Source organism: Eupeodes corollae, chromosome 1 (genome assembly GCF_945859685.1).
Source record: "Eupeodes corollae chromosome 1, idEupCoro1.1, whole genome shotgun sequence".
NCBI classification, from domain to species: Eukaryota; Metazoa; Arthropoda; class Insecta; order Diptera; family Syrphidae; genus Eupeodes; species Eupeodes corollae.
This window is the reverse complement of record NC_079147.1, coordinates 234,772,260-235,925,692: the sequence shown is the minus strand read 5'-3', so window position 1 is coordinate 235,925,692 and position 1,153,433 is coordinate 234,772,260. Positions and strand designations below refer to the sequence as shown.

The window sequence follows — 1,153,433 nt, the reverse complement described above, 5'->3', positions numbered from 1 at the left end:
AGCGGTTGTTCTTGGTGAGCTTACGTACATGCACAGACATTTCTCTAAAAACCTTTGATTTTGATTCTAAGGACTTTGAATAGTCGATAAATATAAACAATTCTACAAATTAAAGCGATTAATAAAACTTTCAATGTTTTTTTTTCGAATTATAGCTTAACTATTGCTTAGCAAAAATTGAAATACATTTTAAATTTCTAACTTAATTTGACAGTAAGAAAGAAGCGCGCAGGTCATTAATGGTCTACCTATTATTTAGACAGCTAATATAGCATGCGGTTCTTATAATTAACCTTTAATTAGCCTTGCATTTCCCTTCATATTTGTATTGCTGAATCCCTTCCTTTGATTGGTTGTTTTTCAAAATGTGTACATACGTCCAGTTTTAAAGGTTTTTAAGAGTTCAAAATTAGCTAAAGGTGAAGTTTACTAATTTTCAAAAAGATAAGATATTACAAGCAAAAAGAGCAAACGAAAATACAGTGCGCTTGATCTATAAAGAAAGTTTGAAGTTATTAAGTGTTTTGAAGTTAAACATTTGTGTGAGGCAGATCTTGCCAATAAATTCAACTACAATAAAATCAAATTCAAAGAATGCGGGGTGCAAAAGAGGATATGAAACCCTCATTAAAAGATTGTTTGTTAAATTGGAAATGGTTTTGCTAAACTTGGCAAAAGAATGTGTCAATATCTGGTATACAATGTTTTCTCGCAAAATCACTGGCTTTAGCACAATTATTATCAAAATTTACAATTTCACAACTTCCAAGATTCGACATAAAACTGTCTTTTAAATTCTAAATGGAGAAGGCGCAGATAGTACTCTTTTCGATGATTTAAAAGAAAAACTTTAGGAACCATCTTAATGGCTATGCCCCAGGCAACATTATTTATTCGAATAAAACGGTGTGATTTTTTTCAAAGCGAAGTTTTCAAAATCACTTCAACACAAAAATGAAAATTTGCACAATTCTTTCCAGAACTATGTTGAAGAAATCGCATCACCTTATCTAAGAACTTTTTGACATCAAATGTATCGGTAAAATCTTTTCCGACCTTGATAGAGAAGCGTGCATTCTCCATCGCCATCCTGCACAAACGGATAATTTTGACAGGGATGCCAAAACTAGACATTGCTCTGTAGATCTCTTCCCTATAGATGGTGTCATACTCAGCTTTAAAATGTGAATATTTGGTGGATAGTGGACTTTGCTGGTCTAAAGCCACACTGATAGAGATCTATCAGGTCGCTGACGAACTTCTTCAGACGATAACATAATAAAGCAGATAGGATCTAATGCCTATATAGCTGGCGCAATTTAGAGGGTCTCCTTTCTTATGTAACGGGCAAACCAAGTTGAGATTCCACTTATCGGGCATGCTTTCTTCCGAACATATTTTGCAGATGAGTTGGTGCATGCTCCCTACCAAGTCATAGCCTGCTGTCTTGACTAGTTCATCAGCGATGCCGTCAGACCTAGCAGCTACATACACATAGCTATCTTCACTTCGTCGAGGTCGGGTTTGCGTTGCCTAGGTTGAGTGGTTCTATCTCCCTTACAGCGGAATTCGGTTCGTCATCGCCGTTATACAATTTGGAGAAGTGGTCTTTCCATATTCTCAATAACGACTACGGTTCTACTACGATGTTTCTCTGATCGTCCTTACAGGCTACGGTTGGTGGATGGTACCATTGGGAATTTTTTTTTAACTATTGGTAAAACTTACGCACCTCATTCCTTTTGTGACATCCCTCTATCTCCTCCATCGCGCGCTATTCATGTTCTCTTTTTTCCATCAAAAAAGCCTCTCTCCTCTTCTGCTCTTCTTCTTCTTCTGTGATGGCCGTGTGAAACCTAGCACTTCGGAGGCGGTATCTCTGATGGCTGCAAGGCAATGTTGCCAATGGTTTTTAATGCTTAATTCAGGCAGTAAAGGATTCCTTAAAAAGTTATTATAGACTCGATCGGAAAAGGACATGGCAGTCTCTTGCGATTGTAGCCTTCTAACGTTCACTTGTGGATAGTAAGATGTGTGAACTTCGTACTAGCTTCCAGTACGTACTACCATCCTATCGCACTTTTTAGATGGCGGTAATATCTCCCTTGTAGTAGTTTAGGATTTCCGCCAATGTGTGAACTGCGTACTAGCTATCAAAACGTCTCGCTCCTCAGCAAAATCGAAGGAGGTGTCTTGCAGGCTTTATCTCCCGATTATGCCTCCAAATTAGTTAAAATCTCCTAAGACAATTTTAATGTCATAGCAGGGGCACTGCTCATATGGCTTGTCCAAGAGCTGGAAGAAAATGTCTTTAGTGTCTTCTTCTTTTTCCTCTGTTGGGGCATGAGCGCATATTAGGCTTATGTTGGTGAATTTAAACTTGATGCGAATTTTTCGTGATGCGCTCGCTCACATTGTTGAAACTCAAGACTTTTTGCCTGACTCTAGTTCCAACAACAAATCCACACCAAATAGACGCTGCCATTCCATCGCATTTCGTGAATGGTGTTAATATCTGCCCTGCAGCAGTTTAGGGCTTTCCCTAATTGTTTGGGTGCACATGGTCTGTTAAGGGACCCAACATTGCACGTACAGATCCGAAGTACGTTGTCCTTATTTCGTTTGCTGGGTTGTCAACAATAAATCCGTCCGTATCCGAGGCTTGTTGGTGCTTCGCAACTAAGGAATGTTTTACGTGGTAAAGAAGTCACCCCGAAGGCAAAACCCCAAACTTTGAGTTCCAGATTTTTAGTATAACTTCAAGGAAGGGGAGCCTGAGAAACCGCTTCTTATAGGCCTGGGATCCGAATATGTTCACCGCGGGGAGGTGAGAGTACGATTTGACAGGCAGAGGTGAGTTTTGAGAAAAACCTGTGGATGCTTGTGTCCTCTTCAATGCACATGTCTACCATTTAAACATAAAAATATTTTTTTTTGTTTGAAAAAAAAATGGAGTCGATACCTTTGCTCGTTCTTAAGAAATTGAAGACGAAAAAAAAGGTATCCCGAGAGTATGAGGCGTCTAAAAGGGCTTAGATTGATTAAGGAATTCTGTAACTTCAAGTATTTTCCAAAATTTTGAAATCGAAACAAATTATTTTTTTATGTTTGTTTAATTCCTACAGTTCACTGCACATAACTTTTGAAAACGCTAAACAGTAAAATATATAAATTTCTTCCATTCTTTTGTTTCAGACTTCAACCTTAAGGAACTAGTTTTACTTCTGGGGAATTATTTTCGGTAAGTTCAATTTATAAATACTTTTTGTAGCCTCAAGTTTGAAGAAAGTCCCCAATTCTTTGTTGCTTCAAATAGTTTACTAACTTGAACGTACCTTTAACCCTGAGTTACTTCTAATTTCGTGTTTATACAAACAATCAATCCAGTTAACTTCGATTCCTTAAATATTTAAAACTGAAGTACCAATTTAAGGCTTTGAAAAAACCACATATAGTGACTTGAATTTTTGCAATTCTCAAAATAGAATAATTAAAAATAGAATTTAAAAGATCAGTCCATTTAATGTTAGTCTTTTATTTAGGCATCAAGAATATTTTGTCTCAGTTCTTAAGTCTTAAAAAAAAATATCATAAGAACCCAAAACTACTTTTCATAGGTCAGCCTCCATTTTAAACTCAAATACTAATAAGTATGAAATCTATAGTTAGGATTTCGATGTTCAAATGGTATGTTTAAATTATGAAGACACAATGTTGTGGTGCTAGAACTATCGCATATTTACGTCTTATAAATTATTACTTCAAATATTAGATTCCTTCAGTCGTTATACAAAAAACAAATACTAGTCCTAGCGTAAGAATTGAACTCACTGAAAACAAGAAAATCACCACCTTAAAATAAATATATTCACCCGCCATTCGCAGGAAACTTCGATTTCAAACCTCTAGGGGCTTAGGAAAGGATAAGGGAAATCATTTGAATTGTTTTATAAATAGCCACCAATATGTCCACAAACACCATTATCATTCGAACAACACAAATAAAAGAAAGACAAAAAGAAAACATTCTTATTCTAAATAAATATGCGCCAAATAAGGGTGGTTAAGGGATGTAACAGGAGAGGGGAAGGAGAAAAAACTTCTATACCAACCATTGAAAATAATGCCCAACGGAAGGACGTTAAATAAAATATATTATAGGACTTAGTTGCAAAACCAAAACTACACATACACTTCATCCATCGAATAAGTCCTAAATCAGTCCTCCAACGAAAGTCCAAAAGCGAGAAGCTTTGTATGGTCACGCTGATGGTGATGGGGGAGTGTTCGAACGGGACGGGAGAGGATATAATATTGAAGGTAAAGAAAAAGCAAACTGGCGTCAAGGACCCTTCAATGACCGAATTAAGTGTAAGGCTTTGAAGTCACTTTTACACGTCTCACGAAAATAGAAAATGTTGTCCCAAAGAGTCTCCAACACCACTCAAACTACCATCACCACCACCGCCAGTAGCGGCACCATCGCACCAAGTGGATAAATAGAAAGAAAGACGCCACTAGGGAGAAAAGGAGAAAGAGAGACACTATTGGATAGTGAGATACAGCAGAGTGAATGACAAATTTACCAGCATGGCTACTCTACAAATCGTACGTTGGGAAACGTTACACAAATAGCATCCGGTTCCGGTCTTAACAACATGACACTTTTAAGCAATGTCATAAAAATAGCCTAAATGTCAACTCTGTCAGTTCGGTCACTTAAGCTTTGTTGGGAGCTTAACGAGTGTTCCTTAGGTGTTTGGTTGTTAGTTGATGGTATTTAGTATAAGTTTTTGTGGTTGTAGGATTTTTTCTTCGATTTAATGTCTTTCTTTACACACCCACCGCATTTAATACACCTGAAGGAGGCGACGAACGGGGGACGGTGGAACAACTTGAGTCCTTCCGCTGCAACATTGCGCATATACGCGCAATTGACCGAAATTTATTTCCCTCGAAACCTGCAAGTTCATAAATTCTAGTTAAATTCATGCAGCAGCTTCAAAACATCCGTCGTTGTTGCTAGCTCGGTATCGGTGTTGTTGCAGAGTTGGTATGGTTTGGTCATGAGGTCCTTCTAAAGTAAATGGACAAAGTTTAGTGACACCATCGCGAGAGACTTCTTCGTGGTGTTGGCCATGTTGTATATTCATTCAAGATTCAACCCTCCAAAAGACCGCGCGAGGGGAAATTAAAATTTTTCATTGAAGAACAAAATTAGAAGTTGAGGTTATAAGATGGAGAGGGGGTTTTTCAAATTCGAATTGAGATGCGAGGCGCAATTATACAGCCCCATCAGCAGCAGCACAAATGAATAATGCTCGGGATGAAATGATTAGAATATGGAATGTTGAGAGAGGTCATATTTCAATGAGAAAGTTTATTCCTCATCTTCTTCGTCTTCTTTTTCTGCTACTGCTGCTGCTGCTTCTGCTTCTAGTGATACTTTAGTTGACTTAAAGTATTGGAATACACATTTGAGTTGGTTTTGAAAAATTAACTTTTTGCAAAATGTAAATAATTCTTAAATTAGTTGGACAAAGTTTTTGTGACAATGTTAATTCGCCAGGGAATGCTCACTGGGTTTTTCTTTGTTTATAATAATGTGGAATGCAACTTAGAAAAAAGTTTTAACTTTTGTGTTTTTAGCCAATGGGCATTATTTGAATAAAAGAAAAGTGGTATTATAAACGAAAAATAAAGAGTTGAAGTCGTCTTGGAATTTTGGACTTCATTTAAAGTTTTAAATTAGAAGTTATTTGTATAAAACTTAAAATAAAAGTTTCCGTAACACTTGCTAATATATTTGAAAGTGAAAAATTAAAGTCTTATTAAATTAAGGAATTCTCAACAACATTTTATGTGTCTTGTATTTATAACAGCAGCTTTAAGACTTAAACTCATTAATCGCTACTTGAAAAAAATGCTTAGCAAACAATAAAGTTTTCCATAACGTAAAATACAAAGTTTTGACTTCAATAGCTAATTCCAGAATGTTGCATGCAGCGCAAACTTGAAAAATGACTAAGGTTTTATGTCAAAAGATGTCTTCAACTACCAAAAAACAGGCACGACTACATGATCATCATTCAAACCGGACTGCCTCCGGTCTTTACTGATACGCTTAAAATGCATATGGACTATTACTTGAGAGTTTTTAAAATGCCTTATCAAAAACTGCCAAAAGTTATACTTCTGAATGTTATTAAAAAAGAGATACTTTAGTTTGAGAAGTAAATAGCACTGACTTTGCATGTTTGCGTATAGAGCCACATACAGCGTTCTTCAACACCGTTTTTGGAAAACAAATTATTTTAGGATTGACTCTTATTTAAAAATATATCGGCTGTATTTAAGATAAGATAAGAGTTGGTAAGATTGAATTTCATGCCACACCCAGACGATCTTCCAATAATTTGCACTCTTTGCAAAATATCGTTGCGTGAATAGACATTATGCATTATTTTCTCAACAGCTAAAAAATAATATTACTATAAAAGATCTGCCATCTTCAGTCTTATGGAATAAATTGCGAAACAAACATTTAATATGGCAACAAACTTGAATCAATTTTAATGCACCTTACCTTTGATACTACTATACTTATAGTCTTAGTACACGCCTGAAAAGATTTTTCAATTTCACAGATAGTTTTCCCAGTTTTATATAATATAATTTAAACAGGTGAACGCAATTAGTTTTTTGAATGAACATTTTAGATCATAGTTCAAAAACTTATTGAGTGGTGTTCCTCAGGGAAATGTATTGGATCCGTTACTTTTTATAATATTTATAAATGATCTTCCTCAAAATATTTGAGAATCTTATTTGTATTCTGTGGACGTGCACCTTCAGTTTCTTGAAAATCAGATTGATTGAAGATGGTGACTTTATGCTCAACTCTAATCTGCTAAGCATAGAAATAAAAGCAAAATACGCCCTCGCTCACTTAATTGAAGCAAGGAAGAACTCTTAAATGGTTTCAGCTCTGCAAATGCAAAAGAAAACTTAAATTTGATTTTTTGATGATGTTTTGCTACCGCATTTAAGAAGTGAGTAATTAACAAATAATTTCTGTATTGCTTACTTTATTTAAAATAATCTGTAGGAAAATAAATTAATTTTTGAATTTAATTAATTTTCTAGTTCTAGTTCCTATTTTTAGAAAACTTTTTAACTTTATACTTTTGCAACTTAAAAGATTTAACAATCCAATGAAAAAGATTTGAAATTAACAATAAATAAAATGAAAATAAAAAAAATACATTATAAAATCAATAAAAAAAACATTGCGTATACGCCAAAGTGTCCTGTCATTAAATAGTCACTTACAGAACTAGACACAAAAAATACCACCTCCTCGACAGAATATTGTTGTGGGTTTACTATGTCGCTAACGTATTTTTACTAAGAATCATTAAAGTTAAATCTTAACTTTCGCAAGGCAACGAAAATACATAAATATAAGTGTCATACTGACATCAACTTCTTTTTCTTAGCTTTAAGTAAGCATTAAGGTGTATAAATATTGTGTATATGTAAAACACAAAAGCAGTTTCATTTGGTGGTTTTTAAATGGGTTCTTTTATGTGATACAATAAACGTTTGATATTATCGTTTCGTTCAATATGCGTTTCTATGACATTTCCTTGATTTTTAGTTTTCACAAATAGCTAGATTTATTTTAATTGACATAATTCTACGAAATTTGAAGTAGCTTAGGCAAAAGAACTAAAATATTTGTTTAAGTTCGTGCAAAATAATAAGTTAAGGAAAATTAGATATTCACTTTAAAAAAATTAGATTAAGCCGAATTTTGGTAGAACTATTTTAATTTTATAGTGAAACAAAAAGTTCAAGCGGGAAGGGGATGTGAAGTTCAGTTTTATCCGAGCTCCTTCAAAACGTTTTATTCGTTTTTAAAAAAGATGTGAGTTCAATTTCGAACAAAAAAGTTTACTAAAATTGAAAAATATTGTGAAAAAGGATTTGGGAGTAGTTAGTTAAAAAAAAATTCTTAAGTGAGATGTATTTGACAGATTAGCAGCTGGATGTTAATTAGCAGTTGGATATTAATTCGGTCTAATTTGTAATTTTACGAACGTAAAATGATATAACCTTTAAAATAATTGCCTTGACGTTGAAATGACGTTCTTGGATCGGATAAATTTAAGAAAATCCACATACTTACTTATGTCCTCAGACCTGTTAAGCCCGTAAGAGACTCTACTACGCCTACGCGCCATCGTGTACGGTTTCCGGAGATGTGTTTCAGCTCCCTCTAACTCTTGCCGAGTGACACTGATTCCGCCTCAACTGTCCTGCGCCATGTGCTTCTCGGTCGTTCAGCTTTTTTTCCGTCTTGTGGGAGTGGATTCCACTGTATTGCTTGGCCTGTAAGTACTAATTTTACACTTGTCAAGGCGCACACTGTTGTGAACCTCTCTCTTCTTCATGCGGTATAAGGATTCCAGATCATTTCTTTCTTCCCCTTGCTCAGCACCTGAAATGAAAACATTTTTCACAGCATTCCAATTGTGTTCGATGTCGTCATGTACTGTGCTGCTGATTGTTCTCATTTTGTAAAACAGGTGGTTCCTGAATTATTGACGGGTCGTGGGATCCTTTAGTCTAGCGATGTTGAATTTGGGATCTTCGAACTGCAGCTGTACGCAATATTAGGATAGCTATCATAAAGTGGTGGTCAAGGGCAATATCCTTGTCAGCGCCTCTTCTGTTTCGGATATCCAAGAGACTGCTTCTAAAACGTCGACTAATCGTGAAGTGTTCAATTTTGTTGAAAGACGCTTGCCTGTCCGTCGACACCCAGCTCATTTTATGACACAGTATGTGTTCAAGAATAGTGCCACCAATCACAAGGCAATTGGCGTTGAAGAGATCAACGAACCCTTCACCATTATCATTCAATTGCCGACTCCGTGAACACCCATCAAATCCCTTAACCCGATGTTGTTACTGCCATTCTTAGCATTGAGGTCTTCCATAACCAAAATAAAAGGTTTACTATGGTATTTTCCACTCGAAGTTACAATATGGCATCAGTTGTTGAGGAGGTGCATACATAAACAAAATCCAACAATTAACATTTCTTCAAAAAAGTGTTCTAAGAAAAATATGCAACGCTACCCGCCTCACTCACTCTGCAGATTTATTAGACAAACAGGTATTCTACCAGTAAGACACTTGTTTTATTTTAAGGGTTTGAAAATATTTTTTATGAGGAGTGGTTATTTGGAAAGCCCTATGAGTAATACATATAATATGAGAAATTCTAACTCGGTACGATCAAACATTTTTCGAACTACACTTTTTAGAAATTCTTACACTATTGTGACTCGCAAATTATACAACAGTCTTCCAGCTGAATTACGAAGCACTAGAAACCGTCCACAGTTCTTAAAATCAGTTTAAGTATGGCTTCTTAATTTCGATACTTATAACATTGAATCTTTGTTAAACTACGTCATTTGATAATATTTATTCCCTATATTTATTTACGTATATAATAATTAAAATTGTGATTATGCAGTTCAAATCAATAGTGATCATTTCATAAAAAAACTTCTTTCTCTGTTTCTGTTCTTTTATCATATACGTTGTTTTTAATCTGTCCACCCCACAATATAAAAATTTGTAAATGTGGCATTAATTCAATTTTAACTTAAAATTCAAATGCTACAACCTATTCGTTCTAATTAATTGCACAAAATACATATATTATTAAATTAGAGCTAAGATATCTAAAAATTGTTAGGAGAATATGATATTAATAAATTAAAAAAAAAAAATAACTTTGACAAGCCTTTCCCCTGGGGGCTCCACGACACATGTTAGTTTTTTTTCAAAAATTATATTCCAATTCTTATTTGCTTACTTTTCGATGTCCTTCGAATGAAACATATCTTTAATTCAAAAATTATCATTTGCAAAGGCAAAAGAAAATGCTGAGTGAACTTATAAGCCGCATCACATTCTCTTTTTTAAATGTTGTTTCCCAATTATTTTGTAGGAGTTCATTTGGGCGTATACGCAGTTTTTTATTGAGTTAAATTTGTATATAAATATTTATGTATTTAAGTCTGGAAGAATTTTATTGTTTAAAGTTACTTAATTGCTCTTGCTGGAGTTGTGCGTTAACTGAAGTCATTTACTGAATTTGGCAAAAGTTATGTCATAACCAAGACTCGTAATAAAAGTCTTTGACTTCTTCAATAAGTCAATTCGATTGCAGTCTTAAATTATTTAAAGACTTTTAAAAAATCAATGTCTGATCTTAGTTAATTCTTAAAGTTATTTAGTTATCTCTTCAGTTCACTTTGGGGAGCGTGAACAGGCCTTCCAGACTTTTTCGTATCTTAAATTCGTAAAAGAATAATAACGATTTATTGAGATGATACTCCAGCTATTTCACTCTCACTGATGAAAGATGAAATAAAAAAAAAAATAATTTTTAGCCAGTGAATAATAAAACAAACATTTACAATTTCAACGATAAACTTAGTTTTATAAACCTAAGACCAATAGAAAAATAAATTGCTAATTTGCGGAAGACAAAACTCCAATTTTTTCTAACTCATGAAAGAAAAAATTAAATATTTTGCCGAAATATCTAAGCTGATTTTGCAAACAAAAATTAGCTCAAGTTTCCTAATGAGCATTTAACTGTCTTTACAACGAACCAAAAACAGATTCAGTGATTTCAAAAACGAAGACAAAAAATCCATACAAAAATCTCAAGAAGGGAACAAAAAGCTAATCTCCTTGCAGAACATATCGTGAACGTTCTTAAACCACTCTTTTTTCTGACTCCCAAAGAAGTAAAAAGCATGTTTCAAATTGAGTACCTAACAAAAAACAACCAAGCTGCGATCACAGCTTAAGAAATAAATGCCCTCAAAAACTCTCACAAAAGTCTAATTGATAAAGTACTAGTTTGGGCACATAAATGGTATATCAAAGTAATGAAACAAAAACATAAACATTTACCACTTTCTGTGAACAATACCGAAGTAATTTACTTCAATACTGACAAATGCGATATGCATCGTGACGTTAAAATGACAATGGATACAGAAGTGGTTAAAAAACACGCTAAGCCATAAGCGACTTTAAAGTCATACCAAATCCATAATGGAAACCGTCTTAGATGTACGAGACAATATTCGGATATTGAGAATATCCAAGCCTCATGGTCTTAAAGCTACGGAAAAGTAAAACAACTATAAACTTCCCTCTAAAGTGAATTTTAAATTAGGAAAGACAAATTATTTTTTGATCTTTTCTAGATTGGTCTTGATTAACTTGTGGTTCTAGTCAGAGTCCTGATGAACTGATTTTTACCAAGCGTCCTTTAAACGTTTATTTTTAATGTATTTCTACTCTTGGTGGCTACATTCAATTACCAATCCTTTTTTGTGTTCAAAGTAGCTTCATTTGAAAATTCTAAGAAATTCCCTACTGATATTTTAAAGCCTTCTTTCAAAACCACTTTCGACATACTTTTCTTTTATTTTATTCTTTTTCCTTATTTCCAGCAATCGAATAACTTACACATAACCCTACTCTCAGTCGAAAATTGCAATAGCAATTGCAAAATGGAAACAATAAAAAGGAAAAAACTCAATCAGTTGTTGAAAATGTTCCACATACGCCACAGTGAACCAGGCATGTTTGGTACGTATTCTCTTCGTTCTTCAAGCAAACACTTTCAAAAATGTTTCCAAGCAAACCAAAAAAATCTGTTTTTCTTACTCTTCCTTTTTCTTTTTCTGTTTTTGAACATATGAACAGATTTAACAACCTACGAAAATATATGAAAGTATTTTAAAGATAGAAAGAGGGAGAGAGAGAAGAAGTTATCGATGGTGCATATATGAGTGCTTTTAGTGTTTTTCGAAACCTTTATAATTCCGTTTAAGTGTACATTGAGTTTGTTTGTTTATTTAAAGCACAGATTCAATTAATACAATGCAAGATTTTCCTCAAATCCAATGTACCTATTTTTGTGGCTAAAAGGATCAATGTTGATGTGACCACCTCAGAACTTTTTTCACAAAGTTTTAATTTAGTCGTCTTGTGTCGTGTGTCCTTCATCTTAATACAAATAGGGTAAGATGAAAATTTAAATTAACAGAAGTAAAGTGGTTCGATTTATTATATCAAACCTAGTACCTACCGTTACGTAGTCTTTTTAGTTGATACTTGATTGGAGCATCCTTTACGAGTACGAGTACGACTACAAGTGTATATTTTTGGTCTGTTCATTTTCATTTCGTTTTGTGTTTTTGTGAAAGTTTTTACACCTCCTATCCCGCTCGGCTTCTTTTTCTTCATCTTCAAGAAGATTCCAAAAATTCCATTTAAATTTAACTCATAAAGCACCGCACTAAAGTGCCAACTTTTCTTCGCCAGTTTGTCTTTGTTGTTAGCATCCTTCTTCCCTTAAACACCTCATAAAGTATTCACCACCCGCCCTCCGTGGTTAGTCCTTTTTTGGCCACCAGAAAGAACAAGAACAAAAAGACTCAAATGGAAAAGGCATACTTTTACAAAAGTAGTATTAGGTGTACGAGCACTACAATGCTGTACAGTTGTAAATTTGAAATTAAAGCGAGCGCAAAAGACTTTGTTTGTTAGCCAAACTTAGGTGTACACTGTGGCGTATACTTGTTTTTTTTTTTAATTTGTTCTATAGAGAAGAGAAAAAAGAATAACTAAATACCACGAAAAGAACAAGCTACTATGTATATTAATAAAGGGTGTTGTTTGCCTCTTGTTGTTAAGGACTCAGGACATTGTAGCGTAGTATAGGTACATCGTACAAGAGACAATTTTAATTGTTTACTGTAAATCATGCCATTTAATTGTGTGTAATTATGGTATTTATTTCGCAGTTTCGATGTTGTTAATAAATACGAATGAAATACGGAAACATGCAGTTGTAAATTCAAATTGGGGGTGGTTTTGGCTACTCTGGGTCGTCGCTGCTACCACCTCTACTACCGCCGCCACAGTGTTTATATAGCTGGGATGGTGAGACGGCTCGGCCGGCGCAACGGCATCATTTATGTTTTTTTTCCACTGCACCATCGCTATAATTCTCTTCGATTCGCAAAAACACCAAGGACATTGCTTGCCAAAAAGTGATAAAATGTATTTTATTTTTGTTGTTGTTGTTGTTGTAGTTATCCTTCGTCCTGTTTGGTTGCAGATTTTTTTTTTGTATACTTATTTTAGTTTTGTTTCTTTTGTCTGATTGCACACAAAAAGGATATTTATAGAGGAGAAAAGTCTGAGAGTCCTTGACATCCGTATCGGAAAGCGTTCGAAAAATTAAGGACGACACATGATGATTGCTGTGCCCGTGTGAAAATTAACTTTTCAACTGTACCTACGTACCGTGCATATAGTACATGAACAGAGAACACTGAACACTGCATTGCATGTGATGTACATAGAGACAACACAGATGACAATGGCTGAGTTGTGAGGACTAAGGACTAAACGAACAACGAGGAGTCCTTCCTCAGTGGTTGAATGGACAATATACAAAATAAAAAAAAAACATAAAACAAATAAGAGAGGCAACATAAAAATATTAAAAAAGAAAGAAATAAAGAAAAATTGTGACGAGCTGTCAGCATAGACAGTAGGACGATGAAACAGATAATGAGGACCGACCGTTCGGCGTCCGTCGTCGTTGGAGACTGTATCACCACCGTCAACCGTCAGCGTCATCATATTTTTATTTTATTTTTTTTTTTCTGATGAAGATGTGATGATGGTGTAGCCCAATCACGTTTTCTAAACAATGGTGTTGGTAAACTTCATTAGACATTTTTCGCCTCAGTTTTGGTGGCGAATTTTAATTAATAGATATGTAGCTTTAGATATCTGTCTATATATAGTACATTTTGGTTTGAACATAATTTTTCTACAAGCTTCGAGCTCTAACGCTAAATAAAACCTAAATTTGTTATTTTTTGTATTTTTCTTTAAACAGTATTCATTGTCTTTGGTTTTACAACGTTTTTTTTTATATTGTTTTCATTTTTATTTGTGGTTTAAATGAGAAATAAGAAGAGAATTAGCACAGCTTTGGATTGATATTCAAGACAGGTGTTTGTCCATCAGTAAATGTTTGTTTGGGTATTTTTTTTAAGGGAATACAAATACAAATCAAAAGTTAGGAACATATTTCATTTTATAAATTGCAATTAAAGGTTTTAAAAAAAAAAAAAAAACAGTTTTAGGAATTGTTTTAATGACTAAAAGAGAATCTTGAAGACTAATCTGTAATGAGAATCAATTGGCTGCAGTTAAGGTTGTTGCAAAATATTTAAAAAAGGCACGTGAATAGCATGAAAGACTTAGATATCAGAATTTGGGCCCTTTAAAGGCCTCTTATAGGTATCATATGCTTGCATATCTCCCTTCCACCGAATTCTCAAGATTGTGAGTAGGATCATTAATGCGTACAAAAAGGTTCACTATTTCTTATTTGTTATTCAATTACAATGGACATTTTTAGCTGTAAATGTAAAATCGGGTTTTGGAGGTGCAAAAAATGAGTTATAACTTTTAATATTTAGTTAAACTAGTGACTAGGAACAGTTAGACAGTGGTTACTTCTTCTTAGTGTCAAATTTAAAGAGACTACTGAAACGTTCCAACAAAAGTAATGAAGACGAAATAGCATTAGGAGCCATGCTGGAAAAGGGATTCTGACGGAGATTATGAGGTTTATACATTCGATACTTACTGTGAACATTCAGATATTGATCCAGAAAATATTCAAGAAAATGAGTTAAAAGAATTTGATCATGAAAAAGGGGTTGAGGTAACGGATGTTCTAGAAAATTAACTAGAATCTGATGAGATTGGAAATGAAATCAACTAAGAGTTTTTCCTTGTTCCAAGTGCACGAAAGTGAATAAAAGCCCAGATGTAGCCATGCTAAGAATTACTCTTGGAGGACTAGTCAATTCCTCGAAAGAGGTGAGGCCCGTGAAAAAAAACTTAAGATTATAAATAACACGAATTATAAAAGCGTCCATGAAAATTCTTCTTTGGTGAAGATAATGGGCTGAAGGAAACATAAGTATTAAGCTTTTTTATATCTACTAACTCCTTAAGCAAGTTATATTTCCAGGTAAGAAAATATAAGTGCGAAATATAAAGAAATCCTGATTATTTCGAGTCCCTGATATAATAATGTCTCTCAAGAATCCCAACTGACATCGCGAGTCTTCAGATACTCTATCAATTGAAATTATAAGAAAGGCTGCGAGCAAATCAAGCGTCAATGAAAGGAAAACGTTCTAACAAAAATAGTTTAATAAAGAGTTTATGAGAGCAAGACAAAAATCATTTCCTCTTATAAAAGCTTTTAAGAGATCCGTACAGCTCATCGTTTCATCTTCCCCTCCACTCCCCTTCGATGCATACGGGACCGTAGATCACACGAAGAACTTTTCTCTCGAAACGACCTAAGGTGCTTTCATCCGCTTTTGTCATAGTCCATGCTTCTGCACCGTATAGCAGGACGGGGATGATAAGAGACTTATATAGCAACACTTCTATGTTTGATCTCAGCGCTGGTGTTGTTTTCTGCGTTTACAGCGGAGCCTAGGTAGACGAAGTCCTTGATTACCTCAAAGTTACTTCTGTCGATGGTGACGTTTTGACCAAGACGTCGGTGTTGTTAATCTTTTCTTGACGACTGCATGTACTTTGTTTTGCCCTCATTAACCATTTTGCCGCCTCTGCCTCAATACTCACAAAAGCCAGATTGACATCACGCTGAGTTCTTCCGGTTATGTCAATGTCATCAGCATACGCCAGTAATTGGACAGACTTTTGAAAGATAGTGCTTCTAGTGTTGACGTGTGCGCTCTGCACTATTCTTTTAAGTACGAAGTTAAAAACGTACATGACAGCGCATCACCTTGTCTAAAACCTTTTTTGACATCGCAAGGTTCTGTTAAGTTGTTTTCAACCTTTATAGCATGAATTCTCCATGGCATCCTGTAAAAACGGACGAGTTTGGCAAGGATCCCACAACCAGACATGGCTCTTTACAGCTAGTCTCTGTAGATGCTGTCATATGCGGCCTTGAAATCGATGAAAAGATGGTGGGTGTCGATTTGGTGTTCTCGAGTTTTTTCCAGGATCTGCCGTAATGTGAATATTTGATCAACTGTGGACTTTCCTGATCTAAAACACACTGATAAGGACCTATCAGGTTGTTGACGATGGGCTTAAGACGTTCACATAATACGGTAGAGAAGATTTTATAGGCGATAAAGTAGACTGATTTCTCTATAGCTGGTTCAGTTTAGAGGGTATCCATTTTCATTATCGGGCAAACAATACTCAGGTTCCATTCATCGGGCATGCTTTCACATGACCATGCTTTAAAGAGCTCGGCATTCAAGCCATCTGCTCCAGCGGCGTTATTAGACTTCAGCTTAGATATGGCAATATTTACTTCGTCTTAGTCGGGATTGTTGGCTTTCATCGTATATGTGGAATAGATTATCCTGCCTGACAGCGGAATTCAGTTCGTCGTCGCCGTTATACAGTCTGCAGTCCTTCCATATCCTCGGCATTGACTGCGGTTCCACTATGATGTTTCCACTTTCGTCTTTGCAGCCTTCGGTTCTAGGTTAATGTACCTGTGAATTTCGTTTCAACTGTTCATAAAACTTTCGAACTTTATTCCTGCTTTTAAACCTCTCAACATCATCGACCGCACGCTTTTCATGCTTTCTCTTTTTCCTTCTGAGAAGTCGGCGTTCCTCTCACCTCTTCTGCTCATAGAGCTCATGAGCAGCTCTCGTCCTTTTATGCAGCGCAGCTTTGCGTGCCTGTTGTTTGGCTGCATTTGCCTGCCGACATTCCTTATCAAACCATGGGTTCCTTGTTGGTAGCTGCTTGAAACCCAGCACATCTGAAGCGGCTTCTTTGATTGCATCTTGGCAATGTTGCCACTGGTTTTCAATACATTGTGTTGGCGGCAGAGAACTTCGAGGGAGGTTACTTTTTACTCGGTCGGAAAAGGATTTGGCGATCTCTGTCGATTGTAGCCGTTCGACGTTGTACCTTCTTCCAGCACTTCCCTGTTTTGCCTTGGGTCTCGAAATCTGAAGTGCTAGCTTGGCTACAACGAGGTAATGGTCCGAGTCGATGTTAGCTCCTCGGAAAGTTCGTACATCCATAATGCTGGAAGCGTGTCTGGCGTCGATCGCAATGTAGTCAATCTGGTTGACGGTAAATTTTTCTATAGGAGTCTAAATTCCTTTGTGGATGTTGAGGTGAGGAAAACGCGTACTGGCTACCATGACGTTTCTCCCCGAAGCAAAATCTATGAGCCTGAATCCATTGTCGGAAGTGCTGTTGTGCAGGCTGTTTTTCCCGATTATTCCACCAAAGATGTCTTCCCTTCCTAGCTTGGCATTAAAATCGCCCAGGAGTATTTTAATATCGTAGCTAGGACACTGCTCATAAGTTTTGTCTAAGAGCTCTTTCTCTCTGTGGGGGCGTGGGTGCATATCAGGCTAATGTTGCCGAATTTAGCCTTGATGCGTATGGTCATGAGGCGCTTATTGATGCCTAAGTCTGCCTCCAATGACGAAACCGCATCCAAATAAGCGCTGTTGGTTTTCGTGGTAGCAGTCACCATACTAAGTATCGCAGTTTTTCATCCTCTTTTTGCCCGGCCCATCCCATCGTATTTCCTGGATGGTGGTGATATCTGCTTTATAGCGGTCTAGGACTACCGCTAATTCTTCGGCCGCACGTGGTCTGTTAAGGGACCTAACATTCCACGTGCATATCCGAAGTTCGTTGTCCTTTATTGTTTGCGTTGGTTGTCAACAGTAAATCCGTCCATATCCGAGGCTTGTTGGTGATTCGCAACTATGAAATCTTTTACGTGGCCAGGAAGTCACCGCGACGCACAACTCCCAACCTGGAGGGCCAGATCCTTAGTATAACTCCAAGGAAGGGGAGCCGAATAAACCGCTTCTTACAGGCCTGGGCTCCGAATAAGTCGATGAAGCCCTATAAGGTGTTCACTAAGAACTGCTTTACGAAATAAGGAACAATGACTGGTGGTATGAAAAATGGCAAAGAATTGCCACTTCATTTAATGAAGATATGGAAATTGATACAAGTAACATTCTTGATTTTAAGGAAAATATGTGTAAAATAATCCAGCTCAATGAAGACTCGGTTCGGAATCAATTTAAGTTCAAAAACAAATGTTTATGTATTTATTTTAAAAACTGTTAATAATAGTTTCGAAACTGAAAGATTAATAATTTAATCTAGTGCATAAGGAATTATCTTATTTCTCTTTTATGAACAGAATATTATTTTCTCTATCATCAAATTTTGGTTACTTTTGACTCTAGGTGGGATTTTTTTTCTTTTAAAAAATGATCAGAATATTACAGTATGGCCTACCAAGTGGTTTCTTTTTCAACCGTATTATTTTGATGCAGAGTTTATCAAAGAATGAATGGCCGTAATGAAATACTCACCGCTCCTGCTGTACACACAGTTAGGCTTATAAAAGACATGAAATCTTTGATGACTTAAATTTGAATTCATCTAGAAAATGTGATTTCAAATCTCAAAGTCACAAATCATTTGAGCTTGAAATGCCATCAATATTGATTGCAATCTTTTCAGACTTTCTTTCCATTCATTTTAATTTTTTGCAGTATTTTGAAGTCTGTATTTTTTTAATTTTCAAGGCAAATTTCACTGCACGCAATATCATATTTTAATCGGAAATTTATTTAATCTTAATGCTTAAAATCTGTATTTGTAGAAATACATTTGCTTGAAAAATATTCTGCCCTTGGCTTCCAATTTAAGGATATCAGAGTATTATTGACTCTAAGTTGAAATTTACTTCAAGCGTTAGGTTAGGTTAGGTTATAGTGGCTGTCCAAGATGGAACGGACACACTTAGGCCAGTTTAATGGCCCGTTGTGATACCACATGAATCTTGAGGCTTCCTCCTAAGCTCAATGGAACCAGTTAGAGTCTCTTACGAAACGTGAGAGGCTGATTATCCCGATATGATTTAGATCGTTTAGATCGTTAAAGAAGAATTCTCCTAGGTAATTCTTGCGTTTTCGAGCTAGAGCAGGGCATGTGCAGAGAAGATGAAGAACCGTTTCTTCCTCTTCCTCGTCCATACAGCTTCTGCAAAAGTCATTTGAGAATACGCCTAGTCTCATGGCGTGCTTTCCTATTAGACAGTGTCCGGTTATGACACCTATTATCGAGCTTATATGCGATCTGCTTAGAGAGAGCAAGCACCTTGAACGTTTTAAATCCAGTGTTGGCCAGATGTTTTTTGTGGCTTGACACGTGGTGATGTTGGTCCACCTGGTGCCTGCCCTCCTCACAGCGTTGATTGCATAACATCTGAAGGTAATGTTATGTTAAAATCTGGGGTGTCATTCCGTAATTTCCGAAACAATAATCGTCAAAACGATAATCATTAACGATATCGTCAATAATTTGCTTCACGTAACTTTATCACTATCGTCTCGTTCAATCGTTTTCAGTACCAGTTCGTTCAGTATATTCCAAATGTCAAAATTAACTCAACGATAGATAATGCTTGTTCAATTGCTTGAAAATATTATTAAACTTGGTTTTCCTCTATGGGAAATTTTGAAAGTTTGCAAAAAACGTATTGTTAATAAACATGCCAATTAATTTGTGATTGTCACTTTTTGTGTTTTCATTTGTTGCCGCCAAAGATAATAAACAATAATATGAAAATGTTTGTTCAATGTCTTATATTTTTGTAAATCAGCTGCAGTAATAAACCCAATTTGGTCCAAGGGAAGGAAGTGAAGACTTCATTCTTCAAAATATTTCTTGTTTCCAAAACTAATTTGGATTAGTGCTTTGTACTAGGGCGATACAAAAATCGTTGCCGAATATACCAATGTTCCTACGCCCCAAAGTTTCAATAGTAACAACAAATTTTAATATTGAATATATATGTATACATTATAAATGCAGAACGACAACCGTCTGTAAAAATTATTGTTAATAATAATATATATAGTCCTCTTTTGCAAATCCAGAACTACAATTGTTTTATTTATTTAACAACAATTAAGAGAGATTACTTATGAAACGATATCGTTTAGTGATTATCGTTTTACGGAATGATCCCCCTGATAAAATATGAGACTTAATCGAATATATTTGTAAGCACTAGTGATCTTATATTAAGCTAGAAAGAAATTTAGTTTAAGTAAAAAAAAAAAATCCACTGATAAAATCTGTTGACACTTTAAGCCGCATTTGATGAAAGAGAATAGAGAGATACAAATAACTTCACCAAAAGCTTTTCTTCATTTTGTTTCTTATTCGAAATGACTCTTCGAGTTCCCGACAAAAGATAAATGAACTCATCTAGCAAACTAGCTGTCAAGTTTTGTGGGTTTTTCGTGAGTGTATGATATGTGTGGGTTTTCTGCTTTTTGTTGTATTTCACTTATAATAGAGAAAAGGAACTCGCATATATGATGATGATGCAACATTCTCATATACCATATTCACAGTTGCACAGAGTCGGTGTCTCCCTTAACTCTACCGCACCTAGAATACCCCTTTCCAAGCTGCGTTTTGCAACAAAAATCCAACAAGGATACCATTCTTCACATCAACCGAATGGAATTTCATTTTTCTTTCAAAGCGCAGCAAACCACTTAATCAAAGGAACCAACCAGTTCTATACCGTCACCGTCCTTACACTGAGTGTCATTTGATTATGACTTTGATATTTCAACATATTTTAATATAAATTATCGACAAAATTGTTGCTGAAGTGTTTTTGCAATTCATAGAAGTGAGATGTTACATTAAATATTCGATACATTTACAAAAGCTTCATTTGGTGAGTGGGCGATTCGGTCTTCAAATTTGCTGCCCCCAATTAAGATGCATATCGTTGAAAATATTAGCTCTGGTACATTAGTATTTGGTTTATCAGAAAGCTGTGTATCATAAGGTTAAGGCGGTATGTGACAAGAAACACTTTAATTAGATCAAAAATCCATTGCAATTACAAAAATATACCCCAAAATAAATTAAAAAATGCACCAACGGGCAATATTTCAAATTTTATCGTGGTTGGATAATATCTTTGAAATTTGTGAAAATTCAACTTTTTACAATTTGAGCTATTGAATTTTGTAAATGAAGAAGAATTGAGAACTGCAATGTTGGAAAACCAAGTTCAAAAGCTTTATTTTGTATTATTGTCGCTGAATTCTAAACTTTCGTCGTACTGTCAAGTACAGAGATTCGTTCCTTAGCCGTACAACGTGAATATAGAGTGCCTTACCACGTTCAGTTTTTTTCAGTCATTGCAATATTCAGAAAACGATTCCTTCGTTTACCAGTAAAACTTTAATTTGTTTTTTCGTCTTAGTGAACATTTTGTTCGGTGGTTCAGTTTAACCGTCTTTTAATGGCACTGAGTTATTTGACAGCACCTATCAAGTTTTTTGACGTGATCAATAATGCTTCGAATACAAACGAATTCTGGTTAATAGATTGAATGTCATCTTTTGGTTTAAATCAGCTGAATAATGTTAAAAATGAAAATGGAAGAATATTGGATGTAATAAATACTGATGCTGCGTTTGAAAGATCGTACATGAAGATCGCTATCATCCAACCATTATTATTTCATTAAATGTATGTGTATACAATGTTCTAAAATTATACAAATATCAAAAACTTTAAAAAGTAGCTCACTATGGTTTGATTTGCATTTAAAAACTTTAAAAAAATAAAAGAAACGAGGCATTGGAGTTTACCAAAAACTGCAATACGACTTTGTGACTTATTCAAATTTGTTGTACTCTAATTTCATTGATGGATATCCAGCTAGTATGAACTTTCAAAATTCTTCAATCCATCTTTCAGAGTCAATTTCGAACATGTTCAAAAATTATTTTAACACACAAGAGTACTGTCATCTTACATTAATCAAATTTTCGATTTCTAATGCATCTATACGTGACAATTTTTGAAGCTTAATGAATGTTTTCTGTCCATTTTTTCTTAAGTCATAAAATCCGTCTTAAATAAATTAAGTAACATTTGACCTAACGACCTCTTCGTTTCATCTTAAATATAGATATTATAGGGTCATGTTCCGTAGCAACCCTTCATGTCAATTTTAAGTCAATTCCGGTGTACCTCAAGGGAGTGGCCTTGGTCCATTGCTGTTTATTTTATAAATGATTTCATTTCTCTTTTAAATAATTCTCTCCAGTTTTTTAATAAGAGCGCTTCAAACGTTTTAAAAAAAAAAAACAAAAGGTTTTGGATATCAATGAAATTCTTTTTTCCTGTGAAATTACGTTCGATTTCATTATGTATGGAACTCGGTTTCTTCTGCTAGGCCACCACGGGCACGCTTGCAGACGCTCAACCCATTTTTCGACTGTTTTCAAGAATAAATCGACTGGTACCGCTGCAATTTCACGTTCGATTTTCGTACGAAGTTCATAAATCGATGCTGGCTTGTTGGCATAGACCATAGACTTGACGTAGCCTCACAAGAAATAGTCCAACGGCGTCAAATCTCACGACCGAGGCGGACAAGTGACTAGACCATTTCGTGAGATAAGGCGTTCTTTCCAATAAATTGGTTTAATTTATTGGAAATAAATTGGTTTAATTTATTGGAAAGAGATTGGACTTGGTTTCCAATAAATGGATTGTGACATTCGCTGTGTGGCTTGTAGCACACAGCGAATGTTGAAACCACATGTCCAAGTCCAAATCATCCAATTGGAGGCAAAAATATTCGGTTATCATTGAACGGTAGCGATCCCCTTTCATAGTAACGTGTCCGTCTTGATCATTACGGAAGAAGTACGGCCTAATGATGCGGCCGGCCCATAAACCACACCAAACCGTAATTTTTTCGAAATTTAATGATGAGTCATGGAGTACGTGTGGATTGCTGCCTGACTACTACCGCATATTTTGTTAATTGACGTATCTATTCAGCCAGAAATGAACCCAATCGCTGAAATTGACTTTCCGATGAAAATCCGAATCATTTCAAGTTGTTGCTCAGCCCAATTCACGAACATAAGACGCTTCTTGTGGCTTTCTTAAACTGAAGCCTTAGCGGCAGCAATATTCTCGACACTACGGGCACTTCGTTTTCTCACTGGCAGAGGAACATTTTGTTCTGCCGAATTTAGCCTTGATGCCGATGGTATTGAGGTGCTCGTTGATGCACCTATAGCTCAAGATTTGTTGCCTAAGTCTGCCTCCAATGATAAAGCCGCATCCAAATAAGCGTTGTTCGTTTTATTGGAAGCAGTCACTATAGTTCATATCGCAGTTTTTTATAACATTTTTGAGCGGCCCATTCCTTCGTATTTCCTGGATGGCGCTGATGTCTGTTTTATAGCAGTCTAGGGCCTCTACTAGTTCTTCGACTGCCCGTGGTTTCATTTGCGTGGGTTTTCAACAGTAAATCCTTCCGTATCTAAGGCTTGTTAGTGCTTCGCAACTGGCACGACCTTCAACCTGAAGGACTAGGCCCTTGATTAAACTCCAAGAACGAAAGTCGGTATAACCGCTCCTAATAGGCCTAGGCTTCGAGTATGTTGTAGTAAACCTATAAGCTATTCACTAAGTAGTTCAACCTAACTGGAACTGTGGACGCCACCGTTGATTCCAACTTGGGAATTCCTCCGCTGCTGTCTTAAAATTCAGAAAAGTGAAATATCTACTGATGCTAAAAACCTTCGATTTCTGCATTCGTATGATCATTTCGCCAAAACCGTATTGTATCACACCAACCAATTTTTTCTAACTTTCCGGCTATCTGCCTGCTTAGACAACGTTGAATCGCTTGAAAATGTATATATCAAAATGAAGAAGAATGCCAAAGACTTTGAAAAGTGGGACAAGCTTTGGCACAAGTTGATTGCGTTTGGAAGGGATACTTGGAGAATGTACGGGCTTATATGGATAAAGGAATCAAACTAATTGATGTTAAATAAATCTTTAAATATTAATTTTGTAAACGGGCAGACTTTTTCGGAAATTGTTAGCGTAAGACAGAATTGTGCCAATAAATTAAATCCAAGTAATCCAATACCCTAAAATACTCAAATTTAAATAATAAGCCTTATCAGCTAGATCCAGAGTGTACATATATACTCGTAGATGCCTTACATTTGTTCATGCGAATACAATCATCTCATATAGTATGGTATTGTATAGTGCGTAGAAATAACCCCTATTTTATACATATACATATAAACATTCTATAACAACCAACATAAGGTCCTCAGACTCTATTAATAAAAATACCCCAGTCCCAGTCCTGGTCACGGCTTTTTATATTCATTTTCATTCCAAATTCTCATCCCTTCAATTCGTCGTCAACAAACATTCCATTCATGTGCACAAAATGATCTATAGACACGAGTTCATTATGTTCGAGGGGCAGAAAAGAAAAACTAACATTATCTAGGAATTCATGATAAAAAGCGATGTCTAACCCGTCATGGTTATATCCTCTATATCTAACTGCAATGTTTCAATTCTATCTTTTTCTTCTTGTCTTGTCTATAGGATAACATAAAAGATACACACATATGTGTAGAGTCAAGTCGGTTGGTTGTATCTTGGGAAGGTCCTTTCTTCGTCTCATATTGAAAAAGGGGACATACCGCACATCGTATAACAGCCCCATAGACTCATTCCTAAACTCATATGCGATGGTCCTATATTGCACACGCAATCTAACAACCTTTGAAGCTGGTGCTACTCTTGTGTGCAAAAGGAATTTTTGTCTTTGAAATTCCATACTGCACGCCGCCGCCGCCACTACCACTACCCTTTCCAAAAGATGAAGATGGTTTGTGTCATGGAGGATGGAGGACATTTTTGTATGTGACTATATGGGAACGACTTTATGGGAACCTTTTCAAACGGCTGCTTTGTTAGGAAATTTGCTTCATTACGAGTGCATTGGGTGGCAAATCGTTTGTCAATGCAGTAGCTATCAGTCTGTGCTAACACATTTCCACAAACATACACTTACACTTACACTTCTTGTTCGTGAGTGCGTTTTAAGGACGAAAATCTTTATGATTCTCCGAGTGAAGCGTTCATATATGATATTCAAGATAATCAGGGCAGATATACGTAAATGGTATCAATATAAGTATCAAAACATAACGATGATGATTATGATGGGTTGAAGCAACAAAGGATTTTTGCCGCTAAAGTGTCATTGAATTGATACGATTTATCCTTGTATATCCTAAGAAATCAAATCGCTTCAAATATTCATAATATACTATTTGTATTTCCACTTAGGATAATGTCCTGGATATGTGTCTATGTATCTGTGTCTGTTAATGCGGCAGAAAATTCTTAAAACAGCGACCACAACAATGCGTGAGATCAATTAATCAATAATGAAATTGTATCTTTTGTCAAATCTATCACTAATCTAATTTGATTTCAAATTGAGGTCGATAAAACAACTTACTTTTATTTGCGTAAACTGCTGTAGAAGAGGATAGGATATTCCCTTTATAGCGAGGATTAGACAGAAAATAAAGTGGACATAGTGGTTTTAACTGCTAATCCTTTCATTTTTCAAATGCCTCTGAAAATAAAACAAATCGCACTAAACTGTGGCTATTCCAATATTATTTAACTATTTATACAAACTCAATTTGTTAGTCCTTTTATATGAGAGGAATTAGACCAAATCGATTTGGGACAGTAGAGTGATACGATTTGGGGCACATGAGGGTTTACTTTGTTTTACTTTATGTCATAGTTAGGTGCGTTTGAGGAGAGAGTATACATTGCCTCTGATGGCTCTACTTAGAGGTTTTGTAATCTCCAAGCTCATTAAAGTGATGTTCAGACTTAAAACTATATCTACATAAAACTTGCCGGGGAAACGTTTAAATATAATATGTCAGAGCTGTAGAGTCTAAAGGAAGCATACCATCTTATCGTGGTTTGATTGTTAGTGCGTAGGATTTTAATGCTAGAGGTCTGGGTTCAATCCCTGCCTGCGCCACCTTAAGCTTTTTTCATAGATTCTTTAAGAGCTTTAAGTCATGAATTGACTTCAACTAAAGTTGCTTAAGAGATTAAGTCTTTAAAACCAAAGCAAATTTTGTAATTTAAGTGACTTTTAACTATTAAGTTCGCACGGACTAACACAGAAAACCATTCAATTCAATGCAATGACAAAAATGCGTATACGCCCTAGTGAACTTTTACAAAATCATTACGAAAAAGAATTTAAAGGATCGTACTAGTCTGTATATGTTTTTAAAAGTTTTACAAAATATTAAAAGCAATATTGTGTAAAATAAAAAAGGTTTGAAGTCAATATTTGTCTTTATTCTCAAGAAACTTGAGTAGAAAAGAAATGCATCAGTTCTTAGTTGTTTTTTTAAGTTTTATTTATTAGCAAAAAAGTTGTCAATCAGAATTTCTTAAATATAAATAGTAACTTTGATAACGGGTGATATTTTTAAACGTGTGGTTTACAATTGTCACTTGATTTATGCTGAGTTAAGTTCGCCATTTCATAATGAAAAGACTATCTCCTACGTACGACAGTGATCACTGCGGACTGGCTGCTGTAATGCAGATTCCGAACGATCGCGTGGAGTTGGAGTAATACTTTGCAACGCATTCTTATAATTACAGTAAGATGCTCTGGCCTCGTTTCACCAACGTCCTAGCAAGAGAACTTCGTTCGAGTGGTATAGCCCCCCTAAACAATAAAAACCTGACAGATAAAGAAATTGGCCAACATTTACAACAGATGGACGAAACAATGAAACGAACGGTGGAACAGAAAATACCAAAGTACAGAGACCAAATGGACGCTTACAGAAACGCGACAATTGACGCACTACGTAGGCACAAGAGTGGCTTACTGACAAGACTCAAAAACTTGTACAGACGACTTACAGACCCACATGACTTGGAGGTTAGGACAGAAGTCGTCAATAAAAATGTCAATCTGTTGATTAAGGAGAACTACCAATTAACAAGTACTGGTACCGCAAGATCCGGTCAGTTAATTCGAGTGACCATAGTATGTTCCCTAAACTCAACAAGATATTCAGGAAAAAGAACGACAGTGACCTTCCGAGTCTGAAACTCCAAAGAAACGAAGAGAACAGGGACGTACTGAGGACAGCGCAAATAGATCCAGAAGAAGCCATCTTTGACGATGACTTTTATATAATTGAAGATCCGAAGGAAAAAGTGGAGGCGGTGGGAGCTACTTTCCAGCAAGTGTACAAGGTGAATGTTAGCATTCACCCCAACCAAGACCCGGAAAACAGAGCCCTACTTAATCACTTTTACGTTCGAAATGATATGACACAATGGCGATCCGAGAACCGCGGTTTCATGCGGTTCAATGACGATTTTTTGGCAAATGCCATAATCGCCGAGCAAACGGGACCAAGTCCCTTGTCATCTTCAATTCAATAAAAACCAAAAAGTCAGCAGGTGTCGATGGTATATCCACCGGTGTACTAAAAAATTTACCGATGGAGGCAATTGTCATTTACACCACAATCTTCAACAATGCACTGAATAATGCATATTATAAAGTGCATTGGAAGATCGCTGTGGTTCATCCTCTCCCTAAAACGGAAAGGTAAACTCCAACCTTTCAAATCTTCGGTCGATAAGTGTTCTTCCGAGCATCAGCAAAGTATTCGAAAAAATTATTAATAGGGCTCTGACTAAGTGGGCTGCGGACAACAAAATAATTCCGGATAAACAGTTCGGGTTCAAGGCGGGTCATGACACAATTCATGCTGCATCTAAACTCGTTTCTGATATCCAATGGAATAAATCAAAACAACAAAGTGCAGGTGTTGTTCTGGTTGATTTGGAAATGGCCTTTGACACCGTATAGTTAGAGGGTCTTTACCTAAAACTGAGCAGGCTTGGCATAAGCAAGCCATTGTTGTATATACTTTATGATATGCTTAACGGTAGAAAGTTTGTTGTCAAAAGTGGCAATGTAACTTCTACCACAACATTCTCAATTGAAAATGGTCTTCAACAGGGAGCGGCGAATTCGCTGATACTCTTCAGCAAATACACCAGTGATCTGATAGGTAGTCTTGCAAAGACAATTGCGTATGCGCACGATCTTTCGATAAGATTCAGCGATATTGCAACGACTAGAAACTGAAAATAAATGTCCAGAAGTCGGAGGCAATTCTATTCTGGACTCCGTTGGCTAGGGCCACGAGGGATACGTGCAAGAATTGGAGCAGGATTGTCATCGTTGATCTTCATAAGCAGCCATTAGCGAGCAAAAGTGAAGTGAAGTACCTCGGTATTTGGTTAGATCAGTATTTATATTTCGACAGGCATATAAAGCTGCTCTGACCAGGGCAAGAGGAGCCTTCGTTCTGAAGAAACGGCTGTTTTTTAACAGTCGGCTTGACCCCAGAGTGAAGGGCATTCGTCTTTTAATGGTTCGGTTTGCGAAAAAAACCGAAACAATCAATTTATTTAAGGAAACTTTTAGTAAGCGTATTTCCTCTCGTCGGCGGAGTATGGGGTGTCGTTCAAAATCGTTGCACTTTTTTTTTGTGGAGTTATGTGAAGCCACTTGTCTTCCAGATAAGCCCGACATGATAAACGCCTTGGAAGAGAAGATGCAAATACTAACATCAGTCCCAATTGCTTCAAAAGGGGGTCGAAAATTAAACCTTTTGGCTAAATATTAGTCCACCCAGCCGCGGCGGCCACTTGTCAGAGGCCATTCTTAAAAACAAACAAACAACTCTTGAAAACTACAAATCTAATAAATAATAAAATACCTTTAATAATATTAAATTAAATTCAAGTCCGCAAAAAAGAATCCCGAATATATATGTACGTACGTTATCTATAAATCTTTTAATTTAGAATCTAAGGGTCATAAAACGTCGACATATGCCAAAATTTTAAATTTGAATGAATGCAATCCAAATATTTTAAAAATGTATTTAATCAAAAATTGATTTCCTCTGTTTTTCGATACATGAAAACAAATTTAGTAGTTGGTATTTAAAACGATTTTGACAAAACAATTTCTTGTCCAAGACGAATTTATTTTCAAGTCCGTATCTTTGGTTTTAATTTTTTTTGAAAAAAAGGGCGGTGGGTTAAATTTTGTTAATATTTTGACGTTAATTTTATTGTACGATATGGGCAATATTATCAAAACCTTTGGGCATTGAAACTTTCTTGAATTTTATGAAATTCAAAATAAAAACAAGGGTCCTACTGCTTAGTAAAATAACGTCTAGATATTAAAAATGTCATACCGCCCAACAATGCCTCTATCGCCTTAAAAACTACCTACCTAACACCTCTTGACATATTTAGCAAACTAATTGCTGTAAGCTCTGCTATTCGCCTCAAAGCTTCATCGCATTGAACTAAAAACAACATTGACCACTCCGTATTTAAAATCAATTCCAAAGCACACAGACTACACCATTTCCCAACTGCAATTCGACAGAAACTTCCAGATTTCTTTACCCACTAGATCTTTTTGGGAGGATAGGACATTCTTGGAGCATGAGCCAATCCATTTTTACACAGATGGGTCAAAATCAAAAGAAGGTGGAGGTGTGGAATCTGAACGACTGAAATTAAGTCTCTCATTTCGCCTTCATAATCATTGTAGCGCGTTCCAGGCGGAACTTTTGGCGATAAAGGAAGTCTTGCTGGGTGCCGGGCCATAGAGACATTCCAGGTAACTGTAAGGCAGATGAACTTACCAGAAACGGTACAGTACAGCCATCCTACTACGTTTGGCAAGTGCTGGCATACCAATCGCTAGTTGTAAACTGCTGCTAATACAAGACGCTGGGAGGAGGGCAGGCACCAGGTGGAACAACATCACCACGTTTGAAGTCACAAAAAACATCTGGCCAACACTGGATTTAAAACGTTCAAGGTGCTTGCTCTCTCTAAGCAGATCGCATATAAGCTCGATAATAGGTGTCATAACCGGAAACTGTCTAATAGGAAAGCACGCCACGAGACTAGGCGTATTCTTAAATGACTTTTGCAGAAGCTGTTTAGACGAGGAAGAGGAAGAAACGGTTCTTCACCTTTTCTGCACATGCCCTGCTCTGGCTCAAAAACGCAAGATCTAAATCGTAAAGGACTCAAGCTGGTTCCATTGAGGTTAGTAGGATGCCTCAATATTCACGTGGTATCAAAATGGGCCATTAAACTGGCCTAAGTTTGTCCGTTTCCATCTTGGACAGCCACTATAACCTAACTACTAAGTTGGCGTTGCGGTCCGGGGTGGACCTGGGCCTTAATCAACATGCGTCTCTAGCCAGCTCGGTCCCTACCTAGCCTAGTCTGGTGCCATCTTCGTTTATAGTGGTGACTAGGTAGACAAAGTCCTTAACTACCCAAAAAAAGTAATTTATTTCAAAATTTGTGATTTTTGACGAAATTTTTGTTTATGTTAGGCATTTCGACATTTTAAGTTATATAAAACTTGGAATGTCGAAAAAGCTTACAAAAGCCCAATTTTCAAAAGTGATATAAAACGAAATGATTTGCCTGCTCACATTGCTTGGACTCACTACAGGATTTATGGTAGGTGCGAAGTTGTGTGGATGCAAAGTTTTTTTAAATCCAAATTCTTCAAAAGCAAAGAAACTTTGCATCCATCTATCTTTGCACCTACCTTATTTAAGTTTATCCGCGTCGCGAAGCCCAACATTCCAAAATCTTTTGGGCGTTCTGACATTTCTAAATTTAGGCGTTACGGCATTGAAAGTTGATTTTTGGGCTTTATGTCATTTTATGATTTGGATTATGTCTTGTTGAGTGATAAAAAATGAATGCAAAACGATAGACATGATCATCTTGATGCATAAAACAAATGTCACAAGGCCTAACCCCTATGTCAAAAACCCAAAATTCAAAATTCTTTTGGGCAAAATGACAACTAACAATTTAGGCGTTCTGATATTTAAAATTTATTTGGGCGTTACAACATTCGCTTTAGGTGTGTGGAAATTTTTTCTTAACATTTTGGATTTTTTGACCAATTTTAGACCTTATGCCAAAAAAACCAAGTGCCGTGTCTTCATAAAAAGCAGATTGTTCCAAAGTATGTAATACTAAATTGTTTTCCTTTCCCCCAAATTTTTGTTCCACACTTCAAATTAAGGATTCTTTTCAAAAAGTTATTACTAAGATCAAAATGAAAGTCTGCACTGAAGTTCAGAAGATGTCCAGGAAACCAAATAATGTATTGAAATTTCTTATTTAATAATTTAAGTTAGCCCTCAAACACATTTTAAAAAATTACTCCATTAATGAAAATTTTTTTTAGTAAGTTCTTCTAAAATACTTACTAACGGGTTATCCATTTTTAGGTTTCAAAAGTATAAGGCTGAAATTCGACATCTATCAAACTAAGTTCTTGAACCAATTTTCGTTATTTCAGTTGAAAGTCCGACACTTACGAAAATAAATCGCTTAACTATCGCACAAGCATACAAATTGTGATGATGATTCTCCAACGGCCACATATCGTGCCTCAAAAGGAAATTATAGTTTACATAATCGTCAAACTACACAAGCAATTCGCGAAATTTGAAGAGACTAAATTGATTACAGATATTATAAGGCCTGTGAATCATCATTTTGCGCGTACCACTCAAAATATCGCTGATGTAAGTGAAAGTGTTTGGCAAAGACCCGAATGTGTCGATTTCTGGTCGTTCTCAGGAATAAGGATTGTCTTACCGCAAATTATGGCTTATTTTTCATTTGTATGTACACCTACATCTTTATAAAGTCAAGACCACACAAGAACTAAAGCCAGCTGACCATTCACAACTTCGTAGATACGTCGAATGGGTGCTTGAACAACAGTCGGTGGACGGCCCTTTTTCTTCAGCGACGAAGCACATTTCTTAGTCGGTGGGCACATTAATAAACAAAATTTTTACTTAGGGATCTTAGAATCCTCAAGTAATTGAAGAGATGCCATTACATCCACAAAAAGTCATTGTTTGGTGCGCTCTTTGGTCCGGAGTTGTGATTAAACCTTACTTCTTAGACAACGACGATGGACCGAATGTCCCCTTCAATTCAGAGTGTTATGGTCATATGATAACCGACTTTTTTTGCCTTCTATTGAAGAATACGACTTTAAGAATATGGCTTTTTTGCAAGAGACATTTCCTGGCTAATCACTCGATTTTTTATTAGTTCAAAGACCATATTTAGGAATGCAGATAAACTTTTAACTTTTGAGCACTTTAAACCAACATTCGTCAAGCTATGGCTGAGATACCGCCTATTATGTGTCAAAAAGTGGTCGAAAATTAGCTCAAAAGAATAGATGCCTGCATCAATAATTTATCATTTAAGTGATAAATTATTCCACACATAATGTCAACGTTAGAAATTTATAATAAAAGAAATATCATTAAAAGAAATATATTACATGTGTTTTATTTACGTTTACTTTTGAAACCACGAAATGGATAACCCTGTTTATGGGACCTGAAAATTGTTTCCTAAATAAACTTAACTTTGTTAGTGTCTTTTTTAAAAATTCAGAAAATACAAGAAAATATACTGATTAAAGTCCTTATCCACAAATTAAACTAACTAAGCTTTGTATTGTTTTTCTTTCTTTCTAGAAACAAATTAACAGTGGAGAAATCAAACTTTATATTTCACATTGGGAAACTTCAAAAACTGTTCATCTAGGATTCAAGAAGCATCTTTGTAATACAAATTTGACAGCTGATAGTTGAGGGGTAAGTAAACTATACATAACTTTCCATGGTTAGCCAATATTCGCAAAACAATTCAAATCGGAAGAAGTTTACAAAAACGCCTCATAACCTTAAACATATCTTTTAAACACAAATTTAGCTGTACCTTTATATCCTAAATTTCGAAAACTGTTCCCCATTTTTATTAAGATGCTTAAGCTAAATGAATTTGAAATACCCGACAAAATAGGCACTAAGATTGTTTTGCTGTGGAACTTTAATTTAGTGCTGCAAACATTTCCTAAATTTGGTAGGTAAGCCTCGAACACTCTTTAAGAAGCTTTATATTGCTGTTGGCACCCTTAAAGGACTCAAAATAAAATCATAAATTAATTTAAATCGTTCATAAAAACTAAATTTGTGGAACATCAATCATAGAAAATACAAAACGGTAACAACAACAACAAAAATACCCAACAGGATTAAATACTTCTTTGACCTAGTTTTTGTGTAAATTCAAACCTGTCATTAATCATTTCAACACTGGGTGTTGATGCGCAGTATTTATGCGTCATTGAAATTTTGTTTTATTATTTTCTTTTGTTTTTTTTGAAAAATAAAAGAAAGATCCATTAGATTTGAAAAGTCCCAGAAGAACAAAAAAAAAAAAAGAAGATATGATGTAATATTTTCAAGCTTTCAGGACTTACATGAGCTTACCCATCGTCGTCGAGAGGAGAGGTTTTCCGTTTGTTTCCTTTTTGTAATTTAACAGGAGATATTAATAAAAGAGAAACAACCGCATAATCTACTTTAAATCACAATAAATTTTTCCTAGAGATTATGATACTTATTCTTCCTGGCTTGATGACTGATAGAGCAATAGCACAAACTGATGGCATCGAAGAAGCAGCCTTTAAGCAAAACTTATAGAGACCAGTCAAGAATCACAGCACCAGGGGATAGTACCACTTCCTCGAAAGTCGAGAGTTGAGACTTTGTCCATATAGTCAGAGTCGGAAGACACTTGACTGCCTGACTTGACTCGGTTATTTGTGTCCGATTTATAGGGATTGATAAAAAAAGGTCATCCATCAAGGTGTCTAAAAATGCTGTCCAAATCATCGTAGACTATGGTAACAAATAAATATATGTACTTGTACATATTTTTCTACATGCAGTCTATACTCGAATGGAAGGCCCCAAAGGAAGAGGAGGATCCTAAGGAAGTGTGCATGCATATTCGTTTTGCTGAAAACATTATCCTAGATTGCAGTTGGCAGCACATACAAACGTCACCTACAATTTTTGCCCATATCTCTCTTGGGTCTAAGGTTGAAAATACCTGAAGGGCGGATGGGCTGATGGCCTGATGGGCGATGGTTGTTCGTTTGTTGGGTGTCAGTGTTTGGGGTGTTTTTCTTCTTCTTGTTTTTTTTTAGATACTTCAGTTATTGCCCCTCATCCATAGCGCATTACATCCTTTGAACAGGTCCTCTCTGGAAAACAAGACCTTTCGGTATGATGTTATACCTATAGAGTCTACAAACCCGTAGCCTTAGCACAGTCAACACTATGATTCTAAACTATATATTTATGTCTCTGCTCTCTCTCTTTACACTGAACTGAATGCCATCTCAACAATCAGCAGGGCAAACATAAAACGACAGTCCTGCAACAAGGAACGTATGTTGAACATACGGGGTGATATTCGGCTGACTAAAGCATAAATTCTTCTGCGACATCTCACCTAACCAACCCTAACCCTAATTTCAACCTAAACAACCAACGATTGAATGAATAAAGTTGGGGTGATTTTTTGACAGTGGCGTCAGTAAGGGTTATAAGGAAGTACTTGAAATGTTTGTACTCAAAAGATTCTTTCAATTTTAATGTCCAAAAATATATTTGAAGAACCTGCTCCAAACTTCATTTTGGTCTACAGCTACCGTCAAAAACTTGAAGCTTTAACAGGTTTCGACACTTTTTGGTCCTATGCGAAATAAAACACATTCGAATGCGCACGGGAAAGAGTTCGTCGATAGTGCAAAAATTTCGACATTCGGATAAAATTTTTGTTTTGTTTGGGCATTAAGACATTTTGAGTTTTAAATTATACTTCACAAACATTAAGCAACGAAAATTTCAGATGTCCCAAAAACTCCGAACGTCAAAGAAGCGTTACAAATATTTGTTTGTAATTACTCAAATGCAAAGAAACTTTGCATAAACCCAACTTCGCACATACCCCAAATCGTAAAGCAAGGCCAAGCTTACAGGAGGGTTACATGCCCCTGATACTTAACTCACTGTCGGCAGGCAAATGCAGCCAAACAACATGCTTGTAAAGCGGCGCTGCAAAGAAGGACTATAGCTGCGCACGATATCTATGAACAGAAAAAGGCGAGAAGAACATCGACTTCTCAGAAGGAAAAACATAAAGCATGGGAAGCGTTCGGTCGAAGATGTTGAGAGGTTCAAAAACCTCGAACAGAAGACTGCAAAGACGAAAGTGGAAATATCATAGTAGAACCGCAGTCAATGCTGAGGATATGAAAGGACCACTTCTGCAGACTGTCAGGCAGGGTGATCCATTCAACATAGATGAAGAAAGCCAACAATCCTGTCCTCCCGACTTAGACGAAGTAAAAATTGCCATATCTAAGCTGAAGTCTAATAAAGCCGCTGGAGCGGATGGCTTGGATGCCGAGCTCTTTAAAGCAGCTGTAAGTTGGTTAGGAGCATGCACCAATTATCTGTAAGATATGGTCGGCATGTAAGCATTCCCGATGAATGGAACCTTAGTATTGTTTGCCCGATTGTGAAAAAAGGAGACCCTCTAAACTCACCAACTATAGAGGCATAAGTCTACTTAATATCGCTTACAAAATCTTCTCTTTTCTTATCTAATCTTATGTGAACGTCTAAAGCCCATTATCAACAACCTGATAGGTCCTTAACAGTGTAGTTTTCGAAAATGGAAGTCCACAGTCGATCAAATATTCAAAAAACGAGAGGTGCTGGAAAACCCCAAGAACACCAAATCGAAACCCATCATCTTTTCATCGATTTTAGGGCCGCATATAAAAGGATCTACAGGGACGAGCTGTATAGAGACATGTCTAGTTTTGGCATCCCTGCTAAATTCGTCCGTTTGTACAGAACATATAGATGTCAAAAAAGGCACTGTCATGCAATTTCTTTAACATCGGACTTGAAAGAATAGGAGAGAGCTCACACGTTAGCACTTGAGTCACTATCTTTCAAAAGTCTGTCCAATTACTGGTATATTCTGTTGACATTGACATAATCGGAAGAACTCAGCGTGATGTCAATGGGGCTTTTGTGATCATTGAGGCAGAGACGGCAAAAATGGGTTTAACGGTTAATGAGGGCAAAACAAAGCCCATGCTGTCGTCAAGAAAGGACATAAAACACCGACGTCTTGGTCAAAACGTCACCATCGATAGACGTAACTTTGAGATAGTCAAAGACTTCGTCTAACTAGGCTCCGCTGTAAACGTAGAAAACAACACCAGCGCCTGCACTGAGATCAAACGAAGAATAACTCTTGCTAACCGCCGTTTCTTTGGGCTAAGAAACTAATTGAGTGTTAAAGTCCCCTCTCGACAGACCAAACTGTCGCTATATTAGACCCTCATCATCCCCGTCCTGCTATACGGTGCAGAAGCATATACTATGACAAAAGCGGATGAAAGCACCTTGGGTCGGTTTGAGAGAAAAGTTCTTCGTGTGATCTACGATCCCGTATGCATCGAAGGGGAGTGGAGGAGAAGATGGAACGACGATCTGTACGGGCTGTACAGCGACGTAGACTTAGCCAGAAGGGTAAAATTCCAACGACTAAGATGGCTGGGTCACGTAGAGCGCATGGAAACCAATGCTCCGGCCCGGAAAGTCTTCGAATCCACAACCAGTAGACCAGTCGAGGAAGACCGCGAATCAGGTGGCGCTTAAAAGTGCAAAGTGACCCCACCCAACTTGGAGCGTGAAACTGGACACATCTCGCTAGGGAGCGAGCTTGATTTAGAAGTTTGTTGAGAGAGGCCCTAGTTCACACAGGACTGTAGCCCCACCTTAAGTAAGTGATTAGGGCATTGAAAGTTGATTAGGGTAAATTGGCATTTTGTTTGGGCGTTGTGATCTTTAGTATGAAGGACGTTTCTCTTTTTGCGCTTTAAAAAAAGTTGTATTTTTTTTGTGTTTCGTGACCAATTTTGGGATTTATGAAATTTTAGGCATTGGGTTTTATTGTTTTGGGCGAAAAGACCCAAAGACGCCAAGCGATATCAAAAGTTCAAAATAAAGTTTGCTAAATAGGATATTCGAAGCGCGAAATATAAGTTTTTGAGTGCGATATGCGAAAGGTGAAGGTTTTAGGTATTTAAAGTACGAAGTTAAGGTGTTTTATATTTTTAATAATATGCTATGTAGGCAGATGTCACTTTAAAACTATCATGCTCTTGTTTCTTTAACCTACAGGAATCTTTAAAAGACTCAATACCGAGTAGTAGATGAATATTATCGCCCTTAAACCACAAGTTAACCAGAACTAACATATGAAAAAAAGATCAAAAGGTTAATTAACACTAGCAGAAGCTTATAGTTGTAATACTAACCCATAGCTTTTCTTCTTAATCTCTCAAAATTTTCTTGTGATATTGTGATAAAGCTTATTCGTTAACCACTTCTGTAAGGTCACTTTTACTTCTTGTAATTTTGTGGCACCAATATCTCAGCATCATCATCAAATGTGGCCGTGATAGCGTTAATATTCACTGGAATATCTCTTGTTTATATAAAATACAAGGTTGGTCCTAGGACACTTCCTTGCAGAACACGAGCTTTTATTTTCTATAGTTCTGGGTAATTTTGATCGCACCGTATTCTAAAGAGTCGGTTCGTAGCATAAGATTTCAATATTTTGTAGTACTCTGAACCTATTGAGTTCCATATAAAACAGACTATCCACTTCTTGACGCCATTGTTAGTTTATTCTAAAACAACAACACTTGTACACTGTCATACCTTCGTGCAGAGATGTTTGTCATCCCCGTAAACCAGCATTGGCCGGCCCCAGCCCCGGCCCGGCCATCCTGTATAAGGATTCAACTCTCTTATAGCCAGACTACACCGGCATTGTCTTATATATCTGTTAAGTGTGTGTAACTTATGTGGGGTGCCCTTTTTTTGCAAATATGCTATCTCCAACAAAAATCAAGAGGTTCCACCTTATTTTCTTCCTACTCCTGTGTAAACCCTAACTTCTTCGTCCCATTACCCTGCCATGCACTCGCTTTGGAGAGCACTATTAAGTTAGAACGAACGAAATGTGACTTTGTGCTATGATGGCAACGACGACGATGAACGGCGACGGGTGGAGATGGGTGACGAGCGACGGTGTTGGTGACGTGCTGAGAGCGAAAAACTATGACTTGGTGTATGAATGAATGAACGGGCAGACAAACGGACGGACGAACAGACGGACAGACGGAAGGAAGGATTTCTTATCATTGAGAGCGCTGCAGCAGATCTAACATACTCCACGCGAACGCCACTTTAAAACCCTGCTTCTCATGCACAACCTTACACTGTCAAACACCACACGTCACACCACCCTTACGATCATGCACACTGCACAGCAGCGCCAGCACCAGCGCAGCACAGCACAGCACAGCAGAGCACAGGGTGGTTAACACGTTAAGATGGATGTGTATCCTGGCAGCTAGATATCAACCACCGAATGCCACCATCATCATCAACCATTGAACCACCAAGAAATGAAAGGGTTGAATATTGTTGGTGATATAAGCAACGACCGGCGCGGTGACAGGGAAGAGCACGGCACACGGTCGGGGACTTCAAGCACGAGGACGCGGACGAGGATAGCGAGAGCCGAGCCGAGCCAAGCGAAGCTGAACCGAGAGGAACTGCAAAACTAGGACTGAATTGCTAGGGAGGTGCTGCCGCCTCTACCGCCGCCGCCGTTGCAGCTCTCACATGGCAGATGGAATGTAGGTCAAAGTGCAGTGCAACGTCCTCGACATCCGCATTGCTGTACTTTGGCTTTTTGGATAGGCTAGTTTAATTTTTATTAGTGATTCCGTATGTATACTTATAATGTGCGATTGTATGTCCTTTGGTGTTGTACGTTCACGTGTACGGTGTACGGTGTACGTGTACGTGTGTGCAGGATATGGACATACTCCTTTTGCCGTAGGTAGCGCTAACACTGGGGGTAAGTATTGGCAGCAGTATTTGCCACAGCCGCCAATCGAGAGGGGTGCAAATTCGTTTTCAATGGAGGATAGATTCCCAAGTTAGGATTAAGGACTCCTGGATTCTGAATTCTGGATTCATAAGCAAAAGATACTCCCTCCGGTCTTCTTCGGTCTTTGGTCTTCGGTGTTCGATGTTCAGCCTTCAGTTCTCTGTCTCCAGTCGCCGCTGCTGCCGCTGCCGCCGGTAAACAGGACAGGCACACAAGAAGATGTCATCGTCGGCGTACGAGTAGAACGAAGAGGCTGGCTGGCTGGGTGCTCCTGCTCTTGCTCTTTCGATTTTGCGATGACTTATTCTGTATTCGAGAGTAATAAAAACGTCATTAAATTATTTGTGTGCCCTCCACAATCCACATGCAGCAGTGAATTGTCGACGTTGTCGCCACCGTCATCGTCGCCATCGTCGTCGTTGCCATCGTCGAAATAAGAGTTGGAGTCAGGATCAGAGTCAGAGTTAGAGTCGGAGTCATCTTCTTCGTCGAGGAACGACAAAGATGCAGTGCGATGAATGAGTCTTGTGTGCTTTCAGCTTGCAGTCTTTATCCTTCATTACCCCAAAGGGGCTTTCGACAAGGCTGCAGGGATGATATGCATAGAGGGACATCAGCATCAGGCACAAGCATACCTAGAAGCATTCACAAGCAAACATCCACATATTGAGGTGCCACATGCATGATGAGACGTAAGGCATGTGCTGCATGGATTTTGGGGAATGATAAATGATTTTTGAGAAGGGGTAAGTTCGGGGGTTCGTCGTCGCCGTTGCCGTTGCCGCTACCACCACCGCCGCCAGTTGAATACTTGAAGGGGTGGTTTTAGGCATCAGCAATAGCTATAGCAGCATTATTTTGTGCTGTCTTTTTTGGTGAAAAGGATGGATGGATGGTGATATGTGGCGGCTGCTGAAAACACGTTCGAATGCATCCGAAGCACCATCGTGCATCTCTTTTTCGCCCCTGCTATATGTTCCTTAGCTTTGGCAGGTTTTTTGGAGTGTTGTCTCTCGTTAATCTTTTCATTGATTTAAATTGATGCTCTTTTTGCCAACGAGCAGCACTTTTAGCCAGCCGAGTGTGCTTTATTGTGTGTGGCACAGGACATGCTCTACATTTAGTCACAAAGTCTGATTTTTTTTGTACAGCTAGACCTAAGTATAAGCTAACTGTATACCTATAGGTAGATATAAGACCATCGAAGAATATGTCAAGTTAATTTTTCTTAAGCCAAAAATTTTGCAAACCTGACAAATGGCAATGGGCCGGGGTTGATGTGACTGGTATGGCAGTGCGGCTTGATGGGGGGGTAGAAAAATTATATTTTTTTTTGTTTGTTGTTGTTTTCCAAAATTGCTTAAGAATATTGGGGAGGGTTTTAGTTTTCTGCTTTTTTTTTTTGATGATATTTTGACTAGCTAGGGGTGCTTGTTATGTTTTTGTGCGACAGCCAGACACTTTGATATAAAGACAGTATTTTTATTTAAGCAAAGAAATCCATTAACTTGGGAAGAAGACGTAACGTTGGTACATTTTCTTCCATGACATAGGGACATAGATGGTTGATGGAAATTGTTTTGATTTTCTTTATAGAAATGTCAACTTCTACTAATGGAGATGTCAAGTCTTATTTTGGAGCTTTTTTCTGCTGTTTGCTGCGGTGAAACGATGTTTATGTGAAAAGATTATTTTTGGCAGGAATTTTTAATAAATTCTATATTTGCTACGTGTTAGACTTTGTACAACTCGGGGGTTATTCAATATTTTAAAGAAACTTATATTTATGTTTAACACAAAAGTTAGGTAAGTAATATAAGGCTGCAGATTAAGGCAACCGACAGTGCAAAGTCCAATCTGATGAAGGTCGAAAGATGGAGCGAATACGAATTCTTCAAAATCTATTCAACTCAAAACGAACATTTAGGAAATCCAAGGTGACGGACAAACTACTTAGAGTGCGCCGTTTTGATACCAAAACTCGTTTGACCTGTCATAGAAAGGGAACGATTTATAGAGAAATAAGATTAAGTCTCTAAGCTTTGTCTCAGATAGCTGATCAAGTTCGTAAAAGAATGCTTTTCCAAAGCATTTCATTCTAGTGTTTGCCAAAGCAGAACATTTGCAGAATAAATGGATTATCGTTTCACTTTCTCTTTATTCACCACCACTGCGGCAAAAGGTTTTGTAAGAGATACCCAACTTCTCTGCATGAACTCCTATAGGCCAATGTCCGGTACAAACTGCAACAATCCTGGCTATGTCTTGCCTTGGCCTGCATAGAAGATCGTTTGTACGGGTTTTATTATAGGTGGGCCATATCTTCTTAGATATAATGCAGTTGGGTAAATTGCTCTACCTTCGGTTTGATTCAGTTTGGTAGATAGAAAAGATTTTACCATTCATAGCACCTATGAATGAGCTATGAAGGGCCGATCCTTGCCTGGCTAGCTCGTCAGCCCGTTCATTTCCCACGATACCACTATGGCCCGGAACCCAGATCAGGGTGACACCGAGGTTAATATTCAGGATCGCAAGCTCATTGCGACATTGCTGGACCAATTTAGATGAGGATATGGCCGAGCTAATGGCTTTGACAGCTGCCTGACTGTCTGTAAAGATAGCCGCATTTCGGTTTTGGTTTGGTTTTTGTTTAACTATCTTATATGCCTCCCTTATTGCCAGCAGTTCAGCCTGAAAAACGCTAGCAAAGTCAAGAAGCCTAAAGGATTTAGCTACATTTAGGTACTCAGAAAAGATCCCAGAATCAACTCCGCACTCCATCTTTGAGCCGTCAGTAAAGATGGTTGTGTCGAAACCTATCGACACGATGTCATCCTCACTATCGTCTCTGGATGGGAAAATAACCTTAAAACCTTTACTAAGGCTCAAAGTAGGAGTGCAGTAGTCAGTGTCTACCGAGATAATATCTGAGGGAATCAATTTCGTTGTGTTGCTGTGACCATAAGATTTTGACAACTAGCTGTTTGATTCCTTTAGCCTAATAGCGCTGCAGAAAACTATGTATTTAATAAAAAGGTCGCTTGGTAGAAGATCCAAAATAACGTTTAAGGCGCCCGTTTTGCAAGTACGCATGGCCCCTGTGGTGCCCAAGCAAGCTGTTCTCTGACCCTTCTTTAGCTTATCAATATTATAGGCTTTGCTAAGAGCAGGCCAGCACACAATCGAAATATATGTTAAGATTGGAGGTACTATGGCTGTGTACGTCCATAAAATCATCTTCGACTGAAGTCCCCACTTTTTGCCAAAAGTTTTGCTGCAGGCGTAGAAGGCAACACAGGCCTTCTTAACCCGTACTTCAATATTTAGTTTTCAGTTTAGTTTAGGGTCGAGTATAACTCCCAAATATTTTGCACTTGAAGACAATGATATGATTTGACCCTTATGTCGAGGTAGCGTGAAGGGCGGTTCTTTAGATTTGGTGGTAAAGCGCAACAGTTCAGTTTTACTTTGGTTAACTCCTAGTCCAACTCGTTTCCCAGCTGCTAACTTTCTTCAAAGCTGACTCGGTGCTTTCACTTATCACAGAGGTGTACTTTCCTGGCACCAATAGCACCAAATCATACGCATAGGCTACCGCCTTCACTCCACATCTCTCTTATTTAACGAAAATTGTATCCATGACCAGAAGCCATAGAAGAGGTGAAAGGACACCACCCTGGGGTGTTCCCCTACTCATGTGTTTTGTCGCAATTGTATTGCCCCGAGTGGCTCGAATCTTCCTACCACTGAGCATGGAAATAATCCATTCTCGAATGAAGTCTTCTACACCGAACTTAACGATTCTTCTATGGATTCGGTAAGGAGGTTGTTAAAAGCACCTTCTATGTCTAGAAAGGTGGCAAGAGTAAATTCTTTATAATGGATTGTTTGTTCTACAGTACGCACTACCTCATGGAGAGCAGTCTCCGTAGATTTGCCCTTAAGATAAGCATGCTGAGAGCTTTCGAGAGGTCGTCTAACTAGGATTTCTCTAATATGGTAATCGAGAATGCGCTCCAAGGTTTTAAGCAGTTAAGATGTTAAGCTTAATGGTCTAAAATCCTTCGCAGATTCATGACCTCGCCTACCCACTTTCGGGATAAAAACTACTTTGACCTGTCTCCACGACATGGACACATGTTTGAGAAGGAGGCATCTTTTGGAAATTTGTTCCAGCCATGGAGCTGCCACATCATGCAACTTTTGAAGCATAAATGGCAGTATGCCATCCATGCCTGGGGATTTATATGGAGCAAAAGTATTGATGGCCCACAAAATATTTTCTCTGGTTATAACGGAATGGACTTGCTCCACGTTGCAAGCGATTCTTGGTTATCACCCTCGCAACACGGAAAGTGCGTCTTCATCAGTAGCTGAGCCTTGCGGAGTCCTTTATGTCTTCGATTGATTGACAGTATTCTCTCCAGCCTTGTCTTTTGGCTGATGACAGGGCTTGCTTATAAATTTTAAGAGAGTCTTTATACGGTTGGTAAAATTTATGTTTGTGGCAGATATTGAAAATTGTCCTCGTCATTTTCCTAAGACTGGAGAATTCTTCATTCCACCAAGAAGGACGGGTTTTACGGCTATATTTAACTGGGCAAGAGACTCTAAAAGCTTTACATATAGAAGTTTCAAAGGTTTTCACCTTTGATTCAAGGTCTTCTATCGATTCTGTGAGATTCGATAAGTTGTTTAGTTTGGAATCAGCAATTTGACTGAATTTCTTTTTGCTTTTTAAAAGCGTTTTCTTTTCAACAACTCCATGATCATTACAATTTTGGGTTTGCTTGATGTTTAGACTTTGGCAGTTTTATTTTTGGTTAAAAGTAAAAGTTCAATGTTGTCAGGTCCCAAATGCAAAAACCCTTTTAATTTTTACTGGTGTTTAAACTTTCTTTTATTTGCGCCAATTCACAAAAATTAATTGCTTTAAACCATAAAAACGATAAAAGACTAGAAACCCTACTTTTTAAAGTTTGTAAAAATCACCTAGTATTCAAAATCTTTAAATAAAACATCTCTTTGCGGTGTTAAAACTATTATCAGGCCAAGGGCACATTTGTCCATTTGCTTCTGAAACATTCAAAAAACAATTCGTTATTTAAAGCGTTTAAGACCTTGAACTGTAAAATATAGGGACACATATAAAATTTGACAAATTAAGCCAATTACAGTAATTTCCATACATAGATTTCCTCATTTCGTCAAGAAATTATGTCTACTGGGCGTTTTTGAATAAAAAGCTGCTGTTTGGAGCATAAGTAAGACTTCTTGACAAAAATAATAATGTTTTATCGAAATGGCTATGTTTAGCAATGAAAGGAAGGTGCGGTAGGTTTTTGACCTAAGAAAAATCTAATTATCTAATTTTCCACGCCACGAAGCATGTAATTTTATAACATTATTTGATTATATTTATCATCATTGATCATTTGTGTTATTTATCCCTTGTGGCTTGCCACCTTTTCGATAGGTAGACAATACAAATGTCTAAACGTAGCCAAGTAGGTATCAACATTTCCATTTTCAAACAAAAACCAACAAAAAAAAAAACAAACAAGCACAATAGGTATTCTCTTGAATTTCATCCTTCGAAAATATCCTTGCAGATCAGCCTGCGGCCAGGTGTATTACACAACAAAACCCACAAAACCCAGTTATACCTGACAAGCCATAAATCACACCTCAGATAGCTACCTAAAGGTACGCCTCCACTCCACACATATTTGGCACCTGAAAAACCAAATGATATGACTTCAAGACATCAGCAATTCAGCATCCCACACATCGCATCACATAATCACAAAACATCGACCACCAGAGCCCCTTTCCAGCTGAAAAGCAGATAATGCCAATGCCATCAGTCCACGTTTGTCCTCAGCACATCCATCCCGTTCCATCCCCAGCAAGGCATACCCTTCGCTCCTAAGCAAAAACAAGAAAACGAAGACAGTAGAGGCAGGAAAGGATATTTAAGAGCTTCTGACTGACTTCAATTAGATATCCACACAATACAAATGAGCCGATGACGATGATGATATTTCACTGCAGCCTTCATTGCATTGCATTTGTCGTCGGCCTGCCACAGCCACAGAGCCACACAGTGCATAGAATTGTTAGTGATTTCATCATCTTCACTCCAAGGTCCTCTGATGTCCTCTTTATTATCCTAACCAGCTACAACCAATACCGTATCCGTATATTTTGGGCCTCTATAAGGTTGCGTTGCAAGTCTACATACAATGATGTGGCAGACAGTTGTATCCAAAATTGGCAGAACTCAATGGTTTGACTTTTTGTGTGTTGCTAACATACGCAAGATGAAACCATAATTCCCTTTGTACAAGAATCACTAAACTCGAATCGACTCGAAGTTCGAGAAGGAGAGCACATAACATCATCAGGAGACACAAATGACTTTTCCTACCTATACCTTCGCTCTGGTCGATTCAGTGTGGTCCCCAATACCCCAATAGTGCCATTGCCAGACAGTTTTGGGTTAGCTGAAATTAGGTGCAAAATGACCACAAAATAAGTGCCTTCCTCCACTTCATTCCCAACCAAACACACACAGTGATTTTTAGCCTCCAAGCTTTCACCATACAGCACCATCATCAGGGTATAGGGTAATATACGGAAGATGTCTCCTGTGTAGCCGAGTCGAACCGAGGCCGAATGGCTGTCCTTTTATACCCACTTATTTACCACCCAAGGTTCTCTATCTAACTGGTTTGTGTTTGTGGTGTCCTTTGTGTGTCGTCCAAGTAGCCGAGGAGAGTTTAAAAAAAAAATTATATCCGCAATCAGGAGCAATAAAATTCACCAAGGAAATTCACATAACGTACAAAATAATGATGGCAACAATAAGGATAACAAACAGCAAAAGTTGTGACTACTGTGTGATGACGAAAAATAAAGGACAACAGCAGCAGCGGCAGCAGCACTCCCGTCCCAAGTATGGAAGACACATTTGATGTTATTATAATGCCATAGCAGTTCATTTCTTGAATTTTATTTTGTCGTCCTTTATTTCCACTGATGTATAGTAGAAGTTGTAGGTCTTAGAGAATACTAGCACGAGTATATGCGACGTCTCTCCTCCTTATTTGCCTCTTTAGCGTTGGTCGTGTTTCAATGTCCTTAATAGAGTGCCTTCTTGGTGTGGATCTAATGAAAGGAATACGAAACGGGCGGAATAGTATACTTTTCGTCGCGTTCTTCTTTTCACAGTGCTGGATTGGACACATGAAAGTGATCAAAAGGGCCTTAAGGTCGATTAAAAAATAAAAAAAGAGGCGGGGATGCCACCCACAGTGATGACTTATTATTTCTGCCCATCTATCGATATTTCCAAAAGTTCAAACAAAATATTAATAACACTAATTTGTGAAGAAAAAAAAATGTTAGAAGTCAATATCTTTCAATTTTCTTAATCTCAAAGTACTTTGTTCGAAAACTATTTTTAGGTGTTTTGTAGGTTTTCGTTTTTTGTATAAAATAAGTTTTTAATTCGATTTTGCTTTTAAGTGAACTCAAAGTCAACAAAAATGTTTTGCATGTTATGAAACAAGTAAGATTTCAGTATCTGGTTTTTAATCCCGAGATATTTTGGTTGAAAACAAATTTTTAGTAGAATTTTTTGAAGTTTTGAAAATAACATTATTTTTAAAACAATATTTTGTATATAATTTAATAATTATAAAGTATGAAGCCGGCCAAGGCTTTAAACCCCATCCCGACTACCCACTATCAAGTGCCGATTGAAGCCATCAAAACTGGTTCTCCTGCTTCACCCTATCAGTTCGGTCCCGTTCGGACACAGCCCTAGTAAACCGAAGGATTTCTGCTCCGCCTTGTGCCATGACGTCCCGATTGAAAGGGTTCTTCGTCTGACGTGGTAGATTAATTAAACTACCGATCTATCCTGTATCAGACAGCATCTATCTAAAAAGACAAATGCCTCTGGTGGAATGAAGCCGCTCAAGCGTGCACTCTCTAAATACTCGTCCCGTTTGGATAGAACGCCCGAAAATTAAATTATTGGTCGCAGACATAGCTATTGCAATGTGACATCGAACGAGTTTTATCACGAAATTGTCAATTCTGTTGATTCGAGCCCCGTTGTATAGGACCTCGTTGAAATAGTTATGCACATAAGAAGATTCGGCTGTTCGATATAAGCCGGTACAGAGTCGTAAACACTGCCGCTCGAACACCCGAAACATCTCCATCTGGGAAGGGACAACGTTAAACCACACAGGACAACCATAAACGATCATCGGCTGTATGAAAGCCATGTAGCAAATTACCTTCACTCTGGGGCCAAGCCGACTCCTAAAAAACAGGCCATGTAGCAAATTACCTTCACTCTGAGGTCAAGCCGACTGCTAAAAAACAGCCGTTTGGTCAGAGCGAAGGCTCCTCTTGCCCTGTTCAGAGCAGCATTTATATGTCTGTCGAAATATAAATACTGATCTAACCAGATACCGAGGTACTTCACTTCACTTATGCTCGCTAATGGCTGCTCGTGAAGATCAACGATGAAAATCCTGCGCCAATTCTTGCACGTATCCCTCGTGGCCCTAGCCAACGGAGTCTAGAACAGAATTGTCTCCGACTTCTGGACATTTATTTTCAGTTTCTAGTCGTTGCAATATCGCTTAATCTTATCGAAAGATCGTCGGCGTACGCAATTGTCTTTGCAAGACTACCTATCAGATCGCTGGTGTAAATGCTGAAGAGAATCGGCGAATTCGCCGCTCCCTGTTGAAGACCATTTTTAATTGAGAATGTTGTGGTAGAAGTTACATTGCCACTTTTGACAACAAACTTTCTACCGTTAAGCATATCATAAAGTATATACAACAATGGCTTGCTTATGCCAAGCCTTATCAGTGTTAGGTAAAGACCCTCTAACCATACGGTGTCAAAGGCCTTTTCCAAATCAACCAGAACAGCACCTGTGCACTGTTGTTTTGATTTATTCCATTGGATATCAGAAACGAGTTTAGACGCAGCATGAATTGTGTCATGACCCGCCTTGAACCCGAAAAGTTTATTAAACCTTTAATTAAGATTTTAGAAATCTTGAAACTTCGAGAAATTTTAACAGTTTATAATCAACAAATTGGACTTATTACTCTCATAGGAATTTAAAAACGGTGTGGCTTCCAAACAAATATTTAGAATGAAGAAAGATATTAGCAAAGTTTATGCGCCACTGCCGCTAAAGCTTAAGTATAACCTTTTCATGAAATATTGCATTACCAATTCTCGCAGTTACTGTTTTAATATTTTCCGTCTTCAAGACCTTGAGTCAGGGTACATTTGAGCACATTTTAGTGTCATTTTGACATCTTTTCAGCTTTCAAACACCAGGAAACCTCTTTTCCGAAATAACTTGATTTGGACACTTTTTAAAAATCTAGCAACTCTTTCAAAACTTAAAGTTACAAAATTGGGAAAAGAATTTACTTATTTCGATTCGGTTTCAGAAACAAAAAATTTTAAATTCCGAAAATAAATAGAAGAGAATAAAGCTTTAGAGTTACAAGCTAATTAGGCTGATTTTGAGATGTTTTTTTGAATGTGAAATATAAACAAATTTGGTTTAAAATAGGAAACTAAAAAAATAACTTAAATGGATTACTGTTTCCAAACTTAATTAAGAAAAATATTGACTTTGTGCTAAGAGAATATTTCCCAAGCTATCACTTATGAAAAATGCCGTAAATGTCTTAAAAGGCAAAGAAGAACAATATGTTTCTAGAAATGTTCTTATGCAAAAGTATAGAGAAGAAATATCAAAGTAATAATGTAATATCAAATTCGAAAACTTTTTAAACTGTTTTCAAAACAATTTGTCAAGTTGTTAATGGCTTATTTTACCTAAATGTATGCACTTTTTGTTCTTAATAGTCGAACTTTTAATTTAACCTGAAAGTTTTTTTCATGGGTTCTGTCATGAAAAGTGCTTACTCAAATTAATTGTTCGGATTTGGCTTAAAATTGTAGGTCCAACATTATTCGCTTTCAGTAATGGTTGCTGAACGATGACCAGAATGCATCGAACTACCGAACATACGTAGATCTACCAGAAGCATTAATATTGACCCCACGACATGCACGGAGATAAGAACCGCGATACATCTTTAAAAGAACAACAAAGCAGCTGGGCTAGTTGATCTAGCTGCCGAATTCCTCAAAGCAGACCCCGACTTGGCTGCCGGTATTTTGTTACCACTTGTTAAGTCTGTTCGAAAAAACGAAAATTCTCCCAGGGAATGGAAGGACGGGGTAATCCTCAAGCTACAAAAAAATGGTGATCTTAAGAACTACAGTAACTGGCGTGGAATCGCCATTATGTCCATCACCATCAATCTCGAGAGGATAAAAACTAAGATCGAGTCTACGTTCAAGAAGCATCAAGCGGGATTTAGCAGTGGTCAATCATGTATCGACGAGTCTTACAACAACGAACGTAAGGTGTTTCGTTTTGCACAATGGACAGCTTTCAGACGCATTTGAAGCGTGACAGGGAATCAGACAGGGTTTTGTATTGTCACCGATTCTGTTCTTGCTTGGTATTGATGATATTATGACTGCTGCGGTGGGTGACCAAGTTAATGCACAGCAGCCAAAACCAACAACAACAGGTTATTGTGAGATAAGGAGAAGAGGTCACCCAGTTCAACTATCTTGGAAGCTATTTGCCACTCGATGGTGGAACGGACCTGGATGTCACCAATCGAATAAATAAAGCCCGTAGTGCATTCGGAATGCTTTCTTAGGTGTGGAACTTCAAGAAAATAGCGCTCCGTACCAAGTAAAAGTTGTTTTAGTCCAACGTAAAATCCGTTCTGCTATATGCCTGCGAAACGATGGAAGTGCTCTGCTGACATCTCGAGAAGGTTGCAAACTTATGTCAACCGCCGTCTACTTTACATCCTGAACGTCCTGTGACCACAAACCATATCTAACGATGAACTTCGTCTCAGGACTGGGCAAACAAAAGAAAGTGGATGTTGACATCGCGCAGAGAAAGTGGGGCTGGATTGGTCATACATTAAGAAAGCTGGACGACAACATAGCAAAGCAGTGCTTTCAATGAAATTCAAGTAAAAGATCAACATAGAGATCATTTCTCATGAAGAAAGCTCGGTCCCAAAATTTGGAGATGTGGTCCCAGCTGAATTATCGTGCTAGGAATAGAGAGAGATGGAAGGAACTGGTTGCCGCCCTATGCACCAGTTGGATTTAAAGTGGTGCTACTATCAGCCGGAAACGAAGAAGAAGTAATGCTTGAGAGTTCTAAGTTACTAGTCCCTAGTTTTCAATGCACTTTTTCACCAAATAATAAATTTATTTTTTAACACTGCTTTTAATCGATTGTAAAGCATTGATTGAAGAAGATCTCGAGGGCCAATTGCGATTCTTTTGTGAAAAAACTTCTTGCATCGACATTTCGCAATAACGCCCATAAAAAAAAACCTTCAATCGAAGCTCTACAGAGCTCAATTCAGCGATCCAATCACATCTAAGGCCAATATTGTCGCACGAAACAATGGCTTGTTGAGGATGAAGAGGCTTATCAAAAATCATTTCAACCAAAATTCCGAGCCTCAAGTGCAACAATTCTGCTTATAAATATAGCATCCGATATGAAAATGGGCTGATATGACTTTTAGATGAAAATAGAAATAATTTTATACCCAAAGTTGTTGATGGTTGTGTTATTTTGTTAAATAAACTTTAAAAGCATTAAGACCTAACTTTTTATACAAAGTACATTGAAATGTCTAATTCCAAAAATCGACAACGAATCCAAAAAGAACGGTGGTGAAACTCTCAGTTGCTTTTGAACGACGAACATAGTTTTAATTCTTCTTCACAAAACTATCTTTCTCCCAACAGCTCAAATTTTCTACCAGTTTTACTATTTCCGACGGTAATTTCACTACGATCCAAAACTGACTCCAAAATTTTACCACTTTTAAAGTGAAATTTAATTATTCCAATGGGCTGTTAGAGTGTGTATTGTTTCCTTTTTGGTAACCTAGGTACCTTAATAGTTGTCAATATAAAATGAAACCTCTTATTTGAAGACCCTTTCCTTTATTTATGAAATGTTTGGTATGTAAAGGGCGTTTTTTGTGTTCGTGTGGTTTTCAAGATAAAATAAAACGTTTATAATTTAATGAAATGGCCAAAAACGTAGCCTTATCGTAAAGATCAGAGTTTCAGGCAAGTGACCACCGCGTCGGGCTCGAATAAATTTGAGCCAAGAGGACCAGTTTTCGGCCACTTTTTACAGCCAGGGGTTGGTCCAGTATATTCTGAAATAGCAGGCGGAGAGAGCACCACTTATGTTATTTGATAACCCTTAAATTACAAGTGAAGTTGACAGACGTCAGAAATAACTTATGACACTAAATTAGAATCTAGGATAATAAACGTCACTATTCGAAATGTGGACATACATTTATTAATTTTAGACTAAAAGTTTCGTCTTAACTAAATTATTTGGATTTTTCTTCATTCAAAAACTATAATTTCTCCATCAGAACTTGATATTGATACGATCAAATCCGGCCCTGTTTTTTCTCAAGAAGTTTTATTTCTGCTGGCATTGCTTAAAATGACTAAAAACCCAAAGAAATGTTTCTCGTTTAACCCCTTGCTGATATTTTTCTGACTGCACTGTTATTGCTACTTCTACTGCTGGTGCTAGTGCTGCTCCTGGGGCACACACCGCAAGCAAAATGTCCTTGCAAAATGCAAAATTATACGTGTACTAGCTGTGTTAGCTCTGATGATGGCACACAAACAGATATACACACAAATGGAAAAGGATGTGTTTCTCTGCGGTTGTAGCAAACCAGTAAAGCCCAAAATAGGCATACCTTACCAACATTTTATTATTTTCCTTTTGGATTTAAATAAACAATCGTACAACAAGGAACAGCAAAACGGAGAACGTTTGTCCGGACAACCAAAAGGACCTACGACCGACACAACGACGACGATATAACGTTTTCCGAAACTTTGAAATGTAAAAACGATATAGAATTAACAGTAGTTGTTGTATGTTACGACTTACGTAGAGGATAACAAAGGTGTGGTGTATTTTTAGGAGGCTTATACTCTCAGGTACTTACGTAGGTTAGGTACACTACACACACGTTTCTTGAGTGGAGTGCTCAAACGAAAAACAAAAAGGAGAATGAAATAAAAATCTAGGTCGAAGTTGGCAGTAAAAATAATTATGATAGGACAACGGCCCTTAAAAAAAAGGACACTGCAAAGAAATGGGAAGGCAGACAACATTTTAGATGGCAGCTACGCATTTGAGAAAGTCACATATTTCACAAGGCACTTTATTCTTAATCGTTGTCGTTGTCGTTGGTTGTCGTCATTTTCGTAGTCGTAGTTTTAGTCGTAGACGAAGTTAAAGGTCCTTTCTACCAACGGCATCGCTTCGCACAAAAAAAGGGACAAACTTTCGACTTACATACGTAACGCCGAGTTTGTAAGCTACGCGAGACTCTCTCTATGTTTGCCATAAGAAGTTAGGTAGGTATGTGTATTTTTGGGTATATTTAAGGAAAGGGGTTAATTTATGAGCCAGGAGTGCGGAACTGAATTATGGAAATGGATTTTGTGGATTGTCCGAAAATTTGTCATCGGTATTTCTGGTTAAGGAAGTACTTAAGTACTTGTAATATATTTATTTTCTTTAGCTCCTTGTGCGGTGCGGTGGTTTATTTATTTGAATCACCTTTCTACGTAAAGCTGTGCTGCTTCCAAGAGTAGGTACCTTACCTACACAGCCTTAGCTCCTCGTGTAGTATAAAAGATTAAATAGAGTTTTTGGGGGACAAATTGGTATAGCAATTGACGTTAAGCCAATACAGAGTGCTTTTGACTTATGTTCGGAAGTATAGTGATTCGAGTTGAATGAACTAACATTGAAGGTCTTAATATTTGGCAATTAGGAGTGTTGGAATGTTGCGGATAAAAAATGATTAATGTAAGATATTTTATCGGTTTATTTGGAGCTACATGAACTTCATAGTTACCGAAAGAAATTTTGTAAATTGATAGTTTATTGAGTTCTAACATACTTTAAGCAGTGGCATGAAAGGTGGGCTTATATTTTTTTTGAAGGCTTAAAATTTAATTTGAACTGTTGCTATAAGAACTTGGATCCGTTTTTCTAAGAATTCTAAATTCTTTCAAACTTTTTACTTATATAGGCCACATTTTACAATAATTACGAAAACCAGTTCTATAAAGCTGTTTTAAGCTGAATAACGTCATGTTTAGGCTTCTTTAACTAGAATTGCTAAAAAGTGAAGTGAACAATATCCACACCAATATCTTCTTAAAGGTGAAGTGGTTAGTGACTGTGATTGTCATGAGTTTTCATTAGTGAATCCTTCCGTATCCGAGGCTTTTTGATACCTTGCAACTTACTTTTCTTTACGTAGTCACCTAGTCAGAGTAACGCACGACCTACTATTTGAAGAAACAGGTACAGGTACTTACTGGCTTGAGATCCAAAAATGTCGTAGAAGTCCAATGAGTTGTTCACTAAATAGTTTATCTTAAGTGCAAACCGTTGACCCCATTTAAGGAGTTTCTCTGGTGCCGTCTAGAAAACTGCCCTAGTATGAACACCGCCTCTTTCGTTTTCTAACCTCAACGACATTCTATTGGGGTTAGAATTGTAACCCAATATACAGTGCCATTTGAATAATGTTGGTCAAACTTTTTTTTCCAATTTCGTCAAATGCGTTGAAATTAAAACAAATTTTGTAAATTCGGAGATTTTTTGAAAATGGTCATGGGAGCAGAAAGTTACTATTCCGGAGAATGAGTTTTATAGATACGTGATTCATTTTTAAGGCTTAAAGAAAAATACTTTATTGGTACAGTTTTTTGTTTTTTTTTTGTATTTCTTCTTAGAAACTTGTTGTATCTAATTAGGACTTTGTTTGATCTCCTCTTGCTTTTATTACGGTTGAACATCGACGAGACATTGAACGAGATAGGTTTTTCCAAGTGGGTGCAGGTATCGTGTTCCAGGTCCTTGTTTAATTCATCAACTGACTCTAGGCGCTTTTTTGCAACCTCAAGTTCCATTGTAGACCAATTATTCTCAATTGGATTAAGATCTGAACTTATCCTTATCAGTGTGGTTTTAGACCAGGAAAGTCCAGAGTCGATCAAATATTCACATTACGGCAGATCCTGGAAAAAAACCCAAGAACACCAAATCGACACTCACCATCTTTTCATCGATTTCAAGGCCGTAGCTACAGGGACGAATTGTATAGAGCCATGTCTAGTTTTGGCATCCCTGCCAAACTCGTCCGTTTGTGCGATGGAGAATTCACACTCCTCTATAAAGGTTGAAAACAACTTAACAGAACCTTTCGATGTCAAAAAAGGTTTAAGACAAGACAAGCGCTGTCATGCGATTTTTTTAACATCGTGATTGAAAGAATAGTGCAGAGCTCACACGTTAACAATAGAGGCACTATCTTTCAAAAGTCTGTCCAATTACTAGCATATACTGACGACAAACACATGCTCCGGCCCGGTAAGTCTTCGAACCCACACCCACAGGACAGCGCTGTAGAGGAAGACTACGGATCAAATAGCGCGCAGAAGTGGAAAGTGACCTCACCCAACTTGGAGCTCGAAACTGGAGACATCTAGCTAGGGACTGAGCTAGAAGGAGAAGTTTATTGGTTGAGGCATCTACAATATTAAGCTTAAATTTTGATTCATCAGAAAAGATGACATTGTTCCGCATATCTTTATTCCAACTAAGGTGCTCCTGAGTCCAGAGCAATCTTTTTTCTTTGACTCTTTTTTTAAAATCCGGCTTCAGTACCGTCTTGAGTGCTCTAAGTTTAGCTCGACACACATCATGGGCTATCTTAACCGATGCCGAGGACTGTACAACAGCAAAAAACTGGTGGTCTTTTTTGGCCTCCCTAAGCCTTTTTCCTGCTTGTAGTCCCGGTGTAACGATGTTTTTTTTTAAATTGTATGCCACAGTTTATTAAGCGATATTAAGTCTCTTAGAAATTTCACGTGTTGTCAAATTGAGACGTGACTGACACGTGGACTACTGTCACGACCCAAATGCAGCTCTTATTGATAATAACATCAGTTTTTATACATTGTTTGAATAACATGTTGCTCCCTACAGCAAAAAAAATGTTTGACCAAATGTTCGAACAGCACTGTAAAGTTCAGGTACTACGTATCCGATGTTCACCGTTCAGAGGTTTTAAGTAAAACCTATGGACATTTGTGTCCTCTTGTCTGCACATTTATCCCCTTTGAATAATCAATTTCATCAAATCTTCGCTTAGCAACAGACCGTGAAAATAACTAAAGAGCCTTAAATCGATACTCACAACCTTTATCCATCGATTTCAAGGCCGTTTATTACAGCATCTACAGGGACGAACATTTTTTGATGTCAAACAATTTATTAAAAAAGTTAATGCGCTGTCATGGTAATTATTTAACATCGTTCTTCAAAGAATAGCGCAGAGCTCCGACGTCAACACCTGCATTTTTCAAAAGCCTATAATTACCCGCATATTGCAAAAATTTTACTTCTTATTGTACCAAAAATATTAAATAGAGGGAAAATAAAATATCAAAGAAAATGGTTTGTGTATTTGAAAGAACTGATCAAATTCACAAACCATTTCTTTTGATAAGTTAGTTTCCCGGTATTTTATTCTTTTTGGGATGAGTTATTTTCCACGTTAGAGAGGGTCCTTGGATGGGGTTCATTAGAGCACGAAGCGTCCGGAATTTTTTTGAAGGCCATGTGAACTCAGCTTATATCAGCACATTCCTATATCAAAGACACTTCATACCTGAAACAAAAACTCATCCCAAGAAAAATGTAACTCTGGTAATTGGAAAATTAATTGTTTCTAACTTGAATGTATCTGTAAACTTTAATATATTTCTTATTTTTTAGGACGACTTCGTAAAGTCCAGTTTTCGATGACTTTGATGAACAAATTAGTCTGAATTTGACCTAAAGCATCGACTATGTTTTTTTTTTAGAGCCACAGTGATTTAGGTCTTATTCGCATAGACTTAAGATTTAAGGAAGCCCCACAAAAAAATTCTACAGGAGTCAAATCAAACGATCTGGGTGGCCACTTAACGTCGACTTGGTACAAAATATAACCATGCCATGAAAAAACTGGCGTAGTTAATAGATTGTCTTGAGTTGTGTGCATTTTGATGATAAATTTTTTTTTATTTACACGACACTGCAAATTTTCATGATAAATATGGCCACTAAGTGCTCTCCAAATCAACCAGCATTGAAAGGCCCCTTATTATGCGATCCGATTCGACAGTTCTTAAAAAAGGTGCAACTCAAAAACAACCAAGACGCTTTTCAGAAAGTTTTAAAGGAATGATTAATTTTACGTAACTTAGCTTTGAAACAAAATCTTATAATTTTAAAAGAAACCGATAGATCACTTTAACTTTTTTTATAAATAGTTGACGGGCAATCAAAGGGTTATTAATACACTTAACATGTTTAAAATTTAAACACAGTGTGAGCTTTAGGAAAATAGGGAAGGATGAAAGAGGAGATACCAAAGCACATTGGTCTTAAAGTTTTGAATATAAAAATGAGAGGGAAAAACAAAGCTGCTTAAAGCATTCCACATTCTCGATGTGTGGTTGAAAAAAAACTCTCTGTACTTGACAGTACGTCCGAAATTGAGTTTAAGGTTAAATTGATGAGCATTCTTAGAAGTACGAGTATTACGGCTGAATTGTTTGAGGAGGGGAATGCAATTGGCTAATTCAATAGAACACTGTTTATAAAAATATCGGTAGAACAACGAAAGACATGAAACATTGCGGCGGTGTTCGAGTGACTTAATTGTTTGGGTTATAGTTCTATCGCCTATCATTTTCAAAGCTCTTTTTTGGATCCTGTCCAAAATACTTAAACTTGTTTTAGAGGCACCTGCCCCTAAATAGATATAATGGTCTTTCTGTTTTTTAGACGAGTGATTTTTAAGACATTTGGTAAGGGCATTATTTTACTTAGTTAGCATGTGGCGTAGCCTCCATGATCGTGCGATTTAACACCGCTGGGCTATTTTGTGTGGTATTATGTCAAGTCAAGTTAAGCCTCTCTAATATTCGAGCCATTTTTTGACATGGTGGTAGGTCCTTATCTCAATAAAAAAGCTAAACTCTTCGCCAAAACTGTAAATTATATGCGTTTTATTTTATCTTGAAAACCACCCTAAAACAAAAACCCTTTATTAACCTCGACCTTGAATATTTATTTTGTTCAAATTAAAACCTTTTCGCCAGGGATATGAACAATAAGAGAAGAAGATTTAAACCGATTTAATTTTCTTCTGCACAACTTGGAGGTAGAGGTAAGAAGAAGAAGAAGAAGAGGTAACCTTCCTTTCTGTTTTTAAATCTTATCAAATTCAATTAGGGTTTTATTTGATTTTAGAAACAACACAAATATCATGCGATAACGTTTAAGCTCGTTTTGGGTATTTTAGAAATCATGTTCCTGGTACATAACCATTATTTCTATAAACAAAGACTTAAAACCTCATTATAATTGCACAAGAAGATGTTTGAATCTCTTTATAGACTAAAGCACAATATGTTTTCCATTTGTTGATTTAAAACATTCCGAATATGTGCTGTGCATATTGTCTGCGCTATTTTGTGTGGTCCAATTATGGAAAGCTTTCTACCACATTTTGGTTCAAGATTAGCCAACCGCAATCAACGGCTTCAGATGCATCTCTAATTAAATGTCAAACTGTATCCCCTTTTATAGCATCCTACATATATTTCCTACCCTTCCATCTATCCTACCCTCATATGTATATGTATTTTTAAGGGATAATGTGATGTGCAGTAAGTATTTTATATGTGAACTATGCATACGATGCAATTCCATTACAAAAATACGAATTTCGAATTTTTGTTGAAAAAGGGAGAAAGGGTATGTTACCAGGGAAGGATCGAATAGTGGAAAAAAGAGTTAGGGGTTTAAAGAATAATGAGTTGCCTGCCTGGGTTTTTTGGCGGGTGGCCTTTCCGCTGTTATGAATGGGCCGTGAGATTACAAGCATCGACATTTTTTCGTACTGCATTGGTTTACCCCGAGTATAGTGTCTTCTTTTATATGTTTTCAGTTTTCAGTCTTTTTTTTTTGAAACTCGTCATGTGAACCCTATTTTGTCAGAGTGAGTAAGGGTTAGTCTGAGTATACGGTTCCGGGCATCCATTCATGTAAAACGAAATAAAGTTCATGTTCGTTTGTCAAATTCTGGCATAGATCCAAAAATTCAAAAAAGAAAAAAACAACCAAAATGGTGAGCGGCGCATAATAAAAATCCTACCATACACACAATATAGCCAGGGTGACCATATTTAAAAAAAATAAAAGTTAATTAAATCTATAAATATTATTAAATACAAAAGTAAACTGAAATACTTCTATATTTGTTTGCTATTTCTTTTTTGACAACATGAGTTTTGACAGCTTACGCACATTTTTGTATTTTGTGTCACTGTCAAACATCTTCTATAATTAAAATATGAATCGTCTTACAAACGAACAACGCTTGCAAATTATTAACTTATAAGTATAATCTAAGAATGTTCGTTGCGAGCTGCCTCCATTTTATGGTCAGTTTATTCGACTACTGAGTATGCTCTTTAGACTATTGTGAAATTTCGCACCAAATTTACATTATTGGACCTTAAACCACCAACATGCTAACGTAGTACGCTAGCTGCAGAAAATGTCTTACCTGTATATCGGTCATTGTATGTGATGACCGTAATTTATCGATTCGGAGGCGTTCGCAGCAATTGGGATTCTGTTACTCCACTACTTGGAAAATGTGCAGAAGAATTTACGTGTGAAGACCTTTGAAATATAGCTGGTGCAAAAATTGAAGCCGTACGACCTACCACAACGCCGTATTTTCGGTGAATTGCTCTTGAAATATTCAAATTACGGCCGATCCTGGAAAAAAACAAGAACATCAAATCAACACTCAGCTCTTTATCGAGCTCCCACGTCAACATTAGTGGCACTATCTCTCAAAAATCTGTCCAATTGCTAGCATATGCTGATGACATTGACATAATCGGAAGAACTCAGCGTGATATTAATCTTTATCGCTGGCAAAACCACTGCGTAAGCTTTTTCATCTGTCCTACTCCTCAGGTCTCGTTCTGAGCGGATGGAAAACCGCATTTGTCCAGCCTATTCCCAAAAAAGGCGAATCTTCCTCACCGTCTAATTATCGACCGATTGCACTTACGTCCCTTCTTTCCAAGGTCATGGAAACGCTGATTAATTATCAGCTCAAGAAATATCTTGAAGAACGGAAGCTTCTTAATGACCGACAGTATTGCTTTCGTAGCAATAGGTCCACTGGTGATCTCATGGTTCATCTCACCGAACAGTGGAACAAATCTTTACATAGTTTTGGAGAAAGTAAGATTATTGCACTAGATATTTCAAAAGCATTTGATAGGGTTTGGCATCAGGCTCTCTTATCGAAAGTGCGTGCTTTCGGTTTGCATGAATCCCTCCTTCATTGGATTAGTAATTACCTTTCGAATCGTTCAATACAAGTTGTATTGGATGGATTCAAGTCTGAAAACCACAAAATAAATGCTGGTGTGCCCCAGGGCTCTGTTTTATCTCCAACACTCTTTCTCATTTTTGTTAATGATCTTCTGTCTGCAACAACTAATCCAATACATTGTTTCGCTGACGATAGTACTCTTAGCTTTTCATATTCGTTTTCAGATTCACACCCCTCTTCTTCGGATGTGGAACTGCAACGACAAAATATGATAAGCTCATTAAATTCCGACCTAAACAGCATTGTACAATGGGGAATAAGAAACCGCGTGGATTTTAATGCTTCGAAAACGCAATGCTGTCTTGTATCGTTAAAGCGAAATATACCCCCCCTGCCATTATCCATAAATGGCACTTGCATCGAGGAAACTGAACATCTGGATATTCTTGGTATGTGTATCACCAACCACTTTTTGTGGAACGATCACATACGCGATGTCGCCAAAAATGCCGCAAGATGTTTGGGTTTTCTAAGGCGATGCAAGAAGTTTTTCTCCCCCTCTGATCTGGCTGTTATTTACAAGTCTTATATACGTCCAAAGCTTGAGTATAACTCCCATATCTTGGCTGGTGCTCCTGCAACTTACTTAAGCCTCTTGGATAGTATTGAACGTAGAGCATTTAGATTGATTGGTGATATTACCATCATAAGATCATTTACGTCACTTGAACATCGTCGAAATGTTTCTTGTCTCACCCTATTTTACCGTTATTTTAATGGTTTATGCTCTAGAGAAATAGCCAGCTGCATTCCTCCCCTTAAACAGTTCAGTTCAACCGTAATACTCGCGCTTCTTGGAATGCTCATCGATATACCCTCGAGCCCATCTTCGGTCGTACTGTCAAGTACAGAGATTCATTCTTTAGCCGTACAATGCAAAAGTGGAATGCCTTGCCACACTCTGTCTTTCCCAGCTACTGCAATATTCAGGAATTCAAAACCAATGTTCACCGACATCTCCTTTCAACCCCTCTCTCCCTTTCCTAGTGCTCACCCTGTGTCTACAAAATAAGGGTAATATATCCCCTTGAGTGTGCGCTTATTATAAAAAAAATGGGGCTTTTGTAATTATTGAGGCAGAGGCTGCAAAAAGGGTTTAAAGGTTAACCAGAGCAAAAAAAAGTATATGCTGCCATCAATAAAAGACTTACAACACCGACGTCTCGGTCTAAATGTCACCATGCACAGACGTTGCCTTGAGGTAGTTAAGAACTTCCTTTATCTAGGCTCTGCTATGAACTCAGAAAACAATTCCAGCACTGAGATCAAACGAAGAGTAACTCTTGCTAACAGCTGTATGGCTAAGAAAAACTTTGAGTAGCAAAGCCTCCTGTTGAGCGACCAAAGTGTCGCTATATAAGACCTTCATCATAACCTTCCGTCCGAATTTTTGGAAATGGCTCTTGAAATATTCACATTCCAGCAGATCCTTAAAAAACCCAAGAGCATCAAATTGGCACCCACTATCTTTTCATCGAGTTCGAGGCCGCATATGACAGCATCTCAGCATCAGGAACGAGTTGTATAAAGCTATGCCTAGTTTTGACATTGCTGCCAAACTCATCCGTTTGTGCAGGATGGCCATGGAGAATTCACGCTGCTCCATAAACGTTGGAAACAACTTAACAGAACACTTCGATATCAAGAGGCTCTAGGCGTGGTGATGCGCTGTCATGCGATATCTTTAACTTCGTCCTTGAGAGAATAGTACAGAACTCCCACATCAAAACAAGATGCACTATCTTTTAAAAGTCTCTCCAATTACTTGCATATGCTGATAAAATAGACATAATTGGAAGAACTAAGCGTGATGTCAATGGAGCTTTTGTAAGTATTGAGGCAGAGGTGGCAAAAATGGGTTTAAAGGTTAATGAGCGCAAAACAAAGTACATATTGTCATCAACAAAAAAGACTTACAACACCAACGCGACGTCTCGGTCAAAACGTCACCATATACAGACGTAACTTTGAGGTAGTTAAGTATTTCGTTTACCTAGGCTAGGACAACACCAGCGCTGAGATCAAACGAAGACTAATTCTTTCTAACCGCTGTTTTTTATGACTCAGACAAAAGTTGAGTAGAAAAGTCTTCTCTCGAGTGACCAAAGCGTTGCTATTAAGACCCTCATCATCCCCGTCCTGCCATACGGTGGAGAAGCATTCGCGTGATGTTTTTTCCCGTATGCATCGAAGGGGAGTGTAGAAGATAAGATGGAACTACGATCTATATGGGCAGCGACAAACGTAGACTTGACCAGAAGGGTAAAAGTCCAACGACATCTAGCTAAGGGCCGAGGTAGATGGTGAAGTTTGTTGGTTGAGGCCCTAGTTCACACAGGATTGTAGCGCCACCTTAAGTAAAGTTGAGCCAATGTAGTCGGCGTGTTTTGGCTCTTGGGGCACCAATATCCACAATCTTGATATATCTCGTACAATTCAGGATTGAATCTGCAGAAGAATTTTTCTCTCGAAAGTGCCCAATATAAATTCCCTTTTTTACCTATCGCCCAGCAATCAGTGTCCTCGAACAGAACTTATTAAATAAGAGTTTTATGTAAAGTTGACTTTGCCTTTAGATTTCTTTGCCAATTTCCGCTATAAGACCTCGTACGTGAAAACAATAATTGTTTCGAGATAGGTGATCTCCTTGAATACCTCTAAAAAGCATACACTTTGTTTCACGTCAAGACCAAGGCGTTTCGTCTGTTCATCCATAGCTGTGAATGCTTCTAGAACATGTCGTTTGAAGCAGTTGATGATGTTAAATACGGTTGCATATCCAGGCAGTTCTGAAGAGCTGTTAAAGAAAATGATTTCCAGATTAACACTACACTTGAACATTACCTGCTCCAGGACTATGTTGAAAAAATTACATGCTGACACATTTTCTTGCTTGAACCATCCACATTTTTGGAATAGCATGCGACATACTCGTAGCTTGATTAGTTTTTTTCGGAATCTCGAGTTCAGGCATCGCCAATAGAAGCTCTTGGCGACTTGTGCTATCGTATAAGGCTTAGAATTAGAAAATATGGTGGATCACGACTTGAAATTCGTTGGTCTATTCCTTGATTTGACTAAATGTAAATATTTAGTTCATCTGGTCCGAAGTCATATGCCGATCAGAGTGTTGCAGAGAGGTTTAAGGCCCTCACATAATACGTTGCATAGGATCTTGTAAGCAAGAATATGCCTCTGTAGTTTTTGTAGGATATAACATCGCTTTTTTTGTACATATCGACTAGTAATCAAAGATCCTGTCTGTCAGTACTATGGCCAGTTGTTATTTGCTTGGCAGTTTTGTAGCACCGGTATTTGTAGCGATGATAGATTCCTCAAGATACCTAAGCTTAGAAGAAGGGGATTCTCATTTCTTTCTTCTCAAGGTTTTTCTTTATTCTTCTTTTTTCGCAGTATTCCTTTTTAGCTGCTCTTGATTTCCGCTCGCTTATTATCATATAAGGTATGTTCTGTTCAAGTGGTTGTACACTTATAGTTAGGAGTACAGCTAAGAGTTTCCCGTTCAGTAAGTCACTGTAGTCTATGGCATTCTCTGGTTGCTAAGACATGTATGTTTTGATGTTTTGGAAGGTGTGTTTGTTGAAGATCACAGCCTTTTAACCGATTTTTTACTATGAATTCGCATTCTAATGTCGCAATCTTTTCTTTTCATTATTGCTGATTCTATCCATAGTATCTGATGGATCCTTGTACCGCTAGAGGACAGATTAAAATATTTAAGTGGCACCCAGTGTGTTGAGTGTTCTTAAACGTATTGTTTTCCGAAGCTCTACCCGTCTCTCTAATAAAATTTACTCGTGCCAACATAAGACCTAAAATTCACAAACCTTGACAAAAGAAATGGTCACTCTAATTCATAGAGCAATAGTTACAACAGAAGCAGAGGATAGATATGCAACGGCGCGGCGTAGCATAGAGTAATAGTGTGATGGTTGCATAGCAGCAGAAGAGGAAAAAAATTGAATCCTTGTTATCCTTGTACAGTAGGTAGTACATACAAGCATCAGAGAGTTGTTTAATTAGTTAATAAGGTTTTGGGCCAATAACCCAAAAGGGAACACATTGCTTATATACGCCTGCATCGTACACATATTGCAGAGTTTTCCAATTTACAGAATTTGGCTGTAATGATTTGCCCAAGTCAATGTTTTTTTTTACCAAGTTAGGTTGTATATTTTGTTGTGTGTTTCCTGAATGAAAATGGTTCTAGAATTATAAACTGCAGTCGAAGCTAATACTATTTATGCATTATATGAATGTGGATTTACAGTCTGGTTTAATTGATTAGATTCATGTAGTTGCAACATCAATACAAATTTGGGAAATAGGACATTCACAAGTTCTTCCAAGTGATTCATGATTAATTTTATATACCAAATCAGTAAAACAAGTTAATGTAATAAAGTCTTAAGAAACTGTCTGTAAAGTTTACAACCATAAGCAATATAAATACAAAAAACTCTGCATCTAATTAAATAAACCGCATTGTACGTGATGGGCAAATAGATTTACGTGAATAAAATATACCTTATATAAATTACAGTGCACAACTTAACCGACTTTCATAATTGGAGCACGTGTAAGCCTCGAACCTATACGTTAAAAAATAAAAAGTTATCTTCCTTGCAGCATAAAGTTTATTAAGCCATGTGTAGAGTTGAGTTGCTGCAATAATGTTTTGTTTCTTTTTTCTGCTTGCCACAAGCCCAGGAGTTAGAATCCCTTTACACACTCTGTGATAATATGATTCATATTGCACCATATATTAGCGGTTAAAAGTGTTATAACCTAACTAACGACAGTGGCGACAAGTAGCGGATGATAAAGTACAGGATAACACCCGAAAGGCTCTGCGTTTCATGACCTTCATGTATAAGTATATATAAGGAGGTATAGTTTCCATTATGACGCTAACCAATGATGCATTTCCTAAACCACCACCAGGGAGGAAAAGCAAGGGATAGTTTAAGCCGGACGCATTTAGGGTATTCTTTAGAGAAGATGGCATTGGGAAGTTATTGCTTACGAGATAAGAGACTATATGGTTTACGATGTAATGAAAGAGGACCAAACACAAATGTAACACAACAATATTTCGAAAAGTTATGACCTCAATCTTTTTTCCAAAAAGAAAAACAAATAGTAGGGTTTTTGGGGTTTAGTGTTATTCAAGGAAAGTTCGAATATCGAGGCATTTAAAGACTTGACACTAAAAAAACGAAACAAGCGGCTGGAAACAAATGTTCCTTTTTTTAGTGTCTAACATTAAAGATGTTGAAAAAGGAGCTGGGATGCGACCCACATTGATAATTTCCTCTTGATGCCCGCTTAAAATTTCAAATGGTATTTTTTGTAAGAAGGCAAGTTTTCAAATTTGTATGTCGAGATATGTTCGACAGTCTTTTTGACATCTGTGACTTGATTTATGCTCAATTTGGTTTTCCATTTCATAAGAAATTGTCTTTCTATAAACAACGTTCAGTGCAGCCCTGCATAACAATAAAATCAATTTATCGCATGAAAGCCTCGGTAATATTTTTTGTGCATTTTTAAGAAGCCTCTTGTCTACGTAGATAAACCAGAGAAGATTCACGTCTTGGAAGAGAAAATTCAGCGAGTTATTGCAGACAGTATATTCTTTCTTCTTAATTGTAAGATTACACAAGTCCTTAAATGGTTTGGCGGAAGGCCGTCTACAAGACTTACATTTTATTTAATGTATGCATGTATACGAAAAAAAAAATTGCTTATTAGATACAATTCAATGAAACAATTTTTATAATTTTCAAACTTTAAAACCTTAAAAATGGTCCTCAACTATTCTGGTTCTATAGCGAAAAGTGTTCCATGAGTATTCATACCCCATACCCCATTCATAGGGCCCAACCTAGTTCTCCATTCAAGATGTTGATCGTTTCTTCTAAACCGAGTATATCTATCCCGAAATAGCGCTTTTGGAACTTCTTGAGTATTGGACAAACTCCCAGGAAATGAAATACATCTTCGCGTTCTATGCGATTGCATAAATCGCTCAATATTATCAATTCTGGACGGTGAGGAATGTAGTTCAAATTAATGAGTTCACCTCTTACTTTATATAAAAAGCTGATTTTTTGTGTACTGTTTTTGGCCAAGAAGTCAGTGTTGTGGTTCAAGAAATGGTCAACTTTACTGTAGTAAGAACTGTAATTAGATGCTTCAGCTTAACTCATGAACTTATCGTACATAATGTTGGCGACTTTTTTCAACAAGTCATTAAAATTCAACTTCAGCACCTCGATACTTTCGTCTGCTGATATTCAAAAAGAAGTTGAGCATTCAATTGCCAGTTTTTTCCACTCTTTAACAGACGAAACTTCAGAATTGATAGCTCAGAACTCTTGACACGTGGTTGAAATTTAATTTAAGTGTGTCTAAAAACAGGGGTCCTATTCCTGTTTCAAGATGTACAATATAGTTGGGCGTCTACTTGGCAACTCGAAAGTACTTTTAATAAAAAAAAAACGGAGGAACTTTTCCACAGCTTCAAACGATCGATACCCTCATACTTGCGCTCCGTTAAATAGTATTGCGATTGCGTTAGCTCGCTTGAAATACTTTGTGTTTAGGTATGTGCGAAACGCTATTTCTTAGACTGCAACTCCTTCACACACAACACATAGCACGCTTTGCTTCCGATAGTTTGGATTGTAAATTTTTTTTCAAGATTCAAGTTAGATGCAATCAAACTAGCAGATAATTGTATTCTTTTACTATTTTTATCGTCAAACGTCCACTTCTCCCTCCTGCAATATCTCCCACCTCCGTTTCTGAATATCATAATAATTTCTTGATTTAAAAAGGTTTACTTCCAGATTCCATGTTTTGCAATAAAGTTGAAACCTATTTATCGTTAGCTGCATCCCGTCTATAGTTTCAGCTAAGAAAACTATAACTTCCGCAAACATCAGTCCTGGAATATTCTTTCCTCTTATATCAATACCACCTTTCACCGAATCAGTTATGTAATTTATGTATAAGATAAAGAGAAGAGTACTTAAATCCTTGCTTAACGCCCATTGACGTACCAAACTCACTTTTTTTTTATTTTTAAATAACTATTTTTACCTCATTTTGGGATAAAGGCGCATCCAGAAACTCATCAATTATTAAAGATAGTGCATATTGAAATGTTGAGCAAACTTGTAAAATGAATTTTTAATTGTTCAATATGCAGTACTGTAGCTGTTGGAATCTTTTTTCCACTCATAAGCCTAATTGCTTTCAAGAACTCCTTTGAGTTTTTCGAGCTGTTTACCATTTCGATGTTTTTTCATCAACATTTTTTTTCAAAAAATTGCAGACAGAAGGCCAAAGTTGGCCCATATTCCAAAAAGTGGTCGCAAATTGGGCTTGTCGGTTGGAATTTATTCAACCTTGCCACGGTTACCACTTTCCCGAAATCATTTTTAAAACATAAAGGCAAACACTTATATTTATAATTTACCTAAATTCGTGGTTATTACATTAAATTATATGAGTTTTATTTTCTTCTTGAAAACCCAACTTCTTAAAAAATACCTTTAAAGTTTTTCATTGTTCTCATGATACTTAAGTCGAAATGACTGAAAGAGTTTTTATCAGGTTTTCTTCATTTTAATAAAATTTTTCAATGGGATTTTCTTTAATTAATTTAATGATATCAGCATTTTGCAAAAGACAAAAGAAATTCAGATTTTAACCTCCAATGTATTTTTTTGTGGAAAATACATTTTTAGTAGTTATTCTCTGAGGTTCTAAATTTTTGCAACAATTGGATTTTTCTATAAAATGGTAAATTGTAAAAAGGCGTGGTCGTGTGGATTGTGTCGTTCTAATATCTGAACTTATTTGGGAACACATTTCCATTACATTTTGTAGACAGAATTCAATTTGGTTAGGAAGCTTTATCCAAAACAAGAGCTTATGAGTGAGTTCATCAACTGATGAGCGTTAGAAAAATCAAAAAAATTGGTAATCCAAAATTGTTGATTGATGCTCTGCGACCTTACTCAGTGGGAATATCAGAAGGATCAGAGACAACGATTTTGATTCTTGCTTTTAATTCTTGCACTCGGTTTTCGTGATAAGTCCGCTAAAAACTCGATATCATTCCGCAACCACCGTTTTATGATTTCTGACTATTTGCTAAACCGCTCTGGGGGCAACTTTTCGATGCAAGAGAAAAAGAAATTGAAGACCCTTTAACTTGATTTAAAAAATTTTAAAAACGTTTGCGCAAGTTTACTTTGTAGGGTTTAAATGAATTTGGGTAATAAATAACGAAATAATTTCTTTAATATTTTCTGTCAGCAGGTATTATTAGATTTTATATCTAGTTGAGTAAAGTTTGAAGTTTTCCAATAAAAGATCCAATTTTGAATAGCCGACCATTAAAAAAGCTGTCATATTCTGACATTTAATGATAATTATAGCTACTAGTTAGAATTCACAACAAGAAAAGAGGCTGGTATGCGACCCACACTGATAACTTCCCATCCCGTCTGTCGATTTGTCTTTCTTAAAAGTTTGTAGGTTTTCATGTTGAGTTAAAAACAGTTGTAAGCTGAATTATTCTTGAAAATTTTAAAATTACCAACAATATTTTTCATATCAAGAAATAGTTTAGTTTTAAAATCTAGCTTTTTTGAATAGATTTTTAGTCGAAAACTAATGTTTAGCAATTGAAATGGATGGATGAAATTCATTTGAGAGGTATCAAGAATCGTACATCAATTTCTACCAAATTTTTACTATTTCTTGTAGATTTCATTTTTTTATGTAAAAACGGACTGTTAGATTTTTATAAAAAAGAAAAACTATTTATCGAAAACAATATTTTCTGTGAAATAAAAAAGTTTGAAGACAATATTTTTAATTTTTGAAAAGCTATTCGAATCGAAAGTAAATTTTTACCAAGTTTTAGTATTGTTTTTTTTTTTTTTTGTAAAAAAACGGTCTATTCGATTTTTCTCCCAATTTGACTGAATGTTGACAGCAATATTACTTAAACGATAAAAGTAGTTTTAATTTTATTTCTCAAAGTTTTAAAAAATTATTTGAGTGGAAAATCAACTTTTACAATCTTTTATTAATTTTGTTTGTTTAGGTTTTTATTTTTTGTGGTAGTACTCGTGGTATGATGGTTAATGCGATGGGCTGACGGGACCAAATGGACGCTTACAGAAACGCGACTATTGAAGCACTACGTAGGCACAAGAGGGGCTTACTGACAAGACTCAAAAACTTGTGCAGACGACTTACAGACCAACACGACTTGGAAGTTAGGACACTGAAGTCGTCAATAAAAAATGTCAACCTGTTGATTAAGGAGAACTACAGGTTATCAATTAACAAGTACTGGGTCCGCAAGATCCGGTCAGTGAATTCGACTGACGCTGGTATGTTCGCCAAAATCAATAAGATATTCAGAAAAAAGAACGATGATGACCATCCGTGTCTGAAATTCCAAAGAACTGAAGAGAACAGGGACGTACTCAGGAGAGCGCAAACAGATCCAAAAGAAGCCATCTTTAACGATGACTTTTACATAATTGAAGATCCGAAGGAAAAAGTGGAGGCGGTGGGATCTGCTTTCCAGCAAGTGTACAAGGTAAATGTTAGCATTCGCCCCAACCACGACCTGGAAAACAGAGCCCTACTCAATCACTTTTGCCTTCGAAATGATATGACACAATGGCGATCTGAGAACCGCGGTTTCATGCGGTTCAATGATGATTCTCTGGCAAATGCCATAATCGCCGAGCAAACGGGACCAAGTCCCTTGTTAGTGACGAAGGTCGAGCTTCAGCTCATCTTCAATTCAATAAAAAATAAAAAGTCAGCAGGTGTCGATGGTATATCCACCGGTGTACTAAGACTTTTACCGATGGGAGCAATTGTCATTTACACCACAATCTTCAACAATGCACTGAATAATGCATACTTCAACCCTTCAAATCTTCGGTCGATAAGTCTTCTTTCGAGTATCAGCAAAGTTTTCGAAGAGATCGTCAATAAGGCTCTGACTAAGTGGGCTGCGGACAGCAAAATAATTAAAGATAAACAGTTCGGGTTCAAGGCGGGTCATGACACAATTTATGCTGCATCTAAATTCGTTTCAGATATCCAATGGAATAAATCATAAAAACAATGCACAGGTGCTATTCTGGTTGATTTCGAAAAGGCCTTTTACATCGTATGGTTAGAGGGTCTTTACCTAAAACTGAGCAGGCTTGGTATAAGCAAGCCATTGTTGTATATACTTTATGATATGCTTAACAACATTCTCAATTAAAAATGGTCTACAACAGGGAGCGGTGAACTCGCCGTTTCTCTTCAGCATTTACACCAGCGATCTGATAGGTAGTCCTACAAAGGCAATTGCTTACGCCGACGATCTTTCGATAAGATTCAGCGATATTGCGACGACTGGAAACTGAAAATAAATGTCCAGAAGTCGGAGACAATTCTGTTGGCTAGGGCCACGTGGGATACGTGCAAGAATTGGCGCAAGATCGTCATCGTTGATCTTCACGGGCAGCCATTAGCGAGCAAAAGTGTAGTAAAGTACCTCGGTATCTGGTTAGATCAGTATTTATATTTCGACAGACATATAAATGCTGCACTGACCAGGGCCAGAGGAGCCTTCGCGCTGACGAAATGGCTGTTTTTTAGCATTCGGCTTGACCCCAGAGTAGAGGTAATTTGTTACATGGCCCTAATACGGCCGATGATCGTTTATGGTTGTCCTGTGTGGTTCAACGTTACCCCTTCCCAGATGGAGAAGTTTCGGGTGTTCGAGTGACAGTGTCTGCTATTCCAACGAGGTCCTATACAACGGGGCTCGAATCAACAGAATTGACAATTTCGTGATAAAACTCGTTCGAGGTCACATTGCAAGAGCTATGTCTTCGACCACCAATTTAATTTTCGGAGCGTTCTATCCGAACGACGAATATTTTGAAAGTACACACTTGAGCGGCTTCATTCCACCAGAGGCATTCCCCTTTTTAGATAGATGCGGTCTAATACAGGATAGATTGGCAGTTCCGTTAATCTACCACGTCAGACGAAGAACCGTGGATAGGCGACTCCCGTACAATCGGGACGTCATGGCACAAGTCGGAGCAGAGCTCCTTCGGTTCTGTAGGGCTGTGTCCGAACGGGACTGCTTTATTATCTGTATAACAAAATGTATTTGAAGTCAGTATCTCATCTGGTTTTTGAGCTATGGACGACGAAAAAAACGTCGCTAACGTACGGAAGTACTAAGTTAAAAACATCATAGTTTCGAAGCAACAACAAGCCTCGGATACGGACGGATTCACTGTTGTCAACCCACGCAAACGAAATAAGGACAACGAACTTCGGATATGTACGTGGAATGTTAGGTCCCTTAACAGACCACGTGCAGCCGAACAATTAGCGGAAGCCCTAAACTGCTGCAAGGCAAATATTACAGCCATCCAAGAAGTGCGATGGGATGGACCGGAAAAACGCAAACTAAAAGACTGCGATATCTACTACGGCGACTGCTACCGAGAACAAAGACAGCGTCTATTTGGGTGTGGATTTGTTGTTGGAACTAGGCTCAGGCAAAAAGTCTTGAGTTTCAACAGTGTGAGCAAGCGCATCACGACAATCCGCATCAAGGCTAAATTCGCCAACATAAGCCTAATATGCGCGAATGCCCCAACAGAGGAGAAAGATGAAGACACCAAAGACAAATTCTTCGAGCTCTTGGACAAGGCATATGAGCAGTGCCCTGGCTATGACATAAAAATTGTCTTAGGAGATTTTAATGCCAAGCTAGGAAGAGAAGACATCTTTGGTGGCATAATCGGGATATACAGCCTGCACGACACCACCTCCGACAACGGATTCAGGCTGGTCGATTTCGCTGCGGGGCGAAACGTTCTGGTAGCTAGTACACAGTTCATGCATCTCAATATCCACAAGGGGACATGGAAATCTCCTGATCAATCAACCGTCAACCAGATTGACCACATTGCGATCGACGCACGACACTTCTCCAGTATTCAGGATATCCGAACATTCCGAGAATCCAACATTGACTCGGACCACTACCTCGTTGTAGCCAAGGTACGGCTACGGATATCCCGATCCAAACCAAAACAAAGAAGTACTGTGAGAAGATTCGACGTTAGACGGCTACAATCGCAAGAGACTGCCATGTCCTTTTCCGATCAAGTCTCTAATAATCTCCTAAAGAATCCTTTGCTTCCTGCATTAAGCGTTGAAAACCATTGGCAACATTGCCTTGCAGCCATCAGAGATGCCGCCTCTGAAGTGCTAGGTTTCACACGGCCACCACAGCGAAACCCCTGGTTTGACGACGAATGCCGGCAAGCTCACGCAGCGAAACAAGAGGCATACAAAACTGCACTGCACAAAAGGACTAGAGATGCTCGCGAGCTCTACGAGCAGAAGAGGAGAGAGGAACACCATCTTCTTAGATGGAAAAAAAGAGAGCATGAGAAGCGCGCGATCGAGGAGATAGAGGGATGTCACAACAGGAATGAGGTTCGTAAATTTTACCAAAAGGTAAAAAAAACCTCCCAAGGGTACCAGCCACGAACCGAAGCCTGTAAAGACGATCAAGGGAACATCGTAGTAGAACCACAGTCGATGCTGAGAATATGGAAAGATCACTTCTCCAAATTATATCACGGCGATGAAGAACCGAATTCCGCTGTAAGGGAGATAGAACCACTCAACCTCGGCGACGCAGATCAACAATTCCGCCTACCCGACCCTGACGAAGTGAAGATAGCTTTATCTAAACTTAAGTCAAACAAAGCTGCTGGAGCTGACGGCATCACCGCCGAACTATTCAAAGCAGCAGGCGATGACTTGGTAGGGAGCATGCACCAACTCATCTGCAAAATATGGTCGGAAGAAAGCATGCCCGATGAGTGGAATCTTAGCATAGTGTGCCCGATACAAAAGAAGGGAGACCCTCTAAACTGCGCCAACTACAGAGGCATCAGTCTTCTCAACATTGCGTATAAGATTCTCTCTGCAGTATTATGTGAACGTCTGAAGCCATTCGTCAACAACCTGATTGGTCCTTATCAGTGTGGCTTCAGACCAGGAAAGTCCACTATCGACCAAATATTCACACTACGGCAGATCTTGGAAAAAACCCAGGAGCTTCAAATCGATACCCACCATCTCTTTATCGATTTTAAAGCCGCGTATGACAGCATCAATAGGGAAGAGCTCTACCGAGCAATGTCTAGTTTTGGCATCCCTGTCAAACTTATCCGTTTGTGCAGAATGACGATGGAGAATGCACGATGCTCTATCAAGGTCGGAAAAGATCTTACCGATGCATTTGATGTCAAAAAAGGTTTTAGACAAGGTGATGCACTGTCATGCGACTTCTTCAACATCGTTCTGGAAAGAATTGTGCAAAACTCAACCGTCAACACTAAAGGCACAATCTTCCAAAAATCCATCCAATCACTCGGATACGCAGATGATATTGACATAATTGGAAGATCAAAGCGTGATGTCAGTGGAGCGTTTTTGAGCATTGCGACGGAAGCGAAGAAGATGGGTTTAGTGGTCAATGAGGGTAAGACCAAGTATATGCTGTCATCAAAAAAGGACACTGAACAATGACGTCTTGGACAAAACGCCACCATGGACAGCTATAACTTTGAGGTAGTTAAGGACTTTGTCTACCTAGGCACCGCTATTAATGCAGACAAAGACACCAGCGCCGAAATCAAACGATGAATAACTCTTGCAAATCGCTGCTTCTTTGGACTTAGAAGGCAATTGAGAAGTAAAGTCCTCTCTCGAGCATGTAAAATCACCATCTATAAGACACTCATCATCCCGGTTCTCATTTATGGCGCTGAGGCCTGGACCCTGTCAAAGAAAGATGAGAGCGTCTTAGGATGCTTCGAAAGAAAAATTCTTCGGGTGATTTTTGGTCCCGTACGCATAGATGGAGAATGGAGGAGAAGATATAACGACGAACTGGGCTGTACAGCGACACTGACCTAGTTAGCAGAATTAAAGTCCAACGGCTTAGATGGCTAGGTCATGTAGAGCGGATGGACATCAACGCTCCAGCCCGGAAGGTCTTCGAATCCAATCCCGAGGGACGGCGCAGTAGAGGAAGACCGCGACTCAGGTGGCGCACCCATAATGGAGAGGACCTCAACCAACTTGGCGTGCGAAACTGGAGACAGCTAGCTAGGGACCGAGCTGGCTGGAGACGCTTGTTGGTTGAGGCCCAGGTCCGCCCCGGACTGTAGCGCCACCTTAAGTAAGTAAGTAAGTAAGTAGATACATAGATTCAAATAAAGACCCATAAGCCATCTCATTAGGAATGAGAAATTATGAAAACTCAGTGAGATACTAATTTTTTGATTTGAATTTTATTTGGAAAACAAATATTTGTACTACGTAAAATCAGCGCAACAATTTTCTTTGAAAAATATTGTTGGTTTTGAGTGGCAGAAAAAAAATAAGTGAAAAGTGGAAAGGACAAATTGTCCATTGTAGTTTATTCAATGCTTGTGTCTTTTTTACTTACATTAATTTTGCTCATGTTTGTTAAACTTGTAAAAGAATGCAATCTTTTGAGAATGTATTCATTATAAATCATTTGTTGAATTCAATTCCAAGATTGCATTCATGGATTTTACCTAAAGATTGGGACTTAGAATTATGCAATCACCTGACTTTATGCATTTTTTTAAGTCTTTGCATTCTCTTAAAGTATTTGCATATTTTTTTAAGTCTTTGCATTCTTTTGAATGCATAAACTAAAAGAGAAATTTGTTACGTGAGGGCATAATTCACACGCTTAAGTAACAGCAGTAAGAATGTAAGATTTTGCATATGATCAATTTTATTATCAATAAATTAAACCACAAAACACAAAACTCCAAATCTATCATAGTTTCGGAAAAAATAAATTCAAAAACATATAACAAATTAAAAGTGTCATAATTTTTAAAGATAAGCAAATAATATTTAATTCAATGTGAAACTTAATTAAAGAGATTTTGTCATATCCATTAAAAGCCACTTAAACCTAACCTAAAAAAGCGGAATCTAAATATGTATCTAGTGTGTATCTATTAAACTAAATATCAAGATAATCAAATCAAAACGTAATTCTGAAAATGTCATTCATGCAAAAACACAAAATATAGACACATTTATTTCAAATTTATATCCCAAAACTTATATCTATCTTCATATGTATGTAGTATGTATGTACGTATTTATAGATAGATAGATATGGTTGTAGTTTTGAAATCTATTTGACGTACTATCTAATTATGAGCGATTTTGTAGGTTCGTTTCAAATAATTTTCTGGCTTATCAGTTTGAAAATTATAAACATTGTTTGAAATTCAAAAATTATTAAGGTGATATCTATGTACATATATCTATCTTTTTATATATTAGTGTATGTGTGTCTAAAAAGAGAATTTATTTAAAATTATAATATTTCCGTTCATGACTAAAATGATGAAATATAGATATGAACGAAACATAAAAAAATTATATATTTAAATCAAATATTTAAACATGCAACTCAACCACTTTGGTTAATTTTTTGTATGTTGTCTCTGGTGTTGTTTATAGTTTTGGTCATATAGAATATAAAAACTCTATATTATGATAATATTTCACTTTTTTGAACATGTAGAACTACATTTATGTTTGATTTATGAAAATTTTAAAATAAACGAAATAAAATACGGAGAATACAAATTTTTGCACATCAAAAAACCGAACACCCTATCTTTAAGTAGTAGGACACCGTAAAATATATTTATTTCAGAATCGGTGTTTTTCAATAATTATTTTGTATTTTCAAATTGAAATACGTTAGTTGAAATAAATTTAAGTATTCCATTGATACAAATTTTGTTAGTCATACATTCGTACAGTAACAACTTTAGTCCAGAGTGAATCAAAGCATACAAAACAAGCATCTTCTAATTAGCTCAATCCACGGTTGTCTCTATGTTTTGAACACCAAGTTAAATACATCGTTGCTGTAAATTCAAAAGTTTGTATTTCAGCTATTGCCACTTGCCTCATAAAAAGTGCCTGCTCAAATTAGCCTTTCGGTTTCGGAATAAGAACTGTAAGTCCCTACCATCTCTAACATAACTTGCCCTCATGACGCTGTTTCACCGTCTAATTTGTTTTATTTATTTGTCGAATCAGAGCATTGACATCTGGCGTAAGGTTTTTCCGCCTAAATCATTGGATGTTAACACTTTTTGGGTCTAATGAAATTTCAAATAAAAAACGTAAAGTCTTATTGTACAATAAAATGACGACAAGATATTCAAAATGTCATATTGCCAAAAACTTTTTCAAAAGAAAATGTTACAAAGATCAAGATTAATGTCATATTGCCTATATAAATAAATTTTAAAATATCATTACCCCCAAATTACTAATTGACATATCTCCAAAAAGATGTCAAGTGATTCAACATTTGGGCATTTTGACAACATTTTTGTTTTTTTTAGCAGCTACGATCTTTTGAGTTCTAAACTTTACCGAAAAAAATATAAGATTGGATTAATTTGACTTTCAAAAAACGAAATAAGACCATTAAAAAAAAAAAGCTGGGATCCGACCCACACTGATAACTTCCCATATCGTCTGTCGATTTGTCTTGCTTAAAAGGTTTGTAGGTTTTCGAATTTTGTTAAAAAAGCTCTCTTACTTACTAACCTAAGGTGGTGCTACAGTCCTGTGTGAACTAGGTCCTCACCCAACAAACTTCTCCATCTAGCTCGGTCCCTAGCTAGATGTCTCCAGTTTCGCGCTCCAAGTTGGTTGAGGTCACTTTCCACTTGTGCGCGCCACCTGATCCTCGGTCTTCCTCCACTGCGCTGTTCTGTGGGTGTATATTCAAAGACTTTCCGGACCGCATTTTTTCATGCGCTCTACGTGACCCCTTTGTTTTTGGAATTTTACCCTTCTGGCTAAGTCTACGTCGCTGTACAGCCAGTACAGCTTGTCGTTCCATCTTTTTCTCCACTCCCCTTTTAACCATACGGGACCGTAGATCACGCAAAGAACGTTTCTCTGGAAACGACCCAAAGTGCTTTCATCCTCCTTTGTCATAGCTCATGCTTTTGAACCGTATGGCAGGACGGTTATGACGAAGGTCTTATATAACGAAACTTTGGTTCCTCGAGAGTAGGGCTTTACTACTCAATTGCTTTCTTTGCAAAAGAAACAGCGGTTAGCAAGAGTTATTCTTCGTTTAATTTCAGCGCTAGTGTTGTTTTCTGCTGGTGTTGTTTTATGCGCTTATAGCGGAACCTAGGTAGATGAAGTCGTTAACTTCCTCAAAGTTACGTCTGTCGATGGTGACGTTTTGGCCGAGACGTCGGTGTTGTAGGCCCTTTCTTGATGACAGATACTTTGTTTTGCCCTCATTAACCGTTAAACCCACTTTTGCGCCTCTACTTCAATACTCACAAAAGCCATATTAACATCACGCTGAGATCCGATTATGTCAACGTCATCAGCTGGTTCTGTTAAGTTGTTTCCAAACTTTATTGAGCAGCCTGAATTCTCCATGATCGTCCTACACAAACGGACAAGTCTGGCAGGGATGCCCAGACTCTATACAGCTCGTAACTGCAGATGCTGTCATATGCGGTCTTGAAATCGATGAAAAGATGGTGGGTTTTTTCCAGGATCTGCCGTAATGTGAATATTTAATCAACTGTGGACTTTCCTGGTCTAAAACCACACTGATAAAGACCTATCAGATTTTCGACGGTGGGCTTTAGAAGTTCAAATATTATGGCAGAGAAGATTTTGTAAGCGATGTTAAGTAGACTGATTTCTCTATAGTTGGTGAAGTTAAGAGGTTATCCTTTTTCAGAATCTGGCAACAATACTAATATCCATTTATCGGGAATGCTTTCTTCCGACCACATCTTACAGATAAGTTGGTGCTTCATCCTAACCAACTTATCTCCAGCTGCTTTAAAGAGCTTGGCGTTCAAGCCAGCTGCTCCATCGGCTTACTAAGACGTCAGCTTAGATATGGCTATCTTTACTTCGTCTAAGCCGGGAGGAAGAGATTGTTGGGTTTCGTCGTCTATGTTGAATGGATCAGCATGCCTGACAGCGGAATTTGGTTCGTCGTAGCAGTTATACAGTCTGCAGAAGTGGTCTTTCCATATCCTCAACATTGACTGCGGTTTCACTATAATGTTTCCACTTTCGCCTTTGAGTCCCTCGGTTCTAAGTTTATGTACTTGTGAGTTTCGTTTCACCTGTTCATAAAATTTCCGAACTTCATTCCTGCTTTTAAACCTCTCAACATCTTCGATCGCACGCTTCTCAAGCCCTCTCTTTTTCCTTCTGAGATGTCGGTGTTTCTCTCGCCTCTTCTGCTTATAGAGCTCATGAGCAGCTCTTGTCTGTTGTTTGGCTGAATTTGCCTGCCGACATTCCTCATCAAACCTTGGGTTTCTTGTAGGTGGTTGCTTCAAACCCTTATCACGTCGGAGGTGGCTTCCCTGACTGCATCTTGGCAATGTTGCCAATGATTTTCGATACATTGTGTTGGCTGCTTTGGCGTTTCTCTTTTTGGGCTGTATGTCGTTATATGATTTGGGTTATATGTATTACGTTAGACGTTAGACGATACGACATAAGAAATGATAAAAATCATAACGGTCGTGTTGCCTCATAAAACCCAAATTCAAAATTCAAAATTTAAAATTCTTTTGGCCGAAATGACAACTTACGATTTGGGTGTTCTTTAGTTTAAGATTTATTTGGGCGTTACGACATTCTCTTTGGGTTTTTTGCTATTTTTGTTTAACTTTTTGGATTTTTTTAACCAATTTTCTGTTTTATGACATTCAAGGATTTAGACGTTATGGTTTTAGGCACAAATACATAATGCATTGACATCTATTTATACACTATTAAATATTAGTAATCAGAAAGGACTTCGCACAGAAGATTCTTCTTCTTCAAAGAGTCTTAATTAACTCCAAACAACTTGCTGGTCAAATTTCTTTAAAGTTCTGACAAAAAGCGAATTAGTAGCAGTTTTCTCTAAAAATCCTAAAGATATAACTTCTGTTCTTTACTTTTCTCGAATTATTTTAAAATGTTAGAATAATAAGCGTTTTAGTATCCGGAGCAAGATGTAGTACGTTATGCGTTGAACTGTCATGGCAGAGATGTTGGTTTCGATCCCTGCCTGTGCCATCTTAATTTTTTTTTCACGGGTACTGCCTCTTGCGAGGTACCTCCAAGAGTAATTCTTGCCATGAAAAGTGTTTTCTTAAATTAGCCGTTTCATCCCTGACAACATTATTCGCACACAGAAATGGTTGAAAGTTGTAATACACTAGGCCCTAGTTTCCAATGGACTGTTGCGCCACCTAATTTGTTTTTATTTGAATATGCGATAAGTTAGCAGGCATAGGGAAAAATAAATAAAATAAATTTGGGCGCAACAGTCCGTTGAGAACTAGGGCCTAGTGACTTACAACTGTCAACCATTCCTGTGTGCGAGTAATGTTGTAAGTAATGGAGATTACCTACATACTGCATAGCAAATGTTTGTATTTTAAGTTGTTAATTAGAGCATTTCTCCACTGAACCAGTTTTTCCGTAATATTCTAGAAATGCCCATCAGTTTACCTTTACATACTCGTAAATTCAACTGCTCTGTACAGTAAAGAGATTCGCTCTTTAGACTTACTTTGCGAAAGTAGAAAGCCTTGCCACACTCAGTCTTTTCCAAACATTTTAATGATCGAAAATATTTTAACTTAATCGTTTTTTTTTTTCTGAATCAATGAATCAACACGAATTCCAATGCTTTACATAACTTAAAGAAAAAAACACTAAGTCTTGGGTAATTCGGATGAAACTGAACTTCATCCCCAACATTTGTTGCTCTACGTTTAATTTTTAAAAGGACCGTGTAGTTGTTAGCCTGGCAATACTTTTTTCGGAGTTGATCTTTTTGACAGCTGTCACTCGCTCGTCCAATATATTCGGTCGTCTTGTGGCGTGGCCTCCAAGATAGTGCTATCTTACACTTATGGAATATTAGTTGTAGGGTTATATGCAGTCGATTGTCTACACAGATACGATTGGCACCTTTAAAGAAACTTACCTAAAGATAAAATTCTTGTCAGTTACATTAAATTACGTGGGTTTATTTCTTTACTTTTCTTTTTCGAACAAAATCCATGTAATCAAAATCTCTCACCAAAAAGTATCACACACAAAATGTTGTTTTTAAATTCCGTTTCCTTTTTATTTATTTTCTTCGTTAAAACCCATCGAATTAACGAGATTCCACCCTATTTAAAAATTTAATTCATGAAAAATAAACCAAAAAAACAAAAACAAATTGCACTTTCACGCTATTTACACGGTGCTTGCACTTGCACTCACCCAAAACCCAACCCCTTAACTCTCAGCAAGCAGAGACACAAACAGAGCCTCAATATCTGACCGTGATGACATGTCATCGATTAAGCTTATTTGTGAGTATGTGAAGCCTTCCACGCGAATCCGAATTAAAATTTAAAATCCATTCAATATTATTTTTATTTTGCATGTGGGTCACACAATGAGCCATCAGACTAACAAAACCAACAAAAGAAACAAAAATTGTGATACACAACTTCTCATTAAAATATATTGCTGCGTGAAATGTACAAATTTATCATCGGATGCACTCCTGCAACATTTGTATCCTGTCAAAGTTTATGCTCAAACAACAACAACAATGAAACAAAACTGACAAAATTAACGTTCTTTAGATGCAGATTTCATAAGAAATAACAAAGACAATAGCCCCGCTGGCATTTTGTTGGAAAATTTCATCCAATCATGCGATTTTTGTGCAAGCACACAGCGAACCGAACTGAACTGCTGTCATTTTGGGAGGTAGCGCAGCGCCCTCTGCAACAAACTATCCTATCCAACTACCCCCAAAATGTCGTCCACACAATGAAGAGCCTCCTCAAAAAAACAAAAAAAAAAAACAAAAACAAAAAAGGACAACGACATCGGAGGACGACAGGACACAGAAGAAGAACCAAAAACAAAACAAAGACAGAAAAAAAACTTTCCAAATGATGGCCATTAAATCACAGCTGATTGCAATCAGTTTAAGGGCTCCTCCGTTAACGGTGGCGAACCACAAAAACTGTCCACTGTCACAATTAAACTTTTGTTTGATGTGATAGTCTCCGACATAGTGGTTAAAGTTGGAGGTGCCAGGCACCGAAAAAATTTCCAATACTTCCTACCCTATACTCGTAAATTTATAGTTAGCAAGCTTTAATTAGAGAAGAGAGAACTTGAAGACTGTCAAAATGTTATAGGGTACCTATCTATGTTATGTACCTATACAGCATATGCCTGACGATTAGCCCTTTGGTTTGCGAAAACGAGATGGAATCTATAGCATTGCAATCGCCACCGCAATAATTGTCACATCAGAGACACATTATTTGTCAAGAACGAAGGCTAATATGACAGTTGGTCGCCATCGAAAACAACCGCCAAGGAAAACACAAATAAGATGTCACAACTGATCAACTTCCACTACGTTAGTAGGGAGGGAGTACAGGGAAGGGATGGAGCGGAGTGACAAGAAGACACACACAAAGACCGTTAAACTGACGAGCGATGTCACAGTCTAGATAATTCGATGACAAATGTCACCAGGTTGTTATCAATAAATGTTCCGTGGCAACAAACGTCATGAAACCTTTGCTCATTTGCCTATATCACTCAACACTCCACACTGGCATAGTCTCCTCCAGTTCCAGTGGTAGTGGCAGTGGAATTGGCAATGGCTATACACTGAAATACACCCTTTTTAAAGCTTGAAGAGTGTATCCGGTTTTGCGTATGCCAGTCAGTTGAGCGAGCGCTCTGCTCTGGCAAACAATGACAGCTGACTTGACAGTAGTTTTGGGCTTCTTCCATTTTGAAAATATACCTACCTTCGTTCGTTTGTTTGTTTGTGATGTATGTTCTTCGTTTGAAAGGTGTTTTAACTGCAGGGTTGATTTAGAGACTTGACAGTTGAAAGGTGCTGTTCGGTGCTTGGATGTTCATTATTTATTACTTATTATTGTTTCGATATCGTGTGTGACTCTCCTCACGCTATAAAGGTACCCTATACAACTTGTATATATCACCTATAAAGGTGTTGTGTTTTGGTATTGCGTGAAATTCTGTTACGGTTCCAAGATTCAAGACCAAATATCTAATTAATGTTTACCTATAAGTAAAGCTGTTATAATAGTGTCTTAAGAAATAAATATGGCACACAACAGAGACATCAATCTTACTTTATAAAACATAAATCACATTTATTTTACAGACCAATTAATTTTCAAACCACCTCACTCTTATAACTGAAATCGCATTAACAGGTTATAGATACAACATAACTTAGATGTATCTTCATTAAAATTACATTTATAATGCATTTTAGGCCATGTTTATAGAGGATGGGGTTCCGTTTTGTGTTTCCATGAAAAATTGATACGAGTATTGAATTTCAAGGGGAAGAGGATTTGAGCTCATTAACCAAAAACATTGATTAACTATCTTATGATTTTTATATAAACAATTATTAGTGTGCCATCCATAACGGTAAATAATAGACATTTTATTTTGGAAACAGGTATTACCGGTGTGAAATAAGGTTAATTAAACCAAAAGCTCAATAAAGTCTAAACCGAACGACTACAACAGTTTTACTACATCAACTTGAGCCGCGTAATCTTGAGGTCACTAGGAAAAGCCATCCATTTTCACACAATTTTTAACAACCTATTCTCACGGGCTTGTTCCTCTTTAACAATTTACTAAATATTTAGCAATTTACTAGCAGTTCTTTCTTTTCGCTTTGCTAAGTAGTTAATTGCTAACTCCCTTTTATTTAAAAACGGCCATCCAACTGGTCTAAAAAGTGACAGTTTGTGAAAACAAACAAAGCAAATAAACTTGAAGGGATCTACGAGTATTAAATAAATTTTCGAAATAATGACTAGAATACTGGATTATTCCATTCACTGGTCTTATAATACAGCTCTGGGAAGAAATTTTTTCGGGACTTAAAATATCGTACTTTTCTGCACAAAGCCAAGTCTTCAAATATTCAAATCTTCGTCTTCCGAAAAAAAAATAGAAAAACAAAACAATTGTGACCCACGAACTTTGAAGAACAATTGGCAAGACTTTTTGTCTAAGATAATGACAGATGCCATATGACTTCAGCAAAATGGTAATAAAGGGTGATTTTTTTAAAAGCTGTTGGAAAGTTTTTCAAAAAAAAAACATAACATTCAGAAAAATGCATAAAATATTTATTTGAATCGATAGTACGGTCCATATAATTTATCGTTTGAACATAATTTCATGCAAATGTTGACCTTGACTGCGCCTCAAATGGTCCATCCGCTAAGTCCAATTTGAGCATAATATTTCCAACAATTCGGCCGAATAATTTCTTCAATATTGTCTTCCAATGTGTCAATTGAAGCGGGCTTGTCTGTATAGACATGAGCTTTAAGATAGACCCACACAAAATAGTCTAAAGGCGTTTAATCGCACAATCAAGGCGGCCAATTGACTGCTCCCGAACGTGAAATAAGTGTTCTCTGAAACTCGACTCTCTATAAGTCCATTTTTGCGCATGCTGTGTGGCATGTAGCACCATCTTGTTGAAAATGCATGTCATGCAAGTCAAGCTCTTGCATTTCGGGCAAAAAAAAGTTGGATATCAACTCATGGTAGAGCTCACAATTCACTGCTACATTACGATTCGATTGAAGAAGTACGGTCCAATGATGCTGCCAGCCCATAAACCACACCAAACTGTGACTTTTTTTGGATGCAGCTCTTGCAACGCTTCTGGCTGATATTTACTCCAAAATCTACAATTCTGCTTACGTGCTCGTTGAGACAAAAAAGAGCTTCATGTCTGAACACAATTTTTCGGTAAAAAAGTGGATCTTCGGCCAACTTTCCAGGAGCCCATTCACCAAAAATTTTACGTTGCAGTAGGTCGTTAGGCACCAGCTGTATTTTGAAAGGCATCACACTTAAATCCTTCCGCAAAATTTTTCACGTTGTTGAGTAACAGAGGACCAATTGCTGCTATAGGCGACGAAGCGATAATTGATGGACATCTTTAACACTGGCTGATACAGCTGCGATAGTTTCCTCAATTCGCACTCTACGTAAGCGTGTTGGTGGTTTAATGTCCAACAATGTAAATTTGGTGTCAAATTAAGTCACAATAGCCCGATTAGCAGCTTAAGTGGGTCGCTTAAACTGGCCATAAAATGCAAGAAGCGCGCGATAAGCTTTCGTAACAGAGCACGCAATTTGATAATAAAATTCAATAATTTGCAAGTGTTCTTTCTTTTGTAAGACGATTCATGGTAAAATTATAGACCAAACTGAAGATGTTTAACAGAGAAACAAAACACGAAACGTGCGTCAGCTGTTTAAATCAGTGTTGCCAAAAAGGAAATAGCTAAAAATCACCCTTTAGTTAAACGTTCCTTGATTTTTAACCTTAGCAAAATGTTAAGGGATAGAAAGATGTAAGAATCTTTTAAAATGAGCTAAATTATCCTTAAGCGTTAGTAAATTGCTTCGAGTTTAAAATTTTAAAATTTTGAAATTTTTTTACGTTTTATTATCATCCAAAAATGAGGTTTCGATGAATAAAGTTCTCACTTTAAAATTCTTCCATTAAGTTTTGGAGAAGCTAAAGTATTTATGAGAGAGGAGAGATTGACCCAATTAATGTTCCGGCTATAGAATATGTGCTTCACATTTTCTCAATGTGTGGTCCGAAGTTTCCTCATGATTTTAGGAAACCTACTTCTGGCACTGCCTTTTAGATATAGAATGCTTAGGTACCTGTTTTCGTTTTCTGCTAAAACTCCTGCTTATACGTAAGCATATATTTATACTTTTTCGATGCATCTTTTCAAATCATTATTTGTGCTTTCACTTTTATAAGAGCTGGAGGTTTTAGTTAATGATCTTAGGTAATTTTTATTCACATAGTATTTATTTGATAGGGTTTGACATAAGGTCCTCTTGTCAAAAAATAAAGATATTGAAAACCACAAAATGCTGGTGTACCCCAGGACTCTGTTTTGTCTCCTATACTCTTTCTTTTTTTTTCATAATTCCCTGTCTGCAACTTTGAATCTTATGAATTGCTTCGCTGGCTCTAAGCTTATCATCAGACTCTAAACCCGCTTTTTCAGATGTGGAACTGCAACTTCAAAATATGCTAAGCTCATTAAATTCCAACCAACAAAGCTCTGTACGATAGAGAAAATGAAACTAAACTTTAATGCTTCGAAAACCCAATAGTATCTTTCAGCTTTTGAGCCAGATATGGCCTCTTGCTTCTACGTATGTATGAGTATATGCATCAGCAACCAACTCTTGTGGACTCACATACCCGATGTCGCCAAATATTTGGGATTTCTCAAAGGCTGCAAAAAATATTTTACTCCTTCTGATATGGCTACAATTTACAAAACCTATAAAACGTCCCAAACCAGTGAATCCCTGGATTGGTGCTGGTGGTATTTAACGAAACGCTTTTAAATCATTAACTCAATTACGTAAATTTCACCCAATGTACACCGGCACCTCCTTGCTAAGCCCTCTCCTTTTTTCCTAATGCTCACACTATGTCTTGAACATATTCAAGGTATTTAAAAATAAGAATCCTCATATCTAGTCTAGACATAAGAACCTACTTGAACCAAATCAAAAGAAATGTCTTAAAATGATTGCATTGCTCGAGCGCTGCTATTTTCCTCAAAAGTGCCCTTGTGAAATAGTGATCCAATTTCTTCAAATTCAAAACGCACTGCACGAATGTGCTTCTTGTCTTCTTAATCCAAATTCCTTATTAGCTTCACAAAGAAAGTTAATGCAATCGATCGGTACTATCAAAATTTTGGCATTTCTTGACGTTTTATGGTCCATAGATCGATGATTTGATACATTATCTCGTCGGCCATATCTCAAGACTAGGTAGAAATATCGACTTTAAATTAATGTTGTTAAACAAGTTTTAACATCAAATATACAGATAGGACTTTTACAAAAATCCATTGTGTGGTTCTTGACTGTATATCAGTTTTAAAAAATTTGGTCGACTTCAATTAAACTTAAACTTAAACTTAAACTTAAACTTAAACTTAAACTTAAACTTAAACTTAAACTTAAACTTAAACTTAAACTTAAACTTAAACTTAAACTTAAACTTAAACTTAAACTTAAACTTAAACTTAAACTTAAACTTAAACTTAAACTTAAACTTAAACTTAAACTTAAACTTAAACTTAAACTTAAACTTAAACTTAAACTTAAACTTAAACTTAAACTTAAACTTAAACTTAAACTTAAACTTAAACTTAAACTTAAACTTAAACTTAAACTTAAACTTAAACTTAAACTTAAACATAAACTTAAACTTAAACTTAAACTTAAACTTAAACTTAAACTTAAACTTAAACTTAAACTTAAACTTAAACTTAAACTTAAACTTAAACTTAAACTTAAACTTAAACTTAAACTTAAACTTAAACTTAAACTTAAACTTAAACTTAAACTTAAACTTAAACTTAAACTTAAACTTAAACTTAAACTTAAACTTAAACTTAAACTTAAACTTAAACTTAAACTTAAACTTAAACTTAAACTTAAACTTAAACTTAAACTTAAACTTAAACTTAAACTTAAACTTAAACTTAAACTTAAACTTAAACTTAAACTTAAACTTAAACTTAAACTTAAACTTAAACTTAAACTTAAACTTAAACTTAAACTTAAACTTAAACTTAAACTTAAACTTAAACTTAAACTTAAACTTAAACTTAAACTTAAACTTAAACTTAAACTTAAACTTAAACTTAAACTTAAACTTAAACTTAAACTTAAACTTAAACTTAAACTTAAACTTAAACTTAAACTTAAACTTAAACTTAAACTTAAACTTAAACTTAAACTTAAACTTAAACTTAAACTAAAACTTAAACTTAAACTTAAACTTAAACATAAATTTTTAACTCTTAAAGTAGGCTGAGACTTTAGGTTTTTTCTTTCGCGTTCTTACGAAAAAAATCAAAATAAAATTCTTAGATTGCTGCAACAACATTCAGTGGAACGAAAACAAACTGAAGTAGAATAAAGCTATAAAATCAATGCAAGATTGTGCACCACGTACATATGTAGAATATCAAACAGAAGCGCACTGCACTTCATAGTAAATGTATAAACAGGCGACGACAACGACAGAGGCAACGACGATGATGACGACGACAACGACGACGACGTGGATCGTGCACCAGAATCATACTTGAATGACACTTGACGACGTAAAGTCACCAATCGGCCTTGAAAGAAACCTTCCATATAAGTTTGTGATAGAAGAATGCCATGTCGATGATGAGGATGAGGATGAAGACGACGACAACGACAACGACGATAAAGACGAAGGTGACTATATGTGAATAGGAGGAGGAGGTTGAGACTGGGATAGGAGAAATAGAAATCAGGTCATGGATTATTCGAGCAATAAGCAAAGACGAGATGACTTGAATGGCATATGGTATTCCATTATGGCACAAGTTTACTCGTATACACAGTCTCACATGCTGTACGACTACGAGTATTCAAACTAAACCGTTTTTTAGATCACCCTGGTTTTGGTGCGTTTCAATGCGGAAGCGGATAGCTCTTCGCTATTTCAGTCATCTATGCGATGTCAGATTGTACGAAGGATACAGAAAACGGATAACCAGATGATTGATGAGCCATGAGCTCCAATGTGTCCATTGTTCCCAGGACTTCAGGTCCACTTCCACTTTGTCTTTTGTCTTTTGTCCAGCGTGGATGTAGGATACTCGAGTGCTTGCATAGTTTTTCTTTTAAACTTTGTTTTTGTTTTTGTTGTTGTTTTATTATATATATATTTTTAAATATGCATTCGCATGTGGTTTGATTGGTGAGGTTGAGTTTGAGGTTTCTTGTTGTCGCTGTCGCTGTCTTTTTAGGTTAAAAAAAGGTCTTAAAAGGGAGGAGACTATGACGCATAGCGCCTCATAAACCACCAAGAGGCAGAGAGAAAAACGAATCCTTCCGGTGAGATTGGCATGAAGTTTCCATTTCCATAATTTTTTGTGTCTTAGCTTAGGAGTAAAACTCCTGTTTTTCTATGAATTATGCCAGGCTAGATAAGTAATGTTCTTATTGCGACCAACTCTGACCACGACGACGACAGTAGGGCAAAAATTATTGTGCCCGGACCCGGATAAGATGAACGACGACGATAACGTCTCATTATGGTTAGAACAGCAGGGGCTTTGGAGGGAGAAGAAGTGTATCAAAGAGTCTTGTAGGATGTTTGAGTGATATACTCATGGAATAGCTTTGTTTCTAAGTGCGAAACTTTTTTTCCACGCATTTTTACATGTCTTTTGGAATGGCTCTTTTTTTTTAAGTTTAAGGATTCAAGGATGCCTAAGTCAGTTTGGCCTTCGTCTAGGAAGAAGTTCGTATAGTTTTTTATCGTAATTATTCTGGGTTGCTCTGACGGGGGGCCATGTTTTTTGTGTTGCCATATAATAGTTGTGGTCTTTAGTCAGTTCTAGAAGGCAGATATAAGAGTACGCCCTTAAAAGTTATTTGTTAGTTTTGTTTATGATGATTAAAAAAAGAAACACCTTTATGTTGCATTAGTTTTTGAAGAAAATATAAAATAAGTCTTTTAAACTCTTTTCCACTTTATTTACTAACAGACAAATTGTTTTATGTTTTTTTTTTTAATTTATTATTCTTACTTTTGAAAAATAATCTGAACTTAAGTTTAAACCCAAAGTTTGAAGTGGAGCAAGAAATATTTGGGAAAGTGAGATTTGTTCAAGTTCGGTTTTATCCATATTACTCGAAAATAAAAGAATTTAAAAAAAAAAAATGCCTGCGATGCGATGTGTAAGTTATTTTTGAAGCCAATATTTTACTTTGTTTTCAAGACCTGACTAGAAAACCAATATTTATTATTTTTCGTTTTTTTATCTAAATAAATTAAAAGTTAACAAACAAATTTTGAATATGATAAAATAAGTAAAAGTTCACCAGCGTTAGGTATTGGATCGACCAAAATTTGGGATCAAGGAAATGTTTCCCTTTTTTAAATTGCTATAGCAGAAAAATAACACTTCAGTTTTTTAATTTCTTTCTGACTCTTTTGATGTTATATCTGTGAAACAAAATTTATTTGAAGCCGATATCTCTGCCGGTTCTTGAGATATGGCTGACGCAAACAAGTATTCCAAACTTGGACGTACACACACAAATATCTCTCTAAAAACCTTTGATTAAGATCTAGGTATTCTGAAATGTCGAAAAATTAAAAAAAAAAATCAATTTGAGAAACCGGTGCGGCCCGCTTACAATTAATTCCTATGGGAAGTTAATTATAGTTAAACATTGTATCGTTTTAACGTCTGAAATTATTCAACACCACTCTTCCAGAACTAAATTTGGTGCGGAAGCTTTATCAACAACAAAAGCTTATAGTGGGACCAAATTTTCATCAACTGATCACTTCAGTAAAATACAGAAACTGGTTCTCCAAGTTCGACGATTGATAGTATAAGACCTTACTGACATTGTGAGAATATCGGAAGGATCAGAAAAAACAATTTCGATTGGTGCTCTTACTTCCTGAACTCGTAATTCGAAATTAGTTTGGTAAAGAACTGAATATCGTTCCTCAATCACCGCTACAACGTGTCGTGAAGAAGGAATTAAAGCCTTTATAACAAATGTATTTTTAAAAATTTTAACTCGTGTGCGCAAGATTACTTTCAATGGCTTGAATGAATTTTCTATAGTAAATAACGATTTTTGGTTAATTTTAAATAGTCTGCTATATAGGTTTTCATATTTTGTCATTTGACGATAAGTAAAACTATGTCATTACTGAAAATGGAAAAATACACACTTCAATTACGTATTCAAATTGTTAAAATTCAAAATAAACAAATGTGAGAACTTGTTATTTCTCGAAAAGGTGATCATAATTTTGTATCGAAATTAATTGGTTTAAGACCTTAAGACTCTTAAGATAAGGTCAATGCCGCAATGCAATCGATTCAAGACGTTAAAGATTCAATTTTTTGAAGTTATCTAAGACATAGAGTTGGAAATGGGCGACATGGCCATTATCTGATACTGTTTTTAATTGTTGATGGCATACACTCCTCTTTCCAATAAAACAGGCTTAGGTTAAAGTCGTTTTTTGACCCATTGGGTTACCACATGAATTTTGAGGCTATCTCCTCAACACGATTATACCAATTAGATTTTCTGAAACGTAAAAGACAGATGAAAATGAAAATTATTTATTTTAAGTCTAGCACATTAGCTTTTAATGAACAAAAACTTTAGAAACAAAACTTGGAACGTGTTGTAGAGATTGGGCCTGTTTGACGTTCTGTGGATAAGTATAAATAGGAACCTTTTCTAGAAGAAATAGTGAATCTATGGTCCCTGCTAATAGCTGGTGTAGAAAGATATTACATCGACATTGCCGCGTTTGGAGGGTTTACAGATTAATAAGTTTTAAACGTTCTTCATATAAGGTGGTTAGAAAGATTACAGAGTTCGAATTGTACAGATTCAATTCTTTGAGTGTGAGAGTTCTGATGGAGAGACCTTACTTGAGTTCGACAATTCTTTAGATCAACCTTTAATGAAACCAGAGGATGAGTTGGCTTTGTTAATAATATGATCAAAATGGACTGGAAAATTTAACTGAGTCGCTAATATCTCCTAGGACCCAAATAGAACAGACAGAATGCATTGTAACATCGTGCAGACAATAAGTTTCGGATGGAAGATGTTATCGCTTACGGGTCGATGATAAATTTTTGGCGCACCTAGTCTGAAATGTTTGGTGGCTCTCTTAAAAAACTCCTGAGTTTGCTTTAATGGGATTGGAAATTGAAAAGCAGAAACAAATAAGGGCCTGACTATCTGTGGAAATCCGTACTTTAAATATTGATATAAAAGTTTTCTTTCAGCTACTTATTACTTACTTAGGTCCTCAGACCTGTTAGGTCCATTGGGAACCCCTTAAGGTGCATAGAGCCAATACTACGCCTACGTGGTATCGTGGGCGGTTTCCAGAAATGTGTTTCAGCTTTTGATTCCTCCTCGACTGTTATGCGCCATGTGCTTCTCGGTAATCCTGCTCTTCTTCATTCTTGTGTGAATGAATTCCACTGCATTGCTTGGCCTCCAATGCAGTCGTTACCTTTTCGAAGCATATGTTCAATCCATTGCCACTTACGCCTTCCTATAACAAAGTCTATAGGTTACTGACCTGTACTTCTATGAAGGACCTTATTGGACATCTATTCACAAAGGTTTGCAATTTTTTGTAATGGCTGAAGTAACCTTCCAAGTGCTGCACTCATAAAGAAGCACAGATTCGACATTTGTGCGAAACAGTCGTAGCTTTGTTTTTAAGTTAATAGAGTAATTCCTCCAAATTTTCGACAGCATACCGAACGCCGATTTTGCTTTGCTGATGCGGCAGATGACGTCTTGCTCGGTTTCGCCTTCGATGGGGAGGATATTTACAAGGTATTGTAACCTCTCCACTTTTTCCACCGGTTGTAAGGACATTTTTTTTTTGAGAGGATGATAGGGTTTCGAGGCTGATAATGTTTGTTTTGCTGGAATAATTTACAGGCCCACAATTTCCTCTTCTCTCTCTTGTTGTCATTAAATGGAGATCCATGATCCAATATGAGAGATTAAGCAAACATCGTCCGCGTAATCCAAGTACTTTAAATAGGATTTCAAAGCCCATTGGATCCCTCCGCTATCTAACAAATCTATGCGTAGTACACCGCTTATTACCAACGTAATAGAATACAGCCCTGTCTGACTCCGCTAAGGATTTCAAAATGATCTAAAAACCTAGGTAGGTAGGTATAAATGAGATATCCAATTAGCGCTTTAGTGCGCCGTTTTGATACCAAAAACTCGTTTGATCTTTGATTGAAAGGGATAGATTTATAGAAAAGCTTCATAGCGATTATGTTAGAGCCATTTCGTCGCATTGAGAAAAAAGATTAGGTCTCTATTCTTTGTCTCAGATAGCTCATCAAGTTCGTGAAAGAATGCTTTTCCAAAGTATTTCATTCTAGTGTGGCAGGACATTTGCAGAGGAAATGGATTATCGTTTCACTTTCTCTTTGATCACTACAGCTACGGCAAAAGGTGTTGTAGGAGATACCCACCTTATCTGCATGAACTCCAATAGGCCAATGTCCGGTACAAACCGCAACAATCCTGGCTATGTCTTGCCTTGGCCTGCATAGAAGATAGTTTGTACGGGTTTTATTATAGGTGGCCCATGTCTTCCTAGATATATTGCAGTTGGGTAAATTGCTCCACCTTCGGTTTGATTCAGTTTGGTAGATAGAAAAGATTTTACTCTTCATAGCACCAAGAGGAATGTTAACCATTTCCGCAAGTGAGCTATGAAGGGCCGATCCTTGCCTGGCTAGCTCTTTAGCCCATTCATTTCCCACGATACCACTATGGCCCGGAACAGGTTGACACCGAGGTTAATATTCAGGCTCGCAAGCTCATCGCGACATTGCTGGACCAATTTAGATGAGGATATGGTCGAGTTAATGGCTTTGACAGCTGCTTTGGGTTTTGTTTAAGTATCTTACATGCCTCCCTTATTTCCAGCAGTTCAGCCTGAAAAACGCTAGCAAAGTCAGGAAGCCTAAAGGCTTTGGCTACATTTAGGGACTAAGAAAAGATCCCAGAACCAACTCCGCACTTTATCTTTGAGCCGTCAGTAAAGATGGTTGTGTCGAAACCTATCGACACGATGTCATCCTCCCTCTTCTCTGGATGGGAAAATAACCTTTAAACCCTTAATAAGGCTCAAAGTAGGAGTGCAGTAGTCAGTGTCTAAAAACCTAACATAGTTCAGAACATGACACTTAGGTCTAGCATATGTCGCCTTTATAATAGCAATTAGTTTTTCTGGAATGCTTTTCCCTGTTGACGCTATCAAAGGCGTTCTAAAAGTCGATGAACAGCAAATGTAGTGGTGCTCGATATTCAACGCACTGCTTACTAATAATCGGCAGGGTGTTGATATGATCAATACAGGAGGATCCAGAGCGGAATCTTGCTTGTTCGGCATCGAGTGTGGCCTCAAGATGTTCTCTAATGCATTCCATTATGACTTTTGCTACTATTTTGACAACGACGGTAGAACGTAAATTCCTCTCCAGTTTTCGCACTGTGTAAGATCTCCTTTTTTTGGAAGCTTACGATCATTCCCGACTTCTCGAGCCCTTCCAGGAACGTATTAAGAAAATTTGCCTTGCAATTTCAGCTAACTTATATATATATATATAGACTTCTACTCTGAACGTCGAACTTGTCGAGTTGTAGAAGCTGAGTAAGGTCAATGATTCTCGAGAATTTTCTCCAGATGAGTCCTGAAACTAAAGGACGTTCTTATCCCTCTACCTTCCCAAAATCATCATCCATTCCCACATAAACAAGGCATACCGGCCTACGCTTATGTCACCAACTCCCATCCCACCTCCCACGTTTGTAATGGCGAAAAAGCTAGCAACGATCCTATCTCCTATACTCCTTCTCACTCTAGGTAACCTAGCTGAATTGCTGTTACCGAATCCCAATCTTTCCTTACAAGTCAGAATGATGAATTAACGTCAACTGACTCCTCACCCTTTCTCTTCCTCCCCACCGCCTCTCATCATTATTGGGCTGGATCTAAGGTGTTAAACGACCCGTGCCGATGATCAGCCTGGCTGGGGGCCCAATTTCAAAAATAGCCCAGTCTCTAACGGAGTATCCGGATACCTGGCGACCTCCGGATTAACTAGCCTTATCTGTACATGCGAATCTCTGTGCAGATGGACCTCTTTTCTTCGCATCTCGTGGGACCAAAATGAACAAAACCAACAACAAAAACAAAAACACATGTGAGACCGGTATCACTTCAGGACCGGGCCGCAGCTTGGTGTCAAAGCCTGCTGTCGTATCTCTTGCGGCCAACACAGAGAAGGGAGTAGTGGCTAACCATGGACCCTCCTCTGCTGTTGGTAGCAACGAGAATAAAAAGGTAGCGATACCTAATTTCAGTAGTGGCAGGGTTGTGAAAAATGGCCCTACCACTACTACTGAGAACACTTCCAGAAATGGAAAAATCTCTAAAGGGGTTTATAAACAAAGGCGGCATGCGGCGAGAATCTTGAAGGCATCTGGTGCATCATCGGGGGCTGAAAAGACACCGCAGCAAACCGCTAGCGTCGAATGGGCCAAAAGCATAATTGCTACAACTAGATCCAATAAGGACTCTACGTCCAAAAGAGAAAGATCTCTTGAGGGGGCCGCACCGACACCAAAACGGCCTCGGGTGCATAACACGAGCACCCCCCTCAATCCCATCAAGAAACAATCTAGTTTCAGTGACGTCGCGAAGGGCAAAGTCGTGGTTGCGGTCATTGACAGGAGCGATGATGATGGCACAATATCGGCTGATCGTTGGCAGTTGGTCAAGGTTAAGCTCTCGGGTGGCTTTTTGAGCATTTTGAGAGAGCTTCCAGGACCACTTCCTTCCATAAGCGATGGGGGTTGGCATCAAGGCCATGTCAAACTCATGGTTTGTGGCGACCAGAGATCTTGTGACCTTTACAAGCTTGCTGTCAGCCGGTTAGGTGAAGTTTGGCCAGGTGCGAAGCTCGAGGTTGTCGCTGTGGAAGACATTCCCAGCAGACCTAGAGCCCGTATCTGGATACCGATTGAACCTGCTGGTATCGAGGACATTCTCGAGATGGTCAAAGTGTGTAACCCGTCCCTTCCGACGCATAACTGGAAAATAGCCAAGCTAGAGGAGGTGAAGGGTCTTTATAGGAGCGCCATTGTGGTACTCAATAAAGAATCCTTGGCTCCTCTAGCCCTAAACGAGGGCTCCATAAACTATGGTTTCGAAACCATTAAAATTCGAATAAATAAAAAAGATGAGGTTAACGCGGAAAGCGGGCCTCCAAAAACTACCGAAGGTGAACTAGCGGTTGGTGAACCTGGGACGTCGTCTTCTCTCCTAACAGAGGGTGACGATGCACTCTTGTCCTCTCCAATCGCGAATGCACCCTCTACAAAAGTCGTGGACAGTCCATCCTTAATGGAGACTGAGGACGACCTTAACATGATCCTTCTGAGCGAGGACGAACTCTTGGGTTCATCCTCAGACACAGAGGATCAAAACAAAACCGTGGTGGAGGTTGATCTGCCTAATTGTAGCCAAAATGCTGCAGTTAGTACAGATTAATCTCCAACACTCCATAAAGGCCTCGGCCTCACTTCTTCTCCGTCTGGCGACTAACGGGGAAGATATTGTCCTGATCCAAGAGCCATGGGTTGCAGGATCCGTTGTTCGAGGACTCAGGACTCCTGGATACTACACACTTTGTGTGACAGATAAAGGTGAACCTAGATCTTGCATACTAGTGAAACGTAGCATTAATGTATTTTTACTCCATCGTTTCAGTGACAAAGATACCACCGTAGCTAGGCTAGAAACAACCAAAGGAAGTTTCTGGCTGGTATCGGCGTATCTTGGGCATGACCACCTTGGCCCTCTCCCTGGAAAAACCCTGGAGAAAGTCGTCGCTGAAGCGGAAAGGCAAAGGATCCGCCTAATTATTGGGAGCGATGCTAACGCTCATCATACTGTATGGGGCAGTACGAATATCAACGATAGAGGTGAGTCTCTTTTTGATTATATTCTTGGTACTAACCTCTTAGTAAGTAATGTTGGTAATGAACCAACCTTCATAACTAAAACTCGACAAGAAGTCTTAGACATAACTCTTGTCTCAGATAGTATACACCATATGATCTTGGACTGGAAAGTATCCAAAGAACACTCGTTCTCTGATCATAGATATATCCAGTTCAATATAAATGTGGATGATAACCCGAGTCCATTGACTTTTCGAAACTATCGGAAAACTGACTGGGATTTATACAGGAACTTATTACAGAGTTTACTAGAACCTGGACTATCTAGTCCTTCCTCTAACGCTAACGAACTTGACAACAAAGTCAATGACCTTACCTCAGCTATGAACAGATCGCTAGAAATTTCTTGTCCACTTATACACATAAGAGGAAAGAGGAAACCACAATGGTGGGCCTCAGAGCTTGACTCGCTCAGGAAGGAATGCAGGAAACTTTTCAACCGAGCCAAAGCTGCAAGACTAGCCTCTCATTGGGACTCCTACAAAGAATCCCTAAGAATCTACAAGAAGGCACTAAGGAAATCCAAGCGATCTTCTTGGCGATCCTTCTGTGGCATGATAGAAGAAACTTCTGAAGCCTCTAGGTTACGGAAAATTCTTTCAACTAATCCAGCTATGCCAAGCTGCTTGAAAAATGCAGACGGCTCCTGGACTAATTCAAGTAATGAATCACTGAACCTACTATTGGACACTCACTTTCCTGGTAGTTCTCTTACCGAAACTTGCAACAGCTTTGCACGTTCAAGTTCAAATACAACATATCCACAAGGTCTGATCACAAAGGATAAGTTACAATGGGCTCTCAACAGCTTCAAACCATTTAAAGCTGCAGGACCAGATGGAATAATACCAGCAGAATTACAAAAAGTCTCTGATATAATTGCACCAATCCTTGAGGCAATTTTTACCAGCTGTCTTTACCTGGTCCATGTTCCCTCGGCATGGAGAGAAGTTAAAGTTGTCTTTATACCTAAAGCAGGTAAATGCTCCCAAGTTAATCCTAAAGATTTACGACCTATAAGTCTATCATCATTCCTTCTTAAGACCCTGGAAAGATTGATCGATATCCATTTAAGGGCACGTATCGATACAAGACTTCTGTCTTCGTCTCAACATGCCTACTGTAAGGGTAAATCGGTGGAAACAGCGTTACACACTTTAGTACGCACCATCGAATATTCCCTCCATCATAAAGAGTTCACTATGGTTGCTTTCCTTGACATCGAAGGTGCCTTTAACAACGTGGACACATCTGCAATCACTTCTGCACTGACATCTCTAAATGTAGAGAGTTCGCTTCGGGAGTTAATTCATTTAATGCTTACTAGCAGAATAATTAATTCAAAACTGGGCAACTCTTCTAGTAGACGATTCGTTAGTAGAGGGACACCGCAAGGTGGTGTTCTATCCCCTCTCCTCTGGAACCTAGTGGTAAATGAAATCCTAACTAGTCTGGATGCGGAGGGTTTCAGAGTGATAGCCTATGCGGACGACGTTGCTATAGCAGTTTCAGGAAAGCATCTTAATATCCTAAAAGAACTCTTACAAAATGCCTTGGACAGACTAATACTCTGGGCTGATCGGTGTGGATTGGGTGTTAACCCACACAAAACCGATCTGGTCTTATTTTCGAGGAGATACAAAATTCCATTTGTCAACCCTCCTTACATTAAAGGAATCCAATTAAAATTCTCAGACGAGGCTAAATACCTAGGTCTTGTCTTAGACAAAAAACTAAATTGGAAACGCAACGTACAGGAAAGAGTCAAAAAAGCTACTGTAGCTCTCTTTTCTTGCAAAAAAGCTATTGGTAATAAATGGGGTTTACAACCCAGAATCACGCATTGGCTATACACATCGGTAATCAGACCGATTTTAACGTACGGTGTGGCAGTATGGTGGACTGCTTTAGAGAAAGGTATAAACAGGGATAAGTTGAATAAAGTTCAACGTTCAGCCTGCCTATGTATAAGCGGATCGCTTCGCACGACCCCGTCTGCGGCACTGGACACCTTGCTCTACCTTACACCTCTTGACATATTTAGTAAACAAATAGCTGCAAGCTCTGCTATCCGCCTCAATGCTTCGTCGCAGTGGACTAACAACAACATTGGCCACTCCGTAATTCTAAGGTACTTAGAATCAATTCCAAAGCACACAGACTACACCATCCCCCAACTACAATTCGATAGGAATTTCCAGATTTCTATACCTACCAGATCTTTTTGGGAGGATAGGACATTGTTAGAGGATGAGTCAATCCACTTTTACACAGATGGCTCAAAGACCAAAGAAGGGGTTGGTGGTGGTGTGTACTCTGAACGACTGAAATTAAGTCTCTCATTCCGCCTTCCCAATCATTGTAGCGTGTTCCAGGCGGAACTTTTGGCGATTAAGGAAGTCTTGTCTTGGCTCAAAGAAAACGTGATATCAACATCCGATATCCGTATTTTCTCCGACAGCCAGGCCGCTATCAAATCTCTGGACTCAGTCTCTACAAACTCTATAACAGTCCATAACTGTCGATCATCTCTAATGGAGATGGCGCAACAGTTTAATATTCACCTTTGCTGGGTACCGGGCCATAGAGACATTCCAGGTAACTGTAAGGCAGATGAACTCGCCAGGAACGGTACAGTACAACCCATCCTACCACGTTTGGCAAGTACTGGCATACCAATCGCTACTTGTAAACTGCTACTAATGCAAGACGCTGTGAGGAGGGCAGGTACCAGGTGGACCAACATCACCACGTGTCAAGCCACAAAAAACATCTGGCCAACACTGGATTTAAAACGTTCAAGGTGCTTGCTCTCTCTAAGCAGATCGCATATAAGCTCGATAATAGGTGTCATAACCGGACACTGTCTAATAGGAAAGCACGCCATGAGACTAGGCGTATTCTCAAATGACTTTTGCAGAAGCTGTATGGACGAGGAAGAGGAAGAAACGGTTCTTCATCTTCTCTGCACATGCCCTGCTCTAGCTCGAAAACGCAAGAATTACTTAGGAGAATTCTTCTTTAACGATCTAAACGATCTAAATCATATCGGGATAATCAGCCTCTCACGTTTCGTAAGAGACTCTAACTGGTTCCATTGAGCTTAGGAGGAAGCCTCAAGATTCATGTGGTATCACAATGGGCCATTAAACTGGCCTAAGTGTGTCCGTTCCATCTTGGACAGCCACTATAACCTAACCTAACCTATATATATAGAGATAAACAAATCATTGCCCGGGGGCTTCTACGGTTAGGTAAAGCAAGAACTTCAACATGATAAGAAGGCTACATTGCTGCCCCAAACCAAGTTTTAGGCAATCGCCAACTACCCGATCTGCCATGCCGCAGTCCTGCCAGCTAGATAAGACTATTTTATCGCCATAAACGGAATGAGACACTTAGTTTAGCTCCGTTTAGAGTACACGTCTATATCGGCCAGCGTTAATGATGACCATCGATTATGGATTCGTCGCCGTTCGCAACCAATTGGGAGTCTGTTAAAGGCCTCTGTCAACAACGTGGAAAATTTTGCTGAAGGATTTAGGTGTGATGCCTTTCAACATACAGCTAGTACAAGAATTAAAGCTGAACGACCTACATCAAAGTAAAATTTTTGGAAAGTTTGCCGAAGATCCACTTTTTTACGGAAAAATTGTGTTCAGCGACAAAGCTACGTAAATAAGCAGAATTTTCGATTTTAGAGTGAATATAAGGCAGAAACATTGCAAAAGCGACCAATGCATCAAAAAGCAGTCACAATTTGGTGCGGTTTACGAGCTGGTGGCATCATTGGACCGAACTTCTTGAAAGATGATGCGAATTGTAACGTAACTGTGAATGGTGAGCTTTCAGCTTTGCCGTGAGATGATTTCCAACGTTTTTTGACCAAAATGCAAGAGCTTGACTTGCATGACATGTGGTTTCAACAAGAAGGCGCCACATGCCACACAGCATGCGCGAAAATAGACTTATTGAGAGGCGAGTTGGGTGAACATTTTATTTTACGTTTGGGACCGGTCAATTGGCAACCTAGATCGTGCAATTGAACGCCTTTGGACTATTTTTTGTGGAGCTGTGTTAAAGCTCATGTCTATATAAACAAGCCCGCTTCCATTGACGCATTGGAAGACAACATTAAAGCATTTATTCGTGAGATACCGGCTGAAAGAGTATGCCAAAATTGGACTAAGCGGATAGACCACTTGAGACGCAGTCAAGGTCAATATTTGCATGAAATAACGTTCAAACATTAAATTTTATAGACCGTACTATCGATTCAAATAAAGATTTTTTTAACTTTCCTATATCTTTTAAAAAATCACCATTTACTTAATTCTTAACACCTACCAAATCTAATTGTATAAATGTCTTTTAAATAACTTCAGTTGATTGCCATTTATTTCTCCATAAACCTCTAAGCACAACAAGGTTGTTGAAACCCACTTGTTTTGACATCCTATCATTACGTCTAAAACCAAAATCATCAAGTCCATTGAACTTAAAGGAACTGTCATTAAGGACAAATGCCTGCAACTTTCAACATAACAATGCTATCGAAATAAATTGTAAGACTATCACCCATTAATCTTTGCAAAATGCATCAAGACAGGTCAATCCGCATTGCAAAACTTTAAATCTTCATCATTTTTAGGAAGGTATACAGAAACAGCACATGTGTATATGTATATATATATATTTATAAACAACACAATAGAAACAAATATCATAATCAATTTTCTATGACAAACAAACAAAAAATAAATAAAACTTTATTATCCCTTATGCCAACGTTAACGCTAACGCAGGCTGAATCTTTCCCAAAACCACGGTGATAAAACAAACTTGTCAGACAGTTTCCACATTGATTGGAATCAAATGACTGTATAGCTTTGTTGGCATGGAATCGCCTCCTCTATAGCTCCAGTTCCAGCTTTTGCTCCAGCTCCGCAGCAATACAAATAGAAACGTTATGCCACAATAAGTTGCAAACAAACAAACAGACAGACAAACTCACTCACTCACTCACTCATTCACAAAACGCTGCAGCATCCTTCCATCATCATTGTCCTAATAGTCATCATAGTCGTAGGTTGTCGGTTGTTGTCCTTAAAACACATAACAAAACTCCACATCACAAAACGCTCCAAAAACTTTTCACAATTCAAAACTCAAAACAAATAAATATCTACGAGAGTATACCAATTCCAAGGGCATCAAGCCAGCAGTGGAAACAGCAGAACGACGGGACTAAACCAAAGTCCGAATATTGAAAAACGGTCTTCAGATCGAAAATGTCCGCATACGTGTGCGGTGACGGTAATGGTGACGGTGAGTGTACAACTGACCGTCCAATTCTCTCCAAAGAAATAAATAGCCTTTCAGTCCTTTATCCAACAACTGTCTATGGACTTATCATTAATAAAACTTTAATTTCACCACCAGCTAATGATTTATACATGAATATAGTTGAAGCAGCTATTTACCCTGTACCCATCCCATCTTTAAACACCCATTCCCAGATTCGAGTCTCCAGGTTCTCCCGCCGCTTCGCCGATCCGATATTTTGACCATTGAACGGTTCCAAATTGTTTATATGTGCTAGACGACAGAATGCCGAAGGGGTGCCATGCCACGGAGTGTGTATTTGAGGGTTTCCGGGTACCCAAGTGGTCACTCCGTGCCCATTCCCATTTTCTTTCAGTTTCAGGATTTGTGTTTGTGATGTTTAAAATAATAATTTTTCATTTTGGCACATGACTGCATTTCGTCGTCGGTCGTCGCCGTGCCTCGGTTCGGGCTTGCTCCTGTGATGGTATTAATAATTGGTCTGGCGCACATGTAGGTGCTAGGTCTGCTAGGCACTGTCTTTCGCTCCTGATGATGCTTATTTCAGCCCACCCCCATTCATATGGTTTCATCGTTTCGGAACCATCAGGATTCAGGAGCTGCCGATGACGATGCCGATGGTGACGGTATAAGTGCATATTATTATCATTATTATTATTATTATTATTGCCAGGGTCTTTGGGTTTCGGGCGGTTCATAATAATTTTGGTTTGTGCAACGACATCAAGCTCACCTTTGCAACCCGTGTTGGTTAGTCGATTGCCTTTATAGATTTTATCCCTCTCTTCCTGTGTTTCGTCATCAACTCGTTGTCGGTGCTCAGCTTCATTCCATTTCAAAATATGGGGATGCTGTTTTTGTTATTCTCGTCGACCGACTTTCGTTTGGTCTGCTATAAATGTACATACGTATGTAGATATTTTCACCATTTATTATATATGAATGTATATAACATAGATGTTTGTTTGCAGAAGTAGTCTTTGGACATTTTGGCTATAGCAGAACTTCCCTGTTTTCTACATCAATTAATTTTTTTCCCACAAAAGTCCACCGAAAATGTGATACTTCTCGAAAATGTGCTTCATAACTCACAAGAAAAGCTTGTTGGTTGTAGAATTTTATTCAAATAGTAACTGAATGTTAGTAAATAAAATAGGTTAAATTATTACCTCCTGAGCAAATTCCAAAGCACACAGACTACACCATCACCAAACTACAGTTCAATATAAAAGTCCATATTTCTATACCTTCCAAAGATTTTTGGGAGGATAGGACATTCCTATCCGTGTAGTTGTACCTGCCTCTTGCAAGTAATTATCGAATCCTCCAATAGTTATTCTTGTCATGAAAAGTGTTTTCTCAAATCACCCGTTCAGAATCAGCTTAAAACTATAGGTCCCCTCCATCTCTGACAAAATTTCTTCTCGCACACAGGAATGGTTGAGAGTTGTAAGTTACTAGGCCCTATAAGTTCTGAAAGGACTCTTGCGCCATCTAATTTATTTAGAGCAATCCTACAAGACGAGTCAATCAACTTTAGAACGACTAAAATTAAGTTTCTCATTCCACCTTTCCGATATAAAATTGTTGGCGATAAAAGAAGTCATCTGTCTCTAAAACTTCTATAACTTACCATAACTTAAGATCATCTTCTAAAGGCTAATTTCAGCCGATTGTAAAGCAGCTAAAATCACTTAAAATGGTAGTATGGTATACAAATAGGTACGTGTAAGCTTTTGCCAAAACAAGACGCTGCTGTATACAAAACCAGCATCAGGTGGAATAATGTCATAACTTGGTAGGCCACGAAAAGCATCTGGCCTACCCTAGACTCACAGCACTGAAGGTGCTTGTTGATATCTCTAAGTAGATTGCATACAAGCTAGATTATTGGTGTCACAACAGGACACTGCCTAATAAGAAAGCACTTCATGTGGCTAGGCGTAAATAGAAGGAAACAGTTCTAACCTCCTGTATACATGACCTCTAGCTCAAAACACTTTAGCCTGCCTAGAAAAATTCTTTCTTTAAAAACCTAAATGAACTCAAATACGCTAATATGAAGAACTCCACTGGGTTCCATTAAGCTCAGAAGAAGACTTCAAAATTAATGTGGTATCACAATGAGCCAACAACTGGCCTAAGTATTTCCTACTCCATTCCGGACAGCCTCTTCAATCTATCCTAAGTTCATGAATTTCGTTTGCTAAAGTTCACAACAATAATGGTCAACTCATAATTGCCTCTAGAATTCAACATTTCACGCACTTGCCCGAGGAAAATTCCGCGAAAAGATAAAGGATTCTTCGCTTACAAAGTCCAAATTTCTGAAAGCCCACGACCTTCCTATTGGTTATTGATTCACAGATAGGGCCTTAGCTTAAATTAGATAACGTTTTTGGCGCAATACTATCTTTTTAGGGCGAGGGCATATTTTTATCTCAAAGGCTACGTTGATAAACAATATTGCTTTATCGTGGACTCGGAAAACCACTAAGTTACGGTCGTGAAAAAGATTGGTGGGGATTATTAAGTGGTAGCATCATTTGACTATTTTTCTTCGAAAATGAGACTGAAAGCAACGTTTCGGTTAATGGTATACCATACAGTCTCATTTTCACTATGTCACAATGTAGTTCCTTAGAAGCAAATTCCTAAGCCCTGTTATCAGCCGTGAACCGTAAATTACCTATGTCATGTTACTTGAGGTTAATTCCATCCAAGCAATCTGAATCTGTAGCTACTGCCCAGAACTATCAACAGGTCCTTGAAGAAAAGGAGGAAAATGTGCGATTAACAAAAGCAAACAATAGCACCAAAATTGGCCGAACGGCTTTAGTTGCAAACGTAGTGGCTAATTTTCATCACCTCGTCAATAAATATTAAGTTGAAGAAGTATTTCTTTCAAAATTGCTATTGTTTCGTTGTTTTTCTAGAAAAATGGCTCCTTGTCATTTTGGAAAAAGTAAAGTCTAAAGTCGTGATTCTGCCCAAAAAGCGCTACAATAAATGATAGGTCGATTATAGAAGGGCTTTAGGTTTTCCGATCGCAAGATTTTCAGATGCCTAACTTCTGTTTTATTCTTCAGCCTCCGAAGTTAAAATAAAAAAATATTTTTCGATGACAATCCGCAGAATTTTGATGCGTTTCAAGGACATAATGAGCGAAGATACAACACGTTGCTTGACTTGAGTTCCTCTGTTTAACTGAACCTTAAGACCCTATAGACCTTAGTTTGTATGTAAAATATTATGGTGTAACGTCATTTGTGGAATGCCTTTTTTTAACATCAGTGAAGAATCAACTAACCTGAGCTTTTGTCAACGCAACGGGCCAAAGCTGAATCATCAAAGTCATACTTGACAAAAGCAAATAGTCTCTTGTGTGCTTTAGTTTTTGTAGTAAAATTTTAACAACTTTAATGCTCGGTTAAATCGTGCATACTTCTCTTTTTATAAAAAGCGTTGTTTTCAGTATCGAACAAATAAATCAGTCTACTTATCATCACTTTAAAAATCTTTTCTGCCACAATATGTGACAACATACAACAACCTAATAGGTCTTTATCAGTGTAGTTTAAGACCTGGAAAGTCCACAGTCGATCAAATAATCACATTACTCCAGATCCTGCAAAGAAACGCAAGAACGTCAAATGGACACTCATCATTTCTTCATCGATTTCAAGGCCGCATATGACAGCATCTACAGGGACGTATTGTATAAAGCCATGTCTAGATTTGGCATCCTTACCAAACTCGTCAGTTTGTGCAGGATGACCATGGGGAATTCTTCTATAAAGGTTGGAAACACCTTAACCGAACCTTCCGATGTAAAAAATGCTTTAGGCAAGGCTCTGCGATGTCTTTAACATCTTTCCCTTGAAAGAATAATGCACAGCTACCAAGTCAACACTAGAGGCACTATCTTTTAAAAGTCTGTCCAATACTAGCATATGCTGATGACATTGACATAATCGGAAGAACTCAGCGTGATGTTAATGGGGCTTTTGTGAGTATTGAGGCAGATACTCAAAAATGAGTTTAACAATTAATGAGGGCAAAACAAAGTATATGCTGTCATCAAGAAAGAACTTACAACACCGACGTCTTGGCCAAAACGTCACCATCGACAGATAAAGCTTTGAGGTAGTTAAGCACTTCGTCTACCTAGGATCTGCTATGATAATAAGAAACAACACCAGCGCTGAGATCAAACGAAGAATAACTCTTGCTAACCGCTGTTTCTTTGGACTAAGAAAGCAATTGAGTAGCAAAGCCCTCAGATCTTTGTGTGATCTACGGTCCCGTATGCATCCAAGGGGATGGAAGAAAAAGATGGAACGACGAGCTGTATGGGCTGTACAACGACGTAGACTTAGTGAGATTGATAAAAGTCCAACCATCGACGTTTCTTGGTCACATAGAGCACATGAAAACCAATGCTCCGGCCCGGGAATCCTACGAATCCACACCCACATTACAGTGCAGTCGAGGAAGACCTCGAAACAGGTGGCGCGCACAAGTTAAAAGTGACCTCAACCAACTTTGAGCGCGAAAATGGAGACATCTAGCTGGGAACCGATCTAGATATAGAAGTTTGTTGGGTGAGGCCCTACTTCAAACAGTGCGCCAGTGGTATCATTGAAATCTATCTGGAACATTTTTTGAATCTATTTTGTTCAATGACAGCCATTTTTAATGATAGCTATAAACGATCTGTTGAAAAAGTTCCAATATTTGTTGATGATGAAAACCAATGATAGCTCTAACTGGCTCCTAACTTGTCAAATGTCAATAGACAGTTTTAAAACTGACAGCTGCCACAAATTTCGTGCAATTGCTTTGTTTAAGTATGACTTCATTAATATTTAGAAATGGCGTAGTTTATACTTGTCAAATGTCAAAGATGAGAACTTCAAAACTGACAGCTGCCTAAATAGCGAGTTATTGCATTGTGAAGTCATGTATTCTTTCCTTTAAAAAAAATCGTAGTTTACCCTTGTGAAATGGCAAAGATGACAGCTTCAAAAATGACAGCTGCTTTAAAGCCGGCTATTCAAATATTGGCTTCCGTTCTCTCATTTTCATACTAATGTGCTCCATCTACACAACCCTAATCCGAACTTCGCATGCACATTTTATTTCAGTTTATTCATTCAAGCGTATGTCTCATTTTATTTCCTTTTTGTGTGACAGTTTTTTTCAATTTTTGCATTTTTGTGTCAGAAATAAATTTGAGTCGAAAAGTTTTTCTGTGTTTTTTGAATGTTTTATATTGTACATTTATAGGCGGCAAGAAGGCATAATAATATAAGTGGCAAAAGCATCAGCATTCTCTGGCCCAACTACCTACAATAAGAACAACAAAAAACCCAAACAATATCAAAGGAACCGGAAAAAGTACTCGTACATCTTTGTGAATTGCCTGCAGTCTTTCCGTAATTATTACCATTTTTTCGAAAGGATACTCGCCTGTCCACAAAATTGTGTGTTTTTGTTTTATTTTATTTGTTTCAGTTCCATGAAATCATGGACTAATCGTGTGTCGGGTTCGGGAAGCCTTTGTCCTTTAAAATTAACCTACTCATAGTTGTTTTTTTTTTCTTTTCGTTTAGGTAACTTCGAATATATGAATATTGAAATGCAGTCAACCCTCTCGTCAGTGTGTGTTCGTCTGTACTTTTCCCTTTTTATATTTTGTTTAAGGACGACACAAGTTGGGAACATTTTAAAAATATTATTTCACTTTAAAAAGTCGATTTTGCTAACGAAAAAGGAGACGGAGGAGGATACTTTGCGTAAAGTGAATATTCGAACATATTAATATGAATTTTAAGGATGAACTTGCACCCCCACTCGATGTGTTAAGAGAGAGAGGTTGAAGGGGGACTAGGAGATCCTTTTAAATACATAGGGAAGAGAAAAAGCAGTACAGTTTGGTTTGGTATGTCATACAATGTGCGAGACAGGATATGCGAGGAGACTTAATGACTACAACGAGATAAGCCTTGGGAAAACTGAAACAATCTCTCTTGAGTTAATTGGATTTTTTTTGCGGGCGGGGTGGACGGGGTTGAATGGGTGGCCGAGGGGTGTGTTGATAGTGGTTTCTGGATGATGTTGATGTAGGTATTGACTCGGGAAGTGTTTATTATGGCTTGTGTAATGGTCCTGATTAAATTTTGCTCATAAACTTTAGTAAATATTGGAGAAGTAAATTATGTAGATGAGCAACAACACAGACTATACACAACCTATATATGCGAGTACATATATTTTGGAGCAGAACACGCGGTACAAAGGATATTTATAATACAAAGGTTATGTGATTGTGGATCATCTCGTTTATCCTTGCCAGAGCATTTTATAGATTCTGTGGTTTATATATGTATGTATTTATATGTAGGACGGATATGGGCACATTTTTATAGTCAGGTGTTGTGTCAGCGATGCGATGGTAGCGGCAGCGGCAGCGGTGGCGGCGACGCGACGGTAAGTTTAATTTTGGCAGCCAGAAATGAGATTCCTATGCGATTAATTTGCAATTTCGATTACATCCTGATTGGGGCTGATGAGGGCATATCCTTAATGAAGGCATTATAAGCAAACACTTAAGGGATATCGTCATCGTATAGGATAAAATTTTCCAATTGGCAATATAATTGTCGGATGTGTATGTGTGTGTGTTTTTTTTCTTTTTTGGTAAATTTTGAATTATTTCCTATGCTATTAAAGAATTAAACTCATAGGAATAATTAAGCTCTTTTGATATGAAGTGTGATTATCTGGAATTTTATTATGTGTGTGTCCCAATTCATGAGATAAGAGGGTTTTAATGTAGCCATAGGCCAATTTACCAACGAACCTAGAATGGGCTTAAAGTCTTATTCTTTTTTCTCAAAATTCTCAAAGAAAAGTCGTCCAACATAATAATACAAGGGACAGAAAGCCCTGATAAGTACACCCACTGTTTTATATCCTCTAGACCTGTGGTATTTATATCTCATTTCTCGTGTCAAGACTTACCAGTTAAAGAAAGATCTCCTAAGAGAACTTTTTGGAAATACGAGAACGCCAATTGAAATAGTCTCGATAACCATTTCAGGATCTTTAACCGCTTACTTTGATTTCTCGATTGTGACTTTGATTCCAATGAAGATATGATCAGAAGTTTGATTTTTTTGGGAATAAGAGCTTTATTCCCAAGCCTCGGAAAACCCCATATGCGACGAACCAAATTTATGAATTATCAACAATTAAGACAGTAAATACTGCAATGTCCTGAAGGAAGTAAACATTTGTGTTCATTCGTAAGACACATGAGAAAGTCTTCCTCTTCCTTGGTTCCTATACGTTTATCCTCTCGTTGTAATAACACTCTATTTGTTACCCCTATCGAGAAAGCCTATCTCTTTGCTAGGCAGATCACCTATATTCAACGATTTTAAAGAGTGGTATTACTCAATCTGTACTTGAGATCGGGAATGACCTTATGGGACCAATGTTTTTTCACACTCTTGCAATAGCCGGAGTCCTAAGAGATCAAAACGCACATAAATCCCCTGGACTGGATGGCATCCTCACTATTGTTCTGAAGAGGTGTTCTTCAACGCTGACAAAACCACTTCGTAATCTACTCTTTAGGCCTCGTTCCTATTCGAGTAGATGGAAAATAGCATTTATCCGAAAGATACCTAACAAAGTTGAATCCTCCTTCCCTTCTTGTTATCGGCCGATTACACTTACGTCCATTTCTGCCAAGATCATGGAGACACTGATTAATTATCAGCTCAAGAATTAGTCTAAGAGCGAACAATTCTTACTGACCAGCAGTACGGATTTCGTATACCAATAGATCCACTGGTGATCTAATGGTTTATCTCTTGGAATAGTGGAAGAAATCTTTACATAACTTTGGAGAAAGTAAGGTTATTGCGCTTAATGTTTCAAAAGCATTTGATAGAGTTTGACATCAGGCTCTCTTATCGAAAATGTGTGCCTTAGGTTTTGACGAATCCCTCTTTCGTTAGACTAAAAATTACCTTTCGGACAGTTCAACACAAGTAGTTCAACATGGATTCAAGTCTGAGAAATACAAAACAAATCCTGAAATACCAAAGGGCTCTGTTCTGTGTCCGAGACTCTTTATTAATTATCTCCTGTCTGAAACTTCTTATCCATTTAGATGATTTGCTGACGATAGAACTCTCAACTTTTGAATATTCGTTTTTAGATTCGCAACCCTTCTCTTGAGATGTGGATCTTCAACGCAAATATATGATGACCTCATTAATTTTTTACCTAAATAGAAAACGTTGATAAATGGGGAATCAAAAATCGAGTAGAATCGAAGCAATTCGTCGAAAACTTAATAATGCCTGCTGTCCTTAAAACATAACTTAGCTCCTTTGCCATTATCTATTATTGGCATTTGCAAGGAGTCTTAAAACATCAAAACGATCCAATAATTTTTTACGGAAGGATCAAATACGCAACGTTCGCCAAAAATGGTGTTAGATGTTTTCTTCCCCTCTAAACTGGCTTCTATCTAAGAGACTTGTTTATGTCCAAAGCTTGTGTATTATTCCCATCTCTAGGCTAGTGCTACTTCAACGTACTTAGGTCTTGGAAAGAATTGAATGTAGAGTGAGGAATCATTCAAGTCACTTGTACGTTGTCTTAAAGTTTCTTCTCTCATACTTTTTTAGTGTTATTTTATATTTTCATTAGTATATCCATAGCACACAGATATCTGGGTTCAGGGTGACGTTGGTGGGAGTTCATCCTTCTGATTAGCTCGTTTTGGTGGTTGTTCAATCCTTTCGTGATCTTCATGGCTGTTTGGAAAAGATACTTATCCAAGGGAATTATTTTTGCTTCGTCGTAGACTCTTTTGTTGCTGAAGTGTCTGCCTCTGGTAGTTGAAGCAAAGTCCAGTGCATCTCCGTAGGATTTCCCTTTCGAAGACGAGAAGTTCCTTCATGGCTGTCTTTGAGATTGTGAACCACACCGGGAAGCTATAGGCAATGATGGGACGTAACAATTGCATGTAAATAGCTTGGCTGGCTGGCTGAGTCCCGTTCTTCTTTTAAGGAGCGGGTTAAGGCAGTGCTGTGCCAAATTAGCCTTTCTTTAGACAGCTTCTCGAGTGGGGGTTGAATTTCAACAACTCGTTGAAGTGAATACCCAGATATTTGTCATTTCTCTTTGCTGGTATCACTGATCCATCTGGGATTGAGATAGCAATGCTTCTGCACCTTGTAGCCGATCGACCTCTAACGTTGCTGGACCTTCGGAAACAGACTAGTTCTGATGTCGTGGTGTTGATTCTTATTCCCCATTTCTTATAGAAGTGGAACAGACTTCGATGAATTGTTCGTGAGCAAGTCTTCGGCGAAAAGAAAACTCTCACAGTCGCTGGATGCGGGTTGGTCGCTGGTCAGCAAGCTGAATAGGAACGGTCCAAGTTTATAGCCTTGAGCTACTCCTGCTCTTATGATTTTCAATGAAGATTTGCATTTTTCCAACTGGACAAAGAAGTTCCTGGAAGAAAGAAATGAAAACAAAATTTTAATTAGAGCGGATGGGAAACCAAGTAGGTTAAATTTATGTATCAGTCAAACGCCTTTTCGACGTTCAGGAAGCAGGCAACGGAAACACGATGACGTTTGAGTACGGCTGCAGTGTCGTGTTGGAATTTTACCAGCAAGTAAAGTGTTGAGTGCTTTTCCTGAAAGCCAAACTGGATGTCCGGGATAAGGTTGTTCTCGGAGATGAAAATTTCCAGTTTTCTTAGGATTTTACTGATATTGTTGACGAGAGAGATGGGTCTGTAATTATTGATTTGGTTCCTTTTCTTTCTTTGGAATTCCCATTTTCCATCGTTGCGGAAAGTAGCAGTTGTTGATTTTAGTAGTAGCTATAGCGTGATGGTTGTTACGAAGTACTATCATGCCAGAGGTCTTGGGTTGAATCCCTGCCTCTGCCATCTACAGTCTTTTCACGGGTACTACATCTTGCGAGGAATTGACAAATCCTCAATTGTAATTGTTGTCAGGAAAAGCTCCGGAAGATGATCGAATTCCAGTTAAATTCTACAACGATTGTACAATCGAATTTGTGTCTGCATTAGCTAAGGAATTCAATACCATATTCGAAACAACAAATTTTCCGCATGACTTTAAAAATATTGAGTAAAAATAATATTTTTACTCAATAAAAAAGGAGCTTTAAACAACCCAATACCGGGTATTTCATTCTTGAACACCTCAGTAAAGTTAGTTTTGCGTTGAAAATAAAGGAATTCTTTTTGAGTTTGAAGCGAACTTTAGGCGGAACCGGTCAACTTCTGATCAATTATTCTCCTTGGTCAATATTGCGGAGAGTTACAAGAGAAGGAACAAAAAACTGTACACTTTCTATAAGCTGTATAAAATGGGAATCTCAAAATTGTAAATGTCTTAAAAGGCATGTATGAAAGTAACGCCTCGTATGTTCGGGATGGTAAATTAATTTCAAAAATGTGCACCTTACTCTTTATCTTATTCTCTGCATGAACTTCTATAGGACAATGTCCGGTACAAACCGCAACAATCCTGGCTATGTCTTGCCTTGGCCTGCATATACCATATCTTCCTAGATATAATGCAGTTGGGTAAATTGCTCCACCTTCGGTTTGATTCAGTTTGGTAGATAGAAATATTTTACCCTTCATAGCACCAAGAGGAATTATAACCATTTCCGCAAGTGAGTTATTAAGGGCCGATCCTTGCCTGGCTAGCTCGTCGTCCCGTTCATTTCCCACGATACCACTATGGCCCGCAACCCAGATCGGGGTGACACCGAGGTTAATATTCAGGTTCGCAAGCTCATTGCGACATTGCTGGACCAATTTAGATGAGAATGTGGCCGAGTTTATGGCTTTGACAGCTGCCTGACTGTCTGTGAAGATAGCCACATTTCGGTTTTGGTTTGGGCTTTGTTTTAGTATTTTACATGCCTCCCTTATTGCCATCAGTTCAGCCTGAAAAACGTTAGCAAAGACGGGAAGACTAAAGGATTTAGTTACATTTATGGACTCAGCAAATATCCCAGAACCAACTCCGCACTCCATCTTTGAGCCGTCAGTAAAGATGGTTGTGTCGAAACCTATCGACACGATGTCATCCTCCCAATCTTCTCTGGATGGGAAATTAACCTTAAAACCCTTACTAAGGCTCAAAGTAGGAGTGCAGTAGTCAGTGTTTTTTGAATCAAGGTCTCCTATCGATTCAGTGAGATTCGGTAAGTTGCTTAGTTTGGAATTAGCAATTTGACTGAATTTCGTCCAGTCAGTTCCGAAAACGAATTCAAAGGGGAAACTCTCCAATTCTCCACTTATAAATTACTGTTGTTTACTAAAGTAACATCAAGCACATCTTCCCATACATCATAATTTTCCGAGCTCGGAAAGACGAAAGTGGGAGTATTGCCTCTGTTACAAATGGTCACATTATTTTCAATAATAAAATCAAAAAGTGACTCACCTCGTTCGTTGATCACAGAACTTCCCCAAAGGGTGTGCCCAGCATTTGCGTCGCCTCCGATCAGAAGGTTTGTCTTTTTGATTTTAGTTTCGGTTATGATTTTGCACACCTCTTCTGGTGGTGCATTATGGGCAGAGTAAAAAGAAGCCAACAGCGAACCCTGTGTATTCTTATCTTCAAATCTGACAACTGTCAGCACACTTAGAGTGCTTCAGATTAATCTGGATAACGTTCAGCACGTTTTTTAATTATTTTTAGCTGCAGAGCTGGGGCCCGGTGACTTGCTGGGGATCTCGACTCCGCTTATAACATCGTCAACCTCGACGTTGTCATCAGTTTTGTCGGTGTCTGTTCCCTGACTCTGCAGAATTTTAATTTTGGCATTCCTTATGCCAAAACTGAGTTTGTATTCGGCCTTTTCGAGAGCCCCTAGACTCTCCTCGCTAATCCTCAGAAGGTAAGAGGCGCTGGTCTTCTGCGGTTCTTCTGCCTTAACTACAGCCCAATCGTGCATGGAGACCAGCGGATTTTGCCTCTGAAGACCGCGGATCAGATCATGTCTGCTTGGCTTTAAGATCATGAGCGGCAACCAAATGCGAGCCTTCGGTTGTCTAGGGATGCCCTTAGCTGGGATAAGCTTGAGCTTCAAGCCCTCCCAGTCATTGCTAACCTTAGCAAATCTTTCACTAAGGAAATCCCTAGAAAACCTGTCCGCACACTTAATTACCCTATACCTCCTGAGCATCTCGCCAGAGTCAAAACTAGGGTAGGGGCTCTCACTGTTTGTTATAGTGTATGAAAACACCATCTCAGAGAGCTTGCCTTCGATAGAGTTCCACACGTTCAGCAGACCTTTGCTGTTTGTGGAGAGCTCATCCACAACTGATACGTGTAGGTCATCTCTGACAACCTCACTAAGAGTACGTAGTTGCGCTGCTCCAGAAGATGGTGCTTTCACTGGCTTTGTCCGGTCGTCAAGCTTGCTCTTTTCTGAGACGTGCAGATCTCTACCTGAGATCTGTTTCACTTAAAGGCCTTTTCTCCGTTGGCCAGAAGGATGTTGTATTCATCAATTTAAATTTCTTTTAAAATTATACTAAAGTACCAAATGGATGCTCTAATATTTTCCTAAATTCATGCGACCTTTAATCTGCTACTTTTGCTTTGGCCTAGCGTTGGTCTGACGTTTACGATACTGTGATATAAAGCGGTCGCAACTCTTGGGGTAGGTTTTCAGATTTAGGTCGGTCGGGCTTTTGACAGGTTTCTTGCCGACTTCACTGCTGCACACACATTTTTTTTTATAATAAGCACACACTCAAGAGGATATTACTACCCTTATTATGCAGACACAGTGTAAGCAATAGGAAAAGGAGAGAGGGTTTGAAAGGAGATGTTGGTTCACATTGGTTTTGAATTTCTAAATATTGCAATGACTTGGAAGGACAGAGTACGGTAAAGCATTCCAGAAATAAAACAAAAAAATTGAAGTGATAATACAGTTTTCAGCTGTCAAAGCGTGACAAAATATAAAATAGATCTTTTCCGTCGTTATTCTCGATATAAACGAGCCCTTTGTTTTTTTTTCGAAATGTCAAAGCCAACCGAACGGTTCTATTCAGATTTAGGTTTGTTTGGTTTGATTTACCTTTTACGTAATGTCACTATTTAGACTTGTTCAGATTCATCGTTTTATAAAAAATAAGGGGACTTATATTCCCTAGTTAGCAAAGGATTAAAGTTTTGTAATTTTGAAGTTCCTTATTTAAAATATGCTAACTTGTACAAAATTAAGCCCTTAACAACAGGTTCTTTTACATTTTGCGTCACTACCTTTACATCGCTATATCAAACCTAAAATCTTACAATTAAGGATAAGATTATTCCTAAATAAGTTCTCGGTGTTAAGGATTTAAAATAGATCCTTTAAACAAGCCTAAGAAGTTAATATAAGACGATACAAGGTTAACAACCCCCGAAATATGAACCGCAATTTTGTATTTTTGTTGTTATTCTTTTTGAACTTGTTTTCTTGTATATATAACAACTTATATAGGAATATGCTTATTTTCTTAGCTTCCCGCATTTTAAACGTGTCCTCAAGCATCGCACCCTTGTTCAAACTAATTGACAACTTTTTTCATTTTAGAAAGTAAGCTGTTTTTTCTAATACCAACCTCATTCCTCTTCCAGTAGTTGTCTAATATAGTGACGCCAACTGCGTTCGTTCAGTTCAGTTCAACATCATCTTTTATGGAACGTCTGTTTCATAATGCACCGTACGCATCCGCAGGGCAACCATCACTCGATGTGGAGGAATACCTTATACCCACTCATCGTCATCGCGTTATTATAGCCATCCAAATTGGCCTTATTAACGGATCCACCGCCCTTATTGCTTGTTTTGTGATAGCCTTTGGCATTCGTCGTCGTTTTACATAATAGTCAAGTCGGGTGGGGTGTTCCAAAGCTCGGCAGCTCTTCAGTTCTTCAAGTCTCCAGCTCGCCCACGCTGCCAGAGCCTCGTGTTCCTCGTGTATAAAATATATAAACGTATAAACGACAATGGAATGAAATTATAGGAGGTAACAAAAAATCGTAAAACGATTTATCCAAACATGAACTACTTTACCATTCATATACTTCCTTCTAGGTCTTAGTTTAAAGACTTTCGTGAGATCCGAACCCCCCATTTCTTGGCTTTACCAGTTACCACACTCGCTATGTCTTCATGTCAGAGTTATTTTTTTTTCTCTGCGGTTGTTTATTTTGTTTTCTTTTTTGATTCTTTAAGGACGAAAAGGGGGGTGTTGAATGGAGAGCTTAGACCTTAGAGTAACAGTAAAGTATTTTTTTCACGCGGTTCCTTCTTTGATTTATTGCCCTAAGGAATTTGAAGAGTTTAGATTTCAGGAAGGGAGCCGAACACATAAACCCACAAAATACTCCAACAACCACACACCCTTCCTTCAGCTCCTTTTGGAGCCCCCCAGATTCTAGTGAACCCCAAATATATTTTATACACCAAAATATTGGAGGGTAAGGTTTTTGGCCGCATAGTGGCAAGTGGCAGAAGTTGCAGTGGAAAGAGTAAAAAATGTTCACTTTGTGAATTTGGCGCCTCGCATGCATCCAAAGTGTATCACGGAATGGCTGCTTTTTCTTAATTCTTATTTATGTTTTAGAATATTATAAAGTCCTCGATTTTTTACTTTATTCTTAACGGAATGTATATATTTTTGTATTTTATAGTGGGTTAAAATAAAAATAAAACTTACATCTTAAAATGTAAAGGGGACTGCCAAGGGAGTTTACTTTTTGCTAATTTTGATTTCCTGACTGCATATGCTCGTTTTCTACTGCTGTACTTTTGCTGCTCGAGTCTTTCGTTTCCCAAACGAGGCCCAAGGAATGGATTGGAATATACAACGCCTTTTTGGATTTAATCTCATTTCATACATTGATTCCTTAAAGCATTTTTACGTGACTGTGTAAAGAAATGAAATCACCATAGAACATAAGTTGACATTTGACACGCATTAATGAACTTAGTTTCTCACCATGTTTCAGTCACTTCCCCGCTTAGCTTTGAAAGCAAAAAGTTTTATATACAAAACCGTAAGCCAATGTCGAGAGTTTGTTTAAGAATCTAAGATTTTCGAGAGAACAGGAACTTAAGTTTCCTTTTGTAAATTATATAGGGGTCTATACCATCATGTTCTTATGCAACGATACATCAAATCTGACCTGATTTTTATTGACACGTTACAAATAAGTTGAGTAATTCTCTTAAAGCATTCTTTTAAATGAATTAATAATTTTGGTTGAATGACACCTAGACACCATATTTTTCTCATATGTTATCTTCCTCACATCAAACTACTTAAATTATAAAAATGAATTTGAAAAACCAAATAATGCAGCCTTAAAATTGTGACATAGTGACTTATACAATGCGTACCTACCTTAGGGGACTCTATTTAATGGCTGAAACACAAAGACGCTTCAGTTCGGCTTCGTCTGCATTAGGTTGCGCTTGCTTCGAGGTTGCTTGGAATGACACTTCCAATACGACATTTCTAAAATGACACTTCTGTCATTAGCAGCTGTTATTTTTTCTCAAAATACAAAAATAAATGATTTTTGAAATCGAAAAAATAAATCGTGAAAGTAGCTATATAACAGCCTATAAAAACCAATGGCAATCCCTCCAAAAGCAAATGTATTTTGTTTGTTGACTTTTTTACAGCTGTTGAGCTGTCAGACAAAGCAAATGTTCAGCAAATTTGAACTAGAGCTTCCGTTTGGAGTCACATTACGTAACATTACGTTCTTTTCCTTACGATTGTCAAATGAAACGTGTGGTCGAAGCTTCATAGCATGTATTGAATTCCTATGTTTCAACTCGTAAACGTCAGGCGAAGCCGAAGCTGAAGTGTGTTTGTGCTTCAGCCATAAATGTCTGTTCTAACAAGATTTTTGACAGCTGTCAGTTATGACAGTACTCAATGTTATTGGTTACTTTATTATTTGTGCTTGACAGGCTATCAAACAGAACTAAATATAAACAAGTTAAATCACACACAAAGTCTAATATTTCAGAATGATTTGAGGGCTACATTTTAAAATATAAGTTGATTCAAAGATGGGAAATGGCGTCCTCTATCAATCACTGTAAATGACTGTTTTATGACAAGATAACCTCGGAGGATCCCCCCCCCCTTAGGCGACATCCTCTTTGAAAAGGACAAATTCTTGTGTTGGCTAATGAGTTATGTGTGATCTTTCAAAATTTGCTTATCTGTTCTCTTTTTTAAAGAATAACTTAGTTAAAAATAACCTCGAGTGTAAAAAATAGCCTGGGTTGTCAAATAACATCAAAGAAACAGCGATTGCAGTCTTTTCAAAGTCAAATGATGGGTGATTGCAAAATACGAAGTCCCACTCTTTAGGTGAAATCAATGAACGCTATCTTTAATGCACTACATAATTTATTATGATTGAATTTGCAAAAACTTGCATTTGTTTACAAGCCTGCCATATTTTGACAAAAGCTTGACGATTGGTGTCCTTTAACTGGTTAATCATTTCGGGGTTATCGGCGTAGACTAGCGACTTCTGTACAAAATAGTCAAGCTGAGTTAAAGTGCACGATTATGAAGGAAAATTAATCAAAACTCAATTCAAAACGCTTCTAAACGTAGCTCGGTCCCTAGCTTTAGTTTTGCTTTCCAAGTCAGGTCTCCCTTTACTGCGCTTTACTGTAGGTGTGGATTTGAAGACTTTCCCGACCGGAGCATTGGTTTCCATGCGCTCTACATGACCCAGTCATGTAAGTCGTTAGACTTTTACCCTTCCGGCTAAGTCTAATTCTCTGAACAGCCCGCACAGCTCGTCGTTCCATCTTCCCCTCCACTTCCCTTCTAAGCACATGGGACCGTAGATCACGCGAATAAATTTTCTCTCGAAACGACCCAAGGTGTTTTTATCCGCTTTTGTCATAGTATATGCTTTCTTAAAGTTACGTCTTTCGATGGTGACGTTTGGATCGAGACGTCGTCGTTGTAGGTCCTTTCTTGACGACAGCATGCACTTTGTTTTGCCCTCATTAACCTTTTTCCCGCCTCTGCCTCAATACTAATAAAAGCCCCATTGACATCAGACTGAGTTCTTCCGATTATGTCAATGTCATCAGCATATGCTAGTAATTGGACAGACTTTTGAGAGATAAGATCTCTAGTATTGACGTGTGAGCTCTGCACTATTCTTTCAAGCACGATGTTAAAAAAATCACATGACAGCGCATCATCTTGTCCTAAACCTTTTTTGACATCGAAAGGTTCTGTTAAGTTGTTTCCAACCTTTATGGAGCAGCGTGAATTCTCCATGGTCATCCTGCACAAACGGACTAGTTTGGCAGGGATGCCAAAACTAGACATGGCTCTATACAGCTCGTCCCTGTATATGCTGTCATATGCGGCCTTGAAATCGATGAAAAGGTGGTGGGTGTCGATTTGGTGTTCTTGGGTTTTTTCCAGGATCTACCGTAATGTGAATATTTGATCAACTGTGGACTTTCCTGGTCTAAAACCACACTGATAAGGCCCTATCAGGTTGTTGGCGATGGGCTTTAGACGTTCACATATTACAGCAGAGAAGATTTTATAGGCGATGTTAAGTAGACTGATTCCTCTATAGTTGGTGCAGTTTAGAGGGTTTCCTCAAACTCGGCATTCAAGCCATCCCCTCCAGCGGCTTTATTAGACTTCAGCTTATATACGGCAATCTTTACTTCGTCTAAGTCGGGAGGACGGGATTGTTGGCTTTCGTCGTCTATGTTGAATGGATCATCCTGCCTGACAGCGGAATTCAGTTCGTCGTCGCCGTAATACAGTCTGCAGAAGTGGTTCATAAAACTTTTGAACTTCATTCCTGCTTTTAAACCTCTCAACATCTTCGACCGCACGCTTCTCATGCCCTCTCTTTTTCCTTCTGGGAAGTCGGTGTTCCTCTCGCCTCTTCTGCTCATAGAACTCATGAGCAGCTCTCGTCCTTTTATGCAGCGTCACTTTGCGTGCCTGTTGTTTGGCTCCATTTGTCTGCCGACATTCTTTATCAAACCAAGGGTTCCTTGTTGGTGGCTGTTTGAAACCCAGCACATCAGAGGCGGCTTCTCTGATTGCATCTTGGCAATGTTGCCACTGGTTGTCGATACATTGTGTTCGATTCAGAAGAGGCAGAGAGGTTACTTCTAACTCGTGGGAGAAGGATTTGGCGATCTCCTACGATTGTAGCCGTTCCACGTTGTACCTTCTTCCAGCATCTCCCAGTTTTAACTGGGGTCTGGAAACCCGAAGTGGTACCTAGGCTACAACGAGGTAGTTGTCCGAGTCGATGTTAGCACGGAAAGTTCGGACATCTAAGATGCTGGAAACGTGTCTGGCGTCGATCGCAATATGGTCAATCTGGTTGACGGTAGATTGATCTGGAGAAGTCCAAGTATTGGCTACCATTACGTTTCGCCCCGTAGCAAAATCTATGAGCCTGAATCCGTTGTCGGAAGTGTTGTCGTGCAGGCTGTTCTTCCCGATTATACCACCAAAGATGTCTTCCCTTCCTAGCTTGGCATTAAAATCGCCCAGGACTATTTTATATCGTAGCTAGGACACTGCCCATATGTTTTGTCTGGAGCTCGAAGAGCATATCTTTGGTGTTGTCGTCTTTTTCTTCTGTGGGGGCGTGTGCCCATATCAGGCTAATGTTGCCGTATTTAGCCTTGATGCGGATGGTCATAATGCGCTCGTTGATGTACCTATAGCTCAAGACTTCTTGCCTAAGTCTAGCTCTAATGACAAAGCCCTATCGAAATAACCGCTGTTGGTTTTCTCGGTAGCAGTCACCATAATAAAGATCTTTTTGCCCAGCCCATGCCATAGTATTTCCGGGATGGTGGTGATATTTGCTTTATAGCGGTCTAGGGCCTCCGCTAATTCCTCGGCCGCACGTGGTCTGTTAAGGGACCTAACATTCCACGTGCATATCCGAAGTTCCTTGTCCTTAATTCGTGTGCGTGGGTTGTCAACAGTAAATCCGTCCGTATCCGAGGCATGTTGGTTCTTCGCAATTAGCATATTTTTACGTGGTCGACATTCTGACACCGACATCATAATTCCCAATCTGGAGGGCCAGATCCTTAGTATAACTCCAAGGTCGGGGAGTTATAGGCCTGATCTCCGAATAAAGCGTAGAGGCCCTATAAGGTGTTTAACTGTTCATGGGTGTTTAAAAAATAATTCTGAAAAACTCTTAGTAAGTGTTTAGAGTTGTGTTTCAAAATAAATTCTGAGCACTAAAAAACGCCCTTGGTCAGATGTTTTGGAACTCTCTTCTGAAGACTTTTCTGAGTAAAAAAAAAATTGCCTTAAACGATGATTTTGTTTAGAACTCATAGAGCTAGCATTGGGGCTCTTCTGCTTAAAATAAAACATAGACACCAGCAGTCATATGATCAGAGCTTAAAAACAAAAACGCTTGGTGTAGAACAAGAGATATACAATTATTCTAGAAAATTACTGATGAAATTCCAAATTTCCAAATTTCCAAACATCCAATAAACAACAACAGTTAAATTATATTCTAACATTTTATTTTAAATTAATGTTTAATGTTTTGATTGTTTCAAAGTATCATCCAGCGGTAAATAGAAAACCCGAAACAATTTATTTCCAAACACTTCCTATTTGAACACTGACTCTAGTGTCACCTATCGGCCATTAGAAAAATCTAAACCATAGATTTCCAAGCACTTCCCATTTAAACACACCAGAATTGACATTTGATAATATTTACCACACCGTAATGACATTTGTGTTGACAACCTTCACTGTCGCACATTTTTGTTTACAATTTTGCTGTTTTCACTCCAAAATGTCCACAAATTGCATAAATTGTAATGAAATTACTAAAAAATATAAATGTCCAAAGTGCCTGGAACCTTAGTAAGTATAGCAAAGTATTTCTCCACATACTGTTACTTGAGTTTGATACAAAATTCGTCTCCAGTTGTTCTCTAAACTGCTTCAAAGAACATCAAAAGTCTGAGTGTAAACCTCTGACGAAAGTTCCCGATAAATCGGACGACGACAATGATCCAACTATATTCCCACCTTTCAAAACAGAAGACACAGTAAATCCTGCGAAATTAGAACTACTAAGTAAGTTCCAAACAATTGAATCAACTTTTATTAAATGTCACTCCATAGGAACCTGCGAACCACTCAAACAACTTCTCTACAATCCTCATCTACGGAGTTTGCTGCAGGAAATCGACGTTGCTCAAAATGCTTGGAATGCAATGCGTGTTGCTATGCAAGAGCCACTCTTTGTGGAGTTCGCTGATGAATGTTTAAAAGTTATAGAACCACCAACAGAGGATGACTTCTAAGAGAAGTCCAACAGACAACCAAAGAAACGAAAAAAACAACAACACTCCCTTTGATTATACAAAACCTCTCTTTTTTATATCGCAAATATACAATAGTAAAGTCTTGGCGAACGAACTTACGAACTAAAGAAAAAATAAAATTATGTACATTAATCCTAGTTTCTCGTTTGGTGTGTATTTGTTTCTGTTCCTGTCTTCCTTCTTCAACTACTCATTCATGAAACCTTTTTTAGTTTTGTTGTCTTAAATGCTTTTATAGATCAGTGGAGTCGTGTGTTTTACTACTCCCTGTACTGTCGGTAATGTAGATGAACAGATCCTCTGGGAAGCTACATTGGTCCACTTCTTGTCCGACGGCAAAGTATCGCTTTCTCAGGAGATGAGCGGCTGACTTTGGTTGACGATTGCGTGTGAAGACACCCTTTTTGTTGCCACCCACCCGAGTTACAGCTAAAAAATCAATTTGTTATTTAATTGTCAGAGCAAAGAAGATTCATTTGAATTTTTACTTTGTGCAGTTTTGAAATCGGCAAAATTCCACACGAACTCTCCAATGAACCACGACTTCTTACGCAATATATCGAAGGCTCTAAAGTGTCGGGAAAATAGCTCAGCTTGGTATTCTTCTGACCACACATAAGATGGCAACTAGAGAAAAGAAAGACAATCAAATTATAGACATTTTTTGTTTTTTGAAATTGGAAATGTTTTCTTTTGTTCTTACAAAATGTAAACCTTCGACAGTATCAGCTCCGTATTCTGACATCAGAACTGGTTTATTGTGTTTCTTGTTCCATGCCACAGCCTCGTTCACCACTCGACTGGTGATCATGTCCAATCGGCCAGCATTTGAATACCAACCATTATAACGATTGAAACTTATTATATCTAAATGTTTGGCCTATAAAAAATCATATAGAAAATATGGTTTTTTAAGGACTTAGTTCTTTTAACTTACAGCTTTGTCGTCTGTATTAGGAACTGCAATGGCAGCAGTCACTGGGCGGGTGCGATCTAAGGTTCTTGTGAAATTGGCAACAAATCTAAAAGAGAGCAGAAGAAAATGCGTAAAGGTTTAGGAATTATTTTTTTATATTTCATTTTACTCGAAATATGAATCTGCATGGAATTGACTAGTTCTGGGCTCATTGGCAATTGACCACATCACAACACTTGCGTGATTACGATCACGATGGATCAATTGATCCATGGAAGATTTGTGCTTATCCAAGAGAGCTTGGCTATAGTTCCTGTAAGAAAAAAGAAGAATAAATTGCAAGTAATAAGTATTTTTGATTCAAGCCATAAGAACAATTGATTTAATTAGATAATAATCAGTATGATGTGAGAATTTGACCTATGTTTGGGTAGTCCTGGAGATTGGTTCAAAACAGTCCACATATCTGTCAAAAATACAATGATACCGTGGAGTAGTTTAAAGTTAAAATGACACCTGTAGTGAGTTCGAACCCAATCATCGTTTTCAGTTTTATTTAAAAAATTAAAACAAAGAGATTAATAAAAAACCTAAAAGGTTTTGTGCATCTAATTTTCAAAAATTGAGATTCAGCTTAATTTAAATTTAAGTTCCCGAACTGAAAAAAGAAAATTATGATTCCTTCTATATTTTGACTCAGGTATAAGTTTACACCAAAAAAGTCCACACTTAATCTTTCAAATTAATGACCGTTGTACATTTTTTATGGAATCTGATTGGTTTGTATGATCTACATCTTATGTTATTAAGAAGTTTTAAGGTTATGAAACAAACCTGAAGCCTTATTAAAACTCCATCAGAGAAAATTTTAGAACGAAAACCTATTGATAGGGGCTTAACATTTTATTAAGTAGTAATTTACCAAATATTTAGCAATTTACTAGTGACTCCAAAATTTTAAACTTTTCATTTTGTTAACTAATACGTTCTAACTGGGAGCGTTATAGGGAAGTACTAGCACAACTGCTTAATCACAACCTTCTTAAAAGCTCCTCCAATAAAGATGAACTAGACCTTTCTGTAAATCATCTCACCGAAGCCTTAAATGAATCAATGAGATCTTCATGCCCTGTAACCATTTTAAAGGGTAAAAAGAAACCTCATTGGTGGCATAAAGAACTAGAACCATTCAGAAAGAGCTGTCGCAAACTCTTCAACAGATCTAATTACACTAGATCTCCTTCTGACTGGGACTTATACAAACAAGCTCTAAAGCAATATAAAATAGAATTAAGAAAGAGTAAGAGGAGAAATTTTTGTGGTAAAATAGAAAATACTTCAGAAGCCTTAAGACTTAGGAAAATTCTTTCAAAAAGTCCAACAATGCTTTAAAGACAGAAGCAGGCACGTGGACTATCACAGATGAAGAATCTCTTAATCTGTTATTAGACACCCACTTTCTAGGTCGATCTAACATAATAAATGACTTAACATCAGAGTCTTAAGCTTATACAAGCGATTTAGTGGATCTAATAACGCGGGAAAAACTGCAATGGGCCATAGACAGCTTTGATCCATATAAATCTCCAAGACCAAACGGATTCATTCCGGCCGAACTACAAAAATGCTCAGACATGATCATTCCACCATTGGAAATCATTCTGACAAGCTGTGTAAGGTTGAGATATATTCCCAAAGCCTGGAGAATGGCAAAAGTAGTCTTCATTCCCAAAGCAGGAAAACCCTCACACGTTAACCCTAAAGATCTACGACCAATCAGCCTATCATCCTTCCTTCTTAAAACCTTGGAAAGATTGATTGAAATTTACATCAGACATAATTTAAAACCAAGTCTCATTTCCACAGCTCAACATGCTTACTCTAAGGGAAAATCAGTAGAATCAGCACTTCACTCGCTGGTACGTACTATTAAACATTCCCTCGAATACAAAGAATATAACCTGGTAGCGTTCCTAGATATTGAAGAAGCTTTCAATAACGTCAGTTACCAGGCAATCACAACAGCAATGGCTAAGCTGAAATTATAGAGAAGTCACTCATAGATCTTATAAGTCTCATGCTCAAAAGCAGGACAATAGTTTCTAACATGAGAAGTTTTACTACCACCAGATCGGTGAATCGAGGCACTCCCCAAGGTGGAGTACTTTCGCCTCTTTTATGGAACATGGTTGTAAACGACCTACTTACAGCATTGGAAGCAGAGGGTTTTAAGGTGATTGCCTTTGCTGACGACGTTGCGATATCCGTATCTGGGAAGCACCCCCAAGTTCTCTCGGAACTCCTACAAAATGCCCCAAACAGGCTAACTAAATGGGCTAAGCAATGTGGATTGGAAGTCAACCCACACAAAACAGAATTAATACTCTTTTCGAGAAGATATAAAATTCCTCAGATTAGCCCACCCAAGATTAGAGGAATACCATTAAGCTTTTATGATCAAGCTAAATATTTGGGCCTCATTTTAGACAAAAAACTAAATTGGAAGGCAAATATTGATGAAAGAGTATAAAAGGCTACTGTAGCGCTTTTTACTTGTAAAAAGGCCATAGGATCAAAATGGGGCTTCTCCCCAAAATAACCCACTGGCTATACACTTCGGTAATCAGGCCGATACTCATTTATGGAGCCGTCGTATGGTGGACAGCACTGGACAAGATGGTAAATCTAAATAAGCTCATCAAAGTCCAGCGGTCAGCAGGTATGTGCATCACAGGAGCACTTCGCTCAACACCAACCGCAGCATTGGAAGTGCTTTTAAACCTTACACCACTTGACATCTTCCCTAAAAAGGTGGCTGCCAACTCATGTGTAAGGCTAAGAGCCACCTCTCAATGGACCAGTAACAATACTGGACATACTACTATTCTAGACAATTTCAGATCTATCCCAGATCGCTTAGACTATACCACCCCAAAAATGGTATTTGGTAAAAGATTCCATATGTCCATCCCTTCAAGATCCTCCTGGGAAGAAGAGGGACCCCTGGAAGACGACTTCTATACTGACGGTTCAAAGACTGATCACGGAGTTGGAAGTGGTATCTTTTCAGAACAACTGAATCTCAGTCTATCCTATAGACTCTCCAATCAATGTAGTGTATTCCAGGCAGAAGTAATGGCGATGAAAGAAGTACTATCGTGGCTCAAAGAAAACGTTATATCTTGTAAGGATATACGAATCTTCTCAGACAGCCAAGCCGCTCTTAAATCTCTCACGTCTGTCTTCACAAACTCTCAAACAATCCACGATTGTCAATCATCTCTGAATGAGATGACGGAACAGTTTAACATTCACCTCATTTGGATGCCGGGCCACAGAGACATTCGGGGAAATTGCAAAGCCGATGAGCTCGCCAAAAACGGAACACTTCTGCCTTATGTTAGACAAAAACATAACATAGGAACACTACTTACTACATGCAAATATCTTCTCAAGCAATATGCTCTAGAAACAACAAATGCTAGATGGTCACAAAGTACCACCTGCCTGGCAACCAAGCAAATATGGCCAAGTATTAGCTTAAAACGTTCAAAAGGCTTGAGGCTCGGGGAGAGCAGACAAAGTGTAAGCTCTACAATTGGAGTAATAACAGGACACTGCCTCATAGGAAGACATGCTCTGAGGCTAGGGGTCTACACAAATGACTTCTGTAGAAGCTGCATGGACGAGGAGGAAGAAGAAACAGTCCAACACTCTCCATTAGAAGGAATGACTTTCTCGGTAATCCTTTCTTCGATAAGGGATGTAAGGGATGCCAGTGAACTGGCAACGATTGACACAAAATGTCTCTCTAACCTCATTAAAAGTACAAAATGGTTTATTTAAGTTTATTACTCTCCCATTAGTAGACTCATTAGTGGTATCCCAATGGACCCTTGAGGTCTACGTGTGTCAATGACATCTGGACAGCCACTCCAACCTAACCTAATACGTTTTTAACTCTGTTTTATTTAAAAATTGGAGTCCGAACGTGTTTATACAGTAACAGCTCATGTAAATATAGAAGGCACACGAACATAAACGAGCCTATTAATTACAATCGGCAGGTCCAGGCGAGATAATGGACTGATTGGCCAGCTGCCAAAAAATACCTTCCAATTAAAGCAACTTTATTGGAAAGTTGAAATTTATCAAAGAAAAATCTTTCTTTATCAAGGAAAAACCTATTATGTCAAAATGGTTAGTTCAGTAAAGGGACTTCATTTGCAATCAACTGTATTCTTTGAACGTACATTTTGACAAAAGGAACTATTTAGTTTTCAAGTGTCATAATTTCAAACTTGGAACTTTACTTCGTAAACCACTACTTTAATTCGTAATACAAAAACTACCAAGAACATTATTGTCTACAAAACACTCTTTAGACAAGCTACCAGTCCATCACTATTTATATTTTGTATTGTAAAGAAAAATAACTTATTTCTTTTCCAAATTAAAAGGAGACTCTTTTACAGAAAGACCATTAAATGAAGTTGTGTAGAGAATAAATAAATTATAGAGTAATAAAGTTCAGCTTTGAGTTGAATGAAAAAACAGGATCAACTGTCATTTTGATAGAAGTAGACTTGACTTAATAGTTAGAAACGTTTTTCTTGACTTGTTTTCTATTAAAGTTGCCTTAGTTGGAAGGTAATTTGTTGGTAGCCCATCAGATGCTAGAAATTTACCTAACTTTCAAGTCCCTTATGAAGACTGAACCTGACCAATCTCCCTAACTATCAAGTCAAGTCCACTTATGTCAAAAAAACAATTGATCATATATTTCCATTTATCTGATAGCTGAACTTTATAACTATATAATTTATTTATTTTCTACACTATTCCATTAAATGTTTTTGGGTCAAAAGGTCCCTTGTCAAATTGGAAAAGAAATAAGTAATATTTATATAAAATACAAACCTTGCTAAGAAGTTTTTTGTAGACAGTTGTGTTGTAAGTAGTATCTGCACGATTAATTGAAATTAGAGGTTAGTGAAGTAAACTTCCGGGTTTGAAGTTTATGACACTTGACTAACTTACAATTTGCCTTGGTCAAAAGTTTCGTTCAAATAATGCAGTTGACTGCAAATGAATTTCAGTATGTTGTGTGAACCTGATTGGCCAGCTATTAACTTCCAATTAAAGTAACTTTTTTGGAAGCTGGACTGAAAGTTATTTTGTAGTATAAAATATTGTTTGTTTGTGTTTTCTGTTCGAGTGAAGTTATTTACATTTAAGTGAAGTTTTGCTTCAAATTTGAAGTAAATGATATCTGAAAATTGAGCTAGTTGTCTTGTTTTGGTGTAAATTTGCGTTCCAAGCGTTAAGGTTTGATGAGTTCCGAATATGTCTTCAAAATGGAAATATGAAAATTATTTTTCACAGCTGTCAAAACCTTAATGAAAAGCAAACCAAATATTCCAATATTTCATGTCCTATTTTTGCGCTGAAAAATGTCCCCTATTATTGACGCATTATGTCATCCTAAGATAAACGTCAAAAGTCCCCCAATATTCTATTGGCATTTTGTTAAATGACATTTTAAGATGGGAGAGGTGCAAATACAACTAACTAAAGTATTCACTCAAGCAGATTGACAGTAAAATAGAATGAAATAAATATTCTCACCTAAGAATGAAATTAGATTTACATTTCTTTTCGATCGAATGCAATAAAGGATTCTTGAGAAATCGAAACATTCAAATTCTGCTTTCAGAATTCTGACAGTAAAAGTAAGACATTTTCATATATTTCTGAAAATATGAAAATTTCTGAGGTCTTAGAAATAGATTTAGTCCCTCTGAGAGTGTTGTTAAAATCGGAACCCATTTAATTCCTCATTTGCTTCAAGCTTCAAACATACGTTCATAATCTTAAAATGTCAAAACAGCAAAATATTTTAATGGAGCATATGTATTTCACAATTTTCGATATCACACGGTAAACATTAAGCTTTCCATGAATGACGTATGAAATAGAAAAAAATTAACCAACGACAGATTTTTCCTGACAGGCACAGGTTTTTGACGTTTCGTTATTTTTCAAATATGCTTGATTTCATTTTGGTTCATTAAAAATAAAAGGTTGAAATTAAAAATAATGAACAAAACTGAAATATCAGAAAAGTTTCGCGTATTAAGAGCTTGTCAAACAGAGCGGGACGGTGAAAACGCACAATTGCTTTCCATATTCGGCTACATCAAACAGAACTTAGTCAGCTTTCGGCTTTCTGTTGACCCAGTTCTAAACGTCAAAGCAACTGTTTTTACAGTGAAGAAGTCCAAGAAGAAGGAACGGATTTATCCTAAGCTAAACAACGAAAATACTTATCAAATTTATAAAATTAAAACTTAAACTTCATGATTTGCATGATAAAAATTACCTTCTGAGTTTTGGTTGACATTCAATAAATAAATTTGTTTGTTTATTTTTCTTTCTGTTTTGACGTTTACCTATCGCGTTCTTTGTAAACATCTACTGCGGACAATCAACAGACAACGAAACGGGAGAAATTATTTTCCATCCCACCGGACGGTGGCGTTCTATTTGACCAGATCATCGCCGAATAACAGTTTAAAAAAATAAGCAAGAACTAAGGTCTTTTCCTTTTATAACTGTCAATAACTATAGTTAACTATTGTCATTTCAAAACGTTGAGATTTGTACGGTTTGTAACACTTTGACTTCATCACATCGTTCCAGACTTCACATTGTTGAAGTGTCAAATAGTTATGATTTGTAAAAACGCAGATCTTAGCTTACGAGCTAAAATTATTGAACTGTCAAAGTGAATATTAACAAACAATCAATTATTTGTGTTTATTGGCTTGGGAGAAAGCAATGAATTTAAAAATAAATTCATCGTAAAATACACCAATCTTTTTCGTTGACTCAATTCTCATTTCTTTCGTAAAAAAAAACTAAATATTTGGTTCAAAATATGTTTTAAAACATACATTTTGTATATCATCAATTTTTATTACGTTTCTTAAGAAAAGCTTCAATTTTTCCATTCTATTCATTTTGTGATTTAAAGTTAAAAAAATTGTTTTAATTTTTGATATCTTTAGTTTGACAGATCACCAATATCTAAGAATATTCGTTTCAAATGTCAACAAATGTCAACAATTCATAACAATGACACTTCTACTTCATTTGATATTAAAACAAAAGTTAACAATAGAACATGCCCCATGCTATACCGTACAATCCATTTGATCAAGTGTTCAAATTTTCAAATTCATTTCAATCAAACCGTTCTAGTCAAATGTATTCTAGAATGTAAACCCTTAATCTGTAGTCCGAGACTGGCTTTTTCGATTTTAAGAAAATTGTAAGAATTGTCAATTTTGTAAACGAACCTAATTTATAACATCCCTGTAAGATGTTGAACACTTCCCAACAAAAATCAAATCAGAATAGCTGACATTTTAATCTGCTAAACGGTAAATTTGTAATTTGTTCACTTTCTAAATAATTTAAAATTATTCAAATCACAGTTTCATAGTCAAAAATTAATAAAATATTGGCTCAATTTTCCATTAACGCAGCACGAATTTCGACTCGACTTGTTTAGAGCGAGAAAACATTTATTTCTATTTTTAATTAATTTTCAAAGTTCACTTTTTTACATTCAAAACACACAAACTGTTGCCATACTTGTCTTATTTTTATGGGGATTTCTTTCATTTTAGTGCTCAAATGCAAAAAGTACTTTGCATATACCCAAACTCGCACCCACCCCAAATCCTATAGTGATCCCAAGAAGGGGGGTTGCAGACCTAGCCGTGTTTTTATTTAAAATATGTTCTATTGAGACCCCTACCTAACTAAAAGAAAATCAGAAGGAAATTCGTGCTGGGGTAATGGAAAGTCGCCCCAAAATATTTCAAGTATCTTGTAATATTATTGAAAAATGGTGAAGTGTAGCCTCATTTTGTGTGTTAAATGATTTAAGTGATAAAAACAAAATTGTGTGCCTTTAAAAAATAATTCAACGAAGGAGCTCAAACGAAGGAATTCAGGTATAAATCGATTCAATTAATTTTGTTTAGGTAACATTTATATATACAGATATATACGAGTATTATGCAGGGTCCCTCCCAATTTGAATCCTCTTTAGAACCTATTTAGAATGTTTCTCTACTTTTTGAAATCAATTAAAAATAAGTAGGAAGGTTGGATCCCAATCATTCGGCTACTTACTCTGTATCCACACTAGGACATTCATCAATAATCATTATCCCGTGCTCATCAGCAAATTGCATTGACTCCTCCGAATATGGATAATGGGATGTCCGATACGCATTCGCTCCAATCCACTTCAAGAGATTGAAATCTCTGGTAAGAAGTGCAAAGTCCAAACCTTTCCCCCTTATCTAAACATACACCAAAAAAATCATTAAATTCGATCATCAACAAGTTTAGTTAAAAGATTACTTACATCTGAATCCTCGTGTCTTCCAAATCCACGGAAGTAAATTGGTTTTCCGTTGATCATAAACGACGTATTATTCCATGTCAGTGTCCGAATTCCGATCTTTAGTCGATACACATCCAAAACACTGGCATTGTCGTCATGTAGGAACACTTCCATTTGATATAAATATCCAGGTTCTGGATGCATCAAATATGGCCACCATGGCATTGCCTTTGGAACCTTCAGAACTCCCTTCAAATCAGATTTCGATGTTTCATTTGCCACAATGACACCTTCTCGGTCACGAAGTTGAACTTGAACATAAAGTCCCTTCACATCGTTTGTTCCATTGCTGCTGACTTTATAATAAACAAATCCTGTAATGAAAAATTAAGCTCTCAGTAAACGTTCCTCCTCGTTTATTAAAAAGTTTGAAGTGTAACCTGTATTTTCCACATTTAGGTCGGTTGTTACTTCGACTTCTTCGATGTAAACTTTAGGGGTTGTAAATATATGCACAGATCGGTGGATACCGGCATAGTTGAAGAAATCAAAACTATAAGTTTGTACTATTGAAACACCTCCATCTCTATAAATGGGGCAAGAAAAGTTAGTTTATATTATATTTTCCAGAATTGGTTGGGTTGGGATAAAAAAAAAAACTTACTTTGCTACTTCAGTTATCTTTCCTTGAGGCACTGTTGTCTGAATCAAAGCATTATCACACAACACCGTGATACGATTTTCTCGTCCATAATTGATGAGATCTGATATCTCAGCCTCAAATGGCAGATGACCTATTTCATGTTTCACAGCCATTTGACCATTTATCCACTTTAAACAAAAAACGAATCTTTTATTGCTTGGAAATTGTTGAAAAGTGCAATTTATGTAAAATTACCACAAAAGCCTCATAGTGAACACTTCCAAACCGAATCCAGACCCTCTGTCCGGCTTCCCATGCCCGTGGTATGAAGAACTTTCGATCATACCACACCGTTCCCACATGATCTCTCAAACTAACCTCGGTCGTTACATCATTGTAACTCGCTGGTACTGGCATTGGTATTGTTGGTTTTACCTACATTAATAAATAAATTTTAAACTCATCTCAAAGACGAATAAGATTATTCTTACCTTGCTTAGGTCATCCATGTACCATTTATCTCGAACACCTTGAGTGGGATTGCTTTCATCCGATTTCAAGAAATTCCACATTCCATCCAAGCTACGGACATCTCTTGTTTCCGATTCCCGAGGGTATAATATGCCTTTGGTTTGACTGACCTCATTGTTAAGGATCATCATTCCTATCGCAAAATGAACAAGATAAGCAACAGCACCCATAGCAAGAAGCGAAAAAGCTGTAAAATAGAATAAAACAAAACAAAACACCAAAAATAAAAATATTCAAAATAAAAGAAACTCAAAAAACAAAAACACACAAACTCGACAAAATTGTTCCATGCTCTTTCAGTTCTTGCGGTCGCAACTAAAATAAGCATTTTTCAATTTTCAAAAAATAAACAAGGACTTTCAAGAAACTACTCATGCAAAAAAATAAACTTATCAGGTAAACAAAATCTCTTCAAATTGTTCGTATTTAAATTGACGACACGACTGTCAAATTGTTTTTAATGAGTAATGAATTAATTATTTTGAAGAACTTAAAATTGCTGATCGTGGAGATTGTGCGAAACATTGATGTTTCTTGAGTTTTTTTTGTTCAAATAAAAATTATAATTCATAATTTTGCATTTATTAAGTTGAAATATAGAGATCAAAATTTCTTATTCCATATTTTAGGATCGAAATCAATGGACAGGTATCGAAGACTTAAGGAATTTAAAAGCAAGGCAAACTTCTCGTATCTGATTGGTCAGCTGCCAAAAAATAACTACCAATTAAGGTAACTTTGATGGAAAGTTGACTGGAAATTTAGTCAAGAAAAATCTTCTTAACTACGGAGGCAAGTCTACTTCTGTCAAAATGACAGTTAATCATGTTTTTTCTTTCAACTCAAAGCTGAACTTTATTTCTCTCTGATTTACTTTTTTTATTTTCGACTACATTTAATGTTTTCTGTAAAAAGGGTCCCTTGTCAATTTGGAAAAGAAATAAGTAGTATTTCTTTATAATATAAACTATAAAACTTGATGGACTTGTACCTTGTCTGAGGAGTCTTTTGTAGGCAATAATGTTTTTGGTAGTTTTTGTACGTTGAATTGAACGTAGAGGTTCATGAAGTAAAGTTCTGGGTTTTAAATGTATGACACTTGAAAAACTAACTAGTTGCCTTAGTCAAATGTACGTTTAAAGAATGGGCCGGTTCAGACGACACAAGGGAGTTGAAAGTTAGGCAAGTTTCTAGTATCTAATTGGCCAGCTGCTAAAAAATGGCCTTCCAATTAAGGCAACTTTGATGGAAAGTTAGTCAAGAAAAATTTCCCTAACTATTAAGTCAAGTCTACTTCTGTCAAAATGACAAATGACAGTTAATCATGTTTTTTCTTTTAACTGAAAGGTGAACTTTATTACTCTCTGATTTATTTTTTTATTTTCAACTTCATTTAATGTTTTCTGTAAAAAGGGTTCCTTGTCAATTTGGAAAAGAAATAATTAGTATTTCTTTATAATATAAACTATAAAACTTGATGGACTTGTACCTTGCCTGAGGAGTCTTTTGTAGACAATAATGTGGAATGAGAGACTTAATTTCAGGCGTTCAGAGTACACAACTCCTCCTCCTTCCTGCTTTCTTTTCTTTTTGATTCATCTGTATAAAAGTGTACTGATTCGTATTCCAGGAATCCATACCCTCCCAGAAATATCTGAAAGGTATGGTAATCTGAAAATTTCTGGCGAATTGCATTTGAGGGATGGTGTAGTCTGTATATTGAGGTAAAACAGCTCTCAATAATGTGGTTAAAGTCTTTTTTCTTTTTAAATATTGTCTTTAAGTACGCTTTATTAATCGTTTTTTTTTGTTTAATATTAGCGATGAAATTTTCACGCCTTTTTAAAACAAAAGTAAGAAACACCATGGACTTAAGAAATTTTTTAAAAAAGAACAAACAAGTTTCTTCCGGAACTTCTCGGAACTTTCCGAGGAGCTAACATCGACTCGGACCACTACCTCGTTGTAGCCAAGGTAGCACTTCGGATTTCCAGACCCATGGCAAGACAGGGAGGTGCTGGGAGAAGATACAACGTCGTACGGCTACAATCGCCAGAGATCGCCAAATCCTTTTCCGACCGAGTTACAAGTAACCTCTCTCGAAGTTCTCTGCTGCCAACACAATGTATCGAAAACCAGTGGCAGCATTGCCAAGATGCAAACATAGAAGCCGCCTCTGATGTGCTGGGTTTCAAACAGCCACCAACAAGGAACCCCTGGTTTGATGAGGAATGTCGGCAGGCAAATGCAGCTAAACAACAGGCACGCAAAGCGGCGCTGCATAAAAGGATGAGAGTGCTCATGAGCTCTATGAGCAGAAGAGGCGAGAGGAACGCCGACATCTCAGAAGGAAAAAGCGAGGGCATGAGAAGCGTGCGGTCGAAGATGTTGAGAGGTTTAAAAGCAGGAATGAAGTTCGAAAGTTTTATGAACAGGTGAAACGAAATTCATAGGTACATAATTCTGGAACCGAAGGCTGCAAAGACAAAAGTGGAAACATCATAGTGTAACCGCAGTCAATGCTGAGGATATGGAAGGACCACTTCTGCAGACTGTATAACGGCGACGACGAACTTAATTCAGCTGTCAGGCAGTATGATCCATTCAACATAGACGACGAAAGCCAGCAATCCTGTCCTCCCGACTTAGGCGAAATAAAGATTGCCATATCTAAGCTGAAGTCTTTTAAAGCCGCTGGAGCGGATGGCTTCAATGCCGAGCTCTTTAAAGCAGTTGGAGATAAGTTGGTTAGGAGCATGCACCACCTTATCTGTAAGATATGGTCGGAAGAAAGCATGCCCGATAAATGGAACCTCAGTATTGTTTGCCCGATCCTGAAAAAAGTAGACCCTCTAAGCTGCACCAACTATTGGGGATCAGTCTACTTAACATCGCCTATAAAATCTTCTCTGCCGTAATATGTGAACGTTTAAAGCCCATCGTCAACAACCTTATAGGTCCTTATCACTGTAGTTTTAGACCAGGAAAGTCCACAAATGATTAAATATTCACATTACGGCAGATCGTGGAAAAAACCCAAGAATACCAAATCGACACAGACCATCTTTTCATCGATTTCAAGGCTGCATATGACAGCATATACAGGGACGAGCTGTATAGAGCTATGTCTAGTTTTGGCATCCCTACCAAACTTGTACGGTTGTGCAGGATGACCATGGAGAATTCACGTTGCTCCATAAAGGTTGGAAACAACTTAACAGAACCTTTCGATGTCAAAAAAGGTTTTAGACAAGGTGATGCGCTGTCATGTGATTTTTTTAATATCGTGCTTGAAAGAATAGTGCAGAGCTCACACGTCAACACTAGAGGCACTTTCTTTCAAAAGTCTATCCAATTACTGGCATATGCTGATGACATTGACATAATCGGAAGAACTCAGCGTGATTTCATGCTTTTGTGAGTATTGAGGCAGAGGCCGCAAAAATATGTTTAACGGTTAATGAGGGCAAAACAAAGTACATGCTGTCGTCAAAAAAGGACATACAACACCGACGTCTTGGTCAAAACATCACAATCGACAGACGTAACTTTGAGGTAGACAAGGACTTCGTCTACCTAGGATCCGCTGTAAACGCATAAAACAACACCACACAACACATTCTGGAACATATGTTCAAACGTTTTCAACAAGGTTAGGAATTTGATTGTGCATATACCGTTTTGACTTTTGACCAAATTAGCCAAGGAATCATTTTATTTAAATTTTTAGCTCTTGGTTTTCCACCATTTTTCTTAGCTGTATCAAATCATCCAATGAAAACAGATCATATAAGGTAAAATTTAGAAATTGTCTTTCTAAACCTTTTGTTGCTCAATCTGGTGTTCCCCAGGGTAAGCATCTTGGCCATTTTCTGTTCATCCTGTCTATAAAGTTCTCATTTTTACTGACATGAAGATTTTTAAAATAATAAAGTCTACCCATGATCGTATTTTTTTCCAAACCGACATTGATAGTTTCACATTTTGGTGTGGGAAAAATAGCCTTGCCCTTAACCCTTTAAATGCCACACAATACTTTTTACTAAAAAACAAAAAATATCGCAGCAAAAACTCTGTCGAGTTTCCACATTTAAAGATTTAGGTCTTTTTACATACTTACTTACTTAAGGTGGCGCTACAGTCCGGGGCGGACCTGGGCCTCAACCAACAAGCGTCTCCAGCCAGCTCGGTCCCTAGCTAGCTGTCTCCAGTTTCGCACGCCAAGTTGGTTGAGGTCCTCTCCCACCTGGGTGCGCCACCTGAGTCGCGGTCTTCCTCTACTGCGCCGTCCCTCGGGATTGGATTCGAAGACCTTCCGGGCTGGAGCGTTGATGTCCATCCGCTCTACATGACCTAGCCATCTAAGCCGTTGGACCTTAATTCTGCTAACTAGGTCAGTGTCGCTGTACAGCCCGTACATTTCGTCGTTATATCTTCTCCTCCATTCTCCATCTATGCGTACGGGACCAAAAATCACCCGAAGAATTTTTCTCTCGAAGCATCCTAAGACGCTCTCATCTTTCTTTGACAGGGTTCAGGCCTCAGCGCCATAAATGAGAACCGGGATGATGATGAGAGAAGACTTTACTTCTCAATTGCCTTCTAAGTCCAAAGAAGCAGCGATTTGCAAGAGTTATTCTTCGTTTGATTTCAGCGCTGGTGTCGTTGTCTGTATCAATAGCGATGTCTAGGTAGACAAAGTTCTTAACTACCTCAAAGTTATAGCTGTCCATGGTGTCGTTTTGTCCAACAAGTCGTCGTTCAGTGTCCTTTTTTCGATGACAGAATATACTTGGTCTTGCCCTCATTGACCACTAAACCCATCTTTTTCCGACTCCGTCGCAATGCTTAAAAACGCTCCACTGACATCACGCTTTGATCTTCCAATTATGTCAATATCATCTGCGTATCCGAGCAATTGGATGGACCTTTGCAAGATTGTGCCTCTAGTGTTGACGGTTGAGTTGTGCACAATTCTTTCCAGTACGATGTTGAAGAAGTCGCATGACAGTGCATCGCCTTGTCTAAAACCTTTTTTGACACCAAATGCATCGGTGAGATCTTTTCCGACCTTGATAGAGTAGCGTGCATTCTCCATCGTCATTTTGCACAAAGGGATAAGTTTGACAATGATGCCAAAAGTAGACATTGCTCGGTAGAGCTCTTCCCTATAGATGCTATCATACGCGGCTTTGAAATCGATAAAGAGATGGTGGGTATCGATTTGAAGCTCCTGGGTTTTTTCCAAGATCTGTCGTAGTGTGAATATTTGGTCGATAGTGGACTTTCCTGGTCTGAAGCCACACTGATAAGGACCAATCAGGTTGTTGACGAATGGCTTCAGACGTTCACATAATACTGCAGAGAAGATCTTATACGCAATGTTAAGGAGACTGATGCCTCTGTAGTTGGCGCAGTTTAGAGGGTCTCCTTTCATGCATGCAGGCATGCTTTCTTCCGACCAAATTTTGCAGATGAGTTATTGCATGCTCCCTACCAAGTCATCGCCTGCTGCTTTGAATAGTTCGGCGGCGATGCCGTCAGCTCCAGCAGCTTTGTTTGACTTAAGTTTAGATATAGCTATCTTCACTTCGTCAAGGTCGGGTGGGCGGAATTGTTGATCTGCGTCGCCGAGGTTGAGTGGTTCTATCTCCCTTACAGCGGAATTCGGTTCGTCATCGCCGTTAAATAATTTGGAGAAGTGATCTTTCCATATTCTCAGCATCGACTGTGGTTCTACTACGATGTTCCCTTGATCGTCTTTACAGGCTTCGGTTCGTGGCTGGTACCCTTGGGAGGTTTTTTTTACCTTTTGGTAAAATTTACGAACCTCATTCCTGTTGTGACATCCCTCTATCTCCTCGATCGCGCGCTTCTCATGCTCTCTTTTTTTCCGTCTAAGAAGCCGGTGTTCCTCTCTCCTCTTCTGCTCGTAGAGCTCGCGAGCAGCTCTCGTCCTTTTGTGCAGCGCCGTTTTGTATGCCTCTTGTTTCGCTGCGTGAGCTTGCCGGCATTCGTCGTCAAACCAGGGGTTTCGCTGTGGTGGCCGTGTGAAACCTAGCACTTCAGAGGCGGCATCTCTGATGGCTGCAAGGCAATGTTGCCACTGGTTTTCAATGCTTAATGCAGGAAGCATAGGACTCCTTAGGAGGTTATTAGAGACTCGATCGGAAAAGTACATGGCAGTCTCTTCCGATTGTAGCCGTCTAACGTCGAATCTTCTCACAGTACTTCCTTGTTTTGGCTTGGATCGGGATATCCGTAGCCGTACCTTGGCTACAACGAGGTAGTGGTCCGAGTCAATGTTGGCCTCTCGGAATGTTCGGATATCCTGGATACTGGAGCAGTGTCGTGCGTCGATCGCAATGTGGCCAATCTGGTTGACGGTTGATTGATCAGGAGATTTCCATGTCCCCTTGTGGATATTAAGATGCGTGAACTGCGTACTAGCTACCAGCTAGTGTCGTGCAGGCTGTATCTCCCGATTATGCCACCAAAGATGTCTTCTCTTCCTAGCTTGGCATTAAAATCTCCTAAGACAATTTTAAGGGCACTGCTCATATGCCTTGTCCAAGAGCTCGAAGAATATGTCTTTGGTGTCTTCATCTTTCTCCTCTGTTGGGGCATGCGCGCGGCTTATGTTGGCGAATTTAGCCTTGATGCGGATTGTCGTGATGCGCTTGCTCACACTGTTGAAACTCAAGACTTTTTGCCTGAGCCTAGTTCCAACAACAAATCCACACCCAAATAGACGCTGTCTTTGTACTCGGTAGCAGTCGCCGTAGTAGATATCGCAGTCTTTTAGTTTGCGTTTGCCCGGTCCATCCCACCGCACTTCTTGGATGGCTGTAATATCTGCCTTGCAGCAGTTTAGGGCTTCCGCTAATTGTTCGGCTGCACGTGGTCTGTTAAGGGACCTAACATTCCACGTACATATCCGAAGTTCGTTGTCCTTATTTCGTTTGCGTGGGTTGTCAACAGTGAATCCGTCCGTATCCGAGGCTTGTTGTTGCTTCGAAACTATGATGTTTTTACGTGGCCAGGAAGTCACCCCGACGGCACAACCCCCAACCTGGAGGGCCAGATCCTTAGTATAACTCCAAGGAAGGGGAGCCGGATGAACCGCTCCTTTTAGGCCTGGGCTCCGAATATGTCGAAGAAGCCCTATAAGGTGTTCACTAAGTAGTTCGACCTTACTGGAACTGTAGACGCCACCGTTGATTCTATCTCGAGAATTCGTCCGCTGCCGCCTGGGTAAGGAGAGGTGCCTTAGTGGAAACACCTCTCCCCCCCTCTCTCGTTTGCTGCCCCCAACAACTTTCCACTGGGGTTGGAACCCAATCTCCAGTTGAGGTACTAGGCACCCGATGTTCACCGCGGGGAGGTGAGAGTAGGAGTTGATAGACAGAGGTGGGTTTTGAGAAAAACCTGTGGACGCTTGTGTCCTCTTGAATGCACATGTCTACGATTTGAACATTTAGGTCTTCATTTCGGTTCCAACTTAGAATTTATACATCACATTAATTTTATTGTTAATAAAGCAAGTTCTATACTCTGTTTCATTAGAGGCTGGGCAAAGGAGTACAATGATCCCTATGTTACTCTTTCAATTGTCAATTGTCATGTTCGTCATAATCTTGAATATGCTTTGCAGGTATGGACTCCCTACCCTATTACGAAATTCATAGAAAACGTATTGAATCAATTCAACATAATTTCATTTGCTTTGATCTAAAATGTCTTCATTGGGATGATCCTTATGATCTGCCTTCCTATGAACATCGTATTCAGCTTCTTCAAATGCAATCTTCCCATCAAAGGCGTATTAATAAAGACTTAATATTTCTTCATCAATGAAATTGATGCACTTTTTTTGCTATACCGAGGCGGAACTCATCACCTGCGTACATTTGATTTTATACATATTGGCTTCCATAGAACTAACTTTGGAAAGAATGAAGCTTTAAGTCGAATAAGCATTTTATATACATATCTTAAACTGTTCATCGATAGATTTAAATCTTAATAAGGTTGTTGTTCTGTGATAGTTCACGTTAAATGTTAATTATGTTTTGTAATGTATAAGTTTGTTAGGGTTTAATTATATTATTCTCCTACTAATAACTAAGACATGCACTTATGATGAGCCCCTGATCGTAGTTTGACGCTTGCTATAAGCTAAACTAAAAATGAAACCTTTTATTGGAAGACGCGTCATAGCTTATAGTTCAAGATCGTTTCAGATTAATACCAGTAAGTGCTCACAGTGTGTGTCAGATGATGAAAATGACGAAAGCATTAATTAAGCTTTTGTAATAAAGCAAATAAATTGTGTGTTACGAGTACGGCCCAGTCAAGACAAGCGATAATTTTCTTGCGACTATAATTTGCAAGGTCTTTCGAATTTATTTTTATATTTGTGTGAGATGTGAAGAATATGAAGTTTATTTTTTTGTAAGTCCGTCCGGGGAACCTTAAAGACACTAGGAACCCGGGGAACATTTAAAAACCTGCGAACATTAGGAACCCGGGGAATCTAGGTACCCTAGGAACATTAAAAACCCCGGGAACCAAATAACCCAGGGAAGATAAGGAACCCTGTTAACACAAGGAACCCGGTGAACCTTAGGAACTCGGGGAGCTAAATATTCCTTAGAAACATTAGGAACCCTGCAAACACTTGGAATCGGGGGAACCCTAGGAACACTAAGAACTCGGAAAAACAAATAACCCAGGAAGCATTAGGAACCCGGGGAACCTAAGTAACTCTAAGAACACTAGAAACCAATAGATCCTAATAACTGGAAAACTCAAGACCTAACCCGTTGAGGTAAGGGCTAGGACACAAATCTAATATATAAAATTTTGCTGTCACAGTGTTAGTTGCCATACTCCTCTGAAACGGCTTAACCGATTTCCATAAAATTTTGCATATACGTTCGGTAGGTCTGAGAATAGGTTTTTATCTATTTTTTATATTCCTAAGTGCTATGGTTTAGTTGCATCCACATCGTACACGGTGCAACGATCTTCCGATAGTATTAAGTGAAGCTATATACAATGAAGCATTGATTGGTATTGAGGATCATAGCGTCATCATTGCAAACTTACCACTCAGTCATTTCGGTACCAAATCGAAATGCATCTCATTTAATAGATACTGAATTCAATCGTGAAGAACAATACAATACTGTAGAAATGGCAGCGATTGTTGCTCGAAATGTCCCACTTGGATTCGTGGATTCTTTTACCATCCAAAATAGAGAACCTGGAACCTCTCAAAATCAGCTATCCAAATGTGGGTAGCTTAGAGCGAGGAGACGGAAATAGTATACTGTTTATTCCGTTCGACAGCGTTCCCAATTGACTTAAGATAAAACGACTGTCACTATAAAACGTGGTATAACAAAAAAAAATCAGACTTGGAATAAAAAAAGGCAAATGACAGAAAAATGAATTGAACTATAAAAGGTGGTAAACTATGAATGATTGCTTGAAAATTTGAGGTGTGCAATAAATTTGTAGGTGAAATACGAAAAGTTTAATAAACAATGCAGCGACCAAGTCAATAGAATCTTTCCCGATAAAGCCGTAATGCAAAAAGGATACGAAACACTGCAAATGAAACTACTGAAGAAGAACGCTTTAGTATGGCTCGACTTCGTGCTTCTCAATCACAGCCTGGTGAAACGGTTCGGTTGGCAATGCAAAATCGTTGAGCGAACAACAGAGGTCAACAAATAGATAATGTTTGTGACGCAGAAGAAGAGATTTATCAAGTGCAAATTTGAATCGAGCAGTCTTTCAATACGATTGCAGCAATGATAACAACTAGGAGAAACGCCCGGATTATGCTGTGTTAGTGGTAAAGTGGTATTGCAATTGTTGATTTCGACACCTGAGCCATTGTATTCATTGCTTTGTGGCGAAACAAATGGAAAGAAAGATCTACGGCTGCCGACGAAATAAACACTTGACCCAAATCGTCAACTCTATGAGGCTATGTGAAGAAGTTGCAGCTGACAACAAATACGGGAGTTGCATTGCTTAATGATCTGCTGAAGATTTCTCTGAGCAATTGTGACAATTGGTAATAGTCAAGTACCTGTCAATGAATCGAGTGAAATGATATCATTCCCAAATAATTTCTGTAATTTTGTCTGATCAAAAGACAAACTTATTAACGATGTATTTGCAAAAATTATGAATGTTTGAGTGAGCAAGAAATTTTAGCGGCTAAGAATAAAGATGTTAATTACCAGCACTACATAATTGAAAATAAGATCTTTGTAGCAATGCGTTCATTCAAATCTATTGATTGCTTCCTAAATGATAAAGCCACCAAATATATAATTACAGTTTTGGACTCCTCGGATGAGCCGCACAATGCTATTTACACGATTATACTGAAAATAAAATTCAAAGGTGAGGAAGTTCTCATTCCGAGAATCCCGATTATCCCAACCGGCATGCCGTTTTAATTTAGAAGACTTCAATATCCGATCAGTCTTCCATTTGTCATGACTCATGTCCATAAACAACTCACTAGGCCAATCCTTAGGAGTTTGGGTTTTGAATCTAAAACATCCATGTTTTTCCTATAGTCAATAGTCAATGTTGCCATCTGCGTTATTTGTTTCCGCGCCTGATAATAAAACAAAAAATGTCGTGTATCACAAGCTACTTAAGTAAAGAGCAACCTGAATGATTATTGTAGGTAATTGATTTTTGTTTTGTTTGTTCTAATAAAAAAAATATAAAATTCAAAAAATATACTCATTTATTGCCTTTAAGTCGGAACAAAGTTCGCCGGGCCAGCCAGTATAATCATATAAATTTCGATTCTCCAATTTTTAAGTTGTGTCATATAATAATTAGTCAACTAGTAAAATTTCTTTGGTAATAAAATTTAAGTATAAGTCACATCTGTGCATTCTCCAATTGTTAAGTTGTGCCAAATAATAATTAGTCAACTAATAAAATTTCTTTGGTAATAACATTTAAGTATAAGCCACATCTGTACATAGATATAACTTAAAGTCTAATAAATACAAAAAACTATTTATGCAACTGCATTTCCCTGTGATGATCTTCTAAGTTATTCTATAGTTGTTTGTCATTTGTTTGTGTTTCTATTTATAATAAATATCATTAAAGTTTTTATATTTTTATTAAGGTACAGAGTCACCTCGCACCTTGGAAGAACTTGTTTCTGATTCGCTCATAAAGTTATTCTCATGCAATTATTTGAATTGAATTCTTCATTCCAAACCCATCGAACTATGTTTTTCTAGTGGGCTAAATTGAGAGAATTTATCGATTCGACAACTTGTGGTCCGAAAAACATTATAACTTATCGTTTATTAACACGCAATTTCTACAATTGAAGAATTAATAACTCTGTCTGCGATTTTATAGTCTCAAAGTAAGCACAATATTTTTACTAAGGTTTTTCGTGTCGACAATATTTTAGGTTTTAATCAATTCTAATAATAAACTTCAGTAGAAATAAAAATGAATTGGATTCCATCATACCTTCCCTCAAGTCAATCGTCGTCGTTGGGCTATTTGTCTGTGAGTTGCAGACTTTTTCTCGGTCTATGTAAATGTTTCAAACTTGAATGATCCTTTGACATTCGACAAACCAAACAACACCGTTATTAAAAATGGGAAAGAAACACTTTTTAGGACCGCTTTAAAATTGTCTGAAATTAGTCAAGGTTCGTAAACCTAAAGCACTTTGAGGTTGTTCTGAAGCTTTAAGAATTTAAAGTTGACATACAAACTCAAGCCGATAACTCATTAGTTCCTTGACATACAATAAAATGATGCAAACTTTTATCAAAAAATCAACTTCAGTAATGAAGTCCGTTTTCACATAGTGACTTAAATAAAATTTGATATTGTAACAAGTTTTAAAAGTATAGGGCTGGAATTCAAAATCTTTCAAACTAAATTGTTAAACCAATTTTTTGTTCAGTTGAAAGCCTGACATTTAAGAAAATTATTAAAACCTACTACAAGAATGGCACAGCCACATAACGTGCTTTAAAAGGAGTTTAAAATTTACATAACCGTCCAACTGCGCAAGCAATTGGCAAAATTATGAAGAAATTTGAAGAGACTGGATTCAGGTATTGTAAGGCTTGAGCACCATCGTTTCGCTCGTACCACTGAAAATATCGCTGTTATAATTGAAAGTGTTGCCGAAGACCCGAATGTGTCGATTCCTCGGAATAAGATTGTCGGAATTAGGACTGAATTTGGATCTACACCTACATCTATAGAAAGTCCAGCTCACACAACAACTGAAGCCAGCTGACCATTGACAATGTCGTATATTCGTCAGACTTTTTTTTGTCTCATATTCAAGAATTCGACTATGAGAATGTATGCTGGACTTTTTTGCTTTTTTTGTCAACCTTTAACTCTTGAACTTTAAAACCAACATTCGTCAAGTTATGGCTGACATACCGGCCCAGTATGTGTCAAAAAGTGGTGGAAAACTACCTCAAAAGAATCGATGCTTGCAACAATTCGTGTGGTGGTAATTTAAATGGTGTAGTTTTTCACACCCAATGTCAAGGTTCAACATTTATAATAAAGGGTGATTTTTTAGCTAGTATCTTTTTGGCAACACTGGTTGAACAGCTGATGCACGTTTCGTGTTTTGTGTCACTGTCAAACACCTTCAGTTTGGTCTATAATTTAACCATGAATCGTCTTACAAACGAACAACGCTTGCAAATCATTGAATTTTATTATCAAAATGCGTGCTCTGTTAAGAAAGGTCATTGCGAGCTTCTTTCATTTTAATGTCAGTTTAATCAACTCACTGAAGCGGCTATTCGGGCTATTGTGACTGAATTTCGCACCAGTGTTAATGATGACCATCAATTAGCGATTTGTCGCCATTGGGCCTCTGTTACTCAACAAAATTGACAATTTTGCGGAAGGATCAGCTGGAGCAAGAATTAAAGCCGAACGACCTACTGCAACGTAAATTTTTTGGTGAATTAGCTCTTAGAAAGTTGTCCGAAGATCTTTTTTACCGAACAATTGTGTTCAGCGACGAAGCTCACTTTTGGTACCAATGGGTACGTAAATAAGCAGAGTTGTCGATTTTGGAGTGAATATCAGCAAGAAGCAGTGGAAGAGCTACCAATGCATCCAGAAAAAGTCACAGTTTGGTGCTGTTTCTGGGCTGGTGGCATAATTGGCCCGTACTTTTTGAAAGATGATGCGAATCGTTATGTAACTGTGAATGGTGAGCGCTACCGAGAGATGATATGCAACTTTTGTCCAAAATGCAATGACTTGCATCACATGTGGTTTCAACAAGACGGTGCCACATGCCACACAGCACGCGCAACAATGGACTTATTGAGAGGCGAGTCTGGTGAACATTTTATTTCACGTTCGGGACCGGTCAATTGGCCGCCTAGATCGTGCGATTTTACGCCTTAATTGTGGGGCTATGTTAAAGCTCACGCATAAACAGACAGGCCCCCTTTAATTTGGAAAGAGTATGCCGAAGTTGGACTAAGCGAATGAACCATATGAGGCGCAGTCAAGGTCAACATTTGCATGAAATAATCTTCAAACATTATATTATATGGACCGTACTATCGATTCAAGTACAGATTTCAAGCATTTTTCTGAATTGTATGTGTTTTTTTTTTTTGAAAAACTTTCCTATAGCTTTTAAGAAATCAGCCTTTATTTTATTTCCGCTTACTTTTGAAACCGCAAAATGGATAATCGTATACATTGTGATGTGATACCAAAGTGGCATTAAATTTAAAAAAGAATTAACCAAATAAATATGTTTTATAAATCAAAGAACTGGAAAGAAATATCCAATATTTTGCAAACAAAAAATGGAGATGTCGGTGCACATCGGTTTTGAATTCCTGAATATTGCAATGACTAGGAAAGATAGAGTGTGGTAAGGCATTCCATTTTCGCGTAGTACGGCTAAAGAACGAATCTCTGTATTTGACAGTACGGCTGAAGTTGGGCTCGAGGGTATACTGATGAACATTCCTAGAAGCGCGAGTATTACGGTTGAACTGTTTAAGGGGAAGAATGCAACTGGCTATTTCACTAGAGCATAAGCCGTTAAAATAACATTAAAGAAGTGTCAGACAAGAGACCCTATGACGATGTTCAAGCGAAGTAAATGAACTTCTACGTTCAATAATATCCAAGAGGCTTAAGTAAGTTGCAGGAGCCCCAGCCCAGAGATGGGAGTTATACTCAAGCTTTGGACGTATTTAGATAATAGCCAGATCAGAAGGGGTGAAATATTCTTGCATTGCCTAAGGAAACCCAAACACCTTGCGGCATTTTTGGCGACATCACGTATGTGATCATTCCACAAGAGGTGGTTGGTGACACACATACCAAGAATATCGAGGTGTTCAGTCTCATTGATGCAAGTGCCATCCATGGATAATGGCAAAGGGGGTATATCACGCTTTAACGATACAAGACAGCATTGGGTTTTCGAAACATTAAATTCCACGCGGTTTTTTTTAATCCCAATTGAACAATGCTGTTTAGGTCGGAATTTAATGAGCTTATCATATTTTGTCGTTGCTGTTCCACATCCGAAGAAGAGGGATGTGAATCTGAAAACGAATATGAAAAGCTAAGAGTACTATCGTCAGCGAAACAATTTATTTGATTAGGTGTTGCAGACAGTAGATCATTAATAAAAATGAGAAAGAGTGTTGGAGATAAAACAGAGCCCTGGGGCACACCAGCATTTATTTTATTGTCTTCAGACTTGAATCCATCCAATACTACTTGTATTGAACGATCCGCAAGGTAATTACTAATCCAATGAATCAGTGATTCATGAAAACCGAAAGCAGGCATTTTCGATAAGAGAGCCTGATGCCAAACCCTATCAAATGCTTTTGAAATATCAAGTGCAATAATCTTACTTTCTCCAAAACGATGTAAATATTTGCTCCACTGTTCGGTGAAATGAACCATGAGATCACTAGTGCACCTATCGCTACGAAAGCCGTATTGCCGGTCATTAAGAAGCTTTCGATCTTCAAGATATTTCTTGAGCTGATAACTAATCAGCGTTTCCATGACCTTGGAAAGAAGGGACTAAAGTGCAAATGGTCGGTAGTTAGAACGTGTGGAAGATCCGCCTTTTTTGGAAATAGGCTGGACAAATGCCATTTTCCATCCGCTCAGAACGAGACCTGAGGAGTAGGATAGATGAAAAAGCTTACGCAGTGGTTTTGCCAGCGTTGAAGAACTTTCTTCAGAACAATAGCGGGGATACCATCCGGACCAGCGGATTTATGTGTGTTTAGATCTCTTAGGATTCTTGCCACAGTACGAGTGCGAAAAAAGATTGATCTCATAGAATCACTTACTCTCTAAAGTACTTGCAATAAGTACAGAATTACTCTGTGCTAAATTATAAAAATCTTTCTTGTCATCGATTTTTAATTACCATCATTGAATAATTACAAATTACAATTGTAATTATTAAATGCTAAAATGCATAAATGCAATTGTAAGAAACGCCTGATTCAAGGCAACGATGATAGCTCCAAAAGCAGGCAGCACCTAATGATATGCTACGAATTAGTGTTCTAAAAAAAGAACACGAATATATGAAAATCTAATTTATAACTTTTACCTACGGATCTTCTCGAATGAGCTGTGAATGAAATATTTCATCACGATAAAAAGTAGCTTAAAACGCAATCTAGCCTCAAAACTACCTCCACACAAAAAATCATGTCATAATATTGTGCCGTTGCGACGTGAAGGACGGACAAACAAACAAGCAAACAAGCTGACTTTCACGTTAATAATATTAGAATTGGCTTAAAACGGATTTTTTCTTAAAAAAACATAGTTTTTAACAATTTTCTAAAAATAAACATCTAAAAACAGTACAACACCAAATTAGTAAAAACTGATTTTGGACTCCAATATCTCGAGAACCAATTAAAGTAGTGAGTAGAAATTTGTTTATTTCGGTTAAGTAACTTTCTAAGAAAAATCCAATTGACATTTTTCTAAAAGAAAAAGAAACTTTAAAAAAATGGTAATAAAAATTGTTAAAAAGTGGTTTCTACATTTTAATCAAACTTATTTTATTAAATAAAAAATATTTTAGTTAAATTTAAGTTATTATTTAGAAAATCCAATTGACATCTTATAAAAATAACTATAACCTACAAAAACAACTAAAAACTGATAAGAAATAGTTTTCGACTCAAGTATATTGAGAACAAAGAACGATATTGATTTCAAATTATTTTTATCTTACACAAAATGGTTTTGTCAATATTTTGTAAAACTTTTAGTAACATTTAAAGTGGGATATGAATGGTCACACAACTGCCTTTAAAATAAGTACCAACATAAAACCTCTTATTGGAAAATCCAAAAACTTATTTAAACTTGTGCAAATAACTAAGATACTTAGAACTTTTAAGTGTAGTTTCTCATTTATTCTTTAATTATGTAAAATGAAATTTATTTCACATAAAAGAAAAGTACGCCACGATTTTTGCTCCTGTAAACTTAAAAGAAAGTTCAGATTGATAATTAAGATGACGACTCCTACACTTATGCCCAAACTTGAATGAAACCTAAGAGATGCAGACCTTTGAGAAACGAAAAAACTAGATATATATTCCTTCATTGGATATCAAGACCTATACATCAATAAGCTTCTCTCCATATGTCAGTTTTTCTGATTAAATAAATAATATCGATAATTATTATTGGTATTTCGATTTCTATACAATTTGGAACTTTGGCTAAGGTATAAACATCATTAAAACTGAAATATGAAATACCTTTGCGTATATTTTATTATTTTTGTTATCTTATCTGACCAAAAAAAATACAACCTTGTCACTGACAGCTCATAGTTAATAATGCTACGAGCGGCGCTGTATCTAATTTGGTCTGCCACAAATACAAAATTACCTACATGAAACATATCACCTAATATGAGGTTTTCTTTAATCAGAGCACAACAAAAGTTCACCCTTCAGCACCCTCCTTTTTGAAAATATAAACGAGACCAAAGAAAAACAACGCAGGAATCACCTGCAAATTTCTGATACGCGTCTTTGACGTTCGACGTAATTGTCCGTCATCGTCGACGTCGTCGTTGTCGTCGCGGTCGCCCGGCTGACGGATTCGACTGACAATCAAAGCTGAAGAATTGTCATACCTATGCGTTTATATTGAAATTCAAATATCGCGTGCAACAACACACCATGTGCCGCCGGCCGCTGTCAAGAGTTCTAGATTCAGTTTTGGTCATAATATACTTACATCATTCGGAGGCGCCCATTGTGATGATGTCAAGCGAAGCCAAGTGGAAAATGTGTGAAACACAAAACGGAGCAATCAAGAACAAAACACCGCGCATCGTAGAACAACAAAAAGAATAAAATATGAAACAAAATAAAAACGAAAAAATAAATAAAAACAAAATTTAAATAAAATATTAAGCATCCCGAATTCGTCATACACACATAATTTTAACATTATGTGTGAATTCACTCCGCCGCCGCTCAACAAGCAAATTAAAAGCTTTTTCGAGCGGTGGTGGAGCCACTATGAATTTCTAATTATTTTGTTCCATGAGATTAGTCTCAATTAATTACAAAATTGTGCGATTAAACGATAATTAATGTCAGAAAAAATAAAAACAACTTTATGTTTGGAAAATATGCGAAATGATTTTTGACAAGACCTTTTAACATCCGACGAAGGCCCATAGTACGTGCCCAACAAACGTGAACTAGAGAGAGCCATCGCTCAAACGAATAACACAGGTGGTGCCTGCTCCCGTCTGGTGACCAAATCGTAGTCTTCGATGACGCATTAGATAAATTGTGGAGGAGAGTGTGGGTCTTTCTCATTGTTTGTGGAGAAATCAAATAAAAAGCTTATTTTCCACAGAAATAACAGGGTTGCCACGTCCATATGAATGTATAAGAATATAATGATCGAATAATTTGTGTAATGTGATCCGTGTTGAAAATTCAAGATTTTGTACAAACGCTTTGGTGGTCTTTATAAATTAAAATAAAATTTAATGGTTGTAAATTAAAGTTTGGACAATATTTTTAAACAGTAGAATTTTCTTTTATTCTTTAAGAAAAAAACGATTCTGTTAGAGACTATAATCGGTATACTTTTTTCTATGTATGTTATTAATTTTACTTGTCGTAGTTTTTATTTAAATTTTTTGGAAAAATAATATTTAATATGGTTTCTTTAACGTAGAGAATTCTAAAGAAAACTTTTCAATCTTAGTAATTGCAAAAACAAATAGGCTGGCCACACTGATAACATTCCATTGGTAAAAACGTACAACTAATAGTTTTTGTAATATGCCAAATTGTCATTTAAAGAACTTCACAACGTTCAATACAAAATATTTAATTTCAGTAATAATATTTTAAAAAAGATGAAGTCGAAATCTAATTTCGAAATCTTAGTCTCGAGATATTTGAAGAAGACTCAATTCTTACTTTCTTCTCTTAGCATTTATTTTGTAGATTTTTTTTTATTCCACAAAACATAAACAACAAAATTTAAAATAAGTTTAAAGTCAATATCCCCGAAGAAATTGTAGGTGAAAATTATTTCTTGCAGTGTACAAATTCTCATAGGAAGTGATATTTTCGACGTTTTAAGGTCAATTAAATATATAAAAGAGGCTGGGGTACAACCCACTCTGATAACTTCCCATCCCGTCTGTTGATTTGTCTTGCTATAAAATTTGCAGATTTTTGTGTTTTTTTTTTTTTTTTAAAGTTGTCACAACAATAATTCGCATATGATGAAATAATTTGATTTTAAAATCAATGTTTGTTAAAGAGTTTTTAGTCGAAAAACAATTTTTACCAATTTTGCCTACTATTTATTTTATGAAAAAACGGATTGTTGAATTTTTATAGGAAACTTACTGAATGTCAAAAACAATATTTTCTGTGAGATAAAATTAGTTTGAAGCCAATATCTCAATGTTTTAAAAAGCTATTTAAGTCGAAAATCAATTTTTAACAACTACGTATTGTTAAATTTTTGTTAGGTTTTAATTTTTTTGTTAAAAAACTATCGATTCGATTTTTCTCAAAATTTTTCCGAATGTTTGAAACAATATTTCTTATAAGTTAGATAGTTAAGGTTTTTAGGTTTTTATTTAAAAAAAACTGTCAATTGGATTTTTTTTTCCAAAAATATACTTGTTTAGTATCATGTTACAGTTTATAATATAAAATTTAATTCAAGTCTCTAGCGTTATTGGTTCGTGAGAAATTTAGGGTCAAACAAAATGTTCACTTTTTTGAAATTACTATGGTAAAAAAACATTTTTTTCAAAGTCCTTTCTGCATCTTTCTGCATTATTATCTGTATAACAAAATTTATTTGAAGTCGATATCTCTACTTGAGCTATGGACGACAAAAAAAACGTCATGAACGTTCGTACAAACGTTAGCACAGACATCTCTCTAAAAATCTTTTATTTCGCCTCTAGAGGCTTTGAAACGTCGAGAAATGTAAAATTTTCAATTCGACAAATCGGAACGCTTACAAAAACTTCGTATAGGAAGTTAATAAAAGGTTTTTTGGTACGTTCGTAAGTCTGTATGTTTAAACATCTTTCGTATGTTCGTAATGAACTTCGTGTCACATGAATAGGGTCAAACCTTTTTAAGTTTTTTATTTGACGATTTTTTTAAACCCTTAACTTTTTTTTTTGGAAAACTCTAAATGGGAATAAATGAATCATGAAGCGGTTTTTCCGAAGAGGGTCATAAAAAGTATATTTTCTTTGTATCACATTTACCTGTAAGGTCCTTTAAAGTAAAAAAAATATCAAGAAAACTTATGGTTTTGGTAAATACTGGTTTATATGAATAGATTAAAATAATTTGTAGTAATGTGTGTGGCCTTCTGGTTTCTGTAACCTATGGTGTATGGTGTATGGATTAATAGAGTGCTGTCAAAAAATTTGGTCCAGGACCGTTATATGGTTTCAATAATCCCTTCGGTTTTTTGGTATTGCCTACCTTCTTCGTAGATTTTTCTTGAAAGCCATTCCCTTACGTTATCTATGATGTTTAGGTCAGGAGATTATGGGGGCCATGGTAAAAGGTTCACATTTTGGCCCTGCATCTAGGCCTTTGTTGTCCATTATCCTGTTGGAAAGTCCATCGTTGTTCACCACATAATGCAGAAAACTGCTGAAAAGCTCGTTCCGGAACCGGTTTTTAAATAATTGCCGTCATCTTAAAACTTTGAAAATAAAGCTCCACGGTCAAGCAATAGGTGATTGCTTCCCATACTATTACACTGCCTCCTTTGCTTTTCCGATTTTTAAGATGCATTACTTCTTTTCTTAAATTATGAAGACAGCAGCTATATCCAATATCAATCAGGTCCGTCCAAATTATTTTTTTTTTATCGGAAAAGACGACGGTAAGCTAAGTTCGATTCTATCTGATCTGATTTGTTGCAAAATTAAGACGTTGGCTCTTGCGTACAGCATTGGTGTTTTTTTTTTAATTTGTTGAAATCGCATATGGTCTGCCTTCTGTTTCATTTGAGCAACAGTCTTTCTAGTAGCAATTATCCCAGCTTCTGCCTTGATTTTACTAATGGAAAGCCTTGAATTTAAAGCAGCTATCATTATGGCCGCCTTTCCTGAAATAATGTGGCTTTGTTGACTCTAACTTTGTGTTTTTTCCATACCTCTCTGAGTGCTTGAGGTAGTTATATACAACATTTGAATTCCTCCTAATTTTGCTAGCTATAAAACGGATGGTTTTGCCGAAATCCCGGTAAGCTCGAATTTGGCCTATTTCCTCCTTGGCTAGACCCTTACTTTTACCCATACTTTCTGATTCTATCAAAATAATACTCGTACAAAGCTCCCAAACAATCTGAGTATCCTTTTATCTGATTTAGAACACTATGTAAATTTAGATCTTGTCCATATTTATGTGACACAAAATGCGGAAAAAACCGCCAAAAAACTTGTATTTATTAATTTAATCCAACATTTTGCAATAAAATAATTAATTAATATATCTAACGGTTTAGGAAATATAGTCAATAAAAAAATGAAAAAAGCCTGTGTCTATTCATGAGATACGAAGTGTATATAAACGATACCAAATACACGAAAAGTGGGTGGATAAAAAGATGCCCCCTGAGTACACAATCTTAATAGCTTTATATTCTTGCAAACACTGGTCACTACTAATTTGTATCATTCTAAAACACAATGAAGTGGTAATTTTAAGTCATACCTTGTATATACGAAAATAGGCGGATGCCACGCCCCCTATATATCACAATTATATCGTTTATTTACATTACAAAATAATTTAACTTTTACTCTAACATGTTGTTGATTTTTGAAGTGCTTTATCTTCGAAACTTCTTTTTCAAAAGTTGAAATTTGCGGAAGTGAAAGAAACCATTATCATCAAACAGTCGTTTTTAAACAATATAAACGTTTTCTATGGCTTTCTCTAGAAATGCTTTGGCACCAGCATCACATGTTTTGTATATTAACACACATAGATATGTATGTATGTATATATCATTATGGAAATGTTCTTGGTCATTGACTTAAATGTTTCAAGGCTTTAGTGTTGTCCGAAAACGTTCCAGAATTGTTCTTGGTAAATGTTGAACAATTTGCAGTTAGTAGGAATTCGATTTACGTGGATTTCGAAAAATTTAAATTCGAACTTAAGACACATGTTTTGGCATTGTTGCCGACTTTGGTTTCCAGAAATAGGTCCAATGACTATTGTACCTTCTTGCTTGAAGCTTTGCACCCACTACCAGAGAAATTGCGTGCTCGTCCCATTAATTAGTCGTCAAAAAGCGTGGCGCACACATACCAATGATCAAATGCACTTCAAATGTTGCTCCGCCGCTAATGCGTGGTGTATTTCCGTCCAGTGACTCATGGACATTTTTAATTCCACAAATCCTGCACTTTGAATGAAGCCCCTAATTGCAATTGAAAATTGAAAAATTCCCGCTGGACAGCAAAATGTTAAGTTTTTTAACTTTATTATTGGTTCAGAATTTAGAACAGGCCTGAACATCCGCTGTAAAAAGGAAGAAGGCTAGTAATTGACTGAACAGTACCATTCCATGAATCGTAAGTCGCGCTCAAATACCTAAGCAATGTGAGCATGTAAATTAACTCCAGTGTATTGTCCAAAGCCATTAATATAGGTTGTTCTACCAAAGCTGAATATTAAAAAGTCCAGCCTCTGTATCAAAAATATTTGACTTAAATTTTGTTTTGTATGTATACAAAAACAAGTTGTTAGGCATACAAAGATTTCGGCACTAAAGGAGAACAAGGGAGTTGTACGTGGAATGAAAAATAACCATGAGACGTGTGAAGTGAAGAAGATTTACCAAGAATCAGGTGTGGAATTTCTTCGAAGAAGTACAAAATAAAACATCAAATTCACTAGCCGTCCTAGGCCCTGCAAATATAATATTGGTATTCAAAACTAGAGACATCAAGCTAGAGTAAACTGGCCGAATCTTTTACTTGAGGTCCATTAGCACCTTACGTTATTCGTACAAAATATAACGGGGCAGCATTTAAAAGAAATCATGTTGTCCTGTGTTAAATTCGAAATGAGTATTTCAGCAGGACAATGACATAAAGCACACCAGCAGAACAGCAAAGAAATTGGCACAGTGTCTCAACCTTAACCCAATTGAACATATTTTGGAAGATCCCAAGGAAAGATTCTGTGGCCTTACTATGTAACTCGATTCTACAATGAAATTGCTCGAAAGGTACTATGTACCTTTTTGACAACTTTCGAACCAACGAGAATCGAAAAGTTCTAGTAGTGCCAACTATATTCGTATTAGCTTTCGAATAAACGAAAAACTACGTAACTCGAAAGTAGAAATCAAAACAAGGCAAAATCGAAAATAATCACTCTACATCAAATGTGTTTGCGAGCGAAGTTTTTTTTTGTCAAAGAGTAAGTAAAATGTTGAATGTGAGTTCCATCTACCACCCAATTACACCGGGAATTCGTAATTGTTGCCAAAAATAGCGTTTGGATTTTCGTTTCTTTTCCCAATTCATTTCAAAATTCATCATCAGCGGGTACATGACTTCGATTGAAGTCAAAACTTAGGCAAATATTTTTGACATGGTTTCTGTGCAATTCTACTGTCTCGTCACCACCGATTTGATTTTAGTAACTTCTTGTACCCAAAAAAATTCAATGCTGCTTATAACTCATAATCGGAACAGCATTTTGTCTTCTGCGAGTAGTCATGTCGGACAGTATGGTGTTGCGTAAGAACATAAATCCGTCTTTAGAAAGACGATAGCCCTTAACAAAACTAGAGCAAAAGTGTATATTTTTCATTAAGAATGGGTTAAAATATTCAACCGTTTATATGAATGTATAAGTACAAACTTTTTCTCACTCAACTCCATTATTTTGGAATTATCTTTTATTCTTCTGCGTTTAACTTGCGCATACCGTTCCTTGAAAATTGAACCAAATTCCAAGGGTGTCTGTTTTGGAAAAAAAATAATTATTACTAAAATAATTATTTTTTTTCCAAAATTTTGATGGATTTTTTTTTTAACTGTCAAACAATGCGATACTCGTTCGAAACTTCAAATTTTTTTGAAAACAAGTTAGTGTAACCGGCATCCGATTCTACATTCATACCTAGTACGATTTTAGAGTAGAATCGGAAATGAGTTTCGAATAGAATGAAAAGTAGAATCGAGTTACATAGCAGGGCCCCTGGAAAGCGTAGGCCGTAGCTGAGAAGGCTTGGAAATCTATGTGAAGGTCTTACCAACTCAATGGGACATCTCTCTAAAGCCGTAAACAAAAATAAAGTCGATGCTACCAAATACTAGCTTCGCACAATAAGTACGACCATTTCCACTTCCAATATTTAGGAACTACATTTGTATATGGCAAGTTTTGCATTACTGAAAAAATTTTACAAGTCGTAAAAAGTGGGTAAAACAACTCGCAACTATTTCAAATACAGACAAATTAAGTTTATTTTTATTGCAGGTAAATTTTTAATCTTAAGATAAAGGAAATATTTTTAAAAAGACACATAAGCGATTTCGTACGACCCAGTCGTGTATCTTATTTTCTCTTGTACGTTAATTTCAAAATCAAATGGGGTGGCGCAACAGTCCGTTGTGAACCAGGGCCTAGTGACTTACAACTCTCAACCATTCCTGTGTGCGAGTACTGTTGTCAGGAATGGAAGGGACCTACAATTTTGGGCCGAATCCGAACGGCTAGTTTTTTGAGAAAGCACTTTTTCATGACAAGAATTACTCTTGAAGGATTTGTCAATTCCTCGCAAGAGGCAGTACCCGCGAAAATTATTTTTTTTTAAATTAAGGTGGCACAGGCAGGGATTGAACCCAGACCCTTTGCATGACAGTCCAACGCACTAACCATCATGCTACGGGTACTACTACGTTAATTTATGTCTTTTTAATTATATAGCTACCTTGATCTTCAATATAAATTTATATTTAAATGCGAATCGTGATTTATGTTTAAACCCTGATGTACTAAAATAATTATGAACCGGATTGATTTTACAAATTCTTAAGTTGTTTTTGAATACCTACTGCATCTAGTATTTATACAATTTTCAAACAAAAACAACAAATCAATAAGTACAGAAATAATTATTATCGAATTTTAATTTCTTGCAATTTGGTTTCTTAATAGTGAGGTTATTAACATCATGGTACCTGTTTTTTGAAATAGCATTCGATATTTGATTTCTTTTGAGCTCATTCAAATCTGATAAGACGCCAATTTAAAAACCAAATGATAACTTGATATAAAGTTTTTAATTTCAAAACAATAAATTAATTATTATTCGAGATTTATAGATAAAATACAAAAAACATGTATTAATCGATTGAATGTATCTTTATCAGTTTATCATCTTTTGATCATATTCAAACTTTAAACAGTCAAAGCTGCAAAATAAATGGCAAAGTCTTAAGAGTGCGGTATTAAAGTTGGTACCTGATGTTTGATGTTCCAACATATTTTAATTCAACAGAATATTTAAAAAGAAGCAAATGTTTAGTTTTCTTAAATAGCATAATCAATATTTGTATTTCAATTAACTAAAAGCACTTTAAGCTTTGTAACAGATAATTAAAGCTCTACTCATATTAATTCATAATCGTGATTGATTCATTTGTATAATAAATCAATTTTGAGGTTCTTATATTGATACTAAAAACTTAGTCTTACACGAATCTATGATTTAATCGTATCGAATAAAAAAGTTTAAAATTGCAGTTGATTGTCACTTCACTAGAATCTGAGTCAAGTCTGAGTCTTTTAGGGCATAGAGAAGGCGTTTTACATTGTTTACAAAACATGTACAAAGCAATTTAAAAAATGTCCCTAATTGGAAACCTAGTTAACATGTGCACTATAAAGTTTAATCTTATTTCTAAAATCTTAATTAATTAAATTATTTAGGTTAAAGGCCTTAAGAACCCCGATACAAAAATCTTTCACATTACTTGAGGAATTTTGTTCATCGCTCTTAGTTTCCAATCCCGATAATATCTACAACAAACTAGATTGTTGCAATTTATAATTTTTAAAGGCACGCCTATGGCCTCTTTTCTCGAGAGAAATGTGAACTTGGATGGTACGAGTTATAATGATTATTATTTAATCTTTATGCTAAACGTTTCACGCAATAAATACGTGTTTATTTTTTAATTCAATTTTGGAATTTAGATACCTACAAACGATCTTAAGTCTTTATCGTCTGCAGTAACATCTGCATTATGTGTGATAATGTTCTTTTATTTGATTAAAGTTCAACAGCATACAAAAGTCGTTGAAGCTCAATCGGACACCAAGAATGCTCAGATCAAAAATAATAAAATTTATAATAGCTGATAGATTGCTTGGAAAAATTTCTTTTTTCACGGAAAGCTTGTGTTAACGTTCTTATTTTATTAACTTGAAGTCGTTGTGTTTTTTTTATATTTAATTTAAAATTTACCTCGATTTCTGCCCTTGACATTTTTTTCTTGATTTTTTTCACAGGGTTAAGCGAACAAATGTCAATGTTTGAAAAATCCCTAAAGCAATGATAAAACCTTGGTGCACTAATAGAATAAAGTCGTACTCCAAAATGTTGCCTATAAAAGTTAACTCTTGAGTAGGCATTAACTCAAAATTATTATGATAGCGAACCTCTAGTTTTAAATGAAGATAAGTAATGTCTTGGAGTTGTCTTCTAAATCACTAAACTTAAGATAAAAGCGATTATAAAATTTTTTTTTTTTAGAATTCTCACTGAAATAAGATACTCAAGAAACACAAAAGACCCTTTATAGCTTCCTCAATGACAACAAGAATAATTCTTGTTAACTTCCCATAGAAAGTTATTGTAATAGGTCCGATTTGTCTAATTGAAATTTTGACATTTCTCGACGTTTCAAGGTCCCTAGAGTCGAAATAAAAGATTTTTAGAAAGCTGTCTGTGCGTGCGTGTGTACGTACGTTTGTACGTCCGTATGTTCGCGGCATTTTTTTTCGTCGTCCATAGCTCAAGAACCAGAAGAGATATCGATTTGAAATAAATTTTGTTATACAGATAATAAGGCAGAAAGGTGCAGAAAGTGCTCTCAAGAAAATTGCGTGGGTGGTTTTTTTACCATAGCAGTTTGATAAAAAGTTGACAATTTTGGTTAACCTTAAATATCTTACGAACCAAAAACGGTAGAGACTTGAATTAAATTTTATATAGTATATTGTAACGTGATATCAAGAAAGTATATTTTTTGGAAAAAATCCATTCAACGGTTTTTTTTATAAATCAAAAAAACTGAAAAAAAAATTTGTCATCTCCAAAATTGTACTACTAAAATATGATTTCATCTCCAAAACAATTTTGTGCAACGAAGAATAATGGTTTTGACATCTGATAAAATTTTGAGAAAAATCGAATTGACAGTTTTTTTTATAAAAAATAAAAATCTAAAAAAAACATTACTCAAAGTTGGTAAAAATTGAATATCGATTCAAATATCTTTTCAAAAACTTGAGATTTAGGCTTCAAACTTATTTTATCTTATAAGAAATATTGTTGTCAACATTCAGTAAAATTTTGAAACTCTAAAAAAAAAACAATACTAAAACTTGGTAAAAATTTACTTTCGACTCAAATAGCTTAACAAAAATTAAAAATATTGGCTTCAAACTTATTTTATTTCACAGAAAATATTGTTTTCGATATTCAGTAATTTACCAATAACTTGGTAAAATTTTTACCAAGTTTTATTATTGTTTTTTTTAGAGTTTTATTTTTTGTAAAAAAAAACTGTCTTTCAAAATTTTATCGAATGCTGAAAACAATATTTTTTTATAGGATAAAATTAGTTTGAAGCCAATATTTCAAATTTTTGAAAAGATATTTGAGTCGAAAATAAATTTTTACCAACTTTTGTTAATTTTTTTTAGGTTTTATTTTTTTTGTAAGAATACTGTCAATTCGATTTTTCTCAACATTTTTCAGAATATTGAAAACAATATTTCTTATAAGATAAAATAAGTTTGAAACTTAAATCTCAAGTTTTTGAAAAGATATTTTAATCGATATTCAATTTTTACCAACTTTGAGTAATATTATTTTTAGATTTTTATTTTTTATCAAAAAAACTGTCAATTCGATTTTTCTCAAAATTTTATCAGATGTCAAAAACATTATTCTTCGTTGCACAAAATTGTTTTGGAGATAAAATAATATTTTAGTTGTAAAATTTTGAAGGTGACAAATTTTTTTCAGTTTTTTTGATTTATAAAAATACCGTTAATTGGATTTTTTTTTCAAAAAATATACTTCTTTGATGTAACGTAATAATATATTATATAAAATTTAATTCAAGTCTCTAGCGTTTTTGGTTCGTAAGATATTTAGGGTTAACTAAAATTTTCACCTTTTTTGCAAACTGCTATGGTAAAAAACCATCCGCCCAATTTTCTTGAGAGCCCTTTCTGCCTCATTATCGGTATAACAAAATGTATTTGAAATTGATATCTCTTCTGGTTCTTGAGCTATGGACGACGAAAAAAACGTCGCGAACGTACGAACGTACGTACACACGCACGCACAGACATCTTTCTAAAAATCTTTTATTTCGACTCTAGGGACCTTGAAACGTCGAGAAATGTCAAAATTTTCAATTTGACAAATCGGACCCATTACAATAACTTCCTATGGGAAGTTGAAAATGGTGGCATTGTATTTTCTGGCCTTGATGTTTCTGTTGTGAAATTAATTCTAGAAGTATATTTTTATTAAATTTTTAGGTTAAAACTAACTTAATTAATATTTATAAAGAAAGTTCTAACATTGTTTTTTTGTAAAATCAAAAAATTTAATAATTCGGATGGCAAAGCTTTAAATGTCAAGAAATAACTTTTTAATTCTAATTACGATTTCTTGGAGGAAATTTATTCTATCGTTAGTAAAGCCAACTCTTGTTAGGATTTGTTAATTGTTGGCTTAAAGAATTTCAGACTTAAGTCTTTGGTCTGCCTCCACCTTGAGTTCGCATTTTATGGATGGACTCCTTTTTATGAGATCCACAAGAATATGATAGAATGTTTTTACGGCAACTTCATACGTTTTGCCTTAAGAAGACAACTATGGTCTGATCTTTATAACATTCCTGGTTATGAAAATCAGATAGAGCTTCTTCAAATGCAACCTCTATTGCAAACTGTCTTTATTCATCATATTTTGATTGGTGTAATGAATTTATTTGATTTATTAAAATCTGTTATTATGGTGACACACTGTTAAACCGTTAAAACAATCTCATCACGAGACAGGCCATAACTATTGCAAACAAATGAGAACAACGTTTTATAAACTTTCTAAAACGTTAGATTGTTCTTCTTCGTTCCTTCATCCTAAAAGAACGGGAAGTCCTATTTGCTAAAACGGCAATATTAGTGTGGCCTTATCCCAGGCAAATGAACAACCGATCATATTTTTATCCTTAGGCAGGCGATGGAAAAATGTCTAGAACAAGACTTTAAGGCTAAATTGGATAGCATAACCAGGGTAGAAGTTTACAAAGACATAAGAGAATTCGGCATTCCAAATAAATTGACAAGACTTTGTAGGTTAATTTTGATTGTTTTAACAAAGCAAGTGAAAAAGCCGGACGATATTGGCATCATCGTGAAAACCGAACAAGCTTTACGCTATTCCTATATCCACATCGAGTAAGCGGCACAATTTCAAACAAAAACAAATTACATGGTGGCGTCTACTGCGACAAGAATAGTTGGTCAAACATCAAGATAGTGGAGCATGAATTTGGGTTAATAGTAACAGCCTATAAAAACATAGGAGACAAAAATTAAAGGCGGGTGGCTAAATTTAAAATAAGTCTAAAAAAGTCTTTCAAAGCTTTTTAAATACATAAATATTATTATAACTTCTAAGCTGCTGTTGTAAAAGGCGATGGTTCTGTAGTTCTCACATACGGTTCTGAGAAAAAGGGTGCTTAGTAATAGGCACTCCGACTTCTTAAGCACGTTTGAGACGAAAGTTATACGGAGAATTGTTGGGCCCTTTTGTGAAAAAGGTTGATTCCGGAGACACTACAATCACGAACTGTTAGCAATCTTCCCGGAAACAAGTTTCGGCACTCCGGTGGACTAGAAGACACCTAGCTCGTATGAGTTAAGAGGAACCATCCTAAAAGTTCTCTTGTAGTAAATTTTATGGTAGGCGACAACATGGCCGACCAAGCTCTACTGGAGTGTTAGCTTAGACCAGGACGCCCGAAGCCTTGGTTTACCCAACTGGATAGCGTCGGTCAGCTCGCGATTGGGAAAAAGGAGAGTCTTGTTTAATGAGGCCAGATGAGCACAATTTAGTTTGGAAATTCTCTGGTCGTAAGATAAAGCTTGTTTTAAATAAAGATCTGAGTATTAAAAGACACTATTACCAAAAATTAAGTAGTAATTTTGTTCATAGCTGTACATTCAATCAAAAGTAATGTGTCATAGTTTACCCAACAAACCTTTTATATAAAATCTGTTAATTGTTCAAATTTCATAAACCTCCTTTTAAAAACATATTCAAACTTAACATGCAAAACAAACTTAAAACAAAAACTCAACTAAAACACCATGCAAACAAATTTGATACGAGATGAAAAATAAAAGTCACCAAACTTACCCGAAAATATTCCACCAATGATTGTAAATTTTTAATATCAATAAAAAAACAAAAACAAACAAAATCTCCAAACAATTATCGGGCTTTAAAAGTCTTGTAGTAGTCGTCTACGAATATTTATGCTCTCGACACCGTCTCGAGTTTGTGCTTAAACTTTCATATACAACAGCTCTTAGCCAAACTGAATTTGAATTTGTGTTATTGGTGTTCTTTTTATATAAAATGCTATCGGGAAATTACAAAAGGTATGATTTTTGTTTTTTTTTTGTTTTTAAACTGAACCTGCATAAAATTTTAGCAAAACAGAAAAAAATGGGAGCAAAAGAGATAAGATATCGCAAAAAAAAATAAACTACAACAAAAATTTAACTTAGATTGTGGGGGCAGAGTTTTATAAAACATAAACCCTCTGATAGATGGCAGGTATTGACTTAACCTCTTTATCGCTTGATTGAAGTCGCATTTTTATATAACCCTCTTTTTCGTTTTCAAATAAACAACTTGTCATAAAAATATGGTATGGTTTAGATACTGCAGTTACGCCAAGTTTGGATCGTTGTACTTCTCAACTTGCAACCTGAACTGGAGACGCGATTTTTTGTTAACTGTGAGGTTGATTACCTAGAGTCAGAGGTCTGCTAGTTTAAATGAAGTAAGAAGGGTTTTTTGTTGGCAAAATTTTCTCGTATCTCTAATACCTGTTCAAAATTTGTTTGTGAGAGGTATAAAGGCTGGAGTGTTTTGTATGTGGTTAGTTCCTGCTATCCAAAAAGTTGGAACTAATTGCTCAAAAATATTTAAATGTTGAAAGTGGCAAGCGGTGGTACGATTTGCGAATGGAAGTCGAATTAAAGGAAGTGTATAAGGATTACGCTTGACCTGGACGGTTAACATACCATGAAAACACTTATAGTACTGTCCAAAAAGACTGTTCATCTTGGAATAATTCGGACATATAATAAATTTCCTACAAACGCTAAGGGCAACGTTATTTCAAAGTGAAAAAAGCCCCAAAAAAACCATGTGAGCATACAAATTTCTCAAGGTTTTTTGTTCAAAATTCAACTTGTAGATAAAATTTTGTTTTTTTTTTTTTGCAAGAAACCAACGCTAAGAAGTTAAGTGGTTTCAAAAAATGTTATGTCGAAAATATCGATTTTTCGCTCATCCTGTCTAACGTTACTGTGTATCTAAAAGCACTTCAAGCAATAGCTATAGTTTTATTGTTTCCTTATCAGAAAATATAAATTTTATTTAAATCAAGGTAGAGTGGAAAAAGTGTTCGTTTCCATTGGTCAACTAATTAGAAACAGTTAAATTATATTTTATTTTGGTGAAATAAAAATAATCTTTTTATTTTGCATTAATAAGTAGAAAATCCTGAATTGTCTACAAAATAATTTTTAAATTTTGGAGGAAATTGCAATGGGAAATTTAAAGGATTGTGATTCTCCTACAAGGAAAGCGATTCTTGAGCCCTTTAGAGCAATTGCATCTCAAATGAACTGTTCTGTAAAGAAAGTGTTCAATGTAATTAAGCATTTTCAAAACTTCGGGACTTCTGAAAATGTTCCTTGTAAAAAACGGGCCCGTAAGACAAGCTCCCAATGGATCGAGCAATTAGTAGGCTGGCCAAAAAAGACTCAAAAATAAGATCCACGGAGATACAACGCCAACTCTAGGCCCAAGAACAATCAGAATATTTGTGGAAGTTGGATTACATGGTCGTGTTTCTCGAAAGAAACCATTAGTAACTGGAAGGCAACGTAGACTAAGAATATAGTTCGCAAGATCACACGCCAACTGGACAACAAACGAATGGAAGTACATAGTGTGGAGTGACGAAACTAAAATAAATAGGATGGGCCAAGATGGTGCACGAAATGTCCGAAGGCCAAAGGGAACAGCGTTCCACCCAAAATATGTTTCGCCGGTAATTAAGCATGTTTGGGGTTGTTTCTAGTGGTGAGAAGTTGGCCCAATCCATCGAATCGATGCAACGCTGACAGTTGTTCGATACATTGACATTCTAAAGGAATGATTAGTAGATTGGGCGGATGAAAACATGCCAGTGATATTCAAGTTTAAGCAAGACAACGACTCCAAGCAAACTGATGGAATTACAAACTTCCAAACTAAGCATGTGCTTGATGTTACTTTAGTAAACAACCGTTATTTATTAGTTGAGAATTGGAGAGTTTCCCCTTTGAATTTGTTTTCGGATCACAAGTGGATTCTTTTTCAAATTAATTTCGAGTCGAAAAACCCTCCGCCTTACAGAAATCCCAAAAGAACTGACTGGACGAAATTCAGTCAAATTGCTGATTCCAAACTAAACAACTTATCGAATCTCACTGAATCGAAAGAAGACCTTGAATCAAAGGTGAAAACCTTTGAAACTTCTATAAGTAAAGCTTTTAGAGTCTCTTGCCCAGTTAAATATAGCCGTAAACCCTTCCTTCTTGGTGGAATGAAGAACTGTCCAGTCTTAGGAAAATGACGAGGACAATTTTCAATATCTGCCACAAACATAAGTTTTACCAACCGTATAAAGACTCTCTTAAAATTTACAAGCAAGCCCTGTCATCACCCAAAAGACAAGGCTGGAGAGAATACTGTCAATCAGTCGAAGAAATAAAGGACTCCGCAAGGCTCAGCAAAGTTTTATCGAAGGAACATTGTAATCCTTCATTTCTAAAAAAGCATGATGGAACCTGGACAGCCTCTCCAGCCAGATTTCTTGAGCTACTGATGAAGACGCACTTTCCGGGTTGCGAGAGTGATAACCCAGAACAGCTTGAAACCACAGAGCTAAACGTAGCTCATGTGGAGCAAGTCAATTCCTTTATAACCAGAGAAAATATTTTGTGGGCCATCAATACTTTTTCTCCATATAAATCCCCAGGCATGGATGGCATACTGCCAGTTATGCTTCAAAAGTTGCATGATGTGGCAGCTTCATGGCTGGAACAAATTTTCAAAGGATGCCTCCTTATCAAACATGTGCCCATGTCGTGGAGACAGGTCAAAGTAGTTTTTATCCCGAGAAGGATTTCAGACCAATAAGCTTAACATCTTTTGTGCTTAAAACCTTGGAGCGCATTCTTGATTGCCATATTAGAGAAATCATAGTTGGACGACCTCTCGAAAGCTCTCAGCATGCTTATCTTAAGGGCAAATCTAGGGAGACTGCCCTCCATGAGGTAGTGAGTACTGCAGAACAAACAATCCATTATAAAGAATTTACTCTTGCCACCTTCCTAGACATAGAAGGTGCTTTTAACAACGTTCTTACCGAATCCATAGAAGAAACGCTCTTTAAGTTCGGTGTAGAAGACTTCATTCGAGAATGGATTATTTCCATGATCACGCTTGTGGTAGCAAGAAAAACACGTGAGTAGTGTAACACCCCAGGGTGGTGTCCTTTTGCCTCTTCTATGGCTTCTGGTCATGGATACAATTCTCGTTAAATTAGAGAGATGTGGAGTGAAGGCGGTAGCCTATGCGTATGATTTGGTGCTATTGGTGCAGGAAAGTACACCTCTGTGATAAGTGAAATCACCGAGTCAGCTTTGAAGAAAGTTAGCAGCTGGGAAACTAGTTGGACTAGGAGTTAACCAAAGTAAAACTGAACTGTTGCGCTTTACCACCAAATCTAAAGAACCGCCCTTCACGCTACCTCGACTTAACGGTCAAATCCTATTATTGTCTTCCAGTGCAAAATATTTGGGAGATATAATCGACCCTAAACTAAACTGGAATCTAAATATTGAAGTACGGATTAAGAAGGCCTGTGTTGCCTTCTTCGCCTGCAGCAAAACTTTCGGCAAAAAGTGGGGACTTCAGTCGAAGATGATTTTATGGACGTACCTCCAATCTTAACATATATTTCGATTGTGTGGTGGCCTGCTCTTAGAAAAGCCTATAATATTGATAAGCTAAAGAAGGTTCAGAGAACAGCTTGCGTGGGCACCACTGGAGCCATGAGTACTTGCCCAACGGACGCCTTAAACGTTATTTTGGATCTTCTTCCAATCGACTTTTTATTAAATACATAGTTTCCTGCAGCGCTATTAGGCTGAAGGAATCAAACAGCTGGTTGTCAAAACCTTATGGTCACAGCAACACAACGAAATTGATTCCCTCAGATATTATCTCGGTAGACACTGACAACTGCACTCCTACTTTGAGCCTTAGTAAGGATTTTAAGGTTTATTTCCCATCCAGAGAAGATTGGGAGGATGACATCGTGTCGATAGGTTTCGACACAACCATCTTTACTGACGGCTCAAAGATGGAGTGCGGAGTTGGTTCTGGGATATTTGCTGAGTACCCAAATGTAGCTAAATCCTTTAGGCTTCTTGAATTGCTGGCAATAAGGGAGGCATATAAGATACTTAAACAAAACCCAAACCAAAACCGAAATGCGGCTATCTTTACAAATAGTCGGCAGCTGTCAAAGCCATTAACTCGGCCATTTCCTCATCTAAATTGGTCCAGCAATGTCGCGATGAGCTTGCGAGCCTGAATATTAACCTCGGTGTCACCCTGATTTGGGCTCCGGGCCATAGTGGTATCGTGGGAAATGAACGGGCTGACGAGCTAGCCAGGCAAGGATCGGCCCTTCAAAGCTCACTTGCGGAAATGGTTAACATTCCTCTTGGTGCTATGAAGAGTAAAATCTTTTCTATCTACCAAACTAAATCAAACCGAAAAGGTGGAGGAATTTACCCAACTGCATTATATCTAGGAAGATATAGCCCACCTATAACAAAACCCGTACAAACGATCTTCTATGCAGGCCAAGGCAAGACATAGCCAGGATTGTTGCGTAGCCAGGATTGTTGCGGTTTGTACCGGACATTGACCTATAGGAGTTCATGCAGATAAGGTGGGTATCTCTTACAACACCTTTTGCCGTAGCAGTAGTGACCAAAGAGAAAGTGAAACCATAATCCATTTCCTCTGCAAATGTTCTGCTTTGGCAAACACTAGAATGAAATACTTTGGAAAAGCATTCTTTCAAGAACTTGATGAGCTATCTGAGACAAAGATTAGAGACCTAATCTTTTTTCTCAATGCGACAAAATGGCTCTAACATAATCGCCATGAAGCTTCTCTATCAATCTATTTCTTTCAATCAAAGGTCAAACGAGTTTTTGGTTTCAAAACGGCGTACTACAGCGCTAATTGGATCTCAGGCTAGGTTGCCTGAAACATTGTTTTAAGTTTAAAAAATATATTTTGAAAAAAACTATATTTTTTCACAAAAAAAATTAAATTCAATTTGTTCGTCTAATAAGTTGTCCATAGCTATATGTTCAGGTTTTAGGATACAGTATTCTGAGGTGAAAATTCGAATATATTTTTACAGTTCTTTGTTCATACAGCATTTTGGTATACAGTATTCTAAGCTTACAGTATTTTTAAATACTGAATTTAAGGCAAATATTGTTAAGACCAAACAGTATCAAACAAAATTTTGATTATGCAGAATTCTGAAAAACAATATTTCGAGCCACTTCTTTTTTATGCAAAAACTTCGTAACAAAAATTAAAAATCCGATTAACAGTTGGGAATCAAAAGAAAAATCTTTGACCTTCTTTTACATAATATCAAGTTTTTCAATACAATTTTATGTCTACACGAATAAACCAATATTTTTAGTCCTTAGGTATTTTTCTTGATTGAATGTTTGTTTTTAACTTTTAAAATAATTTACTGTTAAACAGATAAAATAAACAATTAAAATTGCGACTTAATCAAGAGACTCAGAGAGTAAAGTTGATAGTTTTCTATTTCTATATCTCGCTATAATAAATATCTTGACTTAAGTTGTAAATTTTATTTTTTCATTCTAACTCAGATAAGGATAAGGTTTGGTTGTCTTTGTAGTGGGTTCTAACAGGATGATGAAAGGTATTTCCTTCTTACCGAAAATCTCAATCCGAAGGCACCTGATTTGAATTTGGATTCTCATTCCTGGTTATTATTAGTTTCCTCACAAAACTGTCTTTTCTTCTTATCCGATACAAAAACAACGAAAAAAAAGCAGACCAAAAATTTAACTTAACACGCACTTTTCAAACACCTTATCCTTTACCTATGCAACTAAACTGCTCATCCGTCATGAGCAACAGTAACGTACATTGTGTCGGTCAATTGCTGCGTGAAAACTTCCTCACCGCCCAACAAAAACAGTTAATTCACTTTCATTCTGATTCTTTATAGCACCGCACAGCACTGCAGATTTAATCAACTCCCATAATATCAAAATAGGGGATGATTTTGAAAACGAACAAACGAAAAAAATAAAAGAATTAAGAAAAACAAAAACCGCTTAGAACTATTCCAAACGGGATTTTACGGCAAACTGTCGCAAATCGCAAGTCCCAAGAATTTGCAGACAATAAAACTACTCGTATATTCCACAAACTAAACTATAATACCGACGCCGAAGCCGCAGTTGCATGCATGTTGCGCTGCTGCTCGACGCTCCACCAACTGGACAGAAATAATAACACAACCCAACTAACGCGATAACAACTTTTTTTGTTTTTGTTTTTGAATATTCATACGAGTAAATGTGTAAATGGTGCACCCTCTTTGTTGCAACACTTATCAACATCATCCCCCCATTTTGTTTATCGTAATTTTTTCTGAAGGAAACCGTTACACTGCCACAAGGTCAACACTTAATTCTGGTAGCGCTAGCGCCACAATGCGATTATGATATTGATGGATATAATTGCTAGCGACCTAACGCATCCGTAAGAGACTTGCAAGTTTTTTGGCATCACTTCCGCCCCCCTCACCTAGGCTTTTATTTATGTTAGTTGTCGTTTGTCGCGTCGTTCGTCGTCGTCGTCTTCGTCCTTGTCACATCATCTCTGTCGCATAGAATTTGAGGCTGAGGGTGGCAAAGGGCTAGATTCACCCTTGTATCTGCATAAGTGATGTCCCAGTTTCTTAGAGAGACACAGGATGAGGTAATTTGGGTGAGTATAGTAGAGTATGCTAAGTTGCATGACGACGACAACGACGGACGAATTCTTAAGAGTAATTAGCCTAGTTCTTTTGCTTAAAACAAAAAGGGAGTATGTATCGGGCGGACTTTCACTGAAATTCGCATTTTGAATCATCAGAAGCGAATTAAGGGGCGGATTAGGGTCAGGCTGTAGTAAAGCTACTTCTATATATACCTACGACTTGTTGTTGTGGTGGTGGTGTTTAAGCAAGCACGTTCACGACCTAATTATTGCAATGTGTTTAAAGTGTTCGTATTTGAGACTTATCAACTTCATGAATGGCACAACACTGCGTGACACTTAATTACGGTCTAGTGCGTTTATTTTGAAATATTAGAGTTACATATAAATTGCTTTAAAATAATATTACAAGAATACTAATAAAAGCTCTAAGCTTGAATGATGTTTCCTTGAACTATGACCACACATGGATTAATTAATGTATAAAAAAAAAAACAAAGTAAATAATTACGTATACGCCACAGAATACACCAAATATTTGCTTTTCAATTTGTATCTATATGAACACAATCAGTTAACATGGAGTGTACTCATAGTGGTTGTTTAGTATTATTTTATTTCCTTTTTATTTAACAGGTGGTATGTCTTTTGATGTAGGATTTGTGTATTGGTGAATTAATAAGCAACACAGCTTTTCCAACCCTAACATAAATATTCTTAATCTTACTGAAAGGGAATCGGGTCAGGTATTGACTTGGTGTAATAGAAAAATTGAAATGTAAGGAATGATGGATTATTATTTCTGCAACTAAACATATGTAAATGTTTATAATGAGGTTATTTAATAGTAAATAATCACAACTTGTTAGGATAATTTAAGTTTTAAAAATTTGATTGAATTTTTGGTAGAAAATTTAGACTTCTAATTTAGTTGAATGATGATGTTCAAATGGTAGACATGTGCATTCAAGAAGACAGAAGCGTCCGCAGGTTTTTCTCAAAACCAACCTCTGTCTATCAACTCCTACTCTCACCTCCCCGTGGTGAACATCGGATGCCTAGTACCTCAACTGGAGATTGGATTCCAACCCCAGTGGAAAGTTGTTGGGGCCAGCAAACGAGAGAGGTGGGGAGAGGTGTTTCCACTAAGACATTTCTCCTTATCCAGATGGATCAACGGTGGCGTCTACAGTTCCAGTAAGGTTGAACTACTTAGTGAACACCTTGTAGGGCTTCTTCGACTTATTCAGAGTCCAGGCCCATAAGGAGCGGTTTTATCCGGCTCCCCATCCTTGGAGTTATACTTGGGATCTGGCCCTCCAGGTTGGGGGTTGTGCCGTCGGGGTGACTTCCTGACTACGTAAAAGCTTTCATAGTTGCGAAGCACCAACAAGCCTCGGATACGGACGGATTTGCTGTTGACAACCAACGCAAACAAATAAAGGACAACGAACTTCGAATATGCACGTGGAATGTTAGGTCCCTTAACAGCCCACGTATAGCCGAAGGATTAGCGGAGGCCCTAGACCGCTATAAAGCAGATATCACCGCCATCCAGGAAATACGATGGTATGGGCCGGGCAAAAAGAGGATGAAAAACTGCGATATTTACTATGGTGACTGCTACCACGAAAACCATCAGCTCTTATTTGTATGCGGCTTCGTCATTGGAGCCAGACTTAGGCAAGAAGTCTTGAGCTATAGGTGCATCAATGAGCTCCTCATGACCATACGAAGAGAAGGACGACAACTCCAAAGATATGTTCTTCGAGCTCCTTGACAAAACATATGAGCAGTGTCCCAGCTTCAATATTAAACTAGTCCTGGGCGATTTTAATGCCAAGCTAGACATCTTTGGTGGAATAATCGGGAAGAACAGCCTGCACGACAACACTTCCGACAACGGATCCAGGCTCATAGATTTTGCTGCGGGGCGAAATGTCATGGCAGCCAGTACGCGTTTTCCACACCTCAACATCCACAAAGAGACTTGGACTTCTCCAGATCAATCTACCGTCAACCAGATTGACCATATTGCGATCGACGCCAGACACGCTTCCAGCATCATGGATGTCCGAACTTTCCGAGGAGCTAACATCGACTCGGACCACTACCTCGTTGTAGCCAAGGTAGCACTTCGGATTTCCAGACCCAAGGCAAAACAGGGAGGTGCTGGGAGAAGGAACAACGTCGAACGGCTACAATCGCCAGAAATCGCGAACTCCTTTCCGACCGAGTTACAAGTAACCTCTCTCGAAGTTCTCTGCCGCCAACACAATGAATCGAAAACCAGTGGCAACATTGCCAGTATGCAATCAGAGAAGCCGCCTCTGATGTGCTGGGTTTCAAACAGCCACCAACAAGGAACCCCTGGTTTGATGAGGAATGTCGGCAGGCAAATGCAGCCAAACAACAGGCACGCAAAGTGGCGCTGCATAAAAGAACGAGAGCTGCTCATGAGCTCTATGAGCAGAAGAGTCGAGAGGAACACCGACTTCGCAGAAGGAAAAAGAGAGGGCCTGAGAAGCGTGCGGTCGAAGATGTTGAGAGGTTTAAAAGCAGGATGGAAGTTCGAAAGTTTTATGAACAGGTGAAACGAAACTCACAGGTATATAAACCTAGAACCGAAGGCTGCAAAGACGAAAGTGGAAACATCATAGTGGAACCGCAGTAAATGCTGATTATATGGAAGGACCACTTCTGCAGACTGTATAACGGCGACGACAAACTGAATTCCGCTGTCAGGCAAGATGATCCATTCAACGTAGACGACGAAAGCCAACAATCCTGCCCTCCCGACTTAGACGAAATAACGATTGCCATATACAAGCTGAAGTCTAATAAAGCCGCTGGAACGAATAGCTTTAATGCCGAGCTCTTTAAACCAGCTGGAGATAAGTTGGTTAGGAGCATGCACCAACTTATCTGCAAAATATTATCGGAAGAAAGCATGCCCGATGAATGGAACCTCAGTATTGTTTGCCCGATCCTGAAAAAAGGAGACCCTCTAAACTGCACCAACTATAGGGGAATCAGTCAACTTAACATCGCCTATAAAATCTTCTCTGCGGTAATATGTGAACGTCTAAAGCCCATCGTCAACAACCTGATAGGTCCTTATCAGTGTGGTTTTAGACCAGGAAAGTCCACAGTTGATCAAATATTCACATTACGGCAGATCCTGGAAAACCCCAAGAACAACAAATTGACAACCACCATCTTTTTATCGATTTTAAGGCCGCATATGAAAGCATATACAGGGACGAGCTGTATAGTGCCATGTCTAGCTTTGGCATCCCTGCCAAACTCGTCCGTTTGTGCAGGATGACCATGGAGAATTCACGTTGCTCCACAAAGGTTGGAAACAACGTAAGAGAACCTTTCGATGTCAAAAAAGGTTTAAGACAAGGTGATGCGCTGTCATGTGATTTTTTTAACATCGTGCTTGAAAGAATAGTGCCGAGCTCACACGTCAACACTAGAGGCACTATCTTTCAAAAGTCTGTCCAATTACTGGCATATGCTGATGACATTGACATAATCGGAAGAACTCAGCGTGAAGTCAATGGGGCTTTTTTGAGTATTGAGGCAGAGGCGGCAAAAATGGGTTTAGCGATCGTCAAAAAAGGACATACAACACCGACGTTTTGACCACGTCACCACCGACAGACGTAACTTTGAGGTAGTCAAGGACTTCGTCTACCTAGGCTCCGCTGTAAACGCAGAAAACAACACCAGCGCTGAGATCAAACGCAGAATAACTCTTGCTAACCGCTGTTTCTTTGGACTAAGAAAGCAATTGAGTGGATGAAAGCACCTTGGGTCGCTTCGAGAGAAAAGTTCTTCGTGTGATCTACGGTCCCGTATGCATCGAAGGAGAGTGGAAGAGAAGATGGAACGACGAGCTGTACGGGCTGTTCAGCGACGTAGACTTAGACAGAAGGGCAAAAGTCCAACGACTAAGATGGCTGGGTAACGTAGAGCGCATGAAAACCAATGCTCCGGCGCGGAAAGTCTTCGAATCCACACCCACAAGACAGCGCAGTAGAGGAAGACCGCGGATCAGGTGGGGCGCACAAGTGGAAGGCGACCTCACCCAACGTGGAGCGCGAAACTGGAGACATCTTAGCTAGGGACCGAGCTAGATGGAGAAGTTCGTTGGGTGAGGCCCTAGTTCACACAGGACTGTAGCACCACCTTAAGTAAGTTAATGACTTCTTTAATTTTTAAACGTTGTTGAAGTCCATATTACTCTCAGATTCTCACATTTTGAGTACATATTTCTTCACAAACTTCAAGTGTTTAGATCTGTCCAAATAGATAGTTTGTAAGTTAATTAAATACGTTTTTCGAATCCTTGCAAATATAATACAAATTTGATGATCACAATAGTGACTATGTTAAAAAAATAAAAAACAATGTTTAAAAAGAAATGCATTTCAAAAACAATTAAGGTTTGCTGCTACAATACGAAACTTGTGTAATTTTAACCGACGTATGTGCTTGCGAGCTGTTACTATACTGTTTAAAAACTTTTTAAGATTATTCATTTTTACGAAACCGAAACTGTTAGTTGTACATTTTGCAACACCCTTTACAAACCATAATAACACTCAATAAATTCAATAGTTTCTAATTGTTTTTATTTTCTTTTTTTTCAGGTAAGTGTGTCACAATTGCTGACTTTTCAAATATTCTAGCTTCAAAATAAAAGTAAGTTTTAACTTTTTTGTTTGCTTTTTTTTTGATATGTACAAATATTCAACTAATTTTGATTCTCTTTCGAGATTGATATCAGTAGTTTGTTGTTAAGTTGTATTTTGTTTTGTTATAGCTACGTGTTCTTTTCAAAAAAGGCAAAGAGAGACCTTAAATTTTTGTGGCTTGTTTTTTTGTTTGTACATATTTCAATTATTCAAATCGTATGACGTGAGACCTAGAATTTAATTGTTATTTTAAATTTTATTTCCATTACCTTTCTTCTAATTTCCAATATGCAATTTTCCTTCTTTTTATTTTTTTATAGTACTGCAATATTTGACAAGTGCAAGTTATATTTTTCTGATAGATTAGATTAGATTTCGAATTAATACAAATACATATAAAATAACACAAAATACTATAAAAATTACAATTACTTATTGATACTATCAATAATAAAATTTCGTTTCGGATGCATTGCACTTTGCAATGTTTGCCTTTTATTTCATAGAATATGTTAGTGTTCAGAATTGTCTAGATAAAGAAGATATTGCTTTTAAAAAAATTCCAACTAAGCTGAATTTTTGGTGGAAAGCATTATTTATACGACCTTAACATTCCCTAAAAAGTCCTCTTAAATATGTTGACAAACTATTCAAAAATACTTAAATGATATGGTTTTAAAATTGTATAAAATGTTATTTAATTGTTCTTTTAGAAAACATACCTCTAAGTTACATTAAACTCATTATAGTCTACACATAGAATTCCGAAAAGTTTTTTTCAAATACTGAACGTAAATTTCTCGTCAACCAACGTAATTTTTGAAAGTATGTTGACTGTAAACAAGAATTTGAAGATATCCTCTAAACATGATATATGTACATATAAAGAAAAAAGAAGTCATAAACATAAACTGCTGTCAAATATGTTTGCCCGTTTTTTTAAAAGTGTCTATGAAACTTTTTACCGTGAAAATTATTACAAACATTAATCAATTTCCCCACTTGGCTGACATTAATCAAGGAATCTCAAAATCTTCTATACTTGAAAAATTCTAAAACTTGAGGAAATCCTACATTCTGATCCTGAAACAACTTTTATAACCATTGTTTAACCGTTCATTTATAAAGAGTGTCCCAAAATTAACGCAAGATTTGAATTAAATAGAAAACGCCGGTTTTAGTCGTTTGATAGTTATATTTTTATTGACTCGTACAAAGTACAAAGGATAGGGTTATGTATGGAATAACACATCGGACAAATGGCCTCCACGGCTTTGCATGAAATTTTCCATGACCATTCTGCATAAATGTGGCTGAATTTCGTTGATGCAGCGTTGAATCTCCTCCTTTAATGCACGGGTGGTTGTGGGCTTGTTGACATAGACTTGTGATTTCAAATACCCCATAAAAAGAAGTCTAATGGTGTTAAATCACACGATTTAGGAGGCCAATTTTGATCACCGAAACGAGAGAGTACACGACCTGAAAATGTCTCATGCAGTAATTGAATTGTTTCACTAACTGTATGACATGTGGCACCGTCTTGTTGAAACCACATATTGGACACATCAATATCATTCAATTTTGGCAGAAAGAACTGTGCAATCATGTCGCGATATCGAGCACCAGTAACAGTCGCTGCTTGACCAGCATCATTTTCAAAAAAATATGGCCCAATTATGCCTCCAGCCCAAAATCCACACCATACAGTCACGCGTTGTGGATTTGTTTTTCGACAATCACATGTGGGTTCTCCCAACTCCAAATGCGGCAATTTTGGCGATTGACAAAGCCATCAGGATGAAAATGTGCTTCATCGCTTAGGATGATTTTGCTCGAAGAATCAGGGTCCATTTGTTGATGTTCAATAATCCATTCAACGAACTCTCTTCGCTGTCCATGGTCATTAGGCTTTAATTGTTGTGTTAATTGAATTTTGTAAGCATGAAGACACAGATCTTTAGTGAGTATACGCTGTAGAAAGGTTCTTGAAATTTGCAATTCTTGTCCACGACGTCGAATTGAGGTTCCTGGATTGTCAGCAACACTCTCACGCATTGCTTCGACATTCACATTTGAACGGCTTGTTTTTGGACGAACAGTGTGTTTGGCGTCTCCAACGGATCCAGTCTCCATGAATTTTTCAATGAATCTCTTCACAGTTGACGAAGTTAAAACACTGTTCCGAACATATTTTGTATGAAATTTTCGAACTGCAGCCGCCAAGCTTTCACTATTTTTGAAATATTCTTTAATAATGAAGACAGGTTGTTCTATCGTGTTATGCTAACACTTCACTGCACAAATGGCGGCAAATTCAAATCTTGCGTTAATTTTGGGACACACTTTACATATACAGTCAAACTTCCTTATAACGAACCTTCAAGGGAACAAAAAATTGCTTCGTTATAATGAAGTTGTATACAAAATTCGTTATAGATTAGATTTGATTTTATTATCTTTTTCCAAGTGTACAATTCACATAAAGTACAATTTACTTATGTATATATATTACCAAAATTGTTTAAGCATGGCTTGCCGTCTGCCCGATTGACATTAATTAATTTACATATTAAAATGGAAATACAGTAGTCCCTAATTTTTGATTGTCGAACAGCTTGGATTGACCTTTCTATTACCACTGCTCTTAGGTTCAGCAAACTACAAATCGTTTCTGCATCCAGTTCATTTCGATCTGAGTACTCAAGCAGCGTATTTGTGCATTGTATTGCTTGGGAGCTTGTTATTTTAGGAGCTGAAGAGATTTCTACGGTTTCACTCTCCGAAATATCCTCAATTGGTTCAGGTGCAGTTTCTTCTACGACTACCCATTCTCTAACTTCTTGTATTAAAAAGTTTTGTTCACTATCTATAATTGCAAGAAGATCATTAATTTCCTACAACTCTCTTTGAAGCAGAGTTTCGGGCAGTGTCCTTCCTAATTGAAAAGTGGAATTAAATCTTCTTCCTCCTAGTTTTCTTCACGTGGAAAAATACATTTAAAGCACTTAGCGATAGAGGAAGTGGGAAGTTGGTCCCAAGACAATTTCAGGTTCATTACAGCAATGTCTTCACTTTCTTTTGCAATAATTTCATTAAGCAATCGTTTTTTGTAAACGGAGCTTGAGAACTTTTTTTTAAAAAAAACGCATAAAATTTGCAAAATCTCATCGATTCTTTATTTGAAACGTTAGATTGGTCCATGACATTTACTTTTTGAAGATAATTTTATTTAAATGTTGACCGCGGCTGCGTCTTAGGTGGTCCATTCGGAAAGTCCAATTTTGGGTAACTTTTTCGAGTATTTCGGCCGGAATAGCCCGAATTTCTTCGGATATGTTGTCTTCCAAAGCTGGAATAGTTGCTGGCTTATTTGTGTTGACTTTAGACTTGACTTAGTCTAAAGGCGTCAAATCGCATGATCTTGGTGGCCAACTTACCGGTCCATTCCTTGAGATGAATTGTTCTCCGAAGTTTTCCCTCAAAATGGCCATAGAATCGCGAGCTGTGTGGCATGTAGCGCCATCTTGTTGAAACCACATGTCAACCAAGTTCAGTTCTTCCATTTTTGGCAACAAAAAGTTTGTTAGCATTGAACGATAGCGATCGCCATTCACCGTAACGTTGCGTCCAACAGCATCTTTGAAAAATACGGTCCAATGATTACACCAGCGTACAAACCACACCAAACAGTGCATTTTTCGGGATGACTGGGCAGTTCTTGAACGGCTTCTGGTTGCTCTTCACTCCAAATGCGGCAATTTTGCTTATTTACGTAGCCATTCAACCAGAAATGAGCCTCATCGCTGAACAAAATTTGTCGATAAAAAGCGGATTTTCTGCCAACTTTTCTAGGGCCCATTCACTGAAAATTCGACGTTGTGGCAGATCGTTCGGCTTCAGTTCTTGCACGAGCTGTATTTTATACGGTTTTACACCAAGATATTTGCGTAAAATCTTCCATGTGGTCGAATAACACAAACCCAATTGCTGCGAACGGCGACGAATCGACATTTCACGGTCTTCAGCAACACTCTCAGAAACAGACGCAATATTCTCTTCCAATAAAGTAAACTGAGTGCGAAACTTGGTCACAATCGCATTAATTGTTTGCTCACTTGGTCGATTATGTAGACCATAAATCGGACGTAAAGCGCGAAACACATTTCGAACCGATCACTGATTTTGGTAATAAAATTCAATGATTTTCAAGCGTTGCTCGTTAGTAAGTCTATTCATGATGAAATGTCAAAGCATACTGAGCATCTTTCTCTTTGACACCATGTCTGAAATCCCGCGTGATCTGTCAAATACTAATGCATGAAAATCCTAACCTCAAAAAAAGCACCCTTTAGTATGCCTTGACTAAGTTTATAACATTTTGGTCCATAGGTTGAATCAAAGCGGTAACGTTTGGGGGAAGAAACATAACTGTTATATATCCATCAGAGCTAGTAAGCTTTTCTTTATTGGAGTGACAAGTTGCATTGTCAAGGAGCAACAGTGCCCTTTTTGGCACACTTTAAATAAAGTGCTTACCTCTTTGACAAAATTGTTGTTAAACCAATTTTGAAAGATTTCACTAGTCATCCAAGCATTTTTGCTGGATCTATAAATCAGCGGTACCTTGAAACCGGAAAACGCTCTGGGGCATTTGGACTTCCCGATAACTAATGGAGTAAGCTTATGTGTTCCAGTTGCGTTCGTACAGGCCAAAAACGTTATCCTTTCTTTGCTAGTTTTTCTTCCCGGTGCTGTATGTTCAGTAGACAAAACGAGCGTTTTACTAGGAAGAAGCTTCTTTCAGTATAAGTCATTTTCATCCGCATTATAAATTTGTTGTGGAGTAAGAGACATTTCTCGTATTGTTTCAATGCAGTTTTTCCAAAAATGGGTTAACTGCAGTTTTATTACATGACAACTTTTCGCCGCATATTTTTAATGTTCGAACACCATGCCTTTGCTTGAATTTGTGTACCCAACCTCGACTAGCTTTGAAATTCCGGGCTTCTTTAAATCGCATATTAAACTGATTTGATTTTCGGCAGAGAAGATCTGTTGAAACTGGAACGTGGTTCTCTCTTTGTTTTTTTAGCCACTCGAACAATGCATTTTCCATTATACGCATTTCGGATTTCCTAAGCGTCTTTCTCTTCATTGGTCCTGATTCAGTTTTTTTTGCAATGGTCCAGCAGCTTTTTGGAATTCAATTTTATTCCCGTAATTGTTGACGTAGACCAACCATTTTTTTCAGCTAATGCACACCCTGGATTTTCAGCATTTAAATCATGTAAAATTTGAAACTTATCTTTTTGTTTTGGTGCCATTGCCACATGCACTTACAATTCTACTATACAAAAGGAACCAGAGTAAAACTAAACAAACAGAGACCAAGTAAAACACAACTCAACGGAAAATGATAACCCGAAACTGATCAACAAAAAGCAAACAAATGTTAAATAAACACACATAACTCTCCAGTCTGCAGCTGCATTCAACATTTCTGAAGATATGTCTAGACAAATAACAGTTAGCCGGTACCTTTAAATTTCATGCACGAATAAGAAAAATATAAAAACTTTTACAACGGAAATTCACATTATAGAGTGATGACAATTTTTGGCGATTCACATTTTAGAGAAATTCTCATTATCGGTAATTCACATTATCGAGGGACTACTGTAGTTAATAAAAAAGAATTCAAAAGTGAAAATATTTTTTTTTTTACATTATAAATACTTAAAACTCCTCGTTCAAAATTTGTTTTCTATAAAAGATTGCCTTCATGTAATACCTATAGAGGCGGGTTACCTCTTCTTCGCAATTCAGCATCGCTAGCACCTCCATTTCTGAAGAAAATTTCTTCGTACTTCTTTCAGGATAGGACATATTCCAATGAAAGGAATGATATCTTCTCTTACTGCCAGGTTACACAGAGTGCAAAAGACTGGCAAGTCTTCACGATGTGGTATGAAGTTAAGTCTTACCAATCCTCCTCTCATTTTGAATATTTCTGATATAAGTTTTTGACTGTTTTCAGCCCGAAAATAATATCTTGAATTCTATAGGTTGACCTATGAACTGAGGACGTCGTCATGTTGATACAGTCAACCTTATATTTCTTATTAACTTTAGAACTAAGTCATAGAGGGCATCTTTTACTACTTTTTTGTCGTTTATCTGATGGCTTAATTTCAGGTTAAAATCACAATAGTCTGCAAGCTCCATTAGTTTCTCATACCAAAGTCTCTTCTTCTGGATCGTATACAATGCTATTACTTTTGGCAATCTTCCACTTGGCATATTAAGCACTTTCAATATATAGTCAACATGTAATTTAAGTGTTTTGATAAACAGTTTCAATGTTTATCATGTAGTTCAGTGTGTGTAAAATATCAACAACTTCTCAACCGTTTCATATTTTTCAAAACCCCAAGTTTGCGCTGCGTACATCAACACGGATTCCGCCACTGCGATGAAAACCTTTTATTTAACACTGTGTGAAATAAAGTCGTTTCCGAAGCATTTCTTCCAAGTCCCGCTAATAGCACTTAAAGCTTCTATAAGTTTATCTTTTAAATGATTTTCCAAGTTTAGATTGCTGGTTATAATAACACCAAGATATTTGTAGGCTCTCACAACTTCGATCGGTTCACTGTTTAAGTACCACTGCTCATTCCTGGACATTCTGACAGACCCCTTTTTAAAGACCATCACTTTGGATTTGCTTAAATTGACTGTCCAATTCCACAACCTGGAGTATTTACTAAGCCGATTGATCATTAATTGCAATGTTGCAGGTGAATACGCAAAAAGCACAACATCGTCAGCAAACAAGATAGCTTTGATCGCCATTCCCGCAAACTCTATCCCACCAAAGCAAAAAGATTAGGGCTAAGGGGACATCCTTGCTCTACTCCCATTGAGGTTCCGATCCATTCCGACATTTCATCACCGTTCCATACTGTAGAATGATTACGATCATAAAGGTTTTCCAATGCTCTGCCAAACATAGATGTCATTCCGGTATTATATAGTTTGTAAAACAACGCTCTTCTATCGATTGTGTCGAAGGCTGCCTTAAAGTCAACGAAAAATACGTATAACTTATTTTTTTATTATAGAAAAATTCCTGCAATGCTTCTTTAGATAAAGATGTCATCACTCGTGGAATAACCACTGCGGAAACCTGCCTGGAATTCCTTAAGCTTCGAGTTAAGATTCATCTAATCACATAGTCGATTGTTCAAAACTGACACAAAGATTTTGTATGCGGCATTGAGAAAGGATATTCCGCGGTTATTTTTTGGATCTGGCATGTCTCCTTTTTTATGAATAGGGAACAAAATTGACTCCTTAAACTGCTCTGGTATATTTCCGGTTTCTAAAATTTCATTGAAGGCCTCTGTAAGTTTTTTGCCAAGGTCTACAGTTCCAAATCTCAAAAACTCTTCCGTGGTTTTATCAGATCCGGGTGCTTTTCCATCTTTAAGTTTGTTCATTGTCAGACGTGCCTCTTCATCCGTAAAAGGCGCATCCAGAATAGCGTGAGATAAAGAACCTTACTTGTATGGGATATTTCTTAAAGGGAAGGGAAACAAAATGAAATTCGCTATAGAGACAATTACGTATTAAGGAAGCTCGTTTTGTAGAAGTTTGACTGTATGTATTCTTATGTTCCGATTTTATGGAAATATAGGTTTCTCAAACCAATCCACAAAAAGTGTCTCAAATACCTTATCTTTAACTAGGTCCTATAGCTAAACTGTCTGTTATTCTAAAACTGTTTGAATTTCTTGTTTGTTATGCTCTTTTCTTTAATTGTTTCGATATTTTCTATGATAATCAAGATACATTTGTTAAAGGAAAATCTACTATTAGAAATATACCTAAATTTACAACCCTTTTTATTGATGCTTTCGACAAAAAAACATAAGTCGATTGTGTATTTATAGATTTCAGCAAAGAATTTGATAAATTATGAAAAGAAGTACTTTTAATTAAATAAGAGCACATCGAACTTCATGAGGAATTAATTTCTTGAATTTCATCTTACTTTAATGATAGACGCCATAGTGTTGTCTTTAAAATTGGATATTTATAATTTTCTAATGTACCTCAAGGTAGCCAACTTAGGCCGTTGTTATTTGTTTGATTATTTATACACGCAGATTTCGAGCAATTAATTCCTTAACAGACTGCGGATTATTAAAAGATGATCTACTTTGACTATAGGAATGGTGTAGTTCAAATCGTCTAATGTTGAATATTGACAAATGCAAAACAATGTGTTTTACACGCAAACACGAACTTGGAAAAACTCTCTAACTTCTTAGAACCAGGCATCATTTTGGACTCAAGGATAACTTTTACTCATCATATTAACTACAATTAAAAAAAAAAGGTAATAGAACTCTAGTGCTTTCACAAATTATCCGTTCGAATTCGGCTGCAAACTGTAGGTCCCCTTCATTCCTGAAAACATATAGAACTGTAGGCTTTATAAAACGATTTCGAAGCGAATTCCAAGACCCTTATGTTCTTAAGACACTATATGTATTATTTGTCAGACCAGTCCTTAAAAAAGAGGCTGGGATGCGACCCACACTGATAACTTCCCATCCCGTCTGTCGATTTTTCTTGCTTAAAAGTTTGTCTATATGTACTCGTATCAATTTTTACCAAATTTGCGTTCTATTTTTTGTAGATTTTATTTTTTTTTTATGAAAAAACGAATTGTTGGATTTTTATATAAAAATACTGAATATCGAAAACAATATTTTCTGTGAAACAAAATAAGTTTGAAGCCAATATTTTTAAGTTTTGAAAAGCTATTTGAGTCGAAAGTAAATTTTTACGAAGTTTTAGTATTGTTTTTTTTTTAGAGTTTTATTTTTTGTAAAAAAAACTATCAATTCGATTTTTTTCAAAATTTTATCTAATGTTGAAAACAATATTTTTTATAAAATAAAATTAGTTTTAAGCCAATATTTCAAACTTTTGAAAAAATATTTCACTCGAAAATCAGTTTTTATCAATTTTTATTATTTTAGGGTTTTTATATTATTTTGTAAAAAAAACTGTCAATTCGATTTTTTTTTCAAAATTTTACTGAATGTTGAAAACAATATTTTTATAAGATAAAATTAGTTTGAAGCCAATACTTACAACTTTTGAAAAGATATTTGAGTCGAAAATCAATTTTTACAAACTTTTTTTTATACATTTTTTTAGGTTTTTATTTTTTTGTAAAAAAACTGTCAATTCGATTTTTCTCAAACTTTGTCCTAGTGTTGAAAACAATATATGTTATAAGTAAAAATTAATAAGAAGCTATTATCTCAAATTTTTGAAAAGATATTTCAGTCGAAAATCATTTTTTACCAACTTTTTTTTATAAATTTTTTTTAGGTTTTTATTTTTTGTAAAAAAATTCGATTTTTTTCAAAAAGTTACTGAATGTTGACAACAATAATTTTTGAAAGATAAAAGTAAATTAAAGCCAATATCTAAAAGTTTTGAAAAGATATTTGAATCGATGTTCATTTTTTACCAATTTTGAGTAATGTTTTTTTTTGATTTTTATTTTTTATAAAAAAAACTGTCCTTTTGATTTTTCTCAAAATTTTATCAGATGTCAAAAACATTATTCTTCGTTGCACAAAATTGTTTTGGAGATGAAATCATATTTTAGTCGTAAAATTTTGGAGGTGACACATTTTTTTCAGTTTTTTTGATTTATAAAAAAAACAATTGAAATATTTTAACAAAAGATATTAACTTTGGAAGTTTAAATCTGTCGGGTCCTATTTTGTATGCACATTTTTTTCTGAAACTTTAAGAAAAATTACTCCAAAATGCTACTCTGAATATTACTTCTAAAAAAAACAACAATTAAAGGACACGTTTACACGTTAAACATTTTGGTCATAGCTGTATGTTTAATTTTCTTGAATTACTTGAGAATTCGCTAAAAGTTCATTCTCGAAACAATGTATCCAATATGATTCCACCCTATCCGCTTTCAATACCTTAATAAATTATACCTCTATAGCTCTAACCGTCCGACCCTCCTTGAAGTTGAAAACAAAACCCCTTGCACCTAATTCTCTTAAACTCTACGAAATCTGATATTAACTTCTTGAAATAAAAATGAGAATGTGCAATTTATTCCGCAAGTTCAAGAAAGAAGCATAAATATGAATGTAAAAGGTATACAAAATATATATACAATAAAAAGACGAATTCAAATGATTTGTATCTCCTACTTCGCCAAAAGGTTCGGCATTGAACGTGATTTGAAAATTTAATTAATCAACGAAATGTATAATTCTTTTTTTGTTCCTTGTGTTCTTTTTTTTCAGAGAATTGTTTTCAAAATTGCATTCTAGGTTTATAGAGTGACCAATCCTAAAAGGCTTGGTTATGGTTTTTTCTTCTTTTCTGAGTTTACACTTATTCTAATTTGTTTTTATTGCATTTTTGTTCTTGCAAATGATAATATTTGGAAATATTAGGTGCAATAAAATGTAGTAAAGTATGTAATCAGGTCAGGAAAGGCCAACTCGATAAAGTAAAAACTGGTTGGCGATAGATTGATTTTTATACTTGTAATTTAATCCAATGATATCTTTACATATGAGTTGTCTTTTGTGATTTTTTAACCCAAAAGTTTTTCTTTTGAAACCAACTTTTTTTCTCAAGGAACAAAATTAACGCGGTCAGAAACGGAGAATTGTTTGACTTGTAAAACGAAAGTGGGGAAATAATGATTTCTTTTCGTAATTAACTTACACTTAATTTCAATAACAAGTAATTAGTAATGTATTGAAAATACATTAACTTACTAAATGTTATTGAAAATTATATTAATACTTAATACTTAATGTTTATTAATTTGAAAAAAAACAATCTTTACTGCTTTTTTGAAAATTACTTTTATTTCAAACTTCATTAATGTGTCGAATTGCAAGTAATTGACGATTTTCAATTACATGTAATTAGTAGTTAGAAGCACCAACAAGCCTCGGATACGGACGGATTTACTGTTGACAACCAACGCAAACGAATAAAGGACAACGAACTTCGGATATGCACGTGGAATGTTAGGTCCCTTAACAGACCACGTGCGGGCGAAGAATTAGGGGAGGCCCTAAACCGCTATAAAGCAGATATCACCGCCATCCAGGAAATACGAAGGGATGGGTCGGGCAAAAAGAGGATGAAAAACTGCGATATTTACTATGGTGACTGCTACCACGAAAACCAACAGCGCTTATTTGGACGCGGCTTCGTCATTGGAGCCAGACTTAGGCAAGAAGTCTTGAGCTATAGGTGCATCAATGAGCGTCTCATGACCTACGCATCAAAGCTAAATTGGGCAACATTGGCCTGATATGCACGCACGCCCCCACAGAAGAGAAAGACGACAACACCAAAGGTATGTTCTTGGAGCTCCTAGAGAAAACATATGAGCAGTGCCCTAGCTACGATATTAAAATAGTCCTGGGCGATTTTAATGCCAAGCTAGGAAGGGAAGACATCTTTGGTGGAATAATCGGGAAGTACAGCCTGCACGACAACACTTCCGACAACGGATTCAGGCTCATAGATTTTGCTGCTGGGCGAAACGTCATGGTAGCTAGTACGCGCTTTCCACACCTCAACATCCACAAAGGAACTTGGACTTCTCCAGATCAATCTACCGTCAACCAGATTAACAATATTGCGATCGACGCCAGACACGCTTCCAGCATTAAGGATGTACGAGCTTTCCGAGGAGCTAACATCGACTCGGACCACTACCTCGTTGTAGCCAAGGTAGCACTTAAGGTTTCCAGACCCAAGGCAAAACAGGGAGATGCTGGGAGAAGGAACAACGTGGAACGGCTACGATCGCAAGGGATCACCAAATCCTTCTCCGACCGAGTTACAAGTAACCTGGGGTGCCAGCACGTAACTTGATACAACCGAGTTTAGTCGATACAATCGAGCATTGGCAGCACACATTTTGGTTCAATCGAGTGTCCTCGATTGTTTCGCCAGATTCGGCAGCACACAAACTTCAAATTAACGTTGAAACAAAAGTTTTCACTCGACAGAAATTAGTTGTCGTCGGAAGTGATTTTTGCGTTAGAAAAATGGAAAAACAAAATAATATGTCAATAAAAAAAACTAGACTGAGAATTTTGACTAATTTTATGAGTTCTCACGTTGATTTAGATAGGGGAATTCTTAAAACTGCCCAAGGGAGGAAAAATATAAGTACCATCAATGCAGCCTAGTGTTCCCGGTAGTTTTAATTTCCTATAATGTAATAATTCTACTTGCTGTCTCCAAATTTAGAGCTGTCAAATATTTTAATCCATTGCGGACAATACTTATTTTCCAGGAGACTTAACGAACGCCGAAAGAACTTGGGAACTGTTGTCTGTGCCATACTTAGCAAAACACATTTGTTCAACCATTGGTTTGGTAACTCCCACTGGCTAGGAGATTTAATGTTGCACATAGCTGTAGAACTGATGTTCTTTTTCTGTCTTCTGGAAGATCTACGAACTGAGTATCTTGTGAAAACATTCCTTGTTGACTCTTAACTGCTGCACAAAGTTATAGAAAAATTGTGTTACAAATGTTATACATAATCTTTATTTTCTTTTTGAATATTTACTCATTTTTACATAATGCGAATGGGTTGCTATTATCTCTCAAATATCTTCTTTTGATTTTAGCACAGGACACTTCTTCGCCTTCACTTTCACTCTCCGAATCAAAGAAAAACATTTCGGAAAAGACTTAAAATTGAAAGTAGAATGAAATAATTTCAAAGTAAACTTATTTGACATTTCATTTTATAGTTCACAGTGACTTTTTTAAGTAAAAGTCACAATGGAACTCGTCTCAAATTACGTGCTGTCAAAAATAATTTGTTTCGAGTTGATTGATGATCGACAATCCTCGATTGTATCAAGTTAGGTGCTGGCACCCCTGCTCGACGTTCTCTGCCGCCAACACAATATATCGAGAACCAATGGAAACATTGCCAAGATGCAATCATAGAAGCCGCCTCTGATGTGCTGGGTTTCAAACATCCACCAACCACCTAGAACCGAAGGCTGCAAAGACGAAAGTGGAAACATCATAGTGGAACCGCAGTCAATACTGAGGATATGGAAGGACCACTTCTGCAGACTATAACGGCGACGACGAACTAAATTCCGCTGTCAGGCAGGATGATCCATTCAACATATTCGACGAAAGCCAACAATCCCATCTTACCGACTTAGACGAAGTAAAGATTGCCATATCTACGCTGAAATCTAATAAAGCCGCTGGAGCGGATGGCTTGAATGCCGAGCTCTTTAAAGCAGCTGGAGATAAGTTGGTTAGGAGCATGCACCAACTTATCTGTAAGATATGGTCGGAAGAGAGCATGCCCGATGAATGAAACCTCAGTATTGTTTGCCCGATCCTGAAAAAGGAGACCCTCTAAACTGCACCAACTATAGAGGAATCAGTCTACTTAACATCGCCTATAACATCTTCTCTGCCGTAATATGTGAACGACTAAAGACCATCGTCAACAACTTGATAGGTCTTTATCAGTGTGGTTTTAGACCAGGAAAGTCCACAGTTGATCAAATATTCACATTACGGCAGGTCATGGAAAAAACCCAAGAACACCAAATCGACACCCACCATCTTTTCATCGCTGTATAGAGCCATGTCTAGTTTTGGCATCCCTACCAAACTCGTCCGTTTGTGTAGGATGACCATAGAGAATTCACGCTGCTCCATAAAGGTTGGAAACAACTTAACAGAACCTTTTGATGTCAAAAAAGGTTTTAGACAAGGTGATGCGCTGCCATATGATTTTTTTTTGCATCGTACTTGAAAGAATAATGCAGAGCTAACACGTCTACACTAGAGGCACTATCTTTCAAAAGTCTGTCCAATTACTGGCATATGCTGATGACATTGACATAATCGGAAGAACTCAGCTTGATGTCAATGGGGCTTTTGTGAGTATTGAGGCAGAGGCGGGAAAAATGGGTTTAACGGTTAATGAGGCCAAAACATAGTACATGCTCTCGTCAAGAAAGGACATACAACACCGACGTCTCGGTCAAAACGTCACCAGTCAAGGACTTCGTCTACCTAGGCTCCGCTGTAAACGCAGAAAACAACACCAGCGCTGAGATCAAACGCAGAATAACTCTTGCTAACCGCTGTTTCTGAATCGGTTTTGTGTGGGTTTATACCCGGTCGACACCGAACAACCCAAAGTTTCACGCTTAAAATTAAAGAAATTAAAAGAGAATGGTAGCGTTACTTATCATACATATGTATATCGTTAGGAATTTTAAGAATCAAAATGCACACTTAGTAGAAGGTGTAGTGGAAGTGTTGTTAATGATCCGAATAGATATATCGGTTTACCAAAGGGGTTCCTTCTAAACGGCAAAGCTAAACGAAGAACAATTGTACCAATTTGTACGTGAGAAGTTTTCTTGTCGAGTAATTTCGTGCTGGCATCGCAGTGAAGCTCTGTCTCGGCGGTCGGACTATAAATGCTCAAAAGTGGAGCTACTAAAAGGTTTTTTTTTTCGAAGTGTTAAAAGCATTCAATTGCTTATCTCCAAATTCAGACTTTGTGTCCTTTTTCAACAAATCGTTAACTTAATATTTGTTTTATGTAAGAAATCTCGACCTAATAGTTTTGTCAATCACAACATATAGACAAAAATTAACATAGTTATCATAAAATTTAACATCAAGTTACCTAAAATTACCAATTGGGAACTGTTAATTCCAACGAAACTGCAAGGTGATGGTTCAAGTGACGTCATCAGATTGGGTGGGACGTACCATTGTTGGATGAAACTTATAGGACTGCCAGTATCTATAACGGCCATAATGTTCATCCGAGCTTCAAAACTTTCAGCTTCCCGATTCGCAGATTTAATTTCATACTCCAGCACTCCATGAAAATCGGTCATCAATGTTGAAACTGGAGATTTCATTGTACATTTTCCTCTCTTGACGACGAGAATTGAAGACTTTTGTGGACAATTGGTGATAATATGTCCCTTTTGTCCGCATCGGAAACACGAACCTTTTTCTCGGCAAGCTTTGGGACAGTTTCTTGATATGTGACCCTCTTCGTCACAGTTAAAGCACCTGACCTTAGCATCAACACGTAGCACACTTCTCGAAGGTTGTACAGATCTGTTGTAACCAGAACTCGTAGGTTGCAACTCGGATTTAATTTTTTCATACTTGCGCAGAATGTTCTTGAGATCAGCGATGGTATTTGCAGTAAGCATGATTTGCTTATTAAATATTGAACCAGAAATCCCCTTGATTATATAGGCAATCACATCCTGTTCATCAATCTCTGCGGAAGAAGCTATCTCCTGCATGGATAAAACGTATTGCTGGTAATTTTCATCTCTACGTTTTTTTCGATTTCGTAATGTGTTATGGACGTCTGTTGCGGTTGTATGGTAATGAAACTCGGAGATCAGAGCGGCTCTCAGATCTTTCCATGATCAAAACGTTCTTGACCGCAAAAATAACGAACCTTTAAGGAGTCTTTTGAAATAAATGAAAGCCTCTGACTCACTCAGATGGTAAGTGACCATAGCATCCTCGAAATTTTCAATCCACTTACTAATAGGTTAATTATCGTCGCCACTAAATAATGGTAAGGACTCCTCGATATCACGTGACGAATGTGCACTAACATGCTGAAACTCACGAATAGGGCTGTTAGTGCTGAGTTCAGCCAAACATTTTTCCAACGCAGCGATTTCTTCCTTTTTCTTGACTTAATCACGGAGTTTTTCAAGACTTTGTGACACAGCGTCATTACAACTTGCCTTACTTTCCTGGTCAACAACAGGGAATAGATTTTCAATCTGCTCAGGTTCAAGCGAATCAATGGCTTCATTTAAACGGGCCTTAAGTGAAGTCTTGGTACCATGTGTGCTTAATAAGAAATGCAACCACTATTCAATTAAATGAGGAACTTTATCGCACTTCTGATTTATTAGAGGGCTTTTCTTGATCAAAATAAGAAACAAAACGTATTAACTTGAACAAAACTTCTTAATTACTAATGAAAAATATTATTTTGATTACATGGAAACTGTGAAAAATAAATAAGCTCTAATTTGATTTTTCTGAGCAAAGCAATTATTAAGTACAGTGATATTTCATATCGTAAGAGAGTTTTTTGGATGGTTCAAAAACTGTTTAACTTGTTCACCAGTTGGCCATAAAGATGTTTGAAGAACAGCATGGAAATCGCAGTTGAGAAATTTCTGCATCTATAGATTTTGTGTGATAATTCTTGACATAAAATACTCTAAGAAATTCTATTAAAAACGGTTTAAGATTGTCAGGATAAAGAAAAATTGCATCCGTAAATTTAACATTCGTTGACAAGTGTGGAAATCACATTATCAAAACGGCGCACTACAGCGCTAATTGGATTTCAGGCTAGGTTGCCTTGAGATCGCCATTTCTACCTACCTTGAGTTCATATATCAGTTTTCCAAATTAAATATTAAATTTGGCATAGAGTTAATAACCTTTGCACTTAGCTTGTTAATGCAATTTTATTGATAGAAATTAAATGTAAATTTATTTTTTAATGCCCGGCTAACGGTGCCTTGAACAAACTGTGGCTTGTTTATAGTTCTAAGAATTTAATGTGCAGATTAAAAAAAAAACTTTTATTTGATTTAAAACTTAGCTGGAATTAGCAGTTAACTGAAAGTCATTTCAGTCAGCAAATATTAACCACTCAATTCTTTATTTGAAATCGAATGTTTTGTTTTTAATGGTTCCTAAATCAGTTTCAAGCTTTGTTCTATAATTACCTACGAATAACTAACTTTTTAAAAAGTCGTTTTTGTACATTTAAAAAAAGACATATGAATTTAAAAGTTTTAACATTGAAAATCACGATCAGCAAATTAACAAACTTTATCTTTGTGTTGTTTTCATACCAACAAAATACAAAATTAAAACAAATATTAAATTTAATATTACTTTGTCGTTGTTGAAAATTTATTTTTATCTGTTTTCCTTTTGTAAAAAAATTAAGTTTTTCTTAAAGCAAACGTTTTATCAGTATACTTGCAATAGAAAACTTTTTAATGATGTTGTTGAGTATAAATGAAAAATTGAGCTATATTTCCTTTTTTGATAAAATGTTTTACAATGTAAAAATTGTGAAACTCAATAAAAAAAAAAAACAAACAGAGCTTAATCTGTCTTATAAGTTATACGAGTGTAAATTATATTGAAATGAGAATTACAATTTTTGTTGTGAAATGTTTGTACACAAAAAGGTGCTTCCGCTGTCTCATTCATAAATTAATATTTGTTCTTAATTAAAAAAAATTGTTGAATTCTTTGAATTGAAAATCAATAAGAACAGAAAATGATGATTCGTCAATGCGACATCCCAGGCCGGATTGAGTGGAGGGCAGCCAGAGTGGAAGCCCCGGGGCCTCCACAAACGGGGGCCCCTTCATTAAGACTTCGGAAAATTTTGTTTCAAATTCCGACTAGTAAACATAATAAACATCATTTCCTTTAATACGTATTTTTGTGTGCTGGGAAAGGCAACTCTTGTCCATCGGCTGTTCAATTCTTTGATTCTTCAAAGCCAATACAGAGCGACATCGAATTCTGTTTGAGAAAAATATAGGAGAAGAAAAGCGGGCAGTCTTTGGTCTTGTCGATCTGAAGCTACGAAAGCTTTAGTAAATTCGGAAATCGAAGAAGCTCTTAACAGCATTTCGTCCAATAAAGAGCAAAAAGACATCGTGAGGAATAAAGCAACAAAACTTCTACAGAAGATGAGTGGTCTCGAAACCGCTTTGTTTGCAACATTTTGGAACGATATCTTTTAGCGATTCAACACTACGAACAAGATGTTGCAAGACCCGAAAATGATTCTTGCATCGTTGAAATCATTCTTGGAATCCAAAAGAAATGATTTTAACGAGGAAGCAGCCAAACAAATATCCCATACTGATATCGTGAATTTGATGCTTTGTCTGATTCCATCCAAAGAATTGTTTCGTCCTATCCTCGCACTGAAATCGTTGTTACGGGCGACTTCAATGTACACAATTCTTCATGGCTTCAACATTCAGGCCAGTCAACACCAGAAGAAGTGTGTGCTGAGATCTTCGCTGAGTTAAACCACCTAACTCAGCTGGTCAACGATCCCACTAGAATATCGGACATGGTAGGTTGAGCAGAAAACACTCTTGACTTGTTTCTTAAATCTGACCCTGGTAAGTACATTATTAGTGTTCTATCTCCTCCAGGCACATATGACCATTGTGTCATATCAGCAAATTTCTCGTGTAAAAACTCTACAGTTAAAGAAAGAGCTCCTAAGAGAACCGTTTGGCAATACGAGAAAGCCAACTGGGACGGTCTCAATAATTACTTCAGGATCTTTAACTGGTCACTATGCTTCCTCGATAGTGACGTTGACGCCAGCGCAGATATGATCACAAGTTTGATTCTCCTGGGAATGAGAATTTTTATCCCGAATAGGGTAAAAAGCATCAGACCTAAGGATAACGCATGGTTCGATGCGAGCTGTAAAGAGGTTATTAGGGTTAAGAAGGTAAGTTTCCGTTGTTTTAAAGCCAATCCAACTGAGGAAAACCGGAATAAGTTCAAGCAAGCCAGGAAGGTCTGCAATGCCCATATTCGAAAGGCAGTAAAAATGTTTGGTCATTTGTCAAAAAATATGAGGAATTCTTCCTCTTCCTCGGTTCATACGCTCGTTGTGAATGACACTCCATTTGTTAGCTCTTTAGAGAAAGCAAATCTCTTTGCTAGGCAGTTCGCCGGCAATTCAACGCTGCCAGTGAGTGTTATGACTCCGCCTGTAGTTGAGCGAGTTAATGATTCTATAGGGCAAATCTTTTTTCGCACTCGTACTGTAGCGAGAGTCCTAAAAGATCTTAACATACATAAATCTGCTGGTCCGGATGGTATCCCCGCTATTGTTGTGAAGAGGTGTTCTTCATCGCTGGCAAAACCACTGCGTAAGTTTTTCATCTGTCCTACTGCTCAGGATGGAAAACCGCATTTGTCCAGCCTATTCCCAAAAAAGGCGAATCTTCCTCACCGTCTAATTATCGACCGATTGCACTTACGTCCATTCTTTCCAAGGTCATGGAAACGCTGATTAATTATCAGCTCAAGAAATATCTTGAAGATCGAAAGCTTCTTAATGACCGACAGTATGGCTTTTTTTTGCAATAGGTCCTCTGGTGATCTCATGGTTCATCTCATCGAACAGTGGAACAAATCTTTACATAGTTTTGGAGAAAGTAAGATTATTGCCCTAGATATTTCAAAAGCATTTGATAGGGTTTGGCATCAGGCTCTCTTATCGAAAATGCGTGCTTTCGGTTTGCATGAATCCCTCCTTCATTGGATTAGTAATTACCTTTCGAATCGTTCAATACAAGTTGTATTGGATGGATTCAAGTCTGAAAACCAAAAAATCAACGCTGGTGTGCCCCAGGGCTCTGTTCTATCTCCAACACTCTTTCTCATTTTTATTAATGATCTCCTGTCTGCAACATCTAATCCAATACATTGTTTCGCTGACGATAGTACTCTTAGCTTTTATATTCGTTTTCAGATTCACACCCCTCTTCTTCGGATGTGGAACTGCAACGACAAAATATGATAAGCTCATTAAATTCCGACCTAAACAGCATTGTACAATGGGGAATAAGAAACCGCGTGGAATTTAATGCTTCGAAAACGCAATGCTGTCTTGTATCGTTAAAGCGAAATATACCCCCCCTGCCATTATTCATAAATGGCTCTTGCATCGAGGAAACTGAACATCTCGATATTCTTGGTATGTGTATCACCAACCACTTTTTGTGGAACGATCACATACGCAATGTCGCCAAAAATGCCGCAAGTTGTTTGGGTTTTCGAAGGCGATGCAAGAAATTTTTCTCCTATGATCTGGCTGTTATCTACAAGACTTATATATACGTCTGGGCTGGTGCTCCTGCAACTTACTTAAGCCTCTTGGATTGTATTGAATGTAGAGCATTTAGATTGATTGGTGATATTACCATCATAAGATCATTTACGTCACTTGAACATCGTCGAAATGTTTCTTGTCTCACCCTGTTTTACCGTTATTTTAATGGTTTATGCTCTAGAGAAATAGCCAGCTGCATTCCTCCCCTTAAACAGTTCAACCGTAATACTCGCGCTTCTAGGAATGCTCATCAATATACCCTCGAGCTCATCTTCGGTCGTACTGTCAAGTACAGAGATTCGTTCTTTAGCCATACTATGCGAATGTGGAATGCCTTGCCACACTCTGTCTTTCCCAGCTACTGCAATATTCAGGAATTCAAAACCAATGTGCACCGACATCTCCTTTCAACCCCTCTCTCCCTTTCCTAGTGCTCATACTGTGTCTACATATTAAGAGTAATATATCCCCTTGAGTGTGCGCTTATTATAAAAAAAAAAAATCGCCGGAACTATTTACTACTTTCAGAGCTACACTCCCAAACCTCGAAATTTCGTTGAGAATGTATTTGGTTTTGATGGTAATAAATTGTACTGGAGCGGAGAGCGTTCATTTTCAAAAATGAAAATTATAAGAAATAGGCTTCGTACCACGATTTTTCTGTTTTTTTCTTTCCTGAGCATCGAAAGGTTTCGTTCGTTAACCCTAAAATTTAATTTCACATAATTCGTTTTTCCGTTTATATTTATATGTGTTTGTTCAATACTACTTGATTTCATAATTAATTATTTATTGAAAAACTCGAGTGAAAAAAATAGTTTCCTTTATTTTGAAAATAGTTTGGCGAGAGGTCCTCCTTTATTGCCCCGAGTCCTCTGAAGCTCTAAATTCGCCCATAAAAATAGGTTTGTACTTAGTATTCTTGGAGTTGTTAAAATTTGAAAATTAGTAGTTTTTGATAGTTACTTGGTCTGAATTCTTTCGGTATTCGAAGGCCACGTTTTTATTTACAGAAAGTTTAAGGTTATGTTTCTAAAAAAGTGGAATCAAAAACAATATTCTTGCGTAAAATTAAAATTGATTTGGCTTGGAAACAATCGATCCGGTACAGAATTTTTAACACAAGAAGCCACGTCAAATATTACTATACTGAACTGTGTAAAATGTACGGAAATAGTAAACAAAACTCAATAGTGCTTCAAAAGCCGAGATATGAATGAAATTAACATCTCAAAGTATTTTCAATCAAATGGTCATCTGTTCCCTTGCTAAAATTTTAAATTTGGCGATTGTATCATTGAGGAATTACCCGAAATCTTTAGTGAAATGTGTAATAAACATCAAAGACGTTGACACCTTCAGAAATCAGTTGAAACTACAACATTTTTCAAGACTCAAAATATTGAAGTTATTACTCACCATTTTGATTTGTTATCAAAGGACTTATTTAAATTCAAACAAATTCAACTAAAATTACTTAAAATTGAAATATCCCCACACTTTTTCAATTACTTTGAAATGTTATTAAGGAATTTGAATTGCTTAACATGTAATTGAAAAGCTTATTATTTCCGTCAATTACATACATTTTACGCGATACTACAAAATAATTTCCTGTATGGCTAAGTTCTTGTACGTATGTTGTTTTGAAACAATAACTAAATAAGGAAATCAACTTCTTTGACTGTAATTTAAAAGTACTTCACCTAAAGAACTGGAAACCCATTACAATTTTCAATTACTTGTTATTTGTTAGTGAATTGTTTCAATTACAATTACAAGTAATTAATATGTACATATTATATCTTTTCAATTACAATACCAATGCCTTGTTGGAAAATCTATCAATAGTATAGTATCTATCAATAGTAGAGTAGGAATACTACCGATAAAAGTTTTTGACATTTATACGAGTCTCGAATCAATCGTATGTGATTTTATTCTCAAATGTTGGTACCATTGAAATTGCATTCGTATCTCGATGGCAGTGTTGGTTGAGTAGTTGTGCATTTGGAATCATGTGTTTTCCATTGGCGAAAAAAAGAAATCTGTTACTGTTGATATTATTTAGTTTTGTTAATGAAAATGGACTAACTCGGCTTATTTTGCAAGAATAGAAAAGATAATTAAGTTTTCCTATGTTTCCACTAAAGTTTAATCTCAATTTAGATTAAATAAGAGAATATTTAAAAATGATTAAGTTTAACAGCACTTTCTAAAATGCAAATGGTGTTTCGATGTTTCTTATGAAGTGCAAGTGAGATAGTTTGATAGTTTGATTCGTGTTAAGCAATTAAGAACTGAATAGTTTAGCAAAATATAAGAATACGCTATCTACTACATGTAGTAGTCTACGAACAAACTCAAGACTTGTTTCTTACTTCTGATCCTAATAAATATACTGTCAGTGTATTATCGCCTCCAGGTACATCAGACCATTGTGTCATATCCGCAAATTGCTCATGCCAAAAAACTCCAGTTAAAGTTCAAACCGCTACGAGAACCGTTTGGCAATATGAGAAAGCCAACTGGGACGGTCTCAATGAATTCTTCAGGAACTTTAACTGGTCACTATGCTTCCTCGATAGTGCAGATATTATTATAAACTTAATTCTTTGCGGAATGAGAAATTTTATCCCGAATAGGGTAAAATCTATCAAATCCAAAGAAAACTCATGGTTTTATTCGAGCTGTAAAGAGCTTATTAGGATCAAAAATGTAAGTTTCCGGAATTACAAAGCTAACCCAACTAATTAACGCCGGAATACACTCCCTATGTAAGCTCGATTGATAAAGCCAATTTGCTTGCAGCACAGTTTGCTGTTAATTCGATTCTGCATGACTCCGCCTATACTTGAAAATGTTAACGATTCTATGGGACGAATCTTCTTTCGCACTCGTTCAGTTACTAGAGTACTTAAAAATCTTGACATTCACAAATCCGCTGGCCCGGTTAGTATCCCCGCTATTGTTCTGAAGAGGTGTTCTTCAACGCTGGCAAAACCACTGCGTAAGCTTTTTCATCTGTCCTACTCCTCAGGTCTCGTTCCGAGCGGATGGAAAACGGCATTTGTCCAGCCTATTCCCAAAAAAGGCGAATCCTCCTCACCATCAAACTATCGTCCAATTGCACTTACATCCCTTCTTTACAAGGTCATGGAAACGCTGATCAATTTTCAGCTTAAGAAATATCTTGAAAAACGAAAGCTTCTTAATGACCGGCAGTATGGCTTTTTTTTGCAATAGGTCCACTGGTGATCTCATGGTTCATCTCACCGAACAGTGGAACAAATCATTACATCGTTTTGGAGAAAGTAAGATTATTGCACTTGATATTTCAAAAGAATTTGATAGAGTTTGGCACCAAGCTTATCTCTTATCGAAAATGCGTGCTTTTGGTATTGATAAATCTCTTCTTCATTGGATTAGAAATTACCTTTCGGACCGTTCAATTCAAGTAGCATTGGGCGGGTTCAAATCTAATATTCACAAAATAAATGCTGGTGTACCCCAGGGCTCCGTTTTGTCTCCGACGCTCTTCCTCATTTTTATAAATGATCTTTTGTTTGAAACTTTTAACCAACTAAATTGTTTCTCGGATGACAGTACCCTCAGCTTTTCATATTCGTTATTTTATTTTCATCCTTGTTCTTCGGATGTGGACTACCAACTGCAGCGTATGATAAGCTCATTAAATTCAGATCTTGACAGCATTGTTGAATGGGGAATCAAAAACCGTGTAGAATTTAATGCTTCGAAAACTCAATGCTGTCTTCTGTCGCAAAAGCGCAACCCTCCGCCAATGCCACTATCTATGAGTGGTACTTGCATCGAGGAGACTGAACGGCTATCAGTCCTAGGTATGTGCATTACAAACCACTTGTAGAGTGATCACATATTTGACATCGCCAAAAATGCTGCTAAGTGTTTAGGTTTTCTCCAACGATGCAAGAAGTTTTTTAGCCCTTCTGATCTGGCTATAATTTATAAAGCCTAAGTTCATCCAAAACTCGAGTACAATTCCCATATTTGGGCAGGTGCTCCTATAACCCACTTGAGTCTCTTGGACAGAATTCAAAAGAGAGCTCTAAAAATGGTGACCATTGTCTAACTGAAACTTTTGCATCTCTCGAGCACCGTCATAAGGTTTCATGTCTCTCATTATTCTATCGCTACTTCCATAAGCAATTCTCTAATGAAATAGCCAGTTGCATTCCTCCCCTCAAACAATTCAACCGTAATACTCGTTCTTTTAGGAATGCCAATCAGTTTACCCTTGAGCCCAATTTCGGTCGTACTGTTAAGTTCAGAGATTCTTTTTTTAGTCGCACTACACGAATGTGGAATGCTTTACCAGACTCAATATTTCCCACTCATTACGAAAAGTAATCATTATTCCCCAATTCTGCCAGAAAAAGAAGAGTTGATGAAATTAGCTTCTTTTGTTCAAAAGACTGCGGCAAATTCGTTTAGTTCAATTTAAATTAAAAAAGAAAAAAACTACAGGAAATTATGAAATACAATACACGAAATATGTGCCAGGTTTAAATAATATTTAAAACAAATGTCAAAAAACAAAAAACTTGTGTTTCAAAACATCATTCTTTCTGTGCTTACAGTTTCTGATATCAAATCATTTAACGCGGATTTAATACTTGTCATGCATGTTAAACGTTTTAACATAAATATTATCTTACAATTAAATGGCAATTTACAAAAGAAAAAGAAAAGCGTCTAATAATAGCACTCTCACTTACTAAATTGTTCTTACCACATGCAACCTAAAGTAATTTTCACCTCTCTGACAAGCCCTCCTACAGTCTATCACAAAACATGTTTTTAATAAGTTGCAATTAGAAAACAAACACAAAATCAATGTCAATATGAAAATAAATGCATTGTCAGCAAAGAAATCTTTTTTAATGTAAACAAAGGGAAATATTACTCCTACAGTCCGTCCTGTCATATCAAGAAAACAAATATGTTTAATCAAAGGGTATAGAAGTATGGCATTAATAATACACTCTGCATCACTGGAATTAGGACAGATTCAGTGATAAGTGATAACAAATAATTTCAAAAGTATGGGTGATTCTTTTGGAAAGTCATCTTTAGTACAGTATAAATTTATATGAACAACAAATGCAACATCCGCAGTAAATTACTGCAGATAAAAGGCAAAGAGTGCAATTCTGCTTCGGGTAGGGATTTGACTTTTATTAGAGTAACAACATTTAGTTTTTTTATTTTTAGACTGGTACGTTTAATACCTTCGTTAGACTCGAAGGATGTGTTCGAGGAGTAGTGTCCAACCAACAAATATAACTGATATTGTTCAAGATAAACCTTTTCGATACTTCCAAAGAATTTCTTCTTAATTTATTTTAAATAATATTCGCTAATTTAATTACTTATGTGTTTTTCCAATAATCTAACGATTTAATTTTTGTTTTTGTAAATGCATGTTTTCAATTTTTATATAGTCCAACAAATTTGTTTGCCGAATTCGTATCATAGTACGACTTCCTTCCAAAACTAAAGGCCCAACTATAATAAACTTAACCGAGCTTAAGCCAGCTTAAGGGAACGAACCAATACGCAGCCTTATATGTCACTAACCATAATAGACGTTCTCCCCAGTTTCGTTAACTTTCGCGCAATTACGCAAGAGCCATTTAAATGGCTCGAGCTTAAGCAAATATCAAATTTGCTAAAGTTACTTGAATTCATTATGGTTACTTTTTGTTTTGACGATAACTTTTGATAACTTTTCGTTCGGTTTTGACATTAGCTTACTTTCGGTTAAGTCTATTATAGTTGGTCCATAACTTCCTAATAGAAGTATCTTAGTATTCGTTAGGTTAGATTAGGTTACGTTAAAGTGGCTGCGGATTCAGAATCCACACACTTAGGCAAAAGAAAATGCCCATTGTGATACCACATGAATCGAGAGAAATACTTCCCACTAGTCGAACCATTTTGAGCTTTTTATAACTCGAAGGAGATATTTGATAACCTTTTTAGCTAGTTCACTGGGATTATCAAAAGAGTATTCTCCTAGATGATGTTTGCGTCTTAGTGAAAGAGCAGGGCAAGTCCAGAGGAGGTGAGAGATTGTTTTCTCTTCTCCCTCGTCCATACAGCTCCTGCAGAAGTCATTTGAAGCTATACCAAGTCGTATTGCGTGTCTTCCTATAAGACAGTGTCCCGTAGGGACATCTATTAGGGAGCTTATATGAAGTCTGCTTTGAGATAACAAGTCTTTAGAGCGCTTTAGGTCCAGTGAAAGACATATGAGTTTTGTGGCTGCACATGTTGGTAAATTGTGCCACCTAGAGCTGTTTCTTTTAGCAGAAGTTTACATGTATACCTATCTTCTCCCTTTCAGCGAAATAGGTATGACGGTTCCATTTTAAGCGAGTTCATCAGCTCTACAATTTCCTGTGAGTGATGTCTCTGTGGCCCGGTACCCAAAAGAGGTGAATGTTAAATTGCTGCGCCATCTACATAAGAGATGATCGACAATCGAGGGCTGTTTGAGATTTGGTTGAGACACCATCAAGAAACTTAATAGCAGCCTGACTGTCAGAGAAGATGCGGATATCAGAACCTTTTTGATAGCTAACATTTCCGTTGGAAGACGCTAAAATGACTAAAGAGGCGGAAAAGTATATTAGTAAGTCTTGAAAAAAAAAGATAAAGATAAGAACATTCATTTTTACTTCCCATTTTGGTTTTCAACTTTTCTAAGCATAAAATGGCATTTTTAGTTCTATACTCGAGTGTAATCTTTTTTATAATTAATTTTACAACTTCACTTATTTTTTAATTTATAAGTTTGTCTATGCTAAAAAATGGCGTAGCTAAACTTCGTAAAAATATTAAGATTTCGGATTCTTTTCGTGATCAATTTATTAGATATAGGAAAGAGTACGAATTATTAAGAAGATTTACATATAAAACATATATTTGGTCTCTTGAGTCGAAAATAAAAACCATTGCGAAGTGTTTTTGGTCATTTCTAAATACTAAAAGAAAATCAATTGGAATTCCTTCCAGTATTTCTTACAATGGTATTTTTTCTGAAAACTTAGAAGATATTTGTAATAACTTTGCTTTATTTTTCCAATCGAATTTTTCTGATTTGGGCTTAAATTATAATGAAACACTAAGTTTCAATTCTAACATTAATGTTGGTGACCTTTCTTTTTCGAGAGTTAATGTATTAAATGCTTTATCATCGCTTGATAACAGTTTCTCTGCCGCACCGGACAATATTCCACCTTAAGTTTTACAATTTTCTAAATATAACCTTAAAACCCCACCCTGCTTTATTTTAAATTTGTCCTTGACTTTTTTTTTAGATACATGGAAACATTTTCTAATAACTCCTTTGCATTAATCTGGATTTAAATCAACTGTGGAAAATTATAGACCTATTGCTAAGCTTCAGATAATCCCAAAATATATTTGAAGCAATTGTTAAAATAAAACGTTATAGTTCAGTTCAAAACCATATTTCCCTGCATCAGCATGGCCTTATGAGTGGTAGGTCTACTGCAACAAAATAAGCATTTTTTACAAATTACTGTCTTGGTTTTTTAGAAAATCGTACTCAAGTGCATGTAATCTACACCGATTTTTTCAAGGCGTTTGATAGGGTACAACATAATGTTCTCTTGAAAAAACTTGAATTGCTTGGCTTTGACTCGAATCTCTTAAAATGGATCAGAAGCTATTTGGTTGGAAGAAGACAATATGTTAAAATTGGTGAGGTTCTTTTCAATGAAATACAAAATTTTTCCGGTGTACCACAAGGTAGTCATCTTAGTCCACTCCTTTTAATTTTATTTATAAATGATTAACCGAATTGTATTAAAAGTTCTAGATGTCTTTTATATGCTGATGATCTCAAAATTTTTGGTTATGTTAGTTCTTCATCAGATGCGTGTAAAATTCAATTGGATACTCAGAATATTACCAAGTTGTGTTTCATAAATGGTTTAAATTTTAATGTAAAAAAGTGTAATATTGTTCAGTTCTTATATCATTCAGCTTCAATTTACAAAATGAAAATTTTATTTAGTCAAAATTAGTTCTGGTGTAAATTTCACTGAATTTGTATACAGTTTAGTTTTTACATGTTCAATTGTATCAAAAATAATACTATTGAATTCAATATTTTGAAATTTAACCCTTTGATTACTGGTAGTTACTCGGTGACACCACGTTTCAGGAAATATAAAAGGTTTTTGGAACCAAAAACAATTTTTTCGAAAATAATCTTACGACTTACAAAACAAATGTATTTAAATTTTAAAACTGAGGTCTGGTTGTGAAATGCTTTTTAATTTTTGTTTCTAAAACCTTCAAAAACTATATTTTTTTAAAAGTTTTAAAAATAAGTATCTATAGACTCTCAACATAAAATTCTTAAAGTATGCGACTCTAATCAAGTTCCCCGGAGTGTATATCGACAAATAACTTTATTATTTATAGTCTCCCCTAGACTGTAAGACTACATTTTTATTGTGTGAACATTGAAGAAAAACAAAACTCAAACAAACTCTAAGAAGACACATGACGGAACGGTAGCTGCCGCGGCCGGTGGAAGGTGCAATCAATATACAGAAATGACCCCCAGCTGAGTGGGTGTATCAGAAGTGCACCATCTATGGTTTTATTTTGTTTGTCATATTAAAAGACAGAAAATTGAAAAAAAAGAAAATGCAGTCGAAGACCAAAATAAAAACAGACACAAAACTGACAGCTTGCAGCAACCGACGACTACAATAAAAGTGGATGGCGGGCCGGGCGGTGTGGTGCGGTTGCATGTGCAACTTTTATTCTGTACACGCATCAATTTCAAGGAGGAAACGCATCTTGACGCAGGCGCACTCCGTCCTTATGAATTCCATGTCATGTATTTTCCTTCACTTTTACTTTCAATCGTCGAAAACTATGTCTGTTTACAGGAAATTCCAATTGAAGTGACATAAGCCAGCCCATCAGCCATCAGCCAGGGCAGCGTAATATGATTTAGTTTCTCCTTCCCCGCGCGTGCAATTGCCACTGATGTGGTATTTTTGTCACACGACAAGGAAAAACCAAACGTTTTTCACACAATTTTTCTTAACCCTCCCTTCTTACTTAATTTCTGTTACAACATTTCTTTCAAAATCAACTCAAAAATATGGAAACTATCAAAGATTGTCATTTACCATATCTCAGAAGGTTTAGTTTTTGAAGAGGAATACAAATTACCTGAGAATCTAGGGGTTTCAGGTTTTTAAAGTTGTAAGTTTCAGTAGAATCTTTTTACTTCAGCTGAAGCTCCATGCACTTTTTTAAGTTTGGAAAAAATTCAAATCAAATAATTAAGTTACACCAATAACAAAAAATTACTCGAAACCTCCAGTCTCCACCTAATAAATTAAAACAACAACCGAATGTGGACGAATACGGGCAATAACAACAACAACAACACGAAAAAAACCAACCACCAGACAATTTGACGACACTTTGCTCAGTTTGAGCAGCAAACAACAACGAACGCGTTCTCAAACCGACTAAAAGCCAAACGAGCTCCCATCAAGAAACACTCGACGGTCTTCAGTCTTGATTCAGTTTGGAGGTTATTTTTCTTTTTTGGTCTTTTTTCTATGTTCTTTGTAGCAAAGTTCTTATGATATTTTCTTGAAAGCATAATTTATTAATTCTTCTTTTTCTTTTTGTTTGTCTTCTTCTTCTTTGTGGGTTTGTTTTTGTTTTGGTTGCTTTTGAGAGTCTATCCGTCGAGACTTGTAAACGCTGTGTACATGGATTTTATGTAGGTTGGGGCTAGGGTGACTCGATTTTGATAAAATTTTGGTCCATTTGAATCTTTTGAAAGCAACACAGAAGTTGAAGCTTTAAAGTGTGTTTGGAAAAAGTTCCAGAGAGCAAAACTTTACAATGTCAAACTTTGCAATGTCAGAGGTGGTGAAAGCTTTAATTCAGTTGAATTAAATTGCATCGAGCTTATCCGCGAACAGAGATGGTATGAGTAAAATTTAAACAGAGATTCTATCAGCGATTTCTTTATTTCCAGTTCCGGTTAAGATTTTTAAATCAATATTATTTTAAAATTTATTAAAGACACTGAAACCCTCTTTTGCGATACTGACATTTTTAAATCACTTAAATGGCTTGTTTTTGGATTATTACAGGAATTAGATCTGATATTTAACAACATTTTTGATTAGAGTCTTCTCAGTTCACCAAATTAGATCAATTGTAATTTGAAGTTATGAATTGTGATCAAAACCAAGAAAGGTTAATTTATCGAGAAATGGTGTTGGTTTTTGCTTATTCTAAACTTTCAGCTATGATTTTACAGTATTTGAGTATTAGATAATAAATATGAAGACGTTCTTAATATAATTCATATAAAACGTTGGGAAATATCTCCCTTCCGGCTTTTTTTTTAATTTCGTGGCCTGCATCACAACACTTCCGACAACGGATTCAGGCTCATCGACTTTGCTACAGGCCGAACCGTCAGGGTACTCAGTACGTGTTTTCCACACCTTTACTAAGGAACTTGGATTTCACCAGATCAATCTACAGTCAACCACATTGATCATATTGCTTCCAGCATCTTAGATGTCTGAACTTTCCGTGCTAACATCGACTCGGACCACTACCTCGTTGTAGCCAAGGTAGCATTTCGGGTTTGCAGACCCAAGGCAAAACAGGGAGATGCTGGGAGAAGGAACAACATGGAACGGCTACGATCGCAAGGGATCACCAAATCCTTCTCCGACCGAGTTACAAGTAACCTGTCTCGACGTTCTCTGCCGCCAACACAAGGTATCGAAAACCAGTGGCAACATTTCCAAGATGCAATCAGAGAAGCCGCCTTTTATGTGCTGGGTTTCAAACAGCTACCACCAAGAAACCCCTGGTTTGATGATGAATGTCGGCAGGCAAACGCAGCCAAACAACAGGCACGCAAAGCGGCGCTGCATAAAAGGACGAAAGCTGCTCATGAGCTCTATGAGCAGAAAAGGCGAGAGGAACGCCGATTTCTCAGAAGGAAAAAGAGAGTGCATGAGAAGCGTGCGGTCGAAGATGTTGAGAGGTTTAAAAGCAGGAACGAAGTTCGAAAGTTTTATGAACAGGTTAAACGAAACTCACAGGTACATAAACCTAGACCCGAAGGCTGCAAAGACGAAAGTTTAAACATCATAGTGGAACCGCAGTCAATGCTGAGGATATGGAAGGACCACTTCTGCAGACTGTATAACGGCGATAAGGAACCGAATTCCGCTGTCAGGCAGGATGATCCATTCATCATAAACGACGAAAGCCAACAATCTTGTCATCCAGACTTAGACGAAGCTGAAGTTTAACAAAACCATTGGAGCGGATGGCTTGAATGCTGAGCTCTTCAAAGCAACTGGAGATAATTTATTTAGGAGCATGCACGACCTTATCTGTAAGATATGATCGGAAGGAAGCATGCCCGATGAATGGAACCTCAGTATTGTTTGCCCGATCCTTAAAAAAGGCGACCCTGTAAACTGCACCAACGGCAGATCCTGTAAAAAACCCATGAACATCAAATCGGAACCCACCATACAGGGACGAGCTGTATAGAGCCATGTCTAGTTTTGGCACCCCTGCCAAACTCGCCCGTTTGTGCAGGATTACCATGGAGAACTCACGCTGCTCCATAAAGAATGGAGACAATTTAACAGAACTTTTTGATGTCAAAAAAGGTTTTAGACAAGGTGATGCGCTGTCACGCCATTTCTTTATCATCGTACTTGAAAGAAGAGCTCACACGTCAACTCTAGAGGCCTTATCTCTCAAAAGTCTGTCCAATTACTAGCATATGCTGATGACATTGACATAATCGAAAGAACTCAGAGTGATGTCAATGGGGCTTTTGTGAGTATTGAGGCAGAGGCGGCAAAAATGGGTTAAACGGTTAATGGGGGCAAAACAAAGTACATTCTGTTATCAAGAAAGGACCTACAACGCAGACGCAAGGTCTTGACATAATCTACAAAACGAAGCTATATATTATTAGTTTGGATATTGTGTCCAACAGTGGATTTTACTAACTTGCTATTTTAAAGTTAAAGGCAAATGCGCTAAAGTAACGTTCCGTGAGATTAATTGTGTTTTGAGGGATAGTGTTCTATCACTTCGAACTGCAGAGGAATAGTTTCGAAGATTCAGAGCCGGTGAAAACGACCATGGATAAGCCAGCCGGGCGAAAGACCGGTGACGACGAATACCGATCAAATCATGGAAAACATCGAGTTAGATATCGCCCAGGAAATAGGAGTTAGTCACCAAACCATTTAAAACCATCTGCAGAAGGCTGAATACAAAAAAAAACTTGGTGTTCGGGTGCCGCAAACTCAAACAAACCTTCTGGACCGAATCTATACCTGCAATATGCTCCTAAAGCTCATATACGACAATATCAAGAAAAAACGTTCGTGGTCGAAGGCCGGTCAATCATCTCAAACAATGGCAATTGTTGAGATGGATTGACGGCCAGGAAGGTATTGCTGTTTGATTGGTGGGAATCATCCACTATGAGCTGCTCCCATATGGGCATACCCTTAATTCTACCATCTACTGCGAACAACTGGACCCCTTGACACAGGTGATCGACCAGAAGCTTCTTGAATTGGCCTACACTAGACAACAACAGACCACACACTTCGTTGATGGCTCGTCAGAAGCTACGGGTGCTCGGATGGGTGGTTTTATCGCATCAACCATATATCCGGAACATAGCGCCAAGTGATTAGGAACTTTCTTGTCCATGGCGAACGCCCTTGGTTGAATAAAGTTAAACTTAAAAGAGGCTTCTGAAAAGTGGCTGTCCGAGTTCTTCGCAAGAGGGACGAAGCCTTTTAAGAGAAGGTTAATATGAAGCTGAATAGATTATCGAACAAAACTGCTCATACTTGAACTAAATCCGATCACTGGTAACACTGAAAAGCAATGATTTTACTGTCTGGCGATTTGACACTTCACTAATTCCAAGATCAACGAATGCTGCCGAAATAATGCTTAGGTACAAGTACCTTAAATCAGAAGAAAGTTCAACTGACTACAAACATAAGAATTCCATTGCTTATTGATACAGCTCCAGAAGATTTCTTTGAACAATTGTTGACTATCGATATTAGTCAAAAACCTATCGAAGAATCGAGCAGATTGATTTCATTATTTCTGTAACTTTGTCTCATCGAAAGCCGAACTTATCAACAAAGTATTTCCAAACATCATAACAAGCTACCAAAATATTGAAAAGTTGAGTGAGCGAGCTATTCAATGGTTTAAGAATTAAGGTGTCAAATTGAACTGAATGAAATCCAAAGTTTGCTTGCTAACTTCCTCTAAAGCGAAACAGAGTTTGCTGGGTCAGCTAGTATTTTTATATCTAGTAGCTACTTTTAACAGTGACAATTTGTGAAAAAACAACAAACAAACAAACATACAGCTATAGCCAAAATAACGCTCCAGTCTTTAAAGTAGTTCTGTAACCTAAACTTAGTTAGAAATGTGGGCAAGTTATTATTAAAATGGTTATTGTACTTCAGTTAATAAAAGGAGTAAACTAAAGGTATTTGTAATATTATTCACTTAGTTAATTGCAACTACAAAATTTGGTAGTCATTCTAATGTGACTGCAAGATACGAAATTAAGGTAAGGAAAGCTGAAACAAATAAGTTTATGCCTTCAGAAAAATAGGAACTCCAACCAGCGCTAAAACTGTTCGTCGTGTCTTCTAGTTAGCAGTATATTGTAATGGGGTTGTTTTTCTTGGTGAGGTGTTACTCCAATATTCGTTGAAGATGGCATAACGACATAGAAGTCGTAAGTGGACAAAACTATAAGACTTAAATGACATTTCCATCAAGACAACGACCACAAGCATACGTCAAAGTCAACAAAGCTTTGGTTTTAATGAAACAAATTGCACTTTATGAAGTGGACTTATCAATCACCAGATCTTAATCCTAATGATAACCTCTAGAATTTTTTGAAGATTTAGTCTAGTAACCAATAATCTTCCAACATAATGGATTTATAGAGAGTTCTCCATGAAGCGTGATGTTCGATTCCAAACAAAAAAGTGCCAAGAGTTGATAGACTCTATGTTAAATCGTTTGGATGCAAAGTTGAAGTAATAGGTTTTTCAAGGAAATATTACATTTTCTATATCTAAAGAACGGACCTGTTGATATGGAGTCTCAGGATCTCAGAAGTGATATGTTATTTTGCGATTTTGAAATCTTTGGACTGATAGTTAAACATTAAAATCAACAAAATCATCTATAAAATGGCTTGAAGTATTACTAAATCATTTATTGTTTTGGCAAATCTCCTAAGCTTTTCTTTGTTGTTCAGTTCTATATGTTTAACAAAACAAGGAAGCGTACCTGTCTAGGAAATTTTTTAATATTCTTTTTGTCTCAACTGTCAAAAAGAGGTCACTTGAGCTTCCAATCCTAATCTGTGGCTCTTTAAGTTTGGCTAATGTGTGCCCTTAATGACTAAGATCGGATTAAATATTAAATTAAAATTAAAAGTAAAAATCATTTTTTTTCTTTTAATAATGATATCTTTCTTCAAAATCAAGTACAAATTTAAATTAAAATTTCAATAAGCTGCATAATTGAATTCAAATAAATCATTTTGATCATGACATATGAGAATAGATAATTCAAAAAAGGGAAGCTCACAATCAATCACAAACATTTTATTTATGCATAAGTTTTTAATTGATTTTCTTAGCATGCAATTGAGGTAATTCAACATAAGGTTACTTGTTATTATACAATAATTAAACCAATTTTATTTTGTTAAAGTACAATTACAGTATTAACAGAATATTTTATATTTGTAAGCTATATAATTATGTAAAGGTTAGTGATGTTTTTGTATGTGAAAATAACGTGTGCTGCCCTTCTTTAAAATTGTTCTATGTTTTAAAGAGACTAATTATCTTTATTTACGTTTCAAATATTTTTTTAAGAGACCATTGATATGACCATTTGTCAAACTTAGGATGCTGTTCATTTAGTACTATTTTGAGGTGGCTAACTGATGTTTAGTTATTAAATGATAAGTCCTTAAAATAGCTTGTTCTGACGGATAATTTCGTAGGGAAGAAGTTTTAAAATTAATTCAAAACTCGATCTAGTGATTCTTTTCTTCTTTTTTTTTTTAAATATTTAGAAATTGAGTATTTCTTTCAAATCTAATCATTTGTAGAACTTGTTTTTAAATCATTTTTGAGTTCTAGCAACTTTAGATTTCGGCTTTGTTTAGCGAATTTTGACTCAAAATCCTGACATTCTACAAACAAAATAAAAAATAAGAGTAAAGCTTAGAAGTTTAGAAGAAGTAAAGTTCTAGAATTTCATATTCTGTAAATTTTCGAATTAAAAATGTTGTTTATGGAATTTTCATTACTTGCGACATATAGGAACTATTGCAAGTTTTGCATTCGTGCAAAATTTCGTACTTGAGATTCTAAACAAACGTGATATTACGATGGTAGAGATGTCGAAAAAGTAGGTGCTGTGATTCCGTCCGTCTGTCCTGTCTGTCTGTCCACGCTCCTGTAGCCTAAACCATTGGGTCGATTGAGTTCAAACTTGGAAGCTAAGATTTTCAGCAGATCCACGTTAGGCGCTTTTTTCATTATTTTTTTCAAGATCAAAGTTAACAGTGATATAATTCGAATTTTCTCAAAAACCAACCAATAGATTTTGTTAATTTTGCCTAAAATTTTATTTTTTAACGTGGCTTCTTTAAGTAAGAAAAACATATGTTTGTATTGTTCCGGAAAGGTACCGCTCATAGAACCGTTATTTTGTTTTTTTTTTTTTTTTTTAATTTTCTCAGCAACTTATGAACCTTGCCTTAACAATATTTGATTATCAAAAGTGCAATTTTTGTTTGTTTGGATTTTTTATAAAATATTTTTTTTTTTCAAAATTCTGTATCTCAATTACCGATCAAAATTTTTTTACGAAATTTAAATGTAGAGCGTATATTTACAATCACTAAAAACCAAAAATATTGTTTTGATTTATAAAATGGCATTTAAATTTTTTTAAGACTAACTTATTTTTCAGGTAAAATTTTGAATCTTAAAATATTTTTTTTTTAAATTATTTTAAGTGTATTACAACCTCCAATCTCTCCAGATCAAATCCTGTGCATGAGCCCAAAAGAGCGAATTATTTTGACAAGATTTTAAAATTATTCCTATCTTTTATCGAATTTAATGCATTTGGTACATATTAATGTATTTTTATCTTTTTTAAAAGGTACATAAAAAAGTATTATCTTGGTACCTTTGTATATATGATTTTAAAAGATTATATATAAGGTTGTTTTATACATATTTTACTTGCCTTAGCCTATATATAAGAATAAATACTTAGTACAAGTTAAAGAAATGGGCCAGAAAGAGTATATATATTTTCTATTAGAATCACTTGTTCAACGTAAACACATTATACCTATGTAGGTATAAGGTACAACCTCTACAACTACTGCTTACGTGTCACTTCATAACTAAAATCCAAAATGCACAAGAACCTGACTTTATCGTATGTTTTTTTTTTTAACTTTAACGAAAAAAATAAACTGAACGTTATAACTCCATGTTTGGGCTGAAAACTTGTAGGAAAGAAGAAATGTGATTGGATTGTAGTAAGTACCTTCTACCTACAAATAACATTCCTTCATTATCATCAAAAATATGTCTTTATCTATCTGCATATTTGAACATACATATGTATATGTTCTGCCTCTTTCTTATCTTCAGATAATTTATTTTGCATCCTGGTTCTTCTAATAGGAAATTAAAATAAATCTCTCAGAAGAAAAGAGCTTTTAACGAACTAGTTGCAAACACAAACAATTGTTTTCGTTAGGTATGCTTACAAGTGTTTTTCATATTCGGGATGAGTTGTCCTAAGATGAGTTGTGTCTTGGGATGAAACTAGGTTACCGACAAAAAATGGTGTGTATTCGATAAGTGCATTCAAATACCCAAACCATTTCCCTTAACATAATATTTTTTGAGTATTTCATATTTTTATTGTGATAAAAACTTAAGTTTTTTCAACAAATTATATACTTTTCGCATAGTCTACGGAAAATTCTCTTTGTTTTGATACCTTATTTGTTAAAAGTAGTTCCATATGAGAGCCAAAAAAGGGAGACATGCTAATGAAATAATATATATAATAATAATAAAAACTGCATAAACAAAATATAATTTTTAAAAAATTAATTTAAATAAAACCGGTCTAACGATTTTCAAACAGAAAAATTAAGGTTTTTTTTGACAAATCAAATGTCATTTATATCTTTGATGACAAACTTATTTTATAAGTAGGTATATTTTTAAATCTTTTATAGGTAGGTACTTTTTTAAACAGATTCTTTGCATATAGGAGCAAGTTCGTGCGACCCAGTCGTGCATTTTATCTTTTTTGGCAATGCAAGTGCATTCAGATTCCAAAGGCCTAAAACCTTATGAATCTCAGATGGTACAAGTAATTTAAATATGCACATACTATATGAAAGAGACAATTATGATTTTAGGTGTACCTACTGTAATATTTTTTAAAATATTCTTTAAAATGTACATGTTTTTGTACAGGTATTGCGTTCCACCAATCACACACTGCTACCCACAATTCTTTCGAATTCTTGGGTTTTGCTTAATGAGCTGCGTTCTTAACATCCCCGGCATATTTTCGATGGGTTTAAGGTCGGGGGATTGAGCGGGCCACTCCACAAACCATGATTTTGCCTTTTTTGACGTATGCTTAGGGTCTTTGTCATGTTGGTATACCCAAACCAACGGCATTTCCTCTTCAGCATGGGGTAACCTAACCTCCTCGAGAATTTTTAAATACTCCGTTGCATCCATTATACCCCCGATGGGGTAGATAGGCCCGACGCGTAATATTAAAAGCAGGTCCATATCATAATTTTTCCTCCACTATGCCTCACTGTTTTTATAGTGTACCATTATATTATGCTGTATTTTAGGGTCTTCTCACATATCCTTGACGACCCTTGGACCCAAAGAGGACGACTTTGCTTTCATCGCTTTTTGCCCATTTGCGCATAGAGCTTTGGCAAACTCCATTCGCTTTGCTTCATACCTTTTCTTCAAGAATGGTACCTTGCGTGGACTTCGGTCTGGACAGTCGAAGACCATTTCTTATTTCCCTAGAGCTTATGGAAGGGTTACGTTTTGCTAACTGAACAATTTTTCTGTCAGTTCTTTCAGTAGTCATCCTTTTTGGAGCTGGCTTTTCCGGTTAATTTTGCAATTTTAAGGCGTTACTAACCATTTTTGCTGAGCAGCCTAGGATGTCTTGAATATGTTGGTAGGATTTTCCCTCCAAACGCAGTTTTCTAATTTCTTCAGTGCAGTGTTTTTAAATAAAAAAAATTAATATTTAGCACTTTTTAATTATAAAATAAAAGACAATACTTATTATAGTTTTATGAACACTCTTTATTCAGAGAGTCAGAAATAATAGGTGTTCACCGGGAAAAATGATAATTGACAATCTGATAAAATGTGACCAGCACCTTTAACTTGGACGCAAAAGTAGGAAGGTATAGCCTTAAATATCATTTCCAAAAATGATTAGTTATAAACATTTACAATGACACTACGATTCGTTAGATAAGATGAGAATTGGTATTATAGTCTAAGAGTTGAAGGCTAATTTTTGGTATGTTAATATTAAAGTTGTAGGTATTCTAAGTAAAGGTGATAACAGAAACGTTCTACGTGTTCAGTGGGCTGCAAACTTATTTTTCGATTGCGATATTTTTGATTGGTCTACGTCTATTATCCAAAAATTAGCTGGAAAATTTCTGGATTTTAATCGCGTTTGTCTGCCGAATGCGGCCATCAAACTTCTGTCATGTACATATTCGCAATCAGGAAGTCGAGGGCTTCTGGATGCAATACCAATTTTAAGTTATTTCACAAAAGTCTAAAAACGCCAAAAAAAATACGCATTTTCGGTGACCTCTGCAGGATAAATGCGGCCAACTACATTTCTGTCGATCAGCAAATCGTAGGCGTCAAGATGCAATCTATTTGAAGTGGTTTTCATCACTATTTCAATTTTCGGAAAAGTTGTACTTTGTATGTACTTTCTCTCAGAAACGCGATGAACGTTTCTGTTATCACCTTTACTAAGACTAACTACAACTTTAATATCAACTGTTTTCATTTCACGCCAAAAATTTTCCCTCAGCTCTCGGTCTATATACTTACTTAAGGTGGCGCTACAGTCCTGTGTGAACTAGGGCCTTACACAACAAACTTCTCCATCTAGCTCGGTCCCAGTTTCGTGCTCCAAGTTGGGTGAGGTCACTTTCCACTTGTGCGCGCCATCTAATCCGTAGTCTTAGTGTACAGCGCTGTGGGTGTGGATTTGAAGATTTTCCGGGACGGAGCATTGGTTTCCATGCGATCTACGAGACCCAGCCATCTTAGTCGTTGGACTTTTACCCTTCTGGCTAAGTCTACGTCGCTGTACAGCCCGTACAGCTCGTCGTTCCATCTTGTCCTCCAATCTCCTTCGATGCATACGGGACCGTAGATCACACGAAGAACTTTACTCTCGAAGAGACCCAAGGTGCTTTCATCCGCTTTTGTCATAGTCCATGCTTCTGCACCGTATAGCAGGACGGGGATGATAAGGTCTTATATAGCATCACTTTGGTCCCTCGAGAGAGGACTTTACCACTCAATTGCTTTCTTAGTCCAAAGAAACAGCGGCTAGCAAGAGTTATTCTGCGTTTGATCTCAGCACTGGTGTTTTTTTCTGCGTTTACAGCGGAGCCTAGGTAGTCCTTGACTAGAAAGTCCTTGACTACCTCAAAGTTACGTTTGTCGATGGTGACGTTTTGATCAAGACGTCGGTGTTGTATGTCCTTTCTTGACGACAGCATGTACTTTGTTTTGCCCTCATTAACCGTTAAACCCATTTTTGCCGCCTCTGCCTCAATACTCACAAAAGCCTCATTGACATCACGCTAAGTTCTTCCGATTATGTCAATGTCATCAGCATATGCCAGTAATTGGACAGACTTTTGAAAGATAGTGCCTCAAGTGTTGACGTGTGAGCTCTGCACTATTCTTTCAAGCACGATGTTAAAAAAATCGCATGACAGCGCATCACCTTGTCTTAAACCTTTTTTGACATCGAAAGGTTCTGTTACGTTGTTTCCAACCTTTATGGAGCAGCGTGAATTTTCCATGGTCATCCTGCACAAATGGACGAGTTTTGCAGGGATGCCAAAACTAGACATGGGTCTATACAGCTCGTCCCTGTATATGCTGTCATATGCGGCCTTGAAATCGATGAAAAGATGGTGGGTGTCGATTTGGTGTTCATGAGTTTTTTCCATGATCTGCCGTAGTGTGAATATTTGATCAACTGTGGACTTTCCTGGTCTAAAACCACAGTGATAGGACCTATAAAGTTTTTGAAGATGGTCTTTAGACATTCACATATTACGGCAGAGAAGATTTTATAGGCGATGTTAAGTAGACTGATTCCCCTATAGTTGGTGCAGTTTAGAGGGTCTCCTTTTTTCAGGATAGGGCAAACAATACTGAGGTTCCATTCATCGGGCATGCTTTCTTCCGACCATATCTTATAGATAAGTTGGTGCATGCTCCTAACCAACTTATTTCCAGCTGCTTTAAAGAGCTCGGCATTCAAGCCATCCACTCCAGCGGCTTTATTAGACTTCAGCTTAGATATGGCAATCCTTACTTCGTCTAAGTCGGGAGAACAGAATTGTTGGCTTCCATCGTCTATGTTGATTGGATCGTCCTGCCTGTTAGAGGAATTCAGTTCGTCGTCGCCGTTATACAGTCTGCAGTGGTCCTTCCATATCCTCAGCATTGACTGCGGTTCCACTATGATGTTTCCACTTTTGTCTTTGCATCCTTCGGTTCTAGGTTTATGTACCTGTGAATTTCGATTCACCTGTTTAGAAAACTTTCGAACTTCATTCCTGCTTTTAAACCTCTCAACATCTTCGACCTCACGCTTCTTATTCCCTCTCTTTTTCCTTCTGAAAAGTCTGCGTTAATCTCGCCTCTTCTGCTCATAGAGCTCATGAGTAGCTCTCGTCCTTTTATGCAGCGCCGCTTTGCGAGCTTGTTGTTTGGCTGCATTGGCCTGCCGTAATTCCTAATCAAACCAGGGGTCCCTTGTTGGTGGCTGTTTAAAACCCAGCACATCGGAGGCGGCTTCTCTGATTGCATCTTGGCAATGTTGCCACTGGTTTTCGATACATTGTGTTGGTAGTGGAGAACTTCGAGAGAGGTTACTTGTAACTCGGTCGGAAAAGGATTTGACGATCTCTGGCGATTGTAGGCGTTCGACGTTCTACCTTCTCCCAGCACCTCCCTTTTTTGCCTTGGGTCTGGAAACCACAAGTGCTACCTTGGCTATAACTAGGTAGTGGTCCGAGTCGATGTTAGCTCCTCGGAAAGTTTGTACATCCATGATGCTGGAAGCGGGTCTGGCGTCAATCTGGTTGACGGTAGATTAACCTGGAGAAGTCCAAGTTATTTTGTGGATGTTGAGGTGTGGAAAACGCGTACTGGCTACCATGACGCTGTCGGAAGTGTTGTCGTGCAGGCTGTTGTTCCCGATTATTCCACCAAAGATGTCTTCCCTTCCTAGCTTGGCATTAAAATCGCTCAGGACTATTTTAATACCGTAGCTAGGACACTGCTCATATGTTTTGTCTAGGAGCTCGAAGAACATATCTTTGGTGTTGTCTTCTTTCTCTTCTGTGGCCTGGGCTCCAAATAATTCGAAGAAGCCCTACAAGGTAGTCACTCGGTCTATATGCATATTTCAATTAATAAACTTATCCACTCGGTCCATATTATATTTATTTTAAACATAATTTGTTTAAACAGTAGCTCTGCCTTTCTATCTATTAAAAGGAAATAATAGGGTTGGAAACAAATGTAACACTTTTATTAATATAAATCAATGTCAAAGTAACAAGAACATTCTAGCCAATGTTTTGCATTCTATGTTCTTAAAATTTTGCTAATATTTCGGTTTAGTTCTAATTTAAAAATAAACTGTCAAAACTTCCAAAAAGTGTTCTGAATTTTGAATACAAATTTAAAATATTGACATTATCGAATAACAAATATCGAATACAATAATTCTCTAAAATTGGGACTGTAGGTCGAGAAAGCTAACCAAATTCGTCAATTTATTTTTTAAACTTAATTTTTAAAAGTTTCAGAAATACTTTCTTTTGCTTTTGCTCATAAAATTCATAAGTTTTGCAAATACAACTTAAAAAGCAATATTGTCCGATGGAATTCTTCTAAAGTGAAAAGTGTTTGGTGTCTATATTTTCTTACTTCAAATGAAAAAGCAAACCAAATCCAGTCGCTGTCTGTTTCTGTTTTAAATAATAAATATACTATCAAATACCCAAAATAAAACAAACTCAAACCCTATGAATTTCTAACCTTTAAATAGACACACTTACTTGCAAATCCAATTAAGAACTGCCACCTTGTAGGTAACTTCATGAACATCCTCCGTTTCTTGACTTAGAAAAAAAATACAACAATCCTCGTTTCGGAAAAAAGCTCAAACTCAAAAAAACAGACTACGGATCAAAACAAGTCAAAACTCACACGCGATTTTATCCTTCACGGACAAAAAATCATATTCCTTAAGCCCCGACGACGAAGACGCGACGATGGCGATTCACATTGTAAGCTCAAGTATTCGAAACTAATTTCTGGAAAATGAACTTTGTGAGATTCCCAAAAAATAAAATGAAACCAAAAACGAAAAAATTCCACCGAACTGTCACAACAACTCGTGTTGAACTAGTTTCTTAATTCTGTCCAATTCTAGTCAAAAGGCTTCCTTTGTTTTATGTTTTTGTTGTTGTTACTGCAATGGATTGTATCCTCGCCAAATTGCTCACCACCACGAACAGGACTAACTACAAGAAAAAGTAGGTATAGTCAGAAGTCCTCAAACCCGAGCCTATGTAAATAAAAAATATTCATCGATTCCAACTTGTCGGACCAGGCTAAGGAAAGGAACAAAAACAAAACAAAACCGGGACACCAAATAAAAGGACGAAGCTTCCACGAGCACGCACTTTCGAATACTCAATGGTTACAGCACAAAAATGTTGCTGACCAACACCTCTATCAAAAGCATTGCGTGGAAATATTAAAGGTTAGATATGTGGCATTTTGAAAAGGGTGGAAAGTGTAAGCGTTAACCTTAAAAGAGGGTTTTAGCTTCAGTATTTTTTTTTTTTTTTAATTAGAGCCACATTACCATAACTGTCCAAAGTGAGTAGTAATATAGCTCGCACAATTAGTTCAGCGATTGTATTGTATATCTTATCAAAAAACTCCAGACGCCTCTGACCTATAGAAGCCTTCAGTATAGAAGTAGTCATGTCGTGGAGTAGAGGCGCATCAACACTTTGTATATACACGTGCGTTTCGTGTCGCGTCGCCTTGTCGTATTAAAGTGATTTATTGCACAGATTTTATCCAACACGTAAAGGTGCTCCACATATTTTGATATACCTAGAACCTATTTAGACAAAAGACCACAACCAGAAGTGGAATGAGAAGTATCCGATGACACTTTTTCGGATCTATCACTAGCACGTCCGTTTTGTCTTTGATACTTTGGATACATTTTTTGGTATATAAATTCAAGAAGCACCCAAAATCTTAGTTGAAGTTGAGTGGTCTTTTATGAACGTTACCCATTTAATTGAGTGATTGTGATATGGTTCAAGTGATATGGGTTCGAGTGTTGTTGTTAATGGTGGTTATAGGATACCTTGAACTTGTGAATTGTGCTTATTCCGACACAAGCGAAACTAGAGAAATATTGCATTTGGATGGAATTTGGAATTGTTATTGTGAACGGGACAGTAACGAGTCTTTGGATTATCGTGAGAAACATGGATTACGGAAGGTATTTCACCAAAAAAGAACAATAACTGTAGGCTTATTATATTCTGACGAACATTCTTAGCTCAATGGAATCGTCAAAATGCCAGTTCCAGGAAGTCTCATTGACTTTGATCCGAAAAGTTGTCCCCGAAGCGTTTGGTACGAGAGGAGCTTTTTCGTACCGAAGTCGTGGAAGTACGAGCGTATAATTTTGATAAGGTTGGATGGTTTAGGTTTCGATACAGTTTTGGTATGTACTTCGACAGATTTAGTAGAAAAATGGCGTTTTCTCAACTTTCTGCTATGTTTAGTGGCTAAATGGGGAAATCATTGAAAGAAGCAACAAACACTTTGAAGAACTCGACGTTACTGACAGACTTGTATATGATTCGGAAAATCGCATCGCCCTCGAAGTTCAAAACTCTCCTAAAAATCGTAGTGAATTTCAAGAAATTCCACGATCCATTAGTCTGCTGTCTGTTCCTGAAATTTTATATATTCAAAGCATATCAGTGGCTTCGACTGTGACAAATGATACAGGTTACTTTTATATTTGTTATTTTATGTTTTCTAAAACTTTGAAAGAACTTCTTTTCTTAGCTTTTATAAGTTACAAAGCTATAGCCGGTGGCTTGCTTAAAATTAATGCTAAATGCGTATCGGTTCAAGTTCTAGACAAAGATGATCTACAAGTTGCTTTTAGCTTGGGAAATGATTCGCTCGAGGGGAGTTTTTCGATACCGAATTTCAACTATTGGCGGCCATTTTGTATGGACTCTAATAGAGCCGGGTACCTTTATACTCTAGTCTTTAAACTCTACTACAAATACTGTGAAAGTGACATAAAAGATGTCTACAGAATGAAAATTGGAATAAGACCTTTAAGTTGGTCTAATAATTCGTTAACGATGAATGATAAAAGTTTGTACCTGCAAGGTGTTCGAGGAAGTAACGAATGGGCGGTGAGTTTTTGAACAACTTACAGCTTAAATTTGTATAAACATGTTTTTTTTTACTAGAGAAAACCTTTCAGTCCAAGTACTGATCTTAAGGATGTCACACTTTTAAAGTGGTTAAATACAAATGCCTTTGTAACGAGTGTTGCGCCTTCAGAAGAAACCTTAGACCTGGCCGATGAATTGGGGTTGGTTGTTGTATTAGGGTGAGTTAGTGAATATTGATTGTTCTGAATTGAAATGAGTTCTTAAATTTCAGAAGCCCCCGAAGTGTCCTTGAGGATGTTATTATTCGATATCGACACCATCCAAGTGTGATATTGTGGTCTATTTCGGAGGAAGAAAATTGTAATAGAAGTCAAGGCACAGGATTTAACGAGTAAGATTTTTTTTTTGGTTTTATTTAAATTTTGTTCACACTTATTTTGTGCACTTTTGACTCATGATAATAACTAAAGACAATTCAGCAATTAAAAAGAAAAAGAATTCAGATCCATTTTTAGGGTAGTAGATTGTTACATGTAATTATATGTACAGTGGCTCCCACGACTAATCGGATACATGAAATATAAATTTTCGAAATTCTATTACTCCAAGAAAAATTTATAACCATTTTATAAACATCAAATTAATATTATAAGAAAAGCAACTCTATGATTTAACACCTCATAAAGAATCGTACACTTAATATTTAGTACTATGTTTCGTATCCTTTTATCGAGGTAGTGATAGGACAAGTTTTTAGCCTTCTTCAGGACTTATTTTTTTCCATTTTTGAATGCCCGTCTTATAGTTCTTCATGTTTCTTAAGTGCTTTTTAGCAACTCCACTCCTATTTCATAGCATACATGCTTGATTGCATTAAGGTCAGGTGACTTTAATTTGTGTTTTAAGCACCTTTAGAATAATCACCTTACTGTACAAGATGTGTACTTTGTATATTTATCCTGGAAGAAGGTGAAACTGTTGTATTTCGACTTTAGTGAAACTGCAAATGTTGTTTCAAAACAATGAAGTTAGCCATTTAATACATTTTACTTTACACAAAATCTTAGTTCCCGAACACCAAACCTTGTATTACTTGTTTATACCGTGGGTGGTGTGATTAAAAACGAGTAGGACAAGTAAATACTTGAACGTATCAAAATAAAAGCAAATGCCGAAACTGAAGTGAATAAAACAAGTATTTACTCTTAGTAGCGAGTAAATATTTGAGAGGCTAGTAAAACCCGGAAAAATGCCAATTTTGGTGTGAATAAATGCAAGTAAATACTTCTGTAGCAAGTAAATATTCGTCTTTTCGCAAGTCAACCCGACTTCAGATTTCCATTCGTACTTGTACACGAAATATAGTTGCATTTATGAACCTGCGTGGTGTGAAACGTTATAAAGACCGACGTGATATAAGTCTCGATCTATCTAATGAACTATTACGGTTTGAGAGTGAAAACGTAGATTTTCTCACTTCGCACTTTCTTGATGAAAACACTGATGCAAGGGGTGGAGGATTAACTGCACGGAAAAAGATGGAAATTTTTCTGAGATCGTTAGTTATCCAGGATTCCAAAGTGGTTTTGCCAACGACATGGGGGTTGAAAGAAGTACCGTCAGCAGAACATTTTCAAGTGTATTGGATAAAAAAGTGTCGAAGTCTGAAGATTGGTCTTCAAAATTTCGCATTACGACTGTCATTGGTGCTAAAAACAGAAAACAGAACAAGTCACAATAGGAAATGATGCGTTGTCTGTGTTGCCTTTTTTTGTGAATTCAGCTATCTCGCGTGTAAGTACTTGCTAATATACCCTCGGGTTGACGAGTATACGGTCACAAATGAACTCGACGCTTTATTCACATCGGTTTACTTGGAGTTTAAATACTCGTTACACTTCACTTGTAAGTAAATACTCGTCGTACTAGTTTTTATTCACACCGCCCCATGTCTGTTAAATTTTATTCCGTCCGTAAACAAACCATTATTTATAATATTGTCATATGTCTAATGGTTAACACATCTTATTCCAAGGAGAAGTATCCTTTGCTATATGTTCATTAGCAAACTTAAGTCTTTCATTTCTAATTTTTTCACTGATGTATAACTTTTTATTCGCGGCTGCACGGCCATTTCGGGCATTGCTTAGATGGTGATGCTTCTTCTGATGGTTTTGTTGATAACGTTTTTACTCGGTATTCAAGTTACTGTATGGCGCTACCGTTCTGTGTGAACTAGGGAATCATCCAACAAACTTCGCCATCCCGGTTCCTAGCTAGATTTCTCTAGTTTCGAGCTCCAAATTGGGTGAGGTCACTTTTCACTTGTGCGTGCCACCTGATCCGCGGTCTTCCTCTACTGCGCTGTCCTGTGGGTGCGGATTCGAAGACTTTCCGGGCCGGAGCATTGGTTTCCATGCGCTCTACGTGACCCAGCCATCTAAGTCGTTGGACTTTTACTCTTCTTGCTAAGTCTACGTCGCTGTACAGCCCGTACAGTTCGTCGTTCCATCTTCTCCTCCACTCCCCTTCGATGCATACGGGACCGTAGATCACACGAAGAACTTTTCTCTCGAAGCGACCCAAGGTGCTTTCATCCGCTTTTGTCATGGTCCATGCTTCTGCACCGTATATCAGGACGGGCATGATAAGGGTCTTATATAGCTACACTTTGGTCCCTCGAGAGAGGACTTTACCACTCAATTGCTTTCTTAGTCTAAAGAAACAGCGGTTAGCAAGAGTTATTCTGCGTTTGATCTCAGCGCTGGTGTTGTTTTCTGCGTTTACAGCGGAGCCTAGGTAGACGAAATCGTTGACTACCTCAAAGTTAAGTCTGTCGATGATGACGTTTTGACCGAAACGTCGGTGTTAAAACTCCTTTCTTTACCACAGCATGTACCTTGTTTTGCCTAAGACTTAATTACCACAAAAGCCCCATTCACATCACGCTAAGTTCTTCCGCTAATGACAGTGTCATCAGGATATGCTGTTTATTGGCCAGACTTTTAAAGGATAGTGCCTCAAGTGTTGACGTGTGAGCTCTGCACTTATCTTTCAAGTACGATTTTAAAAAAATCGCATGACAGCGCATCACCTGACTAAAGCCTATTTTGACATTCGAAAAGTTCTATTATGTTGTATCCAACCAGCCTGAATTATCCGTGGTAGATGCTGTCATATTCCAACTTGAAATCGATAAAAAGATGGTGGGTGTCGATTTGATGTTCTTTGGTTTTTGATCGACTGTGCACTTTCCTGGTCTAAAACCCCTCTGATAATGACCAATTAGGTTGTTGAAGATAAGCGATGTTAGAATGATTCCTCTGTAGTTGGTGCAGTTTCGAAGGTCTCCTTTTTTCAGAATCGCATAAACAATACTGAGGTTCCATTCATCGGGCATGTTTGCTTCCGGTCATATCTTACAGATAAGTTGGTGCATGCTCCTAACCAAATTATCTCCAACTACTTTGAAGATCTCGGCATTCAAGGCATCAGCTCCATCGGCTTTGTTGCACTTTAGCTTAGGGGGGGATTTAAGTTAATAAGCCTAAAAAGTAGCTTCTCATAGTATGTTTCCAGCTTCTTTTCTTGTACTTCTCTGCTCACATTAAGTAACAAAAGTTTAATAAAACCATTCACAATACCGTTACAAAGTTATTATAGTGCAAAAACTGCTAGTGTCTGATTTTGTGTGAGAGATTAAATTAAGGTATTGCTTTATTGTATTGATTTACAAATTATTAATTTCTTTTTAAAGTTCATTAAATTTGCTTGAATATGTTATAAAATGTTGGTTAAGTTCTACTACGTCTATACATATTCTTGTAGAAATTACATTTGAGAAAATTTACAATCTCTTTGTCCGATTAGTCGTGGGAGCCACTGTATGTATGATAGTTTTGGTTATAAACATATCAAAAAGCTTTTTTTTTTTAATTTAAAACAATTCTAAACTTTGCCCTCTTTATTAGTGAAGGATAAAAGTTAACACAGAGTTAAGTTATAACACTTGATGTAAAGCTTCTCTTAGATCTTTAATCATTCATTCCTCACTTTTATGTATGAATTAGAAACGTATATGTACTTTATTCATGCACTGAGCTTCAATATAAGTACAGTTGTTTTTTCTTTTAAGAGAGAGATACAACAAGTTGGAAATTCGCTAAAACCTTCCTCTCGGTGTTTTAAACATTTCGTAAAAGTCACATAAAACCTCCTTTTCTTATCGTAAGTAATGGAAAAAATTAAACATTCGATTTTAATTAATTTTAATTGAATTTTTAATTTAATAACAAAGTGTTATTAGATACTTTGTATTTGTGAGATGTACCTTTTCAAAATGTACTGATTTAAGTACAATACACTAATGCCAGCGTTTCGAAGCACTCTTGATATTCAGTTTTCGATATGTCATTGAGCATTTTAAGCGATTCGGCCTTTATTTCTTCAATCGAGGAAAAACGCCGTCCATTTATGGGTCTCTTCAACTTTGAAAAAAGTCACACGGAACCATATCTGGTGAACATGGAGGTTGGGGCATGACTACGGTATTGTTTTTGGCCAGAAAAATATCGTGGTGCAAAAGCCATGAATTGCTTTTCCATAAATCAAAGCGTTTTTTTCGGATTGCTTCACGCAAACGTCGCATCACTTGAAGGTAATACTTCTTATTAACTGTACGACCTTGTGGTAAGAACTCTTGATGCACTATGCCAGTAAGTAACAGAAAGCAAAACCTTCACATTCGATCGAACTTGACGTGCTTTTTTCCATCTTGGTGACGTTTGATGCTTCAGTTGGACGATTGTGCTTTGGTTTCGACATCATAGCCGTACACCTATGTTTCAACACCAGTTATGACCCTTTCAAGCAAACTTGGATCGTCATTGACGTCATTTAACAGCTCGTGAGCGATGCAACTTCTCTAATTGTGATTCGGCGATCATTTATAACCATTTTTTCCACTTTTTTCTCATTTTAATCGATTTTATTGACGTGCTGGGTCGACCGGATCGTTCGTTCGTTCGTTCTTCAACGTGTTCGCGGCCATCTTGGAATCGCTTATTTCACTCGTAAACACTTTTCATAACATTCCACACACTTTCTTACAATTTATTTCATTTAAACGCAAAATTTAATACAAATTCTTTGACTCTTCAATTCTTCCATTTTTTAAACAAGCAATTATCGCCGAGCTTATAAAAACACGTCGAACCTTAGCCACTCCAACAGACAAAGTAAACAGTGAATATAGCTGCAAATTGCATCATACTTTAAGGGCATGTATACCAACACATTGACCTTCGGACTCTTCAGACCCGCGAAATTTAAAAATTCCGGGTACTTTTTGAACAGACCTCGTATGTAAGTTTTATTTCTGGAATCTAAAATTAAACATATTATTAATATTAAGGATGACAAGTAATGAATTTTTATTTAAAATTTTCTTCTGCAGGCTTTCTTTGGATAGTAGTTGGGCATTGTAGAATTTCTTCCTAAAATTCTAAAAATTCTGCCGGAACCCATTGTTCCGCCTTTGAAATGTCAGCAATTTTTAGATGATTTTTGCTGGTAAGCTCCTACAAGTACTAACTTTAGAGAGAATGTAAACTTCTTGGGAAATGTCATCTATATAGTTTTTTGCGATTATTTCACCAGGTTTACTTAGGCCAAAAACAAATTCATAATAAGTCGATACTTGAAAAATAACTTTTAGATTTTTCGGCACAGCTTTTCTTACTGATAAAGATTTAGCTTTAAAATGTATTTGAGCCCATTTCTTGAAATCTTTAATGTCTTCTGTATTGACTTTTCCATGTTAAATTTCGCGGTATTGCTTGATTGTATAATCAAAACAAACAAATGTCTGTCGAAGCCATTAAATGAGTGGCCTCGGACGGGAAAATAAATATAGATCATCATTTTATTTGGGTAGACAAGGCCATTAACAATCTTATAACCGTGTTATTTTTGTTCTGTCCTGGGCAGCCGTCACAAAAAAGATGAATTTCTTTTCTCGAATCTGACACATATTTATTGATATAATCATCAAAGAAAGTCGACACTTCGTTTGGACCTTTCAAGGCTTGTCCTTCATGATAAGAATAAAATTGGCTACTGTCAATCTTCATGTTATGTATACAGAATTAGTATACCCAAAGTTGAAAATAATACAAAATTTCCTGTACAGGCAGAGTAGGCAAAGGTAAATTTTGCATATAGTCGAAAGACAATTCTACAACCGTTTCGTCACTACCACATTTTTCTTACATTTCCTTAACTTTTTATAAAATTTGCTTGCAAAACGCGTGTGCACTTATAATTCTGCAGCAGCTGTTCTATTAGCGCCATAATTTGAATAAAGATTCTTTATTTTAAAAGTCAATTCTTCGCAGTTACTGCAAAAATCGATTTGTGGTCTACCAAATGACAAGTCGAAATTTTGATGAAAATATGTCGAAAAACTGAAAATTAATTTTTGAAATGAAGTAACCCTTTGATTTTAGAAGTTTTGATGACAACATGTTTATATATCTCAGTCTTTGTAACACTTTTCTTTTTTTTCGGAATTTCATTGTCGGAATCATAAGAACTCATTGTGAAAGCACAACGTGACGTATAAGCTAACTGCTGGAAAAACAATGACCGATGCAATATTTGATTATATTATAACGTACCAAAAAAGTCGTAATTTTTAATCAAAAAGATCGAAAAGGGCACATCTTCCAGATTTACAGGCGACGACGTTTATAGTGAAACTTATACCAGAGATCTGCTAATTTCGATCTTAATGGATGTAGACAAGCCTCTACGTCACATTGGTATACAAAAGCGAAATTGCATATTCATTTGCAATCGAAGTTTTTTTGTAATCTTTTCTCAAAACTTTTCTTTAAAGGGCGTACCAGAAACATTTTTGACAAAAAAAATATTTGATAATACTGATGATAGGTGTCAAAGCGGAAAACTGATTTCCGTGACATCAGACTTTTCATACCTTACGACGCACATAATCTCGTAACTTATGAGACTTTTAAAATCTTATTTATTAGGCCAACAGATTTTCCAGCTTACTTTCTCCCATTCCGACCTTTTCAAGTCTTTTCGCCTTATTTTGCTATATTTGTTTTCTTTTTATAGAAGTTGAAGCCAAACACTTAAAATTCTTGTTTTGTTTTTAAAATGTTCACTTTTAGTTCTTTCATCGATCGTTTAAGATTTTTAGACAATACTCGACCTTTCACAGCTGATGTTTCCTTGTTTAATTCGGTCGACGCAGAAATGGTAAACAAAAAACATAGTATTTTATTTAAACTTACAGTCATTTAACGTTTAAATAAGTTTATTTTAGATTTCAAAATTAGATATTATTTCCCTTGGGATTGATAGTTTCACTATGGAAAAAAGTTCACTTATACAGGAAAAAATTCAAAAATTAAAAAAGCCTATTATTGTAATGTATGGAGATAAATTCCTTTCAACTAGGAAAAGGGTAAGTAAGGAACAACTTTATGCAAAATTCAAGTTCTTTACTAAATTATATTTTCTTTTAACCTAGATACGAACTAACAACTTTAATTCAAATTCAGAAATCAATGACCAGTTTGATAACATTAAAAAAGATATTTCATTGATAGGTGAATTTTTTGGAAATTTCATTGCATATGAATGTTTTAAAGGTAAGTAGACAACATAAAATTAATAAAATAATAAATAAATTTTGTTTGTTTTTCTAGGAGAAACTTTAACATTGGTTGATGGAATTTTTAATCGAAATCGTGAACCAACTACGGCTGCTGATTTTGTTCGTTCAAAATTTGGACCAAAAAGAAGTCCTTGTGTTCGACGAACACCGAGATGTAAATTTAGTAAAAGTATAAGAAAAAGATTAGGCAAATAAATTAGTTATTAAATTATTTAACAAAAAAACAAGAACAGTTTTTGAAGTTTTCAAATACGAAGTAAGACAAAATCATGAAAAAAGAATAACTGTTTCCGCCCGGGATCGAACCGGGGGCCTTCCGCGTGTTAGGCGGATGTGATAACCACTACACCACGGAAACACATGATTTTACTACTCCTTATTCACGACTTAAGAACTAGGGCCTAGTGACTTACAACTCTCAACCATTCCTGTGTGCGAGTAAAGTTGCACATGTTGAACATGTTGTTTTTGCCTGTGTCTCTTTTATTTACTGGAACAGTCGTTAAAAACCTTTGTGAAACTGTAATGCTGAGTTACCAATTTAATATTCTCGTTATAACACATATTTATAATTATTGGTTCACTTAGGCGTATACTTACTTAAAAAATCGATTTTTAAAATAACCCGTACATGAGTCTATGACCCTTGCTTAAAAACAGCCTGGAGTCCCTGTTATTCTACTTCTGGAACTGAGAGTTTTCAAATTGATGATTTTAGAACAAACGTCGTTAGGTTAGGTTAGGGTATAGTGGCTGTCCAAGATGGAAACGGACACGCTTAGGCCAGTTTAATGGCCCATTGTGATACCACATGAATCTTGAGGCTTCCTCCTAAGCTCAATGGAACCAGCTTGAGTCCCTTATGAAAAGTGAGAGGCTGATTATACCGATATGATTTAGATCGTTAAGATCGTTAAAGAAGAATTCTCCTAGGTAATTCTTGCGTTTTCGAGCTAGAGCAGGGCATGTGCAGAGAAGATGAAGAACCGTTTCTTCCTCTTCCTCGTCCATACAGCTTCTGCGAAAGTCATTTGAGAATGAGCCTAGTCTCATGGCGTGCTTTCCTATTAGACAGTGTCCGGTTATGACACCTATTATCGAGCTTATATGTGATGTGCTTAGAGAGAGCAAGCACCTTGATCGTTTTAAATCCAGTGTTGGCCAGATGTTTTTTGTGGCTTGACACGTGGTGATGTTGTTCCACCTGGTGCCTGCCCTCCTCGCAGCGTCTTGCATTAGCAACAGTTTACAAGTAGTGATTGGTATGCCAGTACTTGCCAAACGTGGTAGGATGGGCTGTACTGTACCGTTCCTGGCGAGTTCATCTGCCTTACAGTAACCTGGAATGTCTCTATGGCCCGGCACCCAGCAAAGGTGAATATTAAACTGTTGCGCCATCTCCATTAGAGATGATCGACAGTTATGGACTGTTATAGAGTTTGTAGAGACAAAGTCCAGAGATTTGATAGCGGCCTGGCTGTCGGAGAAAATACGGATATCAGATGTTGATATCACGTTTTCTTGGAGCCAAGACAAGACTTCTTTAATCGCCAAAAGTTCCGCCTGTAAAACGCTACAATGATTGGGAAGGCGGAATGAGAGACTTAATTTCAGTCGTTCAGAGTACACACCACCACCAACCCCTTCTTTGGTCTTTGAGCCATCTGTGTAAAAGTGGATTGACTCATCCTCTAAGAATGTCCTATCCTCCCAAAAAGATCTGGTAGGTATAGAAATCTGGAAATTCCTATCGAACTGTAGTTGGGGGATGGTGTAGTCTGTGTGCTTTGGAATTGATTCTAAGTACCTTAGAATTACGGAGTGGCCAATGTTGTTGTTAGTCCACTGCGACGAAGCATTGAGGCGAATAGCAGAGCTTGCAGCTATTTGTTTACTAAATATGTCAAGAGGTGTAAGGTAGATCAAGGTGTCCAGTACCGCAGACGGGGTCGTGCGAAGCGATCCGCTTATACATAGGCAGGGTGAACGTTGGACTTTATTTAACTTAGCCCTGTTTATACCTTTCTCTAAAGCAGTCCACCATACTGCCACACCGTACGTTAAAATCGGTCTGATTACCGATGTGTATAGCCAATGCGTGATTCTGTAAACCCCATTTATTACCAATAGCGTTTTTGCAAGAAAAGAGAGCTTCAGTAGCTTTTTTGACTCTTTCCTGTACGTTGCGTTTCCAATTTAGTTTTTTGTCTAAGACAAGACCCAGGTATTTAGCCTTGTCTGAGAATTTTAATTGGATTCCTTTAATATAAGGAGGGTTGACAAATGGAATTTTGTATCTCCTCGAAAAAAAGACCAGATCGGTTTTGTGTGGGTTAACACCCAGTCTACACCGATCAGCCCAAAGTATTAGCCTGTTCAAGGCATTTTGTAAGAGTTATTTTAGCATATTAAGATGCTTTCCTGAAACTGTTATATCAAGGTCGTCCGCATAGGCTATCACTCTGAAACCGTCCGCATTCAGACTAGTTAGGATTTCATTCACCACTAGGTTCCAGAGGAGAGGGGATAGAACACCACCTTGCGGTGTCCCTCTACTAACGAATTGTCTACTAGAAGAGTTGCCTAGTTTTGAGTTAATTATTCTGCTAGTAAGCATTAAATGAATTAACTCCCGAAGCGAACTCTCTACATTTAGAGATGTCAGTGCAGATGTGATTGCAGATGTGTCTACGTTGTTAAAGGCACCTTCGATGTCAAGGGAAGCAACCGTAGTGAACTCTTTAAAGTGTGTTACGCTGTTTCCACCGATTTACCTTTACAGTAGGCATGTTGAGACGAAGACAGAAGTCTTGTATCGATACGTGCCCTTAAATGGATATCAATCAATCTTTCCAGAAGGAATGATGATAGACTTATAGGTCGCAGATCTATAGGATTGACTTGGGAGCATTTACCTGCTTTAGGTATAAAAACAACTTTAACTTCTCTCCATGCCGAGGGAACATGGACCAGGTAAAGACAGCTGGTAAAAATTGCCTCAAGGATTAGTGCAATTATATCAGAAGCCTTTCGTAATTCGGCTGGTATTATTCCATTATCCTTTGTGATCAGACCTTGTGGATATGTTGTATTTGAACTTGAACGTATATAACTGTTGCAAGTTTCGGTAAGAGAGCTACCAGGAAAGTGAGTGTCCAATAGTAAGTTGAGCGATTCATTACTTGAATTTGTCAAGCAGCTTGGCATAGCTGGATTAGTTGAAAGAATTTTCCGTAACCAAGAGGCTTCAGAAGTTTCTTCTATCATGCCACAGAAGGATCGCCAAGAAGATCGCTTGGATTTCATTAGTGCCTTCTTGTAGATTTTTAGGGATTCTTTGTAGGAGTCCCAATGAGATGCTAGTCTTGTAGCTTTGGCTTCGTTAGGTATTGGTACAAGTTTCTCATAACCAAAGTTGCTATGGATGTTTCTGGAAACAATGTTGGTGCTGCTGATGTTGTTGACGTTAATGCTATTGGTTGCAGTATAGATTATATTGCAGGTCTTATTACTAAATATTAACAGCTGTTTGGCAGTGACGCTGATGCCTTAATACTTGGAGATTTTAATATACCAAATGTAAAATGGCCATTTTCAAATGATGATGAACAATATTTTCCTTGTAACGTAACTAAAGATTTTAAAGATTTTAAATACAATGTAATTGATAGCCTATCGGCTTTAAATCTGCATCAAATTAATTAATCTATCGGTCAAATTTTAGTTTTAATTTTTATTGATAAGAATCTAGAAGGTCAATTAGATGAGGCTAGTTTCCTTTTGGGTAAAAATAGTGTTCATCATAAATCACTTGAAATTAAATAAACTTTTCCTGTTGTAATTGAATCACAGTTTTGTTCCATTTTTATACCTCATGAATATAATTTCAAAAATACTGATTTTGTTTCTATGAACCGATATTTTGAAAGCATAAATTGGCAAATTATTTATAACTGCAGTAATTTAGAGATGGCTTTTGCCATGTTTCGGAACATATTAGATTACGTTATTGCTGATTTTGTTCTTTTAAAAAAATTCAAAAACACCAATTTGGTTTAATAAAAGTTTGTCTAGGTTAATAAATGTCGTAGCTTAACTTCGAAAAAAAGATTAAGATTTCGGATTCTCTTCGTAAACTATTTATTAGATCTAGGAAAGAGTTCGAATTCTTAAGAAGATTTACATATAAACAATATATTTGGTCTCTTGAGTCGATCTTTTGGTGATCTTTTTTTGATCGACATTTTTTGTATTTAAGGCGGACAATATTCCATCTTTAGTTTTGAAATTTTGTAAATATAACCTTAGAACCTCACTTTGCTTTATTTTTAATTTGTCCTTGAAAGAAGGAGTATTTTTAGATACATGGAAACATTCTCTGATAACTCCTTTACAAAAATCTGGATCTAAAGCATCTGTGGAAAATTATAGACCTATTGCTAAGCTTTAGCTAAACCCCAAATTATTTGAAGCAATTGTTAAAATTAAAGTTTCTAATTTAGTTCAAAACCATATTTCCCTGCATCACATGGCTTTATGAGTGGTAGGTCTAGTGCAACAAATTTAGAAATTTTTACAAATTATTGTCTTGGTTGTTTAGAAAATCGTACTCAAGTACACCGCACATCGATTTTTTCAAGCCGTTTGATCGGGTAAAACATAATGTTGTCTTGAAAAAACGTGATTTGCTTGGCTTCCACTCGAATCTCTTAAAATGGATCACAAGCTATATGGTTGAAGACAATATATATAAATTGGTCATGTTCTCTCCAATTTACCACTGTCAATTTGTAAATGTAATGTTTGATTTTAATGTCCGCTCCATACAGTATTGTAACTTGAAAGACGAATAATTAAATAATTCCAAGAAATCAACGTGGTAGGACTAAGCCAAGCATAGAATGAAAAACGTTTTTTAAAGGAAAGATAAGTGTTTCCGTGGTGTAGTGGTTATCACATCCGCCTAACACGCGGAAGGCCCCCGGTTCGATCCCGGGCGGAAACAATTCGTTTTTGCAGCTTTAAAAGCTTGTACATCATAAAGTATGGGTAAGAAAAAAAATACTCATAGACTGCTAATACATGCATAATACCTGTTCATATCTTTTATGTACTTAGTTATTGTTTTTGTTTTTCACAAACATAAATTTAATATGCCAATATGCAAACAATAGTAATGGTGGTATAAAACTACTGCAAAGATAAACTTAAGCAAAAAGATAACTTGTTTCCGCCCGGGATCGAACCGGGGGCCTTCCGCGTGTTAGGCGGATGTGATAACCACTACACCACGGAAACACATATCTTACCTGTCTTCAAAAACGTCCAAAAGAAATTTAAATAAAAAGCTTACACCAAAGCTTAAATCTTCCTCCAAAGCTTAAAGCTTCCACCAAAGCTCAAAGTTTCCAAAGAAAAACGAAAAAAACTTATCATTGACACAAACCAAAAAGCTTAGATGAAAAGCTTTTATTTTAAAGGCGAGTGTTAAGTTTTGTAAAGATTTAAAAAAAAAATTAATTTAGTGAGAAATGATAAACGCTTTAAGTTTTTGTTGTTTCGTTTCGCCCCGTAGCAAAATCTATGAGCCTGAATCCATAGTCGGAAGTGTTGTCGTGCAGGCTGTTCTTCCCGATTTTTCCACCAAAGATGTCTTTCCTTCCTAGCTTGGCATTAAAATTGCCCAGGGCTGTTTTAATATCGTAGCTAGGGCACTGCTCATATGTTTTGTCTAAGAGCTCGAAACACATATCTTTGGTGTTGTCGTCTTCCTCTTCTGTGGGGGCGTGCGCGCATATCAGGCTAATGTTGCCGAATTTAGCCTTGATGCGACTTCTTGCCTAAGTCTGGCTCCAATGACAAATCCGTATCCAAATAAGCGCTGTTGGTTTTCGTGGTAGCAGTCACTATAGTAAATATCGCAGTTTTTCATCCTCTTTTTGCCCGTCCCATCCCATCGTATTTCCTGGATGGCGGTGATATCTGCTTTATATCGTTCTAGGGCCTCCGCTAATTCTTCGGCCGCACGTGGTCTGTAAAGGGACCTAACATTCCACGTGCATATCCGAAGTTCGTTGTCCTCTATTCGTTTGCGTTGGTTGTCAACAGTAAATCAGTCCGTATCCGAGGCGTGTTAGTGCTTCGCAACTTTGAAAGCTTTTACGTGGCCAGGAAGTCACCCCGACGCACAACCCCCAACCTAGAGGGCCAGATCCTAAGTATAATTTAGCGTATGCAAACTTAAGTTGCTGTAGTTGAACTTCTTTGAGCTGGAAGACTTCGCACCGCCTTAAATGAAGCGAATGAGATTTTTTTACATAAAACGTATTGTGCATTTTAACATTTAAATCCTATTTATCATAAGGACATGGCTAAAAGCCGTCTGCCAAGAATTATCAATTTTGCATCATGAATTTTATTCTAACTGTTTCTTTTAAATTAAATATTAATACTATTAAAGAGTGTTAGCATAAGTTGCAATTTGTTAATATAAATTAAGTTTTTTTTTTTATGTTTAAGTCGATTCATATGAGTTCAAAAGTCTTCATCAATTATCATTTTTCGATAACTTAGTGAAGTCTTGCAAAATTTGTCGATAGTTTCCCAGTCGGGACCGTTTAAAGCATTTTTCACTTCTTCGGATGACAAGCTTGGTTTCCCAAAGCAGCTCCTTCTGATGTCTTTAAATGCTGTACATACTCCTATGAAATGAACGGAATCCTCACGTTGTACCATGTTGCATATTGAACAAAAGAGTGGTAGATCACTTCTATGGGGTATACAATTTAACGGAAGCACCTCTCCTCTTGCTCTAAAGATATATGAAATTTTTTGGGTGCTATGACAGTCCTTAAAATTGTTATGGGAGCCCAAGTTAAGTTCCAAGGTCCTGTAAATTTCTCTGTGAGTTTAGGCATCTGCGTCTTCTCTCCAAATTTATTCGCATTTTGTCATCTACATATGTGCTCAATAAATATGTAAAGGGTTTCCTTCCATTGGGTTCTTGAGTCCCAGTTCAGTTGAAGAGGATAGTTGTAGCTCTCTGCTAGGTCCAAAATATCGTTATACAATAAGGTGTTATTGGTGACTACAAAGTTAATATGTTTCCGTTTTCATTCATTGATTTTAGTATATAGTTAGTATTGAGTTTTAGGGTTTAAATAAATAAAGCGGACATACCTGTTTCAATCATCAATATATAATTCGGTGAAAATCCAAGAAATTGAAATGTTCTAAGAAGGCAATATCTTAACAGTTTTTCAACCGTAACAAAGTATAAGTGGACCCATGCCTGCGCACCATAAAACAAAATGGATTTCGCTACTGCTTCAAAAACTTGGTATTTTGCACTGTGCGCGATAATACTTTGGAAACAATTTCTCCATGTTGAATTAATTGCACACTTAGCTTGGGATAGTTTTTCAGTTAAATGAGTTTCCATATTCAGATTTGAGGTGAAAATCATTCCTAGGTACTTGAATTGCTTAACTACTTCGATTGATTCTCGCAAATACCCATTTCTCTGCTCTGGACATTCTACCTCCACCACTTTTGAATATCATAATTTTTTATTTGCTTAGATTGAGCTCAAGGTCCCAAAGATTACAGTATTCTGCAACTCGATTAATCATCATTTGCATAGATTCGGGTGATTTAGCCAAAATGACAATTTCGTCAAGGTACAAAAGAGCGCGATCAATGATGTCTTCGATGTAAAGGGCGAAAATTGATGGACTTGTGTTGCATCCTTGTCTGACTCCACCTTCTGTTGTAAATCACTCTGACAAATCGCTTCCGCACCATACAGCTGATTTAGTTTCATCGTACAAGCTTTTTAAGGTTTTACCAAATTTGTGGCTCAAACCATAGTTATATGGCTTGTAACATTTTTTTGCGATCAATGGTGTCAAAAACAGCTTTAACGTCTATGAAGAAAGCATATAACTTTTGTGTTTTAGCAATAAAACTTGCGGCTATGCTGCGTAACAAAAATATGTGATCGACCGTGGCATAACCAGTACGAAATCCATCTTGAAACTCTTTCAAGAGCTTTTTTTTGTTGATCCAAAGTTCTAGCCGGTTTTGGAGAATGCTTGTAAAAATTTTAGCTGATGAGTTCAACAGTGAAATACCCTTATAGTTGCCTTGATCTTTTTAATCTCCTTGTTTAAAAACCGGGTAAAGTATTGCATGTTTGAAACCAGTACCCCAACAACCAACAAGCAACAATCTTTCTGGGTTCAACAAAGTTCTGAATCGTAAGTAATAAAATGTATATTTGACAGAGAAACCTAAGGGTTTATTTCAAGGTCAAGAAAATCAGAACTTGAATTGTCAATTTTGAGCAAGTTGAAAATTGTTTTTATTGCTATCACCAATATCACTTCAGTTTAGATAGCTGCGCAATTCTGGTCGAACAACATCCGAAGGAAGGTATATCGAGATTTTTTTTGAGCTTAACCACCTGACTCAGTTAGTTGACGAGCCAACTCAGATTCCTGAAGTTGCAGGTTAGCCCGCCAACTCTCTAGACTTGTTTCTTACCTCTGATCCTAATAAATATGCGGTTAGTGTATTATTACCTCTAGGCACATTAGACCATTATGTCATATCTGCTAATTTCTCATGCCAAAAAACCCCAGTTAAAGAAAAGAACCCCACGGTTTAACTGGTTACTATGCTTCCTCGATAGTGACGTGGATTCCAGCGCAGATATGGTTACAAACTTAATTCTTTTAGGAATGAGAAATTGTATCCCGAATAGGGTGAAAAGAAAACTCATGGTTTAATTCAAGTTGGAAGTAGTTATTAGGATCAAAGATGTAAGTTTCCGGATTTATAAAGCCGACCCTACTGAGGAAAACCTGAATAAGTTTAAACAAGCTAGAAAGACACGGACATATTCGACGCATTAAATTTTTGCATGACCCGAATTAACTTCAAAAAATGCTACAAAGTCCCAAAGCTAGTACAAATTTCTGGTCATTTGTAAAAAAAGTGCCCAACACTATGTCACCGTTAGTTCCTACCCTCGTTTCCAATTAAACTCCTTTTGTTAGCTCGATTGATAAAGCAGATTTGCTTGCAGCGCAGTTTGCTGTTAATTCGATGCGGGCGTAAAGCGTAAATGATTCTATGGGACGAATCTTCTTTCGCACTCGTTCAGTTACTAGAGTACTTAAAAATCTTGACATTCACAAATTCGGTGGCCCGGATAGTATCCCCGTTATTGTTCTGAAGAGGTGTTATTTAAAGCCACTGCGTTAACTTTTCCACCTGTCCTATGCTGGTCTCTTTCCGAGTGGATGGAAAACTGCATTTGTCCATCCTGTCGCTAAAAAGGCGAATCCCGCTCCCCATCTAACTATCGTCCAATCGCACTTACGTCCCTTCTTTCCAAGGCCATGGAAACGCTGATTAATTTTCAGCTTAAGAAATATCTTGAAGAACGGAAACTTCTAAATGACCGGCAGTATGGCTTTTGTGCAATAGGTCCACTGGTCATCTCATGGTTTATCTCACCGAATAGTGCAAGAAATCTTTACATCGCTTTAGAGAATATTTTGATATTTCAAAGGCATTTGATAGAGTTTGTCATCAGGCTCTCTTATCGAAAATACGTGCTTTTGGTATTGATGAATATCTTCTTTGCCGGGTTAGAAATTACCTTTCGGAACGTTCAATCCAAGTAGTATTGGACGAGTTGAAATCTGATCCACAAAATAAACGCTGGTGTTCCCCAGGGCTCCGAATCTCTTCCATATAACCATGAATGATCTTTTGTCTGAAACATCTAACACACTAAATTGTTTCGCTGATGCTTACCCTCTGCTTATCATTTTCATCATTTTTCTTCGGATGTTCTTCGACTACCAACGGCAGAGTAGGATAAGCTCATTAAATTCTAAACGTGGCATTGTTCAATGGGGAATTAAAAATAGTGTAGAAATTAATGCTTCGAAAACTCAATGCTGTCTACTGTCAAAAAAGCGTAACCCTACCCCAATGCCACTATCCATGGGTGGTACTTGCTTTGAGGAAATTAAACAACCATCAGTCCTATATATTTGCATTACAAACCACTTGTTGTGGAGTGATCATATATTTGACATTGCCAAAAATCCTGCTAAGTGTTTAGGTTTTCTCCGGCGATGCCATAAGTTGCTTACGCTTTCTGATCTGATACTTGAGTCTTCTGGATAGAATTGAAAGAAGAGCTCTAAAAATGATAGGAGATCGTTCTCTTACCCAGACATTTGCTTCTCTCGTACACCGCCGCAAGGTCTCAAGCCTATGATTGTTTAATCGTTATTTTTATAAATAAGGCTCTAGGGAAATAGCCAGTTGCATTCCTCATCCTAAAACAATTCAAACGTAATACCCGTATTTCTAGAAATGCCCATCAGTTGACCCTAGTGTTCAATTTCGGACGTACTGTTAAGTACAGAAATTCTATTTTCTTGAAATTCTTTAATTCTTTACCAGGCTCAATATTTCCCACTCAATACAATGTGCAGACATTCGAAACCATTGTGCATTGGTTTCCCTTTTCTAATCCTATCCTCCTTTCGTAATTGCTGCCTAATCTACCCAAAATAGCAAACAGCAAAAACTAAATTATAAAGGGTGTTCCAAAATTAACGCAAGATTTGAATTAAATAGAAAATTCCGTTTTTAGTCTTTTGATAGTTATATTTTTATTGACTCGTAAAGTACATAGGATAGGGTTATGTATGGAATAACACATAGGACAAATGGCCTCCACGGCTTTGCATGTACATGCGCACTCTTTTGTTGAAATTTTCCATGCCCATTCTGCATAAATGTGGCTGAATTTCGTTGATGCAGCGTTGAATCTCCTCCTTTAATGCACGGGTGGTTGTGGGCTTGTTGACATAGACTTGTGATTTCAAATAACCCCATAAAAAGAAGTCTAATGGTGTTAAATCACGCGATCTAGGAGGCCAATTTTGATCACCGAAACGAGAGAGTACACGACCTGGAAATGTCTCATGCAGTAATTGAATTGTTTCACTAACTGTATGACATGTGGCACCGTCTTGTTGAAACCACATATTGAACACGTCAATATCATCCAATTTTGGCAGAAAGAACTGTGTAATCATGTCGCGATATCGATCACCAGTAACAGTCCCTGCTTGACCAGCATCATTTTCAAAAAAATATGGCCCAATTATGCCTCCAGCCCAAAATCCACACCATACAGTCACACGTTGTGGATGCATTTGTTTTTCGACAATCACATGTGGGTTCTCCGAACCCCAAATGCTGCAATTTTGGCGATTGACAAAGCCATCAAGATGAAAATGTGCTTCATCACTTAGGATGATTTTGCTCGAAAAATCAGGGTCCATTTGTTGATGTTCAATAATCCATTCAACGAACTCTCTTCTCTGTACATGGTCATTAGGCTTCAATTGTTGTGTTAATTGAATTTTGTAAGCATGAAGACACAGATCTTTGGTGAGTATACGCTGTAGAGAGGTTCTTGAAATTTGCAATTCTTGTCCACGATGCACAGTGGTGCGAGAGCGGAAAAAAGTCTTTTTAATTTTTTTTTTCAACCAAATTTTGACCAAATATGCATAAGACTAATTTTAACATGTACGCCAAATTTTATTTAAATCCGTTGAACCGTTCAGATTTTACAGACTTTTTTCCGCTCTCCCATACAAACCGAACCACTGTGCGACGTCGAATTGAGGTTCCTGGATTGTCAGCAACACTCTCACGCACTGCTTCGACATTCACATTTGAACGGCTTGTTTTTGGACGACCAGTGTGTTTGGCGTCTCCAACAAATCCAGTCTCCATGAATTTTTCAATTAATCTCTTCACAGTTGACGAAGTTAAAACACTATTCCGACCATATTTTGTATGAAATTTTCGAACTGCAGCCGCCAAGCTTTCACTATTTTTGAAATATTCTTTAATAATGAAGACATGTTGTTCTATCGTGTAACGCTCCATTTTTAATAACCCTATACTGTTAGCTGTCAAATTTCTTTTTTTCAGGGTTACCAACACTTCACTGCACAAATGGCGGCAAATTCAAATCTTGCGTTAATTTTGGGATACCCTTTATAAACATAAATCAAACAAAATCCAAATTCCATTTATTTTGGGCAGTTGAGAAAAACTAAAGTTAATCAAATCTAGGGCTTAAATCCGAAAGTTGAAATCGTCAAATTAACATGTTGAAGATAAACATCCTCAAGTTAAGTTCTACTTTGAGTGAACGCAACAAAAGTTCGGTCTGCTAGAGTTTTGCCTTAGCTGACATAAAATTACACGATAGACTTTAATTAATAAACGACTTTATTATTTTTTGGTAGTGATGTTAAATGCAAAGATAAAAAAAACATCTTGAGTACAGCTTCATTGTTAATATATCTCCTTTCTTAACTAGCAACTAATGTTCTACATTCATCAAGGACTTTTGCCAGTTATACTCATATTTACCTTGAACGCGTCTTTAAATTTCCAAAACCTCGAGCTAACAAACACTTCTGGTTGTCACCTTCTTCTATTCGAATAATGTTCATTTCGTGTTTGTGTCCAAACGGACGTGTCTCTTACAATTCTTCCGCACAAATTCTTGCAGAAGCGGAAACAATATTTAGTTTTGTTAACCAACTACCAGCTGCGTCAAATCAAACACAACCTTTGAGGCCTATTTCTCTACCGAACAAAAACCGCCCGTATTAAGTGGATATCAATATTTGCTTCTACGAGAAACCCAAACAAATAAAACATACTTATATACAATCGTCGTAAAGAAGTTTTCATTGAAAATAATTGCCATCGCTGCCGCCCGTCACCGCTACGGTCGCGCCGGCCGCCTGCCATCAGGACTATAGGAGACATTATACGCCAACACCTTTAATACATTCTACGCCTTGTGCTGTGTTGTGAAATATACGAGTTTTTAAATGTTCAATAAAGAACATTTACGTTTACTTAGATAAGTTTAATGAAACATGCGTTTTATTGTCTCACAAGCCAATTATGGAATTATGGCGGGGCGGCGCAATAGAATACAGTCTTTATCTAAGTGCAGCTGTCTCGTGTCACCTTAGAAGAACAATGAACGTGTTTTTCGAGCTAAATACGTAAAAACTGCAACAAAAACGAAAGTCTGCCAAATGTCACGCCGCGCATATCCCACCTATCTACTCGTATATAGCGAGACAAGTGATTCACAGTTATTGTTTTCATTTTTAATTCCGTCAATTATTATTATTATTATTTTGATTTGTTTATGACATTTTTTCATTGAAGTTGCATTAAAATGTCGATCAGATTATTCAAAAGTTTCGTTGTCATTTAGGTGAGGGTGGGTAGACTATAGATAACTAACTAAACGTACGATAGATGTAGCTAGTTATGTTATCAGTGCCATCGCCCCCGCACCTCACGTAACATACGCGTATGCATGCATCAAAAATGCATTTGCATAAATATACAGGATGTTTGATGAATTATTACCAAACTCAGAACTTCTCTTTCGAGTACGTGATCAGCTGGAACAACATGTTTAAGTGTTTTCTTAGTTGGGTTTGTTTTACGTTGCGATGTCGAAGTCGATGTTGATGTTGATGTCGTCGTCATCGTTTTGGTGGTGATTTCGGAATCTAGACGCGAACAAGTGTTTCCATAGATGGATGGCTATATGACTTGGTGATGGTCATATTGCCACAGAGAAAAGAATCAACTTCCACATAACGACGAAGCGGACGACGACGCGACGCAACTAAGGGAGTCAGCATTGCAACGTCAATTACCTTTCAATGCAAACGCAACAGCGAGTATGTGCATTGTGCATTGTATAATGTAGAAAAAGGCGTGTGGTGTCCGCACATTTAGGAACGACTTGGACAGCCTTTTTCGTGACCAGGGTTGCTGACTCTTATGGTTTATCACGTTTTTCTTATCATTATTCTTGGTATGCAACCTTTGGCGTACTTGCCGAATTTATGTGTTGACAAATAGGTCACTGCAAAAATTAATTGTCAAATGAGTCATTTAAACTGTTAGTTTTGTTGATGTTGGTTTTGACGGCGATTGCCTTTGTTTATCATTTAATCTTGAAACTTTGTTGTATCAGCTACTTACTTACTTACCTACTTACTTACTTATTTACTTACTTACTTACTTACTTACTTACTTACTTACTTACTTACTTACTTACTTACTTACTTACTTACTTACTTACTTACTTACTTACTTACTTACTTACTTACTTACTTACTTACTTACTTACTTACTTACTTACTTACTAACTTACTTACTTACTTACCAAGGGGCTTGGACCTATCAAATCCTTGAAGTTTCCTTTTCGGTTTCCTATGCACACTCCACTACACATACAAACCTTCGTGAACGATTTCCAACTATTTGACCGTTTTTAGTCACGTTTTCTTCCCACTTTCGTTTTCGTAAAATAGAGCAAGAGTTCTTGTTCTCGTACGATGCTTAGCAGTTATGATTGGGCCAGAAAATCCTCAAGATGTTGCGGAGACATCTATTAAAGAATATTTGCACCTTTCTTGTGACAGTGCTCCAGACTTTCTAAGTGCTGTATCGATAAAGCAGCACGAATTAAACATTGGAGTTGAATAGTCGTAGCTTGGTGTTAAGCTTAAAGATTTGTTTCTCCATATTTTAAACAGCATTATCATTACTACTTCCAGTTCAGTAACCCCACCCGTTCAGACAATACTCCTAAACTATTAGAAATGTTCTATCAGCTTTACCGATTGTTGAAAGCGATTGAATTGGATGAATGAAGAAGTTCCAAGGCTCTTCCCTTTAGTTTTTTTCGTGATTTCTGTTTCTTTCTTTACCCTTTTTTTTAGTTGATAAAGATTTCATGCATCGTTCGCCTAGTCTTGATATTTGAGGTAGGATCGAATATCCTCATTTCCGATAAAAAAAGCTGCGTGCGCACCACTTTACACAAGGAGCAACAATATTGGTGAGAAAATACAACCTTGCGTAACTCCACTTTAAATATCAAATTCCTTTGACATTCCTTCTTTTATCCAGAACGTTACATTTGGATCCATTATATTAAGCTTTGAAAATCATTAAGTTTATCCGGAACTAGTAGGGATCCGTTTCTGTCTTTTACAAAGTGTTGTTTAAAACTCTGGATACCTTTGTTCTCTTTGGTTATTCCGTAGATGGTCTAACTATCACATTTTCTATATAAGCTTCTTCTGCTTAGGTAACTAATGTGTTAATGTAGTTTCGCTTATAACGTAGACCGCTACCGTGAACTTTACTCATCCTCGTGTTATCCATAAACTCGTTCCTCTTTGCTTTTCTGGGGCTGCTGCGATGCAAGATTTTAGTTATTTTCCTTCATCGATCATTGTCCAAGTTTCTTCGGAAAGCAAAGCCACTTTTTTCTTGTTCTCGATCGACAATGTTTGTGGTTTTTGATGAAGGTGGACTCAGTGCTGCATTTTGTTCAGCAAAATTTTGATTGAATTAAAAAACCTTTGTTTAAGAACTATTACAAATAAATTATGTCGGAGTTTTCGCAAATTCTTATTTTTATTTTTGAAAGTTAAAAGACTGTACAAAAATAATCATAAGACCAAAAGCAAAAATACATCTGCTAGAGACAAACCCAGAAACACAGTAAATACCGATTTAACTGCTGAAAACAATACTAAGAAGGAACCTCCTTAAAAGGCTGTTAAGTAAAAGCGATGAAAATAAAGCCTATTCTCAGATTGTTAAAAATGTGCGGAAGAATGAAGAGACTTCTATAAAAGAAATGCTACAACTTATTCTTCAAAGAATTGATAAACAGGATTTAAATATCAAACAGCTAAGCGAAAAAGTCGCTCTTGAAAACAATGTTGGACAGAACACTTAAAATCGCTACATGAAATGCAAACGGCCTTATGCAACATTAATCCAAATTACAAATCTTTTTAGATCTAGAACATATCGATATTTGCCTGGTGTCCGAATTTCATTTCTCCTATGGGCAAAATCTTGATAATGTAATAGACAACTATTCCTGTTACCACGTTCAACATCCAGCTGACAAGGCAACAGGTGGATCGGTGATTCTTATAAAAGAAAGCTTAAAACATTGTGAAGTGACCAAGTTTCCTAGTGAAAATATTCAAGTAGCAACTATTAGTATTGGTATGAAAAAGAAAGAGTTTAAGATAGCAGCTATATACTGCCCACCAAGGCGCTCATCGACAGAAGTTGACTATACAGATCTATTTTATCTTCTTGGGCATAACTTTCTTGTTGGTGGAGACTTCAATGCGAAACACACCCATTGGGGTTCAAGACTTATATCAACAGAAGGCAAACGACTTTTCCAAGCAGGCCGTAAATACAATTGCTAATTCTATTCCTCCAGGTCGCCAACTTACTGGCCTTCCGATACTAACAAAATACCAGACCTTATTGAATTTTTCGTAGCTAAAGTAATCAAACGAAATCACATTAATTTCGAAGGTAATTATGACCTGTCATCAGATCATACTCCAGTGATCCTATCACTAAGTGAATCGGAAGTACTAGAAAAAAACTAATCTAAAGCTTGTAAATAAGAAAACAAATTGGAATGATTTTAGAGAAAGGCTTTTAAGTTTTATAAATTTAAGATCTCCCATGGATACAATCGAGAAAATTGACCATGAAGTGGAACAATTTATTGCTGATGTGCAACAGGCAGCTGAAGAAAGTACTCCAACATTTTCTAATAGAAGACAAAATGAAATAAAATATCCTTTAGAAATAAGAGAGTTGATAATAAAGAAAAGAAATACTAGATTTCCAGATGATAAAACAACGTTTAACCGTATAAGCAACAATCTTAAAAAACAAATTTACAAATTCAAAAATGATTCACTCAGTACATTCCTAAGGAATTTAACGACTAATGCTTCAACCGATTTTTCGCTATGGAAAGCAGCCAAGCGCCTGAAAAGACCGCAGTTACAAAACTCGAACTTGAAATCTCAAGCTGGGAAATGGATCGGTAACCCGAAAGAAAAAGCTAACCTTTTCGCTGAACATCTTGCGGTTGTTTTTAAGCCACACTAATCAAACGCGGCTGAAAATAGCTTACAGTTTGTTAATAAGATAGATGAAAGTAAAATACCAATTGTAAGACTTAAAGAAATAAAAAGTATGTGCTTACATCAACTATCAAATACAAAATACCAGGTTGCGATCTTATAACTGCTCAGGTTATGAAAGATATGCCATTGAAAGCCTTCATAAAACTCCAATATATAATAAAGGCATGCCTTAAGCACCGGTATGTCCCGCACCATTGGAAAATTGCTGAAGTAATTGTCATACCAAAGCAAGGTAAACCACCTACAGAAGTGACGGCTTACAGACCAATATCGCTTATACCAATTATGGCAAAAGTTTTTGAAAAACTGCTTCTGAAGAGACTTAGCAAAATCATAGAAGAAAGAAGGTGAATCCCAAACCATCAGTTTGGCTTTAGAAATAAACATTTCACGATAGACCAAGCTCATAGAATATCGGATGTAATAAAAAAAGCATTAGAAGAAAAACAAGGTTTGGCATGAGGGACTTGAGTACAAACTGCAAAGGGATCTTCCCAGGCAGTACTTTGAAATATTAAAATCGTACATCTCAGACCGTTTGTTTGGAGTAAAATACGATCAAGAATACTCGGAATTGAAGAAAATAAAAGCCGGTGTACCACAAGGAAGTGTCCTAGGTCCTACCCTGTATTTACTATACACAAGGGATATTCCAGTTGGTAATCACACCATAATGGCTACTTTTGCGGATGATACCGCAACTTTGGTAATCTACGAATATGTCTCTAAGGCTGCAGTAAAACTACAATATGCCGTCGACACAGTGAGAGCTTGGACCGAAAAATGGCGTATCAACCTCAATGAAACTTAATCTTCACATATAAACTTTACAAATAAAGAGATAAACAATATTCCAAAAATCATTAATAATCAAGCTGTACCTTACGCCAATACGTATAATCAAGTACTAAAGCCTGTTTGGACCTATGGAATCCAATTATGGAGCTGTACAAAGAAAACAAATACCGAAACCCTCCAAAAATTCTCAAACAAAGTCCTTCGTGGAATAGTTAATGCACCTGACTTACAAAAAGAAATGGTTACAGAAGTTGTTAAAAAATACGCTGTATCGCACAACTAGGGACTGCAAAGTCATACTAATTCTGAAATGGAGTCCGTCTTGAATAAAAGAAACCGCGGCTGCGTCTTAGGTGGTCCATTCGGAAAGTCCAATTTTGGGTAACTTTTTCGAGCATTTCGGCCTGAATAGCCCGAATTTCTTCGGAAATGTTGTCTTCCAAAGCTGGAATAGTTGCTGGCTTATTTGTGTAGACTTTAGACTTGACGTAGCCCCACAAAAAATAGTCTAAAGGCGTCAAATCGCATGATCTTGGTGGCCAACTTACCGGTCCATTCCTTGAGATGAATTGTTCTCCGAAGTTTTCCCTCAAAATGGCCATAGAATCGCGAGCTGTGTGGCATGTAGCGCCATCTTGTTGAAACCACATGTCAACCAAGTTCATTTCCTCCATTTTTGGCAACAAAAAGTTTGTTAGCATTGAACGATAGCGATCGCCATTCACCGTAACGTTGCGTCCAACAGCATCTTTGAAAAAATACTGTCCAGTGATTCCACCAGCGTACAAACCACACCAAGCAGTACATTTTTCGGGATGCATGGGCAGTTCTTGAACGGCTTCTGGTTGCTCTTCACTCCAAATGCGGCAATTTTGCTTATTTACGTAGCCATTCAACCAGAAATGAGCCTCATCGCTGAACAAAATTTGTCGATAAAAAAGCGGATTTTCTGCCAACTTTTCTAGGGCCCATTCACTGAAAATTCGACGTTGTGGCAGATCGTTCGGCTTCAGTTCTTACACGAGCTGTATTTTATACGGTTTTACACCAAGATCTTTGCGTAAAATCTTCCATGTGGTCGAATAACACCAACCCAATTGCTGCGAACGGCGACAATCGACATTTCAAGGTCTTCAGCAACACTCTCAGAAACAGACGCAATATTCTCTTCTGTACGCACTGTACGCATTCGTGTGGTTGGTTTAATGTCCAATAAAGTAAACTGAGTGCGAAACTTGGTCACAATCGCATTAATTGTTTGCTCACTTGGTCGATTATGTAGACCATAAACACATTTCGAACCGAACACTGATTTTGGTAATAAAATTCAATGATTTGCAAGCGTTGCTCGTTAGTAAGTCTATTCATGATGAAATGTCAAAGCATACTGAGCATCTTTCTCTTTGACACCATGTCTGAAATCCCGCGTGATCTGTCAAATACTAATGCATGAAAATCCTAACCTCAAAAAAATCACACTTTAGTTGAATACTTAAGCAGATCATACTTTCTCTCTCATTTTTAAATCTATTAATGAAAATATTATTTAAAAAATAGTTATTGGCAACTCTGTTGCAACTAGAAAAATTGTTTTCCCTTTCTTATAGTCTGGAAAAAACTTCACATTTCAGGAAAATGTTTTAAAATATTCTTAAGTAGTATTACTGCCGCTCTTTTCGGCATTGGTATTTACAAAGACTTGTTTCGTTGAAGTTCCTCAAGGCTTTTTCTGTTTCTTAATAGATACATTCTCCAAAATAGGGTTTGCAATAAATTCTACTGCTGCGTTTTGTAACTCAACTTTATCTGAGCTCCTCTTGATGTTTTTTAAATGTAAACAAATTACAACACGGTTTTCAACAAAAGAACAAAACTAAGGATTTTCTAATTTTTCAAATGTTTTCAATGTTATCCGAAAAATAAAAACCAAACTAACATCATCGCCCAAACTATAATTCCTTATAAATTACAGGGATTTTACTGATATACAAATAGTTATGATGATACATTGACTCAAACTCGAGGCATATTGATGCAATTGTATCTACAATTAGAGACTTCTGTGGAATGCTATCTTTGCCCTTATGCGCAGGTAGATTGATTGGCTATTTTACTGACGACGTTCCCGTATAGGTTTGGTGTGTCGTCTTTTAGTTGCATTTTCCTTATACAATTGCAATGCAAGTACAAAAGTAAATCTTCCCAGAGATTCTAAGACCAGATATGTGTATAAAACCAGGATAGGAATTCAATGTTAGGATTTGATCTTGTCGTATTTTATATTAGATTGTGTTGTATCGACAACGGGTTTTTATGGATAATCATTTTAGTATTTTTTGTAATGATAATGAGGAACTTATTGTCATTACCACACACAGATATTTTCAAAGATAGTTTTAAAAATGATGTGAATTTTGAAACTTATGTTTTACGCCATAACGTTCTTACTGATGCATTGCATATAATTGGTATGATGTAAGCTATTTTTTTCGGTATCTAAGCAAAACCTTTTAAAGCTGCAACAAAAACAAAACTTTACTCATTTTTGTGTACAAACTAATATTGAACTTAATCCAATATTTCGTCATTTTCAAAATATTTGAGTCGGCAAACTATTTTATAAGCGTTGTATCGGGTTTTTCATTAATAATGCTACAAAAGTTTTTTTTCTAACTTAAACAAGAACGGTTCTGGATATCAATGAAATTCTTTATTCCTGTGAAAGTACGTTTGATGCCATTAAGTATGGGACTTGATTTCTTTTGTGTGGCCACCACAGGCACACTTGCAGAAGTCCAGGAGCATTGACAGCATTGGGCAATGGGGAATCAAAAATCGTGTAGAATTTAATTCTTCGAAAACTTAATGCTGTCTACTGTCGCAAAAGCGTAACCCTCCCCTAATGCCACTATCCATGAGTGCTACTTGCATCGAGGAGACTGAACAGCTATCAGTCCTAGGTATAAGCATTACAAACCACTTGTTGTGGAGTGATCACATATTTAACATCGCCAAAAATGCTGCTAAGTGTTTAGGTTTTCTCCGACGATGCAAGAAGTTTTTTACCACTTCTGATCTGGCTATAATTTATAAAGCCTATATTCGTCCAAAACTCCAATACAATTCTCATATTTGGGCAGGTGCTTCTATAACCCACTTGAGTCTCTTGGACAGTATTCAAAAGAGAGCTCTAAAAATGGTGACCATTGTCTAACTGAAACTTTTGCATCTCTCGAGCACCGTCGTAGGGTTTCATGTCTCTCATTATTCTATCGCTACTTCCATAAGCAATGCTCTAATGAAATGGCCAGTTGCATTCCTCCCCTCAAACAATTCAACCGTAATACTCGTTTTTTTAAGAATGCCCATCAGCTATGCCCAATTTCGGTCGTAATGTTAAGTTCAGAGATTCTTTTTTTAGTTGCACTACACGAATGTGGAATGCTTTACCAGACTCAATATTTCCCACTCATTACAATGTGCAGGCATTCAAAACCAATGTGCATCGGTATCTCCTTTAAAATCCTATCCTCCCTTCCTAATTACTCGCACTGTATATAATCATTATAAGGGTATTCATATCCCCTTGAGTGCTCGTAAAATATTTAAAAAAAAAAGCTGAACTCAATTTTCGATGGTTTTCAAGCATAAATCGGCCGATACTGCTGCACGTTCACGTTTCAATTCTTCTCACTGGCACAGAAACTTTTCGTAGACTTCAGAATTTACTCCGAACTTAAAAATATTTTCATTGACTACTCCAATATTCTATACTCTGACTATATTATAAAAATTGAAAATGAACTGAAACAGACCTTACAGACAAAACTTCTGGGATTTCGTGAAAAGTAAAAGAAAAACTGACGGTTACCCAAATGTCTTTTATGTCTTTTAATAACACAACAAGTCATGACTCCCAAATAATTTCAATGATGTTTGCTAATTTCTTCAAAGATGATTTCGACGTGCCTCCTTCTTTTCAAATTCCCGATTCGTTCTTTCCAGATCAAAATGATCCACACCTTAACTCACTTGACAATATGTGAGGATTCAATTGGTCGAAAAAGGGTCTAAGAATGAAATAACGAATTACCGGCCGATTGCCAAACTTTCCGTTATTCCCAAACTATTTGAGTCCATTATCTGTAATTGTTATTCAATTGTATGTGAAAATCAACATAGTTTCGTCCAGAATAAATCAACAATTACAAACCTACTTCACTTCACTTCTTTCTGCCTTGACTCCTTCCAAGATCGTAAGCAAGTAGATTGCGTATTCACAGATTTCATCAAAGCCTTTGACAAATTGTGTCACAAGACTTTAGTCCATAAACTTAAAGCCTTAGGATTTAACGACAAATTCTTGACGTGGATCTCGTCTTATCTTAAGAACAGAAGTTAAAGAATTATATTCAGAAATTAATTCTCCGACCAATTTTACGTCAACTCTGGTGTTCCACAGGATAGCCATTTAGGTCCTTTATTATGTATCTTATATATAAATGACATAACATCCGTTACAAAAAACTCCTCCCTTTTAATATACGCTGATGACATTAAAATTTTTAAATCTATTAGTTCAATTAATGACTGCTAACAGCTTCAAGAAGATCTTCATAGTTTTAGGGAATGGTGCAATACAAACCGACTTTTATTGAATATTGACAAATGTAAAACTATGTGTTAAACACGCAAAAAAAAAAACAATTATAGATTGACAGGAAATTAACAAGATTCTAGGTTTTATTAAACGTTTTTCTCGTGGCTTTCGTGACCCCTACGTCTTAAAACTTCTTTATGTATCATTTTTCAGCCCAATACTTGAATACGGCTGTGTTATATGGGCACCATACTATTCAGTCCATATTGACAGACTTGAAAGTATCCAAAAAAGATTTATGCGTTTTTGTCTTCGTTTTCTTCCGTTTTCCCTAATATTTACACCACGTCCTTATTCTCAGAGACTTTTGCTAATAAACCTCCCTACACTTTCACAACATAGACAATATCTCCAATTTTGTTTTATTTTAAAATTAATTAATGGTTTTATTATATCCGCAACAGCTCTGAATCGTCTAAATTTTAGCTATAGTCAAACTAGCATAAGAAGACAGATACCTTTATGTCCGATCTTAAGCAGAACTAACTATGGTATGAATAGCACTTTAAATCAATTGATTTCAGTCTTTAATAAATTTCATAATTTAATTTCATCTGTTAATGTTAAAAGTAAACAATTTAAAAAAAGCTTTTTTAATATGTTATAGTATTTATTTATTTCTATGTTAATTAAAATTTTAAATTAAAAATTATGTAAATAGCTAAGTTTATATTAACGTTAGATAATTAATGGATTGAATAAATAAATTATGTTTCCCAGTATTGTGCCATTGAATTCAAACTGTCCACTTTACGCTCAATTGTTGATCTGCTAGGACGATTATGACGACAATAAATTGGATGTAGCGCTTTTAACGCTGAGGCCACAGACTCCGAATTTCGGTAGTAAATTTTAATAATTTCGGCGCGTTGTTGGAATGCATATCTTTCCATTATAAAATGGCAAACCTTACTGAAAAGAAATGTCAAAAAAGCGGTAAGAAATATGGCGTTGTTTGCTGTCCCTGTTGCTCTTCTTTTGTAGCGTCCCTGTTGAAAAACAAGAATAATAAACTGGATTTTAAACCTTAATTAGAAGTTAATTTAATCGGTCTGATCTGTACAATTAAAATGATCACATTGCTCTAAGTTTCAAGATCCCTAAAATCTAAATATATTTTGGGGCACTTTTTTTCAACTACATCTCAAAAAGGGCTTCAAATACATTTTGTTTCACTAAAAATAGAGCCAATTTGAGCAAAGGATTTGAAAAAAAAATCAATACGTTGCTATTAATTCAAAGCTATTGTAAAAGAATGTGAAAAACTTGTCGGGTTTGTTGACATAAACCAATGACTTAAAGTAGCCCCAAAGAAAATAGATTGAAGGTGCATGGACGAGGCGATTAGACGATTGGCCAATTTCGTGAGAACATTCAATAATCAAATTTACTCTTCAATATATCGATTATAAGGAATGTTGTGTGTATTGTGGCACCATCCTTTTGAAACCGCATTTCGTCCAAGTCCATTTCTTCCATTTCAGGCCAAAATGAAGTTATTACCTTTCATTATTGCGATCAGAAATTGAAACTCTTAAAGTCACCGATTCCGAATGCCGGTCGCTAGGAAATTTGTTTGATTTGCAGACTTTGCTCGTTAATGTATTTTACCATGATGAAAATGTTGAGTCAACTGAATAAATGGAAAAGACAGTTTGATGAATAGTAAAAGGGTGCGTTCATAAATTAAATTCAAAGTTGTCAGGTACCTGATAGAAAATCTAATTTATTAATATAATGTTTTCTTATCAGGAAATATTCTTCATCACAAGAGAAAAGCATACTATTGAGTAAAAATATAATTTAATACCAAAAAGTAGTATTAGGGCTTGAGACACTCCAATTGATTAGTGACAAATAAATTGAAGGTATAATAAACTTTAACACGTGCAAATTAGACCAATAATAAGAAGCAGCAAGTATGACGAAAATAACTTTGTTTTAAACTTTCTAAAAAACAACACATGTTGCATTCATTCAAATCAAATAACAGAAATTCCTAGAACTTAATGACAAAGTAGGTAAGGTTCATAAAATGTGGGAGCTATGAGCTATTTTTTAAAATATCTTACCCCAATATATGCTCGAAGCGCAATGTACACATATAGGTCAAAAACATAAACATTTAAATTAAGTGGAAATTTCATTCTTGACATTTTTATCTTACATTTGTTTTTGTAGATTCTTGTTTTGTATTCCAAACTTTTAAAGGGTGAATAATACAATGTGCTTTCTTCTTTTGATTTAATAATAGAAAGAATTCTTAATGAGACATGCAGATTTTCAGAAAACCAAAATCAAATGATGCAATATTCTTATATGATAAAAAATAAAATTGTGTGATAAGCAATAAAGTGTATAGTTTATGAACATTAAATAGACAACAGTAAATATGAAGAGGACTTCAAAAATATTAGTCATTTAAGTTTTTTATTTTTCAAACATTTGTTTTTCATCCGAATCATCATAGATCTCTTAAAAGTTTTGAAATATATGTAAATAATTGTTCCATCTCAAAAATTAAAAGTAGTAAAAGTTTTGTTTACATAAAAAGTCTATGTGACAAGTCGTATAGAAGAAATACGTTAACCAAAAAAATTGTTTACCTGAGTTAAAAAACGCTTCGAAATTTTCCAAAAAGGTGTGATTAAGGGAACAATTTTGTTTAAACTTTAATTTGAAAACATTTCCTTACCTTTATCAAGGGTTTTAATGTTTTTAACAAAAATTAACTCATTTGAAGAAAATGAAAACTGTTCTATTATTAAATAATAGATGACTAATTTTTCGTAAAAAACAAACACGTTCAAGTATCAAGTCTGACCATACGAAATTAACCATACCAGTAAATTCAGCATCTTTGATGCTGTATCGGAATCAGTTTTGTTTTATGTGACGCAAGCTTGAAAGGGCCGTAAATATGAACAAGTGAAAAAACTGCTCAGATTTTTCATAAAACGGATTTTAAACCTTCCTTCGAGTACGCCAAACTACGTGATCATGTTGGAAACGGGACTTTCGCCTTTTTTTTAAACACTCAAGCTGCAGGTCGATTACATCTTCAAAGCTCTGGATATGCCAAGTTATCGTCTCCCAAAGAAATTAACTCTTCAAACAATCCAATTTCGAAGTGGATGGTTTAAAGAGTGGTTAAAACTAGCCAAGCAGGTGATTGTTGGCCTTAACTATAGTAACCTTGCCTCTTGGAAGCCAAAAGCTCACTGCACCGCATGATTTACGGTAGACTAGACTACGATCTCCGGGAAAGAAACTACTTCCACGACAAATATACCATCGAACAAATTTCGTCCATGTTCCGGCTAAAAGGAGAACTCCTTAATCTACATTCCTCACCGTGAAGACTTTGCAACCTGTGCAACTTCAAGGAGCGCGAGGATGATTGATGTGTGATCTTGTAAGTAAAACATCTTATAGAATGGATAATATTCAAAATCAATTTCTTAAAGAACTTCTCATAAGTTGAATTGTTTATTAACTTCATTCTTAATGTTGTTTCAAGAGTCAAAATTTTTCACTTAAATGGAAGACTGCAAAAGTTGTTCCAATACTGAAATCCTTAAGACACCGAAATATTTCAATTAGTTACAGGCCAATACTAAGGTTTTTGAAAAGTTAATTCCTTGCAAATAAGAAAAGTACCAATATTGCAATTAAGTTTCCGCATCTTATATTTATCTCACCGAACAGTGGGGGAAAACTTTACATCGCTTTGGAGAAATCATTGAAAGGGTTTTGCATCAGGCTCTCTTATTGAAAATGCGTGTTTTCGGTTTTCATGAATCTCTCCTTCGTTAGATTAGTAATTATCTATCGAATTGTTCAATAAAATAAATGCTGGTGTGCCCTAGGGCTCTGTTCTATCTGCAACATCTGATCTAATACATTGTTTTACTGACAATTGTACTCTTAGCTTTTCAGATTCACATCCTTCTTCTTCGGATGTGCAACGACAAAATATGATAAGCTCGTTAAATTCTGACCTTAACAGCATTGTACAATGGTGGAATAAAAAACCGCGTGGAATTTAATGCTTCAAAAACCCAATGCTGTCTTGTATCGCAATGTCACTAAAAATGCAGCAAGTTGTTTGGGTTTTCTAAGGCGATGCAAACATTTTTCTCCTTCTCTGATCTTCTTGTTATCAACAAGACTTTTATATACGTTCACAGCTTTAGTATCACTCCCATATCTGGGCTGGTAGTCATGCAACTACAGCATTTTGAACAGAATTGAATGTAGAGCATTTAGATTGATTGGTGATAGTACCATCATAGGATCATTTACGTCGCTTGAACACAGTCGAAAAGTATCTTGTCTGATCCTTTTTACCGTTATTTTAACAGTTTATGCTCTAGAGAAATAGCCAGCTGTATTCTTCCCCTTAAAAAGTTCAACCGTAAAACTTGTGCTCATAGGAATGCTCAACAATATACCCTCGAGCCCAACTTCGGTCGTAATGTCAAGTACAGAGATTCGTTCTTTAGCCGTACTACGCGAATGTGGAATGCCTTGCAACACTCTGTCATTCCCAGTCATTTCAATATTAAGGAATTCAAAACCAATTTGCACCGACACCTCCTTTCAAGCCCTCTCTTCCTTTCCTGGTGCTCACACTGTGTCTACATAATAAAGGTAGTATTAAACCCTTTAGTGTGTGCTTATTATAAAAAAAGAAAATGTTTTTTTTCATACTCATGCTGTTCAAAAATTAGTTCAATTTTTTAGTGGTAAAATACAATTTGGTATTATATGAGTATCTGTTCTGTGCAATGACTTAAAAATATTGTTAATTCTGTAATTTTCTCTTTACCAATAAAATAAATTATCTATATATCTTTCCTCCAGTTTCTCAATTAACACCTTATGCATTTTAGCCTGGCCCGGTCGGTCCTATTTTTCATGACTTGGTGCCTTCAGTATATGTTTCCAGCTCATCAAAACTGATCGCAGCGCATAGTTAATGCTAGGTAGTAGGAAGATCATAAACCAAATTTCCCTGACAATCACATCTTGGAAACTTCGAAGCTGTCAAGAAATGTTCAATGTCTTAGATCCTCAGTGATCAATGATAATAGTGCTTCATTTAAAAATTTAAAGAACAAGAAGCCAAATGGTGCTGTCAGTTCTGTTAAACAAACAGTCAACTTAAGGTTTGCTTCTCGACGTAGCCTCTTAATAGCTCTTTTCCTCAATCAACATTATCGCAAAACAGAATAGACCGAATTGGCTTTTTTTGATTTTTTTTTGTTATATGATATGAATACCTTTATAAATACACAGTGCGAGTAATTCTGAAGGGAGAATAGAATTTGAAAGGAGATACCGATGCACATTGGTTTTGAACGCCAGCACATTGTAATGAGTGGGAAATATTGAGTCTGCTTTAGCATTCCCCATTCGTGTCGTGCGACTTAAAAAAGTTCCTCTGTACTTACCTGTAAACTGATGGGCATTCCAAAAATAACAAGTATTTCGGTTGAATTGTTTGAAGGGATTAATGCAATTGGCTATTTCATTAGATCATTGTTTATGGAATTAGCGAAAAAATAATGAGAGACATGAAACCTTACGACGCGACGGTGCTCGAGAGATGCATAAGTTTCAGTTAGACAACGGTCACCTATCATTTTTAGAGCTCTCTTGAACTGTGTCCAAGAGACTTAAGTGGGTTATAGGAGCACCTGCCCAAATATGGAAATTGTTCTCAAGTTTTGGACGAATGTAGGCTTTATAAATTACAGCCAGATCAGAAGGGGTAAAAAAACTTCTTGCAACGTCGGAGAAAACGTAAACACTTAGCAGCATTTTTGGCGAAGTCAAACATGTGATCATTCCACAACAACTGGTTTGTAATGCAAATATCTAGGACTGATAGTTGTTCATTCTCACTGATGCAAGTACCACTCATGGATAGTGGCATTGGGAAAGGGTTACGCTTGTGCGACAGTGGACAGCATTGAGTTTTCGAAGCATTAAATTCTACACGGTTTTTGATTCTCCATTGTACACTACTGCGAAGAACAATGATAAGAATCTAAAAACGAATATGAAAAGCTGAGGGTACTGTAATCAGCGAAACAATTTAGTGTTTTAGAAGTTTCAGACAAAAGATCATTCATGAATATAAGGTAGAGAGTAGGAGACAAAACGGAGCCCTGGGCACACCAGCGTTTGTTTTGTGGATCAGATTTTAACCCGTCCGATACAACTTGAATTGAACGTTCTGAAATGTAATTTCTAACCCAACAGAGAAGAGATTCATCAATACTAAATGCACGCATTTTCGATAAGAGAGCTTGGTGCCAAACTCTATCAAATGCCTTTGAAATATCGAGTGCAATAATCTTACTTTCTCCAAGACGATGTAAAGATTTGTTCCACTGTTCGGTGAGATAAACCATAAGATCATCAGTGGACTGCAATCAAATGCCACAGTGCTGGTTATTAAGATACTTCCATTCTTCAACATATTTCTTAAGCTGAAAATTGATCACCAAAAAACACCTTTTCAAAACAATAGCGGGGATACTATCCGAGCCAGAGGATTTGTGAATGCCAAGATTTAGTTAGTAACTGAACGAGTGCGAAAGAAGATTCGTGCCATGGAATAGTTTACGTTTTCAAGTACAGGCGGAGTCATGTCACTCACTTGCAGAATCGAATGAGCAGCAAACTGTGCTGCAACCAAATTGGCTTTATGAATCGAGCTTACATAGAGCTTACATTAGAAACGAGCGCAGGAACCAACGAAGACGTAGTGTTACGCTCATTTTTTGAAAAATGACCTGAAATTTTTACTACCATTGGGACATTGCAGTGTTTTTGATTTGGCCTTGTAATTCCGGAAACTTACATTTTTGATCCTAATAACCTTTTAAGTTTGTATCATATCTGCACTGCAATCCACGTCACTATCGAGGAAGCATAGTGACCAGTTAAAGTTCTTAAGGAATTAATTAAGACCGTCCCAGTTGGCTTTCTCATTCTGTTAAAAGGGTCTCGTAGTTGTTTTAACTTGAACTGGTGTTTTTTGGCATGAGAAATTTGCAGATATGACACAATGGTCATAACGTTTACAAGATTGTAAGATTTTATTGAGACTTGGTAAAGCGAAGTGCTTCAACTTCTATATTGAAAAACCTGAAGAATAAAGAATCACCAGAGATTACCAGAAATGTCACCCTTTAAGTAGTGATATTTCTTGAAACGTTGTGTATTTCCAAAATGATTAAAATATTTGTGTGTATTGATTATGATGACGCATTTTGATTGATTCTGCAGCAAATGAGTGATTCATTTTGAAAATTTCCAAAATTTAGGATTTATCACCTGAAAAGATTCACTAAAAAGTTACCCAAAATTTCATTGATAAAAACTTAAAATTTCCTTAACCACTTAAACTTTATTACCAATAAAAATAAACAAAAATATCGATTTTTTACCGCTATAACAATAAACATTAATTAATTTTATTTTAATTGGAAATAAAATTACAATAATGTATTCATTTCCTTATTTAATAGCATATAAGCTTTCTCTTTTATGGAACAACAAAAAAGATAAAACAACGTTAAACAATCCAAAAAACATTGTTTTTAAATTCCAGGAAATAAAAATGAAGATGTTTTTGGGGGGTTTTACAACAAGTTGCCTGATAAAAGTTTCTTGTAAAATTTAACCAAATGATTCAGCATCACGCATCGGAATTAATCGAGAAAAAGAAAAACGCATAAACCAAAATCATTTTTAAATGTCACATTTCAATCGAAATTCTCAGGCCATTCGATTGACTCACAACTTTAACCAATATGATGACCAACAGATCGCGGTAAATCACCTTCATCCCACTTAAACAAATCGACAAAAACAAATAAAACTCATTCACCTTTTTTAATTAAATATTTACACATTCTCCGCTATTCATTGTCACAAATCGTATTTAAATTAATTAAAAATAAAAAAGTATCGATACGATGAGATGACGCCGACTCCGACGACGTCACAGACCGGAACGGCTTACACTCCGGTCATTAACGCCAGCATTAACATAATTGCCATTGGCTGAGCTTACTTGTATTTGTTGTTTTTATTTTCCAATGATAATAATTTATATTTAATGTCAGTATTTTGTATTTTACTTTATTTTTTAAATAAACATAATTTTTATACTTAATTGAGAAATGGACAGTGAAAAATTTGATTGAGAAATCAGTTCACGTATTTTGAACGCAAGCCATTGGGATCCTATTAAGGTTACAACTTACAAGCAATTCAAAGACAATACCAGGTCCAAAATAGTTTAATTTGGGATTCTCATTTTTCTGTTCCTATATTCTTAAAGATGCATCATGATTTATCTGACTTTTATTTTTTTGAATATCGTAAAACTTGTATCTGACAAAAGCAAGAAATATTTCAATCGGATGTGGAGATTTACCTGGTCCATGGGAATGCGTGACGGGCGGCGGCAGTGGTGATGGTAGATGACATCCGAAACCGCACACAGAACTGGAAATTCCCAGAGCATTAGAGATTGGCTTTTTGAATTTGTGCTCAATCATTGAATACGGCAGATATAATGTCCGGACAAATGTTTGCTTATTGTTTTGATTTGATGCTGCCTTTGTCGATTTTATATATAGATAGAGATATAAGTTTGTAAGCTGTGACAGGCAGTGGTGATTAAGAGCATCAGTAGTGGCGGCGCTAATGCGTCTAATTATTATCTAGAGAAATATTAAATTTCTGCGTGGGCTTAATTATTATTATTGTCATCGATCCGTAATAATGATTTATGCCATTTTGATGACTGAGCGTTTTGTAATGATTTTATTTGGAAATCAATATTAGAATGACATTTGATTTTAATATTATTAAATTTGAAAGCAATTTTAAAAATGATTAATAGATAGTAATGATTGATTCTTTAATTGGTAGTTTTAAATAGCGGTCAACGTTATCAGTCATAAATTTTGATACACAATTTTTAAAAAGAACCTTCTTTGAAATCAAGAGCATCGATAAGATCTTTTCGGACTTTGCTAGAGGAGCGTGGATTCTCCATCGTCAAATGTTGCCAAAAATTAGACATTGCCCTGTTAAATTCTTGTCTATAGATATTGTCGAATCGGAACATGCATAGGGCATGCTTTCTTCCGACCATATTTTTCAGATATGTTGGCGCATACTTTTGAAGCCTACTGCTTTGAATACTTCGACGGAGTTGTTGGACCTCTGATCCGATATATTCAGCTAATTTCACTTCGTCGAGGTCGTGTAGCGGAATTCCATTGGTATGCTCGTTATATAGTTTGAAGAAGTGATTTTTTCAGGATAGACACGGTTTTACGACGTTGCAACGCACTCTTACAATTACAGTAAGATGCGTTGGCCTCGTGTTACCAATGCCTTAGCAAGAGAACTTAGTTCGAGTGACATAGCCCCACCAAATAACAGAAACCTGAAAGAACAGAGAACGGGACCAAATGGACGCTTACAGAAACGCGAGAATTGACGCACTACGTAGGCACAAGAGTGGCTTACTGACAAGACTCAAAAACTTGTACAGACGACTTACAGACCCACGCGACTTGGAGGTTAGGACAGTGAAATCGTCAATAAAAAATGTCAATCTGTTGATTAAGGAGAACTACAGGTTATCAATTAACAAGTATTGGGACCGCAAGATCCGGTCAGTTGATTCGAGTGACCCTAGTATGTTCCCCAAAATCAACAAGATATTCAGAAAAAAAAACGATAATGACCTTCCGTGTCTTAAACTCCAAAGAACTGAAGAGAACAGAGACGTACTCAAGACAGCGCAAATAGATCCAGAGAAAGCCTTCTTTGACGATGACTTTTATATAATTGAAGATCCGAAGGAAAAAGTGGAGGCGGTGGGAGCTGCTTTCCAGCAAGTGTACAAGGTGAATGTTAGCATTCGCCCCAACCACGACCTGGAAAACAGAGCCCTACTTAATCACTTTTACCTTCGAAATGATATGACACAATGGCGATCTGAGAACCGCGGTTTCATGCGGTTCAATGACGATTCCTTGGCAAATGCCATAATCTCCGAGCAAACGGGACCAAGTCCCTTGTTAGTAAAAAATAAAAAGACAGCAGGTGTCGATGGTATATCCAACGTTGTACTAAGGCATTTACCGATGGAAGCAATTGACTTTTACACCACGCTCTTCAATAATGCACTGAATAATGCATATTATCCAGTGCATTGGAAGACCGCTGTGTTTCATCTTCTCCCGAAAAAGGGAACGGACAACTCCAACCCGTCAAATCTTCGGTCGATAAGTCTTCTTCCGAGCATCAGCAAAGTTTTCGAAAAGATCATTAATAGGGCTCTGACTAAGTGGGCTGCGGACAACAAAATAATTCCGGAGAAACAGTTCGGGTTCAAGGCGGGTCATGGCACAATTCATGCTGCGTCTAAACTCGTTTCTGATATCCAATGGAATAAATCAAAACAACAATGCACAGGTGCTGTTCTGGTTGATTTGGAAAAGGCCCTTGACACCGTATGGTTAGAGGGTCTTTACCTAAAACTGAGCAGGCTTGGCATTAGCAAGCCATTGTTGTATATACTTTATGATATGCTAAACGGTAGAAAGTTTGTTGTCAAAAGTGGCAATGTAACTTCTACCACAACATTCTTAATTTAAAATGGTCTTCAACAGGGAGCGGTGAATTCGCCGATTCTCTTCAGCATTTACACCAGCGAGCGATCTGATAGGTAGTCTTACAAAGGCAATTGCGTACGCCGACGATCTAATTGCGTACAGAACGGCCCGAAAGGTTGAGGTTATTAGAATTATCTTGCAGCGTGATTTCGACAAGATTCAGCGATATTGCGACGACTATAAACTGAAAATAAATGTCTAAAAGTCGGAGACAGCCATTAGCTAATGGCTGCCCGTGAAGATCAACGATGACCATCTTTTGCCAATTCTTACACGTATCCCTCGTGGCCCCAGCCAACGGAGTCCGGAACAGAATTGTCTCCGACTTTTGGACATTTATTTTCAGTTTCCAGTCGTCGCAATATCGCTGAATCTTGTCGAAATCACGCTGCAAGATAATTCTAGCAAAAGTGTAGTGAAGTACCTCGGTATCTGGTTAGATCAGTATTTATATTTCGACAGACATATAAATGCTGCTCTGACCAGGGCCAGAGGAGCCTTCGCTCTGACGAAACGGCTGTTTTTTAGCAGTCGGCTTGATCCCAGAGTGAAGGTAATTTGCTCCATGGCCCTCATACGGCCAATGATCGTTTATGGTTGTCCTGTGTGGTTCAACGTTGCCCCTTCCCAGATGGAGAAGTTTCGGGTGTTCGAGCGGCAGTGTTTACGATGCTGTACCGGCTTATAGCCGAATCTTCTTATGTGCATTACTATTCCAACGAGGTCCTATACAACGGGGCTCGAATCAATAGAATTGACAATTTCGTGATAAAACTCGTTCGAGGTCACATTGCAAGAGCTTTGTCTTCGACCAACAATTTAATTTTCGGGGCGTTCTATCCGAACGACGAGTATTTTGAAAGTGCACGCTTGAGCGGCTTCATTCCACCAGAGGCATTCCTCTTTTTAGATAGATGCGGTCTGATACAGGATAGATTGGCAGTTCCGTTAATCTACCACGTCAGACGAAGAACCGTGGATAGGCGACTCCTGTACAATCGGGACGTCATGGCACAAGGCGGAGCAGAGCTCCTTCGGTTCAGTAGGGCTGTGTCCGAACGGGACCGAACTGATAGGGTGAAGCAGGAGAACCAGTTTTGGTGGCTTCAATCGGCACTTGATAGTATGTAGTCGGGATGGGGTTTTAAGCCTTGGCCGGCTTACATACTTGTTTAATTGTATTAGGGTTTAGTTTTAAGTAGAATAGGCATGGTGGCAAAAAATAAAAAAAATAAAAAAAAACATTAAAAAAAATAAATAAAAATAAAAAAAAATACAATAAAATATAAAAAACAAAAATGTTAGATAGTTAGATTTGCTGCTGTGCTTGTTCTAGTTTTAAATAGTTTATAGGTAGAATAGGTAGTTTAAGTTAGTTTTAAGTTTTATATTAGGACCTAATTTTGAGTAGTTTGTAAGTAAAAATAGAAAAGGATATTGATATTAGTTTTTTTTTTCAAATTTTCTAATAAATATAAAAATAAATAAAAATTAAAATGAAGTAAAATAGATCTTAGGGCCGAAAGTCATTAGTTTTAATTGTTATAGTTTAACTTAGAGTGTCCGTATGGGACCATTAAGTTAGTTGTAAGTTATGGATAATTAGGCTAGTTTTATGAATTTTTGTCTAGCTTTAAGAGAGGTTTGAGAATGAATTAATAAAAATGAATTATAAAAAAAAAAAAACGGTTTTAATACGAGTTCCCTGATCGTCTTTAAAGTCTTCGGTTCGGAGCTATTACCCATGGTATGATTCTGTAACCTTCCGTTAAAATGCACGAAAGTCATTCCTGTAATGCATTCCTCTATATCCTCGATCGCGAGTTTCTAAAACCAGGGGTTTCACTGTGGTGGCCGTATGAAACCTATAGGACGTCAGAAGTGGAGTCTCTTATGGCTGTAAGGTATTGTTGCCATTGTTTTTCAATACTTGATGCAAGCAGCACATGACTTCTGAAGAGGTTGTTAGAGACTTGATCGGAAAAAGACATGACAATCTATTGTGGTTGTGGCCATTCAACGTCCAATCTTCTCATAATATTTCCTTGTTTTGCCTTAGATCGGTATATCCGTACCTTAGCTACAACTAGGTAGTGGTAAGATTCAATGTTGAGCCCTCGAAATATTCAGACATCCTGTATACTAGAGAAGTGTGGTACGTCGAGATGTGTAAAATAGGTATTAGCTATCAAAACGGCTTGTCCCATAGCGAAATCGATCAGCATGATTACGTTGTAGGAACCAGTAATGCAAGCGAATTCAATTAAATGTTATATTAAACATTATGACGTCATTCCAAATTGGTATAAACGTGTACAAAACAAAAATTATGCTTTTTTATAATAAAACTGTACAAATATTTGCATTTTTATAAATATTATTTAAAATCATGAAAACGAAAATAAAAATAAACCAGCATAGGTGTTCATATATGCGTTTTGCCCCGATGTAATGGTTGGGCTCATCAGAAAATGATCCATCCATATAATCCGAGTTTCATAGAGCTACTGTGAATTATATAGTTGCTACAAGTCTTCAAAGAAGATAAATTGTAGCTATTTTTATTGCCTTGCTATGGGACATTTTAAGATGAAATATTTGACTGTTAACAGTCGAATTAATTTTCATGATTTTAAATCACATTTATTAAAATAAACGGTGTACAGGAAAAAACAAACTGTTAACAGTCCAATATTTCATCTACAAATATTTGCCACCTCTTCATTATTTTGTGTGAACTCTGATAAATTATCATGACCCCTTCGGCAGAAGGCATCATCACGATGCTTAGAGTAAAGTATATGTATGCTTAATGCTCAGCTTAAAGTGTCGAAATACGGGGTCCGGCAAAAAAATCTCCCATATTTCAAAAGTGAACACCCTGAAGTGTGTGCTGTAGCTCCATCTTGTTGGAAGAAGACTTATTTCTGGTTTTTAGTTAACTGCTTTAATTTTGGATGGAGGAAGGTCTCAATCATGTGACAATAGCGATCCGCATTAACTGTAACTTTTTGCCCATTTTCTTCGAAAAAATACAGAAATACGGATATATTCCTCTCCGACTAATGCGTGATGCTTACCGTGCTACGCCATTATGATTACTTAAAACGGCTCGTATACCTCTGTCTATCTTTACCCGGAATACCATTTTATCTATAAATAGCTTTAAATATAAACGTCTTAAAATACGGTAGAATTCAAAAAAGTCACGTTACGATTTGTGTTCCCTTTCTCCAAAATTGTCTGCACGAAAGTCTAATGGTTGTTTTTGATATAGTGTATATTGGTAGTCAATGCGACAATTCAAGTTTAGCCGTAATAATCAACCTTCCAGAAACGATAATCAGTTTACCTTTGAATTTAATTTAACGTACTGTCAGGAACAAAGATTCTTTCTTAAACCGCACATCGATAATGTAGAATGCTTTGACCAGTTTTGGTTTTCCTTCCCATTTTTATGTTATGTTTAAGACCAATGTGCACCGGTATCTGCTCTTAAATCCTTCCCTATTTTCCCTACGCTCGCACTGTGTTTAAGTATTAACATATAAAGGGTACTTATATATCCCCTTGAGTATCTATATAAGTATAAATAAATAAATAAATAAATAAATAAATTATAAAATTAAAAAGAGGCTGGGAAGCGACAAACACTGATAACTTCCCATCCCGTCTGTCGATTTGTCTTGCTTATGAGGTTTGTAGGTTTATGAGTTTTCTTAAAAAAGTTAAATAAAAAGATGTCCAGTTGGTAGACATGCGCATTCAAGAGGAAACAAGCGTCCACATGTTTTTTAAAATCTACCTCTGCCTATCAACTCCTATTCTCACCGACCCGCGGAGATTGGGTTCTAACCCCAGTGGAAAGATGTTCGGTAGCAAACGAGAGAGGAGCCATTCCCGAGATAAAATCAACGTTGGCGTCTACAGTTCCAGTAAGGTTGAACTACTTGGTGAATACGCGGTTTATCCGGCTCCACGTCCTTCGAGTTGTACTAAAGATCTTGCCCCTTAGGTTGCGGGTTGTGCTGTCCGGGGTAACTTCCTGACCAAGTACAAATAACCTACTTGTGTAGCACCAACAAGCCTCGGATACGGACTGATTTACTGATGACGAACCAACCAAACGAAATAAGGACAACGAACCTCGGATCTGTCCGTATAATGTTAGGTCCCTTAATAGACCGCGAGCAGTCGAACAATTTGCGGAAGCCCTAAATTGCTAAAAGGTAGATATTACCGCCATCCAAGGATGGACCGGGCAAACGCAAACTAAAAGACTGCGATGTATGCTACGGCTACTGCTATTGGATTAGTTGTTGGTCAAAAGTCTTGAATCAAGGCTAAATTCGCCTACATAAGTCCAATATGCGCGCATGCCCCAACAGAGGGGAAAGATGGAGATACTTAAGACAAATTTGTCGAGCTCTTGGAAAAGACATATGACCAGTGGCCTGGCCATCACATTAAAATTAGCTAAGGAGATTTGAACGCCAAGCTAGGAAGATAAGATACTTTTGGTGGCAAAATCCACAAGGGGACATGGAAATCTCCTGATCAATCAACCATCAATCAGATTGACCAAATTGCGATCGACACACGACACTTCTCCAGTATCCAGGATATCCGAACATTCCGAGAGGCCAACATTGACTCGGACCACTACCTGGTTGTAGCCAAGGTATGGCTACGGATATCCCGATCCAAGCCAAAACAAGGAAGTACTGTGAGAAGATTCGACGTTAGACGGCTACAATCGCAAGAGACTGCCATGTCCTTTTCCGATCGAGTCTCTAATAACCTCTTAAGGAGTCCTATGCTTCCTGCATTAAGCATTGAAAACCAGTGGCAACATTGCCTTGCAGCGATCAGAGATGCAGCCTCTGAAACCCCTGGTTTGACGACGAATGCCGGCAAGCGCACGCAGCAAAACAACAGGCATACAAAACGGCTCATCGCTGCATAAAAAGGACCAGAGCTGCTCGCGAGCTCTACGAGCAGAAGAGGATAGCCTATCACCGACTTAGATGGAAAAAAGAGAGCATGAGAAGCGCGCTATGGAGATAGAGGGATGTCGTGACATCAACAGGAATGAGGTTCATAAATTTTACCAAAAGATACAAAAAATCTCAAAACGGTACAAGCCACGAACCGAAGCCTGTAAGGACGATTAGGGAAACATCGTCGTGGAACCGCAGTCTATGTCGAGAATATGGAAAGACCACTTCTATAAATTATATAACGGCGATGACGAACCAAATTCTGCTGTAAGGGAGATAGAACCACTCAACTTCAGCGACGCAGATCAACAATTCCGCCTAATCTTAAGTCAAACAAAGCTGCTGGAGCTGACGGCATCGCTGCGGAACTATTCAAAGCAGCAGGCGATGACTTGGTACGGAGCATGCCCGATGAGTGGAATCTCAGCATAGTGTGCCCGATACATAAGAAAGGAGACCCTCTAAACTGCGCCAACTACAGAGGCATCAGTCTGCTTAACATTCCATATAAGATCCTCTCTGCCGTATTATGTGAACGTCTGAAGCCATTCGTCAACAACCTGATTGGTCCTTATCAGTGTGGCTTTAGACCAGGAAAGTCCACTATCGACCAAATATTCACACTATGGCATATCTTGGAAAGAACCCAGGAACTTCAAATAGATACCCACCATCTTTTTATAGATTTTAAATCCGCGTATGACAGCATTAATAGGGAAGAGCTCTACAGAGCAATGTCTACTTTTGGCATCATTGTCAAACTTATCCCTTTGTGCAGAATGACGATGGAGAATGCACGCTGCTCTATCAAGGTCTGAAAAGATCTCACCGATGCATTTGATGTCAAAAAAGGTTTTAGACAAGGCGATGCACTGTCAAGCGACTTCTTCAACATCGTTCTGGAAAGAATTGTGCAAAACTCAACTGTCAACACTAGAGGCACAATCTTCCAAAGATCCATCCAATTACTCGGATACGCAGATGATATTGACATAATTGGAAGATCAAAGCGTGATGTGGAGCGTTTTTGAGCATTGCGACGGAAGCGAAGAAGATTGCTTTAGTGATAACTGAGGGTAAGACTAAGTTTATGCTGTCATCAAAAAAGGACACTGAACGACGACGTCTTGAACAAAACATCACCATATACAGCTATAACTTTGAGGTAGTTAAGGACTTTGTCTACATAGGCGCCGCTATTAACACAGACAACGACACCAGCGGTGAAATCAAACGAAGAATAACCCTCGCAAATCTCTGCTTCTTTGGACTTAGAAGGCAATTGAGTACTAAAGCCCTATTTCGAGCATCTAAAATCACCTTCTATAAAACACTCATCCCGGTTCTCATTTCTGGCGCTGAGGCATTTACCCTATCAAAGAAAGATGAGAGCGTCTCAGGACGCTTCGAAAGAAAAATTCTTTGGGTGATTTTTGGTCCCGTACGCATAGATGGAGAATGGAGGAGAAGTTATAACGTCGAACTGTACGGGCCGTTCAGCGACACTGGCCAAGTAAGTAGAATTAAAGTCCAACGGCTTAGATGGCTAGGTCATGTAGAACGAATGGACATCAACGCTCTAGCCCGGAAGGTCTTCGAACCCAATCCGGAGGGACGGTAGAGGAATACCTCAACCAAATTGGCCTGCGAAACTGGAGACAGCTAGCTAGGGACCGAACTGTCTGGAGACGCGTGTTGGTTGAGGCGCAAGTCCGCCCTGGACTGTAGCGCCACCTTAAGTAAGTAAGTAAGCTTTTTATCGAATGACCTCATTTATTTTCGCATATTCTTGACTCAATTAACAATTAGTCATAAAAAATCCGTAAACAAAATCTCTTCTGTACCTAAATTTTATATTTTGTTGTTATGAAAATAGTTCCTTATCAAAATAGTTGTTTTTTTCTAATCCATCATGTAAAGAGACAGATATCAATTTTACTTAAAAATGCCTGCTTCTAACCTTATGACCAGCAGTGTAGCTTAAATTTTATAATGGTTTAATATATACTTTAAAAGTTTGTCTATTTGAGATTGTAAATTCTTAATTGATATTAAATAAATAAATTTATTTACAAATGGTTCTCAACTAAAAATCTTGTTAATGAAAATTTCATATGCAAAATATTGTTGCTAATTTTTAACTTTTTTAAAATATTTCAACTGCAACTTTTTAACAAAACTCGAAAACCTACGAACCTTTTAAGCAAGACAAATCGACACGGGACGGGATGGGAAGTTATCAATATGGGTCGCATCCCATCCTTTTTTTAAATTATGATATATTAATAAAAATCAATTTACCTAATCATTTATTGCCATATTTACCTCGTTTTCAAAGTGAGGATCTTACAATTCAGTTCTGCCTAAAACTTAGACCTCCGACTTTTATTTCTTTAAAGAGGGGAATCTAGTAGACACCCTCTTTGTTGATTGTTTATGTTTATCAACTCTCAATCTCATCAAGACCCACACGAGCACGACCCATATGCTCGCTCATCTGATCGAATATCACTGTAAGAGATCTTCAAACTGTGCGAGTACAACAAAATTCCATCACTTGTGCTATCTCTCCATTATTTTACTCATCATAATCCTCTTTAAAAATGAAATTGAATTTCTAGGAATTCTCTTATTTTTTCTCCTTAACTTCGCCTTCTGCTTCTATTATCTCCTCAGAATAATAATTTCAATTTCAATTGAATAAAAACATCGCATCAAAAATAATTGAAATCAAAATGAAAATTAAAGGAAATGCAAGTAAATGTTAAGTTAATGTCGATGTTCATTTCAAGTCATCAAGAGTCACCATCACCGCAACAACAAAACACAACATTAACAACCTACTCATATTTGTTTTTGCTTTTCTGCCTCCTTCTGCCTTAACATTAAAACGAAAACGAAACGAAGACGAATAAAAATAATTACAAAACAATTCGAATGAATCTCCAAAGAGACAAACACACAAAATAACAGAAAGAGGCTTGATGAATGTTCTCCGAGCCCAAAATAGCTCAGTAACATTTCGAACTCGCGCCGAGTGAGTTCGTTCGGAAATCGTAATCGTCGGTCTCGTCTTTCGTCTTTCGTGTCTGTGCTCTAAAACTGAGTTCACTCGCTTTTTGTTGTTATTTTCCTTTGAAAACAAGCAAACAAAACAAAAGTTTCAAATCAAACAAAATACGTATCCTTTCGTTTAATCCTTGCTACTACCACTACTACTTTATTGTGAGTGAGACTCATTGAATAAAAAAAGTTTGCCTTTTTCGAAATTAGTCCTGCGCACGACACTTGCAAGGAACGTGTTGCATTTTTGTTGTTGAGTGTGTTGTGTTGTGGAGTGTGTGTCTCTCTCTCTTTTGGAGGATTAGTTGCTCATACTACAATCAGTATTTTTTATTGTTCATAAAAAACATAAATAAAATAATCAAAAAATATAAAAATAAAAATAATTCCTTTGTTCTTTGATAAATTAAAAGAATTTAAAAAGAAAATCCTTATCGTTTTGCACTCGAGTGGGTTCGTCTTGCTATACTTGAGTACGACAAGTATATGTTGTTGGAGGAGAGTTCGCATGTTATCCTCGCGTTTGTTGTGTTTTCGTTTTTCCGTTCCATGTATTCGTGGGTTTTGTGTGCGGTAAATTATGTTAATTGCTTTTAAAAGTCCAAGAGATGAGTGAAATCAATGAAATTTTAATCAAATATAAAATCTAAAAAAATATTAGTTATTAGTTTTGTATCCATTTACCATTAATTTCATTTGGTGGGCAGTTTAGTTTTGTTAAAAGGAAAGAACTTCTCATTGTCAATCAATCGTGTGTTGTGAATCCTTTATTTTCTTTTATTTTCGTCGGTTGATTTCGTAGGGAGTATTTTTGAGAAATATTAGATTTTTCAAAATTTTTAGTCCTCAGTCAGTCGGAATCGGTGTGAATAAGATTAAAGAGTGTAAATTATGAGGACTACGTACAGTCTATGGATGATTGTGATCCTGTGCACAATATTATGGATTACCGGAAGCAGTTTTGGAAAATTGGGGAAAATAACGGATCCAGCTAAGATTTCCGATGATACTGTGGTAAGTCACATAATTTTGTTTTATTTTATCTTATTTCAAAAATAAATACATCAGCACGTGGTGACTCATTCGAAAAAGGATGTTGTATATATTGTTTTCGTCCTGTTTGACAGATACTCAATTTATTTGGAGTGAGTTTTGTTCCTGCCTTCCTTTGGTAATACTTGATGCATTTGAGTGAGATACGAAATAGAAAATCCTTAAAGGATGTGTGTGTTTTTTTTATACTTTTGTTTGTATACGTTGCTATTTTGTACTGCATGTCGGTTTTCCTATTAGAAACACGGCAATAGTTTGGCCGGTAAAATTGTGTTTTAGGAAAATGCATTCAAAAAGGTTTTAATAAATATGATTTAAAATCATGAAAATGAAAATAAAAATAAACAAGCATTGGTGTTCATATATGCATATGCGTTTCGCCCGGATGTAATGGTTGGGCTCATCAGAAGATGACCATTACACCTTGTCTTGACGCATATTTTCTCGAATAAATCGAGATTCCATGATTTTAAATCATATTTATTAAAATGAACGGTGTTCAGGAAAAAACAATTCGACTGTTAACAGTCAAACATTTCATCTTCAAAAAGGTTTGTTTTTCCTTTAAAATATTTTTTAACTTTGGCTGCATTGCAACCTAATAATAAATAAAAGGATTTTTTTTTAAGAAGCCATCCATAGTACATAAAGATAAAAGCGAAAAGAAAAGCGAGTTTTTCATTTTTATGGCTAATGTCTGGCGGCCATCTGGACATTGAAATAGACACAGATACATGCATTAGAAGTAGTTTTAACCGTTATCGAAAAAAGTTAGACTCTTATGCAAAATAACATGGGTTTTAATAATTAGTTCTAAGGAAAACATGGGTCGCGGTAAGCATTCTTTCCTAGAAGAGACAGCTGTCTTTTTAGTTCCACGAAAGTTCTACGAGATCTCTTAAGTTGATTGCAAAATCAAGATGACCACTGAGAGCCAAAAAACAGCTGGGGAAACCAAGCAAAACAACCCCAAGAGAAGACTGAAAGATAATTTGCGCCTCAAAAAAAGATCCTCACAAGTGTTCAAGGGAAATAAAAAACAAACTACAGCTTCCAATAACTTCCAGAACTGTTCGTAGAAGACTTGTTGAAGCTAACTTGCTCAGAAGGATCCTAAAAATGGTGTCCTGGCTAAGGAAAAAAAAATATAACATTGCGGTTTATTTCGACCACAATCATTTTCATTAGAGTGGGCCAAAAGTAGCCAAAAAGTGGAGGATTGTTTTGTGGATGGACGAAGCAAAGATAAATTTGTTCGAAAGTGATGGTAGAAAAACCGGCAGAAGGCTTCCTTTGAGAGAACTAAATCCTATATACATCCAGAAAACGGTCAAGAATAGTGGAAGCAGTATCATACTTTGGGGTTAATTTTCTTGGTATGGGGTTGGCCCAATACATTTGATTAAGGGTAAAGTGGATCAAAATATGAAGGTGAATATCATGAAGGATACGATCCTGCCTTATGCGGACGAGAACCTGCAATTCAAGGTGTTCTATAGAAGGACAACGACGTTAAGCACACATCCAAATCTGCTCAAAAGTATTTTAAAGACCAAAAAATCAGCGTATTGCAGTGGCCATCCCAATTGCCTGACTTAAATCCCATAGAACATTTTGGGTAGATTTAAAATGCGCGATTAGGAAACAGTCACCAAAAAATAAAGCCGAACTGTGAAGGATGGTTCAACAGAAGTATTATAGTACTTCAATCGACAGATGCCGCCATTATTTGACTTAATGTCCAATAGATGCCACACTTTGGGGTTGATTGTTTCTTATCACTTCGCGATCAAACGCGTGATTGTAGTTTAGCTATCAGACGTACGTACGTTTGAAACCTTCTTGAGGCTCAATGGATGCGTTCGTAGAGTAGTGTCGAACATACAAAAGAGTATGCCTCTATTTTAAAACTCAAGATAAACATGTTTCTACAGAATTTCTCATCAATTTATTTCAACTATTATGTTTTAATTTATTTACTTTTGTATTTTTCTAATGAGTTTACGACTCAGCTTTTATTGAATGTTTTTTGTAAATTCGTATTTAAGTTTTTTTGTATAGCCCTGTAAAATTGAAGGTATAGCTTCTCCGTATAAAGTGTAGTACGACTAACTTTTGGAATAAGACCTAAAAAAATTAAGGACGCGAGAATTGAAAGCTTTCTTCTCATTTTGGTTTTGAAAAGTTGCTTAGCATAAAATTGATCTTTGAGATATTTGCGTGTTCGTTGCTGTATTTTGTATTATTAGTTGTTAAACTAAATAAAAATATTCTATTGTTTTTGTAAGCTGGTTCTACTTAGTCTTTAAAGTATTATACTTATTCAATTTCAAAGCCAAAAAATTATCAGATAAAACTTATAAATTTGTATTTATTTCAATATTTTTATATTTTCTCAAGACATTCATGTTGAACAACGAATGTTAATAACTTTTAGTATTATCGTCTCATTCATTAATTGATTTCAAGTTGTTTTTGCTTTTATTTGACAAATGTTAAACTCAGATGTCATTTAAAGTTGGATTATTGACACGACACAAACAGTCGCTCTAATGTTGAGAAAATTTGAAAAAAATAAGTTCTGAAAATCATTAGAATTCAAAATCCAACATTTTGCTGTGAAATGTATAGATTTTCTGGCGTTTACAGAAATTGAAAGTGTCTTTTCTCCTCTCTGGCCGCCAATTGAATATCATGACTTGGCCAATAGGTTGAGAAGTTTCGAAGTCTTGTAATTTCTCAGTTTGACGTCAATTGCCCACTGCTATCATGCAATCTGATAGCGTTATTTTTTTAAACTAAAAACACACATGCTTAAGTTATTAGTTACTCCCTAAGTATCGGTTGCTTTGATTCCTCTCTTGCGGAGGAGGCCATTGAATGTTATATTTTCACAATTATTGGCAGAGCTTATAGTGAACTGTGTTTCATTTACCCTTACTTTCGACACCGAAACGTTTATTGAAAACTTAATTTTTCTAAAATATATATGTATCAAATGTCAAAAGCGTTATTCTCGCAGTAATAAACTTTTCCTAAGCTGGTCTTTGTATACATCTTAATTTTTTTCGGACCACCACACATTTTAGTTTTTCTTATTTTGCTTTATCGTGCATCTTGATGTTATTTTCGGAATATCAGTCCAAAAAAGTATATAAGTTTTCTTGCTTGAATTCCAAAAATAAAAATTTTAATTTGAAACACTACCTCCCAGACTATTAACATATTGCTTTCATGTTTTATTAGAATTGAGTGAGGGTTGATTGACCTAATCGTTATTGTTATTAGGGGTGTGTTTTGTTTAATTCTAATTTTGAATGTTATAACGTAAAGAAAAAGGTGTGCCGCCTTCATTAGGTATTATTATTCAATAACAGCCGCCCGCCGCACCGGCTAATATGCATAAAGGTGCATAACGGCATTAAAATAGACATACTTCAGATACATATTAAGAGAATTAGATTAGTTACTATAATTAATTGGTAAGAGTATCATCGCTTATCTGAGTATTGAGTACTTGATGTGTTTATGAATGAGCAAAAATTGGATACAGAACTTTTGCTGCTGCGGCATGCAGTTCAAAACAGCTGATAAATTAAAAACAAAAATAAGACTTGATAGATGAAACATCATCATCTACATGCAATATTCATTCCCTAGACCAAATAAATTTAATTGATCTTAATATTTTAGACAAAGAGTCAAACGTCAAATCACTTAGGTAAGGTCAAGAGGTTAGAATCACCACTGAGTTTCTACCGTTAAAGGTTAAAACTGGTGTCAATTGTAGTTTTGCTAAAAACAAAAACAAAGGTTTTACTTTACTTATACATTGTAGTGGGTAAAGTTTAGTTACTTATGTATGTACTCGAGTTATCACACCTATAAAAGCCGTGACAGTTCCCTAGCGTGACATAGGGCCTCAACTACTCCTATACGCCATTGTGTGCAGTTTCCGGCGATGTATGTTTGACGTCCGACTTTTCTGCCTTCTTGAGCAGTTGGAGAACGACGGATTCTTAAAATTAAGAACCGTAGTTATTAAATGTCAAAAAATGTTCAATACTCAATTGTATTATCGATAATAAAACGTTTTCTACTAACAACTTGAAAACTTTGTCAATTGGAGAACGTACATTGCTTTAAATTGTCCATCGACTTTAATTCTTGACTCAGCTTGAACTTGTATGGTTGTAAACCAAGATCCTTACACAAAATACTCCCTAAGGTTCCCAGTACTTGAGAACGCCGTGGAATTGACTGATTTGGATCGTTTTCGATACTTCGGCCTGTCTCCAGGACGATTGAAGGTAAAGGTTTTAAACTTGTAGTCACCGACTCCGAATTAAAGTACAAACATTGTATAATTTGCAGACGTTGCCCGTTTGTGTACTTTGCCATGATGAAAATGTTGAGTTTACAGCATTAATTGGCAATGGCAGTTGGAAGGAGGGTGCGTTTACTGAACTGACTGAATTTAAACTTGAGAAAAAACACATTTCAATCAAAAGTGTCAATTCTTGTAAAATGATGATAACCATGCGTGTTATGTGCCATAAAGTCACCTAGAAACAAACCTTCATTTTACTTGACGAGTCGAATTACAATTCAGTGGCAATTCTGCAAAGATTCTACATAACATTATTACCTGATTAATGATCAATTCACTTTTGAAAATTTCCTTGATTGATTTCTCAGATTAAGCTACGCTTTCAATTTATCTCAAAAACGTTGGTTGAAAAGATATTAATATAATGACCTATTTTTAAATATCTCCTTTCTTCAAGTTAAGTAAAGAATTCATCAAGTATGATTTTTTCCTTGAGAAATGACAAAGTCACTAAATTTCGGAATCCACATAAGTTTCAGTTTATCGTTAAAAGACTCATAATTAGAAGTATCAATTTGACACTTTGCAAAGTTGCATAAACGTGTTTAAATAATTAAATTAAATTAAATAAAAACAATTTAATCTCAAGGCTTCTTCTGGTCGAGTTTGTATATTTGTGGCCCTTTCAAAAAAAAAAACACTCTACATATCTGTGTAAAGGTCAAGTATGGAAATTATTCAATAAAATCTGAAGCCTGTCATACACTACTCCTATTTTTTTTTTCACTTTTTACACTTTTTACATACGTTACAGAGTCACTTTATCTATTGAAGGACATTGTACTCATCTCTTGGCATTATATTGTAATTTATAAAATAATTAATCCAACTGGCCTACAAATAAAATTAAAAAAAAAAACATGACAACACGACCGCACATGATTTGTATTTATATACAATAAGCAGGTATTGGCGCGTGATAATTATATCTTTGCAATATTTAATCACTTAAGCATAGAATGTTACACCCCATATCATCCAATTTAAGTCACATGCCCATTTAATTAAAAAGAAATCATCAGTATTTCGTTAGTACGTCTTTACGGCCCCAATACAGAAACAATGTTATCAAATAAGGTGCCAAAAGGAAGAGAATTGTCTGAAGACTATATACTTATAATAGTTGAAAAACTTCTATAAAATACTGGTAAACCAATATACCCAAAGAAATGGTTTGTGTATTTGAACGAACGAATCGAATGCACAAACCAGTCAATTTGGTTTCCCGGTATTTCACATTTTATGTGATGAGTTCTTCCTTACGTTATGAGCGGTGTTTGGATGAAGTTACCGTGCAGGATTTTTTTGTGGGCTGTGGAAACGCAACCACTCTCAGCCCATACCTCATTGACACCTATCCCAAGAATTATCGGGGATAATTAATGATAATGATAAATACTGCTGTACTTAACTTATAAATGGCGATGAAACCTGAGACTAATGAAGCTTGAGATACATAAATATTTTCGAATAAGTTAATTTGGAAACACAATTTGGTTGCGGGAGGTACTACATGGGTCCACTAGTAGTTATTATTTGTATTTAACCTAGAATCATTCCCTTAAAGAGTCGCGAAAAAGGCCAAGTATAATAAGGAATTGGCCTTATTTCATTTTTGTAAAGTGCTATTTTTGAAATTTGGTTTTATTTCACTTGGCTTTATTTCACGGCGCTAATTACAGACAAACTACAGAGTCATCAGTCTCCTCAACATTGCATATAAGATCCTTTCTGCAGTATTATGTGACCTTCTAAAGTCGTGCGCCAACAACCTGATAGGCCCTTATTAGTGTAGGTTCAGATCAGGAAAGTCCACCATTGTCGAAATATCCACATTACGACAGATCTTGGAAAAACCAGGCACTTCAAATCGATACCCACCATCTCTTTATCGATTTTAAAGCCGCGTATGTCAGCATCTATAGAGAAGAACTCTACAGAGCAATGCCTAGTTGTGGCACCCCAATCAAACTTATCCGTTTGTGCAGAATGACGATGGAGAATGCACGCTGCTTTATCAAGGTCGGAAAAGATCTCACCGATGCATTTGATGTCAAAAAGGGCTTTAGACAAAGCGATGCACTACCATGCAACTTCTTCAAAATCAATTTGCTAACTCAATACTAAGGCCACAAACTTCCAAAGGTCCATCCAATTACTCGGATACGCAGATGATATTGACATAATTGGAAGATCAAAGCGTGAAGTCAGTGGACCGTTTTTGAGCATTGCGACAGAAGCGGAGAAGATGGGTTAAGTGGTCAAATAGGGAAAGATTAAATATATGCTGTCTTCAAAAAAGGACATTGAACGACGTCTTGGACAAAACGTCACCATGGACAGCTATAACTCTGAGGTAGTTGAGGACTTTGTCGACCTAGGCACATCTATAAATTCAGACAAGGACACCAGCGCTGAAATCAAACGAAGAATAAGTCTTGCAAATCGCTGCTTCTTTGGACTTAGAACGCAACTGAGTAGTAAAATCCTCTCTCGAGCATCTAACACATCATCTGTAAACACTTATAATCCAGGTTCTCGTTACTGGCCCTTTCAAAGAAAGATGAGAGTATCTTAGGATGCTTCGAGAGAAAAATTCTTCGGGTGATTTTTGGTCCCGTCTGCAAAGATGCAGAGTGGAGGAGAAGATACAACGACGTACAGTATGGAAGTGAATGGACATCAAAGCTCAAGCCCGGAAGGTCTTCGAATCCAATCACGAGGCACGGAGCAGTAGATTAAGTCCGTGACTCATGGGGGAGAAGATCTTAACCAACTTGGTGTTCGAAACTGGAAACAGCTACCTAGCTGGCTGGAGACGCATGTTAGTTGAGGCCCAGGTCCACCCGGACTGTAGCGCCACCTTGAACAAGTAAGTAAGTTAGTTCACCTTACATTGAACTTAGATTGGATTATTCCACCAAATACCAAATTTCATTTCTGAACAAAAAAGAGGATGGGATGCCACCCAAAATTATAATTTCCCATCCCGTCTGTCGATTTGTCTTGCTTAAAAGTTTGTCTATATGTACCAATTTTTACCAAATTTGTGTACTATTTTTTGTAGATTTTATTTTTTATAAAAAAACGGACTGTTGGATTTTTATGTAAAAATTACTGAATTTCGAAAACAATATTTTTTTGAAATAAAATAAATTTGAATCCAATATTTTTAATTTTTAAAAAGCTATTTGAGTCGATAATCAAATTTTACCAACTTTTATATATGTTTTTTAGGTTTTATTTTTTGTAAAAAAAACTGTCAATTCGATTTTTCTAAAACTTTGTCCTAGTGTTAAAAACAGTATTTCTTATAAGTAAAAATTAATAAGAAGTTATCAAATTTTTGAAAAAATATTTGAGTCGAAAATCATTTTTTACCAACTTATGTTAATTTTTTCCGGTTTTTAATTGTTTCTAAAAAAACTGTCAATTCGATTTTTTTTCAAAAAGTTACTGAATGTTGACAACAATAATTTTTGAAAGATAAAAGTAAACAACAACAAAATTTATTTGAAATCGATATCTCTTGGTTCTTGAGCTATGGACAACGAAAGCAACGTCGCGAACGTACAGGCGTACGTACACACGCACACACAGACATCTTTGTAAATATCTTTTATTTCGACTCTAGGGACTTTGAAACGTCGAGAAATTTAAAAAAATTCAATTTGACAAATCGGAAACATTACAATAACTTCCTATGGGAAGATAAGTAACGTAAGACCCCAATCAATTGACCCAGAGTGTATGAAATCCCATTGTGTTGGCTTATTATGTCGATTATTGGTTTAAAACCTATGCATTTATAATTTATATTTTGTGTTTAATTCGTATCACCAACAATATTCTCACCATCAACAAATAAGCAGGAGGAATGGACTACCATCTATGTAGCCTTGTAAAAATGGGCTATATAGTTTTGTTTGTTGTTGTGTTATTGCCAATCTGTTGTTGTCTTTTAACTGATTGAAGCAGCAGTTAATAATAATTATTTACAATAAAATGGTTTTGAAAATGAACTTTTTATATGACAGAACACAAAATAAAAAAACTTAGTTTTTTTTCGCATTCCAGAGAAAATAAGGAGTGTGTATATTATCGTCACAATGAAGAGGCGCGCGGTATTCGACACTTGGGTGGCCCCCATAATAATTATGCGTAAATCATATTGACAGCTGACCGGCCATGTGCAAGATAAGGCCTTGAGCACCACAACAATGTAGACAAAAAAAAAACAAAAGGGCGATGAATTAAAAAAACAAAATTTAAAGAATAAAAAAATAATGTTAAATAGCATTTAATTAAGCAATTTAATTAATTTGTTTCATGAAATTGTCAATTTGATATCAATAAATTGGATTGGCAAAATAAAAAACTATACCTACATTTATTATAGATATATGTAAGCTGTGATTAAAATTGATAAAATAAAATCAATTAATTGTATCAATTTACAGATATAAAAGGGATTCTCAATGAATATTGTATAAATAATGATTTAAAGCGAATGAAAAATGTCACACTAATTATTATCTTTATAGTTACACTTTTTACATGGGAATGATTTGATTAAAAAATCAATTATTTCTTCTATCCTACACATTTGCAATAAATTTAACATATTTTTTTAAATTCAGAAATTCGTAATGTGTACATTTTGAACATACAAACATTAAAACTAATATTTTGAGTATTTAAGGATAATTAGATTTTTGAAAACTGCAACTTCGGTTTTAATTTCAATTTTTGTGAATTCGATGAAAAGGTTTTAATTATTAAATTTGGATCATTGGGTTTCCCAAACGATTTTAAAATATTATAATGGTTTTCTTCAAACCTCAACATTCCAGATGATAAAACTAGGAACACTATTGTGTATCGAAATCAATTTTTTTACTACTGGATTTTAGAAAAGAGTCGGGTTGATGTTGACAGTTCTTAGCGGCGATTTTGTTTCTCATATACTTTCTGTCAAAATAACTTCTTTAATCATTCACTAAAGACAAACCATCATAGATAATAATTACTGTGTTGCCCATCATAGGTAGGTAGAAATTGTGATCTCAAGGCAACCTAGCCTGAGGTGTTGTAAGAGATACCCAACTTCTCTGCATGAACTCCTATAGGCCAATGTCCGGTACAAACCGTAACAATCCTGGCTGTGTCTTGCCTTGACCTGCATAGAAGATTGTTTGTACGGGTTTTATTATAGGTGGGCCATATCTACCTAGATATAATGCAGTTGGGTAAATTGCTCTACCTTCGGTTTGATTCAGTTTGGTAGAAAAAATTTTACCCTTCATAGCACCAAGAGGAATGTTAACCATTTCCGCAAGTGAGCTGTGAAGGGCCGATCCTTGCCTAGCTAGTTCGTCAGCTCGTTCATTTCCCACAATACCACTATGGCCCGGAACCCTTCGGTTGGTAGAAGAAGATAACTGCTGTTCTCTGAACCTTCTTTAGCTTATTAATGTTATAGGCTTTGCTAAGAGCAGGCCACCACTCAATCGACCCATATGTTAAAATTGGACGTACTACGGCTGTGTACGTCCATAAAATCATCTTCGACTGAAGTCACACTTTTTGCCGAAAGTTTTGCTGCAGGCGTAGAAGGCAACACAGGCCTTCTTAACCCGTACTTCAATATTTAGTTTCCAGTTTAGTTTAGGGTCGAAATATTTTGCACTGGAAGACAATGATAGGATTTGACCGTTGAGTCGATTACCGTTGTTAACTAAAGCAACATCAAGCACATCCTCCCATCCATCATTATTTTCCGAGCTCGGAAAGACGAAAGTGGGAGTATTGCTTCTGTTACAAATGGTCATATTATTTTCAATAATAAAATCAAAAAGTGACTCACCTCGTTCGTTGATCACAGAACTTCCCCAAAGGGTATGCCGAGCATTTCGCCTTCGATGAGAAGGTTTGCCTTTTTGATGTTAGCTTCGGTTATGATTTTGCATACCTCCTCCGGAGGCGATGGTGCATTATGGGCAGAGTAAAAAGAGGCCAAAAGCAAACCCTGTGTACTCTAATCTTCAAATCTGACAACTGTCAGATCGGCAGTGCTAAAATTTGGACATAAACAACCTTTTAAATATTTCTTAGCTAAAATACAAGTTCTGGGATTACCTTGGTCTTGATCTGCGGTTTTATAAAAGAGGTCGTATTGGTTGTCTTGGAGGCCTCGCACCTTGAGGCCGTTTATCCACGGTTCTTGGATAACGCCAATGGCAAAGTTTTCCTCCCTAAGGAAAACTCTCAGATTATCTGAAGCGCACTTAGAGTTCTTCAGATTAATCTGGATGACCTTCAGCGCGTTTTTTAATTATTTTTAGCTGCAGAGCTGGGACCCGGCAACTCGTCAACCTCGACGTTGTCATCAGCTTTGTCGGTGTCTGTTCCCCGACTCTACAGAATTTTAATTTTGGCATTCCTTATGCCAAAACTGAGTTTGTATTCGGCCTTTTCGAGAGCCCCTAGACTCTCCTCGCTTATTCTCACAAGGTAAGAGGCGCTGGTCTTCTGCGGTTCTTCTGCTTTAACTAAAGCCCAATCGTGCATGGAGACCAGCTTGGCTTTATGCTCATGAGCGGCAACCAAATGCGAGCCTTCGGTTGTCTAGGGATGTCCTTAGCTGGGATAAACCTGAGCTTCAAGCCCTCCTAGTCATTGCTAACCTTAGCAATGCTTTCACTCTTTTTCTGAGACGTGCAGATCTCTACCTGAGATCTGTTTCGCTGAACGGCCTTTTCACGGCTGGCCAGAAGATTGTTGTATTCATCAGCAACCTTCTGGTACTTCATTTTATCTTGGGCGTCCCTCTCATGAATCACTCCGGTCTCTTCATTTTTGGCAATCTTGGCAAGAATGTGACAGGCCGTTTTGAAGCGGTTCCTGAGAAGAGCGCCTTCTGATGGTTTATTGGTTCCTGGAGTTGCACTGCTACTCGAGGGTTTCGGTTTTGTAGTTTAGGAGTTTTGGGTTGCTCACAAGTGCTGGATGAGCTCCCCTTCAAAGTCTCCTGGCTGGAAGCCAAGGGTTCATCCTTCAAGTCTGTGGAGGGTTCCACGTTCGTCATGTCTATTTCGAGATTTTGTTTAAGTTTCTTGTATGTTGGTCCCACGAGTAGGTCGGAAAAAAGAGGTCAGCCCCGGCAGAGCCAATATACCGGGGTAAGGCAGAAGATAAGACGGACCCTGCCAAGGCATCAATCATAGTCAATGCTCGATGATTACCAACTTCTTAAATTAGATGATATGGATACCCGTATCTTTTCTTGCCACACAGACCAAGACGCAATCGATATTCTTCTCGATGTGACGTGATTTAGCCACCAAGGTCGTGTGATTTTACCGCTTTAGGTTTTTTCATTTCTTAAGTCACATATGTCTTTGAATAAATCGCAAACCGCCTCGTTCCTCAAAGACAACACAATCAATACCATAGGTCAAATTCAGCCTGATTTAAGCTCCTAAGTTGTCAAAACCTGGACCTTTTAAATGCGCGCCTCAAACTAGAGGCATGCCGGGGGTTGTCAAATAAAGCTAAAAACTAATTAATATCTCATATACAACTTGTTTGAATCGACCCACATTTAAAGGCAAACCTTTTATATTAAAAGTCAATACATTTCCCAAATTCTAATGACTTAATTTTTCACTAAAATTTTTTAAAAACAAAACACAAGTTGTGGTGCCTCTGCCTTTTTGTATATGCCCAACGGATCGGTTATTTCCAGCTTTAGAACATTAAGGTATTATAGGTGCTTTTTGACATTGGCAAGGTTATTTTTAAGGACTTTTGTCTTCAGACAGTTTTAGTTTCTAAGCTCAATTTATTGCGCTTACATCAAGTTGAAAGTTCCATCATCATAAGCGAATTGAATTAAGCCAAAATGACGCTGAACCCAATTTTCGATCATCAATCAGCATCAATCGGCCGATTACTGCTGCAATTTTATGTTCGAGATTTAAACGAAGTTCATCAATCGTCGCTTGCTTGTTGGCATAGACCATAGACTTGACGTAGCCCCAAAGGAAATAGTCTAACGGGCTCAAATCGCGCGACCGAGGAAGCCAAGTGACTGGACCATTTCGTGAGATAACACGTTTTTCAAACTCAATAAATTTATTGTCAACTTCGCTGTGTGTCCGTATCCATATATTGGGGCCAAAAATATTCGGTTATCATTGAACGGTTGCGATCCCCATTCATAGTTATTTGCCGGTCTTGATCATCACAGACGAAGTACGGCCCAATGACGCCGCCGCTACCGGCCCATAAACCACACCAAATCGTAATTGTTTCGGGATGCAATGATGACTAATGGCATACTTGTGGACTGATAACTGAACAATGCAGCATATTTCGTTTTGTTGACAAAGCCATTCAGCCAGAAATGAGCCTCATCGCTGAAGATGGTTTTTCGTTGAAAATCCGAATCATTTTCAAGTTGAGGCTCAGCCCAATTCACGTACACACGGCGCTTCTAGTGGTGCTTAATCAGTATCAGTTCTTACGTCAATTCAATCTTGTAAGGATGTAGTCCAAGGTCTTTTCACAAAATTCTGCCCAACGCTTGAGAACGACGTGTGAAAGACTCATTTGGGCTCTCTGCAACTGAATCCTCAACGCACAGCAGCAATATTATCGACACTACGGGCACTTCTTTATCTCACTTGCACGGGAACATTTTGTGTTGTGCCTTTGAATTTAAAATGTTTCCACTAGAAGCTCTGCTGGACGATTATGACTCCGAATTTCGGTAGTAAATTTTAATAATTTCGACTCGTTGCGTTGTCTCGTATAACTTTCCATCAGGAAATTTCAAACCTTACTGAAGAGAAATATCAAAGTAGCGGCAAGAAAAATGTCGTTGTTTGCCGTCTCTGTCGCTCTACTTTTGAAGCGTCCCTGTTGAAAAACCCTGTACTTACCAATAGTAAAATTGTTAAATTTGAGACTTTTGACGAGAGAAGTGCTTAAGATAGACTGTCGAAAAGTCTTGATATTATTTTAGACAAAGCTGTAGAAGAATGTTTTACAACGCTTGTTTAAGGAAAGGTACAACTTAACCTTACAAGATCCCAATTTGTTAACTCTGGGTCTAATTTAAATTCACACTATTGTGTACTCTTCATTTTCCATAAGAATTGAATAAATAAGCCCTTCATAAGACAGTACAAGTCTTATCACCCTTAACTAAATGAAAAACCCATTCAAAAAGATAACATCATAATACTCATCGATACAAACAGGAATATCTTCTCAATATAACAATAAAAAAAACACGTACCGGCCTAAAAATAGAACCCTTAGGTACTTCAAATCAATACAATGAATCACATAATAGATTTCTAACTGAATCATCATCATTTTCGTCTTTATTTTCATCAACATTGAAATTGTTTAAATTATATCCTCCTCCTCCTCGATGTCTATTTGATCTCTCGCAAGCTGTCAAATAGAAGATTGAGGCTATACACTGATTAGTAGAGGTCATATTCATTGATATATATTTGAGTCCCTTCTGTCATTCATAAATTGATCTAAAAAATAAAGTGATCCCTTGAACTTTAACTAATAATCTAAACCATCTGGCGCGACGCATTCAATTTGATACGCGACTTCACTTTATATACAAAAAACATGGAGGCGAAGTAAAATGGTAGTCGAACGGAAGTAATCGCTAGATATGTTTTTTTCTTCTTCTTCTGTAGCTGTTCATAGTCTCTTTTTTTTTCTGTCCGTTTCACAGCTCTAATTCGTTCCGAGTTTTTTCCTTCTTTAAGTTTCTTGTTTCATTTTTTTTCTTTTTGATTCACTGGATTTGGATGCAGTTTTATAGGGTATAGAGTTGAAGTCGTTTTCGTTGGTAGTTGGTCGTCCGTCGACCGTTCGTCGTTTGTGTAGGGACAAGATAAAGTAGAAAAATTGAAATTTAACGTTGAAAGAAGAGACATTTCTCGACCGTCTGTCTGTCTGTCTGTAAGTCCGCCTGTCCGTTCTTCCGTCGCGTCGGAGACTTTATATGACTATACGATTACAACGAACAACACGACAAAGCAACATATACAGCAAAGAACGTTTGACCCTTAAAATCTTCATCGGAGGAATATACAACAACACCAAAAAATACGACAAAAATGTAGCGTACAAATGTAAGGGGGATGGTGTCATTCGTTCGTTGGTTCGGTCGTTTGGTCGGTCGGTCATATCTTTCACAGAAATGGAATAACCAGGACGCCTTATCAGTCTTAGATTGCTATGCCACTGTGTTCTGTTGACTGATACTGAACTCTGAATGTCTTTTGTCGGTAGTACTTATGGTATGGCAAAGTACCAGTACATACTCAACCTCCTACCCATAGATACTGAACTCACTGAGTCTTTTTTGAGCTTCAGATACTCGAGCTATGTGGATATATAGATGATGGAAATAGGTTTTGGAAAAAGTGGATTTGTTTTTTTTTTGTTGTTTTTTCAACGGTTTTTTTTTTTGAATTTTCGTCAAAGTTTTTTTCCATTTTTTGATTGATTCAATGGTGTCGTTCAACACTTTGGGGGCTTTGCTGCTGATGGGGAAGAAAATTGAAATCGATTGGAGGGCTTCTAATTGACGATACATACTTGTACCGTATATCTACTATTGCCCATAGAGATGATTGATCGTGTTATAGACTATATATGGAAATGGATGTTTTTTAATTAAGATGTTTGTTTATGATTTTTATTGTTTTTTTTTTTTATTTTGATACTCAAATGGAAAGTTATGCTTATTTTTATCTTGTATTCTTTATCACTTAACAATTTATATGGACATTTAATATGAAATTAAAATTAAAAGGAATTAAAAAAGAATTTTGTCAAACGACAATAAAACTGAGATGCGGGATGTGTATGGAAAATTTTGAGAAAAATTCATGAGTTTTGAAAAATTAGGCTGCATTTTGACGAAATTGATTTTTAATAACTTTTAATTCTGGGGTTGTAAAAGATGTAATTAGTTCAAAACAATTTTTAGTTAATTAAAAGAGTTGAGATAATGAATTTCTAAACAATCATCACTTTAAAAATACAACGTTTTTAGGAGTGCTTTTTTAACAGCTTTCAGAAATTAAAAAAAAAACAACACATACAGTTCCGAAAAATGAATGAAATCTTTATTTGAATTGAGATTATAGTCGATATAATTTAGTTTCCAGCAAATAATGTCATTTCGTTAAGTTCACCTTTGGCATTCATTTTCTAACATTTCGGTCGGTAATAAATGCGTTAATGTGTATTTCCAGTGCTTCAACCGAACCGAGCTTGTCTTTATAGACATGAGATACCAACAAAAAATAGTCAAGAGGCGTTAAATCTCACGATCCAGACTGCCAATTGAATGGTCCCAAACGTGAAATAAATTGTTCACGATTTACCGAACTCTCCTTTCAATGGGTATATTGTTAAGCGTTGCTCTGCGGCATATGGCACCGTATTTTTGAAACGTTATATCTACAAGTCAAGCTCTTCCTTCGTTATCAGTGCACAGTAGCTCTCATAACTCACAGTAACGTTGCGAATCGTATCATCTTTGAAAAAATACGGCGGAACGATTACACCAGCAAAAAAACCGCACCAGACAGTGAGTCGTTGGGCATTGGTGGCTCTTCACTTCGAATACAGCAGTTTCTTGTTTTTGTCAATTCTTGTATCAGCTGTATTTTGAACGGCTTCACACGTAAAAACTTTTAAAAAATACTCGTAAAACAGCTAAACAGCTGCGAAGGCTTAAATACAGCACTAAATCATTTTCATGAAGTATTCCAGAACAACAAATTTCGGCCTTACTCGTATCATAACTTGATAACTTCACAAACTAAATCTTCAAGATTTTGAATCGCTTGTCTTAAATTGCAAAATCTCAATTAACTGGTGTTAGGTAAAAAGGTAATTGCATTTTAGGTTTTTGATTTGGTGTTAGGGCTTTTAGTTTCTCACTTTCGTTTAAAACTTGAAACTTTAGTCTAGAGCAACTGCTAAATAAGGTGCTAATTTAATTTGTATCCAATAGTTCACTCTGTATATTTTATTCTATTCTATTCTATTCTATTCTATTCTATTCTATTCTATTCTATTCTATTCTATTCTATTCTATTCTATTCTATTCTATTCTATTCTATTCTATTCTATTCTATTCTATTCTATTCTATTCTATTCTATTCTATTCTATTCTATTCTATTCTATTCTATTCTATTCTATTCTATTCTATTCTATTCTATTCTATTCTATTCTATTCTATTCTATTCTATTCTATTCTATTCTATTCTATTCTATTCTATTCTATTCTATTCTATTCTATTCTATTCTATTCTATTCTATTCTATTCTATTCTATTCTATTCTATTCTATTCTATTCTATTCTATTCTATTCTATTCTATTCTATTCTATTCTATTCTATTCTATTCTATTCTATTCTATTCTATTCTATTCTATTCTATTCTATTCTATTCTATTCTATTCTATTCTATTCTATTCTATTCTATTCTATTCTATTCTATTCTATTCTATTCTATTCCATTCTATTCTATTCTATTCTATTCTATTCTATTCTATTCTATTCTATTCTATTCTATTCTATTCTATTCTATTCTATTCTATTCTATTCTATTCTATTCTATTCTATTCTATTCTATTCTATTCTATTCTATTCTATTCTATTCTATTCTATTCTATTCTATTCTATTCTATTCTATTCTATTCTATTCTATTCTATTCTATTCTATTCTATTCTATTCTATTCTATTCTATTCTATTCTATTCTATTCTATTCTATTCTATTCTAATACACTACAAATTCATATTTTTTGAACTGGCGTACATGGTTTTGATTCTTTGCATCAATTACTTGTCCGAATAGCTTCAATTTTTAACCAGTTTCACTGGAGAACGTTTTTCACGATGGCCTCAAAGCTCCTCAGTTTTGCGAACTGTAACAACAGAATCTAGACCATTTTTGAACAGAATTTGAATTATTTCAATACATAATTGAAATGTGTATTATTCCATTTTAAGTAATAACTAGTTTTTTAATTGTGAAATGTTGAAAGATGACAGCTTTCAAAGCAACAGCTGATCAAAAAACAGGCTTTTGAAAATTAAACATTTACTGTCATGCCAGAGGAATTTAACAAATCCTTCAAGAGTCAACAAAAGCGATTCATAAAATTGGTCATTCGGATTCGGCTTAAAACTGTAGATTCCCTTCATTTCTGCCAACAGTACTCGAACACAGGAATGGTTGAGAGTTGTAAGTCACTATTCAATGGATCTATTCCAATCATATCATATTGGAATCACCTTTTAACACTAATGTGCCTTAAAGTTCGTTATCTATATTTAATTAAGGCGGACCCAAAACTTTTATTTTCTTCACTTTTTTCGTTAGAAAACAAATTAATTTGCACCTTAATGAATTCATTTAAACGACCACAATTGAACAATAAAATGCTCTGTTCTACAACCTTCACTCTAGAAAACATTCAAATAAAATTCCTTAAAATAAAATTTTCCAATCAATGAAATACCAAATAAAACTAAGACTGTCTTACCTATAAAACATTGTTGTAAATTAAAGGTCTTTAAGGTACATTCATGTACATATGTATGACTATAAGAAGCAAGCCTTTCATTTGGAAATGAAATTTCTTTAGTAGTTTCTTCGAAATTCCTTCAACTTACAAACTGAATCTATATACCTTTACATATATCTCACCCCCCCCCCCTTCCTCTCTCCGCTTCACCTTCCCAAAAAGTTTATATAGAAATAAAATAAAAACTAAGAACACGTCTAGAAGAAGAAGAAGAAGTGACTTTTCTATCCTCAGTTCTTGTGTGATTACTGTTTAATTAAAAACCTTTAACATTCGAAAAGTCATCTGCCGACAGCCACATCCAGCCGAAGCAGCAAAATAATAATAAGAAGAAGAAGTAGCAGCACAAGTTGCATACATTGTGCAAGAACCAGTAGCAGCAATAGCACGCTCAAATTAAACACAGTAAAAATAAAACACCCTCAAAAAGAACATGCATTTCAAATTAATTCAAATTGAATGAATTGCATACATACAGGGCTGGTTAAGGAGGATGAGGCGCCCGGCCCTAATCGAAAATCGTGAGTTTGAAACAGCATTCACGGTTGAATCGGCATTACCTAAGGAAATAAGGAGCTTGGATACAGACGAAATGTTCAAATATATAGAACAAGAAACAAGCAGATACTCCTTTGAAAAACGTTCCGAACAAATTGCCCATATAACAACAATAAAACTTGAACAGTTTGTTGAAATATACCTTTAGATGTCCATCGTACAGTTACCTTCAACAAGGTTTTATTGAAATGAAAGCCTAGATTAACCCAAAATTAACTAACCGGTTCGAAGAAATAAAAAAGTTCATATATTTTAACTACAACTCGACGCAAGTATCCAAAGGACAACCAGGACATGATCCCTTCATAAAATAAGACCATTCTCGGACCAAAAAAGGCAGAGATTTCTTACTGTGCATAGAGAAGAACAAATGGCAGTAGATGAACAAATTATACCAACCAAAAGCAGATCATCGACTGGGAAGAACTATTCCCGACGGATTTAACTACAAATTATTCTTTGACAACTGGTACACGTCCTTACCGCTGTTGACTTATCTGACAAAGAAAGAGATCTTACCGCTAGAAACAATAAAAGCAAATCGGATTTTCGGTTATTAAATTCCTACCGAAAAGGAATTGAAAAAAAAGGAAGAGGTGAAGCTGTGGAAAAACTGGCGACAATTGATAACCTACATATTTCAGTGGTAACCTAATTTGACATCTAAATTGTGAACCTTGCTTCAACATATGTCGGCAGCAAACCGTCTTCTGAAGTCCAACGCTTCAACAAAAAACAAAAAAACTAACAAACTGTATCATGTTCAAAGGCAGTCATGAGATATAATCGTGGTATGGGTGGAGCCGTGAATTTGTGGCTATTGTACAGACGAACGCTTGATGGTTCTGAGGCAGGGCTGCCACTAGCAGATTTTAAGTAAGCGTTAACCGAAGATCTATGCCATGTCAGCAAACTTAGTACAATTAACAAACGTGGACGACGCTCTTATGTCATGGAGAATAATCTACAATTGAACAAATTGAAAGGACCTGTCATCGCCATCGCAGGACGTTCGATCAATTAGATTACCTTCCACGTTAGACCACAAGACAGCGGTGTAAGGTTCCAGACTGCCATGGAAGATCTTATGTGGAGTGATGAAAATGCAAAGTAAATCTTCCTGTTTGAATTTTTTTTTGACAGGAGGAAATCTTCAAAAGACACTTGGCAGTATTCGACACCAAGTAGTGTGGGACTCTTAACCACTAAAACTACCTCTTCATCAGGACCAATCTTGAAGGATCGACTTCCAATTTTTCTTTCTTAATTTTGTACAATCTTTGGAGAAGTTTAAACTGTTAATACTTTCCTGTGTTTTTTTTTAGACCATAAGCTCATGAGGCTTGGTTCTTCTTAATCTCCGAACATGGTTTCTTATATTCAAGACGGACTCCATTTCAGAATTAGTATGACTTTGCAGTCTCTGGTTGTGCGATACAGGGCATTTTTTAACAACTTCTTTAACCATCTCTATTTGTAAGTCACGATGTAGATCGGTATTTCTTATGTACCAAGGTGCATTAACTATTCCACGAAGGACTTTGTTTGGGAATTTTTGGAGGATTTCGGTATTTGTTTTCTTTGTACAGCTCCTTAATTGGATTCCATAGGTCCAAACAGGCTTTAGTACTTGATTATACGTATTGGCGTAAGGTACAGCTTGATTATAATTGAATATTGGAATATTGTTTATCTTTTTATTTGTAAGGTTTATATGTGAAGATTTTGTTTCATTGAGTTTGATACGCCATTTTTCGGTCCAAGCTCTCACTGGGTCGACGGTATTTTGTAGTTTTACTGCTGCCTTGGAGACACATTTGTCGGGTACCAAAATTTCGCTATCATCCGCAAAAGTAGCCATTATGGTGTGATTACCAACTGGAATATCCCTTGTGTATAGTAAATACAGGGTAGGACCTATGACACTTCCTTGTGGTACACCGGCTTCTATTTTCTTCAATTCCGAGTATTCTTGATCGTACCTTACTCTTAACAATTAGTCGGAGATGTACGATTTTAATATTTCAAAGTACTGCCTGCGAAGATCCCTTTGCAGTTTGTACTCAAGTTCCCTCATGCCAAACCTTGTCAAAAGCTTGAGCAACATCTAAGAAAATAGCTGAACATAATTGTTTTTCTTCTAATGCTTTTTTCATTACATCCGATATTCTATGAACTTGGTCTATCGTGGAATGTTTATTTCTAAAGCTAAACTGATGGTTTGGGATTAACCTTCTTTCTTCTATGATTTTGCTAAGTCTATTCAGAAGCAGTTTTTCAAAAACTTTTACCGTAATTGGTATAAGCGATATTGGTCTGTAAGCCGTCACTTCTGTAGGTGGCTTACCTTGCTTTTGGTATGACAATTACTTCAGAAATTTTCCAATGGTACGGGACATTCCGGTGCTTAAGACATGCATTTATTATTTATTGGAGTTTTATGAAGGTTTTCAATGGCATTTATTCCATAACCTGAGCAGTAATTAGATCGTAACCTGGTGATTTTGTATTTGATAGTTGATGTAAGCACATACTTTTTATTTCTTTAAGTCTTAAAATTGGTGTTTCACTTTCATCTATCTTATCAACAAACTGTAAGTTATTTTCAGCCGAGTTTGATGAGTATGGCTTTAAAGCATTCACAAGATGTTCAGCGGAAAGGTTATCTTTTTCTTTAACGGGTTAACGATCCATTTCCCATCTTGAGATTTCAAGGGCTAGCTTTGCAACTGCGGTCTTTTTAAGTGCTTGGGTGCTTTCCATAGCGAAAAATCGGTCGAAGCATTAGTCGTTAAATTCCTTAGGAATGTACTGAGTGAATCATTTTTGAATTTGTAAATTTGTCCGAAACTTGAATATACCTCTCATCTCTGGGCTGGTGCTCCAGTAACTTATTTAAGCCTCTTGGACAGTATTCAAAAAAGAGCTTTTAAAATGATTGGTGACATAAACATCATCAACTCGTTTACATCACTCGAACATCGACGCAAGGTTTCTTGCCTCACCCTTTTTTACCGTTATTTTAACGGACTATGCTCTAGTGAAATAGCCAGTTGCATTCCTCCCCTTAAACAATTTAACCGTAATACCCGCGCTTCTAGGAATGCCCATCAGTTTACCCTTGAGCCCAACTTCGGACGTACTATGAAGTACAGAGATTCTTTTTTTAGCCGTACTACGCGAATGTGGAACGCCTTGCCACGCTCTATCTTTCCCTATCATTGCAATGTTCAAAAATTTAAAACCAATGTACACCGACACCTCCTATCCAACCCTTCCCTCTTTTCCTAATGCTCACACTGTGTCTTTGGCATATTAAAGGTATAAAAAACCCTTTTAGTGTTTGCTAATTATAAAAAAAAAAAAAAAAAAAAAGATTGTTGCTTATACGGTTAAACGTTGTTTTATCATCTGGAAATCTACTATTTTGCCATTTTCTTAAAGCTCTTCTTTTCTCTATTATTTCTAGAGGATATTTTATTTCAGTTGTCTTCTATAAGAAAATGTTGGAGTACTTTCTTCAGCGGCCTGTTGCACATCAGCAATAAATTGTTTCACTTCATGGTCAATTTGCTCGATTGTATCCATGGGAGATCTTAAATTTATAAAACTTAAAAGCCTTTCTCTTATTTTTTTTATTTACAAGCTTTGGATTACTTTTTTCTAGTACTTCCGATTCACTTAGTGATAGAATCACTGGAGTATGATCTGATGACAGGTAATAATTACCTTCGACACTAATGTGATTTCGTTTGATTCCTTTAGCTACGAAAAAGTCAATAAGGTCTGATATTTTGTTAGTATCGGAAGGCCAGTAAGTTGGCCACCTGGAGGAATAGAATTAGCAATTGTATTTACGGCCTGCTTGGAAAAGTCTTTTGTCTTCTGTTGATATAAGTCTTGAACCCCAATGGGTGTGTTTCGCATTGAAGTCTCCACCAACAAGAAAGTTATGCCCAAGAAGATTAAATAGATCTGTATAGTCATCTTCTTTCGGGGAGCGCCTTGGTGGGCAGTATATAGCTGCTATCTTAAACTCTTTCCTTTTCATACCAATACTAATAGTTGTTACTTGAATATTTTCACTAGGAAACTTGGTTACTTCAGCTTTCGTTTATAAGAATCGCCGATCCAACTCTTACCTTGTCAGCTGGATGTGGAGTGTGGTAACATAAATAGTTTTCTATTACATTATCTAGACTTTGCCCATTGCAGAAATGAGTTTCGGACACCAGGCAAATATCGATATGTTCTAGATCTAAAAAGATTTTTAATTCGGATGAATGTTGCATAAGGCCGTTTGCATTCCATGTAGCGATTTTAAGTGTTCTGTCCATCATTGTTTTTTAAGAGCGACTTTTTCGCTTAGCAGTTTGATATTCAAATCCTGTTTATCAAGTCTCTTCATTCTTCCGCACATTTTTAACAATCTTGCTTGAATGAGAAAAAAAATGTTTCACGATATTCCATACTACATAATTGTTTGATTTAATAGTTGATTTAATTTATAGAAAATTTTGTTGTTACTTTTTTGCTCAATGTGCTGTATATGATCCGAACCGGAAATCCCAAAATTTTGCACTTTTTTCAAAAAAAATCTAAAATTCTAAAACACGTATAACGTATATTTTTTTCATAAAGAAACAAAATCATGCATCAAAGGGAAATTGATGAAAGTATTCCAAATCATTTTCTAACCTTTTTTAAAAGCTCTTTTCTAAAATGTTAACACTTTCTTAAGCTTTAAGTCTTGAAAAGTGTATGAACTTTGTATGGTTCACATAGAGTTCTCGTTTCTATATAAAGTATCATATGAAAAATCAATTTCAGCGCCTTAGAGAAGTCCTTGTTTATGCTCAAGTCTATTGCGGCCCTGACTTTTTACATCCATGAATTTCTTACGTATGAATAGATATATCCATATCTTACAACCACCACTATTGCACATGAATCAACAATGCGTTTTATCGTTTCCTCTTCTCTTATCCGCTGTACACGCAGTCAGAGCACGAAAGTAGTTGAAATTAAAAGAAAGAAAAAAAAATCAAATAACAAAACAAAATATAAATTCAAGACGACCGACCGACGACGATACAGACGAAGGCGCAGACGACTACGACGATGACTATAACTACGGTTGGAGTGGAGACTACAACGACAACATCGAACTCACAACAAAAAACAACAACAACAACAAAAGAACTACGAAAGCGCGACTCTGCGAATAATTTAACCCAACAAAGAATAAAGTTGAGTAATTAAAATTTAACGATCCTCCAGGCGATATCCTATCCACCCTTGGAGCTTGAAGATATTGAAGCTTGGAGCTGGAGCTGCAATTCATGCATTTTGAGAAAGTATTTATATACGAAAACTATATCCATAGATATATAGATGATAAGAAGGAGGAGGAGGAAGAGGATGAGGAGGTGCCTCTGTATACTGTGAGGATAAATATGAGTATTCCATTTTATTCCCAACTCGCCATCGCATCCTCGGCAGTGTACTTCGTCAAATCATCAACAAGCACAGAACCGTCTTTCTAGTAACTCCCCAAGCAGAACCAACAATAAAAATAAAAAAACAACTGTGGTGACGACGACGCCTTGAGTCCGTTTCGAGGATCTACTCGAATAGCAGCGTGAACCAAAAAATGTATAATAATAAAACGCATTGCATTTAATGCAATATAAATATAATTCGCTTTAATATTCACACCGATTAAATAGAACGTTGTTCGGTGCTGAGCAATCCTTAATTGTGTCACGTATTGGATGCAGTTCGTCCCGAAGTAACGAATCCCGACTACCGCCGATGTCAGTCGTCCCATTCCAAGGATTACGCTTCCTCCAGAGTGTGGATATATCCCCTATCGTCCGCTTGGCGCTGCAGTAAGCAAAACTTTCTCTTCCCTTTCTGTTTGTTCTAGCGTCGTACTTCCTACGTCCTACGTCGTAGTCGTAGTTGTCGTCGATGTCGACTTTGACGTCGACGAATACGACTTTGACTATACATGACTATGTATGTATGTAGAGCAGACGCCTCCACTGAGCAATTGGATATCCTTTGCATGTACAAGATTGGCGGAGGTGGTGTTGGTCTTGGTCTTTGCTGGGATGATGAAAATTTGCATTTCCCATTGAAAGGAACTGCTGATGTGCTTGCTGCGTTATCCTTTTGAATTTCAACGAAACAAACGACGACCGAGACCGACAACTTGACGACTACTACTACGACTACGATGAGGATGATGAAGACCTCCTTGCCCATATAAATATAAATACGAGGAATACGGGTCGAATATACGAGCATACAAGACACACTTACCTACCTATACAGTCACTCCTACAGTACCTAAGTGTACATACCTAACATTGGGTCGATTCGGTTCGTTTCGGATTGGATTGGTGTCGTGCTTAACTGCACTTGACTGATGGAACTGGACTAATTTGTGATTCCAAACTTGTGGATTCTGTAATAATCGAGAACAAGGATTGTGCAAAACGAAAATGTCACCCATGGGGCAAATGGGTTTGCAGCTTGATTCCAAATCGAATTTAAGGATGTTTCGTTTTAGCATAAGCAGAGGATATCAAAAATGAAGAATAGCAACAGGCAGCACAGCACAGTTGTTGGCATTAGTAACGGGATCGGTATTCGCATAAGAACAAACTCCGAAGCGCTTTGCTATAGGGATATAAGTTCAGGGATAGGTTTATGTAAAGGTATTGGTCATAGGAAGGTATCGGTTGGTAGGTAAAGGAATAGGTCACATTGAGAGTTCTTTGAATTATCCTTGTTTAAGGATTTCATTTTACTGGCTTTAACCTGTCAAGATATAGGTACTCCAATTTCAATCAATAAAATGAAAATTCTCAAATATACAGATTAGAAGAATATTGTATTGGAGACGGTATAAGGTAGTTTTGAGAGTATCTGATTTTTTTTTTCTTGTGAACTGTTAAGATGGCGGGCAGTAAAAATAAGGATCTTTCCAAAGGAAGCAAGAAAAGTGGTAAAAAGAAGGGGATTGATGCTTTTTAAGAAAAGATTGGTACGATGTGAAAACCCCAAATATGTTCACAACCCGTCAAATCGTTTAAACTTTGGTAAACCGTACCAAGGAACGAAAATCGCTTCCGAAGGTTTGAAGAGTCGCGTGTTCCAGGTCTACTTGGCCGATTTGCAAAAGGGTGGTGATGCTTTGGATTCACTGCCAAGAATCAATTGTCCCAGCGCAAGACTTGCTACGCTCAGCAATCTCAGGTCAGGAAGATCCGCAAAAAGATGGTAGATATCATCCAACGTGATGTCAGTGGTTCGAACTTGAAGGGCGTCGTTAGCAAACTCACCCTCGTTTACATTGCCAAAGACATTGAGAAGTTGTGCCAGGTGATTTATACTCTGCACGACGTCTACATTTGTAAAGTCAAGCCCCGTTTCGATTTGTCGCGACTCTTGTAGTTGCACAGGGACGGTTGTGGCAAAGGTACTGAGGGTGTTGTGTCTAAAGGCATTTTATTGTATCAATTGAAATTGTTACGTGTGATTTCTTTAGATTTTTGGTTTTCAATTTGGTAATACTATTTTTGTAGTTGGTCTTTTTGACAGATGTCACTTTATTTATGCTAAGTTTGGTTTTCCATGTAGTAATAAATAAACTTACTCCTAAACAACATTTGAAATCGTGTAAATTTGTATCCTAAATAATGGTTTGGTTCGTTCGACGCGATCAAATTTTTGCCGAGCTTCATCTCGCGTCGTGGGCCTGGGGTTTGGCCTCTGAAAACGTTTGATTGAACACCGCTTAACTATTTTTTATAAGATGGTTGAATTATTGGGAAAACTTAGTATGTATATAATTAATTGAAAATTATTTGTGGAAAAAAAACTCCCAAACGTTTCTTTTACATAGATTTTTTTTAAAAAGTTGTTATTTAGTGCTAACTTGACACGGTGAGTCCAGGCATAAAACAAGGATATTTAAAAATCTTACAATGCATATAATTATAGATTTCTGGGTAAAAATAAGTTATCGAAAGAGAAATATGGCAATACGAGTTCAATTAATTGCATTATTACATCTTCGAATATCCTTGTTTTATGCCTGGGCTCACCGTGCTAAGCTAGCAATACATACCCTTTCTTTAAAAGATCTAAGTAAAACAAATGCTTGATAATGTTTCCCTTTTAAAAGAAAACGTAAATGAAACACATATGAAATATTTGTTTTCATGATATTTCATCGTATTATAAAGTTTGAACGTTAAAATTATGTGTGAAACAAGTATCGATTCTTTTAAGGTAATTTTCAAACATTTTTTTGCACATACTGGGCCTACTTGTCAACCTATGAAACACCATTCTACATTATTACCAACCTAAACAGTATTAAACAGTATTATGACGTACAGTCACATTTATCAATAAAAATGATTACAAAAATACCATTTTCAGTACAAATTATCAAATAAAATGGTAATACCAGCCGCAGCCGAAGACAATCTCTGCCAATTTCTCTGACCATCCAAATCCATCGTCATCGATCACGACAAGGGCAGGGCAAAAGAGTGGAAACTTTGGAAGCAGCACTACGAATTGTTTGAAGCTTCTATAGGCATTAACACCAAGCCTCAAAATGTTCGAATACTCTGCCCTCCAAATATACAACTCATAGGCAACGAATCCTGAAAGGACGCTTGTCGAGTTAAACTTTTTGAAACATATTTCACTCCGAAAATTAACACCACATTCGAGAGGTACCATATCATCAAAATAGTTCAAAAGGATAGCGAATTCCTAGTCTTGACATGAGGCTTTACAAGCGCAGAAACGTTCTTTAGAAGTGCTCAACGACAGACTTCTTAGAGACCAACTCATACTCGGTATCAAAAGCGACGATCTTCGTATTCCTTCTTCATATTCCTAAAAGTAATAGCTGTCCATATTGTCGTTTTGTATAAGACTTCGTTGTTCGTTGTCCTTTTTTGATGACAGCATATACTTGGTCTTGTCCTCATTGACTAAACCCATCTTCTTCGCTTCCTTCGCAATGCTCAAAAACGCTCCACTGACATCACGCTTTGATCTTCCAAATTATGTCAATATCATCTGCGTATTCGAGTAATTGAAAGGACCTTTGGAAGATTGTGCCTCTAGTGTTGACGGTTGAGTTTTGCACAATTCTTTCCAAAACGATGTTGAAGAAGTCGCATGACAGTGCATCACCTTGTCTGAAACCTTTTTTGACATCAAATGCATCGGTGAGATCTTTTCCGACCTTGATAGAGTAGCGTGCATTCTGCATCGTCATTCTGCACAAAACTAGACATTGCTCGGTAGAGCTCTTCCCTATGGATGCTGTCATACGCGGCTTCAAAATCTATAAAGAGATGATGGGTATCGATTTGAAGTTCCTGGTTTTTTTTTCCAAGATCTGCCGTAGTGTGAATATTTGCTCGATAGTGGACTTTCCTGGTCTGAAGCCACACTGAGAAGGACCAATCGGGTTATTGACGAATGGCTTCAGACGTTTACATAATACAGCAGAGAGGATCTTATACGCAATGTTAAGGAGACTGATGCCTCCGTAGTGGGCGCAGTTTAGAGGGTCTCCTTTCTTATGTATCGGGCACACTATGCTGAGATTCCACTCATCGGGCATGCTTTCTTCCGACCATATTTTGCAGATGAGTTGGTGCATGCTCCGTAAAAAGTCATCGCCTGCTGCTTTGAATAGTTCGGCAGCGATGCCGTCAGCTCCAGCAGCTTTGTTTGACTTAAGTTTAGATATAGCTATCTTCACTTCGTCAAGGTCGGGTAGGCGGAATTGTTAACCTGCGTCGCCGAGGTTGAGTGGTTCTATCTCCCTTACAGCGGAATTCGGTTCGTCATCGCCGTTATATAATTTGGAGAAGTGATCTTTCCATATTCTCAGCATCGACTGCGGTTCTACTACGATGTTCCCCTGATCGTCTTTACAGGCTTCGGTTCGTGGCTGGTACCCTTGGGAGGTTTTTTTTTACCTTTTGGTAAAATTTACGAACCTCATTCCTGTTGTGGCATCCCTCTATCTCCTCGATCTCGCGCTTCTCTTGCTTTGTGTTCCTCTCTCCTCTTCTGCTCGTAGAGCTCGCGAGAAGCTCTGGTTCTTCTGTGCAGTAACGTTTTGTAGGCCTGTTGTTTCGCTAGGTGCGCTTGCCGGAATTTGTTGTCAAACCAGGGGTTTTGCTGTGGTGGCCATGTGAAACCTAGCACTTCGGGGGCGGCATCTCTGATGGCTGCAAGGCAATGTTGCCACTGGTTTTCAATTCTTAATGCAGGCAGCTAGGACTCCTTAAGAGGTTATAAGATACTCGATCGGAAAAGGACATGGCAGTCTCTTGCGATTGTAGCCGTCTAACGTCGAAACTTCTTACAGTACTTCCTTGTTTTGGCTTGGATCGGGATATCCATAGCCGTACGTTGGCTACAACGAGGTAGTGGTCCGAGTCAATGTTGGCCTCACGGAATGTTTGGATATCCTGGATACTGGAGAAGTGTCGTGCGTCGATCGCAATGTGGTCAATCTGGTTGACGGTTGATTGATCAGGAGATTTACATGTCCCCTTGTGGATATTAAGATGTGTGAACTGCGTACTAGCTACCAGAACGTCTCGCCCCACAACGAAATCGATCAGCCTGAATCCGTTGTTGGAGGTGGTGTCGTGCAGGCTGTATCTCCCGATTATGCTTGGCATTAAAATCTCCTAAGACAATTTAAATGTCATAGTCAGGGCACTGCTCATATGTCTTGTCTAAGAGCTCGAAGAATATGTCTTTGGTGTCTTCATCTCTGTTGGGGCATGTTCGCATATGAGGCTAATGTTGCCGAATTTAGCTTTGATGTTGATTGTCGTGATGCTCTCGCTTACACGGTTGAAACTCAAGACTTTTTGCCTGAGTCTAGTTCCAACAATTAATCCAGACCCAAATCGACCCTGTCTTTATTCTCGGTAGCAGTCGCCGTAGTATATATCGCAGTCTTTTATTTTGCGTTTGCCCTGTCCATTCCATCGCACTTCTTGGATGGCAGTAATATCTGCCTTGCAGCAGTTTAGGGCTTCCGCTAATTGTTCGGCTGCATGTGGTCTGTTAAGGGACCTAACATTGCGGCTAAGGGACGGGGAGCCGGATAAACCGCTCCTTACAGGCCTGGGCTGCGAATATGTCGAAGAAGCGTTTTAAGTTGTTTACTAAGTAGTTCAACCTTACTGGAACTGTAGAGTCACCGTTGATTCCATCTCGAGAATTCATCCGCTGCCGACTGGATAAAGAAAGGTGCCTTTAGTGGAAACACCTCTCCCCGATTTCTCGTTTGCTGCCCCCAACAACTTTCCACTGGGGTTAGAACCCAATCTCTAGTTGAGGTACTACAGAGTAGGAGTTGATAGACAGAGGTGTCTACCATATGGGCCTTACTCCCAAGAAATCAAAATGTTTGTTCGAGCAGCCAAAGGTCAAATACTTAGGCCACATCATATATTAGCATGGAATGACGGCTGATCCTGATAAGACGGAGGCAAGCAAACTACTTAATTCACAAACAAACATAAAAGAAGACTATTAATTGACATATTCGGGTCTTTGCCAATACTTTCACTTACAGCAGCGATATTTTCAGTGGTACGAGCGCAGCGATGATGTATTAACGTGCAGGCCTTACAATATCTGTTACCAATCCAGTCTCTTCAAATTTCTTCACAATTTCACTAATTTCTTGTGTAGTTGGACGATTATGTAAACCATAAGCTCCCCTTAAACCATGATATGATGGCTGTGGCAGAATCACCATTTAATAGGTTTTAACAATTTTTGTCCGTTGTGCGATAGTTGAGTGATCAAGTGGTTTTACAACTTAGTTTGACAGATGTCGAATTCCAGCCCTACAATTTTGAAATCGCTAATTGGATAACTCGTTACAATTAACTGCTAACTCAACAGTAGTCCTATTTTTAAAGCTTAAGTCTTGGCCATTAAATTAAATTATATGCGTTTTATTTTTCCTTGGAGACCGCAACAAATTCTTTTCACTTGATATCAAAATAATTAATTTACCTTTATTCAGCAAAAATTTCTTTTTTATTATTTAAATATATGAAATTGTGGTGTAGACAAGCTGAATATGTATTTTTTAGTCTTATTTAACATTCTATCCTGAATGAGTGTAATCTATCACGTTTCTCTATCTTCTTTGCTAATTGCAATAGGAAACATCACTTACTTGCCTGCCTGGGTAATCAAAGCAAAGATCCATGGACTTGCAGATCTCACGGTATCAAAATTCCAGCTCAGCTATTTCAGTTTTTTTCTTTCTTTACAATCGCATCAACGCCAAATGTTTTCTTCTTTTTGTTTGCAATACCATCATCGTCAAGGTAACGAAAGCCATTAAACAACGTGTTTCCGTTAATGTCGGCTCACGTTTTCGTATTCATCAATCCTTCTGACCATAAATAATTTAATTCATAGACCGATGATGCTGAATGGAAGTTGGTTATTGTAGAGCTCAATGGAGCTGATGTTTCCGAAGACCTTTAAAATTGCTGCAACAGAGAGAGAGAGAGAGAATAGAGTTCTCTAGTGGCCGCGACCCAAATTCTGAGAGGGTATTGCAAGTTTTGACTTAAGCCATCATAAATTGCAATGATTGAAATCCACTTGGAAAATCACCTCTCTTTTGGGTCCGTCGTCGTCGATGTCGTTTGTATCATCATCACTCTGTGTCTCTAGCAAATAGCTTCCATTGCGACATCTATATGAGCTTAACGACAACGTCAACCGATTCAACTACGACGACGATAGAGTACTCCAAGTATTACTCGAATTTCCATTCATTTCCATATGGCCTGGCCGCCGAAGCAGTTTGCAGGTTTGCAGTCTGCACTTCCACATCAGGTCCATAAATCATGAATTACACGCCGAAGAGCATATGTTGGTCGCCGGGGTCGCGTCGTCGTCAGTCTTTGGTTTTCTCACTCTCGCACTCGGCCTGTCTTCCATTATGCAACATAATGTCCACTTAAAGGCCAATAATTTACAGATCCATTGCACTCGAAGCGCCAAGCGCCCCATGCTGCGTGTTGTGTTTGGCGGCACGGTGGTGGTTCTGTTGTTTGCTGTAGTTTCTGGTCAGACGAGTATTTCGCTTATGGAATGGAGTGGAGTAGGTTACAATTAAATGGCAATTCACATCTCCTTTTGCGCGCCCAAATAGCTCTAGCCAGTGTAGTGAAGTTGGTGCACCTAGTGGTATAAGTGGCTTTTAATTACAGGTTTCCGTTGATGTCGAAGTCGTCCCCAAACGCGTGGGTATATAATTATAGACCTACTCGTATGTAGATATATAAGCGATCAAGTATGTTCAACTTTAAAGAGTTGCAATGTAAAAATTCAAGCCCGCATCGAATTCTCGAACAATGCACTATACGAAACATCGCAGATATACGAAATGTGTCATTTGATTGATTAAGAATCGATTTGATTTCGAGCTTGTCTCTGCCTTTCCGTCTGTCTGGCATATGGACTGGTTGGCGACTTCCGGCATCCAAATTTGGAGGAAAACATGAAAAAATAACCACATCAACCAATCAAAATGGTTCTTTGAGTGACTGATGTATAGGAGAGTATTTACAAATACGGCGGTACATGTTTGTCCCTTGATATGCTGGAGCTGGTTCCTTTTGCCAAGTCAATGGCACACACGATTATTGCAATAAACTTTAACATAAGTCATAATTGCCAACTGAGTCGGAATTAATTGACAATTCGTGAATTTCAGTTTTCTGTGCTGATTGCAAAGATCACGACTTTTGTTTCCTTGCTTTAAAATTAGAGTAAAATGACGGTCGCCAAGTTGATCACAATTATAGATGGAAACAGACACGCTTAGACATTTAAACAATGTCAAGTTCAAAGCTGTGTATGATTTGTTTTGACCTGAATTTGTTCTATGCATATCCAAATCCATAACCATATCCATATCCATATCCATATCCATCTCCATATCCATATTTATATCTATATCCAGATCCATATCTATATCTATGCTATATCCATTATCCATGTCGATAACTATATCCATATCTATATCTATATCCTTTATCCATATCCATATCCACATCCATATCCATTATCCAATTATTTTTTTCATCCTTATCCATATTCATATCCATATCCTTTCCATATCCATATCCATATCCATACACATATCCATATCCATATCCATATCCATATCCATATCCATATCCATATCCATATCCATATCCATATCCATATCCATATCCATATCCATATCCATATCCATATCCATATCCATATCCATATCCATATCCATATATGACGGCTAGAGCCATCCATCGGCTTATTGCTTCGTTTCCATGGCATATTTAAGCGTTTTTCCGTTATTTTTACTAATTTAGGGTCAGTATTTATTGAAACAACAACGAGGATAATTTGTAGACGGTAACTGACTTTAATTTTTGATGATTGTGAGTTTCTGATCGTCCTTGGCAACTCTGGAATTTGCCTGTGACCGAATGTGACTTCTTTGCGAATTTTTCTTTCACTTTTATCCCTTCTCTCTTTCCCCCATCAATAAAATAAAAAGAAGATATTGGCGGCTGGCAGGCGAGTTGATAATTCAAAATTTACATAATTCCCGAAACCAAAACAGAAAAGCAGTAGCAGCGTCAATGTTACATGCACCATACTCAATGCTCATGCAGAAACCATGCACTGACACAATACACGCTACACGCAGCGTAGTGCGGGTGCAACAAAGACCCACATTATGTTGTACGTGTGTAACGATAACGGTATGTACTCTGTATCTGGTACTACTGAAGGGTGATATAAATCAAATCGAATCATATGGTGCATGTGGCGCTGGGTGTATAGTTGAACGCTTGAACCTGCGGCGGCGGTGATGGTGATGGTGATGGTGATGGCGGTGCAGCTGCAACTTGGTGGGATGAAGATTGGGGATGCAGAGAGACTCTGGACTTCTGATGATGGTTAGACTTTGGAAAGCACACATTCACATAACAAACCAACGCAGTTAGATGGAGTTTTTCATATTTGGCGATGATGATGACGATGATGACGACGACGATGATGGTGCGATGGAGATGACAAGGAATGAAAAACAAGAACGCGGCAAGCATAACAATCGACAAAGTGCATATCCGTATTCATTCACATATTGCTTTGGATTATTATCTGATGGCTCGCATGATTTATTCGGATAAGCTAAAATGCGCCAGTAGCTGGATAGAGGGGGATAAATGAAGACAACCAGCTAACAGCCAACATCCAACAGACGGGAGACTATTTGTAGTGGCGCAAAATAGCATATGCATGGCAGATGCCATGACGGTTCTTGACACCAACGCATATGCACTTGAAGAATGCGTTGCTAATATGTGGCAGTAGCACCCTTTGTCTTTTGCATCAAGTGTATGCCTGTGCAGTTTTGCAGGGTTAAAGTTTATTTCACTCCATCACGGCACCACATCCCCGGGTGCTCCACGGTAACGCCCTGCAAGTTACAGTGAAAATGTGAACTCAATTAAGAAAGACTGCGATGCAATTCTTTTCTTTTACCCGCGCAATGATGATGGCGCCGAAAATACTCCCGATAGCAACAGGCCACAAAGCATTATGCATCATTGAACTCCCGAAATAAAGCCCAGAAATGTCGCGAACATTACCACATGTGGAGCGGCTATACTTGATTCGTTATGTAAAATAAACGAGAATAAAACAAAACTGTTTTGATCCAATTTATATCAATAATGCGTCATCTTCGCAGTCAAGCTTCTGTTCCAGCTGCTTCTCTGATATTCCGAATTAATAATATTAAATTGGTGATCGTGCTAATTTCACTATCGTTCCATCTCGTTGGTTTTTATTTATGTATCGCCGCTGCTTGTTCACCTTAGTGCGGATGCGATTTTGTCGCTTTGTTCCTAAGATCATCATCATCATCAACAACTTGCTTGCTCATAGTCTGGAAGTTAAAAAAAAGTCCACTTAAAATAATTGATGTTAAGTTTGATGAAGAAGATGAAGATTGATTGTCTTCTTTTTCGACTGATGATGGTGATGAGAAGTTTCAAAATCAATGAACGATGGTTTGAAATAACCAATTTCTATTTAGTGAAGTTTTGAAAAATATTTCTGCCCCTATGAGTTGAATTTTTTATTTGAAATTGATAATGGAAGTTAAAATTCCAAGGGGAAAAATAAGGTTAAACTATATTTTTAGATGCCTGTGTTAGCTATCATTGGTTTCCATCATTGAAACCAATCATTGAAATTTTGTTGATCATTGAAAATTTCGGTCAGTGGACACACATTTCTGGAAAGGAATCAAGCATTTGAGGTAAGAAGTAAAACTAACAGATGGAAATACAAAACAAATCGAACGCTTTCAGTGAAATGATAATGTTCCGAAATCAGCTGTTCATTGAAAAAGGGTTTATCATTGAAAAATTTAAAATGGACTAAACCAATGTTGAATAAGTTGTGTTTTTAGCAGAAACAAACCTACCAGTGATCAGCTTTATTTCGACAGCAAACATTGCAAATTTGACTGTCTCTTATTTCCTTTTTAAATCTTGAAATAAAATGATCAATGATAAAATTCAATGATAGCTAAGACTGGTCCCTTACTTCACTCTTCTATGTCAATCAAAATGAATCACAATTTCGCAGACTATACTTAATTCGATGAGAAGTAGAAAAATTAAATTAAATAAAAACAAGCCGCTTGATGTGAAAAAAACATGTTTCTTCTTATCAAGTTGGCAAACTCGTTTACAAATGTTATTACTTTTCTTTCTTTAGTTTTTGTTGGTAACATGAATAATAAATTAATATTGAAGTAAGGTATGATCCCATTTATAGGCATCAAACTCTCACATAAAATACAATTTTTGTTTTTTAAAATGTCATGCATATTAAAAATAAACAATTTAGTTTTAAATTAAAGACACGGTTTTACTTATCGCTTCATAACTTCCATTCAGGCTTTGACAGTGTGAGAGGTTCTTGGGTACCAACGTTTCTTGAACTTCTTAGGAGAACTAAAGTACCAATCATTTTAAAGGCTTATCTTTTTTGGAATCTCTATTATGGAGTAATTTGTGGAGTTCATGTTTCCTCCTAGATTGATCCATCCTAAGCGGCTATTTTCAATTTTAATTGTAAATACTTGCTCCTTCTAGTTCTAGTTAACTCCAAAACCAGAAAATTTCTTCGAACGTTAAATCAAGAATGTTACAATGTTGTTATTTATTGAAATATGGTAAATAATTTTAACATCTATCCAGCAACGAGGTTTAAACGTTGCGCTAATTTTTATAAGCAAATGCTTCTTGATAAATCTAGATGATATCTTATAAGCTTCGCCATATCTTCAATTAATAACACTGGTCTACAAAATAATAGTAATTCTCTTTCAAAGTGTTTTAGTGGCCTAAGTTCGAAACAGACTTCAAAAATACTATCAGGTCATGTTTTTGAGACAAATTCATTTTGTTTTACTTGGTTTTCTATGATATAAAGCAGTTGCTTCCCGGTAAAAATATTGAAAACAAAGTCAAAATAATTCTTCGCCGGATGCGAAAAGTCCCTATGCACTTAAAAAAAAGTTAGGAAATATTGAAAACTTATTCCAAAATTGAATGTTTTGGGGTCCAAACATTTAATTTTTGGCTGAGCACCAACCGCGTCTGCTTTTCACAAGTTTGCCTAAAAAAAAATTTGGGACTGTTATTCTTATTAATGTAGATCCTAAGACCTATGAAGTCCGTAGGTGATCCTTTGTGGGACAAAGACAATCAACTATTCCTACGCGCCATAATTTGCGGTTACCGGCGATTGATTTGAGCTCCATCCAACTCTTCACCAATCTTGACATTTTCTAATTGACTGTTCTTCTACAATGCAGTCAGTTTCTTTTCAAACTGTGTAAATAAGCTACTTCCACTTGCACCTTCGCATAATAGTGTCAGTAGGGTCCTGAACCATTGTTCTGTATAGTTCTTCATTGTATATACATTTGGACCAGAAAACTCCTAAAAAGTTACATAATATTGTTAACGAAGGTCTGCAGATATTTTCTTGCATCCGTAGAAGAACAACGGCGTTTGAGCGAAACAGTTGTAGCTTTGTCTTCAAGCTGAGAGAGTTGTTATTCCAAATATTGGACAACCTCCCGAACGAAGCCTTATATTTTTTGATATGGTTCGCGATGGCTTCTTCGTGTCAGAAGAGACAATTCTTCCAAAATACCGAAAACTTCTCCCTTATATCTACTGTTTGTTGAGAAACGTTTATCATAGAATTCTTTTTAGTATTTACAGCTCCAAGATTTCTGTTTCTCTATCCACCCTTGTTGTCATATATTGGAGATCCATTATTCCATGAGATAGTCTATGTTGTCAAGAGTCTATCTTATTACTTCGTTTCCTGTCAAGGCTGCTAGTAACGTATCAATGATAACCAATAAAAATAGAATCGGTGACAAGCCACAGCCCTGTCTGGCATCATTTTGAACTTTGAGCTCTTCTGACACCCTAACTCCTTGTAAAACTTGACATTTGACAATGAGTTTCTCCGGAATACCCTAATGATCGATATACAAAGCACTGCTCGATGACTAATTTCTGCGTTATGGCTTCGTAGTTCGGGACTAAGAAGCTTAAATTGGACAACGATATTGGACGAAAAGTATTTTTTTTTTTTGAAGGTGTTCATTTTTATCTCGGCAGCTACGTTGATAACAAAAATTGTAGCAATGTCTAGGAAAACCTGTAAGTCATTGTCGTAAAACCAATGAATCTAAAGACTAACATCGTCAGGGAAGGAAGGAAGGCCAATATCATTCAAGCAATTCATGAAAAAAATCCTGAACTTATCCACAAAGTCTTAGAGAATAAAAACGTCTCGGAACAGTTTTTAATTTTTAGAACTAGAGAATTATTCAACAGTTCCGCTACAAAAGTAGAGCTACAAGGACTGCAAACGACGTCATTTTTCTTGCCGCTCTTTTGACATTTCTCTTCAGTAAGGTTTGCCATTTCATGATGGGAAAATATACGAGCCAACCAAGAGTAGAAATTATTAAAGAGCGTTAAGAGCGCAAGGTCCAATTTATGGTCGTCATAATCATCATAGCAGATCAACAATTAAGCGTCTAGTGGACAAATTTGAATCTATAGGGCACAATATAAAATATCCCGGTGCCAGTGAGACAAAGAAGTGCCCGTTGTGTAGAGAATATTTCTGTCGCTGAGGCTTCAGCTGAAGAAAACCCAAATGTGTCTCTCACATGTCGTTCTCAAGCGTTGGGCATCTTTGTGACGTTGTTGTGGGGATTTTTTTTGAAAAGATCTTGGCCTACATCCTTACATGATTAAACTGACGCAAGAACTGAAGCCGCTTCGGCTGAACAACAATTTGATAATGATTCGGTTTTTCATCGAAAAATCATCTTCAACGGTTAGGCTCATTTCTGGCTGAATGGCTTCGTCAATAAACAAAATATGCGGTATTGGTCAGGCAACAATTCACACGTTTTCCATGAGGTATCATTGCATTCCCAAAAAATATTACGGTTTGATGTGGTTTATGGGCCGGTGGTTGGCATCATTTCTCCGTACTTCTTCCGTGATATTTAAGACCGGCACGTTACTGTGAATTGGCATCGCTACCGTTCAATGAAAACCGAATATTTTTGGCCCCAATAGGATGATATGGACTTGCGTATGTGGTTCCAAAAAGAGTGCCCCAAAAACCACACAGCGAATGTCAAAATCTATTTATTGGAAACCAAGTTTAGAGAACGTCAAATCTCACAAAACTATCCAGTCGCTTGGCCGCCTCGGTCATGCGATTTGACGCCTTTAGACTATTTCCTGTGGGGCTACGACAAGTCTATGGTCTATGCCAACAAGCCAGCGACGATTGATGAACTTCATACGAATATCGAATGTGAAATTACAGCAGTATCGGTTTATGCTCGAATACTGTCGAAATTGGTTTCAGCATCTAGACTTCTGCAAGAGTGCCCATGGTGGCCATGCAAAAGAAATCGAGTTCCATACGTAATGTCATCGAATGTACTTTCACAGGAATACTAAATTTCATTGATATCCAAAACAGTTTTTGTTTTATTTAAAAAAAAAGTTTTGTAGCTCTTTTATTGTAAACCACGATACAATTATACTGTGTAAAGAATAGAAATGTGCATTGGATATGCTGGGGAAGAAGTAGTCTTAAAAATTGCACTTTGCAACCAAGTCAAAAGTATCAAACCAATCACTTCATTGAAACAACCACATGTCATTATCGATCGTTTTTTCTTCCAACGAAAACGTGAATTCGCCTACAATTACGCTCTTTACAACCGTTATTCCAACGTGAATAATTTAAAAAAACAAGTTCTGGAAACTTCGTATACTGCACATTTTCCTTCTAACTCAGACCCGCAGTTCATCAACCATCAGTCATATTTCCACTCCACAAACATGATGGAATTAGTGTCTGCCTTTTAGTCTTCGGTGTCTATTATGAAGTGATTATATGCAGCATCAGGGGGGCTTAAAAACTACATACCTACCTACTATAAAACTGGACAGTATCATAAAATATTTTGAGTTCCTGGTATACCTACATTTGTGCGGTTTATATTCCACAAAATTCCCTTACAACACTTCACTTTACACAAATCTGACAACTCGTCAAACAACACGTCAAACAGAGTGCTCTGCTGTCCATAATATAAGAGAAAAATATGATGATGCTACTGGTACTGCTGCAACACTTGAGAATCAGTGCATTCAGCAGCAGCAGTGCCAGCCAATGGATCCTTAGCCAACAACTGATTTTCGATTCGTAACCAGGAAGTCGACACTTCAGCCGATCCTATAGTGGATTGGCATAAAACCACCCACGCCACAAACCACCCAGTTTGTCCGTCCGCAGCGGCAGAAGCGACAGTGTCATTTATAGACACTATGTCGGTTGGTCGTTCTCATCATCGACTTCGTCAATGAACAATTGGCAATTTGTATGATATTCAGAAAATACCGTTCAAGACGACAAGGGTGTCATATCACGATGCATCATCAGCTGATTTTCTTTAGAGACACGACACGGATTTGAAAAGGACTACATCTAAGATGAGAAAAACGAAGACCAAAGACGAAAAGAAGCCAAAGGAGCTTTATATATTTCTCCACCTCCAGCCCTAAAAACAAACACACACAACACGAAACGACATCGACACAACAAAACACTGCCTACGTGGCATAAATCCTTTCCATTTAATTCTCAGGAGTTCTTTCCTTTCGTCTATCTCACGTCCTCCCAGTCCCAATCCCAGTCTCAGCAAGTAGCACCTCCCTCCCATCATATCATCTAAACCAATGTAGTATACAATTTGAATAGAAACCATGGAAACATAATGCGCCAAGTCCTGAATGACGATGATGATGATGACGAGGAAGAGGACGACAACCAAGACGAAGAAGAAGACTACGACAACGACAACGGGTCGAGTCCGTTTCAAGTGGGTAAGTCGCTTGTCTGGCAGTATATGATGCGGCATGCAACATCCAACCTCCATCGTCCTTTTATATCTCAGCTTCAGCTGCCTCTCAAAGATGCTCTTCATTCAATACAAGAGTGGCTTTCATTTGTGATATTTTTTTTCTTCGTATTTTGTTAAGTGTGACAAGAACAAGAAGAAAAAATTAGAAACACTCGAAGACATTGCTGCCTACATACAGGCACTACTCTCGTTCCTATACCTACTATATACATAAAAGTGAATGATGATCAAACTCACACGGGAAGCGCCCTCTTTTGAGGGCAATACTTTACAAGTTCGCGTGGTTTCTTATGTGTGTTTTTTATTAGGGTCTTTATGATGAAAAAATGACAAATGTGTCATGGAATTAATATAACAGAATCTTCTTCCCTAGCCCAACTTTTAGTCATCCTCATCGTCATCAGAACTCACCTACGTCGCCGTACCACTGCCTGCCTTGAGCACCGCTCCACACCGCCGGCCGGTATTTGAGTGTGTTCGAAGAAGTGATTTCTTGGTTTTTTGGCAGAGGTACGAATTAATTATTGTTATGTTTTCCGGAAATAACTTGACGTTATAGCGATAAAGTTATGTTGGTTTTTGATTGTGAACGGATTGTTCCATGGAATTCTGGGATATGACTCCGATAGTGACATTCTTGGTTATTTCCCATATGCGTCACAAAAGTGGAAAGTAGTTGTTAAGTGATTTACACTAGAATTCTGTAGTAAATAATTGTTCTTGTATTTACTTAGTTTATTCAACTCATAAGTCTGAAATAAGTTGCGTCACATTAAGTTATTTGCTCGTTATAAAAAAGTGACCGCATTCATCATAAGGTTATCTCAAAGAGTTCTAGTCTGTTGGTATTTCCTTAAACATACTTAAATAATTGAAAACCTTTGTCATCTTAAATCATTTCACTGTTTTTCAAAATATTCTCTAAGTCGATCTTTTACATCTTCCCCTGAAGTAGAGCCCTTGAAAATATGATTTTTGTTGGCATCAGCTGCTTTTTTTTGGCTGTTGTGTCTTAACAGTCTTCAAGCCAATCGATTCTATGTTAGGAGTCTTTTAAAAACTCAGTTGTTTTAATTAAAGGAATATTGAAGTTTAAGGTTAGACTTATATCCCGGTATGTCCCTCTCAGCAATTGCACAGGATCACTTGTTTCAAACAAAACAACTGAATTTGAATAACCTAAACGAACTTCGTTGCTAAACGAAAGGTAGCCCTACAAAAGGCCTTGCAATAAAAGCTAAATGTGGTTTAAGAATGATAATAATCAGCTTTTAACTTGTTAGAAGCGAACTCACATAGAAATCAAATTCCAAAACAATCTAAGAATAGTATCGGGGTTTTCAATAACAGCGCTATAAAAGTTTTTCTTTTTTTAAAATAAATCAAGAAGGGGTTTGAATATCAATGAAATTCCTTATTCCTGTAAAAGTACGTTCGATGCCATTATGTATGGAACTCGATTTCTTTTGCATGGCCACCACGGCCACGCTTGCAGAAGTCCAGACGCTGAACCCAATTGTGGACGGTAACGCCGTAACGCCGCAATGATCCTGGACCTATACCGCACATTTTGTTTATTGATAAGGCCATTCAGTCAGAAATGAGCCTAATCGCTGAAGATGAGTTTTCGATGAAAATCCGAACCATTTTCAAGTTGTTGCTTAGCCCAATTCACGAGCATATGACGCTTCTGGTGGTCAAGCGGCTTGCGTCAGTTTAATCTAGTAAGGATGTAGGCCAAAATCTTTTCGCAAAATTCACCACAACGACGTCACAGAGATGCCCAACGCTTGAAAACGACGTGTGAGAGACACGTTGATCTTCTAACTATGTCAATATCATGGGCGTATGCGAGTAATTGGACGGACCTTTGAAAGATTGGGTCTCTAGTATTGACAGTTGAGTTTTTCACAATTCTTTCCAAAATGATGTTAAAAAAAATTATGACGTTTGAAGTTCCTGGGATAAAAAATACTTTCCGTAATGTAAAAATTTGGTCTATTAGACTTTCCTGGTCTGAAAGCCACATTGATATGGATCCTTTATGTTGTTGAAGAACGGCATCAAAATTTTATATAATACGGTAGAAAAGATTTTAGAAGCGATGTTCAAGAGATCGATAAATGTAATGATAAATATCAAAGTTTAACATTTGACTGATTGCCAATTGATAATAGTTTTGATAGTTGAGAATGTGCGAATGATTATTGTAAATATTTAGCAAATGTATGATTTTCAATTCTAAATATTTGACGAAAGAAAGAATTTTAAAATTTATCAACTTTCAATCATTTGTTGCATTCGAAATAAGAGTTTATCAGTCAACTTCAATCATTTTAATTTTCCTGTTGAGTTAATCTCTCATATTACTTATACTAAGCTTTTGTTTTTAAAATCTTCTAAAAAACACATTTATACAATATATTATAAAAATCTTTTGATTTTTCATAATATCAGTCAGAAATGATCGATGCAATTGGCTAAGATATCAAAGAAGTCCGTGTTCTCAAAAACATTAACAAAATCACTTATGTAAATTTCTCCTTTTTTTTGTCGGAAGTCTCGGAACAGAATTTTGATGGTTCAATTTCTCAAGAGTTCATTATCGCATAATTCAAAAATTCAATCCGTTTGAGAAAATTCTCAGAATTGTTAGAAATATTTTATACTTTTAAGTTATTTCATAACCTAACCTAAGTAGACAATAATGAAGACTTCATTCAATTCGGCATACATTATCATCGATCATCACTGACAGTTCGGTTGGCAATTGATAGTGTATGTTTACTTGCTGCTGATTTAACGAATAAAATTGAGACACATTTTCGCAAATATTGTTCATCTGTCAAAACTCCGTATACTTATTGCTTTAGTTTCGGTTTTTTTGTGAATTCATATCTCAATAGATTTTAAAGTTTCGATGCAAAATTGACTACAATAGCTGATTTCATACTTCAAATTACTGTATTAAATTCTTTCTTGCAAAGTTCTAATACTTCTGTAACTTTGTTTTACAGAATCTAAATTTCAAGAAAAAACATCTGTACTTATACGCCAGTCTTCATATTTTGCCAATTAAATATGGCATCAACAGCACTTAATTAATTTGCTTCAGATTTTGATTTTCATTAAATGAGAATCGAGCAATAATTCCTATTTGCTGAAAATAATCTTTTAAAGCCTTCTTTATATCAGGTTTTCCAAAAGGTTTTAAAAGAAGTGATATTGGCTTAGACATAGCACAAACCACATTATGGCGTAAAGTTCAAGACCAATCTGAATCAAGAATTGAAGCCGATTGACTATTTTTTAGCGACGAAGTTGTGAGATTTGGCTGTGGAGAACATTTGCCAAGATGATGAATTATCACAAAATCATCTTCAACTACAAAGTTAATTTTTCTGACAATTCTTCGGAATGAAAGTTCCAACAATGTTTGATGAATCACCACTCCATCCACAAAAAAAAACAATGTTTATTGCCGTCGATGATAAACTCGTCACAATCTTCACATTACTGTGAATAGCGTGCGTTCTCGCACCATGATTACCTATTATTTTTAACCCGAATTGGAAGATATCGACTTAGACGACATGTGGTTTCAAGAGGATGGTGCCACAAGTCACACAGCACACCTTACCATCGATTTATTAAAGAGTTAATTTGATAAGCATTTTTCAACAATATTAAACGTCCCTAGACTATTTTCCATGGAGCTACGTTTATTCATTGGTTTATGTCAACAAGCCGATGTAGCTGGAAGCCCTATAACCGAAGATAAGTTTCATTCATAAATGCTTGACTGTAAAGGGTTATCAATTTTACGGTTTCAAAAGTATGGGACTGGAATTCGAAATCTGTCAAACTAAGTTGCTAAACCAATTTTGGTTTCAGTTAAAAGTCCGTCATTCACAAAAATGGCAAATAGCTTGAATGTCGCACAACACATACAAATTGTTAAAAACCTACTGTGGCGATTTTGCCACAGCTACATATCGTGCTTTAAGAAGAGATTATAGATTATATAATCGTTGAGCTACGCAAGCAAATATCGTTTTGCTCGTACTACTAAAAATATCGCTCCTGTAAGTGAAAGTGTTGCCGAAAACCCGAATACAGTACAGCCTCGCTAGTCCAGACACATAAGTTTTCTACCCTTTCCAGAATAGCGAAATGCCGGACTTTAGAGAAAAAATTAAATACAATGGACAACCGAAAACTTTTCAAAACCTTATTACAAATAGAAGGGCACTGAATGCCCTTGGCAAATATCTTCCTTGCTTCATTGTTTGAAATTTTCGAAACTTCTTTGTTAACATTTTCATCTTCACTGTCTTCTTCTTCAGCTTCAGTAACATTTTGTTGGATTTGTAAAGCGGAGTGAATAATTTCATTATCAGATAAGTCGTAGGAGACTTCATTTTGACCAGTTGCCCATTTATTGATTTCATATGTGGATGTGTCACCATTCGGATCAATTATTCTTATCATGGCACAAATCCTATTTAAATAAGCAAGCGAAGAATCCGAGTCAATTTGTTGGCGTAACTGTGAAAGTGGTATAAGGTCTTCATTATTATATTCTCTTTTTAATATTTTTCTCTCCGATACCTTTCCAAGCTGAATCCAAAAACTAAACAGCATCTCGCAAATTGAATTTTTTTAAGACTGCTGCAATGTTTTTATCATCGTCCAGTAGAATGTGGGTCAATAGCTGCTTGTTATGTGCTACCTTTATGTTCTGAATTAAATTTTGATCCATCGGCTGCAATATTGCTGTACAATTAGGCGGTAAGACTTTGAAGTTCGGATCAAAGTTTATTTCGCCTTCTTTAGGATGAGATGGGGCATTATCCAAAACCAAAAGTGATCTCAACGGCATGTTAATCTCTGTCCAAAACTTTTTCACACTTGGAATAAAATTATTCTTGAACCAATCAAAAAAAATCGTTGTAGACATCCAGCCTTTAACCTTTAACCTTTTTAAAAGCCCTCGGATTAACTGATTTTCCGAAAACTAAGAGGGGTAACTTATGAGTACCTGCAGCGTAAGAACATGTCATAAAAGTAACACGTCATTTTGATATTTTTCTGCCAGGAGCAGATTTTTCATTCGCATGAACCCATGTAGTCCCCAGAAGAACCCTCCAAAAGGCAGCCGACACATCAGCATTATATACCTGTTCTTAACTTATGTTCATTTCTTGAATCAGTTTTAAAAAATTTTCTTTAAAAGGCTTAAAAGCAGCAACGTCGCTATATACTTTTTGTCACAAATCTTAAGGCATCGAATTCCATGTTGCAATTTAAATTTTTCCAACCAACCAGAACTTGCTGCAAGCTATTCCTTACCTGTCATCTCTTTTTAAAAGAATTTGGCTTTGGTTTGATGATATCTGTTGAAATTGGCTCATGATGATTTCTTTGTTGGATGAACCATGTCATCAATGCTTCTTCTACTGGGTGTTCAGTAGCAATTGTCAAAAGATCTTAGACCTTAAATTTAAGACCTTTTGTAAGCTTACCTGATCCTTGGAATGTGTTAGATACAAATTTCCGAATTTTCATCTTATTCATTTTTATATCAAAACCAGTTGACTTTGAGACTTTGAAAATGTCTGCTACTAGCCTGACTGATTTGCCAGTTTCAATATCATCCAATATTTTACATTTCTCAGAAAGTGTCAAAGTAACATTTTTCCTTTTTTTTGTAGAAACCATAATAAGTAATTACTTGTGTTTTAAAAATTTTCAATGAGAAATTCAAATTACACCAAAAAATAAGCCTTATCCTTAAAGAAAGCTCATGATGAAATGTAACAGAGCATGAAAAATCAACGACCAAAAATATAAACTTCCAATGAGTAAATTTGCAATGATTAAAATGTCTAGATTCCAGAGCCATCTACAAGCGACAAAACTAGAAGGGGATTCCCCGTAATCGTATGAACAAACGTTTTTTCCAAGAAACAGAGACAAATAATATATGTATGTGTATTGCACATAAGCATTTTAATACGCTGTCCGGACTGCAGAGGTAAACTTTTGAAAGTGTCCGAAACATAGAGGTGTCCGGACTACTGAAGTTTCCGGACTAGCGGGGCTGTACTGTATTTCGATTCCTCTTCGTTCTCAGGAGTAAGGACTGTCTTACGCACAATATGGCGTTTTTTTGCATTTGGATCTACACCTACATCCATAAAAAGTCCAGCTCACATAAAACCTGAAGCCAGCTGATTACCTCAAAAGAATCGATTCCTGCAACAATTCGCGAAGTGGTCATTAAAAATGATGTTGTGTTTCACACAAAATGTCAATTTTCAAACTTAATAATTATAAAGAAATACCATGAAAACAAATATTTTATATGTGTTTTATTCAGGTTTACTTTTGAAACCAAAAAATGGATAACTCTGTGCTTTTGAAATATCTCAATTGGTGTGTGTTTAATTTAAAAAAAGTTGCCATTCCTTATTGAAAACCCCTCTTTTTATAAGTTAACTTGCTTTAAAAGTGCCATATGTACTTTAAAGGTTTAATTATTGTAGATTATACGGCTTCCTTCAATTTTACTAAGAAAGTCTCCACCTATACTAAAAAATGGAGCTTTTATTTCTGTCTTATTGAAATGTATGAAAATGGATAAACTGCTAACCTCGTGTGAAACTGATACCGATGTGTTGATGACAGCTGGTATTTTTATCGGCTTTTGACTTTCTCACTTCTAAAGGTCAACTTGATTGTAATTTACGAAATTTATAACAAAACAATTATGATCAAAAATCCCAGAGTTTTCCGAAGAGTTGCATTTAATGCGCAAATATTTCCGAATTCCGATGACATTTTTAATCAATTTCAAAGTACGAAAAATCACGTATGTTGCTAACAATACTATTTCTGAAAAATTTGTGTAATTTTCCTATAGAGACAATAACAGGTAGGCGGTCGACTTCCACGACGTCAAACCATGCAAGGACATCTTTTCTGAATTAAAATAACGCATTTCGAGCCACTGTTCGAACCACATTGTTGTCCCGGCCGAATGGTCCCCCTGTTATAGTTTTATTTTTAAAATTGATCTGTGTACGATTTTGACGGAACAATGAAAATCGGAATCAAATCACGACCACCCAATAATAGTTTGGTTTGGTTTTTGTGTTTTTGTTTCTGTTTCTGTTTCTGTTTCGAATCGAACATTGCAATCGAAACGGAATGCTCATTGTGTTAAGTCTGTTGAAAAGCTTCTATATGGCTATGCCTACTTTTAACCCAGAAGCCAGGGTCGCCTGAAATGTTTATTTGAATGGTCGGTCTTTCTGTTAACAAGCCGGTTCACTCTTTATGTTTACACGTTGTATATGAAGGTACTATACTCGTATAACGCGTGCTGCGAAAAATAACACATGAGGCTTTGATTTTTGCTTACACAGCGCTGAGCAGCGAGAGAGTAGGCGATATATGGGAAATCGCGCAGTGTCAAATAACTGGAGTTGGAAAATGTTTTTCTCATTATTTATTCTACCTTGAAAGTTTGGAAAGGTGAATAAATTATATTTTTTGTTTTGATGTTGTGTAGGTTGCGAGTATTAAATCTGTGACTTTGAATTAATCAGGACAAAAGAAAGTGAAATTGTTTTAATATTTATTTTATTTTATTTTAAGTTGAAGCTGACAAATGATGTTGATTACATTAAAAAGTCGAATAAGTTAAGATAATAAAATACTCGTACTTTATTAATTTTATTAAAATGAAAAGGCTTTTTTTGGGAATTTAAAATTGAGACTATTTTTTGTTCAAGTATCATGAGTTGTGCATATCTATCTCCCCTATCTCTAACAAACTTTTAAAGCGTTTCAGTAATTTGTTAGAACTACTTGAAGGAGCTTTCAACAATGTCAGTTACCAGGCGATCACAAACGCAATGGATAAGCTGAAATTAGAGAAATCAATCATAGATCTTATAAGTCTCATGCTCAAAAGCAGGACCATAACTTCCAGCATGAGAAGTTTTACTACCACCAGATCGGTGAATTGAGGCACCCCCAAGGTGGGGTCCTTTCGCCTCTTTTATGGAAACTGGAAGTAAATGAGCTACTAACATCATTGGAAGCAGAGGGTTTCAGGGTGATTGCCTATGTTGACGACGTTGCAATATCTGTATCTGGGAAACACCCACAAGTCCTGCAAAATGCCTTAAATAGGCTAATAAAATGGGCTAAGCAATGTGGCTTGGACGTCAATCCACACAAAACAGAACTAATACTCTTTTCGAGAAGGTATAAAATTGCTCAGATTAGCCCACCCAAGATTAAACTAATAACATTAAGCTTTTCGGACCAAGCTAAACATTTAGGCCTCATTTTAGACAAAAAACTCATTTTAAACAATAAAACTAAGGCAAATATTGATGAAAGAGTAAAAAAGACTACTGTAGCGCTTTTTACTTGAAAAAAGGCCATAGGATCAAAATGGGCCTTCTCCCCAAAAATTACCCACTGGCTATACGCTTCGGTAATCAGACCGATACTCATTTGTGAAGTTGTCGTATGGTGCTGGAAGTGCTTTTAAACCTAACACCTCCTGACATCTTCTCCAAAATGGTGGCAGCCAACTCATGTGTGAGGCTTAGAGCCAACTCTCAATGGAACAGTAACAATAGTGGACATACTACTATTCTAGACAGTTTCAGATCTATCCCAGATCGCTTAGACTATACCACCCTAAAAATGGTATTCGGTAAAAGCTTCCATGTGTACATCCATTCAAGATCCTCCTGGGAAGAAGAGAGACCCCTGGAAGACGATGTGGTACACTTCTATATAGACGGTCCATCCCTTCAAGATCCTCCTGGGAAGAAGAGAGACCCCTGGAAGACGATGCGGTACACTTCTATATAGACGGTTTGGAAGAACTGAATCTCAGTCTATCATACAGACTCTCCAATCAATGTAGTGTATTCCAGGCAAAAGTAATGGCGATTTAAGAGGTGCTATCCTGGTTCAAAGAAAACATGATATCTTGCAATGATAGACGAATCTTCTCCGACAGCCAAGCCGCTCTTAAATTTCTGGCGTCTGTCTCCACAAACTCTCAAATAGTCCACGACTGTCGATCATCTATGAATGAAATGACGGAACAGTTTAATATTCAGCTCATTTGGGTGCCGGGCCACAGAGACATTCCGGGAAATTGCAAAGCCGATGAGCTCGCCAAAAACGGGACACTTCTGCCTAATGTTAGACAAAAAAATAACAGGAACAGCACTTGCTACATGCAAATATCTTCTCAAACAATATGCTCTAGAATCAACAAATGCTAGATGGTCACAGAGTACCACCTGCCTAGCAACCAAGCAATTGGCCAAGCATAAACTTAAAACGGTCAAAAGGCATGATATCCCTGAGCAGACAAAGTATAAGATCTACAATTGGAGTAATAACAGGACACTGCCTCATTAGAAGACATGCTCTGAGGCTAGGGGTCTACACAAATGACTTCTTTAGAAGCTGCATAGACGAGGAGAAAGAAGAAACAGTCCAACACCTTCTATGTACATGTCCAGCACTCTCCGTTCGAAGGAATAACTATCTCTGTAATCCCTTCTTCGATAAGAGATGTAAGGGATGCCAGTGAACTGGCAACAATTGACACAAAATGTCTCTCTAACTTCATTAAAAGTACAAAATGGTTTGTCTAAGTTCATTACTCTCCCATGAGTAACCTCATTAGTGGTATCACAATGGACCCTTGAAGTCTAGGTGAGTCAATGACATCTGGACAGCCACTCCAACCTATCCTAACCTAGGACTACTTGAGTATTATTCTGTCTTATATGAATGAAGCAAGGCATGTTTGAAGGATTTTGAAGGAGTTATTGAGAATTATTAACATAAAAGAAAAGGTTGTTTAAAACCACAAAAGTTCTAGTAATCCAACTACTATTAGCAACGAATTAATCAGCCCTATCATGAATTCCATCGTAATCGGAAATTTTTACGAATCCCGGAAAACTGTAACATGAAATCCGTTCGTAGTGGAAAATCTCATACAATTTTGCATTACGAACGGATTTCATGATACAGTTTTTCGGGATTCGTAAAAATTCCCGATTACGATGGAATTCATGATAGGGCTGAATGTATAGAAATTAGACAAGTCTTTAGAGACCAGTTGAAGCTATCATTGCAATTGATCCAAAAACTTTGTTTAAATAGATATTTGTCTAAGTTTCCCTTTGCTTAGGGAAAGTTTCATTGCTGTGTTATTTCATCTTAAGAGTGTATTCTTCTATTTTCTGAAGTTATAACTATTTTCCTGAAAATTTGATTTTTTTTATGTGGAAAAATGAGACGAATTGTTCTTCTGATTTGTGTTTCAATTTTACACAATTCTAAAGACAGATTTCTTTCGGAAATGACAGAAATGCCCAATGATAGCTACGTAGTCGTGCCTAAAACACTGTTACACATTTTTCTATCAAAATAAGGAAGACAAATATGATATGTTTTACTACTCAAAGTGGCCACCCTTAGGCTTAACACGGGCTTTGAGCAGCTTCGGAAAATCGCGTATGGCACTACGCACCTTTTCTTCAGGAAATTTCATCACTGCTCGGACAAGACTTCATTTTTAGATTTTCCTAATTTGTATGTCCTCTAGGGCAAGCCATCAGCTTTAGTTCTGTCCAAATAGGATAAGGGCGGGTAGATGTTGTTGTGGCGTCGTTTGCTGTGTTGCACGTAGCGCCGTTCTGCTGGAACCACATGTCGCCTAGGTCCATATGGTTCAATTTGAGCCATAAGAAATAAGTTATCATCGTTATGTAACACGCGCTGTTGACGGTGACCGCCTCACTAACGTGCGTCGTTTTCAAAAAAGTACCGACCATATTTGCCGCCGGCCCTAAAACCACACCTAACGGTAACTTTTTGAGGATGCATTGTCACTTTCTATGAGGATTTGGCATGCACAACTGAATAATAAACAAAAATTTTGACAGATGTCACCAACACAAAATGGCCGCCACGGGACGCCAAAATCTACCCGAGCGAATTTAAAAATTCTACAGAATAATCTAGAGGATTGAGATCGGCACTGCCTGAAGGCCAATCTAATGCCTCAATGAACTCAGAAACATTCTTTTCCAGCCACAGCTGGGTCTTTGGGCTTTTTGGGCTGGAGCTGAGTCCTGTTGGAACACCCAATCCATTTTTATCACTTTGCTCAATCCCCACCAAACCATGACCGAACTCGGATGATGACCCATTTGGAATCTGCAAAATTTTTCTTTGCTTCCTGAGAACTCCGAGCATATACCTGGTCATTTTGGAAATTGATTTTTTCTTCAATGATACAAATTTTCTCATCTGAAAACATAACTTTTCAATAGCTCCTATTAAAGTAACGTTTCAGCAATGCTTTTGCTCTTTATCGTGTCTATTTTTTTTTCAGGGCATTATTCAATCTTTGTCCAGTCATTTGGCCGTATGCATCCATTCCAAGATTATTTTTAATTAGCCGCGACAAAGTAGTTATTTTTGGAATATTCATTTCTCGTGACATGATTTTCTGCTTACGTAGGGGATTTCGGCGAAAACGGCCGGGGCTTGTCTTTTACGCTTAAGGTATCCTTGTAACGCTAATTGTACGACACACAAACATTCATTAATACAGAGATTTTTTAATGACTTACAAATAAAAAAATTGGGCTCCATCTGTACACTTGTAAAGTAGAACTTAGACTTTATTTTTAACCTATCAAACCGAACTTCTAGAAATCATTAAACAAAAAAAAAAAAATCTGTTATTTTTGAGATCATGATGTTATCAAAGATTTGATTTTGTTACCTGGGATTAGACCAATCAACAATTTTCCAGACACTAGTTCAGTAGAGGAAGTCTAATTTTGTTAAAATTAGTTTGTTGAATCCTGTTAAAAAGAGGGTCCTTGGTGTGATTTCTTATATGTTTATTTTACTTTAATATTTTATTAGTTTGTATTTAATCTAAACAAATTTTTAAAAATTCTTTTCTTTCTTTCTTTCAGGTGAGTGTTTCCAAGAATCTAAAAGCATTTAATTAGTAAGTAGTTGAACAATTTATTACTGCTGCAATTGCCAGGCTTGTCATTTAATAGAGTTCTACTTCGAATCAAAAGACATGCTAAAATAAAGTTGGTGTAACATAATTCAAAATTGTATAAGAAAATTAGGTATCAGCTGTTTTTTGTTTGGAAAATTAACTTAATCGTTTCAAAAAAAATATAATTCATGAATTTATACAAGAACTAAATAAGCTTGGTTCCCAAAATCGAAATGTAAATTACACATCGCTTTGACTTCTACCCTGGTTCCAGATCTAATAATCGATTTTATAACTACAAATACTTTTCGAAATAACTTCAAGTGAAATATATCATATAAGTCAGTAATTGAAAGGAAAACCAGATTTACAAAAATAACGGTCGAAGAAGACAGATGTTGCACGAAGCACGTTCAAAAAACTGTCTTAAAAGTTCGTAACATTGTTTTGTTCGAAATTTTATATGGAAGACATTCGTCATCGAAAATGCCTTGTCGGTTTTCTCAAATAACAAGCAGAAGCTCCCAACTTTCCATGAACTAAGTCTATTCTGACGAGTGATGTTTTGGGACCTATCGGAAAGTAAAAAAAAATATCAAATTCAAAAAATTGTTTAGAATCTTTTTTTAAATTGATAGTAAGGTTAATATCTTCCATCTCTGACAACATTACTCGCACACAGGAATGGTTGAGAGTTGTAAGTCACTTGGCCCTGGTTCTTCATGGACTGTTGCGCCACCCAATTTATTTATAGTAAGGTTAATATACATAATTTAATGTTTAAACTGAAGTTGTTGGAAATGTTGGCCGATGCTGCCAAGTGCCGGTATCCGGCATTCAAAGAATGAATGAATGCTTCAATGCAAGCTTCCAGCAATTAAACAGAAGCGTGCTTAGATTATAAAGCCCCACAAAAAATAGTCTAAAAGCATTAAATCCAAAAAATTAACAATTTTTCACCGAACTCGCCCCCCCAATTGGTGGTTTGCTCCTTTAAAAGTTTTCGATCCTCCGGAAAAAAAAATTGCTATCATCGCGCTGTAGCTCTCACCGTTCACGGTAGCGATTTGCATCATTTTTGCCAAAATAAGGCCCTATGATTCCGCCAGCCCATTATCCTCATAAATCAGTTACTTCTGGCTGCTGTTCACTCCCAGTATGTCCGTTTTGCTTGTTCACGTATCCATTCAACCAGAAATGGGCTCCGGTTCTGAACACAATTTTACAACAAGAAAGTGGATCCTCGGCCAACTTTTTACGATTCTTTTGATGGCTTCACATTTAAATCCTTCCGCAATTTTTTTTCCCAACTGCTACGAACGTCACTGAATTGATGACTCAAAGTCTTCATTACAGGCTGGACTGATACAGGTGCCATATTTTCCTCAGTTCGAACTTTATTTAATGATGATTCCGCTTCCTCAGTTAACTTATCGTACATTCAGTTCCCGATTTTCGTCAGCAAATCATCAAATTTCGAACAAAGCGAAGAACGGTTATCTTTAGTTGATATTGAAAAAGTTGTTGAGCAATTGTTCGCCTTTTTCCCACTTACCTAAGCATGCTCTTCTAAAATTAAAAATGTGACTCAGCACAAGTCTCGGAATACTGTTTTCTCACATCTTGATAATTCTTGCCACATAATTAAAGTGTAATTTGAGAGTATCAAAGAAAAGCAGCTTGTTCCTGTTTCTAGGTGTTGGGTGGCGTACTCGGCTGCTTTAAGGTGCTTTTGATGAAAAAAAGAATGGATTTTTTCCACTGCGTTCGTAAAAAAGAATTGTTTTGCGGTTGCTCGAAAAATTTTGTATTTAGCAATATGTGAAACATCATTTCTCAAATAACAACTTCTCCACACGTTACACACTGAACACTTAGCTTCCTCTACTTCTGCTCGGAGGTGTTTATCGAGATTCAGGTTCGAGGTAATCAATACGCCCAGATACTGTGTACTCCTTAACGACTTCGTCTTAAAAAGCCCATTTCTTCATTCTTGAGTACCTCCCTACACCGTTTCTAAATATTATTATTTTGGACCTTGGTAAATTAACTGATAGGTTCCAGGTTTCGCAATACCATTGAAGTCTATTCATCATCAGCTGCATTCCGTTTATAGATTCGGCCAGGAAGACTACAAGCATACAAGAGAACAGGAATGGATTTTCCACTAAGAACTATACCGCCTCTCACTGAGTTTGTTTTATCGTTTATCTAAAGACTGAACAGTAGTGGGCTTAAAACGCAGCCTTGCTTAACTCCCATTGAAACTCATCGGAAAGTTGTGTCCCATCCCACACTCGTGCTATGTTTTCTGTATACATTGCTCTGATGACTGCTATTATTTTTGAAAAGGTTCCATTATTGTAGAACTTGTAGAAGAGAGCTTCCCTAGGCACAGAATCGAATACTGCCCGAAAGTCGACGAAAGAGGCAATATAGCATTTTGCCATTCTTATGTCTGTTTAAAGTGCACTGGAAAATGTCTATGTTATGGCCATTCCAATAAAATGTCGGTCAACCGTTTTTAGTGAATTTTAACAATTTGAATTGTTAAGTTAAGCGTGCTTCGTTCCATTTTTAGTTATGTTACATTTTACTTGTCAAATGTCAAAAGACATCAAACATATTGTTGAAATTACTTTAAAAACAAACCACTTTCAACATTTTAAATTTTCTCTCATCTCTGCTTTCCAAATGTGGTTGGGTTGAGAGTCCCAAACATGGTGGAGTTCCCTTTTTTGGAACAAAATCGTTAAATTTATCTTAAAATAGAATATCCCAAAAAAGCAATTTAATTTATAAAAACGAAAAAAAAATCGAAACATAATCAATCTTCGACATCATAAACTTCAAATCAAGCTTAATTCACGCAGTCACTTTCATAACATTTATGCCTTTCGAAATTTTTATTCTTGCCATCAAAAAAGCCCACAAACACTTAGGTTTCTTATGATGATTATTATTATGATGAGGATGACTAATAGCCTATAGTTGACCACGACCAAGACGAAGACGACGACGAAAAACGACCAACGACGCAACGGGTCAATTTAGGGGTTAACGTCTTGTGCAAGATTCAATTGATTTTGTAAATTTCCTTAACGAGAACTCATATACGTCCCGTCCATGGATGAAGTCGCGTTGCGTCCGTCTCGTCGTCTCCATCGTCGTCGTCATCATCGTCAACTTCATCGTCATTGTCAGTCAATCAGTTAGATTCAAATAAAACACGAAAGCTAAAAATGCTATTGCGCTAAAATGAGTCCACATTTAGATCAAAATGTCATTCAAATGATAATAATACATAAGTCGAAATTATATCGTCCGTCCGTCGGCTTGTTGGTTGGTTTGCTTGGCCTCACTCGTCGATTGAGAATATCAGTGACTTTGTGACTCGTCCCAGGTTCCATCATAATCCCAACAAAAAAGTTTATAAATATGAACAACATAAGTCAGCCTCAGTCTCAGTTTCAGCCTCAGATTCAGACTCAGGCGTAGCCGCCTTTGTTGTCTCTTCCACAACTTATATTGTTAGAGGAGAAGTGATTTTGTGGCAAAGCCGATTAAAATTGTGCTCTTTTCTACATAATTCTCAACTTACGGCTCGGTTCGGTTCGGTTCTCGACTTCTCGACTTCTGGAGTGCGATTGTTGCATTTTTCCTCTTTTATTTTTGTATGTTTATTTAACTACTATGTGATTGTTGCTTTATTTAGTTTCCTTTTGTTGTTTATGGTTGAGCTCAAGGTCTTTTTCAGAATCAAAATCTGTCTGGGGCTTTGTTCGGCGAGTATACACGAACGAGTAGTATGTGTCTCATACTTGCTTATGGCAAAGAGATACGAGCTATACAATACAATAATCATGTGTATGGAGAAACGCGTTGATTTTTCAGCTTCAGCTTTTAGCTTTTAGCTTTCTGATTCATCATCATCCTCATCATCTGGGATTAAATGCGAGCAAGAAACAGCTTTATGCTGCTCGAGGGCCTATGTCATGGCTCATTAATCCAGGAAGTTGCATTAACTGCATCCTTATAGTCCTTAATCTGTACACTGATCCCAAAATGTGCACAAATCACAAAAGATAGATACAGATAAAGCAGAATAAAATCTCAACACAATTATCCCTTGATTACTAATTGATGATGAGGATTCACTGATATAATCATCATGATGATGATGTTGATGATGTTGTTGGTAATGTTGTTCTTGTTGATGTTGATGATGTTCATTCATTACGATGACGCTGAGATGACGGTAATAATGATGATGATAACATTGGTGGCGCCTAATTGGGCTTTCAAATCGATAGATGATTTGGATGAGCTCTACGAGCGACTACGATGTTCGCACTCAACTCAACTCGACTCAACTTGGCTTCCCATCAGCACGAATTTAGTGCTTCATATGAATATTTAACAGCCCCTCACGTAATCATCAGCGATATCAGCGCGGCGTTTTCGCCGTCGTAGAGGCAAAAGCAATCTAGAAATTGATGGCGTACAAAAGCGTTGACATGAAATGTTGCAATTATACGCCAAAAAGGTGTGATATCTACACCTGCTCTGCCCACATATGTGTGTTCCTATACCTACATAAAAATATCACAATAACTTCACCTCGTATAAGCTCTTAATAGATGCTAATTCGGGAGTGAAGTAGGTCGTTTCATGTTTACCCAGCGATTGGCATGTTAAATTTTTGAAGTGCCCTGATTGCGTGTGAATAATAAAAAAAATCGAGAGATAGGCATAAGGTTCGTGGGCCTGCCAAAGTAGGTATATCAGGTGTTATTTTAATGCTCTGAGATTAAAATCCAAGCGCAGGATAAGAATTTTGTGATTATATTAAAATGAGACATTTTAGTGAATTATCATTACATTAGAAAATGTGTACCTTACCAATTTTTATTTATCATAAAAACGAATAAACAAATACCTTTTTTGAGAAGAGAATTTTGTAGTTGAAAATTGATTCTAGGAAATGCTTTTTTGACAAAATATTTGTAAGGTCTTTTCTAGCTTAAAACTCTTTGATAAAGTTCCATTAAAGATTAAAAAAAAAAACAGTCTATTAATATTTGTGCATATTCAAATTTTAAATATTTTACTCTAACAGTCCAAGGCAGTTCGTTTTTTTATCTCAAGCTATACAGTACCGGTCAAAAGTTTGAGACCACCTTCAAAGGGTTGCTTTATTTGTACCTAGCGCTTGGATTTATGAATGAATATAGGATTTTTTTACCTGTATTGTTAACTTAGACCATTCATAAAAGGTGCAAGTGAAAAAACCCCAGATATTAATCATTTTCTGTAAATTATGAGAAATTTTTTGAATAAAAGGTTAAAAAAAAACAGTATTGGTTTTTTGGCATCTGTTTGGATCTTCCATAGTTTTTATTTTGTATGACTTTTTACATTCAGTAAAAAATGTAAAATTTGAATACCTACATATTCAGGATTTTGTATATAATGCTCGCTTTGATCCAATTTAAATTTATTTGGGTATGTGATCTTCTCCAGTAAACAAAGTGCGCATTATGGGAAAAGTTAAGGAATTAACTATTTAAACTCGATCTGCGATTATGACCCTTATTGAAGAAGGCTATTCGCAAAGAGACATCGCCACAAAACTGAAGATATCCAAAAGAGCAGTTCACAGGACTATACAGCGTTACTCTAGTACCGGTGGTTTTAAGGATAAACCGATTTCAGGACGACCTGGAGTTACGACGAAAACCGAAGATCTGCATATCATCGCAATAAGCAAGCGTTCTAGGAATAAAACAGCACCAGAAATACGCGCTAAGATCAATGAAATCTGGGAAGAACCATTATATATATCAACGATACAACGAAAGCTATGGCATGCTGGACTTTTTGGGCGCGTGTCAGTGCTGAAACCACTTCTACGACCCCAAAACATGATCAAACGGTTGGAATGGGCCAAAACCCATAAGGATTGGACAGATGAAGACTTCAACAGAGTCTTATGGAGCGATGAGTCCAAGTTTGAGATATTTGGCTCAAATCGCAGAGTGTACGTCAGGCGCAGTGCTGAACAGAAAATGCTACCAGACTGTTTGGTCCCAACTGTAAAGCATGGAAGCGGTTCAGTAATGGTGTGGGGATGTTATTCCTTCGATGGAGTAGGAGATCTAACTCGAATGATCGGAAGAATGATCGGAATGAAATGTCTATAAAACGATATTAGAAGACCACGTTTTGGTATCTGGACTCCGATTAATCGGTAAAGGTTTTGTATTCCAGCAAGACAATGACCCGAAACACACTTCAAAACTTTTCCGGGGATGCCTAAAACAAAAAGAAGATGAGAAAATTCTAAAAGTAATATTATGGCCACCGCAGTCTCCAGATATTAACCCCATTGAGCTCTTATGGGATGAGCTTGATAGAAATGTCCGGAATCACCACATAACATCGGAATCTGCTCTTTGGGAACTCTACGAAATTGCTGGAATAATATTCCAAAAGAAAAAATACAAAACCTTGTAAAAAGATTGCCCAGAATTATAAGAAAAATTATTGAATTTGAATGAGGGTTTTTTGATGAAAACTCAATTTAGAGCTTTTATTGTTTTTTTAAATAAATAACTTATGTTTAGTACAAAACTAGTTTATATTTTTCTATCATTTACAACTAGAAATGCTCTTCACTTTTTTCACGTATTAACTTTTTTCCTAAAACTTCAGTTTAGGGGTTAGAACGCGATATTTCTCAAATTTCAGAGGTGGTCTCAAACTTTTGACCGGTAGTGTAGATAATAATAATTGTCAGAATATTGCTCTAAGAATATTTGCTGTCGCTATTAACAATACTTTCCTGGTTACCTGATTGACGACTTTCGATCAACATTTATTTATTGTATATCAGCATATATACCTCCAAGCTTCAAGAACGAGGTTTATGAAAAACTAAACAACTGTATAGAAAGTATTTATATCCTCTTGAAACCTGAAGACGAACTACTGGTTGTTGGTGATTTCAATTTACCCAATCTCAATTGAATTCAAATTGACGACGATAACTTCTACGTTCCAATAAACGCGTCGTCTTCAAATGAGCTTTTATTAACAGACGGTATGTCTTCATGTGGTTTTCAATTCAACGATGTAAAGAACCGTTTAGGAAAAATACTCGATCTGGTATTTTTCTCCGAAACAATTTTCTCTGGAGCAGCTGTAATTTCTTCTGCTGCCAAATTGTGGACGAAGATCGCCATCATCTTGCATTGGACATAGAACTTAATTTAAACATGGCTTCACCTCATATGCTATTTAATAACAACAAACTAGAATTCAACTTTAGTAGGTGTAATTTTGAAAACCTTTTTGTAACCTTTCACTTCTTTTGTAACTTAAATATTGACGATATATGTAATATTTTGTATTTAACTCTTTCCATTTAAAAAGACTCGAAATAACTTGAGCGTTCCACCATGGTTTGATTCGCACGTTAAAAACATAAAAAACAAAAGGTACAAAGCTTGGATAAAATAAACACAAAAAAGGTCCTAAAAACGAAATACTGAACTACTGACATATGGCTAAACTATCTGTGATTTCTTAACTGTTTGAGTCAATCGTATGTAGCGTCCTTTCTTTTCACTGTAGTTCAATTCTCCGTGATAACCAGCATGGCTTTGTTAAAAAGCGTTCAACTGTTACTAATCTATTTCACTTTACGTCCTTTTGTTTAGCTGTTTTTGAAAAAAAACGTGAAAAAGTAGATTGTATATTTACCTACTGATTTCAGCGAGGCCATTGACAAATTGTGTCAACAAATATTACTTTTAAAACTATCACAGGTTTTGACGACTATTTCATAAACTAGGTCTCCTCATATTTGTAATATAGACGTTACAATGTTAAATTTCGTAATAAGTGTTTAAGTTCATTTGTTGTGAATTCTGGTGTCCCCCAGGGTAGTCACCTTGGTCCTATTCTATTTGTTTTATTTATAAATAACTTGGATTCGACCAAACAAAATTCATTTGTCCTAATATATGCTGATGACATCTGATGTCTTCTCTTGGAAGAAGACTTAAGAAAAAGCAAAATAGTTCCAATCGTTTTTAGTTACATGTTTGATTCTTGTCCTTTAAGTAGAGTATATGTATTTTCTGACTTAGGTCAGAAAACTTTTACTTCACAGTTAAAAAAGCAAATAGTGTTCTAGGTTTTATTAAGAGATTTGGCCGTGATTTCCGTGATCCATATGTTCAAAATTACTTTTTGTTTCATTTGTAAGACCAGTCCTGGAATATGATTGTACAGTATGGTCACCTTACTACGCCCTACACGTCATAAGACTCGAAGGCATTCAGAAAAGATTTTTGCGTTTTTTTCTACAATCCCTTCCGTGGTTTCATGATATTCATACATTACCGCCTTATTCACAAAGTCTTTCTCTCATAAATCTTCCGTCTTGCAGTTTTGTTTTATTGTTGGAATAATAAACGGACAAATTTCATTACCATCTGTTCTTGGTAGTTTAAACTTTAGTTTAAGTCGTTCAAGTATAAGACTCCAGAAACCTTAAATAAGAACGTTGAATACCAAAATATGCAAAAAGCTTTTCTTTGTCAGACATCAATAAATTGAAAGTTTAAAAAGTAAACATTTTAACCCAGAGTTTTTAGGCGAATGTCCTGTGTTCGTACGATCGGATACCTTCATTTATCGGTCATATCTCAAGAACCGTTAGAGATATCGACTTCAGATACATTTTTTTATAGATTATAACATCAAAGGATTTTCAAAAATCAATAAATCAAAAAAACAAACATCTGGTACCAATGTTTTTAACATATAGTTTAAATTTTTAACAATGAAAATACTTAAAAAAAAGACTACTTAAAGCTGATCAAAATTTATTTTTGACTCGCATATCTTAGCAACACATAAATATGATTGCTTCAAAAGTTGTAAACAATTCTGATTGAAGCAATAAAGCCGAGTCTGGTAATATGAATTTTTTTTTAAAGTATTGTTTAAGGTTTTTTAATTGTTAGCACTTTTATCAATTGTTCTAACTTATGAACGTTACGTTATAACGTTACCTAGCCCAATTCTATGGCCTTTTATAAACTGTGTTAGAGCATTGCATTGCAGATCGAGCGGTCTCCGGTTCAAATCAGGAGCATCTCCTTGAAAATTCAAACCAAACAGCTTTCGTAATTGTTGAAAAACATTTTTCTTTAATATCTTTTTATGAAATGACAAACGTTAAATGGATAAAGTATACTTTAAAAAAGAAATAGAAGCATTTTGCAGCTTTTAAAGTTCGACGACAAACTATATTTCAACTATAATTCTAAAACTCATTTTTAGAGTCAACTTCGAATTTAAAAATGATAAAAATGTGTACAAATTTTCGTCATTATTTTTAACATTTATAAAATGTTTAGAAAAATCAAAAAAAAAAAATTTACAAAGTTAGATTCTACCAAAAAGGTTGGAAAAAATGGGTTTCCGAATAATATAAAAATTGAAATCAAATTTGTTTATACTAGTCCAGTCAATTAACGAACAAAATTGCCTTCACCTCAAAAAAAATATCCATTAGTTTTGAAAGCGATGCCTGGTGATGACCAAAAAAAAGCCCCCAAGAATCCGACGTGACCTTCAGCGGCAGTTAAGAGAAACATAGAGTTTGTTTCAGTTTTTCACTTTTATCTCGAAAATTATTTGTCGTATCAACAAATTTTCTCAAATTACTAGTTTTGCTCGGAATTTGTTCCCTTAAATGTACTCAATTTTAAAACCAAAATACAGAATTGAAGAAGCCGAATTTTTGTTGAAATTTCTTCTCCCAATATAAAATATCCTGTCAAAAGTCACTGTGAATTGAAGCTGGTAGAAATAAATTTTCTAATAACTTCCTTACTTTCCTTTTATTTTTATCATTTACATTTAATTTCATCAAACATGGCGACTTTATATCACACAAGAATACAGTCATCTTTCGTTGATACAATTCGCAAATTTATTGATAATTTGGTCGTCAATACTCATTGCAAATACGTCAGTAGCAAGTCCAATCTCCTGCATTGTCAATTATGGCCTGGCACCGTACGTCGGGGCATACTTTCCACTAGTTTTTTTTTTGCATATTCTACCGAAAAGGCCTCCAAATATTCCGAATTTGTCGAAAAAGTTGATTTAAATAACATGGCTTGCGTCTGCGAAGCTGCATTTTCATCAGAGCCCACACATTTTCTATGCTATTTGCATCCGGTGACTGAGATGGTCAATCTCATGTGAGAACTCCGTTTTGCGCTTTCCACTCGCTACACGCTCGACTCCGATGTTTGTCCGATCGTTGTCCTCTTGAAGGATGGTAACAAAGCCTTTTGATACCTTTTTTTTATTCATTTTTTCGGCACCGAAACCTTTGTTTGAGAAGCACTCCCAAACCTTGACGGGGTATTTAACAGTCCGTTGAAGCATCCTACTTTTGGAGATTGTTCAGGCATGTTTGATGCTCGGAAATGCCCAGAAGGAGGATTCATCAGAAAAAAATTACATTGCTCTAATCGCGGTCCAAGTTTTCCTTCGCCCATTCCACTCGTTTTTCAACGTGTTTTGTACTCAACATTGGTTTTTCAAAGTACTGCGATATTTCAGTTTATTGGCAAGCAAGTGCCTGCGATTCGTTCCGTAAGATATGTCAACACCTTTTGATTTCAATTTCACAGCAGCTTCACGTAAAGTCAAAGTTGGATCCTTCGGAAACAATGCGAGAATATTTTTTTGAGACTTTGCTTGCACTTCCGCGATCAGGAAAATCATCAACGTTTCCGACCTTTTAATAGCGATTTTTCCACTTGCTAACGAACTGCTTCGACTTTCCCATATATTTTGCAGCAGCATAGCAGTTTGTGTTAATTTGGGTCCTTTTTCATGCAAAAGTAGAAAAATTGCATCAAAGCAAGAGGCGTAAACAGCACTCATTTCGAAAAACTACTCAATTAAAGACTAAATTTGACAAACAGCTGACTTTTTACAAACAGCATGAAAGAATGAGAAGCCCTCTATGTCATAGAAAAAAAAAACACGACTCTCTGATTTTGTATCTACGTGTAGCAGTGACAGCGCTCTTATGTAGCAGACTTACATTTTTCGATTTCTTCGAGACCTCTATACCTGATCCTGATGGAATACCATCATTTGTGTTGAAAAAATGTATGTCCTATGTTTCATATCCATTGTTTCTTATTTTTAACGACTCTCTGAAATGTTCGAAGTTCCCACATCTTTAGAAAAAATTATATCTAACGCCAGTCCATAAAATTTAGTAACTCTAATTATCGTCTTATAGCGAATTTGGCTGCTATTCCCCTTATTATTTGAAACCCTTGTCTGCGGCATAATTTCTTAAAATTGTACTTCTGTCATAAGTGAAAATTCAACATAAGTTTGTAAAAAGCAAATCTACAATTATTTATTTATTACAATTTTCTTCTGTTTTTTTAAATGCATTCGAAAAAACATTGATTTTGATTGCATCTTTACCTACAGGATTTAAAAAGGCATTTGACAAGCTAATTCATGAAATTCTTCTTAATCCATTAAGTAAAATGGGACTTAACGACCGTTTCGTCAAGTGGATTTCATCATCTTCATGCCAATTAAAACTTAATTCTGGTGTACCTCAAGCGAGTCACCTTAGTCCGTTACTGTTTATTTTATTTATTAATGATTTGCATTCTGTTTTCAATAATTCTGTAACGCTAATCTATGTAGATAATGTTAAGTTATTTTAAATTATCAACATTCAGCAAGGATTGTTTCATTTTTTTCTCTTTTATTACCTCCATACACTCCCAGGCCTTCCTTAAAATATTTCCTACCTCTTTTTGGTCACATAGAATATTTGAAGTTCTGCTTTATTGCTGTTATATTTACGTTTTTATGTTATTCTTTGTCGATTGTATTCAATTTGAGTAAGCTTAAAAAGAAGTTTACAATTTATAATTTTTTAGAAGATCAAACTATATATGGACATTGACATATGGACAAATGACAATCACAATTCTGCAAGTTTCAATTGTTTTGCTATAAGAAGTTGAAATTATGTTAATTTAAAGTTAAGATTTTACTAAATATTGTGAACTTAACATTAGCATTTCAAGTCCCTAATAAACAATTTATGTACCTTAAATTAATCAAATTGAAGAAGCAACTTTCTTTATTTTAGTAAATGCCAAAACCTTGTCGAAGTATCAAGAAGAAATAAATGAAATTTTGCTAACACCAAATAAGTCACACCTTTGTAATAGTCATTTATTGTTTAGTTTGCCAAAACTCGCGCCTTTTCTTTTAACGTTTCAACAAAATTATCACTTTTCAAAATCAATTGTTTGCTATCGAAATTTTATAAACAGGCATATCTATTTCATAAGCAAAGCCTCAATGAAATACACAACCATTTCCCACCTTTTTATTGCTTATACTCTGTGCCAACTTCAACTAAACTGTAAGTCTTCTAAAGCTTCAACTTGCCGGCATTCACTTAATGTATGAAGCAATAAAAACATAAGCGATAAAAACATGTTTGCCTTTTTGCTGATGATGTGTTTCTGTCTACGTCTACAGTCGCAGTCATTTAGCGAATTCGAATTTATTAGCGAACTCACTTAAAGCAATCACCCAAACCCAAACGCCGCGTTCTCCAAGGTGGTCTGCTTCTCATCAAAAATTCCTTGCGAATGCAATATTTAGAATCTAATGAATATGTTCGTTTTAGCTAATATGGTCCTATGAACAAGCCTTAGCCAAAGACATTCAAGTTCAAAATATTCTTTGACGTAAATTGTGTCGTTTTAATGATGTTGATTGGACTTTGTGTAAAAGTTGATGTAGGCGTTTGCTCTTACTCGCGAGAATGTTCAGGCCGATGAACTTTGCATAAGAGTGTGTTGATGGGATTTTCGCTTACTCACTGTACTCGTGTTACCAGTTGTCATTATTCATGTCATTGGAATTCCAACCACGATGATTTTGAACAATTCCGGCAGAGGGCCAAAGCAGTTCCTGACGATGCGATGGGACGGACACGCATTATTAAAAAACAATAAACAAGTTTACTTGAGACCTATTTAGTTGTAACGTTTGCAGACGCAATTTTACTGAAAATGACATGACGTCTTCAATTACAATCATACACACTTTTCTTGCTAAAAACAAAACGGAAATGACCATACTAACTGTCAGTGTGACAGCAACACGTCGTAAATATTGTAAAAAGCATCATAGAAGCAAACGTGAGCATGTTGATGAAAGTTGAAGTGACTTGTGGGCATCGCGCTCTTATGTCTACTATAGACGATTTGATGCAGTCGCAAGTCGCCTGGTCTATAAGTAAGTTGCATGGACTCGCCAAACTATTTGTTAGCGAATGGAGCTTGAAGCACCTGAGAACTCGATTATCGTGGCGTGGCGTGAAGTCGGCAATGGCGGCCGAGTTGATGGACAAAACTTATTGGAATTGTTTTGACACAAGCCCAAAGTCCATTAGAAACGAGAATGACGGACGAAACGCAAGAGTGTTGCATGCAGGGATGCAGGTTTCTATAGATGGCGCTGTTATAGCAAGGTGTCTGAAAAATGTCACTGCCAACAAGAGTGTTCTAATTTTAACTCTACTACATTCGATATAACTAAATGGATGTGGATAAATCTCTGGGCACTGGCACCGTTCAACGTTGGTCGTCGTCGTTGTTTTTGTTGTATCTGATGTGAGAGTATAAAACATTAATTAGGTTCTATGCATTCAAATGGCGACAGACTGCGGCGGGCGTTAGCGACAACGACGACGTAATGTTGCGAGTATTTCGGTTGTTATCTTCTTTGTTATTTATTTTACTATTTCATATCGACTGCTATACGAATTTATGATGTTCCTCTATCAAAAAATGATAAATGCATGGGGGCCTCTTGCCATATATGTAGTTCGAAAAATTAGAGTTCTGGGATACTGTATGGTGGATATTTTCAAACTTGACATAATAATTTCATTTGACATATTGCTTTTTGCTTCTTTATACGATGAAGTACACATTACTCCCGATTTCGATTTGTTAAATTATTATTATTATTTCGGGAATGATTTATCTCTACGTGTCATCTTGAATTTGAAATGTTTTTGTTTTAGAAAAATCTAAAAGCGAAGTTGGAGGTTTTGAGTATGGGGATGTTATTTTTAACGAAAACCATGTAAGTAGTCGTTTTGTTTTTGTCAGTGTTATGGTGCGATGTTGTGGTGGGGGAAGGAAGAATAATTTTAAGTAAGTGTTTTTGATTTGTATTTTTAAGGCATACAAGTTGTAAACCATTTCCTTTGACAACTAGACACAGTTTTTGCTGTTCATAATGATGATTTATTGTGTTAACACAATAGTTTTGGATTGTCTTCATTTATTAAGTCTAAGCATAAACTGGGAGAAAAATCACAGAGCAGAAATCACAACAGAATTTTGAAGTTCAAGGTGTAAGATGAAATAAAATTAAACTAACGAATAAATCTTTATCTCGATTATGTTTTGACGGTTCTATCCCATGTCTAAGGTGTCCCAAAATACATGTGAGAATAGAATTTTCCCCCATTTGCACAGCAAAGAAAAATCACTTAAAAGTTGACAGGTTAACAAGAACAGTGTTTTTGTATGGATTTTGAACACTATTTCATGCATAACAACTTCATTTCGAACATTTTGTACAATTAAGGAGAGGTGTATGAATAATTCTGAGAATCCGGATGATTTAATTTTCTTAGTTGAAGTTTTAATTTCAAATTTGAGATTTGTATAAAGCTAATTTTGTTTGGGCATTAGAAGCTCAAATTTTGATCAATCTTAGAACGATACTCTGTTCGATATTCTCCATATATCTAAGGTTCACCTTAAAGGTTCTAAAACAGAAATATTTCAAGTGAGATAAAAGAAAGTTTCAAGTCAATATCTTTATTTGTTCTAAAATAATTGAATTGAAAACCATTTTGTATTAGTTTTTAGTCGTTTTTGTTCTAGCTTTGGTTTAAGTAAAAAAAAAGTTAACAATTGGTTTTTTCCTAAATCAATGCACTAAAAGTTGGCAACAATATTTCGCATATCTAATATATAAAATTCGCAGTACCCGTAGCATGATGGTTAGTGCGTTGTACTTTCATGCAAGGGGTCTTGTGTTCAATCCACCTGTGCCACCTTAATTTAAAAAAAAAAAATTTCGCGGGTACTGCCTCTTGCGAGGAATTGACAAATATTTCAAGAGTATTTCCTGTCATGAAAAAGTGCTTTCTCAAACCAGCCGTTCGGAATTCTAGGTCCCTTCCATTCCTGACAACAGTACTCGCACACAGGAATGGTTGAGAGTTGTAAGTCACTAGGCCCTGGTTCACAACGGACTGTTGCGCCACCCCATTTGATTTTTTTTTTTGAAACAAGGCTAAGGTGTCAAGTTTTTGAAATATATTCCAAAAATGTAAAAATAATGTCAAAAATGTTCAATATTTGAGCAGATAAGTAAAATCGAAGTTCAGATCAAATATACAAATACAAATTAATTCCAAAACGTATATTTAAAACCACTTATGTACTTACTTACTTAAGGTGGCACTACAACAGTCCTGTGTAAACTAGAGCCTAACCCAACAAACTTCCCATCTAGCTCGGTCCCTACCACCTGTGCTCGCAACCTGATCCGCGGTCTTCCTCTACTGCGCTGTCCTGTGGGTGTGCATTGGAAAACTTTCCGGGCCGGAGCATTGGTTTCCATGCACTCTACGTGACCCAACCATATCAGTTGTTTCACTTTTACCCTTTTGGCTACCTGTACAGCTGGCCTTCCATCTTCTCTTCTACTCCCCTTCTATGCATACGGGGCCGGAGATTACGCTAAGAACTTTCTTAACTACCTCAAAGTTTCGTCTGTCGATGGTGACGTTTTGACCCAGACGTGCGTCGGTGTTGTAGTCCTTTCTTGACGACAGTATGTACTTTGTTTTGCCCTCATTAACCGTTAAACCCATTTTTGCCACCTCTGCCTCAATACTTACAAAAGCCCCATTGACATAACGCTGAGTTCTTCCGATTATGTCAATGTCATCAGCATATGCTAGTGATTGATTTTGTTAAAGATAGTGCCTCTAGTGTTGACGTGGGAGCTCTGCACTATCCTTTCACGTATAATAACAAGAGAAATCGCATGAGAGCGCTACCCCTTGTCCAAAGCCGTTTTTGATATCGAAAGGTTTTGTTAAGTTGTTTCCAACCTTTATGGAATAGCGTGAATTCTCCATGGTCATCCTGCACAAACGGACATGGCTCTATACAGCTCATCCCTGTATATGCTGGCATATGCGGCCTTGAATTCGATGAAAAGATAGTGGGTGTCGATTTGATTTTCTTGGTTTCTTCCCATGATCCGTGAATATTTAATCGACTGCGGACTTTCCTTGTCTAAAACCACACTGATAAGGACCTATCGGGTTATTGACGATGGGCTTTAAACGTTCCCATATTATGGCAGGGAAAAATTTGTAAGCGATGTTAGGTAGACTGATGCTTCTATAGTTGGTGCAGTTGTTTAGAGGGCCTCCTTTTTTTAAAACCACTTCAAAACCACTAAAAATTTAAATTCAAATTCATATAACTATAATAAAATGAAGCCTTATATCTAACGATAATTGCCAGAAACTAAGTAAGAAGTTTAAAATGATTTAAACTATATGCGGAAGTTGAATATTTGTACTTTGCAAAGTTATCGTATAATTTATTGTTAAAGGATATGATGTGTTTTAATTTACCCAATTTTTGGCTGTCTTTCTTTAGAGGTGCTTATTTAAAAAAAACTGATGCAATACACAAACTTTAAGGCGAGATTGGAATTAGGGTAGACCAAAGTTCGGTTAAGTTAGGTTATAGTGGCTGTCCAAGATGGAAATGGACACACTTAAGCCAGTTTAATGGCCCCTTGTGATACCACATGAATCTTGAGGCTTCCTCCTAAGCAAAATGGAGCCAATTTGAGTCCCTTACGAAATGTGAGAGGCTGATTAACTGATATGATTTAGATCGTTTAGATTGTTAAAGAAGAATTTTTCTAGGTAATTCTTGCGTTTTTGAGCCAGAGCAGGGCATGTACAGAGAAGTTGAAGCCTTGTTTCCTCCTCTTCCTCGTCCATACAGCTTCTGCAAAAGTCATTTGAGAGCTTGCTTTCCTATTAGACAGTGTCCGGTTATGCCCCTTATTATCAAGCTTATATGCGATCTGCTTAGGGATAGCAAGCACCATTGTTATTGTTAGCAGATTTAGATCAAAAACTTCACTCTCGTCTACATTAAGAGTTTTTGTATTGTTTTGAATTATATTCATTGGAGTTTTAGAACTATAAAATATTTAGACTATTAAGAAATGGTTTTATCCTTGTCTTTGTCAAATACGATCTCAAGAACTTCTGAAACTCATAATAAACTTCAGTCCACATAGAACTTTACAATTATCGAACAATAAATTTAAATGAGTGCCAGAACTTAAGATACTCCCTGCACGATCCTATATTTTATTCCTTCGTAAATCCATCTATTTTTGTATTTATCTAAAGATACTCATTATGTTCTTCAACTTTCTTATACTTATCTAATCAACAGTACATAATACAATCGCACCATTAGCGTGTCATTCTTTGGCAGTAAACTTGTAAATTCGCTTAAAAAAGAAATGAACGCAAAATAAAGATGAAGCTGAAAATGAAAACCATACAACCCTCATCTTCTGGAGCTGCTCATCTGGATCTATGGAGCTGCTGTGTGTGTGATATCAGTGCATCAATAATCAATTGTAATTCCATTACAAGTACTTTACATTCGCAACGCATCTCTGAGTCAAGCTGAAAGAGCAGCACTTCAATGAACATACAACGAATTCGCACATTGTGTGTGCCATATCGCTTCCCTGGCTTCTGCTATCCGCTTCGTGTAAGCGGATGAGGAAAGGCAGCGGCGGCAAGTGTATAGTACCCACCGCCACCATCATCATACAATTGCACTACTAATCTCATTGCAAGATACTCGTACTCACATAATGTGTAGTGTAGAACAGCCGCACATTTGCAAAGTGCATCAACCCTCTCTATCCACGACCAAATAGACACATTCAGCAATCTACCATCCCCCTGCTATCCCCCCTCTTACCCCACCAGAACACATTCAATTATAAGTACCCGCCGCGCGTTCGCTGGTTTTCTCTTGCTCACGCTCAATCTAAATTTATTTTCTCGAGTTAATTTCCTGCAACTCGTCGACGCGTCGTCGTCGACCAGCAGAAGCTGCAGTAGCAACGTGGCAGTGGCAGAGGCATTCATCCCCGGACCAACCGCATCCCACCCTCGATATCAGCTTCGCCACCACCCAACTCCCCTATATTGCTCTAAAGTCGTTCTTCGTCGTTCGATATACCCCGGCCGGCCGGGCCGTACAGGCGAACACTGCTGCACACTCAACACAACACTACAGTACAGAGTTGTTGCAGTTGCAGGGAATAATTTTATTAATCTCCCATAATGGAAGTCGTCGTCGAATCGTTCACTTTTCGAAACGAGGAGAAAAGTCTGTGTTGATGTTGCTAAGGCGATTCCTATAGAACCCTCACCATCATGCATACATACAAACCACGCATGTAAGCTGTTCCTGTTGCTATTGCCGTGGATGGCGGCGACGGCGGAGGTGGCGGCCGCTGATACAGCTGAATCATGGTTGCAGCAAAACCATAGCTTCGCATCATGGTCTTTGTTCGCGGCCCTGCCTAGCTCGCTCGCGCGCAATATGGTTACTTCTTATGGGTTTAATTGATTGTATCTTTCGCCAAATAGCACTGCATTTGAGTTGAATAAGTTGCTTTTTAAGTACACGTACAACAAGAATACGAAGATATTTCGTCCTTAACGAACTGGAAAGGAATATAAATTGTTAACAGCGGCTCGGCGCGGAAACGGGCAGAGCGTCAATGTTGTTTATTATTGTATATTTTTATATAGAAAATGTGTGGGCATAAGATCGTTAAATTATTTGATCTAGTGTAGACTTAATTGCCAAGGATAAGTTATCGAGGCAATTTTTGTTTGTTTGTTTATTGACTCAAATTTGTTAAATTAAATTATTCATTGCCATTGCAATATTTGGATTGAACGGTTTTTAATTGATCGGAAATAAAGAGTAGGATAGGGTTCTAAGTCACGGAATTTTTCAATCAATCCCTAAATTGAGCAGTCAAAAGTTACGGACTATAGGCTTGGAAACACGAGATTTAGTAGAAATTGGTTCTTTGCTGCAAACGGCGGCGGTCTCTTAGAAATTTTAGAGAAATAAGCCTACAAATAAATAAGGTGACAATTAATTCAAGGTCTAGTGACCTACAACTTTCAGCCATTGGAGGGACCTACAGTTTTTATGCCAAATCCGAACGGCTAATTTGAAAAAGAACTTTTCATGACAAGAATTACTCTTGAGGGATTTGTCAATTTTTCGCAAGAACTAGTGCACTTAAAAAACCCAAGACCTCTGGCATGTCCTACGCACTAAAAACCACATCACGATAGAAATAAGATTACTTCGAGAAGAGGATGGGTAATCCTCAGTAAAATTTCCTTACCTTTTGAAATGGTTGAAAGTATCAGTTGCAATTTGTTTTTAGGATTTTCATTGCATTCTGTACAATTTTAAAGAAATGTATAAAACAGAGGACATTTTCCAATAGTTTCGTTTTGGCAAAATTTTACCAAAATATAATAGTTTTTAAACCCCTCAGGCCTGATCCCCGGCAATGGAAATTCGTAAAAGTTGTAATGGTAGAAATAAACCTAGGAAACCATTGTTTGAGAAGAAATCTTATTTACACATTTTATTCCTTCCTTAGATATTGAAATTCTTCGAAATAAGGAACTTCTTCAGCGTTTTCCTACAATTTAAGAAGAAAAAACGGTTGGTAATTGAATATCAGTTCAAATTTAAAAGCAAGTTCTCAAAGATTGACAGAAGTATTGATTTCATTGAAATAGCTCTTAAAGAGGAAAAAAGAATTCTTGTACTTTTTTTTGGATTTTTGAAAAGCTTTTAACAAAGTAGGACTGAAATTTAAATAGGGTGCGTGCCACAAGGTAGTGTTCTAGGTTCGATGTTGTAAATATTGTATATGCCTCAAATAGAAAACGCCATTCATCGGAGCTACGTCTGCTGAGGACAATTCAATATTCGCTGTGGGAAATCTAAGAACGAAACTAACATTACATTCAAAAATGCTCTAAATAATGAATGGACAAAAATATGGCGGATAGCGCTCTTAACGAATCTTAAATGAATCCACGTTGACTTTACTTATAAGAAAATTAAAATTTGCCTAAATTTATTAATACAGCTCGAAACCCATCGAGAATGCTTTCAAACACTTTCTACCGAAATTCGAAGTCGATGAACGCAACTTTAAGAGCGCTAACTATAATTTTCCGCCAAGCAAGCAAGTTTAAAAATTTGAGTCTATATATGCGTTGTGTGATATTTGCTTGGCCGAAGTGTCGAAAGTATTGCTGCTGATTAGCCATCTTTAGCAAACGATTTAAATCAGTCAATTGCACGGTGTTCTCAAGAACTGGAAATCGTTTAGACCTAATTATGACATATGATCTTCGTTTACACCAATACATGATCAAAGTGACGCAAGAATATAAGCTGAGGGACCGTTCTTCGATCATGCAAATTTTCAGGAATTTAAGAGATAACCTTTATTTGTATTTTATATATTTCAAAAATCACTTACAAGGTAGGACATGAGTCTTATAAAGTGTTGCATGCAGTTAACTCAGAGAGGGAAAGTTTATTAAGCTGTCTAGGCTACAACCAGAAATCCGTACCGCAAAAATGGATATGTGATCATAACGACGTAGATTATAAACATAGCGGGCAATATTGTTATCAGCAACATTCAAATTGCGGCTAGTCACACAGTGTAGTTTACAAATGATATCACACCCATACAGCACAATTGGTAGTAAACGGTGATTTTTTAAGAGCTTGAGAACTTTTTTAAAAAAAAAAAACGCATACAATTTGCAAAATCTCATCGATTCTTTATTTGAAACGTTAGATTGGTCCATGACATTTACTTTTTGAAGATAATTTCATTTAAATGTTGACCGCGGCTGCGTCTTAGGTGGTCCATTCGGAAAGTCCAATTTTGGGTAACTTTTTCGAGCATTTCGGCCGGAATAGCCCGAATTTCTTCGGAAATGTTGTCTTCCAAAGCTGGAATAGTTGCTGGCTTATTTGTGTAGACTTTAGACTTGACGTAGCCCCACAAAAAATAGTCTAAAGGCGTCAAATCGCATGATCTTGGTGGCCAACTAACCGGTCCATTCCTTGAGATGAATTGTTCTCCGAACTTTTCCCTCAAAATGGCCATAGAATCACAGCATAGAGCTGTGTGGCATGTAGCGCCATCTTGTTGAAACCACATGTCAACCAAGTTCAGTTCTTCCATTTCTGGCAACAAAAAGTTTGTTAGCATTGAACGATAGCGATCGCCATTCACCGTAACGTTGCGTCCAACAGCATCTTTGAAAAAATACGGTGCAATGATTCCACCAGCGTACAAACCACACCAAACAGTGCATTTTTCGGGATGCATGGGCAGTTCTTGAACGGCTTCTGGTTGCTCTTCACTCCAAATGCGGCAATTTTGCTTATTTACGTAGCCATTCAACCAGAAATGAGCCTCATCGCTGAACAAAATTTGTCGGACGTAAAGCGCGAAACACATTTCGAACCGAACACTGATTTTATTAATAAAATTCAATGATTTGCAAGCGTTGCTCGTTAGTAAGTCTATTCATGATGAAATGTCAAAGCATACTGAGCATCTTTCTCTTTGACACCATGTCTGAAATCCCGCGTGATCTGTCAAATACTAATGCATGAAAATCCTAACCTCAAAAAAATCACCCTTTATAAGGGCCTTAGCTAGTAGTAGTTCAGTTTTGATCGGGATGAAATTTCGAGCGACTTGAAGAAGGCGGAGACTTCTATAGACTTTACCAATGGCACCATTAAGGAGGTCATCCCAAGTGAGAGTGCGATTTAATACTACTCCTAGGTTTCTAGCAGTGCTAACATATTCAATGGTTTCGTCGTCAAGTTTACACAGGATTTAACCCGATAGGTCAAAGTTTTTGCGATAGATGGGGAGGGATGTTGATTTGACAGGGTCAAGATCGTTCTTTTTTGACCACTACGAAATACGGAGCAGAATCTCCTTTATTAAAGCTACGGTATCATTTTTAGTCAAAAAGGATTGGTCCGTGGATAGATCCCTGTGGCACTCCACTCCAAACATTGAGAAATGTGGACGAGTATCCATTGGCCACCAGTCACCACGCATTGTTGCCTTCCGCTGAGATACGAAAGTACATGCTTACAGGACTCTTAAGAAACCCCAAAGTTAAGTCGCAGGTTTCTACAAGGAATTGAGTGGTTAACAGTATCAAAAGCCTTTGAATAATCTAACAGTGTTAGCAATGTAATATGATCACTTTCCAGTGAAATTCTTTTTTCATCAGTAACAAAAAGAAAGGCGGATTTGCACGATTCTAGAAGAAATAAAACGACAACTGACTTGGTGCTTTTGTACTCATTGAATACTTAAATACTAAAGGTTATGGTTATTTTTTTCTTCTTGAAATAGTCTATTTGCACTGAATAAATTGAATTATTAATCATAAAAATCAGTGAGCAATTGTAAAAAATACAATATTTTTGCAATTTGTTCGATGGTAAATTTGGTGCACTAAACTTTGTATGCATTTTGGTAGGTTTTCGAAACCTATGAAATTATAACGAACAATGAAATAACAAAGTGATAATTTATTTTCCAATGTTTGTAACAAAGTATTATTTTTTTTACATGTATCGATTATTCTAGAGTGAATTAAAATTTCCGTGGAATAAAATAAATACAAATTCTTGATGCTTGATTCTTAATGCATATGTATGTACTCAGTACATGAACTTTTATATTTTAAAGAATTGGTATTTTACCTATGTCCTTAACAGACGCAGTTGACAATATCGACAAATGTTTGTATAATAAGCAACACTAATGTAATGTAAACGGAGTTGGCAAGTAATGATTACAGAAGAAATTCAATTACAATTACTTGTAATTAAATTCTACATACACTTTTTCAAATCAATTAACTTTCATTGTAAAGGTGCTTTACTTGAACAAACCTATTACAATTTTCAATTACATGTAATAAGTTAGTGCCTTTTGGTAATTACAATTACAAGTAATTAAAATCTTTATTTTTTCAATTGCATTACCATGTAATTGTAATATAATTTCTGTTGATTCAAATAAAATTTGAATTAAATACACATTTTAATGAGTGCAAAATATAGAGTCTAATAAAGCATTTTACATTCGTGCAGTACTACTAAAAACTGAATCTCTTTACTTTACAGTACGTCCAGAATTGGGCTCAACTTATGAGCATTCCTGAAAGATCAGGTATTACGGTTCTGCGTTTGAGGGGAGAAATACAACTGGCTATTTCACTAGAGTGTTGCTTATGAAAGTAGCGATACTATTTTAGACTGATATAAAACATTACGACGGTTCTCAAGAGATACAAAAGTTTCATTTAGACAACGGCTCTCTCTTGAGTTCTGTCGAAGAGACTCAAGTTTTTTATTAAAATTGTACTCGAGTTTCGGACGAATATAGGCTTATAAATTAAAGCCAGATTAGAAGGGTCAAAAAACTTCTGGCATCGGTGCGTCGGAGAAAACCTAAAAACATAGCACCATTTTTGGTGTTGTAGAATATCTGATCACTCCACCAGAATCGGTTTCTAATGCACATACCTAGAACGTAAAGCTTTTCAGTCTCCATTATGCAAGTATTACCCAGAAATAGTGGCATTGCGGGAATGTTACGCTTTTACGATAGTAGAAACCAATGAGTTTTCGAAGCATTAAATTCTACACCCCATTGGACAATGCTGTCAAGATCGGAATTTAATGAACTTTTTATACGCTGCCGTTGATAGTCCACATCCAAGGGACAAGGATGGGAATGTAAAAACGAATATGAAAAGCTGAGGGTACTATCATCAGCGAAACAATTAAGAGGGTTAGAAGTCTCAGGCAGAACGAAGCCCTGAGGCACACCAGTGTTTATTTTGTGGATATCAGTTGGCCGATCAGAAAGGTTGTTTCTAACCCAATTAAGAAGAGGTCCATCAATACCAAATGCACTAATTTTTCGTTAAGAAAGTTTGATGCCAAACTCAATCAAATGCCTTTGTGAAATATCAAGTGCAATAATATTACTTTCTGCAAAACGATGTAAAGATTTATTCAACTTGTACAATTGTTTTGCTTGAGTTAAGAATTTTTAGATAAATAAGTAAAACCGAATAAAATGTTTTGTTGTTTCCATTTCTTTCTGGATCTACAACCGTTTCAATATTTTTAAAATACATGTTTTAATGCAACCAATTAACTTCTATACAATTCGGGAACACATAACAGACAATATATACTTGGATCGTGCTTTTTAACACCACTGTATTATTTTTTCCGTTGCTAAGTAAATTCGGACGATTAACGCCGCCGGGAAAGAGACTCTGTGCCGGACCTATCGACTGCACATTTTCGAGCCACCGAAATGGCCACTTTCCGGAAAAAATCTTTTGAAACATATTGGCAAACACATATCGTTATAATAAAGTTACAACATTAAAATCCATACTTTTAATTCCTTCTGGAAAACCAAACATCCTTTATGTATATTATGATGATTAGTCACTAAATGTACCCTTAGTCCATAAATAATTTTTGGCCGCCTTTTCAGCAAAGCGTTACGTCTCACGAAGCTGTAGAGCAAACATGTATGTGCTGAGTACTTTTCGTCTGTGTTCAATACTGATTTTGTTTCTGATACAGATTGATCTAGAAATCTAGTACTAAAAGCAGCTACTTTCAAGGATCACGAAGCACTGAATTTGACGAATTCCAAATGCGAAAAATGATCTTTTCAAAACATTTCTACAAACTCAAATATCACCTTTTTTACTTATTATTTTGTCAAATATTCAAAAAGTCGAATGGAATTATATCCATTATATTATACTCCTTCTAACATTCACGGCCTTAATGTCTTTTTTTAAAGGAAGATAAATCGAAACAATACTTAAAGTTTTTTTTTCATCGACATTATTCTGCTCCAAGACTGTCAATAGCAACAACAGCCATTTTGTTGGTATTTTACACCGAATTTTTGAATTTATGTGATCCCACCAATTTTGACACTTATTATCCATTCATCCAAATAATTAAGATTGTTTTGAAATAGTTCCCTAATAGTTTTGAATTTACGAGTAAATGTTAAGGAAATAAATTGTTTTTAAATTAACACAGCATAAACTGAACAACGGAGTTTGATCTCATATTCTTTGATTAAGGTCATTGTACTTTTTAAAAGCTTACTGCACTGAAAAACGTTCCTTCTTGTTGACTGTGCATGTAGTTTCCAATTTCTGAATTTCAAAAACTTTCGAAAAAATAAAATATCGTAAAAAAGCCATCGAATCAGCGTTATCTTATCTTTAAAACTAGAATATCCAGTTGCGTTTATATACCATATTTGACACTTTCCACAGCGTCAATTCAACCATTTTTGTGTCCCTGATGATGTGATGCTTTCATCACAAATCCTCGATACTTGCATCATCATCATCATCCATATAAACAATTCACAGATAATTTTGCATCCTAAATTGACCCATTTTCCCTACACGCTGTATCATTGCATAAAGTGTATAGGCCCATACAATAGATCCACTCATGACTTTTCCGATTTGTTCCTAACGTCATCTTCATCACATAGCAGCTCATATAATGTGTTTTGTGTAGTCATACAAAACCTACAACGACGACGACGATACGAAATCCCTGTATGAATAGGCGCCTTTATGAAGCCGGAAGAGTAACAACAAAATATCTCAAGGCACGCATTATTATGTACATATTATATCTTTTCAAAAAAAAGGCTTACTAATCAGCAAATTTAAATATCGCCTTTATACGCTCTTCCTCCCCAACACCCTCGCGCTGCCGCTGCTGCCAAAAATATATCATCTCTCAACAACATGCATATAAAGCACAAAAAGCACAATTCAGTTTTCAGAGTTTATCAAACAAAAACACCCGAATGCACACCCAAAAAAACAAAAACAACAACAGAAAAACACAAACAAAAATAAAATAAAACAAAATACCCATATCACATCTGGGCGATAAATTTAGCTTTGGAAATATCCACAAATAGTCAAAAATGCTGTGCCTCGGGTGTACGAGTATATAATATGTACAGAACTAGGTCACCCACCATTACCAAAAAGCCAAGAAAGTTCCTTCTTTTATTTTTTTTGGATGGATTTGAATGGATGAATTGTAGGTGGCTTTAAAGATTTGGGAGTGTTTGGAATAGTCTGGGAGGTAGAATTTTCAAAAACTTAGTTTTCAAGCTTGAAATACTGAGGTCCATATTATGGAGGTTCTTTTAAAAGAGTTTTACGGCAAACCTAGATTTAAATTGGTGTCGTGTTTCAAGTCGTTTCCTTTGCAGTTTGTAACCAAGTCCCAAGTTCTAAATCTTACCAAAGACTTGTGACACATCTAGTTCAAGAACCAATTTTATATATGATCAAAACTTAAAGCAACCAATACTGCAATATCCCAAAAGCAGTAGAATTCATCATCTTTCACGGTTCCTAAGCTTCTTCTCAAAAACACTCTTTTTGTTAGCTCTTTAGAAAAAGCTAATCTCTTCGCTATGCAGTTCGCCGACAAATTCAAAATGCTGCCAGAGCGTGTTATGACTCCGCCTAAACTAGAGAACTTAAGTAATAGTATGTTACCGATCTCTTCGTGTTCGTTCTGTAACTAGAGCCCTTACAAGTCTCAACATTCATAAAGCCCCTTTGCTTAATAGTACGACTGCTATTATTCTGAATAGCTTTTCTTCAACGTTGTCAAAAGCAGTGCGTAAGCTGTTCCATCCATCCTACTCTACATATCTGGTTTCGAGCAGATAGAAAACAGCATTTATCTAGTCCATACAAAGAAAAGCGAATCCTTCTATCCTTTTAATTATCGACCGATCGCACTTAAGTCCCTTCTTTCCAAGGTCATAGAAACACTGATAACTTATCAGCTTAAGAAAGGTCTCGAAATTAGATGACTTCTCAATGGCCGACAGTACAGCTTTTGTAGTAAAAGGTCCACTGATAATCTCATGATTTTAGAGAAAGTAAGATTATTACGCTTGATATTTCAAATGTATTGGAAGTATTGGATAAGATTTGATATCAGCCTCTCTTTTTGAAGTTGCGTGCCTCGGTCTTAGATGATTTCCTCCTTCATTTCAATACAAGTAGTATTGGCCAAGTCTGAAAACCACAATATAATGATAGTGTGCCTCAGGGCTCTGTTTTGTCTCCGGCACTCTTTCTTATTTTTATTAAAGATCTGTTTGTAATTGTTTTGCTGGAGAATGCACTCTTGAGCTTTTCGTATTCGTTTCGACAGTTTCAGACTTAATTCCATCCGCTTCGAATGTGGAACTGCAATAGGAAATGGTAAGCTCATAAAACCTCGAACAAAACAGCATTTTACAATGAGGATGAGAAAACCGATTGGAATTTAATGCTTCGAAAATCCAATGCTGTCTTCTATATTTTTAAAGCTGGATAAACCTTGGGTCATACTGTGAAGTGCAGATATTCGTTGTTTAGTCGTACCTTACCCTGTCAAGGCAATGTTCAATATTTTTACAACCAATGTTTACCGAAATTCGCTTTTCTCGTTTTCTAGCGCTCACACTGTGTCTCTGGCATATTGCTAGTATAAAGAATATGCAAGGTTGGTCCTAAGACACTTCCTTGCGGTACACCGGCTTGAATTTTCTGTAAAGTTTTGTAACATAGGATTTCAATTTTTCGTAGTGTTGCCTGGGAAGGTCCCAAACCTAATCAAAGTGTCTTTTTCATAACATCAGTAAATCCATTTCCTTTGTCAAGACATCATAATTGCACAGAAAAAATGAGAAATTCCTAAAAATGTAAAGCCTTTCCTTAAAGGTTTTTTTGCTTCCAAAAATAAAACATTAACTCCCCAACTATAGACTCCTATGCTTCTGCATCGCTTCCCTTATAGCACGCTGCGCACTGTATGCCACAAATGCATGTTTTGGTGGTACTCTTGCTGGTAGCTGGTAAAAGATTTAAGGTACCACGAGTTGATATTTTCCAGGTGGATGAGTGTTGTTTGTGTTTGTGTTTCTTTTGCTTTTGTTGCTTTATTCGCTTTATTTGGGTAAATATGGCTCATTGACTGTGTGTACAAATAAAACAATAATCACACAAAAAGCTAAGCTACGCATTCACACGGTTCGTTGGTTGGACAGTCGAAGTACAATATCCCCCCACACAAATCAACCTCGCCCAACTCCTTCCGCTTCACCAAATATACTCGTGCTCCTTGATGTTCTTTGTCATCGTCGTCGCAATAGTCGGAGTCGTATTCGTCGTCGTCTTGTTATACAGTGGCGAGAGTTCCGGTGTGGAATACCACCAGTGTTCTTTCCGTCTGCGTTAGAAGTGAAGTTTAGAAGCTAAACTGAGGACATGACAATAAAGACAAAAAAAAAGAGGATACAGATGCCAATCAGTGTGTTTTTCAATTTCCTTTTGTTTAGTTTTAGTTGTGCGGGCTATGATTCTTCTTCTTGTTCTTTTCTATGTTCTTCATCCTTTTGGGGGAGAACATAATTGAAAATCAAAAGACATGAAGTGGCTGGAAGCAATTATATCGACTCATCAGATTCACATAAACATGAACAAGATACTATCTTAAGTAAATCTAGAATTAAGGACTTTAAAATGTAGAGAAAGAGGGAGTAAAATATTTGTTTGTATTGAATAACAGAAAATGGTATTACCATTTGTATTTATCACTCAAGCAATTAAAGAGGTTTGCTTGTGACTTATTTTGATATTGACGAGAATATTTAAGTTAAGTTGGCTCAATATACATATTTTTCGCAGTTTTTTAAAAAATGTCAAAGACTAATGTTTCGATTGCTTGATTTATTTTCTTATTAAATGTAGCAGTTTTATCTCAACTTCAAACCCTAAATATTTAGCAAACATTTCTTGTTCGCTTCAAATACACCAATTTGCCAAATGTTATTTCAATAACCATAATGTTTCTAAGTGCTGGAACTGTGTTTAACATTTTCATTAAGGCATTCCTAACCTCCCATTTCTTGCTCGTTTCAAAAAATAACCCCCATCAGTGCGATATGATGCTTAAAACGCTCTTTTGAAGCACAATTCTAGCAGCAAAGAAATAGGACCGTTTCTGTTCAACTTTAAAATATGCCAACTGAAAACATTTTCAGAAGATATTTGTTATTTGATTGTTAATAGTTGAAAGTTGATAGTTGATAGTTGATAGTTGATAGTTGATAGTTGATAGTTGATAGTTGATAGTTGACAGTTGATAGTTGATAGTTGATAGTTGATAGTTGATAGTTGATAGTTGATAGTTGATAGTTGATAGTTGATAGTTGATAGTTGATAGTTGATAGTTGATAGTTGATAGTTGATAGTTGATAGTTGATAGTTGATAGTTGATAGTTGATAGTTGATAGTTGATAGTTGATAGTTGATAGTTGATAGTTGATAGTTGATAGTTGATAGTTGATAGTTGATAGTTGATAGTTGATAGTTGATAGTTGATAGTTGATAGTTGATAGTTAATAGTTAATAGTTGATAGTTGATAGTTGGTATTTGATAGTTGATAGTTGATAGTTGATAGTTGATAGTTGATAGTTGATAGTTGATAGTTGATAGTTGATAGTTGATAGTTGATAGTTGATAGTTGATAGTTGATAGTTGATAGTTGATAGTTGATAGTTGATAGTTGATAGTTGATAGTTGACAGTTGATAATTGATAGTTGATAGTTGATAGTTGATAGTTGATAGTTGATGGTTGATAGTTGATAGTTGATAGTTGATAGTTGATAGTTGAAGGTTGATAGTTGATAGTTGATAGTTGATAGTTGATAGTTGATAGTTGATAGTTGATAGTTGATAGTTGATATTTGAGGTTTGATCAGTAGAAAAGCTGCAAACTTTCATAGGGCATTTTTGTTTTTTTTTTGCACTGATATAAGAAACTGCTTTATTGCAACAACCTAAGTATCAAATCAGCCCCATAACTTTAATTCAACAAATTTAAAATAACATCTCAAGCCTCTACCGTGTTAAAACTATTAAGATTATAAAGAGGAAAGAAGGGCCCTATTTCATACTCAAAATTCATTTAACAACCTTTTGGCCAATTGTAATCAAATTACTCAAAAGATAAAAGCTATCAAAAACACGCCTAATAGCTTATACAACAATATTTCTACAAGAATAATAATATTCAAAAAAGCTACCTCTGCTAATATGTTTCAGAAAAATTTTGGAGAAATTTAAAGCAAAAACGTTATTGAGAATCATAGAACAATCCAATCGTACGACCAAAAGTGAAGTTGCCTCAGGGCTTAATAAAGGTACGATAGACTACACAATATCTAATTTATTATCAACACGGAATCACAGTATTCGAAAGTATTGGAATGGTACAGCACCTGAAACAATGCAAAACGGGTACTAATTTCATCAAACATTTTCTAACATACGGCAAATTTCGAAATAAATTAAAGGATAAATATTAAACAATCTAATCAATTGATAACCGAATCCCATCAAGGCATCTCCGCTTTCAGTAATACCGTTTAAATCTTGAACAAAATATTACAAAATAAGATCTATGCAAAAATATACAAAATCAGTAAATGGAACGAAACATCGGACGCAAAAACCTCAACTGAAAAACTGAAACTGCATTTCTGCCATAAAACAAGCTGCAAAGACTACGACCTTCCAATTTTTGGTAACTACCGAAATAACGAATTATGCAAATTTAAAACTCTATACTATACCAATCAGCATTTAGAAAGTGCTTTCAGTACAATACCAATTTCTAATACTCTTGCCGAAGCTATATTCCGGTCGGAGGGAAGACATAGAGAACTTCTTACTATTAACCTAGTTCTAATGCTACTTACCTTCCACGGATCACACTGATAGAAAAAGCCATGAAGTGCAAAGCATTATGACAAGTAACAAAAGAGGTTGATATTTTACTTTAAAATATATTTACAAAACCAGGACGATCTTGCGCCTTGGATACGAAGTATTGTGGACAGTAGTATTGTCACCAAGAGACAAGTTTTGTGACACGATGTCTTGTATCGTTACATTCCTAGTTAAAGGGCATCTAATTATAGTATAAGCATTACTGGCAGTCCTAATTTTAATTGCTGCTTATGTGAGGGAACAGCGGACAGCTCAACTGAGTTAAGAAACTCTCCTGGGTGTCTATTGACAAATACTCCCTCATATCTCCTGCAACTCCACTCAATATGTTTGAATTTATTTCCCAAACAACATCGTTTCTGTTTGCTAGAAACCCTAATGATAAACCCTTGAAATTTCAAATAATAAACCCTTAAAATAAGTTTAGAATTATTATGTGCTAAATAACAAAAATCTTCCGTTGGTGTCATATAGCCCTCGGCGTCGGTCTTAAACCACCCATTTCCAATTTTTAATAATGTTTGAGCACATTTGCATCCAGTAATGTCATTATTGAAAAAAAGCCTAATTATAGGCGACGATATTAAGTTCGAAGCACCCAGCACCTAATAATATGTTACTAATTAGTAATCTTAAAAAAATAATATATTAAGTATCAAATTATAAGTGTTATCGGCGAATCTGCTTGAATAAGCTGGCAAAGAGATATTTTACCGACATAAAAAGTAGCTTAAAATACTCTCCAGCCTTCTAACTACCTCCACACAAGAAATCATGCCATAATGTTGATCCGTTTCTACGTGAAAGACGGACGAACAAACAAACAAACAAACAAACAAACAAATAAACGGATTTTCCTATATAAGTACAGATTAAACATCAAAGCCTCGAATACTTTTCAAAAATGCTTGAATTTCTAAGAAAATGTAATCAACTTTTCACATTAAGTTATATGTTCTGATTTTTAATACTCTAAGTAATTTGTCCTTCAATCTAGAGTAAGGATTTTACACCTTTCGTAAGATGTTGTGGCTAACAGTCTGACGTTGATGTTAGCTAAATTTTACTGAAAATAAGTTAATTTAACAAAGCAGATACAAATCGAAAAGAAGATAAAAAATCTCTAAAACAATTTTGTTTAACTCTGATCCTTATTCACTTCCATTTTTAAACACGTTTAAAAATAAAGTACACGCCAAAAACTTGAACAAAACATTGATCTTTTTTTTTTCTTTTCTAGGGTTTTAAAGTTTCCAACAATCAAATTCAAATTCTAATCCAATAACCTACTCCCTGAAAGAGGTCCTAAAGTGAATTTACAAAAAAAAATTACTGTACTCGTAGTCGTACTCGTAGGTTCATCTAAGTACACAAAGCTACTCGTACATAGAAAGAAACACGATTACATTATAACATGTTGTTACCCACTTTTTAACAATTGAATAAATTGAATATCCTTTTTGTTCTTCAAACCAAAAATCCACATTCACAATCCAATCCAATCATGATGTTATATATAGAGAGAGAGGGAGAGTGCAGAACTTTTTGTGTGGCTGTATACAGTAACACTGTAACTGTATGTATATCATTATAGTATATGCTCCTTTAATGCTGACTTTATTGAGCATTACATAGTCATCCAAATTGATATCCTATCTTCCTTTATACTGCAGTATACGTTTTAACTCTGATGTAGGTGATGCGATATAGACGAAATAAGATCACACAGAACACGGTTGTCCTTGGTGCCAAGTGCATTTGACATATGAACTCTTTTATAGATATCTTCAATACACATTTACATAAGTACATATACATATTTATATATGTACTTATAAGTTATATATTTTTAAAATGTTGTTCCTGAAGTCACATCAAAGTTGAAAGAAATGGGTTTTAAGCAACTGTCAGAAGAGAGGAAAAATCCCCAAAGTTGATATCAAATTTTTGGAGTGATTTTTTTTATCATGTGTGTGTGTTGTTCTCATACCTATGTACCGTCCTTCAGCATTCATTCGTCCTTCTACCTCAAGCGATTTGTTTCTTGGAATGACATTATCTTGAATGTCATAGTCAAGGCCGTAGCTCTTATGGACCTAGTATACAGGGCTTAATTGAGGTTTGGTTCCCCAATCAGTTAATGTTTTGAAAAAGTACAAAACCATTGTTAAACGCCGTTATTTAAGGTATTCAATATTGGTGCCGTGAAAGAAAGCCAACTGAAGTAAGACCAACTTTGAAATGTTGGCCTTATATTAAGCTTTACAAAAGTGAAGTGTTAAAATGTTGCTCTATTCCACTTTACAAAAGTGAAAAAAGGCCAATTCTTGAAAAGTGGCCTTATTTCACTTGGCTTTATTTCACGGCACCATTAATAGCAACAAAGCTGCTAGAGCTAACGTCATCGCTGCCGAATTATTCAAAGCATGAGTCGTTGACTTGGTATAGAACATGCACAAACTCTTTTGCAAAATATGCTCGATGCCCAATACTCAAAAAAGGAGACCCTCTAAATTACACCAAATACAGAGACATCAGTCTCCTGAACATCGCTTCTAAGATCATTTCTGCAGTAATATGGAAACATCTGAAGCCGTTAAATGCATTTTAATGTGGCTTCAGACCAGAAAAGTCCACCATTGACCAAACAAATACATTACGGCAGATCTGGGAAAAGGCCAGAAACTTCAAATTTGTAGATACCCACCATTTTTTTTAAAGAGTTCAAAGCCGCGTGTTACAGCATCTACAGGAAAGAAAATCAATATCTATAGTTTTGGCATCCCTGTCAAATTTGTCCGTTTGTGAAGAATGACGGTTGGAGAATCAACGCTGCTCTATCAGGATCGGAGAAGGACTCACCGATGTATTTGATGTCAACAAAGGTTTTAGACAAGGTGATGCACTGTCATGCTACTTCTTCAACATCGTTCTGGAAAGAATTGTGCAAAACTCAATCGTCAACACAAGAAGCACAATCTTCCAAATGTCCATCCATACTAGGATAGTATTCACATAATTGGAAGATTGATCAAAAGCTTCATCTTAGAATGGCGTTTTTGAGAATTGCTACGGAAACAGAAAAGACAGGATGGGAAACAGCAGACGTCCTGGCCAATACGTTACTATAAATAAATTAGGTGGCGAAACTTTCCATTGAGAACCAGGGTCTAGTGACTTAAAACTCTCAACCATTCCTCTGTGCGAGTACTGTTGTCAACGATGGAGGGGACCTTCAGTTTAACGCCGAATCCGAACGGCTAATTTGAGAAAGCTTTTTTCATGACGAGAATTACTCTTGGTGAATTTGTCAAGTCCTTGGAAGAGGCAGTATCCGTGCGAAATACTTTAGATTGCACAGGCAGGGATTGAACCCAAGACCTCTGGCATGACATTCCAATGCACTAAACATCATGCCACGGGTTCGGGTACGCTATTATGGACAGCTTTAACTTTGAGGTAGTTAAGGACTTTGTAAGGGACGACGCTTATCATCCCGGTTCTCATTTATGATGCTGAAGCTTGGAGCTTGTCATAAAAATATGGGAACACCTTAGAATGCTTCATCACTCACCATCTACGAGTATAAGACACTCATCGCGGTTCTTATTCGTGGAAGATGAGAGCGTCTTAGGATGTTTCGCTAGAGAAATTCTTCGGGTAATATTTGTGTTTATCTAAATAGATAGAGACCGGAAAAAAAAGATACATCTTTTTGAATCCAATCCTAAAAGTTACGGCGCAGCAGAGGAAGACCGTGACTCAGGTGGTGCACACAGGTGAGAGAGGGTCTCAACCAACTTAACGTCCGAAGCTGGAGAAAACTAGTTAGGGACCGACATGGCTGTAGATGCAGGTTTGTTGAGGCCCAGGACTCTCCGGACTGTAGCGCTACCTAAAAAAGACTTTGAATATCTAGGAACTCATTGTTAAACACCAAAAAACAATGTAGTCCAGTAAAATTAGGGTTTCATCTCTAAATGAGAGAGTCTAAGATGTAAATTTGTAGATATCTTCCTTTTAGTATTCTTATAACATACCGTGAAAAGTCTCAGAAAATCTCTTGTCTACATTGTAAGTTATAGGCCTCCAAAGTTCGCGAAACCTTTTTCGTGATTATCTTCTTTTTTATAACTTTAGTGGTGTTAAATCCTTTATCGGAAGATTTTGCTAAAATATTTTGCGCAGGCACTTTTTCATACACTCAACCGTTTTAAGAACATCGAAAAATGTTTTATTTTGATATTAAGAAGTTCTATTTAAGAAAAATCAAAAGACGGAGAGAACGTTTAAAGAAAGTTTAACAATAAAAAACTCTTATCAATCTACGGTCCACGGTCCTAAGCGTGGCGGTCATTTTGGTTGATAGCGTTTTTTAATTGCATATCTTTTTCCATGGCCGTATGTATTTCCTCGATAACTTCAAAAATTTCATTTTTAGGGCCTTTGATTGGGGAGCATTGACAAATAACTTATTTTTCACTTGGCCCCCATGACAACGATTCTAAATCACCAGATCACCTCTTCGAGAAATAATACGGCGAGGAAACTTTTCTTCCAAAACTGCAAACTCCGAACAGTGACTGAAAAGTTGTCACCATTTTTCTGAATGAATTTTGACAAGTGTCTCAGACACTTTTCCATACGCTCAACCGTTTCAAAGACATCAAAGGATGTTTTATTTTAATATTAAAAAATAATCTTCAAGGAAAATCAAAAGACCGAGAAAATATTAAGAGGAAGGTTACCAATGAAATATGCTACCACCCACAATGACCACAACGTCTACGGTCTTAGACGTAGTAGTGATTTTAATTGATAACGGTTCTCATTGCAGAAGCATTCAATTTTCCATGACCGTTTGCTCTTGTATGTCTTCGATAACTTCAAGAATTCCATCTTTAGGACCTTAATTTGATTGGGGAGCATTGACATAGAACTTATTTCCATAAAAAAGTGTCTAAAGGTTATAAATCACAAGATCACCTCTTCAACAAATAATATCGTCAGGAAACTTGTCTTGCAAAATTGGGAACTCCGAAAAGTTGTCACCATTTTTCTAAATGAATTTTGACAACGTCAATATTTACAAAAAGCATATGATTCGTTATACTTTTACTAATGTACTTGTCAAAAAATGACATAAGCTGTCAAAGCAAAATTTGACAATATTCAAATACACCCTCCGTAATATTTCGCTAGCTACGTTCTTTGTTGTAGATTCTCTTTTAAACAACGCTATACCAACTTATGTATAGATTGCGTGGTTATGTGTATAAGTATTGAATGACAGTCTTCATCTCAAACGTCAAAGTGAACGCCCCACCAACAAACATTCTATTTTTTCTTCTAAATTGCGTGCACTGACATTGTGCGAATGACAACGATGATGATGATGATGGTGATGCCGATGATGACATATACGACGAACTATGCAATGATATAGTCACTGGAATCTTCAACGTCTTTTTTTGCCTTCTTCTCCTGTCACTGTCGTTGTTTTCTACGTTGCTCGTCGTCGTCGTTTTCGTTGTCGCTGTAGTCGTCTTTCTCTTCATTCTGATCGTCGTCAAGTCTATCGGAATTGACATGTGCAAGACTTAATAAAAGTGTCGTCGCATAAAAATAAAATGAACAAAAATAATACGAAAAAATTGAAAAAAAAAACGCCAAGAACAAAATGAGCACACACAAAAAGCGATACGACCGACGCGACGTAACGACGGAGAGCAGCAACCAAATGTACTCGGATAAACAACTTTTTCTTTTCTCGAGAAATGTAGAAGATGCAGAATATCTTCATCTCTGGACCGAAATCAAGTCTTGGTAGGAGTTTATATATCCAGATGACATCTTCTTATATACCCACTCCTCCAACCCCTCACAAGTTTGTTTTCTACCCCGGACACTATGCAATTGAAATTGATTCTCGTTTCGAAATCATTGAACTTTTTTTAGATGAAATACAAATCAAAAAAAGTTTTGCTTCGATTTTCCGAAATCATATTTTGTAGCATGAATTGAACTATTACAAATTTTTCTTTGTAATTCTCAAAAAACGTAACATTCCAAAAATAATATTTCGAGAAGAAAACGATTAGCAATGATCTTGTGTTGCCTTTGTTCGTTACATACGAAAAAGTGAGCTCCTAGAGACGAGATACTAGAAGTCAGACATTGGTTGCGAGCGTGTTTCTGTTGACAGATAATGACAGTCAATCAATCTTGGGGCCGTCTTTTAAAAATTTCACATCAAATCACACAACACGAAACAACACAACACAAAAAACAACACCATACAAAACAGAACCGACATAGATATCGGAAGTGCAGATTGACAAAGAGTTATGACGGCGATACGACGACATGACAACGCGACGCGACGCACGTCTCTCGTTGTACTCCTATTCTCTTCGAGCTTGTCATGTCGGCGTCGGCAATAAGCTGTATTTCTTTTCAGATTCCAATTATACCCCAATACCCGTACCCGTAACCGTAGCCATACCCCATTAAATCAACTCGAACTCTCTCGGAGTAAAGGAACTCGAGAAAAAGGCAATTATATGTTATTTACAGAAAAGTGCTGCTGTTACAATGACAGATGATGACAATGAAATAGCTTTAGCCTATTTTGTAAGACCCAGGTTTATAAAGGTTTATATGTATAAGCGTGTATATTGTATATGAATGTAGGTACCTATTTATTCTTTTGTATATAATTGTCTGACAAAATTAACTATACCGTGACAAATATGGTGTTAAACCAATAGTTGATTGGCATTTCTGGTAATGCGATATATGACTAAGAGGTAGATTGAAAGGCTTATACACATTACACATGGGGGTAATTAAGTTCCAATATATACACAATTAGTGACATTTACCACATTAATTATTATTACCAGAGAATGGTGCAAAATGGAAGATGGTGAGGAGGGAATTTATATAGAAATAAATAAACCTATACAGAACTATGAACTTTAAGCATTGTGTAGTTTTTGTTACTTTTTGTTTTTTATTATAAATTGAGTCTTTTAGCCTTGAACAATGACAATAACTCATAACGGAATGAATTTCAATGAAATAATGAATTTATGTTGATAAAGGAAACAATTCTAATTGTAGAACAAAGAAATGAAACAAAACTAATTAAAAAAAGGGTTTGGGTCAAATTTCGAAAAAAAGTTCGAAGAACGAAATGAGAGGGTTGCTCTTTGTTTTTTCAATGATTACTTTTATAAATGGTGGTTAAATTTAAAGGGTCGAAGTTAATTTTAAATAAAACTTAAAAATTATTAAGGAAATATTGTCATTTCTTTGTTTTATGATAATGTTGGTATTGTTGAATTATGTATGGAAGCAAATATCGTCCAAATGGCAGACGTTGCTACTCTCAATACTTACGGTGGCGCTACAGCGCCTCACCCAACAAACTTCTCCATCTAACTCGGTCCCTAGCTAGATGTCTCCAGTTTCGCACTCCAAGTTGGGTGAGATCACCTTCCACTTGTGCGCGCCACCTGATCCGCGGTCTTCCTCTACTGCGCTGTCCTCTAGGTGTGGATTCGAAGGCTTTCCAGGCCGGAGCATTGGTTTCCATGCGCTCTACGTGACCCAGCCATCTTAGTCGTTGGACTTTTACCCTTCTGGCCAAGTCTACGTCGCTGTACAGCCCGTACAGCTCGTCGTTCCATCTTCTCCTCCACTCTCCTTCGATGCATACGGGACCGTAGATCACACAAAGAACTTTATTCTCGAAGCGATCCAAGGTACTTTCATCCGCTTTTGTCATAGTCCATGCTTCTGCACCGTATAGCGGGGATGATAAGGGTCTTATATAGCAATACCTAGGTCCCTCGAGAGAAAACTTTACCACTCAATTACTATCTTAGTCCAAAGAAACAGCAGTTAGCAAGAGTTATTCTGCGTTTGATCTCAGCGCTGGTGTTGTTTTCTGCGTTTCTAGCGGAGCCTAGGTTGACGAAGTTCTTGACTACCTTAAAGTTACGTCTGTCGATTGTGACGTTTTGACCAAGACGTCGGAGTTCTATGTCCTTTCTTGACAACAGCACGTACTTTGTTTTGCCCTCATTAACCGTTAAACACATTTTTGCCGCCTCTGCCCTAATACTCACAAAAGCCACATTGACATCACGCTGAGTTCTTCCGATTATGTCAATGTCATCAGCATATGCCAGTAATTGGATAGACTTTTAAAAGATAGTGCTTCTAGTGTTGACGTGTGAGCTCTGCACTATTCTTTCAAGCACGATGTTAAAAAAATCGCATGACAGCGCATCACCTTGTCTAAAACCTTTTTTGACATCGAAAGGTTCTGTTAAGTTGTTTCCAACCTTTATGGAGCACCGTGAATTCTCAATGGTCATCCTGCACAAACGGACTAGTTTGGCAGGGATGCCAAAACTAGACAGGGACTCTATACAGCTCGTCCCTGTATATGCTGTCATATGCGGCCTTGAAATCGATAAAAAGATGGTGGGTGTCGATTTGGTGTTCTTGGGTTTTTGCCAGGATCTGCCGTAATGTGAATATTTGATCAACTGTGGACTTTCCTGGTCTAAAACTACACTGGTAACGACCTATCAGGTTGTTGACGATGGGTATTAGACGTTGGCATATTACGCAGAGAAGATTTTGTAGGCGATATTAAGTAGATTGATTCCTCTATTGTTGGTGCAGTTCAGAGAGTCTTCTTTTTTCAGGATCGAGGACTGAGTTTATATTCAACGGGAATGCTCTCTTCCGACTTTAGGTAAGTTGGTACATGCTCCTAACCATTTTTCTCCAGTCTTTCGTCGTCTTTGTTGAATGGATCATCCTGCCTGACAGCGGAATTGGGTTGGTCTATGACGAGGGTCCACTATCATGTTTCCACTTTCGTCTTTGCAGCCGCCTAGGTTTATGTACTTGTGAATTCCGTTTCACCCTCTTATAAAACTTTCGAACTTCATTCCTGCTTTTGAACCTCTCAACATCTTCGACCGCACGCTTCTCATGCGCTCTCTTTTTCCTTTTGAGAAGTCGGTATACCTCTAGCCTCTCCTGCTCATAGAGCTCATATGAGCAGCTCTCGTCCTTTTATGCAGCGGCGCTTTGCGTGCATGTTAATTGGCTGCATTTGCCTGCCGACAATCCTCATCAAACCAGGGGTTCCTTGTTGGTGGCTGCTTAAAACCCTGCACATCAGAGGCGGCTTCTATGATTGCATCTTGGCAATGTTGCCACTGGTTTTTGATACATTGTGTTGGCGGCAGAGGACTTCGAGAGAGGTTGTTTGTAACTCGGTCGGAAAAGGATTTGGCGATCTCTTGCAATTTTAGCCGTTCGACGTTGTACCTTCTCCCTGTTTTGACTTGGGTCTGAAAACCCGAAGTGCTACTTTGGCTACAACGAGGTAGTGGTCCGAGAAGATGTTAGCTCCTCGGAAAGTTCGTACATCCATGATGCTGGAAGCGTGTCTGTCCGCTAATTCTTCGGCCGCACGTGGTCTGTTATGGACCTAAAATTTCACCTGGATATCAGAAGTTCCTTGTCCTTAATTCGTTTGCGTGGGCTGTCAACAGTAAATCCGTCCGTATCCGAGGCTTGTTGGTGCTTCGCAACTATGAAGCTTTTACGTGGCCAGGAAGTCACCCTGACGGCACAACCCCCAACCTGGAGGGCCAGATCCTAAGTATAACTCCAAGGATGGGGAGCCGGGTAAAACCGCTCCTTGGCCTGGGCTCCCAATAATTCATCGAAGCCCTATAAGGTGTTCACTAAGTAGTTCAACCTTACTGGAGCTGTAGACGCCACCGTTGATTCAATCTCGGGAATTCCTCCGCTGCCGTCTGGATAATGTGAGGTACGTTAGTGGAAACACCTCTCCTCCCCAACAACTTTCCACTTATATATAATTGATGAGAATTCACTCGCGTTACATTTCGAAGCCTTTCTTCTGCATTACCCTCACCTCAACATACTAAGTTTTGCTCCGCCAAAAGTCAATATTTCAAATTAAGATCTAATTTGGTTTTGTCTGAATTTTCATTTATTGCAAGGAAAATGAAAAACAATAAAACTTCAGGGTCTGATTTACTGTAGAATTCTCTAAACAAGCTTTTTCTAAGTTGCTGAAGTACATCCTCAAATTTTAAAACTTTGTTAAATGCTAATTTCTGAAAACTTTCATTTTTCTAGAATTTCAGCAATTTTTAAATTACGAGTATGTGATCGTTTATGCTATGCGATAGCTGAAGGGGTACGTCGGTGCTAAATTCTTTCTGGAAAGTTTTAAAACAATTACTTTACTATAGGCTTTTAACTTGGGTAGAAGAAAAAAATATATTAAGATGCTCTAATCTAGTTTTCGAGAAAAACTTTCAGCTATTGATCAAATTTTCTCACTCAGTGATATTGCCTATGAGTTTTATTGACAGAATTAAGTCTTTGTATGCTTTTTTCGACTTGAAGGCAGTTTTTGATACTATTCAAGAGATCTTATATGTGAAACAGGCGTCCAACAAGTAGTTTGAATTTGAAGTTAGAAAACCACATTCAAAGTAGTTCTGTTTCATCAAAATCTCTATCCTCGATAATACGTCCAAAACGTACTTCATTTAAGACGTACTGATCTGGAAGTGCCAGTATGATTATGTATCAGAAGGAAGTGCAAATATTGCATTTAGGGTGTTTTTCAAGCTGCATGGGAAGTTTCAATGGTTGTTCTCTATGATTTGACAGTTGAAATTGTCACACTCTGTTAAGATTTCTGTTCAGTAAGCTTTTGACAATTCATCATGAATCGTTTAACACCAGAACAACGCTATCAAATTTTCTAGACTTCTTATTTGTGGTTAAATGGCTTTTGTCTATAAGGAAAATTGCATTATTAAAAGCGAAGACAATCCGCAAGCCATTAATGATTGATTGTTGCGGTTGACACTTAAATTGAAATTGATTTATGGGGGCTATAAATAATTAAAATAATCTTGTTGCATGCTACACTGACTGACAATGTGCATACAAATACGAAACAAAGAATCATAAAGTATGCTTAACCATAAAAATATATATGCAATGCATTCTTCCGCATACTGTCCACCATAAATTAAAAATAACAACAAAACAAACACAAATAAATGTACCGCTTCGATCACAATACTTTTGTACCTTCTTCGTCTTCTTCCAAGAAAACTGTCAAGTAATACCTCGGTACCTAAGTCATGGTACGCCATGCCACAGCGTTAATATTAATATCCCTATCAGGTAGACGACAAAATAACCGCTACAAGAAACATTAAGTATCATCCACAAGAATTATATAGCGGTTTCAATAAAAACATAATTCTTATCGTTCATTCCCGCTGTGCTGCGCTAAGCCGATGATTTCTTGTTAATTTTTAATTTTTTTTATTAATAAAAAGGAAACAAAAAACAAAACCAAAACACAAACTTTTCGCATAATCATTTTTATTGAATCGGAAGTCTTTTTTGTCTTAAACAAATTTTTAACACACAAAGTCCAACCCAAAATTTTCGACAATACTTCGGATATACTCCTACTCACACAGTGGGACAGTTGATATGAATAAATTGAAACGAAAACAAATTCAGGTTTTAATCAATCACGTCTATATTGAGAAACTTGTAATTTGGAATTGATATACGAGTACATTTAAAGATGCTTAACATTTTAATTTTTGATATGTAACTTTAAATCTTTTAACAGGTGTTTTTTTCTTCAACGTCTGGTGTTCACACGTACAGTTTAATATTAATGCCAAAAATGTCAATCGTCTCACTATTATTTTATTTTTTATGTTAAAGTGGCTGTCCGTGGACACACTAAGGGAAGTTTAATGACCTATTGTGATACCACATGAATCTTGAGGTTTTGTTCTTAGTTTAATGAAACCAGTTTGAGTTCCTTACGAAACGTGAAAAGTTGATTATGTTAATATGATTGAGACGTTAAGATCTCCTAGGTAATTCTTCCATTTTTGAGCTAGTTTAGGGACTGTACAGAGAAGTTGAAGAACTGTTTCCTCCTTTCCCTCATCCATACAGCTTCTGCAAACGTCATTTGAGAATACGCCTAACCGCCTGTCGAGCTTATATGCGATCTGCTTGGAGATAGCAAACACCTTGATCGCTAGTGTAGGCCAGATGCTTTTTGTGACTTGGCACTTCGTGATGCTGTTCCACCTGCGATTTGCCTTCTTCATAGCGTCCTGCATTAGTAATAGCTTACATGTAGCGATTGATATGCTAGCATTTGCCAAACGTGGAAGAATGGGTTATACTGTACCATTCCTGGCAAGTAAATCTGCCTTACAGTTTTCTGATATGTCTCTATGGCCCGGAACCCAGCAAAGGTGAATATTAAACTGTTGTGCCATCTCTATTAGAGATGATCGAAAGTTATAAACTGTTATAGAGTTTGTAGAGACATGTTTCAGACATTTGATAGTGGCCTAGCTATCTGAGAAAAACGGATTTTCAATGTTGATATCACGTTTTCTTTAAGCCAGGACAAGACTTCTTTTTTCGCCCAAAGGTCCGACTGCAGCACGCTACAATGATTGGGAAGTCAGAATGAGAGAACTTAATTTCAGTCGTTCAGAGTACACACCTCCACCAACCCCTTCTTTTGGTTTTGATCCATATCTGTATAAAAGTTGACAGACTCGTCTTCTACGAATGCCCTATCCTCCCAGAAAAGTCTAGAATGTGTAGAAATCTGGAACTTTCTGTCAGTTGGAGGATGGTGTAGTCTGTGTGCTTTGGAATTGATTCTAAATACCTATTTAATTTGTCGTGGTATATAGCTTTTTCTTAAGCCGTCATGGCGGACGGAACATAAAAATCGGTCTTGCTACCGATGAGTATAGCTAATGTCTAATTAGGGGTTGTAAGCCTCGCTACAGTCTCTTTTTTTAACTCTTTCTTGTACATTGCGTTTTCAGTTTAGTGTTTTGTCTAAAATAAGACCAAGGTACTTAGCTTCTTCAGAGAACTTTAATTGGACTCATTTAATATAGGGAGGGTTAATAAATGGATTTTGTATTTCCTTTAAAATAGAACTTATTCGGGTTTGTGTGGGTTAACACCCAGTCCACACCGATCGGCCCAAGGTATTAGTCTGTGTAAGGCATGTTGTTAGAGTTCTTCAAGGTGAAAAGATGCTTTTCTGAAACCGCAATTACTCTGAAACCCTCCTCATCTTATTTGTGAGTGAGTCTTTTCAATGTGAAATTTGAAACCAAACTGAAATAAATTTGCTGTCACAACTCCGAAAAAAGTATTGCCAGATTTAAAATACACTTTTTAAAAAAAGCACCAGTTACAACTTTTCAAGTAACAGTTTCTTGTCATAAATTAAAGGTTTTGTATTATATAGCATTATATTTCGCATTCAATTTAAGTTGATGCTGTTACATACAAAATCTGACGTCTTATATTTTTAACTGAGATCAAATAACACTTAATACTAGTTTTTTCTATTCAAGAATTAACTAAAATTTCCATCTCAGACGGTGATTAATTTTTCTTCTATTTTAAGCCTTGCTTCATGTCCGTCTTCCTCGTTGAACTCTGATTAAGATATATTCGCTATTCCAGGCTGTATTTAGTGACATTTGCTATTTTGAACAGTGATTAAGTGAGGTTTGGTTTTTTGGCCGTGACTTGCCAGTGAATCGTGATTAAGTTCCTAGCTAATTATCGGCGATAATATAAAAGCCTTTATCCACATTTCTTGAAGATAATGAATTAAGAAAAAACCTGACTTAAAGTTTAAAATGTTTGCAAATAAAGAAACCAATTTTTGTGTTGTTTTGTCCCACTGTGTTTATACATTTCAGCGTTCAGTCGCCTTTGAGCCAATTCAATATTTTCTTCTTCGGCCTTCATCGTCATCGTCGCCATCGCCGCCGTGAGTAGCTCGTGTGGCATCATCAACGTGCTTTGGTGCGTGATGTATAATTATAGTATTTTGCGGTGCACGACTCTCAGAATTCAGAATTCAGTGTTTGAAAGATGAAATCTATTTCCGTGACAAGCAAAAATATTTTGATTATTTGTAATTTGGTTTCATTTTGTTTTTTTCTTCTATTTTTCGCTTTATTTTGTTTATAAAAAAGAAGATGTAAGGATGTCACACATGGATGACAGCCCTGAGCTCCGAGATCAAAGTCATTTTATGCCACCAGTGCAAAACCCTGCTGCCATAGACAGATTAATGAACTTGCCAAAAGAACAAACAAAAAAAAAACTTATAGGTGCCTCCCAACTTAGAATCTCCAGAACCATTTCCTCGACAAGCGACAAGGAATAGTATTCTGAATCTGATGCTCTTTTCGTTACTAATTTGGAAAATATTTCCACTAGAGTGCTGCTGTTGCTTCCACCGACCGCCGCGCCTAAGGTGTCACTCTTGGATTATTTTTAAAATACAGAAAACAAAACAAAAACGAATAAGGGCGACTGTGTCTACCCGACGGCGACAAGCAGTGACTTTGCCAGCGGGTTTCCCAGTTTATTTTTGGGATATTTCTATGTGTCCGTTGAGGCGGAAAACGTTGGTGCTTTTGGCATTGAATGTGACTAATAGTGATCCATTGTTGTCTTTGTCATCGCCATCGTCATAATGGTCCTAGACGACCAACGAACGTCGTCGTCGTCGTTATATACCAATGATGAATTAGAAACTTGAGGAAAGTTTTGAAATTGCGTGGAAATTTGTTCTAGAAAACGTTTTTCCATTTACAAATTCAATAGAATACGAGTAGAAAAACGTGATGTTGAAAATACGTTTGGTGTCCTTTTTTTTGAAAAAAGTAAAAATATTATTCACATGTCGAAAGCGAAGGTTTATGTGGGTTGAGTATATGTGAATGGTTAAAAAATATCACAAAAAGTGTGCTGCTATCGGAGGTCGATATGTAGTTACTTTTTAAAAAGAAAACGTGCTGATAGAAAAGGTAAACAATTTCACAAGTTTCATTCTATTTTTTGTAGAATAATAATTTTCAAACACTGATTGGGAACACGTTTTTTCTATGACAAAGTGAGATAGAACAGCATCGATTTGAAAATGTTTGTTATCCAAATAAGAATATTGAAAATGGGAGGATTCAAAATTCTTTAACATTTGGCGAGAAAAAGCTATTTAAAATAAGCTTTTTGTCTATAAAAATTCAACACATAAAGATAATTTGTATTATTTCAATTTATTTGTTTATAATAGCACCCTTAACAGTAACCTCTATCAGAAGTCAGATGGGTATAAATAACCTATTTGGTCATAAGTTGCTTAGGAAATCAAGCAGAATTTTAATAGAACAAAATTAAAGTTTGGTAAACTAGTTTGTTTAGGGAATTCTTTGGAAGAGTTTCCCCCATCGGTTTTCGCCCATTACAGATAAATGCCTTGTTCACACAAGTTTGAAAGCAGCCCCTTTTAGAAATTTAAATCAGCGATTATAAAAGATGCCTAAAAAGTATTGATAAGTGCAAGTAGAAGCGAATTAGAATTTTGGTAATGTATCAACACATTTTTCCATTTGAATATTGAAATCAATCGTGCTGTTGGCACTGATCTACCAGACCATGGTGCACTCTCATAACCTTGTAAAGCGTTTTTCAATTAGGACTTGACACTTAATCGGAACATGTAAGTCGCTTCAAATGGTCCAAATATTTAATATTTATTTATTTATAAAGTAAAACTTATATCAATAATAATATGAAATTTATATATACATAGCTTTAAAAATTCAAAAATATTTTTTCGGAAAAGAAATAAAAATGAGTTTATTAAAAGTGTATTTCAGTTTAAGTTGGAGAAATATTAAAAACAAATATCTTTGAACTTTCTATTTTCGATTCAAAGCCTCATATAAATGGGAAGATTATTCCACAGTCTGACAGAATGAACAAAAAATTACTTGCGCGATGTCAATCACGTATGGGTGGACGGGCGCAATATGATAAAACGGCTTGAGAAACAATAATCAAGTCTATTAGATAAATAAATTAGAGTCTTGTTAAAAATAAGATTGAAAAGTAAGATACAACACCGATACTTAAAGAAAGCTTCAAGGTAACAGCTAAAAAGTTGACGAGCCTGAAACGAGACAGGATCAAATCTACGCAGGTTAAAAACAAATCGAGCAGTGGCATTAAATGCTATCCTTATTTTCTGAGCCTAATGAAGGCCAAGGTCTGCAAACAGCTCTCACCCATACGTAGTGACTTAACCAACTTTAATTTAGTATAAGTATAAGTGGAATTGATCTAATAACAAATAGTCCTCTGAGAGAAGCATAAATCTGTGACAGAATAGTATCGATGTGAGTATCCCACGTTAGTCTATTATTACATATTAATCCTAAGTTTTTGACTTATGTAACCTAATGAATTATGGAGTTATTCAATATAACCGACTCGAAGTTTTCAATTTTGAGTTTTTTATTGGATATTGATAGAGATTTAGTTTCTTCAGGATTTAGTTTAAGTCCGTTGCGGGTCGACTAATCATGTATAGAATGTAGACCAATATTCATTTTAGCTATTGCACCCTTAATCATTCTCTCAGGAAAGCTTATATAAAACAGAAAATTATAAGTGTTGATATGGTATTGGCAGATAAACAAAACAGAAAACAGAGAGGTTATGAAAAACGAAAACAATAAAGGCCCAAGGATTGATCCTTGAGGAACACCAGTATGAATAGGAAGAAACAAAGACAGTTTACCAATCAATATACGGTTTGCATACGATTGATCAGTAATTAGAGAATTTAAAATATGTAGTCAGTTTATCACAGAGAAGATTATAATTCACGCAATCAAATGCCTTCAAAAAGTCAAGAAAAATATCGCAGTAGTAAATTTTTGGTCTAAAATTTGGTCAATTTGTTATGTAATTTGGTACTTATAACTAAAAGAGTTTCAAAAGCTTTAGATAAAAAAAGATGTGTAGAAGTGTCATCTTGATTTTTAATGGTGTGTAAACGAAGATCCTTACGCAATACACATCAACATTTTCTAAAATGTTTGCACTAAAATTAGAGCTTATCCTCTTATAGTTGAGATAACCGATTCGGGACTTCTTTAGAAAATATTTACAGATGTTGCTCTTTCGTGTACTTTGCCATGCTGGTTAATTTCAGAGCTGTCAAATCCCTATTGATGAATCCGATGCCGATATTAAATAAAGAGCCAAATAATGGATAAGTTATTGGTTTTAAAAATTAAATCAAGGCTTTTCGAATTTTTTAAATTTTAAATTGAATTCATCAACAATATTATCATAGGTTGCCTTTTGTATTTGAAGTGCTTTTTGATATTAATTCTTCAGACCGTTTCGGTATCTCAAGTCCATTTATTTTTTCTTACACTACTTTGAAAGTGTTGTCTCCATAAAAAGCAGAACTCAACAAAGACCATTTCTACTTCAAGAAAGGAGCTTAAATCCATAAGTTTGGTGTTGCATCCTCTTCACATAACGATTTGTTTTAAGATATACTTATTGAACTTTAACTTGGCAACACTATTTTAAATGGTGACTATTTTGTAAGCTGTCAAGTGATGTACTTTAAGGTGGTCATCCCAAGTGGGTTCAAAAAAATTTGTTTTTGTCATAAATTGTTGTTTAATGTCTAAAATACATTAGTAAAGGGATTTGCAAATTTCAAGTCGTTTTAAAGATTCGACTTCAGACTGTTAAAAAAGATAAAACAAATAAAGAAATCCAGATAAACTTACTGATAAAGTTATTTAGGAAATCTTTAATGAAGGTTTTGAAAGTAATGTCGGTTATGGGATGCCCTATAGGCCGCGAAGCCCATACTAAAGTTGAGAAACGTGATGAAAAGCGAATCTCACGTTAAGTGATGCCGTTAAACAAGCTAGAATTGATTCAAAAGCTGAACAATCTGCTTTGAAAGAGTTTCAATAGACAAAGAGAAAGGAAAACTCTATGGACCAGGCATCGCCGATTGAAAGGTAAGTGAATATTTTCATAGTTAAGACGACTTGAAACTTTAATCGAGGTTTTTTCAAAACTGTGATTTTCAAACTTTCCTCCATCGTATCTCAAAAACGGCTTGACCGAATGACTTGAAATTTGATGGGTTCGATTCAGCACATGTAAATGTAAACCCATGGAATGAACTATCGACAAGCAAACATTCCAAAAATTTCTATTTGTTTATAGCAAAAAAACAAAAAAAAAACCCACAATTCGCGAATTTTTTGTCAAATGTCTCCCAAAAGTCCAATTTTTGGTAAATTCATTTGATGATCGTTCATTCCATGCATTTAGGCTCACAGATTAAAACGCAGTTTACTTTTTTTGTTTTAGATAAGCCAATCAGCCGGAATCGTGGAGGAATTGCGAACCCATTTTTTCGAGTTTGAGTTGTTAACACCGGTCTAACTCGTGTTCTTTACAATATTTTTAAATAAAATTTTATATTTATAGTGTCGAAATATGTTAATAAATGATAATGAACTTAGTAAATTGTATCCTTAAAATTCTTTAAAGTACATGCCGTCACATGGGATGACCCCCTTAATAAGATTCGTTTGGCATTTCAACATGAATAGACTGATAGCTTAACCATGGGCGGATCCGGACTTTTAATCAGGAGATGGTCACACGCTTAACTTGTAGACGAGTTTTTACTCACTGTTTAAAAATGTTCTTTAATGTTCTGTAAAGGAGGCGAACAAAAGTTAAATAACATAATGTGTATCTTAACCGTAAATGTACACATTTCAAGAGCCAAGGTGATAACTTTAGTTATTAAAATATTTTATAACGATTTTGTCCAGCGAGGTATTGCTTAACATTTTAATTTGGTTGACTCTCTACAAATGTAAACATTCCAAAATTCCAACTGTTTTCAAAATATGCCATATTTTAGAGCAAAACTCAAAAGTTTAGAGGTTTTTTTTACTTTCACGTAGAAATGTAAGAAATTGTTTTGAAACTTAGCTTTTTCCAAAAATAATACGAAAAAAAAATTGAAAACCCAGAAAATGAGAAATAATCCGATATCAAGAATTGTCTGGCTTTTTTGACGTAATTTTGTTCATACCTTCTAAATTTTCGTAAGTCTATTATTACTAACGCTATCAGTGTGCTTACTCGTATATTGGAGCTGATGCTAAAAAATATTTCGATCTTAAAGGAGTCAAGAAAACTTCAAAATTGTAGGAAGAAAAATGTTTGGTTCTTGAATGGAAATAGATATAATTAAGTACATATTTTCCCTGAATATAAAATAAAAACAAATAAGTGGGAAAGAAACTTTTGTGTGGCAGTCACGAATTATTCGTGTTTGAATCTCAGTTCTAGAACATTTAAAGCAAATTTCTTTAAAAAATAGAATTCTTTAATTTTTTAAGATCTTAAAAGTTTTATTCAACACAAAATGAATTTTGAAAAGATATATAATGGACGTCGCGTCAGGGTCGCTAGAAGTTTCTAATTTCTTCAAAAAATTCCTTTTAAAAATATTTCCTATATTTTAAGATTTAAAAACGTACCTGCAAAAAAAGTTTTTCTCAAAAGTTTAAATGCCATTTTATTTCTCAAAAAAAACTAGAATTAACTCAATTTTTTTTGAAAATCGGTAGATCGGTTATTTTTGTAAATTATTTTGTATATATACACTTTTAAATTTTGTCTTTAAAATATTTTCGGTATTCAGATATTTAGTGCTTATAAATATACATTCAACATTTGAATTTCTTTAAAAAATGTTCACCTCTTTCTGAGATATCAAGTTTTTTTTTAAAATAAAAAAAATGATTGACATTTTTGATCATTAAAAGAAATTATTTGAAAATTTGACCATCGACAAGAGCTTGCACTGAAAGAGAAGGTTATTGAAATCGGTCGGTTGTGTCGTCTTGAGAAAAATTAAAAACATGATAACGGTTTTCTGGGGCAATACCAACATTTATTTTTTTTTTGTGGAAAGAACCGAATTAAAAAAAAAAAATAGAAAATATATGAGTTCATTTTTGAAAAAAATCTAGTTTGTATGGGGACTGCTGTTATTTTTCGTATTAAAAAAACGCATTGAGCTAATCGGCTGAAAACCTTAATTTCAATCGGCACAATGTGTTAGGCTGTAGGGGCCTGGACAATCAGAGAACCGGACGGAATCCGGGGTACCATAACATTTTTTACGAATGGAATACTTGCTGTATAGTTCCTATGCGTCACAAGTAAAAATCACCTCAATGTTCGCTATACGTTCGCTATTACGTTCATCAACAAAACTTAGATGGAATTCAAGGCTAGTTTCAGGATTTTAAAGGATACTTAATATAAAATTTGATCTCTTATTCAAGGTTTCTTCTTAAAAACCTGTGTATTTGCTCTTTTTCTTAGAATAAAATTTTATGAAAATAATTTAGAGCAATACTAAAGTTACAATAATTTGAGTTGTTATTGACAGCAAACCGCTTTTTGGTGAATATCGTTTAGTTACTAAGAAATCTTTAGATGAAATCTTTACTTATTCAACTCAACAGTATAGGCTTTATGGTTCATATGACCCCCCCCCCCTCTGGATCGTCTATTGGTCAAAATGTGATGAATTTGTGCTAAGTTTTTGCAATAGGGCTGAGTTTCCGATTCATATTATGCTCTTGGTTCTCTTGGTTAAGTGGTACTTTTGGCAAGAAAGTTTTAGGAAGTAAAATACAAATTTTGTTTTCATATGAAAATAAAATGCACGACTGGGTCGCACGAACTTGCTCCTGTATGCTAAGAGTATGTTTAAGAAAGTACTTATATAAGATTTTAAAATATTCCTGTAAAATAAGTTTGTCTTCAAAGATATAAACGCCATTTGATTTGTCTCAAAAAACTCCGCGCGATCTTTGTATGAAAACCATAGTACTCTCATGAGCCGAAACTTTTAGGGCGACCAGATACCGAGTCGTTGGCGTTAGTATCGAAAGTGGAGAAATTCAGCGGGAGCGAGAAAAAAATATTAGTTCCATTCCAATAAGCAGCCAGCAGAATAAGGGAGATAATTAATTTTCGACCCAAAAAGTCTACACTTGTATGTGTTTTCACATAAAGAGCTTCCATATGAAAGTTCATGAATCTGTTTTTGTTTTATTTATAGCAAAGCACTTTATATAAGAAACAAAATGGCTTAATATTGTATCTAATAAGGGGATGAAACAAACTTTTGCATGCTTACGTCAGCTGTTTAGGATCTTTTACCCATATTTGTTTTTATTTACATTCATAAGTCTGCTTTTACTTGGGTACGATCTTTGTATATGAAAAATGGTTTCTATTATGTATAAAGCTACGATGCGATTCATATAGATTCAACTTGTTCCTTCAAAGCTTTTTTCCTTTAGATAGCTTTATAGTAATTTCATATTAGAAGAACTAGGATGGAAAATAAATAAGATAGAAAAGAGGCAGACCATGAATGTTTAAATTGTAAAGCGATCGCCTATTGGTTGTGTGGTTAGTTAGCAGGTAGATGTCTAAAACGAATAAAGAATAGATGTTACTTCTTGATAGACATTTTAAAATAGATTGTTGATTAAATATATCATATAAATGTGTACCAAATGCATTAATTTGGATGAAAGATAGGAATGTAATTACAATTTTGTCAAAATAATGCGCTCTTTCGGGCTCATGCGCAGTTAAAATAATTTAAAAAAAATATTTTAAGATTCAAAATTTTACCTGAAAAATAAGTTTGTCTTCAAAAATTTAGATGCCATTTTATTAATCAAAAAACAGTTGATTTTTTAAATTTTTATTTTGAAAATCGTTAGAGCGGTTTTTTTTTAAATTAATTTTTTATATACATATAAAATTTTCCAATTTTGTTCTAAAAATATTTTTGGAATGCAGTTGTTTAGTGATTGTAAATATACGTCTTACATTTGAATTTCGTAAAAAATTGTTGACCCGTTTTTGAGATATGGAATTTTGAAAAATAAAAATTCAATATTTTTTTAAAAATCCAAACAATTAAAAATTGCATTTTTGTAAATCAAATATTGTTAAGGCAATATAGGAGCTTATTCAGAAAAAAAAATTATTAAAATCAGTACATAAGTTGCTGAGAAAATTAAAAAAAAAAATAACGGTTCTATGAGCGGTACCTTTCCTGAGCAATACAAAAATATGGTTTTCTTATAGAAAGAAGCCAAGTTAAAAAATAAAATTTTAGAGAAAATTAAAAAAAAATCTATCGGTTTGTTTTTGAGAAAATTCGAATTTTCGTTTTTTGACCAAAAAAATTGTATGGGGGCCACTGTTAGTTTTGATCTTAAAAAAAAAAATGAAAAAAATGCCTAACGCGAATTTGCTCAAAACCTTAACTTCCAAGTTTGAACTCAATCGACCCAATGGTTTAGGCTGTAGGAGCGTGGACAGACAGACAAAACCGACCGGACGGAATCGCGGGACCCACTTTTTTCGACTTCTCTAACATCGTAATATCATGTTTGATTAAAATCTCGAGTTCGAAATTTTGCACGAATGCAAAACTTGCCATATAGTACCTATATGTCGCAAGTAAAAATATAAGGGGGTCATATAATGGGAGTTAATTGATAACTCAATACGATAAGTTTTGAATTGAAGGGAATTCCGACAAAAATACAAACAAAATATCTCCCAGGGGGGAGGTCATGACCCCTTGAAAACTCTCGTCACGTTATTTTCGATTTACGGCAATGTTAGAAAAAGTACTCCAACTTCAAAATAGTCTATGTCCAAGCCAGTCTTCGTGATCATATGCTACAAATCATATCTGAAGCCAAAAAATGTATCTTCTTTCAAATACTGTAAATTACACTTCAGTTTTAAGAAATCATCTCTTTTTATTGCATTTCAAGGTTCTATACTTCATCGCAATTAATTTGTCTATTCTTTACAAAATACTTATGACAATTTGTAAAGAAATTTAACGCAAGTGGCTCAAAATCCAAGTACGATATCGTCACAAATATTTAGTCATGGATCTATGATGTTTTGAGTCCAAAAATAAGTTGCAGTCGCTGTATGGATTTTAAAACATTAACCGTATTCCAAAAAATTGGTCGTTTTCTCGAAATCGTTCCAAAGAAATGTTGGCCTTTTTATTTTCAAGGTAGAAAGTACAATTTTTAATAGATTACAAGCATTCTTTTGCCAGACGTCTGATTAAATAGTGAAAATAAATAAAGGACATCAAATCATTCTTCAAAAGGCAAATTTAAAACAACTAAAGTCTTTAAGACCCGATTATTTTTCTCATAAAAGAACTGTTGATGTCTTTAGGAATCGGTTTTAGAGTTCTATCAAGCGGATTGGAAACAATTTGTTCCTAGCGGAAACGTATTTAAAAATATGCTGTCTTGAAGATTTTTTTTTAAATTCAATACAACCAAAAGAAGCAGTATCGTATAATTGGTTTTTGGAACTTATTTTATTAATTTAAAGAATAAATTGTATTGACACGGAAATATGAACACATTTAATAACAAAATATTCGATTTCAAAAAAAGAAAAGATTTTTCTTTAGAAACATAAGTTTTCGGCTCTTAAAAGACAACTAAAATCATTCTAAGACTGCCTCAAAAGAGACTAAATTTTTATCAAATTTAAGTGCATTTCAAGGCCGTAGTGTGATGTCAATGATGTCAACAAATTGATATCTTTTTTTATTTTTTTCGACAACCAAAAATAATCATAACATAATTAGTTTTCTTAGTTACTTCTATTTCTATTTCAAATTTTAATTTGAATTTCGCCCACAGCTATTTCTAAAATACAAACATAATTATCGATTTTTTTTTATATTTCTTAACAATTAGAAGAGAAAACTGATTTTATTATAAAATCAGCTTGAGCGTCAATGGCTAGTTTTTATGCAGCCCTAAAGTATAAATTTATGGATTTCATTATAACCAAATTGTATGCATACATCTAAAGCCGATCAAGAACATTAACAACCCGAAAAACTAAGTACACATTTTTATAGTCTAAAAGAAATCTGTTTTAAATTTTTAAATCAAAACTTGAAGCTTCAGTAATATCAGGAATATCCATTAAACATCAATGATTGTATAGTTTTATAGACTAAAATAACATTAAAAGTCATCATCACGAGCTATGATTGGTTTATCTTTGGTTCTATATCGAATTGCACAAAGAATAACAAAATATCCATAAGACTTGAGATTTACATCTTCTATCGTTCGTCGTCGTTAGAAATAGAAAGAAAGAAAATCATTGGTGGGAATCTTTTTACTATCTCTATCTGTTCTTCGTGCAAAGGACACTTTTTTAAATTCTCACGACAATATTCTCGCCTCACAATTTTAGATTGTCTTTTGCATCTCATCGAAATTCGTACAGCGAAAATATTCCCAACCCGCATCTATTAAATGATGGTTTAGGTCGTAAGAATTTGCTTGCTGATAATTGATGTTTTCAAAAGTGTTTTTGAAACTTCCTTCAGAGTTAAACTATTCGGTCTGAAATTCTTAAAATGTGGAATTTCTTCTTCAGAAATGGAATTTGATTATAGAAGAAATTGGTTGCATAGGGGTTTCCAATAGGGACTTGAAAACTTTGAATTTCATTTGTGAACGCACCCTTTCAAAAATTATCGAGCTGTCGTTATTAATTTAAGAAGTAAACTCAATATTTTCACTATGATCACAAACACAACGGAAAAACTTCCGAAAACTATACGAATGTCTTTCCAAAATTCGGATTTGGTGACCGCCACTTTAAAAACTTTGGGCTCCAAAGACTTGAAAAGACAAATATAGTTCAAAAATTTGAGTCTTTCTGTGATGTTGCCTTTCCAGTGAGACAACGTCAATTCCACGGCGTTCTCAAGAATTGAACATCGCTCTGACCACATTATGGCGTATTTTGAGTTAAGACCTTGGTTAACACTCATACAAGACCAAGCAAACTCAAGAATTGAAGCCGATGGACTATTTGCAGCGACGACGCGACGTACGTTCTCCAATAGGACTTTAGAAAAGATGCGTTGTTGGGACAAATTTGTTCATCGACGATAACGACCGTCACGTTAACCGATTCGGAGGTCGATACGTGGTTTCAAGAAGATGGTGCCACAAGACATACAGAACCTGTTAATATCGATACATTGAAGAGTAAGTATAATGAATTTGTTATCTGAAAAAATCGTCCATTCGATTGGATCTTGCGATTAAATGCCTCAAGGTTATATTTTTTGGGGTTACGTCATTGGCTTATGCCAACGACTCGCGACGAGCGACTTTGGAAAAACTCAGAGCCAATATTGAAAGGAAAATAGCAGCCGTGAAAAAAACGTCAGGTGGCCCAGGCAGGGATTGAACTAAGACCACTATAACGACAGTCTTTTGCAATAACCATCACGCTACGGCTACTCCTTTTTTTAAAGGCTTCCAGAATTTAATTTTAGAACATACCGTATTAGATTTTTTGGTGGATCCTCTACTCATCCCCATAATGGGTATCTACTTATCTCACAACTAACAACAAAAACCCTTATCCCCCATATTCAGTAAAATATCCTTTCGATTGGTGTAAGACAAGCCATAAATTATGATCCTTATTCGTTGTTTCAATATTTTTGCAAGTTTTTCCTTTTCTTTTTGTTTGTGTCTTTGCTCGTTCCTCTCTTTGTCAGAAGTCCCTCGGTGTGTTTTTATGTAAATTCGAAATTGTGATTCTCGTATCCTTTTATTTGTTCCTTTCTTTTACAACTACATTATGTGCGGGCCAACGCACATTGCCAGAGCCAATGACCTACAAACCACTTTTCCATAGCTATACAGCGTGCACCCTCATCCTTTTTCTATAGTTGTTATCTTCTATGGAAACTGTTTTAAATTAGCCACCTTGCACCAGCTGTATCGACGATATCGAGAAGAGATGGTCTCTTCTGCGAGAAATCCTTATTCTTTTATGTTTTACTGGTGTGACCTTTTTATGTACCATACCATACCACACCATCCCTCTCCCCTTCTCATAGAAGTCAAATAGGAGCGCCCGCTATCCTTGATAGAGTAGTCCCCAAGGATGCATCGAATAGAAAAAAGTTGAACTTTTGTGCAGGATAATGCACTCATTTTTGTTCATTCTCAGTTCGAATTGAAAGTGTGTGCGTTTTAGTTGATTTTTGTCCTTTTATATACATAAATATATATTTTATAAGTATAAGACTTTGATGGTAAATAAATTTCTAAGAAAATACCTTTTAAATTTGCAGTGTCAAGTCAATGAATTTATTCATCTACACGACACGACGAATGATGCATATATAAGAATTATACGACGAAGTCTTAACGGTGCACGGTGCATGATTCCGAGAAAGGGTAGAACTCCTCGTGGCATCTGTATCGTATACAGCGAAGGAAGAGCTTTTATTTAGTTATATTGATGTCTATGGCTCAGCGGAACGACGCGGCGTTAGCGTTCCCGACAACGAAGACGACTGACTTACTGACTATCTTATACTTATCTATATAGGGTATAGATACCGTACCTCTATGCTCCTTCTCCTTTTGGTACTTCTTTCAATTCATTATCGGGAAAATGGGTGCGACCTTTATTGTGATTGTTAAGTTGTTATTTCATTTTAAATGATTACACCCCGTTGCGTTGTGGGTGCTCTGAGATAACACCTACCATATTAACACTTGAGTCAAAAAGTAATCATCGATTTCTCAAGAATGGTCCAAGAGGTGTTCTTAGTTGTTTATTTTAATTTTTTCGCACTTCATTGTTTTGATTTAAAGAAAAGGTTGACTTACGAATACAGAACATTTAAAACCCATAAAACATAAGACGTCTGGTTATCAATCTGGCATTACTTTTTGGGAGTTGGTCTTTTTGACAGCTGTCACTTTGTTTTTTTTCTTCAGTTTGGCAATTTTTTGGACGAAACTTTTATTGAACGTATTATCTCGGGTCCTTAGCTTTTGGGCGTACGATTTAACACCGCTGCACTACTTCATGTGAAACAGAAAGATTGGTACGTTTAACGTCTTGAAACAGAACAGCTGTGTTATTGCGGACAAACGGCCCAAATAGCTGCAGAAGAGGTTCATAATAAAGCTAAATTTTTAGCGATAATCTTTAAATTGACGCGTGTACTAAATTTTTAAATAAAACTTTTCAAGTTTCTACCTCAGCTGGCATCTTAGTCTTGAATTCTGTCACTCGAATTTGCAATAACCTGTACATTGTTTTGGTCTGTAGTTTTCAAATCGCTAGAATCGTTGATATTGTTGGAATAATATCGGTCTTCACGGCTCCTCATAAAAATCGTCTATGATAAACAATATTTTGAATATAATGAAATAGTTTGATTTCAAAATCTATTTTTGGTAACGAGAATTTCATTCGAGAAATTTAGTAGCATTTCCTTTAAGGTTTTTATTTTTTATATGAAATTAATTTGAAGTCAATATCTTTTATTGTTAACGAGATATCGAGAAGCGAATATCAGTTTTTCCCAAATTTGCGTACTATTTTTTGTGAATTTTTTTTTTTTTTTTATGAAAAATACCGACTGTTATATTTTTATAAAAAAAAACTGCTGAATTTTGAAAGCAATATTTTCTGTGAAATAAAAAAGTTCGAAGACAATATTTTTAATTTTTGAAAAGCTATTTGAGTCGGAAGTTAATGTTTACCAAGTTTTACCATTGTTTTGTTTTAGGTTTTTATTTTTTGTAAAAAAAACTGTCAATTAGATTTTTCTCAAAATTTTACTGAATGTTGACAACAATATGTCTTATAAAATGAAATTAGTTTGAAGCAATAATTTTGAATATTTGAAAAGATATTTGAGTCGAAAATCAATTTTTAGTAATTTTTTTAGGTTTTAATTTTTTGTAAGAAAACTGTTAATTTGATTTTTCTAAAAATTTTACCATATGTCAAAACATTTATATTTTGTTCGTAAAATATTTGAGGGGACAAATATTTAATTTTTGATTTATTAAAAAACCGTTAATTGAATATTTTTTCCATAAGACGTTACAATTGAATTGAAGTAAAAATTCAGATTTGTCAAATTAGAACTCCGAGGAGCTTAACTAAATTTTCCGAAATGATCTTTCTCCCAAAATCGCTGTTTAATTAGATCTGCCAACATCATCCCCGGCGAGTCCTTTGTTTTGTGGTCCGTACTTTTGTTAAGTTTTGAATTAAATTTTCAATATTTTCTAAGATGCGTTTGTTCAAGCGAAAACCTAGTTGTGTGTCAAACCTAAATATAAAAATAGAAGGAGCTCACATTTGTTTGCGATGTCTAAAAAGTCTCACATATAAATAGAACTTCGGCTACAAACGTACAATTTTGCACAGTGAAAAGGTTTGAAAACTCAATATTTCGAATGAACTTACACCAGAGCATAACTTTAAATACTTTTCCAACTATGAATAATAACCTAAATCCTAAATTGCAGAATACTAGACCCTCAAGTTAATTTTGGAACATCTTTCATGGCGGCTTCCTTTTTTTTGATAATAAACACACACTCAAGTGGATATTACTACCCTTATTATGCAGAGGCACAGTGTGTGCACCAGAAAGAAGAGAGAGGGTTTAAAAGGAGATGTCGGTGCACATTAGTTTTGAATTCCTAAATATTGCAATGACTAGAAAAGACAGAGTGTGGTAAGGCATTCCACATTCGCGTAGTACGGCTAAAGAACGAACCTCTGTATTTGACAGTACGACCGAAGTTGGGCTCGAAGGTATACTGATGAGCATTCCTAGAAGCGCGAGTATTACGGTTGAACTGTTTAAGGGGAGGAATGCAACTGGCTATTTCACTAGAGCATAAGCCGTTAAAATAACGGTAAAAAAGGGTCAGACAAGAGACCTTACGACGATGTTCAAGCGAAGTAAATGAACTTATGATGATATTATCATCTATCAATTTAAATGCTCTACTGTCAATACTATCCAAGAGGCTTAAGTAGGTTGCAGGAGCACCAGCCCAGAGATTGGAGTTATACTCAAGCTTTGGACGTATGTAAGTCTTGTAGATAACAGCCAGATCAGAAGGTGTGAAATACTTCTTGCATCGCCTGAGGAAACCCAAACACCTTGCGGCAATTTTGGCAACATCGCGTATGATCATTCAACAAAAGTTGGTTGGTGACACACATACCGAGAATATCGAGGTGTTCAGTCTCATTGATGCAAGTGCCATCCATGGATAATGGCAAAGGGGGTATATCTCGCTTTAACGATACAAGACAGCATTGGGTTTTCGAAGCATTAAATTCCATGCGGTTTTTTTAATCCCCATTGAACAAGGTCGGAATTTAATGAGCTTATCATATTTTGTCGTTGCAGTTCCACATCCGAAGAAGAGGGATGTGAATCTGAAAACGAATATGAAAAGCTAAGAGTACTATCGTCAGCGAAACAATGTATTGGATAAGATGTTGCAGACAAGAGATCATTAATAAAAATGAGAAAAAGTATTAGAGATAAAACAGAGCCCTGGGGCACACCAGCATTTATTTGCTTAAGGTGGCGCTAAAGTCCTGGAAAGACTTGGGCCTATGACAACTATGGCTCGGTCCCTAGCTAACTGTCTCAAGTTTCACCCACCAAATAGGTTTAGGTCTTCTCCGTCTTGAATGCTGACTTGAGTCGCAGTCTTACTCCACCGCGCTATCCCTCGAGATTGAATTCTAAGACTATCCAGTCTGGAGTGTTGATGCGCTCTGCATGAACCAGCCAGCTAAGTCATTGTACTTTTATTCTTTTAATAAGAACAGTGTCGCTATACAGCCCGTATCTTTTTCTTCACTTTCCATGTGTGCAGACGGGACCAAACATCACCTTAAGAATTTTTTTCTCATAACCACCGTAAGACGTTCTCATCTTGCTAGGTTCTTCATTTTACTCCAAATGAAATTGAAATCGATTTAAAATATGAGTTGGAGTTCTGAAATTCACTTTTCGATATCGATTTCATTTTTTTCGAACTCAAAACGAAGTAAATTTCCGTGTTCTACATTTCGATATTTTTTAAGTGATTTGAATTCGAACAGAGTAAGTTGGTGAGATTTGAGTTCAACAAGAGGAAATTTAATTAATAATTTTATTGAAGCTTTTCAACTTATAAATCTGTACATATCTTAACTTAATAAATTTAAGTGTATTCTGCTGGCAATTTAGTTTCTTATTTGATTGGCTTCATTCAAGCTTTCAGCCCTTTTTTTAGGTGGGGTTCTATTTCATTTTCATTTGGTACGCTTTCTAGCGAAATGTTTTCACCATCTTCATTTTGTATCTTGTAATGTCTACAGATATTGTGTAATGCGCAATAAACATTAATTATTTGTACCACTTTATTGGCTTGTATTTAAGACACCGAGATAGGCATCTAAGAACATTTTTCAAAACGCCGATTGTCCTCTCTACCATATTTCGAGCCAAAGAATGTTTTTGGTTGAACGCGTGCTCTAAGGTTCCTGCTAGTAAATCCCTATAGGGCGTCAAAAGAAAAGGCTCTAATATGTAACCAGAATCTCTTAAAAGCCATGCTCCCCTCTGTCATATCTTCTTTGAAAATAGTTCCGAGCTTTGCTCATGCTCCACATCGGAGCATCATTACTTGATCCCGGACGGCGGGCATCGACAGTTTTTATTATTAAGTTGTACTCGCATATCTGTTCAAAAGAAACGTAATGAACGTGACTTTTAATGTCAAAACAACTAACAATCATTAAATTCATTTAAAAGTGCCCCTTCCTATTATAGAAAAGCTTTGGATCTTGATTTGGCTGTGACATTCTAATATGGGTACCGTCAACACATCTTATAACTCCAGGAATATTGAATTTGTCAAAAAATATCACTTTGATCTTCATCGGGCATAGCAAGTTTTATCCAACTTGGACAAATTCGATTTTCCAAAATTTATTGGTACTTCTCTAAGCATTTAACAGTGCTTCGACCCAAAGCGTTATCAGCTAATTCCCAATTGACCTTTGGAAGCTTCCTTCCGCAAGAAACTGCAAAACTGTGGCTAACTCCAACGTTGCAGAAATTGAAGATTGTTTAAGACGTTGTTTAGCAATTTCCAGCACCATTTGGAAGGCACTTTTATTAAGACAGAAGTATGAAATGGACCTACATAAACAATACAAAATAATAATTGATCAGTCTTAAAATAACATACGTGGCATCTCCAACTTCCAAGGGATTAGAAACATCTCGAAGCCTTCGTTTTTTTTATATTTTCTTTTGCCTATTTATTCCTTTCAGTCAAAACTATTAACGCGGCATTCATTATGCGATCCTAATTAGTACTTTAATATTTTTTAAACGCGTGAACAATACAAAAATATTTGCAAGAAAACAATTTTCCGAAACAAAAATAATATCCCAAAGATATCAGCTGTTTTCAATTTCACGAAAAGTGATTTCGAAAAAAAATCGGAGTTACCAAATCGCTCGAAATGAAAAACACTGAAAATAAATTCACCCGATTTGCGTTTTTGGTTTCATTTCACTCGAATTCTGGAACCTAACTGATATTTCTGGTAAGTCAACTCAATCCACTTCCGTATGAACTACATTGTCGAATACTAACACTTCTTTATCATTTTTGAACTTCCTTTTTGACGTTGTCAGTTTCTGACATCTAAACGTCATATAATTCAATAAACAAAAAAAAGAAAAACAAAGTAATAAAGTGAAATAATTAAATTTATTTATTTGATTATCCTGCATTTTGGAAGAATATTTAGTGTCAAAGTGAATCAATATCCACTAAAGGCTTCATTATTTCTCTAAATTGTTCCCTATCTCTCCATTTTCTACAATAAAACGTTTAAATTATTATTAACAACTTTTAACTTACATTTGTTTTGTTTTCGTTTAACTAAAAGTTCAAATTCGAAATCGGTTCAAATAACAGGCTATAGCAATAATAATGGCTGCAAAAGAGTTGCAATTTCAGTAATACCAGAAAAATTCAACAAAATATCGGCAAACGTTCAATATTCTTTCGTTGGATTTATTAATAGAAGAAGTTTAGAAATTAATTCAAACTGGTTCTTTAGCTTATTCGTCGCATTCGACAATAAAGTTGATATTTTCCATAGACGCTGAAACATCATTATTTTTCCACTGTTCCTTGAGAGCTCGAATCTGGCATAACTCCTGAAATTACTCGTAGATAACAATTCAGCTTATTACAATATTGGAGTTCACAATTTCGGAGGGACATTTTCAAAAATTCTGACGAACATTTTACTCATCATAGCTCATACTATTAATCTTGATTAATTTTCTTTTTAAAACATTGCTAACAAGACTTTTCTTCAATACATAAAGATTTCAATAATTTTTGTAGAAACATTTGTTGAATTCTCGTATAAAGAACTTTTACGCCCAACTGTAGACAGACGGAACACACCTTAAACGCTATTTTGCGATATCAACAGGTCTTACCAACAGAAAAACAATCTTTGGGTGTGGCAAAGCTTCCTGACCTTTTTTGTTTGTTGTTATCGTTGTTTTTTTGTGTTGCCATCATGTTAAATTGGTCCTTATATTACAGGATATCGTGGAACGTGCACCTTATTTTGTATATGTCCTCTGTCGGTCGGTCGACAAACTTTTTATACGTGGCGTATAGCGCGCAATACAATTAATTAGACTCCAATATTTGTCTTATCCCCAAACAATAAATTCCCTCACACACACAAACACATAAAAAGGTGCATATGTTGAGTTGTGAATATGTGTATTCCTGTGTTTTGTATGCATAGATATAGGTATTGGTTGGCATGTGTGTTTGTCTCTGCAAATAGTTTATTCAATACGACAACTACGACGGACAGTGGCAGCGGTAGTGATATCGTGAGAAGGATAAATGACGGTTGGCCATCAAACGATCTGTTCTATCATGGCTGGTCTGTCAATGCGCGGCACAATCTCCCCCCAAGTGATACTCGTGTAAGTTCTCATTCCCATGCGAACGCCCGAGCAGCGCCCAAACGCCATCTACCAACGCCAGCCGCAGTGCTGCCGTGCAGCCCACCCCCGCAAAAGAACACACAAATGCAATAGATGTCGACCAATATCTCATTTAGTTTCAATAGAATTTTTTCAAACCCCGTCATTTCTCTAAGCTTGCCCTTTGGCGGCTGTCGAAGGGTGATGGGTATGGCATTGGTATAGCTTTGGGTAGGGGTGTGTAGAGTGTAGGGCTTTTGGGGTTTTGGTATCGAAATTTATTGCAACAATTTGTGCTCGCAATACAATGGTCTTTCGATAGTCGTTCGTTCATCGTCGGTCGGTCGGTCCCAATCCTGATCCTGGTCCCTAGTACGGTGACGGTCGGGGTCAGGTTGTGTTGGGTTCAGTTGAATTGGTTGGTAGATATGCTGATGGCGGTGGTATATGGAGGACAACGTACATTAGTCCTTGTTGCTTTATGCTACATGGTGTAACTTTAAAGTTTCATGTCCTTTTGAAGTTTTTTCTGCTGTCCATTTTTGTTGTTGTTTCTCTTCATATATGTAGATACTTAGTACACGGCGCGGCGTACTCTGTTATGATATGACCATGCTCAAGGCCGTGACCGGCTGCACCTCTCGCCACTCCACTGCCCCAACTTTACCACAGCTCAGCGCAGGATACCGAATTGGAGCAAATGGAATTATAATTTGAATATAGAGGCTCTTTGGCGGTTGCTTTTGTTTTATTTGATTCGCGGTGCAATTTCCATTTAGGAGACAAATTTTTGTTTACATTGTAATTGGACAATGAATAGAGATAGAATCGAACGGAACTGACGGATGCAGGCGACGACGGACGCGACGACAACGAAAACGACAACAACATCGACATCGACAACGCCAACTACGGATGATGGAATTAATTATATTTGTGGTTTCGTATTTCAAACTGTTTTCACATTTTTTGGTTTAGCAACGTTCAAATAGGTTTATCTACTCAAAAAGTTTATATACTCTTTTATATATATATGTGTCTGTGTTTATGTATGTATTGATGGTAATTAATTTATTTTATATTTTTGTTCTTCTTTTATTTCAGGTATGTACTCAACTCATATGTGATGACTCAATTCTTTTGATGAAAATGATTTTAAAAGCAATAAATTGAATAAAAATCAGTCGGCTAAGGTAAAATTTAATTTAAGAACATTTTTGTTTATATATTTTATAAAATAATATGTGGCTTTAGTTATGTGGGTAAAGTGCTTTCGGCTAAGTTATATGAACATTTACAACCAAAATTATTGTTGATCCAAAAAAACTTTTATTGATTCGACTTTTTTTTTCACGGAAATCCTTAAATGGAAATTGGGCACTTTTGGACCATAAGCTGAGTTTGAATTGGTAAAAGCGGTACTGGAGCAAAAGTGACTGTTAGTGAATTAAAGTCGTGAAGTTCTAGGAAAATTGTATGTAAGGATTTTGAGATAATTTAGCTTGAAGTTGGTAATCATTAAATTAACAAAAGCTTACAAGTTTTTTCACCTTCAGAATTTATCTCGATAGTTTTTTTGTTGAAGAAAATTAATTATGATTCGGATCTTTAAAATTATACTTCTTAAAAAAACAAGAAAAGAGTTTGGTATACGATCCACACTGATAACTTCAAAATAACAAAATCTTGCGTATTATAAAACAAGTCAATATTTTCCTCTGTTTTAAAGATACTTTGGGCAACAACAATTTCCTAAATTGACTGAAATAACTTGTAAGTCAATCTCGAGATATTCGAGTCGAACCTCAGTTTTCTCCATCTTTTAGTAATATTTTTCAAGGCTTTTATTTTTTTCAAAAACTTCAATTCGATTTTGCTTTGAGGCATTCAATTATTTTGGAGGGAATATCATTTAAGGTTTATTTTCAAGAATGTCATTTGATCTCTTAAAAAAACCTTAAAAAAGGTTGAAAAATATCTATCGCTTCCCGTGTTTTGCTCTTCATTCAGAACTTTATAAAAAGTGTTACAGTGATTGGATTTAGTTCAAATATAGCCCATTTTGTTCGATAATCTGTTTCCATCTAGCCGGCACCTTTATAATACCCCCCTCGCTTCCTTACTTGCGAAGCACTCGGTCAGCTTCTCAAGCCTCTTTTGAGTGAGTGCAACTAACAATGGACAGTAACAGGTGTTAATCGCTTGCCGCTATTTCCAGACTATGTGGTGGATGCGATAAAACTTCCTGTTCAAACTCCCGTAGCTTCTGATGAGTCATCAACGAAGTGGGTGGTCTGGAATTGTCCCTTCATGTTGGTCAATTCTGGACGCTTCTGGTCGAACGCCTGCTTCAAGCGGTCCAGTTATTTGCAGAAGATGGTAGAATTAAGCGTCTGGCCATATCGGAGCAGCTCATATTCCCTCAATGATTTCCTTTCAATCCCACCAAAAACAGAGGAAAACCTTCCTAGCCGTCAATTTTGGCTTGGCCACTGTTTGGGACGATTTACCGGTCTTCGACCACGACCGTTTTCGCTTGATATTGTCGTATGTGATCCATTTTTGTTGCCAGTCGCCATCCGCTTCCAAAATAGGACGAGTTCGTTCCGTTTCAGCAGCTTCTCGCAGGCGTTGATTCGGTCCAGAAAGTTTTTTTACGTCAAATTATAAGGCACCCAAATATCAAGTTTTTTTTGTATCCAGCCTTCTGCAGATGGTTTAAAATGCTTTGCTGACTAATTCCCATCTCCTGGACGGAAACGGTGGATCCCCTTTTTTTTTAGACTTCTTTACTATCGTCATATCATGTTTGATGAAAATCTTGAGTTCGAAATATTTTACGAATGCAAAATTTGACCTAAAGTCCTTGTATATATGTCGTAATTAAAAACTGTTAGTTGTTATTTGTTCGAATTTGTACCAATTTGATATCACGCCACAATATTTTTATAATATAAAATTTAATTAAAATAGGTTTAACCATGTAATAGTCTTAGAAGTTAAGGTGTAGTGTTCATTGCGTACATTTATGTGAAACCTAAATCAAATAAAAGACCTGAAAAGTGTCAAAAATTATTCAATGAATTGAAATTTGAAAAGCTGAGATTTTCACAACTTATTCAAGGCTTAACTTGATTTCAAATTAAGAAATATTTTACTATACTAAGAACAAAAATAGGAATGTTAAATTTCACTGTGAAGTGAAGTAGAACAGTGCTTCAAAAATTTTAAAATCAATCTTGTGGCTGACATACTCGTAGCTTACAACTTCAGAAAAAGTAAGAATGTTATTAAAACATAATTTTATTTACATATTTAATAGGATCCACTTAAATATTTCCACATGGCAACAATGAATTTTGCCAATTCTAATTTGAAATTGTTTAATTAAATTAAATAAGGCGGTTTTGTTTTTTAGAATGTCAGTTTTTTGTGACACCACGACTGTCCCTAAATTATTTCTTAAATCTGTATAAGCCGGCTAAGATCAAACGCTTTAGACAACTAAAAATTACATTCTCAATTTTTAAGCCACCTAATTGGTTCTCCTGCCTCACCCTATCTCTTCGGTCCCTATCAAAAGAGTCCTACTGAACTGAAGGTGCTCGGCTCCTTGAGAGATCGTCTCGACTGTAAAGAAGTCGCTTCCTATCCTGTATCAGGCCTCGATTGTCTGAACTTCTACTCTGGTGTTATGTGTAGTCTAAGGAAACGTCGCAGACATTGTCTCTCAAACACCCGAATCTTTTCCATTTGAGATATGGCAACTATAGGCAATAATGGGCCGGATAAGGGCCATGTAGCAAATCACCCTCACCTGCTGTCAGGACGGTTGCTAAAAAACTACCATTTTTTCATTGCAATGGATCCTCCTAGCTCTGGCCAAAGCAACACTCATGTGCCTGTCAAAGTTGATTTTCAACTTCCAGTCATCGCAATATCGCTGAATCTTATCGAAGTCACACTGCAAAAGTGTCTTGATAACCTCAACTTTTACGGCCGTTCTGTACGCAATTAGGTGGTCGCCGTACAATATCGCCTGAGTCAGTCTTGCTATTGCCAAACAAGATTGGCGAGTTAACCCCTCCCTGTTGAAGACCATTTTTAATATCAAAGATTTTGGTAAGTTTAACATTGCCAATTTTGACAACAAACCGTCTGCCATTAAGCATGTCATAAAGTGTATACAACAGCGGTTTACTTATGCCAAGTCTGGTGAGCTTTAGATACAGACCCTCTAACCATACGGTATCGAAGACCTTCTCCAAGTCAACCAGACAAGGACCCATACATTGCCTTTTAGATTTGTTTCATTGCATATCAGAAACAATCTTAGACGCAGAATGAATAGTGTCATGTCCCGCCTCAAAGCCAAACTGATTATCCGGAATGATTTTATCGTTCTCAGCCCATTTGGATAGAACTCTATTTATAACCTTCTCAAATACCTTACTGATACTCGGCAGAAGACTTATCGACCGGAGATTCGCAGGATTAGAGTTGTCCCTTCCCTTTTTTGGATGGGAATGTACCACAGCTTAAAACGGAGAATATTATTCAGAATATTGTTAAACAGAGTATTGTAACTGTTCACAGCATACTGAGGTAAATGTCGTAGTACAATGATAAATATACCAAAGACACGTGCTGACTTCTTTTTCTTTAATGAATCAAAGATGAACTGGAGCTCTATCTACGTAACTTACAGGGTATTAGTCCCGTTTGGCTCGGTTTTTGTCATTGAACCTGGTAAAAGCGAGGTTCGTAGATCGTTATGTAGTTACATAGGTAAAAGTGGTGCTGCAGGGCTCTACTCTTCAGGTCGAATGCTAGAATTCACTTTTTCATTTGCTGGAAAGCAGCACCCACCGCCTCTGCTTCCTCCTTCGGATCTTCGACAGGAAAGAAGTCATCGCCCAAGACGGCGTCTCCTGGATCTATTCCTGCTGACAGAAACATGTCTCTGTTCTCTTTTGTACACTGAAGCTTAAGACAAGGAAGGTCGTTCTGATCATTCCTCCTAAAGATCTTGTTTATTAGAAGAAACATACTCACTGGAATTAACGGGCCAAATTTTCTTGTCCCAGTGCAAATTAATGTTTTTTCTTTTGTCAATTTGCTTACGTTTTTATCAACGACTTCAATGTCCAAATCTCCAGATTGTTGTGATACATGGAATAAACAAAATTGAGTCAAAAACGGTACAAATCGAAGTGCTTTTGTTTTTTTCAACATTTTAAGTCTTGGATTGTAGGTTCTTCATTTGCTAACCTAAACTATTTGTACGGACATGATGCTTTGTTTTATAAATAGGGTATTCTTAGGCCAGTGGTTTTTAAGGAGTATTTTCTGTCTTATTTTCTAATGTTATCGCCAAAAATTTAGCTTTATTATAAATATAAGGGCTTGCCATTTTGTTTTAAAAATGATTTCTAGCTAATGTTCGTCTCTACTTGCTCAATTAAATTAGAGCCAAGTGGTCAATTTTTCAACCAGTTTTTGCAACACGTCGAATATCCTCTTCCAATCGTTTGGGGCTTATCTGCGTAGAAAAATTATTTAATCTTAACCCACCTGACTAATATTTCGCATGATTTGCAAACGCTTTTTGCCAATGTATTTCCTTTCATTACTTCCATTTTCAATAATATTCTTATGTCTGGAGTGTATCCGAACCTTTAGAAATTGGGTAAAATTATCCCTCTTCACAAAAATGCTGAAGAATTCAGGACTATTATAATTTTTACATTCTTATCAAAGATCTTAGAAAGAATTCTGCAAGAAAAATAATTGCTCATTCAAAAACAATCTGGTTTTCTGGAAAAGTACACTTTTATCACGGCACTGCGAGGCGTCACAGAAGTATTCGGTACAAATTGGATAAGGGCGTGGTTATCTATTCCTATTTGAGTAAGAAAAAACATGGTGTACAAGTCAGAGGTAGCTTAACCAATTGAATGTTTCTGGTGTTCCTCACGGTTCGATACTTGGTCCTCTACTTTTTTTCCATCTATGACAATGAACTTTCATCAATCATTGAAAATTGATTCAAATGTACATAAGGTTGGGCTAATTGAGGATGCAGTATTTCTGTTAATGAAGCCATAGAGAGGCTTGTAAATTGGTCCAAACTTAATTGTCTTATTTTAAACCCAAACAAAATCAAAACAATTTTTCTTTAACACGGTACGCCTCCTCCTCCTTACTCCTTACCCCTTACGTATTATAAGTAATTCAAAAAATACTTAAAGATTAAAGACGATAGTATTTAGTAAACTTTTAATTTAATTTGTAACTATTTTTGATGCTAAAGGAAGTATATGTATAGAAGAAAGTACCACTTAAATGTTCGTGAAATCTGAGGCCAAATTTTTTGGAACAAAAGTTACAAATTTAAATTAGGTATCAACAAAGAGATGTTATTTATAGTTTAAAGGAGCTAAAATGACAAAATGAAATCCGAAGTAGTGAAACTCAGAAGTCAAGTCAGAATGGGAATGTCCATTTTACTATAAAGCCTTGGCGAAGAATGTAGACGACTGAGCATGGTATTAAATAAATTGTGAAGTTGAGATTGTATATCAATAACTACCATACAATTTGACCAACCTTAAATTCGCACATTTCTTATGCCGTAGGGTTATACCAATATACCTTATGGTAAGTGTGAATGTGCAAAACGTGTTCGAAGACAAAACATTGCATACAAACCTCTAATTTTGAACATCCGTTTTCGCGAACTTCTGGCCCATTGGCATTGGCATTCAATCCAAAAATACCAACTGCAATTTCCAATCAATTTTAAAACCAAGACACGAGCTCTTTTGATAAAGGCGGTAGGTAGGTAGGTACCTATGTCATAACCTTGTACTACAGTGAATTAAATTGTGACTCATATATGATGGCTTGGCCATCTACAAATATAAACACTTGAATGCCGTGAGTTTAAAAGACACAAAGCCCCATTCAAAAGTGTTACATCCACTTCCGTTTGACGGCAATCCAGTCATTCATTCACAAAGTTTGCTGCACATCATCGCAGTAGCAATCCCAGACATCTTCTCTTCTTCTTGATCGGTTTTTGTTTGCCGAACCAACTTCAATGTTCAACTTCACGGTGCGTAACCGATATTCGTGAATATCACGCTCCGCATACAAATAGCATGTTTGCAGACTTCAAAATATAAACACTAAGCCAATCCCAGACGTGAGTGAAATTATTTAAACCTCTATTAAAATATATATACAAGAGAGGCTCGATGAATGTGTCTTCTATTCTTGGATTCGACTGTCATTAGGGCCAAACAGCACAGCACACACATAACCCTATTCATAAGGAGTTCGCTATACGTTATATTCATGCCTATGCCCAAGCCCGTTGTAGTCGTCGGTCGTGCCCAGCCCATTCATACCGCACCACTATATGATGCTCTGCTGTATCTGTCATCGATGATTTGTAAATGGGGAACCAAACACTTTCTGAAAGCCTCTCAAATCGTTGCACAAAAGACTCAAGATTACCCTCTTTTGAATAAGACTTATCCTAAGGATATGCAGCTGCTTTTTCCACAAAGAACGTAGCATTTCCTTTCGAGTCAATTCTCTCTCTCTCTCTTCCTCTCTGCAGTAAGAAATCAACACCTCAGTCAGGTTACACAAGAAGCGGATCGTTATAAAAATAAAATAGCAGCAGCAACATCAGCACCAGCAGTAGGAGTGGAGTAAGACCATCAGGAGCGGGAGCAGGAGCTATAGCATAAGTATAGGAGTATCACCAAGGATGTGACTTTATCGCATTTCAAGAAAAGCGAATTTCCTCCTTTTGTCAGAATGTATAGGTGTGCAATGTATTTATGTCTATATGCAATCTATACTGTAGATGTGTGTGAACTTTGTAAGTAGTTATGGATTCAATTCGGTCTCAAAGGACCTCCGACAAGACCAAAGCCGACTACGACTACGAGTATAGTAGAATAAAGTGCAACATCACACTATATATGATGAGGATGGATCCAAAGGAACATTATGATGCAATATGGGACCGCATCAAAGGCGGATATGGCCCCCTGCTTCATATGCATTTATATTGTTATCCTTTGAGCCAGGCTCCGTATTCGTAGTCGTTGTTGTCGTAGTCGTAGTTGCACGGTAAAAGACTGCAGGAAATCTTTTCTTCCACAAAGTAAATTGATCAAATTCGAACGAACCAACGAACGAGTGAACGAAATAAACTTACACTCGGTTATACGAGTATCAAGTATGATGATGCAGTTTTGTTTGTTTTTCTTTTTTCTTTTTGATTTTGAAAAATTTATAAATGCCACACGAGTTAGTCTACGAGTATATATTTCAGAGAAACCATTTTCGAGGTAAGGTGAGGTGTTTCCAACGGGCTGCAACATATACGAATACGACGAACGTTTGCGTTGACTGTATCTCGAATTCCTTATCCTAAAATTCAATCTCACGCGAATATAATTTTATTTTTGTATTTTTATTTTTCTAAATATGAACATCACTGAAATCCAACACTCTTGACAGGAGTAAAATTAATCAAATAGCAAATGCGGAAAGCACGATTCTGTTATGCTCTTTTATGCCACATGTGGCGCCTTCAATCATGTTTTGCTATTTGCTTATACACCACTGATGGCTTATCATCAAAATTTTGAGTTCAAATCATCATCATAGAGGAAAGATAAGACTCTGTATATAGATGGAATAGTTTGCAGTACAATATTATGATTTTGAAACCTTTGCCTTTGGGCTTGTAAAAAGAGATTATTCAAGACGTATACAATAACACAGAAATATACGTATGTTTATGGATAGTGATTTGCAATTATTTTGAAAAATATGTTCCAATCAATTTGTTCTATTTTAGATTAAAGTCAATTATGTAAACTAGTGAAGATAGTTGTATTGCAAATACAAATTTGATGAAAGGTAAACAGGGAACATATTCAATTTTTTAAAGTAAAAATACTAGCGGACCCGTGCCGGAACTTCCCAAAAAAAATGCTGCTTCCAAGTAAAGCTATATAAAATTAATTTTATTCTGTAGTTATCTTTAATTCTTGGCTTTAGTAAAGTTAGAAGAAACCTTTTTTGGTAAGCTGTGAAAATCCATATATTAACACCAGACCTTTGTTTTTCATCCTGGTTCCTCTAAAACAAAATATATCCAAAGATTAGTTCTGACCGGAACTTTCCTAAAAAATGTCTAAGATCCTTTATTCGCACGTTAACGAAACATTGGATAATCATTTGAATTAAACCAAAACGGATAAAAATCACTAACCTGCGATAACATTGATTACCAGGGTTAAATTTCACTTCGGATGAGTTTTTTTTCCACTTGGGATGATTTTTTGTTTCCTGCTTGAGGTGTCGCTGAGGGATAAGCTGAGATGGGCTGTGTTGAAACCACCCAGGACACAAAACATTCTGAATGGTTCATGTCTATACTTAGTATATCCTTAAACCGCGCAGACCAAAAAATATGAAATACCGGGAAATTAACTTATCGAAAAAAATAGTTTGCGTATTCTATGAGTTCCCTCAAATACACAAACTATTAATTTTAATGCGTTATTTTCCCAGTATTTCATATTTTTATAATAAAAAAGATCAATTGTTTGAACGAAATAGAAATGTCAACATTTTCAATTCGACAAACGGAGCGATTACAATAACTTTCTATGTTGAATTAACGTTAATAGAGGATCATATCTCTCCCATACCCGTTGCGAAATTTGTCTTACTCTACTTTAATACCTTTTTTAACACTTACAAGAGATATTAAGTCGTTAAATTTTAAGCAGTATTGAATTCCCATAAATTTGTGAGGACTTTTCTTTAGGTCCTTTCGAGATAAAACTGAAAGAGCAAGGCGTTTATGAACAAAAAATCGGTTAAGTAGCCTGTAGAGCCTCTAAAGTGAGATTGAGAGATTTGTATATTATGCAGGGTTATTCATTGTGCGGTTTCAAAAGTAAAATAAAATATTTGTTTTCATGATATTTTTTCAATTATAGTGTTTAAAAGTTGGCATTATGTGTGAAACATTACATCGATTAAATTACCACCATGAGAATTGATACAAATATCGATTCTTTTGAGGTAACTTTCATTCTTCAATAGCTCAGGCAAAAAAAAGTCGGATATCATATGACCATAACGCTCCGAAATGACGGTGACAGTCGTTCCACCGTTCGTATTTAAAGAAGTAAGGTCGAATCACACCTCCGCTCCGGACCAAAAAGCGCACCAAACAGTGACTTTTTGTGGATGTAATGGCATGTCTTCAATTAATTGAGGATTCTCAGAATCCCGAATACGAACATTTTGTTTATTAACCTACCCACTGAGTGAAGATTGTGCAACGTCGCTGAAGAAGATCGCCGTCCACCGCCTGTTGCCCAAGCACCCATTCGAGTACGACCTTGTGAATGGTCAACTGGCTTCAGTTGTTGTATGAGCTGGACTTTACATGGATGTAGGTGTAGATCCAAATACAAATTACGCCATAATGTTCCCTAAAACAGTCCCAATTCCTGAAAACAACGAGGAATCGACACGATCAGGCTTTTGGCAACACTTTTACTTGCAGCATCGATATTTTCAGTGGTACTAGCGAAACGATGATACAATATCTGCAAACACACCAGTCTCTTAAAATTTTGACAATTTTGCCGATTGCTTTAATGCTTGGACGATTATGTAAACCATAATCTATTCTTAAAGCACGAAATGTAGCTGTGGCAGAATCACGACTTTTGAAGTACCTTTTAATAATTGATATGCGTTGTGCGATAGTTAAGCGATGCATTTTTGTAAATGTAAGACTTTCAACCGAAAAGGCAACAAATTGGTTTAACAAGTTATTTTGACAGACGTGGAATTCCAGCTCTATTGTTTTGAAACCTCAAAATGGCTTTCCCGTTATATTAAAAAATGTAAAATGGTAACATTAAGCTTACAATATTTACGAAACTATTATAATTTCAACTACTACTTAGGTACAACAAAAAACTTAAATTTTCACAAAATTCTTATGCCATTTGTCTCACATTTGTAACCATTATAAAACGATTTTTATTGCACCATTCGGAAACTAAATTTAGACCTTCTTGTAGCTCTATACAATCCTTGATAAAGTTAATAATTCAAAAATATTCAACAACACCTTCATAGATTAGCGATATTCAATTATTTAAAACAATCACAAATAAATGAAAAAGCAATGGACTTAGATGACTCCCTTGAGGTACACCAGAATTGACTTTAAATTGACACTATGGGTTAGTCCTGAACATGACGCTAAAATATCATTCTTAAAGATATGACGAAATCTACATAACAAGAGAGTCTTTAAGGCCAATTTTATTTAATTTATTAAGAAGAATTTCATGATTTAATTTGTCAAATGCCTTTCTAAAGTCTATAAAAACGTTATTAACTTGTGAGAGTGTTTTTCCAATGCATCCAAGCAAAAAGGAGATAATTGTAATAGAAAAGGAAGTGTAGATTTGTTTTGTACAAACCCATGTTGAATTTTCTATTAGAAGAATATTCAAAAGAAATTATTTCAATGACGAAGGTTGGGATTTAAGCAATTTAGGGTAGCAGATAATTTCGTTAAAGGATGATAAATAATAATTTTTTTCAAACCAAATCAAATGAGGTGGCGCAACAGTCCGTTGTGAACCAGGACCTAGTGACTGACAACTCTCAACCATTCCTGTGTGCGAGTACTGTTGTCAGGAATGGAAGGGACCTACAATTTTAGGCCGAATCCGAACGGCTAGTTTGAGAAAGCACTTTTTCATGACAAGAAATTATTTTTTTTTTAATTAAGGTTGCATGACAGTCCAACGCACTAACCATCATGCCACGGGTAATTTTTTAGAAACTTTTTTATAGACTGACGGTAGGTATGATTATATCCAAACACCTGGGAGCTTAAAACATTTCAGAGACTCTTTAAAAACAAGAAACAAACATTTTTGTCAACATAAATAATGAAGGACTGAAGTTTTTATATAGCTTTAAAATATTGCCAAGTGTAGAGGCCTTAGAAATCAAGAACTTGATGTAAGATCACTTCTTTGTTAGCATAAATAAGAGAATGGAGCTAGCATGAAAAAAATGTTCAAAGGCAAACTTCAAATATTCTGCAAACACCACAAATTTAAACCTTTTGAAACTAATAGTCGCCTAATAAAAGCGCACTAGAATATATGTTTGTTAGAAGACCTCGATTCATCAACAAAATTCAGACATGACGAATTGTTGCAATTCCTTAATCTTAAATTTCCTTAAACGTTGTAAAAATTCGATATTTTGCTGAAATGTCATTCATTAAGATGGATGTTATAGTAGTCGTTGGACTATTGTCAACCTAGCCTACAATTGTGACGAAATTTATAATTTGTTTTATTACGTTTACATGTAATACCCATTGTCTCTCATTTGTACTTAAACTGGATTTAGACCTTCTTGTGGCTCTATACAATCCTTGATGAAGTTAATAATCCGAAAGTTATAAACATTACCTGGATAGATTAGCGATATTCAATTATTTAAAACATTAACAAACAAAATAAACAGTAATGGACCAAGCTGACTCCCTTGAGGAACACCAGGATTACCTTTAAATTGACATGAACAATTTTGAAACGATCAAAAATCAAAATTTTGTTTTGCAGAAATTTATAGGAGAATTTAGGCTCTTTCTAACATTACTTCGATGATATCATTTCAAACCGTAAAACATTTAAAACCTTCAATAAGAATGCTTAAACATCTTAACATCCTTGGTTAAATCTCTCTTCATCAGCTCACATTGTTACCTTTCCAAAATATGTAAATTTCAATCAAAATGCCAGTTTAATTGAATGAAACAAAAGTTTGCGTGTAGAATTGGTACATATTAAACGTAGTTCTTAAATCATCACATCTAAATGCTGTACCCTGAAGCCGAAAAAGAAAAAAGAACATGTTTCCCAAACCAAATATGTTAGCATTTTCAAACCTCCGCACAAAAGACTGTCACTATCACTTCCTCCTGTTAAGTCCTTTCAAATTATTTATTTCCCTTTTTCCTCCCTTTTTGTCCCACGATGTTGATGGCTTATAACTACACTCTGAAAGCTTTCTATATATACATACGTCTAAAGGTATACCGATACGTATTCCATTTATCGTAGTTAAGCAAAGGTACCTATACTTTCCTCATATATTCCCCCATAAAGTAAAACAGGAGAACTTTATAGGGAGGAACTATTGGTGTTAAGGCACCTCGCGAAAAATATTTCCGTGGATAAATCTCATCTCCATTTTAGCAGCAGGTTAGCGTCATTCAGCGCATTTAGTAAACCATCGAATTGGTATACCCGCGTCTACTCGTCCTTAGCAGCGTATTTGGAGGCGGCAGAGAGAAGCACGCGGCGGCGGCGTCACTACAGTCATCGTCGTCGTCGTTATCCTCATTGTTAAAACCAAAATTGATTTTTTTGTGTATGTTTTTCGTTTCACTTGGAAAATGAAAGAACGTATAAAACTCTGGGTATATCCGGAAATTACTCCGATTAAGCGATGCGCCTCACTTTATCATGCCAATGAAGCGCTGTGTTGCACAAGTGAACAACAAACTTTTTCTACAGATAGATAGATACTGCGTATGGAACTCCAACTCAACCCCAATTCAACCCCAACTCAAAACCCACCTCAAATCACCCTTCCACGTCACACTTTTACAACTGCAACACTGAATCCTCGCTGGGTAGGTACACAAACTTTACATCGACGAGTGCAGTTACAAATTGAGGCTATAAATCGTTTTGGTTACAAAATAGTATCTCTTCCACAAAAATATGTACATCATCCTTGCATCCCCCGCACCAGAGGTTCCATCGTTCTGTTTTTTTTTTTGTTATTCCCCCCTAAAAACTCGAGCTATAGTTCTGTACGTTCACACACAGTGTTTTGGCGTGTTGGTGACTGACTGTGTGAATGTGTGTTTGTGTGAAACTGTGTTCTGTTACAATGAATGACCACATAAAACTCAACGACTTTGACAGTTATTACAAATTGAAACTGTAAATTTTCCCAGAAGGTGGTGGCAGTTTTTTGACATCGCCACACCACTGCCACTTCTACTTCTCCTGCCATGCCCTGCCCTAACCTATGCCAACTTTCAAACACCACCGCTCTACCACCAGCCATCACCATCACCATCACCACCACCATACCACGTTCCTCCTTATGTTCGCTACTAATGCGAAGTGAGGTGGATTATGGTGTCATAGTTGGCCGAACGATAGAGATAGATGTTTACACACCGCGCCTACTTTGCTTGGCGGCGGTAGTGGACAGATGGATGGATGAATAGACCCGTAGCCGTTGTGTGTTGGAGAGTTGGTTGTTTAACGCATTGTTCCGCACCAAATTACTATGACCCACACCAAATAACATACAAGGATACATCCTACTCCTTCGGGCTATTCATCAGCGTAATAAATATGTTGCATTAATTGCGAAAGTAGTAGGTATGTCGGGTTAGCCCATCGCAGCCTGTCGCTTCGCGGAGCGACGCGAAGCGGGCTCTTGGCCATCAGCAACCACCATTATATAGGACAAGGACTATACGACGACGGACGCGATGATCCTTACACTATTGTCAGCCAGCCTGGGAGTAAAGGCAATAAAATCCAGAAAACATGGAGGGGTTTTGTTGGTTATCTGGTATAGCTAGGTGGGTTTGGGTTGGACCCTGAGCACTGGCGCTATCGCTGGCTGTAGCTCCCAATGAGCATACATACATATATTGTTCTCCTTGTTTAGGATACGAGTTTGTGAATTAATTTTAATTTTTATGACGACGACGGACATTTAATCCGATGGATATACGGCAAAGGCTATAATATATTCTCGTGTCACTTTTATGGAAGCGTACACTTTTCCTTGACACATTTATCCTTGTTTATAGTTTTTGTCGCTCTCTCTCTCTCTTTTTCTATATCTCTAGCATTGACCTTTGAAAAATAAACTTTCGATGGTTTGTGAAAAAACGTTTTCTGCGTGTAAAGGATTTGTCCGAGCGCGAGGATTTTGAATTATTTCAAATTAAATTAAACAAAAAGTATTGCTTTGTGTTTTTACTTGGCTTAAAGCTAATGGTACATAAAACAAAAGTTTTATTGACTTCAAAATTTTAATACTGTTCACAATTTTCTCTTTAAGTTTATCTTAAGTCTTAAAATGGTTTTGCCGATGGCCGTCTACCAGACTGTATCGTAAACCACTCAAACAATATTGATATAAGACTTCCCACCATTGTTCCCCATTCATCAATTTTATGGTTTCCTCCAAACTGAGTACATCAATTCCAAAATATCTCTTGCTGAATTATTTCAGAATTGGACAAACTCCCAAAAAAATGGAACACTTCTTCACGTTTTCTTCGATTGCATAGATCACACCATAGGGAAAAATCTGAATGGTGAGGATTAAAGTTTAAGCTCAGGAGTACACCTCTGACTTTCAAGATTGTACTGATTTTGCGTATGCTGAAATCGGTCGGTCTTTTTTTCCAAAAAGTGGTTAACTTTATGTAATGATGATTCCGCTTCCTCTTATTTCCAATTTTCATCAACAAATCATCCAATTTCGAACTTAGCGAAGAAAGGTTATTTTCAGTTGATATTGAAAAAGTTCTTGAGCAATCGTTCGCCATTTTATAGCACTCACCTACACTCTAGAATTAATAATGTGGCTTAACAAAAGGATTGGAATCCTGTTGTCTCACATCTTGATAATTCTTGCCACATAATTAAAGTGTAATTTAAGAGTATCCAAGAAAAGGGAGCTTATTCCTGTTTCTGGTGCACCATATAGTTGGGTGTTGTTACTAGGCAGTCTTATTGTGCTTTTGATGAAAAAACAGATGAACTTTTCCACTACGGGTAGATGTTGAAATGGAATAAAACAAGCCCTAGCTTTTTACGGTGGCACAGATCCGAGTGGTACAATTTTCAATGACTCTTCCGCATAGATCCGGCTGAATTTGAACGATGGCCTGGGTTGGTGTCATCCCATAAGCGGCAATTTTGCTCGTTAACACAGCCATTCATCCAAAAATGTGCCTCGTCACTAAAAATGATATTCGGACAAAATTGGGGTCCTGTTCCAAACAATTCGAAGCCCAGTTAGCGCACAAACGGCATTGTCTATGGTCATAAACTTTGAGCTCCTGGGTTAGTTGGATCTTTTACGGATGTAGGCCCAAGTCCCGACGCAAAATTCGCCAAGTTGAATTTTGCGAAAGGCCGAGTTCTGCTGTACGCTTTGACGGACCACAGTAAAGTTCTCGGCCGATCTTTCGTTCCTTGAACGAACTGATGTTGGCTGATTGTTTACTGAACAAGTCGTCGCAAAATGGGCGCAATGCGTGCAACGTTTGCGTTTACGAACATTCATTTTGATAACAAAGTTTTATCATTTGAACATGTTATTCAACCGTGTGTCTTGCCCATGGTGATTTGGCATAAACAACTGAACAATAGGCAAAAGATTTGGAAGATGTCACAAACACAAAATAGACAACAAAATGGACGCAACGGGGCGCCAAAATGAACCCGCAGCAATTGAAAAACCCTTCATTTCTACGACTTCTTCTTGAAAAGTTAATTTTTCCATTCAAGAGTATCTCACTCCACCGCTTCTAAATATCATTATTTTGGATTTCGATGAATCAACTGATAGGTTCCAGGTTTTGCGATAGCACTGAAGTCTATTCATCATCAGCTTCATTCCGACTATAGATATGAGACCAGGAATAGATTTTCCACTAAGCACACAGCAAGTTTAAATGTTCAATTAAAACATACAGCCATCCCTTTAACCTCAAAGATTAACTGCTTTATCAATGAGCCAGCTGAGTTCTGGTAAAAAAAAAAAACATTATTTCCTTCAAGACCTTTAAATGTCTTTTAGCGTTTCAGCGTAAGAGGCCTCTATAACATTCATTTTGATAGTATTCACAATTCATTTCTAATGCTGGAAGCAAAACAAGTTGTTGTGAATTAAATGTTTTGAGTCTTCAAATTTTTTTCGGGTTTCAGGCACCCACACCTTTAATCTGTGAAATGAATTCTTGAAATATCGAAACTATCAAAAATTGTTCTCCCGAATGTGAACTCCCCTTCAATATCAAAACAGAAGATAATTTTTCTCAAAAATGTCAAACTTTGTACCACTAAACTAAAAAAATAAGCTGAATGTAAAACATGGGTTAAAATAAAATAAAAAGGGTCCCTTATTTATCGACCTATAAGTCTATCATCATTCCTTCTTAAGACCTTAGAAAGCTTGAATGATATCCATTTAAAGCAAGTATTGCTTGCTGTCTATGTTTCAACATGCCTACTGTGAAGGTAAATCGGTGGAAACGGCGTTACACACAATAGTACGTACCATCCAATACTCTCTTCGTCATAGAAAGTTCCCTATGGTTTCTTTCCTTGACATTTTTAAAAACGTAGACACATCTGCACTAACATCTCTAAACGTAGATAGTTCGCTTGGGGAGTTAATTCATTTAATGCTGATTAGCACAATATTTAAGTCAAAACTGGGCACCTCTTCTGCTAGAAGATTTGTTAGTAGAAAGACGCCGTAAGGAGGTGTTCTATTCCCTCTCCTCTAGAACCTAGTGTATAATGAAATCCTTACTGATCTGGATGCGGAGGGTTTCAGAATGAATGCCTATGTGGATGACGTTGCTTTAGCGGTTTCAGGAAAGCATCTTAACATCTAACAATAACTCTTATAAAATGCCTTAGATAGACTAATATTTTGAGCTGATCGGTGTGGATTGGGTGTTAACGCATATAAGAATTAGTCCTTTTTTAGAGGAAATACAAAATTCCATTTGTTAACGCTCCCTTAAGGAATCCAATTAAAGTTCTCAGACGAAGCTAAGTACCTGTGTCAAAAAAGCTACTGCAGCACTCTTTTCTTGGAAAAGTGGTATTGGTAATAAATGCGACTTAAAACCCCGAATTACGCACTGGTTATACACATCTTTAATAAGACCGATTCTAATATTATGTGTGGCAGTATTGTGGACTGCTTTAGAAAAAGCTATAAACCGCGACAAAATAAACATAGTTCAGCTTGCCATAGGCTTCGCTTCTAAAGCAAAACCCAATCTGTGACATTGGACACTACTCTACCTAACACCTTGATATATTTAGCAAACAAATAGCTGCAAGCACTGCTGTTCGCTCCAAAGCTTCGTAACAGTGGATTAACACAACATTGAGCACTCCGTAATTCTTGGGTATTTAGAATCAATTCCAAACCACACAGACTTAACCATCTCCCAACTGAAATTCGACAGACAATTCCAGATTTGTATGTCTTCTAGATCTTTCTGGGAGGATAGTTCTTTCCTAGAAGATGAGTCATCCCATTTTTAAACAGATATGGATCAAAAACAAAAAAAGGGTTGTTGTACTTGTGTACTCTGAACGACTGAAATTAAATCCTCTCATTCCAACTTTCCAATCATTGTAGCGTGGTCCAAGTAGGATTTTTGGCGAAAGAAGAAGTCTTGTCCTACCTTAAATAAAACGTTATATCAACATCTGATATCCGTACTTTCTTAGTCAGGCAGCTATTAAAGCTCTGGACTATGTCTCCAGAAACTCTAAAACAGTGCATAACTGTCGATTATTTCTAATGAAGAAGGCACAACAGTTTTATATTCAGCTTTGCTGGGTGGCGGGCTTTAGAGACATTTCAGGAAAACGTAGAACAGATGAACTCACTGGGATAGTACATTACAGGTAATTCTTATAGGTTTGGTAATATGTAATCTGTTATTATTGCTAGACGCTATGAAGAAGGCAAACACCAGGTGGAATAACATCACCACGTGTCAGGTCGCAAAAACATCTATCCTAATCATCTTTCATAACCGGGCACTGTCTAATAGGAAAGCACGCCACGCAGCTAGCCGTATTATCAAATCACTTTTTCAGAAGTTGTATAGTTGTGAAAGAGGAGGAAACAGTTTTTCACCTACACTGATCTAGCTTAAAAACGCAAGAATTACCCAGGAGAATTCTTCTACAACGATCTAAGTCATACTAACATAATCAGCCTCTCACTGGTTTCATTGAGCTTAGAAGAAAGCCTCAAAATTTATGTGGTATCACAATGAGCCATTAAGCGTTTGTATTCCATCACTGATAGCCACTTGAACCGAACGTAATATTGATCCCCCTTTTAGGTACGCATTTTTAATGAAGGTATTCCGAACGTAGGTTTGTACAATACACACAGAAATGTTTCTAAAACCTTTGATTTAGATTCCAGATGTTTTAAAACGTCAACAAATGTTAGCATTTTAAAATCGATAAACTTCCAATAATTTTCTTCAGGAAGATCAAAATTAATTTTTTGGATTACGTTTTTAACTTTTTAAAAATGCGTTTCGTATTTTTTTAAACGATGGGAATTCAATTCATTTTTAAAAGTTGTGTTCTAGGTCTAGGACTGCACGCCTTAACTGTGGATTACCCAGTAATTGAATGATTTCAGCCTTCAACATTTTTTTTGGATCCTTAGCAGCCACTGGTGCATGCATTCTTAAAAAGTCGAAAGCCTTTAAAAATAGCCTTCCGAAAGTGAACTCAGCTTAAAATTCTATGTTTTATGAAGATAGCAACTTTTTTAGAAAAACAAAATCACGCTCAAATATCAAAACAATCTGAAGATAGTTTTTCTCAAAAATGTCAAACTTTTTATCCACAATGTCAAAAACTAAGAAAAGCATGTTTTAAAAGTTCCAAAATGAAACATTACTTGTCATAATAAAAGTAAAAAAAGATGGACCCAGCTTTGATTCCTTTCTTTTAGCTCTGCGTTTTTAATGATGATTTTGGCTATATTAAATTAGTCAAACTGCTATTCAATATTTGGAATTCTATAGTTCTGCATACTTTAAAAATGTTTAAGTTGTTTTATGCAAGTCTTTATTGTCTCGAAACTTTCCGCTGATTCGCTTAACCATTTAAATTCGCATAGTGTTGGATAAATTGGAGTAGATGCTCTTAGTGAACCACACATTTTTGTTTGGGTTTTTTCTAAAGCCACAAACCACTACTGTCCCAAATTCCAACATAATCAAGTCAATTTCGGAAATTCAAACTGATTTATGCTTCAGAGTCATGAAAAAATAATATTTTATCTTTTTTAATGCGAGATTAAACGTTCGTTTTGATCAAAATTAGGTCATCGACCGTTTTTTAGAGATAAAGTCTATGCAAATTAAGCTCTTTTATGAAATTGCTACGAATTTAATGTTCGCTTGCTAAAATTCAAGCAAATCGGTTTCTGTATTTGATTCAAAGCTAAAAATTGTTTTTATTCTTATAAATTCATATCAGCCCCCCTTTTTATACTCTTCTGGTAGCTTTGAAATAATTCTTTGTTTATGTTTCTATCTCTTCTATGGTTTCAAACAAATAGCGAAGTTAGACAAATACGGTGGTTTCGTCCAAATTTTTGGGGGAAATTATCAATTATCAGGATTGTAGAACCATCACAGATTTGAGTTTTCTGGTATCAAAAAAGTTTCCACTGATCCTTTCGATATTTGTTCACCTTTTTTACCTGTAGCTCATTATTTGATGTTGATAGTGTCTGTAGTAGAAGTCCTGGGTTCAACACCTAAATGTTCCACCAAAACGCCTTTTTCATGCGTACTGACTCTTGCGAGAAATTAGCTTGAGTAGTTCTTTTCATGAAAAATGTTTTCTTAAATTAACAGTTCGGATTAGGAATAAAAATTGTCAGGCCCCTCCGTCTCTGGAATTACTCGCAGTCAGGAATGCTTGAGAGTTGTAAGTCAATAGGCCGTGGTGCCATCTCATTTTTCTCAGAATCATCGTCTTTATTTGCCCTTAGTGCTATGAATTATTCTTCCCAAATACACATCCTACCCATATTACAATATTACAACATCAAAAATATTAACCCACAGAAATTCATATCACAAACAAAATTATTAAAAAAATAAAAAAAAACCTTAGATCCTAAAAGAATTTTCATAGTTTACCCGTAAAATGTCAAACTAAAAAATATTAAAATGACACAAAAACACAACCAAAAAAAAAAAAGTGTGTAGAAAATTTAAATTTACTTTCGCAAAGTTATGACCCCATTAGCAGCTCCAATATGTTTCACATGGCAGAACAAACAAAGGGCACATTCCGGCAGCAGAGCGTCGTTTTGAGTAATACTCTCAAGAATTTTCATGTTCACACACTCCAATTTACTAAACTAAGTCTTTCTTTTTCGTATAGCTGGCAGGCTTGCCAGATGTTCGCAGAACTTATATAACAATTTAACACAATATGGTTTTGAAATAAAATTACTTTTGGTTTGCATTATTTAACAGACTTTCATAGAAAAGTCAATAAGCTTTATAAGTTACTGTGCCGTTGTCAAAAATTGGCACAGACACTGAAAACATCGTTATTAACAAGTGACAAAATTGTCCTAAGAAACCCGAGTGAACGCAAGAAGGTGTTAAAGTTTTATTCTCGAAAATTTTTATTTTAGGGCCTAAAAATCAAAAGTGAGCTCATAAATTTATTCTTCATGGCTTGTTACTTAAAATTTTAAATTGAGAGGTTCTAAAAATCGAATTTTGTTGATACATTTACAATGACATGAGCTCGTGATAAAAGAAAATCAAAATATCACCTAGAGACATTGCAGAGGCAAGTATTAACAAGTTAGTTATTAAACCAAAAGTAATGTTGTCTATTGTAAAAGTGATCAAGCACTTTTGCTCTTGCATTTTTTGGGATTTGGAGAACAATTACATTTTCGTTCTTTCGAATACGGACCGCCCCGGTTAAGACATAAGTACCTATCATGTTTCATCCAAGTTGTGTGACACGAAGTCTTGTACCATTACATAATCGAGATGCATCTAAAATTCGTATAAGCACTATTGGCAGGCCTTATTTTAATTGCAGCTTGTGTGAGTTTCCATCAGATAGAAGAAGTGAGCTAAGATACTCTACTCGATATAAAGTACTCTGCTAAGAGTCTTTGACAGTGTCTGAAAAATACTCCCTTATATCTCCAGCGATTTCATCCAATATATTTGAATTTATATTCAAAACAACATCGTTGCTTGTTGCTAGAATAGATTGTTGAAAGGGAAATTGAGTCAAGGTAACCACTTCCAAAAAGCTAGGAATTACTGTCCTAAATTACAAAACTCTTCCTGAAAAAGTCCTTGGTCTCGGTTTTTAAAGTTCCATCTCCTATTTTTAATAATGTTTCAGCATAGTGTCCTACGTTTGGTTCATAACAAGAAACGCCTTATGATTGACAAAGATTATAGGTCCAAAAGCATGCAGGACATAAGGATATACTAAAAAAGGAATATATTGAATCTAATCATAAGTGTTAACGGCGAACCTCGTTGAATGAGCTACGAATGAGATATTTTACCGCGGTAAAAAGTAGCCTAAAACAATCTTTAGACTTGTAACTATCTCCACACAAAAAGTCATGTCATAAAATAGCTCTGCTGCGACGTGGAGGACGTACAAACAAACAAACAAACAAGCAAGCAAACATTAGACTAGACTATAAGCATAAACTATTTTCATTTTTGAGCTTGAATGTCTTTTGGTTGATATTGCGTTTTTCTAACATTGCATAGCTTGCCGGTAAGATCACTTAGAACACTAACCCAATATCGTCCGTTTTGCGGTACATATAGCGAAATCTGGCAAGCCTGATAGCTGGTATAAGGAAACCTAGGTATAGATTCAGATTGTGCTTACTTGCTTCCTCGTCGTCGTCGCGGTCGTCCGTCGTCGTCATGGTTCTTCTCTTATAGTCCTCATGTGTTGGTCGTCGTATTTTTTTTTGTACACCCAGTGCCCAAATTCCTCACTCCTTGCTGCCTTTCTCCCCCTCCCTATGTCTAAGACCCTCTCTAAAACATTTGGTGATTTATTTTTATTTTAACATTGTTTTTTCCAAGTGACTGATAAGAGAGGAGGTGAGGGTGAGTGTGTGTTTATATATACTCGTATTCCTTGGATGATGGTCTTGGCCACCCCTTCTTTTTCCTTCCATGCATTCTCCATCATCAAGAACACAAATGGAACCAGCAAAATAAAATAAAAACGAAAAAATAAGAACAAATATTTAAGAAAGGAAAAAGTTCTACTTTTTTTATTATTATTATTATTTGAAAGCGAGCGAGTTAAGTTGCTTCTTCTGTCAACAAGTTGGCTCAGCGTCAGACACAAGAATACTTTGTTCTTTCTTCCCTTCAAATTCCGTGTATACACCTCCGCCGACTCAACTTTGGAGCAGCAAGTGAAGTTAAGGTATACAGAGAAGGTATTTGGTAGTTGAAGGTGTTGTGGTTGTATTTTTCTTTTTATTTTGCACAGGTGAACAAGGTTATGAACGTGTGTTCCTTATAGAGATAGAGAGAGATGAGGAGGGTTTTAGCTTTTATATGGGGTGGGTAATAATGAGTGATGATTATGAGACTGCTGAAAGGTGGATAAGATAGGTCAGGTGTGATATAAACTGAAATAATGTTGAGAATGATAAACAATTATTAGTTTCCAGAATATAGGGAAAATAAATTCTAGATGGAGGTATTGGATAAACCCTTTTTATGATGTGGCAACTGGAGTTGTATGTATGGTTTTGTATATCTAAAGGTGAAGACATCAGTTTTGTAGAGATGAAGACGTATCAAATGATTGAGAAAAATCAATGAAGTATTTCTATTCAAGGATTCCTTTTTAGAACTTGACAATAGCTTAACCGATATTGATGCAATTTCGTTCAAAAATATTGACAAACAAATACACACAAACAGTGACTCGTTTTGAGTGTATCGGCTTTTCAATCGTGCGGGTTTTCTGTGCCCCAAATGCGACAATGTTTCTAGTTTACTACGTAAACGGTAATATCCAAATGAAATGATGATTTTTTCCAGCATTGTTCAAGCGTATAAACAACCATATTCGTTCAGCGGAAGGAAAAAACTAATTATCTGTCAAATCAGACATGAGCTAAGTGTTACCATTCACGAAATAAGCACTAGTTGAAAAAAAACCTTAGATCGCAGACCCTATATTAAAGCAAACATTCCCATTGAACATATCTGGAAGTCTAATAAGGACTTGACAACTTTTAATTTAATTATCGAACTTTAAATGTCAATTCTATTCAACATTTTCATCTTTAAACTTCTGGAAATTATACAAATTTTTTTTTACGAAATTTGGACTCACTAAATAAAATTTGAAGAGCGATAACTTCAATGTTCGTTAGTCATTATTTAGCTGTTAAGAAGATTAGGTACGGTTAGCGCGTTGGACTATTATGCCAGAGGTCTTGGTTCAATCTCTGCTTTTGCCATCTAAAGTTTATTCATGACCACTGCCTCTTGCGAGGAATTGACAAATCCTTCTTGTCATGAAAAGTTCGGAATCGGCTTAAAACTATGGATCCCCTCACAGGAATGGTTGAGAGTTTAAAAGTCACTAGGCTAAGTTGAGAGTTGTAAGTCACTAGGCTCTAGTTCTCTTCTCGGACTGTTGCGCCAACCAATTTATTTATTTAGACGATTAGGTTATGTTAAAGTGGCTACTTTCTTGAAAACCAAAAAACTTAGACCAATTGTTGGGCTGTTTTTAACCACATGGATCTGAAAATCTACCTTAACTCGTCGTACAGTAGATGTTAGAAGTTGTTAGAGAATCATTGCAGTGAGCTTCCAAGATGGATTCTTCGTCTTAGTGATGTGACAGAACTAGAATATAGAAAGTCGGTGTTTTCTTCCTTCTCATCCTATAGCTTCTGCAAACATCATTTGCAGCAGCTTTTATTCGAAAAGCGTGCCTTCTCGTTAAGCACTGTCCTGTAGGGACTCCTATAACGTAGCTAACGTGTTATCTAGCAACCGATGTGAGTTGCTTTAAGCGTTTAGCATCACGCATTGGCCAAATTAATTTAGTTGACGTAAAAGTGGTTGTATTATTAGACCACTTGTCATTTTGTTTCTTTAGGGTATGATGATTAAATATAAGTTTACAAGTAGCTAGGGATAAACCAATGTTGAATTTTATGCCCAACAAAGATAAAGTTGGTCCATTTTTTGCAAGTTTGTAAGCTTTGAAGTTTCTGGAATGTCTCTATGACACCAAATAAGGTGAATTTTAAACTTCCGCTACGCCATCCCTACAATAGATGGTGGGCAGTTTCGGGCTGTTGGTATTGAGACAGAGTCCTTAGCAGCTTGACTATCTATATCAATAGAGGGCTTTTTTAATGGCCAGAAAATCTGCCTGGAACACGCTACAGTGATTTGGAAGACAAAAAGACTAGTATAGATTTAGTCCATCGCAGTAAACGCCTCCACCAACCCAACTTTAGTGGAAACAAAAATTGAAACAACGAGTTATTCGAAAATATTGCTTCCATGTACTCATCCCTAGAAAACGATCCAAAGCAGTTGATTTCAATTCCGTGACGTTCTCAAAAATTGGGCATCGCTCAGATCACATTTTGCGTAAGGATCTTGGCTTGACAAGTATACAAGATCAAGCTGCCTGAAGAATTGAAGCCGATAGACCATTGGAAACAACATACGTTCTTCGACTGAACTAGTTGTCAAGACCCAATAGTCGTCCTTAATGTGGATTTCTTGGCTGTCTTCGCATTAGCGCATTCTGTCTCTCCAATTTTCCAAGGTCTTGTCGATGATTTAGGGCTATAGCTGAAACATGTCTTATATAATATTGGCATAAAGTACTGGAATCAGACTCGAATTGTTAGCATTATATCGGTCCTTCACTGTTCCCAGCTAAAAAAAAATCAATTACCATCAAATCGAATTCGAGGCTATCAGACATCTGCTAAACCTATTAAGGAATTTGGTGCTTTGGTGCACCTTTCTGTCTGAACGAACCAGGAGTAGTCCAAATAAAAATAAGTCGACCAACTTCTCCCAAAAGATTGCTCCCTGCTATATTTTTGTAGAAAAATGGTTCGATGATACCACCACTTTGCAATCCGCAATCACTGTGGATGCATTGACTTTTCGATAAAAGCTTGCAAGTTTTCAAACACCATATACCGAAATTTTGTTTGATAACGTAGCCGTTCAGGCCGAGATGAAAATGCACTCATTTAAAAAAGATGATTTTTCTACCAAAATCATAACCAATTCAAGCTGCTCTAAGACCTAAACTTCGAAGTGATAATGAAGCACATAGAAGACTTTTTTCAATTTCTGAGTCGATTGGACTTGTTAAGCAAATCTTCCGAGCTCTTTGTGCAAAATTCTTCTCATTCTAGTGCATGAAGTGTTGAACTGTTGGAATCGATGGGCAGTTGATTCTCTTGAATGGAGTCTTTTTCTATCAGGTTCATCGGTCAAATTCTCGACTAGCTTTACAATTTTATAAAGTTTTGTAAGCGGTAAGGGCTTCATTTTTTGTCAAACTCTGTCTACCTAGCACTCACTTTGGAAACAAGGTTTTTAATATTTCCTAGGTTACGTACTTACTTAAGGTGGCGCTACAGTCCTGTGTGAACTAGGGCCTCACCCAACAAACCGATCCGATGTCGGAAGTGTTGTCGTGCAGGCTGTTCTTCCCGATTATTCCACCAAAGATGTCTTCCCTTCCTAGCTTGGCATTAAAATCGCCCAGGACTATTTTAATATCGTAGCTAGTGCACTGCTCATATGTTTTGTCTAGGAGCTCGAAGAACATATCTTTGGTGTTGTCGTCTTTCTCTTCTGTGGGGCGTGCGCGCATATCAGGCTAATGTTGTCGAATTTAGCCTCGATGCGAATGGTCATGAGGCGCTCGTTGATGCACCTATAGCTCAAGACTTCTTGCCTAAGTCTGGCTCCGATAACAAAGCCGCATCCAAATAAGCGCTGTTGGTTTTCGTGGTAGCAGTCACCATAGTAAATATCGCACTTTTTCATTCTCTTTTTGCCCGGCCCATTCCATCGTATTTACTGAATGGCGGTGATGTCTGCTTTATAGCGGTCTAGGGCCTCCGCTAATTCTTCGGCCGCACGTGGTCTATTAAGGGACCTAACATTCCACTTGTATATCCGAAGTTCGCTGTCCTTAATTCGTTTGCATTAGGTGTTAACATTAAATCCGTCCGTATGCGAGGCTTGTTGGTGCTTCGCAACTATGAAGCTTTTACGTGGCCAGGAAGTCAACCCGACGGCACAACACCCAACCTGGAGGGCCATATCCTAAGTATAACTCCAAGCTCCTTATAGGCCTGGGCTCCGAATAAATCGAAGAAGCCCTATAAGGTGTTCAGTAAGTAGTTCAACCTTACTGGAACTGTAGACGCCACCGTTGATTCCATCTCGGGAATTGCTCCGCTGTCGTCTGGATAAGGAGAGGTGCCTTAGTGGAAACACCTCTCCCCACCTCTCTCGTTTGCTGCCCCCAACAACTTTCCCCTGAGTTGGAACCCAATTTCCAGGTGAGGTACTAGGCACCCGATGTTCACCACGGGGAGGTGATAGTAGGAGTTGATAGATAGAGGCGGGTTTTGAGAAAAACCTGTGGACGCTTGTGTCCTCTTGAATGCAAATGTCTACCATTTGAACATCAAAATTATTAAAAAAATTTAAAGCAATTTTGCCCCAACAAAAATTGCCAGATTTTTGTTTACTGAAAATCTTTAAATAGAAAAACCGGTCTGCTTAATTTTTCTCCCACAACATTCATTCCCATAAGAAACCTCATAAGACAGCCATTTACTCTTGTATTTATATAAACTTTATCTTAAATAACAGTCAATGACCTACTTCCAATCTAAAAAATTGTTTATAAATTTAAGTAAAAATTTTTAATCTCTCAAAAGAGAGATAAACTAATATTTTTCCATAACTCTGCCGCATAGATCAGTTTGAATTTTGGTAGTGGGCTTGATTAAGTTAGAATTTGGGACATTGTTGTTTGTGGTTAAAGAAAAAAAAGATATTTTTTAATCAACTGATCGACTCGAATTCATCCACAAGGTTTCGGAACTAAAATGGCCAACACGAAATGGCAAAATGTTGCGATTTATAAAACAAATAAGTCTAAAACTCTAAATTTTGATAATGGTCATTCGTTGGTTGTTGAGCCTGGTTCTGGGACGAAGCGCTTTTTTCGTGTCCTCAACCATTATGAATAAATTTTAAGGACAAAGATTGAAGGTATCCAAATGCCGTGAAATCTAGAATTTTCAAACGCTATAAAAGCCAAAGAAAAATAGAAAATAGCAGTTTTTTTTTAAATCTGTCCAAGTCCTTCCAAGAGTTCTTTTTGACCAATATTTTAAACATTGACTGCTTACGTTTAGCGCAGTAAACTGATAACTAAAAGCTTGTTAGAAATCTTCTTTAACTTTTTGTTCTCCAGTCTCGCTATTGAATATCTGTAACTGCTCAACTCAGGGACTGCCAATAGTTGTGTCGATTCTTAAATTTTCTTTTCCTTGTTTTTTAATTAAACCATCTGCAGGAAATTTAAATCTTCTCTCGCCGACCTACTCTCTATTTTGCCATTTCACATCCAACAGGTGGTAAATATTCTATGACTACTGCTTTGATTCCATTGGAGAATTCAGGGATCAAAATTAAATTCTACTCCTCTTCCCTGTGTTCGTTCTGGTGTGGCGGCGGCGCGGCGGGTATCAAACTCCTTCGGTAGATGACATCGAGAAACTGTCTCGAGCAAAGTTTGCACTGTTGCCGCATTTTAATGTCCTTATGGATATCCTTTTACGAATAAATGACTAGCAGAGGTTTTTGGGGGGATATTGCATAGCACTAGCTTACAGTGCGTTCCTCAACTCCTGCATCACTATCAACCACACAGTCAGAGTTTTCAGAGCATCATGCATTTCCAGAAATGCCTCAGTTTGCTTCAAATCTATGCTCCTCTGCCACTGTGTTTTTTGGGGTGGGTCTGGTCGGGTAGGTATGTTGTTTGTCCCACTTACAGTCTGCCAAACTGCCGCAATTTAACGTTGCGTAATTGTTATGAGACTTCAAAGTTCTCTGGAGTTTAAACTTCACATCTTTCCCTTTTTTCTCTCTTTTTGAACCCTCATAAGAGTGTAGGTATAAACCGACTCATACAGAGGGTTCGGTTGGTGCGAGAATCAATGTTGGTTGTGGTGGTGCAGTATGCATTATTTGGAGGCAAGCAGACAAATTTTCAAAACCCAACACGAACCGAGTCTAAAATAAGCATTCCAATACCATAAAGTGGAATGTTTGTATACCTACGTTACGTACGGCGCGGCGGGTATATACCACCTACCTACCCAGATTTTGGAGCTCGCTGCAGGAATATCCCATTTCTATCCATTCAACGAACCGACCGACACGGAGCAACCGACCGACCGAAACTACTTAATGTTCAAAAAGTTTGGCAATATATTTATAGGCAAATGGTTCAATATAGTCATCGTTGTCGGTTGAAAGGTAGATAGGGGATTTATACACTCAATGGGCTATCGAAAACATGGCGATGGCTGCTTGAGGAAAATTGTAACATTATGGGTTTTAAAGTTAACTGACACCCTTTTGAGGGCATACTTAACAGGTAATGAGGGTTTTAAGCTACTCCGATGTACATATACAAACTTAACCAAAAGGCTTTACATATTGTCGTATATGTATGAACTTGGGCTTGAATGTTGCCTTTTCTTTTTTTATTTGTTTGGGTTTTATGAAAACCGTAAAAAATTGTTGCTTTGATAATAATGACTGCAATTAGCAGACACTAATAGCTTTTGATGTAATAACATTCAAAGTAATAGGAAATTGTTGACGAAACAATATTAAAGCGGGCATGAGGAGGTACTAGAGTCGGTTTACTTGGGCTGGCTTTGGTTTGGTGGAAGTTTTTTATGATTACTACAATACCTTTCTTACTACGGGGGAATTGTTACAAAAAAAAAAACAAATCTCGTACCCATTTAAACTTTGCGTATAGTAAAACTCCTGCGAAGGATAAACTTGTATCAAGTTATGCGACGAGGACTTTTATGAATTTGGTAACCGAACTTAAAGGAGTGGTTTTATGATGTTTCATGTATTATACTTTCGCTGCGATATTTGAATCTTCAGTGTGAGAAGCTACGTGAATAAGAATTACACTTTCCAGTTGCATTCAAGTTTAATCTCTGATTTATGAATTCCATGACTTCAAAAGTTGTGGGGAAGTTTTATTTCAGTAAGACTTTTCTTGTAAGTGTTTCAGAACCAATATCATGCTAGATTCATCTACATAATTAATTCATAAATAAATGAAGGCATTTGATTTGAAGGAAAATCAAATTATTCTTCAATTGAAAAAAATATATTCCTCATACGCCATGTTGAACCGTAAAATACATGAAATACTTGTGTAAAGGGTGGGCCACATGCTTTATTGTTAAATAATTTCCATTTCTAGAGTTTTCCAATAAGAGGTTTCATTTTGATTTATGGCAAATCAATTGATTTATTTTATTGTTAAGAAAAAGAAATGTTATCAGCAATGACTTCCCGGTTACCAATTATGGTTTGGTCCTTAAACTTTTCTTTAGAAATTGCTATTGTTTCGTCGCTAGTTTGGGGAATCAGTTGTGGCGTTGTTTTTATTTATCAAATGTCAAAAGATGATGGCTTCAAAAGTGACATCTGTCTCTTGTTTTTCCAATTAATTATAGATATGGTTCGGAGTTAATTGAAAATTAATATTTCAAAGCAAAAACATCGAATTTTCACAGAAAAAAATTGTGAGGTATCCAAAGTGGGATGGTTTTCGCGTAGGACTGTCATGCCAAAGATCTTAGGTTCAATTCCTGTTGGTAGCTTACTTACTTACTTAAGGTATCGCTACAGTCCCGTGTGAACTAGTACCTTACCCAATAAACTTCTCAACTAGCTCGGTCCCTAGCTAGATGTCTCCGGTTTCGCGCTCCACCTGATCCTCGGTCGTCGTCTTCTGCGCTGCCCTGTAGGTGTTGATTCGAAGACTTTCTATGGCAGAGCATTGGTTTCCATGCGCTCTACGTGACCCAGCTATCCATTTTAGCGTTGGAATTTTGCCCTTCTGGCTAAGTTTAAGTCACACAGCTCGTCGTTCCATTTTCTGCTCTACTCAACTTCTATGCATACGGGACTATAGATCACGAGAAAAACTTTAGTCTCGAAACGACCCAAGGTGCTTTAATTCGATTTTGTCATAGTCTATGCTTCCTCACCGTATAGCAGGATGGGAATGATGAGGGTGTTATATAGCGACACCTTGATCACTTGAGACAGTGCTTTGCTACTCAGTTGCTTCTTTAGCATAAAGAAACAGCAGTTAGAAGAAGTTAGTCTTTGTTTGATCTCAAGCCTGGTTTTGTTTCTCCGTTCATAGCGGAGCATAGTTAGGTCCTCAACTACCTCAAAGTTACGTCGATGTTGACGTTTGAGCGAGACGTCGTCGGTGCTGCAAGTCCTTTCTTGACGACAGCATGTACTTTGTCTTAACCTCATTAACCGTTAAACCCATTTTTGCCGCCTCTGCTTCAATAGTAATAAAAGCCGCATTGATATCACGCTGAGTTTTTCAGATTATGTCAACTTCATCAGCTTATTCTAGTAATTGGACATACTTTTGAAAGATAGTGCCTTTAGTTTTGACGTGGAAGCTCTGCACTATCCTTCCAAGTACGATGATAAAGAAATCGCATGATAGAGCATCACCTTCTCTAAAGCCGTTTTTGATATCGAAAGGTTCTGTTAAGTTGTTTCCAATCTTTATGGAGTAGTGTGATTTCTCCATGATCATCCTGCACAAACGGACGAGTTAAGCAAGAATGCCAAAACTAGACATGGCTCTGTACAGCTTGTCCCTGTAGATGCTGTCATAACCGTCCTTAAAATCGATAAAAAGATGGTAGGTGTGGATTTGATGTTCTTGGGTTTTTTCCAGGATCTGCCGTAATGTGAATATTTGATCAACTGTGGGATTTCCTGTTCTAAAACCACACTGATAAACCCCTATTAGGTTGTTGACTATAGGCTTTGGACGTTTAAATATTTTCGCAGAGAAGGTTTTGCAAGCAAGGGTCTTCTTTTTTCAGAATGTGCCTTCCATAGTACAAATTCTTCAAGGGTAATTCTTGTCATGAAAAATGCTTTCTCAAATTAGAAGCTCGGATATCGGTTTAATATTGTAGGTCCCCTTAATCCCTGGCAATGTTAGACGTACACAGGAATGGTTGAGAGTTGTAAGTCACAAGATTCTAATTCTCAACGCACTGTTGCACCACCTAATTTTAGAATGTTAAATTAAAGGGTATTTTGCATAAAGTGTTTTTAATACTTTATTATATACATACAGTACTTCCTCCTGAACCTATCAAGATTCCTTTCTGAATTTTTTAGCTCACCTCTTTTTTGACTGAGCCACGGTTTGACAACGACATTGGTCCTTCAGCTGAGAAATCTGAGCGCAATGTTTGGTTTCAGCTCCCGTGACAGAATGATGACTTCTATAATATTTTATTTTGGTAGGCATCCTAAAGATAGAAGACTTAAGAAGTTTCTCTTAATTTCGCGGTAAGTGGTACAAACTTCGTCGCCAAAGTCGAATCACATTCCTACGAAAAATGTATAGGGTCGTTACATTCATTTCGTTTTTAAATTCATTTCAAATCTGTTTAATACACAAATGTCAAAAATGTAGAATTGACATTTGACGCCATTTGCAAATATCTAAGCATCTTCAACATACCACAAAATGATGACGATAACTGTTGCGTCACCTTTTCTGAAAGGGGTCATTATCGAACTTATACAGCGTCATAAATCGTAATAAATGGTTCTCAACTTACAAAATAAGTCCAAAACACAAACAAATTATTACATCCTCCACACATCATTTCAATAAAAACTCATTCAAACCGAAATAAACTTCAAATTCAATATAAAAAGATTTCTCCTTGTCCTTCACATTCATCCATTCCTTTATATCATGATACTCAAAAAATTCCCCAAAAGAAAAACTCTGAGTTTTAAACCTCAATCACTCTTTATAAACCCAATTCCATTTCAAAAAATACCCGATTCCTGAAATAATAATAAAAAAAAGGTATAGATATCAAGCCGATACATCAATCCATTGGCACCCCATCAAATCCACTTAGCTTCAATCATTTTGGATTATTAGTGTTTGTGTGTTTGTATGTGTGTGTGTGGCTGAGTGTCTGTGTGAGTCATCTCAATGAAATTAAAATCCCTAGACTTTCTCAATCAAATTAAGTGACTCTCATTTGACCAAATGGGAAAAAAGAATAAATAATGTACCATATAATAGAGAAAAGGATATCCTTTTAAAAAAAATAACTGTATATGAATTTTAGACCTATTTCACCTGCCATCTGCCACATGTCAAAATGAAAGTTTAGCATTTTTATGATTTGGCAAAAAAATAACCAAGGATATCTTTTTTTTCTGCTCAATATAGGATACATATACAAATAACATAGAAATAGAGATACTTGTACAGTAGTGGACACGAATTTAGATACAAAGTTATATTCTTTTCATAGATATTTTCAATACAAAATAAGCTTTAAATCTCAAATTCGTTTTTATATTGTCCCCCCACTCAATGGGATATGAATACCCTTATGATGATTTAACACAGTGCGAGCAATTAGGAAGGGATGACAGGATTTGAAAGGAGATTCCAATGCACGTTGGTTTTGAATGCCTGCACATTGTGATGAGTGGGAAATATTGAGCCTAGTGAAGCATTCCACATTCTTGTAGTGCGACTGAAATAATAAACTCTGTATTTTGCAGTACGAGCGAAATCGGGCTCTTTCCAAGGGACTCAAGTGGGTAATAGCAGCACCTGCTCAGATATTGGAATTGTACTCGAGTTTCGGACGAATACAGACTTTATAAATTATAGCCATTATCAGAAGGACTAGCAGTGTTTTTGGCGACCTCATATATTTTATGTGATCACGCCACAATAGATAGTTTGTGATGCACATACCTAGATCTGAAAGCTGTTCTGTCCTCGATGCAAGTTCCACCCATCTATAGTGGCATTTAGGGAGGGTTACGCTTTTGAGACAGAAGACAGCATTGAATTTTCGAAGCATTAAGTTTTAAACAGTTTATCATTCCCAATTGGACAATGCTGTCAAGATCAGGATTTAATGAGCTTATCTTACGCTGCCGTGGATAGTTCACATCCGAAGGCCAAGGATGGGAATTTAAAAACGAATATAAAAAGCTGAGAGTACTGTCATCAGCGAAACAATTTAGACGCCGAAAATTGTCAGACAAAAGATCTTATAAAAAAAATATGTAAAAGCATCGGAGGCAAAATGTAGCCCTGAGGCACACTAGCGTTTATTTAGTGTATATCAGATTTTAATCCGTACTTGAATTTAGCGGTCCGAAATGTAATTTTTAACGAAACAAAAAAGAGATTCATCAATATCAAATGTAGGCATTTTCGATAACACAGCTTGATGCCACACGCTTTCAAGTTTAGTAGTCTTTCGTTCTCCAGAACAATGTAAAGATTTGTTCCACTGTTTGGTAAGATAAACCATGAGATCACCAGTGTGCCTATTGCAACGAAAGTCATACTACCGGTCATTAAGAAGTTTCCGTTCTTCAAGATATTTCTTATGCTGAAAATTCATCAGCGTTTTCATTACCTTGGAAAGAAGAGACATAAGTGCAATTGGGCGATAGTTAGATGGTGAGGAGGATTCGCCTTTTTTAGGAACAGGCTGTCAAGATTTGTAAGTACTCTCTAACAGCTGAACTAGGCAAAGGAAGATTCGTCTTATAGAATCGTTTACGCTTTCAAGAACAGCCGGAGTCATGTCACTCATTGGCAACATCAAATTAACAGCAAACTGTGCTGCAAGAAAATTAGCCTTATAAATCCAGCTTACTAAAGGAATGTTATTAGAAACGATCGTCAGAACAGACTAAGAAGTAGTGTTACGCATATTTTTGTACAAACATAGTTATTAACAAAGTTTTCAACACAAAATACAAGCTTTCCTATCACGTTATCACCACACTTAGGCTAATGTAGACCTATTGTGCTACACTAAAGTATTTAAATTCTCATGGCTATGGATTGTCTTGTTCTAGCTTTTAATGAAGCTTTGATAAATCCTAATATGCTGTTATCTGAAATGTCTTCGATTTCTTCAAGTTCATCGAAGAAGTGTCTGCTCAAGCCTAAGAGTTTATTTCTAGTGTGACATAGTGCTGGGCAGTGGCATCAGAATTGGGCACTGTGCTTTTGCTTTTCCTCATCACTGCCATATTTTTATTTTATGTCAATCTAACAGGTTGTGATCTATTATTTTGCTAAACAGGCGAAGAGATCTATTGTGGCACATGTTTCAAAGCTTTTCCATGTTTTGTTGGTTTTTTGTAGCTTTTTTTTTTACTTATGACCTGTTTTAGTTCACACGATGGGGTGTTTATACTTGAGTCTATACAGGATTGGTCCTGTGTTTTATCTATCCCCGCCAACTCAGCAGCTCTCCCAATCGCATACACGGACCTGGTGCTCAGCATTCCACAACGCTATGTTACCATAAGTGAGTACTAGACGATTGCAGTTTACTTCCAAAGTTTGATCTTAGGATTCAGTCCGCAGCTGAGCTTTTTTGGATCTCTGTAATGAATTTGGATCCCAGTTCAGCTTTTTATCCAGGATTACTCCAAGGTATTTGATTTGATAGTTTGAGTTTTATTTCACCTATTTAGAAACTACATAATCTGGTATTTTTCTCTTTTTTGTAAAAAGTACTTTAAGCCTGTTTCAAGGGGGTAATCGTTAAGCCACAATATTTTGTCCATGTACACAATTTCTGGATAAGACTTGGTTCATTTGTTCACTTAAAGTGGAATTTCCCTGTAGCCAGTAAAGCTACATACGTCATAAGCATAGGCTACTGCTTTGACGTACTGCACTGTTTTCTAGGCGAGTAAGGATTTCGTTATTTACCAAAAATCCAGAGAAATGGTGAGAGTACACCTCCTCGAGGCGTTCTTCTGCATGTTGATACTGTAATCTCTGTACTAGCTAGTTTGCTATGGGTTAACGCACACATGATCCAGTTTTTTATAGACTGTTCTATTTCAAATCTCTAAATGTTTGTTAAAGGCTTTTCTGCATCTTCTGATGTTTATTCGGAGTCGTTATTTCTACTGATTCTAAAGATATAGTCGACGAAAAAAGGTGCTCCATAGCACATATAAACATCACTCTAAAAAGCTTTTATTAAAATTCCAAGAACCTTGAAACGTCTCAACCATTCCTGTGTGCGAGTACTGTTAACAAGAATGGAGGAACCTACAGTTTCAAGCCGATTCCGAACGGCTAATTTGAGAAAGCGCTTTTCATGACAAGAATAACTCTTGAAGGGTTTGTCAATAGCTCGCAGTGAGAAACACCCAAGACCTCCGACATAACAGATTTGGTTTTTCTTTTTCCTGCTGTAAGAGTTCTAAGTTCATGTCCACCGCTGTAGTTAGGCAAAAATGAAGGTATAAATGTATAATTCTACGATATCGTTATATCTGCAAAGCCAATCGAATGTGCAAATAAAATCTCTTCCAATACATCGGGACAACATGAATAATCCACTAAGCCTTTTCACCAGGAAGGTACATATACCTATACTCTCGATACCACCGAAAACGAGTCTTCTGCTTCTTTAGCAAAAGACTAAAGAACAGAAAAAAAAGTAGAACTATTCAACATATCCAGGAAAAACATTGGTTGGGCTGGGCAACCAAAAAGGAAGTAATCCTTCGACCCACAAAACATCGAGGACTACTGAAACTGTCAAAACTGATTACTGTATAAGGCTTCTTCCATTGATTTTGAATCGATATGCCTTTGTGTTTTTGCGGGACTTGAAGCCGGATATGCAAATAAGCTAACACACAAGCCTATAAAACATGAGTCAGAGTTTTCTATAAGCAACAACAACAAATACAACAATAACATCAACAAAAACCAACGCACACGACAAAAACTTTCGACTTTCGATTTAATATGCGCGTAAAGGAAGGAGAAGAAGAAGCCATACACGAAACCTATACCCGGGTTCACTTCACTTTGGTTTGGTTTGGATGAGTTGGTTTCTTTGTGTTTTGAGTTTCTTTTTGTTGGAGGAATTCAAATTTCGATTTAGACGGATGTGCTCATTGGAGGAGTTAGTCCTGAGTTGGGGTTGTCATTTAAATTTTTCATTTATCCTTTTGTTTTGCAAGGCGAACGATCCGGTCCCCCTTTTCGTTGAACTGAAAGGCTGATGTCATTCGTCGGCTGGCGGTGTGGTGTGGTGTGGAGTGGAATAGGGTGCTGGATGGAAAAGCAAAAGCGAAAGCATTAGTCCATACAGCTAAATGTCAAATGGGTCTAAGGGTGGATCCAACAGCGCCCCTCAATCTAATGAGTCGTGGATTATTCAAGTCACACCATCGCCATCAGGAACGAGCTGGGTTCAGTTTGGTTTGAGTTAGGTTGGGTTGCGTTGCAAGGACTAACCCTCTATCAGCAACTTTTATCCGAGAATCGATTTCCGTTTTTGCGGGATTGTGTTTCCGAATTTCTATCCGAAGAGTTTGAAGTCTCTCAACTGTCGCCCCCGTACTTTCCACTTTGCAGCACTGAAAGGCGACGTGTCCTTTCTAACGTCCTCTTTGCTTGCAAACACCATTTCTATGCTTCCTAGCTTTCGATATATTGTTTTCGAAGAAGAAGCCAAAGACAAGTCGAATAGATTGGGTGAATTAGACACGGGACGAGTTGGGTGGGTGTATACAAACTATCGATAGTGAACCATCACCTCACAAGAGGTTAACCCTATCTCATGTGTGGGCTCTTATGTGATGGGACTGGCGCTGGAGTCAATTTTAGATGTTTTTTTGTGTTACCCGATATCCATCTGTGCGAAGTGAACAAAACGCAAAAGAAAAGACACGACACGGGTTGATTCTTCGGAGGCATTCTCTCACGGCTGCTTCTGCAGCTCCATCAGTGATGAGTTACAAATTGAAAACATGAGTAAATCGTGTGTCCTGATTTTCGTTTCACAACTGCTTTTTTTTCTTTTATTATTCCTTCCTCAAATTCCTACACCGATACCGATACCTAGAATCCTATACATCCCATCGGAACATATACTAAGTTCTGTGTATACATAAATAAGGATATGTTTTGGATGATAATACGGAGTAATGGGAACAATCCTTTATCGAGATGTGATGCGATTTAACAATCGAAGCGGAGCTGAATGTGACATTGAGCGCTAGTGATCACACACTTAAGAGTTTTGGTTGTTGTGTGATGTTTGGAAATGTTGCCAATTGTTTCTTTTTTTTCTTCTTCTTCCTTTTTTCTTACCTCTCTCTTCCTTTTTTTGTATGTTGTGATATATCTTTCTTTTGATAATGTTTACCTTGCCGGATGACATCAGAAAGAAAAATGAGTGGATTTTTGTTTTGTCTGTTTGTTTGTTTGTTTGTTTGTTCGTTTGTTTGTATGGAAAATCGAGGGTTTTCTGATGTATTTGTTTGATATAAGTGCGGAGATATATTGATATTGTGGTGATTTAAAGGATTTATTTATTTATCTGAATCCTTTTTACGAACATTATCGAGCTTATTTTTTGGTGATGTTGTGTACCTTTGCTTTGAAGGATATAAGTTTATCTAAAATTGGTTTTTATGGGGAAAGCTTAGAAGGAATTTTGAAGATTGCTGTTTTTCTTTTTAATCAACGGAATCATTTTCTAAAAAAAAGGTTAACAGGTTATGTTAAGGCTTGAATGTAAAGAGGTTCAATGGCAATTGAATTTTGATACAAATAGATAAATATCTTTAAATTTGAAACAATTTGGATTTGAAAGGTAAAATACATTTAGCTGTGCAATTAATTCCAAAGACATACAGCCTTATTTAAAATTCGTACGGATCGAGCATACTCCCAATGCATAAAGTCTAAATGATTATTTGAAATGTGAATAATGACTATCGCCCGGGTCCAGATTTAGCGGCTCCAATTGTCTTAAAAATGTGTCCTGCAGTACTCTCTGAACTTTTTTCTTATATTTTTAATCTCTCTCTTTCTAAAGGAGAATTTCTTTCTGAATGGAAAAAATCGTTCATAACTCCTATTCATAAAGCAGGACCCAAACAGGAAAAATCTAACTACCATCCAATCAGCAAACTGTCCACCATTCCAAAACCTTTTGAAAAACTTGTGTGTGGTAAATTTTAACTTTTGCTTAAGGAAGTAAATATAATCGCCTTTCAAGCATTACTCTGCTTCGGGCAGGTCGACAACTACTAACCTTTTTATTTTCACAAATTACGTTTCCTATAAAATTGAGGCAGGGTATCAGGTTGACGTTATCACTATTCTACTGAACAAACTATCAAGAATTGGTTTTCATTTAAATATTTTGCAATGGCTGAAATCTTATCTTATAGGACGCATTTAATACGTTTCCATTGGTAATGTTCTATCTACTCCTGTACATGTGTCATCAGGAGTCACTCAAGGTAGTCACCTGGGACCCTTACTTTTTCTTATTTATTAATGACAAGCCAGATATATTTCATAATTCCTTTAGATTTTTATTTGCTGACGACCTTAAGTTTTATAGATGCATAAAACAAATTAATGATTACCTCTGCTTCCAAGATGACCTTAACATGGTTATTGAATAGTGCAAGAAAAAAAAAAGAAAAATCAATTATATTTAAAAGTTTCAAAATGTCAATGTTTTTCATTCTATCTTTCTTACTATCCTACTTTCTTCGAATACAAAATTGTCAGTAGTGTTCTTGAAAGAGTCAATGAAAAGAAAGATCTTGCTGTTGTTTTTGACCTCAAACTCAATTTTATCAAACATGTTGAATATATTACTGCCAAAGCTAACTCCATGTTTGGTTTTATTATAAGAAATTCAACAGACTTTTCAGACCCTTATACTATTAAATATCTTTTTAGTGCATACGTAAGATCTATTTTAGAACATTGTTCTTTAGTTTGGAACCTATACTATAGAATTCATTCATTAAGAATTGAAAGAGTTCCAAAGAATTTCACTAGGTTTGTCAATGCCAGTTTGATATGACATAGTGACGAAATTACAACAGGAGTTTTAATGAATTTTCTATAGCGCTTTATTAGTAATAGAAATGGATACTAATTTCGAGTTTAAAACTGATTTAAATGACGAAAATTCTTCAAACGCTTTCACTGGAAGAAGAAGGTCCACACAGTACATTACTTATTTTTACAATGCAAGATGAACATTTCTATTCGATAATCCAATTTTTTGAAAAAAGAAAACAATCTAAACTGCACCAACTATAGAAGCATCATCTAGTTAACATCGCTTAGAAAATCTTCTCTGACGTAATATATAAACGTTTAAAGCCCATCGTCAACAACCTGACAGGTCCTTATGAGTGTGGTTTTAGAACAGGAAAGTCCATATTCAGATATTGGAAACAATTCCAAGAACATCAAATCGAATCTCACCATCATTTCATCGATTTCAAGGCCGCAAATGAGAGCATCGAATGATAGATGACGAGCTGTATAGAGCCTTGTCTAGTTTTGGCATCAATGCCAAAATCTTCCGTTTGTGCAGGATGACCATGCATAATTTACGCTGCTGCATAAAGGTTGGAAACAACTTAACAGAACCTTTCGATATCAAGAGGCCTTAGACGAGGTGATGTCATGCGATTTTATTAACATCGTACTTGAAATAATAGCGCAGAGCTCCCACCTCTGTCTATCTTTCAAAAGTCAGTGCAATTACTAGCATATTCTGATGACATTGACATAATCGGAAGAACTCGCTTTGATTTAAATGGGGCTTTTGGGAGTATTGAGGCAAAGGCGAGAAAAATGGTTCATGAGGGCAAAGAATAGCTCTTGCTAACCGATGTTTTTTTGGGCCAATAAAGCAATTGAGTATCAAAGCCCTTTCTTAAGCGACCAAAGTGTCGCTATATAAGACCCTTATCAACCCTGTCCTGTTGTGCTCGTCTTATGATGGTTAGTGCGTTGGACTGTCATGCCGGAGTTCTTGGATTCGATCCCTGCCTTTGCCATCTGATGTTTTTTTACGGGTAATGCCTCTTGCGGGGAATTGACAAATCCTCCAAGAATAATGCTTGTCATAAAAAGTGCTTTCTCTAACTAGCCGTTTGAATTCGGCTTAAAATTGTAGGTCCCCTCCATCCCTGTCAACAATGCTCGCACACGGAGAGAAAATGTAGAAAATATAGATTTCCAAGTGATGACAGCAATCAAGACAGTATTAGAAATGACACAGATCTCGAGATTTTCTAGATTTTTAAAAAAACCATGGGTTATTCCTAGCGGGTCTTAACTACTCTTACAAGCTATCGTGTGCGTTTTCCGGTGATGTATTTGAGCTTCCGCCAGCTCTTTCCTAATTTCGACGATTCTTTCTCTACTCTTGGTTAATATGTGCTTCGCGGTCTTCTCACTCTTCTGTCTTCTTGAGTGAGTGAATTTCAATGTATTGCATGTCGTGCAATCCACCTTTTCGAAGCGTTATAATAGTGTCAATGTCCTATTTAGTTCTTCATTGGATATACGATTGGGTTAGAAAACTTATAAGATGTTAATGAAAGTCTACAGTTTTTTTTTAATTGTTGTTGTAATTTCAAGATGCTGCATCCATTCAATAGTACTTATTTGACGTTTGAGCGAAACAATCAGAGGTTAGTCTTTAAGCTGAGAATGTTGTTTCTCCGAATATTGGACAACAGCCTGAATGCAGCTTTATATTTCGCCATCAATAGAGACAATTCCTTCAGATCATTGAAACTCTCTAATTTTGTACTGGTCGTTGAGCAATGTTTATCAGAGTTGATGAGTGGGGTTGCTGTCAAGACTACCTGCAGTACTCCACTGATCAATAATTTAAATTAGTGAAAGTATGCAGCTCTTGTGACAACCAAACTCCAGGTAAGACTTGGACATTTGGAATCCTCATAAGTCACCTATATAATAGAAATTACTTTATCCACGATACATTTCCTCTGGAAAGCAAGTCAGATAAACTCCCTGTTCCTGTTGTCAAAAAAAGATCGATATTCAACGCTTTGCTCTATGGCGATCCGCATGGAGTTGATGCAATAAATGAAGGAAGGTACAGTGTGGAATCCTGTTTGTTCAACGTCAAGTGAACGTCTGTCGCGTTCAAAGCCAGTCCTTGCGACTATTTTTGAGACTGCATATTCTCAGTTCTCAGTTTTTGCACTTCTTCAGGTCTTCTTTTTTGAGAGCTTGACAATCATTTCCTTTGTCTACTTATTGGAGAGTGTCAGAACCCCATGCTGCTTCTATAAGCGGTTTCATTAATTCACTCTATGAACTTGACGTTGTTTCCAAAAATGTCTGCAGGAATACCGTAAAGGCCTACCGCTTTGTAGTTCTTCAGTGCTTTGATCGCGGTTCATATCTCTTCCTTAGTGGGGGGTGCGGTACGTAATCGGAAGTTGGTTGCTTCGGGCAACTTAGAAGATGTGAGTTGCTCGTTGCTGTCGAAAGCATGGTTTAAATACAAAGCAAAAATGTTTCTTCCTCTTCTAAGCTACTCCTTTTCCGAAATCTATATGTTTCACCAGAAGTTTACATTTATTCAATACTTGAAGATCCTTTTAAAGCATATGTCAGTATGAGGTTTCATTTTAAAAAGCCAGGCGGTTATCGCCTCTAGACATTTAACGAGTAAACTATGATAGAAGTGAAATTGATAAAATTTACTTTAAAAATAGTGAACATTTTAAGTTCGTAACACCTTAACCTTAAATGTTGAACTGTTGGGACAAGTAAGTTAGTGTATAGGACTGTCACGATCTTGGGTTCAATCCCTGGCTGTGCCACCTTAATCAAAAAAAGGTGTTCACGGGTACTGCCTCTTGCGAGAAATTGATAAATCCTTAAAGAGTAATTCCTGTCAGGAAAAGTGCTTTCTCAAATGAGCCGTTCGAATTCGGCTTAAAACTGTAGGTCTCCTCCATTCCTGACAAATGTGCTCGCACATAGGAATAGTTAAGATTTGTAAATCACTAGGATCTAGTTCTCAATGGACTGTTGCGCCACATAATTTTCCATTCCTCAAACGACATTGCACAGTATTTTTCATAAATATTTAAGTCTTAAAACTTTTAAGAAATCAACCCGGTTGATCACCTGCAACGTCTTATTTTCGCTAATTGCGTGTCAAAATGTAACTTCTTGTTGGGAAACCTTACAAATTCCAGGAAAATTTAATTATTACCAACAACTTTTGTCAAGACACCTTTACATATACATTTATTTTGATTGAATGATATTTCAACGCTAATATTTCAACCTTAATATTTGTTGCTCTTTTCCAAATTAAGAGCGTTTTAAGAAGTTTTAACGACGGAAAGACGAATGTCTCCATAAAAGTTCTGTGGAAATTTGATTTAATCAGAAAAAGTATTTTGGTATAACATTTCCGTTTAATTTTCTTTTGATTTTGATTTTAAACCTTCTCTCAAAAGCTTATTTCTTAAATAATCTCATGCTAGCCGCTGATTGCTAGGATTGCTTATAATTGCTCATAATTATATACTGCAAAGGACTTTCTTAAATCAGATTCCAAGAACTACTACTCCCTCAAATTGGAAAAGTTTCTAAATTAATTATTTCAATTTTTCTGTTAACAAACAAAACAAATTCGAATTAAAGTCAAACCATAGAACTGCTGAAAAAGGACATTTCAGATTTTCAATGTATATATCGTAAACAAAACAAGAAAAGTCGATATTCCTATAACTTATGTAATGTAAGTCATCTCAATACTATACCCAAAAAAAAAGTGCAATTTATTTGCTTAGCTTCCAAACCATTGAACAAAATTTTCTTAGTAAATAATTCTTCGGATGCAACAAGAGCTCCATCATCAGAACAACCTCATAGTCTTTTCTTTCCTGATTGACCATTCATGTGTCAACTCTATTGCTTCCGACGAATTCCTTATTGTGCAAGTTATGTTGTTAGTTCAAAAATGTTCTCTCCTACTTCAAAGCTTTTGTTTAAAATTGAATTTATTTTCACTTCTCTAGTGAATTGTCTAAGATATTCCAACTCTCGACTATTATGTACATGCCAACCAAACTATACCTACTTCTGTACGACTTCTGTAGACCTCCCTACTCACATTGCACTGCAGATAAGTATACCCAACCATGAACCGACGTCGACGACAAATGTATACCTTAAGAGAATAGAGTGAACTTAATTTCAGGACTTGGACTAGGGCAGGTTATGTGGGGTTAGGGTAGGTAGGGTATACTTTGCATGATGAAGTCGTAACTATATAAACATACAAAAACCATTCCTCACCCTTGCCGCCTCATACCACTGCACTGCCTCATTCTATCATCTTTTTCTAGGACAACTAAACAAGAGGTAAAATGTGTAACTTTGTTTCCTATATATTAACTGTGGCCCGCTGGTTCCATTTCAAATTCCAGAGAACAAAACGTCCTGCGCAAGCAAATTACGTGCTCCATCAAACTTGGACAACAAACTTCTGGCATTGTTTATTGTGTTTCCTGTACCAACCATACCGTCGTCGTCGTCGGTCGTTGTTGCGTTCATTCGTTTCGTTGGTTGCTATACCTTCACAACCTACACAATAATACACCCCAAATGGAAAACTAATCGTAATTTCACTAGAAGCCTCCACCAATGCATACCTCTTTCCATTGTTAAGCCTACAAATATAACACTAATGCCTAGCCTAAGGAGATGCTAAAACGTGACATTCAATGACCAAAGGACTCCCAGGTATGAAAACAAGCTTCTATAAGCATAAAGGTATACAGTGTGCGGAATGCAAGCGACATGTTGATACCGAAACAACAGAGAAACTGCAGCACAAAGTGGTTTTCAGCTTCAGCAAACTACGCACATTTCGTGAGTTGCATCATTTAAAGAAGAATAAAGAAGACTGGCTTGGGTTTTGGGGGGTGGCAGCCTTCAGTTTTTATTTTTGTTGTATTTTTATTTTTGGGGTAGGTAAAAGTTAGGAAAAAGGTGGAAATTGCATTTTACATTTACATAACTCTCGAAGGATTCATTTTTGTATTGTTTTTGTTTTTCAAAGAAAAAAGAAATGCACAAGTTTCCGAGTTCCGAGTTCCGACGAACGATGATGACGATGAAGGCAAACCCCGGACTTCACAACAATAAGGCATTTCGAATCATAATAATAATTTCCACCAACACAAGAAAATCCGAAACAACCAAGAAGGAAAAACTTAACCAAAAGATTGATTTAAAATTACGAAAGTTAGAGAGAGAGAGAGAGACAGAAATAGATAGAGAAACCAACAAAAAAAAAGAATACAACAAATAGTTGCAAAAAGATCTACACAGAAATCTTCATTGCAGGCTTGAGAAATAACTACGTATCTTATAGATAGAATCCTTCATGTTCTATGGATGACAAAAAACATTAAGAAGAAATAAAAGAAACAACAAAAACTAAACACAAAAACTTGAATAGGAAAAATCTTAAGGATAAAGAACAAAAGCCACAAAAGATACATACCTAGATATTTATTTATCTGCTGCTATATCGCAATGAAGCTCAAGCTTATGCACTAACAATCTTAAAGAAATCCTGGGCTGATAACCCAGATGAGTGAGGCTACCTTCGCAGATGAGTGAGAAAAAGAGATACTCCAATGCACACAAACACAAAAAAAAGGACACGAAAAAAGGACGAAATATTTAACAAACAAACGAATAAAAGGATAACGAACAAAAAATATACAACTTTCTCAAGATATTTCTTCTGTATACACATAGCTTAGCTACATAGATGCAGCATTATAACCTGCCCCTTCAGAGAAGACAGAATAGACAGACAGTAAGGATCTTCACTTTAGAAATTCATAAGAACAAAAAGTAGGTAGATATAGATAGGTATAGGATACTACTACGGCTATCTGGTTTTGTTCCATGTAAAAAGGATTGCTATTGCACTGGCACAGGATAATTTAACTTAAGGTATAAGGAATGGTAAGAGTATTCCTACATTTTGTAGCCCTTAAGCGGCAACGGAACACTTTCAAACAATTATGACCAAATGCCAGTTAAATTGTGAGGTTGAATATTTGGCAAAACTATTTAAAATGTCCTCAAGGTATAATTTTACACCGACATTCATGGTCATTCATCGACAACGACATCGTAATTTTAATGCAAATGATTAAAGTTGTTGCTAAAGTTGTAATTTGATTTGAAGTCTTAAAATGTGTGTCAAAGGGGAATCGATTTAGTTTGACTTTTTCTTTTAAGGGTCATCATCAAATTGACGTGAATTATTTTCATATATAGAGTGGAAGACAATTATTTAGAGGTTAATGGGTTGTTTACAGTAATTATGCCAAAAACCTACATAAACACAGCCTGCAAAACCTTACACATCAGTCAAATGAATTAGAGCAGTACTTGTGATACTTTAACCTGTTAAAGTTTTAAAACCAGAACTTTTTCGATTTTTTTGAATACGTCCAATAAGATGATTAAGTGCGAAAAAAAGTTTCAATTTTGACATGACTGAGTTTTGTTTACAAGACTAAGTAAAATTAAGGGTACAAATAGAATTTCCATGAGCTATAATTCGATTAGATCTTAACCACTAAAAAAGAGGCTGGAATGCGACCCACACTGATAACTTCCCATCCCGTCTGTCGATTTGTCTTGCTTAAAAGTTTGTCTATATGTACTAGTATCAATTTTACCAAATTTGCGTACTATTTTTTATAGATTTTATTTTTTATGAAAAAACGGACTGTTGGATTTTTATATAAAAATCACTGAATATTGAAAACAATATTTTCTGTAAAATAAAATAAGTTTGAAGCCAATATTTTTAATTTTTCAAAAGATATTTTAGTCGAAAGTAAATTTTTACCAACTTTTATTAATTTTTTTTTTAGGTTTTTATTTTTTGTAAAAAAACTGTCAATTCGATTTTTTTCAAAATTTTACTGAATATTGACAACAATATTTTTTGAAAGATAAAAGTAAATTAAAGCCAATATCTTAAAGTTTTGGAAAGATATTTGAGTCGAAAATCAATTTTTACCAACTTTTATTAATTTTTTTTTTAGGTTTTTATTTTTTGTAAAAAAACTGTCAATTCGATTTTTTTCAAAATTTTATTGAATGTTGAAAACAATATTTCTTTTAAGATAATATAAGCTTGTAGCCTAAATTTCAAGTTTTTTAAAAAGATATTTGAATCGATTTTTAATTTTTACGAACTTTGAGTAATGTTTTTTTTTAGATTTTTATTTTTTATAAAAAAAAACTGTCAATTCGATTTTTCTCAAAATTTTATCAGATTTTAAAAACATTATTCTCCGTTGCTCAAAATTGTGTTGGAGATGAAATCATATGTTAGTCGTTAAATTTAGGAGGTGACAAATTTTTTTTTTCAGTTTTTTTGATTTAGAAAAAAAAGCGTTATATTGATTTTTTTCAAAAAATATATTTCTTTGAGATCACGTTACATTTTATTATATAAAATTTAATTCAAGTCTCTAGCGTTTTTGGTTCCTAAGATATTTAGGGTTAACCAAAATTTTCACCTTTTTTTTAAACTGCTATGGTAAAAAAACCACCCACGCAATTTTCTTGAGAGCCCTTTCTGCATCTTTCTGCCTTATTATCTGTATAACAAAATTTATTTGAAGTCGATATCTCTTCTGGTTCTTGAGCTATGGACGACGAAAAAAACGTCGCGAACGTTTTTCTGTAGATTGAGAAAGAGCAATTGTAAGTCTTACCAAGTTCTGGTTCCATGAGAAGTTACTTTATGATCTTTAGAAAGCTTTAGAGTGTCAAATTTGAAGCTCAAATTCGGATTGCAAGATTCTGTAAAGTTTCATAAAATACGAAACTAAGGTTTGTGTCATAAGAGGTTTCACTTCGTTATTAGAAAATACGCTAATAGGCTAACGTTAAGGTCTTGAATCCAGTCTGGATCATTGAACTTATCTTCGGTTTCGCCCAAAAAAACATATTTAAGATGACGAACTGTATTCACTTCTTTTAATGGCTGATTGTATTGCTATTTACTTTTTGGCAAGGCTGGTTTTTACAACTTATGGAAGTTTTATGTCTTTGCTAAAAGATCTTCAGTTTGGTCTATAATTTAACTATGAATCGTTGTCATTTGTTATCAAGATGCGTGATCTGCTAAAAAAATTCATTGCGGGCTTTTTTGATTTTATGGTTATTTTAATCGACCTACTGAGGCGGCTAGCCCGAATAGTGGTGGCTAAACTATGGACCATATTTACATTTCAGGACATTAAACCACCAACAGGCTTACGTGAATTAACAATTCGGCACTATTGGTAGCAATTGGGCCTCTTTCATTTCACTTTTAAAAATGTTGCGGGAGGATTTGGGTGTGAAGCCTTTAAAAACTACATTTGGTACAAGAATTGAAACCGAAGGGCTTACCATAACGCCGAAGTTTTGGTGAATGGAAAATTGAACTCAGCGAAAAACCTTATAGAACTGTAGGATTTTGAGTAGAGACCAACCAGAAGCATTGCAAAAGCTACTTATGCGGGTTACAAGCTGGCGGAATTGAGACGTATTTTTTGTAAAGATGAAGCGAATCGTACTATTACTGTAAGTGGTTAGAGGTGCAGTGCTATGATATTAAACATTTGTTGCCCAAAATGGAAGGGCTTGCCTTGATCGACATGTGGTTTCAACAGGACGAGACGGTATCACATATTACACAGCCGCGTAATAATTGACCAATTGAGTGGAGATTTCGGTAAATAGTTTATTTCACTTTTGGTGATGGTTGATTTTCCGCCTCGTTTGATCGGGTGATTTATAACACCTCTAGATAATTTTTTGTGGAGATATGTTAAGGCCCATGTCTATATAGCGACAAGCTAGCTTCGATTAACGCACTGGAAGTCAACACTGGAGCATTTGTTCCTGAAAAAAAAAATTGACTTGAGTTAACAAGTATTGAACATTAACTAAATTAATTCAAAATAATTAATTGATAAATAAAAATTAATAATAAATTAAAAAATTACTCATACCGAAAGTCATAAAAAAATTATCAATCATATAAACAATAGAATGACTATAATATTTTTTAACAAATTAACAATTAAATTAACAAGTCAATAAAGTTGGTATAATGAAATACAATTTAAAAAAATTACAAAATTTTAAATAATCAAAACAATTTAAATAAATAAATAAACAATTGAAAGGCTTGAAAGTCTTAACGATATTAGTTCAATATTACAAATTTGGTGCAGTTCTTCTGTCGAAAAAAATCTCGGAATATTCAACATCAATTTCAAGACTCTCGTAACTTACGAACGTGACTTATAGAACATCTGAACAACGCAGGAGAACCGTAAAATATTATTGCTTCAAATACAACTTTGTATATCAAAAACCTTTCATGCTCAGCTTAGATCTACGGTTGATGAAAGGATGTACAACTTATATTGTGATACCAAATTTTGTTCACTATTTCTTGTACATGTGAGCCAAAGGTAAGGCTTTTATCCAGTATTGCACTTGTTTGACAACCCGTACTCATACCACAAACAACTAGGATATTGCTTGGCAAAAAACAGGCTTTTTTTCGAGCGAAAATGAAATGAATGTGCTCTTGAAGCATTTATTTTTATTTTCCAAGCATTGCAGTAGCTTTGTATTTCATTTAATGCAGATTGCAAGTTAGCTTCCATAAAGAAGCCAACTGTACCTGAAGAAAAGATACAGGTATCATCGACGAAATCATTTGTGAAACTATTATATAAGATAGGACCAAGTACACAGCCTTGAGGTACACTTGCACTTACATCGAACGCATTAGAAAAAGTATTGTTTGCAGTAACTCTAAATGTATATCGCGTCTCTCAACATGTGTTGTTATTTTTTTAATGACTTGTTTAAAACGTTTACTTAATGAGCTAAGAAGACTGGTCGGACTGTAAAAGGCATATCTGCAGGTTTGCCACGTTTTAAGGGCGGAATAATTTCCTTCCGTTTGAAGTTTTTCAAGACACAAATTCTTAAGTATGTCAAAAACTGCTGATTTTCTGTTTCTAAGAGACAAGATAATAATTGAAACATCATCTAAAGAAAATATATCATCGAGAGAATCAAAATTTGAAAGCTGTTAATAATTAATCGAATTATTTACTGAATACTCAATAATGTTATTTGTGGTTCTATTGTCTAAATGGTTGTTAAAAAAAATTGTGTCCAAGTGCTTTTTCAAAATTAGACAAAGCAATTTCAAAGTATTTCCTATTTTCAAACAAGTACCAAATTAATTTTTCATTTTTATTATTTTTATAATGTTCAAAAATGGCTTACTTCCAGTTTTTAAACTTTGAAGTTTTTGATTCCAAGTTCTGTTTCTGATAGCGAGAATTTGGTCTTCTATCAACGCGTTGAGTAACTTAACTTGCAAGACATAATACGGATTTGATACAAGAATTAAAACCCAATGACGTACCACAAACCCGAATTTTTGGTAATGAAAAATTGTATACATTTTATTGTTTAAGGAATAAATAATAACAAATTACAAACATTTCGTGTGCCGGAGTGACAATGTTAAAAAGCTTTGATTAATTGTAATGGAAAAGTTCGACGAGAAATCGACAAACCTAGGTTTCCATTAAAACTACGGAATACAGCAGTGATATTCGAATAATTCTTTGAGACTAACTTTCTCAAAAGCTAACTTTTTTCCGAGAAGTTTTTTTCAAAATCCATAAAGTTTGCGTAGTGTGTCTGCAATGTCTTCACCATCTGTAGTGATTTTTGTTGGTGTTTAAGAGTCTGTCTGTCAAAGAAACTGTAATGTCTTTAAAAATCCTGTCTTGAAGGTCTCTCACTCTGATTGAACATTTTGTTTAACAAATTGGGATACACACATGGTGGATATTATGAATAGTAATCAAACCGTTTAAAAGTTCTTATTAATTAGGCTTAAATCATGCAAATAACTCCTGTATGTAAATCTAAATTCAACCGCTCCCCTCCCCCCGAATCCCTAATTTAATTTAAATTCATTAACCATAATAATTATTATCTTCCATTGTATCGATTTGGAAATAAGTTGTTTCTTATAAGGATGCTATTAAAATAGCCAACGCTTGTTAACATATTACACGCATTCTTAAGCATTGCAAACATTCTTTGAATTTTTTTTCATGAACTTATTTCTACCATTTACGAAAGGATATTCATATATTTTTATTGCATAAAAACACGACACAATTTTGGTAATTCCTTCGACTTCTCCAATGGTTTGCATCATCACCATAAAGGTATTTAATCCGAATTAATTTGGTCGTAATTGGCCCCTTTATATCGAAAACAATAGCAGTTACCTAACTATAAACATGCAATATACCTATACAGCTGTTGCCAAAATATTAATTCCATCCTTTACTTTTAAATGAAGCTAAGAAAAATTAACAAAAACAGAAGAATCCAAATCCAATATCAGTTGAAAATGGATTTTAAGGGAAAAAAAAGAAAACGTAGAGTAAACATATCTATGTCACACAGAGTTTGGAAATCCTGGCTAGTGACAAAAGGTGTTAAATTGTTCTTCCCAAGTTAAAAGTTAATAAAAAACGATCATAGCAGTATTTAAATTATAAAAAGTACATGCGAAAAACGGCAAACACTTGCTTTATAAATGTCCATTTGTTTTAACTGAGAACATAAAAAAAAGGCATAGCTAAAACTTAACCTAAACGTCAATATACTCGATGAACAAAAACAATAGAAAAGCACACGAAATATCACCAGCAAAGTCGAATATAAACCAAAAGAACAACACAATTAATGGAAATGATATCCGTGCTGCAATGCAAAAAGCCCTTAATGAGAATCTTAAGGATATAAGAGAAACATTAAAATGTGTAGTCAATTTATTAGACTTAGAAAATTGACATGTCGAAATAAGACAACTTTAAAGTTGATATCAAACCCTGACGGAAAAAGTCACTGCGCTAGAATATCAAATCAAATGAGGTGGCGCAACAGTCCGTTGTGAACCAGGGCCTAGTGACTTACAACTTTCAACCATTCCTGTGTGCGAGTACTGTTGTCACTAATGGAAGGGACCTACAATTTTAGGCCGAATCCGAACGGCTAGTTGGAGAAAGCACTTTTTCATGACAAGAGTTACTCTTGAAGGATTTGTCAATTCCTCGCAAGAGGCAGTACCCGCGAAATTTTTTTTTTAAATTAAGGTGGCACAGGCAGGGATTGATTGTCCTTGCATGACAGTCCAACCCACTTTTTTTTTTTTTTTTTTTCAAATTCATTTTTATTTATTCAATCTTAAACCTATCTTAAAGCAAGACAAAAATTCATAAAACTAGCCTAATTATCCATAACTTACAACTAACTTAATGGTCCCATATGGACACTCTAAGCTAAACTATAACACTAATTACTAATGCCTTTCGGCCTTAAGATCTATTTTACTTCAGTTTAAATTTTATTTGTTTTGTTTTTATTAGAAAATTTTGAAAAAAACTAATATCAATAACCTTTTTTATTTTTACTTACAAACTACTTAAAATAAGGTCCTTAAATAAAACTTAAAACTAACTTAAACTACCTATTCTACCTATAAACTACTTAAAACTAGAACAACCACAGCAGCAAATCTAACTATCTAACATTTTTGTTTTTCATATTTCGTTGTCATTTTTTTTTTTTTTTAATTTTTATTTATTTTTTTGTAATGTTTTTAATGGTTTTTTTTTTTAATATTTTTTTTTTTCGTGCCACCATGCCTATTCTACTTAAAACTAAACCCTAAACATAAAGCAAGTATGTAAGCCGGCCAAGGCTTAAAACCCCATCCCGACTACCCAATATCAAGTGCTGATTGAATCCACCAAAACTGGTTCTCCTGCTTCACCCTATCAGTTCGGTCCCGTTCGGACACAGCCCTACTGAACCGAAGGAGCTCTGCTCCGCCTTGTGCCATGACGTCCCGATTGTACAGGAGTCGCCTATCCACGGTTCTTCGTCTGACGTGGTAGATTAACGGAACTGCCAATCTATCCTGTATCAGACCGCATCTATCTAAAAAGAGGAATTCCTCTGGGGGAATGAAGCCGCTCAAGCGTGCACTCTCAAAATACTCGTCGTTCGGATAGAACGAACCGAAAATTAAATTGTTGGTCGAAGACATAGCTCTTGCAAAATTGTCAATTCTGTTGATTCGAGCCCCGTTGTATAGGACCTCGTTGGAAAAGTAATGCACATAAGAAGATTCGGCTTTTCGATATAAGCCGGTACAGCGTCGTAAACACTGCCGCTCGATCACCCGAAACTTCTCCATCTGGGAAGGGGCAACGTTGAACCACACAGGACAACCATAAACGATCATTGGCCGTATGAGGGCCATGTAGCAAATTACCTTCACTCTGGGGTCAAGCCGACTGCTAAAAAACAGCCGTTTTGTCAGAGCAAAAGCTCCTCTGGCCCTGGTCAGAGCAGCATTTATATGTCTGTCGAAATATAAATACTGATCTAACCAGATACCGAGGTACTTCACTACACTTTTGCTCGCTAATGGCTGCCCGTGAAGATCAACGATGACCATCTTGCGCCAATTCTTACACTTATCCCTCGTGGCCCCAGCCAACGGAGTCCGGAACAGAATTGTCTCTGACTTCTGGACATTTATTTTCAGTTTTCAGTCGTCGCAATATCGTTGAATCTTGTCGAAATCACGCTGCAAGAGAATTCTAATAACCTCAACCTTTCGGGCCGTTCTGTACGCAATTAAATCGTCGGCGTACGCAATTGCCTTTGTAAGACTACCTATCAGATCGCCGCTGGTGTAAATGCTGAAGAGAATCGGCGAATTCACTGCTCCCTGTTGAAGACCATTTTTAATTGAGAATGTTGTGGTAGAAGTTACATTGCCACTTTTGACAACAAACTTTCTACCGTTAAGCATATCATAAAGTATATACAACAATGGCTTGCTTATGCCAAGCCTGCTCAGTTTTAGGTAAAGACCCTCTAACCATACGGTGTCAAAGGCCTTTTCCAAATCAACCAGAACAGCTACTGTGCATTGTTGTTTTGATTTATTCCATTGGATATCAGAAACGAGTTTAGACGCAGCATGAGTTGTGTCATGACCCGCCTTGAACCCGAACTGTTTATCCGGAATTATTTTGTTGTCCGCAGCCCACTTAGTCAGAGCCCTATTAATGATCTTTTCGAAAACTTTGCTGATGCTCGGAAGAAGACTTATCGACCGAAGATTCGGCGGGTTGGAGTTGTCCTTTCCCTTTTTCGGGAGAGGATGAACCACAGCGGTCTTCCAATGCACTGGATAATATGCATTATTCAGTGCATTGTTGAAGAGTGTGGTGTAAATGTCAATTGCTTCCGTCGGTAAATGTCTCAGTACAACGTGCTAACATTCACCTTGTACACTTGCTGGAAAACAGCTCCCACCGCCTCCACTTTTTCCTTCGGATCTTCAATTATATAAAAGTCATCGTTAAAGATGGCTTCCTCTGGATCTATTTGCACTGTCATGAGTTCGTCCCTGTTCTCTTCGGTTCTTTGGAGTTTCAGACTCGGAAGGTCATTGTCGTTCTTTTTCCTGAATATCTTGTTGATTTTCGGGAACATACTAGGGTCACTCGAATTAACTGACCGGATCTTGCGGTCCCAGTACTTGTTAATTGATAGCCTGTAGTTCTCCTTAATCAACAGATTGACATTTTTTATTGACGACTTCAGTGTCCTAACCTCCAAGTCGTGTGGGTCTGTAAGTCGTCTGTACAAGTTTTTGAGTCTTGTCAGTAAGCCACTCTTGTGCCTTCGCAGTGCGTCAATTGTTTTCTTCCAAGCTCAGTTTAGGTTCCCTAAAAAGAATCTCGAGTTCTGAAGCAAAGTAAGTAACCTGCGGAGCTCCAGCCGCATAAGCCGCAATCATATACATCCGCTTCCCTTGAGAGAGAGAAATGCATACAACGCAAACTTCTAGCGTCTTGAGCTTTCGCAATTCATTGTTGTATATGACTTTATAATTAATGTCTTTTCGTATAAAGAGAGCGACACCGCCCCCTTGAGTGGAGTCGGGCCGGTCGGTCTCTTTTTACGATATTGTAATTTTTATGAGTCAATTTGTGTTTGTGGTTTAGCTTAGTTTCGCTAGCCATAAACACATCGGGACTGTAGTCTTCCAACAATTGGAACATATTGGCTCTTCGTTCAATCCTTATCAGTGAATTTACATCCACAGCTAGGACTTTAAGGCGCGTCTCCGGCAGCGCGCCCATTATGGTCTAAATTGCGCCAGGCAAAGAGTAGAGATGATCTACCCTTTTGCCTTGCTCCTTTATCTGACTTTGCAGCCCTGTTAGTTGACCTTGAATGCTCAACAACAAGGCTACAATGTCAGGCTGCACCTCTGGTGCCTTAGGCCTTTGGGGCAACCGTTGGTCCAACCCACTAACCATCATGCCACGGGTACTACTAGAATATAGATGTGAGTTTTTAGGGGAGAAAATGGAGGCTGGCCAAATGCGAAGTACCGATCTAATATTTCATATGCAACATCAAAATTTAGTTCAGCCAAAAGATCAAATACAAACGATTTGTCGTACTCATGGCAAAATCGGATCACCACAGACTATCCATTGGTAATGAGACAAAAAATATCGAAACTTCTTGAAGCCAGGAAGGAAATCAAAGCAAACAATCCAAACGTTCAAGTTTTTTTAGAGATGATCGACTTTAAAAAACATTTACGTGGAGTTTTAATAATGCGTTAAAATGCGGGAAATGTGATGCAAATTTAATGCTGAAGCAAATTGTACACAACACTAATCTTGCTGTCAGTGGATCAGCTGGACGTCATCAAGGTTACAATGAAACGCCAGCTCCATCTAGGAGACAAAATGTTGGAACAATACTTAGTCAAGACGCACACCTTTTAACAATTTCTCAAAGCAGTGTTCACACTGCTGCAAAAATATCATAAGAAATTTCCAACAAAACAAAATAAACAACATTATAAACAACCATGGTTTGATTATGAATGTGAAAAACATAGAAGGAAATCTTTCGCTCTACCGTGAGTACGATGAACTCAACTACAAGCTTATGTATTTAAAGGCAAAAAAAGATTACAAAAACGCCTGCCCAATCAAGAAAACAGAGTTTCAAAGAATCACAGCAACCGAAATTTCGCGATGCAAGAACTCGGCAACTATGTGGAAAATGCTCAATAAAATAAATGGAAGAAAATTTAAAATTGGACTTAATATCAATGCATCACAGCTAAAAACATATTTCAATAATATGCTGAATCCTCTCGATCCTTCTTTTTCCAGCCTTGTTTTCAGTATGCAATACCAGATGTATTAATTTGAATTTTGGATAAACCCATCACTCAAGCAGAAGTAAGAGCCTGGTTAGTTAAAAGTAAAGACCGCAAAGCACCAGGAACTGACGACATTCCTATTGAATTTTTCAAATATGCCAATGATGATGTATTGGAAATTCTTACCAAAGAACTAAATCGAATATTTGAAACTGGAGAAGTCCCTATGAGCTTCCAGCAGGGCGTAATCTTCCCAATCCTTAAAAAAGGAGACCCTAATCAGGCTGATAATTAATAGACGCATTTCATTTTTAAACTCAGCGCTTAAAATATCAATGGGGTTTATGGCAAATCGTTTTAACAGTTGGACTTCACAAAACAGATGCTTAAGCGAATTCCAGGCAGCATTCCGTGAGAACTACTCGACCATAGATCAAATCTTCATTCTGAATACGACAGCGCAGACATTTATTAGAGAAAAGAGAAAGCTCTATGCGTTTTTTGTTGACATAAAAGCTGCAACGAAAATGATTTTAAATGGCGCTGACGGGAAAAAATTGCACAACTATTGTCAACAAGCGTCGATATAAAAGATCTATAATTCAAGAAAATTTTTGACATAACTCTTACAATACTTTATTATGTACATTTTGTTAAATTCGGGCAGACGGCTTTTATAGTCATGTCTTACAATTAAAGAATAATACTTTTTTGTAAACTTAAATTTGGAAAATAAACAATAAATCTATCGACTATCTATGTCAAACACAAATCTGCAGCCAGGTTTGACACTCAAATCAGCTCTAGGAAGTATCCTGCAGGAGGCTTACATTAACTCACAATCTCCACAGAGGGTACAATTTCAAAAGGATGAAAATCTTTCAACTTCTAGCTCATAATACGAATGTTTAAACTTGGAACCGTCAGCTGTCAGAGTGTTTAACTGCTCTTTGGAGACCATGTGTCCAATTCTTATATTATCAAAATATAACCTATCAAAAAATAAAAGAAATTCACATTTTTCTTTTTTCATTTAATATAAATGGTTTAATTTTCTATATACTAATGAAATAACAAAGAAAATAAGATGTGTTCCTATTTTTTTTGGCCATAGCTGTACATTCTCCCAATATTCGTATAGGCAAAGGTAAAAACAGGTCAATTATGTAATTAAAAGTATTATTAATAATTTTAATGTGCATCCCGTGATGCATTTCCATTTTTTTAAACCTCCACACACAAACAAGCTCACACACTCAATGCAGAATACAGAACAATTTCAATTCGAAAACCTGAAACAGTGTTTTTTAAAATATCGAATTTTCGTATAATGTAGCATTTCGGTATTGAACTCGAACAATATACTCGTACGCTTTAAAAATGCTCACAATTAATTCATTTCAATGTAATGCAATCAAATTTGTTGCTTTTTATTGTATACATATAGGCGTACGGCCCCGACGCTACGTGGCATGGAAGGCGTTCATGACGCGAGATATATGCGTTTTTTGGGGATTTGGGTGCGGTAGTACACACAGTGGCGGAGATGCTAAAGAGAAGTGCGGTATCATTAAAACCTAAGGTCTGAATGGATTGTTAATTACAACCATCGACCCCTATGGCGCCAATAAATTGGACATCTGCGAGTGTGTGTGTGAGTGTGTGTCTGGACGTGTGCTATAGCCAAGGGAGAGTGCGAGTTAACCGAATTACCAATTAAATGCATCTCCCAAAATGGAGTCAACAACCGATTTTAAGTGCTGGGGCGAAATAACCATCCTTGGAAACAAATAAAATGCGTATGTTTGCAACATATAGTCACTATGTCGAACGCCAGCGCCACCACCAGGATAGTCCTCTCTCTGCGATTCGTTTCGTCGGACATCGCGTTCGTCCCGCATTCACTCTACATACATTATATTCTTTATATTTTTTGGTCGAACAATTGATTCCTAATTAATCAAACTTTTATGTGGTATCCAATTAAAAAAGTCGTAAAATAAGAAAATTACTACATCACACTCACACACACACACGGATTGAAAGTCCATAATATATGTTCAATTTAATTCCAATATATATTACATTTGTGATGTGTGGATGTAATTTTCCTCGCCAGGATATTACGCGCACACCCAATAAAAAAAAGAAGAAAATAAACAAATGTCCTGTTTTGGAAAACGAAAACAAATTCCAATCACATTAGAATTTAAGGACCTCAAATGCTAATAAACACAGCTAAGGAAAAAATAGAAGAAAACAGCAACAACAAAAATAAAGGGACATAAAAAAACGTTTTACGATAACCAAAAAAGAATTACGAAATTATTTACAAACAAAAAGGACGAAGAAATAATAAACGAGGAAAACCCATATAGTCATCACTACTACACACGTTTATACTTACATTATACGAGTATGTGTATGTAGTTTGCAATATAAACATTTATTGGAGGAAGCATTTTTCCTTTGCACAAGTTTTATCACGAAGACGACGACGACGACAAAGTTGACAGCGGGGAGTGTCCTTCGACCTTTAAAAAAAATTGTCCAGGGCCGAATTTATTGGATTTTAATTCCCAAGGCACAAAAGTGCATTATATTTATTAGAAGTTTTGTAGGTTTTTTAAATTTTAACAAAATAAAACTTAAAAAAAAAGTTTTTAGTTTAATGAAAAACAGATGAAAGTGACATAAATCGTTTGCTTTACGTTTTACAGTGCATCAATTTCATATCCCTACAAATGTGATGTAAGTAGATTGGGTTTTAGGTTGATTTTATTTAAACATACATTTTTAACAATAAATTTGGTAAATACAATAAATATGATCCTCGGGCTCTTTCAATTTACACAGGTTGCATAAAATCCGTAAGTCCTCGCGGTGAGAAATGTAGTTCAGATTAAGGAGTTCTCCTCTTAGCCAAAAAATATGCACGGAATTTTTTCGATGGTACATTTGTCGTGGAAGACGTTTCGTTCTCGAAAATCGTAGTCAAGTTTGCTGTAAATCATACAGTGCAGTGAATTTTTGGCTTGTTCCGTGAATTGTTTACTTGAGGCTTCATCCATACGAGCTATTAAGCGATGTAAAGTTGGTTTCCATGAGGCCAGATTACTATAGCTCAGGTCAACGTTCACCTGCTCGGCTAGTTCTATCCAGTCTTTAAACCGTACACTTCGGGATTGGATTGTTTTAACAACTACTTTTTTAGAAGACGATAACTTCGCATATCGAGTGCTTTGAAGATGTAAACCACCTACAGCTTAAGTGTTTTTATGAATAAAAGCGATAAACCCGTTTCCAAGATGTAAAATCTGAGGAGTTATTGCACTTTTTATATTTGCGACCTTCCCACTATTACACCGCATAAAACATAACTGATTCCGATACTACTTCGAAGACTCTGAATTAACTGGTATGCGAAATTTCTTTACACTTCAGAACTTTCAGAAAGTAGTTAGCTTATAGCAAGCTTCAATCTACGATCAGAGGCTCATCATAAGTGCTACGTTTATAGCTGTTTTCGCCATAACAAGTTTGTCAGTGAGATGTTTTTCCGTGCTCAAGTTCTTAGTAAAGCAGGATCCTATATTTTTGTATTCTCTCACCAACTATACTCTTTGACCATTATAGTGCCATTGCTCACTTATACATGGATCTTCCTCCATCATTCTTAAAAACCATAACTTTGGATTTATTTAAATTTACCACTTGGTTCCACTTTTTACAATATTCAGCAAGCTTATTTATCATTAGCCGAAAAGACTGCGGAGTAAATTCGAGCAGGATAATTTCGTCAGCGAAAAGAAGAGCTTTAATGTTAACGCCTGCGTACTCGATTTCTGCTGGTAATGAATGGTTTAAGTATGCATACCTATATGCAGATTGCCCCGTTAAGAATAGAGTCAAAAGCCTGGTCATGACCATTCAAACTAACTTCATTCTTTCCAGTTGTATGGATATAAACATTTGTACGACTCAATGTAAGTTGTGTTTTTAAACTTTTGAAAAATATAAGAATTTCCCAAATTTTGAAACGTAAAACTAAAGCGGTAGTTTTACAAGGTCGAAAACTGATTTGATTCTTCACTTAAAAGCAATAACCATTAACAAAGAATGTCTCCCAAAACTACGATTAACTGATCTTTAAAAAGTTATTTGAGTACTTATGTATTAATACGAATTAGTTAAACCAAATAAACTTTTCAAAAGAGAACTTAAATGGCTACATCTTCCAAAGCCATTAGCAAAATGAATAATATTGTTAAACCTTCTGTGCCTTTAGTTCACTGCATCTACTTTGTTTTAGTTTGATTTGAAATAAGGCCACATTTATTTGACCATTATTAGAAAGCATCCAGGCCTCCATTTATTATACCAATAATCTACAATAAAACCTAGATTTCAACTCTCGTAATATTTTATTCAGAATGCAAGTCGTTGCATATGGAGAGATAAAAAAAGAGGACCCAAAATGGATCCTTGCGGTACACCATAACTCAATAATAGTAAATCAAAAACCCGACCTACTGAAACTACTGTTTCATTTCTCCAGGAAAGATAAGGCAAAATTAGCCATCGTTAGAAAAATAAAATTGGAATCATTGTATCAAACGCGTATTACTTGTTCAATTACATCAAGGAGTGGATTAGTCCTACTTTGAAAAGTGGTCGAAAACTGGGTTGCTTGGAAGATAATAGATTATTAGTACTTAGACAAAAGGATATCTGCTTATGAAGAAAACAAATTTATAAATGTTTTTACTTTTCACTTGGAAAATGCCAAAAAAGTACAAAGTTCTTAATACCTAAAGACCTTAAATGCGTTCTAAGTTTTCTGTCCCATTTGACAATATGTCAATTAATTTTTAATAATATTTGAACTGTCGTGAAGTGATCGTTGTTTAAGACCATTTTGGCATAATTTTGGAACAATTTTGTAATTAAAGAAAGACAAAACATAGCAGGAGGGAGAAAAATTTAGGAAGATATACAAAAAAAACTCCAACATTGAAATGAATGATTATGACTCTGATGACCAGACAATGATTTGGAATAAGGAACATTATGAATACCTTCCGAAAAACACTTTAAGTACAGTCAAAAACATGTCGATCGGAGATGGTGTGTTGGAGATGCTTTTCAACAGCTGGAAACAAAAATTGCAAAGAAATGAAAGAGCTTTTGATCATAAGCTCTACATTGAAATCCTAAAGAATCATTTCAAAGATAGCGATGGAATTGTTGGTGAGTTTAAGGAGACAACATCTGCGACCTCTGAAATATTGTTCAGGCTAATTTCAAGACAATCCCAAGTCGTAATAGCGTTTAACAACGGGGTACTAATACGAAATTGACTTAGTTTTACACGTAGTTTTGTCGAATTATTCAAGTAAACCATATCTTCTCCCTTTTTTCGGTTCTCACAACAAACTAATTTTAAAAAATAAAGTGTCAAAAGAAAGAGAATTTTCTTACTAAACCTTCTATTGTAGAGAAAATATGAAATACTGGGAAAATAACATATCAAAAGAAATGGTTTGTGTATTTGAACGAACTTATCGAATACACAAACCATAATTTTTGATAAGTTAGTTTCCCGGTATTTTATATCATTTGGGATGAGCATAGGTCACAAGCGGTCTTAAAGCCTAGTACATACTTCCTCGTGAAGTGAACGTTCGCCAGTGGAGAAAGTGAACTTTTAACATTGCTCACTGGTACACACTTGTGAGTACACGTTGTGAACATTTGACTTCAGCTTCACCAACAGTTCCCGTACATTTTGCACGTGAATTGCCCGTGAACGAAAACTCTCCACTTTGTTCTCCACTCAGCTTCACGAGCAAGTTCACGGGTGAACCAAAAACTGAAATTTGTATGGGTTCACGAGATGGTTCACAAGTATGTACTAGGCTTAAGGGAGAACGATGGGAAACGTTGGCGGTGTGGACGCGCTCATCTAGCCCATATATCAGAGACACCTTATACCGGTAACAACAACTCATCCCAAGAAAAATATAAGACTCGTATCTTTCCTATTCCGTTTGTGTTTTGTGGTTAATTCGTCAATGTGAATTTCGTGGTGTATAAAGATAATAAAAGTCTTTAGTTAATAATCAACCGAATTTATTGATTAAGGATAGTTTTTAGGAAGGAGGAATGTTGAAAGTATGTTGGCATCTTTTAAATCAGGGTGGACGAATTGATTTGTGGGAGAACCCTTAGAATGGTATTTTTTTTGAGTTTTCACAGCCTGAAAGTGGCATACTACAGATTGATTTTTGACCAAAAACCGTTCTGCTAACTTTAAAAAAGGCAAAAAACAGTGATAATAATTAGCAAAAGTTTGAACCATATAAAACTGGAATAAGTTTAGATTTAGAAGTATTGTAAAAAGCCTTTAGATTAAGATTTCCATGGGCTCTTGGAAAAAATAAATGCGGCCCTTTAAACACGCACCGGGGAGCTAGGGTTGCCCTCCAAACTACCACATGCAGCTCCATCTAATCTAGTGTAAGTACAGAATCATGTCAGATTGGTGGACTCTTTTCTTTTCTTCTGTTTCTTCTATGTTTCTTTCCTTCCGACTTCCATTCCATTAAAATTATTATTTATGTACACTTCCGGGGGCTGGTGGCGACTGAAGATGGAGAGAGTTGTGCGCCATTTCTATCACCGCCAATTGACTTTGGCTGTTAGAAAAGCGATATATGTGGTGTGGTGGATGGTCGCGGTCGGTGGTGTAGTGCGGAATGTAGAAATTGTATGTGTGTCTTTCGCTAAGTTGCTGAAGAGAAGAGTGAGTTTCGAAGGAGGGGGTCAGAGAAAAGCCAAGCCTTTCTTCAGCCGTATATTCATTTGGGAAAAACTTTGTTTTTCATTTTGATAATATTACTTTTTTTTCTTACACACATAAGAATCCAACCCCCCTCACCCCTTTATATGCAGCATAAACTTCCATATAGCGAAGCCTTATAGCTTCTTTTTTTGTTAGCTTTTCCCAGGAGTTTTGTTCTTCAGAGTTTTTATTTGGTATTTTTCTTGGAAGAATCCTTGGAGACAAACATAGAGAAACATTCAATGAGATAATTTATAAACTACGAAATGCGATGGTTTAGGGTGGTGGTTAGGAGGTATAAAGGAGGAGTCTGAAGCGGCAGTTATGGGAGGGTAGTTTAGTGGCGATGGTGAATTGAGTTTATTCGAGTTAATTTAATAATTAGGACAGTAAAAACATGGAATCCGAATCCTAATCCAAATGGAACTACGAATTCGAATCCGAAGCTTATTTATGGTAACTTGAGAAAGATGTTGATACTACACCTTCACATATAGTTTTGGTATATTATTTTAAAGGACCATCAAGATATTCTCTGGAATTCATGGTTCGTAGATTTAACGATTTATGTGTTGTAAATTCCTTGTCATTGCGTCTGACAGTTGGCATTTGTCAGCATTTTATTGCGGAAGGAAGGTGAATGTTGTGCGAAATTTCCAGGAATTTAAGCTATAAATTATTGCGGGGGTCAAAGACCACTAAGACATAATTATAATAGTATATACCTAAACCTACCTAAACTTATATCTATATTTATGTTTATAGGGTGAAATAAAGTGTCTAGAGATTTACATTAAATTGGTTGGTAGGACAGAATATTTTGAAAGCTACCAGTGGTAAGTGTTGAGAGAGATTTTATTTAATTGGGAAATTGTTTTAAGTTTAAGAAGATTTACTTTAAGATTTCCCCAAAGCCGTTTTTGATCTTTTAATTTCTAATTATCAAAAAGTATTTGTTGATGCTGACAATTTGTCAAAATTAATTTGGAAACATTTAAATGTTTACCACAGTGAAATTCGATTATAGTTTTCTAAATTCCATAAAAATATATATTGAAAAGCTTTGCATCTGCAGAATATCTTAAAAACTATTAACTAGTTAACAAAATATAAATATTGGGCATGAATGTAATACGGAAACGTCTTCTGTGTAAGGTGTTAACTTATATGTTTATTTCCTATTCTTTGCTTCATTTAGTTGCTTTTTGAGAAGTATTTAGGAAACATCAGGTTTTTCAATAAGAGCGCTACAAAAGTCTTTTTAAATAAAACAAAAACCGTTTTAGATATCAATGAAATTCTTTATTCCTTTGAAAGTACGTTCAATGCCATTATGTATGGAACTCGACTTCTTTTGCATGGCCACCACGGGAATGCTTGCAGAAGTCCAGACGCTGAACCCGATGTTCGACAGTTTTTAAGCATAAATCGGTCGATACTGCTGCAATTCCACGTTCGATATTTGTATTATCAATCGTCGCTGGCTTGTTGGCATAGACCATAGACTTTACATAGCGCCCCACATAAAATAGTCTAACGGTGTTAAATCGCACGACCGAGGCGGCCAAACGACTGGACCATTTCGTGAGATAACACGTTATTCAAACTTGGTTTCCAATTAATCGATTGTGACATTCGCTGTGTGGTTTGTGACTTCAGCCGTCCTGTTAGGACCACATGTCCTCCTAATCCATATCTTCCAATTGAGGCCAAAAATATCCGGTTATCATTGAAAGGTAGCGATCCCCAATCACAATAACGTGCCGGTCTTGATCATCACAGAGGAAGTACGGCCTCGGCCCATAAACCACACCGAACCGTAATTTTTTCGGAATGCAATGATAACTCATGGAGTACGTATGGATTGCCAGCCAGAAAGACATTCATCGCTGAAGATGATTTTTCGATGAAAAACCGAATCATTTTCAAGTTGTTGCTCAGCCCAATTTTCGAACATACGACGTTTCTATTGGTGGTTAAGCTGCTTCAGTTTTTTCTTAATTTTAATCTTGTAAAGATGTAGGCCAAGGTCTTTTCGCAAAATTCTGCCCAACGCCTTAGAACGACGAGTAAGAAACACATTTCGGTTTTTTGCAACTGAAGCCTCAGCGGCAGTAATATTCTCTACATTACGGGCACTTCTTTATCTCTCTGGCACGATAACATTTTTCTAATGTGCCTGTGGATTCCAATTTTTGCATCTACACGCTTAATTGTTGATCTGAGCTTGGACGATTAGGATGACCATAAATAGGACGTAGCTCTCGTAACGTTGAGGCCACTGACTCCGAACTACGGTAGTAAATTTTAATCATTTCCACTCGTTGTTGGCTCGTATATCTTTTGATCATGAAATGGCTAACCTTACTGAATAGAAATGTCAAGAAACAGCAAGAAATATGGCGTCGTTGGCTGTCCCTGTCGCTCTACGTTTGTAACGTCCCTGTTGAAGAACCCTGTATTTTGCGAATACGCTTTTAATGATTTACAACAATTATCTTTCATCTTGAAACGCATATTTGCAATAAAGACACAATAAACATCAATTATAATCATTTTAAGGTCTGTAATTCCCCAAAATATAGTAAAAATAAAAGAACGAACAAAATGCATCGACCATGTTGCATCAAATATGTTGCTTCAGAGATGTTTAAGCATTTTATATCGAACATGTTATATGAAACTTACTGCATCAAAATTAAACTTAGTTCTATATTTCTTAATTTTGATTGTTTTCCGAAAATGTAGTGAAACTTAGTCTTAGTCTTAGTCTTAGTCTTAGTCTTAGTCTTAGTCTTAGTCTTAGTCTTAGTCTTAGTCTTAGTCTTAGTCTTAGTCTTAGTCTTAGTCTTAGTCTTAGTCTTAGTCTTAGTCTTAGTCTTAGTCTTAGTCTTAGTCTTAGTCTTAGTCTTAGTCTTAGTCTTAGTCTTAGTCTTAGTCTTAGTCTTAGTCTTAGTCTTAGTCTTAGTCTTAGTCTTAGTCTTAGTCTTAGTCTTAGTCTTAGTCTTAGTCTTAGTCTTAGTCTTAGTCTTAGTCTTAGTCTTAGTCTTAGTCTTAGTCTTAGTCTTAGTCTTAGTCTTAGTCTTAGTCTTAGTCTTAGTCTTAGTCTTAGTCTTAGTCTTAGTCTTAGTCTTAGTCTTAGTCTTAGTCTTAGTCTTAGTCTTAGTCTTAGTCTTAGTCTTAGTCTTAGTCTTAGTCTTAGTCTTAGTCTTAGTCTTAGTCTTAGTCTTAGTCTTAGTCTTAGTCTTATTAGTCTTAGTCTTAGTCTTAGTCTTAGTCTTAGTCTTAGTCTTAGTCTTAGTCTTAGTCTTAGTCTTAGTCTTAGTCTTAGTCTTAGTCTTAGTCTTAGTCTTAGTCTTAGTCTTAGTCTTAGTCTTAGTTTTAGTCTTAGTCTTAGTCTTAGTCTTAGTCTTAGTCTTAGTCTTAGTCTTAGTCTTAGTCTTAGTCTTAGTCTTAGTCTTAGTCTTAGTCTTAGTCTTAGTCTTAGTCTTAGTCTTAGCCTTAGTCTTAGTCTTAGTCTTAGTCTTAGTCTTAGTCTTAGTCTTAGTCTTAGTCTTAGTCTTAGTCTTAGTCTTAGTCTTAGTCTTAGTCTTAGTCTTAGTCTTAGTCTTAGTCTTAGTCTTAGTCTTAGTCTTAGTCTTAGTCTTAGTCTTAGTCTTAGTCTTAGTCTTAGTCTTAGTCTTAGTCTTAGTCTTAGTCTTAGTCTTAGTCTTAGTCTTAGTCTTAGTCTTAGTCTTAGTCTTAGTCTTAGTCTTAGTCTTAGTCTTAGTCTTAGTCTTAGTCTTAGTCTTAGTCTTAGTCTTAGTCTTAGTCTTAGTCTTAGTCTTAGTCTTAGTCTTAGTCTTAGTCTTAGTCTTAGTCTTAGTCTTAGTCTTAGTCTTAGTCTTAGTCTTAGTCTTAGTCTTAGTCTTAGTCTTAGTCTTAGTCTTAGTCTTAGTCTTAGTCTTAGTCTTAGTCTTAGTCTTAGTCTTAGTCTTAGTCTTAGTCTTAGTTTTAGTTTTAGTCTTAGTCTTAGTCTTAGTCTTAGTCTTAGTCTTAGTCTTAGTCTTAGTCTTAGTCTTAGTCTTAGTCTTAGTTTTAGTCTTAGTCTTAGTCTTAGTCTTAGTCTTAGTCTTAGTCTTAGTTTCAGTTTTGGTTTTAGTCTTGGTCTTTGTCTAAATATAATTTTTCTTGGACCACTTCAGCAATCTAGCCACTCCCAACAAATTACTTTAGCTCTCACTCGGAGGTTCACTGCCCAACTCAATAATCCTATTAAAGAAAAAACGTCTCTCACTAAACACTTTTCTTCGTTTCCTCTCCCTGATGGGAACATTAACAACATCCTTAATCTAATAACTCACAACCTCTTAACCCTCCTCCAATGTAGTTACTTAATTACTATATATTAGGTACGTCCTACACCACAGCTTACATTTTCAATAAAAATAATAATACTATGGTTAAAAAACATGATTGAATTCTTGAGTGCTTTACATTGTTCCCTTACAGAGTAAAAAGAATAAATGAAAAAATAGCATTACAAGCATTGCGCCCTGCCCTGACATGAATTGAATGCTCTAATAGGTCACCAGTGTCAATCTATGAACTTTTTCCCAAACCTTCAACCCAGAACCAATCTCTCCTCGACGACCAACCTTATGAGTTGAGGCGGATTAGGGTACTGATAGTAGGTGTATCTGTTCCATCCTATTTTTAGCTTTCAACTTTTTTGTTTGGCTCTAATCGAAGTTGGATCTTGGCCAAAAATTAACTTCCTTGCTGCACATCACTGATAGAGATAACTGTGGCGGTACGGTGTATGCGGCCATAATCCATATAATAGCCACAAATTTTAGAAAAGTAAGGAGAGTGAACTGAAGTAGGTAGGTAGACGTAGTTCTACCTATTTGCCATGAATCTACATTCCATTTACTTTAGCCGAAGCTGTTAAATGAGTGATATTTTTGAAAGCCTAAAAAAGAGGTCCAATTTTTTGAGGGCAGCCTAAATTTTCCAAAGAGAAGCATCAAAAATATTTTGTATACATTATTTGCTTGCTGACTGCATTTCTGTTGTTATACGAATACGGATAAGGATATTCGTATCTATGAAGCAAAAGAAAAAAAAACAAACATAACCACTAACCTAACCACCCCCCCCCCCCTACACCCCCTTCCTCATTCACTTCATGAATTATTCTAATTTCTTGCTTTTCTCATAATATTTTCAGTACAATTACCTAATGGAGTTTGGATATCTTCCAAAATCAGACATTGAAACGGGAAACTTGAGAACTTTGGACCAACTGAAGGATGCCATTAGAGACTTGCAGGTAAGTGTGCTTGTATTTGTTTGCTTCTATTTTTGCATTATTTGTCGGTCTCCGGATCTCTGCAGAGAACTATAATACTTAAAATTAACAATAAAAGTGTGGGAAGGACTCTTTGGGTTTCATTTTTTAAAGTAAACAAAGTTTTTTTGCAGCTAAGAGAAAAAAACAAAATTAAACCAAATCCTTGCATCAGGATATGATATGAAGGGAATCCCTTAAGATGCCTACCTACACCTAAAACTATACTCTCTTTTGTCGTATATATTTTACATACATATTTTATCTGGTCCTTTGCAGAAATTTGGAAACATCCCAGAAACAGGTGAAATCGATAACTCCATACGGAAGCTGATTTTGAGACCACGTTGCGGTGTGCCTGATAAGAGGGATACACAAGATTTCTCGCCGGATAATCTGGGAGGCAGCAGATGGTACAAGGACAGTGGGGGAGGTAGGCGGAGGCGTCCGAAGCGTTTCGCCCTCCAAGGAGCCAAATGGGATCACACCAACTTAACATGGAGGTAAGTGGAATTATTTTTATTTGTATTTGGAGTTCCATGATGTCTACAGGTTGTGTGGCTGAGGACACCACAATCCAAGGTTTTCAGTTCGTCCTTTTTCGAAAATGGCACACGCGTGTGATTATTTTTTATGTGGACTTGTGAAATTTAATTCTCTGGTCGTCATCGTTGTCGTTTTCGTTGTAGTAATAGTCAGCGTCGTCGTCGTTGTCCTGGTCCTGGTAGTGGTTCCCTTCTTCATAGTCGTAGTCGTTGTCGACTTTAAGCCCCTTGAATTTGGTTTGGTGCCTCAGCTTTTATACCTACATCGACTTACACGACCTGAATAGCGTGTGAACTTCATCTCGATGGGTTTTCGTTTAATGAACGCCAAATTAAATTTCAATGGAGCTGCAGAAATGTATAGTAGTGCAGACGACTACGACTACGACGACGAACGATAAGAGCATCTACCAACCCTCTTAGGACCCCGACCGCTTTTCTGGAAGGTTGAAGCTGAAGCTCAAGCTGATGGTGGTTGGGGTGGAAATCTATTCTTATGCTCAACTTTATGCAAAATTGCTGATTGCATAATTTAGCATGAAACATTAGGTAGGTATAGTTGGTGTATAAAAGTGATGGTGCGGAATGAGGGAGGCTTTATGCTATTCACCCGATTACACGAACACCTACAAACCACCCACTCTACCCAGCCCCCGATGTGCCCCCTGGTTTAGTTTAGATGAACGCTAGTGCTGTTTGTTTTAATTAATTCAAAATGCATGGGGGATGGTTTTAGTGTTCATTGTATTCCATTCGTCCCGTTTCCATTCCCATTCTCCAGTCACCATGCCCCCTTTACCCTGTGCCAATGGCAGTATGTGACTGCTGCTGATGCTCTTGCTGGCTAGGCTATACTCAGTTTACAATGTAATTGCACTATGGGGGGACAATAAAGGGTGTGTATATTGTAGGTGGTGGGTCTGTTCTGTAGTATTGATTATTTTTTGTAGTTTAGCTATCGCACCCCTATATCTAGCTTCAGAGCCAGTTCTATAGTCTTCTGCCTTCATATAAAATAAAGCTTAAACATGTTTTGTATATATATATGAGAGCTGCTATGGCATATGTTGTTAAGTGTCACAATGGCTTTTGACGTGTCCTTAAGTTGACAAATGATTAGAATTGATAGACAAGAGTTTTAATGTTTTCTGAGAGAGTGTGTCGGGTGTATGTATGCATTTATGTCGGGCGTCGAATCGGCCCCGTTCCGTCCCGTCCCGACTCGTCTCGGCCGTCGGGAGTGTTTATGAGAGGTTTGTAAATTATTTAGATTTATTAAAGGCATAAATCAGATTGAAATATCAGGATGAGATTTTCTAGTTTATTGTTTTTGTTTACTTGGTATTTTATTTATTTAAATCTTTTAAAAAATAAGTGAGGAATGAAAACATAAAATACGTATCTCCAATACCCATATTGATTCTGATTTTTATTGATAGTAAAAACGTCTGCAAAAAGATCTTAAATTCCAAAGTTAAACTGTTTTAGGGTCAAGTTTTTATTTCTAAAGGAATTGTATGTCTGTCCTGTTTTTAAGTATCTACTTGTACTGTTATATTGGCAAATGAAATGTTCCTAATAGTGTCAGCAAAACGATGTCTTTTTAAGTCTGGGACAACGGAGCTAGTTTTACCAACTCGATTTTGAAAGAACTTTCAGTGTCACTTTAAATTTCCAATTTTAAGCACCTAGGTAAAACAAGCTGTTTCGCCAAAGAACTTAGCTATCCAGAAAATAGTGTGTCTTTCTTGGGGAAATCTTTTTTAAAGAGAAGTTAATATACGATTGCGTATAACTGTCCAGTGTATAACCATTTCTAGATATATCTAGAAACTTAGGGTCATATTTTTCGGATCGAATTAAGATTTGAGAACGTTTTTCGCGGCAATAGGTCCACTGGTATTGCTAGGGTTTGACTTCAGGCCCTCTTATCGAAAATTCGATTTTCATGAATCCCTGCATCATTGGATGAGTAATTACCGATCTGATCGTTCAATACAAGTAGTATTAGATGGGTTTAAGTTTGAAAACCACACAATAAATGGTGGTGTACCCCAGGGATGTGTTCTATCTCCAACACTCTTTCTCAACTTCTAATCCAATACATTGTTTTGCTGAAGATAGTACTCTTAGCTTTTCGTGTTCATTTTCAGCTTCACATCCCTCTTCTTCGGATGTGGAACTGCAACGACAAAATATGATAAGCTCATTATATTCCGACCTTAACAGCATTGTACAATGGGGGAATAAAAAACCGCGTGAAATTTAATGCTTCGAAAACCCAATGCTGTCTTGTATCATTAAAGCGAGATATACTCGCCTGGCCATTATCCATAGATGGCACTTGCATCGAGGATACTGAACATCTCGATATTCTCGTTATTTGTACCACCAACCACCTCTTGTGGAAGGATCACATACGCGATGTCGCCAAAAATGCCTCAAGATGATTGGGTTTTCTAAGGCGATGCAAGAAGTTTTTCTCCCCCTCTGATCTGGCTGTTATCTACAAAAGTTATATACGTCCAAAGCTTGAGTATAACTCTCACCTCTGGGCCGGTGCTCCTACAACTTACTTAAGCCTTTGGCCGGCATTGAAGGTAGAGCATTTAAATTAATTGGTGATAATCCCATCATAGGATCATTTATGTCGCTTGAACATCGTCGAAAAGTTTCTTGTCTCACTTTTTACTACCCCTTTTTTAACGGTTTATGCTCAAGAAAAATAGCCAGCAGCTTTCCTCCCCTTAAACAGTTCAACCGTAATACTCGAGCTTCTAGGAATGCTCATCAGTATATCCTCGAGCCCAACGTTAGTCGTACTGTTAAGTATAAGGATTCGTTCTTTTGCCGCACTACGCGAATGTGGAATGCCTTACTATACTCTGTTTTTCCAAGCCATTACAATATTCACGAATTCAAAACCAAAGTGTGCCGACACCTCCTTCCAAACCCTCCCTCCCCTTTCTAGTGCTGAAACTGTGCCTTTACATAATAAGAGTAGTAATATCCCCTTGAGTGTGTGCTTATTATAAAAAAAGATAAGATTTCGTCTTTATAGATTATATAAACAGTATTTTGAGAAAAATGCGACGTAGGTGAATTAGCAACATAAAAAATATTCGGAAATAATTTTCTGGGAGGAGGGTAATGATTCTATAGAATTTTTAAATATTCACGACGACCGACAGTCCTAAATGATCTCAAGACACATGAATGCTATCCTTCTATTATTTTGAAGGGTTGTTTTGTAACGCTAGAAAAATACCGCATATGGTTTTGTATTGATTCTCTTCTTCTGAACTCATTCCGAAAACAGAATTAATTCAGCCAATTCCAGAAATAGCTTATTGAATACCTTAAGGAACTGGAACTTCTTAAGGACCATCAGTTGCAATTTTTCAAAAGTATTTGAACATATTGAATATATTAATATTGAAAATACGGAAAGTACGTGCTTTTGCTATCCACGAACCCCTTCTTCGTTCGATTATAAATTTTCTTTTGAACACTTCAATACAACTTGTTTTAGACGGATGCAAGTCTGAAACCCACAATATAGCAAGTGTGCTCCAATGTTACGTTTTGTCTCCAAATCTCTTCCCCACATTGTGTCAGTTTAATTTTTCAAGACCATGTTTATAGTTTCGGGTTACAGCTCAAGGAATGCTTGAACGGTTTTTTTCTTAAGTGGTTAAATTGGATTGCTGGCATACCATCGGTTGTTCACCGCTCCCCACAAAGAAGAGTTCAAAGAGGTCTAATGGCAATACTCCGAAATTTGCAATTGACATCGCCAAGACGATTGATAACGCGATTTTGGAATTTGGACTATCATACATGAAACAGAGCAGTAAACAAAAAATGGTTTGTAAAATTTACTCTGTAACGCCCACCGTAAACAAAACGTTGTTCCTAACTTCATTTTCCAAGAAAAATGGTTGGTCGAATGATGCCACAATTCCACAAACCCAACTTATCCATCACTTGGATTCCTAACAATAACGAGCGAGTGCCGGTTTTTCTAATCCCAAATACTGACATTTGTTTGTTAACGTTGCTGACAAGACTCAGATGAAAATAAGTTTCGTCAGATGATTATTTTTAACTTCAAATCGTCGTTCAATTTCAGTACGTTTAAGGCTCACGTTGCAAAGTGATTACAAAACTTATATGGTATAGCTGGCTATGCGCCCTCAAACAGTAAATAGATTAGAGCTTTTAAGCGAATAATGCGATATTTTTCCGAATTCCAGTCAACACAGCGCGTAAAATGTTAAGCTTTTGAGATCAATAGCCTTTGATGATGTTGGCGCTGGTTGTAAAAGCTCTGCGGGAATCCCATCAAGCCTTACCGATTTGTTGTACTTATAAGTGATATAATTGCGGTGACGATCTGATCTTTACTGGGTGGTACGGTATCAAAAATTACTTTGTTTGGGCGCCTTAGAAGGCATTAACTGCACGTTTATCCAAACACTCGGAAAAGTGTTGTTTCCAAATTCTGACTTGTTCATCCACCGAACTTAACAAAGTGACTTCTAATTCTTTCATTAGGTATTGAACTGAGCTGTGTATACCGGTCAGCTCTTTAATTATTCTTGAACGGTCCTGCTGTCGCACCTGTTTTCAGCATCTTCTGCTTCTTACACCAATGTGTTGATGTAGTTACACCTGTCACGGCACATACTGGAACCTCTCTATTTTTAATGTAGTAGGAGGATCCCAGCTCATTTCTATCTTTCCCTTATGCAGCAGTTATTTCAGCCCTTAACTGTTTCCGTTCGTTGATCCTTGCCCAAGATTCTTCTGAAAGCCAGGTGTTGTTGCTTCCTTCTTTGCGACCGGCTATTCTGTTAGCACCTGAGATGAAATCATTTTGTACATCACTTTAATGGTGTTCGATGTCGTCATGTACTGTGCTGCTGATTGGTCTAATTTCTTGAGACAGATGGTACCTGAATTTTTGACGGGTCGTGGTATCCTTCAGTCAAACCATGTTGAATTTGGGGATCGTGTTATGCCGTCGGATCTTCGGCCTGTAGCTGTACGCAATCTTAGGGTAGCTATCTTGGGCAAATCCCTTGTCGGCGCCTCTTCTGTTTCGGGTATTGAAAAGACTAATCGCGAAGTGTTCAATTTGGTTGGAAGACGCTTGCCTGTCCATCGACATCCAGTACATTTTATGACATGCATAGTTTGTGTTCAAACATATTGCTACTAATCACAAGGCTTTTCGCGTTGCAGAAGTCAATGAACCTCTCACCACTGTCGTTGCAACTGCCGACTCCGTGAGCACCCATCACATGCCTTAGCTCGTCGTTGTTATTGCCAAACTTAGCATTGAGGTTCCCCATAGCCAAAATAATATCTCAGCGGGGTGTGTTGTTGTAGGTGGATCCTAGATGACTGTAAAAGCACTCTTCATCAGAGGAGAGCTCTATCGGGGCGTAACACTATAAAATGTTGACAGTACGTACTCTACTCTGAAACCTAGAGTTGATAAGCCTTTCCCCAAGAGTCTCCCAAGAAATACGGCTCCTTGTTGCCGTTTTTGTAAGAAGTAACCCAACTCCAGCTTGAGCACTTCCAGGAGCGTCGGTGAGTTGTATTTTCCCAATCCTAAGAATCACACTTCTCTCAACCCTAAGATATCTATCCTGTTAAGCATAAATTCTCTCGCTAATTGGATAAATCCGGCATTGTGCAGATCTTCACTTCCTACGTACAAAAGCGTCCCAATATTCCAGAAACCAAGTTTCACCAACTACCCGATCTGCCATGCCGCAACCCCACTTTGAATGGTCAAATTATAATTTCAAAATTTGAAATTAATCCTTTCCTTAACCTTCAAGTCATAAGAGATCGGATTCCAAAAGTATTGGATGTCGTATAATACTCATGGGTTGAGGTTTAAATGATTAATTTTGAATTGTCTTTAGAAAAATGTAAAAATTCAGCTAATTTTGTTGTTGTAGGAAGAAGCTATTTCCGGATTTTGTTGGAAAAAATGCAATGAATAAACAATTACGATCTTAATAGTCTAAGCTTGAATTTAACCTTCCTTATAAGCGGTGCAGAAAACTAATTTTATGATAAAGGTGGCTATTCAAAAATTTAAACAACCTGTCATAAAATCTAACTTGAAATGTCAATTTGCTGTCAAAAACAAAAGTTTGTTATTTGTGTCAACAAATTTAATTTCGTAAACATACAAAACCCAAGACATCAGCATACCACAAGCGGTAAGCGAGATTCTATTATTATGATTTTTGACCGACAACATAACGCGAGACGCAAAGCAACGCGTGTTTCCGATAATTTCAACAAACTCACCATATCGTTACCACACAGCGCACACACACGTTTAATTCCATGCACACATACACTGTGTAGGCACATGGTTAACGGATAATTTAAACCAAACTGTTTTAAGCGGTTCATCAATGGTAGACCGCAAAGTATGCAACTCTTTTCTATCTCATTATTAAAATCCAAACAAAGGGCGCGCCGTATTAACGCACAACAAAAATTAGTCTCATTTTTGTTTCGATCAAATCGGCTTCGTTCACCATCGCATCGCCATCATCATCATCATGACCATCATCCTAAAACTATGCTTCATTGCGCTTTTAGAATGTATTCATTTTTCACTATCTGCTTCTGGGGCTGTTGCTGTTTGTCGGGGCCGCCGGCCGCCGCCGCCGCCGCCTTCGCCTCGCACCGCTGCTGCTTGCGTCTGCTACCAAAGTGCAATTAATTGTGGTCGATTACAGAATTTTGAAATTTTTCATCCCACAAATCCATTACAACGGTTATGTGTCGATTTTGATTCTGAAACATATGAAATGAAAAATATATATGCATTATACAAATCTGTGTAAAGTTAGTAGCTAGCGTGCCACAGGCAGCCATCATATAATAAGTGGATATGTATCCTCTCGCGGTAAAGAGGTATGAGGTTTTTAATTACACTCATCACACTAAGTGACATTTTGAACCATTGAAACCACTGCAGCAACCATCACACGACTTAACTCATCTCTCTACCCCTCTCTTTTTTTCGTATATCCTTTTTGTTTGAAACAAACAACACAAAAATAAAATTCAAAAAGGACGATATACAGCAAAAAAACTCGCATGAATGCTGGAACCCTATGCTTGGTAAGGTATATCCTGGCTTTGGAGAGCATGCGGACTGATACTTTGTTATTCATTTGTTTGCATTGCAGCTCACCGCTTTAATTAATGTGTTTTGTGGTTGTAAAATGTTGATTGCAATATTGCTGAATTAGTTTTATTCAAATCTAAATTCATGTACACTTGGTGTCGTCTGATTAGGTTCTAACGATATTTAAATTTTTAATGAAAATATCGAATTGGGTTCTACGATGTAATCACATCTGGTTCACTTAGGCGTACCTGGAATATTTATATCTCATATACAATTTTGTTTGTTTCAAAACTTAGACTTTATTTATTTATTGGCAGCTGTCAACTTTTGAAATTCGAAATGCAATGACACACGCTTCAACAACGTATTCAAATTGTTAAAATTCATTTTAGAAACGATGCACATTTTGTCAGAATTCACTAAACTTAAGCATTTTCGGGTCGTCGTTATGATGCGACTTTTCGGCGGTGAAAATTTTAGCTTGTGGACAAATTTAAATTAGTGATGTAAAATCGACAGCGAAAACGTAGGTTTGTTGATTGCACTTCAACTTTGGAATAATTTATTTAGCAAACGACTTTACACCTTATTATGCATACAGACTTACGAAGGGTTGTCCCATAAATACTTAGCTTAGAAAAGAAAAACGAACATTTCCAAAAATGTTCAACAAAGCCGCCTTTTTAAACTCCATGCACCTCAACCAGCGATGTTCTAATTCGTATAACCTGTCTTGAAAATAGGCTTTCTCATGTTTCGACGATGGTAACAAAACGATGTAGAAACTCCTTCGAATTACGCTTAAACTTCATCAAACACTGCTCTTAAATTGTCTCAAGTTAAATTGTTGCAATTGTTGTTTGGAATGAACAAACGTTGCACCCATTGGCCTGTCATCTCTCATACCCAAAATTTCATGCATGATGACATACGTAGTCTTTTAAGATACCTCCTGTCTCAGCTATCTCGCGTTCTTCCAATCGGCGCGGCGGTCTGCTTACATAGATCATGGATTTTTGTAACGTTATCATTCGTAGTAGCTTTTTTCGGAGGCACTTGGACTTAAAAAAATAAATTTGGTGGGGCAACAGTCCGTTTGAGAACTAGGGCCTAGTGACTGACAACTCTCAACTATTCGTGTGTGCGAGTACTTTTGTCAGAAATGGAAGGGACCTACAGTTTTAAGCCGAATCCGAACGGCAAATTTGATAAAGCACTTTTCATGACAATAGTTACTCTTGAAGAGTTTTTCAATTCCTCTCAAGAGGCAGTACCCGTGAAAAAAACTTTAGGTGGCATAGGCAGGAATCGAACACAAGAACTCTCGCATGACAGTCCAAAGCACGAACCATCATGCCACGGGTACTATAGCACTTGGACTTAGCTCATTAAAAACGATATGCGACCACGCTGAAACTCGTTGTCCCAATTTTTGACGATCGCCATTATAGTAGAAGAGTCACGGTAGAGGAAACCCAAGCGGTCTTTGATTTCCTGCACGATTTTCCTTCTAAAAAACAAGAATCGAATCAACGAACGTTATTGTTGCTTTTCCATTCTTCTAAAATTCCCAAAGAAGTCCGTTTCCACAAACCGCCGTCGAAGCAAAACTACGAAAACGATTACGCTGACATTTCAGCAGTATAACAGTCTACAAGAATGTTCTACCCGATATTAAATTTCTTTTTTGCGACTTTTCGGCGGTGAGGTCATCAGGCAGTGAGGCTAAGGTCGTCGTCTTAAGTATTAAGGCTCTTAAATTAACAGAAGATCTAAAGCCGTCGATCAGTAGCAACGTTGGATTTTCGCCGATTTGGTCCTTCAAATGCCTCTTTCTTCAGCGATGAAACAAATCTTACTCCGGATATTAGGTTGGTAAGCATTTGGGGCTCGGAAAATTCAAAAATGACTGTTGAAAAGCCTTTTTGACATCAACATAATACTGTTTGATGCAGTTTTGTAAATTCAGCGTTTGCGACTTTTACGTTTAATGAATTGCGCTAACCGATATTTGGTTGAATAATTATTTTATGAATTGAAAATTATTGATTTGGACAAAGTTCCCTTGACCATGTTATTTCTGGAAAAGGTAATCACAATTTTTCCCTAGAGATCTATTGATCTTTTCAGACAATTTTTTTGTTTATTTTTATTGAAATAAAGGTGCTTTGATTTTTTTAAACAATATTCTATGATAGACTACAACTCAACTTGGTTGGGTTGTCTTCAATACAGCTCAACTCTTCGGTACCAGTTATAGCTATCATTGATTTTCATCATACAACATTGTGTTTCGAGATTTAAAAGCAAGTAAAAGAGTTCAATGTTATGCTTGGTATTGTCTTCAAGCTGATTAGTTCTAGATTCTGTTTCTACTAAAAAATACGCTATTTAGCCCAGAACTTTTCCTTTAGATCAATTTTAATTTTTCAATAATGAAATCATTTTCAATGAACTGCTAATTGTAGATTTCACATTGGTTTTAGTATACCCAAGTGTAAGTTTTACTCTCAATGACCAGCTTTAACTTCAAATGCTTGATTGTAATCAGAAAGTACTTGTTTCAAATCGGTAAATTTGCTTTCAATGGCAGAAAATTTCAGTGATTGGTTTCAATGATAGCTATAACTAGCCCCTAAGTCAACCAAATTATTTATATAATGCAAGACAGCTAAATTCACGTGTGGCGAAAAATACGTTTTAGTCTCTTAGGCGTCAGGTAGCTGTCAAAATTATTTGCTTCTAAAATTATAGGGTCCGCCATCATAGGTTTTTTTTTAACTAGTGTTTATTTCGTGAATGTTACACTTAGCACATGTCTAATTTAAAAGATATTAGTTTTATCCTTCCGCTGAACGAATATGGTTGAGTGTACGCTTGAACAACGCTTCGAGAAGAGGACGATTTTATCAACAAATATCGTCTCTACAAATGAGGCTCATTTTGATCTTGGAGGGTATGTAAACAAGCAAAATTGTCGCATTTGGGGCACAGAAAACCACATGCATACATTGAAAACCCGATACACCCAAAACAAATCACTGTTTGGTGATTTTAGTCCAGCGGCATAATTGGGCTATTTATCTTCAAATATGAGCAAGGAGTGGACCTTACAGTCACTAGCGATCGTTGAAGGAATTTTTGTTCACAGATTCCACCAATTTTTAAACCTGCTACGGCCAATCGTTTAATGGACGAAGGAAGCTACCAAAAGTATAGTGGCAATCATTTAAATTTTGAGCAGGCTCAACCAACAGTGTAAATTTATTTATTTGATAAAATAAGCTTAATACTAGCTCTACATTTTATGGTAACAAAATTTAAACTGCTATAGCTATTCAATGTAAAACATTGTTCATAATTAGTCCGACAGTTTGGAATACATCTACAATTGTTATATTCCTTAATTTTCTTTGAGAATATTTGAGTTGATAACAAGACTTAAGGTGCAAAGATTCAGTATTTCCATTTATTAATTTGACAACAAACGAAAAACATAAATAAGAACGTCTGCTTTCAAGTTTCGGCGTATTGAAAAGTCTTAGTCTGTTCTGATAAAGTGGAAGATAGTAGAATTAGCCCACCCTAACTTCTTCAACGCTAATTCCAGAAACCTTTCTGTGCACCAGTTCTTGTCTGGACTTATGACAGCTATAATTAATTTAGCTTTACACTTTTTTGTCAAGCGTATTCGAAAATTGCCCCGACGATTCCCTCTTAATCAAACCCAAAATTCCAAAGCAAATCTCTTTGCTAGGCAGTTCGCCGCCAATTCAACTCTGCCAGTGAGTGTTATGACTCCGCCTGTACTTGAGCGCGTTAATGATTCTATGGGGCAAATCTTTTTTAGCACTCGTACTGTAGCGAGAGTCCTAAAAGATGGTATCCCCGCTATTGTTCTGAAGAGGTGTTCTTCATCGCTGGCAAAACCACTGCGTAAGCTTTTTCATCTGTCCTACTCCTCAGGTCTCGTTCCGAGCGGATGGAAAACCGCATTTGTCCAGCTTATTCCCAAAAAAGGCGAATCTTCCTCACCGTCTAATTATCGACCGATTGCACTTACGTCCCTTCTTTCCAAGGTCATGGAAACGCTGATTAATTATCAGCTCAAGAAATATCTCGAAGAACGGAAGCTTCTTAATTACCGACAGTATGGCTTTCGTAGCAATAGGTCCACAAAACATCTCACCGAACAGTGGAACAAATCTTTACATAGTTTTGGAGAAAGTAAGATTATTGCACTAGATATTTCAAAAGCATTTGATAGGGTTTGGCATCAGGCTCTCTTATCGAAAATGTGTGCTTTCGGTTTGCATGAAAGTGTCATGAGGCCTCCTGTTCTTGAAAGCGTAAATGATTCTATGGGACGAATCTTCTTTCACACTCGTGCAGTTGCAAGAGTACTGAAAGACCTTGACATACACAAGTCCGTTGGCCCGGATAGTATCTCTCCAATTGTTCTAAAGAGGTGTTCTTCATCGCTGGAAAAACCACTGCGTAAACTTTTCCATCTTTCCTATTCTACAGATCTCTTTCAAAGCGGATGGAAAATAGCATTTGTCCAGCCTGTCCCTAAAAAAAGGCGAATCCTCCTCTCCCTCTAACTATCGTCCAATAGCACTCACATCCCTTCTTTCCAAGGTCATGGAAACGCTGATTAATCATCAGCTCAAGAAATATCTCGATGAACGGAAGCTTCTTAATGACCGACAGTATGGTTTTCGTAGCAATAGGTCCACTGGTGATCTCATGGTTCATCTCACCGAACAGTGGAATAAATCTTTACATCGTTTTGTAAGTAAGTAAGATTATTGCACTAGATATTTCAAAAGCATTTGATAGGGTTTGGCATCAGGCTCTCTTATCGAAAATGCGTGCTTTCGGTTTGCATGAATCCTTCCTTCATTGGATTAGTAATTACCTTTCGAATCGTTCAATACAAGTTGTATTGGATGGATTCAAGTCTGAAAACCACAAAATAAATGCTGGTGTGCCCCAGGGCTCTGTTTTATCTCCAACACTCTTTCTCATTTTTATTAATGATCTCCTGTCTGCAACATCAACAACGCTGACGATAGTACTCTTAGCTTTTCATATTCGTTTTGAGATTCACACCCCTCTTCTTCGGATGTGGAACTGCAACGACAAAATATGATAAGCTCATTAAATTCCGACCTAAACAGCATTGTACAATGGGGAATAAGAAACCGCGTGGAATTTAATGCTTCGAAAACGCAATGCTGTCTTGTCCCCCCCTGCCATTATCCATAAATGGCACTTGCATCGAGGAAACTAAACATCTGGATATTCTTGGTATGTGTATCACCAACCACCTTTTGTGGAACGATCACATACGCGATGTCGCCAAAAATGCCGCAAGATGTTTGGGTTTTCTAAGGCGATGCAAGAAGTTTTTCTCCCCCTTTGATCTGGCTGTTATTTGCAAGTCTTATATACGTCCAAAGCTTAAGTATAACTCCCATATCTGGGCTGGTGCTCCTGCAACATACTTAAGCCTCTTGGATAGTATTGAACGTAGAGCATTTAGATTGATTGGTGATATTACCATCATAAGATCATTTACGTCACTTGAACATCGTCGAAATGTTTCTTGTCTCACCCTGTTTTACCGTTATTTTAATGGTTTATGCTCTAGAGAAATAGCCAGCTGCATTCCTCCCCTTAAACAGTTCAACCGTAATACTCGCGCTTCTAGGAATGCTCATCAATATACCCTCGAGCCCATCTTCGGTCGTACTGTCAAGTACAGAGATTCGTTCTTTAGCCGTACTATGCGAATGTGGAATGCCTTGCCACACTCTGTCTTTCCCAGCTATTGCAATATTCAGGAATTTAAAACCAATGTATACCGACATCTCCTTTCAACCCCTCTCTCCCTTTCCTAGTGCTCACACTGTGTCTACATAATAAGGGTAATAAATCCCCTTGAGTGTGCGCTTATTATAAAAAAAAAAAAATTTATTCACATCAATTAGAGATCTAAACCTCTACAATCAGTTTGCAAAAGGTCGAGAAATAAATAGTCCTTTATAACAAAAAAAAATAAGCGTAATAATTTAGGCCATTAAGTGTTTAAAATAACAATTATATAACCATGGTTTGATTATGTTCATTCGAAAAGAGCAAAAGTATATTATTTTTCAAAGTGCTTCTGTTTATATGAAAATTAAAATCAATATGATTTGAAATGAGATGTGTTTCTCTAACACAGCGAGTTAAAGGTTCATTACGAGCACAGTTTACACTATGTTCCTTTTCTCGGAATAAGCAACTTTCTGTGATATGATGCGACAAAATGTCACTTATAACTTACTTGCTTACTTACTTAAGGAGGCGCTACAGTCCGGGGCGGACCTGGGCCTCAACCAACAAGCGTCTCCATCCAGCTCGGTCCCTAGTTAGCTGTCTCCAGTTTCGCACGCCAAGTTGGTTGAGGTCCTCTCTAACCTGGGTTTGCCACCTGAGTCGCGGTCTGCCTCTACTTCGCCATCCCTCGGGATTGGATTCGAAGACCTTCCGGGCTGGAGCGTTGATGTCCATCCGCTCTACATGACCTAGCCATCTAAGCCGTTGGACTTTAATTCTGCTAACTAGGTCAGTGTCGCTGTACAGCCCGTACAGTTCGTCGTTATATCTTCTCCTCACTTATAAACATTACTGAAAACATTTTCCTTCTATTTTCAAGTGACTGAGTTCCAAGAAGTTTACATCTAGTCGAGTACGACGGGATTTCGATGTTCCGACCTAATTTCTGAATTATAAACCTTGTACTTTTTTTTTGGATCATTTCAATTCTATTTGAATAAATATTGTAGTAAAGATTCCAAATCACACAGCAGTATTCTAAGTTTGATCTAACAAAGGAGTTAAATAAAGATTAGGACAAAAGGGTCCTTGAAATCTTTCGAATTACGTTTAATAAAACCTAGCATTGAATTGGATTTTGCTACAATATATTCTATATGCTTCCTAAAGTTTAGTTTTGAATCAAATAATACACCGAGGTCCCTTTTCTCCAAAACTTTTTCAAGAACAAAGTTATTAACTTTGTAATCAAAAGAAATCTTTGAAAAATTTCGACTAAATGAAAAAATTTGACATTTATTAACTTAACTCTTAAGTTGTACACCATTCCGTTAATTTTTGGAGATCATTTTGCAAAAGAATAGAATCATTTAAAGAATTTATGCATTTGAAAAACTTTAAATCATCCACAAATAAAAGTGTACTAGAATTTAGAAAGATATGAGCCAGGTCGTTGATAAATAGTAAAAAAAGAAGGGGACCAAGATGGCTTCCTTGTGGGACACCTGAGGTAACAATTATTGGACTAGAGAGCACTTGATCAATACAAACGAATTGCACAGGACCCCTTAGATAGGACTCCAACCATTTCACCATATTTGAGTGAAAACAGAATTGTTTCAGTTTTTCAATCAAAATAGTATGACTAACTCTATCAACAGCCTTCGCAAAATCAGTGTAGATAACATCAATTTGGTACCCTTCTTCGAGTTTATTTTAAACGAAATTGGAAAAGATAAAAAGATTAGTGTTAGTGGATCTTCCTGCAGTAAAGCCATGTTGAAAAGGTGAAATATGCTCCTTAAGGAGAAATGTCAACTTTTCACATATAATTTTCTCCAAGAGTTTCGGTATACTTGATAATTTACAAATAGGACGGTAGTTATTTACTTCCTGCTTAGGACCATTTTTATGAATTGGAGAAAGAAATGATTTTTTCCGCACTTAAAGATATTCACCTTTCCCAAGAGAGGCATTGAAGATAAAATAAAGGGGGTCAGATATAGCAAGTGCACATTTCTTCAAAATAATTGGTGGAATTTCATCAGGGCCTTGCTAGCAATCGTTATTTAAATTCAAAAGACCTTCTTCGATTTCCGAAATATTAATTTCTAATTGTCCTATGTCAACCTTATAACTTTGATTAGATAATTCGGCTATTTTTAATGGATCGGAACTAGATTTCAAATAACTTGATTGGAAGTAATGGGCAAACGAATTACAAATATTTGAAAGATCCGAAAATGTAGAACCAATTTAGTTCATACTGCTAGGAATACCATTTGACATTTTTTTACTATTAATAAATGACCAAAAACATTTTCCAGTAGTTTTATTTGGAAAACGTTTTACTTGTAATATTCTTTGAACGGCGGTAAAGACCATGGACAGAATACAAACACAACAAATGTCAGATGAACACTGAATTAAAATTCTCTTTAGATGTCAAATTAAAATGACATTTGCATAGGTTGCTTTGAATTGTTTTTAGGGTCTGTTCTTGTTTTTGATTTCGTGATTTTCTTTGCAAACGTAATACAACGTCGGTATTCAAGGCCTCAACACCTTCCAAAAAAAACTTTCAGAAATTATCCAAATTTAACTGAGCGTTTTTCAGTTAAATTTGGAAAAGTACAGTCCTCATGCAAGCATGTCAGAGTGTATGTAACATACAACCATTCTAAAAGAATGGATTCTAACTAATTTCTGTTTTCTCCGAAATAGTTATTTAGAAGCTACAAACACAACAATAAAAAAGTGTTATCGTTGTAAAAAGAAGAAGAACAACCAAAGAATCACGAACTTAAATGCAGTTAAGTGCATTGAAGTTGAAAGAAGCCATAGCGAACAGCAAAAGAAAAATTAAACAACAAAACTAATGAAAAAGAAAAATACAACAATTCAAAAAAAAAACATAAGGACTTGTGTATCCTTGCAACTGTTGAAGCAATTAACAGTTGTTTTTTTCGGCACCCATTTGAAACAAACCAAACTTCCTCCCATCATCGCCTCGTCATTGCATCATGGTATTAGATGGAGAAGGGCGGAAAGGAGAGCAAACGGATGAGCGTCGTCCTCGTTCGTAGCGTCGCGTCGTCATCATCGTCATCATCGAAAGGACATTCTAGAGTTTAATTATTACTTGCAATTCCTTTGTTATTTCGCTTGTGTTTCAGTTCATTTGTCGCACGCTTTTTGTTTTTATTTTATTTTATATTATTTTTGTTGTTTTTGAAATTATATATTTTTTTGTCTTATACTAAAACAAGTGCAATTTGAAGTGTCTTAAGAACAAGTTATAGTTACAGAAGTTGTGCAAAAGGAAGAGTTGTGGAGGGTTGCCTTCTTGAGATGAAACGTAGGAAAGTTCTATCCACATCTCGACCCTTTTAGAAAGTTTAGCATTTTTATATATTTTTACTTTTGTATTATGTGACGAGTTTGAGATCGAGTCAGAACGGAGACAGCTGTTGTTGCTAAGAAATAAAAACTTCCATTTCTTAAGATGATGGTGATGCTGATGCTTCTGATTCTTCTGATGCGATGCTGGTGCCGCTCATTGGAGCATGATAGAGGGTCACCAATTTATGCAATGAAATTTGGAAGGCAAACTCTCTCTAGTTGGCAATTGTAACGGCGAGTAAATGATTTAATTTGATTCACAGATGAATATTTCATCACGGTGCGGTACGTACCGCTCGGCTGCTAGAGGATATTGTCTTCCTTTTGTTTGCTATTTTCTTTTTTTTTTCAAAACATAAAGGGTTCTTTTACATTTTGAATTGAAAATTGAAAAAAAAAAACAGCCAATTAAAATGGTTGCATCTTGCAAAACTATAATTTAGTTGCATTTTAGGGAAATTAGTTTTGTAAATGAGGAGCTAAAATCGCATACATAATTACTGAGCGTTTTTCAGTTAATTTTGAATTTTGAGTTCTTAACATTCAAATTCTTTTTCGTGTAAAGTGTTGGTTCTTTTTTTATTCTTCTCTTCTCTACAATAGGCAAGAGAAAAGAGAATAGAAAATAGAAAATAAAGCCTACAAAAATTGCTTTTTTTTTAATTATTCGTTCGTATGCTTGTTTTTTTTTTTCAACTGTAACGAAAAAACTAAACTGAACGTAATAACTCTATGTTTCCGCTGAAAGAAGGAATATGATTGGATTGTAGTAAGTGCCTTCAATATCATCATAAACATGTCTTTATATATCTATATGCATAAATCTGAACACGCCAATGAACTATTCTCTATCTATTTTGGACCCCTACCTAACCGCACAACCAATATACGATCACTTTACAATTTAAAGTACATGTTCTGCCTCTTTCTTATCTTCAGATAATTTATTTTCCATCCTATTTCTTCGTATAGGAAATTAAAATAAAGCTATTCAAAAAAAAGCTTTGAACGAACTATTTGAATACACAAACAATTGTTTTCGTTAAGTGGTTTTTTCATTTGTGCTAGGATGAGTCGTGTCTTGGGATGAAACTAGCTTACCGATGGTGTGTATTCGATAAGTTCATTCAAATACACAAACCATTTCCCTTAACATAATATTTTACGAGTATTTCATATTTTTATTATAATAAAAAGTTAAGTTTTTTTTCAACAAATTATAAATTAATATTTAATAAAATACAATTCGCATTGTCTATGGAAAATTCTCTTTGTTTTGACACCTTATTTGTTAAAATTAGTTCCGTTTGAGAGCCGAAAAAGGGAGAAATGCTAACGAAATAATATTTATAATGATGGTTTGTCCAGACAAAATTCCTTTTCAATAACTTTACAACTGAAAAATGGGGTTTTTTTGACCAATTAAATGGCATTCTTATCTTGTTTAACAAGTATATTTTTAAATCTTATATAGGTAGGTACTTTTTTAAACAGACTCTTTGCATAAAGGAGCAAGTTCGTGCTACCCAGTCGTGCATTTTACTATTTTTTTTGTTTGAAAAATGATTCAATTTGTTTTAGATTTTGAAAACTAGACCATTGGCGTCAAAGAAACAAGTACATTTTCTGAAAACATTTTCTTATATGTGAGAGCACAACGAGTATGTTAACTACCAACAAAAATGTATTCAAGCCACTACAGAAAAAGTCCAATTTTTGAAACTCCGTTTTTTAAATAACTTAAAGAGTCCCTGATCTTAAGAACGATTGTTGCCGTTAATAAGTCATTTTGTAGATAAGCACATTGTTCCTAGAGAATTTTTTCTTTCGGGAGTTATTAAATTTGTTTTCTATAGGTATCGTACTTAAACTACGTTTTCAATAGAAACATTTTTCCTTAAAATAGCCCACACAAATTCCAAATAATGTAACCTTTTTTGAACGTTTTCTGCAAATCTATATTAATTGTATGAAATGAGTGTTTCATCGTTTTTATGAAGAACTTTAGCTTTCAAAGAATTTTCAACAACTTTTAGGAAATAGTTAGTGGCATACTATAAATAAAACTTTCTCAATTTTTTTCTTTTAAATTTGAATCATTGAAAAAATAAATTGATGACCTTAAGTACTCAAAGATTTGGAATAACATAGTTCTAGGATCGATAAAGTAATGGAAGACTTATTTCGAAGTACGGAAGTTTCTTAGTAACCGTCAATATGGCTTTCGTAGCAATAGGTCAACTGGTGGTTTCATGCTTATCTCACCTAACAGTGGAACAAACCTTTACATCGTTTCATAGAAAATAGCAAGCTCTCTTACCAAAAATTCGAGCTTTTGGTATTGATAAATCTTTTCTTCGTTGGAATACCTTTGTAACCGTTCAATACAAGTTAAAAAAGTTTCAAGTCTGCTTCTAAATAAAAAAAAAATACTGGTGTTCCCCAGGGCTCCGTTTTGTCGCCGACTTTCTTCCTTATCTTCATAAACGACCTTTTGTCTGTCACTTCTAATCCATCAAACTGTTTCGCTGACGACAGTTCCTTCAGCTTTTCATATTCGTTTTTAGAGTCAAATCCTTATTCTTCGGATGTGGAACTTTAACGGCAGCGTATGTTAGGATCGTTAAATTACGATCTCGACAGAATTTTCAATGGGAAATTATAGACCGTGTAGAATTTAATGCTTCAAAAACTCAATGCTGTCTCCTTTCCTCAAAGCGGAACCCACCCCGATGCGGCTACCCATGAGTGGCACTTGGATCCAGGAAATTAACTATCTTTCTTAGTATGTGTAGCATTAGGTGCTTAGGATTTCTCCGACGGTGCATGAAATTGTTCACCCCTTTTGATCTGGCTGTAACTTATAAGGCCTACATTCGTCTAAAACTTGAATTTAACAAGCATAAGTTATTTATCAAGTTAAAGTATTTTGGAAGGATCCTAGAAAGAGCTTTGAAGACTATAGGCGATAGAACTATGTATAACCAACTCAATTCCGTCACTCGAACACAGCCGCAATGTTTCATGACAAACCAAACTTGGAGTCCGTGTGAACCAAGGCTTAAAATGAAAAAAACTAAATTAAGCTACGCACTTATATCATCACAATATATGCCAGATCAGGAATCGGTTAAAGTTCTGTGAGGAACAAAATATGTTTTGGTGGCGATGACAACAGTTTTTTCCACTAACATCACATGCGGTCTTGCTCTTGTGGCAGCTCAATTATTTTGTCATTTCTAAATAATTGTTTGTTCCTTGTTGGCGGATTAAAATGCCAAAACATAATCACTGTGGCTAGGGCTGTAATATCTTACTTAAGGTGGCGTTACAGTCCTGCGTAAACTAGGTCTGTAACATCTAATAGATTGTAAAATACAACAATCGGCCAGCGATTACTTTGGCGTGGACAGGAATAAATCGACACCATTTGGTCAAATACATCGACTCCAATATTGCGCTCTCGAGCAGAATAGACGTGTTTTAATTTGATCCGCGATATTTTACAATAATTTTGTTTTAAATAGAGGTGAAATAAAGTAATAAAATTAAAAATGGAAACTGAATGTAAAAAATGTAAAAAACGATTTAAAGGAGAAAAAAACATTATGTGTAGTGGCCTTTGTGGCAAAGTTTTTCACGAAAAATGCACTGGATTAGCAGATTATGATGCGCGCTCGGTCCATGAAAAAAAAAACCTAGCCTTTATCTGTGATCAGTGTGTTGATGAAAAAAATGCGATTTTCAATACTTTGAATGAAATGTTAAATTCGATAAATGAAAATAAAGAATATATATTGAAACAAGAACGAATGGTGCGTGACATTCTCGAGAATTGCAACACTTTTGGTAGGCGCGAGACTCCTTGTGCGGGTGTGAATCCGAAAGCTAAAGAAACATATGCGAGTCAGCTACAGAAAGAGCCTTTAGTAATAATAAAACCAAAATCGAAACAACCGAGTGAAAAAACAAAAGAAGATCTTAAGAAAAATGTTGATCCAAGTAACCTAAAAATTAGTGAAGTAGCTAAAAAGCAAAATGGAATCGTCCAAATATCATGTGTTAGTGAGGGAGATAGAAGTATAATCAAACATGCAGTTGAAGAAAAGCTTGGTGAAGATTACGAAGTTAAATTACCGGTGCTAAAAAAACCAAAAGTAATCATAGGCGGTTTGAGTGACGAAATCGAATCAGGGGAAATAGAGAAAAGCTTAAGAGCACAAAACGCTATGCTTGCCGCGAGTGAAATAAAGTGCATGAAAATAATAAAAAAAATTGTAGAGAAAGGAGAAAAAAAGTTTGTTTACTTTAATGCGGTAGTGGAATTGGATTGTGAAAGCTTTGCCAAAGTCATGGAAGTAGGGCGAGTCAATGTCGGTTGGGATAAATGCAAAGTATTTGAATCAATTTTAGTAAAAAGGTGTTATAAATGTTTGGGTTTTAACCACATTTCGCAAGAATGTAAAAATAAATCTTGTTGTCGTAACTGCTGTGGTGAACATGACGCGAAAGACTGCGATAGTGCTGAAATTATCAAATGTATAAACTGTGTAAGAACAAACGAGAGACTCGGTTTAAATCTAAATACTGATCATAAAACGTTGGATTACTTCTGCCCGGTTTATCTCAAAAAGTTAGATGGGGTGAGAAGTCGGGTGCAGTATTAGCAACTAATCGATACCTTTTTAAATGAAAAACCCCCTAGGTTTCTTAGCGGGGCCCTCCTAAATGTGCAAGGTATCACCGGAAATTTTGAACAAATTGAAGAATTTACAAAAAGTAATAAATTTGATTTTTTGATGTTAACTGAAACTCATCTCACACCTGAAATCGAAAAATGTGAAGTATCCCTGAATGACTATAAGATTTATAATTGTTTAAGTAATTCTCGCCATACAGGTGGAGTAACTATTTATGTTAAAAAATCAATAAGGTCTGTGGAAGTGAAACAATTCTCAATTGAAAAAAAGGTATGGATTTTGTCAATAAAGATATCTGTAAGATGTGATTCATGGAACATTATATTAATATATAGATCAGAAAAAATGCCTGTACGTGAATTTTTTGAGTTCTTAAAAGAATGGACATTAAATAACACAAGTGAAAATGAAAAAACTGTGCTTTTAGGTGACTTTAATGTGGATTTTTTAGCAAAAAATAATTATGAATGTAACTTTGCAAACGATTTTTTGATATTTACTGGCCTTAAACAATGTGTATCCCAACCTACAAGAGTAACTCAAAGTTCCAAAACCTTAATAGACTATGTTTTAGCTGACCATACATTAAAGCTAGACGTTTCGGTTCGTGATGAGTGGAAAATATCAGATCATGAAAGTTTGAGTATAAAATTGTATACGAACTCAGTTAAAAACGCGAATCAAAATCGAAAAAAATACCAAAAATATAGCCATGACCCTTTTGTGAGTGCTTTAAATTGTGAAAACTTCAATAGTATAACCGAAACAAATGATTTAAATATTTGTGCAAAGAAATTTGAAGAAGGTATTGAAGCAGCATTGCTTAGTATCACAAAATCTTCTAAATTACGCGAAAACTCAGTGGAATGGTATAACACCGAATTATATAATTTAAAAAGATCTAAAATTGTGTCATATGAACGGGCTAGATTTGAAAATTCTTTGGAAGCTTGGAACATTTATAAAATATCTAGAAATGTTTATAAACGCGAATGTGTTAAGGCAAAATGTTCATACATCGAATCTAAAATAAACGGCTGTGCTGGTGATCAGAAAGGGTTATGGAAAGTTTTGAAGAGTCAAATTCTAAAAACAGATAAAAATGTAATAAAAGAGTTGAAAATTGAAAATCAATCACTCAAAACCGAAATGGAAATTGCCGGCACGTTTAACTCGTTTTTTGTAAAAAGTGTCGAAGCTATTCATAATAGCATAGAACAAATTCCATACTCTGATAATATCTTAATCCATACAAATAAATTTAAATTTAAATTAATCAACATTCAAGAGCTTGAACAGTCAATCAAAGCTATGAATAAGAAAAAAGACTGCTTTGGGCTAAATTGCAAAATAGTGCTTGATTGTAATAATGAAATTTTGCCAAAATTATTAAAAATCATTAATTTGTCTCTTTTAAATGGTGAATTCCCAGAAAGCTGGAAAGAATCAGTTGTGATCCCTATCGAAAAAGTGCAAAATCCTAAAAATCCAGAAGACTGGAGACCTATAAATATGCTTCCGACTTATGAAAAGATTCTCGAAGAGATTGTGTGTAATCAACTTACGAATTATATAGAAAAAGAAAATATACTGTGTTTAGAACAATCGGGTTTTAGAAAAGGTCACTCATGCGAAACGTCGATATGTTGGCTTATTAACGAATGGAAAAAAGAAATTGATAGCGGTAAAACTATTATTGGTGTTTTTCTTGACTTAAAACGCGCGTTTGAAACGATAGACAGAAATATATTAATTGAAAAACTTAATAAATATGGTATTCGTGAAGTTGAAGTGAAATGGTTTAAAAGTTATCTGTCGGAAAGATTCCAAAGAGTAAAGATAAATGAAACATTTTCGGAAAAGGTAAAGGTTGATCTTGGTGTGCCTCAAGGATCAAAATTGGGTGTAATTCTGTTTCTTTTATATATAAACGATATCGTTAAAACTATATCTGATGCTAAAATGTCGTTATTCGCAGACGATACCCTGATTTACGTTGTAGGAGACGATTTAAAATCATGTGAAAGTTTAATACAAAATCAAATTGAAAAAATTAACATCTGGCTTTGTAAAAATAAATTAAAATTAAACGTTACTAAGACTAAATGTATGTGTTTAAATAACGGTGGTTTGAATGTCAACATACTAATAAATAATCAACCTATCGAATGTGTGGATGGAATAAAATATCTCGGGGTTTTTATCGACAATAAACTCAAATTTAATCAACATGTTTATAATCAGTGCGCTAAAATCTCAAAAAAAATCGGCTTTTTCAAAAGAATCCGGAGGTATATTCCTCTAAATTGTGCTGTGACAATCTATAATACATTGATTCTTCCATACTTTGATTACTGTTCTTCGATTATATTCATGTCAAATAGTGAAAATATAAGAAAATTTCAAGTATTACAAAATCGAGCAATGAGAACAGTGCTTAAGTGCGATTATAGAACACCAATTAATGATATGCTTACTGTCCTCGGATGGTTAAATATTGAACAAAGACTAAAATTTAATGCGCTTGTGATGATTTTTAAAATCAAAAATGAAATGTATCCTGCATATTTACAACGGAACGTGAACTATATAACAAATTCATTTTACAATCTGAGGAATACTGGTGATTTCAGACTTCCATTGTATAGAAGAGCAGCAACACAAAACAACCTACTATATAAAGGCATTCAACTTTTTAATAGCCTTCCTAGTAACTTAAAGACTGAGCAAAACTTAAATAAATTTAAATTTTTATTAAAACCTCTATTAAAAGATAATACTGTATAATATTGCTTAAAATTAAGTATGATTTAAGTAAAAAATGTTATTGTTAAGAGTTTTTAAACTAATAAATAAATCAAAAAAAAAAAAAAAAAAAAAAAAAAACTCCACCTTTTGTCCGGTTATAATCCAGTATTATAACCGACTTGTTAGGACAACCTGAAATAGCCTTCGCTGGATTGTGTTGGGTTGATAGTTAAACAACCTGTTTATTTGGCTTTGGAACATAGGATATCAAAGCCATTTTTTGTGAAAATCCAAAAATCGAGAAATGAAGTTGACGGTACTGTTTTTTTTTTTTAAATTTTGAAGTGCTCGTTATTGTTATCCAAAAGCTCTTTGGCAACAAATAGCTTTGGTATATCTCTTTTATTTTTCCGCAGTTCCAAGAATTTCATTCATTTTTCAAATTAGCGACAGGGCCAACATTTTCAACAGATCTGAAAACCTTACTACCTTGGCCTTTCATCCATTTTCGACCACTGGTGGCAAGAAAAAACTCTTCATTCAACGCTGAAGTCGACTTCGACGGTTCTTGGTCATGTTCATGAGATTCAAATTATCCAATTTCGTCTGTTTCAGGAAAATTTTCTATCGGTCCTTATGTCTCCACCACTGCTTCATCAATGCCTTCATAATTCGCTAAGAAACAAAATTATATTAGCTTATAATGTAAAATAAATCTGACTTTCGTCAAATGGGTCATTTTGCACATAATATGGATCATTTTCTGCGTCATCGCCACCAACATCAAATGGATCAGTTACCTCCTCTTCATCAGATTCCATGTCTAACATTGCTCCCAATGCAATTGCTCTTTCTTCTTCATCACCTCTGTTATATGTTCTCAATAATCTATCTAAATTAAACACTGAAATATAAAATCAATACATAGGTTTAAAAATGTTGGAAATAAAACTTAGAATAATTATAATTTCACAACTCACTTTTTGGTAACTAAACATTTTGTGCTCACTATTTTCCCCAAATTGTTTTATATTTTTGAAACAAAAGACATGGTTTGTTATAATAAAACACCGCAATTGTCTACTTAATCAATAACTAATAAAGGTAATGCATCATCTTGTAAATAATGGACAGTTAGAATTGCATACCAATTTTGGTTATAGCATTATTTTTATTGCAGTAAACTAGGGTTAACCTTGAGCTTAATTTCGGACGTGGTTTCAAGTAGAGAGATTCTTTTTTTAACCGCACATCGAGAATGTGGAATGCTTTAATAGCTCTGTTTTTTTCTATCATTCTGATATTTAAAACTTTAAGACCAATGTGCGCTGGTTAAAGCTTCATGTTTAAAAGTTAAACATGTTAAGGATGTTAATAACCGCTTGAGTGCCCGTCAGTTATAAAAAAAAGTTCCGTGGTTTAGTTTTATTCTCTTTGGACTTCAAATAGCCCCACAAAAAAAGAAGCCCACCGATAAATCAGGATAGTTTGACGGCCATACGATTTCTGAGCTACGCGAAATTATTTAGCTTCCAAACATTTTGCGTTGCACAATACTTTTTAAACAGCGTTCCGTCGAAAAAATAGAGACCAATGACGACCCATGCGTTACAAGCTTCTCTTGAAACGCGTAAGGATTTTCCTCACACTCAGTAAAGAAGATTGTGTTTATATACGTTGATCTTCAGTAAAAAAGACCATCATCTGTCAAAACTTTTTCAAAACTATCAAATCGTAACCGTGTAAGAATCTCTATGGCGAAAAAAGCACTCTACTTCAAAATCCGAGCTGTTTGCAAACCAGTCCTACAAGTCTTAATAGTACTGAATAAGTTGTGCATCGATTCTCTTACCAACACGATGCGACGCAAGATTCGCACCCTGTACAATTTTGGGCATACAAAAATCACCATTTTTGTATGTTCGTCCGCTAACTTCAACTGTCTTATAGTGGGAAATTATAGTAACCGATTGATGCAGAAATGTGGAAAAATATAAAATAAGTTACTCTGAAGTTATAAACAAATGTAAGACTTACTTTAATTGGTAGTTTTTGACCAATGTTTATAGACAATTTTGATTGTTGAATTTGTATTGAAATCGCTGCCATTCTTGTGCCATGTTTTTTGTGCCAGTAGCCCACACATTTTTCAGTAACACAAGTCCATTCTTAAATTATTTGTCATCTTCATTTTCTCCTTTAGTAAAGTTTAATTTATCGGAATTGGTCTTTGGTATTTCAAAGAATCCACACATCTGTCAAATACCAAATAAAAAATGTAATCCTCAATATTGATAAAATAACAGAATCCAAATTGACAACAAGTCAATTTGCATCCCAAGCAAAACAAAAAAAAAGCAACCCCCAACAAAAAAATGCTCACAAGTCACTCATCAAAATAAAAACCCAAACAACTCTATTGCATACTTTGGCATGCATTTCTTGTACCATTTTTTTGTGTAACATCTTGTACCAACTGACAACTGTAGTATGTTGTCTACTTTTAGGCGCATTTAAGGGTGTTCTTTCTTTTATTGGGGGGAAAAATAAAGATAAATTACATACAAAATGTTGTGAGTTGTGCTCCTCTTCTTGGCATCCTCCGAAAAGCTGCCTGCTGCTGTCTGTGCTCGAAATTCGCTTAACCATTTATCATTATGTGTATTATTTTTCTTATTTTTGCTGTTGCAATTGTCTGTGATTTACAAATGATAACATGACATAAATCAAAAAAGGGAAAATCCACACATACCATTGAAGGAAAGCAAAGCAAAACAAAACAAAAGGAGGTATAATATTTATATCCATATTAGCCAAGCCGCACAGGAATTGACATTCTTCCTTGAATTACATATTTATATACCCTCAGAGTGAACAATGAAATAAAGAGACCTCCTGAAAATACATGTGGTGTATGTTTTGGTTGCGTTTAAGCAAATGACTTGGAAAGTGTGAGCAAAATGAATTTAATGAGACGGAAACGGAAACAACATGGCGGGCGACGCAAAATTGATTTACTTCTCTCTTATTGCCATCAGCTACAAACCCTCTCCCCTTTTTTGCTTAAATAGGTTTCCTAATCTAACCTACATCTTCGTCTTCGCCCTCTGCCCTGATGCGAAATGACGATGACTTAAAGGTTATTATTATTAACTTAATTTTTATGGTTCAACCTATACCTTTATCTACATAGCATAATATTCTGATGTATACAGATGTATGTAGGTACTGTGCAAATGGAAAAGGTGATTGCGGTTGGCGGCGACTGTATTACTCTCTACCATGCTGGGGAAAAGACGGTAATATGGGGGAGGCTAATAACATTAACCTCCCCCGGGCTATTTTATGAGTCGCAATAACCTTCTGGTAAACGCACAGCGGCCGGCCGGGACGGGCTGGCACCTACTGACAATGAAATTGAATTGGCGTCCCGAGAGTGCGTCGAAGTCGTCGAAGTCATCAGATGCGATGGTTTGAGTTTGATGAAGCAAATAGATTGCTAGATGACAGGGAGAAGATTCAGAACAACAACAAAAACAAATATAACAAAAAGAAAGAAAAAACAAAAATAAAGAAAAAATAGTAGTAGGGAAAAATAGAAAAATAAAAATGGAGGACACACCATGAGATGTCCCAATTTAATTACTCTGGATAGTATCCTATACTAATTGCCTATTACCTTCCAACGTAAACTGCTTTTAGGTATATTTACTCTCCACGGGGCATTCTATCGCATATACGTATAGGTAGTTAGATAGAAGTCCTCCCTTTGTGTATATAGTCAATTGTCATCCTATATAACACCCAACCCCTCACAATTCCGCATCGAGTTTGATGGAAACGTCGAATTTCTTCTTTTTTTTTCTTTCAGTCACTTTGTTTTCCATCAAAGTGATGAAAGTAGGATTCAATGTTCGTCGTCGTCGTTGTTGTTGTCGTTGTCGACTCGATTCACTCCATCTCGTTTCAAAGATGTATGATGGGGTACTCGGGACTCCCAATGGAGGTTTAAAAGGTTGCACCACAACTTCGCACCGAACAAACACAATCAGTCTGTATATAATGTATGTTGAGTATTTGTTGCTGCTTTTTAGGCTGGTAGGTAGAAGGTTTTTATATTGGCTTACAGTGATGTGTAGAAGATTTTTTTAGTTTTAATATTTTTATTTTCGAAAACAAAACAAAAATTCAAAATCCCTCACGTTCGATTAGTTTCCTTACTTCAAATATCTTCTCTCCTCCTCCTTCTGGCCTCCTTGTTATTGCATTTCTTTAAAATTTATGATGGTACACCATTGGGTCGGGATCAGTACTAAAACATTCTTCAAGTTGTAGGATACTATTAAAGACAGTATCTTCACTTATAACGAAATTAATAGAATTTAAGTGGGGAAATTTAAAGGAGTGGTAGATGTGTTAGGAGAACTAATAGAATTATAATCTACAAAAGCATCTTTTAAGTAGTTTGCAAATATGTTTGCAATTATCCTCGGCTCATTACTATTTGAATTCGAATCAGTCATTAAGTTAGGGAAGCCACATGTTTTTTTCCTTCAATAAACAAATTTTCAAAAACTATCAGGATTAGATTTCAATTTTCCAAATGAAGTCATCATATGAGTAGAGAAGATTTGAATCCGATTGAAATTGGGCAAATTAAAATCACCAACAACAAGTAATACGTCTTCAGGTTCCAAAAGGTTCTAAATGATTTCTATGCAGTTGTTTAGTTTTTCATAAGCCTCGTTCTTGGAGCTTGGAGGTATATATGCTATTATCCTGTTTCCATTTCAATTTTCAAGCACAGTATTTTGATGTCTTTTGATCTAAAGTCGTCAATCAGGTAACAAGTGAAAGTATTGTTGAAAGCAACAAGAACTCTGCCACCCACGCCATTTATATCGTCTGAGTTATGACGATAACGTCTTAAGACTTGTTGAGTTATGTTTACTTCAATATTATGACAACGTGAGAAAGATTGTTAACATCTTTTTAGAAGATAAGAACCTCTTTAAGATACTATGGTGGTTGAGCGTTATCCGATACTGACGAATAGGTTTGTTCGAGTTATACATAAACTCATGAACTATAACTCCTTTAGGCCAAAATGGTGAGTTTAAAACATAGAAAATTGAGTCAAGACAAGTGATTTTGTATATCAAGTGCAATCGAAGATGGCACAGGTTTAGAAAGAATTAATATTGTTTGTCCTTTAACAGCCTTAAGCCCGGATACAATCGAAAAATATGTTTTTCGACAAAGCAGAAGTCGAAGAATCCACATTCATTTAGGTGATGAACAACATTAGGCGCTGATATCAGTGGTAATGAAAATAATGAAAAGAAGCAGGTACATTGTTGTTGAAGTTAGGATTGGCATTTGGGCGGACTATTGTAAAGTCCTTAAATATGGAAGTTTCCGCTTTCTTAGGTAAATTGTATATATCCCAATTTTTTCATCAAGATCATCGTTTTTTCGTTTGGCTTAAGATAACTTGAACTAAGATTCATTGCTCCATAAAATTCTGCTAAAATCTTCTTCTATCCCAGGTTCTCTGCTTTTTGGCCCACTCAAACCTTTTCATGAGTTTTGATAAGAAGTGGTTTTCTAACTGGAACTCATCCAAATAGTGCAGCATCTCTTAGCCAACGTTTGACTGTTGTCAATGATAGCGCCTTGTCTCGTATTGCATTTAATTCGGCATGTATTTCGGTTGAGATTTTTCGACTATTAGTAGATCCTCTTGTTAAATTTTAGATTTACATAGGTTATACTGAGCGTGGTTTATTTTCAAGAAGTCTGGTTTCTAAGCGTTCAATGTCACACTTAAAGCAGCCCCTTGATTTCTTCAGCTGATAAGCATCCTATAGAAAATGCAAGTACTTCTCACATTTACAAACAAATGCCCTTTTTTCAAAAAATACGTATCGAAGATTTAACTTTTACTATCTAAACTTGTTAAATATTGTTCAGATAAAGAACACAAATTAGGAACCAGGGCCTACATATATAATGACTTACAACTTTCAACTATTCCTGTGTGCGAATCATTTCAGAAAAACTCAAGCCACTTTATGAAAAAAACTTGACTTCGTTTATTTAGACATCGCGAGCGAGTTTAAGGCGTTGGATTTGTTGGACATAATTTTCGTTAACTCGGCCACACGTTCCCTATTTAAAATGTTTGCTCTGAGGTGTTCCAACTTTGTCATCTTGTCGGCTTAAACCAATGACTTAATGTTTCACCGAAGAAAATAATCTATCATTCATAGATAACACGCTCATTATGAATGATAAAAATGTTGAGTTTAAATTGACAATGACAGTTCGATGATTAGTAATAGACTACAATCAAAAATTAAATTCAGGGTTGTGAAATCCCTATATTGGAAAACCCGAAATTACCCTTTAGAATAAACCCTGTATCGCATGGGTATAGGTTCTGTAGTTTTTAAGAATAATGTGTCTTATGTTTTTTATTTAGGGAACGCAACAAATTTACGAAATTCGCAAATTGCTCTCTATAACTTACTTTTTATTTAGTTAGAAACATATTAAGCCAACATTTTACACACCCCACTGTTTCTCGTATATAGAAAAAGTTATTGGCGCCAGGCTGCCGTTTTTAATGTATACCTAATATTTGTTGTGCTCCATTTTTGTTTTTGTTCCTCGACGTCGTCGTCGCCGTCGTCTCTTTCATATATTGGCCATTTGACATAAATGTAGAGTATCCTGTAGAGAACAAAACTTATAAAACATGGTTAGGACGAGAAAAAGAGAGTGGCTTAAATTTTTATGGAACTAATTTAGGCCAAAGCAAACTCAATATCCATCAATGGAGTTAGCTAGATTCTAGGTACAAAAAAGAATCAAAATATAGACACTTTCTGAATTGCGTATATATTTATTAGTGGTGAATGTGGTAGGGGCTTTAATTTTAACTTTCAAATTACTTTGAAATTAATTCTGGAATGCGTCTTGTGTGTGTCTAATGTGGCAAAAGAATTTATATATTTTGAGTTCATGGCAGAAAAGTTTGAAATTTTGTGGTAAAAGGATGTGCAAATATTTAATAATCTTTGGGAAAATGTATGATTATGGTTAAAAGGGTTGGTTCTTATATTTTATAGCATAACAATGATGTCACAATATTAAGTTATTTAAAATGGTTTTATTGTTTTTCTTTTTTTTAAATTGCTCTCTACAACAATCAATACATACTTTCCTGCATTTCAAGCAAGGTTTTGAATTTTGTAATTAAAAATCATAAGTCTTTAGATGACTTGTAAATTTTAAGAACTTAACTCATAAGATAGTTGGTAGGAAACTCTTAAGTATATTTTGCCTGCATAATTATTTAATTATAACTGAAAGTAGTTTTCAAGCTTTTGAATATCATAAAATTATCACGCTAGTTTTTAAATTTTTCTCTTGAAATTGTTTCTAATCAGTATTTACTCATGAATGACAATTTCTTGTCATTGACTTGCTCTTGACTAAAAATGTTTTTATTCATAAGTCACTAACAAACTAAGGAATTAAATCTTTCTTAATTCATAAGTCACTAACTAGCTTTTGAATTAAAGTCAAACTTAACTTAAAAAGTCACTTCAGTCTTTCCAACTTTGATTTCAATCAGTTTTTAAAATATCTGTGTAACTCCGTTTTAAAAAGAGCTTCTTCTAAAGTTCCACGTTTACAATTTTCAAATGTGAATCTTTAGGGTTTGCGTTTTAAAGAATTATTTTTTGTATTTTATTTGTATCCCGTTTAAATTTCTGGCAAGGAAATTTTTTTATGACTGTTTGCAAAAAATACCGGGATATTTGAAAAATGTTAACTTAATCTTCTAAATTTATTTAATCATTGTCAAAGTAGTCCTTTTCAGAGTTGTTTTTGTATTTTTTCTTATTTTCAAAAAATGCTGAAAAGTCGTTTTCTGGTATATACTTTTTAATTATATTCTTTGTGTAGGTTTCTACTTTTGCCATTGATTCAAAACGAATTAAGATTGCGAATAGGGAGCGTTCTTGGAAACAATCAAACATTTTCTGTTCTGAAGCCCAAATATTACTCAAACTTATTTTCACTGATCCTATTGATATTTCAACTGTGTCAATACTTAATGACTGTCATTGTTGAATTTTAAAGCACTAATCTTTGGTTTCATGAGAAAAAAATCTTCAATTGTTGTCTGAAGATTTAACCATTCCTAGAATTACTGATACCTTAGCATTTTCTAATATTGACGAAGCAGTTTCAATTTTTTATTAAATCCTTAATATTTGTTTAGACAAAAATCTACCGTTTAAGAAATCAAGAAAAAAAAACTTTAGCCACCCTTGGTACACGAAAGAATTGTGTTAACTTCGAAACAAAAGAAATAAGGCATGGAAAACTTATCTCAAAACCCTGTCTTCACTCAACTTCTCTGTATTTGTATACGCTAGTTATGTTACTGATATAGATACCTCTTTGAAAGAGAATCCTAAAATATTTTGGAAACTTCTAAACTTAAAAAATAAATCAGATGGATTTCCAGTTAACTTCACTTACAAGAACCTTTCATCAGATAAAACTGTTGATATCTGTAACGCTTTCCCTACAAATTTCCGTGAGTAGTTTGTAAATAGTCCTCAAGAAGTTGATGAAGTATATTTTCATGACCTTCACTCCTTTTCGAAAACTAGCTGTAATCACATTCCTGTGCTACAGAGTACGGTCCTTGATCTTTTATCCGCGTTGAGTGATGACTGCTCAGCCGGTCCCGTTGGTATTCTCCCATAGTATTAAAAAAGTGTAGTAATGCTTTAGTTGAACCCTTTGCGTTCTTATCCAAACTTTCTCTAAATACAGGCAAATTTCCAAGTATATGGAAGAAATCATTTCTAACACCAATTTTAAAGAAAGGAACAAGGCGGATATAAAAAACTACAGGCCCATTGCAAAGCTTTCTTGCATTCCTTAAGTGTTTGAACAAGTTGTTTGTGAAAGTGTAGCATTCTTTAGTAAGAATTTCATTTGCGAACAGCAACATGGTTTTGTGAAAAAAAGATCAACCGTTACAAATCTCCTCACATTGTCAAAATTATTTTCAAACGCTTTAGAATAAGTTTATGAAGTTGACTGTGTATACACTGACTTTTCTAAAGCTTTGACCAACTTAGCAACGGAATTATTTTATTTAAACTTAAGCTCTTGGTTTTCCACCATTTTTCTTAGCTTGGATCAAATCATACCTTGACAACAGATCCTATGAGGTAAAATTTTGAAATTGTCATTCTGAACCTTTTGTTGCTCAATCTGGTGTTCCTCAGGGAGGCCATATTCGCCCTTTTCTGTTCATCTTGTCTATAAACGACGTATCGTCATGTCTGCGCTCATGTGAAGTTCTCATTTTTGCTGATGACATGCAAATTTTTAAGATTATAAAATCCACCCACATGATCGTATCCTTTTACAAGCCGACATTGATAATTTCACATTTTGGTGTGGGAAAAATAGCCTTGTCCCCACAGCCAAAGAGATTTAGGTGTGCATTTCTGTTCCAACTTAGATTTTAAACATCACATTAATTTTATTGTTAAAAAAGCAAGTTCTATGCTTGGTTTTATAAGATGCTTAGCAAAGAAGTTCAATAATCCCTATGTTACTCTTGCTTTGTACAATTGCTATGTTCGTCATCATCTTGAATATGCTTCGCAGGTATGGACTCCCAATAACGAAATACATAGAAAACGTATTGAATCAATTCAACATAATTTCATTCGCTTTGCCCTAAAGGGTCTTCCTTGGGAAGATCCTCCCTTTGAACATCGTATTCAGCTTCTTCAATTGCAATATCTCCATCAAAGACGCGTTAGTAATGATTTAATATTTCTTCATCAACTCATTAACGGTGAAATTGATTCACCTTATTTGGTATCTTGTGTACATTTGAATTACCGAGGCGGAACTCATCACCTATGTACGTTCTTTTGATTTTATACATATTAACTTCCATAGAACTAACTATGGGAAGAATGAAGCTTTAAGTCTAATGAGCATTCAATATAACTTAAACTGTTTATCGATAGATTTAAATTTAAATAAGGTGGGATTAAAATCATTGTTGAGTGCTCCACTATCTTTATTTTATTTTTTGTTCTGTAATATGTTAATAAATAAAAAAAATAAAATGTTAATTATGTTTTGTACTTTGTGCGTGTGTTAGGCTTTAATTGTATTATTATCTTACTAACAACTAACACATGCACTTATTATGAGCATCTTTAAAAGTTTTTTCTCCAATCGTTTCATTTTCAAATCAGGAGTTCCCCAGGGTAGTCATTTAGGACCTCTTCTCTTTATCTAAACTACGAATAAAGAAACTATTTGTGTGCGATACACAACATTTTAATCAATGTGGACGGTACGAAAATCTTCAAAAACATGCAATCTACAAACGATCGATAGCAACGCCAAGTGAATATTAACAGTTTTATTATTTAGTGCAAAAAGAATGGGATCAACCTTAACCTATTTGAAAAACGTAATCCTGGTTCTATAAAATATAAAACATCGCAGCTCTCTACAGCAGCAGTACAGTTAAATATTGTTTATGAGATCTTCGTTTTGACCGTGTTTCATCTTCAACGTTTTCTCGATCATAAAAACTATTGTTTTCAAAACAGCTTGACCACCGAAGACCTCTTGAAACTTCATCACTAATTGAAGTGCATTCAAGATTAAATTATTCATTCCAGGGTTTAAAAGTGCTTAAATATTAAGAGCCTCATCTGAGTTCCCAATTAATTCTTGACTTGAAAATCCACGTCAGAAGCTTTCAAAATATATTTTAACGTCAAAAACATTTTCAACTATTCGATTTAAAAAATATTTTGTGTAAAAAAAAGCTTTTACAAAATTACGAGTATTTTTGTTAGGAAACCCATCCATAGTACAGTGAAATCCTGCCTCAGATAGAGATTTAACTTTTATAAGATTATCAATTAATTAATTTAATTAATGTTAGAGTTTTTCATTTTTTAAACGTAAGTACGTTTGAAACCTCCTTGAGGCTCGATAGATGTGTATTTTGAGTAGTTTCCAAAACACAACACTTTCAAGATAAACTCTGATATTTCGAAAGATATTCTTTTCATTTTATTTTAACTTATGTCTTCAGCCAGCTCGGTTCTTAGTTACCTGTCTCCAGTTTCGCACACCAAGTTGGTTGAGGTCTTCACTCACATGCGTGCGCCACCCGAACCGCGGACTTCCTCTAATGCGCCGTCCTTCGGGATTCGATTTGAAGACCTTCCTTCTAGAGCGTTGATGACATGACCCAGCCGTCTAAGTAGTTCGACTTTAATTCTTCTAACTATGTCAGTGTCGCTGTACAGCCCGTGCAGTTTGTCGTTATATCTTCTCATCCATTCTCCACCTTTGCATACGGGACCAAAAATCACCCGAAGAATTTTTCTCTCGAAGCATCCTAAGACGCTCTCATCTTTCTTTGACAGGGTCCAGGACTCAGCGCAATAAATGAGAACTGGGATGATGAGTGTTTTATAGATTGTGATTTTAGATGCTCGATAGGGGACTATCTTCTGAATTGCCTTCTAAGTCCAAAGAAGCAGCAATTTGCAAGAGTTATTCTTCGTTTGATTTCAGCGCTGGTGTTGTTGTCTGCATTAATAGCGGTGCCTAGGTAGACAAAGTCCTTAACTACCTCAAAGATATAGCTGTCCATGGTGACGTTTTGTCCAAGACGTCGTTGTTCAGTGTCCTTTTTTGATGGCAGCATATACTTGGTCTTGCCCTCATTGACCACTAAACCCATCTTCTTCGCTTCCGTCGCCATGCTCAAAAACCTACTGACATCACGCTTTGATCTTTCAATTATGTCAATATCATCTGCGTATCCGAGTAATTGGATGGACCTTTGGAAGATTGTGCCTCTAGTGTTGACGGTTGAGTTTTGCACAATTCTTTCCAGAACGATGTTGAAGAAGTCGCATGACAGTGCATCGCCTTGTCTAAAACCTTTTTTGACATCAAATGCATCGGTAAGATCTTTTCCGACCTTGATAGAGCAGCGTGCATTCTCCATCGTCATTCTGAACAAACGGATAAGTTTGACAGGGATGCCAAAACTAGACATTGCTCGGTAGAGCCCTTCCCCATAGATGCTGTCATACGCGGCTTGAAAATCGATAAAGAGATGGTGGGTATCGATTTGAAGCTCCTGGGTTTTTTCCAAGATCTGCCGTAGTTTGAATATTTGGTCGATAGTGGACTCTCCTGATCTGAAGCCACGCTGGTAAGGACCTATCAGGTTGTTGACGAACGGATCTTATATGCAATGCTAAGAAGACTGATGCCTCTGTAGTTGGTGCAATTTAAAGCGGATCCTTTTTTATGCATCGGGCAAACTATGCTGAGATTCTACTCATCGGGCATGCTTCCTTCCGACCATATTTTGCAGATGAAATGGTGCATGCTCCCTACCAAGTCATTGTCTGCTGCTTTGAATAGTTCGGCAGCTATGCCATCAGCTCCAGCAGCTTTGTTTGACTTCAGTTTAGATATAGCTATCTTCACTTTGTCGAGGTCGTGAAGGTGGAATTGTTGATCTGCATCGCCTAGGTTGAGTGGTTCTATCTCCCTTAGCGTAATACGGTTCGTCATGGCCGTTATATAATTTGGAGAAGTGGTCTTTCCATATTCTTAACATAGACTGCGGTTCTACTACGATATGTTCAACTGATCGTCCTTACAGGCTTGGGGAGGTGTTTTTTTTTATGTCTGAAAAGTTTTCAGTTGCATCAGCTTTTAAATACAAAAACCTAACTACTGGGGATGGAATCCCAAAAAAACACGGATAATATTTTGGAAATAATTGTTTTTCTTCAAATATTTTCTTCTCGGTGAACTTGGGTTTTAAATCATTAAAAGAAATTTTTTCATTAAGAATGAAGAAAAAAAGGTTATTTGTTGAACAAAGTGTTGACATTAATATCTTTTTAATTTTAATTGATATCAGTTCCTACAAAAATAAAATATAAATTAAAAACCACCTTTAAAAAGAAGAATACAAATAAATCGATTCATAACAGTCCTAAATTTCTAAATCCCTGCAATTAAGATTTTCCCCCATTTTGAGTTCAAAATTTATTTGAGGTTCCTAAAAAACTTATACCCAAAAGTTCACTAATTCCAAATAATTTACAGGACAATTTAAACCAACATTTTTTGGCTTAGCTTTTTTCATAGTTACACAAAACATAATTTTAGTCGATCATTCTTCCCTCACCATTATACCATCACCTCCACGACCGAACGCGAGTCGAGCGTCATTGTCGACCGCCTTCCTCGAATGCCATTGCGATTAACTCAAAACATTTTTAATGCGAACAAATGAACTCATTTCGCCTTGAAATCTATGTGAACAATAATTCATTACTTTGCTGAACTGAGCACTTTGAACAGCTACGACGACTACGACGGACGGTCTAAGAACAAAAACAAAATAAGCAGGATAACCTTCTCGCGCTCTTCCTTCATCCATAACCTTAAAAAGTGTTAAATCGTCTGACATTTAATTTGGCCTTTTCAGTTTTGTATTTTTATTTTGTTTTGTTATTTTGTTGAAAAATTACAACAACAAAACATAAAAGAAAATTTTCCCTCAAGAAAGCCAAAAATTATTAACAAAAAATATATAAAATGAAGTGAAAGCGTTTCTAAAAGTCCTGCAGCATTTTAAGTCCGTTGCGCTGCTCTAAAGCTACGTCTCTCTAGAAACGGTTCGTCCGTCCATGCACCACCCTGCATCGCACACGCCATACATAACGTGCTAATGTGTATAAATGTCTTCCATTGTGTGAATGATGGAAACCTCCACTGAAACGGGCAATGATTAATGAATCCTTGTTGAGATAATTTCGAGTGTTATCCTTATCCGGCGAGTTATGCTGGTTGTTCTGATAAATATCTAGCGATATTTGCTCCGCAGGAGTCTATCCTTTTTTGTCTAAATATAAAAGGGTAAGGAAACAAATCTGATGGTCATACATAGGAAGAAGGAGGATGCATTCGAAAAAAGAGCCCGAGGACAACCGAAGGACATGCGATACAGCATTTTATTTTGTCCTTTTTTTCGAATGGATTCGCCCACTTTACCGACCCTGACTCGTCCGTCCATTAAATTATGACCATCTCTCGGAAAATGAAAAAGTATCCATAGAGTGAAAATGGTCATATCAGGACATAAACTACTCGTACGTCGTACATCCTGACTACGTTATGAATCCTTTAAGTCAAGCGTCGTTACGTTTCGTTTTGTGTTTTTCTTCGCATATAGTTTAGTTGAAGGATCATCTCATCATCGCATCCTGTATCACGATTAGAAGAGCGGGCTAAAGCTTCTAGCCCGCGGATTTTTATTTATTGATGTAAAACTTTCCGGAACTTGAGCACACAATATTCTCAGAAGATGAAGAACAACAACAAGAGTATGAGCGAGAGAGGTTTTGAGAATGGGGTCATTATTTCACTCCTGCCATTGTGTACACATAGTTTTCTGAGAAATGAGCAGAAAAAGAGAGCAAACAAGGAAAAGTTGATGTGCTGGAACTTATAATATTGTTAATTGTTTTCTTTCCTTTGCGAGGATTTCTTTTTCTTCTTCTATTTTTTTATTCGTCCTTCGTGATTCTTTTCTTGGTCCTTAGTCCTGGCTGCTGCTCCTGGCTCTTAGTTTGAGTTCTGGGACTTGGAGTGGGGCTGTGGCTGATGCTGAAGCTGGCTGGTTGGTTCATATTTGGGAGTCCTTTTTGTGTCCTATTATTCCTGCTTTTGCCACTTGTGGTTTTTTCCTCACTTTGGCAGTGGCCGCGGGCGGCAGGATTTTAGGTCCTTTTCATCTAATGCAGGAAGAACAACAACAAACAAAACAGAAAGGCAACAAAAAAAATCAAAAACTGAAAAGGACTTCTGGGTAAAAGAGCTCATATATACCTTCAGTTTGTGGGACAGACAAGTAGGGTAGTTTCTAAGGGGAATGTAAGAAAAATCTGTGGTTTTACCGGATAATGATTTGACCTCATTATTAAGTGCGTTCTCATAAACAGTGAAATTTAAGAGATTAAATTATTCTTCGGTTTATTTTCATTTTTTGTTGTGTGTGTTTTTCTTTTCTTCTCATTTTGGTTTCCTGGTCTTCATCATCAGTTCCACCCTCCTTGTGGTTAATGGGGTCTGATGATGTTTGGCAGGATTTGGGTTCGGGTGCGGTAATGGTGGTGAAGAAGGGTGGGTCCTTCTTGAATGTAAAGTTGAATTTAATTTTTTAGTTTACTTTGAAAATGGGGTTGGTTTTGGATGTTGGAATGTTATGGGCAGCCACCGAGATGGCGACGGGATGATGACGGTGACGACGGACGGGGATGATGGTTCACGGCATATTCTGGGTTTAGATTTTCCACTTCCTGTCATTATTGAGGCTATAAGTTAATTTATTATCTAAATGAGTGTATACAAAGGTAGAGATTGAATTTCAAAATAAAATAGAAAGGTTTTTGAAAGCAGTAGAACAGATTTTATAGTTTCTTTTTTGGTTTTGTGAAGTTTTAAATTGAAGATTGAAGTTTTAAGAAGAAATGAGAAGTAGCAAAACTATAAGCAAAAGAGAAAATAATTGAATTTTGATTAATTAGTTTTGTTTTTCCAACCAACTTTTACTTGTAGCAAATCACCTTAAAGTTAAAATTGAGGCACTTTTAAGAAATAACGTGACATTTTGCATAGGTGTGGAATTACTTGAAATTTATATGCTATAGTGAAGTCTTAGTCTTAGTCTTAGTCTTAGTCTTAGTCTTAGTCTTAGTCTTAGTCTTAGTCTTAGTCTTAGTCTTAGTCTTAGTCTTAGTCTTAGTCTTAGTCTTAGTCTTAGTCTTAGTCTTAGTCTTAGTCTTAGTCTTAGTCTTAGTCTTAGTCTTAGTCTTAGTCTTAGTCTTAGTCTTAGTCTTAGTCTTAGTCTTAGTCTTAGTCTTAGTCTTAGTCTTAGTCTTAGTCTTAGTCTTAGTCTTAGTCTTAGTCTTAGTCTTAGTCTTAGTCTTAGTCTTAGTCTTAGTCTTAGTCTTAGTCTTAGTCTTAGTCTTAGTCTTAGTCTTAGTCTTAGTCTTAGTCTTAGTTTTAGTCTTAGTCTTAGTCTTAGTCTTAGTCTTAGTCTTAGTCTTAGTCTTAGTCTTAGTCTTAGTCTTAGTCTTAGTCTTAGTCTTAGTCTTAGTCTTAGTCTTAGTCTTAGTCTTAGTCTTAGTCTTAGTCTTAGTCTTAGTCTTAGTCTTAGTCTTAGTCTTAGTCTTAGTCTTAGTCTTAGTCTTAGTCTTAGTCTTAGTCTTAGTCTTAGTCTTAGTCTTAGTCTTAGTCTTAGTCTTAGTCTTAGCCTTGGTCTTAGTCTTAGTCTTAGTCTTAGTCTTAGTCTTAGCCTTAGTCTTAGTCTTAGTCTTAGTCTTAGTCTTAGTCTTGCAACTGCCTACGAAACCTTTGACGTTAAGAAGACGCATGTTAAGATCAGAATTATCAGCCCGAATCACGCTCGGAGTATCACTTTTGACCAAAAGACTCGTGGCAAACAGAATAGCGTTTTCAGTGACGCATTGAAATTTTCCTGAGTTCGTTCTTGGGTTCATTGGTGGCCAAGAATAGGCCTAATTGGATCCCAGAACACAGCGAAGTATGAGTTATATTTTCATCCGATTTCTTATATCATGGAGTTGGTCGAATATACTCTATCAAAGATACAATAACAGCCGAAGAGAACCCACAAGATAATGACCCAAAGCATACCTCAAAACGTGGTGCAGTGGTTTCCACAAAAGAAAGTATCCGTTTTCTAGAGGTCTTTTCGAACCCACTCGTTGAATTTATAGTCCCATTTTCTTTCGTGGTCTGATGACATTACAGCCTTCGTTAACAGAGAAGAGTAAACTCATGTCATTTACGATATATAGTATAAATATTTATAGAATACTGCCCTTTAAATACTTTTCAATCGGATTTGTATCGTTATGAGATGTGTGCCCTTTTAATCTGTTGCGAAGCCGATTCAAAATTCCATCTGCTCGCAATGGCCATGTTGAATATAAGTGTCACTGTAATCTTTAAATACATATATGTATGTATGTTGATACATTAAGCTGCTTTTCCCCTGGGGTAAAATATCCGATCAAAAATCACAAGGGTAAAACATAAAAGAGGAAGAAAAAGCAGCATTTCGTCATCAATGGAATTGAGAGTGTGTAATCCGCCCACTGAAATTGTTATTATTAATTACATCCGATTTCGATCAGACATGAGACACACATATAAAATAGCTTCAAGTGTAGATATGCAATCATATTTATATAGTATTGAGGATTCTAGTAAGTGAATGTAACTGTACTATTACCACCGCCCCAAAATTGATAATCGCTTTCAGTTTTGATTAAGTAAAATTTCACATCAATAAGAAAAAATGACATGGCATATGATTGTCTCCAAGTGGCAATGAAATGAATGACATACATAAATGAACATGTTGATAAAGAAATAGAGTTTTAATTGACTGGCTATAAATTTGTTATTAAAATTGAGTCAGACACAAAATAAAACAAAACAAAACTATAGATTTTGTGAAAATACCTAAATTGTTGCTTAACTTGTTGACTTACTTGCTCAACCCTTTGATTTCTAGTGGTTTCGCTGTGCAGCCACAATATTGAGACTTTTCTGATATGTTCCTAAAGGTCATACGTGTAAATGTAACTGACACCAAAGTGCTAAGGTGGTGCTACTGGGAACTTTTCCACTCACCATCCATATAAATACGGGACGGAAGACCATACGTACAGCTTTTCTTTTATTTTCTCTTTTTTTATTATATGTGTGCATTAAAAAGGTTATGAATACCCTTATAATGATTGAACACAGTGCGAGCAGTTAGGAAAGGAGGATAGGATTAGAAAGGAGAAACTGATGCCCATTGGTTTTGAATGTCTGCACATCCTTATGAGTGGGTAATATTGAGCCTAAGCATTCCACATTCGTGAAGTGCGGCTAAAGAAAGAATCTCTGTTCTTAACAGTACGTCCGAAATAGTGCTCTAGGGTTAACAGATGGGTATTCCTAGCAGTACTGGTATTACAGTTGAATTGTTTAAGAGGAGGAATGCAACTGGCTATTTCAATAGAGCATTGTTTATAAAAGTAACGATAAAACAATGACAGGCATGAGACCTGGCGGCGGTGTTCAAGAGAAGCAAATGCCGTGTTACGAGAACGATCTCTAATCATTTTAAGAGCTCTTTTTTCAATTCTATTGAGAAGACTCAAATACGTTATTGGAGCACCAGCCCAAATATGAGAGTTATACTCAAGTTTTGGACGAATAAAAGCTTCGTAAATTATAGCCAGATCAGAAGGAGAAGAAAAACTTCTTGCATCGTGGGGGAAAACCTAAACACTTAGCAGCATTTTTGGCGATGTCAAATATGTGATACCCCCACAAGAAGTGGTTTATAATGCACATACCTGGGACTGTTAGTTGTTCAATCTTCTCGATCCAAGTATCACCCATTGATAGTGGCATTTGGCAAGGGTTACGCTTTTGTGACAGTGGACAGCATTGAGTTTTTGAAGCATTATATTCTACACGGTTTTTGAATTCCCATTGAACAAAACTGTCAAGATTGGAATTTAATGAGCTTATCATACGCTGCCGTTGGTAGTCCACATCCGGAGAACAAGGACGATGAAACAATGTAAAGAAAAGTGTTGGAGACAAAACTGAGCCCTAGGAACACCAGATTTATATTGTGCATATCAGATTTGAACCCCTCCAATACTACTTGAATTGAACGGTCCGAAAAGTAATTTCTAACCCAGTAAAGAAGAGATTCATCAATACCAAAATCACCGCATTCTCAATAAGAGAGCTTGATGCCAAACTCTATGAAATGCCTTTCTACTGTTCGGTGAGATAAATCATGAGATCACCAGCCATACTGCCGGTCATTAAAAGCTTCCGCTCTGCAAGATATTTCTTAAGCTAAAAATTCATTAGCGTTTCCATGACCTTTCTAAGAAGGGACAAAAGGTCAACAGGACGATAGTTAGATGGTGAAAAGAATTCGTATTTTTTAAAGAATAGGGTGAACAAATGCAGTTTTCCATCCACTTGGAAAGTGACCAGTAGAATAGGACAGATGGAAAAGCTTACGCAGTGGTTTTGCCAGCGTTGAAGAACACCTCTTCAGAACAGTAGCGGGAATATTATCCGGGGTAGCGGATTTGTGAATGTGAAGATTTTTTAGTATTCTAGCAACTGTACGAGTGCGAAAGAAGACTCGTCCCATGGAATAGTTTACGCTTTCAAGTACAAAAGGAGGTCTATGCATTTGTAAATAGACCTCATAGAGAAGCTCATAGAACTTTCGAGCTTCATTTCAACTTCTGAACCTTACAACTTCTTCGACCGCATACTTCTCTTGCTCTCACTTTTTCCTTCTGAGAATTCAGTTTTCTTCTCTTCTGTTCGCATAGCACTAAGCAGCTCTTGTCCTTTTATGCAGAGTCGATTAATCGTGCTTTAGGTTACTTCTTGGTAAATTTTTGCTGCTAGAGTATACAAAGATTAGATTTGAATTAAAATGCCTTTACTTTGAACATTCTTAAACTAAACTCCATAAGTTTGTGACCATCATAAATTATTTCCCTCATTACTCTGGCATGCCTTAAGGCTCCGTCTTGTATCCGATACTGTTTTTTTTTTTATTATAAGTGATCTTTGTTCTGAAACTTCTTATACACAGAGTTATTAATTATTTTTCTTACTACATTATTCGTTTTTCCTGTGGCAATTTTCAATTTACGGTTTTCTGCTAATGGAGATGATTTTATTATATTACTTTTTTGAATATTTTTCTTTAGCCAGATTTTTTTTTAAAGAAAATATGCTGCATAATCTCCAATTCTGTAATTCGAGCGGTTTTTTAAATATGAAGTTTTTTTCAAAATTAAAAAAAAAAATTGTTTGTATACATTTTTAAAGACCTCGAACGAGAAATAATAAGAAAAACTACATGAAACACTAAACATTTTAAAAACAGTCCATTTTTTTTGCAGTTTTTGTAGCTTTTCGAAACTTATTGACCATCAGTTGTTAGTGCTCCATTAATTAAATAGAATAAATATAAAGGGGAATTATTGGGCTTCTATATTTTAATAGAAATTTTTGGAAGTATTTTAGGTTGTGGTTTTTGAGATCAGTACAATTAATAAATTAATTGTCTCTAGGTTTCCTCCAGTTCTTCTTCGTTTCCGGCTGCTAGTAGTAGCACTTTGACTCCTCCTAGAGCATAGGGCGACAACCAGTTTCTTCCACCTCTCTCTATTCACCTCAGCTGGGACCACGTCTCCAAGTTTTGGGACCGAGCTTCCTTCACGACAGATGATCTCCATGTTTCTCTTGGCCTTCCAGCCCGTTTTCTATCTCGAGGATTCCATTGAAAGCACTGCTTTGCTATGTTGTCGTCCGGCTTCCTCAATGTATGGCCAATCCATCGCACCTTTCTCTGCGCGATGTCTACATCCAGTTTTGTTTGCCCAGTACATCGTAAGGTATGGTTTGTGGCCAACGGATGTTCAGGATGTAACGTAGACAGCGGTTGACAAAAGTTTGCAACCTTCTCTAGATGTTAGCAGAACACTTCCACGTTTTGCAGGCATTTAGCAGCAAGGACTTTACGTTGGGCTCAAACAACTTTAACTTGCTGAGGACCGTTATTTTCCTGGAGCTCCACGCTTTAGAAAGCATTCCGAGTGCACTACGGTCTTCTCTTCTATTCTATTAATGACATCCAGGTCCGTTCCACCATCGAGTGCCAAATAGCTTCCCAGATAGTTAAACTGGGTGACCACTTCTACTGCCTGTTGTTTTTTTTTCACGTTGATATTAATCTTTAAGCCAGCGACCTCCCAATTTTGGTGAAGAGAGGGGCACATTTGGCTGAGTTCTCCATTTCTGTTTGCCATTATGCATAAGCCGTCAGCATAGTCCAAATGGCTTAATGTTTCCTTCAGGTGCCATTGGGTACCCAGTCTCTCGTGTTCACCCACCGTAGCAGTCATAACATCATCAATAGCAAGCAAGAACAGTACCGTTGACAATACCCTGTCTCACTTCAAATGCGTCGGAAAGCTGTCCGTTGTGCAAAACGAAACACCTTGCGTTGTTGTAAGACTCTTCTATTATCGCAACAATTTTATCAGGAATGCCTCTAGCACCAAGTGATCTCCGGATAACATTACAACTAACGCGATCGAAGGCCTTTTCAAAATAAACGAACTTCAGGTAAAGCGGCGATTATTAATTTGACGATTGTTCTAGAATAATTCGCAAGGTGTTAAAGTGGTCGACACATGATCGACCATTGCGAAATCCCGCTTGATATCTCTCGATCTTAGTTTTTATCCTCTCGAGAATGATGGCTACCATTAACTTTGGAAATACGGACAGAATGGAGGTTCCGCGCCAGTTATTGCATTTCTTAAGATCGCTACTTTAAAGAAAAATATCCACTCTTGCTGAACTCTTTAAAGAAATCCGATTTTTTTTCTTGATTTTACAGTCCAGCTTGTAAGCTGTTCAACTCTCCAGTATTCTCCTCTCCTTCCCATTCTGAATAGCTCCTTGGAGTTCTCTTTAATTTTACACTTCAAGAGGCATTTATTTCTCCATATTTCCCATTTCAACATACAAAATGAGAAAAAAGGATAAGAAGAAGTAACAAATATTTAAAATAAAGTGTCAGCGTACATAGTCATCAGCAGGACATAATCTTTTACAACTATGCCCTCTGGAGATTATACTACTCTTCATTTTCTTCATCTGACTCTTTTCAGTAGAAAGTTATATCTACATACATATTTATAGAAGGATATATGTATGTAGTATCTAGAAGATACTTCTAACGAAGGAAGCATCAATATAATTTCCATCTTCACTACTTGATGACATCAGATTTTTTTGAATGTACACAATAACCCCCATCATCATATTATAATATACATATTTGCAATCCTCTGTGTCTATATCCTTTTTGGTCCTGTTTTATCCGTCCGTCCGTCGTCGTTACCCTGCCCCACAATTCTCTTTCTCTCTCTCTCTAACTCTGTGGAAATGGCGACGCGGAGAAGAAAAACAAATAGAAGGACACGATTTAGAGCAAGGCAACAAGGACGAAAAAAATAAACTCAAGATTACACATAAAAACGAGGAAGAAATTCAACAAATGAATAAACAAGTGCTGGTCGATGTGGCGCCAGGAAACTTGTTACGCACAAAATGTGAATTTCAAATTGCTTGAGTCGAATCGAATCGAGTTGGGTCGGCGCGGCGGCGGTCGGTTTGTCGTCCTCGACGGTCGTCGTCGTTTTTTGTAATCGTCCTGCAAATTGACTGCAAAGCGTTCACGTTGTCGTCGAGTTCTGTGTTGGCCTGATGGTCGTGGGGGAGTCGAATTTAGATGGATGGATGGGCAAATTGAAATGAGGCTCAAAACCCCATCATGCCATTGCCCAGGAGGAGTGCTTCGAGTGTATTCGAGTGACCACAGTCTGTTGCTCCTTATGGTCCCTGTTTCGAGCCCACTCCTCCTCTTTGTTTCCCACAAAGGATATACACATTCTCGATCGAAACGGGATGCTGCTATGTGTACATATCCACAAGGGTAGGCTGTGGTGAAAGCGTTCCAGCACGTTTCTGCTGAACTCTGTAGCTTAAAAAACAAACATACTCAAGTCAAGTCAGTGGAGCCTGGGCCATATCGTTTTACATCGAGGCCGAGTCTGACATTTGCATTTTCCAAATCGCTTTGAGATTCTAGTTTATTTTTTTTGTGTACCCATCCAACTCCGTCGTCGTCGTCCGTCGTGGCTCGTCGCCATCCTTTACGTCCTCGACGTTTTTGTCTTACACTCCTACAGAAGACTGAGAGGGTATTTATTTTTTTAAACTGTGTTTGCTTGTTAGTTCCACCATCGCATCAGCATCGACGCCAGAGATGAGCTGGAAAACGATGATGATGACGTGGACGTCGCTCGGTCGGTCGGTCTTCGAGGATAGGTCTCGCTCTACCCATCGCCGTGATTTACGATATGGATAGTCTTTCGACATCTGGCTGGATGTACCTACTAGGAGTGCTGCACGATGAAGCTGTACTTTTAAGAGGGATTAAAGAGCAGGATGCACTTCCTGTGCGCGATGAGGGCTTTAAAAAGTCCTATACTCATCTCTCTAGGTATACGGGAAAATCACTTTGGCAATTAAATTTAGCGAAAAACAATGCACGGTCACCTCACCACACACTTCAACGTTATGTCGCGTCGTTGTGTGTTTTTCGAGAATTTTTGTTGGTTTTTGTTTTTGTCACACACGTGAGAGAGTGCTTTTCCGGTGTTAATTTCATTATGTCCACAATGGACAGGATTGTGTCATAAAATCCCTGACATGACATATACACATAAAAGGCACTGTCCGTGATTCATTTGTCCTCAATTCCCATTCGACGTTGTCGGTCGCCGCCGTGAAGTGCTGTTTGACACAGCTGGTACGGGCGGTGACGGTGACGACGGCGGCAAGCGTGTGAAGCAACTATGACAACATGACAAAAAATTTAGCGAAAAAGTCAGGATTCCATGATGCTCTCTCACTGCTCTACACGAGTACCATAAAAGAAGGTTAGGCGGAGATGACGGCAGCGGGATAAAAATCTTAAAAGGATTTTTATTATTCGCAACATACATCAAGCCAAACACAATTGCACGAAGATGTGGCCTCTTCGCCTTATACCATAGAAGGTACTTGTCGTTGCATCAGCATCACATACCGACATCATCATCATCATCAACATCAACGTTGTATAAAATTACTTTTTGTCAGGGTTACGACTTCGTCAGTTTCGAGGAAGCTCGAATCTTGAATCCTCGAAGTGAAAGAGACTGACTCCGTTTTAGCTGATGTGCTGTGTGAGTTTATTTTTCGTTCTATTCTTTGTGTCCAATTCAACTTATGCCCTGTTAAAATGTATTTTCTCAGTGGCGCGCATTGTTACAAGCCATTAAAAGAATCATTACATATCCTTGGCATTTGGCAATGTGTTATATTCTTGTTTCTTTTTTTTTCTATTATTTTGTAATACACAATCGGATATCCGGTTGAGGAGGTTAAGAGAGAGAGAGCAAGTGGAGTGTGTGGTTTCTTTTTTTGAATCAGTCAGTGGCGTAGTTAGTGGCAATAAATTGAGATGGAGCATGAATAAATATTGGGGTACAATGGGACTTTAAAGACGTCTTATACCCAAGAAACAATGATACATGATACGCCGTCATGACTTTCTAGCCGACACAAGATTAAAACCTCTTTTTTCGTTCAACTGAGTCCACCCTATTGGTAACTTGCACTACTTTAAAAACCGAGCTTTGAACTTTCCTATCGAATGTTTTGGAATCAGGTGATTAAACTGGAAAATCGAAGTCGGTGTCATTTGTCAGCTAGGAAGGAAGTATGCCGGCCGAAATGTTTCGAAAGTGTATGCCGGAATTGGACTTAGCGGATGGACCATTTGAAGCGCAGTCAAGGTCAACATTTGCATGAAATAATCTTCAAACATTAAATAATATGACCGTACTTTCGATTCAAATAAAGATTTGATACAATTTTCTTAATTGTATGTGTTTTTTTTTTTTTGAAAAACTTTCCTTTAGCTTTTAAAAATCGTCCTTCAAAAATTTAATTAAATTAAACTTAAATATTTATGAATGGATTTAGACTTCGTTCACACGGCTAAAGGAGACACGATAGCAACGGTCGATTCGTTCCAGACGTTTTAGCCGAATCGGCTGATTTTTCGCGTTAAATGTTAACTCTGAGCTCCTTCAAAGTCGTCGGCTTGTTGGTATCCCCAAAGAAAAGTTATAGAGGTGTTAAGTCGTCCGAACAAGTCGGCCAAGCGCTAATCGAACTTAGGTTAGCTTTGGTTAAAGTGGCTGTCCGTGATGGAGTAGGACACACTTAGGCCATTGTGATATCACATGAATCTTTAGACTTTTTCTTAGCTCAATAAAACTTAATGAGTCCCCTAAAAAACGTGAGAGGCTGGGAAGGTGAAGAACTGTTTCCTCCTCTTCCTCGTCCACACAGCTTTTGCAAAAGTCATTTGAGAACATGGATGGCATGCTTTCCTATTAGACAGTGCCCGGTTATGAGACCTATTAGCGAGATTATATGCGTTCTTCTTAGAGGTAGCACCGAACTTACTATTCGATAAATCGATTGTAAGGTGTGCTTTCTGGCTTGTAGCGTAATTATGTTGAAACCACATGTCAACCAAGCCCATATCTCCCAATTCTGGTCAAAAATAATCATGGCGCGATAACGCCGGCCATTTACAGTAACGTGGCGATTGTTATGATCGAAGAAAAAATATAGACCAATAACACCACACCCCTTAAATGCAAATCACACTAAACAGAACTGATTCATGAAGCAAATGTGGATTTCCACTCAACTCCTAACGGATATTTTTGTTATTGACGAAACCAGTGAGTCAAAAAAGGCGCTTCGTCACTGAAGATAATTTGTTATAAAATTCATCATCTTCCATCTTCTCCAAGGCCCCATTTGGAGAATGTACGTGTCGCTTCAAATAGTAAATCGGTTACAATTTTTAAGGCAGCTTAATCTTGTATGGGTGTTAACCAAGATCCTTACGCAAAATATTCCATAATGTGGTCTGAATGATGCTTAATTCTTAAAAATGCCGCCTTAGAATTGACTGATATGGATCGTTAACTACAAACACCTGAATGGCAACGATGTTTTCGACACTTTGTCACGGTTACACAACAAATATATAGATTTTCGCACTAAAATCCTTTCTACTAAGACGAGAATTACGGCCGAAAATTGGAGATAATACTCTTAAGGCTGTGCTCACTGACTCTGAATTTCGGTCGAAAATTTTCATAACTTGCAGACGCAGTCGGTTCGTGTATCTTATTATAGTAAAAATGTAAATTTTCTGACTAAATTGACAACGACTATTTGATGATAAGTGGAAATTTAAGTTCAAAAATGTATTTCAAAGTTGTCAAGTCTCTATTGGAAACACCCTTTTTCATTAACCCCGAAAAGGGGTTATAGTGGACAGTCCATTCGAGCTTCTTGTTCAGATCTTAACTTAGCCATTTAAAATCATAATCAAAAAATTACGTCTTTAAATTCTGAAAGTAAGACCGACCGCTATCGCCGACTAAGAACCCACAGTAAACAATGACAAGTTAAGGATTTTGAAACCTTTATCAACAATCTTTCTTGAATTTCTAAGTCCCAGTCCATATATTTCCAATCGGGTCATAAAGAATCTGTAATCATGAAGCAATATAGCTGACCATTAGCAGTAACGTGACGGTCGTTATCTTCGACGAAATAAAATGGCTTACTAACGCCGTCGTTCATATTCTTCAAAGGGCAATTGAGAACTTATATCAAATGGTCCATTGGCTTCAATTCTTGAGTCAGCTTGATCTTGTAGATGTGCGGTGACAAAGTCTGATTGATGCCCAATTCTTGAAAACGCCCAAAAATTGACTAATTTAGATCGTTTGCTTTGGAAACCTGAATGGCAACGATATTTTGATACTTTGAACAACCCGTTTTCTAATTGACAGGGTAATATTTGACAGTGCATTAGACTATTAGAGCATCTTTTTAAGTGCTCAGCCTAGCCGTATAAAGCAAAGTTAATTAAGAAGCCTTTTGATTGGTTTTCACGTTATTTTTGTGTGTACGTCTTTAAATTCCTACCAAAACACCTACCGCCATAGCCAACTCAACTCAAAACCGCAGCAAACAGTTTAACTTTAAGGATTTTGTTTATTTTTAAAGAATCTTTCTTGGATTTCTGAGCTCAAATGCGACAATACTGCTAATTACCGTTGTCTTCGATAAAATTACGGATCAATTTCATGCATTCCAAGGAACCAATCAGCGAAAACAAGACGACAACGTTATTGGGCATCGACTGGCTTATGTTTCTGTGTTTATTTAACCTTCTTGAGGCCCTAAGTCCTCTCCTCAAGTCTTCGCCTATTTTTAAAAATTGACGATGAATCAACCTTTTTTGACATTTGACAAGTCGTCTTGCATATATTAAACTACGCCAATGCGTCTGATGCACCTTCTTAGGGGTTAAGGGGTTATAAGGATTTTGTTTGTCATCCCTTATATACACCCTGTGCAACCACCATAAAGTTGATATTTTGTTTTTGAAACATTTTAGGGGACAGAAAAAAATATATGTACATATATATGCACTGCACATATACATATATCTATATATACACGAATATAATGTATACAAAATAAAGCTGATACCAAGCTGTTGGCTGTTAAGTGGCATTTACCATCAGTGAACATCCTTTTTTTGTGTTATTTTCTGTCGTTGTTGTTGTTTTAGTTGGTTTTGAATAGCTTGTTGTTTGTGGCATAACAAAAGACCAAAGAACGAAGAAGACGTTACTGCATTGAGCTATAAGCTGTTCTTTTGTTATTTCTTGTTGTTTTATTTTTTATTTTTGCAACGTTACGCTAAGCGCGCAGTGATATCCTTTCTGCAATATGTCCTTTTCACTCTAAGATTTCATGGGAATTGTTGTGATTGTGTCTTTTGTTTTACAATTTGAACTTAAATACATTTTTATATCTATATATGGATTTCTTTATTTTATATAAGAATATACATATATATTATATGCTATAGGTATATAAAATGAAGCAACCAAACAACGCGACGACAAAATAGGGGCGTTGTTATGGTATGTTTTATTTTGTTGTTAAAGCTTTAAACTGTGATTTTATCATCGTACATTCCGCTGATGATGTTTTCCGATTAGTATAGGATTTTTATGAGAAACTATTTCACAATGTTTGCACTAAAATAATACTTTATACAAAATTCCGACTTATTGTGTTGACAAAATCGCAAATAAAGCTACAATATACTTTTTTATTACCATTTAAATCAGTAAATTAGAAAAGAGGGCGCTAAGGTGTAAACTTCACCTGAAATTCAAGCTATGCTTTTAAATTAATTGAATGTGATTTAGGTTAAAATCTATCAAAATTAACACAATTTTGGTAAACATAATAACTGTCGTATATTTAGCTAGCGCAGTTATACAAGTACTAATAAACCGCTTTATTAACTTGTTACTTAATTTTGTGTTTAGAAGATTCGTCCTTTATGAAAATGCAGGTTGTAAGAGTTAGTGCTCAGAAAATCCAATCATTTTTTTGTATTTATTGGAAACAAATCTTTGCATTAATATTTTCTTGGATTCAACGGATTTTAACGTATTTTAATATGAAAATAAATGTTTCCACTTGTCGATGAGCCAACTCGAATCCCTGACGTTGCAGGTCAATCAGCCAACACCCTAGACTTGTTTCTTACCTCTGACCCTAATAAATACACAATTAGTGTATTACCGCCTCTAGGCACATCAGACCATTGTATCGTATCTGCAAAATTCTCATGTCGAAAAAACCCAGTTAAAGAAAAACCTCCTATGAGAACCGTTTGGCAATATGAGAAAGCCAACTGGGGCGGTCTCAATGAATTCTTCAGGAACTTTAACTGGTCACTATGCTTCCTCGATAGTGACGTGGATTCTAGCGCAGAAATGGTAACAAATTTAATTCTTTGTGGAATGAGAAATTTTATCCCGAATAGGGTGCAATCTATCCAATCCAAAGAGAACACATGGTTGATTCGAGCTGTAAAGAGGTTATTAGGTTCAGGTTTCTTTGTTATAAAGCCAACCCGACTGAGGAAAACCGGAATAAGTTAAAACAAGCTAGAAAGACCTCTAATGGTCATATTCGACGAACCAAATTTTTGCATGATCAGAAATTAAGGCAAAAAATAATACAATGTCCCAAAGGTAGTAAACATTTCTGGTCATTTGTAAAAAACGTACGAAACACCACGTCATCCTCGGTTCCAACGCACGTCCACAATGACACTACTTATGTAAGCTCGATTGATAAAGCCAATTTGGTTGCAGCACAGTTTGCTGTTAATTCGACGCTACCGGAAAGTGTCATGAGTCCTCCTGTTCTTGGGAGCGCAAAGGATTCTATGGGACGAATCTTCTTTCGCTCTCGTGCAGTTGCAAGAGTACTGAAAGACCTTGACAAACAAAAATCCGCTGGCCCATATAGAATCTCCCCAGTTGTTCTGAAGAGGTGTTCTTCAACGCTGGCAAAACCACTGCGTAAGCTTTTCCATCTGTCCTATTCTACAGGTCCCTTTCCGAGTGGATGGAAAACTGCATTTGTCCAGCCTGTGCCTAAAAAAGGGGAATCCTCCTCTTCCTCAAACTATCGTCCAAATGCACTTGCGACCCTTCTTTCTAAGGTCATGATTAATTTTCAGCTTAAGAAATATCTTGAAGAACGGAAGCTTCTTAATTACCGACAGTATGGCTTTCGTAGCAATAGGTCTACTGGTGATCTCATGGTTCATCTCACCGAACAGTGAAACAAATCTTTACATCGTTTTGGAGAAAGTAAGATTATTGCACTTAATATTTCAAAAGCATTTGATAGAGTTTGGCACCAAGCTCTCTTATCGAAAATGCGTATTGATGAATATCTTCTTCGTTGGATTAGAAATTACCTTTCTTATCGTTCAATACAAGTTGTATTGGATGTTTTCAAGTCTGAAATTCATAAAATAAATGCTGGTGTACCCCAGGGCTCCGTTTTGTCGCCGACTCTTTTCCTTATATTCATAAACGATCTTTTGTCTGCCACTTCTAATCCATTAAACTGTTTCGCCGACGACACTACCCTCAGCTTCTCATATTCGTTTCTAGACTCACATATTTGTCCTTCGGATGTGGAATTGAAGCAGCGTAAGATAAGCTCATTAAATTTTGATCGTGACATCATTGTCCAATGGGGAATCAAAAACCGTGTAGAATTTAATGCTTCGAAAACTCAATGCTGTCTCCTGTCGTTAAAGCGTAACCCACCCCCGATGCCGCTATCCATGAGCGGCACTTGCATCCAGGAATCTAATCAACTTTCAGTACTCGGTATGAATATCACAGATCACCTCTTATGGAATGATCACATATTCGATATCGCCAAAAATGCTGCCAGGTGCTTAGGATTTCTCCCACTGTGCTAGAAATTTGTCACCCCTTCTGATCTGGCTGTAATCTAAAAAGCCTTCATCCATCTAAAGCTTGAATATAATTCGCATATTAAGGGGGCAGGTGCCCCCAATACAAGTTTAAATCTCTTGAAAAGAATACAAAAAAGGGCTTTAAAAATGATAAGCGATAGAACTATAATCGAAACATTAACATCGCTAGAACACCGTCGCAATGTTTCATGCCTTTTGTTATTTTATAGATATTTTTACAAACAATGTTCTGTCGAATTAGCCAGTTGCATTCCACCCCTCAAACAATTCAGCCGTAATACTCGCATTCCTAGGAATGCCCATCAGTTTACCCTTGAGCTCAATTTCGGACGTACTGTCAAGTATGGAGATTCTTTCTTAAATCGCACATCGAGAATGTGGAATGCTGTGGCCAACTCTGTTTTTCCCTCCCATTTTGATGTTCAGAACTTTAAGACCAATGTGCACCGGTATCTCCTTTTAAATCCTTCCCTATTTTCCTAACGCTCGCACTGTGTTTAAATATAAACATATAAAGGGTACTAATAACCCCTTGAGTGCTTGTGAATATAAAAAAAAGCTGTCAAATGATTTTTATTTTCAAAAGAGGCTGGGACTCGCATCACACCCTGATTAGTTCCCATTCTTCTGTCAATATTTCTAAAATTATTACATAATTTTAATACAAACATTTTGTGTGAGATACCCTAAATTTAAAATCAATATCTTCTTTAGTTCTCAAGATGTTTGTTTTTGTTGTTTTTATAGGTTTTCGTGTTTTGTAAGAAATATGGATTAAATAAAAGTTTTCTACCTAAAAGTTAATAACAATATTTTGTGAATTGTAAGTTTGATTTCAGTATATGATTTTTTCCACCGAGATATTTTAGTGTAAAGCCATTTTTTAGCAATTTTCAGTACGTTTTCTTAAAAGTTGGTATTCCCATTATACAAATGTTGCTTTTTTGATTTTTTTAAGGAAATCACGTTAGAAGAATAGAATACTTAAAAAATTAATAGAATACTATTTAAAAGTTAGTATACCTTGAGGTATTCTCTAAATATAATAGTAGAAAATCAGTTTTTACCAATTAAGTGTATTATCTTTTTGTAAATTTTTCAAAAAATGTACAACTTATTTTGTTATGTTTATTTAATTATCATAATTGCTTAACAACTGTAAGATTTAACATTTTATAAAAAAGCTGTAAGCTTATTTTACAAAAAAGGCTTAGCCAAGATAATAATAAAAACAACATTTCCTTTATTTGTTAAAAGATGCAAAAACTCAATAAAATGTTCACATTGAAAATTGAGATCTAAGTAATCTTTTTATGCTTGTTGCGTTCAGATTTTGTTTAATACTACGAGGTAAAGTGTTCCAAAGCTTAACCAAATTTACAAAAAACTGACGTTCCGATGTTAAATATGAGTAATACGGATAATTAGCTGATAAGATCTGTTTGAGTTCGCCTTTCTTACTCCTTCAAAACAATATTGTGGTTGGTGTGCGATAAGTATGTCGGAAAGCAAAATCAAACTTAGTTTTATATATTCTTCGAAAGGCATGTCTAGTCTAGTAAGCGCGAGGCAAAATCAGATATCCTATCATCTCTACCTAATCCTAAAACATAACGAACGATTGAGTTGGAAGCTAAATTAAGTTTTCTCCTGCTCGTTAAACTGCAGTTACAATAGATTTCACAACCATAAACCAGGATAGGAATTACTAAGGTTTTAGCGAGAAGCAAACGCGCTCTTAATGGATTGAAAGATTGTATAACCCATAACGTACAAAGTTCTCCATAAACCTTACCAACAAGTCCATTTACGTATATGATCATCCCAAGTCAAAAGACGAATAAAAGTCACACCAAGATTCTTTGCTGTAACCACATATTCGATTGGAGTGCTCAGACCAATCGGTGGAAAATAAGAAAGGTCAAGAGATTTTCTTTTAATTAGAAGACATTTGGATTTTTTAGAAATCAACATATGTAAGTCTGTTTAACAAATTTGCCACTCTCTTCGGTCTTCATTGGAGCTCCATGTTCGATAAGGTCAAGTGGGCAGCTGAAGCAAAGATGAACGTCATCAGCGAGAACTGCAATTAACTAATGAAGATGGAAGTTCATTTAAATAAGCTGAAAACAAGAGAGGACCCAGTATGGAACCTTGTGGTACACCAGTGGTATTCGCAACAAATTTGACAGATCATAACAACTTGAACTGCTTGCTTCCTATGATGATAGTTTATCTAGTTACCACAAACTGGAGCACAAAAAAAGCAATACTTTTTCTAAAAGGATTAAGTTGTCCTTAAAGAGAATTTCACCTTTAAATTTTTCTATCACAGCAGGTCCTTAAAACATGTCCCTTTAAAAACTTAACAAGCGTTTTTATAGTTAAGTTAATACTCAAAGTTTCTCAACTATAAATTGCATGATGATTTTGCTTAGTGCCTCGGGTTTTTTTGGCGCGATTTTGACGGCTCGTAGTGGCCATTTGACATCTGTCAAATCTTTTGTTTATTATTCAGTTCTTTATGTCAAATGATCATGGTAAGATAAGACTTTATTATCAAAATGAGTGTTCGTTAAAGCAAACATTGCCCGCATTGCGCCCATTTAACGGTAGACTTGGTGGCCGTTCACAGTCGACTCTTCCACATTTGGTGGCCAAATTTAAGACGTGTTAGCCAACAGCCGCAAGATCGGCCGAGAACATCGCCGTGGCCCGTGAAAGTGTACAGCAGAGCCTTTAACAGACTTCAACTTGGCTTGTTTTGCCCCGGGACTTGGGCCTACACCCGTACAAGATCCAACTGACCCAGGAGCTTAAAGTTTATGACCAAAGATAACGTCCCTTGTTCGCTGACTGGGCTTCGAATCGTTTGAAAGAGTCCTCCAAATTTTTTCCGACAAATCATTTTTAGTGAAAAGGAGCATTTTTGGATGAATGACTGTGTTATTGCATCCTCACAAATTTACCGTTTGGTGTGGATTTTGGATTGCCTGAGTAATTGGTCCGTAATTTTTTGAAAACGACGTTAGGGGAGCGGTCAACGTCAACCGCGAGACCTACATAACTATGATACCTAATTTCTTATGGCCCAAATTGAACAATAGTCCATATGCCATGTAGTTCTAGCAGGACATCTACACACAACATTTACCCGCCCTTATTGAAAAACCCCATAATTACATTTCAAATCATTTTTGTATCTTAGATAGATGAAATTTTCAGCAAATCTTTAATTTAATATTTTTATAGTTTTGAAATTACATTTCGGAATTAATTTTTAATGCTCATTTCAAATCCAAATTTTAGTTTAAACAATTTGCTTAAGTTTTAAAAATATCCGTTTTTGAAAATAAGCGCTCCTTTAAGATTATTATTAATTTTGTTCGTTTTTAAATGTTTAATGATTTCTGAATATATTTAATTTTGTTTCCTTTCTTTTCAGGTAAGTTTTAAAACTCTTTAAATTTAAAAACTGTGAGTATTAAATTTAATTTATCAAACATCTGCAAAAAATTCTTCGTCTTGTCTTAAACAAAAAATAAAAACCTGCAGCTTACATATTTTTATAATGCCAAGGTAATCCAATTCAATTTTTCACTTCAGTGCCTTTTGTAAATAAAAAGAAGTCGAATCAGTTTATCGCTTAAAGTATCTGCAATCTGCAATAAAATGGATTCAAGGCGCAAAACGCAGTTAGCAGTAGTATGTAGAAGTATAGTAGTATTCCTGAATCAATCGCGACTTGGTATCCATTTATTCCATCTCTGGATACTCTTGCAGCAATTTTCTCCGTCTTCCCTTATGTATTCCTGGCATCAGCTTTATGCATCAAAAAGCCAGTTTTATCAAACTTTTCCATATCCTTTCACTTCAAAGGCAAACTGAATATAAATATATAAACTTTTATGAAAAAAAGAATGTCATAGAAAAAAACACCCTCTTAAGGTGGATATAAAATGAAATTTGTCCTCTGTCTGAAAGAGAAGTGTGTCGTGGGAGATGGTGATGAGATGGTGTGCATCAGGATGCCGAACCTTTTGTTCAAGTGTATAAAAATGAAAAGACGCTTTCAATCACTTACTTTTTCCTCTACATTAATCCATGATGGGTCCTCACTTCGCAAAACTCATTTAAGAATTTTAATTTTATTTTTTTTCTTCCATCCATCCATCCAACTGCCCTAGGTGGAGTTTATATTTTTATTCTACTGTCTTTCTCTTTCTCTCTTTATCTATAAGCAACGTGGTGGAGTCCTTGTTGGGAGTCCTGTCGTCAGTCATCCTAATCCAATCTTTTCGATAAAATTTTAAATTATATCCATCGCTCGTCACCCCTTTTTTCCGAACTGGACAGTGAAACTATCTACGTACATCAGTAATGCAGAGAAGTGTCCTGACGTTGGGCGCCACTTTTTTTCTATATATTTATTTTTTCGTAACTATATTCTCTAGAGTAATTTCCAATTCCTTATTAAACAGCAGCATATTTAAGATTTAAATACTTGAAACAAAAGGGTGGCAAGTTTCATTTCCTTTCTGAGTTCGGTGGTGGTGGAGAATAGCGAATGGAGAATAGCGATGCGATGGCGGTAAAGACTGAGTGTGGCAGTGTTTGGTGACGGTGCAAAATGGAAAACTATTTCCGGGCTACGGGCTAGAACTTGGAATTGAAATAGAGAACAGGATGTCATTATGTTAAACGTTGTGTTGTGCGACAGTCTCTCTTCTCACGGAATTCATCTCACAATGTGGGTTGCTGCAGCAAAACCATTTTAAACAGTAGCAGTAGCAACAGCAGCAACGGGAACAGTGGCATAGTAGAAGAACCAGTACCAGCAGTATTATCAGGGGACCGATGATGATGATGATGAAGATGGTACCACCGTTCGTGCTGTTAATTAAAACTTTTAATTCCAGTTGAAAATTTTATCTGGGAAATTAAGTTTGAGAGTGAGTGCGCGGCGCGGTGCGGCTCGGCTCGGCGCTCCAACACAGCAAACGAAACGAACGAACGAACGAAACAACTGTCCTTCCATAGTCCTGTGTAGTGGATACGTCGAGTTCTCTACGACGACGAGTGGACAGGATAAAATTCTATTTTCAATTCCTTATTCCAGGGTTGTTATTTTTGTAACTGTTTTTTTTTTCGTCCATTTTGTTCGCTTTTCTTTTTGTTTTGAGTGGACGGCACGCGAAATTGTAATTATTCCAAGTGAATAAGGCAGGGGTAAAGGAGTTTAAGAGTAAAGTAGGTAAGTGAAACTTTTTTGTTGTCCCACAGAGGGATGAATGGTTATTATATGTATAAGTGTTCCCTCCTGCACAGTCTTAGTCTTCTTCAAAAGTCCATCATTATTGTAGAAAGGACAATGATTTCCCTTTGTATTTCTTTAATCTGTGTGATTTCTATTTTTTAGGTTAGTTAGTTTATTTTTGTTTTATTTCATCTCTTTTTTTTGTTTGTATCTGTTTCATCAAACGGCCAGAATTTAAGGTCCACCACGTTTTTGCGGTAGAAAATGTTTTTGGACTAATTACATATTTTATCAACAGTAAAAAAAAATATGTCTTCTTCGTCCTTTTGCTTGTTGTGTTTTGTTGTTATTGTAATTGGTGTAGGACAATGGTTGGTTTTTAATTAAGTCAGCTACCAGCGGTTACCCACCGCCATGCCATACCACCACAAAAAGCACCAGCTCCACCACGATTTCTACCACGACAACCGAACCAGTACCGCACCGGTGAAATTAGAACAATACGGCAAGAGTCAAGGGTATTGAGATTTTTGTTTTATTGTTCCTGTTAGCTATCGGAGAAGAGGTTTTATTTTCTTGAAAGACGAAGAAAATAGCGTCGTTCCATCCTTTATTTTATATATAAGTACCTATGTATAGATTTATTCTTTGCTTCGTTTAATGAATCTTCGTTAAATGGGAAAAAATTCTTAGAATAAAAATACAAATTGGGGGAGAAAACTCGCAGGCAAGGATTTAAGGATTTATACTTCTTGGAATTATGTTGGCTCTTAGTAAGATATCATGACAATTTGTTGATTTATAAAATGACTAAAAATAATTATTCAAAAAGTTGTCGGACATTAGATAATTAACGTATACAGAAAACAAATTAAAAATCACAGATTGAGATTCATATTTTTAAAGATTCACTTAACGAGATTTCAGACATAATTGTAACCAAAAAATTCTGATTTTAATTTACCATAATTCATTGACCTGAGTTGTAAAGAAACTTTTCACAAAGGTTGGTCGAATGGAAAGAATTTTTAAGGATCAAACTGTTTAATTTAATAAATTTTGTAATTACCATATATCTTTCAAAAAAAAGCTTTTGAATTTCAATCGAATCACTACGAACGAATAAGCATGCCTTAATAACGTACAGTTTGTTAAAATGTGTCCTAAGATTTAGAATAGACAAGCTCTTTAGTCATAACCCGAGTTTTATGTTTCCATTAATTTTAGAATCCAACCGCCATAAAAGAAGCTTCATTGCTGGCTTGAACAGAGTAGTGCATTCAGTCACTCTATTTTTCAAGACCTGTGTGATAGTTTCAGAGGGTTCAACACCAACGATTTCTTTCCTTAAGAGCTCGACTTGCTTTCATGGTTCTTCTGTGCTCCCCACAAAAAATGTCAAATCGCAGCTCAGAGACATCCGAGTCATTGCCAAGATGACTGATTGGTAACAAAATTTTCAGGAAATTCCACAATTTAAACCAAATTGTCAATTTCTTTAGAAGGATTACGTTTTCGACAATAGCATTTGGTTTTAACACGAGTTAAAAATGTGCCTAAAAATATACAATTTTTCGCTTAAAATCGTTGTCAATAATTGAAGCTGCTCCAAGGACCAAACTATAATTCTCGAGTCTTGTACACGCAAAAATCTTTGCAGGGTTAAAATTAACCAAATCTCCTTTAATAGCAATTAATTTACACTGTTAATATAGCACCTATCAAATTAATCAGGAGAAAATAGCAGAGACAACTCATTTAAGGGAACATCGGCTAAAAGCAACCAAGTCCACGATTAAGGATCATTTCCCCTCCGAAAGGTACTTGTAAAAATACAAAAAGAACAACCTATTCCCTAAAAAGTGAACTAGCACGTTAGTAATTCTATGGGGCCAATGATTTTTGCATTCGTACTGTGGCAAGAGTCCTAAAAGATCTTAACATACATAAATACCAGCATTTGTTCAGTCTATCGCCAAAAAAAGCGAATCTTCCTCACTCTCTAATTACCGAACGATTGCACTTACTTCCCTTCTTTCCAAGGTCATGAAAACACTCAAGAAATATCTCGAAGATCTAAAGCTTCTTAATGACCGACAATAAGGCGTTTGCAGCAATAGGTCCACTGTTGATCTCATTGTCCATCTCACCGAACAGTTGAGCAAATTTTTACATCGTTTTGGAAAAAGTAAGATTATTGCACTTGATATTTCAAAAGCACGCATTCTCTTATCGAAAATGCGTGGTCATGGCTTTATTAATCCCTTCTTCATTGGAATAGTAATTATCTTTCGGATCGTTCAATACAAGTAGTATTGGATAGAAGCAAGTATGAAAACCATAAAATAAATGCTGGTGTGCCCCAGAGCTCTGTTCTATCTCCAACACTCTTTCTTATTTTTATTTTTGATCTCCTGTTAGCAACTTCTAGTCGAATACATTGTTTCGCTGACGATAGCACTCTTAGCTTTTCATATTCGTTTTCAGATATACATCGCTCTTCTTCGGATGTGGAACTGCAACGACAAAATATGTCGTTGTACATTAAACTCCGACCTAAACAGCATTGTACAATGGGGAATAAGAAACAGCGTGGAATTTAATGCTTCGAAAACGTGATGCTGTCTTGTATCGTTGAAGCGAAATATACCCCCCTTGCCATTAGCAATGGATGCCACTTCAATCGAGGAGACTGAACATCTCGATATTCTCGGTATTTGTACCACCAACCAGCTCTTGTGGAACGATACGCGATGTCGCCAAAAATGCCGCAAGATGTTTGGGTTTTCTAAGGCGATGCTAAACGTTGTTCTCCCCTTCTGATCTGGCTGATATCTACAATATTTATACATACGTCCAAAGCTTGAGTATATCTCCCATATCTGGGCCGGTGCTATTGCCACTTACTTAAGGCTCGTGGACAGTATTGAACGTAGAGCATTTATATTGATTGGGAATAATACCATCATAGGATCATTTACGTTGCTTGAACATCGTCGCAAACTTACTTGTCTCACCCTCTTTTACCGTTATTTAATCGGTTTTGCTCTAGAGAAATAGACAGCTGCATTCCTCCCCGTAAACAGTTCAACCGTAATACTCGGGCTATTAGGTATGATCACCAGTATACCGTCGAGCCCAACGGTCGTACTGTCAAGTAAAGAGATTCTTTCTTTAGCTGTACTACGTGAATGTGAAATACCTTCCTACGCTCTGTTTTTCCCAACCTTTGCAATATTCAGGAATTCAAAACTTCTTCTAGTGAGATCCGTCGAGCTCCTTAAAATAGCCATCAACCGCATCTTCATTGTTGCAAATCTTTTACCACTCAATCATTTTTTAAAGCTTAGGAACAGATCAAATCTGAGTTGGCTACATCTGTTGAATAGGGTGCGTGAGGAAGCAATTCGAACTGTTATTTACAGATTTTGTCCATCACGACAACGTATTTTGAACTGGTGTATTTTCTTGATGAAACAAGACTTTCTTTTTCGGGAAATGCGCAGTTGATTGTGTTTTCGTGCTCAAGATACATAATCAATGAAAATATTCCCAAACGCATCCCAAAAAAACTGACGCCATGAACTTGTCTGCAGATAGAATTGCCTTTACCTTCTTTGGAGCCGATTTTACCCTTCCAGTCCATTGTTTTGACTGTTCGTTCGCTTTCGGTTTACATTTTTTTCACATAATCATGACCAAAATTTGTCCATGTTTACAAAATTCACAAATACTGAACAACGTAGCGTTGTCAAACTTCAAACTTAAGCTTTATAAAGTTGGTAATCTCTATCATAGTCATTCTTTCAAATAACAACAGCCATATATAAGTCAGGTCGGACATTTCTGGGAGTACCCTCGTATGATAGTGAATTTCTTCCAAGATTTTGATTGGGAAACGGCGTCAGTCTCAAAATAATCTACGAAGCAAGAAAAAAAAATTGAGTCACTAAATATTTAATTCGTAGTACCCGTGGCATGATGGTTTGTGCGTTGGACTGTCATGCAAGGGGTCTTGGGTTCAATCCCTGCCTGTGCCACCTTAATTTAAAAAAAATTAATTTTCACGGGTACTGCCTCTTGAGAGGAATTGACAAATTCTCCAAGAGTAATTCTTGTCATGAAAAGTGCTTTCTCAAGTAAGCCATTCGGATTCGTTTTAAAACCGTTGGTCCCACCATCTCTGATAACAGTACTCGCAAACAGGAATGGTTAAAAGTTGTAAGTCACTAGGCCCTAATTTTCAACGGACTGATGCGCCAATGAATTTATTTATTATTACCATGTCTTCTAGCTCGCGCAGTTTCAATTGACGATCTTCCAATATCATTTTGTGGATTTTTTTCACCATTTTTGGGCTGGTCACCTCATTTGGTCCACCATTATGATGTTCGTCTTGGCAGCTGGTATTAACTCGTCTAAACTTTGCCACTAGTTCCCCTTTGATGTTGTTTGGGCTGAGGCCTTTCAAATGAAAGTATTGTATCTCATAATAATGACCAAAATTTGTCCATGTTTACAAAATTCACAAATACTGAACAACGTAGCGTTGTCAAACTTCAAACTTAAGCTTTATAAAGTTGGTAATCTCTATCATAGTCATTCTTTCAAATAACAACAGCCATATATAAGTCAGGTCGGACATTTCTGGGAGTACCCTCGTATGATAGTGAATTTCTTCCAAGATTTTGATTGGGAAACGGCGTCAGTCTCAAAATAATCTACGAAGCAAGAAAAAAAAATTGAGTCACTAAATATTTAATTCGTAGTACCCGTGGCATGATGGTTTGTGCGTTGGACTGTCATGCAAGGGGTCTTGGGTTCAATCCCTGCCTGTGCCACCTTAATTTAAAAAAAATTAATTTTCACGGGTACTGCCTCTTGCGAGGAATTGACAAATCCTTCAAGAGTAATTCTTGTCATGAAAAAGTGCTTTCTCAAACTAGCCGTTCGGATTCGGCATAAAATTGTAGGTCCCCTCCATTCCTGAAAACATTACTCGCACACAGGAATGGTTGAGAGTTGTAAGTCACTAGGCCCTGGTTCACAACGGACTGTTGCGCCACCCCATTTGATTTGATTTTTGAAATATTTAATTCTTCTAAGCATTTGAAGAAGTTTATTGAAATAGAGCAACAGTTTCTAGTAATATGCATAGGTTCCATCAGCAAATTAAATCACTACCACCAACTTTTTTTAATAGACCATTAAAGTTATGCTCTTTTAGTTGAAATATTCACTTCAATTCCACTTTAATTGAAATTTTGATTTTTCAGCTGATCCATAAATTCTTTTCGACCTTAATTGTCAAAATATGTCGTATAGTTTTTGTATTTTATTTTATTTGCTGTTCAATTTTTAAACAGCATCGATTCGAATATTATTATTATTAAAACCGGATTTATCAGTTCACTGAATTGAGTATTTTTATGCCACACTCTCTCTTAAAATATTCATTTTAATTTTTAAATATGTTAATTTATGTCCAGCCACAATAAGTCCCATTCATTCAGAGAGTCAGTCCAGTCGGTCCGCAGTCATCCTGTCCTGTCCTGATGCCTGCCTCAACCTCATCAAACTTGAATAAATGTCTGTCAATCAGTGGTTGTAAAAATCTATGATGAAAAATAAAATATAAACCAACAACACAAAAATAAAAATCATTTAACTTCGTTGCATTATTAAATTACCGAGGAAAAAATAACGACAAACAAAAATTACCAAAAATCCTCCGGAGTCCTTCACATACATATAGGAGTAGTCCTGCGTACGTATAATAATAAATCCCACCACCACACCTGGGAAAAGGATTATTGCCTAGATATTGCAAGCTTTTGATGGTCAAAGTCAGGAGCCAGTTTAAAATTACCGACTTCATAGCAATGTTGTTTCAATGCAAAGGATGAACAACAACAACAAATTCATAAGCGAATTGAAACACGAAAAACAATTTGCGGTGGTGGTGGTGGCCCAGTTGGTCGATTGGACGGGTTTGTGGTATAGGTAACAGGATGTTCGATTCAATGAAGTCATCGATCCTTAAATTCCACACATAACAATCCGCACAGAGTACTTGGGGGGGATTGAAGCGAATTTTAACCCCCCAAGAAGAGCAGCAAAACAAAAAGAATACCTTTTTTATGATTCTGTGTTATTTACCCCCGAATCGTGGTTATACCATCAGGAAGAGGTCTCTTTGGTGGTGCGGCATTTGGGTTTTTTTCACCGCCGCCGTTCGTCGTCCCATTTTGATCCGCAATTGAGATTCCTTTTCTTTTGTTTAATTTTTTTTCGTTTTTTTTTAAATCGTTTTGTTTTCCGCTCAGAAAAAGCTCCTCTTTGATTTCATTTTCCAATCACCGTCATCGATTTTTGTTTTGCTTTTTTAACTACCTTCATAAAACCTATGCCGTACCTACACTGTACATTGCCACAGCCGCCGAGTTGCGCTGCACCCCACCCACCCACTTGGAATGATGGCTTTTTCCATTGTTGTGTTTTTTTTTCTATATTTTCTGTTGTTCTTGTTCTTCAGGAAAAGTATTGGTTTTGTGGAAAATGTGTTGCGAACTGGCTTTGGATTTCCAATACAGGAACAGGGTCATTGTTAATGAATATTCCATAAAAGATGTGATTTAAATATCTCCTTAATAAAAATTGTCTACAATTTAGTACAAAGCCTTTTAATTCTTAAGTACTTTTGTGGGATGTTTGAATACGTAGCACGAATATCCCGCATTTTATTTGCATCAAAAACCTCTTCTAGATTTAAAAACTAAGTTTTAACAACGTTAAGCACTAACACTTAAGTTTTCACGGGATTTTTAAATCCTGAAACAATATAATTTTATCGAATATCCCACATTTGATGTCTTTAAAATATCTCACGAATACAAGGTTTCAAGGTGTTATAAATCTTGAGCATTACCTTTATGGGATATTCGAATACCGAAAAAAGTTCACTTTTGGTTAATATCCCACAGTTAATGTCCTTTAAATATCTTAAAAATGTAAGATTTCTCCAAATTTAAACGATGTCTTTTAAATCTTAATTGCTGTAGAATATCAAATATTCGAATACCGAAACAAGTTGACGAACATCAAAAAAGGGTTTGGTTATAAATTTCATATAAATACCATGGTTTCTAAACTTTAAATAGAGATGAAACCTTAGTGGGATATTCGAATACTGTTACAAGTTTGTCTTTATTTTATGTATATTCCTTAATTGACATGCCTTAAACTTTCTCTAAGTAACAGGTTTATGCGCTTAAAAATGAAGTGAAGTCCTTAAAATTTAAAGCACTTCCTCTGTGTAGTGGGATTTTCGAATATTGAAACTGAACCATCTTTACCGAATATCCCACAATTTATGTGAACCTTGTATCTAAGAGATTTTTATAATTTCAAACAATGTCTATAAAATTCTAAGTACTTACTGCGTATGATATTCGCTTACAGAACCAAGATCATCCATCATTAACGAATATCCCACAATTCACGTGCTTTAAAAATCTCATATTTAAAAAGTGTGTCCAATTTAAAACTATGTAATTTCATCTTCTAACACAGCTCTAATGTGATATTCGAATACCCAACAAAGTTCACTTTTTGACGAATATCCCACAGTTGGTTTGCATTAAATATAGTATGAATAAAAGATGCCTGCACTTTAAAACGAGTTGAGGTCTTTAAAATCTTAAGCACTGCCTTTGTGGTGCATTGAAGTACTGAGACAAACACATCTTCAATGAATATCCCACATTTGATGTCCTTAAAATATTTCAAGAACATACAGTTTCTAGGTCTTCTAAATCTTGAGCAGTGCCCTTATGGGATATTCAAATTCCGAAAAAAGTTCACTTTTGACTAATATCCCACATTTAATGTACTTTAAATGTCTCAACAATTTCAGATTTCTGCAAATTAAAATGAGATCTTTTTAATCTTAAATAAACTTGAGGAATATATGATAAGCTTTGACTTTAAATGTCATATAATAAGCCATGTTTTCTAAGCTTTAAAAAGAGATGAGTCTTTTGTGGGATATTCGAATACTTTTACAATTTTTATTTAATAAATATCCCTGAAATGATGTGTCTTAAAAGTCTTATAAATAACAGGTCTCTGCGCTTAAAAACAAAGCTAGGTCTTTAAAATCTTAAGCACTGATTTTGTGAGATATTTTAATCTTAAACGAATATCCCAAAGTTGTTGTACCTTTATTATCTCATGAACATTAAGTTTCTTAGTCTTATAAATCTTAAGATCGGATACTTGGATACCGAAAAAAAGTTCATTATTGACGAATATCCCACAAAATCCGATAACTATCGTATAAATAACAGGTGTCTACACTTAAACACGATTCAAGTGGAGAGTTTTTTAAAGCTTTAAGTACTGTCTTTCTGTGAGAATAAGAATACTGAGAAAAGTAACCACAATTAATGCGCTTTAAAAATTTTAAGTATAAAAGACATGCCCAATTTAAAACGAGGTCCTTATAATATTAAGCACTAGTTTTGTGGGACATTCAAACACTGAAACAAGATCATCGCATATCCAATAATTGTTGTAGGTTTTAAAGAGATCTTTTAAATCCAAAGTACTGATTTTGTTGCATGTAAAAATACCGGAATATATTGGATAAGTTTTACCCTTAAATGTTATAGAAATACACGTTTAAAAAGGAGAGGTATTTGAAGTCTTAAGCACTGCCTTTATGGAATATTTCAATACTCATATAAGTTATATTCCTGAATTACTGTGCTTTCAACTTGTGATAAATGGAACTATAAAATAAATCGAGGTGTTTAAAATCTTAAGCACTAACTAAGGGATATTCGATATCTAAAACAGGTCCATCTTAAACGAATATCCCAAAATATTTCTAACATTGTTAAGAACTTTCAAGATCGATAAAAAGTATTCTTGATATGGACCCAATTTGTGTACTGACATACTATTTTTTGAATATCCCACTTTATAGTCACAGAAATGGTATATTTGATAATCCCACTTTAAAAAAAATGCCAATAAGTTGCTTACTTTCACATATCCCTGACTGGGTTGATTCAAAAGAAGATTCTAAAGGGTCCTTTCTTTAATCCTTTTCCATCCATCCAGGTTATGATACAAAAATCGTTTAATCCCCAACTAATTTGGTCACTTAGTGATTTTGCTTTCATGACTTACCGATCCAACTTCACAGTCCAATTATGCTTGAGCTTTAACAGCAAATATGTTCGACTTGGCCTGCCCCTCTGGCTCAACTCATATTGTTAATTTTCATTCCGTCCCCACCCTTCACTGCTTGCCCTTAAAATTTTTATATATATTGTGTGCAAAATCTGGACGATTATATTGTGGTAATCGAAATGGGCACACATTTGAATATTTGCGGTATACGCGAGTTTCCTGACGATGATGGTGATGTAGAATTTTTTTTTAGAAAGAAAGGTTGGTTAAGGCTGGAACTGAGGCTGAAGCTGATGCTGATGTTGCTGCAAGCTCGGAAATTGAATGATTTGACATTTGAGTTGAATGAGTTCAGGGAGAGATTTTTATATACAGAAGCGAGAAAGGCATTGGTAAAACGAACGTAAAAGCCTCGACGAATTGATTTCTGTGACAGTAGAGAGTACCTATGTGTACAATGTACATACACGTACATAGACGTAGAAATAGAGTGCCAAGAGTAAGCAGTTTAATTGTTGTTCTTCCTCGTCCTGATGGAATTTTGCACCGCACAAACGAACTGGGAATTCCTACGTGTGATATGTGTTGTCCTTCGAACAAAATGCCAGGATTGAGTTTGTTTTTTATTCATTCGTTGTTTTATTGTTGTGCATTGATTTGAAAATTGATTGGGTGGGAGAGGGGGAGTTGTTTAATTTTTGTTTTTTCAGTTTTTTATAATAAGAGGGGACTTCCTTTTGTAAATATGTGTTGTCGTTTAATACATCAATACCCATATCAAAATTTATATATAAATGGCCAAGATTGGGAGGGAATTTAATAAATTGAATTTCAGTCCGGAAATTGGCTTTTCAAGTTCAATTTTCTTTTTTTGGCTTTTAAAAGCCTCGAGAAAGTAGATTTTGGTCGTCGTGCGTCGTCTTCGTCGGACTGCGAAAATGCTTAAAGGTTATTGTTTATGTTTGCTTTGTTGTCTTTACATACCATTGGGAAATCAATTAACTTCAAAGAAAAATCGTTTTACTCACTCTGATGCGTACCTACGGGAATTTTAATAATTCGCATAACGATTTATTTTTAATTTGTTTCATTTTTTTTTGTTCGGAATTCTTATTTAATGTTTTAATTTCTTATTAAAGACATTGTTATCTGTTGGTTTCTTTTTGAAGAGAACCCGGGTGGCTTACAATATTAAGCCATCCCTAATTCTTGTTCAGAATCCGACCGGCTAATTCGAGAAAACACTTTTCATGAAATGAATTAGTCTTAAAGGACTTGTCAATTAAGCGTTAGGGTACCAACAAAAAACCTTATTTGGCAGAGGCAAGAATTGAACCCAAGATCTCAAGCATGACATTCTTGCGCTCTACTTACACTACGGGTACTGCTTTTAAAGGAAACTGCATTGAAACCCTATATTTTGCTCAGTGATAAGGGAAATATCCATTTTGTGCTTAACTTTACAGGAATATATGTGTAACTGGATATTGGAAAAACCTTTAAATGACGAAGCACGATAATACCAGTCAAAGTCAAAATAAATTTGACTCCCAAAACCGATCAAGCGAAAATAAAATTTAAAACACTTAGGCGTACTTTTTATTTGAATAAAATACTAAAAGTAGTGTTGTTAAATTCGAGCTGCTGACTTGAAAGTGTGTTATTGAAACAATAAACAATAAACAATCTTGCCATTATACTCCATTTTTATTAATGCCTATGAGAAATATCTTAAGCTTAATTGTAGATTGCCTTGAGTTGTAGATCAAGTCGATTTTTGCATTATTTCGCACGCAAATTTTCAAACAACAAGTGATTTTTTAAGACCTATCTTAATTTTAAGAAAGAAAACATTAAATTCAGAAAAATTAATGAGGTTTTTATTTAAATCGATAGTAAAGTCGATATAAATTCAAGGTTTTAAGACTATTTTAGGCAAATGCTGGCAACGAATGCGCTTCAATTGGACAACCCTCTTGGTCCAATTTTAGGAATTTCGCAGGTATCTCACGAATAAATTATTGATGTTGACTTCCAAATCAAAGCTGGCTTGTTCCTATAGTCTAGCATCTAGATGGAAAATCGGCCGGCCCAATCGCGAGATTAACTATTTATCAAACTGGCCTCCTAATTGGTTTATTATAACTTTAAACAATAATTTCGCCATCTGCTAATCTTGACCAAATAGTGATTTTTATGGATGTGTTGGTAACTCTTGCAAAATTGCTCTTTGCACCAAATACGTTAGTTGTACTTATCCACGTTTCTTAAAGAAAGTGAAACATACATGAGCTGTCAAAACCGGTGTTGCCAAAAGAATTTAGCGACAAAAATCACTCCTTATTAGACCTTAATTCACAATTCACTTGTCGTTATTTAAGTTCACCTCCTAAAAAAATTGAACCTTAATGTAACTTTCTTAGTCATGCTTGATTTTTTATGACTTGACGCTGTCAACCATGCCATTTTGTGTAAAAAACGTATACAGAAGAATAATAGGAAACAACGAGTTGAAATTGGTGACTGTTTATCTAGTTTTTTACCCACTATGTTCGGTGTTCCTCAAGGGTCGATATTGGGTCCTCTACTATTCTGTTTCCAAGTCAATGAGCTTCCAAGTTTTATCAAAAATTGTTCCTGTCATCTTTATACCAACGACTTCCAACTTTACTCTTCAGTGAGTCTTCTGGACTCATTGAGCATAGTGTCTCTAATAACAATAAAGACTTTGATGATATTTCAAACTAGTCTAACTTAAATGGTCTTTTCTTGAACCCTACAAAATCCGTATTAATTTCTAAAAAGATTCTTGATCTCTTTTACATCCCCTCTATTTTTGTAGGTAATACCCCCATTGTATTAAAATCGTGCAAATCGGCGTTAGCTTCAACCGCTCTAATTTAGGAAAACCATATTCAATGGAATTATAGGTAAATTTTATGGTGCCCTACCTACTTTACACCAGTAAGCACACGCATGTTGCTTGCCAAGACTTTGTTAATACTCGTACACATGTTAATATGTTGTGAATTATATTGCACCTTTAGTTATGATAGTAATAATATTCGCTATGTTTTCGGCCTACGAATATATGACAGTGTATCAATGTTGCTACCCTGCTGCTCGAATTGTCCTTTGATAATTTAAATTTCGTAGTATGTTGCTACTCTAACCACAATACTGTTTTGGCAAAATTACTTTCTCTGCCTCTAGAAGATCTCATCAACGCTATACTTGTTTAACATCCCAACGTCAATTTTGTATAAACTCCAAAACACAACAAGAATTTAAAAAGCTCCAAAAGATTATTTTTCAAGTAGCATTTAAATATTTTAACCTATGCAGTGCCGTTCGAAAAATTTCGGCCAAACTTTTCTTTTAGACTTTTTTCGAGTTTTGTCAAAATTGTTGAAATAACAACATAGTTTTTAACGAGTTTTTTTTATTATGGGACTCAAATCGTTTTATGATACAATAAGAATTTTGAGATTTTTCTAAAATGGATATAGCAGAAAGTAATTATACCGAAAATGAGTTTTTAAGGTACCAGCCTCACTTTTAAGGATTAAAGAAAAATACTTTAAAGTGCAGTTTTGACATTGAATGAGATAGGTTTTTCCATGTGGATGCAGGTATCGTGTTCCAGGTTCGGGTAAGTAGTTTTTTTAATGCATCAACTCACTCTGGGCGCTTCTTCCCAACCTCAAGATTCATTATGGACCAAATATTTTTAGGACTCGTCTAAAGGGTCATTCTACCTTTTTAATTCAGAAAAGCATCTCCACAACATCACACCTTCAGTTTTTGGGAGCATCCGCAAAATGCAATCAGAGCTTAGTATTTCCTTCGGTTCTCTTCGCGCAAGGATTTTCCCATCTCCAACATGGAGCTTGAATTTTGATTCGTGCGAAAAGATGACATTGTTCCAAATGGGTTGAGTCCAATTTAGGTGCTCATGAGCCCAGAGCAATCGTTTTTCTTAGACTTTTTTTTAGAAAATCCGGCTTCAGTACCGACTTGAGTGCTTCACGAGCCTTTTTCTCACTGAGCTGGACGAAATTACTTTGCCTGTAGCTCGACACAGATCGTTTTTAAGGTCCACCGAAGTCCTGAACCGATGTCGACGACTGTACAACACTCTGAAACGATCTTCTACTGGGGTCTTCTTTGTTGGCTTCCCTGCACCTTTTTTTCCGCTAGTAGACCCGGATCATGAAAAAAGGAGACCCTTTAAACTGCACCAACTATAGAGGAATCTTTTTACTTAACATCTCTTACAAAATCTTCTTAGCATCTCTTCGAAACTCGTCCGTTTTTGCAGGATGACCATGAAGAATTCGCTCTGCGAAAGGACTTACAACACCGAAGTCAAAACGTCACCATCGACAGATTTAACTGTGACGTAGTTAAGGACTTCGTCTATTTAGGCTCCGCTATGAACGCAGAAGAAATCAGCGCTGAAATCAAATGAAAAATAAGACTTGCTAACCGTTGTGTCCTTGCGCTAAGAAAGCAATTGAGCAGAGACCTCCCTCGAGGAACCAAAGTGTCGCTATATAAGACCCTCATCAACCCCGTCCTGCTGTACGGTGAACAAGCATGGACTATGACAAATACCTTTGTTCGGTTCGAGAGAAAAGTTCTTCGTGTGATCTACGGTCCCGTATACATCGAAGGGGAGTGGAGGAAAAGATGGAACGCCGAGCTGTACGGGTTGTACAGCGACGTAGACTTAGACAGAAGGTTGAAATCGAATCCACTCCCACTGGACAGTGGACAGCGAGAAAAACCGCGGATCAGGTCAAGTGACCTTATCCAACTTCGAGCGCAAAAGTGAAGACATTCAGCTAGGGACCGAGCTAGATAGAGACGTTTGTTAAATGAGGCTCAAGTCCATATAGGACTGTAGCACCTTCTTAAGCAAGTTAGGTTTTAATCCGCTTCAAATAGTGACTTTTTTGGATTAGTTAACAGCTTTTGCAAAGCTTCTGGCTACTCTTAACTCAAAATAAGGCAGTTTTGCTTGTTCGCGTATCCATTCAACAAAAAAATGGCATTGGTCGCTAAACACAATTTTTCAATAAAAAGGTGATTTTAAGCCAACTTTTCAAAAGACCATTCACCAAAAATTCAGCGTTGTGGCAGGTCGTTAGGTTTCAATTCTAAATTCTTCCTTTCCTACATAATGGAGTAGCTTAAGCTCAAATGCAATTCAAGTTCATCACTAAAACTGACCGATACCGCTGCGATATTTTTCTCGTTTCGCACTTTACGTACGTAAACCTGTTGATTGTTTAGTGTCAAATTATGGAAATTTATTGCGAAACGTCGATTTAACTAACCATAAAGTCGAAGAAGTTCGCAATTAACTTTCTTAAGATGTTTTCCATTGACACAGAACATGAAACTAAAACCAGTGTTGCCAAAAAGAATATAGTAACAACTATAATTTAAATTGAGCTCCTAAGTAGATTGAACTTTGAACAGGTGCAAGCCCAAATCGTTGCGTGCTAAGAGAGTTTGAGTTTGTGCAAGCGCAAGAAATCGACTGCCTTATGGTTCTCCTGCGTCCTGCAGGCAGCAGTTGCATTCCTCCTCTTAAGCAATCTTACTCGTACCAGGAATGTCATCAGTTCACCTTCGTTGATTGTCTCAATTACAGAGATTTCTTCTTTTGCCGTACTATGAGAATGTGGAATGTTTTATCACACTATTCCTGTCATTTCCGAATTCAGTATTTCAATTTCAGTTTCATTGAGTGTCCAACACAAGTTTTAATCAATGCTATGTCTATCATTGATGATATGTCAAAAAAAAACTTCATAAATTACTTGTTATTTGACAGAAATAACTTCAACAATATGTCCGCTCTCAAATCGGGAAGTTTTGACTCAAGAACTGAAATCAATCATGAAATTTTATTCGACATCAAAAAAATACGTTAAGCTTTAAAAGTTGCATGGGCTTAAAAATAAATTTCATACTTTTAGAATGTTCTTATAGAATTCTTCAGAAATTTGAAACTTAAAATTGTCCTAATTTAGTAAAAAATATTTGTTAGTCTTCGCTTTAACTTTGTTGATGATTCCAAAAGAACTTTTCCGATTTACAGTTGAAATGGGAAAACTTCAAAGAGATTACACACTCAAAAAATGTTGTAGGAAAAACAAATGTTTCCCTCCTTCGCCGTCTTCGTAGTCGTCACATAACCTTCAAACATCAGGAAGAAAGAAAGATATTTCATTTTGTGTGATTCACCAAGCCATCTGTTGCCTATAGCCTGCCTATATGTAGATGTGTTTCTATTCAATTTAAAACTTAAAGTATTACGTCGTTAAAAGTTTAATTTAAAGACAAAAAGACGAAGACCAGGAATCACCTTTAAACACAATACCTACCACTTTCGGTGTACCTACATAATAAAGACTTGGCTCGTATATATTTTGTTCTCTTCATTAGAAAATCATTCAATATCCTTTGCTTGTACCTATGTGTGTGTATATTCGAACATAGTGCGATCTAATCCTCCTGTGGAATGTGTTTGAACAATTTAAAAAGAGCTTCTTTGTTCTCGAGGACTCAAACGACAATTTACTTCCCTCTTGCTTCTTACGCCACATCCTCATAGCTTATACCACATTATACTGTATAACTAGAGGAAGAGGACTTGGCTGTTCAATTGCTCGCTTCTCGCTGTTACTTAGTGAAATTACATTCCACCAGAATACCATCACCACTCCACGACAAACCTTTACCCAGCCACGCTGTCCCGACCCGACCTTATATCCAACCCAACCCAACCAGAAACAAGCAACACGAAGCCTTCACTTAAAAACACAGCTAAATGCATTTTCTCGATTTTCTAATTAGGACGAAAAAATTCCTTCAATTCAATCACACCACACTCTGGATACACACGTGGTGATAGCGGTGTGGTACGGTGGCGGCGGCGGTGCATTGTGGGATAGTAATATGGTATTTGGAGTAGAGAGCAGAACTCCAATGGCAAACCCAGGAGATAATGTGTTAAGGACTACGACTAGGACTGGGACTAGGGACTAGGACTAGCACTGTATCGCATTCTACTCCTCTTCTTACATCGATGTTCTCTTCCTTTTCCAATTAAATATCCCAAAGCTTAGACTGCTGGACATAAACTCGGAACTCGGACGTCGTTGGCGTTCGTTCGTTCGTTTGGTTGGTTGGTTTGGTGTAACGTTAAAGGAATGTGCCTGTCCAATCAAGGATGCGAAGTGAGGCGAAACGAAACTAAACGTAGCGAGATGAAGTGAAGTGAGACCGAAGTAAAGAAGAGTTGGAGTATTGTGTTGATAGAAGTGGTCTTCATCATTGTCGTCCTATATGTCCGTCCGTCGTCGTCGTCGTTGTCGTGTTCGTCCTTATATGGCCAGCAGGAGCGCACTAATGATATCGTCACGTTCTTTGAATTGTTTGATGTCACATGTGATTCCTCGATATATATCGACCACCAAGGTGTCCTGTTTATCCTGAACTACCATCACTCCACTCTCCTTCTCTCCTTAAACCAGCATAATGTTTGGATAGAAAGGACGACACATTGTGTAAGGACACACATTACAAAAAAAAGACATCCTTATCCATATATCCAGTGTGTGCATCTAGATAAAACAATAACAAATATGGTTGTTGTTGTAGTTGTTTTTGTTGTTCCAGCACACTTACCATCATCGGTGGTGGCGGTAACGTCAGCGGCAGAGGCAGTGGCGGAAGGCCATCAGGACACACTGATAACGAGCACAATAACTCCGACCCAATGTGTAAATGCAGGACGGATGAACTGAATGGAACTGCTGTAGCTGTTCCTGCTGGTTGTTGAAACTCGATGTGACTAAAAGGACGAAAGGGATGGCTGGTGAGGATGTGGATGGTTGAATGGTTGGTTGGGAAGAAATTTGAGAGCTTCAGAGTTTTTTGATTGATGACCACTTTAATTGCGGATATTAAATGACAGTTTGGTTTCGTCCTTGTTGCGTTGTTGCCCTCGCTCGCCTTTCATTGTCCTGTCGTCGTCCTCCTTGTCATTGTCATTTCGTGTTTGCACACATTATTGTGCAGAAATCCATCCCCAAAGTGAAAAGCGGGTTGATTTCAAACCATACCAAGACCCAAAAACAGCTAACACTGGATACCAACACACTTGATTGGTTTTTTTCTTCAGCTCAGCTCAGCTCAGTTCAAGTCGGCTCGGTTCGACTTAGCTCTCTCTCTTTCTCTCTCTTGTAGTGATGATAGCTTATGCGCTTTGTGTGTTTCTGCAAGGACATAGTTTTTGCTACCGCCATCACCATCGTCATCATCATCGCCATATCGCCATCTCTATTGCCACCGCGCGTTCACTAAAAGTATATTATGTAAATAACTACGGCAGGACACAATGGAGAAAAAGTCTCAAATTTCACGCATTTCAGCTTGTCCTGGCCATGGCATGGCATAGGAGCAGTGAGAATATATGAAAACCAGGAATTAGGAGCGACAACAATGCCAGGCCTGCTTGGTTAGTTTTGGTTTGGTGTGGTTCGGATCCTCCAACAAGAGGACGGTCGGCAGCTGGAACGAATTGAAAATACCACCACCGATGACGACAACGACTGTACGACGCTGACGATTGCCTGATGCTCCTATACTCCTTCTGTTGCTTCTGCTGCCTTGAAAACAAAGAAGGACATTTCTTGAGATCTGTATGTGTGTTCTTTTTTTCTTTCTTTTTGTTCCTCTGCTCTTTTGGACTTGCATGCATGCACACAAATTCCCCGAGGCAGGGGGATCAGATTCAAACCAAACCATCACCACCCTCATAATTGTGTCTGAAAACATTGCAAGTCATAACCAGGCGAGAAGCTGGCGATGCGATGCGATACGATGCGAAGGCTGTATCTTTGTATGATGATGGGGCTAGGCTGCTGCTGCTGCCTTAAAGCTTCTGAATGCTTCCTTGCCTCTTGAGCTACATACCTATTCTCGCTCAGCTGTGGTTGATGGTGATGGTTATTCGAGAATCGAGAATCAAGAAGCAAGCATACAGGCGTCTTGGGTTTTCGTTCCTTGTTTGCGGTTAAATTGATTATTAAAGAGGTGTGTGCACTGGATGGGAAAATATGTTTTGGATACAAAACAAAAATCTCTACCAAATACGTACCCCATCATCATCAGCACCCTTTTCTTCGTCTAAATAATATAATATACATAACTCTATGACGACGACGCGACGACGACCGAACGGTGCGATGACGACAAGGACTATAAGACTATACGGTAACATTGGCATACGGAGGGGAGGCGGTATAAGGCGCTGCTGCTGCTAGCGTAATCAGATACTTTTTTGTGGCACAAGGGGCAGAAATGAATAATTAGAGCAGTGGAGCTTAAAAAGGACTTACAGAGAGAGAGTAATAGAAGGGCGTTTTGGGTTTTTATGCGATCGTTTACTGAGACTTGTGTGTAAGCTAACTTTTGGTTGCTTATTACTTTTTTTTTAGTCTTTTAGGCCCAACAGTACTTCCAAGTATCTAAATATGTATTTGAGCCTGTCTATAGACTAAGATTCATAACTCTTCTTTTTTTCTTAGGTTTATATAAAGAAGCAATCAATATTCAAGATTTTATTATAATGATGACGGAATCCTTTCTTTAATCACACAATTGCTTTTTGAGGGTATTTTTGTTTCTTCTTTTTCATTTGCAGGAGCGGATATATGTATATATATTTTTGTTTTGTTGTATAGGTATTTATTTATTTTGTCTGGTTTTTATTGCGTAATGCTCTCAGTTAACGGAAAAAAGGGTTTTTATTTCCTTTTCTTTCTTTTTTTTTTAATTTTTTGTATTTTTGTTGAAAAGTGGATTTGTGATGATGGGGTTTGAACGTTGACAGTTGTCTTGTCAATTAAGCTACAAGGATTTTTATTTTATTTCTTCTATTTTTGTTTTTGTCATAAATTAAACGTTATCCTTTTTTTCCGTTTTTGATGGGATAAAATTTTAGATTTTTTTAAAGAGATAACTTTCTGAGAAGAGCAGATTTTAACAAAATGTATTTAAAAGTGATATTCCTTAAAAAACTTTGAAATGAAAAGCGGTCCATTTTTGAATAAAGTTTATGAGTCCTTTGTTTTAGAAGGATTGATGTTGAAAAACTCAAAGTTGCCCTTGTAATGTCAGGTGCACTATTTTGCATTCTAGAATCCTTACAATTGGATTGCGGATTCTATCTGTCCTCACTTGCTTGTGGAGAGGAGTAATGAAAGTATTGAACTTAAAAAGCAGCCACGGTAAAACTTCCGTATTGTTAATTTGTACTCAAAGGGGGTGCGGTAATACACTTAAGATAATGTTTTTGGTCAATATACATGCAGAAATATGAGAAATTGTGTTAAAACGTAGGCATTTCTATGAATGCGAAAAACGCTACAAAAATATAATGCAGAGACCCAGACAAAAAGAAAGTTTGCCAGAAAAAAAATTGTAGGAAAAAAAATAGATTCAGTTATGAAACGTTTTCTGGATGTTTTTGACGTATTTTCTTTAGATTCAATTTTCGATTATAGTAATATTCGTGGGCTGAGATCGAACTTTCTGTCTGTGAACATCCACACTGTCTTTAACAGGCCAGCTGTTTTCGCACTGATTGAAACCCAAGTAGGTAAGGATTCCGATCCTACTTTTATTTATTATTTATTTTATCCTAATTTTATATTCATGGGTATAGCTTGGTTCCATTATTCTTCTCCCACCATGGTCTCGCCATATATGTATATTAGGAATGATGTTGCCTATCAACTTTTACCACAATACGGTAATTGTACCAACTTCTTCTTTAATTTCATGTGGTTAAAACTTTCCGTGAATAAGCATATCATTCACTTTTATTTCCTTTGTCGGAGGCAAAACCTGGACAGAGTTTCGACTTCTCAGGAATTTGATGCTCTGTCTTACTCCATTCAAAGAATTGTCTCTCTGTACCCTCATACTGAAACCTTTATTACGGGCGAATTCAATGTTCACAATTCTTTATGGCTTCAGCATTCCTTCCAGACATCACCGGAAGGAGTGTGTGTTGAGATCATCGCTGAGTTGAACCACCTAACTCAGCTGATCAATTAACTGCGACGGTCTCAATAATTATTTTAGGATCTTTAACTGGTCACTATGCTTCCTCGATATTGACGTTGACGGCAGAGCTGATATGATCACAAGTTTGATTCTCCTGGGAATGAGAACTTTTATCCCGAATAAGGTTAAAAGCATCAGACCTAAGTAAACGCTTGGTTCGGTGCGAGCTGTAAAGAGGTTATTAAGGTTAAGAAGGTAAGTTTCCGTTGTTTTAAAGCTAATCCAACTGAGGAAAACCAAAATAAGTTTAAGCTAGCCAGAAAGACCTGCAACGCCTATATTCGACGGACCAAATTTTTACATGACCAAAAATTACAGCAAAAAAGTCTGCAATGTCCCAAAGGTAATACAAATTGTTGGTCATTTGTAAAAAACATGAGGAAGGTGCCAGTGAGTCTTAAGACTCCGCCTGTACTTAGCGAGTAATTGATTCTATGGGGCAATCTTTTTTCGCACTCGTACTATAGCCAGAGTTCTAAAAGATCTTAACATGCATAAATCTGCTGGTCCGGATGGTATCCCCGCTATTGTTCGGAAGAGGTGTTCTTCATCGTTGGCAAAACCACTGCGTAAGCTTTTTCATCTGTCCTACACCTCAGGTCTCGTTCCGAGCGAATGGAAAACCGCATTTGTCCAGCCTATTCCCAAAAAAGCGAATCTTCTTCACCCTCTAATTACCGGCCAATAGCACTCACATCCCGTCTTTACAAGGTCTTGGAAACGCTGATTAATTATCAGCAGAAGAAATATCTCGAAGATCGAAAGCTTCTTAATGCCCCAGGGCACACCAACATCAACAACGCTGACGATAGTACTCTTAGCTTTTCATATTCGTTTTCAGATTTACACCACTCTTCTTCGGATGTGGAACTGCAACGACAAAATATGATAAGCTCATTAAATTCCGACCTAAACAGCATTGTACAATGGGGAATAAGAAACCGCGTGGAATTTAATGCTTCGAAAACGCAATGCTGTCTTGTATCGTTAAAGCGAAATATACCCCCCTTGCCATTATCCATAAATGGCACTTGCATCGAGGAAACTGAACATCTCGATATTCTTGGTATGTGTATCACCAACCACCTTTTGTGGAACGATCACATACGCGATGTCGCCAAAAATGCCGCAAGATGTTTGGGTTTTCTAAGGCGATGCAAGAAGTTTTTCTCCCCCTCTGATCTGGCTGTTATTTACAAGATTTATATACGTCCAAAGCTTGAGTATAACTCCCATATCTGGGCTGGTGCTCCTGCAACTTACTTAAGCCTATTGGATAGTATTGAACGTAGAGCATTTAGACTGATTGCTGATATTACCATCATAAGATCATTTACGTCACTTGAACATCGTCGAAATGTTTCTTGTCTCACCCTCTTTTACCATTATTTTAATTGTTTATGCTGTACAGAAATACCCAGCTGCATTCCTCCCCTTAAACAGTTCAACCGTAATACTCGCGCTTCTATGAATGCTCATCAATATACCCTCGAGCCCAACTTCGGTCGTACTGTCAAGTACAGAGATTCGTTCTTTAGCCGTACTACGCGAATGTGGAATGCCTTGCCACACTCTGTCTTTCCCAGCTATTGCAATATTCAGGAATTAAAAACCATTGTGCACCGACATCTCCTTTTAATTCCTCTCTCCCTTTCCTAGTGCTCACACTGTGTCTACATAATAAGGGTTATATATCCCTTTGAGTGTGCGCTTATTATAAAAAATAAAACTGAAAAAGGAAAATTGATTTAACCCTATACTTTTGAAACCGCTAAATGGATAAACCATAATCTTCAGAACAAAGAAATAATATTGACTGATTGAGCCTTATTTTTGGGGCCAAAGACCAATTAGTTTAAGAGCAGCTCTTTCCCGCATCTTCTAAACTGAGCTCTTTCTTACGTAAAATTCAAACTCGCCATTATTTATTCGTCAACTTTTCACCATCATTTATTTGTCACCTCTACCAGCTAGTATCTATCCTTTAATCACTGTTTTTGAAAAACTGGTCACATCGGACAAATCTGAAAATTTAATAAAAATCGGTTCATTAGTTCAGTTTTTTATTGAATGAAGACTTTCTCTTCATCTTCATGAAGCTCTCAGCACTACCTACCCGCCCTAAGTTCAATCCATGATGACTTCGAGCTGTTGCCTGATGTCTATCATCACACACCGAGATTATTTCCCATGAAAATCTTCTTAGAAAAATAATTCCTCGAATTCTATCTTCCCGAATTTTGGTTATCTCAGGAAAATCGTATAATCATTTTTTATCCACTAAATGCGTACATTAAGCGATACCTAAGTACCGACCAAATGATGTTATTTTCGGTCCTCAAATGCCGTAAGGTATCATCAGTATACCGATAGATAAGTATACCTAAGGACTTTCGTGTGATGCTTTAGGAAAGTCAAACAAAATTCCTAGAATTTAAATGGTTTCTTGGTTTGAACTTCTGACAAATTTACACGCGAAAGTAGGAATACAATATTTTATGATAAAAGTTTTCCTATAAAAATAAGAGAGAGTATTTGAACCTACATAAAAATGCGACTTAGGGCTTTGAAAACATTGAATTCTTAAGCAAAACTAATCTGTTGCCAATTAATCATTCCAATAAAAGGTACCTTTTACCTTTTTTATCATACAGCGATGACATTTTTAATTAATTAAAAAAGAACATACAACAACAAAAATCTGCCCAAAAATAAAAATAATCAAAATTAAATGAGGACAAATTACAAATACCCTAAAATCATTTTCATTTGAGCGCATAACTTCAATTGACCATCGTCATGTTCGTCCCATAAAGACGACATGACTATACGCGACAGGATCTGTGTCCCTCTGCTTTCTTTTTGGTACATTAAGAAGACTTTAACTCTACTCGTTGAAAATCGATGAAAAAGGAAACATTTAAGGATTATTTATCTCCCTATTCATTTTTTTTTTAATTTTTTCATTGGAAACTTCTGTCAAAACATAAAACTCTTTCCTTTGACATAATTTTATTTTTATTTGTCGTCATTCGTCCTTCTTTAGTCCTTTACTCTGTAGAGACGAGTACAATTTCTGTGAGCTTTGATGAGAAAGGAAAAACAGACATTCACAACCTGCTTTGCAATTCATCCACATTTTGCGGGTTCATTGGCCAATTGGTGGCATTCAGAGCGGGATGATGGTATATAGGAACAGGGACAGAGACAGAGACGAAAGAATAAGGAAGGGCGGCAGTCAAGAGATGATGATGTTTTCAAGTTTCCTACCCCCAAAACCGTTGGCATATTTTAACTTAATGACTTTTCTGATAAAGGACGAGTGAAGTAGATTTTGAGTATTTCTTTTTTTTCGGGAAAATGTTTTATTTACTTCTAAATATTTGATGTGGCTTGGAAATGAGGGGACACACAACTTTCCATCTATCTATCTACCGCCACCGCTTCCCCCCACCCCCTTCTATCTACTTCCACAAGTTTGTGTTTTTAATTTTTTTTTTCTCGAGGTCATTACGTCAAATTGGATTTGTATGAATTTTTCATTTGATTTCATGTAAATTTTTAAACTTGGTTTTTCCCGACAACAACAACAAAAAGGACGAACAAGAAAAAGAAGACGAATACGACGAGGACGAGAGAAAAAAAATCAAAATAATAATCAGAGGTAATTACAGCGAAAATTGAGTCACTTCCTTTTTTCGTCTCCCTAAAATATGCCAGGCAGGACATCACCACCTACGCCGCCGTACCGCTTCCTCCCGACGCTTGACTCAGGATGATTTTATACTTTTGGAGGCCGAGTAGGTTAGGTGTATACTCACTCGTACACTTAGAGGTAGTACATTTTATAATGAGATACTATTTTATAGACAGGAACTCATTAAATTAAGACATCCTTTAAGACTCACAAATTAAAAATGTAACACTGGAACTGGAATGACGTTTCGTAACCTTGGTCCATGGACGACTGACTTGAGTATAACTTCTGCTGGAAACGGGGGGTTGTTGGACTGTGTTTTTAGTATGTATATAAAATGAGACTTTTTGATAAAGTGTCATTTATGCGAAAGAGCTAACGAAAAAACACATAAATAAAATGGAGAAAAGACAATTTGTAGATTAAATAGATATTTTATCTAATAAAAGGGTTGGCTGTTTATTTATTTATAAGTTTGCAATGTTCTTCATCATCAAAGCTTGGTGCGGGAGAACGGCGGCGGTGGTGACGCTCGGGCGTGCGAATAGAGTGGGATTTATAAATTACGTTTGGTTGGACGTTCACTGAGCTCAGATAAATCTATGTTTTCTTGAGAAACTTTCAATTCCCTATACAACTCCATTTAGGGATTTTCCCTAAGAATTCCGTTAAAAGAAAGTGTCCTTACTTAACAAGGTAATTATGGATATATACTCGTAGAATGTTTGATAAGTTCATTTTAGCTTATGGCAGATGTTGTTTTAGTTTTGAAATAGATGAGCTGATGGAGTTTTAGAATAGCATTCGATTAGTTTTATGAAGTCTATTTATGTACAAAGTGATGGTTCGGATCGGTGGTGACGATTAAAATGTGGTTTTTCGAAACTCTGTCATTTATCTACAAATGTGCCCAAATTAATTAAGGCTTACCAGCTAAGAAAGTATTCTAACCTTAGGCGTATTTAAAGAAAGAAAATTGTTAATGCTTAAAGATTTCCTTAAAGCTCAAACTTTCTGGGACGTAACAAAAAATAAATCTTAAACATTAAATAGCACAAAGCTTAGTTGTGATCATTTTCTTAGAATATTAAAGACTTTACCACCATTATTGGTTACCATTACAAATTCTTAAAATTAAAGGGAGAAAAAAAAGAGTGTTGGAATTTCCCAATATCAAATAGGAAACTACTAAAAAGCGTATACAAAAATGGTCCACTAGGATGAAGGCGAACATCTTAAAAGGCTCTGAAAAAAACTTTGACAGCTACAGAAAAAGCAAAAATTGATGCTCTGAAGGATTTAAAGACTCTTAAGACGTGAAAAAGCAAATAGACTTAACAGAAGCAGGAAAGTTGTAAGCAATCATATTGCTGATCCATAAAAATGTGGGATAAATCCAAAAGGGCTCAAGTCAGAAACAAGAACATCATGAGAAAAGCGATTAATTCTAAAGCTTCGGTTCCCATCGATCACCGAAATCAAGCATCAGTGAGCGTGGTTAGTAGATAGATGTGGGACCGTGTCTAAACATACCGTTTGTTGCTGTTGTCATGTGTTCTTTCTTTCTCTTCTGTCCTTCTGTCTTGTATTAATGTATTTAGTTGTTAGCACCTTAAAAGTCTAGTCGCTCAAGGTGCTGTGTTCTTTACTCTGTACATTGATGTGCTGAGTAGTGTGTAATGTTCTAAATTCTAAAATTTTGCATGTGACCTAATCCCAGTGACGCCCTTCTTTATTCCCTTCTTAATAGCTTAATAGCTCATGTGGAGCAAGTCAATTCCGTTATAACCAGAGAAAATATTTTGTAGGCCATCAATACGTTTTCTCCATATAAATCCCCAGGCATGGATGGCATACCTGCCAGTTATGCTTCAAAAGTTGCATGATGTGGCAGCTCCATGGCTGGAACAAACATGTGCCCATGTCATGGAGACAGGTCAAAGTAGTTTTTATCCCGAAAGTGGGTAGGCGAGGTCACGAATCCGCGAAGGATTTCAAACCATTAAGCTTAACATCTTTTGTGCTTAAAACCTTGGAGCGCATTCTTGATTACCATATAAGAGAAATCCTAGTTGGAAGACCTCTCGAAAGTTCTCAGCATGCTTATCTTAAGGACAAATCTACGGAGACTGCCCTCCATGAGGTAGGTAGTGCGTACTGTAGAACAAACAATCCATTATAAAGAATTTACTCTTGCCACCTGCCTAGACATAGAATGTGCTTTTTACAACGTCCTTGCGGAATCCATTGAAGAATCGCTTGTTAAGTTCGGTGTAGAAGACTTCATTCGAGAATGAATTATTTCCATGCTCAGTGGTAGGAAGATTCCAGCCACTCTAGGCAATACAATCGCAACAAAACACGTGAGTAGGGGAACACCCCAGGGTGGTGTCCTTTCGCCTCTTCTATCGCTTCTGGTCATGGATACAATTGTCGTTAAATCAGAGAGATGTAGAGTGAAGGCGGTAGCCTACGCGGGTGATTTGGTGCTATTGGTGTCAGGAAAGTACACCTCTGTGATTAGTGAAATCACGGAGTCAGCTTTGAAGAAAGTAAGTAGCTGGGCGACGAGTTGTGGACTAGGAGTTAACCAAAGTAAAACTGAACTGTTGCCCTTTACCACCAAAACTAAATTACCGCCCTTCACGATACCTCGACTCAACGGTCAAATTCTATCATTATCTTCCAGTGCAAAATATCTGGGAGTTATACTCGACCCTAAACTAAACTGGAAACTAAATAATGAAGTATGGGTTAAGAAGGCCTGTGTTGTGTTGAAGTGGGGACTTCAGTCGAAGATGATTTTATGATTTTATATAGTCGAAACAATGTATTGGATTAGAAGTAGCAGGCAGGATATCATTTATAAAAATTAGGAAGAGGGTCGGAGACAAAACGGAGCCCTGGGGCACACCAGCGTTTTTTTTATGACTTTCAGACTAGAATCCGTCCAAAACAACTTGTATTGAACGGTTCGAACGAAAATTTTTAATCCAATGAAGAAGAGATTCGTCGATACCGAAAGCACGCATTTTCGATAAGAGAGCAAGATGCCAGACTTTATCAAATGCCTTTGAAATATCAAGTGCAATAATCTTACTTTCTCCAAAACGATGTAAAGATCTGTTCCACTGTTCGGTGAGATGAACCATGAGATCACCAGTGGACCTATTGCTACGAAAGCCGTATTGCCGTTCCTCAAGATTTTCTTAAGCTGATAATTAATCAGCGTTTCCATGACCTTAGAAAGAAGATACGTTAGTGCTATCGGTCGGTAATTTGTGGGAGAAGAAGATTCGCCATTTTTTGGGATTGCCTGAACAAATGCAGTTTTCCAACTTCTCGAAACGAGCCCAAAAGAATAGGATAGATGGAAAAGCTTACGCAGTGGTTTTGCTAACGTGGAAGAACACCTCTTCAGAATAATAGCAGGGATACCATCTGGGCCAGCGGATTTATGAATGTTGAGATCTTTAAGAACTCTCGCCACAGTTCGAGTACGAAAAAAGATTGGTCCCATGGAATCATTTACGCGTTCAAGAACTGTGGGAGTCATGAGACTATCTGGTAAGAAAGAATTTTCGGAGAACTGCCTTGCAAATAAGTTGGCTATATCAATAGAGCTAACTAAAGGAGTGTCATTCACAACAAGCGTAGGATCCGAGGAAGAGGGAAAATTCCTCATGTTTTTTTTTACAAATTACCAAAAATTCTCACTGCCTTTGGGACATTGCAGTATTTTTCGCCGTAATTTTTGATCATGTAAAATTTTGGTCCTTCGAATATAGGCGTTGTAGGTCTTCCTGGCTTGCTTAAACTTTTTCCGGATTTCCTCAGTTGGGTTGGCTTTAAAACATCGGAAGCTCCGCAATTGTTATCGAGCAGTTTAGTTCAACTTTTTGTCATTTTCTCAAGAGCTATCGAACTGAATTTCTCTTGTAAGCTTAAACAGCTCACTAATAGATACAATTTCATTGAAAATCATAAATATTAATACAATTTCAAAAAGTGAGACAATACGTTACACTGCGAGTGTCATCATCCTGAAGTTGTGACTTGTTCATTTGATCACTAGTTTAGTTAGGCTCACTAACCCGGTAACTGATGCGGTAATTCAGTCTCTGGTCTTTTTACTTCACTTCTTAAACACTTCTTAACAGCTTAGATATTAAAGTATGAATGTCCTTAAAAGCACGTTTTTGACACAAGGGAATATCACTTTGATATAATCAGTTCTTTAATTGAAATTCACTCAAATTTTACTCAAAGCCTCTTCCATGGATGAAAAAGTTAAATATAAAATAGCTTTTTCATTTAATTTTTATGAATTTATATATCTTCAAAGTCTAACCAAATCAGTAGTAAACAACCTTGAGTAGTTCAATCAAGTTGAGGCGACACGCACTCGTGTTATTTTATTTCAATAAGTTTAAACAAAAAAGAGGACAAATTGTTGCATAGTTTCAAGAATGGTGGTCCTACTAAATGTACAATTTATCTAACATCCCTTAAAGACAGCGCAATTGCACATTTTGTTGTAGAGCGGTGACTGCCGTGGTGGTCGGCGTGTTGGTCGAACAGTTCAGTCGATATTGTGTTCTTCTTGCCAAGCTTTAAAAATTAAAAAAAAAATACAACGAACTCATCCCTTATCCATAAAAGTCCCTATGTATATAACTCGTATAGATACCCTGCTTTCCATGATTCCGACCCCAACCCTATACAACAACCCCCTCCACCCGCTTCCAGCAATAATCTGTAGAGTGAGGGGGGATTAAATTAATTGCTGTAAGTAAGCAAGAAAAAAATAAAAAAGATGCTGTGCTTGGGGAAAATACATTTTAAAAAAAGTACGGACTCCGCAGCATAAAACAAACTCCGTGGCAACATCCTTCTGGCATTTTAAATCTCATTAAACATTTAATTTCTGGTCTACGCGCTTAATTACAAAATGCAATAGTTAAAGTGGCGGCAAGCAGCTTTTCTCCCTTATTTTTATTATTTTACTTTTTACTTTTTTGTTGTTGTTGTTATTTTTCCGTTGCTATAGATTGACCGTAAAAGTGGATGAATTCAATTGAATTGGACATCACACGTACAAAAATTATATCGACCGATTGAAGGACGAACGGCTAAGAGCTGAGACGAACTGAGGTGGTTGGGTACGGAATTCTGAAAGCGATGCCATATGACAAACAATGCCATCGTAAAAGTGGATACCACATCACTGATTGGAGGTTCGTGCGGGGGTGGTTAGGGTGGAGGAAGGACGAACGATATCCCATCAGGATAGAATTCCACTGTCATTTATTTGACATAATTTAATGCCGATGCCATTTTGCGTCGTCCTTTCTTGGTTATGTGTGTTGCTGGTGCTGCACAGAACAGACAACCATGTCGTTCAATCTCAGGTGACACCATGATGAAATGGCAGCTGCAGCAAACCGCTCCCCGGACCTGACATTGTCCTCCACAACCGCGATCGTGGTGGTGAAGTCCTTCAGCAATATATCTATACTCATGAAATTTAGCAGGTGGTGGTGAAGGGAATAGTGATAGAAGTGCGGTGTTACCCTTTATTTTTTTTGTATTCTTTTTTATTTGTTATCATTCCTTCCCTATACTTTCTCTGCGATGGTCATGCGAAATAGGAGCAGGGAGAGGGTAGGAGTGTTATAGTGTGGAGAAACGCAAAAGAATTTACAACCGCAACGTCGCCACGAAAACAATTAACTTTTCCGAGGATTTATTACAAAACGAGGAATGAGTGAAAGGAGGGGTTGTGATGGTGATGGCATTTTATCAAATGAGAAGGACAACATTTGTTGCAATTGTGGGGCGGTGCGGTGTGGTGCGGTGGTAAAAATGGCAATAGAACTCATCGGAAATGAGCTTAGGGATTGGTATTGGTAAAGAACATTACTCTTCAGCTAAATTATTTAAATTAGATTGCAAAACGGAATATGTCTAGATTCATATACCTACCTTTAAATAGGTTTGTATATACACGTTCCTTGAGTTAATAATTAAAGAGGGGAGGAGCGTTTGTATTGTTTCTATATCTATATTTAGCCTGTATATAGTACAGTGATAGGTTCATGATAATTGAAGTAATAATCAGTAGAAGAAAAATTGTTGTTATTTGTCTAATAAAAGGCTAACAGAGTGTTAATGGAGAAAAGGGGACGGAAGTGTCCAGTGTCCAATTTCTGGCACTTTTGTCTTATTATGGGAACACTTGAGGAATAAGGTAGTGGCCAGTATTTTTTCTGAAATACACTATAAAATGCATTGGCGTACAAATTCTACTAAATAAATTCAAGACGGTAATTAATAAATTGATTCTTGCAACTTGTTGAAAATACTGATTCATAAAGGCTGTGCCAGATAGCAGTTCTGAGCTAGCCAATTGACAAAGCACAGTCACAAAGATATTACAATTTGAGAATTTGCAAAAGATCAATTGTGGCGTCTAGCTCCATAAGTAAAAAGTCTGTTTACAGGACTTTGTAACGTTCAGTAACAATTCCCCTGAAACTCTGCGAATGTATCGAGTTTTCCGATAAAGGCTTGAACAATTTGAAGTCACTCTGTGAAGGCATCAATTTATTCAATATGTAGAAAAATATACGAACGAGCAACGTCTTCAAATTACAATTTTGTTTTAACCGCAATTCGGAGTCGGAAACCGCAGTTTTTTAAAAGCGTTTTCTCCAATTTTTAGCAGTAATTTTATGACGTTATCCAAATAGGATTTAAGTCATAAACTGGTCACATGGATTCAATAAACGTAAAAACTTTAATATCCAAACAAATACGATTTTTCTTGTTTTTGTCTAAAGACTGAATTAATAGGAGCATTTATTCTAGACTCAAGTTGTAAGTATTGAACGAAAGAGACCAAATCAAAAACCTTAAATGCAATTTTGTGACTTAAGACATAACGCCAAAGAATTATCGCCTTAGCAGAAATGCAAAAACATGGTTAGTGTTAAAATTTGAGTCTTCATATCCATTGTGTGATGTTGCTATGCCATTGAGACAACAGGTAGACCAAAGTATCGGCAACAAACCGTCAAAACGGCGCACCACAGCGCTAATTGGATCTCAGGCTAGGTTGCCTTGAGATCGCCATTTCTACAATTTCTACATCGGCAACAAACACTATAGAAGATCAGTCAATTCAATTTCATTTTAGGCATCGTTCAGGCCACAAGAGGGAGTAATTTGCGTAAGGATCTTGGTTGGTACGTTATTGGGCCATATTTTGTTGACAAAGATAACGTCGTCACGTTACTGTGAATGGCCAAATAATCTGGCATGTAGTTTCCAAGGGATGGTGGATCAAGACACACGGCACACTTTACAAACTAGTTTGGCCACCTCATACTTGCAATGTAACGCCTTTAGACTATTTTCTTTGGGGCTACGTTCAGTCATTGGTTTATGTCAAAAAACCTACGAACGAAGTTCGAAGAGCTCAGAGGAAACATTGAAACCGAAATGTCTGACTAAGTCATTGAATCAAATAAATCGAACGCTGAAAAAGTGAAAAAATGAACTTGAGTTTCATTCATTAATGTTTTGACTTTACTCCAAGTCGATATTAATGTTTTTTTTTTTAATATCTCAAATCGTTTGTTTTATTTAAAAAAAAATGTCAAGTTCTTATTGAAAAGGCCTATTTTCGGAGTCCCATGTATAAATTCTGTGTGTTAAAAATATATAACATGTATTTTCGCCAAAAATGTCAACTTTCCAAGCGCAATACAACTGGAAATTACAAAAGAACCGATGATTTCAGTACACACCACTAGATGCCTCATCTCACTTGCGGTCTTAAGGTGGCGCTATAATCCGGGCGAACCTGGGCCTTAACCAATATGCGACTCCAGCCAAGTCGGTCCCCAGCTAAATGTCTCCAGTTTCGTACGTCAAGTTAGTTGAGGTCTTCACCCGCCTGCGTGCGCCACCTGTGTCGGGGTCTTTCACGCGCCGCGCCGTCCCTTGGGATTGGATTCAAAGACCTTCCGGGCTGGAGCGTTGATGTCCCTCCGCTCTACATGACCCAGACATCTAAGTAGTTGTACTTTAATTCTGTTAACTAGGTCAGTGTCGCTGTACAGCCCTTACAGTTCGTCGTTATATCTTCTCCTCCATTCTCCATCTATGCGTACGGGACCAAACATCACCCGAAGAATTTTCCTCTCGAAGCATCCTAAGACGCTCTCATCTTTCTTTGACAGTGTCCAGGCTCAGCGCCATAAATGAGAACCGGGATGATGAGTGTCTTATAGATGGTGATTTTAGATGCTCGAGAGAGGACTTTACTGCTCAATTGCCTTCTAAGTCTAAAGAAGCACCAACTCCCAAAACTTATTCTTGGTTTGATTTCAGCGCTGGTGTCGTTATCTCTGTGTTTATAGCGGTGCCTAGGTAAGCAAAGTCCTTAACTACCTCAAAGTTATAGCTGTCCATGGCGACGTTTTGTCCAAGACGTCGTTGTTAAATGTCCTTTTTTGATGACGGCATATACTTGGTCTTGCCCCCATGGACCACTCAACCATTTCTGTTTCGCTTCCGTCACAATCCTCAAAAACGCTCCACGCTTTGATCTTCCAATCATGTCAATATCATCGTCATATCCGAGTAATTGGATGGACCTTTGGAAGATTGTGTTGACGATTGAGTTTCGCACACTTCTTTCGAGAACGATGTTGAAAAAGTCGCATGACAGTGCATCAAATGCATCGGTGAGATCTTTTCCGACCTTGATAGAGCAGCGCGCGTTCTCCATCGTCATTCTGCCTAAACGGATAAGTTTGACATGGATACCAAAATAAGACATTGCTCTTTTGAGTTCTTCTCTATAGTTGCTGTCAAACGAGGCTTTAAAGTCGATAAAGAGATCGATTTGAGGTTCCTTAGTTTTTTCCAAGATCTGCCGTAATGTGAATATTTGATTCCCCATCTACACTCACTTATACTTCAACTTTTACTTCTAGTAGTAACTGAGTTCTCAGATTATGGTACTTGAAAACAAACATGTTAAGTAGTTCATCACATTGGTACTCAAGTACAATACCTTAGTACTTGAAAATTTTATGATTTATTACAAATCATTTGCACTTGTACTTACAAAATTTGAGTACCAATGCTTGGGTTTGTATTTGTATCTTTAAAGTTCCTATATACTTTACTATTTTTAAATACCATTTTTTGTTGTAGGTACTTTGATTGCCCTCCAAGGTCGAAGTACTTAAGTAACTGAAAACACTAGTGCTTAGCACAAAGTCATTTTCATTGTACTTAAATATTTAAGTCTAAGCTAAATTTTACTAGTATTGTGCTTAACAAATAAATACGCTTGATAATTTTAAGTAGCAGTAATTTCTTAAGTATCGCTTACCAGGTACTTAAGTATAATACAGCAATTCTAAGTATTTTAAAGTATTTGAGCAACATTTTTTTTATTAATTACACAATAAAGAGCATTGGTCAATAATTGTTGTATACTGAAATACTCGAGTACTCTACATAAAATTCAAAGTACTTCAATTCAAATTCAATTAGAATCCAATTAAAAACATATTTTTTCTTTTTAAAATCTCAAACGTTGGTAAATTTGATAACTTTAATATGAATTCGAATAGACTTTAAAGCTTGTTCTACTCCTTTATATATTCATTGTATTCAAAAGTGGTTTCAAAACACTAAGTCCATCAAAACCCAGATAAGACTTTCTCAATCGGGTAACATTGGTGCTACATATTCCCCTTATTTGTTTTCAATACAGAAGCTATTACATACAAATCCTTTTCAAAGTCGAACCAAGTGGATTATTAAATTTGTTGTAGGAAATTATAAATCTCTTAGGGAATTAAACGTAATTAATAGTAGATAGTCAATAATAGTTCGAAATCTAGACAAAATAAAACGATAATTTTCACGATAAGAAGCTTAAGTTTTCTACCTTTTTGCTGGTTTTTCTTCCAAATATAAATAAATCGAATATTCAAACAGCAAAAAACTCTTCTTTGGGTAATTTCATCATGAAACGCCTTAATAATTGCTTACGTTTAGTTATTATTAACAAGTGTTTTCGAAATCTATATACATACCTACGTAGATAGTTCTAAAGACACAAGTAGGAACATTTCAAGAATCATTTCACATTAACTCGGCTTCAAAGATACTTCGTGTATAGATTTGTATGTGAATTCAGTTGATTCAAGTAACAATCAAATTTCTGTGGCATTAGAGATAAACTTAAGCTTTGATTTTGCATAAATATTTTCATTCCAACAAATTTCTATATATAGGTGCTCAAAATTGTTCACATTCATGTTTCATCCCCCATTACCATCACCTTCCGAATTATACCTGCCCCCAAAAACCCATAACCACAATTATTGCTTTTCAATTCAAAAATCTTATACAAAAGCTAAAAGCAAAAGGGTTTTTCCTGATGAAAATTTTGCATAGGTAAGGTAAGGAAAGACAGTAGTGGTTGAGTTGAGAGAGATGTTTGTGATTCTTTGTCCTCTTTATGTAAAATAATGCTAACTTATTCTTTTCAATATAAATGTACCCTACATACAGTCATGGTCTCTCAAATAAGATCAAAAAATAAGTTATTGGCCGATATGAATTTTTAAAACTTTTGCAACATTTTTAATGGTCTAAAACTCAAATATAATCTTAAAAAAGAAATTCCCAACTTAAATCCCCAAGAGGCGACTTCCCAAATACAAAATCCCAAATCGAAAATCCCAAAATAAATATTTTTTTTTGGGATTTTTGGTGTTTTTCGTTTAATGTCACACATAAAATCATTAAGCCCTTGATATTGAACTTAAACCCGAAAATCCCATTTTTTTAATCAACAATTTGAAAATCCCCAAAATTCAAAATCCACACACACAATTTATTGGATTTAAAATCCCAAAAGACAGAGATTCTTGAAACATTTTTTTGACAGAGAACAAAATCATCTAATTTTTAAATATTTTAATTGGGAATTTCGGTCAAGTTTTGGGATTTAACAGGGGGATATTGGTTAGACAAAGGATTTTTTATCATATTTCGTGTTAATCATAAGATGTGGGGTGTAAAGCTAGATATGAGTCCTAGCACACATGTACATCTACTCGTATTCAAAAATAGATACGCAACAAATGTAGTATAGGAATTTATTATTTTAAAAGCACCTGTTGCCATTAAATTGCCAATATGAATCGTATGTGCAAAATATTCTCCTGTGATATATATTTTTGATATGACTATAGTAATGTACCTATACTTCCGTCTAGGTCTTCACTATATCCCATCTATAAACAAAACAAACACACATCAAGCAACAAAAACTACCCTTAGCTATATGCCTATAAAATACACTAAATTTCAAGCTTTATTCAGATTGATACGTCGAAAACTGTATAAACCAGCCATCAATTTCGAAGATGATTTCTGCTTAGATTGGGCTATATCATAATTGGTATGCTTAGGGCATTTTCTATCAATGTTTAAGCAAATTTTATTCACCACCCCTTTGCTGTAGATAGGAATCATAACGTAGGTATCCTGAAAAATAGGACACAACCAGAATGATTATGAAATAGGCTGCTAGACGATATAGGCGTTTGTGTATGCTCGATACATGGTAACGTAACGTGTAGGGTTATGCCTTCATATACTTTGTATAGAGTTTTTGGTGATATAGCCAAACATATGCTATTAATAATTCGAGAAAATGAATAACAAAAATGGGGTAGATATAGATATAGTTGATTCATGATTAAAAAGCTGGAAATTTGTTTTATTGTACAAATACAAAAATCTTTTAAAAAAGCTACTCGCAGGAGTTCCGGTAGTTTTGATTTAGGTGTAAACAAGGTTATGCTTTCGAAAATGTAGTTCATACTAACATTAAAACAAATATAACTCTCTGTGAAAACTGAAGTAATGGTTTTTAGGAGCAACGAGTTTACAAAAATTGGGTAAAATTTAACTTTCAAAATAGAAGATTATAAAGTATTTAGTGAAATGTAGTCAAAACCTATCAGTGGAAATATTGAATTTTAACTCTATGTTACATCGTTATACTATTCTGATACGAATCAACAGTTTTTGTCACAGAAGTGAATCTGAAGACATCACCCACTTTTAAAGCAACAGTTGTTTAACACCAAGTAATTCTATAGCTTTATTTCCGTCTTAATCGTCTTTAGGAAATCCTAGCAGAATAGAAATCAACGGTCTAATATTTATATGCGGTGTTTTTAAAAGAGCTTGGTAACTTTGAAAGTAAAATTCGGGAATACTGATGGCTTATAGTTACATAATCCATTTGATCAGTCCAATGTTTTATTAATTTTACCGAAAAATCGGGCCTTATTGTCTTAAATATTGACTATCAATGTTTCCGGAGTTCCTGGTTTGTATCATAAACCGATTGATCACCATGCGAATTTTTGGAAACATCTATTTTTTGAGGTAATTGTCAACCACTTTTTGATACATACTTGGCGGTATTTCAGCCATAACTTGATGAATGTAAGTTTTTAAGTGCTGAAGAGTCTTTCACGTAGCCCCACAAAACAACGTCCAGGGGTGTCAAATCGCATAGTCTTGGTGGCCAAATGATATCGCCACGAAAAGAAATTACGCGCCCAGGAAATGTTTCTTGCAAGTAAGCCATATTCGCTCCGTCTTTATGGCACCATTTTGTTAAACCACATGTTTTCCAAGTCGTATTCTTTAATAGCAGGCAAAAAAAAGTCGGATATCATATCACCACGACGACCCGAATTGGTAGTGAGATTTGTTCCATCGTCGTTTTCAAAGAATTAAGGTCCAATCAATACTCTAAACCAAAGAGTGACTTTTTGTGGATGTAATGACCTCTCTTCAATTACTTGAGGATTCTCAGAACCCCAAATACGACAATTTTATTTTTTAACACACCCTCCGAGTGAGAAATTTGCTTTATTGTTCAAAAAATCGCCGTCTAACGCCTGTTGTTGAAGCTCCCATTCGACGTATCTATGACGCAAAGTTTTGAATGGTCAATTGACTTCAGTTGTTGTGTCATGTGAACTGGACTTTATATGGATGTAGGTGTAGATCCAAATGCAAAATACGGCAACACTTTTACTTACAGAAGCGTATTTTCAGTGGTATTAGCAAAACGATAATGCACAGTCCTTACAATACTTGAAACCAATCCAGTCTTTACAAATTTCGGTTATGTTAACCATAATCTGCTTTTAAAGCACAATATGTGGCTGTAGAAGAATCGTCATTTTCGAAGTAGGTTGTAAAAATTTGTATTCGTCGTGTGATAGTTAAGCGATATTTTTTTCGCAAATTGTCAGATTTTCATCTCCAAAAAAATAGTTTAGGAACTTAGACCGATGTCGAATTGCAGCCCGTAGATTTTGTTTAAACTTTCCGATCCAAAGCAAAATAAAAAGGTCGTATGCGCTTAAGTGTACATTTTTGAACATTCTATCGTTGCTCTACGAACGTAACGAAAATTTATACATAATCTGACCCAAAGTTAAAGTAACCTTTGGTTCTACTACAAATTAAAAAGCAAACCTAATACAGCCCAAAATATTTGGACAGCTGTCAGTTGGAACAGCAACTTATCTGTTATCACAGTTACAGAATCTTTCTTAAAGGTGCGTGCTCATTTGAGAGTACTTTTTCTAGTAAACTCTTGAGAGCCACATTTTAGAAAATGTTACTATCTCGTGTCGCGAGCTCTCTGCTAGAATATTGAAAGTTTTCTTGCTCATAATCGTGTCCATTTGATAGATTTCTTCTGCTAGCATATTATCAGTTGGCCATGTATTCCTACAAGCGAAGGGTTGCAGCTGTTTTAATTATCGGCACTGTTCTTATAAAAGAAAAAAGAACTAACAAAAATGTTGGGTCAAACCGTGGGTACCAATTCGGTGCGGGGTCTGGTCTTTCAAGAGAGCTTCATATTGAAGATCCTCAACAGTTTCGAAATTTTTGCAGTTAGACAGTTAGTGAAATTGAATTTTTGATACAAAACGTTGGTCCCATAATTTTTAATAAAGATACCCAATTAAGGGAAGCCATACCAAAACGCGAGCGTATACTGGTAACACTTACATTTTTAGCATCCGGTAAGCATATGAATCGCAAATCATTTTCTAAAAAATAATTGTATGATCTGTGCAGGTGATTTATACGGCAGCCTTCAGTACCTCTTATCTCAGATAGTAGTAAACACATTTGTGCACTATGTCCGCTTGCGAGATCGCTCTCGAGAGCAGCTTGATAGTGACTCGCAGCTCGTTTACTCTCAAATGGACACCCACCTTAACATCGGTGAAACTTGTACCTTCCCCCAACTAGGTTAGGTTAGGTTATAGTGGCTGTCCAAGATGGAAACGGACACACTTAGGCCAATGGCCCATTGTGATACCACATGAATCTTAAGGGCTTCCTCCTAAGCTCAATGGAACCAGTTAGAGTCCCTTACGAAAAGTGAGAGGCTGATTATACCGATATGATTTAGATCGTTAAAGAAGAATTCTCCTAGGTAATTCTTGCGTTTTCGAGCTAGAGCAGGGCATGTGCAGAGAATATGAAGAAAAGTTTCTTCCTCTTCCTCGTCAATAAAGCTTCTGCAAAAGTCTTTTGGGAATACGCCTAGTCTCGTGGTGTGCTTTCCTATTAGACAGTGTCCGGTTATGACACCTATTATCGAGCTTATATGCGATCTGCTTAGAGAGAGCAAGCACCTTGAACGTTTTAAATCCAGTGTTGACCAGATGTTTTTTGTGACTTGACACGTGGTGATGTTGTTCCACCTGGTGCCTGCCCTCCTCACAGCGTCTTGCATTAGAAGCAGTTTACAAGTAGCGATTGGTATGCCAGTACTTGCCAAACGTGGTAGCATGGGCTCTACTGTACCGTTCCTGGCGAGTTCATCTGCCTTACAGTTACCTGGAATGTCTCTATGGCCCGGCACCCAGCAAAGGTGAATATTAAACTGTTGCGCCGTCTCCATTAGAGATGATCGACAGTTATGGACTGTTATAGAGTTTGTAGAGACAGAGTCCAGAGATTTTATAGCGGCCTGGCTATCAGAGAAAATACGGATATCAGATGTTGATATCACGTTTTCTTTGAGCCAAGACAAGACTTCCTTAATCGCCAAAAGTTCCGCCTGGAACACGCTACAATGATTGGGAAGTCGGAATGAGAGACTTAATTTCAGTCGTTCAGAGTACACACCACCACCAACCCCTTCTTTGGTTTTTGAGCCATCTGTGTAAAAGTGGATTGACTCATCCTCCAAGAATGTCCTATCCTCCCAAAAAGATCTGGTAGGTGTAGAAATCTGGAAATTCCTGTCGAATTGTATTTGGGGGATGGTGTAGTCTGTGTGCTTTGGAATTGATTCTAAGTACCTTAGATTAACGGAGTGGCCAATGTTGTTGTTAGTCCACTGCGACGAAGCTTTGAGGCGAATAGCAGAGCTTGCAGCTATTTGTTTGCTAAAAATGTCAAGAGGTGTTAGGTAGAGTAAGGTGTCCGGGGCCGCAGATGGGGTCGTGCGAAGCGATCCGCTTATACATAGGCTAGCTGAACGTTGGAGTTTATTAAATTTATCCCGGTTTATTCCTTTCTCTAAAGCAGGCCACCATACTGCCATTAAAATCGGTCTGATTACCGATGTGTATAGCCAATGCGTGATTCTGGGTTGGAAACCCCATTTATTACCAATAGCTTTTTTGCAAGAAAGAGAGCTACAGTAGCTTTTTTGACTCTTTCCTGTACGTTGCGTTTCCAATTTAGTTTTTTGTCTAAGACAAGACTTAGGTATTTGGCCTCGTCTGAGAATTTTAATTGGATTCCTTTAATGTAAGGAGGGTTGACAAATGGAATTTTGTATCTCCTCGAAAATAAGACCAGATCGGTTTTGCGTGGGTTAACACCCAGTCCACACCGATCAGCCCAAAGTATTAGTCTGTCCAAGGCATTTTGTAAGAGTTCTTTTAGGGTATTAAGATGCTTTCCTGAAACTGCTATTGCAACGTCGTCGTCCGCATGGGCTATCACTCTGAAACCCTCCGCATCCAGACTAGTTAGGATTTCATTCACCACTAGGTTCCAGAGGAGAGGGGATAGAACACCACCTTGCGGTGTCCCTCTACTAACGAATCGTCTGCTAGAAGAGTTGCCCAGTTTTGGGTTAATTATTCTGCTAGTAAGCATTAAATGAATTAACTCCCGAAGCGAAATCTCTACATTTAGAGATGTCAGTGCAGAAGTGATTGCAGATATGTCCACGTTGTTAAAGGCACCTTCGATGTTCAGGAAAGCAACCATAGTGAAGTCTTTATGATGGAGGGAATATTCGATGGTGCGTACTTAAGTGTGTAACGCTGTTTCCACCGATTTACCCTTACAGTAGGCATGTTGAGACGAAGACAGAAGTCTTGTCTGCCCCCAACTAAGTTTCTAAGCATTTTCTTGCATGCAAATACAAAAGTCCAATTTTTGTTATATATTAGTTTCAACATTTTGTTTTAATTTAAATGGTTATTTATATTTTTTGTGGGAACTTAATTATTGGCTTGAATTTCGATATTTTGCGGCTTAAAGTATAATCCCCCTAAAATAAATTTTATCTGTACGAACGCTTCTTTCTTAAAAACTCAGAGGTTCTTCACTTGATTCAGTAAATTTAATTGTTGAGGCATAATTATGCTTTGGTTTTAGCCAAAAGAAAAATATGTAATAATTAATATTATCGATTTGACTTAATTGTGTTCATCATCTATTTTCGAGCTGGGCCATTCTTCTTTGAATATTTCATTTACTTTAAAACGCTTTTTCAACTAACTCAACGTACATACATATGTCACTTCAAAAACTCAAAAAGTTCAATTAGCAATTAAATCCATATTCTACACAAGTTTAGATGAACAGTTCTTTATCCATTTTTGTGATTCAAACAAAAACTAAAGTTGTGTATCTAAAAATGCAGCATTATACCATTACCGGGTTTTAAGTTTTGTTGTTCTTTTCAATTCTCAACAAAAAACAAACATTAACAGTGTATTCAATGAAATTAAAGTTTCAGTTTAAAACGATTTGTCAAAAATATTTACTTAACTTGGTATACGATAAACTACTGAAATGGAGCTTTCATTCAGTTATTAAACATCATTAAATATAACTTACTAAAAACATTCAACATTATTTCTCAAATGCATTCTTTTCAAATATTCTTTTAAGTCTAAAGTTTTAAACTAAATATCCTACTTGCAAGCTAACTATGACATTCAGCAGCAATGAATAGACAAAATCTTTTGCTCGAAAACACATAATTTTAAAACAAATTGCGAAATACATATTATCTAATAGCTTAATTGCGTCAGGCTATTTGAATTGAATTTCATAAAGTTGTTATCTTTTTTTATTTTCAACTTATCTTATTTATTTTTTCAACAGATGTCCAATTCAAAAAGTCATTAAACATTTTTCGTTATCTTCTAAAGGGAAGTCTATTTATCTAATTGAATTTAAAATATTAAACAAAAAGTCATCTAAGTGAAATATTTAAAATCCAAACAAGCTTTATTATTTTAAAAAAAAAGCACAAAAAAGAAAGAAAGTCCAATCACAACACCCCCCGCCTCCGCCAATCGCCTAAGCCTGCCCCCAATTTAGTCACTGTCCAGTCCATTAAATTTTAAGTCACCATAAAATAAAATGAGGCTAATTTATTAAAGCCATGAGTGCTTTATGCTGCCAATACTCTACCAAAAATAAAGACTGAATATTTTGTTTTAAATAAAAATCGAAATTGCGTTTTTATGCAAAGTACCAAAAAATAAAATCCCAAAAAAACAAAACACAAAATATATCAATATGGTATTTTCAAATCTAAAAAAAAGACACAAAAATAAAGAAAAACAAAACTTCAAAAAAAAGAGTCACCCTCGCAGAGCAAACATCAACCCTACCTGGGGCATGAATGACACTGCTGTACACGAGTAGACATTGTAAACTAAATGAAAAATTAACACTTCATCCTGGGAGTCAACTCCACTCGGCATCGGCTTCAGCATCGGCATCGGCTTCAGCATCGCCATAGACACACTGTGATAGTATAGTTGCATTTGTATACAGTCATCGTCGTAAAATGTCACCAATTTGCTAGAAAGGTCGTTCGGCATTAGTTCCAGTTGCACCCCCAACTCAATTTAACTTTCTCTCTCCTTGTCTCTCTCTCTTATATTGCCAAGGGGTTGCTTATTTTTCTGCAACAGACGATGTCGACCAAGTACGATACGACACACATATTTGACTTTGTGGTGCGGTTGAACTCATTTTACACCAAACATATGCATGTACTCAATTCATCGGGGACACTACCAGGCACTAAAAAGCTCCATATCACGTTATAACTCAGACCTGCGCAGTTCAGGTCGTGTCTCTTATACGAGCTTTTTTCTTTCAAAGAAGAAAAGCAACTCTTATACCGGTGGAGGCAGCACGGCCGGCGCCAGGGTGACGGAGACGTCCAACGATACGACCACACAAAATTCCAATTGAAAAAAAAAAACGAAACGTACAACGTTAACGTTCCGTTCCTAGAGCTCCTGGTGTTGTAGGGTTTTCGGTTATCCAGTTAGTTGCTGTGCAGCCTGCATCCTGCGAAAACCAGGACGACAGGTTGAGACAAAAAAGCTACACATTCCGAGGGTTTGCATTTTTCAAGGAGAAAAATAAAACAGCCAACCGGAGAGGGAGCGGTAGCGGTGGCGGTGGAGGAAAGAGAAGCACGGAGGAACCTGCTAAAAGTGCGCCCGCGCCCTTACCACAAACAGCACACATTTTAGCCCTCAATTTACCGGCAACGTTCCTCGGCATACACAATGTGTTCTCGGTCGTTGTAGCTGCTGCTGCTGCTGTTCTACTGCTGCTGCTGCTGCTGATGTTCCTGCTGTTTCTGCTGGTACTTGTGCTGGAATTTTGTGGCCTCTTATCGCCCCCAGGCTGGAGTTCATTCAAATAGAACCGCACAGCTGAGTTTTCATTTAGTCGGTCGCAAGTTCTCGGAGTGAGTTGAACGTCGCTCGCTCGTGCAGCACCATCAGGAATATAATTTCCATATCCACCTCCTGGTACACTTTCTTTTCTTAACTACACAAAAAGAAAAAGATTAAAATGGAAAATAGGACTTGTGAATCTTTGAACAGTGTTTGTTCATCTTCTTCTTCCGAGCAAGTGAATTGGAGGATGCAACAACAAAAATGATAAAAAGAACTCTCAGAACAAAAGGATTGACGACGAAAAACCCCAGAAAAAAAAAAGATGGAATGGAAAGATTCTGGAGAACCACTAGAGTCGTCAGCATAATCCTTCAGTTGATCTGACTCCGCAAGAGACTTTCGCCACCGCATATACCAAGACATGGCGCACCGGGGAGCACTAGTGATATGTTTTCGAGGATGACATGTCACAGGAACCCTCGTTTTTTTATATTTCTGCTGTGTGTTCCTGCCATCATGGGTTAAGTACTATAAGGGAGCTGCTTATGGTGTTGTGCGGCTGGCTCTGGAATAAATTCCTCCTCATGTGTGTAGAGAGGGAGTATTATCAGCAGTTTGCCTGCTGCATCATCCCGAAGGTGGGCAAAGACTGCGTGTGAAATTACAAGGATCACAGATAGATTTTTTCTTCCATCTGTCGCATCCAACCCGCAGCCCATCAGGACTCCTCTCGAGGACGAAGAAGAGAAACTGTGACATAACTATTAAAGTAGTCTCCGTTGTGTGCCATAAACTTCACTTCTCATCGTCGTTAAACAAAAGCCCACTCTTCGACCCCAAAAGACGAAAGTCGAAACCAACTTACCACCATACCGCACTGCACCGCATCACATCGAGAGAACGAACACTGAATTAATGTTAATTACTTTCAATTAAAAAAGTTCCTCACGAGACGTTGTTCGCTTTATTATACCAACTTACACATACGTTCATGCGATCTATGACCATTTTGTTTTTGTTTAACTGTAAAGTGTTAAAGTTTAAGTGTTCGTGCTGAGTTCAAACTTTATCCTACTTTTTCTTCTTTTTTCTGATACTAAACTATATGAAACTTGCAACAGTAAAAAAAGGAAAATCAAAAAAGAAAATATCGGCAGTTTTTCTTGCGAAAAATATTAATGAGTCGATTTTTTTTTTCTTCAATATGTGTGTGTGTGTCAGGATTTTATTTGTGAAATTTATGGACCGAAAATGCAGTATTTTTTAAGACGAAAATATATTTTTTTTCAATTGATTAACGGTGCTCTTTTATCTCATTACTTTCTCGTTTTTTGGTAAATTTTTGTAAGAAGTTTTGAATCTTTGTGAAATAAGACCAAAAGATTGTGGATGGATGGGGAATTGAGGAGAAGGGTGAGGAAAAGAGATTTTTGTTGGCAAAGTTTAGAACTAAGAAAAATGTTATATCCGCATAAATCCCATTATTCTATTTGTTGGAAAGTGACACTAAGTAAAAAAGTTTCTAATATTTTTTTTTTTCGTTTTGTGAGTTTTGTTGTTTTAAAACTGCGCCAAGTGCAATTGAGAGACAGACAGAAAACCATGTTTGGCCGATTGATCCGGGCTAAGATGAAAATTGAGGTAAGAGAAATAAAAACATATGAAATACAATATATAAGTTCTTACCTATACTTTAGTTGTATTTTTTTTTGAAAATTTAGTCATAAATTAAATTGAATGTTGTGGAAGAAGTAAAATATAGTTGAATAAAATAAGACACTAAAATATAGCAAATAAAATGATAAGAAAAATGATTTAAAATATTAAATAAAATAAAATAAAATTAAACAAATTAAATACAATAAGATAGAATAAAATAAAATTAAATGATATAACAGGATATTGAATTAATAGATAACGACAAATAGAAACAATAACATTTAATGTCATTAAATAAAATTGAAAAACTACAAACATGTATAAGCTTTAGAAAATATAAAGAACTGAAATATTTAAATAATTTAAAAACATTTATGACTTTTTGAAGATAGAAAACAAGAAAAAATGTTATTTCGAATGAGTATTTATCGATATTTCTAACAATAATCTTTATCTTTAATAGTAAACACTTTGACTTATCAAAATACTTTCAAAAACCATTGTTATATTTTCAAGGCACACATTTTCCAAAAAATGATTTAAAAAGCATATTTATATATTCAAGCTCAAATAAAACCTTCATAGTAAAGTATAACATGACAATTTGTTCATAAGTTTATGAAAAGTAAAAACTTGGACAGAAGCTATTCTGATAAACTTTCAATACTTGAGTTTTTGTTAGTTTTGTTTAAAAAAAAATAGCGAAATTCAGATCAGGTTTGAAATCGTGTAAGCTGATTTTTTATAGTTGACTATCAAAACCCAGAAAATATGTCTTTGTAATGTGATAGTCGATTTCAAAGTTTTAACCAAACAATTTGACATAAAATAAAATCTTCAAGAAGGGGGGGGGTGTTCGTAGATTACTACATTAACATGTGGTGTTAAAGCGAGCCTGAAGCTCGCCTAAATTCTTTATATATCTGAATCGAGTTGAAATGAGCTTGATTCGCCTCGAATCCGGTCGGGGATCGAAGTCGAGTCAAAATTTGTGAAGAAAAACCTGTGTGGAGGAGTCGGTTTTACAGATAATGCACTATGGTGTGTTTGTGTACAAAAAATACAGTTTTTTTAAATCAAATAAATAAAAAAGCCACATGGAGTTGGAAGCATATAAGTTTATATCGTGCTGAACTATTCAGTTCTTGATTGTTTAACACGAGTCAAACTATCTCACTTGCACTTCAAAAGAAACATCGAAACATAATTTGCATTTTAGAAAGTGCTGTCAAACTAAATTATTGTTAAATCTTCTTGTGCGGTGAAAACACGAAAAAGATTTATTTAATCTAATTGTGATAAACCTTTGCTGGAAACATACAAAACTTAATTATCTTTTCTATTGTTTTCTCTTGCAAAATTAGCACAGTTAGTCCATTTTCAATAACAAAACTAAATAACATCAATAGATTGATTTTTTTCCCCAATGGAAAACATATGATTCCAAATGCACAACGACTCAACGAACACAGCCACCGAGATACGAATGCAATATCAATCGTTCTAACATTTAAGAACGAAATCACATAAGATCCATTCGAGACTCGTATGAATGTCAAAAACCCATCCGTAGAACGATTCTAATTTAACTTTTATCGGTGGTATTCATACTGCGGATATTGTTTTTGTTATTCGTGTAAAATCTTACTATACTATTGATAGATTTTCCAACAAAACACGGGTAATACTTGAGTTTTTGATAGTTTTGTTTAAAAACTATAAAGTTTTTTCAACGAAACCAAAGACATCCCTTGAACTTTGAATTTTCTATTGCTTGAAAATACCACGCCCCTTTTATCATTCTCTTTTACTTTAACTTTCAAAATATGTTACTATCACGGTTGTTTTAAAAAATTTTAATATTGCCAGAAACTTAGTTTTGTTTAAAAACTAAACATATTTCTCACCGAATCCAAAGACATTCCTTGAGTTACTCTTGAACATTTGAATTTTTTGAACTTATTCTATTGCTATAAAATACCAAAAATTTAAATTCAAAATTTTGAATAAAATGCAATCATAGAATATACAAATGTTGTAAAAATTTGGTTGATATGCCAAATAATACAATATTTAAGTACAATGTTCAAAAACTTTCAATTATATTTTTTAAAAACTATAATTAGAAATTTGTAGCCGGTTCATAAAGTAAATATTTGTTTTAAGGATATTCAAGTTATTGGTTAACAGTTTTTTACTTGGTGTGGATTTTTATGTAGGCTCATTTCCTTTAGCATTCTTTTCGAGTTAAACTTTAAAAAAATGTGACTTTCAAGGTTGTATTAAAAAATTTAAAATTTTCAATTTAATACTGCTAAGAACTTGAAGTTAAGCTATTATGATGAATTCTTTGGGCTTGAGTTTTTAATAGTTTTGCTTAATTTTACCTTTTTTGCCAAAAACATTTCTTGAGTGACTTCTGAACATTGCATTTTTTGAATTCGTTCCCTTGGTTGAAAATACCAAACATTTGAATGCAAAGTTTTGAATAAAATGCAATCTAAGAATATACCTATGTTTAACAATATTGTGTTTAATATGCAAAGTATTGAAACTTTCACGTATAAAGTTCAAAAACTTTCGATTATAATTTTTAAAAACTATTCAAATTAATGCAATGACTGTAATAAGAATTTTCAAGGCGGTTCATGTAGTAAATATTTGTTTAAATAGTATTCATTGAGTTAAACTTTTAACAGTTTTCAACTTGGTGTAGACTTCGTTAGAGGAACATTTCCTTTAGCATTCTTGTTGAGTTAAACTTTAAAAAATCTGACTTTCAGGAATGTATTAAGAAATATTGAATTTTCAATTTAATATTGCATCCGTAGTTATTTATTTCGTTAGAATATTTTCCAAATAAGAGTCATATAAAATATGCGTTTTGAATAAAATGTAAACCAAGAATATAACAATGTTGCAAAATATTGGTTGATATTCAAAAAAAAGAAAAATTTACGAATTTTGTGTTCAAAAACTTTAAATTATAATTTCTAAAATTTATTCAAATAAATGCATGACTGATAAGAAATTGAAATTCGGTAAATATTTGTTTTAAGAATATTCAATTTATTGGCTTTCAAGTTTTTACTTGGTGTAAATTTTGATAAAGTGAATTTCCTTTAACATTCTTTTTAGATTTAAGTTTTGAAAAATAGGACTATCACGGTTTTATTAAACAATGTTTGAATTTTCAATTTTACATTTTGTCGTTGTTTGGTTAGAATATTTTCCATCCAAGTTCTTATCCTCACAGCTAAAACACATCATATGAATTAACTCTGCAAACAGCTTAGACTTTGTGTGGAAAAGTTCAACGGAATTCAGCCTAAAACATTTCAATTTAAATTTAAAAGCTTCGTTTAAAATTAAAATAAAAAACAGACATAATAAGCTGTTGCAACTTTTTGATATTTTTCATAAAAACAATATTAAATATTTTACTTAAATGCGAAAACTTAAACGAGCTTTATAAGTTTTTGCAAGCAACAATATTAAAAGTAGGACTAGGATTTCCATGGAGTTAGAAACGCAAAATATGCTCTTAAAATTTAAAATATGCACGTAAAATATTTTTTTTGAACACAAGAAAAAACTTATTATACAGTTTTTTTAAGAAAATCTTTTATTTTATCTTTTAAAGGTTTTTGTTCCTTTTAGTAGGCAGATTAAAAAATTAAAACATACACAAAACAAAAACAATAAATAAAAATAACATCAGCATAGGAAAAAGACATCCTTTTGAATAACATTTTTTTTTCAAAGTAACACAAACGATAGAAAAATTGGTATAAATCATGAAATTCTTTTTAAAGTTTTTTAAAAAAAATTAAAGGCAGAAATTTCATCTGTTCTAAAGTTTCTCAAATAATTTTCATTATTGCAACTCAATGTAAATGCCTCGCATATATTTTTTATTGTTGAAAACCCTTCATTTTTGCTAGAACATTCTCAAGCTTTCTTTGTATGGCTATAGCAAGAGATACTTAAGGTCCTTATAGTGCTTTGCGTAATAAGCACCTGCTTGTAGCCATGTTCCCCACCTGGTAACAATAGGCTGTTTCAAAACAGATGATACCGTTAAAAATATTTGTTTTCCGTTTTCCACCAATAAATCAATTTTTTAAAAATTACTTCGTATTTTCTCTGCAACTCGATGCAGTGCATAAGCTAAACACGTTACATGTATCAACTTCGGATAAAAGAGTTTTAACCCTCTAGCTGCCTTAACCAGGTATGGCGCCGCACTTTGGCGCTTGTATTTTTACCTAGTTCATTGATTCTAATATTGAGGTTCGTTATCATGTCTTTAAAACCGATGTTTTTCTAAATTTTATGTCCATTTTTTTAAAATATGAATTATAAAAATATGCATTTATAGTGAAATATGCACTAATGATTGAATGCCATTTTAAAGTCAAATTAATGGTTCGTAAAGATGATTTACTCGCTTGCTTCCAAAGTTTGTCAAAAAAAATATGCATTTGCATTGAAATCCCAGCCCTATATAAGAGTTTTAAAAAATAAAATAAATGGAAATATCGACTAATTCCTCCATTTTCAGACTCATTTCTAAAAGAAAATGATAAATCTTATTTCCCCTCACGCTGAACCTTAAAAAATAGTCCCACAGTTTGGATTAAAAAAATATTAGCTATGATTCGAATGTTTGATACGCTGCTTTTAATTAGGGTCTAAAATAAATTCAAAAACGTTTTAAAATATATATCTGTTGAAGTTGCTGTTTGAACTTATGTTTATAAACAATGAACGCAAACAGTATTAAGTTTCTTCAAAGCTTGTATCAGGGAAAAATTAGACCCAAAATTTAATGAATTTTCGAGCTATATTGGGGCAAATTCATAGTCTTATCTTTAACCCAATCCTAATTGAACTAGAGTCTCTTATTAACAGCCTGGTAAGACACAACTCATATTCAGAAACTAATTTAAGGTATAATCTACTACAATTCTAGTGCTTTCTTTCATTTTACACAACAAAAAAGGCTTGTAGAAGGAACAAAATTAAATAAAGTGGTACCGGAAGAGCTGATTTCTTTTAAATCCTAAAACTATTCTGCTGACTGTTGGTTGAAAAATTCCATAAAAGTCTCCTGTCACACTACCTATGTCACTTTGGTGAATATTCCGGGCGAAAAATCTGAGATCTTTTTAAGACTTGAAAACTCGCAGATGTTGGCAAACGTCTCATTGAAGTTCAATCTTCAATATTTAGAAGATTACTATCAAACTTTGGCCCTTTTTTTTTTGGTATCAAATCGATACCTTTTATAGAAATCGTAGTCATCCGTTTAAAAGGCGTTGAATTCGTTACAATTCCAATATCCAGCTAAATTTAATTTTGATGAATTCTCAATTCTATTGACATTTCAAATTATTGTTGTTGTTATTGTTGTTTTTATATTTTCAAATAAAATGTCTCGCAATATATTTTATTCTCGACGTTTTATAGACTTAAAAACAGCTTAAACTAGGTTCCGTCGTGTTTAATTTTAAACTCCAGACTATTGTTTAAAAATGGATTCAGGTTGTCTATGAATAACGTAAACCAGTGTTTAGTTTAGCAAAGACAATATCAGAACTTATATGAAATAACTATGAATATGGCTCATTAAGTATATTTCAAAACTTTAATTTAAGAAATAAGCGTCAAGTTAAAAAAAAATGATAAAGATAACCCCTACCTCTCAGTAAGAGATATGATGCTCTTTAGCTATTGTTTTGGTCTGCTCTATGATTTTAAAAGTTACAAGTTAGGACCCTAACACCAAATGTGTATTTAAGTTAAATTAGTTCGTTTTTTATTTATACTTGAGAAGTAAAATTAAAATACATCACTTTAACAAAGCTGGAAATGTTAAAAACAACCTTTCATCAAAATTTTAATACAAGTTACTAACACGTTGTTTTTGAAAACACCAAGGAATTGCATCTTTCTATTTATTTAAATTCAAGATCTTTTACTCTAGAATAAAATCTCAGCTTCACAATATGTAATGTCAAATTTTAGTCCTATCGAATTCATCGATTTTTTTTTAAATACCAATCTTCTTAAAAACTTAATGCAAACTATTTGTAGGTCTCTCAAAAACACAGTCTTCGAAAATTGTATGAGTGAGTGTTTTTAATTGAGGTATTGGTCTCAAATGACTTTAATCGAAAGCAAAAGGTTATGCAATGTCCACATTTAATTAATTTTCACGAATTTTGTAAATGGTTTATAATTTTTGATATTTTTTCCTCGAATAGGTTATGTCTACTTTTTTTTGAAAATTGGTGTTATTTAAATTTCTGAGAAGTTATCGAATCAAATAACAATTTAATCAATAATGAGTGCAATAAATCAACAACCTCATCTATCTCATGAAAACAGTTCTGTGTTTTTTGGATGGTTTATTTCCGTTTAGTGAGTTTTTCGAAACCTGCCCGAGGTTTCAAATGAATTCTCTCTAAACTGATGGTTTCGAATCACTATAAATAGCAAAAACAGAAAGGTACATGATGATGCCGCCCGCCGCCACACATTAAACCTGCCACACAAGTTTTGAATTTGAATCTATTTTGAACTTTATATCACGGCATCAGAGTCCCCCTCTTTGGATGAGATGCGAAAAAAGCCTTAAAACTCTGAACCACAATCACGTAAAAGGCATTCTTGCGCTTATGCCATATCGATAATACTTGTTGTATGTACAAATTTATGTATGTTTGTTGCATTTTATTTGTTTGCCGCAATTTCATGTGTTGATGTGTAAATCATCAACATTTTATACCCTCTCGATAATCATCCAAGCTCCAAATACATATATCCAGATATTGTACCCACCATACCACCTACCAGGCCCGAACCACTCAACCTCAAAAACACTGAAATCCAATCGAAATGGAATTCCATTTAAAAATTTTCACCCAACAAAATGGTTTTGTGTTTATGGCCGTTGTTGTCGAAAGTAACACAACTATTGCAATCCATAGGGAATTTGTTTCTATATGAATGTATGCATGTAAGTATATCTATGTATAGAGGTAAGGGCGAAATAAAATATATAAAGAGCTACTGCGGACTTTAGGAAAATCTGGTCCTTGTGCGCTTTTGTATATGTGGCAAGGTGGACATTTTTTTTACTTTTGTATAGTTTTGAAATTCCAACATGCATTGTTCTGTGGTGAGTTAAATCAGTTTTTGCACTTCAAGGTAAGGCTCCTGCTTCAGGCAGGCAGCAAAGAGTTCCGAATTCCACTCTCTAGTCAGTAGAATTCTGTTTGATCCTAGATTTTTTAGTCCTTCTCATTTTTTTGGTCCTGCTGAAGAATTTGAAGGTGAAAAACATTGAAAATTTCATTTCATTTTCTCTTGTTGCAAGTTGAATTGAAATAAACCCAAAACATGAGTACAGCAGCGGTAGCGGTAGTGGCGAGGGAAAACGATACTGAGACTCCTCACATCTGAGTGGAACCGAAATTGAATTGAGAGTTTGACGACCGATAAAGTGACGTTTGGATATCCTGAAAATGTCGTTTTTGTCGTTGATTTATACAAAGATACCTAAATAATATATATGTATATGTGCCACTGTGCCTGGTGCCTGTTCCTGGGTGCCTTTGCTCTGAGCTCTGAGCCGTGCATCTGAAGCCACAACATGATGTATAATTTCAATTTTGGTATTTTTCAAAAAGAAAACACTTCAGCCATACATGCAGCAGCATAAGATCATATATTGTGTTGCAGTGTTGTGTTGAGCTAAGTTGGAAAAGGGTAAGAGTAAGGTATATCATCTGGATAAGTGTATATTGAAGTTGTTACTTTGAACAAGGATTTTGTGGAGGACGTGGAAAAGGACGACGAGAGCAATCTAAGAGCATCACGTATAAGTGAGTCGGTTGAAGAAGAAGCTGAATGATCCTGGATGGACAGTTGCTCCCTGAGGGTATATATCCATCCATCCATCCATCCACCATCAGTAGTGATAGACGACGACATTTTTATTTTTTCGAAAACGAAAACGAGGGATTTCTTTTTAAGGTTTAAAAAAAATACAAAAACAAATCAGAAACACGATACTTTTGAATTCTACATCAAGATGAAACTGAATATTTTCTTATCCTTCTCGCTATCTAACGAGGTTGAACAATACTTTAGGGTTGGTCGGTGGATCGGTCGTACTCATATCCTGCGACCGTAGATGTAATGAATATTTTTTATTTTGTTGAATTATTATTTAAAAAAACATTTTCAACGAAAATTAATTTCCAAAAATATTTAATTTAATAAGAAAATAATGTAACTACCAATATCTGAGAAATTGAAATCTTATATTTTTGATGATGGGGGTTGAGATGAATTTCAGTTCTTTTCTTCTTTTTTTCCTTGTGTCCAATTTAGGGGATGCTTTTTAATTTAACAAGTTTCTAAGTGTTCTTATTATTTCAAAATCATTAGTTTACAAGTCAGTATTTAAGTGTGTGTGTGTGTGTTTTAGTGTAAGTGATTTGAATTGAAGGGGAATTTACTTTGTAATTAAGATGAAAATTAGAATATTTAGCTGTGCGATGATGATGATGATGAATAACGAATTTTCAGCGATGATGATTGAATTAATTGAGATGAAAAAAGCTTTGCTGATTTAAAATCATTATTTTATTGAGTTCAGAGAAAGGAAATTGATTTTGGATTTTTATGCCTAATTGATGAGGAGCTATTAGCTATGTAGTGGTATTAATAAGATTGAATTCAGTTAAGATTTTCAATTGAATTTCGGAAATTAAATTTAATTGAGTATAGGACAATTAAAATTGAAGACATCATTTAAATGGAATCAATAATTTAATACAAAGACAGAAAGAAGAGAAGCTAGAAATGTAGAATCAGGACTCTTTTTTTTCTTATTGCGATAAGGAAGTTCTATGGACTGTGGAAATAATTCGGTAGAAATGTTTATTTTTAGAATTGTAAGTTTTAATTTTTGAAAAAGTCCTTTAGTTATTCAGTGATACATTTTAAAGAATGACCATTAATCTGGACCATATTTGTGAGATACTCGATAAATAAGTAGGCTATTTAAATGACCACTATTCAGTTGGCTAGTTCGGTTTTTTTAAGGAACAGTTTAAGTCATTTTTGTATTTCCAAAAACAGTTTTTTTTTAAGTATTAAATTTTTATGATTAGTTTACTACTTCTTTTGGTGTGATAAAAGATGACAGATTAGATTTTAGATAGATTTATTTCATTTTCAAAATATCAATAAACAATTATTAAGGTTTAAAAATCAGTTAAGTAAGGCCTTGTCGTCTGCTCAATAGACATAATATACTCACAGTTAATGGTATTTTAAAAATTAAAAGCGAAAGATACAATTTTTAATATAAGAAAAAGAAGAGAAATATAAAAAAGTGAAGATAATTCGTTATATATGCAAGTTGATATTAAAAGGCTTCATTAATGATTTGGATTCTATAAGACAAGGCTTTTTGATAGTATGTATAAGTACAGGTGTGTCTGTTTTACATCGCCATCGCAGTTAAGCATAGCTATAACCTCTGCATCGCTTAATACATCACTGCCAAGGAAAGCTCTTCTCACTTCTTTCAGGATTTGGCACTTTGCGATGAAATGCAAAATGTCTTCTTGCACCGAAATGTTGCAAAGCTTGCAAATGATTGGAAGATCGTCTCGGTGCGGCATGAAGTTCAATCTTACCAACTCTCCTCTTAACTAAAATATAGCCAATATTAATTTTTGATAAGAATAAATCCTAAAATAATTTTTGTTCACAAAGATTGTTTAGTCGAAGGCTGAAAGTGGCTCTATGTACAGATGAAGTCGCTTGATGGATACATTTAAGCCTGTATTTTTCGTCTTATTTGGCGATGAGATCATAGATAGCAATTTTGACATCTCTTCCATTGCATGACTGCACATTGGAGCATTAAACTTATATAACAATATTGAGCCAATTCCTTTAACTTCTCGAACCAAAAACTCTTCTGAGAATTTTTGTTTTAAATTTGTTTCTTGGGCTTTGATGATCAATCAGTTGGATGCGACTCTCCTTTTGAATGTTATACAGAGCTATAACTTTTGGAAATCTTTGATTGGGCTTGTTAAAAACTCTCGAGAAACAGTCAATATGTAACTTAAGCGTTTTGAAAAAGACCGGAAACAGCCCGGTTTCAATGTTGACCATTTAGCGCGTTTTTCGGTAGTTTGAAACATCTTTTAACATAAAACCTTTTTAATTTTTGAACGGTTTCATATTTTTCAAATTACTAATTTTGAGCTGCATAGAGCTTTATAGATGCGGATACTACAGTGAAAATTTTTTATTTAAAATTTCCCAGTAGGATTGTTTCCAATTTAAATTTGTGTCAATTGTAACTCCTAAATATTTCAAACTATTAACGAATTCTATTTAAAACAATCATTGGAACAAGATGTCATATGTTAAAAGCTGGATTTTCCACAAGAATGTGTAGCTAAGATAAGTTTCTTTCATGTTCCTGAATGGAAGATAACATTACAGTCCAAGTTTGAAGCTGTTTGTTTTAAATTGCAGACCATTATTTTTGTTTATTTTTGTCACTTAAAATGAGCTCATGCCTAAAAAACCATAAGTACCTTTAAATCTTTTTGTAACATAGCGATCGATTCAAATAGCGAATTGCTTACATATGTTACGGACATATCATCAGCGGACGTTGTTATTTTGCTAATTGATGATTGTTTGAAGACAGAATTTATGTATATAAAAAACAATATTGGACCTAGCACTGATCCGTGAGGAACACCGGTAGTAAGCTTCTGAACATCGCTAAATATTCCATCGATTCTAAGTCTTTGATGTCTGAATCCAGCTTTATACATTTTTCATAAAAGGATCTGACGATTGACCAAATCAAATGCTTTAGTCAGATCAATAAACAACTTTAATAATCAGTGCAAAACTTTAATATGGCATCGTCAGTACCTCTATCTTCACAACAACCGAATTGGTCGTTGCTGAAAAACTCATTTTTGTCTAAAAAAAACACCATACGACCCTTTATAAGTTTTTCAAAAAGTTTAGAGAACGTTGGTAATATTGTTTCATAATACTACGACTAGCCTTTTTAAACAACGGAATGACTTCAGCTTCTTTCAAAGACGATGGAAAAATTCCAGAGGTCATACTCATATTGAAAATGAAGCAAATCACGGCAACGATTCGCTCAGATTATAAAAATTCTTTGACACATACATTTATTTTACAAGTAATAACATTTTTTCAGTTTTTTCTGACTTAAAACAAAACCGTTTGTTGAATTTGGTATCACGTCACAATGTTTAATGTTAAATTTATTCGGATTTTAATGCTATCGTTATTGGTTCCAAAGATTTTTTAAAATTGCTAAAATAAGAAAATATATCAACTCACCTTTTTTAAAAATCTTTTTCGAATCTTTTAATGTTATTATCTGTAAAAAAGAATTTAGTTGAAAACCATATCTTGACTTATTTTTGAGATATGGTCGGTAAAAAACAACATCTCTCTAAAAAAAAACCTAGGGAACTTGAAAAGTTGAGAAATATCAACATTTTCAATTCGAAAAATCGAACTGATAACAATAACTTCCTTTTCGAAGTTAAAAAGAAACTGATTAAAGGTTTCTCGTAGATATTGTCCAAAATATTTACTTGCGAACATGTAAATGTTAAAAAACAATTGTTAAGTAACAAGCCAAAAATATTGAAATGTATTTTATTTTTGTTTCCATTCTCAAACGTTTTGAAAAACAAAAAACATCGATGAAGGAAATCTTTAGAAGATCTAAACAACCAAGTTTGAATACTTTAGGCTTCCTTAATAAAATTATCCATTTTTGTCAATGAATTAGTGAATCAATTGATGATTTGTTTAAAAGAATTTCGTTTAATTTAGAAAAAGCTATCTAGAGCTGTAGGCCTGTAATGTAATAAAAATTGAAATATTAAAAAAAATCCTAAAAATTTGAAATAGAAATTCCACCGTTAAACTCAAAGATCACCCAACTTAAATTTGTTTATCATTTTTAATACGGTGGGAGTTGAAAGCTTCTAATGTTTTGTGTACGTAACTCATTTTAACTACAATTCCTCTTTACCCATGTTTAAAGATGAAAATATTTGGATTTCGATTAGAAGGACACAAACACCAAACTCTAAGACCTTTGTCAGGGTACATTACCAAATCGTTTTTCACTACACCAAAATGATATTTCGAATCGCTCCCCTCACTTCTGACAAATTTCGTTGTAGGTTAATACAACTTAATGTACCCTCGTTTAAAAAAAAAGTTAATAACGCAACATTTTAAAGAATCAGTAGTTAAGGACTTATTTTCTAACTGTGTAGCAATTTACTAAGCGAATCTAAAGTTCTAAACTTTCTTTTCGTTTTGCTAGTTCCTTTTTTTTATGAAAAAAACTGGCATCCGAACATGTCTAAATAGTGACAGTTCGTAAACAAGGCAAACAAACCCAAACGGACCTATTAATTGAGATTCCCAACTATTGGCTATACCATTTCATCCATTTCTACTATATGATTTATTTTACTGATGTCGTATGGATTTAGCAAATTTCTAAAAGTTAAGTTAGCCATTTCGTGATTTTAACTTCAGAAAATTGTTAAAAGATCGAAAGAAGATAAAATCGTTTAAAGTAAGGTAAATCATCTTCAAGCTTAGTAAACTCCTCGAAACCGATTTAAGATTTGGTTTAAATTGTTAGATTTTGCTCCAATATTTCTTGCAATTTTCTAAAAAAATATGATTTTTCAAAAAAGTTCAACCTAGTTACACTTAATATTTTTGACTTCTGGAGCTCATTGACACTCCCATAGTTTCTAGAGAAGGAGTGCCTACGCCGCAATTATGTTATTTCTTCCAAAAAAATTATTTCCTTCTACTTAAGTATGGAAAGTGTGTTGCGTGTGTGCAATTATACACATTAAACCCAAGCTCTGGACTCACGTACCTTATATACAATTAAATAGAAGTCGAGTCTCCCTTTTTCTGCCTAATTACAACATCCCAACTAAAATACAAAACTACATAATAACAATATACAAGAAACTATATACAAACACACAAAAATCACACAAGGACTATTTAAAAACATCCTTTTGGCACATCTTAATGTTTCTTATACCATAGTTAATAGTAGAAACTACATAACAAAAGCCTTAGCGACTTAATGGAATTCTGTAAACACCACTGGGGCGTCCCCTTTAACTCGCTGCTCGTACTCCCTACGCCACTGCCGTACCATAGTATGTTGAGAAATAACTGTTTTACCCTCATATAACAACTAAGTCAATGTTAGTTTTGTTATCCTTTCTGTTAATGATTTTCTTTTTCTCACAATATCACAGAAAAAAAAAACAACAACTAATTTCCACTAGAATACACCCTATGGGCAAAATAAAAACCGAAGCAAAATCAAGAACTACAACTTAGTAGCTATAAAAATAAAACACAAAATAAGGACCCTGTTACTCATATAAGAATAAATTATCACCTTCTGTCGAGGTGGCAGTGGGAATTGAAGGGAATAAGCACGTAAAAAAGCTTTAATTTAAACCATCACGAGAGACTTCAGATGATAGGTTAGGGGTATGGTACTTTTATACAAATATTTAAAGGGGCAACTTTCATAGAGACTAAGTGGAACGAAGGGATAAAAGAGTAAATTCCCATGTAATCCGAAATGAATAGATTACATGGGAATTTCACCCAAAGGGAATCACAGTTTTAGCGTTTTCCTTAACACCATCACCAAATTGTAAATCGCTAAGGACATAACTCTGTTTATAGGTACCTACCTACCTTTAACTTTATAGTATAATACCTCCGCTCCGTAACATACATGAAATGGAATGAAAACCATCAAGGACACATTTTGTAGTCCCTGGACTCTCCTCACACCTTATAACAAATAGCACATAAATCTTTAAAGACAAATGGGTATTAAGAGTAAACACAAACTTCCATTATATACATCCATATATTTTAGTCCAAGGACCTATGATGATGATGATTCTTCCTATACGAGTACACAGCGAGTGAGACTTCCACCACTGAGCTTGAGGTGTCTGTTCTTTCCGAAAACACGTCGTCGTCGTTCGTTGGTGTCTTCTCGGGATAAGTGTGTGATTTGTACGATGCCAAATGTTATTGATTGCTAATAAAATTTTCATGATTGTCTCCTGGTGTTTTGTCCTCCTCTTTACACACCCACCAACTAACCAACCCGAAAAGGTAAAAATGGTAATGGTACCTAATGGTAATTTTCCAAAAACCATCCACATCACCATTCGAGACTTACCCGTCCACCCAATGATGCCAATTTTAGCTCGAAACAATCCCTCCTTCTCAATCTATCGTTAAAACATTTGAAAGGACCTTAAGATTGGTGTTTTACCTAAATAGGACTTGATTTATATGTTTTAAGACGAACAAATTGGAGGATGGGACATTTCTTCACAAAATACACTTCTTCCATCACTCTTCTAACATTGCACAGGACCTGAAATCCTCGCCACGATACCTCCCCCCCCCGCTCTGGTTGATCCAATTGCCAAAAAGTTAACGAATGTCACAAGAAAAATTGTCGAAATGTTATTTATTTTATGTCCATCTTGATCATCACATTATTTTGTTTACGATTCGTCGCTGTTGTTGTAGGGCAGCTCACGCGGGGGAAGTTGACAATACAATGGCAGATAGTAAGGGGAAAGGAAGGGCGTGTTGACATTTACATTCCTAAACTGTCTTTATGGGCCTAATGGGTGATTTTGTGGATGTTTTCCTCCTTCATTTATATAAAATGATGTAATCCTGATATCTGTCATTGCAATCAATTAAGCGAACATTTTTTCCAATTTACCACGCTCGTTTTTCCGGGCGATGATGCCTGAGGGGGGGAATACATATACCATAGACTCATAGTCAGAAGTCGGTGAGTATTGGGTGGGGACATTCAGATATCATAGAAAAAACACGACATATCACAGAGACACACTCAACTAATCAATAAATAATAAAAACAAATTACATACACACAAACATATATACATATACATATACCATTCCATACGATACATACATATGTGTATAGTATATATATAAATAAAAACCAACTCGTGCATATTCGTATACACAGAAACAGATATTAATTAGTGACCGAACAGCAGTCATATCCAGGGACGGTTCACGAATAAAGCAAATCAACGACAGCATATGGGCCTGAGTTGTGTATTTTGGGGCCTTGTTTTGGATTCAAAAAGAAAAGGGAAAATAGGCTAAAATGTTAAGACAACTTTTTGAGTCATTCGTAAATTCGGCACAAGGCTACGTTAAAATCGACTAATCATAGACAAAAATATCATAGAAGATTTTTCACTTGAACCTTGACCTCCAGCAGTCCTAGAGGTACTAAATTTCTTGTGTTAAGTGAACTTTGAAAGTCGTAAAGTCTAAGTCTTTGTGCAAAATTCGGTATTATGCCGTTTGTCGAATACCAGCTTCCAAAGATCGACATGGAATCCACAAACATGGCTTAACAGTCAACATTAAAAAATGTCCACGCAAGAAGAACCAATGAACAAATATTCGTCAGTTATGACATTTCTTTTACATGGCTTGTTTTTATTCGTCACTACGGATGCACAACAAAGACTTCAAAGAAATTTATAGGCTAAGACTCTCTCGAACATTTTATTCGTAAGTGTGGATCGTATGTGGAACGTGAATTGAGATTGGGTTATAAATTGTTAAAATCACATTCATTCATTAATTTGTCGGTTCTTGGTGTCCCTCAAGAGCTCTAGCAGCAATATTCTCAATTGTTATTGAACGACGTACACGATTTTGATACTTTTCATCGCTTAAATGTCCCAAAAACTCACAATTTTGCGTCAATTTCAGTATTTCCCGCCGAGAAAATGCTTCACGACAGTTCAAAAGTTCTTTAGTTTTTCAAAGTGTGACGGCAAAATGTTCACGATTTTTATAATGCTTTTCGGTAAAAGCGTAGTTTTAAGCTGTCAAATTTCAAAAGATGACAGTTTCAAAAAGTGACAGCTGTCGAAATAGCAACTTATTCAAAAATTAAGCCTTTTAAGGGAAAACTATTTATATAAGAAAATCGCAAGTTATAGCAAATATTATGGCACAAGGCCTTTTGATTTAAAAATTCGACCTTGATTTGATGTTAACCCTTCAATCCTCCCTTCTGTTAACCAATTTACAACGTTATATGATGGCTGAATGGTGGTTGTATTATTCAAACTAAATGAAGTAATTCTTATGACGCGAACCAACGAATTTTACCAATCTCCCTCCTCAGACTCTGATGGTGCGATATCGTAAATGGATATTTAATGCTGCGAATGAATTGTCACTTTTCGAATGAATTTTTATTTTTAATTATTTTGTTTTTTTGTTGATAAATTTACGTATGTATGTAAAACCATAGGGTAGGATGTTATTGGACACAACACGAATTATTGCTTGGGAATTTTTGTGTAAATTGTAGTATACTTTTTTTTAAATACAACATAAATGGTTGTCTATGTACATAATATTCATGAAATGGTGCAAACAGAAATTTAAAATGTTAAATTGAATTATTTTTTGGTTCTTATGAATACACATTAAGCTTTAAAATAAAAACAGTATGTTCATCAAGAAAAGATCGATTAATAGATATGGATAAAGATTTTATTGAATTTAAGTAAAATCTACATAACACGCCAAAAATGTTTAAAACTTATCACAGATAAAAATTTTTTTCTGAATACATTCCTTCTGATTTCTCTGAGAATGGTCCATTTTCCCAAGAAGTGAACCGTAGCCTCTCTTTGCGATAGGTTGCACATATTACACTCTAGGGGTAAATTAGGTCTGTGTGGAATGAAATTTAAATCTATTAGTTCACTACGTAGTCTGACCATAGAAATCACACGGACATTATTGGAATCCTTAAAATAGTTGTTCTCTGCAAGGTTGTGATTTAATCTGCTGTAAGTTGTTCTGTACAAGAATTTAGACGCTGCAGAAATATATTCAGCTCTACATTTCTCATCACCCTTTAAAATGACTTCATACAAGATGTTCTTAGCTGTTGTCAAATCCTCGATGGGTAAATTAAAATTAATTTGACATTCCTCAGCAAAATCTTGCCACTCTCGATACCAACTGTTTTGACCTTGTATAGCTTTTATGGCCACTTTTTTCACGACCCGTGAATCATTAATTTTAAAAACGTTAAGCAAGAAGTCTTCTTGCAACTTCAATGTTTTTATATAGAAAGGAGAGAGACCTGTTTCCAGCATTATTACGTAGTTTGGCGTATTTTTCCGCAAATGAAATATTCTTTTTATAAGGTGCGTTAGGAGTTTTTCAACCGCATTTAGACGTAAGGTCCATATAAAAGTATGCTCTCAGCTACTGCTTCAAGTACTTTTCACACGCTACTATGTGCTATACACTTATTCATGAAGCATTGTTTCGATGTCATACAGCAGTTTTCGCCTTAACCAATTCCTCCTTCAAGTGTTTTTCTATATTTAAGTTATTTGTAACAGTAATGCCAAGGTATTAGTAGTCTTGCTCACATTCAATATTTTCGCGATCAAAGCTTCACTTTTCATTTGACGCATTACGTGCACCACCACTTGTTATAATTATAACCTTCGATTTATCTATGTTTATTATTAAATTCCAATACTGGTAAACCCTGCTAATATTGAACTGCAGAGTTTCCGGTGAATGCACAAACATGACTATATCATCTGCGAACAGAAGTGCCTTTATCCGCGTCCCTGCGAAATCCACTCAACCCAGTAGGAAGTCTTACAGGTCATCTATGAATAATGAAAACAAGGTAAGGCTTAATGTCCAACCTTGTCTCACTCCCGATGAGGTTTCAAACCAGTCTGAGAGTTCTTCACCTGTTCATACGGCCGCTCTTGTTCCACTATATAGGTGCTCAAGAACGCTACCAAACTTCAATGATATCCCAAGACAGCTTACAGTTTATAGAATAGTGAACCTCTGTCGATTGTATCAAAAGATGTTTTAAAATCGATAAAAAATGCATACAGCTTTTTCCTTTGTTTCAAGAAATTCTCTGACAAGCTCCTGAATATAAAAATGTTATCTATTGCTAAATATCCTGTCTAAACCTAGACTGGAACTCCTTCAGCAAGTTTTCGGTCTCAATCCAACTAACAAGACGCTTATAGATCATCGTTGTAAATATTTTTTAAGATGCATTTAAAAAAGAAATATTTTAAAATATTTTAAAAATTAAAATTAAATTAAATTAAAATATTTTAAAAATGCCACTAGAATACCATTCGAACCGGCTGCTTTTCCATCTTTAAGCAACTTGAACGTTTCTTCCAACTCGCTAAATGCACAGTCCAGAGAGTCGACTACGAATCCAGGTGCTGCGAATTGCCACTTTTTTGGCGTTATTACAATATTTAAAAGATCCTTAAAATGGGAAAGCTTTACATTTGCTTAGGGGTTAGTAAAACGTTTTTCATTCAGTTTCCCAGCCAGTTTCCAAAAATCAGTGGAGTTTTTACAAGATGCTAATCGAACTGCTTGCTTTTCATTGTATAACTTTTTTTAAGCCTTACAAAACTCTTTAAACTTCTTATTGGCCTCTATATAAAAACCTTTAAATAATCCTTGTGTGGAGTTAAGATCCTCAACCACTCAAATGATGTTTTACAACCTTTTAGGCAATTTTCGTCAAACCAGGGTTCTTTTTTTGTGTGTTGAGGCTTTCAGTTCGATTTATAAGAATATTCGTCAATTCAAACTTTTTTATCTTTCATTAAGCTTATTGAACTTCATGCTTGTAGTTATTTTGATAATATCACTGCTTTTAATATTTCGAAAACTGTTGTTGGACTTTTTTTAATAACAAGTTTTCCAAATCCATAAAAGTTCTATCCCAGAAACGTCAATCTGAAAACTTTAATCATGCATAAAATTGCGGGAAAGTGAAAGGATTTGGTTCAATTATTTCCAATTACTTAGAAAAATGTCTGGAACTAATTTTAACACCTTGGAATTTTTAAAGAAAGGCCGATACTCTAGTGTATACACAATTTTATAAGGAACTGTTATCCAAGGTGCAGTTAAAAGTTTAAGTATTTTTTTTAATTAAATAAGTCCCATGTCATCAATTTTAGTTAAAGAAAAGTGGTTTCACAAGGCTTTGTACCGCCTTTTGTAGACCGAATCGTTGTACACATCATTCATTCGCCCAAAACTGTCACTCTAATGAACTTGTTTTTGGAGCTTTAAGTTCATCTATTTCATTTATTATTGAAGCCTCCAATACGACAATGATTCGCCCGAAATTTTGTACAATTAAATCTGTTCTAAATCACAGACGAAGAATTCAAGCGGCAAGTGACCAATTTCGTTACGTCGAAATTTGGTACTGACTTTCTGTCAAAATTTCGAACAGGAAACAGTTATCAGTGATTTTAAAAGAATCAATAAAATTCTTCACCCTTTACACGCATTTGTGTATCGTAAAGCTTTGATAAAATAATATAATCACGGTTCGTAAAAAAGCTCCCACAAATCTTCTCAAACACCTGCTTTTTCGCAGCCCTGATTTAGCACAAAACTTTTTTTTCTTGTTGAAAAATTACGTCGAATGAGACGTACCTGAACCTTTTCAATCCTTGATTGTGTAAAGAGATTTCATATAATGCAACAATATTGAAGTAAAGGTCTTACAAGGGATACAAAAAGAGTTTTTAAAGTATAAGGATTTTCGAATGACTTAGAAGTTCTTGAAATAAATCCCAAAATGGCGTTAGCTTTTGAAATAACATTATCAATTTGTAGAGAAAAATTTATATTCGAGTCAAAAATCACACCAAGACCTTTTTGATTTGTTAACCCCATTAAGAAGTGATTCTAAATTTTTTAATCAAAACATATCGGATCCTTTATTTTAGAAAACGTAACAAGACTACACTTTCTTACATTTAAATGTAAACCATTATCAATACCAAATTGAAAAATCTTGAGATCATCAACATATAAAAGACATCTAGAACTTTTAATACAATTCAGTAAATCATCTATAAATAAAATGAAAAGAAGTGGACCAATATGACTACCTTGTGGTACACCGGAAATTTTTTTTATTTTATTGGAAAGAACATCACCAATATTGTCTTCGTCCAACCAAATACCTTCTGATCCATTTTAGGATATTCGAGTGAAAGCCAAGCAATTCGAGTTTTTTTAAGAGAACATTATGTTGTACCCGATCAAACGCCTTGGAAAAATCTGTGTAGATCACATCCACTTGAGTATGATTTTCTAAACAACCAAGAAAGTAATTTGTAAAAATTACTTAATTTGTTGCAGAAGACCTACCACTCATAAAGCCATGCTGATGCAGGGAAAAATGGTTTTGAACTAAACTATAAAGTTTTATTTTAACAATTGCTTCAAATAATTAGGGGATAAGGTAAAGCTTAGCAATAGGTCTATAATTTTCCACAGATGCGTAAGATCCAGATTTGCGGAGCCGCAGAGAAACTGTTATCAAGCGACGATAAAGCCTTTAATATATCAAATGTCGATAAAAAAAAGATCACCAACGTTAATGTTGGAATTGAAACTAAGTGTTTCATTATATTCTAAAACCAAATCAGAAAAGTTAGATTGAAAAAGTAAAGCAAAGTTATTACAAATATCTTTTAAATTTTCAGAAAAAATAGCATTATAAGAAATACTGGAAGGAATTCCAATTAATTTTCCTGTAGTTTTTAGAAATGACCAAATTTTTCGACCCAAGATACCAAATACATTGTTATATAAATCTTCTTAAGAATTCGAACCCTTTCCTAGATCTAATAAATTGTTCACGAAAAGAATCTGAAATCTTAATCTTTTTACGAAGTTTAGCTACGACATTTTTTAAGCTAAACAAATTGGTCTTTTTGAATTTCTGAATTTTTTAAAGGATCAAAATTAGTAAAAGCATCATATTATATGTTCCGAAACATAGCAAAAGCCATCTCTAAATTACTGCAGTTATAAATGATTTGCCAATTTACGCTTTCAAAATATCGGTTCATAGAAACAAAATCAATGTTTTTAGATTTATATTCAAAATCAGACCACAACTAATTTTGAAAAATTAACGATTTTAAAAAGGATATTATAACAAAATATCAGGAATAATTTGTTTTCATGTTTTCTAGCTTGTAATTTGAAGGTAAATTAAATAAGAACTGAAAAAAGGGGTTTGTTCGTAGATTTTGGTCTAACTGTGTGTAGATCTTTACGTGTAACGCTGTATTTAATGACACTAACTTATGACTTTGTTTATAACTTTTTTCGTATAATTAAATAACTTAGTCGAGAAATATCAAAATTCATCTTAAATGTTTAAATGACATCATAGTGTTTTTCGTGTTGGACACTACTCTACGAACAAATCCCCATCGAGCCCCAAAGAGGTTTCAAACTTCCCAATATTAAAATAATGAAAATTTCGAAAATTGATGTCGATACCCGCATAAAAGTCAACTCTTTACCCGATGCAGAATTTCACTTGTCATTCCGATTGTCAATCAATTAGAATTTTATATTTAATTGAATCTCTGAATAAAAATTAAAAAAAAACTACGTAAAATTGATACAATTCTAAGCAATGTCAATTTAGTTTAATTGGCTTTATATATGAATTCTTTGGTTCTTACTTCACTTATACCCAGAAGATGGGCTTAAGTCAAAAACCTTAAGTCGATTCAATTTAATTCCAGAAATAAAATTGAAACAAATTTAATAGATAGATATTTCAATTAATCCAAGACATATTTTCTCTGTACCAATTTTCAAATCTCAAAAAAGAAAAGAGAAGAAAACTTTCCTATAATTTAATAGCAAAGTTTCCCAAAGGAACATTTCATTTCCATGGTCTTCTTCTTCTCTATAAATATAACATAGGATCAAAAGCAGAAATAGAATTGTTGAACATTATCTAATGGACTTGACTTCAAAATCGATTTATTTGTGGTCAGAAAAAAAGAGAAACCATCATCAAAATCAAAATCAACACAAAATACACAAAACTTGAATACAAAACTCCTACGAGACAACATACATTTGTCCATTCGCATAAACTACGTGTGTCTCTTTATTTTTCGAAAACGTCCAAATGGACATCAGACTATAATGCCTAATGGATTAAAAGGGGTGAAAAGTTACAGTTAATCTGTCAGATATGTCCATTTTCCCAAAAAATGAATGAACCAAAGATTCAATCAAATTAGGTATAAGAAATATCAGTGGGGGAAGGGATGCTCCGATTCCATTCCAGCATCAGAGGTATTGAAGAAGAAATCGAAGTAATCAAAGTAATTCCCAAGCCATCCATAAGTTCGTTGTATTCCCAAACACTAAAGTCAAAGCCAAGTTCCAGACCAACACCCTCTCCAACTCAACTAAACCGTCCACCCGCCACTACCATAGGTGGGAGTAGATGTCAAAATCACTTGTCCTGCAAATATGACTTAATTGAATATGAATGCCAAGAGAGTGGGAAAGAGAGAGAGAGAGCTAAGAGAAAGAAGAGAGAAACATGGTCCTCAGGACTCAGAAGTTTCTGGCATTGACTAATGGACTGTTTCAAGTATATGTCTACTGTTTTGTTGTTATGATGAATCACTCTTCCCTGTTTTCTGTATTATGTTCCTTCTAAGGACATAGTACACGTATTTTTCGTGTTCTCCTTTTGGAAAACTACTACTTTGGCTTTCTCTTGCTGATGATGATGATGCAGAGGAACACATCGAAATGGATTAAGTTTTTGTCACATTTAAGACAGTTCCTATTCACAGGTGAATTCTGAGCATACTGCCTCATTCATTCATCGCCCATATGCCATGTAGCAAACCCATCACTGACAGGAACAGGAGGCGAAGCTGGAGATCCTTCTTGGCAAATGAAAACTATAAATGCAGCAGTCTCGTTGCACTCTGGGAGACGTCATAAACTTATACTCGTTCGGAATTTTATGTGATTGCTTCTTCCGTCCCAATGTTTCTGCCGCACTCATTTTGCCAGAGACAGAGATACATTATTATTGGATCCAAGTTCCATTGCATATACGAGTAAATTTAGCATCAGTGTGCTCCTTGAAATGGAACTTCCTACATAATTGTTTGCAGCAGAAGCGATATGCATCATGTTGTCAGATTTGCCATATATTCAAAGCTCAAACCGACATACTGACTTCATTCAGTCACCCAATTCCAATGAGAGCTATGATGACTTGACTGCTTGTAGCTGGTGCGCTGTCTAAAGCTATGCCTGTGTGTTCTGTTCTGGGTGTGTGCTATAAAGATGACGATGATGTTCTCAACGAGCATACCCGAAGTCGATCCTTGCTTGCCAATGACAATTTATTGGGACGAAATTAAATCAAAACCCTATGACACACATGAAGTGAATTGGATGGGAATCAGTGGGTGCATTTGAATGGTTTTGAGATTCTTTTCAATCACAGACACCAAACCAAACCAATACCAAAACCAAAACCACCTAGACACAGCATCAGAAGCACGAGCTCCAGCACCCTTCACTTGCTCTCTGGTCCATCAGTCTCAAATGGAAAGCCAGCCTATACCTACACCAAGAGCAATCTATAGATGGAGACAATAGAAAGGCTGACTGTATAGTCATGCCATCGATATTTTCAAGGATCTGATTCCATCAGCACCACCTTGGTTCTAAAACAAAGAACCATAGGTACGAGTATATGAATATAGTGTGTCTCATATAAGAAAAAAATAAAAACAAACGGTTTCAGGTAACACAGCTCTTTGGCTCATAAAAACTACCGGGCCATCTGTGGTGCCTATATTATGTAGCTAGAGACACATACACTAGTTTGTAACTCGATATTATGCCCATGCATATAATCATGGAACTGAAACTTCACGAGGATGATGGAAAAAAGCTTCCTTCCTTAGCCCAAAGGCCGAGATTTTATGTTCTTTATTTTCTAGTCTTAACCCTCGAAATATGTATGTAGCTTCAGATTTAGCTCTAAACCAGGTGCAGGGTGTAAGAGAAAGGAGGAATAGCCTATACCATATATCGTATATTCATCTTTGCGAAAATCGATTATAGGCAGCCAAGTGGAAGAAGGATATGATGGTTATACCTTATCCTATGTTTATATACATATATTTTCATCATCCCAATAAACGAAAACAGGGATCTAAAGAGATATGCATACATGATGAAGAGGAGACACGAGAGGGGGAGAAGAAGGTTAGAGATATGTATATGAACTTACCATCATGCATACCTATACGAAGGTACGTAACGTAACCCAACCACCACAGGCTATCTTATTACATCGATTTTGGTAAAAGGTTGTAGGCAGGATGAAGAAATTAAGTCAAACGGTTGGCTAACACCGCATGTGAGAGCGAACGTGAAACGTGGGCTTTTGTAATACCTTAGTACCTACCTACCCGCACATGATGGTGACGAGACCGACAACCAACAATACTGACAACGACGAAGGAGATATAATGACGCTATTCCCGTCTTCGGCTGCGAGCTCACCGCCGCACCGGCCGCCGCCTGACTCCAACGTGCCACAACACAACTGATATTAATTTTCGCAAAAGGAAAATTGTTTGGCTTTGGGATTCGGTTATAGTAGAACCTTGCTAAGCCGGAAGTTAGTTTATATTTTCTTATAAGCTAGACTAAATACATCATAACTTTTTCGACATCTTTCAAATAAGTTCAACTTAATTTTTCTACATTCAGAAGAATTCATCTGATTGTATTTTCATCTAAGTTTTGCTGAATTTAACTTAATTCATATAAATTCAACTTTATTACCTCAATATATGTATGTTCACCACATTTAACCTCAACTTTAACTTAAATCGACTTTACCTTAATAAATTCAACTTTATTCACCAATTCACCTTTACTTTAATTTATTTAAGACAAATTTGAAATTTCTAATTTAAACTCACCAATAATTCACATCGTTTTGTAGAGATTTACCTCAACTTTAACCGATTTTAAATGAATTCAACGAGCTTCAAATTTAAGTTTATCCACCTCAGTTTACACGTGTTACTAATTTTACTTTAACATAACCTAAATGTACTTCAATTCAATTTGATTAGAATAAAACCAACTTCACCTCAACTTTAACTAAATTCGACTTTAATAAGTTCAACATAATTCACTCGAATTGAACTTAATTTTAACTAAATTAAGACAAATTCAACCTATTTCAATTAAATTCACTAGAATTTACACCAACTCGATGTATTTTACCTCAACTTTAACTAGATTTTAATACATTTACCTTAAATTTAACTAAATTAAGAAAAATGAGACTTATTTCAATAAATATCATTGTATTCACATTAATTTCACCTCAGCTCTAACTTAATTAATATGAATTTGACAAGCTTCAAATTAATTTAACTTTATCCACCTCAATTCACACGTGTTACTAATTTTACTTTAACATAACCTTAAGTATACCTCAATTCAATTTTATTAAAATAAAACCAACTTCACCTCAACTTTAACTAAGTTCGACTTTGATAAGTTCAACATAACTCACTCGAACTCACCTTAATTTTATTTAAATTAAGAAAAAATAAACTTATTTTAATGAAATTCACTAAAATTTACACCAATTCGATTTATTTTACCTCAGCTTTAACTTAATTTTGATACATGTAACTTAAATTTAACTAAATTAAGAAAAATGTGACTCATTTTGAAAATGAAAATCATCAATTTCACCTCAGCTCAAACTAAGTTTAGATAAATTTGACAAGTTTAAAATAAATTTAACTTCATTCACCTCATTTTACACGTGTTTACCTAATTTAACTTCAACATAACCTGAATTTACCTTTATTCGATTTGATTAAACTAAAACCAAACACTCACCTAATTTCACTAAACTTTAACTATATTCGACTTTATTTTAATAAAAACAACTTAACTAAACTTTATTTTAAAATTTCACCATAACTTTTAAATAAATTAAAACAATTAAAAACACCGTGTTCTACATTTTATTGATTTATTTTAACTCAACTTTAACTAAATTTTTCTCAGTTTTAACTTTAAATTTAGATAAACTTGACAAGTTTTAAATAAGTTTAACTAAATTCATAAGTATAAGAATTATTTTTCGTCTACATAATAATTTTAAAATGAATTTAATTCATACAAACTCACCTAATATTACCTCAATTTTAACTAGCTGAGTGCGAGTTTGATTAAAATTAACTTAAATCACGTTAATTTACACCAACTCACCTAATTTCACCTCAACTTTAACTAAATTTAGATTAATTCGACAAGCTTCAAGTAAATCAAACTGTATTCACTTAAATTCACGCTTTTTATTTCTTAAAAATAACCTAGAGTTTAATTCAATTTGGTTAAAATAAAACTAACTACTCACCTAATTTCACCTCAACTTCAACTAAATTTATATTAATTCGACAAGCTTCAAATAAATCAAACTGTATTCACTTAAATTCACGCTTTATATTTCTTAAAAATAACCTTTATTAAGTTTAATTCAATTTGGCTAAAATAAAACTAACTACTCACCTAATTTTACCTCAGCTTTTACTAAATTCGACTTTATTTTAATAAATTTAAGTTATTTCAATTCCACCACAACTTTTACTACATCGAGACGAATTCGACTTATTCCAAATGAATTCACTTTAATTTATACCAATTCAACCTATTTTCCGACAGCTTTTACTAAATTCAGATAAAATCGGCAAGTTTCAACTAAAAGCACCTAACTTCATATGTATTCACCTTATTTTACTACATCATAACCTAATTGATCATGAAAAATAAAATTCAACTAAATTCACAAGAACTCACCTAATTTTAGCCCAACTTTTACTTAATTTAGCCGACTTTGATTTGATAAAAATAAACTAAATCATATAAATTTACACAAACTCACCCAATTCTACCTCAACTTTAAGTAAATTTAGATAAATTTGACAAGCTTCAAATAAATTTATCTTTATTCAACTAAATTCATGTTTATTCACCTCATTTTTCTTAAACATAATCCAAATAATTCACCTTATTTTTCTTAACCTAATAACCTTAAATTAGCTTAATTCCATTTGATTGAAATAAAACCAACCACTCACCTAATTTCATCTCAACTTTAAGTAAATTTAGATAAATTTGACAAGCTTCAAATAAATTTATCTTAAATTCCCGCTTATTCACCTCATTTTTCTTAAACATAACCTAAAATAAGATTAATTTGATTTGATTAAAATAAAACCAACCAAATTTCACCTCAACTTTTACTTAATTTTACTTTATTTTAACAAATTAAACTTAATTCAATTTCACACAAATTCACCATGACTTTTACTAAATCAAGACCAATTCGACTTATTCTAATCGAATTCACTGTAATTGACACCGAGGCAATTTATTTTACCTCAGCTTTAAATAAATTTAGATAAATTTGACAAGTTTTAAATAAACTCACCAAAATTCATATTTATTCACCTAATTTTACTTCATCATAACCTAAATGCAAGTTAACACGAATTGCTTAAAATAAAACAACTAAATTCACAAGAACACACCGAATTTTACCTAAACTTTAATTGAATTTAACTGAGTTCGATTTGGTTTGAATAAACTTAAATCTCCTAAATTTACACCAACTCACCTAATTTCATCTCAACTCAATCTAAATTTCATCAAATTCGACTTGATTACAATAGACTCACCCAAATTCATAGAAATTCACCTAATTCTACTTAAATTTAACAAAACAAACCTAATTTGTATTCAATGTCTTGTGAACTCTGTGACTTACAAAAATAATATCATCTTCGCAAAAGAGAGACTTTACTGTAATTTAATTTGAATATTTCAACAAAATGAATGTTTTTACATATTCTAAGACGCCTTCTTCCTGGTGTTATTTGTTTCTTATTTCTTGACGAAATAAATGTGAATTTGAGAAGAGCGGATACTTTGAACCAAAAATTTATGATATCAAGTAGGGACTTAGCAGTGTAAGTGGGTTTAATAAGAAAGACGAGAGTGTTATAAGCCATTTCAATGAATACGAACAAAACAAAAAAAGGAAATGTATACTGTCTTTGTTTGTGTGTTTTTTTTTTATTTTTAAAGGATAAAGCGAAGGAAACAAAGTATTGTATACACTTATTTCGAAGAAATTTGATTTTTATGAGGGTAAAGACGCGCTTTGAGGTCCTTTGAAGATGATACCTATGCCACACCTTGGTGTATATGTATATTTCTCCTTTTTTAATAAAAACAACAAGAAAGAAAAGAAGTAAATCTTTGAATGGCTTTGTGCTTTATCTTAAATTTAATTTGGGATTAGTTTATAAGATAAGGCTGAAAGAATATTATGATAAACCTTGAATATTCGTGTGAACAAGGAAACGGGACTATATTTCGAAATGGAACGAGAAAGATTTGTAAAATTTGCGAAGAAGTTTAATTTAAATTCTTAGCGAAAGTTTAATTTAAGTTCTAAGACTTTATTCAAAACCAACAGTACATTTTTTAAATATCCCGAAAACGCTCACAAAACAATATTAAGAAAATGATTACAACTATTTTCAAAAGAACATGAATTGAAGACATTGCATCAAAGGGGTTAACTACTTTGTTGCCTTTGGTGCCCATCCGGACCATATAATCCTAAAATAATGCAGTTTTTCAACATTTTTATTTTAATTTTCGACAAAAAGTTCAGTTTAGACTTTTTGCTCTTTTTGATGCAAGGTCCTCAATTAAATATTTTTTTAGTTTAATTATTTCCTAATCGGTTTTTCAACCAAAATTAGGTTAGAAACGGAAAACTTAAGGCTTCAAAAATTATTCATATTGAATTGTTGATATTTTATTTCTTTATACTGGAAATTATTTTATTATTCCTTTTTAATAAAAAAAAAAACAAATAAGCTTAATCAACTGTGTTAAAAAAATACTAAGAATTCTATCAACAATCCTGCAATTAAGTTCCAAATGGTTCTCCAACAAGAGGTTTCATTTTGAATATCCTGCTATTTGGGAAACTCTTACTTTTGAATCTGTCATTTTTTGAAATTTGGCAATTACACAAATTTTATTCGCGATTTCTCAATAATCTTTCGTTTTCTTTATAGACGATTTGTATTCGACAGACAAGAACTGAACTCGTCCATTAAACCAAGGTTATTGTTCAAATCACCAAAGTGAAAGAGACCATAAATGTTTGGCTGGTTCTGAAAACGGCATGCAACCCAACGAAAAAGCCGGGTGTCGTAGTTAGACCGAAATAGTAAACCAGCTCTTAACAAAAGATCAGAGTAGGATGGTATCTTTGTCGTGGCCTCTTGGATGAGGGAGCTTCGCCATGAAGATGGCACTTTTTAGACAAGCGAAGAAAAGTGAAGTCGTGTTGAAAACAAATAAAAGTAAAGGTTGTGAAAAATTATTAAAAAATCGTGAATAAAATCCACAGCCCAAACCGGTCCATTTTAATAACTTGAGAAAAGAATTCTTGTAAGTGGGAACCTTGGCATTTCTCAACTCAGATTAAGAGACAGGATCCGATAGTTCAAGCGAAGCTTAAAGACTAGGCGAGGTTAGGTTGAACGGGCTGTCCAAGATGGAAACGGACACACTTAGGCCAGTTTAATGGTCCATTGATACCACATGAATATTGAGGTTTAAAGACTATAAACACTTAGACTTTTGTGCAGAAAATTTTAGGGGAGGAGAAAAGACATCGCAAGGTGACTTTTCTTTGTATTCCGACACTTTAAGCTGGACATTAAGCCATAATAATTTTAGGGTGGTGTTCAAATTAGAAAAAGGTGTCACTCTTTTCGGCTTCTTGTGTAGGTCATCTGCCGCCTACTCAAAAGAAGTCCGTCATCGTGACTCATCCGTCACACAATCATGCAGTTTGTGACCGCTTGTCAAAACATTTAAAAGCATAGCCAAATAAGGAGCTTCTGTCACACAACTGCGCTTTATCACTCGGAAGACCAATTTTGCCTTTTTTTCCAAAATACAATAAGAGCAGGATACTGACTCATGAAAAGGAAGGATTCAACTGAGCTCTTGGAATATTTTGGAGCTCCAACGACGAAAGAATTCACCAATTTTAAAGCCGCGTATGACAGCATCTATAGGGAAGAGCTCTACGGAGCAATGTCTAGTTTTGACATCCCTGTCAAACTTATCCATTTGTGCAAAATAGCGATGGACGCTGCTCCATGAAGGTCGGAAAAAATCTCACCGATGCATTTGATGTCAAAAAGGTTTTAGACAAGGCGATGCACTATCATGCGAAAAAATTGTGCAAAACTTAACCGTCAACACTAGAGGCACAGTCTTCCAAAGGTCCATCAAATTACTTGGATACGCCTATGATATTCACGTTATTAAAAGATCAATGCGATGGTAGTGTAGCATTTTTGAGAATTACGATGGAAGTGGGGAAGATGGGTTTAGTGGTCAATGAGGGCAAGGACGGCTTCTTGGACAAAACGTCACTATGGACAGCTATAATTTTGAGGTAGTTGAGGACTTTGTCTACCTAGGCACCGCTATAAACTCAGACAACGACACCAGCGCTGAAATCAACGAAGAATAACTCTTGGAAATCGCTACTTTTTTGGACTTAGAAGACAATCCTATTTCGAGCATCTAAAATCAGCATCTATAAGACACTCATCATCCCGGTTGTCATTTATGGCATTGAGGCCTTGACCTTGTCAAAGAAAGATGAGAGCGTCTTGGGATGTTTCGAGAGAAAAATTCTTTGGGTGATTTTTAGTCCCGTCTGTATAGATGGAGAATGAAGAAGAAGATGATACGGCAAACTGTACGGGCTGTTTGTACAGGGACGCTGACCTGGTCAACAGAATTGAAGTCCAACGACTTAGATGGCTGGGTCATGTAAAGTGAATGGACATCAACGCTCCAGCCCGGAAGGTCTTTTTGGGTTATCCTGAAGAACATTTCTTCGTGAAGTTAGCTGCGATAACATCGTTTTCAATTCTTCCAGTGAAATCTCGCAACAAAAAGTCTTTCTTTAGTATCAACGTAGATCCCTTCACTGGATTATAAGTTGGAATCTTTGGAGGCTAATTTGAACTCTAATACAGTCTGCTTCATAGTGCAGCCCAAGTTCCTTAATTAACAACTTTTGCTGAGTAATAAACTCACATTGAAAAGGAGTTTTTGTCAAAACAACCCTCTCCCTCCAAATAGTCTTTTCGAAAGATGTATTTCTGTCACCGCATTTACAGATAATAAATGTGTACCTACGTCTTCATTTCCTTTTTTCTAGACTTCTCATCACAGACATTATAACTTAATTTAAAATGTCAGCTCATGTTGCAAATGTATTTAATTCCACATAAGATAAGTTGTCACTTGGAAAAAGAAAAAGGTAAAATAAAAAATCATCACCATTAGAAAACAATTTCACTTCTTAGAAGACATATATTTTTGAAATTTTCTACACCACACCGAAATCTATTATTTCTGCTTTGCGGAAGCAACTTAGAGCCTCCTTCTAACATAACACCGCACCACACCACATCACACCAGACCAGACCATATCGTGCGTCGTCTTCGTTTTACCATCAACCAACGAAATGAAACTCATACCTACGTAGGTCTTAAGATATATAGATTTATCAACGAATTTACACGTCGTCTTCCTCTCTTATACTTCTAAACATTTATAAGCTCGTAAATTGGCAACTTAATGTCTAACAAAATAATATATATGTGTGTACTGAAAGCGGTATGTCTCTGCACTCATCTGTATGAGAATTTAGGTTAGGGATCCCCTAAAACGTTTTTAGACTTAAATTTATATATCCACCCCTTTCGGTTATGGTTGCGAGTGTCTGACAGCGCTTTTTGGTAAAAACGTTTTGACACTTCACTTCTTAGAGCTCACGCGTAACCGTTATCATCATCATTATCGTTCGTCGTCGTTGTCGTTGGCGTCGTCATTTGAATAACCCCTAACCTCAAAAAGTGCAGCCTTAGGAGGGTTTATAAAAATTACTTATATTTATAAATATATTCATCGCTCGAGCGATTTTTCATCATCACCATTACTATCATCCTCATCTTCCTCTCGTCGTCGTCGTCGCCTTCCTGTTCTTCTCTGAGTTAGGCTGGGAGGAATATAGAAGGAAAGGCTGGGTCTTGAAAGTGGTTGGATACAGGCAACATCATCTTGAGTGTGCAGAATATAAGCTATACCTTCCTCCTACCCACAGGACTACTAAACACAAAAAGTAATATCTTTGCTGATCTCTTAAAGGCTTTTGACTAAAGCTGAGAGAAAGAAATCCACACAAAAAGAGGAAGTGAAAGAGGAAGGCCCAAACTTTGAGTTGTATAAGGGTTCTAAATTGAAAAAGAAGACAAAAATTGAAATGAAAAAATATGAATATCTATCTCACTATACCTTGGTTAAGTAAGTTAACCAAAATGGAGGCACAACTCACAAAAACATACGACGACACGACGCGACGACTTTTGGAAGAAAATTAATTTATGATTTATATTTTGCTTACTCTTGTGAGAAAGACCCAGCACACTATACGCGACAACAACAACGATGACGACGTCGAATTTGACTTCGACGACGAAAATAAAAAAGGTGATATGCTTTAAAAGTTTTAACTATGCGTTGAATAACTTGGCAGTCTCACTGTCACTTCATTTTATACCTACTTTCTATAGATACCTTTTATCTTTCCACCCCTACTCCAAAATTTAGCACGAATGTGTTATAGGTTTTTTAGAGTGTCTCACACATTTATTTAGGACGAGGTATAGGGGCTTGACTATGAACTTTTGACCTGTTCATGATGATGATGAGAGGCAAGTGCACGAAAAACACATTTAACGACAAATAATTTACTTTGCATAAATACCTATCTTAACTTTATTGCCTGTCTTCATTTTATGTTGAAAATTTTGGCCATAAGAAAATCACCCCGCACCCCGCACCCCGCACCCTCATCGTCGTCTTCCGACCTTCGCCTCAAATAGAGGGATGACTAATTTGGATTTTGCAAACAACCCAAGAAAGACGTCGAGCGACGCACGAAAGAATACAGAGGAGTTAACGTATAACAAACCTTATGATGAATTTTTAGGGTCTTCAAGCAGAAACAAAAAGGAATCTAAATTGAAAAATGAGAGACGATTAAGACTTAGTGATATTTCGTGACATTAAAAGTAACAAATAGAAAATGAAAAAGTTAATCTTTAAATATAAATTATTTTAAACAAGATGTTTGTTTGTAAGGCGTTTTTGAGAAAGAACTTGGTGGGCATATTCGTATTTACAAAATATGTAGCTAATTAAAAAACACAGTATTCTATTTTTTGGAAATAATATGTTTTGCAAGTCCAATCTTAAGTGTCAGAAAAAAAAATTAATTGGTTCTCAAACCAAACTTTGGAAAAAAAAATGTTTTCCAATAAGAAATTTTATGTTATATCAAATTCTTAAAGTTGCACCTTCCAACACTTCTAAACTGCATAATTTATGTGTTCAATTAGTTACTAAAAAATTGTGAATACCCGATTTTCTTTAAAGAGGGTAAAACAATTCCAATACCCAAGTCTTAAAACCAGAGTAATCCTAAGCTTCAATATGTACTAACCTGTTCGTCGAAACTATTCAAAAAAGTCATTTTAAAGCAGATGCATTTGAGTAATAACAATTTTTTAAGCCCTGCCGAATTAGATTTTGCTTTTGGAAGAAGTTGTGCAACCGTCCTCTTACTTGTTGTCGATGATATTTGCCAAGATTTCGACGAAACCCCAGCTAAATTCCCATCGTTCGAAACAGTAAATTAACAAAATGTACCGGCTTGAAATGATTATTTATTATTTTTTAGAGTACCGGTTGGTGTTCCACAAGGCTCCATTCTCGGTCCTTTACTTTTTTCACTTAATGTAAATGAAATTCCTCAAATAACAAAATTTTGTATTGTACATCTGTTAACTAACTAGGTTCAATTATACATCAGTTCTTAACTATGATTAGCAGTGCTATTGGTAAGTTTAACATAGATTTAAAAATATTTGAACAATGGGCACTCAAACACAATTCCGATATCTGCATTTCCAAGCGTTAACTAGAAATTTTTTTTTAAAAATAGGTCAAACATCTATCGAATACGTTACTAAGGCTTGACATTTTATGTACAATCTTCAACGATGCCTTAACATTTCAAGTTACTCTCTATAAATCTTGGATCTAAGCTTCGATCACCTTATAAAGGTTCATCTTTTGAATTTACTTACTTACTTAGGCCCTCAAAACTTTTAAGTGCATTGGGAACCTCTTAATCAGCCTACGCGCCATTATGTACTGTTTTCGGAGATGTGTTTCAGGTCCCTCTAACTCTTGTAGGTGAGACTGTTTCCTCCTCGACTGTCCTGCACCATGTGCAGGACGTCCAGCTTTTCTACTTTCTGGTGTGAGCAGATTCCACTGCATTGCTTGGCCTGCCATGCAGTCATTACCTTTTCGAAGCATATGTCGTATAGGTTCCTGTCCTGTCGTTCTATGAAGGACCTCATTGGATATTTAGTTTGGCCAAAAAATTCTATGGGTGTTGAGAAGACATCTATTCACGATGGTTTTCAGCTTCCTTGTAATGGCTGATATAACCTTCCAGGTGCTACAGCTATAAAGAAGCACAGATTCGACATTTGTGCGAAACAGTCGTAGCTTTGTTTTTAAGCTAAGTTAAATTATTTCTCCAAATTTTCGACAGCATACCGAACGCCGCGACGCTTTTGCTTTGCCAATGCGGCAGATTACGTCTTGATCGGTTCCGCCTTTGACGAAGACGATTCTTCCAAGGTATTGAAAGCTCTTCACTTTTCCACCGGTTGCAAGGAAATATTTGCTGATCATTTTGTTTTGCCGGAATTAATTTTCTGCCCCACGATTTCTGCTTCTCTCTCCACACTTATTGTCATTTGATGGAGATCCATGATCCTATGAGAGAGTAAGCAGACCTTACAAACCTGACAACCTACCATCGTCCACTAAGTGACATTTGGTCCATCAAATTTAGCTTTAATAATAAGTGATCCGCAGGATGTTGATATGAACAATACAGGAGACGTTATATCCTAAAATACTTAAGTTTACATAATTATTTTGATTCTGGTCGACGGGTACTCCTGATTCCGTTCTTTCGTGCGGACTTCCACGCGGTTGCTACCTTCGCACTCTTGCTTGTGTTTGCATCCAAATTATTATCGTCGCTGTAATGACATTGAAAGAATGAACTACAACCAACTTCGGATGACACATAAAGATTTGACGATTTCTGAATTTGATTGACATATCGTTTGTTTACATTTTTACTGTCACGTTCTGCTTCACTCATAAAGTATTTGAAGATCGGTAAACTTATAACTGAATTCACTTCCAAATATATTACCTAGCACCTCAAACGTATCATTTGTGCCACAAATTAATCCGCGAGTGAAATCCCATGTGAATAAACTATTGGAAATAAAGTGCTTATCATCTCTCTGTTTCACTTTTACTTGGGGAAATCTATAGCGAAGGAATTTGGCAATTTGACATGGTAAATAAAATTTCTGAATGTCGCATCCGAGAATCTGAAACTTTCAATCCGGCTTATTTTTTTGCATGCAATCTGAGCGCTTATTCTCTGTTCGTTACATGGAACTCATTTGGTCAAAAGCACAAGCTAATACAAAGCTCGTCCATCACTTGTCCAGTGAAAAGCTGTCATTTACTTTTTCGTAACTCTTATATAAAATGTTAAACCCTTCGCAAACTGAAATTTAATCTTTATTTGAAACTTTTATTAAGGTACTTCACGACGGACAAGTTCCTGAGTTTGAGTTTTGCTAAACTGCGACCTAAAAACTTCCACAATTTCTTTAAGTGAACTTATATCATTTTAATACTTTTGTTGTCCAAGTGTGTGTTGTTCTAGTTTTAGTAATGGCTTTGCACTTGTCGAATGTCAAAAGACGACATATTGAAAAGTGACAGCTGTCAAAATAACTTTAAAAAATGACTAAAAACTTCCATTATTTTTGTAGTGAACTCAAACTATTTCAACACTTTCGTTTTCCAAGCGTGTATTGTCCTATTTTTAGTAATGTCGTAGTTTTTACTTGTCAAATGTCAAAAGGCGACTTCTTGAAAAGGGACAACTGTCAAAACAACTTAAAAACATTCACCATTTTTATAGTAAACTAAAACTATTTCAATACTTTCGTTTTCCAAGTGTGTGTTGTTCTAGTTTTAGTAATGGCTTTGCACTTGTCGAATGTCAAAAGACGACATATTGAAAAGTGACAGCTGTCAAAATAACTTTAAAAAAAATGACTAAAACTTTCCACCAATTTTGTAGTAAACTAAAACTATTTCAATACTTTCGTTTTCCAAGTGTGTGTTGTTCTTTTTTTAGTTATGGCTTTGCACTTGTCAAATGTCAAAAGATGACATATTGAAAAGTTACAGCTGTCAAAATAACTTTAAAAACAATGACTAAAAACTTCCAACATTTTTGTAATAAACTAAAACTATTTCAATACTTTCTTTTTTGTGTTGTTCTATTTTTAGTAATGGCTTTGCACTTGTCAAATGTCAAAAGACGACATACTGAAAAGTTACAGCTGTCAAAATAACTTCAAAAAAATGACTAAAAACTTCCAACATTTTTGTAGTGAACTAAAACTATTTCAATACTTTCTTTTTTCATGCTTGTGTTGTTCTCTTTTTAGTAATGGTTTTGCACTTGTCGAACGTCAAAAGACTACATATTGAAAAGTGACAGCTGTCAAAATAACTTTTAAAAAAAAGACTAAGAACTTCCACCATTTTTGTAGTAAACTAAAACTATTTCAATACTTTCGTTTTCCAAGCGTGTGTTGTTCTATTTTTAGCAATGGATTTGCACTTGTCAAATGTCAAAAGATGACATCTTAAAAAAGTGACAGCTGTCAAAATAACTGGCTTTTAAAAATCTCATTGACAAACTTTTTATTTCACAGAAAAAATTAAGATTTTATTATATTTCTGAGCAAATCTTGTCTCTATTTTCAAGAACTATAGATTTTTTAAATATATTTAAAAAAAATATGAAATGAACAAAACTTTAACATTATTTTCTCTTTCTTTTTATTTCAGGTAAGTTCCCTGTTTCTTAATGAAAATACCACAGTTAACTAAAAACTCGCATCAGTAAGTAAATAAAAATTTAATCCAAAAAACCCATTAGTTTTTAAATAACAAAAATTTAACTCCTCCAAAGTCTCATATATTTGTACACCTTTTTTGAAAAATTGCATTACTTCACGACTTTGCCATGTATATAGCAAAACCTTATTCCAAAAATGTAACAAAATCACATTAATTTGAAGAGCTTATTAGAACCGCTACCGCACTGACAAAACAGAATTCTACATTTCACAGAACGTGCATCGAACTTTCGTTCCTTGTGTTCATCCTATGTCAATTTAACAAAAACCAATGCCTTATTCACTTCCTCCCCCTCTCACCCTTTGTTTTTTGTTACCACATTACTCAAGTTCTGATGGCTACCAAAACGTGGCAAAATGATTAACATCCGACAGAGGGAACAAACTCGCCCTCCATAACGTTCGGTTCCCTTCTTCATTTTTCGGACATGGACTATGGAGAGATGGAGAGAGAGCTTACACAATCCATCATTTGGCCCGACCAAAATAAGAGCAATAGGGTACAGGAAATTTCACAAATGGTGATCCAACTAATATGTTAGTCGGAACACCACACCGACTCAATGTGCACTCCATCTCCAGCTCCATCTTTCTTTCCTGGACTTTCCGTACCATCGTATACCATCAACGCAAACGAACACAACGGTCTGCTTCACGTGGCCATATTTCCAGGACGAACATCCTACACGCGCATCTAGTTCTACCTACGCTACGCTACATTCGTCCCTACGAGAGCTACGAGGACCTTTGTTATGAAAATACTTTGCAGTCCATTTAGGGAAAGTTTTTTCCTTTCTCTCTCTTTCTCCTTTAGCCTTCACTGTGCAAGTCAGCATGGCATACACTCCTACCTCTGTACAGATAGAATAAAGGTGTGCTGTTTCGGAGGTAAATTAAATACCAAACCTTCAGTCAACTGGCAATGGTGCCGGCTATGGGGATCTCTGAGTTGGCCATAAATCACTCGAATTATAGGCTTCGTCGAGGACTTAAACAACTTTGGCCTCATAGCCAAGAGGTTAAAGGTGGCAGTGAGTGTGTATCGGGTAAAAGCTGACGTTAGGTAAATGTCCGTCCATCACTAAATGGCCAGTGTCGCAATAGTATAACTCGAACCCAAGCTCCAGCTCCGACTCGGACCAACAGGACCTTAGTCGTAGGTATTCTCGCACAATAGAGTAACCCGGATACTTTTTGCTGATTTCTGTAGAAAATTTGCATAAACCAAAGGATAAGAGGAAGGAGATCGGGTTCTAGGTGCTTTAATATTCCCTTCCTGACCGCATGCATAAACAGCTAAAGAACAGCATCCTCAGCTCAGTCAGTCTACTGTGGCGGAGGGGAGAGTCCAGTTGAAGGACAACACTTCACCTTACCGTCGCCGTCGTCGGTCGTTCGCCCATCCCACCCCTTGACTTTTTACTCTATGATGGATGCAAACTCTGAGGTGTGCCGAGACTATAGACTGGACAAGCGTATACGAATGTTAAATTGCAAATAGATGAAACGGAAATAAAACCAAAAGGCAGCAAGCTTCTGAGAAGGACTAACTTCTCTCATACACGCCCCACAAAACAAAAAAAAAACAATGTCCGACACGTCGGTCGACGGATGTTATTCCTTTTTTGTGGTTGCTGTTGGTTGATGGACATAAATAAAGTCTATTGAAAGCCAGGTGAACCCCAACAGCTGTAAATGTAAAGGGATGACGGAGGGAAGGTATAACTTTTGGGGAATTTGGCCTATTTCGATTAGTCCTTAATATTTCCACTTCTTTAGATTTGCTTATCATAAATAATATCAATTCCTGCAGACCCCTCTTTTTCTCGCAGAACATATTCAATACCTCAGGCTTAACCGGACAGCCCTTAGAGCTATTTTGTAAACATATTTTCTTCCTTTGGCAAGGATCAAGGGAATATGTTTTAAGATAGCCCTATGCCTAAAGCTATGTCACATTGATAGGGATTATAGTTATAAGAATACACAGGATGGAAAAGGGTCTACTTTTGGAATAGTTATGTTTGTAGGAAGGGCATTTGCCCATAAGCACTAAGCAGCAGGCAAGAGACATACGAACCTACTATTATAAGACACATGTATGCTAACTCAGCATCAAGAATATTTGGGATGATAAATATTTATTGTCGGGTCAACATGTGTTCGAGTGAATTGATCAGGAAGAGAAAAGAGGAAGAAATTTTCAACAACCGGAAATCCCCCGGGAATTTTTAGTGTGTCTTCCTTTTTTCTTACTTATTTTTTGTTACTTTGCTTTTTTGTATTTCAATTTGCTTCTATAAACATTTATAAGTTTAGATATTTCAAGGCGAGGAAGATTCATTTTGAAATTGGGATTATGGCTGCTTTGAGATATGAGTGATGTAGGTACTTAACCATTGATGCTTGATTTGTTAAACAATTTGTTAACTCATTTTGTAAATTTAATATCGCAAATAATATTCAAGATTTTGTTAAATTGCTAGAGACCTTAAATAGATGAGGTTGTGTGGAGGTTTTCCTAAGAAACGAGTTAGAAGGAAATAAACAATGCTTAGTGGTTAGTTTTTCATTTGCTCCCTTATTTAATAAGACTGATTCAACCCTGGAGACAGATATAAGAATTGTCGATTTTGGAGTGAATATCAGCCAGAAGCATTGCAAGAGCTTCCAATGCATCCAGAAAAAAAACGGTTTGGTGCGGTTTATGGGCTGGTGGCATCATTGAACCGTACTTCTTCAAAGATGATGCGAATCGTAACGTAACTGGGAATGGTGAGCGGTACCGTGAGATAATATCCAACTGTTTTTTGCCCAAAATGCAAGAGCTTGACTTGCATGACATGTGGTTACAACAAGACGTTGCCACATGCCACACGGCACGCGCAACAATGGACTTATTGAGAGTCGAGTTCGGTGAACATTTTATCTCACGTTCGGGACCTGTCAATTGGCCGCCTAGATCGTGCGATTTAACGCCTTAGATTATTTTTTGGGGCCTATGTTAAAGCCATGTCTATACAGACAAGCCCCCTCAATTGACGGATTGGAAGACAACATTGAAGAATTTATTCGTGAGATACCGGCCGAAATGTTGAAAAAAAGTATGCCAAAATTGGACTGAGCGGATTTACCATTCAAGGTGAACATTTGCATAAACCAATCTTCAAACATCAAATTATATGGACCGTACTATCGATTGAAATACAGATTTTATAAACTTTCTTATAGCTTTCAAAAAATAACCCTTTAGAATTTTTTCTAAAAATCTTGTTTTGTTTGAAAATGTGTAGGCATCGGTTTTGTTTCATTTAATTTGTAACCCCATTTTTTTGCTCCCAAACATTTACTTCAACGACTTTGTGTTGCAATTTTCGTGAAGCCTTTGGAACTGATCCATCTGGCACCAATATTTCAGTATCATCAGCAAAGGTGGCCATAAAAGCGTTGGTATCCACTGAAATGAATAAATAAATTAAGGGCCGGAACAGTCCGTTGAAAAGTAGAGCCTAGTGACTTACAACTCTCAACAATTCCTGCGTGCGACTGATGTTGCCAGGGGCCAACAGTACTAAGCCGAATCCGAACGGCTAATTTGAGAAAGCACTTTTAATGGAAGGACTTTTGGAAGATGCCTCGTACCACAGTCCAAACCACTAACCACAACCCTACACGTACTACTAGAATACCTCATTTATATAAAAGAAACAACGTTGGTCCCAAGACACTTCCTTGAGGTACACTTACTTCTATTTTCTTTAGTTTCAAGTAATGTTGGCCGTTCTTTACTCTAAAGAGTGGGTTCGTAACATGAGGCTTCAATATCTCTATCCAGTGTAAAGTACAAGTTCTATGTGTCAAACCTTGCTCCGATGTACTGGATCGATTGTGGAATGTTTAATTCTAAATCCAAACTGATTCTTCGGAATTAGTCTGATTTCTTCTTCTATTTTGCTAAACCTTTTTTAATAGAAGTTTTTTGAAAACTTTTTCCTTAATAATATGAGCAATACTAGTCTGTATGATGTTGCGTCTGTTGGTAGCTAACCTTTTTTAGGTATAACAATAACTTCTGCAATTTTCCAATGATTTGGTACATATATAATTTTAAGACTACTTCCCAGAAATATTTCTGTAGTCAGTATTCTCTTACTTTTGAAAAAATTACTTTATATCTTTGTTTAAAGCATGCGTTCGTTATGGATTGGAGTCATTTGAAAGCTATCGAGGACATTTCTTTGAAAACTTGACCTATGATAAAATCGTACCCTGGTTATTTTTTATTTAAATAACATATTTTGACAATGAAGACTCAATGAACTAAAGGCTCGTTTCACACTACACGGTTTTGGCCGTACGGCAAAAAAACCGGACGGCATAAACCGGATCAATGGCTAATTACACATTATGCTTAGTATTTTTTCCTTGTCATCAAAAGCATCAAATTCCGGGTTAAGTTCTATTAAAACTTCTCACCAGACATTTTTTGTAGCATTCTAAACCTTTGTCCCACAACTCTGATCGAGACTTGCACGAGACTAATTAATTCTACATCTGATTTCTCCATTATTTAGACAATATATTGTAAGTTTAATCCCAAGTAATTAAGTAAATAGTTAATCAGAAGTAATCGTGTCTTGAAGTGGCAGATCGAACTCTGCCGCACCAATAAAATCGTATGATTTGAAAACATGCATTTCGTTAAGTACGCCACTAAGCTTATCGCGCCGTCCGGCTCCCGTATACTGTAGTGGCAGTAGACGGTTGCTACACGGCGCGACGACGCCGGCTTTTTCCGTGACCGTATAATATGAAAGTTTATATGCTCTTCTTCGTCCCTCTAACAAAACGTCGCCGTACGGTCAAAACCGTGTAGTGTAAAAGGCGTTAAAATAAAAGCTAATATACATTTTTCCGTCATATTGTTCGAAGACTAAATTAATACGATATTAAGCAATACGAAAAAGTCTAAAGTTTTAAAACCTAAGCTCTACAAGCTTCTTGAAAAATCTTAGGTTTGTTATTAGTAACTATCTCTTTTGATCTTTAAGATCTTCAAAAACTTCTCAATATTTGTCATGCTTTAAGTTAAAATAAATAAATTGGGTGGCTCAACAGTGCGTTGAGAACTAGGGCCTAGTGACTTACAACTCTCAACCATGCCTGTGTGCGAGTACTGTTGTCAGGGATGGAGGGGACCTACAGCTTTAAGCCGAATCCGAACGGAAAATTTGAGAAAGCACTTTTCATGACAAGAATTACTCTTGGGGAATTTGTCAATTCCTCGCAAGAGGCAGTACCCGTGCAAAAACTTTAGATGGCATAGGCAGGGATCGAACCCAAGACTTCTGGCTTGACAGTCCAACGCACTAACCACGTGTACTACTTTACTTTAAGTTGTTAGATTTTTTGAAAAAAAGCGTTATTGGTGTTATTTTGAATACTTCGAAGTTGATATTTATATTTTCAGCTCAATAGACATAACAGAATGAATATCCCCATGTTTTCAAAATATTCTCAAAGCTGAAGAAAATTTTAGCCCTTTTTTTTTGAAAAAAAATATTTAAAATGATTTTATTTTTTGTAACTATAGAAAGACGTTAAATACATCATTTTAAAAAATTCCGATATCCACAAAACAAATTGTTGACGTTTCTTAAGTAATTTAATGTTCTACGTAAAAATTGCATTCAGATATCAAACTTGGTCCATTCCTTGTATTTCTCAAAAACGACAATCTTTTCAGTAGCAATGCAGAAAAATCCTTTAATTTGCACTAAAAACAAATTATTAAATAAAAAAAAAACTTAAAAAAGTTGATAAAAAACTGTAGGTTCTCTCTTCTTTGCAAATTCTTATTGAATTTTGGTAAATTTTTGTGCTCTCTAGCAAGGTAGGTGGTAGGTAGAAATGGCGATCCAAAGGCAACCTAGCCTGAGATCCAATTAGCGCTGTAGTGCAACGTTTTGATACCAAAAACTCGTTGGACCTTTGATTGAAAGGGATAGATTGAAAGAAAGCTTTATAACGATTATTTTAGAGCCATTTTGTCGCATTGAGAAAAAAGATTAGGTCTCTAATCTTTGTCTCAGATAGCTCATCAAGTTCTTGAAACAATGATTTTCCAAAGTATTTCATTCGAGTGTTTGCCAAAGCAGGACATTCGCGGAGGAAATGGATTATGGTTTCACTTTCTCTTTGGTCGCTACAGCTACGGCAAAAGGTGTTGTAAGAGATACCCAACTTCTCTGCATGAACTCCTATAGACCAATGTCCGGTACAAACCGCAACAATCCTGGCTATGTCTTGCCTTGGCCTGCATAGAAGATCGTTTGTACGGGTTTGGTTATAGGTGGGCCATATCTTCCTAGATATAATGTAGTTGTTAAATTGCTCCACCTTCGGTTTGATTCAGTTTAGTAGATAGAAAAGATTTTACCCTTCATAGCACCAAGAGGAATGTTAACCATTCCCGCAAGTGAGCTATGAAGGGCCGATCCTTGCCTGGCTAGCTCGTCAGTCCGTTCATTTTCCACGATACCACTATTGCCCGGAACCCAGATTAGGGTGACACCGAGGTTAATATTCAGGCTCGCAAGCTCATCGCGACATTGCTGGACCAATTTAGATGAGGATATGGCCGAGTTCATGGCTTTGACAGCTGCCTGACTGTCCGTAAAGATATCCACATTTCAGTGGTGGTTTGGGCTTTGTTTAATTATCTTACATGCCTCCCTTATTGCAAGCAGTTCAGCCTGAAAAACGCTAGCAAAGTCAGGAAGCCTAAAGTATTTAGCTACATTTAGGGACTCAGAAAAGATCCCAGGACCAACTCCGCACTCCATCTTTGAGCCGTCAGTAATGATGGTTGTGTCGAAACCTATCGACACGATGTCTTCCTACCAATCTTCTCTGGATGGGACAATAACCTTAAAACCCTTACTAAGGCTCAAAGTAGGAGTGCAGCAGTCAGTGTCTACCGAGATAACATCTGAGGGAATCAATTTCGTTGTGTTGCTCTGACCATAAGGTTTTGACAACCAGCTGTTTGATTCCTTCAGCCTGATAGTGCTGCAGAAAACTATGTTTTTAATAAAAAGGTCGATTGCCAGAAGATCCAAAATAACGTTTAAGGCGTCCGTTGGGCAAGTACGCATGGCCGCTGTGATGCCCACGCAAGCTGTTCCCTGAACCTTCTTTAGCTTTTTAATGTTATAGGCTTTGCTAAGAGCAGGCCACCACACAATCGAACCATATGTTAAGATTTTGCGTACTACGGCTGTGTACGTCGATAAAATCATCTTCGACTGAAGTCCCCACTTTTTGCCGAAAGTTTTGAGAAGGCAACACACGCCTTCTTAACCCGTACTTCAATATTTAGTTTCCAGTTTAGTTAAGGGTCGAGTATAACTCCCAAATATTTTGCACTGGAAGACAATGATAGGATTTGACCGTTGTGTCGAGGTAGCGTGAAGGGTGGTACTTTAGTTTTGGTGGTAAAGAGCAACAGTTCAGTTTTACTTTGGTTAACTCCTAGTCCACAACTCGTAGTCCAGTTGCTAACTTTCTTCAAAGCTGACTCCGTGATTACACTTATCACAGAGGTGTACTTTCCTGACACCAATAGCACCAAATCATCTGCGTAGGCTACCGCCTTCACTCCACATCTCTCTAATTTAACGAGAATTGTATCCATGACCAGAAGCCATAGAAGAGACGAAAGGACACCACCCTGGGGTATTCCTCTACTCACGTGTTTTGTTGCGATTGTATTGCCTGGAGTGGCTCGAGTCTTCCTACCACTGAGCATGGAAATAATCCATTCTCGAATGAAGTCTTCTACACCGAACTTAACGAGCGATTCTTTTATGGATTCTGTAAGGACGTTGTTCTTTAGCAAACAAGTTTAAGTCTGGTGGGGAGAGGGGGGGGGGGCTATTAAATTGGAATGATTGATACTCAGAAATTTAATGGATGTAATAAACAACTAAAAATTAAAGTAAAAAGTTTATAGACTGTAAGATTCTAGATTAGTTTATAACTAGTAAAATCATCTTATTAACTCAGTAGCTTAATATAAAAGGCTTTGATATTTGTTTAAATGTATGCAACAATGTTTTTCCCCCTCTTCAAAATTCAAAAATTAATTCCAAATATGAATAACCATAGTTTGAAGTTTGAAAAGTGTTCAAGGCAAAGCTCCATTTCCCCAGAATTCAATTAAACAAAATTTTCTCCAACTATAATTGAACGTCATACTTGAGAGCAAATTATTTTAAAACTTTGTTGCACAGTTTCGGGTCTTCCTTTAAATGACACGACAATTAAATTCAACTGATATTTTAAAATTTTATTTATAAAATATCATAAAATATGAAAATATATAGAATCACTATATTTTTCAATTCAGCTGTTGTCTCGGTACATATAATAATTTTTAATTGAATACAACTCTCTAAGTGCTGGTTTATGTCCAAACTAATTAGTAGATTAATTTGTCTGTGGCATATCTTTGCTTCACTGAGGAAGATCTGATCACTGATGATAATGATGATGTAGATGATGATGATGATAATAATAATTTGATATGTTTTATATTATGTTTTGATTCAATCAATCTCTCAAGTTTATCTGTGGCTATAGGCGCTTCAACGAAGGCATCATTCTCATATATCAAAATTCATATAGAACTACATATATACATTTCAATTGTTCTTTGTAAAATATCTTTTGATATATATATATATAGTATATATGTATGTATATACAAATACAAACTTATAAGTATGTATCCTAAAAGAGAACCACAAACTCAACCAATTTATCATCCATTTGACTAATTAATGCTGCCAACAACTGTGGTTGCAAATTAAAACCCATCATCTTTTGCCACAATTTATTATACGTATCTATCTATCTATTTAATATAAACAGACATATAAAATATAAATGTAGATATGTAGGCACATAAATATATACATTTATATAAATTTTGATATATCTTATATCTTTCATTTTTCGATTAACGCACAAATTGAGTTCAAATGAATATGTCAGCATTCATATTGTTGAATGTCTTATTTAACACATCCCTTAAATTGAACAATACAGTGGTGGCCAAAATAATGAAAGTACAATCCTTTTAGTCTATGATTTTAAAATATAACAGCTCTATTTTGTAGAAATGGAAATAGTTTTTACTAATCACTTAGTTTTCCAATCCGAAACTCTTCCTTAAATCATTTCACGGATTTTAAAAACGAATTAAGATTAAAGAATTGTAAAAGCGATTGAAGAACTGATGAATTTTTTGGATGAAACCTTAATTTCAAGGCCTTATCAGTGTTTGGGGTCATTGTCAGGCTGAAATTGGAACATTTTCCGATAGTGACCTGAAAACTTTAAACTTAGTTTGTGAACACATTTTTTCGCTTTTAGTCAAACTGTCAATTATTAAATAAACTCAAAACTTTCATTAAGACAAGAACTTTCATCACGAAATTTGGAATCTCAATTTAAGCAATAGTAGACAGACAATAATACGTTTAGAGCAATAATTTGAGTCTACATATTCGTTACGTGATGTTGCCGTTTGAGTATAAGACAACGGTTTGGTTAAAGTGTCGAAAATATTGCTGTCGTTCAGCAAACGATTTAAATTCAACAACGTTCTCGAGAATTGGCCTTGGCTCGGACTACGGTATGTTTGCCGTGACTTACGTAAAGATCTTGGTTTACACCCATATAAGATCAGATTGAATCAAGAATTAAAGCCGATAGACCGTTTGAAGAGACATACGTTCTCCGATTGGGCTCTACAGAAGCTCTTTTTAAATCAATGGCGTTATCCAAAATATGAGTTATTGGTCACTGCTTCATCCACAAAAAATTACTATTTGATGTGTTAGTGGGACATACAAGGTCACGTAATTATAAACGTTTATATTTAAAGCTATTTATAGATAAAATGGTATTCCGGGTATAGATAGATAGAGGTCTACGTGCTGTTTTTAGTAATTATAATGGCGTGGCACGGTGAGCATTGCGCATTTGTCGTATAGGAATATATCCGTATTTTTTCGATGAAAATGGGCCAAAAGTTACAGTTAATGCGGATGGCTACTGTCACATGATTGAGACCTTCCTCCAACCAAACTTAAATCAGTTTACTATTAGCCACAAAGGAGCCTGGTTCCAAAAAGATGAAACAACAGCACACACTTCACTGCGTTCACTTTTAAAATTTGGAAGATCCTTTTGGTGGACCCTGTATTTTGTCGTGGACGATAACATCGTCACGATCGTCACGTTACTGTAAATAGCGAACGTTATCGCGCTATAATTTCTGACTTTTTTCCCGAAGCAAAAGATATGATGTAGAACAATATGTGGTCTATTTATCTATCTATCTTTCTATCTATTTATCTATCTTTCTATCTATCTATCTATCTATCTATCTATCTATCTATCTATCTATCTATCTATCTATCTATCTATCTATCTATCTATCTATCTATCTATCTATCTATCTATCTATCCATCTATCTATCTATCTATCTATCTATCTATCTATCTATCTATCTATCTATCTTTCTATCTATCTATCTATCTACGAGTATCTATCTATCTATCTATCTATCTATCTATCTATCTATCTATCTATCTATCTATCTATCTAATTATCTATCTATCTATCTATCTAACTATCTATCTATTTAGCTTTCTATCTATTTATCTATCTATCTATCTATCTATCTATCTATCTATCTATCTATCTAACTATCTACCTATTTAGCTTTCTATCTATTTATCTATCTATCTATCTATCTATCTATCTATCTATCTATCTATCTATCTATCTATCTATCTATCTATCTATCCATATCTATCTATCTATCTATGTGCTACCACAAGCTACACACCACACCTTATTATCCATTGATTAAAGAGTAAGTTTATGAGATTGTTATCTCAAGACTTCTTTTCTATCTTCTTTTCTGCCGAGTTTAGTACATTTTTTAAATGTTTTAATTGTTCTTCGAACCGTAAACAAAGTTCTTGAAAAATTACAAATGGTCCGTGTTTTTTTTAAGTTTTTAAGTGCTTATTGTAAAACCCCTTAGTTGTTTAGCTTGTTTGGGTGTATACAATTAAAGACCTCAAAAAATATCCCAGAAATATTGAAAACTTACAGAATATTGAATATTTTAATAGTGTTTTAATAAAGTCTATTTAAAGGTCTCCAGTGGCACTCCAGTGTTTATGTTTTTTCAGCTTTTTTTAGATGAAATTTATGAAAGAAGGCAAATTGATTGATTTAAGCTCATTATTTTTTCCACTACTGTATTTTAACTGTAGCAAAATTATATAAAATCGTTTATTCTATTTATTTATGATTGAAATTATAGAAATATCCCAAGCGACATAGATAAGTGTTAGAAGAACAAAGTAGTAGTCATATTGTGAAGTTCTTCACTTTCGATTAATTCAACAAAAACCTATTGACATTTTGGTTTGTTTGTGTTTTGCACTTTCATCATTCAGACTCAAATTCAAACTTAGACTGGAGGCTAAAGACTGAAAACTCATATTCAGTTTCTCGATTCAACTATTGTACATATGTATGTATGAGAAATACGACAACAACAACAAAAATAACAAAATGACAACATCAGCATCAACATAACCCTTAACAGCTTTTTAACTTCCACTCAAAAGCATCCAAGTAATTAATCATATTCCTATATATCAAATATGTGTGTGTGTGTGTCCCTACCCTATGCCCTATAGTAGGATCCTTTCTATACCTAGCTTCAACAATTCTGCGTTCTTCTCTGGCATCAATCAATTTCACAATTTTCACTGTCGACATCGTCGTCTCGTCGTCGTCGTACTCGTTCTTCCTTCTCGTCCTTGTGGTGATGCTTATTTCAATCTGATGACGAAGACCGGGTGGGCTGGTGGGTTATATATGGGGATTGGCTTTGTGTGTTTTGTATAGAAGGATCCCCTGGGAATCTCTATGTGTGGCGCATTACAATGTTTTGTGTATATTTTTGTTCCTTCTTCTCATAATATGTACAATTTTCTTCTTTCTTTATTTTTAAACTATGCATCCAGTTCCGCAGATTGTCCCTTCAAAGTAACTTTGCTTTTAAGTGCTTTTAAGGAGTTAGCTCCTTTTAATAGAGAGAAACTCCTTCATCCATGTAGTGTGCGCTTTACCTACATAGTACGGTACGTATGAACGTATATAAATAAGGTTTTGTGGGAAGCTTCAAGTCAGCATCTACTTTGTCAACAAAGTCCTTTTCTGTGCATGGTTTTTCGTATAGGGTACCCTATGAAAGCTAAACAAAAGAAAGGAAACAGGACTTTGTTTTCTTTTTAATTTTGTATTATACTTCCGCGCTTTTACTATGGCAATGCCCAGGCACAGGCCCAGGCCCACGTATAATAAATCCAATATCCTGTGCCTATACAAATCTAGGACTCTACATATACTCACTCATATAGGAAAATACTACGTACTGTATGTCACACATGAGATACTCCATTGTGTTGAATGTCAAAGATGACAAACATATATCTATACACAGCTACTAAAATACACCTTTATGGACAAAACATACAAACAGCTATTGTCAAAATAATAGGAACAGTTTTAATAAATATGTTTAACTTTTGTGTAAGGCAACAAATCTAAAATTTAAACATTTAATTTCAATGGTGAATATTTTTGTAATGTTTCTTAATTTGTGGTTTTTAAAAATTAAGACTGACCTTTAAGATTTTGGAGTTGATTTTCCGCTGACCTTATAAAAGACTGGTAACAAAAATTTAAGCAATACATTTCAAGAAAATATGTCAACTTATTTTATTTGTTGTACTCAAGAAGATTCAGGTTCAGAGTTATTAAAAAAAAAACACTCAAAAAACATTCATTTTTAAAGCGTCGTTATCCTGCTATAAACTTCATCTTATAGGCGTTTCTTTGTCAACTGGGGATAGAGTTTTGACGTTTTCTCGAACTTCGAATACAAATGATAAGGCAATTGATAACTCTTGAGTTTCTGGAAAGGAAATTTGTTAATAATGATAACTAGCTTGTTTTTTGATAACTTTCATTTTCCGAGGATAGTTTTTATTGTTTGCTGCACTTTCGAGACTTTATGCTTTATCTGGAACCAAAATAACGAAACCAAAAACGCAACAGAATTAAAATCTCTGTCGAAAGCAATCTAATGCGAAAGATGTTGCATTTTGTATCGTGTTTATGTCATATAGAATGCTGTGTAATATCTTCTAAGCCAAAGCGTTTTTGAAAAAGCAATATAAGGATATTTAAAGTTGTTTAACTTTAGAAATTCATCGATTCATACTAGAACGACAAATATACATATTTTAGCAGCTTAAACGTCTTTTTCCAAAATATTCTATCCATAGCAAAAATTGGACACACAGTCAGCCAAGAGATGAAGACATTTAGAGTGACCTTTACTTAGGTACTTACTTAAGGTGGCGCTACAGTCGGGGCGAACCTGGGCCTAAACCAACATGTTTCTCCAGCCAGCTCGGTCTCTATCTAGCTGTCTCCAGTTTCGCACACCAAGTTGGTTGAAGCCTTCAGCCACCTGCGTGAGCCACCTGAGTCGCGGTCTTCCTCTACTGCGTCGTCGTCCCACGGGATTGGATTCGAAGGTATTCCGGCCCGGAGCGTTACTGTACTTTCGTTCTATTTGACCCAGCCATTTAAGTCGGTGGACTATAATTCTGTTAACTAGTTCAGTGTCGCTGTACAGCCCGTACAGTTCGACTTTATATGTTCTCCTCTATTCTCCATCTAGGCAGACAGGACCAAAAATCTCGAAGAATTTTTCTCTCGAAGTATCATAAGACGAGGAGATACAACATTCCATTTGTCAACCCTCCCTATATTAAAGGAATCCAATTAAAATTCTCAGACGAGGCTAAATACCTGGGTCTTGTCTTAGACAAAAAACTAAATTGGAAACGCAACGTACAGGAAAGAGTCAAAAAAGCTACTGTAGCTCTCTTTTCTTGCAAAAAAGCTATTGGTAATAAATGGGGTTTACAGCCCAGAATCACGCATTGGCTATACACATCGGTAATCAGACCGATTTTAACGTACGGTGCGGTGTGGCAGTATGGTGGACTGCTTTAGAGAAAGGTATAAACAGGGATAAGTTAAATAAAGTCCAACGTTCAACCTGCCTGTGTATAAGCGGATCGCTTCGCACGACCCCATCTGCGGCACAGGATACCTTACTTTACCTAACACCTATTGACAGATTTAGCAAACAAATAGCTGCAAGCTCTGCTATTCGTCTCAAATCTTCGTCGCAGTGGACTAACAACAACATTGGCCACTCCGTAATTCTAAGGTACTTAGAATCAATTGCAAAGCACACAGACTACACCATCCCCCAACTACAATTCAAAAGAAACTTCCAGATTTCTATACCTAACAGATCTTTTTGGAAGGATAGGACATTCTTGGAAGATGAGTCAATCCATTTTTACACAGATGGCTCAAAAACCAAAGAAGGGGTTGGTGGAGGTGTGTACTCTGAACGACTGAAATTAAGTCTCTCATTCCGCCTTCCCAATCATTGTAGAAGAAAACGTGATATCAACATCTGATATCCGTATTTTCTCTGATAGCCAGGCCGCTATAAAATCTCTGGACTCTGTCTCTACAAACTCTATAACAGTCCATAACTGTCGATCATCTCTAATGGACACGGCGCAACAGTTTAATATTCACCTTTGCTGGGTGCCGGGCCATAGAGACATTCCAGGTAACTGTAAGGCAGATGAACTCGCCAGGAACGGTACAGTAGAGCCCATGCTACCACGTTTGGCAAGTACTGGTAGACGCTGTGAGGAGGGCAGGCACCAGGTGGAACAACATCACCACCTGTCTAGTCACAAAAAACATCTGGCCAACACTGGATTTAAAACGTTCAAGGTGCTTGCTCTCTCTAAGCAGATCGCATATAAGCTCGATAATAAGTGTCATAACCGGACACTGTCTTACAGGAAAGCACGCCACGAGACTAGGCGTATTCTCAAATGACTTTTGCAGAAGCTGTATGGACGAGGAAGAGGAAGGAACGGTTCTTCATCTTCTCTGCACATGCCCTGCTCTAGCTCGAAAACGCAAGAATTACCTAGGAGAATTCCTCTTTAACGATCTAAACGATCTAAATCATATCGGTATAATCAGCCTTTCACGTTTCGTAAGGGACTCAAGCTGGTTTCATTGAGCTTAGGAGAAAGCCTCAAGATTTATGTGGTATCACAATGGGCCATTAAACTGGCCTAAGTGTGTCATTTTCCATCTTGAACAGCCACTATAACCTAACCCTAACCTACCATAAGACGTTCTCTTCTTTCTTTCACAGGGTTCAGTCCTCAGTGCCATGAATAATAACCGGAATAATTAGTGTCTTATAGATGGTGATTTTAGAAACTCGAAAGAGGACTTTACAACTAAATTGCCTTCTAAGTCCAAAGAAGCAGTGATTTGCAAGAGTTATTCTTCATTTGATTGCAGCGCTGGTGTCGTTGTCTAAGATTATAGCGGGGCCTAGGCCGACTGTCTCAAAGTTATAGCTGTCTATGGTTACGTTTTGTCCATGACGTCATTGTTCAATGTTCTTTTTTGATGACAGCATATACTTGGTCTTGTCGTAATTGACCTAAACCCTTCTTTTCCGATTCCGTTGCAATGCACAAAAATTCTCCACTGACATCACACTTTGATCTTCTAATTATGTCAATATCATCTGCGTATCCGAGAAATTAGATGGAGCTTTGGAATACTGTACCTCTAGTGTAAAAGGTTGAGTTCTGCACATTTCACAATGCATCGTCTTCTCTAAACCTTCTTTGAAATCAAATGCATCGGTCAGATCTTTTCGACCTTGATAGAGCAGCGTGCATTCTCCATCGTCATTTTGCACAAACGAATAAGTTTGACAGCAATGCCAAAACCAGACATTACCCTGTAGAGCTCTTCCCCATCGATGCTGTCATAGGCGGCCTTAAAATCAATAAAGAGATGGTGGGTAATGATTTGAAGTTCCTGTGTTTTTTCCAAGATCTGCCGTAATGTGAATATTTTGTTATTGGTGAACTTTCCTGGTCTAAAGGCACACTGTTAGGTTGTTGACGAACGGCTTCAGACGTTTAGAGAGGATCTTATATGCAATGTTAAGTGTTGGCTTTAAGTTCGAAAATTGTCTTGCTGAGTAATTACAATCGTAACTTTTATCAAATTTTTGTGTAAGGTGAGCCTTTTACAGGCTCACTCCTTATAAAGAAGACCTAAAAAGATCATTTTTAGATTTTCTATTTGAATTCCTTTGATTAACATTCTTACAAAACTTCGGTCTTTTTTCGCAATCTCAATGAAGATATGTGGAAAATGTAAATAAAACTTAGACATATTTTCGAAATCAATCCCATTAAATTTGTTTTCAAGAGTGGCATCTTTTTTTTGACTGGCTTAATTGTATCTCTATGACCTAAATAAGCTTTTGTTATAATTAAATTCAAAAATAAAAAAAAATGTTCCTATTATTTTAGCCATAGCTGTATGTGCATGTATACCTATTAAATACACAAAATGGATTGTTGTCATGCACTATGTCACATCCTTACACCCATCCACCTTTTGATGTGATAGAACAAAGTAGGCACTTCGTATTAATTATATGGCCCTGTTCACAAGGACACTTACCTCAAAAGAACCTCTCTCTCTATACCTCCACCTCATATCCCGCCCCTATAAATGTATGCATGGGCTATGCTAAAAAAAACCTCATTTAACAGCAACTACATGCAACGTGACTTTGGTACAATTCCGTTGGGTTTTTTTTCTTTTCATACTCATTTTAGTTTCTCCTTCAATCTTGCCCAGGATAGCATTTTTTCACATACATTCATATCTTTGCCTACATTAGTTGCACATTCATTTACCTACTCACATACCCACACGTAGTTTCTTCTTCTTCTTGTTCATTAAAAAAAGAAAGCTTAAGAAAGGGAGTGTGGGGAGTGGTAGTAGTGATGAGTAGGTAGGTTTTTGGAGCACCTCGACGACTTCGCACTATACCTACCCACGACCAACGACGACGAAGGAGCAAAGTAAATTTGAAGGGTTTTCTGAGCGACATGTGTACTTACGAGTTTTGAAACACACATCCTTCCTCTACGAGAGCAACTGTGACTATGACGATACGAACGCACGACACGGCAAGGCACGATTACGACGAACGACGAACGACACAACGTGCGACTAACGACAACTATGACGAAATTCTTGAACGGCGAACCGCTCAGTGTCCTTTTAGCCTCTCAAAAACTTTTGTAACATTCTGAAGTGAATGCATTCCGACATTTTACTACGAGAATTCTGCAATAATAACAACAACAATGAGCGACAACGACTGCGACTATACGACTACGACGATGATGATGATGATGATGACGGTGATGGTTATACGGTAACGGCGACAGTGACGTTAGCTTGGCAGCAGAAGCGCCATCTCGCTAATTACGTGTGCATTTTTAATAACTTCACCTGTCAGAGGTGAGAGATGTTGGTGGGTGGCACACACACCCCCAATTGTAGACAAAGTCACTTGAAACCACTTTTCTTACAGAACAAGTTTTACAAAAAATAAAAATAAAATAAAATAAAATAACGATGGATAAAAAAGAAAAAATTTAACTTAACGAAACTTTCGAAGCTATTTTAAACCTTTAGTGGTAAGTTAAAGTTATATATATACACAGAGATAGATAGAAAGGTGTATATCTACTATCTCGTACCTTTTAACCCATTTCCACCCCACATCAATGTTATTCTTGGTTCCATCTTTTCGAGGATGTCACACCTTAATAAAAAGATATGGTGGATTTTTTAAACGTTAAAGTAATAACCAAGTTTTTAATTTTTCTGCGACACCGCCCTTGATGTAGGTACAAAATTTCGTATATCGATGATGCAAACCTGTCAGCAAAGAGAAATGACGCGATGACAACGATGACGATGATGACGGACAGTTTTCATTGCAACAAATGCAAATAGGGGTGTTGTTGCGATAAGGGAGAAAATATTAAAAACAAAAATTACGGGCAACAGTGGGATAGGAGTAAATTTAAACATCCAAAAAGACAAGAAATCGTAATAATGAGTTAAAACTTGGATTTCCCAGACAAAGCTAAGGTTTATATGATTTAAAACAAGCCTTGGCTAGAAACTAAAAGGTGACTTTTAGTAATAGTTATTTTAAATTTAAAAATGCTAGACTCGTGTGGCTTTAGCTTCTTTTTCAGTTAAATCTCTAAATATTGTTATCAATTGTAGCTTAAGCTTAAAATTTACATATTCAAAGTTACAAGAATTTCAACATTTCTGGACCCCTAACGCGAAATCTTTGACTACTTCTTATTTTAAGATTTTATTCTGCTGAATATGATCGCTACGATTAGTCAACGTTTTTTTTTTTAAATGGCCAGAAATTGGTGATGATGGCTTTCTTTGTTTATTGCAATGGTTTTCTGAATACTTGCTAGGGGAGGCAAAAGATGCAGACATTTTTGAAATATGTGAAAGAACCTGGATCTTAACTCTGCAATGCAGCTGAAGAATTATCAAGTATGGACGTTAAATGGCCAGACTCAGTTCATCACTCGGGGATTGTTGCAAGCATCGATTCTTTTGATTTAATTTTTGATTGATTTTTGACAAATATTGGGCGGGATCTCAGCCATAACTTGACAAATGTTAGTCCAATCACACCTCCGGACCAAAATAAATAAATGCTGCAAATCTCTAACATTCTTAAATAATTTTATGTTTGCCACTTCTAATCCATTAAACTGTTTTACCGACGACAATATCCTCAGCTTCTCATACTCGTTTCTAGTTTCACATCCGAAGGACATCCTTCGGATGTGAAACTTAAACGGCAGCGTATGATAAGCTCATTAAATTTTGATCTTGACAGCATTCTCCAATGGGGTGTCAGAAACCGTGTAGAATTTAATGCTTTTAAAACTCTGTGATGTCTCCTGTCGTTGAAACGAAACACACCCCCGATGCCACTATCTATGAGTAGCACTTGCATCCAGGAAATTAATGAACTGTCAGTACTCGGTATGTGCATTAAAGATCACCTCTTATGGAATGATCACATATTCGTTATCTCCAAAAATGCTGCCAGGTGCCTAGGATTTCTCCGACGATGCAAGAAATTTTTCACCCCTTCTGTAATTTACAAAGCCTTCATCCGTTCAAAGCTTGAATATAATTCGCATATCTGGGCAGGTGCCCCCAATACAAGTTTGAATCTCTTGGAAAGAATACAAAAAAGGGCTTTAAAAATTATAAGCGATAAAATTATAATCGAAACATTCACATCGCTAGAACACTGCCGCAATGTTTCATGCCTTTCGTTGTTTTATCGATATTTAAACATTGTTCTGTGTTTTGTTGAATTAGCCAATTGCATTCACCTTCCCCCCCCCCTCCCCAAACAATTTAGCCGTAATACTCGCACTTCGAGGAATACCCATCAGTTTACCTTCGAGCTCAATTTCGGACGTACTGTCAAGTATAGAGATTCTTTCTGAAATCGCACATCGAAAAGGTGGAATGCTTTGGCCAACTCTGTTTTTCCCTCTAATTTTATTGTTCAGAACTTAAGACCAATTTGCCTCGGTATCTCCTCTTAAATGCTTTCCTACTTTCATCATGCTGACAATGTGTTTAAATTTAAACTTTTAAAGGGTACTCAAGGGGTTGAGTGCCTGTAAATAAAAAAAAGAACGCATGATGACTTTGTGGATCTAATGGCCTCTCTTCTATTTCTTAAGGGTTCTCAGAACCCCAAATACGATCATGTTGTTTATTAACAAACCCACCTAGTGATCCGTCGCTGAAGAAATTTTGTTCGAAAAGACCGCTTGGTCTATTGTTCAAGCATCCATTCGACGTATCTACGTAAGTTGTGAATGGTCAGCTGGCTTCAGTTGTTGTGTGAGCTGGACTTTATATGGATTCCTGAGAACGACGAGGAATCAACACATTCGGGTCTTTGGCAACACTTTCACTAATATCAGCGATATTTCAGTTGTACGAGGGAAACGATGATGAACAAGCCTTACAATATCTGTTACATATCCAGTTCCTTCAAATGTCTTCACAATTTTGCCAATTACTTGCATAGTCGGAAGATTAGGTAAACCATCATCTCCTCTTAAAGCACGTTAAGCGATCCATTTTCATAAATGCCACACTTTCAACAGATTGGTTTAACAATTTAGTTTAGCTACACAATTTGGCAACATTTTAAAAAAACTTATTTTACCTGATGGTTTGATAATACTTTATAAACAGATAGCCAAGCCTAACAAAAACAACAGTAAGAAAAGTAATAATTCATGTGATATTCACAAAATACACAGAAATGAGAAAGCCACAAACGTATCAATTTTCTTTAGCAAACTTTAAAGCTATGCTTCCAATTTGGGAATTCTTTGACAAAAACCTCACATCACAAGTAGTCATTTTACAAATGATTACAATGTTGCAAGTTGAATCAAGGGAATGACATTGAAATGCTCTGTATCCATACCAAATTTGAATCTTGAGGGTCCATCCGGTAGACTCTAGCTCGATGAGCAGTGTACATGTCGAGCCCTTCCTGCCATTTTATCGTAAGCTGTTTCCATTAAAAAAAAAAAAAAAAAAACATTTTAATAAAATTTTCTAGTAGCAAAATAGAGCCTTAAAGACTATTGCCATTATTATTGTCTTAACTTAAGCATCAATTTCAATACTGGCTATTTTAACAAGTTGTTTCAAGAATCAGGAGTAAGCTTTTGATCCGTTGTTTACGATAAAATTTATTTTGGCGCTTACGATTAATTGTCGGGAAATGCGTAATTTTTTAGCGTAATCTTCTCTTTATTCACGTGAAACAAAACTTAAGGTCGAACTATCTAGCTTTAGTTACCAAAAGTAGCTGTAAAAAGATGGATTTACCTTGGTTCAAAATTAGTTTTTGCTTTCGTTTTTATTCACAAGGCGCCTATTGTGCCTTATCTGAAATTAAGTTAAAGCTACGCAAATGCCCATTTTCTGCACTTCACTTATTGTGAATTCGCTTTGCGAAAGTAAATTTGGGCGTTCCACAATTCGTTATTGTAAATTGGATTTTTGAACATGCAAATGGATGTTCTGTATTTCGGTTGCTTCCATTTTTTAACGCATTCAAATCACATTTTTTATTTCTGTGAATTGATCTTTGATAGCTTCCTTCTCTTAGGAATCCGAGGGTTTTAGCAAGTTTTTGAATAGAAGGCATCAATAAAGGCATTATAAAAGGTTCTATTTCCCTTAGAACATATAAAAAAGCGTCTTTGCTTTATCCAAAATTACAATAAAAGCTGAAAAGAGGAGATCAAGAATTTACTTTATTTATCAGAAGAATTCTACTTAGTTTTCATACGCTTTATATTGTGTCAGGTAAATCCAATATATTTGATTTGTCTAGCAAAATCCGTCTTCTTATTTTTTCGCTTGAATACTGTTTTATTCTTTCACTGAAAATTGCCAATAATATTGCATCCGTCTTCAAAAAAGCAATAATTTTACTTCAGAAACAAAATAAAAATAGATGATCCTTCAGTTCTGACAGTTCAAAGCAGTTTCGAAATCGCTCGAATTGAAGAACGTACAATTTAATTTCACGCGAAATTGAAAAGTGATTTCAATTCACTTTCAATCGAAATTCGGAACATGAAGAAAATTTTAAACTAAAAGTCCGGGTAAATGAAAACTAAAATGTCCAATTTATAACAAGTTTTATTTTATTAAGTTAAATTTAACCGAATGATATCGGGTCAAAGAAAATCGTTAACTGTCCCGAATTCATAATTTGCATGGGTTTATATAATGCTCAAACTTACAGTTTAACTTTTAATATAATGTACATACATATTTATGTATAAAGTTTAAAAAAAAAGAGATGAACATAATTTACAAAATTTCAATATATAAGAAATAATTAAAAATGAAAAGTGATGCCACTTTAAAACAATAAAATGAAATAGTATTCAATTTTTAACATCCTCCGCCCGCGCCAGGTCACGGTCACAAATCTCTAGCGGGTACAAGTGTTGAACAGCTCGTCTTAATTTCTTACCATCACCAAAGCGCACTTCAGCTGCTCTCACCTTACCATCTCGTCCAGGAAAACATACATCCACGATAGCCAATTTCCAATGTATCCTCGGAGTCGCTGCGTCATAAACCAAGACCACGTCTTCTGGTCGAATTTCTTTTGTGAAGGTTTTATTTGAATGATGAGCTGAACGTAGCAGGCCCAAATATTCGGTCTTCCATCTTTTCCAAAGAAGTGAGGTGTACTTAAGTCTCGCAATCCATTTTGTCCTTAGCTCCAAAGAAGAGATTCGATCTTTACTTCCAGTCTCGACAGGAACATAACTCGAAATACCAGTAAGGAAGTTGTCGGGTGTTAGCGGTGATAGGTCGAGTGGATCATTACTGATATAGGTAAGTGGTCTCATGTTTATTATACGTTCAGCTTCCGTCAAAAGAGTATGTAGCTCATCAATGTCAACCTTCGCCTTCCATATAGTAATTTTGAGGATGTCTTTTACGCTTTTCACCATTCGCTCCCAAAAGCCGCCCCACCATGGCGCCCTTTCAACACTAAAACGCCAGATGATCCCTCGATTGCTGAGAAATCCATGAAAAACTTCGCTGTTAAAGATTTCTCCAATGGTTTTTACTTCGATGGCTGCTTTTTTAAACGTTTTAGCGTTGTCAGAGTAGATTACGTTCGGGCAACCCCTCCTTGCTAAAAATCTCCTTATAGCCAATAAGCAGCTCTCAGTAGTGAGGTTTAACACCAATTCTAAATGCAAGGCTCGAACAACTGCACAACTGAAAATTATGATATATACCTTTCTGCTGCTTTCTCCATTGTTGATGGGTGTATACAGTGGGCCAGCGAAATCCACTCCAACTGTTTCAAAAGGCCGGGCTGCCACTAATCGTTCCAAGGGCAACGGTGCAAATGGTTGTGAACCAGGTTTCCCTCTCATCCGCTTGCAAATTGGGCACTTAGCAATGACCTTTTTTATGAGTTGACGACCAGCTGGCATCCAAAATCTTTCGCGCATCCTCGCCAAAACTGTGTTTACACCTCCATGCAAACTGAGTTCGTGGAAATATTTAGCGATTAATCTGGTTAAAGCACTCCCTCTTGGTAGAATAATGGGATTCACTGCGACAAGCGGTTCATCGAGTCCTTGAAGCCTGCTCTCTAGACGTAGAAAGCCGTCATTGTCCAGGAACACATTGAGATTCTGCAGGGTCGAAGAACGAGGGATTGGTTTTCCGACCTGAACTTCACCTTCGGATCCCTCAATCCTTAAAAATGCGACTGCTCCAAAAGCCTTGGGACTTGCGTCGGCGAAAATATGCATTTCGTTGTTTTTAGAGCTACCATCCAAGCCCAGCCATCTTGGAAACGAGAGCTCTCCCAACAGATCCAGATCCTTCATACAAGTGCTCCATTCCTTGTGAAATTCATCTCCAATAGGTTGATCCCAGGTAAGCTTTTGCCTCCACAAAGACTGAAAAAGAATCTTAAGGCGAATTACAACTGGGTTCATAAAACCTAAAGGGTCATATATTCGAGCAATAATCTTCAAAACGTTACGTTTAGTAGCTGAAGTCATATTTTGCAGATCTTCTGAATCGATATTAAGAGAAAGGTCATCGCTCAGAATATTCCACCTAACCCCCAAAACGGTTTGTATGCTCTCCACATGCTGTATACCCAGAAAACCTCGAACACCTCCATCATTGCTTACCCACTTTCTTAGATTCATCCATGCTCGATCCATAATTTGTGTAGATTCCTGATAGAACAGTTCCGCTTCGGCTTGATTGTTGACACTCGTAACCAAATCATCCATATAAAACGATCGTCTTAGCCGAGAACATGTGTTAGGAAACGCCTCTGATGTTGATTGAAGATGTAAATCTATGGTTGCTGACAATAAAAAAGGGCTTGACGTGACACCAAATGTCACACGCGTCATACGAAATTCTTGGATAGGTGGCAGATCCCTTGAAGGAAGCACTTTATCAGCGAACCATAAAAATCGATGACTATCACGATCTTTGTCAGCTAAAGCAATTTGCAGAAACGCTTTCTCGATGTCAGCTACGAGTCCAATTTTTCCAAGGCGAAAGTGCAGCAATATTTTTAATATATCTGGGAGCAGATTGGACCCCGTCCACAAACAATCATTTAAGGAAAGTTTACCTGGAGCATGCGCAGACGCATCGAAAACTATACGAATCTTGGTTGTGGACTTCTCGGGACGATAAACCGCACAATGGGGCATGTAATATAAATTTGAGCCATCGGTCTGATGAGGTACTCGTTCAGCACAGCCAGATGAAATTAACTCTCGCATAACAGCATCATAATCCAAAAGTTTTTGTTGTTCCTTCGAAAGTCGTCTCATTAGAGAATATAATCTGGATAACGCATTCTCTCTATTGGTCTCTAGCTGGTAATTAATCTGCTTCCAGGGTAAGACCGCCTCATACCTCGTCGGAGTCTTACGAATGCATTTCGTTTGGAGCTCTGTAGTAAACGTTTTCATTTCAGATTCATCATCTCGTATTCCAAGCAACTCCATATTCCACATATTTTCGAAAAGAGAGAAACTGCAAAGGGAAGAAACGTTAATTAATGAACTAATACACTCTTCAGAGGTATAAGGGCCCTGAAGCGTCCAGCCGAATACGGTATCAACAGCTGTTAATCCTTTTGCAAGACGTTTATACTTTCCTGTGACTATTTCCCAAAAATAGTCTGCTCCGATTAAGATGCTCAAACCCTCCGTTTGTTCATGACCCTCAAAATTGGAATCAGCTAAATACAACCCTTGTATTTGCGGACTACAATAATTCTCAGGAGCGGGCAATGTGTCAAGACAAATTTCCGGAACTACAACAGCTACAATTTCAATTTCGTTTGCATTAAACTGGCCTTTTATTGTGAACTTAGTTGTTTTTAATTTCTGAAAACTGGGAGCTTCTTTGTTACCGAAAGGGATGACGCTCATGTTAACGAATCCAATGATGGGTAATTTTAATTTATTGGCAACGTCTTCTCTAATGTAAGTTTTTTGGCTCCCACCATCAATAATAAGTCGCACAAATAAATTGCGATTAGTTGTCTGTGAGGAAAGGAAAACACGTGCCGTCTGCAAAAAAACATTAGTAGAGAATTTATTATAATTATTTGAAGAGCACAAAGTAGTTGATGACGTTAAGATAGGCTTATCAATTGCACTCTCTCTATTATTTGACTTTGACCATGCTTCTCCTCCACACAAAACGGTAGAGTGCATACGTTTGCAATTTTTACATACTATACCCTTCACTCTACAAAATTTCGATGTGTGTCCCCTTTGCGTACATCTAAAACACCTGCCGTCTTTCTTAAGCATCTGTTTCTTTTCATCGATAGATTGTGTACAATCACAATCTCTTGTAGAATGTTCAGCAGACTTACAAAAAAAACATTTAGAAACGGAGGTGCTCGTGGGTGTGAGAAGGCCAGCTGCTGTGGTTGGTTGATTGTAGCTGTAGTGGGTTGTTGATTTGCCGGATTTCGCAACGGCCGCTCTTTCGATAGACTCAACTTCTTGTTTCAAAAATCGTAAAATATTTTTAACTTGCTTGTCTCCGTCGAATGAAAGAGTGGAACTATCTTCGTCAGCTGAATCAGCCGTCTCTTTTCCTTTGTCAGCTAATTCTTTATGAATACGGTGATAATCGATACGTAACTCGTTAGGCATGCATTTAAGAAGAATGGTTTTTAGCATTATGTAATAATGTGACGATGGTACACCTAACGCGGTAAGGGACCGGCTGCAAGCCATTACTGTGTTATACAATTGCCTTAATGCTTGAGCATCAGTTCTACGATGCACAGTTGGTAAACCCATTAGGGTTTGCATGAGCTTATCGATAAGCTTCTCGGTATCCCCGTATTCCTCTTGCAAGAGAGAAATGGCTCCATCATAGCATGCATCGGAAGGGGTAAAACCTACAATGGTTTTTGCCGCGTTGCCCGTAAGCACAGATTGCAGAAAATTAAACTTTTCAACACCAGATAGGGATTCATTTTCATGAACAGCTGACCTAAAATTTTCCCAGAAAGGTATCCACTCCTGGTAATCTCCAGAAAATCGCTTAAGTTGCAATTTAGGTAGCTTGGTGAAATGACTCTTCGTTAATAATGGGCGTTGAGAATTTTCGCAGCTTGGAGTAGGGTCGATACGTAGTTTGATTTTAGCAAGACGAATTTGAAGCCGAGCCAACATTCCCGCAGCAGCATCTTCATATTCTGCTATCTTTTCAGGATTTTTATCCTCGAGTTCTTTTGTCTGAATATCTTTATTAACTAAATTCAAATTAGCATTGGCCGTTGTAAGACGTTGCAAATAAGAAGATAGGTCTTCTTCCATAGTATCTAATTCCGACAAATCTTCTATGCCGCGCGAATCTTTCTTTAAATACTCTGTCGCTTCGTTGACGATCTTCGTAATTTGACTGCGAAAACCAGCACGTGTTTGCAGCTCCATTTTATTTTATTGATCGAGAAAAAAAGAGTATTACGGAGTATAAAGGAACCAACACGATTTATTTCTTTCAATAAAACTTGTTAAATCTATTTTCCGACACGATTCCCGGGTTTCGGCACCATGAAGAAAATTTTAAACTAAAAGTCCGGGTAAATGAAAACTAAAATGTCCAATTTATAACAAGTTTTATTTTATTAAGTTAAATTTAACCGAATGATATCGGGTCAAAGAAAATCGTTAACTGTCCCGAATTCATAATTTGCATGGGTTTATATAATGCTCAAACTTACAGTTTAACTTTTAATATAATGTACATACATATTTATGTATAAAGTTTAAAAAAAAAAGAGATGAACATAATTTACAAAATTTCAATATATAAGAAATAATTAAAAATGAAAAGTGATGCCACTTTAAAACAATAAAATGAAATAGTATTCAATTTTTAACAGAACATGGGCGTAAAAGTATCATTCCTATTTTAAAATGAAAAATTATCTTTATCTTTTCAAACAAAAAATAAAGCTTTTACATTTTGTTTAATGTTATACCAATTTTAGAAGATAAGCAAAAGCTATCTAGTAAATGCTTCTGCAAAACAATTTTAAAATGCTCTTTTGTTTCGTAGTTAAAAAAAGGAAACTAATAACAATTACGAGAAAGGCAACTTGAAGGCAAACAAAAGCTTTTAATGAAAGGTAACAAATTTAAATGTTGTTAAGTTTAAGACAAAGATTAAGCATTTACTTCCACCAAATTTAGTTTGTGCTTTAAAATTGTTTTACTGTTTTCGAAAGTCAAAACTGCTTTTACTAAAGCTGATTTTTATTTTAGTACACAATTTATAATTCTACTCGTATTAGAAACTACTCACGCTGAATCTAGTTTAGTTTCAGCTTTAATTTATTGAGATCAAATACTTATGCCTCTCTTTCCGTTTCTACATCTGTTTCAAAGCAGCATTGGCTATTTGAAGTACCTAAAAATTTGTCTAAGTCTTATTGCATCAAGAGTAAGCTTTAATAATTTTCTTTGATTCATTAAATGCTGGTTGAATTATTTTATTTTTTTTTAATTGTTCGAAGAACGTCTTAAGCTACTCCACTGTTTTTTCGGCTTGACTGAAAATAAAAATGAGTAAAATACAACCTACCTATTCGTTGACGTCGTCGCTTAGGCTTTTGCTGCTCTCCCATCAGTTAAAGGAAAATGAAAATGAAAAAAAAAGATCGCCAACCAGAAATTTCTCATTTAAAAAGCAATTATTTCCGTTTGCTCAACGTTCCTCCGATTTGGCAGAAAGGATGCTTGGCCAAAAGGATATGCAGCAAGCGTTTTGCCTGTTTTATAACACGAAACGATAAAAATATGATGACATCGTTTTGGTTGGAAAAAGACAATAACAATGACGTTGATAATATTTCCATCAACCACATCACACAGGAAAGACGTCGCCGTCGTCGCCGCTCCGCCATAGTTGGGAGGATTGGGTGGTAGAGTAGTGGTGGTGGTATAGGCCAAGCAGCGATACATATGTAGGTACATAAAACATATCTATAGAGAGATATGCATGCATAAGGAGTTTAAACGGAGGACAATACCAGAAGACCATCATCATGTCCGCATTTTTATGCGTTTCTCTTACCTAAAGTCATACCTACTCCTACATATAACCGTATATATAGACCACATCCTATACACAATATGTATACGGTACCCAGTCTATAAAATACTTATATATGAACCACAGAGGTTTTCTTCTTCTCTGTTGGTTATGTCAGAAAATTTATATATGTATATGTAGAGTGTATGGAGGTAGATATAGCTTTAGGGAGGAAACTACTACTTAAACGTGGCAAGACATGTCCGGCTGTTATTAAACTCTCAGTATTCTGTTCCGGAATTTCCTGTTGGCAGTAAACGTACATATAAAGACTCGTAGGTATACATTGCACGGATGTCGTCGTCGTCCCATAGTCGTCTTCGTCCTTGTTGTGTGGAATATGGAATGTGATAGCGAAATTTCACTGGAGATTGTGTTTTTTAATTTTTCATGTTTTTGTTTTAAATTTTATTTTTGTTAAAAAAAATGACCACAGGACATAAAATTTAAACGATCTTTCTATCTCTGTTTTTTTGTATCATGATGTGAGTGTAAGGATATGAGTTGGAAGGTAGAAAGGTATCCTGTTCTCGTGAATACAGAAAATGGAGAGTGCGAATGATATGGCCCTAAAAAGAATGTAGGTACAACTGATGATGGGAATGATTGCGGCCATTTTTGTAATGCTCTCATGAAGTTCTCAAATAATAGTTAAAAAATGGGAGGAATTTTTAAAGGATTTATAGTCGAAAGGATTGACTGATTGGTTACAGTTGTTTTTGTTGTTTTATATTATTTATTATATTCGAAATAAGTTTTAAATGGTGATTTAATCAGCTATGAATATAGATTTGTTTACCATGCCTCCTGCAAGGAAGAAGAAAAAATTTACATATACATTTAAAGGGGTATACTTAAGTCTTTGTGAAATATAATTTGCGCAACACTTCTTTGCATTTGAGTCCTCCTTTTTCATTTGCTTCGCATTAAATTCAAAAAGAAAATAAAAAAGGAAAGAAAGGATAAAGAGCAGTATTGCTATTTATTATTTTAATTACTTTCTTTCTTTGAATAAATAAAATTTTGGTGAAGGTGCAGGTATAAGCTGATATTGATAAAGCACGAATTACTTTTTAATTGAATACATAAGTACTGAGTATTGAATACAGAGAGCTTTCTGAGAAGCGCTATTAGCCATTTAGTGGTTCCATTTTAGAGCAAAGCTTTTTGGACAACTGACCCCCTCCCCTTCTTAACAATATGAATCGCTTGATCAGAGTTGGGAAATATTGATGACTTATTTCCAGAGGTAGTTGTTTTTAGCCCAAACAGTATACTTACCTACGTTTTTTTTTAGAAGAAGTTTGACCGAAATGAAGCAATTCGAAAATAAAGATAAGAAAAAATTTTTCCCGTCAATGGTGGGTGTTTAAAGCCATTGTAATCGACTTTTATTTACTAAAATAAGGAATGCCTTTATTTGCAGTGTGGTTTTCAATCTAGCAATGCTTTTTTCGGAGTTGGTTTTTTTGACAGCTGTCACTCGATTTATACTAAGTTTGGTTTGTTTTTACATAATATATAGACTTCTTCTTGAACAACGTTTTCAATTCTTGCAAATTCATTAAACCAACCGAAACAATCAATTTATTGAAGGAAACTTTTACTGAGCGCATTATCTCGAGTCGGGGTCTATGTATAGCGTGGCCTCTAATATCATGCGGTTTAACACCTGTGGACTATTTTAGGTATGCTTAATTGCAGCAAAAATTAGTCAAACATTAAGCCTCTCGGCTAGAATTTATTCAAGCCAGCCGCAGAGTCCACTTGCCCGAAATCATTTTTAAAACATAATACTTATTAACTTACTTAAGGTGGCGCTACAGTTCTGTGTAAACTAGGGCCTCAGCAACAAACTAGCTTTGTTCCTAGCTAGATATTACCAGTTACGCGCTCCAAGTTGAGTAAGGCACTTTCCAATTGTGCGCGCCGCCTAATCGGCGGTCTTCTCATCTTGGCAATGTTGCCACTGGTTCTAGATAGATTCTGTTGGCGGCAAAGAACTTCGAAAGATGTTACTTCTGACTCGGTCGGAAAAGGATTCAGCGATTATAGCCGTTCGACGTTGTATCTTCTCCCAGCTTCTCCCTGTTTTGCTTTGGAACTGGAAACACGAAGTGCTACCTTGGCTACAACGAGGTAGTGGTCTGAGTCGATGTTAGCTCCTCAGAAAGTTCGGAGATCCATGATGCTGGAAGCGTCTATATAGCGTCAAACGCAATATGGTCAATCTAGTTGACGGTAGATTGATCTGGAGAATTCCAAGTTCCTTTGTGGATGTTGAGGTGTGGAAAACGCGTACTGGCTACCGTGACGTTTCGCCTTGCAGCAAAGTCGATGAGCCTGAATCCGTTATCGGAAGTGTTGTCATGCAGGCTGTTTTCCCCAATTATTCCACCAAAGATTTCTTCGCTTCCTGGCTTGGAATTAAAATCGTCCACGATAGTTTTAAAATCGTAGCCAAGACACTGCTCTTGTGTTTCGTCTATGAGCTCGAAGAACATATCTTTGGTGTTGTTGAAATGTGCGCAATATTGGGCTAATGTTGCTGAATTTAGCCTTGATGCTGATAGCTTATAGCTCAAGACTTGTTGTCTAAGTCTGTCTCCAATGACAAAGCAACATCCAATTAAGCGTTTCTGGTTTTTTCCGGTAGCAGTCAATATAGTAGGTATCGGAATTTTTCATCCTCTTTTTGCCCAGCCAATTCCAAATAGGCCAAAATATAGCAGTATAGGGCCTCCGCTAATTCTTCGGCTGCATGGTGCCTATTTATGGACCTCATATTTTACTTACATATCCGATGTTTGTTATCCATAATTCGTTTGCGTGGGTTGTCAACAGTAACTCCGACTGTATCCGAGGCTTGTTGGTGATTCGCAACTGGGTTTTCTTTAAGTGATCAGAAAATCACCCTGACGCACGACCTTCAACTTGAAGGACCAGGACGAGAACCGGTATAATGGCCCCTTACAGGCCTGGGCCTCGGGTATCTCGTAGTTACCCCATAAGGTGTTCACTAAGTAGTTCAACCTAAGTGGAACTGTAGACGTCACCGTTGATTCAATCTTGGGTTTACTTCGCTGCTATCTGGATGAAAGTAGAGGTGTCTTAATGAAAACACCTCTCCCCCCCCCTCTCTACTACCTCCAACAACATATTGGCACACCAAAATTCTTGCCAATATGCGTTTTATTTATTTCTTGAAAACCACGCGAAAAAAAAAAACCTTTTTAATGACATTAATGGTGCGCAATGTCTCAGAACTTTTTTCTTGGATCTGTGATTTTACCCTTTTGGATTATTTTATTTTGAAACCATCGACAAGATCTTGAAATATTGAAGTAACAGAATGCTCCAACTGCAAAGCCAGCCTATGCAGCCACTTGAACGACATTTTGTTCCATAATGATTTCTTCCAAAACGCTAATATACCCATTTTTGTGGACTTATGCTGTTTTGACTAGAATAACTTTGAAAAACTTGTATTTGTCATATAATTTACCCTTAAGTCCCTTATACTCTTGTTTCAATTCAAATTTCTGACTAAATGACCGAGTTTTGGAATAGAAAATCCCTTCCAATCCATCTCATTTTTCAGACTTTATAACTTGACTTAAATCAAATGAACTTCGAACATAAAAACAAACTCCCAAACTTTCGAATTAAAAAAAAAAAACAAGTTTAATTCTAAAGCTTTTAGCTAAAATACAAATTCGTATATTTAGGTAACATAAAAAACCGACTTAAAAGTCTCTTAATCCCACTTCTTTTCATTGAAATCGATATATACATAATTCTTTTTCCACGCATCACAAGCTTGCGTTTTCAAAATCGTTTTCAAGTGACTTCCCTCACCAGAAGACCATTAAACGAAAAAAAAAGAACTAACTGCAATTTAAGCTCTTTTGCCCTAACTTACCCCTTTTGTATGTCTTTTCACTGCATCACGTCTGCAAAATGCACCAAAATCCGCCGCAACGCAGAGCTAGAGAGAGAAGAATTCCATCAACCAACATGCAACATAAAGTGCCGGTCCTCCCATCACGCAGCAAACAACTTAAAGGCTTCATCATCGTGATCGTTTTGTATAGAACGACAAACTCACTCCCCCCGTAGTGTTCCCATTTTTTTCCTTCTCAACTCCTTTTTTTTGAAAATGGGTAGTAAAAATCCAATCTAAATTTAAACCTTTGCTAATCCATTATAGACGGTGCTGAGGACGGTGCGGGTATACAGGGTGTTTCAGAAGAGTAACAACAAACAAAACGGAGAGAAGTGAAAAAATATTTTTTAATCTACTGCGTGGATTTTGTTTAGTACCCCACATTCGGAGAGTTAATTGAATTTGAGTTGCCCTTTTTTCCCCATTGTTTTTCTCATATAATAGACTTATATTTATATTTCTATAGGGCGGGCTTATACCCAGCGACAAGGTTATCCTATCTAACCTTTTCACTCATTCATTCCCTCCCCAAAAATCTACGCTTTGGTTATAAAACCTTACCCGCTTGCTCTTCCTTCCTCTCTTTGGGAATATAAAAGGGTTATAAAAGAGACAATGGAAATGACTCAACCATTAGAACAAACCGCAAGTTGTTTATTATAATAATAATTAACAATTAAATGATTAAATGTTGGATTTTAATTGCTTCCACCCTTTTACCGGTTGTTTTGGTCTTGGGTGTTACTTTGTGTTGATGAATCAGAAAAGGGGTTGAAGGGAAAAGAAGAGTGACTAAAAATTGTAGGTACAAACGACGAATGCTGATGATAATGATGATGATGGTGGTAAATGTCTGGCACTCAAAAACACACAAAAATGTTGTTTCAAGTTGCTTTTTCATCGTCCTTAAATATCCTTTGACTATCAAGAAGTGCGAGAGAGATGAAAAACAAAAAAAATGAAAAACAAAAACAAAAAACAAAAATATAGAAAACATTTTACTGTTTTCGAAGTTTTAATTGTTCTCCCGGGAATTCCATAGCAAACCAAACCTACCAAAGCAAGGATTTTCAAATGTTTTGTTGCTCTCTTCAAAAACGGCACTCGATATCGTTTTGTCTGATGTTTGTTTTAACTTTGTAGCCATTTTGTCTATATTAGTGTATTTCTTATACCATCGCCAATGTTGATGGCTGGCTGGTGTCGACTATGACGTTGAACACTGGAGTACAGTGGGATAGAAGAGGCTATAAAAGGGTCTGAGCTGTCGCTATACTTAAATTGGAGAGTTATTTGATTTTAAGTATAATTAAACTGCTTTAAGGGGATACTGAGGATTTGGTTTTGATAATTTCCCACGTTAATGATAATCGTCAAAGAAGTTTGAAACGATTTACTTTTTAGAGGACCTGAGGTTTTAAAACTTATTTTCTTTTCATTTTGACAATAAATTGCTTATTAAGCGAAGTAACAAATTCCACAAGTTAAAGTTAAAGGTTTTCCAATAAGAGCTTTTATTTTGAAAAGCACTATTTGGGCAGCTGTCAATTTTGAAGCTGTAATCCTTGGACATTTGACAAATTAAAAAACTACGCCATTACTAAAATTAGAACGAAACACGCTTTAACAATGCATTAAAATTATTAAAAATCATTACAGAAATGTTAAGTGATTGTAAAATATCACAATTCGAAGAACTAAAAAGCGCGATAATAGGAAAACTGATAAAACAAATTTGGGATTTTGGGACAAGTTAGTAATGTGAAAAATTAAGAAATTTTGAAAATATTTCTGCTCATAGTGTTGCTGAATCCCCAGATTTGTCAAATCATCGTCGATCTTTAGAATTTTCTATAAAGACTTTGCACTTAAGGCTTTTAAGATTCAGTCAAAGTAAGAATTCAAGCGAGTCGATAAGCTGTTAATTCGTATATTTGCTGATTCGGTTCTTGAAATGCATCGAAATGAACCGGTTTTTCGTCGAAAAGTTCTTTTCAGTAATAATAGATCTGAAAATCCAAACACAATTGTTGCGAAGTATCAAATTCCCTGATCGGATTATTTCTCAAAAAGGTTATCAAATTAGCTTTTGACATTTTGGGAGCTATTGTGAATAAAATTTAACTCTAGTAATTAGCTACTAAACGCATTTACAAACACCGATATATTTGACATACTGAATTTGAACTGGAGTCGAAAGATACTGAGCTTCAAAGACTACGGAAGTTCCTCAATCGGAGAAAGCACGTCAATTCAAATGTTCCATCGGCTTCAGTTCTTGAGTAAGCTTGATATAGCATTTGTGTTAACCAAGATCCTTACGAAAAATACGTCATAATCTAGTTTGAGCGATACCAAGAACCAATTCTTAAGAACGCCGTGGAATTAACTGATTTGGATCGTTTCTTAATCAAGACACTTGAACGACAACAATTTTTTCGACACTTTGACCAACCTTACTCATATGTCTCAACGAATATATAAACACACATTTTTCACTAAACTTGTTATTGCTTGACACTGGGCGAGAACTTAGACTGACAATTCGATTTGAGTTAAAGCTTTAAAAGTGCGGTTACCGACTCCGACCTTTAGTGGAAAATTTTGTCAGACTTTGCTTAGTTGAGTTCACCAAGTTGAAATCTGCGAAAGGCCGAGTTCTTGTGCAAGGCGAGGAATAGACTGCCTCGGGTTCTGCTGTACATTTTCACGGACCACGGCGATGGTCTCGGCCGATCTTGAGTTCCTTGAACGTATTGTTGTTGGTTGATTGCTTACTGAATCGGTCGTCTCATATTTTGCCACCAAACGTTGAAGAGTCGATTGTGAAGAGCCACCACGTCTACCGTAAAATGGGGGCAATAACCGAACACTCATTTTTATAATGAAGTTTTTTCATTTGAAGTGCTGTTCAATCGTGTTACTTGCCATAATGATTTGGAATAAGCAACTGAATAATAAACAAAATATTTGACAGATGTCAGCAAAACAAAATGGCTGCCACAGGGTGCGAAAATCTACCCGTGCCAATTTAAAAACCCTGTAAAATAAAACTGTTGAGCTTACTGAACAAAATGACAGAGACAGTTCTATAACTAGTGAAGGGTGCCTTCAAAAATCGAATTCATAGCTGGCAAGGCTCTTTTAGAAACATCCAATACTTTCCTTGTTATTGGCATTTCCATATTTTACGTAATTTCCAGTCAAGCTTACATTCGAAGTTTGTTGCAAATGCATAAAAAAGAACTACAATTTATTTTCTATTTCAAAAACTTTTCCTTAAATTGATTATTGCTTAAAATCGAATTTTAAAGTTCAACCAAGCTGATAATTTAAAACTATTTTTCTTTGTTTGAAATGACTTCTCAAATTACGCTTTTTGATTTTGAAACGAAGCTTTAAGTTTGACTTATCATTTTCTTTGTTAAGTCTCAAAAACTTATGCTGTTAAAATAGAGTTCTGCAAGATTGTTTACTCTAAAACTTAGTTAAAAGTTACACAAACAACTTACACATAAAAAATGTTAATATTATAAACATAATCGTTTTTTTACAATTTGGAGACCAAATTCAAGAAAAATTCGTAAAGAAATTATCCACAATTTCAATAGTTATATATTTTAAATTTAACTTATTCCGGAATTATAAAATTTATTTTTGTATTTAAAAAAAAGTTACAAAAGCCCCACTGTCCTTACAATTTATTTCTCCAAAACAAAACAAATTCTGTCTCTCATGTTCCCAAATTGTATTGTCTAAATTAAAACTCCCAAGTGGATCAGAGATAAGAATTTCCTAAAATATTATCCTGTGATTTTCTCACTGAAAAACTTTTCCACCATCACACTACATAAGGCTTCTTCGGTTGACTTAGAATCTTTCGGGCTTCTATCCGCCTCGACGTACATATACTACCTTTCTATAACATCCGGATGTTTTTGGTGTTGTAAATCCCGCATATAGTTTGTGGTTTGTCCTTAAATCTTCATTGAAGACGTCTTTCTATTTATACCTATATTTAGAAAGTTCCCTCTCTTAACCAAGAGTTCGAGTGTATCTGCCACATGGAACAATTGAAAAGTGAAAAGACTTGCTTTTATATACTCTTTCTTGGTTGCGTTGTCGTCAGTAGTGAAGACAGGCAATGGCGGGCGGGAGTATTGTTGCCGTTTAGTTTCTAAATAATATACTTCCTTTTTCCAAAAATGTAAATCATTTAATTTGTCGCACAAAACACAAAATGCTTCAGGAAATTCAGTCACATTAATTTCTTCTTAAGTAAAATTTAAATGACTTGCGTTTTGCTGTCGTTGATGATATCTTCTACTCCTGCTCCTGGCTCCTGTTTTATAACTTTCAAAGCTGATGCCTTGTCTTGATTTCATATATATATATAAATATATATATGTACCTACTCTCGATGATGTATATAGAAAACCTTAAGGCTAAATTCAACACTTAATTGTTGAGGGGTGGAAAATGAAAAGCAAAGAGGCTTGGGTAGTATTTTACATCAATAAGGACTCTTTAGATTGTAAATTAACGAAACAGTATCAAATTGGGAATAAAATAGAAACTATCTAACTGAAACAGGTTTCTATAGGTAGGTACGTAAGTAGGTAAGTACTTAGGGACTAAAATAATATTCAAGTGGTACGAGAGTAATTGAAATGTCAAAATTGTCAGTTAAAGTTTTGAGAGGGAATGTCATCTTCTTGATGCCTAATGACTGCTTTGTGCAGGAAGTCAAAAAGATTATAAATTTACAATCACTTTATACAACCAACAATTTTACATTTTTGTTTTAGTTCTTAGAATAGATTGAGATTTCTGAGAAAAATTAGGGATTCTAAATCAGTTTTGTTGTATAAAATTTCTACCCATTGAAATGTGATAGGAATTTAGCCTTTTTTAGAAGACCGATTTGCTCATCTCAGTATCAGTTCTTCTCGGTATTTACAATGACCTGATATCAAGTTATTTTGGTATTGTTAATTTAAACGATACTTGTGATTTCTTAAACCTATTAGCGTTTTTATTCGGTGACAACTATCAAAAGCTTCTCAACACACGTTATAGTACTAAGTATCAGTTCATCTAGTGATTTCTTGTTATATCAAAGGCTGTTTGAATACAGCTGTTTCCCGGTAGAGACTTTGACAGAAAGGCATTTTCATACCCTTACGGAATGAATATTTGGCTTTACCCTTACACAGTGTTGGGAAATATTAACCCGACTTCGATTCTAATGGGTCAGCATTTCACACAGAAGCCTAAACAGGATTCATTTATTTTATTTTATTTAACTTAATACAAGCTATCATAACTTAACTTAACTTAAAACTAGCTTAACATTTTTTTTTTTTTTTTTTTTTTTTTTTTGCAGTTCTTGTTATCAGTTTTCAACATTAATTCATGTGGGCCCTAAGGCCCACATCAAAGCTCTTTAATGTACAAGAACTAACAATTTTGATTTTACTTAACTTAAAATTACAGGGGACAGGGGATTCGGACTCAAAAAGGGAAAAGTAAAGGGTATCTTTCAGATGGGATTTGGAAATGTTGAAATCGAAAACTACCATAGCAGCGTTGCAGTGACGAAGAATTCTGGACATTGGTTCAAAGTGCCCGTAATTAGTGCGGTGATTAGGGATATAGAAAAGGGAAACAGATCGCAGATTTCGAGGGTTAGTGTTAAGCTGAATATCACTCAGGAGTGCCGGGGAATCTATATTGCCCATTAACAATTGGTGAGCAAACAATATATCAGCGTTTTTGCGTCTAATATATAAGGGCTGCAAACCTATCAGTTTTAGTCGATCAGCATAAGGAGGCAAGTTGGATGTATCATCCCAGGGTAGGCCACGTAAGGCAAATCGAACGAAACGTCTTTGAACATTTTCAATTCTGAGTGAATGGTTTTCATAAAAGGGAGACCATACTTGGCATGCATATTCAAGATGAGGACGGACTAGGGAAATGTAAAGCGCTTTAGTAACATAGGGGTTGGAAAATTCTTTTGACCATCTCTTAATAAAACCGAGAGATCTATTAGCTTTATTAATAATTTGGTCAAAATGGGAATGGAAATTCAGGTGTTTGTCACACATAATACCAAGATCTCTAATAGAATCGACTACGTTGACGGCGTCATTAAGGAAGTAGTATACTCTATGAGATAGAATTTGTTTGCGCGAAAAGGTCATTTGTTTACATTTACCTACATTTAACTCTAGGAAATTATGCATGCACCAAACAAAAAAGATATTAAGATCATTTTGTAAAAGTAAGGAATCAGATGGAGTAGAGATAATCTTAAAAATTTTCTTATCATCCGCAAACATTAGGATATCTGAGTTTTTTAATTTAAGACAGACATCGTTAACAGATAAGACGAAGAGAAGGGGGCCAAGGTGACTACCTTGTGGGACTCCAGAAGTTGCATGTATAGGACTGGAGACTGAGTTACGGAAAAGGACTCTATAAGTTCTATTCGCAAGATAGGAGCTTATCCAGTTTATAAATATAGATGGAAAGCCTAGAGCTCTTAGTTTGAGATAAATTATGTTATGGGATATTTTATCAAAGCCTTTGCTGTAATCAGTGTATACGACATCAACTTCTTTGCCATTCTCAAGGGCTGACAAAACTTTGGATATAAATTCAATTAAGTTAGTCGTAGTGGATCTACCTTTAAGAAAACCATAATATCCGACACAGATATTTTATTGCATTCATCGCAATAAAACGCAAAATTGCGTAGATAGTCTTTTAGGTAAACACTCGCCTTTCTGGCCAAGCCAGCACAAGAGGGGTGTAAGTATTTCCCACAAAGGCCACTGCACTTTAATAGTTCCGCGTTTGAGTCAACGATGACACACATTTTATTATTTATTAATCAAAAAAGAAATAATATGGTTTTTTTTGTTAAAGTTATTGTTTAGTTGCTTTTAATTTCTTCTATGCTTGTTAGTACACAAGAAGAAAAAAATGCTGGTGTAATGGGAAACGGCGATGGGCAGTAAAGTAGGTCGGGTAAGAATTATCACACGCGCTGCGAGTATATTGATATATATTTTTTTTTTTTGATTTGTAATTGATTAATTGGGGTCGGTAAAAAGGTGGCAAAGGGCAACTGAGGAGCGAAAAGAAAATGCGACTGCACTTGACGAAGGTTGATCGAGTAGGACAAGTATCTCAAGTTATAAGCGTTAAGGATCGAATTAATTCAGCAATTGAAGGCACCAACTTTTCGGTGTCAATTGTCCATCTCTGAGCAGCAATTTGAAATTTATTGGTAGGGAACTTCGACGTATTACCACAAATCGAAAAAACAATTTAAGCACTCAAGCCTAAAGCCTCCCAAACAGTCGAAGTAGGAACTTGTATTCTTTTCTTATGCATACCAGTTAAGAATTAATGAATAAAGACATTATCATTATTAGCTCTCCTTTGCGATAAGGCTGTACTTGAAAAAGTATTATTCGATGTTCATAAAATGGAAGGTGGTAAGGATAAGTTGCGTTGAAAAGAATCTATTCTATTCTAGTGGATCTCGTGGACTATACAGGTCGCAACAGCAACTATAAGAATCCTGTAATTCTTTAAACCTGAGTTTAACAAATCCTAACAAAGAGTAAGCTTGCTTAACGATCGAATAAATATACTCCGTAAAATCGAGATAAGAATTAAAAAGAACTTCAAGATCTTTAACAAGCATAAAGGGAGTACGATATTTAGAGATAGCTGTCCTTTAACCGTGCCAAGGTTTAGCCCATTTTTTGCACCTATTAACACATCTTTAAGCGATCATTTAAGAGTAGTAAATGATCGCTTAAAGATGTTACTGTATCGTACAAAAAGTAATACACCATTGATAGAAAAGATAAAGAGTAGTGGTCCTAAATGACTACCCTGCGGAACTCTTGATTTAGCCATGAAAGTGTTTGAAAAAAAACTTAAGAACTTAACTTGATTAGACGTAATTTAAAAACAAGAAGAGAAATCTATTAATTGTGGAGAAAACCCTAATGTCTTTATCTTAAATGTGATGATATGATGATCAATGTAAACAAAGTCGAGTTCTTGACTGATTTCTAGAGCATACGAGCAACTTTTCAAAAATGAAAGTTAGTGAATAATTGTCAACAATTTTGTTGATTAAATTGCTTAGATTTAGATTAGATTAGATTCAATTTTAAAGTAATAATAATTACAAAGTTTAATATTAAACTTTTGCTCAACTAAATCTTATAAAGGCATGGCCTAGAAACTAGAATTCGTCTTCTATTATTTTGGATCTGTACTTAGCGGCTACCTTGCAAAAAGCGGTTAGAACCTTACATCCTTTCTTTTCGTTTAAAACACTTATTGTTCTTTTCAAGATCATTGTCGTGCAGTCTAAAAATAAAATAAGATCATCCCTGTGCTGTTAAGAATTCAAATTCAACAACTCTCCTCCAGCTTCAAATATTGTTCATATGTCGAAGATACAGTTTTCATGCCAAAAGACGTTGAGTTCATTCAAGTCATCGTTAAGTTTGAAGTAATATTGTCTTAAGAGTGTTGATTTCGCCTTGTCTTTAAACTCCTCTATCATTTTGTTTCAAGATCCGTAGTGGAGATGTACAAATTATATTCTCAATCTTCCATATTGTTCACCCAACCATTCATCCATAGGTCGCTGGTTAATATCCGGCTCGAAGGACCAAAATTTTTCGTCCAAAAATAGTTTTCCAACAAGAAATAAAAGAATTGTTGTTTCCTCGGTGAGGTGTGACAAAGGAATAATTTTATTGAACAAACAATAGTTCCAGGAAAAGATGGTTGTAGATTGCATCTCCTTGCTATAAGTTCCCACTTTTTATAGAACAAAGATTTTTAAGATTTTGTTAACATAGATGACATGCAGCCCTAATAACATAATCGAAATGAAGCTTCAAAGTTGAAATAAATAGTGAAGACATTCCCTCTTCATTAAAAGCATATCATTTGGAGAACTAAATAGAAGTTTAAACACTCGCTTCTGACAAAAATTTAAGTAGTTTTTTAACTTCTTCATTTTGATGATAACCCCAAACTTGCGTAGCATAAAAAAACTGATTTAAAAGTTAACTCGCACTAGAACTGAGTTAATCTTTACTCATACAGGTCTTCCATGTGCTTAAGTGTTGTTTTTGCTAATTGAAGCTTGTTGGAAGAGAAGGCTATTCATTTTTAAGTTTAAGGTTATTTTCATTCCTAGATAATCATACTCCTTAACGATTTCAATACCTTTTTCAGCAAATTTCAACTTTTCGTTTTTGGTGTAACTTCCACCAGCTTTTCATGATTTTAGACTTACTCAAATTCCAAATCTCACAATATTTTTTTTCAAGGTCCAAAATCATGCAATTTAGTCCTTAATTAATTTAATCCTCCTTCCGTCTCACAAAATTTCACCACAAAGGACTTCATTTAGGTCATCAAGAAACAGGATAAACAAGAGAGTACTAAGCACACACCCTTATTTTACTCCCATTGTAGTTGCAAACGATTCTGACAGATGCTTGACATTTCATACCGCTAAGTTTGTGTCCAAGAACAAGAGCTTAAGAAAATTCAGCATTTTTGTTGACATTCCCATCAATGAAATTTTGTAGAATAGTCACCTTCTCTCGATAGAATCAAAAGCGGCTTTGAAGTACATAGTTTCCTATGTAAAACCTGAAAAGACTGCGCTATATTCATAAGGATACAAAATTTGGTCAATTGTTGAATGAATTTGTCTAAAACCAGCCTGAAAATCACTGAGAAGGTTCTCATTATCGACCCATGCTGTGAGTCTTGTATACCGTACTAGTCCGAAAATCTTCTATAATTCTCTACTGAATCCAAGTCACCCTTATATGTATCGCCTTTCTGAAATATCACAATCAAAGCTTCTTATGTTAAATTTTTGTAGAACTCAAAAACTATTCGGTTTTCTTCTGGTGCTTTGTTATGTTTTGTTGTGATGGTCTACCTAATCATTTACAATTCAAGAACTGGCATATTGGATTATTGAACCGTTGTTTATAGGGTTAAGAAGTTTACAGAAGTGGTCTTTTAAGATATAAGGATGTTTACTAACGTCAATAGTGAAAGTTCTACTTGATATTATTTTGTTGGCTTTATTCAATATTCAATAGGAACTTGACAAATTTGAAATTCATTTGTGATAAATCATGAAACTCTCATTATACTTACGGTACTGTGAATGCGGCATGATTACGGATTATTTCGAACCTGACACTCTGTTTTCTTCGGGATGTTGCACTACTTTACTTAAAATAGATAATTGGAAATGGACACTTAATTGCAAGTTGTATGCAACCTCAAATACAATACGGTTATATTTTTTGTAACTTTTAAAGTTGCAACTTTTTAAAAAGATATACAATAAAAGTTCTGCCCGAAAACGTGTAAATGTATGTATATCCCAGTCTTCAGCAATTACTGTCAAAGTACCACTTCTCCAACTTATATAATTTTTCTTAAGAATCAACAAAAAAAAATTAACAACATGCTGACAGTGAAAAGTCACATAAAATACTTAAACATCTCATCGTCTTCGAAAACCTTATCAGGAGACCTTAATTCCATTAAAAGATCACTTTTACCCTCCAAAAAATGCCTTAAAACCGGCAATAAAGTAAAAATTGTCTTCTACTTTTTGTTGTTGTTTTTGCTGTCTGTGTTATAAACGTTACGACAACGATTTTTATTTCATATCGTGCGTTATAGCATCTCCACATTAAAAAAAAAATACTACGTAAGGTATTAGCAAACTCAGCCCTTGTTTGTACACAAACTGTCTGTCTATATGAGTCTTTTTAATGTCCGCCGGAAGTGTATTACCTGGAAACATGTTACGACACCGTTACCTTGTGCTATCTGTTCTAGAATTTCATACAACCCACTCTCTCTCTCTCTGCAATCGCTCAAATAGAACTACCTTACCTACAAAAAAAAAAGGTAAAGCTTGTTCTTGTTGTTATTTTTTCATAATTTCTTTTAACCACACTTTTCTGGTACTTTCGCCTACTTCCTCCTGATGGTTGCTTTTCTTCTTCCTTTTTGCCATCTCGTCCTGAACGTGTTTCCTGTTTAAAATGTTCATTCGCTCTGCGGCGGTTATTATATATATTTTTTAAGATACGTATAAATATTATTTTTTACTGCATTATATACGAACCTTGAAGGAAGAAAAGTTTTGGTGATTGTGGAGACATTTTAATATTTCTTTTATATTTAAGGAATAATTTTTTGTTTGTTGATGAGGGCAAAGAAGAGAGTACACAGGTGACCCAAGAGTGACTCTTTGATGATAACGATGTGTCTTGTATACGTAGAGGGTAGGGTTGTTATGGATTTGAAAAAATTGGTTTGAGTTGTGCTTTATATTCTGTGTTTTGTGTTTTTTTTATTTTATTTAATTTTATATTCATGTTTTAAGCTTTTTTCAGAAAGTGAAATTATTATGCGAATAAAAAATAAATTATTCACTCAGTGTTGTGTGTAGGTTGATAATATGTTTGTTTTTAGAATTGAATATAAAACATTTTTTTAATTTTATAGGCAAATTCAGAACGAAGAGTTTTGAGAATATGTTGGGAATTAGAATATCTTGATATGTTTTTGCATTGCGGGGGGGGGGGGATTGGGGTTGAATTTTCTTGAATCAGTTGTTTTTTGATAATGTGATTTTGCTAATTTACGTTTTTAATTTGTTTTTCTTGAAATTGAGGAGAAATATGCAAAGTATAAAAATCATCCTACAATCTTATTATTATTTTATAAAATAAGAAGGATTTGGAAATTATATGTTAGCTAGGTGTAAATTATAGGTGTACTGGAATTTTAAACGAATTTAACCAAATTTTTTCCATTTTCGAAATTCGGGAAAGTGAATATCATTGATATTATCACCCGAATTTTATTTTTACTGAGTATCAATTGAGTCTCTTCATTCATAGGCATTTTGAATATCTTCGATGTAAAAAAATCAGACTTCTTAGTGAGGATATTTTGAGCAGTTTTTGTAATTTCTAAACACAAAATGTTTGCTTAAGTTCTAACTTCATGATACTATCAAATAAAAAAATATGGAAACTTTATATTTAAACTCCAAAATTGCACTATTTTCTACAGAAATTTATAAACAACCCTTTTAAATATTTTGAAGTTAAGAGTAATAAGAACTTTATTCTAAATCATTTTGAAAGTGTTATCTATTAAATAATTATTTCAATCAAATTTATTAAATTAATTAATTGTATTTTGTTTTTTTTCTTTCCAGGTAAATATCATATAATAGATGATTTTCTTGGTAAAAAATGGAGTGAGTTTTAATAATATTTAAATATAAACTTTAGACAAATTTTGGTGCTTTTTGCAATAATTTAGTAACAAAATAATATTCAGTATAACGCAGTTATTAAACCTAAAATATGCTCTCCTACAAAACATAATTTTGAAATACTCGTTAGAAAAATTTTGTGACAATTTGAAAGGATATTTAATACTTAAAACATATTTGATATCTTAAGGGTGATTTTTTTTGAGGTTAGGATTTTCATGCATTAGTATTTGACAGATCACGCGGGATTTCAGACATGGTGTCAAAGAGAAAGATGCTCAGTATGCTTTGACATTTCATCATGAATAGACTTACTAACGAGCAACGCTTGAAAATCATTGAATTTTATTACCAAAATCAGTGTTCGGTTCGAAATGTGTTTCGTGCTTTACGTCCGATTTATGGTCTACATAATCGACCAAGTGAGCAAACAATTAATGCGATTGTGACCAAGTTTCGCACTCAGTTTACTTTATTGGACATTAAACCAACCACACGAATGCGTACAGTGCGTACAGAAGAGAATATTGCGTCTGTTTCTGAGAGTGTTGCTGAAGACCGTGAAATGTCGATTCGTCGCCGTTCGCAGCAATTGGGTTTGTGTTATTCGACCACATGGAAGATTTTACGCAAAGTTCTTGGTGTAAAACCGTATAAAATACAGCTCGTGCAAGAACTGAAGCCGAACGATCTGCCACAACGTCGAATTTTCAGAGAATGGGCCCTAGAAAAGTTGGCAGAAAATCCGCTTTTTTAGCGACAAATTTTGTTCAGCGATGAGGCTCATTTCTGGTTGAATGGCTATGTAAATAAACAAAATTGCCGCATTTGGAGTGAAGAGCAACCAGAAGCCGTTCAAGAACTGCCCATGCATCCCGAAAAATGCACTGTTTGGTGTGGTTTGTACGCTGGTGGAATCATTGGACCGTATTTTTCAAAGATGCAAAGATGTGAATAACGATCGCTATCGTTCAATGCTAACAAACTTTTTGTTGCCAAAAATGGAAGAACTGAACTTGGTTGACATGTGGTTTCAACAAGATGGCGCTACATGCCACACAGCTCGCGATTCTATGGCCATTTTGAGGGAAAACTTCGGAGAACAATTCATCTCAAGGAATGGACCGGTAAGTTGGCCACCAAGATCATGCGATTTGACGCCTTTAGACTATTTTTTGTGCTGCTACGTCAAGTCTAAAGTCTACACAAATAAGCCAGCAACTATTCCAGCTTTGGAAGACAACATTTCCGAAGAAATTCGGGCTATTCCGGCCGAAATGCTCGAAAAAGTTACCCAAAATTGGACTTTCCGAATGGACCACCTAAGACGCAGCCGCGGTCAACATTTAAATTAAATTATCTTCAAAAAGTAAATGTCATGGACCAATCTAACGTTTCAAATAAAGAATCGATGAGATTTTGCAAATTGTATGCGTTTTTTTTAAAAAAAAGTTCTCAAGCTCTTAAAAAACCCCCGTTTAGTAACGAAAATCGTCGAAAAGCTCTTAAAAATATTGTTTTTTAGTTTTCAAATAGTCTTTATTCTTAAAAAATAGGCAAAGTCAGATTTAAAATCAAATTATGAAATGCTAGAGTTATTGTGATTAGTCAAATATTTTAAGAACGGAAATCATATTAACTTCACAATAATTTATTAAAAACTGTTATCTGAACATTTAGGGAAATATTTTTTTAATGCTTCCTAAAGATTATTTAGAAACAATAAAAACAAATATAAAAACTATATAATTTTCAAAATACATGAAATTTTTTTACAAAACAAAAATAAGAGGTGTATTGTTTAAAGCGTACCAATCAAAACTCTTTTGTAAGAATCGCCTCCCAGCCTCTGTTTTATCCGCAATATTTGATTTTTTTCAAAAATTAATAAACCTACTCTAAACCTCTAAACCTAAACCTACATATTTCTGTTGCTTATTTTGCAACGTTTTCTTGCTAATAACTAAAAGTTGACACCTTCTAGATTTTTAAGTTATACAAAATAATAAAATAAAATTACGTATTCGCCACAGTACGTATTTTTGAAAATTTGTATAACACGCATAAACTATGATAGCTTATAACGTGTGACTTCTTAAGAGCTGTCAGAAATTAAAAATCTTTTTTGAAATTTAATGTTTCAAAATGTAAGCCTCAGCTGCCCCTCAAATTGTCCATTCGCTTAGTTTAATTTTAGCATTTCCTTTTTAAAATTTCGGCCAGTATCATACATTCTCACTAGTAAATATTTCAATGTTGACTTCCAGTGGGTCAATAGAAGGGGGCTCTCCGCTTTAGACATAACCCTTAACTTAGCCCCAAATACATTTTGTTACCATCGCACTGTAGGGCTAATCATTCACAGTAACGTTGCGATTTGTATGATGCATGAGGAAATAAGGTCCAATGATTGCGTCAGCACATAATCTGCATTGAACAAGTGGATTTTCGGCCAACTTTTCCCGAGCCCCTTCACCTAAAACTCAGTGTTGTATTAGGTCGTTCGGCTTCAAGCCTTGTACCACCTGTGTTTTGAAAGACTTCATACCTAAATTCTTCTCCAAAATGTTCCAAGTAGCGGAATTATTGCTGGGAATGGCAACGAATCGAAAATTCGAAGTCATTACTAACACGTGGTCGATACAGTAGCGATATTTGGCTCAATTCTTACTCTACGTAAGCGTGGTGGTTGTTTAATGTACAGCAATGTAAATTTGGTGCAGGATTAAGTCACGAAAGCACGAAAGCAGGCTTGGTAGCCCGATTAAATTGACCATAAAATAGAAGAAGTGTACGATAAACTTTCTTAACGGGCAACGTATTTTGATAATAAACTTTGACGATTTGAAAGCGGTTTGCGTTTGTAAGACGATTTACGGTTAAATATAGACTAAACTGAAAACTTTTAAATGTGACACAAAACACGAAACATACTTGAGCTGTCAAAAGCAGTGATGCGAAATAGAATATAGCAGACAAATCACCCATTACAATCTAACAAGCTGTTATCTTAATTTTCTACTCTAAAGTAACAATCTCATAACTTCTCTGCACTTGCCCTGCTCTTTCACTAAGACGCAGACTTCATCTGCGAGACTACCTTTTTGATGATCCCAGTGCACTAGCTATCAAATATCTTCTTCGCTTTATAAAAAGCTCAAAATTGTTCTACTAGTAAGAAGTAATTCTCTAGATTCATGTGGTATCACAATGGGCCTTTTATTTTAGCCTAAGTGTGTGGATTCTGTATCCGCAGCCACTTAAACCTAACCTAACCTAACTCTTAAGTACTTGCGGTTACTAATAGTAAACTTAATTAAAAACTACATTGCTGTGTATTTCAACAACTACAATTAGAAATATCTGGTTTTTCAATAAGAGCGCTACAAATGATTTTTTTTTATTAAAACAAAAACGGTCTTGAATATCAAAGAAATTCTTTATTCCTGTGAAAGTAATGTTCGATGCCAATTCACGTTCGATATTCGTACGAAGTTCCTCAATCGTCGCTGATTTGATGGCATAGACAATAGACTTGTCGTAGCTTCATGTGAAATAGTCTAAGGCCGTCAAATCGCACTACCGAGGCGTCCAATCGACTGGGCCATTTCGTGAGATAACACGTTCTCCAAACTTGGTTTTCTAATAAATTGATTGTGACATTCGCTGTGTGGCGCCATCCTGTTGAAACCACATGTCCTTAAAGTCTAAACCATCCAATTGGGGCTAAAAATGTTCGGTTATCATTGAACGGTAGTGTTCCCCATTCACAGTAACGTGCGGTTCTTGATCATCATGGAAGAAGTACGGCCCAATAAAGCAGCCACGCTTGCCCATAAACCACACCGCACCGAAATTTTTTAGGCATGCAATTATGACTCATGGAGTACGTGTAGATTGCTACCTGACCAATACCGCATATTTTTTTTTTTATTGACGAAGCCCATTTAGCCAGAAATGACCCTCATCTCTGAAGATGATTTATCGATGAAATCCAAATCATTTTAAAGTTGTTGCTCAGCCTAATTCACTAGCATACGACGCTTCTGGTGGTAGTGAAGCGGCTTCAGTTCTTGCGACAATTTAATCTTGTAAGAATATAGGCCAAGATCTTTTTGCAAAATTCGCCAAAATGACGTTACAGAGATGCCCAACGTTTGAGAGACACATTTGGGCTTTCTGCAACTGTAGCCTTAGCGGCACCGATATTCTCAACACTACGAGCATTTCTTTGTCTTACCAGAAAGGGAACATTCTGTACTGTGCCTGTGGATTCAAAATGTTCCACTAGACGCTCAATTGTTGATCTGCTAGGACGATTATGACGACCATAAATTGGACGTAGCGCTCTTAACGTTGAGGCCACTGACTCCGAATTTCGGTAGTTAATTTTAATAATTTCGACTCGCTGTTGTCTTGTATATCTTTCCAACATGAAATGCCCAACCTTACTGAAGAGATATGTCAAGAGAACGGCAAGAAATATGGCATCGTTTGCTATGCCTCTGGCTCTACTTTTGTAGTGTCCCTGTTGAAAAACCCTGTATATATAATTGAATACTCAAATGTATGGGTATAAGGTTTATTGTTTTGTTTTCTAGACATAGAATATTTATGGTTGATAAATACGTACTCAATTTTAACGAACACTACCTTCCATAACTTAAGGACAGACATCTCAACATTATAATTTATGAAACTTTACGATTAAGAATCAATGCCATAAAAAATATTGCGTATACGCCACAGTACAACATAAAAGTGTTTCTTCTAAATTTAAAAACTTCATCCGCCACATTTAGACGATCATTATTTTTGTTTTCAATTAAACTCATCTCAAATATCTTAAAGTTTAATCCAATTACACAAATTTATATACATTTCATAATGTTGCTCGTATTTAAATACAAATATAAAACACAAAATAAAATAATTTATTTCTGAAGCATCAGCAACTTATGATTGCTCCAAAAAAAAAAAAAGATAAATACAAAAATAATTAAAGAAAATATTGAAATACACAATAAATTTAATTTCATAAAAATAAAATAATTTAAGTCCAAAAAAAAAAAACGCTAAACCCAACCGGAAAAAAAGATTGAAAATGATATTTTGAAGTTTTTAATAAATATTCCATAGCAGAAAAACAAAAACACCAAAACTTTAAAAATGTATACAGTTGTGTTTCACATTTCAATTCAAATTCAAACTTACTCACTTGCAAATAAATCTCTGTTCCGTTTTGTGCAAAAGAAGAGCAAAAATAACGAAACCAAAAACAAAACGAAACAAACATAAAAAAAAGAATAAATAAAATTTAATTTGTTTATACCTATCAACCCTTTGATGGCGAAAAGGATTTTATTTTATTTTTCGTTTTGTTGGATCCTTGAATGTCCTTTTTTTTGTCTGCATGGTATCTCCTGCATTGCTCATGCCACACACGACACACATAATATATAAATTCCTCAAAAATTGGGAATATGATTGTCCATTTTTATCCTTTTCTTTGCCATCAACACCACCACCATAGCCATGCATCGTCATCGTCGCCGTCGGTTGGCGGCGTCGTCCTCGTCGTCGTCCTTAACATCGTCGTCGTGGAGGAACTGCTGCCGGAAGCATAACATGAACAGTTTTGTGTATAAAAATCCTGTTCTATACGCTATACGAAATTTGATAATACATAGCCGTACATTTTCTAGATATATAGGATAATATAAAAACCGCTAGCTGATTTAAAGGATAAAACGTTTATTTTTCTGGAACATGACATTTATTGCACTGCCATGACTTTTGGAAATAAAATAAGAAAATGGACCGAGAGCGTTATGATTTTGCTGCTGGTGTTGATGCTGATGGTGATACTTATAATGTGGTTGTGCCGGGGAGACCAGGGAGGTAGTGTGCTCCTTTGGGATGGCCATGATACTCATATCTCTGTACGAAGGATATAAAAAGAAAATCTCCTCGAATCGACAATGCTCTTAACAGTTAATTGGAAACAATGGCCACTTGAAATTTATATACAAAGAAGGAGACCACCACCGCACAGAGTACGAGCACCCTAGAACCCAAAACTCAGTAGCACTCCTTTAACCCCCCCCCCCCCTTCCATCTTATCCATTTTTATCTCTGGTCGTACTCGTCGTCCTTTGAAAAAAATAAACCTCATCGTTTCGCATTGCAATCACATACAAAGTGCGGATTAGTAACAGTGATGGTCCATAACCTCCCCAAATACCACACCACGAGAAAAACCCTCCCTAAGTTGGCGCCTTTTTGAGTTGCTTCTTTTGGTTTTTGTTGTTGCATGTGTTTGGTTAAGGCAAGGGCAGACATCAGCAAACAATTTCATCGTACAAAACTATTAAACCGAAGAAGGATAAAGAAACGGTAAAATGGTTCACAAAATGAAATTTCCTCCAAAAAATTACACCCAACTGCTTTTTGAGGAGCAGTAACAGCAAGGGTTATACCGAACAGCAGGCATAAGGATAAGTTTTTCAACAATTTCATTTCATTTCATTTTTCGTTGAGGACCAAGGACCCCAGCAAGACCGACAGGAGGGAGTCGCCTCCAGCAATTTCTAGTTCGCGCGTTGCGTTAAAGAAAAGAAGGTAAAGCTGCAAAATCTTACACTTTCGATAAGGACACTTTTGGAGTTTTACTATTATTACTTCTCTCTGTGGTTCCACTCGCGCTGTTTATGTGTGTGTGTGTATATGTGGAAAATATCCTTGAGCTACTGCAGCAATTGCACAAGAATACAAGTACCATAGAGAGCATTGTACTTACTGATGGTTACAAGTGCAGTACCAGCACCAGGACTAGAAAAGAAGGAAAACTTCTTTCAAAAACGGTCGGTCGGTCTTTCGGTTGATGGGAAGGTACAACTTTTCTTTTTCTTCATTTTCTTTAATATTCATTCGCTAGAAGGACAATATCATCGCTGGCAATCTCTTCAAGTCCCACCACCAACCCCAATCTGCTAACCAACAAAACTTGAAGGGCACTTGGAAAAGTTTTGCTGAAAAATGCAGTTTTCAAGCTACAACCAAGCTATACACTTTTGTACACAACGACCATACGGACACAAGGAAGTCCTTATTAAAAGTATATGAAAGAGACGGGAGGGGATCAGCAGCAGCGCGAGAGAGGGATAAAGTACCAAGTACCATCCAGTATAGAAAAATCAATTGAACACGTTCTGGGTTGGCACTTGTGAGCGGAAAACAGCTCCAGAACATCAGCATCACAGATCCTTGAGTCGCCAAACACACTGTTTTTGGTAAATGTTCATATGTATGAGTATAGTTTGTTGGATTCTTGTTGGTAACGGTATCGACTTATTATCTACGACACGTGTACTACTTATTGTAAGGCTCGTTCTATTTTTATTTCATCATCATTCTTAAGAAGATGGCTTGTTAATAATATTGCTTCTGCTTCTTCAAGTTCTTGATGATTGAGAGTGATTGATCAGCGTTCTTAATTTCATTTCTCATCCTTGTCACCATCATCATAAAAAGTGGCTATTTAACAATGGTTGGGAGTCTCTTTCATAATGAATAGAAGTGGAATGGCGTTTCCTTTGTTGTCCATATATGAATGTGGATATTGTCTTTCTTTAGAATAAGTACTCATAAGAAATAGGTCTTAAGTTGGTCCACTAAACTTTATATAGATTTAATTTTTGACATTTTTATCGCTAGGCTTTTGACATACTTCTGTCCCTTAAACCATCAGCACGAGTACGACATATATGATCAGGGTCAACATAGTTAAAAAAAAAAGCTTATAGCTCATAAAATGTTTCTTTTTAATAAAATCCTCTTGAATTGTTACAAATCAATGGAGCCGTTTCGCTTCTTTTGTTCCATTAATTGGCTTTTCAAAAATCAGCAATTTTATTTGAAGGATTATTGCTTGGTGAGAAACCTTCTAGCCTGCCCTATTCCATTCCATTTTCTATCAGCCAATGCTCATTATCGAATTTAAACGTGTGAGAATAATTTTGACACATTCCCTTAATTATTTTCTCTGAAGAGTTTAAAGGGCGTTTCTAAAATTAGGACTTCGCGATGCAAAATCAAGAGCCAAAAACATTAAATGATTCGAGCCCGCATGATGTCAAACCCCCTCCGGTTTTCATGTGGTCTCAATCACAACATGCTTAATAGTTTTGTGTTGTTGTAGAAAGTCTGCTCGAAGTCGGCCTTTATATCACGACGTGAATATTTGAAATATTTTTTTTAACATTGCCGCTGAAATATGTGTCATTTTTGAAAATCCTTAGATTGTTTTGGTATCGAAGCAAACTTATTTAGCTTAAAACATGTTGAAAAATTTGTCCTTTCAGAAAATATACTGGATTTTAAAATAAGTTTATAAAGAGAAACCAATTCCTTTAATGAAATTTTTCATGAACAATTCCAAAATTTTCAGGTATTTGTTCTGGATATTGAAAGTCCAAAATCGATAGTGAATTATTGGATCTTTTAACGGGCCCAAAAGAAAAAAGTCACATCATGTTTCATCAAAAAAGGCTGATTCTTATCATCTCTTGGAGAAATAAAACGGTCAGAAAACTTTTGGAAATTGTAATTGTTTCGTCACTTCTTTGGCAAGAAGATCCGCCTTGTTAAAAATAAATGTCGTCAACATCAATGTCTTCTAATTCTAGGCAAAAGAAATTTGTTGACCTAGTTCAGTAGCGTACTTCTATCACCGTAAAAGTTTATCACATCACCAACGTCAGCCCTAAAACCGCAACAAGCAGTGAAACCGTGAAGAATTAAAGGCTTTTCAACAATCATTTTTAAATTTCAGAGGGCCAAACTAACAAAACCCTTTTTAAAGTAGCTTTCAAACTGAAAATAAGTCTTATTACTGAATATAAGTTTTATATGAAATTTCGAAGGTTTTGACGAATTTAAAGGACGCAATTAACGAAGATGTTTCGATTCTACTGTTGGTAAAAGATTGCCCTCAATTCAAAAACTTTAGGAAAGAATACCAAAACTCTTAAACTGTTTTTTAATAACCAGTATAATAGGAGTTTAGAAAAGAAAAGAAAATCTGACTTTAAAGCTTCATAGACGTTCTTAAACGGTAAAAGAAAGTTCTTTGGTTTTCGACTTAATATGAGGTTAGGGGACAAAATTTCATGCAATGAAACGGAGATTTATGACATGTTTGATAATTTTTGTCAAGGTAAGTTTCCGTTGTTTAAAAGCCAACCCAACTGAGTAAAACCGGAATAAGTACAAGTAAGCCAGGAAGGCCTGCACATCCCATATTTGACGGACCAAATTTTTACATGACCAAAAATTACGGCAAAAAATACTGCAATGTCCCAAAGGCAGTACAAAATTTTTTTCATTCGTAAAAAACATTCGGTTCCCACGCTCGTTGTAAATGATACTCCGTTTGTTAGATCTTTTGGGAAAGCTAACCTTTTTGCTAATTCAACGCTGCCAGCGAGTGTTATGACCCCACCTGTCATTGAGCGCGTTAATGATACTGTGGGGACAGTCCGAAGAGATCTCAACAAACGTAAATCCGCTGCTCAGGATGGAATCCTCGCTATTGTTCTGATTAGCTGTTCTTCAACGCTGGCAAAAACATTCCGTAAGCTTTTTAATCTATCCTACTCTTAAGGTCTCGTTTCGAGCGGATGGGAATTTTTCTCACTCTCTAATTACCGACCAACACTTACGTCCCTTCTGAAAAATTATCAGCTCAAGAAATATCACGAAAATCGAAAGCTTCTTAATGAGCGGCAGTACGGCTTTCGCAGCAATAGGTCCACTAGTTATCAATGGTTCATCTCACCGAACAGTGGATCGTTTTGGAGAAAGTAAGATTATTGCACTTGATATTTCAAAAGCATTTAATAGAGTTTGGCATCAGGCCCTCTTATTGAAAATGCGTGCTTTCGGGTTTCACAAATCCCTGCTTCATTGGATTAGTAATTACCTTTCGGATCGTTCAATACAATTAGATGGGATCAAGTCTGAAAACTACAAAATAAATCCTGGTGTACCCCAGGGGTCTATTCTATCTCCAACACTCTTTCTCATTTTTATTAATGATCTTTTGTCTGCAACTTCTACTCCAATATATTGTTTTGCTGACGATAGTGCTCTCACCTTTTCATATTCGTTTTCAGATTCACATCCGTCTTCGGTTGTACTGTCAAGTATAGAAATTCGTTTTTCAACCGTTCTACGCGAATGTAGAATAGTAGGACGTCCTACCGTTTACCGACCAATTTCAAAATCTCAAACAATTCCAACAGTTTTTGAGGCCATTGTCAAAAATGGATTTATGAAAATATTAAACAAGGCACTTTAGGTAAACAACACAGGTTTTTGAGTCAACGATAAGCTTTATCAAACGTGTCTCTTTTTTCAAACTTTTGTACAAGGGATATTGAACATGGCAGCCAAGTCGATGTCATTTACACAGATTTTTCAAAAACTTTTGATCGAGTGCAGTACGATGTAATAATTCCAAAAAAGACTAGAACACCTTGGTTAAAATGGTTAGATCAATATTTGAAAGAACGCACACAAATTGTAAAAATTGGTTTTAAAACTTTAAAGATGGTTTATAATTTATCGGGGGGTCCTCAAGGAAGACATTTGGGACCACTTTTGTTTGTTCTATTTGTAAATTACCTTTCCAACTGTGTGATGATTTTAAAATATTTATACGTATACAGTGTTAAGTTGACTGCAATTGCAAATTCGCAAGATGATCTCAATTGTAGTCTCCAAAAGTGTTAAGATAACTGCCTTCAATTCAACTTTAAGCTAAATAAAATACAATTCTTGAAAAAATTACCATTTTTAAAGTTTCCTGTTCTATGCTCAATATTGTGCTTTATTTAATTATTAAAAATTATATAATAGAATAATTATTAAAAATTATATAATATTAAATAATTATTTTTCTTCCCATGTAATAAACTTTTCACAGAAAGAGCAGCCTTCGTATCATTGATACTTCAAGATATGGAATTTGCTCTACCAATTTTCAACCACTAACTAACTCAATTAAAACTATGGAATTTATCGTATCGATACAAAAACGCAACTTAAACCATTTAAAACTTAAATTTAAAATTCAATAAACACACATGCACACACACACACTAAAACAATCAACTAAAATTCTATAAATTTAAATTATAAAATCAAACCGTCAACAATATTTCAATCAGATCATTGAAATTAATCCCTCTAAATTCATTAAGGATATTTTTTGTATCCTTACTAACTATATAATCCATTATGTTGTTATGTCATCAGATATCTATACTTTTCATGTTTCAATTTTTATATCTATATATAGTTTTTAGATCAACTATATAAAAAAAATTACTATGTGTTTTTTTTATTAAGTTAACTTTTAATTTGTTACACAAAACAAAAATCCAACCAATTAAATTGTTTTGATATTTTTTGAATACCAACTCAGTAATCCTCTTTACTGCAAACAAAAAATATAAAATGTATAGAATAATAACAAAAAACTGTATTGGTTTGTTATTTCATTCAAGTACTTGACGTACATATATATAAACATTCAATTTATCTAACGAAGTGATATAGAACAACAAAATCAAAAACATTCAACTTAAAATTATTTTATATCAAAAATACATTAAATCTCCATCAATTTTATATTCAGTGAAAATTATTTTACCAACCAATTCAATCAATTTTGTATATGAAATATTTTGTTTATATATAGAAACTAAGTTAGGTATGTCTCGTACAATTCATAACCACTGATATGAAAAAATATGAAACTTATATAAGTTTGAAAAAAGGTAAGCAGGCAACTAACCAAACCATCACGCACAACACGTTTCGAACAAAACTGTCAATTGCAATAAAAATGCATCATTTTCAATTCATTAACAAAACATTGAAATTTGAGATATTACCTTTTTATTTTTGAATTATATCTACCTGCTTTCTCAAACCATTTTACACGTCAGCATTTTGTCGGGAGAATTTCCAAACATAAAAAAAAAACACCAATTTTCCTGGAAATGTGACTGAATGTCGGAAATAATCAGCACACTTTTTTACCATTATGATTATTATTGGTATTTTATCAACATTTTTATTATTAAAGAGGCTAAGTTAAGGTCAGTTTAGGATAAAAGTAGCTTCAATTTATCGTTGCTAAATTTTGAGCTTTAATTCGGTCTCTTGTGTAGGTTGGGCGAATCAAAAGTTCCTGTTTGGAAATGCAATAAAAGGATCTTAATTAGTTTTATTCATGCGTTATGACTCTTTTGTTAACAGCAAACATGTCCTTAAGTTATGAAACATTACGTCGTCGTACTTCAAGTGGCTTCGGAGTAACGCATTCTGGCATTCCAATTTTTCGAGACCTCGACGATGCTTTGTTTTTGGCTGTAATTCATAGATTGCTTCCATGATATCGAGCCATTTGATCGAAAGCGACATTTTCAATACAAAAGATAACCTAATTATCAAAAATTGATACTAACACGTGAAGCCTTAAAAACTATAGTCATGTTTAAGCTTAGGCTATAAGTGGTATCAAGGATCAGCAATAAGGTTTTGATCAGTCGTTTTAGATTCAGTTTATTTTGGAGTTTGCGGGAAATTTGCGCATAGGGCTCAATACTGGCCTTAAGTGCTGGAATCGTTTCCGGATTCTCGGCATTTTACTTCATGGTTTCCTGCAAAGAAAAGTTGATGAAATTGCAGCTCAATTCTAGTGTTACACAACTTCTCCTCTATCACCATAAATATGGGACGATAAAACGTAGCACCAGCCAATACAGGGTTTACCATTCATATGTTTTCAATTCACAGTGATTCTTCACAAGATGTGAAATTCCATTACAAGTTCGTCTTTTCCTTTTGGTTAGTTTAGATACCAATCTCGTTACTTTAAAGGAAAAAAATCCCAAAACAAAACTTGTGCCTCGAGTACATGTGACGCAATTTTTGAATCCCAAAGGTCCCTATTCGACTTTTGCGCGCGGATACGGGCATACCGCGAGACAAAGCACCAATTATTTTTTTGGGAAATATTAAAAAGCACAAATTATCTTCTGGTTTCTGTCAAAGGTAGAAGTAGTGCCCCTGGCGTACAAAGGACTGTCTAGGTCTAGATTTTTATCCCTGCCTGTGTCACCTTAAAGTTTTTGTTTCACGGCTAAAGAATTGTAAAATCCTCAAAAATTCAGCGGTCCCCTTCATTCCTGACATTACTCACACACATGAATGGTTGGAAGTTGTAGTAATTGGGCTCTGGTTCCTAGTTCTTTATGAGGTGTTGCGTCAGCTTATAATTTATGAGGGTTCTACGAATATAGCTCGCCGCCCTGAGACAAAGCACCGATTATCTTCTGGTATGTTGCCAAAGGTAACATAGGTACACTTCATCCAAGTGTACGGCGGCTTCTTCTTAAGAGTACAACGGACAAGCATTGAGCCGACCAATTATTCTGTAATTTACTGCTAGGGATAGGGAACGTAATCCCAACCGAGTAAGAGTGCCACAAAGCATCGAATATCTTCTGGCATACAGCCAAAAGCACTGAGAAAGCTAAGCCCAATTTATTCCTTAAGACTACAAAGGTCAAAACTCAGGACGACTTATTATTTAATAATTTGCTGCTATGGACAGGGAACGTAAACTCTTAAAATTATTTCATGGTAACTGCGTAAGAGTAACTTGGACTATTCTTATGTTCTTGACAAGTCCACTGCAGCCTTATATTATCATCACACCTGCATTTTCTCTATAGCGAAGCCAGCTATCCTACCTGAACTAGAAGACTGTCAAATCTATGTCTTCCAAATGTCAAATCTATGTCCTTCAGGAAAAAAAAGTCTATTAACAAAATTCGGTAATGGCAACAGTTGTTCGAAACGCTCTTTCCAGGCAGGGAACGTAATTCCTAAAGATTATTTCGTGATAACTGCCTGAGAGTAACTCGGACTGGCCTTAAGTTCCTCACTAGTTTACCGTGGCTTTGTATTCTTATCACTTTTCTCTATAGCAAAGCCAGCCATCCTACTTCAACTAGGAGTCTGTCAAATCTATGTCTTCTAAGTCTTCTAAGTCTGTTAATAAAATTCTGTAACGCTCACTGTTGTACGAAACGTTCTACCTAGGCTTATTTCTGAAGAAAAATTGTACAATGACGCCACTACCCCTCAATCCTCACCATACTGTCATTCTCTGAAAATCCATTGGAAATGTAGATCTTTTCTAAGTTCTACATTCGATAATTTAGTATTGGATAACGTAGCCGCTGAGATGATAACCTCAGCAAAATAGTGAGCCATGGCCTAATAGTGAGTCACTTGAACGTTATAAGTAAATAATCCCAGTTCTTTGTGCAGTTGAAAATGTTCGTAAATGGAGTCCCGGCTTATCTTCTATAGAAGCTACATTCTCGTCTATGTTCACTGTGCGAACATACGAGACCAAGAATGTTGTCCACTAGCAACCAATGAAACTTTTAGTTCACACTCGCTTACAGCAAGTTCTTAGTTTGAAAAAAAAAACATCTTTTCAAAAAAACACAGCACGCAGTTCAAAAATACATACACAAGTTATAAATATTTCTATAAAGATTTCAAACGGAAAACAACTGATGCTAAAATATTAAAAGATTTAAAAACAAACCACTCTGTCCCATTAATACCCAGATTGTTACTTACAATTTCTCGGTTCTTGACATTTTTCAGTCCACAATCCACCACAACCATTGTATATATCACTTTTACTTGAAAACTTTAAGTACCAGTACCAGAATTTACAATTGTTCCTTTTGATTCTCATCCAATTATCAAAGTCTGAGCCATTTTTAGAAAGTCTAATTCCTAAAATTGTCAAACAAAAGTGCAAAAGAGTTTTACCAGTCTAAGCACTTGCAAATACGCCAAAATACTGTACTGGTTATTCTAATAAACCCTTAAACAATCAGGTCTCCGCTTTACCATTTAAACTAGGAGGTTTATCAACTTGCCATTTATTGTAAAAAGTCAATTTGATGATTTGAAAATTTTAATAAATCACCATCATCATCATCAGCATCAACATCAACATCTTTATTATTTTTGTGTCAGCCACTTGTGTTCCATTGCATCAGCGGTGCCATCAACCATCAGCTATCAGCACCCATTCAATATTTCCTCGATTAAAATTTCAAATTTGGGACAACTCTACTCAGTCGTTTGTGTATGAAATTTAAATTCCAATTGTGTTTTGATTAATTCCGAGTTCAGCGATCGACGACGACGCATGGGTTGTGGGAGTACCTTCATGAGTACCTTTTATGAGTATATCCATAGAATAATACACAAGGGTTCTGTCCACTTACCTATACTATTCTCGGATTCGTGTGTTCAGGATACCTACAAACACTGCTGAATAGAATGTGTCCAAATTGGCTCACTCAATGCCAGGAGCAGAGATACGTCCATATCCCGCATATTGGCAAAATAGGAAAATGGACAGAAAATTCATTTCAATTGAAGTCCTGATGTCGATATAGATATAGGGTTTTAGTTACGGACTGGAATCATATATGAAGGTCTATAAATATATAGAACAAAAATACTCGACATACAGAGGGAGGTTTTTATCCCGCGGATTTTGTTAGGAATTAAACCAGCAGTGGTCACTCACCGGAATTGAGTCGAGCGCCTCTTCTTTCCATCCCTCTCACAACCGCCTCCAGATTCTATCACCAAACAAACAAACAAACGAACCAACCAACTAACAAAATAGACAACTGCACATAGTGCACAGCCGGCCCAGCGCAGAGTATTGGAATATAGACCGAGACTCTGCGATGGGAAAATTTTTTGATTGCAATCTCAAAACTAAACAAAAGTTTGCTATTATCCCCCTCAAAAAAAAACCCGCTGATTCCGATGCTGAGCTCAACTGTTTTGGGTTCGTATCGGGTTTGGGTTTGGCTGAAAGTTTTGTTTTTATATAGATTTTTATTAAATCATAAAGTTGTTCCATTTAATTCATATTTTTTAGCCTCAAATATGCGCATTGCGGAGGAAATTGATATTTATTGTTTTTTTCGTTTTGCTATTTTCGATGATGAGGGGTTTTCTATGAATTTCATCTTTTTGCCACTTCGCCACTGCCTCTGGCTGCCTCTATTCACCATGGGAGCATATTGTCCGTCGTGTCGTCGTTATCATATCAATGGCGCCCTATAGTCGCTTCGTCGTGCTGAGGAATTCAATTAAAACTGTTGAGCATATAAATTTCAGAATTTACTCGCATTTAATGAAGGTATCAAATTTATTGGTGCCAGAATTTAATTATCTATCCATAATAAAACCACCAACCCTAAATAAGCTAAGTCTTGTGTATATCTACATAATGTTAGTTTCAATTTCAAATGATTTCCAAGAAAAGTTTTTTCTTTTGATTTTTCGGGAAATACTAGAAGGTTTTCTGCGTTTACTCGTAGACCGAAGTTCGTAGATACAGTTTTAATTTAATTAAGATTTGAGGTATAGTTCTGCTGCTGATTGGATTTTTGAAGCGTGCGATGGAAAATTGTTATGAATGAAATCAAGACACCGAAAATATCCTGGTTTTGTAGTTCTTGGAAAATTTGTTACAATAGCTGTGAGGTCGTGAATATTCTTTAAATAACAACCAGTTCGAGGAAATATCTAAGAGACTGCAAAGTAAAAGGATCCAAATTATTAGACACCCTCCATCATTAGACACTCTTGCCAGACAACAATTGGCATATGCCTTTTCCTTCACGTGGCCCTAAAAAAGAAGTCTAAAGATAGGGAATCCAAAGATCTCGACGGTCGATTGTGATCAACTTTTCGAGAGATAACACTTTCAGGAAAAGTTTGCATTTTCACAATTTTTGTCAATTTCAATGAGTTGTTAAAGCGTTTATTCAATCTTAGCAATATTGGCAAAAGTGAAAAGGTGATATAGCTTCAAAAAGTAACAGCTGCCCAAAAAGCGATCTATTCAAAATGTCAAATGAGCGAATAAACCAATAAATTTCTGCAGAATTCTTCTAGGCTATTGATTCAAATGTTGAAGTTTTCAAATAGAGTTTATGTTTGTGAATTGAATACTACATTATCGGCTCAGGAGCCACGACAGTCTTAAAAAAATGATTTATGCAAACCTTCTTACCTCAAGCACAGTGCGTGCTTAACTTTGGCCAAAACTTCTTTTCAAAAATGCACTGTTTGGTAAATACAGGAAGTAGATTTAAAATAAGGTTTAAATATTTTAAGCTTAAAGCGAAGCATTTCGTTCCACGGATTTGGTTTTCTGTCAAGAGCATTTTTGGGTGGTTAACAGCTTTCAGTTTCAAAATAACCTATGATTAAAAAAGAAAACATTCGGTTTTTCATCCTGTTTATTGTTACTAACGTACAATTACTTTTTTATAAATGTTCACTATTTTTGACAATTACAGTGAGTTGTTAAAGCGTTTATCGAAACTTAGCAATATTGTCAAATGTCAAAATGCGATAGCTTAAAAAAGTTACAGATGCCCAAAAAGCGAGCTGTTCAAAATGAAATTTCTGATTAGAAAACCCTTTATTTCAAACTGTTTTCTAAAGAGACAAATTTTTATTGTGGTCAGTCCAATTTGTTGAATGAAATATTTTGACATTTATCAACATTTCAAGATCCCTAGAATCAAAATTAAAAGTTTTTAGAGAGATGTGTGTTTGTTCGTGCGTCCATGAGAAATCGAAGCTACATATGTTTCCCAAAAAATGTAGACCCACAAAAATGTTAGATTTGTTTTCTAATTTTAATTTTAAAACATTGTTTTTGAATTATCGTAAAATTTTTAGAAAAGTCATATGCACAGGTTTTTTGATATGAATTTCTTAGGACTTGAAATCTATACAAAAATTATGTTTTTTACAAAAGGTATTTTTAAAAAAAAAATCCAATCAACTATATTTTAATATAAATTATTGTTATTAATATTTCAAGAACGGGATGTAATCAATGTAGGTCGTATCCTAGCCTCTTTTTAAAATGGGTTCAGTATTCTTTAAACACTCAGAAAACTTTGTAAAAATGATGAATATACAAATATTATCGGGTTTTTAAATTTTGGAAAAGTTTCAGAATTTTCATTTTTACAATCAATATTTTTCGAATGATGTTTTAGGAATCGAAAAACTGGAGCCCACCAAATCCTTACCTTTTGATATCCTGAGCGTTTTATCTAGTTTCGAAAATGAATAAAACGATAGACTTTTTTCTTAAAGTCCTTAAATAGGTTATTGAGTTATCAAAAGCTTTAAAGAATTCCAGAACTTGCTAAACTAAACTGACAAGTACCTTCCTAATTCAGTTTGTGCCTATTTCTGCTCGTATACAATGATCGTATGCTAAATTGAAAATGATTGTATCAAGATTCAAAAATTTACATTAATACTGTTCTATCAATGTGTTTCCATTCCGAACACACAATTCCATTTATCCTTTCTAATGAAAAAGAATGTTTGATATGGATTTTCCAAAAATGGTCCTTTTTACTGAAATATCTAAATTTTGTATTGAAACTTTTAGATTCTTCAAATTATTCGGTCTTATTTCCAAAACACCCCCTAAAAAGTCTTGCCTCTTATATACCTATTCATAACCCTTTTATTATTTTAATTTAAAACTATAAACCGGAAGTTCTTCTTCTCTCAAAGAAGCTAAATGTATTCTTGTACATTTTCAAAATTGAGAATATTTGGTAAATTGTCTTGAAATCTGATTAAATTCATATTTCCTTTCCTTTCATATCCTTTTGGTTTCTCCTAAGTCATGTGTTTAGAAAACCTTTGTCTATTTTGTGGTGGTGCATGGTTTATACATGAGAAATGACACTGGTGGTGGTGAAGGACTCGGAAAGGAATATAGGCAAGAAACTAAAATTGAATTTTCTGTATGATAATTCGAAAGCAAGCAAACTTTCTGTGCTCCTGATGACGATGATGATGTTCAACTATTACACATCCTCTTTTGTGTTGTTGGACACATAAACATGTGCACCAGTTGCAGTCAACTAGCCTCCGGAAATATCATCAACCAACCAGTTGCGTGCTCCTGTTTCTGTTCCAGTTCCCATACCCATTCCCATACCCATACAACATCAACTACTATCCTGACTGGTGTCCTTTGTAAATTGTTACAAACAGAAGTGATGTAGCTTAAGGATTTTTCTGTTTTTTATCTTGCTTTCTTCCTCTCATACTAATCACCCATCAGAGATGGAAGAGTGAAGTGACTTCCATGTCTATATGTGTTCCGTTTAAGGATGCTGAGGAGCAGCAAAACTTCAGTCGGTCGTGCGCAAAAAAGCAAAAACAAAAAATTATTTCGAACGCAAACAAACTGGCTGTAATTTAAGGTCCATTGTGTTGGACACAGGAACAGGACCTTTAGTCTGGGTAATTTAATCCAGCTCTGAACACCGAACCCAACCGAAATAACGAGAAAGCAAAACACATAAAAAAGGTTAAGACACAGACGAAACAAAATTGAATCAGAATCAAAAACTGCCCTCTGCCGGAGAAGACGACAAGAATGAAAACAACTACGATGACGACCGACTACCGACCACCGACGACGCCATCCACCGCCAGGACGAGCAGCACCGGGAAGTAAGGAAGGACGACGATGGCGATGGCGACTACCGACAACCGGCGACGGCGGAAGGGGCTGTATAAATATTTTCACTTCACTGTCAGGAGAGAAAAGAAACAACAAACCGACCGACGTGGTGCGGGCAAATGAAGGAATTGGGCTAGGACTAGGACTTTAGGGTGCCAGGAGCTGCTGGTACTCAACCTGAAAATTGTGCGCTTGGAGTTTTATGATCCCAATTTTTTTTCTATCCTTGTTTCTTTTTTTCTTGTGTTCGTTCGTTCCTTTTTCTTTTGTCAGAAGGAAACAAATTATGGAGGCAATAGAGCAGCAGTTTTTCTTTCTTTATTTATTTATTTTTATATTTGTGCTGAAAACGCGAGAATTAATGCAATTAGCTTCTTAGGTTTCTCCTTTTTGCATTTTATACGTAAGTTGTTATCCTGGTGGGCCAAAATAGCAAAACGTCGAAACGGCACAACCAACGGTCGGTATTAAAAGCAAAGGCATAAGCAACATCCAGGACGAGAACAGAAGAAAGGACACTCTCTTTTGCTATACAACCAAGAGTTATATCTTTTGGTGTTTTTTTTTTTTTTTTTGGTAATTTTGGTTGCTTAGTGTTAGTGTTGTATCCTTTCAAGGAGCTAAGTGTTTTATTTTTGCTTGCTGCTTTCTTATTTTATATTATTTTCTTTTATTTGTGAATCTGTTTAACTCATTTCAGGACATTGGGTATGACAAGTTGTGATTGAATCAGTGAAGAATTGTGTAATTGTAAAATGGTTTTGGAAAATTTTGGGGTTTTCTTTGATCAAATAGCTTGGAAAGCATTTATGTTTTTTGGTATTTTCTTTTATCGCGCGTATTTTGCTTTATCCTTTCAATTTAGGATATTTTTTTTTTTCGTTTTTGAAGGTTTCTTATCAAATTGTGATTTAATTTAGGTATCAAAGGAATAACAAAGAGTGTGTTTTTTGGTTTACCTTGTTATTGTTATTTTTTATTTTTTGAAAGGTGTGCATAGGGATTCAGTAATTTAATTGAAGAAGTCTTATTATTTAAGACAATAACCGTACAAACGTATAAATGTCTGTCTATTTCTGAAAAAAAAAAATAAGAAGATAAATTATCGGGTGATTTTTTAATGAGCTTGGAAACTTAAAAAAGTCGGACGTAATTTTAAGTTAAGATATTCTTTTTTTAACTGTACATTGAGAATGTTTTATGCTTTACCCAGCTCTATTTTATCCTATCATTTTGATATGCAATAGTTTAAGGCCAATGTGCAACAGTATTTCCTCTTTAATCCTTCCTAATTTTCACAAAACGCGCTGTGTTTAAACATGTTAAGGGTATTAATAATCTCTTTTTTGTTATACCTAATTTGGCTGATAATTTCGAGATGCTTTTTTGTAGCTGGCTTCAAGAGTTGCTGCAGCTTTTCGGCATAAGCCCTTGACTTAACATAGCTCCATAAAGAGTTATCGAGAGACATTAAATAGCAGGATAGTAGAAGCCGTTCAAAAGGACCACTTCTGAACATTAAATTCTTTTCAAATTGATTAAGCAATGATTTGATAAGTTATCAGTCTGTATTACAAGTTATTGGAATCAAATGGAGTCGATGTTAACTTACTTACTTAAAGGGGAGTTTAAGTCCCGTATTGTCACCCAACAAACTTCTTCCTCTAACTTGGTATCTAGCTTTGCAGACTCCAAGTTGGGTGAGGTCATTTTCCACTTGTGCACTTTAAGTTGATCGAGAGAGTGCTTTGCTACCTAAATTGGCCAAGATGGTTTCCCTAGAGAACACCAGATTGAGCAACAAAAGGTTCTGAATGACAATTTTTAAATTTTACTGCGTTCATAGGGAGCACAGGTAGACAAAAATCTCCTTAACTACCTCAAAGTTACGTCTGTCGAAAAGAAATCACAGTGCCTTACCTTGTGTAAAGCCTTATTTGACATAATAAGGTTCAATTCTCCATGGCCATTCTGTAGACATTTCTAGATACAGTTTGTCTCCGTAGATAATGGCTGTCGATAATTTGTAGTTGTTTTATTACTTGATCAACTATAGACTTTCCTGGTCCATCAGGTTGTTGATGATGGGCTTTGGAAGTTCACGCATTACGGCCAGAAGATTTTGTATACGATGTTAAGGAGACTCATTTCTCTAGTTGACGCAGTTAAGAGGGTTTTCTTTTTCAGTATTGGTCAAACAATACTGAAGTTCCTTTTATCAGACATGATTTCTTCCAACCATATTTTACAGATAAGTTGATGCATGCACCTAACAAAATTATCTCTGGAAAGCTCAGCCATCTTTTCTTCGTTTCGTCTTAGTCGAGTTGTCGGGATTGTTGGCTTTCATCGTCTATATTGAATGGATCATTTTACCTAAAAGCAAAATTCGATTCGTCGTCGCCGGTATACAATCTTCAAAAGAAAAGCCAGCTATGATGTATCGTCTTTACAGCCTTCGGTTTCAGGTTTATGTTCTTGTGAATTTCGTTTCACCTGCTCACAAAAATTTCGAACTCTTTAAAAATTCATGATGAAATACTTACTGAGCTTTCTACTCAACATAGTTTGACATCATCAATTGTCAAACCATTGACAAAAGCCATTCAAAGTTCTGCTGTTTTCATTGTTTGTATAGGTTTAAAGTTAAATAGGTTATGGATGGACAACTACAAATTTATTTATATCTCTTTTTTGTTTAAATATTTTATTAAGTATATCTTACACTTCAAACATTGTTAATTCCCCTCTTCTGCCTTTTTCAATAAACAACTTGTAAACATTCATTGTAGTATTTTTTTTTTCAACTGATTCTACGTTAACATCAACCAACAATGCCTAAGTAGGTGGGTAAGGTAGATGCCTATAAAACATTTATATTTTTACCAACAAAAGAAACAAAACTAAACACACAATTCAATTTAACAAAATTTCATCAGAGCAGAGGACACACACGAAGCACGTTACAATAAATAAATTTCCTGAACTAAAAAACAGCAAAGAGCTATTCGCGATGACAGAAAATGTTACTGCTTTTTTGTTTTGTTGTTGTATTCAATCGTTGACGTTGGGGGCGGTAGTGTTGAAACACTAAGTTTTGTGTGTACTGAAAAAATCATTCTACTAAAAAAAAATACTAGAGGACTCTGCAGTAGCTATCTCTAGCGATAATACAACAAAACTAACCAAAAACGAACACAGTCAACAAAAAAAGAGGCAAAACATCCCGCACTATCACTCCACACTGTTTGATAGATGACGAACCATGTAACCCATCAGTCTGTGTGGGATAACGAGGGAACAAAACATTGAGCAAACAAAAATAGGCACAACTATGGCCAAAATTATAGGAACAGAACTTTATACCACATTTTTCAGTAACAATTCTCCAAAAATCTTCAAAACTTCTGTCTGTGTGTTTTTGGCAGATCTGCTCGTATAAGCTATTAATGAAATGTTTTAAATCGGTAAAATGTAGCTCAAAACATTCTTTAGCCTTGCAACTACCTCCATACAAAAAATCATGTCATATTATTGCTCCGTTGCGACGTGAAGGACGAACAAACAAACAAACAAACAACAAAATAGACAAACAAACTGAATCTCCCATTTAAAATATTGGTATAGATATTGCTTAAAAATTTGAGATCGTTATCATACTTAAAACTCCATCTTATCAGAATGTTTTTATGTACAAGTCTTGGGGAACGTAAAAAGATTTTTTAAGCCATTCCAAATATAAATAAAGCTTAGTTTCAACACCTTTACTCAAAAATAAGAAACGTTCCTATTACTTTGACCATAACTGTATATAAAACCATGCCAGACCTATTGAGGTGTATATACATGACATCCCTATATAAACAGAAACACGAAACACTGTAATTTTGTGTAACATTTTTGCAGGACTACGCGGATGAAATAATTCACAATAATAAAAATGCATACCTCTGTCTATATGCTCGTCCTTACACAGCACAGGCAAAAGCCATGTCACGCGATTTCTCTATCAAAAGCGCCCTCTGCTTCGCACTATGAATGATGCAACTCATGTTTATGTCCTCACATTAGGATGTGCCGCGTAACTCACACAGTACCTATTCAAAGTTATACCTACAGCAAGGATAACACTCATGCTATATAACTAAAAAGGGATTGAGCGTACATAACAAAATGTTATCTGCTGTGTTTATGTTACGTTACGTGGGTAGGGTATATACATCTATAAACGCCTTACCGCAAGACGACTACTCTCGCCACTGGTTGACGGCTGTATTATCTATATTTTGGGCGAGATCCGCCGTGTCTTCTCGTCCTTTTTTGACAGAGGAATTATTTCCATTAAAAAGTTTTGATTTTCTTTTTGGTGTGTGTTGGGTTGATGTAATGGGTAAAAAGTCAAAAATTGAAATTTCGACAGGATTTGGAGATTTGGGCTATAGTGTGTGGTTAAGGGTGTGGATTCAGGGTAGAGTTGTAGTTGACGACGAAGACCAAAAATGAGATGAATAAAATTCCATTTTCTGTGCGCTGGCTGTGGTTAAAAGACCACATAACGAAGTTTGTCAGGAAAATAAATGAATAGGCTAATAATAAAATTTTAAAGGACTTTTGTTGAAGAGTAGGTTTATAGTATAAAAGACATTAACAGTTTAATACGAATCGTTGATAGCGAACCATTAAGAGAAGCCCCCAGCTGAAGGACCTACTTATGTAAGCGTGTTAAAAAATGTATACAATAACGTCGCACTAAAAATGTCCTTAGTTCGGATATAAGACTTATGCGGCATTTACATTGCTGACAAATTGCCAATTATTTTTGCCAGAAAACTGGTGAAATATTAAAAAAGTCATTGAATTACGGATAATGTTATTTTATTTGCATGAAAGTCAAATAAACTTTTTGATTATTATCGTTTGCTTACTATTTTTTAAATAACGGCTTCAAGCGAGTATTACAATAGGATGTCCAACGGGATCATGACTTCATTTTAACTACGAAACATGTTATTTTAACTTTCCAATAGGTTTATCTTTTTTTAATTGAAGAATTTGACATTTCAAAGTCCTGAAATCTAATTCAATCGTTTCTAGAAAGAGCATTCATTCAGGGATCTTCTTTCTTCTCCTAAGAATTTTCAAAAATATGCAGATATCGACATCTAACAAATTTTGCAAATATGTAAAGCCATCAATATTTTCCAAAACAGTCCTTTGAGAACTACTGTCAAGTGCCTAACAACTCTCAACCCAACCATTCCTGTTTGCAAGTTATGTTGTCAGGAATGGAGGAGACCTACAGTTTTGAGCCGACTCCGAACGGCTAATTTGAGAAAGCACTTTTCATGATAAGAATTACTCTTGGAGGATTTTTCAATTCCTCCCAAGAGGCAGTATCCGTGAAAAAATTTGTCGATGGCACAGGAAAAGATCGAACCCAAGACCTCTGACATGACAGTCTACGCACTTACCATCAAGCCACGGGTACTACAGATAATAACGTTATTCTACAAAACAAAAATGCCGCCGAAAATTGGTAAACATAGTCTTTCAACTTGAATGTCTTGAGAAAAACAACTACAGGTATTAGGTATTTCTAAATATGACGAACATAAATTTAACGTAGCGCCCTTAACGTTGAGGCGACTGACTCCGAATTTCGGCAATGAATTTTAATAATTTTTTGGTTCTTATATCTTTGCCTCATAAATGGCAGACCTTACTGAAGAGAAATGTCAAAAGAGCGGCAAGAAATACGACATCGTTTGCTATTCCTGTCGCTCTACTTTTGTAGCGTCCCTGTTGAAAAACCCTGAAGAATGTTTACAAACATTCGCCCTTCTGAAAAATAACATGTCCTAGAGTATATACAAACTATTTTTCTATTAAGCTACTTCGGCTTAAAAAATTGATATGGAATGATATAAAAATTTCCCACGAAGAAAAAACACCCCATTCAACGAAAATCCTTAATTTTTACATAGCTTGAAAACCAAAGTCTGACGAAATGTCTGACGACGCGACGCTAAGGATGGAATGGCTCCCCTCTAAACAAACATGCTTATAGCCTTAAATCATCTTAAATTCTCTCATAATAGCCCTGCTATGGAATCCTCCTTTGCGGTAATGAATTCTTAGCTTGTCCTTAAATCACCATTAAGGATTTAGCTTTTAATGAATTTTTTTCTTTTTTCCTTAACTTAAATAAAAAAAAAAATAAAAATCAACCAAAGTAGGTTTGGGAAAATCCTCGAGGTCAAATGGTTATTTTTTTATAATAATAATAATATTTTGTAAAAGCAAGATTTTTGTTTCCATATTTTAAACCCAATATAATATTCTGGCTACCAAAATCTTAAAGGTGAAGAACCCGTCTGGATCTCTTAAGAGGAACTTTGACAAGAGGCTGTTTATGTGAAGTCCCATGTTCATTAATTGGAACAAAATTTTCAATAATGATAAAGAATTCGAGGTGAGGGTGGATGGAATGACTTTAAAATTTCATCTCGCAAATGCAATTACTATGTGATTTCAAAAATCCCTAAAGTATCCCTCCACCTTTTCACCTTGTTTCTTGTTTGTTTGAGTTTAAATTTGAAAGAATCTGAGTGTAATGAGGATTACTAAAGTTTCTTTTAAATTCATGACTTGCTGTCATCTCTGTGTGAAGACCGACAAATATGTCTTCAAACTCTAGGTTCCACGAAGCACTTCCAAGATGGTCCTAAGAAGCAGTGTTTTTGCTGTAAAAATTTTGTAAATAAATCATTTTTAAAGAAAACTTTAAGATACAAAATTTAAAACAGAGTGTGTGAAAAAAGAAGTTTCAAAATTTTTACATTTATAATGAATTCAGTATTTTTTTTGAAAATATAAATATATTATTATATCATTTCAAAGGCAACACACACACTCCACAATCTTTTTTACCTTTGCCATCATCTAACTCAGAAAAAGGACGAACTTACTGTGTGGGTATATTTATAAGCCTCCCTGCTTTCGCTCATAACGTCTATTAAGTAGCTGTACTATCTATATACCTATAATACTGAAAGTACTGACTCCCCTGACATCAAAATCATCCTCTCAAAAAACTTTGTTCATATATGAAATGCAAACAATTCTCTTTTAGATAATGGCTCTGCATATTTGTTGATCCTGAAGAGAATAACTTTGCGTTCCGTTCGTCTCAACTTCACTTCGACTCGACCCAGAATAGAATGAAGAATTATATGTATAGATATAAGTATAAGTTTGGTTCAGTGAGAGGAACAGGGAAGGATATTTAGAAGGTGAAGAATAGAGAGGGTCAAAATTCAAAGTTCAATATGGAATAAGGCAATTTTTGACGGGAAATTTTATGCTTGTTGAGGTGGCTTGGTTCTGTTCTCTCAGCTCTTCTAGTTTTCAAAATGATTTGATACATAGACGTTTCCGGTTCTACAAAATCTACATTTACACAATTTTACTGAAACTTATTATAGAAGGTTTGATAGTTGTTTTTTGTATGAATCGTCATTTATGGGAATTTTATTCCAACAATGTGGAGAGATACAAATTTTGTTCAATTTTTCTCGAATTTGTATTTTGTTTTGTTTTTATTCTAAAAAATTATGTAAAATAAATGATATTTGTGTGTTAGACAAAAATTCATATCCTGTATTCTATATTTTTGAGAAACAGTGCTGTCGAAAGGGCTCTTTGCGAGTGAATGGAACACAGCATTTGTTCAGACTGTCAATAAAAAGTAGAATCCTCCTCTTCCTCCTACTATCGTCCAATAACACTCGCTTCCTTTCTTTCCGAGGTCTTCAAAAACGAAAGCTTTTTAATGGTGATCTCATGGTTTATCTCATCGTTTTGGAGAAAGTAAGATTATTGCACTTGATATTTCAAAGGCATTTGATAAAGGTTGTCATCAAGCTCTCTTGTCGAAAATACGTGCCTTTGGTATTGATGAATCTCTTCTTTAATGGGTTAGAAATTACTTTTCGGACCGTTCAAATCGAGTGGTAATGGACGGGTTCGAATCTGATATCTACAAAATAAACATTGGTGTGCCCCAGGGCTCCGTTTTGTCTCCAACGCTCTTTATTACTTTTGTATATGATTTTTTCGCTGAAACAGTAGCCTCATATTTTTATATTCGTTTTGAGATTCTCATCCTTGTTCTTCGGATGTGGACTACCAACGGCAGCATATTATAAGCCCAATAGATTCTGATCTTGACAGTATTGTCCAATGGCGAATAAAAAATCGTGTAGAATTTAATACTTCAAAAACTCAATGCTGTCTAACGTCGCAAAAGCGTAACCCTCCCCCAATGCCACTTTCTATGAGTGGTACTTGCAAGGAGGAGACTAAACAACTATCAGTCCTAGTTATGTGCATCACAAACCACTTTTTGTAAAGTGATCACATATTCGAAATTGCCAAAAATGCTGCGAAGTGTTTAGGTTTTCTCAGATGATGCAAGAAGTTGTTTACTTCTTCTGATCTGTCTTTAATTAAGAAAGCTTTTTTCGTCCAAAAATCGAGTATAATTCTCATATTTGCCCCAATAAAATACTTGAGTCCTCTGGTTAGTATTGAAAAAAAAGAGCTCTAAAAATGATAGGAGATCGTTCTCTTACGGAGACATTTGCTTCTCTTGAACACCGCGAGGTCTTATGCTTTTTTTTGTTTTTAGCGTTATAATAAAGATAAAGAATGCTCCAGTGAAATAACCAGTTGAATTCTCCCCCTTAAACTTAAACAATTCAACCGTAACACCTGTACTACTAAGAATCCCCATCAGTGTCCTCGTGAGTCGAATTTCTAACGTACTGTTAAGCAAAGGGATTCTTTCTTTAGCCGCACTACACGAATGTAAAATGCTTTACCAGACTCAATATTTCCCACTTATTACAGTGTACTGGCATTAAAAACCAATGTGCATCGATTTTTCCTTAATATTATCCTCCTTACATAAATTGCCCGGACTGTGTCTAATCATTATAAGGGTATTCATAAACCCTTTAGTGCACATTTTTGATAGGAATTTACTTTTGTGAGGAGTTCTTAAAAACATAAATTGGGTGGCGCAACAGTCCGTTCTGAACCAATGCCTAGTGACTTACAACTCTCAACCATTCCCGTGTGCGAGTAGTGTTGTAAGGAATGGAAGGGGCATACAATTTCAGGCCGAACCCGAACGGCTAATTTGAGAAAGCACTTTTTCTTGACAAGAATTACTCTTGAAGGATTTGTCAATTCCTCGCAAGAAGCAGTACCCGCGAAAAATAATTTTTTATTGTTAAATTAAGCTGGCACAGGCATTGATTGAACCGAAGACCCCTTGCATGACAGTCCAACGCACTAACCATCATGCCACGGGTAGGAGGAGTTCTTAACTTGTCTTAAATATTTAACAAAATATACATCGTGTACGGCGACGCTCTATTATATGGCTTAGGCATTTCAATTCGTTATTATAAAATTCACATCTAGTACTTAATAATACAGTATACATTATATAGACCTTTATGAGTATTGATAACGCACCATCCCGATGAAGATAGAGTCGTAGCGTTCCTGTCAATCTAGTCTTACATACCTATCCTACATATCTATCAGTACAGAAGATTACTAAAGTCACTAGTGGCATAGAAGCTACCCATCCGATCTACTGTAAACATTGTAATCGTTATTTTCCTGTAAAAGTCTAGGAAGTATGTTTCCATACGAAGATAACCCGTCATTACTGTTACAATAGTTATTCAATACAAAGCTCCAGAATCACTTCACTACAGAGGAGCCAAATATTTTTTGTCTTGTATTTTGGAGACCCAAGTGTCACTATTCTGCCTTTGAATATAGCCTCCGAACCTTATCACGGAATATGATTTTTTTATTCATTTTGATGCACTTCAAGATACCAATGATTGACCAGCTTAGGTTCTTGTTGTTAATTGATCTAAGTCCTTTGACGTGAAATGGCTAAAGATTGATGAAAAATTGACAAACCTGTGCGTTTCTTTAACCCTACGAGCTAAAGTTGTAATATTCTTAGTTGTTCTTGAACACGATTTCGATTTTTGCATCGTTTCTTCAAGTCACTAACAGCTAACATGTTTTTACAAGTCTCATAATTGCTTAACTTAGACTCAAAAGTTTGCGAATCGAGACTTTAAAATGTCCACCGTGTTGTGTATTCTTTTATTTTAAGTATTACCGTTGTTAAATAATCCAATATAAAAGATTTGAGCTTCTAAAACTACAGAATAAAACAGAGAATAGTGGCCTCAAGGTTTGTTAACAGAATCAACCAATCTACAGAAATTATACTTAATAAATTCGACATAAGAAATCAACCGACATTTTGTATTCAACTTTCTAAGAAAGTATCGAAGAATTATTGAATTACCTCTTTTTTGTTTGAAGTTTTACAATTCTTTAAAAATGTTCATCAGTATGTGAATAATTGGCGTTCGAAAAGCTTCAAAAAAGTGTTAATTTTGTTCATTTCTTCAAGAAACTTCATAAAGTTCAAGTTTAATAAAGACTCCTTTCCATCTAAATGTATGCAGCTTTAAGGATTTAGAAAAGCAAACAAAATAAAGGAACGATGAACCATCCTCTGCAGATTATTTTCCAAATATGTATGCTTCAAGTAAATACTGCAATTTCCAAAAAAGGACAAATTAAACACTACTTAAATGTCACATAGTTAAACGAAGACAAATTGTGGCATTCTTTAACTTACAAAGCAGTTTGCCAATATTTGCATCGTCACTTTTAATACACATCATTGCAAAAGAAAAAGAAGAAGAAGATGAAGAAATCTCAATATGTTCCTTTCTAGAAGACATGTATCTATAGACGCAGCTTTATATCTATAGTAGCTTCCTTTCAAGTATTTTTCTCATTAAGTGAACTTATCGTCATAGTCATCGTCATCTTCTTCGTCGTCGTTGTCGTAGTTCGTCTCTGGATATGTAACTTTTCATCTAACATCCTTACCTAGTATAAGCCAACATCTCAAACCCATGATATATAAAATCGAACGAACATAGGGAGCAACAGTAAGTAACAGAACGGGCGCAGCGGAGCGGAGTAGAGATTCAATGATGGTGTGATGGTGTCTTTAAGATTTTCCTCAAATATCAATTCCAATATTGCCTATTGCAGATATGGAGCTTAGCTACATGTATGTATATTACTAGGCTATAGATGTACTTATATTCATTTAAGTCGTTCCATCGCCATCGTTGAGAACATCTTATTTTTACGATAAAAGGACGAAAATCCTTCGAATAAATAACGTGAATCTGTGTGCCTACTTATAGTAAGATTTGATTTCAATTTAAGTCCATATGTCCTTGTAACACTTCTTCTTCTTCTCTGACTTCTTCTTCTTCCGCTGCTCCTGCTGTTTGGTGCTGCTTTTTCTAACATATCACCCATGTACTGGTAGTATTATAGTTGTCGTAATATACGACAGAAGGCTCGTCCTACCGCGCCACCAGGACCAGCTCAGCTAGGCAATCTTTTCATTCAGAAAATCAGAAAAATAAAATAGAGTAGGCTGAAGGCAGGATGAAAACGTAAGAAATGAAGAAGAAGGACGAAAAAAAAACATCAACCCTGCCTAAAAACCACAGTCAACATCAGCTGTGTGTGTAGATATATATAACAGTTATAGTACAAAATGTAGATTTGTATCCAGGACACATAAGGATGCAGCGACATATGATTCTAGGATTTTATTCTTTTTTGAAAATGTTGTTGGTTTCTTGTTTTTGGGCTGAGATTTGGTTTTTCCCAATGTGATATGTGTCGTGTGTCCTTTTTAATGCAACCGCACATAACCAGCAGAACGACTATGACGACGACGAGGACGACGACACACACAACAAAAAAGGAATCAAACACAGTCTTTTCCGTATTATGTGGTCTACCCGCAGGGGATTGTATGATCCAAGGACATGCGGTTTTTGTTGGTACTCGTACTGTGGAAAAATAATAATCTTTTCAAATAAATATTTCCTTTTTCTTCTCTCAAATATATATTTTCTTCAAGAAAGAAAATAAAGGACTTTAAGCTTTAAAACAAAATTTGTTCAACCAAAAATCACAACCCGACAACAAAAGTCAATTTGTTTTGTATGTAAAAGATTGATTTATGGGTTTATCTATGGGGAACATTTCAAACTTTTTTATTTGATAGCAAATTGATTAATTTATCTAGCAACGTCGAGTTTTGATAATAATTCGAGAAGATGCAATCAAGCACTTTAAGTGTCAGTTAAAAATAGATTTTGAAGTAATAGCTTAGTCCAACTTACTTCCTTGCACAGCTTGCCTATGTATAAGAGGATCGCATCGCACCACCCCATCTGCCTTTTGGGATAATGAATTTCGGAGCTTTTTGGTTTTCTGGGTTTTAAGTATTTAAGTATTTTGAGGCTTCGGAGTTAGTTTTGACTTTACTAACTAAGTAATTAAAAGCTAAAGATGAGACTGGTGAAAGGGACAGTTTTTGAGACGATGTCTTAGGCTTGAAATCAAAAAAGTTTTCATTAAAATTGAAATTCCATTTGAGTAATGGGTTAATTTGAGTCATAAAGAGGTGCGGTTGGTGGTAAGATAAGAGATGTCGGTAATTGTCAAATAACAGGGGTTAATGTTAAAAAAGATAGAGTTATAAAGATTAGGACAGTTGCTAGACCCAGAAAGTAGACGAAAAACATGTCAGATATCTCTCTTCGTTCTTCTGAAGTTTAATTTAGACGGTATTGATATGGAGGTCAAAAAATCATTCCAACACAGGCCTTGAGAGCAAATTGAACGACAAATCTTTAATACGCCTTGGTAAGGAGACCATAATTGAAAAGCATATTCCTCGCTTTGGTGAAGAAAGTAATTGGATTACATTTATTTATGTTTAGGTCTAAGCATTTTCTTACACCAGACTGAAAAACTGTAAAGATCTAGTTGATTAAAGACAGAATCATGCATCGACGTAATGGACTGGAAAAATGTTGTGTCATCAGCGTAAAATGAGTTATGGCAATATTTATAAATCAACTTTAAATCATTAATGGTGAAATCTACATGGTTTCGTCCAGAATAAATCAACAATTACAAACCTACTTCACTTCACTTCTTTCTGCCTTGACTCCTTCGAAGATCGTAAATAAGTAGATTGCGTATTCACAGATTTCAGAAAAGCCTTTGACAAATTGTGTCACAAGACTTTAGTGCATAAACTTAAGGCCTTAGGGTTTAACGACAAATTCTTGACGTGGATCTCAAGAACAGAAGTTATAGCGTTATATTCAGAAATGAATTCTCCGACCAATTTTACGTCAACTCTGGTGTTCCACAGGGTAGCCATTTAGGTCCTCTATTATTTATCTTATATATAATTGACATGACATTCGTTAAATAAAAAAAGACTCCTCCGTTTTAATATACGCTGATGACATTAAAATTTTCAAATCTATTAGTTCAATTAATGACTGCTCACAGCTTCAAATCTTTATAGTTTTAGGGAATGGTGCAATACAAACCGACTTTTATTGAATATTGACAAATGTAAAACTATGTGTAATGAGAACAACTTTATCTTGATGACAACTTCTTTATTAGACTCCAACTTAATGACTGGCCTCTTACTTACATACTACATCTAAGCTGAGCTAGGTATGTCTATATACTTTAAGTACAGTGAGTATAACACTACATCTCCCTTTCTAGGTTTGTTTATACATTTTAATTCATTTCTTTTATATAACATCACTTGTCATTTGTAATATTTCATTTTTTAAATTATACAGCAAGATAATAGTTTTATAATTAGGTAATTCAATTTTGTGTAACTTTCTTTCTCTTCTATCCTCTGAATTTTTAAATTCAAGCTTATAATAATTGTTTTATGAATTAAAAGTGAAAAAATAAAAAAAAATATTTAGTAACAAAGAATGAATGAATAAGATTTATAATTAATTATGTAATTCATTTATCTAATCTTAATTTAGGAAATTGATACTTCAAATATCATACTGTTTTTGTTATAATTTATAGAAATTAGATTGTTTTTTTCATTTTCTTTGAATTAAATAAAAGTTTTACAATCTTGTCATTAAAGAAAAATTTTTTTTTTTTTTTATAATTTATAGATATTTCAATTTAGTACAATGTTTGGAATAAGTTTCTAAGCAAACTTCCAATCTGATTGAGCTTATTAGTGATTTATGTGCGCGATCTTATATACTTTGAGTTTCGGCGAAGGATTCTACCACTTTGCAGCTGTATCAAATATGATCTTGGGAGCGAATGTTTTTCTTTGATTATTCCCGGGAGCCAACATTTTCCTTCCTGCATCCAAACTTTCTGTTTTACTTGGAATGGGGTTCTTTCTTTTGCGCCGCGGTCATGATAGTGCTTATTTTTAAGATTGTTGCTGTTAAGAACAGGTAGTAGTTCGTTACAAATACCACTATTCTTGTAGAGTTTTTGATCCCCGGGCAGCAGTGTACGAGTTTGTCTGCCCATTAACACTTGAGTTGGTGTCAATTTAGAATTTTTAATTGGTGTATTTCTGTACTCGAGCAGGGCTAACCATAGATTAGTTTTTGATTCTAAGGATTTGCGAAGAAGATTTTTTGCAATATGAACGCACTTTTCACTAAACCCATTGGATTTGGCATATTTAGGACTACTTGTGATTAGTTCAATATCAAACTTTTCAGTAAAGGCTTTAAATTCAAATGAATTAAAAGGCATATTATCTGCCACTATTTGTCTTGGGATACCATGAATCGAAAACACAGTCTCTAGTTTACCTATGATTGCTTTTGCTGTTTTACTATTCAGCGGTAAAACGTCAATATACTTAGACAAAAAGTCACCTAAGTATATAAGTTTTACTACTTATTAGATTCTTCCTCCCTTTGTAAGCTTTCCGTTTTCTCTGATTTAGGTAATCTTGACAGTAAATTAACGTTCTGTGACCATAATAACCTTATAGTTGAAAAAGCTAACTAGATTCTAGGTTTTATTAAACGTTTTTCTCGTGACTTTCGTGAGCCCTACGTCTTAAAACTTCTTTATGTATCATTTGTCAGGCCAAAACTTGAATACGGCTGTGTTATATAGGCACCATACTATTAAGTCCATATTGACAGACTTGAAAGTATCCAAAAGAGATTTATGCGTTTTTGTATTCGTTTTCTTCTGTTTTCCCAAATATTTACACCACCTCTTTATTCTTAGAGGCTTTTGCTTTTTTAACCTCCCTACACTTTCACAACATAGACAATATCTCAAATTTTGTTTTATTTTAAAATTAATTTATGGTTCTATTATATCCGCAACAGCTCTGAATCGTCTAAATTTTAGCTATAGCCAAACTAGCATAAGAAGACAGATACCTTTATGTCCGATCTTTAGCAGAACTAACTATGGTATGAATAGCCCTATAAATCAATTGATTTCAGTCTTCAATAAATTTTATAAATAAAGATAAAAAGTAGAGGACCTAAATGGCTACCTTGTGGTACTCCAATGGTAGCAAAAAAACGGCAGCAGAGATCCATTACAACACAATCCGTAGAAAGCTTAAAGAGCATAAGTCTGTAGAATATTTTGTCAAAGGTTTTGTTAAAGTCGGTGGAGATAACGTCAACTTCGTTGTTTAAGCGCTGAGAGCGTATAAAATATAAGAATTCAACAAGGTTGGTGTTAGTTGGCTTGAATTTCTGAAATCTTTGTTGTTTAAAGGAAATGAAAGATTTGCAATGAACACAATTAAAATATCGTACAAGATCCTTGAAATAATTCTGGAACACAGGACAGTTTGACAATTGTTTATAATACTATCTTTGGGAACTGGAAAAACGCAGTAATACGTTTTTGGCATTTTATCATTCTTGTTCTTTAAAAAAAATTCTTAAAGTTCTTCTTTCATTTAGTTTCATAACAATTACTATTTCATCCTTTTCTTGAAACTTTATTTGATTTCAGTTTTTAAAGTTTAAAAGTATCTGGTAAATTGGAAAAACCCGGTTATGGTCGAACAATGAAGTTCAACCACTAATGCCTAGCAAAGTTTTTACAAAGGAGCTATGAATTGTTTTTAAATCGATACAAATTTCCTTAATAATTCTGTTTCTTTACCAAAATAATAACCCATCGATTTTAATAGATTGATATCATAAATATATCATTTTCCCCTCATAAAACTAAACGACAATATGGCTAAAACTTTTTCTTTTTCAAACTTTTTTCTGTTCATACTTCCTTTCTAGCTTTTATCCTCCTTATAGGTCACATCAAAAAAAAAAGGAAGAAAAAAACAACTTTCTCTATAAAAAGTCGTTAAATAAAGTTTACCAACCCTCCTACTCACCTATAGTTTCCTATACATACACTTTACCTATTATATGAGTCAATCTTTATTTAATACTTTATTGAATGTACAATATCAATTTGGTTTCCAAAGTCCTTAATGACAACCCCTAATCACTATACGTTTTACCATCGTCGTCGTTCGACGTTTTCGTCCTTGTCTTTGAAACTACTTAAAATAATAACGAGCCTATAAATAGAGTTTGGGCTTAACTATATGTACGTTATTATAGAGGGTAAAAGTTTTTACCCTTTGCCCGAGAATTTTCTTTCTATTGTTCTGACGATGATGATGATGATGGTGTGTCTTCGTGTCGAGAAGACCTTAATTACCCCCTAAAATATACCATCACCCATATAAGCATCATCATCCATTATATGGGACCGTTTAGAACCAGCTCACCATTCATCACCCTTATAGGATTCCTCACGTCTAAATAAATCTTTGCTCCTCTGATTATAACCTGAACACTTACTTATATGTCTATCTAATGTCTTTTACCAGCTTGAGTTTTATTTTTCAAAGCTCCATTTGCCCAAGTTTGTGTCGCCATAAACATACATATATAGCACTTAGGTTATGGCATCAATGCCACACAGTGCCTGTACATTATACAACCAAAACCATCCTCAGACTTGTGACATTCCAAAATAGAGCCGGAGGAGGACTAGTAATGATGGCATAAGCTTCCGCAAAATACTCTGATCATCATATTAAATGCCACCACCAGCACCACTACCACCGCCTTCTTCTACCACCATCATCGCCATCATCTTCATCATATCTCCTGCCAGCACCTCTCTTCACTATACCTAAGGCCTGTCGCTGGTACCTATATAAAATATCTTTTAAAAAAAATTAAAAACATTTTAACGGCTGGATAACGAAAAATGACGAATGAGCTAAAAACAACCCCAATACTCGTCGCGTAGCGTTATGTCGTTTGAGACTCCTCATTTCCTTCCTCATCGTCATCATTCTGTATCCTCATCCCCAACCCCTAATGCCAGCGCAGCGCCATTATTATCATCTAAAAGCGGTTGACAGTAATGTGCTTATTTTTCTGACACAAGCTTAAATTTATGAGATTTTAAGGGTAAATATTACTGTACCTTCCACCTCCTACACACGCTTTAGCTCTCTATACCCACTTTCCATTCCCATTCCCTTCTCAAAGCATGAAAACGAAAATTAAATGGCACAAAATTTAACGAAATATTTATAAAACATGTTTAAATTATCTCTTTGGATTATATATTTCGTTTTTCTTTATATCCTTCCATCATCATGTATGTATGTGTAATACCGTCCCCAAAAAAACGTCGAGGACTCACGGTCTTTCTGTGTGGGTTTGGGTTTTGAGTTAGAAATGCCTACTCCTCTCCTCTCATCCTCTGGTATTATCTGGGCGTCCTTCTTTCGTGCAGGGGTATTTTCGCTTACCCATAAATCCCCAGGACCAGGGGGGGCATAATATTAAGTTTAACAAATTCGAAAATTGGTATGCAATGATTATTGAATTATGCAAATCACAAAGTGATTATCATTATAATCGACATTAATCCTTCTGAAAAAATAAACACACACGTACACGAATAAAACGAACAACCCACCAAAACGTTAAAATCGTCGTCGTAGTCCTCGAGCCTTCATCAGAGACGTTATCAGACTGAAAGTTGGTAATACATTTTTTGAAGAACCACCTCAAACCCCCAAACACACACGCAAACATAAGGAAGGTGTTTTTCATAGTACCTTATGGAATGTGTACCGTTATATGTTTGTAATAAGTGTGACATCCTTTAAATGCTTTTTTGTTAATTATTACTTTTGCTTAGCAACAACAAAAAAGAACTTATTATTATTAAGGTTTTTGTGTGTTTGTTTGCTTTTGTTTTAATTATAAGGCTGTGTTTTTTATGCTCTCACACATTTTGGGTTAATCCCGTAATTGTTTATACGACCTTGTGCGTGTTATTTCTTATTGTGAAAGAACAACTGTGGCATTCCCTTAAAAATATTTTAAATCCCTATTTGAAGTCACATGTTCTTGCTTCTTTACCAAAATCTTCAAACGGTTTTAAATGTGAGGAGTTACATTTTCGACACAGGGTTTCTTTTCTGTGTTATGGAAGAAAGTTAGTATTTAAATCAAGGACCGATTTCACTTCTGATGAATAGTAAAAATGACATTGAGAAAAGAGAAATCTACCAATTGAAATGTGGATGATCTTCAAAATATCAGGCAGCTGTAAAAGGTACATTTATGGTACAAGCTTTCAGGATTGAAAGCTTTAGAAAAATCTACTGTTTGATACTAGACATAGAAAGTTTTCGTAATTAGTGCGATTTTTCAAATTCAAAATGTTTACATTTTTCGACAATTCAAGTTTTAAGAGAGATTCCTGTGTGTCCTTTTTTTTGCTGCCCATATTCTAAAAAAAGTTGTCATATTAACAATTGTCAATAGTCAACTTGAAATTTGGCCAAATTGTTACATTGACTACCCTAATAGTCAATATAACAAGCTTATTTTAAAATATTGACTACTGGATACTACCGCAGTTGTCGTATTGACAACCAAAATTTTCCTATTGTCTACCACAGTTGTCGTATTGACAACTGCAGCTGTGTCGAATTGACTACCAAGTTGTACACAAATTTCGGATCCCAAAACAAAAATTGTCAATAGGATGCCTTTTTTCGTTCTGTGTACTTTAGCTGTTTACAACAGTTTTTTGTTGGACCGTTTTGTCAGTGGTATTTTCGACCCTCATCTCGTCAAAATTAATTAAAATAAACTTCTTGACAAGTTTAGTCCTGGTCCTAATGGTCTCCCTGCTATTTTTCTTAAAAAAATGATCTTCCACACTTTCCTCTTCTTCTATCCATAATACTCAATCTATCCCCTAACCAAGGTAAATTTCCTGAGATTTTAAAATCCTCATTTACAATCCCAGTAAACAGAAAGGGCTTGAAATAAGATGTCAACTATTATCGACTTATTACCAAGCTTTCTCATGTATTTGTATGAAATTTTTGTTGTGTCTTTTGCCCTCTCTTTTAGAAAGAGGTTACGAAGTCGATGTTTTTTAGATTTCAGTAAGGCATTTGACCCACTTCAAATTGTTCACTCTTGGCTTAGGAACTCTCTTTTATAAAACAGATTTCATCTTACTTTGAAAACCGATATTACTGCGTTCATTTCAAATCTGTTACCTTGTACCTCTTTGTAGTTATAGGTGTTCCTCAAGGCAGACACCTGTGACCTTTTTTTCTTTATTCTTCTAATTAATGATCTTGAAGGGAACATAAATAAAATAAATAAATTAGGTTGCGCAACAGTCGGTTGGGAATAAGGGCCAAGTGTGCGAGTATTGTTGTCAGGTTTGGAGAGGACCTACAGTTTTAAGGCGAATCCGAACGGCTAATTTGAAAAAGCACCTTCCATGACAAAAATTACTCTTGGAGAATTTGTCAGTTCCTAGCAAGAGGCAGTGCCCGTGAAAAGAACTTAAGATAGCACAGGCAAGGATCCAACTCAAGACATCTAGCATGATAGTCCAACGCACTAACCATCATGCCATGGGTACTAGAAATTATCAAAAAGTATTCTTCTTCTATATCACTATATTCTGGTGAAAACACAATTTTCAAGAGCATTTCATCAAAACATGGCTCTTCCCATATTCAACATGATCTTGACTGGTTTTCAGCTTGGTTTATTATTATTATCAAGTGCTAATCAATCAGTTTTTCACGAAAAGTCTTTAAGACTCCTCCCCGTCTCAAACTCTTACATAATCAACCCAAACTTACTGTCAACAATATTCGCCCATATAGACGAATCATCCTCAAAGCCAACTTACCACTTGGTTTCGTCCAAAGTAATTAGATTTCCAGAATCGAGAGCATCCAACAGCTTTTTCTTTACTTTGCATTTCGTTGTTAATTTTGGAACTATTCTTTAGGCCTTCCTCATTATTGTTAACCGCCTGAAACTTCTCAACTTAAATTCGTTCAAACTGATAGAAATGGTTTTCGATTGAAGATGTTTACTTCAAATTTTGTTGTCTTACTCAAATTTTGTTAGTAATGTTTTTGTAAACTTATAGAAAAATCGACAGACTAACACGAATAGGAAGTGATCAGCATCATCTTCGGAAAACAATTAAAAATTGAAGTAAACAGCAACTTTAAAACACACGCACCACTTTTAATCACAACCAATATCTCTTAAAAAATCCTTTTGTAATTCATAAAACCAATATTAAACTTCCAAAGCTAAAGGTCACCAAATCATGTAAAATTATTTAGTTAATGGTGCTTCTACATTAAGATCATGGTCATAGTATAGATCATGCTTTGAGCATTTTTTAAACAACTGTAACCTAAATTTACCATATTTTAATTATTTTGAAAATTAAATTGTTTACAAGTTTTTAATCAATTTTATTTCTTTCATTTTAGGTAAGTGCTTCAAATAAAATATGACAGTTGCTTAAGGTACATGAATTTCGTGAGTATAAATGATAAAATTCTTAACGATTTGTTTGTTTTATTTATATTAATTTTTACTTTAAATGGAAAAAGTAAGAAAAAAAGTAAATATTTCTTACTCTCCTGACAGCTGAGCTCCATTTTTAATAAATGCCCTAAAAAGCCAAGTTTTTGAAACTAACAATACAATTTATAAAAAACTATGAAACATTGGCAACTTTTATCGTAATATTCTATGGATTAGTTTGGTTTGGTTGAAACTTCAGCTAGTTTAACAATAATTTTGGGAATTGAATATTTTTAAATTAATGTACCTATATTACAATTAGTTGCCATGAAAAACCATTTTAAAAAACAGCAATAATTTATGAGTGATTAAATCGCTGCTGTCAGCAGTTTCACAACACTTCAACTTCTGCTGCTATTTTTAAAAATATTTTTGAAGTTATTACTTATTTACTTACTTAGGTCTTCAGACCTGTAAAGTTCGTTTGGAACCACTTAAGGAGCATACGGCCTCTACTACGCGGTTTCCAGAAATGTGTTTCAACTCCCTCCAACACTTGCCTGGTGACGCTGATTCCTCCTCGACTGTTCAGCGCCATGTGCTTCTTGATCGTCTAACTCTTCTGCCTCCTTGTGTAAGCAATGCATTAGTTACCTTTTCGAAGCGTATATCCAATCCCTTGCCACTTGCGCCTTCGAATAATAGAGTCTATAGGTTCCTGACCTGTCCTTCTATGAAGGACCTCATTGGGTATACGGTTTGGCCAGAAATCATTAGGATGTTGCAAATACATCTATTCACGAAGGTTTGCAGCTTCGTTGTAATGGCTGAGGTAACCTTCCAGCTGCTTCAACCATAAAGAAGAACAGATTCGACATTTGTGCGAAACAGTCATAGCTTTGTTCTTAAGCTTATAGAGTAACTCCTCCACATTTTCGAAAGCATACCAAACTCCGCTTTTGTTTTGCCGATGCGGCAGATGACGTCTTGTACGGTTGCGCCTTCGATGGAGACGATACTTTCAAGTTATTGCAAGCTCTCCACTTTTTCCATCGGTTGCGACGAAATATTTATTTGAGTAATCGGCTTTCGGGACTGATAATTTTGTTTTTCCAAAATTAATTTTCAGCTCCACGACTTCTGCTTCTCTCTCCACACTTGTCATTTGATTTAAATCCACGATTCTATGAAAGATATAAGAATACAAGTGCTTAAAAAATTATGTCACTTGGATCCATTATATGTCATAATAGCAATTAGTTTTTCTGGAATGCCCCTCTTCCGCAAAGCTAACCAGATGTACTCCTTATTAACGGTATCAAAGTCCTTCTCGAAGCCGATGAACAGCAGATGTAGTGGTTCTTTATATTCAGCGCACTGTTCAATAATAATCCGCTTGACAATCATTCCCTTCTTCCACTCATCATACCGCCTTGTTGTTCTTAAGTGCTTTAATTGCGGCTACGATCTCATCTTAACTCAAAGGTGCGGTACGGATTCGGGGATTTGTTTGAGGAAAAGTGTTTTTTCCACCTTCTGACTTGTTCATCCACCGAAATTAACAAAGTACCGTCTACTTCTTTCAGGTGTTGCTTTGAGCTGTGTGCACCGGTCAGCTGTTTAGTTGTTCGGAAAACGGTCCTGCTGTCTCACTTGTTTGCACCATCTCCTGTTTCTTGCTCCAATACGTTTGTATAGTTAGGCTCATCACGGCGGCGCACACTGCTGTGAACCTCTCTTTTTTTTATGTGGTACGAGGATTCCAACTCATTTCCATCTTCATCTTGTGCAGCAGTTATTCCAGCCATTAACTGTTTGCGTTCGTTAATCCTCACCCAAGATTCTTTTGAAAGCCATGTGTTGTTGATTCCTTTTTTCTTAATAAATTATTTGTCAGCTCCTGAAATGAAAACATTTTTTCAAAGCATTCAAATTGTGTTCGAGGTCGTCATGAACTGTGCTGCTGATTGTACTCATTTCGTGATACAGGTGGTCTCGGAATTTTTGAATTTGGGGGCTCGTGTTATTTCTTTTGTTCTTCAAACTGTGCCTGTACGAATTAAGTGATTACGGGAAAGTCTCATTTCGGCGCCTCTCCTGTTTCGGACATCCAAGAGACTGCTTGTAAAGCGTCGACTAATCGCGAAGTTCTCAATTTGGTTAGAAGACGTAGTTTGTGTTCAAACTAGGTGTTTAAACAAATACGAAATTGTGAATGATTTACAAAGTCATCAATCCTCATTTTAACTTAAGTTAATAATATAATAGTTAATATTTATTTGTTATTAAACCAATTATAAAGTGATCCTCTCTAATTTAACTATGTCTTCGTTCTTTCCCATGAAAATATTCCAAAAGTGAGTTCTTCTAGGAACTTTCGCTCAGACCTTCATTGTGCTCTCTGTTCACACTGAATTTCCGTCTTACTTAAACGTTAATTGGATAAATTATGTCCTAAATTAAGTTCGAAAAAACTTGTAATAGTGTCCTTGTATATAATCGACTTTCATAATTGTTGGACTTATTTATCCAATGTTCCACAATAATTTCTTCCAAAGCAACCTGCCTCGATTTATAAAATTAAATTTAGTTTGAAAGATAAACAAGGCCTTCACTTTCTTGAGTCCAAAAAAAGTGTCTCCTCTTCTAAATCAAACATCAAATTGCTATAAACATTTATCGATTGTGATTGCATGTAAGGATGCAATAAGCACAAAGACCGAAAGAACTGAAGGATGCGCTATAAAGTCACGATATAAAATAAGCTAAATCCATTTGTACATCAGACATCGTGAATCGAGTTTGGTAAAAAGACTAAAAAGTGAAGAGAGAGTGACAGGTACGGTTAGTCACAACCTACCCCTAGAACCAACTTCCCACTCCTCCCTCCATCACACACATATCCTTTCCCTTGGCGGCTTGAATGCAGCTTTGGTATAGCAAGCTTCGAAGGACGAATATTTTATTTCAAGATAGGTTTGTACACAACGGTAAAATGTTAAATGAAATGGAATGGATTGAAAAGACAGCAAATTTTCTGGCGAAAATAAAGAACACAGGACTTTGAAGCTTCTATCTATCTAGCATCGCAAGTCTTCGTCGTTGTCGTAGTAAAAGTTGTCGCAAGCAATGTTGTTAAGCGAACAGCGGCAACAGCAACTACAACAACAAAGCAAAACACCCAACAACAAGGAATTCAAAGTAAAAACATGGTAAAATCACGGAAGGGAGGAAATGCGCCATGTAATAATTTTGTTTATAATCAGAACGATTGAAATAAATTACACAATGGAAATCAATACGCTGCTTTTATAGTCAATTGAAGCGGAGAAAACCCCCTCTCGTCTCGCTTCTATAGTCATAGTACCTATTCAGTAGATACACCATGGCATAATGCCCAAGCGTCGAAAGTCGTTGTAGTACGTCCTACGTCGCGTCGTCGTTGTTGTAACGCTCACTCGCTCTTGGGAGGTCGCAGCAGAAGACGCAAAGATACTTTCATAAAGTATGCATTAATGGTGTGCCCCAATGAAGCCAATTCGATCGTATTTTCTTTTTCTTTTTATTGATTCCATTTTTTTATTTCTTGACAAACTTTGATGTTTGTTCGACGTCAACGACAACGGCGCTGCCGCCCCGACGACGACAAGGACGACGATGCTTTTCAGCTTTTGGTTCACATCGATTGAGGGTTTGTGTGACGACAATGATGGGGTGATGGAATTTTGATTTGAACCAATTGAAAGCAATCGAATGGGCTCTGTGCCATCGCATCTTCTACATCGGCTTCATCGTTTGGAATTGGAAGACTGTCGCCACTGTCAGAGGAGCAATTGATATCAATTAGTTGCAGATTTAAGAGAATTATTTTTATTTGGTTATTTGTTTTATGCGCAGTTGCTTTTAACTGCATCCTCGTACATACATGCAAACCAAAATAAAAAGTTTAAAACATTAAATAAAATAGAAAAATACAAATGGAATTTTATCAATTGTTAAAAAATGTTCTTTGTTTTTTCGAAATTCCAATTGCTTCCATTGGATTTTTGTGTTTTGGCTGAAAAAATTGGTTCCTTTTTATAGGCCATTTATTTGTGTCGTATAAAATTAATAAATTTACAATTTCACATTATTTTGTTCGTTTTATTTCTGAGTTTAATCGAAGCCACTCCATTGTTTCATTTGCAGTTAAGCTTAATCTGATATTGCCAAAAACCGTCATATTTTTTCCACTCCTTTGATGGGGTGTAAAAGTTGAAATGACTTACAGACTTCCTAAAGAATTTGACAACTCTATTAACAATATGTGATATTGTCTGAATTGAACTTATCAGATTTTTTAGAATTTACTTACAAACACAAATGGCGCTTAATTTTGAACGACATTTTAAAATTTTAAACCCATTTTCAGCAATTTACTAAACTTAAAAGATGATTTAGCTAATTTTAAACAATTAACAGTAATTAACATCTCGTAACATTTTGCTAAAATTATAATTACGGAATCGCTACTTTAATTTTTTGGACTTCTTTAATCCATATGACATCATCCTAGACAAAATCTCTTATCAATTTTACTTTAAAGATTTGAGTATTTTGTTTAGTGAAATGTTTTCGGAATACGAAGTTTTGAAGTTTTAAAAATTTAGAATATTGACCTTTTGCAAAATAATGTGATGTTTTATGTCCCGATGATAGAGAACTTTATTCCAGGTATAGGTTTGACAGGGTAACAGTTCGATTTTTGGTTGAAAACATAAACACCCTAGACCGAATTAAAAATCGTAGGCTAAGTTTTCAACGGAATTCTTATTTTGATTGGAGAAATATGCTCAAGGCTAATTTTGGTAAGAAAATTATCTAATGTAACGTGGGAATAATGGTTCAGTCCAAAGTGGGGAATTCCATTTAATAAAAATAAATAAATTAGGTGGCGCAACAGTCCATAAAGAACCAAGCCCTAGTTACTTACAACTCTCAACCATTTCTGTGTGCGAGTAACTGCAGGATTGGAGGGGACCTAGAGTTTATAATCCGAACAGTTAGTTTTAGAAAGCACTTTTCATGATAAAAATTACTCTTGGAGAATTTGTCAATCCATCTAAAGAGACAGTACCCTACCCTTAAAAAAACTTTAGGTGTCATAGCCAGGGATCGACCACAAGACCTCTTGCCCATTTAATAGGTCTGTTTAAGTTTGTTGCTTTTTTATTTTGAACATGAACTGCCACTTTTAGACAAGTTCAAATTGCTGTTTGTTAAAGGAATATAAAGGAATCAGTAATTTACTAAATGTCAAAACGAAAAGAGGGTTAAAATTTTGGAGTCGCTAAATGTAAAATGTTAATTGCCTAACAATTAATTGTTCAAGTATTTCTCTCGTTGTTTTATGTCCACTGCGGAAATGAGCTGGTATAAAGAAGCTTTTAAATCATCCTGGTTATTACACAAAAGGTTTAGTTCCATTCCACATTCTCTTGCCAAATTTATCCAATGAGCACACCAACTTGTTCGGAAGCCTATTATTGCTTATCTAGGGTTCGTTTGAACATAGGTGATAATCCTGATTCCAGCATAATAACATTGTTGGGTGTACTTTATGGCAGTCTAAAAATTTGCTTAATATATAATCGGAGAAGTTTCGCAACTGTTTCGTAAAAACTGACAGACTCAGATGTGCCTTACTTTTATTAGAAAAACATCTTTTCCAGGTTGTACTAGTTGCATCTTTAGCCTTAACTAGTTTCTCTATTAGATGAATTTCCATGCTCAAATAGCTCGTTAAGTGAACTCCAAGGTATTTCCGTTACAACTTCAATGACCTCTCCATTATGAAACCATTTTTCTTTCGCTGAATTGCAGCCTCCTCCTCGTTTAAAAATCAAAATTTTTGACTTATTAAGATTCACCATCGAACTCCAAAGCTGACAATATTGATACAAGTGGTTTATCATTAACTGCAATGATTCCAGTGATGCTGCCAAGAGATCTTCAATAAACAAGGCGAACAGAACGGAATCAATCTACAGCCTTGTCTGACTGCCGATTATGTTTTAAACCCATTCGAAAACTCTTCTCCATTCCATACCTTAGCAATTGTGTCTGCTTATAGGTTCTGAATAACTCTCCAGAACTTCCATGGCATTCCGTTATTATACATATTGTAGATAAACGCATGTCTATCGATCATATCAAAGGCAGATTTAAAGTCAACGAAAAACGTGTATAGCTTCTTGTCCTTATTTAGGAATGTTTCTGCGATACTTTTAAGGGTAAAAATGTGGTCAACTGTCGAATAACCTATCCTAAAGCCTGCCTGAAACTCCTTTAAGAACTTGTTGTCATCTATCCATATATTAAAACGTTATTGCAAGACCAGCGTGAATATTTTATATGAAGCATTTAGAAAGGATAATCCTCTATAATTTGACACCTCGGCCAAGCTCCCTTTCTTATGAATCGGGAAAACGATGGAGTCCTTAAATTATAGTGGTATCATTCCTGTTTCCATGACATTTTTATATATAGTTGTCAGTCGATTGATTAGCTCTACTGTGCCATACTTATAAAATTCTGTTGGTATTCTATTCGGTCCGCATGCCTTCCCGTCTTTAACTTCTATTACAGCTGAAATCACTTCTTGGTGTCTTATTGAAGCATCAAGAGTTCAGTATTAGTAAAATTAATTGTTTTAGGTTTGTTTTTAATGTTGCCTCTGAAAGTTTTCATTTTAAGTTTTGACACTTAAATTGTTTTCGTATATGAGCCAGATTAACTAAGCTTAAAACAGGTTAAAAGTTTTGTCTTCAAAATGCATAACTTAATGGTGGTTTTTAGCATAACTTTGAAATGCAATTAAATAAAGATAATTTTTTTAAATTGAAATTACATTTACTCTCTTTCAAAGATCTATAAGTAACGTATGCTTTCTGGCATATGACCGCCAAGTTTGGATTGGATTTAGTCTTATGAGGAGGTCCACTTATCGATGATTTTTCCAACATTTGTGGCCGTATATTTATGGCAACAATGTGCGGAATTTAGTCTTCCAAATGGTCAATCATTTGGAGCTAAGACTGGCGACTTCACATTTACCCACAGAAAACAGTGAAGCTGTTTAAATTGGATAAACTTGGTGGCGAAGTCATTTTTCCGTGACGTGGAACTATGCTGTTACCAAACGTTTTATTCAATCCATTAGTTGAGGCACGAGCTAACTGACATGCTGTGCCGCCGCCGTTGTCTTGTTGAAAACACAAGTCCTGCGCATCAAATTTTTTTAATTGGTGATGAAAACGTCAGTAATCGTGTAACGTTCTGGTCAGCATCGTTTTCAAAGAAGAACGGACCAATTATTCCAATAACCCTTAAAGCGCTCCTATTTCAATACACACTTGAGGATTATCATGACTCCAAATATTACAGTTTTGTTAAACAAATTTCGCTAACTGAGTATTTAGAACAGAACAATGATTTTCATTATGAATTTGGACGCGTTATTGAGGCGTCAGTATTCACATTTAAATGTCAAACCAAATTAATAATAATAAATCTCTAGACAGTTGACAAAATGGCCAAAAGTAAAAATAGTTTTGCCAACTTAAAATTATGTACTTTGAAATAAAACGCTTTGTAATTATAGATATTTTTCTTCAATTGATTTATTTCGATTTTCGACGTTAATTTCAAAGCAAGAAAGCATTCGAAAGCTTGAAATCACAAAGTTAACCAAATGTCGTCTAAATTCAGTAAGTTTGTCAGAAACTATTGATCTGCAAATGATATTCCGAAGTAAATGGACCACCTATGAAAATTGTGTCTAGCCTTAACATGATATTGTATGCCAGCGATTTGTAAGAAGCTTTGTTGAAGTTAAAATCCCTACATTTTGACACCAACTTCAAAAAAACTATAGTATTGATTGACCAAAGAAAAAGCTCTAAAAATACCACAGTGTTTGTTCAAAGGTCAGTTATCAAATATAAAAAAAAATTATTTTCAAAACAGTACAAAATTGTTCACCTATTGCCTTGTGAAAATAGGTCTTATGGTATTGCATCACTTAAAAAATGTAAAACGCTCTATTCAAAATATTATACTTGTTTTTTTTTCTTTGAAATCTTTGTTGAAAAGGAACTTCCAATCATTCTTCTTCTTCAAAAACCGTCATACAAATTCGTATCTGAATTTTTTGAGACTCTAAATATTGGATCATCCGTCGTTGTCCTGATTTTTCTTGTTCCTAAAAATAACAATTTAAAATCTGTTTACAATTTTCTTAGATTTCAAAACTTTTAAAACTCATAATGGGCGTGGCGAAATTATTTACATAACTTATGATTGTCTTGAAAACTATTTTTAAAAACATTTTGAAAATTATTTAAAATGATGAGAAGTTTAAAGATAACAGCAAACGAGTTGTAAGTGACTTATCTTCTAAATGCAATGGTCTAGTTTAGTTTAGAAGGAAGTTAAAATTTTGAGGCCAGTTTTAGTAATCTCAGCCTGTTTCGGTGGATTGCGAATTGAAATTTGATAATTTGCTGAGTGAAAATAAATAAATAAATACCAAAAATATTTATTAATATATTTGGCTTCGAAACTAGTCCCAGTTTTGCAAGCTTTTTTTTATGTTTTAAAAGGTTTTTGCAAAGTCCTCTTCTTTTTTTCAGCGTTTCGGTTTCTATCGCTTTTCTTTAAATCAAATGAAAGCGGTTTCCCCGGAACTTTCTCTTAAGATTAGCGAACATCCAGAACTCAGGTGAAAACTGTTGTTATGAAACGATTTGGGCACGAATTGCCAGTACAGAAAATAAGGGTTTTGGAAAAAATCGTGGTTTCACTTTTCTGAGGCCCATATAGTCACTCAAAATGCATTTAATTCATTGTTCCGATATTTCGAAGTGGTCAGCGAAGTCTAGGACTGTCAATCGATTATTTTGGAGCATCTATTCCTTGATTTTGTTAACGTGTAGCTCATGTCTTTGTTGATGGTTTCGTTTTTAAAACCCTCTAGACCCTCTTTTATATCAATCATTCTTCTGCAACATTTCGGCAGCAAAAACTTCACACAACATTAAATGAAACTGCGTTCGTGAATAGTTTCAGACTTTAAAAAATTGTTTACAAAAATGAATGAATTAGCTTTAACGCATTGATTGATATTAATATTGCTCGCAGTCGTAAAAGTGCGCATAGCCCTTAAGTCCAACCAAGCTTCAAGCTCGATTAAAACAAATTTCCGAACAAGTCGATTGGCCAACTTTTGTGTCCCCAACAAATTTAATCTCAATCAAAAAGTTCAACATGAGTAGAGTGTGTTTTTGTTAAAAAAGTTCAAATTTCCTAAAATTTCTTTCCTCCCCCCCAACAACACAACACAACACTACACCAAAACTAATAATAAAACTCATATATCAGTTTATTGTATACAAAAAGAAATAAAGGGTGTGCCTTGTGTACACCTACTTGTGTTGTAATTCTGTAAAAAACATAACCCTTAAAAAATGCAGAGAGAAAAATGAAAAAAAATAAATATATAATAATAACGCAATGTTTCGAATGATATAAGTCCTCAAAAAAGGGCCATATTTTTGTTGTTTGTAATGCAAGTCGAGTAAAAATTTTGTAACAAAATGACGTTACAAATTGTAAAACTTTTGTTATAAATAAAAAAAAAGAAAACAACGTATTACATTTATACCCTGGAAAAATCGGGATGAATGGACGAAAGGACTTGGTCGTCATCAGAGTCATCGTTGTATACCTACTCGGTCATCGCAGTTAGTTTGATACCAAAAACTAGGGAGAGAGAGTTGTTGGTAAGGTCAAGGGAGATAGAAGGGGTAGTAAATAATATAAGAAAACTTAAAACTTGTATCAAACTTTTAAATTAATTTTTCTAGCAACTTGTATAAGAATTAAATGATAGTTTCCCTATTTGTACACCATCATACACATACGTATACAGATGCAGCTAAGGAGGCAAAGAAAAGAGGATTTCAAAGGACTTGAGCCTGTAAACAATCGCATTTTGTTCGTATAGTTCAACCAAACAGGAGACTCTTTACATGTCCTTGTAGAGAGTTCTGTTGCACTTGTGGCTAAGAATCAACACTTCTTCTATTAGGAATTTTAAGAACACAGCAGAATAGTAGAGAACAATAAAGAACTTTTGCTTATTTTCATACTAGGGGTTGGTCTATTGGTAAGGATATACCCTATCGACTATCCTTAACCCTCTCCAACGGCATCGCCACCACCTGTGGTGGGTATTGTCGTTTTTGTAAAGTTTTGCATCAATTAATGCTCAGCCCTTCTTCTCGTTCATCGTCGTCGTTGTTCGTGTCGGTGTCGTTGTCGCTCAAATACAAAAGCTTGAAGTTATAAGATGGGGAGCGGGAAAGTGGATAAAAAGTACTGCAACAGAATGTCGTCCATCGTCGTTGTCGTCGTCATCTCGTGGCAGGAAAAACAACAGAAAGAGAAGTTATTATCAGCCAGTAGTTGGTCGAGTCGTATAAGGGGTCGGATGCAGGATCATCAGGTTCAGGTTCAGTTTTGGGTTCAAAAGGATATTGTGTAACCATAGTGCCATGGTCGGTGTGTTCCCAAACACATTGAGAAAGGGTGTTTGCCCTTGTTCGTCCTTGCAAAAATGTTATTTTGCTGCTGATGCAGCATCACCACCACCGCACCGTAATCATCGAAGTCCTTGTCGTCCTTTCGTCTCTACCCTGTGTCCTGTGCGTCTCGTTTTTTCGTCCGCATCCTTGTTGTCCTTCTCATCCGCGCTAGTCGAATTAATCATTTAACATAGCAGCTCCAGAGTGCTTAGCCCATAGTTTTACAGGGATTTTGATATGGAAATCCTTTATTGTTATGAAGGACTCGCCTTCTCTGCTTTTTGGTTCAACACAATGTATAAATATTATTTTTCTGTTGTCGTGTTAAGCTCTTACCCGAATACACCAACACCAACACCACACCCCCAAAAAGTTGGTTGATCGTCCACTCAAGTGCATCTGCCTGTAGCATATTTGAAGGACTTTATATAGCGAACTGAACCTTTCTCGAGGCTATACTAACGTCGCGTTGCTTGCCACCGCCGCGCCGCACCGCCGAAACAAACGCAATCTACACCGCCACGGACAACCCATCGGGGTTTTTGTGTGCACAATGTTGTACGATATTCATGAGGGTATTCATTGAGTCCGGGCAGGAACAGCAGCAGCAGCAGCAGGATGCTGGAATCGAAGCAATGCAGCGCAGCGAAATGGTGTCATTAATATTTGTTGTTCTTGTGCCGTTGATGGTATGGGTGCGGGTGCGGGTAAGGGTGTGTGTCACTTTTTTTTAAACCCATGATGCTGTGCTTCTGACAAATGACAGTTAAATTAATATCCTTTCCTGCATATAATTTTATTCGGCATAATAAATTGGTTGTGACGATGATATGACGGCTGCACAATGGCAATATTCCGGCCGAAGATGAAGGACCTCTCGGTAGTCAGTCGTCGCGTCGAGTCGCGGAGCAAAGGCTGAAATATATACGATATAAAGTAAGTCGCAGTATAGGGCGAGATTTCAAATATTTATGCTACTCCTTGTAGGATAATAAGTTCAAAAAGGGATTGCATACGTATATGAAATAAAGACAGGGCAAGGATATAGCGAAATGGAGATATCTTTTTGTTTTATGTATATGTGCATTGTGCACAAATCTGTTTACCTACTTCATCGTCTATGTATGTATCTAGTATGCACTTTTATCATTCAACACATATGTATGTAAATATATATGTATATTATTATGTGTACTTAGTTGATATGCTCATCAATGCAAATTAAGGATATTTCAAGCAAGGATAGAAGGCTTATAAAAGCGAGTATATGTTTCTGACAAATGCTATACTCTTACGTACCTACATCATGCACCCAATTTGCGTCACATATAGGTATACATTTGTATGTATGTATGTGTCACAGTTATGCAAACTCATTGTAGAGAGATAATAAAGTGTGCTGCTATAATTTAATCCGATTAGAAATTCAGAGTTGATGATGCTTGCAGGACGATATAGAAGTCATTAGTTAACTGGATTATGCTGCAGTTTAGATTGCAAATGTCATGTGTCGTTTCGCACGTTTCAAATAAAATACATATACATATATGTATGAATGATGTCTTCGGTAAACCTACCTGTGCCTATAAAGTCTATAAAGGTTATCTAAATTTCCACCAAATAACAACAAGTCGGGGAGGATTTTGAGATTTAAAACGTCATAACTTTGAAACTATAAATTTATAATTTAGGAGACTTTTTCTATCTTAAAACACCTGTAAACAATAAGTTTGAAATGTAGTTACCAATAGTTGCATCAGCTGTAATACTTTCGTTGAGTCGGAAAAACGGTACGATAATCAAAGGGCTTGAGTTCGTCTGTTAACTGATCTTTAAAGCGAAATATGTGTAAGGTTACGTTAATCTTTGGAGACGAACACGGTTTTGATTCTTGGCACCTCTAACTTTTCCCAAAAGCTAAAATTCGTCTACCTTTTTCAATATTTACACACGGAAAGGTGATTTATGGGTCAGTTAAAGCTATCATTGAAATCAATTAGGACAAATTTTTCAATGGATATTTGATTAGAAATGCAAATTATGTACTGATCCACCGGAAAGTTTGATTGTGTACTTATTTTCTGGTCAAATATATTTATGTATTCTCCGGACAAAACTTTATTTTCCAGCTGATTCTGTGATGTTCAATCGTTCCCCTGATTTGCGTTTCAATTTTGCACACTTCCAATGACAAATTTCAGGTGGATTTCAATCAGGATTTTAAATTTCAATGATAGCTATAAAACCTCTGTCAAAAACTTCCAATGATAGGTTTCAATGATACAAATCAATGATAGCCATCACAAGCCCCTTACGACTTTTTAATATTATTGACTGCGACTACAAAATGTTCACCATATTTATGGTGGGTTGTAACTTTTGTAATGTGTTTTTGAAACATTAATCGTTCCAGTTATACTAATGGATTTGTTTTTTATTGTTAAATGTCAAAATATGACAACTACTTAAATGATAGCTGCCCAAACAGCGAGGCATTCATAGTTAAAGCTATTATTCGAAAACCCTTTAGCCTGCGTAGAAGAAAAAGATTAACATCCCTCTTCTTCGGATGTGGAACTGCCACTACAAAATATGAGAAGCTCATTAAATTCCGACCTAAACAGCATTGTAGAATGGGGAATAACAAATCGCATGGAATTTAATGCTTCGAAAACTCAATGCTGTCTTATATCGTTAAAGCTCGCCATTATCCATACATGGCACTTGCATCGAGGAGGCTGCAAATCTTGATATTCTCGGTATGTGTATCACCAACCACCTTCTTGTTGCCAAAACTGCCGCAAGATGTTTGGGTTTTCTAAGTCGATGCAAGAAGTTCTTTCCCCCTGATCTGGCAGTATTGAACGTAGAGCATTAAGACCATCAGGATCATTTGCGTCGCTCGAACATCGACGTAAAGTTCCTTGTCTCACCCTCTTTTACCGTTATTTTAACGGTTTACCCTCGAGCCCAACTTCGGTCGTACTTTCAAGTATAGATATTCGTCCTTTTGCCGTACTTCGCGAATGTGGAATTACTTACCACACTCTGTCTTTCCCAGCCAATGCAATATTCATTAATTCAAAACCAGTGTGCAACGACACCTCCTTTCAACCCATCTCTCCCTTTCCTAGTGCTGAAAAATACATCGGAGGGTGATACAAAGTTATAAGAACAACATAGAAAACATCGCATGAAATATTAAAAATGGTATCAGTTAATAAACTAAGTAATGAATAAAGTTTGTAGATACCCTTTTTCGAAGTGATAATGGCATCCTATATGTTGATATGTTGTTAAAGCGGATGTTTTTTAGGTATTTTTGACAGCTGTCACTTGGTTTATGCTCAGTTTGATTTGTTTTTTTATCGATTATAGACTTATTTATGAACAACATTTTGCAAAATTATACAAATTTGTTACCAAAGTAATGGATTGGTTCTGAAAAAAGCCAGCAATATATTGAAGAAAAGTTTTGGTAAACGTATTAATTCATTATCGTGGCTTCAAAGATCGTGCGATTTAACAACTTGGACACATTTTTGTTCGGTTATGTGAAGTTGCTTGTCTATGCAGATAAGTCCGAGAAGATTGATGCTTTGAAAGAGAATATTCAGCTTTGTACTGCTGCCTAAATTTCTGCAAAAAGTGGTCAAAACGTAGGCCACTCCGAAATTTATTCTAGCTAACCGTGTCAGCCACTTGCCCCAAATCATTTCTAAAACATAATGGCATAACACAATAAAGCTTAATTTACTTCTTACCAATTTATAAAAGCCGCAAAAATACGTAGGAAACACTAAACATTAAGTTCGAGTTTTTCCAAAATCCTTTAACAGACTTTATCAAGAATTTCGTCCATTTATTAAAGAAAAAAAAACATAGAAAAAGCTTAGAAAATCGGCTTCTAAAATCGATATTCATATAAATCCTTATCAAATAATTTAATCTTTTCTGTTTCAAAGTCTTAAAATTCTTTTGAAATCACTTCAAGGTTCATCTTCTTATACAAACTATTCTTAAACTTATATCGACCTAAGATAACTTTATCTCTCTTAACTCTTATATTGTTCTCATTTAATATTCTACGAAATCAATTATAAAGTAGCATTAAAATCTGTTAAAATTCCAAATCCCTGTGTTCCAGATATTTAAATATAATGAAATTAAAAAGTCATACAATTCATGCCATATAAAACAAAACCTTTTCGCCTTATGCCTACCTCCTCGGAATTCCCTTGTAAAGTTTATATAACATCAGGCGAATAAACATAAAACAACAAAACTGTCCATTCCGCCCCCACTCCAAAAATTCTATCCCTTTACAATTTATTTCAATAATAATCTTTCTTCCCAAAGAAAATCAATTCAAAACGAACCGAAACGATCACAAGCAATGTCGAACAATAGCCTCGAGGGAGGAACAAAAGATATAGGACCTGAAATGACTCTTTCTTACAATTATTGTTTAGAAATATCTCTTGTCCCATAACCAATCAAAGTTATTGTCCTCCAGGGCATTTTCTTTATATGTACATTGTACCGTTCCTATCTTTCTTTATAGCATAATTTAAGTATGAGAGTGAGAAAGGCTGCTGCCTTCTTCTTGAATTTTTTTCTTTTTGAATATCATCGAATTCGAATCCTTCCTTTTGTGTGCTCCACAACTTACCGAAATTCACCTCACTCTACTTTTAAAAATGAATTTATAGAATTCTGAAAACCTTCTTCTGTGTTATAGGAAAAAGCCAGTAATTCATGGCATAACATCCATTGCCATATTACAAATTCCAGAGCTTAGTGCCAAGAAAGATAACCAAAACCACTTCGGTACCTATAGCCGAGTCGAATGGAGTCAAGTCGAGCCGAGCCGTGCCAGTGGTGGCATATCTCCTGTCCTGCTGTACTTAACCACCAGTTTAGTCCCACATGACTGTAAAATTTAATTATAATTATTATTATTGTTTTTCTAGGCTTCATATAAAGCTTTTCTAATTCCTTCCTACTTCAGTCCAGTCTCCCTCTCTCCCAATCGAATTCATTCTTCACTCTGGATATTCAAGAAATATGTAGCTTCCAGAGTTCGAACATCCCTATCTCGCTCTACATGATTGTCGCCGGGCAGCAGCAATAACCCGGAACCAATGTATCATCCAATTGTCCCGGTAATTAAAATTACACCAAGTTCTTGTTCTTGCTTCTTGGCAGAGAAAAGCTTTAAAGGGGACTTGGGGTATGGGTATATAAGGCTTTAGGGGTTTATCCTATCGAATTGGGTCTTTCCGAGTGCATTATTCTATTGAGCAACCGACCGACTATGACTATGGCAACGACTACGACTACGACGACGATGACGAACGTAATGAAATTAAACGTGAGACTCAACTTGACTGTATAAAGGCGTGTTATGGCTAAACACTAAACCTCTTTAGGCCTTTTGGATGTTGTAGCTGTGCATTGTATCCATTACCTCGAAACACTTGGCGTGTGTAGTATACATGGCTTGAGTTTATTGGCATCGATATTAATCCGATATATGTGTGGAAAGGAGCCGTTCAACTTTATACAAAGCACTTCGCCTCCCTTCACCTTGCATCATTCCACCCATGTTCGTACGTCTGTGACAATCCCTTGGCCAAGCTAATGAATTAAGCATCAATGTAAACGCAATAACAATTCAGTTGAATAATTAATGCGCCTTTGTATATCTCAAGTAGACCGGCATGTGACCAATTAGAATAGTCTCCCTACATTCTATGTTACGGTACGGGCGGGTATGTAATGTGTATCGATATAACCATCCTCCATTAACCACCCTATTTGGCATTGTGTTTTAACTTTGTTATGGGAGGAAGAGGAAGGGGGATTATTTGGCGGCGGTGTTGTAATGCTAGGCAGCTAGACAGGCATGTCTCGGGAAGCCCTTCTAATTAAGCCTGTTTTGCAACAACTAATACGGATCCTTTCTCGAAGTAATTATACAATAAATTGAATTATATTTGTGCAAAGTGCAATATTCAACATCAAGACATACCTTATATAAACCTTCCCATTCCCCCTCCCCTCTGTTTCTACTGAATTCCAACGAAGAAAAATCATTATTACATCACAACCCGTGTGTATGTTGACTGCATGATTGTAGGAAAACTAAAATCCACTCATTCACTGATAAAATCATTCTTCAAAAAACATAGAAAACATTGCATTTCAGAACTTAAGTCGTCAGCAAAAATTCAAAGTCCCCATAACTAATTGAGGATTAAGATTTTAATATTTGTAAATTGTTCTTCTTTTCAAGGATACAATTTTTCTTGTTGACTAAGTTTAACAATACAGACAAAAATAAAACATAGAAAACATCGCTCAAAGAAATGATGATCTCAAAGCTATTAGAAAAACTGAAAAACACAATAGGGATACATTAAACTTAAATAACCAATTATTATTCGAGTTTATATCAAACTAAACATTTTTTAAATTCATCAACTTTAATCATACTGGGAAAAAAACATAGAAAACATAGAATTGGATAAAATATTGAAATCGTCACAAATAAAAATCAACCGAAAACCATTAAGCCACAAAATAATTTCAAAATAAACTTAACTCATTTTAGAGAAGCTAATATGATGTTATAAAACGATAAGTTAAAAGAACATTGAAAACATCGCACCATTAATACAAATTTCCTAAGTTGGTATCAAGCCAAAAACATAGCAAACATATGCAGAAAAAATTGAATAGCAAGTTCAGATCAAGTGACAATCAAAATATCACATAGAGACATTCCAGAAGCCTGAGTAATTTAGCAAGCTTTCCACAATAAAATGAAACAAAAAGGAACATGTCTATTGTCATAGTGATAAAGCACAGCTTTTTAAGACGCCCTTGCGTCTTAATATTTGTCATAGCGATGCTAAATCTGTGGAACTTACTGGGATTCTAAGAACACCCTTTACCCTTTCCAACTTCGCCGGTTAAAATATGAGCACTAATTATGTTTCGTCGAATTTGTGCTACACGAAGTCTTGTACCCTTCCGTAATCGAATTGCATCGAAATATCGCAAAAGCACTACTGCTAAGTATAATTTAAATTGAAATTTATGTGAGAGTACTCCGAACAGCAGTTCCATGCGTTAACGTCATTAATAAAAACGCCTAATGATAGACAACAATGATAGGTCGAAAAGAAGGCAGCACCTTATGATATACTATTTATTGGTGTTTTAAAAGAATATATTGAATATCTGATGGTTACCGGCAGATCTGCTGCAATGAGTTCTGAATGAGATATTTCACCGAGGTAAAAAGTAGCTTAAAACTCTCTTCATCCTCTCTTCATCCTTGTAACTACGTCCACACAAAAAATCATGTCAAAATATTGCTTCGTTGCGACGTAAATAAGGGACAAACAAACAAACAAGCAAGCAAGCAAACTTATTTTCTCATTTATACTATTAGAATAGATTAACTAATTTTGGAGGAGCTACTTCGATATGTTGATATAAAATGAATTAAGCAGCACAAAAACAAAACATAGACAACGTTGCACGAACAATTTGAAACTTTCCAAAATTCTTTTACGATTCATGAACTACAAATTGAATATAACTCAAAAATGTCATCAGATTTATTTAAAATCTTCATATCTTCAGTATAACTGGGTCCTACTGTATTACCAATTGCTCCTAAATGTTTACTGATTTTAATTCCATTGACAATCTCCTTAAGAATTCAATATACTCATCTTCAATCTATTTGTACTGTACATTTACATTAAGGTCCCTATAAACAAAATGGAGGAACACAATTCTCTTAGACAACAAAAACAACAAAACAGAGTGCTAAATGCTAATTGCTGTCAAATTGTTCAAAAAGGAATTCGATACTCTCACGGACAATTTGGTTTAATTGTTGTTATATTTTCCATCAAGGACAAAATGCGATACCAAAACATTTTGACATGAAATTGAGGCGTGAGACGAGAAGCTTTTGCATTAAAAATATAAAAGTTTCAAATTTATTTTGTTGCTTTTTATTTTTGTGGACTAAATTAAGTATCATTTAAGACACGAAACATTGTTGTTGTTATTGTTGTTGTTGGCGTTTGTTTTGGTATTTTAATATAGGTATACTTAAGGGTTTACAGCTTTTATTAGTTCGAGTTCGAGGTTATATTACGTGTCTTGTGGTCGCCCGGTTGGGTCGTCGGTCGGATGGTCGCGTAGCCTTTGGTAGGTCGTCTTCGTCTGTAAAGTTGTTTGTTCCGTTAAGCATTATTCTAATGAAAACGATATTTCAACAGCTCAATTAGCATTATTGAATGAAATAAGATAGCCATAGATATGTATAAGAGTGTATAATAATGTTTTAACGTGGATCAAGGGTGGAGTCCTTTTGAAAATGAAAATAATATTTCACGACAAGATTAAACGCAGGTTCATTTATTTTTCGACTTATGTAATTTCTAAAATTGATAGTCATTGTTTTTCATGCTAAAATTTTAATTTTATTCTGGCGATAGCGCGGTCAGCTATAAATATCTCCTTAATCTGAAGAAATTTGTCAACTTTAAGGCACATTTTTTAACATAGATATTCTTACGTTAAGATATTTCTACGGTTTTGGGTGCAAAGGATAACAAATGTCGAAGAATTTTTTAATAAAATGCTTTGGTTTTGCAGCAACATTTTACTCATCATGGTTTTGATCTCTGAAGAAATACAAGACTTTGTAAATGCTTATCGAAGATATATTGCAATCCATCTGTTCTGAATAGAATGTCGACAGACTCTCCAGATGAGTCCTTAAAAGTGATAATGGCGATTCTTTTTCAAGGCTGCGATAATTGCCGTCCCCCGAAACGCTTAGAACTCCAAAAACACATCTATTTCATATAAGCGTGGTGATGGATCCGCGAAGGATTATCGAGCAATTAGCTGGAACTCTTATGCACTTAAAACACTAAAAAGATATACCCATTGCAGGGACATGCTCGACGAATTTCTGCTAAAAGTATCTCAACACGCATATTTCAAATGCTAGCCTACAGAGACATGTAGAATATCAAACTTCAAAATTGCATCCCTTGATGATCTTGATGGACTTTACTTTGTATTTTGAGTTTGTGGTGTCAAAACGGCGCTTTCCAAGTCTAATTGAGTAGCGCTACAAAGGCTGCTTGTGACAGTCATCTCTATTTACCTACCTCAATATGCACTCCGAAATTCTTTTAGTCTATTAAAGTCTTTTTTTAGCAAGTTTCGATATTCTATTAAAATTCTTGCTGCGATGTTATCGGTGCACCAGTTTTCCCAAGGAGCTTTCTAAAATGTTTTTAAGTTCGATTTCTTCATTTGATCACTTTGCAACAGTTCAATTGGATCAAATCGCGGACTAAAAACACGATTTGGTGATTTTGGGCTTCGTGGTAAAGTTCGCCATCTTTCATAAACCAGAAGTTGTCTAACTCCAATATTCAATTTTAGTCGCAACGAAATTCGGTTCAAGGTCTCATTTTGGTTGATTGATGCCGCAACCCTTCAAAATGCACCAAAGTGTCACTCCGTTTCCAATGTATTGGCATCGTGCAGTTTTCTAAGCCCCATTCAAGCTAATGACAACGATATGATATGAATACAACATTGGAATGTACACTGGGGCGTATACTTAATATTTAGTTTTTCAATAAGAAGTTTCTTTTTACATAGCCCGCTATTTGGGCAGGTACAACTTTGGAATTTGTTATCTTGTGCTATTTGATAAATAAAAAGTGCACAATTACTAAAAATGGAACGATATACGCTTTAACAACGCCTTGGTGTTGTTAAAATTCTCTACAAGAACGGTTAAAATTTTTCAGTCACAGTTTGCAAAAAGCAATAAATTGTCGAAGAGGTGATCAGAATTACACGTTTTCCTCGGGCCATATAAAGATATGTTCTATGGCAATACTTCACAGCCTTCAAGATGGATATCGTTAAGTTAACTTAACTTATATGTCCCAGATAAAATTCTATTTAAATTTCATTGCCGCCGACGCGTGGCGTTATCAAATCCTTTCCTTAATTCATTTTTATAGCTAACAGCGCAATAATTGCCTATTTGCTCATAACTTTATTATTTGTATATTAATTTTCCTTTACTAATTTAGTAACTTTTGAAACAAAACAAAAAAAAACAACAACAAAATTAAAAATGTCTAAACTAAATTTTTATTGTTATGCAATTAAAAGTTTGTTCGTCGTCGTCGGTCTCCTTTTTGGATTTGCCATCAGCTTCAACTTTCGAATAACAGAGAAAGAACGAGATCCATACAAGCGAAAGTGCATGAGGAAGAGGAGTATTAAGAAGGAAAAAAAAGGACCTAATGGCATCCTCATTAATATCGAATATGGACGCGCAAGCACACCACTTCTCTCCTTCCAAACACACCAAACGGAAATTCCCATTAGCCAAAGTTCGTCTTCTTTATACAGAAGCTGATGTTCAACAAACCTCCCTCTTTCCAACGCACCGATCAGAAGAACCTTCAAAAGTACCTCCTTACACTCACACTCTCCTACCTTGGGAAAAAGAAATTAGTTACAACTCTTCAAATTGGAAACTTAATTTAGTCTCCCGTTTGACGTTGTCGCTGCTGCAACCTTCATATCTTCATACCAGCAAATCACCTCAAGCCCCTTCTTTATATAAACGGGGATTCTACACCCACGACTATAGAATAACAAGAAATTATGAACGAAGAAAGGGGGTGAGAGGATGGGATAGAAGACGTTTCTAACAAGAAGAAGAACAAAAAAACAACAAGCTAAAGACTTTTAAACGCTCAGCTCCAAAATGCAAATTCATCACAGCAAAACGAGCTTCTTTAAGGCTCACGCGAAAATACAACGCGAACCATCGAAGAGCAAAACTTTTTTCCCCCTTCCTATCCAAAGTATCTCGCAATCTTCTAGAAGAGTTTTCATATTTTACATCAAGATAACAAGAACTCTCTGCTGCCTCAGCCCTCATGGTTTTCGCTTTGCACCCTGTCATTACGCGGCAGTTATACTTTTTGAAGGGACCAAAAATAGTACCCACTTTAGCCCAAGTGGTGTACCCTTCGCCTTCGTCTTCGTTGTCTTCTTCATCGTCGTTGTCGTAGCACTGATAGTGTTCTTAATGCAATTAAGACGGTTCAAATTGTTTTTAGACACCAAAAACCTCGTTGAGTAATAGAATTTTCCCAGCCCATTTGTCGACAACACAGGAACAAGACCAGGATCAGTACCAGTATTACTAATACCAAGACCAGGACCAAGTCGAACAGGTTCTTTTCCGTTTTCCTTCATCATCATCGTCATCTTTTGGTGCTTCTTCTGTTATAATAAAAAGAAAATGATTCCCAAAATGGCACGTGAACACATGTTCACAGTTTAACCCCGGAAAATTCATTTATTCTAATTACTGTGCCATTAGATGGGGCGTTTTACGCTGTTGATTGAAATTGAATGAAAATGACAAAAATGTGACATGGCATAAGGATATAGTATTATGTTCTTTTATTTTTCCTATTTAAGGGTTCCTTTTTTTTCCTGTGCACATAGGAATGGATTTATATATTCACCCCCAGGGTTGTATTTAAATCCAATCCCAAAATCAGTGTAAGTCAAGCATTAACAATAACGCTAGAAATTATCAATGTGATTTAAAAGTTCATTTCAATTACGGGAAGCCCTCGATAGAAGAAGATTAAATAAAATACGTGAGTCACTTAAAACAGAAGGAAGAGGCCAAACGAAGCTTCAATACGGTACTGTGTAGTTGACGGTACTTTACAATTCTAAATTGTGCAAAAGTTAAAAGATTATTTTCTTCTTTCTTAGCATTTGTAGCAGCTTAACTTAACGAAGAATGTATTAGAAAGCAAAAAAATCATCGTCAAGTGTTTATTTCATTGTTCGTTTATTTCTTATTGAATTTAACTTAACGAAAAGCCTGTGAAGAATAATGTCACTTAAAAAATTAGGTCAAAATATCTTATCCAAGCGTTAGTTGTATTTAAGTCAACTTGACGAAAACATTTACAGAGAATTGTAAATTTCCCTAACACTTCCGTTCAATATTAACACAATTCTTCAAGAGAAGTGCTTTAAGTAAACATAATATAAGACTGTGATGAATGCCTCAGGCTGTTATCAACTTGACGAAACGAGCTTCGAACAAGATTCTTGGATAAGAAGTTTCTTAAATTTTAAAAGAGTAGTAATTTGCTATGACGGTATTATTTTATTATGTGAACATCATTTCCCTTATAAACTAGAAAAGAATATGAAAGCCAAATATTGTTGCTATTTATGTCAACTTAACGAAAGTGTTAATATTAAATTTTAAATTTCCTTAACATTTTGGTTTAAAACTGACAAAATTCTTTAAGAGAATTGCTTCTAATAGAAAAAAATAAGACTTTAAATCGAATCCCCTAAGCTTATATTAACTTGACGAAACGATAATTTTAAATAACGTGATTAAATAAGACAGTTTTCTGAAGTAATGGGCTTGTTATTAGCTATGACGGTTGTCCTTTTATTTTATATTAAGGTTTAAGCAAACAAAACTGAACGAAAGATACACAACAAAGCGAATAAGATCAAATTCTATCATTAGTTAAAAAAAGGACTAAATCTGAAATTTCAATGCCTCTCTAACAAAAATCCAGTCCAATGACGTCCAATATCTCTGATATGATGGTCTTGATTTTTAGTCTAAGAAAGACAAAAAAATACCAGGAAAAATGTAATTCCCAAAAGCCCTCCAAAAATAATACAAATTAATATAAATCAAACTATTCTACTTGACGAAACTGCTTTTAGAAAAAAAGACTAAATCCATGCAAAACCGAAAAAGCATGTAAATACAATTGTGAATGGCACTAATTTTTAATTTCTTTCTTTTATTTTTTTTTTAAATTTAAGACTTTTGACTTTGACGTGAACTCAACGAAACAAGTAGTAAAAAAATACTAGGATCATAATGCTGATAGATGATTATTTCTGCATAAGTTGCTAAAAATAAGTTTGTTTCTTTTAGAGAATATGAATTATTTTAATACAATTTCAACTTAACGAAACAATTTTAAAACTTTAGATCCTAAGTCACTTTTTCAATATAATAAATTGTTTTGAAGTGAATCGCCATAAAATAGCCACTACAATTATTTTTCTTGGGAATATTATTTTTACTTATATAATTTCAACTTAACGAAACAAACTTGAAACTTTAGATACTTAGCCACTTTTCCAATATAATGAATTGTTTTTAAGTAAATCGCTATAAAATAACCAACAAACTTTTATAGTTTTTAAGAGCAACTTGTTTAAGTCAATTTGATATCAACTTAACGAAGCATATGTAAAAAACCCCAAATTAAAAACAATACTTATCTAAAAGAATATAACAAACTTTATGTTTGCATTCAAATTATTGGTAACAACCATTTTCCTTTAAATCGCCTATTTTACATAGTACCTACCATAAACTTTGACGTTTGTGTCATTTTATGTCCAAGCCGATACTCAATGTGCTGTAAAAGTTCAAACCCAACGACCTATTCGGAATTTTTCAATAATTCGTTTGCTGCTGTTTTTTGTTTTTTAAATCCCCCAAAACAGATTTTAATATAAAATCCAAGCACACACCGAGCGCAAATCAAATAAAACTACATTATACCTTCAGCAACAAATGGTCAATCTGATTCTTCGGCAAAGTATTTGGAACCGGAAGTCTTCGGAAAAACATCATGATGCTGTGTGTAAATCACAAATAAACAAAAAGGAACTTGTGACAGGGGGGAAAGGGGGAAGGTATGTACACACATCGAAAATGATGCCAAAAGTGTACTTGAATATCCGTAAACAGGGCACGTCTCGGGATATTGGACTTTAAACGATAAAAATTGTCTTTAGTCCCCATCCGAACCCAATTCGTTTGTTATGGTGGCGTTTCTTTCTAACACCATTTATCAGACAACACGGCAAAATGTCCTTACTATACGGAATCGAGAACCGGAAACACTAATAATAAAAGAAGACGAAAAAAGGACACTTTTTTTTCTCTTGAATGCAAGGATCCCGCGAGGAGGCACGTAAAAGTCTTAAATGTCGATTTGTATGCAAACACCGTTCATGGTAGCAAATATATCACAACGGTATCACCTTTCTAGAGGTTGTGCGCGACATCTTCGAGTATTCTATAACTGTATACCTTCCATGTACAGTACATCCTGTGGGCGGAAAGTGCAAAGAGGAAGAAAAGCGACACGGTCGTACGTACTTCTACGGTCCTGGTGGGCACAATAAAGGTAAAAGATATGTAAGACTCTCCTTTTGCCCGTTTTACTTAGAAAAATATATATTATTTTCTAGGACACTAATGATGGCAAAATGATGGTCTTCATATGTTTTCCAGTTTTTTTTTCTTTCGTTTTTCCACTTTCCAACTCCTTGTTGTTTATCTTCCTTTTTTTTAATTTATTTCTTCTCCTTCTGCTTCTGCTTTTACTTCCGTGGAACAACTGAAATAAATGTGTTGTTGTAGCTATCCTATCTATGTATGTATAGGTTTAGAATAAGAGGTTAGAAAGTCCTCCCTTAACTTGGGTTTTGAGATGCAGCACTCGAAATGTGTGTAGCAAGATACATTGAAGTGGTGAAACTAATTGGAATAGCTGCTGCCACAATAAAACGAATTGCTTGATAGAGTGTAACGGAAATTGTAGAGTAAATTAAAGGAGCGAAGAAGTTGCTTGCAGAAGACGAAGGGTTGGTTTTTGTTTTTGTTGTTTTTGTTTTTGGTCAATGCGGTAAAGTACTTATATTGAACATCTATTTTTAAAACGAGAGAGAACTTCATTATTAAAAACTAATTGACAGTTTAACAAACTGAGCGACATTGATTGCAAATGTTTAGCGAAAGGGTTGTTTTTATTTTGTATTGTTGAATTTTAAAAATAATTTTCTGCTAGAGGGTTTATTGCTGATTTTGGTTTTACTTTTGATTACTTACTTTACTTTTTTTCAGTGTTATTTTTCCTTCATTTCAGAAATATGTGAAAGATTTATTTTATTAAATTTGTTTAATTTTAATGAACTTGAAGCGATCTGAAAATTTATTTTGAATCTTTTGACACTCCTGTTTTTCGTGAGAAACAGCCAAATAGCAATTTTAAACAAGATGTTATTAACCAATATAGATTTTTGGCATACTTTTAGGCCATAAACTTGAATTTTGTGTGTTTATTTATTGTCGATATAATTGTCATTTTTCAACTTAAATTGCAGATCGTTTAATAAGAAAAACAAAAAGTTTCCATAAAAATAGTTGAGTTTGAAAATAGCAAGAACTGAAGAAGTTACAATTTAGTCAGCAAAGGTTTGCAAAGTGGCCGTTAAAGGCAATAATTTCTCTCTATTACTTCAAAAATCTCTTTTATTGGAACTTTTTGTGTACAACTTAAAATCTTAGCAAGTGCCTTTAAGGAACGCACAAGACTTCGTTTATATCGAGATATGTTTTGCCAAAGTATCTAAATCGAAATTTTCTTAGAATTTGGCATTTTCAAATGCATCTCATATCTCCTCTCTTCTTGAAATTACAAAAGTAACACAGAATTTCCAATTCAGGGCCGACTTGGAATGTAATTGATTTTAAATATTTTTTAATATTTCTCTTCTTAGTTTTAATATTAAAGTAATCATTTTAAGAAGAAATCGGCTTAGGAACGAACGTATTTTCATGAAAATTAAAGTTTTCTAGCTGTTAATCATCCTGAGTTGCAACTCTTATACATGAAGTGACTTTCTCATTCCGATAGGTTATAAAACAGCCCTTCAAGACATCCGGGCTAATATCTAGATGAATGTGCACAATTTCCTTAAATTAAGCTCCTAGTTCCTTCCACTTTCTGGTAAGATGTCCTCTTGACAAAATTTTGCTTTTCAGGATCATCTTCAAGATTTTTGTTACAAAATCAAAATTAGGAACGTCCAAAAACAATTGTGGAAGTGATGTCTCTAAATGTAGCATGTAATTATCTAGGTGTCAATCTAAAAAAACTTTTAAGAAAGTAGCTCAAAAACCTTACGACATCATCGAATTTGGAATATCTCCAGACTTGTGCACCATACAGCAAGACTGCATTTGCTAATCAACGTTTTTAGTATATCGATGCAACGACCCTAATTTGCTCTTTTCGCCTTTCAATAACTTCACTTGGAAGTGCTTTTTTTTTTGTTTTTCATATTTAAGTGTTAGGGTTATCAACAGACTTGTTAGTAACACTTTTCACTGCGAAAATAACAGCCGCCACTATTTCTAAAGATCATCATTTTCGATTTCTCGAAATTAACTAAGAGATTCTAAAGATCGTTATAGTCTTCGAGTCGATTAATCCTTCCGTGCATTCAATCTACAGAATCAACTAGAAAAACTATGCCGTCTGCAAAAATAAAACATGGCATCCATTCTCCAAAAAACTCGATTTCTTCTCCAATATAGCTTCTACGATCTCTTTTATAAATGAAGCAAAGAATAAGGTGCTCAAAACACAGACTTTTTTAACACCCATTTCTGGAATGAAGTCTTCTGAAATTGATTCACCATCCAAAACACACAAGACATTACTTTCATACATCGCTCTTGATACGTTCAAAATTCAACTTGAGGTTCTCATCATCTCGTAATAGAATCAAAAGTAGTGCGAAAATCTACAAAGCAAGCATATAGCTTTTTGCTCATTCTTTTGTAACTTTCGGAAATATCAATCAATACGATTAACTGATTTGAAAAACATAATTTGTATAAACAATTTTATCAAACAAAAATGGCAAATTTTAATCCACCTCTCAAACGACTCAGTTTTAACACTGATATGCCATTATTCTACCCTTGAGTTCCATTTCGTCAAAAGAAAAGATTCTTTCTTCAACCGCACATCAAGAACGGAATGCTTTACTTGACCCAGTTTTCTCTCCTATATTGATATACAAAAGTTTAAGACCAATGGAACTAAACATTTTAATATTGTACTAAAATTAAAATTGCAAACCCCGATAATTTGGACTAGCTGACAAGAACAATTTTGACGGCCCTCATTTAAATTCGACTTCAAAATTTCTCGAACACAGGTTATTGAGATATTACTTTCAAAAATTTGAAAAAAAACATTTATGAGTTGTTTTGAAACTATCTCAGTTCACGAAAAAGCATTTGTTCAATAAAATTCGTATTGGTTTTTCAAATCTATAATCCCTTTCTTCAATATGCAGTTGAAATATTTGTAGTATTTTGTTAAATTCAAGCTGTCCTATAAAAATCTAAAATAAATGCTAATCCATTTGTGCTAAAACGGTTTGAAAACAAGTCTTGTAACGAACTGGAAGTCTTAACAATTCTATTATATCAAGTTTTTGAAATACATTCTAAAAATATAAAATAATGTTGAAAACATGTATTTCAAATATATCAAACTATATTTGAGCAGATAGTTAAAATCGAAGATCGGCTTTGACAATTAGAAAAATTTACTCAAAAATGTATTTCTCAAAACTATAAGGGCATTAAATTCAAGGTTTTTAAAAAAACTTAATATAGAATCAAATAAAAACCAATAACTAATGAGAACAAAGTAAGATACTAAAATTGTTTAAACTAAAGGATTTTCCAATGAGGGCGGGTAGATATTGAAATGGAATAAAATAAGCTGCTTGTGAGGTATGTACAACATTATTTTGTTATTTGAAAGGTGCATGTATGCTATTAAGTGTGGAATATGACCATCATCAAATGCCCGCCTCAGCTTCTTACGGTAGCACGCATCCGAGTGGTCTAATTTTCAAGTACTCGTCCGCATAGATCCGGTTGAATTTGAACGATGGCCAGTGTTATGTTCACCTTTAGGGCATCAGCATAGACCTGCGACTTCAAGAAATCCCACAGGAAAAAGTCTATCGAGGTCAAATCATATGACCTAGGTGGCGCTTCACATCACCCCTGCGAGACATAACCATAGCCTCAAATCGTTCATGCGAAAAGTCGATCGTGGCGTTTGTTGTGTGGCACGTAGCGGCGCCCGTCCTGCTGGAACCACATGTCGTCTAGGTCGATATGGTTCAATTTGGGCCGTAAGAAATTAGTTCTCATCACCGCCAGCCCAAAATCCACCCCAAACGGTCACTTTTTGATTATGCATTATCACCTAGTGAACCTCGTGTGGGTTGGTGTCGTCCCATATACGACAATTTTGCTTATTCGTCAACTTCGTCCCTAAAATTAATTTTCGGCCAAAATTGGGATCCTCTTTCAAACGAATCGGAGCATAGTCAGGGAACAAACGGCGTTCTCTTTGGTCATGAACTTTGAGGTACTGGGTCAGTTGGATCTTGTACGGGTGTAGGCCGAAGTCCCGACACTAAATTCGCCAAATTGAAGTCTGCAAAAGGCCGAGTTCTTATATACAGCAAGGAATAGACTACCTCGAGTTCGGCGGCGATGTTCTCGGTCGATCTTACGTTCCTTGAACGCACGGGTGTTGGCTCAAATTTGGCCACCAAGCATTGAAAAGTCGACTGTGAAAGGCGACCACTTCCACCGTAAAATGGACTCAGCGTTGGCGTTAACCAACACTCATTGTGATAATAAAGTTTCATCATTTAAACGTGTTTTTCAATCGTGTAACTTGCCATGATTTGTTGGCATAAACAACTGAATAATAAAAAAAAGTTTTGACAGATGTCACCGAAACAAAATGGCCGCCACATCTAAGTTCCAAAGTTTTGTTCTTTCCAAGATCATCACAGAATTTATTGTTAAGGAATATGTTAGTGTTAAAAAATCCGTTTTTGAATGTCTTCAGCATTTTTTTAATGTTGTGTATTTAAAAAATCTGATGCTGTAGCAAACTTTTAAGTCATTTTTCAAATTCAGAAAAATATAATCCTTCAAAAAAATATTGTTTTATGCGTGTGACAGAATTATTAAGTTCCACTATGAAACTTTGACATTTGGAAGTGGTGAAAATGGTTCATTTATAAACTGTCTTAGGAGCGTTTAGTTATTGTTAACTTAAAAAATATCTTTAGTTTAGTATTAAGCAGTAAACGCTTTAAAATTATAATAATTTTAAGGCAGGTGCTTTTGAGCTAGAAACTTATTAGTCGAAAAACAACCCTGAAAATTCAATATCAGACAGTTGAACATTTTGTGTGAATATATATATTTTACAAAATATGTAATTTGTTAAGATTTAAGGAAAAGTTACATATATTTCAGGAAGTTGCTATGTTTAAAGATCGATTAAGCAATTATAAAACATTTTATAAAACGTCTTACTATTTCTTAAACCTTTGATAAAATTCGCTAAATAACTTCTTCGATTTTCAGTAATTTGGTTAAAGCACTTGTCTTCTAAAGTTCTTATATTTCAAATTCTGTTTTTCTGTTAAAGTTTATTTTTTGGTAACTAACACAATTAAACTTGTTAACAGCAATTTGGTAAATATTTTTAAAAAATTGTAAATTAAAAAATTTAAGGAGAAGATTCAAAAATTTAAGTAAACAAAAACTAATTTGTATCTTATTTGGTGCCATTCAGTAACATTTTGATTCATCGTCCCCGCAATTACGTTATCAGTTAAGTGTTCTCTTATGAAATATAAGTTTCTAGTAAACTTTTGTAGCCTTTACAGTCATTGTACCGTTATGTTTAACGTAGGTATCGAACTTGTATATGCCTTTTTCTTGTGCATTTTTAATAAGATTTTCAACTTCAGCTTGAAGGCAAACTATAATTTTATACCATTCAAACCACCACCCTTACCGTTGTAAAAGTTCGTTCGTGTATACTCGACTTTGTTATTGATTTTATTTAATTTTGTTTCCTTCTTCAAGAATTCATCAAAATAGTAATTTTCTTTTTATATATATGAATATAGAAATAAAATAACAACAACAACAAAAACAAAAATGAAACAAACTTCGTGACATATTTGGTTGTTTTATTTGTGTTTTTGTTAGAAATTCATTACATAAGGCCACCTTATGTCAATATCGTATCCTACACTTGTCATTTAACTAAAACCTATTCTCTACAACCCCATTCCCTTCCCTGACATGCATCGCTAGCCCATACGGCACCCAGCTTTCACTATGTATGGGTAAGGTACTATCAGCCCTTTTCCACGTGAGTTTGTAGCTGAATGTTGTGTTTCCTTTGGAAATGTTGCCGATAGCGAGGCATATCAAAGCCAAACCGAAGCAGAAACGATTTATTCGCTTATGGTTTTGAAACATGCACGACATTGGCATTGCTATAGCAACATAGCCCCCTCCTGATGGTTCATACACACACATAACCCCAATTCAATCGAATTGTTAATAATTTATTATCAACGTTTTCATTTCCATTTTATACCTGGAATCTATATGTATGTACCTCCTCTACCACCCACCGCGTCATAGTCATTGTCGTCGTTGAGGATTGGGATTGGAACTGGGGACTGAGGACTGTGGAGCACCTGACATGACATACCGCTTTTAAAAAAGGAAGAAAGAAAAAATAAAACAACAACAATATGAACAGCTATACTATCGATTGAGTACAGGGCGGTGCGGTGCGGCAAAGCGACGCACGGTGGCGGTGGGCAGGATGTACCCTTACCTATAGGTACTTACTTATAGACGAATATAACCATTTTATTGAACAATCTCAGTGGAATTGTCAAGGATATACCTTCCTATAGAATAGAGAGCAACGAGTCATACCAAGGACGACTACAACAACGACGAATGCCATAACATGTCATGGCACATGGCACTGGCATACTGGCATTATGGCATTCTGGCACTAGTACAAGTCTGTCAGTCATTTAGTCATTCGACATTTACAGCAGCTTCTGTTAAAGGAGAAACAACAATATTCTCCTTATTCATACACTCGTTACTTAATGGATCGATTGTTGTATTATATCACTCGCTCACCAGATGGCGGTAGAATGGGATATTATGAATTAACAAGGATCCAAAGCACGAGTAATGATTGAGGAAGAGGTTGATGGTGTCATTCAACCACGCACGCTACGCTACATTATAATAGCATCTTAAATGCCATTTATATACATAATTTAAGAGTATTATTCGTTTATAAATTGATATCCTTGTGATTTTTCGCCTTCGGGAAAAACCCCATAGTTATAACCCAACCATTCCCCATCCCATGAGCATAGCAAAGTAGAATCCCAAAAAACATGATTGAACCATGGTAATGCCGATGGGTTGAATGGGATTGAAAATACTTGAACAGATCGTCCTAAAAGTTCTATGCTTCATGTAAAGACATGCGAAAGGAAGAAAGTTACTTCTTGTACAGGGTGCGTCATAGAAATGAAAAGGATTTGAAAATATCATAACTTGATTCCTAATTGAGCTAAAATGACGAATCTTGCCAAGTTGAAAAAAGAAAAGAAGCAAAATGTTTTTGATGTATTTATTTATTTCGGAAGATTGTGGGTCTTAAAAATAACGTCATTCAGATGTCGTATTTCCATAAATTAAAGTAAAAGTGATAAAAATGTTGTTAGACAATCATTAACATAACCATTGAAAAGTTGTCGAATGAAGCTTTCAGCACTTCTAAATCCCGCGGTTTATTTGCATACACTTTGGACTTCAGCACTGCGCGGCATTAATTGGTTTCCAAACATTTTGTCAGCATTGCATGGTTTTGGCGGCGGATAAAACCAGGTACCATCTTAGTTTCCTTCCACCTGATTTCGGTCACTTGCTTCTACCCACATCCAAATGGTAACCTTTGGCGAATTAAGACCGCTCCCTTGAATCACTTAGAGGTTTTTCTCAAACCAGAAACGAAGAATTTGTTTATATACCGCACCGTTCTGATAAAACATGAGCCTATCCTTTCCCTAATAGCGTCGAGTAGGATTTAACCATTTTGTTTTTAATATTTTATCAGAATCCTAAAACTATCTTAAAGCTAGACAAAAATTCTTAAAAAACTAGCGTAAATATCAAAAACTTAAAAGTATGTTACTGGACCTATGCGGGCCCTCTTAGTAAATCTATTATCTTATAACTACTGCCTTTCGGACTAAAGCATTTTTGGAAGCCACCAAAACTGGTTCTCCTGCCTCACCCTAATTTTTCGGTTTTCGGAAACAGTCTTACTGACGTGGTAGATTAGCGGAACCGCCGCTCTATCCTCTGTGAGCTTTCGATTGTCTAAATAGAGGAAAGCTTCGGGCGGAATGTTGCAGCTTAAACGTGCACTTTCGTACTACTCATTGTTGGGGTAGTAAGCCTCAAAAATGAAGCTGTTAGTCTACGACATTACTCTTGCAATGCTACCCCTATCAAGCTTCAGCAAGAAATTGTTTATTCTGTTTACGTTGGCTCTGTTGTTCAGAACCTGGTTGGAATAGAAATGTTTGTACTCCTACTGTGGTGTTCACCCTAATCTTTTACATTTGAAATGGACCAACGTTGAACCATGTCGGCAATCATTTGCCGGATAAGGGCCATGTAGCGAATCACCTTCAACCTTCTGTCAAGACGGATGCTAAAAAACAAACGTTTTGTCAGGGCAAAGGCTCCCCTAGCTCCGGCCAGAGCAGCACTCATGTCTTTCGAAATACAAGTACTGATACAGCCAGATGCCAATTTACTTTACTACAATTTTATTCGCCAGTAGTTGTCGATTTGGTCCAACGATCTCTTGGAGCTCTATACAGAAGAGTCCTGAACAGAATGGTTTCACATTTCTGAATGTTGATTTTCAACTTCCAGTCATATTGCTGAATCTTGTCGAAGTCACTCGGCAAAAGTGTCTTGATAACCTCAATTTAGAGCTGTTCTGTACGCAATTGGGTCGTCGGCGTAAGCAATTGCCAGAGTTAAACTTGCTATCAGATCACTGGTGTAAATGTTGAACAAGATCGGCGAGTTAACCCCTTCCTGTTTAAGACCATTTTTGATATCGAAGATTTTGGTAGATGTTGCATTGCCGATTTTGACAATAAACCGTCTACCATTAGGCATGTCATAAAGCTTATACAACGTCGGTTTACTTATGCCAAGTCTGGTCAACTTTAGATACAGACCATCTAACCATACGGTGGCGAAGATCTTCTTAAAGTTAACCAGTCAAGCAACCGTACATTGCCTTTTAGATTTGTTCCACTGGATGTCAGAAACAAGCTTAAACGCAGCATGAATGGTGTCATGTCCCGCCTTGAAACCGAACTAATTATCGGGAATGACTTTGTTGATCTTAGCCCACTTCGACAGAGCTCTAACTAACCTTCTCGAATACCTTTGTGATACTCGGCTGGAATTTAACGCTGTAAAAATATCTATGGCTGAAAAAAGAACTCTACTGCAAATGTGCGCTGTTTGGCAGAGCACTTCTCTATGGTTGTTCGTTAAAGAACTGATAAAATAGTGCGTCCTTCATCTTTCCAATTTCACAAGATAAGTTTGCCTTAATCAAATATAGATGGCACTATGATTTTTTTTAAATCTTTTACATTTTTTTTAAGCACCGCGAACTAAGCTGACCATTTTCTAACTTGATACTTTTTGTTATTAAAATAGAAACCTTAACCCCTCCTCTTCCCCCTATTCTTGATTTCACTATAATTATTTTGTTCCTTCAAAAGAAAATATGGTCACCACAAAAAATATCGAAAACCTTAGCTGTCATCTTTTTGCAACAATTTTTTCGACTGATTGCGCTGATCCTTACATATAAATTCCTATATGTTTTGTAAAGCTCATCGAATGAAGAAGGACGAATCGAAAATTGTCTGTATAAGTTTCAGGGAGGCAGGGAAGAGAGGGAAGGATTTTGATATGTTTTGGTTCGATAGAAGCGGGTGCAGAGGAGTTGGAGTGCAGAGAATATTAAATTGAGTTTACGCACGGCAAGAAACTTAATTAGAATTCTATATTTCGTTCAGTTTTATATCGCATATGAGTGGTGTGTGTATAGAACATCATATCCCTTGAAAGCCTTTAACCAACCCCGAGCTCCAATCAAAACCCTTATCAATATAATATCTCGGTAGGAAGGAGAAAAAAAATCAAACGAAGCGTAATATGTATATAAGCGAGTGTTGTAACTGAGTTGGGAGGGGGGGGGGGGGTGAAGAGTATTAATAAAAAGTCGATAAGATTACACAATATGTGAGATAGATAGGCCAACTCTTATATCTATGTAAAGATGGAGGAAGTAGAAGAAGTTGCGGGTTGTTCATCTAAATATTTCGATAAACCCAAATTACTTTTGTAGGAGGATATGTTACTTTCCAGATTTTGTCAGTCGTCTCTTCCTGCGTGCGGCGCACGGCGAGGTGCTACATTTTTGTTGATGTAATGGCACACTCCTGAGGCGCGTACATCGTCTGCCAATGGAAAAAGGACGAAAAACCTCCATTTCACGTGCCAAAAAAACACCTGGAACACTCACACATTACACCATTTACAAGGATAGGATAGGAAATAAATTTTCCATCACTTGAGGCGATAGACTCTTTTACTATTCCCCCTCTGCACTCCTTTACTCCACATCCACAATTCACCCTCAAGCCAGCCAGTCACTAGTGCCATCGCCAGCTTTATTGCTGATGGGTGGTGTGGAAAAAGTCATCCTTGGTTTGACTTTGAAAAAGCAAGCGAAAAAATAAAATTATATATCTAACAATTTTTAAATGTTAAGTGATTTTTGTTACTTCAATTTGAGTCTTCAACGATAAGAGAAATAAGGGGGGGGGGTAGGCTTGGGTGGTTTTGAGGTTGGGGAGTAGGAGACGATGGAAATTGGTATTTTGCTACCATTTGACGCTTAAGGGTAGATTTTGACACAAGGATGAGAGTCAAAATGTCAACTAAATTGAATCTGATGATGAGTGCTAGCGAAAATTGATGTCATCGACGATTTGCTCTGACGACGATGACGATGAAGGTGACGAAGACGAGCGACGAACGACGAGCGACATCACAGTGGTGATAGTAAAGTGACGATAAATGGAACCCAAAGCGAAGGGATGTGGAAATAAATGTTAACAACAAAATGGCTCTTAATGAAAATATTTTGCCTCGTTCTTTATGTGAACTCAGTTTTATTTTTATTTTCATTTTTTTTTTTATTTTCGAAACACTTTTCAAAACCATTAAGAGGCTTTGATGAAATGATGGAGCACACAATCACCATCAGTATCAGAGAGTATGATGATGGAGTGGATGTGGCATCATATTTGTAGCTCCATTAAGTGAAAGATGATTTCATTTTTTTGTTTCATTTTGTTTTCCCCAAGTGTTTAGATATACGAGTGTTTTGAAGTTTAAGGTGATTTAAAATAAAATACTTAAAGTTTGAAAATTACTTCGAAAATGATTTTGATGCCATGAAAAAGACAACAAAAAGTCTAAAAGTCATCAGAGATTTCTGATTATATTTTTGTGATTGCTTTAAATGGACTTAAAAGCAATTAATAAATGTCAAAAGAACTTTTTTAAGTATTGGTCTTCTATTAAGGTTAGATGGCTTGTTGTTAATAAAATTTTATATCAAGACTTCCAGCAATGGTTTCCAAATTAAAAAAAAAATGTTGAATATGATAGTAGTAAACTGCCTAAGGATAGAGAAAGAAGTCATAAATATTTTGCGGAAATGGTTTTTGAGACTAAAAATGAACTTCAGATGAATTATGAACATTGAACTGTTACAGGGTTATAAAAGAAAACAATCAATTGGGAAACAATCTTTTAGAAAATAAATTGAATTAAACTTAAAGATTACATGCATAAAGTCTCCAACGATTACAACAAATTGGTCAAGTTTATGAGGAACAATCATTACACTCTTTAAAATGGCAAATGTTCAGTGATTGCAAAAAGTATACCTCTGTTCTCCAAATGTGTTCATAGAATCTTAACTTCAAATAATCGTTTTCAAAAATCATGTTGAAGTAGTACATAAAGAATTTTTCCACCGTCATGTTATTTAAGAGTCTTATCATTTCCTCTTCCAAAAGGTAATTATATCCAAGGAAGGCTTTCCTGATATCAAAATGGGCCATTAAACTGGCCTAAGTGTGTCCGTTTCAATCTTGGACAGACACTTAAACCTTAGGTTTTCCTACTTTCTACTGGCTTAGGGCATGGATGGTGAAAACCATCTTGTCTTTCCCTTCGGTTACATAAACTGGATTGCCCGGGTCGGTCCTCCGTTTGCGGTCATAGAAATAACCTCCACATTGTTCGCATCTTTAAAATAGTTATTTGAGCCGATTTTATGACAGAGATATTTGTAAATTATTTTTGAATTGAATGTGGAGTTTCTTCTAACAGCGACTACGGTGTTTTGAATTAATAAACAGCTTAACCAGGCAATCATTAACGTTACCAAAATCCATATCGAGTGACATTTCACACCACAAAGCCTGGTCGTGCCATTCTGGGTACCAACTACTTCTTTGATTGGTTTCATAAAGGGCTGCTTTTTTTGGTAATCTTCATTGTGCATTTCCAGAACTTTGATGATGTAGTCCATATTTAGTTTGAGGGTTTGAATGAAAATAGTCCAGTTTCCAGCAAAACCATGTTTCATTTGAGCAATTTCTTCCGCATCCATTCTTGAACATCATTATTTTAGTTTCCACGTTGCACAGTACTTATGCAATTGGTCATCCAAAATAGAGCTCAAATGAAAGAGGACTAAAAGCAAACCCCTGCTGAACGCCAGTTTCAGTCTGAAATCATTTAGAGACTTTCTTAAGTATCATTGTATATATTTTTGAGAACTTTACCGAATTTCCTGGTCATTTGAAGCCTATAAAGCATAAACGCTGCTTTAAAATCCACTTTTTGCTTCGTAGGAAGTTCTCGGAAATGATTTTAAGGACAACAATTTGGTCGACCTTGGAGTAACTGAATCTGCAATCCGCTTGAAACTCCTTTAATAAATTATTCTGTGTAATCCACAAATTAAGTCGTCTTTGGAAAATCGCCGTAAAAAGATTGTTTGAAGCTTTGAAAAAACTTATTCCAGGATAATTGTCTGGGTTTTGGGTATTTCCTTTTTTGTGAATAGGAAAAATTAAGGACCACTTAAATCCTTCTGGTAGGAAATCAAAAATATGGGTTAACTCCGAAGTAATCTTATTTATCAGCTCATTGGTGCCTTACTTGTAGACTTGAACTGGAATTCCGTCGGAACCAGCCGCTATGCCATCCTGTAGAATTTGTTAAGTATTTAAATCTTCTTCAGTCTTTATTATCGCATTTGGTGTACTATTTTCAGTGTATGGCTCTAACTACGATACTGTTGCATTGACGGTTAAGAGATTCACAAGTTCTTTAAAATCCGACAGAAGAAAGTCAAGTGTTAAGTCTATGTGCCTTTTATGCTCATTTAAAGTCAGTCTTTTCACCCCTCAAAAACACGATGAATTCTTGCATTGTACTAGTCACCTAACCTCTTCATTAAAAAAAAAACTACTTCTTTTAGTTCTGCTAATATTTTTGAACTCCATATTAGCTGGCAAATAATTGCTCTTTATATAATCAACCCTATCATGAAATTCATCGTAATCGGAAATTTTTACGAATCCCGTAAAACTGTATCATGAAAATCTCATTCAATTTTGCATTACGAATGAATTTTGTGATACAGTTTTCCAGGATTCGTAACAATTTCCGATTACGATGGAATTCATGATAGGGCTGAATGATTTCCATAAACACGTTATGACCTTAACCACACAAATGACCTCTGTTTCGCACGTCTACAGTCATCGTAAAACCATTACTCTCCAAGGATGAATTTGTTGTTTATATTGGGGCTTGCCGGATAAGCCGATATTATGCAATTTCCAATAGCACTCAAACCAGAACTGATGCCTGACTTAGCGAAAGTTTAAGTTTCTCTAATATACAGCTACCTTGTTAGAATTCTAATCTAGTTCTGGTAGAAACTGTAACCGTAGTTCTGGTAATGATGAATTTTTCGTAGTTAAAGTTCGTAAGACTTACGAGTAAGTACTTTAAGTTTATGCTTCTTCTATACCTGCAATAATGAGAATGATTACAAAATTTGAGCTGTTACGACAACTAGTCCTAACTTACTGGTCCTTACTTACTAACTGCTTCATCTAGCTCAGTCCTTAGCTAAATGTGTCCAATTGCGAACTCAAAGTTGAATGATTACATTTTCTTTTGTGCCACCTAATTCACTTCCCTAATGCGCTGTCCTCTGCGAGAAGATTCGAAGACTTTCCGCTCTGGAACATTGGTTTCCATTCTCCATTTAATTAGGACAAGTAAGGAATATACAAATTTGAAAAACTAAGAATATTGATCTTGAAGTCTGTAGTGTTACCGAAAACCAAAGTTTTTCTATTCTTTCTCCAGCTTTTTAACTGAGCATTCCATTAATATTATAATGAACACGAACAATTGGAACTTAGGAGACAGAATTTGAATTGGTCGGATATTAAAGCTAATTTCGTAAAGCTAAATTCTATTCTTCTTATGGAAAATTGGACGAGATTAGTCAGAATTCCTGATCCTAGTCTCGTTTTTGATAATTTAAAAAAAGTACTAGTGAACTAAAAAAAATTAAATATAAAAAAGTAAGCCCTGGATGTCTACTTATTTATTAAATAAAATAAATGAAAAAAGCTTGTTTCAAAGAAAATTTTCGGTCTCGAAGTTTCTTTCTTTCACGTATTTCCCCTTTTGAAATCTACAGAGCTATTCAAAATCTAAATAGTTCCTTTTTTAACTACATCTAATGGTTTTGATATAATTTTATTAAAAAAAAATTCTGAATGTCGTTGATACCTTACTCCACAAGTAACAAGAGTATTTATCAAGGCATTTTCCCGGATAGTTTAAAAGTAGCTGAGATTACTCCAATTTTTAAGAAGGGTTATTAAAAAGTATTTGTAATTATAGACCTATTTCTATTTTCCCGGTTTTTTTCTATAAAGTTTTGAAAAATTTGTGAAATCAAGAGTTGTGAGCTTTTTAGGTAGTATTTCGTTTTTCAATGATAAGCAGTTTGGGCTTAGAGCTGGAAAATCTAATTTATACAAGTTTGAACCAAAACAAATCAACATATGCTTTATATATCGACTTTAAAAAACCGTTCCATACAGTCGACCATGAAATATTATCAAGATAGTTACGGAAAGCTGGATTCCGAGGCTTTATGCTAAATGGGTTTTGTTCTTACCTTAAAAATAGAAAACAGATTGTCCAAATAGGTGGCAACTTCAGTGAAGTAAAAAATATTAACATAGGAGTCCCGCAAGGTTCTGTCTTAGGTCCAATATTATTTTTTATTTATATTAATAGTATATTTGCTCTCAATTTAAAAGGTTAAGTAGCTGGCTTTGCTGAGCAATATTTAAAATATAAAATGGCCTGGAAACTTCACACTTAAGCACTAAAGAAATACCTACTTTCAACCACTTATATCTTGTTTCATTTGAATAAACTATGTTGTAGAATATTTATAGAAACTATTTATTATGGGTTACTACAATCGAAACTACAATACGGTATAATCTGTTAGAGTGGTTCTTACAAAAATCTTTGGTAACCTCTTTTAGCAACGCAAAAGTATTTAATAAGAACCATTTGGAGGAAAAGAAAATATGAACATACGAGTAGCTTTCCATTGTTTGTAAACTATGGTATTCTTCCTCTCAAACACCTTTTTGAATTTCTTTTCCTCAATAGCACCTAGACTTTTTAACTTACTGCCTTTTAAATTACGAAGCATTCGCTCAACTCATTTGTTTGACAAATGAAAAATGGCTTTTTAGCTTTGATCGAAAATTAAATAAATGACATTATCAGAATTCTTATCTAATGTTTAGTTTACTCTTTTTTCTCTTCATTAATTTATATATGTTTTTTTGTGTATATCTCTTCAAGTGTTCACCTTTTTTTACCTCGAACTTGGAGGCTATGTTAAAGAACTAAGCAGTCGCATATGAGGCTCAAAAAGTCAAATATTTCACAGTTTGGTTTTCGAGCAGTTGATGATGGTGTGAGTGGAACCTATTCATTGGAAAATCAGGCTATGTGAACCAGTTACGGTGAAAGGATTGTACTTCTGAACTAAACATACTTCCTTTTACTTAGGTCCTCAGACCTATCTATATAGACCTCAACTACTCCTACGTCATCTCATCATGTGTATTTTCTTTCAGCTTTTTTTCAATCTCTACTTTTCTTTTCCAAGTGGTTCTCAGTCTACCGACTTTTCTGCCTTCTTCAGTGACTGAAATGAACTGCATTGCCTGTACTGCAATAAACTCTATACCTTTTCGAAGCGTGTGTCTAATTCACAGCCACTTGCGCCTTCGTTGAATAGTGCCGATAGGTTCCTGGCCCTTTATCCTTTAAAGTTTGTCTTTGGATATGCGATTGGCCAGAAAAGTCATAAGCTGTTTCGGAGGTATTTATGAAGGTCTGCAGTGTTCTAGCAATAGTTTCTGTTAATTTTCAGGTGCTGGCTGCCGAGCTATGATTCATCATTTTGTATCCTTAACAAAACGACGTTACGTGTCATACATACAATCAACGAAGTAATCTCCATTTTTGCACCAAGTTTCCTGACCGTTTCAACTGTCAATGAGGTGTTCGCAAACGACCTTGAAGATTTTGTGTTCTAAAACTATCCATAGACCTTGCCCATCCTCAACAATCAATTCAGGAGTTTTAACATGGATTTCGTACTCAGATGTCACATTTTGTGTCCTTCCTTTCTTAAGTTGCAATATTTCGAATATTATGTACCCATTTTATTAATATATGACAAACTTATAATGTATTAAATAAAAACATGTTTAGAATGAAAATAAATGGACAAATAATTCACGACCCCAAATTAAAGTCCCTAATCACAGACACTAAAATATGCTAATTTGTAATTCCTTTTTCACTTAAAACGAAAAAAGAAAACAAAATCATCCTTAATCCCGCATCTGACCTTTTCTTTTGGTCGAGTAGACTTTTTAAGCATTAAATATGTACAGTCACAAAGGTACAAAAGTTCATAATTTAAAATATCCAACTAAATAAGTATAGGCTCTAAAGGTCCTTGTTGTGCCTTTACCTATGCGCTTTACTTGTATAATTTTTTTTGTAAGTTATATGACCATTACACAACGAAGTTGCAGGCGGATATAGGCATTCTTAAGGATAAGATTTTCAAATAAGATAATCTCCACTTTTGGCCATTTTTTACGGGACTCTCACTAAAAATGAAAACCCCTCGGAAGATACAATTAAAAAACAAACAAAAATCCTCTTTTTATTCTCATAAACATTGAAACTTGAAGCTTGAAACTGTATAATTGTCTACGAGTGTAGACCAAGACTGAAACCACGACCACCTCCGTTTCACATTCACCTTTCAAAAAAAAAAAATAGACTTTATACCCATGGTCGTCGGTCGGTCGTCGGTTGAATGGGAACGATAACCAAGCGTACTTAATGAAACACCAGGATCAAGACAAAAACCAAAGTAAGTAGGTAGATATTGTAAGGACGCCCCCTGGAGGTAGTATAATAACTTTGAATGTAGCACTTTTCATTCAACAATAAAAACTGACAAGCTTCAGGACGAGTAGGTGGATGGATACCCTATCCTATCCAATTCATGCAACTCCAACTCCAACCCCAACCCAACTTTCGTGCAGCTCTGTAATTTTTTCCACTTTTGGCTGATTTTTTCGTTTTTATTTTATTTATTCGTGGATAAATATTTTATTATGGTAACACGGTGATTTTGCGTGCACCTTGACAGGAGCGGGTCTTTTGAGGAGGGAGGTTATTTGAGAACAAAATTGATTCCCTAAAATACGGTGTCAGTTTGGAATAAAGGTGAATGCAAAGATGTACGAAAACCATGTGCACAATTAATTCCATCCCCTTCTTTAATTTTTCATATACGCGCCTGCCATCAAATGAAATATTTATGAAGTTTTTTGTTTTGCTTTTTTTAACCATTAAATGGAAATAAATTGTATAGCGTGTTGGCAGAAGGATGGAAGCCTCTGTCAGAGCGGGAGACGATGTACGAGTAAGTTGATTCAGAACCCTGCAAGGTACGAGTATATAAATACTTTTAGGTATATGAAGGTGGAAAGTGACAACAGACAAGGATATGGCAGTGGCCGGAAATCACAGGCATTCAAGCTCGGAAATGAGAAAGATATTAGGGATTTGTATTGGGGCTGTGTTTTTTTCCTTTTCTTTGTTTTTGTTTCTCAGTGTTTTTCGTCTATCGTCCTGTGAGTCCTGACGATAGACATAGAATGCATAATGGCTGATCAGATGTGAATTGTTTGTTTGTTTTTTTTGTTTTTGTTTCTTTTTTTGCGAAGCAAAACAAAATTAGATCTTCTAACTGTAAGTGTAATTCCGATGATGCCTAAGGGTGGTAATCTCAGCACAGTGGGTGTTCTATTTTTAACATTCTGTGTGCTGCTATGTACCTACGTTTATGTTTCACACAGGATTTGTTATTTTTCGTTTTTTGTTTCGATTTTTTTTATTCTTTTTTGATTCCCCATTTACACTTAAATAGAATTATTGCCAATTTGAAGTTAATTTCCTTTTTTGTTTTGTGTTGTTTTGTTCCTTCGCACTTTCTGCGCCATCTTTGTTAACGTGCAATGTTATTTTTTGTTTTAATTTCCGGTTTGATATTTCTTATATATTATTATTGTTTTTTTTTTCCTTTTGCATTAAGCAAAAGCAATATAAATGGATTATTAATGTGATTTACTAACATGCTATTTTTATTTTGTTTGTATCTTTGCAGGTAAGGATACATTATGACTAAGGGTGTCCCTTTTGTATGGGAAGAACCAATCAAATTATTTGCCAAAAGAAAATATAATTTTATATGTATTTACGTTTATTATGGTGAGTGAAAACTGAACAACAATTTTAAGTGTAATAATATATCATCAATTTCGAAAGATTCTGATACTAAAGGTGACGATGTATGGAGTAAAATTGAGAGTCCTGAGAAAAAGAAATTGTCTTGAACTTTCAAATATTTCATACAATATTTTGGTAAAATATTTTTCTTTTTTTATCGGTAATCTAAAACATAAGCCGAGTTTTTTGGTAACACTTATAGTTTGTGGAGTAATAAAAGTACCACCACTTTAAACTTATTCTTTATATTTGGTACCATTGACAATGTCATAAAAAGGTACAAGCCAACTCAAATGTCAAATTTTTGCAAGGATTCGTTTAGAAGTTTCGATTTTCCGTCGAATGGAAATATTCATGCAAACGTAGGTCGTAAAGTTCAGAGCTTTTTTCATGTAAGCGACCCTTGCACTAAAATTTATAAAAATAGAATTGTTTATATTTTTGATACATTTTGATTGAAGAAAATCAAACCACTTGATGATCAATTTACGAGCTTTAATATGCTTAACTGACATTTTCTACATTTATTCATTTCTTAGGAATAAAATTATTTAATATTAGTAAAAAAGTTTTGGATAATTGCCTTAATAGTTTAACAAAAGAACGTGTAAGCTGTAATTAATCGAAGTTTAATCTCTTGAAGTAAAGTTGAATGGTGCAAACTAATCCTGAAACTTTGTTCAATATATTTTCTTTCAATACATGACTAAAAATATTTGATATAAAGGTGAAAATAATAAAGAAAGTCTTGGAAAACCTAATCAAATATTTTATCAAGTGAAAACGAAGTACAAAATAGAATAAATGTCAACAAACACAACCTTAATATTTATTTCTTTTAGACCACCTAACTGCCTTCTACATTTCATAATCCGAAACTCTGTCCTCATTCCAAAATTTTTACTGACATTAGTTTTCCATCTGAAATTTTGCGATGAAGTACATTCAGTTACAAAAAAAAACAAGGCTATTAAGTAACTAACGTTGACGTTTCTCATTCTATTTGCTAACAATGATAATACAATGCTATTAGGATAGAAGAAAGTCTATAAATCAAAAATATTTCTTTTACAGGGTTTTTCTACCAGAGCATTAGTTTTGAAATTCAAAAGAAATTAAAGCAGAAATATATTTCATTGTATAGAAGTCATTCGAATTAAATATGAGCCAAATGGGCCCGATGTATCATTTCCATGACCAATTCCCAAATCTTTGCTGTTTGGCCTTTCATCGATTGCCCAAATGAAAAACCAAACCAAACAGTAACTAGTTGAGAATGTAGAAAGTAACAACTATTCTAAAATTTTCTGCTTATTGACGCTATGTATTTACCATAGCTTCCGACTTGAAAATGTGTCTCTGGCCCTGTACTGTCGATAAATTTTCAATGATAATCCAGATCATTAAAGAATTTCAAGGACCTTACGAACGATTGTACGATGTTGTTAGTATTCTGTCAGCTTAAGCTAACTGCACTTTAAAGACTTTTTAAATAACAAAGTTTAATATTGTTTCTTAAATGTCTTATTCCAAATATCAGCAAAAAAAAGCCTTACGAAGGACCCAGAAGTGCTTTTTTCGGTAAACTGTGACTGCTAAATTGTTATCATTTTTATAGTGAATTTTAACAATTTTAATGCATTTCTGAAATATGAATGAAGTATCATTCCATTTTTAGTTATGTTGTAGTTCTTACTTGCCAAATGTCAAAAGATAACAGATGCCAAAGAAATATTTATAATGCAGTCTATATCTTTAACTTCCTGTAACAGCTCACATTTTTCCACCATTTTAGAGTTAAAGGTTTATCTGCATAAACACGGACTTTCGCGTTTGGAAATGTCTCTTGCAATAAAAATATATTCGCTTGAATTGTGTGGCATCTTGTTCAAACCACATATTCTCCAAGTTATATTTTTCAATAACAGGCGAAATAAAGTTATCATATGACCAAAACGCTCCGAATTGACGGTGATAGTCGTTCTATTGTCGTTTTCGAAGAAGGTCCAATCACACCTCCGGATCAAGGAGCGCACCAAACAGTGACTTTGTGCGGATGTAATGTCGTCTCTTCAATTACTTGAGAATTCCCAGAACCCCAAATTCGACAATTTTGTTTATTAACATAACCACCGAGCTAAAAATGTGCTTCGTCGCTGGAAAAAATTGTGTTTGGAAAATCGCCGTCCACAGACTGTTGTTCAAGCACACATTCAACGTATCTGCCCGAGCGTTGTGTCTTATGTGTTATCTTCAGTTGTTGTGTGAGCTGGACTTCATATATGTATGTAGATGTAGGTGTAGATCCAAATGCAAAATACGCCATAATGTGCCTTAAGACAGCCCTAATTCCTGAGAATCGACACATTCGGGTCTTTGGTAACACTTTCACTTACAGTGGTACGAGCAAAACGATGATGCACATGCATTACAATATCTGAAACCAATCCAGTCTCTTCAAATTTCTTCACAATTTTGTCTATTGCTGAATAGGTTTAAAATTTGCATGCGTTGTGTGATATTTAAGAGATCTATTTTCGTAAATGCGAGGCTTTCAACTGAAAAGAAAAAAATTAGTTTGACGACATAGTTTGACAGATGTCGAGTTCCAGCCCTATACTTTTGGAACCGCTAAATGGATAACCCGTTAAAATGCAATACGGATAGAGTAAGATCTGTAAATTTCAATAAAAAGATACATTTTGCAATTAAAAAACCGATTGTTTTTTCAAGAAAAATCGCAAATATGCGTTTATTTCATTGTATATACAAGAAATTCATGGAAATCACCCAAAAGTGCCGCAAGGGCTACACCTTTCCATGAAATTTTTCATGTCGAATTTGAACATTTGTCGTTTGTAATTTGTTTTTGATAACTTCGCGAATTCTTTAAGGTATTGCAACGATTGTGGAGCATTGGTATCCGCATAACCTCATCTTTCACCTGGCTCAAAGAAAAAATTTCAAAGGTGTAAAAGCAACAAATCTCGATGAACACATGTGGTTGCCACTTCGCGAAAAATACGTTCTTCTTGACAATAAACGCTGTCCATTTTAACTTCTTCCAATTTATACAATTTGAAATCATATTCATCAATCAATTTACCGTAATAGTTTCGTCACCTTCATTTTTGGGATAAAAAAGTCTAATTTTACCTACCTAGCCTAAAACCCATACCAAAAAGGTACAAGTTCAGAATAAAGAGGGACAATCATTCTTAGATTTTTCAAGTCCCAAACACGACAATTATTCTTATTAACGTAAAAAGCTACCGTCGTGAAATGGCCACTACCAATGATTTTTCAATGAAAATCCATATCATTGAAGCATTTCAGGAACCCAATCAACGAGGATATGATGTTGCTGGTGATATATGAGCTAAATTTCCGACCTATGTCTTTCTTAAAAAATATAGTTTAATGCCAATAGTGGAATGTCCAATTCCAAAGATCGACAAGAGACCGACAAATCTGTATTTTCGCCATTACTACCGGTTACAGAAATGTTATCAAATATTCGAACAGCTCAAGTTTTTCCACCGGTTCGCTTTTGCCATTCAAAAAAGTACAAAAAAAACCAAAAGCGCTTTGATTCCGTGAACTGTGTAAATTTATGTCAAAAGATGGAAGCTTCAAAAGTAATAACAAAATGGTCTGTGAAAACGATAATATTTTAGTTGTTTTATTTCGTACACCAATTTTTTTAATCCTCCAAAACAATTTCTTTTCGAGAGTTAAATTTTGTGTTGTTTTGAAAAAATAGGCTTGTTTAATCTCTTGAAATCTTTTGGTTTTTGATGTAATGGTCTCAAAGTGTTGATTATAGATAGAATCGATTCTTAACTCTTATTCAAATACATAATTTATATAAGCTTTTAATAAATATTGAAGAACCTTATTTACCCCTAACCAATTTATTTTGTCCAAAAATCATTTTTCCTATTCAATTTCCTTGAATGTGTATATTAATTTTTGACTTGTTTTTCTTTTCTTCAACTAAAGGACAATTGAAGTGAAACTTTTTTTTTATTTAAATTCTCTACACACTTTTGTAGTCATTGTTTCTTGTTTTTTTTTTTTTTTTTTTTTTCTACCATCAAAACCACAAAATTTTTAAACGAAATATTTTCCCATCATTGCATTATTTTCGGGAAAAACAAAAATAAAAATAATTTTCAAAGAAAAACCTAACTCCGCATAATCACTTCCATATCAACGAAAAGAAGAAACTAAGAGAAAAAACAGACTCTTCCTGCTTTGAGAGCGTCAAAGGAAGAGGAAATATATGTAGATAAAAGCTTTGGGGAATATCCTTAAATTGTCCCTAAAATTGGGCGTGAAAAGACATAAAAATATGTTGTGATACAGTGAGGTGATGAAAAACAAAAATATGTAGTTACAAAATTAGATTCAAAGCTTGAACTAAAGCCACTTTTATATATAAAACAAAAAGGATGCACTACCTTACCGACAAAAAACTTGAAATGCCTTTGCTTTGGCTTCAAAAATAAATTATGAAACAAATCATGAGTTATGAAGTCCTAGGGTTTTTAAAAAATCCAATGATTCCCGACTTAAAAGTATTACAAACAAATTGTCTTCATTAAAAAGTCAAGAATTGATTATGAGTCCTCCAAATTTTGTTTCATGTCTTTTGAAACCTTTGAAGATTTTTTAAGCAAACAAATTGGAAAAGGAGAAAAAAGTGGCTGCAATGATTCAACCTAAATTAGTTTCAACTTTCTAAGATTATCACTGTGGCGTATACGTACTATTTTTTCCAAAGTTGAGTATTATCTCAAAAGCTTAAGAGTTCAGCTTAAGACTGAACATAAATATTATTGTGGTACAAAAATTACTTACTAACTAAAGGTTGCGCTACAGTCCTGCAGGAACTAGGGCCTCACCCAACAAACTTTCGAGTTTTTCGCTCCCGAAAGAAACAGCGGTTAGCAAGAGTAGTTTTTAATTTGATCTCAAGCGCTGGTGGTGGAGCCTGGGTAGATAAAGTCCTTAACTCCCTCAAAGTTACAAACGGATGAGTTTGGCAGGGATGCCAAAACGAGACATGGCTTTATACAGCTCGTCCCTGTAGATGCTGTCATATGCGGCCTTTAAATCGATGAAAAGATGGTGGGTGTCAATTTGATGTTCTTGGGGGTTTTCCAATGTCTTCCGTAATGTGAATATTTGATCGACTGTGGACACCACACTCATAAAAACCTATAAGGTTATTGACGATGGGTCTTAGACGTTCAGATATTACGGCAGAGAAGATTTTGTAAGCGATGTTTAGTACACTGATGCCTCTATAGTTGGTGCAGTCCTTTTTCCGAATCGGGAAATCAATACTGGGATTCCATTCATCGGGCATGCTTTTTTCGGTTCATATCTTACAGATAATATGGTGCATGCTCCTACCCAAATTATCTCCAACTGCTTTAAAGAGCTCGGCATTCAAGCCATCTGCTCCAGCGGCTTTGTTAGACTTCAGCTTAGATGTTGCAATCTTTACTTCGTCTAAGTTAGGAGGACGGGATTGTTGGCTTTCGTCGTCTATGTTGAATAGATAAAAATTCGGTTCGTCGTCGCCGTTATACAGTCTGCAGAAGTGGTCCTTCCATATCCTCAGCATCGACTGCGGTTCCTCTATGATGTTTTCACTTTCCTCTTTGCAGCCTTCGGTCCTAGGTTTATGGACTTGTGAGTTTCGTTTCTACTGCTCATAAAACTTTCGAACTTCATTGCTGCTTTTAAACCTCTTAACATCTTCGACTGCACGCTTTTCATGCTCTCCATTTTACCTTCTGAGAAGTCGGCGTTCCTCTCGCCTCTTCTGCTCATAGAGCTCATGAGCAGCTCTAGTCCTTTTATGCATCTACACTTTATTTGGCTGCATTTGGCTGACGACATTCCTCATCAAACCAGGGGATTTTTGTTTTTCTCTGATTTCATCTTGGCAGTATTGCCACCGGTTCTCGATACATTGTGTTGGTGGCAGAGAACTTCGAAAGAGGTTACATATGACTCGGTCGGAGAAGGATTTGGCGATCTCTTGCGATTGTAGCCGTTCGACGTTGTACCTTTTCTTAGCATCTCGCTGTATTACCTTGGGTTTAGAAACCCGAAGTGCTACCTTGACTACAACGAGGTAGTAGTCGGACTCAATGTCAATGAACACACGGAAAGTTTGGACATCCATGATGTTGAAAGCGTGACTGGCGTCGATCGCAGTCAACGGTATTTTGATCTGGAAAACTCCAAGTTCTTTGTACAAAAATTAGATTGACTAAATATGTGTTACCTTTATTTCCGCCTTCAATAAGTTTGTAGTGTCTCTTGGAATATAATGATTTCAGCTTGAAAAGTTCCAATACAAAATTCAAAATGTATTTAAAAAAAAGAAATCGAACAAAATTTTTCAAACAACATTCTGTTTCTTTATTCACGAAAAATACCTTCTATATGAATAGTCAATTTTGTTGGTGTTATATACGAGCTTAAAAAATGCATACAAAAACACATCCATGCTTCACAATTTTCGGACAATTCTATTCACAGCTTTTTGACTAAGTTTATATACATATTTATTTTTTCTATTCGCCGTTATCCTCCCTACAGGATACAGAGAGTGTGTTGTCTGGCAAAACTTATTTTTGTTCGTCTTTCCACAAACTTCTGGAAAGGACTCTATCAGTTAACGCTTAACTTTGGTCTAGCGCTGCTCTGTTCCGCGCTGCGCTGCATAACGACGACACTGATAGCAACAATATAGCAACATCAACAACTAACAATAACAACAACAGAAAGCAAAAAAAAAGGACGATTCTTCGCGTTCAGTTGTGATGTGCAATAAAAATGGAAATTTAGATACAAGCTTGAAAAATAGGAAAACAAAACTACAACTAAAAATGAACGAGTTGTTTTTTAAACTTTATTCCACATCGCAAGACCACCCACTATAGCACTAAGCGTAGGTATACAAAATATACCGCCACTCTGTGCCGCCTCTCTACCACCGTAACCTCCTAAAGGACCTCTCTTTTTATTTTTGTTTCTTATCCGCCATTCAATAGCAATGAGAACAAAATACGTATAGGAAAAGCGGAAAAAATGATAGAACAAAGAAAAAAGCGAAATCCTATGCAAACAAAAAGAAAAAAAATAGAAAATCTGAAGAAAGGAATAAAAATGTCCTTGCGCCTTTTGTTGTGTATAAGTGCCGTCGTCGACATCGTCGTCGTCGTAGTCGTCCTAGTCGTCGTCTTCTTCACATCATAATCATTATCGTCATCATCAAAAACATGCACAAGCTCACATAATACAAAGAGCTTATGAGTTGTGTACTGTGTGTAGTGTGTGTCATTTGTCCTTAAAAAATAATGCGAAATAAAAATAATATACATCCTCGACGTCCACCATCCTATTTTCCTCCCTCTTAGAAACTCCTCGACGAATACGATAAACCCACTCTCCAAATTCAACCACCCCTCCCCCCTCACATTATAATATATAATACACAATAGAATAAAGGACCTTATGCTCATATACATATGTATGTATGTACGTGCATACAAAAACAAAAATAAAAAGGACGAAAGGCAGAAAATATAAAAATGAATACATATTCAGGCAAGCGAGAAATGTATCTGTTGACACGAAATGACAAGTGTATGTGTTGAAGTAGGCTCCCCGATCCCCTTTGTGCACAGTGCAGTTGTATATATATGGGTGAGTTTTGTAAATCCTCCCTCTAGACCTATTTTGATGTCATATCCACTTGGGGTACTTAAAGAGAAAAGGATTCACAGTTTAGCGAACTGTTTAAACAAAAATTTGTTTTCTTCCTTCGCGTTCATATTATAAAATATATAAATCTACAAGGACTAAAGCTAAACCTAAAGTTACACACATACAAAGCTGCTGATGCGATTGGAGTCACATTTAGGTATGTAGGTATGCGTATCAAAGCCAGGTTAACTCAAAAACAGGCATTATAACTTCACAACAAAACAACAACAACAACAACAGAAACAAATTCATATCCTTTTTGTTGTGATGTACTATAGTTAGTTTTGTTCAATGTTATTCAAAAATCTATGTTTGAGGTTGTTGGTGCAATTTAAGTATTAACTCGAAAGAGCATTCGCATTATCCTCGAAACAGAATGAAAAGAGTGTGGGAGGTGAAAGTTAAGGGGGGTAATGGTGAAATAGGGAATGGGTTTTAGGGTATGAGTTTGAGAAAAAGAGATTTTTCCACATGAAAGAATTTTTTGGTTCTGATTATTTGGTTTCTTGTAAAACTCTTCCTACCGCACATTTATACAACCGAACTCTCTCAACCCAAAGATAAACCATCAACGCTTTATTTATATATGTATAAGGATATACTTTTACCTAACATTGTATAAATTTACCGTATATTCGAGCTTCTGTTGGAGCGCAAAAGAATGAATGAAAATGGTTTGGAAATTGTTAGCAAATTGTTGTAAATGCTTCTTGTAAAGGATAAAATTGTGCAGAAAATATTCCTTTGAGAAGGTGTTCCGGAATGCGTGGTTGAAAAGGTAGAATATGGACGACTAAAGTTTTTTTTCTTTTGAAATATAGTTTGCCTTTTTTTGGGAATCCATATGTGTAATGTGTAAGGTCCTTTATTAAGGAATTCATTGTTGTTCAGTTCAGTTAAGAACGATTTACAAATTTTGGTTTTGATACGAAAATGAAAATCCATCGTTAATTCAGGTACCGATTAAATCATTTTGTGTGTAGAGGTGATAAATATTTTATTGCCATGAATATTAACATATTGTGAGGTTTTTAAATGGTGTCAATAGCAGCGCACAGGTTGGATTTGAAACGGATGGAAGGTTGGGACGCAAAAGAAAGACTTGCGAAGCTTATTTAAATGTTTTATAAAATGATTGAAGTCGTTCATACTATTCTAGTCTCTGCTAATCTTGTGAATTTGACAACAAATTTGCAATAAAATTCAAAAACAGATTCTAAGAAATTCAGGCACTTGGTCCTTTTTGTAACAAAGAAATCCCATTTCATTAGCTGATTCCAGTAAACTAAGTTCTTAATTTTTATGAAAATAGTGACATCAGAATGACAATTTGTTTTGAAAAAGCTTAAATGCGACCACAAAATTGTAACTTCCCATGAATGCCCTTCAAAATTAATACCTGGGGACTATTTCACCAAACTCTTTTCACTTTAACACTTTGAAAAGAAATAATATCCTGAAAATTTAAAGTGCAAAGTTATTTGAAAGGCCAACTTGGACATTGATTCATAGTTTTAAAAGTTCAAAAGTAAATTCTAGATTATTTTTATTGAATATTAAATTTCATTAATGATAATATTCAACACTCAATGAACTACTCTAGAGACGGTTACTTTGCTTATCCTGTGCATAGATGAAAAACCTTGATATTCGGCTCCAATAACAAGGGATTTCAATACTTACCCTTTGGCTATTGAATAGTAGATAATTTCCAATTTTAGACAACACAAATTCGACGGTAGTTTACTTTAATCGAAAACTCTCTTCTGTCGAAAAATCATTTAAGATATCGAATCTTTTGGTGACTTACATAAACTTCTTTGTTTCCAAGTTTACAAAAGATAAGTTTTCTTAAACTAATGGCTGCAATGTCGATGGTTTCAGAAACCTCTACGAAATCAGACATTTTTGAAATTGAGATGAATTAACTCGTTAACAGTAAAAAGTGGTTCATTTTTAACTTCCCAAAGGAAGAAATTACTGTAATCCGTCAGATCTGTCGAATTGAAAATTTTGACATTTGTCGACGTTTCAAAGTACCTAGAATCGATACAAAAGAATTTTAGAGAGATGTCTGTGCGTGAGATTTCAAAAAAAAACCGAATTCACAGTTCTTTTTTTATAAAAAATAAAAACCTTAAAAAAAGTTAATAAAAGTTGGGAAAAATTGATTTTCGACTAAAATATTTTGTTGAAATTTTGAAATATTAGCTTTAAACAAGTTTTATATTTTAAAAAGTATTGGTTTTCATATTCAATCAAATGTTGAGAAAAATTAAATTGACAGTTTTCTTAACAAAAAATAAGAACATAAACAAAACATTACTAAAAGATGGTAAAAATTGAGGCTTAGTTAATTTTCGACTTAAATATCTTTTCAAATATGTGACCTTAAACATATTTTATTTTATAAAAAATATTTTGTTTTTCAACATTCAGTAAAATTTTAAGAACAATCAAACTGACGGTTTTTTCCTCAACGAATAAAAACCTTAAAAAAATGCTAAAACTTTGTAAAAATTTACTTTCGACTCAAATATCTTTTCAAAAATTTAAAAATATTGGCTTCAAACTAATTTTATCTCACCGAAAGTATTGTTTTCGACATTCGGTATAAATTTTATAAAAAACCAATGGTCAGTATTTTTCATACAAAAATTAAAATTTAGAAAAAATAGCACGCAAAATTAGTATAAAATGGTTTTCGACTAAAAATCTTGTTAACTAAAATAGATTTTTAAATCAAATTGTTTCATCATATGCAAACATTCTAAAAATTTTTAAAATAATTCAACCAAAAACTTTTTTAACAAAACATGAAAACCTACAAACCTTTTAAGCATGAAAAATTGACAGACAGACCAGATGAGAAATTATCAGTGTGGGTTGAATCCCAGCCTCTTTTTTTTTTATTAGTTTTCGACAACATTTCAAAACAAACTTTTATTTGGAAATTCAAATTTTTCTTTTCATATTACTGAAAAGCTTTTGAAAATTCTAAATAAAATTTTCAATACTTATTATTTGGTGAAACAAAAAGAATAAATACTTTACAAAATTACAAAACTTTTCACTTTTTAGAAAATACTTTGTAATTTTTTAAAATTTGAGTTTGGTAAAACGAATTTTGCAAACTTTTCAATTCAATAAATTCACCAAATACAAATTTGCAAAGTAAAGGTGCAAAATTTCTAAGTGAAAAGTGTTTGGTGAAATAGGACCCAGAACTAATTTTAACTTAATAAAATAGACAGTTTTTAAAGAAAATATGTTAGGAAAATTTTAATTTATTTTCATGCGTTCCATTTTGTAAATTGAAGCAAACTAAGAAAAAAGGGTTCGTTCGTAGATCATGGTCTAACTATAAATAGATCTTTAAATTTACATTTTTGTAAAATAACAAACAAATATTACAGCTTATGTTTATTTCAGATAACTAAAAAATCGATTTCATGTATGAGAAGTATCAGTTCAATTTTTGTATCTTTATCTTTTTTCGGAGATTTTTCAAGATATGTACATACATTTTAGGTTTTCTGAAACGGAGCTGTTCACAGTTAATACTGAGTTACCACAAAGTTTTGTAGGACTTTATATCTGGTTTTTCAATAAAAGCGCTACAAAAGTTGCACTTTTTAAACGGAGAACGCATTTTGATAATTTGGAAGCGTTTTGAATTTGTAAGACGGTTCACTTTTAAATTATTGATTACTGAATATATTTCAAAAAGAAAATGGCAGAAAAATCACCCATTGCGTTAAAGTTAAAAAAATATGTCTGATACATAATTCAAAGCTTATTTAAATTTTTTGCTCTTAAGTACTTGTGGTAGACTTAATTAAAGACTGCATAACTGTGTATTTCAACAACTACATTAGAAATATTGGGTTTTCAATAAGAGCACTACAAAAGTTTTTTTTTTAAATGAAACACAAACGGTTTTGAATATCAATGAAATTCTTTATTCCTGTGAAACCACCACAGGCAAGCTTGCAGAAGTCCAGGCGCTGGACACAGTTTTCAAGCATAAATCGGCCGATACTGCTGCAATTTTACGTTCGATATTTGTACGAAGTTTATCAATTGCTGGCTTGATGGCATAGACCATAGTCTTGTGGTAGCCCCGCAGGAAATGGCAAAGCGACTGCACCATTTCGTGAGATAACACCTTCTCCAAAACTTGGTTTCCAATAAACTGATTATGACATTCGCTGTGTGGCTCGAAATCCGTATAATCCAATTGAGGCCACAAATATTAGCTTATCTTTGAACAGTAGCGATTCCCATTCACAGTAACGTGTCGGTCTTAGGTTAGGTTGTGATACCTTCTTACTTCTAGATATTTGATATCCTTTTTAGCTAGTTCACTAGAATTATCAAAAGAGTAGTATCCCAGATGAAGTTGGAATACTACTCTTTAGTACGTCTTAGTGAAAGAGCAGGGCAGATAAGGTGAGAGATTGTTTCCTCATCTTCTTGTTCCAGCTCCTGCAGCAGTCATTTGAGGCTACACCAAGTCCTATTGCGTGTCTGCCTAAAAGACAGTGTCAGTAAGGACACCTATTAGGGAGTTAGTATGAAGTCTGCTTTGAGATAACAAGTCTTTGGAGCGCTTTAGGTCCAGTGAAGGCCATATGAGTTTTGTGGCTGCGCATGTTTGTAAATTGTGCCACCTAGAGTTTGCTATCGCAAAAGCTGTTTCTTTTAGCATGAGTTTACATGTAGCTATCGGTATACCTATCTCTTCCCTTTCAGGTGAAATAGGCATGACGGTTCCATTTTTAGTGCGTTCATCGGCTCTACAATTTTCCGTGATGTCTCTGTGGCCCGGTACCATCTCTATAAGGGACGATCGACCATCGAGGGCCGTTAGAGATTTGGTTGAGACACCGTTAAGAGATTTTATAGCAGCCTGACGTTTTCTCTTAACCTCTTTGATCGCTTAAATTTCCGCTTGCAAGACGCTGCAATGATTAGGGAGGCAGAATGAGATGCTTAGATTAAGCTTTTCTGAGTACATGTCGTTCTTGATCATTGTAATTTTTTCTGAATGCAACGATAACTCATAGAGTACGTGTAGATTGCTGCCTCACCAATACCACATATTTTGTTTGTTGACGAAGCCATTCAGCCAGGAATGAGCCTCATCGCTGAGGATTATTTTTCGATGAAAATCCGAATCATTCCAAGTTGTTGTTCAGCCCAATTCACGAACATACCACGCTTCTGGTGGTCAAGCGGCTTCAGTTCTTGTGTCAATTTAATCTTTAATGGATGTTCGCCAAGATCTTTTCGTAAAATTTACCACAACGACGGCACAGAGATGCTCAAAGCTTGAAAACTAAGTGTGGGGGACTCATTTGGGATTTCCGGAACTGACTCCTCAGTGTCAGAAATATTCTCAACACTACGGGCACATCTTTGTCTCATTGGCACAGGAACATTTTGTAATGTGCCTGTGGATTCAAATTTGTCTAGTCTAGTCTCAATTGTTGATCTGCTAGGACGATTATGACGACCATAAATTGGACGTAGGGCTCTTAACCTTGAGGCCACTGACTCCGAATTTCGGTGGTAAATTTTAATAATCTCCACTCGTTTTTGGTTCGTAAATCTTTGCATCAAAATGCCTTAACAAAAAAGATTAAATAAAAGTTGAATCATCAGCTCATTGGAAAACCTAAAAGTAATAAAACTAGCAAACAAGTTGAAAAGAATTAGAAAGAAATTAAGAGTTCATCTAGAGTTTTAAAATGACGCCATACTGTTTTCTATGTTTAACACTACTCTACGAACATATCCATCCAGTCTCAAAAAAGTATCAAACGTTATTACGTCTAAAAAAATCAAATAAAAGTAAAATTTGTATGCGCAGCAAGATTTTATCTAATTCGTTTACGTGCAGTCATTTTACTGAAAATGTTCATTGTTCTACTGACGGCTTTTGCAACAAAACACTTCTTTTATCAAAAATGGTACGACACAGCCTATACCAATGCATTAAAATGGTTGAAATTTCCTACAAAAATTAATGACATTGTGCAATCACTGCTCGCAAAACTTAAGACCTTTAAAGCCGTCACGTTGTGAATCACTTTTTCAGCTGAAGAGAGTGGACTTGGCTTAACAAATTTGAGCTGTTTGGACAATTTATTGATGTGAAGAATCGAAAATGTATGGTCTTACGGCTTTGAGTTGTGATTGAACCTTATTTCTTGTAAAAGGAGACTGAAGCACTAATTGCAGTTTTACAGTTTAGAAGATTTAAGCCTGTTAGAAAATTGTATCAGTTAGTAAATTCTTATCAACTTTAATAAGAGCCTACAGCTATAGAAGAATCAATAGAACACTTTCTAGACACAATCCAATGCATGAGAACTACAACTCCTTGATAGAATTTTTGGCTCTTCATTCAATTGATGTTCCTCGATATACAGATACTCTATTTAAATACGAATCAAAAGCCTACACACTTAAACAGCCTACATCAAAGTTGAATGCCAAAGATTGTAGCAATCATTAGCATACCTGTGTACCTCAATTAAGCCCTTTTACAGCTTGCCTATCATATTCTGTCTGTCTGCGATACAAAATTTATTACATTGGCACATTTTAACCACATATTCACTTAAATAAAACATAAAACTGTAGCAATCATTTGTACTTTATGTTATACAAATTGATATCCTAATGCTCCTTTATATATTTTATATGTAAATGTCAAATCTTTCGACAAATTCCTTTAAATGATAAACAATTTTATCCCTTTATAAATACTTCTATAGGTTTAAGTACAGTGACATAAATGTATATATAGAAGCAATAAAATAGCTCAGGCATCTCAGAAACACCAAATCCCCCAATTGCAATTGAAATCTTATTCAAAATCCTGATGGCATATGCATGTGCTGCAAAAACGATTTAATTCATCATCACTTCTTCGTCTGTTGGGGTCTTGAAACTATAGGAATATATACTTGAAGGTACTTGTGCATAGAACAAATTGCAGCACTTACAGTCCTGGAATTCGAAGATCAGGGCCAGGGAAGGGAAGTCGTGTGTTTTTTGAGAGTATTATCACTCCTCCTCTTCCCTTTAACAACGCCAACATAAACCTACATAACATTTTCAACCAACAACACCAGTCTGTATCACATCGCACGCCACAGCTGGGTATACAAAACTAAACGCTTTCTTCGAAATTTCCATTTAAAATCCCTATTGCGGTATCAGGATGTTATGGAAAATTAAGAGTTTTTGTAAGAGCATACATATACATATACATCATCTATAGTCTAGATCAGGGATGGTGAATCCGCTTTAATTCTTCCAAACTAGAACAAATCTTAACGACCTTACTTTCAAAATTGCTAACATTTGGACGGTCTTTTAACAAAATCGCCAAACTTCCTGAATAGTTTACACTTCCTTGAATCACATAACAATGTTATCTTGAAAATATATCTAAATCTTGAAAAGCACATCTGAAATCATCGAACTCATAGAAAGGGGGTCAAGGGCCCCCGAAACCAGTTTTTCAAGGATATCTCTTTACAGGTATTACTTACAGAAAAAATGTGTGAGGCTAATTTGTAGCTTGAAAAATTTCCTATAAAAAGTACCTTCGGACATTTTGTCCTAAATATAATGATTTTCGAAATAATTGATTGAAACATGTTAAAGGTCTCATAAGGACTATTTCAAGGAAATCAAATTGAACTCAAAAACTAAACAAAACTTGTCAAAATTGGTGCTGGTTTACCATCACTGACTGAATTCTACTGTACACAGGTACAAGAACCTACCTACTACTGTCTGGCTGTTCCTAACTGTTATATGTACACATATCTATATCTCTGTGAGGGGATAGGATATTTTCCTTAGGTAATTTGCTTATTTTGTTAAATGCAAGGATGCGCAACTTTCATAGCATATCCGGACCTATCATATATGTGAGCCTCATAGATTAAGTGATAGCTGCAGTGATAAAACCCATCATCAAGACCTTAAGAGAAGCGGAGAACTTAGGAAGGGCTGGTGGTGGTTTTTGGTAAAGAGCATTAAATGAACAGCAGACAACGTCCTTAAGGTGAGGCACATTTAATGTGAAATCCATTTAAACTATACGAAACATCACAAGCACTGCAACAACCATGCCAAAGGAACCATGATGATGATGATGATTATGATGACGACGATGATGTTGGTAAAACAAAACTTTTCCAATTGCCTGTCCCTCATTTATGTAAATCTCAAAAATCCTCCTCGAACTCATTCCCCCCATTACCTAACACCGAAGAGCTCACTTTATACGCGACAGTTATGTTAAAATGTACACATATCCGCAAAGATCCACCTGGCACACCTACCACCATCACCGACGCCGAAGCCCGCCCACACCTTCCTAAAGCCTGAATCATCTCTGAGATTCTAAAATGTCGGAAAAGGAGGTTGTGTTTGGAAGAGGGAGGTTGGTCGGGAAGGCGTACAAGAAGGTGGATGTGGATTAGATATCACATTACATGTAGTTGCACTTAAATGATTCGAGGACTATACAAGAGTATATCCAAAGTGCAACAACTGTCTGAACTTTGAAAATCCTTTGGCAACAACCACTTTCCTTCAACTTTTTGGCAACAACTGTATTTTGCTGCTGCTCGAGAGAGAAAGGGTTAAATTGTGTTATTGTTTTGTTTTGATGGCGGACGGTAGCGCTGCATAGCGGTGGTGGTGGGGAAGATGCTTTGCAGGTACTATCTAGAAAACAGTTAGATAGATAACTGTGAGTAAATTTACGATAAAACACAGAAATACAAACAGAAGCAATCAATTTATAAATGTCAGTCAAAATCTGGTTTTGCAAAAGTGTAATTAATCGATTTTCATTTTCCGTGTTTTCCCAATCCCAAGTCCCTGGCCCGGGCGCCATTTCACAAGGAGTGGGATGTTCGCTTGTCACAATGGTATATCTCATGGTGCAGAGAGGGAGGAGGAGATGTAGATACATATAGTATGTGTGTTATGTCCCCTGCTTCTCGAACAGTTAATGCCACTTTTCTGACACATCACCCGCACTGAATACTGTCCTGCCACCACTGCACCGCACCCGTTTCACTTACCGATGATGATGGCTGACATTTAGCTCAGGGATACATATAGACAGACACAGACAAAGACACTGACACCCTGTGCCATATGAATAACATATACTATACTCAGAGAATACAGTGCCATCACCGAAGGCTACCGACAGCTACAGCGGCAACGGAGGTGGAGGGGTTTTTTAATGGATTTCAGAAACAAGAATGTGTCCGACGATGTTGTCAACTTTATTGACGTTTCACTTGTTCAAATCGAACGCCAACCTCCCTTCGCTCCGCCACCCGCCTCCGCCCGTCGACGTCCTCCTTTGAGCTCCTGGAGGGTTTCGAATGCTCCTGGTCTCAATGGAAATCATCCAGCGTCATCATCATTCCCGTTATTGTGTCGCAATGAAGTGACTTTCATATTCCCTATCCGCACTCCAGTTACCAGTTACCTCTATATCCCAACCCAACAACCGACGACGACGACGCCATCACGTATCCTCAAGACTCTTCAAACCAAATTTTTACATTTTGGCACAAAAATCAAAAAAGGGTGTATCTGTATGGTAAGTGGGGAGTATGATGCTTGAGGCTCGCATATCATGTTACTTCATATCCTTGTTTGTGCTTTCGAAAGTTGGAGGGGGAAGGGATTATGATATTTTTTTGTGTGTTTTGTTTTCGTGCCTGGAAAGGATTTGTGAAAGTAAATTCCATTATTTTGTATATCTTTGTGTGTCTTGTGGTTTGCGGAGGCTCAAAAGGTCCTTCATTATCATAGATCAACTGCCGCTATCCAAATCCGGCCTGCCACCGCCACCCATTCCTATACTATATTCAAGTTCGTTCTGACCCTTTTTTTCCGTGGATCATTAGGGATACAACGTAAATTTCGGTAGTCAGTTTTTTTTTTGTTGGCCTTCTGTTTTTGAGTGCGGTTTTATATTCAAAGGATTTTTCCGTTTTCCGTTTTCCGAAAGGAATAAAAAGCGAGAGCCTGTTGTATAGTGGCTAGTGGCTTCCTAAAGTACATTATGGCATGTTTGGTCGCAATAAGAGTCCCTGTTGTACATACATATGTTGTTTCTAGAATAAAAGAAAATTGGGTGTAGTGGGTGTTGGAATGCTATGCTCTACTAACTACAAAAACAAAACCCTATTAATGGCAGCCATTAATGTAGGTACATACATATATCCAACAAACGAAATTTCTTCATCTCGTTGGTTTCATTTTTGTTTTTGATACGATACGTAGAAGGTATAGGAACTTCTCGTATTTATTTGAGTGATTGAGAGACTTTCGGATTAAATCGAGGAAACAGATGTCTTCAACGGTTGTTGGCTCTTGAGATTGATATGCGTGCTTGTGTACTGTATACAGAGTAGATTGTACAACGTATTGTTGAGAGTCCAAGATTTTCGGGCTTAGATGTCTTTATGAGCCCGAAATTACTAACATTTTTTTGTTTCTTCTGTTGGCTCTTTTATATCGGCGGAGGTGGTGGAGTATACTTGTTCCATGAAATGGTAGTTTTCTTTCCTGTATAAACGCCGTTACATAAATCTTTTGTTCATCATGCGATAAGTCATGTTGTGCTTTTGGTCTTATAGTTCTGATCCTTAAAATGACTTCCAATTTTCTGGTAGTTTTGTTGTTATCGTGCCCTTATCGTGCTTCCTAAAAAATGCAATAGATAGGCCTTATTGGTAATTATTTATTGTCAGTCTGGTTTATGTTGAGGACCTTGTGGGATTTTGGAATGAGATGAACTCTTATATAAAAGTAACCCATAATCTCCTAAAATAATAATGAAGTTATGAATGATGGAGGAAATCTTTGAAATTATTTTTTAGTTCCTGAGAATTACTCCAAAAAATTGAGAATTCACTGCTTTAAAATTCACGTTCGCTATAAAGCCTCACTGATAAAGGCATTTGATGCATCTTTCGGGGATTACTAAGTTATGGGACTTATGGGAGGTTAGATGGATGTGATTTTGCGAGAATAGTTCCAATTCGACACATTTCACTGCTCCAAAATTGTTTCGTTGCAGGAAGATCAACAACGACTAATCTTTCTATTTTTTCCATTTTCAATTTAAAAAATCTCGAAGAAGGACATCAAATTGATGCAATTTTTACTGATTTTTCAAAGACATTTGATAGAGTAAGTCACATTATTTTAATGAAATTAAAAAACATTTGGTTTTCATTCTAAGTTTTTGTTAAATGATTTGAATCCTATCTTAAGGGTCGAGTTCAGTTTGTTTGCAGTGACGAAGTTCTCTCAAAACCAATTTTAGTTTCATCTGGTGTCCCCCAAGGTAGCCATCTTGGACCTCTTCTTTTCCTAATTTTTATAAATGATTTACCGAGTATTTTTCTCAATTCTAGTCAACTACAAGACAATATTTCGAAATTATTTCAATGGTGCGTGAAAAACCAATTATATTTAAATGCCGCTAAATGTCAATGATTTTATTTTTGGAGCAACTTTTCTAAAATCATCTTTGACCACAAAATTAAAAGTCAAGTTCTGGAAAGAGTTAAGAAGAAGAAAGATCTTGGTGTAGTTTTTCATCCTAAACTTAACTTTGTTAAGCATATTGAATTTAATATATTCAAAGAAAATTTCATGGACTTCAAAGACCCTTTTGCTCTTAAATCTCTTCTAACCTCATATGTAAGACCAATCTTAAAATATTGTTGTGTAATCTGGAAACCTTTTTGTAACATTCAATCTAAAAGAATTGAAATGGTCCAAAAAAAAGTTTACAAGGTTCGAAAATTTGGGTGGAATATCGAAACTCCATCATACAAAACTAGATGCAAACTTTAAGGTATTCAATCACTTGAAAATAGACGCATTTCAAATGCCATTTGTTGTTGTCTTTAATAAATGTGAATACTCCATCGCCAAAACTTCGAATACGTTGTTTGATTCGAGATTACGATTGTTAAAACTTTCTACAAATATGGTGAATGAAACATAACCATTTTTCACGTAATTATAGTCATAATAATCGACTGACTAAGCAATCGGTAAAACTGTGAAAAAATTTAAAGAGAGTGGAAGCGTTGCTGTTTCCTTAATCATGACAATGTACACTTAGCACATGAGAAGCTTTTTATTAGCAGTTAAGCAAGAAGTCAAGAGATTTGACACCTATAGATTTTTAAGTAAGGCTTACGTTGGAACTCACTTTACTATATGCAAAATGTAAATGATCAAGTCAGCTTTTTACGGCATAACGTCAATAAGCTTTTTGAGAGGCATGTTCCTTTTAAAATCCTTCTCGATAGGCATACGGCTCCACCTTGGCGACATCTCTGCTCTGATGTCACGACGAGATGCCGCCTACAGTCAATGGAGACGTTACAAACTGGAGCACTTCCACAAATTGTATTACAGAATGCGTAGTCAAGTTGTCGTATTGGTCAGAACGGCAAAAAAACTTAACTATGAAAATAAACTTGGTTCTTTAACCTCTGGGAAAAACTTATGGAAAAACGTGAGCGAAATCGGTATTGGCAAACAGTCAAAAAAGCCTGTTGGTGACGTCGATTGTGATGCTCTTAACAAAAAGTTTACGCTCATACCCTTAAACGGTGCTTCACCCGTTCATTCCCTTACTGAGGAGGAACCAACTGCTAACAACAGCTCTCTGAGTTTTATAAAAGTACAAGAGGAAGTCATTGGAGAGGAAATAATACCGATTAGATCAAATTCAACTGGCTTTACCAAATCGACCCTAAGTTCAGACTACTGCTTCCATATAGACTGCGCTATAAAACCTACATATTTAACAGCATATTGACTACTTCCGAGTTTTCTTTAGAATGGAAGAAGACTAAGATTATTCCCATTCCCAAAAAGCAAACAGGTACTGCTACAGAATTTCGGCCATTGCCATTGCCATTCTTCCGTTTCTTTCGAAGGTGTTGGAAAAAACTATTCTGGGACAGATCCAAAAATATCTTACAATCAACATCCTGTTAAGTACCTGTCAGTCTGGTTTTCGACCTAAGTGCAGCTGCAAATCCGCCTTACTTTTTGTAACTGATAAAACAAGAATGGCAAAAGACAGTGATCATGTTACATTGCTAACATTGTAAGATTATTCAAAGGCTTTTGATACTGTTAACCACTCAATTATTTGTAGAAAGCTGGGTTTCTTTAAAGTCCTGTAAGCTTGTTCTTTTGTATCTCAGTAGAAGGCAACAATGGGTACTCGTCCACATTCTTCAATGTTTTGATTGAAGTGCCACAGGGATATATCGTTAGACCAATCATCTTTTCACTTTACATAAATGAGTTACCACAAGTTGCTAAAAATTGTTTAATTCATCTTTATGCTAATGATGTGCAGCTCCTAATAAGTCAACCTTAAAAAAAAAGAAATTAAGTGGCGCAAGGGCCTAGTGACTTACAACTCTCAACCATTCCTGTGTGCGAGTAATGTAGGTAAATAAGGGCCTACGGTTTATACATGCTTAATCGGAACGGCTAATTTGAGAAAGCACTTATAAGAATTACTCTTGGAGGATTTGTCAATTCCTCGCAAGAGGCAGTACCCGTGAAAAAAGTTAGGTGGCACAGGCAGGGATTGAAACCAAAACCCCTTGCATGACAGTCCAACACACTAACCATCACGCTACGGGTACTACGATAAGTCGGCCTTTTGGGGCTAAAAATGATGCCATAGCTTTAATGAACGAGAATCTGCTCCTCATTTCACAGTGGTCAAAAAATAACAATCTCCGCTTTAACCCTGTCAAATCAACATCTATCGCAAAAACTTTGATCAGTCGGGTTTAAACCTGTTGAAACTTGACGACGAAACCATTGAATATATTAGCACTGCTAAAAACCTAGGAGTAGTTTTCAATCGCACTCTCAGTTGAGATGACCACCTTAATAGTGCCATTGGTAAAGCCTATGGAAGTCTCCGCCTTCTTCAAAACAATCTAAATTTCATCCCGATCAAAACTAAACTGCTACTTGCTAAAACCCTTATACTACCAATTGTGTTGTATGATTGTGAAATCTTTTGTAAACTAGACTGTGTGACTAGCCGCAAATTGAATGTCGTTATGATCACATATCCATTTTCGTGGTACGGATTTCTGGTTGTAGCCTAGACAGTTTAATAAACTTTCGCTCTCTGAGTCACCTGCATGAAATCTTCCAAATGCAACAAGCTGATTATCTATACGATAATTAAACTGAATTTCCCTCATTCAACAAGGTTCTTTGCTTTAATATTACCCCGATACAATTTTTTAAATACTGAGCGTCAATTTTGTATTCATATTGTACGCCTTAGGAACTCTGCCAATCGCTATGAGAAGAATAAGAAGCATAAGTAGATATAGATTTTAACTAACGTTTCTCTAATGATGAGCTAATTTAATTACCGAAAAATATTCTATAAAAATACACGCTACGAACCATTTCGAACATATTTTTTTCAACTACTAATAAAATAAAATGTTCATCAAAAATTGATCGATTAACTGAAAATGAATGACCCTGTATACAAAATTGGACCTTTATTTGTATTGTTCTTACCCTCCAACTAAATTTTGTTGATTTACATTCAAACCTCAAAATAAAGTGCCCGTAATAAGTTTGCATACTTTTAGCTGTAAATTTAGTCAAATTTTGTTTTAAGACTATTTTTTCCAAAAATGAAAGTTTACAATACCATCAATTTTGAACTCGCCTTGTTTTTAAATGCAAAAATGAAAAATTAAGTAATTTATTTCAATTTTTATCAACTGTCAATAAATTGCTAATAAATGTTCATAATTACGTTGAAATTTTTAAATCCAATTGTTTATGTCCCTTAATAACAATTTCAGAGCTTTTTATTAAGAATTTTCCGTCAACATTTCAAAATTTTAACAAATATTGTTGTTGGCCTTATTCTCCGTGGAAAGAGAAGTGATTTTTCACTCACACCCTGTTACATCGGGTAAATAATACAATTGTGCACTTGGGCGTATACGTAGTTATTTCAATTACATTTAATTTTTCATCACTTCTCACCATTATCACTTGAACCTAAAATACTAACATTATTTAAAATACTCACATTTTATTAGTAAAATTATTTTTCTTATGTTTTTTCCAAGTTGAATCACATCTTAATCAGTCACTTTCGAAACATACAATGTAATCATTTCGTTCCATACTTAATTCGATATATCGATACAATTTTGCTAATTAAATTCGAATATTATATAATTACATACTTTAACATTCAAATAATAATTAAACTTGATGACTTAAAGGGATTTGAATTAAAACATGAAAACACACTTTCTTACACTCTCAAAAAGGTCAAATTAAATAGTTAATCATTTTGGTGTGTATATCACATTATATGGCTGATTGAACTTCATTAACTGTTCGATTAAACTTAATAGTCATGGGAAATACTTGTATATTAAGAAAGAAAGATATGTTTTTGTGTATATATATTTCTTAAGAAAGGCAATAAATAATTAAGGCAATTATTTGTAAGAATTGATTATACTTGAAATGTTTTGTTTCAAATGGATTCGTTGTTGTTTTTGTTTGATATTTATTTAATTGAAATGTTTTCACCCCAAACTACCATGTAATTTTAATAGACTAACGAACAAATGTGTTATACACACATGTGTAACATCGACTTTAATGTATATTTTATAAGGGAAAGAATTGTGTAACTTTTCATCTAAATGTTATAATGAAGAAAGTGAGTTTATTAGAACTCAATCAATTTGTAAGCACCTTATACGGACGCTGCCTTTTGTACTTGCACCTTTGGAAAATAAAATATTCTAAGTACTTTTTTGGCATTTTAGTTAAAAAGTGTTCAAGTTTTGAGAATTACTACCCCTTAATTCTTTTCGTAACTCCTAAAAAAAGTCTAAAGATGTTAACTCTAACTTTGATCATTTCTTCAAGAAGTAACCGCTCATTAGGCTTTTCTTGCATTATTAGGATTGATTCGTTGTGTTGAGTCTTTCAATGGTAAGATTCTTAATGTGTCTGCAAATATATATTGAACCATTAAACCAATCTTATGATATTTTTTAACCCAAAGATCACCAAGCCCACCAAATGCTTACTTTGTTAACTTAACAAAAATTGAAGAATTAATGTACTTATTATCTGTAGTGTACTACATTAGTCGGGCGTCAAATTTAGGCATGAATATTATTAAAAGTACAAAGCTACTTGGAATAAAAGCGAACTTCTAGCACTTCTTTTCTATTAACAGGAAAAAACTGAGTCGGTTTTTGAAACACCCCCCTCCCCCCCTTGCTTCAGAAATAATCAAGCTAGGAACATAAAATTTGTAATACTGTTTTCTGAGATTCAGCTCTTCAAAATAGTAAATACCGAAACTGAGTGATGGATTATCAAAAATATGAAGCACTTCTCACAAATTTAGGCCAAGGCTAGGTTTCCCGATGCAAATATAGGACAAACTGGAAAATAGTGGTTTTCGATTTAGAGGCGTGGTATTCACCCACAAAGAATTTGTAAAAAAAAAACACTTCTAAGTGTTGCAAAGAAATTCAGGAACAAACATCGAAAAAATAAGGTTATACATCAAAGTATCAAACGCACATAGTATCGGCCGACTTTTGAAGTATTTGGTATAGTTTATTTCTTCATAATTTTTCGTCAGGCAAATTAAACTTTACAAAGATCAGGGGCCCTACTTGGTAACTCGATTCTACAATAAAATTGCTCGAATCCGGAAAATTGGTACTATGTATCTATTTGACTATTTTCGAACCAACGAGAATCGAATGGTTCTAGTAGTGCCAACTATATTCCAATGTACTTTCGAATAAACGAGGTACTACGTAACTCTAAAGAAGAATTCAAAACAAGGCACAGTCGAAATTAATAATTTTACATCAAATATGTTTGTCAGCGAAGTTTTTTTGTTGTCAAAGTGTAAGTAAAATGTTGAATATGAGTTCCATCTACCACCCCAATTACTCCGGGAATTCGTGATTCGTGATTTTTGCCAAAAATAGCTTTTGGACTTTCGCTTCTCTTCCTCATTCATTTCAAAATTCATCATCAGCGGGGCACATGACTCTTTCGATTGAAGTCAAAACTTCGGCAAGTATGTTTGACATGGTTTGCTGTGCAATTCCAGCGTTCTTGTAACCTCCTGTTGCAAAAAAATTCAATACTGCTGATAACTTAATGATAATCAAAACAGCATTTTGTCTTCTGCGAGCAGGCATGTTGGATGATATGGTAAGAACATAAATCCGTCTTTAGAAAGACGATAGCTCTTAACAAAACTAAAACAAAAGTATATATTTTTCATTAAGAATGCGTTCAAATATTCTACCGTATATATTTTTACAAACCTCTTTTCACTCAGCTCAATTATTTTGGTATTATCTATTATTCTTCTGCGTTCAATTTGTTCGTACCGTACTTCATTTCATTGCAAATTGAACCAAATGCCAACGGTGTCCATTTTTATAATATTATTCTTGTCTAAAAATTTGATGTTTTTTTTGTTTTTAAAAATGTCAAACAACTCGATTCTCGTTCGAATTTACAAAACCCAAGTTGGTATAACCGGCATCTGACTCTACTTTCATACGTAGTACGACTTGAAAGTAGGATCGGAAATGGGTTTCGAATAGAATCAAAAGTATAATCGAGTTACATAGTAGGGCCTCACTGTACATGTTCAAAAGTATACACAAAATCTGAGTAATAAGTCTGCCGCAGTAATCAGAGCTTAAAAATATGCAAAGTGACAAGTTTACGAAGATTTGGGTCTACACCCTACAAGATCCAACTGACCCAGAAGCTCAAATTTCATGACAATAGACAACGCCATTTGTTCGCTGACTAGGAGGTTCTCAAATCATCTTTTAGTGACGAGGCGCAGTTTTGGATGAATAGCTGTGTTAACAAGCAAAATTGCGTATATGGGACGACACCAAATCACGTGGGGTTCACCAGGTGATAAGTACTTACTTACTTAGGTCCTCAGACCTCTATTACAACTACGCGCCATCGTGTTCGGTTTCTGGAGATGTGTTAAAGCCCCCTCCAACTTTTGCCTAGTGACGCTGATTCCGCCTCGACTGTCTGTGCCATGTCCTTCTCGGTCGTCCAGCTCTTCTTCCTTCTTGTGTGCGCGGATTCCACTGCATTGCTTGGCCTGCAATGCAGTCGTTACCTTTTCGAAGCGTATGTCCAAACTAAAGGTTCCTGACCTGTCCTTCTATGAAGGACCTCATTTGATATACGATTTGGCCAGAAAATCTTTAGGTTGTTTCGAAGACATCTATTGACGAAGATTTGAATCTTTCTTGTAATGGCTAAAGCAACACACAGATTCGACATTTATACGAAACAGTCGATAATGCATCCTTAAAAAAGTTACCGTTTGGTGTGGATTTTGGGCTGGCTGCGGCGGCGTAACTGGTCTGTACTTCTCCTACAACGACGTAAGTGAGGGTTTCACCGTCAACAGCGAGGGCTACATAACGATAATAACTAATTTCTTATGGCCCCAATTGAACCATATGAACCTAGATGACATGTGGTTCCTGCAGGAAAGCGCTACGTGCCTCACATCAAACGCCATGACATCTAAACACACCATCTGCCAGCCTTTATTGAAAACCCCATTTAAAATTCGATCTTATGGATTGATACACTCTGGCGTATACTTACTATTTTAAAATTCATACTCGTGTCATTGTCTGAATCGTGTGCCTTATTTTCCACTGAATATTTTTCCTATAATTTTTCAAGAGCAAGTTCGTAAATTTCATTGAGGACGTTCTTTAAAACCTGAATCCAAGTTAAAAATTATTTAAATTGATATGTCTACCATTTTTGTCAATTTTAAGTTAACATATTAATTCCTTCAATTTTTATTTGTTTGTTATAAAACAAAAAAAAAATATAACTGAAATCCACTCAAAACATTTCAGATCTATAAAATTAAAAATAGAATACTGCGTGCCTCCTCATAGGTCTAGTGCCTATACATACATAAATAAGTACCTTTAATCAAAACTGAAATCCCAGCCACTTAAGTGATTAAATTCTCAAATTTATTTAATTTTATATGACAATTCTGATGACGATATACGAAGGCTGAATATGGATTGAAAACATTAAATGTTTGATTCACACTCCTTGCATCCGAATCATCCGAATAAGCCTTTGTAATTAATTCACAAGCAAATATCCTACATACTGTTGCCTGTTGGCCTGTTTGTCTGTACAGACAGACAGTTGAAACTTCCAAAATTTGTGTGTCCACCACACTTCCAATTAATATATATACATGAATGAATGTTAAGGAACCTATGTATATAGTATTAAATAAATATAGAGTACAGTGTTATATATAAATAAATATTTATTCTTTCATCATTGATGTTGATGAGAGGGATGATATTAAGGGATGGGACAGTGATGAAGCAAGTAGAGTAAAGTTCATCAGTTCATCGTCATTATCACTATCAGCATCATCATCATCGTCGTCCTCTTCGTCGTCAGTCGTCGGTCGGTCGTCTGGGTCTAGTGCTTGTCCTGGCTTATACAGATGTAGATACATCATTTATACTCCTTATAACATTGCATCCGTTGGACGCCACCAACGACTACGACGAGGGCGAGCGAGAATTCATCTCATTTCAATTGGAAATCCAAATGTTTTCATACAATTTTCAAACAGACTCTGCAAATATTCCTCTCATTCAATTATTTGCTTCCCCCCTCCCAAAAGTATAGGAATTCAAACAGAAAGGATACAGATATACATATACAAAGTTGATATAAAATAATATCTATATTTATGTAGAATGGGATAGCAAAAGGACGAAATTCCCTTTAAAACGAAGATCGGGAATTATTTGTTTTTCTTTTTGCACTTTTTCTGTTCCCCAGGAAAGTGGTAGAAAAATAAAATGTTTTAACAAGAAAATGAGAGTAAATTCGAAATGCAAACGAGTTCCAATCAACTGCAACGATGAGTTCGAAACGACGGCGGCGTGGCACTGAGGCAGCGGCGGCAGCGACGGCAGCGACGGCAACGTCGGATAGCTGAAGGCAAAAGGCGGTAGAAGTAGGTTGCTTTATATCCTGAAGGACCTCTATCAACTGAATATTTAATTAAATTTAATAATTCCTCCGAGTAGGTTGGTAGGTACATGAGATTGGTGTTTGGGGGGGGGATAGAATATTGGTGGCAACGACAACGTCTATATCCTCTGTCGGATCGAGTTGTGTATGGAAAAGTAAACCATCATGAATTTGAATTACCCCATGGATTGGCCATATCAGGATAAAGGATGTTTGTGTGTCTTCGTCGATGAGTCGATTCGAGTCGACACTACGAGCGACTGTCGCTCGTCCATGTCCTTTTCTTCTGTAGATTTTTTTCTATTTTTGTGTTCAGTTAATATAACATCCCTTTTAAATTAAATTCATGTCTCTCTCATCTCTAAGGCTTCACTTGGGAGTAGGGAGTCACTATTTTTTATATTCGTTTGGTCAGTTATCATTTTACATATAGCTACATATCGCTGCTATACCTTCTATTCGAAGCCTCTATTTCGGTTGATGGAAATGGAAATATGTGTCCGATGAGAATCCATGGCCAGTCAGGTCATCCTGGCAAATAACTGAGTAAACAAAAGGCGAAGCCCAAAAAGTGCCACTATCCAATTGAACGGATATGTGGAGACGGGGACGGACGGAGTGGTTCTTTGTTCTTTGAACCTTAAAGAAATAAAAACCTTAAAAGAGCTCAAAATAAAATAAAGCCTGTGATATAGGATATCGAATGACACTTTGTACGACAAGCAGTGGAAGTGGCAGTGGCGACGACGACAACAACGACGACGATGGCCAACAGCGGCAATGGTGGTGAATAATGTCAGTAGTATTGCAAGTCCACAACTTCTCCAATTAAATACGGGGTGAGAGATAGCGGGCGGAGACTGTATGAAAGTCTCTTCTCGAAGACCCTTATAAATGTGTGAAAAGTAAACCCGATTGCATGCATGGCTAGTCCACTCCATAGTCGCGTCATTATGTAGCGTCTCGTCGGTCATCGTTGTCATCGTCGTCGTTGTCGTCATCGTGCACATGGATGCATTCAATTTCTGGACACAAAAGCTGTATAGTAGATATGTTGTAGTACACGCAAAGAGGACCGGACGGTGGTATAGCTACTTAGGATATAAAGTGAAATCGAGACGTTCCATTACTTCCAGCATTTGGTTGGATATACGAGTATTCTCTGAAGAATAGCGGACGGACGGACGTTCGGGAGTGATGTGGAAAAAAGAACACATGATTGCCATCATATTCAAAATAAAAAGAAATACTAAAAACCAAACGAAACATAAGAGGGCGCTGTTAACTGCCAACAGGCAGCCATATATGTTTTTCCACAAGAAAACACACCTAAACAGAGGCAACACAAAATACAACAACAAAAATAAGATCCTTTTGCATTAAGTCGACACGAGCGAGTAGTTTTTCACTCAGCTTTTTTTCCTTCCTTCCTTTCGTCACTCCAATATTTTTGTCCAAACAACACCCCGTGCCGTAAATTCTCCCACAATCGACACTCAAATTGCTTCCATTGGGAGCTATAGGACCATCAAGTTCGACCAAGGACTCAACTCAGCTCTTGAAACTTTTCATAGATGAAAATCTTGGTTTTTGGATGGTCGACAGTCCATAGTCGAGATAACTAGCTACCTCGAAATGTTTACTCTATTTTTTCCTGATCGATCTTTTTTGGAGACGGTTGTGGCTGGAGCTATGGCTCTATACAGTATCTGTCTGGTCTAGAATGGCATTGCAGGATTTCTTTAAGCTTCTTCATTCATCGATGAAGAAGCAGAGAAAATGAAGAAAAAGAAAATCGATTGTCAATTTTAATATCTTGTCGTCGTAGTCGTTGGTCGTCGGTCGGTCGTACAGAGGAGTAACCAACCATCAACGAATGTCTATTGTGAAGTTCGGACTCCTCAGAGAGTTGTTGCTTGCGATGTGATGTCCTTTTTTTTATTTTATTATTTTACTTTTATGTCCTTGGGTTTGGTTTTTCTTGTTTTTTTTTTTCTTTCGATTTTTTGAAATGGTTATATCAAGTTTCTTATATAGTTAAGGCACCCTCCAAGGGGCAATCATCCTTCATATCTTTGGTATCAAATTTCCGAATGAACACACTCAACACTGGTAAATGTTTGGTCTGATAATCGGGTACTATGACGTTGTTCAAGGGTCTTTTTCTCTTATATTTTTGTTACCCTTATTTTTACTTGTTTTATTTGTTAACTGTTTCTTGTTGTGTTACCAACTTAAGCAGGAATATGGTGTCTGGTTATATTGATGTGTGTCGAATGTTGTAAGGTTTCAATGGATAATGGTCGAGAATAATTGATAAGAAGCGCCTCAATCAATCTCCTTTTTTCGATTCTTGTTTTTTTTTTTCTTTTTGGTTTTGAGCGAAACAAAAAATGAAATTATGTTTTATTTTGCGGGGAATGAAAATATGTTACCAAAAAAATAAGTTTGGCCTCATTGAATGTCGTTTTTGATGGGAACGTTCAGTTGACTTCGGCACTCACTTCAATCGGTTGTCATGAAAAATAAACCGGGTTAATAATATAAAAACGACACGAACAGAGTGTGTTAAAAAAAGTTCTGCTTTTAATTAAAGTTTTTTCGAAATTTGAATGGAATGTGTTCCTTAAGTGCATAGAAACCAAAAATGGTCAGTGAAGATTAAAATTATAAAATTTTTAAATAAAACTTAAAAGTTTAAAAATAATTAACGAAAATACTCAATAACAAGATCCTTAAATTGTAACTACAGGAATTGCTTGGAATAAAGATCAATTTTGTATTTCGTCTGAATTAAAATACTTTAATTATGATGACTTCCAGAAGCTTATTTTTTTTTCAAGATTTATGTATTTTATCATACTTACTTTTACCAAAGTCAGCTCAAAAATGGTTATATTTTTGTGAATAAATTCTCGTGAACCTTTCAACCGATATTGATCGAATTTTAAGTTTAGATTCTTTGTTGAGTGCCCAAAAATGTTTCGAAAGTTTTTTGTATATTTCGTTTTTAATTGTGCATTTATTAAGTTTTTCAAAAAGGTTCTTGGGGAAATAAAGTTATGGACAAAATAATAGAAACGATCTTAGCTTCAAAATTTTTGTGCAACTAAGCGTTTAAAAAATCCTTTAATATTAAACAAAAAGAAATAATTATCAAATAATTTCTGAAGAATTTCACAATAATTTCACCCGGATTATTGTAACCGAATTATTTAATGATTTAAATTGTTTCTAAAACTTCAATTCAATTGTTTAAGAAAGGATAATCGTATTTTTCAATACAGATTAAACCACTTTGACATTTGTCTTGAAAAAAGTAGAATACCATCAAATTTCTCTTATTTTAAACCTTAAGATGTTCTTGTCTTTGAGCCTGCAGCTTCTCCTAAGTTCATCCCAACTACATACAATTGTTTTAAAATCAAATAATGTTGATGGGCCTTCCATTAAGTAAATTGCACAAAGTTATCCATTTAGCATTTTTTAAGTAATAAAGTTTGAACGTTGACATTATGTGTGAAAATCTCGTCATTTAAATGACAACCACGCGAATTGTTGCAAATATCGATTCTTTTGAGCTGATTTCGACTAATTTATCTCAGACATAAACTCGACGAATGTTGGTTTTTAAGTGATCAAGAGTTGAAGGTGTTTCTTCAAAAACACGGTCCTTCGCGGAACACTACAAGAGTCGAGGAGTGTCAAATCGCATGACCTTAGTGGCCAGTTGATATCGCACGGCAAGAAGTTACGCGGCCAGGAAATATCTCTGGTAATTAAGCCATTTTGGTTTCAGTTGTGTGGCATGTGGCCTCTTCTTGTTTAAACCACATATTCTCCAAGTCGTATTTTTTATTAACAGGCAAAAAAGACGCTAATCAAATGACTGTAACTCTCCGAATTGACGGTGACAGTCGTTCCGCCGTTGTTTTTAAAGAATTAAGGTCCAATCACACCTCCGGACCAAAGACCGCACAAAACAGTGACTTTTTGTGGATGTAATGGCCTCTCTTCAATTACTTGAGGATTCTCAGAACCTCAAATACTTCAGTTTTCTTTATTAACATACCCACCGAGTGAGAAATGTGCTTCTTTGCTGTAGAAAATGTTGGTCGCCTTCCACCACCCGTTGTGGAAGCACCAATTCGACTTATCTACGACGTTGTTAATGGTAAGCAAGCTTCAGTTATTATGTGAGCTGGACTTTATATGGATTTAGATTTATAAGGATGTAGATTCAAATGCAAAATAAGCCATACTTTGTTGTAAGACAGTCCTTATTCCTGAGAATGACGAAGAATCGACACATTCGGGTCACGATTATGTAAACCATAATTTCCTCTTAAAGTACGATATGTGGCTGTGGCATAATCACCATTTTTGAAGTAGGTTTTAACAATTTGTATGCGTTGTGCGATGGTAAAGCGATCCACTTTCGTAATTGTCAGACTTTTAAGTGAAAAAACAAAAAATTGGTTAAACAATTTAGGGTTACAGATGTCGAATTCCAGCACTATTCTTTTGAAACCCCAACACGGATGACACGTTTAAAATATAAATAAAGTGAAAATCAAATTTATTTCAGATTAAGACCTACAAGTAGGAGGTTTTTGAAAAAAAAGCGTAAGTTTTAAAATGGGAAATTACCCAGAATACGGTCCTCAACAGTTCGATTTTTATATTTGAAAGTTTTAATAACTGAACATTTGTCAGAATAATTCATACCGAATTTTAAAGTAATTCAGCGAAACTCAGTTGATGCGCTTTACATTGTAGGGCTTTACAAAAATTCAAAACATGCATTGAAAAATGAAAAATGCTAAACAACAAATTACTTATCATGCTCAAAGAGCATGCCTTTAAAATACACAAAAGTTATCAAGTGTAGCAACATTTATATTCGAGGCTCAAGAAAACGTCAAAATTTATAAAGGGTCCGCCAAATAAGTTTTCTTTTTGAAAATGCTATAAAAACATTGAATGTAGCTTCGGCGGTGTGGCACGTAGCGCCGGCCGTTGCCATTGTTGCCAATAACCTCCTCCTCCTTTTGTGAACAAAAATTCGTTCAACATGACCCGATGACGATCGCCATTGCCTGTAACGGCCACTCGTTGCTCTTTTTCGCACCAAACAGTGACTCGTTTTGGGTGTATCGGCTTTTCAATGTATTCGTGAGGGTTTTCTGTACCCCAAATGCCACAATTTTGCTTGTTTACATACCCGCCAAGATCAAAATGAGCTTTATCTGAGAAGATTATTTCTGTTGGCAAAATCGGCATCTTCTGTAAGCGTTGTTCCCAGCATTGTTCAAGGTTAAACACAATCATATTCGTTCAGCGGAAGGATAAAACTAATTATCTGTCCAATCAGACATGGACTAAGTGTTATCGTTCACGAAATAATTATTCGTTAAAAAAAACGTTAGATGGCAAACCCTATATTTGTAGTTCATGTGAGATCATACTTCCTTTGGGATGTGCCAAATAAAAAGTCTTATCAACTTTAAAACCTCATTGGTTGAATTTACTTTAAGACTGGAACTTTTGTTCAATCATTTGAATTGAATCAATTGAATGCAATCCTTTGAGAGTTGACTCATTAACTTGAACTACTTACACATTATGATTCCATAAACTTGAAATGATTACAAGGACTCCAAACGAATTGAATTCATTGAAGGAGTCTCAAATAATTGCAATCAATTGATTGTATCATTCAAATGATCAAATGCAAATATGATTGCAATCTTTATATTAATTGAGGATTGTATTTTTCATCATATCAGCCTGCCAAGTAGTTGACAATGAAACACTTCCTTTTTTGAAATCAATCAAAAATAATCCAATTTTGTATTCAAATTTGCATTTCAAAGCTTTTCAAGGCTGTTTTTAGTTGAAATCGTCTAAAACTGTCGTTTATTTTACGGTCTTTTTAAGAATGCAATACAATTTTTCAGAAGAAACATTTCCATATTATTTTCATTCCAAATTCAGCCTTTTTAAAGTGAATTGTCGTTCAGCCTTAAGTTGAGGAGTTAATAGGACCTTGTATAAGCGAATAATCTGAGATTCTTGTCCAAAATTTTCCTCAAATTTGTGCTTGAAACGTTGAGCTGTTGGGAGTGATAGAGAGTCTATGTTAGTGCACTCCCGGATTCAACAGCCACGTTCGGGCCTTGTTGTTTACTTGACTAGCAGTCCCACGAACTGTGTGCACAAACGTATGAACTGGAATCTTGGTGGGTTCCCCATTTCATTTCAGTCAAAACTTTAGGCACGCACTTAAGAAATATGTGTTTAATGCATTCCAACGTTGTTCTAGCTTAACGCTACTTATTTCGTTTCAATATGATATGATACTGACTTTCAGCCAATTTTTCTAGAGGCAAACGATTATTAGTGTCGAAAAATCATCTAATACCACAAGTTCTTCCTTGATTATTGTCGTTTTAAAACCAAATCATTTAAGGCAGGGATGAGTGTGATTCACGAAAGACTAAGTGGTAAGAATTTTTAAAAACATTTTGTTTACTGCAATATTTCGGAACATTGATTTACTATCGTTATAAGAATTTTGAAATTTTTGTTCTAAAAGAGAAGCTTTCTAATTTTCTTCTTTCCGCCAAATCTTTGAGAAATAAGTATTAAACGTATTCCAACGACTTATTTCATTTCACTATCGTCTGGTACTGACTTATAAATGTTTTCAAAACGTCTTACTTAGCTGACAGTTTTTTAATATCAGTTGTTACTTAATTATTGTTTAAACTAACCATTCAAGACACGATTGAGTTTGATTTAAGAAAGGCCATTGGTCAGAGTATTTAAAACATTTCACTTACTAGAATATCTTTGGACATTGATTTACTACAGTTATAAGAAATAATGTCTAATTTTTTCCTTCAATTTTCACTCCAAAAGAGAAGTTATCCAATATTTCTGTTTCAACCGAAATGGATTATTTTGTATGATGCAAATGACGGCTTCTTTGTCCTGTTATTCGTTTGTCAAAAAGCAATCTGTACTGGCTCCTTTAAAAAAAAGGACATTGTTACCTGTATGGCTTATTCATTTTAACTGTTTCTGTTCTCAGTAAAGGACCTACAAGCCGATCAATAGTTAAACCACTGTTAAAGATAGGTACCTTTCAAACTCAATCATATATTGTGGTTTTTGAATCTATGGTACATATAACGAGTACGGTTGCATATCGTTAAGTCAATTGCATTCATTCGTTCTTTTTTGTTCCTGATGTGTTCAAAAATGATCCTTTTGTCAAGACGAATTTTTCGTTCATATTATAAAACAAAACTCCTCTAACCAAAAAATAAAGAGTGGTAACAACAAAACACAAAACCCTTTTTTTTCGAAAATATTTTTACACCAACTACAACGGTACCTGAACAGTAGTCAACATCATATCCTTGTCACTGTGTGGCGCTATCAACAACATTGGATATTTATATGTACTATATTTTTCCTTATTTCCATGTCCTTTCATCACATCACACTGCAGAAATATAGAAACCTATGCTCTATGGTAGAGGTACTTATGCAACCGAACCGCTTCTATGCAAAAACCTTCCTTCTGGCCGGATATGTTTAGCGCTCGCGATTGTGCATTCAACCGTCAAAGGATACCTTTTTGCCGGATGGAGACACAAATAATATTTTTTTTTTCTTCTCGACTTTTCTCTCTCTGGCTTTTATAGAGATGTCGTTGTCGTCGGTGGTTTTGGTTACGACAACGACGACTTTGAGGATGACGATTACGATTGCAGCAGCTCCCACTAAGCATAGAACCCCCCACAAACACGAAATCCAATCATCATTCTAGAGAAAAATAAAAAAGGAAATATTACGGCCCACAAAAAAGGATAATAATGCCAAATAAAAGAGGATAGCTTTGAGGATTGCACAAAAAACTTCAGTTAAAGAAGAAACATATTTTCTATCCCCCAAATAAAAGAACAAAAATATATAAACCACCCCCCCCCCTCTCTCTCCGAAGGCGTTCGTTCAACTATATAGTGATATTCTGTGAATCTTTCATTGAAGTAACATTTGTATATGAGTTGCTAAAGGCGATCGAATTTTGGGGGGCGAAACATTTTTGTAAAACTGTTTTATCGTCTTTTGCTGTCTGTAGCCCGAGGCTGCAGTCGTTATGGTTTCTCACATACAAATATTATCAGAACTGTGTAATAATTTTTAACTTATGCTTCTCAACCGATTTTGTGCAAAGCAGACTTGGTGATCTAGTTTAAGGGTTATGCATTCTTAACAAGCAAGTGTAATTTTTTTGGTGTCGACGCTGAGTCGGCGACGTTTTTTATTTGAAGTGATGAAGATTGTTTTCTTTTGGCCATTAAGTTTTTGATATATAAAATTAAGTTATTTTAAAATTGAACACATTATATATTTACTTTCCAAAGGGTTTGACAAAATGTGTATCCGATATAAAGGTTTCATTTTGAATAGACTGCTATTTGGCCAGCAGTCACTTTTAGACTATCCTCCTTTGACATTATTTAAGAAAAAATCACGTCATTACTAAAAATGGATACTGAGTGGTCCTTCGAGTAGATTTCTTACGTTAGAGACAGATAACAGACTAATGCTGGGTGGAAAGTATGGCCCTTGTAAGCATTCGGCCAGGGTTGCGGAATTATGAAGAGTTTGATCAGTACTCCCTCCAGAATAACTACGAGACATATTTTTGGACTGAAATAGTCATACATTGTATCAATAAGTTCAAATACACTAAAAAAAATTGTAACAAATTTTACAGTCACGCTTCGAAAAACTAAAGCCCTGTTTAGTCGTCTTGAAGGACCTTTTCGGCTGGCAATTGTTAAGCTGACGGAAAATATGAGCTCTTACCGCAAGTTATTGATTTAAAAATATAGCTTGAGAACAAATTACAACACTGCTACCCCAAGTTTGTCTTCGAATTTTGAATTACACCAACGCCACTACATGTTTTTTTTATTCAGACTTAGTTATGTAGGCTTTTCATTCAACATAAGAACTCACTGTGGTCGATCACTAGAAACTTCGTATCTTCTCGGTGCCGTGAAATAAAGCCAAATTTCAAGAATTGGCCTGATTTCACTTTTATAAAATTTAATAAAAAATATGCATACACTCAACCACAGAACTATCCTAAATCCTATAATGAGTCCAAGCAGGGGGTTTACACATCTCACCCTAAAAATAAGTTGGTCTTATTTCTCAAAATAAAATTTGGTCTTATTTTACTTTGTCAAAGTGCAATATGTCCAACTGCTGAAAATTGGCTTTTATAAATATTTAAGCAAATCAAAAGCTATTCTAAAATTGTAATCCTTTAAAAAACTACATCTAAACACGTCTAGAAAGTGACTGATGACAGTTAATGCAAAAAAAAAAAAAAAACAAATCAAACAAACCTAAATCTGTAAAAACAAAGGTAAATCTAGTAAAGGGAACTACCTTTTGTTAAGGTCTTAGCCTTTTACAATTTTGTGATATTTTCTAAATATTTAACAAATCAAAAAACTGCATCTGAACACGTCTTAAAAGTGACAGTCCGTGAAAAAACAAATCAAACAAACCAAATCTAGTAAACAGAACTATTTATTTGAAACGTCAGAAATTCAGAATTAAAAATATTAAACCGTATCAATTCTATAAAAGTTCATGCGCTGAAAAGCTACGGCGCAAAATTTTAACAAACTTTTGTAAATGTCTTAACTTTTTACTACTTCGCGACTTTTTCTAAATATTTTTAAAAGCTATTTTAAAATTTTAATACTTCAAAAAGCTGCATCTGAGCACGTCTAAAAAGTGACAGTTGACAGTCAGTGACAAAAAAAAACAAATCAAACAAACCTAAATCTAGTAAACATAACTACTTATTTGAAACGTCAGAAATTCAGAATTGAAAATACAATTCTATAAAAGTTTATGCGCTGAAAAGCTACGGCGCAAAATTTTAACAAACTTTTGTAAATGTCTTAACTTTTTACTACTTCGCGACTTTTTCTAAATATTTCTAAAAGCTATTTTTAAATTGTAGTCCTTCAAAAATCTGCATCTGAACACGTCTAAAAAGTGACAGTTCACAGTCCGTGAAAAAAAAAACAAATCAAACAAACCTAAATCTAATGACCAGAACTATTAATTTAAAACGTCAGATATTCAGAATTAAAAATATATAACCGTAGAAATACTATAAAAGTTCATACACTGAAAAACTAAGTCGCAAAACGTTGAACAACCTTTTATAAATGCCTTCACTTTTTACTACTTCGTGACTTTTTCTAAATATTTTTAAATTTGTATTTTAAAATTGTAGTCTTTTAAGAAACTGCATCTGAACATGTTTAAAAAGTGACAGTTGACAGTTGGATATTCAGAATTAAAAATATTTAACCGTAGAAATACTATAAAAGTTCATGTACTGAAAAAGTAAGGCGCAAAATGTTGAACAACCTTTTTTAAATGTCTTCACTTTTTACTACTTCACGACTTTGTCTAAATACTTTTAAGTTGTAGTCCTTCAAAAAACTGCATCTGAACACGGCTAGAAAGTGACAGTGGATTAAAAAACAAAACAAACAAACCTTAATCTAGAAAACAGAACTACATTAATGTCATCTTATGAATTTATCAAACTACTTTGTTAAAGTCTTTCAAATGTTTTTGAAACAAAGGTGAAAAAAATGTATCCTTAAAATGTTAACCTAAACTAAGTTACGATTTCAATTGAACTTAAAAGTAACTCTTAGGTATCGATAAGTTATAAATAAAATAATTCTTTGAAATTCTCGGAAGTCAAAAGAATACCGTCAGAGGCGCAAGAATTAAGAAGTCCATCCCCAGGAGACGACACATAATCCATTTGTTCAATATAGGAACAGTGAATATTTATTTTTCTACTCAATATGTGTGTGTTTTGTTGTCCTTTGTCAGAAGAATTGAAGTGTACCTCTATATAAGTGGTTTGTATGTGAGTAAAAAGAAAGAAAAAGGATTACAAATAGAGACAGCTGTCCTTCCGCTTCGTATCAATAACGTTTCAAAAAATTTTAATGATCGTCTTCGATGGGGGAAAACAGGTGATGTCACATTTATACAATAAATTCCTTGGAAACGCCTTTGTTCCTCGAAGGAGCCGAGCGGGTGGCTTCTTCTTTCTGACTTTCTTCATTGTTAGTTTATATCCTTTTTTTTTGGTTTGTACTCCCGCAACTACCACACCGCCGCAGCGCCGATACGATACTTTGAAGGACTCTCTAGGCAACACAACAAGGAGTGTTTATCACGCGCTTATGCACGTTACTATTGTGTCCTTTTTTTATTTTGCCATTCATTTCCGTCAATGTAACGTGCTCTTTTGTATATGTATATTTCCATCTACATACGTTCTCTGTTCGTCACGTTGTCTTGTCACATGCAAAGTTTTGGGGTGGTTGCCGTTGACGGTATCGCCTTAGTCGATAAGGCAGTGCTCTGGGCCAGCTATACCTACCTCTACCTATACAGCTACTGAAATGGGAAATGGTGGTGGGTGGAAGTTGGTGAGTGGTGACATTTAGCTGAACTCAATCTATGGGAAAATATTTACTGGATCCTGTATTGTACTCGCTCGTAGATTGTACGAGGACGAGCGACCGACCGACGCGACGCGACGACGAGTATAGTTGTGTAGGAAATCTTTGCCTCTATGTTCAGATGCAATATTTTTATTGTTTGAAAAACATAGTCATGGTTTTGAAAACGCCTGCAACAGACCGATATAGAGTAAAGCTCTCTGTTAGTGTTTTCCACGGTATTTTCGGGTAAATATCCTCTAATCTGGATTATCCTTTTGGCCAACTTTTTGCTGCTTTGGCTCTTATAAAGGACTAAATTTACATATACATATATACCTATGTAATATAGTTTATCTTTGCTTATATATATATGTTTACAAACATATTGTGTTTAACTTTTAAAGAGGATTTATTGTGCCTGGTGTTTGTTTGTGTCTAAGTTCGTTGTCCGGAGATACTCTTGGTTGTTCTCTTTTTTGATGATGGTATTCATCCTGGCCCCAGTCCATGCAGTTGCAAAGGATATACAACTGCTTTCCCAGGAGCAAAAGTTTTACACTTTTTAATTAAGCTTGTTTTCTATGGACATAGTGTAGATCTCTCATATATCCTGCATTCTACTAACTAAAGTCCTGCAAATCACCTTCGCTCTATGATATGAAAAGTGTGTGTTTGAGTTATTTTTAGTATTTAATTTAAAGTGAATGTGAGTTTTATTTAGTTGTTTGTTAAAAATAAAAAATAAACAGAATACAAATGCAATATTTTTTTCTTGCTTTGACTCACTCAACCTGGGTGTGATGTTTTAGCATTCGGTATCCATCACAACCTCCTTGAGTGAGCGATAGCAGGACAAAATTTCATCTATAAAATTGCCAAAAAAAAAATGTTTCTTGTGAATCCTTTCAATATTTATTAAATTTATAAAGTACCTTAGATACCTTTGTATGTGTGCAAATGTGGTATGTAATGTATGGGTACTTAAATTTACCTCACTTTTATATTGAATCAATTTTATTAAGTGTGATTCTTTGAAGTCCTTACAAAAGTGAAATACGTGTGTGTGTGTTGTGGAAATGAATGTGAAACCAAACGTAAAATTTGTAATTATTATAAATAGATTTCTTAAAGGATAATAGAAATTGGATTTTGTTGTTATTCATTTATTATAATTAGATTATACACATTCGTCGTATACATAATGTTGACGAAATTAATCTTAAGTGTTATTGTGATTGATTTTGTTTAAAGGTAACAAGGATACGACAGAAGGCGCACGATTGAGTGTATAGTTAATGTGAATTTGAATAGCTTGTGAACTTACTTACTTACTTTTTTCCTTATTTTGCAAGAAAAAGAATATAACATTAAGTACAAATCAGATAAACAATTCAAAATATAAAAAATAAATAAAACAATCGATCTTTTTTAAGGGTTAATTATTTATTAGCACAATTAATCTTTTACTTTCTGATACATTAATGTTTCCTTTGATCGGTTTAATTCTATTTGCAAAATGTTTTTTTTTCGAGAAAACTTAAACATTTCCACTAAATTTTGAAAGAAACAAATGTGCACACTGAAAAGTCGTTTAAACTTCTATTTAATGTTTTAAAAGTTCAAATATTCTGTTCTCTTAAGGTTTGCACGTTTTGATGCGTTTAACTTCCTTTTTTCTCTTCACCAAATCTTTGAGAGTGGTCCAGTTAACATGGGTTTTCACCTCAAAAAAATCCAACAGTTTTGAGACTTAGCAGGCTTAATAATGGTTGTCTGGTGATGACCCAAAAAAAGTCCCTAAGAATCCGATGTGAGCTCTAGCGGCAGTTAAGTGAAACATAGAGAATGTTTCAGTTTTTCACTCTTATCTCGAAAAATTTTGTTCTTCAAAATTAGAGCTCATTAAATTTCATAAAAAAAGTTCTCAAGATTTTGTTCGTATCGATTATAGTTTATAACATAACTCAAGCGGCAGTCAAAAGAAACATAACGTCTTTCGGTTTTTCGGGTTTATCTTTAAAACTATTTTATCAATAAATAATCTTCTACAAAATTAAAGCTTATTAAATTTCTTAAAGAAATATGTTATTAATTTGGTTGTACTTGTTTTAGTTTGTAAAATAACTCTGTGTTTTTTTACACGAAAAGAAAGCTAATTTTATTCCTAAAAAAATATGGTATTCATTTGTTCGTGCCTGTAATTGTCTACAAAAAAACTGTAGTATTCAATTTGTATGTCCCTTCTTACTTTTGGCCCACTATATGGCTCATTGCCTGCATGCCTAGAGAATAAGCATTCTATCAAGTTACTTTATCATTTCCAACGATTGACATGATTTCATTTGTTACTGGAAATAGAGGATGATTTTGGAACTAATTTGGCAGCTTTGTAATATTTGTATTATCTCCAATTTTACGTGCCTCCCCAAAATCTTCATGTTGCTCACTAGTAGAAAAAAGAACGCCAGTGAATCCTTCGAGTAATGAGAAAATTTCATGAGTAGCAGTCAGTCCTAGAACCCATCTGCTAAGTACACTATCAGTGATTCCACGCTCTGTTGTCAAGTCACCCATACTCTTCATTCCACGCATTAGAGTTTGTTCAAACGTCCCTTTGCACAAGTTTTTAAATTCATCTGGGGTCATCAAAGAAGGCAATTTTATCGTGTCCTGAAAATACAGGTGACATGATTTGGTGTACGAGAATTGTCCGGCTACAATGGCCAGACTACTCAGCGTGAATAAAATCTTTAAGCAATGTAATCATATTAAACAGCTGAATCCATTAAGCTGCTCTTGGTCCACTAGATTGGAGTTTGTTAAGATTTGTTTGTAGTTTCTCACTATTAGATTAAATGGGGGTTTTGTTTTAGTGCACATAACAAAGGAGACTCGTCAAGAAAATTTCTCATGACATTTTAGACTTCCTCTAATTCATGTTAGCTTATGTCGACTTGTTCCATTATTTCATTAGCTTAAGATGTTTGTATTAGGTGTGATTTGATTTTCGTCTAGAACACCAAAAATCCTTCAGGATGCTCCAAAATGACTCATCTATATCTATAATGATAGATCTTGATTAGGAGTATCTTTTTCTAGTGCAAGTCAAGTATCTTTTTTCAACCCTTCATCGATTTTGGATGTTGGAAACTGCTCTACCGAAAGCTTTTCCTTGCAGCATCTTTTCAACAGAAACCGGGGCTTAAATAGTACTTATTTACTCTTGCAGGCCACTTCAAATCATCAGCAAACCTATTGGAACAATATAGGACATTAACAGGTGAAATTTCTGTACATTTCTAATTGGTTAAATGAACCGCTGGAATCTGGGCGCGTATAGCAAATAGCTGATATCTCCAACAACTGAGCTTCATAGAATAAAGAACAAATCTCTAGGCTTGATATAAAGTTAACCAACTTCTTAGAATCAAGCTTTCTGCATATAAATTAAGCAGACTACTTAGTATTGGAGATATGATATGAATGGGATGCACAGCTGATATAATGCTTTGCCCTATCGCGATGCACTTCCTTTTTTGTATCGGAAGGAATCGTAGACAAAAACTCAAAAATCTTTTCTGAATGGCTTCAAATCTTGTGACGTATACGGCAGCGTCGTAGTAAGGTGACCATAAAAACAAATGAAAGAAAAAGTAATTTTTAAATAGATGGATCACTGAAATCTTGACCAAATCTCTTAATGAAACCCAGAACTCTATTTGCTTTATTAAGTATGGAGTTATTATGTTCCTAAAATGTTAGTTTAGAACCTAAGACAACATTCAAGTCAGAAAAATAAATATACTCAACTTAAAGGACAAGAATCAAACATGTAATAAAAAATTGGATTGAAACTTTTTGCGTGTAAAACTCATGGTTTTACATTTTTTGTTAACTTTTATAACAAGACGATTGTTATTGCACCATTCCCTGAATAATATTAAGTCTTCTTGGAAGAGAAGACAGTCAGATGTAGAGTTATTTTTTTTTGAACATTTGAATGTCAGCAGCATATGTTCAAAAAAAAAAAAAAAAAAAAAAAAAAAAAAAAAAAAAAAAAAAAAAAAAAAAAAAAACATTTGAATGTCAGCAGCATATTATTAAGGATGTTCAAATGGTAGACATGTGCATTCAAGAGGACACAAGCGTCCATAGGTTTTTTCTTAAAACCAACCTCTGTCTATCAACTCCTACTCTCACCTCCACGTGGTGAACATCGGGTGCCTAGTACCTCAACTGGAGATTGGGTTCCAACCCCAGTGGAAAGTTGTTGGGGGCAGCAAACGAGAGAGGTGGGGAGAGGTGTTTCCACTAAGGCACCTCTCCTTATCCAGACGGCAGCGGAGGAATTCCCGAGATGGAATCAACGGTGGCGTCTACAGTTCCAGTAAGGTTGAACTACTTAGTGAACACCTTATAGGGCTTCTTCGACTTATTCGGAGCCCAGGCCTGTAAGGAGCGGTTTTATCCGGCTCCCCATCCTTGGAGTTATACTTAGGATCTGGCCCTCCAGGTTGGAGGTTGTGCGTCGGGGTGACTTCCTGGCCACGTAAAAGCTTTCAAAGTTGCGAAGCACCAACAAGCCTCGGATACGGACGGATTTACTGTTGACAACCAACGCAAACGAATAAAGGACAACGAACTTCGGATATGCACGTGGAATGTTAGGTCCCTTAACAGACCACGTGCGGCCGAAGAATTAGCGGAGGCCCTAGAACGATATAAAGCAGATATCACCGCCATCCAGGAAATACGATGGGATGGGCCGGGCAAAAAGAGGATGAAAAACTGCGATATTTACTATGGTGACTGCTACCACGAAAACCAACAGCGCTTATTTGGATGCGGATTCGTCATTGGAGCCAGACTTAGGCAAGAAGTCTTGAGCTATAGGTGCATCAATGAGCGCCTCATGACCATACGCATCAGGGCTAAATTCGGCAACATTAGCCTGATATGCGCGCACGCCCCCACAGAAGAGAAAGACGACAACACCAAAGATATGTTCTTCGAGCTCTTAGACAAAACATATGAGCAGTGCCCTAGCTACGATATTAAAATAGTCCTGGGCGATTTTAATGCCAAGCTAGGAAGGGAAGACATCTTTGGTGGAATAATCGGGAAAAACAGCCTGCACGACAACACTTCCGATAATGGATTCAGGCTCATAGATTTTGCTGCGGGGCGAAACGTCATGGTAGCCAGTACGCGTTTTCCACACCTCAACATCCACAAAGGAACTTGGACTTCTCCAGATCAATCTACCGTCAACCAGATTGACCATATTGCGATCGACGCCAGACACGCTTCCAGCATTATGGATGTACGAACTTTCCGAGGAGCTAACATCGACTCGGACCACTACCTCGTTGTAGCCAGGGTAGCACTTCGGATTTCCAGACCCAAGGCAAAACAGGGAGGTGCTGGGAGAAGATACAACGTCGAACGGCTACAATCGCCAGAGATCGCCAAATCCTTTTCCGACCGAGTGACAAGTAACCTCTCTCGAAGTTCTCTGCCGCCAACACAATGTATCGAAAACCAGTGGCAACATTGCCAAGATGCTATCAGAGAAGCCGCCTCTGATGTGCTGGGTTTCAAACAGCCACCAACAAGGAACCCCTGGTTTGATGAGGAATGTCGGCAGGCAAATGCAGCCAAACAAGAGGCACGCAAAGCGGCGCTGCATAAAAGGACGAGAGCTGCTCGTGAGCTCTATGAGCAGAAGAGGCGAGAGGAACGCCGACTTTTCAGAAGGAAAAAGAGAGGGCATGAGAAGCGTGCGGTCGAAGATGTTGAGAGGTATAAAAGCAGGAATGAGGTTCGAAAGTTTTATGAACAGGTGAAACGAAATTCACAGGTACATAAACCTAGAACCGAAGGCTGCAAAGAAGAAAGTGGAAACATCATAGTGGAACCGCAGTCAATGCTGAGGATATGGAAGGACCACTTCTGCAGACTGTATAACGGCGACGAAGAACTGAATCCCGCTGTCAGGCAGGATGACCCATTCGATATAGACGACGAAAGCCAACAATCCCGTCCTCCCGACTTAGACGAAGTAAAGATTGCCATATCTAAGTTGAAGTCTAATAAAGCCGCTGGAGCAGATGGCTTGAATGCCGAGCTCTTTAAAGCAGCTGGAGATAAGTTGGTTAGGAGCATGCACCATCTTATTTGTAAGATATGGTCGGAAGAAAACATGCCCGATGAATGGAACCTCAGTATTGTTTGCCCGATCCTGAAAAAAGGAGACCCTCTAAACTGCACCAACTATAGAGGAATAAGTCTACTTAACATCGCCTATAAAATCTTATCTGCCATAATATGTGAACGTCTAAAGCCCATCGTCAACAACCTGATAGGTCCTTATCAGTGTGGTTTTAGACCAGGAAAGTCCACAGTTGATCAAATATTCACATTACGGCAGATCCTGGAAAAAACTCAAGAGCACCAAATCGACACCCACCATCTTTTCATCGATTTCAAGGCCGCATATGACAGCATCTACAGGGACGAGCTGTATAGAGCCATGTCTAGTTTTGGCATCCCTGCCAAACTCGTCCGTTTGTGCAGGATGACCATGGAGAATTCACGCTGCTCCATAAAGGTTGGAAACAACTTAACAGAACCTTTTGATGTCAAAAAAGGTTTTAGACAAGGTGATGCGCTGTCATGCGAATTTTTTAACATCGTGCTTGAAAGAATAGTGCAGAGCTCACACGTCAACACTAGAGGCACTATCTTTCAAAAGTCTGTCCAATTACTGGCATATGCTGATGACATTGACATAATCGGAAGAACTCAGCGTGATGTCAATGGGGCTTTTGTGAGTATTGAGGCAGAGGCGGCAAAAATGGGTTTAACGGTTAATGAGGGCAAAACAAAGTACATGCTGTCGTCTAGAAAGGACATACAACACCGACGTTTTGGACAAAACGTCACAATCGACAGACGTACCTTTGAGGTAGTCAAGGACTTCGTCTACCTAGGCTCCGCTGTAAACGCAGAAAACAACACCAGCGCTGAGATCAAACGCAGAATAACTCTTGCTAACCGCTGTTTCTTTGGACTAAGAAAGCAATTGAGTAGTAATGTCCTCTCTCGAGGGACCAAAGTGTTGCTATATAAGACCCTTATCATCCCCGTCCTGCTATACGGTGCAGAAGCATGGACCATGACAAAAGCGGATGAAAGCACCTTGGGTCGCTTCGAGAGAAAAGTTCTTCGTGTGATCTACGGTCCCGTATGCATCGAAGGGGAGTGGAGGAGAAGATGGAACGACGAACTGTACGGGCTGTACAGCGACGTAGACTTAGCAAGAAGAGTAAAAGTCCAACGACTAAGATGGCTGGGTCACGTAGAGCGCATGGAAACCAATGCTCCGGCCCGGAAAGTCTTCGAATCCGCACCCACAGGACAGCGCAGTAGAGGAAGGCCGCGGATCAGGTGGCGCGCACAAGTGGAAGGTGACCTCACCCAACTTGGAGCGCGAAACTGGAGACATCTAGCTAGGGACCGAACTAGATGGAGAAGTTTGTTGGGTGAGGCCCTAGTTCACACAGGACTGTAGCGCCACCTTAAGTAAGTAAGTAAGCATATTATTAAGGCCAACGAATTTTGTTTTATCAAAAGAAAATCATTTATAAATAAAACAAATAGATTAGGACTAAGATGGCTACCCTGGGGGACACCAGAATTTACAAGAAATTAACTTGAACACTGTATTGTAGTATTGAAATAGAACTTATCTTTCACATGGCCTCAAAAAAAAAGATTGAAGTTGTGTTACATCACAAAATCTCGGTGTGAAATTGTGATCACTGCTCTGAGAAATAGTACGGTCAAGAACTAGTTGCGTAAATGTAATTGCTTTTATGGCACTACGCCTTGTTAAAAATATTTCAAAATTCCGATGGTAAAAAATCATTAATCAAAGCCAAGTATGACGTTGCTGGATCACCACCGACTTTGAGTTCAACTTAAGACCCTTAAAACCAAAGTCTGTATGGAAAAAACTCGGTTATATTGTTTTTGGAATAGATTTTTCGGTGTGTATAGTTACTTTTTTGAAATGGCATAATTTTACTTGTAAAATTTTAAAAGATGACAATTTCAAAAATAACAGCTGCCCAAATAGCGAGCTCTTCAAAATGAAACCTCTTATAGAAAAACCCTTAAAATCCATGTAACCCCCGCATAGAACTTTCTGAACTAAAAAATAAAAGTTGAATTTAATTTTGAATAGGAAGCTTGAAGTTTTCAAAGATTAGACATTTGAGTTTGAACCACTCATTCTCACTTAAGTTGAATATTTATAAGCGCGTCATTTATAATTCGTATAATAGAAGAAAAGTAACACAATGACATCCTCTTTTCTTCTCATTTTCGTTTTTAAACAATCAAAACTTTATTTTTTCATTTGATATCGCGCAAAACTCATAAAAACATGTATGTATGCATAAAAATATACACTCCAAACATATTTTGTGCAATGAAAAAGTCTCTTCTTGGTTTATACGATGGTGTGTAGGGTAAAGGACTCGTATATGGCAGATCTTAAGTCGTAAATATTTTATAACATCCAACAGCCAGTAAGTGCATATGTGTCATAAAATTCTTGAAAGTAGCTAAGAATTATATATTTTCTGTTTTCTGTAACCTACCAAACCAACCCCCCCCCCCTCCCACTTCTTGATGATAACAAAATGGAATGCATTCAATTGGCAAACTCTAAAGAGATGTACTTGTATACGAGTAGAGTTGTAAGTCTTGCAGTTTTCCACATCCTTTCAAAATTTATACATAATTTATTTTCAAAAATGTAGGTTAACTACTTTTACTTTAATATACTTAAATAACAGAAGTTAAACCTTAAAAAAGAGAAGATATGAAAATTGAGAAGGAAAACTTTAAAATAAAAGTTATATGGGGCGTGATTTTAGTATATTTTTGTGTAAGGGTGGTCTTAAATTTGACGAAAACCAATTTCCAGAAGATTACACGGTTACGACTTATTAAAGTTTACAGAAATTAGAGAAAAGTCAGTGAAATAATAAAGCAACGTTTTGGAGCACAAATATGTTTCATAACAAAAGACCATAACATGACCAAAACAAGGCTATAAAATAATGAAACGAATTCTCAGAAATAAAAGCAAACATTTAACTTGGTCAAATCAAATTTTAATTCGAAGTAATCATTGAACTTTATTTCATATCAAAACATAATCCGTCCATAAGGTCGTCTAAATTTTGCATAAATCAAATAAAACTACAAGGGCGAGCTGTATAGAGCCATGTCTATTGGCATCCCTGCCAAACTCGTACGTTTGTGCAGGATAGCCACGGAGAATTCGCTTTGCTCCATAAAGGTTTGAAACAACTTAACAGAACCTTTCGATGTCAAAAAGACAATAGTGCAGAGCTCCCACTTCAACACTAGTGGCACTATCCTTTAAAAGTCTGTCCAATTACTATTTATTATTAAGAAAGAACCTACAACACCGATGTCTCGGTCAAAACGTCACCATCGACAGACATAACTTGAGGTAGTAAAAGACTTCGTCTACCTAGGCTCGCCTACGAAGAATATCTCTTGCTAACTGCTGTTTTTTGGGCTAAGTAAGCAATTGAGTAGCAAAAAGCCCTCTTTCAAGAGACCAAAGAGTCGCTATATAATACCCTTATCGTCCTGCTATACGGTGCAGAAGCATGGACTATGGCAAAAGCACCTTGGTTCGATTCGAGAGAAAAGTTCTTAGCGTTATCTACGGTTCCGTATGCATCAAAGGGGAGTGGAGGAAAACATGGAACAACGAGCTGTAAGGGCGACGAAGACTTAGCCAGAAGGGTAAAAGTCCAACTACTAAGATGGCTGTTCACGTAGAGCGCATGGAAATCAATGCTCGGGCCCGGAAAATCTTTGAATGCACACCAACTGGAAGACAGCGCAGAAGAGAAAGACCGCGGATCAGGTGGGGCGTGACCACACTCAACTTTGAGCGAAAAACTGGAGTAATTTGTTGGGTGAGGCCTTAGTTCACACAGGACTGTACCGCCACATTAAGTAAGCTAGTAATTAAAACTTTACAATTAAAAAAAATCGTTTTTATAATAAAATCTTCAGAGTCACTCTAATGTCTGAAAAATTTGCTTAAACTTAATTTGTATGTATGTAAAAATTAAGTGTGACTATGAAATAGTTTTTCTTTAGAAATAAATTCCTTTGAGTATACAAAACTATAAAATTCTGTTCTTCATGATTTTACCCCATGGAGTAGTCCCCGTAGGTTTATTGCTTTAACGATTGAAATTTCCATTCACATAGTTTCTTAACATTTTTGTTAAACATAAACTCTCAAATAGGCTCAAATTAGTTGCTTTTAAGGAAGTTAGAAAATAATTAGTTTTGGAAAACATTTGTGCACTAATTTACAAGATTGTCTCTAAAATTTAAAGTAGCTTTTAAACCCATAATTTAGGGATTTTGCTTCGTGCATAGTTAACATGAGAAGCTTAAGAATGTCAATTTTGTCATGAAATCAATAAGTATTTAATAAGTGGTATTCTATTGATGTCTGTATTTTCTATAAGTAGTTTTTCTTGGTCCTTTAATGAAACTTTCTGTATAACCCTTAATATGTTTTAAAGTTAAAACACAATCTAAGCGTTAGGAAATTACCGAAGAAAAGTAGACACCTATGCACAGTGGTCTTTGAGTTTAAAACATAAAAATGAAAAAGAAGTTCCGATTTGGATTGATGTGGGCCTGAAAATAGAAAAATGGTTTGCTCTGCAGCAGATACCCTAGATTTTTAGTAAAACATTTTTAAACGATAACGGCTTTGGATTTATCAGGAATATTTATAGTTTTAAGCTTGCTTTAAGCTTGCGATCGGCACTAAACCAAAATCCAACATTTTCTTTTGTTTTCGTTTACCTTATTTTGAATTCCATCTTTGTCCGTGTCTATTGTTTTCCAAAAGTATGCCAAATGCTTTATTTTATTATTATAAGATGTGAATCTTTGATAGAGAGCCCATGCTTAAGTTAAAATAGTTTTGTTCTATTTTAAAAATAAAATTCGTTCACTATGGCGTATACGTATTTTTTTTTTATTTTAAACGGTGATTTTTTAAAAGCTTGAGAACTTTAAAAAAAAAACGCATAAAATTTGCAAAATCTCATCGATTCTTTATTTAAAACGTTAGATTGGTCCATGACATTAACTTTTTGAAGATAATTTCATTTAAATGTTGACCGCGGCTGCGTCTTAGGTGGTCCATTCGGAAAGTCCAATTTTGGGTAACTTTTTCGAGCATTTCGACCGGAATAGCCCGAATTTCTTCGGAAATGTTGTCTTCCAAAGCTGGAATAGTTGCTGGCTTATTTGTGTAGACTTTAGACTTGACGTAGCCCCACAAAAAATAGTCTAATGGCGTCAAATCGCATGATCTTGGTGGCCAACTTACCGGTCCATTCCTTGAGATGAATTGTTCTCCAAAGTTTTCCCTCAAAATGGCCATAGAATCGCGAGCTGTGTGGCATGTAGCGCCATCTTGTTGAAACCACATGTCAACCAAGTTCAGTTCTTCAATTTTTGGCAACAAAAAGTTTGTTAGCATTGAACGATAGCGATCGCCATTCACCGTAACGTTGCGTCCAACAGCATCTTTGAAAAAATACGGTCCAATGATTCCACCAGTGTAAAAACCACACCAGTGCATTTTTCGGGATGCATGGGCAGTTCTTGAACGGCTTCTGGTTGCTCTTCACTCCAAATGCGGCAATTTTGCTTATTTACGTAGCGAAACTTGGTCACAATCGCATTAATTGTTTGCTCACTTGGTCGATTATGTAGACCATAAATCGGACGTAAAGCGCGAAACACATTTCGAACCGAACACTGATTTTGGTAATAAAATTCAATGATTTGCAAGCGTTGCTCGTTAGTTAGTCTATTCATGATGAAATGTCAAAGCATACTGAGCATCTTTCTCTTTGACACCATGTCTGAAATCCCGCGTGATCTGTCAAATACTAATGCATGAAAATCCTAACCTCAAAAAAATCACCCTTTATTTAGTATGAAAATACACGAATGAGTTTAATATTATTAAATACAAAATTACAATTTATGGGAAATGAAAGATATTTCACCTTGAAATTAGAAATTTTGAATGAAAGATATTTCAGCTTGAAATTAGAAATTTTAATAAAAAAGGAGAAATATATAATAATAAATGTATGAAATATTTTTAACTTATTTAAAAATCATATCGAGTACGCCCTTTAAAAATGTACCTCTACTCAACTGCTTAACTTATTATTCAAAACTAGGATACATTATTTTCAAATTTGTGTTTAGATGGAATGATTTTATAAAACCTTTTTGATTAATTAAAAACTTTTAATAGAAACGCACCATGGTTTGATACACATTAAAAAACTTTAAAAAATACAAGAAATAAGCCTTGGTTGAAGTTAAATCTATCGAAGAGTGATGAGACGCTTAGGGTTTTAAAGAGTACCTAAAATGTTCTAAGTTCCCACATCTTTTGACGACTGATTCAAACTTGTTATACTCTTTGTTAATTTCGAATACTGAGTTTTATCTTAAAATGAAGCTATATAAGTTTTAAAGGTACCGTAATGTAGTAAACGTTAATTTTGTCGGTATCCTGCTAGTACGACCTTTCAAAATTCTTAAAGTCGTATTCTATAGCCAAATTCGATCATGTTCGCAGATTATGTTAAGCCAGGCAAGAATACAGTCATCTAACATCAATACATTTTTTGATTTCGTAGGTTCTATACGTGACAACATTTTAAAGCTATATGAATGGTTTAGTTCTAGTCTTAATGGTATTCCAGATCATTTATATTGAAAAAATGTGTGCCTTATGTTTTGTATCCGTCGTTCTTTTCAACGAATCTCTAAAATGTTATAATTTTTAGATGTTTGGATATATTCATACCTAACGCCAGTTCACAAAAAAGATGCCTAAAATTTGGTTACGAATTATCGTCCCATGTGAAATTGTCTTCTGTTCCTAAATTTTTTGAATCTCTAGTCTGTGACAAAATTTCAATCAGTTGTTCTTATGTTAAATGTAAAAATAAACATGGATTTCTGAACGAAAATCTAAAATATTCTACTTTTCGTTTGGATGCATTCAAAGAATACTCTCACGTCGATTGCAAGTTTACAGACTTACAGGCATGTGACAAATTAAGTCATGAAATTCTTCTTAATACATTTAGTAAAATTGGACTTAAAACCCGTCTCGTTATATGAATTTCGTTATATCTCAAAGATAGATATTAAAGTGCCATGTTCCCTTCATTTCAATTTAAAGTCAATTCTAGTGTACCTCAAGGGAGTCACCTTGGTCCATTGCTGTTTAATTTATTTATTAATGATTTGCCTTCTGTTTTAAGTAATCCTACGTTGCTATCATCTATACAGATGATTTTAAAAAGTTTGGAATTATTAACTCCATCAAAGATTGTTAAGAGCAACATGTACTCAAGAGTTAAAGGTTTTTCTGCATAAACACGGTATTTCGAGTAACTCCACACAAAAAGTTCAGCGTTGTCAAATCGCATAATATTGGTGGCCAGTTGATATCGCCACTCTTGCAATAAAACCATATTAGCTCGAGTTGTGTGGTGGCATGTGGCACCGTTTTGTCCGTTTTTTTGAAACCACATATTCTCCAAGTCGTATTCTTTAATAGCAGGCAAAACGAAGTCGGTTATCACAGACCATAACGCTCCGAATTGACGGTGACAATCGTTCCATTGTCAGTCGTTTTGAAAGAAGTAAGGTCTAATCACACGTACGGTCCAAAGAGCGCACCAAACAGTGACTTTATGCTTTTGTGGATATAATCGCTTCTCTTCAATTACTTGAGAATTCTTAGAACCTCTAATACGAAAATTTTGTTTATTGACATACCCACCGAGTGAAAAATGTGCTTCGTCGCTAAAGCCGTCCGGGGCCAATTGTACAAGCACCCATTGTATCTACGAACGTTGTGATTGGTCAGCGATCTTCAGTTGTTGTGTTGGCTGAAAAATGGCTTAACAACTTAGTTTGACACATGTCGAACTCCAGCCCTATACTTTTTTTAAGTAATTTCTTATGTTTTGGTATACAGAAGCTTTCAAAAACATAAAGGACGAAAGAGTTGATTGATTTTGTCTTGATTTGAATCCAAAATGTATGATTTTGAAGCCGTTTCCAAGCTGAATCATACAGGGCCGGCAAAAAACCTCTCGTATTTTTAGACGTTTATATTTAAATGGTATTCTGGGTATAGACAGATAGAGGCCTACGTGCCGTTCTTAGTAATCATAATGGCTGAGCGCGCGTGATCATTGCGCATTTGTCATAGAGGAATAGATCCGTAATGGTGGTTCTGCGATTACTACTCAGCGAGCATTTCTAATTCGATTTGAACTTGGGCGACACGATTCTTTTCCGGTTGGAAAAACAATTCAAGTTTCGTTGTCAACCTTTAAAGCAACGAGTTCTCTAAATAGAAAATCGTCTGGCCGACCTTTAACCGTAACAACACCGGATAATATGGCACGTGTAAGTGCGTCTATCTAGCAATCTCCGAGGCGTTTAGCACTTAAACATGCAGTTGCCCTTGGATTGTCTGATAGGAGTGTAAGACGAATTTTGCACTCACATCTTCATATGCATCCATACAAAATGATGAATGATGCCCGATACTGGGCAACAGAAAACGCTCAAGACCTTCATCAACGACCACTTCACAGCCCTTATGTGGCAGTTTGGTGGGCTGTTGCGGAATTTGGTGTGTTAGGTCCGTATTTTTTCGAAGAAAATGGGCAAAAAGGTACTGGTTATGCGGATCGCTACTGTCACATGATTGAGACCAAACGTAAATCAGTTTACTAGGAACCACAAAGAAGTCTGGTTCCAACGAGATGGAGCCACAGTTCACACACTTCACGGCGTTCACTAACCATTTTGAGAGTGATGTTTCCAGGGCATCTTCTTTCTTTACGAGGAGACATTACCTGGCCACCAAGGTCCCCCGATTTATCTCCTTGTGATTTTTTTCTTTGGGGACATTTAAAGGCCCAAGTCTACACTCATCGCCCAACAACTTTGGAAGCACTTAAGGAGGCAATCACTCAGGAAGTCGCAGCCCTTACATAACATTTTCTATACTGCATAAGAAATCTTTAATATTTAGGCGACATTTTTACATTCAAATCGTAAGAACTTCACATTTCAAACAATTGCAAATAATTTGCAATTATTTTTGTGTTTTAAGTTGAAAAATTGTCTCATAACTTGTTTGAAACTTGTATAAAGCTTTAAAAAAAAATTATTTTATATATTTTTATAAACAAATTAAAATTCCATCTTTGAAAATTTTTGCTCCCACACATAACCAAACGAAATCGATGAAATTAAAAAAAAAAGTTCCCCTTGAACTCAATCCTTTTCCCTAAAAATTTTTAACATTCTCATTTTACACTTTCATCGGTCGTATCCACAGCAAAGAACTCCCGTCTTTCTATCTACCTTCCCTTATAGACGAGTACATACAAACTTATTATTACTTTTTAAAGTTTGTTTTTTCAGAAAATAGGATTTTGAACAAGTATCGATTACAAAATAATTCTAACTCCCTTAAAGAATAAATATTAAATTTCATCTTTGAGGAAATTTCCAACACATTAAAAAGTTTTGTAGGTTAACGACGACGCACAACGATAACGATGACGATGACGACGACGACGGATATGATCATGATTCTTGAAATTTGAAAAAGAAACAACAAAAATTTATGAAGATGAAATTTAAGACTATTTTGTCTAATTTTGTTTTAAGTTTAAGAATGTTAAACCTTATAATTATAATGAAAGTTCACAAACTTCGTTTTGATCAAGAATTTATACGGCGGCGGTGCTTCCGAAGTTGATTATTTCGGTAAATCAATGATTACTTCCAATTATGCTTAATATCTCATTTTTATTCGATCCACTGGTTCAAAATAAGTGACTTACACTAAATCCTTTTCCAAGTTCGTATGTAGTGAAGTGTCTTAAGAAAGATATCGTTCCTAAAACCTAGACTACAAATCATCGAAACACGAATTTTGATAAACTTCTCAAAATGTTCGACATGAATCCCAATCTCATCAGAATTTTCGGAAAAGACCGAAATAAAAAGAAATACACAACACAACATTCAAGTGACAGATTAAAAGACCTTCTTAAAAGCTTCACATACCTCTATTGAGAGTAGGTAGGTTAGGTACATTCTTGGATGTCTATACCTAACCTACCTTCTTCTTCCTATCTAAGTTTTTCTCAATGTTCTGGCACTCGCCAACAACCGACAAAAACTATCCCCCAAGAATGCTTATGGCATTTTCTCTAAAACTCAAAACTAATCCTAATCTTTGAGAACTTTTATGTACATATACTCGTGTATGTATGTTTTCGTATATAAAAAGCAAAGCACTTAAAAAAGGATCACCACTGGGGACAATGATGTCTATAAGGTGAGTAAGTATGAAAAGACAGACGAAAATAAAGTCTGCACTTGGGTCGCAGGAACTTGATTTCACAAAGAAAACCATACATCTTTAAGTTAAACTTTTCCTATAAAACCTTTGGATAAGTTCTTTATAGAAATCAAAGGACATTTTGTCATTGATTTTTATGTAATTGACATCTGCTCAGTATTTGATTGAATCATTTAATTCCCTACAAATCCATGGCTTACCCTTAAATTACATATTCACTGGTATAGGAAGATATCTTCAAGAAGAATGTAAGGAACAAAAAAGAGACAAAAGTTGGTCCCAGAGCTAAGTGGCACACAAGATGATGATAAACTTTTCTGTTTTGGGTTTTTCAAAAACTTTTACCTTTGCTGTTTGATTTTTTGTTCCGCTGACGCCTGCCTCCATCTCCGCCTCCGCCGCTGCCACTTCATAACTTCTCTGTCTGTCTTTACAGATTTCTTTCTAAACATAACCCCTCCCCCAACTACAACTATAGGTATCTTGAGAGTGAGAGACTGGGGGAAAAAAGGAAGTGACAACTGTACTGTATAAAGGATGTGAGTCTTTTAACTCATTCTAATTTATATAAAATGTGCTGTTGTTGTTTCCAACACACAACACATAACACCTCACCTGTTAAGTCTTTTGAGAAGTTGGAGAGTGTATCTTCTTATAGTCACTTCGGCATCACACCCGCATCCGCAACCGAACCCAACAAAGTTTTCCTGTCAGCCTGGATATTATGTGTATACCAGATCTTTCCTTATAGAATACTTACCGTGCGTCAACCCCCCCCCCCTTTACGAGAAACATCGTATCTATAACCTTATGTCTTATGTTAATTTGAAAACTAATCTTAAGTTAGTTATTGGAATTGAATTTCGCCAGGATTAAGTTCAACTGATTTCATTATCGACCTTGTTGTGTGACACTTTGTCGTTGGTGTTAGTGTTAGTGTTGATGACAACGAGAACGACAGACGACAGACGCCTGCCACCTTTCTCTACATCTATCATCTCATCCTTTAAGACAGGTTGACGAACGTGTAACAACTACCCCTACGTGCGATGTCTTTTTATATGTAAATCAAAGCACAAGGACACCTTTTGTTTTATTTAGCTTTTGTTAAGATCCTTTACATCTAGGTTGGTGTTGTATATATTCGTATGTATAGGAAAGTAGTTATAGCATAGGGTATATACTTTGAAGGATATGGTGAGAGGGTTTTTTTTTGTTTCTTAGGTGAATGGGAGGTGCGGTGGTGGTGCTAAGGAAGGGGTATTTGGGTGGGTATTATTGCGGTTGCTTGGTATTATCCTTTTTGGTATAGTTTTCTCGTTCGTTTTATGTCCTTGTTGGTCGATGATTCGAATATCTTTGGCTTTTATTCTGCGGTAACTAGGGTCAGAGTTTAGTTGTGTACAGAGATACATAATACACCTCTAAGCAAGAATCGTCGTTTGAGGTTCATTTGTGTGCTGTGTTAGCCGGGGTTAATGGTAAAATCCAAAACCTATTGCTAACCACCCGCAAATGAGGGGACATATTTTCACATATAATCCTACCTTCATACATATATCCGACCGACGACGTTGGCGACGTCGACATCGACGACGACGACGACGATAGCTAAACAAAGGCTTGGTCGATCCCTGGTCTACATATGTATATGTATGTTGTAGGTATATCCATTTGGATTGGCTTTCTTAGGAGGAGTGCCATAATGAATTTTCAACAAGTTGTATAGATATGGGCTTTGTTGTTTTGTTATGTATGGATGGCAGTTGGGTGCTGTTGATGGGCTCTCGGATGGCTTGACGCTTGAAGTACATCCCGTGTGGGTGAGATATGTATTTAATGTTAATACCTGGAAAACGGCCGTGCGGTATCAGCAGTGGCGGCGGCGGCGGTGGTGGTTGTATACCGACTTATACATACATAAAGGTGTGGTTGATGGCACCTGAAGGGTTTCATTTGAACCATCATTCGTTGGGGTGGAATTTTTCCAGCTTTTTGCCTCATTAATGCTCAGCGGTGCGATTGTGATCATTAATAGATTGAAAAGTTTCCTAAGGATTTTTTCCAACTCTCTTCCTTGTGTATTATATTTTGATGTTAACTTAAGGGAAAAAGGTATTCGTCCTTAAAAAAGAATAACAAGAGAAGGAGAAATTACATAGTTTGTAGTGATTTGCACACAATTCCACAGTTCAACTGCCTTCATGATTATTATATCTAGGTAGTAAGTTAATCGAAGTTTTGTTCAGTTCAGTTCACAGATTTTTCACAGGCATCAAGGCGGTGCAGAAAGTCGTGTCGTCAGTCGTGATGTCGAGTCGTGACATCGAGTCGATTCACCTCGACGTTGTGTCGTTGATAAAAATTAATTAAAAAATCCTTTTAAGGACTTAAAGTTGTTTAGTTTTTGTACATTTTGTTTTGTTTGTCGAATGACTGCCCTGAATTAATGAGTGGACCTTTAACACAGCCCACACCCATCACATCACCCTTAAGTATATATGTAGATAAAAGGTTTTTCTATTTTGGATTTATGGTGTTTAGTGAGGAAAGGAAAGAAAAGAAGGGTCTTTTATTTTAATATTCCCATTCATACGTAATTGATTCGTAGAATCAAGACTTTTGCATTTTGAGTTTCAGAGTTTAAATTGTGAGTTCGAGAGTTTAACATGGATGAATGCTTATATGATAAAAAGTAAAATAGGCAAATCCTTGACAATATATCCCTATACTCTCGTAGATCCCTACACACACTATAATGGTTAACTATATAAAAAAAGGATACGAATAAGGCTCTCTTTTTGAAGTATTAATGAAACAATCATGTTTTTGTGTAGACTATATAACAATTTATGCAAACTCGCAAATGGAAGGATTGTTGGTCCTTTTTCTTTTTTTGGCAAACAAGTGGATTCTATAAAAGTATAGTGTTGCCATCAGCTGCTGAATATTAAGTGTATTGATTTTGAAAGGATATTTTACAACAACTAAAAAAAAGCTTTGTATATTTTGAGATGAAATTGTGTTAGATTTTTTTTCGTTTTATTTTTTATTGATGATGTCAGTGAAAGTGTGTTAAGAGGGAGAAAAGCTTGGACATAGAGAGGGACACCTACGAGGACGGTTATGCATTGTTATAGAAGGTAACATATGTTTCACTTGAATAATTCAGATCAAATTATTAAAAAGTAGGCAATATATCAGACTTTTGTATACCTTCTTTGAAACTGCTGCTGACATTTAGTAAATGGTATTCAAAAGAATTTTGATTGACGCTACCATAAAAATTATACGAAATTCCTCTTGCACTCCTTCTTCTGTAAAGCACAATGTCATTATGTCGGATGATTGTTAGGTGTGGTATTTTATTAACATTTTTGCATATGATGCTTACTAAACCTGTCTTACATAATTTAGTGACACCTTTCATCTCTGATTGTTATTTAGTAACTTTTCGTTTCCAGAGTGAAATGTGTTGATGTGAAGATAGGAAGATAGGAAGACTCTATATTAGTGACGTCTGCTATCAAGTTATTTCCATTTAATGATGTCAGCTTTCTTAGAGTGAAATTTAGTGACCTTTTCTATCTAGGACTGTAGTTTTGTAACGTCTGCTTTCTCGGGCTGTTATTTATAAACTCCAACTGAATTCTACTGCAAAGTGGTTCTGCTACTTCAGAATCTCATTTACTGGCACCTGATATCTTAAGAGGAAACTCAGTGTTACTCATTGTTATTTTGTGTACTCTTTCTCCACATATTAGAATGAAGTAACAGCTGTAATTTAGTGCAATTTTTTATAGTAAGAAGTTGTTATTTCAGCCTTTTTTAGTGACAGCTCCTATTCTAGACTGAGCACTGATTCCTATCTCAGAGCTCTCTAATTGATTAACGTTGTTTATAAAGACAGTTATTGACATTAAAAAAACTAAAATATCTTTCCTACTTAGATGTAGTAAAGACCTCTTCGATTTCAGAATTCAATTCACTGGTATCTAATATTTCTAGAATGATTGATGATTCTTTCTCTTTAGATTAGAATTAAGTCACATCTGCAACTTAGATGAATCTGTTACCTTAGGAGTTTATTATTTCAGCTTTCTTTTAATGACAACTTCTATTTCAGACAGACCACTGACTCCTATGTTAGACATTAGAGACATTTGATTTTAAGATCTGCAATTGATTAAAATTGTATTTTTTTCTTGAACTTGACGACTGCTAATTTAGTGATGTCCGCAATATAATGACATTGCAATTCATCGACAGACGTCTGCTTCCTCGGACTGTAATGACGTTCACTTTCTTACTTAGAAGTAGTAAAGACCTCTTCGATTTCAGAATTCAATTCAGTAGTATCTAATATTTCTAGAATAATTGATAATTCTTTGTCTTCAGATTAGAATTAGATCACATCTGAAATTTAAAGAAATCTGTTACCTTAGGAGGTTATTATTTCAGCCATCTTTTAGTGACAACTTCTGACCACTGACTCCTATCTTTGACCTTAATAATACTTGATTTTAAGCTCTCCAATTGATTTATATTGTTACTAAGACAGTTATTGACACTAAAAAATGGAATTATCTACTATTTAGGTCTTTATTTAAGGTCATTTGATATTTAAGTTAATTTTCCTACTTTATTCTATAAATTGACGTCTTTTAACAGAGATTATGATGTAATGAATTATTTCTTAAATGGAAATTTAGTGACGTCTTCAATTTAGAGGAATTGCAGTTCATCCACGCCTGCTATCATTTACTTCAGGGATGACTTTCTTAAGCATTAATTCAGTGACTTTTGCTCTCTTGGTACTATTTACTGCCTACAATCTCTGACATACAATAAATAAAGTCTTTTGACGGTAATTTAGAGACATCTGCTATACAAGGCTACGTTCTTTACGCCTGTTTTTTTTCAAAACTAAAATAGAATGAAGTTTGATCTCTCAATCATTGAACTAATAAGAGCATTAGCCATACCGTTATTCTTAATAATTTAGATACAATTCCAAAGCGCACAGCCTATACCCATCTTCCCCAACTACAGCTTGATGAAAGCTTCCAAATGTGTACACCTTTCAGATCTTTCTGGGCAGGTTTGTTCATTCTTAGAAAACAAGTCAATGCACTTCTATACAGATGTATCTTAAATTAATGAGGGAGTTGATGGAAACGTATATTTTTAACGACTAGAATTAAGTCTCTTATTTGCTTTCCCCTCCCCATCACTGTAGCGTATTCTTGGCAGAATTTTTGACGATGGAAAAATCTTATTCTGGCTTAGATAAAATGTGATATAAACAAAACATCCTCTATCCGGATCATACTGCCATTAAATCCATGGATTATGTATCTACAACCATCTTTCCTGGTTACCGGGCCATAGAGACATTCCAAGAAAGTGTAAAGCAGATTATACCCATTCAATGACTTTTGGCTAATGCTGGCATAGTTTTGCGAAAACAAGACGCCTAAGTGTTTTTCGTACTCCATGAGGGACAGCCACTTATACCTAGCCTAACCTAACCTCTCTTAAACTAGAACAGTTGATGGAGTTATGTAACTTTTTTCATCTCAGACTGTGAATTTGTTATACAGTGTTGGAAAAAATAATAGAAACAAGTGTCTTGATCATTTACGATACACAATATTTTTTTTAAGGAATTAAGTCTATAGTCTTTCTATATTTAAATCGTACCTAATAATGCTCCCAAATGTCAAAATTGTTTTGTGAAAAAAAAACTTTTTGTTTTCACTTAACGCTCAAAAGTTTGAGGTCAATGACCAAAACACTATTAGTAAGAATATGTAAGAAGAAACCATTTCTTTCTTTAAGAGAACTCAAAAATTAATGAAACGGACCAGTTTCAGCCAGAACAATAAGAAACCAACTTATAGAATCAAGTCCTCTTAGAAATGTGCCATTTTTTAACTAAGAAAAACATTAAACAAAAGCTTGGCTTTGCAAACAAACACTTACACCGTTCTTATTGGAGTAACGTTTTGTGGTCGGATGAAACGAAAATCAATTTATTGACTTCCGATGGAAAAATGTATGTGAGAAGTCCAAACGACAAGAAGTTTAAGTTAAAAATCTCAAAGAAGACGGTGGTGGGAATAAAATGATATGAGGGTACTTTTCAGGATCTGGTGTAGGTCCAATATTTTGGATCAAAGATAAGATGTGCGCTGTGGATCATGTCCGCATCTTAAATTCAGTTATACTACCCTTAACTGAAGATGAGGTGCTAATCAAATGGTAGTTCATGCAGAATAATGATCCGAAGCACCTCTCCAAATGTTCTAACAAATACTTACAACAAAACAAATAAATGTTATGGAATGGCCATCACAATCTCCCGACCTAAACCCAATTGAGCACTTATGGGGCATCCTAAAGCGAAGGATCGGAGATTGCAAAACTAAAAAGTAAGACGAGTTGTGGTCGAAAATTCCAAAGAAATAGTAATCCATAACCGTAGAGTCATGTGCCAAATTGATAAATTTGATTGCGAACAGTGGAGCCAGGTTTTAATAATAAGGGTGCCACTACAAAATACTCAAACAAATTAAAATACTTTTTCCGTTCGGTTACTTTTTCGCTACAAAAAGATTATCATTTTAATTTTGTTTCTATTATTTTTCCAGGATAAAACAACATAAAATTGTATCATTATTTTCCATGAATATATTTTTAAAAAATTGTTGCATTTAACCAATAATTTATTAAAAATCTATTTGTGTATTTTTTATTTTCCTACTCTTCACAAGTACATTCTTATCTGTTAAAAAGAATGAACTTGTTTCTAGTCATTTGTCCATCACTGTATCTGCATAACGTTGATAAAATCTTACATTTCTTAAATTCTAAATTAATGTCTTTGATACCGAAAACTCTAATTTAATAGCCCTTAGTTTACTATTATTTCTGTATATATTTAACAGAAGACGACCTCTTTTAACTTTACAACTCCAAGTATTTTAGGTACGTTTAAAAAGTTATTTACGAAATTATTTTCAAAACTGTTTCCTTAGAGAAATCACTCTGAATTTTTCCAAAAGTCGTCTACCTTCAACTGTCTAAAAATTAGAAATTTAAAATAATCTTTATGTCTATGCTCCCTTTTAGGTAATTTACCCATTGGACACCTTTTTTCCAACCCTACTAATTTCCTTTCATTTCAAAACTCTCACTCTCCCTTTCTCGCTCTTTTAACAGCAACTTGTTTTGAAATAACAAACATTTGCCTAAAGATTACATTAAAACAGTTCCTATAATTAAAAGACCCTGATTCCAGTTTTTCGCTCCTTCTGATGAGTGTCTAGTTGGATGACACACTATACGAGTGAGTACTACCAACCAAGCTACTAACGAGTGATGATTCCATTCCCATTATATACTCCTCGGTGTTGTCCCTGAAGCCTGGTGGTGGATGGTAGTGTGATGAAACTGTAGCAGTAGTAGTAAAAGCGGCGGCGGCATCAGCATCAGTTCTGGATGCTTTCCTGATGCCCGCACTCCACTTCATTTAGGTTTTTGTTGGTACTTGGTTTGGTACATTCAGTTGCTGCGCCGGCTGCCTGGACTTGATTCCCTGTATTTATTCTTCTATTTAGCTAGCTATCCTTTTTGCCAGGATATTCGTTGACAATGGTAATTACAGAACATTTCCCAATGACTCTCGTTTCGTTTCATTCTGTTTTGTTTGTTGTGTCGTTGTCGGTGCCGTTGTCGGTTGTTTGTGTGATATGTCTGTCGGTCCTTTCTCCTCTCTCGAAAATTAACTCGAAAGCAATCGAATCAAATCCTCAACTCGAATGCAGACGGCACGTTGCAGTGTCCTACCAATTTGTTTATATTCTGTTTATTTGTTGTTTTCGTTGTTCGTTTTTGTACTCCCAACTCTGGGCCATTTTTCTAAAGGCCATGAAGTAGTTGCACGTTTGGTATTGAGAGTTCAAAGGACCTCCTCATTCAATTCAGGCAATACTCGTACTCCTATATCCTATACCTATATGAGAATATGCTCTTAGATTATAAAACGAGGGCATCCGCATTTAATTGGGTGTCAATACAATGCAAACACAAATCGACAAATATACAAAAAAAGAACAAAATAAGCATCAAAACTAAATAAAGAAAACGAAAAATAAAAACCGCACCTACATAGTTGAATTCAGTTAAACAAAAAATGGCACATCATGGCCGGAGTCCGATATCCGGTACGTGATGTGAGTCTTATTTCTAATTGTATTTGCAGCAATATATAACGAGAGTTGTTTGCTATCAGGATTTTAATTTCATAAACTTTTTTGTTTTTTATTTCAGTTTGGTCAATCAAACCATGACGACAATGAGCCCGGGTGAAGTGAGAAAAGTCCTGACTAATGCTCTGGCAGTTTGGCAGAGGAATTCGATGTTGACATTCAATGAGGTGAACAGCAACCAGGCTGACATTCAAGTGCTTTTCGCCAGGTGAGTTTTTACTTATATTTTTTTTTACATAACAAACAGTATAGATGATATGACTGGATCTAAGGTTTTCTTTTCTTAACGATGTTTCTCTAAACTCTAAACTTGAACGAAAAATCGTTAAAAGATCCATCAAATCAAAGTTTATCGATACCTCTCTTTGGGACATTCATGATATTTGCTTTGTCCTAGTTTCCAGTAAAACTTAATTTATTCCTCAACTGCACTTTATTATTGTTTTCAAGTCAAAACTTAAATACAAGATCCTTCTGGAATTTGCTTTTACAGAAATTATGAAGGAAATATTGATGGAAATGCATGGTGCTAAAAAAAATATCAACCTTAAATAAAAATAAAGCATTACATAAAAAAATGTTGTTTTTTAAATACAATTTAGAGCTCAAAACCTAGTACCCGTGGATTGATGGTTAGTGCGTTGGATTTTCATGCTAGAGGTCTTGGGTTCGATCCCTGCCGGTGTCATCTAAAGTTATTTCACTATCACTGCCTTTTGCGAGGAATTGACAAATCATCCAAAAGTAATTCTTATTATGAAAAGTGCTTTCTTAAATTAGCCGTTCGGATTCGGCTTAAGACCGTAGGTCCCCTTCATTTCTGACAATAGTACTCGCACACAGGAATGGTTGAGAGTCGTAAGTCACTAGCCTTAGTTCTCAACGGATTGTTGTGCCACCTAATTTATTTATTTTTGAAGAGCTCACAGCACCCGTTTATAAGAATAAGTTCCTTTCAGTCTTGCCATGGCTAGCTTGAATAGATTTCAGGCGATAGGATCAGTTTTCGACCACTTTTTGCAGCAATTGGTGTCGTACGTCATCAATAACGCGCCAAATATTCTCTTGCAAGACATCAACTGTCTTAGGCTTAACAACGTAGACAAGCGATTTAACATATTCCCAAAAACCAAAAACAGTCTAGCCCTGGAGGTTTTCCAACAGGCCGACAGTGCTAGATCATGCGCTCACCAAAAGTGTCCTTCAATAAATTTACTGTTTCGTTGCGTCGCGCTGTAATTTTGGAAATAAATTTTGCACGATTTGCAGCGTAACATAAATAAAGTGACAGCTGTCTATCAGGCCAACTTCGAAAAAAAGTATTGTCAGATTTAAAACCATACGTATCTTCTAATGTGATGCTAATTGTGCGATTAAGCGTGTTTTGTAACCATTTTTGTCTGCAGACATTTTTGTACATGGTTTTTCAATAAGAGGTTTAATTTTGATATTGATAAAAAAAAACGAATATATTCTTTAAAAACTTCAATGGATGTTAATTTCACTATAAAAAAGAAAGTACGTCATTAAAAATTAATGTTGGTCCCACCAAACAGTATCACGTTGAAGATGAGAGACAGTTCAAGAATCATACCTGAATTTCCGAATTCCAAATGAAAATATTTAACACTGGTCAACAAGGTTATGTAGCTGGCAATCAAATTATACTTTTTCTAAGGTTTTCAATGGCTTGTTCGAATCCAATTTCAAAATTAATCTATCCCGTCAAGTTTTTGAAATAAAACCTTTAACGATTTCAAAAAAATAATATGAGAACTTGTGAGGCTACGTAAATTCATAAAGTATGTTTTTTAGTAAAATTCATGATAATTTTTCAGTTCAATAATCTCTAACTTGAATATTCCGTTCTCATATAATCAGTACATTATTTATTAGTTGAACATAATTCTTCGCCTGCCATACATAAAACCTAAGAAAACCTTGAAGAGTTTATGCTAAAACGGTTCTTACCAAAGAAACGTAAAATGGCAGAAAAACAGTTTTTTTTTCTTCAAAAATTAGTATTTTTAACGTTATAACATCAAGTTTTTGAAATACATTGAAAAAATATAAAAATAATCTTACAAACTTGTTTATCTGAGTTTGAGAAAATTTATACCAAAAATTGGAGTTCGGATTCGTAATCAGCATTAAAAACTACCTTGGAAACAAATTATTCTAAAATATTTAAGAATTATATTCAAGGTTTTTCAAAAGTTCAAATAGATTCAAATGAAGACTCCTAAGTCATCTCATAACAAATTAAACAAACAAAAGGCAACAAACTCCATTGAAAAGTTATGGGATAAACCACGTACAATAATTCGTCGCTGGAAATCAAACCGATCAACATGCTTGAGTTCTAGTCTTAACTTAGTTTAAAAAGCCGTAAGACCTAAGTCTTTCTGCAAAATATTTAACAAAAAAAAAAGGTTAAAAGTTGTGTTCTATGAAAGATGTTTTGGATGTTGGGAAGACATCTATTCATGAACGTTTGCAGCTTCCTTGTAATGACGTAAGTAACCCTTCAGCTGCTGCACCCATAAAGCAGCTCAGATTGGACATTTGTGCGAAACAGTTGTAGCTGATAGAGCTATTCCTCCAAATGTTCGATAGTATACTGAACGCTGCTTTTGCTTTGCAGATGACGCCTTGCACGGTTCCACCTTTGATGGAGGATATTCTTCCAAGGTATTAACAAAATCTCTCCACTTTTTCCACCGGTTATGGGGAAAATAGGAGGCTGATCATTTTTGTTTTGTTGGAATTAATTGTCAATGCCACGATTTCTGCTTCTCTCTCCACACTTCTTGTCAGTTGATGGGAGATCTATGATCCTATGAGAGAGTAAGCAGACATCGTCCACGTAATCCAAGTGCTTTAAATAGAATGTCAAAATCCATTGGATCCCTCCGCTACCTGACAAAGCTGCACGCAGAACATCGCTTATCATCAGCAAAAACAATTTTAGCGACAGAATACAGCCCTGTCTGACTCCAATACGGATTTTAAAATCCTCTGACAACCTTTCATCGCGCCATGCAGAACGTGACCCATGGATCCATCATATTATGTTGCTTTGATAATAGCAACATAATATCCTCTCCTACGCAAATCTAACCAAATGTACTCCCTGTTGACGCCATCAAAGGCCTTCTTGAAGTCGATGAACAGCAGTTATAGTGGTGCTCGATATTCAACGCACCGATCTGCAGGGTGTTGATGCGATCAATACGAGAGGATCCAGTGTGGAATCCTGGTTGTTCGGCATCGGGTGTAGCCTCAAGGTGTTCTCTAATGCGTTCCAGGATGATTTTTGCTACTATTTTGGCAACGGTAGCTAAAACGCAAATACCTCTCCCGTTTTCGCACTTTATAAGATCTCCTTTTTTTGACGATCATTCCCTTCTTCCACTAATCGGGGAAGCTCTCGGTGGTCCAGGCTTCGTTTATGAGTGGATGAAACAGTTCGCTGCTTGCAAAAGCTCTTCGGGATTTCCATCAAGTATTTCCGATTTGTTATTATTAAGTGCTTTAATTGCGGCAACGATCTTATCTTTACTTGGAGGTGCAGTGCGAATTCGGGGATTGGTTCGTTCGGGCTTAAAAATCTGTTTTCGATTACAAATCTCGGGAACGAGAAAATGTATTGAAAGCAAACTTATTTTATCATCAAACTAGTTTTAACTTAACGTTAATTTGTCAAAGAAATAGCATTGCCATTTATTGTTTTACTAAAAATCTTTGAACATGATTATTGAATCAAGTATCTTGAGAACAAAGATATTGACTTATTATTTCCTCAAATCAAAAATTTTGTTATCAATATTTTGTAAAACTCTAAGAAATATTGACAGACTTAGGTATCAATGGGAAGTTATTAAAGTGCATAGCATCCCAGCCTCTTCTAACTTGTCAAATGCCAACAAATTACAGATACAAAAGTGTAAGCTTATGTGCAAATAGGATCTATTAAGAAACATCTTATTGGAAACCCCATTTTATTTGCGACGAAAGAATTGATGATTCTTAATTTCAACTCCAAACAGAGTATTCACTTTAAATATGAGTCAGAAATGCTATACCCTTATCCAACTCGAACCTTCTTCGGTTCCCTTGGGTCAATGTTATAGGTTTCAATTTCGTCTGTCATAAGGTGACCGATAAATCATATTTATGCCCTGGTTTCGAATTTTATCACCGCCAGTAATTGAACGTCAAACATTTCGAGAGACTACATTTTCATTTGCTAAAAATATAAAAATACCATTCCACTTTAAAATAACTCAAGTACCTTTTATTTCATATCTGAAATCCTATATAGCATCGCTCATTAAACGCGCGCTCTATTATCCTCATTATTTTGATGGTTGATTATGTCCCATTTTGATTTTGATCGAGGAGGAATAATAATTTTTCAAATGGTGAAATGGTAAAATGGTAAAATGGCACCATCAACATCACACAACATTCGCCTTTCACCAAGTCATAGTCATTATCATTATATTGCCGCATGAAATGCGTCCTCATTTTTATTTTATATCAATCAAGGCAGGGAATCAGGGTATCAGGATTTTTTTTTCCTTTTTATGTAACAAAAGTTGATTTTATGGTTTTTCTCTCTCATCTCGTTTCAGTAAAAAGCATGGTGACGGATATGACTTTGATGGTCCTGGCATGGTTCTGGCGCATGCATTTTATCCGGGTGAAGGTCGTGGTGGCGATGCACATTTCGACGAAGAGGAGAGTTGGCTTCTAAATGGTTCGCCTGAAGATGAGGGTGAGTTTATTTTATATGTATTTTTCTTCAGTTTCAGTCATCTCGGATCGCATGCCCTCATACATCGTTCATTATTTTTTAAGACCATAATATCGTGGAACTGAAGGATATGAGTAGTTGAAGTATGATTAGCATCCTTTAATAGGTTATGGTATTATCCTTTTTGTGGAGTTGGTGTGATGTAATTTGTTGGGTAAACACGCGTTTAGTTTGTGTCTCTCCTCTGTTGTGTACTCGTATATGGGGTTTTATGGAATATTATGGGTTGGTTGGTTGGCCATTGGTTGAATTAACTTTCTCGTCGTAGTATAATCCGGGTAATTTATCAGCGAGGAATTTTGAACTCAAGGACCTTTTTTGTTGTTGTTTCTGTGTTCATCCATTAGCTTAAGTGAGATATGCTTTCACAGTCTGATTATCTAGTCCCCAAAAATAAAACACCATTCCCTGGATCAATCCCGCATTGGAATCTGTATTTGGGCGTGGCAACATTATGTATTTGCCATATCTTAGACCTCCCTTCCCTACACTATGTATAGACACTGTGTTTCCCATTACCTTTATATCTAGAACAAACCAGCTAGGACGGACTCAACGGAAAGATGAACGATTAAGGGTAATCAATCATTGATGAAGAGAATGTGACTGAAGCTACGAATAAAAATTAATTGATATTGATTGGTTCGACTCCTCCTCACGTTTTCATGTTTTCCCATCATATCCTCGCGTTCGTCCGTTCGCTGTGGACTGAATTTAGTTTTTAATCAAAAGTTAAATGTAGCAGTTTTGTTAATTTATCATCATGAAGCAAAGTAAAGTGCAATTTTTCAAGCACTTATATTCTACTCAATGGAACATTGAAGGAAGGGGAAGTTTTTATGCGGTCATATAAATGTAGAAGAATAAAAAGCGTTTTGGTGGTTTTGAGAGGAGATGAAATATAAATTTCTTAGATTTTCAAAAAGCTATTTAGGTTTATTTATGATGAATTTGTGTTATAGTTAAAATTGGTTTCTATTTAATGCAAATGTTGAATGAAGCTTATCTATGTCTGACTTTCAAGAAAATAAAAGTATTTTGTAATAACTTAAAGTATTGAAAATTAAAATATTAATATTCTGTCAATTCTTGAAGAACTATTCCATACTGTGACTTTTTCTAGATGAAATGGCGATGAAACAAAAACGCAGAATAGTTTTTGAACAATTTTTGAAAAGTTGCTTCTTTGTTATTGTAAAGAATTTAAGAACAAAGCTCATGCTTTTTTAACAGCAGTTTTAGTAAAAGCAATTTTAAATAAGAATTTGACAGCTACATGCCACTAGTTCCTTCAATAAGAAAAACTCGAAAAGTATGACAAAAATGATTTCCAATCGTTATTTCTGAGGTTATAACTAAAATGTACATCTTCATATAGAAACACCATAACTTCAAAACAAACAAGAACTGTCAAATCGAATGTCAAATACAAGCAGAGTTTCCAATGTAAGGTTTGCTGTTTACTTCTTATCCATTTTTTTAACGAACTTTCAGAATGACTAGAGAACTAGTTAGAGTTCTGCCTAATTTCATTTCATTTTTGAAATCGTTGTTATCTTTCCTGATTCCAATGTATTCGATTCAGAAAAATCACCAGATTTGTATAAAATATAAAATTAATTTTTATTTTTTAATAAACGTTTATTAATTCATGAATTTTCATGCTTTCCCCCTCAAGTATAAAATATTTTTGGTAGGGTTTGTTTCCAATTCTTGAAGCGCTTGTGGTTAGCATTTTTTTTGAATTTTTGGCTTTTAAAAAGCTTGAAAACTCACTAAGAAAGTTATATCTGGTAGATCCGGTGGCTGAGACTTGATAAAGGGTTTTTTTTTATCAAACAAAAAATGTTTCAAGCAAGCAAATGAAAAAGTAGCAATATTTATACATTTTCGAACGATCAATTCTGCCACTTGTTTCAAATTCAGAATATCCGGACAAAATTGTAAGGCATGAACCACCAGCTATGCCATAGAATTTCGGACGATGTTCGTCACGGCTTCTATGTTTCTATTGGTTGTAAACGTACATATTGAATACGACTGTCAAGTAAGCACTACATTTTTCGAAATTTGAAAAACTGAGTATGCAGTTACTTGTAGCTTTTTTTTGTAAATTAGTTGTGGAAGAAAATGTGTAGAGTGTAGCTCGACGATTTTTAAGAATAGTGGTATGTAGTGCTTGGTTGATATTAAGTTAGCACTACACTTTTTGATTTTGTTAAAACCAAGTACGCAATAAGTTAACAAATAATAGTTGTGGAAATAAATTCCCAACAGTTTTTTACTTTCATTTTTCTAAAAAAGGGGGTATGTAGTGCTAACTTGACACCGAGAGCGCCCAGGCATAAAACACGGATGTTCGAAAATGCAACGATGCAGAAGTAGATCTCCTAATTTTGTCCGGACATACCTGAAATATCTAGTGCACGTGTTCATGTCGTTTTCGGAAACTTACCTGATAGTTGGGTTCTTTAAAGTGTGTACTTCTGAATACCATAAACGTCATTGATTAGCCAAATGAGGATTTGGGTAACCGAGTCTTAAAAAACGTAATTTATATGAACCCAAGTAACCCAAGATATCAAAAGCTCTACTTTGATTAGTTTGTACCACTTATATATGTACATAGATATTTCTTACAATACCTATACAACAAGCGCTACAGCCCTGTGTGAACAAGGGCCTCACCCGAAAAACTTCTCCATTTAGCTCGGTCTCTAGCTGGATGTCAAGTTACGCAGCCAAATTGTGTTATTTCCCTTTCCACTTGTGCGTGCCATCTTATCCGCGGCCTTTTCTCTAATGCATTCTCTTGTGGGTGGATTCGAAGACTGGTTTCCATGCGCTTTACGTGACCCAGCCATCTCAGGTGTTGAACGTTTATACTTCTGGCTAAGTCTACGTCGCTGTAGATCATGCGAATAACTTTTCTCTCGAACCGACCTAAGCTGCTTTCATTCACTTTTGTCATAGTCCATGTTTCTGCACAGTTTAGCAGCACTTTGGTTGCTTGAGAGAGGGCTTTCTCAGCCCAAAGAAACAGCGGTTAGCAAGAGTAATTGTTCGTCTGATCTCATAGCTTCTGTTATTTTCTACGTTCATAGCGGAGCCTAGACGAAGTTCTTATCTGTCAGTCGCTGGTTACGTTTCGACCGAGACGTCGTTTGTAATTCCTTTCTTGACAGCATGAGCTTCGTCTTTGCCTCACTAACGGCTAAATCTTTCTCAAATAACAGTTTTTGACAAAAAAAGTTCTAAATTCCAAATGTTTTTGAGCACTTGACTTAATTTTTACACAAATTTGATTCAAATTCGTTGTCCATTTTTATGAATTGCAGAAAATCGTTAACATACGCAAAACTTTTTCACATTTATGCCGCTCAAAAAGATCAAAAAATAGACAGTTTTATTATAGTCCCGATATTTTAAGAAAGTTACTAGAAAACTACTAGAATTTGGTTAACTCATACTTCTTATCTAAGGCACAAGCTTAGAGATCAGAATTTGTTTGAGAATAAAAGTTAATTTTACACGGATACTTTGACCCAGGAACTGTTTGGTTAAATCGTTTTAAATAAGACAAATCTGATCTGGGCTACCATGAAAGTTCGGTACTTTTTAAACACTAATAATATACTAGATTCCCATTAAATCGAAATTTCGAAATACCTGGGTCTTGTTTTAGATAAAAAAAACTAAATGTGAAAAGCAATGTACAGGAAAGAGTTAAAAAAGCTACTGTAGCTCTCTTTTCTTGCAAAAAAGCTATTGGTAATAAATGGAGCTCACAACCCAGAATCACGCATTGGCTATACACATCGGTAATCAGACCGATTTTAATGTACGGTGTGACAGTATAGTAGACTGCTTTAGAGAAAGGTATAAACAGGGATAAGCTAAATAAAGTAAAACGTTCAGCTTGCCTATGTATAAGCGGATCGCTTCGCACGACCCCGTCTGCGGCACATGGATACCTTGCTCCATCTCTTGATATATTTAGCTAACAAATCTCTGCAAGCTCTGCTATTCGCCTCGTCGCAGTGGACTAACAACAACATTGGTCGCTCCGTAATTTTAGATATTTATAAGCAATTCCAAAGCACACACCATATCCCGACTGCAATTCGACAGAAACTTCAAGATTTCTATATCTTCCAGAACAAAAGAAGGGGTTGGTGGAGGTGTGTACTCTGAACGACTGAATTTAAGTCACTCATTCCGACTTCAAAATTGTTGTAGCGTGTTACAGGCGGAACTTTTGGCGATAAAAGAAGCCTTGTCCTGGATTAAAGAAAACGTGATATCAACATCTGATATCCTTATTTTCTCAGATAGTCAGGCCGATATCAAATCTCTTTAAATTCTTTAACTGTCCTTAACTGTCGATCATTTCTAATGGAGATGGCACAACAGTATAATATTCACCTTTGATGGGTGCCGGGCCATTGGGACAGGTAACTGTAAGGCAGATGAACTCGCCAGGAACGGTACAGTGCAGCCCATCCAACCACGTTTGTCAACTGGTATACCAATCGGTACTTGTAAACTGTTGCTAATGCAAGACGCTATGAAGAAGGCAAACACCAGGTGGAAAAACATCACCATAGTGTCAAGTCACAAAAAACGTCTGGCCAACACTGGATTTAAAAAGGTTCAAGGTGCTTGCTATCTCTAAGCAGATCGCTTATAAGCTCGATAATAGGTGTCATAACCGTCTACTGTCTAATAGGAAAGCACGCCACGAGTCTAGGCGTATTCTCAAATGTCTTTTGCAGAAGCTGTATGGATGAGGAAGAGGAGGAAACAGTTCTTCATCTTCCCTGCATATGCCCTGCTCTGGCTCGAAAACGCTAGAATTACCTAGGAGAATTCTTCTTTAACGATCTAAACTATCTAAATCATATCAGCATTATCAGCCTCTCACGTTTCGGAAGGGACTCAAACTGGTTTCATTAAGTTTAGAAGTAAGCCTCAAAATTCATGTGGTATCACAATGGGCCATCAAACTGGCCTAAGTGTGTCCGTTTCCATCATGGACAGTCACTTTAGCCTAACCTAACCTAACCATTTAATCCCTAAAATGACTTAAATGATATAGAAACAGTTTCCAACGTCTAAAAGAAACTTAATTCTCGTGGACATTCTTGTGGTTTCGTTTTTTAATCATTGATTATTTTGGTAGTGGTTTGAAATCTTGACAGAAAGTAGGTATCATAATATCATCGCGAAAAATAAATGAAAAATGAATACGACAAGCAATGTTTTGAAATATTAAATTATTTACAAACCAAGTGGTGTGAAGCACGAATGGTGGTTTTTTTGTCAATAAACTGGTGCAAACATTTTTTGAGATTCGCTGTCGTACGGTGTTTACAGACAAGAATTTAGCGCTTAAAAGGTACAATCAACTAAGTTATTGAAGGTGCACGACCATCCCCTTCCATATCACTTCGTAGTTCGGAGCTTAAAGCTGCTTGAATTTAAGAACGCGTTTTTGCTTAAAATCATTTTTTCTTGTGTATATGAAGCTCTGAAAACTAGAACATTATTGTCGAAAAGCCAATGCATCCTCAAAATGTAAAAGGGAACATTTTTAAGTATGAAACTTATAATCCCAATATTCCACCTATACAACATTAATAGTATATAATAAGCTTTAACCATCTAGTTAATCAGATAAAATGATGCGCTCGAGGTAGGTTTTTTTCAAAACCCATGTACATGATTGATTTAAAAACCGAATGAAATAAACAGATTTAAATCTAAGCTTTGACTAAATATTTATCTGTTCATTCGACTTATACCTTCCTGACTAAACATTTTAAAAACCGTTAATCTAATTTGCTATTCATCCAACTACACACACCTCATTTACTTTCAAAATGTCTCTCTAAATAAAATATTTATATTTCGATCCTATAAAACATTTGTCAAAGTCTAAAATCAATTCACCGTTAGGTGCATTTATATATGTATAAAACGTATACAACATACATACATACTCGTATATAGTCAAGCTTAATTGAATTATGCGTGCATATCGAGTGTCTGGTTAATTGAATTTTTGCAAAAGCTTATCAATGCAATCATCATCGTTGAACGCAATGACGACGACGGACGCGACGAGGACGCAACGCGACGCGATGTAATAATTACTTTTACAATGAACATATGGTGTGTGGTGAAACCACTCTTAGCTTTGTTTAAAACCATTTTGCTATAAAAGTCAGACGCATCAGATATTCGAGTAACAGTGCCGGTCTATCTCTATCGAACAAGGCGCCTTCGTACTTAATAAACAGGGGTTGCTTTTAAAGATAATTATTAAAAAAAACGTCAACTGTCAATGTCAAACAAAAAAATGGCAAATGGTCAATGTCAAACAAAAAAATGCCACGAAAGAATTCTATCTAAAACCGTATTTTCGAAAGATGGAAAAGATACGAGAAGTTAGTTATCACTCGAAAACTTTTTTCTCAATACAGAAAAATGGGCCTATCACCATAAAAAAAAGGCTTTAGCCACCTTTTGGGGCCGCTATTGTTTTATTTTTTTGAATGGTTATTTTCAGTAGTTTTTATGTTTATTATTTTAACCTTGTTTTTGAGTGCAATGTCGACAGGTTATCTTGTACACATACGCATATTAATTTGTTTATTGGGTTGACTAGTCAAATATTTGTCGATGCCAATTAATTCAGCAAAATAGTTAATTAACTTGGTTCTATAAATGTATGTTTATGTATTATACTTACTTACAGTTATATAATGATGATGTACAAATTATATCATTGCATGATAGCTGAAGGTGCATGTTTATGGGTTTTTCGGTGCTTATGTCCTGTATACTGTATTTAAGGTTAGTCAGAGAGTTGACTTAACTTAAAAAGCAGTGCCCTAAAACGATATTCGAATTGAGCTATAATGAAGTACCTTTAATTGAATTTTCTAATTTTGCGTTTCTACAACATGGCTAAGTTTAGGGATAAGCTAATTGTGACTACAACATGATTGATATGTATACCTACTACATCTGCGGTTAAAAAATAGCACCAAAAAACATTAGAGAATCCCCCTGTTTAAGTAAACAACCTTGAAGCCTTTAATAATAACACTGGTAGAAAAAAAATTACGTTTTTTTTGTTTACCGGAGCACAAACGAAACAATACTTTTTAAAAATTCTTAACACAAAATTTGACTTTAATTTGTTTAACAATTTTCTTAAGTATGACCCTTTAAAATGCTAAAAGCTAGCAAAAACGGTTTTTTGAACGACAAATTGTATGTTGATTTTTTTTAAAGTACAAATAAAGATGGGTCGAGTTCGTTACGTTTCAGCAGCTTCTCGCAGGCGTTGATTCGGTCCAGTAAGTTGTTTTGCGTCAAATCATTCGGCACCCAAACATCAAGTTTTCTTTTGTACCCAGCCTTCTGCAGATGGTTTTAAATGGTTTGGTTCTTAAACCCTATCTCCTGAGCGATGTCCCCAGATGCCACATGCCGGTCGAACTCGATTCATGATTTGAACGGTATTATCGTCGTCACCGGTCTTCCACCGCCAGTTGGCTTATCCATGATGTCGTTTTCTCCATCTTTAAATCGTCTAAACCATTCCTCCGCAGTTCGAAGTGATAGAGTAGTTAGTTTAGTTTAGTTTTATTGACTTCATAAATATATACAAATTTACATTTAAGTGTTTTGAAAATAATATAAGTCTTTTATGGTTTGGCCGAGGCCGTCTACCAGAGTGACATTTTAATTTAATTTGTACATTATCAAAAATAAAAAGCTTAAAACATTAAATTATTATTATTATAATTTTTTTTTAAATACATCTATCATTGTTATTTAGAAATTGTCTTGCATAATTTGGTTTCTGTAACGAAAAGCTTTCGTAATATACCCAACTAGAGGGTCCCAACCGCTCTCTCCATTTAAAATTTTGATTACTTCGTCTAGACCAAGAGACTCCACTGCAAAGAAACGCCTTCGAAAATCCTTGAGTATTGGACACATTCCCACAAAGTGAAAAATATCTTCGCGCACTTTCAAATTGCATAGATCGCACAATAATGGTAGTTCTGGTCGATGCGGAATATAATTCAAACCAATGGCTTCACCTCTTATTTTAAATAGCTTACTGATTTGTTCTGTTGTGTTTTGTGCCAAGAAATACGTGTTTGGTTCGTATTTAAAAAATGATTGAGCTTGCTGTAGTAGGTTCTGTATTGCGACGACTCTGCTTCCGTAGTGAACTTATCATAAATCATATTTCCAGCTTTCCTTAGCAAATCTTTGAATTTTAAATTCATGGCTTCATTATTATCGGTGGTTGATACTGTAAAATCTGATGAAGATTCGTTGGCCAATTTATTCCACTCAGTGAGGCAAGTTCCCCCAGAATGTATCAGCTGCATGAGAACCAGTCTTGGAATACTTTCTTCTCCCATCCCCATAACTTTTGTCACATAATCGAAATGTATTTTCAGCGTATCCAAACCTGTTACTAAGTATAACATATAATTTGGTGAACTACCAGGCAGCTTGAAAGTATTCCGTATAAAAAAACGAAGATATTATCCCCAAACTTGGGCTCCGTAGAAGAGAATTGATAATGCAGCTGTACGAAAGATTTGATACTTTGCTCCATGTGATATGTTTTTCCTTTCGATAGAACTTCTCCACACAGAATACATACGAGTAGCTCGTTTAGCTTCAGATAGTTTGTATTGATGATGCTTATTTAGGTTTAGATTAGAAGCAATTAAGACTCCTAGGTACTTGTAGTCTTTCAAAATCTCTATTTGTTCCTCCTTAAACGTCCACTTTTCACTCCTCGAAAACCTGCACCCCCCCTTTTCATAATCATAATTTGCGACTTGGCAAGATTAACCGATAAATTCCAAGTTTTGCAGTAGCGTTCGAGTCGGTTTATCATTATCTGCATACCGTTTATAGTATCCGATAGGAAGACTAAATCATCTGCAAAACATTAAGCCAGGGATGTTTTTTTCCACTCATAACAATTCCCCTTTTACACTATCGATAATGTCGTTTATGTACAAAACAAATAATAGAGTACTAAGAACACAACCTTGTTTAACGCCCATTGACGTTTCAAACTCGTCTGAGAGGAATTCACCATCCCATACCCTTGCAACATTTTCTTTGTAGATTGCTCTGATGACAGATATCATTTTTGTAGATATTCCGTAACCGTTTGTAGAAAAGTGCGTCTCTGGAAATTGAATCGAGCTGCCCGGAAATCTACAAAAAAGACATACAGCTTTTCCATCTCTTTTTATAGATGTCGCCAATATTTACCAAAGCGAAAATTTGGTCTATCATTGAATAGTTTTTCCCGAAACCCGGTTGAAATTCATGCAAAATCTGCTTGTTTTCGACCCAATCGCTTAACCGGTTGAACAATATTGCTCCAAATAACTTTGATTTTGCGTTGACAAGTGAAATGCCTCTGTTATTAGTCGGATCTTCAGGATCTCCTTTCTTGTGTAATGGGATACAATTCTAGATACAATTTTAATCATTTTAGTATCTGACTTTGTTTTTTGGAAATTCTAATTATTTATGAGTCTTTATTTGACTTTAAATGAACATTTAGAGCAAACCTTGAATTTAATACTTCCATAGTTTTGAAAGATATGATTTGAAGTTAATTTTTAGTGCTGACTTCGAATCGAAACTTTGGTTATACTCGTTTTTAACATTGTTTTTATATTTTTTCAAGAACTTGTTTTCACTTTATATAAAAAAAAAAATTATGAATTTTCGAATTCATATGAAATAATATAAATATTTCAACTAAATATTGAAGAAAGCCACTAAAGATTTGGACAACCATCACAGATTTTATTGAAAAAAGCTACTACATAAATATATACTTACTTACTTACTTAAGGTGGCGCTACAGTCCTGTGTGAACTAGGGCCTCACCCAACAAACGTCTCCATATAGCTCGGTCCCTAGCTAGATGTCTCCAGTTTCGCGCTCCAAGTTGGGTGAGGTCACCTTCCACTTGTGCGCGCCACCTGATCCGAGGTCTTCCTCTACTGCGCTGTCCTGTGGGTGCGGATTCGAAGACTTTCCGGGCCGGAGCATTGGTTTCCATGCACTCTACGTGACCCAGCCGTCTTAGTCGTTGGACTTTTACTCTTCTTGCTAAGTCTACGTCGCTGTACAGCCCGTACAGTTCGTCGTTCCATCTTCTCCTCCACTCCCCTTCGATGCATACGGGACCGTAGATCACACGAAGAACTTTTCTCTCGAAGCGACCCAAGGTGCTTTCATCCGCTTTTGTCATGGTCCATGCTTCTGCACCGTATAGCAGGACGGGGATGATAAGGGTCTTATATAGCAACACTTTGGTCCCTCGAGAGAGGACATTACCACTCAATTGCTTTCTTAGTCCAAAGAAACAGTGGTTAGCAAGAGTTATTCTGCGTTTGATCTCAGCGTTGGTGTTGTTTTCTGCGTTTACAGCGGAGCCTAGGTAGACGAAGTCCTTGACTTCCTCAAAGTTACGTATTTCGATGGTGACATTTTGACCAAGACTTGTACTTTGTTTTGCCCTCATTAACCGTTAAACCCATTTTTGCCGCCTCTGCCTCAATACTCACAAAGGCCCCATTGACATCACGCTGAGTTCTTCCGATTATGTCAATGTCATCAGCATATGCCAGTAATTGGACAGACTTTTGAAAGATAGTGCCTCTAGTGTTGACGTGTGAGCTCTGCACTATTCTTTCAAGCACGATGTTAAAAAAATCGCATGACAGCGCATCACCTTGTCTAAAACCTTTTTTGACATCAAAAGGTTCTGTTAAGTTGTTTCCAACCGTTATGGAGCAGCGTGAATTCTCCATGGTCATCCTGCACAAACGGACGAGTTTGGCAGGGATGCCAAAACTGGACATGGCTCTATACAGCTCGTCCCTGTAGATGCTGTCATATGCGGCCTTGAAATCGATGAAAAGAGGGTGGGTGTCGATTTGGTGTTCTTGAGTTTTTTCCAGGATTTGCCGTAATGTGAATATTTGATCAACTGTGGACTTTCCTGGTCTAAAACCACACTGATAAGGACCTATCAGGTTGTTGACGATGGGCTTTAGACGTTCACATATTACGGCAGAGAAGATTTTATAGGCGATGTTAAGTAGACTTATTCCTCTATAGTTGGAGCTCGGCATTCAAGCCATCTGCTCCAGCGGCTTTTTTAGACGTCAACTTAGATATGGCAATCTTTACTTCGTCTAAGTCTGGAGGACGGGATTGTTGGCTTTCGTCGTCTATACTAAATGGATCATCCTGCCTGACAGCGGAATTCAGTTCTTCGTCGCCGTTATACAGTCTGCAGAAGTGGTCCTTCCATATCCTCAGCATTGACTGCGGTTCCACTATGATGTTTCCACTTTCGTCTTTGCAGCCTTCGGTTCTAGGTTTATGTACCTGTGAATTTCGTTTCACCTGTTCATAAAACTTTCGAACCTCATTCCTGCTTTTATACCTCTCAACATCTTCGACAGCACGCTTCTCATGCCCTCTCTTTTTCCTTCTGAGAAGTCGGCGTTCCTCGCGCCTCTTCTGCTCATAGAGCTCACGAGCAGCTCTCGTCCTTTTATGCAGCGCCGCTTTGCGTGCCTGTTGTTTGGCTGCATTTGCCTGCCGACATTCCTCATCAAACCAGGGGTTCCTTGTTGGTGGCTGTTTGAAACCCCGCACATCAGAGGCGGCTTCTCTGATTGCATCTTGCCAATGTTGCCACTGGTTTTCGATACATTGTGTTAGCGGCAGTGAACTTCGAGGGAGGTTTCTTGTAACTCGGTCGGAAAAAGATTTCGCGATCTCTGGCGATTGTAGCCGTTCGACGTTGTATCTTCTCCCAGCACCTCTCTGTTTTGTCTTGGGTCTGGATATCCGAAGTGCTACCTTGGCTACAACGAGGTAGTGGTCCGAGTCGATGTTAACTCCTCGGAAAGTTCGTACATCCATAATGCTGGAAGCGTGTCTGGCGTCGATCGCAATATGGTCAATCTGGTTGACGGTAGATTGATCTGGAGAAGTCCAAGTTCCTTTGTGGATGTTGAGGTGTGGAAAACGCGTACTGGCTACCATGATGTTTCGCCCCCCAGCAAAATCTATGAGCCTGAATCCATTGTCGGAAGTGTTGTCGTGCAGGCTGTTCTTCCCGATAATTCCACCAAAGATGTCATCCCTTCCTAGCTTGGCATTAAAATCGCCCAGGACTATTTTAATATCGTAGCTAGGGCACTGCTCATATGTTTTGTCTAAGAGCTCGAAGAACATATCTTTTGTGTTGTCGTCTTTCTCTTCTGTCTTTCTCTTATGTGCGCGCATATAAGGCTAATGTTGCCGAATTTAATTTAGTATACATAAATATATACAGCCTCAAAAAGCATCAAATACATAATGCACAAATATGTTTCGGAATTCCAAAAAGTAATCGCTAAAAAACCTAACGTGATGCATTAGTTTTGAATTTGGTTTTGAATTTAGTTCATTGAGACCCATTTTAAAAGTGCAATTTTATTGGCTATATGAAAAACTTGTCAACCAGTTTGATTATACACAAAATGGATATTAAATTCCACCAATTTCTTAAAATATTCCAAATTCAGAACATTTTTCAAATATTGACAAAACCCGTATGGAAATCACATTCAACATTTAATTAATATCAGGTAGTTATTTTTCAAACATGTCTTTTATTTTTTGCTGAACATCACCTTTTTATAGCGGTGCTATTTACATCTTTCAACAGGCATCGATTCCCGGCTCTTAACGATAGACCAGAGTTCTTTATCGTTACTTGACTTGGCAACCAAAAAATGTTCAATCGGGTATACACCAACTTTTTATCATGGCTACTTTATCGTTTACTTCGTGTAGTTTTCCTGTTTAAAGACCCACTTGAACGGTATGTCATGCCCTCAAATGATTATTTTAGACAATACACTAAATTTTAAACGTTACTTACAAAAAATGTCAGGAAAGGTACAAAATCTATTTTTTTCCTGGAAAAAGCTATTGCTAATAAATAAGTCTTATAACCTCGAATTGCTCATTGGTGTGGCAATATGGTAGACTGCTTTAGTCAAACTAAGTAAAAGCCATTGTGAGCTTGCCCATGTGTAAGCAAATCGCTTCGTACGACCTCATCTGGGGCACTTGACACCCTTAATTTGCATTTCTGGGTAATCTTAACAGACAAATAGCTGAAGCTTTATCACAGTGTTTTTTTTTTTTTTTTTAATTCATTTTTATTAATTCATTCTTAAACCTATCTTAAAGCTAGACAAAAATTCATAAAACTAGCCTAATTATCCATAACTTACAACTAACTTAATGGTCTCATACGGACGCTCTAAGCTCTATATCACAGTGTAATTATAATAGCATTGGCCACTTCGTAATGCTTAATTATTGAGAAAGTACCCAGGCTACAATCCCCTCACAGTTTGATAGGAACTCCCAGATATGTATACGTTCCAGATCTTTCCTGGAGGATAGAGCATTCCTGGAAGACGAATCAATCCACTTTTATATAAATGCAGGTGCAACAATAGTTAAACATTTATCTTAGCCACGTGTTGGCCACATTCTAGGAAATTTTAAAGCAAATGAACTCGACAAAAATGGTCCGATTCTACCAATTTTGACTAATGCTAACGTACCAATCGCAATATATAAGCTTTTGCTAAAAACACAATATGAAGAAAACCAGCAGGTGCAATAACATCAGAACCTTTCAGGATAGCAAGAACATCACCCATACCTTAGTTTAAAGTGCTAAAGGTACTTGATATCTCTTAACAGATTGCATCTGCTTTAGCTCAATAATTAGTGTAACAGCAGAACACTGTAGATCTGAAACACTCTAACATTACTAGTATTTTACATTTCGTTAGGAACACTAATTTGTTTCATTGAGCTTTAGAAGAAAGCCAAGATTCATATGGCATTACAATGGGCCAAGAACTGCACTTAATGTGTCGTACTCTATCTCGGTCTGTCACGTCAACCTAACCTAACCTAAATTTGGAATTGAGTTCGAGAATTGTAGAAATCAGTTTTCCAAAATATGTGAAGGGAATTAAAGAATCATAATTATTTTTGGCCAAAACACCAATTTCAGTGAATAGATTCTTCCTAACCTGACATCCTACCCTGTGACGAAAAAAGAGCCTTCTAGGGTTATCACCTTTTTTACATTATTGTTTGATAGTATCGTTTTTTACTAATTCACTTTTATCTTCTTCTTCCAGGAACAAATCTTATGGGAGTAGCAGTTCACGAATTCGGCCATTCTCTAGGATTGGGTCATTCATCTGTAGAAAATGCAATTATGTACCCTTGGTATCATGGCTATCAGACAAATGGCGGCCTTCCCGAAGATGATCGGTTAGCAATACAAAATCTCTATGGATATCCCGGGAAACAATGGGGCCCACACAATCCCGCTCCCCATACTACAACCACAACTACCACAACAACTACAACTCAGAGGCCAATTGTATACTATCCCCAGCCGGGCTATGACTTTCCAAGAAATAATCCAAACAATCCCGATTACAATCCACATTATCCACACTACAAACCAAACAACAACAATCCACGATACAATCCAAATAATAATCCCTATGGACCGAATGATCCACGATACCCCTATTCAAAACCAACTCGACATTCACCTCCACGAACTCGACCGGATAGTGATTATCCTCCTCGAACACCACCACCGCGAACTCCATCGCCAAGAACACATTCACCTCGAACACATTCCCCCCATCATACAACCCGAACACCATTCCGAAGAACAGAAAACCATCCAAGAACCCGAGTACATCATTCAAGACCTACACACACGCCCAGGCACCGTCCAACGGTGGACACACATAAGCCCGATAGTTGTAAAACTTCTTACGATGCTATTTCTATGCTTCGGAGGGAGCTATTTATATTTAAGGATCAGGTAAGAATAACAAACGAACCTTATTGAAATTGTTGTCCTTAAATCCTCTCTCTGTTTTTAGTATTTATGGAGAATCGGAGACAAAGGACTGTATCCAGGATACCCCAATGAAATTCGAAGGCTATGGAGTAAAATTCCCGAAAACTTTTCGAAAATCGATGCAGTCTATGAGAACACTCAAGGAAAGATTATCTTTTTCATTGGTGAGTTATGAAATCCTCTAAACAAATTATCAACAACTTACAATCTTTTTTGTATTCTTTCAGGTCGTATGGTCTATGCATTTAGTTCTACTGAACTAGCACATGGCTATCCCAGACCTCTTACTGATCTCGGCCTCCCAAGCTATGTCGATCGAATCGATGCAGCACTTATCTGGGGTCACAACAATCGTACCTACCTCTATAGTGGCACCCTCTACTGGCGTTTCGACGAAGAAGTTGGCAGAGTCGAGCTAGATTATCCACGTGATATGTCCATTTGGAATGGCATTGGCTATTCAATCGACTCAGGCTTCCAATACACAAATGGAAAGACTTATTTCTTCAAAGGTCTTCACTATTGGGAGTTCGATGATGATAGAATGCGTGTAGCACATTATAGACCAAAGCTATCAGCTCACAAATGGATGAATTGTCCAAAAATAGAATCGAATGAAATCGATCAGAATCCTTCGTTTAATTCACCCTTGGTATCGGAGAGAACGGTTCCTATTTTTTCGGAAGCTTCGACGTCGGCGTGGCGGGTTTCGTGGAGTTTTGCTATTTTAGGATTGATAGTTCCATTTTTGATGTAAATTTAGTTTAAACAAAAAGAAAACACAGCTTGTATTTTTATAGTTAGTAGGTGCTTTTATTTAAATTGATTTATTTGAAGGCGTTGTTTCGTGTTATTGTTGTTGAACTCTTTGAAAGATGTCTTAGCATTTAAGCGATTTGTTTTGTCTTGCAGAAGAAGTCGGCATTCTTAATGACTTTAAAATGTTAGTGTTTCTGATTTGTTAAGAAATAGAACATTTTAAGAACAGTCTAGAAGGAAGCCGTTTTAGCTGCAGCAGGACTAGACGAAAATCCTACATGTTTAAAACTTAAACCAAAGTCGTAATGAACGCTTTACTTTTCAGTAAAAGCTCCGACACAAAGAGATTCGATCAAAAATATAAATTTGCTGCGCCTTCAAATTGTAGGCGAGATGTGAAATGGAATCAAATAATGATATTTGTTTCGAAACTAATCGAGAGTGCTAGGATTTTAGAAAGAATAACAATAAGAGAAAATTATCTAGGTTTCCAATCAAAAACAAAAATATTCACAATACTAAAGTATTTTAAAATAGTTATGATATAATAAAGCATTTTTAAGTTTTGAACTGTGATATGAGAATGCTTAATAGCTTAGCAATGTAGTTTAAGCAAGTAGTACTTTCAAAGTTAAAAGATGGTAGGATAGCATACAATTTCTGTAGACCTAGCTTACCAGTGCCCTATTACATGTGGACTGCTAGTAAACAACTACTTCTCTTTGGTGCCATCTGTTGCATAATGCCACAAGCCCTTCTGTAGGTTCAGGGGAAACATGAAGAAACTTTTGAACTTAATTTTTGTATTATGTTTTTTTGTTGTCAAAATTTTATATTAATAGATGTCCTCAGTTTCTTTGACCAAAAAAAATGTTTTAAGCAAGAAAACCACAGATTGTGGATTGTTTCCGTTGGAATCTCTTTAGAGGGGGATTTTGTATGAGAATTAGTATCGACTAGTAGTCTATATTTAGTAAGTCAATGTAGCTAGCCTTTAATTGCTACAGCTTTACTTATTCTGTTCAAAAATTATTGTTTGAAGGCTTATCCAGCCATTTAAAAATATCAAGAAGATCTTAGTTGTTTTAACATCTTTTGAAATTAGCAATTTCTTAAGGGAATTACAACGACAACATTCTAGTACAGTTGCCTCCAAATTGAAATATTAGCAAGGAATGAATATAAATTATACACTTTTTTGGAAAACAAACTAAATCTGCCAAAATTGCATTTAACTTAAAAGACATGTTTTATTTTAATACTACATTTGACTTTTTAACCCTGTAGGGAAGTTCAATTTCCCCTAATCTCAATTTTTGTATCATCCTACACTATTTTACATTTAAGTTAAATTTTTAATCAATGCACTTTCTTCATAGTTTCGAAAAAAAATATTATTACATATTTTATTTTATTTCACTAATGGAAAGTCTTATTAATTCTTCTTTTTTGCGGTTGTGCCTTAAATTCATTATATTGCATAAAACTTACATTAAAAAGCTTTTTACCAAATTTGCCTCTATAAATATATTTATAGCCATCTTTATAGTGCCTTAAAACATAAAAAAAAAGAAAAACTGCAGCTAGGAAATTACACCAAAGTTCGATCGATTACCACTGCTTTGAAAAAAAAAATAATTAAAAAATAAAAACATTTATTATTATAAATTCACACAATGCCTTTTGCTGTGCAAGCATCAAATTTTTATTCATACACTTAACTTATTTTATTAAACAAGAAAATAAAAACAAAACTCCATCACAGAAGACAATTTCCATTAGCCGTCTACAGAGTTAAGATTATTATTTTTTGTTTTTAAGTTTATGAATATAATTATAATTATTAAGATTATTAAGATTTAGCCGTAACACAGCCATTTTGTTTTGTTAAGTTAATGTGATACTATGTTAATGTCGAAAAAAAAGAAAAATAAATAAAAAATGTATAAAATTCATTAACTCGAAAAAGTAAATATATACATAATATTATGTAAACGAAGAAAAATAAAATCTATTGTAATTAAATTAATTTTTAATTCACGTTGTTTAAGAAAATTAAACATAATTTTAATCAGTTGATTTTAAGAATTTAAGTAAGTTTTTATTTTTATATTTAAACAAAAATTATATGTAACTGAAGAACTTAAATCACGATATACCATAAATGAATAAGTGACATGAACAAAAGAAAAACTGTTGTGAAGTTTATAGCATATTTAATATTATAAACAAATTTTAACTATTTAAAATAAATACAAAACCAAAAAAATAAATAATTTCTTGTGTTTCTTTTTCAAAACAATTAACTTGATTGTTTATTGAAGTTATAATAATAGAGTACGAAAAATTGTATGAGAAGGATGCTGTAACTATTATATAAAATTAAAAGACATTTTTTGACCCGGTTCCGTTTTTCGCATTTAAAAAAGTTTAATTTAGAAATAATAAAAAAAAATTGTGTTTCCAATTGGCAATTTTATAGCTATCATTAGTTTCCATCATTTGAAATTGGTCAATTCAAGAGTTTCAATGATGAACACTTTAAATAGAACCCTACAATTATTTCTGAATAAACTTTTTCGCTAATGTAGCATCTCACTTTCTGCTAACTATTCAAACAAAACGCAAGATCATTCTACCACAAAGGCTACCTTTTCTTTTCTTCCTTCTCCTTTCCTTTTTCTAAAAAATATCAAAATTGCTTTTATTCTACCAGGCGAACATGTTGCGTAGCAGGTATCTTTCCTTTTTTTAATTTAAAAAAAATCATCAAAAGTGAAATTTATTAGAAAGAAGGAAAGAGAAAGGATGACTTCTAGAAAGAGGGTAGAAGGATGGAAAAAAGTGCAAACTTTGGCATCCCTTTCCTTTTTTCTTTTTTTTTTCTTTTCCTTTCCTGATTTACAATTATCATAAAGAAACGAGTAATTCCCAAATGAGAAAGGAAATTTTTTAGAAAGAAGGAAAGAGATAGAATAACTAGGAACAGGAAAAAATAGCAGACTTTTGCATCCCTTTTTCGCAAAATTTTCTTTCTCTTTCGAGAATTAATACTCTCAAGATCTGAGCAATAGGTGGGGCTGTATTTGTAAATACTGTAAATGAAGAAAAATGCAAGAATAGTAAGTCTGTGGGCGGGGTTCATAATGCTTTTTGTGTTTGATTGCGGTGTTTTAGATAATGAAGGAATACAAAAATAGAGAACAACACGGCACAAAATTAAAAAAACACCTTCTTTGTCAGCCTGATTGCCTGGTACAAGTACCTACTTACATCAACTAAATTTTGCAACATAATTGCATATGATTTGCTAGGCGATCATGTTGAGGAGCAACCTTAATTTTTTTGTTCAATTAATTTTTAACGAAATTTTAGTTTAAGGACCAGGCCACCATGTTGTATATCAGGTGCTTTTTTCTTTTTAAATAAAAAATCATTACAACAAACAACAATTAATTTTTGAAAGAGAAACGACATTTTATTAGATGGAGGAAAGAGTTGAAAGTGTCATATTTTTTTGTTCAACTATTTATTATAACAAAATTTTAGTTTAAAGACCAGGCCACCATGTTGCGTAGAATGTGTTCTTTTCCTTTTCTGATTAAAAATTCCTCTGATTTGTAAGCGACCATGTTGGTGGAGTAAATATGCGTCACCCATCACCGTGTTTTGTTTCTGACTTTTATAAAATATTGGTTTTAACACCAGGCCCTCATGTTGGGTAGCAGGTATACTTTTCCATTTCTGATTTAAAATGTTCATAAAGAAATAATCAATTCTGGAAAGAGAAAGGATGTTTTTTTTAGAAAGAAGAAAAGAGATAGAATAACTTCTAATTTACAAAATTTTTCGAGAATTAATACTCTCAAGATCCAAGCCTTTGTTGGAAGAATACATAACGTCGGGCTGTATTTGTAGAAACCGTTCTGGAATTAATGAAGTAGAATGCAAGAATAGTAAGTTTGTGGGCGGGGTTCATAATGCTTTTTGTGTTTGATTGCGGTGTCCCAAATAATGAAAGCTATAGTAGAAGGAATACAAAAATACAAAATTAAAAAAACAAAAACCTTGTCAGCCTGATCACCTGGTAAAAGTACCTAAATTCATCAACTAAAATTTGCAACATTATTGGATATGATCTGCTAGGCGATCGTGTTGAGAAGCAACCTTGAGTATTTGTGTTCAATTAATTTTTAACGAAATTTTAGCTTAAATACCAGGCCACCATGTTGCGTAGGAGGTGTTCTTTTCCATTTCTTTGTTCATAAAGAAATAATCAATTCTGGAAAGAGAAAGGATGTTTTTTTTAGAAAGAAGGAAAGAGATAGCATAACTTCTAATTTACAAATTTGTATTTCCTTTTCGAAAATTAATACTCTCAAGATCCAAGTTGGAAGAATTCATTACGTGTCGATGTATTTGTAAAAACCGTTCTGGAATGAATGAAGTAGAATGCAAGAATAGTAAGTCTGTGGGCGTGGTTCATAATGCTTCATAATGCTAATGCGTTTGATTGCGGTGTCCCAGATAATGAAAGCTAGAGTTGAAGGAATACAAAAATAAACCCTTGTCAGCCTGATCGCCTGGTAAAAGTACCTACATTCATCAACTAAATTTTGCAACATAATTGCATATGATTTTTAACGAAATTTTAGCTTAAAGACCAGGCCACCATGTTGTAAAGCAGGTATTCTTTCCAATTCTGATTTTAAATGTTCATAAAGAAATAATCAATTCTGGAAAGAGAAAGGATGTTTTTATTAGAAAGAAGAAAAGAGGCGATCATTTTGAGGAGCAACCATTTTTTTTTTTAATTACTTTTTTAACAAATATATTTTAAACAGCAGGCCACCATGTTGCGTAGTAGGTGTTCTTCTCATTCTATGATTTAAAACCTTTATAAAAAAAAAACTTCTCGAAAGAGAAATAACATTTTATAAAAAGATAGACAGAGAAAGGATAACTTCTGGAAAGAGAAGATATGGACAAAATTGCAAACCTACGCATCCTTTCCCTTTTTTTTCTAAAAAAAAAATTCAAAATAAAGTTTATTCTATCAGAATGTTACGTAGCAGGTATACTTTTCCCTTTCTAACTAAAAATTTTTACAGTCAATTGTCGAAAAAGAAAATACATTTTTTGTTAGAAAAAAGGAAAGAGTGAGGATGGCTTTTGAAAAGAAGGGAAGTAATGAAAAAAAGGGGACACTATCTATTTTTTTCTTCGTAAAAATGTCCTTTCTCTTTCAAGAAGTGATACTCTGAAGATTAAAGCTTTTGTAAGAAAAGTAAATTACGTAGGGATGTATTTACAGAGTCCGTTCTCGAATGAATAAAGTAAAATGCAAGAATGGTAAGTCTGTGGGTACGGTTTATATTGCTTTGCGCTCGGGAGCCATGTCACAGCAAAGGTAAGGAAAAAATAGAAAAGAATAACTACTCAAATAAAAATTCAAAGTAAAACAAAACAAAGAACTTTTTTGTCTACATGGTCGCCTGGTATCAGTATTCAAATACATCAACCTTTGCAACAATCTGAAATGTGTTTTTTCTTAAATGTATTAAACCAGATCAGGGGCACAGGAATTTTTACGAAATTTAAGGTCGAACACCAGGCGATCATGAAGTGTAGCATCTTTTCTTGTTTGCTTTAAAGCCAATTCTTGAAATAAAAAAGTAAACAAAAATATGATCGCCAGCCAACAGTACCGTAGGATTTTAATAATAATGAAAGAACAACTAAATACGAATATGTTGCTTATTCATGTTATTTTTGCCAAAGGAAGAAAGAAATAGAGAAGCACAACACAAACCATATTTATAATATGCTGTGGAATAATTGAGACCAAAACAGATTTGTGTATCGAAAGAGAACGACAATTCGTTTTTGTACTGTGTATGCTAGAACGAATAAATCATATACAAATAAACTACATACCTTCTTTGTCAACATGGTCGACTGGTACCGATACTTACATTAATCAACTAAAAACTTTTTTACAATCTGAAGTGTTGTTGTTTTCTGTGTCATATTTCTAAAATCAAATTCCCCTGATTTGCTGGGCGATCATGCGTGTTTTTTGTTGAATTATTTTTGTCAGAGTAGTACCCGTGGCATGATGGTTTGTGCGTTGGTCTGTCATGCAAGGGGTCTTGGGTTCAATCCCTGCCTGTGCCACCTTAATGTAAAAAAAAAAAAAAAAAAAAAAAAAAATAATTTTCGCGGGTACTGCCTCTTGCGAGGAATTGACAAATCCTTCAAGAGTAATTCTTGTCATGAAAAAGTGCTTTCTCAAACTAGCCGTTCGGATTCGGCATAAAATTGTAGGTCCCCTCCATTCCTGACAACATTACTCGCACACAGGAATGGTTGAGAGTTGTAAGTCACTAGGCCCTGGTTCACAACGGACTGTTGCGCCACCCCATTTGATTTGATTTTTGTCAGAAATCTTAGTTTAAACACCAGGCCACCATGTTGCATGGCAGTTATTCTTTTCCCTTTCTGATTAAAAATCGTTACAACAAAATAAGTTCTTAAAAGAGAAAGGAAATGTTTTGAAAAAGAGGGAAAGAGAAGGTAAACTTCTGAAAAGTAGGGAGAGGGTGAACAAAGTACAAACTTTTCCTTATCCTTCTTTGTTAAAAAAGGTCATTTCTCTTTCTTGAATTGATATTCCGAAGAATTAAGCCTTTGTTAGAAGAGCACAACATTTAAGGATTAATTTGTAGAGACCGTTCTGGAATGAATGAAGTGGAATGCAAGAATAGTAAGTCTGTAGCTGGCGATTTTCTTGATATGTGTGTTGGTGCAATGGCGGATCCAGGGGGGGTCGTAGGGGTCATGACCCCCCTGGGAGATAATTTGTTTGCTTTTTCGCAGGAATTCCTTTCATTTCAAAACTAATCGTATTGCGTTAATGGATATGACCCCTATTATTATTTTGAATTATTTATTTTTTGTATATGAAAACAACATTTTATTCTACTTCCTTAAACTTTGTTGCTAAAAGTACTACTTTTGACTGAAGATTGGACCAAGAACATAATATGAATCGGATATTCAGCCTTATTCCAAAAAAACACAGCACAAATTCATCAACTTTTGATCAATTGATGATCCAGGGGGGAAGGTCACAATTTAACGACATTCACCAAAAAGTGGTTTGCTGTCAAAAACAACTCAAATTTTGATTCTCGCTCAATTTAGAATTTGAAAAAAACTGTATTGCATAAGTAAACAATTTCAAACTAGAGTTTTTAATCAAATATGACATTACGACGGTAGAGAAGCCGACAAAAGTGGGTACCCCCATTCCTTTCGTCTGTCTGTTTTTCCTGGCCCCTACAGTATTGTGTTGATTGAAATTAAGATTTTCAGCCGATTAGTGTAAGGCGTTTTTTTTTTCAAAAGGGTACCATTTAAAAAACCTTAATTTTGTTTTTAAGTTTTCTCAAGAACTAATGGAACGATTTCAAAATTCTTCTCTTTCTGTGCTGATATTTTATGATCAAAAATGTATTATTTTTTTTGATTTTCAATAAAATACTAATTTTGTTTACAAAACCCGATATTTCACAAAGGGGACAACATTTTTGGAAGAAAATTTAATGTAAAATGTTCATATATTTATAAGCTCTTTATTTAGTGCTTATACCAAAAATATTTTTAAGACAAAATAATACAATATAAAATGGCATTTAAATTTTTAAGAAAAACTAATTTTGTAGGTACATTTTAAGATCCTAAAATATAGGAAATATTTTTAAACAGACTTTTTGGAAGAAATTATCAAGTTCTGGCGACCCAGTCGTGCGTTTCATTTCTGTCAAAATTGGTTTTCTGTTTAATACAAAAGATTTTAAAAATTTAAATAAATCTACTTTTGAAGTGAATTTGCTTTGGATGCTCTAGAACTGAGATTCAAACACGAATTTCAATAATACAAATGCCCCAAAAAATCAAGTGACACTCTTGTGAAACTAATGGCTAAGTGAAAAACATAATAAACGTTTCATATCTATTGATATAAAAGCTTTGAAACGTGTAATTTGTGAGTACTACAAAACTTTTCTTCCCAACTTATTTGTTTACTTACCTTACTTTGTTTTAATCTAATTTTTTTAGAGAAATTATGTACTTAAATGCAGCTATTTCCTTGAATTCAAGAATCAAACCTTTTTGTCTCTACAATTTTTAAGTTTTGTTGACGCCTTTATAAGATCAAAATAAAAGTTAGCAGATTGATAACGAGAGTAATAAAAGACTCCCGGAAATCGATTTCGAAAAAACTACATCAAAAAAAGCCCGACATTTTTACATATCAGATCCTCTCTCATTTTCTGGATTTTTAAATTTTTGCATTAATAGAAATGAAAACAAGAAAAGTGTGTTTTGTTTATGGAAAAAAGCAACGTTTCAAAACAATTTACTAAATTTCTGCGTGAAATGAACCAAAAACCCTCTAAGCTATTGTATTTTAGCTCTTAAATATGGCGTATTTAGAAAACTGTTGGAATCTTGGAATGCTTTCATATGAGTCATTCAAATTAAATAGTAAGGCCATACCTTGCTGGATAACTAAAGTAGACATTTTAGCAATTATTAAATTTTGTTAGCATCCTTTACAAAACATTAAAGAACATTTTTAAGCGGTGAGTAAAAACTCATCTAAGTGTGTGCCCCCCCTGATAAAAAGTCTGGATCCGCCCTTGGTTTGGTGGCGGTCTCACATAATGTACAAATAAAGAAACAAATAGAAAACAACAACTGCAAAAATTCTTGGGTACTTCAAAGCAAAACAAAAAGACAGCTTCTTTGATAGCATGATCGCCTGATACCAGTACCTACAAAATAAAACTATCTGAAAAGTGTTATATTTCTCAATTCCACTGACCTTGTTGGGGAGCAGGTATGCGTCACCCATTTCCGTGTTTTTTTTGTAATCAATTTTTAACAAAATGTTGGTTTTAACACCAGGCCATCATGTTGCGTAGGAGGTACTCTTTCCCATTTCTGATTTAAAATTTGTATAAAGAGATAATCAATTTTGGAAAGAGAGAGAGTATGTTTTTTTTAGAAAGAAGGAAAGAGATAGAATAAGTTCTAAGAACAGGAAAAAATGCACATCAGTTTCGCAAAATTTTCTTTCTTTTTTGGCAATTAATACTCTCAAGATCCAAGCCTGTGTTGGAAGAATATGTATATTACTTGGGGATGTATATGTAGAGACTGTTCTTGAGTGAATGAAGTAGAATGCAAGAATGGTAATTACGTGGGTGGAGCTTATATTGTTTTGTGTTTGGTTGTGGTGTCACAAATAAGGAAATCGTGAATAGAAGGAAAACAAAAATAGAAAAGACCAACTGTACAAATGACAAAACAAAAAGAGACCTTCTTTGTCAGCATGAGCGCCTGGTACAAGAACCCACATATATCATCGAAAAACCTTGTACTGTACTGTACAAATGATTGAGTACATTTCAATAGCGAAATTCAAAACAAAACAAAAAAAGACCTTCTCTTTCAGCATGAGCGCCTGGTACAAGAACCCACATACATCAACTACCTTGTAACAATCTATCTTAAACGTGTCGTCATATTTCTTAAACCTCATAAACTGGAAAAATTCCAGCTACAGGAATTTTTGTACGAAATTTTATTACACCAGGCGATCATGATTTGTAGCATCTTTTCCTTAACCGCCATTTCTTAAAAAAAGAAAGAATAAACACATGATCATTCTCCTCAATAAATTTCCTTTCGTTTTAATAATAATGAAAGAAACACTAAATCAATATGTTGCTATTTCACGTTCTTGTTGCCAAAAAATAAAACAAAACGACAACTTCTTTGTCAACATCATCTCCTGGTACCAGTACCGACACACATCAAACAAAATTCCTTAAATGTTTAAACATTTTATCAACACCAACATGAAAAAATTCCTGTGATCAGGCACAGGAATTTTTACGCATTTTAGTTTAAACACCAGGCGATCATGATGTGTAGAGCTTTTCGTTTTTGCTTTTTAGCACTACTTTTTCCAAAAAAAAAAGTGATCGCCACCAAGCACTACCGTAGGATTTCAACCACGCCCATTTTCCTCAATTATACAAATATGTTGCTATTTCATGTTCTTGTTGCTGAAGAAAAAAAGAAATTGAGAAGCACAAACCAAACCATAATATTTATAAAGTGGTGTGGAATAATTGGAAGGAGAAATAGGATGCGAAAGTATTCACTTCCTTCCAAAAGTTATCCTTTCTCTTTCTTCAATTTTTTTGTGTTCTCGTGTATTTGAGAAAGAAGAAATCTGAATTAAAAAAATACTCGTAGTTGCATTATTTCTTAAATTCTTTGGCAATATGATCGCCTGATACCTACATCACAGGCTTGTCGTCTGAATTGGCAAATTGATATTTGTAACTTTGGGATTCCATATATGCATAATTTTAAAAATCATTAATCAACTTTAACATTTAGAAATTAAATAAGCAATCCTAATTATTCCAAATTATAAATCTCTTGGCCAAACTGGCAATGGCAAAGAATTCGTGTTCTTATTTTTTATATTTCAGCATAATTGTGGTCTTAGGTAGAAATGGCGATCTCAAGGCAACCTAGCCTGAGATCCAATTAGCGCTGTAGTGCGCCGTTTTGATAAAGCTAATTGTGGTCTTAGGTGTGTTTTCATTCAACTTCAACAAACATACGATTTCTTTCATGTAAAGGTTCTTTGTATAATATTGAAAGAAATTGATAATTTCTGATGAGAAACATCGTTATTGCAAAAGTGGAAACTGGAACAATGCGCTTCTAGAGTATCTAGTAAACTTTTGTGTTTCATCTCAAAAAATACAAAAGATGATAATTAAATTTCCAAAGTTAAAAATTAAGTAAAAATCCCTTACATAAGAGTTTGCCACTTCCAAGTAATCCTAGGAGGTTATTAGAAGTAACACATGAAGAGTACACGGCAGTTGATAAAAACATCTTACCAACAAAGAGAAGATTATTTCTGAGACAACTAAATCAACAACAAAAAAAAGCACAAATAACAAGCTATAAAAGTTTTGTACTTGTGCAACTCTTAACCCAGTTGCTCTGAAGATCAATGACCCGTGCAATTAGACAAAAATTAACGCAAAAGAAATATAGACCGCTATAGTGAATCGCATTTCTCGAGAAATTTTTCCCAAATTCCAAAAATAACTATAGTAAACTAATTTCGAAATTAGGGAAAAATTCCGCGAGAAATATTTAACTATCGTGAACTATTTTTTTATGGGAAATTTCGTTCGCTTTCTCGAGAAATATTCCGTTACAATTTTGCAAGGGAATCCGGAAAGTTATCTGTTGATATGTGAGTTATCTCCATAAAAAATAAACAAAACTATAAAAACTAAATAAAATAATTGATTTTTTAGGGTCTAAATCTTCAAATTCCAAACAAATAGAAGAATTAATTTCCTCAATGGAAAAAAATCCGGACATTGCAAATGGCTTTACTAATAAAAGCAAGGATGATGTCCAAAAGTTTTGAAATCGGATAGAATAAGACCTCAACTCCATTGGGCCCCCTATGAAATCAATTGCTGAGTGGAAAAAAGGGAGTGGTTTACGATTTTAATGATGCTTTTTGTAAAAAAATGTTAATTTTTAAGGTTTGGCAAGATAAAAAAATATGTAAAGAAGAAAGTGTCTGAGAATTTGAATGACAAAAAAGCGACTGGTGGAGGCCCATACAAAGAATATAAATTCAGCTCTTTAGAAGAGGCAATAATAAAGATTTGTAAAATGGTAAAGTCGGTGGAAGGAATTCCAAATTCTTCCACTTTAGATTGCCTTCGAGCTCAAGAAAAAGAAACTTCGAGGAGGAAAACAATTTACCATCATCAATATGCAATCGCCCAATTGAAGAAGAAGTAAATAAAACATTGGATGAGGAGATTTTTTAAGAAATATTTTGCAATTCGCCAGATTTGCAGCAGAAGATAATTTTAACATTCATCACAAGAAGACAAAAATGTTGCGTCCAACAAAAGAAAAACAGAGAGCCATAGCAACAGAAAGTATATTAGAAAAAGAAATAGAAATTCAAAGGGAGCTTTGTAACAAGTTCGATGATGCCGTCTTGTCAATGAAACATCACCAAGAGCAAATGGAATCAAGCTTCAAAAAAATATAAAGATCTATCGACCAACTTTTCAACCAGCAAAAAAAGAAGAAGAAACAAAACGCCACAACCTTGAAATGGAAAGAATGAGGATGCAGGAAATTCAAACATGATTTCAAAAAACGACTGATTGAAATTGAAGAGGCAAAATCCAGCATCACCTGTTGAAAAGATTGACTTATTTATTGATCTGTTGTTTGAATGTGAATTAATTCAATACCCAGTAGCTAAGAATTTTGTTCACCATTAAAAAATTGTTCTACCATCCACGAACGCAATTCACTTACTTTCCAAATAAGTGCATCATGACATGCTCCAGGGTGGGTTGAATCAACAAATGGTATTCTTAATTTGTCGTCGCAGACCATGTAATAAATAGGTTAGTATAGTATACAAAAAAAAAACAAGAAACAAGAACACTTACAAATAAGACGTTTAAGCTGAAATATCCTTTTCGGTTGAAATACAAATGTTTATTATCTGGAGGAGCAAGTTATTATTCCAGGTATTTTATGTTTCCCGTAAAAATTCATACTGATTTTTCTTTTTTCTTCTTCGGTCGTCGGTGTTTTAATCCATACCGGACACATTTCACTCTCAAAAAAACACAAGACAACTGAAAGGACTTCGGAAAACGAAGATTGAGCCAACCCAACTTCATGATCCTTCCCCACTCCTGTCTGGTAGCCTCCTTCGGCAAAGAAGCGCAAACATGCACTTATTTTTATATAAGGAGGAACAGCGCCAGGTTTTTTTGCATGAGGCAAAAAATCAGACAGTTTTTCAAACAAATATTTGAACAACAGCTTACTAACTCTATAATAATTGTGAAATCTGTGGATAAAGGATACTCATAACAAATGTGATGATTCAAACAAATAGGTTTTTCAAAATACAGATCTTGTGGAAGCTCCAAAGGATTAGAATGGTCTCTCAAATTGCGTCGTATGGCTCTCGGCTCATTTCGCCTTCTTGACTCTTCTTCCTCTAATAACAACAAAACTGATATTTTTTGCATTTTTATAAATGTTTAATTTAATGTTTAACAAATGTAATTATTTTGTATCAAAGCTAACTTCTTTGTTTTTTCTTTAAAATGAAATGTCTAACTGTTCGAACATTATTTTCGAATATTTTTTTTTTCTCGTTTCATGTTGGTAAAACGTATTCCCAGGGAAAACCATTCCGCAAGGAATTCCTGATAGGAGGAATGTGTTCTAGAGAAGAGAAAAATTCCGTGAGAGAAATATTTCCCAAGGAATTGCCGATAAGGCTGATATACTACAATTTTCGTAAAAAAAAAAACAATTTCAAAGAAAGAAATCCAAAAACAACCACAAGTTTTCTTTTAAAGCTATCAAAAGGAAACATTTTGTTTAGTCAACTGAATAAATAACCAATATGAAATAGTACAGCATTTTAAAATTGTTTAACAAAACTTCGCACAACAAAAACTATATTGAAGCAATTAAGGATCATTTTCTTCAAATTGACGACCATCCTCATAAACTGGTCATACCAACAATCCCTAAAGGTGACAACGCAGTATTAAAGGAACTGCAAATTTTGATAACTTTTAAAACTGTTGAGCTTCTTAAAATTATTCGTCTTCAAGCTGCGGTTGTTTCGGTAATCTTACGTTTCTTCATGTTTATTCCGTACGAATCTTAATTTTTTAAATAGGATTAAAAGAAATTATCACCTCCGTAAATTGTATTAACTATTGCACGTCGCGTCGGGTTAGCCCTTGGTTTCGAAGCAAATAACATTTAGCTATTTAAACACTGCTTCACTGTTTACATTTATTTTCGTCAATAGTTTACCCCAACCGTAGTTCATACTGTATTGTTCTCATTTTACTAGTCACGAGGCTCAATATTCACACATTAGCTACCGAATAAAAGTTGAAATAGACCTGAAAATTTATAAATATATATTTAAATTTTATTGAATTCACATCAGCCATAGTTAAGTTGAACAATTTTTAATGTAACTTTAATTTGTTTTTATGTTAAATCGAAATCGAACGAGATGTAATAATAATAATTAAAAAAATTAAAATATTCAATCGAATATGTTACGTATTTTTGTAAACTCATCTTGCTCTTTTTTGATGCTTGTTTTTTTTTTTTGAGTTTCCGTGATACTGTTTATTTTGTGTGTTTTATATTTTTTCCCTTTTAAAAGAGTTATATTATGAAAAACTTAAAATACGCGACAGAAAATAATATTATTATGAATTCATAACAGACTATGATTTTGCTGCTTTAGGGTAGAGTATATCGCACATAGGGTACTTCTACATCATTACCATCCTCATCATTGCAACAGATTTCAAAGACAAGCGATCGCTCGTGCGACTCGATGCGTTTTTTCGACACTCGACGAACCACTTCGGTCATTGGCAAAGGCATGCGCTCAGCGCATTTAGCCTTTGGCATGAAGAACGAATACAACATTGAAACTCCTTGTGAGAGCATGGTTATTTTTAGTTTTTCCTTATGTTCGAAATAGTCCAAAAACTCTTGCAGAGTCATCTCACCCTTGACCTCGAATCGGTCCCACAAGTTCCACTCTACGCCGTAGTAGGTGTTCTTTTCGGCTGGCAGAGGCTCAGAAAAGCCAACGAAGGGCAAAGCGAGGTTGATAAAACCGTTCTTGAACTTGGATAGTGGCTTTTGGCTGTAAGAAATTATAAATATTATATATTGCAGTCTATGAAATAGCTTGTTGCAAATCCTTACCCATGCAAAAGCTTGATAACTTCCAAAACAACAAATCCAGAAACCACAGATGTTGTAGTGGCAATAGCTGGAATAATTTTTCCAGCAATCAGCTTGGACTTGTGCCTATCAGCTGGGGGTATATTGTAGTTTGCGGCACGTAGATTCGACGATGCCACAATGAAGTCCATGTGCAAGTTGTTGTCGTCGTCCTTTTCAAATTCAAGAGGTGTAATCTTAAAGTTCAATTTACCCAAAGATGTAAGCTCGGTGAGAATCTTGTTCACACGATCCTGATCAACTTCATCATTATCGAACTGATTGTTTGCAGCTGCATTCTCATTGACTTCAATTTTAACCCCGGACCGTGGTTTGAATTCAGGGACCTTGAAAAAACACGAGTTTGATGATAATCGATATTAATTTTAGACAATTTAACTTAAAACTTACATGGACTTGAGAAACAATTTCTGCTATTGCTTGTCTATCACGAACTTGGGGAATTCCGTATACTTCAGCTCTGAGATTTGCTCCTGCATAAATATAATCTAAATGCAATGGTTCATTGACATCGAATGTAAGTGGCTCTGGACAACGTTTAGGACCGGACCAGAAGGGTTGGCCGCTTGAAGTGACTTGATCGGGAGGGAAATTAAACAGAAGTTGCTTGATCTGGTTTGAGTACTGTTCCTGCCAGTGCAAACGAGCCCATTTTACACAATCAGCAAAATCTTTTGGTTTGTCATCGATAAGAGCAACCTAAAATGATAAGTTTATATTAATACAAAAATACAAAACATATTTTAATAAAATGACAAGGATTTAATTTTGTTTGCTTTATCAAAAAACAAATTAAAAAGTGTAATTATTAAATCTAAGTATTCATATTCAAAGTTTACAGCGATGTCACTATACACATCTGTGCCCTTTTTTATCTGTCATTTTAACATGTGTGACTTTTGATATTTTTCACTTTTGAAATTCGGTACTTTTGATGTCTGTCACTTCTTACGGCTGTCATTTTTATTATCTGTTACTTCTGACAGCTGTCACTCTTGAAATCTGTTACTCTTTTGACATCGGTCACTTTAACAGCTGTCTTTTTTGACATATGTCACTTTAACAGCTGTCTTTTTTGACATCTGTCACTTTTCACACCTGTCACTTCTGGTAAGTGCACCCGGTGACTGACAATGTGCAAGACCCCAATTTTGGTTCACTAGTTGCTAAAAATACTTTGCTCAAATCCACCTGTTCTTTATTTTTGTTATTCTGATTGTAGTAAGCTTGAAACCAAAAAATTTCTCATCGAACTTCAAAAAACTCATAGTTCGGGAGTGAATATTGAAATTTTTAAATAATTTGATTTGGTCCGGATAAAATGCAGTATGTGCTGGTAAAAAACATCTTAAAAAATGTAAGAAAATTGTATTTATATATTTTAAATGTTTATCTTTAATAATAAAATTTTAAAAATTTAAATTAGTGGCAGAGGTTTTGCTTTTTGAGAAAGCAAAACGAAGAAGCGGCCAAAAAAAATCAGCACCCAGATTTCTCCATGAAACTGAACGAATCAGATCGTATTGTAAGTATTTTTGTTTTTCAATTGATTTTAACTTTTAAAATTGCATTTTTATTTTAATAGCGGCCCTTAACAATCAAAACTGAGCCAAAAATTAGGCAAGATGTGGAGATTGAAAAGGGCGAATACGATCTGATTCTGAAGTTCTACATGAGCTTCTGGAAGCCTTGAAAGAATAATTTTATTTATATATTTATTTATAAGTTGAAATAAAGTTTTTCGTCGGAAAAAGCCTACCGAAATCTGTGTTTCCGCTTTTTTGATCGCTGTAATTTTTGCAATGAAATAAATAAGTTACGACTCTCAACGGATAGGCTCGAAGCAAGCACGAGCCAAGCCGTTCAAACCAGCAACAGAAACTCCCTGTTGGGGAGTACGAACAAACATCGCATGCACTCATCCATGCTGCGAGTTCCCAAAAACGATGATTCGCGGCCAACACTACAACAGAACACAACACAAAACAACTACTACCGGTTACAACTGGATAGTTCGCGCACACAGTCGCTGTCACTATGCACCCCCAGGTAATCCAAGCACAAATGTCAGGCACTCGCACCTTTGCTTGTCCTTATGCCATGGATCCTGCCCTAATGTCCAGGCTCCCACCTTGGGCAAAAGGCGCTTTCACCATAACAAGGTACCATAACAGGACAACTGACAGTGCCAGGGTCAAGCTGAGGCCTGTGAAGACCCCCACCCACCCCAGCAACTGCCCGTCTTTACCCACATCCCATGAATCATGCCCTATTGTCCAGATTACAACCTGGGACAAGAGGCGCTCTCATCATGGCATTATAAGCTGGAAGAGCAATAACCGACAATGCCAGAGTCACGCTGAGGCCTGTGAAGCCCCCCACCCGCTCAAACCATCTGCAGGCCATTGCTCGAGAAGTTGCGAACTCTCAAGAGACCCACCCGCAATACCAACCAGTGAGCTCCGAGTCAAGATAGAACTGAAGAGTCCCCCTCTCGCCTAGAACCCAATAGAAGGAACCCCAGGGAATATGGACTCAGAAGAGTTCTACCTGACAGAGCACCATGATACCCAGAGGAACATAGCCGCGATCTGTACTATGCCCCATACCGACCCTGAGCAATCATTCAAGACTTCCTACAAAGTCTTGTCATGCCTACAGGACCAGTAATGGGGGAACACCTGGTTGCCCGGCAGTGTCTACCACAAGGACCAACAGAATGCCGCTACAACCACCGTCTGGAAAACTCTATCAGCGTAGATTGCTAGACTGGCAGTCGTATCCCTCGCGAAAAGGACACGACTGAAGACGTAGACGTCATCTGTCCGCACAACACCCATAGCAGGAAAATCCCTGAAACGGGCATATCGCGGACACTCAACCAGAACATGCTCCCAGTCCTCTCTCTAGCTAGCCAAAGTCCCCTCACACAAATAAGCGTTCAAGGAATCATGGCCAGTCAGCAAAAAGCCAGCGTAGAGTGAGAAGTCTAGGTGCTCTCGTTCCGACACCCTTCCTACTTTGGGGAGGAACCGGTATTTGGCCCGCCCCTTTACACTCTCATCCCACCTCGATTGCCATCGGGAGAATACACTTCCCCTCAAGAGGACCTTCAGCTCACGCTTTGACAGCCCATGAGCTCCCACGCATTCCTCCCAGTCAGAAGCTGGGAGTTGCTGCTGCCTCTTTAGCCTGCCAGCAATACCTTGCCGTATCACTTCCAGGTCAAGAGGAGGAACACCTGCTAACACTTGCAAGGCTTCGGTCGAGACAGTCTTACAGACGCGAAGTGAAGCAAGGAGCATTATCCTCTGGTAAGTGAGGATTCTGCTTCTGCCCGTAGCAGGGGATCCATCATTAGGTTCCAAATGTATGGTCCCCTAATGGAAAACTGCGGACACCCCTCTCTACACCTGCCGTCACGGAGTCACTGGGACAGACAACGCGAGCAGTCCTTCCAGAGAAGTAACTCCTCCAGATAGCAATCTCCCTACACCCTACCTCCACCAATCTCCGTTAGACACTGGCCCAGTCCAGGACATATTTATTGACTGACCTATCAACGGAGTTCCATCAGTCACTTTTGACATCGGTCACTTTAACAGCTGTCTTTTTTGACATCTGTCACTTTTAACACCTGTCACTTTTGGTAAGTGCACCCGGTGACTGACCATGTGCAAGACCCCTATTTTGGTTCACTAGTTGTTAAAATCACTTTGCTCAAAACTACTTGTTCATTATTTTTTTTATTCTGATCGTAGTAAGCTTGAAACCAAAAATTTTCTGATCGAACTTCAAAAAACTCATAGTTCGTTAAAGTGTCGGGAGTGAATATTAAAATTTTAATATAATTTTATTTGCTCCCAAAAAATGCAGTATTTGCTGGCAAAAACTATAATAAAAAATGTAAGAAAATTTTACTTATTTATTTTAAATGTTTCTCTTTAATTATAAAATTTTAAAAATTTAATTTAGTGGCAGAGGTTTTGCTTTTTGAGAAAGCAAAACGAAGAAGAGGCCAACAAAAATCAAGAAATTAAAATACTGCAACCAGATTTTTCCAAGGAACTGAACGAATCAGATCGTATTGTAAGTATTTTTATTTTTCAATTAATTTAAATTTTTTAAATTGCATTTTTATTTTAATGCATGATTTTTTGACATGAATCATTTTAGCGACCTTTAACAATCAAAACTGAGCCAAAAATTAGGCAAGATGTGGAGATTCAAAAGGACGAATACGATCTAATTCTAAAGTACTACATGAGCTTCTGGAAGCCTTGAAGGACAAGGTATTTGAATTTCTTCTATTAAAATAATAATTTTATTTATATATTTATTTATTTATAAGTTGAAATAAAGTTTTTCGTCGGCTGTTTTGGTCGCTGTAATTTTTGCAATGAAACAAATAAGTTACACTGCATTAATTTTTGCAATGAAACAAATAAGTTACGACTCTCAACGGATAGGATCGAAGCAAGCACGAGCCAAGACGTTCAAACCAGCAACATAAACTCCCTGCTGGGGAGTACGAACAAACATCGCATGCACTCATCCATGCTGCGAGTTCCCAAAAACGATGATTCGCGGCCAACACTACAACAGAACACAACACAAAACAACTACTACCGGTTACAACTGGATAGTTCGCGCACAGTCGCTGTCACTATGCACCCCCAGGTAATCCAAGCACAAATGTCAGGCACTCCCACCTTTGCTTGTCCTTATGCCATGGATCCTGCCTTAATGTCCAGGCTCCCACCTGGAGCAAAAGGCGCTTTCACCATAACAAGGTACCATAACAGGACAACTGACAGTGTCAGGGTCAAGCTGAGGCCTGTCAAGCCCCCCACCCACCCCAGCAACTGCCCGTCTTTACCCACATCCCATGAATCATGCCCTATTGTCCAGATTACAACCTGGGACAAGAGGCGCTCTCATCATGGCATTATAAGCTGGAAGAGCAATAACCGACAATGCCAGAGTCACGCTGAGGCCTGTGAAGCCCCCCGCCCGCTCAAACCATCTGCAGGCCATTGCTCTAGAAGTTGCGAACTCTCAAGAGACCCACCCGCAATACCAACCAGTGAGCTCCGAGTCAAGATAGAACTGAAGAGTCCCCCTCTCGCCTAGAACCCAATAGAAGGAACCCCAGGGAATATGGACTCAGAAGAGTTCTACCTGACAGAGCACCATGATACCCAGAGGAACATAGCCGCGATCTGTACTATGCCCCATACCGACCCTGAGCAATCATTCAAGACTTCCTACAAAGTCTTGTCATGCCTACAGGACCAGTAATGGGGGAACACCTGATTGCCCGGCAGTGTCTACCACAAGGACCAACAGAATGCCACTACAACCGCCGTCTGGAAAACTCTATCAGCATAGATTGCTAGACTGGCAGTCGTATCCCTCGCGAAAAGGACACGACTGAAGACGTAGACGTCATCTGTCCGCACAACACCCATAGAAGGAAAATCCCTGAAACGGGCATATCGCGGACACTCAACCAGAACATGCTCCAGTCCTCTCTCGCAGCTCCACACGCACATTCCGGCGAGCTAGCCAAAGTCCCCTCACACAAATAAGCGTTCAAGGAACCATGGCCAGTCAGCAAAAAGCCCGCGCAGAGTGAGAAGTCTAGGTGCTCTCGTTCCGACGCCCTTCCCACTTCAGGGAGGAACCGGTATTTGGCCCGGCCCTTTACACTCTCATCCCACCTAGATTGCCATCGGGAGAATACACTTCCCCTCAGGAGGACCTTCAGCTCATTTGACAGCCCATGAGCTCCCACGCATTCCTCCCAGTCAGAAGCTGGGAGTTGCTGCTGCCTCTTTAGCCTGCCAGCAATACCTTGCCGTATCACTTCCAGGTCAAGAGGAGGCACACCTGCTAACACTTGCAAGGCTTCGGTCGAGACAGTCTTACAGACGCGAAGTGAAGCAAGGAGCATTATCCTCTGGTAAGTGAGGATTCTGCTTCATTATTCATTAGGTTCCACATGTATGGTCCCCTAATGGACAACTGCGGACATCCCCTCTCTACACCTACCGTCACGGAGTCACTGGGACAGACAACGCGAGCTGTCCTTCCAGAGAAGTAACTCCTCCAGATAGCAATCTCCCTACACCCTACCTCCACCAATCTCCGTTAGACACTGGCCCAGTCCAGGACATATTTATTGACTGACCTATCAACGGAGTTCCATCTGTCACTTTTGACATCGGTCACTTTAACAGCTGTCTTTTTTGACATCTGTCACTTTTAACACCTGTCACTTTTGGTAAGTGCACCCGGTGACTGACCATGTGCAAGACCCCTATTTTGGTTCACTAGTTGTTAAAATCACTTTGCTCAAAACTACTTGTTCATTATTTTTTTTATTCTGATCGTAGTAAGCTTGAAACCAAAAATTTTCTGATCGAACTTCAAAAAACTCATAGTTCGTAAAAGTGTCGGGAGTGAATATTAAAATTTTAATATAATTTTATTTGCTCCCAAAAAATGCAGTATCTGCTGGCAAAAACTATAATAAAAAATGTAAGAAAATTTTACTTATTTATTTTAAATGTTTCTCTTTAATTATAAAATTTTAAAAATTTAATTTAGTGGCAGAGGTTTTGCTTTTTGAGAAAGCAAAACGAAGAAGCGGCCAAAAAAAATCAGCACCCAGATTTCTCCATGAAACTGAACGAATCAGATCGTATTGTAAGTATTTTTGTTTTTCAATTGATTTAAATTTTTTAAATTGCATTTTTATTTTAATGCATGATTTTTTGACATGAATCGTTTTAGCGGCCTTTAACAATCGAAACTGAGCCAAAAATTAGGCAAGATGTGGAGATTCAAAAGGACGAATACGATCTGATTCTAAAGTTCTACATGAGCTTCTGGAAGCCTTGAAGGACAAGGTAAATAATAATTTTATTTATATATTTATATATTTATAAGTTGAAATAAAGTTTTTCGTCGGCTGTTTTGGTCGCTGTAATTTTTGCAATGGAACAAATAAGTTACACTGCAAAAATTACAGCGATTGAAAAAGCCCAAGGAAGACTATACTTGTATCTTCATATATACTTGTCACAATATAACACAAATTGGTCAAAAAATCAACTCAAATGAATATTTTTTAATGCATGGAGCTTATCGTCCTTGAAACGCATTCTTTCTCTATATAGCTTTTATTATTTTTTATTTTATTTTAATGCATTTATTTAATATTATTTATTCTCGAGTTTCTTTAAGTTGTTGTTCATTTGAAGAATTAAATTATCAAAATAAAAATATGTTAGTTTTTTGGTAAAATTAACACAATTTTAAATCAATTGTTTGTTTTATTTCTTTTAAAGGAGAAGAACACGAACACAAAATGTCTTGACAGGTAATATTCCTCAGGTTTCAGAATCATAGCAACGCTTCAACCTTTCAAATAAGCTTTCTCTTACCCCAATTCACACTTTTGAAATTAAGTAGCGTCCAACGGCAACATTCAATTTTCACAAACAATTAAACATTTTTTTAAGGCTATCCAAATACAAATTAATGTTCAAGACAGCCCCGATTTTCTGTTGGATAGGGCTTCGGCTTCGTCCCCAAGTATATATTCAAGCTGGTCAATTTATTGGGTGTTCAAACCTCACCGCGGTGAGCATCGGGTGCCTAGTACCTCAACTGGAGATTGGGTTCCAAACCCAGGGGAAAGTTGTTGGGGGCAGCAAACGAGAGAGGGGGGGAGAGGTTTTTTCGAAGCCCAGGCCTGTAAGGAGCGGTTTATCTGGCTCTCCTTCCTTGGAGTTATACTAAGGATCTGGCTCTCCAGGTTGGGGGTTGTGCCAAGGGGACATGGAAATCTCCTGATCAATCAACCGTCAACCAGATTGACCACATTGCGATCAACGCACGACACTTCTCCAGTATACAGGATATCCGAACATTCCGAGAGGCCAACATTGACTCGGACCACTACCTTGTTGTAGCCAAGGTACGGCTACGGATATCCCGATCAAAGCCAAAACAAGGAAGTACTGTGAGAAGATTCGACGGCTACAATCGCAAGAGACTGCCATGTCCTTTTCCGATCGAGTCTCTAATAACCTCTTAACCAGTGAAAACCAGTGGCAACATTGCCTTGCAGCCATCAGAGATGCCGCCTCTGAATTGGAAGAGGAGAGAGGAACACCTGCTTCTTATATGGAAAAAAAGAGAGCATGAGAAGGGCGCGATCGAGGAGATATAGGGATGTCACCACAGGAATAAGGTTCGTAAATTTTACCAAAAGGTAAAAAAAACCTCCCAAGGGTACCAGCCACGAACCGAAGCCTGTAAAGACGATCAAGGGAACATCGTAGTAGAACCACAGTCGATACTGAGAATATGGAAAGATTACTTCTCCAAATTATATAACGGCGATGACGAACCGAATTCCGCTGTAAGGGAGATAGAACCACTCAACCTCGGCGACGCAGATCAACAATTCCGCCTAACCGACCTTGACGAAGTGAAGATAGCTATATCTATACTTAAGTCAAACAAACTTAAGTCAAACAAAGAAGCTGGAAGGTCTTCGAATCCAATCCCGAGGGTCGGCGCAGTAGAGGAAGACCGCTAATCAGGTGGCGCACCCAGGTGGGAGAGGACCTCAACCAACATGGCGTGCGAAACTGGAGACAGCTAGCTAGGGACCGAGTGGCTGGAGACATGTTGGTTGAGGCCCAGGTCCGCCCCGGACTGTAGCGCCACCTTAAGTATGTAAGGTCAATTTATTGATTCTTGCTATGAAATTCAAAAGGTCGTCTCACAAAAATGAAATACATTTATGTAAAAACGATTAATTAAATTTTTACTCGTACATAAATACAAAATTTACAACTTACGCAAACATTCTTAAAATTGCAATTCCAATGACATACAAAAACAATATGCACCAAATTTATTCTTCTTAGTATTCTAAGTTGTCAGCTATTGGGATTTGATATCAATTGGCAACATATTTAGTTGGGATAGCTTTATGATAGGCAAGACAGTTTTGAAGCTGGCTACAGTCGGAACGATGACTTTTTTTTATATTTCTCTTCATATAAATATTTAATTTTATTTTAAATTTTAAAAGTCTGACTTTTAAACGCTAAGTAAATGTTTACAAAACTCAAAACTGTAGATAAACAAAAATAAACAAGTTGTTGTTTTGGAAAAAAACAATCTGAAATCAAAAACGTATTCAGGAGAATATAATATTATGGTATCAAAACAATCCATTCTCAATCACGTTCTAACTCAGCACCTTATCTGGCTTATCTACTCTCTTTATACTTCGTTAATATGGAAATCGATGAAAGGAAAACTCATTATTTTTGACTACTTCTTACATTCGTTAAGTACTATGCAAACATTTCGTCCTCAATTAATACAACAGAAAATATATTAAAGAGTATTTTCCAACAAAGTGTTCAAGAAATAGAAAAGTGTGTTAAAGAGACAGTTAGTGAAATTAAAAATAAAAATGATAACTTAGCAATTTGAAAAAGTGTGTGAAGGAAGCAGAGAGTGAGAGCAAAAAGCAAAAATCATCATATGCAACAATGTTAAGAGCGCCTATTTATATAAAACCAACAAAAGAGTGAACAAACAATTAAAGAAAAAATAAATGCTACAAAATTATCCGTTCAAGTTAACTAAATTTCGAATAAAAAAGACGGAGCGGTAACAATTCAATGTGAGAATGATAATGAAATGAGCATTATTACAAAAGAAATAATGGATCAATTAAATAAAGTGAGTGAAATGAGAAATCCTAAAATTTTGATTCATGGATTGAGAGATCAATTAAAAGAAGATCAAGCCGAAGTGGCTTTGAGAGCAAAACGAAGAAGCGGCCAAAAAAAATCAGCACCCAGATTTCTCCATGGAACTGAACGAATCAGATCGTCTTGTAAGTATTTTTGTTTTTCAATTGATTTTAATTTTTTAAATTGCATTTTTATTTTAATAGCAGCCCATAACAATCAAAACTGAGCCAAAAATTAGGCAAGATGTGGAGATTGAAAAGGGCGAATACGATCTGATTCTGAAGTTCTACATGAGCTTCTGGAAACCTTGAAAGAATAATTTTATTTATATATTTATTTATTTAACAATTGTCTCTAAAGAAATTAAATGTTTGAAAGTGTATCAGTCTTACAAAAATAAGAATATTTATAATGCCATAGTGGAGATTGCGGGGAAGCATTTGCAAGTGTAATGATAAAGAAAAAATTGTTTACAATAGAATGGGATGAGTGTATTTGTTATGCAAATATAAATGTAAAACATTGTTTTAAATGTTGCGGTTATAATCATAGTGCGGCTAAATGTAAGAGTGAGAAAGACATATTATGTGCAAAGTGCAGTGAAAATCACATAGCAAAAGATTGTATGAGTGAAAACTTTCGCTTCATAAACTGTGTTATAATGAAAGAGAGGCTGAGCAACGTTGATAACAACATAGATGTGGACCATGATTCCGGGGATGCCAATTGTCCGGTTTTTCAAAGAAAACTAAAGTTTGAAAGGGAAACAATTTTATACTAGCAGCTTAGTATAATTAACCCTTTACTGCATTCGAAGCCAAATATGGCTTTCTCTGTTTGAATCCTTTTTTCTCTTCTCTGTCACGAAAAAATGAACAAGATACAACACGATCCTCTTCTTTGTATTTCTGAGAACGCATAGAGGTAGTTATTTTGTGTGTGCGACAGCAAAGAAGGGTGTATTTCATGATCACAGGTCAGTCGGTCGGTGAAAGTGAAAGTGTAGAATATATTCATATTTTAAGTGTTAATTACAGCGATTGTTTGGTAAGTTAAGTGAAATGAAAAATATATTTTTGATTAAGTGACTAATTGTGTATGCAATGAACCAATTTTTGTTAAATAAAATGATTGACATGGTCTTGTGAGAGCAAAAAGTGGGGAAGCCATATTTGGCTTCGTATGCAGTAAGGGGTTGTAAATCTACACATATTGTTGATTTTTTTTGTTTGGTTCGAAGATTTTGTTTCTTTTTCTATTGTTGTTTTGCTTGGAAGTTGTAGATTGATATGTTGTTTGTTATCTTTTACTTCAGAAATGGAGCCCCTTCGCTTTTATGGACATTCTACACTTTTAAACCCCATTCCTGGGGATGGATCTAAAAGCGACGAAGAATTGGGGGCAGATTCTGATATGGAATTGGGCACTCAAGAAATTCTTCATAACCAAAGCGGTGACCTAACTGTGCATGAAACTGACGAGGAGTCTGAATCAGAGAATGCACCCAATATAGCAACGACATCGAAAGCAAAAATTAAAAAAACGACCCTTGGAAAAAGGGTCATCTTCCTGCTTACGATGAAGAACAATTTAAATTTACAGGATCTATCGAACTCCCAGAATATGTAAAAAGACTAAAGGCACCATCAGATTTTTTTAGTTTTTTTTTTACTGATGATTTGATGAATTTAATTGTAGAGGAGTCAAATAAAAAAGCTCTTCAGGACAATATAAACAAGCCGGCGAATATATCAAAAAGCGAGATGGAGCAGTTCATTGGGATGGTGATATACATGTCTTGTTGTCAACTACCGGCTGCGAGGCATTATTGGAATAATTCTGTTGGACAATCCTTTATTTTTGAAACTATGACATGCAAAAGGTGGGAAACAATCAAAAGATTCCTTCATTTCAATGACAATACCAATTTCAAACAATATGGGACAGAAGGATATGACAAACTCTTCAAAGTAAGACCACTCTTAGAGAAAATAAGGGAGCGGTTACTGCTGATTCCAAAAGAGGAGTTCCTCGCCGTAGATGAGCAAATAATACCCACTAAGTGTCGGCATGAACTAAAACAATATAACCCAGCCAAACCTCACAAATGGGGTTACAAGAACCAAGTGCTAAGTGGAGTGTCTGGTTTCAGTTACGATTTCGACATTTTTGCAGGAGAACAGAACAACAAAATTCCTGACGGGTCACCTGATTTGGGCGTGAGTGGGAATGTTGTTACAAGACTTACATCGACAGGGGAAAAAAATGTGAACCACAAAATATTTTTTGACAATTGGTACAATAGCCCGAATTTGAAAGTTCATTTGTTCAAAAATGGGCTCTCACCACTGGGTACCGTAAGGCTCAACAGAGTTCCAAATTCAAGAATGCCGACTGAGGAGCTGAAAAAAGGGGGACGTGGAAGCATGGTTGAAAAAGTGGCCACAATTGATGGAGTTGAATTGAGTTGGTTTGACAACAAAGTCGTCAGCATGATGTCGCCGTATGTTGGTAGCAACCCAGTAGTAGAAAGACGCCGTTATTTTAGAAAAAATAAGCAGTACCAAAATATTTCTGCTCCTAAATCTGTCGAGGTATATAACAAGTATATGGGCGGCGTCGATTTGCTAGATTCAATGCTTGGATTACCGCAAAAAGTGGTAGAAAAGAATATTTTTGTCATATGATAGACTTATGTACAGTGAATGCGTGGATTATTTGGCGTCGTGAGAACGACTTCCACTTACCGTTATTTGATTTTAAACTTACTGTTGCGGAGCACCTCTGCAAGGCTGATAAGCTAGCTTTGAAAAGACGCGGCCGACCTAGAAGGGTTAAGTGTGTGTATTTGAATGTCCAAGGACTCTTAAGTGAAACACATGATGAAACGGATGATATAAATGATTTTGAATTAATATTGAACGGTTACAACTTTTATCAAGTTGAAAGTGAGTCTTCACATACTGGCGGTGTTTTGATTTATATGAAAAAAAGAACTAAACTTTGAAGTTATTAACGAGGTCAGAAACAATGAGGGATCTGATTGTCTCGAAATTAATATTGGTGATCGAAACATTATGTTAAAAATAATTCTGGTGTATAGATCAGATATATGTAGATATAGATCGAATAGGAAATTCTGGTGAAACTGCGTTAAATTGGGTGGTGGAAAATTGGAAAAATGAGATGGACAACAAAAATACTGTCATTGCGGTGTTTTTGGATTTCAAGAGGGCCTTCGGACTGTTGATCGTAAAATACTTCTTGAAAAGCTCTCAAAATATGGAATCAAAAATAATGAGTTGAAATGGTTTGAGTCATATTTAAATTCTCGAACACAGCGTTCGTCTGTGAACAATAATGTGTCTGATGTGAATGAAGTGAAAACAGGCGTACCTCAGGGCTCGGTATTTGGGGTGTTCTTTTTTCTATTATACATAAATGATATAAACTTGGCAGTTAAATATTGTAAATTATGTATGCTTGCTGATGACGCCCTTCTCTTTATTTCTTTTATTTCTGGGAAAGATATGCATGAATGTACGGAGAAAATTAATAATAATTTGCGAACCATGAGTAAATGGTTGATTATTAATAAGTTAAAACTAATTGTGAAGAAAACAAAGTGGACGTCGAATAAAATATACTTTCTTGGCAGGATTAGGAAAAAATTGCCTCGCCTCCAAAAACTGCAAAATAAAGCTATGAGAATAATCTTAAAATGTTCGCGTCTTACCCATATAAGAACTATGTTACAGAAACTTAACTGGCTTAGTATAACTCAGCTAATTAAATTGAATGTTTTATTGTTTGTATTTAAAATGAAAAACAACATGCTTTCAAAGAACTTAAGCAATAATTTAAAATATATCTATATGACTCCTAACCTTATAATCTTAAAAGTGCTCAAAACTGTAGACTTGATAAGAAAGCAACGTCTAGAGCACAGAACACAATGATGTTTAAAGGACTCCAATTATATAATAATCTTCGTAGTGAAATTATTATTATTATTTATTAACATACAATTTTAAAAATTACATGCTAATAGGAAGAAAAGAGCGCTAGCTGCAAAGATTTTCCACTCAAAGATAAATGTATTTATTTAGATAACTAATTTATGACTATTAAGGTATTTTTCGATTTTTAAAATGTTTTCGATACTAATAGTGTTTAAAAATGAATAGATATTTTGATTATAAGGCAAAATGGTATTGATTTGTTGAGAGATACTGCATACTGCGAGGGCCGAGTAAATGTGAGGTATTAATGATGTTGTTACTGACTGGACACAAAGGTGGGTCTTCTTTTGTCCCGCTAAAGAGGTAACAGAAATGTCAGGTGCTGTTTGCTTTCAAAAACTTGAAGTTGTTGTCATCTGAGAGGGCCGAGTAAATGTGAGGTATTAATGATGTTGTTACTGACTGGACACAAAGGTGGGTCTTCTTTTGTCCCGCTAAAGAGGTAACAGAAATGTCAGGTGGTGTATTGGAAAGGCTGTTTGCTTTCAAAAACTTGAAGGATGATGAGAAGTTGTTGTCATCTGAGAGGTTTGACCAAGAGAAAGCGAAGAAGTTGCTTATATCTGAAGGAGTACCCATGGGTGTTTCTAGACATCTTATTAGACGAGGGACATAGTTGCCAGTGAGGCACCGAATATTATGCCACATTTTGGCGACGGAAGAGTTTGGATTAATTGTTGATGTAAATTCAGTCAATGATTTAGCTTTGCTTATTTTAATTTCTTTTCTAAATCAAGCGTTTGATTTTTTATAAGCTATAAGGTTGGGAGTTAGAGGGTGCTTTTTAAATAGTCTCCAAAGTCTCATTTTTCTATCTCTCAGTTCTTTGATAATTGGGTTCCACCAGGGAACTTTTCTGGTGGTGGGAGTGTGACCATTTTGCGGAATTGAGATGTTGGCTGCGTAGCAAATTGATTTTTGTAAAATCTCGGCTTCTTTGTTTATATTTGAAGATGGGGATATTTTATCTGAGTACTTTTTGGTTACAGCTTGGTAACGGTCCCAATCAGCCAAGTCGATTTTGAACTTTGGGTTTGGATAAAATTTGGACTTCTTTGGGCTAGTTTGTAGCTGGATTATAATAGGAAAGTGGTCACTATTATGTAGGTCTTCTAAGACGTTCCATGTCGTTAATGGAAAAAGGGTGACTGAGCAGCATGATATGTCGATATGTGTGAAAGTGTTGTGTTATGAAAAGTGAGTTGGCGAGCCGTCGTTTAGAAGAATTAGATCCGAATTAAATAAGAATTCTTCGATAATATTGCCCCGGTGGTTCGAAACGGGTGAGCCCCAAAGAACGCTCCACGATTTAACATCACCACAAAAAAGGATAGGTGTTTGTATCTGTTGTATAATGTTTGCAAGATCAGATTGAGAAAATGTTTGTTTGGGTAATATGCAAAAAGAGACGATAGTAAATTTAATGGCCAAGTTGACTTGTACAGCAAGTGTTAAAATGTTTGAGTTGATATTGATTTGCACATGGGGTATGTTCTTTTTGATAAGAAGTGCTATGCCTTGTTTGCCGGTTAAATTTTGAGGAAAGTTGAGAAAATAAGATTTCGGAATAATTGCAGTAGATTGGAACGCACAATGTGTCTCTTGTAGAGATAAAGCACATGGCGATCTTTCTTTGATCAGAATATTGAGCTCGTCGAAGTTATTAATATAACCTTGCATATTCCACTGGAGAGCTTTAAAATAGTTTGAAAGTTCTTAAATTGTGTTGGTTGTAGTTTGAGGGTGGTAGGTTGCATGACTCCGCTGTCTAAAAGTTGAGGCACCGTGGCTTCCCAAAAAGCCTGGGTGATTCAACCTTAAGGCAGTAGAGTCTGGGTTGGGGATACTGTTGTGTTATTTATATAGATTCATCATCTTCCGTATCGGAGTTGTGAATGAAATAGTTTTTAGATTCAATAAGATTTCGAGTTGTTTGTGAAATAGGTGAGTTAGTAGAGTAAGTTTGAGAGTTTAAAGTGTTTGGTGTCAAGTTTGTTTGTGTGTTAATATGAGAGTTTTGAATGTTATTTTGAGAATTTTCTGAGGTTAATGGTAAATTCGTTTATGTATTAATAAAAGGGTTCTGGATACTAGTTTGAGAGTTTGTAGAGTTTGGTGTCAGATTAGTTTCGATATTGATATGAGATTTATGATGTTTAAATGTGAGTTTTGATTAGTATCTGAGGATTTGTATATTGTTTGAATATAAAGAATATAAGACATTTTAAAAAAGAAGTAATTAAATATTTGAAATCGGATAATTAATAAGATCTATTAAAATGTATTGAACCAAATGGCCTTTTAGCCAAATCACATGCTCTTTACACTCTCTAAACTTTTATTTATTTTTGTTCATTGTATCAATAATATGTATCTGCATAAAAACCATATAATATAAAAAATTAACAAACACATCAGATTTATAATAAGAAAAAATTATCATTATAATAATACAAAATAATTAAAAGGTCCGCCCCGCGCACCCATCCTAGAGAACATCTTCAAGGGATGCCTTAAATTTGCATACATCCCGATGTCTTGGAGACAAGTTAAACTCGTTTTTATTCCAAAGGCTGGAAAATCCAGCCACGTTAACTCTAAAGACCTAAGACCTATCAGCTCATCATTATTCCTTCTCAAAACTTTTGAACGTTTGATCGATATTCACTTGAGGCCAAGATAAGTCTCTCCTTTCAAAGTCTCAACACGCCTACAACAAAGGGAAATCAGTTGAAACGCCTTTACAGAGTATAGTACGTACAATCGAATATTCCCTTCATCATAAAGAGTACAAGACCTTAGTTGCCTTCTTAGATATAGAAGGTGCATTTAGCAATGTCGACACATCTGCAATTGCACGTGTATTGAAATCTCTGAAGGTAGATAAGTCGATCAGCGAATTGATTAATTAAATGCTGATAAGCAGGATTATCAATTCAAAACTGGGCGATTTTACTGCACAAAGGGGTGTGAGCAGAGGTACGCCACAAGGTGGTGTCCTATCTCCTCTAATTTGGAACTAAGTAATAAATGAATTACTAATTACTCTAGAAAGAGAGGGATACAGAGTGTTTGCTTATGTCGACGATGTTGCTATTGCAGTAACGGGTAAACATCCCAATATACTAAAAGAACTCTTACAAAACGCTTTAAATAAGCTCACCAGATGGGCAAATCGGTGTGGACTAGGCGTTAACCCACAAAAAACCGACCTTGCCCTCTTCACAAGGAAATACAAAGTCCCACTCATTGACCCTCCCCTCATAAACGGTGTACCACTTAAATTCTCTGAACAAGCAAAATACTTGGGTCTCATTTTGGATAAGAAATTAAGTTGGAAACCTTATATTCAAGAGAGAATAAAAAAGGCGACAGTAGCCCTGTTCTCCTGTAAAAAGGCCATTGGTAATAAATGGGGCCTACAGCCCCGCATTACACACTGGCTACATATCTCGGTCATAAGGCCGATCCTTACTTATGGAGTAGCGGTATGGTGGACGGCGCTAAATATAGCCACAAATCGCAATAAACTCAGCAAAGTCCAACGAACAGCCTGCCTGTTTATGGGAGGAGCACTTCGCTCTACCCCCTCCGCTCCACTTGATGTTCTGTTCCATCTAATACCGCTGAATATTTTCAGCAAGCAAACGGCCGCTAATACAAACATACGACTTCAAGCCTCCTCTCTGTGGATCAATAATTGAATTGGCCACAACACTATTTTGAACTCGTTCAGAACTATAAACAGTAATATTGACTACACCATACCCCATCCTCAGTTTAATGACTATAGCTTCAAAGAGACTATACCTCCCAGGTCTCCTTGGGAGAATACATCATTTTTGAACGATGATCTTATAAACTTTCATACAGACGGATCAAAAACGGAGGATGGGGTTGGTGGAGGCGTATACTCAGAGAGACTAAACTTAAGTCTCTCCTTTCGTCTACCCGATCATTGTAGCGTGTTCCAAGCTGAAATCCTGGCTATAAAAGAAGTCCTATTATGGCTTAGAGAAAACGTTATATCAACTAATGATATACGCATCTTCTCGGATAGTCAAGCTGCGTTAAAGTCCCTAGACTATGTCTCCACTAACTCACATAGTTCAAAATTCACATTAAAAGAGACATTAAAGGAAATTGCAAAGCTGACGAACTTGCAAAAAGTGGAACAACTTTGCCTCTGCTGGCTCACAATGCCAGCAAAGGTATCCCCTTAGCTACATGTAAACTCAAGCTCAAGCAAGATACCGTAGAGAAAACAAACTTCAGGTGGAATAACACCACCACTTGTTTGGCGACAAAATAAATTTGACCTAATCTTAGCGCCAGGCGCTCAAAACAATTAATCTCTCTGAGTAGATTGCACATTAGCTACGTTATAGGTGTCCTGACTGGGCACTGCCTAATAGGAAGGCATGCTTTTCGACTTGGAGACCCAGCAAATGATTTTGTAGGAGTTGCATGTACGAGGAGGAGGAGGAGACAATCTCTCATCTTCTGTGCACATGCCCTGCCTTATCACAAAGACGTATAATCCACCTTGGAGACTACTACTTCAAGGATACAAGCGACCTACAAAATTCTGACATTATTTGTCTCCTACGCTTCATTCGAAGCTCCGGAATACTTTGGAGGAGTATTACGGTTGAATTGCTTGAGGGGATAAATGCAACTTGTTTTTTAACTATAACATAATCCTACAAAAGTATGAGACAAGGAAAATTAATACAGTGCTCAAGTTCAAATTCAAGCGACGTGAATGATTCAACGCTCAACTTTCAATACTTTCTAAGACTGAGGTAAGTTTCAGGATACTACATATAAGTCTTATAGATAACAATGGCGACATTGCGTAATTGATCCTTCCATAAGGAGTAATTGAAAATACAAATACCGATCAATTCTTTAGTTTTAGTTTTTAGTCTTTTAGATGCTAATGCCACTAATCGACAGTGGCAAAGGTAGAATCTAAAACAAATATGAAAAGGTAAGTGGATTACAAGTTTCAGGCCACACCAGCATTGATTTTGTGTTTCCTGCATCCGTCTAATGCTACTTGTATTGAACGGTCCAAAAGCTTGTTTATTATTCAACGAAGGAAGGATTCGTAAAAAGCCATCGGTGAGATAAACCATCAGATCATTGGTGGACCTATTGCTGCCGTCGGTAAATAAGAAGCCTTCGGTCTTCCAGATATTTTTTGAACTGATAATTAATCAGCATTTCCAAGACCTTAGAAAGAAGGGACGTACGTGCGATCGGTGGATAATTTGATTCAAATGCCGTTTTCCATCAATTTTCTTAGTTAGGTTGGCTTGGTAACATCTTACCCCTTTAACCCTGATAACCTCGTTGCACCTCAATACAAATCATGCATTTTCTTTGGAGATGAAGCTTTTAACCCTTTTTGGATGAAAGTTCTTGTTCCCAAAATATTCTGCACTGGAGTCAACGTAACTATATTGACCAGGTAAATATTTTGAAATAATTGTTGACATCATCCCATTTGGCTATATCGTATTGCCAAACAGTTCTCTTAGCAGGAGTTTGACACGAGAAATATTCAGATTTAACACAGTGGTCATATATGTTTGAAAGAGATAGAACACTGATAGTGTATTTAGCGAGGGCAGATTTAAGGAACAAGTCAAAATTGTTTTTTGTTCGACTTCTATTTAAGAAACAAGTGTCAATGGTGTGATTTTTAAGAGGATTTGAACCAACAAACATTGTCACATAAATTAGAACGGGAAGTTTGTATTAAATAATGGTATGAATATTAAATTCCGCAGGATCAGAGGCCTGACCTGACTTGGGTTTCACTTAGTGCCAAAATAGCTGACCTGTTTGAAACAATACAGAAGTATGCCGAAAAAAAAAACGATGACAGTAATTGCGAATACAAAACATCAACATCAAAACAGACACAACCAAGAAAATAACAGAATCCTAATCAACACACGTGACGTGACTATTGTTATTTTTTAGTAGTAATGAAAATTGAATCCGACCCTGTTAATAATTTTCTTATTGGAAAAAGCCTAGAATAAATTCTTAAAAACTAGTTTTGTATTGAAAAGGAACAAAAAATCAAACTTACTTTTACTGATTCCAAGGTTTCCAATGGCTGAATGCCTGGTAATTTAAGAATTCTCTCAATAAAACCAGGATCCGAAATGTATTGTGAAGCGTTCTCGGCTGCCTGACGGAAAACTCCTTCGAATGTATCACGAGCCCATTGCAAAGTATGTTCGATGGCATTAGGGAAGTTCTTTAATGTACAAATGGGTATGCTCTTCTCTGGGGGATCCTGAGACGAGCTATAGGATTCCGTTTGAAATGGCACAATCACTTGCACATTACCCATTGTGCCCAATGTTCCAGAATCAATCAATGGTATGCGATTGAACACACATTTACGGTCCATGTAAATGCGAGCATCAACATTATCCAGGGCATTGGCCACGCCATCTAACTTGCCGAAGAACTCCTCCGAAAATACCTTTTCCGTTTCAACACCTACACGCAACTCATAAGCGGTCACTTTGACTTCATTGTTCATACGTTTAATTGCAGTGGCAGCGGTCAAGGCTTTAGATTTCTGCACGTCCTTGGGACGGAACAGAAATTGTCTGTTTAAATTCGACTTTTCAATGAGATCCATGTCGGTGATAACAATTTCACCTTTACCCGAACCCACACCAACCATGGCAAAGTTCTTCAGCAACTCACAACCAATGGCACCAGCGCCGACGATAAAGTATCTAAAAATATAAACAATCACAAACAAAATTAGATAATTCAAAATAAAATCACACATACTTAATGTCTCCTAGTTTGTCCTGGAAGCTCTTTCCGAAAATCGCAATCTGTGCATCATAACGCGATCCGATTGGTTGGACATCGGCCTCAGAAGGATCTTCATCGGGTAAACATTCAATAGCATCAAAGTACAAGAATTGGAAAATTGGAGTAAATTTTCCGCTGCATGCCTTGAGCACCTCCTGGGCTACGATGCCACCAAGTGCTGCATCGATGGGACAACAATTACCAGCGCACGTCTTCGAAAAGATAAGCACCAATTTCTCATTGATGTCAGGATTCACCGACTTGCACAGTTGGAGGAATTTCTGAGCATCCTCATTGTTCCAAGGACGTGGGCAATTACCAGTTTCCTCGATGAATTTTTGCAATGCCGCAAATGCCGTGTGCAAAGTAGAAGGATGATCGAACTTAGCGAAGTCCGAAATCAGGAACTCGGGGTTCTTTTCTGCTTCTGCCAAAGGTTTGAAGTCAATTGTTCTTGGCATTTTGACTTGTGTCACAATACCACCTCGGATGTACTCGCTATAGCCACTGGTGTCACCAATACTGAAGGTGTACGGCCCAAGAACATTAATTTTCAAAGGCTGACAACCATTCAACTCGGTCATACCCTGAACTTCAGAAAAGGTCACGTAATCACCGTCATTAAGTCCGTGACGCGTCTCATCAAGACACGTTACAACACCTTGGCCGTCTTTGGTGATTCCAGCGACCATAGTCGAAAGTGGTTGTTGGCCATCCTGATCGAAGATGGTAAATTTCTCGCCGAAATCGCAGAACACCTTAGTGAAGAGACCGCGGCTCTCCGCAATAATCAAAGCAATTTTATTATCGTGGGCAAATTTTCCGATTCTCTGTTGCTCTTCAGCGCTCGAGTTGGTTAGAACAACGACACGGAACTGCTTTAGGAAATCATCAGTTAAATCACCTGTATAAGCAGTGGTGCGCACATAATTATTTAACTCAGCTAACTGGCCGCAAGAGGCTTCGGCACGGTTCTTGCCAACATCATTCTCACTCAGATAGAACTGAGAAGACAAATCACGAATCTGAAATAGCAATAATATATTAATTAGCTTAGTTGTTTTCTTCTTTTTGTTGTATGTATGAATATGATTGTAAACGACTTGATGTTGAGTCATATTATTATAAATAATTGCGAACATGTTTATTTGAATTGAACAAAGAGGTTTAAAACGATAGTCTAGAGTGGTTTTCTCAAACTCGGGCAAGATGTGAATTGGGAGAAAAAATGTCATTAACCTGTACTTCAAATAGATTTGTTAAACATACACAAATATTTCAATTTGTTTTGAACCAACCGGCTTGAAATTGGGCGCTGCACTACGTCACAAGTTGTTTTGCATTCAATGATGATATTGCATTGATTGTATTCTAAGTAAACAAACAAAGAAAATTCGACACATGTGTTGTTTTTATGACTGCGTAGTTACGTATATGTAAGACATTCATAAAATAATGAGCTTGTGGTTTTTTTTTACTTTGAGTCAATAATTCAAAATAGATTAGCCATTTCGCTTTAGATGTGAAAATGAATGAAAAGTAAAACAATTTACTATCCACCTGCAGTACGCAATATTACCTAAATATACGTAGTTTTGCAATAAGTTATGTCCCTAATTAGAATTGAATAAAGTTTTAGGAATGAACGTCAATTGCGAACATTAAGAGATTGAAAGGAACTGTCCTGTATTCCTTCGAAAGCCCGGCAAAAATCCTCGTTTCAAACCTTCCTAGTGGGTGCCGGGCGGTAATGATCACCACAGTTGTCTTGCACGTTGTCAAGATGGGGATTAGCTAAGGCCAAGTTGAATTGCTGAAGCCTTAGCAATGGAATTTGACCATAGATACGGGGTCCCTAATTTCAGTGGTGGTGTAAGCGTCTTACATAATCCGTGCCAAAGAATGAAAGGCTGGCTCATTCGGATGCCTTGGCAGGGTCCGTCTTATTTTCTGCCTTACCCCGTTATATCGACTCTGCCGGGGCTGACCTCTTTTTTCCGACTTACTCGTGGGACCAACATTCAAAAAACTTTAACAAAATGGAAGAACTAGACATGACGAACGTAGAACTATCCTCTAACTTGGAGCATGAACTCTTGGCCGCCAGCCAGGAGACCTTGAAGGGGAGCTCTTTTAGCGCTGGTAGTTCCAGCACTTGTGAGCAACCCAAAACCACAGGAAGTGGTTTCTGGATCAGCGCAACTGCGTACTCCTAGTGAGGTTATCAGGGATGACCTCCACGTAGCAGTTGTGGATGAGCTCTCTACAAACAGCAAAGGTCTGCTGAACGTGTGGAACTCTATCGAGGGCAAGCTCTCGTACACTATATAAAACAGTGTGGCTCTGGCGAAATGCTCAGGGGGTATAGGGTAATCAAGTGTGCGGACACGTTTTCTAGGGATTTCCTTAGTGAAAGCATTGCTAAGGTTAGCAATGACTGGGAGGGCTTGAAGTTCAAGCTTATCCCAGCTAAGGACATCCCTACACAACCGAAGGCTCGCATTTGGTTGCCGCTCATGAGCATAAAGCCAAGCGGTAAGGACCTGATCCGCGGTCTTCAGAGGCAAAATCCGCTGGTCCCCATGCACGATTGGGCTGTAGTTAAGGCAGAAGAACCGCAGAAGACCAGTGCCTCTTACCTTCTCAGTATTAGCGAAGAAAGTCTAGGGGCTTTCGAAAATGCCAAAATCAAAATTCTGCAGAGTAGGGGAACAGACACCGGCAAACCTGATGACAACGTCGAGGTTGACGATGTTGTTAGCGGAGTAGAGATCCCCATCAAGTTGCCGGGCCCCAGCTCTGCAGCTAAAAATAAATAAAAACTCGCTGAAGGTCATCCAGATTAATCTGAAGCACTCTAAGTGTGCTCCTCCTTAGGGAGTAAAAGTTCGACATTGACGTTATCCAAGAACCGTGGATAAACGGCCTCAAGGTGCGAGGCTTCCAAGACAACCAATACATCTTTTATAAAACCGGAGATCAAGACCAAGATAATCCCAGAACTTGTATTTTAGCTAAGAAACATTAAAAAGGTTTTTTTATGTCCAAATTTTAGCACTCCCGATCTGACAGTTGTCAGATTTGAAGATAAGAATACACAGGGTTTGCTGTTGGCCTCTTTTTACTCTGCCCATAATGCACCACCGGAGGAGGTGTGCAAAATCATAACCGAAGCTAAAATCAAAAAGGCAAACCTTCTGATCGGAGGCGACGCAAATGCTCGGCATACCCTTTGGGAAAGTTCTGTGATCAACGAACGAGGTGAGTCACTTTTTGATTTTATTATTGAACATAATATGACCATTTGTAACAGAGGCAATACTCCCACTTTCGTCTTTCCGAGCTCCGAAAATTATGATGGCTGGGAGGATGTGCTTGATGTTACTTTAGTAAACAACCGTAATTTATTAGTGGAGAATTGGAGAGTTTCCCCTTTGAATTCGTTTTCGGATCACAAGTAGATTCTTTTTCAAATTAATTTCGAGTCGAAAAACCCTCCGCCTTATAGAAATCCCAAAAGAACTGACTGGAAGTAATTCAGTCAAATTGCTAATTCCAAACTAAGCAACTAACGGAATCTCACTGAATCGATAGGAGACCTTGAATCAGAGGTGAAAACCTTTGAAACTTCTATAAGTAAAGCTTTTAGAGTCTCTTGCTCAGTTAAATATAGCCGTAAAACCGTTCCTTCTTGGTGGAATGAAGAACTGTCCAGTCTTAGGAAAATGACGAGGACAATTTTCAATATCTGCCACAAACATAAGTTTTACCAACCGTATAAAGACTCTCTTAAAATTTACAAGCAAGCCCTGTCATCAGCCAAAACACAAGGCTGGAGAGAATACTGTCAATCAATCGAAGACATAAAGGACTCCGCAAGCTTCAGAAAGTTTTATCGACGGAACATTGTATCCTTCATTTCTAAAAAAGCTTGATGGAACCTGGACAACCTCTCCAGCCGAATCTCTTGAGCTACTGATGAAGACGCACTTTCCGGGTTGCGAGAGTGATAACCCCGAACCCCTTGAAAACACAGAGCTAAACGTAGCTCATGTGGAGCAAGTCAATTCCGTTATAATCAGAGAAAATATTTTGTGGGCCATCAATACTTTTTCTCCATATAAATAGCCAGGCATGGGTGGCATACTGCCAGTTATGCTTCAAAAGTTGCATGATGTGGCAGATCGATGGCTGGAACAAATTTTCAAAGGATGACTCCTTCTCAAACATGTGCCCATGTCGTGGAGACAGGTCAAAGTAGTTTTTATCCCGAAAGTGGGTAGGCGAGTTCACGAATCCGCGAAGGATTTCAGACCAATAAGCTCAACATCTTTTGTGCTTAAAACCTTGGAGCGCATTCTTGATTACCATATTAGAGAAATCCTAGTTGAACGACCTCTCGAAAGCTTTCAGCATGCTTATGTTAAGGGCAAATCTACGGAGACTGCCCTCCATGAAGTAGTGCGTACTGTAGAACAAACAATCCATTATAAAGAATTTACTTTTGCCACCTTCCTCGACATAGAAGGTGCCTTTAACAACGTCCTTACAGAATCCATAGAAGAATCGCTCGTTAAGTTCGGTGTAGAAGACTTCATTCGAGAATGTGCAAAACATTTGGGAGTTATACTCGACCCTAAACTAAACTGGAAACTAAATATTAAAGTACGGGTTAAGAAGGCCTGTGTTGCCTTCTACGCCTGCAGCAAAACTTTCGGCAAAAAGTGGGGACTTCAGTCGAAGATGATTTTATGGACGTACACAACCGTAGTACGTTCAATCTTAACATGTGGGTCGATTGTGTGGTGGCCTGCTTTAGCAAAGCCTATAATATTAATAAGCTAAAGAAGATTCAGAAAACAGCTTGCGTGGGCACCACGGGCGGGCGCCTTGAACGTTATTTTGGATCTTCTACTAATCGACCTTTTTATACATAGTTTCCTGCAGCGCTATTAGGCTGAAGGAATCAAATAGCTGGTTTTAAAAAACCTTATGGTCACAGCAACACTACGAAATTGATTCCCTCAGATAATATCTCGGTAGACACTGACTACTGCACTCCTACTTTGAGCCTTAGTAAGGGTTTTAAGGTTAATTTCCCATCCAGAGAAGATTGGATCGATAGGTTTCGACACAACCATCTGAACTGACGGCTCAAAGATGGAGTGCGGAGTTGGTTCTGGGATCTTTTCTGAGTCACTAAATGTAGCCAAATCCTTTAGGCTTCCTGACTTTGCTAGCGTTTTTCAGGCTGAACTGCTGGCAATAAGGGAGGCATGTAAGATACTTAAACAAAACCCAAACCAAAACCGGCTATCTTTACAGACAGTCAGGCAGCTGTCAAAGCCATTAACTCGGCCACATCCTCATCTAAATTGGTCCAGCAATGTAGCGATGAGCTTGCAAGCCTGAATATTAACCTCGGTGTCACCCTGATCTGGGTTCCGGGCAATAGTGGTATCGTGGGAAATGAACGGACTGACGAGCTAGCCAGGCAAGGATGGGCCATTCATAGCTCACTTGCGGAAATGGTTAACATTTCTCTTGGTGCTATGAAGGGTAAAATCTTTTATATCTACCAAACTGAATCAAACCGAAGGTGGAGCAATTTACCCAACTGCATTATAACTAGGAAGATATGGCCCACCTATAACAAAATCCGCACAAACTATCTTGATTGGCCTATAGGAGTTCATGCAGAGAAGTTGGGTATCTCTTACAACACCTTTTGCCGTAGCTGTAGTGACCAAAGAGAAAGTGAAACTATAATCCATTTCCTCTGCAAATGTCCTGCTTTGGCAAACACTAGAATGAAATACTTTGGAAAAGCATTCTTTCAAGAACTTGATGAGCTATCTGAGACAAAGATTAGAGACCTAATCTTTTTTCTCAATGCGACAAAATGGCTCTAACATAATCGCTATCAAGCTTCTCTATCAACCTATCCCTTTCAATCAAAGGTCAAACGAGTTTTTGGTATCAAAAGGGCGCACTACAGCGCTAATTGGATCTGAGGCTAGGTTGCCTTGAGATCGCTATTTCTACCTACCTTTTCTAACAAAAAGACTTAAACTTATTTTAACGGTAAATTTTGAAGTAGTCGCAACCATCCAATACAACGTGTATGGAACAGTTAGAAAAGTAGTTCTTAATCAAAAAAAGAAGATATTCATCAATGCAAGATCATGAATTAAACGATAGACAAGGGGTAAGTTTTTTCAAGGTTGGACAAATGGTTCCATTCCGTCGACTCGGAAAATAAACATGTAGAGTAAAAAAGATAAGAAAGATTATACAGTGGTTTTGTCATTGTGGAAATACACCTCTTTAAAGAAATAGAAGGGTTATTATCAGAAGGGTTATTATCAGGCCAGCAGATTTGTTTATGTTAAGGTCTCTTGCAAGTTAAGTACTCTTGCAACTGCACAAATGGGTAGCGTCAAATTAACAGCACCCAAATTGACTTTATCAATCGAGCTAGCATATGGAGTGTCAATGTGAACGATCGTTGGAACTCAGACTGACGTCGTGTTGTTGGCGATTTTTACAAATAGGGAAGACTGGGTTAGCCTTGGCTTGTTTGCTACATAGATTTGAATGTATTATACAACTAGCAGATGTTATTATCCAATGGACTTTGTAAACCAAGAAAAACGGGAAAATTTCATGCTTTATGTCAAAAATTTGGTCATAATCGTATTTCGAGTGCATTGAAAAAATGGCCAAATTTTGAATGATGTTGTTTAGAAAAATAAAATTCGTTACTCTGCATTTATTTAAAATTCAAAATAATAAAAATGATATAGCTTTTTTATATTGAATTTTAAAGTTGAAAATATTCAGCTGGACACCCTTGAAATGTAAAGAGAAGTCCTTGCATGGTTTACTTTACTTTATAATTTTTGAAATTAGTGGTAAAGGTAAAAAAACGAGTGAGCAACCTGCGAGATTGTGTAAAGAAAATAGATGTCAAAAGTCACTTTTAATACCTGTGTGAAATCTGTCACATTTAACATCTGTCAAAAGTCACTTAATACCTATCACATTTGATGGCTGTCATTTTTAATATCTGTTACTTCTGACAGCTGTCACTCTTGAAATCTGTTACTCATGTTACTTTTGACTTCAATCATTTTTAACATTAATCACTTTTGAAATCAATCACTTTTGACATCAGTCACTTTTGACATCTGTCACTTTTGAAAGTGTCACTCTTAACATCGGTCACTTTAACATCTGTCACTTTTGACATCGTCAATTTAATATCTGTCTTTTTTGACATCTGTCACCTTTGACATGTGTCACTTTTAACACCTGTCACTTTTGGTAAGTGCACCCGGTGACTGACCATGTGCAAGACCCCAATTTTGGTTCACTAGCTTCACTTTGCTCAAATCCACCTGTTCTTTATTTTTGTTATTCTGATCGTAGTAAGCTCGAAACCAAAAATTTTCTGATCGAACTTCAAAAAACTCATAGTTCGTAAAAGTGTCGGGAGTGAATATTGAAATATTAAAATAATATAATTGCTCCCGATAAAAATGCAGTATGTGCTGGCAAAGGCTGCAATAAAAAATGTAAGAAAATTTTATTTATATATTTTAAATGTTTCTCTTTAATTATAAAATTTTAAAAATTTAATTTAGTGGCAGAGGTTTTGCTTTTTGAGAAAGCAAAACGAAGAAGAGGCCAAAAAAAATCAGCAGGAAGAAATTAAAAAAATCGAACTGAACGAATCAGATGGTATTGTAAGTATTTTTGTTTTTCATTTGATTTTAATTTTTTAAATTGAATTTTTAATTTAATAGCGGCCTTTAACAATCGAAACTGAGCCTAAAACTAGGCAAGATGTGGAGATTGAAAAGGGCGAATACAATCTGATTTTGAAGTATTACATGAGCTTCTGGAAGCCTTGAAGGACAAGGTATTTTAATTTCTTTTTTTATATTTATTTATTTATTTATTTATAAGTTGAAATAAAGTTTTTCGTCGGCTGTTTTGGTCGCTGTAATTTTTGCAATGGAACGAATAAGTTACATTGCAAAAATTGCAGCTACCGAAAAAGCCTACCGAAAACTGTGTTTCGGCTTTTTTGATCGCTGTAATTTTTGCAATGAAACAAATAAGTTACATTGCAAAAATTACAGCGATTGAAAAAGCCCAAGGAAGACTATACTTGTATCTTCATATATACTTGTCACAATATAACACAAATTGGTCAATAAATCAACTCAAATGAATATTTTTTAATGCATGGAGTTTATCGTCCTTGAAACGCATTCTTTCTCTATATAGCTTTTATTATTTTTTATTTTATTTTAATGCATTTATTTAATATTATTTATTCTCGAGTTTCTTTAAGTTATTGTTCATTTGAAGAATTAAATTATCAAAATAAAAATATGTTAGTTTTTTGGTAAAAATAACACAATTTTAAATCAATTGTTTGTTTTATTTCTTATAAAGGAGAAGAACACGAACACAAAATGTCTTGACAGGTAATATTCCTCAGGTTTCAGAATCATAACAACGCTACCACCTTTCAAATAAGCTTTCTCTTACACTAATTCACACTATTATTTGCTTGCGAGACTCTTGAAAGTAGCGTCCAAGGGCAACATTCATTTTTCAGAAACAATTTTTTAAGGCTGGCCAAATACAAATCAATGTTCAAGGCAGCCCCGATTTCCTATTGGATGAGGCTTCGGCTTTGTCCCCAAATATAGGTATATTCAAGCTGGTCAATTTATTGATCCTTGCTTTGAAATTCAAAAGGTCGTCTCACAAAAATGAAATATGTAAAAACAATTAATTTTATTTGTATATGTACACATTTAATTTTATTTTATTTGAAATTTTAAAAATCTGACATTTAAATGCTAAGTTTGTTTTATTTTGTTTATATTAAGTATTGATGAGAATATTATAAGTAATAAACAAAACAAATCAGCCAGATTCTAACTGACCACCAGAGGTTAAGGTGGCTAGGACGAAAGTTGAAGCAGAAAAACCACAATTGTTAATCTGTCAAGTGACATACATCGTAAAAATCACATGTGCTGACAATCAGAAATGATGAGGTTGTTCTTTAGTTTCTGGTCTCGATAATTGAATTTTGTCTGGGCGATTTATTTTTCTTGGAATCAAGCAACGATTATTTTCGTGAAAGGCAATAAGTAGTTAAGTTTACATCAAGGATGCACTTTGAAATCTTTGTATAAATATCGTGGACGTGTAACGATAATGTTTACTCAGCGACGAAAGGCGTGCAATATCAATTGTTGTGCTAGAAACAATCGTTGCAAAATCTGTGATGGAAAATAAATTTCGTGGAATTAGAATTTAATTGAAATAAAAACGATATGTGTACACTTTTGTATGTTGAACATATTCCGTTGGACACTCTTTACCTATTGCAAAGTATAGAAACCCGTAAAAATGGTCTATTAAATAACCAAGTTTAATTCTAAGACGTTTGATGCAGGCCAAAAAGGTTACAAACAAATCTAATGCAAACCAATTTGATTCGATTTTTGTAATAAGAGATGAGTTTTCTTCACTTGGAATAAATGTTGACGACTTGAAATTTGATTTAATGAAGAGTAACTTACCCAAGTTAGAGAAAATGATATTGGAAGTTGGTTTATATATTAAGGCAACTATTCAAATATCAGAGCAATGCATTTAAAAGTTGTCCAAGTAATCAAACACTAATAAATTCAATAAAACTCTTCGTTACAAAAATATTACGGACTGAAAAGACATCGCCCTTTTGCCAAGGGTTGTGTAAACAATGACATTACCTATTCGTCTTGATTACACAAGTTGAAAGTGAAAACTCTAGGTAACTATCTATTGTGTGCATCAGGGGAAAGACAAATCAATAATTCTGCAGCAAAACATAAACAGAAACACTCCAATTTCATTAATTCAGGCAACAAAATAATAATTTTGTTTTCAGAAAATTTTACAAAACCCCTCTCCCCGCTACCGATGTCGTCGTTGTCAATACATGCACCATTACTTTACAATACACCCACAGAAACACTCGCACATTATCAATTCATGCGACTCATACCGGTGAACAGAAAGAAGAATAAAAACTGAGGTATTTTTAGAGCGCTCCACAGAACCAAGAGAAAACACAGACATATGTACACACATTTTTGTTTCCATGAAAAATATATAAATATTTCCACTGCAACAAAGTAAATTTTATTTTTAGTTGCAAAATAAGTGCAATTGCCTGAATAAATGGCCATGTCCACCACCGACGCAACCTCTCCAATTGCGAATCCAAAGTTCTCCCGTCACCCGTCCCAAACCAAAATCCCAACACACGAGACCGGGTTGAAGAAAAATATCGATTAATCGCGGCGAATTACTAATCTAACCTCACAACAAAACCCAACGACGAAGACGACCATGATAAAAAAGTTTTTCTTCTTTTTTTTGCGCTCCCATGTCACCCCTTCAAATGAATCATCGGTAAAAATTAAAATGAAATCAAACTCCAGATCATTTGATTGAAGGGGGAACAATTTGAACAAATAAAATGGCCAAAAAGCCACACATAAAATAAGAATTTAAAGAAAAATAAATTTAAAACTTACCGTGCAGGGAAGCTTATCATGCAAAGTGATCGATTTCACGCCACCAAGAATGACGTTCTTGGCAATTTCCAGGCCGAGGCCACCCAATCCAGAGACAAGAATATCAGAATTGGCCATTCGGCGCATTGCATCGTGCCCGAGGACGTACAATTGGCGCGAGTAGAGCGCCTCATCGATGTCGCCTGCTCCTCCAGAACTGTTTCCACTGTTTGCCATAGCTGGTGCTTGTGCTGTTATTCCTGACTGACTTGTGACTGTTAAAGTTGTTGAAGAATCCTTTTCTTTGGTTGCTCTTGCTCCTTGTTCCGCCGACGAAGATGATGAAACGTTAGCTGCACAAGTACTACTTTTTGTGGTGGTGCTGCTGCTGCTGTTAATATTGTTGTTGCTGTTCGAGTTGGAATTGGTATTGGAATTGGAAGAACTGCTATTCGCGTTGGAGCTTGAAATGGCCGAAGACGAAGATGATTGTGCTGCTTTCGATGAAGAATTTAACGAAACAGAAGAGGATGACGATACTTCGCCAACAATGGTGCTGCTTACGGCTTCTGTTGCGTGTTGCGATTGCTGCCGGGGGGTGGCTGTAACGGAGGAGGTGGAAGTTGATGTTGAAATAACTTCGGATCCTTTATCAAGATTACTGGTGCTTGTGCTGCTGCTGCTAGGAGCTGCTGCTGCTGCTGATGTTGTGCTTTCCTCAGCGGCTACTGAGGCGGTGGCCTTTGCTTGCTCGTTTGCAAGCAGCTTCCGCTTTTTGGCGGCTGGGGGCTCAACGGATTTATCGATAAATTCAGTACTAGACATCGGGTAGCACCAGCAGCGGTTTTGAATCAATTTTGTTCTAGTTCTAGTTGGCTCGCTCCTACCTATGGGCTTATGGGCTAAAAATATTCAACAAAAAATCGAAAACTTCTTTGTTCCTCCTCCGGAGAGACAATTCACTCAACTACTACTCAACAAAATAAAATGCTTTAAAGGCAAATTTTTTTACTTTTGGACGTCGTCGTTCAAACTTTTCAAACAACTTTTTTAACCAAAAAAACCTCCACAATACAAAAGATTGAAATTGCAATTTGTTGTGTAATTTTCATGAATATTCTACGAATTCTACTGTGATGACGCGAAACTTATACCACCCGTCGTCGTTGCCGTCGTTGTCTCAGACTCAGACTGGCTGCGTAGCGTAGCGTATCTTTGTCTGGTATAAGCGTACTATTGGTACAATCGTAAATTTGCAATTATTGTTTTATGACAATTTCCTATGCCACCCACAGTTTCTGAATGATTTGTTGATCGGTTTCTTATCACTTCAATGTTTAACCAAAAGAAAAACAAGTAAATTATCCAAAAAGACAAAATTTTATTGCAAATGCGAAGCGAGAGAACAACGAAGAACGAAGCACTCACTCGAGAACAACTATTAATTTCCCAACACAGTACGACGAGTAAACTACACAGCTAGAACCTAGAACACCCCACTCAAAAAATTAAAATTATTTTTATGATTAGCAAGCAGCGACATGCGACAAGCGACAAGGGTTGAAAAGAGACAGCTGGACGGTTTTGTTCGAGGCAAAAATGTGCTGGTCGCTATTTTTGCACGCTGCTAGAAGACCGGTGTAATTTCGCAAACTCAACGTATCAGTTTTATTTTTAAATGTTGGTGGAATTGTTTCGCGGCGACATCTGTGTACTCAGCCAGACAGCTCCTTTCTAGTAAATTTGTTTGATTTCAAGGTGATGTTATAGTTCCTTAGGCTTCAGTTACACTATGCATTTTTCAAGCTATTATGCGCTGTGTCACCAACGGTTTGCAAAATGTATGTTAGGTGACGTTTAATACGGCTATAAAAAAGTTTAGTTGTTCCGAAGGTGTTGAGAGGTTTAAAAGCAATAATGAATCTACAAATGAGGAATTCGTATTCGAAGAGAAACCGGAAGAACTTCTGGACGAACATGTAAATATGGATGGAAATGCAAAGAATCTCCAGAAAGGAGCTGCTGCATATTACCCCGGTTTTTCTGCAAAAAAACTAAAGAGCAAAATTTAACTGCGATAAATGTGCCAAAATTCTAATAGACGAAGAAGAGATGGACACGGAAAGGCAAGAGACGTTTTTAATTAGACTGAGATCCTATGAGACATCGGCCACAACATCAAAGTTTGGACAACTGACAGTTCCTTCAATCCGTTTTGAAGAAACTGTCAATATTCTGCACACCATATTTTTGCACAATTTTTCAACACCAAATTTCCGTACACACAGCGCCCTCATGGTCCGCCTTTCGTACCAAAATTTTCTGTTCCATTATAATAATATTCAGTTTATATACAAAGCTGATACTGAAAAATCAGACACAAGCTCAGAATATGGAAGCGTTGAATCTGAGGAGACTGAGGAAAATGGAAGTAAATCTGATAGCTCTGAAAGTCCAGTAGTGCCAACTGTAAGAAGAAGCTCACGATTACGTCGTGTTATAAAACCACCAAAAAGATTCAATGACTATGTAACTGACACAGCACTAGTAACACAAGATATTAAGGAAAGTATGCCCAGTGAAACTAGTGATATTTCTGTCAATTAAGCCCTTCAATATGAAAACTGGAGGAAAGCAATGTAAGAGGAGTATGATCCATTGATAAGAATGGATCATAACTGAAAAACCTAAGAATATTGCACCTTTAACCTGTCGTTAGGTGTTACGAAAGAAAAATGATGGAAGATATAAAGCAAGACTGGTCATTAGAGGATTTGAACAGAAAGAAGGTAGAGATTATTTTGAAGTTTTCAGTCCTGTTGCTCCTCTTATGTCAATCAGGCTTATCTTGAGCATAGCTTCATCTGAAAGTATGAAGTTAATGACTTTTGACGTAAAGACAGCGTTCTTACATAGTAAGCTTGATGAAAGAATTTTCATGTACCAACCAGAAGGCTTCAATGACGAGTCAGGTCGTGTATGCGAATTAAAGAAAAGCCTATACGGTTTAAAACGGTGTTCAAATGGTAGACATGTGCATTCAAGAGGACACAAGCGTCCACAAGTTTTTCTTAAAACCCACCTCTGTCTATCAACTTCTAATCTCACCTCCCCGCGGTGAACATCGGGTGCCTAGTACCTCAACTGGAGATTGGGTTCCAACCCCAGTGGAAAGTTGTTGGGGGCAGCGAACCAGAGAGGGGGGGAGAGGTGTTTCCACTAAGGCAACTCTCCTTATCCAGGCGGCAGCGGACGAATTCTCGAGATGGAATCAACGGTGGCGTAAGGTTGAACTACTTAGTGAACACCTTATGGGGCTTCTTCGACACATTCGGAGCCCAGGCCTGTAAGGAGCGGTTTATGCGGCTCCCCTTCCTTGGAGTTATACTAAGGATCTGTCTCTCCAGGTTGGGGGTTGTGCCGTCGGGGTGACTTCCTGGCCACGTAAGAAATACCTTAAGTTTCGAACCACCAACAAACCTCGGATACGGACGGATTCACTGCTGACAACCCACGCAAACGAAATAAGGACAACGAACTTCGGATATGTACGTGGAATATTAGGTCCCTTAACAGACCACGTGCAGCCGAACAATTAGCGGAAGCCCTAAACTACTGCAAGGCAGATATTACAGCCATCCAAGAAGTGCGATGGGATGGACCGGGCAAACGCAAACTAAAAGACTGCGATTGATACTACAGCGACTGCTACCGAAAACAAAGACAGCGTCTATTTGGGTGTGGATTTGTTGTTGGAACTAGACTCAGGCAAAAAGTTTTGAGTTTTAACAGTGTGAGCGAGCGCATTACGACAATCCGCATCAAGGCTAAATTCACCAACATAAGCCTAATAGGCGCGCATGTCCCAACAGAGGAGAAAGATGAAGACACAAAAAACATATTCTTTGAGCTCTTGGACAAGATATGAGCAGTGATCTGGCTATGACATTAAAAATGTCTTAGGAGATTTTCATGCCAAGCTAGGAAGAAAAGACATCTTTCGTGGCATAATCGGGAGATACAGCCTCCACGACACCACCTCCAACAACGGATTCAGGCTGGTCGATTTCTCTGCGGGGCGAGACGTTCTGGTAGCTAGTACGCAGTTCACGCATCTCAATATCCACAAGGGGACATGGAAATCTCCTGATCAATCAACCGTCAACCAGATTGACCACATTGCGATCACCGCACGACAATTCTCCAGTATTCAGGATATCCAAACATTGCGAGAGGCAAACATTGACTCAGACCACTACTTCGTTGTAGCCAAGGTACAGTTACGGATATCCCGATCCAAGACAAAACAAGGAAGTACTGTGAGAAGATTTGACGTTAGACGGCTACAATCGCAAGAGACTGCCATGTCCTTTTCCGATCGAGTCTCTAATGACCTCTTAAGGAGTCCTATGCTTCCTACATTATTGAAAACCAGTGGCAACATTGCCTTGCAGCCATCAAAGATGCTGCCTCTGAAGTGCTAGGTTTCACACGGCCACCATAGCAAAACCCCTGGTTTGACAACGAATACCGGCAAGCGCACGCAGCGAAACAAGAGGCATACAAAACGGCGCTGCACAAAATGACTAGAGCTGCTCGCGAGCTCTACGAGCAGAAGAGGAGAGAGGAACATCGGCTTCTTAGACGGAAAAAAAGAGAGCATGAGAAGCGCGCGATCGAGGAGATAGAAGGATATCATAACAGGAATGAGGTTCGTAAATTTTACCAAAAGGTAAAAAAAAACCTCCAAGGGGCCACGAACCGAAGCCTGTAAAGACAATCAGGGGAACATCGTAGTAGAACCGCAGTCGATGCTGAGAATGTGGAAAGATCACTTCTCCAAATTATATAACTGCGATGACGAACCGAATTCCGCTGTAAGGGAGATAGAACCACTCAACCTCGGCGACGCAGATCAACAATTCCGCCTACCCGACCTTGACGAAGTGAAGATAGCTATATCTAAACTTAAGTCAAACAAAGCTGCTGGAGCTGACGGCATCACCGCCGAACTATTCAAAGCAGCAGGCGATGACTTGGTAGGGAGCATGCACCAACTCATCTGCCAAATATGGTCGGAAGAAAGCATGCCCGATGAGTGAAATCTCAGCATAGTGTGCCCGATACATAAGAAAGGAGACCCTCTAAACTGCGCCAACTACAGAGGCATCAGTCTCCTTAACATTGCGTACAAGATCATCTCTGCCGTATTATGTGAACGTCTGATTGATCTTTATCAGTGTGGCTTCAGACCAGGAAAGTCCACTATCCACCAAATATTCACACTACGGCAGATCATGGAAAAAACCCAAGAGCTTCAAATGGATACCCACCATCTCTTTATCGATTTTAAAGCCGCGTATGACAGCATCTATAGGGAAGAGCTCTACCGAGCAATGTCTAGTTTTGGCATCCCTGTCAAACTTATCCGTTTGTGCAGAATGACGATGGAGAATGCACGCTGCTCTATCAAGGTCGGAAAAGATCTTACCGATACATTTGTTTTAGACAAGCCGATGCACTATCATGCGACTTCTTCAACATCGTTCTGGAAAGAATTGTGCCAAATTCAACCGTCAACACTAGAGGCACAATCTTCGAAAGGTCCATCCACTTACTCGGATATGCAGATGATATTGACATAATTGGAAGATCAAAGCGTGATGTCAGTGGAGCGTTTTTGAGCATTGCGACGGAAGCGAAGAATGAGGGCAAAACCAAGTATATGCTGTCATCAAAAAAGGACACCGAACGACGATGTCTTGGACAAAACGTCACCATGGACAGCTATAACTTCGAGGTTGTTAAGGACTTTGTCTACCTAGGCACCGCTATTAATACAGACAACGACACCAGCGCTGAAATCAAACGAAGAATAACTCTTGCAAATCGCTGCTTCTTTGGACTTAGAAGGCAATTGAGAAGTAAAGTCCTCTCTCGAGCATCTAAAATCACCATCTACTCGTATAAGACACTCATCATCCCGGTTCTCATTTATGGCGCTGAGGCCTGGACCCTGTCAAAGAAGGGTGAGAGCGTCTTGGGATGCTTCGAGAGAAAAATTAAAGTCCAATGGCTTAGATGGCTAGGTCATGTAGAGCGGATGGTCATCAACGCTCCAGGAAGGAAGGCCAATGCCGAGGGACGGCAGAGTAGGTGGCGCACCCAGGTGGGAGAGGACCTCAACCAACTTGGCGTGCGAAACTAGAGACAGATAGCTAGGGACCGAGATGGCTGGAGAAGCACGTTGGTTGAGGCCCAGGTCCGCCCCGGACTGTAGCGCCACCTTAAGTAAGTAAGTAAGTACTATACGGTTTAAAACAGGCACCAAAAGTTTGGAACGAGACTGTTTCAAAATTTCTGAAGTCTCTAAGTTTCAAATCCACTGATGATGACCCATGTGTTTTTTATAAAAGAAGAGAGAACTATACTTATTGTCTTACATGTCGATGATGGTCTCGTGGTCGGACAACATGAAAACGAGATGTTAGAAGTTTTGAAGAAACTTGATCAAAAGTTCAAGATCACTCATGATACTGAAAGAGACAAGTGCTTCTCATATCTCGGAATGCAGATTCAAGTGTCTGAAGACAGAATATTTGTAAATCAATCCAAATATGAGATTTAAACCCTGCATACACACCTATGGAAAGTGGAATGGTAACAGATCCTGGAAATTTTGTTAACGATAGTCCTTTGGACAAGTCCACGCCATACAGGGAAGTCGTTGGAAGTCTGCTATACCTTGCTACCATATCACGTCCAGATATAAGTTTCGCAGTCAATTACGTAAGTCGCTTCAACAATAAGCCAATGAGAAGTCATTGGTCAATGGTAAAACGTATTTTCCAATACATAAAAGAGACAACAAAATTTGGAATATGTTTTAATGGAGATTAGAATCTGTCTGTGTATAGTGACTCCGATTATGGTGGAGATACAGAAACTGGACAGTCCACTAGTAGAGTTATCCTACTAAGTGGAGGCCCTATAGTTTGGTTAACTCAGAAACAAAATACCGTATCAAATTCCGCCGCTGAAGCTGAGTATCGAGCAGCAGTATTAGCCATAGACGAAGTCTGTTGGATACGAAGATACGAACCTACACCACACTATATTGATCAGTCTGCTATTCACATGCTGAACAACACACATGAAGGAAAGGCAAGAAACATATCGAGATATAAAGGAAGTTCATCCAGCAGCATATTGGAACAAGAGTCACACCAGTTCATGTCAGAAGCAAGGATCAACTGGCTGACATCTTGACCAAGCCTCTTCCTTCGCAAATACTCTGAATAATCACTTGATCAGTTTATTGAAAATCAGAAAATTTTCTTTAAGTTTTTCTGTCTGAATAAAATATCGTTACATAGAAGACGTTGTTTTACTTATAAAGGAACTTTATAAATCTAACTACCGGACCCGCCAGACGTTGTCCTGTCTACACGTCTTTAATTTGAAAATTTCAAACTTTTTCTAATAAGCTAAAACATTCTGGACCATTTTGATGAAAATTATTATTCAAATGTTCAAATTTATTACAATTAGACTAATCGATAGCGTGTGAGTATGTGTAATGAAATCTTCAACTTGCTTTAATTAAAGTTAAAAAAGCTTACACTCAAACTATTTTATTTAAAAAATATATTTTTTTTATTTACAAAAACTTAATTTATCGTAATGCCAATATTTTTGGTTAAACCCTGAGGTGTATATATAAATAAATTTGATGGTTTTCCAACTCTGGAACACGCAACATATAATTGGCCGTGAGAAAAACATGGGTTTTCTAAATCTAAGCCACAAATTGTCATTGTTTGGCCTTGTGACTTATTTATAGTCATAGCGTATGCCAAGCGGATTGGAAATTGTAAACGTTTGAATGGTATAGGCCAATCTGAAGGAATCATTGAGATCCGTGGTAAAAGTACAACTTCACCTTGAAATTTTCCACTCAAAATAATGGCTTCAAGAATGTTGCCCATGATTTTTTTTACAACTAATCGCGTGCCATTACACAAACGTCAACATCAATGTTACTCATTGCTTCGGGATTTGTATGAACGTTCAAAGGTAATTTAAGTGCTGAATGCGCAGTCCGTCCACCATCAAGTAACGTTGATGCAATGCCTGATGAAGCAATGGCCAATGCAATATGATTTTGAGATCGAATCCGCGCAAGTATCAGTGAGATAAAAAAGATTTTACCAGTGCCACCTGGAGCGTCTATTTTGAAACGTTAATTTGATCATATACATTTCGTTGTTCAGCAGTAAGCAATTGTTCATTTTCCGCAACAAAAGTAGCCAAAGAAGTCTTATCGGACTGGTGTTCACGTTGAACATCACTGTTGATGATGTCTACTGCTGGGCGATTCGGCGCTGGCATTCCAAAATGGATAAGCGGCATGTTTGAAATAAGAATACAAATATCCTCAATCATTATTAATGACTCGTTGTATATTTCGGCGGAGAATTCAATATTAGGATTTTGATTAGTAATTCTAGCCCGATGCAAAATATCCTCACTCATTGAGTCTTTATATTTGTTCCACAAAGCAGATGTAAACGGTGATTTTTTTGAGGTTAGGATTTTCATGCATTAGTATTTGACAGATCACGCCGGATTTCAGACATGGTGTCAAAGAGAAAGATGCTCAGTATGCTTTGACATTTCATCACGAATAGACTTACTACCGAGCAACGCTTGCAAATCATTGAATTTTATTACCAAAATCAGTGTTCGGTTCGAAATGTGTTTCACGCTTTACGTCCGATTTACGGTCTACATAATCGACCAAGTGAGCAAACAATTAATGCGATTTTGACCAAGTTTCGCACTCAGTTTACTTTATTGAACATTAAACCAACCACACGAATGCGTACAGTGCGTACAGAAGAGAATATTGCGTCTGTTTCTGAGAGTGTTGCTGAAGACCGTGAAATGTCGATTCGTCGTCGCCGTTCGCAGCAATTGGGTTTGTGTTATTCGACCACATGGAAGATTTTACGCAAAGGTCTTGGTGTAAAACCGTATAAAATACAGCTCGTGCAAGAACTGAAGCCGAACGATCTGCCACAACGTCGAATTTTCAGTGAATGGGCCCTAGAAAAGTTGGTAGAAAATCCGCTTTTTTATCGACAAATTTTGTTCAGCGATGAGGCTCATTTCTGGTTGAATGGCTACGTAAATAAGCAAAATTGCCGCATTTGGAGTGAAGAGCAACCAGAAGCCGTTCAAGAACTGCCCATGCATCCCGAAAAATGCACTGTTTGGTGTGGTTTGTACGCTGGTGGAATCATTGGACCGTATTTTTTCAAAGATGCTGTTGGACGCAACGTTACGATGAATGGCGATCGCTATCGTTCAATGCTTACAAACTTTTTGTTGCCAAAAATGGAAGAACTGAACTTGGTTGACATGTGGTTTCAACAAGATGGCGCTACATGCCATACAGCTCCCGATTCTATGGCCATTTTGAGGGAAAACTTCGGAGAACAATACATCTCAAGGAATGGACCGGTAAGTTGGCCACCAAGATCATGCGATTTGACGCCTTTAGACTATTTTTTGTGGGGCTACGTCAAGTCTAAAGTCTACACAAATAAGCCAGCAACTATTCCAGCTTTGGAAGACAAAATTTCCGAAGAAATTCGGGCTATTCCGGCCGAAATGCTCGAAAAAGTTACCCAAAATTGGACTTTCCGAATGGACCACCTAAGACGCAGCCGCGGTCAACATTTAAATGAAATTATCTTCAAAAAGTAAATCGATGAGATTTTGCAAATTTTATGCGTTTTTTTTTTAAAAGAAGTTCTCAAGCTCTTAAAAAATCACCGTTTATCAGACACGTTGTCAATATTATTGAAAATAATTGACGAATTTGTTGTGGAGATGAGCTCAGTGCTGCATCTGCAAGTGTGAGATCAGAATGGTTATCATCCTCCAATAAATGTAACTCACGACACGCATCGAAGAAAGAGTCGTATGAAGTACCATTGACTTTTCGCAAATATTGGAAACACGTCGGTCCAGGGACGTTAACCAGTAATAAACGCAAACAAAACATTCGCGTGGCTTAGGATGAACTGTATATAATCGACCTAAAGTTTCTGTCATAAATATATCAGCGAATCCTGGTACTGGAATGCCTCGTTTCCGCGATTCCCAATTCTTTGATTGTATATTCCATGTAAAAAATTTAGGAACATCAGTGTACATCAACGTCCTTGCGAATTGACCAACAGCATCTTTTCGACTACAAAGGTTAAAAAATTGAGTAAGAGTTGTTTTTGGAGCCGTCAAGGCCTGTTGTAGTGCAGTTTCTTCTGTAAAGTAAACACGCTGTCCGTTTTCAAGATGCACAGCCAAATGTATAACAGCAGGATCCCTTTCATGTATAGGGAACGTAAAAATGCGCCAAATAGCTTCGTTGCTACTTATGTATCGACCCATTTGATAACGTGTTATTTCGTCATTGTCGTTAACATTTTGGACAGCAAATATAGCTTTATCACTAGACTTGTGAACATTCATACAAATGTATTTGATAGACTTCACCGAACTGCATAGTTCAACGTTTATGTGCGCTTTGTAAATTTTGCACAGCAATGGCGAATATGGAACTATTCAGCGATTATCAATATCTACTCTTACACCATTTGACAGACGCAATTCATATGATTGACCACCAATCTCTACGTCGATAAGATGGATAACCGTCCATATTGGTGATAGTATCAGTTTCACATGGTTTTGGAAAACGTTTTGTACATTTTCCATTATCCATACATGGCGACATCATATTTAGAGTGCCACATGGACCATGGACCATATTTGTAGTAACAATGCTAAACAATTCTGGATCAACATTCGGATCTGGAATTTCCGCTGAAATAATTTTGTCAATTTCTTCTGCGCGTATTTTTTCCACCAACCAAATTAAAAAATGCGTATGAGGTAAACCTCGTTTTTGCCATTTAACAGAGTAAAGCCAACAACGCGTTTCACCAAATACCGAGTAATGTGTAATCAAATTCATCAAAGATTTTAATTTTTGTTTAAAGCCACGTGCAGTGACATCATGACGGTGCATCGATGTTTAACCTGGCAACAGTAAACTTTTGATTTCATCCCAGTTTGGATTACACGGAAATGTGATAAAAAGATCAGGTCGGCCGTATGCACGTACTTAAGTCATGGCACCTTGAATATATTCCTGCATATGACGCGGGCTACCAGTGTATGATGATGGGAGAATATATGCAGTACCATTATTGTTGATGTCATTCATTGCATCTACGTTGCCGATTACGGCGTCACGTAAATGAATGTACTCCTCAGCACGAAGTTTTGCTTGATTAAATTGTATGTATCGTAATCTCTCACTTTCGATAAAATCAACAACTACCAATACATTAAAAATTAATTAAAAAAACACTGTCCAGCGGACAAAATTGTGAATCTAAACCATTCTCAAATCCCCTTGAACACACACAAAAAATTTCATCAAAATCGATCCAGTCGTTTAAGTGGAGTTCAGTGACATACACACTCACAGAAGAATTATATATATTAAGATTAGCCAATAATTTTTTCTTCGGAGATAATGTAAAATTAGAACATTGTTTTTGGAGATTTTGTTCAGTAGTTATATTTTATACAAAACATTATACAAACAATTCCAAGCAAGTCCAACATTTATTTTCAATACATGCAGAAACATTTAACATTTTATTGTTAATACTTACACAATATTTGTTAAAACACACAAGTACCTTCTTTTCAACTATTTATTATTTTAGTATGTTAAAGTTAGTTTTAAAAATACATTATTAATAATCAAAAATTTCTTATGGTAATTAAAAAAATATTGTTTGCCAAGTTAGTAATTGAAATTGTTCCCCATTCCTTATGACGATGATTAAACCAGCATACTAAATAAAATGGTATTAAGTAAGTTAGTTATTAGTTGACAATAAGTTGACAATATTAAACTACATACTTATTAATTACTGATACGAAATAAAGTCTTATTAGTTGTGTTAATTAGTTGTTATATGTTTCTACATTTTTAAACAAATATTTTATATTTGATGCATAGAAATTTGAAATTTCTGATTTGAGTTAAGTACTTTTTGACTAAAGACGGGTGTTTTTTTTAAGACATGTGGTTTTCAGTGCACCTGAACTATTTTTTTGAAGTTATGCGAAGTTGTTTATCTAATTGGATTCGACGATTGAAAATAATCGGCACGTTATTGTTAACATACGGCCCCAATTGCTCCAAATAAGTCGAAAGTTAAAGTTAAATAATATCATCTGCAAATTTTGCTGGTGCCTCATTAATTGTTATGATCAAACGACATAAGGGAATGCAACTGTGTTTTTTGAACGCAAACATTTAATCATTAAAGCGTAATGAAGTGCAGCTGTCAAATGCACACAAAAATTTGATCATCTGATATTTTGACACATGTACTCTTGACTTGATAGAAGGGTAGAGTTTTCCAGCCTAACTTTGCAGTTTTCAAAAAATGTTTAACAACTGGCTTATCAGATACAAATTTACATTACATTTAAAACCCTGAAGTCATCCGAGTTAAAAGAATATAGTCAGCCGCGCATCTGTCAAAACCGACAGTCAACTTTTATGATCTCGGAATCACTTCAATAGCCATATACGAGTATATTTTCTGGATTTTCAATTTAAATAACGATTGTTACTTCTAGGGTACATAAAACTTGGAACTTTACTTCATAAACTTCTATCTTCAGACCATCGTACCAAGGCCATACAAGACATTATTGTCTACAAAACACTCCTCAGTCAAGCTTCAAGTCCGTCAAGATTGTATTTTGCATTTTAAGGAAATATAACTTACACAAACCTTCAAATGAAAATACAGAAAATCATGCAGTAATAAAGTTCAGCTTTTAGTTGCATGAAAAAACATGACCAATTGTCATTTTGACATAAGCAGACTTGACTTGAAAGCTAGGGAGATTTTTCTTGACTAAATTTCGAGTAAATTTTCTAAAAAAGTTACATTAATTTGAAAGCAATTTGTTTGCAACTGATGTTCAAATAGTAGACATGTGCATTCAAGAGCATCCACAGGTTTTTCTCAAAACCCACCTCTGTCTCTCAACTCCTATTCTCACCTCCCCGTGGTGAACATCGGGTGACTAGTACATCAACTGGAGATTGGGTTTCAATCCCAGTGGAAAGTTGTTGGGGTCAGAAAACGAAAGAGAGGGGAAGAGGTGTTTCCACTAAGGCACCTCTCCTTATCCACACGGTAGCGGAGGAATTCCCGAGATGGAATCAACGGTGGCGTCTACAATTTCAGTAAGGTTGAACTACTTAGTGAACACCTTATGGGGCTTCTACGACTTATTCGTAGCCTAGGACTATAAAGAGCTGTTTATCCGGCTTTCCTTCCTTGGAGTTATATTAAGGATCTAGCCCTCCAGATTGGGGGTTGTGCTGTCGGGGTGACTTCCTGGCCACGTAAAAACGTCACAGTTGCGAAGCAGCAACTGGGATATTTATTACGGTGACTGCTAACGCGAAAACCAGTACCACTGGGTGCCTCAACGAGCGTCTAATGACCATACGCATCAAATCAAAATTCGGAAACATAAGCCTGATATACGTGCACGCCCCCACAGAAGAGAAAGACAACAACACCAAAGATATGTTCTTCGAGCTCCTAGACAAAACATATAGCTACGATATTAAAATAGTCCTGGGCGATTTTAATGCCAAGCTATGAAGGGAAGACATCTTTGGTGGAATAATCGGGAAGAACAGCCTGCACGACGCCACTTCCGACAACGGATTCAGGCTCATTGATTTTGCTGCGGGGCGAAACGTCATGGTAGCGTTTCCACCTCAACATCCACAAAGGAACTTGGAGTTCTCTAGATCAATCTACCGTCAACCAGATTGACCATATTGCGATCGACGCCAAACACGCTTCCAGCATCATGGATGTCCGAACTTTCAGAGGAGCTAACATCGACTCGGACCACTACCTCGTTGTAGCCAAGGTAGCACTCGGGTTTCCAGACCCAAGGAAAAACAGGGAGGTGAGGTGCTGGGAGAATGTACAAAGTCGAACGGCTACAATCACAAGAGATTGCCAAATCCTTTTCCGACCGAGTTACAAATAACCTCTCTCGAATTTCTCTGCCGCCACCACAATGTGTCGAAAACCAGTGGCAACATTAGCAAGATGCAATCGAGAAGCCGCCTCTGATGTGCTGTTTCAAACAACCACCAACAAGGAACCCCTGGTTTGATGAGGAATGTCGACAGGTTAATGCGGTCAAACAACAGGCACGCAAAGCGGGGCTGCATAGAAGGACGAGAGCTACTCATGAGCTCTATGAGCAGAAGAGGCGAAAGGACACCGACTTCTCAGAAGGAAAAAGAGAGGGCATGAGAAGCGTGCGGTTGAAGAAAGCAGGAATGAAGTTCGATAGTTTTATGAACAGGTGAAACGAAATTCACAGGTACATAAACCTAGAACCGAAGGCTGCAAAGACGAAAGTGGAAACATCATAGTGGAACCGTAGTCAATGCTGAGGATAGACGACGAAAGCCAACAATCCTGTCCTATCGACTCAGACGAAGTAAAGATTGCCATATCTAGAGCTCTTTAAAGCAGCTGGAGATAAGTTGGTTAGGAGCATGCACCAACTTATCTGTAAGATATGGTCGAAAGAAAGCATGCCCGATGAATGGAACCTCAGTATTCTTTGCCCCATCCTAAAAAAGGAGACCCTCTAAACTGCACCAACTATAGAGGAATCAGTCTACTTAACATCGCCTATAAAATCTTCTCTGCCGTAATATGTGAACGTCTAAAGCCCATCGTCAACAACCTAATGGGTCCTTATCAGTGTGCTTTCAGACCAGGAAAGTCCACAGTTGATCAAATATTCACATCCTGGAAAAAACCGAAGAATACCAAATGAACACCCACCATCTTTTCATCGATTTCAAGGCTGCATATGACAGCATATATAAGGACGAGCTGTATAGAGCCATGTCTAGTTTTGGCATCCCTGCTAAACTCGTCCGTTAGTGCAGGATGACCATGGATAATTCATGCTGCTCCATAAAGGTTGGAAACAACTTAACAGATCGTTTCGACGTCAAAAAAGGTTTTAGACAAGGTGATGCGCTGTCATGCGATTTTTTTTAACATCGTGCTTGAAAGAATAGTGCAGAGCTCACACGTCAACACTAGAGGGACTATCTTTCAAAAGTATGTCCCATTACTAGCATATGCTGATGACATTGACATAATCGGAAGAACTCAGCGTGATGTCAATGGGGCCTTTGTGAGTATTGAGGCAGAGGCGGCAAAAATGGGTTTAACGTTTAATGAGGGCAAAACAAAGTACACGGTGTCGTCAAGAAAGGATATACAACAAAACGTCACCATCGACATACGTAACTTTGAGGTAATCAAAGACTTCGTCTATTTAGGCTCCGCTGTAAACGCAGAAAACAACACCAGCGCTGAGATCAAACGTAGAATAACTCTTTATAACCGCTGTTTCTTTGGGTTAAGAAAGCAATTGAGTGGTAAAGTCCTCTCTCGAGGGACCAAAGTGTCGCTATATAAGACCCTTATTATCCCCGTCCTGCTATACGGTGCAGAAGCATGGACTATTCCAAAGGTTGGTTCGAGAGAATGAATCGAAGGGGAGTGGAGGAGAAGATGGAACAACGAGCTGTACGGGCTGTACAGCGACGTAGTCCAACGACTAAGATGGGTCACGTAGAGCGCATGGAAACCAATGCTCCGGCCCGGAAAGACTTCGAATGCACACCCTCAGGACATCGCAGTAGAGGAAGACCGCGGATCAGGTGGCGCGCAAGTGGAAACTGACCTTACCCAACTTGGAGCTAGATGGAGAAGTTTGTTGGGTGAGGCCCTAGTTCACACAAGACTATAGCGCCACCTTAAGTAAGTAAGTAATTTGTTTGCAGCTGACTACTAGTCGTCAGATAGATGTCGTGTTAACCTGCCCAATGTTTTATTATAAGAAAAAAATAGTTTGCCCTTCGTATTTTTGTTTCGTATCAGTTATAATAAAAAAATATGTGTATTTTTGTTTCACTTACTCTGGCATGTATCCATCAGTTTCATTTTGTCGCTTTTTGTTATCATACATTCGAAAATTGTCCGCCATATTCAGAATATTCTTTCCGATTCTCTTCTTATCGATTGCTCTCTGATCTGCCTCAGAAATTCTATCTTTATTTTCTGAAATCCTTCCAACAAGGTCCTTATTCTGAAACAATTTCAAATTTTCATAAATCAAGAGGAATAGACTTCATACAAAAAACATTATTTTACCATAACCGGAGGAGATTCAGAATCTCGGGGATTTGTCCAAATTTCTGTATCACCATCACTTCCTGAATTTGAAGATAGTGCTGGACGAGCTGGAATTAACGGTGAGCGAACACAAACTCTGCAAAAAATACATTTAAAAGAAAGAAAAAACTAATTTTTGAAGACCATGTTAAATGGTCTAAAGAAAATGAAAACAATTTTTGTTTCGAACATTTTAAAAATATGTTATGTATTCAAGTTATATGCATGTAAATATATATGAAGCTACGAGTATTAACACTTAAATTATTAAATTATTCTGATTGTGCGTTATTTGATCACTTTCTTTGGTTCCATTTTGAAAACCTACTTGTTCACATCCTCCAGCTTTTTGAGCAAACGTTCATTCTCCCTGCAGACGATCTCCTGATCTCGCATTATTATTTCCCTGATTGTACAAAGATGAGAGTTCTCCTGTCTCAAGGTCTCGTTCTCTTGCATGTACAGCTTTACCAAATCTGCCAAATCAGATCCATCCAATTCCGATAGTCGTTCTAAGGCAACCTTAGGCAAATTAGGGGCTATTGTTACAGGCATATCTGCAGTGACAGATGTTTCATGGTGGAGATTGAGAGCTGTTTTCAAATGTTCATTTTCTAGTTCTAAGGAATGGATATCACGCTTGAGAGTCAGAATTAGAGCCTCTCTGGGGTCCATCATGATGACGGGCTTGGTTCGGATTAATTTTGCTCGTGCAGCATATCGAAGAGTATTTAAAGTTTCAGCATAGTTGTACTGAGATGGTGAGACACAAGCTATCATCAAAGTAACTCCATTTCCTGCTAGACTGTCTGCTAGAAGCTTTGTTAGCTGACTATCTCGGTAAGGAATGTGCCCACTGCGTTTTCTGGTGTCGCTTAGAGATGCGATACAATAGCCTTGAAAAAAAAAACAAAAAAAAATACAAACTTGAAATAAGATCAATTTATTCATTTTACACTTACCCAAAACCATGAGACTTTTATTGATGTTATTTGCCTCCTCTAGAGTCTTGCCTTCGCTAAGTGTTTTCTTTGTCAATTCGCTTCCCGCTAAATCGACAAAATTTATTTTACCATGTTTCGAGATAAAAACATTTCCATCAGCTTGTTGTTCAGAAATAATGTGAACCGTTAGAATAGTATGTGATCGTGAAGAATGTTCATTCATTTGGTGGCACCCGGTTGCACGATTTCGCATTCCTTAAAAGACAGAAATATTCAAATTTTATTTATAACTTTCTTTGACAAAAAACACAAAAAAATAGTTGGCTACAGAACAAGTCTTCAACTTATACAAATTCTAATATGTATGTATTACAGCTAAACTTTATAGTCCAGTCAAATTTTTACCATAAAACCCGAATGGTAACATAAATAAGGGTAGTTTCGATTTTTTGGGTTGGTAAGCTGTTGAATAATCAAAGTTTTCTAATTCCCCCACCACCGCACCGCGGGCGCAGCCATCTTGAAAAAACTGCTCAATTTTTTGACTTTTTCTTGTGCTTTCAAAATATCTCTTAGAGTATTGGTTTGAGAAAAACTTTAGGCCGAAAGTTATTAGTTATAAGATAGGGCCAGTAAGATATTTTTTTATGTTTTTGACCTAAGACTTATGTCATTACAGTTCTACGCACTTACCATCACGCCACGGGTAAAATAAATAAATTGGGTGGCGCAAAAGCCAGTTTGAGAACTAGGGCCCAGTGACTGACAACTCTCAACCATTGTGCGACTGTGCGAGTACTGTTGTCAGGGTTGGAAGGGACCTACAGTTTTAAGCCGAATCCGAACGGCAAATTTGAGAAAGCACTTTTCATGACAAGAATTATTCAATTCCTCGCAAGAGGTAGCATAGGCAGGGATCGAACCCAAGACTTCTCGCATGACAGCCCATCGCACGGGTACTACACCACGGCTACTACTCCGTAAAGTTTTATGTCTAATAATTTTTTTTTAAAAATTGAAAATAACTTTAACTACATTACCTCGCCCTTAGTAAACAAAAATGCTTGTTTACCCTGAACAAAATATTTATCATATCAAACTGTCACACTTTTAAAATGTTAATCATGCAAAAATATTACAGGATTGAGTGTTTCAAGATTTTGATTTAAGACTGATTACACGTACATATGTAAATTCTTCGATGTCACTCCCAGCAAACTGAACTGTCCACATGCTCAACTCATTAATATTTACTCTTATTATATTTTGGAGATTTTTATATCAACCAATTATATTTAAACAAAACTGTTCAACCAATCAGACCAAGAATTTCTTTTTTGAAATCAAAGTAACCCTCATCACAATTCAAAATTTAACTGATCATATTTGAATTTACGCATACATATTAAGGACTGAGCATCTCTCGAGCATCTAAAATCACCATCAATAAGACACTCATCATCCCGGTTCTCATTTATGGCGCTGAGGCCTGGACCTGTCAAAGAAAGATAAGAGCGTCTTAGGATTCTCGAGAGAAAAATTCTTCAGGTGATTTTTGGTCCCGTACGCATAGATGGAGAATGGAGGAAAAGATATAATGACGAACTGTACGGGCTGTACAGCGACACTGACCTAGTTAGCAGAATTAAATTCCAACGGCTTAAATGGTTTGATGCTTGGAAAATATGTTATATGACGGTAATATATACGCATTTTGACGGCTGTCATTTTTAATATCTGTTGAAGCACAAGCAGTTCATCAATCTATTATTGAATTTTTTAAACTAATTTTTTGAATTCACTTAAAATCTATACCTAAATTAACTTTTGACTTAAAACTAAATATATTTTCAATTTTATATTAATAGGTACTTAAACTTTATTTTAAATGTAAAACTTAAGGTCTAAACTTGAATTAAACAATAACATTCTAAAATGTAAATAAAAAATCATTGCGAGTATAGCTTAAAATGTGAAGATCCTAAAATTGTACCTAAATTCTTAAACTTTCAAATTTGCCGCCGCTAAAAATCATTGGCCATCTTTTAATATAACAAAAAATGTACTAAAACTACGAAAACAAGAAAGAGAAAGAAGAAAATAAAAGAAGGATCGGGCATTCAAGCACTGACCACCTTAACGAAAAGTTTAACTTCGTTTGTTTTTTCTTCTTGCGTGCTTTTTTGGAATCCGCTCCACCGTCGTCGTCGCTCTTTTTTTATTGGTCGAATAATCGGAAGACTTTTTATTTTGGAAGTAAGTAGAATAATTGATTTATCTGCGAAGATTTTCTAATCAGATCATTCGCGATTAAAATCTTAGCAGAGCGAGTGAAAAAAGCTTTTCTCGTACATTTTGGTAGCAATAACAACCGAAGAATAATTGCATGGGGGCCCCGGCGAGTGAAAAAGCTTTGCTCGTACAATATCTGTTACTTCTGACAGCTGTCACTCTTGAAATCTGTTATTTTTTGACATGTTACTTTTGACATCAATCACTTTTGACATACATATGTCATTTTTGACATCAACCACTATTGAAATCAATCACTTTTGACATCGGTCACTTTTAACACCTGTCACTTTTGGTAAGTGCACTTGGTGACTGACCATGAGCTAGGCCCCAATTTTAGTTCACTAACTGTTAAAAACACTTTGCTTAAATCAACCTGTTCTTTATTTTTGTTATTCTGATTGTAGTAAGCTTGAAACCAAAAATTTTCTGATCGAACTTCAAAAAACTCATAGTTCGTAAAAGTGTCGGGATCGGAAGTGAATAGTGAAATTTTTAAATAATTTTATTTGCTCCCGATAAAATGCAGTATCAACTGGTAAAAAACACCTTAAAAATGTAAGAACATTTTATTTATATATTTTAAATGTTTATCTTTAATAATAAAATTTTAAAAATTTAATTTAGTGGCAGAGGTTTTGCTTTTTGACAAAGCAAAACGAAGAAGCGGCCAAAAAATCAGCATCCAGATTTCTCCATAGAACTGAACGAATCAGATTGTGTTATAAGTATTTTTGTTTTTCAATTGATTTTAATTTTTTAAATTGCATTTTTATTTTTATAGCGGCCCTTAACAATCAAAACTGAGACAAAAATTAGGCAAGATGTGAAAAGGGCCAATACGATCTGATTCTGAAGTTCTACATGAGCTTCTGAAAGCCTTGAAAGAATAATTTTATTTATATATTTATTTATTTATAATAATATATTTATTTTATTTATATTAACGAGGTCAGAAACAATGAGGGATCTGATTGTCTCGAAATTAATATTGGTTATCGAAATATTATGTTAAAAATAATTCTAGTGTATACGAGTAGTTCACAAAGTTGCTCTACATCCAATTTTTGTACAATGTTTGCCAATTTATTAGAACATGTGAATGTTGATAGAGAAGTTATTATTGTAGGTGATTTTAATTTTGACTGGTTAAGGTATAGAACTTATAAAAGCAGACTAAAATCTATATGTGTTGATAATAAAATATGCGTTATCAATAAGGAACAGACGAGGATAACGGCTGATTCGGCGACTCTAATAATTGATTATGTGATATCAAATTCCAAACAAATTACGGCAAAAACGGAACCTAAATTGATAATAAGAGACCACGAAACCTTTTGATTTGAAATTAATTTAAAAAAACAATAACCAAACAAAAATTAATGTGAATAGTGAAATTTTTAAATAATTTTACTTGCTCCCGATAAAATGCAGTATCAGCTGGCAAAAAACATCTTAAAAAATGTAAGAAAATTTTATTTTGTATTATAGTTTGAAGAGACCAAGTGTGAGAAGACCACTACACTTGGTCTCCACTTTAACGATGGCAACTACGCCTTACTTTATAAAACTGTAGCCAACTTCATTGTAAAAGTAAAATAACCGCAGCCAACTTCAGGCAAAAAAACGAAGATGAATTCATTTGAATTCTAGAAGCCAACCGCCATTGACGCCATATTTTTTGTAAGATATTTTCCTAAGAAAAAGAAAACTAAATTATAAAAACCCCAGTTTAATAAACGTGTGAAGCAACTAAACTTCTTTTGTTTTTATATATTATAATTTATATATTTTAAATGTTTGTCTTTAATAATAAAATTTTAAAAATTTAATTTAGTGGCAGAGGTTTTGCTTTTGGACAAAGCAAAACGAAGAAGCGGCCAAAAAATCAGCACCCAGATTTCTCTATGAAACTGAACGAATCAGATCGTATTGTAAGTATTTTTGTTTTTCAATTGATTTTAACTTTTTAAATTGCATTTTTATTTTAATAGCGGCCCTTAACAATCAAAACTGAGCCAAAAATTAGGCAAGATGTGGAGATTGAAAAGGGCGAATACGATCTGATTCTGAAGTTCTACATGAGCTTCTGGAAGCCTTGAAAGAATAATTTTATTTATATATTTATTTATAAGTTGAAATAAAGTTTTTCGTCGGCTGTTTTGGTCGCTGTAATTTTTGCAATGGAACAAATAAGTTACGACTCTCAACGGATAGGCTCGAAGCAAGCACGAGCCAAGCCGTTCAAACCAGCAACAGAAACTCCCTGTTGGGGAGTACGAACAAACATCGCATGCACTCATCCATGCTGCGAGTTCCCAAAAACGATGATTCGCGGCCAACACTACAACAGAACACAACACAAAACAACTACTACCAGTTACAACTGGATAGTTCGCACACAGTCGCTGTCACTATGCACCCCCAGGTAATCCAAGCACAAATATCAGGCACTCCCATCTTTGCTTGTCCTTATGCCATGGATCCTGCCCTAATGTCCAGGCTCCCACCTGGAGCAAAAGGCGCTTTCACCATAACAAGGTACCATAACAGGACAACTGACAGTGCCAGGGTCAAGCTGAGGACTGTGAAGTACCCCACCCACCCCAGCAACTGCCCGTCTTTACCCACATCCCATGAATCCTGCCCTATTGTCCAGATTACAACCTGGGACAAGAGGCGCTCTCATCATGGCATTATAAGCTGGAAGAGCAATAACCGACAATGCCAGAGTCACGCTGAGGCCTGTGAAGCCCCCACCTGCTCAAACCATCTGCAGGCCATTGCTCGAGAAGTTGCGAACTCTCAAGAGACCCACCTGGAATACCAACCAGTGAGCTCCGAGTCAAGATAGAACTGAAGAGTCCCCCTCTCGCCTAGAACCCAATAGAAGGAACCCCAGGGAATATGGACTCAGAAGAGTTCTACCTGACAGAGCACCAGGAGACCCAGAGGAACATAGCCGCGATCTGTACTATGCCCCATACCGACCCTGAGCAATCATTCAAGACTGCCTACAAAGTCTTTTCATGCCTACAGGACCAGTAATGGGGGAACACCTGATTGCCCGGCAGTGTCTACCACAAGGACCAACAGAATGCCACTACAACCGCCGCCGTCTGGAAAACTCTATCAGCATAGATTGCTAGACTGGCAGTCGTATCCCTCGCGAAAAGGACACGACTGGAAGACGTAGACGTCATCTGTCCGCACAACACCCATAGCAGGAAAATTCCTGAAACGGGCATATCGCGGACACTCAACCAGAACATGCTCCCAGTCCTCTCTCGCAGCTCCACACGCACATTCCGGCGAGCTAGCCAAAGTCCCCTCATACAAATAAGCGTTCAAGGAATCATGGCCAGTCAGCAAAAAGCCCGCGTAGAGTGAGAAGTCTAGGTGCTCTCGTTCCTACGCCCTTCCCACTTCGGGGAGGAACCGGTATTTGGCCCGCCCCTTTACACTCTCATCCCACCTAGATTGCCATCGGGAGAATACGCTTCCCCTCAGGAGGACCTTCAGCTCGGAAGTCAATAAATATATCAGTCAATAAATATGCCGAGGACATATTTATTGACTGACCTATCAACGGAGTTTCTAACAAGCAACCACGCATCTTCGACACTACGCCCTGGATGCACTCCATTAGTCTGTCCACCAAGACCCTTTCCAGAACTTTTCCAAGTACTGGGAGGAGGCTGATGCCACGATAGGATCTAGGATTAGTCCTGGCCCCATCGTTAGACTTCAGAAGTACTATCACAATAGCACATCCATTCCAGGGGAAAATAATTCTCCCTGACGCCGCTCGAGTAAATAGCCATCAGGTATTCAGGTACTGCCATCCAAATGGCTTCCACCATTTCTCCGGTCAGTCTGTCACTTTTGACATGTCACTTTTGACATCGGTCACTTTAACATCTGTCTTTTTTGACATCGGTCACTTTAACAGCTGTCTTTTTTGACATCTGTCACTTTTAACACCTGTCACTTTTAATAAGTGCACCCGGTGACTGACCATGTGCAAGACCCCAATTTTGGTTCACTAGCTGTTAAAAGCACTTTGCTCAAAACTACTTGTTCTTTATTTTTGTTATTCTGATTGTAGTAAGCTTGAAACCAAAAATTTTCTGATCGAACTTCAAAAAACTCATAGTTCGTAAAAGTGTCGGGAGTGAATATTAAAATTTTAATATAATATTATTTGCTCCCAAAAAATGCAGTATGTGCTGGCAAAAACTATAATAAAAAATGTAAGAAAATTTTACTTATTTATTTTAAATGTTTCTCTTTAATTATAAAATTTAAAAAAATTAATTTAGTGGCAGAGGTTTTGCTTTTTGAGAAAGCAAAACGAAGAAGAGGCCAACAAAAATCAAGAAATTAAAATACTGCAACCAGAATTTTCCAAGAAACTGAACGAATCAGATCGTATTGTAAGTATTTTTGTTTTTCAATTGATTTAAATTTTTTAAATTGCATTTTTATTTTAATGCATGATTTTTTGACATGAATCGTTTTAGAGGCCTTTAACAATCAAAACTGAGCCAAAAATTAGGCAAGATGTCTAATTCTAATCTAATTCTAAAGTACTACATGAGCTTCTGGAAGCCTTGAAGGACAAGGTATTTGAATTTCTTCTATTAAAATAATAATTTTATTTATATATTTATTTATTTATAAGTTGAAATAAAGTTTTTCGTCGGCTATTTTGGTCGCTGTAATTTTTGCAATGGAACAAATAAGTTACACTGCAAAAATTACAGCTACCGAAAAAGCCTACCGAAAACTGTGTTTCGGCTTTTTTGATCGCTGTAATTTTTGCAATGAAACAAATAAGTTACATTGCAAAAATTACAGCGATTGAAAAAGCCCAAGGAAGACTATACTTGTATCTTCATATATACTTGTCACAATATAACACAAATTGGTCAATAAATCAACTCAAATGAATATTTTTTAATGCATGGAGTTTATCGTCCTTGAAACGCATTCTTTCTCTATATAGCTTTTATTATTTTTTATTTTATTTTAATGCATTTATTTAATATTATTTATTCTCGAGTTTCTTTAAGTTGTTGTTCATTTGAAGAATTAAATTATCAAAATAAGCTTCCTCTTACATCAAATAAGCTTCCTCTTACACCAAATAAGCTTCCTCTTACACCAAATAAGCTTCCTCTTACACCAATTCACACTATTATTTGCTTGAGAGACTCTTGAAATTAAGTAGCGTCCAACGGCAACATTCATTTTTTACAAACAATTGTTTGAGAAACATTTTTTTAAGGCTGGCCAAATACAAATTAATGTTCAAGACAGACCCGATTTCCTGTTGGATAAGGCTTCGGCTTCGTCCCCAAGTATATATTCAAGCTCTTCAATTTATTGGGTGTTCAAACGGTAGACATGTGCATTCAAGAGGACACAAGCGTCCAAAGGTACTAGTACTAGCTAGTACCTCAACTGGAGATTGGGTTCCAACCCCAGTGGAAAGTTGTTGGGGGCAGCAAACGAGAGAGGGGGGGGGGGGGGAGAGGTGTTTAAACTAAGGCACCTCTCCTTATCCAGGCGGCAGCGGACGAATTCTCGAGATGGAATCAACGGTGGCGTCTACAGTTCCAGTAAGGTTGAACTACTTAGTGAACACCTTATAAGCTTGTTCGACATATTCGAAGCCCAGGCCTGTAAGGAGCGGTTTATCCGGCTCCCCTTCCTTGGAGTTATACTAAGGATCTGGCCCTCCAGGTTGGGGGTTGTGCCGTCGGGGTGACTTCCTGGCCACGTAAAAACATCATAGTTTCGAAGCACCAACAAGACTCGAATACGGACGGATTTACTGTTGACAACCCACGCAAACTAAGCGACTGCGATATATACTACGGCGACTTCTACCGAGAACAAAGACAGCGTCTATTTGGGTGTGGATTTTATGTTGAAACTAGGCTCAGGCAAAAAGTCTTGAGTTTCAACAGTGTGAGCGAGCGCATCACGACAATCCGCATCAATGAGCATATGAACATATGAGCAGTGCCCTGGCTATGACATTAAAATTGTCTTAGGAGATTTTAATGCCAAGCTAGGAAGAGAAGACATCTTTCGTGGCATAATCGGGAGATACAGCCTGCACGACACCACCTCCGACAACGGATTCAGGCTGGTCGTTTTCGCTGCGGGCGAGACGTTCTGGTAGCTAGTAAGCAGTTACGCATCTTAATATCCACAAGGGGACATGGAAATCTTCTGATCAATCAACCGTCAACCAGATTGACCACATTGCGATCGACGCACGACACTTCTCCAGTATACAGGATATCGGAACATTCCGAGAGGCCAACATTGACTCGGACCACTACCTCGTTTTAGCCAAGGTACGGCTACGGATATCCCGATCCAAGCCAAAACAAGGAAGTACTGTGAGAAGATTCGACGTTAGACGGCTACAATCGCAAGGGACTACCATGTCCTTTTCCGATCGAGTTTCTAATAACCTCTTAAGGAGTCTTACGCTGCCTGCATTAAGCATTGAAAACCAGAGCTGCTCGCGAACTCTACGAGCAGAAGAGGAGAGAGGAACACCGACTTCTTAGACGGAAAAAAAGAGAGCATGAGAAGCGCGCGATCGAGGAGATAGAGGGATGTCATAACAGGAATGAGGTTCGTAAATTTTACTAAAAGGTAAAAAAAAACCTACCAAGGGTACCAGCCACGAACCGAAGCCTGTAAAGACGATCAGGGGAACATCGTAGTAGAACCGCAGTCGATGCTGAGAATATGGAAAGATCACTTCTCCAAATTATATAACGGCCATGACGAACCGAACTCCGCTGTAAGGTTGATAGAACCACTCAACCTCGGCGACGCAGATCAACAATTCCACCTACCCGACCTTGACGAAGTGAAGATTGCTATATCTAATCTTAAGTCAAACAAAGCTGCTGGAGCTGACAGCATAGTGTGCCCGATACATAAGAAAGGAGACCCTCTAAACTGCGCCAACTACAGAGGCATCAGTCTCCTTAACATTGCGTATAAGATCATCTCTGCCGTATTATGTGAACGTCTGATTGATCCTTATCAGTGTGGCTTCAGACCAGGAAAGTCCACTATCGACCAAATATTCACACTACGGCAGATCATGGAAAAAACCCAAGAGCTTCAAATGGATACCCACCATCTCTTTATCGATTTTAAAGCCGCGTATGACAGCATCTATAGGGAAGAGCTCTACCGAGCAATGTCTAGTTTTGGCATCCCTGTCAAACTTATCCGTTTGTGCAGAAAAACGATGGAGAATGCACGCAGCTCTATCAAAGTCGGAAAAGATCTTACCGATGCATTTAATGTCAAAAAAGGTTTTAGACAAGGCGATGCACTGTCATGCGACTTCTTCAACATCGTTCTGGAAAGAATTGTGCACAACTCAACTGTCAACACTAGAGGCACAATCTTCCAAAGGTCCATCCAATTACTCGGATATGCAGATGATATTGACATAATTGGAAGATCAAAGTGTGATGTCAGTGAAGCGTTTTTAAGCATTGCGACGGAAGCGAAGAAGATGGGTTTAGTGGTCAATGAGGGCAAGACCAAGTATATGCTGTCATTAAAAAAGAACACTGAAAAACGACTTCTTGGACAAAACGTCACCATGGACAGCTATAACTTTGAGGTAGTTAAGGACTTTCTCTACCTAGGCACCGCTATTAATGCAGACAACGACACCAGCGCTGAAATCAAACGAAGAATAACTCTTGCAAATCGCTGCTTCCTTGGACTTAGAAGGCAATTGACAAGTAAAGCCCTCTCTCGAGCATGTAAAATCACCATCTATAAGACACTCATCATCCCGGTTCTCATTTATTACGCTGAGGCCTGGACCCTGTCAAAGAAAGATGAGAGCGTCTTAGGATGCTTCGATAGAAAAATTCTTCGGGTGATTTTTGGTCCCGTACGATAAGATGGAGAATGGAGGAGAAGATATAACGACGTAGGGGCTGTACAGCGACACTGACCTAGTTAGCAGAATTAAAGTCCAACGGCTTAGATGGCTAGGTCATGTAGAGCGGATGGACATCAACGCTCCAGCCCGGAAGGTCTTCGAATCCAATCCCGAGGGACGGCGCAGTAGAGGAAGACCACGACTCAGGTGGCGCACCCAGGTGGGAGAGGACCTCAACCAACTTAGGCGTGCGAAACTGGAGACAGCTAGCTAGGGACCTAGCTGGCTGGAGACGCATGTTGGTTGAGGCCCAGGTCCGCCCCGGACTGTAGCGCCACCTTAAGTATGTAAGGTCAATTTATTGATTCTTGCTATGAAATTCAAAAGGTCGTCTCACAAAAATGAAATACATTTATGTAAAAACGATTAATTAAATTTTTACTCGTACATAAATACAAAATTTACAACTTACGCAAACATTCTTAAAATTGCAATTTCAATGACATACAAAAACAAGATGCACCAAATGCAGGTATTCTTAGTTGTCAGCTATTGGGATTTGATATCAATTGGCAACATATTTAGTTGGGATAGCTTTATGATAGGCAAGACAGTTTTGAAGCTGGCTACAGTCGGAACGATTACTTTTTTATATTTCTCTTAATATAAATATAAATATTTAATTTTATTTTAAATTTTAAAAATATGACTTTTAAACGCTAAGTAAATGTTTACAAAACTCAAAACTGTAGATAAACAAAAATAAACAAGTTGTTGTTTTGGAAAAAAATAATCTGAAATCAAAAACGTATTCAGGAGAATATAATATTATGGTATCAAATGGAAATCGATGAAAGGAAAACTCATTATTTTTGATTACTTCTTACATTCGTTAAGGACTATGCAAACATTTTGTCGTCAATTAATACAACAGAAAATATATTAAAGAGTATTTTTCAAGAAATAGAAAAGTGTGTTAAGGAGACACTTAGTGACATTAAAAATAAAAATGATAACTTAGCAATTTGAAAAAGTGTGTGAAGGAAGAAGTTAAAGAAGTTAAAAAAATAAATCCTACAAAATTATCGGTTAAAGTTAACAAAATTTCGAATAAAAAAGACGCAGCGGTAACAATGCAATGTGAGAATGATAATGAAAGGAGCATTATTACCAAAGAAATAATGGATAAATTAAATAAAGTAAGTGAAATGAGAAATCCAAAAATTTTGATTCATGGATTGAGAGATCAATTAAAAGAAGATCAAGCCGAAGTGGCTTTGAGAGCAAAACGAAGAAGCGGCCAAAAAAAATCAGCACCCGGATTTCTCCATGAAACTGAACGAATCAGATCGTATTGTAAGTATTTTTGTTTTTCAATTGATTTTAACTTTTTAAATTGCATTTTTATTTTAATAGCGGCCCTTAACAATCGAAACTGAGCCAAAAATTAGGCAAGATGTGGAGATTGAAAAGGGCGAATACGATCTGATTCTGAAGTTCTACATGAGCTTCTGGAAGCCTTGAAAGAATAATTTTATTTATTTAACAATTGTCTCTAAAGAAATTAAATGTTTGAAAGTGTATCGGTCTTACAAAAATAATAATATTTATAATGCCATAGTGGAGATTGCGGTGAAGCATTTGCAAGTGTAATGAAAGAAAAAATTGTTTACATAGAATGGGATGAGTGTATTTGTTATGCAAATATAAATGTAAAACGATGTATGAGTGAAAACTTTCGCTGCATAAACTGTGTTATAATGAAAGAGAGGCTGAGCAAAGTTGATAACAACATAGAAGTGAACCATGATTCCGGGGATGCCAATTATCAACTTTTTCAAAGAAAACTAAAGTTTGAAAGGGAAACAATTGTATACTAGCAGCTTAGTATAATTAAGTGTGTGTATTTGAATGTCCAAGGACTCTTAAGTGAAACACATGACGAAACGGATGATATAAATGATTCTGAATTAATATTGAACGGTTACACATTTTATCAAGTTGAAAGTGAGTCTTCACATACTGGCGGTGTTTTGATTTATATGAAAAAAAGAACTAAACTTTAAAGTTATTAACTAGGTCAGAAACAATGAGGGATCTGATTGTCTCGGAACTAATACTGGTGATCGAAACATTATGTTAAAAATAATTCTGGTGTATAGATCAGATATATGTAGATATAGATCGAATAGGAAATTCGTGTGACACTGCGTTAAATTGGGTGGTGGAAAATTGGAAAAATGAGATGGACAACAAAAATACTGTCATTGCGGTCTTTTTGGATTTCAAGAGGGCCTTCGGACTGTTGATCGTAAAAACTTCTTGAAAAGCTCTCAAAATATGGAATCAAAAATAATGAGTTGAAATGGTTTGAGTCATATTTAAATTCTCGAACACAGCGTTCGTCTGTGAACAATAATGTGTCTGATGTGAATGAAGTGAAAACAGGCGTACCTCAGGGCTCGGTATTTGGGGTGTTCTTTTTTTCTATTATACATAAATGATATAAACTTGGCAGTTAAATATTGTAAATTATGTATGCTTGCTGATGACGCCCTTCTCTTTATTTCTTTTATTTCTGGGAAAGTTATGCATGAATGTACGGAGAAAATTAATAATAATTTGCGAACCATGAGTAAATGGTTGATTATTAATAAGTTAAAACTAATTGTGAAGAAAACAAAGTGGACGTCGAATAAAATATACTTTCTTGGCAGGATTAGGAAAAAATTGCCTCGCCTCCAAAAACTGCAAAATAAAGCTATGAGAATAATCTTAAAATGTTCGCGTCTTACCCATATAAGAACTATGTTACAGAAAATTAACTGGCTTAGTAGGATAACTCAGCTAATTAAATTGATGTTTTATTGTTTGTATTTAAAATGAAAAACAATATGCTTCCAAAGTACTTAATCAATAATTTAAAATATATCTGTGATTCCCAACCTTATAATCTTAGAAGTGCTCAAAACTGTAGACTTGATAAGAAAGCAACCTCTAGAGCACAGAACAGAATGATGTTTAAAGGACTCCAATTATATAATAATCCTCCATACATTTTTAAAAATTACATGCTAATAGGAAGAAAAGAGCGCTAGCTGCAAAGACTTTCCACTCAAAGATAAATGTATTTATTTAGATAACTAATTTATGACTATTAAGGTATTTTTCGATTTTTAAAATGTTTTCGATAAAATGGTATTGATTTGTTGAGAGATACTGCATACTGCGAGGGCCAAGTAAATGTGAGGTACAAATGATGTTGTTACTGACTGGACACAAAGGTGGGTCTTCTTTTGTCCCGCTAAAGAGGTAACAGAAATGTCAGGTGGTGTATTGGAAAGGCTGTTTGCTTTCAAAAACTTGAAGGATGATGAGAAGTTGTTGTCATCTGAGAGGTTTGACCAAGAGAAAGCGAAGAAGTTGCTTATGTCTGAAGGAGTACCCATGGGTGTTTCTAGACATCTTATTAGACGAGGGACATAGTTGCCAGTGAGGCACCGAATATTATGCCACATTTTGGCGACGGAAGAGTTTGGATGAATTGTTGATGTAAATTGAGTCAATGATTTAGCTTTGCTTATTTTAATTTCTTTTCTAAATCAAGCGTTTTATTTTTTATAAGCTATAAGGTTTGGAGTTAGAGGGTGCTTTTTAAATAGTCCCCAAAGTCTCATTTTTCTATCTCTCAGTTCTTTGAGAATTGGGTTCCACCAGGGAACTTTTCTGGTGGTGGGAGTGTGACCATTTTGCGGAATTGAGATGTGGCTTCTTTGTTTATATTTGAGGATGGGGATATTTTATCTGAGTACTTTTTGGTTACAGCTTGGTAACGGTCCCAATCAGCCAAGTCGATTTTGAACTTTGGGTTTGGATACAATTTGGACTTGTTTGGGCTAGTTTGTAGCTGAATTATAATAGGAAAGTGGTCACTATTATGTAGGTCTTCTAAGACGTTCCATGTCGTTAATGGAAAAAGGGTGACTGAGCAGCATGATATGTCGATATGTGTGAAAGTGTTGTGTGTTGAAAAGTGAGTTGGCGAGCCGTCGTTTAGAAGAATTAGATCCGAATTAAATAAGAATTCTTCGATAATATTGCCCCGGTGGTTCGAAACGGGTGAGCCCCAAAAAACGCTCCACGATTTAACATCACCACAAAAAAGGATAGGTGTTTGTATCTGTTGTATAATGTTTGCAAGATCAGATTGAGAAAATGTTTGTTTGGGTAATATGCAAAAAGAGACGATAGTAAATTTAATGGCCAAGTTGACTTGTACAGCAAGTGTTAAAATGTTTGAGTTGATATTGATTTGCACATGGGGTATGTTCTTTTTGATAAGAAGAGCTATGCCTTGTTTGCCGGTTAAATTTTGAGGAAAGTTGAGAAAATAACCCGAATAAGATTTCGGAATAATTGCAGTAGATTGGAACGCACAATGTGTCTCTTGTAGATATAAAGCACATGGCGATCTTTCTTTGATCAGAATATTGAGCTCGTCGAAGTTATTAATATAACCTTGCATATTCCACTGGAGAGCTTTAAAATAGTTTGAAAGTTCTAAAATTGTGTTGGTTGTAGTTTGAGGGTGGTAGGTTGCATGACTCCGCTGTCTAAAAGTTGAGGCACCGTGGCTTCCTAAAAAGCCTGGGGAGTCATTCCGTAAAACGATAATCGTTCGACGATATCGTTTCGACGATAGTCTCACTTCACGTAAGACGATAATCGTCAGAGTGATATCGTCAAAACGATAGCGTTTGCACGATAGCTAAGTAGGTATCGTCTGCTATTAATTTCCATTTACAACTAAGCAAATTGAAGCAAAAAAGTTTCGGTGTAGTTTAGTTTTGTTACAAAATGAAAATAAAAACTCAAAAAAATAGAATGAATTCGGTTAATTGTTGTTAAATAAATAAAACACTTGTAGTTTTGGAATTGCAAAAGAGGACTTTATAATGATATTATAAACAATAAATAAAACACTTGTAGTTTTGGAATTGCAAGAGGACTTTATAATGATATTATAAACAATAAATTTGCCAGGCGGCTGTCGTTCTACATACATAATGTACATCTATACATTCGATATTAAAATTTGTTGTAACTATTGAAACTTTGGGGCGTAGGAACATTGATATATTCGACAGGCAACGATTTTTGTATCGCTCTTCCACAAAGCACTAATCCAAATTAGTTTTGGAAACATTAAATATTTTTGAAGCCAAGTTATGTTCGCTGTGGATAAAATGAAGTCTTCACTTCCTTCCCTTTGACCAGATTGGGTTTATTACTGCAGCTGATTTACAAAAATATAAGACATTGAACAAACATTTCCATATTATTGTTTTATCTTCGGCGGCAACAAATGAAAACACAAAAAGTGACAATAACAACAAACATCACAAAATAATTGGTATGTTTATTAACAATACGTTTTTTGCAAATTTTCAAAATTTCCCATAGAGAAAAACCAAGTTTAATAACATTTTTAAGTTATTGAACAAGCATTATCTTTCGTTGAGTTCATTTTGACATTTGGAATATACTCAACGAACTTATACTGAAAACGATTGAACGAGACGATAGTGATAAAGTTACGTGAAGCAAATTATTGACGATATCGTTAATGATAATCGTTTTGACGATTATCGTTTCGGAAATTACGGAATGACACCCCTGGGTGATTCAACCTTAAGGCAGTAGAGTCTGGATTGGGGATACTGTTGTGTTGTTTATATAGATTCATCATCTTCCGTATCGGAGTTGTGAATAAAATAGTTTTTAGATTCAATAAGATTTCGAGTTGTTTGTGAAATAGGTGAGTTAGTAGAGTAAGTTTGAGAGTTTAAAGTTTTTGGTGTCAAGTTTGTTTGTGTGTTAACATAAGAGTTTTGGATGTTATTTTGAGAATTTTCTGAGGTTAATGGTAAATTCGTTTGTGTATTAATAAAAGGGTTCTGGATACTAGTTTGAGAGCTTGTAGAGTTTGGTGTCAGATTAGTTTCGATATTGATATGAGATTTTATGATGTTTGAATGTGAGTTTTGATTAGTATCTGAGGATTTGGATATTGTTTGAATATAAAGAATATAAGACATTTTAAAAAAGAAGTAATTAAATATTTGAAATCGGATAATTAATAAGATCTATTAAAATGTATAGAACCAAATGGTTTCAGCCAAATCACATGCTCTTTACACTCTTTAAACTTTTATTTATTTTTGTTCATTGTATCAACAATACGTATCTGCATAAAAACCATATAATATAAAAAATTAACAAACACATCAGATTTATAATAAGAAAAAATTATCATTATAATAATAAAAATAATTAAAAGGTCCGCCCCGCGCACCCATCCTAGAGAACATCTTCAAGGGATGCCTTAAATTGGCATACCTGCCGATGTCTTGGCGACAAGTTAAAGTCGTTTTTATTCCAAAGGCTGGAAAATCCAGCCACGTTAACCCTAAAGACCTAAGACCTATCAGCTTATCATCATTCCTTCTCAAAACTTTTGAACGTTTGATCGATATCCACTTAAGGCCAAGATAAGTCTCTCCTTTCAAAGTCTCAACACGCCTACAACAAAGGGAAATCAGTTGAAACGCCTCTACAGAGGATAGTACGTACAATCGAATATTCCCCCCATCATAAAGAGTACAAGACCTTAGTTGCCTTCTTAGATATAGAAGGTGCATTTAACAATGTCGACACAACTGCAATTGCACGTGTATTGACATCTCTGAAGGTAGATAAGTCGATCAGCGAATTGATTAATTAGATGCTGATAAGCAGGATTATAAATTCAAAACTGGGCGATTTTACTGCACAAAGGGGTGTGAGCAGAGGTACGCCACAAGGTGGTGTCCTATCTCCTCTAATTTGGAACTAAGTAATAAATGAATTACTAATTACTCTAGAAAGAGAGGGATACAGAGTGTTTGCTTATGCCGACGATGTTGCTATTGCAGTAACGGGTAAACATCCCAATATACTAAAAGAACTCTTACAAAACGCTTTAAATAAGGTCACCAGATGGACAAATCGGTGTGGACTAGGCGTTAACACAAAAAAAACCGACCTTGTCCTCTTTACAAGGAAATACGAAGTCCCACTCATTGACCCTCCCCTCATAAATGGTGTACCACTCAAATTCTCTGAACAAGCAAAATACTTGGGTCTCATTTTGGATAAGAAATTAGATTGGAAACCTTATATTCAAGAGATAATAAACAAGGGCACAGTAGCCCTGTTCTCCTGTAAAAAGGCCATTGGTAATAAATGGGGCCTACAACCCCGCATTACACACTAGCTATATATCTCAGTCATAAGGCCGATCCTTACTTATGGAGTAGCGTTATGGTGGACGGCGCTAAACTCAGCAAAGTCCAACGAACAGCCTGCCTGTTTATGGGAGGAGCACTTCGCTCTACCCCCTCCGCCTCACTTGATGTTCTTTTCCATCTAATACCGCTGAATATTTTCAGCAAGCAAACGGCCGCTAATACAAACATACGACTTCAAGCCTCCTCTCTGTGGATCAATAATGGAATTGGCCACAACACTATTTTGAACTCGTTCAGAACTATAAACAGTAATATTGACTACACCATACCCCATCCTCAGTTTAATGACTATAGCTTCAAAGAGACTATACCTCCCAGGTCAACTTGGGAGAATACATCATTTTTAAACGATGATCTTATAAACTTTCATACAGACGGATCAAAAACGGAGGATGGGGTTGGTGGAGGCGTATACTCAGATAGACTAAACTTAAGTCTCTCCTTTCATCTACCCGATCATTGTAGCGTGTTCCAAGCTGAAATTTGGCTATAAAAGAAGTCCTATTATGGCTTAGAGAAAACGTTATATCAACTAATGATATACGCATCTTCTCGAATAGTCAAGCTGCGTTAAAGTCCCTAGGCTCTGTCTCCACTAACTCACTACAGCCCTAAATTGTCGATCATCTCCTATGGAGATAGCTACACAGTTTAAAATTCACCTCTTCTGGGTGCCGGGCCATAGAGACATTAAAGGAAATTGCAAAGCTGACGAACTTGCAAAAAGTGGAACAACTTTGCCTCTGCTGGCTCACAATGCCAGCATAGCTATCCCCTTAGCTACATGTAAGCTCAAGCTCAAGCAAGATACCGTAGAGAAAACAAACTTCAGGTGGAATAACACCACCACTTGTTTGGACAAAATAAATTTGACCTAATCTTAGCGCCAGACGCCCAAAACAATTAATCTCTCTGAGTAGATTGCACATTAGCTACGTTATAGGTGTCCTGACTGGGCACTGCCTAATAGGAAGGCATGCTTTTCGACTTGGAGACCCAGCAAATGATTTTGTAGGAGTTGCATGTACGAGGAGGAGGAGGAGACAATCTCTCATCTTCTGTGCACATGCCCTGCCTTATCACAAAGACGTAGAATCCACCTTGGAGACTACTACTTCAAGGATACAAGCGACCTAAAAAATTCCGACATTATTTGTCTCCTACGCTTCATTCGAAGCTCCGTAATACTTTGGAGGCCGAAGTATTACGGTTGAATTGCTTGAGGGGATAAATGCAACTTGTTTTTTAACTATAACATAATCCTACAAAAGTATGAGACAAGGAAAATTAAGACAGTGTTCAAGTTCAAATTCAAGCGACGTGAATGATTCCACGCTCAACTTTCAATACTTTCTAAGACTGAGGTAAGTTTCAGGATACTACATATAAGTCTTATAGATAACAATGGCGACATTGCGTAATTGATCCTTCCATAAGGAGTAATTGAAAATACAAATACCGATCAATTCTTTAGAGTAATATTGACTACACCATACCCCATCCTCAGTTTAATGACTATAGCTTCAAAGTGACTATACCTCCCAGGTCTCCTTGGGAGAATACATCATTTTTGAACGATGATCTTATAAACTTTCATACAGACGGATCAAAAACGGAGGATAGGGTTGGTGGAGGCGTGTACTCAGATAGACTAAACTTAAGTCTCTCCTTTCTTCTACCCGATCATTGTAGCGTGTTCCAAGCTGAAATCCTGGCTATAAAAGAAGTCCTATAATGGCTTAGAGAAAACGTTATATCAACTAATGATATACGCATCTTCTCGGATAGTCAAGCTGCGTTAAAGTCCCTAGACTCTGTCTCCACTAACTCACTACAGCCCTAAATTTTCGATCATCTCCTATGGAGATGGCTACACAGTTTAAAATTCACCTTTTCTGGGTGCCGGGCCATAGAGACATTAAAGGAAATTGCAAAGCTGACGAACTTGCAAAAAGTGGAACAACTTTGCCTCTGCTGGCTCACAATGCCAGCATAGCTATCCCCTTAGCTACATGTAAGCTCAAGCTCAAGCAAGATACCGTAGAGAAAACAAACTCCAGGTGGAATAACACCACCACTTGTTTAGCGACAAAATAAATTTGACCTAATCTCAAGCTCAAGCAAGATACCGTAGAGAAAACAAACTTCAGGTGGAATAACACCACCACTTGTTTGGCGACAAAATAAATTTGACCTAATCTTAGCGCCAGGCGCTCAAAACAATTAATCTCTCTGAGTAGACTGCACATTAGCTACGTTATAGGTGTCCTGACTAGGCACTGCCTAATAGGAAGGCATGCTTTTCGACTTGGAGACCCAGCAAATGATTTTGTAGGAGTTGCATGTACGAGGAGGAGGAGGAGACAATCTCTCATCTTCTGTGCACATGCCCTGCCTTATCACAAAGACGTAGAATCCACCTTGGAGACTACTACTTCAAGGATACAAACGACCTAAAAAATTCTGACATTATTTGTCTCCTACGCTTCATTCGAAGCTCCGTAATACTTTGGAGGCCGAAGTATTACGGTTGAATTGCTTGAGGGGATAAATGCAACTTGTTTTTTAACTATAACATAATCCTACAAAAGTATGAGACAAGGAAAATTAAGACAGTGTTCAAGTTCAAATTCAAGCGACGTGAATGATTCCACGCTCAACTTTCAATACTTTCTAAGACTGAGGTAAGTTTCAGGATACTATATATAAGTCTTATAGATAACAATGGTGACATTGCGTATTTGATCCTTCCATAAGTAGTAATTGAAAATATAAATACCGATCAATTCTTTAGTTTTTAGTCTTTTAGATGCTAATGCCACTAATCGACAGTGGCAAAGGTAGAATCTAAACACAAATATGAAAAGGTAAGTGGATTACAAGTTTCAGGCAGGAGATCATAAATACGAAGGCGAGAGTGTCCGGAGACAGAACAGAGCCCTGGGACACACCATTATTGATTTTGTGTTTCCTGCATCCATCTAATGCTACTTGTATTGAACGGTCCAAAAACTTGTTTCTTATTCAACGAAAGAAGGATTCGTAAAAAGCCATCGGTGAGATGAACCATCAGATCATTGGTGGACCTATTGCTACCGTCGGTTAATAAGAAGCCTTCGGTCTTCCAGATATTTTTTGAACTGATAATTAATCAGCATTTCCATGACCTTAGAAAGAAGGGACGTAAGTGCGATCAATGGATAATTTGATTCAAATGCCGTTTTCCATCCATTTTCTTAGTTAGGTTGGCTTGGTAACATCTTACCCCTTTAACGATGATAAACTCGTTGCAGCTCAATACAAATCATGCATTTTCTTTGGAAATGAAGCTTTAACCCTTTTTGGATGAAAGTTCTTGTTCCCAAAATATTCTGCACTGGAGTCAACGTAATTATATTGACCTGGTAAATATTTTGCAATAATTGTTGGCATCATCCCATTTGGCTATATCGTATTGCCAAACAGTTCTCTTAGCAGGAGTTTGACACGAGAAATATTCAGATTTAACACAGTGGTCATATATGTTTGAAAGAGATAGAACACTGATAGTGTATTTAGCGAGGGCAGATGTAAGGAACAAGTCAAAATTGTTTTTTGTTCGACTTCTATTTAAGAAACAAGTGTGTGTCAATGGTGTGATTTTTAAGAGGATTTGAACCAACAAACTTTGTCACATAAATTAAGACGGGAAGTTTGTATTAAATAATAGTATGAATATTAAATTCAGCAGGATCAGAAGCCTGGCCTGACTTGGGTTTCACTAAGTGCCAAAATAGCTGTCCTGTTTGAAACAATACAGAAGTATGCCGAAAAAAAACGACGACAATAATTGCGAATACAAAATATCAACATCAAAACAGATACAACCAAGAAAATAACACTGAATTTATTAACAGAATCAACACACGTGACGTGACTATTGTTATTTTTTAGTAGTAATGAAAATTGAATCCGACCCTGTTAATAATTTTCTTATTGGAAAAAGCCTAGGATAAATTCTTAAAAACTAGTTTTGTATTGGAAAGGAACAAAAAATCAAACTTACTTTTACTGATTCCAAGGTTTCCAATGGCTGAATGCCTGGTAATTTAAGAATTCTCTCAATAAAACCAGGATCCGAGATGTATTGTGAAGCGTTCTCGGCTGCCTGACGGAAAACTCCTTCGAATGTATCACGAGCCCATTGCAAAGTATGTTCGATGGCATTAGGGAAGTTCTTTAATGTACAAATGGGTATGCTCTTCTCTGGGGGATCCTGAGACGAGCTATAGGATTCCGTTTGAAATGGCACAATCACTTGCACATTACCCATTGTGCCCAATGTTCCAGAATCAATCAATGGTATGCGATTGAACACACATTTACGGTCCATGTAAATGCGAGCATCAACATTATCCAGGGCATTGGCCACACCATCTAACTTGCCGAAGAACTCCTCCGAAAATACCTTTTCCGTTTCAACACCTACACGCAACTCATAAGCGGTCACTTTGACTTCATTGTTCATACGTTTAATTGCAGTGGCAGCGGTCAAGGCTTTAGATTTCTGCACGTCCTTGGGACGGAACAGAAATTGTCTGTTTAAATTCGACTTTTCAATGAGATCCATGTCAGTGATAACAATTTCACCTTTACCCGAACCCACACCAACCATGGCAAAGTTCTTCAGCAACTCACAACCAATGGCACCAGCGCCGACGATAAAGTATCTAAAAATATAAACAATCACAAACAAAATTAGATAATTCAAAATAATATCACACATACTTAATGTCTCCTAGTTTGTCCTGGAAGCTCTTTCCGAAAATCGCAATCTGTGCATCATAACGCGATCCGATTGGTTGGACATCGGCCTCAGAAGGATCTTCATCGGGTAAACATTCAATAGCATCAAAGTACAAGAATTGGAAAATTGGAGTAAATTTTCCGCTGCATGCCTTGAGCACCTCCTGGGCTACGATGCCACCAAGTGCTGCATCGATGGGACAACAATTACCAGCGCACGTCTTCGAAAAGATAAGCACCAATTTCTCATTGATGTCAGGATTCACCGACTTGCACAGTTGGAGGAATTTCTGAGCATCCTCATTGTTCCAAGGACGTGGGCAATTACCAGTTTCCTCGATGAATTTTTGCAATGCTGCAAATGCCGTGTGCAAAGTAGAAGGATGATCGAACTTAGCGAAGTCCGAAATCAGAAACTCGGGGTTCTTTTCTGCTTCGGCCAAAGGTTTGAAGTCAATTGTTCTTGGCATTTTGACTTGTGTCACAATACCACCTCGGATGTACTCGCTATAGCCACTGGTGTCACCAATACTGAAGGTGTACGGCCCAAGAACATTAATTTTCAAAGGCTGACAACCATTCAACTCGGTCATACCCTGAACTTCAGAGAAGGTCACGTAATCACCGTCATTAAGTCCGTGACGCGTCTCATCAAGACACGTTACAACACCTTGGCCGTCTTTGGTGATTCCAGCGACCATAGTCGAAAGTGGTTGTTGGCCATCCTGATCGAAGATGGTAAATTTCTCGCCGAAATCGCAGAACACCTTAGTGAAGAGACCGCGGCTCTCCGCGATAATCAAAGCAATTTTATTATCATGGGCAAATTTTCCGATTCTCTGTTGCTCTTCAGCGTTCGAGTTGGTTAGAACAACGACACGGAACTGCTTTAGGAAATCATCAGTTAAATCACCTGTATAAGCAGTGGTGCGCACATAATTATTTAACTCAGCTAACTGGCCGCAAGAGGCTTCGGCACGGTTCTTGCCAACATCATTCTCACTCAGATAGAACTGAGAAGACAAATCACGAATCTGAAATAGCAATAATATATTAATTAGCTTAGTTGTTTTCTTCTTTTGTTGTATGTATGAATATGATTGTAAACGACTTGATGTTGAGTCATATTATTATAAATAATTGCGAACATGTTTATTTGAATTGAACAAAGAGGTTTAAAACGATAGTCTAGAGTGGTTTTCTCAAACTCGGGCAAGATGTGAATTGGGAGAAAAAATGTCATTAACCTGTATTTTAAATAGATTTGTTAAACATACACAAATATTTCAATTTGTTTTGAACCAACCGGCTTGAAATTGGGCGCTGCACTACGTCACAAGTTGTTTTGCATTCAATGATGATATTGCATTGATTGTATTCTAAGTAAACAAACAAAGAAAATTCGACACATGTGTTGTTTTTATGACTGCGTAGTTACGTATATGTTAAGACATTCATAAAATAATGAGCTTGTTCTTTTTGTTAAAATATTACTTTGAGTCAATAATACAAAATAGATTAGCCATTTCGCTTTGGATGTGAAAATGAATGATAAGTAAATCAATTTACTATCCACCTGCAGTACGCAATATTACCTAAATATACGTAGTTTTGCAATAAGTTATGTCCCTAATTGGAATTGAATAAAGTTTTAGGAATGAACGTCAATTGCGAACATTAAGAGATTGAAAGGAACTGTCCTGTATTCCTTCGAAAGCCCGGCAAAAATCCTCGTTTCAAACCTTCCTAGTGGGTGCCGGGCGGTAATGATCACCACAGTTGTCTTGCACGTTGTCAAGATGGGGATTAGCTAAGGCCAAGTTGAATTGCTGAAGCCTTAGCAATGGAATTTGACCATAGATACGGGGTCCCTAATTTCAGTGGTGGTGTAAGCGTCTTACATAATCCGTGCCAAAGAATGAAAGGCTGGCTCATTCGGATGCCTTGGCAGGGTCCGTCTTATTTTCTGCCTTACCCCGGTATATCGACTCTGCCGGGGCTGACCTCTTTTTTCCGACTTACTCGTGGGACCAACATTCAAAAAACTTTAACAAAATGGACGAACTAGACATGACGAACGTAGAACTATCCTCTAACTTGGAGCATGAACTCTTGGCCGCCAGCCAGGAGACCTTGAAGGGGAGCTCTTTTAGCGCTGGTAGTTCCAGCACTTGTGAGCAACCCAAAACCACAGGAAGTGGTTTCTGGATCAGCGCAACTGCGTACTCCTAGTGAGGTTATCAGGGATGACCTCCACGTAGCAGTTGTGGATGAGCTCTCTACAAACAGCAAAGGTCTGCTGAACGTGTGGAACTCTATCGAGGGCAAGCTCTCGTACACTATATAAAACAGTGTGGCTCTGGCGAAATGCTCAGGGGGTATAGGGTAATCAAGTGTGCGGACACGTTTTCTAGGGATTTCCTTAGTGAAAGCATTGCTAAGGTTAGCAATGACTGGGAGGGCTTGAAGTTCAAGCTTATCCCAGCTAAGGACATCCCTACACAACCGAAGGCTCGCATTTGGTTGCCGCTCATGAGCATAAAGCCAAGCGGTAAGGACCTGATCCGCGGTCTTCAGAGGCAAAATCCGCTGGTCCCCATGCACGATTGGGCTGTAGTTAAGGCAGAAGAACCGCAGAAGACCAGTGCCTCTTACCTTCTCAGTATTAGCGAAGAAAGTCTAGGGGCTTTCGAAAATGCCAAAATCAAAATTCTGCAGAGTAGGGGAACAGACACCGGCAAACCTGATGACAACGTCGAGGTTGACGATGTTGTTAGCGGAGTAGAGATCCCCATCAAGTTGCCGGGCCCCAGCTCTGCAGCTAAAAATAAATAAAAACTCGCTGAAGGTCATCCAGATTAATCTGAAGCACTCTAAGTGTGCTCCTCCTTAGGGAGTAAAAGTTCGACATTGACGTTATCCAAGAACCGTGGATAAACGGCCTCAAGGTGCGAGGCTCCCAAGACAACCAATACGACATCTTTTATAAAACCGGAGATCAAGACCAAGATAATCCCAGAACTTGTATTTTAGCTAAGAAACATTTAAAAGGTTTTTTTATGTCCAAATTTTAGCATTCCCGATCTGACAGTTGTCAAATTTGAAGATAAGAATACACAGGGTTTGCTGTTGGCCTCTTTTTACTCTGCCCATAATGCACCACCGGTGGAGGTGTGCAAAATCATAACCAAAGCTAAAATCAAAAATGCAAACCTTCTGATCGGAGGCGACGCAAATGCTCGGCATACCCTTTGGGAAAGTTCTGTGATCAACGAACGAGGTGAGTCACTTTTTGATTTTATTATTGAACATAATATGACCATCTGTAACAGAGGCAATACTCCCACTTTCGTCTTTCCGAGCTCCGAAAATTATGATGGCTGGGAGGATGTGCTTGATGTTACTTTAGTAAACAACCGTAATTTATTAGTGGAGAATTGGAGAGTTTCCCCTTTGAATTCGTTTTCGGATCACAAGTAGATTCTTTTTCAAATTAATTTCGAGTCGAAAAACCCTCCGCCTTATAGAAATCCCAAAAGAACTGATTGGAAAAAATTCAGTCAAATTGCTAATTCCAAACTAAGCAACTAACCGAATCTCACTGAATCGATAGGAGACCTTGAATCAGAGGTGAAAACCTTTGAAACTTCTATAAGTAAAGCTTTTAGAGTCTCTTGCTCAGTTAAATATAGCCGTAAAACCGTTCCTTCTTGGTGGAATGAAGAACTGTCCAGTCTTAGGAAAATGACGAGGACAATTTTCAATATCTGCCACAAACATAAGTTTTACCAACCGTATAAAGACTCTCTTAAAATTTACAAGCAAGCCCTGTCATCAGCCAAAACACAAGGCTGGAGAGAATACTGTCAATCAATCGAAGACATAAAGGACTCCGCAAGGCTCAGAAAGTTTTATCGACGGAACATTGTAATCCTTCATTTCTAAAAAAGCTTGATGGAACCTGGACAACCTCTCCAGCCGAATCTCTTGAGCTACTGATGAAGACGCATTTTCCGGGTTGCGAGAGTGATAACCCCGAACCGCTTGAAAAAACACAGAGCTAAACGTAGCTCATGTGAAGCAAGTCAATTCCGTTATAATCAGAGAAAATATTTTGTGGGCCATCAATACTTTTTCTCCATATAAATAGCCAGGCATGGGTGGCATACTGCCAGTTATGCTTCAAAAGTTGCATGATGTGGCAGCTCCATGGCTTGAACAAATTTTCAAAGGATGTCTACTTCTCAAACATGTGCCCATGTCGTAGGTCAAAGTAGTTTTTATCCCGAAAGTGTGTAGGCGAGGTCACGAATCTGCGAAGGATTTCAGACCAATAAGCTTAACATCTTTTGTGCTTAAAACCTTGGAGCGCATTCTTGATTACCATATTAGAGAACTCCTAGTTGCTCTCAGCTCTCAGCATGCTTATCTTAAAGGCAAATCTACGGAGACTGCCCTCCATGAGGTAGTGCGTACTGTAGAACAAACAATCCATTATAAAGAATTTACTCTTGCCAACTTCCCAGACATAGAAGGTGCTTTTAACAACGTCCTTACCGAATCCATAGAGGAATCGCTCGTTAAGCTCGACTTCATTCGAGAATGGATTATTTCCATGCTCAGTGGTAGGAAGATTTGAGCCACTCTAGGCAATACAATCGCAACAAAACACGTGAGTAGGGGAACACCCGAGGGTGGTGTCTTTTCGCCTCTTCTATGGCTTCTGGTCATGGATACAATTCGAGTTGTGGACTAGGAGTTAACCAAAGTAAAACTAAACTGTTGCTCTTTACCACCAAAACTAAAGTACCGCCCTTCACGCTATCTCGACTCAACGGTCAAACCCTATCATTGTCTTCCAGTGCAAAATATTTGGGAGTTATACTCGACCCTAAACTAAACTGGAAACTAAATATTGAAGTACGGGTTAAGAAGGTCTGTGTTGCCTTCTACGCCTGCAGCAAAACTTTCGGCAAAAAGTGGGGACTTGAAGATGATTTTATGGACGTACACAACCGTAGTACGTCCAAACTTAACATGTGGGTCGATTATGTGGTGGCCTGCTTTAGCAAAGCCTATAATATTAATAAGCTAAAGAAGGTTCAGAGAACAGCTTGCGTGGGCACCACAGGGGCCATGCGTACTTGCCCAACTGATGCCTTAAACGTTTTGGATCTTCTACCAATCGACCTTTTTATTAAATACATAGTTTCCTGCAGCGCTATTAGGCTGAAGGAATCAAATAGCTGTGACCTTATGGTCACAGCAACACTACGAAATTGTGTCCTCAGATATTATCTCGGTAGACACTGACTACTGCACTCCTACTTTGAGCCTTAGTAAGGGTTTTAAGGTTAATTTCCCATTCAGAGAAGATTGGATCGATAGGTTTCGACACAACCATCTGAACTGACGGCTCAAAGATGGAGTGCGGAGTTGGTTCTGTAGCCAAATCCTTTAGGCTTCCTGACTTTGCTAGCGTTTTTCAGGCTGAACTGCTGGCAATAAGGGAGGCATGTAAGATACTTAAAGAAAACCCAAACCAAAACCGGCTATCTTTACAGACAGTCAGGCAGCTGTCAAAGCCATTAACTCGGCCATATCCTCATCTAAATTAGTCCAGCAATGTCGCGATGAGCTTGCGAGCCTGAATATTAACCTCGGTGTCACCCTGATCTGGGTTCCGGGCAATAGTGGTATCGTGGGAAATGAACGAGCTAGCCAGGCAAGGATGGGCCATTCATAGCTCACTTGCGGAAATGGTTAACATTTCTCTTGGTGCTATGAAGGGTAAAATCTTTTATATCTACCAAACTGAATCAAACCGAAGGTGGAGCAATTTACCCAACTGCATTATAACTAGGAAGATATGGCCCACCTATAACAAAATCCGCACAAACTATCTTGATTGGCCTATAGGAGTTCATGCAGAGAAGTTGGGTATCTCTTACAACACCTTTTGCCGTAGCTGTAGTGACCAAAGAGAAAGTGAAACGATAAATCTATTTCCTCTGCAAATGTTCTGCTTTGGCAAACACTAGAATGAAATACTTTGGAAAAGCATTCTTTCAAGAACTTGATGAGCTATCTGAGACAAAGATTAGAGACCTAATCTTTTTTCTCAATGCGACAAAATGGCTCTAACATAATCAATCAAAGGTCAAACGAGTTTTTGGTATCAAAAGGGCGCACTACAGCGCTAATTGGATCTGAGGCTAGGTTGCCTTGAGATCGCTATTTCTACCTCCCTATTCTAACAAAAATACTTAAACTTATTTTAAGGGTACATTTTGAAGTAGTCGCAACCATCCAACGTGTATGGAACAGTTAGAAAAGTAGTTCTTAATCAAAAAAAGAAGATATTCATCAATGCAAGATCATGAATTAAACGATAGACAAGGGGTAAGTTTTTTCAAGGTTGGACAAATGGTTCTATTCCGTCGACTCGGAAAATGAACATGTAGAGTAAAAAAGATAAGAAAGATTATACAGTGGTTTTGCCATTGTGGAAGTACACCTCTTTAAAGCAATAGAAGGGTTATTATCAGGGCCAGCAGATTTGTTTATGTTAAGGTCTTTCAGTACTCTTGCAACTGCACAAATGGGTAGCGTCGAATTAACAGCAACCAAATTGACTTTATCAATCGAGCTTGCATATGGAGTGTCAATGTGAACGATCGTTGGAACTCAGACTGACGTCGTGTTGTCGGCGATTTTTACAAATAGGGAAGAGTTGGTTAGCCTTGGCTTGTTTGCTACATAGATTTGAATGTATTATACAACTAGCAGATGTTATTATCCAATGGACCAAGAAAAACGGGAACATTTCATGCTTTATGTCAAAAATTTGGTCATAATCGTATTTCGAGTGCATTGAAAAAATGGCCAAATTTTGAATGATGTTGTTTAGAAAAATAAAATACGTTACTCTGCATTTATTTAAAATTCAAAATAATAAAAATGATATAGCTTTTTTATATTGAATTTTAAAGTTGAATATATTCCGCTGGACACCCTTGGAATGTAAGAGAAGTCCTTGCATTGTTTACCTGACTTTATAATTTTTGAAATTGGTGGTAAAGGTAAACAACGAGTGAGCAACCTGCGAGATTGTGTAAAGAAAATAGATGTTAAAAGTCACTTTTAATACCTATGTGAAATCTGTCACATTTAACATCTGTCAAAAGTCACATTTGATGGCTGTCATTTTTAATATCTGTTACTTCTGACAGCTGTCACTCTTGAAATATGTTACCCATGTTACTTTTGACTTCAATCATTTTTAACATTAATCACTTTTGAAATCAATCACTTTTGACATCAGTCACTTTTGACATCTGTCACTTTTGAAAGTGTCACTCTTAACATCGGTCACTTTAACATCTGTCACTTTTGACATCGTTAATTTAATATCTGTCTTTTTTGACATCTGTCACCTTTGACATGTGTCACTTTTAACACCCGTCACATTTGGTAAGTGCACCCGGTGACTGACCATGTGCAAGACCCCAATTTTGGTTCACTAGCTTCACTTTGCTCAAATCCACCTGTTCTTTATTTTTGTTATTCTGATCGTAGTAAGCTCGAAACCAAAAATTTTCTGATCGAACTTCAAAAAACTCATAGTTCGTAAAAGTGTCGGGAGTGAATATTGAAATATTAAAATAATATAATTGCTCCCGATAAAAATGCAGTATGTGCTGGCAAAGGCTGCAATAAAAAATGTAAGAAAATTTTATTTATATATTTTAAATGTTTCTCTTTAATTATAAAATTTTAAAAATTTAATTTAGTGGCAGAGGTTTTGCTTTTTGAGAAAGCAAAACGAAGAAGAGGCCAACAAAAATCAGCAGGAAGAAATTCAAAAAATCAAACTGAACGAATCAGATGGTATTGTAAGTATTTTTGTTTTTCATTTGATTTTAATTTTTTAAATTGAATTTTTAATTTAATAGCGGCCTTTAACAATCGAAACTGAGCCTAAAACTAGGCAAGATGTGGAGATTGAAAAGGGCGAATACCATTTGATTTTGAAGTATTACATGAGCTTCTGGAAGCCTTGAAGGACAAGGTATTTTAATTTCATTTTTTAAATTTATTTATTTATTTATTTATAAGTTGAAATAAAGTTTTTCGTCGGCTGTTTTGGTCGCTGTAATTTTTGCAATGGAACGAATAAGTTACATTGCAAAAATTGCAGCTACCGAAAAAGCCTACCGAAAACTGTGTTTCGGCTTTTTTGATCGCTGTAATTTTTGCAATGAAACAAATAAGTTACATTGCAAAAATTACAGCGATTGAAAAAGCCCAAGGAAGACTATACTTGTATCTTCATATATACTTGTCACAATATAACACAAATTGGTCAATAAATCAACTCAAATGAATATTTTTTAATGCATGGAGTTTATCGTCCTTGAAACGCATTCTTTCTCTATATAGCTTTTATTATTTTTTATTTTATTTTAATGCATTTATTTAATATTATTTATTCTCGAGTTTCTTTAAGTTGTTGTTCATTTGAAGAATTAAATTATCAAAATAAGCTTCCTCTTACATCAAATAAGCTTCCTCTTACACCAAATAAGCTTCCTCTTACACCAAATAAGCTTCCTCTTACACCAATTCACACTATTATTTGCTTGAGAGACTCTTGAAATTAAGTAGCGTCCAACGGCAACATACGTTTTTCAGAAACAATTTTTTAAGGCTGGCCAAATACAAATCAATGTTCAAGGCAGCCCCGATTTCCTATTGGATGAGGCTTCGGCTTTGTCCCCAAATATAGGTATATTCAAGCTGGTCAATTTATTGATTCTTGCTTTGAAATTCAAAAGGTCGTCTCACAAAAATGAAATATGTAAAAACAATTAATTTTATTTGTATATGTACCAGTGGCGAGGCGTGACTTATTTATAAAGTTAAGTCGGAGAAAAATGAGGGACTAGAAAAAATATCAGAAATGTACTTGCTGAAAAAGATCTCAGAACTGAAGTAACACTTTTCGGTCTTAAAAGCAATCTACTCAAATTAAAAATTTGAGGAAATGTGTCGCGTAACATGTCTAACATGGGTGCTTAATCTTCAAGGTGACGAAGGGATGGAGTTGTATGCAAAAACTTTAAGTTCATTCAATCGAATATTCCATTAAAAATATTTATTAAAGAAGGTATTTTTTTATACGGCATTTTTGCTACAAAAGAATCCTATTTCGATTTATTAAGAATGTTAATCTAAGAATACTAAATTAGTAAAAGATTTATATCTTGCATTAAGTTGACCTATAATATTATCTTTAATTTGTGTACAAAAAAGCGTTTATAGCGCGTTTTTGAATCCGTTTCAAGCAATATCCTTTTCAATGGCGGTTCTCCGCAACCGTTAGCGTTTAGACTTTTGAAATTGATTCAAATTTCTCTATGAAATCAGAGCCAAGCCAAGAAAAGCCAAGACTCAAAACATTCAATTTCTCTCTTTGCGATTTCAACATCCGTTTGTTTATTTGGAATCAAATTGAAAAGAACACCAGAAATATTTGTTTTCTAATTTAATGGATAAGCTCAAAGGAGGGGTAGAGTGTCCTATTTCTACCACTTTTTTTTTCTTTAAGAAATGAAGTTTCTCAAAGTCATTATTTTCATCTAACAGAAAATCTCTCAAACAGCAATCTATTCCTATAAGAGCCGTTGTGACTTTCAATTTACTAAAATTTAAACAAAATGCAACCACATTTCACAAATCACTTCCAATACAAATTTTGTTCACACTTTTATTTATACACCTTGCACTGCAAATCTGCCTCATTAATGTTGGCTACTTGTGACACTTAATTAAAATTACAGTAACTTTCTGCCAAAAATAATTTCACTACGCAATTTTGCTTAAGTGGCAACCCCTACTTCTTAAACTTCATCCGCCGAGAATGAAGGAAAATATCGAATAAGTCGATAGAAGACGGGTTACGTTTGGCTTGTTTTCTATACAGAATGGATGAATTTTTGTTTGCTCTATGAATAACAAGTGTAGTGCATCAACGCACTGCTTTGCTTAGACGTTTGTTTTTGCACAAGCAAGTGAATTTTCAGATACATAGAAATTCATCGAAGGAAAGGCGGTGAACATCGGGTTATTTCTATGCTTAAGAAAGCGTTGGTTGAATAAAGAAGCACGCGCCTAGCGAGAAGTAAAAGAGGAAACGGGATAGAAAACAAATTTTGCTCTATCCAGCGAAAAAATAATAACCCGGCATACCTTTGAAGAAGAAAATACATGTTGATTAAATTATTGTAAGTAATGTCGATGTCACAAGGGTTGCTGTTGTATGATTTGTTTATATACATGATGCATGAAGTTTTTCTTGTTGATATTGAGATTTACAAAAGGTAAGTCGATAGGAATCGACTTATATGGTGCCTTCGCCACTGATATGTACACATTTAATTTTATTTTATTTGAAATTTTAAAAATCTGACATTTAAATGCTAAGTTTGTTTTATTTTGTTTATATTAAGTATTGATGAGAATATTATAAGTAATAAACAAAACAAATCAGCCAGATTCTAACTGACCACCAGAGGTTAAGGTGGCTAGGACGAAAGTTGAAGCAGAAAAACCACAATTGTTAATCTGTCAAGTGACATACATCGTAAAAATCACATGTGCTGACAATCAGAAATGATGAGGTTGTTCTTTAGTTTCTGGTCTCGATAATTGAATTTTGTCTGGGCGATTTATTTTTCTTGGAATCAAGCAACGATTATTTTCCTGAAAGGCAATAAGTAGTTAAGTTTACATCAAGGATGCACTTTTTTTTTTTTTTTTTTTTTTGTATTCACAAGCACTCAAGGGGTTATTAGTACCCTTTATATGTTTATATTTAAACACAGTGCGAGCGTTAGGAAAATAGGGAAGGATTTAAGAGGAGATACCGGTGCACATTGGTCTTAAAGTTCTGAACATCAAAATGGGAGGGAAAAACAGAGTTGGCCAAAGCATTCCACATTCTCGATGTGCGATTTAAGATCTGTACTTAACAGTACGCCCGAAATTGAGCTCAAGGGTAAACTGATGAGCATTCCTAGAAGTGCGAGTATTACGGCTGAATTGTTTAAGGGGTGGAATGCAACTGGCTTATTCGACAGAACATTGTTTGTAAAAATATCTATAAAATAACGAAAGGCATGAAACATTGCGACGGTGTTCTAGCGATGTAAATGTTTCGATTATAGTTCTGTCGCCTATCATTTTTAAAGCCCTTTTTTGAATTCTATCCAAGAGATTTAAATTTGTTTTGGGGGCACCTGCCCAGATATGCGAATTATATTCAAGCTTTGGACGGATAAAAGCTTTGTAGATTATAGCCAGATCAGAAGGGGTGAAAAATTTCTTGCATCTTCGGAGAAATCCTAAGCATCTGGCAGCATTTTTGGCGATATCGAATATGTGATCATTCCATAAGAGGTGATCTGTGATATTCATACCAAGTACTGAAAGTTGATTAGTTTCCTGGATGCAAGTGCCGCTCATGGATAGCGGCATCGGGGGTGGGTTACGCTTTAACGACAGGAGACAGCATTGAGTTTTGGAAGCATTAAATTCTACACGGTTTTTGATTCCCCATTGGACAATGCTGTCAAGATCAGAATTTAATGAGCTTATCATACGCTGCCGTTGAAATTCCACATTCGAAGGACAAGGATGTGAATCTAGAAACGAATATGAAAAGCTGAGGGTACTGTCGTCGGCGAAACAGTTTAATGGATTAGAAGTGACAGACAAGAGATCGTTTATGAATATAAGGAAGAGAGTCGGAGACAAAACGGAGCCCTGGGGTACACCAGCATTTATTTTATGAATTTCAGACATGAAACCATCCAATACAACTTGTATTGAACGGTTAGAAAGGTAATTTCTAATCCAACGAAGAAGAGATTCATCAATACCAAAAGCACGCATTTTCGATAAGAGAGCTTGGTGCCAAACTCTATCAAATGCTTTTGAAATATCAAGTGCAATAATCTTACTTTCTCCAAAACGATGTAAAGATTTGTTCCACTGTTCGGTGAGATGAACCATGAGATCACCAGTGGACCTATTGCTACGAAAGCCATACTGTCGGTCATTAAGAAGCTTCCGTTCTTCAAGATATTTCTTAAGCTGAAAATTAATCAGCGTTTCCATGACCTTGGAAAGAAGGGACGTAAGTGCAATTGGACGATAGTTTGAGGGAGAGGAGGATTCGCCTTTTTTAGGGACAGGCTGGACAAATGCAGTTTTCCATCCACTCGGGAAGAGACCTGTAGAATAGGACAGATGGAAAAGCTTACGCAGTGGTTTTGCCAGCGTTGAAGAACACCTCTTCAGAACAATAGGGGGAATACTATCCGGGCCAGCGGATTTGTGTATGTCAAGGTCTTTCAGTACTCTTTCGACTGCACGAGTGCGAAAGAAGATTCGTCCCATAGAATCATTTACGCTCTCAAGAACAGGAGGACTCATGACACTATCCGGTAGCGTCGAATTAACAGCAAAATGTGCTGCAAGCAAATTGGCTTTATCAATCGAGCTTACATAGGGAGTGTCATTGTGGACTAGCGTTGGAACCGAGGATGACGTGGTGTTTCGTACGTTTTTTACAAATGACCAGAAATTTTTACTACCTTTGGGACATTGTAGTATTTTTTGCCTTAATTTCTGATCATGTAAAAATTTGGTTCGTCGAATATGTCCATTACAGGTCTTTCTAGCTTGTTTAAACTTATTCCGGTTTTCCTCGGTCGGGTTGGCTTTGTAACAACGGAAACTTACATCTCTGATCCTAATAACCTCTTTACAGCTCGAATCAAACCATGAGTTCTCTTTGGGTTTGATAGATTTTACCCTGTTCGGGATAAAATTTCTCATTCCACAAAGAATTAAATTTGTAACCATATCAGCGCTGGAATCTTTGTATAAATATCGTGGACGTGTAACGATAATGTTTACTCAGCGACGAAAGGCGTGCAATATCAATTGTTGTGCTAGAAACAATCGTTGCAAAATCTGTGATGGAAAATAAATTTCGTGGAATTAGAATTTAATTGAAATAAAAACGATATGTGTACACTTTTGTATGTTGAACATATTCCGTTGGACACTCTTTACCTATTGCAAAGTATAGAAACCCGTAAAAATGGTCTATTAAATAACCAAGTTTAATTCTAAGACGTTTGATGCAGGCCAAAAAGGTTACAAACAAATCTAATGCAAACCAATTTGATTCGATTTTTGTAATAAGAGATGAGTTTTCTTCACTTGGAATAAATGTTGACGACTTGAAATTGATTTAATGAAGAGTAACTTACCCAAGTTAGAGAAAATGATATTGGAAGTTGGTTTATATATTAAGGCAAATATTCAAATATCAGAGCAATGCATTTAAAATGAGTCCAAATAATCAAAAACTAATAAATTCAATGAAACTCTTCGTTACAAAAATATTACGGACTAAAAAGACATCGCCCTTTTGCCAAGGGTTGTGTAAACAATGACATTACCTATTCGTCTTGATTACACAAGTTGAAAGTGAAAACTCTAGGTAACTATCTATTGTGTGCATTAGGGGAAAGACAAATCAATAATTCTGCAGCAAAACATAAACAGAAACATTCCAATTTCATTAATTCAGGCAACAAAATAATAATTTTGTTTTCAGAAAATTTTACAAAACCCCTCTCCCCGCTACCGATGTCGTCGTTGTCAATACATGCACCATTACTTTACAATACACCCACAGAAACACTCGCACATTATCAATTCATGCGACTCATACCGGTGAACAGAAAGAAGAATAAAAACTGAGGTATTTTTAGAGCGCTCCACAGAACCAAGAGAAAACACAGACATATGTACACACATTTTTGTTTCCATGAAAAATATATAAATATTTCCACTGCAACAAAGTAAATTTTATTTTTAGTTGCAAAATAAGTGCAATTGCCTGAATAAATGGCCATGTCCACCACCGACGCAACCTCTCCAATTGCGAATCCAAAGTTCTCCCGTCACCCGTCCCAAACCAAAATCCCAACACACGAGACCGGGTTGAAGAAAAATATCGATTAATCGCGGCGAATTACTAATCTAACCTCACAACAAAACCCAACGACGAAGACGACCATGATAAAAAAGTTTTTCTTCTTTTTTTTGCGCTCCCATGTCACCCCTTCAAATGAATCATCGGTAAAAATTAAAATGAAATCAAACTCCAGATCATTTGATTGAAGGGGGAACAATTTGAACAAATAAAATGGCCATAAAATAAGAATTTAAAGAAAAATAAATTTAAAACTTACCGTGCAGGGAAGCTTATCATGCAAAGTGATCGATTTCACGCCACCGAGAATGACGTTCTTGGCAATTTCCAGGCCGAGGCCACCCAATCCAGAGACAAGAATATCAGAATTGGCCATTCGACGCATTGCATCGTGCCCGAGGACGTACAATTGGCGCGAGTAGAGCGCCTCATCGATGTCGCCTGCTCCTCCAGAACTGTTTCCACTGTTTGCCATAGCTGGTGCTTGTGCTGTTGTTCCTGACTGACTTGTGACTGTTAAGGTTGTTGAAGAATCCTTTTCTTTGGTTGCTCTTGCTCCTTGTTCCGCCGACGAAGATGATGAAACGTTAGCTGCACAAGTACTACTTTTTGTGGTGGTGCTGCTGCTGCTGTTAATATTGTTGTTGCTGTTCGAGTTGGAATTGGTATTGGAATTGGAAGAACTGCTATTCGCGTTGGAGCTTGAAATGGCCGAAGACGAATACCCTGGTTACAAGAGGAGATCGAGGAATCGAATCGAATCGAATTGAGATTTCGATCCAGGTATATGGTGGCACTGAATCGAGGAATCGAATTCAAATGGAATCGAAATGACATTTGGGTTGTATTTGTGTGCGTTCTGCTACATGAATAATTTTCAAATTTTAAAACAATGCTCTCAACACAAAGACGAGCGCTAAATAAAATTCAGCTTATAACCAAAAATACTCCATTTAAATGGAGTATTTTTGCTTAGAACAAACAAGATAGAAAAAACTTATCGCACGCACACAAGCAAGACCTTACACACCAATAATTGGATTCCCCGATTCAGGTTTACAAACAAATTTTCGATTCGATTCACCTCTTTCAGTGGGATCGGATCGAGTAATCCTATTTCGATCCGATCCAGGTCTATACGGCGCTAAATCCTGATTCAATTCGGATTCAATTCTCCTTGTAAACGCGGTAGAAGATGATTGTGCTGCTTTCGATGAAGAATTTAACGAAACAGAAGAGGATGACGATACTTCGCCAACAATGGTGCTGCTTACGGCTTCTGTTGCGTGTTGCGATTGCTGCCGGGGGGTGGCTGTAACGGAGGAGGTGGAAGTTGATGTTGAAATAACTTCGGATCCTTTATCAAGATTACTGGTGCTTGTGCTGCTGCTGCTAGGAGCTGCTGCTGCTGCTGATGTTGTGCTTTCCTCAGCGGCTACTGAGGCGGTGGCCTTTGCTTGCTCGTTTGCAAGCAGCTTCCGCTTTTTGGCGGCTGGGGGCTCAACGGATTTATCGATAAATTCAGTACTAGACATCGGGTAGCACCAGCAGCGGTTTTGAATCAATTTTGTTCTAGTTCTAGTTGGCTCGCTCCTACCTATGGGCTTATGGGCTAAAAATATTCAACAAAAAATCGAAAACTTCTTTGTTCCTCCTCCGGAGAGACAATTCACTCAACTACTACTCAACAAAATAAAATGCTTTAAAGGCAAATTTTTTTACTTTTGGACGTCGTCGTTCAAACTTTTCAAACAACTTTTTTAACCAAAAAAACCTCCACAATACAAAAGATTGAAATTGCAATTTGTTGTGTAATTTTCATGAATATTCTACGAATTCTACTGTGATGACGCGAAACTTATACCACCCGTCGTCGTTGCCGTCGTTGTCTCAGACTCAGACTGGCTGCGTAGCGTAGCGTATCTTTGTCTGGTATAAGCGTACTATTGGTACAATCGTAAATTTGCAATTATTGTTTTAGGACAATTTCCTATGCCACCCACAGTTTCTAAATGATTTGTTGATCGGTTTCTTATCACTTCAATGTTTAACCAAAAGAAAAACAAGTAATTTATCCAAAAAGACAAAATTTTATTGCAAATGCGAAGCGAGAGAACAACGAAGAACGAAGCACTCACTCGAGAACAACTATTAATTTCCCAACACAGTACGACGAGTAAACTACACAGCTAGAACCTAGAACACCCCACTCAAAAAATTAAAATTATTTTTATGATTAGCAAGCAGCGACATGCGACAAGCGACAAGGGTTGAAAAGAGACAGCTGGACGATTTTGTTCGAGGCAAAAATGTGCTGGTCGCTATTTTTGCACGCTGCTAGAAGACCGGTGTAATTTCGCAAACTCAACGTATCAGTTTTATTTTTAAATGTTGGTGGAATTGTTTCGGAGCGACATCTGTGTACTCAGCCAGACAGCTCTTTTCTAGTAAATTTGTTTGATTTCAAGGTGATGTTATAGTTCCTTAGGCTTCAGTTACACTATGCATTTTTCAAGCTATTATGCGCTGTGTCACCAACGGTTTGCAAAATGTATGTTAGGTGACGTTTAATACGGCTATAAAAAAGTTTAGTTGTTCCGAAGGTGTTGAGAGGTTTAAAAGCAATAATGAATCTACAAATGAGGAATTCGTATTCGAAGAGAAACCGGAAGAACTTCTGGACGAACATGTAAATATGGATGGAAATGCAAAGAATCTCCAGAAAGGAGCTGCTGCATATTACCCCGTTTTTTCTGCAAAAAAACTAAAGAGCAAAATTTAACTGCGATAAATGTGCCAAAATTCTAATAGACGAAGAAGAGATGGACACGGAAAGGCAAGAGACGTTTTTAATTAGACTGAGAGCCTATGAGACATCGGCCACAACTTCAAAGTTTGGACAACTGACAGTTCCTTCAAACCGTTTTGAAGAAACTGTCAACATTTTGCACACCATATATTTGCACATTTTTTCAACACCAAATTTCCGTACACACAGCGCCCTTATGGTCCGCCTTTCGTACCAAAATTTTCTGTTCCATTATAATAATATTCAGTTTATATACAAAGCTGATACTGAAAAATCAGACACAAGCTCAGAATATGGAAGCGTTGAATCTGAGGAGACTGAGGAAAATGGAAGTAAATCTGATAGCTCTGAGAGTCCAATAGTGCCAACTGTAAGAAGAAGCTCACGATTACGTCTCGTTATAAAACCACCAAAAAGATTCAATGACAATGTAACTGACACAGCACTAGTAACACTAGATATTAAGCAAAGTATGCCCAGTGAAACTAGTGATATTTTTGTCAATTAAGCCCTTCAAGATGAAAACCGGAAGAAAGCCATGTTAGAGTATGATTCATTGATAAAAATGAAAACATGGATCTTAACTAAAAAACCCAAGGATATTGCACCTCTAACCTGTCGTTGGGTGTTACGAAAGAAAAATGATGGAAGATATAAAGCAAGACTGGTCATCAGAGGATTTGAACAGAAAGAAGGTAGAGATTATTTTGAAGTTTTCAGTCCTGTTGCTCGTCTTATGCAAATCAGGCTAATCTTGAGCAAAAGCTGCATCTGAAAGTTAATGACTTTTGACGTAAAGACAGCGTTCTTACATGGTTAGCTTGATGAAAGAATTTTCATGTACTCGTACCAACCAGAAGGCTTCAATGACGAATCAGGTCGTGTATGCGAATTAAAGAAAAGCCTATACGGTTTAAAAGGATGTTCATATGGTAGACATGTGCATTCAAGAGGACACAAGCGTCCACAGGTTTTTCTCAAAACCCACCTCTGTCTACCAACTCCTACTCTCACCTCCCCACGGTGAACATCGGGTGCCTAGTACCTCAACTGGAGATTGGGTTCCAACCCCAGTGGAAAGTTGTTGGGGGCAGCAAACGAGAGAGGGGGAGAGGTGTTTCCACTAAGGCCACTCTCCTTATCCAGGCGGACGAATTGTCGAGATGGAATCAACGGTGGCATCTACAGTTCTAGTAAGGTTGAACTACTTAGTAAACACCTTATAGGGCTTCTTCGACATATTCGGAGCCCAGGCCTGCAAGGAGCGGTTTATCCGGCTCCTCTTCCTTGGAGTTATACTAAGGATCTGGCCCTCCAGGTTGGGGGTTGTGGCGTCGGGGTGACTTCCTGGCCACGTAAAAACATCATAGTTTCGAAGCAACAACAAGCCTCGGATACGGACGGATTCACTGTTGACAACCCACGCAAACGAAATAAGGACAACGAACTTCGGATATGTACGTGGAATGTTAGGTCCCTTAACAGACCACGTGCAGCCGAACAATTAGCGGAAGCCCTAAACTGCTGCAAGGCAGATATTACAGCCATCCAAGAAGTTCGATGGGATGGACCGGGAAAACGCAAACTAAGAGACTGCGATATATACTACGGCGACTGCTACCGAAAACAAAGACAGCGTCTATTTGGGTGTGGATTTGTTGTTGGAACTAGACTCAGGAAAAAAGTCTTGAGTTTCAACAGCTAAATTCAAGGCTTAATTCACCCACACAAGCCTAATATGCGTGCATGGTCCAACAGAGGAGAAAGATGAAGACACCAAAGACATACTCTTCGAGCTCTTGGACAAGACATATGAGCAGTGCCCTGGCTATGACATTAAAATTGTCTTAGGAGATTTTAATGCCAAGCTAGGAAGAGAAGACATCTTTCGTGGCATAATCGGGAGATACAGCCTGCACAACGGATTCAGGCTGGTCAATTTCCCTGCGGGGCGAGACGTTCTGGTAGCTAGTACGCAGTTCACGCATCTTAATATCCACAAGGGGACATGGAAATCTCCTGATCAATCAACCGTCAACCAGATTGACGACATTGCGATCGACGCACGACAATTCTCCAGTATCCAGGATATCCAAACATTCCGAGAGGCCAACATTGACTCGGACCACTACCTCGTTGTAGCCAAGGTACGGCTACGGATATACCGATCCAAGCCAAAACAAGGAAGTACTTTAAGAAGATTCGACGTTAGACGGCTACAATCACAAGAGACTGCCATGTAATTTTCCGATCGAGTCTCTAATAACCTCTTAAGGAGTCCTATGCTGCCTGCATTAAGCATTGAAAACCAGTGGCATCATTGCCTTGCAGCCATCAGAGATGCCGACTCTGAAGTGCTAGGTTTCACACGGCCACCACAGCGAAACCCCTGGTTTGACGACGAATGCCGGCAAGCGCACGCAGCGAAACAACAGGCATATAAAACGGCGCTGCACAAAAGAGGAATACCGGCTTCTTAGATGGAAAAAAAGAGCATGAGAAGCGCGCGATCGAGGAGATAGAGGGATGTCACAACAGGAATGAGGTTCGTAAATTTTACCAAAAGATAAACAAAACCTCCCAAGGGTACCAGCCACGAACCGAAGCCTGTAAAGACGATCAGGGGAACATCGTAGTAGAACCACAGTCGATGCTGAGAATATGGAAAGATCACTTCTCCAAATTATATAACGGCGATGACGAACCGAATTCCGCTGTAAAGCCTAGTACATACTTCCTCGTGAAGTGAACGTTCGCCAGTGGAGAAAGTGAACTTTTGACATTGCTCACTGAGTACACGTTGTGAACATCGTCAACTTCATCAGTTGAATCTTCAAATAGGTATTCTATTTCATATGACACCATTTTAACTTTTTTTTTAGAACAACGCGCAAGCAGCCACAAACTTTAAAATGCGGAAACCAAATGTCAAAGCTTCACCAATAGTTCCCGTACATTTTGCACGTGAATTGCCCGTGAACGAAAACTCTCCACTTTGTTCTCCACTCAGCTTCACGAGCAAGTTCACGGGTGAACCAAAAACTGAAATTTGTATGGGTTCACGAGATGGTTCACAAGTATGTACTAGGCTTAAGGGAGATATTCACACTACGGCAGATCTTGGAAAAAACCCAGGAGCTTCAAATCGATACCCACCATCTCTTTATCGATTTTAAAGCAGTGTATGACAGCATCTATAGGGAAGAGCTCTACAGAGCAATGTCTAGTTTTGGCATCCCTGTCAAACTTATCCTTATATATCACAGTAGCTCTATGTAGCTCATATTATATGGAATCTCGATTTATTCGAGAAAATATGCGTCAAGACAAGGTGTAATGGTCATCTTCTGATGAGCCCAACCATTGCACCGGGGCGAAACGCATATTTGAACACTATGCTGGTTCATTTTTATTTTTATTTTCATTTCATGATTTTAAAAATAAAAATATTATTTTCATGATTTTAAATCATATTTATTAAAAATAATTGGTGTTCAGGAACAAACAATTCGACTGTTGACAGTCAAATATTTCAATTCAAACTTATCCGTTTGTGCAAGGCCCTTATTATGAATTACGAAACGAACGGCAGAAAAAACGAAACTCGAAGAAACGAAAGTCATGGTGAAGAGCGATTATAAGATACGAAAATAGAAAGCAAAAAAAGTTGCCAGGCAAAAACGAAAAATGATAATTTTTTAAAGGAGCAACTAACTTCACTCCTATTAACAAATGTCAAAATATAAAAATAAAGTCGAGGAAGTTTCAAAAATAAATGTAATTTGCATAAATTCTATAAAATGTTTTTTCACTGCGACTATTTCCTTGAAAGCAAAGATGAATCCCAAACTAACGAAGAAGAGGAAATGCGTATAAAAAGAAGAGTTTTAAGAGATTCATCGAACCCAATGAGCCTTCCAAGTTCTTATCAGTCAAAGCCTTCCAAAGAATTTTGAATTTGGCTTGGCTCGTCGGTTTGGATTGGTTTCCATAAAAGCTACCAGCAAATCCAACTGCTTAGCATTAGTTGTAGGCCTAGAAGGTTAGAAATAACTTATTTGTATGTTTTTGACAATTTTATTTATTATTTACTTGCATTTTTTGCGCACTTAACAAAACAAAAACCAAACAAAAAAAAAATATATGACATTTGACATCTACCCCCAAAACGAAAGCTGAACGAGAGCTGAAGGCACTCGTAAATAAAAATACGAGTATCGTCATTTTTACGATTCTCGTTTTTCTTAATCGCAATTTGACGATTTAGTGTCACTACAATCGTTTTTTCTAATCGCAATTTAACGAATAAGCGTTATTTTGAACGAGTTTCGTTTTTCATAATAGCCCCCCAGAATGACGATGGAGAATGCACGCTGCTCTATCAAGGTCGGAAAAGATCTTACCGATACATTTGATGTCAAAAAAGGTTTCAGACAAGCAGATGCACTGTCATGCGACTTCTTCAACATCGTTCTGGAAAGAATTGTGCAAAACTCAACCGTCAACACTAGAGGCACAATCTTCCAAAGGTCCATCCAATTACTCGGATATGCAGATGATATTGACATAATTGGAAGATCAAAGCGTGATGTCAGTGGAGCGTTTTTGAGCATTGCGACGGAAGCGAAGAAGATGGGTTTAGTGGTCAATGAGGGCAAGACCAAGTATATGCTGTCATCAAAAAAGGACACTGAACGACGACGTCTTGGACAAAACGTCACCATGGACAGCTATAACTTCGAGGTAGTTAAGGACTTTGTCTACCTAGGCACCGCTGTTAATACAGACAACGACACCAGCGCTCAAATCAAACGAAGAATAACTCTTGCAAATCGCTGCTTCTTTGGACTTAGAAGGCAATTGAGAAGTAAAGCCCTCTCTCGAGCATCTAAAATCACCATCTATAAGATACTTATCATCCCGGTTCTCATTTATGGCACTGAGGCCTGGACCCTGTCAAAGAAGGGTGAGAGCGTCTTGGGATGCTTCGAGAGAAAAATTAAAGTCCAACGGCTTAGATGGCTAGGTCATGTAGAGCGGATGGTCATCAACGCTCCAGGAAGGAAGGCCAATGCCGAGGGACGGCAGAGTAGGTGGCGCACCCAGGTGGGAGAGGACCTCAACCAACTTGGCGTGCGAAACTAGAGACAGCTAGCTAGGGACCGAGCTGGCTGGAGACGCATGTTGGTTGATGCCCAGGTCCACCCCGGACTGTAGTGCCACCTTAAGTTAGTAAGTAAGTATTATACGGTTTAAAACAGACACCAAAAGTTTGGAACGAGACTTTTTCAAAAATTTCTGAAGTCTCTAAGTTTCAAATCCACTGATGATGACCCATGTGTTTTTTATAACAAACAGAGATCTATGCTTATTGTCTTACATGTCGATGATGGTCTCGTGGTCGGACAACATGAAAACGAGATGTTAGAAGTTTTGAAGAAACTTGATAAAAAGTTCAAGATCACTCATGATACTGAAAGAGACAAGTGCTTCTCATGTCTCGGAATGCAGATTCAAGTGTCTGAAGACAGAATATTTGTAAATCAATCCAAATGTGCCGAAAGAATTTTGCTACAATACAACTTTGGTGATTTAAACCCTGCATACACACCTATGGAAAGAGGAATGGTCACAGATCCTGGAAATTTTGTTTACGATAGTCCTTTGGACAAGTCCACGCCATACAGAGAAGTCGTTGGAAGTCTGCTATATCTTGCTACCATATCACATCCAGATATAAGGTTCGCAGTCAATTACGTAAGTCGCTTCAACAATAAGCCAATGAGAAGTCATTAGGCAATGGTAAAACGTATCTTCCAATATATAAAAGAGACAACAAAATTTGGAATATGTTTTGATGGATATAAGAATCTGTCTGTGTATAGTGACTCCGATTATGGTGGAGATACAGAAACTGGACAGTCCACTAGTGGAGTTATCCTACTACGTGGAGGCCCTATAGTTTGGCAAACTCAAAAACCAAATACCGTATCAAATTCCACCGCTGATGCTGAGTAACGATCAGCAGTATTAGCCATAGACGAAGTCTGTTAGATACGAAGATACGAACCTACACCACACTATATTGATAAGTCTGCTATTCACATGCTGAGCAACACACATGAAGGAAAGATAACTGAAGGCAAGAAACATATCAAGATATCAAGGAAGTTCATCCAGCAGCATATTGGAACAACAGTCACGCCAGTTCATGTCAGAAGCAAGGATCAATTGGCTGACATGACGCCAATACTTTGAATAATCACTTGATCAGTTTATTAGCCAATAATTTTTTCTTCGGAGATAATGTCAAATTAGAACATTGTTTTTGGAGATTTTGTCAGTAGTGATATTTTATACAAAACATTATAAAGGGTGTCCCAAAATTAGCTCAAGATTTGAAATAAATAGAAAACGCCGTTCTTATATTTTTATTGACTCGTAAAGTACATAGGATAGGGTTATGTATGGAACAACACATCGGACATGTGGCCTCCACGGCTTTGCATGCACATGCGCACTCTTTTGTTGAAATTTTTCATGACCATTCTGCATAAATGTGGCTGAATTTCGTTGATGCAGTGTTGAATCCCCTCCTTTAATGCACGGGTGGTTGTGGGCTTGTTGACATAGACTTGTGATTTCAAATAACCCCATAAAAATAAGTCTAATGGTGTTAAATCACACAATCTAGAAGGCCAATTATGATCACCGAAACTAGAGAGTACACGACCTGGAAATGTCTCATGCAGTAATTGAATTGTTTCACGGGCTGTATGACATGTGGCACCGTCTTGTTGAAACCACATATTGGACACATTAATATCATCCAATTTTAGCAGAAAGAACTGTGTAATCATGTCGCGATATCGAGCACCAGTAACAGTCACTGCTTGACCAGCATCATTTTCAAAAAAATATGGCCCAATTATGCCTCCAGCCCAAAATCCACACCATACAGTCACGCGTTGTGGATGCATTTGGGGTTCTCCGAACCTTGCAATTTTGGCGATTGACAAAGCCATCAAGATGAAAATGTGCTTCATCGCTTAGGATGATTTTGCTCGAAAAATCAGGGTCCATTTGTTGATGTTCAATAATCCATTCAACGAACTCTCTTCTCTGTCACTAGTCATTAGGCTTTAATTGTGTTAATTGAATTTTGTAAGCATGAAGACACAGATCTTTGGTGAGTATACGCTGTAGAGAGGTTCTTGAAATTTGCAATTCTTGTCCACGACGTCGAATTGAGGTTCCAGGATTGTCAGCAACACTCTCACGCACTGCTTCGACATTCACATTTGAACGGCTTGTTTTTGGCCGACCAGTGTGTTTGGCGTCTCCAACGGATCCAGTCGCCATGAATTTTTCAATTAATCTCTTCACAGTTGACGAAGTTAAAACACTATTCCGACCATATTTTGTATGAAATTTTCGAACTGCAGCCGCCAAGCTTTCACTATTTTTGAAATATTCTTTAATAATGAAGACACGTTGTTCTATCGTGTAACGCTCCATTTTTAATAACCCTATACTGTTAGCTGTCAAATTGCTTTTTTTTCAGGGTTGCCAACATTTCACTGCACAAATGGTGGCAAATTCAAATCTTGCGTTAATTTTGGGACACCCTTTACAAACAATTCTAAGCAAGTCCAACATTTATTTTCAATACATGCAGAAACATTTAAAATTTTATTGTTAATACTTACACAATATTTGTTAAAACACACAAGTACCTTCTTTTCAACTATTTATTATTTTAGTATGTTAAAGTTAGTTTTAAAAATACATTATTAATAATCAAAAATTTCTTATGGTAATTAAAAAAATATTGTTTGCCAAGTTAGTAATTGAAATTGTTCCCCATTCCTTATGACGATGATTAAACCAGCATACTAAATAAAATTGGATTAAGTTAGTTAGTTATTAGTTAGACAATAAGTTGACAATATTAAACTACTTATTAATTACTGAAACGAAATAAAGTCTTAATAGTTGTGTTAATTAGTTGTTATATGTTTCTACATTTTTATGCAAATATTTTTTATTTGATGCAATAGAAATTTGAAATTTCTGATTTGGGTTAAGTAGTTTTTGACTAAAGACAGGTGTTTTTTTTTAAGACATGTGGTTTTCAGTCTAGCAATTCTTGGTGAAAACATTATCTCGCGTCGTGGACCTGAACTATTTTTGTGAAGTTATACGAAGTTGTTAATCTATTTAGATTCGACAATTGAAAATAATCGGCACGTTATTGTTAACACACGGCCCCAATTACTCCAAATAGTACTCGAAAGTTAAAGAATTGAGCCTTTCAGCTGGAATTTATTCGAGGTGAGGTTATAGTGGCTGTCCAAGATGGAAACGGACACACTTAGGCCAGTTTAATGGCCCATGGTGATACCACTTGAATCTTGAGGCTTCCTCCTAAGCTCAATGGAACCAGCTTGAGTCCCTTACGAAACGTGAGAGGCTGATTATACCGATATGATTTAGATCGTTAAATAAGAATTCTCCTAGGTAATTCTTGCGTTTTTGAGCTAGAGCAGGGCATGTGCAGAGAAGATGAAGAACCGTTTCGTCCTCTTCCTCGTCCATACAGCTTCTGCAAAAGTCATTGAGAATGCGTCTCGTGGCGTGCTTTCCTATTAGACAGTGTCCGGTTTTGACACCTATTATCGAGCTTATATGCGATCTGCTTGGAGAGAGCAAGCACCTTGAACGTTTTAAATCCAGTGTTGGCCAGATGTTTTTTGTGACTTGAAACGTGGTGATGTTGTTCCACCTATTGCCTGCCCTCCTCACAGCAGCGTCTTGCATTAGCAGCAGTTTACAAGCAGTGATTGGTATGCCAGTACTTGCCAAACGTGGTAGGATGGGCTGTACTGTACCGTTCCTGGCGAGTTCATCTGCCTTACAGTTACCTGGAATGTCTCTATGGCTCGGCACCCAGCAAAGGTAAATATTAAACTGTTGCGCTATCTCCATTAGAGATGATCGACAATTATGGACTGTTATAGAGTTTGTAGAGACAGAGTCCAGAGATTTGATAACGGCCTGGCTATCAGAGAAAATACGGATATCAGATGTTGATATCACGTTTTCTTTGAGCCAAGACAAGACTTCTTTTATCGCCAAAAGTTCCGCCTGGAACACGCTACAATGATTGGGAAGGCAGAATGAGAGACTTAATTTCAGTCGTTCACAGTACACACCTCCACCAAACCCTTTATTTTGTTTTTGACCCATCTGTGTAAAAATGGATTGACTCCAAGAATGTCCTATCCTCCCAAAAAAATCTGGGAGGTAGTCTGTGTGCTTTGGAATTGATTCTAAGTACCTTAGAATTACGGAGTGGCCAATGTTGTTGTTAGTCCACTGCGACGAAGCCTTGAGGCGAATAGCAGAGCTTGCAGCTATTTGTTTGCTAAATATGTCAAGAGGTGTAAGGTAGAGCAAGGTGTCCAGTGCCGAAGACGCTTATACATAGGCAAGCTGAACGTTGGACTTTATTTAGCTTATTCCTGTTTATACCTTTCTCTAAAGCAGTCCACCATACTGCCACACCGTACGTTAAAATCGTTCTGATTACCGATGTGTATAGCCAATGCGTGATTCTGGGCTGTAAACCCCATTTATTACCAATAGCTTTTTTGCAAGAAAAGAGAGCTACAGTAGCTTTTTTGACTCTTTCCTGTACGTTGAGTTTCCAATTTAGTTTTTTGTCTAAGACAAGACCCAGGTATTTAGCCTCGTCTGAGAATTTTAATTGGATTCCTTTAATATAGGGAGGGTTGACAAATGGAATTTTGTATCTCCTCGAAAATAAGACCAGATCGGTTTTGTGTGGGTTAACACCCAGTCCACACCGATCAGTCCAAAGTATTAGTCTGTCTAAGGCATTTTGTAAGAGTTTTTTTTTTTTGGATGTTAAGATGCTTTCCTGAAACTGCTATAGCAACGTCGTCCGCATAAGCTATCACTCTGAAACCCTCCGCATCCAGACTAGTTAGGATTTCATTTACCACTAGGTTCCAGAGGAGAGGGGATAGAACACCACCTTGCGGTGTCCCTCTATTAACGAATCGTCTACTAGAAGAGTTGCCCAGTTTTGAGTTAATTATTCTGCTAGTAAGCATTAAATGAGATGTCAGTGCAGATGTGATTGCAGATGTGTCCACGTTGTTAAAGGCACCTTCGATGTCAAGGAAAGCAACCATAGTGAACTCTTTATGATGGAGGGAATATTCGATGGTGCGTACCAAAGTGTGTAACGCTGTTTCTACCGATTTGCCTTTACAGTAGGCATGTTGAGACGAAGACAGAAGTCTTGTATCGATACCTGCCCTTAAATGGATATCAATCAATCTTTCCAAGGTTTTAAGAAGGAATGATGATAGAGTTATAGGTCGTAGATCTTTAGGATTGACTTGGGAACATTTACCTGCTTTAGATTAAATTATACCATCTGCAAATTTTACTAGTGTTATGATCAAACGACATAAGGGAATGCAACTGTGTTTTTTGAACGCAAATTGAAATATTCAAACATGCAGTGCAGCTGTCAGTTGCACACACAAATTTGAGCATCTGATATTTTGACATATGTACACTTGACTTGATAGAAGGGTAGAGTTTTCTAGCCTAACTTTGCAGTTCTCAAAAAATTTGGTTTTATTGGACGGCAAAATTTATAACAACTTGTGAGACGACATCTAACAGATACATCGTGATCATTCCGTTTGCACCCTAAGTCAAACACAGATCTCATTCCTTTTAAATTATCTTCCCCTTCTACATCTATTCCTTCATTCTTACATTCCCAAAACTATGTCTGCTATCACTCCCAATTAGTATCTGATAGAATAAAGTTCATTTTTAATACACAAAAGACAATTCTTTATCTTTTTATTAATTCATTTGTGAATCATAAGATTACACAACTGGCTTATCAGATACAAATTTACATTACATTGAATCCCTGAAGTCATCTGAGTTGAAAGAATATAGTTAGCCGCGCATCTGTCAAAATCGACAAACAGTCAACTTTTATAATCTCGGAATCACTTCAATAGCCATATATATTTTCTGTCATTTTCAATTTAAATAACGATTCTTACTTCTAGGGTTATATCTAGGGTACATAAAACTTGGAACTTTACTTCATAAACTTCTATCTTCAGACCATCGTGCCAAGGCCATACAAGACATTATTGTCTACAAAACACTCCTCAGTCAAGCTTCAAGTCCATCAAGATTGTATTTTGCATTTTAAGGAAATATAACTTACACAAACCTTCAAATGAAAATACAGAAAATCATGCAGTAATAAAGTTCAGCTTTTAGTTGCATGAAAAAACATGACGAATTGTCATTTTGACATAAGCAGACTTGACTTGATAGCTAGGGAGATTTTTCTTGACTAAATTTCCAGTAAATTTTCTAAAAAAAATACATTAATTGGAAAGCAATTTTTTTGCAACTGATGTTAAAATGATAGACATGTGCATTGAAGAAGACACAAGCGTCCAAAGGTTTTTCTCAAAACCCACCTCTGTCTCTCAACTCCTATTCTCACCTCCCCGTGGTGAACATTGGGTGACTAGTACCTCAACTGGAGATTGAATTCTAACCCCAGTGGAAAGTTGTTGGGGGCAGCAAACGAGAGAGGGGGGAGAGGTGTTTCCACTAAGGCATCTCTCCTTATCCAGGCGGCAGCGGACGAATTCTCGAGATGGAATCAACGGTGGCGTCTACAGTTCCAGTTCCAGTAAGGTTGAACTACTTAGTGAACACCTTATAGGGCTTCTTCGACATATTCGAAGCCCATGCCTGTAAGGAGCGGTTTATCCGGCCTTCCATCCTTGGAGTAATACTAAGGATCTGGCCCTCCAAGTTGGGGGTTGTGCCGTCGGGGTGACTTCCTGGCCACGTATAAACCTCATAGTTGCGAAGCACCAACAAGCCTCGCATACGGACGGATTTACTGTTGACAACCTACGCAAACGCATTAAGGACAACAAACTTCGGATATGCACGTGGAATGTTAGGTCCCTTAACAGACCACAAAAAGAGGATGAAAAATCATTGGAGCCAGACTTAGGCAAAAAGTCTTGAGCTATAGGTGCATCAATGAGCGCCTCATGACCATACGCATCTAGGCTTAATTCGGCAATATTAGCTTCATATGCGCGCACGCCCCCACAGAAGAGAAAGACGACAAAACCAAAGATATGTTCTTCGAGCTCCTAGACAAAACATATGAGCAGTGTCCTACGATATTAAAATTGTCCTGGGCGATGTTAATGCCAAGCTAGGAAGGGAAGGCATTTTTGGTGGAAAAATCGGGAAAAACAGCCTGCACGACGACACTTCCGACAACGGATTCAGGCTCATTGATTTTGCTGCGGGCGAAACGTCATGGTAGCGTTTTCACCTAAACATCCACAAAGGAACTTGGAGTTCTCTAGATCAATCTACCGTCAACCAGATTGACCATATTGCGATCGACGCCAGACACTCTTCCAGCATCATGAATGTCCGAAATGAGGAGCTAACATCGACTCGGACCACTACCTCGTTGTAGCCAAGGTAGCACTCGGGTTTCCAGACCCAAGGCAAAACAGGGAGGTGCTGGGAAATGTACAAAGTCGAAGGCTATAATCACAAGAGATTGCCAAATCCTTTCCCGACCGAGTTACAAGTAACCTCTCTCGAAGTTCTCTGCCGCCAACACAATGTATCGAAAAGCAAAGTCAAAATTGCCAATATGGAATCTGAGAAGCCACCTCTAATGTGCTGGGTTTCAAGCAGCCACCAACAAGGAAAGCGGCTCTGCATAAAAGGACGAGAGCTGCTCATAAGCTCTATGAGCAGAAGAGGCGAGAGGAGCACCGACTTCTCAGAAGGAAAAAGAGAGGGCATGAGAAGCGTTCGGTCGACGATGTTGAGGGGTTTAAAAGCAGGAAAGAAGTTCGAAAGTTTTATGAACAAGTGAAACGAAATTCACAGATACATATACCTAGAACCGAAGGCTGCAAAGACTAAAGTGGAAACATCATAGTAGAACCGAAGTCAATGCTGTGGATTGGGAAGGACCACTTCTGCAGACTGTATAACGGCGACGACGCCGACGAACCGAATTACGCTGTCAGGCAGGATGATCCATTCAACGAAAGCCAACAATCCCGTCCTCCCGACTCAGACGAAGTAAGATTTCCATATCTAAGCTAAAGTCTAATAAAGCCGCTGGAGCAGATGGCTTGAATGCCGAGCTCTTTAAAGGAGCTGGAGATAAGTTGGTTAGGAGCATGCACCAACTTATCTGTAAGATATGGTCGAAAGAAAGCATGCCCGATGAATGGAACCTCAGTATTGTTTGCCCGATCCTGAAAAAAGGAGGCCCTCTAAACTGCACCAACTATAGAGGAATAAGTCTACTTAACATCGCCTATAAAATCTTCTCTGCCATAATATGTGAACGTCTAAAGCCCATCGTCAATCAGTGTGGTTTTAGACCAGGAAAGTCCACAGTTGATCAAATATTCACATTACGGCAGATCCTGGAAAAAACTCAAGAACACCAAATCGACACCCACCCTCTTTTCATCGATTTCAAGGCCGCATATGACAGCATCTACAGGGACGAGCTGTATAGAGCCATGTCCAGTTTTGGCATCCCTGCCAAACTCGTCCGTTTGTGCAGGATGACCATGGAGAATTCACGCTGCTCCATACAACTTAACAGAACCTTTCGATGTCAAACAAGGTTTTAGACCAGGGGATGCGATGTCATGCGATTTTTTTTAACATCGTGCTTGAAAGAATAGTGCAGAGCTCACACGTCAACACTAGAGGCACTATCTTTCAAAAGTCTGTCCCATTACTAGCATATGCTGATGACATTGACATAATCGGAAGAACTCAGCGTGATGTCAATGGGGCCTTTGTGAGTATTGAGGCAGAGGCGGCAAAAATGGGTTTAACGTTTAATGAGGGCAAAACAAAGTACAAGTCTTGGTCAAAATGTCACCATCGAAATACGTAACTTTGAGGAAGTCAAGGACTTCGTCTACCTAGGCTCCGCTGTAAACGCAGAAAACAACACCAGCGCTGAGATCAAACGCAGAATAACTCTTTATAACCGCTGTTTCTTTGGACTAAGAAAGCAATTGAGTGGTAAAGTACTCTCTCGAGGGACCAAAGTGTTGCTATAAAAGACCCTTACCATCCCCGTCCTGCTATACGGTGCAGAAGCATGGACCATGACAAAAGCGGATGAAAGCACCTTGGGTCGCTTCGAGAGAAAAGTTTTTCGTGTGATCTACGGTCCCGTATGCATCGAAGGGGAGTGGAGGAGAAGATGGAAAGCCGAGCTGTACGGGCTGTACAGCGACGTAGACTTAGCCAAAAGAGTAAAAGTCCAACGACTAAGATGGCTGGGTCACGTAGAGCGCATGGAAACCAATGCTCCGGCCCGGAAAGTCTTCGAATGCACACCCTTAGGACAGCTCAGTAGAGAAAGACCGCGGATCAGGTGGCGCGCTAGTGGAAACTGACCTCACCCAACTTGGAGCGCGAAACTGGAGGCATCTAGCTAGGGACCGAGCTAGATGGAGAAGTTTGTTGGGTGAGGTTCTAGTACACAGTGGACTGTAGCGCCACCTTAAGTAAGTAAGTAATTTGTTTGCAGCTGACCAATCAGATACTAGTCGTCAGATAGATTTGGTCTTAACCTGCCCAATGTTTATTATAAGAAAAAAATAGTTTGCCCTTCGTATTTTTGTTTCGTATCAGTTATAATAAAAAAATATGTGTATTTTTGTTTCACTTACTCTGGCATGTATCCATCAGTTTCATTTTGTCGCTTTTTGTTATCATACATTCGAAAATTGTCCGCCATATTCAGAATATTCTTTCCGATTCTCTTCTTATCGATTGCTCTCTGATCTGCCTCAGAAATTCTATCTTTATTTTCCGAAATCCTTCCAACAAGGTCCTTATTCTGAAACAATTTCAAATTATCATAAATCAAGAGGAATAGACTTCATACAAAAAACATTATTTTACCATAACCGGAGGAGATTCAGAATCTCGGGGATTTGTCCAAATTTCTGTATCACCATCACTTCCTGAATTTGAAGATAGTGCTGGGCGAGCTGGAATTAACGGTGAGCGAACACAAACTCTGCAAAAAATACATTTAAAAGAAAGAAAAAACTAATTTTTGAAGACCATGTTAAATGGTCTAAAGAAAATGAAAACAATTTTTGTTTCGAACATTTTAAAAATATGTTATGTATTCAAGTTATATGCATGTAAATATATACGAAACTACGAGTATTAACACTTAAATTATAAAAGTATTCTGATTGTGCGTTATCTGATCACTTTCTTTGGTTCCATTTTGAAAACCTACTTGTTAACATCCTCGAGCTTTTTGAGCAAACGTTCATTCTCCCTGCAGACGATCTCCTGATCTCGCATTATTATTTCCCTGATTGTACAAAGATGAGAGTTCTCCTGTCTCAAGGTCTCGTTCTCTTGCATGTACAGCTTTACCAAATCTGCCAAATCAGATCCATCCAATTCCGATAGCCTTTCTAAGGCAACCTTAGGCAAATTAGGGGCTATTGTTACAGGCATATCTGCAGTGACAGATGTTTCATGGTGGAGATTGAGAGCTGTTTTCAAATGTTCATTTTCTAGTTCTAAGGAATGGATATCACGCTTGAGAGTCAGAATTAGAGCCTCTCTGGGGTCCATCATGATGACGGGCTTGGTTCGGATTAATTTTGCTCGTGCAGCATATCGAAGAGTATTTAAAGTTTCAGCATAGTTGTACTGAGATGGCGAGACACAAGCTATCATCAAAGTAACTCCATTTCCTGCTAGACTGTCTGCTAGAAGCTTTGTTAGCTGACTATCTCGGTAAGGAATGTGCCCACTGCGTTTTCTGGTGTCGCTTAGAGATGCGATACAATAGCCTTGAAAAAAAAAAACAAAAAAAATACAAACTTCAAATAAGATCAATTTATTCATTTTACACTTACCCAAAACCATGAGACTTTTATTGATGTTATTTGCCTCCTCTAGAGTCTTGCCTTCGCTAAGTGTTTTCTTTGTCAATTCGCTTCCCGCTAAATCGACAAAATTTATTTTACCATGTTTCGAGATAAAAACATTTCCATCAGCTTGTTGTTCAGAAATAATGTGAACCGTTAGAATAGTATGTGATCGTGAAGAATGTTCATTCATTTGGTGGCACCCGGTTGCACGATTTCGCATTCCTTAAAAGACAGAAATATTCAAATTTTATTTATAACTTTCTTTGACAAAAAACACAAAAAAATAGTTGGCTACAGAACAAGTCTTCAACTTATACAAATTCTAATATGTATGTATTACAGCTAAACTTTATAGTCCAGTCAAATTTTTACCATAAAACCCGAATGGTAACATAAATAAGGGTAGTTTCGATTTTTTGATATGTTGTTGGGGTTGGTAAGCTGTTGAATAATCTAAGTTTTCTAATTCCCCCACCACCGCACCGCGGGCGCAGCCATCTTGAAAAAACTGCTCAATTTTTTGACTTTTTCTTGTGCTTTCAAAATATCTCTTAGAGTATTGGTTTGAGAAAAACTTTAGGCCGAAAGTTATTAGTTATAAGATAGGGCCAGTAAGATATTTTTTTATGTTTTTGACCTAAGACTTATGTCATTACAGTTCTACGCACTTACCATCACGCCACGGGTAAAATAAATAAATTGGGTGGCGCAAAAGCCAGTTTGAGAACTAGGGCCCAGTGACTGACAACTCTCAACCATTGTGCGACTGTGCGAGTACTGTTGTCAGGGTTGGAAGGGACCTACAGTTTTAAGCCGAATCCGAACGGCAAATTTGAGAAAGCACTTTTCATGACAAGAATTATTCAATTCCTCGCAAGAGGTAGCATAGGCAGGGATCGAACCCAAGAACTCTGGCAAGACAGTCCATCGCACGGGTACTACACCACGGCTACTACTCCGTAAAGTTTTATGTATTATAATTTTTTTTAGAAAATTGAAAATAACTTAAACTACATTACCTCGCCCTTAGTAGACAAAAATTCTTGTTTACCCTGAAAGAAATATTTATCATATCAAACTGTCACACTTTTAAAATGTTACCCATGCAAAAATATTACAGGATTGAGTGTTTCAAGATTTTGATTTAAGACTGATTACACGTACATATGTAAATTCTTCGATGTCACTCCCAGCAAACTGAACTGTCCACATGCTCAACTCATTAATATTTACTCTTATTATATTTTGGAGATTTGTATATCAACCAATTATATTTAAACAAAACTGTTCAACCATTCAGACCATGAATTTCTTTTTTGAAATCAAAGTAACCCTCATCACAATTCAAAACTTAACTGATCATATTTGAATTTACGCATACATATTAAGGACTGAGGTATGAAAAGTGCATACCATACGTGCATACATTTCAAATTTATCCCGCGTCCTGAAAACATAACGGGGTTTGTGTATGTTAATACGAGGAAAGTAATTGTTTTGTCCAAAGGTCCATCCAATTACTCGGATACGCAGAAAATATTGACATAATTGGAAGATCAAAGCGTGATGTCAGTGGAGCGTTTTTGAGCATTGCGACGGAAGCGAAGAAGATGAGTTTAGTGGTCAATGAGGGCAAGACCAAGTATATGCTGTCATCAAAAAAGGACACTGAACATCGACGTCTTGGACAAAACGTCACCATGGACAGCTATAACTTCGAGGTAGTTGAGGACTTTGTCTACCTTGGCAACGCTTTAAAATCAGACAACGTTAAAAGTTAATGAAGAAGCAAAGTCCTCTCTCGAGCATCTAAAATCACCGTCTATAAGACACTCATTATCGCGGTTCTCATTTATGGCTCTGAGGCCTGGAACTGTCAAAGAGAGATGAGAGCGTCTTAGGATGCTTCGAGAGAAAAATTCTTCAGGTGATTTTTGGTCCCGTACGCATAGATGGAGAATGGAGGAAAAGATTAAACGACGAACTGTACGGGCTGTACAGCGACACTGACCTAGTTAGCAGAATTAAATTCCAACGGCTTAAATGGTTTGATGGTTGGAAAATATGTTATATGACGGTAATGTATATGACTTTTGAGGGCTGTCATTTTTAATATCTGTTGAAGCACAAGCAGTTCATCAATCTATTATTGAATTTTTTAAACTAATTTTTTGAATTCACTTAAAATCTATACCTAAATTAACTTTTGACTTAAAACTTAATATATTTTCAATTTGATATTAGTGCTTAAACTTTATTTTAAATGTAAAACTTAAAGTCTAAACTTGAATTAAAGAATAACATTCTAAAATATAAATAAAAAATCATTGCGAGTATAGCTTTAAATTTGAAGATCCTAAAATTATACTAAAATGCTTAAACTTTCAAATTTGCCGCCGCTAAAAATCATCGGCCATCTTTTAATATAACAAAAAATGAACTTAAACTAAGAAATCAAGAAAGAGAAAGAAGAAAATAAAAGAAGGATCGGGCATTCAAGCACTGATCACCTTAACGAAAAGTTTAACTTCGTTTGTTTTTTTTCTTGCGTGCTTTTTTTGGAATCCGTTCTACCGTCGTCGTCGCTCTTTTTTTATTGGTCGAACTATCGGAAGACTTTTTATTTTGGAAGTAAGTAGAATAATTGATTTATCTGCGAAGATTTTCTAATCAGATCATTCGCGATTAAAATCTTAGCAGAGCCAGTGAAAAAAGCTTTGCTCGTACATTTTGGTAGCAATAACAACCGAAGAATAATTGCATGTGGGCCCCGGCGAGTGAAAAAGCTTTGCTCGTACAATATCTGTTACTTCTGACAGCTGTCACTCTTGAAATCTGTTACTCTTTTGACGTGTTACTTTTGACATCAATCACTTTTGACATAAATATGTCATTTTTGACATCAATCACTTTTGAAATCAATCACTTTTGACATCGGTCACTTTAACAGCCGTCTTTTTTGACATCTGTCACTTTTAAAACCTGTCACTTTTGGCAAGTGCACTTGGTGACTGACCATGAGCAAAGCCCCAGTTTTAGTTCACTAGCTGTTAAAAACACTTTGCTCAAATCCACCTGTTCTTTATTTTTGTTATTCTGATTGTAGTAAGCGTGAAACCAAAAATTTTCTTATCGAACTTCAAAAAATTCATAGTTCGTAAAAGTGTCGGGAGTGAATAGTAAAATTTTTAAATAATTTTATTTGCTCCCGATAAAATGCAGTATGTGCTGTGAAAAACATCTTAAAAAATGTAAGAAAATTTTATTTATATATTTTAAATGTTTATCTCTAATAATAAAATTTTAAAAATTTAATTTAGTGGCAGAGGTTTTGCTTTTTGACAAAGCAAAACGAAGAAGCGGCCAAAAAATCAGCATCCCGATTTCTACATGGAACTGAACGAATCAGATCGTATTGTAAGTATTTTTGTTTTTGTTTTTCTATTGATTTTAATTGTTTAAATTGCATTATTATTTTTATAGCGGCCCTTAACAATCAAAACTGAGACAAAAATTAGGCAAGATGTGAAGATTGAAAAGGGCGAATACGATCTGATTCTGAAGTTCTACATGAGCTTCTGGAAGCCTTGAAAGAATAATTTTATTTATATATTTATTTATTTATTTATAATAATATATTTTTTTTTATTTATATTAACGAGGTCAGAAATAATGAGGGATCTGATTGTCTCGAAATTAATATTGGTGATCGAAACATTATGTTAAAAATAATTCTAGTGTATACGAGTAGATCACAAAGTTGCTCTACATCCAATTAAGTTAAGGGATAGAACTTATAAAAGCAGACTAAAATCTATATGTGTTGATAATAAAATATGCGTTACCAATAAGGAACAGACGAGGATAACGGCTGATTCGGCGACTCTAATAATTGATTATGTGATATCAAATTCCAAACAAATTACGGCAAAAACCGAACCTAAATTGATAATAAGAGACCACGAAACCTTTTGATTTGAAATTAATTTAAAAAAAAAAACAATAACCAAACAAAAATTATTGTGAATAGTGAAATTTTTAAATAATTTTATTTGCTCCCGATAAAATGCAGTATCAGCTGGTAAAAAAACATCTTAAAAAATGTAAGAAAATTTTATTTTGTAGTATAGTTTGAAGAGACCAAGTGTGAGAAGACCACTACGCTTGGTCTCCACTTTAACGATGGCAACTACGCCTTACTTTATAAAACTGTAGCCAACTTCATTGTAAAATTAAAATAACCGCAGCCAACTTCAGGCAAAAAAACGAAGATGCATTCATTCGAATTCTAGAAGCCAACCGCCATTGACGCCATATTTTTTGTAAGATATTTTCCTAAGAAAAAAAGAACTAAATTATGAAAAACCCAGTTTAATAAACTTGTGAAGCAACTAAACTTCTTTTGTTTTTATATATTATAATTCATGTATTTTAAATGTTTGCCTTTAATAATAAAATTTTAAAAATTTAATTTAGTGGCAGAGGTTTTGCTTTTTGAGAAAGCAAAACGAAGAAGAGGCCAACAAAAATCAGCAGAAAGAAATTAAAATACTGCAACCAGATTTTTCCAAGAAACTGAACGAATCAGATCGTATTGTAAGTATTTTTGTTTTTCAATTGATTTTAATTTTTTAAATTGCATTTTTATTTTAATGCATGATTTTTTGACATGAATCATTTTAGCGGCCTTTAACAATCGAAACTGAGCCTAAAACTAGGCAAGATGTGGAGATTGAAAAGGGCGAATACAATCTGATTTTGAAGTATTACATGAGCTTCTGGAAGCCTTGAAGGACAAGGTATTTTAATTTCTTTTTTTATATTTATTTATTTATTTATTTATTAATTTATAAGTTGAAATAAAGTTTTTCGTCGGCTGTTTTGGTCGCTGTAATTTTTGCAATGGAACGAATAAGTTACATTGCAAAAATTGCAGCTACCGAAAAAGCCTACCGAAAACTGTGTTTCGGCTTTTTTGATCGCTGTAATTTTTGCAATGAAACAAATAAGTTACATTGCAAAAATTACAGCGATTGAAAAAGCCCAAGGAAGACTATACTTGTATCTTCATATATACTTGTCACAATATAACACAAATTGGTCAATAAATCAACTCAAATGAATATTTTTTAATGCATGGAGTTTATCGTCCTTGAAACGCATTCTTTCTCTATATAGCTTTTATTATTTTTTATTTTATTTTAATGCATTTATTTAATATTATTTATTCTCGAGTTTCTTTAAGTTGTTGTTCATTTGAAGAATTAAATTATCAAAATAAAAATATGTTAGTTTTTTGGTAAAATTAACACAATTTTAAATCAATTGTTTGTTTTATTTCTTATAAAGGAGAAGAACACGAACACAAAATGTCTTGACAGGTAATATTCCTCAGGTTTCAGAATCATAACAACGCTACCACCTTTCAAATAAGCTTTCTCTTACTCCAATTCACACTATTATTTGCTTGAGAGACTCTTGAAATTAAGTAGCGTCCAACGGCAACATTCGTTTTTCAGAAACAATTTTTTAAGGCTGGCCAAATACAAATTAATGTTCAAGGCAGCCCCGATTTCCTATTGGATGAGGCTTCGGCTTTGTCCCCAAATATAGGTATATTCAAGCTGGTCAATTTATTGATTCTTGCTTTGAAATTCAAAAGGTCGTCTCACAAAAATGAAATATGTATGTAAAAACGATTAATTCTATTTTTACAAAATTTGTAACTTACGCAAACATTCTTAAAATTGCAATTCCAATGACACACAAAAACAAGATGCACCAAATGCAGGAATTCTAAGTTGTCAGCTATTGGGATTTGATATCAATTGGCAACATATTCAGCTGGGATAGCTTTATGATAGGCAAGAAAGTTTTGAAGCTGGCGGAACGATGATTTTTTATATGTATTTCTCTTCATATAAATATATTTAATTTTATTTTATTTTAAATTTTAAAAATCTGACTTTTAAACGCTAAGTAAATGTTTACAAAACTCAAAACTGTAGATAAACAAAATTAAACAAGTTGTTGTTTTGGAAAAAATTAATCTGAAATCAAAAACGTATTCAGGAGAATACAATATTATGAATGATTATAGATTACTAGAAAATGTAGTAAGGGTTTAAATGTTCATGATATTATAAACGACAATTTGTCCATTATATTCGAAAATAAAAATGGCCATTTGTTTTAAAAGATGAACCAAACATCTTGGTTTTAAATTCAATAAAATGAACCGGATTGTTTGAAAATATGTTTCATAAGTGCTTGAATTGTTTCCAGATTGCAGCTCCTAGCGGCCAGTTGACATCGCTAAGACGGCTGATAACTCGATTTGTTAATTTGATCTAAACGTTTGTTACCAGCCTCATTTTAAAAGAAAAATGTTTGATAGTTCCAAAACTCTACAATAGAAATTTATTTGCCATACATCTATGTATTTAAAACTTACGACTTTCATATTACTACGCAGATTGAATCAACAAATATCAAAACTATTCAAAAATTGGAATTCTCCTACATTGGATAGATCATTACTTACGGATCCTCCTGTAAAATATAAAATCTATAATTTCGACTAAATGAAAGAATAATTAATATTTTTAAGTTGCAAATTTCTCTTCCTATCGAAATGAACTGAATGAAAAAAGAAATAACACCTTATTAAGTTAACTGCGTAAACATTTTACAAAACGAATCAGCAAAACATCAATCTGATAAAAGCTCGCTAACCAATTGCTATACTTTCTTAACTTGTAATTTGTAAATATTTTATGAAGCTTTTATTCCCTTCCATACACATAAATAAGTATATACAAAAATTAATAGCAATAATTCATGCAGTCATTAAATACTCTTCAAATGGCGGCTTCCATATTCCATATTGAAATCGACAGTCACAACGACCTTCGGGGTTTTTGTTTTTTAAAAAATCAATATTTCCTTAAAAAAGAAACAAAACCTTACACAATCCCCATTAAAGACCAATATACCTTTTTTTATAGGAAGGACTACAAAATTAAAGCAATTTGCATTTGCAGTTCATAATATTTTTTAAACAAATCGATTCATATGGTAAAAAAAGTGCACTCAACTAACATACTGTGTGACAATTCAAAAATGTATTGCAAAACAGAAGCTTACCTTCTTCAAGAACGGCCAGCAAATCATCAAGTTCCTCACAGTCCACGGTGAAGAGGTTCTCCACAAAAAAACCACCCGACTTTTTCGACCACCTTACTGCAAGTGGTTTGCGAGCTGATCCTGGGTTGAGTAAATCAATGACCTGCAATTAAAACGTATTGACCTCGAATCAGTAAACAATAAAATAGATGGGCTTAATCGAAAAATGCTGTATTCTTACAATGTTTGAATTTGTGTATTTTGACGTCATTCTCGGGAAGGCGACACACGACGACGACGGTGAAGGGAAATTTAAAATTCATTGCAAATGGAAGTGGAAATTAGTTTTGAAAATTTCAAAGAATAGTTAGTTATTATTTTCAGCGACACGACTGATAGGTAATTATTATTAGAAAGCATAAAGGGTCGTCTATGAGGTATTTGTGCAAACTGATTTGTCCCCCTTTACGATCTTAATTCTTTGACATTAAGCTGAAAGGACTTAAGTCCGAAACTGGTTACATAGACTTAATGCACTTGAGACGTTAATATCAAAACGAATATGAATTTTTTCCGTCTTGCTGTCTTAAGACAAAATTAATACGATTTTTAGCAGACTCAAGTTGTAAGTATTAAACGAAAGAGACCAAATCAAAAACCTACAATAATGCAATTTTTGTATTTAAGGCCTTTTTATCTTACGCCAAAGAATTGTGGAAATGGAAGTTCTATCTATAGAACATTGAAGTCTTGAGAATGGACACAATTTGGAATTACAAAGAACAATGGCATTTATGAATTTCGTCGATGGAAATATTCCTTCAGAAGTGAAATTCACAACAAGTTCCGATATTTCTGTTAATGCCACTTTTAGTGGATAGTTATAAGCTATCATTGATTTTCATTATTTTTTATTTATACTCCGAGCATAAAAAAACTGAGAAAACTTTTATCGGATGTTGACTTAGATAATAAAAAGCCATCCCAACTCTTCAATGAGCTTAAGGGCCTAGCTGGAACTTCGGTCGGAGAAGAATTCCTAAAAAGCATATGGCTTCAATTTATACCCACAGAAGCCATTTTAGCGGCCTGCAAAAGTGAAGACGTCATAAAACTCATACAGGCAGCTGACACGATTCTTGAAACCACATCAAATGGAAGCCATATATCCAGAATTGACCATCGTGATGCCACTTCTCTTCATGAAGAAAGTCTCATATATAAAATCGAAGCACTCAGCCGCCGAATCGACAAGTTTGAAAATAAATATCACCGGCATCGCAACAAAACACCATCTCGCTCACGCCCGCCATCGAAGCTAAACACCATCACACCACCGAGACCCAACAGAATCAAACGGTAAACGTTACGACATAATATGTTGGTATCATTACAGGAACGAAGACAATGCAAGTGCAGTTATAAAAATCCAACCGGTTCAAAAAACCTTTAGAGCTGTCACCATCCTCGGTGACAAAAGTTTGTATGTTTCGGATAAGACAACACACAAGAAATATTTAATTGACACCGGTGCTGACGTCTCTGTCTTGCCCACCAAAAAACATCAGAAGTCTCTTCATTGCAACACCACACTCTTTGCTGCTAACGGAACAAAAATAAAAACCTTCGAAAGCCAACGCTGTCAAGTTAATCTTGGACTACTACAGACGTGGTACAACCCATTATAGGTCCGATTTCTTACGACATTACGGCCTTATTGTTGATGTCAAGAATAATGGTCTCATTGATGAAACCACCAAGTTGTCTACGACTAGGAAGTCATCCTCAGGTAAATGCGAAATTAAAACTTTTGATACTAAACACCTGTTTGCAGATTAGCTCACAAAATTCAAAGATCTCCCTTCGCTAAACACCACTGGAACTCAGAGGAAATCTCTCACGGAACACTGCATTGCAACTGGAGGACCAGGGGTTTTCGCTAAATCTAGACGAATATCACCAGAAAAGCTTGCAGCCACCAAAGCGGAATTCGCATATCTTATGGAAAAGGGCATATGAAGGCCATCAAAAAGTCATTGGGCGAGTCCACTCTACATGGTTAAGAAGTCAAATGGAGACTGCGGTGACTTCCGAGCACTCAATGCGAACACGTTGCCTGGCCGATATCCGCCTCCATACGTCATGGACTTTGTTAACATTTTAAACAGAAAGAAGATATTTTCAACGATCGATCTGGAGCGTGCGTTCCATCAGATCCCGGTTCGAACAGAAAACATACGAAAGATCGCCATAACGACACCGATTGGTCTCATAGAATACCTTTATGCCTTATGGCATGAGAAGTTCAGCACAAACTATGCAACGCTACATACACGAAGCTCTAAACGGTTGGAACTATGTATTCCCGTACATTGACGACATACTGGTTGCGTCAGAAGATGAGATTGAGCATTCAAAACATCTTGAAGAAGTTTTTGTTCGACTTCGTGAGTATACCCTTAAAATATATCCTTTAAAAAGCCATTTTGAAAAATCGAATGTAAAATTTTTGTGATACTCCGTTGATCAACATGGCATCAAACCCTTGCCTTGAGAAGGTTCAACATATTGTAGAATTTAAAAACCTTCAGTCGCCAAAGATTTAAAAAACTTCTGGCCATGATCAATTTTTAGAGGAAATTAATTCCTAATGCCATTGTTAGTCAAATTCCTCTTTTTAACCTTGTTCAATGTAATAAGAAGAATGATAACAACACACCAATGAAGTGGACACCAGAGAGCGACATCGATTTTGAAAAGTGCAAGTCCGATTTAGCCAACGCTACTGTACTTACATATCCCATTCCGAACGCAGCGCTTTATCTGTTTACTGACGCATTAGATAGTGCAATTGGGGCCGTGGTAAACCAAGTAACTAACAACACTTCTGAACTACTTGTATTTTTTTTCAAAAAAACTCACTGAATCCCAGAAGACACGGAGCACATACGACATTGAACTCTTGGCCATGTACGAGGGCGTGAATCATTTTCGACACCTATTGAAAGGAAGATCATTCTCCATCCACACCGACCACAAGTCGCTTATTTATGCGTTCCAGCAAAACCTGAGTAAGGCATCACCAAGACGTATTCGGGAACTCGACTTCATCAGCCAGTTCACAACATCACTTTTGCATGTTCCTGGAAATCAAAACGAAGTAGTAGTAGATTTCTTATCGAGGATAAACGCAGTTTACCTTTTTTAACCAATCAATTTAGAAGTGATTGCGAAACAACAGATTGTAGATACCGAAATGAAGTCTTTACTTGAAGAAGGTAACTCAACTTCATTACGTTTTAAGCTTCTGCCATTTCCAGGAACAACAAAATATAAAGATCCGACCGTTTGTCCCCGAAAGCAGCAGAAAAACAGTTCTCAGAAACCTGCACAGCCTTTCTCACCCTCGAATTAGAGCTACTCTTCAACTCCTTCAAGAGCTATTCGTTTGGCCCAAGATGAGAGGAGATTGCACAAAATTCCTAAAGAACTGCATACAATGCCAGAAATAAAAAATCAGTCGACACAACAAAGCACAAATCGCTCCCTTCAGTTTGACATTTAAGTGTTTTAGCCATATCAACATGGACATAGTTGGCCCTTTGCCTACATCACACGATCATAGATCAATACACCCGATGGTCAGAAGCGTACCCTATGGAAGATATCAGGTCAGAGATAGTAGATCAAAACCTACTCCATGGTTGGATATCGTAATATGGAATTCCATTACAAATAACCACTGATTTGGGACGACAATTCGAGTCAACACTGTTTGGCGGGCTGAACAAAACTTTAGAAATAAAACACTGCGGAACAACATCTTATCATCCGCAATCCAACGGGATCATCAAACGCTGGAACAGCTCCCTTAAGGCTGCCATAATGTGCCATGGAACTGCCGACTGGTTCCAAGTCTCGCTTGATTTGAGGACGTCCTTCAAAAAAGACATGGATGCCACCCCAGCAGAACTTCTCTATGGTGAAACAATTCGGTTACCAGGAGAATATGTTTCTGAACCGACAATTAAAATAAATTAATTGGGTGGCGCAACAGTCCGTTGTGAACCAGGGTCTAGTGACTTACAACTCTCAACCATTCCTGTGTGCGAGTGCTGTTGTCAGGAATGGAAGGGACCTACAATTTCAGGCCGAATCCGAACGGCTAGTTTGAGAAAGCACTTTTTTATGACAAGAATTACTCTTGAAGGTTTTGTCAATTCCTCGCAAGAGGCACTACTCGCGAAAATTAATTTTTTTAAATTAAGGTGCATGACAGTCCAACGCACTAACTATAATGCCACGGGTACTACCGACAAATAACTTTTAAAATTCAGAAGACTGTAAAGGAATTGCGAAAAACCATGCCCACCTTACGACCGACAAGAACCAACCAACATGTAAGACCCAAATTTTGCGTACAGAAGTCTTTAGAAAAATTTACTCATGTCTTAATAAGAACTGACAGTGTTAGATCTTCACTTCAACCACCATACGAATACGAGGAATCTACCACCCAAGACTTCGAAACCTAATCAGACACTTGCTACACCGGATCAAACAACAACTCGATCAAGCCAAAAAGTCATTATTCCATCCAAATATCACTAGTATATGGAATCTCTACCAGCGGGGATTTAAGAAGAATAGCTCTTAATAAAAGTAGATGTTAAGAAGAACGGTCTAGGCTTTGTACATACGCATCTACAAGCTTATAAAGATAAAGCAGGTCACTGAAAGTAAAACTTACAGGTGGGAATACACAGAAAATGGAATGCTTTCAAGTAAATGATTATATCAATTTCTTCAGTAGTCTAGGTCCTACACACTTTTAAAGCTACGTCCCTGCAAACAACACCTGACCTACAATAATTGGTAATAACTAGAAAAGAACTTCTTGCTGAGTAAACAATGTTCAATTGGTTAGGAGTGTCATGGAAAAATAATAGAAGAATAATTTCATGTGCATTTGCTTGCATGCATGCATATTTCTAGTGTAAACATTTGCATTGATGATATGTTTTATATTTTATTAACTTACGTAAATTTGGTACAATGCAAAAAAAAAACATTTTTAAATAATTTATTACATTCATTTTTTAAAGTCATGAAAACTGCATGTATGTGCATACTGCCTTTTGCAAAGAAATGTGGTAGCAGGGTTTGAAAGTCTGCTAAACAAAATTACTCATATATAATGGAAGAATTGCCATTTTTTTGGAACAAATTTGAACGCATGACTAAATTGGAAAAAATTTTTGGTTATCGTTCAAGGTTTTATTAAAGTTTGCTAATTAAATACGGAATATTAAAATAAAGCTAGCCATTCCTCTGCGGAACGAAATAAAGCCGACAAACACTTCAACAAAGTTGGACAAATATTAAAAATTTATTTCCAAAGTGACTGTTGTGTAGACCAAGTAGTGTTTTTTTTAAAAAAAAGATGTTTTGGCAGAAATTAATCACCTACCATTCATTCTGTATGCTAGTGGACACTCATATGGTACTTGTTATCAGCTCCAAGTGAGAGTCTCAATCCAAGAACATTAAATCAATCTTAACCACTCTTCACGCTTGAAGAGAATTCTGCACAAAGATCTCAGATCCAATTTATTCAGCAATTGAAAGAACACGACCATACGCTTTAAAATCGCTTCGCAGTTTAGGCCTTAGAGCAGCTTTTAGTGATCAACGGTTTTGAGTAGAGATTTTCTTTTTTGGGGAGAAAAATTTGTTTCGTTAAAAACCAAAATTACGTCCGTAGTGGAAAATTTCATAGGTTTACACACTATTTTGTATTACAAACGGATTTCCTGATACACTTTTTCGGGATTCGTAAAAATTTCCAATTAAATGAAATTCGTGATAAGCTTGATAATCTAGAAGCCAATGCAACTACAGAGAATGACAGTATGGTGCAGATTGTAGAGTGGTGTCATAATTGGAACAGTTTTCAACCCAAAGTTTAGGACATGCATTTCAAGGACATCTGGTTCATGTAAGATGGAGAGTTTGCAACATAGTTCTTGCCACAATTGATCTTTTAAGCACCAAATTTCCAAATCTATGTTATCAGTTCTCTTGATGATATGAATTGACCGCCATTGAAGCTGCGATTTGATTACTTTGGACTTTGTTTGTGGTACATGTGAAGAATGTTAATGTTATTTCAGTAATGATTCAAGCACTTATGGCTAAAACACAAACACACTTCAGCTTTGGCTTCGACTGACGTTAACGAGTTCAGCCATAGAAATTCAATGCATGCTATCACATGAATCTTTTACCTCCGTTTCGTTTGACAATCGTAAGGATAAGAACGTAACGTTACTTTATGTGACTCCAAATGGAAGTTCATAGTTCAAATTTGCTAAACATTGGATTTGTCTGACAGCCCAACAGCTTTAAAAATGTCAACAAACACAATACATCTGCTTTTGGAGGGATTAGAGGAGATTGGGCGTCGGACTCAAGGCAAGAATGAGTCCATCGGTGTCTATGTCGCGACGATGTCGAATTTGTTTGGGAGATTGGCAGAACCTATAACTGAAAGTAGAAGGTTATCAATGATTGAAAGGAACTTGACACCCTTTTACCAAACACAACTTGGTTTGGCGAGACCAACTTGTGTGTTAGATTTGGTAACGTTAGGTAGGAGCTTAGAAGCCGGTAGGGCCAACGTAGATGCATATGTTTAACCACCAAGTGTTAGGCAGAATAGGTCTTTGCTAGAACCGGATCTAGTATATGTAGGTGTCGATACCCCCTCGGTTTCGGTTGTTTCAGAGAACAACGAAACTCATCGTCAGGCGCAATCATCGAACCAATCTCGTGCCAATTCGAACATTCGGTGTTTTAAGTGCAATGGATTAGGCCTTTATGCAGATACGTGTTCCGTTCCTAGGCGTTGTTGCGGGTGTGGGGCTTTAGGGTTCAAAAGATCAGAGTGTAAGAAATGCTCGGGAAATGGCCACTCCTGCAGCAGCAGGGCGAGGAGTTCAGAGGCGTTGGGGTTTTTGCCTGCTGAAAACCAGCTGGTAAATAGGGTTCATTCAGGGTTCAACTTGGAGGCAAACAGGAATGATAGGAGACCATTTTTAAAAATCAGTATTTATGGTTAGGAATTCTTAAGACTACTAGATTCAGGGCCTTCTAGGATCATAAAACGTAGGGACTCTTGGAAAATTCTTGGTGATTTAGAATTAACTGTGAAGAAAGACACTTTTAATTATAGGCTTGGCTACCGACTTCCTTCAACACGACATAAGTAGTTTTTCCTTGACCGAAATCGAGCCGTTACGGACTCGGTAATGAGGAATCCCACACAATTTTCCAGAAAGTCTTAGCTGGAATGGGTTCGAAAGTGAAATGCTGAACTTACTCATTGAGCTACTGGGTTATCGCATCACCTCTTTAAAGAGATCGCGTGCGATGAAAGATACCTGGCTTCTCGGTCGCACACCCCAATCTTATGGATGGAGGAAGTTGCGGGTACGATACAGATCGATCACCACGCAAAAGATCCGAAAGGATTTCCTGAGGGAAAGTAGCCGGAAGGGTCAAGTTCGCCACAATGATGGCACTTTTTGGATTGCGCCCAAAGCAATTAGAAGATTAACGAAAATCGTGTGAAGGAATTTTTCCTTTAAAAAGAAGTAATTTTTTTCTCGGAAGGACTACGATATCTGTTGGGGAAATCGCAAAAGCTAAGTACAGTGTTTTCTTTTTTTTCTAAGAATATTGCTTTTTAGTGTCCTTCATTTTTTCCTATTATTCGTCCTTTTGACCTTCGAGTCGAAATATTAATTTCCGGGCATTGCGGGAAGCGTTTACGGCTTTTGATTTTTTTTCGTGTCGAAATAATTTTCTCCAAATGATTTCTTTTATCGGTTTTTATCGTTATCGTTAAATCCGTAATTTGTATGATATTAGAAAAAGTTAAAAGGTAAGTTATTAAAATATACACAAAATAAGTAAAAAATTTTTACTTGAAAACGTTTTATTTTTGTAGAACAGAAAATGAGTTTCGAAGAACTCCTCGTAGATTGAAGAACTCCGAGCTTATTCTTCTGAACATACCCGCGATAGCATGTATAAACTACTTCCGCGATAAATTTATTTTTAGACATAGAAGGTGCTTTTAACAACGTCCTTACAAAATCAATAGAAGAATTGCTCCTTAAGTTCGGTGTAGAAGACTTCATTCGAGAATGGATTATTTCCATGCTCAGTGGTAGGAAGATTCGAGCCACTCTAGGCAATTCAATCGCAACAAAATACGTGAGTAGAGGAACACCCCAGGGTGGTGTCCTTTCGCCTCTTCTATGGCTTCTGGTCATGGATACAATTCGAGTTGTGGACTAGGAGTTAACCAAAGTAAAACTGAACTGTTGCTCTTTAGCACCAAAACTAAAGAACCGCCCTTCACGCTATCATCGACTCAATGGTCAAATCCCATCATTGTCTTCCAGTGCAAAATATTTGGGAGTTATACTCGACCCTAAACTAAACTGGAAACTAAATATTGAAGTACGGGTTAAGAAGGCCTGTGTTGCCTTCTTAAAACTTTCGGCAAAAAGTGGGGACTTCAGTCGAAGATGATTTTATGGACGTACACAGCCGTAGTAAGTCCAATCTTAACATGTGGGTCGATTGTGCGGTGGCCTGCTCTTAGCAAAGCCTATAATATTGATAAGCTAAAGAAGTTTCAAGGGGCCATGCGTACTTGCCCAACGGACGCCTTAAACGTTATTTTGGATCTTCTACTAATCGACCTTTTTATTAAATACATAGTTTCCTGCAGCGCTATTAGGCTGAAGGAATCAAACAGCTAGTTGTCAAAACCTTATGGTCACAGCAACATAACGAAATTGATTCCCTCAGATATTATCACGGTAGACATACTGACTACTGCACTCCTACTTTGAACCTTAGTAAGGGTTTTAAGGTTATTTTCCCATAGAGAGAAGATTGGGAGGATGACATCGTGTCGATAGGTTTCGACACAACCATCTTTATTGACGGCTCAAAGATTTAGTGCGGAGTTGGTTCTGGGATCTTTTTTGAGTCCCTAAATGTAGCTAAATCCTTTAGGCTTCCTGACTTTGCTATCGTTTTTCAGGCTGAACTGCTGGCAATAAGGGAGGCATGTAAGATACTTAAACAAAGCCCAAACCAAAGCCATTAACTCGGCCACATCCTCATCTAAATTGGTCCAGCAATGTCGCGATGAGCTTGCGAGCCTGAATATTAACCTCGGTGTCACCCTGATCTGGGTTCCGGGCCATAGTGGTATCGTGGGAAATGAACGAGCTGACGAGCTAGCCAGGCAAGGATGAGCCCTTCATAGCTCACTTGCGGAAATGGTTAACATTTCTCTTGGTGCTATGAAGGGTAAATCTTTTCTATCTACCAAACTGAATCAAACCGAAGGTGGAGCAATGTACCCAACTGCATTATAACTAGGAAGATATGGCCCACCTGTAACAAAACCCGTACAAACGATCTTGATTGGCCTATAGGAGTTCATGCAGAGAAGTTGGGTATCTCTTACAACACCTTTTGCCGTAGTTGTAGTGACCAAAGAGAAAGTGAAACGATAATCTATTTCCTCTGCAAATGTTCTGCTTTGGCAAACACTAGAATTAAATACTTTGGAAAAGCATTCTTTCAAGAACTTGATGAGCTATCTGAGAGAAAGATTAGAGACCTAATCTTTTTTCTCAATGCGACAAAATGCCTTTAACATAATCGTTATGAAGCTTTTCTATCAATCTATCCCTTTCAATCAAAGGTCAAACGAGTTTTTGGTATCAAAACGGCGCACTACAGCGCTAATTGGATCTCAGGCTAGGTTGCCTTAAGATCGCCATTTCTACTTACATATGCCTTCTAAAAACAATGGCTCTTTTGCGTTACAAATTCAACGACCGTGTTAGTTCTCTTTGGTGACGATGTCAGTTGGACTTCTTTTTTTGGGGTTATTTTGTTAGTTTATATCAAAATTACTCCACAAAACCCTCTAATTATTAATGCTACCTAAGAATCAAATAAGTAACCACTTACAATCAATATTACCAACTAATGCATGCGGTTTACGTCAAAAACCTTCCCTTGTAACAAAGAACTCTGTTCAGATAAACCAACTTGTTTTTTAATTATATTTGAAAGACAAGATGTACGTCAATAAGCCAGCAATAATTTGTAGACTAATGGATGAGATAATTCGATGCATTAATGGCATAGAATCTCAAGCATACCTCAGCATGATTGAAAATTTGGAACATCGGATGGAGGTGTGCCGCCGAGATCGCGTTGGCCATTTTGCCGATATTTTGATCCATACATAATTGAACTATACCAATAATTTCAAAATAAAAAAAATGACAGTTATTTCCCAAATAATTTGTGTTTTGTTCAAAATCAACATCGGCCCTTGAAATTTAACCTCATTTGTGAATTTCTAGAAATTACTTTGTCTTAACTTATTTATTCTTCTTAATTGAATTTTCTACTCACCTTTTCATTATAAATCTCTAAAAATGAAGCCTTCAATACAAAATGTGTTTCCTTGCGATTCTTAATCAACTGGAAGAGGTACAAAAACGATCGGAAGATAAGTCCATGGCGTCGATCTTTCGGATTGGGTTTCCCAGCAAACTAAGAAAATAAATTTAAAAATTGTATTACATAGATTTTACAAAGAAGCAAGATTATTTTTTTGCTGAAAGAAAACATTTCAAAGGTTTGTGAATGACCTGAATTCGAATACAATTAATAGTAAAGTGACTAGGCCACATTTTTGTGAAAGTCCGTTTAAAATCGAAAGAATAAGCATGTTCAACATTTTTACGACGTATATTTTCTGAACATTTCATTTATTAAATTTAAAATACTTATATTCAAAATAAAGTTAAAATCTTTTCAATACCTCATTGAGGTTTAAAAAAAGTAATGATTCATGCTTCTTCAGTCCGTAAAGCTGGGCTCACAACAATCGAAATTCTAAATTGTACTGATGCAGAAATGTAGGGTTCTTATATGAACATGTTGTCTTTCACGAGAATAATCTTTGCTTGATTCCATTTTGTATGGAAGCTAATCTCTCGACTTGCTGAAAGAAAAATAAGTTGCGTCCATAACTAAAGCAAGCTGAGGATAGTCAATCTCAAAAATGATTCAATGTTGGTCGGCTTCATTTCTGATTGCAAGTTGGCTTTCATCGATTAACCTATCAACGATGTACAAAGAGCAATAATAAGTTGATGGTGGTCAGTTAGAATCTGGATGAGCTTGGATTTCCGTTTTGATGATGAACAAACTAAAATAACAACTTGTTTATTTTTGTTTACCTACTGTTTTGAATTCAGTGAAATTTGATTTACTCAGCATTTCAATGTCAGATTTTCGAAATTTTAAAATAAAATAAAATTTAATAGATCAAGAACAGAAAAAAAAACATTGATAGTCCCAACTATAGTTTCAAATCCAAGCATAGAAAATTATCGCAACAGGATGTGTTGCAATTGCAATTGATCTCAAATCACAAAACCTGATAACTAGGATTCCTGCATTATGTTGCTCTTTATTTCTAATTTCGTTGGAATTGCTTTTTAAAGAACGTCTTATTATTCTGCTTGCAGTAAGTTCAACATTTTATTTTCATTTCAAAACAAAATTAAGCCTTATATGTCATTTTCATGAGCCCAACGGACGACAATGTGGATTATCAAAGCAAGATTCAATCAATTGACCAGCTTGAATACACATTTGGTGATGAAGCCCCATCTAATTTGAAATCGGGGCTGCCTTGAACATGAATTTGACCAGTCTTAATAATATGTTTCTTGAACACTTTTGTGAAAAATTAATGTTCCAATTCCATAATTTCAGACTCGCTCAAAAATTGGTTAAAGGATATGCTAATGAAATTCAAGAGTGGTGGCTCAAAGCCCTGTACCTACAATATCATCAAAGTTCATAGATCTGTTCGTGATCTATTATGATCCTGAAACCTGAGGAAACCTGTCAAGCCCTTTTTTTCATCTTCTCCTTGACAAGACAAATGAAACAACTGCCCATGTTCTGTATTTCACTTATTGTGATAACACTTTACGAAAGTGAATTGGGATGTTCCACAATTCGTTTAAGTGAATTGGATTTTCGAACATGAAAATGGATGTTCTGTATTTCGGTTTGTTCTATTTTTTGAACGCATTCAAATCACATTTTTTATTTCAGTGAATTGATCTTTGATAGCTTCCTTCTGTTAGAAATCTGAGGGTTGCAGCAAGTTTATGAATTGAAGGAATCGATGAAGGTATTATAAAAGGTTTTATTTCCCTTAGAACATATAAAAAAGCGTCTTTTCTTAATCTAAACTGCCAATGAAAGCTTAAAAGAAAGAATTTACTTTATTTATCAAAACAATTCTATATAATTTTTACACACATTCTGTCAGGTAAATTCAATATATTTGCTTTATCTCGCAAAATTCGTCTTCTTATTTGTTCTCTTGAATTCTATTTCTTTCACTTAAAATTGCCAATGATATTGCACCCATTTTCACAACAGCAAACATTTTACTTCAGAAACAAAATAAAAATGGATGATCCTTCAGTTCTGACAGTTAGAAGCAATTTCGAAATTTTCGAAATCGATCGAATTGAAGAGCATGCGATTTCAATTCACTTTCGATCGAAATTCGGAACAATTGATTTTAAATGTGGTTAGTTTTTAGATAAAGACTATAAACATTTGTAATATATTTTTTTTTATTTTTATATATAAATTTGTTGTTTTTATAAAATTTTATATATATTTTTTATTTAATTTTTAAAATTTTCAAATAAATTTATTAAAAATAAATGCTTTAAAATAAAATTAAAATAGTAAAAGCAAAAAAAAAATAAGGAAAATTAGTTAGAAGTTTACATTCCTGAAAAGAAAAGAAAAGAAAAGAAAACGCACTTAGTAGCTTTTATTTCTAGGACGATAAACTGGTTTTGAACTATTAAAAATATATGTACATACATGCATTACAAAAAATTCTTTTAATAAAAGAAATTCAAATACCTTTTCAAAATTTCCAAAAGCTCATGTAGTACTTCAGAATCAGATAGTATTGGCCGTTTTCTATCTCCACATCTTGCCTAATTTTTGGCTCAGTTTTGATTGTTAAGGGCCGCTATAAAAATAATAATGCAATTTAAAAAACTAAAATCAATTGAAAAACAAAAATACTTACAATACGATCTGATTCGTTCAGTTACATGGAGAAATCTGGGTGCTGATTTTTTCTGACCGCTTCTTCGTTTTGCTTTCTCAAAAAGCAAAACCTCTGCCACTAAATTAAATTTTTAAAATTTTATAATTAAAGAGAAACATTTAAAATAAATAAGTAAAATTTTCTTACATTTTTTATTATAGTTTTTGCCAGCACATACTGCATTTTTTGGGAGCAAATAATATTATATTAAAATTTTAATATTCACTCCCGACACTTTTACGAACTATGAGTTTTTTGAAGTTCGATCAGAAAATTTTTGATTTCAAGCTTACTACAATCAGAATAACAAAAATAAAGAACATGTGGATTTGAGCAGTGTTTTTAACAACTAGTGAACCAAAATAGGGGTCTTGCACATGTTCGGTCACCGGGTACACTTACTAATAGTGACCGATGTCAAAAGTGACAGATCTCAGAAGTAAAAGATATTAAAAATGACAGTCGTTAAAAGTGAAAGGCATTAAAAATGACTTTTGACTTCTATTTTCTTTACACAATCACGCAGGTTAGTCACTCGTTTTTGTACCTTCACCACTAATTTCAAAAATTATAAAGTCGAGGAAACAATGCAAGGACTTCTCTTTGCATTCCAAGGGTGGAATATTTTCAACTTTAAAAATATATACTATAAAAAAGCTACATCATTTTTATTATTTTAAATAAATATAGTTAAAAAAAAAGAGTAACGAATTTTATTTTTCTAAACAACATCATTCAAATTTTGTCCATGTTTTCAATGCACTCGAAATACGATTATAGCCAAATTTTTGACATACTTTTTTCTTGGTTTACAAAGTCCATTCGATATTGACATCTGCGAGTTGTATAATACAGTCAAATCTATGAAGCAAACAACCCATGGGTGGAAATCGGCTAATGTGATTGGTGATAAATGACAATCAAAATGATCGAATTTGATCTACATACGAGTAAGGTGATAGTCAAATTGATACCTAAAAAGCTATCACAAAAAAATGTGATAGTCGTTTTCAAATAAATTTGTTTATTCCGAATAGAGCTACCAGACGCTCACACAAACGACCGGAAAATTTTCTTAGTTCACTTTGTTTCTTTTAAAAAACACCTTCCTGTGACACAAAGCTTACGACATTCGAAAAAAAGCAAGAAAAGTAAGAATTTTATTCAAAATCAGCCAATTTGAAACTTTTATTTAGATATTTTATAATAATCAATTTAAAATTTCACCAAGGCAACAACGAATTTTGACAATTTGAATCTGAAATTGTTCAATCGAATTGAATTGAGTTGAATCATCTTACACAGACGGAATGAAAATTATAGTCAATTTGACTATCAAAAAATTGATAGTCAACAATCACCTTAGTCGATTCCACCCCAGGAAGCACAAACTATCATCGACAACCTTCCTCAAACATGTGCAAGTGTGAAAAAATTGAATTCCCGATCTCAACTTCCGAACTTCACTTAACACTGTGCTCGCTTAAAGGGACAACCCCATCTCTCGACAGAATATCCTACCCAATGGTAAAACATCTACCTGAATCTTCCAAATCTCGACTATGCATGCTATAAAATAACATTTTTTCTTCTGAGATTCACCCTCAAGTTTGGAAAACTTCTACAATGCTACCAATTCCTAAACCAAAACGCCCCCCTAGTAAAATAGAGAGCTATCGCCCGAAAAAATAATTTTAAAAAGACTGATTTGGTTTCTTGAGCAAAACAATGTAATACACAAATTCCAAGTGGCATTTAGACCAAGAAAAGGTAGAGTCTTTCAAAGGATCAGAGCTCAAACAATTCTTAGCCATCTTTTTGGAGCAAAGCAAATCCTTGGCGATGTTAACCATGGTAGCTTTTTTCTTGCAGTTCTTGTGAATAATTATCTTCCTTAGCTCTGGTGTGCAGCTCTTGTTTTAAGCCATATTTTCAAACTACATAGTAAAGCTAAGATATTTGAACAAAAACAAAAATGTAGCACCAAATATTTACCGTTAAATAATATCACTTCTTCAATATTTGCTCCCTGTTTCTAACTATTTTTCCAAGCTTAGATTTCAAATATTCTTTTGTAAGCTGGTTTAAACTGCCGATATTAACAAATTAACTGGTTTATGAAACCTGCAAACTAAAAACATGTTCCACAATAGCAGCAAAAAGAGAACTGTGTGAAGAGCATAAACAATGATAAGAAAAGTGGATATGTTTACTCTTTTCATTGTTTCTAATTATTTTTCCACCACTGTATTTGATTTCAGTTCAATTTTCAAAAAATAAAACAACTTGTTTATTTTTGTTTATCCACATTTACTAAGCATTTAAATATCAGATTGTCAATATTTAAAATAAAATACAATTGAAATACATCAAGAACAAAAAAACAAAACATCGATCAGTTCGATTGTAGCCAAAGTCAAATCCTAGCATAGAAAACTGCTCCAACAGGATAAGTTGAAATTAATCTCGAATCACAAGAGCTGAAAACTTGCATATTGTTGCCCTTTGTTTCTAATTTCATTGGAATTTGTTTTCCAAGTACAAGTATACATCGATTGACCAGCTTGAATACACATTTGGGGACGAAGCCTCATCTAATAAGAAATTGGGACTGCTTTAAATATTAATTTGTATTTGGCGGGCCTTTAACAACAAATGTTTCTCGAACAATTTCACAGTCTCTCAAGCAAATAATATGTGAATTGGTGTAAGAGAAAGCTTTACCAGTCAAGACATTTTGTGTAAGTCTTCTTCTCCTTTCAAGTTTCAAGGACGGGTCGTTAATATTGTGACAAGTATAAATGAAGATACGAGTATAGTTTTCGTTGGGCTTTTTAAATCGCTGTAATTTTTGCAATGTAACTTATTTGTTTCATTGCAAAAATTACAGCGACCAAAACAGCCGACGAAAAACTTTATTTCAACTTATAAATAAATAAATATACAAATAAAATTATTCTTTTGATGGAAGAAATTCAAATACCTTGTCCTTCAAGGCTTCCAGAAGCTCATGTAGTACTTCAAAATCAGATTGTATTCGCCCTTTTCAATCTCCACATCTTGCCTAGTTTTAGGCTCAGTTTCGATTGTTAAAGACCGCTATTAAAATAAATATGCAATTTAAAAAATTAAAATCAATTGAAAAACAAATATACTTACAATACGATTAATAAAATTATTCTTTCAAGGCTTCCAGAAGCTCATGTAATACTTTAAAATCAAATGGTATTCGCCCTTTTCAATCTCCACATCTTGCCTAGTCTTAGGCTCAGTTTCGATTGTTAAAGACCGCTATTAAAATAAATATGCAATTTAAAAAATTAAAATCAATTGAAAAACAAAAATACTTACAATACGATCTGATTCGTTCAGTTTCTTGGAAAAATCTGGTTGCAGTATTTTAATTTCTTGAATTTCTTTCTGCTGATTTTTGTTGGCCTCTTTTTTACCTCTGAGACTAAATTAAATTTTTAAAATTTTATTATTAAAGACAAACATTTAAAATATATAAATAAAATTTTCTAACATTTTTTAAGATATTTTTTTACCAGCTGATACTGCATTTTATCGGGAGAAAATAAAATTATTTAAAAATTTCACTATTCACTCCCGAAACTTTTACGAACTATGAGTTTTTTGAAGCTCGATCAGGAAATGTTTGGTTTCAAGCTTTCGTTTGATGCCCCCAACAACTTTCCACTGGGGTTAGCACCCAATCTACAGTTGAAGTAGTAGGCACCCGATGTTCACCGCGGGGAGGTGAGAGTAGGAGTTGATAGACAGAGGTGGGTTTTGAGAAAAACCTGTGGACGCTTGTGTCCTCTTGAATGCATGTGTCTGCCATTTAAAGATCTGCCGGTTCGTGTGACTTTAAAAGCTTTGTGTGCTCACGAGCGGTATTCAATTGCATTGTTTGTTTATTGTATACTTTTTCACTGTTATTAAAAAACATTTTTGGCCAACAAAAACAATTAATATGGAAATTTAAACCATGGGAACGAGAGGAGACCTGTCACCACATAAAAAGCTGAAGTCAAGTCTTTGCTCAACACAAAAACTTTTTCTAATTAAAAAATATAAAATACAAAAATTACAAAAAAGCTGAAAATATCATTAAAAAAATATATAAATCTGTTGTTTTATTCCCAAAAAATGTAGGAAATAATTTATGTAAATCCATTACAATATTTGAAAAATTGATTAAAATAGCCAAAAATTGAAATTTTGCATATAATCGTCTAATGTCATAGGCTCCCTGCAGTTTCAACTTGTAGGACGATAAACTGATTTCGAACTTACTCAAAATTTCCAAAAGCTTGAGAATCAGATCGTATTCGTCGTTTTCTCTCGCCACTTCGTCTCTAATTTCTAGCTCTGTATTGATTGATAAAGTCCGCTAAAATGATTCAGGTTAAAAAATCATGCATTAAAACAAAAATTCAATTTAAACAATTAAAACCAATTAAAAAACAAAAATACTCACAATGCGACTTAATTCCTTGAGTTTCTTCCAGAAATCTGAGTCAAATATTTTAACTTTTTTAAATTCTTTTTTTTCCAATTTTTGAAAAAGATTCCGCATGTTTCCAGGAGCAAATACAATTTTTAATTTCACAATTTCACTATTTCCGACACTTTTACGAACTATGAGTTTTTTGAAGTTCGATCAGAAAATGTTTTGTTTCAAGTTACTACAATCAGAATAACGAAAATAAAGAAGAACAGTGGCGAAATTTCAGTTTCAGTGGTTTTGAGCGAAGTGTTTTCAACAACTAGTGAACCAAAATAGAAGTCTTGCAGATGGTCGGTCACCGGGTGCACATACCAAAAGTGACAGAGGTTAAAAGTGACAAATGTCAAAGGTGACAGATGTTAAAAAGACGGATTTTAAATTAACCGATGTCAAAATTGACAGCTGTCACAAAACCTGAAATTCCGGCAACTTAAAAGAGCAATTTCGATTTTCAATTAGGGTACAATCAGCTTAACGGACTTGTTGACAGAAAATTTTAGTTCTTAGGTACCAAAAATCTGATTTCTAATTCAAGATGGCATTTTTCAAATTTGAGGTCTTCGCCAATATCGCAGTATTTTTCAAAATCCTTATGTGATGGAAAAAAATCCTAAATTCGAATTCAGGACAACACAAAACCTTGGTATGCAAATCAAAAAAGAACAAAAAAACATCTGACTTACCAGTTCTGGTGGTCCAGTCAAAGTATGCGTCTTACCCGAACCCGTCTGACCATAACAAAAAGCAGTACAACTAAATCCTTCGATAGCCATTTCAATAATTCTCTTAACTCCTGAATAGTCCAATATATCTTCTTGCGTCGCTCCAGGCTCAAAAACAACATTATAGGTGTAAACCTTAACATTTTCTCGATTACGCGATGCTTTCGAACCTGAACCTTGGCCTTCAATCTACAAAAAAAAAGAATCTTATTCATAGAAGACTTGAAATGAATTTATGAGTTGAATTTACCATAACTTGTCCATTTCCGGGAAATTGCAATATCATATCAGGACTTCCACGCTTCTCTTTCTCACTCAAGGGCCTCACCCGTACCACTACATTTATATTGTCATCTGGAGTCGAGGGTTCGCTTCCTGTTGACTTGGATGCAACAATTTCCAAGGTATCCGCACTTCCAATTCTGTAAAAATATAGCTTTTTAGACATTCATTATATACAATCGTGCTTTAGAAAGTGTGTGACATTGATTACAGAGGTGGTAGCCATAAAAACAATGAAAGCAAAAAGCAAACTCAATTCCAAGGGTGACGGCAAAGGTCATGTTCATTGTACCAAGGGATTTGTTGTGGCGTGCCTCTGGAAAATCAGCTTTTGATTTGTTTTGCATTTATTTGACTGGGGTTATTAACCTTTTTCTCGGCTTGTGTTCTTTGGGGGAGAGTAAGATTTATTTTTGTTTATCAGATTTTATGAATCAGAAGAAGGCGTCATGTCAATGTCGAGTCTGGACTGGACGGACACAGTGGTAGGTTAAGAAACCTTAGCCGCGAAAAAGCTCTTCATGAATATTCATGTGGCTATAGGGTAAGCCTATTAGGGTATTTGTTGATAAATAAAACGCACTAAGTGAGTACAGTATACTTAGCAGCACAAACACAATGTCTTGATATTTAACTTTGTGTTTTATTAGTTTTCTAGAAAATATGTATTTTACTTGTTTTGATGTGTATAAGGGCCCCCCATAGTGAAAGAGTTACTTTTGAAACAAGCGGAATTTTTACATTTCCATATAACTTCAATTAACATTTTTTTCTTTTGAATAATTTTTGAAAGGGTGCGGTGAGGATTTCTAGGACTAGGAAGTAATTAGGAGTTCTTTACCTGTTTAACTCAAATAACTTGTATTACTCTCATGTTTGTAACGACATTTTAGAAGTCATCTAATCCTACAGAACAAAGGTAAGTTATTAATGAATTTGATTTTTATTGCAGAAACAGAACAATTAATTAATTTCAGGGCTTTCAAGGTCTCAGTTTTGTTTGGTATTTTACAAATTTATAATCTTTTAAGCTAAGTTCTCCTGTTTCAAATCTTTATTTATGTTATATCGATCAGATCGTTCACAGAAAGAACATACTAAGAACAAGAAAGTTGTTCGATCCTTATAATCAGTCCTTCCATCGGTGCTAAACTGCCTGACTCCCTACCCTCTCTCTCCTTCCCTCAATCTTCCTCACAATTGGGCTGGATGTAAGGTGTTACACGACCAGTGCCGATAATCAGCCTGGCTGAGGGCCCAATTAAAAAACTAGCTCTGTCGCTAACGGAGTATCCGGATACCTGGCGACCTACGGATTAACCAGCCTTATCTGTATACACGGATCTCTGTACAGATGGACCACCTCTTATCCGCCACTCGTGGGATTCATATGAACAACTTTATAACAAAACAAACAAAACAAAAAGTTGTCTGCTGCTCATCCCTCTTCCACTGGTGCTGACATGGCTGTGGACACTCACAGCCCTGTTGTCACCAGTGGAATATCGGATAATCTGGTAAAATTACCCTTATCTTGTAGTGAGGCAGTTGTGTAGAACGGCTTCTCTACTACCACAAAAAGTAAACCTCTCGACTCATCACCACCGCGAGTTGGAGGTAGTAGGGCTGCGGCGCCAGGTCATTCTACCACCAAAGCCAAGAATCCTTAAGAAGGTCTTGGGACATGCGTAGTGCTAAAAGGATTCTCCAGACGTTTGGTGAACAACAAGGCGCTGGAGGAAACTCTCAACACGACGCCAAAATAAAATGGGCCAAGAGCTTCTTGGCTAAAAATAACGTAAAGACCAGCCAAGACTCAACGTCGAAGAGACAAAGGTCTATGTCTATGGGTAGTGTTTCACTACCCAAACGCCCTAAAGTGCTAAACACCAGCACTTCTCTTGACCCTCGTAAGGCAAATATGTCCCTCAGTGACGTTTTGAAGGACAAAATGGTAGTCGCGATTATCGACAGAAGCGACGTAGATGGCACGATCTCTGCCGAGAACTGGATATTGGCCAAAGGACAGCTGGCCTTCAGTTTTGTTGAGATTATATATCTGACAATCCGGGACCACCGCCCATCACAAAAGATGGCGGTTGACATCAGGGACACATCAAGTTGATGGTCTGTGATGATTGAAGGTCGTGCGATCTACTGACGCTGGCGGTTGGCCGACTTGGGGAGGTCTGGCCTGGTGCTAAGCTCGAGGTTGTCGCAAAATAAGATATTCCTTGCAGACCAAGGGTTCGCATCACGGTTCCAGCCATATTCAAGGAAGCTGACCACGTCCTGAAAGTTATCAGGCTCTCCAATCCAACCCTTCCTACTCACAACTTGAAGATTGCGAAACTAGAGAATTCAAAGGGTCCTTACAAGGGTGCAATCGTTATCATCAATGCATAGTCCCTTCTCCTCTAGCGCAATCGAAAAGTGTGATCAGGTTCGGGTTTGATGAAATACCGCTGAGGGTCTACAAAAAAGATGGGACCGAGGCACAAGCCTTTCACCCTTCCCCACCCATACAAGCGGAAACGGCTGCTGAGGAACCTGGCGCATCGGTCACATTAAACACATTTCCTTCATTGGAAGACGATGCATCCCTGGTATCCCCAGTAGCAGTGGAAGCTCTTACCACCGGCCAAGGTTTTTCCGCTATGGAAGCCGAGGTCTACGACAGCGAAGATGAGGAATCGTCCTCTGATATAGATGACTCCGACATCACTGTGTTGGAGGCTGATCGGGATTACGTTAGCGAAAATGCTGCGGTTACTCCAGATTAAATTCCAACACTCCATAAAGGCTTCGGCCTCCCTTCTTCTTCTTCGCTAATCCAGCAGCGATGAAGATATTGTCCTGATTCAAGAACCCTAGATTGTTAAATCCATTGTTCGAGGAATCAGGACTCCCAAATGCTATGTGCTAACAGCTGAAGTGCAAAGGCTCAACATCGGCCTCATCATCAGAAGTGATGCCCACCATACAGTGTGTGGTAGCACGGATATAAACGAATATCTTTTCGAATATATTCTAAACACAAACCTACTCATAAGTAACGTTGGTAAAGAGCCAGCCTTTATTTCTAAAAATCGACAAGAAGTTTTAGATATAACTCTTGTCTCCGACTTCATTAATAATATTATTTTGAACTGGAAGGTATCTAATGATCACTCCTTTCCTGATCATAGATACATCCAATTTAACTTTATAAATGAACCACCTTGCCAACCGATCTTTCGAAATCCAAAAAGAACAAATTGGCCATAATTCAAGAGAACGTTAAATAGTTTAGTAAAACCTGGACTCTTTAATACCCCCTCCAACACTGAAAATCTTGACGATAAAGTCAATAATCTAACATTAGCCCTAAACAAAGCTCTAGATACTGCATGTCCTCTTACACAAGTACGTGGTAAAACGAAACCACATTGGTGGAACTCAGGGCTAGATCCACTTCGAAGAGAATACATCATTTTTGAACGATAAACTTTTATACAGACGGATCAAAAACGGAGGATGGGGTTGGTGGAGGCGTATACTTAGATAGACTAAACTTAAGTCTCTCCTTTCGTCTACCCGATCATTGTATCCAAGCTGAAATCCTGGCTATAAAAGAAGTCATATCATGGCTTAGAGAAAACGCTGCGTTAAAGTCCATAGAATCTGTCTGTACTAACTAACTAACAGCCCTTAATTGTCGATCATCTCTTAGGGAGATGGCTACACAGTTCAACAACCACTTTTGCTGGGTGCCAGGCCATAGAGACATTCCAGGAAATTTCAAAGCTAACGAACTTGCAAAAAGCGGAACAACTTTACATCTGCTGGCTGACAATGCTAGCATAGGTATCCCCTTAGCTACATGTAAACTCAGGCTAAAGCAAGAAACCATAGAGAAAACAAACTTCAGGTGGAATAAACCCTAAGACGAATTGCCCTGCCATACAAAAAATAGTCTGTGATACGTGTCACAAAGACGTCAAAGACGCGTACAATTGGAAGGACTCTCAACATCCCTGATAAGTGATGTGAATAAGAAGAAACGGGAAGACTTTGCATCTCTGCACAAAGACGCTGATCTGGAATTACAATATTTTTGGACACGATGGCACTGCAAAAGTTTGGAGAAAAAGTGGCACAGCAATGGAAAGCCAAAATCTCCAAAGATCGGTTAAGCGCGGTGATGCCACATTAAAACAAGCTCTCCAAACCGAATGGGATCGCGTACCTGAAGACTTTACGAAGAAGCTGGTTTCTGCTATGCCACGGAGATTGGAAGCTGCTATTAAAGCTGGTGGAGACGCAACACTTTACTAAAATGCAGATGTTATTAAAGTATTAAAAAAAAAGTAGTACGATAAATTTTGTCGTTTAAGTTAAGTTGAGTATTTTTATGTGCACAATCTTTTTTTGATCCCTTTTTTCAAAATGTCAGTTGATTCTTGAAAGTACTTTTAAGGAACTGAACAAAAGAATTTATGTCTATTGTTAGAAGAATTATGTCACTTAATTACTTACTTAGGGTAGCGCTACAGTCCGGGCGGACCTGGGTCTCAACCAACATGCGTCTCCAGCCAGCTCGGTCCCTAGCTAGCTGTCTCCAGTTTCGCACGCCAAGTTGGTTGAGGTTCTCTCCCACATGAGTGCGCCACCTGAGCCGCGGTCTCCCTCTACTCGACGTCCCTCGGGATTGGATTCGAAGACCTTCCGGGCTGGAGCGTTGATGTCCATCCGATCTACATGACCTAGCCATCTTAGCCGTTGGACTTTAATTCTGCTAACTAGGTCAGTGTCGCTGTACAGCCCGTACAGTTCGTCGTTATATCTTCTCCTCCATTCTCCATCTATGCGTACGGGACCAAAAATCACCCGAAGAATATTTCTCTCGAAGCATCCTAAGACGCTCTTATCTTTCTTTGACAAGGTTCAGGCCTCAGCACCATAAATGAGAACCGGGATGATGAGTGTCTTATAGATGGTGATTTTAGATGCTCGAGAGAAGACTACACTTCTCAATTGCCTTCTAAGTCCAAAGAAGCAGCGATTTGCAAGAGTTATTGTTCGTTTGATTTCAGCGCTGGTGTCGTTGTCTGCATTAATAGCGGTGCCCATGTAGACAAAGTCCTTAACTACCTCAAAGTTATAGCTGTCCATGGTGACGTTTAGTGCAATACGTCGTCGTTCAGTATCCTTTTTTGATGACAGCATATACTTGGTCTTGCCCTCATTGACCACTAAACCCATCTTCTTCGCTTCCGTCGCAATGCTCAAAAACGCTCCACTGACATCACGCTTTGATCTTCCAATTATGTCAATATCATCTGCATATCCGAGTAATTGGATGGACCTTTGGAAGATTGTGCCTCTAGTGTTGACAGTTGAGTTTTGCACAATTCTTTCCAGAACGATGTTGAAGAAGTCGCATGACAGTGCATCGCCTTGTCTAAAACCTTTTTTGACATCAAATGAATCGGTAAGATCTTTTACGACCTTGAAAGAGCAGCGTGCATTCTCCATCGTCATTCTGCATAAACGGATAAGTTTGATAGGGATGCCAAAGCCTATAGATGCTGTCATACGCGGCTTTAAAATCGATAAAGAGATGGTGGGTATCGATTTGAAGCTCCTGAGTTTTTTCCAGGATCTGCCGTAGTGTGAATATTTGGTCGATAGTGGACTTTCCTGGTCTGAAGCCACACTGATAAGGACCAATCAGGTTGTTGACGATTGCGACTGGTTTTCAATGCTTAATGCAGGCAGCATAGGACTCCTTAAGAGGTTATTAGAGACTCGATCGGAAAAGGACATGGCAGTCTCTTGCGATTGTAGCCGTCTAACTTCGAAACTCCTCACAGTACTTCCTTGTTTTGGCTTGGATCGGGATATCCGTAGCCGTACCTTGGCTACAACGAGGTAGTTGTAGTCAATGTTGGCCTCTCGGAATGTTCGGATGTCCTGGATACTGGAGAAGTGTCGTGCGTCGTGCGTCGATCGCAATGTGGTCAATCTGGCTGACGGTTGATTGATCAGGAGATTTCCATGTCCCCTTGTGGATATTAAGATGCGTGAACTGCGTACTAGCTACCAGACCAGAACGTCTCACCCCGCAGCGAAATCGCCCAGTCTAAATCCGTTGTCGGAGGTGGTTTCGTGCAGGCTGTATCTCCCGATTATGCCACCAAAGATGTCTTCTCTTCCTAGCTTGGCATTAAAATCTCCTACAACAATTTTAATGTCATAAGCCAGGGCACTGCTCATATGTCTTGTCCAAGAGCTCGAAGAATATGTCTTTGGTGTCTTCATCTTTCTCCTCTGTTGGGGCATGCGCGCATATTAGGCTTATGTTGGTGAATTTAGCCTTGATGCTGATTGTCATGATGCGCTCGCTCACACTGTTGAAACTCAAGACTTTTTGCTTGAGTCTGGTTCCAACAACAAATCCACACCCAAATAGACGCTGTCTTTGTTCTAGGTAGCAGTCGCCGTAGTATATATCGCAGTCTTTTAGTTTGAGTTTGCCCCGTCCATCCCATCGCACTTCTTGGATGGCGGTAATATCTGCTTTGCAACAGTTTAGGGCTTCCGCTAATTGTTAGGCTGCACGTGGTCTGTTAAGGGACTTAACATTCCACGTACATATCCGAAGTTCGTTGTCCTTATTTCGTTTGGGTTGTCAACAGTGAATCCGTACGTATCCGAGGCGTGTTGGTGCTTCGAAACTAAATGTATTTTTTACGTAGCCAGGAAGTCACCTGGAGGGCCAGATCCTTAGTATAACTCCAAGAAAGGGGAGCTGGATAAACCGCTCCTTACAGGCCTGGGCTCCGAATATGTCGAAGAAGTCCTATAAGGTGTTCACTAAGTAGTTCAACCTTACTGGAACTGTAGACACCACCGTTGATTCCATCTCGAGAATTCGTCCGCTGCCGTCTGGATAAGGAGAGGTGCCTTAGTGGAAACACCTCTCTCCCTCTCTCGTTTGCTGGCCCCAACAACTTTCCACTGGGGTTGGAACCCAATCTTCAGTTGATGTTTTAGGCACCCGATGTTCACCGCGGGGAGGTGAGAATAGGAGTTGATAGACAGAGGTGGGTTTTGAGAAAAACCTGTGGACGCTTGTGCCCTCTTGAATGCACATGTCTACCATTTGAACATCAAGAATTATGTCGGCGTCTGTAAATTGTGCCTATTTTAATCATGCCGATGAGTGGAAGTATATTTCGTGATGCATCTGCTGCACTCCGCTTACATGACTGTACATAAGGACGACTCAATTTAACCCAGTTGTTTTCGAAATTGAAGTTTAATTTGCTTAGCAGATATTTCGACTGTGACAAATTTTCGGTCCGAAGTGTAATTGCCAACACAATGTATGGTGCTATGTGGACTTGATTTTATAACATTTATCCTGAAGCTTGCTTTTTGTTGCTCTTGAATTTGTTGATAGCGTTTTTGGGTTTCGCTGTGTTGGGCTTTGAAGTGTAGCGAATGCTGAACAGTGATTCTTTTGTGTCAAAAAGTTTCTTGAGTTCTGTGACTGTGTCCTAAAATTGAAGTGTGGTTTTCTTGGCAAGATGCAATCTGCATGCCGTTCATGAACTTGTTGACTAAGTCTACTTAACAACAACCGTACTTTAGAATCGTCTGGAAGCGTTTTTGCATCCTCTTTGAAATGCACTTCGTAGCAACCGTACCAATGTGAAAAATTGCCGTTATTTTCAGGCTCATATCTTAACTCGGGTATGCTTTTTCCAATTACATCCATCAATGCTTTTTGTTGTCCAACTAGAAGTTGTTGTTTACGTTTTTATTTATCAAAACAAATACATAGTAGGTTAGGTTAGGTTGGAGTGGCTGTCCAGATATCATTGACGCACGTAGACCTCGAGGTTCCATTGTGATACCACTAATGAGGTTACTCATGGGAGGGTAATGAATTCAAACAAACTATTTTGTACTTTTAATAAAGTTAGAGAGATATTTTGTGTCAATCGTTGCCAGTTCACTGGTTTTATCGAAGAAAGGATTACCGAGAAAGTTATTCCTTCTAATGGAGAGTGCTGGACATGTACATAGAAGGTGTTGGACTGTTTCCTCTTCCTCCTCGTCTATGCAGCTTCTACAGAAGTCATTTGTGTAGACCCCTAGCCTCAGAGCATGTCTTCCTATGAGGCAGTGTCCTGTTATTACTCCAATTGTGCTCAGTGATATCAAGCCTTTTGACCGTTTTAAGTCTATACTTGGCCATATTTGCTGGTTGCTAGGCAGGTGGTACTCTGTGACCATCTAGCATTTGTTGATTCTAGAGCATATTGTTTGAGAAGATATTTGCATGTAGCAAGTGCTGTTCCTATGTTATGTTTTTGTCTAACATTAGGCAGAAGTGTTCCGTTTTTGGCGAGCTCATCAGCTTTGCAATTTCCCGGAATGTCTCTGTGGCCCGGCGCCCAAATGAGGTGAATGTTAAACTGTTCCGTCATCTCATTCAGAGATGATCGACAATCGTGGACTGTTTGAGAGTTTGTGGAGACAGACGCGAGAGATTTAAGAGCGGCTTGGCTGTGTGAGAAGATTCGTATATCCTTACAAGATATAACGTTTTCTTTGAGCTAGGATAGTGCTTCTTTAATCGCCATTACTTCTGCCTGGAATACACTGCATTGATTGGGAAGTCTATAGGATAGACTAAGATTCAGTTGTTCCGAAGAGATACCACTTCCAACTCCGTGATCGGTCTTCGAACCGTCTGTATAGAAGTGTACGCATCGTCTTCCAGGGGTCTCTCTTCTTCCTAGGAGGATCTTGAAAGCATGGACACGTGGAAGCTTTTACCGACTACCATTTCAGTGCTGCGGTTGGTGTTGAGCGAAGTGCTCCTGTGATGCACATACCTGCTGACCGCTGGACTTTGATGAGCTTATTTAGGTTTACCATCTTGTCCAGTGCGGTCCACCATACGACGGCTCCATAAATGAGTATCGGCCTGATTACCGAAGTGTATAGCCAGTGGGTTATTTTTGGGGAGAAGCCCCATTTTGATCCTATGGCTTTTTTACAAGTAAAAAGCGCTACAGTAGCCTTTTTTACTCTTTTATCAATATTTGCCTTCTAATTTAGTTTTTTGTCTAAAATGAGGCCTAGATATTTAGCTTGGTTGGAAAAGCTTAATATTCCTCTAATCTTGGTTGGGCTAATCTGAGGAATTTTATATCTTCTCGAAAAGAGAATTATGTGGATTGACGTCCATTCCACAGTGCTTAGCCTATTTTGCTAGCCTATTTAAGACATTTTGTAGGAGTTCTGAGAGAACTTGGGGGTACTTCCCAGATACGGATATTGCAACATAGTCAGCATAGGCAATCACCTTGAAAACCTCTGCTTCCAATGCTGTAAGTAGGTCGTTTACTACCATGTTCCATAAAAGAGGCGAAAGGACCCCACCTTGGGGAGTGCCTCGATTCACCAATCTGGTGGTAGTAAAACTTCTCATGTTAGAAATGATTGCCCTGCTTTTGAGCATGAGACTTATAAGATCTATGAGTGATTTCTCTAATTTCAGCTTATCCATTGCAGTTGTGATCGCCTGGTAACTGACGTTGTTGAAAGCTCCTTCAATATCTTCTTCTTTGTATTCGAGGGAATGTTCAATAATACGTACCAGCGAGTGAAGTGCTGATTCTACTGATTTTCCCTTAGAGTAAGCATGTTGAGCTGTGGAAATGAAACATGGTTTTAAGTTATGTCTGATATAAATTTCAATCAATCTTTTCAAGGTAAATAGTAAATGTATAAAAATTAATTCATAGTTAAGATGACTGACATTCATGTCCTTCTTCATTCAATTCATAAAGCCGACTGTTCCTCTTTCTTCCATTTTCTTCGTATCCGTAGGGCATTTAAAAGTAGTTGGTTTGGCGTTGCCAACAATTACTTATCATCTAATTTATATAACCTAACTTTATAGGGAATTATAAACTTGAAAAACAAAAAATGAAAACGTCAAACTGAGGAAAATCCTTATAATATTTCCATGTGTATTTAATCCTGTGATGCGTGTCCAAATATTTACGTTTCCTTCATCCAACACGCCATAGTCAACTCAATTATCACTCCCCAACTTATTTTTTATTTTATCGACATATAAATCTATCTACAACTATGTATGCATGATGTATATAATGTACATATTTATGTTTTCCTTGAATAGCAGTTTATTTTATTCCTTTATCTGGTTTAAGGAATCTTCGTTTATATCCTCGAAATAAATTTGAATGTACAACCATAGATACACACAAACATAGGTACAAATTATTGACTGATTTAGTCGTGTAGTCAGTCTTCAGGACATTAATTTTTTTGAATTTATTTATTTACTTAAAGGGTTTTATTAATAGAGTTAAATTGATTAAATACAAAATTCAAGTCCATATAAAAATGGGTCGAACTAAATTCTCGGAGACCGTGTTATGAGTTATGACCTACGTGAAGACTTATTATATTGAAAGAAGTAGTTCCTTTTTTAAGATAAAGACATTGGCCAGAAAGGACAATTGTATTTCCGATAAATATTAGGGGCTGTTATGTACATTATATACGAAGTCTGATTATGTACATTAAATGTCCTAAATTTCACTTTTAGCGTCTTTGCAGACCTTGAACTAACTTAACATTTTCCCATGCACATTTTTTCGATTTATTTTATAACAAATTTTGAAATGACATTTCAATGAGAAAAGGAATAACAGAGTCCCCGGAGATACAATTTCGGGGACATTCTTACAATTGTATGAAATTGACGGTGTTAATATCTAAAGTGCGTACTTAAATATTCAGTGTATATTGTCACAATAATGATTGACAGTATATTCGTATAAATATCATTTCAATTTCAATATTGCAGCGTATTGATGATTTAACAAATAAAAAGGGAGGAGATCATTTTAGTTCTGTAATAATAAATAAACGTATATAAATATTTAAGGGGTCAATAATCTTAATACTTAAAGGGTATTAGTTTTTAGACTTGTGGTTTTGAATCTGGCAATACTTTTTTTTTAGTCTTATTTGACAGCTGTCACTTGATATATGCTCTGTTTGGTTTGCCTATTTTATTGTAAATAATCTTGGTCGTGAACAACGTTCACTCCAACATATGTAGGTATACGCAATTGCGCCCAAGGATAAACTGACGGGCATTCCTGGAAGTGCGAGTATTACGGCTGAATTATTGAAGGAGGGAATTAAGCTGGATATTTTGACAGAACATAGTTTGTAAAATATATTTAGGTAAAATATCGAAACATACGAAACAAGCGATGTAAACGTTTCGGTTATAGTTCTATCGGCTATGATTTTCCAAGCCATTTTTTGAATTCTATTTAAATCTATTTAGACTTAAACTTGTTTTAGGGGAATTTGCTAAAATATGCCATTGTATTAAAGTTTGAAATGAATTGAGAGTGTGTAAGTTACAGCAAGGTCAAAAAAGGTGAAATAAGTATTGCACTGTCGTCGTCGGTAAAATTCTAAGCACCTTTCAGCTTTTTTGGAAATGTCAAATATGTGATCATTCCATAAAAGGCAACGAAAACCAACAGCGCTTATTTGGATGCGGCTTCGTTATTGGAGCCAGACTTAGGCAAGATATGCGCGCACGCCCCCACAGAAGAGAAAGACAACAACACCAAAGATGTGTTCTTCGAGCTCCTGGACAAAACATATGTGTAGTGCCCTAGCTACGATATTAAAATAGTCCTGGGCGATTTTTAATGGAAGGGAAGACATCTTTAGTGGAATAATCGGGAAAAACAGCCTGCACGACAACACTTCCGACAACGGATTCAGGCTCATAGATTTTGTTGCGTGTCGAAAGGTCATGGTAGAATGTATGCGTTTTCCACACCTCAACATCCACAAAGGAACTTAGAGTTCTCCAGATCAATCTACCGTCAACCAAATTGACCATATTGCGATCGACAATCGGGTTTCCAGACCTAAGGCAAAACAGGGAGGTGCTGGTAGAAGGTACAACGTCGAACTGCTGCAATCGCCAGGAATCGCCAAATCCTTTTCCGACCGAGTTACAAGTAACCTCCCTCGAAGTTCTCTGCCACCAACACAAGGTATCAAAAACCAGTGGCAACAGTGCCAAGATCCAATCAGAGAAGCCGCCTCTGATGTGCTGGGTTTCAAACAGCCACCAAGAAGGAGCCCCTGGTTTGATGAGGAATGTCGGCAGGCAAATGCAGCCAAACAACAGGCACGCAAAGCTGCACTGCATAAAAGGACGAGAGCTGCTCGTGAGCTCTATGAGTAGAAGAGGCGAGAGGAACGCCGACTTCTCAGAAGGAAAAAGAGAGGGCATGAGAAGCGTGCGGTCGAAGATGTTGAGAAGTATAAAAGCAGGAATGAGGTTTGAAAGTTTTATGAACAGGTTAAACGAAATTCACAGGTACATAAACCTAGAACCGAAGGCTGCAAAGACGAAAGTGGAAACATCAAAGTGGAACCGAAGTCAATGCTGAGGATATGGAAGGACCACTTCTGCAGACTGTATAACGGCGACGAAGAACTGAATTCCGCTGTCAGGCAGGATGATCCATTTAATATAGACGACTATGATTTTCCAAGCCATTTTTTGAATTCTATTTAAATCTATTTAGACTTAAACTTGTTTTAGGGGAATTTGCTAAAATATGCCATTGTATTAAAGTTTGAAATGAATTGAGAGTGTGTAAGTTACAGCAAGGTCAAAAAAGGTGAAATAAGTATTGCACTGTCGTCGTCGGTAAAATTCTAAGCACCTTTCAGCTTTTTTGGAAATGTCAAATATGTGATCATTCCATAAAAGGCAACGAAAACCAACAGCGCTTATTTGGATGCGGCTTCGTTATTGGAGCCAGACTTAGGCAAGATATGCGCGCACGCCCCCACAGAAGAGAAAGACAACAACACCAAAGATGTGTTCTTCGAGCTCCTGGACAAAACATATGTGTAGTGCCCTAGCTACGATATTAAAATAGTCCTGGGCGATTTTTAATGGAAGGGAAGACATCTTTAGTGGAATAATCGGGAAAAACAGCCTGCACGACAACACTTCCGACAACGGATTCAGGCTCATAGATTTTGTTGCGTGTCGAAAGGTCATGGTAGAATGTATGCGTTTTCCACACCTCAACATCCACAAAGGAACTTAGAGTTCTCCAGATCAATCTACCGTCAACCAAATTGACCATATTGCGATCGACAATCGGGTTTCCAGACCTAAGGCAAAACAGGGAGGTGCTGGTAGAAGGTACAACGTCGAACTGCTGCAATCGCCAGGAATCGCCAAATCCTTTTCCGACCGAGTTACAAGTAACCTCCCTCGAAGTTCTCTGCCACCAACACAAGGTATCAAAAACCAGTGGCAACAGTGCCAAGATCCAATCAGAGAAGCCGCCTCTGATGTGCTGGGTTTCAAACAGCCACCAAGAAGGAGCCCCTGGTTTGATGAGGAATGTCGGCAGGCAAATGCAGCCAAACAACAGGCACGCAAAGCTGCACTGCATAAAAGGACGAGAGCTGCTCGTGAGCTCTATGAGTAGAAGAGGCGAGAGGAACGCCGACTTCTCAGAAGGAAAAAGAGAGGGCATGAGAAGCGTGCGGTCGAAGATGTTGAGAAGTATAAAAGCAGGAATGAGGTTTGAAAGTTTTATGAACAGGTTAAACGAAATTCACAGGTACATAAACCTAGAACCGAAGGCTGCAAAGACGAAAGTGGAAACATCAAAGTGGAACCGAAGTCAATGCTGAGGATATGGAAGGACCACTTCTGCAGACTGTATAACGGCGACGAAGAACTGAATTCCGCTGTCAGGCAGGATGATCCATTTAATATAGACGACGAAAGCCAACAATCCCGTCCTCCCGACTTAGACGAAGTAAAGATTGCCATATCTAAGTTGAAGTCTAATAAAGCCGCTGGAGCGGATGGCTTGAATGCCGAGCTCTTTAAAGCAGCTGGAGATAAGTTGGTTAGGAGCATGCACCAACTTATCTGTAAGATATGGTCGGAAGAAAGCACGCCCGATGAATGGAACCTCAGTATTGTTTGCCCGATCCTGAAAAAAGGAGACCCTCTAAACTGCACCAACTATAGAGGAATCAGTCTTCTTAACATCGCCTATAAAATCTTTTCTGCCGTAATATGTGAACGTCTGAAGCCCATCGTCAACAACCAAATAGGTCCTTATCAGAGTGGTTTTATACCAGGAAAGTCAACAGTCGATCAAATATTCACATTACAGCAGATCCTGGAAAAAACCCAAGAAGACCAAATTGACACCCACCATCTTTTCATTGATTTCAAGGCCGCATATGACAGCATCTACAGGGACGAGCTGTATAGAGCCATGTCTAGTTTTGGCATCTCTGCCAAACTCGTCCGTTTGTGCAGGATGACCATGGAGAATTCACGCTGCTCCATAAAGGTTGGAAAGAACTTAACAGAACCTTTCGATGTCAAAAAAGGTTTTAGACAAGGTGATGCGCTGTCATGCGATTTTTTTAACATCGTGATTGAAAGAATAGTGCAGAGCTCACACGTGAACACTAGAGGCACTATCTTTCAAGAGTCTGTCCAATTACTGGCATATGCTGATGACATTGACATAATCGGAAGAACTCAACATGATGTCAATGGGGCCAGAAGAGTAATTGTCCAATGACTAAGATGGCTGGGTCACCTAGAGCGCATGGAAACCAATGCTCCGGCCCGGAAAGTCTTCGAATCGGCACCCACAGAACAGCGCAGTAGAGGAAGACCGCGGATCAGGTTGCGCGCACTAGTGGAAGGTGACCTCACCCAACTTGGAGCGCGAAACTGGAGACATCTAGCTAGGAACCGAGCTAGATGGAGAAGTTTGTTGGGTGAGGCCCTAGTTCACACAGGACTGTAGTAAGTAAGTAAGTAAGGATGCAAGTGCCATTCATGGATAGCGGCATCAGAGGTGGGTTACGGTTAAGGGAAAGGACGCAACCATCGAGTTTTAAAGCAATAAATTCTACACGGTTGATATAATTCGCCTTTAAGCAATACTGAAGTAGTGGTATCAGACAAGAGATTGTGCGTGATTGGTCCCTCTATCAAATAGTTTTAATATATAATACTTTCTCCAATTGTTGTAAAGATTTATTCCACTCTTCGGATGATGGACCTATTGCTACACGAAAGCCATTCCGCTGGTCATTAAGAGGTTTTTATTCTTCAAAATATTTCTTAACCTGATGATAAATCAGCATTTCAGCAATTGGACGATGGATAGAGGGGGAAAGAATGTGCTTTTTTTTCTACGAATTTCGTAATGAGGTTCCATACTTGCAAAGCATATTCAAGATAAGGCGAAGATGGCAATTGTAGAAAGAAAGAGTAAAATTATTGACAATGAAATTAATGTGATGTGTAAATTCTAAGTTGGAACAGAAATGAAAATGATAGAGGTTTTGCTGCGAAATACAATATTCAAATTCACTTACTATTCGTTTTTTAGAAAAAGTTATCGTCAGTCATTTCAAAGGGTGTAGGACAAGGCACCCTGCACTTCCTTAGTGCGTTGGACTGTTCAGCAATATTGCTACGACTGGAAACTGAAAATAAATGTCCAGAATTCGGAGACAATGCTGTTCAGGACTCCGTTAACTAGGACCCCGAGGGATACGTGCAAGAATTGGCGCAAGATAGTCATCGTTGATCTTCACGGGCAGCGATTATAGCGAGAAAAGGTGAAGTGAAGTACCTTGGTACTTGGTTACATCAGTATTTATATTTCGACAGACATATAAATGCTGCTCTGACCAGGGCCAAAGGAGCCTTCGGTCTGACGAAACGGCTGTTTTACAACATTCGGCTTGACCCCAGAGTGATAGTAATTTGCCTCATGGCCCTCATACGACCGATGATCGTTTATGGTTGCCCTGTGTGGTTCAGCGTTGCCCCTTCCCAGATGCAGAAGTTTCGGGTGTTGGAGCGGCAGTGTTTACGACGCTGTACCGGCATAAATCGAACAGCCGAATCATCTTTTCCAACGAGGTCCTATACAACGGGGGAAACAATAGAATTGACAATTTCGTAATAAAACTCGTTCGATGTCACATTGCAAGAGCTATGTCTTCGACCAACAATTTAATTTTCGGGGCGTTCTATACGAACGACGAGTATTTTGAAAGTGCACGCTTGAGCAGCTTCATTCCACCAGATGCATTCCTCTTTTTAGACAAATGCGGTCTGATATAGGATAGATTGGCAGTAGCGCTAATCTACCAAGTCAGACGACGAACCGAAGGATAGGCGACTCCCGTACAATCGCGACGTCTCGTGGGACAAGGCGGGGAGAGCTCCTTTGGTTCAGTAGGGCTGTATCCGAACGGGAACGAGCTCATAGGGTGATGCAAGAGAACCAGTTTTGGTGGCTTCAAACGGCACTTGCTAGTGGGTAGTCGGGATGGGGTTTTAAGCCTTGCCCGACTTACATACTTGTTTTATAGTTTTAGGGGTTAGTTTTAAGTAGAATAGGCATGGTGGCACACAAAAAAATACAAACAAAAATATATAGAAAAAAAAAATGAAAAAAGGATGAAATAAAGAAAAGAAAAACAAAAAATGTTGGATAGTTACATTTCTTTCTGTGGTTGTTCTAGTTTTAAGTAGTTTAAAGGTAGAATGAATTAATAAAAATGAATTTTTCCACGGTATTGCCTCTTGAGAGGAATTGACAAATTTTTCAAGAGTACTTCTTGTCCTGAAGAGTGCTTTCTCAAATTAGTCGTTCGGATTGGACTTAAAAACTGAAGGTCCCCTCCATTCCTGACAACGGTACTCGCACACAGGATTGGTTGAAAGTTGTAAGTCACTAGGCCCTAGTTATCAACGGATTGTTGCTCCACCGAATTTATTTATTTTAATATAACCTTGTCCTAAAGCGTTTGAACATAAGTATATTTGAGAATGTGAGAAGATTTGTAAGGATTGTTTTTTTTGTCACATTACCATGTTCGCAATTGAGTATCTTGCTAAAAATGTTGCACTTTCACAAACAGCTTGTTCAAACCATTTAGGAATGCAAGAAAGCTTTGCAATGGGCCTGTAGTTTGTTATATCCACCTTCTAACTTTTCTTGAAAATTGGTGTTAGAAATGACTTCTTCCATTTATTGATAAATTTTGCAGAAATATTGAATATGAGCGTAGGGGTTCAACTAAAACATTACTACACTTTTTAATACTATCGAGGTAATACCATCCGGACCGACTGAGCAGTCATCATTTATCACTGATAAAAGATCGAGGACCGTACTTGTAAAGTACAGAGATAATTGACTACAGCTAGTTTGCGAACAAGAGTGAAGATTATGAAAATATACTTTATCAACTACTTCAACAACAGTTTTATCTAATGAAAGCTTCTTGTGAGTGAAGTTAACTGAAAATCCATCTCCTTTTTTCTTTGAGTTTACAATTTTTTTAGCATTCGTTTACAAAGAATAACTTACGTATATAAAATTAGAAAGAGACTTAAATTCACTAAAGTTCAAAATAAAATGAAAATTTGATTGGACAAAAGTTTGAATGTAACTTTGTTATGCCTTATTTCTTTTGTTACCAACGGTGGCCAACGGTGGCTAGATTTTGTGTTTCTTGATTTCTTTAAAGGTAGATTTTTTTCCAAACAATTATTAAGGATCTTAAGCGAATTTAAAACTGTTACGTCAATATTAGAAAATGCTAATGTATCAGCAATTCCAGAAATGGGTAAATCTTTAGACATCAACTAGAAATTAGCTCTTCTGATATCCAAATTATGAAAGCAATCAAAGGAATTACTGTGTTCAGTAAGGTAATTCCTTAAGTCAAGACAAATGTCCAAAGGGGATTGATATTTATCAATCTTAGTAATTGCTGATCTAGATTCTAGAACAAGAGTACTAATAGCGTCAAAAGAAAACACTAAATCGAGGATTCGATTTTTTGAACTTTAATAACGTTTGTTTGCTGTAAGTCAGTACGAAGGATTTTATCGAGAAATGATAGTTTCAGTTGTGATGAAGGGAGAGGGAGACTTCAAGGCAGGATTCCTTCAGTCAATGTGTGGTAAATTAAAACCACCTTAAAGTAAAATATTTATGTCAGAGCAGGAAAAGTTGATAACAAGGTCTAATCCGAGGACACTTCGCTATACACTCTAAACTTTTTAGAGCTATATAAACGTTTAGATTGAAAATAGCCCAAGTCTGTATCATTATATTTACACAGACCATTTCAATAAACTTTGACGTAAGCTTAAAGCTATTGAGCTTGTTTACAACAGTTGTTCTAATAGCATAGCATTTTTATGGATGCATCAAACCTACCACACCATAAACAGGGTCGTAAACCTAAATACTTCGTTTTCTGGGTTTTCTACACATTTACAGTTGATATGTTTTTATTGTCTAAAAATAATAATTGCAGGAAGTTTGTAAACTTATACGAAAATATCCATCCATTAAGGGTAATGGAAACGGGAATTAATTCTGTTCTTGATAAGTAATGGAACATAGGTTAGGTTGTATGGCACAATACATTTATGCCATACATTTATTTGATTAGTTTATGTTTTTTTAGGAAACATACAAAAAGTTGTATTAATGTTACCAAAGGTAATTTTATATTAATGTTAGAATGTTTGTTGTATTGACTTATTTCTTAATGTGACAAGAAAATTGGTAAAAAGTTTGTAAGAAATCTTAACGTATAAGTATTTAAGTAATTAGGTTGTAATTTAACAAGACGAACAAGGTTTTTAAGGAAGAAGGTATATAATTGTACGTCATTATGATTTGATGAGATTTAAAGCCGTTTAAAGAATTAACTCTATATGAGACTTTTCAACCTCCTCTTTTATAAACATTGTTATACAATTGCTTGCTTACTAGCATTGAGAAAAACAAATATCCTTACTTCGAAAAAAATCTAACAAAGCTGGAATTTAGTTGATTTAGAAATGTAAAGCTATGGTCAAGATAAAAGAAAGTAAACTTAATTTTTGGTTTTTATGTAACTTAAGAAAATTTAGTTTTAGTGGTTTTGTTCTATCTAGCTACTTGTTATTATTCTACTTTGTAAATAACCTTATAGTTTTAGTAGTTTAATAGTTCTTTGTTTTCTTTAAATATATGTACAATAATTTGGCGACGAGAGAAAAAAAATGGATTCCAAGCTATTGAATAAAATTTTAAAAGCTTTTCAGGATCAACAGAAGGTTATAACTGACCTTGTTGCACAACTGCAAATACCTTCAGGTCATTCAAATATTTAATCTTTTGAAGATTACGACGCCGAAAAAATTTCAAATTATCTAGAACGTTTTGAAAATTATTGCAACATAAAAAATAATGGCAGACGAAGCCAAAAAGCACAACTCCTATGTGTTACTATTGGTTCACAACATTATAATAACCTAGCTGCATTTCTAGGACCTAAAAAACCTGTAAAGAACCTAAATAATTCCAAAGAAGAATGTGGTGGTTTCTCAACATTATTTTCTTAATGTTTTCAAAGGGACAATCAAAATATCACTGATTTTTTATCCTCTCTACAAAAAAATCCTTGAATCGAAAGCAAGAACTGCCACAAATTTGAAGAATTCCCAGCTCATACACTGACATCAGTAAAATTTCAAACTCAAGAAGCAAGACAACTGCAAAGAGTCATTCCTAATCCATGTGTTCTTCAAAAAACAACCCAAATTCATACGGTCGTTCCAGTTCGAAACATCAATTTATCAACTACAAGACCCTGGTTATAGAAAACTGCTGCTTAAGATGTGGACGAAACAATCACAAAGTTTCCTCTTGCCAGATCAACAAATCACAAATCAAGTGTAACTCTTGCAAAAGAGAAAGTCATGTTTCAAAGGTATGTCCTTCAACACTTTTATCTAAAAATAAAAATTAAAGCAAACATTCTACGAATGCCGTTAATGTCCAATATTGTCCCACGGATTCAGCTGAGCATTAGGACTCTACAAGTTCGAATTAATTGAAGACGAAAAAGTGGATTTATTCGAAATCAAATACCTCATTGATGTGACTCTTAACTCAAAAATTCGAAGCAGGTTCAGGTGGAAAATACTCACTTCTAGCCGAAAATTAATTTCGTTATCTTAATTTAAACCTACCTTTGACCAAATCCCAAGTTGCTTTTCGATCATACTCAGGAAATATTCAGACCATATCAACACATCGAGGCACTTACAGCATAAACCGTCTTAGTTTTGTAATCAAAACCGCACCTTCAGATTTCAACCGAATATTATGTCAAATTCTCAAAGGACATCAAGGAGTTGAAGCTTATTTCGATGACATAATGGTCCACGGTCCATCACGAAACGAATGTTTTCAAAACCTTGTTGGATGTTTAAACAAGCTCACTAAATTCGACCTCCATATCAATATGAAAAAATGTTCATTCTTTCAACAAAAGATAAGTTATTTGGGACATGTTATTAAATTCAACAAAATAAGTAAATCTCCAGAAAAAGTACGCGCTATACCTACAAGATATGCATTCTCCTTCGAATCCTCATGATGTAAAAAAGTTTCTTGGCCTTGTTACATATTACACTCGATTTATCCCAAATTTCTTTACTATGTCACATCCTCTGCCCTGTATTCTCCAGAAAGGACACAAATGGTACTGGTCTTCAAAATGCGAGTCAGAGTTGATCAAACTAAAAACCGAATTATGATTCTACCTTGTCTTTAAATGGAATTGAAAAACCCATAGCTTACGCTTCACGTTCTCTGACGAAATCCGAACAAAATTATAGCCAGCTGGTCCGCGAAGCCCTAGTTATTGGTTTTGGTGTTACTTATTTTGACAAATATCTATTTGGAAGACATTTCCTTCTTGTGACAGACAGCCCTCGTCAAAAATTCTTCATCCACATAAAGCATTGCCTCAGATGACTTCAGCTCGACTTCAGATACGCTTTATTTCTACCCGGATTCAATTATTCTGTTCAATTAGAACCAGGCGAAAGTAACCACAATATCGATTGCTTATCTCGAGCTCCAGTACCATACCTTAAATTCACAGCTGATCAATCAATTGGTACAGAAGTGGATGTGTTATACAATGAAACGATTTTACAGATTTCAAGCAAAGAAGGTACTGCTCAAATTATCAATGGAAAATGATCATCATCCATTCAACCGATTCCGAGTTTACACTCAAAGATGGTATCATTTTTCGGAAAGATAGAATTCTAATTCCACATTCCTCACGTTCAAAAATTCTGACAGAACTTTACGAAACGCACTTGGGTATCACTAAAATGAAGCAACTTGTGCGACGATATGTATATTGGAACAATATTGACGAGGACATCGAGCGGTTGGTAAGAAACTGCGAAAATTGTGCAATCAACAGATCTAATCCACCGAAAGCTCCAGTGCATCCTTGGGATACACCTCAAGAAAATTGGGAGCGAGTGCACATCGATTACACTGGATCTTTCCAAAATTTCTACTTCATGTATTTATGTAAAATCAAAATGGGCAGAAATCAGAATAATCAAAGATGTTCCAACTATCTCAAGTACACTACAATTACTTATACATGTTTTCTCCACTCATGGATATCCTCAAGTTATGGTATCCGACAATGCTTCAATTTTTCAAAGTGATGAAATTCATTCATTTGTTCAAACCACGGTATTTTCCAAACGTTTATTGCTCCTGAACATCCTGCAACAAATGAACTTGCCGAAAGAAATATACAAACGCTAAAACATCGATTAAAAGCTCTCCCAAATGATCGAATACCACCAATACATACAAAAATACAGAACATACTTTTACAATACCATGCTACACCCCCTCGCTTGTGGAAAATCACCAGCTGAACTCTACCTGAGCAGAAAACTAAGAATAAGAATTAATGCTTTTTTTTAATTTTATCTAAAACCTTCCCAATTGGAATGCAAACAATCCCATTCATTGCAAGTGGGGGAGAAAGTTCAAGGCAAAATTATTAGTAAATGGCAATTTGGGAAATCAAAACTAAATTGGGAAAGCGTCATTACCTCGTTACTGTTGGCTCTGGTCGCACAATCAAACGACATATCAACCAACTTCTAACAACTTTGGTCGAACAGAAATGCGTATTATGTGGCCCAAGTCAAAGTTTCAACATTCCAAGACCAAGCAATCCTAATCCTGGTTCCATTACCTCCGCTCATCCTCCAGACAATCCACCTCAAGAAATACCTGCTAATTCTTTAGAATTAATCAGTCATAAACCTCCAGCTCAACAAGAAATTAGAAGATCAACCAGAGAAAGACACCATCCAGTTTATCTCGAAGTTTACCAGGCTTTCAAGCTATTGATTATAAGTCAGCTTTTTTCAAGAAATTCAAACAAAGGCCATTTTATATTCTTAGAAAAAAGCATTCACCAGGTTCGGCGAGTTGGAATTATTCAGTAATATTGAACTTGAGGAAAAACCTCCAATACCATTCAGAAATGTATTTGTGATGTTTAAAACGTAGCTGAATTCATTGATATAGATGCTGCAAGACTTCAATTGTTTATCAAAACTTACACTGCTTCCGACGTTAATGAAGAGTTTGTCCGGAAAAATATTAAAAAATTTGATGCGAGCAACTTGCCACCGCGTAAGACGGAACTTCGACAGCAGTTTTGGGGAGCAAATTACATCGCTAATATTTGGAATTATGCTCACATGAAGATGCTTGGTTTTTTCAGGCCTGAGAATAATGGATGGAAGTTAGAAGACAATCAGTAGCATTTCAATTGGTTCGACAAACTTTCGTAAGTGAATCGCTTGATAATTTTTCTAAAATTTCTTTTATATATTTATAGCTATTGGATTCTTTATTTTTACAGAGACAAGCAAATCTGATCTTGATGACGATGATGATGACTTAGAGACTCAATACAAAGATTGGTTGGATGACGAGTTATCAAATATCAACGATGATGATAACGAAATTTGAAAATTACAATAAACTCGTTTATTAGCAAGTTAACTAATCTTGAATAAAACTTTTATAATATTTTCTATACAAATTTCTTTATAATTCTTCTTTATAACTTGTAGAAGAACGTGAATAAATATTTGTTTATAGAATAATGATAGTAACAAAATCAATTTTCTAATTACTTTTAGTATAAACCTTTCGCCTATAAGTTAACAATTTCTGTCAAATTTATAATTTGCAATTGAGTACTTAAATTTGGTTTAATCATTATTCCAAAATTTTACAGGACTGAAAGAGAAAATAAATTTAATGGACCTGTGACAAAAAACCGTCAAAACATTATATGCGCGCTCATACTCAAGGCGAGACTTTAAAAATGTCTGGGGGATATTTGGCTGCTACAATTTGATTTGATGGAACCTATGCTTTATCGCTATGACTAGGCCGTTGCACTAAACACAGAAATATGTACTTACGTCGTAGATCCTTTGGGCATTTTAGAATCTGACAACTTCAATAGACCAGTTCAGAAATGATAATGTAGTCTTGGGATTCGAAAGTGCCGAATTTGATAATTAAACGTTTTAATTTAATTTATTTATTTATTCATCAAGCAGACTATACATAATGTTTATAATCATTGAGTCCGTAGTTTACTCTTTCAAATGGTTCAAAAATTAATTACAAACTTGCAGTTGTCTTGAAGGAACAAATAATTTTATCAACGAAAGAAGAAAGGACCAATCAATTTGATAAGCAAGCATATCACGAATGAAAACTATCTCAAAATATCTTCTTCGAATTTTTAATTGTCAAAGGTCAAGAAGATTACATCTTGTACCTTATGAAGGCATTCGAATATTCAATTTTCAAGTCGATTAGAATGCAGAGAAAAGCACGGGTTCGATATGACACAGCAATACTCAAGAACTGACCTAATATATCAGTATTATAACGCCTTGAGTTTAAAAGAGTCAGAAAATTTTTTGGAATTACGAGACATAAAACCAAGTAAGGAGTAAGCCTTCGCTGGAATAAAGTGGAGAGAAAAAGTTAGTTTCGGATCAAAGATGACTCCGAGATCCTTTTTTTGGAGACCATTTGGAGATTGACACCATTTATTGAATAAAAAAAGTTTGATAATTTAAAGTTACGACGAAATATTATAGAATCACATTTAGACCCAGCTAACCAAACTGTTTAAATCGTTTTAAAGAAGAATTCGATCAGATGCCAATTTAATACACTTTAAAAATTTAATGGTGTCAGCAAATATAAGACAAATGGAAGATTTAATGATGAGAGGAATATCATTAACAAAAAGAAAAAAAGTAAAGGTTCAAGGTGGCTTCCTTGGGGAATGCCAGAGGTCACATATATTAGAAGTGAAAAAGACAAATTTATGATGACGGACTTAAATGAAAACCTAAAGCTGATAGTTAAGCTATTTAAATTTGGTGATTGACTCTATCGAAAGCTTTAGAAAAATCAGTGTAAATAACTCCAGATTGAAAACCATCCTCAAGGTTACTTGTGATTTCATTGCATAAAATGCTAAGATTAGTTGCCGTCGACCTTCCAGAGACCAAACGGCGAATAAGATTTTTGATTATATAAGTAAATTTATTATAAACGATTTTCTCAAACAACTTTGAAATCTTTGAGAACTTGGGTCCCGATTTGTGAATGGGTATAGTGTAAGAAACTTTCAAATCGGTAAAAAACTGGCCCGTTCTCAGGGATTTAATAAAAAGTCGAGTAAATGATTTTCAAAGAAAACAAGATTTCAAGACAATTGGTGGAATCCTATCAGGACCTGATTTTATATCACTATCAAAATAAAAAAGGGCTCTACAATGCCTTAAACAAGTGCATGGAGTTGATTCACATGGATCAAAATTCATAGAATTCTGTCATTTTAGATATCAAGGTTTTAAGTCTTTTTGCTGCTGGCTTCATAAAAATGGCGAAATAATAGTACTACATACTTGATTTACACTTCTAAAAACAATGAAATTTAACAAATAATATTTATTTTAATTCAGTTAAATTAATTCTATTTTTTAAAGAGCCAACTTCGTATTCGTATTTCTTGAGGAGCTGAGTACAACATTTCAGTGACATCACTTCTCCAAAAATTCGTTTTTTTGGCTGTTGTCAACATTTTCTAAAAAATATCCTAAATTTCAGTGCAGTAAAACTGAAAGATGATTAAAGGAGTTATTCGCTGCCTTATCAAAATTACTCGAAAACTTTTTTGTACAATTTTATTGATAGATTTCGAAAAAAAAACTATCTTATGCATTTCTCCCAAAGTTTTCACCTTTAAAACTTGGGTTATCGAAAAATAAAAACATGATTAAGTTCCAACTCATTTCTTCATCAAGTTATAAAACCTTAGAGGATGATTTAAATATTTCTTTCATTTAGAACTTTGAGTTATAAGGTTCTCAAATTTCGCAGTCTTTCTTCGAACGATAAACCGAGGATTATTATTACATTGAGTTTTAACTTGATTTTAGAACTTTGTCAAGGAATTGGATATTAATAAATTCATGTTTTTTAATTTGGAAATTTTATCTCCGGATTATTTTTGTGAAAACATTTTCTTTTAAAAATGCAAGAAGAAGAAGCTTTTAGATCATAACGGGGTTGTAAGAAATAAAATTTGTCTGTAGTATCTCAAGGTAAGATATTGAGTTGTCATCTTGCAACAATAGTTTTAGGACCTCATCCCAAATGACATTGACACATTAGAAGAAGGGGCAAATAATTAAAAGTTCAAATACGTAACCACGTATGTATAAAACATTCATATAAAAATAAAAACCACTCGTTCTCGGTTCGTTGTTGAATAGCACCAAAGTATGTACCTAACCTATACGAGTAAATCATCATAATTAAATATTGATGATTTTACTTCAAGTTAAGAACTCAGGTAATAAAACAACAAAATTGTCCATCGTTAATTTTGTTTTAATGTTTACACTTAATAAAATCAATAATTCCCCTTAAGTAGACTAAAGGTACTTAATGTATAAACGTAGCATTTTTCTAGATACATTTTTGGACAAATCTTTTTCTTTTAGACATTAATAAATTGTTAAGGATATCATCATTGATTAATAGAAAAAATCAAATCGTTATAGTGTTGATAAATTATCCTTAATGACAAATAATTGTCAATTATACTCAGCTGAAGCAGCAACTATTGGAAGTTCTTAATAACGACTTAGCTCGAGGCACTCAAGAGATAAGATTTGGTTTATATACATTCTATATAATGTCTTTACATAGGGTGTTTCTTTTTAGAGGCATATAGCCTTAAGTTGTCAACACTGTTTTGACTGGTGGCCATTTTGTCAGCTGTCAAGTGATATAAAGGTTGATTGTTTCGCAATTAACTTTTTGGCAAAACTGGTTTAAACAGCTGACGCACGTTTCGTCTTTTGTTTTACTGTCAAACATCTTCAGTTTGGTCTATAATTTAACCATGAATCGTCTTGAATTTTATTATTATGCTCTGTTAAGAAAGTTCATCGCGCGCTTCTTCCATTTAATTCTGTTCAGCTACGAAGCTCGATGGTTACGTAAATAAGCAGAGTGACGATTTTGGAGGGAAAATCAGCTAGAAGCATTGCAAGAGCTACCAATGCATCCAGAAAAAGTCTCAGTTTGGTACGGTTTATGGCCTGGTGGCATCATTGGTACGTACTTCTTCAAAGATGATGCGAATTGTAACGTAACTGTGAATGGTCAGCGCTACCGTGAGATGATATCCAACTTTTGTTTGCCCAAAATGCAAGATCTTGACTTGCATGTGGTTTCAACAAGACGGTGCCACATGCCACAAGCACGCGCAACAATGGACTTATTGAGAAGCGAGTTCGGTAAAATTTTATTTCTCGTTTGGGACTGGTCAATTGGCTGCTTGCGATTTAACGCTTTTAAACTATTTTTTGTGGGGCTGTATTAAAGCTCATGTTTATACAGATAAGCCCGTTTCAGTTGACGCATTGAAAGACAACATTGAGGCATTTATTTGTGAGATACCGGCCGAAATGTTGGAAACAGTATTCCAAATTAGACTAAGCGGATGTACCATTTGAGGCACAGTCAAGGTCAACATTTGCATGAAATAATCTTCAAACATTAAATTACATGGACCGTACTTTCGATTCAAATAAAGATTACATGCATATTTCTGAATTGTATGTGTGTTTTTTTTGAAAAACTTTTCTAAAGCTTTTAAAAAATCAACCTTTATTTCCAGTTTGGCATTTAAACATAAATCATAAAGACTGATGCCTGAAAAACGCTTGAAGCTTACTTTGGAAATCGTGGTTTAAATAAATAATAAACGGAATAATTTATCCGTTTTCCTTTAAAAACGATGCTCATCAAAACTTTTCAATCAATGCCATGATTACTGACTTTTTCGTTCATCAATATTGAACAACCATGATGTGAAGGAGCTCTGATTTTAACAAGCGCAACATGTAACACACAACATTTTCGTTTTTTTTTTGAAAAATATTTATTTATTCGTTAACATCAATGTGTTCCCTTTCAAAGTACTCCCCCCGAGATATCCAGTTTTCGATATGTCCTTGAGCGTTCTCAGCGATTCGGCCTTTATTTCTTCAATCGAGGAAAAACGCCGTCCTTTCATAAGTCTCTTCGACTTTGGAAAAAGGAAAAAGTCACATGGAGGCATATTTGGTGAATATGGAGGTTGGGGCATGACTACGGTATTGTTTTTGGCCAGAAAATTACGAACAAGCAACGACGAGTGAGCAGGTGCGCTATCGTGGTGCAAAAGCTATGAATTGCTTTTAAATAAATCGGAGCGTTTTTTCGGATTGCGTCACGCAAACGTAGCATCACTTGAAAGTAAAACTCCTTATTAACTTTACGACCTTGTGGTAAGAACTCTTGATGTACTATGCCATTATAATCAAAGAAAACAATAAGCAAAACCTTCACATTCGAACGAACTTGACGTGCTTTTTTCGTTGGTGACGTTGGATGCTTCCAGGTGGACGATTGTGCTTTGGTTTCGATATCATTACAGACAAAGTAAACAGTGAATATAGCTGAAAATTGCATCATACTTTAGGGACATGTACACCAACACAATACAAAACAAATTTTGACCTTCGGACCTCCGGGTACTTTTTGAACACACCTCGTACTTTCAGTTTGGATATGTGTCATCAAAAATTAAACCTTCAATGTCAAAATATTATCTTACGAATAAAGTAAATTTCATGATAATTTAAAAAAAAAATCATCTTTGTTTAATTATTTTTTAATTCAGGTCCATTTTTAAACCAAGTATTACAAATTTTCCCCCACCTGTGGTAAGGGATTTTTAATAAACTAACAAGCGTAAATTTAGCGTTATCAGAGCTACAAATACTTATAAAGTGAAAATTAGCGTTGTCAGAGCTTCAAATACTGACAAGTGAAAAAAAAAATCATATATAGTGGAAAAGCGTTGTCAACCTACTTCATATGCTTCGTATTATTGATGTTTCTTATTTTAAGGAACAATGGATGAAACCAACATTTGGGACTTCGAGCCGGATACGAATCAGCGACCTGTGCACTGTACACCCAAAGGTAGCTGGTTCATATCCGGCTCGAAGGACCAAATGTTGAGTATTCATTCCGACTTACAACCGAGTTTACTCAACATTTGATTCTTAATGTCTATGTCCTTATCTTTCTATTCTTAATGTCTATGTTGTTTACTTATGTAAATGTAATTTATCTGTAGATAACCGTCAGTGTATGCTTAGGGTCATCTGTCTTATCTTTATTTCACATACACATTGGGTTATCCATAGATTTGGTATGTTCATGTTTGAACACCAAGGTTACTCCTTTAACCATTTAACCTTACAGGTTATACAGGTTACTCCTTTAACCAGGTTATTTTATTACCAATAGTGATACTTTAACCAAGGTTGCTTTAAAACCTAGATTATTTTTTAACCCAGGTTAGTTTTGAGCTTGGGGATAAACTGATATGATAAGCATTCCTGGAAGTGCTAGTATTACAGCTAACTTGCTTGAGGAGGGGGGAATGCTAATTTCTAAGGCATGACACATTTCGGCGGTGTTCGAGTGATGTTTTAGGCAGGCCTATCCACATATGCGAGTTATATTCAAGTTTTTGACGAATGAAGGCTTTGTAAATTACAGCCTAATCAAAAGGGGGTGACAAAATTCTTGCATCCTCATAGAAATCCTAAACACCTAGTAACATTTTTGGCAATATCGAATATGTGATAATTCTATAAGAGGTGGTCTTTGATAAACATACACAGTCTTGAAAGTCGATTAGTTTCCTGGATGCAAGTGTCACTCATGGATAGAGGCATCGGGGATGAGTTACGCTTTAACGACAAGTGACAGCATTCAGATTTTCAAGCATTAAATTCTACAGGGTTCTTAATTTCCAATTGGATAATGCTGTACACATCGGAATGTAATGAGCTTTTCATACGCCGCCGTTGAAGTTCCACATCCGTAGGACAAGGTGTGGATCTGAAAACGAATCAGAAAAAGAGTCGAAGACAAAATGGAACCCTGGAGAACATCAGCATTTATTTTACGAATTTCAGAATGGGAAGCTAGTTCCAAGTTCAACAAAGAACATATTTATCAATACTCAAAGCACGCATTTTCGAAAAAAAAAATCTTGGTCCCAAACAATAATGATGTAAAAATTTGTTCCACACTTCGGTTTGATTAACCATCAAATCACCTATGAACCACTGCCGATCATTAAAAAGCTTTCGTTCTTCGAGATTTTTTTTAAGCTGGTTATTAATCAGCTTTTCCATGTCCTTAGGAAGAAAAGACGTGAGTGCATTTGAACGATAGTTCGAGGAGGATAAGGATTCACCTTTTTAAGGGACAGACTGGACAAATGCTATTTTCCATCATGTAGCGTAGAAAAGATGAAAAAGATTACGGCTCGGGTTTCCCAAAGTGTGCTCCGAGGAGCACTTGGTGCTCGTCGAAGAATATCCAAGTGCTCCGAGGAAATATTTGAAAAAATATGCAAATTTCAAGACGAACTAGTAACTTGGTAATTTTGGACTTCTAATCTTGTAATTTTGATCGCAGCAGTCGGATTTTAAATTCATATTTAAAACAAAAAATCGGTATAGGTAACTAAAAACAAATTTCAAATAATTTTTTTGTTTTTAAGGGCAGCCATATTAGGCCTGCAAGCAATCACAATCAGTCGAATACCGAGAAAAGACGGACAATGGATTCACTTGAAACGGTGAAAACACATTCAGGGACAAATTGTTTATCGTATTGTAAATTTATTCCATCGTAGTCGTATTTACATACAGAACCACGAAGACTAGTGAGAGGAACGATTCAAAAAGAAACAGTTTTTGTTCAATTCATGCAAACTTTTAAACGGAAGACGGTGAACTTAATTTGCAGTTGCTTTTAGTGCGTGAGTTTTACTATATTTTGTTTTTATACATAAATCTTTTTGCTGGCGTAGGTCTGAATCTTTAATAAAAAAGCAAATGAATGCTCCGCAAAACCATTCGAATATGCCGAAGTATTATCAACTGACAGGTTTGCCCAAAAAAAATCATAATTTACGTAAAATCGTAATCCCCGCTTTTAGTTTGATGGTTTGCCTAGAACAAATTCCACAGTGATCAATGCTACAAAAAAAATCAATTAAAAGGACAAGTAACAACAAACCTCAATGCGCAATTTGCGGCAAAGTGTTGCCAAACAGTGTAATGTTTCCAGCAAAAAAGAAACGTCACTTTGCAGGGATTCATCCATATTGCAAAAGCAAACCGACTGATGTTCAAATGGTAGACATGTGCGTTCAAGAGGACACAAGCGTCCACAGGTTTTTCTCAAATACCACCTCTGTCTATCAACTCTTACTCTCACCTCCCCGCAGTGAACATCGGGTGCCTAGTACCTCAACTGAAGATTGAATTCTAACCCCAGTGGAAAGTTGTTGGGGGCAGCAAACGGGAGAGAGGGAGGTGTTTCCACTAAGGCACCTCTTCTTATCCAGACGGCAGCGGACGAATTCTCGAGATGAAATCAACGGTGGCGTCTACAGTAAGGTCTACAGTAAGGCCGAACTACTTAGTGAACTCCTTATAGGGCTTCTTGGACATATTCAAAGCCCAGGCCTGTAAGAAGCGGTTTATCCAGCTCCCCTTTCTTGGAGTTATACTAAGGATCTGGCCCTCCAGGTTGGGGGTTGTGCCGTCGGGGTGACTTCCTGGCCACGTAAAAACATCATAGTTTCGAAGCACCAACAAGACTCGAATTCGGATGGATTCACTGTTGACAACCCACGCAAACGAAATAACGACAACGAACTTCGGATATGTACGTGGAATGTTAGGTCCCTTAACAGACCACGTGCAGCCGAACAACTAGCGAAAGCCCTAAACTGCTGCAAGGCAGATATTACCGCCATCCAAGAAGTGCGATGGGATGGACCGGGCAAACGCAAACTTAAAGAAAGCGATATATACTACGGCGACTGCTACCGAGAACAAAGACAATCTATTTGGGTGTGGATTTTTTGTTGGAACTAGACTCAGGCAAAAAGTCTTGAGTTTCAACAGTGTGAGCGAGCGCATCAAGATAATCCGCATCAAGACATATTCTTCGAGCTCTTGGACAAGACATATGAGCAGTGCCCTGGCTATGACATTAAAATTGTCTTAGGAGATTTTAACGCCAAGCTAGGAATAGAATCGATTTCGTTGCGGGGCGAGACGTTCTGGTAGCTAGTACGCAGTTCACGCATCTTAATATCCACAAGGGGGCATGGAAATCTCCTGATCAATCAACCGTCAACCAGATTAACTACATTGCGATCGACGTACGGCACTTCTCCAGAATACAGGATATACGAACTTTCCAAGGGGCCAACATTGAGATCTTTGTAGCGAAGATACAGCTACGGATATCCCGGTCCAAGCCAAAACAAGGAAGTACTGTGAGAAGTTTCGGCGTAAGATGGCTACAATCGCAAGAGACTTCCGATCGAGTATCTAATAACCTCTAAGGAGTCTAATGCTGCCTTCATTAAGCATTGAAAACCAGTGGCAACATTGCCTTGCTGCCATCAGAGATGCCGCCTCTTAAGTGCTAGGTTTCACAGGGCGATGACAGCGAAACAACAGGCATACTAAACGGCGCTGTACAGAAGGACCAGAGCTGCTCGGGAGATCTACGAGCAGAAGAGGAGAGATTAACACCGGGTTCTTAGGTGGATAAAAAGAGAGCATGAGAATCGCGCTATCGAGGAGATAGACAGATGTCACAACAGGAATGAGGTTCGTAAATTTTACCAAAAGGTGAAAAAAACTCCCAAGGGTACCAGCCACGAACCGAAGCCTGTAAAAACGATTATAGGAACATCGTAGTAGAACCGCAGTCTATGTTGAGAATATGGAAAGACCCCTTCTCCAAATTATATAACGGCGATGACAAACCTAATTCCGCTGTAAGGGACATAGAACCACTCAATCTAGGCGACGCAGATCAACAATTCCGCCTACCCGACCTTGACGAAGTGAATATAGCTATATCTAAACTTTAGTCAAACAAAGCTGCTGGAGCTGACGGCATCGCTGCCGAACTATTCAAAGCAGCAGGCGATGACTTGGTACGGAGCATGCACCAACTCATTTGCAAAATATGGTCGAAAGAAAGCATTCCCGATGAGTGGAATCTCAGCATAGTGTGCCCAATATATAAGAAAGGAGACCCTCTAAATTGCATCAGTCTCCTTAACATTGCATATGAGATCCTTTCCGACGGATTATGTGAACGTCTGAAGCTGTTCGTCAACAACCAGATAAGTCCTTATCAGTGTGGCTTCAGACCAGGAAAGTCCACTATCGACCAAATTTTCACACTACGGCAAACCTTGGAAAAAACCCAGGATCTTTAAATCGATGCCCACCATCTATTTATCGGTTTTAAGCCGCGTATGACAGCATCTATAAGGAAGAGCTCTACAGAGCAATGTCTAGTTTTGGCATCCCTGTCAAACTTAAACGTTTGTGCAGAATGACGATGAAGAATGCACGCTGCTCTATAAAGGTCGGAAAAGATCTTACCGATTCATTTGACACTCATCATCCCGGTTCTTAATTATGGCGCTGAGGCCTGGACCTGTCAAAGAAAGATGAGAGCGTCTTAGGATGCTTCGAGAGAAAAATTCTTTTCCGTTGATTTTTGGTCCCGTACGCATAGATGGAGAATGGAGGAGAAGATATAACGACGAACTGTACGGGCTGTACAGCGACACTGACCTAGTTAACAGTTTTAAAGGCCAACGACTTAGATGGCTAGGTCATGTAGAGCGGATGGACATCAACGCTCCAACCCGGAAGGTCTTCGAATCCAATCCCGAGGGACGGCGGCGCAGTATAGGAAGACCGCGGCCCAGGTGGCGCACCCAGGAGGACCTCAACCAACTTGGCGTGCGAAACTAGAGACAGCTAGATAGGGACCGAGGTTGTCCGGTCAGCCTCGGACTGTAGCGCCACCCTAAGTAAGTAAGTAAGCTGCCTGATTTCTTCAAAATAAAGTATGCTGAACATACTCAAACCAGTATTACATATCACTCAAACACAGCGAACGAAAATCGTTTGATGGCGTTCTACTTGGTAAGTTTCCGAATAGTGCAAGTGGTGAATAAGGTACTTTGTACCTTATACCTTTGAATTTACGTTTATGCTTGTCAGGTCAGGAAGCCATTTCAAGCTACTCGTATGTAGTATATATTAACTTTTATATAAAATATCAAAAACAGCCTTGAGCCAAAAGAGAAAGTAAAGAAAGAAGATAACAAAAAGCTCTACGTATTTAAGTTTTATGAATCCTTAACCTGCCTTTATATTAAATAAAGTTTCTCTACTATTTGTAAGTCAATATGGATTGAAGTTAAAATTTCCCACGCTCTATTTTAAGCTCAATAGGTCAGATACCTTTTTATTCCTGTGGACGTTTTGTTACTTTATTCAGTTATGAAATGGGTTACTTTCTTTTGCAAACTAAAGTGGACAAAGAGGTACATTTATGTACATTCATACTTTATACTGTTTTTAATAATTCAAAATCTTAAAGTTTCCATAATGATAAATTGGTTGCAAGTACAAATAGGACTTTATTTGTACATTAAATATGTTATTTGGGTATCTTTTGATTAATTATTGGGTACATTTGACTTAAATAATGCATATCTCCATTAATTTATTTGTTTTGAAATTTCACTATCGTAAAAATGTGAAGTTAAATCATAACCTAGAAGAATCATAATAAACTGACAGCTACAAAGTTATTCAAGAAAAATTAAGCAGGTTCAGTCGTCATAAGGGACTTGAAAGTAAGGCAAGTTTCTAGTATCTGTTTGGCCAACTGTTAAAAAAAATTGATTTCCAATTAAGGAAACTTCATTGGAAAGTTGAAAATATTGCAATCAAGTCAATTTCACTAACGTCAAAATAACGCCTAATCATAACTTTAAATTAGGCGCCAGTTATAGCTGTCATTGGTTTTTATCATTAATGTAAAATAATGGAATTTTTTTGACAGGTCGTTTATAGCTATCATTAAAAATTTCTGTCATTGAAAAAAAAATTCCTGAACGAAATTCACCGAACAATTTTGTCTGACAGAAGTCTGTCATTGGAATTGCTTTAAATTAGAACACAAATCAGTGGAACTATTCGTTTCACTTTTGAAAAAGTATCAGTGGTTTAGGAAAATGAATTTCCGTCCGGAAAATAGAAAAATACATATTTAGAAAAAATATATGTGATTTCCGATCGTTTAATATATAATTTTCATGGGTCTACCACGATATCTAGAAATTAATTATCTAGAAAGTAAAAATCTCGAATATGAAAATCTCGAAAACAAAAATCTAGAATGGAAAAAATCTCTAAAACAAAAATCTAGAAAATAAAATCTCGAAATGCCAAAATCTAGAAAAAAAAAATCTCGAATGCAAATGAGGCAATGTTTAAAATTCGCGCGAATTTTAAACATTGCCTCAAAAATTCAAACATGCATTCTGGATAACTTACTTCTCCTTAACAAACTTAAAGTTGACAAGTAAAGTTTGTTATCAATCATACAATTGCACACTGCTTCACATGCACCTTTCTAATTTTTTGCAAAAAATTTATTTCTTGCTCAGAAAATAAAATATTGGGTAAACTGATGTATTTGTGTTTTATTGACTTTTAACTGTTAAAAATACAAAAAAAAATCTCGAAATTATATTTTTTTTCGAGATTTTTTTCTAGATAGAGTCTTTCGAGTTTTTTGTAATTCTGGATTTTTGTGGATTCGAGATTTGTGCGTTCTAGATATTTTTTTTTTATTTTCGAGATTTTCGGCATTCGAGATTTTTGGCATTCTAGATTTCGTCATGATCCCAATTTTCATTTTTAATCAAAGGTATCCACCGTTAAATACCGATTACAATATTTTGGCTTTTATTACTTTGTGATTTATTTATTTTCTGGACAATTATATTTGCTGTTTCATGTAAAAGGATTCCTTTTGAAATTAGAAAAGGAATAAGTTATATATTACTTTAAAGTACAAAACACAACTCGAGATGGACTTGTATCTGGCTTGAAGAGTGTTTTGGAGACAGTTATGTTTTTGGTAGTTTTTTGCACGATCAACTAAAGTCAGAGGTTATTAAAGTAAAATTCTGAGTTTAAAGTTTGTTAAACTTAAAAAGCTAATTACCTAGCCTTCGTCAAAATCCACGTTCAAAAAATGTAATTGACTGAACTTGCCCATCGTATAAAGTTAAGTTCACAGTCCCTGGCCATATTAGCCGCGTTTTATTATCATCATGATCTGATCCGGATCAGAACAGCATTGGATCATCATATTTTTTATTATTTAAAGTTTGGTAGCAGTGTCAAATTCGTTCTTTCAAAAGTGACATTTCGAAGCAAAAAAATACAAATACATTTATCGATGATGATAATTCAACTTCAAGTTCTAGCTCCACAACTTTTGAAAATGTTCCTGCAAATCACCAAAGAATTAAAAACTTTTTTGAAATAACTCAAAGCTATTCCGATGTAGACTTCAAAAAACAATATATTATAATTTATTTGTATTTTCTCCCGTTTGTGCTGCAGCTTCCTCAATTGTATTTATATTTTTTGACATTCAAGGCAGTGTTACCAGAAGAACATTTTGCTAAATGATTTGTTTTGTTCTTTTTTTTGAGAAAAATAATACCCATGAATTAAGTCAAATACAAATTTTTTTGAACTTAATAATTTTAATTTTACCAATTTATGTTCAGTTTTGTTAAAATGTCTCATGGATTATATTCAAAATAAATAAATATAAAGCTTCTCGCTTTGTATTTGAAAAATATTTTATTTCAGTCAGATGGAAATGTTTATATAGCAATACAGGTTTTAGCTTGAAGCTCGCCTCAATTCTTTATATACCTGAATCGAGTTGAGATTTATCTATTCTAAACTGAGATAAACCTTTTTTGGAAACATAGCAAAACATAAATTTCTTTTCTATTGTTTTTTCTTGCAAAATAAGCCCAGTTAGTCCATTTTCACTAAGAAAACTAAATAATATCAACAGTAATAGATTCGTTTTTTCCGCAATGTGAAACACACATGATTCCAAATGCAGAACTACTCAACGAACACAGCCATCGAGATATAAATGCAATACCAATCGTACCAACATTTGAGAACGAAATCACATAAGATCCATTCGAGGTTCGTATAAATGTCAAAAACCTATCCATAGTGAGATTCTACTCTAACTTTTATCGGTGTTATTCTCACTATGGATATTGTTTTTGTTATTCGTGTAAAATCCTACTTTACTATGGATAGATTTTCCAACAAAACACGGGTTATGATAAAGGCCTCCTTGTGTGAAAAAAAGAATTAAATTTTGGAGATCCAAACACAGAGCAGGAACTTGTGTTGTTGTTTTTATAATGCATGTAAATCCAAGATCCGGATCAGATCATGGTGATAATAAAACGCGGCTATTATTAGACGCACTGTGGAATTTTTATAATTATTAGATTATACGCAATATTTTTACGTTCAAGAATAGATGTATGGTTACATTTTTATGCAAGATGGAGCTGCACGCTACACGCTACATATAAACTTATTTGAAGGAAGAAAACATCCCTCTGTTGGACTGACCAGGAAACAGCCCTGATATGAACCCAATTGAAAACGTGTGGCAGCTAATGAAGAGGGAAGTAGCTAAAGATGCGGTCACTTATTGACAGAGTAATTCACGTGTGGAATCAACACAAATGTAGGAAACAGTCAAATCATGTATTGACAGTATGCCTCGCAGAATTGAGGCTCTTATTAAAGCAAAAGGAGGTTCAACAAAATATTGAAAAAAACTCAACTCAATTTCAAAAAAAAAATCTTTAAATCTGAATAGATAATCACTAATTGGATTAAATTTTGACAGCTGGAAAAATGTACATAATAAGTCATTCGAGAAATATAACTAATTATTACTTGTTTTCCGAATCAACAATATCTACCTTTAGAAGTAATGAAGCAATAGTTTAGTTCAATAAACTTTGACCTTTTGCTCAGGATTTAAATACGTATTTTAAAGAAACATGCATAATGCATTATAAAATCCATAAGTCCATGCCCTTGACTTATCGAAAATAAAACTAAATTATTTATTGAAAAGTTCCAACATTGTACATACACTCCCACATTGTTGGAAGTTATGTTTTAATTAAAATAGGTTACATTATAATTTACCATTTTTATCTAAGTCACAAATTTTTAGTTTTAAATTTAAATTGTCATTTTGCGTGTTTTTAAAAATTAAACATTGAACCTTCTATATTAACACACGACAAACGAGACCGCACTTTGCTGTTCCGAGTTTGTTGTATAGCGCAAAACTATGTATGGTATAAAATGTAGGGAACTTACTCATTATCACGGGATCGTAAAAAGACAGGGGTATTCCGTGATCTGTCATAACTATTACTGCCCCCGGAATTCCTTTGCCGAATGCCATTATTGAGACTCCTCGACCGTGGAACGCTATCCTTATGTCTTGGAGGTGTTTGAACGGGCTTTCGATTACGAGTAGAATTTATTTTGTTTATAGAATGCGGTACACTAGATGCGCGGGTAACCATATTCTCAGCTCATTTTAATTGCTTATTTTTATTTTGTTTTTCACTTTTCACTTTTCACTTCGTCTTTTATACGAATAACGAACATTAACAAAATAGGAAAGAATTTATGGATGGATAGAAAATTATACCGACAAAGAACCTTTAACACGAAAGGCTCTCATTTAACTAAATCGAAGTTCAAATGTGGCGCTCTATTTTAGCAACCATCGAGCAACAGAACGACAACGACACAGCGTCCATATAGTACATTACTTTGATGACCGTTAATCATGTTGAGCCTCAATACCAATAGTCCATTCCTTTTTGACGGTCAACGGCGCGGCGCGGCGTGTCCCTCTATATAAGGAAGGAAATTACTATTTATGCTAATGGATGCACTTAAAGAAAAGGATTGAGTTTTTGTTTTTCTTTCTGAAAACTATTTTTAATGTTCGGAGTATATTTTATGGAACTTACAACTTACGTAATTAAAAAATCAAAAGGTTGAACAGTTGTGGGCTATTGTGAATAAAATTGTGCCCAAAGATTAAATATAAAAATTCTTATACCTCATTACTGTTTCCTGTAACCCTTAGGAGCTGGACAAGTACAATAATGTCCCAGTTACTTGGGCAAAGGGTAACAGGCATTCATTTTTTTTTTAAGAAGCGCACACTCAAAGGGATATACTTCCCTTATTGTGTAGATACAGTGTGAGCACTATGAAAAGGAGAGAGGGGTTGGAAGGAGATGTCGGTGCATATTGGTTTTGAATTCCTGAATATTGCAATAGCTCGGAAAGACAGAGTTTGGCAAGGCATTCCACATTCGCATAGTACGGTTAAAAAACGAATCTCTGTATTTGACAGTACGACCGAAATTAAGCTCGAGGGTATATTGATGAGCATTCCTAGAAGCGCGAGTATTACGGTTGAACTGTTTAAGGTTATAAATGCAGCTGGATCTTTCTCTAGAGCATAAACCATTAAAATAACGGTAAAAGAGGGTAAGACAAAAAATTTCGACGATGTTCAAGTGACGTAAATGATCTTATGTTGGTAATATCACCAATCAATCTAAATGCTCTACGGTCAATGGGAGCACCAGCCCAGATATGGAAGTTATACTCAAGCTTTGGACGTATAAAAGTCTTGTAAATAACAGCCAGATCAGAGCGGGAGAAAAACTTCTTGCATCAACTTAGAAAACCCAAACATCTTGCGGCATTTAAGGCGACATCTCGTATATGATCGTTCCACAAGAGGTGGTTGGTGACACACATACCGAGAATATCGAGATGTTCAGTTTCCTCGATGAAAGTTCCATTTATGGACAATGGCAATCGCTTTAACGATACAAGACAGCATTGCGTTTTCGAAACATTAAATTCCATGCGGTTTCTTATTCCCTATTGTACAATGCTGTTTAGGTCGGAATTTAATGAGCTTATAATATTTTGTACGAATATGAAAAGCTAAGAGTACTATCGTCAGCGAATCAATGTATTGGAATAGAAGTTGCAGACAAGAGATCATTAATAAAAATGAGAAAGAGTGTTGGAGATAAAACAGAGCCCTGGGGCACACCAGCATTTATTTTTCAGTTTTTAGACTTGAATCCATCCAATACCACTTGTATTGAACGATTCGAAAGGTAATTACTAATCCAATGAAGGAGGGATTCATGCAAACCGAAAGCACCCATTTTCGATAAGAGAGCCTGATGCCAAACCCTATCAAATACTTTTGAAATATCTAGTGCAATAATCTTACTTTCTCCAAAACTATGTAAAGATCACCAGTGGACCTATTGCTACGAAAGCCATACTGTCGGTCATTAAGAAGCTTCCGTTCTTCAAGATATTTCTTGAGCTGATCATTAATCAGCGTTTCCATGACCTTAGAAAGAAGGGACGTAAGTGCAATCGGTCGATAATTAGACGGTGAGGAAGATTCGCCTTTTTGGGAATAGGCTCGACAAATGCGGTTTTTCATCCGCTCGGAACGAGACCTGAGGAGTAGGACAGATGAAAAAGCTTACGCAGTGGTTTTGCCAGCGGTGAAGAACACCTCTTCAGAACAATAGCGGGGATACCATCCGGACCAGCGGATTTATGTGTGTTTAGATCTCTAAGGACTCTTTCCACAGTACGAGTGCGAAAAAAGAATGGTCCCATAGAATTATCCACTCGCTCAAGTACAAGCGGAGTCATAACACTTACTGACACTTACGTTGGTGGCGAACTGCCTAGCAAAGAGATTAGCTTTCTCTAAAGAGCTAACAAAAGGAGTGTCATTGACAAGGATCGTAGGAACCGTTGAAGAGGACGAATTCCTCATGTTTTTTACAAATGACCAAAATTTTTACTGCCTTTGGGACAGTATTCTTTCGGCTTTCCTCAGCACAGTTTGCTTTATAGCAACGGGAACTTACCTCTTTGGCCCTAATAACCTCTTTACAGCTCGCATCAAACTATGCGTTTTCCTTGGGTCTGATACTTTTAATCCTGTTTGGTATAAAAGTTCTCATTCCCAGGAGAATTAAACTTGTGATCATATCAGGCGTCAACGCAACGTCACTATCGAGGAAGTATAGTGACCAGTTAAAGATCCTGAAGTAATTATTTAGACCGTCCTAGTTGGCTTTCTCGTATTGCCAAAAGGTTCTCTTAGGAGATCTTTCTTTAACTGAACAGTTTTAAAACGAGAAATTTGCTGATAAAACACAATGGTCAGATGTGCCTAGAGGAGATAGAACACTAATAGTGTACTTACCAGGGTCAGAAGTAAGAAACAAGTCAAGAGTGTTTTCTGCTCGACCTACCACGTCCGATATTCGAGTGGGCTCGTTGACCAGCTGAGTTAGATGATTTAACTCAGCGAAGATCTCAGCACACACTCCTTCTGGTGTTGACTGGCCCGAATGTTGAAGCCATGAAGAATTGTGTACATTGAAATCGTCCGTAACAACGATTTCAGTGCGAGGATAGGACGAAACAATTCTTTGGATGGAATCAGACAAAGCATCAAATTCACGAGAAGTTGACACTCTGTCTAGATTGGGGCTTTGATAAAGGAAGCAATAGTGAATGATTTGCTTATTCACGGAAAATTTTAACCACATAAAATTGAAAAAAGAATTGGTGCAAAGATCATATTGTGGCAAAAACTGATAAGCAACATCATTTATAGTGTATATGGCGAGACCATGGTAGGAAAAGAATAATGACACCAAGTTATACCCTTGAATAAAGAATTCAGTGGGATCGGAATCCTCACCCACTTGGGTTTCACTTAGTGCCAATACAGCTGGCCTGTTTAAAGCAGTATGGGAGTACACAGAAAGAAAATTCGATCTAAGCCCACGAATATTACAATAATCTACCCTGAAATTACCAGCCATTTCAAATAAAAGAAACACAAAAACCAAAACAGACGAAGACTATAAGAAAAATATTACTGAGTTGAAACACAGAATACTATTCGATACACGCTACTACCAGTGTCCGGCTCTGTTAATGCAAAACAGTAAAATTTTTGTTGTCAACAATCTGTTATCAACGATGACTTAGTCTGTGTATCAATTGCATTAGTTATTAAACACAATGCAATTTAATACACATACTAAGCCATGCGACTGTTCGAGAAGAGGGGAACGAGAAGGATGGTACTCACTGTGCTATGTTGAGTTGGCTTATCATGATATATTATTTTTTTGTTGGTTGTTTGTTGTTTTATTGTAGTTGATTCGGTGTGGCGTGGTTTATTGTTTTTTTAGTTTTGTTTTCTTCTTTTCATCACTGTTAATATTTTGTTTGCTATTTTTTTGTTTCGTTTTGTTATTGATTATTTATTTTTTATGTTAACATTTAAAATTTACGGCAAACAATTAAACAAATATCACGATTATAGGCACAAGACTCAAACAAGACGCGCATTGGCAAAGGACGCACAACACAGAGGGGACCTTCCCCAACGAAAGTTCACTGACAACTGAATTCACCTTAACGTTGGGACTTCAAATTTCGCAATCACCAATCATTTAGTCTTTTAAAGCAATCATTTTTAATCCATTAATTTCACTGTAACCATTTATGTCTTCGTGCATTCTTTGTTTTCACTTGCATTCCCTTTTTCTTTGCATTCTTTTGAAGTCTTTGCATTTTTTTGAGTCTTAGCATTCACTTAAAGCCTTCAATCAATTGAAATATTTGCATTCCCTTGAAGTCCTTCCGTTCTTTTGCATTCTTAAGTGAAATTTCACTACACACTTAAAAGGTTGATTTTAATCTGTTGGTGTCTGACACCGAAAATTGGTGCGCGAGGTGTATGGGCCACTTAAGAATATTTTGTGAAGTGAAATTCTAGTTAAAAATGTAAAGACTTCAAGTGATTGTTGATTGCAAAATTTTAAGTCCCAATCTTTAGGTGATTGTAATGATTGTAATCTTTGAATCAATTTAATAAATGATTAATAATGATTGCATTCTTTTAGAAGGCTGTAAATTCATGGCTAAGTAAAAAGCATTGAAGAGAAGAAATAAGAAAAAAGGAAATAAAATCAAAAACCTAATTCTTTTACCTTCTCTTATGTTCTAAAAGGAAAATTTCCGGGAATTCGTGTCCTTTTCCAATTTTACGAAAAACTTACTTCGAATGTGGAAAAAGTAGGTATTTTAAATGTCAAAAAAGGGCAGTCGAAAATGAATTTGGCATGAATTTGCAATGTTTTGAAATACAGCTGAAAAAGATTTGAAGTGATCTTAGCCACCGTGCAAAAACATTACAGATTGACAAAAAACATAATTGTTTTATAGAAAATTCCGATAAATTATTAAAAAGTTTGTCTTATTATTATAGATTTGGAATATTCAAACAAAAATATGTCACAGCTAACGCTGATTTGAACCTTAAGGCAGGAATGATACTGGGCCAAACAAAGTACACAAATTTGTCAACGATTCAATTGGGTTAAAAGAGTCCGCCGGAAAACTGAAAAACACCTTCAGGAAATGCAAATTACAGCTCTGTGTAGTCAACCAGCACAAACACCATCTATGTATATACAAAGATCATAATATTCTGTTACCAGTACAAGCGCCAAAAGAGACTGCCTTAGGTGCTATTGATGAGGAACTTAAGACTCAAAGAGAATTATAAGAGGCTGTAAAGTGTATAGTTGAAGAATCTAAATAAATTAGAAGATTTAACTTAAGGAACTTAAACGACACAGCCAGTACATTGAACAATTACGAGTGGAAGAAATCGAAGATAAAATTGAATGTAATCGTGTGTCGGCTTCTTGAAATCAAAAAACTCAAAGCCCGAATTTTCTAGTTGACGAAAGATTTAACAGTTTTTTATTTTGCTTTAAAATGCAGAATAGCTGATTCGAAGATTAAAATTTTCCATTCCAGATTTCGAAGAAATTCCGGGAAATTCGTAACAAGGCAATTTTAATCCCGAGAGAACAAGTTTTTGGCCGGGCTGCAATTTTGAGAAGAAAGCCAAAAGCTCCAAACTTCGCAATGAAGTCCCGATACAAAGACTTGTTTAACTACTACTTATAAATTACATATACAGTTTGTATCTTAAATCAGTTTAAGACTAATGACAGGTCAACACACTGATCACTCAAGAAAATATTTTTCCCTAATTGTTTTCAGTACACCCGAACTTTCTCATATCGACCATTTGACTTTTGTTATTCGGTATGTTAAAAATTGTTGTCCCATCGAAAGGTTCTTAAAATGTATACCTATTCAAGAGCATAAATCTGAATATTTGGCTGACACAATATTGATATTTCTGGAAAATCATGATATTTCCATAGAGGATTGTAGAGGACAAAGCTATGATAGTGCATCTAATATGTCGGCAAAATATTCTGGTTTGCAAGTAGGATTAAAGGAAAAGTGCGAATCTGCCAACTTTGTACCTTGTGCAGCACATTCTCTTAACTTAGTACGCCTTTATGCGACTGGTTGTGTGCAGGAGGCAACAAGTTTTTTTCAAGTGGTTCAAACAATATACAACTTTTTTTCTGCTTCTACCCATCGCTGAAATAAATAGAATGTATTTTAAGGTGCACATAGAGTTCTTAAAAGCCTTTCTGAAACAAGATGGTCTGCACGAGCTAATGCTGTTTACAAGCTCCATCATGGTTATAAGCAAATTACTGAAGCCTTGACATCTATCTGTAGAGATCCAGAGCAAAAGTAAAGCGCTAAGCCTCTCTAAGAAAATGTCAAAACTGGAGTTCTTCATTTTAATAGAAATTTGGAACACAATATTAGAAAGAATTCATAAAACCAGCAAGAGCCTTAAAAAAGAAAAAATAACGACTGACTTTGCTGCCAATTTGTTTTGTTCTTTCATAACTGATATAAGGGAGAATTTTGATAAAATTGAAGCGTGTGCCAAAACTCAGAACCCGGATGCTAATTATAAAGACTTATTGCAACGAAAAAAAGTACGAAGTTCACGTAGTACATATATTGATGGTCCTGCACCATCCGTTCAGCTAATTGGGAAAGAAAAGTTTAAAATGACAACCAATTATTTAAACAAATAATTTGCAATTAAAAATACGATCCAATAAATGAATGCATTGTTTGGCTTTTTTTGTCTATTGCAATATTTGACTTTAGAGGAGTTGCAAAATTCTTGCGAACAGTTTTCAAAAAACCATAGAGATGTTAGTGCAGAAGAACTTGAGGTATAATGTTTGCACCTCGTAAAATATTTAAAAGAATTCAATATAAATGTAAATGAAGATCTTATCAAAATTGTAAAGTCTAATTACAGTGGATGAAATTGGGAATACATTTCTAAATGTAGAAACTGCCTGTAGAATTTTTATATCTTTGATGGTTTCAAACAGCAGTGGAAAGCGTTCACTTTTGAAATTGAACCGGATTAAAAATAAACTTCGAAGCACAATGCTACAAGATAGACTAAACAGCTTGTTAATTTTATCAATTGAAAATGAATTACTGCAGGAAATTGATTTTGATGAATTAAATCATGATTTTGCAACTGACAAAGTCAGAAAAGTATGCCTTCAATAATATTTTATTTTTATTGTATACTTAAACTTTATCTGAATTGACGTGTTTACAAGTTAAAACCACGTATACTAGACAAACCTAAAGATGCAATAAAAACGACAATTGTATTAATAGACGAAAACTGACTTTAACGCGTTCACTTAAATTTGTTGGACCGACTTTCTTCGTGCTGCGAACAAGATGGACGTCATATGTTCGATGTTCTTTTTAAAACTTAAAATTGCACATATTTGTTTATGATAAAATATTAATAAAAGGATTGTACGTCTAAAATATCATGAGTTATATCAATTTGTTTTTGCCCCTACTCCCATGAACCAACCTCTAATGTAAATTGAACAACCCCATCCAATTTCTTGAGGGGACAAAGTGAGCCTTAAGGCCGCAGCACGTTAGTAACCCATCAATGTATTCATTCATTTAAACTCGACTCTGATACAAAAGCAGAAATTTAATACCAATAAATTCGAGTTCCCAATTTCCGAAAATGTGGAAAATTCTGAGGGAACATAATATTTATATTTTGCCTTAAGTTCTGGAATATCCTGAGTTTATATTTTTAAATTTTATGAAGAATAAAGCTATCAATCAGTTAGAAACATTGGATCTCCGATAATACTGAAAATATGAACGCACTTTTCTTGTTCTTCTATAGCACCCGCTTAACAGGCTGTGTCAAATTAAACTAAATTTTATTCAGTGTATAATTTCGTTGCTTAATTTACATACACAATGCCATACTAAGTATTCTCCGTTATATTTCAAATGTCCATCGATAAGTGACCAGTGTCCTGCACTCCATTCATGCGCACATCACAAAATCAGTTTCTATTTGAATAAATATCAACTCTTTTGTTTTTGTTTGTGTTACCCTTACAGAGTCCTAGACTTCACTTATGAAATATGAACATTAAGCTTTTCTAGCGCTTGAAAGAAAACTATTGACTTTTAAGTCGCTTGAATGCATTTTGTTGTCATATATTTGTATATACATATTTGCTTAGAGTATATAGTAGGCATAGTGTAGGTACATAAATATTTTTAATTATTTTTTTTTAACTTTATGTACATTGACGCTTGATGCACGTGCCTAAAGGTGGAGGTGGAGATTATTAGATATTACACTTTTATATGTTATTATTTTTAAGTACGTAAATGTTCATTAACTTTTATACATAGATAATGGTATAGATTAATTTATTTTTAACAGGTTATTTTAATTTAAATACAATTTGGAATTTGTATTTAATTTTGAATTGAATATGCTATACATACGAATAGAATTATGAAGGTATATTAATTTTGATTTTGTCAATAACTAAAACCAGTAAACATTAAAAACAAAAATTATTTTTTTTTACTTTTAAACATAACTATACAAACTACTCTTAGGAGCTATTTGACTTTACTCCTGCAAATTTCGTCACTTTTTAGAATGAAACTGGTTAACGCAGAAAGCGGACCTCCAAAAACTACCGAAGGTGAACTAGCGGTTGGTGAACCTGGGATGTCGTCTTCTCTCCTAACAGAGGGTGACGATGCACCCTTGTCCTCTCCAATCGCGACTGCACCCTCTACAAAAGTCGTAGACAGTCCATCCTTAATGGAGACTGAGGACGATCTTAACATGATCCTTGTAAGCGAGGACGAACTCTTGGGTTCATCCTCAGACTCAGAGGATCAGAACAAAACCGTGGTGGAGGTTGATCTGCCTAATAGTAGCCAAAATGCTGCAGTTAGTACAAATTAATCTCCAACACTCCATAAAGGCCTCGGCCTCACTTCTTCTCCGTCTGGCGAGTAACGGGGAAGACATTGTCCTGATCCAAGAGCCATGGATTGTAGGATCCGTTGTTCGAGGACTCAGGAATCTTGGATACTAAACACTTTGTGTGACAGATAAAGGTGAACCTAGATCTTGCATACTAGTGAAACGTAGCATTAATGTATTTTTACTCCATCGTTTCAGTGACAAAGATACCACCGTAGCTAGGCTGGAAACAACCAAAGGAAGTTTCTGGCTGGTATCGGCGTATCTTGGGCATGACAACCTTGGCCCTCTCCCTGGAAAAACCCTGGAGAAAGTCGTCGCTGAAGCGGAAAGGCAAAGGATCCGCCTAATTATTGGGAGCGATGCTAACGCTCATCATACTGTATGGGGCAGTACGAATATCAACGACAGAGGTGAGTCTCTTTTTCATTATATTCTTGGTACTAACCTCTTAGTAAGTAATGTTGGTAATGAACCAACCTTCATAACTAAAACTCGACAAGAAGTCTTAGACATAACTCTTGTCTCAGATAGTATACACCATATGATCTTGGACTGGAAAGTATCCAAAGAACACTCGTTCTCTGATCATAGATATATCCAGTTCAATATAAATGTGGATGATAACCCGAGTCCATTGACTTTTCGAAACTATCGGAAAACTGACTGGGCTTCATACAGGAACTCATTACAGAGTTTACTAGAACCTGGACTATCTAGTCCCTGCTCGAACGCTAACGAACTTGACAACAAAGTCAATGACCTTACCTCAGCTATGAACAGATCGCTAGAAATTGCTTGTCCACTTATACACATAAGAGGAAAGAGGAAACCACAATGGTGGGTTTCAGAGCTTGACTCGCTCAGGAAGGAATGCAGGAAACTTTTCAACCGGGCCAAAGCTGCAAGACTAGCCTTTCATTGGGACTCCTACAAAGGATCCCTAAGAATCTACAAGAAGGCACTAAGGAAATCCAAGCGATCTTCTTGGCGATCCTTCTGTGGCATGATAGAAGAAACTTCTGAAGCCTCTATCTTACGGAAAATTCTTTCAACTAGTCCAGCTATTCCAAGCTGCTTGAAAAATACAGAAGGCTCCTGGACAAATTCAAGTAATGAATCGCTGAACTTACTATTGGACACTCACTTTCCTGGTAGTTCTCTTACAGAAACTTGCAACAGTTTCATACGTTCAAGTTCAAATACAAAATATCCACAAGGTCTGATCACAAAGGATAAGCTACAATGGGCTCCCAACAGCTTCAAACCATTTAAAGCTGCAGGACCAGATGGAATAATACCAGCCGAATTACAAAAGGCTTCTGATATAATTGCACCAATCCTTGAGGCAATTTTTACCAGCTGTCTTTACCTGGTCCATGTTCCCTCTGCATGGAGAGAAGTTAAAGTTGTTTTTATACCTAAAGCAGGTAAGTGCTCTCAAGTCAATCCTAAAGATCTACGACCTGTAAGTCTATCATCATTCCTTCTTAAGACCCTGGAAAGATTGATTGATATCCATTTAAGGGCACGTATCGATACAAGACTTCTGTCTTCGTCTCAACATGCCCACTGTAAAGGTAAATCGGTGGAAACAGCGTTACACACTTTGGTACGCACCATCGAATATTCCCTCCATCATAAAGAGTTCACTATGGTTGCTTTCCTTGATATCGAAGGTGCCTTTAACAACGTAGACACATCTACAATCACATCTGCACTAACATCTCTAAATGTAGAGAGTTCGCTTCGGGAGTTAATTCATTTAATGCTTACTAGCAGAATAATTAACTCAAAACTGGGCAACTCTTCTAGCAGACGGTTCGTTAGTAGAGGGACACCGCAAAGTTGTGTTCTATCCCCTCTCCTCTGGAACCTAGTGGTGAATGAAATCCTAACTAGTCTGGATGCGGAGGGTTTCAGAGTGATAGCCCATGCGGACGACGACGTTGCAATAGCAGTTTCAGGAAAGCATCTTAATACCCTAAAAGAACTCTTACAAAATGCCTTGGACAGACTAATACTTTGGGCTGATCGGTGTGGACTGGGTGTTAACCCACACAAAACCGATCTGGTCTTATTTTCGAGGAGATACAAAATTCCATTTGTCAACCCTCCTTACATTAAAGGAATCCAATTAAAATTCTCAGACGAGGCTAAATACCTGGATAAAAAACTAAATTGGAAACGCAACGTACAGGAAAGAGTCAAAAAAGCTACTGTAGCTATTGGTAATAAATATGGTTTACAACCCAGAATCACGCATTGGCTATACACATCGGTAATCAGACCGATCTTAACGTACGGTGTGGCAGTATGGTGGACTGCTTTAGAGAAAGGTCTGCCTATGTATAAGCGGATCGCTTCGCACTACCCCGTCTGCGGCACTAAACACCTTGCTCTACCTTACACCTCTTGACATATTTAGCAAACAAATAGCTGCAAACTCTGCTATTCGCCTCAATGCTTCGTCGCAGTGGACTAACAACAACATTGGCCACTCCGTAATTCTAAGGTACTTAGAATCAATTCCAAAGCACACAGACTACACCATCCCCCAACTGCAATTCGACAGAAACTTCCAGATTTCTATACCTAACAGATTTTTTTGGGAGGATAGGACATTCTTGGAGGATGAGTCAATCCATTTTTACATAGATGGGTCAAAAACAAAAGAAGGGGTTGGTGGAGGTGTTTACTCTGATCGACTGAAATTAAGTCTCTAATTCCGCCTTCCCAATCATTGTAGCGTGTTCCAGGCGGAACTTTTGGCGATAAAAAAAGTCTTGTCTTGGCTCAAAGAAAGCGTGATATCAACATCTGATATCCGTATTTTCTCTGATAGCCAGGTCGCTATAAAATCTCTGGACTCTGTCTCTACAAACTCTATAACAATCCATAACTGTCGATCATCTTTAATGGAGATGGCATAGCAGTTTAATATTCACCTTTACTGGGTGCCGGGCCATAGAGACATTCCAGTAAACTATAAGGCAGATGAACTCGGCACGAACGGTACAATACAACCCATTCTTTCGCAAATACTGGCATACCAATTAACCAATCGCTTTATGAAACTATAATTAATGCAAGACGCTATCAGGAAGACAAAATAACAGGTATCATCACCACGTATCAGGCTTCAAAAAACATCTGGCCTACCCTAGATTTAAAGCGATCAAGGTGCTTGCTATTTCTAAGCAGATCGCATATAAGCTCGATAATCGCTATCATAACCGGGCACTGTCTAATAGGAAAACACACCACGAGGCTAGGCGTATTTTTAAATGACTTTTGCAGAAGCAGTATGGATGAGGAAGAGAAGGAAACAGTTCTTCACCCTCTCTGTACATGCGTTGCTCTAGCTCAAAAACGCAAACATTACCTAAGAGAATTCTGCTATAACGATCTAAACGATCTCAATCATGTTAACATAATCAGCCTTACACGTTTTGTAAAAGATTCAAACTGGTTTCAACATTTATGTGCGGTATCACATTTAAATAAATTAAAAAGGGAACAGTTACAGGCAAGAATCCATTGACCAGCTTGAATCTCATCCAATAGCAATATTAAATTCAGTTAGCCTTTCAGTCAGCGATGAAGTTGATAGTCGTAAAAATTCAATAGTTTCGTGCACCGCAACAAGCGATACTGTGTAAAAGCTTGATGATGAAAAATCGGCGTCCTGGGACATACCTGGATCTAAAATGTAATATCATAAACAAGAATTAAAAGCTCTACTTAAAAAGCCGAAATGCAAGCAACATAACAAATAGAAAAGAGTTAAACGAAAATGCTACTAAGTTCTTCGAAAAACTATTCTCCTCGACCAACAAGAAGAAAATATTGAAAACATAGATATCAATCTCCTAACAACGCAAACTCCCATACAAATGCACGGAAAATTATGGAATTTCTGCAGAAATGATAATATACGGGAAAGAATCGCTTTCCTAAATTTTAACATTTATGTTTAACGAAATCATAAGAACTCACAAAATCCCTAAGCAACAAACATTACAAAAAAGAAAAAAAAAGACGATTTAAACAACTATAGACCTATAAGTAACATTTCGACAATTTATAAGCTGTTTTCAAAAACAATCTACGAAACATCAAACAAGATTTTAACAACAAACAACCTAGGGAACAAGCTGGATTCAGAGAAGGTTTCTCAACTACAGAACACCTACAGACGATGAATCAACGGCTCCAGGAAATTACGCCAGAATTTTTTTTGGAAAAAACGCCAGAAAATTCTTCATACAAAATTCTGGCTTTTTTTCCTAGGAAAAAATCCCAAATTTTTCTTGCAAAATTTCGGAATTTCAGGCATTTTTTCCTAAAAATTTTCTGGCGTTTTTCCATTTACAGAAATGGAAAAAAGACAAAAAAAATATTTGGAAAAAAAAGCCATAAATAAAATTTCTGGCGTTTTTTCCTTTTCATGTTTAGGAAAAAACGCCAGAAAACTTTATTTTGTATAAATTGTTTTAATAAATAAACAGTTTTACTACACATTCTTTGTCTCTATCATCTATTGTAAGAATTATTGTTTAGTTTTCTAGATTCTAATGATGTTGACACTAACGACACACAGAAGAAGCGGAGGAACATCCTGAAGACGTAAAAGAAGCGGATGTAATATTATGTATTATATGTCAGGTCCTTCCACCAAACGTTGTGTTGTTGCCGTGCAAACATATGAAAATATACTCGGAGTGTAACTTAGTTTCCACGCCGCGGGTGCATGTCAGGGGCTGTTTTTTTCTGTTGTGATAAAATGTCTACAATATTGACCAAGTAGCGACTTTTAAAATGCAAAACATTTTCTGGCTTTTTTTCCAAATTGATATCAAGAAATTAGTCCAGAATATATCAATTGGTTTTCTGGCCTAATTTCCATTTTAGTTTCTGGTTTTTTTTCCATTTCTGTTTGGCACAATTTCCAATGTTTCTGGCTTATTTTCCACAAAAAATTCTGCTTCTTTTTTCAATTTGAAGCAGAAAACGTTTTCTAGCGTTCTTTCCAAAAAAAATTCTGGCGTAATTTCCGGGAGCCGAATCAACTAATAGAAAATTGTAATGAATTTCAACAACAAATATACTTTACAATGCCTTAGTAAATTTCGAAAAAGAGGTAAAATAAAATGGGATTTCCTCAATAGGAGAAAAAGTTCAAGTTAAAGACTATTTGGCATCAAAAAAAAAATTTGATGTATAGAGAAATTCGACTTACAGAAGTTCAGATTATGGAGGGAAAAATGCATGAAAATAAGATTGAAAAATCAAAGTTCTCAATAAAATTTTGAGTTATAGAGAAATTCGACTTAAGGAAGTTCGCCTTATGGAAGTTCGACTGTAGTTATAAAAATTCTGCAGTGCATATTATAATATGGCCAGAGATTCTAATACCATCTCTAGGCCTTTTTTGTGAACTGAGGTTAAAGGAGGTTTGACACACATGTAATAATTCCCCTTCAGTTAAAACTAAATTTAAAACTTGCAAGAGAAAGAAGATAGTGAAGCAGAAGCTATGTAATTTACTTCCCAATTAACAGCAAATAGAAAATTCACAAATAGTATTTTTTCTGTATTTTATTGTATTCTTCATTTGTTTTTTTTTTTATTTTTTAATTACTTGTTGTGTAGGGTATATCAGTTTATATTTTCGACATAATCGATTATAGAGAACAAGAACAATTTAACAATACATTAAACTGTTATTATAATTTATTTCTTGTTTAACTATTAGGTTGAAATTGTTTTTTTCTTTTTCTTTTTAAATTTCACAGACATGTTTGAATTTAGTAAAAATTAAGAAAAATAATAAAAAAAACATTTTGTTTTTTTTTATGTGAAAAAGGTAAAATAAAAAATAAAATTTAAGTTCGATTACTATTTTGTGGTCTACTGAAATAATTAATAGAATCACATCCATGTTTATACACCTATTATTATAATTATATTATTTATGTATGAATATCGTACACAACTAAACATAAAAACTAGTTATACATAAATGAGATGTTTTATTAATCATCTCAGTTAAATTTCTTAAACGTCTACTTATACGTTATTATTATTAATATTTATAATGAGCTATTTATTTATTTATTATTTTTAATAATTATAAAGGTAATAACTAATATTGTACATTTAATTTTTAGTTTATAAAGATTTTGAATACATATATACAAGAATAACAAAATTAACTCCTTTTGTTGTTGATTTAAATTTCCTGAAATCACAATAATTGTTGTTTTGTTTTATTAATTCAACTATATTTCCACTAAAAAGTATTCAATGATTTTTGCTTGTTTTGTTATTTTTATGTTTATTTTTGTTTCATATTTATTTTTACGATTATAAACCTCAAGATTATATTACACAATAGTTTAATGATTAATTTATAATTAATAAGCGTATTTCTTAAGTGTGTGTTTTTAAAGATATAAATTTCTTTTTAATGTTAAATGAATTAAGCTTAACACTGGATACATGGTTTACAATTCGATAGCATATTAAGGATCCAAATGCTGTGTTTTCGACATTACTAGTGCTAGTGAAAATATCTGTAAGAAGAAAAGAACAAAAATAGGGTTAGAGTTGATTGTGAAATGTTGTTAATGGGGATGCATACCAAGTTTGCATTGTTTGATAGTATAATTGATCCATGTTTTTTTTTGTTTAAATATTTTGTGTTTGCATAAATTCTATCTTCAAATCACTTTTCAATTCATTTCAAGAGTTTTCTGATTTAATTCACAACTATTTTTAACCATACATTCAAAGAAAGTATGTAATTCGTTACTATTAATATTTAAGATGCGACGTTTTTAGCAAATTCTTTTAATTTTCTTTTTTATTATCTTTAAATGAATTTATTTGGGTCTGACGGAAGGCAAGGTGTTTTGGGCAAAGCCCTATATGTGATTCAAGATAGAGAATTTGCGAGCGACTGTTAAACATGGAGAAGGTAATGTCATTTTATTAGGGTCTACGCTGTGAGTAAATTAATAAATAAATTAGGTGGCGAAATAAATCCTTGAGAACTAGTGCCCAGTGACTGACAACTCTCCAATCATTCCTGTGTGCGATAAATGTTGTCAGTGATGGGGGAACCTGCAGTTTTAAGCCGAATCAGAAAGGCTAATTTAAGAAAGCACTTTTCATGAAAAGAAATTCAATTTCTCGCAAAAGGCAGTACCCGTGAAATAACTTTAGACGGCACAGATGAACCCAAGACCTCTGGCTTGACAGTCCAACACACTAACCATCATGCCACGGGTACTACATGGCTGTAAGTCTTTTTTAATTGAATTCATTGACACATTTATGAACATATGGAAACTTTTGTACAATCTTAAAAGTTCGCAGAGAAACTGAATTTACCAACAACATTTTACTTTTAGTCAGAAAGCAGCTCAGGATACCGACTCTGCTACCGGACCTCAATCCCATTGAATATTTAGGTCACCGAAATTTAGCAGAATAATACCCCCAGTTTCAAAAAAAATGGTCAATTCAAAAGCTTGGCGATTACAGGGTGTGATAATGGCTAAAAATTTTAATCTCCCAATGTCACCACCCTATAACAGTAGATTAGGCACCCCGTGACTGCCAATTTGTTTTTGTGACATCTGTCAAATCTTTTGTTTATTATTCAGTTATTTATGCCAAATCATCAAGGCAAGTTATACGATTAGAGCTGTAGCAAACCGTATGTATTCGTTACTTAGTAACGGGTATTTTAGTTTGTACCGAGTAACGTTTCGGTACTCTAAAATAAATGTCGTTACTTTTATGATCTAGTTACTTTTGTTTAGGTAGTTATTTCATACTAAATGACGCATAACATACCAGCATAGAAAGTGGTATTACACCGTCATAATGTATCCTGTGATAGTGTGCTGTGTTTCGTTTTTCTGTGAACTGTGTGTGTCATATGTGAGTTGTAGTTAACATGTACATATAGCTAAGTAGTTGCGAGTAGTATAAGTTAAGTGTGCGTTTTTATTGTAATGGGTAACGTCTCTTTTCATTTTTCGTATCTGTTGTAGGTTGAAGGATGAGAGATAGACAATGCGGAGTTCAAATTGAAATGAGAAAAATAATTGTAGGCAAAATTTATTTTTACCGCGTTTACAAGGAGAATTGAATCCGAATTGAATCAGGATTTAGCGCCGTATAGACCTGGATCGGATCGAAATAGGATTACTCGATCCGATCCCATAGAAAGAGGTGAATCGAATCGAAAATTTGTTTGTAAACCTGAATTGGGGAATCGAGTTATTGGTGTGTGAGGTCTTGCTTGTGTGCGTGCGATAAGTTTTTTCTATCTTGTTTGTTCTAAGCAAAAATACTCCATTTAAATGAAGTATTTTTGGTTATAAGCTGAATTTAATTTGGCGCTCGTCTTTGTGTTGAGAGCATTGTTTTAAAATTTGAAAATTATTCACGTAGCAGTACGCACACAAATACAACCCAAATGTCATTTCGATTCAATTTGAATTCGATTCCTCGATTCAGTGCCATCATATACCTGGATCGAAATCTCAATTCGATTCGATTCGATTCCTCGATCTCCTCTTGTAACCAGGGTATTTGACAGTTTAGTTTTCTATCTCCCTTTCTCTTATATATGGTATTGATATTATTTTTTTCTTTTTTTGGTGTTGTTGTTATTTGTATGTTTTGTATCATTTACTTATGTTACCGATACTTTGTGTCAGTATTGATATTTTTTGAATTTAGTTACTTTAAACGTCGTTACTTTTTTAGTTAGTGGGAAATCTCGAACTGAATTTAGGTACTTTGGAGTCGTTGTTTTTTAAGTGAAAAATCTCAAATTTAAATTAGTAAGTGCATTCAAATGGAGCGAAAAAGAAGTAAACTTTGGAACTTTTTTAGTCCAATTCAAGACAGTCGTGAACGCGACAAGGTTAAGTGTGATTTGTGCCATTCATGTTATTCTGTTAAAGGTGGTTCAGTTACAAATTTAAAAAAATATTTACTGTCTAAACATCTATCGGCGTATGAATCTATTTCAATCCCAAATGTGCAACCTTCTCCAACGCCTTCTAGAAGTATCCCTATCGAAACGTGCAAAGATGTCAAGAAATTCCAAATATATCAGGTTACGAATGTAATGCAAATGCAAAGCCAATACAATGGAAGTATAATTTGGCTCTTTAAAAGAAAAATTATCAAAAAAGATAAAATGACAAAAATTTAAATACATATTTTTCAATGCAACACATTTAATATCTTTTATTTAAGTTTCTCTCAATATTTACTTCATATTTTCCGCTCACTGTGCTGAGAAAACTAATATCCTTATATCAGCTGCATTCAAATTAACACATGCACAAACTATCTTTGTGTTTATGCACAATTTTAAACAAAAATGCATCATTTGGCTTGTGCTCTTGTGCATCTGAAATATGTACCTAATACACTTTTAACGAAAATACCAATTTCAATGAAAGTAACGAAAGTAACTAGTAACGATACATTTGTACCGAATATTTATACCAAAAGTAACGTATACATACGGGTACTCATTTTAACGTTACTTTGACAGCTCTATATACGATTGAACACTACGTTCAAATGATAAAACTTTATTATCAAAATGAGTGTTCGTGAACGCAAACGTTGCGGGCATTGCGCACATTTTACAGTAGACGTGGCGGCCCTTTATAGTCAACTCTTAAACGTTTGGTGGCCAAATTTAAAACGACCGGTTCAGTAAACAATCAGCCAACATCGGTACGTTCAAGGAACGCAAGATCAGCCGAGAACATCGCCGCGGTGTATAGCAGAACCCGAGGCAGTCTATTCCTCGCCGTGGACAAAAGCTCGGCTTTTCGCAGACTTCAACGTGGCGAATTTTGCGTCGGGACTTGGGCCCCCACCCGTACAAGATCCAACTGACCAAGGAGCTCAAAGGTCATGGCCATAGACAACGCCGTTTGTTCGCTGACCGGGCTTCGAATCGATTGGAAGAGGACCCCATTTTTGACCGAAAAATCATTTTTAGTGACAAGGCGCATTTTTGGATGAATGGCTGTGTTAACAAGCGAAATGGCCGTATATGGAGTGACACAAAACCACTCGAGGTTCACCAAGTGATAATGCATCCTCAAAAAGTTACCTTTTGGTATAGATTTTAGGCCCGTGGCTTTATTGTAATGTACTTTTTCGAAAACGACGTTAGCGAGGCGGTCACTGTCAACAACGATGGTAACTAATTTCTTATGAACCTAGACTACATGTGGTTCCAAATGAATGGCGCTACTTTCTACACAGCAAACGCCACGATTTATATTTTGCATAAACGATTTGATGGTAAAGTTATCTCTCGCAGGGGTGATGTGAATTGGCCACCAAGATTTGACCCCGCTAAACTTTTTCCTGTGGGCTTTCTTAAAGTCGCATTGAAAATTCGACCACTCAAATCCCTGCCACGGTAAGAAACAACAAAAACTTTGATGTCTCAATTTGAAGAGTAACTGTCTATGTATGGGAGACCGTTTCTTTAAAAAAGTGAATAACTTTTTTCTCCATCGTCAGTTTTTATTAAAATTTTGAGTAGTTTCCGCATTTAAAATCTATTTTCTTAATTTTACAACCTTATGCCAACTTGAGCATACATTTAAAAATGTTGATGAGTACCAGTTCTGTAAGAGGTGTGGCCGATTAACTAAGCCAAGTAATTAGAGTTGTAGTACCCGTGGCATGATGGTTGGTGCGTTGGACTGTCATGCAAGAAGTCTTGGGTTCAATCCCTTTCAGTGCCATCTAAAGTTGTTTTCACCTGTACTGTCTCTTGGGAGGAATTGACAAATTCTTCAAGATTAATTCTTACATTACATACTACTCGGCACATAAATGTACAGAGTAGAGAGCACAGCACCTTGAACGACTAGACTATGCAAGGTGATAACAACACAAGACATTAATACAAGACAGAAGAAAAAGAACAACAGATAGAAAGCACACATGACAACAGCACGCGGTAAGTTTCGAGACGGCGGCGGCCCCACATCTGCCTACTAACCACGCTCACTGATGCTTGATTTGGGTAATCGATGGGAACCTATGCTTTATAAGTGACTAAGACGTTGCCAGAATAATTCTTGTCATGAAAGGTAATTTTTCAAATAAGCTGTTCGGATTGGGCTTAAAACTGTATGTCTCCTATATCCCTGACAACAGTACTCGCACACAGGAATGGAAGAGAGTTGTAAGTCACTAGGCCCTGGTGCTTCGTGGACTGTTGCGCTATCTAATTTATTTTTATTTTTCAAAATTTCCTAGTCTCATAAAAATAATAAAAGCCAACGATAATAATAAAATTGGAGAACAGTTGTCTAAACTTATCTGTGAATAATTACACCAGTTTAATTCTAAAACTAGTATGTTTTTAATTTTGTTAATACTCAAGGTTATTCAATTTCTTGATAGCTTTGAATTGGCCATGATGACGATATAGGTCCCATGGCTAACAACACGCAGGCTTAAATCAGATGTGTCATTCACTGCAATCAAATGGAGAGGTGGCTTACTTAAGCATTACCACAAATAAGACCAAAGTAATGTGGGAAGTTTTATAGCTCTCGATGGCGGAACGGACCAGGATGTTAACAGTAGAATAAACAAAGCCCGTATTGCATTTGGAAACCTTTCTACTGTGTGGAACTCTAGCAAAATATCGCTACGCACTAAGTTGAAACTCTTCGAATCCAACGTCAAATCAGTGCTGTTATATGCTTCAGAAACATGGAAATGCTCTGCCAACATCTCTAGCAGACTAAAAGCTTTCGTTTACCGTTGTCTGCGCTCTATTCTGAAGATCCGGTGAACCATTTCTAACGCTTTTACGTAGACATCATGCAATGGAAATGGCATTGGATAGGCCATACACCGAGGAAACCAGACGACAATATAGCAAAACAATCCGTCCAATGGAATCCTCAGGGTAATAGTCGCGTTGGAAGACCAAAGACAACTTGGAGGTCATCAGTTTTGAAGGGGCTCGGTCTCAAGGTATTCAATCGTGGCCACAGCTGAGGTCAGTTGCGGTGAGTCGGGACAGGTGGAAGGATCTTGTTGCTGCCCTATGCTCCAGGAGGAGTTAAAGCGCTGCTGTACTTGCAGCCGGACGGACAACATATATTTGAATGGGCTACATAACATGTATGCACACAGTTTTAGCACGACGAATTCACATTACTTTTTCCTGCCAATCCGTTGCCAGTGTTTCATTATCCCGCCGATTTCCTGCAAACTGCCATTTGACGGCGGTATAACGAAGTATCAAGTAACACTTTTCAATGCTTATTCGTATTATGGTAATATTTGTATAATTTTCAAAAACAATATTCAGATCCTCTGAGATCTTTGTGGTAGAGTTAAAACCTCACTGAGAGGTATTGGTATTTTGATGGTTTTGTTGACTATTATCGGTTGTTGGGGTTGACGATTGGTGATACTTGGCAATTGGCAGAAGACAGTGAATTACTATCTTTGATAACTTAGACGAGGGTTGGTTTTTTTCGGTTCGTGATTTGTGTTGACTTTCGTCGGTTGGTGGGATTATCAACTATAATAGGATGCTGATGCCTACGCTGACGACCGAGGCTAGCAAAAAGTATCTTGGGGAGAGTTTGCATGAGAGTGAGCATTTTTTTATATCGTAGTTTGTTTCCCTATAGTTTCTTTTCATAGTTTTGTATTTATACTCAAAAACTTTTCAAGTTTAATACAAACAAAAAATATTGTTTCTTCACAATGTCTCCTTTACACACCCTTAGCGGTTTGAACCCCGAGAAAGGGACTTTAAAACTTATTAAAAAAAATGTTTAGCTTTGATGTCTGCCTGTCGATTTGCTTTTTCCAATGATACATAAATGCGCTAAATGTTTCGTAACTGATTGTTCCAACACATACCAAACTATATAACAATCAATTCAGACGAGGTTTCTAAAACTTTACAAACACACCAAACAACCAAAACTAAGACACTTTTTTAGATAAAGTACCAAACTTACTTTACCGTTTTTCTCATTCGAGTTTTTAAACAGACAGTACAACGACAAACGAAAATACAATGGGGAAAAAGGTAGTCAACCCCCTTTAAAGTCGTTGGCATTGGATGGCATAAACTTATATTAAAAATAATCATCATATAATATAAATGATTGTGCTCATAAGGAAAGTTTGATACTTTCCATTATACTCCGATAGAAATGTTTAGCTCAAAAACCTGTTTGCGAAATTTAAATAAGAAATACGTACGCCAACCTTATCAAGTTGTGCATATAAACTTACATGGAAACTAGGATCGATAATTAAAGATAACTAACAATTCTTAATTCTTCTATTGAATCTAATTCAGGGCAAGCTTGAAAATAACAAAAAACAATTCCTACAACTAAGGGAGTGTCTGAACCATTTGCAACTTGTTTTTATAATAAATACAAATATTTTTAAGTCTTATTAAATAAATACGAATAATTTTTTAACTCACCTTGAAATGTATCTGAATTTTGATGCTCCACATTATGACAATTGCGGATAAAGTTCATTGGAGTACTTGGGTCGGCATTCAGCGCAGAACCATTTGCCTTGGGGGGCAACCATTATGCCCACACATTCAAAGTGGAACCATTCGATTAAGCAGTTCTCTCCGTCGCAGGCAATCATCTCACTAACTTCATCATAGGGACACCGACAATAGCAATAGACACTCTCTCCATCTCGTGGCTGCCTGGCACCAGCTGGTGGTGCTATTGGATAGCGTATGTTGTTGCGCTTGAAATACTGAATGGTTGCAAAATCCGGATTGGGTAGCAATGCTGGGGGTATCTTTTGATTGAACATCGATGCTTGAGGTGGCGGAGGTGGTGGAGGTTCTACAATAACTGCAGGAGCAGCAGGAGCTGGATTCCATTTTGGAATTATTGATGCCGCTGGTACAACAGTGTTGGCAGCCGGAAGTTCTAAGTCATCATCGCTGCTGTCACTGTCGTCCGATTCATCTCGACTTGAAGAAAATGAGTGATGAGATGGAATCGGTGGTGGTGGGGGTGGAGGCAAGGTAACTGCTACATCAGCAGGCTTATTTAATTTCGGGGGCCGAATTTTCAACGTGGGTATGGGTGGCAATCGATGTACTTTCTTTTTCAAACTTAATGTTTTCTGATGAACTCGCTTTTTTATTTGCCCTTTTTGGCCAGCTGGGGTCTTCGGAGTGCGGGGCTGTTTGTTGAGGAGTATACTTTTTGAGGGAGCTGGAAGGTCCTCTTTCCTCCAAGTCAATTGCGGTGGTGGTTGAGGTTTAAATGTTCTAGTTCCGATCACTAAAGGAGTACCGGGGACATTTTCATCGTCACTTGTGTAGCCGTAGAATTTGTTTGGACGTCGTGCACGTTGTGAGCGCTTAAGCGAGCTGTCCGCATCCGAACAACTGCTTCCCTCACTCATTCTGGTATGGAAGAATGGAACAGGCTTGACCGTGTGGTTTTGCATTATCGGTGTAGACATTGGCTGTTGGGCCACCGGCGGCTCTGCGACTCCAGGTGATGCTATCAAATCATATGGCGGCACCAAATCTACTTCAGGAACTTGCATTGCCGTTGGGTGGTGAATGACTGGCTCCTTGCTAAGAATCTCCACTTTATTGATTGACAAATTGAGCTTGATGGGTGGAACCGCCTGGGACTTGCAGGTCGACTTCCGCTCGCGTTTCTTCTTCTTGAGCTTAACCTTTTTCTCCTTGACCATTTCCTCTGGAAGTGAAGGTGTTGATGGACGACTGTTCTCCATGATATCAAAATTATGCGATGGACTGAGACGCATCTGTTCCTGCAGCTGCAGACGTTTTTCTGCTAACATCTCAGATGCAAGTTTCTGAGGATGTTCGTCATAGAACTCCTCGTCTGTTTCTGATTCAGCTGTCTCTAAGTCAGTCTCGATGAAAACAGGCTCCGCCTTCTCATTAACGATAACTGGAACAACCGGCTCCTTTTCGTCAACCCCACCAACGTCCACGTTCTCGGATATACTTATCTTCTGAGAGGATTCACTCTTTAATCGGCTTCTATCGGCTCTCTCCTCCCTCTTCTTGGCTATTCGACGACGGCCTTCCGAAGTGGAACTATCGCTATCTTCCGAACTAGAACTGCTGCCCGATCCACTGCTGCTACTCGAGCAACTACAATTTGTCTTGCACGAACAACTTGAGCGGGAACTTGAATCCGAACTGGAACCACTCGAAGACGAATGACTGCCGGTAGACTTTCGTTTCTTCTTGGTCGGGGAAATTGATTCTTTGCGTTCCATTACATCGTGTACCCTACTTTCAGAGTCCGAATTGATATCATCTTCGGCTGGGTCCTTCGAATCTTCTGGAAGCTCCGCACTGCGGTCTTCGGTTACAATTCGCGGCCGTATCTTATACATTGCGCAATAATCGTGATCAGACGAGGCAACATGTAGAATTGGCGTTGGATAGTCACTGTCAGTGAATGATTGGACATCGTCGTCTTCTTCTTTCTTCGCCTGCTGGCTGGCTTGAAACGATTTGAAATTCTCCCAAATGTCCATGATTTTTTCTGCATCCTTGTCATCAACTGCCTCCGATTTTTCTTCATCTTTGTCTTCTTCGGAGGGGGGTGAGAGCATGACATTTGGCACCAGGGAATTCTTTTCATCAGTCTTAGGAGGTCTTTCAACGTCCGATTCGCCACTGCTGTCGCTCTCCGAGAGATTCGGTGCTATCAAATTAAGATCCTCTAAGCTTTCCTTATTGCGACTCTTCTTCTTCTTTCGCTTTAAGCCAATCTCTGGCTTTTCAACTTCAACTGTTTTGCCATCAGACTTGTTCTCCTCTTCTTGTTTGACATCTTCAGCCGGTTCAACAGGCGCAGGTTTCTCCTCTTGTGGGGCAGGCTCCTCTACTTCTGCTTTCACTTCGGACTCTTGCTGCTCTTTTTTATCTTCTCGTGTATCCTCTTCTTTTTCTACTTTCTCCTCTTCTTCGGCCTTAACTTCAGGCGGTGGAGCATGGATTGCGCTGTGTTTGAGAAGCAGTTTCCTCGATACAAATTTCTCCTCGCAATTGTCTTCGGTACAAGGGTAACGAAAATCGCCGGTATGCTCTCGTTGATGAACTTTCAAATAAGTTGCCTTGGAGAAACACAAACTGCAAACATCACATGTAAACGATGTAGGAGGCACACAAAAGTGGTACACATGACGCCAGCGTTTTTGGAGGCATCGCTTGCAAATGATACTCTCAGTTCCGTGTTTCCAAAACAGATGCTTTGTAATGTCCATTTTATTGCGATACGCAATTCCACAGCGGTAACACAAGTGATGAAGTTTATGCTTCCACACGTGGCTTGAAAGTCTAAAAACAAAGTAAAAACAAATGTTAAGAAAACTTTTTTTAAATCTATGCACAATTGATAAACATACTTAGCCTGAACGTGGCAATCCTCCAAACAGATGTCACATGCAAAGTGCTTCTTCCTGAGATGCACCATCAGTCGGAACGGTGAGGGTATTTTGTCGATGTCACACAAACAACACCGGAATTTGATGTCAAACGTGGTTACCTTGTTCGGCGCACCCGGACAAATGTGACACAAAATTTCACTGAAACTGAAGAAATTCGCCCGACACATGAAGCATAGAATGGCTGTCTTGAGATGCATCTTTCTGTTGTGCAAATAGAGGTCCTTATGCATTCTCGTTGAGAACCTGCACTGAAAACACTCAAAAATCCTCTCATTGAACACACCGACGACAGTTGTATTCTCTTTGGGAGGCAAAGTGGAGTAACTGTCTAAATTAAAATAATGCTCCTCCAATTCGGGAAGGAAGCTCTTCAGCTTTGACACAATTGTCGATGGCAGGAGCTCTTCAGCTGTGATCGAGTCAACGGTAGCAGAAAAACGATGCTGAGCCAGCAGATGCAGGACCAAGCTATGGCCACAAACTGCTATGCGCCTCGCATGATTACAATACAGACATAAAGAATACACGGCCTTAACACACAAACGAACAAATTCGATTATTTCGAATTTTTCAATCGGCCTGTCAAGCAAGAGATCGGTGATTACAACATCCTCGTTGGCTACTTCGATTCCATCGGCTGGTGGGATGTGTTCTTTTACCACTTCGATTTCCTCGTCCTCGTCGTCGTCGATGTCCTGTGTGGGTTGACTTCTGGGTTCTTCGGACGTCGCAGTTTCATCAAGTTTCTTCTCTGCTTCAGCAGTTATGGGACTGAAGTCCATGACTTGCAACGGAGACGAGTTTGGAGGTGTTTGCTTTGACTTCTCCTCGATGTCCATTGTAGATTCCTCTTGATTTTGAATATTCTCAATGTCCAGTTCGGAGGAGCTGTTCATTTTGTCTGTTTCAGGAGAATGCTCCTTCGCATGTTCGCATTCCTTCTCCATGTTTTCGATGTTTTCACGTTCAGAGACAGCTTGTATGACTGCTGGACTATCTTCCGGTTGATATAAAGGTGATGGCCACGCAGAATTAGGCGTTGGAGGCGGAGTGGGTGAGTACATCCCACGTTCCGGAGTTGTCCAACTTACTGTTTCATTCAGAACTACGTTATTACTGGCATTAGAGTTTTCATGTTCTGAAGTACACTCGAGCGAAGGGGCGGCGGGTTCCTCAGGTTCTTCGGGTACCTCAGGTTCCTCAATTTCCTCAGGTTCTTCCGATTCATGCTGCGGTTCATCTGGTTCTTGAATGGAATCTTGAACTTTTTCCATTGATGAGTCTTCAGCTTGAGTGGGTTCGATTGGTGAAACTTCATCCTGGATTGGTTCTTCCATTGGCAAAACTTCAGCATCATCTTGTTCCGTAGCAGGAACTTCAGCTGAGTGACTTTCATTTGAATGGTCTATGACATTTGGCGGTGACGTTCTCATCATCCTCTCTTTTGTTTTTCGAATTTCACTCTGAGTTCTTTCGATTGCTTTAAGTATTCTATCTAATTTCGAATCAAGTTCAGCTCCATCTTCGTGGTTACTATCCTTTTCGTCCGCTGAACTCGAATTGTTGTCCTCTGGACGACGCTCCGTTCTATTTTTCTCCTCAGTCATAGGCGACTGCGAAGTTTGCAGCTCTTCTCGCCCTCCTTCGTAGCTCCCGTCCTCATGGTCCTGATCTTCGTCCTCGTTGCTGTCTGTTGATGACATCTCCATATAGACTGCCTTTTGAAACTCTTTTGGCACGCAGAGTTTTATCTTCGGAACAATTAGAGGCTTCGGTTCAGGTATAGCCTCAGGTACTCTGTCTGGCGGTAGTGTTGATTTTACCTCGGCAGTTTTTTGGATCGCTTCCTGTCGTTCTCGCTCGTCCAAAGCCTTGAATGGGTTCACGGTTGGCATCTGATTAAAGTGGCTGTTAGAACTGCAAGTTTCATCAATCACCATGTTAGTACTATCATCGGAATGATAATTAAAGTCATCTGGGGGTTGCTTTGTTCCTGCATATCCAAGACCACCCGCTGGGGCAGGCGGTTCGGAGTAACCGTTTTGTTTAGAAAACTCAAGGGGATTTGGCATCGCCTGCAGAGACAGTGGTAACGTTGGGAATACCATCTGGCTGCTGTTGTTGTTGTTGTTATTGTTCAATCTGTTGTCGTTTGGTAGTCCAGGTGACGAAAATGCTGACATTTTTCTGGACATTTTAGAAATTTTATTGTTTGTTTTGGATGCCGCCGCGGGTTGATGAACAGGTGGAGGTGCTTCTATTGTTTTTGTCTTTCTCTTTGTCTTCTGTCGTTTCTCTGGGTTAGCCTTGCAGTTGCTCAGATGTCGTCCCTTTTGGCCACACAAAGTACACGGCTGAATGTACTCTGTACAAACGTGGTCCGAGAATCGTTCATGCTCAGAGAAAACATGTTGACATGTGCAACACATTAGGAAACGCGAGTTACCATCAACTTTGGACACACTTCGAAGTTTCTCCTCAGAATTGAAGTGGTTCTGTTCGAGATCGTGTTTGATTTCCAAATGCAGCGAAAGCTTTTCCGCCGTGGGGAACAATCGGATGCAGTAAAGACAAACATGTCGATTGTGGATCTCGCGAATGTGCAGGAAAAGATTCCAGTTCTCGTGATAGGTACCGCAGGATGAACAAAGGTAGAAACGTTTCTTCGTCGTCGTAGTCGTTGGTGCCAGTGAAGTTGATAGTTCAACTGGTCCAGGAGGGTTAGGGAGGGCAACAGTCTTATCTTTCCCATTTGCTAATGGTGCCTCGGGGGTCGCTGAGCTTGGGGGTAGGAGTCTTTTGGGATTTTCCGCGAACAGGCAAGACTTGTGATGATCTCGCAACTGGGAAAAGCTCTCGAACACAGCACTTCTACATTTGAAACATTCAAAGTTTAACTTAGGAGGGGGAAGGCTTTTACCAGTTGGTGTAGTATACAGGTCATATGAACCAATTGCCTGCTTTGATTCCGTAACAGCGGCGATTGGAGCAACTTGTGTACAAGAATCTGACAACTGTTTTGCAACCAATGTAGATATTTCTGTTTCCATTGCAGTTGGCTGTACATTATTACTCATGTAGATGGGATATGGCCCGTAGGCTGGTGGCGATCTAAATTTAGCAGGTTCAGGAGCCACAGTGCTTTGAACTCCGAAATATGATTGGTATGGAGGTGGTGGCTTCTCTTTAAGACTTCCATTGTTAGGTTCTTGATTATTCACATGAATTTGCTGCGGGAACATAGGAGGAGGAACATTTTCTTCAATAAATTTAATTTGATACTGAGGATTTGTTGAATTTGTTTTCACCAGAAGTGGTTCCTCTTTGGGAACAATCATTGCTTCTTTACTCTTTCCCCAAAAAAATGCCGACCGTTCGGGATTCTCGGCATTAATTGAGTTCGTTTGTCCTTCAGCTTCCAAAGGAATTTCCTGCCGTTGATCGTCGTCTTTCGCTGGGCTCATGTTTGCGTTATCCAAATGGATATACTTGTATTGATGTGACTCATTGTCACTGCTGCTCAGTTTTCTCTTCAAAGATTTTGATTGATTAATCTTTTCAGAGTCAGGCAGATTATTTTCTTGTGAGCTCGTTGGAGGTTGTTCCTCTGCCAATGGGTGATCTATTACTAGGTTATGTGATGATGCTGATGAAGTAGTTGACGAACAAGTATCCTCGTCGTTCAACGAGAGTGAATGATTTCCATTTAACTTAAGAATTGGGGCTTGGATAATTTTGAAGTCATTTTCAATTTCGGCATCTTTTTCCTCGAGAGCTGGTTCTTTAAGTGTTGGGAGATATTCATTATTCGTCAAATTTGTTTCTTCGTTTTCTATGTGTTGTTGTGTTTCGTCTTGTTGCATGTCTTCTGTTGTCGTTTCAGTTTTCAATTCTTGCTCGTCATTTTGAGGATCTGCTATACTAAGGTGTTGTTCCGAATCTTCTTCATCTGATAAGCTGCTTTCTAAATGAGGCGGACTACTGGTTTCTTTACTGGTAGTTTGATTAAGCTTTTCTTCTTCTTCTTCTTCGTCTATTGAAGGAATGGCGGGCTCAATATCATTTGTGGATTCTTGTGATTCTAATGCTTCCGCAGGTTCTCTTGAATCCGGCGTTTTTATAGAATGCTGAGAATGTTCAATTTCTTCCACGGTTGTTTTCGATTCTAACGTTTCCGTAAGAAGTTGTGAGTCCATGGCTTCGATAGAGTTTTTTGATTCCGAAGCTTCCATTGAATTGTGTGATTCGGATGCTTCCGCTGAATTTTGTGATTCAGACATTTCCATTGAATTTTGTGATTCGGACGTTTCCATGTTGAATGATATTTAGCTGAAAATATAAATTTTGTTAATTCTTTTAAAAAAACTGTTTGGGTCATTTTTTCAACAAAAAGGAATAAATAAAAATGTTGGCAAATTGTGATTGAATTTCTATTTCTCTCCTAAAGCTTGTTTACTTCTTCATCTTTGAAGGAAAAAAGTTGTATACTATTTTTCCAGTAAAATGTTTGTTCAGCTTTAGGAATTTGTATAGAAAATTGTGTTGTGCCAGATCTAGGAGCAATCAGTATCACCAATATGTGAAATTCATGTTTCTATCTTCATTTTTAGAGACTTCATAAATTCTACATTCGTGTAACATCGAAAAATATTAATATCTAGTTATTCAATTGCTTTAAAATTAGTGATTTACAACTCCTAAGCAAGAGCCTTATTTTGACCAGACAATGAATAGGGTGATTATGTTGACAAAGTGGAACCCTTTGCCAAACACTTCAAAGGCAAATTTACCCCCAAACCATGCGTCTAGCCCACTTTTCATTGACGAAGTGGAAGAGTCCATCCAACAAACTCTGATTCCCACTTCAGAGAGAAGTGTGTTCAATGAAACTAACTTGGCATACATACTTGAGCACTGTGAAATGATAGACCACTGCAAACCAAAGATGTCAACAGGGCCGGATTGGGTTTCAAACTTTATCCTGAAGAGGCTCCCGCAAGTAGTGTTTGTTTTCCTGACAATCGTCTTTAACAACTGCCTCAACAATGACTACTTTCTCCAAAAATGGAGAACTGATAAGATCTTGGCAAGAAGAAGATCCGAAGTACGTTTCTAACTAAAGACCCGTATCTCTCCTGAGCAACATCAGCAAACTCCTGGAGGAACTTACTCGTATATTAAGGAAACTGAAAAAATTCTGCTGTGAAAACAGTATAATTCCTAACATGCAGTTTGGTTTTCGGGAAAAACACTCGACGCTGCATCCTTTAATGAAGTTTCAACACGACATCACCATAGCTCTTAATAGCCATCGTGTCACCGTTGGATGCTTTCTGGACGTTGAGAAAGCATTTGATAGCGTATGGATTGAAGGCCTCATCCATAAACTTCACATGCTGGGCTTTCCAATCGTACTAATAAGAATATTGGAGAAATGCTCATCATCAATAAAGAACATCAGGGCTAGAGTTGTCCAAGAATCGAAGCTCGGCTCGTTTCTATACAGCATCCTGACATCTGACCAACCTACCCCCGTCAACTGCGAGAACCTTCGATACGCCGATGATTCCTTGACCTACTGCTCCTCAATGCTACCACATATAGCTGTGAAGAAAGTAGAAGCTCACATCCACCGTCTCTTTGATTTCTACCATAAATTGGATATTAAAATCAAGGCAGCAAAGTGGGAACTCATCTGCTTCAGAATGCAGTTAACTGTCGTCCGTAGAGGTTCCTAAAAGCGACAATATGCAGAAACTTAAAGTTGAAACTCCCAGATGGATCGTCACTTTTAGCCAAGAGGACTGTCCAGTACATGGGAGTTTATTTCCACGAGCTGTTATAGTTTAACCCGTATGACCAGAAAGTTCTTAGGAAAGCCAGCTGGGCCTTTCATCGTGTACATCTATTGATGAAGAAGAACAATGGACTGAGTCAACAGACCAAGATACTGATGTACAAAGAACTGCTGAGACCAGTCATTGAAAACAGCTTTCCCGTTTGGTACACCATCTCCAAAACGGCCATCAAGCATCGAAAAAAAGATCCTAAGAATCTGCACTGGGCTTGTCTTTGACAGGGAGCGTCAAAAACGACAGAATTTATTCTGAAGCGATAATAAATACATTTGACAACTACCTACTACTCTTGGCTAAAAAGCTAGTAGGTAACTCATCAAGCCACCCGAACGAACTAGTAAGAAGGATGACAAGCCAACAGCGACTGCCATAGCCCAGGTACATCAGCGTCATGGACATTATGGATGATAACATAATCCAAGACAACAACGAAGATGCCGTTGTATTCTACTGACCCCCCATCAGCTTACCGACGTGGCTAAACATGCCAACAACAATGTTTGCCTTGAAATTGAAAGCAATATTGCAGCGCTTTGCCGTTGCGTAATCGCAAATATGGGTCCTTACTTAAGGGTCCGACTGTAAGTGTTCAATAAAAAAAGCCATTATTTGGATGATTCGTTTTTAAAAAATGAAGTGTGCAATGATAAAGTAACATGATGTTTATTTATATTTAATTTTAAGGTTGCAAATATTCCCCTTTACATATTAAAAGGTATTTCTTGAATCAGGCTAGAATAACGTTTTCTTAAAAAGAAATAAGCTTAAAATCTCCGTAATTTGTTATATTGGTTTGTCAAAAATTGATATCCGAAATATCTTCAATTTTCCGACTCAAATTAAAAGAGTTAAATCTTAGTTAATGAAAACATAAGCAAGGAAAATTCAGCTTTTGGGTAGCTGTAAATTAATAAAGAAACGCTTTAGTAGATAGAACTGGAATTCCATGCAATCACCACTATCACAGGATCTTTCGGGGACGATTCCTACTACAAAAGGCAAAAAAGAACTATCATAGCCTTTCATATCATTTCTAAAATCTAAAAGATTTTTGTATTCGTGTTTTAGCTTTCGGAGGTCCGAGAATAAAATTTGTTGGATTAGATTCCTCAATTATTCAAATAGAAAGAAAGGAATACAAAGCTTGTTTTACTAAATAATTCTGTTTGATATCTTATTCTCCTGCTGTGTCAAACCTTAATTGGAAATATAAGCTGGCCAATTCCCACCCAAATCGAGACTAGTGGTAAACATCTACTACTCATACATTTCGTAAACATTTTTTTTAGGAAGGGGGGTTAGGGTTAAAGTGGCGGCTGTCCGTGACAGAGTAGGACAAACTTAGGCCAGTTTAATGCCCCATTGTAAAACCACATGAACCTTGTTTCTTTGTTCTAAGCTCAAACAAGCTTAAGATCCATACGAAACGTGAGATGATTATGTTAACGAGGACTTCCCGCCAATTTATCGTAAGCGATAAAATAAGTTTTATCGTAAACGACAATTGCTGATCCTTGATACAACTTGTACTCATAGTCAGTATTGGAAATTATTAATTATGTTTAAGTTAAGACATATCAATAGCCTTCAAGACTCAAGATGTGTTACTGGCAAATTTTAATACTTAAGTTTTCTTTTTTATTGAAAATGTCGCTTACGATAAAATGGCTGCAAGGGCACCTTGATCGCTTTAAATTTAGTATAGGCCAGATGTTTTTTGTGACCTGACAAGTGGTGAAGTTATTCCACCAGATGTTTGCCTCCTTCGTAGCGCACCATTAGCCAAACGTGCTACAGTATGTTGTACTGTACCATTCTTGGCCAGTCCATCTGCCTACAGTTTAATAGAATGTATCTATGGCGCGGAACCCAGCAAAGGTAAATATTAAACTGCAGTGCCATCTCCATTGAAAACGATCGACAGTTATGGACGGTTATAGAGTTTGTAGAGACAGTGTCCAGTGATTTGATAGCAGCCTGACTATCTGAGAAAATACGGATATTAGATGTTGATATCACGTTTTCTTTAAGCCAGGACAAGACTTCTTTCATCGCCAAATGTTCTGCCTGGAACACGCTACAATGATTGGGAAGGCGGAATGAGAGACTTAATTTCAGTCTTTCAGAGTACAGACCTCCACCAACCCCTTCTTTTTGAACCATCATTTCTTTTTGAACCATCTGTATAAAAATAGAATGACCCATCTTCCAGCAATGTCCTATCCTCCCAAAAGAATCTGCGAGGTATAGAAATCTCGAAATTTCGAAGCCATAGTTTATAGAGCCATTTGTCAAGGCTAGATAAGCAAAGGATTCTTTATTGAGTACCACAATGGCACTCCTATAAAGAACCTTCACTTCCTCTAGCTTGGCTATCTTCCAGTTATTCGTCGGAAGGAGTGGGTTACGAACTTTGACCATCTCGAGAATGTCCTCGATACCAGCAGATTCGATTGGAATCCAAATGAGGACTTTAGGTCTGCTAGGAATGTCTTCCTAGGCGACAACCTCGGGCTTCGCACCTGGCCAAACTTCACCTAATCGGCTAAAAGCTAGCTTGTATAAGTCACAATACCTCTGGCCACAAACCATGAATTTGACATGACCCTGATGCCAACACCCATCGCATATGGAAGGAAGTGGTCCTGAAAGCTCTCTCAAAATGCTTAACCCTAGAAAGATAATCTACGTCTGCGGGACGTATGGGGCGGGGAAAAATTGTTATATCTTTTCAATTATAAGCCGTATTACATTAGTTTTTTATATTTGCTCAGGACTAGGTCATAGCTTGCATGGTGCATCTTAAAATTCACGCTGAAGATGCATTAGGGCCAGTAATGATTATGTTATACGTCTGGGAGACGTATGATTATCTTTTATGAAACTTTTGTGCACTGAACAAAAGTATGTGGGGATACAAATTTTTTTCTCAAAAATTACTAAAACTATTTTTTATAGTTAGCTTACCCCTCAATGAACTAATTTACCAAATATTAAGACTTAAAGTCAACTTCTTTAAAAAATAAAGAATGTTGTTCGTTCTGTTTTCAAAGGTGGTTCAGATTTTTTATAAATTTTGCTCAAATTTTACTTCTTTTGTACTTAATTATTGATTCATTTTACTTAAAATAACCCAAATAAAATGAATTAAAATACAAAATAATAATGAAAAATCAATTGTCATCTTTAAACGCGCTTAATAAGTGCCACACGTCTCTAAGACGTATGATTATCTTTCACGCACTAAAAAATATGATTATCTTTCTAGGGTTAAAAAGCCACCCGACAACTTAACCTTGACCAGCTGTCAACGATCAGCCGATATTGTACCATCATCATCTCTGTCAATGACCGCAACCACAACTTTGCCCTTCGTGACGTCACTGAAACTGACTTGTTTCTTGATGGGATAGAGGGGAGTGCTTATGCTGTGCACACGAGGCCGTTTTGGTGTCGGTATGGCCCCCTAAAAAAACCTTTCACGTTTAGACTTAGAGTCTTTATTGGTTCCTGTTGCAGCAAGAACGCTGTTAGCCCATTGGACGCGAGCGATTTGCTGCGGTGTCCTTTCAGCCCCCAATGATGCACCAGAGGCCTTTAGGATTTTCGCCGCTTGTCGCCTTTGTATATGTATATAGGCTTTTTTAGAGTTTCCCCTCTCCATTTCTGGATGTACTCTCATTAGTAGTGGTAAGGCCATTATTCACAACCCTGTCACTGCTGGAATTATTTATCGCTACCTTCCTGCTCTCATTGCTACCAACAGCAGAGGAGGGTCCATGGATTGCCACTACTTTCTTCTCTGTGTTGGCCGCAGGAGAACGTCAACAGGCTTTGACGCTAAACTGCCGCCCAATCTTGAAGAGATACTGGTCTCATCATTCTTTTCATTTTTGTTTTTGTTCCTCTTTTAGTCCCACGAGTGGCCAAGAAAAGAGGTCCGCCTGTACAGAGATTCGAAAATACAGGTAATCCGGAGGTCGCCAGGTATCCGGATACTCCGTTAGAGACTGGGCTATTTTTGAATTGGGCCCCCAGCCAGGCTGATCATCGGCACGGGTCGTTTAACACCTTAGATCCAGCCCAATAAAGATAAGAGGTGGTTGGAGAGAAAGAGATAGCGTGAGGAGTCATTTGACGTTAAGAACATCATTCTGATATGTGAAAAAAAGATTAGGATTCGATAACAACAATTCAGCTAGGTTACCTAGAGTGAGGAGCGCTGTCTAGCTTTTTCGCCATTACAACGTGGGAGGTGGGATGGAAGTTGGTGACATAAACGGCTCATATGCCTTGTTTATGTGGGAAGGGTTAATGATTCTGGGAAGGTAGACGGATAAGAACGTTCTTTAGTTTCAGGGCTTATCTGGATAAGATTCTCGAGAATCATTGACTTTACCCAGCTTCTACAACTCGACAAGTTCGACGTTCAGAGTAGGACTGTAGCTGAGGCTAAAGTTCAGATAACATTTATTTCGTAGTAAACGAAATACAGTGAATTTTAGTTTTACAAATTTAGGTCTTAGCATAGCGGGCCAGGTGTTACTTACGCTCAGGTTAGGTTAAAGTGGCTGTCCATGATGGAATCGGACACACTTAGGCCAGTTTAATGGGCCATTGTGATAACACATGAATCTTGAGGCTTCCTCCCAAACTCAATGGAACCAGTTTGAGTCTCTTACGAAACGTAAGAGGCTGACTATGCTAATATGATTTAGATCGTTAAAGAAGAAGGTGATTCTTGCGTTTTTGAGCTAGAGCAGAGCATGTACAGAGGGTGTGAAGAACTGTTTCCTCCTCTTCCTCGGCCATACAGCTTCTACAAAAGTAATTAGAGTGTGCCCGGTTATTACACCTTTAATAGAGCTTATATGCAATCTGATTAGAGATAGCAAGCACCTTGATCTCTTTAAATCTAGTGTTGGAACACGCTACAATGATTGGGAAGGTGGAATGAGAGACTAAATTTCAGTCCTTAAGAGTACACACCTCCACCAACCCCTTCTTTTGTTTTTGAACCATATGTATAAAAATGGATTAGACAAGTCAAGGAATGCCCGGTCAAAATAGTTTTTAGCCCGATTTTTTTAACGATTTTAGACCAATAAGCTTAACATCTTTTGTGCTTAAAACCTTGGAGCGCATTCTTGATTACCATATAAGAGAAATCCTAGTTGGACGACCTCTCGAAAGCTCTCAGCATGCTTATCTTAAGGGCAAATCTACGGAGACTGCCCTCCATGAGGTTGTGCGTACTGTAGAACAAACAATCCATTATAAAGAAGTTACTCTTGCCACCTTCCTAGACATAGAAGGTGCTTTTAACAACGTCCTTACCGAATCCATAGAGGAATCGCTCGTTAAGTTCGGTGTTGAAGACTTCATTCGAGAATGGATTATTTTCATGTTCAGTGGTAGGAAGATTTGAGCCACTGTAGGCAATACAATCGCAACAGGTGAGGAGCGGAACACCCCAGGGTGGTGTCCTTTCGCCTCTTCTATGGCTTCTGGTCATAGATACAATTCGAGTTGTGGACTAGGAGTTAACCAAAGTAAAACTAAAGTACCGCCCTTCACGCTATCTCGACTCAACGGTCAAATCCTATCATTGTCTTCCAGTGCAAAATATTTGGGAGTTATACTCGACCCTAAACTAAACTGGAATCTAAATATTGAAGTACGGGTTAAGAAGGCATGTGTTGCCTTTTACGCCTGCAGCAAAACTTTCGGCAAAAAGTGGGGACTTCTGTCGAAGATGATTTTATGGACGTACACAGCCGTAGTACGTCCAATTTTAACATATGGTTCGATTGTGTGGTGGCCTGCTCTTAGCAAAGCCTACAATATTGATAACCTAAAGAAGGTTCAGAGAACAGCTTGCGTGGGCACCACAGGGGCCATGCGTAGATGCCCAACGGACGCCTTAAACGTTATTTTGGATCTTCTACCAATCGACCTTTTATTAAATACATAGTTTCCTGCAGCGCCATTAGGCTGAAGGAATCAAACAGCTGGTTGTCAAAACCTTATGGTCACAGCAACACAACGAAATTGATTCCCTCAAATATTATCTTGGTAGACACTGACTACTGCACTCCTACTTTGAGCCTTAGTAAGGGTTTTAAGGTTAATTTCCCATCCAGAGAAGATTGGATCGATAGGTTTCGACACAACCATCTGAACTGACGGCTCAAAGATGGAGTGCGGAGTTGGTTCTGGGATCTTTTCTGAGTCACTAAATGTAGCCAAATCCTTTAGGCTCCCTGACTTTGCTAGCGTTTTTCAGGCTGAACTGCTGGCAATAAGGGAGGCATGTAAGATACTTAAACAAAACCCAAACCAAAACTGAAATTCGGCTATCTTTACAGACAGTCAGGCAGCTGTCAAAGCCATTAACTCAGCCACATCCTCATCTAAATTGGTCCAGCAATGTCGCGATGAACTTGCGAGCCTGAATATTAACCTCGGTGTCACCCTGATCTGGGTTCCGGGCCATAGCGGTACCGTGGGAAATGAACGGGCTTTAGGAGTTCATGCAGAGAAGTTGGGTATCTCTTACAACACCTTCTGCCGTAGTTGTAGTGACCAAAGAGAAAGTAAAACGATAATCCATTTCCTCTGCAAATGTCCTCCTTTGGCAAACACTAGAATGAAATGCTTTGGAAAAGCATTCTTTCACGAACTCGATGAGTTATCTGAGACAAAGATTAGAGACCTAATCTTTTTTCTCAATGCGACAAAATGGCTCTAACATAATCGCTATGAAGCTTCTCTATAAATCTTTCCCTTTCTATCACAGGTCCAACGAGTTTTTGGTATCAAAACGGCGCACTACAGCGCTAATTGGATCACAAGCTAGGTTGCCTTGAGATCGCCATTTCTACCTACCAAGGAATGCCCTATCCTCCCATTAAGATCTGTAAGGTATAGAAATCTGGAATTTTCTGTCTAATTGTTGGATTTGGAGTCTATGTGTTTTGGAATTGATTCTGAATTCTTAAGAATTAGAGTGACCAATGTTGTTAACCAACTGCGACGAAGCTTTGAGGCGAATAACAGAGCTTGCAGTTATTTGTTTGCTAAATATAAAATTCTGTGGAACTAAGGAAGGAAGATTTGATTCTTTTCTTGTTTCCATTCCTAGTACGAATCTTCTCGAACTGGGTCTATACCGAATACCGAACAACTATAAAAGGACTTCAGTTCACTTTATAGACTGGGCACAATGTAGGCATGAAAAACACATGCATTTTGAAACAAATAAATTAAAATTGGAGCTAGTTGCCATGGTATTACCAAGTATATTCTATTTGCTTACTTTAAAAATACAAAGGGAAAATGACAGCTGTCGAACTAATGGCGAGAGTTAAAGTTGTCGTAGGTTGTTGCCTGATAGAAAATAAAATATCACATAGGTAACCGCGAAGGAAAGAATTAAGACTTCATCAGAACGCATCTGTATCACATTATAATTAACTTTTGTATCACTCTTTAAATAGATATGCAGAACTTGTTTGCAAGTCATAAGTTATTGATGAAAATTCTTTCTACATATTATTGTCTTCTGAAAGGCAAACAATAAACAAAACACATTTGCATATAAAACAAGCTTCCAAGTTAATAATGCATAATCAGCTTTGCATGCATTAAATTGCATTATTAACTTTGCTTCAGGTCAGTTCCAGAACTAGATTATGTTAGTTCCACAGAATTTTGTCACAATTATTTACTTCAATCAAAGTCTAATAAAAGAACCCACTCAACTCATCAAAAGAATTGTTATCAAATTTAGCAAATGCTCGCGAAATTAATTTCCTTTTCTTTTTGGAAAATCTATCACTCCTAAAAATTAATCTTCCTTAAAAAAAAACAAAACTTTTGTGTGTTCGTTAAGAGAAATGCAGATAATTTATTTTTCGAAAACGTCTAGTGAAAGGAAAACACGTTTTTTTTTAGCCCGCCCGCCTTTTTCTGCATGAAAACAACTTTTTTTTGTACCTAAACCGAAGGCCATGCGGCGGCGGCAGCGACAGCGGCCAAACAAAGACACAAAATTTGAACTCCACAATAACAAACCAAAAGAAAATTGTCTCTGCAATTAATTCTAACCTTTACCTTTTTTTCCTGAATTAAATCGCTTCCTTCTTTTTCTTCTTCTACTTGCTTTTTCCCAAGAGTTTAGCTTCAGCTTTAGTTGAGTTGACTGCTGGAACCAGAACCAGAGACAGAACCACCCTCTGCACTCTGCAATGAGGAATCTTCGACTGACGGTCGAAAGTCAAATGTCGGCAGCGACTGAGAAGAACTTGCCTCGCCGTCACTGTTGGCACAGAATTTATCCGAGTTTTTTAATGGTGGTGGTGAAATATGAGCGAGATCCGTCGTGCTCGTGGTCGCCGCCGCAGAGTGGCCCAGCCAACGAAAAATGGCGTCATTGGGTGTTGCGCGACCAGCGGAGTCTGAAAATTATAAATTCTTCTTCTTTTAAGTTTCTCGTTTTTCCACGCTTTAATTTCTCAGATAACAAATGATTCTTTATTTTAAACTAACACCACTTTAACAGGAATTCAATAAATTAATTAGTTTTCTTTCCATTTCAAGATGAAAATTAATGAAATTCACTTTTTTTTTTAATTCGTATCACAAATTGGTAGGAGGAAGAAAAATATATTGAAACTTTATCGTGGGTTTTATATTGGCGAAAATTTCGAACGTAAATTAACACATTAAACTTTATCAGTTGGCAATTGAATATATTATCGAACTGTGTAGTTATATTTAATGTAAATTTTAATTGTAGTTTACGATTAAATTTCGCGATAGAATTGCTATTTTATTCAATTGAAATTGCGAGCACAAACAATTCGTGGAATTTTGGCGTTAGCCATTTTTATTTCGTTCAGTAGAGTACAGGCTAGCCAACTGCGAGAATGCGAGTGGCTGGTGTGACATGTTCATTTGTGATGCGAGTGTTTCTTTTTTTCCTCAGCATGATAAATGGAAACACGAGGTTGAGGTTAGGTTTGATCAAATGGAAAACAAATTCAAAAGAATAAAGTTTTTGCATACATTTATGTGGACGATTTTTTTATAGAGGAATTTAAATTGATCAGAAATATAAATAAATGCGGCTAATTTAAGGAATTTCGGCTGGCATGACAATTCACAATCGTGCTGTGTGAAGGGGGTGTTGTTGCGTTGTTTTATAACAACTATAGCACATTTAACGAATATTTTTAGAAATGGTTTTTGTCTTGGATAAATTAGAGATGAGCAAAAGGGGAATAGGTAGATTCCTTATTGATTCTGTTCTATTACTTTGTTATTCTTTTAACAAAAAGTATATGTACCTAACTAGGGGGACTCAAACAAGAGTAATAATAATACATTCACAAGTGAAATAGTTTTTTTTTTTTTTTAATTAACTTTGGAATTGCTAATCGATACTTATTCTCATAAAAAACCAACATCAAAAGTGATTGCCTCTTGAAAGTTTAGCTGAAAAATTTTATCAATTTGCAAAGGCCATCTGTTGTTTCTTAGCTTCAAAACGTTTATTGTTCAGAAAAAGAAGGACATCTATTATTTAAAGGTTCGACAACATAAACAATATAAAAGAAATTGAGATCAAAAGCTTCTTTATATTACCGCTAAAAGTACAGAAGGGATATTAGCGTTAAGAAATAGATGACACCAACGTGAAGTTGGCTACTAGCAGTCTAGACTGGACTATTTGTTGTATTCAACAAATCTTTTCTCTGCAAGTACTACTCGCATCTACTCGAGCGTGCGATCATTTTTAGTGTGTTACATTAAAAGGCCTTCTGTAGGTTCAGATTATTGAAAAACAAGCGATGGCGTTTTAAAATTTACTATTAACTTTCCATCAAACCTAGAAGCTAAATATGTAGGTGAATCATTTTTAAGGCTGGTTTTCTATGGGAATATGAATCGTATAACAGTCCATTGTCCGATTCTATAACTTACTTACTTACTTAAGGTGGCGCTACAGTCCTGTGTGAACTAGAGCCTCACCCAACAAACTTCTCCATCTAGGTCGGTCCCTAGCTAGATGTCTCCAGTTTCACGCTCCAAGTTGGGTGAGGACACTTTCCACTTGTGCGTGACACCTGATCCACTGTCTTCCTCTACTGCGATGCCCCGTTGGGTGTGGATTCGAAGACTCCGGGCTGGAGCATGGGTTATCATGCGCTCTACGTGATCCAGCCATCTTAGTCGGTTGACTTTTACCCTTCTGGCTTAGTCTACGACGCTTTACAGCCCGTATAGCTCGTCGTACCATCTTCTCCTCCACTCCCCTTCGATGCATATGGGACCGTAGATCACACGAAGAACTTTTCTCTCGAAGCGACCCAAGGTGCTTTCATCAGCTTTTGTCATAGTCCATGCTTCTGCAGCGTATAGCAGGACGGAGATGATAAGGGTCTTATATAGCTACACTTTGGTCCCTCGAGAGGGAATTTACCACTCAATTGCTTTCTTAGTCCAAAGAAACAGCGGTTAGCAAGAGTTATTCTGCGTTTGATCTCAGCGCTGGTGTTGTTTTCTGCGTTTACAGCGGAGCCTAGGTAGACAAAGTCCTTGACTACCTCAAAGTTACGTATGTTGATGGTGACGTTTTGACCAAGACGTCGGTGTTGTATATCCTTTCCTTACGACACCGTGTACTTTGTTTTGCCCTCATTAACCGTTAAATCCATTTTTGCTGCCACTACCTCAATACTCACAAAAGCCCCATTGACATCACGCTGAGTTCTTCCGATTATGTCACTGTCATCAGCATATGCCAGTAATTGGACAGACTTTTGAAAGATAGTGCCTCTAGTGTTGACGTGTGAGCTCTGCACTATTCTTTCAAGCACGATGTTAAAAAAATCACATGACAGCGCATCACCTTGTCTAAAACATTTTTTGACATCGAAAGGTTCTGTTAAGTTGTTTCCAACCGTTATGGAGTAGCGTGAATTCTCCATGGTCATCCACAGGGATGCCTAAACTAGCTCGTCCATGTAGATGCTGTCATATGCGGCCTTGAGCTCGATGAAAAGATGGTGGGTGTCGATTTGGTGTTCTTGGGTTTTTCCAGGATCTTCCGTAATGTGAATATTTGATCGACTGTGGACTTTCCTGGTCTAAAACCACACTGGTAAGGACCTATGAGGTTGTTGACGATGGGCTTTTGACGTTCACATATTACGCCAGAGAAGATTTTATAGGCGATGTTAAGTAGACTGATTGCCCTATAGTTGGTGCAGTTTAGAGGGTCTCCTTTTTTCAGGATCGAGCAAACAATACTGAGGTTCCATTCATCGGGCATGCTTTCTTGGGACCATATCTTACAGATAAGTTGGTGCATGCTCCTAACCAACTTTTTTCCAGCTGCTTTAAAGAGTTTGGCATTCAAGCCATCCGCTCCAGCGGCTTTATTAAACTTCAGCTTAGATATGGAAATCTTACTTCGTCTAAGTCGGGAGGACGGGATTGTTGGCTTTCGTCGTCTATGTTGAATGGATCATCCCGCCTGACAGTGGAATTCGGTTTGTCGTCGCCGTTATACAGTCTGCACAAGTGGTCCTTCCATATCCTCAGCATTGACTGCGGTTCCACTATGATGTTTATACTTTCGTCTTTGCAGCCTTCGGTTCTAGGTTTATGTACCTGTGAATTTCGTTTCAATTGTTCATACAACTTTTGAAGTTCTCAACATCTTCGACCGCACGCTTTTCATGCCCTCTCTTTTTCCTTCTGAGAAGTCGGTGTTTCTCTCGCCTCTTCTGCTCATAGAGCTTACGAGCAGCTCGTTTTTTTATGCAGTGCCGAGAGATTACTTGTAACTCGTCGGAGAAGGATTTGGCGATGACTTGCGATTGTAGCCGTTCGACGTTGTACCTTCTCCCAGAACCTCCCTGTTTTGCCGAAGTGCTACCTTGGCTGCAACGAGGTAGTGGTCCGAGTCTATGTTAGCTCCTCGGAAAGTTCGGACATCCATGATGCTGGAAGCGTGTCTGGCGTCGATCGCAATATGTTCAATCTGGTTGACGGTAATTTGATCTGGAGAAGTCCAAGTTCCTTTGTGGATGTTGAGGTGTGGAAATCGCATACTGGCTACCATGACGTTTCGCTCCGCAGTAAAAACTATAAGCCTAAATCCGTTGTCAGAAATGTTGTCGTGCAGGCTGTTTTTCCCGATTATTCTACCAAAGATGTCTTCCCTTCCTAGCTTGGGATTAAAATCGGCCAGGACAGTTTTAATATCCTAGCTAGAACACTGCTCATATGTTTTGTCTAAGAGCTCGAAGGTTGTCAATAGTAAATCCGTCCGTATCCGAGGCTTGTTGGTGCTTAGCAACTGTGATGTTTGTACGTGGCCAGGAAGTCACCCCGTCAACCTTATTGAAACTGTAGACGCCAACGTTGATTCCATCTCGGGAATTTCTCCGCTGCCGTCTGGATAAGGAGAGGTACCTTAGTGGAAACACCACTCCCCCTCTCTCGTTTGCTGCCGCCAACAACTTTTCACTGGGGTTGGAACCCCATCTCCAGTTGAGGTACTAGGCACCCGATTTTCACCACGGGGAGGTGAGAGTAGGAGTTGATAGACAGAGGTGCGTTTTGAGAAAAACCTGTAAACGCTATTTTTTCTATAATATTGTATGAAGAGGAACGGTCAAAGCGACTCATGGACACTTTACAGCAGTGAACAAATTTAATCTGGAAGAGTTGTAAGAAAATAATGTACATTTTTGTGTCACTTGTACTCTTTATTTGTTAGAAGAGTGAATATAATTTATAATCACATTGTTTTTACAGCTTTTTTCGATATTATTTCTTATGTCATATGTAAAACAACGTCATTATCACTGGAAAGAACCCTCTAAATTGACTGCGTTCAATCTCGTGTTAGATATGGTATCTTGGATAAGTGAATTTTTAGATACCTTGTTGAACGAGTTGAATAGCTGTATTGAGTTAACTGTCAACAAATAAAAACAACTTTCAGCTTTTAACAAAAATCAAAGAAAAAATTTAAGCTACAAAACGAGAACAAAATAAGCCAATTTTGAAGTTTAAAAAAATAGATCATAATTACCTTCTAAAATTCGGAGGCAAATATTTTCTTCATCGTTTATTATATACAAAACATCCTCAAATACAACTTCAACTAACATTTTGTATCTTTTTGTTTGCCAACAATTGCTTAAATCAATTTTCAAGTTTCTGGAAATTCAACCATGTGTTGAATCAGATGTTCTGTCAGATACCTACATACCGCAGAAATTCTTGGATACCTTTGGATTCTTTTTTTGACATCTCAGCTGTTTTTGATCAGCTGTTATTTTACACGTAAAACACTAACAAAAAGGTATCCGGATATCCTATCTGTCTGAGATTGAACGCAGCCATTAAGATGTAAATTCTTTGGACGCGTCACCCTTTAAACACATTTCTTTTCATTGGTGTTTTTGTAACGTCGCTCGATAAAACGATGAGAATTCCAATTCGTCTTGTTTTCACGCATACATAAATTTAACTAAGGAGTTTTGTGTGCAAACGTTACGCATCGTCAGCTGTTTACTAAAGCCCAAGCACAAAATTGGTCACAAGCCCAAAAAGTTAAAAAAAAAATCGCCAAAACACCAAAAGCGAATGTTTAAACGCCCAAATAAATTTTGAATAAAAGAACGCTCAAATTCTAAGTTCTTAATTTGCCCAAAAGAATTTTTAATAGACTTTGTGACATTTATTTGGGCATAACAACGATTATGATTTCTACCGTTTCTTGTGTCTTATCTTATACCCAAATCGCAAAATGACACAAATCTCAAAAAGAGAAACGTCGTAAAAAGTATGACTAACAAACTGTCACAAAGCCCAAATAAAATGTCATATCACCCAACTGTCAATGTCGTAACAACCAAATTTAGAAATGTCATAAGGCCCAAAAGATTTCTTGTTGTTTGTCAAATTTTGGTTTTATGAAATTTATGTTGGTAGTTATGACATTTTCTAAAATTTGTAATGTTTATAAAAAAGTGTACGTTCAAATTTATCCGTACAGTTTGACACTCATCTTGCAGTAAAATGCAAGGTAGAAAAAAGTTGTTGTATTGTTAATTTTTAATTAGCAAACATTCTGAGCTGGCGGGCTTTAAGAAGCGTATAAGCAGTGGAGCGTGTGTGGTGAGCATGCTACCTCCTGCAACCCTCTAATGGGCTAACTATAGGATTTAGGGTAAGTGCGAAGTTGGGTGTATCCATAATTTACTTGTATTTAAAGAATCTGAATTTAAGAACAAATCCTATAGTGACTCCAAGCAGGGGGCAGCATTCTTCCCGATACATAAAATCATTTTGTTTTAATGCAATATGAAAATTGGTCTTATTTCTCTTTCTTTAAGTGAAATAAAGCCAAACACATTTGAAACGCTTTCTTAACGTTCCGGGATTTTGAGCGATCTGAAACTTTCTTCGTTCAGTATTGTAGTGTCCAAAACAAACAAACATTTTTGTTGGAGGGCCTAAACTTTGAAACACAAGACATCATTCGGGAAATACATATGTCAATTAGTAATTTGGGCGTTATGATATTTTAAAATTGATTATGGCATTATGGCATTGATTTTGGGCTTTGTGGCATTTTCTTCTGAAAAACTTTTTGGGCGATAAAACCATTTATGGGCGATATGACATCTTTGTTATTTTATAAGACCGAACGTTTTTTTTATATTTCGAAATTCAAAATACCCTTACAAAGTTTTAAAGCCTAGTGTGAACCATCTCGTGAACCCATACAAATTTCAGTTTTTGGTTCACCTGTGAACTTGCTCGTGAAGCTGAGTGGAGAACTAAGTGGAGGGTTTTCGTTCACGGGCAATTCACGTGCAAAATGTACGAGAACTGTTGGTGAAGCTTTGACATTTGGTTTGTTCATGTTCACAACGTGTACTCACAAGTGTGTACCAGTGAGCAATGTCAAAAGTTCACTTTCTCCACTGGCGAACGTTCACTTCACGAGGAAGTATGTACTAGGCTTAAGGGGTATGCTGTTGATGTAAAACAAAATTAGTCTGTAGTCTCCAAATTACCGATCAAAACTTTTTTGATACGGAATTTAAGCTGTACTTATCAAAAATATTTTTAAAGGATGTTTAAAAATTAGTTCAGAGTTTCTTGCAATTAATATCAGGTTCAAATTTTTAAGGTTGTCATATTTTTACCACCAATTACATGTACATTCACAAAATTGTTTGCGAAAGAATGTGGAGACTTAAGGCTGGCAACCCATTTCGATTTCACGTTTTCGCTCTCGAATTGCATTTTTTAGGATCCAAATGAATGCATTCAATCTCAGGGAATCAAACCTAATTCCACGAGCATATAATAAAATAAATGTAGCAACCGTCCGTAGGGACCTAAGGCCCAGTGACTTACCGCTCTCAACCTCTAGAACGAGAGTCCTGCGCACTAACCATCATGCCACGGGTAGTAGTTCTACTTTATATTTTAAAAATCTAAAGGCTTCTCAAATTTGTGATCATCTAAAACTAACACCCGCCCTTTCTGCACCAAAAATGAAAACAGCATAAAAACTGTAAAGAAAACTAAATATTTTATTTGGTTTATCTTAAAAAATAATACATAGATAGGTTCCCTTTAACATAAGCAAAATACATACAAATAATTAAAAGAAAACAAAAAACAATTTACAAATCTTTAAAAGTTTCTCCCAATAACACGATCCAAATCATTCCAACTACAAGAATAATCGATTTGCAGTAAACCTTTTTTACTCAATCCAAATTTATTGCCATAGGTGTTGCCGTACAATGATTCAGATCTTCGGCTCAGGGTACTTCCATAAAATGAACTTTCATAGATCGATGGAGGGCTGGAGTAGAGTAAGGCATTGTGGTTCTGGGAAAGGCACTCATAGCAATCTGGTACACTGCAAACTGACGCATAAGGAGTCTCTCCATAAGGACTACAATAGTCATAAGGAGCTGAAGGATAATCGACCATTGGTTCAGGTTTGGGCAGTGACATGCCTCGTCGCCTGGGAGTGGCACCAAATCCAGCAGTTGTATTGCGCCTCAGAGTGGCGACACTTTCTTCTCCACAGCTGCTGTTCCTCTCTGACGAGGGGGAAGAGCTGCCAAAATCTGTAAGAACAAAATTATAACTTAGATGTCTCCAATAAAACAGGAAGATTTTTTAAGATTATTACCTCCATAAGTATTGTACATCCTTGGATCTCCACCAGGATAATCATCGTACTTAACTGTGTTGAAAAGTGCTTCTTCATCAGCCTTGCTGTAGCAGTCAGCGCACTCAAAATCACCTGATTTCTGCATGTAAAAATACTGTGTTGCGACCGGCTCTCCAGCCGGACTTGGAGACTTCGAACTGTCATAGAAAGAAGTACTCTGAGGGGTTGGATCTATCTTCCTGTAAAATCAAGAGATTATCATAGTTGAAGCTTGGAACCTTTCGAATTTTGTATGTTTACACAGACTTGCGGACGTAGTCATAATTTTCCAAATCCCATGGGTCGACATAACACCTTTGCGACGGCAAAAGAGTTGTCCCATAGATATCCTCTGTTGTGTCAATAGAGTAATAAGTGGAATCAGAAGTCTCCACTGGAAGAGGAAACTTTGGCCCTCGTCGCGCAGTTCTCTCGCGCATCTAAATTTTAAAAATACGAGTAAACACAAAAATTACCATACAAATGCGTTAATAAAATTTTGATGGCTAATGGAAGTAAAGTTTAAAACATAAAAATGCAACAAAATTATCGAAGACTCTATTATCATAATTTATGGAACGTGCTGCTTATAGTTTGTGCAACAGCATTTTCTTTGCTTTGCATAGCTTAATCTGTAATAATATAGTTTCTTTGCTAAGACTTAACTTTGATGGCAAACTTATTTCAAGACGAAACGACCGATCTATGGCGGTAGTTTAGTGATGCCTCAGCTCAGGTGCATGCACCAATCAGTTTGACTAAAAGTGAAAACCATTCTTCGATGCAATCATTTGAGCATTAAGTTAACTGCCCCTTGCAATGTGGTTTAGCCTCTATAATAAACTAATGAGTAGTTATGGAGGGGGGATTTCGACATATACGAAATCAAATTGTTCATAGGTGAGTGATTCTGCTTGTGCTTGGTAAAAGTTAGATATATTTTATTGGAAGGTAAATATGTAAAATATGGGCTGTACACAATTGCACAATTTACAGCATGGTTTTTGTTTTCTTGATTTTTGTTTTTTAAGTAAAGCCATTCCATGCGAAATGTCAATATTAAGTCTACACTAACTCTATGAAATTTTCATTTATTGAGGTGCTTCCATTTTTTTGAACTCTGATATCAAGTTGATAGACAGAAAAACGACCTTGCTTTGAAAAAATTCTGACAGCTGAAATTTGTAGCAGAGTAAAAATCTGATAAAGGCGAACTACAGTTTTTCAAAATTACTCAAGAATTATAGGTTTTTTTAAGTAGCTAATGTAAGTCTACACATTTCTTTCAATTGATAGATTTAGAGAAAAGTAATCCAAAACAGCTGAGTTGAAAGTTTTGAACTGTCAAAGCGAATTGAGCAGATTCAGACGATATACTGGACTTGAAAGTAAGGCAAACAAATTGCAAAATTGGAAAGTTAGGCAAGAAAAACCTCCCTAGCTATAAATTTAATTTTACATCTGTCAAAATGACAGTTGATAATGTTTTTTCATTCAACTGGAAGCTGAACTTTATTTCTGTAAAATGGATCCCTGTCAATTTGGAAAAGAAATAAGTAAAATTTCTTTACAATACAAAACACAAATCGTGATGGACTTATAGAATGCCTGAGGAGTGTTTTGTAGACTATAATGTTTTTGGTAGCTTTTGTACTATGAACTTAAGGTAGATGTTTGTGAGGTAAAGTTCTGAATTAGAAGTGTTTGACACTTGGCCAACTGACTAGTTACTTTGGTCAAAAATTACGTTTAAGGAATCAAGTTGAATGCAAATGAAGTCCCTTGTGTTGTCTGAACCATTGTTTTTGTTTGGCTTGGTTCGTAAATAGAAAAACAACATTTAAATTACACAAAACCAATGTTTCTCGTTAGTTCTTCTCTTTGCTTTTCATTTATTTTTTAAATACAAATTTGATTCAGCAAATATTTTATAATTTATCTCATAAGTTTTTAATATAATTTTCAAGAAAGTTAAGAGGATCTTCAATTTTTGTTTGGTTATTAATTTTACGATTTAAAGTTTAACATATATTTATTTTTAATTTTTAATATTGGTAGGTCGAGTCCAACAATTTGTAACAACGGCCAGGTTTCGACAGCATAAGAGACATGATATGCAGTCAACTGCATTCTTTGAACATACATTTTGACCATTGCAACTAGTTAGTTTTTCGAGTGCCACACATTTCAAACTCGGAGCTTTACTTTACAAAACCTCTACCTTCAGTTTCTCGGGCCAGAAACCATTTTTGTCTACAAAACACATCTCAAGGTATATATGTAGGTACAATATTACTAATTTCTTTTACAATTTAACAAAGAACCTTTTTACACAAAACATTTAATGGATCAATAAAGTTCAGCTTTCAGTTGAATATAGAAACATGATTAGCTGTCATTTTGACATATGTAAGTAAACTTAATTTGATAGTAAGGAACATTTTTTTTGACTAACTTTCCAGTCAACTTTCCAATGAATTTGGAAATTTTTTTGGCAGTTGGCCAATCAGATACTAGAAATTTGGCTTACGGTCAAGTTCTTTATGTCATCTTAACCTGCCCAATGACACTTGTAAAACATTTTTTGACATTGTAATTGTAAAAAAATAATAAAATAATTGTAAAAAAATGGACAGACTACTGTATCGTTCGTAAGTTATAGCTAAATCATTTATCTAAATCGATTTACACAACCTAACTAATAATAGTTCAGCGGTGTTGAATTGCACCATCTTTGAGGCAACGCCAGAAGCCCACGACGTGGGATAATGCGATTACCAAAGGATTCCTTCGTTGCGTCATGAGAATCGAGCTACTATTTTGGTAACATATTAGGCGCATTCACAAAGCTGGTGACATGATTGATTTATATTTGTATTTAAATACCGAAACATTGGGCAGGTTAAGACAACATAAGGGACTTAATTTGCAGTCAACTGCATTCTTTGAACACAAATTTTGAACAAGGCAGCTAGTTACTTTTTCAAGTGTCATAAATTTCAAACTCAGAACTTTACTTCACTAACTTCTACCTTCAGTTCATCGTACAAAAACTACCAAAAACAATATTGTCTTCAAAACTCACCTCAGGCAAGCTACATGTCAATCAACATTAGTATTTTGTATTGTACTTATTTCTTTTCCAATTTGATAAGTTACCCTTTTCCACAAAACATTAAATAAAATCTGTTGAATGAGAAAACATGGTTTAATGGCATTTTGACATAAGCTGACTTAATTTGATAGTTCAGGGCCTTGCATATGAGAGCGAACAACTATCAACTTACTGAACACTTCCATCCTTCCAAAAAACGCTCCACGGGGTTTAAAAAATAATAAACTCAAATTCAATTATTTTCTCGTTAATTACTTCACTTTGTTTGAAAAATGTCACAACAAACTGGCGAACTATCCAAAAATGAGATCAAAAGACGACAAAAACCCGAGCAAAAAGCCAAAGAAAAAGCCGAGAAGCTGCTGCATCTGCCGATAAAAAAGACAAAATCAAAAAAGAAGAAGAATTTTAAATTGCGTTCCACTGCCGTGGCTGAGCTCAAAAAGACACCCGACTCCAATCCCTATCCTCACAAGTTCCATGTTAGCATATCGCTGGAGAACTTCATCGAAAAGTACTCGGACCTGAAGGATGATATGTTGTCGGATGTCAGTCTAAGTGTTGCTGGACGAGTTCATGCGATTCGTGAATCTGGAGCCAAATTGATATTGTACGATTTGCGTGGCGAAGGAGTCAAACTCCAAGTTAGAGCCAACGCCAAATTGTTTTTCGAGACCGATTTGACAAAACTCCGACGACGTGGTGATATAATTGTAATCAAAGGCTATCCCGGGAAAACTAAAAAAGGTGAACTATCTGCTATCCCAAGGACGATAAAAGCCTATCACCATGTTTGCAAATGTTGCCACATCTGCATTTCGGACTCAAGGATAAGGAGACTCGATTCCGTTAAAGGTATTTGGATCTTATCCTGAATAACAAAGTCAGAGAGACTTTCCAGATCAGAGCTAAGATGATTGCATATGTCCGTCAATTCCTCGATACAATGGGATTCCTTGGGATCGAAACCCCAATGATGAATATGACTGCTTGAGGTGCTACCGCCAAACCCTACATCACACATCACAACGATCTCAACATGGACCTTTACATGCGTATAGCTCCTTAACTGTATCACAAAATGCTTGTAGTTGGTGGTTTGAATCGTGTGTACGAAATCGGTCGTCAGTTCCGTAACGAGGGCATCGATCTAACCCACAATCCAGAATTCACAACTTGTGAATTCTACATGGCCTATGCTGATTATCACGATCTCATCGATCTGACTGAGCAAATGATTTCGGAAATGGTCAAAGCCGTACATGGATCCTACAAGATCAAATACCATCCAGATAGTCCCGAGGGTGAGAAGCAGGAAATCGACTTCACACCACCCTTCGAACGGGTTTCGATGATAAAAACCCTCGAAGAGAAATTAAATGTCAAATTTACCAGTCCGACTACTTTCCACAAAAAGGAAACTACCGAACTCCTCAGTCAGTTGTGCATCAAGCATCAGGTTGAATGTCCAGCTCCAAGGACCACGGCTCGTTTGCTAGACAAACTGGTGGGTGACTTCACCGAGGAGACACGCATCAATCCGACGTTCATCTTTAACCATCCACAAGTGATGAGTCCATTGGCCAAATACCATCGCAGTGAGCCAGGACTAACCGAGGGTTTCGAGTTTTTCGTCATGAAAAAGGAGGTCTGCAATGCCTACACCGAGTTGAATGATCCAACGGTGCAACGTGAGCGTTTCGAACAGCAGGCAGGCGATAAGTCGGCCAGCGATGATGAGGCACAGTTGGTCGATGAGAACTTCTGTACCGCATTGGAATATGGTTTGCCGCCAACTGGTGGTTGGGGTCTAGGAATTGATCGGTTGACGATGTTCCTAACTTATTCCAATAATATTAAGGAGGTTCTGCTGTTCCCTGCCATGAAACCAGATGATCCAAACAAGAATCAAGCTCCAGCTGGTGCTGCAGCTCCACCAGCAATGCCAGAAAAGAAATAAATTGTATTTATTTAGAAGCAATTGGTCAGTAAGTGAAAATTTATACCCAGCAAGTGACAAGAATAAAACAGCCTTGCACACTCTGGTAAGAACTATCGAATACTCCCTAGAGAAAAAGGAATACACTATGGTGGCCTGTTTGGATATTGAGGGCGCTTTCAACAACGTTGATACATCCGCTATCACTTCTGCTATGACGACCTTAAACGTCGAATACTCAATCTGTGAGTTGATTAATCTAATGCTAAAAAGCAGGATCATCAACTCTAGTTTGGGAGATTTTTGCACAAAAAGGTCTGTCAGTAGAGGCACTCCGCAAGGTGGTGTTCTGTCCCCTCTCCTGTGGAACATAGTGGTTAACGAACTACTAATATCCCTTGAGAGGGAAGGCTACAGAGTGGTTGCGTATGCCGATGATGTTGCTATCGCTGTCACAGGGGAACATCCTAATACACTGAGAGACCTGCTCCAAAATGCACTCAATATGCTCACTAGATGGGCTGATAACTGCGGACTTAGTATTAATCCTCAAAAAACAGACCTCGTCCTTTTCACACGGAAATACAAGATCCCAGTAATTGTACCTCCTTCAATAAAAGGTATACCACTAATTTTTACCAATGAAGCCAAATACCTTGGTCCAATATTGGACAAAAAATTAAGTTGGAAATCCAATACACAGGAAAGAGCTAAAAAAGCTACAGTAGGTCTTTTCCTTTGCAAGAAAGCTATAGGAAGCAAATGTGGTTTTCAACTTCGCATAACCTACTGGCTATACACATCGGTCATCGAATTGCAGTGTGGTTTGTCAAACTCTATTCGAGTTCCACATACCATCCACATTGCAACGTATAAATTGTTCGCGCTCAACTTAATCTCAAAATTATACCACTCTTGTTTTGTTTGTTTTAAAGGTTAATTTCAAATTGACCATTCGTTGCTGTCTGCGAATAAAAATAAAGCTCATGTGAAAGAATAGTCAAAATATGCGAACATCCATAGTTCGCAGTTTGTAGCTCAAGATGCTTTAGGGAGATTTTTCTTGAATACCATTCCAGTCAACTTTCCATTAAAGTTACGATACGTTGGTCAGGTCTATTCATTAAGGAATAGCAAATCAAGTGACAGCTGTCAAAAGGACCAATTTTGAAAAAAGTATTGTCAGGTTGAACACCAAACCTTTTAATAAAAACTCTTTATGTAAGCTTAGAAATTATAGTTTGCTCTATAAGTGCAGGATTAAAAAACATATATTGACATTATATAAAAGTTTAGTTTCCGTCGTTCTTCAAACTGCTGATGGTCAGGTAATGCTCCAAGCTTGCTTCAATTTAAGATCCTTGTAAACTACTCTCACAAATTGGGATGACCCTTGATCTAGGACAAATTCTGACTGAAAACCCAACTATAATACGATGCCTCAACTATTTCGAATACCCATGCTCCCCTAAAATGTTTTCACTTTTCCACAAGAAGTTTCATCTCTACGAATATGGTAAAATGATGATGTGAATTATTTTCAAAACAAAAATAAAACAATGCAAACATTAATCTTCAAGACTATCATCGCATGCAAACGAAGATCGTCTTCGCCTTCGTCATCATCGAGCCAGCCAGGCAGCGCCCACATTCTGATGATTATGATGCATACGACTCTATTCTTGATATTAAGTTCAAGTGCATGTTTCTAATTATTCTCCATCAGAGGCACGCACCATGTTTGGTACGATGTGCAGATGGCTCTTCATCGTCATCGCCACCGTCGTCGCCGTCGCCGTCATAGTTATAGAGGTGAAAATCTTCCAAGCTCAAAAACATGGCCAAACGGAAAAGGAGAACGCCAAGGCAAAGCAAGGTGCAGGCGGCTCAATGCGCCATATTGTTTAACGGTGTGAAGCGAATCCAATTAATTCAAAAACTAAAGCATAAACAAAGGCTATGTAAAAGAGGAGAAAACTTTAAAGTGCTGCAATAATTACGAGTGTACACCTAAATAAGGTGGTTTCTCCTTTGATCTATTATTATCTCACGAAGCTTTAAAGAAAGTTGCAGTCGACAATAATACAGATGCAGAATGCCGTTTAATCTCTGGTGCAAGTTCAGTGCCATCCTTTTTGCAAATAAAACATCAACCGTCAACACTGCTACTTCCTGTCCAGCCAGTCAAACGCAATCCTTACGTAATTCCGCTGAAAAGTACCAGCCTCTCTTTTAAACTTGACAAACCACCATCAGCACCAATATAATTGTTCGCGACTTTATACAAGCCGGGTTGTGTTTGTAATTTCCATAAAGCCTATTTGTATAGCATCGCGTTCGCGTCCAGCTAACAGGTTTAACCTGGTGTGTTATCTTGCCTTCCGTGGAGCGATTCTCTGTAATGTAGTCTTGAATCGCATCTCGAGCTGAGCTGCGCGGCACTTCCAAGTTTAATTCCTACTGTTCCTATACTATAGGTACTCCAAGTCACAGCAGCAGTTGTCAGTCGGCATTTAATTCAGGTTTTTGATTGGTTTTTACGTCAAACTGAACATTTTATTTAAGTTTTCCAGTGCATCCACAATCCACATCCAGTGCAAGTCAGTCCGGCTCCGGCAGTTGCAGGGGGAATCAAATCAATACGTAAGTAAGCATCAACAACTGTTCAAACATTTGCAGAAGCAGAACGCGCGCACTCAATTGTGGTTGGTAAGACTTGGCCGAAGGCGGCGTGTGGAATGGAGGCGGCGGTGGCGGTGTCAGATCGGGTCTTATACAATTTGTTGATTGTTTATAATGGAGCCAGCACCAGCAGCGCAGCGGCTAGAAACTTGGGATCTCACAACTGGAGTGATCGTTGTGGAGCTAGAGCTATGTACATCTGTTGGTTAATACTGATTTCTTACTTAGCACAACAAGTTACATGGCGCATAAATCTTCGGTTTGTCGTGAGATTTCTTGCTCCCTGTAAAATTTATGACAATAACCCTGAACGGTGGATTAAAGGCAAGTGTCATACTATTTCGGTTAAGTTGCGGTCTTAAAGCAATTCAGAAATTGTTGCTGTGTCTTGAGATATCAAAAGTAGGTTTACTTGAGGTGGAACGTTTCGAAATTGTTAACTTTTGTTGGCTGTAGTAGGTACAAGATGATAAATGATGACCTTTATTTATTGCTCTTGTTCGATTTGTTTGGAAAATAAAGGTTAGAGTAGGGCTTTATGGATGATTGTATAGAAAATTGATCTTTTATTAAAGCTGGAGCAAATCATCAATGTGAGCTTTTTCAGAAGATAGAAAAGAAGAAAAGACGGAAAAAATGTATTTGTTAACTATTCACATATTTTAGAGAATTTTGTGAAAAACTTCAAACCTTTTTATTCAGAATAAAGCAATTAATGCTGATCCATAGGAGAAGGACCAGTTGAACATTCGTGTTTCAAATATTGATTATAGATTGATCTATTATTGATTTACATATATGATGATATAAGTCAAACCTTTGTTGAACCTAAGTTAATCCAAACACAATTTGAGATTGAAAGTTTTTCAAAAGTGGATACAACTGTCAGATTTTAAAATGGGCAGGATCAGGCGACATAAGGGACTTGGAAGTTAGGCAAGTTTCTGATTAGCCACCTGCCAAAAATTACCTTCCAATTATGGCAACTTTAATGAAAAATTGACTTGGAAAGTACATACGTCAAAATCTCCCTGAATATTAAATCAAGTCTACTTCTGTCATAATGACAGTTGATCATGTTTTTCTATTCAAGTAAAAGCTGAACTTTACTACTCTATGAATTATTTATTTTCTAAACAACTTCACTTAATACTTTTTGTAAAAGTGTTTCTCGTCAATTTGGAAAACAAATGAGTAAAATTACTTTACAACACAAAATACAAATCGTGATGGGCTTGTAGCTTGCCTGAGGAGTGTTTTGTAGACAATTATGACTATTATTTTGGTAATTTTTGGTACTAAAAACATGACTTATCTTTAAGTCCCTTATTTTCAAGAAAAGCTGAACTTCAATACATTTCCATTTAAATTTTTGTATAACAGGGTTCCTTGCCAAATTAACAATAATATAACAATACAAAATGCTAGGATTTTTTTTCTACCAGTAAATTTCAAAGTTTTAAATTGAGGATCAGAAAAACTACCTTGTTGCCTTGCTTGGTCTAATTATACTGTCAAAGAACGCAGTTGACTACATATTATGAAGTCTATTACTTCCTGGGAACCTGCCCAATTTTAAACGTTGGTTGTATAGACTGACAATGACGTTTCTAGCAGTTAGATTAGGTTAGGTTATAGTGGCTATCCATGATGGAAATGGCCACAGTTAGGCCAGTTTAATAGCTCATTTTGTGATACCACATGAATCTTGAGGCTTCCTCCTAAGCTCGATGGAACCACTTTGAGTCCTTACGAAACGTGAGAGTCTGATTATACTAATATGATTTAGATCGTTTAGATCGTTAAAGAAAAACTCTCCTAGGTAATTCTAGCGTTTTCGAGCCAGAGCAGGGCATGTGCAGAGAAGATGAAGACCTGGTTCTTCCTCTTCCTCGTCCATACAGCTTCTGCAAAAGTCATTTGAGAATACGCCTAGTCTCGTGGCGTGCTTTCCTATTAGGCAGTGTCCGGTTATGACACCTATTATCGAGCTTATATGCGATCTGTTTAGAGAGAGCAAGCACCTTGAAAATTTTAAACCTAGTGTTAGCCAATTGTTTTTTGTGACTTGACACGTGGTGATGTTGTTCCACCTGGTGCCTGCCCTCCTCACAGCGTCTTGCATTAGCAACAGTTGGCATGGCTATCTGAGAAAATACGGATATAAGATGTTGATATCACGTTTTCTTTAAGCCAGGACAAGACTTCCTTTATCTCCAAAAGTTCCGCCTGGAACACGCTACAATGATTGGGAAGGCGGAATGAGAGACTTAATTTCAGTCGTTCAGAGTACACACCTCCACCAACCCCTTCTTTTGTTTTTGACCCATCTGTATAAAAATGGATTGACTCATTCTCCAAGAAAGTAATATCCTCCCAAAAAGGACTGGGAGGTATAGAAATCTGGAAATTTCTGTCGAATTGCAGTTGGGGGATGGTGTAGTCTGTGTGCTTTGGAATTGATTATAAGTACCTTAGAATTACGGAGTGGCCAATGTTGTTGTTAGTCCACTGCGACGAAGATTTGAGACGAATAGCAGAGCTTGCAGCTATTTGTTTGCTAAATATGTCAAGAGGTGTTAGGTAGAGTAAGTTATCCTGTGCCGCAGATGGGGTCGTGCGAAGCGATCCGCTTATAAATCCCTGTTTATACCTTTCTCTAAAGCAGACCACCGTACTGCCACACCGTACATTAAAATGGGTCTGATTACCGATGTCTATAGCTAATGCGTGATTCTGGGTTGTAAGCCCCATTTATTACCAATAGCTTTTTTGCAAGAAAAGAGAGCTACAGTAGCTTTTTTGACTCTTTCCTGTATGTTGCATTTCCAATTTAGTTTTTTATCTAAGACAAGACTCAGGTATTTAGCCTCGTCTGAGAATTTTAATTGGATTCCTTTAATATAGGGAGGGTTGACGAATGGAATTTTGAATCTCCTCGAAAATAAGACCAAATCGGTTTTGTGTGGGTCAACACCCAGTCCACACCGATCAGCCCAAAGTATTAGTCTGTCCAAGGCATTTTGTAAGAGCTCTTTTAGGATGTTAAGATGCTTTCCTGAAATTGCTATAGCAATGTCGTCCCTATAGGCCCTCCGCATCCAGATTAGTTAGTTTTTAATTTACCACAGTTTTGAGTTAATTATTCTGCTAGCATTAAATGAATTAACTCCCGAAGCGAACTCTCTACATTTAGAGATGTTAGAGCATGATGTTAAAGGCACCTTCGATATCAAGGAAAGCAACCATAGTAAACTCTTTATGATGGAGTTAATATTCGACGGTGCGTACTAAACTGTGTAACGTTGTTTCCACCGATTTACCTCTACAGTAGGCATGTTGAGACGAAGACAGAATTCTTGTATCAATACTTGCCCTTAAATGGATATAATCAATTTTTCCAAGGTCTTAATAAGGAATGATGACAGACTTATAGGTCGTAGATCTTTAGGATTGACTTGCGAGCATTTACCTGCTTTGGGTATAAAACAACTTTAACTTCTCTCCATGCCGAGGGAACATGAACCAGGTAAAGACAGCTGGTAAAAATTGTCTCAAGGATTGGTGCAATTATATCAGAAGTCTTTTGTAACTCGGCTGATATTATTCCAGCTGGTCCTGCAGATTTAAATGGTTTGAAGCTGTTGAGAGCCCATTGTAGCTTGTCCCTTGTGATTAGACCTTGTGGATATGTTGTATTTGAACTTAAAAGTACATATATAATTGTTGCAAGTTTCGAAAGTGAGTGTCCAATAGAAAGTTCAGCGATTCATTACTTGAATTTGTCCAGGAGCCGTCTGCATTTTTCAAGCAGCTTCGTATCGCTGGACTAGTTGAAAGAATTTTCCGTAACCTAGAGTCTTCAGAAGTTTCTTCTATCGTGCCACAGAAGGATTGCCAAGAAGATCGCTTAGATTCCCTTAGTGCCTTCTTGTAGATTATAAGCTATTCTAGCAGTATTATCTCTCCAAATTATAAGTTCAAACGATTGTGAAACAGTGACGTTTCTGGTTTCAAGCAGTCTATAAGCTCAAACATTTGACCAGTTTATATTTTAAAGTTTTCTGAGAATTTTTTCAGGTGGATTGTGACAGAGCAGGATAATTAAATATAAAATCAAGTCACTTTTAATTCTCACCAAGCAATCATATTAGCTTTTACATTTCCTTGCATCCTCTTTGAACTGTGCAATAGACAATTCTTGGGAAATCAGATCAAAAATTTTTGTTATCAGATTTCTGGCAGCCAAAGTGAGACATTTTAAAACTTCCCATAGGAAGTTATTGTAATGAGTCCGATTTGTCAAATTGAGAATTTTGACATTTCTCGCCGTCCCTAGAGTCGAAATAAAAGATAATAGAAAGATGTCTGTGCGTGCGTGTGTACGTACGTCCGTGCATTCGCCATGTTTTTTTCGTTGTCCATACCTCAAGAACCAGAAGAGATATCGACTTTAAATAAATTTGGTTATACAGGTAATAAGACAGAAAGATGCAGAAAGGGCTCTCAAGAAAACTTGCGCGGGTGTTTTTTTTTACCATAGAAGTTTAAAAAAGGTTACAATTTTGGTTAAACCTTAATATCTTACGAAGCAAAAACGCTTGAGACTTGAATTAAGTTTCATATTATATATTGTAACGTGATACCAAACAAATACATTTTAAAAAAAATTCAATTAACGTTTTTTTGATTTATAAATCAAAAAAACTGAAAAAAAAAAATGCGTCTCCTCGAAAATTTTGAGAATACAAAATGTTTTTATCTCCAAAACAATTTCGTACAACGAAAAATAATGTTTTTAAAATCTGGTAAATTATTGAGAACAATCGAATTGACAGTTTTTTTTTATAAAAAATAAGAACCTAAAAACAACATTACTCAAAGTTGGTAAAATTGAATTCCGATTCAAATATCTTTTCAAAAATTTGAGATTATGGCTTCCAACTAATTTTTACTTATAAAAAATATTGTTTTCAACATGCGGCAAAATTTTGAGAAAAATCGAATTGACAGTTTTTTGACATAAAATAAAAACCTAAACAAAAAAAAATTATAAAAGTTGGTAAAAATTGATTTTTGACTCATAAATATTTTCAAAAATTTTGGATTTTGGCTTCCAATTTATTTTTACTAAAAAAAAATATTGTTTTCAACATTCGGTAAAATCTTGCAAAAAATCGAATTGACAGTTTTTTGACAAAAAATAAAAACCTAAACAAAAAAAATAATAAAAGTTGGTAAAAATTGATTTTCGACTCATAAATATTTTCAAAAATTTGGGATTTTGGCTTCCAATTTATTTTTACTTATAAAAAATATTGTTTTCAACATTCGGTAAAATCTTGCAAAAAATCGAATTGACAGTTTTTTGACAAAAAATAAAAACCTAAACAAAAAAATTAATAAAAGTTGGTAAAAATTGATTTTCGACTCATAAATATTTTCAAAACTTTATGATATTGGATTTAAACTAATTTTATCTTTTAAGAAATATTGTTGTCAACACTTAGTAAAATTTTGAGGAAAATCTAATTGACAGTACAAAAAATAAAAACCTAACAAAAAAACAGTACTAAAACTTGGTAAAAATGATTTCCGACTCAAATATCTTTTCAAAACTTTGAGATATTTAATTTAAACTCCTTTTTTCTTTTAAAAAAAATTGTTGTCAACATTCAGTAAAATTTTGAGAAAAATCTAACTGACAGTTTTTTTTACAAAAAATAAAAACTTAATAGAAAATTTAACAAAAGTTGGTAAAAATTGAACTTCGCTAATTTTAACTTACAAGAAATATTGTTTTCAACATTCGGTAAAATCTTGCAAAAAATCGAATTGACAGTTTTTTGACATAAAATAAAAACCTAAACAAAAAAATTAATAAAAGTTGATAAAAATTAGCTTTCCACTCAAATAACTTTTCAAAACTATAAAGATATTGGCTTGGAACTACTTTTTCCTTTAAAAAAATAGTGTTGTCAACATTCAGTAAAATTTTGAGGAAAATCTAATTAACAGTTTATTTACAAAAAAAATAAAAACCTAAACAAAAAAATTAATAAAAGGTGGTAAAAATTCATTTTCGACTCAAATATCTTTCCAAAACTATTGGCTTTAAACTACTTTTTTCTTTTAAAAAATATTGTTTTCAACATTCGGTAAAATCTTGATAAAAATTGAATTCACAGTTTTTTGACAAAAAATAAAAACCTTAACAAAAAAAATAATAAAAGTTGGTAAAAATTAGTTTTCGACTCAAATATCTTTTCAAAACTTTAAGATATTGGCTTTAAACTTATTTTATCTTTTAAGGAATATTGTTGTCAACACTTAGTAAAATGTTGAGGAAAATCTAATTGACAGCACAAAAAATAAAAACCTAACAAAAAAAATACTAAAACTTAGTAAATCAGCAAAAAATAGTACGCAAATTTTGTAAAAATTGATGTTCGGTTCTTGATATCGCTGAAATTGATTTCATTCATAAAATTTGTAAAAATTTAAGAAATGCTACTTTAATTGGTAAAAATATACCAATTGTTAAAAAATAGACAGACGAGTTGGGAAGTTATCAGTGTGGGTCGCACCCCAGCCTCCTTTTACTATATTTCTGAGACTACGAAAATCTCTAAAATCTTAGAAATACAAACTGGGCAACTAGTAACATACCTGAAAATATCGTAAAATATGACATGACTGTAATATACGTAATGTAGTATTTTGACATTAGAAGATGTTCGTTTGTAAACTGTTTTAGGTGCGTTCAGTAAAATTCATTAAAAAATGTGATGATGTGATGATTTTAATGAAGTGTTTTTAAACTAAGTTAGTGTTATGCTAATAATTTGATGGCATGCTGTTAAAAATTTTAAGCAAATATTATCAATGGTGTAAAAAGCGCCAAAGATAATTAAAAAGTTCATACATAAATTTATTAGATACATAATGAATACATGATTTTTATTATTTATCAGGTATGTATGTCTATGTATACATATATGTATACACCCATTATGTACATTATATCACGCTCAACAAAGCAAGCCAAAGCATACAAAAAGTGAAATCGCCCACAATGAATTAATTACAAAGTATACACAAAAATTATAATTAATAAAGAAACTCCTATTGTATGCACAATATACACAATATTTCTTGACAAATAACCAGAAACCCATACCCACGTACTGTGATTAGGCAACAATATTGTCAAACTAATGAGGTTTTGACTTTGCGACTAACCATTAAAGTTCGTCACATTTACATACTTCGATTCGAACAACGACCTCCAGACCATCAGGGTTTATGTATAAATAATATTTATACCAAATAAAATATAATTAAGTGTAAATAATTGGAATAGCATAGCAAAATAAAAATATAATGCAATGCAAATGGAAACATTAAATATTTTAAACGAATTTAAAATTAAAAATGGTTTAACCAACATAGCCGAGCGACGCACGACGCGTTGTGATGATGGTTTCTTTTTGAACGCACCCTCTTTTACTTTTACTTTTAAAATTAAGCTGGTATTCTCGAAGTTATAACATTTATCAGTTTAATAAATTAATGAATATAGCTTACGCGCCAGTTTATCCAGATTAAAATAAAATTACAATAATGATTCATTTTATCACGTGTGATCGCAGACAAGTTTCTCAGGTTTTGCAACAGACATTATGTAAAAAAGACGTTAAATGTTGTCTCGATTTTTGTGAATTTTGTGTACCAAAAAGCCAAATTATTATGCATAAGTATGTTTCATCGGTTCTTTGAAAAATTTCTAGCTCAAGGTATTTTAAATTGTTGATTATGCTTTCGATAGATGGTTAAAGAGATCTGTTTGTTTTTTAACTTTTAAAAGTTCCAATTACAATTTATTATTTCAAAAAATTATTATCGATTGTGAACTAAAATATGAACAAAAATACTCAGCATAATTATTGGTGAAGTGTTTTATTTATTGTGTACCTTATATGCATTCCAAAAGTTATTCAATACCATCATCGAGCTGTCAAATTTACATTGTAAAAAAATTCAAAATTCAATGCGGCTGCCAAAGATTCGAGGTTAACTGGATAAGCAACTTCTGAAGAAGTATGAAGATGAAGACGAATTTTTAATGGCTATTGGTTATGGTTTTGGAATTTTTAGTTTACTCTATGTGCGAATTATGTTTATAATAATCGTAGAGAGAGATGATGATATTATTTAAAAATGAATATATTTTGTTGATTTTGTAATCATTTTTCAACCTACTTATGTATATTGAGGAAATGAGTAATCAATAATTTCAAAAGAAGTGTTAAGTTGTTAAGAGGCAAATATAAACGCAATGTAATTATGATTTAAAGCCTAACAAGTTATAGGTACAAAGCCAGATTGTTGGGATGAACAAAATCAAACAGAGCGTATGTTCGTTATTGTCTGATGTTATGATGACATGTCAATTACTGCGTTCCCTTTTACACGATGACTTTTATCCTTGAAAAAAAAATTAATTTTCTACACAAAATAAAGGTTTTGGTTGTAAATGCAGGAAAGGTATATTTCATTTATTTTACATTATCAGTTCGAAGAATTTTTGATTCTCCTATAAACTCATAAACTGACCCAATGGCTTCCGGGGAAAAAGAACCCCGTATTCGCTCGAGAACTAGAAAATTAGAATTTGTTTTGTATTATTGTTTCCATTTTTATTTAAAACTTTCGAATTCTTCTTTGTCGAGATCAATTAAGAGGCACATTAAGAACAATAGAATGATGAAGACAATAATTATAGATAAATCTTCATTGTGTAAAATATAGTGTGAAGGCGTTTAATTTGATGAAGTCTTTATAGAAGAAGGTCTTGGTCGTGGGTTTTATAATTATATTAAAGAATATTCTTTTGATTTCAAATTGTACATGTAAAAATATTTATATTTCTGAATAAATGTAGGTAGGTTATAGATTATTATGATTAATTGTGAAAGTTATTGTCACTTTTGTTCTGATAACTTTCTGTATATATAAAACAATATTTGGATGTTTTATAAAATATTTAAAGTTAGGTTTTAGGTCGTGCGCCATTTGCGTTAAAAAATTGGTTAACAAAAGGCACGCTAAAAGTGAATCAAATTCGTATTGATGTCATTTAATAATTTAAACTTGCTTTTCAAAGGAGAACATTGTTCATAATTAGTCTGACAGTTTGGAATACGTATACAATCGGTAGTACTCATGGCTTGATGGTTAGTGCGATGGACTGATGACTTTTATATAACTGAAGATCCGAAGGAAAAAGTGGAGGCGGTGGGAGCTGCTTTCCAGCAAGTGTACAAGGTGAATGTCAGCATTCGCCCCAACCACGACCTGGAAAACAGACCCCTACTTAATCACATTTACCTTCGAAATGATATGACATAATGGCGATCTGAGAACCGCGGTATCATGCGGTTCAATGACGATTCCTTGGCAAGTGCCATAATCGCCGAGCAAACGGGACAAGTCCGTTGTTAGTGACGAAGGTTGAGCTTAAGCTCATCTTCAAGATGGTATATCCAACGTTGTACTAAGACATTTACCGATGGAAGCAATTGACATTTACACCACACTCTTCAACAATGCACTGAATAATGCATATTATCCAGTACATTGGAAGACCGCTGTGGTTCATCCTCTCCCGAAAAAGGGAAAGGACAACTCCAACCCGTCAAATCTTCGGTCGATAAGTCTTCTTCCGAGCATCAGCAAAGTTTTCGAAAAGATCATTAATAGGGCTCTGACTAAACAGTTCGGGTTCAAGGCGGGTCATGACACAATTCATGCTGCGTCTAAACTCGTTTCTGATATCCAATGGAATAAGTCAAAACAACAATGCACGGGTGCTGTTCTGGTTGATTTGGAAAAGGCACCGTATGGTTAGAGGGTCTTTACCTAAAACTGAGCAGGCTTGGAATAAGCAAGCTATTGTTGTATGTACTTTATGATATGCTTAACGGTAGAAAGTTTGTTGTCAAAAGTGGCAATGTAACTTCTACCACAACATACTCAATTAAAAATGGCCTTCAACAGGGAGCGGTGAATTCGCCGATTCTCTTCAGCATTTACACCAGCGATCTGATAGGTAGGCTTACAAAGGCAATCGCGTACGCCGACGATCTAATTGCCCGAAAAGTTGAGGTTATTAGAATTCTCTTGCAGCGTGATTTTGACTAGATTCATTGAAATTGCGACGACTGGAAACTGAAAATAAATGTCCAGAAGTCAGAGACAATTCTGTTCCGGACTCCGTTGGCTAGGGCCACGAGGGATACGTGTAAGAATTGGCGCAAGATGGTCATCGTTAATCTTCACGGGCAGCCATTAACGAGCAAAAGTGTAGTGAAGTACCTCGGTATCTGGTTAGTTCAGTATTTATATTTCGATATCATATAAATGCTGCTCTGACCAGGGCCAGAGGAGCCTTCGCTCTGACGAAACGTCTGTTTTTTAGCAGTCGGCTTAACCCCAGAGTGAAGGTAATTTGCTGCATGGCCCTCATACTGCCGATGATCGTTTATGGTTGCCCCTTCACAGATGGAGAAGTTTTGGGTGTTTAAGTGCTAGTGTTTACGACGCTATACCGGCCTACACCGAACAGCCGAATCTTCTTTTGTTCATTACTATTCCAACAAGGTCCCAACAAAAGGGCTCGAATCAACAGAATTGACAATTTCGTGATAAAACTCGTTTGAGGTCACATTGCAAGAGCTATGTCTACGACCAACAATTTAATTTTCGGGGCGTTCTATCCGAACGACGAGTATTTTGAAAGTGCACGCTTGAGCGGCTTCATTCCACCAGAGGCATTCCTCTTTTTAGACAAATGCGGTCTGATACAGGATAGATTGGCAGTTCCGTTAATCTACCACGTCAGACAAAGAACCGTGGATAGGCGACTCCCGTACAATCAGGACGTCATGGCACAAGGCGAAGCAGAGTTCCTTCGGTTCAGTACGGCTGTGTCCGAACGGGACCGAACTGATGGGGGGAAGCAGGAGAACCAGTTTGTGGATTCAATCGGCACTAGATAGTGGGTAGTCGGGATGGGGTTTTAAGCCTGGGCCGGCTTACATACTTGTTAAATAGTATTAGGGTTTAGTTTTAAGTAGAAAAGGCAAAAAAATACATGGAATAAAAAAAAATAAAAAAAAAATATGAAAAACAAAAATGTTAGATAGTTAGATTTGATGCTGTGGTTGTTCCAGTTTTAAGTAGTTTATAGGTAGAATAGGTAGTTTAAGTTAGCTTTAAGTTTTATTTAAGCACCTAATTGTAAGTAGTTTGTAAGTAAAAATAGAAAGGATATTGATATTAGTTTTTTAAATTTGAATTGAAGTTAAAATAGACCTTAGGGCCGAAAGGCATTAGTATTAAGTATCATTGTTTAACTTAGAGTTTCCGTATGGGACCATTAATTAAGTTGTAAGTTATGGATAACTAGGCTAGTTTTATGAATTTTTGTCTAGCTTTAAGAAAGGTTTAAGAATGAATTAATAAAAATGAATTTAAAAAAAAAGTGCGATGGACTGTCATGCGAGAGGTCTTGGGTTCGATTCCTGCCTGTGCCACCTAAAGTTTTTTTTTTCACGGGTACTGCCTCTTGCGAGAAATTGACAAATTCTTCAAGAGTAATTCTTGTCATGAAAAAGTGTTTTCTCAAATTAGCGGTTCGGGTTCGGCATATAAACTGTAGGTCCCCTCCATACCTGACAACATTACTCGCACACAGGAATGGTTAAAAGTTATCAGTCACTTGGCCTTAGTTCTCAAACGGACTGTTGGGCCACCCAATTTATTTTATTTTTATTTTATACAATCGGTTAAATTCCTCAGGTTTCCTTGGTGTATATTAAAATTGATACAAAACAGAAGCAATTGCGGATCCAGAGGGAGGTCGTAGGGGTCAAACCCCCCTCCCCTGGGAGATAATTTGTTTGTATTTTTGTATTTTTGTAGGATTTCCCTTTAATTCAAAACTAATCGTATTGAGTTAATGGATATGACCCCTATTATATTTTGAATTATTAATTTTTTGTAAAGAAAATAACACTTTTTATATTTATATTTTACTTTCTAAGCTTTGTTGCAAAAAGTACCACTTTTAACTGAGGGCTGAACCAAGAACATTGTATGAATCTGACATTCAGCCCTATTTCAAAATCTTATCACAAATTTATCAAATTTTGAGCAATGGACGATCCAGGGGGGGGGGGTTACATGAGCCATAAAGCTTATGCAGTTAAGTTGTAAAAGTAAATATTTGTTAGTAATTTAATGACATTCACTAAAAAGCGATTTTCTGTCAAAAACAGTTAAATTTTTTGTAGTTTAAATAATGCTTTGAATTATTATTTCCAAGAAAAAGAGCAAATATTCAGGTTTTTAAGAATAAACCTTGAATAAGAGATCTTTAATTTTATATTAAATTGCCTTTAAATTCCTGAAACTGGCCTTCAGTTCCATCTTATTTTTTGTTGCATGCGTACAAAATTTCGAATCAAACATGACATTACGATGTTATAAAAGTAAAAAAAGTGGGTCCCCCATTCCATCCGTCCGTCTGTCCTGGTCCTTAAGGCCGAAACCACTATGAAAGTAAGCCCATTAGCTTAAGATGTATTTGTTTTTATATTTTTATTACTAAAAATAACGACAGCCCGCATAAAAATTCGTTTGTTGTAAATTCGAAAATTCGATTTTTTTCAGAAATGAACCGATAGAGTTTTTAAAAACTTTCCCTAATTTTTTTCTTAATTCGTCATCTTTTTACAAGAAAAAACATATTTTGGTATTGTTTTGCTTTCAAATTTTCTCAAAAACTATATCAACAGATTTCAAAAATCTTGTCCTTCAACTCAAGCTCTTTTCGATGGTCAAATTTTCAAATTGATGATGATTTTTGATGATCGAAAATGTCATTTTTTTTAATGGCAAAAATTGTTAGATCTTAACAAATTAAAGAAATCTATATTTTGAAGTAGTACCCGTGGCATGATGGTTAGTGCGTTGGATTGTCATGCAAGGGGCTTGGGTTCAATCCCTGCCTGTGCCACCTTAATTTAAAAAAATTAATTTTCGCGGGTACTGCCTCTTGCGAGGAATTGACAATTTCTTCAAGAGTAATTCTTGTCATGAAAAAGTGCTTTCTCAAAACTAGCCGTTCGGATTCGGCATAAAATTGTAGGTCCCTTCCATTCCTGACAACGGTACTCGCACACAGGAATGGTTGAGAGTTGTAAGTTACTAGGCCCTGGTTCACAACGGACTGTTGCGCCACCCCATTTGATTTTTGATATTTTGAAGTGAATTTGCTTTAGATGTTCTAGAAGTGAGATTTAAACTCGAATTTCAATAATATAAATGTCCCAAAAACAGCAAAAGTTTTGTTAAACTAATGGCTAATTGAAAAACACAAGCTTTGAATCTCTTGAAAACTGAAGAGAAAAGAGATTCTGAAAAGTATAATTTGTGACTGCCACACAAAAGTTGCTTCCCAACTTATTTGTTTACCTTTATTTGTTTTTATTTTATATTCAGAGAAAAATGTACAAATGCATCTATTTCCTTAAATTCAATACCCAAACATTTACTCTCTATAATTTTAAAGTTTTTTTGACTCCTTTAAGATCAAATTATTTTATAGCATCCGCTTCAATCTACGAGTAAGCAGACTTATAGCGATAGTTAAAACTACTTAAAAAAACCAGACAAATATTGATATCAGTTTCGTTCTCATTTCCTGGGTTTTTGAACTTTTGTAACCCTTTAAACTATTGTAGTTTGCTCTTAAATATGGCATATTTAGAAAACTGTTAGAATCTTGGAATGCTTTCATATGAAAAAAAGTCTACTACATTAAATAGTTAGACTACACCTTGCTGGAGAATAGTGTTCTAAAATAATTTAATAACTAAAGTTGTCACTTTAGCCCATAAATACATTTAAGGTTAAGATGCACATTGTTATTTAAATTTTGTTAACCTCCTTTAAAGAACATTTTTAAGCGATAAGTAAATACTCGTCTATATGTTAAGCGCGTGCCCCCCCCCCCCCCCCACCTGAATAAAAGTCTGGATCCGTCCTTTACACAGAATGTCCAATTTATCAATCAATCAATATTTCTATTATTATACAGACAACATATCAATAAGTTTTAGTCTTTGCTCAACTCAGTGAAAATCTCATGAACTTTTTGTATGACAAGCGAACTAATGTTATAAAAAGCTATTTTATAACAAAAGGATCAGAAAATTGTTTCGAATCTATTTTAATCCAACCAATAATTGAATTAGCCCTATTAGTTATTGAGTTAATGTGTTGTGAACATTTCAATTTTCCATCGAATAACACCTCCTCATATAATAAAAAGAAATGATGGGAATCTTTCTCTTAAACTTCATAGTTTTACATTTATCAAGGTTAAGAAACAGACAGTAACGAACACACCAAAAGAATACATTGCAATTTTTCACAATAACTAGAACTGGAAAAAGTTTTGAAAATTGTAACATCGTCGGCATAAATGAGGCATTTATAGAGCGGTCCAACACAGACGGTAAATCGTTTATAAATAAAACAAAGAAAATAGGGGCTAAATGACAACCTTGTGGAATTCCAGAGTTAACTTTGAACTTGTTTGATTTGCAACCATTGAATTGTATACAGGGTATGATCTATCCAATAAATAAGACCATTTTACAAAATGTTCACTAAAACCTAGCTTCCCTAATTTAACAAGCAAAATTTGATGTAAGAGTTTGTCAAACGCATTTCTTAAATCATTAGAAATATAGTCTAAGTGCTTTTTGCTTTTAAATGGGTCATTAATTATAAATTAGTTAGTTAACTTTAGTTAAAATTTTACTCTAGGTGCACTGAAAACAAAGGGCAAAGTACACTTCTAAAGGCATACAAATTAAGCTGGATATGTGTATCTCAAGGTATACAAAAATGAGCATCTTAAAAACTATCTGAATCGTTATTATCTGTTTCGGATATCCGAGACATACTTTGAGCCACTCTTATCAAACTTCTGTTGCTATTCTATGCTGAGGTGATTTTTAAAAATTTATTAAAGCTTAGAAGATGTTATGACCGCATGATAATTCCTTTTCTCAAATTAACTTAGAATTTATTTCAAGAAAAATAGAAATTTGTTGAAAAATTTAAAAAACAATATCAAATTACAGAATCATAAAAAAGCACAAAAGCAAACGTCTTAAGTCACGAAAAGTTTCAGTATAGTTTTAATTTCTACAATAATCTATTTTGATACATTGATAAGGAAGTTTTCTGAAGAAGGTTGATCTAAAATGAATGTTTTTAACAAATGTCTAGGTCATTTAGTTTTAAATTGGTATCAATATAAAAATAGATTTTACTTTCTAAATGTATCAAAATTAAAATGTATATTAATGAATTTGAATGTAATCCATAACTGGCGTCTTAGATACTTCAAAAACGAAAAACAAAATACTTCACAAAAATCCATTAATTCATCGAATATCAATGTTATGTTAAAATATATTGTAATTGTATATGAGGCATGCAAATTTATCAGTTTATCTAATTATGATAAAAATAACCAGGGTTATACAAATCCAAAATGTTTGAATGAAAATCAAGAAACAACATTAACACTAAACATTAAAATTATTAAAACAAAGACAATAACGGAAAATCATAATTATGACGGTATATTTATGTTTTAAGGTCTGAAAACAATTTTTTCACAATCCGCATCCGCAATATTATGCATTACTCGTTAAGAATTTAAAATTAGCAAAGAACCATAATGCAAAGATGTAACACTCCCACAACATGATGACAAACGCAAAACCAAATAAGCGCCTCTGTTGTTAACAATATAATGTTCACCTTATTTGTATCCAAAATGTATGCCAAGATGTCTTTATTCCAATTCGAGAGAAGACGTATTGTGTGTTTGTGTCCTCGGGGAAGACCCAACAGAAATAATTAATAAATAATATAAACACAATAAATCAAAGAAGATTATTTAAAACAGAACACGAAATTGTATAAGTAAGCAGAGTTTGGAAGAACGTTACGACAAAAGGTTGAATCGCGACGAGTTTACCACTGACGCTATCCGATATCAACCTTACCAAGACTACGATTGAAATCAAACTGAAACTGTGATTGGATTGGAATTGGAACCACAGCCAGAGCACAGCACAGGTGAGGCATGCAGCTTAGCCAAATTTGAGAAGGAGCAGCTGTTGGTGTATAGCTGCTTGCTGCCTATGGCGAATAACAAAAGATAAACAAAAAGCTAGACCGGCCAAGTGGGAGTCTATGTCATAACGCAGCCTACGATGAAAAAAACGCACTATATCAGTCAGCTTTAACACCAGCACCACAAACAGCCAGCTGCAACAAGTCAGTGTAGTCTGGGATGTAGCGTTGGAAGTCAAAAAAGCTGAAAAGTTATTTGATGCCAACTAAATTATATACTACCACTTTAGTTTATTATAAAATGTTGGCTTATTCCAAATAAAACAGCTCAAATTTTTTAACAAATTAGATCTTTACTTTGAAAACGATTCATCTGAATAAGTCTTAAACTGAGAGTTCGTAAAAGCGAACAAACCTAAATCTGGAGAACCTATTAATTTGAAATGTCATAAACTCTGAAGTTATATGGTAAAAAAAGCCATTTTGAGATCTTAACTTTGGTAAAATGTTAAGTAAGTCTTAAAATCATTTGGAATTACCAACACCAATTTTTTAATTGAGTAACTTAATAAATGGATTATACATTTTTTCTTTGAAAAAGACAGCCCAGTGACAGGCAACATTACCGAATGAATGCGTTCATCTCAGACAGATAGGGTATCCGGAAACCTTTTTTTAAATGTAAAATAACAGCTGATCAAAAACAGCAAAGATTTCAAAAAAGGAATCCAAAGGTATCAACGAATTTCTGGGGTTTGCAGGTATCTGACAAAACAGCTGATTACACACATGGTTGAATTTCAAGAAACTTGAGAATTGATTTCAGCTTTTTGTATTTGTTGGTAAACAAAAAGATACAAAATGTTAGTTAAAGTTGTGTTTGAGGATGTTCTGTACATATTAGACGATGAAGAAGCTATTTGCCTCCGAATTTTAGAAGGTTGACTTATTTATTGACTTATTTTTTTCTCGTTTGTTTTATATTACAACAATTTTGACTTCGAAGCTTAAGGGCCCTATTATGACTCGCGAGTCGAACGTTCGACTCAAGTCGAAAATGTGTGCGTTGCGTTTTCTCGGCAGTGGAAGCTACCAAAATGGTGTGGGAAGTGACTTTGAGCTGGGTCTTGCGCAATCTACAGTTTCAGTAGTTCTAAGTGAAGTGCTTGATTTACTTGAAGTGAAAATTTGTCCTGTGTGAATAAAGGCAGACATGTCTACCTCTGAAAAACAAGAAGCAAGAAATTACTTTTTTGAAAGGGCCAGATTACCCGGAATAGTGGGCTGTGTAGATGGGACTCACATTGGAATAATCGTTCCTGTTCAGATACAACATCAATTTTTAAACAGAAAAGGATTTTATAGTTTGAATGCTAGTGGTGGTTAGTTAGATACATAGAGATTGATTCTTATTATTTCACTCAAATTTTTTTCATTTCAAGGCCTGTGACAATAATGGAATTATAAGATTTATTGATTCCAGATATTCAGGTTCAACACATGACTCTTTTGTGTGGAATGATAGTGAATTAAAGGATCTTTTGGAAAGCTGGTGGTTGAATGGAGAGCGGTCAAGATATCTTAGGTGTGAATATATTCCATTCGTAGGTAAAGAAGTGAATGGGCTATTTTTAAGAACAATTTTTTTTTTCAAAAATACTAGGCTTGGTTTTTTTTTTTGAAGATCCGAAAGATCCTATACCTTTCGCATTTTCGGGGTTTGCCTCCATAATTTCAACGAGCTTTGAAAATTGGTTGGAGTTGGTTCTTTTTATGCTAGGTATACAAATAAAATTCTTTATTATTTTTGCAATTGTTAAGCATTCATTATTTTTAAGCATTCATTACCTTTTTCTATTTCCAGTGCAACTCATTTTACTTTATTTTCCAAAATTATTCTCAAAACAAAATAAAACAAACAAACAACCACCGATTTCAAATTTAACAGTAAATTTCTTCAAGTCACGAAGAATTACAGTTCGACCGATTCTGACAGATAAAAGCGAACATTCGCTAGTGGTAATAGAGCGAGATTTCAATTCGCTATTTTTTTGACATTTTAGGCGAATGTCAACTAGGCGATTCGCAAACGGTAATACCAAAAAGTTACATTTATTAAATTTTTCTTGCGACTCGCGAGTCATAATAGGGCCCTAAATGTTTCTCTGCTTTCTGTGAACAGCTGAAAGTTTTTTTGTTGTTTTTTGACAGCTATCTCAATACAGCTCGTTCAACAATGTATCTAAAAACCACCTATCCAAGATACCTTAACCAGCACGAGATTGAACTCAGCCAATGTAATTAATAAACGCAGTATAAATATGATAAAGATTAAAAACAAAGTAAAGATTGCAAACTTATCGAATTAATGAGCATTAATTTAGATAAATTACTGAATAGGCGCGTTTGGTAACGCGAAATAACCTGCAGAAAGTATTTTTGTTTTAGAAAACTTCAAATTTCAAGCTACTAAGTAAGGGATTCTAGGTAAACGTCACTATTAATACATGAGCTTGAACTGTCAAAGAAAAAAATAGTGTTTTCTTTACCACTGAACGTTTAAAGCTTCAAACGTGTGTTTTTTTTTTGGTTTTGAAAGGGTTCTGAAACTATGATTTCTATGAGCTCAGAATAAAAAACCTGAGCTGAGTAAAATGCTGACTCAGTTTCTTCAAAAAAATAAATTAAATGTAAGTTTGTTTATAATTAATATTTCTTGCTTCTTAAGAGCAGAATGGTAAGTAAATTGACAAATGTCAAATAGTGACAGCTAAGTTTCAGATGTGTGTTTAAAAATAATTCTGAGCGCTCAGAACACACTTTGTTCAGAGATGTTCAGACCATTTCGTTTTAGGGCTCTTGTAGCTAGGGCTCTTTTCAAAACTCTTTTCTGAGCTTTATTTAATTCTTGGCTTAACACTAATTCCGTAGATAAGTTAAAGGTGGAATCACCGTTTTTTTTTGTATAACTATTGTAAAACACGACTACAAGTTAAAAATCAAAAACCTTTCTACCAACCTGACTATGCATTTGTTTTGATGGAATGTTCAATTTTTAAGTTTATAATCTCAAAACATATGGAGAAAATAAACTTGGTCGGTTATAGACAGATAAGTGCAACAGACCAACCGACAAACGATGACGACACACAGCACCAAAGTTTGGCCGTTCAATACCGTTACTAAGGCTATTTCATTAGAAGACTTATCGAATGAATTCCAATCCAAATCCACACAAAAAAAACACCGGTGAATGGCCTTTTTCAGGTCCAAAGACTCCAACTTCAAAGCACAAGCCAAATTGTTTACTATGAGAATCATTCGAGTGGAATGCAACTAACTGCATTGCATTGTTGACAGAACGATGCATGGTGCAGATGCTGGACATTAAACTGACCTAACCAAACGTTATTTGGCTTTCAAAATTAAGTGCAAGTGAAAGTTTTATGAGCTATGGAATGGCAACCTATGGATGGGATGGGAATTGTGTTTTTGTTTGGTTTGTTTTTGGGAGGAGTTCGACGCAGAGTTCGTCTCGGATGACGGCAATAACTTTAAACTAAGTGTATCTGATTGTGTGAGATAGATAGTCGTACATGTAAATCATATCTTATTTGTTACATTCAATTTGCGGAACGTTTGGGTTCGTAAAACTTAGTTTGTAATCTCTTTTTTTAACGACCTTCAACAAGGGTATTACGGTTATGAAATGGAGTGCTAAGTATTTTATGATGAATTTTTTAATTTAAATAATGCTGACGGATGATGATTGGTTGATGATACAATCAGTAAATGGATAAAACCTTCTTTAGTGGTTATTTGTCTTATTTCCTTAACGTTAAAATGTTTTGTAACCATTTTTGGATAAGTTTTCAAAAGCATTACAAATATGGAAAAAAACTATTCGTTTTTAGTGTTATGAAGTATAATTACAGATTTATTAGTCTGTCGATATAATTTTTAAAGAAAACAATAACTGTCATATAATGCTTTTTATTAAAGGTACTTTCAATACTTTCTGCCTGAATTTAAAACAAGAAAAGTGCATAACGCCCAAGAACGCCTTTGTTGTATCGAAATTTTTAGTGAAAATAAAATATGACAAAACTTTTTTGTTGGACTTAAGACAAAAAAAAATGGGATTAGCTTTAAATCTGTCATTTTTGACACATATTTGACAAAAGGTAAACGGGTTATTCTTTTTATTTTTAACTATTAAGGGTCCTTCAATAAGGACTCAAGACTTTAGAATTTATTTAGCTTATAGCAAGCGTCAAACCGCGATCAGGGGCTCATCATAAGTCCATGTGTTAGTCATTAGTAAGAATAAATAAAGACGTTTATTTTCCCCACAATGTAAAACTATAAATGCCGACTTCCACAATTGGACGCACATACGTCACTTCAAATGGTTTATCGGATTCAATTCTTGAGGAAATTTGATCTTGTATGGGTATAAACAAGATCCTTTCCCAAAATACGGCATAATGTGGTCTGATCGATGCTTAATTCTGACTGATTTGGATCGTTTCTTATAGACGCCTGAACGTCAGTGATATTTTCGACACTTCGACGAATCTGTTGTCTAAATGACACAACAACATCACACAACTAGTAAGATCTAGAATTACAATGTAAAATTGGATTTAACTCTGTTAAAGTTGAAAATGTTGAGTTTATTTAATAAATTGTCGATGGCGGTCCGATGATAAGTAAAAGGGTGCGTTCACAGATACAATTTAAAGTTGTCAAGTCTTTATTTATTTACTTAAGGTGGCGCTAAAGTCCTGTGTGAACTGGGGCCTCACCCAACAAACTTCTCCATCTAGCTCGGGCCCTAGCTAGATGCCTCCAGTTTCGCGCTCCAAGTTGTGTGGGTGTACAATCCTTTTACCCTTCTGGCTAAGTCTACGTCGCTGTACAGCCCGTACTGAGATCACACGAAGAACTTTTCTCTCGAACCGACCCAAGGTGCTTTCATCCGCTTTTGTCATAGTCCATGCTTCTGTACCGTATAGCAGGACGGAGATGATAAGGGTCTTATAAAGCGACACTTTGGTCCCCCGAGAGAGGACTTTACCACCCAATTGCTTTCTGAGCCCAAAGAAACAGCGGTTAACAAGAGTTATTCTGCGTTTGATTTCAGCGCTTGTGTTGTTTTCTGCGTTTACAGCGGAGCCTGGGTAGACGAAGTCCTTGGCTACCTCAAAGTTACGTCTGTCGATTGTGACGTTTTGACCAAGACGTCGGTGTTGTATGTCCTTTCTTGACGACATTATATACTTTGTTTTGCCCTCATTAACCGTTAAATACACTTTTGCCGCCTCTGCCTCAATACTCACAAAAGCCCCATTGACATCACGCTGAGTTCTTCCGATTATGTCAATGTCAACAGCATATGCTAGTAATTGGACAGACTTTTGAAAAAGTCTAGAGTTGACGTGTGAGCTCTGCACTATTCTTTTAAGCACGATGTTAAAACCTTTTTTGACATCGAAAGGTTGTGTTAAGTTGTTTCCAACCTTTATGGAGCAGCGTGAATTCTCCATGGTCATCCTGCATAAACGGACGAGTTTGACAGGAATGCCAAAACTAGACATGGCTCTGTACCGCTCTTGCTGTAGATGATGTCATATGCGGCCTTGAAATCGATGAAAAGATGGTGGGTGTCGATTTGGTGTTCTTGGGGTTTTCCAGGATCTGCCGTAATGTGAATATTTGATCGACTGTGGACTTTCCTGGTCTAAAACCACACTGATAAGGACCTATCAGGTTGTTGACGATGGGCTTTAGACGTTAACATATTAAGTAGACTGATTCCTCTATATTTGGTGCAGTTTAGACTTTAGAGGGTCTCTTTTTTCAGGATCGGGCAAACAATACTGAGGTTCCATTCATCGGGCATGCTTTCTTTCGATAATATCTTACAGATAAGTTGGTGCATGCTGCCAACCAACTGCTTTAAAGAGCTCGGCATTCAAGCCATCCGCTCCAGCGGCTTCTGCCTAGATATGGCAATCTTTACTTCGTCTGAGTCGGGAGGACGGGATTGTTGGCTTTCGTCGTCTATGTTGAATGGATCATCATCCTGCCTGACAGTGGTATTCGGTTCGTCGTCGCCGTTATACAGTCTGCAGAAGTGGTCCTTCCATATCCTCAGCATTGACTGCAGTTTTACTATGATGTTTCCACTCTATGTACCTGTGAATTTCGTTTCACCTGTTCATAAAACTTTCGAACTTCATTCCTGCTTCTGAACCCTTCAACATTTTCGACCGCACGCTTCTCATGCCCTTTTTTTTCCTTCTGAAAAGTCGGTGTTTCCCTCGCCTCTTCTGCTCATAGAGCTCATGAGCAACTCTCGTCCTTTTATGCAGCGCCGCTTTGCCACGGGTTCCTTGTTGGTGGCTGCCTGAAACCCATCACGGCTTCTCTGATTGCATCTTGGCAATGCTGCCACTGGTTTTCGATACATTGTGTTGGCGGCAGAGAACTTCGAGAGAGGTTACTTGTAACTCGGTCGGAAAAGGATTTGGCGATCTCTGGCGATTGTAGCCGTTCGACGTTGTACCTCCTGCTAGCACCTCCCTGTATTGGCTTGGGTCTGGAAACCCGAAGTGCTACCTTGGCTACAACGAGGTAGTGGTCCGAGTCGATTTAAATTCCTCGGAAAATTTGGACATCCATGATGCTGGAAGCGTGTCTGGCGTCGATCGCAATATGGTCAATCTGGTTGACGGTAGGTTGATCTGAAGAAGTCCAAGTTCCTTTGTGGATGTTGAGGTGTGGAAAACGCCACATATCTTTGGTGTTGTCATATTTCTCTTCTGTGAGGGCGTGCGCGTATATCAGGCTAATGTTTTCGAATTTTTCCTTGATGCGTATGGCCATAAGACGCTCGTTGAGGCACCCAGCGCTCCTTGATCCTCGCTCAGTACTTCGTTTCTTTCTTTCCATTCGTTTGTTCATGAACGATATACCCCTGTAGTTACATGCAAAATTAATATCACCTTTTTAATAAATCGGGTACACTACAGCATCTTTAAATTCCTGAGGCACCATACCGGTTCTGAAGATGAAATTGAATGCGTCAAGCATGTGCGTTAGGAACTCGATAGGATCATTTTTGAAAAATTCGTTAGGGATTCGATCAGGGCTTGGTGCTTTTCTGTTCTTAGAGCTATTTGGGCTCAATTGCAGCTCATTTATTAGAGTTATTTCCCGATCAAGTAGATCATCTTCAACAAGTGATTTTGCGTAGTGAAAGTTGTGCTCTTCCAAGTAGCATGGATTCAGCAATAGTTTGAAGTGTTTGGCCAGTTTTCCTCCGTTGAGTGCACCCCACAAACGAAGTCTAAGCCTTTTTGTGTCTTCATTTTTGCCCAAAAACCTTTCGTATCTCTTGTACAGAAGAGCTCTATAGCTTTTGCATTGTAGCAATGTTTGCGTTTATAAAGACATAATTCTTTATAATTTTTATTTGCGGTGATATATTTTCCTCTTAGGTTTTCGTTATGATCGAAGGTGTTCCTTAATTTTCTAAGCAGATCAAATGTAGTTATTAGATTTTGATTGGGTAGAATTTATGTGTACGACTTGTTGTTTAAAAAACGTATTTTTTCTTCGTTTCGAAGTTCAAATGTAGTTAAAAAGGTTGATCTGGCTCATCGAAAGCATTGAAATCATTATCCCAGATTATTAATTAATTACATTTTTTTTATTGAAATCCTAAAGAAAGAACATTTTCACTAAGAGCACCCAAGTTCACATTAAGTTTGTCATAAAATATTACGTATCGAGTTAAAAGTTGACTAATTTCTTACTTTTCAACCTTTGCAATCCAACAATTTAAAGGCATGCACTTCCTTTCCAATATTCCGAATCTAGCCATGATGGCTATAGTTAATTTATTTTTATCAAAGTTATCTCTATGTATTGGCCAACTGCAATATTACCAATTTTTAGTGCTAATTAACGACCATAACCTGCCATTTTATATTTCAATGGTTTTATACCAAAAAAAAATAAAAATTGAATTTCATTAAAATGATCACTTGGGCTGGGCAGGGGGCCGTTTTTGAAGGTTCATTTATTTTATTTGCGCGGCAAAGACACTCTTATCTTTTTGAACACCGGTTGGGCGGCGATAGAGGAGGCCAGCTACACCAACCGACAACGATGGTTACAATGCGGTGCGACGATGACGACGCAGCGGCAGCATTTAGTTCATACATCAAAACGGGTAAATGGTGTCGTATTCGACAACCGATGTACGTGATTTGCCTTAAGAAATATTCACATAATACCATATTGATATTTTGCTGTCCAGAGTCAGAGAGTATGCAATTATTGGAGATACGTATGTGCTGTACTATATGTACGAGTACGTGCGTAAGGGGCCATCGAGTCTTAAGATTGATTCTTGGCCTATTAAAAAATAAAATTGTTAACATTTTTGCAATGTTTTACTCATGCATATTCCATGTACAGAATTTTTTCTTTTGATCTTTCAGCAAATAATGAGAACAATCGACTATTTCTTTTTATTTAGAAAAGGTGCAGCTTCAATGGATTTAATAGCCGAACAAAGTGAAGACAGATTCTAAGATGTGTGTACAGTTTATAACGATTCCGGAGACTTTACAATCATAAACTGTATGGAATCTACCTCAAAGCTGAAATCGTGTCAAAAATTAAGCTTGGTAGACTCCGGTGGGCTGATGGACACTTTCCTTGCATGAGGAAAGAGGAACAAGCCAGGAAAGTTATTTGTAGTACATTTTACGGTGGGCAGAGGCAGCGCGGCAAACCATGCTTATGCTGGAGAGATGGCGAAGACCAGGCCGCCCGAAGTCGAACGGCTCGCGTGCACTAAAACCGAATTATCGGCCGATATCGAGTGGTTCACAATTTGGACGACCGACTTGGACGTTCGACTGTATACACTGCATCCGACCACGGAGGATATCGGTCTAGAGTCCAAATTTGTGAATCTTGGATGTAAAAATAATAATTTTTTTAATGGAAGATTTCAAAGAAATGTATATTTTCGAAATTCGATCTAGATAAATGGAGAGACTTGTTGAATGAGGCTAGGACTTGGCCCCGGTTGTCGAGCTGATGAATATGACGTATAGACATACATATATAACATACTATAAACTTATTACTACATATCTGGGATGGTTCAGACAACATAAGGGACTTCATTTCCAGTCAACGTCATTCTTTGAACGTAAATTTTGACCAATGCAACTAGTTATTTTTTCAAATGTCTTGCATTTCAAATTCAGAACTTTACTTCGCAAACCACTACTTTATGTTCATAGTACAAAAACTTACTTACTCAAGGTGGCGCTACAGTATGGGGCGGACCTGGGCCTCAACCAACAAGCGTCTCCAGCCAGCTCGGTCCCTAGCTAGCTGTCTCCAGTTTCGCACGCCAAGTTGGTTGAGATCCTCTCCCACCTGGGTTCGCCACCTGAGTCGCGGTCTTCCTCTTCTGCGCCCGCCGTCCCTCGGGATTGGATTCGAAGACCTTCCGGGCTGGAGCGTTGATGTCCATCCAGTCTACATGACCTAGCCATCTAAGCCGTTGGACTTTAATTCTGCTAACTAGGTCAGTGTCGCTGTACAGCCCGTACAGTTCGTCGTTATATCTTCTCCTCCATTCTCCATCTATGCGTATGGGACCAAAAATCACCCGAAGAATTATTCTCTCGAAGCATCCCAAGACGCTCTCATCTTTCTTTGACAGGGTCCAGGCCTCAGCGCCATAAATGAGAACCTGGATGATGAGTGTCTTATAGATGGTGATTTTACATGCTCGAGAGAGGACTTTACTTCTCAATTGCCTTCTAAGTCCAAAGAAGCAGCGATTTGCAAGAGTTATTCTTTGTTTGATTTCAGCGCTGGTGTCGTTGTCTGCATTAATAGCGGTGCCTAGGTAGACAAAGTCCTTAACTGCCTCAAAGTTATAGCTGTCCATGGTGACGTTTTGTTAAAAACGTCGTCGTTCTTGTCCTTTTTTGATGACAGCATATACTTGGTTTTGCCCTCATTGACCACTAAACCCATTTTCTTCGCTTCCGTCGCAATGCTCAAAAACTCTCCACTGACATCACGCTTTGATCCTGGAAGATTGTGCCTCTAGTGTTGACGGTTGAGTTTTGCACAATTCTTTCCAGAACGATGTTGAAGAAGTCGCATGACAGTGCATCGCCTTGTCTAAAACCTTTTTTGACATTAAATGCATCGGTAAGATCTTTTCCGACTTTGATAGAGCAGCGTGCATTCTCCATCGTCATTCTGCACAAACGGATAAGTTTGACAGGGATGCCAAAACTAGACATTGCTCTGTAGAGCTCTTCCTTATAGATGCTGTCATACGCGGCTTTAAAATCGATAAATAGATGGTGGGTATCGATTTAAAGATCCTGGGTTTTTTCCAAGATTTGCCGTAGTGTGAAAATTTGGTCGCCCAGGACAATTTTAATATCGTAGCTAGGACACTGCTCATATGTTTTGTCTAAGAGCTCGAAGAACATATCTTTGGTGTTGTCATCTTTCTCTTCTGAGGGAGCGTGGGTGTCGATTTAAAGATCCTGGGTTTTTTCCAAGATTTGCCGTAGTGTGCAAATTTGGTCGATAGTGGACTTTCCTGGTCTGAAGCCACACTGATAAGGACCTATCTGGTTGTTGACGAACAGCTTCAGACGTTCACATAATACGGCGGAAAGGATCTCATATGCAATGTTAAGGAGACTGATGCCTCTGTAGTTGGCGCAGTTTAGAGGGTCTCCTTTCTTATGTATCGGGCACACTATGCTGAGATTTCACTCACCGGGCATGCTTTTCTCCGACCATATTTTGCAGATGAGTTGGTGCATGCTCCGTACCAAGTAATCGCCTGCTGCTTTGAATAGTTCGGCAGCGATGCCGTCAGCTCCAGCAGCTTTGTTTGACTTAAGTTTAGATATAGCTATCTTCACTTCGTCAAGGTCGGGTAGGCGGAATTGTTGATCTGCGTCGCCTAGGTTGAGTGGTTCTATCTCCCTTACAGCGGAATTCGGTTCGTAATCGCCGTTATATAATTTGGAGAAGTGGTCTTTCCATATTCTCAACATAGACTGCGGTTCTACTAAGATGTTCCCCTGATCGTCTTTACAGGCTTCGGTTATTGGCTGGTACCCTTGGGAGTTTTTTTTACCTTTTAGTTAAATTTACGAACCTAATTCCTGTTGTGACATCCCTCTATCTCCTCGATCGCGCGCTTCTCATGCTCTCTTTTTTTCCATCTAAGAACCCGGTGTTAATCTCTCCTCTTCTGCTCGTAGATCTCCCGAGCAGCTCTGGTCCTTCTGTACAGCGCCGTTTAGTATGCCTGTTGTTTCGCTGTGGTCGCCCTGTGAAACCTAGCACTTAAGAGGCGGTATCTCTGATGGCAGCAAGGCAATGTTGCCACTGGTTTTCAATGCTTAATGCAGGCAGCATTAGACTCCTTAAGAGGTTATAAGATACTCGATCGGAAAAGGACATGGCAGTCTTTTGCGATTGTAGCCATCTAACGCTGAAACTTCTCACAGTACTTCCTTGTTTTGGCTTGGACCGGGATATCCGTAGCTGTATCTTCGCTACGAAGAGGTCAATGTTGGCCCCTCGGAAAGTTCGGATATCCTGTATTCTGGAGAAGTGCCGTGCGTCGATCGCAATGTGGTCAATCTGGTTGACGGTTGATTGATCAGGAGATTTCCATGTCCCCTCGTGGATATTAAGATTCGTGAACTGCGTACTAGCTACCAGAACGTCTCGCCCCGCAGCGAAATCGACCAGCCTGAATTCGTTGTCGGAGGTAGTGTCGTGCAGGCTGTATGTTCCGATTATGCCACCACAAATGTCTTCTCTTCCTAGCTTGGCGTTAAAATCTCCTAAGACAATTTTAATGTCATAGCCAGGGCACTGCTCATATGTCTTGTCCAAGAGCTCGAAGAATATGTCTTTGGTGTCTTCATCTTTCTCCTCTGTTGGGACATGCGCGCATACTAGGCTTATGTTGGCGAATTTAGGCTTGATGCCGAAGTTCGTTGTCCTTATTTCGTTTACGTGGGTTGTCAACAGTGAATCCGTCCGTATCCGAGGCTTGTTGGTGCTTCGCAAACTAAGTTATTTTTAAAGTGGCCAGGAAGTTACCCCGACGACGGCACAACCCCCAACCTGAAGGGCCAGATCCTAAGTATAACTCCAAGGATGGGGAACCGGATAAACCGCTCCTGGGCTCCGAATAATTCGTAGAAGCCCTATAAGGTGTTCACTAAGTAGTCAAACCTTACAGGAACTTTAGACGATACCTTTGATTCCATCTCGGGAATTCCTCTGCTGCCGTTTGGATAAGGAGAGGTGCCTTAGTGGAAACACCTCTCCCCCCACTCTAGTTTGCTGCCCCCAACAACTTTCCACTGGGGTTAGAACCCAATCCCCAGTTGAGGTACTAGGCACCCAATGTTCACCACTGGGAGTTGAGAGTAGGAGTTGATAGACAGAGGTGGGTTTTGAGAAAAACTTGTGGACGCTTGTGTCCTCTTGAATGCACATGTCTACCATTTGAACATTGTTTTGACAGATGTAGATCAAAAATGAATTGCTTTATTTTACCCTTGGAAACCCACATAAGATTGTTGATCCATTCTCCTCTTTTGGACTCCAAACCAAACATAATACGTCTACAAAATTACCTTGTTTTCTAACTCAACAAACTTCAATACAATTATAGTACACTGCTTGAACTTTGATTTATAGACATCACACTGAGTTCATAACAATCACCAGGTTACAATATTTCAGACACTGATCAATTGAGAACCCACGAAACTATAGCATATTATCTAAAAGATAGGAACAAGTCTGAACTAGAGTTTCAAACAAAGAAGATTATTTATGAATAATTTAACCATACATCTTATTGAGAATAATTTTTTTCAGCTTGAATTGATTTTAAGAATTAAAGAAACATGAAAAAGCTAACGGTGCACATGCCTATATCAAGGCAAAGGCCTCCAAAATTATTTAATTGCACCCGTCGACGACGCACGATGTAAACAAAATGTATATTAAATTTAAAGCTGTTAGGAATTTTTCATATCACGTCGTGAGTCGGTCGCGTGTCGTGCCAAAACAATAATAACAAAATTAAAAACTAAGGTGCTTGACATTGCCTCAAAATAAAGAGTATATTTTTGGCATAAGTCCCACATTTGTTATAGGCTGAAATAAGGTTTAAAGTCCCCCCCCATGCACCCTCTGGCTATTCAAGGTTCGTTTGCCTTATATTTACCTAAACTCACCACCTGATCGACATGCCCATTGGCCAGCATATATGCGTTTTTGTAATATCAATCTTTATACCCGCATTGGTTTACTGACGGACTTTGGTTGGTAGGTACCTACGTGCGTTTCATTAAAGCTTAAGAAAGTTAATTAACCTTCAGATTGTATAACATGTAACAACGATTATGGAAAACCAAAACAGGCTACTGATGAAGAAGCCATCACCTGTCATATGGTAGATGATGATACCAAATTCAGGTAAAACTGGTGTAGTAAAGATACCTACATACCTTTCTTTCTACAAAACAAAAAAAAGATTGATGAAGACGGAGGCAAGATATAAAGCAAGAATCGGTCCTGGTATATGTACAGTGTCCACAAAGCTGAAGCTGGGACAATTTTTCATTAAATGATTGATAGATTGAGTGCAGATGGTGTAATAGTACACTCATTAAACTTGTGGCGCCGTTTTTATAGGAAGAGTCGATACTCTAGGAAATTATCTCTTATTTGTGACAAAGTGTCCATGGATCACAACATACTCCATACTCAAACCTTATAGATTTATGGTATGCAATGAAATTTGAAATCGTTTGTTGGGAATGTACCTAATGGTATCGGTTGGTTGTGTAACTCTCGAGAAACTGGTTCAAATCCCAGGCGGTGCAATGGGCATGCGTTTAATGACATTTTTCGATATTGCAGGTTTTAAAAAAAAGAAGCTAGTTATATGCAACATGCACACTGCCTATATAGGCCTAGACTGTTAGATTCATTTTCATAGTTTAGGTTGACTTTTATCCGAAGAACTTGCACGTGTAGGTTTATTGCAGTCGAACTTATTTTACGCACCTCTAACACACATATGGACGCTATCTTTGGAATAGATCAATTGGTAGTGGGGTTTTAGCAGCAAAGTGATTGCAACAGGTTTAAGTATTTTAGGCTAAGGCAAGTATTCAGTCTGCAGCAGTCTTGTACTTTTCTTGGTTTAACAAAAAACAGATATACCTATTAACTTTTAACAAGAATGCCTTTTGGTGTGCGTGTTCAGAGAATGATCCATTTTAAAGAATTGACTTAAAGATACCCGATTAATTTTATTATATCTTGTAATTATGTATTTAAGTTGCAGAATTATGTGAAGATAAATTTTTAGCATATTTATTTTTGATGAATTAGAAAGAGGACATTAATAGGAGTACGATTTTGAAAGGCTTGAGAATATTTTAAATGGCTTAACTCACTTATATACATATATACGTCCAAAAGAATAACACTGATTATTTTAAAAGGTTTAAGTACTTTTACAAATACTTTCCAAGGCTACAAAAAGATTTTTGGCGTTGTTCACTACATTTATTTTTAATATTAGGAAACATCAAACAACATAGCCGTGTTGCATAGCCGTTAGCTCAGTTGGCAAAGTATATAAAGCGATTTTAGTTTAAATAATACAATTTAAATTATTTGATTTAAATAAATTCAGGCATTAAAAGATTTCTATACTCATAAATTGAATTTAAAAAACAGTACAATAATTTCCAATGTACACCATTTAATAATTTTATTGGTTCTTGCATTGTAAAACTGTTTTTCTGGAAAAATCTTAGTCTTTGGTGTCTTAACATTGGGCGAATTCTTATAAAATGGAAGCAGTCCCGTTGCATGGACTGCCATTTAAGGTTAGGGGCTCACATCTGTATTTGAATATTAATGATATTTCTTTATAGCTGAATGTGTTTTCAAAATAATTATTGTTTAAAAGATTATGATTTAGTTGTGAGTAAATTATTTTGCTCTCAGACTGCTCAGACTCTGCTAATAATTTTTCTCGAACAAAGTCTTTAAGTGATGGAGCTCATGTCTTGTTGAATCGCTTCCTCAATTCGCAACCCCAGCATTACATAACAGCCGCTGCAGACCCCATCGTCGATCCTTTTTTATTTCGAATTGAGGAAGGAGATGCCGTTGCTGACTGAATTTGTTTTCTTAAAATCGACGACATTTGTTGGAATCCACTGAAATATCATTTGTAAATAAAAGATACAAGGTTGGTTCTAGGACACTTCTTTGTGGTACACCGACTACATTTTTGTTTAATTCTGAGTAATATCGGACGTACCGTACTCTAAAGAGTCGGTTCGTAACATAAGATTTCAATATTTCTTTCAGTTTCTTCTCAAGTTCCAAGTACCGACCTTTGTCCAAAGCTTGAGTATTATCTAAGAACACAGCAGATCAAACTTGTTTTCTTCAAGTGGCTTTTCCACCACATCCCTAATTCGATGTGCTTTGTCAATGTTCCCAAATACAAACTGATAGTTCGGAATTAGTCTTCTTTCTTCTATTATTTTGTTGCGCCTTTTAAGTAATAGTTATTCTAAAACTTTTTCCATGATTGGTAATACCAATATTGGTCTGTACGCTGGTATTTCTGTTGATGGATTAACTTGTTTAGGTATAACAATTACTTCTAAAATTTTCCAATAATATGGCAGGTTACATATCTTATCTTTGGTTGTTTTTTGAAGGCTATCGATGCCAATTTTTTTCCAAAACTTGAAAAGTAATAAGATCGGACACATGCCATATGCTTCTTATTTATTTAAACGTTAAAACAGGAAATTCGCATTCGACGTTCCTGTCAACACCCTTTAAGGAATCTGTATTTGCTGGGAATGCTTTACTTAAAAAAGTATTCTATACAAGCCATCTGTAATCGAAATATAATAGAGAATCATTTTTGAACTCACTGCTTCTGTTTCTGATTTAGACGTTTTAAGACTGTTTTATCATCTGGAAATCTCACTTTTTTCGAGCTCAATTTAGTGACATTTTTCCAGTGGTTCTGTTAACTGGCTCCATGAACATGCGACTTCACGTCTCTTAATTACCTTTTATGGGGCTCAATTAAGTTATCGGTGTACGCCAACGAATTAGTAACGTTTGATTCATTCAATCTCCCAATTCTCAAGACGTTTCGAAAGCGCTGTTTTGGGATAGCAATACTTAAATCAGAACAAACTATCAACATTTTGAATGAAGGACGATGTTCAAGACTCATTGAAAGCTCTTCGTTAAAGAACGAAGTGCAGTTGAAGAAAATTTTAAATGTTTTTATTGTTCAAAAATATGAGAAATGTATAATTAGTTTTGTCGTATGTATAAATAACAAAAATGTCGGTCTGGTAGTGGGCCTTCGGCCTAACAATTTAAAGACTTATGTGATTTTACAATTTAGAAAGATATATTTTGTATTAAATTTTCAAGTCAATAAAACTAACCAAGGCCCCTATTATGAAAAGCTAATTTAAGATTTTTGAAACTACAAATTTCGTAAATCCCATTTCATGTTCTCTACCACTTTAAGAATTTCTGAAACGTTAGCTGTAATCCGAATGTTCGATTCGCTTATAGTAATAGAGGCCTAACTATGTTAGGATATTCTCAACCTAAATTAAGTTCTGCCTTCGGCTTAGGTCGATGGTTAAATTATTTTCCGGAAACTCTAACTAATCGTTCTCTATAACAGATCACATACAAAAAATATATCCAGGCCTCAGCGCCATAAATAAGAACCGGGATGATGAGTATCTTATAGATGGTGATTTTAGATGCTCGAGGGAGGACTTTACTTCTCAATTGCCTTCTAAGTCCAAAGAAGCAGCGATTTGCAAGAGTTATTCTTCGTTTGATTTCAGCGCTGGTGTCGTTGTCTGTTTTTATAGCGGTGCCTAGGGAGACAAAGTCCTTAATTACCTCGAAGTTAAAGCTGCCAATGGTGACGTTTTGTCCAAGACGTCGTTGTTCAAGGTCCTTTTTTGATGACAGCATATACTTGGTCTTGCCCTCATTGACCACTAAACCCATCTTCTTCGCTTCCGTCGCAATGCTCAAAAACGCTCCACTGACATCACGCTTTGAGCTTCCAATTACGTCAATATCATCTGCGTATCCGAGTAATTGGATGGACCTTTGGAAGATTGTGCCTCTTGTGTTGACGGTTGAGTTTTGCACAATTCTTTCCAGAACGATATTGAAGAAGTCGCATGACAGTGCATCGCTTTGTCTAAAACATCGGTGAGATCTTTTCCGACCTTGATAGAGCAGCGTGCATTCTCCATTGTCATTCTGCACAAACGGATAAGTTTGACAGGGATGCCAAAACTAGACATGGCTCTGTAGGGCTCTTCCATATAGATGCTGTCATACGCGGCTTTAATAAAATCGATAAAGATCCTGGGTTTTTTCCAAGATTTGCCGTAGTGTGAAAATTTGGTCGATAGTGGACTTTCCTGGTCTGAAGCCACACTGATAAGGACCTATCTGGTTGTTGACAAACAGCTTCAGACGTTCACTAATACGGCGGAAAGGATCTCATATGCAATGTTAAGGAGACTGATGCCCCTGTAGTTGGCGCAATTTAGAGGGTCTCCTTTCTTATGTATCGGGCACACTATGCCGAGATTCCACTCATCGGGCATGCTTTCTTCCGACCATATTTTGCAGATAAGTTGGCGCATGCTCCCTACCAAGTCATCGCCTGCTGCTTTAAATAGTTCGGCAGCGATGCCGTCAGCTCCAGCAGCTTTGTTTGACTTCAGTTTAGATATAGCTATCTTCACTTCGTCTAGGTCGGGTAGGCGGAATTGTTGATCTGCGTAGCCTAGGTTGAGTGGTTCTATCTCCCTTACAGCGGAATTCGTTTCGTCATCGCCGTTATATAATTTGGAGAAGGGGTCTTTCCATATTCTCAACATAGACTGCGGTTCTACTACGATGTTCCCCTGATCGTCTTTACAGGCTTCGGTTCGTGGCTGGTACCCTTGAGAGGCTTTTTTTACCTTTTGGTAAAATTTACGAACCTCATTTCTGTTATGACATCCCTCTATCTCCTCGATCACGCGCTTCTCATGCTTTTTTCATCTAAGAAGCCGGTGTTCCTCTCTCCTCTTCTGCTCGTAGAGCTCGCGAGCAGCTCTGGTCCTTTTGTGCAGCGCCGTTTTGTATGCCTGTTGCTTAAGTGCGTGTACTTGCCGGCATTCGTCGTCAAACCAGAGGTTTCGACGTGGTGGCCGTGTGAAACCTAGCAATTCAGAGGCGGCATCTCTGATGGAAGCAAGGCAATTTTGCGACTGGTTTTCAATGCTTAATGCAGGCAGCATAGGAGGTTACTAGAGACTCGATCGGAAAAGGACATGGCAGCAGTCTCTTGCGATTGTAGCCGTCTAACGTCGAATTCTCTCAAAGTACTTCCTTGTTTTGGCTTGGATCGGGATATCCGTAGCCGTACCTTGGATACAACGAGGTAGTGGTCCGAGTCAATGTTGGCCAGTCGGAAAGTTCGGATATCCTGGATACTGGAGAAGTGTCGTGCGTTGATCGCAATGTGGTCAATCTGGTTGACGGTTGATTGATCAGGAGATTTCCATGTCCCCTTGTGGATATTGAGATGTGTGAACTGCGTACTAGCTACTAGAACGTCTCGTCCCGCAGCGATATCGATCAGCCTGGTGGCTGGTATCTTTGGGAGATTTTTTGTACCTTTTGTTAAAATTAACGAACCTCATTGCTGTTGTGACATTCCTCTATCTCCTCGATCGCGCGCTTCTCATGCTCTCTTTTTTTTTTATCTAAGAAGCCGGTGTTCCTCTTTCATCTTCTGCTCGTAGAGCTCGCGAGCAGCTCTGGTCCTTTTGTGCAGCGACGTTTTGTATGCCTGCTGTTTCGCTGCGTGCGCTTGCCGGTATTCGTCGTCAAACCAGGGGTTTGCTGTGGTGGCATTGTGAAACGTAGCACTTCAAAGGCGGCATCTCTGATTGCTGCAAGGCAATGTTGCTACTGGTTTTCAATGCATAATGCAGGCAGCATATGACTCCCTAAGAGGTTACTAGAGACTCGATCGGAAAACGACATGGCAGTTTCTTGCGATTGTAGCCGTCTAACGTCGAAACTTCTCACAGTACTTCCTTGTTTTGGCTTGGACCGGGATATCCGTAAGTCATTGTTACTGGAAAAGTGTCGTGCGTCGATGACAATGTGGTCAATCTGGTTGACGGTTGATTGATCAGGAGATTTCCATGTCCCCTTGTGGATATTAAGATGTGTGAACTGCGTACTAGCTACCAGAACGTCTCGTCCCGCAGCGATATCGATCAGCCTGAATCCGTTGTCGGAGATTGTGTCGTGCAGGCTGTATCTCCCGATTGTGCCACCAAAGATGACTTCTCTTCCTGGCTTGGCATTAAAATCTCCTAAGACAATTTTAATGTCATAGCCAGGGCTCTGCTCATATGCCTTGTCCAAAAGGGGGAGTCGAATAAACCACCCCTTATAGGCCTGGGCTCCAAATAAGTCGTAGAAGCATTATAAGGTGTTCAATAAGTAGTTCAACCTTATTGAAACTGTAGACGCCACCATTGATTCCATCTCGAGAATTCGTCCGCTGCCGTCTGGATAAGGAGAAGTGCCTTAGTGGAAGCGAATGTATGCCACCATTTTTTTCGCTTTTGCAAAAATATATGTTCTCAACCTAAAGTTGGTCCTCCCTTCGACTTAGGTCGATGGTTAAATTATTATTTTCCGGAAGGTCTTAATCATAACCTTTTTTATAGTATGGATAGAAATTCAAACTAACTTCCGTAGAAAATATTGCGGTCGGCCTTTTTCATAAACGCATATATTGCTTTTGAAAAAATTCACACTAACTTTAAATCGTTCTCAATAAATCATCACATACAAAATTTATCCCTAACATAAATTTCTTATTCAAAATAAAATACAAACAATTTACATCACATGCATTATTTTGCAATAGTTCATTTATTTAGAACATTAAACTTATATATATATATATATTTCAGTTTGTTCATATTTTACTCATCGTCAACATGATTTTGCTTCACAGTTATTTATCAATTAGTACATTTAACTTGAAGTCGCGAACGTGATAATTCGTAGTCTTGTCTATCTAGATTGTTTGTTTATTTAAAATAAAATATATTCGTTTTTTTATTTACATAGAATCTGTTTAAACTTAATATGTATATAAGTAATATTATGTTTTATCTTTTAGTTCGTTTTTGTCGTAAAATATATATTTTGTATCCTGTATTCTCAACAAAGGACAGAGTATTTTTGTTAGTTTTGTTTTTGAATTAAGAGTATCTAAAATAATTTATTTATAGTCATGTTTTCAAGCATAATTGATAATTTAAACCAATAAAATTAAATTAAATTAAAATTTTAAAACATTATCTCTAACTACTGCATCGTGTGTTTCTTATTTTCTTCTGTTTATGTTCATTAAAACTTAAAACTACATAAACACATATGTAAAATATTTATTTTTATAGTTAAGGTTTGTTGTGTTTAGAGTTCTTTCAACATAAACTCCGAGACAGCCGCACAAACCTTAGCTATTTAAAATTTAAATGTCAGCTTTGTTCATTTAGCAAATATATAATCGGTTTTGGGGAAAATTAAATTGACATCGATTAGAGTTAAATTCGCTTATTTTTTTTTTAGTTTTAATTTTATTTTGGTGAGTTTTGTGACTTTTTCACAAAATTTACTTTTATTTTTTAATCTAATAAAAAAACGGACACATTAGGAGCTTATACTGGGCACATCGGAATGGTCAGTTAAGTTGTATTCTAAGACTATGGGATTGGTGATGTATTTATGAAGTGGATTCGAGGAGAACAGCAGCTGCCAATTCGAGACTCCATCCAGTTTTTTGTAGAGCCTGCTCACACTGGGGTCGATTGGCAAGGCCGAGCCTAATAATAGGAAGAGTAAATAAGTAAGATTGTCAGTTAAACTTCACTTCGTTTAAGTTATACAAAATTGAACTCACCTTGACAATTGATCGATTTTATAAAATCGAATGGCAATGTTTGGATCTCCTCCTGCCGCTCGCAGCGCCGACCTAATATCAGATTCAGTGGCAGGCGGTCCGAGATCATTCAAAATGCTGGTTATCATTTGGTTTTCAAGAGTTTCAGCTGACCCATAGATAGATGTTGCTGCAGCAGCAGCAGCGGGGTCTCCGCTTTCTTGTTGCAATTTCAACTTTTCCAATCTTCGCTGAATCTGCTGGGCAGAAAGTTGTGGTGGCGCTAGAGGTGCTGGTCGAGTTGGCCTTAGGTATTCTTCCATTGCAACTTCATCGTATATCACAGGATGGATAGGTGTAACAGTTCCATTAGAGTATATAGCAGCAGCACCTCCATGCACCGCATGGCTTCCGCCTCCACCGCCACCGTTGAAAGGTACCTGACCATAATATGTGGATGGAGTGGGTGCTACGGAATCGTAAAAATCCCTCGGAACTGCTCCGTACACACTTGCCGGCACCGAATTATAAATATTCGACGTTTTCTGCATCATAGGACGAACAAAATTATTATTATTTGACTGATGCAACATTTCATTGCTGCTTTTTTGTTGCGCATAAGTGTTTTGATAAAAGTCCGCTGGCGGTTGGGAGTAATACTCTCGGCCAGCCACTTTCTCGTACCAGATTTGATTCACCACCGAAGAAGTGCTAGGCTGCTGATGTTGATGCTGTTGCTGTTCAGTGTTGTTTTGTTTCTGTCTCAGCTCAACGTCACTGCCGTACAAGCTATTTCGATTGTCTACGTTCACAGAACCGTACCGCTCGTTTTTGATCTTTGGCGAGGCACCATTGGATGGAGGAGACGAATTGATGTTCTTCAGAGGTGTCAAATTGTGTTTATACATTGCTTCTTTGTTGGCATACATTTGTGATGAGTTCCGTTCAAAATCAGTTTGGCTTCCAGGACTTTTATACATGTCTTTCTCGAGCTCAGCTATGAAAGACTTGTCGAGCATTTTTTCAGATGCTGCAACGCATTCTAGATTAAGATTGTTTTGGCTAGCACCCAGAGATTCGTTGGAATTTGATGTAAACTGCATAACTGCACTGGCCGTCTCTGGTTGCTGGAGATCCTGTGGGATGTTCTCCTTATTCTGAGTAAACATAAGACTCTTCCGAGCTACCGGACTGCTGAAAACTGATGAAGAGGCCTGTTCTGTGCCATCATAACTGTTTGGTTGTTTATTTACATTTGAGTAAATCCCACCATTGGGCGTAGCCTCGATTCCAGACGTGTCGAAGGGATCTTTATTCACCGCATGACTAAACTCTAAGGTATTTGAATATGTTGGAGGCATTTGATATGGAGGTGGTTCTAAACGTGTCGGAAGCTGAAACTGTGCCGCAGTTGTCTGTGATGGTTGCTGCTGTTGTTGTGGTGGCGATGGCTGAGGTGCCTCTTCAGTTGGTACATCGATAGGTGCATCCAAAATACAGAAAGAGCTATCAACTTTCAACGAGGACGTACCCTGGCAAGATTCTGAAGCTACAAACTCTGGAGAAATATCTATCAGTATTCCTTCCTTCTGTTGCGGTTGTGGCTGTTGTCCATTGCTAGTCATATTACTTAGCTTTGATGGCATCGACGATCGTTGTTGTAACAATTGACCAGTTGCACCTCGTTCATTGACAAGTTTATTGTAAGCAAATTGTTTGAATGTGGAAGACTTGCGTTCTTTAAGTTGAAATGAGGCACTTTTGCGATTGCGATTATCTAAAAACAAATATGACCACGAAAAGATATTAAAAGAAAAAGGGTAATTAATTTACAAAAGACATTCTTACCTCCTTCAATATCAGATTGAACTGGTGGAGCACCTAATGCTGGGCCACCCCAACAAAATCCAAAAGAGGATCCATGCCCTCCTCCGACTTGACGCAAGCCATCGTTTGTGGGCCGGACAAGATCATTGGCTTTGTGCTTTTCTAATATATTTCTAAAATGAACAAATTTCGTATTTAATTTATTCAAAATTTTCAACTGTAACTTCACTTTTATTCACGATAAATAATTAAATTTAAGTTTGAAAGGAAACTAAAAAGAGCAGATTTTTCATGATCGTATTGCTAGAGTGGTTTTGGTTATGGCCAAAAATTCAGCTTTATAAAGATAAGAATTTGCCATTAAGTTTTAAAAACTTTTCTACCACTTTTTGTAGCAATTTTGGCCGTATGTCAGCGCCGAATTTTCACTTTCAAGGCAAATGCACATAACCCGGCAAAAATAGTCAAGCTGTTTAATCGCACGATCATAGAGGACACGCCGCGGCACGACGCGAGATAATGTGCTCACGAAAATTATCAATTCAAATTGATCGTTCCGATGCGTGGGTCAAACTGACTTCCTTGTAGATGTAGGGAAGCTACATGCTTGTCTATAATCTGAAAGGAAGAAGTGCTTACTTGCACCTCCACGTGCCCCTGGGCACAAGTCAGAGAAATCAGTGCAGCTCGATGATGAAGGATACTGATCAATTCATAGTTATTGAAAAAGGCACAGCTTAGAACTGCACTGAGAAAATTCTCAACTTGTAAGCGAACACAAGAAGCTATGGTTAACTTCCTTCCAAGATTAAATCTTCCGATAGATGGTTAACACAGGACTGTCGTCCTTCCTTTGGATTAGAGGTTGATTTACTGATAAAAATTATAAAAAAAACCATGAAAATCAGTAAGTATACAAATCGAATGACTATAACTCGTCGGTATTTCATATAATATTAAAATAGTCTGCAGTGGGATCAAAAATTATTTTTAGGAATTATGTAAATTGTAGATAAGGCTGAGCGACCACATCTAGGGTTATCTTCCCTAGATGTCACTTTATCAAAGACTAAATTAACACACCACTGTAGATGTGGTACCACGGGATATGTTGTAGCCCCCTGGTTAATTCCAGGAACATATATGGGATGGACTCCTTGTGAGAGTATCGTGGTGGTTGTGGTTTATCTTATATGCAAAGGGTATTGGTTTTTTATTACTCAAAAAACCAATAACAAATAATTGAATTTGTTATGTCTTCGTAGCTTAGAAAAAGGAACTCACTCGAAGCATCTCGCCAAATAATAGAGTAAATCTTTGCGTAAATCCGTTCGGTTATTTTCAAAAACTAAGCGATAAAACAATGCCCTGGGGCAGCAGGTGGAAGGACGTGCCACCAAATTAAGGCTTATTGTCAGGTGTTGGTGTTGTTAGTAATTATCTTAAACTGTTTCGATGCGTCTCGTGAACCAAACTATTATTTTGGTAAAAAATTTGCGCGATTTACAAACGTTGTTCAGGAGTAAGTCTATTTATTATGAAAAGTTGTCACTTAAGCTGCCAAAAAGACCAAATCCGAAAATATTATTGCCAGATTGAAAACCTAAAAACACATCTGTTATTTTTGCCCTTCAGGCAAACTGTTTGATATAAACTTAAAAACCTTATGCCCCGAGCTTGGAGAAAGAAGAGTTTGACTGTAGATGGCTGTACAGACAGCATTAAATGCCTAAAGCATATACATTATACATATGTATTTGCGTGGTGCGATGGTTAGTGCATAAGACTGTCATTGCATAGGCCTTGGTTCAATCCCTGCTTGTGCTACCAAAGTTTTTTTCCACGGGTACTTGCGAGGAATTTGAAAATTAAATTTAGTTATATTTGTCATAAAATGTGCTCTCTCGAAAAAGGTGTTCGCATTCGACATAAAACCTCTAGGTCCCCTCCATCCTTGAGGTTACTCGCACACAGAGATGGTAGAGAGTTGTAAGTCTCTGGGCTCTGGTTGTCTACGAGCTGTTGCGCCTGAGCTGACAAATACTCCAAGAGTTATTCTTCTCATGAAAAATTGCTTTTCAAATTGGACATTCAGAATTAGCATACAAAAATCTGTAGGTTCAGGGTTTTAAGTTACTTAGCCCTGCTTTGATTGGGATTTTATAAAATAGAAGAAGAATACTTTTTACTATAAAAATCAATAAAAACTCACCTTGGAAATATTCCCACTTCAAATGTCCTCTGATTTTGTCCTTTGATGAACTTCAATTCTGGGCGACCATCGACTATTGCAATAAAATCGTTCACTTCGATTGTCAACTTGTTTACTTCGTGAAATGGTTTAATCGCTTTCAATAATTGTGGTTCAGAACCATTGAGAAACTCTCTAGAATTGAAAACGTTTATTAACAAACAAAACTCTTCTTCAATATAAAATCCACTACTTACTTGATAGCAGCAAATGTAGGTCTTTCCGAGGGTGTTTTATCCCAACATTGCAGCATTAATTCATAAACATCGGGTGGACAGGCTTCGGGATGATGCAATCGTTCGCCTTCTCTATCAATTTTTCTTAGAATCTGAGAACCATTCAAACCCACCCAAGGATCTTCTCCAAATGTAAACATCTCCCAAAGAGTAACACCAAACATCCAAGTATCAGATGCATGACTGAATTGTCTATACCGCAACGATTCGGGAGCACACCATGGAAACGGAACCTTTTTATGCTCGGACATCACATAGCAATCGTCCTCCTGGGGCAATGCTCGCATCAGACCAAAGTCACCTATTTTAATTTTATTCCCCACTGCCAGCAGCACATTCCGGCAAGCCAGGTCACGATGTAGAAAGCGTTTGTGTTCCAGGTATGCCATCCCAGTGGCTATTTGAACCGACCAAATCCAGATGTTTCTCAGGGGTGTATGTTTACATTGCTTTCGCATTAAGTCCAACAAAGAACCCCTCTCCGCCAACTCCGTGATCATCATCATCGGCTGCGAGAGAACCACCCCGTGTAGGCGAACTAAATTTGGATGATCCAATGCGTGCATAGCTTGCACCTCACGAAAGAAATCATCAATGATGCCTGGTTGGGTGAGATTATCTGATTTGAGAACTTTAACCGCCACCGGTACGATACGATTTGAAGGCGTCGTCCACTCTCCCTTGCGCACAACTCCGAAAGATCCATCGCCCAATTTAATGCCCAGTGTTACATCCTTTTCATGGATCAAACACGTCAGCTGTGTCGATTGGTTTTCTTTCGGGACATTTGATTGCTTCTTGCTGGGTTGTTTCCCACCGCCAATCAACTTGGAGAGGATGTTCTTGCGCCATTGATGTGCCTTTTTCTTTCGAACGGCTTCCATGAGTCGTCGAATGGCCGGCTTGCCCAGTCCGCAACGTTCCAGGTCAGTTGGCTGGACATAATCGAAATGTGCCAAGCGCGTAACTTGCAAATCATCACGAATTCTCGCAAGGAATTGCTCAAGCTGCACCTCACGTAAAAGATCTTCCAACCATTCTGTTTCTGTATCGGCGGCCATCGAGATTGTGATGAATGTTCGATTTGAAGTGCTTTAATGTTGTGTCGATGATGCTCTCTCGAGTCTGGAATATGAACAAAAAGAGAAGAAGATATAAATAAATGTTTACAATACAACAAACAGAGATACAGTTGAGGAATAATCAGGGTCAAGTGAGTGCATTGCGAACACAATTTCCTGTTGTTCTTCTTATCTCAAAAACATATGCTCTTAAAAATAATAAAGAAAAAAAACAAAACTTAATGAATTGCTAGATAAAATATACGAGTATAGTTCTGTCCTCGTCGTGTAGTCGCATGAATGATGTAAAGTATACTGTTTTAAACTTGAATATGGAATGATATGACTCTTTAAGATATTCATATAAAATATGTGAAGACTGTTAGCTCCAACGTTTCAGCGACTAATTAATCAATTTAATGTTTATGTTAATGTTAGTAGCAATGCTCACAGTCATAGCTATAATCATAGTTTTTTGTCCAAGGCAAGATTAAATTATTGAATTGGGAGTTTTGAATTATTATTTTATTGTTTGATTAGTTCTATTGATATGATAACGGAGCACAACTTGTACGACCATAAAAAGCCTGAAGTTCGTTCGTTGAATAAAATATATTAAACAAAATTGATTTTGCTTTTGGATATTTCATTCTATTTGTATTCGAAAGTAGCTTCTATTCCTATTTTTCTTAACTAGCTCCTGACCTTCTACGTGCGGTCCAAGACGTTTTGAAGCAGAAATTAAGTTTAAAAGTTATATAAGCAGGTGAAACGAAATTCACAAATGCAAAAACCTCGAACCTAAGGCTGCAAAGAAAAAAGTGTTAACATCATAGTAGAACCTCAGGCAATGCTGAGGATATGGAAGGATTACATCTGCAGACTGTATAACGAGGGAGCAACCGAATTCTGTTGTCAGATAGGATGACCCATTCAACAATCCAGTTTTTTCGACTTACGACAAAAGTAAAGAGTGTCATATGCCAAGCTTTTCCAAGCAGATGGAGATAATTTGGATAGAAGCATGCACCAATGCATGGCTGATAAATTGAACCTCAGTATTTTTGTCCTGATACTTAAAAAAAGAAAACCTGCTTAACTGCACTAATTATAGAGTAATCAGGGTCCATAATCTTGGCAAAAAAAACCCAAGAACATCACATAGACACAATCAATCCTTTCATCGGCCATATGACAGCGCCTACTTGGACGAAGTATATGGAGTCTTTTCTTGTTTTGGCATCCCCGCCAAACTCGTTCGTTTATTCTTGCTATCATCAAAAAAGGAACTACAGCAGCGACTTCTCGTCAAAAGTCACCACCGAGAGTCGTAACTTTGAGGTAGTTACGGACTTTGTCTACCTTGGCTCGGCTATGAACGCAGAAAATAACACCAACGCTGAGAGTGAACGAAGAATTACTCATGCTAACCGCTGTTTCTTTGGGTTTAGCAAGCAGTTGAGTAGCAAAGCCCTTTCTAGAGTTACCCAAAGTCAAAGTAGAAGCATCGACTATAACAAAAGCGAATGAAAGCACCTTCTTCGCCTTATCTACGTTCCCGTATGCATAGAACGTGAATGCAGGAGAACGACCAGCGGACTGTAGATCGATGTAAACTTAGCCAGAAGGATAGTAATCCAATGCCTAAAATGACTGGGTCACGTAGAGCGCATGGAAACCTATGCTCCTGCCCGGAAAGTCTTCTTATCTACGCCGACACGTCAACGCAGATCGGGTGCCGCGCACAAGGGGAAAGTGACCTCACCTAATTTAGTTTATTAAGGTCTGAACTAAATGGAGAAGTTTATTGGGAAACCTCAAATGCCCCTCCCTTTCATGCATCTTCAAACAAAGGATGTCTTTTTAAGATAATTGCATTTAGATAGTCAATCTATATTTGTATTGATGTTATTTACAACTTTATTTTTTAATTTAAAAACACGAACTTTATAAATCTTCAATTTTAGACACAATACGAGTGTATAACTGGGTTGTGAGGTTAAAGCCGTATTTGATTAGACTATCTTTTTAATTGATTTTCCTAATTTGGTAACTTTTAAGTAAACAACATTAGCAAACCGTCTATCTACTCTCAAATTCTTTATTTAACTTTTAAACAGTGGAACTGATTGGATATAAGTACCTTACATAGGTACATACATATTTAACTGTGATTTGAAACTCATTTGGACTAAGGCAACAACCAAATTTGATTTCGAATGTATGTGTTTATGTATACTTAAGTTTAAAATGAAAGAGTTGAATTAGATTGGACGTCATTATTTTGGTTATTTGTTTGTATCGCAACAGAAAAATCGATAGCTTGTTAACTTTCCAGGTATACAAATGACAAGTAGCTGATTGAAAATTTTGATTAGATGACTTTTTTATCAGATTTTTATTGAGATATGGTATTTTGATTTATTTTTTGCAACTTTACTTTCATATATGTTATAATTATAACCATTAAAATGTAGTGCAAAGTTGTACATAAATATATTATTTTTGTTTCATATCAGCATTTGAATGATTTTTTTGGAAACTATCACTTTCTCGATTTTCTATGTCAACGAATTTCAATAAGAATTTTCATCTCATTAATTCAGGTACGCTACTTTTAGCATCAGTAAGGATTTTATAGTAATTTTTCCAAAAAGAAGAGATTGAGAGGGTGGTTTAGTTACGAACGATGCCTGATTGTGTGTGAAGTCGGAACAGGTTTTTTGTCTGAGTCTTTAAATACCTCTCAGGCTAGGTTAGGTTAGGTTATAGTGGCTGTCCAAGATGGAAACGGACACACTTAGGCCAGTTTAATGGCCCATTGTGATACCACATGAATCTTGAGGCTTCCTCCTAAGCTCAATGGAACCAGTTAGAGTCCCTTACGAAACGTGAGAGGCTGATTATACTGATATGATTTAGATCGTTTAGATCGTTAAAGAAGAATTCTCCTAGGTAATTCTTTCGTTTTCGAGCTAGAGCAGGGCATGTGCAGAGAAGATGAAGAACCGTTTCTTCCTCTTCCTCGTCCATACAGCTTCTGCAAAAGTCATTTGAGAATACGCCTAGTCTCGTGGCGTGCTTTCCTATTAGACAGTGTCAGGTTATGACACCTATTATCGAGCTTATATGCGATCTGCTTAGAGAGAGTAAGCACCTTGAACGTTTTAAATCCAGTGTTGGCCAGATGTTTTTTGTGGCTTGACACGTGGTGATGTTGTTCCACCTGGTGCCTGCCCTCCTTACAGCGTCTTGCATTAGCAGCAGTATACAAGTAGCGATTGGTATGCCAGTACTTGCCAAACGTGGTAGCATGGGCTGTACTGTACCGTTCCTGGCGAGTTCATCTGCCTTACAGTTACCTGGAATGTCTCTATGGCCCGGCACCCAGCAAAGGTAAATATTAAACTGTTGCTCCATCTCCATTAGAGATGATCGACAGTTATGGACTGTTATAGAGTTTGTAGAGACAGAGTCCAGAGATTTGATAGCGGCCTGGCTGTCAGAGAAAATACGGATATCAGATGTTGATATCACGTTTTCTTTGAGCCAAGACAAGACTTCCTTAATCGCCAAAAGTTCCGCCTGGAACACGCTACAATGATTGGGAAGGCGGAATGAGAGACTTAATTTCAGTCGTTCAAAGTAAACACCTCCACCAACTCCTTCTTTTGTTTTTGACCCATCTATGTAAAAATGGATTGACTCATTCTCTAAGAATGTCCTATCCTCCCAAAAAGATCTGGTAGGTATAGAAATCTGGAAGTTTCTGTCGAATTGTAGTTGGGGGATGATGTAGTCTGTGTGCTTTGGAATTGATTCTAAGTACCTTAGAATTACGGAGTGGCCAATGTTGTTGTTAGTCCACTGCGACGAAGCATTGAAGCGAATAGCAGAGCTTGCAGCTATTTGTTTGCTAAATATTTCAGGAGGTGTAAGGTAGAGCAAGGTGTCCAGTGCTGCAGACGGGGTCGTGCGAAGCGATCCGCTTATACATAGGCAGGCTGAACGTTGGACTTTATTTAACTTATCCCTGTTTATACCTTTCTCTAAAGCAGTCCACCATACTGCCACACCGTACGTAAAAATCGGTCTGATTACCGATGTGTATAGCCAATGCGTGATTCTGGGCTGTAAACTATATTTATTACCAATAGCTTTTTTGCAAGAAAAGAGAGCTACAGTAGCTTTTTTGACTCTTTCCTGTACCTTGCGTTTCCAATTTAGTTTTTTGTCTAAGACAAGACCTAGGTATTTAGCCTCGTCTGAGAATTTTAATTGGATTCCTTTAATATAAGGAGGGTTGACAAATGGAATTTTGTATCTCCTCGAAAATAAGACCAGATCGGTTTTGTGTGGGTTAACACCCAGTCCACACCGATCAGCCCAAAGTATTAGTCTGTCTAAGGCATTTTGTAAGAGTTCTTTTAGGATATTAAGATGCTTTCCTGAAACTGCTATAGCAACGTCGTCCGCATAAGCTATCACTCTGAAACCCTCCGCATCCAGACTAGTTAGGATTTCATTCACCACTAGGTTCCAGAGGAGAGGGGATAGAACACCACCTTGCGGTGTCCCTCTACTAACGAATCATCTGCAAGAAAAGTTGCCCAGTTTTGAGTTAATTATTCTGCTAGTAAGCATTAAATAAATTAACTCCCGAAGCGAACTCTCTACATTTAGAGATGTCAGTGCAGATGTGATTGCAGATGTGTACACGTTGTTAAAGGCACCTTCGATGTCAAGGAAAGCAACCAAAGTGAACTCTTTATGATGGAGGGAATATTCGATGGTGCGTACTAAAGTGTGTAACGCTGTTTCCACAGATTTACCCTTACAGTAGGCATGTTGAGACGAAGACAGAAGTCTTGTATCGATACGTGCCCTAAAATGGATATCAATCAATCTTTGCAGGGTCTTAAGAAGGAATGATGATAGACTTATAGGTCGTAGATCTTTAGGATTGACTTGGGAGCATTTACCTGCTTTAGGTATAAAAACAACTTTAACTTCTCTCCATGCCAAGGGAACATGGACCAGGTAAAGACAGCTGGTAAAAATTGCCTCAAGGATTGGTGCAATTATATCAGAAGCCTTTTGTAATTCGACTGCTATTATACCATCTGGTCCTGCAGCTTTAAATGGTTTGACCTTTCTCTCTTGGACGTAGAGTCCTTATTGGATCTTTTTGAAGCAAGTATGCTTTTGGCCCATTCGACGCTGGCGGTTTGCTGCGGAGTCTTTTCAGCCCCCGATGATGCACCAGAGGCCTTCAAGATTTTCGCCGCTTGCCGCCTTTGTCTATAAAGGCCTTTAGAGAGTTTTCCATTTCTGGAAGTATTCTCACTAGTAGTGGTAGGGCCATTTTTCACAACCCTGCCACTACTGAAATTAGGTATCGCTACCTTTTTATTCTCGTTGCTACCAACAGCAGAGGAGGGAAATTAGTATAAAAGGGAAAATATAAAAAAGTGGTTGCTTTCTTATCAACTCTACAGTTTTGAGCACTTCTAAGATTATAAGATATATTTTAAATTATTGCTTAAGTACTTTAGAAGCATATTGTTTTTCATTTTAAATACAAACAATAAAACATTCAATTTAATAATCTGAGTTATCCTACTAAGCCAGTTAAGTTTCTGTAACATAGTTCTTATATGGGTAAGACGCGAACATTTTAAGATTATTCTCATAGCTTTATTTTGCAGCTTTTGGAGGCGAGACAAATCTCCTTGAGAACATAAAAATAAAATGGTGGAACAATATTGAAAATGAGATTTAACTATTGCGTTATAAATTTTAATTGCAATATTAATTGACATTTTTTCCTAATCCTGCCAAGAAAGCATATTTTATTCCAAAGTTTCTTGGAAACATACTCCGTATTAGCTTTAAGGTTTATTTTATTGTCAATTACTACTCCTAAGTACGTCCACTTTGTTTTCTTCACATTCAGTTTTAACTTATTAATAATCAGCCGTTCACTTATGGATCGCAAGTTATTATTAATTTTCTCCGTACATTCATGCATATCTTTCCCAGAAATAAAGGGAAGGGCGTCATCAGCAAGCATACATAATTTACAATATTTTACTGCCAAGTTTATATCATTTCTGTATAATAGGAACAAGAACACCCCAAATATCGAGCCCTGAATTGTTCATATTTTAAAATTGTATGTTGTTTTAATTTTGCTAATTTTCTATTAAACCACTGACATTTCCGATTAGTAACTTTTTTCTCAACAATCATTCCTTTTACAATTATATCCAATTCATCACACAACAAATCAACGAATACATCAATATCTACTACTTTTGACAACAAACACAGCCGTTATCCTCGTCGGTTCCTTATTGATAACACATAAATTATTATCAACACATATAGATTGTAGTCTGCTTTTATAAGTTCTATCAGCTAACCAGTCGATATTAAAATCACCTAAAATTTAAAGTTCTCTATCAACATTCACATGTTCTAATAAATTGGCAAACATTGTACAAAAATTGGATGTAGAACAACTTGGTGATCTTTACACTAGAATTATTTTTAACATAATGTTTCGATTGCCAATATTAACTTCGAGACAATCAGATCAATCATTATTTCTGACCTCGTTAATAACTTCAAAGTTTAGTTCTTTTTCATATAAATCGAAACACCGCCAGTATGATGAATTAAGCTAAGCAATCTTTCTACGAAATTATCAAATCTTATTCTTCTCATTGATAAGGGCTGATTTGGTTCCTTACATCCAAAATGGGCTGAGGGTATACTGAGCTTTCCTGGAAGTTAGGGTATTACGGTTGAATTGTTGGTGAATTATTATCTTCGATAGATGATAATTGTCGTGAAATTAGAGTGGTAAACTCTTGTCGTGCAATGCAAAATGCATTGACTACCTCAAATCCAGCTGAAAAAATCCACCGTGCCACTTCAGGAAAGTAGAATAATCAGGTTAAATGCGACAAGCGTATAAAGGACGTATATAAGCATTCTTTATCATAAAAACATTTTCAAATCAAAAGACACCTTCATACAACTACTTTTTCGTATTCTTAAATTTTGTGGAGAAAGATTTTCTTAGTCAGAAGAAGCTTCAAAAAATCATGTTCCATAGTTTTTTTAAAATGCATGAAAAAATGTTTTTTAATCGCCTGGCAGAAAATTGTGAAACAAAATTTAACTATGATACAAATTTCGAAGAGTTTCCTAAACACACATAGAAAGTTAATAGTAAGGCCAAACTTTGTCACACTAACCTGAGAAAACATGAGTAGAATATTATCCCTATAAATAAACTAAATAAGTTTCATAAACAACTTTTGTTTTTTCTCGAATATTATTTGTTATCAGCTTGACGTGTGAGTAAAAGTGGTTAAGTATTTTGCTGCGTCATGTCAATATACGTTAACGAACCACATTTGTTTAGTAACATTTTCACTTATTCATCTTAATAGAATTAGATTGCTAATTTTATAAGCAACACACATTAAATAAATAAACAAAATAAACAAAACAACAAAAACACACCCAAAACTAAACCGAACAAAATTGCAACTGACCCTGAAAGTTGATTTTTATGAATATAAGAAAGAAAGAGGAGAGTCAGTCATTGTTGTAAATTTGTATTTTCTTATGTGCTCATGAGCTCCTAACCCCTATAATATTATATTGAATACAAAAAAGCCTCACTTCCGTCGAGGGGATTCTTTTTCTTTACAAAAATAGTGTATTTTGTTTTGTTGTTGTTCGTTCTGAGAGTTGATACATTTGTAAAAAATTTACACATTGCATAATGCAGGTTGCTCACTTGTTTCTTCACCTTTTAACACCAAAGACCAAACAAGTCGGTACACATTATATACTCATAAAAATAATTATGTATATGAAGCTGAAAAACAAAAAGTGGTTTGATTAAAAATAAGTTTGCCGGTTTTTGTTGATGGTTAATTTTAGCAACATGAATGAGTAAATCTAAGGATGCTTGACGGATTGTGTTGGAATATGATTTGAACACAGGAAGTGATGTGGCTTTGATGCACATAAGTAGTAAAAATAAATTGAAACAAAAATAATAATAAAGTTTTCATCTAACAATACTGCTTTTTATAGTCCTAGCCCTACAATGATGTGATGACTAAATACTATCTAGTTTTCAATAGTGTTTCATTATTATTATTATTATTTTAAGTTTATTTAAAGTAATATAAAATTACAGAAAATAATTAGTAAAAAGCGTTAACATTTGTAGCCATCAGCTTTTCCTTTTAGATTTGCACATATTTAAAAAAGACGAGTTGCTTCATTATCTGCTATGCCTATTGCCTGGAATCCAGGCTAATTTAAGTTTGTTGGGGTATTGCGATAATTTGTTACAATCGTTGTAATCGGAACTTGGTTAATATTTTAGTTGAGAACTGGCTTTTAAGTGGAGAGGCTATCTGAGAAAATACAGAACTTACCACGTTTGTTTTCTGCAATCTCAATAGCACTAATTATGGCAGCGGATTCTGCTGAAAATATTGAGCTATAAGAGCATTAGCTTGAACCGTATTTACTCGCTGATTAATGACTGCGTATGCCGGGGTGTTGTTTATTTTTGAGCCGCCAGTATACAAAAAGGCAAAATTGTTAGAGACAAGGTATTGTTCAAGTTCATTGTAAGACTGTCTGAGGATGACAGGATCCAATGAGGTTTTTAGATATGCAGCAAGTGTTGTGTTGATGCTATCATTTTTAAGACACCAAGGCGGAGAAGGACCTGGCTCTGGATTAATATAATAAATTTGAATGTGGAGGTCAATTGCTGTATATTGCTTGGTATATTGCATTTGCTATTTTTGGTTTGGTTTTTCTTCTAAGCGTGAGTTAAAGATCTTTTCGTATAAGTGAACTTTGAGAGGTAAGAAGCTTTGGTATGGTTTTGGCTGTGGCAAATTTAACACGATTGTCTAAAAGGGAAACCCAGATTCGTCGAGCATGTTAAAAACTGGAGTAGTACGATATGCATTTAACGCAATTCGAATTGCGGCGTGATAGGGTGGTTTTAGTTTTTTTTAAATCTGTCTTGGAGCTGTTGCCATAAATTGGGAGTGTATAGTCAATTTTAGGGCTTGCACTAGATTTAATATCGTGTTGATATGCACAACACTCTTTTTTCCGCAAAAATATTTGATGATATTTAGGCGGAGTATGAGTGAGTTTTTCAGTTTAAGTATATGTGCAGACCCTCGATACGAGGGTCATGGGAAAATATTACTCTACAAGAAGTGTTGAGGGTAGGGTGTAAAGAAACTTCGATTTCACATAAATTTGAAAGGGTGTTCTTTTTGAGAAGTGTGTTTGGTTAGTTATTATTTTAATAAGCCCTGACATCGCTTTTGTAACCTGAAAAATGCTAAGTTTGCTGAAAGGTTTTGTTTAGTCTTTGTTTTTAGAATTTTGGGACATGGAGATTTTTTAATGGATTTGTAGTGTGTTAAACCGATTGGAAAGTCATTACAGTTCTGGGTGTTTGGTTTTTTTCTACGCGGACTCTTGATGTCTTGGTCAAGAGAACTCCAACTGTCACTTTTAACATCTGTCACTTTTGACAGTTGTCACTTTCACATCCATCACTTTTGACATTTTTCACCTTTGACATCTGTAATATTTAACACCTGTCACTTTTGGTAAGTGCACCCGGTGACCGACCATGTGCAAGACCCCTATTTTGGTTCACTAGTTGTTAAAAACACTTTGCTCAAAACCGCTGTTCTTTATTTTTGTTATTCTGATTGTAGTAAGCTTGACACCAAAAATTTTCTGATCGAACTTCAAAAAACTCATAGTTCGTAAAAGTGTCGGGAGTGAAAATTAAAATTTTAAAATAATATTAATTGCTCCCGTTAAAATGCAGTATGTGCTGGCAAAGGCTGCAATAAAAAATGTAAGAAAATTTTATTTATATATTTTAAATGTTTCTCTTTAATTATAAAATTTTAAAAATTTAATTTAGTGGCAGAGGTTTTGCTTTTTGAGAAAGCAAAACGAAGAAGAGGCCAACAAAAATCAGCAGGAAGAAATTAAAAAAATCGAACTGAACGAATCAGATGGTATTGTAAGTATTTTTGTTTTTCATTTGATTTTAATTTTTTAAATTGAATTTTTAATTTAATAGCGGCCTTTAACAATCGAAACTGAGCCTAAAACTAGGCAAGATGTGGAGATTGAAAAGGGCGAATACCATTTGATTTTAAAATATTACATGAGCTTCTGGAAGCCTTGAAGGACAAGGTATTTAAATTTCTTTTTTTTTATTTATTTATTTATTTATTTATTAATTTATAAGTTGAAATAAAGTTTTTCGTCGGCTGTTTTGGTTGCTGTAATTTTTGCAATGGAACAAATAAGTTACATTGCAAAAATTACAGCTACCGAAAAAGCCTACCGAAAACTGTGTTTCGGCTTTTTTGATCGCTGTAATTTTTGCAATGAAACAAATAAGTTACATTGCAAAAATTACAGCGATTTAAAAAGCCCAAGGAAAACTATACTCGTATCTTCATTTATACTTGTCACAATATTAACGATCCGTCCTTGAAACTTGAAAGGAGAAGAAGACTTACACAAAATGTCTTGACTGGTAAAGCTTTCTCTTACACCAATTCACATATTATTTGCTTGAGAGACTGTGAAATTGTTCGAGAAACATTTGTTGTTAAAGGCTCGCCAAATACAAATTAATATTTAAAGCAGTCCCAATTTCTTATTAGATGAGGCTTCGTCCCCAAATGTGTATTCAAGCTGGCCAATCGATGTATACTTGTACTTGGAAAACAAATTCCAATGAAATTAGAAACAAAGGGCAACAATATGCAAGTTTTCAGCTCTTGTGATTCGAGATTAATTTCAACTTATCCTGTTGGAACAGTTTTCTATGCTAGGATTTGACTTTGGCTACAATCGAACTGATCGATGTTTTCTTTTTTTGTTCTTGATGTATTTCAATTGTATTTTATTTTAAATATTGACAATCTGATATTTAAATGCTTAGTAAATGTGGATAAACAAAAATAAACAAGTTGTTTTATTTTTTGAAAATTGAACTGAAATCAAATACAGTGGTGGAAAAATAATTAGAAACAATGAAAAGAGTAAACATATGCACTTTTCTTATCATTGTTTATGCTCTTTACACACAACAAATGATAAACGGTAAAATACAGTTCTCTTTTTGCTGCTATTGTGGAACATGTTTTTAGTTTGCAGGTTTCATAAACCTGTTAATTTGTTAATATCGGCAGTTTAAACCAGCTTACAAAAGAATATTTGAAATCTAAGCTTGGAAAAATAGTTAGAAACAGGGAGCAAATATTGAAGAAGTGATATTATTTAACGGTAAATATTTGGTGCTACATTTTTGTTTTTGTTCAAATATCTATATCTTAGCTTTACAATGTAGTTTGAAAAAATGGCTTAAAACAAGAGCTGCACACCAGAGCTAAGGAAGATAATTATTCACAAGTACTGCAAGAAAAAAGCTACCATCGATAACATCGTCAAGGATTTGCTTTGCTCCAAAAAGGTGGTATATGGAGCATTTAAGGTCTACAGGGAGACAGGCAGCATAAAATCTTCCAAAAGAAACATCTGCCAAAGAGGACAGACTTATTTGTAGACTTAGCAAGACCAACCCTTTTGCGACCAGCAAGGATATTCATTCAGCTGTGTCATGCCAATTAAGTGCAGGAGTAACGTCTAGAACAATAAGGAACCGATTGCTGGAAGCAGGTTTGCGAGGTTGCATTGTTCGGAAAAAACCACACAATTCAAAATAAATTTTAAAACGTTGATTAGCATTTGCCAAGAAACATGGACAAGGTAGGTAGGTATAAATGGCGATCTCAAGGCAACCTAGCCTGAGATCCAATTAGCGATAGAAAGGGAAAGATTTATAGAGAAGCTTCATAGCGATTATGTTAGAGCCATTTTGTCGCATTTAGAAAAAAGATTAGGTCTCTAATCTTTGTCTCAGATAGCTCATCAAGTTCGTGAAAGAATGCTTTTCCAAAGCATTTCATTCTAGTGTTTGCCAAAGGAGGACTATTGCAGAGGAAATGGATTGTCGTTTTACTTTCTCCTTGGTCACTACAACTACGGCAAAATGGGTTGTAAGAGATACCCAACTTCTCCTATAGGGCAATGTCCGGTACAAACCGCAACAATCCTGACTATGCCTTGGCTTGGCCTGCATAGAAGATCGTTTGTACGGGTTTTGTTATAGGTGGGCCATATCTTCCTAGATATAATGCAGTTGGGTAAATTGCTCCACCTTTCGGTTTGATTCAGTTTGGTAGATATAAATGATTTTACTCTTCATAGCACCAAGAGGAATGTTAACCATTTCCGCAAGTGAGCTATGAAGGGCCGATCCTTGCCTGGCTAGCTCGTCAGCCCGTTCATTTCCCACGACACCGAGGTTAATATTTAGGCTCGCAAGCTCATCGCGACATTGCTGGACCAATTTAGATGAGGATGTGGCCGAGTTAATGGCTTTGACAGCTGCCTGACTGTCTGTGAAGATAGCCGCATTTAGGTTATGGTTTGGGCTTTGTTTAAGTATCTTACATGAATTCCTTATTGCCAGCAGTTCAGCCTGAAAAACGCTAGCAATGTCAGGAGGCCTAAAGGATTTAGCTACATTTAAGCTGTTCTCTCAACCTTCTTTAGCTTATCAATATTATAGGCTTTGCTAAGAGCAGGCCACCACACAATCGAACCATATGTTAAGATTGGATGTACTACGGCTGTGTACGTCCATAAAATCATCTTCGACTTTAGTTTTGCTGCATGCGTAGAAGGCAACACAGGCCTTCTTAACCCGTACTTCAATATTTGTTCTTTGTTTGTGCATCGGTCTCGGTACATATGTTTCAACTTTAGAGTTTAAGAATCCTATTTTAATTTCAGAAGGGAGTTCATACAAATTAAATGATAGTAGTGATAGAGAGGAGTGTTGATCACTTTGCCGTCTACGAATTTTGTAATTTTTTTTCATTCGGTAACAAATTGGTCTGCTAGGCCTTGAATGATTTCCTTCTCTAATAGGTTTTTCAGTTCATGGGAAAATATTACTCTACAAGAAGTGTTGAGGGTAGGGTGTAAAGAAACTTCGATTTCACATATATTTGAAAGGGTGTTCTTTTTGAGAAGTGTGTTTGCTTAGTTATTATTTTAATAAGCCCTGACATCGCTTTTGTAACCTGAAAAATGCTAAGTTTGCTGAAAGGTTTTGTTTAGTCTTTGTTTTTAGAATTTTGGGACATGGAGATTTTTTAATGGATTTGTAGTGTGTTAAACCGATTGGAAAGTCATTACAGTTCTGGGTGTTTGGTTTTTTTCTACGCGGACTCTTGATGTCTTGGTCAAGAGAACTCCAACTGTCACTTTTAACATCTGTCACTTTTGACAGTTGTCACTTTCACATCCGTCACTTTTGACATTTTTCACCTTTGACATCTGTAATATTTAACACCTGTCACTTTTGGTAAGTGCACCCGGTGACCGACCATGTGCAAGACCCCTATTTTGGTTCACTAGTTGTTAAAAACACTTTGCTCAAAACCGCTGTTCTTTATTTTTGTTATTCTGATTGTAGTAAGCTTGACACCAAAAATTTTCTGATCGAACTTCAAAAAACTCATAGTTCGTAAAAGTGTCGGGAGTGAATATTAAAATTTTAAAATAATATTAATTGCTCCCGTTAAAATGCAGTATGTGCTGGCAAAGGCTGCAATAAAAAATGTAAGAAAATTTTATTTATATATTTTAAATGTTTCTCTTTAATTATAAAATTTTAAAAATTTAATTTAGTGGCAGAGGTTTTGCTTTTTGAGAAAGCAAAACGAAGAAGAGGCCAACAAAAATCAGCAGGAAGAAATTCAAAAAATCAAACTGAACGAATCAGATGGTATTGTAAGTATTTTTGTTTTTCATTTGATTTTAATTTTTTAAATTGAATTTTTAATTTAATAGCGGCCTTTAACAATCGAAACTGAGCCTAAAACTAGGCAAGATGTGGAGATTGAAAAGGGCGAATACCATTTGATTTTAAAATATTTCATGAGCTTCTGGAAGCCTTGAAGGACAAGGTATTTAAATTTCTTTTTTTATATTTATTTATTTATTTATTTATTTATTTATAAGTTGAAATAAAGTTTTTCGTCGGCCGTTTTGGTCGCTGTAATTTCTGCAATGGAACGAATAAGTTCCATTGCAAAAATTACAGCTACCGAAAAAGCCTACCGAAAACTGTGTTTCGGCTTTTTTGATCGCTGTAATTTTTGCAATGAAACAAATAAGTTACATTGCAAAAATTACAGCGATTTAAAAAGCCCAAGGAAAACTATACTCGTATCTTCATTTATACTTGTCACAATATTAACGACTCGTCCTTGAAACTTGAAAGGAGAAGAAGACTTACACAAAATGTCTTGATAGGTAAAGCTTTCTCTTACACCAATTCACATATTATTTGCTTGAGAGACTGTGAAATTGTTATCAACTTATCCTGTTGGAACAGTTTTCTATGCTAGGATTTGACTTTCGCTACAATCGAACTGATCGATGTTTTCTTTTTTTGTTCTTGATGTATTTCAATTGTATTTTATTTTAAATATTGACAATCTGATATTTAAATGCTTAGTAAATGTGGATAAATAAAAATAAACAAGTTGTTTTATTTTTTGAAAATTGAACTGAAATCAAATACAGTGGTGGAAAAATAATTAGAAACAATGAAAAGAGTAAACATATGCACTTTTCTTATCATTGTTTATGCTCTTTACACACAACAAATGATAAACGGTAAAATACAGTTCTCTTTTTGCTGCTATTGTGGAACATGTTTTTAGTTTGCAGGTTTCATAAACCTGTTATTTTTTAATATCGGCAGTTTAAACCAGCTTACAAAAGAATATTTGAAATCTAAGCTTGGAAAAATAGTTAGAAACAGGGAGCAAATATTGAAGAAGTGATATTATTTAACGGTAAATATTTGGTGCTACATTTTTGTTTTTGTTCAAATATCTATATCTTAGCTTTACAATGTAGTTTGAAAAAATGGCTTAAAACAAGAGCTGCACACCAGAGCTAAGGAAGATAATTATTCACAAGTACTGCAAGAAAAAAGCTACCATGGATAACATCGTCAAGGATTTGCTTTGCTCCAAAAAGGTGCTATATGGAGCATTTAAGGTCTACAGGGAGACAGGCAGCATAAAATCTTCCAAAAGAAAAAAACTGTGCAAGAAAAACATCTGCCAAAGAGGACAGACTTATTTGTAGACTTAGCAAGACCAACCCTTTTGCGACCAGCAAGGATATTCATTCAGCTGTGTCATGCCAATTAAGTGCAGGAGTAACGTCTAGAACAATAAGGAACCGATTGCTGGAAGCAGGTTTGCGAGGTTGCATTGTTCGGAAAAAACCACACAATTCAAAATAAATTTTAAAACGTTGATTAGCATTTGCCAAGAAATATGGACAAGGTAGGTAGGTATAAATGGCGATCTCAAGGCAACCTAGCCTGAGATCCAATTAGCGATAGAAAGGGAAAGATTTATAGAGAAGCTTCATAGCGATTATGTTAGAGCCATTTTGTCGCATTGAGAAAAAAGATTAGGTCTCTAATCTTTGTCTCAGATAGCTCATCAAGTTCGTGAAAGAATGCTTTTCCAAAGCATTTCATTCTAGTGTTTGCCAAAGGAGGACTATTGCAGAGGAAATGGATTGTCGTTTTACTTTCTCCTTGGTCACTACAACTACGGCAAAATGTGTTGTAAGAGATACCCAACTTCTCCTATAGGGCAATGTCCGGTACAAACCGCAACAATCCTGACTATGCCTTGGCTTGGCCTGCATAGAAGATCGTTTGTACGGGTTTTGTTATAGGTGGGCCATATCTTCCTAGATATAATGCAGTTGGGTAAATTGCTCCACCTTTCGGTTTGATTCAGTTTGGTAGATATAAATGATTTTACTCTTCATAGCACCAAGAGGAATGTTAACCATTTCCGCAAGTGAGCTATGAAGGGCCGATCCTTGCCTGGCTAGCTCGTCAGCCCGTTCATTTCCCACGATACCGCTATGGCCCGGAACCCAGATCAGGTTGACACCGAGGTTAATATTTAGGCTCGCAAGCTCATCGCGACATTGCTGGACCAATTTAGATGAGGATGTGGCCGAGTTAATGGCTTTGACAGCTGCCTGACTGTCTGTGAAGATAGCCGCATTTAGGTTATGGTTTGGGCTTTGTTTAAGTATCTTACATGAATTCCTTATTGCCAGCAGTTCAGCCTGAAAAACGCTAGCAATGTCAGGAGGCCTAAAGGATTTAGCTACATTTAAGCTGTTCTCTCAACCTTCTTTAGCTTATCAATATTATAGGCTTTGCTAAGAGCAGGCCACCACACAATCGAACCATATGTTAAGATTGGATGTACTACGGCTGTGTACGTCCATAAAATCATCTTCGACTTAAGTTTTGCTGCATGCGTAGAAGGCAACACAGGCCTTCTTAACCCGTACTTCAATATTTGTTCTTTGTTTGTCAGCAGCTGCATACGTCACAACTTTGGACAGCTGTTTTGCATCGGTTTCGGTACATATGTTTCAACTTTAGAGTTTAATCATAATCCTATTTTAATTTCAGAAGGGAGTTCATACAAATTAAATGATAGTAGTGATAGAGAGGAGTGTTGATCACTTTGCCGTCTACGAATTTTGTAATTTTTTTTCATTCGGTAACAAATTGGTCTGCTAGGCCTTGAATGATTTCCTTCTCTAATAGGTTTTTCAGTTCATGGGAAAATATTACTCTACAAGAAGTGTTGAGGGTAGGGTGTAAAGAAACTTCGATTTCACATATATTTGAAAGGGTGTTCTTTTTGAGAAGTGTGTTTGCTTAGTTATTATTTTAATAAGCCCTGACATCGCTTTTGTAACCTGAAAAATGCTAAGTTTGCTGAAAGGTTTTGTTTAGTCTTTGTTTTTAGAATTTTGGGACATGGAGATTTTTCAATGGATTTGTAGTGTGTTAAACCGATTGGAAAGTCATTACAGTTCTGGGTGTTTGGTTTTTTTCTACGCGGACTCTTGATGTCTTGGTCAAGAGAACTCCAACTGTCACTTTTAACATCTGTCACTTTTGACAGTTGTCACTTTCACATCCGTCACTTTTGACATTTTTCACCTTTGACATCTGTAATATTTAACACCTGTCACTTTTGGTAAGTGCACCCGGTGACCGACCATGTGCAAGACCCCTATTTTGGTTCACTAGTTGTTAAAAACACTTTGCTCAAAACCGCTGTTCTTTATTTTTGTTATTCTGATTGTAGTAAGCTTGACACCAAAAATTTTCTGATCGAACTTCAAAAAACTCATAGTTCGTAAAAGTGTCGGGAGTGAATATTAAAATTTTAAAATAATATTAATTGCTCCCGTTAAAATGCAGTATGTGCTGGCAAAGGCTGCAATAAAAAATGTAAGAAAATTTTATTTATATATTTTAAATGTTTCTCTTTAATTATAAAATTTTAAAAATTTAATTTAGTGGCAGAGGTTTTGCTTTTTGAGAAAGCAAAACGAAGAAGAGGCCAACAAAAATCAGCAGGAAGAAATTCAAAAAATCAAACTGAACGAATCAGATGGTATTGTAAGTATTTTTGTTTTTCATTTGATTTTAATTTTTTAAATTGAATTTTTAATTTAATAGCGGCCTTTAACAATCGAAACTGAGCCTAAAACTAGGCAAGATGTGGAGATTGAAAAGGGCGAATACCATTTGATTTTAAAATATTTCATGAGCTTCTGGAAGCCTTGAAGGACAAGGTATTTAAATTTCTTTTTTTATATTTATTTATTTATTTATTTATTTATTTATAAGTTGAAATAAAGTTTTTCGTCGGCCGTTTTGGTCGCTGTAATTTCTGCAATGGAACGAATAAGTTCCATTGCAAAAATTACAGCTACCGAAAAAGCCTACCGAAAACTGTGTTTCGGCTTTTTTGATCGCTGTAATTTTTGCAATGAAACAAATAAGTTACATTGCAAAAATTACAGCGATTTAAAAAGCCCAAGGAAAACTATACTCGTATCTTCATTTATACTTGTCACAATATTAACGACTCGTCCTTGAAACTTGAAAGGAGAAGAAGACTTACACAAAATGTCTTGATAGGTAAAGCTTTCTCTTACACCAATTCACATATTATTTGCTTGAGAGACTGTGAAATTGTTATCAACTTATCCTGTTGGAACAGTTTTCTATGCTAGGATTTGACTTTCGCTACAATCGAACTGATCGATGTTTTCTTTTTTTGTTCTTGATGTATTTCAATTGTATTTTATTTTAAATATTGACAATCTGATATTTAAATGCTTAGTAAATGTGGATAAATAAAAATAAACAAGTTGTTTTATTTTTTGAAAATTGAACTGAAATCAAATACAGTGGTGGAAAAATAATTAGAAACAATGAAAAGAGTAAACATATGCACTTTTCTTATCATTGTTTATGCTCTTTACACACAACAAATGATAAACGGTAAAATACAGTTCTCTTTTTGCTGCTATTGTGGAACATGTTTTTAGTTTGCAGGTTTCATAAACCTGTTATTTTTTAATATCGGCAGTTTAAACCAGCTTACAAAAGAATATTTGAAATCTAAGCTTGGAAAAATAGTTAGAAACAGGGAGCAAATATTGAAGAAGTGATATTATTTAACGGTAAATATTTGGTGCTACATTTTTGTTTTTGTTCAAATATCTATATCTTAGCTTTACAATGTAGTTTGAAAAAATGGCTTAAAACAAGAGCTGCACACCAGAGCTAAGGAAGATAATTATTCACAAGTACTGCAAGAAAAAAGCTACCATGGATAACATCGTCAAGGATTTGCTTTGCTCCAAAAAGGTGCTATATGGAGCATTTAAGGTCTACAGGGAGACAGGCAGCATAAAATCTTCCAAAAGAAAAAAACTGTGCAAGAAAAACATCTGCCAAAGAGGACAGACTTATTTGTAGACTTAGCAAGACCAACCCTTTTGCGACCAGCAAGGATATTCATTCAGCTGTGTCATGCCAATTAAGTGCAGGAGTAACGTCTAGAACAATAAGGAACCGATTGCTGGAAGCAGGTTTGCGAGGTTGCATTGTTCGGAAAAAACCACACAATTCAAAATAAATTTTAAAACGTTGATTAGCATTTGCCAAGAAACATGGACAAGGTAGGTAGGTATAAATGGCGATCTCAAGGCAACCTAGCCTGAGATCCAATTAGCGATAGAAAGGGAAAGATTTATAGAGAAGCTTCATAGCGATTATGTTAGAGCCATTTTGTCGCATTTAGAAAAAAGATTAGGTCTCTAATCTTTGTCTCAGATAGCTCATCAAGTTCGTGAAAGAATGCTTTTCCAAAGCATTTCATTCTAGTGTTTGCCAAAGGAGGACTATTGCAGAGGAAATGGATTGTCGTTTTACTTTCTCCTTGGTCACTACAACTACGGCAAAATGTGTTGTAAGAGATACCCAACTTCTCCTATAGGGCAATGTCCGGTACAAACCGCAACAATCCTGACTATGCCTTGGCTTGGCCTGCATAGAAGATCGTTTGTACGGGTTTTGTTATAGGTGGGCCATATCTTCCTAGATATAATGCAGTTGGGTAAATTGCTCCACCTTTCGGTTTGATTCAGTTTGGTAGATATAAATGATTTTACTCTTCATAGCACCAAGAGGAATGTTAACCATTTCCGCAAGTGAGCTATGAAGGGCCGATCCTTGCCTGGCTAGCTCGTCAGCCCGTTCATTTCCCACGATACCGCTATGGCCCGGAACCCAGATCAGGTTGACACCGAGGTTAATATTTAGGCTCGCAAGCTCATCGCGACATTGCTGGACCAATTTAGATGAGGATGTGGCCGAGTTAATGGCTTTGACAGCTGCCTGACTGTCTGTGAAGATAGCCGCATTTAGGTTATGGTTTGGGCTTTGTTTAAGTATCTTACATGAATTCCTTATTGCCAGCAGTTCAGCCTGAAAAACGCTAGCAATGTCAGGAGGCCTAAAGGATTTAGCTACATTTAAGCTGTTCTCTCAACCTTCTTTAGCTTATCAATATTATAGGCTTTGCTAAGAGCAGGCCACCACACAATCGAACCATATGTTAAGATTGGATGTACTACGGCTGTGTACGTCCATAAAATCATCTTCGACTTAAGTTTTGCTGCATGCGTAGAAGGCAACACAGGCCTTCTTAACCCGTACTTCAATATTTGTTCTTTGTTTGTCAGCAGCTGCATACGTCACAACTTTGGACAGCTGTTTTGCATCGGTTTCGGTACATATGTTTCAACTTTAGAGTTTAATCATAATCCTATTTTAATTTCAGAAGGGAGTTCATACAAATTAAATGATAGTAGTGATAGAGAGGAGTGTTGATCACTTTGCCGTCTACGAATTTTGTAATTTTTTTTCATTCGGTAACAAATTGGTCTGCTAGGCCTTGAATGATTTCCTTCTCTAATAGGTTTTTCAGTTCATGGGAAAATATTACTCTACAAGAAGTGTTGAGGGTAGGGTGTAAAGAAACTTCGATTTCACATATATTTGAAAGGGTGTTCTTTTTGAGAAGTGTGTTTGCTTAGTTATTATTTTAATAAGCCCTGACATCGCTTTTGTAACCTGAAAAATGCTAAGTTTGCTGAAAGGTTTTGTTTAGTCTTTGTTTTTAGAATTTTGGGACATGGAGATTTTTCAATGGATTTGTAGTGTGTTAAACCGATTGGAAAGTCATTACAGTTCTGGGTGTTTGGTTTTTTTCTACGCGGACTCTTGATGTCTTGGTCAAGAGAACTCCAACTGTCACTTTTAACATCTGTCACTTTTGACAGTTGTCACTTTCACATCCGTCACTTTTGACATTTTTCACCTTTGACATCTGTAATATTTAACACCTGTCACTTTTGGTAAGTGCACCCGGTGACCGACCATGTGCAAGACCCCTATTTTGGTTCACTAGTTGTTAAAAACACTTTGCTCAAAACCGCTGTTCTTTATTTTTGTTATTCTGATTGTAGTAAGCTTGACACCAAAAATTTTCTGATCGAACTTCAAAAAACTCATAGTTCGTAAAAGTGTCGGGAGTGAATATTAAAATTTTAAAATAATATTAATTGCTCCCGTTAAAATGCAGTATGTGCTGGCAAAGGCTGCAATAAAAAATGTAAGAAAATTTTATTTATATATTTTAAATGTTTCTCTTTAATTATAAAATTTTAAAAATTTAATTTAGTGGCAGAGGTTTTGCTTTTTGAGAAAGCAAAACGAAGAAGAGGCCAACAAAAATCAGCAGGAAGAAATTCAAAAAATCAAACTGAACGAATCAGATGGTATTGTAAGTATTTTTGTTTTTCATTTGATTTTAATTTTTTAAATTGAATTTTTAATTTAATAGCGGCCTTTAACAATCGAAACTGAGCCTAAAACTAGGCAAGATGTGGAGATTGAAAAGGGCGAATACCATTTGATTTTAAAATATTACATGAGCTTCTGGAAGCCTTGAAGGACAAGGTATTTAAATTTCTTTTTTTATATTTATTTATTTATTTATTTATTAATTTATAAGTTGAAATAAAGTTTTTCGTCGGCTGTTTTGGTCGCTGTAATTTCTGCAATGGAACGAATAAGTTACATTGCAAAAATTACAGCTACCGAAAAAGCCTACCGAAAACTGTGTTTCGGCTTTTTTGATCGCTGTAATTTTTGCAATGAAACAAATTAGTTACATTGCAAAAATTACAGCGATTTAAAAAGCCCAAGGAAAACTATACTCGTATCTTCATTTATACTTGTCACAATATTAACGACTCGTCCTTGAAACTTGAAAGGAGAAGAAGACTTACACAAAATGTCTTGACTGGTAAAGCTTTCTCTTACACCAATTCACATATTATTTGCTTGAGAGACTGTGAAATTGTTCGAGAAACATTTGTTGTTAAAGGCTCGCCAAATACAAATTAATATTTAAAGCAGTCCCAATTTCTTATTAGATGAGGCTTCGTCCCCAAATGTGTATTCAAGCTGGCCAATCGATGTATACTTGTACTTGGAAAACAAATTCCAATGAAATTAGAAACAAAGGGCAACAATATGCAAGTTTTCAGCTCTTGTGATTCGAGATTAATTTCAACTTATCCTGTTGGAACAGTTTTCTATGCTAGGATTTGACTTTGGCTACAATCGAACTGATCGATGTTTTCTTTTTTTGTTCTTGATGTATTTCAATTGTATTTTATTTTAAATATTGACAATCTGATATTTAAATGCTTAGTAAATGTGGATAAACAAAAATAAACAAGTTGTTTTATTTTTTGAAAATTGAACTGAAATCAAATATATGTAGGTAGTTATGTATAGTAGGTATCCTAAAACAAATCCATTCTCAACCAGATTCTAACTATGACCACCAGTGGCTAATTTACACTGTTTCTTCTAATACTTAATATGCAAATCGATGAAAGTCAACTCACTCTTTATGACTACTTCCTCCATTCATTAACAATTTAACTACATAATAGCTATTTGTGTCGCCCTGTGTCAAGGCAATCATAACAAAGGTGTGACTTAGCTGGAAAAATACAAGAAAACTCTCTGTGCTGTGTATTGGGATGGGCATGATGGGCGCTTCTAATACCTGTGTTATACTATGTTCATTAACAACTTGCTATTATCTAACCACAAGTTGTAGTGCATTCAGAGAGCTAGTGATACTGAAATTGATACATGCCACTAGATGGCTATGACGAAAGGTGAAGCAGACATCACAACAGACTGTGGGAAGATTAGAAACACAACAGATAATTTGAATTAAATACACATTCATATGAGATCTTTGATTCGGTTTCGGGTTCATCAATCTTCAAACCCAAACAACTTATAAAATATATTTGCATAAATGTTAACCATGTAGCAATGTGTTTCTCTCGCTCGGTGCTCTCTTTGATGGAATTTTAAACAAAACAAGACAAACACAACAACAACAACAAAAAACGCAAATATTTCTATAATCACATAAGAGACTCCGGGGATGCGCTCATGCAAGCAAGAAAAATAAAACAAAAACAAAAAGAAACACGAACATGGCCAAACTAAATGATGGACGGGAATGTGTGCTTCTGCTGGTTTTTGTGACTGCTGAAACTGAAGCTGGTGCAGCAGCACTTCCACAAGCAATAGCAGACGGGCCGTGCCGGGCAAAAACTTTCTTCTCCCTAATTAGCAGCACCATCGGCAGCAGCAAGGGAACATGGAGTCAATCGAGTCTACTTGCAACTTGCAATTAATTCAAAGCAGAGCCAGCAATTCGCAGACTCTATAAAAAGATAGTCGGAGCGGAGTTCGGGCCTTGCACTGGGGAGGGAGAGCACACTGCACACTGAACAGAGAACCGAAACACAAAAGCAATAACACTTTTGTTCGTCCGTCGTTGTTTTTGCCTGCTTCTTTTTTAATTTCATTTTGCATGTATTGTTGGTAGGTCTAGGTAGGTAGGTACCTTTTGTGAAATCTGAGAAAAAGCAGCAGGTGCAACATTGCAGCAGCCCAAAAAGCAAGAATTATGAAAACCACCAACAACAAGAACAGTGATGTGCGATCAAACAACAAATCTAAGCATTTGTTCTATCTATCACATCACCCTCTACGTTTGCCGTCTGCCTCTTGGCATTTATGAAATCGAAGTCAACAAAAACCATATTCCCTGGGGAACTCTATGCCTGTGTCTATAGGATGTTGCTTTACCTACACACGCTGCAAAATGATGACATTTGGTCAAGAATCGAAGAAGATTACTCAATTTCGGGGTTTTATTTTTGTTGGAAATCAAACTAAATTTTTACTCACGCTCTGCCCGTTTTATGGATGTGGATTATGAGATGTTTGCTGGGGGAATATTTTTGTATCTATTTTTTGTAGACACAGCGACTCTGCTTCTTCCTCTGGTGCTTCTCCTGATAGTTTCTTTCTTTACTGCGTCATTTTTATCAATAATTTAGCTTTTTACTTGTTGTATTTGACGTCTCCGCAGTCCGCACTGATTAAAAATATGAAATATTTAGAAATCTTCATGGAATCACTTGATTTTTGGACAAGGTAACGCGTTGGATTCTAAGAATTTATGAGATTTTAAGGAAATCGAAATAAAAATGCAAAAAACACAACAAATAGAGAACAAAATGTTGGGAAGAACCTCAACCTCTCTCGCTCATATGCATGCACCACGGATGGGACGAGGACGACACCGAGCAGCGAAGCGATAGCAACAGCGACAGCGACAACGAGTACCGAGACGGAAAAGCGAAACGGGAATGACACTATTTTTGTATTTCTACTTTTCACGAGTTTTTAAAAAAGAAAAACAAGTAAACTGTACACTACACGAACTGTAAACTGTGTTTGCAGATGGCTGATGGGAGCAGCTTGGCAGATGCTGTCACTCTGTCAGTTTTGTTGTTGGTTTAGGTTGCAAAAATGGTGACAAATGTTGTGGTTTCATTAATTGACGATAGATGGCGCAAGCAATGGGAGAGAGAATACGGTTGGGTTTACAAATGAACGTTCGATTTTGTGTGTTTAGATTTGGATTCATGTTTTCAGACATGAATGAGGTGAATGTACATATAACGGGTTATCCATTTTGCGGTTTCAAAACTAAATGTAAATAAAACACATATATTGTATTCTTTTTCATGATATTTCTTTTTTGGCATAAATTTTGAATGTTGACATTAAAGCAGTAAGCACATGAGCGCGACCAACGAACGACGAATGAATTACAAAATGTGAGTTTATATACGTTTGAAGACATATTTCCACACAAATTCTTTGTTAAGCAGAGCAAATAAAAGTTAAACCAGAAGCCGTGTTAATCGTAAGTATGGATTTATTTATTTATTATTAATTAGGGTTGCCAGTATACATTTTTCTAACAAACTCCATCTCAATCAAAATTCAAATTAGTTCTTAAACGATTTCATTTTAAAATTCATGTGTTTTATCTTATATAAACATTTAGTAAAAATATAATTAATATTTCATTACGTGAACATTTATCTTTTAAATAGTGATATTTTATATCAATGTGTTTACTGCGTTTATGTGTAACCGCATTTGTAGCAAAGAAAGTAGCTCGCTGGTTGTCGCAGTATATTGTAGTTGGTTCATCTGTTTGCGATGTAAATCCCATTTCTTGGAGCAAGCTTCGCTGAAATATGACTTCTTTCGTTCCTTGGCACATAGCGATGTACTCCGCATCCATTGTACTTAATGCAATACGTTTTGTTTTTTGGATTCCCAGGCGACTGGACCACCAGCAAAGTAAACAACGTACCCACTGTATGTAACATCGGAACCCCAGTCGGCATCTGTATAACAAACCAAAACATTATTATTAGTATAAGTAAAACAAACCTCTGTGTCGTTTCGTAAATAACGAAGAATGTGTTTACCTGCCAAAAAATGTTCCTGATGAGGGTGTGAACTAAACTGTGATAGCTTCGAAACAACATGAGTGATATCAGGCCTAGATATAGTGGCCAAGTAATTAAGTGCACCCATAAGTGATTGATACTCCTTGGTTATTGTCACGTTACAATCTGCCTTCGTACACTTTTCCAACACAGTTCCACATGGAAGAGGCGTGGATGCAGGTTTGCAGTTTTCCATTCCCCAGCGAGTCAGCAAATCTTTGACATATCGTTTCTGATGAATGGTTATATTTCCTCTTAGACCATCTCTTTCAATTTCAAGTCCCAGATAAAATTCGATTGGTCCACGATTAACAGCTTCTACGTGCATATTCAATTTTTCAATAATATTTTTCATTGTAACTTCTGATGAACACGCTACTATCAAATCATCGACGCATAATCCGATTATATTTAATTCATTTTTTTTTTCGCAGTGTGTCTTGCATCTAACAAAACCCACGGCTAATAATACCTCGTTAATTTTAGTATTCCAGTCTCTACCGGCTTGCTTGAGTCCGTACAAAGACTTTTTAAGTTTGCACACTTTTTCTGGATGAGTCTGCTGCTGATCCACAAAAACATCTGGCTGTCGCATAAACACCTCCTCTTCTAATTGTCCATTGAGGTAAGCAGCAGCAATATCAATGCAGAAGTTTATTCTGCACAGCTAATGCCAAAATTAGTCGTATTGTCCGATGTCGAACAACTGGTGCGTATGTTTCGAAAAAATCTTCATTGTGTTTCTGAAAACAACCTTGGGCTACCAAGCGCGCCTTATATTTTTCAACATCTCCATCTGCATTTCGCTTCGTTGCAAATACCCATTTGCATCCGATGATATTTTTGTTGCTAGGCTTACAGACAAGATCCCACGTTTTGTTTGCGACCAAAGAGTTATATTCTTCTCTCATGGCTTCTTTCCATTTCGCTGCATTTTCATCTTGTAAAGCTTCTCGAACAGTTACGGGATCAGGAACCACTGAAATGAGTTTATTCACAACTTCTCGATAGCTTGATGACGCTGAGACCTTTTTAGGCCTTCCGGGTTTACCTGCTCGCAAAATTTTCATAACCTACAAACGATAACATTTTCCCTTTGGGTTGCAGTTTGGACTTACCGGGCTTTTTATCTAATGCAATGACATTACATCCAAACGTTCTCATATGATGCACAGATGGTTTTTTCCCAAACCAACATTCAAATGGGGTTCTGTCTTTCAATGCTTTAATCGGTGAACGATTTCTTATATAAGTGGCCGTATTTATAGCCTCTGACCATAAGTACTGTGGCATTTTGGATTCCTCTAACATACATCGTGACATCTCAACAAGGGTTCTGTTCATCCTTTCAGCAACACTATTTTGCTGCGGTGTATAGGATGCAGACTTTTGATGGATTGTTCCTTTCGCTTTCAAAAAATTGTCAAACTCGGCGCTGGTATACTCCCGACCATTATCACTGCGTACACATTTTACCAGTTTGGTTCTCGGAGCTTACCACGAACTCCTTGAATACTTTAAGAGCATCGGACTTTCGCTTCAGGAAAAACGTGGTGGTGAATCTCGAGAAATCATCGATGAAGGTGATAAAGTATACTGATCCACTTTGAGATGGAATCCTCATGGGACCACATATGTCTGTGTGTATCACCTCAAGAACACTGGAAGTAAATAATGTATTAGAATTATTGAATGGTTTAGTAGATATTTTACATAATCCACACGTGACACATGCAAAGTCATTTGTCTTACAAACGCTCATACCCCAAACCATATCCCTTTGGGATAACTTATACAGATCGCTCGTATTAAGGTGCCCGAACCGCTTATGCCAGGTTATTGAAGCATCTTCCTGGGATGCAGTTGACACCATTTGTTTTTCAGCCTTCACCTTCGCAAGGTATATTCCGTCCTGCAAGTAAGCTTTAAAAATAAGATTACTTTCTTTAGTTTTAACACAAGCTTTATCATCGGTAAACTGTACACCATTTCCATTTCTTATTATTTTGCTCACGGATAAAATATTGGAATTAAGCTCAGGTACATATAATACATTGGTCAATGTAATGTTTGAGAAATCTGATACCAAAGTCACGTCACCAATTCCACTTGCTTCTACGTTATCACCTGATGCCAGACAAACTTTTTGTGCATGTTTGTGCAGTGACGTAAAAAACTGTTTTTCATAGCACATATGTGATGATGCACCACTATCAAGAATCATTCTTGTTTTGGTTTCGGTGGTGAATGGTGTTCGGCTGTGTCTCCTTGAAAAAATATGGATATGAAAACAAATTCTCCTTCCGTGTTTTCCTAAACACGGGATCTGAAATAATTAATTTTAACTATGTTTTCTTTATTAATACGAGGCTATGTACATAGGTAAATAATTCTTATTCTTAATTTATCAAAAATATTTTTTTCCAATTTTGTAGTAATAGGTTGCATTGATGGAAGTCATATAATTATCCTCCGGCCAACAGAAAACGAAAATATGTTTTTTAACCGGAAAGGAAGACATAGCATTAATGCCATGATTGTGAGTTTATTACAAAAAAAAATATTTTTTACAACAATTCAAGAAGCTTTTTTAAGATCTGCGACGAAAAAACAAAGATCATGGCTATTAATGCAAGATATGGTGGTAGTGCACATGACCGTTTTGTGTGGCGCCAAAGTGAAGAAAGGCTGGCATTGGAAAGAGAGCACTTATCAAATATCACCTCACATGGCTGCTAAGTAAGATTTAACAAATATATCATAATTTGTAATTTACGCCTTTTTATTTTTTAAGGAGACAGTGGCTATCCCCTAGAACCTTTCCTTTTGACACCCTACAGAAACGCCAGTGAAAATTCTCCAGAAATGATTTTCAACTCAGTTCATTCTCAAGCCAGATGCATCGTAGAACGATATATTGGTCGCTTAAAAAGATTGTGTAACTATTTACAGATGACATTTTAAAAATACTTATTTTGTTTCGTGCAGGTCGATGGCGCATCATCTTAGAAGAAAGAAAGTGCCGATGCAAACCTATAAGAGTTGTGGAAATAGCAAACGTATGTTCTGCATTGCACAATATATGCTGTACCCACAATGTTCCCCATCCTGAAATTAATGTATCTACCTAATACTTCTCGAAACCATGGATTTGAAATTCCACCAACAGGAGAATGTTTTTCCAGAGATGCTAAAAGAATCCGTGATGCTATAAGAGACAATTTGTACGTAATGCAGGTAATATTCACCCTTATTGCGATAGTCGTTTTACTAAAACGCCAATTGTCGTTTTTGTAGTCGTGTCGTTTTTAAATCGGTATTGCGTAGCTTAAACGCCAGACTCCTCGTCGCTATTAAGTTCCAAATGCTATCCACTTAAACAGCTGACATTTTGACACAGACATTTTAATTAATTTAATTTTGTTTTTGTTATTTTGTGAAATTTTTGTTTACAAATACAAATTCTTAAAAGAATGTATAGTGTGGCCAGCTATTTTTCATGGAGCAGCAGTGAGGACGACGAGCAGCAAGAGGAAAAACGAATAAAGAAAGATTTAGTTTTGCAGAGACGATGGATTCGATCCACAGCTAACCCAATGGATTTGCCTAATTCAAAGTACTCGTAGTTGTGCTCACAAAATTTTTACTGGAACTTCAATATTTAAAATATTTTCCAGGTATAAAATGTATTTCCGACTCAATAAAGAAGCCTTTCTATATATTTTAAACTTGATTGAAAGTAATTTTCCTGAGAGACGTTCTGTCTCAGTACCAACTATTTTAAAATTAGCGGCCACCTTAAGGTTTCTTGCTGAGGGAGGTTACCAAAAAGGCGTTGGGAATGATTTTAATTTGGGACTAGCACAGCCTACATTTAGCATCATTCTTAAGGAAGTGATAAATTTTCTTGAGGAATATCTGTGCCCATTATGGATAAAGATGGAACTCTCTGAGGAAGAAAAAATTGAAGCTAAATTACACTTTTTCCAGCAGGCTGGAATTCCTGGTATTATTGGCGCAGTCGATGGGACCCATATCAAAATTTTGGCACCGAAAAAAGCAGATCAACATATGTACTACAACAGAAAAGGATATTTTAGTCTTAACGTTATGCTAGTAAGCTTGCATCAATATAATTTTGTCACACCTAAACTTAAAAATATTTAAGGTTTGTGATCATCGGATGCGCATAAGATACGCAGATGCAAGACATGCTGGAGCAAGTCATGACTCACTGGTTTGGAACTCAAGTGAGCTAAGGGGTACTTTGCAAAGGAAATATGACGGGGGAGAAAGAAGTAAATGGCTACTGGGTATGTCATAATGTGATAATAATTTACAAGGGAAACTTGTTTTACTACATTTTAGGTGATGCGGGGTACCCTCTGGAGCCATTCCTCATTACTCCTTTTAGGTCACCAGAAGTAGGTAGCAGGCAAAGTCTTTTCAACACCAAACACTCAAAAACGAGAAATATCATCGAAAGATCGATAGGAGTGTTGAAAAATCGATTCCGCTGTCTCCTCGCTGCATGACAATTACGCTATTCTCCGCAAAAAGCAACGCAGATTGTGAACACCTGTGCAGCTTTGCACAACATTTGTATTTATTACAAATCGGAGCTTCCTAGAGATCTAGTACTGATTGATGCTGAGCCTTCTCTAAGTCTAGATGAAGATAATTCACTTTACAATGATGACCAAACTGCTGTTCGAATACGAAACCAAATTTTGAATTGCATTTCATAAATTTTATTGTAGCGAACGATCTTAAAAATACTCTACTTCAATAAAATTTAAATAATTTATTAATAGTAATAACGAAATTGAATTTAATTGTTGTTTGTTTCCATAAGATTCATTTTTCTTTCCTCTATATCCAGTTGTCTCTTCCGAATTTCCATATCCATAATTTTTAAACTATTTGCCTGAAGGCGTTGTTTTTCATCCCGCTCCATTTGAAGTTTCAACATCTCTAACTGCTTCTCTTTTAAATTGAAAAGTTTCCTTTGAAATATGGCACTCTCTTTCAAATGGTCATTCATATTTTTCATAGAATTCTTTATTTCTTTAAATGAACTAACATTTTCTGTAAGTTTGATTTCTATGTTGTTCAAAGAATTTCTTATATCTGTGAACAATTCCTCTTGAACCACAGTTTGTTTTTCCAAAAGCTTTTGGAAAACATTTTCTTTTGGTGCGTTTGGTGTTTTTTGTCTCACATCTCTTAAGTCCTCTTCAATGTTTACATGTGGTGATGGAGGTGCAGAAAGTTGAGCAGCTTTGGGCGTTTCATTTAGAATTTCAGCCAGCTCCCCCGAAATTAGATCGTCGGCGTCGTTTAAAGTTGAAGCGATGATTCCTTTGGTTGGTGTGGACGAACAGACAACCAGTTTATGAGGCGCAAAATCATATGAACCACCTGCCATATATCCGGTTGGATTAACAATATCATGCAACGACAAAAGCCTTGCAATCGCTTTCTCAACGTCATTCAAACATTTTTGTTTAAAACCTCCTCCACCTGTGGCTTCGATTTCTTTTTTGTTGAATATCAGCTTTTGTTTGACCTTGAATTTGGCGTCAAATCAAACCTAAAAAAGCATTTTAATTCTTTAATCAAAAGTTTAACAATTTCTTACTTTCTGCATTCCTTTCCATTTCGTGTGGGTGGTCCAATGCAATTTAGCTCCTTTGCCAAATCCTCCCACCCCAACTTTGTCTCTTGATTTGCGATTGCACCTCTTTTAAAATTTTTTTGCGAGGTTTTCATTTGCCTCCATCAGCTCAACAAGGCGTTTCATTTGTTTTTGACTCGTAACTTTTACCCTAAAAAAACTTTGTATAACAATTATAAAAAACAAAAGAAGAAAACCTACATTTTGAGATTAATTTAAGCTCCGTGTCGTTTGCAATTTTGTCAACTTCGAAATTTGGCGGAGACGTTGTTGTTTTCAAAACGACTTACATAATACGAGAAATAACTGTATTAAGACAAACGTCACTAAATGAATGCATTCCACATAAACAAAAACGCCAATTGACGTTAAACGCCATACGTAATTTCAAATTCTTTTGTCGTTTTTTGATATGTCGTTCAACGACTACCGCAATAAGGGTGATTATTTCCTTCTCAAAATAAATATAAAAAAGCAAATTATTTTTTTAGCTTTTTATTTAAAGAAAACAATAACTATAAAATATTATACATATGTACATATTATGAATTTATGTATGCAGGAACATAAAAATCACAAGCAAATAAAATGCTTTTCTAAAGCTTTTTAAAAATAATGATATTAAAAGTTTAAACGTTTAAAATAAAAATTTCTTTTTACTTCATTTTTCAAGTCAAATCATTCAAATTATTGGGATTTGGAGCTCATCTCCATCAACTTCAGTTCATTGGCTAACTTAGCCACCTCCAGCTCCATTTTTCTCATATGTAGCTCTTCTCTTTTCATTGAAATTGAAGCTTTGTTTTCCTCGAGTTTATTGTTGGCAAGTAGCAGAATAGCATCTCAGATTTTCGCCAGAATTTCATTCGTTTTATTTTGACTTTCAAGTTGATTTTTGAAATAATTTTGTTGCAGAACTATTTGTTTTTTTTTTTAAAGCATCGTCCTCAATGCTTTTTCGATTTTTAACTTTTAACTTCTTAAAAACATTTGCTCTTGGACTCTCCCGGTTTGGTGAGTTTAAAAGATCCTCGAGAAGCTGCTTAACTTCTTGAATATCTTCGCTGTTTTCTTATTAAAAAAAAAAACGAATATAGAATACTATAAGCAATAAAAAGTATTTTAGTACAAACCTTTTGTCTCGCTGCCGAAAGATAGACCACTTGCAACACCGCTCACTGATGCTTGCATCCCGCATGCAGCAATTATGGCTTCATCAGTTGCGTCTATTTCTTTCGACTCAAATGGTCCACCACCCGTTTTCTTGATGGAATTTTTATTCTCCGTAAATTTTTTTTCGTAGCATATTTACGGAGCGACCAAATCTAATAAAGATATGATTATTTTAGAACAAATGATGTTTCTCCTTAATTTATTTTATATCTACCCTTTTCCATTCCGCTACGGATTTTGTTGGTGGTCCATTCAAATTTAAGGATCTTGCCAATTTTTCCCATTGCTGCTTTTGGGAGGATCGCCCAGTGGCTGAGAGGGCATTGTACGATCTCGCCAGCTCTGGATGTGCTTCCATATGCGTGGAGAGGATAGAAATTTGTGTTTTTGTTGCATGCGATCTTATAAAATAACAATTATTACTTTATTATGCATACAAATATTTAATTTCCCAACATTAACTTACATTTTTAATAGAAAACAAAATTAAAAATCGAAAACAATTTTAACAACAAAAACTCAAACTGTTTTATTGATCACTTTACACAGAGCAAATCAGAGTTGATAATCAAAAACGACTATCAACAACGCGACAGTCACGACAGTCAACAATCGCGTTAGCCGATTCAACCCCAGGCTAAATAATGAAAAAAAACATGACTTTAGAGAAAAACAGAAAGAAGCTCCAATGTCAAGTGTCATAAATGCTACACCATTTTTTTTAGCATAGCCCTCTTTGCACTACTGTTTTGTCCATTAAAAGTGGAACCAACGTGAAGTTGGCTTACTAGCTGATTATGTATAGTATGTCAATGGGCGACAAATGATGTGGTTTCAATAGCTAAAGATAGATGACGCAAGTGATGGGAGAGAGAATGTGGTTGGGTTTAGGCAAAAGTTCGATTATGTCTGTTCAGATTTTGGTTAATGTTTTCAGACAAGAATTAGGTTATCCATTTTGAGGTTTCAAAAGTAAACGTACATACATAAATAAATCACATATAAAATATTCCTTTTCATGATATTTCTTTTTTTATTATAAAATCTGTCACTTTCACATCCGTCACTTTTGACATTTTTCACCTTTGACATCTGTAATATTTAACACCTGTCACTTTTGGTAAGTGCACCCGGTGACCGACCATGTGCAAGACCCCTATTTTGGTTCACTAGTTGTTAAAAACACTTTGCTCAAAACCGCTGTTCTTTATTTTTGTTATTCTGATTGTAGTAAGCTTCACACCAAAAATTTTCTGATCGAACTTCAAAAAACTCATAGTTCGTAAAAGTGTCGGGAGTGAATATTGAAATATTATAATAATATAATTGCTCCCGATAAAAATGCAGTATGTGCTGGCAAAGGCTGCAATAAAAAATGTAAGAAAATTTTATTTATATATTTTAAATGTTTCTCTTTAATTATAAAATTTTAAAAATTTAATTTAGTGGCAGAGGTTTTGCTTTTTGAGAAAGCAAAACGAAGAAGAGGCCAACAAAAATCAGCAGGAAGAAATTCAAAAAATCAAACTGAACGAATCAGATGGTATTGTAAGTATTTTTGTTTTTCATTTGATTTTAATTTTTTAAATTGAATTTTTAATTTAATAGCGGCCTTTAACAATCGAAACTGAGCCTAAAACTAGGCAAGATGTGGAGATTGAAAAGGGCGAATACCATTTGATTTTAAAATATTACATGAGCTTCTGGAAGCCTTGAAGGACAAGGTATTTTAATTTCTTTTTTTATATTTATTTATTTATTTATTTATTTATTTATAAGTTGAAATAAAGTTTTTCGTCGGCTGTTTTGGTCGCTGTAATTTTTGCAATGGAACGAATAAGTTACATTGCAAAAATTGCAGCTACCGAAAAAGCCTACCGAAAACTGTGTTTCGGCTTTTTTGATCGCTGTAATTTTTGCAATGAAACAAATAAGTTACATTGCAAAAATTACAGCGATTTAAAAAGCCCAAGGAAAACTATACTCGTATCTTCATTTATACTTGTCACAATATTAACGACCCGTCCTTGAAACTTGAAAGGAGAAGAAGACTTACACAAAATGTCTTGACTGGTAAAGCTTTCTCTTACACCAATTCACATATTATTTGCTTGAGAGACTGTGAAATTGTTCGAGAAACATTTGTTGTTTAAGGCTCGCCAAATACAAATTAATATTTAAAGCAGTCCCAATTTCTTATTAGATGAGGCTTCGTCCCCAAATGTGTATTCAAGCTGGTCAATCGATGTATACTTGTACTTGGAAAACAAATTCCAATGAAATTAGAAACAAAGGGCAACAATATGCAAGTTTTCAGCTCTTGTGATTCGAGATTAATTTCAACTTATCCTGTTGGAACAGTTTTCTATGCTAGGATTTGACTTTGGCTACAATCGAACTGATCGATGTTTTCTTTTTTTGTTCTTGATGTATTTCAATTGTATTTTATTTTAAATATTGACAATCTGATATTTAAATGCTTAGTAAATGTGGATAAACAAAAATAAACAAGTTGTTTTATTTTTTGAAAATTGAACTGAAATCAAATACAGTGGTGGAAAAATAATTAGAAACAATGAAAAGAGTAAACATATGCACTTTTCTTATCATTGTTTATGCTCTTCACACACAACAAATGATAAACGGTAAAATACAGTTCTCTTTTTGCTGCTATTGTGGAACATGTTTTCAGTTTGCAGGTTTCATAAACCTGTTAATTTGTTAATATCGGCAGTTTAAACCAGCTTACAAAAGAATATTTGAAATCTAAGCTTGGAAAAATAGTTAGAAACAGGGAGCAAATATTGAAGAAGTGATATTATTTAACGGTAAATATTTGGTACTACATTTTTGTTTTTGTTCAAATATCTATATCTTAGCTTTACAATGTAGTTTGAAAAAATGGCTTAAAACAAGAGCTGCACACCAGAGCTAAGGAAGATAATTATTCACAAGTACTGCAAGAAAAAAGCTACCATGGATAACATCGTCAAGGATTTGCTTTGCTCCAAAAAGGTGGTATATGGAGCATTTAAGGTCTACAGGGAGACAGGCAGCATAAAATCTTCCAAAAGAAAAAAACTGTGCAAGAAAAACATCTGCCAAAGAGAACAGACTTATTTGTAGACTTAGCAAGGCCAACCCTTTTGCGACCAGCAAGGATATTCATTCAGCTGTGTCATGCCAATTAAGTGCAGGAGTAACGTCTAGAACAATAAGGAACCGATTGCTGGAAGCAGGTTTGCGAGGTTGCATTGTTCGGAAAAAACCACACAATTCAAAATAAATTTTAAAACGTTGATTAGCATTTGCCAAGAAACATGGACAAGGTAGGTAGGTATAAATGGCGATCTCAAGGCAACCTAGCCTGAGATCCAATTAGCGATAGAAAGGGAAAGATTTATAGAGAAGCTTCATAGCGATTATGTTAGAGCCATTTTGTCGCATTGAGAAAAAAGATTAGGTCTCTAATCTTTGTCTCAGATAGCTTATCAAGTTCGTGAAAGAATGCTTTTCCAAAGCATTTCATTCTAGTGTTTGCCAAAGGAGGACTATTGCAGAGGAAATGGATTGTCGTTTTACTTTCTCCTTGGTCACTACAACTACGGCAAAATGTGTTGTAAGAGATACCCAACTTCTCCTATAGGGCAATGTCCGGTACAAACCGCAACAATCCTGACTATGCCTTGGCTTGGCCTGCATAGAAGATCCTTTGTACGGGTTTTGTTATAGGTGGGCCATATCTTCCTAGATATAATGCAGTTGGGTAAATTGCTCCACCTTTCGGTTTGATTCAGTTTGGTAGATATAAATGATTTTACTCTTCATAGCACCAAGAGGAATGTTAACCATTTCCGCAAGTGAGCTATGAAGGGCCGATCCTTGCCTGGCTAGCTCGTCAGCCCGTTCATTTCCCACAATACCGCTATGGCCCGGAACCCAGATCAGGTTGACACCGAGGTTAATATTTAGGCTCGCAAGCTCATCGCGACATTGCTGGACCAATTTAGATGAGGATGTGGCCGAGTTAATGGCTTTGACAGCTGCCTGACTGTGAAGATAGCCGCATTTAGGTTATGGTTTGGGCTTTGTTTAAGTATCTTACATGAATTCCTTATTGCCAGCAGTTCAGCCTGAAAAACGCTAGCAATGTCAGGAGGCCTAAAGGATTTAGCTACATTTAAGCTGTTCTCTCAACCTTCTTTAGCTTATCAATATTATAGGCTTTGCTAAGAGCAGGCCACCACACAATCGAACCATATGTTAAGATTGGATGTACTACGGCTGTGTACGTCCATAAAATCATCTTCGACTTAAGTTTTGCTGCATGCGTAGAAGGCAACACAGGCCTTCTTAACCCGTACTTCAATATTTGTTCTTTGTTTGTCAGCAGCTGCATACGTCACAACTTTGGACAGCTGTTTTGCATCGGTTTCGGTACATATGTTTCAACTTTAGAGTTTAAGAATCCTATTTTAATTTCAGAAGGGAGTTCATACAAATTAAATGATAGTAGTGATAGAGAGGAGTGTTGATCACTTTGCCCTCTACGAATTTTGTAATTTTTTTTCATTCGGTAACAAATTGGTCTGCTAGGCCTTCAATGATTTCCTTCTCTAATAGGTTTTTCAGTTCATGGGAAAATATTACTCTACAAGAAGTGTTGAGGGTAGGGTGTAAAGAAACTTCGATTTCACATAAATTTGAAAGGGTGTTATTTTTGAGATGTGTGTCAACAAATATACAGCGCCATCTTTAGCACGGAAAGGTCTTGACATCCGTAGAACATGATATACGAACGAACTCTTATAAAATGGAACACGAGAAAACAATTTAAATATTTTGAGATAAAGAATTTAAGTATAGTGCAGTACTAAGACCAAACAGCATAACACAGAATGAAGGTGATTCAGAACTCTTTTAAACAGTATTTTGACCCGCTCCCAATTTAAAGTCCCAGAACCATATGACCTACTAAACAACTGTACTAATGACACTGTTTAAAAAAAAAACACTTATTCAATTAAAACTCAACGGTATTTTTTGCCTGTCAAGGATGCCATCAAAATATATATTCAAAGGAAGAGAGAGAGAGAGAGAGATAACATTTACATGTAATAAATTTTATAATTGGCTGAAACGGCCTTTATTTCAATTTAAAAAAGCCCAATTTAAAAACTTGTTCTTGTGATAAATTGATTTATTATTTTTAACACGCGTAAAGATATTTTTATAACTTTGTATTGCAATTCTTCCATCAGTCTTTATACCCAATCAAACCCATTCAAAACTTATAATATAAATGACTTTATTATTTTACAGTCTTCAAAATGATAAAAAAAAGAAACAATCAAATGAATTCATTCGAATAAGAAATCGAGAGATAAACTTTGCTTTTTATTTTTAAGTCTTATCAGTGTTCCTACCTGTGATGGTTTTTAGGGTTGTTATGGGTTTCATGTGAATATTTTTTTTTGACAAGCTACGATGTTTTCGGAACAGTACAAATTAGAACGCTATCATTTAACGAATTCGAACTTTTGTTTGACATTTAACAGTCAGCTGTTCAGTAAATATGAAAAATGTGGAAGTTTTTTTTTTGACAAGTCCGACGTCAATGGCACGGTACAAATTGGAGCGCCATCTTTGTATATAAAATCTATAGTATTCTCATGGAGCTGCTTTTTGTTACGTTCGTCGTAGCCTCAAGGTGGCGTTGGAAGTTTTATAAACAAAGTTAAGTAAAAAGCAACTGTAATAGAAAATAATAAAAAATGTCACCGTAGCCACAATGTGCCGCCCTCATAAAAACTCACGATGACAGTACTACAGGTTTTATGTAAAAAGACGTCATAATTTTAAATAAAACGATTTTTTGACATTTAGGAGTCAGCTGATCAGTAAAAATGAACATCGTTAACATTTTAAAAATGAATTTACAAAATAAATTAACTAAAAATGCGTTGTTTATTTTTGAAATAAAATACTAAGCTTTTGCTTAAAATTGAACTCTAATATCTTCAAACCAAAAATTTTACTGATAGCAATAGATATCTTCTTAGATGACAAAGGCGTTCAAGAATGTTTTGTTTGCTTTTAAAGCATCTCTCGTCATTTCGTAATTTTATCAGAGAAACATTTTATCAGTTTGGATTTACCTCTCGTATCGTTCCATGTTACGTTTATTACTCACTTACGAGTATGTATCTTTATATAAAAATTGATGTTGACATTTTAAAAAATGTCTTAGTGAAAAGATGACAGGTTAGACAACATGTCTTTATAAAGTAAACGTCATAAAGAAACAATTAAAAAAATGTATTTTGTTCTATGTCCAAAGCCTATAATTTCAAACTAAAAGAACAAGTTCTTGAGATCCAGTGGCACATTTTAGTTTTTCTTTATTATTAAATGTTTCTTTTCTTGAAAAGAAGGCATAAATGTTGGTATTGGCAATCTGCAAGGTGAATAGCCCAATAAAACAACACGATATTAAAAAGGCCTTATGCGTATACCCTACCCTGCCTTATTTTGTAAAGAATTAGGTTTGGTACAAAAAGAAGCCTACAACTTACAAGATTCCAAAGAATAAAGTCAGTCGAGAAAGATCGATTCGAAGAGCTTGACTGTATTTTTTGTGTGTTCAATTTGAAGATCTATCCTACGTGTAAGTGACTTCTTGTTTTTGAGAACATTAAAGTGAAAACACCATGTGCTGTGTTTTCCGATTTAAAAACAATTAATTTTTAGAAATTTGTGCGTTCCTTTATGTCAACATTTTTGACACAGTATGTATGTATAAGAAAAATAAAAAAGTGAAAAGCACTTATGAAGCTGAAGTATTTATGTTTTAGAAAATAATTTAAACCAAATTGTTTGGACAGTATTTGAATGGGAATTCGACAAAGTTTTATAAAATGAAACAAATTTTCCACAAAAAATTCTACAAATATGTAATTTTTGCGTTTTAAGTTCGTTTAAAAAATTTCAAGTGACTTTTTTTAATATCACAAAAAGTGTCTATGTGCTAAAGGCTTCGGCAAACAGATGACGTTTTGAGTCCGCGTTAAGATTTTTGAATTCGCTGTTCAGATTATTTCAAAGCGTTGATTTATATATACGTCATCAGCAGATTAGAAAACGTCACACCGAAAATTATTAATGTATAATAGCGTTAAAAAGAACGACGTACGTGACAGAATAAAATCATTCCAGTTCATTACAAAGCGGAGGCGTTGAAATGCGGTATGAATGTGAGGTTAAAACGCGTTATATGTGCTTAAGCCTCTACCTTTTTTAATTCGATTGTAATTGAGGATAATACTTACATACTTCAGAAAAATTCGACAGCGCTGAACTTTAAGCTGGTGTTAAACTGAATTTTAGCTTCGTCGGAAGATTTTGAAGTGATGAATATCTAAGTTTCCAAGTTTTAGCAAAATTTTGTTTTATTGGTTGAATCTGAGAAAACCTCTATAATACACATTACTTGTTGTATTTTAAAATTAATTGTTTTACTTTATTAATGAGTGTCGTAATATGTCATATTTTTAAGTTGTAAATATCTCTACGATCAAAAAATTAATATTTATTTTGCTAAGTTGATTTGTTCATTACGAACAAACAAAATATTGTGAAAAGCAAAAGTGAATATTATTAAATGCGACTTAAAAAATAAGAATGCTGACTGTAAAACTTTAAGAACCAAAGCATGGTGCGGTTTACATTTATTATAATTACAAACCAAGAGATAAGCCTTGAAATTTAAGTGGTGGTCTTTTTATGGATTTTAGAAGGAAAAGTAAAAAGATATTTGATATTTCTTCTCTTGCTATTATAATAATCAATCAATAACGTCAAATACTTCTTTCTGAAAAAAATCTTTTATACAAAAAGAAACTTCATATTCCGATGTAAATTCTAATAATTTAGACAGATTAATTTAGTGCTTTTTCCATGGGTTGATCAGAATTCTTTGGATACAAAACAGAAATGGTCTTTCTTTTGTCAATTTCAATATGATTGAGCCAATTGCTCGTGAGGTGAATGTTAGTTCATATGACTGTCGTTCTAGAGGTATTGGGTTCAAACCCTGCCTGTACCACCTAAAGTTTTTTCACGAGTACTGCTGCTTGGCAAATCATCCAAGAGTAATTCCTGCCACGGGGTTTCCTCAAAAAAGCTGTTGGAATTTGGCATAAACTTGTAGGTCCCCTCTATCCCTGACATGACTCGCAAACAGGTATTGTTGAGAGTTGTAACTCACAAGGCTCTAGTTCTCAACGGACTGATGCGCTATCTATTTTTGTTCGGTCCTATTAAAATAAAAAGATGAGCTTCCGGAGGGAAAGAGTCATATTATTAGTAACATCGAGGAACACTCGGATAGTTTTTCTTTCCCATCGGAAAAGCTGGATATTAAATTCTTTCTAAAGATGTTAAGTGTACACGATTAGTAGGATCTTACCCATCAGCCGAGAATTAAGCAAATCTACTTATCTCTTAAAATTTACTGTCAAATAGCTACCTGGACAGTTGAAGATTTTCTGTCACTTTTGTAAGCACTGGGCTTAATTGTCAGCTCATTGATTGTCAATTGTTTGAGAATACAAATATTGTTTGGTGCTAAAACAAGTAGATCTTGCAATTTTTTCACTTTCAGAAATATCAGACAACTTTTTGCAAATTTTACAGTAATAAAATTTATCAGAAAATTTGTATCTTTAACTTCCCATAAGAAGTTATTATAATGGGTTCGATTTGTCAAATTGAAAATTTTGAAATTTTTCGACGTTTCAAGGTCCCTAGAGTCGTAATAAAGGATTTTTAGAAAGATGTCTTAGCGTACGTGTGTACCTACGTACGTTCGTTCGTCCGTAAGTTCGCACGTTCGCGACGTTTTTTCGTCGTCCATAGCTCAAGAACCAGAAGAGATATCGATTTCAAATAAATTTTGTTATACAGATAATAAGGCAGAGAGATGCAGAAAGGGTTATCAAGAAAATTGCGTGGGTGGTTTTTTACCATAGCAGTTTGAAAAAAGGTGAAAATTTTAGCTAACCCTAAATATCTTACGAACCAAAATTGCTAGAGACTTGAATTAAATTTTATATAATATATTGTAACGTAATATCAATATATTTTTTGAAAAAAATCCATCTAACGTTTTTTTTATAAATCAAAAAACTGAGAAAAAAAATTTGTCACATCCAAAATTTTACGACAAAAATATGATTTCATCTCCAAAACAATTTTGTGCAACGAAGAATAATTTTTTTGACATCATTTTGAGAAAAATCGAATTGAAAGTTTTTTTTATAAAAAATAAAAATCTAAAAAAAACATTACTCAAAGTTGGTAAGAATTGAATATCGATTCAAATATCTTTTCAAAAACTTATTTTATCTTATAAAAAATATTGTTTTCAACATTCTGAAAAATGTTAAGAAAAATGGAATTGACAGTTTTTTTACAGACAAAAAAAAATAAGAAAAATTGGTAAAAACTGATTTTCGACTCAAATATTTTTTCACAAATTGTAGATATTGGCTTTAAAATACTTTTATCTTTCAAAAAATATTTTTGACATTTTTGACAGTTTTTGTACAAAAAATTAAAAACCTAAAAAAAAAAAGGTGGTAAAAATTGATTTTCGACTCAAAATCTATTCAAAAAATTAAAAATATTGGCTTCAAACTTATTTTATTTCACATAAGATATTGTTTTCGATATTCAGTAATTTTTATATAAAAAACTAGTACACAAATTTGGTAAAAATTGATACGAGTACACATAGACAAACTTTTAAGCAAGACAAATCGACAGACGGGATGGGAAGTTATCAGTGTGGGTCGCATCCCAGCCTCTTTTTTTCTTCTGCAATTTGATTAAAACAAAACTATATTTTTTTAACACAAATATGCAAATAAACAGACCATAATGCATTATCTGTAAAAACCAACTCTTCCATACAGGTATTTCTTCACAAATTTCAACTTGACTCCGATTCCCAACGGGATTCGAGCCGAATCAAGCTCTTTTCAACTCGATTCAGGAATATAAAGAATTGAGGCGAGCTTAAAGCTCACACTTAGATGAGTTTTTACACACCGATTAAAAATGTTCTTTAATGTTTTGTAAAGGATGCTAACAAAATTTAATAATTGCTTAAATGACAACTTTAGTATCAAATTATTTAAAACACTGTTGTCCAGCAAGTTTTGGTCTAACTATTTAATTTGGATGACTTATATGAAAACATTCCAAGATTCGAACAGTTGTCTAAATATGCCATATTTAAGAGCCTAAATACAATAGCTTAGAATGTTTTGGTGCATTTCGCGCAGAAATGTAGGAAATTGTTTTGAAACGTTGCTTTTTTCCAAAAGCAAAACACACTTTTCTTGTTTTCATTTCTATTAATGCGAAGAAATCTGCAAAAACTAAAAAATCCAGAAAATGAGAGAGGATTTGATATGTAAAAATGTCGGGCTTTTTTGACGTAGTTTTTTCGAACTCAATTTCCGGGAGTCTCTTATTATTATCGTTATCAATCAGCTTACTCGTATTTGGATCTTATAAAGGCGTCAACAAAACTTAAAAATTGTAGAGACAAAAAGGTTTGGTTCTTGAATTTAAGGAAATAGTTGTATTTAAGAACATGATTTAGAAAGAAAAGTTATTAGTACTCACAAATTACACGTTTCAAAACGTTTATATCAATAGATATGAAGCGTTAATTATGTATTTCACTTTGCTATCAGTTTAACAAAAGTGAGACTTGATTTTTTGGGACATTCTAGAGCATCCAAAGCAAATTCACTGCAAAAGTATATTTATTTAATTTTTTAAGATCTTTTGTATTCAACAGAAAAACAATTCTGAAAGAAATGAAATGCACGACTGGGTCTTAAGAGCTTGATAATTTCTTCAAAAAAGTCTGTTTAAAAATGTTGCCAATATTTTAAGATTAAAAAATGTACCTCCAAAATAAGTTCTTCTCAAAAATTTAAATGCCATTTTCTGGTCGAAAAATTTAGATTAACCTATTTTTTTCGAAAATCATTTTAAATTTTGTTTTAAAAAATATTTTCGGTATAGGCACTAAATAAAGAGCTTATAAATATATGAACATTTTACATTTAAATTTCGTAAAAAAATGTTGTCCCTTTCTGAGATATCGAGTTTTGTAAACAAAATTAGTATTTTATTAAAAATAAAAAAAATACATTTTTGATCATAACAAATCATCATCAATTTGACCATTGACAAGAGCTTGCACAGAAAAAGAAGAACATTGAATTCGTTCCATTAGTTCTTACGAACAAAATAAAGATTTTTTTGAGATGTACCCTTCTGGAACAATACGAAAATATGTTTTTCTTGTAGAAAGAAGAACACAAAATTTTCGAAAAAGTTTTAGAAAAATCACATGTTTGAACCAAAAAAATTGTGTGGGGACTGCTGTTATTCTTCGTATTAATAAAATGATAAAAACTCCTTACACTTACTTACTTACTTACTTAAGGTGGCGCTACAGTCCGAGGCGGACCTGGGCCTCAACCATCAAGCGTCTCCAGCCAGCTCGGTCCCTAGCTAGCTGTCTCCAGTTTCGCACGCCAAGTTGGTTGTGGTCCTCTCCCACCTGGGTGCGCCACCTGAGTCGCGGTCTTCCTCTACTGCGCCGTCCCTCGGGATTGGATTCGAAGACCTTCCGGGCTGGATCGTTGATGTCCATCCGCTCTACATGACCTAGCCATCTAAGCCGTTGGACTTTGATTCTGCTAACTAGGTCAGTGTCGCTGTAGAGCCCGTACAGCTCGTCGTTATATCTTCTCCCCCATTCTCCATCTATGCGTTCGGGACCAAAAATCGCCCGAAGAATTTTTCTCTCGAAGCATCCTAAGACGCTCTCATCTTTCTTTGACAGGGTCCAGGCCTCAGCGCCATAAATGAGAACCGGGATGATGAGTGTCTTATAGATGGTGATTTTAGATGCTAGACAAAGTCCTTAACTACCTCAAAGTTATAGCCGTCAATGGTGACGTTTTGTCAAAGACGTCGTCGTTCAATGTTTTTTTTTGATGACAGCGTATACTCGGTCTTGCCCTCATTGCACTCATTGACCACTAAAGCCATCATCTTCAAAATGCTCAAAATGCTCCACTGACTTCACGGTTTGGTCTTTCAATTATGTCAATATCATCTGCGTATCCGAGTAATTGGAATGACCTATGGAAGATTGTGCCTCTTGTGTTGACGATTGAGTTTTGCACAATTCTTTCCAGAAAGGTGTTGAAGAAGTCGCATGACAGTGCATCTCCTTGTTTAAAACCTTTTTTGACATCAAATGCAACGGAGAGATCTTTTCCGACCTTGATAGATCAGAGTGCATTTTCCATTGTCATTCTGCACAAACAGATGAGTTTGACAGGGATGCCAAAACTAGACATTGCTCGGTAGAGTTGTTCCCGATAGATGCTGTCATAAGCGGCTTTAAAATCGATAAGGAGATGGTGGGTATCGATTTGTAGTTCCTCGGTTTTTCCAAGATCTGCCGTAGTGTGAATATTAGTTCGATAGTGGACTTTCCTGGTCTGAAGCCACACTGATAAGGACCAATCAGGTTGTTGACGAATGGCTTCAGACGTTCACATAATACGGCAGAGAGGATCTTATACGCAATGTTAAGGAGACTGATGCCTCTGTAGTTGGCGCAATTTATAGGGTCTCCTTTCTTATGTATCGGGCACACTATGCTGAGATTCCACTCATCGGGCATGCTTTCTTCCGACCATATTTTGCAGATGAGTTGGTGCATGCTCTGTACCAAGTCATCGCCTGCTGCTTTGAATAGTTCGGCGGTGATGCCGTCAGCTCCAGCAGCTTTGTTTGACTTAAGTTTAGATATAGCTATCTTCACTTCGTCAAGGTCGGGTAGGCGGAATTGTTGATATGCGTCGCCGAGGTTGAGTGGTTCTATCTCCCTTACAGCGGAATTCGGTTCTTCATCGCCGTTATATAATTTGGAGAAGTGATCTTTCCATATTCTCAGCATCGACTGTGGTTCTACTGCGATGTTCCCTTGATCGTCTTTACAGGCTTCGGTTCGTGGCTGGTACCCTTGGGAGGTTTTTTTTTACCTTTTGGTAAAATTTACGAACCTCATTCCTGTTGTGACATCCCTCTATCTCCTCGATCGCGCGCTTCTCATGCTCTCTTTTTTTCCGTCTAAGAAGCCGGTGTTCCTCTCTCCTGTTCTGCTCGTAGAGCTCGCGAGCAGCTCTAGTCCTTTTGTGCAGCGCCGTTTTGTATGCCTCTTGTTTCGCTGCGTGAGCTTGCCGGCATTCGTCGTCAAACCAGGGGTTTCGCTGTGGTGGCCGTGTGAAACCTAGCACTTCAGAGGCGGCATCTCTGATGGCTGCAAGGCAATGTTGCCACTGGTTTTCAACGCTTAATGCAGGAAGCATAGGACTCCTTAGGAGGTTATTAGAGACTCGATCGGAAAAGGACATGGCAGTCTCTTGCGATTGTAGCCGTCTAACGTCGAATCTTCTCACAGTACTTCCTTGTTTTGGCTTGGATCGGGATATCCGTAGCCGTACCTTGGCTACAACGAGGTAGTGGTCCGAGTCAATGTTGGCCTCTCGGAATGTTCGGATATCCTGGATACTGGAGAAGTGTCGTGCGTCGATCGCAATGTGGTCAATCTGGTTGACGGTTGATTGATCAGGAGATTTCCATGTCCCCTTGTGGATATTGAGATGCGCAGCGAAATCGACCAGCCTGAATCCGTTGTCGGAGGTGGTGTCGTGCAGGCTGTATCTCCCGATTATGCCACCAAAGATGTCTTCTCTTCCTAGCTTGGCATTAAAATCTCCTAAGACAATTTTAATGTCATAGCCAGGGCACTGCTCATATGTCTTCTCTAAGAGCTCGAAGAATATGTCTTTGGTGTCTTCATCTTTCTCCTCTGTTGGGGCATGCGCGCATATTAGGCTTATGTTGGCGAATTTAGCCTTGATGCGGATTGTCGTGATGCGCTCGCTCACACTGTTGAAACTCAAGACTTTTTGCCTGAGCCTAGTTCCAACAACAAATCCACACCCAAATAGACGCTGTCTTTGTACTCGGTAGCAGTCGCCGTAGTAGATATCGCAGTCATTTAGTTTGCGTTTGCCCGGTCCATCCCATCGCACTTCTTGGATGGCTGTAATATCTGGCTTGCAACAGTTTAGGGCTTCCGCTAGTTGTTCGGCTGCAACGTGGTCTGTTAAGGGACCTAACATTCCACGTACATATCCGAAGTTCGTTGTCCTTATTTCGTTTGCGTGGGTTGTCAACAGTGAATCCGTCCGTATCCGAGGCTTGTTGTTGCTTCGAAACTATGATGGTTTTACGTGGCCAGGAAGTCACCCCGACGGCACAAACACCAACTTGGAGGGCCAGATCCTTAGTATAACTCCAAGGAAGGGGAGCCGGATGAACCGCTCCTTATAGGCCTGGGCTCCGAATATGTCAAAGAAGCCCTATAAGGTGTTCACTAAGTAGTTCGACCTTACTGGAACTGTAGACGCCACCGTTGATTCTATCTCGAGAATTCGTCCGCTGCCGCCTGGATAAGGAGAGGTGCCTTAGTGGAAACACCTCTCCCCCCCTCTCTCGTTTGCTGCCCGCAACAACTTTCCACTGGGGTTGGAACCCAATCTCCAGTTGAGGTACTAGGCACCCGATGTTCACCGCGGGGAGGTGAGAGTAGGAGTTGATAGACAGAGGTCGGTTTTGAGAAAAACATGTGGACGCTTGTGTCCTCTTGAATGCACATGTTTACCATTTGAACACCAAAACTCCTTACACTAATCATCTGAAAATATTAAATTCAATCAACACAATTGTTTGGACTGTAGGAGCCAGGAAAGACAGACAGACGGAAGGAATCGAGGTACCCACTCTTTTCGACTTCTCTACCGTCGTTATATCATATTTGATTAAAAACTCTAGTTTAAAATAAATAATCACTATTTATGTGTTTCAAAAAAATTTAATAATAAAATGAAAGCTAGTTTAATGAATTCAAAGGCAACTTATTATATAATTGATGATCTCTTATTCAAGGTTTCTTCTTAAGAACCTGAATATTTTTTCTTTTTCTTAGAACCAATTTTTATGAAAATAATTTAAAGCATGACTAAAGTTTTTTCTATTTCTAAATTGAGCGAAAATCAAAATTTGAGTTGTTTTTGGCAGCAAACCACTTTTTGGTGAATGTCGTTAAATTACTAATAAATCTTTAAATGAAATGTTTACTTATACATCTTAACTGTATAAGCTTTTTGGCTCATATGACCTCCCCTGGATCGTCAATTGGTCAAAAGTTGATGAATTTGTGCTGTGTTTTTGGAATAGGGCTGAATATCCGATTCATATTATGTTCTTGGTCCAATCTTTAGTCAAGAATAGTACTTTTGGCAACAAAGTTTAATTAAGTAAAATACAAATGTTGTTTTCATATACAAAAAATTAATAATTCAAAATATAATGGGGGTCATATCCATTAACGTAATACGATTAGTTTTGAATTGAAGGGAATTAATACGAAAAAGCAAACAAATTTTCACCCAGGGGGGTCATGACCCCTACGACCCCCCCCTGGAGCCACCATTGACTGCGGATCGTTTTGTTGGCAATTTCTCACTGTACTAAATATGGAATTCCAAAAAAACGCACTTATTATGCTTAAGTCCCTTTGCAAACAACTTTTGGGTGCACGTAAATTTGGCTGGGAATTGAATTTGGCTGGGAAATGAAAAATTAAGAATATTTTGTGAACAGGCATGAACACCATGCTTATATATTTTTTTATATTTTACAACTTCCAAGACCACTCACTATCTTTTTATTATTTTTTCTGATCAGCTCATTTTGCACTATTTATGCTAATTAGATACATTCAACTGTAAAAGTTTTTTCTTAAGTTCATATCTTACAATCTAAGCAGTGACGGATTTAGACTTTCTGCCACCCTAGGCCTCGTTCGATGCGCCGCCCTTTTTGACAAATTGAATTTCATTAATTTTGATCCAATATTTTTATTTTAAAATAGCTTTATTTATTGAAATATATTTTTTTAAATATAAATAATAAACATGACAGATAAATAAGTTATAAACTTTAAACAGAGAAATCATAAATATTTTTTTCAATATTAATTAATTTTAAAAATTCTTTTTCCTGGCTTTGATCCTCGCAAAAACGTCGATTATATCGTCATAATTAATTTCTTGGACTAATTGAGCTTCAATTGACAGTATTGCAAGAGCATTAAGTCTATCTTGGCCCATGCTTGCGCGTAAATAGGTTTTTACGCGTTTCAGAGTGGAAAAAGATCTTTCTCCTGAACAATTTGTAGGCGGAATACTCAAAAAAATACGGAGAGTAATGTCCAAATTCGGATAATGCAATACATTGCATATTTTTTGTGCAGAGCGTACGTCTTCCGTATTTGCTAAGGAATCTTTCAGTTGGAAATTTAAGTGTATACGTTCATTGCCTAACGTCTCTTCCAAATCGTCAGGATACTTACTGACTAGTTTATTGGCAAGATTTTTCAATTCGTTCGTATCTATTTCGGATAAATCATCAAAAAAATTAAAATTTTCGTAAAGCTTTTCATATGCACTTTTATGCCCGGCCAATTGTACACTCAGAGTGTCTAGAATAGGGTAATACACATTTGTGCGAAAATTGTCTTGCCTAGAAAAAGGTGTTCTTTCATTTACCCGTGACTCATCTGGCTGAATTCTTTTGGTTTTTGCGATGAGTATCATAACGATAATAATCGTGAACTCCAGATAGTGTTTCGGCTTTTTCTTCATAATCAGAAAACTGTCTGTCTCTCGTGTCTTGAAGAAATAGAGCCAGAGAGTTATAGATCTGAACAACGGATGATAAATCAGCTTGAGATTCTTGAAGCTTCTTACTAACAGCATTAAAACGATCTTAAATTACATTCCAAACAATGACTAGGATTGCTGTTTCTAAATTCTGTAATTTCCGCTGCAATCCTGTAGCTCCAGCTCGCGTAGTCGGTTTTTGATCCCTGCTTTCGGCAATAAATTCCAGTGCATCAAGTATTGCAGACCACTCTTTTTCTAATGCATAACATGAATCATGTCGAGCAGACCAACGAGCTTGAAAAACTCTCAAATTTGTACGCTGCACTAAAATCTCCCAACGATGTGTAGATATAGTAAAGAATTTGTATAGTTCTTGCAAAGTAGAAAAGAAGTCGACTGCTTCTGTTACTGATTCAACTGCACATGATCCTACCAAATTTAAAGAATGAGCGGCACAAGGAACGTAATTTGCTAAAGGATTAATTGTTTTGATTTGTGTCTGAAGGCCTAAATATATACCTGACAAATTGCTTGCATTATCATAAGATTGACCACGACAGTTCATTATGTCCAAACCATTATTTTTGAGAGATTTTAACAAAGCATCCTCAATATCTTTAGCTTTATGGCCGATATTTGGTAAAAATTCTAGAAACCTTTGAACAATCTCACCGTTATCAAGTACATATCTGATAATTATAGTAAGCTGATGAACATGTGCAATATCAGGCGTAGAGTCTACAATTATACCAAAATACTTAGCAGATTGCACTTCACTGGAAATTTGTTGTAGTACTTTAAACTGAATTAACAATATAATTTCTTCATAAATTGTTTTTAGACAAATACGACGTATTTCCACTTCCAGGGTGCGCATACAATTTTAAATGTACCCTTCCTAAAAAATTCCCATTGTGGGGATCTCCTATTCGTTCTGAGTTTCCTCGAAATGGCAACCCTCTTATTGCTAATAATTTAATAATTGCAATTACTCGGTATAACATTTTTTTCCAATACGCTATTTCTTCATCAAATTGTTTTATTAGACGTTGATCAACACGCCCGTGAACTACTGCTCGAGCTTTAAAATGACTAATGTTAGTTTTGTGAAAATCAGAATTTTCATGATCACGAAATCCTTCACCAGTAAAAGCATTCATTTCACCACTTCGACCAAATAATACGCATGGAACACAAAACACAGACCCTTTAGTTTCTGAATAAATAAACCACTCACGGCGATGAATCTCTCCGTTTTTTAAAGTACGTTGGAATAAACTTTTTGAACAATACCTCGTTTTATCACTATAATCATTTCTGGAATTTTTAAAGTCCGTATTATCATTTTGTAGTATACCGTTTAAGGTTATAGAATTCCATATGAAAAAAGACGGGATTTATTTTCATACAAAATTATTTTTATGAACAAAAAATGTTCTGACACTTTTGAATGAATACCAAAATGATATTTAATACATGCAAATCTATAGTATTTTTATTTCACACACAAATTGAGAAGTTATTCAGCTTTAGTAATTTCAAAATGCTTTATACCCGTGAGATTAATCTCACTAAAGGAACAGAAATTACAGAACATTACTCAATAAAGCCTATATAATTGATCTATTAAAAAAATTTACATCTTGCCCATTCAGATTAAGAAGTAAATTAATGAATTGAATTATAATATGCATATTCTATTAACAATTTCTTATAAAAACTAATCTGAACCAATTTTTAAAATTGATTGTCTCTTTACTGTTTTTTGCCTCTAAAATTTTGGCATTTCAAAAATTTTGCCACCCCTCAAATTATGCCGCCCTAGGCCCGGGCCTCACGGGCCTAGGCGTAAATCCAACACTGAATCTAAGATTGACTTTTCAACTTTTCAAAGTACGATTTAATTGCCAAGTATTTTAAATTGGTGAAACCCTTTTACTTTTCACTGTTTAAATAAAGTCTGAAAATTTGAAAAGTTTTTTCACTTTGTTTTCTAAAACACTTTGCGCATTTACAACTTTCCAGGATATTATTTTTTTGCAATGTTGCAAAGTGAAAAGTGTTTATAGTGCAATAGACCCTAGGTTTTTAAAATATGCCACTTTAAATATGAAAAAGACAAGCAAAATCGGGGTTTTCAAGGCATAAAACACCTCTTAACAAAAAATTGTATGATGATTTTGTAAAGTACAAATCTTGTTCTCCTAGATATGGTTTAAATTAATTAAGTATTTATATTTATACTTATTAGATACTTATGTGAATCTTTATTTGATACTATACGAAGTTTTGAGAAATTTTCAATTAAATGCTTTCGTAGTTTCGAAAAATCAGTTTTTCAGTTAATTTTTAGCGTTGGTTTCGAATCTGAACTTCAATTTTAACTATCTGTTCAAATAAAAAAAAAGAGGCTGGGATGCGACCCACACCCATCCCGTCTGTCGATTTGTCTTGCTTAAAAGTTTGTCTATATGTACTCGTATCAATTTTTACCAAATTTGCTAACTAATTTTTGTAGATTTTATTTTTAATGAAAAAACGGACTGTTCGATTTGTATATAAAATTGACTGAATATAGAAAACAATATTTTCTGTGAAATAAAATAAGTTTGAAGCCAATATTTACAATTTTTAAAAAGATATTTGAGTCGAAAATCAATTTTTATCAACTTTTGTTAATTTTGTTTTGATTTTTAATTTTTTGTAAAAAAAACTGTCAATTCGATTTTTTTAAAAATTTTAATGAATGTTGTAAAAACAATATCTTTTTAAAGATAAAAGTAAATTAAAGCCAATATCTCATAGTTTTGAAAAGATATTTGAGTCGAAAATCAATTTTTACCAACTTTTATTAATTTTTTTTAGGTTTTTATTTTTTTGTAAAAAAACTGTCAATGCGATATTGAAAACAATATTTCTTATAAGATAAAATAAGTTTGAAGCTTAAATTTAAAGTTTTTGAAAAGATATTTGAATCGATATCCAATTTTTACCAACTTTGAGTAATGTTTTTTTTAGATTTTTATTTTTTATAAAAAAAACTGTCAATTAGATTTTTCTCAAAATTTTATCAGATGTCAAAAACATTATTCTTCGTTGCACAAAATTGTTTTAGAGATGAAATCATATTTCAGTCGTAAAATTTTGGAGGTGACAATTTTTTTTTTCAGTTTTATTGATTTAAAAAAAAAACGCTATATTGATATTTTTCAAAAAATATACCTGTTTGGTATCACGTTACAATCTATTATATAAAATTTAATTCAAGTCTCTAGCGTTTTTGGTTCGTAAGATATTTAGGGTTAACCAAAATTTTCACCTTGCAATTTTCTTGAGAGCCCTTTCTGCATCTTTCTGCATTATTATCTGTATAACAAAATTTATTTGAAGTCGATATCTCTTCTGGTTCTTGAGCTATGGACGACGAAGAAAACGTCACGAACGTACGGACGTACAAACGTACGTACACACGCACGCACACACATCTTTCTAAAAATCTTTTATTTCGACTCACGGGACCTTGAAACGTCGAGAAATGTCAAAATTTTCAATTTGACAAATCGGACCCATTACAATAACTTCCTATGGGAAGTTAAAAAACGTTCCAAACATAAGGTTTAAGTTTTTTTTTAAATTTATTTACCACCAAAAAAATTACTTTCAAAACTTTTTTCTGTTTAAAACCACTCTAGCATAAATAGTAAAGAGTTTCTTTAACAATTATGTGAGATGGATGAACTTTAACTACTTAAAGAGATTTTTCGAATATTGTTTGAAATACTATAGTTTATAAAATAACTAGCTGACCTGACAAACGTTGTTTTGTCACATAAATAGTTTTTAGAGAATATTTTGCTAGAAATAAATAACTTACTTATTGTGGTTCAAATTACGAAGCAAAATTTCCGGAGATCCAACCTTTATTTGTAAATTATGCAGGGACATGCCTGTTAAATCCAATGAGTTTAACAACTCAGTTGGATAATTTACAGCTTCGGTAGCATCACAAACTGTATCAATAGATTTGTATGACACCAAGTCTCCTGGTAACAATTGTTGTATCTTGAGATTGAATTCGTTCACATCCAAATTTTTTGCTGCTAAAATTGCTCTTTTTGACAGCCAGCCAAGAATTGTATATTGTCAGTGTATATCGGGAAATATCTGGCCAATGAATCAATAACCGTGCAGAAATCGACCGGTAATTTTATGCATCCAGTTTTATCTATAGTAACTTTTCCGTCGCCTATATCTAACAGTTGTTTTGAAAATGTTTCAGCGGGTGGATCTTGAAGTATTTAAACACGCATATTTAATTTCAGTTGTACTTTTTCAACATTACGCCACAGTTTCGAGGATTTTAAGAACGCGTTGAACACACCAGCGTACGTTAAGCGCGGAATAAGGAAGTGTTTTCAGCACTGTGGCCATTGATGATTGTTTTTTTTTTATTGCACATCGCGTCTGGGTTATTTTTAATATTTGGTGGAAGCTTAAATACAGAATGAGCTGTTCTGCATCCATCCAATAAAGTTGTCTTAATGCCAGAAGATGCAACAGCCAATGCGATACCATTAGTTGATCATATTTTAGCAAGAATTAGCGAAATAAGGAATGCTCCAGTTCCACCTGGCGCATTCAAAAAAAGGAATCCACCTTATCCTGCTGAAACTGCGAGCACGTGGTCATAAATGGTTCTTTGTTCTTCATTCATTAGTGGGACATTACGAGCAACAATCGCTGCCATTTCTACGGTATTGTATTGTAGTACACTATTCAATTAACGGTCTATTAAATCAGATGCATTTCAATTTGGTGAATGCACTGAGTGGTAACTTGGCAATGATAACGCAAAGATCCTCAATAGCAGTCAATGCTTCATTGTACATAGTGTCACTGAATGCTGTCGTAAGATCGTTGCATTGTGTACGATGTTGGTGCAATTGAACCATAGCGCTTAGGAATATAAAAAATAAATAAAACCTATTCTCAACCCCTTCCGAATGTATACGCAAAATTTCATTGAAATTGGTTAAGCCGTTTCGGAGGAGTATGGAAACTAACACTGTGACAGGAGAATTTTATATATTAGAATTTCTGAAAAATCTGACGTGATAGAGTAAAATTGAAGGTCAAATCAAGCATCGCTCTGTCTTTTGAATCAGAGTAAAATAACTCTCATGAAAAAGAGACCGTCAGGGTTTGGACAGATTCAAATGAACCATAAATTAAATTAATTTTTCCAATGAAAAATCTCAAAAAAAACCAATTCCCAATTATTTTTTTTAATTGAACTTAAATACATGCTAATAACTTTTTAATCTCCAAACTCAAGACCTCCCGCTCCCCCCGCATCTCAGGAGCAATACAAAACTGTTTAAAAATCTTTCGACTAATTTAACCTTTTGTGTTCGATTTGAAAGTGCGCAAACTGATTAAACAGATTGTTTATATAGAAATAGAGTTGGTTTAACGTTACTTCAATCTTGCGGAAATTTAAAATTTATAACCATGTTCAGTAAACATTAAAAAATGACAAGCAAGTACCATACCTAGGTATAGACACAGCCATACAACAATTAGACTCTTTCTATTACTCTGTCTACCACAACTCGATGGCGGACGACCTTGACGGGTTAGTCAAATACTGGTTCATATGTTCAAACTTAACCTGACAAATTGGCTTCAGCAGCAAATTATTATTGTCTACAAGTTTATTTACTCGTATTTGTATTTGAAATTGTTGTGCAAAATACAAATAAATAATAATAATAAGAAACAAAAATGAAATCATGAAAAAATAAAGTATAAGAAAGCTAAAATATGAAATGTTCTGATTTATTTTGAAGTTACCCTTTTATGGTACATTTTTCGGACCTATTTGTACCAAGAGTTAAACCACGTCTAGAAGGTTTTACTGAGGTCCACATGTACACAAATTTCATGACTTTCAATCAATCAACGTACTTGAATGATTCATGAGGTTTTGAACTCTGATTTCTTTTATAAACTCATTCATTTTTACAACTGTCACTTAAAGCTGATATCTCTTATTAAATTACGTACAAAATATATAAGAATGCTATTTACTTCGCAGTTCAAATATTTGCGTCAGGGTTTAACGAGGTTTAGTCATACAAATATAATACTTTTATGAATTTGGTTACAACTTATCATATTTAAGTTCTCTGAACTGCGTCTTCCTGAAAAACTATAAATTAAAATATTGAATGCAAACTAATATTCTGTCCAATTACTTTCCGTAATAAATTTCAACTTTCATATCAATTACAAAAGAAATTGATTATTTTACACAATGGAATTAATTGTACTTGTAATTGAAAAAATAAACTTCTCAATTAAATGTAATTAAATTACAATTAATGTAATAATTGACTTGTATCATTTATTCAAAGCAACACGTATAAAAGAGCTGAGCATTTCCAGAAATTATTTTGTAAAACATAATATTTAATTACATTTTTGTGTAATGAGAACTTTATTGCCTTTTTGATCATTACTTTTGTTTTTAATTACATTTATGTCATTGAATTTGAGCTTCTTCAACAACATTTTAATGGCTGAAACACAAACACGCTTCAGCTTCGGCTTCTCCTGACGTTTTCGAGTCCAGGCATAGGAATTTAATACATGTTATCACAATTAAGCTTCGACCTCACGTTTCATTTGACAATCGTAACGAAATAACGTTATGTTACGTTGTGACTGGGATCTAGCGCTGTGCCTGGCATTTTCCTGGTTCGTTGTAGCCATAATAATGGTCAAGGATGTAAGAATTTCTGGAAAGGCCTCATAGCATTTCCAGAAATTATTTTGTAAAACACAACATTTAATTAAATTTTTGTGTAATGATAAGTATATTTCTTTTTCATTAATTTTGTTTTTAATTACATTTATGTCATTGAGTTTGAAATTCTCCAACAACACTTTAATGGCTGAAATACAGACAAGCTTGTTATCACAATTAAGCTTCGACCGTACGTTTCATTTGACAATCGTAACGAAATAACGTAATGTTACGTTGTGATTCCAAACGGAAACTCTAGTTTAAATTTGCTGAACATTTGCTTTGTCTGACAGCTAAACACCTGTAAAAAAGTCAACAAATAAAATACATTTGCTTTTGGAGGGATTGTGATTGGTTATTATAGGCCGTGTAACCTACTTCCGCGATAAATTTAATTTTTTCGATTTCAAAACTCATATTTCTCTTTTTATTTTGAGAAAAAACAGCTGCTAATGACAGAACTCCCATTTTAGAAATGTCATTCAAAGGAACGTCAAAACAGATCCAACGTAACGCAGACGAAGCCGAAGCTGAAGCGTGTTTGTGTTTCAACCATAAAGTAATTGGATATGTGATTGGAGCTTTAAATTGCAACAAATTGTATTTGAATTTGTTTGTAATCATTTTTACCAACTCTGCCATTTATGTGTCTTCATACCTTTGAGTTAATGATTGCTGAAGCATAGAGCACATACCCTATTTATTTGGGAACAAAAAAGTTAATTAAAATCGAAATTGAAATTACAATGCTAATAACCTGAGTGTTATGTTTACACACAGAGTATGCGATTCATAAATAACCGCAGAGTTATTTTCTGATGAGAGTTAGGCCAAGTACTAACTACCATAGCAATTGTTCAGGCTTAGACTTTACCGGATTGTAGCTTCAAATCTTTCATCATTTATATGTAGATTTTTATTGTTGATAGATGACATAGTTTGGCTGGTCGCCTTGACAAGAATATGGACAATAAAGGATATTTAGATGATGTTACAAGGACTGGTTTAAAGCTATCACCTACGGTAAGTTCCAAGACGATCTTCTCCGTGAAATATCTTTTACTGAATAAAAAAATATTTCTATTCAATATAGAATCGACCAGAATCGGCGGTGGATAATGGAAGTGAATTACCCTACAACACCACTGATAACGACGATGTTGAAGGTGAACATGAGAAATGGGGAAACGATATTGAATTCCTGCTCTCGTGCATAGCCCTTTCGGTGGGACTTGGAAATGTTTGGAGGTTTCCATTTGTGGCGTTGGAAAACGGCGGTGGAGCTTTTATAATTCCCTATGTTATTGTTCTGGTGTTAGTCGGTAGACCATTTTACTACATGGAAATGATAATGGGACAGTTTTCAAGCAGAAGTAATATCAGAATCTTTGACTTTGCACCTGTTATGAGAGGTAAGCCCTATACAAATTGATTAAACAAATTCTGACATTTAAGTAAATTCTTTACTTTGGCTTTAAGGTGTTGGATATGGAATGGTTTTTGTAACATCGATGACAACAACGTATTATGCGAGCTTGATGGCATTGACTTTTCGTTATCTGATATCATCATTTGCTTCAGAATTGCCATGGAGTAAATGTCGGGAAGAATATGGACCAACTTGTATCAATTCGGATTTAACTGGGAACTTAACTGGTAACGAAGGAAAGAAAGTCACTTCAGCACAATTTTATTTTTCGTAAGGGAATAGTTCCATGTTAATTTATAGGTTGATGGAGCTTAGTTTGCGTCAAATACCATCCAATAAGCTTTTATTTTCATATCACTTGAGTTCACTTTGCCTTATTTGAAATCACTTCATTTCAATTTGCTTTGTCTAACTTTATTTTGCTTAGTTACTTTTCACTTCATTAAGCTTGGCTTCATTTTATTTCACTTCATTAGAGTTCAATACTTTTCACTTTACACCGTGTTCTTCACTTCGTTTATTTCACTTCATTTACTTCACTTCGTTTACTTAACTTTGTTTATTTCACTTCTTTTATTTCACATCCTTTAATTCACTTCCTATATTTCATTTCGTTTATTTCATCTAGTTTACTTCACTTCGTTCACTTCACTTCGTTTACTTCACTTCGTTTACTTCACTTCGTTTACTTCACTTCGTTTACTTCACTTCATTTACTTCACTTCGTTTACTTCACTTCGTTTACTTCACTTCGTTTACTTCACTTCGTTTACTTCACTTCGTTTACTTCCCTTCGTTTACTTCACTTCATTTATTTCTCTTCGTATCATTTCACTTCGTTTCACTTCACTCCGTTTCATATTACTTGGTTTCTGTTCACTTCATTTCCTTTGAACTCACTTCCTTTTACTTAAGTTATTGTACATATAAAAAATCTATAGTAAGCTCATATGGAGTTGAGATCGAGGAAAAATCATTTTACTAACCTTTCTTGAGAGTACTATATTTTGTATATAAAATTCACTTCACTTCCTTTCCACCATACCTCACTTCACTTTCTCCAAATTCCAAACCTCGAACTTTTGTATTCTAAATAATTTCACAATATTTAACCATTTCAGTGAAGTTATTCTCCGCGAAAAAACTCAAATCGACGATGGAATCGGCTATCCCAACTGGGATCTAGCGCTGTGCCTGGCATTTTCCTGGTTCGTTGTAGCCATAATAATGATCAAGGGTGTAAGAAGTTCTGGAAAGGCCTCATATTTTCTAGCAATATTCCCATATGTTGTGCTAGTCATACTTCTAATTAAAGCCTTGACACTTCCTGGAGCCTTTACAGGTGTGTTGTATTTCCTAACACCGCAATGGAATAAGCTGTTGTCCCCTCAGGTCTGGTATGCAGCTGTGACGCAGTGTTTCTTCTCTTTGTCAATTTGTTTCGGAAGCATTATAATCTACTCCTCCTACAACAAATTCTCTCACAATGTCAAAAGGTCAGTTGGTCCATATTCTATTAACATAAATATACAAAAATGCTCATAAGGTGGTTTTTGGTTCTTTAGAGATTCAGATATTGTCACCTCTTTGGACACTTTCACATCGCTTCTATCCGGGGTGGTAATTTTTGGAATTCTGGGAAATTTAGCTCATGAAACTGGCAATGAAGACATTTCAAAGATCGTCCAAGGAGGAACGGGCCTAGCCTTCGTGTCATACCCAGATGCGATTTCGAAGTTTTCAGTCGTACCACAAGTAAGTTCAGATAAATTCTTTTGACAGTTTCCAGTTTATCATAAATATTTTTAAGCTCTTTTCAGTTTTGTTCTTTTTGATGCTATTCGTTCTAGGAATTGGCAGTGAAGTCGGTCTAGCGACCTGTGTTATGACATGTCTCATGGATAAGTTTCCAAATACCAAACACTGGATTATAGTGACGGGAATAGCAGTAGTTGGCTTTGGTATAGGGCTTGTCTATGTTACTCCCGGAGGTCAGTTCATTTTGAATTTCGTCGATTATTATGGAGTCACATTTGTGGTTTTGGTGGTGGCTATTGCTGAAACTGCAGCTTTCGGATGGATTTATGGTACAATTTTTGAAAATTAGTCGTGAATTAAAATTAAATGAAGCACGTTAAAATAATGTTTCAGGAGTGAAAAGATTCTGCAATGACATACAGTTTATGTCAAATAGTGAAACTAGTCTCTACTATCGACTCTGTTGGGGTATTATAACTCCAGTCTTTATGATAACTGTTTTGATTTATACCTTTGTTGGGTATGAACCCATCAAATACAAGGACTATTCGTATACAACGGGAATGTATAGTAAGTACCTTTATAAGAGTTTTACAATTTGAATTCTTCCAATTTGTATTTTTCAGTTTTTGGTTGGTTTATATCGGGATTGGGAATAGTTCAGTTGGTGATATGGGGTGTTATTGGATACTTCGAACAACCAGCTGGTGACGAAAGATTGCTGAGAGCTTTCCTGCCAATGGCCGATTGGGGACCGTTGGAGAAGAAAATGTTAATACCATATCAAGCAATGATGGTAGAGAATGAACGGATCAGTTTACAGAGGAAAAGTTACTGGTCTAAATTTAAAGAAAATATTATTGGTTGAGTTATTTTAAGATGATTAGTTTTAGTTAAAGTTGTAAGTTTAAGTATAAAGATGTACTTATGTTGTGGTAAGGATAGTTAAGTAGGACATTTCTTTTATAAAAAACAATCATAAATGAATTAAAATAATACTAAAGGACTTAATTTGTTTTGATAATTTAATAAAAGGATAATCCACAATTATGAAGTGTAAGTGAAAAAGTCAAAAGGGTTTAAGTCCAATTAAGTCGAAATCTTTTTTTCCATCTCGAAGTCTGTTTTAAAATTTGTATAGACAATTATTTCAACCATATTAAATAATTGCATTTGATAAAGCGTCTTATGTTGTCAAGCCGTTCTAAATAGAAGAGATCAGTGTATAGAAGTAGTCGAAACTTGCCCCAATCATAGGATCCCTCAGAGCTCTCTATATCTTCTTAAAACGTTAAACTCATTTTTCTCGAAACCAAATTTTAAAGCGGTGTTTAATAGCACAATCACGGAGGCCCAGTGACAGGCCTACAAATGCAAGATAATGTGCTCACCAAAGTTTCAATCAATAAATTGATGCGTTTTGGCAACCGAACCAATATGTTGGTAATACATTTGGACGATTTACAAGTGTTGTTTAGGAGAAGAATAGACTATTCATTATGAAAACTAAACTGCAAAAAAACTGAGCATAAAGCAGGTGACAGCTGTCAAATATAAATCATATGAGCATAAGTAAAAACATGAAACAGAGAAGGCATATGTTTAATGGTCATAGGACTTCATCAATCAGGTAAAGCAAAACCTAGAAACAAAATACCTTTAGGACTTCCGATTTATTACAAGCCTTTAGGTTAAATAAATTAAGAAAGATCAGATGTTGAGTTTTCTTCAGGTCATAAACTTAAGTTGGATGCTGTTCTTATCAATACAAATTATATTCTATTTTAAGAATAATTGTATTACCATTCAGACTAGGTATATAAAACATGGACAGAGGCCAAATTGACAATGTTTGTTATTAGATTCTTTTAGAAGACTGTTGTCCAGCAAGGAGTCTAACTAAATTATTTTGTGACTCACAATTTATGAAATATGCCATATATTGAACGGACCACTACTTGGTTGCAGCCAAGGTAGCACTTCGGGTTTCCAGACCCAAGGCAAAACAGGAAGATGCTGAGAAAAGATACAACG

The 1,153,433-nt window shown here is 36.2% G+C and overlaps 11 protein-coding genes, 3 long non-coding RNA genes, 3 other non-coding genes and 1 pseudogene across 27 annotated transcripts; 9 read left to right on the top strand and 9 right to left on the bottom strand.

Annotated features, from left to right (window-relative positions):
• The first annotated feature begins 121,109 nt into the window (after positions 1-121,109).
• On the top strand, positions 121,110-121,843 carry LOC129938785 (zinc finger HIT domain-containing protein 3). Its single transcript, XM_056046537.1, has 3 exons — positions 121,110-121,239; positions 121,304-121,455; positions 121,504-121,843. Exons 1-3 carry the CDS (start codon positions 121,169-121,171, stop codon positions 121,683-121,685), a joined length of 405 nt encoding a protein of 134 aa, XP_055902512.1. The 5' UTR covers positions 121,110-121,168; the 3' UTR covers positions 121,686-121,843.
• Positions 121,731-203,852, bottom strand: LOC129938784 (beta-glucuronidase). Of its 8 annotated transcripts, none has more exons than XM_056046531.1 (12): positions 203,538-203,852; positions 132,179-132,405; positions 131,943-132,122; positions 131,709-131,875; positions 131,485-131,630; positions 131,066-131,418; positions 130,828-131,000; positions 122,792-122,935; positions 122,644-122,728; positions 122,410-122,586; positions 122,195-122,333; positions 121,731-122,135 (listed from the first exon to the last, which is right to left on the bottom strand). In XM_056046531.1, the coding sequence occupies exons 2-12, from the start codon at positions 132,386-132,388 to the stop codon at positions 121,939-121,941; spliced, it is 1,971 nt and encodes a 656-aa protein (XP_055902506.1). In that variant the 5' UTR covers positions 132,389-132,405; positions 203,538-203,852; the 3' UTR covers positions 121,731-121,938. The 8 variants fall into 8 exon arrangements, with proteins under 8 accessions (XP_055902506.1, XP_055902504.1, XP_055902503.1 ...); XM_056046529.1 differs by lacking the exon at positions 203,538-203,852 and adding an exon at positions 168,632-168,913; XM_056046528.1 differs by lacking the exon at positions 203,538-203,852 and adding an exon at positions 168,463-168,556.
• Positions 203,853-218,165: 14,313 nt separating this feature from the next.
• LOC129949245 (beta-glucuronidase-like) lies at positions 218,166-219,309 on the top strand. The gene is made up of 4 exons (XM_056060580.1): positions 218,166-218,357; positions 218,418-218,585; positions 218,647-218,875; positions 218,936-219,309. Exons 1-4 carry the CDS (start codon positions 218,166-218,168, stop codon positions 219,307-219,309), a joined length of 963 nt encoding a protein of 320 aa, XP_055916555.1.
• A 7,960-nt stretch (positions 219,310-227,269) lies between these two features.
• Trnav-aac (transfer RNA valine (anticodon AAC)) lies at positions 227,270-227,342 on the bottom strand. The gene has a single exon. It is a non-coding gene; the product is annotated as a tRNA-Val (tRNA).
• A 4,574-nt stretch (positions 227,343-231,916) lies between these two features.
• Positions 231,917-231,989, top strand: Trnav-aac (transfer RNA valine (anticodon AAC)). The gene has a single exon. It is a non-coding gene; the product is annotated as a tRNA-Val (tRNA).
• Positions 231,990-232,209: 220 nt separating this feature from the next.
• Trnav-aac (transfer RNA valine (anticodon AAC)) lies at positions 232,210-232,282 on the bottom strand. The gene has a single exon. It is a non-coding gene; the product is annotated as a tRNA-Val (tRNA).
• A 36,052-nt stretch (positions 232,283-268,334) lies between these two features.
• On the top strand, positions 268,335-813,331 carry LOC129938782 (matrix metalloproteinase-2). Its single transcript, XM_056046527.1, has 8 exons — positions 268,335-269,378; positions 454,750-454,851; positions 455,149-455,372; positions 790,490-790,636; positions 795,066-795,208; positions 809,551-810,257; positions 810,319-810,460; positions 810,524-813,331. Exons 1-8 carry the CDS (start codon positions 269,256-269,258, stop codon positions 811,051-811,053), a joined length of 2,118 nt encoding a protein of 705 aa, XP_055902502.1. The 5' UTR covers positions 268,335-269,255; the 3' UTR covers positions 811,054-813,331.
• Positions 813,332-825,152: 11,821 nt separating this feature from the next.
• LOC129938999 (ubiquitin-like modifier-activating enzyme 1) lies at positions 825,153-911,784 on the bottom strand. The gene is made up of 8 exons (XM_056046851.1): positions 911,325-911,784; positions 896,974-898,025; positions 896,252-896,915; positions 846,655-847,706; positions 845,933-846,596; positions 826,404-826,712; positions 825,975-826,339; positions 825,153-825,912 (listed from the first exon to the last, which is right to left on the bottom strand). Exons 1-8 carry the CDS (start codon positions 911,538-911,540, stop codon positions 825,498-825,500), a joined length of 4,737 nt encoding a protein of 1,578 aa, XP_055902826.1. The 5' UTR covers positions 911,541-911,784; the 3' UTR covers positions 825,153-825,497.
• LOC129939000 (uncharacterized) lies at positions 832,673-833,468 on the top strand. Its single transcript, XR_008780497.1, has 3 exons — positions 832,673-832,724; positions 832,812-832,927; positions 833,050-833,468. It is a non-coding gene; the product is annotated as an uncharacterized LOC129939000 (long non-coding RNA).
• Positions 911,785-921,611: 9,827 nt separating the features above from the next.
• On the bottom strand, positions 921,612-994,309 carry LOC129941329 (kinesin-like protein KIF12). The gene is made up of 10 exons (XM_056049967.1): positions 993,895-994,309; positions 955,819-955,990; positions 955,530-955,757; positions 947,585-947,725; positions 937,088-937,229; positions 929,927-930,163; positions 929,293-929,860; positions 928,944-929,061; positions 928,709-928,878; positions 921,612-921,769 (listed from the first exon to the last, which is right to left on the bottom strand). The coding sequence occupies exons 1-10, from the start codon at positions 994,104-994,106 to the stop codon at positions 921,757-921,759; spliced, it is 2,001 nt and encodes a 666-aa protein (XP_055905942.1). The 5' UTR covers positions 994,107-994,309; the 3' UTR covers positions 921,612-921,756.
• LOC129941417 (uncharacterized) lies at positions 934,234-935,241 on the top strand. The gene is made up of 3 exons (XR_008780860.1): positions 934,234-934,263; positions 934,418-934,740; positions 934,972-935,241. It is a non-coding gene; the product is annotated as an uncharacterized LOC129941417 (long non-coding RNA).
• Positions 994,310-1,008,508: 14,199 nt separating the features above from the next.
• LOC129941238 (uncharacterized) lies at positions 1,008,509-1,034,225 on the bottom strand. Its single transcript, XM_056049856.1, has 4 exons — positions 1,033,432-1,034,225; positions 1,019,417-1,023,787; positions 1,016,466-1,019,348; positions 1,008,509-1,009,503 (listed from the first exon to the last, which is right to left on the bottom strand). The coding sequence occupies exons 2-3, from the start codon at positions 1,023,769-1,023,771 to the stop codon at positions 1,016,498-1,016,500; spliced, it is 7,206 nt and encodes a 2,401-aa protein (XP_055905831.1). The 5' UTR covers positions 1,023,772-1,023,787; positions 1,033,432-1,034,225; the 3' UTR covers positions 1,008,509-1,009,503; positions 1,016,466-1,016,497.
• A 6,700-nt stretch (positions 1,034,226-1,040,925) lies between these two features.
• Positions 1,040,926-1,065,724, bottom strand: LOC129940561 (uncharacterized). Of its 2 annotated transcripts, none has more exons than XM_056048939.1 (4): positions 1,065,226-1,065,724; positions 1,041,845-1,042,023; positions 1,041,563-1,041,783; positions 1,040,926-1,041,497 (listed from the first exon to the last, which is right to left on the bottom strand). In XM_056048939.1, exons 2-4 carry the CDS (start codon positions 1,042,021-1,042,023, stop codon positions 1,041,052-1,041,054), a joined length of 846 nt encoding a protein of 281 aa, XP_055904914.1. In that variant the 5' UTR covers positions 1,065,226-1,065,724; the 3' UTR covers positions 1,040,926-1,041,051. The 2 variants fall into 2 exon arrangements, with proteins under 2 accessions (XP_055904914.1, XP_055904915.1); XM_056048940.1 differs by having other exon boundaries at positions 1,041,851-1,042,023; positions 1,065,226-1,065,717.
• On the top strand, positions 1,044,971-1,047,286 carry LOC129940560 (lysine--tRNA ligase-like; annotated as a pseudogene).
• A 19,933-nt stretch (positions 1,065,725-1,085,657) lies between the features above and the next one.
• LOC129940559 (activated Cdc42 kinase Ack) lies at positions 1,085,658-1,116,644 on the bottom strand. Of its 2 annotated transcripts, none has more exons than XM_056048937.1 (6): positions 1,116,035-1,116,644; positions 1,090,982-1,092,145; positions 1,090,746-1,090,919; positions 1,088,555-1,088,706; positions 1,086,728-1,088,483; positions 1,085,658-1,086,650 (listed from the first exon to the last, which is right to left on the bottom strand). In XM_056048937.1, exons 2-6 carry the CDS (start codon positions 1,092,079-1,092,081, stop codon positions 1,086,551-1,086,553), a joined length of 3,282 nt encoding a protein of 1,093 aa, XP_055904912.1. In that variant the 5' UTR covers positions 1,092,082-1,092,145; positions 1,116,035-1,116,644; the 3' UTR covers positions 1,085,658-1,086,550. The 2 variants fall into 2 exon arrangements, with proteins under 2 accessions (XP_055904912.1, XP_055904913.1); XM_056048938.1 differs by lacking the exon at positions 1,116,035-1,116,644 and adding an exon at positions 1,099,347-1,099,595.
• A 3,291-nt stretch (positions 1,116,645-1,119,935) lies between these two features.
• Positions 1,119,936-1,122,244, top strand: LOC129940468 (putative nuclease HARBI1). Its single transcript, XM_056048813.1, has 7 exons — positions 1,119,936-1,120,198; positions 1,120,255-1,120,398; positions 1,120,454-1,120,896; positions 1,120,957-1,121,275; positions 1,121,337-1,121,775; positions 1,121,828-1,121,972; positions 1,122,028-1,122,244. The coding sequence occupies exons 4-7, from the start codon at positions 1,121,133-1,121,135 to the stop codon at positions 1,122,192-1,122,194; spliced, it is 894 nt and encodes a 297-aa protein (XP_055904788.1). The 5' UTR covers positions 1,119,936-1,120,198; positions 1,120,255-1,120,398; positions 1,120,454-1,120,896; positions 1,120,957-1,121,132; the 3' UTR covers positions 1,122,195-1,122,244.
• A 1,689-nt stretch (positions 1,122,245-1,123,933) lies between these two features.
• On the bottom strand, positions 1,123,934-1,125,021 carry LOC129943088 (uncharacterized). The gene is made up of 3 exons (XR_008781161.1): positions 1,124,724-1,125,021; positions 1,124,470-1,124,661; positions 1,123,934-1,124,407 (listed from the first exon to the last, which is right to left on the bottom strand). It is a non-coding gene; the product is annotated as an uncharacterized LOC129943088 (long non-coding RNA).
• Positions 1,125,022-1,131,033: 6,012 nt separating this feature from the next.
• On the top strand, positions 1,131,034-1,152,405 carry LOC129942095 (sodium-dependent nutrient amino acid transporter 1-like). 2 transcript variants are annotated; one of them, XM_056050893.1, is made up of 9 exons: positions 1,131,034-1,131,176; positions 1,149,142-1,149,235; positions 1,149,306-1,149,624; positions 1,149,692-1,149,911; positions 1,150,763-1,151,137; positions 1,151,207-1,151,396; positions 1,151,452-1,151,728; positions 1,151,793-1,151,969; positions 1,152,026-1,152,405. In XM_056050893.1, the coding sequence occupies exons 2-9, from the start codon at positions 1,149,176-1,149,178 to the stop codon at positions 1,152,265-1,152,267; spliced, it is 1,860 nt and encodes a 619-aa protein (XP_055906868.1). In that variant the 5' UTR covers positions 1,131,034-1,131,176; positions 1,149,142-1,149,175; the 3' UTR covers positions 1,152,268-1,152,405. The 2 variants fall into 2 exon arrangements, with proteins under 2 accessions (XP_055906868.1, XP_055906869.1); XM_056050894.1 differs by lacking the exon at positions 1,131,034-1,131,176 and having other exon boundaries at positions 1,149,013-1,149,235.
• The last annotated feature ends 1,028 nt before the right edge of the window (positions 1,152,406-1,153,433 follow it).

Bases quoted from the DNA above. Each gene is read 5' to 3' on its own strand.
- LOC129938785 (XM_056046537.1), top strand. From the start codon at position 121,169: ATGTCCACAAATTGCATAAATTGTAATGAAATTACTAAAAAATATAAA. The intron at 121,240-121,303 runs GTAAGTATAGCA...ATTCGTCTCCAG, and splicing joins CCAAAGTGCCTGGAACCTTA to TTGTTCTCTAAACTGCTTCA. The intron at 121,456-121,503 runs GTAAGTTCCAAA...GTCACTCCATAG, and splicing joins TGCGAAATTAGAACTACTAA to GAACCTGCGAACCACTCAAA.
- LOC129938784 (XM_056046528.1), bottom strand. From the start codon at position 168,508: ATGAGAATCCAAATTCAAATCAGGTGCCTTCGGATTGAGATTTTCG. The intron at 131,876-131,942 runs GTAATTTTACAT...TTTTGTTTAAAG, and splicing joins TTCACTATGAGGCTTTTGTG to TGGATAAATGGTCAAATGGC. The intron at 131,419-131,484 runs GTTACACTTCAA...TTTTCATTACAG, and splicing joins CCTAAATGTGGAAAATACAG to GATTTGTTTATTATAAAGTC.
- LOC129949245 (XM_056060580.1), top strand. From the start codon at position 218,166: ATGGTTCAAGTGATATGGGTTCGAGTGTTGTTGTTAATGGTGGTTATA. The intron at 218,358-218,417 runs GTATTTCACCAA...GAACATTCTTAG, and splicing joins AGAAACATGGATTACGGAAG to CTCAATGGAATCGTCAAAAT. The intron at 218,876-218,935 runs GTTACTTTTATA...TTCTTTTCTTAG, and splicing joins GACTGTGACAAATGATACAG to CTTTTATAAGTTACAAAGCT.
- LOC129938782 (XM_056046527.1), top strand. From the start codon at position 269,256: ATGAGGACTACGTACAGTCTATGGATGATTGTGATCCTGTGCACAATA. The intron at 795,209-809,550 runs GTGAGTTTATTT...TTCTTCTTCCAG, and splicing joins TGGTTCGCCTGAAGATGAGG to GAACAAATCTTATGGGAGTA. The intron at 810,258-810,318 runs GTAAGAATAACA...CTCTGTTTTTAG, and splicing joins TATTTATATTTAAGGATCAG to TATTTATGGAGAATCGGAGA.
- LOC129938999 (XM_056046851.1), bottom strand. From the start codon at position 911,540: ATGGCAAACAGTGGAAACAGTTCTGGAGGAGCAGGCGACATCGATGAG. The intron at 898,026-911,324 runs GTAAGTTTTAAA...TTGCTATTTCAG, and splicing joins ATGATAAGCTTCCCTGCACG to ATTCGTGATTTGTCTTCTCA. The intron at 826,713-845,932 runs GTAAGTTTGATT...TTATCATTTTAG, and splicing joins AAACCTTGGAATCAGTAAAA to GTTGCTCTTATCGATGACAA.
- LOC129941329 (XM_056049967.1), bottom strand. From the start codon at position 994,106: ATGGTTACCCGCGCATCTAGTGTACCGCATTCTATAAACAAAATAAAT. The intron at 937,230-947,584 runs GTGAGTAGAAAA...TTTTAATTGCAG, and splicing joins TAGAGATTTATAATGAAAAG to GTCATTGATTTACTCAACCC. The intron at 928,879-928,943 runs GTAAAATAATGT...AAATTGTTTCAG, and splicing joins CTGAATCTCCTCCGGTTATG to AATAAGGACCTTGTTGGAAG.
- LOC129941238 (XM_056049856.1), bottom strand. From the start codon at position 1,023,771: ATGGAAACGTCCGAATCACAAAATTCAATGGAAATGTCTGAATCACAA. The intron at 1,019,349-1,019,416 runs GTATGTTTATCA...CTTTGTTTTTAG, and splicing joins GATTGCCACGTTCAGGCTAA to ACTTTCAAGCCACGTGTGGA.
- LOC129940561 (XM_056048939.1), bottom strand. From the start codon at position 1,042,023: ATGCGCGAGAGAACTGCGCGACGAGGGCCAAAGTTTCCTCTTCCAGTG. The intron at 1,041,784-1,041,844 runs GTAAACATACAA...TTGATTTTACAG, and splicing joins GACTACGTCCGCAAGTCTGT to GAAGATAGATCCAACCCCTC. The intron at 1,041,498-1,041,562 runs GTAATAATCTTA...TTGTTCTTACAG, and splicing joins GATGTACAATACTTATGGAG to ATTTTGGCAGCTCTTCCCCC.
- LOC129940559 (XM_056048937.1), bottom strand. From the start codon at position 1,092,081: ATGGCCGCCGATACAGAAACAGAATGGTTGGAAGATCTTTTACGTGAG. The intron at 1,090,920-1,090,981 runs GTAAGTAGTGGA...TTTCAATTCTAG, and splicing joins CCTACATTTGCTGCTATCAA to AGAGTTTCTCAATGGTTCTG. The intron at 1,088,707-1,090,745 runs GTGAGTTTTTAT...TGTTCATTTTAG, and splicing joins GAAGTGGGAATATTTCCAAG to AAATATATTAGAAAAGCACA.
- LOC129940468 (XM_056048813.1), top strand. From the start codon at position 1,121,133: ATGTATAGTGTGGCCAGCTATTTTTCATGGAGCAGCAGTGAGGACGAC. The intron at 1,121,276-1,121,336 runs GTACTCGTAGTT...AATATTTTCCAG, and splicing joins ATGGATTTGCCTAATTCAAA to GTATAAAATGTATTTCCGAC. The intron at 1,121,973-1,122,027 runs GTATGTCATAAT...ACTACATTTTAG, and splicing joins AAGAAGTAAATGGCTACTGG to GTGATGCGGGGTACCCTCTG.
- LOC129942095 (XM_056050893.1), top strand. From the start codon at position 1,149,176: ATGGACAATAAAGGATATTTAGATGATGTTACAAGGACTGGTTTAAAG. The intron at 1,149,236-1,149,305 runs GTAAGTTCCAAG...TATTCAATATAG, and splicing joins GTTTAAAGCTATCACCTACG to AATCGACCAGAATCGGCGGT. The intron at 1,149,912-1,150,762 runs GTAAGGGAATAG...TAACCATTTCAG, and splicing joins TCAGCACAATTTTATTTTTC to TGAAGTTATTCTCCGCGAAA.